Source organism: Schistocerca serialis, chromosome 1 (genome assembly GCF_023864345.2).
Source record: "Schistocerca serialis cubense isolate TAMUIC-IGC-003099 chromosome 1, iqSchSeri2.2, whole genome shotgun sequence".
NCBI lineage: Eukaryota > Metazoa > Arthropoda > Insecta > Orthoptera > Acrididae > Schistocerca > Schistocerca serialis.
In genome coordinates, this window is record NC_064638.1 from 493,454,316 (window position 1) to 494,607,748 (window position 1,153,433).

The 1,153,433-nt window shown below is 42.5% G+C and overlaps 1 protein-coding gene, 1 non-coding gene and 2 pseudogenes across 2 annotated transcripts; 2 read left to right on the forward strand and 2 right to left on the reverse strand.

Annotated features, from left to right (window-relative positions):
• Nucleotides 1-10,875: 10,875 nt before the first annotated feature.
• On the reverse strand, nucleotides 10,876-604,241 carry LOC126473975 (uncharacterized). The gene is made up of 6 exons (XM_050101364.1): nucleotides 603,910-604,241; nucleotides 347,738-347,817; nucleotides 175,685-175,856; nucleotides 128,131-128,304; nucleotides 107,557-107,691; nucleotides 10,876-18,172 (listed from the first exon to the last, which is right to left on the reverse strand). The coding sequence occupies exons 1-6, from the start codon at nucleotides 603,968-603,970 to the stop codon at nucleotides 17,985-17,987; spliced, it is 810 nt and encodes a 269-aa protein (XP_049957321.1). The 5' UTR covers nucleotides 603,971-604,241; the 3' UTR covers nucleotides 10,876-17,984.
• LOC126426582 (5S ribosomal RNA) lies at nucleotides 79,087-79,204 on the forward strand (annotated as a pseudogene).
• LOC126429704 (5S ribosomal RNA) lies at nucleotides 304,076-304,193 on the forward strand (annotated as a pseudogene).
• Nucleotides 431,141-431,215, reverse strand: Trnat-ugu (transfer RNA threonine (anticodon UGU)). Its single transcript has one exon. It is a non-coding gene; the product is annotated as a tRNA-Thr (tRNA).
• Nucleotides 604,242-1,153,433: the final 549,192 nt, after the last annotated feature.

Genomic DNA, 1,153,433 nt, shown 5'->3' on the forward strand with positions numbered 1-1,153,433 from the left:
AGGAAGATTTCCCACGCCCTATTAGAAAGTGAAACGGTAGAGAAATAGTCTTAAGAAGGTTTGAAGAACCTTCTGCCGGCATGTAACTGTAAACTGCAATGCAGTCATGTACATAGATGTTGAAGTACTATCTTCTGTTTCCATGAGGCTTCCTAATGTTTCTCAGAATGAATTTCGAGAATTATTAATAAATGAATGATAAAGCTACGTTTGAATAAAATTACATCAACCGTTGTAAAAAAATTGATCGCCGATCTCAATATGTGCTTCATTCCTTCGCAGTAATAACTGTCTAACTTCTTATACGGATGTGCTATCGAAAGTATTTCCTTTCGCACACAGTAAGTAAAGTTTGCATCATTTGTCAGAGTTCAGTGAAATTCTAGCGCCGTCTCTGGATGTCACCCATTTGGAGGATACTGGAAACATTTATTGTGACTCTTTTTGTGTAAGGGTGCTCATACAGCTTTGTATATGCACGCAGTGCCGGATTCCGCACTGTTCGTACTGCTGGGGAAGCACGTCAGCGTGTCACTTGGAATAGCTAGCTACCAGTGGCAAGTGTAAAGTGGGTGACGCAAGGCACCGGCGGTGTCAACGGAAGGTGACCTGAGAACTGTCCACCTCAATGTTCGCAGCCTCCGACCTGGTAACATGTTTCCTCTCGTCGCTCTTTCACAACCTACGAAGAATGACTCGACCAAGCCACCGGCAGCCCTTCCCTTGGAGGCCCACTCTTAAGTTCTGACTCCTCGACATCTTGGACAATTAATTTCTTGCTGTTTATCAGTGTGTTATTTTTGTGATGGCTTAATTGGTTTGTATTCTGGCGTTGCAATAGTGTACGTTGTCCTCGATGGTGAGTGTTCATCGGAGGTGAGGGTATCATCTGGAATGCCCCAGGGAAGTGTGGTAGGTCCGCCGTTGTTTTCTATCTACGTAAATGATCTTTTGGATAGGGTGGATAGCAATGTGCGGCTGTTTTCTGATGATGCTGTGGTGTACGGGAAGTTGTCGTCGTTTAGTGACTGTAGGAGGATACAAGATGACTTGCACAGGATTTGTGATTGGTGTAAAGAATGACAGCTAACTCTAAATATAGATAAATGTAAACTAATGCAGATGAGTAGGAAAAAGAATCCCGTTTTGTTTGAATACTCCATTAGTAGTGTAGCGCTTGACACAGTCATCTCGATTAAATATTTGGGCGCAACATTGCAGAGCGATATGAAGTGGGACAAGCATGTAATGCAGTTGTGGGGAAGGCGGATAGTCGTCTTCGGTTCATTGGTAGAATTTTGGGAAGATGTGGTTCATCTGTAAAGAAGACCGCTTATAAAACACTAATACGACCTATTCTGGAGTACCGCTCGAGCGTTGGGATCCCTATCAGGTCGGATTGAGGGAGGACATAGAAGCAATTCAGAGGCGGGCTGCTAGATTTGTTACTGGTAGTTTTGAACATCACGCGAGTGTTACGGAAATGCTTCAGGAACTCGGATGGGAGTGTCTGGAGGAAAGGAGGCGTTCTTTTCGTGAATCGCTATTGAGGAAATTTAGAGAACCAGCATTTGAGGCTGAATGGAGTACAATTTTACTGCCGCCAACTTACATTTCGCGGAAAGACCACAAAGATATGATAAGAGAGATCAGGGCTCGTACAGAGGCATATAGGCAGTCATTTTTCCCTCGTTCTGTTTGGGAGTGGAACAGGGAGAGAAGATGCTAGTTGTGGTACGAGGTACCCTCCGCCACGCACCGTATGGTGGATTGCGGAGTACGTATGTAGATGTAGATGTAGGCTGTTAATTGTTAGTTATTCATGCACGTGACTTCATAATGATTTAAGATAGGAAATGTCAATGACATTCATCTGCAAATTCCATGACTTCTGTACCTGTAAGTAAACGCTGCTTCGAGGTTATCTAACTACTGTTATAAAAGAAAGTTTTAATCAGTCAGTCATTTCAGTAGTGAATTATTGAGTAGTGAATTATTACTTTTGATTGCTGTAAACTTATGAGTTAAAATAATTGCTAACATTTTCTTAGTGTTATTCTCTACAGTGTTGTGTTGGTTACGTGCAAGTGAATCTTTTGTTTCCACATGTTTATTTACAAAAAGCACGTAATTATTATTGTTCACGTCGATTGTTTGACGAACAGATCTTGCTCAATTGCACTGGCGGTCATTTACTTATTTACAGTTATTTAATGTGATTTGGCTGTCGGCTATTTGAAACTGTGTGTTAACCCTTTTATTTCGTGTTTTCAGTGTTGGATTGCACTGTTTTACAGCAATTTCTTTTTTCAAAAAATAGTAAGCAAGGAGTATAGGAATCTATTTTTAAGAAGAAATGGGTGTACTCTTCTCCTCACTTATTACTCATCAACTTCGGAAACGATGGCATTAAACTGTTTCTAATAATATTACGCTCATACGACCGCGCTCAACAAATACGTATTAATCGATTTGTAAGAGGGGAGATCACAAACTTTGTCAAGCATAGAAAGACCTTTCTTTTTTTTTGGGAAATTTGTGGTAAGGTCTTATGGAACCAAACTGCTGTTGTCAAAGGTTCCTCAGCTTACACACTACTTGATATAACTTAAACTAACTTACGCTAAGGACAACACACACATCCTTGGCCGAGGGAGGACTCGAACCTCCGATGGGAGAAGCCGCGCGAACCGTGACAGGATGCCTTAGATAACGCGGCTACCCCGTGCGGCTGAAAGACTGTATTTTGTCTCACGAATTGTATAATTTATTCAGATAATCAACTCAGGTCTGCTGGAAATTTGAGAAATTTACCGCGACATCACAGGAGAAAGTAGAGGTATTTAGTTTAGACGAATGCGTTAGCTGTTTTGCTGGGTCAATGTGCTCACGTCACTCTGTAGCTATCCTAATCTGCTTGGTCACTATAAACACGTACTCTTTTATTATTATCGTTTTCTTGAAGAATTTGTTATCTACCGGCTGATGGTACATACACCATAGTTGTACTCTAAATGAAGTAATTTGCTATCAGTTTTCGAACTGCTGAAATATTTTCTGGTTGTATTACTTCTCTTGACACTTGTTTCTGCATAAAAGTTACAATTTTCTTCTGTGATTCTGTTCTCTTTGTACATACGTTCTCTCTACCGAAAAGTCTGCAAATAGATGACAGTGCAATGTGATACATCATTAAATTATCTCTACTGTGACTGGTACGTATTTCGTTCTCCGCAGCATGTCCGACTAGTGTGCAGGAGAGCCTGATTGGATTTCCGTTACTGCCAGGGCGCTTGTCTTATTGAGGGGCGTGGAACGGGTGCAGTCAGCCTCGTGATGCCAATTGAGGAGCCACCAGACCGAACAGTAGCGGCTCCAACGTCTGGGAAGCTTACAAGAGCCAGCAAAGCGATATGCTGCCCCCATGCCAATCCTTAAGGCATCCTAATGACGTCATTGTAAGAGGACGACAGGCTGCCGGACGGAATTTAGTGGCTGCACAGAGTTAGAAGACGGACCCTTAGGTTTTATATGTACGTGTATGTTGTGTCATGCAAGACTTTAGCGGGATTCCTGTGTAACTTTTTCCTTCATACGCTGGTTACTTTCTTTCTAGTGTTTCCTTTTTTTAATTTCTCTGCTTTCTCACTTCCGTGATGCAGTGTACAATAACATCATTATTTCATAATGTGCTGTGCAATTTTAATTTATCTCAGACGCATGTTCCCAATATTCCTTCCAGTGATTTTATTGAGCTGACAGCATTCTTGATCTTATTATCAGCTTTAATTCCTCTCATGTCAGCTTTATGTCTAGACTTGGTTGGACATGTTGTAGTATTTGTTTCGCATTATTTGACTGCGTGTTCATATTCAGTGCAATGTTTACCACTAAGCTGTAATGATGTGTGTGTTTTACGTTATCCTTCTTTTACGAGATTTTTACTTGTTAGATTTGATGGAAAGTGTGAGCTCGGAAGAGGGAAGTTCTGTTCATACAAGATGCATGTGTCCCCGTGCGATTCGTTCCTTTGTTCATTTTTTTCTATTACTTGCTCTGTCTCACACTAGAATTTCTGAATGAACTCAGTAATTTCGTTGAACATGCGTTTCATTCTTTCATGACTGAAGGACTTCTATACATTGCGATGGTTTTTGGTAGAGAGATATCCAGTTTCCTAAGTCAACCATCTTTCTGCTTCGTCTGCTGACCTGCAAAATCATTCATATTATATAAAATTTAGGATGAAGTGAGACGACATTTTTCATGAATTAAAAAAGAAAGATTTTCTCAAGCAGTTCCGAGACGTAGTTCCAATATCTGTCGTACGCCTTTGTTGGAAATACCTGGGAATGTGTTCATAGGATAGGTCCGTGTCGGCTGGGTCGTCTTCAACGTCGCAATGTCACTGCCCCATGCAGTAAATACCTTCACGTTGAAAGAACCTGTTACCTTGTTTTTTATTATGAAAAATTATGGCTTTGTCACAGAAGCAAACTATCCAGCTGATGAAAGTAATAATATTACAGTACACTAGCCATATTCCACTGATCCTACGGAGAGTGATCGCTGGGATGAAGAGAGAAGTAAAAAACGTACATTTAATTACATTTTATTATAATATACCAAATGACGTTGTAGAACTGCATTGCAGTCCAAATTCTACTTATAAATTAAACGTATAGGCTAAATTTAAGAGTTTTTGTGAATTTATTCTTCCATGTATCAGAAAGGGATTCCACAGAAAATGTCTTAAATGTCATTATATTGTCTATGTGCATGTAATGAGCTCTGGTAGATTGTTGAATATATGAGTACCAATACATCTGACTCTTCTCTGTACTAACGTTAATCCCTTGAACCTTTGTAGAGACTGTTTCTGATAATGGTGTTATATTTATTCTTTTCACTATATTTTGTGCATACAGGAGCGTTGCAGTTATGAAGAAGACGAATGAATATACAGCTCAGGACTGCGAGTATGAAAAATAAATGTCATGGATTGTGTTTACAAAATCACTGGATTTATTTAGAATGCTCTTTCCCCTAAATCAATACACAGCCGAAATCGTTGTAAATGTGCTTTTAAACAGTCATAGCAGTCTTTTTCTTGGATGTCTATAATTAGGTTATAATAAGTCTGCTTTCATTGCCATGTGCAGTTTGAGGAACAAACAGGCGTCGGATGGTGGCACGTCCGGCGAATACGGCAGGTGAAGCAGGACTGTGATTCGTTTGCTGACCAAAAACTCGCGCACGATCTTTGCTTTGTGGGCTGGGGCATTGTCGTGGAGGAGCGACTAGGAAACTCTATCTCGCTATTCAGGTCTAATTAGACGATTTATCTCCCAGAAACACAAAATTAACACAAAACTCGATGTCACCTCGCTGCTCCACTGCTGTTTTCTGGAAAGTGTGAGACATTTACTGTTACATTCGCGACTAAAACGCCTACTGCACCTTCTGCACTGTTATTGCTATAACTTAGAGAGTAGTAATGCTGCGGATCACCACTAGAGAGCATTGCAGTTAGGAATTTCACACAAGTAGTTCAGAACCGAACTGGGATACACTGTGTATGATTTGTGAAGTAGTGATCGAAATACCTAGTTACAATCAACTTTATTTACCCTGACGTTACTATCCCCGTAACTGGGATTTCCTCAGAAAACTATTCCCAATTCATTAGTGAACGGCAATATGCAGAATAAATAAGATCCTTTATTTTTAAACTACCTGAAGCAGTTGAAAGGTCTCTCTTGGATTCCTTTCATGTTAATTTCTTAAATCTGTTGTCATTTACGGCATAAATTCCTCTCCTAAATTTACTGTGGTGTTTCTGACTATCTGGGAGGAGACTGAGCAGTGAAACGTGTTACTTTTACACATAAACAAGAACGATCTGTCACACTTTAAAACACAGTTTATATGTAATTTATGTCACACAGTCTCATACGGAACCTACATCCGCTTTCTTTTATATACTGTATATGATAAGATACTGTCATCCCCCTTCCCTTCTGTGTGAGAGGATGAATGAGCAAATGTATTTCTAGTTGCATGCTGGATGGTAGCAGACAAGCCTGTCTGCTAGAGAACAGTAGGGCCAACGTCGGAACAGGTAGCTACGCTTTCTAAAAGCAAAGAGGTTTCTATCGTTAGTATGGTCCTGTCCGTCCCTTGTCATTTTGGTATAGGAAGCTGCCTCTCTGGTCACTTCCGTTTTGTATACGGAAGCACTCTCGGTAGCGGCCCAGGTCAGTCTGTCCGCTGCGAGCGTCTGAAGTGGTAAGATCTCCAGCTAAGCGTGTGTCTGCTAAGTCCGTAGGACAATGGATTTCTTAAGTTCAGCCTAACTGAAAATTTAATCACCTTTATTTCGGGTTTAGCTCTAAAATATCTAATGTTCTCTTAAATTGCAACGCAGTATAATTCGAGTGTGGAGTTCAGAATATATTCCGGTAGTTACTTTGTCACTACTTTGTGAGCAAAGTGGAACCACGTGTTGATCAGTAACTCTAAATAAGGTCATCAATCTTAAATGCGAATGTGCGTGAGATTATAACGTCACGTTTTGACAATATTTTTCAATATAGCAACTTTTCTTTATGTTCAACCCACGTGGGGTGTACTTTGTGAAACCAGTACCACGTGCTTATACAATTGTTTGACCCATAAGGTTAATAGTAAGACGATAGTAACCAGTTCGAGGTTTTTCTTTTGTAAATTGCTTTTCGATCTAATTTATTTTAATTATCAAAATTATTGTGGAGTTACACTCTTTGTGTAAACCAAGTTGACCACGTGAAGCATGTGGTGTAATCATCAAAATAGCCCTCAGCTATTCTTTTCGGGAAGATTTCACAGAGAGTTAGTATGAATTTAGTATACCAGTGTGTGATAATTACATGACGGACAGGATTGTGCTACGAACGTAACTTCTTAGGGTGAAAATTGAATCGGTTGGTTGTGGTTAATTTCCTCTTGCACATGTTTCAACGTTCTTCGTGTGTTATTTTATGAATGCAGTGTTGTATGCAGTCTCCCAATCTTGGCTCCACGTTTGATGTGTTCCGTAAGATTACAATCTCACATTTTCACAATCCTAAATAAGGCACCAGTTTAGTTATGAATCAAGTTTAAGATGCTGAAATTTCAATGATCAATGTTAAAATAAATGTCCAAATATAAACTGATTTATTTCTTTTTATTTAAATTCTCTTTATATATATATATATATATATATATATATATATATCACCGGTTGTAGTATGACTATTAAAAGATTATAATTAATGTTAGTCTGGTTGGGAATTTGGTAAGCTAGACTGGATACCTGGTGAAACAGTTGCGCAGTAATGCAAGGTTAACTTCTCCAGACAGCTCACCGCTTTTAACCCGCTTTTATTGTGTATCAGCACCGCTTACACCACAAATTAAACCAACAACGTTACACAGTAATCATACATACTGCATAGGTGAGCCACGGCCTTCCATTATTTCCAGGCAAAGGGTTTTCCTGATGAGGTTCTGATCTACCTGTAGTCCTAGAAATCCAACACTTTCTGCCTCTTGTTCTTTATTGTTTAAGAAACTTATCTGTTTAGCTTGTGGGGTTCTGTGTGGAGTGCTTAACGGTATGTACTTAGCCTTATCGAAATTCAGTGACAGTCCATTTTCCTTGTTCCATCTGTTGTTGTATTTGAATATTTCGGTAGCTTCCTTCCCAGTAACGGAACTAGTACTAGATTTTTTTTTTAATCTTTAAAAACAGTTGTACCTTTTGAACTTTTGTTCTGTACAAAAGGCATCCCTTTCTTATTACCTGTGCTTCGCTTCACAGCCTGATCCCAAAATGGTTCTCGTGTTTCTCTCTACTCCATAGTCTACGCTGAGCGCTAGAGAGAGAGAGAGAGAGAGAGAGAGAGAGAGAGAGAGAGATCATCACCACAGCAGGAAGCAAACTAGCTGTGACAGAAGGATAGGGCTGTAGGCAACCTGCATGTTAACGTAACACTAACTACAGGGTGTTTTTAAATGAATATACGTGTTTTAAGGCTTTGTGGCACATATTACATTCACCTTACAGTTATAAATAATATACCAAATGAAAGAGAAACACAGTTTTTCTTTCAATTATTCAGTGTGAACACTGATCACACATCTAGTCGATAGGCGAGATGTTCCGAAACCTTGATCAGTTTGTCAGGAGTAACTGTTGCAATAACATTGTTTCTAAAGCCGGATATATCAGCTGGTATCGGAGGAACATTCACATGATCGCGTCAGATCGTTGTGCGAACGTGGAGGTCATGCATAAAATGCTATGTTAACCGGCCCCTTGCACACAATCCACCGGTCGGATACAACGTCGTTTAACCAATCGCGTACTGAGTTATGTCTGTGAGGCGGAGCACCATCTTGCTCGCAAATAATGTGTTGTTGAGCTTCTTCCCATTGAGGCATGGGCGATAGCTGTAGCACATCAAGATAAGAAAGATCAGTTACAGTTGATTCACCGAAAGAGAAAGGCTCATAAACTTTCCGCGGGGATATTTCTTGGGGCTAAAAGTGAAAGAGTCGCACTCGTTCAACAGATTTTTGTCACTCATTGTCATTCCATATTCTTCCCATTGCGCACAGATATACAAACAAAACTGTTTGAGTTGCTCTTTCATTTGGTGTATTATTTACAATTGTAAGTTGAACGTAATAAACGCTACAACGCCTTAAAACCGGTATGATCATTTTAAAACACCCTGTAGTAGATCTGAATGACTGTGCTCTGATCTTAGACAAAGGTTCACTTTCGTAGCAGGTAATTTCAATGGAAACTGCAGGCGATCGCTTTATGACATTTGTGAAACTTATATGCCCATTTGCAAACGTTTCATCCGCGGCAGTCCCACCTTCAGATGGTGGGTTTTTAAAGGCACTTCATATTTTGTTACATATGAAGCTGTCACTGTAGGCTCATAATCAGATAGTAGTTATATAAAGGCACTTTATATTTTGTAACGTGTGGAGCTCGTCTATGGTGAAAATAGTGTAATTTTTATTCGTATAAATGTAAGCACATAATTAAAAGATAGTGATATTACTTACTTACTTACGTGTCCTGCAAGCTTGGAAGAATTGAGTACAATTCATTACGTACCAGCATTGAAAAGACAGCATTTGTAGGTTTCCAAGCAAATCATCCACTGTTTCAACTACAGTCGCAGCATCCAGAATGACTGAAGCAGACTTCGTTTTATTAATTTTTTTCTAAGTTGAAACTGACTATTTATAGTAGTCACCGTGGCAGAGTGTTACAGGATTGTGCGCTATGAAACATTGCATCTTTCGGTATATTTTTATTTACACCTAATTTCTGTACATCGACTGGCTCCTAGAATCGCAAAAATGTGATTATCGTCCAAACTCTCTTGCGAGGGTATAATAAATACTCTCTTTTTATTAATTAGCAGTTGCTGTATATTGTAAGGAATATGCAGTCTGATTCATCTGCTCCTACCGACGGGCGTTATGCAGTCTGCATCGCCTCCAGAAACCACATGCGGAGTGTCCATATTCTCTCGATAGCTATGCACCAACTATTAGTCATACAGAAAAAATTAACAGGGCTTTTGTATAGCAATTTTAGTGTAGTTAAATTGTGTAATAGGATACGTTTCTGCTAGAGGCCTTTTGTTTTCAAATTATTAAAGAAAAACACGTTTGAAATCACTTGAATAATTCAAAAACTACAGCCTCTAGGGAAAATGAAATCCAGTACAAAGTTTAACTACATTATATTTCCCACAAATAAGTCCTGATCATTTTTTTCTTGTTGGACTAATAGTTTCCATATAGCGAGCGAGAGATGATATTATTGTTTGTGGTATTTAAAAGATTTGCAGGCTGCATAAACCGACTGGTATGGCCAGCTGAATCACACTTTATATAAAGCGTGGTCAGCAGCACTTTGTAAAGTTTGTAACGATGTTTCAGGAGTGATTGTGCTGAGAAGTAATTGTTAAAAAAATCGATGCATTGTGCCATTTCCGAGTTATTTAGCCTTGAAGTTAGGCAATAGGATCGTTGGGTGCACAAATTCAAGCAGCCCCCTAGAGAGAGTGTCGTCCAACTTGTCCTGATTGGTTCCTTGAAACACAACAAAAGTAGCTTTTGCTCACGTAGCTTGAATGCATCACTTCCGAAGAAGGCAGATTTTAACTGGTAATGAACATTTCTACAAATGGTAATTCACAGACTGACAGATGCCAGCGCATTACCACATTTTAGCACATGTAAGTGCTTGAATTTGCAGTGCAACGACCAGGTTGGCCAACTTCAATGCCAAATAATTCGGAAATGGTGCAAGGTATCGAAGTTTTTCTTAATGATTATTTCTCAGGCCAACCTTCCTTGCAACACTCTTACAACCTTATCAGACTGTTTTTCATCACCCTATATATACTACTCTCTTTTTCATAATTAAAGAAAAAATGCAGCTAATTATTAAGTTTTTTCATCGATGTAATTCTCAGAATGGCACAGTTTCCTTTGGAAAAAGTTTCATATTTTTTCTTTAACAATTCCTTAGATTCTACACTGGATGAAAATCGGTTAAGCACCTGCATTATATGTTGTTCAGATTACACATCAATCTGAACTTAGTGTTCCTTGCTAGGTGTACTTTAAACAGCTTAACTATTCCCCTTTTTATTTTTATTTTATTTCTTCATAAAGCCTAACATATATAACTGTGCCACACCACAAAACAATGCACAGAGTCAGTTTCGTGCAGCATCACAAATCGAAACCATAATCTGACGTAACTAAAACGTAAGTCATAAGAGCCACACATAGAAGAAAACTAGAATCACACAATGCAGGAAATAAAGTGCTTTACTTTTCAGCTTTGTATTTTTATTTTCAAATAGAATATACGTTTTACATAAAGGATTACTGTTCATACAAATATCATCAATTCTTTCTGCAGTACTGATCAGTCTATCTAAAACTCTGTATTAAACTATAACTATACATTAATTCATACAGGTTATTCTCTTTACATAACAGCCATTTCACATCGTAGATATTGTAGAATTCAGTATGAGACGTGGTTTGCCATATTTAATTTTCACCACTTCACTCATTGGTGTAGCAGTTTTACACAACTGCAGAAATCCATGCGGGAGGTTAAAGAAGTTCTGTTTCTGATAAATACAGTTCGTTTTATACAAATGTCCACTCAGGTGTCATAAGTTTTCGTTTATATACTAAAAGCAGTCAACACATATTCCATAAGCCAGACCAGTTGTCACGTATCCTCTAAACAGAAACGAACATGTTTAACAATATCATAGGAAACCAGTACTGAATCCTGTGTTAAAGGAAACCATTTTCAGTTCATGTTGCACACTGCAAATGAACTGACAGTCGTTCCGATTATGGACAGTCCAGTAACACGCTCACCTACATGTTCAGTTTCGACAGAACCAAGTTCTGTTTACTGTTACACAGTAATTGAAATGACAATTTCAGAGAACTGTCTAAACCATCATTACTATCTTTATTGTGAGCAGTCACTTTATAATGTGCAAATGAGGTTAGTTTAAGTCTGCCAACAGATTTTATTTGTTCGTTGTATTTAGAGTAGCTGTACTGCACACGATGGTCAACATATACTTAACACAACAGAGAAAACTATGTCCATACGTACGTATCGACTCAAGTAATGAACGTGAAATAATACTGTACCACGGAAATCCAACATTACCTACGTAATCTTTTAGCACATTTATTGTTTCGTAACAAAAAATTCCAGAGTGAATTACATTTGCTTGCTGTTGCTGACTTCCTTAATGCTTTTCATATAAATCATGTGTTTGAAGAATACATTATTCCTGAGGATACTTCATTCAACCATAAACGCAGATATTGAAGCGATATTCAGATTGCTCATCCTTTTTCTTTCATTCGTTTTTTTGGTCACCAAACTGTTAGATACCTGTACTTTCAGAAGAAATACAACGGAAAATGGTTTATGACTGATACCATGGAAATGACGGAATTCTTTAGGTATGTGTTAATTAATAAGCATAATAGCGCTAAGAGTGCTTGTCAAGGTTTCAAGAGATGCAGTTCGGATATGTGAGGGATAACTGCTTTTTTTGAAAAAACAGATGCCAAATAACCGATTTTAATTAAGATAATAACGCGAAACTCTTTATTTTTTAAGCATACGGTATTCTGTTTATTAGTCCGGTAGCAAATGGCACATCAAACGTAAGGAAATTGAGATTAACTTCGTTTTGCATTATGAAAAAATAACACGATTAAAAATATTCGTCGCAGTTTTGTGTACACACTTGACGCGAGTCTTTTCCATTGTTTGCTGTTTATACTCTGTCTCTCCGTCGTTATTCCATTTAATTTTTGATTTAATCACCATTTCAAGGTAGGGACAGAGTACAGTACTCAGTTACAAAATAAACTTATTTTTAAATTAAACTGCTTTCGACACTTCCGATTATTAAATTATAGCTTAACAAGGATTTAAAACATGACGTCCCACATTCTTACCTGAGACTGTGCGTCTCTGTAGTAATATTACTTATGGGATAGACTTGGGATTCATAAATTTGAAAATAAAATATCTATTTAATGTACTGCCTGAAAGGTTGTGTTTTTCTATTTATATCTCATTAATGAGATGGGTTTGTCAAAGCACAAGCATTGTATGCCAGTTCATCTTCACTAAACTGGAAACAGAAATATTCATGATCGGTTCATCGTGGACATCACGCGAAATGTTAAGGAGATTGAAATGGTTATGTTTCTTTTCTTATATTCGAACTACCGGAAGTTCAAGAGATTGGCACTCTGCATAAACAACATGTACGAAGAGTTTCAAACATGTCTGTTCAAAGCTTACGCCAATAACTGTACACAGGTTGTCTTATTTTTTCGCAGTGTTATACTACTCATTACACAAGCCCACTGACATTTGCAGTCTGCAGATGAAAAATCCAGCTTGTAATGATAATCAAATGAGAATAAGTTGATTGCTATGAGAAACAATTTTGCGCATTTTGATATCTTGATGAGGTCATATGTCTGGTATGCTGGTTTGTTTTACACAGAATAACGAAGGTAGATGCGGATCCAGTTTGGGAATTTAGGGGGGGGGGGGTTCCATTGCCGTCATAGTCCCTCTCCCGAAACAAATCTCAGCAAAATGTTTATATGTTTGCACATACCTGTTTTCAAATTTCACAGCTTGGAGACTAAATTTCGCATGAAAACTAAGAGTTTCCAAAATGGCAAGGAACTTTATAAATAACAAGCTACGTTAGGACTTCAAAGAATAGTGTACTCGTGTCGTCCCACACAGAGATCACTGCGCAATAAGTGTGGCTCATTGTCAGAAAAAGAGTACACGTACAAGCTTTCCTGCAGACACAATTATGCTATGGTACGGCTAACAGGTGCGTCACAGAGTGGAGGTGAAATGGCACGACAGATTAAAGAACGCGAGACAGGACGAGTCTTGTGGGCAAAACGTTTAATCTACACATAGATTCACCTTGGACTTCTAGTGGTACATGAAGCAAATGCTGTTTCGACGTCAGCCGGAGCAACATACGTGGGTGCTGCTGATCCGACGTACTGTCCACATTTTGCAGCAGGCGATCTCCATCTTATCGGCAATTTGAAACAACATCTAGGAGGAAAGGGATTTTCCAAGGTTTGGGACGTTATCGAATGGCTCCGTGACCAAGGAGTGGGTATCTGTTGTCCAATAACTGGACGTTTGGTAGAACGTTCACTCCTTTGTTTACGGAGACTTGGTGATCCATTCAATAAAAAATACTTGGCCTGCCATAATAGTGTGCAATACTATTTTTATGTCCCTTATTACATATAATGTAGGTATCTTTTCCGTTGTTTATGCGAGGGTCTGCCCACGCGTATTTTCATACGAACTTGCCCGTAAAATTCTAGTTAGGTATGGGCGCTTATACCTAGGGTGACCGTACCTACTAGCACCAAAAAACCGGACATCTTTACACAAGTCCACTAGTAAAAGGTGCAAACGACAGAATGTTGAATGAGGTAAGATAGGAAGGGAAACACTCTCCGCTAAGAAAGAAATATAACTCAAAGACTGACTTTCCAAACCAGGGAAAAAAATTATTGAAATAAACTGAATTCCCTTCATTTATACACTCATATAATCATAGTCCAGCTGTAGTGCTAAGTGAAATACTGAAAACAAATTTTACATTGAGTAAATCATGAGAGTGTCAAAGCGGCGAGAGTTCGTTACTATTACAGTTGTTAAATTGCTTACGTGACACCCGTTCTTCCCAAAATTTCGGAAGAATGCTTTTGAAGTGTTGTGCTGCTCGGAACTTGAATTTTTTTGGATATGACGATAAAGTGATGTACTGGGTACTGATGTTGCTGATGTGAATGTACAGGACGGTCAAAAAAATGCTGAATAGGTTCTCAGGCTGTTGTTAAGAAAAATTTCGGTACGTCGCGCCGTTTCCAAGTTAATTAGCATAGGAGTTAGCCGATCAGGCCGCTGCGCAGTGCAAACCCAAGCGGCCCGCGAGATACAATTAGTGTCAGTCTTCCCCACAGAGCCGGCCGCGGTGGTCGAGCGGTTCTAGGCGCTTCAGTCCGGAACCGCACGACTGCAACGGTCGTAGGTTCGAATCCTCCCTCGGGCATGGATGTGTGTGAGATCCTTAGGTTAGTTAGGTTTAGGTAGTTCTAAGTTCTAGGGGACTGATGACCTCAGATGTTAAGTCCCATAGTCCTCAGAGCCATTTGAACCATTTTTTTTGTTTCCACAGAGTAGGTGATAGCAGACCAGACAGCTCAGCCTTTGTTTCGTGTTCGATCCTTACTACCGTCCCATGTCCAATTTCTGTATCGTTCTCTTTTTCAGTTTTAGGAAATCGAACGAAGAACACTTCTGGCGACATAGTCTCACGCGGTCTGTTGAATTTGCGGGCGCAACGGCCTGATTGGCTAAACTAAATACCAAATAACTCAGAAATGGGGCAGCGTCTCGATTTATTTTTATCAGTTATTCCTCAGACAATCTACACTTCTACACCCTTACAAGCTTTTCAGATTGTTCTGGTCTCCCTGTATACAGGGTGAGGCATTTGAAATTGCTTTTTGGAAATATCTGGAAAACTACGAATCAGATTGAAAAACGGTTGGAATAAAATTTGTTCGTCTCCAAGGGAGACATCCAATGACAAAAAGCTTGTCTCCCTGCCCCACCCATAATTGGCGGGAGGAGTGTCCATTTCGAAATATGAAATGACAGTCGCAGGTTTCTTACTTCGGATTTGGATTTCTCGGGAAAAATTCGTAACTTTTCTGCTTAACATTTTTATCGCTGCAAGATACAGAGCGCTCTAATCTACAAAAATGAAAATATGCTAAGACCGTCAAAAAATGCTATCATCTCAAGAAATACACTTCAGATTAGGATGGTTGGGCTAGTTTGGGGGAGGATACCAAACTGCGAGGTCATCGGTCTCATCGGATTCGGAAAAGATGGGGAAAGAGTTCGAATGTCCCCTTTGAAAGGAACCATTCCGGCATTTGCGATTCAGAAAAATTACGGAAAACCTCACCCAGGATGGCCGGACGCAGGATTGAACCGTCGTCCTCCCGAATTTGAGTCCAGTGTGCTAACCACTCTCTCGGTATCCTGAGATTAGGATCTCATGAGCATAGAAAGGTAGTTATTCTAAAATCTTTAACAAGAATCCAGCTTTACTGCAATAACTACATTAGCTTTTAGCTCTCGGCATATCAGATGAGTTCCAGGAATTTCGCGAACTCAAATTCCATTCAAATCACTTATCGTTACTCCGATAACTGCACATACATGGATATGACTGTAAAAACCATTTGAATTTTTGCAACTGGATGAAACAAATTCTAGCAGCCTCTGATGATTTTATTTCCCAGATACTTTTCTCTGATGAATCGTGGTCAGTTGAATCGGTCTATCAGTGGAGGATTCCTAGCGATTAAGGTAAGTCGAGTATCATCTGTAAAACAAAGTACACCAATAATGCGGAGAAAGTAATGTATTATGATCTGGAGAATCAAGTTATTTGCTACAAAAACAAGTTTCTCATTAAATATTTTAGAAGAACAGTCTCTCTCTAAGTTCCTGCGATCCTAATATGATGTATATTTCTGGAGATATTATCATTCTTCAACAGTTTTCATCCCATTTTAACGCAACGATAAAATGTTAAAGAAGAAGATCAAGTTTCTTTCGCCGGAAAATACGAATCCGCAATAAAATAGTGGGTTCCTGTTTAAGATTTTAAGTTGCTCCCTAGCACCTGCGGGTGGGTCAGAAAGTTCAAGCTTAGTGTCATTGGATGTCCTCCTTCAAAACGAACGGTTTTTATCGCAACCTCTTTTCTAATACGATTTGTTGTTTTCCATATATTTCCAAAAATAATTTTAAATACCTGACCACTTATAAACAGGGTGTTTCCAAAATTCTTTTACAATCTTTGGAGCTGGTTTCTTACACCAAAACCAGAAAAATAGTGTCTAGTAAACATGAGTTCTCAAATGTACAACTTAAGAAATACTGAGCACTTAAATAGATTTTGATGTTGCCACAGCCATACAATAATTTTTAAATTAACACACCGCAGTTTGATTGTCTTGTTGTTTATTTCATTATGACTCAGGTTTCAGCCTTTTATGCCATTTTCAGGTGACTGACTTTATGTCATTAACATACATTGCACGGCATCAATCTCAAAATTGGTCATAATTTATGACGACGGTGTGTTCATTAAAAAAAAATTGTGCGCTTGTTTATCTTCTATGTTGTGAAACACCCTTCCTCTAGTGCAGTTCATTGTTTTGTGAGGAGGTAGCATGTGCTAAATAGAAGAAGATAGTGTCCAGTCAACAAGGGCTCCAAACTGCATACCTCAGGAGCTATGAGTACTTCGGCAGAAGACATGAGTCACACTGTTGCAAAGGTGAACAAGCGCTCATAGCTCTGATATTGTTTTCTTGTCATGATGCAAGGAATGTGCCCAAAAGTTTGTAAAATTATTTTATAAACAACCAGCATATTACAAAATTTTGACTGTTTTATTACTGGCGTTACTAAAATTGTAGGAATTTGTGGCACGATAGGGGAGGGGGGAGGGGGGGAGTTACTGCAAGTAGGAGACATAACAATGTGTGACTCCCCTACAGGCGAGACCGAATCCTGGATCATATTAAACCAATGTAACGAACGAATTAAAGTTGTATAGAAAGTACACTTTTCGTAATCTTTAATACCAGAAAAAGAACGCTGTACTTCAACTGGTGCTACACGAGTAAGTTATAAACCATAAATCCCTAAACAAGATTTATGTGTTTAAAGAAACGGAAAGAGCGAAAATTAAAACTTTCTCTGAACTAGGTCAAAACACACCTTACGTTAACGTATTCACAAGCGAAGAAAAAAGTTGTATCACTTGGAAATGCTATTCATTGTATGGTTTTGCAGATGCAGTTGCTTAGAGGAGTACGTCAAAGCAATCTCCACACTCGCCAGTAAGCGGTGAGTACAACGCAGTAATCGCAGTTTTACGTTCTGCACCTTGTCCAAATGGAGCCGGTTCATCGTTGGATTCTTCCGACATCAAGAGATGAATTTACATCTCTATTGGGTTAATGTCTGTAGTGATAGCTTGTGAAATGTGTTGTGGAGTAATCATTTTGTTGTAGTCTCAGGACTTACCATCAAAATGGCGATGTTAGTAGTTTTTTATAACGTCTGGGTTCTTACTGGTTACCTTCACGTATTAACGTCAGTCCCACAGTACCGCCTTGTTCGCGATGTACTCAGCACGGTGTGTTAACACAGGGATGCACATTTCCACTCTGTCCGTCTTTGGCTCCGCGAGTAAGAGCCGCCCCCGCCTGTCGGCTCAGTCGCGCCAGTGGGCGGCCGGTGGCGCACCGTGGCGCCGGGGTCGCCGCCTCCGTCGGCCCCGGGGGTGGCCACGCCTCCGCCGGGAGCGCGCCCTCAGGGTCGCCCCCGCCCCCGCTCTCTGCCGCAGGTCACTGTCCTCGTAGCTGCCGCCCAGGTACGTCTCGTGCGGGGACAGCGGCTCTCCTGCAACAAGCAAACGGGCAGGCTGGACTCGGTTGTTTGTTTCTCAGTTCATACGCGACGCTAATTCTAGAAATGTTCAAATGTGCGTGAATTCCTGAGGGACCAAACTGCTGAGGCCATCGGTCCGTAGACTTACACACTACTTAAACTAACATGCTAAGAACAACACACACACACACACACCAAAACCCGAGGCAGGACTCGAACTTGTGGCGGGAGGGTCGGCGCAATCCGTGACATGGCGCCTCGAACCAAGCGGACACTCCGCGCGCGCTAACCCTAAACTATTGTAAAGGAATAAGGTGAGTGGTATAGTGCGCGAGGGGCAGACGTGCAGTGGTTATGATATTAGACTGTTGTCTGCAGGGTAGAAGTCAAAACTCAGCTGACCTCTAAAATTTTAATTTCTATATTCGGTTCGAACACATTGTAGAACTTTCCACAAATGTCAAGAATCAATGTACTGGAATGTTCTGTAACTTTATACACGGCGGTGCATTGATCGTGAAAGGGCCAAATATCTCACAAAATAAGCGTCAAAAGAAAAAATTACAAAGAACGAAACTTGTGTACCTTGAAGGTGGAAACCAGATGACGCTATGGTTGGCCCGCTAGATGGCTCTGGCAAAGGTCAAACGGATATCAACTGCGTTTTTTCAAATAGAAACCCCCATTTAATAGTCACAAACACACGGCTCACAATTTTTGAAGAACGGTTGGTAACAGGTAGGTTTTTTAAATGAAAATACAGAACGTAGGTACGTTTGAACACTTTGTTTCGGTTCTTCCAATGTGATACATGTACCTTTGTGCACTTATCATTTCTGCGAACGCATGCTGTTACAGCGTGATTACCTGTAAATAACACATTAATGCAATAAATGCTCAAAATGATGTCCGTCAACCTCAATGCATTTGGCAATACGTGTAATGACTTTCCTCTCAACAGCGAGTAGTTCGCCTTCCGTAATGTTCTCACATGCATTGACAGAGCACGGACGCTTGTTGTTAGGCGTTGTCGGTGGATCACGATAGCAAATATCCTTCAACTTTCCCCACAGAAAGAAATGCGGGGATGTCAGATCCGGTGAACGTGCGGGCCATGGTATGGTGCTTCGACGCCCAATCCACCTGTCGTGAAATATGTTAATCAATACCGCTTCAACCGCACGCGAGCTATGTGCCGCACATCCATCATGTTGAAAGTACATTGCCATTCTGTCATACAGTGAAACATCTTGTAGTAACATCGGTAGAACATTACGTAGGAAATCAGCATACATTGCACCATTTAGATTCCCATGGATAAAATAGGGGCCAATTATCCTTCCTCCCATAATGCCACACCATACATTAACCCGCCAAGGTCGCTGATGTTCCACTTGTCGCAGCCATCGTGGATTTTTCCGTTGCCCAATAGTGCATATTATGCCAGTTTACGTTACCGCTGTTGGTGAATGACGCTTCGTCGCTAAATAGAACGCGTGCAAAAAATCTGTCATCGTCCCGTAATTTCTGTTGTGCCCAGTGGCAGAACTGTACACGACGTTCAAAGTCGTCGCCATGCAATTCCTGGTGCATAGAAATATGGTACGGGTGTAATCGATGTTGCTGCAGCATTCTCAACACCGACGGTTTTGAGATTCCCGGTTCTAACGCAATTTGTCCGTTACTGATGTGCGGATTAGCCACGACAGCAGCTAAAACACCTACTTGGGCATCATCACTTGTTGCAGGTCGTGGTTGACGTTTCACATGTGGCTGAACAGTTCCTGTTTCCTTAAATAACGTAACTATCCAGCGAACGGTCTGGGCACTTGGAATATGTCGTCCAGGATACCGAGCAGCATACATAGCACGCGCCCGCAGGGCATTTTGATCACAATAGCCATACATCAACACGATATCGACCTTTTCCGAAATTGGTAAACGGTCCATTTTAACACGGGTAATGTATCACGAAGCAAATACCGTCCGCACTCGCGGAATGTTACGTGATGCCACGTACTTATACGTTTGTGACTATTACAGCGCCATCTATCACAAAGCGAAAAAAGTGGTCCAACTAAAACATTCATATGTCTTTACGTACTAAAGGAATATGTAATAAAAAATGGGGGTTCCTATTTAAAAAAACGCAGTTGATATCCGTTTGACCTATGGCAGAGCCGTCTAGCGGGCCAACCATAGCGCCATCTGGTTTCCCCCTTCAAGATAGACGAGTTTCGTTTTTTGTAGTTTTTTCGTCTGAGGCTTGTTTCGTTAGATATTTGGCCCGGTCACTATCAATGGACCACCCTGTATATACCGTATGCGTTCTGGCCGGAGGCAACTCGCTCCGCGCTCTTGTATGTGCAAGTGCTGAATAAACCTTCGTTAAGTGAAGTTAGTGTTCGTCATTCATCTAATTACACCTTCTTCTACGTGACATATTATTGTGAGGTACGGCATTCATCTCTAATTTTTGTTTTAAATATTAGTGCGAGGTAACAGTACTTTGTTATCTGAGCTTCCAGTCAAAGTTTCGCTCAGCATTAGAAATACCGACGGACTATTTTTGTCCCATGTAATAATGTAGGAGTTGCCGATTGCTACACATTGGTATCCTTTATTGCGTCTGATGCTGCAGTGAAGATATGGAAGTAAGTGCAGTATAAAACTTTCTACAAATGAACAAACAGGCATTGTGAAGTACAGCAGTCCCACGAATGAGCAGATGTTTGCTTTGAGAAATAACACTGATGAAATTGATCCCGGAGGAGAATATATTGACGGTAACTGGACTGATTTTGATTGTGATACAAACCCAAGCACGCTAGGGAGCACGGACGTGTCAGAGGACAGCGATTAAGATTCTGAGAAGTCCCAATGTGTGCACGGTAATATAAAAGGGAAGAGGTATAAAGTTTCTGAGATCGGATGTTGTTTTATTGATGAACCTGTTCTGAAATAAATTCACAGATGCTCTGAAACAAACTCGCATACGGCCTTGGGAGGTGAAGAATAGTCACATTGCTGTTAGAACAGCTTGATGCACTTCTTGCAATTCTGTGTGGTAGGGATGCCGTTGAATCAGAAGGAATAGAAGAGGAACTTCTTTGGTCATAAAATTGGAGAACACAATTTTTGCAACTCTGTGATGTCACATAATCGGTTCAGGGAAGTCATAATGTATCTCAGGTTTGATTTATGGTTTATACAGTGGAAGTGACTAAAAAGGATAAGCTGTCTCTTGTGTGAGGCATATGCAAAAGGGTCATGGCAAACTGTCAAAACGTCTACATTCCATGTCTATACATTCGTGATGATGAGCAGTCGATCTCGTCGAAATGAAGGTATCAGTTAAGTCATTCGCGACTTAAAAACCTCACAAGTATGAGCAGAATCACTGGATGACTGTACTGAAAGATCCCATGTCTTGGTATGGATGAAACGTGTCCTGATAGTGAACTTCTCAGTGTCTTTGTAGTGGAGAAACTTGTACGCCCGTACCCAAATAAAGGAAGACATTTTACGTATGGCTGTGTCATCAACTCGGTTTCCCTAGCGCGATATCTAAAGACAACTCCGAAAAGCCTGCTTGTTGCAATCAACAAAACTGGAAGGGAAGTGCCTGAGTGTATGAAGAAAGGTCGCCAGAAAGTGCGCAAAAGTGTAGCTTTCAAAAACAACAATATCACTTCAGTTGTATCAAGGAAAACCAGGTTTGATTATAATTATTCTCAGCTCCTTGTATCCAGGTATACAAACTGAAAGTGACACTTATTCAAAACCTGGCAGTGACCTGTTACAATGAAACTACGTACATAGTAAATCGCTTCCCACACCCGGGTTCCCGGGTTCGATTCCCGGCGGGGTCAGGGATTTTCTCTGCCTCGTGATGACTGGGTGTTGTGTGATGTCATTAGGTTAGTTAGGTTTAAGTAGTTCTAAGTTCTAGGGGACTGATGACCACAGATGTTAAGTCCCATAGTGGTCAGAGCCATTTGAACATAGTAAATGATGTTGACCATATGGCTCGCAAGTATTCAGTGAAAGCTGGGGGAAGATGTGATCTGTTCATATTTTTGTAACATTCTAGATTTATTAGGCATCAAATCTTTAATAATCTACAGGAATGCAACAAAGATCATAATAAGTAGGCGAGATTTCTCTTTCAAGCTCACAGTGAAACTTGGCAAAGATTACACAGAAACCAGGCCCACTTTACAAGAAAAATTTTGTTACAGTTTGCTTCGTCTGTGTGGATTGCAAAGCATAGTCTACAAACAACGAAGCTTTACATTTTACTAACGCCGGCTGTGATGTTTTCATTAACACAACGTCAACGTGTGGATCTCTATTAGATAGGGTGCCATATTAATCCTATATTACATGTTCTTGCTTACTTGTTAAATGTATCACTTTCTAATTAAAGCCCACATCTCGTGGTCGTGCGGTAGCGTTCTCGCTTCCCACGCCCGGGTTCCCGGGTTCGATTCCCGGCGGGGTCAGGGATTTTCTCTGCCTCGTGATGGCTGGGTGTTGTCTGCTGTCCTTAGGTTAGTTAGGTTTAAGTAGTTCTAAGTTCTAGGGGACTGATGACCATAGATGTTAAGTCCCATAGGGCTCAGAGCCATTTGAACCATTTTTTTTCTAATTAAATCTTTTTTAATTGGATGCATTGCCCACAAAAGCACAAGATTTCCTTACTAACAGTTTTCAAGCATTTGTATATTTGAGTCGACTTGGACAACAAGTATAACAGTATTCCATGTTTACAATAAAAAGAATAAAAGACCATTAGAGTGATTATTTGTTGCAGAAAGACTCACCCCCTGCAGTAAAAAAGATCAAGAACAAGCTGTAAGCCTATCGACTACGTACGGAACATTTTGTCCCGATAGCGGTTCGGAGATTTGAAAAATTCTGGCTAGTGTAATATTCGGCTACATTGCCTATTACACAACCTAAGTTTAAGAGATCGTTGTGTGCCACGTGCAATAACAGAAACAAACAGTCTCCACGTGTAGGCAGTGAGAATATGACTTACACGATATGTTACCCTAAAGACGTAGCATGAAAACAAATGTATAATCTTGACTCCAGTGGACGAGACTTTCGGAGCCAGCATTATAAATTTGTCTTAATGCTACGTCTTTAGAATAACATAACGTACCAGTCATATTCTCACTATGTACACGTGGAGAATGTTTGCTTTTATTGTTTTCCTTGGCACCCAACGATGTCGTAAACTTGTAGAGTAATCAACGCCGCATAAGCAAGATTACGACGATGTGTCCCGCCAATTGGTGATGTACACTAGGCAAATCAAATTGGTGAGCTAAAGATGGCTAATTAATTTAACCAAAACTAGTTATCAATAAGAAATTATACTTGCCATCTTGACCAGTAAAAGATTTTTCTGAATCCACAACTTTCAATAAACAGAGATCGCATATCCACTATTTGGCTATAACAGGTCCAAAGTTATTTGAAGCTCTTGTGACTTTCATTAGCAAGTTCATATGGACAGATTTGCGAAGATTTCTTTGTAATTTTTGAATAAAATGCCAACAACAATTGCACTTTTAATGTTAAATTGAAATCCGCAGCCGTAAAGACAGTTTTCAGTGGCTTACATACAATAAGGTATATGCTGCTCCTAAGAGCGTTTACGAAATTCGAAAGTGTTTCCTAACCAGAGGTTTGCGATCACCAGTTTCGCTGGACCAAATCTCACGTCTTAATGATCAAGCGCTAGTGAACCGCGATAAGACCAACCAATTTCATCAGGTAAAGTAAGCGTAGCGACTTGGGTTTCGACCAGTGCGACGTTCAGACGTTCAACACAGCTCTTGATGGGCGGTCTAGGAGGCAAAGCACTGCGACCGAGAGGCAGAGGAAAGTACAGGAAAGAGATGCTGTGTCCGCAAATCTCTGGTGTCCGCAATTCATTTTGTTAACGTATCTCCGGACACTCTAGTGGTACTCCATTCTTTGTAGTAAAGTTGGACAGTCCTCTTTGAAACTCCAACAAACCAAGAACCTTCATTCACTGTGCGGTTAGGAGCACGCGCAAACTCGACAGTTCCTCTATGCTATTCTTTCACGTTTCGGTAACCTTTCGTACCGCACTGTTTCAATACAATGGATTGTCACATACATATTACTGTCATAGGTTACGTCACAAGACCGTCTAATACCAGTTATACACCATTCACAGGGCTCGAAAGTGGCTGGCACGTTCCTTTACGGTTGTGAATAGTGTCTTGCCATGCACAAGTGACTAATTGTAAGCAAATGAGATGCCTTGGTGCTAAGCTAGTGGCCTCAAACTTTAGAAGATCGTTCAAATCTCCGTCTACAAATCGAAATACGGCTTGTTCGTGTTTCCTCTCTATTGACTGATGCGAATTTCTAATTGGTTGTCTCGAAAAGGTTTCCGTTAGTTTGCTTCTGCATCTCCAGCTACACCTCAGCTCCGGAATTCAACTTCCGGTGTGTGGTGGAAGGTACTTTGTAAACCAATTTTCCCTTTTACAGCTCCAGTCACGAAAGATTAGTGGAAGAATGTTTGCTGGTAAGCCTCTGTGTGGACTCGAATCTCTATGATTTTAACTTCTTGGTTGTTTCATGAGATATACGTAGATGTAAGCAATGTATTGGCTGAGTCTGAGAGGAACGTACACGGTAATGCAGAGAACTTCTCTTGCAAAATGCGCCTCTGGAGAGCATTTCCGAGACGCTTTCTGGCTTATTAAATGAACCTTTAGCGAGACGTGCTAGTCTTTCTAGGATCTTCTCCGTTTCCTCTATCAACCTTACGTGGTACGGATACCAGACAGACAAGTGATATTCAGCTACTGATCTAACAGATCTTTTGTAAGCTACTTCCTGTGCTGACGGACGAAATTTCCCGAGGATTTTTTTAATTAATCTCAGTCTGGTATCTGTCATATTCGCAGCCGATTTTATGGGGTCATAACCAGTTCAAATCCTTCGTACCCATACTCCTGGATATTTTATGGAAATACGTGCTGCAGTTACTGTTCTGCAATAGTGTACTCATATAATAAATGGTTTTTCTATCTATACATAGGCAATACGTTACACATGTTTATGTTGGGGGTCAATGCACGAAGCATTGATCATCGGCAAGTCTTCCTGAATTTCGATACCATTTCCTAGCTTTGCTGCATCTCTGTATGCGATGGCATCGTCTGCGAAAAACCTCATAGGACTTCGACGTCACCTACTAAGTAATTTATATAGAGTGATCCAGCTACCCATACCGATGTCGTTTCATGCAACAAGCACTATATCTGGCGACAGTCATGTAATCGATATAAGATCCCTTCCAGAGCTTTGGGCGACTGTTAACAAATCATACCGTCAAATATACATGTGAGAACTGGACATTAGTTTCACAGAATTTTTGGACTAAGATGTACCTTACTTCTGCAACTTACTCAAGTGTTCCCAACCTTCCTCTGTGTAATTAGCAGTGTAGTAACACGATTTTGGATGTCTCTGTAAGTCTATTGTATTTATAGTGCTTAACCTTTAGTAAATAGTTGAGAAACGTTACCTTATACATTGTGCTTCACGATCGGAAAATATTAAATTAAGAAGAGGTAACAAAATGAGGAGTGCGGAAGTAGCAAATTTATTATACCGGTATATAACCCGATGAAAGTATTACTGTATGACGCGCTGCATTAATGTACTAAATTAATTTCATAAACAAAATTTGTACAATAGGTTTATGATGTCTTCGTACACTTTACCAGTTATTCTGTGACATTTCTACAATATGCTTTACATCTCCTGAACGAAATAACCAACAAAAATGATCTGTCGCGTGGGGTTGATAAAATGACGTCGGTGGGGGCAGCTGAAACACACTGCCTACATTGTAGTTGTTACGGGCTTCAGTCTGAAGACTGGTTTGAAGCAGCTCTCCATGCTACTCTATCTTGTGCAAGCCTCTTCATCTCCGAGTAACTACTGCAAACTGCATCCTTTTGAATCTGCTTATTCTATTCATCTGTTGGTCTCCCTCTACGACATTTATCCCCACGTTTCCCTCCAATATTACACTGGTGATCCCTTGATGTCTCAGAATGTGTCCTACTACCCGATCCATTCTTCTACTCAGCTTGTGCCACAAATTTCTTTTCTTCACTATTCTATTTAGTATCTCCTAATTAGTTTTGTAATCTACTCATATAATCTTCAGCATTCTTCTGTAGCATCACATTTCAAAAGCTTCTATTCTCTTCTTATTTAGACCGTTTATCGTCCTTGTTTTACTTCCATATATGGCTACAATCCATGCAAATGCGTGTACTTCCGACACTTAAGTCTCTACTCGATGTTACCAAATTTCTCTTATTCCGAAATGCTTTTCTCCCCATTGCCAGTCTGTATTTTATATCCTCTTTACTTCGAGCATCATCACTTATTTTGCGGCCCAGAAAGCAAACCTCATTTACTACTTGAAGTGTCTCATTTCCTAAACTAATTCCATCAGCACCATCCGCTTTAATTCGACTACATTCTACTATCTCCTTAAGCTTTTGTTGATGTTCATCTTAAATCCTCCTTTCAAAACACTGTCCATTCCGTTCAACTGCTCTTCCAGGTCCTTTGCTGTCTCTGACAGAATTACAATGTCATTGGCACACCTCACAATTTTTATTTCTTCACCATGAATTTTAATTCCTACTCCAAATTTTTATTGTGTTTCCTTTACTGGTTGCTCAAATACAGATTGAATAACATCGGGGATAGGCTACAACCCTGTCTTACCCACTTCTCTACCATTGCTTCCCTTTCGTGTCTATCGACTCTTATAACTGTCATTTGGTTTCTGTACAAATTGTAAATCGCCTTCCGCTTCCTGTATTTTACCACTGACACCTGTAGAATTTGAAAGACAGTATTCCACCGAACAATGCCAAAAGCTTTCTTTAAGTTTACAAATGTTTTAAACCTACGTTTGCCTTTCCTTACTATATCTTCTATGAGAAGTCGTAGGGTCAGTACTGCATCAAGATTTCCTACAGTTGTCCAGAAAACAAATTGAACGTCCCCGAGGTCGCTTCTACTAGTTTTTCCACTCTTTTCTTCTATGAAGAATTCGTGTTAGTATTTTGCAACCGTGACTTCGGTAATTTTCACACCTGGCGGCACTTACTTGGAATTGGAATTATTATATTCTGAGGGTATTTCTCCTGTTTATATATCTTGCTCATCAAATGGAAGAGTTGGGTAATGGCTGGCCTTCTCAAGGCTAACAGTAATTGTAACGGGATGTGGTCTATTCTCGGGGCCCTGTTTCGGCTCGGGTCTGTCAGTGCTCTGTCAATTCTTCACGCAGCATCATATCTTCCTTCTCATTTTCATCTTTCACTTCCATAACATTGACCTCATGTACATCTCCCTTGTAACTTATAGACCCTCTGCATACTCCTTCCACCTTTCTGCTCTCCATTCTTTGCTTAGGACTGGTTTTCTATCTGAGCCCTCGATATTCATACAGGTGGTTCTCTTTTCTCCAAAGGCTCTTTAATTTTCCTATAGGCGGGATCTACCTTTCCTAGACATATATGCGTCTAAATCCGCAGATTTGTCCTCTAGCCATTCCTGCTTAACCATTTTGAACTTTTTGTCAATCTCATTTTTGAGGCATTTGTATTCTCTTTCGCCTACTAAACTTACGTCATTTTTACATTTTCTGCTTTTGTTAATTAAATGAAATATCTCTTGTGCTACCCGAGGATTTCTACTAGTCCTCGTCTTTTTACTTATTTCATCCTCTGGTGCCTTCAATATTTCGTCCTTCAAAGCTACACATTGTTCTTATACTGTATTCTTTTCCTCTGTTCTTGTCAATCGTTACCTTATGCTCCGTCTGAAACTCTCTACATCCTATGATTCTTTCAGTTTATCCAGATCCCATCTCCTTAAACTCCCACCGTTTTGCAGTTTCTTCAGTTTTTATATACTATTCATAACCAATAAATTGTGGTAGAGTACGCCTTTGCCGCTGGAAATGTCTTAAAGTTTAAAAACTGGTTCCTAAATCTCCGTCTTAATATTATATAATCAATCTGAAACCTTCCGATGTCACCAGTTCTCTTCCACGTGTATAAACTTCTTTGATGATTCCTAAACCATGTGTTAGCTATCTTTAAATTACGCTGAGTGTGAAATTTTGCTTTGCGGCCTCATCTTTCATTCCCCCTTAGTCAATACTCACCTATTCTTTTTCCTTCTCTTCCTTTTCTTACTATCGAATTTCGGCCCCCCAAGACTATTAAATTTTCGTCTCCCTCAACTATCTCAATAATTTCTTTTATCTCATTGAGCATTTCTTCAATCTCTTCACCGTCTGTGTAGCTAGATGGCATAGAAAATTGTGCTATTGTGGGGGGTGAGAGCTTTGTGTCTATCTTCGCTACAATAATGTGTTCTCTGAGCTGTTCACACTTGATTATCTGAGCTCCTACTTTTTTAAAATCGTAATTGAACCTACTCCTGCACTGCTACTGTTTAATTTTGTTCGTATAACCTGAATTTTCCTGACCGGAAGTCCTGTTCCACCTGGCTCTAAACTTCAGTAATTCCAACTATATCTAACTATAACCTAGTCATTTGCCTTCTTAAATTTTCCAACCTACCTGTCCGATTAAAGAATCTGACATTCTACGCTCCGATCTGTAGACCGCCAATTTTATTTCGCCCGATAACGACATCCTGCTGAGTATTCCCTGCCCGTACAGAGAAATGGGGGCTGTTTTACTCCTAGAATATTTCACTAATGGAGATGCCATCGTCAGTTAACCATACAGCAGAGCTGCATAACCTCGGAAATGCCGGCCGGTGTGGCCGTGCGGTTCTCGGCACTTCAGTCTGGAACCACGTGGCCGCTACGGTCGCAGGTTCGAATCCTGCCTCGGGCATGGTTGTGTGTGATGTTCTTAGGTTAGTTAGGTTTAAGTAGTACTAGGGGACTGATGACCACAGATGTTAAGTCCCATAGTGCTCAGAGCCATTTGAACCATTTGAACCTCGGAAATAGTTATGGCTGAAGTTTCCCCTTGCTTTCAGTCATTTGCAGTAGTGGCACACGAGGCCGTTTTGTTTGATCTCAGAAGGCCCGATCAGTAAATCGTCCTGACTTTGCCCCTGTAACTACTGCAAAAGCTGCTGCCTCCTTTCAGCAAACAAATGTTTGTCTGGTCCCTTAAGAGATACCCTTCCACTGTGGTTGCACCTATGGTACATCAATATCTATCGCTGAGGCACGCAATCCTCTCCACCAACGGTAAGGTCTTGGTTCATGAGGGAGGTTGGCTGTATATATATCATGAAAAGTAATGGTCTTGTAACATACAATATCCTCATTTTTACGCTAACATAGCTTCTGTTCCGTCTTTAGACTTTTATATGGTCTGATGACTGAGACAGAACGTACAAAACTATAAACCAATTCATGATGATTTTAAGGAAACTATCGTTTTCACTGTTATGGAAATAAACTTGGTTAAATGCTATAACTATCAGGTTATCAATACGACGTCGAAACGAAGGACGTCTCGTCGATAACGAAGTTATTAGAGACGGATCATAAGTTCCGATTGTGGAAGAATGGAGAAGGAAATCGCCTGAGCTTTTTCAAAGGAACCATCCGATTATTCACCTTGAGTGATTTTGGAAAATCACAGATAACTTAAATCTGGATGTTCTGGCGGATATTTGAACCACCGTCTACTCAAACACAAATCCAGTGCCTCACCACTCTCTCACGTCCTTCGGTAAGATCGACAACTTACACACCTAGTGCAGTGCAAAATGCAGCAGGTATGCTGAAGATGCACAGGGCGCAGACGGGAAAGTATATGGAAACAGAGGTGTAGCTCTGATCGTATCCTTAATTATACAATGAAAAACTATTTTATACAGAAAGATACGTCTTTCAAGAACGCATCACCCCATTCCGGATTTAGGAGAATAACTCTTTGTCATCAGGATCAGAATATTATCATAAACAGGATGGAGATCAAATATTCTGATAAAAATGAAGTAACAAGCTAAACCAGTTTCATTAATTTTACTTCCCCGACATTTTTGCGACAATATGTAGTAGATCAAGATATTTTTGTAACTCTAAGTAGAGCATTGAAAGACATTGATAATAATGAAAGTCGATATATTAAAAATTGAATGTTTTTATGCTGTTTAACTTGTACATGGGGATGTTGAGGAGAAACAAACGTCATCTTTTGAATCACAACAAAGTAACTTTTGAAAAATACCAAAAATAGAAAGGGCCACTGGAAGTTATCGTGAATTCTAGATGTTGCCCAGCTAATTGCAGCTTTACCAGTGACAGAGACAGTGGACTTCTCATAGCGGCCCTTATCAGTTAGAGGAACCGCACAACAGGCAAGCAAGGTGGGCTGCCGACCTCCCGTCAAGAGCTCATATCAAAACATCGCCAGTGAATGTAAACATCAACAGACCTTCTGCATAAACACTGCACTACATCGTGAAAATCCATGTGGCAGACGTCCACTAATTGGAACTAATGTGACTAAGTGTAGCACTCCGCAGAATCGGTGTTGTAAGCGCGTCAGCACAATCAGACCAGCAGTGTGTACGTACAGCTAGGACAGCTCTGGCCAATACCTACGCTGGCTCTAGCCCAGTTCACGCTCGCCATAGTTTTTCTGTAGAAATTTCTAACTTGTTGGGCGTAACACCACTTTGTAAATACCCAGCGTAGATTCTTTTCATTGTCTTGTAACTTTTATCTGGCTTTAGCCACCACAAGAATTATTGTGTTTCTTGATTTTCTTGAGTTTGGAAATTAGTGCACACCAAGAAGGCGTTTTAGTTACATAAAGTGTGTTCAAACTTGATCGTTAGTTCTTTACTGCGGAGCGCAGGACACTACAGGATGATTTGAGTCACTGGTAGGTCGAGCCGAAGATACATTTTTTTTCTTCTTTTTTGTATAGTTTCTTTTAGATACTGTGCAGCGTGATGGTTGGCAAAACCAGGGACGATATGTTCTACCATACATCAAGCATCCCTTCAATTTCTACATCTGGGATATTTCTGCATGGATATGAGATAAGATCTCATATACATAAGTAGTAATAAATTTACTTCTGATGTAGAATGTGCTGCATGCATCTTATAACTGAATGACTGAAATTTTTTGTTTGCTTAGATGTAACAGTGGTTAAAGAAGAGAAATTCCGATACGGACAGCGGGACCTATCTTTGTAGACATACTGTTTTCAGTCTCCTGAAGATCGGTCCTGTAGCAAGACTGCGGCCGTGTTTCAGATGTTGACTATCCGACCTCACTAATGATTGAGGAATTGGCTTCTCAAACACCTGAAAGTAAGATGCTCCAACGACCTATTTTAAATATGTCAAGCACTTAATAAAAACACAGCAACAGAATTTTGAAACTATGCTATTGTAAATAACGCAGAAAGTCGTATTACACATGCGGGGGAAGCTTTATGCATTATTATTATAGGTAAAACTTATAGGTGGAATGGGAAACAGGTTCTGAAACAAGACATACTACAAATTAGACTTGCGAAACAATCTTTGAGTTCTGCGTCTTAATTTCGCTATCAGATTAAATCCTACATTTCACGTAATGTAGGACGAAACTTCACCTAGTTTGCTCTGATTCTCGCTTCTGCTTTCACGTTGAAAATGGTTCAGCTCGTTTGCACAGGGTTTTTTAATTACATGAAATGTTCTTCTCGAATCTTTATTGACTTAATTAGCTCCGTGGAACGAGTGGCCTGTTCCTGCAGGATTTTTGTTCGCAAGGTTCACCGCGGCGGTGCCAGACTCTACACACTATTTGTTTTTACCTTTACTTTGTAGGTTACGAGCACAAGCTGTTAATCATAACATGCAAACGGGTGCAGCTCCTTTGGCGCACTAATTAACATCTTTTGAAGTTTTGGTAAGCAAAAATTGTGTAAATATTAAAATCGCTCACTCCTGAATACTCCGAAAGCACTCGGAAATTAATTCTGTTATTTACGGGATGCTAGCAGTCGTAACACTTTTATCCTGACGACTCGTAGCGCAGATCCGCGACTCCTTGAGGCTAAATTAATGCCTGCGCAGATCGATGTGGCGCTGAATTTTTGCGGAGACCTCACAGCTCCTTTTACAGGTGGTAGAGTTTGCAACCTGACTAGCTTGGTTCTTAGAGGAATTCAAATTAGTCTGTTTCCTCGCACAACAGTATTTGTATATTGTGATTTGCATTGGTTTAAATACTTGTACGTTCTTTGTCTGTACACGTCGAATGATTCAAACAATTTTCAGCCTTGAGCTGCTGGTAAATTACTTTATTTACACAACCAGTTCGGTCGACTGACTATCGCTAAGGTCATAAGCTGTGGAGTCGGCTCTATGTGATACGAATCTGTTCACAGCGCCAACGCCGATTACAGTTAGAACATGAGCGACTACACTACATTGCACAATATTTTTACACTGACCATGTAATTCCTATTACGAGATGGTAAAAGTGTCTAATCCATGGTTTCATCATACGACGATAGTTATTTTGTACTTCACCTAGTCGATCGAAACTGGTTATGTAAACACAGAATTTTTCCAGCAGCTCAAGACAACAATATTACATTTTTCAGATTGAAATAATATTTTTGTCATAGAGCTTTAGGTTAGATATACTGAGGGAAAGCTAATGAAAATTTCGCAACTCTAACAGTCACACAGGCATATAGGCTTAGGTTGAACTAAATGACAACGTTTTTTATTGTGCCAGAGCATAAATCTTTTTTTAACAAGTAACTATCATCAATGCGTTACACCTACTTAGTATTGATCATAAATTCACCAGACAAAATACTACTTACCTTCTTAAAAAAAGACACCAAGGTCTCTTTGGGGTATAGGAAATGTCGAACTGGCACGAAACGATCTAGTGACCCACAACTGCTGGTGCAAGTCATGGCAATGAAGTGGCGCGCGTGTGTCACTTGATTGTATGGAATCAGAGTAGGAAGACAGGCCGACGGGGAGACGTGTTAACTTGGCAGGAAGGAGCTGCCGATTTTGGCGGCCCCAGTGAATGAAGTTAACCGATTTGTTGGTGTATCAGCGCAGAGTGTCCAACATGTTTACAAGAAATGCTGTACCACTCTCACAGTCTTGTAGCGACGTATGAAAAACGGTTATAAGTAGATCCTAATCGAAGGGTCCCAGGACGATTGTCGCGCTATGTTAATGACAATAGGTTCCAAACCCAACGGTAAGTTGTGCTGTAGGAAAATGCACGTCAACAAGCGCCTCAGCCAACTTCGCTATGAATACTGCAAGTAGTTGATATTTCGTGACTGGTACCTGGAAAAAGGCACGTATTTTAACATATTCAGTAAGTCAAACAACACAGAAACTGGACTTCGTATAGCGTGCTCCGACGTGTTCAGAGTGTGACAGTTTTCAAATGATACAAGGTAGTGAGTGTACCGGTAGTTCATTGAATCGTTTAATTCTCCTTCCAATACGACAATAGTTGTGTTAGCAGGACTGCACGTACTTTGTTCTCAGTTTGAGAAACACTCACGCACCTCGGTTTGCCCTTTACAACATTAGAGCTTCATCCCACAGCAAATGTCTGGGAACGCTCGGAACAGCGTGGGAAATCAGAATTCTTTCAAACTGGTAGCTGCACGCTATCTAATCATTGGTTTCATCTAGGTATGGCACACATGAAGAAATTTGTGCAATTTCCTCCTCGCCATATCATGGCTACAGGGAGTGTTTCACGGTATTAGTTTGATTGCTTGCGGTAATTTTTTATCGATTGTACCAATTACACAACAAAGTCTTCATTAAGTTATAGCCAATCACGCAACGAGCAAAATCTTAGCCATATATATATGTGAAACACTTGTTGAAAGAGCTGATAATTTTTTTATGATTTCATGTCATGATGAAGGAAGACACACTGTTTGATCAAAAGTATCCGGACACCCCGAAAAACGTACGTTTTTCATATTAGGTGCATTGTGCTGCCACTCGCTGCCAGGTACTCCTTATCAGCGACCTCAGGAGGCATTGAGACATCGTGAGAGAGCAGAATGGGGCGCTCCGCGGAATTCACGAACTTGGAACGTGGTCAGGTGATTAGGAGTCACTTGCGTCATACGTCTGTACGCGAGATTTCCACACTCCTAAAACGTCCCTAGTTCCGCTGTTTCCGATATGATAGTGACGTGGAGACGTCAAGGGACACATACAGCACATAAGCATAGAGTCCGACCTCGTCTGTTGATTGATAGAGGCCGGCGACAGTTGAAGAGGGTCGTAATGCGTAGTAGGCAGACGTCTGTCCAGAATATTACACAGGAATTCCAAACTGCATAAGTATCCACTGCAAGTACTATGACAGTTAGGTGGGAGGTCAGAAAACATGGATTTCATGGTCGAACGGCTGCTCATAAGCCACACATCACGCCGGTAAATGACAAACGACGCCTCGCTTGGTGTAAGGAGCGTAAACATTGGACGAAACAGTGGAAGAACGTGTGGAGTGACGAATCGCGGTACGCAATGTAGCGATCCGATGGCAGGGTGCGGGTATGGCGAATTCCCAGTGGACGTTATCTGCCAGCGTGTGTAGTGACAACAGGAAAGTTTGGAAGCGGTGGTGTCATGGTGTGCTCGTGTTTTCAATGTACGGGGCTTGGACCCCTTGTTTTTTGTGGCACTATCACAGCACAGGTCCACATTGACGTTTTAAGCACCTTCTTGCTTCCTGCTGTTGAAGAGCAATTCGTTGATGGTGATTGCATTTTTCATCACGATCGAGCACCTGTTTACAGTGCATGGCCTGTGGCGGAGTGGTTACACGACAATAACATCCCTGTAATTGACTGGCCTGCACAGAGCCCTTAATCTTATGGAACACTTTTGGATGTTTTGGAACGCCACGCCTCACCGACCGACATCGATACATCTCCTCAGCGCAGCACTCCGTGAAGAATGGGCTACCATTCCCCAAGAAACCTTCCAGCACCTGATTGAACGTATGCCTGGGAGAGTGAGAGCTGTCATAAAGGCTAAGGGTGGGCCAACACCATACTGAATTCCAGCATTACGGATGGAGGGCGCCACGAACTTGTAAGTCATTTCAGCTAGATGTCCGGTTACTTTTGATCATATAGTGTATTTCCTCGCTGTTCCAAATAGGCGTAACACGTGCGGAGGTCACAGTATTTGAAGTCGGTTTAGATTCTTCACTTCAATTTGTGTCAGTTCGACGATTTAAGTAATCTGTGATGTTACTGATTTTCACTTTTAATTATAGATTGTACTGGAGTTGCTGTCTGGATGAAAGCCTTGAACGGGTGGTAAAGTTCGTTCGATGTAAACGTTTATCAGAATCTAATCAAAAGTAACACCATAAATTAATCATGTACTAATAGTACTATGTCCGTATGTGTCCACTCTCTCTGTGAAGATCTTAAGGAACCTCATTTCCTACGTAGGTTATTATGAAGTGAACCCTTCATGTAACTATTTAGTGAAATTTGTAATAGGTAATTAGTGAAATATAATGGTTAGTTCAAACTAGTACGGCCTATGCAGGAAAATGATTTAGCTCAGGATAGTCATGTATACTGGCCGTTTTTGAAATTGGAAATATCTCAAAGAAAATAGGCGGCATACGAAAAAAACTCTACTTGAAAAGTTAATATTGTTATGGGGAACATGTGTCCCCCAAGCAACCCACGGCTGGGTCAGCTTTTTGTTTCCTCTCGAACCTCCTTTTTTATTACAGTTTTTAATTCTACGCCAAAAAGTAACTAGGGTTACTGGAAGTATTTTCTCCATGCGTAGTGGATGTTGGTGTAATCGACAAAACTCAGTTTTTACGGTTTCTGCATTGAAGAACCGAACCATTTGATTCTACTTCACATTTTCGACGCAAATGTAAACAGCTTTCTTGTAAACAGTTGATACTATTGCTACAGCTTTAATTTACTTTTGGGAATGTGATTGTATTGCAAAACTTGTACGTTTATGCATTTAAATGCTTGGTAAAGAAGCTACATAAACGTAACGTAGTTTTCTGTTTCCTTCGAAGTTGATTTAGGTGATCACTATTCCATCAGCATACTTGATTTCGGTGTGTCCCCTCCAATCTAACCATCATGGTGACTGGTTTTGATGTGTTCTTCAATCCAACCGCCGAAACACTTGCGTCAATTGCACCTCCGTTTTTGCACCTCCGTTTGCCATGAATGGGAAAAAATATTTCAGGTATACCGTGGGTATTTTTTGGAGTAGAATCCGAATCTGAAATGAAAATGAGGGGTTCCCGTTTTCCTACGGGGGAGGGAGGGTTCGGGGTGGCCAATTTTAGCATAGGCAGATGTCTCACTTGAAAGTATTAATTTTTGTATGGAACTATTTTTTGTACGATGAGTATTTTTCCAAGTATTTAGTTGTTAAAATAACATACCTTATATGACGCTGAACCAACCTTTTGAAGCCAGCTATAGGACTGAATGGAAGGCGTCCGTATGCATGGTGTTACCCCAGGTCCGTTTGTGCCATGGTGTCTTCTCTCTCGCCGATACTACTTGAGGGTTGTGCCGCAAGCACAACAGTAGACGTCTGCCATTCAAGTTTCGTGTTTACGCAGCTGCTTTTACTGTTTCCACCCCTGACGAACCACGTATCTCAATCAAGTATTTTCAGGAGTACCACTCTCAACAAACAAACAAAATGTTATTAACCTCAGTTATTATTGATTTCCTGTCTTCAGCTTATTGCAATTTGATTAACCAAAATTGCACGAGGAACGTTTCGCTTTTATTTACAGGTTGTTACAAAAAGGTACGGCCAAACTTTCGCAGAGAAGTTGCTGCTGTACAAGGTAACGTTGACCACGTCACTGTATGGAGAGTGCTACGGGAGAAACAGTTGTTTCCGTACCATGTACAGCGTGTGCATGCACTATCAGCAGCTGATTGGCCTCCACGGGTACACTTCTGCGAATGGTTCATCCAACAATGTGTCAATCCTCATTTCAGTGTAAATGTTCTCTTTACGGATGAGGCTTCATTTCAACGTGATCAAATTGTAAATTTTCACGATCAACGTGTGTGGGCTGACGAGAATCCGCACCCAATTGCGCAATCACGTCATCAACACAGATTTTCTGTGAACGTTTGGGCAGGCATTGTTGGTGATGTCTTGATTGGGCCCCATGTTCTTCCACCTACTCTCAATGGAGCACGCTATCATGATTTCATACGGGATACTCTACCTGTGCTGCTAGAACATGTGCCTTTACAACTACGACACAACATGTGGTTCATGCACGATGGAGCTCCTGCACATTTCAGTCGAAGTGTTCGTACGCTTCTCAACAACAGATTCGGTGACCGATGGATTGGTAGAGGTGGACCAATGCCATGGCCTCCACGCTCTCATGACCTCAACCCTCTTGACCTTCATTTATGGGGGCATTTGAAAGCTCTTGTCTACGCGACCCCGGTACCAAATGTAGAGACTCTTCGTGCTCGTATTGTGGACGGCTGTGATACAATACGCCATTCTCCAGGGCTGCATCAGCGCATCAGGGATTCCATGCGACGGAGGGTGGATGCATGTATCCTCGCTAACGGAGGACATTTTGAACATTTCCTGTAAAAAAGTGTTTGAAGTCACGCTGGTACGTTCTGTTCCTGTGTGTTTCCATTTCATGATTAATGTGATTTGAAGAGAAGTAATAAAATGAGCTCTAACATGGAAAGTAAGCGTTTCCGGACACATGTCCACATAACATGCTTTCTTTCTTTGTGTGTGAGGAATGTTTCCTGAAAGTTTGTCCGTACCTTTTTGTATCAACCTGTATAAAGCATATTCCCTGTTTATTCTGCAAATTGGATACACACGTTTGTACATTTTTGGTTGTTTTCAGTGAAAAACAGCGTTTCGTTTTTAATGTTGGTGTGCAAGTTACTTACGATAGTTACTTACGATATTTCTTTAAATATTCTCAAACAAACGTATTCTTATTAATCTTTTTTGGAATTCTATTCTCGTTCATGCGTGAGAAACGTACCAGATTCCACCTCTATATCTACATGTACATCAATACTCGGCAAGCCACCTGACGGTGTGTGGCGCAGGGTACTTTGAGTACCTCTATCGGTTCTCCCTCCTATTCCAGTCTCGCATTGTTCGTGGAAAGAAAGATTGTCGGTCTTCATCTGTGTGGGCTCTAATCTCTCTGATTTTATCCTCATAGTCTCTTTGTGAGATATACGTAGGAGGGAGCAATAAACTGTCTGACTCCTCGGTGAAGGTATGTTCTCGAAAGCCGGCCGGTGTGGCCGTGCGGTTCTAAGCGCGTCAGTTTGGAACCGCGTGACCGCTACGGTCGCAGGTTCGAATCCTGCCTCGGGCATGGATGTGTGTGATGTCCTTAGGTTAGTTAGGTTTAAGTAGTTCTAAGTTCAAGGGGACTGATGACCTCAGTAGTTAAGTCCCATAGTGCTCAGAGCCATTTGAAGCCATTTTGTTCTCGAAACTTCAACAAATGCCCGTGTCGAGCTACTGAGCGTCTCTCTTGCAGAGTCTTCCACTGGAGTCTATCATCTCCGTAACGCTTTCGCGATTACTAAATGATCCTGTAACGAAGCGCGCTGCGCTCCGTTGGATCTTCTTTTTTATCAACCCTATCTGGTACGGACCCCACACCCGTGAGCAGTATTCAAGCAGTGGGCGAACAAGTGGACTGTAACCTACTGCTTTTGTTTTCGGATTGCATATCCTTAGGATTCTTCCAATAAATCTCAGTCTGGCATCTACTTTACCGACGATTAATTTTATATGATCATTCCATTTTAAATCACTCCTAATGCCTTCTCCCCGATAATTTATGGAATTAACTGCTTCCAGTTGCTGACCTGCTAAATTGTAGCTAAATGATAAAGGATCTTCCTTTCTATGTATTCGCGGCACACTACACTTGTATACATTGAGATTCAATTGCCATTCCCTGCACCATGCGTCAATTCGTTGCAGATCCTCCTGCATTTCAGTACAATTTTCCATTGTTACAAACTCTCGATATACTACAGCATCATCCGCAAAAAGCCTCTGAGAACTTCCGATGTCACCCACAAGGTCATTTATGTATATTGTGAATAGCAACGGTCCTACGACACTCCCCTGCGGCACACCTGAAATCACTCTTTCTTCGGAAGACTTCTCTCCATTGAGAATGACATGCTGCGTTCTTTTATCTAGGAACTCTTCAATCCAATCACACAATTGGTCTGATAGTCCGTATTTTCTTACTTTTTTCATTAAACGACTGTGGGGAACTGCATCAAACGCCTTGCGGAAGTCAAGAAACACGGCATCTGCCTGGAAACCCGTGTTTATGGCTCTCTGAGTGTCGTGGAGGAATAGCGCGAGCTGGGTTTCACACGATCGCCTTTTTCGAAACCCATGCTGATTCCTACCTCCTGGAAGTTGCCTTGTCGGCTACAGGAACAACAGGCACGCTGCCAGAATACTGTTTTATATTGCAAGCAGCATGTAAAGTTTTGCAGATATGCTACGAGTAGATGGGTTACTCTTGCATCTTTTACAATTAGGAATGCTCTGAGATAATGTATAACAGCAAAGTTATTTGAGAATGTTTCACATGGGACTGAAACAATTAAAAGAAAAATAAATCGGTCTGGACACACAGTAAAAACTAATTTTTGCTCTAGGTAATTGCCGGTGAATAGGTCAGTAAAATTTTTTTGTTTATTTATGGATGCAATCACATGTTTATGACAGTCATAAACATGTGATTGCGTCCATAAATAAACAAAAAAATTTACAAAAGAATCAATGACGCACTCGATAGACAAAATGTCGATTTTTCTAGATACGTCAGTACTAGCAAAATACTGTTACATTTAAAATGCCTCCTTTGCCGTTTGAATTACTATGTCACGAAATTCCGAGAACATTCTTCGGGCTAGCTTGCACGCTGTGGGCCGGCTTTACTGAAGCCTGAAAGTGCAATATCAGGAGCATCGACTGAAGTGCGGAGCGCATGGCATGAGCGTGCACGGCTAGCCGCACGGCAGGGCACACGTCCTCAGCGGAGGGTCGCGTATCGATTGCGGCAGCTGTCAGCCGCGGCTGAGGGTTGAAAGCTCAAGGCTTAGGCTGAGGAGCGGCCGGCAAGTGGTGGTTGGCGAGGACGCTGCCGCTCTGGGGGGACGGGGCGGGCCTATTGACACACACACACACACACACACACACAGCTGCGTCATCGAGCTCGCTGCGCATGCGGGCCGCCTGCCTCAAGGAGCGTCGGGATACAAGAACCAGGCGTGTAGCAAGTACACCCAGAAATGCGCGAGCGTCAGATATTCTCGGTGCAGAGCTTGACCGACGTAGAGATTGGCCTTGCGCCTTTCGTCGCTGGTTGACACCACAGCCACTTTGTTGGCTAGTAGCCATCGCCACTACGTTCGCTTGAGGCTCGACGTGAAGGCTTCAAGATACAGCGTATCCGGTATCACCATATAGTAACACAAAATGTAATAACTTGTGAAGTAAGTTAGTTGTTGACGGAATATTTCGGAAAGTATGGTAACTCAAATTTTTCTTTTACACTCAATATACCTCGATAAGTGCACTGTTAGTGGAGCAACAGACATTTAACCCGCACGAGGTGTGGCTAGAAAAAAACCGGACTAGTACTGGTGAAACAATAAAACGAATGCAATAAGGCTGAAAGTCGCGTGGCCTGTCACGTGACTCTCGCTCCGCCTACTGCTCGAGTTTCATCTGCCTCCTGCACTCAGTCTGCCCGTGGCGTCTGTTTTAAGTAGTTGACGTTTTGTCTGTGCGTCGGAAAATGTTGAGTGTACAGAAAGAACAGCGTGTTAACATCAAATTTTGTTTCAAACTAGGAAAATCTGCAAGTGAAACGTTTGTAATGTTACAACAAGTGTACGGCGATGATTGTTTATCGCGAACACAAGTGTTTGAGTGGTTTAAACGATTTAAAGATGGCCGCGAAGACACCAGTGATGACACTCGCACTGGCAGACCATTGTCAGCAAAAACTGATGCAAACATTGAAAAAATCGGTAAACTTGTTCCACAAGATCGCCGTTTAACAATCAGAGCAGTGTCTGAGTTGACAGGAGTTGACAAGGAAAGTGTTAGGCAGATTCTTCATGAAAGTTTCAACATGAACAAAGTGTGTTCAAAAATGGTTCCGAAGTGCCTCACAATTGAACAGAAGGAACGCCGAAGAATGATTTGTTCTGACATCCTGGAAAACATTGAAAGTGATCCCACCTACTTACAAAATGTTATTAATTGCGATGAATCGTGGTTTTTTACTTACGATCCCGAAACTAAACGCCAATCGATGCATTGGAAAACTCCTGGTTCTTCACGACAAAAAAAAAAAAGCACGTATGTCAAAATCGAAACTCAAGGCAATGATGATTGTTTTTTTTGACATCAAAGGGATTGTGCACATTGATTGGGTACCAGAGGGACAAACAGTGAATCAGCATTACTACATTAGCGTCCTGGCTACCCTATGTGAGCGAGTACGGAGAAAACGGAACGATTTGTGGAGAAAAAAGTCATGAATCCTTCACCAAGACAATGTCCCAGCTCACAGTGCGTTGTCAGTGAAGACGTTTTTGGCAAAACACAACATTCCCATCTTAGATCATCCACCCTACTCACCTGATTTGGCCCCCTGTGACTTTTTTCTTTTCCCTAAAGTCAAGTCAGCTTTGAAAGGAACTAGATTTGAGACTGTTTAAGCAGTAAAAGAAAAAGCGACGGAAGTAATGTATGGACTTACCGAAAATGATCTGCAGCATTGCTATGAACAGTGGAAAATTCGCATGGAGTGGTGTAGAGACCGAGGAGGAGAGTACATTGAAGGAGATAACATGAAATTGCAAATAATTGTAAATAAATGTTTTTTCCAGCATCAGTCCGGTTTTTTTCTAGCCGCACCTCGTATAATCTACTTGTCTCCAACTTTTTTGTGGCATTGCAGGCATAACATTTGCTATAGCTGCATGAATGCGATGGCGCAGATCACGAACTGGTGTCGTACATTTGATTCTTGACGAATGCCCACAGGAAAACAGTCAAGTGGCGTAATGGCTGGACTTCTATGGGAGTAAACAGTCAGTGGACTACCTCTCTCAATTCAGCGATTTGGGAAATCCTGATCCAAGAATTTCCTCACAGTGTTCGTTGAATGGTAGGGTGTGCCGTCTTGTTAAAGATCATGTCACGAGGAAGCTGTGACCAGCATACAGATCCAATGTGTCTTCGTACGTTGTGGCATTATCTCTAGGCATCGCTTAGAAGAATGGGCTCATAATTCTGTCTTCAACATTCCACATCACACACCCACACATTCACTTTCGGAGAGTTCTCCATGTGATGCGATTATGTATGTTTGCATGCTGGAAGTGTAGAATGTGACCTGATCCCAGAAAGAGACGAGATCAAGGAATGCCTCCTTTTCACTCATTTTTGTCAGAACTGTTTCCTAGAACGCCTTCGGTCGCAGACTGTCTTCAGACTCGATTTTGTGACGAATCTGCACTTTGTACGCCTGTAGGCGCAACAATTTGTGGACGACATCGTGTATTGTCGCATGAGCTAACTACTTATATAACTGGCTCTGAGCACTATGGGACTCAACTGCTGAGGTCATCAGTCCCCTAGAACTTAGAACTAGTTAAACCTAACTAACCTAAGGACATCACAAACATCCATGCCCGAGGCAGGATTCGAACCTGCGACCGTAGCGGTCTTGCGGTTCCAGACTGCAGCGCCTTTAACCGCACGGCCACTTCGGCCGGCCTACTTATATAACTGTCTACTTGCTTGTCGGATTGGCTTACTAGGGCTCCACCTATGGAAGCGCGTGGTTGGCGTGGTGGCCCCACATCGAAAGCAAACTCCCAGATTTCCGAAGCCGCGTGTCCCATTCCTTGATTGTTACGTAAGAAGGAACAGCGTCAGCTGATTGCAGACCAAACGCACGTCGAAAACGACGTTGTGCCTGATCCGCGAGAGAAGGCACACAAAACACGTTGTGTTGTGGAGTACACGTGGCTCCTGGCGCACATTTACTTGAACAAACCAGTTAACACGCTTGCGCAGGTGTTACCAACTGTCGCAGGCAAATACAGAGATATTTTAAACAGGGGTGAACAGGGAGACGTTATTAATGTTTTTCGTTCGTAGTCGTCTCATTTTAGTGGTGTTGTTGTCCTGTTGTGGCCAGTGGTGTTTTACTCCAGACAGACGTTAATTAGTTTAATTCCTTTTTAAATCTCTCCTGTTGTTTCTAGTACATGACAGTATCTTCTATCGCTACCTTACTGTAGAAGCTAGTACTCAAACACAGAAATATTTTGAATTACCACATGTGTAGAAGCAAAATGCCAATAAATATCTCAATTACTTCTCAAGTCGTTACATTTTACGTTAGTGTATTTTTAACCTGGACAACCTGCAATTTTGTGAATAATTACTGTTTCATCTTCAGAGAACAGAGCGATCATAGCACTTTAATATACACAATAAACCCATTAGTGACGTATTATTTTATTTGCTTTTACCGATTACGGTAGTTTCAGATGCTCATTTCCATTGAGACAATGAATATCTGACACTTCTCGCGTCTGACTATCGAGGGCGGTGAAACTAAGTAAAATAATACGTGACTAACGGCTGTATTCTGTATGTTAGAAACTCTTTTCTTCCATGTCTCACTAACCACCACATAAATCTAGTAGCCCTAATTCCAATACGAATTCACAATACCGAATGTTGTGAATCCGACAACAATTCGCAGAGAGCTGAGATTATTGTTGAAATATTCGCACAAGAAATGTTCAGATTGCAGTTAAGAATATAATTAGCGTAGGTTTTCTACTGAAATTACGAAGTTGTGAGCAGTCAGACATGAGCATCCATACAGAAGATGTTTAAAAAGTATTAACTCCATGTGCATCTGACCAGTTTTATTCCTGTGCTGAAACATAGCTCATTGTGCAACTTAAGTTGAAAAAACAAAACTATTAGCATGGAAAATGCCCAAGTCCCACATTGTGCATTCTCAGCGCGTATAGCCACGTCACAAGTTGTAGCAACACTTTCGCTCAGTTAATGCCCACGTTGCATTATAGAGGCCATATGTTATCACAGCAGCGAGATATGCTGTACACAACATTGGAAAGTAATACCAATCAAACGTTATACTCGGAGGTATAAGATATCGACAGCGATTGCGAAATCTGTAGTGATTTGAGCAGCAGCGCCAGAAGCGGTCCGAAAGAGGTATTAGTCTCGCCGTGCAAGTACGTCATGGTCAGAGTGCTTGGTCGTTAATCATTGAACCAGACTTCTGTGCCGCCATCTGGCCAATGTTATTTTTGTCCCCGTCGTGTTAAGTGCCAATGGCCTTTCTGTAATAGCTCCTTTAGTCTCGATGAGTATAACACAGGTGGCTGTTTAGATTTTAGAAGACCTGATCAGAAAACTGCCACATTTTAAACCAAATTCATCGAAGTTATTATAATCATCGAAGTTATTATAAAGGTTTTTGTTTTAAAAGAACGAGAGAATATTTTTATGATGAGGAATACATAACTTTAGGTCAGGCTTCTAGCAAAGCTTTATCTTTTGCAAACATCTTGCGGTAGTTAATCGAATGATTATTGAACTCTTCGGCACGAATGACATTGGTAATGATATACTTTTTATCAAAGTGTGTACTGAAATGTAGGGACCATGCTCAACAGGAGTCCATTTGGCCTTTTATTCGGGAACACTAGCATTCACTATCAGTCCTGTTTTCGAAAACAGTCACGACCAAATTAAGTCGCCAAAAAGAAAGTTTCGTCTCTATACATAAAACTATTCCCTGAAGCAGCGGACAGATCAAGAAGACAGACACAGCAGGATATATAATTAAGATGATATTGAGTAAGGGAGATTAAATGTTTAACGACGAGCTCATAAATTTTGGTCTCGAAGCGAAGTAACAAATATGCCGGAAAAATAAGATCAGCTATTCAGTGTATTGGATATGGATAAGAGATTTAAATTATGTCAGAAAATATTTCTTAAAATCCGGTTGGGTGTATATAGTAATCCGAAAAAGAGAAGCAGGTATGAAATTGCGTGACCTTCCAGTTGCCAGGGCAAACGTAGAATATGGTTTTCCAATGTAAAGTACGGTCCGTTTCTGCGTCATTTGCAAGGGAAATTCAACTCACTAAAGTCGCTGGTTTGGGGGTATGAAACTACAGATGTCTGTTGACGGAATGCACTGCTATTTCCCTTACTACAATTACAATTTAATATGGGAAAATAGATATGTTCTTCGTTGACGTAGTTATTAATTTCCCCAAAGGTGTTGTTATTACTGAAAATGGTTTTCAATAGAGAGGGAAGGTGTCTATTTGATATTTTGTTCTTTTTTTAAATTTAAGGCTCACGGTCATCTAAACAGGAGCAGTTCAATACAAATAGTATAACTTTTATACATATTGCCTCTAGCTGAAATAAACTAAATCTGCTTTTACTAGTATTCCAGATAATGTTAATGTAAGGACAGAATAAGTCAACAGTTCATTTGAACTTTTGTTCCTGGTTTTAAATATAAAGTGTATGGTTATACAAACAGATTTAGTTCATTACAGGTACTATAACTTTTATGCATATTACCCTTAGCTAAAATAAACAGAATCTACCGTTACTAATATTCCAGATTATGTTAATGTAAGAACAAAAATAAGTCAGCATTTCGTATGAAGTTTTGTTATTGCTTTAAATATAAATATAAAGTTCATGGTTACACAAACAGCTGCATCTCATTGCAAATACTATAACTGTGTTATTTTTTATGGACATTCATGTTAAGACAGACTTGATTAAAGTATATGCTCATAAACGTACTATATTATGCATTAATGTAGAACAGAAATAAGATGTCATACTGTCACAGTAAGCATAGAATTAAAAATTTTGCATCCATACCGACAGATAAACAATACTCATAGCGATACGTTAAAGTATATTCGATCTTTGCCACAGTTGTTGTTGTTGTGGTCTTCAGTCCTGAGACTGGTTTGATGCAGCTCTCCATGCTACTCTATCCTGTGCAAGCTTTTTCATCTCCCAGTACCTACTGCAACCTACATCCTTCTGAATCTGCTTAGTGTATTCATCTCTTGGTCTCCCTCTACGATTTTTACCCTCCACGCTGCCCTCCAATACTAAATTGGTGATCCCTTGATGCCTCAGAACATGTCCTACCAACCGATCCCTTCTTCTGGTCAGGTTGTGCCACAAACTTCTCTTCTCCCCAATCCTATTCAATACTTCCTCATTAGTTATGTGATCTACCCATCTAATCTTCAGCATTCTTCTGTAGCACCACATTTCGAAAGCTTCTATTCTCTTCTTGTCCACAGTATTATGCTAGAAATAATGACGTAACTTCCCGAAAACCATCTGAAGATGAACCTGGAATGGTTCGAAAATTGGCTCATAAAACAATAAATAACAATTCAGAAAAGCGTTGGTTGCTGTTTTATGTATTTATATTCAAGTAACAGTCACGGCTTCTAAAATATCCGTAATGGATAAACATAATATTTATAAAAAATGGTTCAAATGGCTCTGAGCACTATGGGACTCAACTGCTGAGGTCATTAGTCCCCTAGAACTTAGAACTAGTTAAACCTAACTAACCTGAGGACATCACACACATCCATGCCCGAGGCAGGATTCGAACCTGCGACCGTAGCGGTCTTGCGGTTCCAGACTGCAGCGCCTTTAACCGCACGGCCACTTCGGCCGGCCATAATATTTATATGATCATATTTTTCCACAAAGTACTGTGTCATTCACTATAATGAATTGTCCTTCAAACCAATAATTGTAACTATGAGACAGGTTGCTCAGAGTAGGATGTCTTATTCATAATATTCAGTACTGTGGGTACCCTAACAAGCAGCAGTACAGCGGATTAGTGCACAGTATTTCATATTAGGGTAACTTCATCTTGCCTCCTTAGTAGCTGGATTCAGACTCACACTTTTACTAAGTGGTCTGACAATTTTGTGAACTTTGTGAAGCCATCTGGTGATAACACTTGTGAAAATACGTGGTGGGCATCATATCTCATTTGTGTGATGGATAAAGCACCATTCCTAGCTACAATTACAGCGTCTTGTGTAAAATTCATGGCATGACAACCCCAAGAAATAGGAACTTGGCGGGCAAATAACCCACGTCAAAAAGAAGTGACAAACTCAGTTTTATTACCAGGTTATTTGGAGCTGCCAACATAGTAACACTAACAAGCAGAAAATTTTCTAAACTGCCTCTGGGAAATGGAGCCCTTTCCACGTAACAAGCATACACTTAAGAGTCAGTAAATTCGCAATACACGGGGAATGTGACACACAAGATGCAACCAACGGAGTAAACACAAGTCCAAATGATATCCGGTCAGCTCGCAACATCAGCAAGACACATCAGGAGCCACCTAATCTGGTAACGCCAGCATATTCTAAAGCTGTTAAGTACCTAACTTGGTCTCCAAAAAGCGCACGTTAGAATTAATGGAAAGAGATGAAAGCTGTAGCGGAATCAAAGGAGACAGAAAGTAAACTATTGTTCCTGAAAATTAAAAAGAGAAAAAAAGAAGAAACAACTCCGATACAAGTTTAACTGAGGACAATCTTTCAGTTATGTAACAGAAGAAGGAGACGCTGAATGCATATTCTGTAGAAGTAGTTTCGGTGAAGATTGATGTAGAGAAATGACCTGTGCGTGGAATGTTATCCATGGGCATTCTCGAAGAATGTTAACATGAGACTGCATTTCTTATGAACAACATAGGTTGAAAATGTTGGAGAAGCAGTAACAAAGAGAATATTATAAATTTATCCTTTACCTATTACTATTTTCGGCGATATTAAGTGGTTTTTCTGACTGTCTCATATTAGGAAACCTTTTTATTTCTATTCAGATTGACTCAGTTCAGCTTTTTTCTCCAATTTATGTGTAGTAAGTGTCGAGTTGCACGAATTCAATAAATAAGAAGTAACGTAGAATGATTTCACGTACGCGAGCCCTCCTGCCAGAGGTTCGAGTCCTGTCTCGGGCATGGGCGTGTGTGTTGTTTTTAGCATAAGTTAGTTTAGTAGTGTGTAAGTCTAGGGACCAATGACGTAAGCAGTTTGGTCCCTTAAGAATTTAAACATGATTTCACTTAGATTTCCAATTAAAAAACATGCAATTGCATCAAATGTTGTAATATAAAGTGAAGTAATGTGAGACAATTGAAGTTTCACAAGAATAAATGTAGTATTAGATCCGTGCACCACTGGCATCAACTGCCTGACTCATCCGACGAGGCGTGGACGGGGTCAGACTCTGGAAATACGTCACATCGCCAGCAAGACTCTGCCACGTATCCAACGCTAGGTCTGGCGGCATGTGTCGGCTAGTGTAAGTTCATGTGACGTCGTTTTGGTCTACAAATTATAAATGGGACCCAAGTCTGGCGCTATAAAGGGGCCAGTCGATCAGATAGACGACAGCCTGTAGCGAGAACTTCTGCTGAACGATTCGACTCGTGTGACCTAGTGAACGGTCCTGCGGGAAATGGATCGCTTCATTTGGATAGAACACTGAAACCATCATACTGGACGAGTGCTGCGTATTCTGAAACATAGTGGCAATATCTGAGGTTTGTCAGGTACTCGTCTGTGGCGCAGTGTCTTATCATATTTGGCACACTTCGGTTACATTCAAGACATCAACACACAATAAAATGCAAAAATATTGGTATCTAGGGGACGCGAATCTCCGGTAGAAAATCCAGATCCTCAAACTCTGCCACGTGGCTACCATGTAACTACATAGCTTCGCTCTTGTTTGTGTATTCGAGAAAGTAACATTCCGGGGTTTCATACACGTAAGTGTTATAGTTTGTACATTAAACAATATTGTATGTTGTAATTGTGCAAACAGTAAACAATCAAAAATGTCTGTAAGTATGATGGTTACAGTAAGAAAGGAACAAACACAGTGCTAAATGTGTGTTACATGTGGTGCTGCCGGCGTTGCCAGCTCGATGCGAACTGCACACCACCGAAGATAACCGAACTTATCTGTACTGTACGTGTAGTATAAAGGAGGAGGAGATTAGTGTTTAACGTCCCGTCGACATCGAGGTCATTAGAGACGGAGCGCAAGCTCGGGTGAGGGAAGGATGGGGAAGGAAATCGGCCGTGCCCTTTCAAGGGAACCATCCCGGCATTTGCCTGAAGCGATTTTGGGAAATCACGGAAAACCCAAATCAGGATGGCCGGAGACGGGATTGAACCGTCGTCCTCCCGAATGCGAGTTCAGTGCGCTAACCACTGCGCTTCCTCGCTCGATTGTAATATAAAATACATTTCATGCTTATGAGTTATTAATTTCATAATATTTTACACAAATTAATTGCAGTATAACAGTGTTATTTATCAAAATGTGTTACCTTACTTTAGTAGCGAGGCTCTTCAGGATGGGGTTGTGGCGCCGGACGTAGTTGCAAAGAAGGAAATATAAATAAATAAATCAAGTAATATGAGTAGAGTGTATATGCAGAACTAGCCACGGAGCATGAAATAAGATTCTCATTCGAAAATAACGGAGAATAGCATGATGGATATATTTAGAACAGTTCAATGAGAACTGCCCTCTGTCCAGTCATGGCTGGAACCCTTGAAAAACTGTAAATACTTTTTCAGAGCTTGGAGCACTGCCACACAAACCTACGGTACACTGAAACACGAGCGATCTGGAAACAGTGGCGCACGGAGCGTGGAACAGGGAACAAGGATTTCCAACTCAGACAATTGTAGATTCCCCGTTCCTCCCTTCTCCCCCCCCCCCCCCCCCTCACCATCACCACCCAAGGCTACTTTCTTAACTAACTTGGCAAAGATCCCCTGATCCGGCGTATCTGACAAGTCTGTAATTACCTTGTAGCGAAGCACCGGCATCGACCGAAGAAACACAAAAGATGGCAGGGGGGTGCAGAATGCTTTTGTTTGATGAGTACAGAGGCAGTGAAAGGGCAGACGGAGCGGCTGATGGTAATTCGAAATGTAAGACACAGCATAGATTCACAGTTGAAGAAAATTTGCTGATACTACACTGTTCAAAAAAATTTGGGGAACACGTGTATCACCATCCGTTATGTTACATCTATATTGATAGTGGCGGTACCTGCAGTCTTACTGCATGGCTTGAGATCTTCGTTGTCAGTTTCAGCAACAATTAAAATCATTCGAAAACAGCAGGAAATGACTTCCATGCTACTAGAGGGAGCTGAGAGGGCAAGAACTGTAGAGGAAGTCAGAAATTGGAATAAATCCAGCAAAAACGTTACAGTACGAAGGGAACAAACACAGTGCTAAAACTGTGTTATACGTGGCGCTGACGCCGTTGTCAGTGTTATCGGAACTGTACACAACCGTAGGTAGCGTCTCCTGGAGTCCGAATCTCGGTACTCGAGCGATTTTACCATGGTGGGAGAGATAGTATGGGGTGTCCTCATCCATACGCAGTCAACTCAAAAGCAACTCAACAGTTTAGTAGCGGTTGCGGTTCCCCGAATTTTATAGTATGAAACGGATAGGAAATAGTTATGGTTTGACTCAGCTGCCGCGTATTATTAATCCCGAGAGCAGTATAAACTGGCTGAGAGAATTGGACGTTCTGTGCTACGGACGCATCCCTCTGGAATAAGTAACCTAAGATGTATATTTGAAGACTCTGTGTGAAGCGATTGCAGAGATCGGACGTGTTTTATGTTGGAGAGATTTTTCTATTGTTGTGCGACGCTATTAAGCTCCATTGCGAATGTTTAGTTAGTCGATGGCACAATAAACAAATTCAAGAAAATAATACACATTCAAGGCGCTTATTTATCAATTTAAAAAACATTTGACAAACATTCTTCAGATGTCACGTGACGTAGTTCGATCGGAGGTGCAGTGTGGAATGATAGTGCGAGCCTGCGTCTTTTCACGGTCAATATTCTTCGAGAGAATATCTCAGAAGCAATAAACTTCTCGTTGATAAAACCGTTAGACACATCAATCCATACACATCATACAACATAGCACCTAGTTGTGCCAAACGATCTTCTTAGCGAAATAAACATTATAGAGATATATATCTAGCTCTCCTGTGGTTCTTAAAACCAAATACTCATATTCTTTAGCTTTTAAAAGACTGAAGTTAACACCTAAATAAAACTACAGGAAATCATAACTAAAAATACAAAAAATAAATAAGAAGCAGAGAATTTTCTTAAATAAATAAATTAATTAAATTATAATAAAAGAAGGAAGTGAATACCGGTGTGCCAATTTTTGTAGACAAATACACACACGACAATTGTCATTTGTGGACGTTGTATTCAAATAAGCATATGCAATGCCACATCTTAATGCAGTGCAGTTTCGAAGGACGATCTGATCAAAAAAGGATGGACTTCTCGTCGTGTTGCTGCAGATGCTTATGCCTCTCTATGTATCATCTGTAGCTGTCACTGCCAAATGTAGATGTTGGCGTGCGGTGGAGGAATGTTGGACGTGGATGGAAACTGTCAGGATGCGCCGTATTAAAACTTGGCCGTGATCTTCAAGTATTTTATTATTCCCAGGTACAGTGCCGCGATCTCCTCTGCCTTGTGTCACAGGGTCCTGCAATGCCGAGGACGCCACTTCGCTGTCTGGAAAACAGCTTGGCGCGGAAGGGCTACCTCAGCGACCAGTGCGACGTACTGTGGCATGCCGGCCATGTACAGCAGCAGTGTTTTGACGTCAGGATGCGCCGGCAGCTGACTCAACGGCCTTTGTCCCGTTGCCTCTGCACCACTCGCAGGGTGGCCCGCTGCGTGCTTATTCGCTGTCGTGGTTAAGATTGCAGCGACGACAAGCGCCTGCGATCCGACAGCCAAATCTGTGGCCCTCGCCTCGGATGCCCCCGGCGTGTCATGGTTACCCTGTTCGAACTCTGTGTTTAATAACTTAAGACGACCGATACTGATTCATCGTTACAATGTTCATTAAGACAGAGAATGGTCCAAGCTGGTGTCCAGGGGGATGCATGTAGCGGAAGTACAGGGCGATTATAATTAAAGTTCCACTTTCAAACCGCTGTAGAATTAACACCACTGGTCAGAATGACATCAAGTTGCAACGGTATATTATCGGAGAGCGGCGAAAACGTATGGCAGAAGAAAAATAAATAGTTACAAAATGTAGCAATAGATGGCGCTGTAAGCATCATAGTTTAATAGTGGTCGACTACAAATGACAATTAAATCATACAGCAATGCCTGTGTTGTACATCTGACGTTAAACAAACTACACTACTCAATGTGCATGGGTGTACAGATGTGATACTGTTACATAAGTAAGCCCATTCACCATGGTAAGGTCATATCACATCGGAAGGGAAAAATCAGTTTTTAATTGTCCTGAGGCCAGAAAACCGCATAAAAAGCATCACTTACATAGGTTTTTAATTCTCCTCAGGCCGAAAACAGCAAAATGTATCAATGACATCGGCTTTTCATTGTCCTGAGGCCAAAAGCCGCATAAAAAGCATCAATCAAATTTGTTTTTTATTTTTCCTGAGTCCAAAAACCGCATAAAAAGCGTCAATCCAAATCAAATCGAATTATTAATTTCCGTGACTGGCGCAAAATATGTTCAATATGCTGTCCACCGTTTTCTGTAACAAGTTGAAATCGAGAAACAGCATGTTCTACATCTGATCGAAGTGTTTCCGGCTCACGTTCAGAATGTGTTGCGCAATGCCTGTCTTCAATGTAGCTAAGTTTGAAGTTGGAACACTGAACACAACATCTATAGATAGGCCCACAGCCAGAAGTCACACGTACTAAGGCCAGATGATCGGGACGGCCAGACCGTAGGGAAATGGCGGCCGATAATTCTAGCATTTCCGAAATGGCGCTTCAGCAGCTGCTGAAGCCATCCACACATCCACGCAGCTGGAGAGCTGGAATGCGTGGTGGGGCAAAAGACAGTCACAGCGCTTACCTGTGACGGCACGGGTAACAGGACCAGAAGCACCTGTCTCTTCGAAAATATATGGCCCTATGATAAATGATGCCGTAAACCCGCACCACACAGTGACCTTTTCAGGATGAAGTGGTACTGGTTCATTTGCGTGTGGATTTTCCGTTATCCATATTCGACATTCTGTGTATTGGCCTATCCTGTGAGATGTAAGTGAGCTTCGTCTGTCCATAAAATCTTCCACGGCCAATCATTGTCCACTTCCATGCGAGTAAGAAATTCTAATGCAAAGGTCTGTCTTGATTGCAGGTTAAGAGGAAGCAATTCGATCACATACGAAATTTTGAACAAATAGCAAAGAACGATGTTTCGGGGGTTTTTACGCACCGTGCTCACGGGTATGTCCAATGTTCTGGAAATTCTCCGTGCATTACATGTTTGCACATCACCACTCGTCTCTTGCACTGCTGTGGCCACTGCTTCCACTGACGCCGAAACAGTTCGGTTCCACCTTCAACGAGCTTGCACATCAAAAGAAATCATCTTTTCGAATTTCCGAAATGGTTCAAATGGCTCTAAGCACTATGGGACTTAACATCTGAGAACATCAGTCCCCTAGACTTAGAACTATTTAAACCTAACTAACCTAAGGACATCACACACATCGATGCCGGCGGCAGCATTCGAACCCACGACCGTAGCAGCCGCGTGGTCCCGGATTGAAGTGCCTAGAACCGCTCTGCCAGAGCGGCCGGCTAGAATTTTAGAATCATCTTCTTCAGACCCACGGCAGTCATCGGACCAACGCCTTTTTTCAAATCCTTCAGTGTCCGGAACTTCTGCAGAGAAACGTGTGCAGTTATGGTTTCGGTAATACAGGTTTACAAGCAGAGTGTGATCTTGCATTGAGGCAGTCACGGCGAACATCGTAAACGCGAGAGGAGGAAAAGCGTGTACCAGGTGTGTTTGTACCAACTTCAACGGGTCGTGCGCGTGACTGGTGTTTTCATTTACGTATTGTGATACAGCGCCATCTATTGATCAATTTTCACACTGTTTTTTTTCTTCTCCCATATGTTTTCCCCCTTCTCCGATAATATTCCGTTGCAATTTGACGTCATTCTGACCAGTGGTGTTATTTCTAAAGTGTTCTGAAAGTTTAACTTTAATTATAATTACTCTACACTTCAACTGTAGACAAAATTAACAACAGTAATTGTGTTGCGAATTTTGTTATATCAGACACTGAGACAGTTACAGCAATAAATGCAACTTTTATGTTGGAGAATCGACAATTAAAGGAAAGCTTGAACCAGGCAGTTGCACCCAATGGGGAAGAGAATTTAGAAATCAGTTCCCTTGAAGAAACTGCACTGAAGCACCAAAGAAACAGGTATAGGCATGGGTATTCAAATTCAGAGATTTGTAAACAGTCCGAATACGGCACTGCAGTCAGTAACGCCTATGAAAGCCAAAAATATCTGGCACAGTTGTCTGATCGCATGCTGCTGCTAGAATGGCAGGTTATCAAGATTTAATTGAAATTGGACGTGGTATTATAGTCGGCAGACAAGCGATGGGCCATAGCATCTCTGAGGTAGAGGTGATCTGGGGATTTTCCTGTACGACTACTGCACGAGTATACTACGAATATCAGGAATAAGGTAAAACGTCAACTCTCTGATAGCGCTGCGGAAAAAGATCTTGCAAGAAAGGAACAAACGACGACAGAATAGAATCGTTCAGTGTGACAGAAATGCAACCCTTCCGCAAATTGCTTCAGATTTGTCGTCAACAAATGTCAGCATGCGAACCATTCAACGAAATATTTTCGATATGTGCTTTTGGAGCCGAAGGCCCTTTCGTTTGCCCTTGATGACTGCACGACACAACGCTTCACGCCTCGCCTAGGCTCATCAAGACTGACAATGGACGGTTGATGACTGGAAAGATGGTGCCTGGTCGGACGAGTCTCGTTTGAAATTGTATCGAGCGGATGGACGTAGACAACCTCATGAATCCATGGACGCTGCATGTCAGCAGGAGACTATTCAAGCTGGTGGGAGCTCAGTAATGGTGTGGGGCTTGTGCAGTTTGAGTGATATGGTACCCATGATATGTCTAGATACGACTCTGACAGGTAACACGTACGTAGGCATCTTGTACATCTGCATCCATTCGTGTTCATTGTCCATACAGACGGACTTGAGCAATTCCAGCAGGACAATGCGATACCCCACACGTCCAGAATTGATACACAGTGGCTCCAGAACACTCTCCTGAGTTCAAACACATCCGCTGGCCACCAAACTCCGTAGACGCGCACGTTATCTGGGATGCCTTGCAACGTAATGTTCAGAATAGATCTCCACCCCTCATACACCTGCGGATTTATGTACAGCCCTGCAGGATTCATGGTGTCAGTTCCCTCTAGCACTACTTCAGACATTATTCAAGTCCATGCCACGTCGTGTTGCGGCAATTCTGCGTGGTCGCGTGGTCCTTAGACGATATTAGGTAATGTACCAGTTTCTTTGGCTCTTCAGTGTGTGAGGGCCGGAGTGGCCGTGCGGTTCTAGGCGCTACTGTCTGGAACCGAGCGACCGCTACGGTCGCAGGTTCGAGTCCTGCCTCGGGCATGGACGTATGTGATGTCCTTAGGTTAGTTAGGTTTAATTAGTTCTAAGTTCTAGGCGACTGATGACCTCAGAAGTTAAGTCGCATAGTGCTCAGCGCCATTTTCTTCAGTGTGTGTCGAACCCTCCTGTGGCAATGGCAGTTAAACGGGTAGTTAACGCTGTACAGTGTTTTTCAGGAAAGTCGAATAAAATTGTGAGATGTAAAGTGTGCACATGACTGAGTGAGTTTCAGTTGAATATTACTCGACTTAAATTGTCTGGTGATGACAGGAGCTGAGCCTGTAGATCCACATAGAAAGGGGAGATGAATACATTTTCCTTCATATGTCCCCACAAGAAGAAACTGCACAGCGTAATCTCAGGCGATCTTTGACGCCAAGAACAAGTGCAGTGTCTCGGGTTTTCATGCGCCCTATCCAGCGTTGAGGCGGAGTGTCATTAAAAAACTGATGTATGTTGTTGTGCCAATGTGGTGGCGCTCCATTCTACTGCAAAATGAAGTCATCAGAAACCTCCTGAAGTTGTGGGAAATGCCAGTTCTTCAGCATTTGAAGACAGCTCATTCCAGTCATTGGGTGTTCCTCAAGAAAAAGGAGACAGTACATTTTTTCACAAGAAATAACACAAAAAACCTTCGCTTTAGGTGAATCTCCTCCGTGCTGATGAATTGCATAAGGGTTCTGGAGTTACCCTATTTGTGCACGTTATATCAGCTTACTTTTATCATTAACACAAAACCTTGCTTCATCACCGAGAATTAACCGTAGTTAAAAGGTATTGTCTTCCATGTCGTCTAGCAGAGCGTTTGCGAAGTCAACCCATTTCATTTATCACCAGCCCAAAGAGCTTGCACTAATTGTAGTCTTTATGGTTTGTAAACTAAACGACGCATAACACTCGCCAGACAGTCTATGAGGCATTGCCAGTTCTTTGCTTGCGCTGAGAGCAGACTTTCGTGGACTGCCGCCAAACGTTTGCCGAATTGTTTCCATCATCAGAAGTGCGAAATCGACCTGGACTCTTACCTTCGCATAAGCATTCTGACTCTAGAAACTGGCGGTTGCAAGGACGAATGTTTCTGGGTGCAGGAGGATCAATGCCGAAGCGCCGACGCCAAGCACGCTAGACCGAAATCAGTGACACACTCTTTGAAAACTGCAGCACACAAAACGCTTTTTGATGAGCGGACGCTATCTTACTTCTGACTGACTGCAAACTGAGAAGACGCACTGATCGACATCTAACGGCGATTTTCTGAAACTCTAGCCACGTCCGTTCAAGCAACACACATCTCCTCGCCGGCAGATGCCAAGTTTCGTAATTATTTCTGTCCAAACTAAGGTCATTCTTTTTGACATCCTGTGTTTATTATTGATAATTTTAACTGGGTAGGTGCCATGATACCCAATGGAACAGTTTTAGCAAGTATATAAGAGTTGTGGCAAATAAAATTGTGAAAGGAGTAGGCAAGGGCAAATGGAGGAAAATGGGGGAGTTAAAATGTAGAAGAGTATACGTAAATAATGTAGACGTTACAACCAACTTATAAAATAAGGTACAAGAAAAGTTGATGCATCTGTGAGAGAAATAGAGAAATGAGTTATATTCAGTCTTGAGGAATTGAGTACCATTTTTGAAAAATGTTGGGAATTAACATGCGTGCCTTCAATACAGTAACAATTCCCAGTATGGACGAAAGAAGCACTCCGCCTTCAGGCCACAAGTGGTCCGTCGGGACCATCCGATCGCCGTGTCATACTCAGCTGAGGATGCGGGTAGGAGGGACGTGTGGTCAGCACACCGCTCTCCCGGTCGTTATGATGGTTTTCTACGCCGCTACTATTCGGTCGAGTAGCTCCTTAATTGGCATCACGAGGCTGAGTGCACCCCGAAAAACGGTAACAGCGCATGCGGGCCCGGGTGGTCATCCATCCAAGTGTCGGCCACGCCCGACAGCGCTTAACTTCGGTGATCTGACGGGAACCGGTGTATCCACTGCGGCAAGGACGTTGCCTATAGACGAAACATTTCAGTATTCAAACAATTTCCAATATTTAACAGCGCTAGATATGAATTTTGTCTATTAACAAATGCCTCTCGCACTGGCAGATTATGAGAAAACAGCATTTGTTGTAACATCAGCACGTTATGAGTATCTGAAGATGCCTTTCAGTTTAGGAAACGCACCCGTAACATTGCAGCGGTTTGTAGATTTATTGCTGTGGGGACTGAAACCTTCAACTATTCCAGTGTATCTAGATATCACTACAGTGTTTTACAGTTCCCTAGAAGAACGTGCACAATGATTAAAAGTTATACTTTCATGCAAACAACATGCAGTTCTATGTAAGTCTGCAGGCTTTCGTCGCCGTTGTCACTGAAGTTAAAATCTTCTGGATTACTAGGTCTAATATCCCAGAAAATTTTAGCTTCAGTCAACACGCAGTTCTCACCCCGAAATTGGAGAATGCATTTCTGCAGAACAACGAGTTAAATATTAGGGCCACAAAATTTTAGCCAGTTGGGTTCAACTCGATATATGCTTAACTGAGACAGTAAAAAAAGTTTCCTTCCCTTCGTAAAAGAATCACAGGCCTTTCTCGGTTTATCAAACTATTGCCGGCTTTTTGTGCCAGAAAATGTCACCATTGCTCAACTTCTTACCAAATCACTAATGAAGAGACTAAGTTACGATGACCCCTGAATGTGAAGCAGCGATGCTCAGATGAAAAGAATTTCTAACACTATCTCTGTTTTGTCACACCAAAGGTTTGAGAAACCATTTATACGCTCCTGTGTGATTTTTCAGTCGGCTATGGTCTCAGCGAAGTATCCAGTTACATCATGCCAAGCTCTATGGAGTGAATTATTTTAAATGTCACTTGTATGGAAGAAAGTTTTGTTTAGACAATGACAATGACACCAACGGCACATTAATATGGTTTTTGAGCCTCAAGGGCATTAGTAGCAATACTTGGGCCGTTAAGTAGTGCGATTATTATTACTCATCATATCACAAACCAGGAAAGCTCCATCAAAATGTTGACGCCTAATGTCGAAAAGTTTGGTTTATACAGGCTGACGGGGTTCTGATTGCTGAATCTGGGATAGAGCAGCAAGGAAATGAAGAATGCAAGCAAAGTCCTATTTCCCCACGCTTCATGGTTGCCGATAAAATCCTTTGCCTTAAAGCACCTCAAAACATTCGGTTGGTTATTCCTTAATCCTTTAGAGAAGGAGATTTGGTATAGTCACATGATAATATAAAAGCATGCCCAAGCGGTAAGAAGGAAGCTAATACACGAATAGCTTGCAAGTTCTGGAGGTCTACTTGTAAGAAGGACGTCGAACATAGTGTATGGGCTTGCTTACTATTTGCACGTAGAGCACAATACGTAAAACCAAAAATTCCCCTTCGAACTCCCGCAGAAGCACTAAACCATCTGAATTGGTTAATCTTAAAATAATTAATATGCTTCATCAGTTACTGACTTTTTCAGTATTTTTAATTGTTATGCCTATGGCAGTCATGACTGGAATAACAGTCACAATAATTTCGTTACGTATCATATTTTGCTACATGGAAGCCCTGGAGCTAGCATAACAGATCAAAAGAGTAACTTCTTATCATCTCTTTCCACGCAGATTTACAAATTATTAAATAGAAAGAACTGGCGAACTACCCATTCCATTCGAAAAGTAATGGACACGATTTACAAATTATTAAATAGAAAGAACTGGCGAACTACCCATTCCATTCGAAAAGTAATGGACACGTAGAACATGTGCGTAAGTCTATTCTAAAAATGCTATTATGTTATGTGAATCAAAGCCACACAAATTCGGACTGACTGCTGCAGTTCATCATGTCTTCGTATAAGCGCCAGAACATCAGTCAACTGCCAGCGATCCGTTCGAGGTGGAATATGGTATCAAAATCTGTTCACCATTGGAACCAGATAAGTTGTCCTCAGATGTTGATGCACCGTTTGCAAAACAGTTATTCCAATGCTTGAGAGCTGTCTGGAAACAGACACCGCAAAGCATTGCCACTGTTGCCACTAAGCAAGTTAACGTAGTCCCCAATTTATCAGCCTGGGCAATGGGTATTGCTCAGGAATCCACCTGCAAAATAGGGCCACACTAAAAAGTTCAGACCCTTCTAGGAAGGTCCCTACCAAATATCACGCTTAACCTTGCGAGTAAACGTAGAATTGTAGCTGACAAACTGAGTAGCTGTGTTGCACTTTGACCGACTGCAACTTTACCAAGGGGATATCCGGTAAAGCCGAGTCGCGTTTCCGAAACAGCGCCCTAGTTGACAGGACATAGTTACGCGCCAGTACAATCTGCAATCGACCCCTCTTTACCAGCTTCGTTCTAAGGACTGAACAGATACCAGGTGTGAGAGCAAAACGTTCATGAGAGTTATTGTCAATTGCCACAAGAGTTACTATTTCGCAATGTATTTAATTAATGATTAATATATACACAATTAAAACGATGCGCTGTTAATTTTTTATTTTTATACGTACTCAATAGAAAAGTTGTAAATGTGGTTGACAGCTCTTTCAGTGACACTAAATTAAATATGTAGATGTCTATAATTGATGATATCAATACTGACAGCTCTGGCAGATAATGGTTGATAAAATAAATGCTTTTACCTCAGCAGGTGTAGTAAAGAATTCAAAAGCATATAGTAGAATTTTGTGACAAAACTATACACTTTAGTGGCTATCTTGGCAGAGTGTGTGAAATTATGCAACATTTGCGTAATGGCAATCTAGAGAGATAAGGATAGAGCAGCCTAAACTTTCTCTTTTACTCGTAAAAAGTTGGAAATAATCTATTTTAGGTTAACAGAAATAATATGCCTTGAGGAAGCAGCTTTTTGTGTGCTTGTTTTTTGTTCATACTTCCTGAGATAAAGCAATACAATAGATTCGGTGTAGCAGCTGCTTTCCACTCCCCCTTGGAAGTACATTGATTTCCATGGAAATTCAAGATGATATCAACATTCTGTAGATATAATAAAATAACACTGAATCATATGAACCTTGCGGTCGAATCTTGACTCAAAATTATGCATTAAATACGAGGGCGTGCTGAAAACTAATGCCTCAAAATTTTTATGTGAAAATTCTTACAGTTTTTTAAATAACACAAACATTACCATTCTACATCTATATTCTTCATGTCTAAATACACTACTGGCCATTAAATTTGCTACACCAAAAAGAAATGCAGATGATAAACGGGTATTCATTGGAGAAATGTATTATACTATAACTGAAATGTGATTACATTTTCACGCAGTTTGGGTGCATAGATCCTGAGAAATTAGTACCCAGAACAATCACCTCTGGCCGTAATAACGGCCTTCATACGCCTGGGCATTGAGTCAAACAGAGCTTGGATGGCGTGTACAGGTACAGCTACCCATGCAGCTTCAACACGATACCACACTTCATCAAGAGTAGTGACTGGCGTGTTATGGCGAGCCAGTTGCTCGGCCACCATTGACCAGACGTTTTGAATTGGTGAGAGATCTAGAGGATGTACTGCTCAGGGCAGCAGTCGAACATTTTCTGTATCCAGAAAGGCCCGTACTGGACCTGCAACATGCGGTCGTGAATTATCCTGCTGAAATGTAGGGTTTCGCAGGGATCAAATGAAGGGTAGAGACACGGGTTGTAACACATCTGAAATGTAACGTCCACTATTCAAAGTACCGTCAATGCGAACAAGAGGTGACCGAGACGTGTAACCAATGGCACCCCATACCATCACGCCGGGTGATACGCCAGTATGGCGATGACGAATACACGCTTCCAATGTGCGTTCACTGCGATGTCTCCAAACACGGATGCGACCATCATGATGCTGTAAACAGAACCTGGATTCATCCGAAAAAATGACGTTTTGCCATTCATGCACCCAGGTTCGTCGTTGACTACTCTATCGCAGGCGCTCCTGTCTGTGATGCAGCGTCAAGGGTAACCGCAGCCATGGTCTCCGAGCTGATAGTCCATGCTGCTGCAAACGTCGTCGGACTGTTCGTGCAGATGGTTGTTGTCTTGCAAACGTCCCGATCTGTTGACTCAGGGATCGAGACGTGGCTACACGATCCGTTACAGCCATGCAGATAAGATGCCTGTCATCTCGACTGCTAGTGATACGAGGCCGTTGGGATCCAGCACGGCGTTCCATATTACTCTCCTGATACCACCGATTCAATATTCTGCTAACAGTCATTGGATCTCGACCAACGCGAGCAGCAATCCGACCTTTATCAAAGTCGGAAACGTGATGGTACGCAGTTCTCCTCCTTACACGAGGCATCACAACAACGTCTCAGCAGGCAACGCCGGTCAACTGCTGTTTGTGTTTGAGAAATCGGTTGGAAACTTTCCTCATGTCAGCACGTTGTAGGTGTCGCCACCGGCGCCAACCATCTGTGAATGCTCTGAAAACCTAATCATTTACATATCACAGCATCTTCTTCCTGTCTGTTAAATTTCGCGTCTGTAGCACGTCATGTTCGTGGTAAGGCAATTGTAATGGCCAGTAGTGTATTTGCTGTCATCTGCCGCTACAGGGCTCCGAATACCAGAGTAGAACACGTGTGTAAAGTTACTATGTCGATGAGTGAGAAACAGCGTGCTGTAATCAAGTTTCGAATTCGAGGAGTTCGTCCACACAGGGAGCAACCTCTCATTCAGTATGACAACGCCAGACGACGCACGGGCGGTACGACGTCTTCAACAGTGCAGCGCCTTTGGTTCACTGTCATCCATCATCCTCCCGACTTGGCCTGATCCGATTTTCATCTGTTTCCAAAACGTTAAGAACGTATTCGAGAACTTTCCTTTGCTAGTGATGAAACAGTGGATGCTGAGGTTAGTTGTGACTCCAACAACAGCCATACGTTCTACAGTGACAGTGTGAACAAACTGGTCTCTCATTGAGAGAAATATGTTCGTACTCAGGCAGACTAGGTTGAGAAACAAATATTTAAACATGAAGAATAAAGACGAAGAACGTTAGCAACATTTGTTTTAATTAAGAAAATAATAACAGTCTTCACATAAAAAATTCGGAGGCACTACTTCTCACCGTAATTAATACCGATTAGATAGATACCTTGAGAAAGTAAAGAAAAATTTTCTGTGCATCTGTCTCATATCCAACTGAGTTTTAATTGAGAACGAGAATAATTCCACCACTCCAAAAATTATGCGAAAATTTAAAAACAGCATCTGTATTTAATTTCTGCATATTGTAGTTATATATTCCGCAATTTGAAAAAAAAAAAAAAAGACACAGCAACTATTGCTGCTCCACCCACGTACGTCCCACTGCAGTTCTGATCGGAGTTCTCGTTTCAGAAAAACTGATTATTTAATTTTGCGAAGTAGATAGTAATTTCCATGAATAAGAGAACCGTAACGATTTTCATCTTACAGAGGCTAAGCAACTTTTAACACGAAATTATAAAAAAATTCTCGTATCTCACTTCATTTGAGTGCTAGTATATGAATGGCCATTGGAATGAATTTGCAGTCCTTTGACAGCGTCGGCAAACACAGTATATGTGTGAGTCATTACAAAGTGGCTAATGATATTTCCGTTTTAATTAAATTAAAAATTACACACGAAACGTTTCTCTCTTTGGCATCATTTCCAAATGTTTACCCTGCTCGGATGAGCTGATCGGTGTATTTGTAATGTTCAGACAATCGCTGATTTGTGCTTTTGCGAACACAGTATGAGGCCATATGACAAAAAGTGATCTGATCTCTCCATGTGGAAGAAAACAAGCGTCAGGAGATATTTTGGCAGAGAATGAGTTACATTTTTCTAGTATTAGAGAGTATCAACCAAACAATAACAAATTTTACCAAACGAACCTGTTCGTCTTAATACTCCTGGTTTAGCGTTTTATAAATGGAGGAATGAAGGAAGATTAGAACTCTGAAAAATTCATCATTACAAGACACTGATAGGACCATATTACACATTTATTAACTCCACCATGACTTTTTAGTTCTCTTTTACTGATCCTAAAACTGGCTATTCTGATGCATTATGCAATAGATTAACCAATTTCAGAATAAGTAAAAGAATATGAAGAAATCAGGAAAAGAGAAGGAAAATTGCGTTGGGAACATTAGGGAACATGAGAGTAGAAAGATTTGAATTATGTAACAAAGAAATAAACGCACACATAGAAAAATGTACAGTTAATATTAAGAATAGAAGAGAAACGCTCTGTAGACACGTCCAATGCATTCTGGCATGGCCTACGAGGAAAACTGCGTGCTTTGGAAAAGATTAAACCAGTAGGATTAGAAGAGTTGACAACGGTAGGAACTAGCATAATTGAACAAGAAAGACAAAACAAAACACAAAAATAAGATGAAGGCGTTGGAAGGTTTGCTAGCCGCGTGGAGTGGCCGCGCGGCTTCAGGCGCCATGTCACGCAGCCCAACCCGCCGGAGGTTCGAGTTCTCACTCGGGCATGGGTGTGTGTGTTGTTCTTAGCATCAGTTAGCTTAAGTTACTCTAAGTAGTGTATAAGTCTAGGGTCCGATGACCTCAGCAGTTTGGTCCCTTAGTAATTCACACACATTTAAACAGTTTTGAAGGTTTGCTAGACAAAATATATCGAAGTAGGATAGGGAGAATATAGACAGCAGCGTAGAGGAATGAAAATGTGAGCGGGTGAAAGAATATTGTAGGAAGTGTTAAGCTACCTTACCCTAGCTGGCCCATAACGAATGGAGAAGAAGAAATGTAAAACTGATAACATGTTGGTGTAGAGTTTACGATAAATGATCAGCAGCTATGTATAGCCGATGTCTAGCTTTTCACATTACGTTTGATACGTTGTCCTCTGCGAGCCCACGACAGCTTCAAAACGTCCATCCTTCCGTAACGGTTTTCTACAGTCACATTGTGAACTGTCGACAAACAAAACATTAGACGTGAATATCACGGTACGTTGTCCCGGTACAGATGTTAGTTCTTACCAACTACAATGATTCGAAAATGTTATAGCATGACAAACCAGTCTGAGAAGGAAGAAACTTTCTGGTGATCTTCATCGTCTAACTGGTATTAAATTATTAAACTTGCGGGCAACTTGCAATTGAAAAGTATAATCAGCATCATTATGAGACGTTACCGCCACAGGCAGAAATACACTACTGCAAATACACTACATTTCTTGCCATACCTATGATACATGTGTCTTTCATGAAGATTTATGGTGCCGGCCGCGGTGGACTCGCGGTTCTAGGCGCGAAGTCCGGAACCGTGCGACTGCTACGGTCGCAGGTTCGAATCCTGCCTCGGGCATGGATGTGTGTGATGTCCTTAGGTTAGTTAGGTTTAAGTAGTTCTAAGTTCTAGGGGACTGATAACCACAGCAGTTGAGTCCCATAGTGCTCAGAGCCATTTTTTTGAAGATTTCTGGCGGGAAACTAATTTGACATTGTACTAATGACATCATGTAACGCCTCAGGCAACTTAAAGAATAAATTTTACAGCAGCTCAAGGTGTTACTTGACATATTATTGCTATTTATAAAAGCTGTGGAACACAATTAACGAGAAACAGTTTGCTATTACGGAAGTATAGATCTTCCCATCAAATATGAGGAAAGGTCTATCGATGATAACACAGGAGGACCAGTAGGCAAGGTAATGGTCTATACATCTCTCAAGGTGTTTGTTGTCTGAGCTTTAGATTCCGACATCGCATTCCTTGTTGTAATATTTCACTTGATACCCAAGTCATGAAGAGCATGTCATTCTCGCTACTTGCCGACGAGCATTCAGCCTTCCTTCAGCAGCTGATAAAAGCGGTCACATTGCGTATCCAATAGTTCCCCACACAACACTTCCAGGAACTGGTGAGGTACGGTGTCACGAATTGCCGCTTCATGTGACCTTTCACTTCGTCGTCTGTGGACAAGTTGGCATCGATATGACCATCCGAACAGAATCAACTCACTGCATCGCATCACATTACGCCACTCACTGTCCAGGTTGGCTTCTGCTCTGCACAAAACGAGGCTCTGTTTGTCAGTGACGCGACGTCAGTGATGAACGCTGCCTAGCTGCTCGAGACCTCATTCCAGTTTCCATCAATCTGTTCTGGACGGTTCACGGTGAAACTCTGCGTGTAATCTCTGCCTGCAACAGTCGTAATCGTTCTGAAATAACATTGTCCTCTTTTCGTCATAATGTGGTCATTTAATTAGCACCTGTTCTGCAGTGATTAACTGTATGATGTATCGCTATGGTGCTCGCATGTGCCTCATGCCAATGATTCTTCTTCTCTCAAACTGCGCAAGATGGCTACATGCTGCGCGTTGAAAGATACCCTTGCTGTACCAAAGCCTTACAAAAATTACTCTGTTTGGCCACGAGCCTGCAAAAACTGGTGTAGGTGATGCATAGCATAGTATAATAAGGGAAATTACAGCTCGTACGGAAAGGTACAGGTGTTCATTCTTCCCGCGCGCTATACGAGATTGGAATAATTGAGAATTGTGAAGGTGGTTCGATGAAACTTTTGCCAGGCACTTAAATGTGATTTGCAGAGTATCCATGTAGATGGTCATGTTTACCCAGCAGGGACTCACTAATTAAGCTAACCCCATTCTGTATTATCTTAATGAATCGGTGTGTCTGGAACCAAGCGACCACTACGGTCGCAGGTTCGAATCCTGTCTCGGGCATGGATGTGTGTGATGTCCTTACGTTAGTTAGGTTTAAGTAGGTCAAGTTCTAGGGGACTGTTGATGACCCCAGAAGTTAAGTCCTATAGAGCTCAGAGCCTTTTTTTTTTTTTTTTTTTTTTTTTTTTTAATCGGTGTGTAGGATTTCCTTGTATTTGTTTTCTGTGAATCTCTCTCGTTGATGCCGTCCCTCGAGGCAGTCCCTGTAGCGTAATGCATTCTTTAGAAGATGCCAACAGGTGACCCGTGATTATTCGTGGACATACTAGTAGTTGATTTACTTCAAATTGGCTCCGAGACGTCTTTGAAATGCGTCTGCTACCGAGCATTGTAAAACAGTTACTATTAAATAGTCTGAAACGATGCATTTCGCAAAGTTAAAGAAATTCGGGATCATTGGTAAACCGACTATCACACAAGAACAAGCTCTGAGTACATCGTATTGCCGAGTGGCTAGATTGGCTCTTAGCCGAAATCTCTTGCAAGTTTGTAAAACTCCGTAGCTATTCGTACATTGTCGGTAACTTAACAATATTCATTTGTCTAGTGATTCAAGTGGTTTACTGCATCGATGTATCGTCATATTAAAGCTCTGATAACACATTGGTTGTTTGCAGTGCCGAAAGTGAAATTTGGTTGGATCTGAGCACTATGGGACCTAACATCTGATGTCATCAGTCCCCTACAACTTAGAACTACTTAAACCTAACTGACCTAAGGGCAACACACACATCCATGCCCGAGGCAGGATTCGAACCTGCGACCGTAGCGGTCGCGCGGTTCCGGACTGAAGCGCCTACAACCGCTCGGATACTCCGGTCGGCAAAAGTGAAATTTGATAAGTAATATTCTTAATAAATAAAATTCTGAGTTTCGCGCCGGAACGCCTATGGTTTCCCTAAGTATCGTTTGTCAAACAAGACCTCTTATTGCGGCTCACTTAGCTCTCCCCACTCCAGTGATTGGATACTGCACCGTATCGTCCGTTCGCCATCGGGGCGTGAGAACCAGCTCTTCACTCCGTGCTGTTGAACTCTGCAGCGCTGCTCAAGGCACTGAATGATTTCTGATAGCTGGAGAGTCCCAGTAAAACGTGAAATTTAAAAAATAAAATGCTGCCAAAAACGAGAGTAACCTCACAACGGTTATGTGCACTTGGCATGCTGTGATCTACTGTTGTAGTAACTTTAGAAATGTTCTATAGCCGTCACGTACCTGCACCATTCTTCAGCTGTATGATTGGTTCTATCTGTACTGAAAATAAGATCGCGCATAGACGAAATTTTAGTAGACCGAGCGAGGTGGCGCAGTAGTCAGCACACTGCACTCGCATTCGGATTGACGACGGCTCAAACCCGCATCCGGCCATCCTCATTGGATGGTTCTCCTGAAAGGGCGCGGCGACTTCCTTCCCTATTCTTCCCTAATCGGATGGGGCAGATGACCCCACTGTTTGGTCCCCTCCCCCAAACCAACAACTGGAGTCCACGTGTGCCAACACGTCGACAGTGCGAAATATTACGTAACTTTCTCTAAGAATTGTCTCATGTCTTCCTTTTCGGACGGAAGTCTAAAGTTGTGCGATTTTGTTGCAAAAGTGTGTCTATACAGGGTGTTACAAAAAGGTACGGCCAAACTTTCAGGAAATATTCCTCACACACAAATAAAGAAAAGATGTTATGTTGACATGTGTCCGGAAACGCTTAATTTCCATGTTAAAGCTCATTTTAGTTTCGTCAGTGTGTACTGTACTTCCTCGATTCACCGCCAGTTGGCCCAATTGAAGGAAGGTAATGTTGACTACGGTGCTTGTGTTGACATGCGACTCATTGCTCTACAGCACTAGCTGGCTGGCTGGCTCTGAGCACTATGGGACTCAACTGCTGTGGTCATAAGTCCCCTAGAACTTAGAACTACTTAAACCTAACTAACCTAAGGACATCACACACATCCATGCCCGAGGCAGGATTCGAACCTGCGACCGTAGCGGTCGTGCGGTTCCAGACTGTAGCGCCTTTAACCGCTCGGCCACCTCGGCCGGCTACAGTACTAGCATCAAGCACATCAGTACGTAGCATCAACAGATTAATGTTCATCACAAACGTGGTTTTGCAGTCAGTGCACTGTTTACAAATGCGGAGTTGGCAGATGCTCATTTGATGTATGGATTAGCACGGGGCAATAGCCGTGGCGACGTACGTTTGAAACGAGACAGATTTCCAGAACGAAGGTGTCCCGACAGGAAGACGTTCGAAGCAATTGATCGGCGTCTTAGGGAGCACGGAACATTCCAGCCTATGACTCGCGACTGGGGAAGACCTAGAACGTCGAGGACACCTGCAATGGACGAGGCAATTCTTCGTGCAGTTGACGATAACCCTAATGTCAGCGTCAGAGAAGTTGCTGCTGTACAAGGTAACGTTGACCACGTCACTGTATGGAGAGTGCTACGGGAGAACCAGTTGTTACCGTACCATGTACAGCGTACGCAGGCACTATCAGCAGCTGATTGGCCTCCACGGGTACACTTCTGCGAATGGTTCATCCAACAATGTGTCAATCCTCATTTCAGTGTAAATGTTCTCTTTACGAATGAGGCTTCATTCCAACGTGATCAATTTGTAAATTTTCACAATCAACATGTGTGGGCTGATGAGAATCCGCACGCAATTGTGCAATCACGTCATCAACACAGATTTTCTGTGAACGTTTGGGCAGGCATTGTTGGTGATGTCTCGATTGGGCCCCATGTTCTTCCACCTACGCTCAATGGAGCACGTTATCATGATTGCATTCGGGATACTCTACCTGTGCTGCTAGAACATGTGCCTTTACAAGTACGACACAACATGTGGTTCATGCACGATGGAGCTCCTGTACGTTTCAGTCGAAGTGTTCTTACGCTTCTCAACAACAGATTCGGTTACCAATGGATTGGTAGAGGCGGACCAATTCCATGGCCTCCAAGCTCTCCTGACCTCAACCCTCTTGATTTTCATTTATGGGGGCATTTGAAAGCTCTTGTCTACGCAACCCCGGTACCAAATGTAGAGACTCTTCGTGCTCGTATTGTGGACGGCTGTGATACAATACGCCATTCTCCAGGGCTGCATCAGCGCATCTGGGATTCCATGCGACGGAGGGTGGATGCATGTATCCTCGCTAACGGAGGACATTTTGAACATTTCCTGTAACAAAGTGTTTGAAGTCACGCTGGTATGTTCTGTTGCTGTGTCTTTCGATTCCATGATTAATGTGATTTGAAGAGAAGTAATAAAATGAGCTCTAACATGGAAAGTAAGCGTTTCCGGACACATGTCCACGTAACGTATTTTCTTCGTTTGTGTGTGAGGAATGTTTCCTGAAAGTTTGGCCGTACCTTTTTGTAACGCCCTGTAGATGAGCAACGTCACTCAGTTCACTATATACGAAATTGGTTGGTTGTCTGTAGACACGGGTTGCATAAAAGAATCCCTCAACATTGTATTAAAGCGAAGGCCTATTTATGAGTGGTTGGGGCCCGGAGCTGCGTACGTCGGAACGTTCGTGTTGGCCTCTCGCTCGCGGCTTGCGCTCTAGTGGCACAAAGCAAGTGCCTGCTGCAACGTGCCTTCTCTGCGGCGGAGCTCAGTAAACACTACGCTGATAGCTAGCCAGAGGCGTTAGCGTGTACCGCCTAGCGCCGCGTCGCACCGCGCAGCACGGGATGAAAATAGCTCCATCAACGGTGCGCTCGTCCCAACCCCACCCCCACGTTTTTCCCCTTCCTTTTTTAACCGCGAGTCCGTGTGGCCCACCATCACCACAAACGTGCATTTTCGGTGCTCCGCAGCTATTTGCTTTATTTACTTCGGCACAATACTGTGACAATCGTCTGTGGCGCGCTGGCCGCGCACCGAGCCCAGCCGGTGAGGTTGGTAACACTGCACAAAAAACACACAGCGGCGCCCGCGTCCCGTTTTTTGCTGCTTTTGATATGTCAAGAGAAATTAGGCGGGTCTTCGTTGTTTTACGGTAAAGAGTCCAGCCATATACGGGGAAAAAGAACGTATGTGTAGGGCAAGCACTCGTAGAAAAGGTCGCCCGTTTCTTAGTTCCACTGCAAAAACGCACATCATTCAAACACACCCCTGACGTTGGAAATACGTATGCTGGCGGTGTGCCTGTAAAAATCAGTAGAAATAAAATTAGCCGACAAAAAACGTGAAAACGGCGGTCAGTGTGGCCTAGCGGTTCTAGACGCTTCAGTCTGGCGCCGCACGACCGCTACGGTCGCAGGTTCGAATCCTGCCTCGGGCATGGATGTGTGTCATGTCCTTAGGTTAGTTAGGTTTAAGTAGTTCTAAGTTCTAGGAGATTGATGACCTCAAATGTTAAGTCCCATGGTGCTCAGAGCCCTTTGAACCATTTTTGAACATGAAAACGTTCCAGATGGAAGTATTCATTTGCTATCAAATTCTTTCGACCGACTGCGTTCATTTTTAAGTGGTAAAGACCCACTATGTGCATATACGTCAAAATTAAGCGGGGTGCGCCAGGCGAATAAAAGGAAAATAAACAATTTACAGAGATAATTATGCAGCGTTGAACAATATACATACTAGACGATCACCTTCAGAGAGAATGTCAAGTTCGAAGTACATGCATCATCACATTCAAACCGTAATAAATAAAAAACAGGTTCGTAAGTCCTTTTTGGAAAAGTTGAGCAAGTGTCTTATGGGAGCTCTGTAACACAAACTGGTTGGTTTTCATTTGTGTCTGGTACTCTGTTTTCGACCAGCGTTAGTTTCCTCCTTTTGATAACTGTGTATCATATTTAACACACGACTCCAGCAAGCTTTCGAGTCGCTCTGTTAAGATACGTTGCCGGGAAGATCAGAAAGAATTAACGTAATTAAGGAAAGTTCTGCACGTGTTTTATGCATGCAAAAAGTAAATTTTAAATTTAATATGTTGCATAGTTATTTTGAGTGGCCCAAAAAACACTAGTCCTTAACGTGGGCACCAAATACCAATAGAAACGTCATGAAACGGCTGTTCTTCGTACAAATGAGATTTTATGATACATGAAAGAATATATTGCAAGTAGCATGGCACAACCGTGGAAAGATTTCTTTCACAAAACACCTCTACCTACATCACATATGCTAAAAACTAATGCTTCCCAATTTTTTTATGTGAGAACTCTTGAAGATTTCAAACCAAAACAAGCGTTATTAACATTCTGGATCTTTATTATTCATGTCTACATGTTTTAGGTAAATTGAAGGTAGAGAGGGGGATAAAGAAAACGAACTATTGCTGTCAGCTGCATCGGTACTTTATGCGGAATCAGCGGCGACGAGCAATAATGTGAAACACACCGGGAACCGAACGTGGGATCTCCTGCCTATTACACAATTGCGTTAACAACTGCGCTATACGAACACAGTGTTTACAGTCGACGAACACTAACACCTAGCGCCAAGTAGGCGAACTCCACGTCCATGTTCTTCATGCATACTACTGTGAGATTCCCGCAGGAGGTCAAACGTAATTGTGCGCCCTCACTGAAGGTGATGCATATATTGCCCATTGAGGCGAATCAGTTCTACGAAAGCGTGGCGTCAGTTCTTTCGGACATGTCCGAATGAACAGACACCAGACGTTATGTAAATACACATATTTATTTCTCCACTTACTCGCCCTCTGGCGACAAACGCATTGCTCCCGACGTGAGAACAGTTTGTTGAATGTTTGACTTCATTGACAGAGCCACAACCTCATATCTGCTTGCACCGCTTCATCGTTATGAAAGTCAAGTCCTTGATAGTGTTCCTTACGTTCTGGATGCTGATGAAAATTGGATGCGGCCAAATCGCGACTGTATAGAGTTCAGAACCACCTTTTCCCCATTAAACGTGTGAACACTATGACGTCGCACGTTTCCGATGTTGATAAAATCATAACCGTATACAGCTTTGATACTTATTTGGATTTCTATTGGAGGCACTTTTTCTGCGGTTAGAAACTCGATTATAGCACGCTGTTTCTCACGCACCGACAGAAATACATCTAACGTCGCAGGCCACGGTGGCCGTGCGGTTCTAGGCGCTTTAGTCCGGAACCGTGAGACTGCTACGGTCGCAGGTTAGAATCCTGCCTCGGGCATGGATGTGTGTGATGTCCTTAGGTTAGTAAGGTTTAAGTAGTTGTAAGTTCTAAGGGACTGATGACATCAGATGTTATGTCCCACAGTGCTCAGAGCCATTTGAACCAAGCTATTAAACGTCGCCATGTTCTCGCTACAATTCCAATCCCTCTTGCTGCATAGGGTTGCAACTTACGTCAACGAAGCGGGAAAGTCTGCTGAGTAATGTGCATGATGGGTAATACCTCGGCCTATATTGAGACGTTCCTTTCCAGTACATCCTCATAAACAAGGATTGGACTCGCTCTGTTCCTCAGTCAGATCCAGCGCGCCGTACACAGGAGCGCTCAGTTTGAGGCAGTGTTCCCTGACTTCAGGAAGGCATTCGTCTCAGCCCCGCGGGGTCGTATAGTGAACAAAGTAAAGAGTTTACCGACGGTCGGACCAGACTTGCGATTGGATGCAGGACTCACTCGCAGACTGAACGCAACACTTCGTTCCTAACGGATCAAAATCGACAAATCTAAAAGTAATTTCAGGAGTAACCAATGCAGTGTTATAGGCCCCCTACTAGTTACAGTTCGTATCAGTGATCAGGCTGTTCGCAGACGATGCTGTTGTCTACACGCAGGTTGCTATACCAAAACACTAACGAAATGCAGGGAGACTAGCATAGGATCGACAGTTGGTGTAGATACTGACAGTTGATCCTGAACATAAAATAAATGGTCGACACCGCTCATAAATAGATGAGGAGAACGCTGTTACATTAGACAATTGGTGTGTCACTGGAAACTGTAACTACTTGAAGATAGTTACCGTCCAGAGCAACTAAAGCGAAACGACATCATAAAATAAAAATTTGGCAAAGTGCGACTTGTACTCACGCACTGAGGGTTCCGTGCAAACGTAATTATGCATATATATAAATTGGTGTACCAATGTATGCAAAACTCTAATTAGTCTAATTTGTGCGCTATGACTTGATATTGTGGTGATCGGCATATACCGATTGCGAGAATCGGATGTTGCGTGCCTTGGACACATCTCTGTGTCTTATCGAGCCTCTAAGGCGCTGCAGTCAGAGACCGTGCGGGTGGTCCCGGTGGAGGTTCGAGTTCTCCCTCGGGCATGGGTGTGTGTGTTTGTCCTTAGGATAATTTAGGTTAAGTAGTGTGTAAGCTTAGGGACTGATGACCTTAGCAGTTAAGTCCCATAAGATTTCACAGACATTTGAACATTTTTTTTTCTTACCGAGCCAAAGATCTGTTTTATAGACTTTGAGATCTTACGAGGAGAGAGATTGTATTGTTGTGAGACGCCATTAAGGTACATAGTAAATGATGTTGAAATAGTATTTTTTCAAAAAATAAAACCAAATAACTAACATCAAGTATTCAAGTTGCTTGTATCTCTACACCGAAATTTAGTTAATTATCACGGTACAGATATTATAAGACATAGATAGTTCGAAGGTGACGTTTAGAACGATAGTGCGAACCTGCATTTTCCACGGTCAGAATTCGTCTAGAGATTATCTCCGAAATGATAAACTTAAAGTTGCTAAATTGTTGGACCTATCAAACGACATAGCACACAGCTGGTGCCGAACGATCTGCGTAACGAGTAAAGGTTTTACAGATTTCAGGTGAAGCAGATAATGACGAGGAATATCCGTGAGATTGCCGCTGCTGAATACATCTCTTGCTCTACTGTGGTATTTATAACGAAACGTTTATATTTTACAGGTTTTCAGGAGACTAAAGATAAAAGGAAATAGGGAACTAAGCTAAACCAACTAAAACCAATAACTAGACCAATAATTAAAATAAAATCATACGTAAAGAATACTTATTTATAATAAATTAATAACAAAAGAATATTTTTAATTAACTAACCAATAATAATATATTAAATTGGCGTCCAAGTAGAGGACGTCCTACAATTAGCAACTGCTGTATATATTGTATTTCACTATTATATGCATGTACTAATCGATATATTGTGTGTGTGTTTCATGTACAGTAATTAGTATTGATGGAGTCCGGTCGTGTGAGCTGAGCAGTCCCGATCCCCACCGCAGAACTTCACATCGCTGCAAACTGTATAAGGCAAGCACACCCATCTGTCAACATTCTTGTCTCAATCTGGGTCTATGATCTGAATAGTTTCAACATGTCCATTGTAGAATAGTGCTACATTTTCATTTAATTTCTGTATTATCTTCACAAGCAGTCATAGGTCACTATTCTATGCATTCTTTACACGATTTTTTATGTGAAGCAGCATAATTAGGTGTGCAAAAGCATACAGGTATTTTGTGTACCTAATTGGGCTAAGGTCAAGACTGGATCACAAATTAAAATGGATAAAGAGAAAGTTTCAGGGATTCAGGAAATCTGTGAAATTCCTAGTGTAGAGGAGATTGCAGCTTCGTCTCAACAGGAGACAAATCCTACAATTTCGGAACAGCTGAGACTTTTATCTGTGTCGGTAACGACAATATCACAAAAGCGAAGGGATATCTCAATAGTGGTGTAGGACATGTCACAGAAATAAGCTGCTATGGCAAAGAAACAAGCTTATAAGTCACAGAAACACGCTGGTATGTCATTGGTGGTACAAACAGTATCACAAAAGCAAACAGACATCTCAACTGCAATTCAGGCCATAGTTAGCAAGCAACAACAAATCTCAAATCAAATACCGGAATTGCGAAATACGCAAAATCAGTTTCCTCTGGAAATTCAAAAAAATTACCCAAGAAATGCTAACCATTAGATCGAAGCAGTAGGAAGTAGAAATTTCCATAGGAGAGTTAACAGAAACAGTGACTAGCATAGCTTCTGGGTATTATCAGTTGATACAAGCAAATCTCAATAAGCACTAACAAGATTTCTGAAATAAACTACACGACTGGGCATCCGCTAAAGAACAGCATGTGATGCCATGTGTAGACCAAAGCATAAAAGAAGTGGTAAGCAAATTGCCTGTTGATATCTTACCAATTTCAGAGAATATTAAGGAAGATATTAAGGAGGTAAAAGGATAATTAGAAGCAAATTTGAAACAATGGAAGGACGAAATAGTCCATTCTGTCGAAAATATTTCGAAAGATGTGGAACAGATTCGAGAGGCAGTAAAATATTGTAGAAACGAGCTGCGTCAAGCAAAGCGAGCGCAGGCCTGTAGCCACGAATCATGTTTGGTAACGGACACGCTTCGCCAGTGGGAAATATAAATTACAACGGAATGCTTACAGTGCCACAAGCTAATAATGGTTCAAATGGCTCTGAGCACTATGGGACTCAACTACTGAGGTCATTAGTCCCCTAGAACTTAGAACTAGTTAAACCTAACTAACCTAAGGACATCACAAACATCCATGCCCGAGGCAGGATTCGAACCTGCGACCGTAGCGGTCTTGCGGTTCCAGGCTGCAGCGCCTTTAACCGCGCGGCCACTTCGGCCGGCCAGCTAATAATGTGTACGCTGCAATGCTAATGGAAGAAAATTTGTTGAAGCATTGGCAGTTTCAGCCGTTCTCACCTGACCGAAAATCAATAAACACGGTTGTATTTATACGAGGATTTCGTGGTGTATTACCATGGGGATGGAGTGAAGCGCAAAAGATTAGCTACGTTTCAGGTTATATCCAAGCTGATGGTGCGTTGTGGACCACGGATATGATGGATGCGTACGAAACTTAATAGGAATATGATAAAGCGTTTCTCGCTAAATATTTGTCCCGTGGCGTGCAAGAACGATTAAGGAAAGAAGTTTTTAACTGGGAACCTTCTTGTGCAAAATCTGGACGCCTACGGCGATACTTAGAGAAGTATTCAAACAAATCAAGACACTGGGACGAGCCTATAACGGTTAAGGATATTTTACGCATTTTGAAGGCGAGACTTCCGACTGAGACGCGAGTAAAATTAATACATGCAACAGACGAGAATTCATAAGAATTTATGTCAGTCTTGGACTCCACTGACTTGATCCAAGAAGACGTTAGGGCAAGAGCAGATAGACACAGCTCGTACTCGCAGGTGAATAATGCCTACGACAGCCGTGCGAGCAATCAGCTGTTCAAGAAACAAATGCGAGTCGCGCCCCGCAGAACTTCCATAATAACGGCCAACACGATAACCAGCGTAGAGGCAATGGGAATGGTTTCCGTTATGGCAAAAACAAACAGAATAGATATGGTAGACGATACAATCCAGCATATAATGCAAATCGAAATACTGCGAATTGGCAAAACCGTAACAGGAAGACGCAGTCTTCTGTGCCAATGAATAATGACTGGAGACAACAGACACCAGCTATTACAGAAGTGAGAGAGGGTGCGATTCATGCAAATGAATCGCGCTCGGAAAACTAATTCCGACCGAATCATACCCGGAGGAGTGGTCGAGGAGAGGCATATGGGCTTTGGGCAGAAAGTTCGTATGATGAGATACAACGAAGGAAAGTTAAAAGAGCAGGATCTTTGTGCTGACACAACCAAATGTACAGAAGAATACTTATAAGAACCATATCTGCAATTAAAGTAATAATAGAGGGTATTCCAGATACAGTAGTTTTGGATACGGGCGCATCGGTAAATGCAGTATCTATGAATCTATTTAATAATTTAATGAAGAAGATTCAGTTACCGAATTTTCCTCCACAACATTGCTAGATACTATGGGCGTTTGGCGCACGATCCCAACCTGTGAGAATGCAGACGATGCTAAAATTGAATCTAGGAAATGCAGAGATAACATGCGCATTCCTAGTAGTTGATAAGTTAATAGTCGACTATGTTCTTGGATTAGAGACTACCTGGGAGGAGGACTCAAAATAAGAGTTCTCTATAGCGAAGGTAAATGTTTTCGATCGACAGAGCCCTAGCCCAGGTAGACTTAATAAGGAAGGAGGGAAAACATGGAGGATACTGCCGAGGGGCAAAGTTACGATTGATAACATAGGAGCACTGCCAAATCAAGACAAGTTAGTTTAGACTAGTGCAAGCAGTAGAAGTATCCGAATAGATACAACGAAAGTTCAGTGAGCCAGAGCACTTTGAGGAAGAGCAAAGGACACAACTGTCTGCTCTATTATGCAAGTATATGACAATATTCGAAGAGCAACCAAATGTCATCAAGGGCTATACATGTCAAGTCAAACATAACGTACTGCCATAGTATCTATCCCGTTCGTTGGAAACAACGCAATGTTTTGACCAAGAAATACAGAGGATGTTAGACTGAAATCTGCTTGAATATGACAGTCCCTAATGCAGTCCACTTCTCGTTGTGCCAAAACCGGGTGGAAAAGTACATCTAATACTCAATGCTCGTATAATTAACACAAGTACTGTGCCAATATGTACTCACCCAGAAAATATAGATGAGCTGGATCAAAAGTTCAGTGGAGGTAAGTATTTTACAACAATTGATTTGCGTGATTCATAGTGGCAGGTCAAGTTAGATGCAGATTCAAGAAAGTCTACTGCATTTGTATACACCAGTAGGAATTATCATTTCATTGTTCTTCCATATGGTTTGAACATGAGTGCGAGAGTATTCATATCCGCATTGGATGCAGCATTAGCACCTGAACTAAGGTGTCAGCTAACATTATTTGTCGATGACATCATGATAGCTACTGATACCTGGGAAGAACATGTGAATAAACTAGTTTCCTGTTTGTAGAACGAAAAGGCAATTAAAAGGATTCCTATATCTTGCATCGTTTTTTTTGTCGATTCATTGAGGATTAGTCGATGAATTCTGAGCCATTATAAAATTTGTTAAGGAAGAACGTGCATTGGAAGTGGACTGAGGAATGTCAACAAGCATTCAAAGCAATCAAGCAAGCTTTGTCCAATGCGAAGAGTTCATCCCAACAAGTCCGTTGAATTCGGATTATTGACTGATGCTTCTTCTGTTGGTCTGGGTGTTTGTCTCTTCCAAATCCGAATAATAAACGGCAAGCCCACCTTTTGCCCAACACATTTCGCTAAGAAGACACCGTCAAGTTGTGAGAGGTCTTATACTACAACAGAACAGGAGGCTCTTGCAGTAGCGTGGACGATCAAAAAGTTACATTGTTATTTATATGGAGCAAGAACCACAGTATATTGTAATCATCAAGCTCTTAGCTGTAAGCTGTAAGCTGTAAGCTGTTACATAGCCAACGGACTTGTCGCAGTGGTAACACCGGTCCACGTCAGATCACCGAAGTTAAGCGCTGTCGGGCTGGGCTAGCACTTGGATGGGTGACCATCCGGTCTTCCGAGCGCTGTTGGCAGGCGGGGTGCACTCATCCCTTGTGAGGCAAACTGAGGTGCTACTTGATTGAGAAGCAGCGGCTCTGGTCTCGGAAACTGGCATACGGCCGGAAGAGCAGAGAGCTGAGCACATGCCCCTCCATATCCACATCCAATGACGCCTGTGGGCTGAGGATGACACGGCGGCCGGTCGGTACCGTTGGACCTTCATGGCCTGTTCGTGAGGAGTTTTTTTTTAGCTGTTACATCCGAGATTAGGAAAGTGGACGGTCGCTCTTCAGGAATACCAATTTTGTACTGTATATATCAAAGGAAAGGAGAATATAGCACATGCGTTATCCCGTTTTCCAGAAGGATTAGAAGAAGGCATCATCTCGGATGAAAATGAAGACGAGTTTCCAAATTTATTGATGAGAGATCAGAAAGCGAATGACACCATTCAGATTTATATTGGGATATGACGAGACTCCAACAAAGTGATCCAAGGTGGATAAACATTAGACAGAAATTAGAAGATACACAAGAAGATAAAATAAGCCAGTACTATAAGGCAGTGATGGATGTAGTAATTCATCGTCGGAGCAATATGTATACCCGAAGAATATGAGGAGAGGTTAAAAACGTATACTCGCAACACTTGCGGACATTTTGGTGATGCGAAATGTGCAAACAAACTGAGACTGAACTGTTACTTTCCAGACGCACGTAGGAAAGTATGAAGGGTACCGAGAAAGTGTGTAGTACGTCAGAAAGCAAAACCGAACAACAGAAGTAGTAAAGGCCTGTTACCTTCGATCGTTACTGAAAAACAACTAGCTGTTTTATCAATCGATATCTGTGGACCGTTACCGAGGGCTAAAGGAGGCAGTAAATATGTTGTAGCTTTCTTTGACTTATTTACTGTATATGTAAAATTCTATCCAATGGAAGCTGCTACAGCAGCACCAATTCTGAATTGTCTATTCAGTGACTACATTCCACGTGTTGGGAAGCCGAAAGCTGTTTTATCTGACAATGCTATAAATTTTACTAGATATGAGTGGAGGCATGCATTAACCCGAGCAAATATAACACAAATATGGACGTCCAAATATAATACGGCTGCGAAACCGATTGAGTGGGTATCTCGTGAATTAAACAGATTTATGTGAACCTGTAACCATGCGAAACAAACAAGATGGATAGAATATCTCGATAGCTTTGAGGAAATAATGAACATTTTGCCTCATATGACCACAAACGTTACATCGGTTGAACTAATTTTGGAGAGAACAGGAAGGAATGAATGGGCAGATAAGATCTGAAGATACCACAAGAAGAAACCCAATGGAGAGATAAGATTAGGAAAGCATTAATAAATCTCACCACAGAGGCAAGAAGAGTAAAGATAGAATTTGAGAACAGGATATTATCAAGATAATCCTTTTGCATTGGGGAAAGAGCATTATTACGTACACATCCACGTGCGTCACTACTAAACAAAACAAATAAAAAATGGCAATTAATGTACGATGGACCATTTGACGTAATTTGAATACCAAATTCAGGAGCATATCTATCAGGACATCCTGAAACAAGAATTATAAACGGATTATATCCCCATCCTGATTTTAAAATGTTTCATTCCTGAAGGAACGAAGGAATGGCAGAGAAAGAAAATGATTTTAACTAAGTATATTATAAACAATTTTTTATAGTTTCAGATAAGCGTATGATGATTCAACAGATACGCTTAAGAGATGGTTCACAGTGATTACGTAAATATATATGTTTTGTTTCAGATACATTATTATTAGTTTTAATAAGGAAAAGTTAATTGTGATGTTTCTTAATTTCAGTTAAGACTATAGTTATTATTGGGTTTCTGTTTTAGTTTTTTATGAATATGGTAGTATTAGGTACATGCGAATATTCACGTCAATTGCATATGACTACATATATTCAAGGCAACGACATATGACTACAGATGATTAAATATTTTAAAGAAAAAAGTCATTTCTCTAGGTGGAGTTCTTACGAAATTTGGTTGAGATCGGTTACAAACGAGGATATCAGGAAGGACAATGCTGGAACAGGTTGAGCGAGATATGTGAGATCGTTGTGAGGTGTTTGAAATTAAATTGTCATTATTTAAGTAAGAGTTATGAGAACAAATGAAGAGAACCGACTGGGCTTAATTTGTGTAGATTCTGGGGTAGCAAATAAATTTATAATTGGATACCGTAAAAGTTCGTATCAGTTTTGAAGACAGACAGAAGTGCGGATTAGTGACGTATATTATGAATAACAACGAACTTACAATGAAGTGCTGTGTGTACCAGGTGCGAAATAAGTTATGAACACGTACTGGAGCAGTGTCGTACAATAATTTTACAATTTGTGGTGTTATCTTATGGGACCAAACTGCTTAGGTCATCTATCCCTAAGCTTACGCAATACTTAATGTAATTTAACTAACTTATGCTATTGACAACACACACACACACACACACCCATGCTCGAGGCCCTCAGACCGCGCGGTGGCAGTGTCACAAAAGGGAGCGAAAAGACGCAAGAGTGATTATCTGTGTGCTAAAGAGCAAAAATATACTCAAGTGCGACATATACGATAACGATTATTGTGTTTCATTAAAACAGTATATAAAGACACCAAAGGGAATTTTCACCAGAGTTTACCACGGACAACGTGAGTGTGTTTGTATGGCACTCTCATATTCACAACTGACTATATAAAGACCAAAATGTGTTAATGTGACGAAAGATTACCAGAATTCTGAGTAATACAGTTGCGTACTACTTCTTCCGAACCTTTGAATTCAGACCAGTAGCGTGATAATGAAAAGTATATGTACTACCCATTCTCTCGCAACGCTTTTCCATCAGTAATTATTCACATTGGTTCCTGTTCCGGGGCATATCACATGTTCACACGTCACAGACCTGTGAATGACGATATGAGTGTAAGATCCAGCCTTTCTTCTGCCTGAGGATCAACCCTGTTTCTGACCATCCTTACCATCCCACACACAGCAGCAACAGGGTAATCCTCTGTCTTTCCCCACATCTGTCCTGCACATTCCACAGGACGTAGTGCTGTCGTCGCTACAAAGATATCTTCATATTAGTTCATGGCTGACTCCACCAATGCAAGAACACATTATACGAAGACACTTTCAGAGCTGACAGTTAAAATTTTAAATAACTTTTGTAAAATACTGGGTGGATATTAAGGTTAAATTAGCTTTGTTCCTGGTTTTACATGGGGTGCCTTAGGAAACCTCTCTCTATGGGAAGGCTATTCTGATCGGAAGTCCATGGCCACATAGGCCGTTTACAGAGTTACTTAAACGCTAATGTCAAATTATTTAACTTTACGGTCAGTAGCGAGTGATTATGAAATGTACTCAGATTACATAAACGGCTAAAGGCAAGAGGCCGAAATCCAATCTTACCTCTCTGATCAGAATGTCATTGAAGTCCAGCTGGTGGCGAAAAAGGTACATTCCTCCTTACTGCCCACTCACACACTTTTTTTCACCTTAGATAGAGTGGTGCTTCTGTTCAAGGTCAAAGCAAGCAGTAATATTGTAGTACACCAGTAGAGACACTTTTATCGTACTTTTGGCCCCAAATTGTGAAACGAAACAAAATACGCGCTCAAGAGGGACAAACTCTGATCTGGATGCGACGAATTGATACTGTGATAAACGGCATGTATCGACTGTGAGCATCGGACGTTCTGTGCTAAAAACGAATCTCTTTGTCTTACTGAACGAAAGATTTGTTTTATATACGGCATATATCTTTTAAGTCGTAAGGCGAGACAGCGCAAAGGTGGGCACGCTGGACTCGCATTCGGGAGGACGACTGTTTAAACACGTGTGCGGCCATCCAAGTTTAGTTTTTCTGTGATTTCCCTAAATTGCTTAATCCTAAATTGCTTAATGCAAATAACGGGATGTTTCCTTTGAAAAGGCATGGCCGACTTTCTTCTCCATGCTGTGCTCCACGCTGTGCTCTCTAATGACCTCGTTGTCGATGGGATGTTAGAAATCTCCTCCTCCTCCTCCTCCTCCTCCTCCACCACCTCCTCCTCCTCCTCATCATTTCGTAATTGTGCAGAAAAGCAAAGTGTCGGGGCGACTTTCACTGGATACAGATTTTCTGGTGCTTGCCCTCAGGTATGTTTCTTTATTAATTATAATACTTTGCCATGAAAGTGCGAAAAAACTTTCTGGACGTTTTATTCGCTACTTTATACTCAAGTAGAGCAAATTAATTATTTTCTTTCGCGTAGTAAATCGACAGTTTATGGCGCAAACATACACGCAACTAAAATTTACTTGTCTAACAAAAGACGCTAAAGAAAACTGTTGATGTTCTTTCTAGGTGAAAGTGTGAACATCATATTTTGTACAGTATTAGCTCGCACAAGAAGGAGCGAAAGTAACTGCAGCGTCACATTTCATCCGTAGCAGGTCCAGCAAACATATCTTACAGCAGAGCTGACAATCCTGAAAAGTTTGCGAGTTCCGCACATCTGTTGTCGCGAACTTTTCGACTGCAATGTCGTTTGAACTCTTTGTCTTCGGTCACCGGTATCTGCAAAGTTTGATGCTTCGTTCCAATTTCTGTCGATCCTGAGGCAGCCTCCACGTCTCTTCCCAGCGCCCACTTACACGTTTGTTCTTGTTCTTTTCTTCGTCCAGAGCTACCAGCCAATACTCGGTCGCATAAAGCCGAAGTCCCTGTCATAAGCGTGGCCGTTCTTGGGAGTTACTTTCTTCATAAATCGTTCAACGCTTTCGTCTTCTATTTTACCTCCATATTCAGTGTTCGTTATGAGTACCCCTCTTGATCATTCTTTTTCTTGAATTGGATCGTGGTAAAGCAAGTTATCCATGGTTTCTTTGATGCCTCAACTTGATAAATAATTGGATCAACAAGCTCAGTGGCTAAATCGTCTACTACTGTCCTATTAACTGCAATTTTGCCGCGTGACCAATTGTCTGTGATTGCTTGTATGTAACAGTAAAATAGTACAGCTTACGCAGCGATATATCAAACGTATTAGAGCCGATTCACTTTCCTTGGCTAGAGGACAAAGTTATGTAAATTTATATAAAAGACATCATAGTCAGTACCTCGTCTCCTACCTTCCAAACTTCACAGAAGCTCTCCGGCGAACCGCTTGCAAGGTAGGAGACGAGGTACTGGCAGAATTGAAGCAGTGAGGACGGGTTGTGAGTCGTGCTTGGGTAGCTCACTTGGTAGAGCACTTGCATACTTGTTATCGACCTTCTATGGAAACTTGTATCATACAGGATTTTATCTATTTTGGTTAGTACAGCTCAGTGTCACATAGACCGTCAGAGACAGAGCACCTCGTGATCCTGCTGCTAATAACAAGCTTCCAACAGGAGCGACTTATTTACAGATACCTGTGTAGTTAATAAATTATTTTTGTAATTTCTTGCGTGTTCGAGTATTTTAAGCTTTTTTTAAATAAGAGCATAGTGTACAGTATCGCCATTCTTGTCGACCCTGGTATCTTGTGGTCTTTTGTTTGCTTTTGGGCCGGCCGAAGTGGCCGTGCGGTTAAAGGCGCTGCAGTCTGGAACCGCAAGACCGCTACGGTCGCAGGTTCGAATCCTGCCTCGGGCATGGATGTTTGTGATGTCCTTAGGTTAGTTAGGTTTAACTAGTTCTAAGTTCTAGGGGACTAATGACCTCAGCAGTTGAGTCCCATAGTGCTCAGAGCCATTTGAACCATTTTTTTGCTTTTGTTTGTGTAACTCAGTGTCGGTTAGACCGTCAGTGAGAGTGCACTTCGAATTCCTGCTGCTAATAAGCTGAGTACACCATTAGTTTGTTACATATTTTTATGAGCTTCAAACAGGAGCGTCTGCAGTAATAGATAGGAATTATGTTTAGTGTGAACAGATGTGGGCTGAGTTGGCGACCTTTTGCTTACCACTCCAGGCAGTGTTGGCTTCTGTCACACAGCTTGAGGTTGCTGCCAAGGGGCATCACTATGGGGAGTCAGACGTGGTGATGCAAGGGACGTCGAGCACGTCCCACGTGTCCCCCAATCGGTCCACTGGAGTGGCAGCCCCAGCTACTGCACCAGCTGTGGTTGATCCCTCAACCATGGTCGAGTGGCAGATCATTCCAAAGTCTGGCAGACAATGAAAAACTTTTCAAGGGGCCAATGGTAGGGCCTCCCCGGTTTGTTCGACGAATACAGGTTTTGGGGTGTCATCTGTGGCTGCCGAAGTCTCTGAGCCAGATGCAGTCATCCACCCTGTTCGAGAGGAAGCTTCTCTGCCCACAAGGTCTGGGAATTCACAGAAGTTAAGTTTGCTGATAGTTGAAAGCTCCTAAGTGTGGCGTGTAATGGGCCCCTTAGGAACATGGCTGGCAAGGGGGGGGAAGGAAGGCAGTGTGCATACTGAGGGAGTCATTCCAGATTTGGAAAGAGTGTTTCCGGATGCCATGAATTGTACAGGGTGCAACCAACTGCAGGAGGTGACTCTTGTTGCCACCAATGACGTGGGTCGCCTTGGATCGTAGGAGATTCTCTCTGGTTATGGGTGGGTAGGGGAAATGGTAAAGACTATCAGTCTTGCTTGCAAGATTAAGGTGGAGCTCACAATCTGCAGCATCGTCAATAGAACCAATGTGGTCCTTTGGTGCAGAGCCGAGTGGAGGGTCTGAATGAGAGGCTCAGACGGTTTTCTGACTATGTGCGCTGTAGATTCCTTGACTTGCGCCATCGGGTGGTGGTTTCCGGGTTCCGCTTAATAGGTCACGAGTTCACTCCACACAGGAGGCGGCTACAAGGGTATGGGGGGCTGTGAGGATGGGACTGGGTGGTTTTTTAGATTAGTGGGTCACAGGGAACCACAGAAAGGGCGTTCGTCTGAAATGGGGCAGGTAAAACACAGTAAGGTGGTTGTAGAAACGATCGGTATCGTAGCTGTAAATTATCGGACCCGTGTTGGGAAAGGACCAGAGCTTCAAGCCCTAACACAGAGCATTGAAGCTCAAATAGTTATAGGTACAGAAATCTGGCTAAAGCGGGAAATACGTTCAGCCGAAATTTTTTCAAACGAGTTAACGGTGTTCAGAAAGGATAGATTAAATTACAGTTGGTCATGGAGTAATTATTGCTGTCAGAAGTAGAGTGCCTTGTAGAGAAATTGAAGCAGATAGTTCCTGCGAAATAGTAGGGGTAGAGGTTATACCTGACAAATCGGACTAAACTATTAATTGGATCGTTTTACAGACCGCCCAACTCAGAAGATATAGTTGCTAAACAGTTCAGAGAGAACTTGAGTCTCATATCAAGTAGTTACCCCTTCATACAATTTTAGTCGGTGGTGACTTCAATTTATCCTCGATATGCTGGAAAAATTACATGTTTGAAGCCGGCGGCAGGCATAAAACGTCATCCGAAGTTGTACTGAACGCTTTCTCAGAAAATTATTTTGAACAATTAGTTCATGAGTCCACTCTATGCGTAAATGGTCGCGAAAGCATACTGGACCTCTTAGCAACAAATAATCCTGGACAAATAGTGAGTACCATGACGAATACAAGGATTAGCGACCACAACGCAGTTGCTGCTAGGCTGGGCACCGTAACAATTACAACCATCGAAAAGAATCTCAAAGTACATCTACTTAAAAAAGCTGATAAAAATGCTCTTAACGTCTTCGGATCTGATCATGTAAGCGTAGAAAAGTTGTGGAATGATTTCAAAGAGATAGTATCGACAGCAACTGAGGGATATATACCACATAAATTAATAAGTTATGGTACTGATCCCCCATGGCACAAAAAACGGGTCAGATCGCTGCTGCAGAAGCAGCGAAAAAACCATGCCAAATTTAAGAGATCGCAAAATCCCCAAGACTGGAAAAGCTTAGCAGAAGTTCGAAATATGGCGCATAATACAATGCGAGATGCTTTTAATAATTCCCACAACGACATTCTGTCTCGAAATCTGACAGAAAACCCTAAGAGATTCCGGTCATACATAAAGCACACCAGTAGCAAGACGCAATCAATACCTTCACTGCGCGATAATAACGGCGAAGTCACTGATGACAGTGCCACTAACACGGTTTCCCGAAAATCATTCACCAAAGAAGACGAAGTGAATATTCCTGAATTCCAATCAAGAACAACTGCTAAGATGAGAAACATAGAAACAGATATCCTCGGTGTCGAAAAGCAGCTTAAGTCGCTTAATAAAAGCAAGGCTTCCGGTCCAGATTGTATACCAGTCAGGTTCCCCTCAGAGTATGCTGATACAATAGATCCATATTTAGGAATTATAGACGATCAATCGCTCAGACGAAGATCCGTGCCTAAAGACTGGAAAATTGCTCAAGTCACACAAATACCCAAAAAGGGAAGTAGGAATGATCCGCTGAATTACAGGCCCATATCACTTACGTTGATTGGCAGTGGGGTTTTGGAACACGTACTGTATGGGAACATAATGAAGTTCCTTGAAGAAATCGATTTATTGAGTCATATTCAGCACGAATTCAGAAAATATCGTTCTTGCAAAATACAATTAGCTCCTTACACTCATGAAGAAATGAGTGCTATCGACAGGGGATGTCAAATTGATACCATATTTTTAGATTTCCAGAAGGCTTTCGACACCGTTCCTCAGAAGTGTCTTCTAACCAATTCCGCGACTATGGAATATTGCCTCAGTTGTGCGACTGGATTCGTGATTTCCCGTCAGAAAGGTCACAGTTCGTAGTAATAGACGGAAAGCTATCCAGTAAAACGGAAGTAATATCCGACGTTCCCCAGGGAAGTATTGAGAGGCCCTCTGTTGTTCCTGATCTATATTAACGACGAAGGAGACAATCTGAGTAGCCCTCTTAGATTGTCTGCAGATAATGCTGTCATTTACCGTCTTGTAGTCATCAGATCACCAAAACGAATTTCAAAATGATTCAGGTAAGATACCTGTCTGGTGCGAAATGTGGCAGTTGATCCTGAATAAAGAAAAGTGTGAAGTTATTCACAAGAGTACTAAAAGAAATCAGCTAAATTTCGATTACGCGGTAAGTCACACAAATCTGCAGGCTGTAAATTCAACTAGATACTAAGGAATTACAATTACAAATAACCTAAATTGGAAAGATCGCATAGATAATATTGTGGGTAGAGCAAACCAAATACTACGATTCATTGGCAGGACATTTAAAATCTGCAACTGGTGTACTAAAGAGACTGCTTATTCCACGCTTGTCCTCGCTATTCCGGAGTGTTGCTGTGCGGCGTGGGATCTGTATCAGGTGGGACGGACGTATGAGATCGAAAAAGTACAGAGAAGGGCAGCTCGATTTGTATTACCGCGAAGTAGGAGAGATAGTGCCACAGACATGATACATGAATTGGAGTAGCAATCATTAAAACAAATTCGTTTTTCGTTGCGACGGGATCTTCTCATGAAATTTGAATCACCAGTTTTCTCCTCCGATTGCGAAAACATTCTGTTAGCACCCACCTACAAAGGGAGAAGTGATCATCACGATAAGAGAAATCAGGGCTCGAACAGAAAATTGAAAGTGCTCGTTTTACCCGCACGCCGTTCGAGAGTGGAACGGTAGAGAGACAGTAAGAAGGTGGTTCATTGAACTCTCTACCAGGCACTGTATTGTGAATAGTAAGGAAAACACGTAGATGTAGAAAGGCAAAGGTGCCGAGTTCGAACCTCCGTTCAGTACACAGTTTTAATCTGCCAGGAAGTTTCATATCAGTCTACATTGCACTGCAGAGTGGAAACCTCGTTGTGGAGACATCATAGTCCTCTTCGACTCTATAACTGTTTTTATGGACGTGTGGCCATTAACAAGTGTACTGAAAAAGTCGTTCCACGGAATGCATCAAAAATTAACAGTATACCTGAGATGTGTATGTATTACTAACAAGGGGAGGCCGCCAATTGTGAAATTCAGATTCGATTCATACTGCGCATAATAAAAGCTCATGGCCAGAGTTGTAATGTGGCAACGCACCAAGATGCACTTCTCAGCCGTTGTCGAGAAAATCGACAGTTAAAATAAACCGTTGCGGTGAAATACTCTCTACGATTAATAATTTTCTACAGAGTCGTGGCGCAGCGGTAAGGGCTCAGGTTCGTAATCCGAAGGTCACCGGATCAAATCCCGCGCCATGCAACACTATTTTTAATTATTAGTTTTTTGTATTTCATATATATATATATAAACTATTAATTAATTGCTTATGCATGTTGGTGAAGGCGGATCGCTCTCCAATTGTACCGCCTCCATTTTTTCGTTTGTTTAACAGGGTGTACCAAAGCTCTCACGACCGCATTGATTTTCGACGATGTTATAACTTGCGCTAGGGACCGCATCTACCTTCTTTCGAAGTTAGAAGGCAACTACGCTGTTATGCGGTGGCTCTTTTCGGCCCATTCAACATCTGTCCTTCAACTGTAACGAGCGAGTAACGGAGTTTATATTTCATACCTGCCACAGCAAATTTGTGTTCGTGGGGCTTCTATTCTAATTCGAACGTTTGACTTACGCTATACGTATTCGTTTCGGAATATCGTTTCTACGTCCTCCGTTAACTATACGTGGTTAACATTATGAAGACAATTAATAACATTTGTGAAATACAACTATGTTTGCGGAAAACATAATGATGTTCGAAGTCGCCAGTTTTTCCACGACAAACGACTTTCAACAACTTATTATATGCATAATTGTTGCAACAGATTGCCGAGAATTATATATATATATATATATATATATATATATATATATATATGTGTGTGTGTGTGTGTGTGTGTGTGTATGTATACACACATTTGAATTACAAAAAACAAATACAAAAAAAATACGGTGCATGGCGGGATATTCGATTCGGTGACCTTCGGATTACGAACCCGTGCGCTTACCGCTGCGCCACGACGCTGTAGAGAATTATCAATCGTAGAGAGTATTTCACCGCAACGGTTTATTTTAACTGTCGATTTTCTCGACAACGGCTGAGAAGTGCATCTTGGTGCTTCGCCACATTACACATCTGGCCATGAGCATTTATTATGCGCAGTATGAATCGAATCTGAATTTCACAATTGGCGGCCTCCCCTTGTAAGTTTAGATGGTGGGTATACAATGTTACCTATCTTATCACCCTTTACACAAACTGCAAACCACTACACATGTTCACTGTTTTATCTTTGATACAGAAATCATGTTTAGTGGTTTGATGCGATTTATGTGAAAGATGAAAATTAAGTGCAACATCTCCTGAAGGATGATTTTTCCAGTACGCCAGTTGGTAATGGACACATGGTTGGAGCTGCAATAGTGCTATTTGTCAATAAATAGTTTTACAGAGAAGGCTAGTCATTTAGCTCTGTGCTCAACTACTTTTATGAAAACATTCCAACCTTGTGAAACAAGAGTAACTTCATAACGCACTCTTCTTCGTGCGGTCTCTGATATCGTTGAAAATTACAACCCTCTATTTTATTAGAAATAGTAGTTTGCTGCGTTAGAGTTCTCCGCACTTTGCTTACGAATTATCCCTTGCGTAGATTGTTGCCCGTGCGTAGCCGGTTAGAAAGCTGTCGAATCTCACTAACCGAATATGAGATGATAAAGAGTAAGTTATTTCGTGTACACTACATGATGGATATATTACAAGGGCTATTCGGAAGTAAGGTCCGATAGTGCGCGAAATGGAAATCACTATGAAAATCAAAAATGTTTTATTTGCAACATTTAACTAGACCTTCCGGCTACTTCTTTACATAGCCGCCGCTCCGACTTAGAGATTTGTCGCAGCGTTGTACCAAGCTTCCAATGGATTCGTCATGGAAGGCAGCGGCCCTTACTCTCCGCCAAATCTCTACGCTGGTCTACAGCTCGTTGACTGTGCCAAACTGTTGGATTCATAGCCAGCTGTTCATGTGAGTAGACACGAAACTTAAAGGGAGCCAATTACGGACTGTATTATGGGTAAACAAACACTTCTCATCGAAAGCCGGCCGGGGTGGCCGAGCGGTTCTAGGCGCTACAGTCCGGAACAGCGCGACCGCTACGGTCGCAGGTTCGAATCCTGCCTCGGGCATGGATGTGTGTGATATCCTTAGGTTAGTTAGGTTTAAGTAGTTCTAGGGGACTGATGACCTCAGACGTTAAGTCCCATAGGGCTCAGAGCCATTTGAACCATTTTTCTCATCAAAAACGCTGCAGGAGCATCTTCATTGCCCCTGCAGAATGCGAGCGAGAATAGTCATGAAGGCGGAAACACATGACAGTTGCGTTACGTTGGCTGCATATCAGGCGAAATCTCTCACCAGACGCATTTTGCGGGAGATGCTATTTTCTAGGTGTCTTTACATGCTCACTGTGCGCTCAGAACAGAAAAGAGGATGTGATTCGATCGGCGAGCATACTAGAGACACTGCTCAACACATCTCCGCAAAATTTCATCGGACTTTCACTGTCGTTTCCATTTTGTGACCGATCGGACCTTACTTTCTGAATGGCCCTGCTATAAGAAAAAAAATGTATTGCATGACACTCGATCTATTGTTTTTCTAAGAAATCATCAATTTTTCTTTATTTTCAGAACTCCCTAGTTTATGACTCATCACAAGTCGTTGTACTCATTGCTGAGCGAGTGACCCCATGAACCAAGCGTCTCCATCCCGGATGGTTACCGGCTTCTCTTAGACTCTGCTGAAGAGGTAGACCAGAGATCTTTATTTGTACCGTACACTTGCCTGCTGCTGTTCGCCTCCACCTATTGCCCTGGGTCCTTCTTTCCATGATGATATCCTCTAGACTTTCTCCACTCTTCTCACATAATAGCCAAAACACTTGAGAGTTTTTTGGCTAACACGAGAAGAAAGGCGCCTGGAGATATTGAGTGGGTCAATAATGAATGGACACTTTTGTTTTCTTCGGTCCATTTTATATAAAGTATCCTTCGCCAGCACCAAAGCTCAAATATGTCAGTACGCTGCTTGTCTCTCTACTTTACTTTTGTTAGTAGCTCAACAATTTCATCTTCCATGCTGTCCAAATCCAATGGTGTCATTAGCAAATTTGAGGTTGTTAATAGTTCAGCAGATGCCTTTAGTTCAACCATCAACAGCACTCCTAATCACAATACTGCATAGATGTTGCACAGCTGGGGAGATAGAACACAATTCGGCTGACACCTTTCAACACACTGAATAAATCAAACATCCCAGCATTTATCTTCGTAGCTGCGAGATTATTATCCCACAGACTTCTGATCAGTATTGTGAAGTGTAATGGGACACAAAACTCCGCAAGCACCTGCCATAGCTTTTCCCAGACAACATAGTCAAAGGCGTTCCTACAATGAAGGAAACAGATGAAAACAAGAACAAACGATTCTCACGATTTCTCATTACTTGTTTTATAATATGTTGACCATCGGTTCACTAGTTCCTGTTCCTCCAAGATGTAGAGGAAATTTTGCTTTCTTAGGATTTGAGAGCAAAAGTTTGGCAGTCAGAGCAGTTCCTGATTGTCCCTTTCTTGTGTGAGGATGACGAGAGACTTCGACCAGTTTTTTAGCCACTCATTGGGTTTACCATATTCTTGTATGCAGTGATTACAGCACATTAACACCTTTTTGCTGCATTTCTTTGATCATCTCCCCTGGCGTACTTTTAAGACCATGAGATTTACATTTCTTCAGATATTGAATTCCGTTCTCTCTTTCGATACATAAGATTGTTGGTTTCAATGTAAGTTGCTCAACTACTTGACTGCTCGTACTGTTATTAATTACAGAATATAACTTATTGAGTAGTGGTATTAAATTTTGAAGTCAAATGTCAATTAAATACAAGAAACAGACTTAAAAAGTAAATTTCACTGTCAAGAGTTTCTTAAAGATTGCTGCATTGTTGTGATATTTTTATTTTGTTTTTATGGCAAACATCTACGGTCATTACTGGAAATATTTAAAACGTACTAACGAATTTTCAGTGTAAGAAGAATTTCGGAATCATGGAATATCTCTGTTACATGCAGAGGTCGACACGATTAGTACTGTTTTAGTATAGGTACATGCCACCTCTCTGGGGTACACCATCTTGAAGTAGCACTGTTCCTAGGAGTGAAGAGGCTTGTGGGTTCGCGTGAAGCTGAGGGCTACACTGCCTTTGGGAACCTACAGTCAGCAAGGTGTTGGCTGATGGGCCAGACTAAGTGTTTCCCACAAATACCTGAAATTCCACATCCATTCCTTGTCCTTTCCCAACTCCTCAATACCCAACCCAAGGTGTGATGCAATCCGGGCTGAGGGGTGAGTGGCACACTGGAAAATATGTCGTGAATGGAGACTCAGGGATACTGGGCAACCTCCCTGACTAATTAGCATTGCACTGCATGGGGTTTCCATGGAGTGGATCGAATATAATCCCAACTCTCATGGGACCAAAATGGACAATAAATAAAATAGCAAGACTGAGTGGCAAGTTGAGACCTCAACCACCCAAACACTGGGGCTGGAACCGATGGAAAACATCCCCTCAGCTGAAGGGGGAGAGAGACCTGGGAATGGTTACTAAGAAGTTGGACTAGATTAAGATGAAAGACATGTCTGGGGCTCAGAGGAAGAAACTTCTTAGAGAACAAACGCTGAAAGAAGGAAAAGAGTGGCTTCCTAAAGAAAGGTGAACTAAAAGGGCTTGAGCCCAAGACCTCCAAGAAAAGGCTCTCTCAGAGCGAAGAGGGTTTAAAACTCCTTCTACATCAACGGCAGGCAGTAAGAGAACAAGGGAGGAATCTAAGACTCCCACATCTCAGTATAAGCGTATCCAGAAAAAGCTGAGGCAAGAAATAGAGAAACAGACCTATAGTACTGCAGTCTCTGTTTTTGGGATGGCAGTTATCCAGCAAGGCTATCCACTGGTCAAGATCACCTCGCAGCAGGAGGAGCTCATGCAGATGGCAGGGGACACTGGTCCAGGACCCAAATTCAGGAGAGTCTATCCGGATCAAGGTTCTTTTATCTTTGTCTGTGAGGGCGTGGGTACAGTGGACTGGGTAAAGGAAAAGGTGCCCATAATATCACTGTGGGAGGATGCAAAGCTGCTGGTAAAGACAGTGGCTGAGCTCTTCAAGACACGAAAGATATTAATCTGGGTGCCTTAAGTATACCTGTCCAGAGACTCTGATTGAGAACATAGGGTCTCTAAACTCGAAAGTCACGACAGAGGGTTCGAAGGTAATCAACCGGAAGATTGCACCAAACAGCCAACCCTCATGGTGTAAGTCGGAGAGAAGTCTGTGAAGGCAATGTGGGAACAGGACCTGAGATTATTGTTGGGATTCTCACAGGTTGTCGTCAGGGTAATCAAAGACATCAGAAGCGACAATGGCTGCAAGATGGAGACTGAATGTGCTGCAGATAAATCTCCAACACAGTAAAGGGGCCACTGCTGCTCTAAGTCATCTTCTGGGAAGACAAGAAGTGAAAATGCCCCTGATTCAGGAACTATATATATAATGGGGGTGTATCGGGCCTCGATGGCACTGGAGGTATGCTTCCTTATGCTAGAAATATAAGAAACTCCTGAATGTGCATTGATGTAAAAAATAGAACCCCCTTCATGCTGGTGGCAGACTTTTGTTCTAGGGACTTCAGGGTGAGGCGTGAGGAAGGTAGCACGAGAGAGTCTGTAATGGTCTCGACATACCTTCCTTATGAGGACAGTGCTGCTCCTTCTCAGGAGGTAAAGAGACTGACGGAAGTCTGTGCACAACAGGGCAATCAACTATTCATTGGATGCGATGCTAATGCCCAGAACTTGGTGTATGGGGCAGCACCGACACCAACAGTAAAGGAAATTACCTTCTAGAATTTCTTATAGCTAATAACTTAGAGATCCTCAATTGGAGCAAGGTACAATTAGCAACATAAGAAGGGAAGATGTTCCTCTTTGATGGAAAGTTAAGTCAAACAATGGCATGTGGAAAGCCATCCTCATCAGACCACATGTATATTAAGATTGAGGTTGAAATGGACATTAGACAGACCATGTTCTACAGGAGTCCCAGGAAAACGGACTGGGTGGCATGTAGGAGGAACCTCGACTGAAGCCTATCGGAAGTCAGTGCTTTGATAAGGAATCCAGTAGAGTTTGAGGAGGTAGCAGAGGCAGTGACCCTTGCCATCATGAACTCATACCATGACAACTGCTCAGTCACCAAGAGGTGCACGAATAAGAATGTATCTCGGTGGAATAACAATCTGTAATCACAGAGGAAAAAGGTACGAAGACTGTTTAACCTTGCAACAAGGAAAGGACGATGGGCAGAATATCAGGAAGCCCTTGTCAAATACAACTTTGCGATCAAGCAAGCAAAGCAGGCGTCCTGGAAGGTATTCTGTGAGGCTGTAGAGGGTACAACTGTTCAGGCAACACTTCACAAAATCTTCACTTGGATACCAATTAATCTAGGAGGAACTTTAAGGAAAGAGGGTGGGGAGTATACCAGGACAGCACATGAAACAGTGGAACTACTCTTCAAGACTGATTCTCGTCGATGTGCTCTGACAGACGACATAGACCACAATGAGATCCCTGTGAGATATAAGTTTTCAGGTATTCGAAGGGAGAACTGGGAATCTTCCAGAGAATGTATTTGACCATAGCCATGCAGGATTAGCCGAGCAGTCTAAGGCGCTGCAGTCATGGACTGTGCGGCTGGTCCCGCCAGAGGTTCAAGTCCTCCCTCAGGCATGGGTGTGTGCGTTTGTCCTTAGGATAATTTAGGTTAAGTAGTGTGTAATCTTAGGGACTGATGACCTAGTAGTTAAGTCGCATAAGATTTCACACACACTTGAACATTTTTTGTTGACCATAGTAAAATCCAATGGGTAGGGGGAACATTACAACCATTCAAGTCACCTGGCCCAGATGGAATTTTTCCAGCGGTCCTGAATCAAGCAGGTGTGAACTTAATAAGATTCCCATGCAGGTTATTTAGGGTTAGCCTAGCAGCAGGAATCATTTCTAATGTCAGTGAAGGGCAGTGAAGGTTGTCTTCAGTCCAGAGCCAGGGAGAATTTACTATCCAAGACCAGCGATATGAGACCAATCAATCTGTCCTCCTTTCTTCTTAAAACATTAGAAAAATTAGTCAAAGTGCAGGTTAGGGAGAGGAGGTTAACTAGGGTACCTATACACATAAACCAACAGGCGTACCAACCAGGAAAATCGTGTGAAACTGCACTCCACCAACGTGTTGGGAAGGTGGAGAAAGCACTACACATTCAGGGAATAGCCCTCTGAATCTTCTTGGACATCGAAGCGGTTTTTAGCAACACAACCTTCGAATCCACGGTTAAGGAAGCAAAGGTACATGGCTTGGAGACCACCATTTGCAGGTGGATTAGAGCCATGCTTAGTGTCAGAAAGGTAGAAGTCACCGTAATTCAAGAAAAAATGGTAATCAACACCACCAGAGGCTGTCCACAAGGAGTCGTCCTGTCCCCTATCCCATGGAACCTTGTGGTGAATGAACTCATTGTAGAATTAAACTCTAGACAGTACTTTTGCCAGGGATACTCAGACGATCTTGTCATTGTAATACTTGGCAAATTTTCAGGTACAGTCACAGCTATGGCACAAGGAGCATTGAAAATTGTGGTAGATTGGTGCAGGAAACAGGACCTAAGGGTCAGTCCTAGGAAGACTGTTATAGTACCATTTACAAGGAAGCAGATCCAACACACATATTGGAATCTCAAGCTTCTTGATGAAACTCTACTAGTGAAGGGGATAGTGAAATACCTCGGGGTAACCCTGGATGAGGAACTATTATGGACCCCTTACATAAGGAGCACATGTTCCAAGGAGAGCTTGTGGTAAAATCTGAGACTTAAGCCCCAAGAGTATTTGCTAGATATATACTATGATATTAAGACCTGTAATCACCTATGGGGCTACAGTGTGGTGGAAAAGAGTAGAGCAGCAGGTAGCCGCTAAGGAGCTTGTTACGGTGCTGAGATTGTACAGTCACACCCACTGCTGGGATGAGAAACATGCTATACATGCCCCCATTACACCTGTGGGTAAAGATGGAGGCAGCAGCTGGAGCGCACAGGGTAAAGACTGTCAAAAACTGGGGTATCCTCGATCTCGCATTAAAATACTGAGAGAGGTAGACAAATATCGTTGGAAATGCTGGCCAACTTCCAGCTGCTTCAACAAGCCTTTCAGTATAGTAACTGGAAGTAGAGAGCCCTGGGAGAACAAATTTCGACGTCCTGGGGGCATAGTCTGGTTCACTGACGGTTCGAAAACAGACCGAGGTGTTGGGACAGGGGTATACAGAGAGCAGCCAAGTTTCAAGCAGGAATATCTGTTATCAGCGTGTTCGTGGAGGAGAATTTGCAGAGGTCATACAGAGGTCATAGCATTTTCATTTATTCAGATAGCCAAGCAGTCTTGAAAGTACTGGTAGTTTCTGCGACAAGATCAAAGATCGTGACAGAATGCCACAAAGTCCTTGTGGAGCTAGGGGAAAGCAATAAGGCAAACCTACTTTGGGTCCCTGGTCACTCAGGAATTAGTGGTAATGAGCAAGCCGATAGGTTGGCCAGAATAGGGGCAATGGCACCATTTACTGGACCGGAAACTGTCCTGACAATCACTAAGGCGATGATCAAAATAAAACTACGAGACTGGACAAGGAGACAACATGCAGAATATTGGGCTAACGTCCAAAAGCAAAAACATGATGTCGAAGCCATGTTCTAAGAGAAGTCCCTCAATCCTGACCTTGAACAGGAGAGAAATGAAACTCATGGTTGGATTATTGACAGACCATGGGGATAACAGAAGAGGACCCCAAAATTAGGATATGTGGGGTTGGCGAGGAAACCGCATCACATTTGATCTTCGAATGCGAGGTATTGGAGATTAAAAGACGCAGAATATTCGGTTCAACCAGACCTGAAGGATTGTGTCCAGCAAGGCACTAGTAAAGGACCTCCTTGCATTGTTCAAAGACATTGGTTGACTTTACTAGAGACATAGGGAGCGATACCGTACATTTGTACAATAAACTCTGTTTCTGTGCGGGCAGCAGCGGGCTTGACCAATGTTGTTTTTGCTTCCCTGATGAAATAAAATCAATAGGTACATGCCAAATTTCGAAGCGAGATCGACGGCGACTGTCAATATCATCCACAGGAAAACAGCATCAGATGGGGAGGAAAATCAACGGGAAATATGCGACTGATGTTTTGAAAAGCCGATTACCATAAGAGATGCACAATATCCCTGTTAAGTCGCCAAGAAGAGCGCCATTATTTCTACGAGGATGTTACAGATCTATTCATTAGTGTATTTTAATCGTCTGCTTCTGAAGAAGTGGGGTGCTTTCTGACTAATTCACGGATTCAGTTGCTTTATTTATCTCTCTTGTTTATCTTGGAACTGACGTCACAGTTTGACTATTACTTACCAAAGAGCAACAAAATAAGTTACGAGTAACTGTATGGTACAAAAAAAATCCAGAGGCGCATATTGCTCTGCCAAGGTACGGAAGTTATTTGGGAGCTGCCGTCCACTGGAAATCTTCTGTGGGAGTAATAATCTTATTATCCGCTGCATTATCTTTACATGTCGTAATATTTCAGTTCTGTTACGAATAACGTAATTCAGGTACAGGGTGCTCATAAACAGTCTGAGAAGCTTGTATGGCTGTTGCAGGGTATATTACACTGAGAAATATATGTTAAGACTAAAATTCGATACCTTGTGCCGTTTCCTAGTTGATTAGCATAGAAGTTAGCCGATCAGGCTGTTGCCCTCGCAAATGCAACGTTTTGCTCATTTGGTTTCCTAAAACTGAACAGGAGAGCGATACAAAAATTTGTCTTAAATCAGGAACCACCAACGCATTTCTCCGTAATGATTCAGAGAAAACTCGGAAAATCTTAATCGGAACATCCGGATGGGGATTAGAGGCTCCATTTTTCCCGAACAGAAGACCAGTCAGTAAACAACAGCACAACCTCGTTGTTTTGTTTATTCATGCTTTTCTAACCACAAATCATCGCAAAAACGGCACGCATTGTACACATTATTTCATTATGTGCTGTGCTATTAGTACACTGTTCCTTCATATCTCGATACCAACCACTAAGCAAACTCTGTGCACACACTATTAGCTCACAAGGGGACAGTGATGATGATGTTTACTTTCCATTTTGTGGGCTGCAACTTCTTTGTTTACCAGAAAAATTGAGTCAGAATTCTTCTGATCTCGTATTATACATCGCAGAGTTTTGCTGTAAGTTTTTCCAGAATTAAACAAAACGGTCACGCTATAATGTGAAAGGTTTTTACAGTGGGATATCATACGGTGATAATAATTTTTTGAGTATTTTTCTGGTGTCACCAACAACTGCATGTTATTCCACTGTGGAGTGGGAAGCAAGTGTAACATTGCAGATGGACAATTAGAGATTTACGTACATCATTAGGCACAATAAATGGACTATGGAAATCTGTTAAACAGCATCTGTCCGGAATACAATTACGATAAAATTCCTTCTCGCCAATTTGCTACCCAGTGCTATGTAAATCAAATTTTCAGATTATATAAGCGGCAGTCAAATGAAAACTAGACACACGGAAGAAAAGTACGAAAATGTTTATTATTTCAAAAGTAATGACCACAACTGTTAATGCATCTACCGCATGGTGAAACAGGAAGGTAAATGAGAAAAGACAGTCAGTTCCTTCATGGAAAACAGAGTGCGGATACGTGCAGAACCAAGATTGTACACATGCGTTCCATGAGGGAACTGACTGCATTTCTCAGAGAGGGATAAATGCATTAATAGTGATTACCCTGGAAATAATTTACAGTTTACGTACTTTTTCCATCTGTCTCATTTTCATTTGACTGACCCTCATATAAATAAGCACCCGACCCGCAGCCGAGGTCACTAACACACGCCTGTCCAGTGGCTCTCGACTTGGGGGTAAGCAGATACGAACCTGGTGTTGGATGGAATTTTCCCTGCCGGTTTTTGACCAGCAAGGGGAGGTAAGGTGGTAGCGTAAAATACCTTATCACAAGTATTTGCGCCAATATTATGTGCTAAATTGCAAAAGCCTCCACAGTGTCTTATATGTTGAGGGCATATGACACTGTAAATGGTGGTCCATATGTCAGGTGTGGATGTCAAGCCTCACGGGCCCTTTTGTGGTTTTCGAGAGGAGTAGACTATGTACTGAAGTCCCCGCCATGAACCCGCCCGGCGGATTAGTGTCGACGTCTGGTGTGCCGGCCAGCCTGTGGATGGTTTCTAAAGCGGTTTTCCATTTACCTCGGCGAATGCTGGCTGGTTCCCCTTCTTCCGCCTCAGTTACACTATGTCGGCGATTGCTGCGCAAACACTGTCTATACGTACGCGTACACCATAACTGGTCTACCGCGCAAACATTTGGGGTTACATTCGTCTGGTATGAGACGTTCCTGGGAGAGATCCACCGGGGGACGAAGCGCACAATAACCCTGGTTTCGCTGTGGGGCGGCGGTGGAGTGGGTGACCTGTTGTAGTCTGTTGAGGTGTTGTGAACCACTGAGGGTTTCGGCGGGACGAAGCCTCTCCGGGTTTAACTACAAAAAAATGGTTCAAATGGCTCTGAGCACTATGGGACTCAACTGCTGAGGTCATTAGTCCCCTAGAACTTAGAACTAGTTAAACCTAACTAACCTAAGGACATCACAAACATCCATGCCCGAGGCAGGATTCGAACCTGCGACCGCAGCGGTCTTGCGGTTCCAGACTGCAGCGCCTTTAACCGCACGGCCACTTCAGCCGGCGTTTAACTACACAACACACAATGTGCCGAAACCACAACAACACATCCTTAGCACTACACTATACAAGCACTCATGACAGTCACCTACACAACAAAGATACACTTTGGACACTTCATGACAGGTCAGAGGAATGCAATGGCACAGGACCTACACTAGGACCTTGCCATGAGAGGCGGTGCAGGATTCCCTACACCTTTTCCCTGAGTATGGGACTATGATAGAAGTGGGCATCAGCTGGCACTCAAGACGATGTTGAGAAAACTGTTTGCACGTTAACCTTAGTCAATACTTGCTTAGAAACAGCAAACGAACTTGAGAATATAAATTTTGCACAGTCTTTGGTACATACCAGGTGAAGAGTAATTTGTGCTGTCTGTCTAAAACATTTATTCGGTGAACTGTATCGTTGATGAATGTTAACGAACAGAACAGCTACGATCTTTCTCAGTGGCATCAAGGCCAGTGTCAGTATTGTCCATTTACCTTTCGAACGTAAATAAAGGTTTGTTTAGCAAGACCGATGCCTTTTGTCAAAATTTATGCATGCCTGTTATAATGGCGTGAGACGATGGGACACCGTAGTAAGGATGCAGAAACATCGTGATTCACAGTTTCTAGAATTTCACGCACCGATGTTGTATCGATCTGAAACAGCTGCCTGTTCTACAATGCCGCAAAAAATACATTAGATGTTTTTCGCCACTCTGCATGGCTATGTACCTTTAATACTACAAAACGGATGGTAGAGAAAGGTCAGTCATTTAATTACACACAATGAGGATGAAAACACCAAAACTGTCGTCTGCAGGCACCGTTCACAGTCTCCACAACAAAGGCTTCACTGATTCTCGAAACTCGCATTGTTACCAGGTACTATACTCTCCTTGCTGTCGGATTCAGATATTTACAATGGCGAATCTACTACAGTCCAGAGTCTTTGCTACTGAATTTGCTTAGTCGCTTCCGCCCTGGCGCAGAGGAAGGCGGTACGAGACTTTAAGCCTCACACGTCGCACCTTCAGTATGATTTTTAAAAAAAGTAAATGCACTTTAAGCATATCAGTTCAATTAGACCACTACCGTCGTTGGTAATGTATGTGATACACCGAGACACCATTTAAAAAAGTAAAACTCAATTGAAATTAGACCCACTGAAAGTGATTTCCCAAAAAACGTTATATACAACAACTGACTCAGAGGCAAGAAAGAGCAGTATCACTACAAGTCTTTAAATCTAGAAATCAAATTAACTCTTGACATACCGGAACAAGTATACCAATAATTTATGGCCGTAACAGACGAGATCAAAGTAAAAATCGACGCGGATCGGTAGATCAGATACCTCTGCAAGACGTCGAAACTGATACTACATGTTGTAGACATCATTAAACGAGAAGAAATATGGCTGCGTGCAGCAAATAAATAACGCTTTCTCGCAATGTGAGGCTCCGCCGCAGCCGCTGATTGATAAAAGTCTAAATCGAAATTCCACGCTGTTATTGAGCTACATCAACATACATACACCCCAAGTCACCGTATGGAGCATGGTGGATGGTACCACGTACCGCTACTAGTCATTATCCTTCTTGTTCTGCACGCGAATGGAGCGAGGGAAAAGTCACTGCCCATATGCCTTCGTACGAGCCCTAAATTCGCTTGTCTTATCTTGGAGATACTTAACGCGGAATGTGCGTTGGTGGCAGTAGCATCGTTATGCAGTCCGCTGCAAATACCGGTTCCCCATATTATTTCAATAGTGTTTTGCGAAAATAATTTCATCTTCCTTCGAGCGATTCACATTTTTCACAAATCTTGTCTGTAGCATTCGCATGTTGACCGAATCCACCGGTAACAAATCTAACTGCACGCCTCTGAAGTGATTCGATGTCTTCATTTAAACGTACCTGATGGAGTTCCGAAACAGGAATGGTATTCAAGGATAGGGCGCACTAGCGTCCTATACATGGTATCTTTTGCAAATGAGCTCCTCTTTCTTAAAATGCTCCGAATAAACCGTAGGACTTAAGGATGGTAACAGAATACCAGCCACTGGATTGACCTCGCCCACTATCATACTCAATTGTTCGTTTTATTTCGTATCGCTTTGTAGCGTTACGCCTAGGTATTTAATCGAGCTGACTGTGTCAAGCAGCACGCGACTAATACTGTGTTCGAGAAACGCGGGATTGTTTTTCCTGGTCATCTCCATTAAACTATTCTTCTACATTCAGAGCAAGCTGTCATTCATCAATCCAAGTACAAATTTCGTCTAAGTAATCTTGTATCGTTTTACATTAACTCAAGGATGACACCTTCCGGAAGCCACAGCATCATCAGCGAACTGCAGCAGATTACTGCTCCTCCTGTCCGAAGACCATTTATGTATATAGAGAAAGAGAGCTGTCCTACCACACTTCCCTGGGGCTGACGATACTCCTGTCTCTGATGAACACTCGCCTTCGAGTATTTCTTCGCATGATTATCTGTTTTACGCAAAGAGCTTGTTTCAGAATTTATCAAAGTCACCTTCGGATTATGTGTAGTGTGTGCGTTTGGTTTTTGTGTTCCCAATCCACATCAGACGACTATCAGCCAACGTATTTAATGAAATTTCAAGTCAGATGTACTGTATTTATACATGATTAACGACTAATACATAAACTGTTGCGGTACTGGCAACTGGTGTTACAAATCTCAAGCCGCACAGTTCCTAGAATCAATTCTCTCGCCCGCGTGTAGGAAGAACAGCTGATTTCTTTTGCGGAATTCACCTTCTGTGCCAATATGCCCCGCTCTGATCGGCAAGTAAAATGCGTTCTCGTGGCTTCGGGAAGCGACGTTGTCCCCAGGAGATATGGGCAGCTGCGTGGGGAATGAACGAGATGATACGTAACCGTCATACGCACGCGGGGGCGAACGGCCCACGCACGTCACATCATCAGGGGTCGAATTCATTATCGTGCTGCCATATATATGCAAAGCGAGAGAGCCGAATTATAAATTGAAATTAACAGCAGCTGATGTAGTCGTCAGATCGACTCTGAGAGGCCGCTCCCCTCACTCACATGGAAATGAATTGCTGTGGCTGGGGGAGTGCGTACCGCATCCGTCTGCTGCAAAACTGCACATACAGATAATGCAGAACAAGGGGAACCTTTTTTATTGTATAGTGTTCATCTGAATTACTACACGAGTCAATAACCACAGTGACAAGCTGCTTCAGTGAAGATCTCATAAGCTGAGCTACAGGGAAATTAAACTGCCCTCCACAGCCCTCTATCTCTGCCACACAATGTCGAGATGTTACGACGAAAAAACGAGCCAGAGACAAAACGGAGTAGTACTGAATGCTTGTTTGAGGGCGAGGAGTGAAGCATACACTACCAATGTTAAAAAGTAATAACCGTGAATGAACAGAAAGAGCGCATACAGTTGACATTTGCGGATTCGTATAGATGTTTTCAGTGCAATAGAGTTGTAAATGTAAGCGTGGCCAAGAAATCAAACAAAATGCAATCACTCTACAACGATCCAAGGGAGACATGGGTCCATTATACCAAAATACTCAGAAAATGACACTTAACACTAAAATTTCTTTCTGTGACATTCAGGTCCTCCCTGTCTACAAGGAAACATCTCTAAATGAAAGGGCTGACTGTTCAAAGTTAACATTTGTTTGTTAAAAATGGTTACTCAAACTGCTACATACTTAAGATTACATTGGTAAACAAGAATAGCAATCGAAGAAAGGGATGCGACCACGAGCCAAGAACAACAATTAGTGATGCTTGAGAAATATTTTGACATACTGTCCACATTGTGCATTCAAACTGCTGCTAATCCGAAGAATGGGTTAGAACATGTGACTTGTCTATTAGATTCGTCCTCTATAAATCCACAGACAGCGAACGAGGACATATGTCACACACGATGTGGACTGTGTATCCTGTGGACCGAACAACTAAAGCCGAATAAATACGATTTAAAAATACAGAGGTGTGTCTGTTCTATAGCCTGTAAATATTTCACTGTAGAGCTATGAAGTTATGCTCAATCGACATTTCTACATTGAAGAACCCAAGGACAACAGTAGCATAACCGCAAAGGAAGTGTAATTTGGCAAAACGCTTAATATTCGCTTGAAAGAATTTACCTTATCTGACACAGGTATCCGGACACCTCTACGTGAACTGACCGCGATATGTTGCGGGAGGCGAACCCGCCAATACAAAAGGAGTTGCGGAGTACTGAGCTGTCAGCAGAGAAACAAGGAATGAGGGAACGTGTCGGTTAGGAAAGCTCAGTGACTTCCAACGTGGATTATAGTCATTGGATGTGACCCGAGTAACAAATCCATCAGGGACATTTCAACCCTTATAAACCTTTTCAAATCGACAGTTGATAATTTTATTGTGAAGTGGGAACGCGAAGAAACAAACAGAGCTAAGCCTATACCAAACCGACCGTATGTATTGACGGACGAGGGCCGTCGAAAATTGCGGAAGGAACTTGTAAGAAATCGAATGAAATTAGAGCACGAAATCACTCGTGAAAAGAGTTGCGCTCTGCCAAAACTGCGTTTTGGTACAATACATAAATGACGTATCAAATGTTAGGATTACCAGCAGAGAAGGAGCATAAATGACTGTGTACGAGAGAAGACTTACCTTTGTTTTTCGTTTGTTTTGCACATAATCAGCATCACACTTCGTTTAGTGTCATTCCACTGTGTATTCTGTATACTTAGTGTACAAAATATATATTGCATTTTATAAATGATAAAAAAAACATGCTGTTCTGACCTGCCTCGATACATAGACTGGCATTCTGAGCAGCACTTTCTCCGTGTCTCCCGTCAGCGTAAAGTATCTATTAACAGATTGCCAAGATAATGGGACTCCATCACTCGCCAACCACTACGGTGTATGAATCGCACAACAGAGTATAAGCATCATGGCGAGCTCAGTTCAACTCGATATCCAGCCAAGTTTGAGCTGTCGGTGCTGCAAGATGTGGCAGTGCTATGTACTAAATTTTTCATCCTGTACACCCCTAAATCAGCTACAAATTTAATCACACTCTTCCTACTACATTTCACGCGCACGATCACTTTTCGTTATTTGTTATTTCTCTTTGTGCTGCAAAACGGAAATGTGCGTACGGTGTAATTGGCCGGGAGGCCCCATCCGGGGAAGTTCGGCCGCCAAGGCCAAGTTTTATTTCAGTCGACGCCACACCGGCCGAAATGCGCGCTGGTGATGAGGATGAAATGATGATGACAACACAACACCCAGTCCCCGAGAGGAGAAAATCTCCGACCCTGCCGGGAATCGAACCCGGGTCGGCTTGCATGGGAGGCGAGCACGTTACGATGCAACTAAGCAGGTGGACTTTGTGCTGCAATTTTAATGGGGAGCAGTGTAATAAGCTCTGATTACAATAACTCTGAAGTTGGAATCAGTCAAATCAGAAACACCTGTCTGCAACAATTTGTGTGTATATGCGATGGAATGATGACAGAAGGCTCAGTCGTAGACGAAGCTGCTCATACACTTCGACTCATTGGTAAGATAGGCCTACTGGCAGAATGGAGATAGCATACAAAACAGACTGCTCGTAAAAGTCTAGTTTGTCCCTGTTAAAGTGTGTGACACTCACGTCATATAAGCCCAAAAGAGGATATGGGACATATACGAAGAAGAGCAGCTCTAATGGTCACAGGTTTGAGTCTCGGGAGAGGATCACAGAAATTTAAGTTTGAAGGAGCAGTCAGGATCATATTAACCGATTTCGACTTACCTAAAAGCCATCTACAGAATTTGTTGCCCCCTACGGCTGGTGCCGGCGGCTCCTCGGTTGTCTCGTGATTCCGCGATCGTACACGATCGCTGAGTACGGAGAAGCCGCCAGCAGCAGCTCTAGGGGGCAACAAATTCTGTAGATAGGACGTAGTTTCAGGTCGCTGTCCTCCATTGATCGTGTTGTCTAAATTTATGAGCATCACAGAAATGTTAAAACACGTGACTTGGCAAACTCTTAACTATAGATGAGAACTAGCCTGAAAATTTGTATTTGATAAGTTTCAAGAGCCTGTGTTGAGTGAAATATCTAGGAATGTACAACAGCCCTTAATATATCAGAAAGACAAGATTAGTCAAATTACGGCTTGCACAGAGGCGTTTGTATGGTGCTTTTTACCGCGCAGCGTGCACGAACGGAAAAGGAAGAAAAAACATTAATGCACGTTACGACGGAATTGACCCTCTATGATGTACTACAGAGTAGTTTTTTCTGGATGTAGACGTGAATGCTGGATACGTGTAGATATTTACATGACGACGGAACTACTGCATTCTTCGACGCAAAAAGAAAGCTCCGACTGCAACACAGCAATTAACTTGTCCGTCAGTGCGGGAAACTGAAAGGTGAGTTCGCGACGTGGGAACGTTGGCGGCACTGACCTGTGACGGCGACGGCGACGCTGCTGGTGAGTCCGCGCGGCGTGGAGCAGGTGTAGAGGCCCGTGTCTGAGGGCTCGCTGCGGTGCAGCGCCAGCCGGTACTTCCAGGAGCGCTCCGACGCCGTCACCGCCCAACCTGCAACAGTGGCCAGCTGTCTCGCGTCACTGTAGCACCTGGAACACTGTTGTTTCTGTGGTTTTCAGTCCAAAGACTGGTCTGATGCAGCTCTCAACATTAGTCTGTTCTATGCAAGCCGTAATGGTAACGACCACAGCTGTATTTATGGCTCGTTCATTACGCCAGGAGCGTTATAAATGAGCATCTTCAGCTGACCTGAGCGAAAGTTCACAATCTGTCTTCGTAACTAATTCCCGCAACGTGTCATGGTTCAAAAATGCCTAATGGGATTACATTGGGTTAGAAATGTCCGAATGATGACGATATCACATGTCTGCGTCTTTGTGGGAATGTTACGGAAACTGTTGGTGAACTTTCGGTCTGGTCCACTGAAGGTGTTTATTTAGAACGAAGCCACTTGTGGTGTAATAGACATTGAAGCATTACGTTTTATTTCTTTCTTTTCTCTAATTTATGTTAGGTTAATTAATCAGGCAATAAGATACTATATTTTTATTTCTAATAAAATGAAGATCTTCGATGAAACGTAATACAAACTCATTTAACAGCGATTTTGTTTAAAACGTCGATACTGCCAGAAAATGTACGTGGTGAATGTAAGGCCACTGATAAACATGAAAGTGCATACTTGACTTTTCTTCCGCTTGTATCACTTCTTGTTCTTAGGAGTTCTAGCTGAGCAGACGAATGTTTGGAAGTTGTAATATTTGTGATCGGTGAAGATTGTTTAACTCTATTTACTGTGTCGGCACCATCACTGATTCAAGCGACTAGCTTGTGTCCTAATAATTTATTCCATTTATGTTGTGATTTATGTATGTTTCAAGAAAAACAGACGAGGTTGACGACGGATTGTTCGGACACGAACGATCGGGTACTGCTGCTGTTATTCCGTTACATGCTTTTCTATTAATGGCCAGAACCCCATGAGATATTTGAGCTGATAATTTTGTTCTTCTGTACAAAATGATGTATTGCAAAAATTACGCAAGTGTGACCGGTACTTGTTTTCGAACAATGTCGCCCGTCAACCTACTCACTTTTTATTTATTCCTATGGCTGGGGCCCCCCATCGGGCAGACCGTTCGCCGGGTGCCGGTCTTTCAATTTGACGCCACTTTGGCGACCTGCAGTTGATGAGGATGATAGTATGATGATGAGGGTATCACAACACCCAGTCCCTGGGCGGAGAAAATTCCCCGACCCAGCCGGGAATCGAAGCCGGGCCCAGAGGACTGACAATCCGTCACGCCTGACCATCAAGCTACCGGGGGCAGACAACCTACTCACTGGTCTAATATAAAAGAATGTGAGTGAATAAATACGAGGATGGCCTCCACGAGGTACTCTGAGTAGTAAACATTGTAGAAACTTCAGTATGCTGCACTGCAGCGTACAGTGTTGGTTGCCTCCACGTCACGATTGTTAGACTACATTGAAGTACATCGTTTACAGACCGTAAAATTAAATTCGCTCCTTTGTGAAACGCGTTCTATTAGCATCTCTTTGCTGAGACAAGAAGTAAAGCCACGACTTACCTGAACTACAGATGTCGTGGTTTTTATTAACATTTATATCCCAGTTGTGGAGCACAAAATGACACGATTGTTCTGTGCTAACCTCGTATTACCAAAAGGCTAACCTGGCTCGCGGCACCCGATCTCAGTTGAAAGTTACCTATCTAACGATTTTCAGGGGCAACATTTTTTTCAAGTTTGATACTACTAACTGAATTTTTAAAACAATGAACTGCTGTCGTAAACTACTCATTAAGAAGTGTAATCTCATGTCAAAGGTTTAACATCTTACACCCGGAAACTGTGTACACGTCTTGAGACAGGGTAACACGCCGCGCGCAAAAACCCACAATATATCCATCTAGTAAGATTAAAACCTTGTGCGCGACCGACATTCGAACTCGGGACCTTTGCCTTTCGCGGGCAAGTGCTCTACCATCTGAGCTACCAGCGCACGACTCACACCCGGTCCTCACAGCTTTACTTCTGCCAGTATCTCGTCTCCTACCTTCCAAACTTTACAGAAGCTCTCCTACGGAACTTGCAGAACTAGCGCTCCTGAAAGAAAGGATATTGCGGAGACATGGCTTAGCCACAGCCTGGGGGATGTTTCCAGAATGGGAATTTCCACTCTGCAGCGGAGTGTGCGCTGATATGAAATTTCCTGGCAGATTAAAACTGTGTGCCCGACCGAGACTCGAACTCGGGACCTTTGCCTTTCGCGGGGAAGTGCTCTACCAGCTTCTGTAAAGTTTGGAAGGTAGGAGACGAGATACTGGCAGAAGTAAAGCTGTGAGGAACGGGCGTGACTCGTGCATCGGTAGCTCAGATGGTAGAGCACTTGCCCGCGATAGGCAATGGCCCCGAGTTCGAGTCTCGGTCGGGCACACAGTTTTAATCTGCCAGGAAGTTTCATATCAGCGCACACTCCGCTGCAGAGTGGAAATTCTCATTCTGGAGATATCCATCTAGTATTTGAGAATGAGAGCACTTAGTGACTATTCACAAAGTTTACACATAAGTTCAGACCTTTAAAAAACCTTTTCTCACTGACATCGCCCTACCTTTTTCCCCCACCACCACATAATCATGAAAGGAGAAAAGTGTGTCGCGTACTACGTTTTCTCTGTTCATGCTGCAAAACTGCTACATCAGGCTTTACGTTTCAATTTATTACTTCATTACTACTCACTCTATTCGCAAAAAAACTGCAGTCTCCACATGTACCAATAGGTGTATCTGCAAAAATATATCACTGAACGACGTAGAGTTCACGAGATATGACCTCCTGAACATCGAGACGCATGGAGAACTAGCTTTTGCAAATTTCCCAGAATATACTCCCCTATTGTTTGATAACGAGAGCACTTAGCGGCTTCCAAGAAAACTTAATAATAATTTGAGACTTACTGTATAGACCTAGTTGGTACCAATCTGTCTTTGATATACTTCAGATATGTCAAGAACCGGTTATGATAGCTTTTTGGTTTCACTCTGAAAACCTTGACGGTGTATTAGCTAAAAAGTAAGGTCAGATGTTTCTAACCGATCTGTTTTGTTTTACATCCAGTGATGATTGTCTATAGCCGAAATTGGTAGATGATATGCTGGCCAAATGAAACAGCTGGTGATTCAACTGCATTTTCTAAAGTAGTTTGAAACCTTTCCTGAATTTTTTCTCACTTACTTGCCTAACGTCAAATCATCAGTAACGCACTCAGAGGTTTGAACCTGTTTCATATATGACAGATCGATTGTTTATAGAATACTGGTAGCGGCTAAGTGACCCTGATTGTGTGGAATAAATAAACTGCGACCAGTCACATTTCATATTTATTTTGTGTGTGTCCCAACACAAGATTAAGTGTTCAGGCATGTTCTGCTCGTCTTCATGAGTGTATTTACACAGAAATATATTTTATTTAACGATGGACCTTCATAATTACTGTAAATTAACCCAGAAATACAGCAACTGCAACTTTGTTCGGTGTTCTCCTGATGGAGTGGCTGTAGGGATGAGAGGTGGGATGGGCGTTGTGAGGGGGAAGGGGAGGGGTCAGCAGCCACAAGCCAACGCCCAGTGCTATCTCCTGTTGTTATTATTTTGGTGCAGATATACTTTGGCATCAGCTGGTATTGCAAAACACTAATGTGATTCAGTTTTAACGAGACAGTTGTTCATTCAGAGGAGAAAGTGAAAATTTCACACTTAAGCAATAAGGCGGTCTTACAGCGTGTGGCTGGGTACAGGCTACTGCAGCGCGTGATATTAACGATATTCGTTTGTTTCCTTTTATCGCCTCTTAAATTAACTGGATTAGAAATGTCTTACGGATGTTTAAGAATTTTTTTAAACTATGTGTGAGTAGTTCTATTTCTTCAACTACATATATTATTTTACTTTTTCTGATCTTGTGGGAAAATTTTAGATTGACTTAGATTGTCAAACAGTGGTCTGTTCTTTGATATAAGTTGCTACTGGTGATTTTCTACATTTTCAGAACACAATCTACTATTTGATCACCCGCCCTATAATTACCTCAGTTAAAAATTGATAATTTCTTGGTGCATCACAGTGTCATTATTTCCTATTTCTCAGGGCCTGCCACGAAGTAGATAACTTGTAATGACCTTTTTTATATTATTAAACTGGGATGTTGCTATTGCATGAAGCTTTATTCAAGTGTTGTATAGGTAGGCGATAAGCTTGTGTAGGCAGCATAGTCATTTTTAGGCGACCTGAATTTGCATAGCTGTATTAGTGTATACAATTTTTACGGCATAAATGAGATTGGTTTGTAACAATGTATCGAGTACTTACTTTCATATTCTCATCATTGACCTTTTGCTGCCAAATCATTTTACGGATTGCAATTCAGTAAATGTTGTTGTTGAGTAAATTTTGATGAAATTTTCGTTTCCCATACAGATAACAGCTTTGGTGGTCAGAAATCGGAGAGAGGTATTGTTACACATTCATCTTTTTACCTTCATCTACAGAATTATGTGGTGGTTATAGATTCTTAGTATAGCTGTGGGTGAGTGGTCATTGCTTATCATGACATTGAGAGAAGATGAGGTACTCTAATCACCTATTTTTCGTATACAGAAAATTATTAAAGATTTTATTACAACCTGATGCACCTTGAGTAAGACTCCGGAAAGTTAATGGCCTTAGCAGACATTGATGGAGCCTCACAGGGCGCTATAGGCATGAGGTATTTTTATGGATCTTAGCTCATAGAAATGGCATATTGGGAGTTGGAAGCAATTGGCGGCGAGCCCATCACTCAGTTGGACAGGCCCACAGTTTTACAGGGCAGACAGAGCAGGCCCCCATCGAGACAGGTCTCCAGCAGCACAATGCCGCAATACCTGCATTGGCGCCAGCCGAAGCCTGGTCTGGGGGCGACGGACTGAAAGGATGCATCTACACAGTGGAGTTGTAAACTGGGAATTGTGTGCAGATCCATGAGTAATAAAAATTCACAAGTTTTCATGTTCACTGATACTGCAAATAAGCCTGCGACCCACTTCCAAAGACCACATGGGTTGTATAAGGAACTCCGGCGTCTGAGAAACGTTTGGAGGTGGAATCTTTATTACACCTCCTAGGTAGGACTCACAAGCTTCAAGGCACAAGCTATTTACATAACGATCTTTTAGGTTGTATCTGTTCGCTTGTTGACGTGGGAAGCAACACGACTTAAGAGAAATCGTCTTCCCATTCTGCCAATACTTAAAAAAAGCCAGTAGTTGGCGGTTTCTTTTTTATCCAGAAATGCAGGGTTCTTAACTCTTGTTCGATATGATTTTGTGTTGTTGTGTGGGAGGGAAGATTTACGCCTCTAGAGTGCTGTGATTGGCTCAAGACGGCGTGAAGGCAGTGTCGTTCGTGCACTTTGCGGGAAAACGGACCTTTTTTTTTTCTGAAGAGGTGCGAGACACTTGGATGACCTTGGTCTGGTAGAGGAATTCTGACCGCAGATATAGCATGTGTGGTTGTTGCTCGGGACCTGTCCTGCGACTGACTTCAGTTGCAAGTAGTTAGACTGGAGAGCCTGTGGTATGAAATGAAATGTCGTGTGGCTAGGGCCTCCCGTCGGGTAGACCGTTCGCCTGGTGCAGGTCTTTCGATTTGATGCCACTTCGGCGACCTGCGCGTCGATGGGGATGAAATGATGATGATTAGGACAACACAACACCCAGTCCCTGAGCGGAGAAAATCTCCGACCCAGCGGGGAATCGAACTCGGGCCCTTTGGATTGACAGTCTGTCGCGCTGACCGCTCAGCTACCGGGGCGGACTAGCCTGTGGGGAAGTTCTTACTGTACCAACAGTGTGACTTCAAACGTCTCGGACTACTCGTTTGTCATTTTCATTTTTGGTTTACTAGTCTTGATGCTTCGTATCCTTGTGCGCTCAGTTGTGTAAGTGAGCCAAATTGGTCCGTGGTACGACCAGCGAACGGGTATGTCACACACTGAAATCTACTGTGATTTCAGGGCTCTGGTAGAGAGTAAGTAGCGATCCGTCTGCCTGATCACTAGACCGTGAGATTTTTGCATTTCTTTCGTGGCTGCGATCGCTTCACAGGTGCCGCCTCACGTCTCAACTCCGCCGCACCCATTTCGCCAGCTGCAAGTTACATCGGCGCACGAAGCCAACAGGGTAACGTACTGCCAGTCTGACATTGTCAGGGCGTACAGATATCAATCGCCACTTGCTCTCAGTTGCATCCATGTAGCGATACCACAGTAGATTTAATCAACCAAAGTCTGCTCAATTCAGATTGCGGTATCCTCATTTTTAGGGCCAGAGTACTTGACTCACGTCTGCCACCCAGGATCCTTGCCCATTGTGCTCTTAAACCAACTGTTAGTTGTTTACGGTATTCAATCAATAACTTGTTTAGCATAATTTATGTTTGTCTATGTTTGAGAAAATAAATGTTGTTAGTAAACTAAATTTTCCATTCATTCTCAATCATTATTTACAACAGCCCCACAGGGTAAACTTACATTGTGGCATGAAAAGCGAGCGACAAAAACGAACAGATGAAAGTACAGCCTTTTTTGATTATTTATCGTGTAATAGAAGTTTAACGGATTCTTTTTAACATTCATGTGAATGACATCACACTTTTCGATATTTACGGTCAATTGCCAATTTTCGCACGACACAGATATCTTTTCTAAGTTGTTTTGCAGTTTGTTTTGACCTTCTAACGAATTTACTAGACGATAAACGACAGCATAATCTGCAAACAACGTAAGACGGCTGCTCAGATAGTCTCCTAAATCGTTTATGTAGATAAGGAACAGCAGAGGCCCTATGACGCTACCTTGGGGAACTCTAGAAATCACTTCTGTTTTACTCGATGACTTTCCGTCAATTACTACGAACTGTGATCTCTCTGACAGGAAATGACGAATCCAGTAGTATACCTGAGACGATATTCAGTAAGTACGCAATTTCACAACAAGCCGCATGTGTGGTACAGTGTTCAAATGGTTCAAATGGCTCTGAGCACTATGGGACTTAACGTCTATGGTCATCAGTCCCCGTGGTACAGTGTCAAAAGCATTCGGAAAATCTATAAATGCGGAATAAATTTGAAACCCCTTGTCAATAGGACTCAACACTTCGTGTGAGTAAAGACCTACTTGTGTTTAACGAGAACGATGTTTTCTAAATCCGTGTTCAGTGTATGTCAATACACCGTTCTTTTCTCTTCTCGATACGACAGTCCTGTTTTCATTAACACAATATATTCTCCAAAATGAATAATTCGTCAGGCGAACGGTTGTATGTTATAGTTCCAAGTATGGAGCTATTGCATCAGCATACTCTGAATGAAACCTAATTGGTACAGAGTCTGGACCGGATGACTTCCTCACTTTAAGGGCTTAAGGGAACCCGGAATCCAAAAAAGATGAAATTTTGGGTTTTCAGTTTATTGTGAAATAAAATACTACAGATCTTCCTCTTTAAAATGACATATTAATCTTACCTGTAGCTCAACTCCAAGTAATGAGAATATTATTTTCAATAATGTGCTGTAGAGGGCATGTCGCGACATTGAATTTCCATGGATACATGTTCATTGAAAACATTGTTTTTCAAAACTTCTGGTCTTTTCAAAGACTTTATATTATGTTGGCAACACGATTTGATAGGCAGTTGTTTTGTCTGCGTATTGTAGTCTTTGGATACTGTTGTTTACATTGAGCATTTGGTGGTTATTGCACGATTTGTGTTCTATTTCTGTTGCGTAACTGGAACTTATCAAATATGCCTCGATTTAGTAACAGAGTTTACAAGAGGAAGAAGCCTCCTCCGAGTTACACTAGTGGAACTGAGACAATTTCTCCGACCTTGGGAAATGATTCTGAAAATAGTGAGGTTATTCATGAAGTGAAATCTACTCCTGTCTCTAGCACAAGCAAGAAGTTGCATGGATCAACTGAAAAATACTGCAGTTTATTGGAGAAGTGTAGTGAGGATAATGTGAACGAAATAATTAACATTTCATTGCTCTCAAAATTGATTGAGAGTTCAGTACTGTGTAAGGAATGTTGCAAATTGAGTATGTCAGTAAATATCAAGCGACACATACGACTTGCAGCAGATATCTGTCTCCATTGTACTAGTTGTCATTACAGTGTTTCATTTTGGAACTCAGAATATGTCGAAATAGGCCAAGGTGAAACTGGTTGTGAGAAAAGCAAGTACTGTTGTTGTTGTTGTTGTGGTCCTCAGTCCTGAGACTGGTTTGACGCCGCTCTCCATGCTACTCTATCCTGTGCAAGCTTCTTCGTCTCCCAGTACATACTGCAACCTACATCCTTCTGAATCTGCTGAGTGTATTCATCTCTTGGTCTACCTCTACGATTTTTACCTTCCACGCTCCCCTCAAATGCTAAATTTGTGATCCCTTCATGCCTCAGAACATGTCCTACCAGCCGGTCCCTTCCTCTTGTCAACTTGTGACACGAACTCCTCTTCTCCCCAATTCTGTTCAATACCTCCTCATTAGTTATGTGATCTACCCATCTAATCTTCAGCATTATTCTGTTGCACCACATTTCGAAAGCTTCTATTCTCTTCTTGTCCAAACTATTTATCGTCCATGTTTCACTTCCATACATGGCTACACTCCATACAAATACTTTCAGAAACGACTTCCTGACACTTAAATCTATACTCGATGTTAACAAATTTCTCTTCTTCAGAAACGCTTTTCTTATCATTGCTAGTCTACATTTTATATCCTCTCTACTTCGACCATAATAAGTTATTTTGCTCCCCAAATAGCAAAACCCCTTTACTACTTTAAGTGTCTCATTTCCTAATCTGATTCCCTCAGCATCACCCGACTTAATTGGACTACATTCCATTATCCTCGTTTTGATTTGGTGGTGTTCATCTTACATCCTCCTTTCAAGAACTGTCCATTCCGTTCAACTGCTCTTCCAACTCCTTTGCTGTCTCTGACAGAATTACAATGTCATCGGCGAACCTATAAGTTTTTATTTCTTCTCCATGGACTTTAATACCTACTCCGTAATTTCCTTTTGTTTCCTTTACTGCTTGCTCAATATACAGATTGAATAACATCGGGGAGAGGCTACAACCCTGTCTCACACCCTTCCCAACCACTGCTTCCATTTCATGCCCCTCGACTCTTATAACTGTCATCTGGTTTCTGTACAAATTGTAAATAGCCTTTCGCTCCCTGTATTTAACCCCTGCCAGCTTCAGAATTTGAAAGAGAGTATTCCAGTCAATATTGTCAAAAGCTTTCTTTAAGTCTACAAATGCTAGAAATGTAGGTCTGCCTTTCCTTAATCTTTCTTCTAATATAAGTCGTAGGGTCAGTATTGCCTCACGTGTTCCCACATTTCTACGGAATCCAAACTGATCTTCCCCGAGGTTGGTTTTTACCAGTTTTTCGATTCGTCTGTAAAGAATTCGCGTTATTATTTTGCTTTCTTTGGGATTGGAATTATTATATTCTTCTTGAAATCTGAGGGTATTTCGCCTGTCTCACACATCTTACTCACCAGATGGTAGAGTTTTGTAAGGACTGGCTCTCCCAAGGCCGTCAGTAGCTCTAATGGAATGTTGTCTACTCCCGGGGTCTTGTTTTGACTCAGGTCTTTCAGTGCTCTGTCAAACTCTTCACGCAACTTCGTATCTCCCATTTCATCTTCATCCTCTTCCATTACCATAATATTGTTCTCAAGTACATTGCCCTTGTATAGACCCTCTATACAGGGTGGTCCCGAATTCATGGTACAAACTTTAATGGTAGGTGCAGGACATTGTAACAAGGATATATTGTATAGGAATGTATAGTCCCAGGTGACGCGGTGAGGCGTAAACAGGGGAAATAACGGCCGAAAGGAAAACGAAAGATTTTATTGAAATCGTTGTTGACAAGTGTCATGTTTACAGTAAGTGTTCAAAATTGCGTCCACCATGAGCGATACATGCTTGACAGCGTCGGTGCAGCGATTGGCGTACACGTTCAAAGATGCCTGGTATTTCACGCACACCTGCAGCAGCTACAGATATGCGAGCAACGAGATCCTCATCTGAGTCAACTGGAGTCTCATAAACAAGACTCTTAAGATGTCCCCATAAAAAGTAATCGAGGCAAGAGAAATCAGGAGATCGGGGTGGCCAAGGGACTGGTCCACCACGCCCAATCCATCTAGCACCAAACGTGGCATTCAGGTAATTCCGTACAGCAGTGCTGAAGTGTGCTGGCGCTCCATCGTGCTGAAACCACATGCGGTTACGAATGGCGAGCGGAACATCTTGCAGCAGTTCTGGTAACACTTCTTGCAGAAAAATAAGATAGCTTTCGCCACAGAGTCGCGTGGGTAGTAAGTATGGCCCAATCAAAAAGTCGTTCACAATACCAGCCCACACATTAATACCGAAACGTTGTTGATACGCATGTGGACGCGTTGCATGTGGATTATCTGTTGCCCACACATGGGAATTGTGCGCATTAAAGACACCCTCGCGTGAAAATGTCGCTTCATCTGTAAATAGCACATGACCTACGAAATCCGGCTGCAACGCACATTGCTGCAACAACCACTGGCAGAAGTTCACGCGAAGAGGATAATCTGCCGGATTCAATGCTTGTACTTTTTGAAAATGGAAGGGGTGTAAGCGATTTTCATTTAACACTCTGCATACAGTCTGATGACTCACATGTACGTCACGCGCAACAGTTCTTGTGCTTGACTCGGGTCTATCAGCCACTATGTTCAAGATGCGTTCTTCCAGTGTTGGAGTGCGTACAGCTCTTAATCGACCAGCGTCATGTCTGTTGACGTCGAACGTACCTGTTTCACAAAGTTGACGATGTAACCGTTGAAAAATTCTATGATCCGGCATTCGTCGATTAGGATACTCCGCGCGATACATTCGTAACGCAGCTCTGGCGTTACCATTTGCACGGCCGTACATGTAATGCATGTCTGCTTTTTCTGCATACGTAAAGTCACCCATCGTCTACGGCAGCACAATTGTGAATGGCGCTTGTCCCTACTGCGATACATCATGTTCATCTACTGCCCTCTACCGGCAGTGACACCAACCGATCACTCCATTTCTCTTTCCCCTGTTTACGCCTCACCGCGTCACCTGCGACTATACATTCCTATACAATAAATCCTTGTTACAATGTCCTGTACCTACCATTAAAGTTTGTACCATGAATTCGGGACCACCCTGTATACTCCTTTCATCTTTCCGTTTTCCCTTCTTTGCTTAGAACTGGGTTTCCATCTGAGCTCTTGATATTCATACAAGTGGTTCTCTTTTCTCCAAAGGTCTCTTTAATTTTCCTGTAGGCAGTATATCTTATCCTTAGTGAGATAAGCCTCTACATCCTTACATCTGTACTCTAGCCATCCCTGCTTAGCCTTTTTGCACTTGCTGTCGATCTCATTTTTGAGGTGTTTTTATTCCTTTTTGCCCGCTTCACTTACAGCATTTTTATATTTCCTCCTTTCATCAGTTAAATTCAATATTTCTTCTGTTACCCACGGATTTCTACTAGCCCTCGTCTTTTTACCTACTTGATCCTCTGCTGCCTTCACTACTTCATCCCTCAGAGCTACCCATTCTTCTTCTACTGTAGTTCTTTTCCCCATTCCTGTCAAATGTTCCCTTATGCTCTCCCTGAAACTCTGTACAACCTCTGGTTCAAATGGCTCTGAGCACTATGGGACTTAACATCTGTGATCATCAGTCCCCTAGAACTTAAAACTACTTAAACCTAACGAACCTAAGGACATCACACACATCCATGCCCGAGGCAGGATTCGAACCTGCGACCGTAGCAGTCGCGCGGTTCCGGACTGAGCGCCTAGAACCGCTAGAGCACCGCGTCCGGCTACAACCTCTGGTTTGGTCAGTTTATCCAGGTCCCATCTCCTTAAATTCCCACCTTTTTGCAGTTTCTTCAGTTTTAATCTACAGTTCATAACCAATAGATTGTGGTCAGAGTCCACATCTGCCCCTGGAAACGTCTTTCAATTTAAGGTGTTCCGGAAAGGCTTAAAATCATGAAAAGTTCAATTTATACTTTTTTGCGTTTTCTGAATCTGCAGACTATTACCTTTTAATAGATATATAATTTATTCAATTCCAACGACTACAACTATTTTTAAATTTTTTTTGAAATGTGTTCTACATGGGCGTGACCCGCTGTGGCGCTGTTAAACTGCTGTCAAATGGTGTTATTATTAACGTCCGTGTTCATCAGGTACATTTTAGTGATGTGAGATAAAGTATGTGTTGTGGCTAACCTGTGATGGTTCAATATATATCGCTGGTGTGATTGTCGATTGTTTCATGTTTATTTACTCTGTCGTTATCTCGAAAATATTCCTAATTAATTCTGTTTCTTGAGTCTCTGTTTTGTTGAAGTATAATAATGAGCAAAAGTAAAGTTATTAGAAATCCTCTGAAGGCTTTTAAGAAAAGGGGAAATGTTGGAAAGCCAAAGGTATGCGTTATTACTGTAAACAATAAAGACGATAACCAAGTGAGTGAACCTAACCTCTCAAGTACACCTGCCCATAGCAGTCAAAGTGGGAAAGAAAATACTTCACAGAAGAAGCTTGGTTCAATGAGTGAAAACTATGAATGTTTTATGGGCGAATCGGATGTGAATGAAATATTTGATATGTCGGTTCTCAAAGGAATTTTTTCAAACTGTGTGAGATGTATTCATTGTAGTGAAGTTGGTCTGGAACTCTCCATAATAAAGCACGTAGGACTTGCTGGTGAAATACAACTGAAATGTGATAAGTGTTCATACATGACCACCTTTTGGAACAGTGTTGCAGTAACTGCAACTGAAGAAAATGGTAGCAAAATCTACGGACACAACAACGAGCGATGCTTGCTTTAGACAAGGAACGCCTTCGGGCTGCAGACAGGGCTGTAAAGAGTCTAGAAATACAAGCAAGAGTAAACAGGAGGAGGAACAAGAGGAAGCTGGAGGAAGAGTTTGCAGAGGATGAAGATAATGCATCCTACGGACCTGGAATGCACTAAAAAGTTAATCCAATCTTTGTCGCTCGATTCCCAAAACTTTTATTTTCTCATACTAATTACATGTTTTCTAAGGATCTTCCAAACATATTTGTTTCAAACTTTCAGTAAATGTTACACAGTACCTTCTGCATAATTTAACACAGCCTTTTTCCAAAAAACTGTATATTTTTGAATATATAAATAAAAACTTGCAAAAAAATATTGTGAATTTTCATTACAATTGAAAAAAATCATCTTTAATAACTGAACTAAAATTTTGTAAAATCCCTGTGTTAAGTTGTAGCCCATATTCCAATAAATAATCTGTAAAAAGTTCAACTTCCTACCTCAAATACTTTGTGAGGAAAGATGTAATTTATAAGCGTTATTTTAACATTGCAAGTATAGGGCGTTCCGGAGCCCCTTAAAACCTGGTTCCTAAATCTCGGTCTTACCATTATATAATCTATCTGATATCTTCTAGTATCTCCAGGCTTCTTCCATGTATACAACCTTCTTTCATGATTCTTGAACCAAGTGTTAGGCATGTTTAAGTTGTGCTCTGTGCAAAATTCTACCAGACAGCTTCCTCTTTCATTTATTACCCTCTATCCATATTTACGTACTATGTTTCCTTCTCTCCCTTTTCCTACTCTAGAATTCCAGTCACCCATGACTACTAAATTTTCGTCTCCCTTCACTACATGAATAATTTCTTTTATCTCATCACACATTTCATCATCTGCAGAGGTAGTTGGCATATATACTTGTACTACTGTAGTAGGCGTGGGCTTCGTGTCTATCTTGGCCACAATAATGCGTTCACTATGCTGTTTGTTGTACCTTACCAGCACTCCTATTTTTTTATTCATTATTTAACCTACTCCTGCATTACCCCTATTTGATTTTTTATTTATAACCCTGTATTCACCTGACCAAAAGTCTTGTTCCTCCTGCCACCGATCTTCACTTATTCCCAATATATCTAACTTTAACCTGTCCATTTCCCTTTTTAAATTTTCTGACCTACCTGACCGATTAAGGGATCTGACATTCCCGGCTCCGATCCGTAGAACGCAGTTTTCTTTCTCCTGATAACAACGTCCTCTTGAGTAGTCCCCGCCCGGAATCCGAATGGGGGACTACTTTACCCCCGGAATATTTCACCCAAGAGGACGCCATCATCATTTAACCATACAATAAAGCTGCATGCCCTCGGGAAAAATTACGGCTGTAGTTTCCCCTTGCTTTCAGCCGTTCGCAGCACCAGCGCAGCAAGGCTGTTTGGTTAGTGTTACAAGACCAGATCAGTCAATCATCCAGACTGTTGCTCCTGCAACTACTGAAAAGGCTGCTGCCCCTCTTCAGGAACTACACGTTTGTCTGGCCTCTTAACAGATACCCCTCCGTTGTGGCTGCACCTGTGGTACGGCCATCTGTATAACTGAGGCACGCAAGTCTTCCCAATAACGGCAAGGTCCATGGTTCATGGGTGGGGGGGGGGGGGGGGGAGCAAGTACTATGGTGTAAATATTAGATGTGTTTATGCTCTAAGGCCAATCGGTAAGGGATACTCTGCTGGTCAAATGTTTTGTGGTGTAATGAATCTACCACCACCACCAACGAAATTCTCAAAATATTACTCGGTTGTTGGATCCTGTGTTGGAGATATTGCCCAAGAATCCATAAAAGAAGCAGTGGAGAAAGCTGTGGCGGTGAATGAAGAATTCCGAATGTTCAGAATCCTCGGGACCTGGCTGTCGCACTAGATGGTATGTGGCAGAAGCGCGGGCACACCTCACATAATGGGGTAATAACGGCAACAAGTGCTGATACTACAAAAGTTACAGATATTGTAATTAAATCCAAGCACTGTAGGTGTCCTAAAAGAGTGAAGGATGAGCATGCAGAAAACTGTCGAAGAAATTACAGTGGGTCTAGTGGGGCCATGGAAGTTTCCAGTGTGAAAGACATTTTCAGTCGCTCTCTTCTGTGGTACAAGGTCAGATACCTACAGTTCCTGGGTGATGGTGATTCGAAATCTTTTGCTGCTGTATCTGAGCTGAAACGTTACGGAAATGATGTTACCATTACTAAACAGGAGGCATAGGTCACGTTCAGAAACGTATGGGGACAAGGCTGGGTCGACTGAAGACCGCAATGAAAGGCCAAGTACTCAGTGATGGAAAACCTTTGGGCGGAGCTAAATGATTGACAGACGAGGTAATCAACAGATTGCAGAGAGACTATGGACTAGCAATAAGACAAAATACTCACAGTGTTGATGGAGTGGAAAAGGCTGTAATGGCACTTTACTACCACACCTTATCGACTGACGAGGAACCACTACATGGACTGTGCCCACAGGGACCCAATTCCTGGTGCAAGTACAACAAATATCAGCGATCTTAACGTGTATACAAGCATCATCACAGACTACCAGAAACTGTCATGAAGGCTATAAAACCAATTTTCAGAGATCTTTCTGCAACTGAACTTTTGAAAAAAATGTCTCCATGGACGTACACAAAATCAAAATGAGAGTGTGAATAATGTAATTTTGACCAGAATCCCAAAAAATGTGTTTGTGGAAATCCATACTCTTCATTTTGGAGTACATGATGCGATTGCTACTAACAACAAAGGTAACATTATAAAGTGCAAGGTGCTGCAGAAGTACATAATGAGTGCAATGATGTCGATAGAGAATGAGAGGAAACGGGATGCTGAAAGGAAAGAAAAGTAGTGTGAGGCAAGCCAGACAAAGAATGAAAGGTGTGAAAAGAAGCCTAGATGGGGAGATGTCTAGTGACAGTGAAAACCCTTCTTATGGTGCTGGACTCCACTAAAATGTTAGTGAAACTTTGAAACTTGTTTTCCACAAGTTCACTTTTTTGCCATATAAGGAACATTTTCTGCTAAACTACTAGAGATAAAGACTTAAAGTTTTCAGGGAATGTAAACAGTGCCAGTATACACCCTGTATCATAGCCTTTTTGTGATACATAATTGACAATAGATTTTATTTCAAAGACACTATGCCAAAAAATGTGTCAATTATTTTCAGTAAGAAAATAATTAATATCTTCCCAAAAAACACCAATAAATTAAAATCCATATGGTGCTTGGTATTAAATATATGTAATATTATACTGTAAAGGTTTCATCATTCTGGTGCATAAGAAAATGTTGCTTACATTTAACATTGGAGGTATAGGACGTTCCGGGTCACCTTAAGTTACTTCACCACTCCAAAGAAGGCTGAGTTTAGCAGCCCTGCGTTAGCAAAACTGTCACAGACTGTATTTCCATTGCTATCGCACAGAGAAAGCATTGATTGTGTCTTGCCTCTAGCGTACTTTACGTACGACCTGAATCAATTTGCATTTTCTGCCGGGTTTCGTTACGGAAACTGTATATAAGCATCTCGAATTGAAGTCCGCTCTAAATTCCGAGCTTTTGAAAAAGATCACCAATCTCGCGGTTCTGTTGTCCGATTAAATTTGGCATGGTTTTTTATGCAACAGACTTCTGACCTGTTCTTTACACCAAGTGGCATCAGCTCCGTCGTTTGTTAATTTATTTGGTATAAATTTCTCAGTTGCTGTCGATGCTATTTCTTTGAATTCAAGCCTCATCTGGTCTACATTTTAATTTGGAAGCAATGGTGACTGTCTCTCAGAAAGGTCTCATGCGAATTTTTATCTGCTTCTTTGAATTATATTGTTTAGATTTAGTTTTGATGGATTTGGGAGTTACGGTATTCAGTCTTGCTACGACAGCCCTGTATTCATTAATCCCTCTATCCGTTTAGATGCTCGTCGTTAGCTCAGGATTATTTGTTACTAAGAGGTAAAGGTGTGTTTCCACAACCGTTTAATATTAGAGTGAGTTTATAAACTAAATACCAGAAATAATTTTTAGAGAATGTGTTAAGCAAAATTTCGGATGATCTTTTATGTGTAACTCCTGATTTGAATAAGTATTTTGGCCGACGTATTGAGGGTAAATTGAACTCACCGCCAGTTACAATTGCATGAGTCGAGTACGTGTTTCAAATTAGACTCAAAATTTTTTTGATTCTTTCAGCAGTTTTACCATCTGAGTTGGAATATCAGTAAAACGATCCAGTGATTATGTTATTCCGGTTGCCAAGTATGACCTCTTCCCATATTAACGAACAGGAACCATCTATTTCAGTTTCACTGCAGATAAACTACTTCTAATAGCAAGAAACATGCCACCGCTATTTCTATTTAGCTTACTCTTTATGAACAGTGTTAGGTTCTTCGCAAAAATTTCGGCTGAAATTATCTCCGGCTTTAGTCGGCTTTCTTTGTTCATAACGACATGAGTATCAGTACTTTCTGTTAACGGTTGGAGCTCTGCTACTTTCGGAAAACAACTACGACAACTGAGAATGGTTATATCGATCGTTTATAATCTGCAGTCTTCTTGTGTTCAATTTGCACACTTTCAGACTGAAGACTTTTTGTTTTTTCCCAACACCCTCAAACGTAAATAGCTGCCCAGTCCACGCCACTCAGAACCCGCTACTTGTGTAGCCGCCTCCTGCGCAACACCACCACCCCATCGCGCATGACGAAGATTCTGCGGCCTACACGGTCGCAGAACCGTCTGGGCGTCTAATTGAGACCCTCCACTCGGCTCTGTACCAGAGGTCAGCAATCGGTCCTGTCGGTTACGCTGCAAACAATGAGCTCTGCTTTCATTTCGCAACTAAGATTGGCAGACTTCACCACTTCTGATAGCCGATCGAAACCGGAGACCATCTCTTCCGGTCCTACTCTTCATAGCAATTGCAAGGACCCATTCCACGTCTGGAATGACTCCACCTGGCACGCGCATGGAGTCCATACTGGATTTCTTGCCCTCCTTGGTAGCTATGTCTCTTAGCAACCTCATAATGTGCCTAACATAAGAGCTCCGAACTACCAATAATCCCACCCTCTGTGACTGCCCAGTCCTTGTAGTCTGAGAGATTTTCTCTGAAACATGACAGGCGACTGCAGCTGGCTGAGAGAGAGATTCAGCCATTGACAGCACCTGGAACCTGCTGCACATACTAACCAGGGAGGCCTTATGTTTGCCCCCTTCCCAGGGAAGTCTTTCACAACCTGCCACTCTCCGATGCTACCTCCCACTCGACCATGAGTGTGGGGTCAACCGCAATGAAAGCAGTAACTGGGCTGACTACTGGTGCAGATTGATCGGTAGACTCGTGGGTCCTGCTGGACTTCCGTTGCATCCACATGGCCGGCCCGCAACAGTGATGCCCATCCACTGCAGCTTCAAGCTGTGTAACCGAAGCCAGCACATCCTGGGCACATCGGGGCAAATGCGAGGACTGTTTCTCTGCAAGGGCACTACCGATTTTCTCCCCCTTCCTTGAAACCATCTGAGGTTGTGCTCCGCTTGTAAAGATCACGATATTGACGGGACATTAAACCCTCATCTTCTATCCTTCCTTTTTACAATTTTCTCTACATCCTCTAAACAGTTCTTCCAGGGCAGTCAAAAAATGGTTCAAATGGCTCTGAGCACTATGAGACTTAACTTCTGTGGTCATCAGTCCCCTAGAACTTAGAACTACTTAAACCTAACTAACCTAAGGACATCACACACATCCATGCCCGAGGCAGGATTCGAACCTGCGACCGTAGCAGTCACGCGGTTCCGGACTGAGCGCCTTAACCGCGAGACCACCGCGGCCGGCTCCAGGGCAGTCCCCTTGCTATCTTTCCCAGCACTTTCCCTTCAAGAATGGTCATCAAGAAGGTCTTATGTCTCACGACATGTCAAATAAATTACATTTTTCTCCTGTCCATTTCCTTTAATAACCATCTCTCTTCATTAACATCCATTAAGATTCAACAGGTTCTTTTTCCTTCTGTCCAGCTCGTTCTTGTCGTTTTCCACCATACTGACATTTCAGCAGCTTCAAGTCAATCTGTTTCCAATTTACGCAGCATCCAATATTCACTTTCATAAAGCAGTGGAATTCATACAGTTTACTTTGGAAAGAATTTTCTGACATCTATATTCATATCTTTGGTGGTTAAAACGTTTCTCGTTTGACATAAATGCCTGTATTGCCAATCCAATCCTCTTCTTCACTTCCACTAACCACCTGCTTTCCTCTGATTATGATACCTTGACAACAAATTTTTTTCGTCTCAGCAGTTCTGACGTCATCATTTTATGTATTTGTTTTATTATACATCGAGTCACGGAATACAGAAGTTTATTACTCAGGTTATTAATTGCGGTCAACGACGAACGTCTTCAGACGTAAAAATAAGCATGCTAGGGTAGCTTGACGTTCAGTGTTTCCAAACTATACAAAATACAGAATCAGAAATCACTAAGAGCAAATATGACAGGATTTGCGTGCCTGCTTACAGTGATTTCTGATGCTGTATTTTGTGTAATTTGGAAATATTGTACGCTAAGCTAACTCTGAATGCTTATGTTTATGTTGTAAGATGGTTATCACTGACCGAAATTAATAACATGATCAATAAACATCTGTCGTCCACGACTGGATTTATAACAAAATAAATAATTCGTGAATCTCTTGAGCACCTTACTGAGATTGTCACGCAACTCGTGAATTTTTATACTGGTTTTTATTTCTTCCACAGTTTTTCTTACTGTCATTACAATCGTTTTCCGTTCGATAACTTTTAATTTCCATAGTTTAACATTGTGTGATAGGGTTTGTAGCATTCTATTCATTTCGTGATGGGATGCTGCAACTGTAAGGTTGTCATTACCAGATCTAATACAATGCATGCTTTCGGTAATGGCTTTCGTTCCTTCATTTCACGATTTCAATAGCTTCCTCAATGAAGAAAATGGTTCAAATGTCTCTGAGCACTATGGGTCTTAACTTCTGAGGTCATCAGTCTCCTAGATCTTAGAACTACTTAAACCTAACTAACCTAAGGACATCACACACACCCAACCCCAAGGCAGGATTCTAACCTGCGACCGTAGCGGTCGCGCGGTTCCAGCCTGTAGCACCTAAAACCGCTCGGCCACAACGGCCGGCCCTCAACGAACACATCAGGTAAATAAGGAGACAGGTGACATCCTTGTCCAACTGCTTTTGTAATTATAGTCCCTTCCTCCACTTTACTGATGTTTATTTTTGTGCGGCAATTCTGGTAATGGAGCTTAATTATTCGGGTAATGGGCTTAAGACTGAACGTTATGGAACACAAGTGACGAAGTTACTTCATCACGGGAACACCTTCGTGCCGCGAGCAGAGGAATCGGATGAGACGATTTCCATCGCGCTGTGGCGTGTGTGTAGGGCGGCACGTACCTGTGAGGTACTGCCTCGGGCTGGAAGTCCACGTCCAGCCGGGCCGGCCCCGGTCTCGTGGGAAGACGCAGTCGAGGCGCAGCCCGGCGCCGGGCCGCACGGAGACGCCGCCCCACGGCTGCAGCGACGCCGCCTCTGCCAACGCGCGCACCACTATCGTCGGCGGCGACGCGTCTGCCACACACACAATGAATACAGTCAGTTTTCCGACTTCATCGCCACGTCCTGCACTCAAAACTACACTCATTATGTATGCAAGCTGCTATCATCGCATGAAGCTTTTATTCATTGTTCGAACATTATGGCAGATGGAGCATCATATTTGACCGAGAACGAACTAGACGAGTTACGAGCGACCAGGGAAAGGAGTATGTTATACAGCACCTCAGACTCGTATGTGAGATACATCTGCTCGTGAAGTACAGACTGAAGCCATGCAAAGTAACGGTAGAAAATCGACTGACCAATTCAGTTACTAGTGCTAGATGTCATTGCTACGACTAGCTGTTGCAATTAGTCCATTATAGAGACCTATGTTAAAATTTTCTTGCTTTATGATAAAGGTTGGCTCAACAGATACTACCTATCGTTGAAAGTAACTCACAATCCTGTCACACACCCGTCGCCGGTCTGTAATCTTGCGTTCTCCTGCATGCACTGTGTTGGTCTAAAAGCTGTCAGGAAGGTAAGACATCGATCCTGCAAATCGCACAAGCAGCACTCTCTGACTTCCACATCTACAGAGATCCCCTATATAACTAAACAGAATTTAGGAAACGACTGGTCTGTGAAATCACCTACTCAGATATACGCGGCCATGTCTCTTTAGAAAAAAAAAAGTAGGTTCTGGATCAACATATCTATCGCGCATAGACTGCAATAGCCAGTTGCAATTGTGATGTGCAGCAACAGCACTTCAGTTGATCAGTCATGGAGTAATAGCGTACTTAAAATTATGATTTAATCGGCTTCTAACCGCCGTCACCCTTATTTCTCTGAAAATAACTTTACAATTGTTACGACACGTAATATACAATACCCGAAACGTACGTAACACAACACAGGGTAACGTAACGACACTCAGATAAAAAAAAATGGTTCAAATGGCTCTGAGCACTATGGTATTAATAGCGGAGGTCATCAGTACCCTAGAACTTAGAACTACTTAAACCTAATTAATCTAAGGACATCACACACGTCCATGTCCGAGGAAGGATTCGATCCTGCGACCTTAGCGGTCGCGCGGTTCTAGACTGAAGTGCCTAGAACCGCTCGGCCACTCCAGCAGGCAGACACTCGGATCAAACAGTGCTGTGCGATGTAGCTGCCGTCGGTGCAGGAACGCTTCAGCAAACCTGCGTTGTGTTGCTCTACCATTGCATTCAGTGAAACCACAAACGAGGAGCATACCGACCAATTCTTCATCAGTAGAGCTATCCACACAGAGGTGTATCACTGTCAACGTACAATTAACGCTTTCGGGAAAACGAACCTAAGACAGAATCGAGTAGCACTAAATGCAGGCTTCGAGGTCATGAGTAAAATGCGTTTGTAACAGCACATAGCTTGAGCGAATGAAAACTGGACACAGGACACGAAGCGCTTACCGTCGGCATTTCACTTTTTCTTTCAATTTAATTTTTCCACAATTTTTGGACCTGTCATCTGGAATCTCTATACATGTCGTACATATTCAATAATCTTGGTGACACATAAAATGATATATTTGAATATAGTGACATATAATGTTAACAGTAACCATTTGTAATATTAATATAAAAATAAAATAAAAAATTGAAAAAATATCAATTAAAAATATATATAGCACCAAATAAAAGGAATTAGGTCAAGTTACAAAGTGAATAATTTCAGCTTATATTACCAGATATGTTATTGGTTCCCTCAGAGTAACTCGAGGTCTGGTGACTACCGACGACTAGAGAGACACACACACACGGAGAGAGAGAGAGAGAGAGAGAGAGAGAGAGAGAGAGAGCTGTGCGTGTATTTCAGTATCTGTGTTAGTGTTATCATCAGGAAGGAGGGCGGTTAGCAGATCTTCTGCTAATTTCCTCCATCCAGCCGTCATTGAGCTACAATCTTCACGAATTCTAGATATGACAGTAGATTCCATAATCTTTTCAGTCAGTAACCTATATGGTCTCCTCCACTTCCCCAATATGTCGAACTGCAGTTGCCTTCGTAGAGACTTCTCCCACTGTATTCTTCCAGTTTCCTGTAGCAACGTTTCGTAGCATATCTTCATTTCCCTATATTTATGGAGGCTAGCAGTGCACTCTGATTGCCATGAAGCACGTTGATAAACTTTTCTTCTTCATCTTGATATTCGCCTCAGGTTCTGTACTCAAAACTACAGTCAATATATTTGGGGGCATTCATGTAAGATGCAGAGAGAAATCTCCGGAACTGGGCTCCAAGAGATTGTTGTGTGACTTTCTACGACTTTATCAGGGATATGAATGTTCTGTGGTCCTTGCAAGAGTTCGTTTAGTAGCTGTGTACCTCAGGCTGCACATTCCGGAAGTGATACCGTTGTAAATGCTGCATATAGGCAAGTTTAGCTAGTGTCCCTCTATTATCGCCATGAGCCGTGGCTGGCTCATGTTATGTCTTCGATTAAACCTTGGTTGCTATTCTGTGTTTAGTCTTCTGCACTTATCGCAGTTATGCTGTTATCCTCTCTCTCCACGAGTGGCAGCATCGGTGTGTATCGATATTCGCACCTTCTATCTTTGTCCTGGCGCTTATAGTTTTCGGCTGGGTGGTGTGCGACCAGTTGGTCGGTTGGCGTGGAGCAGCGAGGAAACCTCCACGGCGTGAAGTTTGGCCAGGACCGCTGGCGTTGTCTATGTGCGGTCGGAGTGTGTGGTGCTGTTCCCATTGCTACGAGGTCTGTGGCTCACCGATCCTGGACACAAAAGTTGAGTTTTGACTTAATCTACCACCAAGCCACGACTGTTCACATTGTGTCGTTTGGATTTCGTTGTTGGCTGGTGGGACATTCCCGCGAGCTGCCTTATGGCCGTTAACTTTCTGGTTACCTGTCCTGGACGTTGACATAAATTCAGGCAGCGTATTTTCCTCATCGTGTTGTCACTGTCCAGAACGGTGTGTAGTTTGACAACTCAATGTTTAATGGGTTGTGGGCACCAATACTTTCTGCGTTGTTACATTGAACTCCCTGTTGTGGGCTGGTCAGGTGGAGTGGAAGTTATCTTGTCAGTGGGTCCGTTTACTGTCTGTCGGTTGAGTTGTCGTCGGATCGAAAATGGCTGGGCTGACTGCCTGTCTCACCTAAGCGAGCGTTAGTGTTTTAATTCCAGGAGTACCCTCAGAAACTTCTGAGTGCCGTTGGGTGTACTGCCTTTTCTTATTTGTTGTTCTTGTTTGTATTTGTATGGCTTCTAGCTGCTTCTAATTAAGGTTGTCTTGCTCTTAAGGTGTCAGATTGTTTGGGCCTTCAGCCTAATTAAAGAACTTTTTAAGATGAGGCCTTTTGCCTTTTAAAAATTTAATTTTGGTTTGAATCTTAATTGAAAGAACTGATTTAAAATAAGCCCTTCTGCCTTTTTAGTTCCTGATTTTGATTTGAGTCTCAAGTTATTGGATTTCAGCTGACTTTAAATTAAAGTGGTCTTGCCCTTAAGGCATGAGGTTGTATGGTGTATTCAGACCGTTATTAAGTTCCAAAAATTAATTTCGAGTTTCTTTTTTTAAAAAAATTCTTGGCTTTTATAGTGTTAGGTCAAATAAATAAAGTTGTATGTTCGAGTGTAACTGTCAGCCGCTTATGTTGGCCCCTTTCCACAACTTAAACTACCTGTCCTGTCCTGCAGGTTTAAAAGGGCGTCTCACGCCCCTTTCTCCTTCGATGACAATTACACTGTGTTCGCTGGATGTCAGATATGGAGCACCTGCAAAATATTAATCTTAGCTGCTGCCATGGGGTTTGATAAAGTGACATCTGTGTTAGTCGCTGCACCTGGTTGAATTATAAACACCTGCGCCATTGGCAGATGCGGCAGCCCAACGTCATTGTTCTCACGTTCAATGAAAACATATAGACTATCTGATCGAAAGTATCCGGGCACCTGGTTGAAAATGCTTACAAGTCCGTGGTGCCCTCCATCAGCAATGATGGAATTCAGTATGGTGTTGGCCCATCCTCAGCCTTGATGACAGCATCCACTCTCGCAGACATACGTTCAGTCAGGTGCTGGAAGGTTTCTAGGGGAATGTAAGCCCATTCTTCATGGAGTGCTACACTAAGGAGAGGTATCGATGTCGGTCGGTGAGGCCTGGCACGAAGTCGGCGTTCCAAAACATCCCAAAGCTGTTCTGTAGGCTTCACGTCAGGACTCTGTGCAGGCCAGTTCATTATAGGAATGTTATTGTCGTCTAACCACTCCGCCAGTGGCCATGCGTTATGAACAGGTGCTCGATCGTGTTGACAGAATTGCTCTTAAACAGTGGGAAGCATGAAGTGCTATAAACATCAAAGTAGGCCCGTGCTCTGATAATGCCACCCAAACAAAAAAAATCCAGTGGTGCAAGTCCCCTTCATGAAAAACACGACCACACCATAAAACCACCGCCTCCGAATCTTACTGGTGGCGCTACACACGCTGGCAGATGACGTTCACCGGGCTTTCGCCATACTTACACCCTACCATAGGATCGCCAGATTATGTAATGTGATTCGTGACTCCACACAACGTTTTCCCACCGTTCAGTCGTCCAATGTTTACGCTCCTTACACCAAGCGAGGCGTCGTTTGGCATATGCCGGGGTGATGTGTGGCTTATAAGCAGCCGCTCGACCGTGAAATCCAAGTTTTCTCAATTCCTGCCTGTCATAGTACTTGCAGCGTATCCTGATGCAGTTTGGAATTCCTGTGTGATGGTCTGGATTGATGTCTGCCTATTAAACATCTGTCGGCGGTTTCTGTCAGACAACAGAGGAGATCGGCCTGTACGCTTTTGTGCTGTACGTTTCCCTTCACGTTTGCACTTCACTATCACGTTGGAAACAGAGTACCTATGGATTATTAGGAGTGTGGAAATCTCGCGTACAGACGTATGACACAAGTGACACTCAATCACCTGACCACGTTCGAAGTCCGCGAGTTCCGCGGAGAGCCCCATTCTGGTCTCTGAGGATGTCTAAGGAATACTGAGGTCGCTGACGTGTAGTACCTGGCAGTAGGTGGCAGCACAAGGCACCTAATATGAAATCGTATGGTTTCGGGGGTGTCCGGATACTTTTGATCACATAGTGTAAATGCCAAAGAGTTTATAGGAAGTCTACCACTACAAACAGGTATTTAGACACCGTTCGGTGAAACCGTCCAACGAAAATCAAACCGCTTTGAACTCTCCACATCAGTGTAAGGTGTCAGGCAAATTCAACACCTTCCATGAAGACCCTGACATGATGAGCAAATCCAGTAGTATGTCACATAGCTCCGAATAAATCGTGACATTAAATTAACCAAAGTAATACGAGTAACGAGTGAGCAAATGGAATACCACAGACTTAACGCAAGAATGCCTAAATGCATGTCATACCTTCCTACCGTGAGACAGACGCAGTTCCGAGGGGAGAAACGAGAACAGAAGCCGAGAGCAGAACCGTGTTAAGTTAGAAGGCCCTACGATAAGGGACGGACACCCACGTCGCCAGCTAGCCGCTAGGACCGCCCCCAAGCCCATGTTAAAAGCTAGAGCCCTTCAGAAGAACAGTATAGATCTTACAATATCACTAAAAGGGCCACCCCAGCCGCAAGTTTTAGTGTGAGACTTTTTCGCGTCTCTGTTACGTTGCAAACTTTAAAAACATTGCCTCACCACGAAAAGTATAATGTTTCTCATTGGATAGACAGAATTTTTGTAGGTGGAGGTTAAGGTTAACATTGAGACCCTGATTAATGAGATGAAAACACAGCCAGATAGTTTTTTTAACCAACTTCGGTAAATTGTAGTAAGGAGAAGTTGAGAGAGTTGCTTCCGAGACGGCGAGGTGAGCGGAACTGTGCTGCCTGCCGCCCCCTGACGAACACCGACAAGGTAATGAACGCACGCGATGCCGCATAACAGCGCATTAAGCTTCACTCAGAACTGCAGAAGTCTCATCTGTTACACCCCCTTTTTGCGTAATGCTGGTGTCGATCGTCAATTAAAGCTCATGGTGTTCACATTTGCCACTTGAAGTAAAAATCTGAAACGCGATGATTTTTCTGTTATATAGTTATTGAGAAGCCACATCAGCCACTGTAATTTACGACAAGTTAGATAAGTAATTAAAGATAACTGAGGGTCACTGTACACCATTTGGATAGATTTCTCCTTTGTGAAACTTAATTTAAACCTAGATTATAGATGTAATATGGCATAGGTCATGCTTCGATCCATTGTAGAACTTGGAAACCCATTCAGAGAATATTCGTTCACATTTTTGTTGAACGCAGTTGCTTTTTACCATCCTGTATTAAAACATTTCCATTTATCAATAGTACAATTTATAAACAATGTTTTGTGAGTAGAATAAAATTTCCAATGGTAAACTTAACTGCTTTTTCGACGTTATTTTACCAGCTAACTAATAATAGGAAAGCCTTCAACCCTTGCCACTAAATTTAGTTAGTATTAAGATTCTTTTACAGGGAGTGCAGTGGAGCTGACGCTGAACTCATTAAGTATTTGGTTATATCATCTCTAGTCTCACTGAACTCTTCTGAACTCTACATGTCATGTGTGGTCTGGCGTCTCCTTACCAGCAGCAGGTCCCAGGTTCAAACTAGCCAATTCCCTAAAAAATATGCTCAGAGCGTCATTGTGCGGAAGTGGTAGGGAGACACGATATAGAACAAACAGACACCACGCAGATTGTTAGAGAATGGCGACCCTGCCAGGTTGGTAAAATACCATGATTGAAGGTCGACCACATGGTTAATTAGGTCAGAAAAAAATCCTGTTAAAATTTTCGTAATAAAAATTTTTTGTTTTGAAAGGCATAAATAGTTGAAAACAGTAGCTGCAGCGATAGATAGTAATAAAGTATTCAATAAAAAGTGCGACATTCTAGCAGAGACAATAGCATAATTAAGTTATGAATTTTAAAAATTGTTAGAATGAAGTTTTCTCTGCAATGCAAGCGCACAGGTGGCGGATACATCGTTGACAAATTGGTTCTGACCAAACAAGTAAGTGAATGGATTGTCAGTCTTGGGTATAATAAGTGTCAAGTCGTGTGTGCAAAAAGTTTATGAAACGCGTGAGATCGTATGAGCGCATGTTGACTCGAAGTAGGGCGCGTGAATTGCTTTTAAAACAGAAAATAAGGGATTCGGAAAGATTAGCAATGGCAAATCGAGACCTTGACCGAATTGAGGTAGAGACCCAGCATGAAAATGGACAGAGAGTAGAGGACAGTACAACAGACGATGCAGTATCTCGAGAAATAGGACAAATAACGCACCATAACGAGGATAATGTACGTCAAGGCATAGAAAACGTAAGTCAGCATACGACAAAGGAACAGGAAAGTAGAGAGACAGTCGATGAGGATTCTGACTTGCGTCTTGAATACGTAGAACCCATAGTACAAGTAATCAGAGCTCCCTCACCACAGAGTACAAGGAATACGAGCAGAAACGTGTCACAGCACAGTTCAATGCAATCGGTTGCGAACCAACACTTGGGCGAAAACACAGAGCGTTGGACGTCGGAAGAAAACGCAATAGGACCCACCAATCTGGCATAATTATTACAACAAATTACGGAAACCATGACAAGGTAAAATAAAGACATGGCAAACCAAATTCAGAATGCAGGAACCACGAGGCAAATGCGAGCGATTAAAGAACAAAACAAATAAATTCAGTTACAGCTAAGTCATGTTGAAGACGAGGCAAAAGAATCTCGAGAAGTGATAGGAAAATTAGTAACAGGTCATAATCAATTGGGAACAGACATTGACAAGGTACAAGCGGACGTACAAACATTGCTTAATGACATTCAGGACGAGATCAAAACGTTACGTAACAATACCCAGGGAGAAGTCAAGAAACTAGAGAAATAGATAAACGAAATTACTAGACAAGCAGCAGGTGCAGCGCGTGAGAAATGGTTCAAATGGCTCTGAACACTATGGGACTTAACTACTGTGGTCATCAGTCCCCTAGAACTTAGAACTACTTAAACCTAACTAATGTAAGGACATCACACACATCCATGCCCGAGGCAGGATTCGAACCTGCGACCGTAGCGGTCACGTGGTTCCAGACTGTAGCGCCTATAACCGCAAGGCCACTCCGGCCAGCACAGTGCGTGAAGTCGATGAAAACAGTTTGTTACACAAACGTATCACAAAAGCAGCGTTGTAAAGATATGATAACCGCATAGTCAAAATAGAAGCACAAACGAAGCGACAATTTCAGAAATTGCGAACAGAGTTGTTGCAAACCATTGAAGAGCGTAGTGAACAAGATCGAACAAGCACAGAGTCTGCAACCACATCCGTATCTGTAACAGCACCGGAAAAACAAGCAATTAACGAAGATATTACGCATTTGCGATTCCAATCACAGGCGGAAAGTAACATACGTGAAATCAGGCAGCCTGCACTGCAACAAACACGTTTCGAAATTCTTGATGAACAAACGTCATCACAGACACATGCGGAACCACAAATGTATGTTTCAAGACACTTTGGATCGTGCAATGAAGCAGCAAGGTTAGCCAGACAAGATACCGAACCAATACCTGACAATAGAAAGCCCGGTCGCGAAGAGTACAGTGCAATGCATTCAGCTACACGTTGACAACTGATGGAAGAAAATTATTGCGTACCACTCCAACGATACTACGCAAGGGTAGGCGAAAGTTATAGTGGACAGCCGGCCGGTGTGGCCGTGCGGTTAAAGGCGCTTCAGTCTGGAACCGCGTGACCGCTACGGTCGCAGGTTCGAATTCTGCCTCGGGCATGGATGTGTGTGATGTCCTTAGGTTAGTTAGGTTTAATTAGTTCTAAGTTCTAGGCGACTGATGACCTCAGCAGTTGAGTCGCATAGTGCTCAGAGCCATTTGAACCATTTTTTTTATAGTGGACAATATTCAATGGATCTGCCACAACCGGAAAGAACGACGGCAGAAATGATCAGAAACAACAGTGGTGAAGAATCGCGAATTTCATATGGAACTATGACGAAGTACGACAACGATCATTTCCTCACAGTCAGAAAATTTCAACACTTTCGAGAAGGAAACTCATTACATCTACGAACTTTTATTGATCAATTCTGTGGTGTCACCGCCAGACACCACACTTGCTAGGTGGTAGCCTTTAAATCGGCCGCGGTCCATTAGTATACGCCGGACCCGCGTGTCGCCACTGTCAGTGATAGCAGACCGAGCGCCACCACACGGCAGGTCTAGAGAGACGTACTGGCACTCGCCCCAGTTGTACAGCCGACGTTCATAGCAATGATTCACTGACAAATACGCTCTCATTTGCCGAGACGATAGTTAGCATAGCCTTCAGCTACATTTGCTACGACCTAGCAAGGCGCCGTATTCAATTGATAATTAATATTATGAAGCATGTACCGTAACGAGAGATGTTCTACAATTGTGGATTAAAGTTAAGTATTCTACCAGTTACCTCCTGTTTTGCTAGTCTTATTTCTCTGACCTGTTCCAGATCTCACGCCAGTCAGCGTGTAATTAAACGCGTGCATTTCGGCCTCGTCTAGCAACACAGTGTTGGCGCTTCTGCCAACACTACAAATTCCGAGTAGGATTACCAGAACACTGGACGCTAGCACACAAATTAGACTTTATATGTGCACACATGTCAGGAACAGTCGCAGAAACCATGCAGAATGTTGCAGCGACATGCCGATCGTACGAAGATTTCAGAGAGAAGTTTCTCTCACGATATTGGTCCAGCGAAGCACAGAACAGAGTGAAGTACCAATTATAACAGAACCCGTATTTTGAAAATTCAGGAGAGAAGAGTCCCGTGAAATTTTTCGAATTAATGGCAAAGAAAAATCAATGCTTAGATGTACCATACAGTGACGGACAGTTAATTAAATTATGCGCGATGAAGCCACCATTGAAATACCAGCAATCATTAGTAGGTCGCGGAGGCAATGACGTCGAAGCATTTAAAGGTATTCTAAGGGAACTAGAGTTCATATTTTCGGAAGATGACACAAGAAAAAGACGAAGCACACGTGATAACGAGAGCAAAAAGCAGTGGAATCCACAAGACACAGTACGATGAAACAATAATTACGAACCATGTGATAACTTCGCACCAAGGAACGACAATAGATTTCAACAATGAACCGGTCATGGATTTAGAAGAGAATATGGCAATAACTATAATTCACCCAGGAACGGCAAAACTATTACAGAGGGAATAACGACAACCGGAACGGGTACTGGAGAACCAATAGACCGACAAATTATCAACAAAGAAACCACTATCAACAAGCTGAACAAGAAAAGGGAATACAGATAGAAGAGGTGGAGGTAAGACCACCAATCCCCGATAAACGTTCGAATTGACAGCTAAGCGCCCATGCCAAAGAGAATGACGCACCGACCCAGGACAATTGCAGCACCTTGAACAGAGAAGTAAAAATCTTATCACGAGAAGAGAAGAAGGAAGAAACAAATCCGCAGGGACCAGATGAAAACGAAGACAAGAAAATAAGAATATCGTGTTGGGACGAAATTAATTGGGAGATTACTGACGAGGAAGATGAATTACCAGAGGCATGCACAACGAATGTAGGAGGAAAGGACGAAGTAATGAGTATTGCAGAGCTATTTGAGATGGAAACCAGGGAAAGCGAATTCAATGAGGATAATGCGCAGTCAACAGAAGTTGAAAATAAGTTACGAGTGGGCACACAACCCAACGTATATAATGAAGGACGTTATGAAGCGATAATTAGAGCATTTAGATGCGATTATGTGGAAGTAGTGACGAAGAAGGAGAAGATAGACGAGGATGAGGAAAAAGTAGAGGATGTTGAAGAAAGCGTAAATGAAGGAAGAAATAGAGAAGAGGAAATAAAAGAGAGAGAAGTAGCAGTCGAAGCTTATCCTACAGAAAGTTCGAATTCACGAGGGAAATTCCTAAAAAGACTCATGTATGATTAAGTGGAGGATTCGTTGATGCAAGAAGAAGAAGAACAGAACCAACTCTTTCAAATTCAACCAATTGTGAAAGCCATGGTAAAGCATATCCCTGTCAATATTGTAATTGATAGCGGAAGTGAACTGACTGCGATCTCAGAAAATATATTCATGCAGTGGAATGCCAATGAGGAATTGCCAGTTCTGAAAACACGTAAGATTAAAGTAAGAGGTCCTATTAGAAACAATGCTGCGGAAGTTACGAGACAAACAAGGTTAACTCTTTCGTGTCAAGGTTAAAAGATCGAAGCCAACTTCGTGATTATACCTAAATTAACTGTAATTTTATTATAGGTGCAGATTTTTTAAATGAGAGACGAGCGATAAGAGATATGGGAAAAGTTAGCGTAACATTCGGGAATGTCACACTCTCTTTGAGCAAAAGCTAAAATTAGAAGAAATAACAGTTATAAACAAACAATTAAGAATGACGCGAGATAAAGAGGATGAAGAATTAGAATGGTATGCACAAAAGGGGGAATCGCCTCAACTTATGTTAGAAGTCCATAAAGAATTCGACGAAAAATTGCAAGAAGTTCAGGGTACTTCAGAACACAGTAAAAGAGAATTATAGGGTATTTTACGAGATAAAGCAGAGGTATTTTTACCTAAGACGCAGTATTAAACACTTTCAGTACAAGTTTGAAGTAAAACAGCACAAACCATTTAGAGTGCCACCCTATACAATCCCATTAATCTACAGCAATAAAGTATTCCAGGAGATATCTAAAATGTTATATGACGATATTATTGCACCAGCTACCTCCACATATAACAGCCCGCTCCATATTGTACAAAAACGAGATGGGAGCATCAGGTTAGTGCTTGATTCCAGACAGCTCAACACTATCATAATCACTAAGACAGATCGCCTGGAAAAATTAGAGGAATTGATACAAAACTTCCACGGTGCTAAGATATTTTCGTCAATTGCTTTACGGAGTAGTTTCTGGCAAATTTAAATGGCCCCAGAATGTAGAACATTTACAGCATTTATCGTATTCGGTAGATTTTACCAGTTTAAACGATTGCCATTTGTTTTAAACGTATCATCAGCAGCGTTTATTAGGGGATTTAATACTATACTCAGTCCTGAAATTTTGCAAAAAATTACTTGTTATGTTGATGATGTGATTATAGCAGAACCCTCTTGGGAACATCACAACGACACATTAAATCAGTTTTTACAGATCATGAAAGAGCGTAGGGTCACAGTAAATATAACAAAATCCAAATTTGGAAGGCAAGAGGTCAAATTTCTAGGACACATAATTTCCGAGAAAGGGGTAATGCCCGACCCAGAGAAACTAACGGCAATCAAAGAATTTTGTACTCCATATAATAAGAAAACTCTCAGAGGATTTCTAGATCTCGCCGGATTCAATAAAAATTTTATTAGGATCGACTCTCTCGCAACACCACGCCTATGTGCATTGACTGGAAGAAAACACGCCATGGGTATGGGATCAACAAGGCAATGAAGAATTTTTAAAAGTGAGAACCGCACTAACAACAGCACCAATTTTAGCACATCCTGATCTAACACAAAATTTTTGTATGGCCACTGATAGCGCGAAAACAGGTTTAGGAGTTGTTTTATTCCAAGAATACGAACAGGCAGGGCTAAGATCATACAGAACAACTGCATTTGCCAGTCGGGTACTCACAAAAAGCGAGAAAAACTAATCAGTCACGGAGCTGGAAGCATTGGCCATCGTATGGGGCTACCAACGTTTTCGATACTTCCTATTCAGAAGAAAAACAAAAGTATACACTGACCACAAAGCATTAGAATTTCTGTTATCCGCCAAACTAACTCATGGGAGGTTAGCCAGAACCATGTTAATGCTACAAGAATTTGACTTCACTATTACACGCATACCAGGATCAGCGAATGTATTTGCAGATGCTTTATCACGATGTCCACAGGGTGCATCCAATAACATAGGTTTGGAAGCAGCAGAAGACCAGTTTACAATGTACTATATGAAACCAGTACCTTTCGAAAACTACATTACGGCAGCATTGAAAAACATAAGCAAAGAACAGGACAAGGATCCCGAAATACTAGGAATCAAACACAAGTGGAGAAGTGAGGATTTTCCAGACATTCGACAGCACTATCTCGTAAAAAACAATGTTTTATTTTTTAGACGAAATGTTGCAACGAATGAATGGTTAATTTATATCCCAGATGAAGTAATTAATAAGTACATATGGTATACACATTTAAGTAATGGCCACTTTGGACCAAAGAAATGCTTTTTAAAAATAAAACAAACAAGCCATTTTCCTAATATGGAAAGATGAATTAGAACAGTATTAGCCAAATGCAAAAAATGTATGAGGGCTAAACCCGTCACTTTCCAAACCAAACCACCTGTTTCCAATAATCCCGAAAAGATTAAAACAAATAGCTGCAACAGATTTGATGGCGCCCCTCCAACGCACAAAAAATGGATATATTTTGATATTTGTCGTTTTGAAACCTACTTCTAAATATGTTACCTTGACACCATTAAAATGGGCAACAGGTCTTACTATAAGTAAAGCATTTAGACAAGATTTTCTCAGACAAGTAGGTCGAGTGGAACGAATAATTTCGGATAATGACCCACAATACAACTCAGTGCAATGGCAGAACACATTAAAACAACACAAAATAAAACCCATCTACATATCTAAGTACAAACCTAACGTAAATCCAGCAGAACGATCTATGAAGGACATAGGCACTTTATGCCAATTATGTGCAGGCAAAAGACACAACACTTGGGATATATACCTTAAAGATTTTCAAGAAGTAATAAATGAAGTGCTGCGTAGCACTACACTACTACCTCCAGATACTGTACTTAAAAATATTGAACCCCCAAACATAACCAGATAAAATATTAGATTTTCTATTGTACCATATAGACAGCACAAACAAATCATAGCAACAGCACTCTCCAACATCAGAAAGGCAGCCATTAAAAGAAAAGAAAGAGGAGATAGAATAGCAATTAAAAGAACATTCTCAGCAGGCCAGAAAGTATTTCTAAAAACACACCATCCCTCCAGCAAACAGAAACACAAAATACATAAGTTTTACGCTGCATACAAAGGACCTTTCATAATTAGCCGACTTGCTCATGATAATGCTGTGGAACTAATGAACCCAAAAACAGGCAAAACCTTAGGACTTCACCATGTGAGCCATATCAAAAAGTTTGAGGATTAATTTTATTACTGGTAAATAATCAGCACAATATTTCAAGATTATGTTGCAGATAAGATCGTCAGGAAAAGGAAGAATGAAGAGAGAGGAAGATGGGAAAAAGAAAATAATTTCAATAAAAACAAAAACAAAGATTACACCAATAGTACCATAGATTAAGGTGAAGGGATAAAGCGTAGATAGTCTAACAGCATGAAATACTAAAATGCTATACGCCATGACACTACACAAAAATAAAAAACGAATTTGAGGTTTCTTGTAGACGTTAAGACTCAAAATATCTTAGAATTGTAACATGGAAAAGGCGCCGAAATTTGGAAAGCTTTTAAGAAGGCGTAAAACAATGTAGATACTAGACATATGTTAGACGACTATAAGTGAAACTTTTTGTAAGAACCATTGTAAAAACTCCAGCAAGGACGAGATGAAACGACCCACAAGTTGCAACGTGAGAAGTATCAAGAAAGGAAAGGACGTAATTAGCAAGTCACGATTCCTACAAGGCAGAAGCATTGAGAGAAGGTTAAGGACAGCAAGACCAACAGAAGGCCCTTGTAGCTGAAGTGGGCAGTAAATAAATCTGCTGCCAAGCTGAACCACAGGGTGGTCAAGCCCTGCTGGGACAGAACACGGAACCACACAGTGGCAGAACCCTGCAGAGACACCACAGGACACCGAAAGCCAGTAGGGTCTCCGAACGCCCCGACTCAGTGGAGCGAGCAAAAAACGGCCCTATGAGAAGACCTCTTGGGCAAGCCACCACTGACAAAAAAAAAAACAATGTGTAAAAGTCACACTACTGCTATTAAACAGCACGCTGATGCATGGAACTGAAGAAAACTTCCACAAACTAGAAAAGACATGCCCAAACAATTTATCAAACTGTCATTAAGAGGAGAACTTCAAAGTGACTAGTTATCATAAATATTTCCATATCCTGTCCAGAGAAGAACCAAGAAGCAAGTAAAAAGCAGAGAAAAAGCAGGAAGAACAGAAGCTGAAGAATCGGGAGATGGAGACCAAGAAAGAAGATGGGTGAAGAATAGACGACATACCTTCCCAAATCCCTATCCTATTGTAAACTAGTCGTCTGCGAAGTATTACAACGAATAACGCCGCTTTCAGCGACACATAACGATGACTTTCACGCACACAAAGCCAGTGAACCACAAGATTCTGCACTCAAAGCTCCATTCCGTTATGGGACCTCCACAACAGCAACACACACTTGCAAACCCAACAAGGAACGTCGAACAAAGCTGTACATCAAATACTTACCCACATCCATGTCACTCAAGTCCATCACCTTCATGCAAAAATCATTCGCCAACCTCATGTTCATAGGATTAGGTGAATGTGTGAAATCAAATTATGTAATGTAGGAATTGTGCAAAAGAAACGTGAAAAAGTAAATAAGTTAAGCACACCAGACAGCTAATAAACTACTAAATAACAGTCATTTACTATGGACTTAAGTAAAAATTAGACTATCGATAAAAATAAGTAATTAGTTCTGAAATGGACAGTATATAAAGAACAAAAGTAAGGCATAATAAACACTAAAACTATATGCCACTTATTTTCTCCTCATAAAAATAAAAGAATAGCTATATTTTACATATTTTCTCCTTATAAAAACAAAGAATAAAAAATTATCTTGTTGAATGTTTTCCCTTTTTTTTAAACATTTGTACCGTTTATTAGGATAATATCTCAATACTTGTGTATGTATATTTCTCTGTCAAAGCAATTCTTGGAAATAATTCTTATTTGTTAGTGTAACAATGTTGAAATGAGTGTCTAGATACAAAAACATTTTACTTCTACATGATATTTAGAAAATGTGTTAGGAAAAGATTTTACTAAATTACTACATTTATAAAAACAATATTTCTAAGAAAATCGATGTGAAAGACTCCTCACTTTCGATAACAAACTTCACAATTAAATAAAGAAACAAAATAATTAAAGAATAATTATTATAATAGAATAAAAATATTCTTCCCTTGTCAATATAAACATATTTTTGATAATAATGTGGAAGAATATAAAAATATAAATTAGAAATACAAACTAGCATAAAACAGAATAATGTGGCAGAACAGTAGGCAACAATATTTAGATAACAAAATAATTTTCGACTGACTTAGACAACGATTCACTCACTGTCTAACTTCAGTGCAAAAATCAAGTTCAAAGGGTGGTGATACGTAAGGTGTCACGCAAATCCAACACCTACCACGAAAACCCTGACATGATAAGCAAATCCAGTAGTATGTCACATAGCTCCGAATAAATCGTGACATTAAATTAACCAGAGTAATACGAGTAACGAGTGAGCAAATGGAATACCACAGACTAACACAAGAATGCCTAAATGCATGTCATACCTCCCCACTGTGAGACAGATGCAGTTCCGAGGGGAGAAACGAGAACAGAAGCCGAGAGCAGAACCGTGTTAAGCTAGAAGGCCCTATGATAAGGGACGGACACCCACGTAGCCAGCTAACCGCTAGGACCAACCCCCCCCCCCACCCATGTTAAAAGCTAGAGCCCTCCAGAAGAACAGTATAGATCTTACAATATCACTAAAAGGGCCACCCCAGCCGCAAGTTTTAGTGTGAGACTTTTTCGCGTCTCTGTTACGTTGCAAACTTTAAAAACATTGCCCCACCACGAAAAGTATAACGTTTCTCATTGGATAGACAGAATTTTTGTAGGCGGAGCTTAAGGTTAACATTGGACCATGATTGGTGAGATGAAAACACAGCCAGATAGTTTTTTTAAACCAACTTTGGTAAATTGTAGTAAGGAGAAGTTAGGAGATAGTTGCTTCCGAGACAGCGAGGTGAGTGGAACTGTGCTGCCTGCCGCCCCATGACGAACACCGACAAGGTAATGAACGCACGCGATGCCGCATAACAGCGCATTAAGCTTCACTCAGAACTGCAGAAGTCTCATCTGTTACACCCCCTTTTTGCGTAATGCTGGTGTCGATCGTCAATTAAAGCTCATGGTGTTCACATTTGCCACTTGAAGTAAAAATCTGAAACGCGATGATTTTTCTGTTATATAGTTATTGAGAATCCACATCAGCCACGGTAATTTACGACAAGTTAGATAAGTAATTAAAGATAATTGAGGGTCACTGTAGACCATTTTGATAGTTTTCTCTTTTGTGAAACTTAATTTAAACCTAGATTATAGATGTAATATGGCATAGGTCATGCTTCGATCCATTGTAGAACTTGGAAACCCATTCAGAGAATATTCGTTCACATTTTTGTTGAACGCAGTTGCTTTTTACCATCCTGTATTAAAACATTTCCTTTTATCAATAGTGCAATTTTTAATCAATGTTTTGTGAGTAGAATAAAATTTCCAATGGTAAACTTCACTGCTTTTTCGACGTTAATTTAGCAGCTAACTAAAAATAGGAAAGCCTTGAACCCCTGCCACTAAATTTAGTTAGTATTAAGATTCTTTTACAGGGAGTGCAGTGGAGCTGACGCTGAACTCATTAAGTATTTGGTTATATGATCGCTAGTCTTACTGAACTCTTCTGAACTCTACATGACATGTGTGGTCTGGCGTCTCCTTACCAGCAGCAGGTCCCAGGTTCAAACTAGCCAAGTCCCTAAAAAACATGCTCAGAGCTCGTTGCGCAAAAGTGGTAGGGAGACACGATATACAACAGACAGACACCATGCAGAATGTTAGAGAATGGCAACCCTGCCAGGATGGTAAAATACCATGATTGAAGGTCGACCACAAGGGTAACTAGATCAGAAAAATATCCTGTTAAAAATTTTCATAATAAAAAAAAAATTTTTTTTGAAAGGCATAAATAGTTGAAAACAGTAGCTGCAGCGATAGATAATAATAAACTATTCAATGAAAAGTGCGACATTCTAGCAGAGACAGTAGCATAATTAAGTTATGAATTTTAAAAATTGTTAGAATGAAGTTTTCTCTGCAATGCAAGCGCACAGGTGGCGGATACATCGTTGACAAGTTGGTTCTGACCCAACAAGTAAGTGAATGGATTGTCAGTCTTGGGTATAATAAGTGTCAAGTCGTGTGTGCAAATAGTTTATGAAACGCGTGAGATCGTATGAGCGCATGTTGACTCGAAGTAGGGCGCGTGAATTGCTTTTAAAACAGAAAATAAGGGATTCGGAAAGATTAGCAATGGCAAATCGAGACCTTGACCGAATTGAGGTAGAGACCCAGCATGAAAATGGACAGAGAATAGAGGACAGTACAACAGACGATGCAGTATCGCGAGAAATAGGACATATGACGCACCATAACGAGGATAATGTACGTCAAGGCATAGAAAACGTAAGTCAGCATACGACAGAGGAGCAGGAAAGTAGAGAGACAGTCGATGAGGATTCTGACTTGCGTCTTGAATACGTAGAACCCATAGTACAAGTAATCAGAGCTCCCTCACCACAGAGTACAAGGAATGCGAGCAGAAACGTGTCACAGCACAGTTCAATGCAATCGGTTGCGAACCAACACTTGGGCGAAAACACAGAGCGTAGGACGTCGGAAGAAAACGCAATAGGACCCACCAATCCGGCAGAGTTATTACAACAAATTACGGAAACCATGACAAGGCAAAATAAAGACTGACGCTGAAATCATTAAGTATTTGGTTATACCATCGCTAGTCTCACTGAACTCTACATGTCATGTGTGGTCTGGCGTCTCCTTACCAGCAACAGGTCCCAGGTTCAGACTAGTCAATTCCCTAAAAAACACGCTCAGAGCGTCGTTGCGCGAAAGTGGTAGGGAGACACGATATAGAACAAACAGACACCACGCAGATTGTTAGATCAGTGACAGTAAGAGCTTGCAATCCAAGCTAGATATCCATAGCTACACATTTAGAGACTACGGCTATGACTACGTTGCCGTAAAAAACGTTTCGAATGAAGCGGTAATAAAAAGCCATCAAGAAGAACAAGGTTGTTTTCACACGTTCTATTTGTTCCTACAGTGATAGAGCACATAGCCTGAATCTTCCGAGAGAATAGTATAAGGGGTGCTTTTTTCAGACAGTTCAAGAAGACCTACAACGAACGTGAGTGACCGACTCCACACCGTGGGAGTACGTGAAGTGATATACAGCTGTGGCAAAACACTTAAAAGCGAGAAGATCTTCTTTCCTGAAATCGGTGGGAAAGAGGAGCTGCCGTCCACTATTTGAAAAGTTATAGTTTAAATAATAAATTTAATCGACCAAATTAAATCTATTAACTTTAAATTGCCAGTGCAGGTAGTCGTGTCACAAAATTGTATCGCTCTTCTACCTTCGTTGCATGAAGCGTGACACTGACAGTAATTGAACAAACAGTAGTACTGCAGGTACTGGCGAGAGAGCTGCCTCCGAAGCTAAGGCTGATAAAATTGCGCCAATTTTTGCCATTAGATGAAGCATCGAGCCTGGTGGCGAGAGCCACGCCAACAGCAATAGTCCTCCATTTTACCAACAGTAGGGCACCCTCACCATTGCCTTAGGCAAAATGTTCGAAAGGCTAGTCTATAAAAGCGCCAGTATTTCGCTGTTCGTTTTCCGTAGTACGTGACTGTCCACAGGCTCACTCTCCAGCCGCCGGCGGGTCGGTATGTGAGTGGCTTCCACGAGATGAGCCGTGCCGTTATTACTCTCCCTTGTTGCACACTACATTTCCACCCGCGTTAGGCTGCAGCAGAGCAATGACCTGTAAGCAGCTTTCTTCTTCTGTGTGTGTGTGTGTGTGTGTGTGTGTGTGTGTGTGTGTGCTCCTTTGCTGTACCGCTTTATTTAATTTAAGTGGACGCATTGCCCACATCTAGGTGCAAACGTGGTTCTGGCAGCCCAACGGTGTACTGTTTTCTGAACTCCGTAATAAAATTCTGGTACCCTTTATCCAATGAAAAATACAAGGGATGGATAAAAATGTGGAGACACCAAAAATATTATTCGTCACAATCCTCGTCAAGGACCATCGCTTACAGTCACTCGACTCACACTTCCGTTTGCATTGTGATTTAGTGGATGAAGTTTTTCCGATTTCACTATGTTGTTTGTTGTGGTCTTCAGTCCTGAGACTGGTTTGATGCTGCTCTCCATGTTACTCAATCCTCTGCAAGCTTCTTCATCTCGCCGTACCTACTGCAACCTACATTCTGAATCTGATTAGTGTATTCATTTCTTTGTCTCCCTCTACGATTTTTACCCTCCACGCTGCCCTCCAGTACTAAATTGGTGATCCCTGGATGCCTCAGAACATGTCCTACCAATCGATCCCTTCTTCTTGTCAAGTTGTGCCACAAACTCCACTTCTCCCCAATCCTATTCAATACCTCCTCATTAGTTATGTGATCAACCCATCTAATCTTGAGCATTCTTCTGTAGCACCACATTTCAAAAGTTTCTATCTCTTCTTGTCCAAACTATTTATCGTCCATAATTCACTTTCATACATGGCTACACTCCATACAAATACTTTCAGAAACGACTTCCTGACACTTAAATCTATAGTCGATGTTAACAAATTTCTCTTCTTCAGAAACGCTTTCCTTGCCATTGCCAGTCTACATTTTATATCTACTTCGACCAACATCAGTATTTTTCTCCCCAAATAGCAAAACTCCTTTACTAGTTTGTTTCTCGTTTGCTAATCTGATTCCCTCAGCATCACCCGACTTAATTCGACTACATTCCATTATCCTCGTTTTGATTTGGTGGTGTTCATCTTATATCCTCCTTTCAAGACATTGTCCATTCCGTTCAACTGCTCTTCCAAGTCCTTTGCTGTCTCTAACAGAATTATAATGTCATCGGCGAACCTCGAAGTTTTAATTACTTCTCCATGGATTTTAATACCTACGCCGAATTTTTCTTTTGTTTCCTTTACTGCTTGCTCAATATACAGATTGAATAACATTGGGGAGAGGCTACAGCACTGTCTCAATCCCTTCCCAACCGCTGCTTCTCTTTCATGCCCCCCGACTCTTCTAACTGCCATCTGGTATCTGTACAAATTGTAAATAGCCTTTCACTCCCTGTATTTTACGCTTGCCATCTTTAGAATTTGAAAGAGAGTATTCCAGTGAACACTATGAAAAGCTTTCTCTAAGTCTACAAATGCTAGAAACGTAGGTTTGCCTTTCCATAATCTAGCTTCTAAGACAATTCGCAGAGTCAATATTGCCTCATGTGTTCCAATATTTCTACGGAATCCAAACTGATCTTCCCCGAGATCGGCTTCTACCAGTTTTTTCCATTCGTCTGTAAAGAATTCGCGTTAATGTTTTGCAGCTGTGACTTGTTAAACTGATAGTTCTGTAATTTTCACATCTCTCAACACCTGCTTCCTTTGGGATTGGAATTATTATATTCTTCCTTAAATCTGAGGGTATTTCGCCTGTCTCATATATCTTGCTCACCAGATTGTAGAGTTTTGTCAGGCCTGGCTCTCCCAAGGCTGTCAGTAGTTCTAATGGAATGTTGTCTACTCCCGGGGCCTTATTTCGACTCAGGTCTTTCAGTGCTCTGTCAAACTCGTCACGCAGTATCGTATCTCCGATTTCATCTTCATCTACATTCTCTTCCATTTCCATAGTATTGTCCTCAAGTACATCGCTCTTGTATAGACCCCCTATATACTCCTTCCACCTTACTGCTTTCCCTTCTTTGCTTAGAACTGGGTATCCATCTGAGCTCTTGATACTCATACAAGTGGTTCTCTTTTCTCCAAAAGTCTTTTTAGTTGTCTTGTAGGCAGTATCTATCTTACCCCTAGTGAGATACGCCTCTGCATCCTTGCATTTGTCCTCTAGCCGTCCCTGCTTAGCCATTTTGCACTTCCTGTCTATCTCATTTTTGAGACGTTTGTATTCCTTTTTGCCTGTTTCATTTACTGCATTTTTTTGTATTCTCTCCTTTCATCAATTATATTCAATATTTTTTCTGATACCTAAGGATTTCTACTAGTCCTCGTCTTTTTACATACTTGATCCTCTGCTGCCTTCACTACTTCATCCCTCAAAGCTACCCATTCTACTTCTAGTGTATTTCTTTCCCCCATTCCTGTCAATTGTTCCCTTATGCTCTCCTTGAAAGTCTGTACAACCTCTGGTTTAGTCAGTTTATCCAGATCCCATCTCCTTAAATTCCCACCTTTTTACAGTTTCTTCAGTTTTAATCTCTAGTTCATAACTAATAGATTGTGGTCAGAGTCCACATCTGCACCTGGGAAAGGTCTTACAATTTAAAACCTGATTCCTAAATCTCTGTCTTACCATTATATAATCCATCTTATACCATCTAGTATCTGCAGGCTTCTTCCATGTATACAACCATTTTTCATGATCCTTGAACCAAGTGTTAGCTATGATTAAGTTATGCTCTGTGCGAAATTCTACCAGGCGGCTTCCTCTTTCATTAATAAGCCCCAATCCATATTCACCCACTATGTTTCCTTCTCTGCCTTTTCCTACTATCGGATTCCAGTCACCCATGACTATAAAATTTTCGTCTCCCTTCACTATCTGCTTTCGCTATATGAGGTTTATATTCTATTCGGTACCCCTTGAAACACCAAACACTTCATCCAGCCCCATGGCCGAGTGGTTCTAGGCACTTCAGTCCGGAACCGCGCTGCTGCTACGGTCACAGGTTCGAATCCTGCCTCGAGCATGGATGTGTGTGATATCCCTAGGTTAGTTAGGTTTAAGTGGTGCTAAGTCTCGGGGACTGATGACCTCAGATGTCAAGTCCCAAAGTGCTCAGAGCCATTTTTGAACCAAGCACCTCAGCTACGTTGCTTGCGGAAGCACCCACCATACGAGCACCGACAGGTCACTAAAGTTCAGATTCACTTGGCTCCGACAAAATGACCCACAGCTACACAGAACAATGTTCCGACCACGACCGACACTTGCACTGTGTTGAGGACATTCCAGACGTGCCGTTCGTCGTCAAATACAACAGCGCAGCCTTCAGGGTTGGCCAGCACCTGGAGTCATATGCAAGCATGAATTTCTCGCGATGTTACGTTATTTTGGCTCAACTTACGTAAATCTTGTCATTGTGACCAGTAATGGCGGCAAAGTGGATATACCTTATTCATTGCAAGATACCGTCAGTATCAGTGTAATTACAGAACGTGAACGTCCCTTCCGAGCAGGCTGACCAATCCTCATTGCGTTTGTAAGGGTAAATTATTTAATCATATTATTATACTTGGGTGGTGTCTGTACTTTTGGACATACATGTCCGAAAGGGCAGACACCATCTGTATGTAATATATGTAGGGGACGACGTTACTATATTTTATTGCTGATGCACAACATTATCCGAAACCTTGCGGGAATACAAGCTGCAATCAGTGGATAGTGGGCCCTAACCTGTAGCATCCGGCATACCCAGGTTTCGGTAGCACGAGGTACGTGCTCGGACAGGCAAGGCGGTCACGACGGCCTCTGTCGTAAAGCGGGGGATTTTCTATGCCCGGGGACTGGGTGTTTATGTTGTCCTCATCCGTCATCTCGTAAAGTGGGAATCAATTTTCGACTCCCGGTCCAGCACAGATTTTCACTTGTCGCCGTTGGGTTCGCTCAGTGTTGCACTGCAGCTAAAAGTCGAATACTTATTTCGTCATGTGTTAGTCATATTAGCTGCGTCTCATTTGATTACACTTGCACGACAACACCTTAACCACTTGTCAGCCACATAATCAATTCTTCCTCCATCCTGCCACACTGGAGTCGAAACTGGGAGGACATTAAAAGAGTGAGTTAAAGAGCACGAATACGATGCAAGTTTCAGATAAAAAGCAAACTGGGCGGTAGTGAATCACCAAGGAGAATGTGACCTTGTTATTGAATTTAAGAATTTACAAGTGCTTGCTTGATAAAAGGATACCTATAGAAGGGCAGCCAGTGAAGCAGTTTCAATATCGGAGAATGAGTACAATTTCGATAGATGATGAGGATGATTTCTGGGTTGTGGAGCGCTCAACTGCGCGGTCATCAGTGCCCACACACGTTACCAATCTGTACACAGTCCAACCTCGCCACGTTTATGAATGATGATGGAATGATGAGAACAACACAGATACCCAGTCTCCGGGCAGAGAAAATTCCCAACCTGGCCGGAAATCGAATCCGGGACCACGTGATCCAGAGATAGCAACGCTAGCCACTAGACCACGAGCTGCTGACAGTTTCAATAGAGATAGTGGCTACAGGCTTCCGTATCTGTGGGTACCCGTTATCAAAGCGTAAACTCGCAGACAGGGCGGGTAAGGAATATAAGCAACTGCCAGTAGACAACCGAGGTGGCAAGACAAGACTAATATTATTGAAATACCTTTTCTGTCAGTATCTGCTTTCAGTAACTAAACTATGGCGACGGCCCACGAAATAGCAGGCTGAAGAACTTTTCCCAATAACTCCACTCCACAGAAAAAGCCCGAAAAGTAGCCATTTAGAAAAGGACGCTATAGTGTCGATAGTGTTCAGCTATTCAGAGACATTAGAACAATCCAGAAGAAGATCAGTGCACAAGGTCTGAGAAGTCGAGCATTGAAGATGTTTGAAAATGATTATGATGCGACCTAACGACTGAGAAAATTGTACCATCAATGACAAGGGCTACGGTAGCATGCAGACTTGGGCAGGCCACGACGTTTGGAACTGGGATTTACTGCAAACTTCGTACACTCGTAGTACTCCATGAGGACAACAAAATGCGTAAGCAGCAGCGCGTACTTCTCAAGCGTTATTGAGAAAATCGCAAGATAATTTCGGTTGTCAAATATATATACCTCTGCGTGGTCATTTTAACCATGAAGCGGCTGCAGCAGAGTGGTGCCGGCACTGTAGCTCAGCGTGTTTGGTCAGAGCGTTAGCTTCCCTTTCTAATAAAAAAACTGAGCGGGTATCATCGGACGTCCGTCCTGAACATATTCAACGAACAATATACAACAAACTTTTTTTTTTTTTTTTTTTAAGTGTTTGGCGTTCAAGCCGCTGGATCGAGTTCCGTTCGTCAGTTCATTTTATTTTCAACACAGTCATTTTCTCTACTGTTTATATTACAACTGATATAATGGGGAAAATACGTGTAATCGGATGAAATTTTATTAAATTTACTATGTTATTTGGCGGTCTACTAATTTTTATTATCACGAATAATGTAATGTTCATAACTATCGACTAGTAACCGACCAAATGCATAAAGTCATACTGCACATGTCTGCTTGTCCGTGATTTGAGAAATCCCTTATACCTGGAAGGAGCCCCAAACGACTTGTTACCTCCAAGTTTTGACCGGCACAGACGGCTTTCGAAAGATGTATAATTAATCGTCGCTTTAGACATTACAAGTTGCAGGATGGTATTTTTCGCAAAAACATGGAAAACATAAAGTTAAACGGCAAAAGCTGCATTGAATAAATGCTATGTTTCCGCATACGCAAGGACTTTTGACGTTTTCAGTGGAAAAACAAACTTTGTTAACATTTTCAATAACCTCTCTTTCAGACGATAGTTTGGAAGCAAACCATGCATAACGCAGAATTTCCTTAAGAATCGGCGCTGATAATTGGTTATGCAGTATCGAGTGTATTTTAATAGCGTCTTCCGAGAAGCAATTTCTCGTTCTCTTTCGATTAAATACGAACAGTTTTGAAGACAAAGACAAGCATACATTTTCAGTATCACTTTATGCGTTTGGCCGTTTACTAGTCGATAGTTATGAATATTATATTATTTGTGATAATAAAAATTAGTAGATTGCCAAATAACATTGTAAATTTTATAAAAGTTCATCCGATTACACGTATTTTTCCCATTATATCAATTGTAATATAAACAGTAAAGAAAATGACTGTGTTGAAAATAAAATTAAAAAAAGCTGACGAACGGAATTCGATCCAGCGGCTTTTATATGGTTTTTATTGGTTTTATATTGTTCGCTGAACTTGCTCAGGGCGGACGTACGATGACACCAGTTCATTTTGTTCGTTCATCCGTTCGCTCAGTTTTTTTTAGTAGACAGGGAAGCTATCACTCTTTTTTTTCATTTCATTTTGTTCGTTGTAGATCGTTGAGTTTTGGTCGTTGCGGACGTCACAATGACATGCATTAAAGTTCGTTTGTTGATCGTTCCACTCAGTTTTTTTATTACAAAGGCCAACCGGCGCTCTGACCGAGCTCGCTGAGCTACCGTCCCGTCACCACCCTGCTGCTGCCGCGTCATGGTTAAAATGGCCACGCACAAATATATATTCGACGACCGAAATTATCTTGCGATTTTCTCAGTAACGCTTGAGAAGTACGCGCTACTGCTTAAACATTTTGTTGTTCTCATGGAGTACTACGAGAGTATGAAGTTTACAGTAAATCCGCGTTCCAAACGTCGTGGCCTCCTCTTGTAAGTATAAATCTGTTACTGTTGTAAGGTGGTCACGTAACTTTGATTTTCGTAATTATCGATGCGCACGTGAAGAGAGAGTGCAACTTAGGTTACTATTAATCTTAGGTCTTCATGCGGCATAGTCTTTGCCTGTGCGCAGTCTGATATTCTGTAAGTTGAAGTGTGGTAGGTAATGGACGTATTCAGTAGTGCCGGCCGCGGTGGTCTCGCGGTTATGGCGCTCAGTCCGGAACCGCGCGACCGCTACGGTCGCAGGTTCGAATCCTGCCTCGGGCATGGATGTGTGTGATGTCCTTAGGTTAGTTAGGTTTAAGTAGTTCTAAGTTCTAGGGGACTGATGACCACAGATGATAAGTCCCATAGTGCTCAGAGCCATTTCAACCATTTTTATTCAGTAGTTCTGTATTGACTTGTATCAGTTAAATGAATAAAGATTTATTAAAAAGGACCGCAAGGATGAATTGCTGTATATATTGAAAGGCGGACTGTGCAGCTAGTTTGTCGAAATGATTACTGTCAGCTAGTTAACTTGGTTCACTTGCTCAGATCTGAGCGGAGGACCACACCCAATTCCCTAAATCATGCAATAACATATAAACTGATTAAGCTGTTTCGTTTTCATAGAAATTCTCTTTTAATTGTACCCTTTTTAAATCATTGTTCAGACCAATGTTATGTGTGAAGATCACGAGAAATTTTACTCTGTCTCTTTGAACACATTCTTCATTGTAAAATCGTTGACTTGGATTATCATTTCACAGCAATAGTTACCCTACCCGTCTCACTGTTTAAAGAAGTTTTACCATTAAGCATTACACATTCCACCGTGTGGTATGCAACAATTTGAATAATGTCTGGAAATTTTATTTAAAAATTGAAATGTAGCATAGCCGCTGCCAGCTTGCTGTTTGCTGTTCTGCTTTGGAGAAATCTGCAACAATGTTGTCAAGACTCGAGGTAAGTGTAAATTTTAATTAGTATCAGATAATTATTTTTCTTTTGTTCCGCAATGAATATAAAGACAAGTTGCATTTAGACCAGTTACAGTTCAATTCAGCTTAGGTTCTGTTTAGTCAAAAGTCAGCATACGAGTTGGTTAACTGTTTGTGGGTACATAGTTTTGGTAATACGTACCCCTTTTTTTGTTTTAGAGTAGGAGAGAAATTTGGGCTGAATTTCATACAGAAACACATAGTGGGCAACTTACACTATTAATGGGGACGAGTACTATGATTGTTACCGTGGTCGGGAACTACAACCTGCATGAGTCAGGAGTAATTTAGCGTAACTATCAAAATTCACACTTTCTGAGTCGCACCTATTAAGTAAATAACACGTTTCAAGGTGGACCGTATTAAATTTTTGATAACGTAAGACCCACCAACAGAAAAAGGAGTTTTCAAAATTCACATAATTTCAAACAACGCAGCACCGTTTGTGTATCGTGACTGTAATAGGCTGCCTTTGAGTTCCGTCCCGCAAGCCATTTCGCTCATATAGCTTCATGCGTTTTGGGCTTTTTCGCGCTCTTGCCACGTATTCGTCTATCCGGAACGATCTATCACAGGCTTTTTTCTCTGCATCAGTGAATCATTAACGGGTCCGCTCGTACTCACTTCATTCTTTCGGAATATACCATCGCGGCCACTGCGTGCGGCAGCCGCGACTTAATAACACAGCTCAAAAATTCATACTTTGAGAATTTAATTATTTATGGTGATCCTAATGCTTTCAGTATGCTCAGTTCACAAATTCCACGATTCTTCCTCTACCCTATAAGGGTTTTTCACAAAGTAGATGGCGATTCAGAAAATTAAAACTAAATACAGGGTGAGTCACCTAACGTTACCGCTGGATATATTTCGTAAACCACATCAAATACTGACGAACCTATTCCAGAGACCGAACGTGAGGAGAGGGGCTAGTGTAATTGTTTAATACAAATCATACAAAAATGCACGGAAGTATGTTTTTTAACACAAACCTACGTTATTTTAAATGGAACCACGTTAGTTTTGTTAGCACATCTGAACATATAAACAAATACGAAATCAGTGCCGTTTGTTGCATTGGAAAATGTTAATTACATCCGGAGATATTGTAACCTAAAGTTGACGCTTGAAACCTCCGACGTTCGTTGCGTGTTGTAACAAACACGGGCCACGGTCGGCGAGCAGCATCTGCAGGGACGTGTTTACGATGACGACCGTGTTTACGAGTGTGGCTGTAGTGCACTGTTGTGGTTTGGTCTAGCTGTCGCAGTGTCCGCATGTAGCGCTTGCTGCCATTGTTATTATGCATTCGTCTCCGTACGCAGACGAACTGTAGTACACCGTGTTACCAGACGTCTGTGATGGTGTAGTGTTGTAGGAACTGTGACCATGGTGTATTCGAACTCTGAGAAGGCGGAGATGATACTCATCTATGGTGAGTGTCGACGAAATGCAGCTGAAGCCTGCAGGGTGTATGCAGAACGGTACCCGGACAGAGAGCATCCAACGTGCCGCACATTGCAAAACATCTACCGCCAACTGTGTGCAACAGGTATGGTCGTAGCACGCAGACGGGTTCGTAACAGGCCCGTCACAGGAGAAGCGGGTGCAGTTGGTGTGTTAGCTGCTGTTGCCATGAACCCACACATGAGTACACGGGACATTGCGAGAGCCGGTGGACTGAGTCAAAGTAGTGTCATGCGCATACTGCATCGTCACCGCCTTCACCCTTTTCACGTGTCGCTACATCAGCAATTACATGGTATTGACTTTAATCATCGAGTGCAATTCTGTCAATGGGCATTAACAGAGAATGCGTTGCAGTTCTACCTGTTTACCGATGAAGCGGGTTTCACAAACCACGGGGCAGTGAATCTACGGAACATGCATTACTGGTCCGTGGACAATCCTCGCTGGCTCAGACAGGTAGAGCGACAGCGACCGTGGACTGTAAATGTATGGTGCGGAATCATTGGCGACCACTTCATTGGTCCTCACTTCATTGCAGGGGCCCAAACAGCTGCAACATACATCGCGTTTCTACAGAATGATCTGCCAACGTTGCTCGAAAATGTCCCACTGGAAACGCATCGATGTGTGTGGTATCAGCATGATGGTGCACCTGCAAATTCCACAATTAACACTAGGCTGACCCTTGACAGGATGTTCGACGGGCGTTTCATAGGACGTGGAGGACGCATAAATTGGCCAGCCCGTTCTCCTGATCTTACACCTCTGGACGTCTTTCTGTGGGGTACGTTAAAGGAGAATGTGTACCGTGATGTGCCTATAACCCCAGAGGATATGAAACAACGTATTGTGGCAGCATTACACCAGATGTACTGCGGCGTGTACGACATTCATTACGCCAGAGATTGCAATTGTGTGCAGCAAATGATGGCCACCACATTGAACATCTATTGGCCTGACATGTCAGGACACACTCTATTCCACTCCGTAATTGAAAACGGAAACCACGTGTGTACGTGTACCTCACCTCTCATGGTAATGTACATGTGCGTCAGTGAAAAGACCAATAAAAAGTGTTAGCATGTGGACGTAATGTGCTGTTCCAGTCTCTTCTGTACCTAAGGTCCATCACCGTTCCTTTTCGATCCCTACGTAATTCGGTGCTCTCCGATACACACGATCGAACAGCGGAGGAGTGGTACTCAAGCGTCAACTTTAGGTTACAATGTCTCCGGATGTAATTAACATTTTACAATGCAACAAACGGCACTGATTACGTATTTGTTTATATGTTCAGATGTGCTAACAAAACTAACGGGGTTCCATTTAAAAAAACGTAGGTTTGTGTTAAAAAACATACTTCCGTGCATTTTTTTATGGTTTGTATTAACCAATTACACTAGCCCCTCTCCTCACGTTCGGTGTGTGGAATCGATTCGTCAGTATTTGATGTAGTTTGCGAAATATATCTAGCGGTTATGTTAGGTGACTCACCCTGTATATATATTCCAAAAACCTTTGCTAAAATACATATTGAAATAATGCACAGCTAATCAGGTATTTTGTTCTTCAGTACCCAATAACAGTAATAAATGTTACTGTCTCTTCTTTTTCCCCTGAATGCTCCGTTTCGAACTTTTTCTTTTATATCCTCCGTGAGGACATTTCCTTTGTAGCAGCTATAGCATTGACGTCCAATTGGCTGTGACACCTCCGCTTTATTTCGATAATCTCACTGTTCCTCGCTCATACTAAGTAGCCTTTCTAGAAAAAAGCCGAATTTGGTGCAAGAAGTGCAGCTCCAAGGTCACTCAGGCACGCTACACTTTGTCGGTATGCAACATCTTTGTTACTATATTCTCGCAATCAGGAACTTTGTAGTTGCCAAACAACTTACTGACAACGTCTTTAAAACATATCCAAGCTGGTCCACCGATGTCTTTCATTTTGTCCTCAAATGCTTCGTCGTTAGTTTCCGAATGTCTGGGCTCCTTTCAGCTTGGGTTATGACAGCTCGGAAACACATTTGCCACAGACTTGAAGGTGCCACCATATTCTGGTAAGAGGTTTAATAACTTTTTTTTTGAGTTCAGCTTTGATCTGAAGCGGGGGCAGGGTGGCTCCAACTTTAGCCGCTCTATTTGCCCAGAGTTACTGGATCAGTGCTCGTGTTTTGAAGAACTGTCCCATAGATTGTTAGCTGTATACTGAGGTGACAAAAGTCACGGGATAGTGATACACATATACACAGATGGCGGCAGTATCGCATACACAAGGTATAAAAGGACATTGCAGCGGTGAAGCTGTCATTTGTACTCAGTTGATTTATGTGGAAAGTTTTCCAACATAATTATAGTCGCAGGACGGGAATTAACAGACTTTGAACGCGGACTGGTAGTTGGGGCAGTGCATTCCGGAAACCGTAATGGAATAGAATATTCCGAGATTTACAGCGTCGAGAGTGTGTCGAAACTACCAAATTTCAGGCATTACGTCCTACCACGAATAACATAGCGGTCGACGGCTTTCACTTAATGACCGAGGACAATGGCGTTTCCTTGGAGTTGTCAGTGCTAACAGACAACCAACACTGCGTGAAATAACCGCAGGAAACAATGTGGGACGTACAAAGAACGTATCCGTTAGGTCAGTGTGGTGAAATCTGGCTTCATGGATTAAGGCAGCTGAAGACCGAAGCGAGTGCATTTGCTAACAACATGACATCGCCTGCAGCATGTCCTGGGCTCCTGACCGTATCGGTTGGCCTTACGACCGAAAAACCGTCGCTTCGCCAGATGAGTACAGATTTCAGTTGGTATGAGCTGGTGGTAGGATTCGAGAGTGGCGCAGAGTCCACGTGGCCATCGACCCAAGTTGTTAATAAGGCACTCTGCAAGCTCGTGGTGGCTCCATAACGCTGTGGACAGTGTTTATATCGAAATGACTGAATATTCTGATCCAACAGAACCGATCATTGATTGTAAATTGCTATGCTCGCCTAGATGGAGATCATTTGCAGCCATTCACGGACTTCATGTTATGAATCACATTGCGACATCTCACTGGGCCACAATTGTTCACGATTTCTTTGAACATCATTCTGCAGGATTCGAGCGAATAATTTGGCCATCCAGATCGCCCATCATGAATCATATTAAACTTTAAAAGTGCGTAAACAAAAGGTCGTTCTTACAGAAAATCCTGCATCGGCGACACTTTCGCAGTTAAGGACCGCTATAGAGGCTGCAAGGCTCGATATTCCTGCAGGTGACTTCCAACGACATGTTGAGTCCATTCCAGGACGAGCTGCTTCACTACGACGGACAAAAAGAGAATGAATTGTGTCATCTCAGTGTATGACAGACTATAAAATAAAACTTTTAGTAGTAAGTTACGTTGCAAACCGTCACAAAACGTTAATGTCGCTAATACAGAAAAAAATTATATTCTGCATACCGCACATAAATTCGTAAATTGTATCAAGTACCCAAAAATACACCAGAAAAATCTTTTCGCTTTAAGAAATAGTCGCATAAGTCCCTTATCAGCGCGCTTACGTAACAAAGGTCGTTCGCTCGCTATATAAACGGGCAGTGCACGCCAGCGGAATCATTCCGCTGTGAGCTCTATCTGCAACAGTATTGAAGCACTATGCCTTGTCGACGTGTGTATCGTCAGTATACAGGGTATTTCAAAAAAGACTTTACATCTTTGAAATTTCATATAATTTAATTCATAGTATTTACAGAGGTGAATGTAGTGTCAATTTGTAGGAAAATACATCACGTTTTGTCTCGAATAGTTCGCTAGTGCCGAACCACACCGTAAGGAGCGCTAGCGGCAGATGCGTTAAAGATGGCTACCTTCATTGGACCCGAGCGTGCTAGCTGTGTGTTTTTTGTTTGAATAATCGAAGTCGGCGACAATAGTTCAGCGTAATTTCCGTACCAAGTGCACTGAAGATCCCCCTAGTTGGCCTACAATCTATGAGTGGCACATATGTTTTGTAGAAACAAGGTGCTTGGCATGACATGGGAAATCATCAGGTCGCCCAAGCACATCTGACGACGTCACTGAGCGAGTTTGAAAACGTTTTATCAACTGCCCTACGAAATCCACCCGGGGTGCGTCTAGCAAACTGCAAATCCCACGTACGACTGTTTGGTGTGTGTTGAGAAACCGTTTGCATTTGAAACAGCACAGAATGACGACCGAACAAGCAATAAAAGACACAGATAAAATTGCTCGCAAGAACTTCTGTGCGGATACTTTAAATGGATTACATGAGAATGAACATTTCTTGGACAGAATCATATGTTCTGACGAGTTGACTTTTCACTTAAGTGGCAACAGTAAGACACAAAACTGTAGGATTTAGGGCAGTGAAAATCGGCATCAAACATTGCAACATGTTCGTGATAGCCCTAAACTGAACGGTTTTTATGTCCTCCAAGGATAAGGAGTTCCTTCACTTCGTCTGCCCAAATATGGCTCCTAAGTTTAACGCTCACCTCAGTTTTTCCACTCCTTATTACCTTTAAATTTTTCTGATTTACTGCCGATGACCTCAGCAATTTGGTCCTATAGGAACATACCACAACTTCTGATTTACTCTTAAATCATACTCTTTACTCATTAGACTGTCTATTCCATTGAACAGTTTCTGCAATTCCCCTTGACTTTCACTGAGTATAGTTACACCATCAGCGGCTCTTACCATTGCTATCCTTTCGCCCTAAGTTTTAATCCCATTCCTGAACCTTTCTTTCATTTGCGTCATTGCTTCTTTGGCCTACAGACATCGATACGGACGAAAGATTACACTCCTTCTAGCCCGAGTATTTCGGTTTTGGTCTTCCATGTGTACTGTTCCGTCTTGGTTTTTGTAGATTACCCACCTTTCTCTATACCATATAACTAATTATGTGTAAATTTCCAACATCTTACACCATTTTACAGCGTGTTTTTTTTTTTTTTTTTTTTTTTTTTTTTGCTTCAGTTGTCATGTGCGATGTCCAAATTGTCCCTCTGGGCCCTTTACCTTTTTCACAGCCAAACTGATGATCAAACCGATCCTAATTCTTCTGTTTCGTTATTCTATACATTATTTTTGTCAGCAACTTTATAGTTTTCGCAATTGTCTGTCCTTAGTTTCTGCGACATTGTGTGCATGTTGCATCTCCAGCCTCACAAATTTTACACACAATCTTCAAGAGTCGTTTCTTGCCACTTCCAAATTAATGTTATTCGTGGATTATGCCTTACTTTATTGTATGATATTCCGAAATCCTGTCAGTTCTGGATTTTCTATGTCTTCGATGTTTCACGATTTCTTCTTCTAGCAAGTAATCAATTTCTCTCCCTCGCAGCAGACTTCGTTGTTAACGGAACAATTACTGTTGTACTTTTAACATTGATGTCTTTGCTCTCAAATTTTTATAATGACTCTTTTGTGGACGAGAAAAACCAGAGAAAATCTGGATGACTTGAAACTGTGTCTTTCGCCCTGTTGCATGTTTCATTATCGACTGCCTCGTTACAAGAACGGCTGTCGTTAAAACTCCGTAACAAACCAATTTTTTTAAATTTTCTCGTCGTGATAATTTTGTGAGAAGCATGTGGGAGGAAGCAAAATATTGTAAGGCTCCTTTTGAATCGCACACACTCGAAATTCAAACAGTAAAATTCTCCTTAGATACGTCTCTTGTAGCGTCTCCCAGCGGAGTTCATTTTAGCATCTCCGTAACGCTTTCGCGTGGAAAAATGATCCTGTGATAAAACATACCGCTCTTCGTTGGATTATTTCGCCTCTTTATACACAGTACGTTACATTTACATATATTAAAAATCAATTGGCAGTTTCTGCACCAGTCGCCACCGACTGCAGTCGTTTCTGCATGTTGCCACATACTTCTAGCGTTGCAACTGTTCCGTAGAAAGAGCATCGTCCGCAAATAGCCTCAGGGATTCCCCATCATTATCCACTAGCTTATTTATAAATTATTAATATCAGCGGCACTAAAAGGTTACCAAACAATCTTTGCGTTTTCCCATTTTGTTCTATTAACTCTTGCAGTTAACCACGAATTTAGTGCCACACTAGGAAAGCTCGTAATTTTTCACTAAACGACAAATCGAATGTGTACCAAATGCCTTCCTGAGATCAAAAAGCTGATGTCTGACGCTCGCATCTCGAGGACTCGCATTCGGGAGGACGACGGTTCAATCCCGCGTCCGGCCATCCTGATTTAGGTTCTCAGTGATTTCCCTAAATCACTCCAGGCAAATGCCGGGATGGTTCCTCTGAAAGGGCACGGCCGACTTCCTTCCCTGATCCGATGAGACCGATGACTTTGCTGTCTGGTCTCCTTCCCCAAACAACCCAACCCAATCTCGAGGACGAAGAGAGGCTCAAAATGGTTCAAATGGCTCTGAGCACTATGGGACTTAACATCTATGGTCATCAGTCCCCTAGAACTTAGAACTACTTAAACCAAACGAACCTAAGGACATCACACACATCCATGCCCGAGGCAGGATTCGAACTTGCGACCGTAGCGGTCACTCGGTTCCAGACTGAAGCGCCTAGAACCGCACGGCCACACCGGCCGGCCGGACGAAGAGAGAGATCTGAGTTTTGCATCTCTGTTTGGAAAAACAACTTTGTTCCTTATATAAAGGAGATTTTAGGTCTCCAAAAACATCACCGTGGGCGAACAAAGACTATGTGATCAAAAGTATCCGGACACCCACAAAAATATACGTTTTTCATGTTAGGTGCACTGTGCTGCCACCTACTGCCAGGTACTCCATATCAGCGACCTCAGTAGTCATTAGACATCGTGAGAGAGCAGAATGGGGCGCTCCCCGGCACTCACGGACATCGAACGTAGTCAAGTGGTAGGGTGTCACTTGTTTCAATCGTCTGCACGCGAGACTTCCACACTCCTAAACATTCCTAAGTCCACTGTTTCCGATGTGATAGTGAAGTGGAAACATGAAGGTACACGTACAACACAAAAGTGTGCAGGCCGATCTCGTCTGTTAACTGCAGAAGAGGGGCGTAATGTGTAATAGGCAGATATCTATCCAGACCATCACACAGGAATTGCAAACTGCATCAGGATCCACTGCAAGTACTATGACAGTTAGGCTGGAGGTGAGAAACGCTGCTGCTCATAAGCCGCACATCACGCCGGTAGAAGCTAAAGAACGCCTCGTTTGGTGTAAGCAGCATAAATATTGGACGATCGAACAGTGGAAAAATGTTGTGCGGAGTGACGAATCACAGTAATCAATATGTTGATCCGATGGCAGGGTCTGGGTGTGGGGAATGCCCGGCGAACGTCATCTGCCAGCGCGTGTACTGCCAAAAGTAAAATTCGGAGGCGGTGTAGTTATGGTGTGGTCTTGTTTTTCAACAAGGGGGCTTGCATCCCATATTTTGGGTGGCACTATCACAGCACAGGCCAACATTGATATTTTGAGCACCTTCTGGTTTCCCACTGTTGAAGAGCAATTCAGGGATGGCGATTGCATCTTTCAACGCGATCGATCACCTGTTCATAATGAACGGGCTGTGGCGGTGTGGTTACACGACAATAACATCCCTGTAAGGGACTACCGAGCGAGGTGGCGCAGTGGCTAGCACACTGGACTCGCATTCGGGAGGACGACGGTTCAATCCCGTCTCCAGCCATCCTGTTTAGGTTTTCCGTGATTTCCCTAAATCGTTTCAGGCAAATGCCGGAATGGTTCCTTTGAAAGGGCACGGCCGATTTCCTTCCCCATCCTTCCCTAACCCGAGCTTGCGCTCCGTCTCTAATGACCTCGTTGTCGACGGGACGTTAAACAACACTAACCTAACCTAACCTGTAAGGGACTGGCCTGCACACAGTCCTGACCTGAATCCTATAGGACACCTTTGTGATGTTTTGGAACTTCGACTTCGTACCCGGTCTCCCCGACCGACATTGATACCTCTCTTCAGTGCAGCACTCCGCGAAGAATGGGCTGCCATTCCCCAAAAAACCTTCCAGCACCTAAATGAACATGTGCCTGCGAGAGTGGAACCTGTCATCAAGGCTAAGGTGAGCCATCGTCATATTGAATTCCAGCATTACCGATGGAGGGCGCCACGAGCTTACAAGTCATTTTCAGCGACGTGTCCGGATACTTTTGATCACATAGTGTAGAACACGTTCCTCAATTCTGCAAGAGATTTTTGTCGGCGATATATGCCTATTATGCTAGCCTGTCTGACGACATACGTTTTTGCCGGTGGCTAGGTAAATTTAGGTACTACATTGGCGTACGATAAATTACTACAAGGCGGAGAGAGGTGGAAAGGGACGATGGAAGGGGGGTGGGGGAGGAAACTTTTGCGAATAGTCTAGAAGCTCACACGCATCTCATCCGAAACAGATGTCTTTCAACTGCTGGGCAATTTTTTATTTTTTTTTTTTTATTTTAGAATGGTTTTGAACTCTACCCATTTATGCTCCATATCTTTGTCCTCAGAGCTGAATATTTAATGTTGATTATTTGATTGTTGATTGTTACGCTGCATGTGACCTTTTAACATCAACGAACAAGGCATTATAATTAAATTTTACTTGAGGCATTTGGGTCTCATGTTCATCTACAATAACGATAGAAGCTTAAGAAATGAATAGATATTAGTGGCTGTCTGGGACTTAGACCAACATTTCCTTGTTTACAAAGCACATATGTTAGCCCTTTCACCACCGCAGCGATATAGTTAACACCTCTGAATGGGCTTCACTAGTCGAACGCCCTCCATAACACAAACTTCAGTTCACGTGTTGTTAGGGCGGGGCGTTCGACTAGGATACTCCACGCAGCTGTGTTAACTATACTGCTGCAGTGGTGTAATGGCTAACACACCTGCCTACTAAAGGAGGCTCGGGTTCACCACCTCACTCCTAACAATAAAAGTTTATTTGACTTAAGGGAAATTTGCATTTACTGTAGTGATAAATATGTAAACTCCTGCTCATCAAGCGTCCAATGTCTTAGGTTTCATAGCCCTTTTAATAATGGTATGTATATTTTACTCTTTACATCGTTAGTCAAATTAATTACGCATGTAAAACTGATTCGTCTACCAAAGTATAGGATCTTCATATTGTTATTCACATTTATGTTTTCTCTTTTGCCACATATAGTGAACATGCCTCTATATGTGCAGGTCTGTGACCCTGCAACATACATATGAAACCTAAAAGCACTATATTCACACTACAACAAATCAAAGCAATGAAACTATTTAACTAAATGCATGAACATATTATTCAAAAACCAGCCACAGGAAAATTGACGAATAATAGTCTACGATTTATAAAAAAGACAATAGAAGAAAACAAAGGAACAGCATGTTAATGTCTGTCTCCCTGTGGATACCTGCATTTGTTAGGACTGTAAATTAAAGTTTATATATATTACAAAAAGTTCCAGCTGTGCCACAAATTTTAATTTATTTCTTAAGCTTCTATCATTATCATAGATAAAGGTGAGACCCAAATATCTCAAGCAAAATCTAATTATATGATATCTATAGATAAGTTACACTTCTGAGGTACAGGCAGGATTTTCCCATTGCCCCCAATGTTCGGTGCTATTCCAATACTAGAGAGCAATGGGAACAGCGAAGATCTAAGGAGGGGAAAATGGCTCAAGACCTGAATTGAGGTTTGTCTTAGGGGGTGAGTTGGACTAGGGTAGTCCATGCAGCCCTGTTAGCTGTATCTCTGCGGTGTTGTAATGGCTAGCATATCTGCCTAGTAAGCAAGGAGACGTAGTATCAAGTCCTACCACGGCACGAATTTTAATTCATTTCTTAAGCTTCTCTCATTATCAACATGGCATTGCTGTGCTGCTGCTGTGGACGGTTGAAATAAAGGAAAAACTGCAGCCGTTATTAGTTCCGAGGGTATACAGCTTTGTAGTATAGTTAAATGATGATGGCATCCTCTCGGGTGAAGCGCTTAGGAGGTAAAATAATCTCCCTCTCCGACCTCGATGTGGAGACTACACACTATGTCATAAGGAAGAACAAAACTGACTGAGCAAGCAGGTTTAGATTCCTTAAATAGGCAGGTAAGTTAGAATACTGAAAAATGGTAATTAATTTGTTGAGGTCAGATATAACGGGGATTACTGAAATTCGGTGGCAGAACGAACAGGTCTTCTGGTCAGGTGAGTACAGGATTGTAAACACGAAATGAAATATGAGTGGTGCAGGAGTAGGTCTAAAAATGAATAAGGAAATTGGTATGCAGTAACCTATCACGCGTAGCATTGGATTGTATTGTATGGAACTGGGAACCTACAAATGACGGAGAGGCTACTTCCCCACCGTAGCCTCAGTGGTACACAACCTCACAACAGGATACAGCAGTCCACTCACCTCACCGCCACCCCACACCGATTCCAGGGTTATTGTGCGGTTCGGCCCCTGGGGAACGTCTTACACCACCAGACGAGTGTAACCCCCAATGTTTGCGTGGTCGAGTAATTATGGTGTACACGTACTTGGAGAAAGTGTTCGCGCAGGAATCGCCGACATAGTGTAACTGAGGCGGAATAAGGGGAACCAGCCCGCATATGGAAAACCGCCTTAAAAACCATCCACAGACTGGCCGGCACACCGGACTTCGACAATAATCCGCCTTCCCGCCCGGAAAGCAGACCGCACGGCTAACCGGGAAGGCATGAGTAGCATAGTGAGCACATTGTCACAGCCAAGACAGAGCCGAAGTCAACACCCACCACAATAGTAAAAGTAGAGGATGAAGAGAGTGAAAAAATATATTACTAGAAAAAAGAAATTATTTAGACAGCTAAGAGAGAGGAAAATTTCATTGTGATGGGCGACTGCAGTTCGCTGGTTGGTAAAGGAAGAGATGGACAAATCAAAAGTGAATACGGCCTGGGAGAAAGGAATGAAATCGGAAGCCACGTGGTAGAACTTTTCTTACTTTGCTTTACTTCAGCAGGCGCTTCCACTATCAGCAGTTGCCTGTTCTTAGATGCCACAAATTTCTATCCGATGGATCTTTCTTTCCCATCGCTCTAGGTATAGTTCCTCTTCCCGCTGCCATTGGTCTCCCTCGACTTCTACTCCCTGATGGAGACCAGCTGAGCAAAGACTGCAGCCGTCGTTGTTCTTCCATCCGTCGGACGTGTCCATACCATCTCACTGCTCGACCATCAGTCCAATCTGTAACTGGTTCCACAGCACCCATCTGTAATCTTACATATTAATTACTCAGTCAATGCTAGCGGATCGCTCTCATACTCTACCATGACCGTCCATTTCTACAGCTTTAATTTTCCCCCTTTGTCTCTCGTTTACTGTCCAATACTCTGAACCGTACCTTAGAATGCTCTCAACCAAAGCACATAGCAAAACGTTCTTTGTTCGTCTGGACATGTGCCGACCACCAAAGAGACTATGTAACGATCTAACAGCCACCCTCGCTTAACGTCTCCTGTGTTATAGTGAACTCTACCTTCCTGTCTTCTATAGCTTAACCTTTTCTAGTAAGCAGTCTTCTTTTGTTCAGTCCTTTCACTTAAGGCCTGAGTCATCCTGTCAGCACCTGTACCTCTTCCTCGAAGAGCCTCCTCACCATTTCCCAGTAAACAGGGTTTTCAATACTCAGTGTTGTTTCAGATCCGTCCTTATACTATGTGAGTTTCTGCTCAACTCATCTGTTATAGGTCTCGTATACTCCTGTCCTGCGGAAGCCCTATCTTTAGCCACGGCGTTTCTCTACTGCGCCCTTCTTCCTGTTCCTTCAGTACATTTTTGCATTAGGGGGATGATGACTCTTCCCAGTACTATATGGAGAACTATTCCACATTCCGGCCTTCAAAACTCTCTCACATCCTGGACTACCGAACTTCTGTCCTGCTTGGCAATTGCTAAGTCAATAATTGACCTTCAGTTCCTAGTTGATTGAATCCGTGAGTACTTATGGATGTCCTTATGTTGGAAAATTAATTTGACATTGCGTCTGATCACTTACTTCAGTTTACCTACTTCCATTGTTATTCAGCGTTTCTTCACGAGATTTTCTAACCACATTATTATTTAATCTAAACCCAACTCAGCTGTTTAAGTCCTTCGTACAAACAGTTGCCACTGTGCATAAGTTGATTCAGTGATATCTCTAAGACAATCAAAATATTCAAAAATGTTCAAATGTGTGTGAATTCCTAAGGGACCAGACTGCCAAGGTCATCGGTTCCTAGACTTACACACTACTTAAACCAACTTATGCCAAGAAGAACACACACACCCATAGCCGAGGGAGGACTCGAACCGTCGGCGGGAGAGGCCGCGCAGTAAGTGACAAGGCGCCTCAAACCGCACCGCTACTACGCGCGGCCTCAAAATATTCCTCTGGGTCAGTGATGGTAGCGCCGTCACAGGGAGCATATGCTGTTATTATAAGCACTTCACTACTAAACATTTCAATCGTCAACTTGAAGAACCTCTCATTTACCTCCTCCCAGTTCTTTATTCTTTATTTCCATCTGTTCGTTATCAAAATAGACACAGCAGCTTTAGCCACTGCGAATTTATTATTACCACACCGTATATGCTGGTATTTCTTAATATTTGCACTGCCTCTGTCTTTCTTCTTTGTCTCTGCTAAAACTAAAAAAATCTACTTGTTTCTCAACCTTTGGAATATCCACACACCAAAAAAGTTTTGCATCACCCCTGTTCCCAGAACTCCTGGAGATAGATGCTGACTGTGGATATCGTATCAAAGACACAGTCCCTTTGACTGTTCAGAGATGTCATTAAACCCGCCATAAGATGTAAACAACGATGAATGAGCAACACCTATTTCACGGAGGGGGTCCGACAGCCGATCACTTCCAGTCATTCCACCAGGAATGGAGTACACGGCTCGTGTTGTCTGTAGTTCAACTACGCCTAAACGATCAATACCGCGGTTCGATCGTGTCCGCATAGTTACTTTGTGCCGCGAAGGGCTCTCAACAAAGGAAGTGTCCAGGCGTATCAGAGTGAACCAAAGCGGTGTTATTCGGACATGGAGGAGATACAGAGGGACAGGAACTGTCAATGACACGCCTTGCTCAGGTCCCCCCCCCCCCCCCCCCCCCCCCCCCCCCCCGCAGAGCTACTACTGAAGTGGATGACCGCTACCTACGGATTATGGCTCGGAGGAACCCTGACAGCAGACTGTTGAATGATGCTTATCGTGCAGCCGCACGACGTCGTGTTACGCCTCAAACTGTGCACAGTAGGGTGCATGATGCACAACTTCACTCCCGACGTCCATGGCGAGATATATCCTTGCAACCAGGACACCATGCAGCGCGGTACAGATGGGCCCAGCAACATGTCGAATAGATCGCTCAGGATAGGCATGACGTTCTCTTCACCGATGAGTGCTGCATATGCCTTCAACCGTGTTTGGAGGCAACCCGATCAGACAGAACGCCTTAGACACACTGTTCAGCGAGTGCAACAAGGTGGAGGTTCCCTGCTGTTTTGGGGTGGCATTATGCAGAGCCGATATACGCCGCTTGTGGTCACGGCTGTACGACACGTGAGTGCCATCCTCCGACCGATAGAGCAACCAAATCGACAGTATACTGGGGAGGCATTCGTCTCCATGGACGACAATTCGTGCCCCCCATCGTGCACATCTTCTGAATGACATTTCTCGACTAGAGTGGCCAGCATGTTCTTAAGACTTCAACCCTATCTAACATGCCTGGGATAGATTGAAAAGGTCTGTTTATGGACGACGTGACCCACCAACCCCTCTGAGGGATCCACGGCGAACCGCTGTTGTGGAGTGGGACAATCTGGAGCAACAGTGCCTTGATGAACTTGTGGATGGTAAGCCACCGCGTATATAGACATGCATCAGTGCAAGAGGACATGCTGCTGGGTATTAGAGGCACCGGTGTGTACAGCAATCTGGACCACCACCTTTGAAGGTCGCGCTGTATGGTGGTACAACATGCAATGTGTGGTTTTCATGAGGAATAAAAAGGGCGGAAATAATGTTTATGTTGATCTCTATTCCAAGTTTCTGTACAGGTTCCGGAACTCTCGGAACCGAGGAGATGCAAAACCTTTTTGATGTGTGTATTACTTAAGCCCTAAATGTTCCACGTTCCAGCTTTTTCAGAGCGTTATTGAATCATCGCTAAACCTTTGTTTAAGAATCATGAAAGAAGGTTGTAACGTGGAAATTGATTATACACTCCTGGAAATGGAAGAAAGAACACATTGACACCGGTGTGTCAGACCCACCATACTTGCTCCGGACACTGCGGGAGGGCTGTACAAGCAATGATCACACGCACGGCACAGCGGACACACCAGGAACCGCGGTGTTGGCCGTCGAATGGCGCTAGCTGCGCAGCATTTGTGCACCGCCGCCGTCAGTGTCAGCCAGTTTGCCGTGGCATACGGAGCTCCATCGCAGTCTTTAACACTGGTAGCATGCCGCGACAGCGTGGACGTGAACCGTATGTGCAGTTGACGGACTTTGAGCGAGGGCGTATAGTGGGCATGCGGGAGGCCGGGTGGACGTACCGCCGAATTGCTCAACACGTGGGGCGTGAGGTCTCCACAGTACATCGATGTTGTCGCCAGTGGTCGGCGGAAGGTGCACGTGCCCGTCGACCTGGGACCGGACCGCAGCGACGCACGGATGCACGCCAAGACCGTAGGATCCTACGCAGTGCCGTAGGGGACCGCACCGCCATTTCCCAGCAAATTAGGGACACTGTTGCTCCTGGGGTATCGGCGAGGACCATTCGCAACCGTCTCCATGAAGCTGGGCTACGGTCCCGCACACCGTTGGGCCGTCATCCGCTCACGCCCCAACATCGTGCAGCCCGCCTCCAGTGGTGTCGCGACAGGCGTGAATGGAGGGACGAATGGAGGCGTGTCGTCTTCAGCGATGAGAGTCGCTTCTGCCTTGGTGCCAATGATGGTCGTATGCGTGTTTGGCGCCGTGCAGGTGAGCGCCACAATCAGGACTGCATACGACCGAGGCACACAGGGCCAACACCCGGCATCATGGTGTGGGGAGCGATCTCCTACACTGGCCGTACACCACTGGTGATCGTCGAGGGGACACTGAATAGTGCACGGTACATCAGAACCGTCATCGAACCCATCGTTCTACCATTCCTAGACCGGCAAGGGAACTTGCTGTTCCAACCGGACAAGCACGTCCGCATGTATCCTGTGCCACCCAACGTGCTCTAGAAGGTGTAAGTCAACTACCCTGGCCAGCAAGATCTCCGGATATGTCCCCCATTGAGCATGTTTGGGACTGGATGAAGCGTCGTCTCACGCCGTCTGCACGTCCAGCACGAACGCTGGTCCAACTGAGGCGCCAGGTGGAAATGGCATGGCAAGCCGTTCCACAGGACTACATCCAGCATCTCTACGATCGTCTCCATGGGAGAATAGCAGCCTGCATTGCTGCGAAAGGTGGATATACACTGTACTAGTGCCGACATTGTGCATGCTCTGTTGCCCGTGTCTATGTGCCTGTGGTTCTGTCAGTGTGATCATGTGATGTATCTGACCCCAGGAATGTGTCAATAAAGTTTCCCCTTCCTGGGACAATGAATTCACGGTGTTCTTATTTCAATTTCCAGGAGTGTATAATGGTAAAGCATATTTCGGAATGAGATTTTAAGCTGTAAGACGTTTCGAGGAGAACATGTGCTCTGATAGCAATTTATTAGTTACGATCTGTAAATTAAATCTTAAGAAGTTGTAGAAAGCGTAGAAAATGAGGAGAGGGATCCTGGGTAGGCTGAAATAACCAGAGGTTGTTTAGAATTTCAGGCGGAACATTGGGCGACGACTGATTACAGCAGGACAACAGGAAAAAGGAGTGGAAGACCAATGTGTTGCACTGAGAGACGAAAAATAGTAAAGGCAGCAGTGAGTCACACAATTAGAAAGACAAGGCCTTGTATAAATCCTTAGAAGTCATAATTCAGTTTATCTGATGAAAGGGGAAAATATAACAATGCGGCAAATGAAGCGAGCGAAAACGAATACGAACGGCAAAATATATGGGATTGACAGAAGTGCAAAATGGCTAAGAAGAAATAGCTGGTGGACAAATGTCACAACACAGAAGCATATAGAACGAGAGTTTTTTCTGAAGGTATTTTTCTGGAGTGTTGCCCTGTACAGAAGTGAAAGATGGACGAAAGAGGTTCAGACAAGAAGAGAATCGTTAGCTGTTGAAATGAGGTGCTGCAGAAGAATGCCGATGATTAGATGGGTAAATGATGGAACTAATGAGACGGTACTGGATCGTAATGATTAGAATAGAAATTCGTGATAGAACTTGGCTAAACGAAAATTTCCGTTGATATGACACATTCGAGACATCAAGGGCTCACCAGTTTAGTACTGGAGCTAAATGTGGACGACAAAAATTGTAGACAGATATGAATAAAGTGAGCAGGTTCAAATATACGTAGGATGCACTAGTCATTAGGAAATGAAGAGGCTTGCACAGGACTGAGTAACATGGAGAGCTGCATCAAACCTATGTTCGGACTGAAGATGACAACAACAACTGAGATACTCTACAACTTGTATCCTGTCACCCTTGTTAACTGAAAACATTGTCCTACTGTTTTTAATATTCCTTGCAATACTCGCGCCTTTGACAGCCTTCCCTCCTTCGGGTGCGTTAGTAGATCTAAGTTACTGCGCTTACATGTCAGTACTTCACTTATTTGCACGAAGTTATTTGTCAGTCACAATATTATGAAAATTCTCACAATAATCTCTTACTCTGCCTAATTTTTGATTCCACGACTTTCCAATTTTACAGCTGGGAAGCTCAAGTCTCCCAGTATTACAGTAGCATGGTCTGGAAACTTACTCTTGATAATGACCGTCTGAATCGCTCTACTACTATAACTCTTGACGGAGGTGATTTACAAATGCTCCTGTTTACCATGTTTGACCAAGCTTTGATATTCACCACTACGCAAACTTTTTAGCAATAGGGATCTATAATAACCTCACTACACAATACCTAGTTGTTTACGGCAAAAGATACATCGGTTGCACTGATGAATAGCATATCCTTGCGAAATATGTTCTAATCTGGATTATGTATTCCGCTTATGTTCACATCAGTCAGCTTTCTGTTCCTAATACTATGTGAGTGTTAGAACCTTAAGTAATAGGCTGGAGTAATTCTAGGACCTCATTAAGGATGCCCCATCTGCTTACAAATAACCCATCAGCATTTTATTTTTCCGATCTGGGTGGTCTCTTCTGAGAGTAATGTAGCTAATCTATCTTTGATTCTTCTAACTTAAAAAAGAAAAGAAAAAGAAAGACCTCTATGTACGCCACACATAGCCCGCTACCTGAGTAACCTTTTTCTGGGTGTTATGCATTCCTGAGGTATTATAAGTGACTCTACAGTTAGTCTATCCAATGGCGAACGTCGAAAAATTCGCACCCGAGATAGTCACAGAACCGTCTGATCCTTAGTTTACTCCTTCCACGATAATACGGAGGACCGCGATCGACTGTGGGTACCGTGCTGCTCAAAGTGAGCCGTGCATGTACTCCATGTTCGCCACTGACTGCCTTCGCTAATGTAGCAAGAGTCTAAAGATACCGACAGTCTCAGAACCAAGGCGGCAAAAATCATTCCTGCCGTCACGAGCTACCATCTCCGGCCAGTTTGCTCTTAATTTCAGTGTTCACTCACTTGATGCAGTCGTTTCAGGTAGTTACTTTTTGAAGCTAGTAAAATTTCTCACGGACTGGGCTTGAAATGAATAGCCTCCCTTTTATTTGAGATAATGATTCGCTGAGACACGAAAGTAGATGTCTGCAAGATGGAAGACTGTAAGATCAGAAGTGGATCAAAAGGTGACACACATCGTTGTAGGATTTCCATTTAGATGATGCAAGCAGATGCTACGTAATGAATGGGCTTCTTTAAACGATATGCGTCGGAAGTTATTTCGCTTCTATTTCAAGTCGAGTCGTGGCTGAAAAGCCAGCCATAACGGCCAAGAAAGTAGACTCTGGAACGACGCGCCTCTGGAAGCCGGCGCTCTGTAAGAAGATCCTGCAGATACGGTTGACGGCGCGGCGCGCACATTATTTATTCACCTGTGAGGTTGGCGGGCCTGCGCGGGTCGCAATGCCTCCACACGGCGGCGGCGGCGGTTGAGACGGAGAGCTCGGCGCCGCCCAGCGTCGCACCCTGCTGGTGGCGGATGGTGGGGGGTGCGAGCCGACAGCAGCGCACCACCGCGGCCAGGCGTGACAACTCCCCGCTCTCCTGTGGCAACACAAAGCAGCTTACTTGCACAGTCCGTCTGGTGTCGTGGAAGCTTAGACGGCAGTAACCGGTACTGTGAAACAGAACTGCCTATAACAGTGACTATTTGAACAGCATTTTTTGTAATTTTACAGATGAAAACATAGCCCGTTAAGGGTTGTATAATTTGTAAATTTATTTTCTGTTGGAGGATTTTGACTTTCAATTCAACGTTAATCAATATGTAGATAATCTCTGTGCATCATGTCGTAACGTATGAAGTATGCCAGCCCCTATGTCGAGCAACGAGTTTGTAACATAGTACCTTCAAGCGCAATTTTTAAGAGTTCGAAGGGTGTGGGCACTGATGTATGGATGCGACTGGTCATGACAGAAAAGCAACCAAATGCAATTTTTCCTTCACCTTCCTTCATCTGTGGCCAAACGACGACCAGTTAAACCATCTTAAGGTGGATGAAACAAATACGAAATATATTGGGACAAGACAAAGACCATACGAGGTGCGACAGTAAAATAATGAGACTGATTTTCTTCGCAAGATGGGGCAACGCTGCAGGCTTGCGTAGGCACAATATCTTTGACCTTGGTCTATAAGCTGCTTCTAGTCCAAGCAGCATATCGATGCAACTGCTCAGTCGTGAGTTGTGGTGTAATAAGTTAACACATGTTTGTGTCTCTCGTCACGGAAATGGAACAGCATAATATTGCGCAACGCTAAGTCATTTCTTTTTGCGTTAAATTGGGTGAAAACGCGACGAAAACTTACGGTAAGTTTCAGTAGGCTTTTGGAGAGGAGGTTATGTCAAGAGCTCAAGTTATTCATTGGCATAAAATGTTTAGTGAGGGCAGAGCGAATGTTGAAGATCACGACCGCAGTGGACGCCCATCAACCTCTTCGATTCCAAGGGAATTGTTCATAAGGAGTGGGTGCCTCCTGGGCAAACAGTTAACCAATATTACTAAAAAGAAATTTGAGAAAGACTTCGTAAAAGAGTTCTTCGTGTCCGTGCCAACACTGCTGATAATTGGATTCTGCATCACGATAATACACATCCCATACTGCTCTGTCAGTACAGCAATTTTTACCTCAAAACGGATTTCATTACTACCACAGCCACCTTATTCACCAGATATCGCTCAGTGCGACTTTTTTTCTATTTCCAAGAGTTAAAACGGCGATCAAGGGACACCATTTTCACACAACACAAGATGTCCAAAAAGCTCTGACGAGGTTCTTGGAGGATATTACAGAAGATGAGTTCCAGAAACGTTACCATCAATGGCAGAAGCGCTGAAACAAGTGTGTGCAATCAGAATGGAACTACTTTGAAGGAGACAACACTAAACGTGACTAAAACGGTAAGCAACATTTTTTTTCACGTCATTCTCATTACTTCATTGTCGCGCCTGGTATGTTTGATGCTTCAATACACCCAAAGGGATATTCTCAAGGCTCTGAACGGTTTGGCCAGTAATATGTGGACGCTTGCTACCACCGACTGATAATACCCCTCGGCGTCTGTTTCAAATTGTAATTTTCAACTCGTAGAAAAGCATACCATTGTAATGTTGAATGTTTACAGTTGACCAGTTTCCTGAGGTAATGATCGAAAATTTACCACTGTGCAATCCAAAAAACTGTGTTACTTTCACAGCAAGTGGCTTCCCATTAAATTCCTTTTTGGTTGAAGATATGTGGTATTTCCATTCCATGCTCCTGCGTTTGCTCTCATCTTATAAGTGAAGAGGCACGTCTCATTTCCAGTGATTATTCGTTTGAAATTCGTTCCAATTTCATTGGTACGATAGTTCAGTAACCACTAACAGATTCTCGCAGGATTGCGCTTGTAGTCGTCAATGAGTTGTTTGCTGAGACTTTACGAAAGTTGAATTTGATGACGTCACATGCACGACGACGACTAATGATCATCTGCCTTCCCGTGGCTCGTGGATTATTCTAAATCAGGTGAAAGGCTTGCTCAGCGCTGACATCAGTAGTGGATGTGGCAGGACAGCATGCTCTTATACGGCCTTCGCACTTATTCGGCCGGTTTGGAAATGATCAGTACAATGGTAACCATTTACAAAAAATGGTTCAAATGGCTCTGAGCATTATTGGACTTAACATCTGAAATCATCAGTCCCCTATAACTTAGATTTACTTAAACCTAACTAACCCAAGGACATCACACACATCCATGCCCGAGGCAGGATTCGAACCTGCGACCGTAGCGGTCGCGCAGTTCCAGACTGCAGCGCCTAGAACCGCTCGCCCACACCGGCCGGTGGTAACCATTTACCCACGGTAAACGTTATCTCCGTATTTCACCGGATTTACACTCCTGGGGCACACCTCCGAACCACAACAGACTCTTATTCTTCCTTGGTGCAAACGGAAAATGGCCAACTGAGGGATGAGAGAGCACAGAAACTTACCACAAGCAAAGCGAACTGTGCCAGCTAGTGGCCGGGGAGCGCGCTGAGTCCTGATATCAAAAGGCCATTAGAGTGGAAATGCAGGTGCTTATTCGCTTACCCTCGTCAACATGTAATCTGTCCGGGTTTGCAAACACTCTTGACTCACACACTTAGAACCAGCTGCTAACACAATAAATACCTATCACACTCTCGACCCACACGATTACCACCAGCCGTTATATTAAGTACCTATGAAATGCTAACATGTCCAGAATCAAACGTGCAAGATGTAACTCAACGATACCAACAAAAATAGAAACGCCATAAAGATTGTCCTGGGAACAGATAGAGAACAAAATCCCACGTCCGGAAACGTCATTCAGCAACGCTATAGAATGACGAAGTCACTGGGGCCAACGCCTGGCGCTAGGTCATCCCTTCGGCAACAGACGTAAATTGATGTGCTGACAGGCCACAGGGGGGGCTTGATAGCATGGAGGACGTTAGCTGGCGTTGAAGCACCTCTATCCCTCTTACAGTTCACGTTCGCTGGGGATGGGGTAACCTCGCGGCAGGTGTCCACCATCAACCTCTAACTTCGTCAGTATCGTTTTGTTGCACCCTGCATATCGTACGCAACGCATTAGAAGTAGGAAGCTCGAAGTGTGGCAAAGTCACTGTTTTACTTATTGGGAATCATTATTAACCTTGTGGCGACCGGAATACTCGTGAGCATGTAACCAATGACCTTTAGTCGGGTACTGGATGCGTATCAATATGCCTCTGTGGAGATAACAAAAGTAAGCTGAATGACCGCAAAAATATTAAATTTTATTGCTGTAATACTGCTTCATTAAATGACGAACCAAGACTACGAACTACTCAGTTGGAAGCAATGATCTACACCAACAATTTCAACGCAACTTTGGAGCCTAATGAGTCTGCATCAAGCGAGACCGCAGTACCTGCTACATATATCACAAAATGTGCTAGACACATAGCAGAGAACACTAGCAATAATTGCCGAGGACATTTAAGAAATGTGAGCCTTACGCAAATATTTTGGTAGTCTTGTATACATCGTAACGTTAGTCATTCTTTCGAGCACGAATCGTGCCTTGAATTAGTCTGTCAGTATCAACAAAAGTTTTTGAACTCGACCTACTTACGTTCAGTCAACATGCAAAATAAACTATGCTTGTAGAGTACTGTTCCCTATGCGTGAAATGGACACGATCGGTCTTACAAAACGTCAAAACATAATGCTTTAACTGGCGGTTTGAAAGTTTTTCATTTTGTATCAGACCATCCCCAAACACCTGTGATTACGATTCTATAGACGGTTTGAAGAGCATTACTTTTGTGATGGAACTTTTCACCTTCGTGTCCCGGACCATAATATAGAAGATTCGCGATAGTCCAACATTTGACAGTCCGACGCGTTCGGTAGTCCGGCAACTTGTCGGATGTGGGCACTGCGCTTTTTCCAGACACATATAGGTTCACACTTGTCGCAACAGGAGCGTCCCATCTGTCCCGTGCCTCACGTCAGTGTAAAACTGTATTATTGAGAGTTCTGGTTACATGGATTAAATATTCTGTTTTAATTTTTGTTTTTAAAGGTGTTGTGTGATGGCGAAAACAAATGGAAACGCGAAACATAAGCTTAAAACTTTACTTCGTACTGATAAACGGGAAACTGTTAAAAGGTTTTACCATGGTGAATCTCTTAGGTCTATTCCTAAAGCTTTTGATACCGGGTGACCTACCGTTTACAACATAATAAAAAATAGGTGGTAAAAGAGAACAATTTATAAACTCTGTAGAAGATGACACTAAGAGGAAAAACCCTAGCAAGAGTGAATACCCTCAAGTAGAGGAAATTCTCTATGTTTGGTTTAACCAACAAACAGAGATGTCCCAGTTTCGGGAGATATTTTAAAACAGAAATCCGAGCTTTTTTATCGTGAAATGACCGACAAAAATGGTTTTTCGAGCCAGCGATGGCTACTTTCAAACCTTTAATAGTGGCATGCAATTCGTTTCTTGTAGATGGGCTGCAAAAAAACGGTCAGCTGACGACACTGAAGTTTCTCATTTCATCCAAGGTTTAAACGCCAAAATCGACGAAATAGACCTTAGTTACGCCTGAACAACTGTATAATGTTAATGAAACAGGCTTAAACTGGCGGCAACTCTCAAGAAAATCTTTTGTAATGGAGGAAGAAAAAAAAGTTTCAGGAAGGGTACCACAGACAGAGAGTATCACGTTACTGGTGCGTGATGGCTCTGGAAGCCATATGTTAGAACTCTTAGCTGTGGGCAAATCCATGTCTCCACAGGCACTTGAAAAGATAAAAGTCGGATCTTTTCGAGTGATGCACAAAAGCCAAAGCGCAGCATGAGCTACTAAATTCAACTAAATACGCAGGAATTACAGTTACGAACAACTTAAATTGGAGGGAACAACAGAAAATGTTATGGGGTAGGCTAACCGAAAACTGCATTTTATTGGTAAGACACTTAGAAAATGTAACAGATCTAATAAAGATACTGCCTACACTACGCTTGTCCGTCCTCTTTCAGAATATGTACCAGATAGGACTGACGGGGTACATCGAGAGAGTTCAAAAAATAGCAGCATGTTTTCTATTACCTTGAAATAGGGGACGTACTCTCACTGAAATGATGCAGGATTTGAGTGTACATCAATAAAACAACGACGTTTTTCGTTGCAGCACAATCTTCTCATGAAATTTCAATCAGCAATTTTCTCCTCCGAACGCGAAAATATTTTGTCGACGCCGACCCACATAGGGAGAAACGATCATCATACTAAAATAAGGGAAATCAGAGCTCGCACGAAAAGATATAGGTGTTCGTTCTTTCCACCCACTATACGAGACTGGAATAACAGAGAATTGTGAAGATGGTTCGATGAACGCTCTCCCAGGCACTAAAATGTGATTTTCAGAGTATCCATGTAGATGTAGATGCAGAAATAAACACCGATATACGAATTGTCATCTTTGGGCAATTCCCAGTTACCAAATGAAAATACTGTTGTGAATACAGAAGAATCGCGATAATCGGACATTGGAAGGCAGACTTTTTAAGATTGAATTTTTGCTTCTAAGGAAAGGAAATTTAAGTTGTTTTGTATAAACACTATGTACTGGATGTTCTACAGTACACCTATTGTCACAATACAATTTCAGTACATATGTACGTATTTTACGGCCGTTGAGGTTATAAAAATACGGATTTTTCGTCAAGCGAACGGTTGTGTATGATTGTTAAGTATGAAACTATTGCATCAGCATACTCTGAACGGAAGATAATTGGTACACAGTCTGGACCAGAAGACTTACTTTTATTAAGTGATTTAAATTGCTTCACTAGTCTGAGGTTATCTGCTTCTATGTTACTCATGTTGGCAGCTGTTCGTGATTCGAATTTTGGAATACTTTCTTTGTCTTCGTTGGTGAAGGAATTTCGGAAGGCTATGTTAAGTAATCCTGCTTTGGCAGCACTGTCTTCGACGGAATCTCCATTGGTATGGCGCAGAGAAGGCATTGATTGCGTCTTTCCCCTACTTCACATACGACCAGAATCTCTTTGGATTTTGTGCCAGGTTTGGAGACAAAGTCTCGTTCTGGAGACTACTATAAGCATCTCGCATTGAAGTCCGAGCTAAATTTCCAACTTCTGTAAAAGATCGTCAATTTTGGAGATTTTGTGTCGCTGTGTTCTGGCCCGTTTTGTGTACCAATAAGGATCAGCTACGTCGTTTGTTAATTTATTTGGTATACATCTCTCAATTGCTGTCGTTACTATTTCTTTGAATTCAAACCACATCTGGTATATACTTACACTGATAATTTGGAAGGATTGGAGATTGTCTCTCAGGAAGACATCAAGTGAATTTTTATCTGCTTTTTTGAATATGTATACTTTTCGTTTATTGTTGGAGGATTTCAGAGTTATGATATTCAGTCTCGCTACGACAACCCTGTGTTCACTAATCCCGTTATCCGTTTTGATACTTGTTATTAGCTCAGAATTATTCGTTGCTAAAAGGTCAAGTTCGTTTTCACAACCGTCTACGATTCTCGTGCGCTTATGAACTAACTGCTCGAAATAATTTTCAGAGAATGCATTTAGCACAATGTCGGATGACTTTTATACGTAGCTCCAGACTTAAACATGTATATTCGTCAAATGTAATTTTATAAGTCGGGTACGCGTTTGTAATTAAACTCAAGTTTCCTTTGAACCTTTCAGCAATTGTATCATCTAAATTTGCTAGTCGGTAAAAGGACCCAATTATTATTTTATTGCCAAGAATGAGCTCTGCCCATAGTAACTCACAGGAACTGTCTACTTCAGTTTCGCGACAAGATAAATTACTTTTAACAGCAACTAACACGCCACCGCCAACTGTGTTTAGCCTATCCTTTCGGAACACTATTAGATTTTCGCAAATTTTCGGCTGAACTCATCTCCAGCTGTAGGCAAGTTTCAGTGCCTATGGCGCTTTCAAACGGTTTCTTCAGTTAGCAGTTAAAATTTGAACGATTTAGCTATTCAGTCGTGAGGTATCATTATGTTTTTAGGTAGAAGCGTATCAGTTAAAACAAAACACACAAATGTGGTTCGAAATTTAGAACACAGTACATTTAATAAACTAACTTTTTCGGAACTGAAATGTAGAGATACCCTTTAGTCAAGCTACAAAGTCGTAATATGTACTGACTTCACGAGTGCATTACAGTCTCTTATGACAGAAGCTGAAGAAATGACTGTAAATCGGTTGGCACACATTATACTGAGGATTCTCATTACATCGAAGAAGAGACGTCAAGTAATTCGTCTTGAATGGGATACCGTGACGTACTGGGAGCAATGGAAATGCAGACCAAGTGATCTCTTTTGTATCCAGATACCCCTACTATACAGTGACTTTCATAGTACACTCACCAACCAAGCAAAATCGGAATGAGCCCTGTTAGTGGACATGAACTATTGCATCAAAGGCACACGGTATTTGGCGATTCAGCAACAAATTCCACGTTACACGTGGTTTCTAAAGTAGGAATGTTGTATGGAGGTGGTGTTGTACAGTACTTCGAGGTTAAATGCACGTAATGTTACGTATTTACAGCTGATTATTAATGATAGAACAATGCACAGTTGATGACTGTTATTCCATTTGCACAAATGAATAGATGAGGTGGTTATTGGATCCGATGATGATCCGTCCCTAGATCAAAATCGATCGTCTCTAATAAAACATACCGTTACAGCTTTGTACTGCATAACGTGGTTATTAATATGGAGACATTATTAGGAATAAGAGAATATGAGTAGGTCACAAGTGTACTAATAACGTTAGGTTGTGATTCCTACCTTATAGAAGATTTTACACGTACTTATTAAAGGAATTATGTACAATCATCCAGGAACAATTATACCCCGTAAAACATTAAAAGTTAGACATAGCCACCGCTCACTAGTCATTGTAATTGATGAATAACTGGCGAAGGGTTGAATTAGCATGGAATGTCCTGTTCGTATCTGTCGTCGAGCTCAGCTGCTCTTGATACCCTAGACGAAGTCTTCTTCGAAAACAAAGAACACCTGGAACCTCTAGAGATAGGATGTCCCTAGTCATAGGACAAGTACATCGATCTATTCTACAGAAATAATTAGCATTTCAGTCACGCTGGTTGATCATGTGTCCTGTTGCCTAGTATGCACAGGGTCCGCCATGGGCCCTATTAACTTGTTGCATGCGTGATGCCATCGACACGTATACGGTGAGAATGGCGTCCTGTGATAGCGATCCATGCTGCATTCACCATGTTCCAAAGTTCGTTTGTCGTAGTTGACATTGGGTCACAATGCTGCCCACGTTGTTTCAGCACATCCCATACATTTTCGATTAGCGACCAGCCTGGTGATCCGGTGGGCCAGGGCAAAATACTAACAACCTGTGATACCAAGAAGGCACGTATTCCTGCAACAACTTGTGGTTATGCATTATCCTGCTTAAAAATGGCGTCTTGGGTGTTGTGCAGAAAGGGTATGACTATGGGTCGCAGGGTGTCATTCGCGTAGGTCACACTGGTCACAGTATCCCGAGCGCGCACCAGTTGTAATTTTTGGTTGTACCCAATGGCACCTGACACCATAAGGTGTTCAACTGGCTGCATTTCTTGTGTGAATGCAGTCACTGTGATGCCACTCCTCCTACGTGCGGCCAACCAAATGCGGCCATCATTTTCAAACAAGAAGAACCCAAATTCGTTCGAAAACACTATTTTCCATCATTCCTGTCCTCATTGACGTCATTCCATACAGCACAGGCATCTACGATGTTTCTTCATATTTGTCAAAGATAGGCAGAAAACCGGACGGCACGCAAGTAACTTACGCCACAATAAACTGTGACGGAATGTCTCCGCCATTAGTGTATGATGTGTTACACTGTTGCACTAGAGAGAGAAGAAGGCAAGGGTGTAAGGTACTATCTTCACTCATTATGGTGCGAAATACATTCATCTGACGAGATACTGCTGTTCTACAGAGAGGAGTTTAAAAAGTGTATTACGTGTAAGCAAACAGTATCTATTGCTGTTTGACGTCAGAGTCAGATACAGACGCCTGCTGAAAAACCATCCTACAGCCCAGGTGATCGAAGCCAGTACACGATACCACAACTGATGGCAAGAAACGTGCCACAGTTTTAATTGCGCTTCGAAGTTGTAATGAAAAGACAAGCACCTGTAATGAACAGGGCGTATTGCAGCACATGTAATGGGGAAAATCGTCGTCCAAAAAAGACCCAGAGTTGTCAGTAGTGGAATGTGCGTTCTCCTTGGCATGCTTCCACAAACTGCCGAAAATCGACGCCCTCTTCCTCCCTCACTCCACCCTCTCCCTCCATTCACCTATGGGGGGTGGGGGGGGGGGGTGGACAGGCTTCTTGAAACAGCCAACTGCTCCCCCAGGGTATCGCAGTTTTTCTGCACGCTTGCTCCCCACCCTCCGCTGCCGATCCCTCTATGGCCGAAAACCTCACCAGGCCCTCCGCGGTCGCTCACGATACACAGTATGCCTTGAGGTGACAGTCCTACACAACACTAAAGGCAAATTTAGTACTATAGCCCCTCCCATCCACAGAACACTCAAGATGGTCCACAGCACCCGACTTTCCACCATCTGGCCGCCACCTTAGGGCAACGCTCCTATCCTGACACAGTAACGTGTATAGTTAACTAAAGAATGGGAGATAAAAGGACAACCACCTCAAGGGCGACTTCTTCGTCTAAAGTATAGTGACACAGCCGCCCCTAATGGTTAGGGAGCGCACCTGCGACAGCGACCTGACACACACTAGGGAGTCCCCAAAAACCTCCAACAGGCCACTTGTTCTGCGATGGAAAACACTATTATTTGGTGTCAACACATCTATAATCAAGCAGGTTTAAAAAAGGAAAACTCATTTGCAATGATAATGAGTGTCTTCTCTCAACTAAATGAGGCAAAGTCCATTTTATTTCACTTTTATGAGCAAAATTGGTATAGTTTTTCTGTTCGACTGCAGGATACAATTTGCATATCATTTTTTGTGATGTCCAATGAAATGCACTGCCACCGACCACAAATGATCAGCAGAGACATTTCCACCATGTGTAAAATCAGGAAAATAGCCTCGAATATTTTGCTGCAAAAATTACCAATCACCACAGAATGTTTCCGTTGTCTCGAATCCGTCATCGGAGTAAAGAAAAAGCGAGAATATAAACTCCAAAGAAAAAAATCTACATTAAGCGGTTTCTTTCAGCTTGTTGAACAAATTACACTACCTGAGAGCGTATCTCGAATTCAGCCTCTGTAAATAAACAGCCAAGCGCGTGTGTATTACAAACATTTCAGACAGTCTTTCAAGTCATGGCTCACATGTTGCAAAAATAAACATTCATTTTAGGTTTGACTACAACAAGCTATAATTCAAGAGAACAAAGCTGTTTGGTACACTATGACAGGTGCAATTGTACCAATGTGAAGCTGTATCATGCTAGCGTTTACGAAACAAATCACGAGAACCTGTCTCGCCCTGTATAAGTAGGAGATCAAAATTTCGTTAAAAGATATCTACGCAACGAAAAAAAAGGAAACTCCTGTCAATAATCACCGTGCGACGCCCTAGCCATCTCCTCCACACATCAGGTGGCACATCATTGATATCAATTTGATAGGCTAAGTAATTAAATTGATCATGAGAATCTGTTTGCAAGGCGAGTAATTTTTTTTCAGTTGTCGGATTACACTCACTAGGAAGGTCTAATGGGAATCTATGGAGGGAGGACGACGTTCCTTTCGAGGAACACTATTGAGAACCGACATTTCAAGCTGACCGCAGATGGATTCTGCAGCCCACACCATACATTTCACGTAAGAACTATGCTATTAATAACACGATTGTTGCAACTATGTTACCGTCACTCTGCATAAAAAGAGGTCTTGAGTCTATAGACACACACACGAGTCACGGATAGTGTGACGCTTTTGGGTAGAAATGCTAACTGTGATTTGGAATCAAGTCTATCCATTCTATCACATACTTGCGTTGTATCTTGTAGAGACGTCTTTTAATGATTACAGCAACTGGTGAATCATATTCATGCCACTCTAGTATCTCGAAACGAGTCAGCTTTTTCGAACCTGTCTGCTAAGGATGCCATACAGCAAAACACAGTCCCTCTGCATCTTGTTCGTGACTGAAGTCGCTTCCACAGACCGGTGTATGGTTACATCTCGTGTTCCATAGCATGAAAATATCCAACAGACTATCAATCACACGAGAGGGTTCCTGTATCGTTACTTCATAAGCAGTTTAATAGATCGTTTCTTCGGTTGTAACACACCAAATCAGTGTACACCGCCATACACTAGGCTTTTTCTATCATGACTTAGCGATTCGTGTCAGCTGCTGCTAAACCGAAATTAACACGTTTCGATCGTCAGGCTCTCACAGAAAGCTGGCATGGCATAAGCTGTACAGCTACCACAACACAGGCTGGTAGAAATAGAACAAAAAGGCGATGTTTCTCATTGACAAAAATGTGGAAGACATCGCAACATATGGAAACTGGAAGAGTTGCGGTATTGTAGAGCCCTTCCTATAGCTGTATCTTCCCCATCGACAGGGTTGTGGATGTCTTGGTATTACATTTCGAAAAGCATGTTCCTTCATTTTTCAGTCATGTACATCATTGCTGTTCCACTGTTGACCATCGCCCGAAGGTCAACACGCCTGGGGTAGTACAAGTAAAAAGAAGTACTGTCATCTTACTGATGAAAAAAAATTAAAACACGTGGAGGGAATCGCAGCATATGGAAATAGGACCAGTCTGTAACATTGAGGAGCGCCACCAAACAGTTGTATGAAGGTAATGACTTCTATATTTAATCCCATGCTCCACAGCGACAAGTAGCAGATATCCAGTGTTCCACCAAGGCTTCCTCCATCTCACTCGACTGGTGTCAGTCAATCATTATGCGGTAATCATCAGAATACCCACTGGATGATGTACTGTAATACATACCACAGTTGATAGCGAGATCACTTTTACCCAAAAGTCAGAGAGAGCTGTATCTCGCAATCTGCAACCCATGTAGAAAGTGAATGAGCTGAGTTAATGCTGTAGGAGTGTCTTTTGACCACTGGGTGGAAATGGGGACATGTTGTTGTAGCTCTGACACCCATGTACAATGTATAAGGTCAGCTCCAAACGAAGCATGCTACTGCAAGACGATATATTGTAAAAGACAGTACGAACAGTTATAGTGGTGTTTCTTACCGGAAGGTTAGGAAGACTCACCATCATACAGCTACTGCAATCCGAGGCAATTCCTTATCCCTCAGGGTCCATTCACGTCTGTCACCCAAACAATCTATCATCATTATAATGTACCATTCAACAGAGAAAAATTACGAACTATAAAAGCCCCACTAACTTCATCTGATAGATTTTACAGCATCTTTCTCTTCCGATATATCGAAAACGAATACCGTCTACGTGCCGGCATCGAGCATATGCAGAGGGACTGTTTAAAAAATGGCGCTGGAGAAAATAGCGTGCTTTATATACGGAAGAGCTGAAGAAACTTGTACACCTGCGTAATATCATGTAGATGATGTTCAGATGTGTTTGAATTCTTAAGGGACCAAACTGCTGAGGTCATCGGTCACTAGACTTACACACTACTTAAAGTAAACTAAGAACAACACACACACGCATGCCTGAGGGAGGACTCGAACCTCGGGCGGAGAGCCGCGCAGTCTGTGACGTGGCGCCACAAACCGCACGGCCACTTCGCGCGGATAATATCATGTAGGACTCCCATGAGCAGACAGAAGTGCCGCAACACGACGTGGCGTGGACTCGACTAATGCTTGAATTAGTGCTGGAGGGAATTGACCCCATGAGTCCTGCAGGGCTGTCCATAAATAAGTAAGGGTACGAGAGGTGGACATCTCTCATGAACAGCACATAGCGAGGCATCTCAGATATGATCATTTCTGTTGAGTTTGGTGGCCAGCGGAAGTGTTTAAACTCGTAAAAGTGTTCCTGGAGTCACTCTGTTGCAGTTCTGGACTTGTGGGGTGTGGCATCGTCCTGGTGGAATTTCCCAAGTCCGTCGGAAAGCACAATGGACTTTGAATTGATGCAAGTCATCAGACAGGATGGTCACGTACGTATCTAGACGTATCAGGGGTCCCATGTCACTCCAACTGTACACACGCCACACCATTACAGAGCTTGAATCAGGTTAAACAGTCCCTTGCTGATATGCGGGGTCCTTGGATTCATGAGGTTGTCTCCATAACCGTACATATCCATCCGCTCGATACACTTTGAAACGAGACTCTTCCAACCAGGCAACATGTTGCTAGACATCAACACTCCAATGTTGATGTTGACGGGCCCGAGGCGTAAAGATCTGTGTCATGCAGTCATCCAGGGCATACCGGTGGGCTTCGGCTTCAAAAGCCAATATCGATGATGTTTCCTTGAAATGAGCAACAATTTGCGGAAGGGTTACACATCTGTCATATTGAACGATTCTTTTGAGTCGTCATTGGTCCCGTTCTTACAGGATCTTTTTCCGGCTGCAGCGATGTCGGAGATTTGATGTGTTACCCGATTCCTGATATTCACAGTACACGTACGGGAATATCCCCTCTTTACCAATGTTCATCGCTACCTCGGAGATGTTGTGTCCCATCGCTGGTGCCCGACTACAACACCACGTTCAAACTCACTTAAATCTTGATAACCTGCCACTGTAGCAGCAGTAACCGATCTAAAAACTGCGCCAGACGCTTGTTGTTTTATACAGCCTTTGCCGAACGCAGCGCCGTATTCTACCTGTTTGTATATCTCTGTTTTGAATACGCATGCCTATAACAGTTTCTTTTGCTCTCAAAATGGTTCAAATGGCTCTGAGCACTATGGACTTAACATCTATGGTCATCAGTCCCCTAGAACTTAGAACTACTTAAACCTAACTAACCTAAGGACATCACACAACACCCAGTCATCACGAGGCAGAGAAAATCCCTGACCCCGCCGGGAATCGAACCCGGGAAGTTTCTTTTGCGCTTCAGTGTATAATGACAAAATTTTAGAAATAATTTGGATTATCACAGGAAATCTATGTAACTACTAACTTTTATCAGTCTGATAATGAAAAATCCAACTGCTATTTTGTGTAACTCCAACGTTACTCAAATGTATATAGAGAACTTGACTACCTAACAAATTAGAAATCTGACAAGGACAAAATTGTCTCCAAAGTATTCTCTCTTGGCGTAATTACAATGAATCGACTCACTGCAGATCAAGTTAGCTTGGTCCGTCGAGGTAACTGTGCTAAAATTTCTTTCGCTATTCGAATTTGAGGATGGAACACAAAACATTTTTCTCGCTAAATTTGATAGTTTGGAAAAGAGCCTACAGTTACGCTTTCAGTTCTCGTCACGATTATCGATTCGAGCTAAATACAAGGCAACTTTGTCGGCATTGTAAGTGTGCCATGGTGCATTCACTCCAAAAAATAAGACGAATTTTTTGCTTTTGTTTTTTTATCATTTTTTGTTTTTCCGCTGAGCGCAGCTGAAATTTCTTCAACAGTCATAAATAAATAAAATATTTATAGATACAACAAAACCAGAGTAAGATATTGCTGCCACGTTATAATTTTGTTCTAGCTTATCAGAAACGTTTCAGCACACATGTAACACACAGTATTGTAGCGCCACTACCGTTTGGGATAGGAAAAGTCAGTTTTGGTGCAAATTTCGAAGCGCAGAAGTTACAGCCAGCTGCAGGCCTGTCGACAGTAAGTTACGCTACTAGCAGTTGCGAACTAGAATGGACGCCACAGGGCCATAGATCCACTGAAAAGAGTGAAGACAGCAGTTTGCAAGGCGCAAGTTAGAGGCAAAAAGGGCTCACTGGCCTAACTCGGTGTTATGAGTACGTGACTCGGAGAGGCGCATTAGCAAAACAGAGGCACACAGTCGCGTATAAATAGGTGCCGGTTTTTAACAAGGCATTAAAGTGTGGCAGCTCTCCTGGACGGCGGGGAGTGTCACACCACCGGCTACACGCAGCAGCAGATGGGGTGCCAGCGTTCCAGTCCCCGGCGGGTCGCTAGTTCGACCCTCTGAGGCCGATGCGGTGTCCGTAGCCAGCCAGCGACGGGCCACGCCATGGCTCGCTACTCCAGGCAGTCGTCTTGGCTCACAACACGCACCCGAGACATCCAGGGCGAGGGCTGCAGATTCAGCTGCCGGATCGCGGGTGCTCGTTGTCACCGCATTCTTAGCCACACTGGCGAGGGAGCGCCCCGTGGGTCGCCTTGCAGCAGGCGGCGCATCCTGACGTCGTGGCCGTGCAAGGCCGACGCACAGCAGTGCGAGCACGGGTCACTGGGGCAGCCATTCCGCACCAAGCTGTTTCGCAGCAAAGTGGTCTCCTCAGCACTGCGGGACCCAGTGATGCAGACCGAGGGGAATGCAGCACTGTAGTTGGAAACAATAAATCAATTGGAAAGCTTGGACAAGTCTTAATATGGTGCCTTCTACCTCTTCCCGCTACATTTGGTGTTGCTGTTACATTCGGTGTCAGAAGGTGCCACCACAGTATTTAATGGCTCATCTCTATCGGAAACAGACATCGTTTCTAATAATCGGAAGGACGACAACAGAATTGTTATTATTCTGTGCAACGACGGAATTTCAACTTTCTCATCTTTGAGCCAAATACAGCGATGTATCAGTACTCATGGCATACACAGTTAATAGAGGATAATTCGACCGTTGTACTGTACTGCCTAAATACTGGTGACACTAAAAACCGGAGTTTTGCGAGTAAGCACAGTTCTGATCTGCTGGACGCGCAGCATGTCTTCAGTAATTTAAACGTATGTACCTCTAAACCTTCGAGCCCAGTATTAAAACGAGTTCTGAGTCTGTGCATCCATAACAAAACAAACAGAACTGTTGCAAATTTCTTGCCTTCCAGCATTCCTGCTGCATCTTTGAGTACTCTAAAAATGTCACGATTTCTTCTGCTACGTTGTTGTAACCAGCATATTTTTCAGAGACGGCTCTCTGGAAACGGTTCCATGATTTTGTCGTAATGCCAAACTACATACTGTAGCAGTCTATAAAAAATCTATTCCACTTACTGTCCATTTCTAGCTTCAAGCTTCTTTGCATCGAATTCACGCCTCCAGTTTTCTTCATGAAACGGACTCTAGCAACACAATTCATGGAATAAACCACTCCAAGCGCATTTATCAAATAATCGTCATCCAGTATATGAAATTCATGTATAATGCCGAAAGGATTGCAGTACCTTGCTTTATTACCGCATTAATAAATCCCATATGTGCTTTTATTCTTCTCAGAAAAGTGAGTTGTCACCAGTACCACATTTCGCAGAATCTTGATAAAAAAAATGCACAGTAATAGACAGGTAACACGTTTTCCAATATTTATAGGTTCATACATCCGCTGTACACCCGCATACATTCACGCCTGTGGCCTAGATAATGCTGGGCACCATACTCGCTCACACTCCATCGGCTTATCTTTCAGTGTTTCGTGCTTAGACCATAGGATGGAGCTAAATATTGGAAACTTGTACATGTCCCAGTTCTGAACCGACATTTAGAAGCTCCTGACGCAAAGCGCGAAAGCTCGTAGCCAATGTTAACATAAATGAACGAAGGTCTCCAGCACACATTTTTACGCACTGTCACATTTTTACGCACTGTCACAGAGTGATGTACTTCTCGCAAGTGAGAGACTGTTTGTTTACTCTTAGGACAATGTATCTTTGACTTGTTATATTGTATGTTCCGTGACTATGCAATAAAGTGTTGTTAGACTGCAAATCGCGGCTCTACTGTGATTCACGACATAAGAATTTGGTGCCGAAACCCGGGATAGACTTTGCCCGAGACGATTCCACGATTGTCGTAGTGAACCGAATTCTGGACGCACGTCACGCGGCAATACTACGACGGGGTTTACTGCAGCGATTTGTTACACCACGCAACAAGCTCTTCGACGGCAACCGCCATCATACACAGCTAAGTTCAATTGAATGATCACGCAACATGTTTGGTGGTGCCATTTGTAAAGGCAACTGATTACATTATTGCCGCTGTGTACTGCTATTGTAGCCTTTCGATTAGCGCTTTAACGAATTATCAGATCCTACGCTACGCCTGTAGATTGTTTATGACTAGTGCTGCCATCTAGCGACCATCAATTGAACTACTTCGACTAGCGATCCAAAGATAACGCCTTACTAGGACCAGCTGATCGCTAGCCGACACTGCTTTAAACTTTCGAGTAATCGGACGGAATGGACGTGCCAGACCACAAACCAGAAGCGCAATTACACTCTCTAAAGAGAAAACGTATGAGAGAAAGAGCAAACATTACACGACTCGTGGCGGAAGTTGCAAGGTTGCCCGACACATCGGAAATCGCGGATTATAAATATTACAATGACAGATTGGGAAGCGTTCTGGACCGCCTCGTTAAATTAGACGAGGATATTCACGAGTTGTTAGACGATGGCGAATACGAAGAAGATGTTCCTAAATGCGAAGATTATATAGACACCGCGAAACTCACAATTTCCCGATTGTCTCACGAAATAGAGAAACAGCTTGCGAAATCGGTAGCAGACATAAAGATTCCCGACAATCCACCGGCACAATCTGTAACAATGAGTGTTCCCACAGCTTCAGTAAAACTTCCGCCGATCAAACTTGAGCCTTTTTCAGGCGATATTGAGACATGGGCGCGATTCTGGGAGCAGTTTGAGCAGTCGGTTGACAAAGATCCGACGGTAACTACAATCAATAAACACATTTTTCTTCGCGGCTATCTCTCGGGAGAACCAAAGCATTTAGTGAACGGTATGCGGTGAAGGCCGAGACGTACGCAGAAACGAAGAGGATTCTCCGAGCGCGTTATGGCAACAAAGATCGAATAATTCAAGCCCACTTAGATTATCTCGAAGCCATAAAACCAATTAAGCTGTCCACCCCAGAGGAACTTAATTCAACATTCATTGAATGCCAGCGACGTATTCAAGCTCTCCGGGCACTTGGGGAAGACGTGAACGGATACGGTCGAGTCCTCGCACCGAAAATCTTACGCGCTTTTCCGGATGATATATGCCGCCGCTGGATAATTCACGCCAAGCGTACAGGAATATCAGAAGGGGACATTTTGCAACTGATGGAGTTTCTGAACGAGCAAGTCGACGGGGCTCTTACCACGCAGAAGATACGCGGTGAATTTTCCAGCACTTCTAGTAACCTTCCCACAGCGTCCACACTTCACGTACACGCGAAATCTAAAAGATCGACTCCAAAGGATACCAGCGTAAAGGAACCATTCTGCGTCTTTTGTGAATCTGACGGTCATTGGGCGCAAGACTGTAAGAAGATCGTACGCGTTAATGATCGAATAGATAAATTGAAACTAGCAAACAGATGCTTTCTTTGTCTTCAACGTGGCCACAAAGTGTCAAATTGCAAAAAGAAAGAAAAGGCTCGGTGTGTTAACTGTAAAAGACTGCATCATAAGTCCATTTGTGAGGAACGAAAGGATATTAGGGGTCCTGCGGGTCAGACAAACGTTACTTCCGTTGGAAAGGTATCTGTCGCTCCCCACGGTTACACGTACCTTCAGACAGCCCAAGTATGCGTCTCAGGACCTACAGGATTGAGCAGGACAACGCGATGTCTACTGGACGCAGGTAGTCAGTCCAGCTTCATAGCAAAATCGCTGATTGATGATCTGAAACTGCAAACGGTAGACCGACAAGAACTAACCGTTTGTTCCTTTGAATCAAACCCTACAGCCCACGCCACCGCAGGCTTGTTCAGTTTAGTATGAAGGGGCTTTGGCAGAATTCTTCAGTGCCACTTACTGCCTTCGAAAGTACTCACGTTATGTCTCACCAGCCTTCGGTTCCACAACATATAAAGAGTTTACCACATGCCCGTAAGATTACGCTAGCAGATCCGAAAACCGATTCAACAGAAGATCTTCCCGTGGAGATTCTTGTAGCAGGCGATTTTTATTGGAAGATAGTGAAGCACAATTCGCCCATACGCATCTCTGAAACCTTAGTGTTAGTTCCTTCTCTGTTTGGCTGGATACTTAGTGGTAACAAGTCACAAGCCTGTGTGCATGCAACCGTGGTAAATTTTGCTCAGACTGACCGATCTTCTCTGCACTCTGACAATGATTTCAGACGCTTTTGGGACTTGGAAACTATAGGGATTACTGCCGATCAGGATCTACCTGTGAACAACAAGGATACGAGACTTCTTGAAGAGTTTAGAGCATCTTTCTCTATAAAGGATCATCGAGCAGTCGTTACACTTCCCAAAATGCAACATAAAGTGCTTTCGAGTGACAGACCTATCGCGGAAAAACGATTCAAGCACCTCAGGGAAAGATTTCAACGTCAAGAGACATTTAAGCAAATGTATTTCGATCTTATGCTAGACTACATTACGAAGGGGCAAGTAGAGGTCGCTCCCACCCCACTGTCAGGAAAGGAGCTATTTTATCTCCCTCATCATGCAGTGAGGAAGGAGAAATACGGAACCACTAAGTGGAGAATAGTCGTTGACGTCTCATCTCACGAAAACAATGCACCTTCTCTGAATGAGGTATTAGAAGTAGGACCGAACCTATTACCAGAGATTCTGGAAATTTTACTGCGTTTCAGATTATATTCTACGGCTATCGTCGCGGACATCACACAAGCTTTCCTTCAATTAACCTTGAACGAAAAGGACAAAGACTTGACCAGATTTTTCTGGTTCAAGATTAGCCAGGATCAAACAGGAAATCTTCAAACGACGGACGAACTAACAGAATACCGTTTTAACAGACTCCCATTCGGCCTGACCTGCAGCCCATTTTTACTTTCTGCCAAACTAAGAGAACTTGCCGACAAGTGTATGACAGCATTTCCCACCGTAGCGCCACTTATAAACAAGAGTGCATACATGGACGATTTTGTGATCTCAGTAGAAGGTGATAATTTGGTGATAACTATATACTATGAACTTGTAACCCTAATGAAATTGATCAGTCTCCCCTTATCAAAAAGGACTACCAACTGTGAACAACTCCACACTATCTGGAGGGCAGAAGGGCGAGAACTCCACACCCAGACTCAAGTTTTAGGTGTAGACTGGAACACCGCAGGTGACTACTTCTGTATCGATCCTAGCGAAATCATCAGAAGGTCGTCAGAAGAGCCAGCCACCAAACGACTCCTTTTAGAATGTACGGCTAAATTCTATGACCCACTCGGACTGTTTTCCCCAGTTTCTCTTGTTGGGAAATTGCTATTCCAGGACACATGGTGCCGAGGAATTGGCTCGGATGAACTTATGCCCTGGGACTTAGGGGCACGATGGCGCACTTGGATATCTAGCTTACCTTCATTGTCACATATACGTGTCCCTAGATGGATAGCTACAGCTCATGGAAGATACTCTCAGCTGCACGTATTCTGTGACGCCTCGGAAAAGGCATATGGAGCAGCTTTGTACATTCGTACTGTCTTAGATGATGACGTCGTAACCCATTTAGTCTGTAGCAAGAACAGACTTGCTCCTATTAAGAAGGTGACATTGCCGCGACTCGAACTTTTAGCAGCAGTAGTTGGGACCAGACTATTGTGTTACTTTTGCCGCGCAACAGACTTTAAAATTGCCCGTGCCATACTGTGGACGGATTCTACAATAACGCTAAGTTGGATTCGCTGTGATCCTAACAGATGGAAGACCTTCGTTTGTAATCGTGTAACTGAGGTACAAACACACACGACTCCCACGCAATGGAAACACTGCCCAGGACCAGACAATCCTGCTGACCACCTCTCACGTGGACTCCTCGGCTACCAAATGAATTCTTTGGACATGTGGTGGCATGGGCCGCCTTGGCTTACACGCCCCCCTGAATGCTGGCCAAACAACGATACTCCAACGATGGTACGACTTCCTCCCGAAGAAACGAGGAAGAAAACGCAGAGCCAAGTTTTGTCGATATCTACGCCAACCAGCCTTTTGAACTTACTTAAATTCAGCTCATACTGGAAGCTCATTCGTATCACAGCATGGACTCTCCGTTTCCTACACAACATTCGTCAGAAGAATAAATCTTCAAGAGAACTTACAGCCACCGAATTATCAGCTGCCAAAATGTATTGGATTCGAGTGGGCCAGAGAGATTCCTTCCCCAACGAATTACATGCACTTCAGAATAACTTACCACTGCTAAGAGAGTCAAAAATCGCACGATACAATCCTTTCCTAGAAGATGGACTGATACGTCTAGGAGGTCGACTGCAGTGCACTAGCCTAAATAGGGAACAAAAACATCTTCTACTCCTTGACGGTTCCCACCACTTCAGACAATTGGTTAGTGGAGAGACACACATCTGCCTTCATCACTTTGGTGTTCGTTCTGTACTATCCGAACTGCGAACCGAATTTTGGATCCTTAGAGCTCGTCAGGCCATCAAAAGAATCCTATACTCATGCCTCGCATGCAAGATATTGAAGAATCCCCGAGGGCAACAGATCGAAGCACCGCTGCCACCAGAACGAGTTTCACCTGCCAAACCATTTGCTGTAACCGGAATAGACTTTGTTGGCCCACTATTCATCAAAGTGGGGAAGGAAACGCACAAGTCGTATATCACTCTTTTCACATGTGCTACTACACGAGCTGTACACCTCGAACTCTGTACAGACTTGTCAACGGACAAGTTTCTTATGGCACTTCAGCGATTCGCTGGAAGACGCGGACTACCCCACACGATATATAGAGATAACGCGAAAACATTCCACGCCACGAATATGGAACTAGCCCAACTTTGAAAAGCATTAACCACCACAAAATCTTATCAGTTCCTCGCCCACCACGGTATTACTTGGAAATTCATTGTCTCCCGTGCGCCTTGGTGGGGAGGATGGTGGGAAAGAATGTTGGGCACCATAAAGCGTTGCCTACGGAAGGTACTGGGACTCGCAAAGCTCACTGAGGAACAACTGAACACCACCTTGATCAGTATTGAAGCCGCGGTGAACTCCAGGCCCATCACACCAGGAGATGATTGTGATGCACCCACACCATCCCATTTTCTGGCGGGAGAAAAACTTACGACTATTCCGACGGGACCAGAGCCTTCAGCGAGCACGAATTTAACAAAGGAATTCCGACTGAGACAGCAACTCTGTGACAGTTTTTGGAACCGTTGGGTTAAAGAATACCTATTGGAGCTCCGGAACTACCATGAAGTTAAACGCCCATCGGGACGAGTCATCCCCTTACGCCCTGGCGACATCGTGCTGATCCAAGAGGACCTTCGTCCGCGACATATGTGGAAGAAGGCCAGGATAGAAAAGGTACTACCAGGAAGAGACGGCAGGGTAAGGACGATAATACTCCGGACACCAGAAGGTCACATCATTAGTCGTCCTGTGCAGCTGGCCGTACCTTTGGAGGTCGACCAGGGTGGGGAGGATGTCACAGAGTGATGTTCTTCTCGCAAGTGAGAGACTGTTTGTTTACTCTTAGGACAATGTATCTTTGACTTGTTATATTGTATGTTCTGTGACTATGTAATAAAGTGTTGTTAGACTGCTAATCGCGGCTCTACTGTGATTCACGACACGCACCTTTATTAATTACTGTACCTTTCAGTGAAATTGCTAATGCATCAGAACATACACTTTGTCGTGTTCTGCAGACATGTGCCTTCAGATATGTGATCCGCCAGGATCTGCAAGACAGGAGAGAAGAGCACTTGCGACAGTACACGTAGCCGACATTCTTGTCAGCGACTAATGAAAATCTCTCCAAAACATTGTAGGAACCACCGTCTTTCACACTCACGATATATTATTTAGAATCAAGTAGTACTCTCCATCTTGCCATGACCCTACAGCGGGCGGCTGAGCGGCGTTCGGGTAACTGTAGTAGACGACCGGGTAATTCGAGCGTGCGACGATCGAACGACCATCATGGAAGTCGAATAGCGTTACCCCCTCAGTGCAAAGCGGCTGTATTAACATCTGATCGACACGCGGAACTACATACACCTACGGTTCTAGGCGCTCAGCCAGGAACCGCGCGACTGCTACGGTCGCAGGTTCAAATCCTGCCTCGGGCATGGATGTGTGTGATGTCCTTAGGTTAGTTAGGTTTAAGTGGTTCTAAGTTCTAGGGGACTGATGACCACAGATGTTAAGTCCCATAGTGCTCAGAGCCATTTCAACCTACATACACCTAGCACTTCGAGCAAGCATAAACGCCACATGCAGACATCTACAGTGTAACACAATAATTTAATTCTTTTGCCAGGCTTACACGTGTCAGACATATGTGATCTGCGGAATACTTGGATGCATGCTTGGATAAGTGTAAGAGCTTTACGTTCCTTGTTTTACAAGTAGATTACAGAGATATTACTTTGTTCTGGAAGCAAATCAAAAAGACAAGCATGTGTGGTGTCACAAGGCTTAGGCCTGTCCCACCCCTCATTAAATCGACCAAGACTTATACGAATAATTGTAAGAACAGTTATTATTATTATGTTCTTTAAGTTTTTTTTTTTTGGGTTTTCAGAAATACTGTGGGAAGAAAGTTTATTTATGTTGCAGATAACGTGGAAGACGTTGCCCAACGATCACCACGAAAGTTCGACGTAGCGGCAAGTGGGCAAGGAATGAAACGAATGCTGCAAACTACCGCGAGTCATGGAAGAGCCTGGGCCGCGAGGGCGTGGAGCTTCCTAGGTCGTTGTTTGACAACGTCAAAGGAAGAGATATTCTGTTTTCTCTTTGTAGACAGATCGATCGTGTCTTGAAAGGTTCATGTAATACGTATAGGCGGGTGACACAGGTGCGACCCGATGCCTGTAATACTTCCACAGTTATTAATATGTTGTTAAACGGCAAAACCAATAGTTCATCATTTATATAGATAAAAAAGTAGTAAAGATATAGGAAAGGAAGAGTTGCGGCGTCAGAACGAAAAGTGATACATCGCTCAGCAACGAAGGAGGACGTAAACAGCGGGCGTTACGTGGTGAAAACAAATCAACTGATAAAATAGTAAGTCTGTAATTAAGAATAAAGCCACGTAACACTGCACATGTGACACACGTAGAAATTTGCTGTGCGTGAAGGTAATCAGTAAGTGTCCATCAGCTTAATGTACTGTGTATGCTGTATTTTCTATATTTGCATCTATGACAATGACTGTGTTACTCAATGTCATTAGCAAGTATTCACGCAATGTTGGAACACCGCTAGCAGTTGCTGGCTTCACGGACAACACGTTCCCGAGAGCGAACCTGCAGAGAATGATGCAGTTTCTGATGTCTCCCACCTGCAGAAACTCTGTCCAGTCTCGCTTCACAATCGGGGAATTGGCAATCGCCACGTTGATTGTGACAGCTTGTTACACGCCCCGCGTTTCACAGTCCGTGAACTTGCAATTGGTGCGTCCATTGTCACAGCCCGGTACATTCGCCACGGGGTTGAGTCCACCGCACGGCCTGCACTGAGCAAGCAGATGAACGTTGCAAAACACAGAGATCGAAAGTTCGGCTGCTTGAGTATTTCTTGTATATGTGTACAACGAGAGGATATTTTCTATACTGTATAGGCTGTTATCACGGGAGTGACAGGTAAACCGAGGGTGCATGTACTGAAAGCAATCGAAGAATTCTATCACTTCCAGGACACAATAATGTAAGATGTGGTCGAGATTGTTGGAGAAAAAGTAAAGGATAGTAATATACTGTTGTTGTCGCACATATTCTGCACGCTGGTAAATGCGGCTTATATATACGCCGACGATAATCAAGGTTACTACACAGGCACAAATATTAGTAAAAATTTGTACAGTTTTAATTGTATGGCTTAATTACGTTATCTAAACTCGCAGCTAGCTGAAAGTAACATGAAACTATTACTGTTAGGGCCTGTTAAATTAATTGTTGTGAAGAGAGAGACGATATAACACGTAGCGCTAAGGTTTTTACTGACGATAAATAATTTTCATTGTGACCGAATTGGCTTAATGTTAGGTTAAGCATTTCAAGTACAGAAATAAATTTAATTGCAAACTCAAAGATATCGGAAAGCAAACCTAAGCATTGTTGGCTACTACAGTTAAATATATCTATGCAATTGCGTGAAAATACTTGCAAATATTAATACTTGAAAATTACTTTCAACATTCAAAGCATTTATAGCTTTATGGTGAAGGCCAATATTTAATATTTAATTAAATATTACGTAATGGCCGCCTGTGTGCCATTACGTAACGGCCAAAAGAAAGCCAGATGGTCACAACACAACTCACTTTAAGTACTCAGTTTACACTTAAATATTTCCACAGGGAGGGAGAGGTTTTAAATAATAACACGAGACATTCACTTTTTGCCGTTTAGTACAAAATGCAATACATACATCAAATATTTAAAGCGTTAGAGCAGATAAGCGACTTAATTCTTCAACAGCGGAGACAAAATTGGTAGTCGATCTTTGACCAAGTCTTTTTTAATCTTAATCAGATAATATGTCCACGGTTACAAAAAAATGTCTTTACATTGTAGAGTTACTCTTTGACACTAAAATATATATTTTATTTACATATTTAACACAAAAAATATCATATTGACGAGTTGTACGTATTGTAGCTATTTGTCGTATTAGCTACAGCTTTTATCGACAGAAATATAGTTAGTTTTGTGCCTTATTTAGACTTAACATTTACGCGTCTGGTATAGGTGAAGTTTAATTTTTATTGGGCTTTCCAGGATAGTACTTTGCTAATAAATTCCTCCATCTCTTCGTATGTTGTTTAAACTCATTAAAACTGTGTAGCTAGAACACATATGAACATGCAGTACTTGTTTTATATATTCTAATTAATGTTGACGTTCACAAATTTTTATTTTGACCATGCACTGTTTCTTGATGTGCCATGTTAACTGTTCCAGGATGGAAATGGAAATGAGCGTTTGGCGTCATTGGCCGGGAGGCCCTTCGCGGGGCAGGTCCGGCCGCCATAGCGCAGGTCTTATTACAGTCGGCGCCACATTGGGCGACCTGCACGCCGGATGGGGATGAAATGATGATGAACACAACACAACACAACACCCAGTCCCTGAGCGGAGAAAATCTCCGACCCAGCCGGGAATCGAACCCGGGCCCAGAGGACGGCAATCCGTCACGCTGACCACTCAGCTACTGGGGCGGACTGTTCCAGGATACCTGACCTAAACGTCCTCCTGTATGTCGAATATGCGAGCCAGGAAACGTACCAGACTTACAAGTACTTACATTATTGTTCTTTTTTAAAGCTGTTGGTTTATTACATCATAACACACTGTTTTCTGTTTTCTCATTTTCCATGAAATAGGTCGAGGATTGAAAATTCATCTACTAATATTTGCGGTTCATAGGTGTTATCCGTTTCTTCTTCTTGTTTTTGAAATAAACACTTCACAGACACGTAAGATACTGAGATATGATTGGGAATCAAGACTTTACAACGTGCAAAAAAGAAATTAAATAATTGCATGAGAAATCGATACTGAGATATCTAATAGATTAAAGATTCAATTTACAGTAAACTGTTGGAGTGTAGGCCTACACTGTCGTGTCTCCTATCATCATTTAATGAGTTTTTTGGTGCATGTCAAGTTGCCATTTTATTTCTTTGTTGGTTGCATATGATTCGTTTTGTAGTACAGCAGACACGTTAACTACTTTGAAGTTGTAAGACTAGTGGCTAGTAGCCTGAGGTGAAGACCCTATACAATAAGAGTATGTAATATGCAGTCTGTGAAAAAAGTTAATTACTTGTGTAACAACTAGATTTCATCAAAAAAATTACCGTTAGGTAGTTAAAATGTTCATTTAGTTTTTATTGAATCTACACACATATTAACGTTTTTAATTTTGTACTGAATGCCTTGTAAATTTCGTCTGTGTAATTTGCGAGAAATGTGCGACTCACAGCGTACTGTGTGAAATCATTCGTTACTTATACACTTTGCCTCCTGAACTCTGGGGATACGCCACTGAACAGTGTCTGCGCGACATCAGACAATCCATCTGTTGATGCATAACCAAGGGCTCTCGGTTGTGGAACGTTCTGTTTCACAAAGAATCAAGGAAATGGAGTTATTTGAACGCAGCATCTTTCTACATGACTACAAAATCTCCCTTTTCTGTCGCAGAGATTAAATGGAATCTGTACATCTTCTGCTTCGCTTTTAGGGATTTTATTGCCGAGTGAATCCATTATGGGGATGAATTCTGCGCCTGTGTCTGGTAGACGTAAGAAACTATGTGGCTGAGATGACCGTGATGTGTATACCAAACCCAAAATGCCACTACAAAACACTTCGATTGGAGCTCTGCTTTGGACGCACAGAGGCAAGCAGGAGACGTGTAAATCACCTAAAGATTACACCGCAAAATGATGTGACACTGAGATTGATCAGTTTGGTACTGATAACCCAAAGCATAGCTGACTGTATCCTCGCTGGTTTGTTGTGATGGCAATAAAATTCAGCGAAGTCTTTCTGGTGGTTTAAGATGTTGGTACACTTTTACTTTCAGATCAGCAGCTCTTGCCGAGAGCAAACTAGTAGACAGTTCTTACGTGAAAATCTTAGGCAGCTATAATAATGGGAACTGTGTTCGCGACATAGAACGTAATAGTTAAGCGGACCATGGGTCTTGAATGTATAGCACATGAACATGTAGTATCACGTCGAGAGAATTTTATATTTCTTTGCAGTCTCTATCTAAAGACGCGTATGCGAAAGTGGTGAAGGTGTCAACGCGATGGATATGTTTTTTTATTATGTTTGTTAAAAGCTGTTAATGGCCAAATGCTTACTTCGCATATGTTTTGAAATGTAATGCACAACTGATCTTTATGCGTCCGATCTGCGCAGACTAAACAAGCTATACATTGTTTTACTTGTTTTTTTCTTTTTTTGTGGGAGGTTGAGTTACAGCTTCACCGGTGGCTTACGGTCTTACTGTCTTGGCGGATAGTAAAACTGTTCCATTCGACAATGATGTCATTCCAGAGATATCACTGAAGTGTACGTTGAAGGCGTGGCGGTGGGACTTGAAGTAGCTTAGGTAGCAACATTGGTGGTTTACGATGGTCGACACCCATCGACTGTCGCTACATGAGTGGCCGTAAGAAGGCTTTCGTTAACCGTGGTCGGACTCTGAGTCCACAAGGAGGTGAGGAGAACAGCGGGTCGGTGCCAGTGCCGGGGAGGTCTTGTACCAATGTTTTGTAAGCCAGCGTAGGGTTTCTACTTTGGCATAGAAACGCCTCGTCTTCTCTCGCATGGTCGTCTTGAGAGTTGCCATGTCCGTTTCCTCGTGGAGGGTAACTACCCTCGTTAGGGGAGGGGCATGCAGGATCCACCGAAGCACCCTATTCTGCAGGCGCTGGAGGGTCTGCATCCGGGAGGCAATAATCGTAGCCCACGCAGTGGAGCTATAGGTGAGGGAAGGGTGGACAACTATCCGGTACAACCGCAGCTTGGTGTCGAGGTTAAATTCCCTGCTGGTGAACATTCGGTATAATGCCTTTGCCGCTTGGAAGACAACACTAAACAGAAAAATTTACCGAGCGAGGTGGCGCAGTGGTTAGACACTGGACTCGCATCCGGGAGGACGACGGTTCAATCCCGCATCCGGCCATCCTGATTTAGGTTTTCCGTGATTTCCCTAAATCGCTCCAGGCAAATGCCGGGATGGTTCCTCTGTAAGGGCACGGCCGACTTCCTTCCCCATCCTTCCCTAATCCGATGAGACCGATGACCACGCTGTCTGGTCTCCTTCCCCAACCAACCAACCAACCAACCAGAAAAATTTGGAATTACGTCCGAGTCGGCTCTTTTTGGCATCGCTGCTGCCACTCGCAGCCTCTATATCTCTGAGTGTCATTATTACTGTCGTAGTTTTAAACAGGTGATTAGTGTCAGCGTCGATGATCATATGAATGTGTTGTACAGGGGATCTCGGAAATTTTTAGTCGACTTGTATGTAATTCCGAACATTTTGCTTTGCGTTATCTACCCAGAGGCAGGTATATATATTGTTGTCTTGCTTTGCGTTATCTACCCAGAGGCAGGTATATATATTGTTGTATGAATGAGATAGTCCACCATTGCAATTAGAATTGTGACTTTAATATTTGGTGTCTATATACAAAAGGTGGAAGAATTAAAAACCATTGTAAATCCAAAGAGCTCATCTTGATGAAAAAAATGGCGAATACAATCGTCGTCAAAGACACAAAAAATAAAAGGTTAAATCATTCTTTTATAAATCCGATACTTCACATTGGATATTATGTATGTTTAATTAAGTTTTTCCAGCAAGCTTTACATCCTGGGCCGAAAATAATTTCAAGATGCTGCATCGAATTTATAATAACACGCATCGAAACCAGCGACAAGCGACAGTCCCGTCTTTTCTCAAAAGTAACATTCAATAGCCCGGATGTGGATTTATTCTCACTACAACGAGTTAGGATCTGCTGCCATTTTCATACCCCTCACGTTTTTCTTTGAGATTGTGCACTACCATCAACATTAAATCATCGATCGCCGCAGATGTGGAGTTCCGGGATCGACATCACCGTGATTCAGAAGAAGAATTCTTCCTACAGCGAATCTATATTGCTGGAGATACAAAAATAATAACAATTATTATAATTATTTTGAGAGAATCTGCAAGATATTTGTTAGGAAATGTGCTGCAACTAAGTTCACAAACATTCATAATATTCCTGTTTTTTTTTTAAAAAAATTATTTGCACAGTTGCCCAGTACAGTAGGCCTACACATTGATTCAAGAGGGAGTTGGGACATTAACAGGACGAGGAATTCCGCCTTATGCAAGACATCTATGTTTCACAAAACGATGAAACACAACAGAGAAAAGGTGTCTTGCATAAGCCGGAATTTTTTCTGTTGTGTTTCACTGTTTTGTGAAACATAGGTGTCTTGCATAAGGCGGAATTCCCCGTTCTATTTTCGTAGGCAGCACGGACATAAGATAAACTGTAACGTCACAAGATAACTGGGACATTATTTGAATTAACTTGGGGAAAGGGTATTACAACCTATACGCCATTTTTATTTCGGATCACAGTCGCTATAATAACTACTATGCTGGTCATTAAATTTGCAACACCATGTAGCCAGAATGTCACAAACGTCAAACTGGCATGACGCATGCTAAGTGATTGGATATGAAAGAAGAACAGCATTAAGTAGGTAAACCGCCACAGTCTCACTACACACTCGCGACACTCACTGCTGTGAAAATTGTTGCCGTCTGACACCTGGAACGATATTAGCACCCTTAGTGGCGAGAAAATCCGCCGTTACATTAATGTTTTTTAATTATTTTCTGTATAATTAATCAACGATATAGTTGTCATATTCATGCCCTCCAAGTATTAGTAAATGATCAAGAGACATAAATGATCATGAACTAATATAAAAACAGCGGAATCTCACTGTTGCAATGATATAGTATAAACAAATATTTCGTTCACGAGTAGCATATATTTCTGTTGTGGACTGTTCTTATTATGATAGGCACTTCAATCGACATGTAACAATCTTGCCTGGAGCCTGAATCTAATGATTCGGACATTTCTTACACTTCATTCGACTTTCTTAGACGCAAGTGTTTTTGTATTTGTATTTACTTATTTACCTTTGCTTCAAGGCCAATGTACTGTAGAATCTTACCGTTTCGGGCTCAGATGTTGCGACAATTGTGGAAGTGGTTTTTATGTGTTGGGAAAGTTATGTGGCTTCTGACGTTTTATTAGCACGTTGTTGTGGCTTTGCCTTCAGCCAAAGTTTAGGTTTCTTATTTGCTACGTTAAATAATACAGGTATTGCATTTCATACAAGTTTACTGCGTTCAACAATAAAGCAACGCATAATCAGCTACCTTGATGACATTATGAGTTTACCTTCTTTAGCCGCGACACAGCTGGGTAAAGTGGCTGCCTTTTTAGTTTTAGTTTAGTTTAATTACTTACTCTTGCTTAGAGGAATGCTGGCACCCGGGATTTCCTTTAAAGTGCATCTTTTTGATTTTCTTATTCAGGAAGAGAAGGAAAAGTGAGCCATTCTGCTCATCACACTCCATAACTCAACCGAAACACGGCGGTGCAGCAGCAGCGGCAGATCAAAGCGACGACAAAGGCGTCGTGTGAAGGCTCAGGCGCTGCAGAGAAGCGGTGCTTGGCTGCCTCGTGGGAAGCGGCCCTTACTGATAGCGTTCGACTGTTGTTCTGGCGAAACATTCGCATTTGGCCTTGGTTGGACCGAGACACTGGCACGCCACTAGTCACCAATCACAACGACCAAAGAAATCTGACATACAGCTCAAGCAGCATGGAATGACCAGGTTTGGTTAGAGCTCTTGGTGCCTCTGGAAGTGGCAACCCTGTGTCCTAAATTTCGGGTCGTATATACCGCCAGACTAGCTATAAATTTAATCTGGTACTCTTCCAAGGATACTGTACACGCTCAGTAATTAAACTTCCGTGATTTGCTACCCATCCTGGTGGTGGAAATTTCACCCTCCAATCACATCGATGTGACAACCTGTCAGAAGCCTGAATGATCACTTTTTACTGTGGGAGGTGAGCAGGAAAAGAGTCATCGCCATTCTACAAGGAACCGATAGGGATGTGGATGGAGCCTTGCCGACTCCAGTGTCGTGGCCAGCAGCCCACGGCACCATGGCACTAACAGCCCGATCGAGAATGCCCCACAGATGCTAGATTGTGTTTCAATCCGGGTAGTTTGGGGGCAAGGGCAGGACTGTAAACTCATCCTGCTTTTCTTCGAGCCATGCTGGTACACTGCAAGCAGTATTACACATTGCATTATCCCGATTTTATTTTTAAGGATAGCTTCTATAATGTTTGGAAGGTAGGAAACGAGGTACTGGCAGAAGTAAAGCTGTGAGGACGGGGCGTGAGTCGTGCTTGGGTAGCTCAGCTAAGTGGAAGGATCAACAAACGAACTTGAACGGATGGCATGTGGCGTCCGCAACGACCAAACACAACAACAACAACAACAAATGTAGGTATAGCAGTTGCACGCGAAAGGTAAAGGCCCCGAGTTCGAGTCTCGGTTCGGCACACAGTTTTAATCTGCCAGGAAGTTTCATATCAGTGCACACTCCGCTGCAGAGTAACAATCTCATCCTGCTTTTAGTTTTAGTTTAGTTTTAGTTATGTCATGTTCCGTAGATAATTTTTCCGATTATTGTATCGATATGATGTGGAACAAGTCAGATTAGAAGATATATATACACACATGAAGAGTGCTAATATTAATATTATTGAAATTTTGAGTTTTACACATGCAACTACATTTTGAGGTACAATTTTTTTTTACCATTTCTGAAACAGAAACTCGTCCACAAAGTAGAAGGAGTAGTCCAAAAGAAATGATTTTAAGCTAGTTTTAAAACTTGATCTGCTACCTGCCAGACACTTTATGTTGTTGGGCAAATGATCAAAAAATTTTTTTGCTGAATAATGTACCAATTTTTTAAGCAACTGACAGCTTCAATAACGGATAGGAAAGGCCATTTTTCCCTCTAGTGGTATACGTATGAACATCACTGTTCTTCGCGAATTGAGATGGATTATTTGTAATGAATTTCACTAGCGAATATATGTACGCTAATGGTGCAGTTAAAATACCTAACTCCTTGAAAAGGTGCCTACATGACGTCCTTGGGTAACCACCACTAATTATTCTCACTACTCTCTTTTGTGCAATCAATACTTTATGTCTAAGTGGTGAGTTACTGCAGAAAACTATTCCATAAGACATTATTGAATGGAAATATGCAAAATTCGTTAGGAGGCTGATCTGTTTATTACCAAGACTAGCGATAATACGAAGAGCTAAAGAAGCTGAACTCAGTTGTCTGAGAAGCTCAGTAATATGCTTCTTCCAGTTCAAGCTGTCATCAATGTGAACACACAAAAATTTGGAGACATCTACCCTGTTAACTCAGCCCTGTTCATATGCCACATCAATTGTCGGTATGACTCTATCCGGTGTACAGAAGTGGATATAGTGAGTTTTTTCAAATGATGTGATCGTGTCAAGGAAAAACAAACTGCGTGGTCCCGAAGGATAGATCCATACTTGTGTTGACTCATTATGCCTTACAGAAAGACGAGATCACGTACGAGACGTCACCCAAAAATTTCTCAGATCATAAAAATCCTTCGTTGGGGCAGGGTGTGTGCTTTCAGACGTTTCGCGTCGAAGACATGCATAGTTCGAGGAGCAGCTGGGTGAGTTTACCACACTCCCATTTCACCAAACTCTGCCCAGATTTAAAGCCAGGCGCCTGCTGTCGAGGCCAGAACACAGCACCGTTCGCTTAGCAGTCTTTGAAAAGACAGTGTTGGTAGGCTGATTATGGTGGTCAGTTGCTGAAAAGTTTCATATGTTTTCGCTCTTACACATCTCGGCAGCCATTTTTCACCCACGTCATCTACACTACTGGCGATTAAAATTGCTACACCACGAAGATGACGTGCTACAGACGCGAAATTTAACCGACAGAAGAAGGTGCTGTGATATACAAATGATTAGCTTTTCAGAGCATTCACACAAGGTTGGTGCCGGTGACGACACCTACAACGTGCTGACATGAGGAAAGTTTCCAACAGATTTCTCATACGCAAACAGCTGTTGACCGGCGTTGCTTGGTGAACCATTGTTTTGATGCCTCGTGTAAGGAGGAGAAATGCGTACCATCACGTTTCCGACTTTGATAAAGGTCGGATTGTAGCCTATCGTGATTGTGGTTTATCGTATCGCGACATTGCTGCTCGCGTTGGTCGAGATCCAAGGACTTTAGCAGAATATGAAACCTGTGGGTTCACGAGGGTAATACGGAACGCCGTGCTGGATCGCAACAGCCTCGTATCACTAGCAGTCGAGATGACAGGCATCATATCCGCATTGCTGTAACGGATCCTGCAGCCACGTCTCGATTACTGAGTCAACAGGTGGGGACGTTTGCAAGACAACAACCATCCGCACGAACAGTTCGACGACGTTTGCAGCAGCATGGACTATCAGCTCGGAGACCATGGCTGCGGTTACCCTTGACGCTGCATCTCAGACAGTAGCGCCTGCGATGGTGTATTCAACGACGAATCTGGGTATGCAAATGGCAAAACGTCATGTTTCCAAATGAATCCAGGTTCTGTTTTCAGCGTCATGATGGTCGCATCCGTGTTTGGCGACATCGCGGTGAACGCACATCGGAAGCGTGTATTCGTCATCGCCATACTGGCGTATCACCCGGCGTGGTGATATGGGGTGCCACTGGTTACACGTCTCGGTCACCCGTTGTTCTCATTAACGTCACTTTGAACAGTGGACGTTACATTTCAGATGTGTTACGACCCGTGGCTCTACCCTTCATTCGATCCCTGCGAAACCCTACATTTCAGCAGGATAATGCACGACCGCATATTTCAGGTCCTGAACGAGCCTTTCTGGATACAGAAAATGTTCGACTGCTGCCCCGGCCAGCACATTCTCCAGGTCTCTCACCAAATGAAAACGTCTGGTTAATGGTGGCCGAACAACTGGCTCGTCACAATACGCCAGTCACTACTCTTGATAAACTGTGGTATCGTGTTGAAGCTGCATGGCCAGCTGTACCTGTACACGCCATCCAAGCTCTGTTTGACTCAATGTCCAGGCGCATCAAGGCCGTTATTACGGCCAGAGGTGGTTGTTCTGGGTACTGATTTCTCAGGATCTGTGCACCCAAATTGCGTGAAAATCGCCGGCCGGGGTGGCCGAACGGTTCTACATCTACATCTACATCTACATCTACATCCATACCCCGCAAGCCACCTGACGGTGTGTGGCGGAGGGTACCTTGAGTACCTCTATCGGTTCTCCATTCTATTCCAGTCTCGTATTGTTCGTGGAAAGAAGGATTGTCGGTATGCCTCTGTGTGGGCTCTAATCTCTCTGATTTTATCCTCATGGTCTCTTCTCGAGATATTCGTAGGAGGGACCAATATACTGCTTGACTCTTCGGTGAAGGTATGTTCTCGAAACTTTGACAAAAGCCCGTACCGAGCTACTGAGCGTCTCTCCTGCAGAGTCTTCCATTGGAGTTTATCTATCATCTCCGTAACGCTTTCGCGATTACTAAATGATCCTGTAACGAAGCGCGCTGCTCTCCGTTGGATCTTCTCTATATCTTCCATCAACCCTATCTGGTACGGATCCCACACTGCTGAGCAGTATTCAAGCAGTGGGCGAACAAGCGTACTGTAACCTACTTCCTTTGTTTTCGGATTGCATTTCCTTAGGATTCTTCCAATGAATCTCAGTCTGGCATCTGCTTTACCGACGATCAACATTATATGATCATTCCATTTTAAATCACTCCTAATGCGTACTCCCAGATAATTTATGGTATTAACTGCTTCCAGTTGCTGACCTGCTATTTTGTACCTAAATGATAAAGGATCTATCTTTCTGTGTATTCGCAGCACATTACACTTGTCTACATTGAGATTCAATTGCCATTCCCTGCACCATGCGTCAATTCGCTGCAGATCCTCCTGCATTTCAGTACAATTTTCCATTGTTACAACCTCTCGATACACCACAGCATCATCTGCAAAAAGCCTCAGTGAACTTCCGATGTCATCCACAAGGTCATTTATGTATATTGTGAATAGCAACGGTCCTACGACACTCCCCTGCGGCACACCTGAAATCATTCTTACTTCGGAAGACTTCTCTCCATTGAGAAAGACATGCTGCATTCTGTTATCTAGGAACTCTTCAATCCAATCACACTATTGGTCTGATAATCCATATGCTCTTACTTTGTTCATTAAACGACTGTGGGGAACTGTATCGAACGCCTTGCGGAAGTCAAGAAACACGGCATCTACCTGTGAACCCGTGTCTATGGCCCTCTGAGTCTCGTGAACGGATAGCGCGAGCTGGGTTTCACATGACCGTCTTTTTCGAAACCCATGCTGATTCCTACAGAGTAGATTTCTAGTCTCCAGAAAAGTCATTATACTCGAACACAATACGTGTTCCAAAATTCTACAACTGATCGACGTTAGAGATATAGGTCTATAGTTCTGCACATCTGCTCGACGTCCCTTCTTGAAAACGGGGATGACCTGTGCCCTTTTCCAATCCTTTGGAACGCTACGCTCTTCTAGAGACCTGCGGTACACCGCTGCAAGAAGGGGGGCAAGTTCCCTCGCGTACTCTGTGTAAAATTGAACTGGTATCCCATCAGGTCCAGAGGCCTTTCCTCTTTTGAGCGATTTTAATTGTTTCTCTATCCCTCTGTCGTCTATTTCGATATCTACCATTTTGTCATCTGTGCGACAATCTAGAGAAGGAACTACAGTGCAATCATCCTCTGTGAAACAACTTTGGAAAAAGACATTTAGTATTTCGGCCTTTAGTCTGTCATACTCTGTTTCAGTACCATTTTGGTCACAGAGTGTCTGGACATTTTGTTTTGATTCACCTACCGCTTTGACATAAGACCAAAATTTCTTAGGATTTTCTGCAAAGTCAGTACATAGAACTTTACTTTCGAATTCATTGAACGCCTCTCGCATAGCCCTCCTAACACTACATTTCGCTTCGCGTAATTTTTGTTTGTCTGCAAGGCTTTGGCTATGTTTATGTTTGCTGTGAAGTTCCCTTTGCTTCCGCAGCAGTTTTCTAACTCGGTTGTTGTACCACGGTGGCTCTTTTCCATCTCTTACGATCTTGCTTGGCACATACTCATCTAACGCATTATGTACGACGGTTTGGAACTTTGTCCACTGATCCTCAACACTATCTGTACTTGAGACAAAACTTTTGTGTTGAGCCAACAGGTACTCTGAAATCTGCTTTTTGTCACTTTTTCTAAACAGAAAAATCTTCCTACCCTTTTTAATATTCCTATTTACGGCTGAAATTATCGAAGCCGTAACCGCTTTATGATCGCTGATTCCCTGTTCTGCGTTAACTTTTTCAAATAGTTCGGGTCTGTTTGACACCAGAAGGTCTAATATGTTATCGCCACGAGTCGGTTCTCTGTTTAACTGGTCAAGGTAGTTTTCAGGCAAAGCACTTAAAAAAATTTCACTGCCACCCGTTATGAACGTCTGAGTCTCCCAGTCTATATCCGGCAAATTAAAATCTCCACCCAGAACTAGAACATGGTGGGGAAATCTACTCGAAATATTTTCCAAATTATCCTTCAGGTGCTCAGCCACAACAGCTGCTGAGCCAGGAAGCCTATAGAGACATCCAATTACCATGTCTGAGCCTGCTTTAACCGTGACCTTCATCCAAATCATTTCACATTTCGGATCTCCATCAATTTCCTTCGATACTATTGCACTTCTTATCGCTATAAACACGCCTCCCCCTTCACTGTCCAGCCTGTCTCTGCGGTATACATTCCAATCTGAGTTTAGGATTTCATTACTATTTACGTCTGGTTTCAGCCAACTTTCTGTCCCTAGTACTATATGAGCGTTGTGACCGTTTATTAATGAGAGCAGTTCTGGGACCTTTCTGTAGACGCTCCTGCAGTTTACTATTAGCACATTAATATTGTTATTCCCTGTTGCATTTTGCCTACTCGTACCTTGCTGCGTCTCAGGAGGCGTCTTGTCGGGCCTAGGGAGGGGATTCTCTAACCTAGGCGCTTCAGTCTGGAAGCGCGCGACCGCTACGGTCGCAGGTTCAAATCCTGCCTCGGGCATGGGTGTTTGTGATGTCCTTAGGTTAGGTAGGTTTAAGTAGTTTTAAGTTCTACGGGCGCTGATAACCTCGTTGTTGTGCGCCCTAAAACACTAATAATCATCATCATCTAAGTTCTAGGGGACTGATGACCTCAGCTGTTAAGACCCGTAGTGCTCAGAGACATTTGAACCATTTTGCATGAAAATGTAATCACATGTCAGTTCTAGTATAATATATTTGTCCAAAGAATACCCGTTTATCATCTGCATTTCTTCTTGGTGTAGCAATTTTAATGGCCAGTAACGTATAACCGTGGTGCCAGTTGAAGCATGGCGGCACGACAACGTTTACAGACTTTGCTGTTCCGGAAATGTTTCCACTCTTGGCCTGGAAGCCAATGATCATGCCCTTTTGGATGTCAGATAAATCGATCCGTTTCCACATTACGGCAACGATCGCACCGTTTTTCCCCGTCGCCCCCCCCCCCCCCCCGCCCCCCAACCCTCCCGACATGCTATATGCAATCTCTACAGCCAGTGATGCCACCTGCCATCTTGAATAGTTACTGCACTCTGACGTCGAATATAAAGGGTGGTCAAATATAGACTGGACCGTGTGTATTACCAGTTTTATGCTATCTTCAGACAGGCGTCATTAGTAACATGCCACGTTTAAATACGCGGCCTCTGGTCAGCTGCTCGTGCGCTGGATGTAGGTGAGAGAGTATAGCGTAAGATGAACAAGACTCACGATATCTGCGCATCCGATGGCGGTCACGATATGAGTCGTTACTTTCCACATGGAGCATGATACCGTCTCAAGAGTCTAACTAGATACAGAGAAAACCGAATGATCGAAGTGTTGGGGGCAACACTGTATTAACCACCGTGATCGTCATCTGTTATCGTGGATTGTAACAGCAAATGGATAGGAAGCACTGCAGAAAGGCACACAGTAGCCATCTGCTGAACATAAAAAGCGATACACAAATAATTAAGAACGATCTTTCCGTAAGCTACACAAACAAGAGAGCATACGAAAAACAGAGGGGCCACAAAGCAGCACTCGGCCAAGAATACCTGGGAATAAGGACAATGGAACTCTTCGATGGACTTGGAACAGGGAAGCTGAAAAACACACTAGGCAACATATCTCGCTTCTCAACATGACACCCTCCAAGGTGAGCTTATTCTCGAGTGGAGAGACGTAGTTGAGATGACATTTGGAAATTTGCGGGACCAAACTGCTGAGGTCATCGGTCCTTAACCTTACGCACTACTCACTCTAACTGAAAGTAGCTTACACTAAGGACAACACACACACCAATGCCAGAGGGAGGACTCGAACCTCCGACAGGGGCAGCCGCGCGGACCGGGCAAGGCGCCCTAGACCGCGCAGCTACCCCACGCGGCTAGTTGAGAGGAAATGGTATACCCTGATCCATCTGACACTATCTCTCACATGCTAACGACACAATAAATAACTTCTCTATCGTTTTTATCCGTTTGCGTTCTTACAATAGTTCATAGGTGACCTGAATCTCCTGCAAGATAATTTATTACCCCATCGCCGTCCGGTGGTTTGTGCCAAAATCTACGGACCTGAAGGCGGTTATGTAGAACCCCTCCCACCCCACCCCCACCCCCCGGTTCCACATTTTTGGCTTTTTGAGTGCAACTGGAAATTGTGAGCGTACTGTCATCACATCTTATTCAATATATGAACATTTAAGCAGCTCATTGGCACTCGTAATTTGATTTTAAGTACAGGGTGTTTACAGATTAGTTACACAAAAGTAACATTTGATTCTGAAAAAGGTAAATAACTTACAGAGATGCTTGTTGGAGCACTGGATACAGTATATCTTCAGGTCTGATTTACAAAAGTTCAATGTGGCTACATTCTGTAAAACGACAAGTGTCCCATCTGGAATCAGTTTCCTGCCAAATTGTATGAAGTAAATTTTGATGCCGGCCCGGGTGGCCGAGCGGTTCTAGGCGCTACAGTCTGGAACCGCTAGACCGCTACGGTCAGAGGTTCGAATACTGCCTCGGGAATGGATGTGTGTGATGTCCTTAAGTTAGTTAGGTTGAAGTAGTTCTACGTTCTAGGGGATTGATGACCTCAGAAGTTAAGTCCTATAGTGCTCAGAGCCATTTGAACAAAGTTTTGATGTAGGGTGGTAACTTCTTCTGTTATCTGTTGTCGCAGTTTGTCGACGTTTTCCGTTGCCTTTGATGTGGCGGCTTCTGATACACAGGGTGAGTCGCTAACTGTTGCCACCTAGATTAATTCCGAAAGTACGACAGTAGCTGGAAAGTTAGTGGGACAAAAGTTGCATGGGACAACGGGGGCCATAATATGAGGTTGGTTTTTTTGTTGCTAGGTGGGGTCGCGTCAGATAGATGAAGGTCAACTTTGTTTTTCTTAAATGGATGCTGTAGTTCGGTAATTATTTCGTGATAGCGGCTATCGAGATCAATCCAGTGATGTGTAACAGTGGAGGTCAACGAAGGTCAAAAAGGTGGCATGAACGTCTGTTTACAGAAGATGTTCGAAGTGACGACCATTGGTGTCAATGCGATGCTGCAATCTTCTTATTAAGGATTGAGTGGTATTCCCTATCACTTCCACCGAGCGAGGTGGCGCAGTGGTTAGCACACTGGACTCGCATTCGGAAGGACGACGGTTCAATCCCGCGTCCGGCCATCGTGATTTAGGTTTTCCGTGATTTCCCTAAATCGCCCCAGGCAAATGCCGGGATAGTTCCTTTGAAAGGGCACGGCCGCCTTCCTTCCTCGTCATTCCCTAATCCGCTGAGACCGATGACCTCACTGTCTGGTCTCCTTCTCCAAAACAACCCAACCAACCTTATCACTTCGGCACTTGTCGAGGCACATGTTCTGACATATGGCGTATCCATCTAACGTGCCTTTGATATGTAAACACCATTCGGCGGTTTCGCAACACAACACTAATGGCAACGGTAAGACTAGTATCGCCGAATCAAGCAAATGTGAATGACGTATTCCTTCGAAGAACAAGTCGATATGCTTCTCATTTACGGAGAATGCCAGCGAAATTCTGTGAGAGCTAGAGACTTATATGCTGAAAGATCTCCTCAAGGTACTCACCCTACACGTCGTACATTTAAATGTGTGTATGATAAATTGAGAACAAATGGATCTTCAACGCAACCGAAACATATTCGGCAACCGAAAGTTATTAACGAGGAAACGGAAATTGGTACTCTTGACACTGTGGTTCGAGATCCTTATGTTAGTTCGCGTCAGATCACAAGGGAATCTGGCATGAGATACAGTAGTGTTAAACATGTCCTGCGATGCCGTAAATATCATCCTTAAAATATCACCACCAAGAATTAACTGATACGGATTGTATGCATCGCGCTGAACTCTGCAGATGGGCTCATTTTCAGATTCAGAGGGATGACACATATATTAATTTGATTTTATTTACTGACGAGGCTACATTCACGTACCAAGAAAATGTTGATTTGGATAACATGCATTATTGGGCAACTGAACATCAATGTTCGCTGCGACAAGTTGCACACCAAAAGCCGTGGTCGGTGAGGGTATGGTGTGGGATTCTGGAGGACATAAATATAGGCCCCTATATCACTGAAAGAAATCTGAATGGTAGGAAGTACACCACACTGGTACAAAATATTAGGTCCGTTACTGGAAGAAATACCTTTAGGAATAGAATGTGGTATCAACACGAAGGGTGTCCGACACATTTTTCACTTATGGCTAGAAGTGAGTTGCAGAGACAATTCCCAAATCGTTGGATTGGACTTGGAGGAGATGTGTCGTGGCCGGCTCGTTCGCCAAACTTGTCGCCTCTGGATTTTTTCTTGTGGGGATTCGTAAAAGACATTGTTTATAAAGACATTCCAACTACACCTGAAGATATGCGAGAGGGAATTGTCAAAGCATGTGATTCGATAAGTGCCTATGTGATAAGGAATATCACTCAGTCCATGCTAAGAAGATTGCAGCACTTCATTGATACCAGTGGTCGTCACTTCGAACACCTTCTGTAAACGGACGTTCATGCCACTTTTTTGACCTCCCTTGAACTTCAAAGGCCTTACTGTTACACATCATTGGTTTCGTCTCGATATCCGCTATCAGAAAAGAATTAGTAAACGATAGCATCCCATTTAAACAAAGTTTACCTTCATATCTCTGACGCGACCCCACCTAGCAACAAAAAACCAACGTCATATTATGGCCCCCGTTGTCCCATGCAACTTTTGTCCCACAAACTTTTCAGCTCCTATCATATTTTCGGAGTTATTCTTGATGACAATAGTTAGTAACTCACCCTGTATAGATGTAAACAGTGTCTGAAATATAATGGCGGAATTGGAACTATGAAACCATAAACAACATCGCACACACTCTGCACCACTATACGAGTCCATAATGACTCTTGGAATACCTCATTCGTGTTCACCACCAAGCGGGAACGTCAGGAACTAACAGTGTTAGATGGAAATTAAACTTGACGATGATAACTTGTTGGGGCACTCAACATCGTGGTCATCAGCGCCCGTACAACTTCCCAATCTTTCCATTTTCAATCTAGCCACTTCCCGAAATGATGATAAGATGATGAGGACAACACAAACATCCACTCCCCCAACGGAGAAAATCCTCATCCCGGCCGGCAATCGAACCCGGGACCCCGTGATCCAGAGGCAGCAACGCTAGCCACTGCACCACGAGTTGCTGACAAAACTTGAAGATGTACTCCAGTCAATGCTGAATCAAACATAACTATATGTTATTTATGCTTCTCACAATTAAGGGTTACTTTTGCGTCACTAATTTGTAAACAAACTGTAATGTCGCACGGGGTGATCGTTGTCGGACGCAGTCAGTCTCTGTCGGGAAAAGCGGTAGCTATTATAAAGTGTCTAATGTAATGTAAATTGCGGTATAAGGAATTAGGTAATGTTTCTATTAATGCTTTGTTGCAATGCCGTTAGAATATTGCGTAGAATAGCACGGCAGCGTATCTTCGGACTTGTGGTGCAGTGTTTGGAACTAGATACAGTCTGATGCAGTGTGGACAGTGAATGGTTATACGTACGTTTTATTTCGTAACATGCCTTGTGAAGGCAGAGGAAACGCGATCAAAGAATAGATAAAAGCAGTACCAATACACCGAAAAAGCACGCGAGGTGCTTACACCTTCGAATCTTATCCGTTCAGTCTCCGCGAGTTGTCGTTTGACCAGTCGTTAATCACAATAACCATTACATTTTAGAACATGATTTGTCATCATTATTGTAGAGGCGGGGTCAGTGTGCTGCTTGGTAGGTTTATCCAATTCGAACCAACAAAAGAAAATTTCACATTATAATTGTCATTGCTTATCAGTGTTCATAATTTCCGCGTTATGGTAATATAATGGAATTGGTATTGTCTGTAGTGCTCCTGTCTATGAGGAAACGACAATTAAGCTCAGGTTCAAAGAAAACCAGACTAGCTGCTGAAATGGTGTTAAAGCCATAAGCGTACTCAGGGGGTTGGGAAATGGGATAGCTGCCCCCCCCCCCCTCCCCCTCTTTCCGGATTTTTTGTGCCTACGAACCCACAGTTGTTGATAATAGTTACGTTAGAGCAACGTTACGGCTTACTTTACTATATATTATAATTATGTTAAGTTCTGAAAAAACTGCAATGTACTCCCGGTCAACTTGCATTTATGCAATACACTAGCACAACAAACAAGCACCACGCTCGCCGCCGCGCAAACGACGGACTGTAGACAGCTCAAATGGACTCCGTATGGTCGTTGTACATAAGAAAATTGCAAACGGTATTTGCAGTTCTTTCACAGAAGGCGTCATAAACCGTTTTGCTGAACAACCCCGAAAATTAATTTTAAAATTGATGTCTAGTTAAACAATTTAAATGAAATAAATGCATATTTATATTTATGTGTATTTATGTGATTACTATAAACCAGGTTCTCTTGCGGGTGTTTCCTCTACACACTACATACTCCCAATATTCCATGTAGGTGTCTTCCTGTCGTGTGTAGGGGAAAACAAGCGTGAGCGACACTGCCTAAGCAATTTACTGCCAATAGCTTTGTAAACGTCAATAATAACGTCTCTTGTAACGACGACGAGGCATGAGGAACACAGCAACACTGCTCGACAACGCTTAGTCAAATGGTTAACTCAGTCAGTTGCAGTGCGGCGCTGATAATGGACGTAGAAAATTTTAGCGCATTAAGCAATTTTTGACTGCCCCCCTCCCCTCCTTGTGACCAAAGCTGGATTCGCCCATGATTAAAGCGCCGATATAAACCTGACTTTGGAATGAACTTGTGGATGAAACAGAGAAAGACTAAATATTACCTTCTGCCCTTTTTGCACTCACGCATTTTTTTTTTTATATTTCGCAATTATTTAAGCACATTCGGTATGAGAAGGACCTAAGGACATCACACACATCCATGCCCGAGGCTGGATTCGAACCTGCGACCGTAGCGGTCAGACTGAAGCGCCTGGAATTGCTCGGCCACACCGGTCGGCTGCGTACGGCCATTTACCAAAACTTTACCCTACTATGTTTGATAGTAATCTGTTATTCCTAAGACATATTGTGATCCACTTATTGCAATAATATTGTCGCAGATGAAGCTGAGTAGCACAGTCAGATTCCTGAAGCGATGCAGTCCTTCAACAAAGGAAATTTCTTACAATACGTTAGTTCGTCCAGTCTTGGTGTACTGTTCTTCTGTATGGTACGCTTTCCAGTTGGGTCTGATTCAAGACATTGAGAAGGTCCAAAGAAGAGCGGCAAGATTCGTGACTGGTACATTTAGCCATCGCGACAGCGTTACAAATCTCATAAAAAGTTTGAAGTGGGACACACTTGCGGATAGACGACGTGCTAACCGGAAGGGGCTGCTCACTAAATTCCGAAATCCAATCTTCCCCGAGGATGTAAAGCATATATTATTACCACCAACTTTCAAATCGCGCAATGATCACCACTCAAAGATAAGGGAAATTAGAGCTCGTACTGAGGCGTTCAGGACTGATGACCATAGATGTTAAGTCCCATAGCGCTCAGAGCCATTTGAGGCGTTCAGACAGTCGTTTTTCCCTCCCGTGGTCCGAAAGTGGGTAATACGACTTCGGTTCGAATTGTGACCTCCGCCACTCACCGCGTGCTGGCTAGTGGAGTAGATATGTAGATGTAGACGCACATGTCAACGTGGTGTAGTGGTTATGATATTAGACTGTTGCATGGCGGGTCGTGAGTTCAAAATTCACCTGAAATGTAAAATCTTCATTTCTATATTCGGTTCGAGTACATTCTAGAAGTATCCACAAATGTCAAGAACCGTTGTACGGACATTCTGTAACTGTATATATACCGTATGTGTTCTGGCCGGAGGCAGTTCGCTCTGCGCTCTTGTACGTGCAATAATAATACCACGTAGAAGAAGGTGTAATTAGACGAATTACGAACACTAACTTCACTTAACGAAGGTATATTCAGCAGTTGCACATACAAGAGCGCGGAGCGAACTGCCTCCGGCCAGCACACAACGGTATATATGCAGTTACAGAACAATCCAGTACAATGATTCTTGACATTTATGGATACTTCTAGAATGTACTCGAACCGAATATAGAAATTAAAATTTTACAGTGCAGGTGAGTTTTGAATTCACGAGCATCCACGCAACAGTCAAGTATCATAACCACTACACCACGCTGACTGTGCAGTTTCTTCTGCGACAACATATTTAGTTTTCTTGGAATCTTTACTAATTAAAAGTAACTGGTGATTGAACTTAACATAATAACGCGCAGGGAAAGATTTTCATTGATATAATCAATCACACTGAACATACTAACATCTACTAGTAGGAAGATAGGCACCCAAAAAATGGTTCAAATGGCTCTGAGCACTATGGGACTAAACTTCTACGGTCATCAGTCCCCTAGAACTTAGAACTACTTAAACCTAACTAACCTAAGGACATCACACACATCCATGCCCGAGGCAGGATTCGAACCTGCGACCGTAGCGGTCGCGCGGTTCCAAACCGTAGCTCCTAGAAACGCTCGGCCACCACGGCCGGCGATAGGCATCCAGACTTTATAATAATGTATTTTGATATCCCTGAAATCAATTGACTTATCAGATAATTTACACTAAATTCGGAAGTAACTACAGTTTTCTTTCAAAATTGAGCCATTGTATTTGCTAGATACTAGCTTTTACCACAGTGCTTTTGTTCACCTGATTTTCATCAACTGAATGAGATTCTCAACTAAATAATGAAGCCAATAATGAAACTTAGAATAAATTGTCGTAAATGATTCTAAGACTAGGAATGGCACCTGCGCTAGTAAACGGGTTATTCTGAAAGCATGCATACAAAACTGAATTTTACATTTTATCAACCCATATCATGTTTTGTAAAAAATAAATTGCTGTCTCAGCATATAACTCATATAAAGCAGCAAAATCCGACCGAGCGATTTCGAAATATTAAACATTCATACGCCACCCCAAGATCTTCAGTTCGTGCCTGGAAATCTTAGGGACAAAAAAAATCTTAGGGACAATAGCTATCCTCAAGCCTGCGAATTCGCAACTAGTCAGGATTAAGGAGAGTTCTGCTCCAGTTTATTACACGAGCAACATCTCGGTCGGTGTCTGCAATAATACACTGAATTAACATATCCCTGGAGGTCTGTCGCCAGTATTCAGACATTCAGTATACCCGTGGAGTTACATTAATGTGCTAACTTGAAAGAGTGAACAGTACTAAATGTTACGATTTTTATCTTGAGACGATGTGTGAATAAATTGGGACATGATTATGTCTTGTGTTGTGGTGGACTATTTTTTTGTGTTACCTGTCAAGGGACGTGGTGTACCGATAGATAATATAAACTGAAGTCACTGCTGTGATGTGCATGTTGTGTTTGAGTTCGACTTTGACTGTGTGATGCGAATATGCTATGACAGACACGCTGATAATTACTACAGTGAAGGTTCCTACTTATAATATTTGTATTTTGCGAGTAGTGCAGCTGGTCATCAGTACTCTATACTCTGATGATAAACCTGGGAAAATCAAACTAATTGAAAGTTGTGTGATGTACATTTCTTGAATACTTTTAGTAACACCACTTAGCAGCAGTGAGACACCGCAAATAAGATGAACGTTCGCAGTCATGTCGCATTTCACTTTGTTTCAAGGCAGATTGACTTATTTAATTTTCCACAAGAACCATCCATCACGCTTCTGAAAGTGCGAGAAGGAATACGTGCTCCACCGTGTCGGTAATTAGTGTAAAGCCTTTCACGAAGACTAAACACTGAAACGGAACAGGAAGATGTACATGCTATTAATTCATATCCGGCGTCTGTGGAACGAACAGTGGTAGCTAAATGGGAACTTCCAATCACATAGCATGACAGTGATATCTGCTAGTATCTTCGTATGCTCCCAGGATACAGTTTGATTTTCATCAACAAATGTTTCGATGACGCAGTTGCAGGGAGAGGATGAAGGAGAAATGGTACGTTTCACGATTAAACGCCTGCGTGTGATTCATGTTGGGGATGGTCTGGTAGATCGTGGCATCAGGAATGCACTATCGCTTTTATGTGCCCGTTTACGGCCCTGCAGTAAAATTTTATTTCCGGCCTGTAGCGGCTCCATGGCGCCAGAACTGCCGCACTCTGCGTCCCGGGGCTACTCTCGCACTGTGCCATTTTACCTCCCAAGGACACAATCTTGTCAAAGTTATTGGAATTGGTCGCTGGAGAGTTTTCCACCCTTATTAATACTAACATACGGGAACAGCTAGTAGAAAGTGTGAGAGTATATCTGTGAATTTGAAAGCTGTTGTACATTTAGGTCAAAGAAACACTTTTAACGCACTAACAAGTACTAGAGGCGTCAACAAATGGGTCTATCGGTGATAGCACGTCTCCACATTAGGAGATACAGTTCATCGTTTAATCTGAAGCACTGCGGACCTTGGAATTGTTCACGAACGCTAAGGTTTTACGACTACGAAAGTCTACATACGCCTCACAAAACACAGTAAAGTAAAAGGAGACGCCAAGGATTTTAACCCATTGCTGATCGTTGCTAACTCGTTGCTATTATGTAGGTATTTTTCGGCTGAATTACACAGTTTATTAACGCATTCACATTTAAAGCGTCGGACTACTGGTAAAGCTTTTTTTTCCATTTATCTTCTGACTGTTGTGAGTACCTCCCCACGTCAGAGTTGCACTGGCACCTAAAGCCCGTAGATATTTGTTGGATATATTCTAGTCTGTGCCTACCCCACTGTTATCACCTTCTGATGTTCCTAGAGGTACCGTTGACGTATTCCTTAACACATGCCCTGTCACCCTTTCCCTTTTCTTGTCAATGTCTGCAAAGTCACTCCCCGTTTTCTATCTCATCGGTCCACCTAATTCTGACCATTATTCTGTAGCACAACACGTCAAACCCATCGATTTTCTTCTTTTCCAGTTTTCTTATAGCCTATGGTTCACCCTCCTTTGCCCCAAACTTTCTTCCTCAAATTAAGGTTGACGTTCGATGCTAATATCCTTCTTTTAGCCATGAATTCCGTCTTTGCGTGCGATGATCTGCTTTTTATGTCCTTCATGCTCCATATGACATGCATTATTTTGATTACGAGGTAGAAGTATTCGTTCAATTTGTTTTGTAGTGTCATCCGAAGGACGAGGTACTGTGGCAAGTTTGGTACCTCGTTGCGCAACCGTAGGGAAGCGCAATCGCTGGAAGATACAACGATGAATGAGAGATGTTGATGTACACATGTCCTCAAGACATCCATAGGCTATCACAGCGGCATGCTTACTTACGTCATCGTGGAGCCACAGCCCTGTATGCAATTATCACCGAAGACGACATCATCGTCTCTCTACAGTCAGCTGTGTGAGTTGTATTATTCAGAACTACGCAGTTAAACTTGTAGACAGTTGCACTTCGAAGAAACGATTATCTTGTACTGTATCAAGTGACACGTTAGTGTTCAGTGGAAACAACTAGTATATGTATGACACTCCTCTGGCAATGGATTGTTTCATAGTTATGTGTTTCATGTTATTAAGCTCAGAATAAAGTTATGAAGTATATTGTTGTTTTTTGAGGGAGGGAGACCAGACAGCGTGGTCATCGGTCTCATCGGATTAGGAAAGGATGGGGAAGGAAGTCGGCCGTGCCCTTTGAAAGAACCATCCCGGCATTTGCCTGGAGCGATTTAGGGAAATCACGGAAAACCTAAATCAAGATGGCCAGTCGCGGGATTGAACCGTCGTCCTCCCGAATGCGAGTCCAGTGTCTATATAAAGTATATTCTATGTACTGCAGTATGAACTGGCCCTCCTTAAGAAGTAAACCTAAGAACCCATCACTACGCTGGTGAGTGTTATTTCATCGGCACAACATGGTTACTTCGTGTCCTTAGTTATAATGTTAAGTTTATCGATAACACAGCTTCTCCCACTATGGATTGCTTTCGTCCTCCCTCGGTTTTTGTTCAAACCATAGCGTCTGCTCAATAGAGAATTCCCTTTAAATCAGTCCTTCAATTCTCCCTCACCTTCGTAGACATCAGAAATGTTACCAGTGAATCTCATCATTAATATATTTTCAGGCTGATTTTGAGTTTCACTCTTAAATCATTATTTTATTTCCTGATGGTGAATTGTAGTTTAACGCTAATAACCATCAGCTTATCTGATATGTTTCGCATGTTTTCTCAGCTATTCTCATTTCAACTTGTTATTTTTTTCCCTTTTAACACATATCCTTTTGATAATAGGAACACACTATTATCCAGCACGATCTAGGTGGTGGTGGTGGTTAGTGTTTAACGTCCCGTCGACATCGAGGTCATTAGAGACGGAGCGCAAGCTCGGGTTAGGGAAGGATTGGGAAGGAAATCGGCCGTGCCCTTTCAAAGGAACCATCCCGGCATTTGCCTGAAACGATTTAGGGAAATCACGGAAAACCTAAATCAGGATGGCCGGAGACGGGATTGAATCATCGTCCTCGCGAATGCGAGTCCAGTGTGCTAACCACTGCGCCACCTCGCTCGGTAGCACGATCTAGCTCAAGAGTAAAAACATTAATGAACTACTTTGATGTATCTGAAGGTGGGTCTTAAACTCATGTTGTAGTGTCATAAAACATAAATAGGAGACGTATGGTGCTGTTGTATACACTTTTAGTGTTCATAGGACATTTCTAGTTCCAGCGCTTGCCTTACAACAAAGGAAAATCTTCCGAAAGCCCTTTGTCCGAACCAGTCATTGGAAACTATTTTTAACTATGGGAAAACTTATTCCAGATAAAAACATGTAAACCTGGTATATATATATATATATATATATATATATATATATATATATATATATAAGAGTATTTTTCGATTATGATTTTTTTAGTTAAACGTACTGTTGATTGTTCCATCAGACGTGTTTCGCTTTGACTGGAAGACTCTAGCATTGGTTCCATAAATGTTTTTTATATGATACATGAAAACGAAGTCCTTCGCGACGGCACTGCTGTAGGAACCATTATGGAGTTCTTACCGCGTCAGTTCTGGATAAAACCTCGAGCTTTCGACAATTACCTACACCGTTTTCTTCGGGGACAACAGACTGACCAAACTGCAGCTGTGGCGTCTATTGACAGGTAACTACGTAATGCCGTAGCAGAGGGCGGCAACGTCGGCGCTGGCGGCAGCACCGCTCCTGTGCAGCGTCAACATTGTGACGAGTATCTCTACCTATTCTCTGCATCGACAGCTCGCATCCGTGCACCGCCAAGACTGTATCCGCTGCCACGGCTGCAGTTTTTGTTGTACATTCTCATTTCTACAGCCTCTTTCATTACAGAGTCCTAGAATATAGAAAGTTGGGACAGAACTTTCGTTTCGCCAAAGAATCTTTTTATTTGCTTGTGAGGCTGTGTTTAGCAATTGCAGAGCTCTCCAGTTCTCGATGTTTAATACGCCGTTGGTGTTCTACTCAGAGATCAGAACCAGAGCAGAAGAAACTGACCAATGCAACTGTTTCCGCACTCACAAGGATGCCACAAATCCCGTGGATCCTATGGCCGAGAGTCTCTTTAACGGGGCGTAGCTTTTGATTTTCTTCTTAGGAGGTCAGAAAATAGGTCGTACACATTTTCTTCCCAATACTAGGTCTATTTTACTGGATTTAGCACTGCAGAAAGGAAGAAATGCAGCCAGTGGCTCATGACGTGAATGTTCATGTTCACCTTTCCTTTACTTGGAGGCGGCTGACTTTACATCACGAGAATGGTAGCTGTTATTTCGGAACACATACTTTCAATGATTTATTTCGGAATTCAAGTGATTTATTTTGGAATTCGAGTGATCCTCGTCAAAAACAGATTTTGCTCTGTGTACCAATGTATTTGCAACTGCTCTCTTGTGAAGTGGATGATGAAAACTCTCGGAGCTAAAGTATAAATCAGTATGTGTCAGCTTGCGGTGCACTGAGTGTCCAAGACGTCCATTCGACTTTAATTGTACCAACATATCTAAAAATTGCAGCCTTCCTTCTTTCTCTATCTCGAAATTCAACTCGACGTTTGGGTGCATATTGTTCACGACCGAGGAACTGCTCAAGAGCTTCTACGCCTTTGCCCAGACCATAAACGTGTCTTCAGCATAACGATAAAATGAAGCTGGACGAAGGGGACGCATATTCAATGCACGTTCCTCAAAAAGTTCCATAAAAAGTAGGCCAGTGCTGGAGACGACGGAGAATCAATAGTCATTCCTACTGTCATTTTATAAAATTAACCGCTGTACAAGAAATAAGTCGTCGTCATAACATGTCGGAAAAACTTTATCGGTTCTGGAGGAAATAGCTCTGCCAATTGTATGGATTACCTTAAATCCACAAGAAAATTGTTCCATTAAGACCAGTTGTAAGTGCTATTGGCTCTCCTGCCTACGGTCTGGCCAAATACTTAACTAAGTTAATGACTCTGATAACTGGCTGCTGTGAACATTACATCAAAAACACTCAAATTTTCATTGAGAAAATTAAACAGACAATAGTTGGCCCAAACGAGATTTAAGACAGCCTAGATGTGATCTCAGTATTTATAAACGTTTTTGTGGTTGACACATTGCTGTTCATTCAGTAGTGTAAGAATACACACTCAGTTCACCACAGATAAAAAAGATGAAGACTTGTGTGAAATTTCTAATTCGGAGAAACTAAGAGCATGAAGTTCGAGAATGTCCAATATATGTAGATGTAGATGTAGAAGTAGATGAGGAAATGCTTGTTCATAATAGAGACTCTGATTCCAAAATGAAACTACTAGTCTGGTCCGTAGCAGAAATTGCAACTAGAATTTGGTGACATTACACTATCTGAAAAAAAGTATCCGTTCATCTATCACTGGAGATAACTAGACCATATCTAGAACCCTGTTGGGGACACTTTCAGTGATGTATCTCAGTGTCTCTGGAGGATTCGCAGCCTATGGCTTCGTCAAGAGCCGAAAGCATCTTCTCTGTAGTGAAGCTGGACGTTGAGATCTGCAGCCAAGTCTTAGTTCTGACTCATCCCAAATGTGTTGCACTATGTTAATGTAGGGATACTGTGCAAGCGAATACATTTCAGGAACGTTATTGTTTACTAGCCACTGCAACACTGAGGCTACTACATGATAGGGTGCACTGTCATGTTTCTGCACACAGGCATCTACTCAAAACTGTTTCCCTAGTGTACAAAGTACAGAACACTACACAGTGTTTTCATATCCGACCGTATTGAGCGTTTTCTTCAGCCCCATAAGGCGACCGCTTCAAAACAACGAGAAAACATCTCACGCCGTGACACCACCTCCTCTGTACTTCAACGTTGGTAACACTCGTCAAGGCAGGCAACGTTCACCAGCCATTCGCCAAACTCAAACCACCCCATATGATGCCACAGGGTGTAGCGTGGTTCATCACAGAAAGTAACTCGGAACCAGTCATCCACTACCTCGAGGGATCGCACTTTACACCATCCCAAGCGTCGTTTACCACTAAACACAGAAATTTGTGGCTTAAGAGGAGATAATATTGAACTCGCAAACTGCGAAATGGTTCCGCATCAGCTGTAGAATATTTTAGAACAAATGGAAATGTGTGCCAGACCAGAACTCGAATCTGGATTCCCTTCTTGTCGCGAGAGGTCGCCTGAACCACTTCGGCTGTCCGAGCACACCTCCATGAGCCTGCCGAATTCTCATTTGTCTCGATGTCTTCACTCCAACGTGCTTGCATTAAATTACCGTGATTCCTGCACATGGTCGGACACTGTTTCCTCTCACCATTGCTTTGTCACAGCACGAAACACTACAGTTTTGTGTGAAGTGCTGCGTTGACGGTCAACAGGCGTATTCGTTTAAGAATAAAATCGCAAATTTCGATTATCGTTCCACATCATCTGACGGAGGATGACGAGAGGAAACAGTGTCTCATCCTGTGCGGGAATCAGGTAATATATTGCGAGACCAAGGGAGTGAAGACACCAGTACAAATGGAGATTTGGGCCGTTACTGGACGTGTGCTGGGATGGCCGTAGTGGCTAATTCGACCCCTCGCGACAAGCAGGAAATCCAGATTCCAGTTCTAGGGTGGGAAAGATTTTCATTTGTTCTCAAATAATCTGCAGCTGATGCAGAACCGTAATAGTAATGTGCGATTTCATTCTAAAATGAATGCCACTGTTAATCTTCAACGCAGTCTCTGACACTGGACTTAGGTATTTTATGATATGGTGCTCAACATTGCACCTCATTCTTTCTAACTCCCTACGAAAAGTCATTGCGCTAACTTGACTGCTGGCAGCTTGACAAGGACTAAAGTCTCCCTAATGGACCTGTTTCTCAGATGACATCCAATGTCTGGGTCACGTTCGAAGACAATAAGGTCTCCTGACCAAACTATTCTGCCGTTACTGATTTCCTACTGACAACACAATATTCCCCACTTCCTTTTGAGCTGGCCGTACCGCCTCTCAGGACATCTAGAGGTTAATTCTGCATTACATGGCATTGTCCGGATACTTTTGATCAGATACTGCACATTTTTTCTATTAGACATTTGCTGATAGTGATCGTAGTTGGAACAGAATGAGTATGTGTAACAGTAACTTCCAACACTTCCCCTTTTTTTTTGTTTGCTCAGGCTTAAGTATTCTCAATAATATTTGGCAACTCATTTACATTAGTTCAGATGAATTGCAAGGGTGAGCAACATTAGTCACATGCGACGAACCTTCATTTGTGGAGTAATTTCTTTTCACAGAGTTACTCGAATTAGTGGATGTAATTGTTAAGCACTATTTTCTTTGTAGTCAGCTAACATTGTCATTAAAGAGAGTGCAAATGTTACTTCAATATGTACTGATTTTTTGTAAGATTTTGTTAGTCATGATCATATATAGGAGAACCATAAATAGTTTTGAACGTTTCCGGTCATCTTCAGAATATAAAACGCAGTTTCTAATATAAGACGACGATTTGTTCGTTGGCTGTTAGGAACTTACAGGAATATCAAGTTCGAATTTGTGCTTGTAACACGAGTATATAGGAAGCATAAACAAGCACAATATCAGTGCTTTTTATGAAATTTGAGTATTTTCTTTGTTGTACGAGACATGGAGGAATACTACGTTTTTCTCCTTAATGTTAGCAGTGATGCTTGAGGGGCCAGTTGTATGAAAAAAGTGTAGAACGATGACATTGCTCGGGCATGGATGTGTGTGGTGTCCTTAGTTTAGTTAGGTTTAAGTAGTTCTAAGTTCTAGGGGACTGATGACCTCAGAAGTTAAGTCCCATAGTGCTCAGAGCCATTTGAACCATTTTTTTGATGACATTGCCAAGCAGGAGGTTTTATTAATTACTTCTCTGACCTGCGCTTTATTCCTTCCCCCAGTTACTAAGTATTGTTATAAAGGAAACTATATAACACCTCTTAGCTCCTTCGAAGTCGAAATTTTATGTATGGAAGTTAGTTAGCGTTGCACCTTCACAGCAGTTTTATCAGTGACAAGAAAACGCTTGAGGGCAGTGATACTACCTTACCCTAATGAGCGCGTGTCGTGTCACAATGACAGAATATTATCTTGTTTAGATACCCCTCGCATAACTAAAGGAGTCGGCGGAGGAAAGTCAAACATCCTAGAGCCGGTTGTGAGAGGCTGCGTGTATTATGTTTGCTTAAGTTCAAACACAAGAACGAAAGTACCATACGACAAAACTAGTTGTCTAGCAGATCTTTTTCTAGCGGTTGATATGGAAAATATTGTTAGCTGCATTTGATTCATTCTAAAACGCAGCGGACAGTGTGATCCTTAGTAAATTGGCACTTTTTCCGACGACCTCTTCGGTTAAAATGCGCGAAAAAAAATCATGTAGAGAAGAAAGATGATCTGCGATTTATATAGCTGAACGTCTTTTAAGTACTTAAGCAAATGTCAATCTACAATGAAGACTTGTAACGCCGGAAATGCATATACTCCTATTTCCATCTATTGTACTATTATTTTTTTCCTTGTTTTGTTACCTCAAGATATGACATTTCTGTCTCTTTATATATTGTAATTGTTTTACTGTTTGTATATATATATTTATGCACTCATGTCGATGTATAATTGGTTTGTTTCGTAAATATTATTTGTATTTTTACGCTGGGTCTTGCCTAGGGAAAACTGCTATCGAACGATTACGTCGATAGGTCGTGTGAAGAATCAAAGTGTGTAGGATCTTTGGTAGTGTTAACTCTGCCGCGTGGAGCGCGGGCAGTGAGGGTCTGGCGGGAGTAGCGAGTGGAGCAGGTGTTGTGTGACGCTCCCGCGAGTTGCCGCGCTTTCGGGGTTTGGCAGCATGTAATTGCGCTCGACTCGCGATGATAGTTTCTGACATGGTGTCGCGGACGGGAAGCATTAGCTGGCGCACATCAAGAGCCCGTTTCGCCTGGTGACCGTGTCGAGAAGAAGGCGCGCCAACATCCAGCTTCTGCAACAGCGACGGCCGACAATGAGTGACTGTCGCCACCTCCTCGATCGACGGCTTCGAACCTTCAATCAACCAACAAGGAAGACTGGACGCACGTAAAGTTTTAGAGCTGTATGGCAGACCTCAGCTTTTAATCTTGTTCCATTTTCGTAACTATAATTACAGCAACTTAGCATGAACGTTTGTTGCTCATTGTCCCAATTGCATTACCAAGCAGAGTCCCTTCCTTTTCCGAAATGAACCCGAGTGTCATTGAAATTCAAACGCCAGCATTAAAGTAATATTCTATTTCGCTGCTTTAATTTCAAAGTTCAGTCAAAGTCTCAGAGCTGGCTACAATATTCATATTACACAAGCACGAATTAAGAGTGCGAGCTTTGTTACCGTATTTTAGCTTACCTGTGACTGCAGCTCAGCTTGGTACGTACTAAATTTCACTATTGTTAATTGTTCAGAATCATTTAATTCAAGATCAAAGTTAAATCTCTTATTTCTAAATTGCGTAGATTCAAGTAGCTTTTGAAATGATTGTTGAGGTAGTCCAAGACTAACTGTATCTTACTGAATTTCGATGTGCTTCAGAAAGAAAGCTCACTATTAACTTCAGTCACTAAATTAACTTTCGATTTTCCGGTTTTATTTAATTCTTTTGCTAAATTAAGTCAGGGTGTAGCGAAATTTATTGCTTCTGACAAACTTTCAGTTTTCACACTACACGTGTCAACCTTCAGTTGCCACGCTTCTAGTGCTAATTATATGTGTAATAACCTTTCTTTTTCAGTTACTATAGTAATTGTCCTTAGGACTGGCGACCGTGATTTCCCCAAATCTCAAATACCTAATTACCGCTACTTAATTGTTAACGTAACGACTGCACATTTACCTTCTTTATTAACTTTACCCCTTTCAAAATCAATTTCCACCAGTTTCATTTGCATTTTTCCTTTCATTTAGATGTAACCCTTTCCTCCCTCTTTACCGATAGATTAACTTCGGTGACGATTGCTTTTCCAAAACTCCCATTAGGTACACGCGGTTTCATTTTTCACTGTCATTAAGGTCGGTAAGTGAGGGGGGAGGTTACACGTGGCGACCGTGACAGGACAATCTTCAAATTTGAGGTTGTTCTGGACACGAATTTTGCATTGTGCAAATCTCGTAACAAAGTACTGGTTACGAAATGGTCGATACGTCAGCGAGAATATTCGTGTGAGGAATCCTAATTAGAGTTGAGATTTGGCAGTTATATTGAAAATTATTAAAATGAGTGAAGGCAACAATTGCCAAAATTTGGTAGACTTGGATACGGAACAATCGGTCGAACAGTGGGAAACGCGCACCGCGGTACCCATTGTTCAGGGGCAGGCGGCTAGCATGAAAGACGCGACCGGCGAAACGCAACAAAGAGCAGAAATGGAATTCCAAACTTTAGAAAATGTTTCGGAATCAGAAGTGAAAATCAAATCTGAATCCCTTGATGACGAATACGGGGGGACAATTAAAGAGGAAGCCGCTACGGAAGTAAAACCGGTAGTTTCCGGGAATTTAACTGATTTATTGAACGTTTTGATTAACGAAATCAAGAGTCAATCGGTCAAGCAAGAAGCTCAGTCTGAAAAATTTGAACGGATGCTAGACAATCAGAACAAAGCTATTAACGTTGTTAACAACAATGTTCGAGTTGTTAACACAAAAGTTGATAAAATCAAAGAAGATATTGTTGTAATTAATACCGAAATCGGTAATCTTAAACAGGAAATGATAGGCGTTCAGGCGGAAATTGCGAGCATAAATACTCGTTTTAATTCTGAAATTAGCAGAATCGAGAAAAGTGTAGGAGAATCAGTTGCTCCGATCATCGAGAATAAGGTGACGGAACAAATTCAATTAGTGAAAAAAGAGGATCAACAGAAGGTGGAAACTTTAAAGGCTTTAGTATCCGAAGTAGATACCAAAGTGAGGAAGCAGGCTAATACCTGCGAAGAGAAAAAGAGGGAAGTGGAAACGCTTGCGACAACCACTTGCCAAGTGATTACGAGGGTGTCGGAATTAGAAAGGAAACTTGAAGAAAAACAGAGCTATGTGCCAATCTATGCACATAGTTCGGAGTTGTTGACGAATGAGGAGCGGTTCGACCCCTTGAAAAAAGGCGGTATACACCCGACGGATTTCATTAAAAATTGTGAAAGAGTTTTACCCAGATCATGGACTGATGAGAGAAAAATTAATGCGATTATTGATGTGTTGGCTGGTGATGCCAAGCGTTGGGGCTTAAACCTCAACATTACGAACCTGACTTTTGACGAATTTAAAAATTTGTTTCTGGCTGAATACTGGTCAGAGCAAAAACAGCAAAGTGTCTGGCGCGAATTTGTCGTATCGAGGCCTTTTGATGCGAATTCGCGCGGTTCGATGAAGGAGTTTTGTGAGGGCTGGATCCGCAAGTTGGAATATTTGCGTGACCGCCGCTCGGAATCCGAAATAGTCTGGGAACTCTACAAGAAGCTTCCAGATGATACAAAACGATACGTAGGAAGCAATTACAGGACAATCAATGATTTCCTGGAAAGAGTAGAGGACGAGGACAATTGGCGCAATAATCGCGACAGTGGCAGAGGCCGTGGTAACAACAACGGGTACCACAGCAACCACAACAACGATAACCATGGGAATAATGCATACCGCAACCATGGCAGCAATAACAATAATGGTTCGGACCGTAATAACAATCGGTACAATGCAAATAATAACAGGAATAACGGAAACCAGTATCATACTAACGTGATACGGGCTTCACAGAATAGTAATAACGCCAGAGGGTGTGATCAGCCGCCCCAGCAGCATCCGAGGAGCGTATCTGCTGGGACGAGACAGGGAAACCATTAGCCGCGCCGGTGAGGGGCCGACCGGGCGTGGAGAAATTTTGGCGGCCCAATAACAGTAGAAAACTCAGGTGTCGTCGTTATGAAAATTCCGTATGGAATAATCAACGGCGGGAGAGTGTGCCAGTGTTAAGAGAAAGGAGTGCGCCCACAAGTAGTAGATCAGCTGTATACACGGCAGTAGAAGGTACATTCACTGTCTGTGAGAACAATTTAAGTAGTGTTCCGGAAATCGATTATAAGGTGCCAGCTGTAATACCCACAGCGGAACTGGAGATTGAGTTTAAGAATGATTCGCAAGTGTTGAAAGAAGATCAGATGTCGGATAAAACGTCCGTCATCGAGCGAGGGGATGCAGAGAGGGATGAGGTCTGGTTAAGGCAGTTCGGTCGCTTATACGACGAACTAAGAGATTATAGGGGCCTGTACGGGAGAAGTATTTATGGAGAGCGCGGGCAGAATTTGCCGCGTCTCGTCCCACAGGAAGATAGTATTTGTAAAGTGTTGGAAAGTTCTGGCCCTAACCGGCAGACTTTACCAGAAATAGTTGATGTTAATGGGGAGCACGAGCAAGATTCGTCGTGTTTCGTCCCGCAGGAGTTGAATGTTGAAGTAGTAACGGAAAGTTCTGGCCCTAACCGGCAGACTTTACCGAAAGTTGTAATGGTAGAAGTAGCCGACCCATCCGACGCGAACATCCAGTTTAAACATTGCGAGAGTATTAAGGAGAAAGATTACGAAAATTTTAGTGATAGCCGGACACGATTGGTACAAAAGCACGCAGATTACAGAGTGTATGAGGTTAGAGTTGACGTTATACGGTCAGACGATAACAGTGTGGGTTGCGCAGATCTAGAGGAAGTAATTGCAGATACTACTGGGCACATTCCTCCAGGTAGATTGGCAGATGAGATCAATCTGACTAAAGAGGAATCAACGAAGGTGACAATTAGTGAATTGATAGCAAAGCAACACTCACTAGTTGACGAGTTACAGGAAAAGGTTTCGGTATTGGAGGCGACGCTACAGACTAAGCCTCAGGACAAACGTGTTGAAATTAAAACTGTATGTGAAAAGAGGCTGAAAAAGCCGCCAGATAAACCGGATTTAGGATCTAAGCCGGATGGTTTTTTGTGGAATGACCTGGATATAGACGAGGATTTACTGTGGGAAAATAAAGAAACAGTCGAGGGCAAGTGTAGACAGGTAGTAGTGTCTGTTAATATGCACGACCTACAACTAAACGTGTTGATTGACACCGGTGCAGAATTGAGTGCTGTATCTGGGAAAATATTTGAGTTACTGAAAGACAGACCTGGCATCGTTGTTATGCCAGTAACAGGAGTGAAAATTATCGGTGCTACTGGGAAGGCCAGTAAACCGGTCACAAAACAGATTTTTGTCAACTTCGAGATATGTGGGGCACGATTTGAACAAGAGTTTGTCGTCGTGCCAGACTTAACTACGGAAGTAATTATCGGGTTAGATTGGCTGTTAAAGTACCGTGCAGTGATTAACTGCGAAAGCAAAACGTTGACATGTACGTCCCAAGATAAAACAATAGTAGTTAGTTTTGACGAGGCAGGAGACGGTGTGCATAGGCAATACCAGCCTATACACATTGTTAACTGGCCGGATGGTATTGACGTAGGTATGAATCTGAACTACTGTAATGTGAAGAATCTCGGCATTGACAATAATGTAGAAAGTGAATTGGAAAGTATTGTAGACGGTGTGTCAAACGTAACACACGAACAAAGACGAGGCCGACTTTCCCGTACCTATTGCCATCACAACCATAGGGCATGGGGCAAATATGTAGCAGTATTTGAGAGAATTATGAACACCTTGAGACATGAATCTACGGGATTTTCTCCAGAGGAAATCCTGTTGGGTGACAGAAGTACAAGTTTAGTGGAAGAGATAATCAAATTCCCTCCACGGATTGACATTAGTATTGGTGTGAAAAAGGATCGTTTGCGAGAAGTAATGAAGCTAAAAGCCGATGCTCGCATACGTCGTCATGACACTAAAGCGCGTTTTGATTAATCAATTTAATTTTAATCAATTTAATCATGATCTAATCAACTGAAAAATCCAAGCTGATAGTTTAAGTTTTCAGCTGAGTCACAGTAGATTAAGGAATGTAAATATGATTTTGTAAATAGCTGTAAGATTTCATAAATATGTGATTTACTAGTCATTGCCGATGTACTTAGACGCTGTTTTAAGTTTCAGGCTAGTACATGCGTGTGATGATGGACAGTGTTGAGTTATCCACTGTGATAGCATTAAGGGACTCCTTGAGATTACTCGGGAGTGAGTTTTTCCTAAAGAATTCAGTGAAACGGACGTTCTGGAAACGCCGTCACAAGGGCGAGTGAGATCAAGCGTGCGGCACACGCGGGCGCAACAATACTGGCGAGGCGAGCCGCTGTCGGCTCTTGTGCCGCTGTTGGCTCTTGGGCCGCTGTCGGCATTCTTTGTACTCGCGAGTACGAAAGGCGGAATAGTTTTTCTTCCCGGACAGCTGATGTGAAAGAATTCTGCTGTCAATATTTATGTTTTTTTCGGTCTACTGAATATTATTTTTTTGTTTAGCGTTAAGTGGAATCTCATGACGAGATATTAATTATGTAAAGGTTATGTAAAAATGTGTATTCTATGTAATTAATTATTAATTTGCGTATTTTGATCTACCTGTTTTTATGACCATGTACTCTGATTAATTTTGCAAATAGTATTCCATTTCTCATAGTGTTACGAATTTTAATGATTTTGGAATAGCTAAACCATTTTCTATATCTTCTATGAATTTTAATATGTTGTCAACCTGTTTTATTTTGTGCAAGATGACAGAGTGGAATAAGATTAGGAGTGTCCCCACTCAATTATTATGGTCTAAAAATTGATTTATGATTAATTAGACGAATGCTGAATTTTGTTGATGTTTTGAGCATATGCATTTCCGCTGTTTCTTTTTTTGGGACATTTTCTGAGTCTGTTTACGTTACACGAACATCCTCAGACAATGTGGGGCACGTGTAACGCCGGAAATGCATATACTCCTATTTCCATCTATTGTACTATTATTTTTTTCCTTGTTTTGTTACCTCAAGATATGACATTTCTGTCTCTTTATATATTGTAATTGTTTTACTGTTTGTATATATATATTTATGCACTCATGTCGATGTATAATTGGTTTGTTTCGTAAATATTATTTGTATTTTTACGCTGGGTCTTGCCTAGGGAAAACTGCTATCGAACGATTACGTCGATAGGTCGTGTGAAGAATCAAAGTGTGTAGGATCTTTGGTAGTGTTAACTCTGCCGCGTGGAGCGCGGGCAGTGAGGGTCTGGCGGGAGTAGCGAGTGGAGCAGGTGTTGTGTGACGCTCCCGCGAGTTGCCGCGCTTTCGGGGTTTGGCAGCATGTAATTGCGCTCGACTCGCGATGATAGTTTCTGACATGGTGTCGCGGACGGGAAGCATTAGCTGGCGCACATCAAGAGCCCGTTTCGCCTGGTGACCGTGTCGAGAAGAAGGCGCGCCAACATCCAGCTTCTGCAACAGCGACGGCCGACAATGAGTGACTGTCGCCACCTCCTCGATCGACGGCTTCGAACCTTCAATCAACCAACAAGGAAGACTGGACGCACGTAAAGTTTTAGAGCTGTATGGCAGACCTCAGCTTTTAATCTTGTTCCATTTTCGTAACTATAATTACAGCAACTTAGCATGAACGTTTGTTGCTCATTGTCCCAATTGCATTACCAAGCAGAGTCCCTTCCTTTTCCGAAATGAACCCGAGTGTCATTGAAATTCAAACGCCAGCATTAAAGTAATATTCTATTTCGCTGCTTTAATTTCAAAGTTCAGTCAAAGTCTCAGAGCTGGCTACAATATTCATATTACACAAGCACGAATTAAGAGTGCGAGCTTTGTTACCGTATTTTAGCTTACCTGTGACTGCAGCTCAGCTTGGTACGTACTAAATTTCACTATTGTTAATTGTTCAGAATCATTTAATTCAAGATCAAAGTTAAATCTCTTATTTCTAAATTGCGTAGATTCAAGTAGCTTTTGAAATGATTGTTGAGGTAGTCCAAGACTAACTGTATGTTACTGAATTTCGATGTGCTTCAGAAAGAAAGCTCACTATTAACTTCAGTCACTAAATTAACTTTCGATTTTCCGGTTTTATTTAATTCTTTTGCTAAATTAAGTCAGGGTGTAGCGAAATTTATTGCTTCTGACAAACTTTCAGTTTTCACACTACACGTGTCAACCTTCAGTTGCCACGCTTCTAGTGCTAATTATATGTGTAATAACCTTTCTTTTTCAGTTACTATAGTAATTGTCCTTAGGACTGGCGACCGTGATTTCCCCAAATCTCAAATACCTAATTACCGCTACTTAATTGTTAACGTAACGACTGCACATTTACCTTCTTTATTAACTTTACCCCTTTCAAAATCAATTTCCACCAGTTTCATTTGCATTTTTCCTTTCATTTAGATGTAACCCTTTCCTCCCTCTTTACCGATAGATTAACTTCGGTGACGATTGCTTTTCCAAAACTCCCATTAGGTACACGCGGTTTCATTTTTCACTGTCATTAAGGTCGGTAAGTGAGGGGGGAGGTTACAGACTATAACAATAAGCAGTAGAATCCTTCCCTGATAATCACCTGTAAGCTCAACGAGATTGTCAGTTACGTATACAAAACGTCATATTCGAATCCCAATGAAAATTATGTTGGATTTTGAATGTGAGATCTGATACAAAGTGAACCAGCGTTTGGTGTAACTGACCATGTAAATATTAGGTTCTTAGTAGTTGACACTCGTAATGCAAGCAGATAAAGAAAATAAATGGTAAATAAAGCTTTTGAAAGAGCACAGTGAAAGTGAATGTTCAGAGGTGCTGAAATATTTTCTCGCTTGTTGCGGTTTCTCTCCAGTCCAGATTCTCAGTTATAGGGTATCCAAAGTCGCCTGTCTCTTGTATGAGTGTCCCGTAATTTGGGTCCAACACCTAAGTCCTTTGGAGAAGTTATAAGAAAAGAAATAAAACGCGATGAGAATGTGTAGAAATAATAACTCATAACTTAATTATCTAAGAAATAATACTGTATTATGTAAAATGATACACACACGTAAAGAAATCTCAGCTTCATTTGCGTTGAAATTTTAGTACATCAAACATTTTCTCAAGCTCATATATTTTATCAAAAATTTGCAGATGAGTATCCACCGAAAACTGAATAGAAACTGTGAATTGTCTAAGCCATTTATACTTCCAGCTAATAGGTCTGTGTTACATAAAGTACTGATGCCCTGCAATAAATACGAAAGTGTTTTTCTGAAATACCAATACTCACTAATTGTACTGAAATTACTGACGTATATTCGAATAACGAAACACTCGACTTATTTAAAGCCGGACGTGTTAACAGACGAATATCAACATTTATTTGAAATTCCATTCAGGAAGAAACATTCGACTTATTCAAAATCGGACGTGATAACTGACGTTTATCATCATATATTTCAAATTCCATTCAGAAAGACTGTATTGGTTAATCCTGAAGATAATTGTCACCTATACAGAGGCAATGTCGGGTGTTCTCACTCATAGAGGTTGGTAGTCTACATGAACGACTCTCATTTACAGATGTTTTAACGGGAGAAACTTACAAGTTTTTCCATATGCAGAAAGTTTTAATATTACTGTATATATATATATAGAAAGAAGGATCCTTTATTGTATGATTATATGATAGCGGAACAAACACTGGTAGCAGTTACTTCTGTAAAATATCTGGGAGTATGCGTACGGAACGATTTGAAGTGGAATGATCATATAAAACTAATTGTTGGTAAGGCGGGTACCAGGTTGAGATTCATTGGGAGAGTGCTTAGAAAATGTAGTCCATCAACAAAGGAGGTGGCTTACAAAACACTCGTTCGACCTATACTTGAGTATTGCTCATCAGTGTGGGATCCGTACCAGGTCGGGTTGACGGAGGAGATAGAGAAGATCCAAAGAAGAGCGGCGCGTTTCGTCACTGGGTTATTTGGTAACCGTGATAGCGTTACGGAGATGTTTAATAAACTCAAGTGGCAGACTCTGCAAGAGAGGCGCTCTGCATCGCGGTGTAGCTTGCTCGCCAGGTTTCGAGAGGGTGCGTTTCTGGATGAGGTATCGAATATATTGCTTCCCCCTACTTATACTTCCCGAGGAGATCACGAATGTAAAATTAGAGAGATTAGAGCGCGCACGGAGGCTTTCAGACAGTCGTTCTTCCCGCGAACCATACGCGACTGGAACAGGAAAGGGAGGTAATGACAGTGGCACGTAAAGTGCCCTCCGCCACACACCGTTGGGTGGCTTGCGGAGTATCAATGTAAATGTAGATGTAGATGTACTTATCCAGGTTTGACTGTATTTATTGATTTTCTACATACATGGCTGTATGTGCCAAAGATTAGTACACCAATGACAAATTTACTGCAAGAATTTTTATTTTCCTTCAATCGAATTTATTGGCATTGTCAAATAGCTATTTCAGGCGATTGGTTCGGTCGCCTTAGAGACAGACTTTTTCAATTGACTGTAATTATTTTTGTCAAACATCCACGTATATATATATATATATATATATATATATATATATATATATATATATATATGTGTGTGTGTGTGTGTTTGTGTGTACGCGCGAGCGTCTTTGTTTGCTAATGGTTTATAGATGAGTCCTATAAATTAAACCATGCAGAATTTTTCCTTTTTTTGTACTTATAATCACGATCATCTCATAAAAGATCTTGGAACGGTTGCTAAATACACCGTTTTCGTACACCCAAACCAACATATCACTGCATCACCAAAGGAATAATGTTTGCTAGGTAAGAATAAACAGAAATAACTTTCTATGCCCATGTACTCCCGTGATGTAAATAATGCTTACGTGTTTAGTTGTTTTAACCACTGCAATACATTACAAAAACTATCACCTATCTTTTATTATAAACAATTCACTACAGCTGAGAGATAATTAATGGTGCAATATTATAAGAAAAAAGTGTCTTTGCTACTCTTTGTAAAATTGTCTTCAGCTAAGAATGAGTTTTTTAATGTTACCATCAGCAGCTTTCATCGTTTACGTAAAAGCATAGAACGTCTCATCCAATACGAAGACAAAATGGAATTAAACTGTTCACGTTTCTTTTGGGTAAAGTATTATGTAAATTATGATGATGTCACTGTATTTAAATATGAATTATGCTCATGTGCCCCTTAAGTACCTGCTTTTCCATCTTTAGGTTATATCGTACAAAGTGGCTTTGGAACGTATGATTACACCAACTAATAAACTGAGTACGAGAAAGTGACTAGAAAGGCTGTCTAGTGCTAGTCCATGTACGATTGCTTATCTGTAGCTTCTGGTGTGGAATAATATGATTTACGTATATGCTACCAATAGTTCTGCAGACCTGTGCACGACTATACAAAAGACTTTCCTATACTAATAAAACGCATTGGGTACACACTTCGACTGATAAAAATGTACGATATTCTACATAAGCTACAAATGGGAGCGTTTCATCGGCCACATTGCCGTTTCTCTTTCTGCCGTGATTTTAGTGATTAATCATCCGTTGTAAGAAGTTCTTTCTTTGTATGTTGGCCTCTCAAACATTAAACTTCAACAGAACCCGAGCCTGGGCAGTTGTATTTCGCAGTCTACGTGTCATCTGCCCCTACGGAAACAGGCAGTATTGAAGTACCACTCACAATAACATGTCATTGAGGTACACTAATTGTTGGATGATTTCAAAACATATGTTATAGCTACCTGAAAGCAGAGGCGAGGTAGAATGCATTTTGTGCAGGGTTAGTTCGTTACTGTTCTAGGGGCTGGTGAGAACGACGTGCCGCTTCTGTACGCACTTGGAAACTGATTATGGACGGCAGTTAGTTCATATTATTGTGTTAGCTTTTTAAAGGCAGTTGTCAGTAGCATTGCGGGGTTCACTGGAGTGATAACTTCGATATTATTTAGCTAGTGTCAAATGGAGCATTTGTGATCTACCCGACGCACCGTCAACCCCGGTTAAGTTACGAGGTTCTTTTCGCTGTGAGTCACAAGCCAGTTTTCACGACTCAACCTTTAGTAGAAGATGGTGAGTTTTGCCCTCGGTTGTTCTTTGGATGTTTGAATCTTGGTTTGTGATCACACGACTGTCAATGTTGTGTTCCTTAGTTAACGTAATTCTCGCTGAAAAATGATGATTAATGCAATGAAAAGAGTCTCCCCTTCCGGTAGCATAGTCTTAGGATTAAAAAGGCCGTAATTACGGTCTATTTTGTGAATAAACGATCCTTTGGAATCCAGTTAGTTTGTTAAACTTTTCCGTCATGTCTGTACCAGCAATGAACCCTCCTGTGTTAACTTCATTTACCGTGTAATTAAAAGGTACTAGGAAGCATTTGGTAAAGTTCATTCGCTGATTAGCCGATCTGATGACCAGCAGTTTAAATTTAATTGCGTGGTTTCCTTTGTGTAAGAGCTTAGGGCCAAATTCAATTAAGAATTATGTGACTTCAGACGACCGGGCATTCACTGCAAGTCAGAGAATGGTAAGAACCATTTCATTCAGTAGGGAACTAGCGGATACAAAAAACTCTATGTTATAAGGCGAAATCTGATCCCACCGAAGATCCAGCTACCAATATTTAGACATTTTGTGAATAGTGGGTGGCTTTTAATAGAACAAGGTGAAAGAGGGAAAGTGGGTAGTACTAGTTATGTGCTGGATTCGACATAAAATGGAGGAGTGTGACATATTTCCTCGTGGCCCCCTTGCACTCATCCTGCTTACTGTTGTCGTCGACTCCAGAGCTAGTTTACTGTATTTAGGGATGGGATTTTTTCAGCAATCTGGGCATGTCAGGCCGATCTTTACCTAACCATACTAAATGGTTTTAGGTTGGAATATATTTGGCAGGCTGAAAAGGCTTGTGACTTCTCATTACGACAGTTGTTTTCCAGGGCAACTTGGAGAGAGATTTTCGAAGTCCTGTCAGTCAGCAGCACTTTCCAGAGAAGTGCTGTTAGTGAGAGCAGGTAATGTCCAACTGAAGAAGCTGTATTTAGCTACTGAAGCTGATAGGTAAAAAGACCTGGATGCAATATAACTTGTGGAGCCCATGAAATGGCAAGTCGGCTCAGAGTCCTCGTGGGCTGCAGGAGTCGCTTGTCCTCTGGGGAGGTTTTTGTAGTGTATTTCTGAAGTCGAGCCGAAGTCGATGAACCACGTCATTTCTTGTATTATGGAAAACTGAATCAGGAAATGCGTTCGCGTGCGCCGGTGTGGCTGTCTGGTTTTCTAGGCGAGTGCTGACGTCCAACATGTGTGAGCATGCTCAGTAGGTGGAGAGCACAAACTACCTTATGGAGTTGAACAGGGAGGTGTACAATGGTGTTTAATGAACAAGACAGCATTGGCACTGTTGAATTGAAACTATATTGTGCAACATAATTAAAGGGCCACTACTTCAAAACGCCGTAGTTGTATCCCATTACAATGTGGAAGTTTGCAATTTGGCTCAAAGGTGTCTACATCCTTTTTCTGCAATACATTAAATGTATTCGCAGTTGCGATTATGGACAATCATCAGCTGTATAATGGAATGGGGACAATGAAAAGTTCTGCCGAGACGGGATTCGAACACCTGTTTCCCGCATATCGCGAGCGCTCACGTTAGCATTGGTCTATCTGAGTCACGGCCACTCCCAAACTTCCAAATATCGTCAACTATATTATTCCAACAACCTGTACTCGTACATCCATTACGTAGATATCCGTATAGAGGAGAAGGCTTACCTGAAAGTCGCTTGTCCAGCGTCGGCTGATAAATACGATATTGCAGTGCCTGTGTTATTCCGAATTACGATGCAAAGTTACTTCGGATATGGGTAAATACGGTATTGGTGTCTGTATTATTCCATCATACAGTTGATGGTTGTCCATATTCGTAACTACATTTAATGTCTTTCACAACTGTTGTAGTCGTCGCAGTGCCTTTTCCTTCGGACACAGATGCATCTACAAAGGGACTTTGCACCGTAATTCGTAATAACATAGCCACTGCAATGTCGTACTGAGGAGGTAGGCTGTAGACACCTTTTAGCCAAATTGCAAACCTCTACATCCTAAGGGGGGACAATTACGGCGTTTCGAAAAAGCGTTTCTTTAAAAGTGTCGCACAGTGTAGTAAATTTGTTTGCGATGAATTCTGATTGGAGTGTTTTTAGTCACTTATCCCTTACGGACTTTTTTGTTGTGTAAAGTTCTCGGCAGAAGGTGCTAGGAGCCAGTCGGAGACAGTCGATAAGCTGCGAGAAGTGTACATATTCCAGAACCGTGGTAGTGTCTCAGAATCGGCGTGAAAGTAGTTATGTAGCCGCAAAGCTTTTAAGTCATTCACTATGGATTAGAGAGAAGTTTAACCCTGACTCGTGGGTCTAAGCAACGCTTGCGGCAGTTACTTAGAGGGCTTTGCAAGCGTAACAACGTAAGGAATTAATCCGTGTTCATCAGTAGAAGTTCTCGAGGATATTTGCGGAAGAATTAGTTGTATAATTTGTTACGTGCATCGCACATCGTTAAGATCATGAATTTTATTCGCGCTACAATTAGACTTCACTTGATGTCCCGGTAGCTCAGTTCGCTCCAAAGCAACTTCCCACATCTTTTTATAACATCTTGGGTATTAATAACCGCTTCAGCTCTATTTAGTTTTTTGTTACTGGATCACTACCGGTTTCGTGACACTAAAAGCCACCTCTCTAGGTGGCTTTTCATAACGAGTATGTCGTAATGAACACAACGTAAATATACAGAATATAAATAAGTGAATAAAAGCAATGCATTTAACATTAGGTCTATCTGTGTACCAGTGAATGAAACCAGTATCATTTTGACATATGCGTTTTCCCTTTACCTATTGCAAGGCGTCATCAGTGGCACGTTTTGCAGATGTTGCTCTCCATGCGTGATCACTCGTTTTCTTCATGACTGCAAGTAGAAGAACAGCTTTAAAACCAGAAACGCAAGCACACATATAGAGCAGCAGCGACAGACCTACCCACCGATGATACGTTTCAGTAAAATAGCGAGACGTGTATGGAACGATAAAACTAGTTTTATTCAATTTAACGTACAAGAACCTAACCTGAAGAATCTCAAAATAATATCGTATGCCACTGAGGATACGGACAACAAAAGTTAAAGATAAATAAATAGACTAATAGGGCAATCAACACATATACGTCATTGGACAGGCGTGAGAGTACCGAAGCGTTCTAAAACTAATTTGACAATCAAATCATGTTTGCTAGGTGAGCGTCTTCTCACACTAGCAGCATTTTTCATATTTTTTTGATGTTATATTTTCAATGTTAGTTGACGTTGTCTTTGAAATATAGAAGACGTTTAATTCATTGTAGATCTTTATCTCTCACGAGACCTCTCTAACAGTTTTAATTTAATCAGGAATTGTATATTTGAGAATCTTTGTTCCAAGGCGACTTCGTTATGGTAAACGAATTTATTTAGACAAAATTTGTGAGATGAAATCATTTCAAGTCACCAATTTGTGGCTACGTAGAAAAAGATGGGTTGTGATCCGAGCGTTAGAGCGAGGATTAAGGCCCTATAAGGAGATATAAATGTAGTTCAGCCGTTAACATAACTGCCCGCGAACAACACAAGGTCCCAGGTTCAAGTCCCGGTCAGGCACAAAGCTGTAAACATCAAAGTAGCTCCAAATCGGGCCAGAACCCTCTGAAAAATGACAGATTATTTCCGTCGTCTCCCAGAGAAGTTAGCTTTGTACTCACCTGATTGCACCGAGGGTTTTACCTGCTCTGCTTCTTCGTCTACTGGATGTACGTTGATGCACCATGTTAACAACATGGACTTGGAACGGAGGGTGTTCGTACTCCGGTGTCGAGTTCCAGGCGAAGGTGAGAGGGAGTTAGTCTTCCTAATTATGACAACGGTTTTAGTAGGAAGTCTTAAAGGAGAAGGAAGAGTACTTACAGTTAGTTGTGGGAACAGTTTAGTGGATATTAATCCAGCATGTACGTAGCACACACAGTATTTAGTGAACTGAAAATCCCACAAAGCTTTTGAGACGTCCAACTTGTTCTATTCTTGCTAATCATAAGACGAGCCCTGAAAGACATCCCGTCAGCTCTGATCTTCATACCGGCACGAACCGTGTTCTTTTATTTCCCCTTAAATTATTCCTCACCTGTGGCAACAATATTATTTTCAATGCCACGATTTTACCATTCCTACATTCTTACATAATTCTATCAAATTACTGGCGGACATCACTAACTTCAGAGGGACTGTCTCTTGATCGAAGGACTGAAGTTCTTTCTGTTTAGTCCTTTTACCGTCAACCACCTAATGACCTAATCACTGGAGACAACTGCGTAGAGTTGCAGTTTTGTTCAATCTCTTACATGAAATAATACAGGACTTACTATTTGCAAGATAAATCCATACATCACATGGAATAGAAACCTAGTCAGTACCTAGTTACCATATCTCAACGTCCATCCGCTTCTGCTGATGCCCATTGGTAGACGAAAGTTTGTCGCAACTGTCGTGGCTTTATACAGGGTGGTCCATTGATCGTGACCGGACCATATATCTCACGAAATAAGCGTCAAACGAAAAAGCTACAAAGAACGAAACTTGTCTAGCTTGAAGGGGGAAGCCAGATGGCGCTATGCTTTGCCCGCTAGATGGCGCTGCCATTGGTCAAACAGATATCAAATGTCTTTTTTTAAAAATAGGAACTCCCATTTTTTGTTACACATTCGTTTAGTACGTAAAGAAATATGATTGTTTTAGTTGGACCACATTTTTCGCTTTGTGATAGATGGCGCTGTAATAGTCACAAACATATGGCTCACAATTTTAGTCGAACAGTTGGTAACAGATAGGTTTTTTAAATTAAAATACAGAACGTAGGTACGTTTGAGTACTTTATTTCGTTTGTTCCTATGTGATACATGTATCTTTGTGAACTTATCATTTCTGTGAACGCATGCTGTCACAGCCTGATCACCTGTAAATACTACATTAATGCAATATATGCTCAAAATGATGTCCGTCAACCTCAAGATTCCCAATTATCGCGCAATTTGTGCGCTACTGATGTGCGGATTAACCGCGACAGCAGCTAAAACACCTACTTGGGCATCATCATTTGTTGCAGGTAATGGTTGACGTTTCACAGGTGGCTGAACACTTCCTGTTTCCTTAAATAACGTAACTATCCGACGAACGGTCCGGACACTCTCATGTCGTCGTCCAGGATACCGAGCAGTATACATAGCACACGCCAGTTGAGCATTTTGATCACAATAGCCATACACAAACACGATATCGACCTTTTCCGCAATTGGTAAACGGGCCATTTTAATACGGGCAATGAATCACGCACCAAACACCGTCCGCACTGGCGGAATGTTACATGATACCACGTACTTATATGTTTGTGACTATTAGAGCGCCATCTATCACAAATCGAAAAAAGTGGTTCAACTAAAACATTCATATCTCTTTACGCACTACACGAATATGTAATAAAAATGGAGGTTCCTATTTTAAAAAACACAGTTGATACCCGTTTGAAAGTTTCGTACTTTGTAGTTTTATCGTTTGATGCTTATTTCGTGAGATATATTGCCCAGTCACTATCAATGAACCACTCTGTACACAATAGACTGATGCCCGCATATTTTCCGTAATTTTCTGAAGTTCATAGGCTACAATCTTCTCCCAGCTTTAACTCAGCTCAAACGTCCTACATATTACCAACCACTAATAATCCCATTGAACACATTCAGTACTTAGCCGATTTTCTATCTTTCAAATGGGTTTAAGTTGTTTTCCACTCCTCAGATGCTGTAGGATCGTCTCACATTCAGCGTGATACGTATGGTTTTAGCGTAAAATTTACAAAAGTGTTTTCTTTTTGTTCACTGCCCTTAGGCGCACGTTTAAATTAATGATGATAACGAAATAGCCGACTATGCTCGTGGTTTAGTAGCCCAGTCAATAGGCATAAAGAAAAGTAGAATACCGAGAAAATTTCGTGTCGTCAGAAATTTTTGTACCGCGGCAGGAGGGAGTGCCATGAACAATGTACTAGAAATCTTGACCGGTGAGGGATTAGTGTGTGATGGGGGTGTATTTGAAGGACTCTTTTGTACGTTTTTGTTGAATAACTTGGAAGCCGCGTCCTCCAGCGAAAACGAAATCCAGAATAAAATTTAACAACATAAACCCTCGAAATGTTGATAACATTCGAACCCTCGAAATGCCTCCCCCTATGAACCATGGACCTTGCCGTTGGTGGGGATGCTTGCGTGCCTCAGCGATACAGATAGCCGTACCGTAGGTGCAACCACAACGGAGGGGTATCTGTTGAGAGGCCAGACAAAGGTGTGGTTCCTGAAGACGGGCAGCAGCCTTTTCACTAGTTGCAGGGGGAACAGAATGGATGATTGACTGATCTGGCCTTGTAACACTAACCAAAACGACCTTGCTGTGCTGGTACTGCGAACGGCTGAAAGCAAGGGGAAACTACGGCCGTAATTTTTCCCGAGGGCATGCAGCTTTATTGTATGGTTAAATGATGATGGCGTCCTCTTGGGTAAAATATTCCGGAGGTAAAATAGTCCCCCATTCGGATCTCCGGGCGGGGACTACTCAGGAGGACGTCGTTATCAGGAGAAAGAAAACTAGCGTTCTACGGATCGGAGCGTGGAATGTCAGATCCCTTAATCGGGCAGGTAGGTTAGAAAATTTAAAAAGGGAAATGAATAGGTTAAAGTTAGATGTAGTGGGAATTATTGAAGTTCGCTGGCAGGAGGAACAAGTCTTTTGGTCAGGCGAATACAGGGTTATAAATACAAAATCATACAGGGGTAATGCAGGAGTAGGTGTGAGAATGAATAAATAGATGGGTGTGCTGGTAAGCTACTACGAACAGCATACTGAACGCATTACTGTAGCAAAGATAGACACAAAGCCCACGCCTACCACAGTAGTACAAGTTTATATGCCAACTAGCTCCGCAGATGACGAAGAAATTGAAGAAAAGTATGATGAAATAAAAGAAATTATTCAGAGAGTGAAGAGAGACGAAAATTTAATAGTGATGGGTGACTGGAATTCGGTAATAGGAAAAGGGAGAGAAGGAAACATAGTAGGTGAATATGGCTTGGGGGGAAGAAATGAAAGAGGAAGCCGCCTGGTAGAATTTTGCTCATAGCACAACTTAATCATAGCTAACACTTGGTTCAAGAATCATAAAAGAAGGTTGTATACATGGAAGAAGCCTGGAGATACTGACAGGTTTCAGATAGATTATATAATGGTAAGACAGAGATTTAGGAACCAGGTTTTAAATTGTAAGACATTTCCAGGGGCAGATGTGGACTCTGACCACAATGTATTGGTTATGAACTGTAGATTAAAACTGAATAAACTGCAAAAAGGTGGGAATTTAAGGAGATGGGACCTGGATAAACTGAAAGAACCAGAGGTTGTACAGGGTTGCAGGTTCGAATCCTGCCTCGGGAATGGATGTGTGTGATGTCCTTAGGTTAGTTAGGTTTAAGTAGTTCTAAGTTCTAGGGCACTGATGACCTCGGAAGTTAGGTCCCATAGCGCTCAGAACCATTTTTGAACCAGAGGTTGTACAGAGTTTCAAGAGAGCATAAGGGAACAATTGACAGGAATAGGGGAAAGAAGTACAGTAGAAGAAGAATGGGTAGCTTTGAGGGATGAAGTAGTGAAGGCAGCAGACGATAAAGTAGGTAAAAAGACGAGGGCTGCTAGAAATCCTTGGGTAACAGAAGAAATATTGAACTTAATTGATGAAAGGAGAAAATATAAAAATTCAGTAAATGAAGCAGGCAAAAAGGAATACAAACGTCTCAAAAATGAGATCGACAGGAAGTGCAAAATGGCTAAGCAGGGATGGCTAGAGGACAAATGTAAGGATATAGAGGCTTCTCTCACCAGGGGTAGGATAGATACTGCCTACAGGAAATAGACGTTTAGTTAGTCTGTTTCCAGGTAATCTGTCTAGATGTCTGTAGAACTTCATTCGTCTCAGTCTGATGTAAATTTCTAAGCCTGATACTTTTTCTGTTGTCTCGATGGTTTGCAGTCTGTCTCCATCTTGTATATATCGTGGTCCCAGAATTTTTCTAATAATCTTTATATATACTTTCTTTGAGTGAATATGAATTGACCGCCTTCGTTTATAGTATACGTTATTGGCAGTACATTGATGATACGTAGAGTGAGTTTAAAGATAGTTCCAGGTTCAGGAAACAACTAACACATCTATACACCTTTATGCTGTTAGTACAAGTCAACAGTGTTTTTTAAAATTTTTCTTGGATGAACATGAAGCACCCTCGCCCTCTTGGTAATGAACGTTATGGATAATACATTGGTATTGGTGGGGTCAAATTTCCTACAAAAATATCTTGCTCACTTTTTCTATAGGCTTAATAGTTCGCGCGTAGCGTGCGACCGGATACGAAAATCTCGTGTGCGGTTTCTGAAGACCAGATATAGATTTGCGGGTTGCATAAAATCACAAAGGCAGGGGCAGCTGAATCACCCTGTATACAGTATCCTTCTACGTATACGTGACAGTTGTAACAACAAGATGTACTGTCTTTTTTATACTACAAGGGTGTGCCCTCAAAATACAACTGCTGTCGTCCAGCCGGAAGTGCCACTTCTGCTGGCCTAACAGAGCATCTTCTGCGTCGCAGCGATCCCTCGGGGGAAAGTGGGGCAATTGGCGCGGCCGCCTGCAGTGAGAGGGTCGCGCTCGTAATATCCCGCGACCTTGCCATCCCACTTCGCCCCATACCACCTCGCCACCCTACCCGCCCCTCCCCCAGGCAATTCGCCAGCGAGGCTGCGAGCCCAGACCCTTCGCCTCGTCCCGTGGATGCTGGATGCACGGTTCGGCGCCCCTTCGCACGCTCCCCTGCAGCCGGGAGTGTCCGATGCGGCGGTCATCTCGTCAGTCCCCCAGTAATTACGGCGCTGCAGTTCGGGTAGCTCGCAGTCGTTAGCAGGCCGGCTTTTTATCTGCTCCTCCTTCAGACAAAGCAGCGGCGACCATCTCCGGCAGCGGGGAACGGGGACGGGACCAGCCCATCGCAGCTGAGCCGTGCTCCCCGACGGTACTCGACGCTGCAGCGGGGATTCATTTTCATTTCCGCTCTGAAGCGGCACTTCTCTTATTCGCCCGAATGCCATTTACGCTACTCATGCTACGACTTCCTTCCGGTGTATCGCACTGCTGGTGACCCCGTCTGCAATGGTCGTACAGAGCGCTGTTGACCATAAAGGTCTGTTCAAAATTGCTTTAGTGTTGACAGTTCGGAGGGAGCATTTGCAGGGGCAGAGTAGAGCTACCACGTCCCGCACGGAGCACTCGCGTAATATTACATTTCATTTAACCTGCTTAAACTCGCCAACTGCTGACATTACGAGTATAGAGCTTGGATCAACATGTTCTGTAAGAGCTACGCTATTGTTAAATTTACTTCTATTTGTGGCAACAAATTATTAAGACGATGTACGGACGGTTAACGAAAATGCATTTTCTCACGAAGTTATTGAATTTCCGACCTGCGGGAAATTGTTTGCTATCGAAGCTAGGTGAACATATTGAGAGAATGAAGTCTTAACACTGTATCAGATTTTCATATACTCCAAACCGCAACACTGTCAGAGTTTTCTAACACGGACAATGGTCCTCTCGGACGGCAAGTACTAAGTTGTCACCCGTATGTTTCCGGTGTGAGAAACGGATGGCTAGGCTCATAATTAAACTGTAATTAAGTTTTCTGGTCTATCTACTTGCTTGCAATGCAACAAAGTATAAAAATTAAGAGTGTTTATCGCGGTGAGAGAACGTACCTTAAATATTCCAAACGGCATTTGGAGAAAGGACTAAAGCGATACTTCTTCAGTACTGCAGCAGTTATATTGTAAACAGTACAGTAATATATATTTTGTGTGACATAAACTGAATTCTTCAGACGAGTTTCATTTGAAGTAGGATGGTCATAAGGCCTTTGTACTAAAATGACAGAAGTTACGAAAATATAATTATGTTGTGTAGCTGTTTACCACTGCAGAATGTGCACTTCAAACATGCGTATCCTCTGCTTATACATCAGTGGTGGCAAAAACTCCACTGCCATAACTCTCATCTCTATCACAGATGGGTTAAGTGTCACTGTAACTGTCACTGTTCTTATTTAATGAAATGCAAAAAAAGTGTGTGCGACTAACCTGAAAGAGGTACCAGCTAAGACTGGGACTTTCTTTTCTGCCATAATAGTCCTAAGTATATTCGTAGGAAATCAATCTGCAGTACTAATCCGCTTACCCATATACACTATGTGATCATTGACTGGAATTTCACCACGCCATCACAACACTTCCCTCCGCACAGTGTTTAAGTTTCAGGCAGTTTGCTGTCCTATGTGATCGATGCACCCTGTGTTTATGTTTCTTGTCGTCGTTACTGCTGTAGGAGCTATATTATTTGTCGTTTCAGTTATTTGTTGTGTGATACTGACAACTTTCAGATAGATTATATAATTGTAAGACAGAGTTTTAGGAACCAGGTTTTAATTTGTAAGACATTTCCAGGGGCAGATGTGGACTATGACCACAATCTATTGGTTATGACCTGTAGGTTAAAACTGAAGAAACAGCAAAAAGGTGGGAATTTAAGGAGATGGGACCTGGATTAACTAAATCAGAAGTTGTTCAGAGTTTCGGGGAGAGCATAAGGGAAAAATTGACAGAAATGGGGGAGAGAAATACAGCAGAAGAAGAATGAGTAGCCTTGAGGGATGAAGTAGTGAAGGCAGCAGAGGATCAAGTAGGTAAAAAGACGAGTGCTAGTAGAAATCCTTGGGTAACCGAAGGTATACTGAATTTAACTGATGAAAGGAGAAAATATAAAAATGCAGTAAGTGAAGCAGGCAAAAACGAATACAAACGTCTCAAAAACGAGATCGACAGGCAGTGCAAAATGGCTAAGCATGGATGGCTAGACGATAAATGTAAGGATGTAGAGGCTTATCTCACTAGGGGTAAGATAGATAATGCCTACAGGAAAATTCAAGAGATGGAAACCCAGTTCCAACCGAAGAAGGGAAAGCAGAAAGGTGCAAGCAGTATATAGAGGGTCTATACAACGGCGATGTACTTGAGGACAAATATTAAGGAAGTGGAAGAGGATGTAGACGAAGATGAAACGGGAGATATGATACTGCGTGAAGAGTTTGACAGAGCACTGAAAGACCTGAATCGAAACAAGGCCCCGGGAGTACACAGCATTTTATTAGAACTACTGACAGCCTTGGGAGAGCCACTGCTGACTAGACTCTACCATCTGGTGAGCAAGATGTGTGAGACAGGCGATATACCCTCAGACTTCAAGAAGAATATAATAATTCCAATCCCAAAGAAAGCAGGTGTTGACAGATGTGAAAATTACCGAACTATCAGTTTAATAAGTCACGGCTGCAAACTACTAACGGGAATTCTTTACAGACAAATGGAAAAACTAGTAGCAGCCGACCTCAGGGAAGATCAGTTTGGATTCCGTAGAAATGTTGGAACACGTGACGCAATACTGACCCTACGACTTATCTTAGAAGCTAGATTAAGGAAAGGCAAACCTACATTTCTAGCATTTGTAGACTTAAAGAAAGGACAGTGTTGGCTGGAATATTCTCTTTCAAATTCTGAAGGTGACAGAGGTAAAATACAGGGAGCGTAAGGCTATTTATAATTTGTACAGAAACCAGATGGCAGTTATAAGAGTCGAGGGACATGAAAGGGAAGCAGTGGTTGGGAAAGGAGTGAGACAGGGTTGTAGTCTCTCCCCGATGTTATTCAATCTGTATGTTGAGCAAGCAGTGAAGGAAACAAAAGAAAAATTCGGTGTATGTATTAAAATCCATGGAGAAGAAATAAAAACTTTGAGGTTCCCCGATGACATTGTAATTCTGTCAGAGGCAGCAAAGGACATGGAAGAACAGTTGAACGGAATGGATAGTGTCTTGAAAGGAGGATATAAGATGAACATCAACAAAAGCAAAACGAGGATATTGGAATGTAGTCGAGTTAAGTCGGGTGATGCTCAGCGAATTAGATTAGGAAATGAGACTCTTTGGGGAGCAAAATAAATGATGATGGTCGAAGTAGGGAAGATATAAAATGTAGATTGGCAATGGCAAGGAAAGCGTTTCTGAAGAAGAGAAATTTGTTAACATCGAGTATAGATTTGTCAGGCAGTCATTTCTGAAAGTATTTGTATGAGGTGTAGCCACGTATGGAAGTGAAACATGGACGATAAATAGTTTGGACAAGAAGAGAATAGAAGCTTTCGAAATGTGGTACTACAGAAGAATGCTTAAGATTAGATGGGTAGATCACATAACTAATGAAGTATTGAATAGGATTGGGGTGAAGAGAAGTTTGTGGCACAACTTGACTAGAAGAAGGGATCGGTTGGTAGGACATGTGTTGAGGCATCAAGGGATTACCAATTTAGTATTGGAGGGCAGCGTGGAGGGTAACAATCGTAGAGGGAGACCAAGAGATGAATACGTTAAGCAGGTTCAGCAGGATGTAGGTTGCGGTAGGTACTGGGAGATGAAGAAGCTTGCACAGGATAGAGTAGTATGGAGAGCTTCACCAAACCAGTCTCAGGACTGAAGACGACAACAACAACACGGGACAGTGGCAATTGTTCGTCGAAAGTTGTTAGTGTAAATGTTCCGTGTCATCCTCTTGGCCAATGGATTTCCGTACAGGATTAGTCGAGGTAAATAATTTGCGCTTTACTTGCCTACTGTGAGACTAAAAGCTTAATGGCGGCCCGCTGCTCCCCGTTCGGAATGTAATCTACAGAACTGCTTTAGCTCTCCACATGAACAAAAACACATTTGTAAAGGCTGCAAGAAAATGTTCGAGAAATCAGCAGAAGTTAAGATGACATTGAAGCTTGAAACCATTGGTGATCCAATGTATCCGGACGCCACAGAAACATACGTTTTTCATACTAGGTGCATTGTGCTGCCAGCTACTAAAAAATGGTTCAAATGTCTCTGAGCACTATGGGATTTAACAGCTGTGGTCATCAGTCCCCTAGAACTTAGAACTACTTAAACCTAACTAACCTAAGGACATCACACACATCCATGCCCGAGGCAGGATTCGAACCTGCGTCCGTAGCAGTCGCGCGGTTCCGGACAGCGCGCCTAGTACCGCGAGACCACCGCGGCCGGCCTGCCAGCTACTGCCAGGTGCTCCTTATCGGCGACCTCAGTAGTCATTAGACATCGTGAGAGAGCAGAATGGGGCCTCCGGACTTCGAACGTGGTCAGGTTGTAGGGTGTCACTTCTGTCATACATCTGTACGCGAGATTTCCACACCCCTAAACCTCCCTAAGTCCACTGTTTCCGATGTGATAATGATGTAGGAACGTGAAGGGACACGTACAGCACAAAAGCGTACAGGCCGACCACGTCTGTTGACTGACAAAGACCGCCGACAGTTAAGGGGGTGGTAATGTGTAATCGGCAGATATGTATCCAGACCGTCACACAGGATTTCCAGCCTGCATCAGATCCACTGCAAGTACTATGACAGTTAGGCGGGAGGTGAGACAACTTGGATTTCACTGTCGAGCGGCTGCTCATAAGCCACACATCACGCCGGTAAGGCCGGCTGGTGTGGCCGAGCGGTTCTAGACGCTTCAGTCTGGAACCGCGTGATCGCTACGGTCGCAGGTTCGAATCCTTCCTCGGGCATGGATGTGTGTGATGTCCTTAGGTTAATTAGGTTTAAGTAGTTCTAAGTTCTAGGGGACTGATGACCTCAGATGTTAAGTCCCATAGTGCTCAGAGCCATTTGAACCATTGAACGCCGGTAAGTCCCAAACGACACCACGCTTTGTGTAAGGAGCGTTAACATTGGACGACTGAACAGTGGAAAAACGTTGTGTGGTGTGACGAATGACAGTACACAATGTGGCGATCCGATGGCAGGGTGAGGGTATGGCGAAAGCCCGGTGAACCTCATCTGCCACCGTGGGTGGTGCCAACAGTAAAATTCGGAGGAGGTGGTGTTACTGTGGAGACTTGCACCCCTTGTTTTGCGTGGCACTATCACACCACAGGCCTACATTGATGTTTTAAGCACCTTCTTGCTTCCCACTGTTGAAGAACAGTTCGGGGGTGACGCTTGCATCTTTCAACACGATCGAGCACACCTGTGGTGGAGTGGCTACACGGCAATAACATCCCTGTAACGGACTGGGCCGTACAGTACGGACCTGAATCCTCTCGAACGCCGACTTCGTGCCAGGCCCCAGCGACCGATATCGATACCTCTCCTCAGTGCAGTACTCCGTGCGGAATGGGCTGCTATCCCCCAGGAAATCTTCCAGCACCTGACTCAACGTATGCCAGCGAGAGTGTAAGCACGCGCCAAGGCTAAAGATGGGCCACCACCATACTGAATTCCAACTAAATGGCAATCTTGGTGTAAGTTTCACCTGCCCGCAGTTACTAACGCGGGTGCCTCAGTCTGATGCTACCGTAGCTCGACGCATGTGAGCAGTCCATAGCGGCTTGCCTTTTATGTATTCTGTTCTACGAATTTTGTGACTAAAACTTTATCGCTTGATTTTTTTATTTTAATACATGAAGTGTTTGTACCGTTTCTTTTTTTGTACTACTAGCTAGTACTTACACCTACAAAAAATTTCTTTCGTAATTTTGTAGCTCTGTTACAGGCCAATTTGAGAGTTTTATTTCTGATGAAGACACCCATAGCAGTGGCGAAACCTGGGTAAAAGGACTCGTTTTTTGGGACCGAGGGCTGCTATCTCTGTTAACTTTAAATCACAATCAAATATTAAAAATTAAATATTGCAAACTCATCCACAACTTTAACTTTAAAACAAAAATGGCACTCGATGAATAAAGGTATAATAATTGGAGTACCAACATGTGGAATGAAAACTGATCTTTGTTACGAGCTGGACCCCTATAATGAACAAAAATTGGATACTTGTTATGTGGAATGTCTTATTCGAATTAGTCTGTGCTACAAAATCCGAGAGTATTTCGTATTGCTTCTGAAGCATGCTGTATACAAATGAAAATGTCGATGACGTCATAAGGTCCAAGAGGTTGTTGACGGATGATGCTGTGTAGAGTAGTTGCAAGAGCAGAAAACTGTAGTGAAATACGTGAAGACATTGAGACGATCGACATTTGGTGTAAGATTTCGCAATTGATCATCCTTTTTAAATAAATTTAAAGTTTTGCGCGTAAATAACCGGAAGAACCTACTATTGCATGATTAGTGTTTGCGACATTGGAAACAGTCGCGTCTGTTAAATTTTTGCCAGCCTGCGCACGAGGCAGTTTCAAATGGAAAGACCATATGAAACTAATAGGAAAAAAGACAGATGCCTGATTTTCATCAGATGAATCTTAATGAATTGTAGTCTATCCATGACGGAAGTAGAAAATTGGTGGACTGTTTGGAGCCTGTAGCAAATACAATTGACAGGAGATGTGAATTAAGTTTACATGCGGCACGTCTTGTGAAGGACGTAATCTGAATTCCAGAAACCGTTTGTCGCTGCTGTCTTTACATATTAAGGTCTGAAGCGGATTTGCTAGCACAGTTAAATATGGCACCTGGAAAACAGCTGTTGCAGTTTATGATTTAGTCAGCACAATTGCAATTTCTTCTCAATTAGATGAGATGTAAACAGCTTCAGTCTAATATTTCTACTTATCCTTCACTGTAAAAAAAGCCATCCCGTCCATATTAGCTGAAAATTTTTAAAAGCAAGACTAAACCTAACAGCCAAAACACGTTTCAAAAGCGAAAATCGACTACGACGTTGGAAAACCGGCAACCAGAAGCGAATTTTCAGAATTGATTTTGACGTGTTTACATGACGCCCCAGAATTGGTATTGGGAAATCGGTTTACAAAATCCGGTTTTGGGAGCCCCATGCAAACGGAGTGAAAGAGATGATGTGAAGAGGAGCAGTGCGTTTCGTCGCAGGTTTAGTTACTAAGCGTGGAAGCAATCAGGGAGACACTCGTGAAACACCACTGTAAAACAATAGAAGCAAAGAATTGTTAGAAAAGGCTGTGTATGTATTGTAGCTCGTGAAAAGATTACTAAGGTAAAATTAGGAAGAGTAATGACCCCATGGAGACTTACCAGCATCCGTTGCTTCTGTGCACCATTCGCGGCTGGAACAGGAAAACGGGGACGGGGGAGGAGGGAAGGCCGGGAGTAACAGTGGTGCACATAGTACACACCGCCACACACTGTCAGGTGGGCGATAGACGGTCGGGGAAGCCCCCTGGCGGCGGCCGCAGTTGCCACTGCGTGGGGCGACAGGTGCCCGCCTGCCGGCTTTATTCAGCGGCCAGCGGCCTGACAGTGGTCCAGCGACCGGCGGGGCGGTTGTGGCTGCGGCGCACCGCGATCCACAGCGTGTGGCCTACCGCGGCAGCAGAGCCGGCCCATTCTGGGCATTCCTGCGGCAGCGCCGGGAATAACTGCGAACCCAGACCCGCCGCACCACGACCGCTCGATCCGCCGCTTCCACGGCCTCGGTCCTCGCTTCTTGTTAATGCGTTGCACCTGTTTACTACGTGATATGAACCGAAAACGATTCACTCACACGACTGCATAATTGTCATAGTTGACATAAAAGAATCCTCGGTGTGGTACCTCGTCGTATTGCAAAAGAACTGCCATATCCTGTGGGTATACTAGCGTGCCGTTTTTTTTTTTCCTTTGCGGTTACTACAACTCCTCACAAGCGGAGTGGATAAAAGCTCTGTCCAGCCAAAAATTGTACTTTAGCAAAAAAGATTTATTACGCATACAACATATGAAAACAAATCCTAATAATAGGTTACATGTTCTGACGAGAGATACCGCCATTATACATTTGGTGTCACTGCCAGACACCACACTTGCTAGGTGGTAGCCTTTAAATCGGGCGCGGTCCGTTAGTATACGTCGGACCCGCGTGTCGCCACTATCAGTGATTGCAGACCGAGCGCCGCCACACGGCAGGTCTAGTCTAGAAAGACTCCCGAGCTCTCGCCCCAGTTGTACAGCCGACTTTGCTAGCGATGGTTTACTGTCTACACACGCTCTCATTTGCAGAGACGACAGTTTAGCATAGCCTTCAGCTAGCAAGGCACCATATTCAGTTACTATACGTACTATCTTCAAGAATGTATTCTGAACAGATAATATTGTGACTCATGTACCGTCAACAGCGACCTTCATCATTAATGGAATAAAGTTAAGTATCAAACCAATTACGTCCGCTTTGTGAATTCTCATTCCTTGTCATGTTCCAGACCTCACGTCAGTATAGTTCTTCCCTCCTCACGCCAGCCTGCGTGAGCTAAAACGCGTTTATTTCGGCCTCCACTCGTATCACGGTGTTGGCTCTTCTGCTAACACAAAAATACACGCTGAAGCGCCAAAGAAACTGGTATAGGCACGCGTATTCAAATACAGAGATTTGTAAACAGGCAGAATACGGCGTTGCGGCCGGGAACGCCTAAATAAGACAACAAGTGTCTGGCGCAGCTGTTCGATCAGTTATTGGTGCTACAATGGCAGGCTATCAAGATTTAAATGAGTTTGAACGTTGTATTATAGTCGACGCATGAGCGATCGGACACAGCTTCTCCGAGCTAGCGTTGAAGTGCGGATTATTCCGTATGGCCATTTCACGAGTGTACCGTGAATATCATGAATCCTGTAAAACATCAAATCTCCGACATCGCTGCGGCTGGGAAAAGGTCCTGCAAGAACCGGAACAACGATGACTGAGGAGAATCGTTCAACGTGACGAAAGGGCAATCCTTCCGCAAATTGTTGCAAATTTCAGTGCTGGGCCATCCGCAAGCGTCAGCATGCGAACCATTCAACGAGACGCCATCGATATGGGCTTCCGGAGCCGAAGGCCCACTCGTGTACCCATTGTGTCTGCACGACACAAAGCTTTGCGCTTCGCCTGGGCCCGTCAGCACCGACACTGAACTGTTTATGAATGGAAACATGTTGCCTGGTCGTTTGAAATTGTATATTTTCCCTGATCTTCAAATTTCTACTCTTACACCATTTTCATACGACAAGCTTTTCATTGCATTTCGTTTTGTACATGATGACGCGATGTTCGAGATGCACCAAACATCTTCCAATAGCCTCCTTACCGACTTGCCGTCCCTTCTCGTAATGTCCACGTGAATTCTGTCTATGGTTTCACGGGTCGTAACTGTCGGTCACCTATTCTCTGCTGATTCTGAAAGGATCCTACAGCGCTCCACTTCTTGACAGATCTTGAACTGCGCTGGTCGTGTTGAGTTTCCTACCACGATACTTCCCTGAAACATTTCTTTACCTTGATGGAACCTATCTATATATACTCTATGTGATAAAAAGCATCGGGACACCCCCAAATGCAAACGTTTTTCATATTAGGTGCTGCCACCTACTGCCAGGTACTCCATATCAGCGACATCAGTTGTCATTAGGCATTGTGAGAGAGGGGAATGGGGCTCTCCGTGGAACTCACGGACTTCGAACGTGGTCAGGTGATAGGGTGCCACTTGTGTCATACGTCTGTACGAGAGATTTTCACCCTCCTAAACCTCCCTAGGTCCACTGTTTCCGATGTGATACTGAAGTGGAAACGTGAAAGAACACGTACAGCCCAAAAGCGTACAGGCCGACCCCGTCTGTTGACTGACAGAGACCGCCGACAGTTAAGGGGGTCGTAATGTGTAATAGGCCGACATCTATCCACACTGTAACACAGGAATTCCAGACTGCTTCCGATCCACTGCAAGTACTATGACAGTTAGGCGAGAGGTGAGAAAACTTGGATTAATGCCAAACGACTCCTCACTTCGTGTAAGAAGCGTAAACATTGGACCATTGAGCACTGGACAAAAGTTTTGTGGAGTGACGAATCACGGTACACAATGTGGCGATCCGATGACAGGGTGTGGGTATGGCGAATTAAAGCTCTGTATAAAGGAAAGAATGGCCATCTTTTTCCCCTGCGTTTGCCTCCGTCCGCAGTTCAGAATTGGCTGAAACCGTGTCACATGTCGTTAGTGGCTATTGTGGGTCCAAGCGTTACTTGTGAAGCATAGGAAGTTTTGTGTATCTTCGAAGTTTAAGTAGAATAGTGCCTCAGTGCCGTTGGTTTCGAGGAAATCTGTACATAATTCCTTCCGAATGGAGAGATGCAACAAGATGGAGAATATTGGTCGCAATGGAAAATGATGCTAGGCCGCACATACAGAATGACAAAAGAAAATGCTTCCCACAAATAACCACTCACAACCAGCAAAACGTCAGAAGAAAATCGTCTTAGAGATTATTTACTTCAGCATTCAAATATGTCTAGATCTTCTCAACCATTACTCACGAAAGCATTGTTTCTATCAACTCTCTACAATACCAACTACAGAAATTTCAGAATTACTGTTTTTTTGTACAATGGCACATAAAAATCAATAATAACAATATAATTTTCTGTACAGTGGCGCATAGGCAAACGAGTTCACAGCATAACAATAACAGAATAACAGTCGTCCAGTAGAATCGGGTGTTCATCAGGTATATCCTGAGACTGGTCGCTTTTCTGACTTGGTTGGCGGTGCCTGGTGTTCACTATGCCGCCCGACTTAACAATGTAGTTCATTTTATTCATTTCAGGCCTTTTGTCTTTGTGTCATTTTTATGTTTCTGTTGCTTAGTTTCCAACCCATTCGAAGACCAAAAAAGTCAGAAGAGCTAATGGGATGGTTTAATGGTAATTTAATTACAGAACATAAATCTTAGAGGTAAAACTGACACTGTTAGCACATAAAACGAAAACTAGTGAATGGTAATAAATTTGATATGACTGACTGTAAAGTAGGGTTTAAACTTATTGTTGTGTACATAGTTCCGCCTAGTCAGCGCGTACACAACTTTCCCACTAGAGCGCGCCCCGCTAAGCACAACAGCGCAGGGGCAGCGCTCGTCCGTCTCCGCTCTACGAGATGGCGCTCCCATAAAGACGGACCAAATTCTGCTTCCGCCGATCCGCGTATTAATATGTAATGCAGCCAATGAGATTGCTGCTAACGTAGAACCTTTTCTCCTCGCGGATCACACTAGCGCAGTGACACCTGAACGCGCGAGGTATTATAACGAGTGTACAGACCTCCGATTAGTCAGTCTGCATCAGTCTGCATTAGTCTGTAGTCAACTTTCAGTCTGCGCCTGATAAGATTATCATATTCCTGTACATAGCCATGAAGATAAATGACTAGACACGTTGTCAAGTATCAGAGATATGTGAAAATAAGATTAACGTACCAAGACCAAAGGAATTTCAGATTTTCCATTGTAAACAGCATCCAGAATCAAGTTACGTAATGTCTATGATTTTTATTATTTTAATAAATGTGTGTGAAAATTAACCAAGTTCTATTTAAAGTTGGTCACCGTCAATCTGCTACTCTAAGCGTGTAAGTGGCATTTCTATCGTCTGACCTAACGGCAGAAGATAAACACACCACGATAAGACCACGAGACATATTGCTGACACTCGCCTATTTCGTTAGAGCGACAAGTCAAATAATCTGATGGTGTGTGTACCAAAGGTCTTACAGTACGCACACCACACTTATATTTACGATGCTCACAATAATAAAGTGCACTATGTTCTACACAATATAATGTACAAAAAAAAAAAAAAAAAAAAATATATCGCTGGTTAAGTAGCGAACCTACGACCTTTCATTCAGTAACCATTAACGTTACCGGGAAACATTATTACTGTTGTAACCTGGTCGTTAATCTACATTGTATAAATACAAATACAGTTGTTACAGTTTCCTACAGCCTACTTTTGATCGTAGCCCTACTTTTATTCGAATACATTTTAATAATGTGGTATTCTCTTGTACTTTCATAAACGTTCTCGTAATGTCATAGAACAATTTGCAGACAAAATTTTGTGGGATATATCTGACAAAAAAAAAGAAAAAAAACACGCGTAATGATATACGCACGATTATCGATTCTATTTACTAAGGTCCCGGGCATATATGAATCCAATGCTTTATTTCGTATAACAAAAGAGACAGTGGACGAATTTTCGTAGTACTGAGTAGCAGGAACAAGAAGTAAGTCAATACAGAGCTTTAAATTAGCAATGGATTTTTCCTTGCCACTTGCGAACTAGTATAGGTTCATTTAGTCCTGCTGACTAAAGGATAGGACAAATTTAACGCTAATTACGAAAACAGGTGTTCGAACTCGATACCGCTATAAGAACTGCGATATCTGCTTTCCCTATTAATAAAGGATAGAAGGGAAAAAACTGTGTTTCATGCTCGCTCTTATTATTCCCTCTTCACCCTTGTAAATTCTGTATATTACCCGTCTCTGCCTATAGCTTACTCCTATTTTCCTCAGAATTTCAAATATTTTGCACCATTTTACTTTGTCGAACATTCATTCTCATTCGAGAGATCTTGTGAAAGTATCTTGATTTTTCTTTTGTCTTCCTTCCATCATCAACTGAATGCCAGAACTGCTTCTCCGGTGTCTTTACCTTTCCTAAAGTCAAACTGATCCTCATCTTAAAGATCCTTAATTTCCTTTCCTATTGTTCTGTGCATTATCTCTGCCAGCAACTCCGGTGCATGAGCTGTTAAGCTGATTGTGCGATAATTCTCGTAGTTGTCGGATGGTGCAATCTTCGGAATTGTGTTAGTTTTCCGAAAGTCAGATAGTATATCACCAGACTCATTCACTCTATACACCAACGTGAGCAGTCGTTCTGTTGACACTTCCCCAATGAATTAAGAAATTCTGATGGAATGTTGCTTATCCTTTCTGCCTCATTTTATCTTAAGCCTTCCAAAACTCTTTTTATTTCTGATTCTAATGCTGGATCCCCTGTCTCTTGTAAATCCACTACTGTTTATTCTTCTATCATATTAGACAAATCTTCCCCATCACGCAACCCGCAAATGTACTTCATCCACCTACCCGCTCTCTCCTCTGCGTTTAACGGTGGAAATACATTGCTTTTAATTTCCTAGATGCTGAGTCAGTCCTTCCGACAATCATTTCGATTTCTTCTGATTTTTCATTCAACTCTTTTGTCTTAGCTTCTCTGCACTTTGCATTTATTTCATTGCTTAGCGACTCTTTCATTAAACATTTTTGTACTTCCTATTTTCGTCGATCAACTGAAGTATTTCTTCTGCTATCCATGGTTTCTTCCCAGACACCTTGTTTCAACCTATGTTTTTCTTCCCAACTCCCGTGACTGCCCTTTTTAGAGATGCGTAATCCTCTTCAACTGATATGTCTTACTGAGCTATTCCGTAATGCGGTATCTATAGTATTAGAGAACCTCAAGCGTATCTCTTCATTGCTCAGTATTTCTTAGCGTATTGAAGCTTCCTGACTGATCTCTTCAACTTCTCCTCAATATTACATTCTGATCTGAATCTATATCTACTCGTGAGTACGCCTTACAATCCAGTGTCTGATTTCGGAATCTCTGTCTGACAATGACATAATCTAACTGAAATCCTGGCCTTTTTCAAGCATACGTCTTTCCTTTGTCATTGTTGAACACAGTATTTGCTATTATTAGATGAAATTTATTGCAGAACTCAAGTAATTATTCTTATCTCTCATTTCTGTATCTCGATCAATATTCTCACATACTTCCTATATGTTTTCATTTTTAGCTTGCGACTTCGATATATATATGTGAACTGTCGTTGTCAGTTTTGGTTTGCTGTCGATTCTGAGGAGAATTCCCTTCACCGATAATGAACGACCAGGCGTGTATTTAACAGGAACAGATCTCGTACGGAGCACCAGACGGAAACTACTTTCTTGGGAGACATCTACAGCGGTCTCTGACGAGACGGGGACAACACCAACCGCCTGAAACCTCAGGAATCGCACAACCTGGGAGCAGACACACTAAGGAACACCAGACGGTAGCTACCGGCACAAGAAAGTGCTGCTGCATGCCTGGACATAATATGTAGCTTGGTGCCGCAGGAAGCACACTTCGCAGGCGCGTGCCCAATTCAGGGCGCCAAGACGACGGACGACATGGCCACGACTGAAAGCCAGAGCGGTCGCGAACAGCATGAGGAACGACTACAGCGCCACGATAGTGATACGAACGCGCTTGGAGGGTGCGGTCCTAATACGGAACGCCATGGGACGGCCGCTACCGCTGAAGACAGCCGCAAAAGGCTCGGACGGAAGACGGAACGCCTGAGACAGATACCACCGCAAGAAACAAACACAGCCGACGCGGACGGCATAGTGAACACCAGGCACCGCCCACCAAGTCAGAAAAGCGACCAGTCTCAGGCAACACCTGATGAACAGCCGATTCTACTGGACGCTGTTATTCTGTTATTGTAACGTTGTGAGCTCGATTGCGTATGTGCCATTGTACAGAAAATTATATTATTATTACTACACTCTGAGCGTGAGTGATATTTATGTGCCAATGTACAAAAAACAGTAATCCTGAAATTTCTGTAATTGGTATTGTAGTGAGTTGATAGAAACAATGCTTTTGTGAGTAATGGTTGACAAGAGCGCTATTAGATGAGTGGTTATTTGTGGGAGTTATTTCCTTTTGTCATTTTGTATGTGCGGCCTAGCACCACATACATTTAACTGTGGTTGTTGTTGCCTTAATTTTCTTTACTGTTGTGACGTCTAATTTAAGATTTGTTACACTGTGCTCAAAGATTATTATGTTCTTATCCTCTTATTTCAAGCTCGGCCTTCAAGAACTTTAAATTGGACTTCAGATTAACTTCAATGGTATTAGTTACTGTAATGCATAAAGAAGAATATTTGACGTTTAATTAACTGTTTGTAAAACTGGGCCCATCTGCACAATCCCCAGCGCGAACCCCACCCCACCCAAATTTCACTCAACAAGCTGATAGTTTCAATCACACGATCAAGGGTATACACCAGGAGGCTGTTGAATTATTTGAATATTTAGGATCAATAGTAAGAAGCGGCATGAAATGTAACTAAAACGTAAGAATCGTAGATATGTTGCAAAAACACTTGGAAAGTGTAAGAACATAGACGAAGCTAGTTCAACCACTCGCAGAATACTGCTCAAGCATTTGGTACCTTGTCCAGTGCGAATCTCAGCAGAGAGCGAAAACAATAGCAAGTCGCTGCGGGAAACGGAAGCAACGTTGTACACCCAGAAAACTGACATTCAGTGAAGATCCCATTACATTTCTACTACGTTCACCCCATATTTTGCCTAGGGCCATAAAAAGCGAATACTCAATACGATAACGGAGTAGAATAGAAAATGGCCGCAGGTTTTTGGGAGGAGGCTCGCGGGGTTCATGAAACCGTGCCCCAAAAATATATTGGTGTAAACTTTTACATTATTACATAAAAACATTTCCGGTTTTCTCAGCTTCCGGAGAATAAAGTGGTGTGAGAGCTAAAAGCATCAAAACTGGCAAGGAATGCCATGAAAATACAAGCAGTGTTTATCACAGGATCGTTTTAGTTGCTTATATTGGAACTCTGTTAGTGCACTCATTCTGAAATACTAATGAGTATAGTCCAAGTATCTTCCGGCCATCAGTTACGCTATCTCAAGGAAAACACACAGTTTCTAACTGTAATACTCTTCCTATTGTGTTAAACTTTTAGGATTATATCTTTTAATCAGTAAATTATGACAGCATTTTAATTTCTTAAATTCGGCAAATAACTACACGAGGTACTGAAAATCATATTTTTGTTGCCCCTGAACACGTTACGTAGGCAAACTGAATTAGATTCGGGACAGGGGTTCAGGAATAAAGATACCACGTGTAACCTTTCTGAAGTTGTCTTGGCATTCCTTTTGAGGACAGTACTATTCATATCCTAGGCGACCTATTCATCTCTCGGCCATTTCTATGTGGACTTTGTCTTTAAAACACCCGCCGTGTCATAATAAAAGGAGGCATATGGTTAAGAGCCCTTGGTGGTAAAATATGTACACTTTTATTAATTCCTCATCTTCCAGGGACTGTTATGATCAGATGTGTGACAACAGGACTAGAATGTGCAGGGACGTCATACTGGAAGAACATGCCCAATCCTTGTGGCTAAACTGGAACCTTCTCCCATAATGCTGGAAGCTCGCTTCGAAGGCAGCCTATAAAACGGGACCCTGTAGTACGATATGAATCAACTAATTCTCTGTCACACTATACCACAAATTTTCAAAGAATCCCTCTTGAAAATGTCTCTTCGCAAAAGCACGTGAGTATTCGTCGAAGCACTGATGTGAGTTAAGAGTATGGTACCGTTCAAAGATCGTGGCGCCACACCAAAGTTAGCGATGTCTCAACGACGACTGGGAGAGCCTGAAGAAGATATGCCTTTTCTCTTAGGCCAGCAGCACCCTCGCATGGACGTCAATGTGGGGGATATCTTCTCAGTTCGTGATCTCAGCTGAAGAAGTCAACATCATGGAGTAGCACTAAAGAGTCTAACGCACTGCTTCCCGAGCGGGACGGCATGCCAATCCCCGGCACGAATCCGCGCGGCTGATTAGTGTCGAAGTCCGGTGTGGCGGTCAGCCTGTGGATGGTTTTTAAGGCGGTTTTCCATCTGCCTCGGCGAATGCGGGATGGTTCCCTTTACTCCGCCTCAGCTACACTATGTCGACGATTGCTGCTCAAATGCTGTCTCTACGTACTCGTACACCATAATTACTCTACCACGCAAAAATTGGGGTTACACTCGTCTGGAATGAGATATTCCTGGGGTAGGGCGGGTGGGAGGGAGGGGGTGATCAGTGGGGGCCAAACCGCACAATAACCCTGGGTTCGGTGTGGGACGGCGGTGGGGTGAGTGGACTACTGTAACCTGTTGTGGGGTTGTGTACCGCAGAGGGTTACGGCAGTTCGAAGCCTCTCCGTCGTTTCTAGGTCCCGAGTTCAATAAATACATACATACATATATGGTAAACGTTGAACATTATATTTCAAGAGTTGGTTAATTGGTTTATCAAGTGATGTTTTAATAGTCAATGATAGCTGTAAATTACAAAGCACTCAGGAGGCCAAGGAGTGTACCAAACTAAGGAAATGTTTTCATCATTTATGTAATGAAGTGAACTATCATTTCATACGATGTTGCAGTGTCTGTGTTATTCCGAATTACGATGGAATGTTCCTTCGGAAATGCCTGCCTATCGTAGTTATCCGCCGACACTGGGCAAGCACTTTCAAGTGGGTACGGGAATATACATAATGGATGTACGAGCAGGGCTGTGAGCCGTGGTCGGATAGTCAAATGTACTCATTGTGAGACGGCTGCTCGTGATAAGCGGGAAATCCGGGTTCGAGTACCTGTCCGGCACAAATTTTCATTTTCGTCATTCCATTATACAGCTGATGGCGGCCCATATACGCCACTGCGCACACATTTCATGTATATTATTTCATATGTCGTAGTTCCAATGAAGCATCTCCCCGAGCAATCAAAAGAGCCCAAACTTACGGACAGATGACTGTAGTAGCGTCTGGTTACGACACTACATGTTACTGATAACATTACGAATGAAAGTGATTTTATCAGAATGGAATATTAATAGAAGTACTCAGGATTCGCAATTGGCTAGGCGCAAAAATTCCACTCGTGTAAATTCATTTCCGTCTAAAAATTATTGAATCCGCTCTAAATGAAACATGCATAAATCCTACATGTGCTTATTGAAACTCTAAGTTTTACCAGCTGAATAATGTCCTTCACAACATATACGGTCAGATGGGATATGACTGCTGGACGCTGCATCAGTCTCAACCAGTTTAGCGAAAAAGGAATAAATAGTCAGGAATCTGGTACCCTGGGGTCAGTAAAACGTCTACGGTGTGTTCTACACGCAGCATTTTCTTCGAAATGCCTTAAGCAAATACCGTACCGACATGCTCATCAGCAGTACGTATGGCATGTCTAAATGACACAGTTTATTTGGCCAGAAACTCACTGTCAAGATCGTAATTGAAAATTTCAAGGATGTGAACTCGAGCAGGTCTTCAGAAATTGAACTTCAAAACAAAAATGACAGTCGATTGATAAACTTTAGCCACTGGTGTATGAACACGCAAAATAAAGTCAGGCAGTAGCAGCCTACCGAAACAGACGCAGCAACAGAGAAGTAACCACATTTGTGACATTTACAAGTTCCTAACGAGGAGCGAATTTTATTATATCATCCGTGTGCTTTAATAGTTTAGTTTCGTGAATTTCTGCGTGTAAATTTAATATGTAATAGCCACTGTTCTCTCGTTTTCGTTTGCGTCGGAAAGTAAACCGATTTTATGACATATTACAAGTTCCTAATCAGGGGCGAATTCTTTAGTTCCACCTGAGTGCTTCGGTAGTTAGTTTTCTGAATATCTGCGTAATATTAGACATAGTTCCTGCGTTTTCGTCAGGGTCTACAGTAGAATTGCGCAGCCCGAGCCAATAGTCCGTTTATATACATAGTTTACTTTTCCACGGTCTTTAGTATGGACTGGGACTGCGATTGTTGTGTGCGGATGCGAGCCGAGTTGGTGACACTTCGCTCTCAGCTTCAGGCTGTGTTGGCTTTGGTTACACATCTTGAGGCTGCAGAGGATAGGCACCACTGTTGTGGGCCAGCCGTGGGGATCCAATGGACGTCCACCACGTCACAGTTCTCCGCTCGGTCCTCACCTGTGGCCAACCCAGTTACTGCTCGCCCTGAGGCTGACCCCTCACCCGTGGTCGCGTGGGAGGTCGCCCCGAGGTGAAGCAGGCGGCGAAAGACTTCCCAGGCGGGCGCACGTAAGGCCTCCCCGGCTTGTCTGACGAACAGGTTCCAGGTGCTGTCTGTGGCTGACACTGTCGCTGAGCCAGATGCTGTCGCCTGTCCTGTTTCAGAGGAAACCTCTCAGCCTGCAAGATCCCGGCAATCGCAGAGGGTGGGATTCTTGGTAGTTGGGAGCTCCAACTTTAGGCGCCTTATGGGGCCCCTTAGGGATTTGGCTGACAAGAAGAGTAAGAAAACCAATGTGCACTCCATGTGCATACTGGGTGGAGTCATTCCATATGTGGAAAGGGTCCTCCCGGATGCCATGAAGAGCACAGGGTGAAGCCAACTGCGGGTTGTTGCTCACGTTGGTATAAATGATAAGTGTCACTGTGGATCAGAAGAGATTCTCTCTGTTTTCGAGCGGATAAGAGAAGTGGTAAAGGCTGCCAGTCTTGCTTGCAAGATGAAAGCAGAGCTGACCATTTGCAGCATAGTCAACCGGACCGATTACGGAGCTCTGGTACAGAACTGAGTGGAGGGTCTGAATCAGAGGCTCAGACGGTTCTGCGACCATGTACGCTGCAGATTCCTCAACTTGCGCCAATGGTGGTTGGGTTTCGGATTCCGCTGAATAGGTCAGGTGTCCACCATACGGAGGAGGAGGCTACACGGGTAGCAGAAGCTATGTAGTGTGAACTGGGCGGTTTTTTAGGTTAGAGGGTCTCGGGAAAACACAAGAAGGCTTAGTCACAAAGAGTGCAGGCTGAGCTAGGGAAGAACGCAGATACAGGAACCATTGGTATAACAGTTGTAAATTGTCGTAGCTGTGTTGGGAAAGTACAAGAGCTCCAAGCGCTAATAGAAAGCTCATATGCTCAAATCGTTATAGGCACTGAAAGCTGGCTAAAGCCGGATATAAGCTCAGTCGAAAGTTTTGCCAAGAACCTAACGGTGTTCCGGAAGGATAGGCTAAACACGGTTGATGGAGGCGTGTTTGTTGCCGTCAGAAGTAGTTTGACTTGTCGCGAAATTGAAGTAGATACTTCCTGTGAGTTAGTATGGGCAGAGGTTCAAATGGCTCTGAGCACTATGGGATTTTACTTCTGAGGTCATCAGTCCCCTAGAACTTAGAACTACTTAAACCTAACTAACCTAAGGACATCACACAAATCCATGCCAGAGGCAGGATTCGAACCTGCGACCGTAACGGTCGCGCGGTTCCAGACTGTAGCGCCTAGAACCGCTCAGCCACCCGGCTGGTTATGGGCAGAGATCATTGTTGGCAACAGGAAAAAATAATAATTGGATCCTACTACCCATCTCCCAATTCAGATGATACGGTTGCTGCAAGGTTGAAAGAAACTTGAGTTTGATTTAAAAGACGTACCCGGCTCATACGATAACAGTTGGTGGTGGCTTTAATTTACCCTCAATATGTTGGCAAAAATACATGTTCAGTTACCGAGGTACGCATAAAATATCATCCGAAAATGTGCTAAACGCATTCTCTGAAAATTATTTCGAGCAGTTAGTTCATGAGCCCACTCGAATAGTAAACGGTTATGAAAACACACTTGGTCTCTGAACAACAAATAATCTTGAGTTAATAACGAGCATAAAAACCGATTCAGGAATTAGTAAACATAGGATTTTCGTAGCGAGACTGAATATTGTAATCCCAAATCCTCGAAAAATAAGCGAAAAATATATCTATTCAAAAAAGCAGATAAAAATTCACTTGACCCCTTCCTGAGAGACGATCTCCACTCATTCCAAATAAATAATATAAGTGTAGACCAGATGTGGCTTAAATTCAAAGAAATAGAATCGACAGCAATTGAGAGATTTCTACCAAATAAATTAACAAACGGCGGAGCTGATCCTGCTTGATACACAAAACGGGTTAGAACACTGTTCCAGAAACAACGAAAAAAACATGCCAAATTTAAACAGACGAAAAATCCCAAAGATTTGCCATCTTTTAGAGATGATCGAAATTTAGCGTGGACTTAAATGCGAGATGCTTATAACTGTTTCCACAACGAAACTTCGGCTCGAAACCTGGCAGTAAATCCAAAAGATTCTGGTCGTATGTGAAGTATGTTAGCGGCAAGAAACAATGCCTTCTCTGAGTGATAGCAATGGAGATACTGTCGAAGACAGTGCTGCCAAAGCAGAGTTACTAAACACAGGCTTCCGAAGTGCCTTCACAAACGAAGACGACGTAATTTTTCCAGAATTCGAATCTAGAATAGCTGCCAACATGAGTAACGTAGAAGTAAATATCCTTGGAGTAGTGAAGCAAGTTAAATCACCTAATAGAAGCAAGTCTTCTGGTCCAGACTGTATAGCAATTAGCTTCCTTCCGGAGTATGCTGATGCATTAGCTCCATACTTAACATGCCGGCTGAGGTGGCCGAGCGGCTCTAGGCCCTACAGTCTGGAACCGCGCAACCGCTACGGTCGCAGGTTCGAATCCTGCCTCGGGCACGGATGTGTGTGATGTCCTTCGGTTTATGTAGTTCTAAGTTCTAGGGGACTGATGACCTCAGAAGTTAAATCCCTTAGTGCTCAGACCCATTTCAACCCTACTTAACAATCATATACAACCGTTCGCTCGACGAAAGCTCCTTACCCAAAGACTGGAAAGTTGCAAACGTGACACCTATATTCAAGAAAGGTAGTACGAGTAACCCACTAAATTACAGGCCCATATCGTTAACGTCGATATGCAGCAGAATTTTTGAACATATATTATGTTCGAACAATATGAATTACCTCGAAGGAAACGGTCTATTGACACACAGCCAACAAAGGTTTAGAAAACCTCGTTTCTGTGAAACACAACTAGCTCTTTATTCAAACGAAGTGTTGAGTGCTATTGACAAGGGATTTCAGATCGATTCCGTATTTCTGTATTTACGGAACGCTTTTGACACGGTACCCCACAAGCGGCTCGTAGTGAAATTGCGTGTTTATGGAATATCGTCTCAGTTATGAGACTGGATTTGTGATTACCTGTCAGAGAGGTCACAGTTCGTAGTAACTGACGGAAAGTCATCGAGTAAAACGGATGTGACTTCTGGCGTTCCACAAGATAGTGTTATAGGCTCTTTGCTGTTCCTTATCCATATAAACGATTTGGTAGACAATCTGAACAGCCGTCTTCGGTTGTTTGCAGATGACGCTGTCGTTTATCGGCTAATAAAGTCATAAGAAGATCAAAACAAACTACAAAACAATTCAGAAAATATATCCGAATGGTGCGAAAAGTGGCAGTTGACCCTAAATGACGAAAAGGATCTGGTTAAACTTCGGTTACACGATATATCAGTCTCATCTAAAAACCGTAAAATCAACTAAATACCTAGGTATTACAATTACGAACAACTTAAATTGGAAAGAACACATAGATAATATTGTGGGAAGGCTAACCAAAGACTGGGTTTTACTGGCAGGACACTCTGAAAATGTAACAGACCTACTAAGGAGACTGCCAACACTACGATTGTCCGTCCTCTTTTAGAATACTGCTGCGCGGTGTCGGATCCGTACCAGATAGGACTGACGGAGTACATCGGAATAGTTGAAAGAAAGGGAGCACGTTTTGCTTTATCGCGAAATATGGGGGAGAGTGTCACAGAAATGATACAGGATTTGGGCGGTTTTCGTTGCGACAGAATCTTCTCACGAAATTCCAGTCACCAACTTTCTCCTCCGAAAGCGAAAATGTTTTGTTGACACCGACCAACATAGAGAGGAACGATACCGCGATAAAATAAGGGAAATCAGAGCTCGTACGGAAAGATATAGGTATTCATTCTTTCCGCGTGCTATACGAGATTGGACTAATAGAGAATTGTGAAGGTGGTTCGCTGAACCCTCTGCCAGTCAGAGTATCCATGTAGATGTAGAAAGAGTTCCCCTAACATGATATATCAGTGCCTGTGTTTTTCAGAAGTACGATGCTGTGATTCAGGGAGAGACTGGGAGGGGAGAACCTGTAATTCAAAGTTGTTTGTCCGATGTTGGCGGTTAAATACGATATTGCAGAACCTATGTTGTTCAGAAGTAAACCTAAATATTCCTTCGGATATGAATTCACGTCTTATCAACAAACACTGTCCGTCAAATCTCTTGTCAACCTTAACGATCTTGTCTGAACGACATTGCAGAAACGCCCGTTCCCATGAGAGCAATCCTCTCTCCTACTCAGTTGTTCATCCACATTCTCAAAGTCGTTCTCAGTGTTGGACTCCGACCCTGAAGTAGCCTCTCACATTATATTAGATAAACATTTGTACTAAAGCAGCATGAATATTACCATTGATCGTGTATGTACTCGTTACTCTTGACGCAAAAAAAAGTAACTGTATGTATGAAATTCTACTCCAGTGTAACAGAAGACGCTTGACCCTAATCAGATCAGGCTAAATAAATCAATAAGAAAATAAATAAAAACAAAATATTTTACCAGGTTATACACGACTGGCCATCAAAATTGCTACACCAAGAAGAAATGCAGATGACAAACGGCTATTCATTGGACAAATATATTATACTAGAACTGACATGTGATTACATTTTCACGCAATTTGGTTGCATAGATCCTGAGAAATCAGTACCCAGAACAACCACCTCTGGCCGTAATAACGGCCATCATACGTCTGGGCATTGAGTCAAACAGAGCTTGGATGCCGTGTACAGGTACAGCTGCCCATGCAGCTCCAACACGATACCACAGGTCATCAAGAGTAGTGACTGGCGTATTGTGACGAGCCAGCTGCTCGGCCACCATTGACCAGACGTTTTCAGTTGGTGAGAGACCTGGAGAACGTGCTCGCCAGGGCAGTAGTCGAACATTTCCTGTCTCCAGAAAGGCCCGTACAGGACCTGCAACATGCAGTCGTGCATTATCCTGCTGAAATGTAAGGTTTCGCAGTGATCGAATGAAGGGTAGAGCCACGGGTTGTAACACATCTGTAATGTAATGTCCACTGTTTAAAGTGCCGTCAATGCGAACAAGACGTGACCGAGACGTGTAACTAATGACACCCCATACCATCACACTGGGTGATACGCCAGTATGGCGATGACGAATATACGCTTCCAATGTGCGTTCACCGCGATGTCGCCAAACACGGATGCGACCATCATGATGCTGTAAACAAAACCTGGATTCATCCGGAAATAATGACGTTTTGTCATTCATGCACCCATGTTCGTCGTTGAGTACACCATCGAAGGCGCTCCTGTCTGTGGTGCAGCGTCAAGGGTAAACGCAGCCATGGTCTCCGAGCTGATAGTCCATGCTGCTGCAAACGTCGTCGAACTGTTCGTGCAGATGGTTGTTGTCTTGCAAAGGTCCCCATCTGTTGACTCAGGAATCGAGACGTGGCTGCACGATCCATGCGGGTAAGATGCCTGTCATCTCGACTGCTAGAGATACGAGGCCGTTGGGATTCAGCACGGCGTTCCGTATTACCCTCCTGAACCCACCGATTCCATATTCTGCCAATAGTTATTGGTTCTCGACCAACGCGAGCAGCGATGTCGCGATGCAGTAAACCGCAATCGCGATAGGCTACAATCCGACCTTTGTCAAAGTCGGAAACGTGATGGTACACATTTCTCCTTGAATAGTAATGTCGTTTATTAAAACTGAGCTACACTTCTCGAACAATCACTACATACACACAAAGAAAACAATTAACTTGCAGACTACTATTTATCGAGAACGTTGTTGAGGTCCGTCGGAGCTCGCCGAGGAACTGGATCTACTGCTGCTGCGCTGGCCTTATAAAGCCGGCGGAGGTCGGCGGAGTACTCCAACTTTCCCTGTGTCTGTGAGGCGACCTCTGCAAAAAAAGGTTCGTATTAGTCTCTAGCAAGTTCTGTTTATTTTGAAGAATTGTTTTCCACTTGGTTGCGGCTGCATGTGCTTGTGTATGTTATACGGTACACAGGGGTGTCTTGAGTGTAGTCTACCTGGCAGGGGCCGTCTGTGACAAAAATAACACTCCTCCTTACACGAGGCATCACAACAACGTTTCACCAGGCAACGACAGTCAACTGCTGTTTGTGTATGAGAAATCGGTTGGAAACTTTCCTCAAGTTAGCACGTTGTAGGTGTCGTCATCGGCGCCAACCTTGTATGAATGCTCTGAACAGCTAATCAATTGCACATCACAGCGTCTTCTTCCTGTCGGTTAAATTTCGCGTCTGTAGCACGTAATCTTCGTGGTGTAGCAATTTTAATGGCCAGTAGTGTATTTTGTTCCACATAGGTAAAAAAAGTTCTTGAGGAAAGAGGCCTGTGGCATCAAGAGATTCTAGCAGATAGTGATCATTCTTATGAAATTCCGCTGCATTGTTCGTGAAATATTTGTTTTCAGGAAGACCGTGACCAGTTTTGGTGCTGAGGTCCAAACAAAGACCGAGGCGTGGCTGAAATATGCAGTGGGCTTTATGAAGGTTTGCAACGGCGCCGCTATGGACGGATAACTGGGCTGACAGCTGCGCCGTAAACCGCCCCTCCACGGCCGCCGCCACCACCCCCACTGCTGCCGCCGCCGCCACCGCCCACGCAGCCGGCTGAGCGTGTGTTTGACCTCCAGGCGCGCCGCCAGCTCAGCAGTGGGCGACGTCCGGCTCTGGACCAGTTACAGGACTCACCAGTGGAGGATAGAAAGGTAGTCTACCACGCCCTACAGATTATCGGACCTTCCTTTCTCGGTTGAAGGGGTTTTTACGGGCAAAGACGCGCTGTTTTCAGGGAAACTGACACACACATAGAGTTATCAGCAGACAAATCTTATCTGTCGTGTATGAAGCCGAACACCACCGGGTTCCGGTATATTTTCTGAGTATTTTAGTACGAGGGAGCCGTCAGAGCGTTATATAATAATCACATTAGTTACCCTCATTTATCTCTGTAGCTGTATTGTACTGAAACCGTCAGCACAGCAACGAAAATGTCGACGGTTCGCACTGTGTGTCGTGTTTCGAGGAAGGTTTGTTCCATTTAGTCACTGTACATAAAGTTAACAACACCAATAACAACTTCAATCTTCACCGTCAAACACATATTTCGTAGAGCTCGCTTCTGCCACGAGCATTTTTTGGCAGTGTTACTTGTACTTTAAGAGTGATGCACGTCAGGATGGAAAGGTTTACTGTTAAAGTGTTGGCTGGCATTCACCTCGTATTTGTGTTCACTAATGCAATGCACAGACTTCACAAAGTCGCTTTTTAGGACTGGACCCGCAGAGACAGTGACATCACAGTACTTTCTTGTCTGTTGGTTGTTGTACTATTCTGTTTTTCCTGTTTCATGTTTCCGTTATTGCATACTACAGGCTTTTTAATTGTTCCAAAGGTATTTTTACAGTTTAAAATTAATTACGATAACCAACCAAAGACATAGTAAGTGCGTCATTACTGTGCAATGAGACCATGAGTCCCTTATAACAAAAGACCTAGAAAATGAAGAGCCTCCGAAATCATGTCGGTAGAGTCCAAGATTTCCCTCTGTATCTTTGTTCAAAAAATGGTTCAAATGTCTCGAAGCACTATGAAACTTAACATCTGAGGTCATCTGTCCCCTAGTCTTAGAACTACTTAAACCTAACTAAGCTAAAGACATCACATACATCCATGTCCGAGGCAGGATTCGAACCTGCGACCGCAGCAGCAGCGCGGTTCCAGACTGAAGCGTCTAGAACCGCTCGACCACAGCGGCCGGCTGTATCTTTGTACAAGAACTGAGAGAGAACTATAAGATTGGAAGACGAAAAAGCAGTGAATAAGGAGTAAGGCCGTATTTGAAGTCGTTCTTCTCTGCTGTTCTACTTGTATATCGAAGGGACAATGAAGTAGATAAGATGCATAATTCGAGGCAAATTTATGACCCGATAAGAAATATTTATAATTTTTGATTTTATATCTGACTTTGTTTCATCACTATTTGTGTTAATTTCTTAAGTGTACTTGTGCATTCTATCTGATGTAACGTATCTAGACACGAATGGAGATGGGATTAATACGGCGTGTAACAACATTTCCCCACTGTGATAGCTTGAACTCTGCTAGATGCACTTTCAGCGTGATATTTGAATGTTTCTGAGGGACCTACAGCCCATTCATCCTCAAGAGCCAAAACCGAAAAAACGTAGTGATCGTGAATGCTGGGATCTGGGGGAAAGCCTGTAACTCATCCGAAAGGTGTCCCACTCAGTTAATCCCGGGGCTCTAGGCAGGCCAGTCCAGTTGAGGAATTTTGTAGTCCACAGATCACTGTCTCGCAGACGCTAATTTACAGGACCGTACATTGTCATACTGACAGAATCATCGTCTCAGAAGTTTCCTCTACTTCTCTCAGTACTCAATGCTGTAAATCCTTACTCATTTTCATAGTATGAAGGCTTTCACGACCGGATGACATATCTTCTGGTAAACCTTTCGGGATGTAAGGTCGTGGTCCATGAAACTCTTCAGCTCCTAACGTTTCGTCCAGAGCTGCTCTGGACATCTTCAGAGGGGTGTTTCTCCTCCGGTGAGTCTTGCCGGCAAGACTCACCGGAGGAGAAACACCCCTCTGAAGATGTCCAGCGCAGCTCTGGACGAAACGTTAGGAGCTGAAGAGTTTCATGGACCACGACCTTACATCCCGAAAGACTTACTCATTTTGCAATTTCTTAAGTGCAAAAACGAGACCGCATCCTTACCACGAAAAATATCCCCGTAAGATATCACCATCTCCTCCGTACTTCATTGTTGCCACTACACCCGATGGCAGGTGACGTTCTCGAGGCGTTTATGATACTCAAATACATCCATCGGATTGTAGCAGGGTATTGCGTGACTCGTCACTCCAAATCCCTCGTTTCCGATGGTCCACTTTCCAGTGTCATCGCTCTTGGTCCTCTGAATTCATGCGATTTTTCGGAACCTTCGTCATCCAGTGTATGTGGTATGCCTGGTCTTGGTTGTAGGTATGGTTGATCCTTCGCGTTATCAAAACCGCATCACCGACAGTCGACTTTTGTAACTTTAGGAGGGTTGAAATGCTCGTGATGGATTTGTCACACCGATGACATCCAGTGACTAGTAAACGTTCAAAAAGTCACCGAGCTCGCCTGACCGACCCTTTCAGCTGTTACTGATGCTCCACTGACAGTACTCTCCACCTCTTTTTATACTGGTGGACCGACACTCGTACGGCTAGTGGCCTATTCCGCATAGAAAAGGGATATCCCGATGTTTTTCATCTGATTCTCAGAAAATTATTTTGAACAGTTAGTTCGTGAGCCCACTCGTTGAGTTGAGAAAGCATACTTGACCTCTTAGCAACAAACAATCCCGGAGAAATAGGGAGTATCATAACGGATACAAGGATTAGCGACGACAAGGTAGTTGCTACTACGCTGAGTACCGTAACACTCACAACCATCAAAAATAAACGGAAGTACATCTATTTAAAAAAGCTGACAAAAATGCTCTTAACGGCTTCTGAAGAGACAGTCACCGCTCCTTCCGTTTTGATCATGTAAGCGTAGAAAAGATGTGGAACGATTTCAACGAGGTAGTATCGCGGGCAATTGAGAGATATATACCACATAAATTAATACGTGTTGGTACTGATGCCCCATGGCACACAGTACGGGTCAGATCGCTGTTGTAGAAGAAACGAAAAAAGCATGCCAAATTTAAAAGATCGCAAAATCGTCAAAATTGGCTAAGTTTTGCACAAGTTCGAAAGACAGAGCGTACTTCAATGCGAGATGCTTATAATAATTTCCATAACGAAACTCGGAATCTGGTAGAAACCCAAGGAGATTCTGGTCATACATAAGGCACACCAGTCGCAAGACGCAATCAATACCTTCATTGCGCGATTACAACGGTGAAGTCACTGATGACAGTGCCTCTAAAGCAGAGTTAATAAATACGGTTATACGAAACTCCTTCACCAAAGAAGGCGAAGTAAATATTCCTGAATTCCAATCAAGAACAACTGCTAAGATGACAAACACAGAGGTAGATATCCTCGGTGTAGCAAAGCAGCTTAAATCCCTTAATAAAGGCAAGGCCTCCGGTCCAGATTTTATTCCAGTCAGGTTCCTTTCAGAGTACGCTGATAAAATAGCTCCATATTTAGCAATTATACACAACCGCTCGCTCACAGAAAGATCCGCACCTAAAGACTGGAAAGTCGCTCAAGTCACACCAATACCCAAAAAGGGAAATAGGAGTAATCCGCTGAATTAGAGGCCCATATCACTAACGTCGATTTGCAGTAGGGTTTTGGAAAATGTACTGAGTTCTATGAATTACCTCCGAAGAAAACTATTTATTGACATATTGTTCTTATGAAACACAACTAGCTCTTTATACTCTTGAAGTAATAAGTGCTGTCGACAGGGGATATAAAATTGATTCTATATTTTTGGATTTCCAGAAGAGTCGACACCGTTCCTCACAAACGTCTTCTAACCAAACTGCGTGCCTATGGAATATCGCCTCTGTTGCGCGACTGAATTCGTGTTTCCGTTGGAAAGGTCACAGTTCATAGTAATAGACGAAAAGACATCGAGTAAATCACTTATAAAGTCGTTAGATGACCAAAACGAATTCCAAAATGACTCAGATAACATACCTGTCTGATGCGAAAAGTGGCAGTTGAGCCAGGTTAAAGAAAAGTGTGAAGTTATTCGCATGAATACCCAAAGAAATCTAAGTTGAGCCTGGTTAATGAAAAGTGTGTAGTTATTCACATGAATACCCAAAGAAATCTAATAAATTTCGATTATGCCGTAAGTCACACAAACCTGAAGGCTGTAAATTCAACTAAATACTTCGGGATTACAATTACAAATAAACTAAATTGAAACGACCACACGGATAATGCTGTGGGTAGACCAAACCAAAGACTGCGATTCATTGGCACAACACTTAAAAGGAGCAAAAGTCTACTAAAGAGACTGCTTACACCACGCTTGCCCGCTATATTCTGGAGTATTGCTGTGCAGTGTAGGACCCGCATCAAGTGGGATTGACGGATGTCATCGAAAATGTTCAAAGAAGGGTATCGCGTTTTGTATTATCGCGAAATAGAGGAGATAGTGCCACAAATACGATACGTGAATTGGAGTGCCAATCATTAAAACAAAGTCGTTTTTCGTTGCGACGGAATCTTCTCATGAAATTTCAATCACCAGTTTTCTATTCCGATTGCGAAAATATTCTGTTGGCACCCACATACAGAGGGAGAAATGATCATCACGATAAAATAAGAGAGATCAGGGGCTCGCACAGAAAAATTTAAGAATTCGTTTTTCCCGCCCGCCGTTCGGGAGTGGAACGGTAGAGAGACAGCTTGAAGGAGTTTGAGCCCTCTGCCGTGCATTTTATTGTGAACAGCAGAGTGATCATGTAGACGTAGAAGTACATTAGGTACACGGAGAAGTAGGATTTAAGTGATAAAAGACGCACACTTGTTGTTTCGCGATTATGATGTTTTTTTTCAGAATGTCTGTATTCCAATAATAGCAACGTTATTGCATGTTTTTTGAAATATTAATATTGCTATGCTCTTTTGTTATAAGCGTGTACTACACCAGACCGAATAAATTACCTGTTTCCTGTCGCTAAGCTGGCGCTCGTATACGAACAGTTACCTTCGTTATCTTTGTCTTCCATTCTTACTCGAGTAACAGTCCCTCTGCAGCCCTAGCCTGCAATGCTATTTCCTGTTTGAATGTCTTCCTCACTTTGGTTAGTTGACTTAAGGAAATGTATCTGCAGATTTTTGCATGATGTGTTTGACATGCACCGAGAGATGGTTCTGCCTCAATTGTTTGTACATCTGATCACGTTGTACCACACATTTTATGATTGAGGCATTTTTTTGTTTTCCAGGTGTCCAGAAATTCGCATCCAGTGAAATTCGTACCCAGTGAAATTCGCACCCAGAAAAGGTAGAGGAAAGGTCCTCTAATCTCTTCGCCCGATCGCCTCCCGGCAGATACAGTCGTCGCTCGGCACGTAGGAGAGCCGAAGGCCTTATTTTACGGCAATGTGTGGCCGCAATGGTGTAGCCAACAACACTACTGCAACGCTTCAACACCCAGGCCATATCTGTCTCACTTCCTGTCTGTATGTGTTTGCCTTTCACTCTCAGCATCGATTCTTCTTCCTCAGCCGACAGTGCTGCTGTGTCAGGTCCCGTGAAACAGCATTATTTCGTTCTTGAAGATTAGGTTCGTCTAATGAATTACGCGAATCACTGCTCCAAGAATACAGAAGCAGCTACAGGTATGTAAATTTGGGCAAACGAGACAACCAAAGAGAAATCCATGAACGTGATAAATGCATGCACAACTAGAGCGATAGAAACAGAAAGTACGTAATTTATACAAAGAGCGAAATCTGAAAAAGGACTTTCTCATTGCTGTTGTTTTAGGAGATCTGCAGTACTGAACAGAAATTTTATTCTACATCGATTATTAAGACGCCTGAACGTTTTTGATGATGCGTTTCAAATAGGCATCAGTTTGCCAACTGTCATTATTTTATTTCGATGGTTGTATATATTACTTTGCACGCGCTATAACTCTGGTCAGCTCTGGTCTACAACCTTAACAAATTCTTTGAGTCCTTCCACCAAAGGAGTGGCCGTGGGGTTCTAGGCGCTACAGTCTGGAGCCGAGCGACCGCTCCGGTCACAGGTTCGAATCCTGGCTCGGGCATGCATGTGTGTGATGTCCTTAGGTTAGTTCGGTTTAATCAGTTCTAAGTTCTAGGCGACTGATGACCTCAGAAGTTGAGTCGCATAGTGCTCTGAGCCATTTTGAGCCTTCCACCAAAGAATTGCAAATGCCTTGTACAAGGAAGTATATGGATGAGAAATGAACTTTAAAGATATAAAATTTTTTTAGTGCGTCGCGTCCAGCAGCTCAAAGATGTAGAGGGAAACACATTTTTAAAGATTTAGAACAAAGTGGCTAATTAATTACTTAGTGTAGGTAGACTAGTTTCGGATTTCACTTATTTTCACAAGCCACTTCCTACACAGAACAAAATCTGTTACAAGTGGATGCGTTGTTTGCAGGTAATAAGGGTATTATAAATAATATGGCTCATATGGTAACTATTTACGTATTTTGTATTTAGGATGTGTTTGGTGTGAACAGTTCTATTTACGTCGCCACACTTGAATGCACCTCAGATATGCGTTCGACGATGTCACAATTGTATTTGCACATGACTATATATATGTAAAATCATTGGAATACACTGGCTTATTTATTGCAGGCATTATAGCAATTTTGAGAGAAACACACTCGACGCCAACATCAATTATAAAGTAGCGAAAACACGACGATATAACTATTCTGGCAGTTCAAAAAAGGAATGCAACGAATTTAATAAAGCCAGACGAACGTTAAGGTGCCCTGGACGTGAAAAGACTGAAATTTTCGAAAATACATTTTTGTCACTATCTGAAAGACAAATTTCTCCCGTTTCAAAAAAAAAGTAATTTTTATCTTATTTTCAATCGTTGATTTGGTCTTAAACGCTCTTTATACAAATGTCTGCAATCAGCCACGGTCATGCGACATTCAAAGAATATCACCATAAGCATTTCTTGCTTGCCACAGTCATGTAAACAATGAAGCCAATATACAGAGACCTTGCAGATACAAAATTACTTAGCAGATGTCTACGTAGCCACACACCAAACCCTAATGACAGTTTCAACAGCTGCTAGTGGCAAAGAGTACGAAAACCAGTGTTTGTCGATCGACAGTACTCAGGTGGAATCGATGTTATCTGTTTCAGTGATGATGTAATTAGGAAGACAAATCTAATGGACAAATTAGGCATCCAACCATGAAATAATATGATAGCTGTGTTGAATGCCGAAGATTGTCAGCAAGTAGTAGAAGCTGAAAGAGTTGCGAGGGTTGCGAAAGTCAGCATTAACGGTCCAGAGTAAGGAAAATATTCCTGAAAAAGCCCACAGAGAATAAAGAAGCAGCTGGCCAGCAAGAACAATGCTGCTGGAATGTTCTGAATGAGGCATACGATGAGTCAAAAACACTGAGAACAATTTCTCATTTTCTCGAAACTAAATTTCCAGGAAATTAAGAACATACATCTTCACAATGATTTGAGCTATGTTCACGGAATTCCTGCATAGTCATCCGTCTATTATACAAAATGTCGTATTTATTAAAGTATAACAGATAACTAATTGAATAGCTTTCCTTGTACAGCTTTAGTTAATGTCATTCAGTGTTGGTACAAAACCGCAACTTCCTTCGCATAGTAGTTCAAGAGTAACACGCGATGAAAGTGAGGCGTAGATACCCAGCCCGTTGAACTCCGGGTCCCCTTAAAACGAGATATACAGGATACATAAACAGAAGCGAAAATAACCTTCCAATTTCCAGCACGCACCTCAGAGAATAATACACACTAAACTGAAAACGTCGAGAGAAATTTAACTACTTTGCAGATGTTTTCAAAGGCCAATTGATGGACATACTGGAAGAAATACCTGTACAAATCTACATTCACGCGACTAAGATCCCAGAACAAATGTTAAATCAATAAACAGAATCGCGCAGCAGAAAAACCATAGAAAATTTCCATAGCACCTTAATCAGCACATGAAATGCACTCCACAGCGCATTAATCATCCAATACGCGACTATAAACGATTCATAGAAATCTTCAAGAGTACCTTAGTCAGCATATGAATCGCAATTTATACAGTCAGAATTATAGCAGCACAATAGTATTGTATGCAGATTTCATTGAAATAAAAATTGAACAATACCTTTACTTTCAAATAGTACTGAAAGGAAATTAAATATTTATTGTACAACTGTGATGTAACGGAACACTGTCTTACACTGTATGTACTCATTGATCTTAATACAATCGCGAAGTAAACTGATTGCATTGATGGTTATATAAGACATCACAAAATTCATTGCATCTACATCTGTCAAAATTGTGATAATATTTACGATAAATAAGGCAGCGTGACGCACAGTGAAGTTCATTGAGGAACTTCTCCAGTGTATATAAAATATCTATGTCACGTGAATCACCTCATGCTGGGTAATGAAGGCACAACAATTAACGAAATATATATTAAGCAGATATGTTAACATAATGCAGTAAAGTGTAACTGCAATTGTGACATATTTTAACGCAGATCTGAGATCTATGTAAGTGTTATGACATAAATAGAACTGTCTACACCAGACAACATAAATACAAAATACGTAACTAGTTACCATATGAACCATACTATTACTGATCCACATTCGACGCGTCGACTCGATACGAATTTTAATCTCTGTAACGGGTGGCATCTGAAAATAGGAAAAGCACGAAACTTTTCAGCCTAAATAACTAGCAGCTCTGATGTAAACTTATAAAAATGTCTTTTTTTCAGCTTTTGAGAGAGAAGTATCAGACCTCTGTACCAACCGCCACTAGCCGAAAACTGAACGGTTGCGCTTCGTATATAGCAGATAATAGTGGTATTCCTTTTACCAGTTCTCTGACGAATTACTTTTAAACGATATATTCGAAATCGGATTTCAGCAATCTGGAAAAGCTATGTTCCCAGTATCTGGTAACAAGCTAAAATTTCGGATACAGTTCGCCTGCTTTGAAAAATAACGCATCCATGATGCACTATTTCTTTCGTTCTCACTAATTTTTTTTTCCTTGTTGAATGCAAGTGTACGAGAGCTCCACTCACATCGACTATCTTGTTTTGTACATTACGCGGCCATAGCGTGCTTCATGTAAACATATTTAGCCCGGAAATGTTTTGCCGATAACGTTGCTAGGCAACAGTGGCCGGCTATGTTGCCGTACATTTGGGTGTAATTCGTGTGGCTGTGATATTGACAGACAACAACGCCGGCCTATATTGTCAGCAATAGCCAATTTTTACAATCCATGTAAAAGTACTTTTACGTCGTTTACAGGTGAAAGGGATTAGTGATGATCGAGTAAGATTCGTAATGCCACATTGCACTTAATACGAGAAGTGATCATTTTTCCTGTTGGATGATTTTTGCCTCAGAGACTACAATCTAATACAGAAATACCAGTTTAAAAACACAGAATTTAAATATGTACCACTTTTACTTCACAAAGAATGATTTAATGTAAGCATAAAGTAAAATAGGGGGCCGGCCGCAGTGGCCGTGCGGTTAAAGGCGCTGCAGTCTGGAACCGCAAGACCGCTACGGTCGCAGGTTCGAATCCTGCCTCGGGCATGGATGTTTGTGATGTCCTTAGGTTAGTTAGGTTTAACTAGTTCTAAGTTCTAGGGGACTAATGACCTCAGCAGTTGAGTCCCATAGTGCTCAGAGCCATTTGAACCATTTAAAATAGGGTCCATAGCCATGGATCAGCATCTGGTACATGTAATGTATCTAAGACGCGTTGTCATACTAAGTGGAAGTCCACCTTTAGGCACGAATATACGTGAAATTAGCTGTACACTGCTTTTCACGTCACACCTAGCGCTACATACGTGCAGTCCTTGTACAGGAGTCCTTCATCTTCGCACATTATGATACAACGCATATTATGTACTTTACATTACATGTACATGATATACCATCCATAGTTATGAGCCATAGTTTATTTTATGATAATTTGAAAGTGTGCTTTTGGCAAGTAGAAGATATACGATTTTTAAATTATATGTTTGTAATTTTATATATATGTTTTACAATGTTTCTGGAGATATACGACGTTGGCCGATACAGGCCATATGTGAAAATTTTATGATTGCGTCAGAGAGCAAATAAAAAAAATCAGAGTCATGGTACTTCATGCATGAAACGTCCTTTCTTCTAGGAAATGATTTTTCGTAATAAACAGACTTCCATCACACTTTATCCAGGCTTTCGACTGGCTAAATGGCAAGCGCAAACTGTCATTTAGGCATATTTAAAATCAGTTTTTTAATTTTTTATTTTTTGTATTTAATTTTTTAAATTTTATATTTAATTTTTAAATTTTTGAGTCACTATGAGTATTTACATTTTGTACATTCTTTTCATATATAACGTCTAACGTTAACATACGACTTCATTCATATTTTTGGACATAAGAGATTGCTTTCAAACAAGCTGTGATGTCACCATCCTCTTCATACTTTTCTACTGTTTTTTCGAGCCTTTCACTAAGTTTCGTATAAGTTGATTTCTTTCGTTAGCCTTCCACACTTAATTCTGACCTCTTTAATGTATGCGCCCAGTTCTATGCTTCTGTCTTCATACGCTCGATCACATTTCAATTTTAGGATTCGGTTTTCCGAGAATTTTTTAAATTTTATTTTGCCAACCTTCTGCAGCTTTGGTGGTACGATGGCGCCGTCTATAGCAGTTCCAAAGACTTTTGAAGCTTTCGTCATTTTCCAGCCATCAATCTACAAAACTGCCAAGAAACTGAGAAAGTTTGGCGATATCCGGTGCTTGTGAATGTATCACGAGCAAACCAACACAGACATCTTCAGGTCGAAGGAACGCCAGAGCAGCGCACGTGCGAATTCGCATCCTTATTTCTTCGTTGTCTCTGTATTCGCAAGTAAGTCCCAAATCTTGCACTTTCCTCGAGAGAGATTTCTTCATATGAAAATGGCAGCCATGCACTTGAACCGACGGGAACGCAACTCTGAGCGCAGAAATCGCAGCTGATTCTAATTCAACGGTGACATTTTAGGTTTCTGGTGCATTGTCCACAACATTGCGGTAAAGACGATATATGTTCCTTTTCTTTTGTTTCGCGAGAAGGCAGAAGCCACCGGATAGATGTTTTTTCGTGCTTTGAAGTTCGGAAGTCTGCATGAATAGTACACTACTGGCCATTAAAAATGCTACACCACGAAGTTGACGTGCTACAGACGCGAAATTTAGCCAACAGGAAGAAGACGCTATGATACGCAAATGATTAGCTTTTCAGAGAATTCACACAAGGTTGGCGCCGGTGGCGACACCTACAACGTGCTAACATGAGGAAAGTTTCCAACCGATTTCTCATACACAAACAGCAGTTGACCGGCGTTGCCTGGTGAAACGTTGTTGTGATGCGTCGTGTAAGGAGGAGAAATGCGTACCATAACGTTTCCGACTTTGATAAAGGCGAGATTGTAGCCTATCGCGATTGCGGTTTATCGTATCGCGACATTGCTACTCGCATTGGTCGAGATCCAATGAGTGTTAGCAGATTATGGAATCGCTGGGTTCAGGAGGGTAATATGGAACGCCGTGCTGGATCCCAACCGCCTCGTATCACTAGCAGTCGAGATGACAAGCATCTTATCCGCTAGGCTGCAACGGATCGTGCGGCCACGTCTCGCTCCCTGAGTCAACAGATGGGGACGTTTGCAAGACAACAACCATCTGCACGAACAATTCGACGACGTTTGCAGCAGCATGGACTATCAGCTCGGAGACCATGGCTGCGGTTACCCTTGACGCTGCATCACAGACAGGAGCGCCTGCGATGGTGTACTCAACGACGAAGCTGGGTGCACGAATGGCAAAACGTCATTATTTCGGATGAATCCAGGCTCTGTTTACATCATCATGGTGGTCGCATCCGTGTTTGGCGACATCGCGCGAACGCACATTGGAAGCGTGTATTCGTCATCGCCATACTGGCGTATCACCCGGCGTGATGCTACGGGGTGCCATTGGTTACACGTCTCGGTCACCTCTTGTTCGCATTGACGGCACTTTAAACAGTGGACGTTACGTTTCAGATGTGTTACGACCCGTGGTTCTACCCTTCATTCGATGCCTGCGAAACCTTACATTTCAGCAGGATAATGCACGACCGCATGTTGCAGGTCCTGTACGGTCCTTTCTGGATACAGAAAATGTTCAACTGCTGCCCTGGCGAGCACATTCTGCTGATCTCTCACCAACTGAAAATGTCTGGTCAATGGTGGCCGAGCAACTGGCTCGTCACAATACGCCAGTCACTACTCTTGATGAACTGTGGTATCGTGTTGGAGCTGCATGGCCAGCTGTACCTGTACACGCCATCCAAGCTCTGTTTGACTCAATGCCCAGGCGCATCAATGCCGTTATTACGGCCAGAGGTGGTTGTTCTGGGTCCTGATTTCTCAGGATCTATGCACCCAAATTGCGTGAAAATGTAATCACATGTCAGTTCTAGTATAATATATTAGTCCAATGAATACCCGTTTATCATCTACATTTCTTCTTGGTGTAGCAATTTTAATGGTCAGTAGTGTATATATTTGTGAAAGTTGCTTGTTACAGCCTTGGAAGTTCCCACCCACAATAAAGTCTTGTTTTGTCTTTAGAGCCTCTCTTCCTGCTTTTCCGCTAAAAACTATGATCCTATCTCCAAAGCTGTCATCAGTTAAAACTGCTGCCGTCACTCATGGTTAGTAGCTCTGCCTGAAGATCAATCTCTTGTCGTATTTCTGGCTCTTTCTGATTTCCGTGTGATTTGGTACTTGTATAATATCCTCTTCATCGCTTGTTATTCTGGCATTTCGGTAACAAAATCATACCCTCGATTGTGAAAGTCGCCTAATTTTTCGGTCTATATTTTTGAAATCGAATTCTTTTCCTCTCGTGATTCAACGTCTTTTTTACATCCAAGCGAGCGTCATCCGGTGCCCCGCAATGATGCTCATTTCACGGTTCAACTAATCACGATTCGGTCTTTGGGCTTAAGATTCCTCGGCAATATGTTGTTCTATGTTTCGAACAGCGCCATACCACTGTCTCATCTGCTTTGGTGCTCTTTACGATGTACAAGTAACCATCATAGTGGTTTCATGGCTTACCGTGGTTGGTTGTTGACAGTTCCATATGGAACGCCTAAGCACACAGAGACACAAGGCGAACGAACTGAACACCCGAAAGTTAGACTCGCACTGACAGTGACTAGCCAAGCGGTCAGTCTCTTGAGTGGACGAGGACTTTTCGAGTGCAGGAAGGCCGTGCAGCACAGGGATCGTTTCCGGTGGATGACAACTTACGGGGGCGCAGGTAGGCTCTGCCCTTGAGCAGGCAGCTTCCTGCAAAATTCCGAGCGAATTTCACAGATTTATGGTTGAGTGCGGTTTTCACTGGGTGAGATTTTCTCGTAACCATTTTCCGGTTGCACTTGACAGTGACTGAAAATCAGAAAATACAGTGGTGGACATTACATCATTACAGTGAAATGGCGCAAATGTCAATTAGAACCTTTGTATGACTATGGTTCCCAATAAAAGAATATCGGTATTCACAAGGTGTTTTGGAATGTTGGATGATTTGCCTACGATCATGTAGAATCAGGTTCTTCAGTTTGTGAACGTTATCTGGCGTAATGTCAGGTGAAGTGTGACCGGAACGGTCGTCATCGCTAGTTACTCTTCGCCCATTTTTAAACGCTAGCGCCAGTCGAAAGTCTGCTTCCGCATTTAGTGCGTTTCCGTAGCATTTTCTCAAGTTTAAAAATTGCATGCTGCTCTTTCAGGTAGGCTATCGCAAACTCACAATCTCAAGGGTCGCAGCCATTTGCCACTATGTTTCAGGAAGGAGATAATGAAGATACCTAGTGGTGCTTCAGTGTACTAGTAATCATTGGCGCAAAATTCAAATTGCGTGTATTTTTGCATACCACGTCGATGTCGTCGCTGAGGGGCTCTTTCTGCTCTTTCTGATGTCATTATTCTCCTGATGTGCTATTTTCATCTGTATGAAGTGACAGCCCCGGGGTGATTTTCTCTCTCACAAACTGACCCTATCGGCGAGTTCTGTCTATTCATGAATCGGTGCTAGATTTCTTGTATTTCTATTCCTTTAGCCAATTACATAAATATCAGAATGTTCAGTATGCTTTTTGTACGAAGATAAGCGGATTCTTGGAAAGTAATCACAGAGGTATTTTTAATCTCAAATTAAAACGAAACCAGATTAAAACGAAACCTGAATAGTTTCAGCATTGCAGTTCGACACCACACGACTGCTACGGTCGCAGGCTCGAATCCTGCCGCGGGCATGGATTTGTGTCATATCCTTAGGTTGGTTAGGTTTAAGTAGTTCTAAGTTCTAGGGGACTGATGACCTCCGATTTTCAGTCCCATAGTGCTCAAAACCATTTGAACTATTTTTTTGCAGTTCGACCCGCTCGATCATGTTAAACTATGCTTCTGTATTATGTATATGACAGATTACATGTGTCGCCCTTCGTGAATTGCTGCTACGCAAAAATATTATTTTTAATAATGATTTAGTGACGGTTTTCATAACTAATTTTTCTTTTTATGTGTAAATGAAACCTGAAGAGACATTATATAATCACGTGTAAGGTTTCGGTAATTAAGTTAATCTTCTGTGAGCCGCATGCTTGAAAAAAGACTTGGCGAGTGGAAAAGTAATAGAAATTTCCTATTTAGCGGGAGAGAAAAATGACATTGAACTGACCGACCATAGTTAACGAGCTATGGAGCTAAAATAGACTTTCGAAACCGAAACCTGGTAGTTGCTGTGAGAAACAAATCTGAAACAGAACTTACTTTTAATACGGACGTATTGTTTATCATGACAGTCAGTTATAGCAGCACTTAAACTATTTATTCAGAGGAAAGTAATCGAGGAGGGGAAATGTCAAACGTTCTAAACGTCAAATTGTTAGGAGCATCAAAAAATACCAAACTATTAGGAGAGTCAAGAAACAATGTCTCTCCTTTTGTACATAACCGATTTGTATTCAGAAACTGAGAAGGTCTACTAATATCACAGACTTAGGCTACTTACCTCATCAGTGCCGAAGATAACGAGAAAAACTGTGAAATAAATAATTTATGAAGCAGATTGTAAGTGAGATACTAGGGAATTGTCTGATCCTAGGTGCCAATAAGAAAGTCTTTTTTTCAAGTTTCATTAATGCTAAGGTATTACGTTTCATTTGTGTTAATACATCTGCTCACCACACTAACTGTGCGTTAATTAAATGGGAAAGACCTTGGCCCATGTCACTTCTAACTCTAGAGAGAAGCCTTGCTTGGCACAGAGACAATATGGCATTTATTAATGAACGTTCTAAACATTTTCTCTACGATTTGACGTTTACAGCAAGTCAAGGGATATGAAACGGAGCACCGAAGACACAACAGCACAGAAAACGAGTTTTCCGAAAACATGACTCTTAGCGGATTTGACATTTCCAGTTTCGATTTTCATTCAAACTATAACATATTGCCTTATTGGTCGATAAAGGGAAGTATATGGGACAGCATTTCCGGCAGGTGGAGCTGAAATATCAATAGGATCAGAAAATTTAGGAAACAAGACATACGAAATTCCTTGGAATTCAGATGGGCCCCCAGCTAAAAAGGAAAGAGAAAATTCGTTAGCTGGTCAAGAAACTTAGCGCGCTTTGCACTAATAGCCATTCTTACTTTGATGTCGGAGAAGTAATGGTTGAGCCGTGGCACCGTTAAGTTAGTAGCATGGAGGTAAGAATAAGGGGAGGTGGCGCTACGTATCCCAGCCGTACTACGTTTTGAAGCCATGGGGGCGTGGCTTGCTGCCATGACACTCTGACCAAAACATTGCCAGTGTGCTATAGCGCTGCGAGTATTACAGTCGCTAATTGCACCATATACGCATGTAACGTCATCAGATTGGTTGTTTCAAAGTTTTTGTTTAAAATAAAATCTCGTAAAGGCGAAATTCCGCGTCTCTTCTGATTAAAAATAGTTTTTAATGTAATATTACGAATAGCTAGTCTTCAATGTAAACGATACAATTTTGTGAATTCAGTAATAAACGTGTATCACAAACTAAATAATAGAAACTAAGTTAGCTATACCCTCCCTCCAAAGCCCCATAAATACATCTTGTTTGTAATACGTACTGGGACATTTCAGTTACGTTACACTAATGGGAAACACTGTTCATTACCACCAATATTTACTGAAATACGGTACATAGAATGGCAAATCTACACAGTGTCCTGTTTAGGCCTGTACTTTACGCCAGTTAATGTAGTGTTAGCTTTTAATTTGGTACATGATGAAGACAAAGTGAGTTACTCAACACTTCGATTATCGACGATACGTACGTATTATACTGAAACGTGAACTTGAAAACTAAGAATTTAATTCTTTGAATTAACATACCTTTTGCAAATGTTTTGGGTGTGTAGGGAAAACTGATGGTACAGCATTTTCTCGGAGCCTTACTGTTGAAAGGGAAGTTCGGTCTATGTCCTCTTCTCGGAAATGCTGAGAACATGTAGTGCTCCATTTAGACGCACGCCAATTCTTCCTCCTCACGGCATTCTCCCACAGAGCTTTCCGACTTTCATTTTTAGGAAATTAAAATCATACAAGAGAAAAACACGCTATAGTACAAGTACCGATGTAGCACACGTTCATTCACAATGAAGTTGTAAAATCACACTTAACGAGACGACTTACACATGAAATGTTATTCCCTTCGATTTCGCATCACAATCAGAACGATTCGTACATCCGAACACCACACAAGTCACCATAATAGCGCAAAATCCTTCCAAAAGCGAGCGACAAGCTTATGCACACAAGCTTACAGCAGCAATGTTTTGGTCTGACTGAGATGGCTACCCTCGGCTTCACATAGCTTCACAGCTGTGACGTCACGGCGTCTCCCTCTATTCTTACCTCCATGGTTAGTAGACTATTCTGCCTGGCGCCACTAGCTCAAGGGTAGTATCGACTATCCCTCTTGCCAATATCTATGAGGAAGAGTTGGTATCTGTGGGTTGTGTCAGTAGGTCTTTGCTTGCCGATATGTGGTTCGCTGGCCCCAGAGCGAGGCACCAAGTGTGGGGATTGCCGGTAGCGTCGCGACAAGAGGCGGTCACGAGGTCCGAGCGGCCGAAGCCACGAGCTACGCATGGAGGGCCTGCGCAGAGGAAGGATACCAGAGTACTTCACCGGGGTCAGCGTCGACTACAAGCAGCAGGCCGACATCCCGTCGGTTGGTTGGCAACATTCTGTGTCGGACGTCCGCTCTTGTCCTGACTACCCCTTCTACCCGGCTGTCATTGACACCACTCGGTAACCGCCGCGACGCAACGTGGGTCCATGGAGCTGCTTTCTGATAAATGGGAGTAACGTTCTGTAATCCTCGTGGTGATTGGTGTCATTGTCTACCCGACCTCCTAATTATTTTCTGGTTTGTACCCGATCCTCAGTTTTACTCGATGGGGTATTTGGTTGTAAATATAGACAGTAGTATTGTACTAGACACTAGTTGTTGTTTGAAAATTTCTGATTTTATATTGCCCTTCCTTTCTAGTTTATACCTGGTCATTAATGTTTTAATGAATTAGCTCCTGGTGGGAAATACAGTCGGAACAATTGTACCAAGGCACATGTTGCTGTTAAACAAACAGGGGTCTGGAGGTTAAATTTAGATTTTTTATTTTTTTTTGTCATCCGTCTACTGACTGGTTTGATGCGGCCCCCCACAAATTCCTTACCTGTGCTAACCTCTTCATCTCAGAGTAGCACTTGCAATCTACGTCCTCAGTTATTTGCTTGACGTATTCCGGTCTCTGTCTTCCTCTACAGTTTTTGTCCTCTACAGCTCCCTCTAGTACCATGGAAGTCATTCCCTCAGGTCTTAGCAGATGTCCTATCATCCTGTCCCTTCTCCTTATCAGTGTTTTCCACATATTCCTTTCCTCTCCGATTCTGCGTAGAACCTCCCTATTCCTTACCTTATCAGTCCACCTAATTTTCAACATTCGTCTATAGCACCACATCTCAAATGCTTCGATTCTCTTCTGTTCCGGTTTTCCCGTAGTCCATGTTTCACTACCATACAATGCTGTACTCCACACGTACATCCTCAGAAATTTCTTCCTCAAATTAAGGCCGGTATTTGATATTAGTAGACTTGTCTTGGCCAGAAATGCCTTTTTCGCCATAGCGAGTCTGCTCTTGACGTCCTCCTTGCTCCGTCCGTCATTGGTTATTTTACTCCCTAGGTAGCAGAATTCCTTAACTTCATTGACTTCGTGACCATCAATCCTGATGTTAAGTTTCTCGCTGTTCTCATTTCTACTACTTCTCATTACCTTCGTCTTTCTCCGATGTACTCTCAAACCATACTGTGTACTCATTAGACTGTTCATTCCGTTCAGCAGATCATTTGATTATTCTTCACTTTCACTCAGGATAGCAATGTCATCAGCGAATCGTATCATTGATATCTTTTCACCTTGTATTTTAATTCCACTCCTGAACCTTTCTTTTATTTCCATCATTGCTTCCTCGATGTACAGATTGAAGAGTAGGGGCGATAGGCTACAGCCTTGTCTTACACCCTTCTTAATACGAGCACTTCGTTCTTGATCGTCCACTCTTATTATTCCCTCTTGGTTGTTGTACATATTGTATATGACCCGTCTCTCCCTATAGCTTACCCCTACTTTTTTCAGAGTCTGAACAGCTTGCACCATTTTATATTGTCGAACGCTTTTTCCAGGTCGACCAATCCTTTGAAAGTGTCTTGATTTTTCTTTAGCCTTGCTTCCATTATTAGCCGTAACGTCAGAATTGCCTCTCTCGTCCCTTTACTTTTCCTAAAGCCAAACTGATCGTCACCTAGCGCATTCTCAATTTTCTTTTCCATTCTTCTGTATATTATTCTTGTAAGCAGCTTCGATGCATGAGCTGTTAAGCTGATTGTGCGATAATTCTCGCACTTGTCAGCTCTTTCCGTCTTCGGAATTGTGTGGATGATGCTTTTCCGAAAGTCAGATGGTATATCGCCAGACTCATATATTCTACACACCAACGTGAATAGTCGTTTTGTTGCCACTTCCCCCAACGATTTTAGAAATTCTGGTGGAATGTTATCTATCCCTTCTGCCTTATTTGACCGTAAGTCCTCCAAAGCTCTTTTAAATTCCGATTCTAATACTGGATCCCCTATCTCTTCTAAATCGACTCCTGTCTCTTCTTCTATCACATCAGACAAATCTTCACCCTCATAGAGGCTTTCAATGTATTCTTTCCACCTATCTGCTCTCTCCCCTGCATTTAACAGTGGAATTCCCGTTGCACTCTTAATGTTACCACCGTTGCTTTTAATGTCACCAAAGGTTGTTTTGACTTTCCTGTATGCTGAGTCTGTCCTTCCGACAATCATATCTTTTTCGATGTCTTCACATTTTTCCTGCAGCCATTTCGTCTTAGCTTCCCTGCACTTCCTATTTATGTCATTCCTCAGCGACTTGTATTTCTGTATTCCTGATTTTCCCGGAACATGCTTGTACTTCCTCCTTTCATCAATCAACTGAAGTATTTCTTCTGTTACCCATAGTTTCTTCGCAGCTACCTTCTTTGTACCTATGTTTTCCTTCCCAACTTCTGTGATGGCCCTTTTTAGAGATGTCCATTCCTCTTCAACTGTACTGCCTACTGCGCTATTCCTTATTGCTGTATCTATAGCGTTAGAGAACTTCAAACGTATCTCGTCATTGCTTAGTACTTCCGTATCCCACTTCTTTGCGTATTGATTCTTCCTGACTAATGTCTTGAACTTCAGCCTACTCTTCATCACTACTATATTGTGATCTGAGTCTATATCTGCTCCTGGGTACGCCTTAAAATCCAGTATCTGATTTCGGAATCTCTGTCTGACCATGATGTAATCTAATTGAAATCTTCCCGTATCTCCCGGCCTTTTCCAAGTATACCTCCTCCTCTTGTGATTTTTGAACAGGGTATTCGCTATTACTAGCTGAAACTTGTTACAGAACTCAATTAGTCTTTCTCCTCTTTCATTCCTTGTCCCAAGCCCATATGCTCCTGTAACCTTTTCTTCTACTCCTCCTCCTACAACTGCATTCCAGTCGCCCATGACTATTAGATTTTCGTCCCCCTTTACAAACTACATTACCCTTTCAATATCCTCATACACTTTCTCTATCTGTTCATCTTCAGCTTGCGACGTCGGCATGTATACCTGAACTATCGTTGTCGGTGTTGGTCTGCTGTCGATTCTGATTAGAGCAACCCGGTCACTGAACTGTTCACAGTAACACACCCTCTGCCCTACCTTCCTATTCATAACGAATCCTACACCTGTTATACCACTTTCTGCTGCTGTTGATATTACCCGATATTCATCTGACCAGAAATCCCTGTCTTCCTTCCACTTCACTTCACTGACCCCTACTATATCTAGATTGAGCCTTTGCATTTCCCTTTTCAGGTTTTCTAGTTTCCCTACCACGTTCAAGCTTCTGACATTCCACGCCCCGACTCGTAGAACGTTATCCTTTCGTCGATTATTCAATCTTTTTCTCATGGTAACCTCCCCCTTGGCAGTCCCCTCGCGGAGATCCGAATGGGGGACTATTCCGGAATCTTTTGCCAATAGAGAGATCATCATGACACTTCTTCAATTACAGGCTACATGTCCTGTGGATACACGTTACGTGTCTTTAATGCAGTGGTTCCCATTGCCTTCTGCATCCTCATGTCGTTGATCATTGCTGATTCTTCCGCCTTTAGGGGCAATTTCCCACCCCTAGAACAAAAGAGTGCCCTGAACCTCTATCCGCCCCTCCGCCCTCTTTGACAAGGCCGTTGGCAGAATGAGGCTGACTTCTTATGCCGGAAGTTTTCGGCCGCCAATGCTGATTATTTATCAAAATTTAGGCAGTGACGGGGATTGAACCCGGGACCGAAGACGTTTTGATTATGAATCAAAGACGCTACCCCTAGACCACGGGTACATAATTTAGATGTTAACCGGTTCAATTCCTCGATTGTAATTGTATTTGAGATAATCTGAACTACCTTTTGTACTACGCTGTGCGTTCCTGTCTTTGAAAGACCTGGTTCTTATGGGTATATTTTTAACTGGATCTTGTGATTCCGCCGAGTGAGTTCTCTTGTAATAAGTTCTCATACGTAATGTTTTAAAACGGCCCTGCAGAGCACTCTTCATAACTGAGAAGCAACTTAACTTTTGACATATTAACAGCCAACTGTCGACAGGGGTTTAGTTAGAATAAGATTGTCAAAAGCGACGGGTAGGGATCTAGTCGCACCTTGTTGCTGATAGAAATAAAAAGGTTGCTCGCCTTGAAGCGAGACTTATCGTTGTCATAATTGTTTCCTGATTTGTTTAACCTTTAAGCACAGGTGCACATCATAACCCCGAACTTTTCGACATACAGTTTGCAAATAAAAAAAATTACGTCATTTGTTTGAGTAATTGAAACACTCTTGTCATCAGTATTACTTATATGTTTTCATGTGTTGCAGAAGGGCATTCAATAAGAGGAACTATCCAGCGCGGCAGTAAACATCGCTGTTTCGCCCGATAACGGGCGGGCTGCTGGTCCGGGTCATTGTAACTATTACCATGTGGTTCTTGTTCTGTTTTCTCTTGCAAAAGCTTATTCATTTCACAAATTTGTTAATTTGTAAAGAAAACAAATTTATGATTATATATTGTTAGGTAAACAGGTTGTGTGAAAATAAAGTTACGTTGGTGGGTCCTCCGTTCCACGTTTTCCTTAATATCAGTAAGTACCACGTCTCAATGGTGTCGTCATATTTTGCAATTTCCGCTCTGTACTCTCCTACGGTATAATCTTCTGGGAGGATGTTGCAGGAATTGAAAACGTCTTCGGTCTTCAGAAACGAGCAGTGAGATTAATAAAAGGGGCGTTTAACGGGACATCCTGCTGGAATCTCTTCAAGTCTCTCGGGATATTTACGGTTACAGCTCAGAAGACATACACTCAGTAGTGATGTTTATCGCCAACAGGGGGAAATTATTACTGTGACGTTCACAACCACAGCTCAAGACAAAGCTCTGCGACTCACACGAAAGTACACAGGGATATTACTGTGTCAGTTACAAAAGTATACAATAAGCTTCCCATCAATATGAAACAAATTAATATTGTTCAAAAAAATGGCTCTGAGCACTATGGGATTAAACTTCTGAGGCCATCAGTCCCCTAGAACTTGGAACTACTTAAACCTAATTAACCTAAGGACATCACACACGTCCATGACCGAGGCAGGATTCGAACCTGCGACCGTAGTGGTGGCGCGGATCCAGACTGTAGCACCTAGAACGGCTCGGCCACCCCGGCCGGCAAATTAAAATTATTCAGAAATTCAAACGGAAATAAAAAGCATTCCTCGTAGAACCAATTTCTTTTTATAAACTGAACGAATTCATAGATTATAAGGCATCCTTCAATGTAACAGTAAGGTAAACAACTTAGCCAAAACCAGAGTCGTAACAGTACAAAAAAATGGTTCAAATTGCTCTGAGCACTATGGGACTCAACTGCTGAGGTCATTAGTCCCATAGAACTTAGAACTAGCTAAACCTAACTAACCTAAGGACATCACAAACATCCATGCCCGAGGCAGGATTCGAACCTGCGACCGTAGCGGTCTTGCGGTTCCAGACTGCAGCGCCTTTAACCGCGCGGCCACTTCGGCCGGCAATAGAACAATTGAGACACTTTTGTCATGAAGACTAAATTTTGTGTTTTAACTCAAATTATGATGATAAATATTAATTTATATTTCTCGCTAAGATAAAAATATGTAGTCTTAAGAGAAAATTTATATTTTAATCCTAAAAAGGTAAATTTATTTATTTATCGTGTCGTTAGTATAAGAATGTGTGCTTTCATTTACTTTACTACTTTACCAATTTACGAAAACGTATGCCAATAAGCTGTTGCTCGAATGAAATAAACAACCAATTGTCCTTAGAAAATAAGTGAAATAGTACTGGTATATATCTGTTTGTGTAATACTGTATTATTTCACTTGACTTATTCTATATTACTAGTACACTATTTGTAAAATATGTAATCAGTAAGACCAAATAAAAAAAAATCTAATCAAATCAGAACATATCTGTTTAAGCTATCTTAAAGTCGTTGTCGTGGGGGTGGAAGTAAGAACTGATTAGTGGTAAACAGTTGAGTTAGCACCACAAAAAGGACGGACGTTACTCTCCACCGTTTCCGTCCGCTAATTGCTACCGCTGTTCCATACTGTCAACGTGGATCAAACTGTGTGTACCTTAGATTTTTTTTTGCAGATATGTGTAATATAAACAACGAGAAATATCTTTACGAAAGGCTACTCCGATAACAAAAGAGCCGAAATATTACTTCGTTACCATTAACTCAGTCCCATAATACGATTTAGTTCCACAGAAACATTGTTCCCAGACATATTCGTAGCATTCCGTTTCTGCGCCTTTGTTTCCTTTTTAATCAGCTTTTACTGGCTTTCGCGGCACTGCAGCGGAGAGTAATCTGATGGCTATGGAGCGTCGTTTCCTAGATCGCCACGGGGATTACGTTTGTTTCCGTCCCCGCAATCTGCGCCGTTACGCGGTGTCTGCATTATTCAGGTCTCGCCGGTTGCGGATTAGGGCTGCGCTCTCGCGAGCGGCTAGAAAGTAAGGGGGCGGGAGGAAAGGAATGGAAAGGAAAGGAAAGCGGCAGAGGGGAGTAGGAATAAAGAGCTACGCACGCACGTACATGCATACATATACATAAATACATCTCTCGCCGCCGCGCAGGGGCCCTCCCGGTTGACTTAAACTAATTTCGTAGCCTTCTTTTCCTCGCGAAGCGTGTAATGATGCAGAAGATAAGATTAGTAGAATTAGAGGAGGGGTGAATGCATACAAACGCTCAATTAGTCGGGCCCGTGAGTAGGTCGCCATGGGTGGTGTGGCGTCTACCTCGGTTTCTTCAGCGTTCTGGTCGTCTTCGTTGGACTCCAGACAACAGGACAGTTCTTGGTGGCCGCCTCGAAGGACTGTCGTCTCCAAAATCAGTAACATTACAAAGCAGATGTACATTTCACTTGTGGCGTCTTCTCTCGCTATGCGACGTCTACGCTTATCCGTGTAGAGCGGATCACCAACAACTTGCACTCAATCTATTTAGTGAAGGTTAAATACATCGAAATTAGGTCTTTTGGGAAAGAAGTATATGTTCAGAAGTATCCCAACACCTCTATGCAATGAGCTCAGTGACTTCGGAAGTTGACTAGCCAAGTGTTACCCGCCGTGTCAGGTGCGTCGCGAGATTTCTAATGTCTTCTAATCCTCTGTAGATAAAATAGCGAGGACAAAAAAAAACTAATAATAAATTTGTAATTTTTGTATCTCACAGTCGTTTCATAGTACATGCATTGCATGTACATTATGTACCTGCTTTTTTGAATCCCCCAAAGGAAGGAAGGTTAAAAACGCTGGACTACTGACTAGTTGCCACCCGAGTAACAAATTCATCAATAACACTAGAACCCTTCTAAAGCTTTTGGTGAAAATTTCGGTTCCAGTGCACTTTTCTTTCTATTTTAAAGAACGACCTATTTCGGCCCTCAAGGCCATTGTCTTGTGATATCTACGTAATATTGAAACTTCCTCTTTGTATGTAAAGAATTACAGTGCTGGAGAAACTCTTACGTCAAACAGCTGAGGAAAGCTCAAAGTAATCAGACAGTTTTCTCTTTACTTATTCTGATCATCACAAAACTGACGCACAATACCTTAGCGCAACGCAATCTGACTTTCATCCCTACAAAAGAATAGCCCCGACTAACAATAACTTACACCTTTCATGAATCACTTACCTCACAGAAATCTTCGTTACTCGAACTACTGCAATACAGCGAGTGCCTATACTGCCAGCTAAATAAAAGATTCTAACTACTGAAGGCATTAACTACTGATAGGCAAAGTTAGCAAATGAAAGATTTTGATAGAGAGCAAACATTTTATTTACCTTAATAGTGTTCAAAAGTCATAATGTATATATATTTGACATCAAATTAAACAAATTTCCTTCTTCTGACTGACACACGTCCAGATCGTCCGCTCATAGTAACCTCTCAAAACTCTGGCATCTCTCTCTTCATATCCACCACTGCTGGCGGCTCCCCTCCAACTGGCCAACGCTACGTGCTGTTCACTTCCAACTGCCCAATACTCCACTAGCGAATATTCCAACAAAGAGTCCAACCAGCCACAAACTGCACACAGCGCAGTCAGCGATTTTCATACAGACCGCCACGTGGCGTCACCAGCACAAAAACCTAAACAGCCTACTTACGGTATCAAACGCCAAAGTACAACAGAATTAGACAAATGGCGAAAAATGTAGTAACATGCGTCATAAAGAACAAATCAAATACTTAAGTCTTGAAAATAACTCGTCCGTTTACTTCATAAAAACAAGAAATGAAAAAAATAATGAATTGTAAGCTGGTTTACCATTAAAATGGATAAATAATGGTGAAAAACAATTTGTCAATAAACATCTTAAAAGACTATAATAACAAAGATATTGGATGAAGTTACTTCTAAATCAACATATGTGACCTCAACTTACATGTCAGGCGTTCTGAGAGGACACACATCAACTGCTGAGACATGCGAGGATGTGGCACTAAAATAGGGGAGAGGTAACTTGAAAGTAGGGCCTATAGGAGGCAGATGGTAAGCTGGCAGAGACAAATGATGAGATAAATGCTGACGAAATGCTTTAAAAGTTAAGCAAAAAACAACTTGGATTTTTAAAGGCTTCAATGGATGTATAATAAAAGGATATATAGCAAGTATTATTACGAAACGAGACAGCACAACAGACTTTGTAGGTTTCAAGATCAACGATGGTTACAAACGGAAGCCGCAGAGCGTATCTCTGCATGCAAAAGCGGTGTTAAAACGACCTGTGGCCATGAGCATGCTCTGGTATTTACGGTAAATGGGCCAGATGTACAATATAACGAGACGAAATAGCGTTAAATTTAATTACATTTTATTACACCAGACGCTTTCTGAAAGACATTCAAGGAAAGAATGTTCATCAGACTTTTTGGATTGTCAAGAATATCGCTCTTATTGTGGTGCACATTTACAGTATAACACATCAGAACCGTTGCGAAAGCCGTACAGGAAAACGACGAATTTTGGACTTTTTGGTTTGTCAAGAATATCACTCCTAATGTAGTGCACTTGTTTATAGAATACAATCTCCTCTAAAAAGCGATGTGGTACCAGTCTCCATTTTATGCAAAACTTTTAGCTGTTAGCAATGTTAGTGACGGCAACGGCGTTGCCGCAGTGAACACACTGGTTCCCGTTAAATCACCGAAGTTAAGCGCTGTCGGGCGAGGCCGGCACTTGGATGGGTGACCATCCGGGCCGCCATGTGCTGTTGCCGTTTCTCGGGGTGCACTCTGCCTCGTGATGCCAATTGAGGAGCTACTCAATCTATTAGTAACGGCTCCGGTCAAAGAAAACCATCATAACGACCGGGAGAGCAGTGTGCTGACCACACGCCCCTCCTATCCGCATCCTCATGTGAGGATGATACGGCGGTCGGATGGTCCCGATGGGCCACTTGTGGCATGATGACGGAGTGCTAGTGCTAATGTTAGTGACACTACATCGTTTAGAAATTAAATGAGAAGCAAATGCAGATTTTTCTCCTGCATTATTCCTCCCTACATATGTGAGATTTTTAGATCTACTTTTTAAGTTTCTGCCTGTGTGACTAATATAAAAGGCGTTGCACTAGTGCAGCCGATTTCATAAGAGCCCGCAGTTTCAAATTTGTCCTCTTAAGTTTTAATATTGTAATCAATTAGCTGACCTAATTTTTATTGGTTTTGAACTCGATTCTAAAATTAAATCTGCAAAACAATGCACTGATTTTGTAAGAAAAGTTCCCAAGACAGGGAAAAGTCACGAATTTTATCTTTTCTGCAACATAATCTCTATGTTGTGTCTGGTTTGAAGATCGTCTAGTTTAGAATTATATAGCTTATCAAGTATGAAAAAATGATTTGGAGGAACTCTGACACAATATATTCAGTTATTTGTTATTTTCTGTGTTGTTGGGGTGTAACTTGAGTAATAGATTTAGTATATGTATGCAAAAAAGCTTTCTTTTGCTGCTCTTGGTGGCAAGCTTTCTAATATATTTAAATTGTTGTTGTAGGCTTGCGATAAATGCCAAACAAATGACTCTGATTGAGTGAATATAGTGAAGAACTAACTTAACTATAAATCATTTGGTGTTGCCGTTTGCTTAGGTCCGTTTCCAAATAGACTTCTCTCTTCTTATAGGACCCCTCACAATCATATGCTGTGCGTTTTCGTTCGGTAATAGTACTATTTATACGTCATTTTATTATGCATTTATGTCTTTCTTTTAAATTCCAACATGTTTTGCATTTTATTTGACTTTCAACCATTATTCAACTTTTGCCTTTGCCTACTTACCTCTTTTCCCCCCGACAGGCCCTACTTCTAAGCAGACTTTCCCCTATTTAAGTGCCACTCCTGGCATTCCCCTGCGGTCGTCCTGTGTCCTGCCAGAACGTCTGACAAGTAAGTCCAGGTATCATATGTCGACTTCCTAGATTGTAATCGACTTCATCCAATATCTGTGTTATTCCAGGCACCAGAGTCCAACATCACTACCTTCTCTCGTTTCGGCTCTCGAGGGAAGTCACCGGCATTATTGTGCATACAACGTGTTTCACAATTCATGTTACACACTTCTAGAGGTTGCAGAGGGGACATAGTAGGCCAAGTTTTACATAGGGTCCCGTTTCCGGAAGCGATTCGTTTCCATGTTGAAAGAAAAACAAGATGTACAGATTTAACGCCTAGTTACTGTGATATTACAACAGCTGTTCGATACCACAACCACCAAGTTCAGTGCACACAATGCATCTGCGCAGGAATCTCGCATAAACTCTGTCCAACAAGTGAGATATGTGATTAATCACTTCTGCCGCATCCTTATCAGATCTTCCTCCGACAGGACAGGGGTTGCGTAAACAAGACGTACAAGACTTTATGTGGCCACAAAAGAAAAAGTCCACAAGGGTTGAATCTGGGGATGTTGGTGGCCAAGTATGTGGCTCACCTTGACCGATGCACCTGTCCCCGCAGTCTACGTTTAGATGAATCGGACGGGAATTGCAAATTGTGCTTCTGCGCTGTCATGCTGGAATAACAATTCATGCCGAATGTCCAACGACACGTCTTCCAAACACTCCGCTAGCACTCTTTGCATGAATATCAAGTACCTTCCGCCCGTTAAATGGGGAGGAGGGCTGTACGACCCATCACATGACCATCGCAGATACAATGATGCCAAACACATGACTCTTGGTTTTCTTTATTCCAATTATGGCTCCTCTGAACGTTTAGACCATCTTCCCTGTTGAAATGTGCTTCGTCGGTGAACAAAATTTGCCTTGGAACCTGAGGAAAATCCATACAACAGAATAAGAACCGAGTTCAGGAATTGACACGGGGCACAAAATCCGCCGGAAGCATGGCCCGTACCTTCTGAGGGTGATATGGATGGAGTTGCTGTACATGCATAACACGACAGACAGATGAGTGAAACACGTACAAGTCAAGTGCAGTGGCTCGAGTAGTCGCCGATGGGTTCCCTTCAACTTGATGCAGCACATCCTCTTCGAATACGACATTACGCCGCGTCCTTGGAGCACCACAGCTTGCCCTATCGCTTGTGAATTTCCCAATTTCCCGCAGACGTCGTTCTACTCTGGCAAACATGAGATTAGATGGAGTCACGCGATTTGGAATGCATTCTTAGCACAGACACTGAACTTCTCTTCCACTATGGCAAGCAACATCGCAAATTAATAACGTATCAGAGTACTTTGCGAACGTGTACTGCAGAAGTAGTCACCGCTAAGTCAGCTGAAGCATCACCATGAAAACAAGGCAGATGGAAACAGAGGACATCACGTGACATCACGTCATCGTACCATTCATGACTGTGGGTAGCCTATGGTAAGAGGCGAACTGCGTAAGAAACATCTAGCGCGTGACTGAGTAGCTCATGTTGTCCTTGTAACATGGAAACGAACGTTTCCGGGGATAGATTCCTACGTAAAACACGATCTAGTAAGTTCCCTCTATAACCTCGAGAAGTTTTTAACATGAATTGTGAAAGACCAAGTGGGAGAGTCGACATATTAAAATATGGGCATTTCACCTTCCTTTGTTTATTCCCCTTTACATAGTAAAGATGTTATTTTTAAATGTCTTCCCACTTAACACCAGGTCCAGGGTTTACCGTCTTTTGATAGTCATTTTTTTTACAACGATTAACGCATACTTGCCCTTCAACTGTTGCGCGGTTTATTACAGTTTATATGTACACTAGCGCTCCCACTTTGTGTATAAGCGTGTTCACTGGCCTTCATGTCATCAGGATGTTGGTTGACATTTTTCGCACGTCCAATGTATGACGTGAAATTTTACTGTTAAGAGTGGATTGATCGAAAATTAAACATTTTACGTAAACAATCGTTAAAGCCTTAGTTATTAATGTACAGATCTGAAATTTAGCACTTGTAAAGAAAAGGAGCTCCACTTGAACGGGAAGAATATAACAAAAGACGTAGGGTTAACATTTTACCACAAATTTGAATATTTTTTTTATTGCCATACGTCAGATTCTAATCATGTAATGAATTTGAAAATATTTTTGTAGAGTCCTTAGAAGCTTATAAGACCACTGAACTATAGTTATTCGTTTACAGTACAAATTGTATTGTTAACAGAGTTCTGAATTTGGCATATCCAGAATTAAGTTTTTTTCCCTTGAACTCCCAGAAAAGTCAAAATGTAATCGCAGGATCTCGTATTTTTAGGTCCAATGAGACAGCAACATGTTCTGAACAGCTTCTGAAAATTTCATAATATTAGCGCATATACGTTAGTAAAGAGACTTGTAGTAGTGCAAAAAAACTTAAAACCGATAAAATGGGGTTCAGATAATTTCTTCTCACACTTCTACATGTAATAAGCTTACCTCAATTTTAAAATCCTCAATGCTGATACTCTTAATCCTGGAGGTTTCACTTATCTCCCGTCGAATCTGGCTGGTCTACATTTATAGGTAAGACAGTTATCTATCAGTTTTCTTGACCTTGCTCTCATCAGTGGTGTAATACGGTTGTGTTGTAAACACACCTGGACTTGTACCAGCTCTCTCCATCACTTCCATTTTGTCATTGCTGTCTATAATGCAGTTTTATGTTTTAATGACGGAAGTAATTTTGAGTGTTTTAAGTCAACAGAATTTCCTCTTTGAGCATCTAATCCAAATTAAATTATTTAGGTTTTCATTTGCATTCTGTCTCTTCCCATGAAGGGACTTCTCCAGTAATTCAGGGTTTGCAAGAAACCCGAATGTGGGTTTAATTACATTCATAACAGGTTCTGGTAACGGGTGTTTTTGCGAATACGTCTCTTTTCCTATGTTGAGCCTACCACCAAGCTTCATTTGGATGTGGCCAACACATTTCCACGTTTCTTTTGTAGCTTTGTACGGTTTTTTTACCTGTTAAAACTTCGAATGAAGAGTAGTCACCATCACCAAGCTATTTTGTATATCTAACACCATACTGATCCTCAGATCTGGAGAAAATCCCAACAGCTGCAGAGGCCTCCATGCCCCCACTTGAACCATTATAGTTTTTAGACTATGGTACTGTGTTCTTTTTTTTCCACAGTTTTTTCATTATCTTCATTGTTGACCTTTTCTGTCGCACATTGTTGGCAGTATTTAGACACGAATTCTATGTCTAAAACTTCGAGTCAATGACAATTACAGACACAACACGATATGGAGGTAAGTGACCCTTTTTCATCCAGCTCCCATCTACAGAAACACACAGGGCAGTAACGTTTGTAGGAGCATCTATTTCTATTTGGGTGAATTCCATAATTTCTTCCACTGCTTTCTTCATTGAAACTTTAGCAGCATCATGTACACCATGAGAAATTTCTATATTATTTTTTTTCAAACCTTGCATAAGTTGGAGAGATGTTCAGGATACCACACAGCATATTACCTCTTTCTCTAACCTGTCCAAGGCATCACACAGCATGTGTAAACCTAAAATTGCTTTCATAAGTGCCAGCGGCAGTATGCTTGGAGAAGGGAAATGAAAATTCACAGCCACATGAATTAGAAATTAATTGAAAATCGCTAGCTATCCCCACTCTTCTTTCTTTGACAACAGTCATGCATTTTGTACTTTTACAGCTAACGTGTGAACGTGAAAGCCTTATAGCCTGGCAGAGAAGCTGTAAATCAATAACCTGAATCCAGTGACATCCATATCATCATCACTCACGCATCTGTGCAACATTTCTGTCCCACTTTTCGACACTGAAGCCGAGAGGTTATGTTCTTAAATTGAAGCTGCTTCCTCTTTTCTCTTGGTAAACCAATTGTCATGAAAGTTTCGTTTCCTAAACTCAGTTTTTCCACCACCCATTACACATAAATTTTGACTTCCACGTAGAGATATGCCAGTTTAATTTTCCGCGTACTAATGTGTTAGTCGTCGCCAGAACGTAAACATATCAGTCAAAGATGTAGATGTTAGCCAGAGACACAGATATCGGCGAGAGATATCGATGGAAAAATGCCTTTACACTTACAGAAATTCCGAAGAAGCAAGCAGTTTCCCTGAAGTCGGAAAAGGTTGGAGTGGCTTCCAGTGCAGAGTTAAAGTGTTTAATATTTTAAAAGCATTTCTCATTCTGCTAACACGATAAAATTCACACACAACATAGATTAAGAAAATACTATTTTTGAAAAAATCGATCTTTTGTACCCAAGTCCATTACATTCGCCTTTAATTGTTTGGTACTCGTCGCATGTATTTTTAACGATGTCACTCAGTTTTATTGATTCTGTAGCAAAGATATGTGGTGGGTCTTAAGCTTATTTTACAATTGTTTTAACAAACCTGTTTTACTTCTGTTGCTTTTAGCATACTTGCTTTACACATGTATTTTTAGTCTGCTGTTTGTTGGACACTGCCGTCCGTTTCTTATTTTGATGTTGGCTTTCCAAACATTTGAGCCCACTTCACTTTTTAAGGAGACGGTTCAAACTGTCGAAGCCGATAGAGTGGATCAAATAAAGGTTTTCCTGGTGCAGCTGACGACTGACTTTTCATCTTTGTTGGGATAATGTATTCATTTTTGTATAGAACTACAAAATCACTTGCTAATAGTCCAGAAGTCTGATAAAATAAAATTAATACGCCAAAAGTGGACAATTTCACCTTATTTTGTTAAGAATTAGTTCAGTGACGCTTCGAAGTTATCATACGACATGTAAATCTTACTTCCGAGCTCTTTTGCATTTTACCCGGAAGGGTATCATAAACTCTTTCGAAATTTATCTTAAAGCCGCTTTCAAAAAACACGAAGTTTAATCTTGTTGTGAAACAACCTGTCTCAAAGTTCTTTGAAGGCAAAGTCAGAATAACGGATATTCAGATAACAGAGTTTGGGCGCCAAGTTTTATCAAGGTCTTCAGCGTGAAACGTGAAACAACCTCATTGTCTTTTAAGGCGGCAGCCTTCTCAGGCAGGTAACTAGACCTGCATTCAAGTTCCCGTAAAGAGATCCCTTGCGTAGCTTGGTGTGCCAGGCGGGAGGGAAAGTTAGCGCACAATTTGGAAAGAAAAATGCGCGTTTATAAAGCAGATAAGTTGGAGGTTTTAGGAACCGGGGACGCAAATGAAGTTAGTGAAAAACAAACCTGTGATTAATTCGTATAACTGGGTGTACATAGGACAGCGAAAATTGATATTATTAGTGCAAAATGCTTTACTTGAAATGTGTGGTTATAGAGTATAGCTGTTCACTTACTAGTTTTAGTGGCAAGTTAATCTCAGACACTTAAGTGCCAACTGACTCTGCGATTACATACATGAAAACAGAGGTAACTTACCTATCTTGAGGTTGAATAACGGATAATCCTCGAAATTATACTGACCAGTGAAGTATAAGCCGACGTACAACATCCCCAGTTGCAAGTGAAAGCTCTATTGTGAATGGGTTACTGGAGTTCTGATGTTCTGTTGATGGCTTCCCAGGACAAATCACTTACTTTCTCGCCCATGGATTGAAGATCTTGTCGTTAGGTTCGCGAAGGAATACATACAGCTCCATTATTATTTATTATTGTTATTGTTACTATTACTATTGTTGAACGTGGAATTTGGCGAAGTGTGGTGACTTGCGCGTCTCAGCGACACAGATAGTCGTACCATAGGTGGAACCACAACGGAAACTTATTTTGAAGAGGCCAGACTAAGTCCTGCACGGTCCTTCAGATTATGGGCTAATAGCCTACAAGTATTTACAGCATTATGGCTGGTAATTTCGTAAGAGTATTGTTTCGCAGACAGCTGTCTCACAGATACGAAGTCACTCTGTTGAACTTCAGACGCACGGTGTACTTGTTCATAACGCATGTAAGGCACCAGAGAAGAGGGAAGAGCATTGACGCAAGTCGAGGAATACATGCCACTGACAAAGTAAAGAGCAAAATGGGAAAGAATGGCGACAGCCGAAATTCAAAGATTTGGTAGCAAGCACGACTATGGAAAACTTAGATGCCACTAATAGGAGGATTAAACGAACGTTTGGAGCAATGGGAAGTAGCTGTATTAACAATTAGAGCTAAGAGAATGAGACACTACTATGCAAAGATGGCAATGCTGAAAGGTGGAAAGAGCATATAAAAGGGCTTCACAAGGGAAACAATCTTTATGAAAATGTTATGAAAAGAAAACAGGATGTGGATGCAGGTAAGAATGTTGGTCATATGCTACGAGAAGAATTTGACAAAGTACTCAACGAACGAATTCGGATCAAGACACATGAGATACATGACTTTCCATCAGTATTACTTTAGTCCTTCGGAGGTCCAAGAATGACCAAGTTCCCACGTGGTACTCGGGATAGATGAGTAAGACAAAGAATGCGGGGATAGCCCTACAGAATACTTCCTCAGCTGTATTAATCTAAAAATCTCAGACAGCAAGCCACTAATAAGTAAAGGAACAATATTTAACCTGGTAACTACATATGTTGTGGGTTAAAAGCTACGCTATTGGCCACTAAAATTACTGCACCACGAAGATAACGTGCTACAGACGCGAAATTTAACCGGCAGGAAGAAGATGCTGTGATATGCAAATGATAAGTTTTTCAAAGCATTCACACAAGGCTGGCGCCGGTGGCGACACCTAGAACGTGCTCACATGACGAAAGTTTCCAACCGTTTTCTCATACACAAACAGCAGTTGACCGGCGTTGCCTGGTGAAACGTTGTTGTGATGCCTCGTGTAAGGAGGAGAAATGTGTACCATCACGTTTCCGACTTTGATAAAGGCCAGATTGTTGCCTATCGCGATTGCGGTTTATCGTATCGTGACAGTGCTGCTCGCGTTGGTCGAGATCCAATGACTGTTAGCAGAATATGGAATCGGTGGGTTCAGGAGGGTAATACGGAACGCCGTGCTGGTTCCCAACGGCCTCGTATCACTAGCAGTCGAGATGACAGGCATCTTATCCGCATGGCTGTAACGGATCGTGCAGCCACGTCTCGATCCCTGAGTCAACAGATGAGGACGTTTGCAAGACAACAACCATCTGGACGAACAGTTCGACGATGTTTGCAGTAGCATGGACCATCAGCTCGGAGACCATGGCTGCGGTTACCCTTGACGCTGCATCACAGACAGGAGCGCCTGCGATGATGTAGTCAACGTCGAACCTGGGTGCATGAATGGCAAAACGCTATTTTTTCGGATGAATCCAGGTTCTGTTTACAGCATCATGAAGGTCGTATCCGTGTTTGGAGACATCGCGGTGAACGCACATTGGCAGCGCGTATTCGTCATCGCCATACTGGCGTATCACCCAATGGGGTGCTATTGGTTGCACGTCTCGGTCACCTCTTGTTCGCATTGACGGCACTTTTAACAGTGGACGTTGCATTTCAAATGTTGTACGACCCATGGCTCTACCCTAAAACCCTACATTTCAGCAGGATAATGCACGACTGCGTATTGCATGTCCTGTACGGGCCTTTCTGGATACAGAAAATGTTCGACTGCTGTCCTGGCCAGCACATTCTCCGGATCTCTCACCAATTGAAAACGTCTGGTCAATGGTGGCCGAGCAACTGGCTCGTCACAATACGCCAGTCACTACTCTTGATGAACTGTGGTATCGCGTTGAAGCTGCATGGGCAACTGTACCTCCACACGCCATTCAAGCTCTGTTTGACTCAATGCCCAGGCGTATCAAGGCCGTTATTACGGCCAGAGGTGGTTATTCTGGGTACTGATTTCGCAGGATCTATGCACCATAATTGCGTGAAACTGTAATCACATGGCAGTTCTAGTATAATATATTTGTCCGATGAATACCCGTTTATCACCTGCATTTCTTCTTGGTGTATTAATTTTAATGGCCAATAGTGTATATAATTTCACGTGCAGCTCGTGGTTGGACTGATACATAGTAAAGCCAAATAGAAATTAAACACTACTGTCGTATGGGTAAAAAGATTAAAAGTGCAGTAGTTCAGAACGTCATGTAATAAAATGGTTTACCAAACTACTGCTGTAGTATTCCTGATATTTGTTTCAGTATGAACAGTAGCATACTGTCATGCCATTTGCTATTGTGAGGGAGCCATGAACAATGTACAGCAACACGTCATTTGCAGTTTTTATTTCTGAACCTGTTTACGACCTTTATTCGATTGGATAACCTGATTCTTCCGCAAGCATTTTCATCGGGATAGAAGGTTGCACTTCCAAAACGCTAGAGTTTTAATGTGATTAGTCTGTAAGGTAGAAATTTTTTTATGGCGGTCAAATTATATACTATGTATCTAGATTACAAGCAGCTACTTACTGTAAAGAAAAACTAAGATGCATTCACTTTACAAAGGCACACGCTCTACGATGAAATTCTAACCTGTTGCTGGTAGTAGTGATTCGTATCGTAGCCCGCATCTCGTGATCGTGCGGTAGCGTTCTCGCTTCCCACGCCCGGGTTCCCGGCTTCGAATCCCGGCGGGGTCAGGGATTTTCTCTGGCTCGTGATGGGTGGGTGTTGTGTGGTGTCCTTAGGTTAGTTAGGTTTAAGTAGTTCTAAGTTCTACGGGACTGATGACCATAGATGTTAAGTCCCATAGTGCTCAGAGCCATTCGTATCGTAGAACCATTCCGAGAAATTTTTTTTCGTGTAACATCACTTTGATACCCTGTTCCAAACAATATCTTTAAGGGATATAATGAATGGAAATTTAGATGATAGAAGACGAACTTGTGGAGAGATAGCGGAGGGCAACTACCACCGCATTAACCTCTTCCCTAAAAACGTTACCAGTTTCGCAAACCGAATTCGCCTTCACAGAGATATACTTGTAAATTCACTATCAGTATACTATATCGCATCTATATTGGTCACATTTACCTCAAACATGCATGTATACCCCTTCACCTCCCCCCCCCCCTCTCTCTCTCTCTCTCTCTCTCTCTCTCTCTCTCTCTCTCTCTCTCTCTCTCACACACACACACACACACACACACACACACACACACACACACTACATTCTACGGCAAGAGAACCTCCTCAGTGCATCTGGGAAGCAACAGCGACAGTCCGCCACATCCCCAGCCAGTAGCCCAGAGTACTTTAATGAGTCTGAAGCCAAACGTACTCACCTCGACATCGGGAGTGGATCTGTCTAGCGCAGCAGCTATCGGTAATTGATGATGCGTATCAACCAGTTTCAATCCATTTCCTCATTATTTTGTGACGCATGTACACAGACCGAACGATACCCAACCAACACTCTAGTATATCCGTGCTTGCAGGTTATATTGACCGAAATGTAGTATTTATGCTAGCTTATTTTCAGTACCGGTGGAGAGTAGTATGAGTACGTAACGGTTATTTGGCTGGTCAACGCTACTCAATCTTCTCAGGAGGAGACTGCAACGTAGCACGCCCCCAGAACATGAATGTGCACTAACCGCCAACTTCCGGATTTTGAGAAGGGTCAAATCATTTGCAATAGTTACCTGGGTAGAGACATACACACAGATCGTCCGGGCAGTTGTCCGTAGTGCAGTGATCGCAGAAAGAATGGTGACTGATGGACTCAGCACAAAAGCACAGTAAGAATTACTGGCATGGTTCCTCCCAGAAGGAATACACCAAGAGAACATGAAACTCCCAGCTGAGATTCCACACAGAGTGTAACCACGAATAGTTATTGGAAACTGAATTCAGACCTGAAGCGCCGCCTACGTCTGACGGTATAGCACAGACAACGGAAACTTATTTGGCGTAGACCAAGGGCGTTCTGTGGGGTTCAGTGATGCGACTATCTTTTGTTTGTGGCGCCCAGACAGACGTCAACGTGTTCCTAGACGATCTACCGAAAGATCGAAGGAAGTCGCATTTACGATACCCGTAGCTCTCCAACTCCTAGAATCAAGGAGCTACTGAATAAGACAACAGAAAATTTCCACGTTCTGGCTGTAGACAAACCGTTCGGGTTCGACAGATTGCCGTGTCATCCTGTGACAGAGGCGTCATCGGATGCGATACGGAGGGCCTTGCGGTCAGCACACCGCTGTCCCGATCGCTGCGATGTTCTTTCCTTTGGAGCCGCTACTAATCGGTATGGTAACCCCTCAATCGTCCTCAAAGGACTGAGTGCACTCCGTAACAATCCTCCCACCAAGGAAAATTCCCTGCCAGTACTCGTAATCGAACTCAGGTCCCCCGCCCGGTAGTCAGCCGCGCTGACTTCTCAGCTACGGAGGCGGACAGTGTGGTAGCAGGGCTAATGTTTTGTTTATTGAATGCAGTTTGTGGTAAGAACAGTAAACCGTCTTGTCATTTTCATCAGAGTAGGGTATGAAATGATATTTCCAAATGGATGATGCAAGACCCAAGAACACAGTTCTCACTACGAACTTTCGAAGCGATGTACGGATATTTGACTTGCTTGTCCGGTTCACTGATTAATCAGCTGTAATGCAATGAAAAACGAGTATTTTCATTCCAGCAATTTCAATGGCTTCTCACAGCCTGTGTTTCAAGCGTGACAAGAAATTCCTCAAGGTAATATTCGAAGTCTGTTTGGTTCCCTTACACAGCGAATACGGGTGTGTATTATTAACCGTGGAGGGGATGTGACACTATAAGACAGATTATGTTTATTGTAAATAGGACGTACATATTTTATTTTGTAAATCTTTAAGTACTATGTTTTATTTAGAAATGTGAATTCTGCTGTAGCCTGCAAAAATTATTTCTAATTATGGTTCTGGGCTAATGACGTTATCGAAAGTTTGGAAAAGCAGTGTCATTGACAGACGGTAAAGACTTGTGTAGGAGTGCTGCCTTTGGGCGTGATTGTGACGCCAGAGCAGAGGACGCAGGAGACGGACTTAGATGTAAAACATGTGAGCGAACACTCGTCAGTAGCGTGCACTGCCTGGTCTATGTGAGGCTCAGTTGTTACTAGCGAGAGACCAGCGACAGGACGAGTATGTGCAGATGTAAGAGACTCCAATAGCATCAACATCCTGCCACAAAATTAATCACTGTGAATCAAGGTGTGCCCTCAGTATCAACTGAAGCAACTGGAGCACTGTAGACGACAACAAAGAAAACGGCCAAGACCTGCAAGGAACTGTAAAGTTCGCTTTATAAATTTTGTGAGGCACTACCCATTGTCATTCTCAATGAATTTTATTTCACTACTGTTGGACGAATAAACGGTAGGTACTTGATCCTGCTACTATCCTTAGTCGTTGTCGCCTATTTATGATCCCATTCCTTCCCAATTACTGAATAACCGAATGTCTTAGTTTAAATACCTAAAAGAAAACTAATAAAAGACTATCACTGCCATTTTTATTTGTTTGGTGAAAAGATGACTGAAAGTAATTAATAATGAGGCCTCAGTAAGTTTGTGCTCAATAACACACATGAACATTTTAATCGACAAGGTAGAAGACGATTACTGACTGAAAATGGAGGAAAAAAGGACCTATGAACATGCGTCCGGAAATGCATCGTTGCCTTGGTAGATCGCGCTGTCGAATGACAGGTGCTCTGACCACGTGCCGTGTGTCCCTTATGTGTTGCAGGCTGTGTGATTGATGCAGTCTACTGTAAGAAACAGAATGATCTGGTATTCATGTCGAGTACAGACGGAGATGGTGTTCGTCTGCGACCAAACAGATGGAAACGGTCGACAGGGAGCACAGATATACCAAAATAAGTATCTTCACAGACAACGACATCACACAACATATCAAGCCCTTCTGGGTGTTTGTATGATCTTAGGTCCTTTCAGGCCGACTGACGTGTAGGGAGTTGACGGATTGTGCGTACACCAGATTTGGTTGGTTGGTTGATTTGATGGAGGAGACCAAAGACTGAGGTCATCGGTCCCATAGTAATAAAGAAGGGTGGCGGAGGAAGTCGGCTACGGCCTTTCGAAGGAACCATCAAGGTATTTGCCCGAAGCGATTTAGGAAAATCACGGAAAACCAAAATCAGAATGGCCGGGCACGGGTTTGAACAGTCCTCCTCCCAAATGCGAGTCCAGAGCGCCACCTCGCTCGGCCAAACCAGATTTGGAGGACCAGGTTTTATAGGACATTGAGACGACCTCCAGGCAACTGGACTGGTGTAAGTCAAAGTACGATTACGTATAACCCGCATGACAATCGCTGCTGTCCCTACCACCTGCATTCCAATGGACGAACGTTGAACATATGGTCTGACGTGGATGCAATACAACTCTGTACAGTGTTCTGGGACATTTTCTTTTCATTGTACGCACACCGTCCATTTCTGCACACATGCTCATAGGACATTTTTTCCTCCAATTCCAGTCAAGAATCCGTTCATACTGTTTTATTAATATCCACCCGGTATGTAAAGCCAAAATAATTATTGATCATTTGAATGCAGGCAAAGTACAGTAACTTAAAATTAAAATAATTCTGGCAAGTTAAATTCAAAGAAAACAAATTAATTTCACGTACTTCGTATCTGTATCCAATGTAATACTGCTGTTGTGTGCTAACTTGGATCATATGTCGGCGTCGACAGTCTTTTAAAAGTCAGTAGTTGCTGATTTAATCCAATAGAACGTTCATAGTAATAACAATTTGTTCAAAGCGCGCAGCTTGCCGTATCCAAGAAACTAGTGCACGTACGTAAACGTTAATCTGAGGTTACGTAAATTATTGTCGTAAGAAATGAGTTACCTCTAGTAAATCATTTACTTTTCGAGACGAGTTGAAATATCTTTTCCAAATTAACATAGTTGACTGTTGACTCTATAAGACAACTGCTTTCTTTATTCAAGAGTACTTCGTATCCGGCCAGTGTGGCCGAGCGGTTCTAGGTGCTTCAGTCTCGAACCACGCGACCGCTACGTTAGCAGTTTCGAATCCTGCCTCGGGCATGGATGTTTGTGATGTCCTTAGGTTGGTTAGGTTTAAGTAGTTCTAAGTTCTAGGGGACTGATGACCTCAGATGTTAAGTCCCATAGTGCTCAGAGCCATTTGAACCATTTGAGTACTTCGTAACATTTTGTGTTGTCAAAACCGCGTGTCAATCTTCAGTTACTATATGTACAGCCAAACGGTTACGTATTCGTTGCTGTGCACATTATTGATCAGTTAGTGGACAGGCAGTGCCCAGTTGTGCTGGCGATGTTATTTATTAATTTTTAGTGTTTCAGTTAGATATGTTGTGAATTCTTTGAGCCATGCGGTATCCCATCTGGTTTCGCATTTTATATGAGTGATGGCACTGTTTAAGTGTTAAACCTAATCCAAATAAGTAGAAATATCAGGAGTCGAATAGGTTGCTCATTAGAATAACCTACTGTGTATTTCTCTCCACTAATCGGTCAAATTTTCTTCGGACGCGATAACCTCGTCCAAAATCAAAGCCATCCGGCATACGCGATCGCGGTGGTTTTAACCGATTAGTAAGTGAGGAAGTTACTGGGTCACACATGCTGAAGATTATCAGTACCGAGTAGAATGAAAGTTTAATAATTTAGTACCCATTATTTGATGAATATCAACAGTAGTTACCAATAAACAGTAGAAAGATTTCCTTTTGAAATGGTTCAAATGGCTCTCAGCACTATGAGACGTAACATCTGAGGTCATCACTCCCCTAGAAATTAGAACTACTTAAACCTAACTAACCTAAGGACTTCACACACATCCATGCCCGAGGCAGGATTCGAACCTGCGACCGTAGCGGTCACGCGGTTCCAAATTGCAGCGCCTAGAACCGCCCGGCCACACCGGCTGGCATTTCTGTCTCAACTCAAACATCTTTACACAAAATGTATAAGAGCACAATAGATTTCAGCTACGTATTTACGCTGTTGGAGGATGTGGGATGGCCATTTCCTGTGATGTTTCAGAATGACGCATTATCTGCCGTACAGAACGTGACGTCCCTTTTTTACGCTCATATTGAAGTGTGAAGTATTTTGTGCACGTTGTTCCTGATAAAATGTTTCTGAAAAGAAGTAGAATGTCATAAAAGAAGGAATTGACAGAGCCTCGCATGGCAAAATACTGGCAAGTTCATAAGTTATTAGTGACAAAAAAATTGTACATATCGAAACAGTGCTATAATGCAGGAGAGCGGGCGCAATATTTCGGTGCTTCGTTTGTTTTCCACTTCTAAGCTTTCAGCTTCCACAACGAAACGCGCCTTCATAGTTTCTGTTGTGTTATTACGGCGTTACTGTGTCTTCACAATTTATTCCATTTCGTAAACACGTGAAGCGAGAAATGCAAGGGCCTCAGTGATTTCGACTCAAACGTCTGGGGGTAGACGGCCTTAAGGCTCGCTTTCATGACGAGCACATTAAAGAGCGTCACAAGGGCCTATGCTGTCTCGAAGCGAGTTTCATTACGGACGTTACCTTCCGGCGAGCTTGCTTGAAGAGGCCGCTGTCGGCCATTGTGCGTCTTCAAAGAGAGTAACTTCACTTCCGCCCGGCAGTCCCATTCTCACGGCCCCGATGTTCAGTTTTGCGTCTCTCAGAAGCTACGCGCCGATGGATGATGCACATAAAGGGGTTGCTACGGCAAACTAAATATCGACTTCAATAGGATATTAAGCATGACGCTTGAGTGGGATAAACACAATACAGCCATGCTCGACAGCTTTCCATTTCCGATCCTAAATTGGTCTGTCCATGAGAAAGTGCTGAATAGTCGAAAGAAATTCATAACGTTATCCTATTGAGACTTCAGCGCGTGTAAGTATAAACAGAAGCACCGTTAATAAGAGACGACATGATGAATAATATTTCATAGAAAATCACCAACCAGTTTTTAGCGAAGAATCTCTATCGGTTATTTATTACTCACATAAACCAAATAAAGATTAGTTTAAATTAACTATGGAATATGCCAGCACACCGTTCATTTTTTTCACTGTGGTACGTAGTCTTTGGAAACTAGTCGGTAAAATAGGTTACTACGAAAAACGTTGATAAATATCTGTATCTGATTTCTGCCATAACAGAAATGCGTGAAGATAAGTTTACTAAAAACAACTTAGAAATGCGAGAAGATGAGTCTACTAAAATAACTTCTCTCAAACACCTGAGCGTCGACGTCAACAGGAAATGGACATCACATAAAGCTAGCAAACCGAAAAAAAAATTACAGACTTTCTTCTTACACATAGGAGCAGATTTTGGACGTCACGTTCTCAAAACGTAAACCCAGCTTTTGTAGTTTCATTTATTAGTGAATTTGTGCACGGCGGTTCATTAGCAGCTAGTTTTAAATGAACCGAATGCGTAAAACTGTGAATGCAGCGTTCTCTTCTATTCCGAAATAACAACAAATCGGGAATCACTGAGTCACAGCAAAGATGGACGGACTACAAAGATTAGACAGTTTCTAATAAACAGCCTTAAATAACAGCCAAACAGAAAAGTGATCCGCTGAAAATATGGGATCACACATTAATAGTGTCAAAGATATCTGAATCTTATCCCGAATTGTGGAAATTGCTGGAAAGAAACTTACTGTTGAAAACAATCTAACATTAATTAGGGTAAATTAATTTTGAACCAACGAAAAAAAAGTGAAATTTTGAAAACAAACAAATGCAGCCAACAAATCGTAACAGCAAAATCAAACTCCGATTAAGGTGGCGAAATTAACATAACAAAAGAGAAATTTTTCTACAACATTAAATTAATGAAAGATACGTAATACTTTAGGCGGTGTACTATCTAGGAACCACAACCCTGTCTTTTCAAAATACGCTAGTTAACGGAATTCGATCTGACTTTCGCAATATCGTTAACTGTCAGACAAACAGAAAGAAACGTATGAAGATTGTGGGAATTTTTGTGCACATCTGCTCTTCGCTGACATTGCTTCGATGACATTGCTTAGAGACGTCCTTAAACTACATGTGCAACACTTGTGTGACACATTCCAAAATATAAAAGAGTGTACGGCAGGAAATGAAGCCCAAGTATGGGTCACTCAGTCAATAACAATGGAGCAATTTTAAATCAAAAATTTGAAGGTTTCCTGGTAATAAATATGACGTACAACAAAAATGACATTTAAAGAGAGAAGCATTAAAGTCATTCAGATTCAAAACCCCACGATTCACAGGTAGCACAATATAACAGGTTATTTTTTTCTTTTTTCGTGCAAGGTCGCGAAATTAAAACCAGAACGAAAACGTGATTAAGCTCTGCGCAGATGTCTTGCACAGTTTCTCTAGTACACCTGTCGATCGCATCACTTTTCAGTTCTGAGCGCACAGTGAGCACGTAACAATGCCTAGGGCAGTGGAGTCTCCCGCTAAGAGTGCAGTGCGTGCTTTCATTCGATCTCTTTGTGTTGAGGGGCCCTGCCTGATTTTTTAATTTTCACTGTGGTTTCTGTTTCGCGATCGTCCCTTGTGACGTGACTCTGGTGCTAAGATAGTCGTTTTCTTTGATATCTAACGCACCCATTCAAGCAAGTTATATATTTAAATTAATGGTTATTTCAAAGAAATATGTAATTAGAAAAATCTTCCGTAAGTTTTCACTGGTCCCAGCAACTACTTTGCTAGTCTTTCTACTTCGTGCTTATCTAAAGTTTTTAAGAAGTCAGCCTTCAGAAATGTTGCTACAGAACACTGAGGTATTGCAGCACACTTAGTAAACTGTCTGTACATTAACTTCGTAATAAAATTTCTGAACGACAAAATACGTCTAATTGGGCCTTCAACTACTTTTGTCCGAAGAGTTTGTTCGTTTTAGTCCTCAGATCCTATTATATTGAGTTGATGGCCGAGCATTTACTGTTTTCATCTCCTTACTTAAACCATCATATAGTATGTTACGCTGTTGGGAGGAAGACTACGTCACGTATATTGAGAGAAAGTACCAAGTATTTTGTTCGACTTCATCATGATAATTTTATGAATGCAAGCGATTCGTTTTGGATGAATGAAAATGATTTAATCGTTGAAAAGATACATATCACAAAGGTTTTGTATTATAGAAACATTTCGTCATAACTAAAATTGCATTAAAACGGTACTCCATTTTTTTCATGACATTCAGAAAATAGTTAAACCTTTGACCATCATGAAGTGGATCTACTAAAGTGTTTTTGTTCAATCAGTTTTCCCGTGAAAGGAATTCGGTAGAAATCGGCAAATTAACGTCATACACTCCTTTCTCTTCAAACGTCTATTATGACAAACTAACCTGATTTCACTCTTCTTTTAAGCGTAGAATACTAATTTTAATGTTTGTGTTTACGTGTAGATATTGCCCGGACACAGAGCACGTTTTATTTGACTTATTACCAGTTTCGCTCATCAGATCTTCAGATATTCATTGCCTTGAATTTGTGATGAGGATGGTACCTAGAGGAGCTTTAAACACTTCACGTGCGGCCATCACGCCAATGAATATATAAAGATGCCAGCGTCTGATGAGAGGAACTAGTAATGCATCAAACAATAGGCGACCTTTAGCGGTTTGTCTGCACAGCAATTCTTAACGGTCGATTTGTGCTCTGAAGGCGATGCCTACGTTTATAAGTTTATAAGTGTAGATAATAATATAAGCATCAGTGACACTTTCAACAGGTTTACAGCACATCTGTTCGGTGATGAACCTTATACCCGCAAACCATTCAAGATTAAACATAATAATTCTGCTCACAAGCTGAAATGTGCCGTCAAGTTACTGCAAATTACATCAACTAGAAAGTTTTCCAGTTACGTGACAATTAAAGATATGAGTAATTCGAAAGTCTCGCATACGTATTTTGCCACGCCAGGAAAGCCCTTTTGAACAGCGCTGGGATTGTTTCTCATTATAATTATTATTATCTTAAATAACTGTATTCTCCCTCTCCCACCGCTGGATGTTCAGGCCAGTCTGTTGTGGATGGCTTCCGTCACTGTTCGTTGACTCTCTTGTGAAATTTCGATACAGTTCACATCCCGCGAAAGTGCAGTAAACGAAATAAAATTAAGTTATTGGATGTCGTCTCTAGTAAGACAGGTTCCTTCGTCGATGGAAAATTTCAACGAAAGAGCCAACATGAAAATCAAATAGTTTCCTCGTTGAACAATAACGATCGCAGTCGACCTCCTATGAAATAGTAACGTACAGTTTTGATTTAAAAAAATGCCTCTGAGCACTATGGGACTTAATTGCTGAGGTCATCAGTCCCCTAGAAATTAGAACTACTTAAACCTAACTAACTTAAGGACATCACACACACCCATGCCCGAGGCAGGATTTGAACCTGCGACATTAGCGGTCGCGCGGATCCAGACTGTAGCGCCTAGAACCGCTCGGCCACCCCGGCCGGCACAGTTTTGATCACTTGAGGATATATAGAAAATATGTGCTTCAAATACGCCTACATTTAAAACGCTTCTACGCACTTAATTAAGTAATTACTCAAAAATATTTTTCCATGAACGATAGTTACAATAGACGAATATGGACACACAGAATCAAGTGATACTAATCTTGTCGTGACAGAAGACTTAAAGAGCCTTTTTTCGTTTTTTAAAAGACAAAATGCAAGTAAATGCAAGCAGCATCTTATAACACGGAAAGTTCTCTGTATTACAGTTTCTCTACGTATTTTATTGAGACTATAAATATAAAAACGTTTGTGCTATAAAGTATAAAAATTATCTATTACTTCTTGAGCTGAGTCTAAATTGTTCACAGCAGTAAATGCCTGATAATTTACAAAAGTGACAAAGGTCTTATGTAGGCCATACGTGTTTCCCTTTATTTTAAAGCATATTCATTTATCGCTGTAATAATGTGGTGTTTATTGCGAATCTGTTTGTTTGCCAAGTCAGCATCGGGTCTCATGTTTTAAATTACTTCTATAAGCAGCGTGAACATACTGCTATTCCTTAGATTTTTTTCTTTCCTACATCATTCCCAGCATTCTTATACACACAGGTGTTCGGCTGTAGTATGTTGTTCTTACTTTTTACAGAATATATTTCCCTGTTCACGTTGTAAGATACACCTCTTGTTTTGAGGTGGCGGAATGCGATCTTTTTTTTTTGTTTTCTTTTTACCACTGTGGTAGCTTCTGGCATAGATATGTGTGTGTTTGTGAGAGCGCGCGCGCGGCTTTCTGTGTGTGTGTGTGTGTGTGTGTGTGTGTGTGTGTGTGTGTATGTGTGTTTTTGGTGTAAATGAATTATCACAGTTGCGATAGACGGTAAATATTTATATATTTCCCCCTTACGGGACGGCATTATGAGGGCTGCGACTGTTGATAAATACAAATAAAACAGTTTCTGCGTCGATATGAAACTTTCTGGCAGATTAAAATTGTGTGCCGGACCGAGACTCGAACTCGGGACCCTTGCATTTCGCGGGAAAGTGCTCTACGACTTGCCCGCGAAAGGCAAGGGTCCCGAGTTCGAGTCTCGGTCCTGCACACAGTTTTAATCTGTCAGGAAGTTTCATATCAGCGTACACTCTGCTGCAGAGTGAAAATCTCATTCTAGTTTCTGCGTCAGTTACTTGTTTATTTTACCACTATTCGTTTCAATGTTTCACACCATCATTTTCAGGTGGAGAATTGTTTATTTACGTGGCTGGTGTTGGTGAAGAGTACAGATATCTTTGCACAGTCGAAGACCAAGGACAGTGTGAGTAATTTTGCGTCTTTTGCTGATGACAAAAATTTGTTTCTTTAGAAAAGAACTTTAGAGGTTAAAAAACATGAATATCAAACAGAAAAGACTACAGAAATTCTGTGTTTCTTGGATTGGACAAATATTCTATAAAGAAGATTAAGGTAACCGCTTGAGTTCATAAGAGTATAATAAATACGCTATGTATATGGAGTTGGAAAGTAAAAATTTCTTTATTCGTATGTCTATTTGATTCCAAATACGAACACGGTATTCTATGATTGACGTAGAGTGAGTGTTCTTCTACATCTGCATCTACATACTGTAAAGATCCCGCTGTAATCTGATATAATATTGTTTTGTTTCTCGTTCCTTTTCCTTCAAATCAAGTTTAGAATAGCAATAGACCAGGTTTTGCATTTCTTTCTGTGTTCTGTACGTTCTGTAACTGAAATCAGAGAATTTATTATTTTTAATTTTCTCATGTTGTATGCTTATACATTTATTGACTGGTTAACATATTCCTACGTACATAAAATAGTGTATTAATGTAATGTGTTACGAGAGAGACGAGCTTTGATATGTAATCGATACTATGCTATGTAGACCAGTATCGAAGGAGTTTGGAGAGAAGTGGAGAGACATAACTGTCGCGCTTAAGCGAGAGAATGTCGTGTTAATAGCAGTAGCTTGAGACTGTGTTTTCCATTGATAAAGCTGTCTGTCTTCGACATGTATCACGGAATGTAAAATAGAGGGTAAGCCAGGAGGAAAGATACATGTTGTGCGGGATGATAGTATAGATGACTCAGAACAAAAAACTACAAATGAATATATGTAATTTTTTTGACCGTAACCGGCATACAGATGTTTGAAAATCGCTAGCGTTAGTCTTACTGAAAATACATAAGACTTTGTGTTGCCACAGGAACACCCTCTAAATATTTTGTTATCACATTTTTAAGCAAATCAAGAAACCGTACTCCATTAAGACGGTTATCTAAAACAACTGCACCTATGAGTTTGTCATACAAAATATCGCACCACAAGTTCACAGAGATACGTCCTTCAGATTTCACAGTATAGTGCAGTATAGTGCAGATTTTCATCAGCCAACACGTTGCTATTGATGCCGTTGCGGCTAACTAATGTTGACTCATCGGTGAACAGAATACCTGGCGCACAGCATTCGTACGAGTGAGCTCGCATACGCATCACAGCAGCTGCATACAAGAGTTGCAAAATGCAGTTGAGTCTTTAATCATCAATTGTGAGCGGATAACTAAACGAAACATTAGATGACAATATTTGTCCTCTTCTCCATTGTTTTCATTAGTTTTCTCGGAAACTATTACAATCAGGGCTTATGTTCATATGATGTCTTTCTGTTGAGAATCACCAACACTGCCACACCTCAATGCATGTACCTTTCCTCCTGTTTCACCCTTTATAAATGCACTGAAGTACTTCTCGCCATAGACTAATATCTAAGAAAGTAAAATAAAAACTACGACTTTAGTCTACACGGCCAACTACGGATGATTCAGCTAACGAAGAGACAGTAAACAGTAAAGTAAGGACTTACTACTGTCTTGCTGCAAGAGAGGTGTTTTTAAGAGAGCAATTAATGTGTAAATTCGTAACAAGATCTACCCTCCTGGTTCTATGAGTCGCCAACGCGGCATGACGACACATCATTTGCCACAGCTTGATGATTCTTCATAGGGCATTATGACTGTCAGGAGACTTTCCTCTGATAGATTTGTTTCAACAGGCACTTTAAATCATGCCTTCAGTCATTTATAAAGCGTAAATTGAATTTAATTTGTTTTATTAACTGCTTCTTCATAGTAAAATAAGTTTTTGCGGATACTTTTGTTATTTGAAATGCTACGAAAAGCTTACATTTAATATTTTATTTTTAACTATAGATAGATTTGCATTTGCAGTGTTTTTGACTATTATTATCTCGTTCTACGTGTTTAGACCCCACTAAAAGTTGTACCCGACAGGTACATACTGACAGGAATTAGTTTACATCTCAGAACAGTCATACTGTAGTACTGTGTGGCAGTGATTACTTGTTTAGATGAATGTCAGTACTTGTTCCAGTCATAGAGCGATTAACGTAAATTCTGCGAACAACAAAATTTTTTTATTTCTACTTTATTCGAAGACTGTGAATAAATACTATACCTTTTATGTCAATTTCATTACTCTCAATACTTTTAGTCAACTTTTCATTCGATTTTAAAGATCAATTGTTTCTATTATTAGATTTTTTTTACGAAATCGGCCATCTCTGGTAGATGTGATACCAGTGAGGCTCCTGTTTCGTTACAATACGTACCCCATAAGCCACCATACACTGCATATTCCCTTGTGTCACTGCTGGTCATTCGCTTAGCTGTTCCACCCACAAACGGTGCGAGGATAACACGACTTCAGTATGGTCGCCCACGAGCAGTGGTTTCTCTTGTCTTCGCAGTCCTTACGTGAGTTGAATGTTGGTGGCAGTAGGTGCATTCTTCTGTGTGACGCAAATGTCTGTTCTCTAAACTCACTCCATAGCGAATCGCCGAGAGAACGTCTTTGTCCCTCCAAGGAGGTCACGGAACATTTCCGTAACACTCTACATCTACATCTACATCCATAATCGGCAAGCCACCTGTCCGTGTGTGGCAGAGGGTACCTTGAGTACCTCTATCGGTTCTCTCTTCTATTCCAGTCTCGTATTGTTGATGAGAAGAAAGATTGTCGGTATGCCTCTGTGTGGGCTCTAATCTCTCTGATTTTATCCTCATGGTCTCTTCGCGAGATATACGTAGGAGGGAGCAATATACTGCTTGATGATTCGAAACTTCAACAAAAGCCCGTACCGAGCTACTGAGCGTCACCCTTGCAGAGTCTTCCACTGGAGTTTATCAGTCATCTCAGTAACGCTTTCGCGATTACTAAATGATAGTGTAACGAAGCGTGCTGCTCTCCCTTGGATCTTCTGTACCTCTTCTATCAATTCTATCTGGTACGGATCCCACAGCGGCGAGCATTATTCAAGCAGTGGGCGAACAAGCGTACTGTAACCTACTTCCTTTGTTTTCGGACTGCATTTCCTTAGGATTCTTCCAATGAATCTCAGTCTGGCATCTGCTTTACCTACTCCCACATAATTAATGAATTAACTGCTTCCAGTGGCTGACCTGCTATATTGTAGCTAAATGGTAAAGGGTCTTTCTTTCCATGTATTCGCAGCACATTACACTTGTCTACATTGAGATTCAATTGCCATTCCCTGCACCGTGCGTCAATTCGATGCAGATCCTCCTGCATTTCAGCACAATTTTCCATTGGTACAACCTCTCGATATACTACAGCATCATCCGCAAAAAGTGTCAGTGAACTTCCGATGTTATCCACAACGTCATTTAAATATATATTGTGAATAGCAACGGTCATACGACACTCCACTGCGGCCAACCTGAAATCACTCTTACGTCGGAAGACTTCTCTCCATTCTCCATTGAGAATGACATGCTGCATTCTGTCATCTAGGAAATCTTCAATCCTATCACAGATTTTGTCTGATAGTCCATATGCTCTTACTTTGTTCATTAAACCACTGTGGGGAACTGTGTCAAACGCCTTGAGGAAGTCAACAAACACGGCATCTACCTGGGAACCCGTGTCTATGGTCCTCTGAGTCTCGCGGAGAGACACTCGCTTTTATTTGGAACTTAACAGTAACAAAACTAGCAGGACGCCGCTGAACTGTTTTGATATCTACTTTTGACATGAGCTGATGAGGATCCTAGACGTTCGAGCACTGCACAGTGGGCCCTACAACTGTTCCGCAAGCTGTCGCCCTTGTAGGTGAATTACAGTTTCCTGGAATTTTCCGATTTACTACACCATAACTTACGTGCACATTCCATTTCATGTCGCCTTGCAACGTTGCCGCTTGGTATTTAGTTGGCGTGCCTACGTCCAGCAGCAGACTATTAACACCATATTAGAATATTGCATCATTTTATTTCCTACTCATCTTCACTAACTTTATTTTTCCACATTTAAAGCAAGCCGCCATTCACCACACAAGTGGAAATTCTATCCTTCGTGTACGCTACTGAAGCCGGTCAAGGATGGCACTTTCCCGTACACTACAGCGTTATCAGCAGACAGTCGCAAATTCTAGCTCACTTTAGCCATCGGATCGTTCATGTATGTGGAGAACAAGAGCGGTGCTGTCACACTTTCCTGGAACTATCCTGGCGATATATTTGCGTTAAATACTTGCCGTCCAGGACAAGGTACTACGTAATAGTGTATCAGAACTCTCCAAAACACAGTATATGTTTGATAGAACTGCGTATCAAGATGAAGAACTTGGAAGATCTATTTTTGGAAGAATAATGGAATCCACTATCTCCGCTGCTAACTTACTAGTTATTATAACTATACATTCTGTTCACAATTGTTACCACCGATTACGAAGCCCTTTGCGACGGTGTCCAGAAACGTGTGAGATACGGAAACTTGCGGACACCGTAGATTTGAGGACATGTTACGTAAGAATATGCAGCGTGGTGGTGGCTGCAAAAAATGTTGTTTAAGTAACACGGAGCTACTTCCAATGAGAGGTCGCTCTCGATCATGTGCTCGCTGGGCAAATACTGCACGGTTATCCAAGGCATACATGGATGGAATGGGGACTCTTCATAATAAAGGTGACGATTTTGTTACGGTAATGCCTCTCTCGGAAAATATGAAGAGCCCTTGTGTTTATCAGCGGAATCAGGGGCGGCTGAATGCGTGAAGAAGGAAGTGGAGCACACAAATTGCATCCCTGCGCAGTTGGAAATGAATCCTCAAGGAAAAAAGATGGACGACAGGATAGAGAGAACTCTAAAAAATTATGAAGAGACTGAGGACATTAGCTCGCACTCAAAATCCATTGCACAAGTTCAGAAACCGAACTAATATCTATTCACAAGTAATGTATTCAAAAGCAAGGTACGCTACTGAGTCCTCGCATATTGTTTGGTTCAAACCATTATACTGAAGAAACACTATCAGTAATAATTTTAAGTTATATTAATAAATAAAACGTAATTCAGTTGTAGCAAAAAAAAAAAAAAAAAAAAAAAAAAGAATGATGCCTATGTAAAAAAAAAGTGAATTACTCGTCGCCTCTACGAGTAATTTCCCAGAGTAACTGAAATGTTTTAAAAATAGATGTAATGCAATATTTACAAAAAAGTATTTGTTTCCTGTTTACCTTAAATATAGTCTATCCTTGAAAAGGTCAGTCCTTAACAGTTTTGTAGAGTTTACTTTCGCAGTTTGCCTCTGTGTGATTTCCACTATTTACATTTGTTCCTTTTGGGCAATTTTTATAGATTGTACTCTTATCTAATATTGTAGGAAGGTCGAGAGAATCATTACCACCTCGAAATTTCTACCAAAAAAGGATATGGTGTATTAAACACGAGAAAGGCAAAGTGTTCAAATAACAGTATTTGTCTCTTAGTACATAAACAAACAGAAGGCATTATTTGGCGTGAGAATATGTCTGAAATAACCGTACGTGCTTCTACATCTACATCTACCTGACTACTCTGCAATTCACATTTAAGTGCTTAGCAGAGGGTTCATTGAACCACAATCATACTATTTCTCTACCATTCCACTCCCAAACACCGCGCGGGAAAAACGAACACCTAAACCTTCCTGTTCGAGCTCTGATTTCTCTTATTTTATTTTGATGATTATTCCTACCTATGTGGGTTGGGCTCAACAAAATATTTTCGCATTCGGAAGAGAAAGTTGGTGAGTGGTGGAAGACAGAATGTTTTCGGAGATGCAGAATTGGAGACATTGCTGAGTGAAGACTCTCGTCAAACTCAAGAAGAATTGGTACGATTAGTGGGAGCCATTTCAAAACGCGTCAAGGCCATGGGTATAACTCAGAAAGAAGGAACTTGGGTCAGTGTGAGCTGAAACCAAGAGACGTTGAACGGCGTTTGTGTGTTTGTGAACAATTGCTTCAGAAGCAAAAACGGAAGGGACTTCTGCATCGCATTGTGACCGGGAACGGAAAACGGGTTCATTATGTTATCTTTAAAAGCACAACATCATGGGAATATACGGACCATGCTTCCACATCGACGGCCAAACCGAATATTCAAGGCTCTAAGAATATGCTTTGCATTTCGTGGGACCAGCTCGGCGTCATATACTATGAGGTGTTAAAACCAAGTGAAACAATCACAGGTGCTTGTTATCAAACTCAGTTGACGCGTTTCAGCAGAGCATTTAAAGACAAACGGCCGCAATACAGCGAGAGGCACGGTGAAGTGATTTTGCAGCACGACAAAGCTCGACCCCACATTGCAAAAAGGTCAAAACATACTAGGACACGTTAAAATGGGAAATCCTACCCCACCCGCCGTATTCTCCAGACATTGCTCCCTTTATCACCTGTTTAGATCATTGGCGCATGGCCTGGCTGACCAACACTTCCGATCTCACGAAGAAGTCACAAATTGGATCGATTAGTGGATTGATTCAAAAAATGAGCACTTTTTTCGACGCGGGATTCGTACACTGCCCGAAAGATCAAAGGTAGTAGTGGCCAACGATGGGAAATACTTTGGATGATACGTGTGTAACCAATTTGTTTCATTAAAGCCTCAGATGTTGGGGAAAAACTGCGGTCCCAAAGTTGTACACCTTGTACATTTTACACACTACCACATAATTCATAAATACGATGTGATGTTGGAAGTGGCAGGAGTTTTCTTCAGTTGCAATGTGGAACACTGCTGTGAGGGAATTCTACAAACTGAAGCTGTGTTTTAATACACTCATCAAAAAAGTATTACATCGCCCCAGTTCCCAGAACTCCTGAAGATAGACGTTGACTGTGGATGTTGTATCACCCGCTCAGAGATCTAAACAACAATGCTTGTGCAGAGCCTATTAGACGGAGGGGATCCGACAGCCGATCAGTTCCAGTCATTCCACCAGGAAGGAGGTACACGTCTCGTGTTGTCTTTAGTTCAACCATGCCTAGACGGTCAATACCGCCGTTCGATCGCGTCAGTTTGTTACTTTGTGCCAGGAAGGGCTCTCAACAAGGGAAGTGTCCAGGCATCTCGGAATGAACCAAAGAGATGTTTTTCGAACTTGGAGGAGATACAGACAGACAGGAACTGTCGATGACATGCCTCGCTCAGGCTGCCCAAGGACTACTACTGCAGTGGATGACCGCTACCTACGGATTATAGCTCGGAAGAATCCTGACAGCAACGGCACCATGTTGAATAATGCTTTTCGTGCAGCCACAGGACGTCGTGTTAAGACTCAAACTGTGTGCAGTAGGCTGCATGATGCGCAACTTCACTCACGATGTCCAAGGCGACGTCCATCTTTGCAACCACGAAACGTTACAGCGCGGTACAGATGGGCCCAACAACGTGCCGAATGGACCGATCAGGACTGACATCGCGTTCTGTTCACCAATGATTGTCGCAATTGCCTTCAACCAGACAATCGTCGGAGACGTGTTTGGAGGCAACCGAGTCAGGCTCAACGCCATGAACACACCGTCCACTGAGTGCAGCAAGGTGGAGATTCCCTGCTGTTTTGGGGTGGCATTATGTGGGGCCGACGTATTTCGCTGGTGGTCATGGGAGGTACCGTAACGGCTTTACGATGCGTGAATGCCATCCTCCTCCCTATAGTGCAACCATATCAGCAGCATATTGCCGAGGCACTCGGCTTCATGGACGACAATTCGCATCCCCATCATGCACATATTGTGAATGACCTCCTTCAGGATAACGACATCGCTCGACTACAGTGGTCAGCATGTTCTCCAGACAAGAACCCTGTCTAACATGCCTCGAAGAGATTGAAAAGCGCTGTTTACGGACGACGTGACCCACCAGTTACTCTGAGGGACCTACATCAAACCGCCGTTGAGGTGTGGGACAATCGGGACCCCCAGTGCCTTGATGAGTTTGTGGATATTATACCACGGCGAATACAGGCATGCATCATTGCAAGAGGAGGTGCTACTGGGTATTAGAGGTACCGGTGTGTACAGCAATCTGGTTTTTATGAGGAATGAAAAGAGCGGAAATGATGTTTATGTTGATCTCTATTCCAATTTTCTGTACAGGTTCCCTCTCAAGACCGAGGTGATACAAAACTTTTTTTGTTGTGTCTATTTAAAATTAAAGCAATGTTCCTGAGAATCGTTTATTAACAACTTTCCGAAGTGGTAATTAAAATTATTATGGCATAGACTTTCGCTTCCTAGGAATGTTGTATAAATTATTGTTCAAAATATTATAAGAAAGGAGCACATTGTTTTGTTTCCAGTTTGTTGTAAGAAAACTAGGTGGTCCTCCTGTCAGGAAGGTCGCAGTTCGTAGTAACAGACGGCAAATCATCGAGTAAAACTGAAGTGATATCAGGTGTTCCCCAAGGAAGCGTCCTGGGACCTCTGCTGTTCCTGATCTATACAAATGACCTGGGTGACAATTTCAGCAGTTCTCTTAGGTTGTTCGCTGATGATGCTGTAATTTACCGTCTAGTAAGGTCATCCGAAGACCAGTATCAGTTGCAAAGCAATTTTGGAAAAGATTGCTGTATTGTGTGGCAGGTGGCAGTTGGCGCTAAATAACGAAAAGTGTGAGGTGATCCACATGAGTTCCAAAATAAATCCGTTGTTACGTGCTGAAGAAACATTGAAATCAGTATATAAATTTCTAAAAGAGGAAACAAGCTATGTTTACCATTCACTCAAGAGTTATTGTTGTAACGGTGCTTCTGGAGTACATGAGTTGACTACATTTAAAGATCAACAACAGAGACCGTTCTAAGGTACCAGGCGTCGACTCATGCCGAACCACCCATATTAGTACATGGTGTAGCCTGGACAGACGGCAATGCAGGCAGCCAGTCGATCGTACAGATGGCGAATACTGTCGTGGAATATGTTATGCCACGCGTTCTTGAAGAGTTACTGGTTGACGAATCGTAAGAGTCACTTTTTGCCCCAGCATGTCCCACGTGTGATCGATAGCGACAAATCCGGAGATCGTACTGGCCAATGAAGTTGCCGCACGTCTCGCTGAGCACGTTGAGTACCACGGGCAGTGTTAAGGCGAGGAATAAATTTTTTGAACAACACATCGTCTTCCTATTTCAAGAACGGCAAAAAAGCGAATTAAAAAAAAATGGTTCTGAGCACTATGGGACTTAACTTCTGAGGTCATCAGTCCCCTAGAACTTAGAACTACTTAAACTTAACTAACCTAAGGACATCGCACACATCCAAGCCCGAGGCCGAATTCGAACCTGCGACCGTAGCGGTCGGGCGGTTCCAGAATGTAGCGTCTAGAACAAAAAAGCGAGTCTAACAAAATTCTGCACATATCGAGAACTAGGTAGCGTGCTCTCCAGAAACACCAAAGGTGAACGAGAGTTGCAGCTTATCGCTCCCCAGACCATAAAGCCTGGGGTAGGGCCAGTTTGTCGTGGACGTACGCACTCTACAAGACAACGATCATCTGGTCTACGTCGTAGGCGCAAAAGGACATCACTTGTCGTGCAGGCAAAACCTGCTTTCGTCGTAGTTGTGGTGTGATTGGGAGACGAGCTAGAACAGTGCATGCCCGTAACCGGTTCTCAACAATTCTTGTTGACACGTCTGGGTTCGCAAGCCCTGTTATCCGCGCTATGGTATCTCTATCATTAGCCAATGCTGCCCTTACAGTGTGACGGTCCTGGTGGGGGTCTGTGCTGAGTGGACGTCCAGAACCTCGTCTACTGGTGTGATAACGTTTATGTGACCACAGTTGCCAGTATCGTTGCTCCGAAAGGACCATCCCGCCACTTAATAGGCCACAATTTTACCACTTTCAAACGAGCTCAGTTGCTTGTAGGAAGCACGAGTGCGTCTCTGTGACATGGTTGCCTGCTTACTTCAAACGTTTGCACCACAACGAGACTTCTGGCTGTAAGCTCCCCTATTAAAGATAGACACAGATGGCGCTCTGGTAGCTATTCCATTACGCTATCTGTTGGCGTATCAACATCTACTATCCCCCAGGTGGTATTGTCATGGTTGTATCAAAATCGACTTCGTCTTTCCAGTGGTAAAATTTTTTTCTGGCAGTGTATTGCATGTTTTTTGTAGAGGGTGCGGCAGAAACAATGAGCTGTTTTAAGTTGCTTGCCATTGAGCACCACTATTGGCTGATGCCAATGGTGTTCGCAAATCTGGCTAAACCCTGCTGCGCTCATATTTCTTCGTTGCCCAAATGGTCTAATTCCAGATTGGTCGAAACAGTGCCCGAATACTACAACAAATATTAGCAAACGAGGTAGCACAATGGCTAGCACACTGGTTTAAAATTCTGTAGCACGACTGTTCAAAGCAGCGTTCAGCCATCCTGATTTAGATTTTCCGTGATTTCCCTAAACCAATTAAGGTAAAAGCCGAGATGGTTCCCTTGAAAACGGCAGAGCCGATTTCCCTCTCCACCCTTCCCTAATCGGAGCTTACGCTCCGTCTGTAATGACCTCGGTGTCGGTGGGATGTGACACACAAATCCCCTCCTCCTCCTAAAAAAAAACAAACATTGCTCTCGCCGAAAAATCCGTTATACTTTGCGCTCGGAACGTCTCTGTGCACTGGACTACGGACTATGAACGTAGATCATGTTGAAAGTTCGGAACAAAGTTGCCAGGACACAAAGTGGTAAGAACTCATTTCTCATAATTGTGCGATTTTATTTGGATTCATTCTGCTGTTAATAACTTTCAACTGTTTGGTTCAATTGATGATAGCTATCTAATGTGATGTGCAGTAATTATATGATTAATTTGTTTTTAAAGTGTGATGCTTTCATGTGAGGAAAGTATCTTTTTTGTTGAACATCTTGTTGAAACCGCGACCGGAACGTCCGCGGGGTTGCCTTGAAGGAAAGATCTGCGGGATCCACGAAGCGGCCCGTGAACAACAACATAAACGGGAGGGGACGGACACAAAGAACGAAGGAGAACCGAATGAGATCTTACGAGTCACAACAAGCAAGAAACAACGGGGTCATTAGAAGACCTCACGAATCAACCACATCCACTCCTATATGGAGCAAAGTAACGTAAATACACTGTCTGAGGCGAGATTTCGACAGACGAACGCAAAGATTAGACTGACCGGCTGAGCTTTTTTTTTTCCTTTATTGATTTTCAATTCCCCCCCGAAGGAGGCGGGCTGGCACCAGCTTAGTACGCTGCTCTACAGCCTACAGACTTTTATTTTAAAAACAAAAGAAGAAAAGAAACAAGAAAAACAGGCGATGAAACGGTGACGTAAAGTGTAAAATGACGGAAAAATGCGGAAAGTTAAAAAAGAAAGCAAAAGGGGGTTGGCAATGTTAATAAAAGACACAGGAATCAGACAAGTAACATAGTACACACACAATTAAAAAACACGGCGACAGTCTGGTTTCTGTTCCCAAGAGATAAAAGGCACACCCAGCAACAGTATGATGGCCGTTCGCAACACTTCCCAAAAGAACACAACACGGAACACTCACTGTAGAACACTGCACGGAAGTGGCGGCACAAAGATGACACTCCCGAACCAAAGGCAGATGGGGGGAAGGGGACCTGGAGGAGGGGGAAGAACAAGAAGGAAAAAAACGAAAAAGGGGGAGGGGAACTAAGGAGGGAGAGGACTAATAAAGGGGGAGAAGGGCAGACGTGAGAGGGAATGAGAGGAGGCAGAGGAGGGAAATGTAAAAGGACTCGGGGGCAAAGAGAGGGGAGGTGGGGAAGAAAGAGGATGGAAGGGGGGGAGAGGGAGCCCGGGAAAAGGACAGAGGTTGGAGGGGGAGTGAGGATCAGAGTTGATAGGGGGGATAAATGGAGAGATGGCATCTTCCGGGAGGGGGGTTGATGGAAGCCACCTTGGGAAAGGAGATGTAGGGTGTAGAGATGGAGGGTAGGGGGGACACAACAGTGAAGACGTGGCAGGGGGCGGGTAAGGGGGCGGGCCGGCTGATCGCATCGCATGGATCTGCACGGAGATAACTTTTCCTCCGATGTGTGATGGAGTTTGCAGCAGTTATTGCTTTGCCTCCCATGCATGCTGATGTTGCGTCTTCATATGTGGATTGTCTTCTTGGGTATCTCCTCAGCACAGTTCTGCAGAGCTAGCTATGCAGCGAGGAGGTGTGGCCAGCGGGTGGTGACGCTGCGCGGCAATTTGCGGCCCAGCGTCCGGATTTGGGTGTTGTGCGACCGGCCAGCACTTTCGTAAAAGGTGCGGGCGGTCGTCTGGAAGAGGCCACGGAGCAAAGGTACTTCCGCGACGTCGTGAAGATGAGCGGTGGGAAAATCGTAAGGCAGGTGTAAGGCCAGCCGACGGATGCGATTCTGCAGTGTCTCCAGCTTCTTCAGGTTCGTGTCGGCGGCGTTCCCCCAGACGACGGCGGCGTATTGGAGTACAGGACGGAGCAGCGCCTTGTACAGGGTGATGCGCAGCCGCGGTTGTAGTTGGGAGCCGGGGTTCAGCACCGGGTACAGGGTGCGGAGCCTTTTCCGCACTTTGGCCTTCACTTCGCGGATGTGCGGAACCCACGTGAGTCGGCGGTCGATGGTGACACCGAGGTAATGCGCCGTTGGGCGCCACGGGACAGGGCTTCCACCGACGGTGAGCGGCTGCAGACCTGCAGGAACGAGTCGCCTGGTGACGATCAGGAACTGGGTCTTGGCACCATTGAATTGGAGACGCCACTTGACTGCCCAGGCTGCCAGGGTGTCAACGGCGAGCTGCAGACGGCGGCGCATGACGGCGGCATTGAGGCTCCTGGTATAGAGAGCCGTGTCATCCGCGTACAGGGTTAGCCGCACACGGTCGATCTTCGGCGCATCAGACGTGTACAGCGAGTACAGGAGTGGCCCCAAGACCGAGCCCTGTGGCACACCGGCGTTGATGCGGCGGACGGAGGACAAGCCCTGCGCGGCCCGCACACGGAAGGTCCTATCAGCAAGATAGGAAGCGATGAGACATACGTGCGACGTCGGGACCCCAAGTTCAAAAAGTTTGAACGAGAGGCCGCGGTGCCACACGCTGTCGAAAGCACGCGACATGTCCAGGAACACCGCGCCGAAGAACTCGCGCTGCTCGAGGGCGACGAACGCATCTTCCACTAGCCGAAGGAGTTGATGAACGGCCGAGTGGCCCCTGCGAAATCCGAACTGCTCTTCGGGCAGGAGGCCTTCCTCGTCGACGTAGCGCTGCAGCCGCTTGATGTACACCCTTTCAAAGACCTTGGAGACGGCCGGCAGTAGACTAATAGGTTTATAGTTCATGGGCTGCCGCAGATCCTTCCCCATCTTCGGAATCGCCACGATTTCTGCATGCTTCCAGGACTGAGGAAAACTGCAGGACCGGAGGATGACATCAAAGACGTCGGCAAGATGAGTGACAGCCACGGGCGGCAACTTCTGGAGCAGGGCGTTGGAAACTTCGTCTGGGCCCGCAGCTTTCCTGGGGTTCAGGGCACGCAGGATGGACGACACCTCCTCCGCCGTTGTCTCTTTAATGACGTCATCGTCGTCGCGTGCCTCCAAGTAGCGTGGGAGCCGGCCAGCAACCAGGTCGTCGTGGACAGCGTCAGTCGGGTCTTCGTTAGGCGTAAATGCAGCCTCGAAGACGTCGGCGAGGGCATCAGCCTTCGCAGCTGGTTCGCAGACAGCCTGACCATGGAGCAGCAGCGGAGGGATACGTTGCGTACGGCGTAGGAAACGCTTCGTCATCTGCCAGGCTGTGCCGTCTTCAAGACAAAGGGTGGCGACCTTGTTATTCCAGTCGCGATTGCGATGGTTGTCAATGGCGGCCCGGATGTCCCGACGCATCCTGTTGAGAAGGCGCTTGGTGTAGGCATTTCTCGTCCTCTGCCACTCCCGGTAGAGCCGGTTCTTCTCAGTGATGACCGCAAGGATGTCCGGCGGCAGCTGTCGGGAGTAGTCAGGTGGAGGGCGAGATCGGGGCGGCGTCGCTATAGTGGCAGCGTCGATCGTGGTTGCCGCGAAGTGCAAAAGTGCTTCGTCCGCTCCAGCTTCCGCAGGGGGCGGCGCGGCGGCGAGTGAGTGAATCACGGCTTCTTGAACCCTGTCCCAGTCGATGCCAGCAAGTGAGATACCTCGCCTGGGCTGCTGGAGGGCGTCTAGGTCGATATCAAAAACCACAGGGACATGATCCGAAGACAGTGCCGTCCTCGTCGTAGCGGTGATCTGATGACGGATGCCCTTGACGACTGCGATGTAAATTATATCTGGGAGGCCACGGGCAGGGAAGATTGTCGGGTCGTACGGCCCCACCACAAGCGCATGGTGACGTTCCACTACCCAGAGCAGGTAGCGGCCAGCGGCATTGGTGATCCTGGAGTTCCAGGCGACGAACACCTGCCCCCTCAAGGAGAGCAGAACATCGATCTCAGCAGGGTCCAGGGGACGAGACGGCGGCCGATAGGCCGCGACGAACGTGATGGCGCCCGCCGAGGTGTGAACGACGACACCAGTGGCCTCCAGCGTTGCCAGTGGTGGAAGTTGTATCACATGGTGGCGAATGCCATTGCGGACGTAAACGGCTGTCCCACCAACCGCCGTCAATCGATCGGCGCGATAGCTGGAGTAGTTTGCCGCCCTGACGTCGACCCCAGGCTTCAGGTGTGTTTCATTGATAAGGCAGACGTCGACGGCTTCATCTCGGAGAAATTGGCGAAGTTCGCCAGCTTGAGTGCGGACGCCGTTGGCATTCCACGCGACGACCGTGAGCCCTCTAACGCTGCCCATGGTGCAACTGGTGAGTGTTGACAGCGGTCGGGGCCGGAGAGGCCATCGGCACTGCAGCGGTGAGTTGCTGCGACAGGACTTCAATCAACTTCGTAGCACTGGTCACCAGGGCTGTGAGTGCGCGACGAGGTTGGCAAGGTCAGCGGTGGAGGCAGCCGGCGCGGCCCCGGCGCTGGAAGGGGGAGGCGTGGCTGCTTCGCTGTGAGAGTCCACCTGGGGCTGCTCGACTGACGGTGCCAAGCGCTTGGTACCCACAGGGCGGTGACCCCCGCGCCGGCGGTTGGCGGGGCTCGGTCCGGCCGACGTCCCGGGAGAGGCAGCACCCGGTTCCGCCACTACCAGCTGTGGTGGAGGCGCAGGAGCCTCAGGTGTCGGCAAGGCCTCGGATGCGGGAGGAGCAGGAGCAGCCGGGGCGGCGGAGGGCGTCCCTGACGTTGCCGCCGCGAAAGAGACGCCTGGCCGTCTCGTTGCTGGCTTCTTCTGGCGTGGCGCTGGTGTTTGGCCACGTTGGCGAGCGATGGCACGCTTCCACACCTCACATCCACGATAACTGGCCACGTGAGCACCGCCACAGAGTGCACATGTAGGCTTCTCGGTGGCGGACGGGGGCACGCACTTCCTGCGTGGGCGCCGGCGCATTTAACACATCTGTCCGGCATAGAGCAGTGGCGCGCGACGTGGTTGATCCCCTGGCAGCGAAAGCACTGCACAGGGCCTCTCCGGGAGCGAAGATCTTCGGTCTGGACCGGAACGTCGGCGACCCGCGTCAATTGGTATAGTTTGCGGTTCTCCACGGTGTCGGAGCAGACGACCAGGAAGAGCGGCATATCATCGCGTGATTTTGGCGACTTCATCTTCACGACTGCCCGGATGTAGAAGCCCAGGTCAGCGAGTTCACGATGCAGGTGATCGGCTTCCATGCTAAACGGGAGGTCGCGGAATACAATCTTCAAGACCTTGTCAGGTGCGGAAGCGTGGATATAGAATGGGATACCACGCTCAGACGCCTCCTGAGTGACCCGGCGATAATCGTCGGCAGTGCGGTGTGTGACCCTGTACAGGTCACGCCCTGCAGGCTTCACGGTGTACACGGCCGTTGTCCAGCTGCGCAACAACTTCTGCAGTTCCCCATAGGGCGGCCGAAACTGGAGGACCACCGGTGGAAGATCGGAGTCTTTCTTCGGCGCGGGATCGCGAGGCGGCGGGTCCGGCACGTCATCGAGCGCGTCGAATGAGTTGGCGACGGCAGTTGGAGGCGTCGTCGATGACAGCATGCGTCTTGCAGTTCGCCGGGCCGGGACAAAACCGTCGGCATCAGGGGCGAAATCTTGCTTGGCTCTCTTCTCAATCGGCGACCTGCGAACAGCGGCCGTCGCAGCTGTTGCCCTCCTCTTCTGTTTCCCGCTGCGTCCGCGTGGCTGAGGGGCGGTAGAGCTCTCATCTTCAGAATCGGGCAGCGGAGAAGACAGCGCAGTCTTCAACGTTTCCGGAGCTGTGTCCGTCAAATCCATAGCCATAGCAGTGGTCGTCATAAGTGGGGGGCCAGATGGGGCCGCCGACGGCGCAAGCGCGGCCGGACGGCGATCTGCCACACCCTTCGCGTCGCTAGCAGGCGCTGGTACGTCCTTCTCGCGGTTGCACATCTCAGCGACTGGATGGTGCCCGTCCTGCGTGTCGGGCCGGCTGAGCGAGAGGCAGGCGCTTAAATACTTGATCAGGGACGCCGCTATTAGCCGCTGGGACCACGTGTTCTACCGCTGGGACCACGTGTTCCACCGTGGCGCCCTCACACTAAACGTGCGCCAGGAGGCGCGCGCCGCCACGGCTTACGGCGCGATGGTGCAGAGACTTCTAGGGATCTTCTACGTCCAAGCCGTCTGTCACGAATTCAAAATCTGTGGCGCAAGGTACCAGACATGTGTTACGGGAAGGTGATAAACACACGAATTTATTGCAGGAGGGATTAGTTAGAATATTCCCCTCACCGTAATGCAGTTCGTCGACTTGTTGAGAGATTTTGAGAGACTTGCTCAATGTTAGATGCCGAACGAACTAGAATACCACATAAATTGAAAAAAAAGAATTTGTTGGTTATTCCTGACTTTGCACCAGAGCACAGCAAAATCAGTGCACAAACTGGCACAAGGAAAATCTGTTGAACTTGCAACCACCCATGAAGTGGTTAGGCAAACGCTGAAAGTATACCGAGTAAAATGACAGCAGTGACATATTGTATTGAGAGGAATTCCACTGTATTCTTGATGTCACCTTCTCCACTGACCGAAAGATATTGCAGCACCAAGAAAAAGTTGTGTGACATTAACGAAAGTTGGTAGGCGAGAAGAATGACGTCCCATTTAAATTTCGTGCCAGTCGCATAAGGGTGCCACTAGCAGTGCCACTCGGAGGATGCAAATTAGATTTGCCTTAAATACACACTGTAGCGGCCGTGAGCGTTAGTCAACTTTGAGACTAGTTGTGATGAGTTGATGTTAATAAAAAATGCCTTTAAGGTGATAAAGACGTCATTATCGACACATCACTGAGTTTGGAAGGGGATGACAGAACTACGAAAAGCCTGGTGCTACTTGTGCCGTATAGCAGGAAGACTTACAGGAATGTAGGCAATGTCCGTATCAACGGAGGTTACGAGAGTGCACGGTCGCAAGTGGCAGGCACTACACTACCGAGAGGGAACACCGTGTTCGGCGTATGGCTCTGACTCATCTTACCGCATCTGTAGCTGTAATATGAGCAGCAGCTGCAACTCAGTAACACAACTAACAAAAATCATTTACTTCAACGAGAGCTCCGAACCAGACGCCCTGTAACGTGCATACCACTGACCCCCAGCCACCGCCATATCTGACTTCAATGGTGTCAAGCTAGAGATCTTCGGACGGCAGGGTAGTGGTCTATTGTGCATTTTTAATGAAATACAGTTGTGTCACTGTGCCAGTACGCTGATGTGTTCGTTAGAAGGAGGCCAACAGAAGCACCCTCGTGGTTATCCTACGCACTTTGATTCCAAATTTGAACGTCAATTTCATGATTCAACCTATCGTGCTTATATTCAAGCACGGCATTCCAGGGAGTGTTTTCCACCAGGATAACGCCCTGCCGCAAACAGCTGTTGCTTTGATGAATTCTTCTCGGGTTATCAGCCGACTGGTAGCGTCGTCTTGTCGCGACGTTTCAATGTATTTCGTACCCATTATCTTCTGGCCAGAAGATGATGGGTACGAAACTCATTGAAACGTTGCGACAAGACGACGCTACCACTCGGCTGATAACCCGAGAAGAATTCATCAGTGGAATACGCTGAGAACGACTACAATCGCAGTTGTGGCTTTGGCCTGCTAGAAGGCAAGCCCTGTGAATCAAGCGCATGTAGACATCATCGGATGACAACTCCAGCGTCATCCACAAACACCAATAACCGCCCCTATATTGACCGACCAAGAGCTGTAAACTTAGAACTCCACCGCACAAACTGATATCTGACATCTATACAGCACTATGCATGCACATATACATATTTGCGTTCAACGTATTTGCATTTCACATTTGCAATTGTTTATCTCGCTCGTACATTAAACTGTGATCTAGCAATTTTAATCACTAAAATACGTTATCTAGACAACTGTATTCCCAAAACTGCCTTACTCTAAATTACTTTTTTATTGTTGTAATGTCATTTCCGTCAGCGTATAAAGTCGAGGCCTGGTTCCACTTACCTGGTCGTATTACACCCCAACCACACGATTATCAAAAACGAAGGACCTTAATGCTGGATATTCAAAGCCATTTCATGGTCTGTAAAATGGAGAGTGGTTAGCGATATCCCAATGGTGTATTATTGTACCATTGCATTTTGTAGAAACCATTAACAGTGAAAGTAATTTTTTAATGGTACACCATTTCTTTGTCCATCAGAAGATGAACTCAGTTGCTCATGGTGTAGGCAACATAATGCTACTGCGCACACAGCTGACAACATGATGCGTCTTCTGGCAGTGTTTGGGGGGGAACGTATCATCTCAAAACATGTGGTGCCCTCGCTCACCGGACCGTACTCCGCACACTCGAGAACAACAAACCTGCAGTGTCTCGGAGTCGCCCTATCTCGATTTGTAACTCACATGTAAAAATTGAAATAAGTGGGTACGTGAGAGTCATTTCACAATCACAGCTGCAGAAAGTTTCTTCCAATAAAATTAAGCGTGTGCAAACTTGAACGAAGCCGTCTGTGGACGTCATTTCCAAAATATCCTGAAAGCGCACTGCAACTTTCCAATAACTCTGTAGTTACGGCATAAAGATTGACAAAGCCATTTCAGAGCAAGAGTCACTGTACACTGCACGTTGAGTAAGGCAGGATTCTGCAAGCAGTGTGCCGCCACAAAGTGAAGGCTATGACGCCAGCATTATATATTACCATAAGAAATTAAAGGATTTTTATTTTATACTGAAGCGCCACAGAAACTAATGTAGACTTCCGTATTCAAATATGGAGAAATGTAAACAAGCGACAAGATGAAGTGGGGATTTTCCAGTACGACTATTTCACGAGTGTACCGTGAATATCAGGAATCCGGCAAAACAACAAATCTGCGACATCGTTGCGGCCGGAAAAAGATCCTGCAAGAACAGGACCAACAACGACTGAAGAGAATCGTTCAACGTAACAGAAGTGCCATCCTTACGCAAATTGCTGCAGATCCCAATATCTGGCCATAAACAAGTGTCAGCGTGCGAGCCATTCAACTCAAACATCATCGATATGGGCTTTCGGAGCTGAAGGCCCACTCGTGTACCCTTGATGGCTAAACGACACAAAGCTTTAAGTCTCGCCTGGGCCCGTAAACACTGACATTGGACTGGAAACATGTTGCCTGGTCGGACGAGTTTCAAGTTGTATCGAGCGGATGGACTTGCACTGGTATGGAGGCAACCTCATGAATCCATGGACCCTGCATGTGAGCAGGGGACTGTTTAAACTGGTGGAGGCTCTGTAATGGTGTGGAGCGTGTACAGTAAGGGTGATTTTGGGCCCCCAATACGTCTAGATACGACTCTGAGAGGTGATATGTACGTAAGAATTCTATCTAATGACCTGCATCCATTTATGTCCATTGTGCTTTCAGACGGACTTCGGCTATTCCAGCAGGATAATTGCTGTAGAGTGCACCCAGGAATACTCTTCTGAGTTTAAAAACTTCCGCTGGCCACCAAACTCCCCAGACATGAACACTATTGAGTATATTTGGGATGCCTTGCAGCGTGCTGTTCAGAAGAGGTATCCACCCCGTAGTGCTCTTACGGATTTATGGAGAGGCCTGCAGAGTTCATGGTGCCAATTCCCTCCAGCACTACTTGAGATATCAGTCGTGTCCATGCCACGTCGTGTTGCGGCAGTTCTGCGTGCTCGAGGGGGTGCTACACGACATCAGGCAGACGTATCAGTGGAACGGGAGAGGTTCATCCTAAACCAAGAAAATAAAAGAAGCCACTTCGGAGCTTATCAAAATGATGGAAACATTTATTCTTGGAGAATATGTTTGACAGCAAGGCAGCAGCCAAAGAAGTGATAATGATTGCGTCTAGCGTTTGATATTTTCTGCAGCAAGCAAGTTCCATGGAGGCTCAGTTTATGAATCATGTATACTGTCTCACACTGCCTCGTAATGCTTTTTCTGTTATGCAAATCTTGATGTAACTATCCATATTCGCCAATGTAATTATCGTTTCAAACTATCATCTCATTTCTTGTCTAGTAGTTACTGAATACTTTTTGTATGACAACTCAAGAACAATACAGCACCAAATAGACCACACTATATGTTAAGTAAATAAATATTTATATTCAGCGAAACAGTGTCCAAGATGACATTTCAAAATCTATGTTCCCGTCGCCACTGTCACTCAAATTGAAATAACTTAAGCACAAGAATAGGCCATTTGTATCGAAATATGTTTATAACAATATGTAATGAGAGCTGTGCCATGAAATGACTATGCATGGTTCTGGATACTTAGAAGAATTTTATCCAACTATGTTGAGTAGAAGAACACATACTTCTGCGAAAATTATGTATAAGAGCTTTTTCCATCTGGCGGTCCAGATTTAGTTGTTTCGTAATTTCCCTACCCCGCTTACGGCGAATAGTGGAATGGTTCCATTGAAGGGGCATAATCGACTTCTTTACCAACTCTTCACGAAAACGAACTTTATGTCAGTCTGCAGTGAGCTCAACGTCTCTGGGGTGTTAAACTACAATCTCCCTTTCTCCTTAGGGAATAATAAGTGCAATATCACATGTAATTAATTTTCATCGTCTCGTCACTGAAGCGTGTCTTGAGTCAGTTATTCGTGGTTATATGCAGGGAGCGTGTTGAGCCACAGTGGTAACATTTATTAGTGACTACGTCATATTAGTATATATTAAAGAATGACATCCTAGTATCCTAGAGAGTAATGTAATATACACTCAAGCGGCAAAGAATCTGGTATAGGCATGCGCATTCAAATACAGAGATATGTCAACAGGCAGAATACGGTGCTGGGGTCGTCTACACCTATATAAGACAAGAAGTATCTGGCGCAGTTGTTAGATCGGTTACTGCTGCTACAATGATATGTTATCAAAATTTAATTGAGTTTGAACGTGGTGCTATAGTCGGCCCACGACCGGTGGGACACAGTATCTCCGAGGTAACAATGAAGTGGGGATTTTCCCGTACGACTATTTCACGAGTGTACCGCGAAAATCAGGAATCCGGTAAAACATCAAATCTCGGACGTCGCTGCGACTGGAAAAAGATCCTGCAAGAAAGGAACCAACAACAACTGAAGAGAATCGTTCAGCGTGACAGAAATGCAATCCTACCGCAAATTGCTGCAGATATCAATGCTGGGCCACAACAAGTGTGAGCATCCAAACCATTCACGAAACACCGTCGTCTTTGGCTTTCAGAGCCAAAGTCCCACTCGTGTACCCTTGATGACTGCACAACACAAAGCTTTATGTCTCACCTGGGCCCGTCAACACCGACATTGGACTGTTCATGACTGGAAACATGTTGCCTGAACGGACGAGTCTCGTTTCAAGTTGTATCGAGCTGATGGACTTGCACTGGAATGGAGGGAACCTGACGAATCCATGAACCCTGAATGTGAGTAGGGGACCCTTTAAACTGGTGGAGGCTGTGTAACGTTGTATGGGCGTGTGCAGTAAGAGTGATGTGTAGCCCCCAGTACGTCTAGATACAACTCTGATAGTTGATGCGTACGTAAGTATTATATCTAATCACCTGCATCCATTTATGTCACTGTGCTTTCAGACGGACTTGGGCAATTCCAGCAGGACAATGCCACACCCGACACGTCCAGAGTGCCCCAGGAATACTCTTCTGAGTTTAGACACTTCCGCTGGCCACCACGTTCCCCAGAAATGTACATTATTGAGCATATCAGGAATGCCTTGCAACATGCTGTTCAGAAGGCCTCTCCATCCCCTCGTACTCTTACGGATTTATGGACATCCCGGCAGGACTGAAGGTGTCAGTTCCCTCCACCTCTACTTCAGACATTAGTCGAGCCAATGCCACGTGGTGTTGCGGCACTTGTGCGAGCTCGTGGGGTTCTACACGATACTGGACAGCTGTACTAGTTTCTTTGGCTTTTCAGTGTAGAACACCAATAACGGATAGTGATATAGAATTGTGCGTGGTAATAGCGATGTTTTTATTAATGAAGTGATGGTTACGTACCAGGTGGGAGGTGTCATTGACGAAAGCAGCGACGAGAAGTGGGGCACCACACCTCTCCTGGTGCCTGGGCCACCGACCACCTGTAACATGAAGAGACCGTGTCACGTTATTACATTCTGGTGTGTAACAACACTAATGAACTGTATGTTGCGTTACATTTGCCAACGCATATCTCGAACTTTAATTCGTCCTTCTACACTGCGTTACCAAACAGTTCTTTGTTTCTCAACGTAGCTCGGCTATTTGAGGTACAAGCCCATCGCAAATTATCCTGTACGCCCCTGCATTTTATAATCTCATTTGCCTTTGTGACGTATAAAACTAAGGTTACATACGTTCTTATACCTGTACTGTAGTATCACTGGTTCCCATCAGCAGTGGGAGTTTTTTTCCCCTACGAAGAACTAATATACCTATGTTTCAGCATGTCCACTTAATTATTATTGCACTTATAGCGAGTGATGGTTCAAATGGCTCTGAGCACTATGTGACATAACTTCTGAGGTCTTCAGTCACCTAGAACTTAGAACTACTTAAACCTAACTAACCTAAGGACATCACACACATCCATGCCCGAGGCAGGATTCGAACCTGCGACCGTAACTGTCGCGCGGTTCCAGACTGTAGCGCCTAGAACCGTTCGGCCACAACGGTCGGCATAGCGAGTGATACGGCATGGTAATTGCTTACGCTGACACGTCTCCTTTGTCATATATATCGTTGAAAAAAAGCGAAAAAACAAAATAAAAACAAATGTAGAATAAAATACTGGAAATTATCTTGGAGAACAGACATACTTTTCTTGGATGTCCGATTATACATGTAATATTGCTGTATGATCAAAACCGCGTCATTAAAACAAAAAAGACAACGATGAGATTCATTTTTACGTGTCGACTACACGATTTATTTTCGTCCGAGGTCAAGACTGGTGTTCTAGACAAGTGGTAGTTAATCTGATCCCAACAGATCCTGATCGCTGGTAATGATGTACGTACGCGCGCAATCGTTGTTGTGTGGCAGTAAATTGTTTTCTGTCATCGGCTTAGGACTCTTTGAGTACCATTGTAAGTAAAGGGCATACAGGCATATTGCGTTAATGTTGTTACTTTGTTTCTTCTCTCTTTTATCTGTTTACTAATTTATGTTTGGAAGAATCAGATTTGACGAATTTGGTCATCACGGAACAATTCGCCGCTTTACTGGCTCGATTCCAGGTCATAAGTGAAAAAGTTGTTTTCCAAAGGAGCTGGCGCGGAAAGGTGCTGTAGTCGAGGGGAATAAAAAAACATGCAGCCGTAGGTGTGGTGGTGGTGGTTTTAGTGTTTAACGTCCCGTCGACAACGAGGTCATTAGAGACGGAGCGCAAGCTCGTGTTAGGGAAGGATTGGGAAGGAAATCGGCCGTGCCCTTTCAAAGGAACCATCCCGGCATTTGCCTGAAACGATTTAGGGAAATCACGGAAAACCTAAATCAGGATGGCCGGAGACGGGATTGAACCGTCGTCCTCCCGAATGCGAGTCCAGTGTGAGCCGTAGGTGTGACAGCAGCCGCACATGTGTAATGAGGGCAATTACTAGACGCCCTGTCAACTTACCATGCTGAGCAGAAGAACGAACGCAGCTGTTAGGGAAGGAGCTTGTCAAATGCAACCAGTAACAAGACATCAGGGTGGGTTGGATTTTATAAATAAAATGCAACTAATAGGGAAAACAACAAATAAAAAAATTGGCGGTTGGTGTGTAAATCTAAATGAAGAATAATGAAAGAGCCTTGCTGATGTGTACGGAGAAGTAGAAAATTTTATCCAAGAGAAGTTGACAACCAAATTGAAAAATGTCCAACTGCTGAAAGTTGACGAGATAAAACTCTTTGCTGAAATTTCAGATACACAGGTAAAAGTACAAGAAATGTTTAAGCCGTGTAGACTGAAGTTAATTCCACTACATTTCATTATCCTTGTTGAGCTTTTGTCGGGGCCCATCATATAATCTCTTCTCAAGTCACTACACATTTCATTCAACTGATCTTTAAGCGGAACTAACAGCGCACTTTCCGCATTTCTTCATGTATCCGTAGATAACACGAGTACTCATTTTCACACAAATTTATGCTTGTATTTCTATGGATAGCACTACGACACAGACACCACTCGTAGTGTTTTGGAATCCACAGTATCGCGGAGAGCATTAAACTCCACAGATTCTAGCATCCTTGGAATACGTTTTCAGATTCTTCACCAGATAGGAGTCGATGATCCAGGACAGCAGTTTTGACGATCACTTTTGCTAATCTTTTCGTGGTCCCAAGTCCTTAGAAGTATCGCCATTTCCATCTTCTTTTGCACCTCAAGAAATATCTGTCCTCCGAACGACTTTTTTACAATGACGAAAACCTGAGGACAACTCCTAAGTGCAGAGTGTATTTATTTCTTGTAGTTTGACGAATGTGAGAATGTCGGAGCTGTGGTTCCTTTTTGCTCGTCTAATCGTTTCTTTTGCTGATTCGTGCATGAGTATGAAGCTACTCGTGACCTAGTGTCATCGATTGGCGGGATCAGATGGCCTCTAACGGTGCTGTATTGTGTGAAACTATGGAAGGTGTGGGACGAAAAATTAAATCTTACCTGAGTTCTACTCCCACTCATTGTGAAGGGTTGTTCAGTTTATAACTTATAATTAACCTGTATGAATCAAATAACATATAGCTTGATACAACAGCATGATCACTTAATAACTAACCAGCCTCTAACAGCTGCCCATATACTAGCAAAGCAAAGTTCTGTTTACTGTAGAACATAGATTTAGTTGTGATTTTCATTTCTGCTCTCAAATATTCCGATAAACTACAGGATTAACTAATGAGGTAACTGTCAGACACAGTGGTGCGCAGAGCCTCACTGCTTTGTTGTTTAATTCCTTTTCACATATATCACGGCTGAATATAATTATGTTCACTCGTGACTGCAACTGTAACTTAAAATCAAGACGAATGTGTGTTCCTGATTGTGCAAAATTGTCGAACGAAACTGATAACATGTAGAATGACCTAAACGTTCTTAGAAAGGGAAAAATGTACGGTACATGACATGGAGTGTAAAGGATTGACCCTGAGCTCAACTCTCAACTTTCATGATTAAAAGCCTTATTTCTGTAATTTCATTCTTAATACCGTACATTATCGTAGTGAAATGACGAGGAAGATCTTAGGGAGTTTTTTTCTACTACGCAGTCAGTCTGTGTAAACAGTGAATTGTTTGTCACTCTGACTTGGTCATTTAATGGTATTTCTTTTCTGCTTTTGTTTTGATATGACACAGCAGGCGTCTGTCGTCATCAATTTTTATTTTCATTTGTTTCTCTTTTTTTACTTGGCTTGTGGTTTATTTCTATTAAATGTTCTGCAAATACTGAAGGGCTTGACCGATACTTTCAGGTTGTGATACGTTCTTTGTACCGGGTGTCGAATGTTCTGCCAGTTAGTCCTTCATACCTTATCTTGCATCGAATAGCAGTTAGTATACTCCTGCCCTCTGGTAGATATCTACATATTTTGTTATTTCTGTGATATACTTTTGGACTGCCTTCTGTCTTTGAAAGCTATCTCTCGCCTTGTACTCAAAAAAAAAAAAAGTATTATTTTATGTGTGAGTTTGCGCTTGTATGTCACTGTGTACCATGTTCAGGTTTCTTTGTTGTCATCGTCGTGTACTCTGTATAATTGTTATTTTGCAACTGTGTATGTTTATTGGTGTGAAGTTTTATTTTGTTGTTGTTTCTCTATTGTCTTTACTGACTGTATCATTTTTTTATATTTTTGTTCAATTTTGTGAATGTATTTCTATGGCCGACATTGTTTTTTGCTATTTGTATGATGGTGTCTGGTTCTTTCTGCTAGTTTTCGGTGATGAGTGGTATTGTGCTGAATCTACGTGGGATGTACCTGAGTGCTGCTTGTGCTGTGAGTGTAGGTGATTTGAGGTCTGGCGTATGATTGTGTCAGTTATGGTTGAAATGGCTCTGAGCACTATGGGACTTAACATCTGAGGTCATCAGTCCCCTAGAACTTAGAACTACTTAAACCTAACTGATCTAAGGGTGACACACATGTCCATGCCCGAGGGAGGATTCGATTCTGCGGCCGTAGCGGTCGCGCGGTGTCAGACTGAAGCGCCTAGAACCGCTCGGCCACTCCGGCCGGCTGTCAGTTATGGCTCCATTCATGGAAAGAGTGGAACGTGATACACTCCTTTTCTTAAGCACAACTGTGTGCGTACATAAAAAAAGAATTATTTTTGAAAAATCCTTGATGGCTGCGAAAGATGCGTGCTAAACACAAACCACCATTTAATGAAGGACAGTAACTCGTAAGTGGCCGGCCGTTGGGGCCGTGCGGTTCTAGGCGCGTCAGTCTGGAACCGTGTGACCACTACGGTCGCAGGTTCGAATCCTGCTTCGGGCATGGATGTGTGTGATGTCCTTAGGTTAGTTAGGTTTAAGTAGTTCTAAGTTCTAGGGGACTGATGACCTCCGATGTTAAGTCTCATAGTGCTCAGAGCCATTTGAACCAAGTGTGGAAAATAATACATCGTGTGGTCAGCATCACGTATACCACATAGGCCCCGTAGCGGAGTTTAGTTCATATTACACGGAATACCCTATAAATCTGCAGTTCCCTCATAGCAGTCAGGAAACATAAAGCTGATCGCTCATACTTGCTGCAAGACCGGAGAAAACGGCACATGAATGTAGACGCAGGTCCCGTGGCGAGCATCCGTTCGGCTATAATGCCCTGGGCTGCGTGATTCGCACTTGCAAGCAGTACGGGTGCGCCATCGCAAACACATTCCGCCGGCGGCGGAGAAAATGAGATTGCAGTTTAATGGAGAATAACGGGAGAGGTAACCGTTACGAAAAAGGTCGGCGCTCTCTTTTTTTTCCGCGAGCGAAAATACGGCGCGGAGAGTGCGGGGCGGAGCAGCAGCGGCATCAAACAGCGGCCCGGGCGCGAGTCCGCGGTCCCGCTGGGCGCTTGCGCTGCGCCTCACGTCGCGGCAGCCGCGCCGCCGGAAACAATTACACAGCAAGTGCTCGGCGAGTTTGCTCGCAGCAGCCGGGGCGTGCGGCCGCCACCTCGCCGCCGGCAGCCGCCTTTGCCATCTCCAGCAGCTGCAGCTGCGGACCGCGCTGCATACGTAACACGGCGCGCCGCACGCGTCCCGCATACGGCGGAAAGCCAATTATGTTTCTGACGTTTCATTATCAGCGGGCGTGCTGCGGAGCCAATGTTTCCGAGTGTCGTGCACTCTTCAGGGCGGAAACGTGTTTACCTTATGCCAAACCTCGACTCTTTTGAGGTATATTTAAGCAGAACGATTCGATTAAAACCAGCAATCGAGATCGCAACAGCATTTGTTTATTTACTGATTTCAGCTTATATTAAAGCCATCTTCAGTATATTTGGTCCCCTAAGGCTGTGCCGGCCTCGGTGGCCGAGCGGTTCTACGGGTTTCAGCCCGGAACCGCCCTGCTGCTACGGTTGCAGCTTCGAATCCTGCCTCGGACATGGATGAGTATGATGCCCTTATGGTTAGTTAGGTTTAAGTAATTCTAAGTCTAGGGGACTGGTGTTAAGTCCCACAGTGCTCAGAGCCTAAAGCCGTCGGCACACGGACCGTGCATCCGAACGTTGAGCGTTGAACGTCCCGAGTTTCTGACGTCATAGCGCGGAAATGCACGTTCGGGGTCTTTCCGAACGTGCAGAGCAATATCTGGCATGTGAGATACTCTGAGCGTGCGTCTAAGCGTTGACCAATGAGATGGCACAACGCCACCTACGTCACACGCACGCCGTCTCCCTTTAGTACAGAGTTGTGACGCGCCATATTGGCATTCATTTCAAGCTTGTATGTATATATGCCGTTTCCGAACACCAGCAAATTGCGAATAACTGGAAAACCCGTTGTTCACTGTGTGATTCGTTCCAATAAAATAATGAGAAACATCCTATTCGTGGCAAAAGAATTATTGTAACTTGCCTATTATGAGAGTAGGCTATTTGAAGGCAGCGACACACTGAAGATCCACCGAAAACGCATTCTTCTTGGTACAATTTGTTATAACGAAATTTCAATTACTAACGTATCTACGAAAAGGTTTTCTGCATGGGGTAACATAGTATGATTATTTACAAAGGGTGTGTTGTTGGTTTAGCGTAATGAGTAGGAAAAAAAAATAGTTACGTCACTGTCTTGTATTGAGTTGTTAGTTGGGGCGGTGGTTCTCCTCTTGACACTTCTAAATTTTATTTCCTAACATTCACGTTTTTATTAGGTTCCGATACTTTATTATTAGTTTAATATAAGTATATACTATAATATTTGATGTTATGTAAATATAAGTTCACCTTTTCTTAGGGGTGACTTTGTTCGATTGGCTTAATCTACAGGATAGCTTGCGCTACTTGTATAAAGAAATTTTGCTCCTTTTTCTTTTACGCTTCGTAATTCACATGTTGCAAAGATTCTGCTACTGGGTAGGAACAGTGATTAAGTAAGACTGACCTTGAGGTTTTACTAAAATGTGGGAATGATGAAATAATGTTTATCTTATGCGGAGAAGTATTCCAAATCTGTACCGCACTATTCGTAATGGAACTTTTACAAGCCTGTGTCCTTATTGATTTGACATGGTACTTTACTTTTCGTGGACGATGGAGGAATTGTGCGTTTTAATAGAGCTAACGTGGGAATTTTACGCGCGCCCGTTGAATAAACAGCGTGATTTACAAACTAGAAACTTCCCTCAACAGCCGCTGGAGTGCGTTGCGATCGCGTATACCACGTTGGGGCCCACGTACCATATGCACAAGTCGCATCGTTCCTGAGCGTTCAGCAGCACGCTGAACTTGGCACGCTTAACGTTAGGGTTAGACAGCACGGTCCGTGTGCCGACGGCTTTAGGCTGTTGATGGCGGCTCCTCTGATTCCTCGTGATACCACGATCGTACATTGTCCCATCCAACACCGTAACTAAGCTGCATCGCATTAATAACGGCTGCAATTCGTCGACGGAGAGAGTCCACAAGTTTCACCAGCTACGCCATGTAGTGGGAGTCATTGGTTTGTATTTTCTGAACTCCTTGGGGGAAATGGCAACCAAACGAGTGTTAAGCCATGACCTATGTCATGGGGTATTTACGTATCCCAAATTCTTACGGCAGTATCCAGACAGGCATTTGTACAGCAATGTAAAGTAATGAATACAGCCTATTCACATTGTTATTTTGTATTTATGAAGATCAAGACAGGTCTCCAAATCAAAACATAACAATGCCCTGCTTAAAAACTGATTTCTCGTTAGTGCACCAGCCTCAAATTCTAGTCTATCTGTTAAATGCTGAACAAGACTTCAAATAATATCTTCAGTGATTCAGAGCAGTACAGTTAAGTGCATTAGAGGTCAAAACATAATAAGAAACAATGATTAAACATTTAAGTTTCAATTTGAGGTACTTTCAAAAACACTGCACTTGAGCAAATTTTCATTCATCCACACATTCGAAACAGACAGAGCGCCTGCAGGATGTACAAGTATGTCCTTTGAAGTTTATACATACAACTTCAATCTTCTTATCCGACAATCGAGGACGTAGGAAACGCCTCTTCCGTTTCACTGGAGCAACATCCTGCATTGGAGAAGGCAATGGCTTATTGATAATGTGTCCAATTAAAACTGTTCTTTCACTAACCCGTTCACACTCATCCCTATCTGATTTATCCAGCTTATATTCAGTATTGTGTTCACTGTTGTGTTCAGTATCAATTTTGTTGGCAGTTTCAGTATCACGGTCTTCAATATCTTCCACCTCACGCAACCGCTGAGTGACAATAGCCTAAAACTCTGGATGCCTGATAGTTTCTCTCGGTCTGGAATGTCCCCTTTGCCTGTGTTCCTCTAATTTTTATGTCCTCCTTCCTTCGTCGTTTATTTGACTTCCAAGATAACAGAATTGTTTTGAATTTTCTATATGCCGAGTAACTTCTTCCAATGATAATTTCTTTTTCGATTTCTTCACATTTTTGTACCAGCCATTTCACCTTAGCTGCGGTGCTCTTTCTATTTATTTCATTCCTAAGTGATTTAGATTGCTGTATTCCTGTCTCTCCCTGAACAGTTTTGTACTTTCTCCTGTCGTAGATCAAATGAAGTATTTCTTCTGTTACCTAAGATTTCTTCGCAGGTACTTCCTTGTACTTTTCTGAATGTCCAGCATCTGTTATTTTCAGCTGAATTGTGTATTGTGATCTATATTCCTTATCGAAGTACCCACATCCTTAACGCATTTCAAACGCGTCTCATCATTTCACAGTACTTCAGTATCCTGCTGCCTTCCAAACTCACTCTTCCGTGCTATTAAACTTCGGTATTTTCTTCACCATTACTAAATTATGATATTCTATACCAGCTACTAGGTATGCCTTAGAATCCAATGTCTGATTTTGGAATCTCTGTTTGACCATGACACAATCCAGCTGGAATCTTCACACGTGTCCCTTACTTTTCCAAGTAAACCTGTTCTTGGGATTCCTGAACGAAATATTTGCTGCAACCATCTGACATTTTTTCTTCGTTTCCCTTCCCTACAATCACGTTCCAATCCCCCATCATCATCAGCTTTTCAACTCCTTTTACATACTGAATTACCCACTCATCCTCATACGCTTTCTCTATTTCTTCATCGTCTGCTTGCTACGTCGGCAAGTCTGCCTCGACTATCATTATGAGTTATAAAATGAACACGTTTTTGGACATGCATTGAGGAACCCTGTTCAGTTCACTGAAAAACATCTTACACCACACTATTCTCTGTTCAATTGTATTCATGCGATAAACATTTACAGAGCGCAGCCGAGCTTCACATGAGCATTTTAAAAGATGTTAGAATCAGAGACATGTTAGGTTACCGATGCTGTGGGAGTGAATGGGCGTAGTAAAATATGTCTCTGTTAGTGTAAGGGAATTAGTGTAAAAAAGGAAATAGAAAAAGAATTTTTTTGCTATAATTTGTGATATGATAAATGGTGGATCACCCATGCAAGTTTTACATACAAACAAAATCCAAGACCGTGTATAGTACTTAATCACAATAAGGTTAAGTTTTCTCTTATAGGGATAAAGTTAAGTTGGAAGATTGAATCAGCAGTTGCGTTTGACATTATAAATATTAATGTTTTAATATATGAGAACATGAATGCCATTTGAATTTGAATTTTACATTAAAGGCAGAAGTAGTTTACACAAGGAGGGTAAAGATATTTTCATGAAACAACTTCTGAAATTTACGTCTGTCTTGTACTATGGAAATAATGCATTGATTTTAGCGACGAGAAGACCTCTCGGAAATTATGTAGAAAGGTGGTGTTGCATGCCTGTGTTTGTTCATTCAGAAGTTGGGAAAAGTGTTCTTATGTATATGAATCAGTCTCCTCTAGAAGGCTCACCGTTCCACCATTATCTGTAAGGCGTAAAATTTGGAGATTGAGCCGCGCTCGATAACCGAGCGGTCCCAGGCGCCTTATCACGGTTCGCGCGGCTCTCGATATCAAAACAGGACTTAAAAGTCCTCCCTCGGGAATGGATGTGTGTGTTGTCCTTAGCGTAAGTTAGTTTTAAGTTAGATTAAGTAGTGTGTAAGCTTAGGGACCGATGACCTCAGCAATTTGGTCCTTTAAGATCTTACCACAAAGTCTGGAGGTTGTTTTCTCTATTGTCTACTGTGAGATAAAGAAGCCAGGGGAGAGATTGGTTAGATTGTAAACAGGCAGTCAACTAATCTGATAAAAGCACCCTACATTTTAATAGATTATGAATTAATAAACGCAAGTTTTACATCACAATCTATGTGGTGCTGTATACCAGAATCTCAGGAATATTCGTAAGTTGGAAGCACAGAGTATTATTCACTATCGTTAACAGCACAGCTCACGCTGTATACTCGCATCCAAAGGCTCAATCTTCTCAAAGTTCCGGAAAAGGCTATAGCAATTAAAGACTGCAAGTTGAACACAATTTTGCGTGGAATTTTACGAACATGATTAGTTTCATTCGACATGGCCAAAATCGTATTTATCGGGAGAGTAATAGGTTTCTGCTAATTAGATTCACTAATCATCCTATTAAACGACGACAAACATTAATTAAATCTGATGTGTTACCAGACTGTGAAACGTAGCTGTACATATGAAAAGCATAGTCCGTGAACAATTGAAGGGTGGTCACGCGTAAATGCACTGTGGAATTTCTCTGTCTAGCGCTTGAAATGAAACTCGTCGACCTAGTTTTTAAAATATTAACTGTCGAAATAAAAACGCAGAAAAAGTAACACCTCTTTCGGATTGCCATTTCCACATCGAACGTGGACTTTGACGGCATAATCTCCCTTTTGACAGGGGATGTGTATACTTTCCAAAGATAACCCACGCCGAACACATTTGGGAGCGTTTTGGAGCTAGAATTGTGTATGATTATTCCACTTAGTTTGGTTCTCTCTTCTCATTACAGTCAACTTATAGTTTACTTTACTTCGACTGTAGGTAATCTCCTTGAAATACAACTTCACGTGTTTACGTAAACTACAAGTAGGAAATCAAATGGAAACACTAGTAGGAGAATTTGACATTGCTCAGGACGAGGAATGGAAATTACAGTTACAAGGAACGTGGCATGGTATTAAAGATTCAAAAATTATTTCATTAATGATCGTGGAATCATCTGTCGTCATTTTCTTCACACAGTCTTATTTTAGTGAAGGTACACGTTCACTGAATACGTTCACTGAATAAAGCAGACAATTCCATAAATAAGAAATGTTACAAAAACGTTTATCGCAATCAGAATAAAAGTAGCGACTTGCCCTAGAACAGCATTTCGAGTCTTATCCACTTCCAGAACCTCGAAAATAAACAATAGTGAGTTAGCAAATATTTAAGATATCCTTCTCCTTCTGTTCTCATAATGTACGGAAATAGACACATCAACATTTACTCTTTATACGGGGGTGCACAAATATTTAGAAACACCAAAAGCAGAACACCTTAGCACCCCTAATATTCGAAGCAACTCACATTCGTCACGGAATGGATAAATACCGATTCTGTATGGTTTTCAAGGGAATCTTGAACCATTCATGGTGCATAATAATGATAAGTTAAGGTAAAGATGATGGAGGTGAATATCAATCAAGCACGCTTCTCTCCAAAGTCGACTAGAAAGATTTGATAATACTGATATCTGCTGGGTGTGGTGGATAGGGTAGGTGAAACATTTCATCCTCATGCTCATAGAATCAGTCCTGAACGAAGCGAATTGTGTGATTATGAGCCCTGTTCTCGTATTATCACCACTGGGTAAAATTTTTTTTACCATGGGAGGGTACTAAACAGCCAAAGTGGCCAGACAGCCTTTGGGAATAAGGCAATCTTTCATGGCTAGAAGCACACCACTATATGGTTCCCTACATCGTGAGCCAACCCACGCCATGTTTCACTCTTGCCAGAAAGATGTCAGCTTCGTAGTCTTTAGACGGCGTACACAAGACGTAAACACGGACATTCGTTGGGAACAGTGTGAACAAACACTTTCTTCCGTTGCTCCACAGTCCAAAATTTATGTCTTCGGCACCTCGTTTTCCTGTTAAGGGCATTTGTATAGCTGATGACTGATTTTGGAATTCCACTCGCCATGAAATCTCCATCTTATGGAGCTCCCTTCGTGTTGTTTTGATACTGACAAGATTCGTGAGTGCGACATTCAATTCGTCCTCATTATTTTTCGTCACAGTCTTCTTAACGACTTTCTGTCCAGGTCACAGAAAGCACGCTTTCATTCGCGTTGTGGCTTAGCGCATGATGTTTTTCTGCTTGACCTGTATGCAGTGTAAATCTTCGATAAGGTGACCCGTGAAACATCAAACAATTCGGCTGCCTTGGTAGTGAAAGCGCCCCAATACACGAGCATCAAAGTTTTGCACACCTTTGAATTCTCTGTTAGCACCGATGTAATCCGCTCAGATCTACGTGTATGCAGCACTGTCGTTACCATGACTGATACCTGTAATGTATTGATGATCCGGCACAGGTGCCGTTCGTGGTCAAATACACACCGCCACCTGCAGGCTTAGCTAGCATCGGCTTTTACGTTCAAGCTTAGATATCTCGCGGCGCTTCCATATGTCTGTCCAGTCCCTGAGCATACTCCACGGTTTATGGTGGAAGATACCTCGTACCGCTGCCAGTCACTCCATTTTCTGTTCCACTCCGAAACAGAGCGAGGTAAAAACGACCTCTACGTTGAATCGCACGATCAGGTTGAGGAACGTCTCAAACATTTGGCTGTAGAAAAGACTGCTGGAGTCTCCGAGATGGAAACGCACCTGTATCCTTGACGTTACATATCGCCCATTGCATGTCTAATCCATGAACCCCCCATATTCTGGAGGGTGAGTGGTTGCTTTCGCGTATGTTCTCGTGTTCGTTGAAATCGCGGATAAATAACTGTCCTCTGTGCGTTGTGCCTTTTCGAGGAACTCTGTGTGAGGTCTTCGAATGACACAGACAAAGTTTAGAGAAAGTACGGATCCCTGCAGGTAAACCATTAGTTCTGCATTAAATGAACGTTGTTGACCCTACATAATGGAGGGACGTTGACAGCAGATTATACGCTTAACGACTCAAATAAGACCAACATTCGTTTAGTATGTACTTCTTGGCTAGCTGAAGAACTTGCTGGATGAACGCCAGAGGGTCTGCGGTAAACAGTGACATGTTTTGGTGGAAAGAGTCTGATCCTGTTTCTTGGAAATCAGGACATAAGGCGCTACGCACATATTATGGACCCGTTATTTTCTCTTGGTGAGTGAATAAATTTTATCGGATCTGGCCACTGCATTAGCGCGCATGTTCAATGTGTTTTTAATGTTTGATGCTTCATTCTTGTGGAGCAGGTAGGTATTGCACGAACTCATTAGACAAATAAAAGGAATTTCGGAATGTCGGTTTGGTGAAATGTATACAGCAGAGAAGCGTTCAAGGACAACTTCATTGAGAGGGATTTTTTCTGACAGGATCTGTATCTGTATTATTGTTACTTTATTTTCGTTCCTTAATAGTACTGTACTTTCACAACAAAGCTGCATTGAAAATACAAATATAAATATCGACACCAGTTGAATTTTCGTAATTTTGAAAAACTCTGCTAATACCATTAATTTACTTCATGCCATCAATGAATTTGTAGCTGGTTGCAAGTTATTTTACCTGTTTGCTAACTACCAGCTACGAGGTATTGTGCTATTAGTGATTTATCTTGCCGTTAATGTATATCAATTGTCCAGTTAATTTTATCTACGAGTTTGGGTCTAGTCAAATGATTTTGCTTTTGTTTCGTAGGAAAAGGAAATTTTCTATTGTTTATTGGTAACTACTGTGCACACGCGACATATTTTCGTTCTCTTATTCCGTCAATGTTTTTCAATGTCTTACAATATACACAAAGAAACCTATCCTACCTCGTGAAGTATGAAAAGAGCGAATGGTACTAAAATCCCTGTCAAGCTAATTTAGCTAACACTACGTGGCACCTTTCCCGACGTTACACCAATATGCGCTGAAGTAATTAGTGACGCTCTTGGGCGATAAACGGCCTTGAATCAAACGGATGAAATGAAAAGTAAAAGTAAGCGTGGCTCAATACATGAAGAAATATTCAGGTAGGACGAATATTTTCAGTTTACTCAGTCACAGATCAATACCATTGTTGCCGGCCGGAGTGGCCAAGCGGTTCTACGCGCTACAGTCTGGAACCGCGCGACCGCTACGGTCGCAGGTACGAATCCTGCCTCGGGCATGAATGCGTGTGATGTCCTTAGGTTAGTTAGGTTCAAGTAGTTCTAAGTTCTAGGGGACTGATGACCTCAGAAGTTAAGTCCCATACCGCTCAGAGCCATTTGAACCATTTTTGAACCAACACCATTGTTCCCAAGACTCAATGAATAGCTGTAGGTGCGCGAACCTTTATTAAACAGAAAAGATACATAAAGCAAACAAGTGATATCTTCACAAAAATACACTTGTGTCCAACATTACAGCAACAAATGGAAATTTGGCAAGCTTGCGTACATTTTGTCACAAAACAGCAAAACAGATGATAGTAAAGTGTAAACAACGTAAAAAACACAGAACGTAAATAATTGCAACATGCATGACGGAAGACAAAAATGTTCTTCATTTATTCCAACTTAACGAATTTGCACACGCGTTCTGACGACTAGTTAATGCGTTGAGTATGGGGTGTGACCACCTTTGGCAGCAATACAGCCATGCTGTGAATGATGTCATCAATCTGAAGAGGCAATAACGCCCATTCTTCCAGCGAGCAGGTCGTGCCATGTGTGGAATATCTCCCAAGAAAACATCAATCACCTGTGGTCTACGAGATTGAGCATTATCGTCCATCAATACGAAGCCTGGGCCCACAGCAACTCGCAACAGCCGAACGTGAGGATCCAAGATCTGACCACGATACCTGACAGCAGTTAAAATTGCCGGTTCACCCGTACAATTTAGTGAAGAGATATTAGCGTGATTAACATAATTCCCGCCTACGCCGTTAGGAATCCTCCTCGATATCGGTGTATTTCCTCAATGTTTGAGTCCCGAAATCTAATTCCACGTTCCCTCCAGATGCGAATCCGTCGAGGATCAGAGACTAAATTGGGATTCATCTGTGAAAAGATCATTGGTCCGCTGTTCGACCGTCCGAGTGGCATGTCGACGACTCCAGTCTAGTCGGTCCCCTCTATGAAGACGCGGCAGAAGTACACATACAACAGGTCTCCATCAATAAAGGCCACTCCGCAAATACTTTATATACACCGTTTGTCTCGATACAACGCGTCCAATTGATCAAATGGTTGAAATGGCTCTGAGCACTATAACTTAGGACTACTTAAACCTAACTAACCTAAGGACATCACACGCATCCATGACCGAGGCAGGATTCGAACCTGCGACCGTGGCGGTCGCGCGGTTCCAGACTGTAGTGCCTAGAACCGCACGGCCCCACCGGACGGCCTCCAATTGATCCTGCGGAGTAAGCTGCCAGTTGCCTCGCACTACTAAGGTGGACCTCCGTGCCCTTAACACATAATAACGGTCCTCTCTTTCCGATACCACAACTGGTCGGCCCTGCCCTGGTCTTCAGGATATAGTTTCGGTCTCTACCAACTGTCCCCACATCCGAGAAACAACAGAAGGACTCACATTAAGCCACTGAGTCACATCAGTTTGCGACTGTCCTGTTTCCATTCTTCCTATAGACCTCCAAAGTCTGCGGCTGTGTACACAGCAGTTGTGGATGAGGGCAACTACCCCGTTTGATAGGTGCCCTGACGTCATCGTTTTAGTGGTTGTCCGTTGACCGAAATGCCACTTTCCGTGCAGAATCTCCTACATAATCTCATTAACTTTAATCACTTGTTCAAAAAATGGTTCAAATGGCTCTGAGCACTATGGGACCTAACATCTGAGGTCATCAGTCCCCTCGAAGTTAGAACTACTTAAACCTAACTAACTTAAGGACATCACACACATCCATGCCCGAGGCAGGATTCGAACCTGCAACCGTAGCAGTCACGCGGTTCTGGACTGAAGCGCCTAGAACCGCTCGGCCACCGTGGCCGGCTTAATCACTTGTAATCTTATTTTTGTTGTTCTATATTTATTATCTTTTACACCAGATGTTACTCGGTGAATCTTTCAGATCCTCATTCTCATACTTTCGATGTACAGAGTCAGTCTCTTACCTAACCTTTGGCAGTTAAATGCATACAAATTTAAATATTTAATGTTACATTGATTATATTAATTAAAGAAATAGGAAGAAAAGGAATACACTCCAGTCTCCTGGATGTAAAACGCATGTAGGTACAAAGCTTTCTTCTCTGACATTCGCCGCAAGTTACCCCTAAAGTAGTCAAATGCTGTCTTGAATTCTATATAAATACCTTACGAAAAACGTAATATCGTGTGTGTGTGTGTGTGTGTGTGTGTGTGTGTGTGTGTGTGCATGCATGAGAAGCAGATGTAACGAAGTTGATTTGCACATGTCGCATTTCATCGGGAGTAAATCGTACTGAAGAACCGAGAGGGGGACGGCGGTGTAGTGGCGGCAGCAGCAGTATTGTCATCCACAGACGGTCGTCCATTGAGAAAGAGTCATAAGGCTGAACACTTAATATTCAGTCCGCGCCCCCTCTCCGAAATGCGCTTCTCCAAAAGAGTGAGTGAGTGAGTGAGTGAGTGAGAGGGTGAGAGAGAGACCATTCGAGTCTGCGACGCCTAATGGACTGCTGAATAGGCTTTGCAGCATGGCAAAGCACCCGTCCGTCAGCGGCTTAAAACTTCTCGCCGCCAACACTCCGTCTCCGTTAAGAACTCGCCGTGCTCATTTCAGAAATTATGCAGACGCAGATCCAGGTTAAAAAGAAATACGTGTGTTCTTAAAATATTTACTAATGTTTAAAGTAATGTAACTCTTCGTCTTCCCTAGCATTAGTCCTACTAGGGTTCAGGAATTTTTTAATTTTAATTGGATATAGCATTTATCTCATTTCTCTTTCCGGATGCTGTTCTTGTCTCCACACCATCGTACTAACCTAATCTCGGAGGGAAAATAGTGTATTCTATCTACCTGCTTGTAGTTGGGTTTTCTTCTGTCTCTTTTAGTGTTTTAACATGAAATGAAAAGCTGGTCTTCCATTAGCTAGGCAGATGTGGGAAAACGCTGTAGTAAAGTAATGAAGTTGCTCGCTGTGGCAAACCAACCATGCGAGGTAGCGCGCGGGTTTCATGTGAGTCTAGCTCACTTTAACTACCTCAAAAGCTGTGCGGTACGGTTTACGCTAGACTGACACGTACTAAAAATGTGCTCTAAGAAATTAAATTTCTGAATCTGTAACGTTATGAAGAAGTAACGTTCCATTATTTTAATTGAATTCCGGTAGAACATTTCGGTTACTACGTTTGTAGCCCTGTATTTGGACCATTTCCACCACCCTTAAACATTGTATCACTACAGAAATGTTTGACTAACGAAATTGCTAATAGTTGATCCTATGAAATTTCTTAAAATACACTCAAACTATCTAAATGTAAGTCATTGCCAAACAGAGCTGTATATGTTTATAACACATCCATTAAACATCATGTGTTTTCGCATCCATCAGAAACTACTATTATAACAAAGATTACATAGCGCCTTCTCCAGTTAACAATATTTACAAGTGAATCATGGACTGTGGGAAAATGGGAAACGTTTGAGATTTGGTGCGGACTAAATCAGAAGGTTCTCCGCTGAATCGGCGAGGAAAGGAACATATGGAGAACACCGACAAGAAGAAGGAACATCAGGAAATAACATCAGAGGTACTAGAGAGAGCTGTAGAGGGTAAAAGATGTAGGGGAAGACAGACACTGGAGCAGCGCGGAGGGGCCGCGCGGTCTTGGGCGCCCTGTCACGGATTGCGCGGCCCCTTCCGGCGGTGGTTCGAGTCCTCCCTCGGGTCTGGATGTGTGTGTTGCCCTTAGCGTAAGTCAGTTTAAGTAGTGTGTAAGTCTATAGACTGACGACTTCTGCAGTTTGGTCCCTTAGGAATTCACACACATTTGAACATTTTTGAGCAGAGGTTGGAATATATTCAACAAATAATTGAGGACGTAGGGTGGAGGTACTACTCTGAGATGAAAGGCTGGCACGAGTGAGGACTGGTGATGCGTAGCCTTAACGCCGCCAGTTTACAGATAAAATATTAACCAGTTTTTGTATGCTGTCACACCACGAGACACAGAAAACTGTTTGGGATCGAAGTAATATAGTTTGTATATCGTTTACAAGTTTGTAAATTTGTTAACATCGAGTATAGATTTAAGTGTCAGGAAGTCGTGTCTGAAAGTATTTGTATGGAGTGTAGCCATGTATGGAAGTGAAACATGGACAGGATGAGAATAGAAGCTTTCGAAATGTGGTGCTACGGAAGAATGCAGAAGATTAGATGGGTAGATCACATAACTAATGAGGAGGTATTGAGTAGAATTGGGGAGAAGAGGAGTTTGTGGTACAACTTGACAAGAAGAAGGGATCGGTTGGTAGGACATGTTCGGAGGCATCAAGGGATCACAAATTTAGCATTGGAGGGCAGCGTGGAGGGTAAAAGTCGTAGAGGGAGACCAAGAGATGAATACACTAAGCAGATTCAGAAGGATGTAGGCTGCAGTAAGTACTGGGAGATGAAGGAGCTTGTACAGGATAGAGTAGCATGGAGAGCTGCATCAAACCAGTCTCAGGACTGAAGACCACAACAACAACAACAACATGGTTTGGTTAGCAGAAACGGCAGACTGTTACACCTTCTACATTTTGTGGCCAAATTATGATAAACAACTTTTATACTATCAGCGCTGGTATAGCTGAATTCAGATGAAGCGGTACCTGGCAAGGGTAAATAACAGGGTAATGTCAGTGACCTCTCGGTACCCCAGAGCCATAATGCGGTCCCGAAAGTGCTCCTCCGTGACATCACACACTCTACTGGGGTCGATCTCCGTCTTGCTTGAACCACGTCTTGTGGAAAAGATGCCGTATGTGTTCGGATTCGGAGAATATTGGCCAATCGTGGGTAATGTCAGTGACCTCTCGGTACAACTGCAGTATAAAAACCGTGTAGAAATTTCTGGTGCGTTCCTTCAGATATGTGCCACTGAACCCTGATCGTAAACATTAGTGTGTAAGCAATGTGCCCGTCAGGGGCTATGACTGTCAGGGTAGCTTTCCGCTTCGGTACAGCGTTGACTATGAGTTCGTAGTCCATTACAACCAATCAATGGGAGGATGCCACAGTCCGTAGCCGAAGTTGCCAGAGCAATTTTGTGCGAAGATGCTCGACTCGAACTTAGCCCATACGAATCCTGTTTGCGAAATATATTTCCATCGGCATACGTACAGCCCATAATCAACATAATTTGAGAGCCGTCCTAGGTAAATTTCCAGACATGTTCGTGGATCCTCATGGGCTGAAAGCGTACGACAACGCTACGATGATTTAACCATCTAGTGGGTGGGTAACGTTAGGAGTTTCCCTTTGGTGCTGTTGGAGAATAGTAGGCAGTATGACAGCCCTTTTTTTCCATGCACCATCAGGGAATAACGTGATAAAAAACTATATGTAATTGAACTATATGAAAAAACGTAAATTACTTACAAACTGCGGTGTACACACACTTTATTCAACGTCACTGCAGATATTCGGATTTAGGTAATGACATGTTCGATATGTCTATGGCTGCCGTCATTGGCGATGACGTGGCGCAGACGAATGGAGAAATTTTGCATGACCCGACTAAGTGTGGGAACATCAAAGCTGTCGGTGACCTCCTGAGTGGCTGTTTTCAGCTCAGTAATGGTTTTGGTGTTATTGCTGTACACCTGGTGTTTAATAGAGTCCCGCACAAAGGTGCTGTATGTGTTCGGATTCGGAGAATATTGGCCAATCGAGGGTAATGTCAGTGACCTCTCGGTACAACTGCAGTATAAAAACCGTGTAGAAATTTCTGGTGCGTTCCTTCAGATATGTGCCACTGAACCCTGATCGTAAACATTAGTGTGTAAGCAATGTGCCCGTCAGGGGCTATGACTGTCAGGGTAGCTTTCCGCTTCGGTACAGCGTTGACTATGAGTTCGTAGTCCATTACAACCAATCAATGGGAGGATGCCACAGTCCGTAGCCGAAGTTGCCAGAGCAATTTTGTGCGAAGATGCTCGACTCGAACTTAGCCCATACGAATCCTGTTTGCGAAATATATTTCCATCGGCATACGTACAGCCCACAATCAACATAATTTGAGAGCCGTCCTAGGTAAATTTCCAGACATGTTCGTGGATCCTCATGGGCTGAAAGCGTACGACAACGCTACGATGATTTAACCATCTAGTGGGTGGGTAACGTTAGGAGTTTCCCTTTGGTGCTGTTGGAGAATAGTAGGCAGTATGACAGCCCTTTTTTTCCATGCACCATCAGGGAATAACGTGATAAAAAACTATATGTAATTGAACTATATGAAAAAACGTAAATTACTTACAAACTGCGGTGTACACACACTTTATTCAACGTCACTGCAGATATTCGGATTTAGGTAATGACATGTTCGATATGTCTATGGCTGCCGTCATTGGCGATGACGTGGCGCAGACGAATGGAGAAATTTTGCATGACGCGACTAAGTGTGGGAACATCAAAGCTGTCGGTGACCTCCTGAGTGGCTGTTTTCAGCTCAGTAATGGTTTTGGTGTTATTGCTGTACACGTGGTGTTTAATAGAGTCCCGCACAAAGGTGCTGTATGTGTTCGGATTCGGAGAATATTGGCCAATCGAGGGTAATGTCAGTGACCTCTCGGTACCCCAGAGTCATAATGCGGTCCCGAAAGTGCTCCTTCGTGACATCATACACTCTACTGGGGTCGATCTCCGTCTTGCTTGAACCACGTCTTGTTGAAATCGGGTTCGCTTTGGATGATGGGGATGAAACCATTTTCCAAAATCTTCACGTATCGCTCGGTAGTCACCGTGCCATCAAGGTATTCCGTGACTGAACACTGCACACCACACAGTCACCTGTTGAGGGTGAAGAGACTTCTCGCTCGCGAAATGCGTATTATCAGTCCGCCAAACGGGCCAATTTTGGTTATTTATGAACCCATCGAAATAAAAGTGGGCTTCGTCTGTAAACCAAATACGCATGCCCATACTAATTCCCATCACAGCGCGCGACCAACGCTGCAGTTTGAACGTCCTAACGCAAACCGTTCAGAAGTTATGACGACTTTACTTCATGTAGTTCAATAATTGTCACCCTGTACATTCATCAGTGTCCCGTACCTTCATCAGATATGGTTACAACACTCACACTTCGTGAACGACAGAGGTCACTCGGCAGGAAGAAAGAAAATCCTTTGGAATTAGGCGGCTGACAACACTCAGGTGCGGTGCACCTCGGCCCATAGATGAGAGGCTGATCGGCGGCTGAGGAGATGTGTACAGGCGAATAGTCGTGCAGCTGTTGAGCAGCTGAGCCAAGGGGCTGCCAGGAATGTCCACTCAACGACCGTTCAGCGGACGTCCCAGTGTGTGGGGCTCCGCACTAATCACCTGGTTCATCCACTCATGCTGACTGCTGTTCATCGGCGACCAAGACTGGAATAGATTGGAATTGGGACGACAGTACCAAAACTGGACGTCCACTGGTTGGCCACAGATAGCTTCTTCAGGTGGATCACGCTTTATGATCCATCCGGCAGATGCCATTGGCGTCACGTCATAAATGTCTGAAATCATATGTCCTGCAGCAATTACCGGATGGTTTCACGCCTCAGGGCATTCCCTGGGTGATCTCGTCATTTTGGAGGACACAATCGATCAACACACGTATGCATTTCTCTGTATGGAGCATGTCCAAATTTACATGCAGTTTGTTTGTCCTCTGCACGGTTTCATCTACCAACAGGACGATGCAACGTGTCACGCTGCTCGCATTATACGTGAGTGGTTCGAACAGCACCAGTATAAATTTATGTTACACCCCTGGATTGAAACGCAGTCGAGAACCTGCGGGACCACCTCGATCATTTTGTACTCGCCGTGGCTCTTCAACAGAAACCTAGCACAACTGCCACAGCACTGAGTCACCATGGCTCGCAGCATTCCACGCTGCAAAAATTGGTTATTCGGGCTTCTGATAAGTTACCTCACTAATGTGACTTGACAGCATACATCGAGAGAGAGGAAGAGGACGTGTCACAGACTAACATCACACTTCCTCGTCGATTAAAACGGCGATCCCTACAGGAGCTCGAAACCTTGACCGTGCTTTCCCGGGAGAAAGTTCTTTCTGACTGAGCTATTCACGTACAAGTGACCCATCCTCACAGCTTCATTTGTACCTTTGCCACTACCCAAAATCGAACCTTACTAAAATCACATGAAAGTGCGCCGTAATCGTCTTTCTTGTTTGCGTTGATGGCCTGTGTTGCTTGCCTGCTTGGTTGTTTGGAGCACATACTCTAGTATGACACAGTATTCTGATCTCCCCTACTGGATGCTGTGGTTGAATGTGCGTCATAACATTTTGTGTGAGTACGACAGTGATTTTTAATTGTTGATAAAACACTAGTGCACATAATGGATAACAAGACACACACACGGAAATAACGCACTCGGTAAGGGGGCGGTAACCGTTAGCTTTTTTCAGGTCTACGCCCACATTCGTACTGGGTTATCAGACTGGGAGAACGCCAGTTAATTTGGCATTATTTACTATAAGGGGGTTCTTACATTTACAATTGTGGATATGAGCTTTGGGAGACGAGAGGTAATTGACCGAAAATGCCCACTCTGTTTTTTTCTTTTCTTTAAGATAATTTTATTACAAATTTAGACGTTGTAATTGAACATAATCTGGTCCGTAATATTACCGGTGCTGTCAAGTATTAAAATAGCTAATTGGTGTCGCATTATAAGCCGATCAGTGGTCACACCATAGGAAGACAGAAGGGAGTTCATTATCACACACCAGGGCACAACCCTTCCAAGCGTCGCCAAGCTGAAGCACAGCACGAAACAGTACGTGAAATGCCGCTACTACATTAATTAATGTAGAAGCGGGACCGCACAGAGCTGGGAAGCTACGCACAGAGATGTTTCAGCATGTAATTTTCAAGTACGCTCGTGAGACGAGCCAAAGAGGGGACGTTGGTTCTCGAACGGTATCTACTACGATATACTGCATTTCACGTATTACCTACCACTTTCCAGACTGAGCGTCTCCACCCGGCGTCCTCTCCACGGCACATTCCGGCTGCCAGACCACGCTACCGACCGGCCACCTTGGCCTGCCACGTCCCTATTGGCTGAAGGCCAGTCTCCGCCCTCTACACCCCTCAGAACTGATCTTTCCGAAGTGTCTCAAGCAATTCCTGTCTTTAGCTTCGTTAGTTTCCCTTTTGAGAAACCTACCTCACCTACTGATAATCTTTTAAACAGCCGTTCACCTTCATAAACCCAACACAATGACACAACATGCCCTCAAACATACTACACTACTGGCCATTAAAATTGCTACACCAAGAAGAAATGCAGATGATAAATGGGTATTCATTGGACATATACATTATACTAGAACTGACATGTGATTACACTTCCACGCAATTTGGGTGCATAGGTCCTGAGAAATCAATACCCAGTACAACCACCTCTGGCCGTAATAACAGCCTCGATACGTCAGGGCATTGAGTGAAACAGAGCGTGGATGACATGTAAAGGTACGGCTACCCGTGCAGCTTCAACACGATATCACTGTTCATCAAGAGTAGTAACTGGCGTATTGTGACGAGCCAGTTGCTCGGCCACCATTGACCAGACGTTTTTAATTGGTGAGAGATCTGGAGAATGTGCTGGCCAGGGCAGCAGTCGAACACTTTCTGCATCCAGAAAGGCCCGTACAGGACCGGCAACGTGGGGTCGTGGATTGTCCTGCTGAAATGTAGCGTTTCGCAGGGATCGAATAAAGGGTAGAGCCATGGGTCATAACACATCTGAAATGTAACGTCCACTGTTCACAGTGCCGTCAATGCGAACAAGAGGTGACCGAGTCGTGTAACCAATGGCACCCGACACCATCACGCCAGGTAATACGCTTCTAATGTGCGTTCACCACGATGTCGCCAAACACGGATGCGACCATGATGATGCTGTAAACAGAAACTGGATTCATCCAAAAAATGTTTTGCCATTCGTGCACCCGGGTTCGTCGTTGAGTACACTATCGCAGGCGCTCCTGTCTGTGATGCAGCGTCAAGGGTAACCGCAGCTATGGTCTCCGGGCTGATAGTTCATGCTGCTGCAAATGTGATCGAACTCTACGTGCAGATGATTGTTGTCTTGCAAACATCCCCATCTGTTGACTCAAGGATCGAGACGTTGCTGCACGATCCGTTACAGCCATGCGGATAAGATGCCTGTCATGTCGACTGATAGTGATACGAGGCCGTTGGGATCCAGCACGGCGTTCAGTATTACCCTCCTGAACCCACCGATTCCATATTCTACTAACAGTCATTGGATCTCGACAACGCAAGCAGCAATGTCGCGATACGATAAACCGCAACCGGGATAGGGTACAATCCGACCTTTATCGAAGTCGAAAAAGTGATGGTACTCATTTCTCCTCCTTTCACGAGGCATCACAACAACGTTTCACCAGGCGACGCCGGTCAACTGCTATTTGTGTATGAGAAATCGATTGGAAACTTTCCCCATGTCTGCACGTTGCATGTGTCGCCACGGGCGCCACCCTTGTGTGAATGCTCTGAAAAACTTATCATTTGCATATCACAGCATCTTCTTCCCGTCGGTTAAATTTCGCGTCTTTAGCACGTAATCTTTGAGGTGTAGCAATTTTATTGGCCAGTAGTGTAGATAAATAGAGAGAGGTCGAGGCAGTGTGACACATTGAAAAAGTAACAGAAATAAAAAAAAACTTAGTTGCCGTTTAGATGTCCATTAGCTGGGTTTATTTTGAAGCGTACTCGCAGTACCGCTTCAAAAGTAGTCGCAAAAGGCGAGGTTCCGTGTTCGAATCGTAGTAAAGCGAATATGGCAGGTTCCGCATTCTAATCCTAGAGAAGCAAATCTAGCGGAGAGTTCCGAAACAGCAGAAGTTGATTACATTGTCTCCTCACTCAGTATTATTATTTCGAAAAATATGATTAATTTGTTAAGGATAGATGACAGAGATTCGTACTTCTCGTGGCGGCAGTGAGAGCACTTTGCTCGGTAGAACCCCCACCCCCCGGTGGCGGAGACGCGCGCGGCCCACGTTGGCCCGGCGCCAGACGTGTTTTACCGCAGTGCTGTGGTGGGCGCGGCACGGGGCAGGTCCCCAGCGACGTGCGGGGGTGGATCGGGCGCCGCGCCGCGCCGCGAAGCTGTCAGGTGGGAAGGCAGCACCACGCCGCGTCCCGCCCACCTAACCAGTTAACGCTCGCACGCTTCACATTTCTTTGTACTACTTCTGGAAAACTGCTTGTAACACAACAACAACAACACAGCGTCCAACACAGAAATTTTCGCAGTATGACGTAATTTAGAGTAATAGTCTGATTTTTTTTTTGGTATAATATACACTACTAGATATCAAAATTGCTACAGACGCGAAATTTAACCAACTGGAAGAAGACGCTGTGATATGCAAATGATTATCTTTTCAGTGCATTGACACAAGGTAGGCTCCGGCGGCGACACCTACAACGTGCTGACATGAGGAAAGTTTCCAACCGATTTGTCATACACAAACAGCAGTAGACCGCCGTTGCCTGGTGAAACGTTGTTGTGATGCCTCGTGTAAGGAGGAGAAATCCGTACCATCACGTTTCCGACTTTGATAAGGGTCGGATTGTAGCCTTTCGCGATTGCGGTTTACTGTATCGTGACATTGCTGCTCGCGTTGGTCGAGATCCAATGACTGTTAGCAGAATATGGATTCGGTGGGTTCAGGAGGATAATACGGAACGCCGTGCCGAACCCCAACGGCCTCGTATCTCTACCAGTCGAGATGACAGGTATCTTATCCGCATGGCTGTACCGGATCGTGCAGCCGCGTCTCGATCCCTGAGTCAACAGATGGGGACGTTTGCAAGGCAACAACCATCTGCACGAACAATTCGACGACGTTTGCAGCAGCATGGACTATTTGCTCGGAGACTACGGCTGCGGTTACCCTTGACGCTGCATCACAGACAGCAGCGCCTGTGATGGTGTACTCAACGACGAACCTGGGTGCACGAACGGCAAAACGTCATTTTTCGGATGAATCCAGGTTCTGTTTACAGCATCATGATGGTCGCATCCGTGTTTGCTTACATCGCGGTGAACGCACACTATAAGCGTGTATTCGTCATCGCCATACTGGTGTAGCCGGCCGGAGTGGCCGAGCGGTTAAAGGCGCTACAGTCTGGAACCGCACGACCGCTACGGTCGCAGGTTCGAATCCTGCCTCGGGAATGGATGTGAGTGATGTCCTTAGGTTAGTTAGGTTTAAGTAGTTCGAAGTTCTAGGGGACTTATGACCACAGCAGTTGAGACCCATAGTGCTCAGAGCCATTTGAACCATTTGAACCATACTGGTGTATCACCCGGCGTGATGGTATGGGGTGCCATTGGTTACACGTCTCGGTCACCCCCTGTTCGCAATGACGGCACTTTATACAGTGGACGTTACATTTCAGATGCGTTACGACCCGTGGCTCTACCCTTCATTTGATCCCTGCGAAACCCTACATTACAGCAGGATAATGCACGAGCTCATGTTGCAGGTCCTGTACGGGCATTTCTGGACACAGAAAACGTTCGACTCCTGCCCTGGCCAGCACATCCTCCAAATCTCTTACCAATTGAAAACGTCTGGTCAATGGTGGCCTAGCAACTGGCTCGTCACAATACACCAGTCACTACTCTTGATGAATTGTGGTATCGTGTTGTAGCTGCATGGGCACCTGTACACGCCATCCAAGCTTTGTTTGACTCAATGCACAGGCGTATCAAGGCCGTTATTACCGTCAGAGGTGGTTGTTCTGGGTACTGGTTTCTCAGGATCTATGTACCCAAATTACTTGAAAATTTAATCACATGTTAGTTCTAGTATAATATATTTGTCCAATGAATACCCGTTTAGCATCTGCATTTCTTCTTCATGTACCAATTTTAATGGCCAGTAGTGTACTTAAACCTAACTAACCTACGGACATCACACACATCCATGTCCGAGGCAGGATTAGAAACTGCGACCGCAGCAGCGCGGTTCCGGAATGAAGCGCCTAGAAACGCTCGGCCACAGCGGCCGGCTCAAGAGGAATTAATATGAACGAAGAGCACTGTCGGCCCAAAATCGTTTATTGCAAAACGACGAGTAGAAGAGCCTCTTGGCATGCATTGTTGGCGATTATTTCTCTACGCAGCATTAACTGCTTCTCATTGAAGTAAGACCAGACCAACATTAATTTTTAGAAGTGTGTCAACGCTAGCCAGCGTAGTGGTTTCTTTTCGTTAATAATTACCAGTTTAACGTTAACGCTATGTGTCAAGGGCTTGAACCTGCACAGTTGACATACAGGATCGTATCATGTCATTATGAATTAAAACTGTGTGTCCCTGTTGGTGATAAAAATTTTCACTCAAAAACTACTATTAATATTCAGAGGTTATTGTATGTCAGAATATTGAATTCCTTTGCGTCGCCATTAATTTCTCTTCTCATTTCCAAAATACGTAATAATTTTATGCAAAAATTAATCGGGAGCTGTTTAATGAAAGTTACCTATTGATAGGACATATTTCTCTTAATGGGAAACATTTATTGAAGAACAATTACAGTAGTATAAATAATAACAATAAGAATTATGGTAGCCTGCTTGAAGCTATTTATTATGCAAACTGAATTTCAAGAAGTTAGGAGTCAAGTGCATATGCTTAGCGCAATTGGCTTTACTGGTGTCGTTACTGCATATATTTCATGTTGCTTACTGTGATTTTCAATCCGAGCTCCAGTCGGTGTTATTGCTAATGTTCTCGCCTGATTGTCTTGAAACAATTATTACGTAAATACTTTTCCAATTTGCTTAACAACTATACACTATTGTTCACTCACAGTGTGACCCAGCGACCGTTTTCTGTAACCGTTGAAATCAAAACTAAAAAAAAAAAAAATTTTAATCCATTACCTGAAATTTCACTGATTATTCTGCAGTTTCCATCATTTCTCAGAACCCTTTCTATCTTTATTGTGTATAAGTAGTCACGCAATAATGTTTCGATTATAGCTGATTTTCGATTTTTTGATTTAGTTTGTTCTTCGGAACGGATGCTTTTTCCCAGACAACATGGACATTAGGAACTCGAGTCATCAATAATTCCCATTATCTGAAAGTGTAGGTCCGATATACGGGGCGACCTAATGACAGGACATTTCTTAATGTCGGGATTGTCCAGCGATCGTAGTTCTGAAATTAGCATTATTAGTTAGTGGAGTTTTCGATCAAAGAATTGGAAATGAATTTTAATTTTCAAATGGTTCAAATGGATCTGAGCACTATGGGACTTAACATCTGAGGTCGTCAGTCCCCTAGAACTTAGAACTACTTAAACCTAAGTAACCTAAGGACATGACAAACATCCATGCCCGAGGCAGGATTCGAACCTGCGATCGTAGCGGAATTTTAATTTTGACGATGGTAATGAGGTGGTCGAAAATGACGATACAGGACTGAGTTCAATTACGTTACCTATGAGTGTACGGTTGAGTGATAGGTCTGAGGCTTATAGGTCTCCATCCGACGAAGAATTTAATATCATAGTGGAGAGTGTTTGGAGTATACCTCCCGAACAGAAGGACGAGTTTTATAACATTTTGATCATTGATAGAGAGGTATTTTCAGAGAAATCCGAACGGGTATGTGACTTTTTGAGTACAAAATTGAAATGATAATCCACTAGCCATTTTTGTACCAGTTTATCAGGTACCATTAGTTAGGAAAGAAGCAATACAAAAAGAGATAAGCCATATGGAGGAATAGGGTATGATGGAACGATCCAAGGGCCACTATAGTAACCTGCTCGTTTTTGTGAATAAGAAAGATAATACCGGTAGAATCGTGACAGATGCACGAGACCAAAAAAGGTTGTAAAGCCTGAGACAGATCGTTCTGAATGTTTAAACGAGGTGCGGTACATGACAAGCCTCGAGATGACGGCCAGCTGTTGGCAGATAGCTCTTGAATAAGAATCCCGAAAACGGACAGCATTCTTGTTTGTAGGAAAATGTTACCAGCGTAAAGTTATTCCATGCAGATTGAACACGTTCGAGTCAGTGTTTATCCGAGAGCTGGATACTGTACAAGGAAAGAAATTGGTGCCAGAATTACTCTTTGCGTTGACGATTTATTAATAGCTATCTCTTCATGGGAGCAGCATCGTGAACTGTTGAATGAGGTTTTCCAAGCATTAAGACACGGAGGAATAACATTGAAAATGAAAAATTGTGAATTTTTGAAGGAAAAGTAGAATTTTTAAGCCACATTATTACAACTTCTGAAATAACAAAAGACCCGTGGAAATTAGATACGATAAGAGATTGCCCGCCACGGGGCATAAGGAAACAATTCCAGGCGTTTCTTAGCCTTTGTAATTTCTATAGCAAATATGTGAAGGGGCAAGTTCGTAATGACCAAATCGTTAGTAATTTACTGAAGAAGAATAGTGAGATTGTTAGGACAGAGGATTCTCAACTAGCATTCGAAATGCTAAAAGAAGAATTTATGAGAGACGTAGTTTTACATCATCAAGATATACTACCTTGAGTCTGGCTCTGAGATGTCACTGAAGTAACCGATTTGTAACAATTCTTTGTGTCGCTGTGGTGACAGCTGCTGCTCAGAATGCTGTTGCGGATCAGTACGATGCGCCAGAGGCATTCGTCGAACACGATGGACTTCCCTCTCAGCAGTGGCATGTGGCCGTCCGGAGCCCGGACTTCTTCCGACAGTGAGCTGTCGTTACCACCACTACCAGCAATCACGTACCTAATGCTACATTCCCGCCACGTGTTCCTGCAGCATCGCAGAAGGAACATGCAGCTTCTCGTAGTACTCGATCTCGTTCAGAGACTCTGGGGTGTTGATAATGGCGTGCTTGTTGCAGTAAAGGCATTCAATCTCGAAGATAATTAACGCAACTTTACGGTGTGTATTTGAACAAACCTTATGCGACTGGCGGAAATCTGAATAGAGATCATCTTTCAGGTGTAGAAATACACCTACCAACTTTCGTTCGAGTCACAATTCGTTTTGGTGCTGAGATCTTTATCCGTCTGCGTATCAATGTCATAGAGGTTTATAACTCAAAAGTCAATCCTTCAAAGCATTTCATTGCCACCTGGAGTGGCCGTCTGGTTCTAGGCGCTACAGTCCGGAATCGCACGACCGCTACGGTCGCAGGTTCGAATCCTGCCTCGGGCGTGGATGTGTGTGATGTCCTTAGGTTGGTTAGGTTTAAGTAGTTCTAAGTTCTAGGGGACTGATGACCTCAGAAGTTAAGTCCCATAGTGCTCAGAGCCATTTCATTGCATCTCTCAAAAATTCTCGAGGAAATCGACTTTGTAGTTTTCCGAGCATCTTTAATAGCCTGAAGTAAGGTCGACTGCTCCATAGGCAGTGTGTGTCTGTGGTAAAATGCTCATCTGCCACTTCGGTGGCCTGGGTTCGAGTCCTGGACGACGCAAATTTTAAGTGAAGGTGCATGTTCTACAAATGTTTCCATGAAGCTTAAAATATATAAAGATGGAAAAAAATCGATAACGCTAGGTATTGATAATCGCTGGATTGGCTGGTTCGACTCTCGTTCTGGTCGTTATTATTCTCGTTTGTTTTTTCCGTTCAGTTCGAATACCTACGTCAATTCTGTGTGAAACTCATCAGATGTATGCTAATTAACACACATCTAATTGTGATTTTCATGATGAATATACGTATTCTTACTTCTAACTCCATACCACACACGAAAATCCATTTTTCGTTGCAAATATAAATTCTTAATTATCGAACTTTACAAAACTTTATAAAACGTTGTAAAAGAATGTTCATGAAGGTTGTTTAAATTAAAGAATTACAAAATATATATTTTTCTCACTTTTATGTAATTTACGTTTAATGGAAATGCTAGTAGAACATGTGACTTCGTTGAAAAATCTGCCTTAACCAAGTATCGGTTCTGTATTTGATGTCTATAGGCCTATTTCCGCGCCATGGAAACGGATAATGGCATTGGATGGCACTTTGAAATCGTATTTGTGTTGCATTTTAGGTCTGTTTGTGCCGTCATTCGACAACGTCATCGGATGGTATCGAAGGCTTTGGTTTATCTGGAGAATCTACTTCCCTGGCTCACTACGTTAAACTATCGATCTTGCCCCCATTTTTCATGTTTTTAAATTTTTTTGTAGAGTAACAATTTGTTACTGAAGAAAATGTGTAGCTCTGTTAACATGCAATTCACGGCGGCCAGTTCGCGTCGCGTGTGATGGATAAGGTCTTGGAACAGCGTTGCTTCTGTGCAATCGTTGGTCTTATGAGCAGTTTACGTAATGAAGTTTCTTTTCACCTTCAGAAAATTCGGTGTTGTCGAGGTGGCTTTGCATTACTGCTAAAATATTGAGGAAACCAAGTATATTTCATCTCTTCCTCCGCTTCTTTCCACGTCTTTAACATTCCACGATACGTCCTCCACAGTGACCGGGTCTGACTACGCAATGCAGCATTTACCAGCAGAAATTAACGTCCTTATCTTTGTTTAATGCTGGAGACATCATCAGAAGGTACAAGACGCTTAGACAAAAATTTCAAATTTTAACACGTTTAGCAACCTCAACATTTTCTACATAGCCATGCCATGGTCTGCCTTCATAAGATCAGGAGGTCCCGGTAACGTTTGTTACAGAACTTGAAAGAGGGGAAGAGATGGCGCTGTTTGTTTTATTTAGCACTAGGGCCCACAACTGGTCTAATTTCAATCCTTCTTCCTTTCTGTTTAAACCAACCAGAGAGATTGAAATCACGTCAGACAAACGAATCCGTGGAGTTGCCACCCTGGACGAAGCGAATAAACCAGAGCGCATGATGGAAATAGAAATGAAGTCCCATGGTTCTTGACAGAGTGTAGGGGAACGAAGCGGGAAACCCGCACCGCCGTACTAAGCATGATCCTAATGGAGGTGGTTTGCCGTTGCCTTCCAGCAACCGTAAGGGGGATGAATCATGATGATGATGATGATGATGATACAACAACACCCAGTCATCTCGGGGCAGGTGAACATCCCTGACCCCGCTGGGAAGCGAAGCCGGGACCCCGTGCTCGGGAAGCGAGAATGCTACCGCAAGACCACGAGCGGCGGACAAGAGCGTACGATACCGAAAGTCAATTGTCACAAATATAACCTGCAACACACACAAGACATAAAGCTGGCGATCAGTGCTAGTAACTGTTTCCAGTGTAATCACAGATTATAATAACGCGAAAATTGTTATATGTAATTACAGAAATTAAAGAGATAGGGGGAATGTAAGGATTCCCAGTGTGAAGGCAATAATAAATACTCGTATAGAAACCAACGGGCCAACTGCGAGAAAATAGGTTTCGGGTGGGGATAACGTAATATCAAGCATAACAAATGGCTCTGAGCACTATGGGACTCAACTGCTGAGGTCATTAGTCCCCTAGAACTTAGAACTAGTTAAACTTAACTAACCTAAGGACATCACACACATCCATGCCCGAGGCAGGATTCGAACCTGCGACCGTAGCAGTCTCGCGGTTCCAGACTGCAGCGCCAGGACCGCGCGGTCACTTCGGCCGGCCAAGCATAACAACAGCAAAATACTATTAACAGAAAGATTTACAAAACGCAAAAACGATAGAAACGGAATACAGCGAAAAACCACGAAAACTATTAACACATGGTAGCGGCAAGCTAAATTGACCCATGTAGCCCAGCTGGATGAATCGATACCAACATATCAACCACAAAAGAAGTATCACTATGAATTACACAAATTTACGAAAACTATTTAACCACAATATGGACAACCTGAGTTGACCTATATAGCTGAACTCGAAACACCGATATCAGAACATAACTTCTCAAATAATCGTATTATACACTTAAAGCAAGTTCACGAAAACTACAAAGCGAGGCATCAACATCCTTAGTTCAGAGCTGACATAAGTAGCTCATCTTACCAGACCATACCAAAAGGTAACTTCTAAAGGAAATCGGAAATCTCACTTATGCCGAACGAAATCCACGAAAACTATCAAAATGCAGTAGCAACAAAATGAGTCCAGCTGTATAATATGACAAACTGTCAACAACTTACACACAAAAATTTTGTTCATTATAAAGTGAAATTTGCCGGACACGAAAATCACACTCAGTAACAGTCATATACAAACTGAATATCTGTATCTCAAACCACGATCCACGCCTGATCAAACGCCACTAATTATCCTTTCTGCACCAACAAATAGAGCCGCCAGACGATTGGGAAAAGGGTACCTTGGTCAATTTCACATTATGTGGCATTTACAGTATTCCGCAATAGCAGCTAAACTTAAGTTTTACTTCACAGTCGTTCCAGAACATACAACTGTTGGAAACAACTGCCGGTTCCATTATGAACACAGACAAAAAGCTCAATTTAAATCACAACTAGTGAAAGACGCCTTATACCGTAAACAATATCTATATCAATAAAAATTACACGCTATTCGTTGGCAAGCGCATCAGTTGAAAACTGCCGGAAAAATCTGTCTAATAAAAAAAAATGTTCGTAATAGTCCGAATGAGGTTGTTTGGGGAGGAAAAATTGAAAAAGTTTCGTGAAAAATTGCAGAATTCAGGAAAACCTAAATCTGAATGATTTTTGCATGAACTCAAGACCATAACTCACGATTCGAATGTTTTTTTCTTTTTGCTCATAATGGTTCTGGAAAAATTATCAGGGAATTACCATTTTTGTATGCACGCTCGATCGTAATGGACGATAGGAGGGCATATTTGGTTGATTCTTTCTTTGCTTTGTTCATTATGCTCCCGGTATGGAAAAAAGTCTACTGAATGTTTTCAATCGAATAAAAATCTGGAAGATTTGTAGAAAAATATGGGGACACGCACTCCACACTAAATTAAAATAAAATTACTTTTTCTTTTTACTTTTGTATTGTTTCGCGATCTGTTCAACGTTGTAGATATTTTATTTCTTTTCCAGTTGCCATTTATTTCGCTACTATGTGCGCAAAAATCGTTTGACATTTGATTTTCAAACTGTGAATGAAGACATTGATTCACTTGTTTCACTTGAATCATAACCGTGTTTTAAGGTCATCATACTCGTTTCATCAAATAAATTTTCGGTTTCATCATACTTCCTCAAAGTTACACATTTACCTGTGAGTTTTGAAGTAAAAAACGGCTATACAATAATAATAAGGTCAATAGATTGTCTATTTTAAATTGAAATGTGATTATTCCATCGCAAACAGAACTGAATTGAATTGACACGGTTTAATCACAGCACAATGTTGACAATGAGATGGAACAATTTAGGTCACAGAACGCGTAATGGTACAGATGGAAACAAATTTTTGATGTTATCATACTGCAGAGCAACGCGAAGTACGAAATGGAATTGAGCGGAGTATATTATCATAAACACGTCTAGCACATACATAAGCAGAAAGTGAAAATGCAGACGAAGACGATGTGCATCTAATGAGACGTCATCGGTAAGTAGAAACGAATCGCACGACAAAGTGAATAACCGTGCAAGGAGACATACAAACACTGATTTGATTGCTAATCGAGCTGCATTCCGTTACAATACGGCACTTGGTTACAGAATTACAGTGCGGACGAATCTGCTGCTATGGGATCAATGATTGTTGTGTGCTCACACTAAAATGGATCGAAATATGTAAATGAAACCACTGGATTGTGTTGCGCAAGTGACAGAGTCAAAATGGCCCCAATGCTTCCTCCACTAGAGCCATTGAGCCCATTGGTTTGTGGACTGAAACAGATACAACACATTTCCTATCACAAATCCAATTGTTACTTGCAGATTACTTCCTCTGGTACAGCAATTGTGAGACAATTTATCTCACTTGTAAAATTGTCTATTTGCGTACTTAAGAATGAAGTCCTCAAATTTAATATCCGTAGTTACTGTCATTAACAGATACAATGGTCACTCAAAAATACGTTTTCTTCCATTTTTACCTTGGTTACACATTTCCAATAGTTTTTCATAAATTCAGAAAACGATCACAAACAAATTTATTGAAGTTTGGACCAGACGACTTATGTCGGGTCCCTTAGAACAACATAAAAACAAAAGTACACACACGTTTCATTCAATAAATAACCGGAAATGTTGTATAAAAAATACAAAACTGCGACAAAGTTTGTGCTTCTTTGTTATATTTTGATGGTATCCTAGAACTATAATCATATGAGCCTGGCATGCCTGCCTCGTGCACGGGATGCTGGGAATCAGAGAAACAAGGTGGTGTGGCCTCGTTGTAGGTTTCCACCAACGTGGAGCAACGAATTGTGATTAGGTTTCTGTAAACTGAAGGGATGGAAGCAATTCAAATTCACCGTCTGATGGTAGTGCAATTTGACGAAAGTTGTTTGAATGGAACGCAAGTGTACGACTGGGTAACTTCAAACTGGCGTGTGATCAAGGTGCTAGGCTAAGGAAGATTCGCCAAGCTCAAGAGGCTTTGTATGTGCACTCACAGAGAACATAGTTGCGGGAGTTGATGACAGGGAAAAACAGGCATATTACGTTGAGTGATACTGCAGCAACGATGAACGTTAGTGTCAGATCGGTGCACCATATTGTTTATGGGGTAATGATATTCAAGAAAGTGCATGCGAGATAGGTTCCAGAACATTTGTCATCAGAAATGAAAGAAAGACGAACTGGAGTGTTCTGGGATTTTTTGCGACAGTACGAGGCTGAAGCATTCTTCACCGTATTGTAACGAGAGGTGAATGTTGGGTGCATTTGCAAACCTTTGAAAGAAGCTCTTAGTGGCTGAGGTTCGCTGATTATGAGGAAGTCCAGGCAACAGTGCATAACTCATTCCGCACAAGCCCCCAAGAATTCATTGCACGTGGAATTGAGAAAGTTGTTAGCTCTCGCATTACAGAACTTGAGGAGTGTGGGGGAGGGGGGGGGGGACTTATATTGAAAAAAAACGAAGTGTTCAAATCCATTCTCGTTACACGAACTTTGTTCAATAAGTAATGCAACACTTCTTTCCTGAAAACAGGTTCGTTTCATGGAGGAGACCAGCCCACCATTTTATTCTACACTCTTTTCGCTACAAAACCCTATTTTTCATAATAATCTGCGTTCAATGCGACGGCCGTAAGCCACTTTACTGTGAGGGCCTATTTGCAGGCACGGTAGTACTCTACCAGTCGACGTCGGAGCCAACGTCCTGCTGCATCAGAAACCTCCGCGTCATCCATGTAGTGTTTCCAGCGAAACACATGCAAGTCGGAAGGTGCGAGACCTGCGCTTCAGGGTGTGTGAGCAAAAAACTTGCAATGGAGTTTTGTGAACTCCTCGCAGGTGCGCGTTCTTGCGTGAGGAATTGCGTTGCCATGGAAAAGGAGAAGTTCATTTGCATTTTTCTGCCGACGAACACGCTTATGTTGTTTCTTCAGGTTACAGAGGGCAGCGCAATACACATCAGAGTCGTTTGCTGCTCTGTTTGATACTCAGTTAAGCGGTGTGGAAACCGGAGGGACACACATCTGGCTACATGAACTGGTAGACGGTTGTGTCGGCACTGCCAACCACCTCGAATGAGAGTGCCCGCACGGCTCAGCATGGCAGGAGTCAGAGCTGTGTGTGGCCGACCGGTACGCGGGACATACGATAGGTTTGCCTGACCTTGCTGCGATGATGACAGACGCCTCGCCCAACAGCTAACCGTGTTTTAGTTCAGTGATACACTACTGGCCATTAAAATTGCTACACCAAGAATAAATGCAGATGACAAAAGCGTATTCATTGGACAAATATATTATACTAAAACTGACATGTGATTACATTTTCACGCAATTTGGGTGCATAGATCCTGAGAAATCAGTACCCAGAACAATCACCTCGGGCCGTAATAACGGCCTTGATACGCCTGGGCATTGAGTCAAACAGAGCTTGCATGGCCTGTATGGGTACAACTGCCCAAGCAGCTTCAAACACGATACCATAATTCATCAAGAGTAGTGACTGGCGTATTGTGATGAGCCAGTCGCTCGATCACCATTGACCAGGGTTTTCAATTGGTGAGAGATATAGAGAATGAGCTGGCCAGGGCAGCAGTCGAATATTTTCTGTATCCAGAAGTGCCCGTACAGGACCTGCAACATGCGGTCGGGCATTGTCCTGCTGAAATGTAGGGTTTCGCAGGGATCGTACAAAGGGTAGAGCCACGGGTCGTATCACATCTGAAATGTAACGTCCACTGTTCAAAGTGCCGCCAATAAGAACAACAGGTGACCGAGACGTGTAACCAATGGCACCCCATACCATCACACCGGGTGATACGCCAGTATGACGATGACGAATACACGATTCCAATGTGCGTTCACCGCGATGTCGCCAAACACGGACGCGACCATCATGATGCTGTAAACAGAACCTGGATTCACCCGAAAAAATGACGTTTTGCCATTCGTGCACCCAGGTTCGTCGTTGAGTACACCATCACAGGCGCTGCTGTCTGTGATGCAACGTCAAGGGTAATCGCAGCCTTGGTCTCCCAGCTGATAGTCCATGCTGCTGCAAACGTCGTCGAACTGTTTGTGCAGATGGTTGTTGTCTTGCATACGTCCCCATCTGTTGACTCAGGGATCGAGACGTGGCCGCACGATCCGTTTCAGCCATGCGAATAAGATGCTTGTCATCTCGACTGCTAGAGACACGAGGCCGTTGGGATCCACCACGGCGTTCCATATTACCGTCCTGAACCCACCAATTCCGTATTCTGTCAACAGTCATTCGATCTCGACGAACGCGAGCAGAAATGTCGCGATACGATAAACCGCAATGGCGATAGGGTACTATCCGACTTTTATCAAACGTGATGGTACGCATTTCTCCTCCTTACACGAGGCATCACAACAACGTTTCACCAGGCAACGCCGGTCAACTGCCGTTTGTGTAGAATCGGTTAGAAACTTTCGTCATACGAGCCCGTTGTAGGTGACGCCACCGGCGCCAACCTTGTGTGAATGCTCTGAAAAGCTAATCATTTGCGTATCACAGCATCTACTTCCAGTCGGTTAAATTTCGCGTCTGTAGCACGTCATCTTCGTGGTGTAGTAATTTTAATGGTCAGTAGTGTATTTCTCCGTAGACATTATACAAGCGTTTATGGACACCTGTGATGCTCTGATTTTGAGCCAAAAGAAAGCCAATGACAACACACCTGCGTTACAGATGCCATTATGAAGGCTATCGTATTGCGCCACCGCCTATAGGAACTTCATGAAACTATACGGGCTATCCCACTAAAAGTTCCGTATTTTTCTCAAATAATAGTAGCCGAGTTTCTCATAGATTCTTTAAGAGAAATATCCGGCCTTTTACTGAATGATGCTTGCACCACAGATTAAATGGAAGTACACAAACGTGATGTAAATTACGAGGCGTGTTTTTTAAGTAAGTACCGTTTTTAAATTAAAAAAATACGTGCTAAGATATCTCAACAATTTTATTTTTACTTGAAATCCTGCACCTTAATTTACTTTTCTACATAATTTCTGTTAATATTGAGGCACTTGCCCTAACGTTGTACCAGCTATTGAATACCCTCCTCATAGAAGTCTGTCGCCTGAATTGTTAACCACTGCATCAGCTCGATTTTGACTTTGTCATCGTCTTGAAGACGCTGACCGCCCAGGTGTTTCTTCAATTGCAGGAACAGATGGTAGTCACTGGGCGCAAGATCGGGGCTGTACGGAGGATGATCTACAGTTTCCCAACGAGAAGATGTGATGAGATGTTTGGTCTGATTCGCTACACCGCTGGCGGGCATTGTCCTGCAGAAAACGATGCCCTTGCTCAACTTCCATTGATTGTTGCTTTGATTCCGCTGTGACGTAGGCCACCCATGTTTAATCGCCCGTAACAATTTGGCTTAAGAAATCATCGCCGTCGTTGTCGTACCGCTCAAGGAAAGTCAATGCACTGTCTAAACGTTTGGTTTTGTGCACATCCATCAACATTTTCGGTACCCAACGTGGGCACAATTTTTGGTCATTCAAGTGGTCGGTCACAATGCCATACAAAACACTACGAGAAACGTTAGGAAAGTCATCCCGCAAGGACGACATCGTAAAGCGTCCGTTTTCTCTCACCTTATTGTCCACTTCCTGCAACAAACTTTCATTAACGACCAAAGGACGCCCACTCCGATGTTTATCATGCACATTTGTAGGGCCATCTTTAAATACTCTCACCCACTTTCTTACCATTCCATCACTCATAATGTTCTCTCCGTAAACTGCACAGATCTCAAAATGAATATCGATCTCTTTTGGGCCTTTGGCTCTAAGAAATCTTATAACAGCCAGTTATTCACAGTCGGCGGGACTCACGATTATCGGAGACCTCTTAAACACTCAGAACACCATGTAAACAAGGAATAATCAGACTGTAATGGCGTCAGTGCGTAGATTAAGGTACAGGCTTTCATGTAAAAATAAAATTATTGAGATATCTTAGCACATCGTTTTTTAATTTCAAAACGGTACTTACTTGAAAAACTCGCCTCGTATAATCATAGTTTATGCCAGTTGTTAAGACAGCCGGCCGCTTACCTGCTTCAAATCGTAAACTCGTGTCGTCACTCACGACGGCGTGACCACAAGTTGAGATGTCGAACGGCACTCTAGAGTTGAACCGACAAATATATTAGAAAAAGATAATTGTTTCCATAGATTTTGATCTGAGAGACTACTGAATAGAGCATCGACTTTATGCTAAACAACGGAGTCTAGTGTGAAATTGTTTGTTTGTGTGTGTGTGTGTGTGTGTGTGTGTGTGTGTGTGTGTGTGAGCGGGAGAGGAATGGAGAGGGGACCTGCACTGTGTTATCTGCTGTCCGATAACACGTTTTATTTGTATAGAAAACAAAAAAGTCGCTCGCAGGTGATAATGCATATACCTGAAAGGGTGTTTATCTGTATATTGCACGTGATATTCGCTGCACACCCCACTCGTCGAGTTTTTGGGAGCGTCGCGCGCAGGCGTACCCCTGCGTAGCGATCGGATGGCTATCGGCGGTCGCGCTGGCTCTGAGCCAGCTACGCCTCCCTGTCCGCTGGCCGTACCGTTATCACCTATTGCTTCTGCATGCAGCTCTCTACACATCTTTGGCAGTGAACCCTCACATTGTTCTTAGAGCACTACGTGTAGATGAAAGGACACCGTGCTGGTGATGAAATTCTATACCACATGTCAAATGGACCGACAAGTCGTTCAGAAAGTATTTTCCTAGAATTGGATTGTCACGACTTTTAAATTTTACCTTTTGTGTTGATTGTCACGACTTTTAAATTCTACCTTTTGTGTTCACTATGCCATGCAGGTACGGGAGAGTTAAAAAATGATTGGCAACTGCTCGAGCGCTTACATCTAGAACAAGACTTGTGTCCTTGTATACAAGGTCATTCAGTTGCCCCAACCACTGTCGTTTTATGCAACCTGCGGCGTTATTGCTGACCTTCATGAGCCACGCGCGAGATTTTCATTTTCTCTCGCCCTACTCGCGCTAACAGTCATCGAGAAAAAATGTACTGGACCTTTCTGTAGGAAATTAAATGTACTTACATTTTAAACTGGGAGACGTTTTGCCAGCCGGAGTGGCCGAGCGGTTCTAGACGCTACAATCTGGAACCGCACGTCTGCTACGGTCGCAGGTTCGAATCCTGCCTCGGGCATGGATGTGTGTTATGTCCTTAGGTTAGTTAGGTTTAAGTAGTTCTAAGTTCTAGGGGACTGATGACCTCAGAAGTAAATCCCATACTGCTCAGAGCCATTTGAATCATTTGGTAGACGTTTCCCTAGAGGAGAAAAAGAAAAACGAACAAAGTGACCGTGAGAAGCACCACTGTCCCACACTCAGTTCCCAACGGTCAGAATTTCTAGTATGGTATTCATGGCACTACCTATAACCACTGTGAAAAAATTTGTGACTGCACTAGGTATTTCCCATATTCGACCTTTCCGGCCAGTGTCGACTAGCACGCCAGCCCTATAGTCGAGCACTTAGAAATCGTAAAACTGACATTTGTGTACATCTCATCCAACAATTATGTGGATCTTAAGAGCATAAAATAATCAATTACATCGTTATGTTGGTCAGTATTTTTGACTACGTAGTTACTGTGCTGTAAGAGTTAAAGTTGGATAGAATTGTAAACGTAATTAGTTTTCAGGTAATGTTGACAAAAGTCTTTTCCCATACGTTAGCCTCACGGGCACGTTAACGAAGTGGTGGCATGATAGCCTAATCAGTAGAGAGCAAAAAAAGGTGGAATAGATCGTGAGCCGTGGTGGGTTGCCTTCGTCACCTTTCGAATTCCTTGCGCCGCTAACTCGATTTGTCGTGTGATGTCCCATATTCCCATATTCGACCTTTCCGGCCAGTGTCGACTAGCACGCCAGCCCTATAGTCGAGCACTTAGAAATCGTAAAACTGACATTTGTGTACATCTCATCCAACAATTATGTGGATCTTAAGAGCATAAAATAATCAATTACATCGTTATGTTGGTCAGTATTTTTGACTACGTAGTTACTGTGCTGTAAGAGTTAAAGTTGGATAGAATTGTAAACGTAATTAGTTTTCATGTAATGTTGACAAAAGTCTTTTCCCATACGTTAGCCTCACGGGCACGTTAACGAAGTGGTGGCATGATAGCCTAATCAGTAGAGAGCAAGAAAAGGTGGAATAGATCGTGAGCCGTGGTGGGTTGCCTTCGTCACCTTTCGAATTCCTTGCGCCGCTAACTCGATTTGTCGTGTGATGTCCCATATTCCCATATTCGACCTTTCCGGCCAGTGTCGACTAGCACGCCAGCCCTATAGTCGAGCACTTAGAAATCGTAAAACTGACATTTGTGTACATCTCATCCAACAATTATGTGGATCTTAAGAGCATAAAATAATCAATTACATCGTTATGTTGGTCAGTATTTTTGACTACGTAGTTACTGTGCTGTAAGAGTTAAAGTTGGATAGATTTGTAAACGTAATTAGTTTTCATGTAATGTTGACAAAAGTCTTTTCCCGTACGTTAGCCTCACGGGCACGTTAACGAAGTGGTGGCATGATAGCCTAATCAGTAGAGAGCAAAAAAAGGTGGAATAGATCGTGAGCCGTGGTGGGTTGCCTTCGTCACCTTTCGAATTCCTTGTGCCGCTAACTCGATTTGTCGTGTGATGTCCCTATGGTTTGAGGCCACTAAGCTCTTTGCTCGAGGTTTTGATGGGGGACAGGGCATGCTGTGGCGTGGGGCAAGCTGGGGACCTGAAATGGAGCGAGGAGGAAGCTGTGAGAGGTCCGCCCGGCAACTAAGGCGAACACTTTCGCTAGCATCTTCGCCACCGATTCCGCCGGAATCCATGGGCATATTTGTGGGTGGATTTGACTTCGAGTGTCATCTTAGTGCGTAGCGTGGCCAGCCAGCTCTGGGACGTGGCACATTGATCGGAGAGTTGGTGCCTGTTTCGCGGGGCTAAATTCTGGGCCGCGTTTGGAACTGGCCAGCTTTAGCTTCGATTGGTAAACTTCAGTTATGTTCTGGATTTTGAGTTCTTGACTGTTATTTTATTATTGATACCTATAGGTCTTTTGCGAACATTGCGATTTCTTAGATGACCCATTTCACCACCAGTTGGTTTCTAGAATTGTAGCTGTTGTTTGCTTTTCCTGAATCGATACTGCTTGAGCCGATGGTGTTTCCGGAGCCGAAGCGACAACGTGTTTCTTCTCACCACTCTGTTAATCATATTGGCTTAGGAAGTGCCTGTGTCTCAAAATTTGCAACTGGTGATACTATATAATTGAGTTTAGCAGCCAAGTTTTCTTTCGAGTATTTCACTGTCGTGGAGGCGATATCTTTCAGTGAAGCGGTTATACTGTTTGGCTTTTTATTGATGCTTTCATGTAATTAACCTTGCTGTGTTAATATTTCCTTTGCCGGTCATTACCCAACGAGAAGGGCCTTAAAAGGCCGGTCCTCTTGTTGTAACCTTTCTTGCAATTCCTATTTGGTGTTTTACTCTTCTGCTCCTGCGTATAAGCCTTCTGATGCTCTTTTGTGAGGAGGTAATTCGAACTCTTGGTTACTTAACTGAAACAAGCCTGCCTGTTGGTATTTAATAATTTTACTTAACTGAAACTGTTATAATTGAAGTTTTGACTGTTGGTATTTGGTAATTTTACTTAACGGAAGCTGTTATTAAAGAAGGCCTGGCTGCTTTCTTTTTGTTAATTTTACTTAACTGAAGCTGTTGTTATTGAGGGCTGACCTGTTTCGATTTTTGTAATTTTGCTTAAATCAAGCTGTTATTGAAGCCCTGCCTGTTTTCTTTTTGGTAATTTTACTTACCTCAAGCCGTAATTAAAGAAGGACAGCCCATTTTCTATTTGGCAAGTCATAACTGAAGCTGTTATTAAAGAAGGCCTGGCTGTTTTCTATTTGGTGATTTCATTTAACTGAAGCTGTGTAGTGGTTCTTTATGTATTGGTATTTATATGTTATGAAAAGTTGGTGGTATTCTGCCTGCGTCACAAATGGAAAATTATTTACGTCAGTGACTCAGCTATGGCACTTCTCGCAGTTAGTTTGGTTCACTGGATGTTTTTATATTAAAATATGCATCTGCACTGCCTTGTGGAAATTTACTGCCTCACCGACACAGTTAGACCGCAATAGACCGGTGATGCTGTATTGTAACTTATCACCCCGGACTACAAGTCCATTAAAAAAAAAAAAAAAAAAAAAAAAAAAAAAAAAAAAAAAAAAAAAAAAAAAAAAAAAAATGCATATCGGTGGATGGATATATATCTTAACGAAGAGGTTTCTCGCAATTTCGTTAAGTGGGGATCGAAGTTAATCATTGAATTCTCGTTGCTCATACGTGATTCATTATCTGGTACAAGGTAAGAACCACCAATCAAGAGAATTCTCCTACATTTACATTATTGCCAAAATTAGCGAGTTCTTAAGTATTTACTACGACTGTGGACCGTTACCGTTTAGAACAATGGCGCTGACCTCTGCACCAATGTTCCTCTATAAAATATTCATAAAGTATTGAAATCTATCACTTCATGACTACAAGAGCTGTTACAGAAAAACATTAGCGACACTTTTAAGTAATATTTGATTATATTCAGGCTAAATGTTACATGAAACTTACACGTTTTCGTGCCTCATCACAAAATGGCATCTTACACGACGCAGAAACAAAAGGGAATTACATTTTCAGATCATATTAATTGATTAAAGAGTCTTTGTTATTTTTCTGCGATAATATTTATGTTTCGTTACGACGTCACTTCTGGTATATTTGCGAATTATTCAGCATGATCTTTATCACGTTATGTAGCGTACCGCCACGGCTCTTATCATTGAATACATGCCTGTTTTCCATTTGGTAATTTAACTGAAATGAACCTGTTATCATTGAATCCCTGCCTATTTTCTGTTTGGTAATTTTACTTAACTGAAGCTGTTATCATTGAAGGCCTGTCTATTCCTGTTAAATTAAGTGCTATTTCATGATTTGTGTTAGATGAAACTCTTATTAATCAAGGCCTATCTGTATTTTTTTGCCCTAGTGTTGAATTCTGATATCTTACGCAATCTGTGTTGCAATTAACTTAAATTGTGATTGCCAGAGGCCTGCCTGGTAGAGAGATATTTACATCAATAAGGTAGTAACAGGAAATGACACATGATGGTACATGGGCCCTAGTCTTTCGCCTTACATCCCCTTATCCATAATTGTAGGTTTCAACTGGGATCACAGAGCGTAATATCGATCTGTTGGCAGGGGGGGGGGGGGGGCTGAATTGCCTACCCTCTCTCTGCTCATTGATCATTTCCTTAGTGCGTAAGGATCCCTTACAGTCTGTCGAGCATTGTGTTAACTTATTCCGTTGTTTGCACGGAGCTAGTTTGCTATGGATCCAAGGGGCTGCCCTGGAGTCGGGCATCTAAAGAAGGAGCACTTGCAGTATGAACTTATAATTCAGGAGGATAGTGTCCTAGAGTTGGGGGCCAGGTTGCGCACGGCTTTGGACATCCCGCTTTGCGTTTCAACGAGCACCACTGGGGCGGTAAGTGTTTCTCTAGATAATATTTCCGCGACGTTGGATGAGGTGCAGCGGAACCTGTCCTTTCTGCGGGACAGTCAACCTACTTTTAGGCAGATTTATAGAGTTCTGGCCCACCTAGCACACTTGGAGAATCGTTTGAGGGACATTAACTTCTTGCAACTTAGCCAGCCTGAAGATACCAGGGTGGGGCAGTTGAGTGATCGAGCGAGGGATTTGGAGGTCCAAGCAGCGTCCTTAAGCTTGGAAACTAAGGAAGTCCAACAGCTACCCCCGCGAATTAGTTGTGTTATCAGGCGTCCGGGGCACAAGGCGTAGGTAGCCCTCCGGCTAGTCATTTGGCTAGACTATAAAAAATTGTGTGTCTACTAACGGTATTTCAGAGCTTTCACTCGATACCTTGGGCCGTATCCAGCAGTTTTTGTGGCGTTGGTGCGATTTGAGTTTCATGCGGATGCCCTTAGGGACTCATCAGGTGACATTATCATTATTTTACTCCTTGGTGAAACGAACTCTGTGTGATTTCGCATCTGAAATCCTGAAGGGGGAGGGCTCAATAGGACAACTAAGGGGACTGATTGTCGATAGGAAGCTCTCACCGCGGATACGGAACAAGCTTCAACGCAAACATTACTGGCGGATGCAGGCATGTATGCACCCAGCCACCTTGTCTCTTGGTATGTCGGCTTCGGAACTCAGTACTGTATCAAACATTTGTAGGGCATGCGCCCCATGCATAGGTCGCGCTTTGCCTTTTTCCCCGCCACGCTAGCTTTCGGGAATTGCAAACGTTGGTTGATTCCTTTGAACACTTGTCATTTGCTATGAGCAGCGGAGGCGTGAGGAGCACTTGAAAACTCCTCGACCCCTCTCGAGAATTACTAGGGCTCCTCAAGCATCCAACACATTCTCTGGTAGAGGTTGTTTCCTGTGCGGCGCCCGTGATCACTTGGTGCGCGAATGTCCACTAGCACGACCTCCTATACCCGGCAAATGACGCTAGGTGAAGAAGCCGGGGTCTGCCCTCCCTTTTATCTGTGCCTATCAAGGACCAGAGCTCTTGTGGATTCTGGTAGCTCTGTGTCCTTGTTTGATTATAATTGGTATTTGGAGTTTGGGTATTTGTGGAAATTATCTTCCATTCGCTCGTCCCCGCCGAGACCTCGAGTGGCCAATGGGCAAGAGTTGCCTCGAGTCGGCGAGATGCGCGGTACTTTGTCCATTTGTACTTTCTCATGGTCTGTTAGGCTCTTGCTCATTAAAAATCCAGCGCTCAGAGTGTTGCTTGGGTGTGACTTTATTCAGAAATCTGGATTAGTTCTCGAATTTGCTACTGCACCATCCTTTTTAGGTTTTCGCCTAGTGATAGGATAGCCTTCCCCTCTTATCCGTTGAGCAAGTGTGGGGGATTCGGCAAATTGTAAGTCTGCTGAATCTGATGTGGCCCATCTTGAGCCGAGTCAGGCAGGGCAGCTGTTGAATTTATTACGGCAGCTTCCCGAGACTGGGGATTACTAACGTCTTACAGTACCACATACGGTGAAGATACTCCAGTGCGACAGCCTCCTTATCGCCTTTCGCCACCCAAAATAAAAATCTTGAGAGAGATACTAGCGAGTATATTGAAGGAGGAAGGTCATTAGGCCACCTATATCTCCCTATGCGTCATCGATTTTTCTCGTTCCTGAAGCTCAGAGCCAGGACGACAGGCCGGTGGTTGATTACAGGCTCCATTGTAAAAAAGGTTATCTTAGAATCTCTCCCCTTGCCGCATCTTCAAAACTGCTTTGCTGATTCTCGGGGGCTAAGTGGTTCACGGTGCTTGAACTCAACCTAGCTTATTTTGAGGTTCCTCTCACCGAAGAGTGTAAACACGTCACCGCGTTCTGGCACCTTTATAAGTTCAACCGGATGACGTTCGGTTTTGTCCCGTTTATTAGATCGTATCCTGGGTGACGGAGTATTATTACTACCTTCAATATGTTGGCATTTATAGCCAGTCGTTTGAGGATCATATTTCTCATCTTCGGGAGGTCTTCCCCAAGTTTCGGAATAAAGTCGCCCAAGACTATACCTGATAGGTGTCCCTTCTGGGCCATTTAATTTCCGGGGACGGCATTATGGCTGGCCAGAGACGAATTAAGTTGTTGAGTAGGAAGGAGACAACCCGATTTATGGGGATGATGAATTATTTTTGGAATTTTATCCCTGATTTTGTCCTGATAGTCGCTCCCCTGAATTTGTCTGGTGTGAGAGCCAACAGGTGGCTTTTGAATCTATGAAGATTGCTTCACCAACCCGCCGGTCTTAGCCCTCCCGTATTTCGGCAAAAGATTTATCGTTCAAACAGATGCCTCCAATGCCGGTATTACTACAGTGTTGTGGCAGGAGGATCAAGGTGTAAGACGCTTTCTCGTCTGCAAGATTGTCTGGTTCCGAGATGAATTTATCCGTTTACGAGTGCGAGCCGCTAGCTGTGCTTTTCGCCTTAGAGAAGTTCCATTTACTTTTTTACCTTTTCTCTGGGGCGGGGGGGGGGGGGGGGGGGCTTCTGCTTTTGACTGGCTTGTTTCGGACCGCCAAGAATTCCTCCCCGGTACCATGGATGTCATAACCTGATGACGTGACAGATGTCCTATCATCCTTTCCCCCCTCCTTGTCAGTTTTTTCCTCAGATTACTTTCCTTTCACATTCTGCATAATTCTTTGACTTCACCTGCTTCTTGACCTTCATTTCTGACGATAAGTTTCTCGCTTTTCTCATTCCTACTACTTATCATTATATTCGTCTTTCTTCGACTGACTCTCAATCCATAATCCGCACTGGTTAGACTATTCACTTCATTAGAAGAAAATGTAATTCCTCTACGCTTTCATTCAGGATAGCAGTGCCATCAGCGAATAGTGTCATTGATATCCTTTCAACCTGAATTTTAATTCCACTCCTGAACCTTACATTTATTTTCATCGTTACTTCTTCGATGAGCAGTTTGAACAGCAGGGCCGAAAGACTATATCCCTGTCTTACACCCTTTTAAACCCCAGCGTTTGGTTGTTCGTCGTCCACTGTTATTATTTACTCTTGGTTGTTGTAATAATGTGTATTACCCGTCTCTGACTGCAGCTTGGCCCTGATTTTTTTTGGAATTTCGAACATCTTGCACGCTTTGCATTGTCGAGAGTAGTTTCCGGGCCGAAAGATCCTTTGGACGTGTCTTGATTTTTTTGGTCTTGTTTTCATTATCAAGCGCATTGCCCCTCTCGTGCCTTTACTTTTTCTAAAGCCAAACTGTTATAATTCCTCAATTTTAATTTCTACTCTCCCATGTATTATTCTTGGAACTAAGATGCATGAGCTGTTAAGCTGATTGTGCGATAATTTTCGCACTTGGAATTCTTGAAGTCTTCGGAATTGTGTGAACAATATTTTTCCGAGAATCTGATGGCATATCGACAGACTCATACATTCTACACAACAACGAGAATAGTTGCCTTTTCCGCCTATGATTTTAGAGATTCTGATGGAATGTTATTTATCCCTTCCACCGTATTTGATCTCAATTCCTCCAAAACTCGTTTCTGATTCTAATATTGGATCTCCTATCTCTTCTAAATCGACTCGTATTTCTTCTTCTGTCACATCATACGAATCTTCCCCCACATTGAGGCCTTCAATGTAATATTTCCACTTACCAACTCTCTCCTCTGCATTGAACACTGGAATTCCCGTTGCACTCTTCTTGTTGGCATTCTTGTTTTTAATGCAAACGAAGATTATTTGGATTTTCCTGTATGACGAGTTAGTCCTTCCGACAATCATTTCTTTTAAGATGTCGGCACATTTTTCATACACCCATTCCGTCTTGGCTTCCCTGCACTTCCTATTTATTTCATTTCTCAGCAACTTGTATTTCTATATTTGTGAATATCCCGGAATCATTTTTGTACTTCCTTCTTTCATTGATCAACTAAAGTATTTCTTGGGTTACCCATGGTTTCTTCGCAGTTACCTGCCTTGTGCCTACGTTTTCTTTCTAATTTCTGTGATTGCCCTTTTTAGAGATGTCCATTCCTCTGCAACTGTACTGCCTACTGAGCTACTCCGTATTGCTGTATCTGTTGCCTTAGTGAACTTCAAGTGTAGCTCTTCATCCCTTAGTACTTCCGTATACCACTTCTCTGCGTATTGATTCTTCCTGACCAATCTCTTGAACTTCAGTTTACTATTCATCACTACTACGATGTGGTCTGCGTCTACATATGGTCCTGGATATACCTTACAATCCAGTATCTGATTTTGGAATCTCTGCCTCTCCGTGATGTAATCTAACTGAAATCTTCCCGTATTACTTGGTCTTTTCCAAATATTCCTCCTCCTCTTGTGATTCTTGAACAGAGTATTCGGTATTACTAGCTGAAACTTATCGCAGAACTCAATTAGATTTTCTTCTCTCTCATTCCTTGTGCCAAGCACATGGTCTCCTCTAACATTTTTTTCCATCCTTTTCCTGCAACTGTACACCAGTCTCGTATGCCTATTAGATTTTCATCTCTCTTTATGTACTGTATCACCCTTTTGTCTATCTCTTCATCTTCAGCTTGCGAGGTCTACATGTATGCCTGCACTATCGTTGTCGGTGTTGGCTTGCTGTAGATTCTTATAAGAACAATCCTATCAGTGAACTGTTCACAGTAACACGTTCTCTGCCCTGCTTTCCTGCTCATAAGGAATCCTACTCCCGTTATATCATTTTCTGCTGCTGTTAATATTTCCCTATACTCATCTGACCAGAAATCCTTTGTCTTCTGTCCATTTTACTTTACTGACCCCTACTATACCAAGACTGAGCATCTGCGTTCCTCTATTTAAGATTTCCTAGCTTCACTACCTCATTCGAGCTTCTGATATGCTACCCCTCGTCTCGTAGAACTTTCGCTGATTATTCATTCTTTTTCTCATGGTGTCCTTCCCCTTGGCAGTCCACTACTGGAGATCCGAAAGGGGGATGTTTCCAGAATCTTTTGCAAATGGATAGATATTCATGGTGCTTTTGCAATTACAGGCTACATGTCCTATGGATAAACGTTATGTGTCTTTAATGCAGTGGTTTCCATTGCCTTCTGCATCCTCATGCTCTTGATCATTGCCGACTTTCCGCCTTTATGGGCATTTTCCCATCGCAAGGATAAGAGAGTGCCATGAATCTCTTTCCGCTCCTCCGCCCTCTTTGACAAGGCCGTTGGTAGAATGAGGTGCTTTCTTCCAAGATGAAGAGCAAAGTGGTAAGTTCTGAGCCGATGGAGCCAGGGTGCGTAGAGGCTCAAACCCGAGGCGTGGCTCCCCTCTAATATTTTTTGTTGTTGCGGGAAATGGATTAAGTAAACAAAAATCCTTATTTCTCAGAACATAAATACAACAGAAAGGCCATCCTTCCGGCGGAATCAACATGAGACATTGCACTCGAACAAATCGAGCGAAAGTCCTTATTAACAAGCTTTGGTAAAATATAATAACAATGATACTGAAGCAAGGTAAGAAGTGTCAGGCCGTAGACAAAGAGGGAAGAAGTGGCAGGGTATGATAAAACTTGCAGGCATCCCCCTGCTCGGCAAATGGGGCGTGGAGGCAGAGTGGGCTGGGGTCAACATGCGAGGCCTTGCCACAGTGTCCCCGACACTAGTACCGGGAAGAAGCTCCCGAAAAGAGGTCAGAAGTCAAAGAGGAGGGTAGAGTAGAATTGATGGAATGACCAGTCCTATACCACCTGTGTTATATGTGCCTGTTAGTACTTCCGCACGTGTGTTTCGTTATCCTACTATTCCGACAGTTTACGTTTATTCGGCGAAACAACACATGCACAACTGCTTCATCGCGAGTGGTCTCTGTTCTGTCGCACATGTCCGACCGAACACAACACCGATCTATACAAATTTACTCTCTAGGTTTGTTACTTTCAGCTAACGAACTTTTAGCTAACGAAGCGAAAGCAGATTGCCAAGAAAACGTTCTACAAACTCCGGAAAGTCCTCTTACATGTCAGGAAAATGTTCTCCCATACAACATTTTCATGCGTAAACAGTTGAAACAAATTGCCCTAAGTGTGGTTTGAATGCTACACTTTTGCTCGACGACCTCAAGGTCTACCAACTCACCCACACGAGACCCACAGAACTATCACACATACACTCCTGGAAATTGAAATAAGAACACCGTGAATTCATTGTCCCAGGAAGGGGAAACTTTATTGACACATTCCTGGGTTCAGATACATCACATGATCACACTGACAGAACCACAGGCACATAGACACAGGCAACAGAGCATGCACAATGTCGGCACTAGTACAGTGTATATCCACCTTTCGCAGCAATGCAGGCTGCTACTCTCCCATGGAGACGATCGTAGAGATGCTGGATGTAGTCCTGTGGAACGGCTTGCCATGCCATTTCCACCTGGCGCCTCAGTTGGACCAGCGTTCGTGCTGGACGTGCAGACCGCGTGAGACGACGCTTCATCCAGTCCCAAACATGCTCAATGGGGGACAGATCCGGAGATCTTGCTGGCCAGGGTAGTTGACTTACACCTTCTAGAGCACGTTGGGTGGCACGGGATACATGCGGACGTGCATTGTCCTTTTGGAACAGCAAGTTCCCTTGGCGGTCTAGGAATGGTAGAACGATGGGTTCGATGACGGTTTGGATGTACCGTGCACTATTCAGTGTCCCCTCGACGATCACCAGTGGTGTACGGCCAGTGTAGGAGATCGCTCCCCACACCATGATGCCGGGTGTTGGCCCTGTGTGCCTCGGTCGTATGCAGTCCTGATTGTGGCGCTCACCTGCACGGCGCCAAACACGCATACGACCATCATTGGCACCAAGGCAGAAGCGACTCTCATCGCTGAAGACGACACGTCTCCATTCGTCCCTCCATTCACGCCTGTCGCGACACCACTGGAGGCGAGCTGCACGATGTTGGGGCGTGAGTGGAAGAAGGCCTAACGGTGTGCGGGACCGTAGCCCAGCTTCATGGAGACTGTTGCGAATGGTCCTCGCCGATACCCCAGGAGCAACAGCGTCCTTAATTTGCTGGGAAGTGGCGGTGCGGTCCCCTACGGCACTGCGTAGGAGCCTACGGTCTTGGCGTGCATCCGTGCGTCGCTGCGGTCCGGTCCCAGGTCGACGGGCACGTGCACCTTCCGCCGACCACTGGCGACAACATCGATGTACTGTGGAGACCTCACGCCCCACATGTTGAGCAATTCGGCGGTACGTCCACCCGGCCTCCCGCATGCCCACTATACGCCATCGCTCAAAGTCCGTCAACTGCACATACGGTTCACGTCCACGATGTCGCGATGTGCTATCAGTGTTAAAGACTGCGATGGAGCTCCGTATGCCAGGGCAAACTGGCTGACACTGACGGCGGCGGTGCACAAATGCTGCGCAGCTAGCGCCATTCGACGGCCAACACCGCGGTTCCTGGTGTGTCCGCTGTGCCGTGCGTGTGATCATTGCTTGTACAGCCCTCTCGCAGTGTCCGGAGCAAGTATGGTGGGTCTGACACACCGGTGTCAATGTGTTCTTTTTTCCATTTCCAGGAGTGTAGAAACGCCTTTCCTCTGCTCTGTAGTTCTGGTGTTATTTTTAATTACCGTTTATGCATGTTCTACTGGAAGGCAGAAGACAACACGGTTTAAATTGGTGTTTCGGCCGATACTCGGTCTACATACAACGTTTGGTGCCGAAATGAGTGCCTGACATCAGGAGGTTTTGATGTAGGCCGCGTCATTGTGAATGATGAGACATTTAGGCCACCATTTCGCACGTGCAACGAAGGTAACGTCTACAGAATGGAGACGTACATCCTCGCCTCTGCGGAAGAAATATATAAAGCTGCACAATGAAAGTAAAGGTCGTGGCCACTGTTTCATTCGACTGTAAAGTTTCAGGCAAAGGGGTCAGCATTCATAACAGTATCTACTCTGTACCACTGACATCGCTGCGTAACTTCAAATAGTTCAAATGACTCTAAGCACTATGGGACTTAACATCTGAGGTCATCAGTCCCCTAGACTTAGAACTACATAAACCTAACTAACATAAGGACATCACACACGTCCATGCGACCGTAGCCGCAGCGCGGTTCCGGACTGAAGCACCTAGAACCGCTCGGCCACAACTGCCGGCTGCTGCGTAAGTCCAAAAGGTACAAAGGTAATGGAAAAATAAGACGGGTCATTGTTTTCCGGCACGACAACACGACAAACCCACAGTATCCACATACAAGGTTTACTTCGAAGTTTTCGACGGGAAGTTTGGAAGCTTCCGCCATGCAGTGCACATCTAGCACCACGTGATTTCCCGTTTGTAGGCAAGCTGAAACAACATTTGGGCTGGAGAAAGGGGTGAGGAAGAGATTTTGCAACAATAAGAACGTTCACACATCTCTGTGACCGAGACATGGCTTTTTATCGTCGAGGAACTTAATGATTATTAGAACGTACCGACCGTTGTTTACTGTATATGTGTCGCTTTGAAGTGTAGTGCAGCATTTCGGTGTAAGTTACGTGGCCTGCCATGATAATGTATAACTTCTCTAAGTCCACTTGTATGAGGGACACCTATTAGTATCACACTTTTTATCAAATAAATGTTCAAGAACCCTAAACATTTAATATTGTCCTTCGAATAACTTCTCCCTGCTTGTATGGTCAAGTAGTCAGCTAGTCACTCACGAGTAAGCGTATTATAATCTTCTTAATATAAAGACTGGTAGATTTATGAGGGTGTTGGAAAACTGCTTCAACGGTATCCCTTTCGAAGGCGCCTTCTTTCTATTCCCCCACGAATGCGTACCATGCTTCCAAATGGAACAGTCAAACTAAAACGCCTGGTCAAAATTTCCGGTAATATGAATATAGCGTAATATCAAGAGCAGCCCAAAATTTTATAACGGGAGTAGAATTATTTATGAATATGAAGTTACTGTGGTACTGTGAACAGTTCAGTAATAGGGTTATTCTTATCAACAGCGATATCGATAGTTCACTTATACACGCCGATGTCGTAAGCTGAAGATGAAGGGACAGAGAAAGTATATGAGGACATTGAATGTAAACGGAGATGAAAATCTAATAGTCATGGAGGACTGGAATTCAGTCGTAGTGGAACGAGTAGAAGAAAATGTTACACGGGAATATGGGCTTGGGAGAAAGAATGGGCCGGCCGCGGTGGCCGAGCGGTTCTAGGCGCTTCAGTCCGGAACCGCGCGACTGCTACGGTCGCAGGTTCCAATCCTGCCTCGGGCATGGAGGTGTGTGATGTCCTTAGGTTAGTTAGGTTTAAGTAGTTCTAAGTTCTAGGGGACTGATGACCTCAGATGTTAAGTCCCATAGTGCTCAGAGCCATTTGAACAATTTTGAGAAGGAATGAGAGAGGAGAAAATTAATTCAGTTTTGTAATAAATTTCAACTAGTAATAGCGAATATGCTGTCAAAGAATCACAAGAGGACTTATATTTGGAAAAGACCAGGTGATAGGGAAAGATTTTAGTTACATTAGATCATTGTCAGAGCTATATTCCGAAATCAGATATTGGATTGTAAGGCGATACAGCAATAAGGAGAAGCTCAGTAGGCAGTACAGTTTAAGAGAATTGGACATCTCTAAAAAGAGCGATGACGGAAGTTGGAGAGAAAACATGGGTACAAAGGAGGTAACTGCGAAGAAACCATAGGTAACAGAATATACGCTTAAGTTGATCGATGGAAAGAAGAAGTGCAAAATTTTTCTGGGAAACTCAGGAAAACAGTAATGAAGTCGCTGAGCAATGAAATAAATAGGAAGTGCGGGGAAGCTAAGACGAAATAGCTGCATGAAAATTTTTGAGAAATCGAGAAAGAAATGACTGTCGGAAGGACAGTCTCAGCATACAGGAAAGTCAAAATAACCTTCGGTGACATTAAAATCAAGGGTGATAATATGAATAGTGCAACGGAAATTCCATAGTTAAATGCAGAGGAGAGAGGGGTTAGGTGGAAAGAATACTTTGAAAGCCTCTATGAGGGTGAAGATTTGCCTAATGTGATAGAAGATGAATCAGGAATCGATTTAGAAGAGATGGGGGAGCCAGTATTAAAATGAGAATTTGAAAGAGCTTTGGAGGACTTAAGATCAAATGAGGCAGAACGGGTAAATAACATTCCATCAGAATTTCTAAAATCATTGGGGGTAGTGGCAACATAACGACTATCACTTTTGTGTGTAGAATGTATGAGTGAGCGCACTACATAGGATCCAGTTTCTCGAGATCGGAGGCAGATGGTGACTTCCTCCCAAGCCTAAAGAAAAATTCAACTTGTCAGCTACATTTTATACGCAGCATCATATGGTGTAATACGCACCAAACACAAAATCATAGGGACCCCTAGTTTTTCATTGCAAACTTTTCGAATTTTATCTATCGTCTTACTAAAATTGTATACCACAATAAGTATAACCATTAGCGAGGTGATGGGGACTGCGACGCGAAGCTTGCACATAACGCTACAAGCAAGGTAAAAATGGAATATTTTTACTGAATAGTTCCTGTATAATCGTTTGAAAAAGATTACAGTGTGCGCGCGCTTCGTTTCTGTCAACGCAGAGAGTCGCCATCCGGCGCGTGCAAAGTATATGTACGCTTCTCGAATATGCGTTGGATCCCCGCGACAAGTGCTGAACGGGCGTGTCGCGCTGTAGTGTCGTGTAACGTCCCACGTGCTATACGCGTCTCAATTTGCGCTTAGCCTTGCATACGGCTGCAGCGACGCAACGTACTGTTCGTGGTGTACAAAAACCACCCTGGCCAGCAAGATCACTATCTGACACCCACTGAACATGTATGGAGCACGGTGGAGCAGGGAATTACTCGTTCTATAGGTCCTGCAAGAACCATTGGCGAATTCGAACAAAAGGTCCAAGATGCTTGAGACAGTCTATCGCAGGATGACATTTGGCACGTTTAAGATCGTTTGCATGTGGGAATACACGCTAGCGTTTCAGTCAGGGGGCAGTGGGTACGCTGTGGTTCGACTCGACTGTCTCGGTGCCTTCTGCCGTGATATTATGTTTAATCATGCTCTGAATTTGTCATCGTACTAGCATACTCCCGCAACGAAGGACTACCCGTCACCTCACTTATCAGTTTGAGGATGTTGTCCTTGAAGGAGTTGCATGTTTTCCTTCAGCAGTGTATATGCATAAATATTATTTGAAATTTAACACTGTCGAGAGTGGCTCATGTTTGGGCCTTTGGGGAAACTGGAATAGAGCAATTTTGAAATGAACTATTTTCATTTATAGTAGCTGTTTGCATTCAAGGTGAAGCAGCCTATGTACAAGACGTTTTAATTTAAATCTGCTGACAAAGTTAATAGCTTATAAAAAACATAGCATACGAGTTTTTTACAGGCACTAATAAGCACATGCCAAAGGCATTTTGCTGCATGCACGTTTATGAGACTGTTTTCTGATTATTTCGTTTTATACACCTGCAGTTGCTGAGGATGGATAAATTACAAAATCATGTTAAAGTCCGACAAACATTCGCGCAGTTTCGAAGCAATCAACACAGTTAATTTGCACTTTCAAAAAGATAGGCAAATCTGCTCTCGTGGCCAACGGCTTTTCATTTTCTGTTAATGATGAAAGTAAACGAACAGCTGTAACGGTAACACCCGACTAGCGTTATTGCAACAATTGCCTCTGACAGTCGAAAATAGAAAACGTCACCTTGTCTCCATTTCCCTGCAGCATGAAATCGTGCCGACACACTCTGTGAAGGCCTCTCTTTCTGTCAAGTACTTCTGGAGATGTCTCGTGGCAGATCATGTTATTAATCTTATTACTATTACTTAATTCTCTCACAAAACTTTGGTAATGGAAGAAAGTCTTCAATTCAAAATGGTTCAAATGGCACTGAGCTCTATGGGACTTAACTTCTGAGGTCATCAGTCCCCTAGAACTTAGAACTACTTAAACCTAATTAACCTAACACACATCCATGCAAGAGGCAGGATTCGAACCTGCGACCGTAGCGGTCGCGCAGTTCCAGGCTGAAGCGTCTAGAACCGCTCGGTCACTGCGGCCGGCCGTCAAATCAGTCTTTGGTTTGAAGACCCAGAGCTCTTTTTGCGATTTCGATCACATGTCTACGCAGTGTGAACCCTATAAATAAAAATACACTAAACAGTGATTTACTGAGTAACTGGTTTTGCCAAAGTCACTGCTTCCGATCACAGGTAGTTGCTATAGTGAGAACAGAAAATAGCATCTAGTGGCCTAGCAGTAGTTCGCTAACCACCAACGCACCGCGCCCACTCCTCTGTGATGCATCACAGCGATTGTCCGGCCGTGGAATGTGGGGCATCCGCCGGTGGTATTTATCCCGCATTCCACGCAGCTAATCAATCAAAGGACAGAGCTGGGGCACGATGTGCTGCACGTGAACGATTCTACGTCAGGAATGCATGATAATTTATTTATCATAGCTTTCATACCATGTCTTCAAACGGACATAATATGTTTATAATGGAATTTCAGTTACGCGTGTAGTTGTGGAATAGTGTTATTGACGCATTCAGTGTAGATTGTGTTGACGGACGTGAAAAGTGGACATATCTGGACCTCACGTTACCTATGAATGCCACTGAAATATTTGATCGAGCCGAATACACTGATTTTTCATGTTCGACAGTGAAGCTGATTACTTAACCTTTTTCGTTAAAATTAACTGCAGTTTGTTCTACACGATATTTTTTCTCTTCCGTAGCATCATTCAATCATTAATACGTCTTCTACGGCATATCCTCTCCAGTGTCCGTAAGTAATCAGTGAAAACTTATTTCGAGCTTCCTGTTGAAATGTTTAGCCGACCCACCTGACAGACCAGTTTATTTTAGCTGGATCACCGTTTCGTTTAGAAAATCACTTAATGAACATAATAAAATTCAGCTCAAAGCTGATTCAGACTTCTAATATTTCTTTTACATTTTCAGGACAGATTATGGGAGTAATGATATTCGACGTGAAATTAAATCTTTCTCTGCTCATAGACAGTCCCATGACAGTCCTAGCAAACTGCTGGTTGCTTCCATGATATTTTGGTGCGAATCCTTCTGACCATACTCATTTCCGTAATGGCGAAAGTACACCGTGCACTTTTGCGATCGAACTCTTTATTTACTGGCTGAACAAGAAGGCTGATCTGTTTATGAATAGTCTCGTTAATGTAAAATACATATCTGGAAGAAATTAAAGCTACTCTTGCCTAATATTTATGCCGAGGTGGAGAAGGACTCTTTCGTTGTTTCGATTCCTAGTTCGTTTCACGGTCAAAGCTATAAGCTCAACATTCATCAGTAGTGTCAAATACTGAGATAAAATTTGGGTTACCTTGCATGAGGACTTGCACGTGATATTGCTTCTGGTCGTCTGTAAGTGGTCGCGGCACGAATTCTGAAGCATTTCTTCTAGTCTTCAGCTCTGTAGCATAACTTATACTCATGGTACTGCTGACATTCTGGGCAACACTGGAGAACTATTTGGCGATCTTGGATTTGTGACTTGTTTCTGACTGTCTTTTGAGTCTTAATCCAAAAATAACCGCAGATCAACTTTTCAAGCTACAAGACACCTTCGCTCAAAATAAAGTGAAAACATTGAAAGGTGGCTACACTGAGCCACAGCGCCAGAGATTGCGCCAAAGAGTATTATTCAGCCGCCTCCACTGGCAGTGCTTGGGGAGAACTCGTAGTAGTCAGTGCTGGTCGAGAACTCGTAGTAGCAGTGCTTGCTGTGATGTGGTAGTGAAGAGTGCTTGTCGAGATGTGGCAGTAGTCAGTTCTTGTTGAGATGTGGTAGTAGCGACTTGGTATGGTGATATATTGTAATGATTAGAGTGCTTTTCGTCAATATATGAAGGTAAAAAAAAAAAAAAATTCCTTTTCTTTTTATTATCTCAATGTCTTAAATAATGCGTCATTACAGGCTCAGTCAACAAAGCATCTGGCTTGTGTTCTTGTATTAGAGTGTAATTCTGCTTTCCTTACGCAATTGTAGTATTTCTATTTTTTAATTACTTCAGTATAAATGATATTTAAAATTTCTTGTCTTATTGAAGAAGAACCGTGCCAGATGTATACGTTGAATCACACTTCCACACACAGAACAGCTACACTTGTGCTTTGTTGGATTCGTAGGTTTTATAGTTGCTGGGGACTTAATTAATTAATTGTGTTAACGGAAATTTTCTTTCATTCTTTGTTGTTGTTCTATGCAGTCAGATTGCGTACTAAAACTAGTCAGGGCCAACCGTTTACGAAACAGCGTAATCGGACTTACAGCTACCAAAATTAAAAATTATTTTCAAACTTAATAATTAAGCCCCCATGCACGTGGCGACCGCTGCTTCGGATCGTCCCTTGGAATTCTTCTGATTGTAAAAATAGTAGATAGTGGTATTGTTGTAGTAATTTGTAGTTTAGTAATTGTAGTCTATATTGCATGTGTAGATTTGGTAATTGTCATTCTTCTAATGGTATTTTTTTTTTCTCAGAATTTAATTTTATTGTCTTGTATACGCGTTTGACAATTTAGTGCAATTATTACAATTGTTCGTTAATCGTGTTTGAGGGAAATATTTAGTGTGAATGGTATTGTTGAAGATAAAGAGTCGTGTGTAATTTTCGTACAGTGACGAGTTTTGTATGTTTTGTAAATGATTACGCTATCAATGAAAAAAGGCAAAAATGATGGATAGTCAGAATGACGAAATTGTTGACATGGCGAGCTTGCCAACACAGGAGAACAGATGTTGAATAATGAAGTGGAAAACAATGTAATAAGTCGGGAAAATAGTCCGGAACCATTTCAAAATTTTTCACAATCAAAAACTTTTCAGAATCCGAGATTAACGACAGAAGATTCTGGAATAGTATCGAACTCAGATAGCTTAACAGCTATGACGAAGGAAACTGGTTTCGCGGGAAATGTTAGGGGTGAAAAGAATTTTGAAACAGTTAATATGGAGCAGTTGATGGGTGTAATATTAAATTTTGGATCTGAATTAAAAACAGTGACAACACGGTTAGACTCACTGGGATCACAAATAGGAACAATTAAAACCGAGATGGGAACTTTGGGATCTGAATTAAAAACTGATATGGGAACAATCGAAACACGGTTGGACTCACGAATAGGGACATGTTTCAAAAATATGAAAGATGAGTTAAAGAAAGAAATCAGAGAAGAAGTACAACCGATTTTGAATTCTCACAATAATAGATTAACTGCAGTAGAGATTAGACAAAGGGAACAGGATAGAGAACAGGAAGAAAGAGTTCGCGTGATAGTACAAAAATTTTCAGAATTAAATTTACAACGTGCACACGATAAGGAAGAAATATTTGAGAGAATCGAGGAATCCGTACCAAATGACAGAATAAATAATCTAACACAACAATATGAACAGTTAACTACGAAATGTGTCAATACTGAAACCCGAACCGCGACACTTACGGAAGACGTAAATAAACAGAAAGAAAAAATAGGTGACTTATCGGAAAGAGTTGAGGAGATTTCAGATAAATCGACAAATCTTAGTTTACATGGGGACAGAGATTCGGATGATACAGCTCCATTACCATTTGCAGAAACCGAAGAGTACCAGAACATAAATAAGCATGTTGAAATTCAGGGAAAATTTAATGAACGCGTTAAAAAGGAGGTTGAGGCATTACGAAAGCAAGTCAAACAAATCGAAGGAGAAATTGTAGGGAAAGACAGTAGAAGAAATTTGGAATCACAGATAGCAGAGGGGTTTGAAGAAAGTAATTTGTTTCATTAACGGGATGCAATAAGAGAGCGCCAGGCGCGCGAACTTTACAATAATCAACATTGGGACTGGGACAGGGGCGGTAGGTCTTTGTCGCCACGAGGCGAAAACTTTGACTATAAACACTTTTTGACTGTTCGGAAATTTAAGATCTTCCGCAATTCTAAGAATGTCATACATCCATGTGCATGGTTAGATCAATTTACCTACGCACTTCCGCCAAATTTGCCACTAAGTCACAAACTAGAAATTATGTGCGGCTATTAATGTCCTCAGGGGATTCACTACTCTAAGTGAATATGTGCCGTAGCGTGCATAGGGCCCCGAGCTGTAGTGGTGCTATTTCCCTTTCAGTTTTCTGTACCGCTGCCTACTCTTTTACTATTCTTTGCATCTGTCAAAACAACTCTTCGACTATCAATCTATCTAGAGAATCGGTAAAGAATAACCGGATATGACTATTTTACCTAAAAGTGATTTCGGAAATTATCGTTTGGACTTACTGTATCTTCAGCAGCATTCATTCGTAGCTTAAATGAAATTTTACCTGTTTATCTTCGTGACAATATTACTTCATATGTTGACGATATTCTTATTGCTAAACATTCTTGGAGTGAGCACAACAAAATTTTGGATTCATTATTACGTATTTTTGCACTAGTTGGCATTACAGTGAACTTGGAAAAATCTGAATTTGGTCTTTCTCAGGTGAAATTTCTTGGTCACATTATTTCTACAGAAGGTATTCTTCCTGATCCAGAGAAATTAGACGCTATTCGTAATTATGCTGTTCCTACCACAAAACGTGATGTTCGTAGTTTCCTTGGTGTCTGTAATTTTCTTAGACGCTTTGTTAGTTTGGACGATTTGGCCACACCTCGTTTTTGCGATCTATCTGGAAACTTCTTTTTAAACGAAAATCGGTCGACAACTCTGTTTGGTTAGTTTGTATCCCTGATGAGTGGGTTAATAAGCTGATTTGGTATACGCATTTCAGTTATGCACACTTTGGTCCCAGAAAGTGCTTTCATAAATTACGGGAAAATTGTTACTTCAGTAATATGGAAAAACGTATTCGATCTGTTCTTGCCAAATGCAAATTATGTCAAAAGGCTAAGCCGCCAACAATTTCTCACAGAGCACCGTTGTTTCCTATCATTCCAGCGAAATTAAAGGAGATGGCTGCAGTCGATTTGTTCGGTCCAGTGGTTCGTTCTACTAATGGTTTTGCGTACATTTTCGTAGCAGTGGAGTTGACATCAAAATATGTGTGTTTTACACCGTTACGCAAAGCAACAGCTCGTTCAGTATCTAATGCTTTCATCAAACATTTTCTTAAAGAAGTTGGTCATGTTGATAAGGTTATATCAGATAATGGATCACAGTTTCGTTCTAAAATTCGGCTTCGTACTCTACGGCGTCGTAAAATTAAACCAATCTTCATTTCACTTTTTCACCCTCAATCTAACGCTTCAGAGAGATGGATGAAGGAAATCAATAAATTGTGTCGACTTTATTGTCATCAGAATCACAGAACTTGGGATCAGTATCTTCATATTTTTCAAAACATTCTGAATGAACTTCCTAATGACTCAACTTCTTTACCACCATTACTGATATTAAAGAGCAAAGCACCGACAAATCGCATTTCTGAAATCATTCCTTTTCCGCCTTCACGGAAACTGCGGCATTCTGAAGTTGTGAACATGGCTCTACAAAATACTGCATCTGCGGCTGCTAGAAGAGAGAAATCAGCTAAGCGTCCTGGTCGTTTAAAAATTTTGTCAGTTGGTCAGAAGGTATTAATTAAGTCTCATCGTTTGTCTCACAAAGGAAAAGGCTTGTGTCGCAAATTTTTTCTGCTTTATAACGGTCCATATAGAGTTCGCAAAATTATTCATGATAACACTGTTGAAGTAGAAACTCTTAAATCACGGCGCTCTAAGGGAATACATCATATATCTAACGTTAAAATTTTTGTGGAATGATATACTTTTGAAAAATTTTTGTGGAATGACATACTTTAGAGAAACTAACAGCTACGTAAACATGCAGAGAATACAAGGATACCGCGCTGTGTTTTGGCGGCGGCACATATTCAAAGCAACAGTCAAGTCTGCGCGCCGCACAAGGCAGTCGTTGACCGCAAACAATTGCTTCCTACGTCACGCGCCTACAGCTCATCGAGCGCTCAGTGCAAATGCACTGACAGCCGTAAACAAATACACAGTCTAATTTCTCCGATTAAATTCAGTATAAAGCTATAGTGACTTGATGAATTATGTTATTAACATTCAGTATTTTTCAGGATACGGTTCTATAAAATATTTAAGAACTTCAGGTAAATTCTGTGCGTGTCCGACGTTAAGACGACTTGCTATCGAGAAATTTTCAGGAAGAATGTAATTTCGAAGAAAAAAGTAATAAACTAAAAAGGTAACTATTAATTGAGTTCAATTTTCAGGTAACAAATTTCCACTTAGGTACGTACTTTAGAGGTAATTTGCTGCTCGCGATTACGTGATTCATACTTTGTGCTAAATTTCATGTTCTATGAATTTACTTGTGAAGCGACGTGCTTGCGTACATTTGCTGATTTTTGTCAATGTTTTATTAATGAACAGGGTTGTTATTTGTATATATTATGCATCGCTTGGCTGCACTGCTTTTTCACTGACGTCATATTTTTTTTATAATGTGCGTGCTATGCTTATTTATTTAAATTATAATTGTCACCTGATTCGTTCTGCTGTTATCTATGTAAGTTATACTTTGTGATTTATCTGCTTGCGCCTTCATGTTTACTTATTAAGATTACGTATGAACATTTATTTGCTTATGGTGATATGATGCTAATGACCTGTTCATTATGTTAGATAACACATTTGCTGTCTTGCTTATGGATTGCATATTTACACATTTCTGTTTTGTTGTCATAACTACTTTTTAATTTGGTATATAGAAATGCTGATATACTGTGAATGAACATAGAGTTTAGGTCACACTATTGTATTAATTATAGATCGTTCGCTTGGCAGAGCCTCGTTGTAAGAATTGTGCTGCATCCACTTGTTGACATTCTGTTCTCTACTGGTATATTTACTCGCTATTGCATGTTTTGCTTACGCTCAGTGCCTTATATTTTTAAGATAAGAAAATGAACTGCTATAATCCGACGAACGACATTAGTACAAGAAACTTCATAGAAGTCACATGAGCTGAGGTTTTATGGAAGCTGTATAAATTTATGCTAATAGGAAGGAAGCTAACGACATGACATACCAAAACTAGGTTTAGACCATTGACAGTTATTACACTGCATTTTTCGTGAGCAATTGAAATAGTAAGTGACACTTGACACAAAAAATACTCTACATGTGTGCTTCTGTTTGCCATAATTCTTGAAGTGGTGTACACACTGTGAAATATTATAATCATTCACACTCCGTAATCGTACTTAATTACTGAGAGTTATTCGAACTAAGTCTGTTAGAGGTCACGTATGCATTTCTTTTGTTTATAATTCATAATGAGTAGAAGATTTGGGTCAGATGGATTACACAGAGGTTGTGTGTTGACAGTGTGTCTTCGGATGGTATAGGATGATGAGGTTTACATTAGGATTTTATCTGTACTTGTTCGAGGAGACTGACTAGAGGAAAGAGTTGTTATGGAAGTGAAATGATATTGGCGATAAGGTTTATATGTGTCGACGTATTGAAGAGATATTATTGAGGTATTGAGATTATATGAAGTTGATGATTATTGGAGTTTTGGTGTATAAGAGGTAAAGTAAGTGAGGAGCATATTTTTTTTGTTGGACTATATGGAACAAGGAGGATGAAGATAGCAGACTAGAACACTCAAGTAGAAGGAAGATTGTCTACACACACACACACACACACTTTGTTAAATCACTAAGCAGTACATACTTTTTTTTGAAGAGAGGAAGTATTTGCATATCTTGGCACACTGACAGTTGTTCAGCAACAGTACATTTGATTTGGCTTGGCAAACATTGGTCTTGACATGATGACTATGACGTTGACTTAACTATTATTGACTGTTATACATTGCTGCCACTACTACTTGATACACAAGATGAACATCAAATTTTGACAGAATTGCATTTACACAGTTAACACTATTCAATTACACAGTAGTACCTAATGTGGATGAAAGATGAGTGAGTGTGTTTTGTGTGTTTTCCTTTCCTAATCCTACCCACCTATCTCCTAAATATTATTTTATTTGTTTGTAGTGGCTTGCACTGACACCCATAAATATTATAGGTTTACTGATATTTGAGTATTTGTAATAGTTAATATGACAATTATCTGATATCATTTGTGTGTTTATTAGCATTTGTATGTGGATTCAAACTATTGTTCATGCCTGAACTGTCTGATTAGTGATGGTGAATATTATGAACTGTTACCTGCACTTTTTCAACATAATGGGTGCCACTTAGAAATGATTAATTTCTGCTGATGAACTGTGTGATTAGGATAGTGAATATTATGGACTGTTACTTGTACTTTTTCTACATGATTGGTGCCACTAGGACATGTTTAATTTCTGCTTATAAACTCTGGTGAACAGTGTGATCAGTGATAGTGAATATTATGGACTGCTATCTGGACCTGCTCATCATTGCTAGGTGCAACTGATGGACTGCTTCTACTGAAATGAAGTCACTTGTTGGTGTCTGCACCTGTTCAACAATGCTGGGTGTCACTAATGGAACTGCTTCTGCTGAGAAATGTGACTTGTTGCTGTGTGTACCTCTTCAACATTGCTGGGTGCCACAGATGGAACAGCCTCTACTGAAATAATGTCACTTGTTGGTGTCTGCACCTGTTCAACATTGCTGGGTGCCACTGATGGACTGCTTCTACTGAGATAATGTCACTTGTTGGTGTCTGCACCTGTTCAACATTGCTGGGTGCAACTGATGGAACTGCTTCTACTGAAATGAAGTCACTTGTTGGTGTCTGCACCTGTCAACATTGCTGGGTGCTAAAGGTGGAACTGCCTCTACTGAATTAATGTCACTTGTTGGTGTCTGCACCTACTCAACATTGCTGGGTGCCACTGATGGACTGCTTCTACTGAAATAATGACTTGTTGGTGTCTGCACCTGCCCAACATTACTGGGTGTCACTAATGGAACTGCTTCTACTGAAATGAAGTCACTTGTTGGTGTCTGCACTTGTTCAACATTGCTAGGTGCCACTAATGGACTGATTCTACTAAAATGATGTCACTTGTTGGTATTTGCACCTGTTGACCATTGCTGGGTGCTACTGCTGGAACTAATCATTGAAAGCATTTTATGTGAACATTTGTATAAACTGATTTTTTGTGTATTGTGTGAACTATTATGTAAAGTCACATGTATGAAAGAATTTGTATTGCCTACTGTATTTTATATATTAGGTTATTGAAAGGTCAGTGCAAAGCCAAAATTTTATCTAATTATGTGATATTTACGTATTAATATTACCTTTTATTTTTGTCTGTATTTTTGTGGACGAATTTGGTGGTATTTTCACCACCAATGCTGGCAAAAATACCATCAAATTCTGGCCCGTGGAGTAGGGGCATATGAAAGGTGGCTACACTGAGCCACAGCGCCAGAGATTGCGCCAAAGAGTATTATTCAGCCGCCTCCACTGGCAGTGCTTGGGGAGAACTCGTAGTAGTCAGTGCTGGTCGAGAACTCGTAGTAGCAGTGCTTGCTGTGATGTGGTAGTGAAGAGTGCTTATCGAGATGTGGCAGTAGTCAGTTCTTGTTGAGATGTGGTACTAGCGACTCGGTATGGTGATATATTGTAATGATTAGAGTGCTTTTCGTCAATACATGAAGGTAAAAAAAAATTTTTCCTTTTCTTTTTATTATCTCAATGTCTTAAATAATGCGTCATTACAGGTTCAGTCAACAAAGCATCTGGCTTGTGTTCTTGTATTAGAGTGTAATTCTGCTTTCCTTACGCAATTATAGTATTTCTATTTTTTAATTACTTCAGTATAAATGATATTTAAAATTTCTTGTCTTATTGAAGAAGAACCGTGCCAGATGTATACGTTGAATCACACTTCCACACACAGAACAGCTACACTTGGGCTTTGTTGGCTTCGTAGGTTTTATAGTTGCTGGGGACTTAATTAATTAATTGTGTTAACGGGAATATTCTTTCATTCTTTGTTGTTGTTCTATGCAGTCAGATTGCGTACTAAAACTAGTCAGGGCCAACCGTTTACGAAACAGCGTAATCGGACTTACAGCTACCAAAATTAAAAATTATTTTCAAACTTAATAATTAAGCCGCCATGCAACATACCAAACATTTTGCTCACAAATTTCAGTTTTATTCATACAAACACTGTGTATTTACTGCAAGTTAAATTGCGTTCATGCTAATAGTAAAGCTTCTTTCCCAAACGGTCAACTTACTTATTAAAGTAAGAGTCATCTCTTATAGCTTATATGGTGGTTAATCTGTGGACATTCTCACTTTAAGCTCCAACAGCACTTAGCCGTCATGTGTACGTCCTATCTAGCTTTATATCCTTTATATCGTGACTCAATAAGTTTCAAATGTTGGTGGGATCGCCCACCCTGCTAGTCACTGCTTGCACCATGATTTTCCTTAAATTCAGCAAAATGACTACGCAGAAGATACAATTTGATGCTCATTTTGCATCCAAGCTCAAAAATGGCTCCAAGCACAATGGGACTTAACAGCTGAGGTCATCAGTCCCCTGGACTTAGAACTATTTAAACCTAACTAACCTAAGGACATCATACACATCCATGCCCGAGGCAGGATTCTAACCTGCGACTGTAGCAGCAACGCGGTTCCGGACTGAAGCGCATAGAACCGCTCGGTCACAGCGGCCGGCTTGCAACCAACCATTTTAAAGATCTGCAAGAGTTGTTGGACAGCTTAGGTGCAATTCTATGTTCGTTTATATCAAAGAAAGTCTTTCACAATATTTTTGAATGTCAACCAAGTGTTCAAGTTCTGTAACTGTTGCAATAAAATCTTCATCCTTAACGGACTGCTGAATCTGTGTACCAGCAAACACGTTCGTTTTTTGGTTTCTTATGACAGGATAGGAAATGATGAAGTGAGATACTCGAGACCGTCTCCTTCAATAGAGAAAGCTTCAACAAATTGCGCCTTGAGAACCAATGTGCTGGGGTGGAAATATAATGTCCTTTCTGTCGGATAGTGGCTGATGTAGAATTGTTTGGATGACCAGATTTCAGGTCAGATCTTAGTGGCCAATTCTATTACACCAAATGCCTCTCACGAACTTTACTGTCCCTCATCTATAAATAACAGGGATACCTAGTATTTCCGTGTTGCTGACCAAGGAGGAAACCGACCACTTCAAGGTCAACACAGGTGATCCATTGTTAGATGCGGTATTGCAGTATATCAGTGACACTCTTAACGTCTTTATATTCTTCAAGCAAACAAACTGAATGGCCTATAGGTACTGCACTAAATAAATTTCCATTGTGGGGAGGGGTAGGGGCCATAGCATACTTCACTCTCCGTTTTGAGCTTTGATGAACAATTGCCATGCAATTTATAGCCTGAAATTCCCAAGTATCCCGTTAAACCAAATACGTATTGGCAATATACAAATCCGTCATCTCTTGTAAAGTATTGCAAAAAAGTAGTTTCTCTTAGTCGAAACTAGCTTACCTCAGCTCCTCTTTCAAAGAAGTTTTTCTTGTCCAGTCTTGATGCTAACAATTCAGACTTTTTCAGATAGTCCCAAATCTCGTGCAAAGTCGCTCAACTCGTACTCCACAAATCCTTTCACTGGTAACATCTTCGTCGTTGGGGTCACTTCGATATCCACCAGATCCGCACTGCTGTGTTTCCAAGGAGGCTAATTATTTCACAACTGGCAATGGAATTTCAGCTGAACAAGACACAGGGCGCATACAGGGGATAGGCAAAATAATGTGAAAATCTGTAATTACTTGGGAGTGGTATATTAATAAGGCGTTAGACGCCATGTGCCCGTAATACAGCTGCGGTTCTTCTTGGAATACTGGCGTATAATGACTGTTTATTCTCCAGTAGAATGTTATGCCATTCTGCGGTGAGAACCTTTTCTAACTCCACTAGTGACGAGGGAGGTGGAAACCTGATCCGGAAACTACGCTCCAATACCACCCACAAGCGTTCGATAATGTTCAAGTCCGTGGACTGTGTTGGCCAGGGTAGACGCTGCAGTTCAGTTGCATGCTCCTCATACCACGATTGTAGTGTCCTGCCTGTGGGAATGGGTGCACTGTTGTCCCGAAGTGTGGCACCATTGTTGGGAATGTTACGGCGTAAAATCAAGCTCCAGAACGCCAGTCGGAAGCGAGAGCGCAGAGAGGGCTGCGGAGAAGACGTCAGCCAATTGCAAACTGACCGATCCCTCTCTAGGGTGACAACGCGACAGCAGCGGCATCTATGTGAAAAGAACGCAAGCGCCGCTACCGACTGGCCGCGGTCCACACCTACAGCAGCATCAATATTACGCACTTCAGGACCAGCGACACAGGAATTGTATATACTGATGGGATTTCTTATTTGCATGTCGCCCTTTCCTGGCGAGACTTTTGAGTTATTATAAAAGTTATGCACTGTCGTCGCTCATTCCGAAATAAAACTCGTGACTGCGGTTTGTTTGAATTGTTGTGTAGCGATTCGAGAAAGCAGGTTTCTATTCAACGAGTAGGCAGGATTCAACACTGGCGACGAGTATTGAGAAGAAATTAGAGCCTAGCTGCCAGATGTTTCTTTCACGTTTTGTTGGCGCCTTAGTTTGTCTTTTCTTTGCAGGGTGTGTATACTTCCCGTAACAGTGTCTCTCATCGTGTTTTTTCTAATCAGTGTTTCCACACGAGCGTTGCAGAAATTTGCTTCTGTACTTCTTTTTCTTGCTTGCCTTGTCTGTTCATTGCTTTTGCCTCTCCCACTACGAGCAACCCACCTCATCCATCTCCTGCTAGGGCGCCTCAGCTGCAAGCGATAGATGCAGCGCAGCTAACACAAATGTCAGACGCAACAGATTGCATCGTTGCTCTACACAGCACAGCAGCTATTGGCGAATAAAACTACAAATATAGCGTAAAATACACCTACTGTAGCTCCGAGTGCCATACCACCATGAACAAGACGAGTAATGGTTCAAGTGGTTGCAGTAGTTTGAAGCCCACGTAAATTGCTCACAACGCACCACGAACCGTGAAAATTCATTACTTTTTCTCAACAGTAGGAACTGTAGTGTTTCACCTCGTTCGGAAATTATTCTTTAACTCAACTCTGAGTGAACTTTCGTATGAGCAGGTTGTAGATTCGCTAGCTAACTATTACCATCAAATAAAACTTATCGTGAGTGGGTAATAGATTTTCAGAGTATTACGAGTAAATGCAAATTCAAATGTGCTTTTGCTGCTTTATATTCAGATGCTATCTTACGTGTTGCGATTGTGTACAATATAACTGATGTCAGACTTTGAGAACAGATTTTGAAACAGATTCATCATTTCAGCACGGTTTGCATACATCAGTACGACTGGGGTGCCATGTCGACCGATAATTCTGAGTAGCCACCAATTTTTCAGGTTGAGTTGCCTCTTGCAAGCGGCTAGCCCATTAGGCAGCAACAGCCTGTACGTGGCACGTACATGCAAATAGTTCTCTTAACAGGCGAACCGAATTAAGTCATGCCACTGGTACTGTTCATGGCACAAACCCCAAGACTGCCCGTCCAGACAAGCACAGTGCAACGCTTGTGGCAAGAAACTACACATACAACTCGTACGTTTGCAATGGAACAAACATAAGAATTCTGCCCACTCACATAAATTTAGTCTCAAGGCCTATGTGATTCATGCAGTGTAAGCAAAGCCTGCTGCAAGCGTTAGCAACACTAACAAGCAAACAGTTTCTTCAGTGCTACGCCAGTCCAACAAGCTTCTTGTTCATTTGCATATGTGTGGAAAACGCATGAAATTTTAGTTGGAAAACATGCCTCTGTCACATTGCTGAACTGTAACACATGTGAATTGTTAGGCTGCTCACTGCTGTCTAAAAACAGTACACACCTGACGGCTTATAATGGACAAGACATTCCCATTCTCAGAAAATGTACTTTGCCTGCCATGTATCGCTCGCATAAGCGAACTGTGACTTTTACTCTACTACAATCACCCAATTGTGAGAACACATTTGGCCTTGTTTCATTTTATTTGTTTGGCTTTACAATTCAGGACAATGTGTTGTCAGTGACTGCATTCAATGCTAAAGACAGTGTAGCTAGCTTGCTAAAAGAATACCCTGAACTCTTTTCTGGAGGTTTAGAGAAGGCTAACGATTTTGTTGCATATATTACTATGGAAGACAAAGTTCAGGCGAGAATTTTCCGGGCCAGTACTGTTCCTATTGCATTACGAGACAAAGTTGCTGCTGAATTTCAAGAAGGGCGGGACAGCGGAGTTATTGCGCTCATATCAGCTAGTCAGTGTGCAAGTCCACTGGTTTTACTCCCCAAACCTTCCGGTCCTATTGGCATAAGTGTTGTCTTTAAGTTTACAGTCAACCCACAAACTGTGATTAATACTTATCCATTGCCACACCCAGAGGATCTCATCGAGAGATTAGCTGCTGGTCGCTACTTTTCCAAAATTGATTTGCGCGATGCTTATCTTCAAATACCGCTAGATGAAGAATCTCAAAAAGTGTATGTTGTGAACACTCATTTGAGCTTGTTTAAATACCTGCATTTGCCTTTTAGTAGTGCTTCTGCACCCACCATTTTCCAATGGCATTTGAGACAGGTGTCTGTTCAAGTACTAAACTGTTCAAACTACACTACTGGCCATTAAAATTGCTATACCAAGAAGAAATGCAGATGATAAACGGGTATTCATTGGACAGATATATTACACTAGAGCTGACATGTGATTACATTTTCACGCAATTTGGGTGCATAGACCCCGAGAAATCAGTACCCAGAACAACCACCTCTGGCCGTAATAACGACCTTGATACGCCTGGGCATTGAGTCAGACAGAGCTTGGATGGCGGTTACAGGTACAGCTGCCCATGCAACTTCAACACGATATCACAGTTCATCAAGAGTAGGGACTGGCGTATTGTGACGAGTCAGTTGGTCGGCCACCATTGACAAGCCGTTTTCAGTTGGTGAGAGATCTGGAAAATGTGCTGGCCAGGGCAGCAGTCGAACATTTTCCGTATCCAGAAAGGCCCGCACATGACCTGCAACATGCAGTCGTGCATTATCCTGCTAAAATGTAGGGTTTCGCAGGGATCGAATGAAGGGTAGAGCCATGGGTCGTAACACATCTGAAATATAACGTCCACTGTACAAAGTGCCGTCAATGCGAACAAGAGGTGACCGAGACGTGTAACCAATGGCACCCCATACCATCATGCCTGGTGATACGCCAGTATGGCGATGACGAATACACGCTTCCAATGTGCGTTCACCGCGATGTCGCCAAGCACGGATGCGACCTTCATGATGCTGTAAACAGAACCTGGATTGATCCGAAGAATGACGTTTTGCCATTCGTGCACCCAGGATCGTCGTTAAGTACACCATCACAGGCGCTCCTGTCTATGACGCAGCGTCAAGAGTAACCACAGCCATGGTCTCCGAGCTGATAGTCCATGCTGCTGCAAACGTCGTCGAACTGTTCGTGCAGATGGTAGTTGTCTTACAAGCGTCCCCATCTGTTGACTCAGGGATGGAGACGTGGCTGCACGATCCGTTACCGCCACGCGGATAAAATGCCTGTTATCCCGACTGTTAGTGATACGAGGCAGTTGGGATCCAGCAAGGCGTTCCATATTACCCTCCTGAACCCACCGATTCCATATTCTGCTAACAGTCATTAGATCTCGACCAACGCGAGCAGAAATGTCGCGATACGATAAACCGCAATCGCGATAGGCTACAATTTGACCTTTATCAAAGTCGGAAACGTGATGGTACGCATTTTTCCTCCTTACACGAGGCATCGCAACAACGTTTCACCAGGGAACGCCGGTCAACTGCTGTTAGTGTATGAGAAATCGATTGGAAACTTCCTCATGTCAGCACGTTGTAGGTGTCGCCACCGTTGCCAACCTTGTGTGAATGCTCTGAAACGCTAATCATTTGCATATCACAGCATCTTCATCCTGTCGGTTAAATTTCTAGTATATTATATTTGTCCAACGTATACACGTTTATCATCTGCATTTCTTCTTGGTGTAGCAATTTTAATGGCCAGTAGTGTAACATGGGGCACCATGTCAAATGGGTTTTGGAAATCCAAAAATGTGGGATCTACCTGTCTCGCTTCATGTATAGTTTTCCCGTCCTGATTCTGGAACGGCTATTACTCTTGATTTCCTAAAGATTACGCCTATTTTACTCCGGATACCATTTACCTTGTATAATTTTGCATTATCGGACGTTTGTTGAATGTAATGTCATGTAAAATGGTGCACATATGTCTTTCACACGACTTAACACAGCACCAGTATTCGAGTGAGTAATGCGGAGAAGTCTGTGACCCATCGGGAAATGTTAAGTAAGATGGATTACAGCGAACACCAGCTCCTCAGCTCGCTGTGTCCGTCGTCGATGCCGGATGCAGGAGAGAGAGTGAAGGCAGTGGCGGCGTGGCGGACCAGAATGCATGGCGCGCGCCGTAATGGACGCCAGCCCAACTCGAGCGCTCTCCGAGCCCGTATTTCACGGCAGCCAGGGTGCCGTGGCGAGGTCGCACGTCCTTCACGGGACCACTGCGCGTCTCTAGCCACTCCACACGTTCTCCTCAGAGGCAATATCTTTTCCTGTCTTAGTACAAAGCACGAATGTTGTAACAATTCATCAGCCTTTTGAGAGTTTAATACTGTCTTTCACCCAATTCCGGTCTATTGTCCACATTTTCTGCCCGATATATCCGATGTACAGAGGTGGCTATAAAAACTGCAACACCAGGTGGGATAGAAAGTAATTATACTCCATCTATTGGCCTTGTACAGTACAGTAGCTAGAATACATTATTACATTACAATACGTTGTGGTGTTAGCACACAGAACTGCCACCTTTGGCATTCATTGTGAACTTAATTCTACTGCGGCGTGGACTTAAATTCTGTAATAATTTATTTAACTTTCTGAAGGTATCTGTCCATAAACATTTACGTCATCCACATACCTGGTGTACCATGGAGTTGAGAATAGACTGAATCAACCTTTTAGACATTACCATTGGTATCAGCGAGCGAAAGCCTTCATTTAAGATGTATCGGAAAGTAGGTTCTACAGACACACAATGCCTGACATTACCAAGCATCCCGTGTAACAGACAAACATGAATCCTTCTATTCTATGGTGCACCACCTACTATCAATACCACAAAGCCAATGAGATTTTGAAAATGAATAAAACAGCTAAAGAAATAGCATACAACAATGTATATATTTCTATCCTAATTGATGACGAAGGAAGACGTGTAAAAAAGAGTAAGATGACAGCACTTCTGTATCATCCCCAGAAAGTACGAACTACACTGATAAGGAATGAGACCTGTGCTACATCTAGATAGGACCTGACAAGTATTTGCGAACAAACTAATATCCAGGTATTATACTTCAGTCTTTTGAACTAGGGATATTGTTCTCCAGATTGCGTTCAACATTAAAGAAAACTTTCCGTCTTTAGAACAGGGTGATATTTATGGGATCCCCTGCAATTTGTGTGGAAAATTACATGTACATCGATTGGCACGGTTATAATTACCAGACTGATTATTAAAGGATCTGAAGACTGGAAAAGAGAGATTCAACCTTTGCTGAACATGCTTTGAATGATTGTCATCCTTGTGATATTAAATGTGACGTTCTCGAAAGAAAACTAACATTGCTCGAAATTCTATCCAGAATAATCACCACTCGAAGAAACCTACCTTATCCTTAATGACCAAAGCAGTTTCATTATTCGTCTTAATAAAGTAATAGCAACATGTTATTTTTTTCTCACCATTAGATACGATACATTTTATTACTGTTCGACACCCACTTCTCACAGACTCCTTTTTCCCCTCTGACCCCTCCCATCTTTTTCGACCTGTTCATTACATTGCAAGCTATTTTGTCCATATAACACAGCTATCAATGGCAATACTCAGATATACAGCATTCCTCGCTTCACGTTCTTATACTCTCAATCGTCGAGTATAAAGCACTATAAGACATATTTGTTTATAGATTCTTAGTGAATTTCATTATGTTTGTGTATTTATATAGTAATGTAGTTGTAAAAGGTCACGTGCATTTCGAAAAACGATCTTTGTAGTGTTACAAACTCTGGTTAATGATGTGTTACTTTAAGCTCTCTGAGAATGACCTAGGAAAACGAAACCCGGTCAAACGAACTACGTAATACATATTATTGTTGAATATCAATAATATGTATGTAATATTTTTAAAAGTCTTTGTTCCTAACATGTACCGACCGAATACTCTGTAAATATTAATCAATAATTTACTTTTATTGAGGAAAGAAGGTAATTCTCAGAGAAGCTCAGTGAAGGGATAAATTTTTGGCTCCTGCTTAGTAAACATGTACACAGCACGAAATGTTATTTGCTACATTTCTAATACGAAAACGAGGGTACTGCCAAAGACATCTCATGAAATTCTTGGGACGCTTCTCTACGTGATCCATCACTGTCATAATCGTCTGCGAGTCGCTGCAGTGTTGATCTACTGCGATCTCCATTTCCTAGCAAATGGCAAAAGTTCTTGTGAAAGGCCCACTTCCTGAGAAAAGCATCTCCATACCGTTTTCTTTACTGACTTAAATGTCAGTTTCGACAGTATACATAAGGAACAAGCGGATACTAGTGTCCTAGTGTCTGCCTTAAATGGAAATATCACGTTCCTAACTGATTAACTGTTGGACCTTTCACGGCTGTATATTTTTCTCGAGGAAATTTCAACTACCGCAAACGGTGCTTTCAGATGCCAAGGAAATGTTAGAAAATTTCCTGACTCTATAGTGGAACAGGCCCGCTCTACTTTGTGAAGGAACAGAATATAAAAATGTAGGTACAAGTCACAGACGTAAACAGATATTAAGAAACAAGCGCACACACAAAATTGTTTTACAATTAATGACAACAATTTCACTTCGTTTACCTTTGCTAGAAGGAACAATAGGAAAACAGCTGATTAGCCACAAATAAACCTACACCTGTATTTTCATCTCTGATTTACTCCAGAGGCAACCGGTTTAGGGATTCCATTATGTCTCCATCAGGTACTATGAACAAAATACTAACAGCAATACAACAACTGAGGTCGCATAAAATTGCAGGTAGCAAACTTCATATTAATTGTACATTATAATTATATAGACATACATTAAGGAACCTATAGCTAAATGTAACAACCCTGAATAATAAAATTTAAAAGTAGTATCACGCAGTGTAAAGCAGACTGTTCGATTTCAATGAATAAGCAAACACGATGGAATTGAGAATCCGCTTTATTAATTTTGTTTTTATGTCTTTGATTTTCTCGATCGAACATTAAAACACCAGTATGTGCATTTGCTCGTATAGAGTTTGAATTCGATCAAGATTACCTTTGCTCTGACGCCACACGCTGCATATGACGTGCTTTATCTACTACATATTTGATGTTTCTGTCTATTTTCACTAAGACACTACTTAAATAAAACTATGTAACGATGGCCTCCTACTGGCTCTTCATGGAGGCTTACTTTCTGTGGTTTACTGCTTTTATTGGTCCAGTTTTTTGGGTGGCAATTTTATGTAATCTTATCTTATTTTATTCCTTAATCCCTTTTAGTAAGTAATATAACTGTAACCTACACGTATTGCTATCGTGGTGTAAATTAAAATTTACTATGCTCGACTGATACATTTACCTATAGGTTTGTTATCGTAGTTTTATATAATGATTACGTATAATTCGCATGAAATTTGTTGTCCACAATTTTGTGTCACAAAGTTTCTTTACTACATTGTTCATAGGACCAGATTATGTCCATGGGGCCTGATGATGGCATAATGGACTCCCAAAATCAGTTGCCTCTGGAGTAAAACAGATGAAAACAAAGCTGTTGGTTTATTTATTATCGGTTATAGTAATAATAAAGATATTTTCAGTTCTTCGACTCCAAACAAGTTTTCGATTTGTTACTTTTGATTTTAAGGTAAATACCTGAACTGGAACCTTATTTTTATTTGTAGTTGGTAGTATCTTGCGTCCTGTTGCCTGATCGTCTGGTTTTGACTGAAAGGAACCGCGGCTCTTAATGTGCCGGATCTCAAACAGACCGTTCTACGCATTGGAGTAGGAAAATGAAGATGAATAAATAAATAAATAAATAAATAATGCGGCCAGGAAGCTGATGAGTTCACTATGTATCTGGTGAATGCAGATTGTGTTATATTATATCGGTTTGTATAATGGTTATCACAAAAACGAGCTTCTGTGGCACAATACACTGATTTGACAAGCCAACGGGTAGCGACATGAACAAAAGAGAGTATCGCTTACACATGGTATGTAAGGGCGCTGCATTGGTAAAACTGTCACTTATTCTCAGGTGATTCATGCGAGAGGGTTTCCACATGATTATGGCCCTAGGACGGGATTTAACAGAATTTGAACGAGGAATGATGCAGTATGGGGCATTCCATTTCGGAAATGGTTAAGGAATTCAGTATTCCAAGATCCATACTGTCAAGAGTGTGCCGAGAATACCACATTTCAGGCAACACCTATCACCATGAACAACACAGTGGCCGGCGGCCTTCACTTAACGACCAAAGACGAGCGTCTGCGTAGAGCTGGCAATGTTAACAGACGAGCAACTCTGCAAGAATTAACCACAGAATTCAGTGTGGGACCTGCGATGATCGTATCCATTAGAGCAGTGATGCGAAATATGTTGACAATGGGCTACTGCAGCAGACGACCGACGCGAGTGCCTTTGCTAACAGCACGACATCGTCTGCAGAGCCTTTTCTGGACTCGGTTGAACTCTAGACGAGTGAAAAACTGTAGTCTAGTAATATGAATCCCGATTTTAGTTGGCAAGAACTGATGGTAGATTTCGAGTGTGGCGCAGCCCCTACGAAGCCATGGACCCAAGACACTGTGGAAGCTGTTGGTGCCTCCATAACGGTGTGGGCTTAGTTTACACGGAGTGGACTGACTCCTGTGTTCCAGCAGAACCAAGTGAGGCCATCTGCACACATCAAAAAAGTTTTGTACCGCCTCGGTTCCGAGAGTTCCGGAACTCGTACAGAAAATAGGGATAGAGATCAAAATAAACATCATTTCCGCCATTTTTATTGCTCACGAAAACCACACATTGCACGTTGTTCCACTATAAAGCAAGACCTTCAGAGGTGGTGGTCCAGATTTCTGTACACACCGGTACCTCTAACACCCAGTGGCACGTCCTCTTGCATTGATGCATGCCTGTATTCGTCGTGGCATACTATCCAGAAGTTCATGAAGGCACTGTTGGTCCAGATTGTCCCACTTCTCAACGGCGATTCGGCGTAGATCCCTTACAGTGTTTGGTGGGTCACATTGTTCATAAACAGCCCTTTTCAATTTATCCCAGGCATGTTCGATAGGGTTCATGTCTGGAGAACATGCTGGCCTCGCTAGTCGAGCGATGTCGTTATCCATAGAAAGTCATGCACAAGATGCGCACGATGGCGCGAATTGTCGTCCATGAAGGCGAATGTCTCGCCAATATGCGGCCGATATGGTTACACTATCGGTCGGAGGATGGAATTCACATATCGTACAGCCGTTACGGAACCTTCCGTGACCACCAGCAGCGTTCGTCAGCTCCACAGCTCCACATAACGCCACCCCCAAACAGCAGGGAGCCTCCACCTTGCTGCACTCGCTGGGCAGTGTGTCTAAGGGGTCCAGCATGACCGGGTTGCCTCCAAACACGTCTCCGACGATTGTCTGGTTGAAGGCATATGCAATACTCATCTGAAGAGAACTTGAGGCCAATCCTGAGCGGTCTATTCGGCATGTTGTTGGGGCTACCTGTACCGCGCTGCATAGTATCGTGGTTGCAAACGTGGACCTCGCCATGGACGTCGAGAGTGAAGTTGCGCATCATGCAGCCTATTGCGCACAGTTTGAGTCGTAACACGACGTCCTGTGGCAGCATGAAAAGCATTATTCAATATGGTGGCGTCGCTGTCAGGGTTCCTCCGAACCATCATCTATAGGTAGCGGTCATCCACTCCAGTAGTAGCCCTTGGGCGGCCTGAGCGATGCATACCATCGCCAGTTCTGTCCCTCTGTATCTCCTCCATGTCCGAACAACATCGCTTTGGTTCACTCCGAGATGCCTGGACACTTGTCTTGTTGAGAGCCCTACCTGGCACAAAGTAACAATGCGGACGCGATCGAACAGCGGTATCGACCGTCTAGGTATGGTTGAACTATTGTTTTTTGTTTTACGCAACTATTGTTTTTTGTTTTAGACACCCTCCTTCGCAGTGGAATGACTGGAAGTGATCGGCTGTCGGAAACCCTCCGGCTAATATGTCCTGCTCATGCATCGTTGTTTACATCTTTTGGCTGGTTTAGTGACATTTCTGAACAGCCAAAAGGACTGTCTCTGTGGTACAATATCCACAGTCAACGTCTATCTTCAGCAGATCAGGAAACCGGGATGGTGACAAACTTTTTTTGACGTATGGAATTTGAATGGATGACAATACACCATGTCACTGGGCCGATTAGATTGAAGAACATTCTGGACACTGGGGCAGTAAATCCTCTACCGGCAACACCAATTATGGATGGCTACAGAGGCATCTGGGCTCAACATTTTTGAATTGGACTTCCAGCGGCCTTTTGGGTCCATGCCACACCGAGTTGCAGCACATCGCCGGGCTAAAGTATGTCCGACACCATATTAGGAGTTATCCCTTGACTTTTGTCAGTTCAATGTATTTTCTAAAAACAATAAGACCAAGAAATTGTATTGGCCATTTTTAGGTTTACTGTGAACTCTGGAATCATTGTTTTTGATGAGTCTAATACGAAATGCAAAACAAAAATTATAGGCAGAATATCAATAGCACACAAACAAAAACCGAAGTCGATTAGCTAAGCAACCAAACTTTCTGTGTAAACATTGCTTTAAAAATATGATTATGTGGTAATTTTCTCTCCATTTAATTTACATTTAGTGACGCCTCATAATTAAGACAACAGCGAAGTGAACGTCGAATATAATAGTAGTTTTCTCTATGGGAATAATTTCGAACATTTTTGCTGTATTAAATTTCCCATAAAATTGAATATTTTTCTGTTAATGTGTGTTAATGACTATCGTTTTGATCTCGTTATGACATTGCGACCTTCCACTCACAGTCACCACTGACTTAAATGAGTTATCCCCTGTATTTTTCTTTTTGAATTCATTTCGATCCTTACCGTGATTTTGTCACGAACAGCGAAGAGAGAGGTGCTCATGTGTTCATAGATCTTGAAGTACTCACTTTAGGGCCCTTGTCTGCTGCACATTTTTTCTTGTTTTTGCCCATATTACCAACTCTCAAAACACACAAAACAAGTAGCTTGCTGTAGAAGAGGTTTATTTCTTAGTGCTGATAAGAATAAAGGTACGCGTTTTTAAGCTAGACTTCTTCCTTTCAGTTGGTCGTTCCTGTTATATCACTGAATACTGATCATTCCTCTTGGGACAGCTTGCATATTCATGCTTCTTTCAGTTGAGATACTGTGTTTATGCCCACTTTGGTTCATTGGGGTAAGCTGCATCTATTTTCAGTATTTCTTCAAGAAAACCTTGAATGTTACGTAATTTGATTTGAGTTCTGTTTACGATTATCGTTGTCTCTCAACACTGTGCTAACTCTATGGACTCAAACATAAATGTATTGTAAATTAAGTATAAAATTATGAAGCACAAACTTTTCTTTATGGCGTGTATGCCGTTAGGAGGCTGCCCACTTTGTTACCAGTTAGAGCTTCCGTGTCGCTCGAACCAGTAGAAACGGAATCAACTTCCACACCGGTGAATATCGCCACTGCATATATTAGACTGTGCAACAGGGATACATATTTTGTGGGGAATGTAACTTGTGAGAAACAAATTAATGCTTCCCCAGTCTCCCTGTTCCCGCCAAGATGTTCTGGATATATTTACTGTTCAAATGTGTGAATTTCAAAGGCACCAAACTGCTGAGGTCTTTGGCCTATAGTCTTACGCACTACTTAAACTAACTTATGCGAAGAACAACACACACACCCATGACCGAGGGAGGACTCGAACCTCCGTTGTGAGGAGCCACGCAGTCCGTGACGTGGCGCCTCAAACCTCGCGGCCACTAATGTGAAGGCATGTACTGGAATTGGTAATCCCCTTGCGGCTCGCTGGGATTTGCCTGGACAGGTCGTCACACACAGTGGGTTGGATCTGAAACAGCTCATAAATGGCTGTCCACTTTCACTAATTATCCCGTAAAGGCAAAATATCATAAGATTAAAGGTAGAGACACACAAAAGTCGTCTTACGAATGTAATTCATAGTGTTTTCATTTGTAGCTCGAAAAAATAAAGTTATGTGTGTCTACCTTGACTGCAGCCATGTCTCTACTACGAAAAAAAAGTTACTGACGTAATGTAACTTTTTCGAGTTGATAAAGACAACTTTGACTACCCCTTCTGTGATGAAATAAAACAAAGATTATATCAAGAGAGTATTTCAGTGCTCACCTAAGGTTTTTACCCATTTGCTTTCGTGAACGGTTCAAGATAACGAAACAAGGATGTTGGCAAACGGTAGTGGGCACGGGGACGCGTAATTTTGATTCATGGGTAATAATCTCTCCTCAGGTCACGAGCGAGATAGTGAAGCAAGTACGATTTTGCTTAAGTGAACGAAATACTGTTTTGAAAGGCATGCGAAACCCTCTAAAAGTCGATTACAGTGATATATCAACATGTATATGTGGGCGTTTACGCGCCGCTTCCATATTCAGGAAGGCACAACTGGCCCCGGCTGGAATCCGCTCGCCGGATTAACGAGGAGGGTGGGTGTGGCGTCCGGCCTAAATGTGGGCTTTAGGCAGTTCGCTGCATCCAGCTGAGTAAATACCGGGTTGGTTCGTACATCCTGCCTCTGTTGCCCGATACGCAAACATTTCGAAAACTATCTCACACTTGAACATGTGCTTACTCTAGAAACTGTTGGATGAGGTACACGAATTCCGCCCCGCCCCAGAGAGGGGAGTGGGAGATAAGGGGTGGCGACTGGCAGGGCATGCAGCCACCCGGTAAAATTGCTTTAGCCCATATAGCAATAATGACCCCGCAGGATAACGGGACAAGTTAAGGATGCAAAAGAGGAAGAATACTGACGATAAAGCTCTTCACCAAGGCTATCCGAGAAAAGTCTTAAAATTGAAAGTAGGGAGGCCCCTCTCTGTAGCCTCCCTCAGGCCTTCAATCAAGTCGTTTGACGGTTTACGCGTTTCCATTCATACACTGCCGGAAAAGTAATTGCAACCCTAAAAAGAAGTTGTGCGAAGTAGAGGAAAATTGGTAGTCATGTTTCTACATCTAAAAGACGACGTGTATTCCAGTTTCAAGGCAGTCGTATAGTATGGCGCTAGCAGCCCTATTCTGGGGCTGGAAAACAGGCTTGCCTTAAATACACGCTGTAACGGTCGTTTGTGCGGTTACCTGTGAGATTGGACGTGTTGAGTTGATGCCAGTAAATAATGCCTTTAAGGCAACAAAGAAGCCATTATCAGCTCCTCATTGTGTTTGAACAAGGTCATGTAATAGGGCTACGAGAAGCTGCGCTATTGCAGAAAAACTTGGCAGGAATATAACCGCTGTACATGATTGCTGGCAGCGGTGGTCACGAGAATGCACGGTGGCAAGGAGATCGGGCTCCGGGCGGCCAGCAGAGGAAGGGCCATCGTGTTCGGTGCATGGCTCCGGTGCATTGTACCGCATCTGCAGCAGCAATTTGGGCAGCAGTTGCCCCACAGTGATACAACGAACCATTACAAATTGGTTGTTCAAGGACGAGCCAGGCGCCCAGCAGTGTGCACTCCACTGACACCAACCAACCACCATTTGCGACTTTAGCGATGTCGAGCGAGAGCTCATAGGCGGGCACGATGAGGGTTCCCTGTGATTTTTGACAAAAGGTGCTTCTAAAATTACGATGAAATGAACACCCTCAGCTGCTTACAGGCGTTGATATACGTCAACGGGGACAGATGAAAACGTGTGTCCCGACCGGGACTCGAACCCGGGATCTCCTGCTTACATGGCAGACGCTCTATCCATGTGAGCCACCGAGGACACAGAGGATAGGGCGACTGCAGGGATTTATCTCTGGTACGCCTCCCGCGAAACCCACATTCTCAACGTATTGTCCCGCACTACATTCGTAGTGCCCCTGCCCATTATACTCATTACTCACGGCGCCTTGCCGATTCCCGTAAGAGTTCAGGCACTGTTTGTGCAATGGCACAGAAGAAGAAGATGGACAAGTGGCCGATGAGCCTTAACTATATATACGTATGGCAACGCCTGTAAGCAGCTGAAGGTGTTCACTTCATTGTAATTTCATTCTAACGAGCTGCATGGTCACCGATGGTATCTGTTCTTTCGGACATGTCCGAAAGAACAGATACCATCTTAGTATATAAAAGGTGCTTCTGCTTCGGTGCCAGTGACGACCGTACGTTGGTTAGCAGGAAACCAACTCTGGACCTATACATGGAGTTATGGCCTGGGGTGCGATTTCGAGGTCATTCAAAGCACCCTGACTGCAGAATTGCACGTCAGTCTGGTGATTCGACCGGTTGTGCTGCCGTTCATGAAAAGCATTCCTAGGGGCGTTTACGAACAGGATAAGGCTCGCCCACTGCCGCTGTTGTAATCTAACATGCTGTACATAGTGTCGACGTATTACCTTTGCCCGCTCGATCACTAGATCTGTCTCCAGTAGAGCACGTATAATACATCATTGGAAAATTCCAGCGTCATCTGTAAATAGCTTGAACCATTCATTTACTGACCGACCAAGTGCGTTAGGCACGGAACTCCGTTCCACAACTTGACATCCGGCACTTATTCAACACAAGGCAACATTTGCATGCTTTCATTCAATATTCTGGCGGTTACACCAGTTATTAATGTACCAGCATTTCAAATTTGCTATGGCTTCTCTCGCGTTTACATTAGTTTATGATCTTGCAATATTAATAACTTAACTGTGTTACCTAAATAAATGTATTTGCGAAATCTCGTTAACGTACATCAGTTATGTTTTGGTTTCGTGATGTTTTATCCGTCGATGTGTATGAGTATGTACACTCCATCCAGCTTTTTATTGTGGCTACTATTGTAGGGGGTGGATACGAAGTAGAGAGTTTGTACTACAAACACAAATACCTAGCTGCAAAGGTACAATTTACACAGTTTTACTTACGCTATTACGCAGAGCCAACCTCGCAAGAGCAACGACAGAAAATGCTTATCTTTCTCCGTTGAATCGATAACTGTTCAGGTAAGTGAATGTCATTTGAAAAAAATGGTTGAAATGGCTCTGAGCACTATGGGACTTCACTTCTGAGGTCATCAGTCCCCTAGAACTTAGAACTACTTAAACCTAACTAACCTAAGGACATCACACACATCCATGCCCGAGGCAGGATTTGATCCTGTGACTGTAGCGGTCGCGCGGCTCCAGACTGTAGCCCCTAGAACCGCTCGGTCACTCCAGCCGGAAATAATGTAATTTGTCCAATCGTTTGTAGCGTCTCGTACACTGACGCCTGTGCCTTTGGTATGGACTCGCTAGCTCGATGAGGCTTCGGTGCCAATCTTCCACAGTTCGTAATGTCTACTCTCCTGGTCTCTGCGTGTTCCAGCTCATAAGGCGGAGATGAAGAATAAATTTAGCTAGGTCGGGGGCGTGGCCATTAATGGGGACCTCTGTCTGAGTACGTAGCGTCGCCTGTCGGCGTGTGAAGTAGACTTCGGGGGGAGTGAAGCGCCCACCGGCGACCAGCATGTAATTTCTACAGCTGGCTGATTAGGGGACACCGGCTGCTCGTCATCACTGGTTTCGTCTAGACCAGAAACGAAAAAATTAGAGCATAAGAAGTGGGAGCTCCAGATGGGTAAACCTTTAAGAGAAATGTTTGGCGCGTGTGCAAAAAAGTATATTTTGCATGTGTTGTGCCAACTGCTGCCCTGAGACTACACTAACATGAAGACCTCACGTATCGTCCGGCCTGCGCCAATAAATGCTCTTTTTTCTTTTTGTAACGCTTGGCCATCTGAAGCTCCCACTACCGTCACCTTCATATCTGGCCGAGCTCTGTGTGTACGAAATCGCTTATGACAAATCGGCGCTGTCTCCTCCCCCACCCCCCTCTCCCCCTCCTTGTAAGTTCCGAGGGGAACGACAACAGCTTAATTTGCGGAGGATCTCACAGTTTTCCTGAACACTTTCTGACATAGGAATGTAGTTCGATATACTAAATTTATAGCTTACCCTGTACCTGTGTCGTATAACAGAGGATCAAGATTGAATACGTTTACGTTGGTAGCACAGAACTATCTTCTTGCAGCATATACCGACGGAGTCTGCTACTGTAGCCTCACTTGCCTCGCGGGGTGTAGCCAATTCCGGACGCCTTTTATATCAACTTAAGCACTTTTTACGGATTCTTTTGCAAACAATTTCAGCGCAGATATTAATGGGTGTTCATCACGGCAGGTGTCTTTTCAAAAGTTTTCTATTGTCGTTAAAAAGAACATGGTTACTTCAATGTATTGGTTGATAGAGTTAAGATTACTACCGGTGCAACTAAATTACGTGTCACTCTGCGCACTATCACTTACCGCAAAGTTCATTTTGATACATTGAACCGTTCACGAAATAAAGCGGGTGCTTAGTTTTAGGTGATTCATCCTGCATATTAGAAGTCAAAGCAGATCGGAACACTGTTACTTCTCAGCAAAGACAAAAGCGCCATTCTATAAAGGCAATGAAAACTATTGAACATACTCTCGTTATTTTTGCGTAGAAATCCTCAATTATTTTCTTTAAAACATACAATTTCAGTATTTTTTGCTAAAGATTGTATGTAGCCCAAGGTGACTGAATACATCGCTTCACGATCCTGTATCATTTCATCTACGAGGGGACAGTGAACTGTTGGATGCTGGCTGAAGGTTTCTCACGTAAGGAAGCACATTCCGGTACAACATGTGTTGGTTATCGAGGCTTCATTCCCATGAAGCGTGGGAAATTTCGTATCATCTCAACATTAAATCCTGTGTACTACCTCCGCTATTAGACACAGCACATTCTACGTCAGGCAGTAGTACAACATCCTTTCATACTCACTAGCAACCCTGTACACTGTTTCTGATATTTGTACGCCACGTAGGGGAAACTTTTGCTGTGTCCCCTTCCGTTTTCATGCTTAGAGGCAGTTTCACGTCACATGGACTACAATAATGCTGTCACTCGTCCAATAGAGTTGAGATGAAGAGCGGAGACCTTTGAATTCTAATAATGAGCTTCCTGGACGCTGCCCTGTCCTGACTGTGCAGTTTGTAGATGTAAGTGTAGCTTTTTGCTATAGTCTTCCCAATGATGTCAGTAAAAATCCAGCATAATTAAATTCAGTATTTCATGTTAGTTTTCTGTCTGTTTTTGTTTTTCAAGAATTACCTTGCAATAAGATTCTATGCTGGTTTTGAGTTTGAATATATAGTTAGTATTGTGATATCGAGTTCCATTTATGAATCCAAGAAGAAGGGTTGATAGGACATGTTCTGAGGCATCAAGGGATCACAAATTTAGCATTGGGGAGCAGCGTGGAGGGTAAAAATGTGGAGGGAGACCAAGAGATGAATACACTAAGCAGATTCAGAAGGATGTAGGTTACAGTAGGTACTGGGAGATGAAGAAGCTTGCACAGGATAGAGTAGCATGGAGAGCTGCATCAAACCAGTCTCAGGACTGAAGACCACAACAAACAACAACTTCTTACATGATAAGACGACCATTATCTAACAAAAATATGATCAGGAATGCACTAAGCTGTGGTTTCATTTTTATGTTGTTGCCGTTGTGGGCAGTGGCCAAATGATAAGTTGAATGTTGTGTAATATGCAAAGCCGTTTATTGTGGCCACGAGTGTATAGCGCTCAGACGTTTCATGTCAAAGCATAATCTAGATTAATTTCGACACCTTGAAGATCTTCTGTGCCATCAATTCTGGGTCTTCCGTCACTTACAACTTGCTACTGAATGTACAACACCTTTCGATGTTGCTGGTTAGTCTGTGATTGTTATAGCCAACATTGTTGTTGGCATGAAAAAACTCTCCTGGTCGGTAAAGCTCCGAGTGCTGTTCAGTGAAGAATGATGATATTTGTATTTGACAACATATCTTCGTTCACTCTCATAATTTTGATGGTACTTCTCAAAGTAGTCTCTTTTGAATGAACGTATGCCAGCGTACTTGTCAGTTTACAATGATATATTAGTGACATTTTTTTTATATGTTCATAATCACCTCTGCAGCATTCACTAGTACTTCTGGTGATAGAAATTGCTTCCCTCGAAGGAGTTTCTTCAGGTTAGGGAGTACGGAAAAATTATGCGGGACTAAATCCAGACTACAGGGAGACTGAGATATGTACTTCACGTTAATTTTTGCAAGATATTCAGACACAACATTTGAAACATGCGTTCGGACATTATCGCGGTGCAGCATCCAGTCTGTTTCACTTATATGTGGCATTTTGAGATTGATATGGCCTTGCAAAGTTTTCAGCACATCCCTGTAGTATTGTGCAGTTACTGACGTTGCGAAGTGCCAGGGTGGAGAAGAGTTTGTACCTCTGTAATTCTGACGAATTTTGCATGAGAACTACACTTGCACTCGATCCCCTCCTTATCTACCACCTTATTAATTATGTGCACGACGGTAACGAAAGTAATTGATAGTGGACCCTGCTAGTTGGTAAAATAAGGAGTGCACACTCACAATACTTTAATAAAAATCGTAATCTACTTAGTAAAAAAAGAGAACAGGAAATGTGATTCTGCTTCTATCTACGGAATGATATGTTGATTAAATATTACAATGAGATTTATTGTACATCAGAATATAAAGGCACTTGATTATCGACAAAAGGTTAAAGGATAGGTTATACAGAACTACTATGAGAATGAGAGTTGGCTCAAGAACAAGGGGCTCCTACTCTCTGTGTTGCAATAGATTGACGATAGTGACTGGAGGTCCTAATCATGCTGCTGAGGACTTCAGTATAAAAATGATAGGTCCTACAGTGCCAGAGCCGCAAAATATTTTACCAGTTCTGAAACCTGCAGCACGCCATCGGTAGGCAGCGTTCTGATGACGTAGGCGCCAATTTCTGCTGTGCAGGAACTCTGTTTCAACCCGTGGCCTCGAGGGCTGCCAGAGAATTCTAAGTTCTGCTCGTGTGCCGAAGCAGGGAAGCTCCTGGTTGCACGAGATGTATCTCTAGGAAGAGACACCGCAAAAACTCGCCATGTCGGTACATGTGCGAAAACGCAGAGTAACAATGTGGGTCTTAGGTTTCACAATGAAACTGGTGTGTGACCAGAGTCATTCTCCTCAACGATTCCGAAAAAGGGCGACTAAGTAGCAAGACCGTCCTATTCTGACGAAGATCAGATCCCGAATGCCCTGCACCCGTGTAACACAAAAGCGAAGCCAACGTTACTCAACTCCCCACTACCTTCGAAAAACCGTGGATCAGCATTCAGTGCTGATTCCAAAATTCCCCCACACTGTCTCAGATCATCATTCGCGCCAACACCGACCGCTCCCTCCAATGAGCAGGGCTCTATGACGTCAACTGGCCTCAGTTAAAGTTGACCAGTCAAGCCTCAGCTATTAGCGGGGGGCACTGAACTTGCCATTTGACCAGCTACGAAAACAACTGACCATCGCACCCAGCACGGCGTGGTCCACAATCTCAGAATCATGAAGACAATACAGTCAGTGGGCCCCAGCAGTGTTCGTTCCAGACGCGTCGGAGCGTTAAAATTATGAACTTCGGCGACACTCAGACTGCTCGCAGATCGTTTTGCCCTGCATACAAGAGGTGAAACTCGACCTACCGAGGTCAGTCGTCCCGCCAGGCGCTCAAGCCTACGACCCTCTCAGTATTCGCAGAAGGGCAGCCTCCCCCCCTCCTCCTCCCCCCCTCCCCCCCCCCCCCGAAAAAGCAGTGTGCCCTGGTGCTCGCCTCGCAACACGCCACCCAGGGAAGTAACAGAAGAAACTAAAAGCAAGATCACATATAGTTACCAACATGCACGGCAATCAAGTGTAAAGTACTTTGAGCTCTCAGTACTAATACACTCATTAGAATAACCTTATTCGGCCCGTTCCCACCGTGAAATGGTATGAAACATTACAAAAAATGATGAAAACGGGAGTTGACATGTAAAAGAAGGCATGGAACCACTCAAGGTGTGTGCTGGTAGAACGCGCTCAAAATATCGGGTGACCATAACTTTCTCAGCAGAAGCAATTGCTGTTGGGTCTCAGGATTAAAACGATGTAGCGAAATTGACAGCAGACCAACATACGAATGTCATTTCATATCTTTTTCATATTGTGGGGCCACAGTCATAATATATTTCTTTAATGTCAGTATCGCCATTAGACTTGTTTAGTTACAGTGTTACATATACACTTACACGATCATGATTTCGGCTTCAAAGTGCCATTATCAAGTGTTTTAAGTGTTATGAATTGCCTAAAATGACATACTATCGTATTAAAATACATTGCCATCTTAGGCAATTTATAACACTTAAAACACTTCACAATGGCACTTGAAACCTAAATCATGATTGGCATACTATCGTATTAAAATACCGGGTGATCAAATAGTCAGTATAAATTTGAAAACTGAATAAATCACGGAATAATGTAGATAGAGAGGTACAAATTGACACACATGCTTGGAATGACATGGGGTTTTATTAGAACCAGAAAAATACAAAAGTTCAAAAAATGTCCGACAGATGGCGCTTCATTCGATCAGAATAGCAATAATTAGCATAAAAAAGTAAGACAAAGCAAAGATGATGTTCTTTACAGGAAATGCTCAATATGTCCACCATCATTCCTCAACAATAGCTGTAGTCGAGGAATAATGTTGTGAACAGCACGGTAAAGCATGTCCAGAGTGATGGTGAGGCATTGGCGTCGGATGTTGTGTTTCAGCATCCCTAGAGATGTCGGTCGATCACGATACACTTGCGACTTCAGGTAACCCCAAAGCCAATAATCGCACGGACTGAGGTCTGGGGACCTGGGAGGCCAAGCATGGCGAAAGTGGCGGCTGAGCACACGATCATCACCAAACGACGCGCGCAAGAGATCTTTGACGCGTCTAGCAATACTTTTCTTTTTCTAATAAAACCCCACGTCATTCCCAGCATGTGTGTAAATGTTTACCTCTCTATCTACATTATTCAGTGGTTTATTAAGTTTTCAAATTTATACTGACTTTCTGATCACCCGGTACATTGCCATCTTAGGCAATTTATAGCACTTAAAACACTTGATAATGGCACTTTGAAGCCGAAATCATGATTGTGTAAGTGTAAATGTAACACTGTAAATAAACAACAGGCTAATGGCGGTACTGACATTTAAAGAAATGTCATTTTATTCAGGTATCAGCTGTTTTAAGATCCACAGTACATCCACACGTGTCATGCGTAAATTTTCTGTCATCAACTGGTAGTTGGCGTGGAATGAAATTTTCAGAAAATTTTCGTACGGTTATTTGTTAAGCCCCATCTCACAATGCACTGGGTGCACTTTCATTTGAAACAGATTGTCTCCCCTCTTTAAACTATGTAACCTATCTTCGAGTTGTGCTATAAGAAAGATTAGACTCACCATGGGCCTCCTGTAACATTGTATAGGCCACAGTGAAGATTTGTTGAGACGAAAGCAGAGTTACAGAACCGCGTATTGTTCATTATGTGACACCTCAATTACCGGTAAGCGTTCTGAAAATATCCCAGTTTGCCAGTCGCACACAGGTGTAGGGTTGCCATCTGCCCCTGATGTTTTGGAACCGTCACCGTTATGCATTTACTTGTCCCAACATCCTGACAAGGCCCAGTTTTGTCCACATTTTGCAAAATATTATAGCGAGCTAGGCTCAAGTAGTGAAGTAACGCCATCTGTTCGCACAACATGTAAATTCAGGCTCAGTTAGACTTATTTATATCAACAAGTTCATGTTGACAAGATGGTCTCACAGATGGCGTTGCATGTTGCGTATCTTGTATCGATGATGGAAGTATCTTCTATATCTATCACCAACATTCGAGTAAATACCAAATTTCACAAGCAGTACGGGGCTTCAACTATTTAAGCAATACCACAGGGAAGAATCGAGCAGTTCTCATTTAAAAAGCGATCAGATAAGATGGTTCTTTCTAAACATAACACAAACAACAAGTGCGGGTTAGTAACGTGTGAAGTGTTTTGTGCCGTTTTATATGGCGTGAAGTGTATAGTGACGTATACTTCGATGACTAAAGTGTTATTGTCGACTGCTTACTTATCATAGCTCACGAAAATGCTTAAGGATGGAAAGAGAAAGTGTCACTTTTCGTATGATTACACAAATAATGTGATCTTTTGTCAAGAAAGGACATACTGATCAGGGAGCGCTGTGTGAGATTTGTAGCTGTTTCATCGCAGTAGAACTGTGGATTCAATGTTCCAGTTCCAGTTTAACTACAAGCTGGAGAATCAATCTTACAATACCAATTTACCTACAAGCTGGCTTGTACAGTGTTGAAGAAGGTGAAATCTTCCGAATAATATGGTGTACGAACCACTTCTGCTGCAATAAGTTCCATATAATTGTGTTCTAAATTAAAAGTGATTAAACAAATTTTTTACTTCATTTCTACGCCCCCATCTCAGAGTGCCCTGAAGACGTCTCAGTAATGTGTGGCAACCTACACAGCTTGGAACTAGGAGTGCCAACAATGAAACTACTACAGCGTGTTTGTCACACATTAAGTTAACAGAACGTCTTAACATTAACTCTGGCGCGAACAGAGTACAATCGGTAAAATGTTGTTCTTCCTACATTTGCTTGAAGATAACAATATGAACAAAAGTCACAAGCAATACTAATTGTAAAAAAAATAAACAGATAGCAGTTGTGGTGCGAGACGAAGTTCAATCCCACTCTTGGAGGCGAAGAACTCTTAAGCTACAGCAGATTGTTGTAGAAACAGGTGGAACAATTTCCTATAATTATTTCCGTGAAATGGAATTATAAGGGAGGACTGCCATCTAGAGTACTAACGTAGGTTCCTTAATCTGTCACAAGACCTAGAAATCCCCTTTATTCTCTGCAATTGCTACGCTTTTCCCCCCACAGCTTATCTTCTGAGGTACACGTGTTGCGAAAGCAAAATCAGAAGTAAAGTACAATGCGTTTCAGAGCTCTCACTCTGTTCCTATACGACGGAGGAATATTTATCTCAGAATAAATGCCTCAATCAAAAGTACGGCATTGCACTGATATATTTCAATTCAAATATCTTTTTGTTACTTGTTAAGACGGTTTCGTGTCGAATATTATTTCTTTCTTTCTGCTTTTGTGTGTGCGTGTGTGTGTGTGTGTGTGTGTGTGTGTGTGTGTGTGTGTGCGTGTGTGTGCGTGTGTGTGCGTGCGCGCGCGCCCGCGCTTGCACGTCAGTATAACTATGCGCTGTTCGGACTAATTATCCTTCCTCGCTGTATTTTAGCTTGTGGCTGCCGGTAAAGAAGAATTACACTGACGTCTCTTTTGTTATCCGGTGACATGTTAACATCATTATGGTAGCAACACACGGTATCTGTCGGACGTGTAGAGGACTTCAGACTACAGTGAAGATTAATTCCTCACTGCAGATAATGATACCACCAATGGTACACAGAAAAGTATCTGACGGCCGTCCAAAACTACAATTTACATGTATATTCTAAAATATACGAAGAAGTGACTCAGTCTGATGAGTATTAATTGTGGAAAAAACGTAAAAACTGCGAAATGGACACACGTTAGGTACGCTATATGATTACAAAAAATGAATACCTCGCTAATCTTGTGATAAATAAATTATGTGGCAGAGCTGAGAGACATGAATAACGCAAATATGCATTCTCTTAAATGAAAAAATAGAACGCACAAACGTCGTCCTGATACGGTAATTACACTATTTTATAACTAAGTAACATCCGACGACTGCACTGAAACAATATACAACAAGAAATTGCTAGTTACAAATAAAGTGATACTAAACTATGTGATCATGGGTATCCGTATACCCCCAAGAACATACGTTTTTCATATTAGGTGCACTGTGCTGCCACCAGCTGCCAGGTACTCCATATCACCGACCTCATTAGTCATTAAACAGCGTGACAGAGCAGAATGGGGCGCTCTGCGGAACTCATGGACTTCGAACAGGGTCAGGTGATAGGTTGTCACTTGTGTCATACGTCTGTACGCGAGATTTCCACACTCCTGAACATCCCTAGGTCCACTGTTTCCGACGTGATAGTGAAGTCGAAACGTGAGGGTACACGTACAGCACAAAAGCGTACAGGACGACCTCGTCTGTTGACTCACAGAGACCTACGACAGTTGAAGAGGGTCGTAATGTGTAATAGGAAGACATCGATCCATGGAATTCCAAACCGCATCAGGATTACTGCTATGACAGTTACTCGGTAGGTAAGAGAACTTGGATTTCATTGTCGAGCGGCTGCTCGTAAGCCACACATCACGCCGGTAAATGCCAAACGACGCTTCACTTGGTGTAAGGAGCGTAAAATGGTTCAAATGGCTCTGAGCACAATGGGACTTAAATGCTGAGGTCATCAGTCACCTAGAACTTAGAACTACTTAAACCTAACTAACCTAAGGACATCACACACATCCATGCCCGTGACAGGATTCAAACCTGCGACCGTAGCGATCGCGCGGTTCTAGACTGTAGTGCCTAGAACCGCTCGGCCACTCAAGCCGGCGTTAACGACTTTGGGGTCAGATATTACTTAAGATTCGTCCATGGCTTCTGTGCCCCCCCTACTACAACTTGTACGTGCAGCCTATCCAGTTAGACTATGACCGTTCCATCTCGCACTTCGTGCTGACTTACTCTGTTACGCGGGACTAGTAACGACAGCGTATTAGGCAGCCGTGATAACCGCTACATCACGGAAACTGCTACGCTATGCGCTGCACCTCTGATAGAACTTGTAGGACGATCGCCATTTTGGCTTAGAAATCACTTTACGGAAACGCACAGTGCAGGTTTTTCGCATTCGTCTGCAACAATCGACAGCACGTTTGACTGTCTCCATGTCATCACGAATAAGAGCTCAAGAAGTCGTCCGAAATGCTCGCGGGGGAGTCCTCAGTAGCATCAGATGCTCTTTCTTTCTGTACGAGGTACCTTCGATTCGCGCAGTCGTTATTGCAAAAAGATGTCAGCAAAACCAATCGCTTCGTTCACGGCACGGAGCCTGGGCCCAGCGGTTGGCAGCACTGTAGGTGGCGCTCCTACCCCAGCTCTCATGACGAGAGAAGCAGCAACATTCGGCGTACTGACAGTTCACCCAGCTCCGATTGTCACACTGCCGTGTGGACACTTGTCGTATTGCGAACAACATATTTCCTGCCTCAAGGAAGTGGCATGACTTGCAACGCTATTTTCTGTTTTCTTAAGTCACATTTAAAATCTACCTTGTGGGTGAAGAAAAGGGCAACGGATTAAAAATGTATCCTGTAATGAATTTCCATTAACGACCCATTGGTAGAAACCTTATTTTCTTGTCACCACAGAAAGCATTTTACTAACGAGAAAGGTTCTGGACTTATGTTAACGCCTATTTTATATCGCTGGTAACAAATGAAGAGATTGCTCTTCAGTTATCATACAGTTCCATTGTACCTTTCGTCTCTGTGAGCTCTTATAGATCCGACGTAAATTTGTTTGTTTGCTAATGATCCCATCAGTTATTTCAGATAGTAGTGTTAGGTAAATATTTATCTTCTTTATCTCCTTGTCCTCATAGTAATTTTTATTTTATTCTAGTAATTTTCAGAGATCAAATGGAAGGAGTTGGAGGCGGACTGTTCTATGATGACGCGACTGAACACTGTTAGTGTTCTCTCGGTAAGAACCTGCAAACCGAAGAGACAACACCCCCCCCCCCTTCCCTCCCTTGCCGCCCACCGTCGTGAGATTAAAGATTAATTTGCAGTTGACTTCCATTACGTTACATAATTTTTAAAATAATTGAAAAGCCACGATCATTTCAACCGTTTATTAGATGACGGTTTCAGCACTCTGGAGGTGACATCATCAGATCTGAAACGTGGATTAACATTTATAAAACCATATGGACATCATGGCATATGAGGCAGACCATCTGATAAAATCAATGTCACAACCAATAAAAAATAAAAAAACTGCTCTCATGGTCGTTCTTTCCATAAAATATAAAACTGAAGTCACCAGATGAAACTACCACTGCTCGCCTAACACCGTTCGGCATCATTATAAATGTTAATCCACGTTTCAGGTATGTGGTTCTGTAATAAGTGTAATGCACATAGTTAACTCATGTAAGCCCTCCCTCAAACCTGTTATGTTATACCTTCACAGGTCTGATGATGGCACCTTCAGAGTGCTGAAACCGGTCATCTAATAAACGATGGAAGCGATCGTGGCTTTTCAATTACTTTAAAAACAGAGTGATCGCCCCACGACACACCATGTGTTCACTGCCTCACATAATTCCCAACTTAAGAAATGTGTCGATGATCGGTCACGCATCATCGAACAGTGACGTCGGCCAACACATTCCCTGGCTTGATATGGCCTCCATTAAATCACATTGATTGTAGACGATCAAAGGTAATATGAATACTCCATATTTATCAACTAGTTTGCAACTCTCGTTACCTCCAAAAAGATAAATTTACGCCATCGTCATTGAGTGCTGCATTGTAGTCGCGATTATCGAATCACGCGAAGTTATATATTCTTCTCAATGTTTTTAATTTCTTTTGTTGAGAAACGTTTCTAAAATTCTCTCAGGACAGGAGAAAGGCCCGTTTCAGATTGTACAGTCTCAAAGAATCAAGCAAACAATACGTTTCATCCCCGGCGCTACTGGTACTGGGACGCTGAGGTCCTGCATCGCGTTGAGTGTGGCCGCGCTGAGCCCGTCGATTCATTTTTTCTGCTCAGGTCATCGGTCCCTAGGGCTTACACACTACTTAATCTAACGTACGCTATGAACAACACACATACCCATATTGAGGGAGGATTCGAACCTCCGACGGGGGTGATCCACGCGAACCGTGGCACTGCGCCTAGACCAAGCGGCTACCCGCGTGGCGTCGCTTCATTTTGTCGCGACATCTCGACCAGCAGGAGAAGGAATATCGAGGAACGATAAACCACGGTAGATTACGATCCAGCCGCTTCGAATTCCGTCATGTGTTTATAGACGTATCTTCTTACAAGAGACATAACACGGCGTTCTCGCAGTTATCCAGCATTCCAGCAATTCTTCGTTGCATACAGAGAGTAGTTGGTGTTAACCCTACCTTGCGTAAATGCGCTGATATGCTAGCCATTTGCTAAGCCAAGTGTGTACTACAGGGGTGGCCAAGAATTCTGCTCGCGAGCCGAGCCCTGGCCCGAGTGCCATGGCGCTGAGCCCGGCTGGCATATTTACCTCCCCCTCCTCCCCTCTCACCCCGCTCACAAAACAACGCGACTCTGACCGCGAGGAGAGGGAAGAGGGGGAAACTGTGAACGAGCCACATTTAAACGGCAGTGCAATTACATTGAATACGACTTGGCTTTGTAATTCACAATTCTCTACAACTTAGACCATAAACGAAACAAGTTATCAGTAGTGTTTGGTTATATTTGATGTGCCTAAGATATAATTTTTACCTGGTCGATGTAGAGGCGCTGACAATTTCACAGAGCCGCGCAGGGTAGCCGCTCGGTCTGGGCGTCTTGTCACGGTTCACGCACCCCCCCCCTCCCCCCCCCCACCTCCCAAGTAGCGTGTAAGCCTAGGGACCGATGACCTCAGCATTTTGGTCACAAAATTTCAGAAAAATTACAATTTCACAGAGTATCGCCTCAGGTTGCCACATAATAATGATTTATTTAGTTTCACACACGTATTTTGGTTGAAATATTGAAGGACAAAATGGTTCAAATGGCTCTGAGCACTATGGGACTTGACTTCTCAGGTCATCAGTCCCCTAGAACTTAAAACTACTTAAACCTAACTAACCTAAGGACATCATACACATCCATGACCGACGCAGGATTCGAACCTGCAACCGTAGCGGTCGCGCGGTACCAGACTGTGGCGACTAGAACCGCTCGGCCACTCCGGCCGGTATTGAAAGATATTTCCAGCCTCTGTATGGAAGCGAGGAAACTCTACCTGAGAAAAGCTATGTAGATGTCCTGAACTGTTTTAACGCAAAAGAATTTGTCATTAATGGAAATTACCTTGCAGTCAACAGTTACATCTGCATATGGGCAGGGGTGCCTTCAACTGAAATGGCATACGGTTTTGAAACAGCTCGAGAACAGTAACCAGATTGGCAGTGTCCTCAAAATATTTAGGATACTGTCCTTACAGTGCTTTCAAGGCCACAATGAATTCTTCAGATTTCATGATTTGTTTAACTCCAGTTAGCGTAGTGAACTGGACTGTGTTTGTCAAAATCTCTCTCTTCTACAATCAAAAAGAAGTTTTTTCTCACGTTGCAGTGTGTTACTGTGGACAGTGCGCACTGAAGTCAACTTAAATGCGATATCTGCAATCAATACTGGAAGTGCTAATTTTCGTTCGTGCAGTCCTTTTTCCGTCATAAAATCAAAAGCAGCGAGTTTCAAACGAAGAAAACGTTCCAGACAATGAGATTTCGCGCTCTAACGGGTACTTCGTCCGCAGCTCGTGGTCGTGCGGTAGCGTTCTCGCTTCCCACGCCCGGGTTCCCGGGTTCGATTCCCGGCGGGGTCAGGGATTTTCTCTGCCTCGTGATGACTGGGTGTTGTGTGATGTCCTTAGGTTAGTTATGTTTAAGTTGTTCTAAGTTCAAGGGGACTGATGACCATAGTGCTCAGAGCCATTTGAACCGGGTACTTCCGAGAAAGACAACATCCCGAGAAAGACCCAGCGTTAGCACGCATGTGGGCCTCAAGTCCTTCACATGAGAAATTCGGTATGTCTTGGACGGCCGTGATGTAATAGATGTCTTGTCATTTTGACATTTGTGGCTTGCGAGGTATGTATGTGAGTACTACCGGGGACTGGCACGTATTACTGCACATTTAATACCACCACTATACCATAGGTAAGGCACGAAGATGTGAATATATACCGCATAAACTTGTAGGCTACCCCTGATGTTGTTAACTCAGTACTTTGTGCAAACTGTAAATGAAACCTAAGGAAAAAATTGGAAAGGAAGTTAAGGTTCATGGAGAAGGAATGTAAGTGATAAGATTTGCCGATGAAATGAACAAGAAGTGGTTTGGGAGAGCAGTTTAAGAGTATAAACAGTGTCTCGAAAATAATTTATGAAATGAAAATAAAAGGAAAACAAGGCTAATTCAGTGTAGTGGAGTGAAATCAAGCGATGCTGAAGAAACCGGATTAGAAAGGAAAACAGTAATAGTAGCAGCTGAGTTTGCGATTCTGGAAGCTACTTGGACCTAGCAATGGCCTACGCCGATAGAATATAAAATACAAACTGGCAATGCTAAGTAAAACGTTTACGAAAACGAAAAATTTTTTAACTCTGTGTAAGGAGTGTGTCAGAACCCTCCGTTACATATAACAATACATCCAATTTAACGCTATCCTTCGCATTGTGTAAGCACTCAGATATCGATGGTAACAATCTGAGGGCGAAACATGGGGGCGCGATTCTTAGCATTGTTGTGAGAAGAAGTCTATCAGCGAGAGTTGAAGTAGTAGTGTCGTTTGAGAGCTCGGAGATTGATGACGTACCATGCTGCCGTCACGTCGGTGATGGTAGATCTTTCCACACCCAAGGCCTGATATCTTTAATATAGCCAGGAGGGATTTAGATGGCTTAACTACACTTGAAGATGGAACTGAAGGTAAAATTCGCAAACATAGCGCAAAAACAATTGCTGGGTTAGGCTTGTGATTGTTAGTCCGAGTTTGTAGTGATCCCACGTTTTGCGTGTCAGTTAAAGAAGCACCCGTATCCTCCAAACAATAATTATTATTCTCCACATCTAAATATTATGCTGTGGTTATTAAATGTTAATGTGACTTTGCAATTGAAATAATTTGTTCATCTGGCACTCAGCCAATATTGATAATTATGACATAGTAATTGTCATTGTCTATTATTGGTCGTAATGATACTGAAGTTTTAAACAGACTTAGTTTGTGAAATACCCTCTCACGAGTTGTTTAATAGTTAACAGGACCTAGGCGAACTCCTTCTTGAATTCATTATTACTAAAAATAAGCTTTAGCCACTGCTGCTGCATGCTGCTGCGAATTGCTGTCAACCACATCGAAAAGCCAGTCATCTAAAGACGTCAGTACAAAACTTAGGGCCAAAACAGAGGCACTGACACACCACAACATGTCATGTACTCTTATCCAGTAAATTCCGTTGCACAAGTCAGATTCTGTATCACTAGTAAATTCTTGTTCAAATACGCAGTCAGACAGCTTATCCAAACGTTAGTTTTGAGTTTTTCGTGTAACGATCTCTTGAGGGCTTAACTGACAGTGAATCTGACATTCATACAACTCGCACACGGTGTTATGCAGGTTGGATTCCGTTTACTGATAGCTCAGGTTGCTTATAGAGTCTATTTTCACAGACAAACACACGCATCATTGGCTGTAGCTACATTACATCAGCTGCCGCTGCAGCGAATTTGTCGCATATACGTTCCGCCTGTTGAAATAGAATAAATGGATCGAGTAAGTAGGTGAAATGTACTGAATCGAAGTGTGGATAAAAGATATTTGTGGCTTATCTTGATGAAGAGAAGAGATCGGTTGATATGACATGCACTGAAACATCAAGAAATGGTCACTTTGTTAACTGAGGGAAGAGTGCGGGAATCGATGTAAAAGTTGTTTAGGAGGTGAAAGCTTGAATATAGCGAATAGATTAAAATCGATGCAGGTTGCAGTAGCTACGCAGAGATGAAGAGGGTTGCAAAGAATAGAGCTGTATCAAACCACTTCTCGCACTGATGACAGTAACACACCACAGATACAATAACAAAAGCGCAAGAAGCCTCTGCCAGCCAGCAGGCGAAAAGCGTGCTCCCGCAGTCCGTATGCCGACAAAGGCACGGCCCACGCGTGATGAAACAATACTCCGACGGCCGCCCCGGTATGACTTGCCAGCCGTGAGCTTGTGTGTTGACAGCGGGAACGGCACGCCACCCATTCCGGACACGTCGCCTGATTATGTAAATTTGCGTGCGATTCTAATTACGATCCTAATTGAAACACAGAGGGGCCGCCCCGAGCCGGCATGCGGCCGCCTCTACCGCGGGCCTCTCTGCACGCACCCGCCCCTCACCCCCGCCTCTCCCACCCCTTCCCACCGCACCCTCTCGTTCCCCCCGTGTGAACCCCTCGTCTAACTAAACCTATACCCCTCATCGCAAACACTGGCGAACTTGCCAGCAGAGCCCTTGACACGGTCCGGCGCAGCGCTACTGCTTTATTTATTCCGCCGTGACCGATTCGATGGACAACAGCATCTGCGTCACAGCTAGTCAACAATTCCATTTCATAAATTTGACGAACTGTCATTGTATCCATGACTGATAGTGTGTATCATCGTGAAAAGCTATCACAGATCGAGAAGAGTTGTTTGCTGAGAGTTTTGCTACAATATAAGAAACATTATTTCACCATGTAAGAGATCAATGACTAAGGAATTTATTGCTAGCGCACTCGAGCAGATGTAATTTCGATGCATTGCTCACGCGCTGCCTGCGATATGTAAGCTATAAGAGAATTTCAGACCAGAGAGCAGTGTTGGCTGCAGTAGGAACTGTGTGGCAGTAGGAGTAAGTAGTAGCTGGCAGTCGTGTGTATGGAGTTGGCTGGGCTGGTCGTGGGGAGCAATGGCGGTGCCTGAGCGATGTAGTGTAAGGTAAAAGCAGCCTCGCGCATATGTACAATTGTTATATCAAGTCCCATGTAAATGTTTTTAAAAATCTCTTAATAATAATCTTCCCTATAAAAAAATTAACTTTTGATAATCATTCATCTCAATTTAAAGAATTTAGTAATTTCTCCACTCCATGGTCATACCGATTATTGTAAAGAAAAATCAGTTGTTTCTTTTTATACATGACAAATCTATCAGCCAGCATTGCACTGGGTTGCGCAAGAAAAATTTCTTATAGGAGCAGATATATACGCGTTATCCGGCGACCTTACTGAGGTAAGAATTTTCAATTTATTCAGAATCATCATTCAGGGCCATGACACAGCACTGCTGACGTCAAAATTTACCAGTTTAAATTCACAGTCAATTATTGAAAGGTTATAAGTGAGCCACAATTTTAGTGAGAGATTATTCACTTTATTGTTGGTAGGTTACGGAATAATAAACTGTTGGGTAGTTACTCTAAATGTGAATTCTATACTTATATATTTTTTTGTGGCGAAATTACAACCAGTACTTCGTTGCATAGTAATTTGTTCGGTTTGCTGTTGCACTCAGAGTACTTTTACACTGGAGGAAATGCGTGCAATACAGAATCTGTATGTCGCGTTAGTAATGAAAATATGTCGATTCACAAATGAAGATGTTACTTTTAAGGGCATCATGGCCTCAGGTTAAATAATCGAGATAGCACAACATCGTCTGTGTCGTTTATTATATTTCGCAAAATTCCCGCTTTCGATCTTCGTTACTACTCACTATTAGATTTAATATCCAACAAGAGACAGGGGTACAATGTTGTAAATGTGGCACAAAAAACACGTATATCGGCACTATACAAATAAAAAAAATAGAACATTAAGCTATTCCTTCCTAGTACAGCTAATTTCAAAACTATGGCAGCTGCAACTAAGGCAATTATACACAATTAATAATTGAAAAACACTGAAAAATCTGCCTACTGTTACCATATGGCGTTCCGTAATAGCTCCCTACACCGTACGTCGTAGCATTAGATACACCAGAAAATACAACTTAAAACTGAGCCACTCATGGGATAGCAGTTACTGAAAAAGGTGTCTAAATGTGAAGAAAATAACGCCTCTATCCAGTGATTGAAGTAGTTGAGATTGTCCAAAATATCAATGGAGAATTTATGAGCTGCTGTATGTTGTAATGGAAGAATGCCCGTCCGCCCCCCCCCCCCCCCCTTCCTCTGAATCACGGCGAGTAAAAATTGATTTTTATGCAACATTTTTTTGAAGGCATAGCTGAGGTACTGGCAGAAGTAAAGCTGTGAGTACCGGGCGTGAGTCGTGCTTCGGTAGCTCAGTTGGTAGAGCACTTGCCCGCGAAAGGCAAAGGTCCCGAGTTCGAGTCTCGGTCGGGCACACAATTTTAATCTGCCAGGAAGTTTAATAGTTGTTCTTGTTGCGTTATGTGTATTTCCTTTCTAATAAAGGATCGCACACGAAATTTTATGTATCGGGCGTTGCCATCACATATGAGTAAAAATTAGATATTGTGATTAAATCGAAAATGTTAATTTCACTTGGACATTGTTTCATTTACTGCTCCGGATTTATTCGTATTTTCAGTAAAGGCTATTTGATTTAAGCCAGTTTTTTGGACAAAAGCTTCGATAGGAATTTTAGTGCGTATTTGAAGAAACTCAAGAAAGGTGCCACGCCATCTTAGTAAAATGAATGAAGGCACAGACAGCAGAATCACTTGCCGTCTTCATAAGTCAGGAGGTGGCATCGAAAAGCATAGACGGCGAAAGTGAACAAAATAAAAGGATTCATGTATACATAACAAAAGAAACATACAGTTTAAAGAGTTTCTTCCGTTATGTACCAAAAAAAATCGAGTTTACGTGTTTAGAAGCAAACTTACAAGCGAAGCAGACTGATCGGCTTAAATATTTATTGCGTTCTGATTAAGCACATGATTTTAAAATTATCTATTATAATTCGTAACATGTGCTACATGACACAGCTGGTGGTACGTAAGACGATAAAATGTTTTATAAACAACGTGAAACTATTTAACGGCATATAATATCATTTTAGTTACGACAGATTATCATACTTTCTACAGTATTTGATTTTGAGGTATGGATACTATATGTGCGTTATGAATGCTATTTTTAACCTCGAAGTACTGTTGGGGAGAACGTTAATAAGTAAATAGAATAAAGTAAAAGAAACCGGATCAATTATGAAGTTACGTGACTACCATACGCTATATCCGCTTCATTGGCTGCTCAGCCCCGATGTATCCCAGTACCTCAAATTAGAAGTCAAGTAACTGTCATCTCCTGATGATCTCAACAGAATGTCTCATTTAGCTGTGTCCACAAAACAAAATTCTTCACAAATTCCTTCTCTGTTGTCTGTCCCTGGAAGAACTTACTCCTTGCACAGAATTGAATGCCCCAGCGCATTTAAGGAAAAGTTGAATAGCTTCTGGATATTCTGGAGTGTCTAATTCAAGTCCCAGTGAACACTTTATATCAGTTCACGCCCATTCTTATCAGCTACGAGGCCTAAAGCTTGAACTGCACCTGAAATGAAGCCGGCCGGAGTAGCCGAGCGGTTCTAGCCGCTTCAGTCTGGAACTGCGCGACTGCAACGGTCGCAGGTCGAATCCTGCCTCGGGCATGGATGTGTGTGATGTCCTTAGGTTAGTTAGGTTTAAGTAGTTCTAAGTTCTAGGGGACTAATGACCTTAGATGTTAAGCCCCATTTGAACCATTTTTTGAACCTGAAATGACCTACATTAATAGCTATGAACAGTCGACACCATTTGAACGATTCACTTTCCAATTCACTTTCTTACAGATTTTGCGACGTATTCGGCCAAAATCAAGTGTTACCGTATCGGGTTCTTCAAAAACAGTACTGTCATGTTATTAACTGAGACAATAAATCACTGTGGCGTTCTGTGTTTAAGATTTATCATTATTTAAGGTATATTATTTCATCAGTGGTGTATGCAGATCAAAAAGAAAAAACTAAAAGATATGTTTAAAGAAAGGAGAAACTTAAGTATTACACTGATTAATCACAAATTACTACTGCATGCTTAATAACCTCACACAGATGTCTCAAATTCCAAAATTTCGGTAAAAAGGTGTTGTATATGAAATTCATTGCACAGATGGTAGATTTCCGTTAGTGTGGTTTTATTTTGAACAGGAAACAAATTAGTAAATAATAAAAAGGAAAAAATATAGTGATAACAGACATGTCTTGACCAGAAATCTCGATTATAAAATCGATATTTTTTGTCGTGAAACAGTTTTTTTAATGTTAAAACTTACTATTGTGAAAGTGTAATTTTCTTTCATTGATGTTTGCTAAGTAGAACCAAAAGATTCAGTCTACACATTATACTGTTCTCGAAAATTCTAGCATTTTTAGCATGAGCTATAAAATAGCAGCTTGTGTGACAATGACTCCTCCATTATTTAGTCAACTGAGCCTAATGGAACGAACGTCATTTGTCATTTTTGGACAAAGGTTTACGAATGTGTAATGAGAAATGAAAGTGCTTTTAAGTCTGATTATAGAACGAATCTGAGATTAACACGGCTGTTCCTTAAATAAGAGTTCATCTCCTATACAACTGACGCCGAAGAGATATAGGTTTTGTGTTAATAACATATGATGCATTTACTCCTGAACATTATTTACATCTACATCTACACTTACTTGATAACTCAGAAATTCACAACAAAATGCCTTGCAGAGGGTTCGCTGAACCACCTTTACTTCTCTACCGTTCCTCTCTTGAGCAGTGCGTGGGAAACAACCTTTCTCTGTGAGCTCTGATTTCCCTTATTTTATTATGATGAATTTTTCTCCCTATTTAGTTGGGTACTAACAAAATATTTTCACTGTAGAATATGTAACTTTGTGACAGTCTCTAAGATTGCATAGAGAAATACTATGTTTAACTAAGCGAAATCTCACAGCTGCGTTGTAAGCTGTAACAAAATAATGTGCCCGTGCGGTAGCAGCCATGGATTCTGGATCAGCAGCTAGTGGGTTGGGTACCTGTTCCCTTGTCTTCGGTGGGCGTTACTAATGAAAGGGACGTCCACTCAGAGCGTGGATTCGCCTGTCAGCGAACTGGCGGTCCGTCGTCTGCCGAACGCGGCCGTAAATAATGTCCTAGCCTACGGGGGCAGAGACTTGCTATTTATTAGCAGCGGCCCTCGCGGTGACGGACGGCCGCCATGGCGATTCCGTCACAGTAGCGCGGCGACGCTGTGTTCTGCTAAGCAGCACGCCTCCCAGCAGGTGTAAATCAGGGACCAGGGGACAGGCTTTCTCATGAAAATGTGATGCCCCATATCCGTCTGCGCGGCTTACGGTGCTCGGAATCGCATAAAGTGAGCGAGTTACCGTGTCCGTTGTCTCTCCCTACTAAATCCTATCGTTCTTGTTGATGTTAGGCGTACGCAAAATCGTCTGGTGCTCTTATCCAGAAATTGCTTTCGACCATCATCTGAGTTCTTCCTTTTATGGTCCAGTATAGCCAATCAGACCACCAGTAGTAAAATGTGTTATATCACAGCGACCTTCCGACGATACACTGACTTCCTGGCAGATTAAAACTGAGCCGGACCGAAACTCGAACTCGGGGCTTTTGCCTCTCGCCGCCAAGTGCTTTGCGATCTGAGCTACCCAAGCAAGACTGACGACCTATCCTCACAGCTTCAATTCCGCCAGTACTTCGTCCCCAACCTTCCAAACTTCACAGAAGCTCTCCTGCATAGCTGAATTGGTAGAGCACTTGTCTGCGAAAGACGAAGATTCTGAGTTCGAGTCTCGGTCCGGCACACAGTTTTAATCTGCCAAGAAGTTTCGTATCAGCGCACACTCCGCTGCAGACCGAAAATTTCATTCTGGATACAGTAACACGCACGACTAGAACGAATACTGAGGAGTTTATCAACGGTAAAGGCAACGACGGGACCGCATACATAGAGATTAATCAATCCTAACGGAATGTGATGCTTCCTTGGAAACACACCGTGATGCAGAGTTAGCGAGGTAGTGCGTGGTAAGACAGTGGACTCGGGTCCAGTAAGTAGTTCCACCGTTCAGATCAAGGTTTCGCGTGATTTCCACAAACCTGCTATGGCGAATGCAGAGATTCATACTCTGAAAGGAAACTATCTTTGCTGATCCTTCCCCTGTCCGGCCGTGTGTCGCGTCTCTGATGACTTCCTCGGAGTGTTGATGTCCTTACATCCTTACGTGAGGATGTGCTTAGCAAAACTGTGAGAAATGACATGTGTTACAGTAATTCTTTTCAGGCATGAAATACTACGGTACATAAACGAGTCACAGAGAATTCTAGCAAAGGTGTGGTGCTTTTTAAAGCAGTATAGGAGGCAACCTGTGGCAGATCTGACGGCAGAGTAAAACGTTGAATGATGCAGGCACTAGTTTTTCGAAACACACCGTTCAGTGCACATTACTGAGATGGGGCTCCGCAGCAGACAATACTTAAGTGATTGAATTTTGACCCAACGACGTCATCAATTACGCTTGTACCAGTGGAACCAGGTGAGTTCCAAGTGATGCTTGCCACATTCTTGACGCACCACGATGCCGAAAAGACTTGCTGTTCTTCCTAATGGACGTCTAGGTATCAAACTGATCATAGGAAAACCCCTTCTACCTGAGTTTATACATCTCTCTTATTCACCTCCAAAAAACCGCACAAATATGTTGCAACCCTCTCGGAGGATACCTGCGAACACTAGTTTACATTCAGCATACTTCTGTAGACGTTGTTTACCGCAAGCTGTCAGTAAAAGTATCTATTCACTGTTTAGTGTCTCACAATAACAGTTGAATTATCATTTCGATAGGCTAGTTCCTATTCTGGCAGTCTTTTTAGCTGTAAGGAGATAATGCGCATGCTTCAAGATCTGAATCGCATATGCAAGTTGCATTGCCCGTTCATGATGGTAGACACGGTACAATGTCCTTCTTATGTGTGGCATTGTAGCGAGAAGGAAGCGACTCTGCCTTCCTTATCTGATTTCTTTATCACTAACCTGGTGTCTTGCTTCTTCGATTGTCCCTCGTCGCAGTAGTAGCGCTCAGGAGCCAGGTTCAATGTCGGTTTGTGCTCCTGCTGAAATGGGGTGTGTCAGGATGCCAGTTGTTAAAGGTTAACAACGTTTTGTAATATAATCGTTTTAATGAAGAAGACTTTAAAACACGCGTCACAGACTTTCCAAAATGGCAGCTCTTGGTTGCGCCATTACACTCAGCACTTTGCAACACCGTTATCACTTTCAATACTCGTTATAGATACTGCCCACGACACATGGCGTTCATTGATAATTGATACCACTCACATTAACTTTATATCTTGTTTATTACTTCTATATTTGTGATCAGTGATGCATTCTGCTACTGCCACTGCCCACTCGCGACTGTCCATTTGGAGTCGCCTCCGGTTACTCGACCGTGCATATTGAGTGGCGTCTTGCGTTTTCCCGACGCATAAGACAGATCCCACGTTTCTCCCTCAGCCAAAAGGGATACTCCAGTCGTCTCCTACGCATATAGATATCAAATCTCTCAGCCAATGGGCGTTCAGATCGCTGTTGCCAGGAGGATCTAACTGCAGACCTATATCATTGACGTCGGTTTGCAGCAGGGTTTTGGAGCATATACTGTATTCAAACATTATGAATCACCTCGAAGGGAACGATCTATTGATACGTAATCAGCATGGTTTCAGAAAACATCGTTCTTGTGGAACGCAGCTACCTCTTTATTCGCACGAAGTAATGGCCGCTATCGACAGGGGATCTAAGGTTGATTCCGTATTTCTAGATTTCCGGAAAGCTTTTGACACCGTTCCTCATAAGCGACTTCTAATCAAGCTGCGGGCCTATTGGGTATCGTCTCAGTTGTGCGACTGGATTCGTGATTTCCTGTCAGGAAGGTCGCAGTTCGTAGTAATAGACGGCAAATCATAGAGTAAAACTGAAGTGATATCAGGTGTTCCCCAGGGAAGCGTCCTGGCACCTCTGCTGTTCCTGATCTATGTAAATGACCTGGGTGACAATCTGAGCAGTTCTCTTAGGTTGTTCGCAGTTGATACTGTAATTTACCGTCTAGTAAGGTCATCCGAAGACCAGTATCAGTTGCAAAGCGATTTAGAAAAGATTGCTGTATGGTGTGGCTGGTGGCAGTTGACGCTAAATAATGAAAAGTGTGAGGTGATCCACATGAGTTCCAAACGAAATCCGTTGGAATTCGATTACTCGATAAATAGTACAATTCTCAAGGCTGTCAATTCAACTAAGTACCTGGGTGTTAAAATTACGAACAACTTCAGTTGGAAAGACCACATAGATAATATTGTGGGGAAGGCGAGCCAAAGGTTGCGTTTCATTGGCAGGACACTTAGAAGATGCAACAAGTCCACTAAAGAGACAGGTTACACTACACTCGTTCGTCCTCTGTTAGAATATTGCTGCGCGGTGTGGGATCCTTACCAGGTGGGATTGACAGAGGACATCGAAAGGGTGCAAAAAAGGGCAGCTCGTTTTGTATTATCACGTAGTAGGGGAGAGAGTGTGGGAGATATGATACGCGAATTGGGATGGAAGTCATTACAGCAAAGACGTTTTTCGTCGCGGCGAGATCTATTTACAAAATTTCAGTCACCATCTTTCTCTTCCGAATGCGAAAATATTTTGTTGAGCCCAACCAACATAGGTAGGAATGATCATCAAAATAAAATAAGAGAAATCAGAGCTCGAACAGAAAGGTTTAGGTATTCGTTTTTCCCGCGCGCTGTTCGGGAGTGGAATGGTAGAGAGATAGTATGATTGTGGTTCGACGAACCCTCTGCCAAGCACTTAAATGTGAATTGGAGAGTAGTCATGTAGATGTAGATGTAGGATCTGACGTCACGTTTAGGGACAGTGTGGCAAGCCTGTCTCGGAACACTTTCTCAGATTGTAAGATCCTACTCTCGAATAGTCGGATCTCGTCTCTACTAAGGTTGCACAACATTGCCTCTTATGATGTTAATCGTTAATGGTCCTTGCTGACGCATAATTGTCAGATGGACACATATCCTGGCTGCTACAGAGCATTCCCGAGCGTTTCGATCTCGCAAAGGTTCGCGCAACAATTAGCACACACACGTGAAGCGAATGCACGTATGCATTACAACAGCTTGTTCTACTGAACTGCAACGAACATCTCTAATGACTTCTTTATAAATGGGATGTTTAACTCTAGTCTTATTTCCTTCATTGCACTGAGAATGCTGGTTTAATTTTACATCCGTTACACAAATAGCAACTCCTGTGGTCGAAAGTACACTGCTGGCCACCGTAAATGCAACACCCTGAAAGAAGCATCCGAATCAACTGAAATTTACACCATGGGTTTGTAGCGATGAGATATGCAACTGATTAGAATTTCAGCGCAGACGCACATCACGCGCGCCTGTGGCGCCACCTCATAGCGCCATATAAAGCTTGGCGATTTCGACGAGTGTACGTTCGGCACGTGTGTTTACCTTGTGGTTGTTTCACAAGACGATCAGTTATGCCTCGTAGACAACAGCGAACATCGTTTGATCAAGTATCCGAGTTCGACAGAGGAAGGATAGTGGCTTACCGAGATTGTGGATTATCATACAGAGAAATCGCTAGTCGTGTTGGACGAAGCCAAACAACTGTAATGCGGATATGTGACCGTTGGATGCAGGAGGGTACGATGGACCGACGTGGTCGATCGCATTCAGCTCGGTGCACCACTGCACGTGCTGATAGGCAAATTGTGCGCATGGCAGTGACGGATCGCTCAGTGACATCCCGAACCATAGCACAGCACATTGCGTCTGTAACGCATCATCCAGTGTCTGCGCGTACCATTCGACGGCGTTTACAGCAGAGTGGTCTGTCCGCAAGACGTCCATTGCTTCGTCTACCATTGATGCAGAACCACAGACGTCTCCGTCGCCAATGGTGTGATGACAGACGGATGTGGACAGCAGAATGGAATGACGTTGTCTTTACTGACGAGGCACACATCTGTCTGCAGCACCACGATGGTCGGATTCGAGTGTGGAGACACCGCGGAGAGAGGATGCTGGACAGCTGCATTATGCACCGCCACACTGGTCTTGCACCGGGTATTATGGTATGGGGCACGTCTCTAGTACGCGTTGCCGGTACCTTAAATAGCCGGCGCTACATATCCGAGGTGCTGGAGCCAGTTGTCCTTCCTTACCTTCAGGGCTCGGCCACAGCCCTATTTCAACAGGATAATGCGCGATCACACGTGGCACGCATTGTCCAAAGGTTCTTCGTCAATAACCAAATTGAAGTGCTTCCCTGGCCGGCTCGCTCTCCGGATCTTTCGCCGATAGAAAACATGTGGTCCATGGTTGCTCAACGAGTGACCCAGATTTCATCCCCAGCTGCCACACCAGATGATCTTTGGCAACGTGTGGAAGCTGCTTGGGCTGCTGTACCCCAGGAACACATCCAACGTCTCTTTGACTCAATGCCGAGACGTGTGGCAGCGGTGATCTCCAACAATGGCGGCTACTCTGGCTACTGATTCTGGCAGGAACCACATGTCACAGACGTCTGTAAACGTAATCATTTGATACTTGGTCAACATGTTATCTACAAAATAAATTTTGTTGTGCTACCTCTTGTCTTTCTTGGTGTTGCATTTACGGTGGCCAGCAGTGTATATTGAGAAAAGTTCATTGACGCAAATGAAAATAGCAGAACTACGTGCCAGCGGTAAGGGCGGTAAAAACGTTGTACAGTGGTTTATACACTGCCTGAGAAAAAAGTGAAGTAACCAGAAGGGTACGGCCGGCCGCTGCGGCCGAGCAGTTCTAGGCGTTTCAGTCTGGAACCGTGCTGCTGCTACAGTCTCACGTTCGAATCCTGCCTCGTGCATGGATGTGTGTGATGTCCTTAGGTCAGTTTGGTTTAAGTAGTTCTAAGTCTAGGGGACTGAAGAGCTCAGATGTTAAGTCCCATAGTGCTTAGAGCCATTTGAACCAGAAGTATAGGCAGAAACAAGATGTAACTTCAAGTTTTTAGATTTACGTAATGTTAGTATAGTGTAGTTCGACCCAAATTTCCAAAAAAATTAGCAGTATGTTGCCACTTTTCAATATGACATTTCCATCTCCTCTGACCTGGATTCATGCACTGATTCACTTGGGAAGGAAGTCATACAGCCGTTCTATCCTCTCCTGAGGCCAGCTTACCTACAACTGTTATTAACTCGCGCAACATCGTCGATTCTGGGACTGGGGTGAAATTTATGGTCGAGCTGCACCCACAAATGTCCTCTCTGGTACAGATCTGGGGATCAGTGTATTTGGGATAAATGGCAACATTTGTCGTAAAGACTGAAATTCTTTATTTTACAGATCGATTTCGGTCACCATGTGACCATCTTCAGCGCAAACACAGTGACCGATATCGATCTGTAATATAAAGGATTTCAATCTTTATAACCCACACTGCCATTTATCCTAAATATGTTGACAATGATATGGTCGTGGTGCACACGGTTCGCAATGGAACTAGGCATCAAGATCAGGGGATCTTGTGGGCTACAGGAGTACGTCAACATCAAGCAGGCACTTATTACAGAATCGTGCCATTTCCGGACGACATTTTCCTATCGAAGAGTGGCACCTCAGTACTAGCAAATGAGAGGTAAAGTGTGGGAGGCAGGTTTTTCGTGATGTTTCCTGTTGCCGTCTTAGTTTCTTCAGTCACTGTTGTTGTACTGTTCGAAAGTCAACGATGTATCCCATTGTACATGAAGACTGTGATCCAAAATGGAGTAGGGACCCTCAGCACAATGTGTGTATTAGAGTCATGTAGATAAGCATAATGTGTTCTTGTACCTTATAACGAAAGTCCAGGAAATACTGTGGAAAGCCTTAGCGCAGAGTCAGGTGATCAACAGCCGTATCTTGTTTTCCAGCCGTCCGTCGTGGTCGAGCGGTTCTAGGCGCTTAAGTCCGGTACCACTCGACCGCTACGGTCGCAGGTTCGAATCCTGCCTCGGGCATGGATGTGTGTGATGTCCTTAGGTTAGCTAGGTTTAAGCAGTTCTAGGGGACTGATGACCTCAAATATTAAGTCCCATAGTTCTCAGAGCCATTTGAACCATCTTTTTTGCTGTCTTCCAAAACATATAGTGCTAGGCACGGGCCTCTCTTGTCGCTTGCACGCTACGCCCCTAAACTTTCAGAATGTAGACTTCACGCTGCACAGGTACAAACTATACTTGTTCGGACGTATGCAACTGTGGTGTTCCTTAGATTGTGAGATACGAGGTCAACTTAAATTTACTTTCCAAGCACTTCTTGAGTTTCTTCCAGAGAAAATTATTAAATAACAGCGGTTTTGCTCACCGTGCTGCGATTTGTAGTGACGCCTCATATTTAAGAAAAATCTTTTCAAAAGTTCGGAAATGCGTCTTATAAAAGCTTTTGTGTGTTAGGAACAGATCAGAGCGGAAGTGCGACATCGTGTCTGGGCTTGATGAAGAAATTTAAATCTTGGCGGAATAGAAATACTGTTAGCCGTTTTCGATAAGTTAAAACACACTTTTGAGTCACAGTGAGCATAAGTTTACGAATATGACTATTTCCCCTCGAATATGTGGATCCAATTTACGCATTCGAGAACGAAAAAAACACTTGCAAATGTATACAGTACCTGAAATAGTATCAAAGTATGTGGGACTTCAACCCCAGAAGCAGCGTCCTAAGACAACTCGTGACGCGTTCCGCAAGCAGTTTCTGCACTGCAGCCTGTACTGTATTTGGAAAACAGCATAGACTGTAACCTGGATCTTAGTGTCGTCGGGTTCTTACGACTGACGACTTACGAAGTTAATAACCTCCTATTGCTCTTTGGCATTGCTTGAAGCGACACCAGCATTTTCTCTGTCGTCCCTGACTACATGCACCAAGGGTTCGTACTATGATCTTCAGTACTCATTCTGTGAGTGAGATTACACCATTTCCTTCCATTTCCTAAACTATGCATGATATTTCGGTACATAGTTTAGTAATTTCTATATTTGATAACTTAATATTTAACATTTAATTTAGATTCAGAACCTAATCAGTCAAAGAGTTTCGTTGATGTACCTAAGCGAATTTCGCGACGAAGAGTGGTTCATCGCTAGAACACAGGACATGTGGGACACGTGGAACAAAAAACTCCTCTACCCACCCTGATTTCTGTTTTCCGTATTTCTTCAAACCAGAATAGATGAATGCACTAATGGTTCACTGAAATGGCCCCTTTTGTCTCTTATGACATTCATTTGTAAATGAACTGATACTACATTTACTTGAGTGTGCGGGAGGCAACTTATGAAGGTGTTTTTATATCATTATTCGAAAGTGTAGTATGCTGCGAATAATCCGTTGACAGAACAGAGTCAAGAAGCCAAATTCGCATTGCCTTTCCAGATGACAGCTGGTGCCTGCTTTAATACCATTTCTGAGACTCGGGGATCAGCTGTGTATACTGCTTCATGCACTCGCCCGCTTACCTTTGTTATTGTTGTTGTTGTTGTTGTCTTCAGTCTGGGGATTGACATGAGGCAGCTATCCACGCTACTCTATCCTGTGGAAGCATCCTCAGCTCTACATTACTGATACTGCCTGCATCCATCTCAGCGTGCTTCCTTTAGGCAAAATTCCGTGTCCATGTATAACATTTACTCCTCACACTTCCCTCCACAGCCAAACTGACGAGTCCTTGGTGCCTCTGTATGAGTCGTCAACTGATCACTTCTTTTGACGTTATGCCACTAACTTTTTCCTCAGTTCGAATCGATACCGCCTCATCAGTTATTCGACCTACCCACATGATCTTCTGCATCCTTCTGTAGCATCACATTTCGAAAGGTTCTCTCTCCTTGTATGATTTCGTTATTGTTTACGTTTTACCTATATATAAGACTACACTCCAGACAAACTCCTTCAGAAAAGACTTCCAAACACCTAAATTCGCTGTAAAAGAAATTCCTCCTTTTCACAAACGTCTTTCTTGCAATATCTAGTCTACGTTTTATACCGTCTTTATATCTTCCATCATCAGCAGTTTTGCTGGCCAAATCACAAAAATCATCTAGTAACTTCGATGTCTCATGTCCGAACCTAACTCCTTTAGTACGACCCGATTTAATAAGACAATATTGCATTACTTTCTTTTGCTTTTGGTGAAGTACATCTTATAAATTTTCTTCAAGGCACTATCAGTTCCGCTGAACTGATCTAAGTCCTTTGTCGCCTCTGACAGAATTACAATGTCATCAGCAATCGCCGATTTTTTATTCTTTCTCCCTGAAGTGGATTCCTCGCTACTAATTTCTCATTGCTTTTCTCTGTTGCCTGCTGAACGCACAGGCTGGATAATATCGTTGACAGGCTATAAGTCTGACACTCTTCTCAATGACTGCTTCTCTTTCAGATTCTGTGAATCTTAAAATTGCGGTCATGTAACTCTAAAAATTTTAGACAACGTTTCGCTTCCTGTATTTCATCTCCGCTACCTTCAGAATTTCCAGCAGTATATTCCAGTCATTTTCGGAGGCTTTTTCTAAATTTGCGTTTTGTGTTGCTACATATGTCCCGAACCCAAAGGAATCTCCTCCAATGTTGGCTTCTACCAGTATTTCCATTCTTATCAAAGCAATTACTACCAGTATTCTGCTACCACTGTTAATTCAAAGTGTAATAACGTTATACTTGTGTTATTTACAAGTTGTTGTGATGCTGATTGCGTGTGTTGATCCGGTATGAAATTCAGCTGTCTTCATTTTACAAAATGTGACCGCTGTAAGCATACTGCTCACCTTTGACAGTTTCGTTCACCGTTTATCCGACATTTTTGAACTGCAGCACGGTTAGTGAGCGCGGTAGACATTGCCTGAAATATTAGTGAGTGGAACGTGTAAAGACTGGATTATGGTGGTGAGGCACGTAATCACGATAAAGATATGACAGTGGCTGTAAAATGGTTCAAAAGAAACATTAATAGCAAGTGGGCATTTTTGTATATCAATAAGGCAAGTTGAAAATTTGTAGTGGGCCGGGATTGGAATCCAGGTCTCCTGTTTGCTAGGCACATGCGCTGATCACCACGCCATCCGGACAAAGTTGTGATCACAGCCGCAAAGACTTCTGTAACACGTCTCCTGTCAAACCTCAATTCGCAACTTATACCACACATTATTGATGTGTCCCTGATGTAATTGTGGTGACCACTGATTTCAGATGCCATAGTGACCAGCGTATCTGCCTAGTAAGCAGGAGACAGCTTGAAATACATCTACATCTACATCTACATCTACATACATACTCCGCAATCCACCATACGGTGCTAGGCGGAGGGTACCTCGTACCACAACTAGCATCTTCTCTCCCTGTTCCACTCCCAAACAGAACGAGGGAAAAATGACTGCCCATATGCCTCTGTACGAGCCCTAATCTCTCTTATCTTTGTGGTCTTTCCGCAAAATATAAGTTGGTGGCAGTAAAATTGTACTGCAGTCAGCCTCAAATGCCGGTTCTCTAAATTTCCTCAGTAGCGATTCACGAAAAGAATGCCTCCTTTCCTCTAGAGACTCCCACCCGAGTTCCTGAAGCATTTCCGTAACACTCGCGTGATGATCAAACCTACCAGTAACAAATCTAGCAGCCCTCCCCTTGAATTGCTACTAGTCCGGCACACGTTTTCAACTAGGCCCAGTGATATAAATCAATGTGAACTGGTAGCTAATGAATATAATTCATATGTCTTGATTCATAGTGGCCCCAGGACTAAAATGGTACCCGTTCTTTCGGACACATCTGGAAGAACGGACGCCACATAAATCAAATTTTTGTAGCAAAAAAGGAAAAGAAAAAGAAAAAAGAAAACCATAAACCTATTGCCAACTGTGTAGCGTGTAAAGAAACAACGTAATCACTGAAGGTGGAGTGCGCCAAGGCTGCACTAGGTTTAAAAGTTGTCAGATTGATGTTCACGGTGAAGAATCAAGTGGAGACCAAGCGTTCTCACTGACGAACTGGCCGCGTAGGTCGATAAGAAGATTAAAAAAAAACCACTAGTTCACAATGACGGAGCTGTCGTTTAGTTTTCCACAAATGTTGCGAAGTTTTTTGTATCAATCGTTGCACACAACCTACGCTATCACAAATTTTGTGTTACATTTGTAGACTCTCATGTAAATGCAAATTCAAAGCTTTCTCGGCGTTATTTGCCTCTATTTTAGTGATGACCATCTTGAAAAGTAGTATTTAGGTGCCGCTTTCAAATCAGTAAAACATAATTTTATCCTTTTTTTGTAATATCAAAACTACATCTATTTTCTTAATAGGCTTCGTAATATGAAATTTGTAAGCAGTAATATTGCACGGTAATGAAGTATGATAATGTGAGTTGTGTCATTGTTAACCATGTATGGAGATGTACGCAAGAAATGTGATGCTCTCCCATGATGGGTTTTCATGTACTTGAAAATGGCTTATGGTCGAAATTAGCTAATCGCAACATTTTCAATAAACAAATTTACGTTACAGCCTTTTACGTAGCATGTTTTCTTTTATAAAGGGAAAGAAAAGTTTGTCTAACCACATCAAAAAGTCAAACTGTTGTTTCTACTACTGTGAATCACATTCGAATAAGGAAATATATCTACATGGCATATTTCATGCAAGTTTATTAGTTACTTTGCCGAATACAACATTCTGAAACGCAAGTGCGTGTGTTGATATGCGTATCCAGCAGTATATTAATTTAATAGCCCACAGGTGTTTAATGAGACCGCAGAACCCAAATGAACAACATTAGCACTAAACACGTCCAGCGTTTGGTACGACCGTAGCTAATGCCAGCAGATTCAAATTTACCACACACTGCGGGGCAACGTGTAATATACAGAGAAAGCCGACTAACAACGTGTCGTATTTCTAGCCAAGTGACGCATTCTTACAGGACCAATGAAAATGTGAGGTATCGCGTGGCAGTTGTTTACACTGAATACAGTATAGAAAAGCTTCTCTGATATTTTAGTCATTCATGAATTTACATATTAAAATAAGCGGAAGAAAAATTGATTATACAGGGAGAAAATCAATTTTGTATTTTTTCATCAATATTTTCATTATTTTACTGCCATCCTCCATTTACGCCTATTCCTGGCAGTCTCATTATCTGAAACCTTTCCATTAGTAATATTATTCGACAACACCATATTTTTGTATCCATCCCGTATTTTCTTCTATGTATATCACGTGGCCTACATTTCACTTTAATACAAGCTATGGTTCAGACGTGTACTCTTTGGACATATCTCAATATCTTCGTATCTCTACTAGACAAACGTAAGAGTGTTTTATTTACAAAGCTTTATTCGTCTGCGTCAATCTACTTCTCACTATGCCCGCATTATGTAATTACACTTACTTCATAAAGGAACTGTTACTGTTTATCTCGTCTCCGCAAAGATTAGGGCTCCCTCGTTGTGGATGGAGATTGGAAAATGTATGCAGATTCTGAAAGCTCATTTATTTGTTAACAAATTTAGTTGAGAACTGAAGGCCCCTACTACGCATGTTAGAAGATAGGTCAAATAAAGTCAAACCAATGTTCATAGCATTTGAAGATTTAGAGAAAGTTTTTTACAATTCTGAGTGGACTACTGTGTGAAATTTTGAAAGTAGAATGTATAAAATACTGGGGTTGAAAGGTTATATACAGTTAGTACAGAAACCAGAAGCATTTATAAGAGTCGACAGACGTGAGAAGGGAGCGCTAAGCGGTTGTGGTCTTCCCCCGATATGAATAAAGTGTTTCTTATCTGTAATGTTAATATGGTATATACCACATGCGATTTTATTTACGATTAATCGTCATGACTCGAATATAGGTACACAGTAGCTGAAATCGAACTGCAGTAACTTCGTCCGAAGACTCCTCGTAGGGCGTAACGGTACCGATCGTCCGTAGTGTTATCCTCTGCCTTAGGCGTCGCTGGATGTGGATATCGAGGAGCATACGATCAGCACATCGCTCTCACCGCCGTTGTCAGTTTTCGTGACCAGAGCCGCTGCCTCTCAATCAAGTAGCTCCTTAACTGACCTCACAAGAGCTGAATGTACCCCACTTGCCAACAGCGCTCTACAGATACGTACAGTGACCCATACAAGTGATAGCCAAGCTCAACAGCGCTTAACTTCAGCGATCTGACGGGAACAAATATTACTACTGCGGAAAGGCTGTTGGTGGCCTACAATAAACAGATTAAATATTTAAACCGATGCTGTCCTTCCTCCTACCTTGGGATCTCATTAATACAGTCGTGGAGCACACTGCTCCTGATGGAAAAAAACTTGGAAGTATTTATGTATATAGCCTTGGATCAAAACTCAGAAGATTCTGTCTCTGACAGTTTCTTATCACCGGAAGTGATTTCCCACAAGTTTCCTGCCCAGTATGAAACTTCTACACACTTCACACTCAGGCAGAATAGTGTGCCAAAGCTCACCTTTTCAATCCAGCCCTCCTGGTCGCTCGAGACTACGATAGTCGGAGTCCACACACAGAAGTAGCGATTCCCATTGTTGTCGTCATAACCTCCGTGCTCGCTCCGTGAACGTATCAAAAAATGGTTCAAATGGCTCTGAGCACTATGGGACTTAACATCTATGGTCATCAGTCCCCTAGAACTTAGAACTACTTAAACCTAACTAACCTAAGGACGTCACACAACACCCAGTCATCACGAGGCAGAGAAAATCCCTGACCCCGCCGAGAATCGAACCCGGGAACTCAGGCGAGGGAAGCGAGAATGCTACCGCACGACCACGAGCTGCGGACGTGAACGTATCAATATAGGACAAAATGCATACGAAAATGTCTCCAGTTCGTGACATCGCCCGACGTACTAACTTCTTCGGCATAATTTTCGCCTTGTGCCAACCTCCGTGCTTGTTTCTACCTGTTTTTATGATCTGAGACAAAACTCCCACTGCTGACAACGCGCTCGTTCTCCATAACCAAGCTGCTTGTGCCAGCGTCCCTTAAATCGCTGGCCTCTGGTAAGTGCTGGGATACAATATCCATGCAGTTAGTACTGAATGAATTGCAGTTGAAGAAGCAAAGTGTTTGACAAATACGAGCTCAAAGCCACGAGTAGTTATTACAAGGCGTGGCGCAGCGTCGCTCTCGCTATGAGTTACATTACGGCTGGAAACTTACTGTGAAGAAGATCAGAGGCAAGTGCCAGTTGTCCGGTAACTCCAACGGGTTCCTAGAACGTTTAAAGTGTGGTTACATACAGTACGGATGGACAGATAGGTTGGTGGCCTTATGCACTCATAAATGTTATCTGTGTGAGCACTTCCCTTTAAATAATAGCGAAGTAATTCCGCTGTGTTTAAATATTTATTTTGGTCAGATATATATTTGTTCCGGTCAGATATTTACACATTATCAGTTCGTCGCGCATGTTTATTTACTATAAATTGATTGAGTGTGTATTCAACATTAGTCACATGTGTGCACATAATCAATCTTAGCCATGAGATTTTGCATTCAATATCAGAGGTGCTTCAGTATTCGTGTTTATTCAGACATGCATTTATTAGTCTTAACCAGTTACAACTTCAATCGGAATACTACTCAGGTACTTAAACTCTTTAGGCACTTTAATAAGATGTCCACCAATGCCTATGTTACTTCCATCATCTCCGCAACGTACATATTCCGTCGTCTCAAAATTAATTTTCAAACCCCACTTTTCATTTTCCATTAACTTCCTGAGCATGTAAGATATATGCTCTACATCGTTTGCTGCAACGATCTGACCATTAACATAGAAAAGTGTGTACTTAACGCTGGGCCCTACCTCAGTCTTCTTGCCTATGTACTTCCTACATCATGGGGTTCATTATACTTTTTATATAAATTTTTGGTAGGTCCCCCGACCACAGCAGTTCGAACAATAGCTTTAGTAGCACAGTGTCATATGCTTTCTCAACTTGTGTGAAGGGCAAATTACTGCTTAGATTTCTTTCCAATTCCTACTCCATGATCTGTCTTAGAGTAAAGATGCTGTCTACATATAACCTGCTTCTTCTAAAGCCTCTTTGTTCTTCCATTTTATTTACAAAATCTTCATTCTTGATCTTAAAATCCTCCTATATAGCGTGCTAAATGAACTTATGACACTAACGCGACGATAATTGCTACACATTTTCTCGCTCATTTTTTAAAGTATTGGGCTAGAATTTCCTATGCATACCGCATAAATTCATTAAATAACTTGTTAACATATCCATACAAAATGCTTGGGCCGTACCTTGCTACTCCTTTTGGACCAATTTCATGCACTGGTTATTTCCCAATTTTCATTTTTGTAATTTAATTTATTATTTAGTATTTAATAACTCATAGGCCGCTCTAGCGAGACATTACAACTGGGGCTAAGTAATTACTTCCAGCTTCGATTCACTACCTGTACGGTTTTATTTAGTGCATCCTATATTCACTATACTAATTGGAAGTCGACACGTCATATATTATTAGCGATCTCGACTGCAATATCAGTTCGTCATTTTCAGATTGTCGGGGTGGACAATTGTATCAGGAATGTGAACATGATGTCCAAACTTCAACTGCATCTGCATACAAGTTTATAAATTTTACACAGACATTCTGAGCTTAATTTAGCCTCAAACTCCCGTAGCAAACAGCTTTATACGAATTCACATATAGGTGACGTATACGTGACATTCGCGCAACAGCATTGCCAAATGATCTAGACACAGCAGTTGTTATTAATTAATTCACAGTCAGTATGCGTAAGACGTAATTAATATCCTCTGTATTGCATTCACTTTATTTTTTATTTACTTATTTAATTTTTCTTTTTTGAGAAACAGACGACGTATTAGGAAGCTGATACTTTCCCACTTTTGTTCTGTTCAAATGGTTCAAATGGCTCTGAGCACTATGGGACTCAACTTCTGAGGTCATTAGTCCCCTAGAACTTAGAACTAGTTAAAACTAACTAACCTAAGGACATCACAAACATCCATGCCCGAGGCAGGATTCGAACCTGCGACCGTAGCGGTCTTGCGGTTCCAGACTGCAGCGCCTTTAACCGCACGGCCACTGCGGCCGGCTTTGTTCTGTCACCTGTCAGTTTAGGAGGCATGTGTTGTTAGCTCTGTCGCATCTGAGATATCGAATAATAACCACATTATTCATAATCTGTGGTGTCTGCAGCTATTTTAGAAACCTTCGTCATTACCATACTAATATTATGATCTCATGTGTTTCAGGTAGACGTATCGGGGATGGTTTGGTGGCAGAACGGCTGACTCCACAAGCTGAATCTGCAGATTATTTATAGGGTACCCAAATTAATATTTCCTACTTTTTACGTAGAAGTCAGTATAGCGTTCTTACAGCCAAAGAGCGTTCAAAAAATGGTGATACTCCATAGCCACCAAGGCTTGACACAGCAAAGGATTGCTTTGTGCGATGGTGTAGGAATTTGAATGACTGTGTTCCAGCACAATAGAAAATTTGATTGTATCCCGATGCGTGTCATATTATTAACCACATCATACCATCGCATTGATGGCGTGCCTTTTCCGAGGCTAACCTTTATTCATTTATTGCAATATTTTTATCGAAATTTAAGCATTTCTCTCACTTTCATCCACCAGAAAGGAGAGATAGGTTACAGCAGTGTACGTTAACGTAACGAAAGTCGTTCTGAAAGGATGTCGCAGTAAACGGGAGTACGTTTTACGGTGAGTAAAAGCGTTGTTAAATCACGTACTATACGTATGACTCGGAGTAACAGTGGAAAAGTAAGAGCACAGGAAGGAGGAATAGAAAACAGTTGCTTATCGAATAATTGCTTTGTACCTTAATAGGTTCAGAGAGGTGTCCGCTTTCTGTGAGGACTTCGTTCAGTATACAAACGTAACAGTGTAAAGTATCTCTTTGGGATTCTGACCAATGACATGTTTCATTCGTGTTATATATAAGATAATAAGAGTAACATACGAAGGATAGACACCTGAGGACAAGTCTGAAATCTTATTTTTTAGTTTTATACTTTCCAGAATGACGTGTTTGAAAAGAATGTAAAGAATATTTACGTTGATGGATACAGTGAAACGTTTCACGACCGCTTGTCTTAGCTGGTGGTGAATTTTCTGTGTTCTGACAAACATCTTACAACCACGAGCAATGCTCTTCCACGCTCTCTTTCCGCCTATGACGTCCTACCAGACACTCGACAAGATTCTTAGTAACCTGGAACACCTCTGACAGTGTCCAAAGCAATTCAGGTCAAAACGTCAGAAAAAAGTTCCGTAGAGCACTACCATTAAACCTGCAAGATTCAATCGGTAAATACACGTTTTTTGAGGGATACGTCTTGCTATTCTGCCTTTCTTTCCTCTAATACAAGTATTATGGCTTTAAGTTGGTGGTTTGCAGTGAAGCCCATGCCAGGATTCAGTGCCTGGTCTCTTTCCCCGACGAGTATGGTGTTGTTGTGGATAGACATAGGATTCATAGTTTGGCAACTTGGCTGCTGAAATCTCCGTTTGGCCATCACTAGTTAGATATTCTATGGTTACATGAAGTCGCCCGAGATGATTCCTTCGAAAGGGCAGCGACGATTTCCTTGCAGACCCTCCAAGAGCCCTTCCTTATTCTGCAGCGACCTCTTCGTCGACGGGACGTTAGACTTTAATGTTCCTTCTTTACAGAAAATGTCATAGCCCAACTCCACATTGTCAGTGGGCTGGACCATCTCTCCTCTAGCGGCCCGTCGGTCCAAGGCTTTCGATGTGTACAAGGACCACAAGCCTGTTCCTGGAAACAAACTAAAAATTATTCGCGGCAGATTTCGAAAAACTAAAAGCTCTGGAACATGCGACACTGAATTCCACACGCTTCCTCAAATGTGTTGATGACATATTTGTGGTGTGGCCTCAGAGAATTGAAAGACTTTAGGAGTTCCACTCAAGCCTGAACTCTGCACCACACTACCAGATTCACCATGAAGATGGAAGAGAATGGCGTACTTCTCTTTTGGGAGTTCTAGTAGAGTGCTAAGCGGGCGACGCTATGGGGCCCACTGTGTGGAGGAAAGCCAACTATAATGATCTGTAGTTACATGCCTCCAGCAGCTCTAATGATCCCCAGTTGGAAGTGTGCTACGTACACTGGTCCACAGGGCACTTGCAGTGTTGAACAAAGGAAGCGTATCATGACGCTTAACAACGTATGCAAGAAGAATGAATGGATGTGGCGAGAGACGATTGATTTTCTGTTCTACTCTTTGCACTGATGATAATGTAGAGACCGACGGGAAGGAACAGACAGTTCTGGAGATAAATGTCAACAGACATCTCAATGTGAACTAATAACCAACACAAGTCGAGTGCGTAGACAAGTCGTTTAAAGCATATACAACCATCCAATGAGAAAAACCCAATCACAAACGTAAATTAGATACAGTCGAAACACTATTACTCAGTGACACCTAACCAAGGCTTTAGTGACTAGTGAGAGACAGTCACGAGAGGGCGAAGTCACCTCATGTGCTAGCCGCAGCAGCTTGACGTCACAAGCAGAACACGACAGAGGTGGAAAAGACAATGGCGTGTCTGCCATAAGCCGGCAAAGGGTCAAAGAAAATTGGCAGAACACTGGGTCGGCGTAACATCGGATGCATTTTCCGTCCAGCTCCAAAAAAGCGTACGTCATTACGTATGGTGAGATAAGACTTGGGGCTCTGTAAACCGGGTGTCTACAATATTCCGCTCAAATGCAGTAAGGTATGAACCGAGCAGACTGTGCGGCCAGTCGAAGATAGGTACTGGAAGCATAGGAGACGCACCAAACTCAGCCAAACCACAAGCTTTGTTGTTCCTGCACGCTGCGTAGAAACAGGGCCCCTCAATGAAATTTGAACATACGGAAGTGCTGAGACAAACCTCATCGTTTTGTGATGGTGTTTTAAAAGAGACTGTTGTGATGCGTGTAATCGACGGCTTCTTCGATAGAGACATTGGCTCTACTCGCAGTACACCGGTAGGGATTTAGTAATTAGTGCATTGAAGTCACATCGTCGGTCGAGAACTACCTCCGTGCCGATGGGCCCAGCATTCGGCGACTGTATCCACTGACCTCCACAACCAACGCGACGTGCGCCTGGGGATGGAGGAATGGTGGGCGTGGTACCGAGTACAAAGAAGCAGTGGTGCAGCATGTACGCTCATTCTAAATCTATCACCCGAAGGTGACAGCAAAGTACACTGTCGAAACATCGTGTTTTGTAAACGAGTTGTAACGCAGTGAATTCTGTAAGCAAAGACAGCACGAGTGGCGAACACTGCGGCTGTCCGGTCCAGTCCACATGCCAAAGAAGGAGCAAAATAAAATTCGCTTGATAATTCCAAACATACATTAGAGCTTATTGATGATAATCAACGGGAGGATCACTAACTGAAACGTCAGAAAACTTAAAAGCCACCAGCCAACGAATACCACCGATGGATTGCCTATATCGACAACATCGAATGGAAGGGGCGGAGATTTGCACATTCTCCATTTATTTAACATAGAAAATGCTCAAAATGGGGAATATTCTTTAGAAGTTGCTGGGCGTTGTAGGTAAATGTAAGGTGAAGTCATGCGGTGACGGAGAAATACAGTCGCATCCGGCGTTCTGAGAATTCGCGCACAAACAGGTGCCACAACTTGAGCCTGAAGGAAAGGTGCCGCCCCGCCAGGTCCAGTTTGCAGAAATGGTTTCTCTTCCAACACCTAATAACGCTGGCTACGGAGAACCATTTATTAACCGCGGACGCACACAACGATACGGTGTGGCATCCGAGGTTACAAATAGGACAGAGAGACTCTATCCACCACCATTTCCGTTAATGATCTTATGCATCGCCAATTGTGCGAGTGCGGACCTATCCGTTAGTTTGGGTTCGCAAGCATTGCCTCCTATCACCCAGCGAGTAGCCGTATGTTAAGACCCTCCGGTTTGGCCAGCATATTTCTCGTTAGGAAACGCACAGCTATTTAGGCGCCGTGCTTAGTGAATTGATTCGCTTTAATCAAACATCCCTGTCCCTCTATAGGAAGTAGAACTATTTAGATTTCCGTTGTGGTTGATGTGTACTTCTTTTCCTAGAGCACGGCTGCGTTTCGTCAATCCATCCATAATTGTGGATGCTTTCTATAAAAGACTGTGATAGGCTACCTCTCATTTGCGTGCCTTCCTGCAGTACACACTGACAGTAAAAAAATTGAAACACCAAATAATTAGAGTCTTGAAATATCGGGAGTACGTCAAGATCACGTATTTAAGTGATTTACTCTGCAAGATCACAGGTTATAAAAAAAAGGTCTCCGTCATCAGGCGACGAGTGGCCTACCGGGACCATCCGCCCGCCGGGTCATCCTCAGTGGAGGATGCGGATAGGAGGGGCGTGGGGTCAGCACACCGCTCTCCCGGTCGTTATGATGGTTTTCTTGACCGGAGCCGCTACTATTCGGTCTAGTAGCTCCTCAATTGGCATCACGAGGCTGAATGCACCCAGAAAAATGGCAACAGCGCATGGCGGCCTAGATGGTCACATATCCAAGTGCCGACCACGCCAGACAGCGCTTAACGGTGTATCCACTGCGGCAAGGCCGTTGCCTAGATCGCAGGTTATAAGCCAGTGTTAATGTGAAATGCATGTACACTAATAATCGGTGTAAGCGGCATAATATTGAAAGCAAGATGCAAACGTGCATGCATTGTGTTATATAGTTGCTGGATGTCAGTTTGTGGAGAGGAGTTCCTTTCCTGTTGCACATGGACGGTCAGTAAAGGGACGGCTAATGCTGATTCTGGATGACGCTGGAGTTGTTGTCCATGATGTCCCGTATATGATGGATTGGAGAGAGATTTGATAATCGAGTAGATGACGGCAACATATCGACAATCTTTTGAGTATTCTGGGTTACAGCAGCGGTATGTGTGCGAGCTTTATCAGTCTGTCAGTCAGTCTGTCAGTCTGTATATTAAAATTTAATCACTTTGTTGGCTATCATTTTTCTTGCAGTTTTCCCTTTGACCATTTTATCTGTACCCGATGAAACACCAGCCTAGTGAAGAAGTGTTGCATGTCCAGGGAAAACCGTTTTGCGCCTGAGTGTTACGACTTCTCTGGTAGGGAAAAGGTGACGGTGATTCCTCCAGTATTATTCGCATCACTCATCTTCTACAGATCAGCAGTTACGGGCTGAACTCGTTTAGACAGACGAGAGAAATAAAACAAATACAGGACTGAAAACTCTACTGCTGTTCCGAGATGAAAATCAATACTTTATCATTACTCCTCGTAATAGAGCCGGGCTGCACAGTGGTCTGTGATATGGAGCCATGTGAGCCAGTTACAGGTATGCCGAGGTTGAGCTCTGAAAATACCGCTGTCAGACCGCCAGAGGTGGGAGAGATGCAGTATCAGGATGTAGTGGTGAGTACCTTGCGGAATGAGAACGCTCTGCCTCTCTATGGCGGTAGTTTGCCGAGTGGCTCCCTGCTGAGCGACCGCGGCCCGCTGGGGAGAGTGCAGCACTTTGCGGTGGCCGGGCCATCTGGCGCGCCGTAACGACAACGGCTGCGCCTGCGGCTGCACGCTAGCCACCTCCCTTGATGGCTCTGGCATCCTCTCACAGAATGCTCTCTTCCTTTTCCTCTTTTGGAACACAGGGCAGATGCTGCTGCATCTTCATCGCTGGACAGGAAGTCTCCTTTCAACTGATTGTAGCAGAGATTGTCAAACAACCAACGACCAAGGGCCAATAATGATATTATGGGACAGTACCTCGGAAACCCAGTTCTACGCAAAGAAGGGAAAGCAGAAATGTGGAAGCAGTATATAGAGGGTCTATACAAGGGCGATGTACTTGTGGACAATATTATGGAAATGGAAGAGGATGTAGATGAAGATGAAATGGGAGATACGATACAGCGTGAAGAGTTTGACAGAGCACTGACAGACCTAAGTCGAAACAAGGCCCTGGGAGTAGACAACATTCCATTACAGCTACTGACGGCCTTGGGAGAGCCAGTCATGACAAAACTCTACCATCTGGTGAGCAAGATGTACGAGACAGGCGAAATACCCTCAGACTTCAAGACGAATATAATCATTCCAATCCCAAAGAAAGCAGGTGTTGACAGATGTGAAAATTACAGAACTATCAGTTTAATAAATCACGGCTGCAAAATACTAACATGAATTCTTCACAGACAAATGGAAAAGCTGGTAAAAGCTGACCTCGGGGAAGATCAGTTTGGATTCCGTAGAAATGCTGTAACACGTGAGGCAATACTGACCCTACGACTTATCTTAAAAGATAGATTAAGGAAAGGCAAACCTACGTTTCTAGCATTTGTAAACTTAGAGAAACTTTTTGACAATGTTGACTGGAACACTCTCTTTAGAATTCATAAGGTGGCAAGAGTCAAATACAGGGAGCGTAAGGCTATTTACAATTTGCACAGAAAATAGGTAGCAGTTATAACAGTCGAGGGGCATGAAAGAGAAGCAGTGGTTGGGAAGGGAGTGAGACATGGTTGTAGCCTGTCCCCGACGTTTTTCGTTTTGTATATTCAGCAAGCAGTAAAGGAAACAAAAGAAAAATTCGTAGTAGGAATTAAAATCTGTAGAGGAGAAATTAAAATTTTGAGGGTTGCCGATGACATTGTAATTCTGTCACAGACAGCAAAGGACCTGGAAGAGCAGTTGAACGGAATGGACTGTGTCTTTAAAGGAAGATGTAAGATGAACATCAACAAAAGCAAAAAGAGGATAATGGAATGTAGTCGTTTTAAATTGGGTGATGCTGAGGGAATTAGATTAGGAAATGAGACACTTAAAGTTGTGGATGAGTTTTGGTATTTGGGGATCAAAATAACTGATGATGATCGAAGCACAGAGGATATAAAATGTAGATTGGCAATAGCAAGGGAAGCGTTTCTGAAGAAGAGAAATTTGTTAACATCGAGTATAGATTTAAGTGTCGGTAAGTCCTATCTGAAGGTATTTGTATGAAGTGTAGTCATGAATGGAAGTGAAATGTGGACGAGAAAGAGTTTAGACAAAAAGAGAATTGAAGCTTCCGAAATGTGGTGCTACAGAAGAATGCTGAAGATTAGATGGGTAGATCACATAACTAATGAGGAGATACTGAACAGAATTGGCGATAAGAGAAATTTGTGGCACAACTCGACTAGAAGAAGTGATCGGTTGGTAGGACTTCTGAGGCATGAAGGGATCACCAATTCAGTACTGGTGGGCAGCGTGGAGGGTAAAAATCGTAGAGGGAGACCAAGAGAAAAAAAAAACACTAAGCAGATTCAGAAGGATGTAGATTGCAGTAGGTACTGAGAGATGAAGCAGCTTGCATAGGATAGAGTAGCATGGAGAACTGCATCAAACCAGTCTCTGGACTGAAGACCACAACAACAATTATGTTGTATGGGGCTCTGTGTTAACAATTTCTATACAGGTTAATAGAACTGCAGCCTCACAATCTTTTCTCGGTCTTGTTAGTTTTGTAGGATTACTTGTGGACCAGTCAATTATTTGTCCACTAGATGAACTGTAAAGCACTCTCTCTCAAACACATGTGTCAAGAAACTTCATAGAATAGACATAATGATTACGGATATCTGTATTCATTCCAGAGCTTGAATATAAATTGTTTATATATCTTTATTCTACAACTGTATCTCATCCATCCACCTGTCTAATCATTGTCCACGAACATATTTCTTTCTTTGGGAGTCCTCTTTCACGGAGAAGCCTTATGTTGGAAACAGGTAGTGAAACCTCCATTTTGATACAAATCGCATCAAAATCTTGCATTATATCCGTGTGGATAAGATAACGGTCATCCACACAAAATTGCTGCAATATCCCAGGCAGCTGATTCACAACTACATCCACTTTAAGGACAACAAATTCCAATTTTTATGTTATAGCACAGGATTTTTATCTTTCTTTGAGATGGTTTCCAGTTTTCAGTGTGTCCTTGTTGCCTTCATCCAACATCATGCTTCGTCTCGAGAAGGGACAGGATGATAGAACATCTGTTATGACCTCATGGAATGAGTTCCATCTTACTCGGAGGCGACGTAGAGGGCAAAAGCTGTAGAGGAAGACAGATTGTAATACATCCAGCAAATAATTGAGGACGTAGATTGAATGTGCCACTATGAGATGAAGAGATTGGCACGAAAAAGAAATTCGTGGCGGACCGCGTCAAGCCAGTCAGGAAACCGACGCATGAAAAAAGAAAAAAGAAAAACCTGTAGTAAAATCAGACTGTATGATTGAAAATGCCACCATTTGAACTGGTAGTTTCGCTTTGATGCTGTCTCTCACTGTGATGAACTTGGAGACTGTATCAGAGACATAATTATAAAAAGCACAGCAATTATCCATCTGTAACTTTATAGATTGACCCTTATGTAATCGTTTTTTGCAGTCCGCTTGATGACAGATTTTCACCACCTTAATATTGTCACGAAACAGCTTAGTAATTAGTGAAGGCACATTTAATTTTCTCTTACTAAGTTACGTACCGTTTGCTGCGAAATTTATGATGCCAGTGTCAGTAACAGAACTATCCAGATTTTCCAGTGACAAACCAAATCAAAGCGTTCCTCCGGTGGTAGCATACTTTTCCCTGATAGTCTAGCGATGTTAAGCTCTTGAAGTAAATTATATCGACAGTTTAAACTACTGTACCTCGAATTACAGAATAACTTCAAGTAACGAACTTTCTTGAATGCTCAAAAGATCCAAGTAGAGACACTTTCAGTCACACAATCTGATGTTACTATGGTATCTTTTTCATTCATCGATCTTCTGATTAGTTTAATGCGGCCTGCCACGAATTCCTCTCCGGTGCCAACCTCTTCATCACAGAGTAGCACTTGCAACTTACGTTTTCAACTATTTGCTGCATGTATTCCGATCTCTGTCTTCTTTTTTAGCTTTTGTCTCAACAGCTCCCGCTAGTACCATTGAAGTCATTCCTTATGTCTTTACGTATGTCCTCTCATACTGTCCCTTCTTCCTGTTAGTGTTTCCCACATGTACGTTTCTCCTCCGATTTTGCACAGGGCCTCCTCATTCCTTACCTTATCAGTCCACCTAAATCTGAAGCACCACATCTCAAATGCTTAGATTTCCTTCTGTTTGGGTTTTTACCACAGTCCACGTTTCACTCTACCATACAATGCTTTGCTCGAAACGTACATTCTCAGAAATATCTTCCACATATTAAGGGTAATATTAGATACTAGCAGGCTTCTCTCGGCCGAGAATACCCCTGTGGCCAGTGCTAGTCTGCTTTTCATGTCATCCTTGCTCCATGCGTCATTGGTTATCGTACTGTCGAGGTAATATAATTCCTCACCTTTATCTACTTTACGATCGTCAACCCTGATTTTAAGTTTCTCGTTGTTCTCATATCTGGTACTTCTCATTACTTTCTTCTTTCCTCGATTTACCCTCAGGGGACCGATGACAATAGCAGTCTGGTCCCTTTAATCCCACAAACCAACCATCAACCATTTACCCTGAGTGCAAGTTCCGCACTCATTGGTCTATTCATTCCGTTCAGCAGATCATGTCATTCTGCTTCACTTTTACTCAGGATAATGATATGCAGATTGAAGAATATGGGCGAAAGACTACATCCGTGTCTTACACTCTTTTTAATCCGAGCATTTCGTTCTTGTTCGTCCTTTACTCTTATGCTCTCTTGTCTCTTGTTGCTACTGCATAATCCCGTCTCTCCCTATAGCTTATCCCTCCTATTCTCAGAATTTCGATCAACTTTCACAACATTATATTGTCAAACGCTTTTTCCAGGTCAACAAATCCCATTACCAACCTCAGTGTCAGTAATGTCACTCTGGTGCCATTATCTTTCCTAAAGTCAAACTGATCGTCATATAACACCACCTCAATTCTCATCTCCATTCTTCAGTATATTATTCTTGTCAGCAACTTTGATGCATGAGCTCTTAAGCTGATTGTGCGGTAATTCACGCACTTGTCAGTGCTTGCAATCTTCGAAATTGTGTAATATTTTTCCGAAATTCAGACAGAAGCCACGCGGGGTAGACGCGCGGTCTTCGTCGCCTTATCACGGTCCGCATGGCTTCTCCCGTCGGAGGTTCGAGTCCTCCCTCGGGAACGAGTGTGGGTGTAGTCCATAGCGTAAGCTACACTACTGGCCATTAAAAATGCTATACCAAGAAGAAATGCAGATGATTATCGGCTATTCATTGGATAAATATATTATACTAGAACTCACATGTGGTTACATTTTCACGCAATTTCGGTGCATAGATCCTGAGAAATCAGTACCCAGAACATCCACCTCTGGCCGTAATGACGGCCTTGATACACCTGGGCATTGAGTCAAACAGAGCTTGGATGGTGTGTACAGGTACAGCTGCCCATGCAGCTTCAACACGATACCACAGTTCATCAAGAGTATTGACTGGCGTATTGCGACGAGCCAGTTGCTCGACCACCATTGACCAGGCGTTTTCAATTGGTGAGAGATCTGGAGAATGTGCTGGCCAGGGCAGCAGTCAAACATTTTCTGTATCCAAAAAGGCCCATACAGGACCCGCAACATGCGGTCGTGAATTATCCTGCTGAAATGTAGGGTTTCGCAGTGATCGCATGAAGGGTAGAGCCACGGGTCGTAAAACATCTGAAATGTAACGTCCACTGTTCAATGTGACGTCAATGCGAACAAGAGGTGACCGAGACGTGTAACCAATGGCACCTCATACCATCACGCCGCGTGATACGCCAGTATGGCGATGACGAATACACGCTTCCAATGTGCGTTCGCCGCGATGTCGCCAAACACGGTTGCGACCATCATGATGCTGTAAACAGAATCTGGATTCATCCGAAAAATTACGTTTTGCCATTCGTGCACCCAGATTCGTCGTTGAGTACACCATCGCAGGCGCTCCTGTCTGTGGTGCAGTGTCAAGGGTAATCGCAGCCATGGTCTCCGAGCTGATAGTCCATGCTGCTGGAAACGTCGTCGAAATGTTCGTGCAGATGATTGTTGTCTTGCAAACGTCCCCGTTTGTTGACTCAGGGATCGAGACGTGACTGCACGATCCGTTACAGCCATGCGGATAAGATGCCTGTCATCTCGACTGCTAGTGATACGAGGCCGTTGGGGTCCAGCACGGCGTTCCGTATTACCATCCTGAACCCACCGATTCCGTACGCTGCTAACAGTCATTTGATATCGACCAACTCGAGCAGTAATGTCACGATACGATAAACCGCAATTGTGATAGGCTACAATCCGACCTTTATCAAAGTCGTAAACGTGATGGTACGCATTTCTCCTCCTTACACGAGACATCACAACAACGTTTCACCAGGCAACGCCGGTCAACTGCTGTTTGTGTATGGGAAATCGGTTGAAAACTTTCCTCATTTCGGCACGTTGTAGGTGTCGCCACCGGCCCCAAAATTTTGTGAATGCTCTCAAAAGATAATCATTTGCATATCGCAGCCTCTTCTTCCTGTCGGTTAAATTTTTAGTATATAATATTTGTCGGCTAAATTTCGTGTCTTTAGCACGTCATCTTCGTGGCGTAGCAATTTTTTTGGGCCAATAGTATAGTTTTAGATTAAGTAGTGTGTAAACTTAGGCACCCGTGATCTAAGCAGTTTGGTCCCATAAGATCTTACCACAAATTTAAAAAAGAAATTTCATATAGTATGTCGCCAGAATTTTGTGTCTTATCTAATCTGATGTCCAGCAAAGCACTTTTAAGTTCTGAGTCTAATACTGTTTCCCATATTTCTTCTAAATCGACTGCTGTTTCTTCTACTATGACATCGGACAAATCTTCCCCCTCATAGAGGCCTTCTGTGTACTCATTACACCTATCCACTCTCTCCTCTGAATTTAACAGTAGAATTCCCAATGTAATCTTAATATTACCAACCTCGTTTTTAATATCACCGAAGGTTGTTTTGACGTCACTACATGCTGAGTCATTCCTCCATCCGACAACTATATCGTTTTCAATTTGACATTTTTCATGTAGCCATTTCGTTTTAGGCTCCCTGCATATTTCATTCCTCAGCGAGTTGTATTTCCGTAATCCTGAAATTCCCGGAATATTTTTGTACTGCCATCTTTCATCGATCAGATGAAGTATTTCTTCTTTTACCCAGTTACCTTCGCAGTTTTCTTCTTTGTACCTATGTTTCTCTTTCCAACTTTTGTGATTGTCCTTTTCAGCTTTTCGGAAACGTCCATTCGTCTTCAGGCGTGCTGCCTAGTGAGCTATTCCTTATTGCCGTGTCTACAGCCCTAGAGAACTACTAGCGTGTCTCGTTATTCCATCCGTATCCCACATCTTTGCGTATTGATTCTTCCCGACTAATCTCTTAAATTTCTCTCTACTCTTCATCACGACTACATTGTAGTGAGTCTATATCTGCTCCTGGGTACGCCTTGCAATCCAATATCTGGTTTTGGAATCTGTGTCTGACCACAATGTAATTTAACGGAAATCTTTCCGTATCACCCGGCCTTTTGTAAGTATACCCCTCCTCTTGTGATTCTTGGATGGAGTAATTGTTATTACTAGCTGAAATTTATTACAGAACTCAGTTGGTCTTTCTCCTCTGATTCCTTGTCGCATACCTGTATACTCTTGTAACTTTTTCATCTACCTTTTTATATTTTCATCTCCCTTTACGTACTGTATCACCCTTTAAATAAACTCATACATTTTCTCTGTCTCTTTATCTTCAGCTTCCGACGACGGTATGTATATCTGAAGTATCGTTGTCATTGTTGGTTTTCTGTCGATTCTGACAAAAACAACTCTATCCCGGAACTGTTTACTACAAGACACACTGAGGCCTACCTTCATATTCGTAACCCATCCTACACCCGCTATACCAATTTCTGCTGCATCTTATATTACTCTATACGCATCTGAAGAGAAACCCTAGTCCACATTCCATTCCACTTCACTGGCCACTGTTATATCTACCTTGAGACATTTCATTTTTCTTTTCAGATTTTCTAGTTTTACTTCCACATTCAAGCTTCTGACATTCCAAGCCCCGATGTTGTACGTTATTCTTAAGTTGATTATTCAATCTCTTTCTCACGGTCACCCCTCCCTTGGGAGTCACCTGCTGGGGATAGTAATGGGGGACTATTCCGGATTATTTTGCCAATGGTGAGATAATCATGACGCTTATTCAGTTACAGACTATACGTCCTGTGGATACACGTTAAATGTCGTTAATGCAGTGGTTTCCACTGCCTTCTCTATCCTCATGCCGTTGATTATAGGAGATTCTTCGGCCTTTAGGGCAGTTTCCTACTCCAAGGGCCAGAGAGTGTCCTGAATATCTGTTCGCTGCACCCCCCTCTTCGACAATGCCGTTGGTAGAATAAGGGTGATTTCTTACGCCTGATGCCTTCAATCACCAGCGCTGATTCTTAATCAAAATTTGAGCCGTGGCGGGTTTCGAACCCGTATTGATTACTAATGAAAGTCGCCTTGATCACGGATGCATCAATGGGCTACGTCGTGTAAATTTAGAAGGCTTGTGGGCTTAACCGGTAGCGTTGCATGGAAGCCTAGGTGTGGGTACGGTATACTACACTACTGGCTATTAAAATTGCTACACCACGAAGATGACGTGCTACAGACGCAAAATTTAACCGACGGGTAAGAAAATGCTGTGAGATTCAAATGATTAGCTTTTCACAGCATTCACACAAGGTTGGCGCCGATGGTGACACCTACAACGTGCTGACATGAGGAAAGCTTCCAACAGATTTCTCATACACAAACAGCAGTTGACCGGCGTTGCCTGGTGAAACGTTGTTGTAATGCCTCGTGTAAGGAGGGGAAATGCGTACCATCACGTTTCCTACTTTGATAAAGGTCGCATTGTAGCCTATCGCGATTGCGGTTTATCGTATCGCGACATTGCTGCTCGCGTTGGTCGAGATCCAATGACTGTTAGCAGCATACGGAATCGGTGGGTTCAGGATGGTAATACGGAACGTCGTGGTGGATCCCAACAGCCTCGTATCACTAGCAGTCGAGATGACAGGCATCTTATCCCCATGGCTGTCACGGATCGTGGAGCCACGTCTCGATTCCTGAGTCAACAGATGGGGACGTTTGCAAGACAACAACCATCTGCACGAACAGTTCGACGACGTTTGCAGCAGCATGGACTATCAGCTCGGAGACCATGGCTGCGGTCACCCTTGACGCTGCATCACAGACAGCAGCGCCTGTGATGGTGTACTCAATGACGAACCTGGGTGCACGAATGGCAAAACGTCATTTTTTCGAATGAGCTCTGGTTCTGTTTACAGCAGCATGATGGTCGCATCCGTGTTTGGTGACATCGCAGTGAACGCACATTGGAAGCGTGTATTCGTCATCGCCATACTGGCGTATCACCCGGTTGATGGTATGAGGTGCCATTGGTTACACGACTCGGTCACCTCTTGTTCGCATTGACGGCACTTTGATCAGTAGACGTTACATTTCATATGTGTTATGACCCGTGGCTCTACCTTTCATTCGATCCCTGCGAATCCCTACATTTCAGCAGGATAATGCAGGTCCTGTACGGGCCTTTCTGGATAGAGAAAATGTTCGACTGCTGCCCTGGCCAGCTTATTCTCCAGATCTCTCACCAACTGAAACTGCTGGTCAGTGGTGGCCGAGCAACTGGCTCGTCACAATACGCCAGTCACTACTCTTGATGAACTGTGGTATGGTGTTGAAGCTGCATGGGCAGCTGTACCTGTACACGCCATCCAAGCGCTGACTTAATGCCCAGGTGTATCAAGGCCGTTATTACGGCCAGAGGTGGTTGTTCTGGCTACTGATTTCTCAGGATCTATGCACCTAAATTGAGTCAAAATGTAATCACACATCAGTTCTAGTATAAGATATTTGTCCAATGAATGCCCGTTTATCATCTGCATTTATTCTTGGTGTAGCAGTTTTAATGTCCAGTAGTGTAAATTGCGGTATCCGGATTATAAGATGCCGTGCCTGGATTATGCGATGCGGTGCTAGGGGAGACTCAATGCGCTGTGTGAAGTCATGTTTGGTTATCTTGTAGGATGTACCCCTACACTGCTGTAAACAAGACAAATTTGAATGCACAAATGGGTTTCAGGGTGCCGCTGTTACTGAACTGAGATAAAGATGGCATACTGATTTAACAAGTACTTTTACGTTTTGTTGATGCTCGTTGAATGTTGATGCAGTGGTGTAAAAGCAGTCGTATCCTATGTCGCCATATGTCACATTCTGTAGATCGTGTAGTTAGTGCATTGAGTTACTTGTTAGGAAAAATGGGCACTAGTTTGAACACCTGAATAATATTAACGTTTCACCATCATAATATCCAGCTGAATACAGAAAACTGTCTATTTTATGATGTATCCGCGTCTATAACTTTGAATGTCTACGGTATTGATCAACAGTATCCAGGCACCTCCTTGTCATGCGAACTAGGTGCGATGAGAGACGAAGTTGCCAACAGTGATGGAGTGACAGCAGAATGGGTCGTTCAGGGTAGCTCAGAGGTTTGGATCGTGTGCTAGTCATTGGACGTCACCATTCTAAAGCCACCCCAGTCGAGTATTGGTAACGTGATAGTAAAGTGGTCGCGTGAGGGAATAACCACAGCTAAAACAAGACAAGGCAGAACCATCTATTGACGGACTGGGACTGTCGGGGTATTGTCGAGCGTGCTTGTAAGAAATCGCATGAAATCATCGGAAGGACCAACTCTTGCGTTCCAGAGTGCTGCCAACAGTCCAGTTAGAACTATGACTGAGCGTAAGGACTTAAAATGAATGGGGTACTACGGCCGAGCAGCTGCTCATAAAGCCACACATACGTGTAGTCAATGCTAAGTGACGTTTCAGGTGATGTAGAGAGAGGTCCCACTGCACAATGGATAATTAGAAACGAGTGACTGAGTAATGGACAACGTTAGAGCCTGTGGCAATCCGATACAAGGATTTGACGAATCTCTGAAGTACGTTACCTGCCATCATGCACAATGACGTACGGAGGAGGTGGTGTTGGTGGTCGAAATGAGGGTGCTATTTGTGGTTAGCTTATGGTCCTCTTTTTGCGCTAAATGTGGAGGGAAGTGAATAAATATTACAGCCTAGTGTACTGCGTACAGCAGAGGAACAGTTCGGCGTCGATGATTGCACCTATCAGCAAGAAGGTGCACCTGTCATAAAGCAGCATCTGTGAGGCTGTCATTTGTGGGCAGTAACAGTACGGACTGCTCTGCCCAGAATTCAGACTGGGATCCAATGCAGCACCGTTGAGATGAGTTAGAGTGCTTCAGACCGCAGCGTCTGACATCATTATCTTTCCCACTTTAGGCTCCTGAGAAAGAGAGAGCTACCATCATTTTCTTTGCGCCTTTGTCCCACTTCAATTCGGCATCGGCCTAGTTACTATGGATTTGGCGATGTTAGTTTCAGAGAGTGGCTGGATGCCCTTCCTGTCGCCACCCCATACCCCTGGGACGGAATTAGTTCCCAGCTGTCTGTCTAGGGTAAGCCATGAAATAGTGCGATCGTGTTGCAAATGTCTGAGAGTCCTGTAACTGACGCGGAACGTGGAGACCAGCACAGTATTCACCTAGTGATATGTGAAAAACCGCCTAAAAACCACATCCGGGCTGGCCAGCACACCGGCCCTCGTCGTTAATTCGCCTGGCGGATTCGACCCGGGGCCGGCGCGTATACCCGAGTCAAGAAGCAACGCAATAGCTCTCTGGGCTAACCTGGCGGGTAGGAAAAGTAGGCCACCATTCCTTTGCAAATAATCAGAGATTTCAGTGAAAGTGTTACCAGCACAGTTGAAACCGTTGTGAATGCAAAGGATACACGCCGTCCTTAATATTACGTCAGGATCCAGTTTCACCACGGAGCACAGCACACGGAAACAGGAACGAGTAGCAGGTTTCCTATCTAACGACGCCATGCGGCTACAGAAGTTTAACTTTGAATATTTAGCGTGACTATTGACCGGAGTTAAACATTTAAACTGCTGTCATAATCCACTCATTCAGAGGTATAATGCTATATTGAAAGTTCAACGCTATAAGGCAAGTATTATAGCTATGAACTGGATGTCCTCGGAGTGTGTTCGTCGTGTGGCATCGTAACGGACAGCGCCCGTATACCAGGACTTTATTATTAATTGCACTATGATTTCATCCAGTGTTAACTGATCTTAGTATAGAAGATTTTGTGGTTTCTTATTTTTATATTTTTTATTTTATATTTTTTATACTGGCATTCATAAAAGGTTGTATGTTACCGAACCACGCTAAAGGGTGTATTGTATATTATTTGTACTTTTTATGAATTTCAAGTATGAGCCTAATTACATATATAGTATATCAGTATATGTTTTTAATGACAGACGCTCGTTTAGCGAAGGGGGAAAATTTTTAACTAAAGGCAATGCATACCGCATTTTAATCTTTATATTGTCGACACTGGTTTACTATGTACGTTGGCATTAGGTATAAATACTGAAGCAATCTGAGTATTATAACGCACATGTTTAACTTGATGATTTATATCAGAATATTTTAAGGATATGTATGGCCGGCATACATGGCTATAAATATTTTATATTTCATATTTCATGCATCACTAAGACTTGTATAGATTTAATCTTAACTAATTGAACCTGATCGTTTACACAGTATTTATATTTACAACAGATCTGATGATGGCGATAAGCCGAAACCTGCCATAAAGCGTAAAGAAACCTATGTGATCAAGACGGATTTGTGAAAATAAAAGTGCTAAAAATAAAATGATCACGGACTCATATACACACTTCATGTCTTCAGTTGATGAGTTTGTGCCAAGTCAGGCCAAAAATTAGGTAAAACTGTTTCTTAAGATAAAAATACGCATTACGAACGATGTAATGAAAATAAGATTTAACGAATCTGGTTTGGAATCGGAGATTGTTGCTAAATACGTTAATGTGATGATTAATTAATAATTATGCAGCCGCGGTACGTGTGAAACTCAAAAGTGAGATTCTATGGATAAGGCCTGACATTAGGGGAGCGTTCAAGAGTAAAGAAAATTGTAATTTAGAAGGTTTCAGAATTCAGTTACTTCTAGGCACGGTACTCTCGCCGTTACAATTTTCATGTGTTTTTAAAGGTGTTAATAATGTAGTGGACAATGAGCAGAAAAAGACTGCAATGAGACATAGGAAGAAACACACAAATTTACAGGCGATAAATAATGTAAGAATAGACAAAAAAAAGGGAAGGCAAGCATTAACTTGCAGACAGAGTGGTTAATCTCGCGAACATAAAAATGACGAATAATGAAATGGATTTTTGAATAAGGATTTGCATTTTTGCATTACTCCGGAATCGAGCCCAGGCATAATTAAAAATACTATTGCGGAGGTATAAGTTGCGTGTAACGTGGCTAAACTCAATTTGTTTGAACAAATGGACATAGCAGTAAAAATTAATAAATGTCTATCTGCAGTAGGTCCTCGCGAACGAAAAAAATGCAAAACATGTAGAAGCACTTAAAAGCCTAATCAAAAATTGGAAACGCATAAAGCTGTAGTTACGAGAACAGACAAAGGTAATTCCGTTGTCGTAATTTATGATTGCGATTACAGTCAAAAACCGAGAAATTTCTTGCAGATAATAACATAGTTGAAGTTAAGAGAAATCCTGTGAACAAATTCCAGTCAGATATAAGGAAAGTAATTGACAGCAGTATATTTTTGTTTCCGGATGTAAAAGAGAAACGTAGATTAAAAAATGATGAACCCGTCCATCCTGTGCTTCGTTCACAAATTAAGTTGCACAAGAAAAGGGAACCGATTCGACCGATTATTGATATGTCGTGTCCCAATTACAAATTGAGCCGTGAATGCAACAAGAGACTAGGGCAGCATATACTTACAAAAAGTCATTCAATGTCAGGAATAGTTATGAATTTGCGAATTGGATTAAAGATGTACCAATCCCGGGTGGAGCCTCATTGGCTACTTTTGACATCATTAACCTATATACTAACGTCCCAATAAACGATACGCCGGAAATTATAAGGAGGAACTTGCTAACACATAGGAAGATTATCCAGGGTGAAATAACAGAACTGTTGGAAAGTTTTGAACTTGTGCTGTCATTCAATTATTTTAATTTTAACAACAAGATTTTTTATCACAAAGACGGGCTGCCAATGAGCAACAGTTTGTCTGGTACTTTAGCTGAGATATTTATAAATGAGCCGCAGAATAAGCTTTTTGAACCAAATCCTGACCTCTGCGAGAAAATTATGTATTGCAGACGACATGTAGATGATATTACACTACTATACAAAGGAGATGAAAGTGAAATACGCAGATAAAAAAAGTATGGGTGAGATGCTCGAAAACACTAAATACATAGTGGAATTGGAAGAAGAAGGAAGTATAAGTTTTTTGGAACTTAGCTTAACTAAAGGGGATGGAAGACATAAAATTAACATATTCAGGAAGACAACGGCCACTGACACTATTATAAATACAAGGTCCTGTTACCCCAGTAAGCATAAATGGACATACTTCAGTTATGTTTAACAGGCTAAAACTGCCGCATACCCCTTATAACGAGATATAGGAATTAAGTCTGAGTAAACAAGTGGCCAGGGCAAATGGATATAAAGATCGTGACGTAATGAAGCTTTATTACAAACTAAAATCAAAAATATGTGACAGGAAGAAGCCACTACAACCAGAAGGCAAGAAGTTTGTGGTTATGTCATACAATGGTTCGTTTTCAGGCAGAACTGCGATGGACTTCGGAAAAACGAAAATAAAAATTGGGTTTCGAACGAAAGGTACAGTTGTTTGTAAGCTACGGCACAAAGTTGGCAACGACAGCAATAAATATATGGCATCTGGTGTATAAACGATTAGCTGCCAGGAATGTGGATTTTACATCGGTCAGAAAGGAAGAAATTTCCAAACTCGTTTTAGATAACATACATATAATCAAAATAAGAGTGCTATCGCTACACATTTGGACAAAGAAAGACATTCGGTAGGACGTATAGATAGTAATATGAAAATGTTGCACAGAGCGCCAAAGGGACAGTTAATGAACCTGCTCGAGGAAATGGGGATTTATATGCACAGGAAACAACAAACGGAATTACGGCTAAATGAACAGAACGAGTTTAATGTGAATGCTTACTTTGATATGTTCAGAGACCTACTAGTTCGAGTAGAGCGGAACACCCCAGCGGATTGGCGTGGGCCGTCCTCCGTGAGCTCAACCACAGGAAAACAAGGAAGTCATGCAGAGACGCCACGACATATTCGCCATCGATACTGCTCTCTCATATATAATATCGATTATCAATTTTCTATTTTTAATCAAGTGTCACTAATTAATTAATTGTATTACGATTTCGTCCACTGTTAACTGATCTTAGAATAGAAGATTTTGTGATTTTTTATTTATACTTTTTATACTGGCATTCATAAAAGGTTCTATGTTAGACAACATTCCATTGGAACTACTGACGGCCTTGGGAGAGCCAGTCCTGACAAAACTCTACCATCTGGTGAGCAAGATGTATGAAACAGGCGAAATACCCTCAGACTTCAAGAAGAATATAATAATTCCAATCCCAAAGAAAGCAGGTGTTGACAGATGTGAAAATTACCGGATTATCAGTTATATAGTCACAGCTGCAAAATACTAACACGAATTCTTTACAGACGGATGTAAAAATTAGTAGAAGCCAATCTCGGGGAAGATGAGTTTGGATTCCGTAGAAACACTGGAACACGTGAGGCAATACTGACCTTACGACGTATCTTAGAAGAAAGATTAAGGAAAGGCAAACCTACGTTTCTAGCATTTGTAGACTTAGAGAACGCTTTTGACAATGTTGACTGGAATACTCTCTTTCAAATTCTAAAGGTGGCAGGGCTAAAATACAGGGAGCGAAAGGCTATTTACAATTTGTACAGAAACCAGATGGCAGTTATGAGTCGAGGGACATGAAAGGGAAGCAGTGGTTGGGAAGGGAGTAAGCCAGGGTTGTAGCCTCTCCCCGATGTTGTTCAATCTGTATATTGAGCAAGCAGTAAAGGAAACAAAAGAAAAATTCGGAGTAGGTATTAAAATTCATGGAGAAGAAGTAAAAACTTTGAGGTTCGCCGATGATATTGTAATTCTGTCAGAGACAGCAAAGGACTTGGAAGAGCAGTTGAATGGAATGGACAGTGTCTTGAAAGGAGGATATAAGATGAACATCAACAAAAGCAAAACAAGGATAATGGAATGTAGTCTAATTAAGTCGGGTGATGCTGAGGGAATTAGATTAGGAAATGAGGCACTTAAAGTAGTAAAGGAGTTTTGCTATTTGGGGAGCAAAATAACTGATGATGGTCGAAGTAGAGAGGATATAAAATGAAGGCTGGCAATGGCAAGGAAAGCGTTTCTGAAGAAGAGAAATTTGTTAACATCCAGTATTGATTTAAGTGTCAGGAAGTCATTTCTGAAAGTATTCGTATGGAGTGTAGCCATGTATGGAAGTGACACATGGACGATAGACAGTTTGGACAAGAAGAGAATAGAAGCTTTCGAAATGTGGTGCTACAGAACAGTGCTCAAGATTAGATGGGTAGATCACATAACTAATGAGGAAGTATTGAATAGGATTGGGGAGAAGAGAAGTTTGTGGCACAACTTGACCAGAAGAAGGGATCTGTTGGTAGGACATGTTCTGAGGCATCAAGGGATCACCAATTTAGTATTGGAGGGCAGCGTGGAGGGAAAAATCGTAAAGGGAGACCAAGAGATGAATACACTAAGCAGATTCAGAAGGATGTAGGTTGCAGTAGGTACTGGGAGATGAAAAAGCTTGCACAGGATAGAGTAGCATGGAGAGCTGCATCAAACCAGTCTCAGGACTGAAGACCACAACAACAACACATGTTACCTAACCAGGCTAAGGGGTGTATTGTATATTATTTGTACTTTTTATGAACTTCAAGTATGAGTCTAACTTCACATATAGTATATCAGTATGTGTTTTTAATAACAGCCGATCGTTTAGCCAAGGGGGGATATTTTTTAACTTAAGACAATGCTTACCGCATTTTAATCTTTGTACTGGCGACACTGGTTTACTATGTATTCGGGCTAAAGTTCCCTCTGCTGGCATTAGGTATAAATACTGACGCATGCTGAGCATTAGCAGATCTCAGGCGGTACTTCGAAAGGATACCGCCCTTCGATTGTGCCATTCCAGCACTAATCGAAGCTTTAGGTTTTCAGGTGCCAGTCAGCCGAGCAGCAGCGGTCCCGGCCAGCAGCAGCGGTCCAGCCGGCAGCAGCCAGCCAGCCCTCCAGCAGCAGCAGCAGCAGGAGCAGTGGCCCCGGCTCCGTCCGCGGCAGCTGCGGCATTCCTTCCAGCCGCCGTCAGCGTCAGCTCCAGCGCCAGCAGCGTGGGACTCTGGTCTTCGTCCGTCTTCGTCTTCATCTGTCTTCGTCTTCGTATGTCCCCAGTTTTCTTCCTTTCCTTTTCGTCCTGTGCAATTTTGTTTATCCCTGTCGTCATGTCAGCCCCCACCAACCCTGCCACCACAGCCACAGTTTATACATCCCCCTCCGCCGCCGCCGCCGCCACCACCACCACCACCACCACCATTACATGGTGTGCCGAGTCACAACCCCCCTTTCAATCCCTCCTCTTCTCACTCTCCCTTCGCCCTCACTCTTTGTCACCCCCTCTCCAGCTTCTTCCTCCCGCTGTTCTCCCTCTGATCCTTTCCCCCCACTCCCCCAGCCTGTCACTGCAGCTCCAGCTAGGGTGGTGGCCCGTCGGGCCACTGCCCATGCCCAACTCTCCCCATCGCCTTCGCCATCACCGCCGTCGCCGTCGCCGTCGCCATCTCCTTCACCGTCACCATCTCCGGCGCCGACTGCTGTGTCCACGCTGGGACCTGCCCCTTCCCGCCACCTCCCTATAGCTCCTGTCCCTCATATCACCACCCACCCTTCTGCCGCCTTTAAATGCCCTAGTGGCACCTCCACCTCCTCCCAAAAAAGCCCCACCCCATCCTCCTTCCCCCCCACTCCTCAGGATGCCATGGATTTCTCCCCGCCGAACCCTGCTCCCTCCGCCACCTCCTCCTCCTCCTCCTCCCCCCTTTATACAAATATCTCCTCTCCCATCCCGATCCTTCCCTTCTTGAGGCCCGGAATCTCTCCCTCCTCCTTCGCCAACACTTCCCTGGTGTCCCCATCTCTCTCCTCACTCCCAGATAGAATTCTATTATCTCCTCCCCCAGCCCCACCCTCCATACTGACATCCTCTCCCGCCTCCCCATCGCCCATTTTGGCCCCAACGCCTCCCTCACCCCTGCTCCTTCTCCATCTCCTACCCACCAACCCCAACCCCCGTGTCGCCCGCCAACCCTCACTGCCGTGATCACTCGACTCAGTCCATCGATCACGGAGGAGGTGTTGGCAGAGCTCAAGGCGCATCCCACACTGGAGGTGCAGGCGGTCCACCGCATTTTCAACTCGGCTGGCCCCACCCGCCTTATGCGGGTTTTCTCCAAGGAAGCCCCCTCCATTGACCGTCTTCTGAAGGAGGGTGCCCTCCTCTTCAACCAGGGCTATAAGGTCGACCCCTCCCGTTCCCCTCCTCAATTCCTGCACTGCCAGAGGTGTCTGCACTATAATGCACACCCAACAGCCGAGTGCCGCGAGGCCCCCACCTGCCCGCATTGTAGGCAAGCGCACTTCTTCCAGCAGTGCCCTAACCTTCAATCCCCTCGCTCCTGCAATACCTGCAATCTCCCCCATCCCACCCATTCCCAAAAGTGTAAAGCCCGACCCCATTCGACCACTCCTGAACTCACTGTCCCTGTCCGTCCTCTGGACGCCCCCACCCCTCCTGGAAATTCCCTTCGTCCCCCCCCCCCCCATCGCTGAGGACATAATCAGGTTCCTCACTATTGTCCTACAAAACGTCCACCCTTTCCAGCGCCCTCACACCCTCCTACAGGTCTCCCTCGCCACCCATTCCATTTTCCACTTAAAAATGCATGCCACCTACTCCAACAACCAGGCCCATTTCACCTTCTCTCATCTTCACACCCTTGTCTAAATCCCTGTCATGACGCGACAGCACCGTATCCTTTTCAACAACATCCGCTCCCTTCCTGCCAACAAGAACCTCTTCCTGCACTCCCTTGCCACCCACTGCGTGGATGCCTTCCTGCCTTCCACCTCAATGAAACTTTCCTCCAACCCCACCATACCGTCCACACGTCGCCCTACCTCCTTCACAGCTCCAATAATCCCCTCCAGATTGCGTGTGGTTGAGTTGCCATTGGTCACCACCGCCAGATCCCAGTTCGGCTTCAACCTCTCCTTCCCTTCCCCACCGAACACCTGATCCTTAGCCCCTTCTTCCCCGGCCTTACCGTTACCTGCGCCACCATCTATGTCCGCCCTAACTTCCCTATTCCCTTTGACATCCTCTCCCACATTGTCCGTACCTTCTCCTCCTACGTGATCGCCGCTGACCTCAACATCCATAGTCGTTCCGCCGCCCAGTTATGGCGGTGGCATCAGTTCCTCTCCTCCCTTCATGGCGACCTCATCCCCATCCCCCAGCACACCTGTCCCGAATCCAACTCCACTCCCGATGTTATCCTTTCCTCCCCTAATGCCCTTGGCTGCACAATGGTGGATGTCCTGGAGCCTATTGGTAGCGACCATCTCCCTATCCTCCTCACCATTTTAGATGGTCGTCGCCCCCGCCCCGACCCTCATAATGACCCTCCCCCAAAGTATGTCCATGACTATTCCCGTGCCAACTGGAATGCCTCCTGGGATACCCTCTCCACCCAGGCCGATAGCCACCCCTTCACCTACCACCACCCTGATGATGTAACCCATGCTGCCTCCTTTCTCCAGCAGACCTTATCTGAGGCTGTGGAGGCCCACGTCCCTACTGTCGCCATCCACCCCCACCATCCTACCTTACCCCCACAGGCTGTCTTCCTCCTCCATGAATCCCGCCATCTCTACCGTGCCTTCCTCCACCCGCGTGACCCCGACACACTACGACGCCACCGGCAACTCCAGCGACACATTCGAAATTTGCTCGCAGCTAAGAAACGCCGGGACTGGCGACAGACATACACCCATTTAAATGCTACCCTATCTATAAACTCGTCCAAGTTCTGGTCAGCCCTCCGTCACCTTACCGGAACTAAACCCTCCCCCTACTATCCTCTTCTCCATGATGATCACCCCTTCCCTGACACCCTTAGTAAGGCCAATCACTTTGCCTCTTACCTCTCCGATGTCTTTTCCATCCCTGATGATCCCCAGTTCGATTACTCCCTCTTCCCGGTTATCCGGGATCGAACTGACACCTCTGTCCCTCCCCTCGCTCCTGGTTTCCAGTATTTGGATAACATTGCACACACAGAATTCAATGCCCCTATCACTACATAGGATCTCATTGCTACACTCCGCACGAAACGCAACACTGCTCCTGGTCACGATCGTGTCACCTACCGTCACCTTTGTGAAGCTCCTGTCTCTTTCCTCTCCACGCTGGCCAGGCTCTACAATGTAGTCCTGTCCACTGGTTACTACCCCGACCTGTGGAGAACCTCCCATATCCTGATGTTCCTTAAACCTGATAAACCGCCGTCTGCCGTCTCCTCCTACCTTCCCATCAGCCTTACCTCGGTCTTCAGTAAGGTCCTGGAATCTATCCTCACCCGCCGCATTCACCAGCACCTCCGCCTCCTTCCCGTTACCCAGTGTGGCTTTCAGCCATCCTTCTCTTCCGACGACCTTCTCCTCCACCTCATGCACCTCCTTTCCGAACAGCTTAATTCCCGTCGCTCCGCAATCTTCCTCTCCCTGGACCTCGAACGTGCTTATAACCATGTATGGCATTCTGGTCTCCTCATCAAGCTCCAAACCTTCGCCCTTCCCATTAATTACGTCCGTCTGATCGGCTCCTTTCTCTCCCACCATCCTTCCTACGTCACCATCCACAACACGGATTCCTACACCTTTTTCCTTCCGCTGGTGTGCCCCAAGGCTCCATCCTCTGTCCACTTCTGTACCTTTTACATATGGCGGACATGCCGCCACCGTCACCCCCCGTCACCCTTCTCCAGTTTGCCGATGACACCGCCTTCCTTGCCCTTGCCCCCACCCTGCAGCGCTCCCAACACCTTCTCCAATCCCATCTTGACCAGTTCACTGCTTGGTGCAACCAGTGGTTGCTCAAGGTCAGTCCCTCCAAAACCCAGGCGATCATTGTAGGCAAAACCACCCCTTCCTTCCGCCTCCATGATTTCTATCTCACCATCTATGGCCATCCTATCGCCCTCACCCTCACCCTTAAGTACCTAGGCGTCAACCTCGACCGTCAACTCTCCTGGACCCCCCATCTCTGGACAATCCAAGCCAAGGCATGCTCCCGACTGCGTCTCCTCAAGCTCCCTTCCGGCCGTACATGGGGTCTGGACCCCTTCACCATACTCCACGCCTGTAAATCCCTCATCCGCCCTATTCTTTGTTACGCCCATCTGGCCTGGATCTCCGCCCCCCAACCCGTACCTTTTGTAAATCCTTTCAAATCCTTGAACACCACGCTCTCCGCCTCACCTATCGCATCCATCTCCCCTCCCCCACGCTGATCCTGTATCATCTCATTCCATTCCCCCACCTCCTCCTTTTCTTCGAAAGGATATGGATCCTGTACACCTCCCGCAAACTCGATCCTCCTCACCCGCTTGTCTCGCCCATCCTCTCCTGGCCCCGCCCGCTGCTGCGACTGTATTCCCATGTCCCATCCGGTCTCCATTTCTCCACCCTCCTTACCCTCTCCCAAGGTGGCTTCCGCCAGCTCCCCCTCCCTGATGATGTCCTCCCCTCCATATATCCCTCCTATGAACTTTGATCCTCCCTCCCTCTTCCTGTGTCTGTTCTTTTGGGCACCCTCCCTCCCTCCTCCCTAAATCCCCACTCCTCCCCCGGGCCTCCCCTCCCCTGTCCCTCTACTCCTCCTCCCATCTCCTCAGCCATTGGCATCTTTGTTCTCCCCTCTCCACCCTCTCCAACACCCCCTCACCCTTCTTCCCCTCTCGGCAGGTCCCCGCACTCGCACACGCTACATTGACATTTGCGTGCCGGAGATCATCGTCATCAGTGTCTCGTGTGTGTGACGTCGTTTTGTGTTTTTAGTGTCTGCGTCACGCTTCTACGTTCACTTGTGCCATCGGATTCCTCAGTGTTAATGTGCGCCGTGTCAACGTGTTTTCAGTGTCGTTGTCATCGAGTGTGAACGGCTCCGTGTTTGTTGTGTATCTGTGACCACTATTTTTTTGCCCCTCACTATGTTCACTCTCATTCTCCATTCAGTATTCTGTTATTGTCAACACTATGGCTGAAGAGCGGCGTAGCATGCCGTTGACAGCCTACCTGATTGTTCAGGTATTAAAAGAACAATAAAGGAAAACAAAAAAAAAGAGTATTAGCACGCACATGTTTAACTTGACGATGGTTTATATCAGAATATTTTAAGGGCATGTATGGCTGGCATACATGGCTATAAATATTTTATATTTCATACATCACTAAGACTTATATACACTCCTGGAAATTGAAATAAGAACACCGTGAATTCATTGTCCCAGGAAGGGGAAACCTTATTGACACATTCCTGGGGTCAGATACATCACATGATCACACTGACAGAACCACAGGCACATAGACACAGGCAACAGAGCATGCACAATGTCGGCACTAGTACAGTGTATATCCACCTTTCGCAGCAATGCAGGCTGCTATTCTCCCATGGAGACGATCGTAGAGATGCTGGATGTAGTCCTGTGGAACGGCTTGCCATGCCATTTCCACCTGGCGCCTCAGTTGGACCAGCGTTCGTGCTGGACGTGCAGACCGCGTGAGACGACGCTTCATCCAGTCCCAAACAAGCTCAATGGGGGACAGATCCGGAGATCTTGCTGGCCAGGGTAGTTGACTTATACCTTCTAGAGCACGTTGGGTGGCACGGGATACATGCGGATGTGCATTGTCCTGTAGGAACAGCAAGTTCCCTTGCCGGTCTAGGAATGGTAGAACGATGGGTTCGATGACGGTTTGTATGTACCGTGCACTATTCAGTGTCCCCTCGACGATCACCAGTGGTGTACGGCCAGTGTAGGAGATCGCTCCCCACACCATGATGCCGGGTGTTGGCCCTGTGTGCCTCGGTCGTATGCAGTCCTGATTGTGGCGCTCACCTGCAGGGCGCCAAAAACGCATACGACCATCATTGGCACCAAGGCAGAAGCGACTCTCATCGCTGAAGACGACTCGTCTCCATTCGTCCCTCCATTCACGCCTGTCGCGACACCACTGGAGGCGGGCTGCACGATGTTGGGGCGTGAGCGGAAGACGGCCTAACGGTGTGCGGGACCGTAGCCCAGCTTCATGGAGACGGTTGCGAATGGTCCTCGCCGATACCCCAGGAGCAACAGTGTCCCTAAATTGCTGGGAAGTGGCGGTGCGGCGCCTACGGCACTGCGTAGGATCCTACGGTCTTGGCGTGCATCCGTGCGTCGCTGCGGTCCGGTCCCAGGTCGACGGGCACGTGCACCTTCCGCCGACCACTGGCGACAACATCGATGTACTGTGGAGACCTCACGCCCCACGTGTTGAACAATTCGGCGGTACGTCCACCCGGCCTCCCGCATGCCCACTATACGCCCTCGCTCAAAGTCCGACAACTGCACATACGGTTCACGTACACGCTGTCGCGGCATGCTACCAGTGTTAGATTTAATTGTAACTAATTGAACCTGATCGCTTACACAATATTTATATTTACAACAGATGTGAAGATGGCGATAAGCGGAAACCGGTCATAATGTGTAAAGAAATCTATGGGATCAAGACGGACTTGCGAAAATAAAAGACGTATTAAGTTATTACTTCTTTTTTGCGGACTCTATTCGCATCACAGTTAGCAGTCACTATCCACATATACCACCGGCCGTACCGGCAAAATTATTTCGTTGTAAAACACGTAATTCGTTAGATATGGCGTCATAAACATTTAGATGAGTGGAAAACTACCTTCTGCTTCAACTAGCACTCAGCAGAAGTTCTGCATCGGGAATTAAGGTGCAATTTATTACTTCTTTACTACTAACTCTTCTTTGCAGCATTCTGCAGACAGTATCTACATGTATCACTGAACGTACCTGGAAAATTTAATTATTTTATGACACATAGTTCGGGACGTATGACATAAGCCTTGAGATGCGCGAAAAACTAGTTATCGCTTTAAATGGAGTGCAAATTACACTATATTCGACTAGTGTTCCGTAATGAGAGCAAGTAGTCAGTTCCAACATTCTTCAAACACACTTTCAGGCTTTTCATAAACTTTTTCTCACTTGCATGCTTAACGACAAATACTTAACACATTGACTTATTTGTAAAATAATAAAATGTGTGACTGTTTTTTGTGTGTATGAGAACTGATTTCTTTTTCCTAACTTTCAGTTGAGTCCAAGTTGAATGTGAACTCGCACAATGCAACTAGTGTGGTAATGTGAACGCTGTTCGATAAAAAATGTCGCCAAATGCGTCTGGCACTATGGAAGTGTATTGCATTAACTTTTACCAAATATAATTAAAAATCTTAAAACTAAATACAGATAATATGAAGCTTAGCAGCAAACTAGGTAAAGGAAGGAAACTTTGCCCGAGTTCAATACGAGGAAAAGAAACTGTGCTGGCCACATCATTCAATAAACCTAAGAAATTGTGTTCCGCTAATCGCAATGCTGCAAAACATAAAAAATAAACCTTTCGTGAGGAGATGGTGGTGGATACTAATTTTGAAGAATGGCATAGAAGAGATTAGCAGTCAAAAACTGTATTGGAATTATAAAACATTCCTTAACAATTAGAACTATCTTCCAAACTCATGCCAATTTACGGGCGAGCAAGCTATGCAGCGACAATGTAACCGATATATCCTGACACTTCTTAAATCAGTGCTTACAAAATTACACCTCCAAAATGAAAAATTCTCTGCTTTTGCATTTCTGTATTCTGCTAGTTACTTTCAGAAATCCAAGCAGCGTGATTAACACCCGACTCTCTACTTACTTCTCACTGAATGCTACACTGGTAACGACAATGCTATTGACAAACAAAAATGACACTGCTTGTACAGAGAACCTCTGAGGCGTAACATACCCACTATTGAAGGTTCTCTTTCAAAAAATCCAGTGTTCTGTACGAACTATGGCACATCGAATAAAGAGAGAGGTTACGTCACTTTCGACGAATACGGAAAATAAGCTAGAAACCCTATCTGAATTTGAATCTGTGATATAAATGAGAGTTCGATCTTGAAGGAATCAGGGTTACTCGTTACTTTCTAAGTTGCAGAGAAAAATATGTTATCTGAAACAGAAGTATCCTCCTTATCAAAAGAACGTGGCAAGTCAACCGTAAAGTTTTGCACTGAAGTTCTGTAACACTCTATAACATTTGCACCGCAGATATGACATTTAAGGCACTATCGATTTGTGGTTTTCACTAACTGAAATGTAGGCAAGCCAAAACATGATTTTAAGACGTTGAAGGATGTGTAGTTTTTTACAATTGTTTTTAAGTGAGACAGTTCCTGTTGACAGTAAAATCCTACAAGTAGCCTAAATAAGAATGTCAATGCTGTCTGTTGCAGGACGCTAGGGCAAGTAGCTTACGAGTTATCGTATTGTGAACATTGTAAACACCGACAGTTGTTTGTTCCACCTTATTGTTTAGACGCTGGACGCGAACGTTATATTTGTTTACTCTGCGATGTGTGCGATTGCACTGCGACGATCCTGTCTTATTGCGTGATAGTGCAAGTAGTAGAACGCTGAAAGGTATCCAATAGACGTCAACCTCCTCAACCTCTACACACAGTTACGGATGAAATGAAACCGTGTATTACTGCTGCCTGTGCTTCTGTTTTCGTTGAATTCCTTGAACGTTGGTAGCAATTGTTGCATGGTGGACTGCAAGCTTGTATTGACGCTGATGGCAGTAATTTTCAGCACAGGATTCGTGTACACAATCTGTCTTTACGTGTCAGAAATCACGGAGATATTATATTCACATTCTTTTGTCTTTTGTTTTTCCTATACAGGGTGGTCCATTGATAGCGACCGGGTCAAATATCTCACGAAATAAGCGTCAAACGAAAAAACTACAAAGAACGAAATTTGTCTAGCTTGAAGGGGGAAACCAGATGGCGCTATGGTTGGCCCGCTAGATGGCGCTGCATAGGTCAAACGGATATCAAATGCGTTTTTTTTTAAATAGAAATCTCCATTTTTTATTACATATTTGTGTTGTACATAAAATATATAAATGTTTTAGTTGGACCACATTTTTCGCTTTGTGATAGATGGCGCTGTAATAGTCACAAACGTATAAGAACGTGGTAGCACGTAACATTCCTCCAGTGCGGACGGTATGTGTTCGTGATCCATTACCCGTGTTAAAATGGACTGTTTACCAATTGCGGAAAAGGTCGATATCATGTTGATGTATGGCTATTGTGATCAAAATGCCCAACGGGCGTGTGCTATGTATGCTGGTCGGTATCCTGGTCGACATCATCCAAGTGTCCGGACCGTTCCCCGGATAGTTTCGTTTTTTAAGGAAACAGGAAGTGTTCAGCCACATGTGAAACGTCAACCACGACCTGCAACAAATGATGATGCCCAAGTAGGTGTTTTAGCTGCTGTCGCGGCTAATCCGCACATCAGTAACAGACAAATTTTGCGAGAATCGGTAATCTCAAAAATGTCAGTGTTGAGAATGCTACATCAACATCGATTGCACCCGTACCATATTTCAATGCACCAGGAATCGCATGGCGACGACTCTGAACGTCGTGTACAGTTCTGCCACTGGGCACAAGAGAAATTACGGGACGATGATAGATTTTTTGCGCGCGTTCTATTTAGCGACGAAGCGTCATTCACCAACAGCGGCAACGTAAACCGGCATAATATGCACTATTGGGCAACGGAAAATCTACGATGGCGGCTACAAGTGGAACATCAGCGACCTTGGCGGGGAGGGGGGGGGGGGGGTAATGTATGGTGCGTTTTTATGGGAGGCAGGATAATTGGCTCCCATTTCATCGATGGCACTCTAAATGGTGCAATGTATGCTGATTTCCTACGTAATGTTCTACCGATGTTACTACAAGATGTTTCACTGCTTGACAGAACGGCAATGTACTGCCAACATGATGGATGTCGGGCACATAGCTCGCGTGCAGTTGAAGCGGTATTGAATAGCATATTTCATGACAGATGGATTGGCCGTCGAAGAACCATACCATGGCCCACACGTTCACCGGATCTGACGTCCCCGGGTTTCATTCTGTGGGGAAAGTTGAAGGATATTTGCTATCGTGATCCACCGTCAACGCCTGACGACATGCGTCAGCACATTGTCAATGCATGTGCAAACATTACGGAAGGCCAACTACTCGCTGTTGAGAGGAATGTCGTTACACGTACTGCCAAATACATTGAGGTTGACGGACATCATGTTGAGCATTTATTGCATTAATGTGGTATTTATAGGTAATCACGCTGTAACAGCATGCGTTCTCAGAAATTATAAGTTCACTAAGGTACATGTATCACATTGGAACAACCGAAATAAAATGTTCAAACGTAACTAATTTCTGTATTTTAATTTAATAAACCTACCTGTTACCAACTGTTCATATAAAATTGTGAGCCATGTGTTTATGACTATTACAGCGCCATCTATCACAAAGCGAAAAAAGTGGTGCAACTAAAACATTCACATTTCTTTACGTACTACACGAATATGTAATAAATGGGGGGTCCTATTCAAGTTAGACAAGTTTCGTTCTTTGTAGTTTTTCCTTTTGACTCTTATTTCGTGAGATATTTGACCCGGTCACGATCAATGGACCACCCTGTATAATGTACGATTTAACAACAGGACAACTACGGAGATGCGTTAAGATCTCAGTAGGGCTGGATGTACGCACTCATGTGAAACTCACATTCCTTTTTGCAAAAATACGGTACAAGCAACTGTCGGTGTTCACATCTCGCAAACTTGATCTCCCTCACCCGCTTGTCTCTCCCATCCTCTCCCAGCCCCGTCCGCTGCTGCGCCTGCATTCCCACATCCCACCTGCTCTCCATCTCTCCACTGTCCACTCTCCATACACTCGCCCAAGGTGGCTTCCACCAACTGCCCCTCCCTGATTATGCCCTCATCCCCTCCATCTACCCCTCCTACCAACTTTGTTCCTCCTCTTCCACCCCTTGTGTTTTTTCCCAAGGGGTCCCTCTCTCCCTTCTCTCCCTCCTCCCTTCCTCCCTCCCTCCTCTTCCCTGGGCCTCCGCTTAGTCCCTCATCTTCTTTCCTCCCCCTCCCATCTCCCCTGCCACTGGCATCTACTCCCACCCCTCTCCCTCCTCTCCCACCTTTTCCCCTTTTTGGCAGGTCCCAGGACTCGTACACATATAGTGAAATTTCGCGCGCCGGAGATCATCGCCCTGTGTGTGTGTGTGTGTGTGTGTGTGTGTGTGGGCCGTCGTGTTCGTGTTCTAGTGTTCCAATGTTTCATCGTTTGTGCTCCAACGTTCGCGTGTGTCATCTCAGTGCGTGTTTACGTTTATGACCGTTTTTATTTTGAACACTGCGCCCATGAACGGCTCTGTGTGTTTTAATTTTGTTTGTCTATGTTTGTATATCTACCACGTCTGTTCTGCGATTGTCTATTTTTTTTTCATTAGTCTTATCTGTGGCCGCTGCTGGCCTACCTGTATCAGGTGTGAAAATAACAATAAAGAAAAAGAAACTGTAGGTGTTTACAATTTTCAGTTTGCGATATCTCGTAAACTACTTGCATTAGACTCCCGCTACAAAGACAATTGATGTTCTAATTTAACCAATTATGTTTGTGGTACTGTCAATACGCATTGTTGCCTTGAAATTTTTGTTCCTTTTGTAATTAAATACACATTTAAAACTCATAACATTCTGTGTAAAGGCTGCAAAAGCGAGCCCCTGTCTACGACTATAATCTGTGTAACCCGCATATCAGTGGCTCCTTCCATTGCTCAAAAGTTTTGGTGCAACTTTTAGATTATCCAGGCTGTATATCGAAGTGTGACATGATGGGTGTTGTGTGTGTGTGTGTGTGTGTGTGTGTGTGTGTGTGTGTATTTGACAAAGAGCGAGAGATACGGTAGAGATGGGTGAGACGGGGTGTGGAGCTAGTTGGTGGTCAACGTACGGAGGAAAGTCACTGTACTGCTCGGATGTGCTTTCGGCTACATGAGAACCCGTGATGCATTGTGGAAAGTTTCTCGGAAAACGGCGGAGGCGGCAGAAGCACCGCAGCTCAGCGGCGAGCTCGGAGGAAACGAGCCGTGAACCTAACAGCGCTTCGCCGCCACCAGCGTTCTCGCGTTTCGCCGATACTCTCCTCTCTTCGCGTCCAAGTGCTTCGTCCGCCGTTTCAGCTCACAGAGCCGCTACGAGTTGTGTGGGGGAAATAGCGCGTCTCCTGCGCGACGAGGCGCTAGGCTGCGCCTGCATTACGTTCCTATACGCGGTGTGTGTGTATGAGAGAGAGAGAGAGAGAGAGAGAGAGAGGGGGCGGGGGAGGGTCGCCTAGTAGTTTTACTAGTCGTATCACCAGGCTCTAGGTCGAACTCTGATATTACATACCACTCTCATATCGCCAGCAAAGTCACATTGCCTGCTGGACTTGGTCCTGTTTATCGAATGGGGAAAAATGAAATTACCGGAAGGATGAAAAAATAAACGGCCGATTAAATTTCGCGTATGGAACAAAATATTTTTAAAATCTGTTGTTAAGTATTTGATTTGCACACCGTTGGTTGTAACAAAGGTGTACTATAAATGATTCATACGTAATCAAAGATTTCATAGTGTCACGTCGTTCTTGTCAGTTTTGAGTGCACAGTGAGTGCGTGACCATGCCTATAAAATAGCGTCTCCAACCATGTATGGGTGAATGCTAAGAATTTCGCCTGATTTCATGCAACCCCACCTGTCATGCAGTTCCTTCTTCATTACAGTTTTCGGCCGACACTGCACGTTCAATGAGGACCGACCTGCAACGTTTTCGATGGGAAGTTCTTGATCACCCACCATACAGCCCGGACTCGGCTCCTTGTTTTCGTCTCTGCTCAAATGAATAGCTGCCTTTGATGACAACATTTTGGCGCAGACAACGAGGTTCAAAATGGCTCTGAGCACTATGGGACTTAAGTTCTAAGGTCATCAGTCCCCTAGAACTTAGAACTACTCTAAAGCTAACTAACCTAAACACCAGGCACATTCATGCCCGAGGCAGGATTCGAACCTGCGACCGTAGCGGTCGCGCGGATCCAAACTGTAGCGCCTAGAACCGCTCGGCTACTCCGGCCGGCGACACCGAGGTGCAGCTTGTAAAATTGTCAGAATGTACAAGAGGCTGCCTTCTATAACGAAGGTATTAGAAAGTTTGTACAACGCTACGGCAGATGTGTAAGTCGGTGCGGCGAGGCGACTATGTAAGCAAGTAGCTGGTAAGTGTAGCTGATTTTTGTAAATAAAACAGTTTTGAGTTTCATTGTGGTTTTCATTTTACTATGCGAAGAGACCTCGTACGATTTATAAATAAACAGAACGGTAAATTTAATAAGTTTACATTTTGCACTCTACAAAGTTTCTGTGCGAGTTCCCGTATGGTCTTACAGCATCCGTCCAAGTAGTAAAGTTCGTTTCACACGTCGTGCAGCGATGTACTGTCCACGCAAAATGCCGGCCGCTGCTGCTACGGTCGTAGGTTAGAATCCTGCCTCGGGTATGGATGTGTGTGATGTCCTTAGGTTAGTTAGGTTTAAGTAGTTCTTAGTCTATGGGACCGATGACCTCAGATGTTAAGGCACATAGTGCTTAGAGCTATTTGAACCATTTCCACGCAAAAGTAGCGCAATAGCTAAAGTTCTCAGCTATCACGCACGCGCCACAGGTTCATCTCCAGACACCGTACTTCTTTGTCGTTGTTGAATTTTATCGTACAGAATATGATTAAATAGTACAAGCTATGCAAAATTATTCAGACGTAGTCATTTTCGACGTAGTTCTATCAGTAATAAATCAATCATTAGAGCAAACTCCCATGAAATATGTATTCCGTTTGGTACAGAACAGATTATAGAATCGTCTTAGTCACTATCACTAACATCGATTGCTGCGCTACAACAAAAATTACGGATGGTATTTGTCGCAGAAGCAAGCGAAACACAGATTCGTAGAGCAGCATACACATTTAATGAAACCTACAGAGATACTGATTACTCGAAGCGATTTCTCTATTAGTCTTTAGCAAGTTGTGTGCGCCTTCAATTTTTTCCTTAAATATTTTAACCTGGTTGCAAAAACAAGCATCACAGAGTTGGCACAGTGGAATAAGTTTCCGCTAGAATTTTTACGTTGCGGGTGCTTGTTTTTCTTTCTTCTACGAGTACAAAGGTGTGATCGTAAAGTACCTAATCAGTCTACCGTACCTACAGATCAACCGAACGTTATACGAATATTTGACATTCTAGTTACAAAAAACGAACGGAATACACATTTATTGTAATAATAGATATATTAATGAAATTACTAGAACAAAAGCGACTACTTTTCAATAAAATTAAAAGTGATGTGATTTGCACGACATTTACTTTTTAACTATTTTCTGTATAATGGAACTGAAGGAAAGTATACGATAGGTTTTGAAACTCGTGAACTTTAACTTTTAGGCTACTTTCACGTAGGCAACATGTGAGTAATGTTATATTTACACAGTGATGAGCCAAAACATGAGGACCACCTACTTGATAGTTCGTTAGTCCGTCTTTGGAACGAAACGCTTTGCTGATTCTACTTATCAATGATTCCACAGTTTGTTGGTAGATTTGTGGAGGTATGTGGAATTAGATACCTGGGCACAGGTCATCTAATTCGGGTAAATAATGGGCCGCTGATCTGCATACAAGGTGATTCCGCCCGATAGCAACCTTCATGGGATCCACAAGATTTCTTACATAGGGCGAATTTGGTCACTGAGACATCAACGTGAGTTCACGTCGTACTTCTGAAAGATTACATCGCTATTGGGAAAGATACGAAGCATAAACGGATGGAGGTGGTTCGCAGCTGCCAGTGTGTCTTCAGTTACTGCCACAGGTCCCATGCAGGCACAGGAGAACGCCTCCCACAGTACAATACTGCTCCCACTAGCCTGCGTCCGTCTCGCGCTGCAAATTTCGAGCCGCTGTCCAGCTCGACGATGGCGTTTGTGAAGATGTCCAGCGACCTAGTGAAGCAAACATGTGATTGACTCATAGAGCCGACATGTTTCTTTTGATTGATGATCGAAACTCGATGCTCCCGTGCCAACATATGAACACACAGGGGTAGTCGCTTCAACAATGTACTATAAATGGTGTACTCCGAAATACTTATGTGCGGACCAGCACTGTGCTCTCTAGGCAAATATGCCCCTCTTTACCTACTTTACAGAGCAGACAAGCCTTCGGACCCAACGTTCTGTGAAGAGTTGTGGATGTCCAACCATTTAGCATCTAGTGGTAGTTTCACCGTCCTCCTACCCCTTCCCGTAGGTGCTTGCGACAGTACCAAGTGAACATTCGAGCAGCTTCACCGTTTTTGAGATACTTGTTCACAGGCTGTCGAAGTCGCTGATGTCAATGGATTTCTCCATCTGCAGCCCATATCTTCGGTAGGGCGATCCCCTGTCCATATCCCCTAGGCTTACATACTTTGTTGACACTCCACGTACCCACAGCACCACCGGGCGGCAACCAACGTCAAGGTGGGCGTTGGTCGTAAAGTTTTCGTTTATCAGTGTACAAAGTGTGCATAAAACTTCGACATCGATTTTTTCGGAGACTAGGAGACGTCGCGTGGAAAGCTGCTTACCAGATATCAGATCCGGTCCCTCTACAACGTATCCAAGATCAGTCAGAAACATTCATTCTGATAGTCCCCTTGTGAGCTGGTTCAGTGTTCTTGACAGTGAGGTAACGTAAACGTAGTCCTTATTGTATCTCCAAAGGAAAAAGTGGCAGAGCGTTAGCTCATGTGACCTGTGGGGCCTAAGAAACAGGGTCACATCATCTTCATCCCTAGACCCAATGCAGCGATGGGAAGTTCGTCGTTTAGGTAGCGACCAACATCGATGCTGCAGTGAGGGGGGTGCCTCGTCTTACTGCAAGATAAAATTCTCAGAATTAGCCGTCAGTTGTGGAAACTGCGACATATCGTGTTACGAGGTACCCGTCACAGTCTTCTCACAGAAGAAAAATGGCCCATACAGTTCCATATGTGGTACTGCACAAAAAAAAATCTTCAGCAAATCTTGGTTTTGCGCCGAAATTTCGTGAGGATTTTTATTGCTTCACACTCTCATAATGAATCGATTAACTTTTCCAGGTAACTGGAAGGTTGCTTATTAGCTGAATATCAACCTGGAGGCAATATGCTCATCTTCATGTGCTTCTTGCGTTATAGGACGGAACTGAAGGCGCTGGCCATAATCTCTTAGGTTTTAATTGTTGCACAGGCTGTAGACGATGCGGTTTGAAATGTAATTGTTGTCGCGGAAACGTCCACACAATCTGCTGCCCAAGATTCATGACTTGGGTGGAGCAGATTGCGTACAATTCTTTCTCTAATTCTCTCCACGGATCCGGCACACATCGTCGACCGGTCCGTTTCTGCTTACAGACGCGACCAGAGTTTCTAAACTGTCGATATCAACGCACAAGGCGCCGCTTACATGGCGGTTCTTTCCCATGATTTGTTCAGAATACTCGGTGCAAAATAATGGCCCTGAGCACTATGGGACTTAACACCTGAGGTCATCAGTCCCCTAGAACTTAGAACTGTTTAAACCCAACTAACCTAAGGAAATCACACACATCCATGCCCGAGGCAGGATTCGAACCTGCGACCGTAGCGATCTCGCGGTTCCCGACTGCAGCGCCTAGAACCGCACGGCCACTCCGGCCGGCTACTCGGTGCACTATTGTAACAAATGAACATGTCATATGTTCCAATACACAAAAATTGTATTACTGCTTTCTCTCTATGTTGTCAAGGCTTTACATTCGAAACAGAAAGTGAAGGACAGGATGCAAATCTAGTGAGTTTGTGGATCTATTCACGCATCAATTTGTACAGCTAATATTTTGGAAAATGTACAACTCTGAAAAGGAATGCGCCATTTGTAGTAGCCCTGTACATAATTGTTATCACGCGAATTACAAGTCATTCACTTGAAAATTTATAGTTTGCTGTTGTAGTTCTCCGGAAAGTATATAAATAAACTAAGTTCATAAATCTATTGACAAAATAAGGTTTCTTACCTTTACGTATCTAAATAAATATTCTTCTCATTTATTGTCCTATAAGGTAAAGATAAAAACGTCTTATATGAAACAAGGGGTACAAATTGTGACCTGTCTTCCCAATTCAGCATCGGGCGAATCTTTACGAAGTGCTTGGTAGACGATATTCCCTATTGTACCACGGAGTAGGATTTTTTTCTCTTTCCCTTAAGGTATAGATCGCAGGAAGAATGTGTGCATCCATCCAGGAGCTCTGCGATCTTGTGTGGTGGTACTTATGTAAGCCGTGTGTGAGGATCTGTAGAAGATACCTAGAGTCCCCAGTACTGGTTCTTGGAACAATTAGTGTGTATCTGCAGTCCACTTGCCGTTAACGTCCTTCGGTGTTTCCTTGACGGTCACCGGGGGGTCTAACAGAATTCTGACCATTAGTGTAGCCGCTTATTATATACCTTCAGTACACCCTATAAACGTTATTTGGTATGGTTCTACAAGTTGAGCCATTTCCTTGGATGGGCCGCACGAGTAGTTTGCAAACAATCTCGTTTGGCAGTTTTTTCGGTTATGAGTGAACTGAAGCCTGACAAATAGAGTACCTATAATTGAGCTGATGCGTTCATTCTCCAATACTTCGTTTCGAAAATATGTGCGGAAGAACAGCTGCCGTCCTCTCCGGAAAGGTTATTGCTTAAATATCTAAATTAATAAGCCAATTAAAGGTATTAATTTTTAAAATGTCAGAGAAGTTACTCACCGCACTAAACTCTCCCCCACTTCTACCATCGCTGCATGGATAGTAACATTTAGGGTTTATATTTCTAGTGAACAGCGGGTGGGCCGCTAGACAGAGGGGTACGTTACGGTCCCGACGGTCTGACGCCAGAGGCCTGAAACATTATTCCCCTCCGCCGCCTGGTGGCCACATTTTGCCGACTGTAGGGGATCTTCGCCGTTGGAAAAGTCGGGGGGCTTTCTTTCAGCTGATCCCCGCTGCTGTTGACATTGTATCCAGATGGTGGAGGCATAGCTCAACGAAAAATTCGAAAGGTTGGTCCATAAAACCGTCAACATCTCGTTGTTGTCTCTCATTTTGCCTCAGTTTTTCGCAAATTCCACTTGCTTTGTGACAATCCACTGTCTGTCTCCGCCGACAGTGCGCCGAGACGTGAGCAGCTTGCATGTGATAGCCGTCGCGTCATTGCTCTCCTTGGCGGCATACGTCAATTCCTCCGCGTGTTAGGTCCTTCTTAAGATGGGTGCCTAAGAGCAGTAAAGAATGCTGTAGCTAGATTCCCTTACAACGTGTGTGTGTTTGTGTGTGTGTGTGTGTGTGTGTGTGTGTGTGTGTGTGTGTGTGTGTGTGTTCACGCGCGCACGCTTCTTATAATGCTTTGATCAAGTTCAGAGCACACCTACGCACCTAGCCCACAGCTAGGTGCGTAAAAATACTAAACGCTGTTGGGGTAGTCGAAAGATGTGCTCTTGGCTGACCTTCATTAACTTCTGGTCTGGTTTTTCGGTATCGAATGTATCTTATTACTTGTTCATATCTTGTTACTGTGTTTGTTCATGTCATGTTACTGTGTTCAGTAACGACAGTAGGAAACGCTTGCTTTATTCCTATCAGAAAATTACAGGACAGGGCCCTGTAAGCAGACTTACAAGACCACATTGCCTGTGCAAGGATATAAATTATTTATTCATATTACGTACATGCTAATTAATTCCCGTTCCACAACATCCTCACTTGCACCATCTACGTAACGGATTCTCCCCTCCTCCTCACATCTGCTGCAATACGATTGCGCATCTTCATAAATTGTACGAGCTAATTCATTGTAACTGTGACTCTTTGTTATTGCAGTCAAAGAATGCTACGTTTCTTCATTATGAGATATGTACTATTTTACATTTCTGAACATCAAAGCACTTGTCCCTCTTTGTACAACTTTGGAACCTTTTCAGGGTCCAGAGGCCACGTAGCTTCTATTGGCTACTGCACTATACTGCACTACACTTTCAAAATGGTCACCAGATTTATAAACAGCAGTCGGACGTTCTACCAGTCGTTCAATTCCCCGCGATAGAAATCCGCTGCTTGGTCGCAGGAGCCACTCGACCACCGCTGCGCGAACGTTCTCATCCTGGAACATTTCTTTCCCCCCAGACGTTCTTTCAGCTTGCCGAAGAAGTCGAAACCGCATGGTGCAAAATCTGCACTTGCCTATCAGTATCAAAGACGCGTGTGTGACAGTGGTCATATTGTTGGTACCTACGGCTAGGTCCGACGTTGCATTTGCTCCATATACCATCAGAATTTCGCGGTGAATCTGTGCGCAATTTAGACGTTTTGCCCAAAAGAATCGTACTTTTTCGTGTGCTTTACTCTCATTTCCATATTGTGACGCAACTGTTAGCCTACCACAGCAGAACCATGTCTGCAACAAACCTGGAAAATGTACTCTCTTCCTACAATGCACCATTCTTGTTGCGCAGCGACATGTTTGACATAAATTATGAAGTCTATAAGTAATACTCTTTGACATTTCAACATTGTAGCTCCATTCCGGAGAGATGATGCGGTATTGGGTAAAGTGCTTCACGCCACCATAGCGTTAGTCTGTTTATTATTGTTATCGCTAATAAATTCTCGAATCCTTTGGCGTGATAATGTACCTCAAGTTTCTATATTAATTCGTGTAGAAAATGTGATCCATGGAGATCAGAGGAATCTTTCTAAAATAAATGGTATATTTGCAACAGGTTCGTTTTCATCCATAAAAAAGAACTTGAGTCACGACTTTTTTTTTACCTCCTTCTGCGCAGTAGGCTATAACCAGTGAATATTTTCGTGATACGAGCTCGCCGGCCGAAGTGGCCGAGCGGTTCTAGGCGCTTCAGTCCGGAACCGCGCTGCTGCTACGGTTGCAGGTTCGAATCTTGCCTCGGGCATGGATGTTGGTGATGTTCTTAGGTTAGTTAGTTTTAAGTAGTTCTAAGTATAGGGGACTGATGACCTCAGATGTTAAGTCCTATAGTGCTTAGAGCCATTACAACCATTTGTATAATAAAATAACACTTTCTAATTTGGTCAGTAGAAAGTACTTAAAACTTGAAGCCAGTCTTTAAGCTACTGCACAACGGCCACAACTGAATGAGCCACCAACTTTAATGTACCTTGCTTAAATAATTTTCCGACGGCTCACGATATTTACAGGACAAAAACAAAGCAGTAACTGTTACTTTAATTTATTGGCAACAGTATTCGGCCATCACTCGGGTCAGATTTACACAGCAACTTTTGATAAATGAAAAATGTTTCTTACGTATAAGGCAGCGGAAAACATATTTGACATCACACTTTAAATACAGCTTATATTGTGCTGGACTTTCAGGAAGCTCTTAATAAACCACAGCATACTGGAAACCAAGATGATATAGATTGGTAGGCTCGAAGAACAAACCAGGTAACTTACTGAAAGAACACAGAAAAAAGATGCTCACTATTATACCACCGACGCAATCCTGTCCAAGTGAGCTGGTCAAATATCGTAGAAGCTACCACAGGGAGACGGAGTGCAACTCTGAATACACGGCCCAGCAGCTGTGCTATACTGGCAAGGGCTATTGCCAAGAAGTATCACTCTATACATAAATTCGTCCAATTTGCCCCTGGCCAGCGAACCCTCTAGAAGAGTGAAGCGTCTTCACGGGAGAGTGAGACATGTCGCTTATATCTGGCTAACGACTGCACTCCACTTTGCACAAGGCCAAACCTGGATACACAGGCGAGTGTTCTTGCCAAGAGAGCGACGCTCTCTCTGCTCGCAGACGAAAGCACTACTGCTTATTGCTGCTCCAAGAATACTGTAGCCAGAGAGCTCTAACGGCGCATGCGCACTTCTATTTCCCCCATCTTTCGCCTGCGCTCTGATGATCATCACCGAAGATCTACCTATCGGTGAAGAGCAAATGTATTTTACCCTCGTGACGGATCTGTCTGATATCTACTTATCCTACATTGCACTTTAGGTCGCTCCAGGTATTTACGCCTACGTTTTTTGTAGTAGTTACTGTGTCCTGAGGTTTTTTTCCAGTGTTATAACCGAGCAGTAATGGAGCTCTTCGGCTATTTACGAGCAATGAGTTGCATCTGTCTACGTTAAGGGCTAACTTCCAGTCCACGTACCAATCGTCGATCCTATGCAGGTCTTGCTACATTCCGCCGCAGTCTTCAGGCGTAACAACATTCCTTCAGACAGCAGCACCATCCACAGATAACCTCACGTAGCCTGCTCCATTATCCACAATACTGTGTCATTAGTACAAGTTGTAAATAGCAGCGGGAGCTTAGGAAGTTAGTTCGCGAAGCGCTAGACGAATCTAGATGAGAAAGAAGGAAGGTCAAGGTCGTTGTCGCAGGAGTTGAAGTTCGTGCAAAATGAAGAAACCGTCATCCCAATATTTACTTTGAACGGTTTAGGGGGGACAAAGAAAATCTGTGAGGGCTGGACGTGGAATTGCACCGCAGCTATCTTACCCAAGTCCACGAAGCTAGTCTACGCGACATAGTTCGGTGCAGTTCTAGATGAAGAAAGTGGGAAAGCTTATGAAGCTTGACCAGAAGCTCTAGTAGCAAGAAGTGCGTAATGCGGTTGTAATAATGTATAACATTAAAACACTTTGTCAGAAGGGAGATATGTGTATATACTCTGCATGTATAAACCAGAACGACGTTGTGGGACCAAAACAATACGCAGGGTGTGCATACAACAGTTCTGAGATCAGATTACTGTTTCGATTCAATAACGACCTCGTGTGTAAATAACCACAATTTACTGCGTTTTTAATGTTAACAGTAAGCTCATCGACGTTAACAGCATAGGGTTACTAGCAAAGGGTAGACTTCTACAAGCACACATTTATGTTGACGATTTGGTCAGGATACTTCTCCCGGATATCGTATCAAATCCTATATAATAATCTTATATATATATAGTGTCGGAAGTTCCATGCGGCTTTTCGCGGATGATGCTGTAGTATACAGAGAAGTTGCAGCATTAGAAAATTGCAGCGAAATGCGGGAAGATCTACAGCGGATAGGCACTTGGTGCAGAGAGTGGCTACTGACCCTTAATAGACAAATATAATGTATTGCGAATACATAGAAAGAAGGATACTTTATTGTATGATTATATGATAGCGGAACAAACACTGGTAGCAGTTACTTCTGCAAAATATCTGGGAGTATGCGTACGGAACGATTTGAAGTGGAATAATCATATAAAATTAATTGTTGGTAAGTCGGGTGCCAGGTTGAAATTCATTGGGAGAGTCCTTAAAAAATGTAGTCCATCAATAAAGGAAGTGGGTTACAAAACACTCTTTCGCCCTATACTTGAGTATTGCTCATCAGTGTGGCATCCGTACCAGGTAGGGTTGACAGAGGAGATAGAGAAGATCCAAAGAAGAGTGGCGCGTTTCGTCACAGGGTTGTTTGGTAAGCGTGATAGCGTTACGGAGATGTTTAATAAACTCAAGTGGAAGTCTCTGCAAGAGAGGCGCTCTGCATCGCGGTGTAGCTTGCTGTCCAGGTTTCGAGAGGGTGCGTTTCTGGATGAGGTATCGAATACATTGCTTCCTCCTACTTATACCTCCCTAGGAGATCACAAATGTGAAATTAGAGAGATTCGAGCGCGCACGGAGGCTTTCCGGCAGTCGTTCTTCCCGCGAACCATACGCGAATGGAACAGGAAAGGGAGGTAATGACAGTGGCACGTAAAGTGCCCTCCGCCACACACCGTTGGGTGGCTTGCGGAGTACAAATGTAGATGTAGAAGTGTCCCACGGAACCTAAGGTAACAGCCTTCCACACTGTTATTGAAACCTGGTAGTCAAGGGAATGCGGGATTCGGTTACGATAATGGACGGGGCTGTAATCAGTTACTATTGGTTGCCATTTACAGTTACACACAATTTATCTTAAACCAGGAATCACAGACTCAACAATAAATTTAAAAAAATACCACACGTTATTAATGAAGGAATAAACAACTGTGTAAATTATAGTGTTTTCTGTGAGTTACAATTTAGCAAATCATCATTAAATACAGATACAGCAGATACTGTTTTAAAAGAAAGCCACTGCGATCTGGGCAGAAGACCTTACACGCCAGAAATTGCAATAAATTAAGAACTGTTGAAGAACTCGCTGCTATTTACAACTTACAGGTATTGAAATGTTGAAGGTAAGTCGCCACAAACACAGCAGAAGGCGTGGACTGAAGGAGCGGTACACAGAAACACAGAACTACTGGACATCATACCTCCTTTTAGAACACACATGTCTTACAAGAACCAAGGGGCCACAGACGGTGCTCCAGGAATCGACCTCCGAGAAGGTCAGGCAACAAACACTTTCATGAGCGAAGAGATAGGCAGCCAAGAGTTGCATTCACTTCACAAGTTGGTAACTCAGACTAGTGGCAGTCTAATGAATGACTAATGGTAATCTTGCTGAAGCTACCTGACATCCGATAAATCAAATGTAACGATGGAATAAAACGCCAAAGCCGGAACCGGCGATCTGCTCTACTTTCCCTGAATACTGTGCTTAGAGCGCCCGGAACGAGAAAGGAATCACTACCACCAGAATAGAAGAATCCCCAACCGGCCTACAATCAAGAAAGCTGTCCAAACTACACGCCTTACCAGACAGCAGCGGCAAGACGAGGAAACGTACACTGTCGTTACGTACAATAACTCCCAGGGCAGGTAACTGGGGCATTAGGACCACCAGGCAAGAAAAATTACCGCTGGCTGAACGTAGCAAATTGTAACAAGTTGAACGCAGTAAATAGTAATAAGAAGTCGAGTAAAGCTAATCAGATCCGCCTTCCCCAAGCACTCCATTCGCTGCTCTTCTCCTCGGCGACACTACGAGCAGCAACACGAAACCAAGTCACAGGAGAATCGCGAGATATCACAATGGTGGAGGTTTCTCTACTTGGATTGAAACGCACTCATCTTAAAGCTTGCTGGATCCGGTTTACGACGAGGTCGTGCACCCTCGTGACCACAGCCCTTCCATCCGGCAGTCCGTGCGCGCCGGCGTGTTCTGGCACTGCGTGGAGCAGATATTCTACATATTCCGTTCAAAAATGGTTCAAATGGCTCTGAGCACTATGGGACTCAACTGCTGAGGTCATTAGTCCCCCAGAACTTAGAACTAGTTAAACCTAACTAACCTAAGGACAACACAAACATCCATGCCCGAGGCAGGATTCGAACCTGCGACCGTAGCGGTCTTGCGGTTCCAGACTGCAGCGCCTTTAACCGCACGGCCACTTCGGCCGGCCTACATATTCCGTCCCCCATTTCAATACAATGTACAGTGCTTCAGGTGTCCTACGTAATCGTTTCCCACATCAATACAATCTACAATGCGTTCATAAAACCATGCAAAACTGTCAGAAAAGCTCTTTTTGATGTTGTTCAACTCGTAAGTCATTCTGGCTTCAACGTCGGTTGTGTCGTAGAAGCGTTGACCTTTCATAAGAATTACCTCACTCTGTCGTTTTGTGGTAGACTCGTACTGATAAAACCAAGTCTCATCACCACCGAAGATCTTTTCCAGAAAAAAATTTATGCGTTTTGCATTTCAAACAAATTGCTGCAGGCGTCCACGCGTCGTTGTTTTCTCTAAACAATCAGCGTGTGCGAGACGAACTTTGTGTTGGGAATTCAGGAGGCCGGCGTAGGTTATCTTCAGTCAGAAGGATTCCCAGCAATCAGTATTGAAATATTTATTACATGTGAAGAAGTACTAAATTGACGACTCTCCTTCTGAAATGTCCAACCCAATCCGACGACTAAAATTATTGCAAGTCGTCTAAAATACACTATTGGCGACACCACGAAGATGACTTGCTACAGACGCGAAATTTAACCAAAAGGAAGAATATGCTGTGATATGCAAATGATTACCTTTTCAGAGCATTCACACAAGGTTGGCGCCGGTGGCGACATCTACAACCTACTGACATGAGGAATGTTTCCAACCGATTTTTCATACACAAACAGCAGTTGACCGGCGTTGCCTGGTGAAACGTTGTTGTGATGCCTCGTGTAAGGAGGAGAAATGCGTACCATCATGTTTCCGACTTAGATAAAGGTCGGATTGTAGGCTATTGCGATTGCGGTTTATCGTATCGGGACATTGCTGCTGGTGTTGGTCGAGATCCAATGACTGTTAGCAAAATATGGAGTCGGTGGGTTCAGGAGGGAAATATGGAACGCCGTGCTGGATCCCAACGGCCTCGTATGACTAGCAGTCGAGATAACAGCATCTTATCCGCATGACTGTATCTCATCGTGTAGCCACGTGTCGATCCATGAGTCAACAGATGGGGACGTTTGCAAGACAACAACCATCTGCACATACAGTTCGACGACGTTTGCAGCAGCATGGACTATCAGCTCGGAGACCATGGCTGCGGATACCTTTGACACTGCATCACAGTCAGGAGCGCCTGCGATGGCGTACTCAACGACGAACCTGGGTGCACGGATGGCAAAACGTCATTTTTTTTCGGATCATTTCAGGTTATGTTTACAGCATCATGATGGTCGCATCCATGTTCGGCGACATCGCGGTGAACGCACATTGGAAGCGTGTATTCGTCTTCGCCATACTGGCGTATCACCCGGCGAGATGGTATGGGGTGCCATTGGTTACACGTCTCGGTCACCTCTTGTTCGCATTGACGGCACTTTGAACATTGGACGTTACATTTCAAATGTGTTACGACTCGTGGCTCTACCCTTCATTCGATCCCTGCGAACCCCTACATTTCAGCAGGATAATGCACGTCCGCATGTTGCAGGTCCTGTACGGACCTTTCTGCATACAGAAAATGTTTGACCGCTGCCCTGGCCAGCACATTCTCCAGATCTCTCACCAATTGAAAACGTCTGGTCAATGGTGGCAGAGCAACTGGCTCGTCACAATACGCCAGTCCCTACTCTTGATGAACGGTGGTATCATGTTGAAGCTGCATGGGCAGCCGTACGTGCACACGCCATCCTAGCTCTGTTTGACTCAATGCCCAGGCGTTCAAGGGCGTTATTACGGCCAGAGGTAGGTGTTCTGTGTACTGATTTCTCAGGATCTATGCACCAAAATTGCGTAAAAATGTAATCACATGTCAGTTCTAGTATAATATATTTGTCCAATATATTTGTCCAATATGCATTTCTTCTTGGTGTAGCAATTTTAACGGCCAGTAGTGTATCTCTGTAGTGGCAGCATCAGTTGCTAACAGTAGATCTGAATGTTGGGATATATGCAATTGCAAAGGTTTCTAAGTCAGTCAGTCTTCAATACTATGACTGTTCTGTAGCTGACGACCCGTGACCAGTATGAAAGTCTGTGCAATGTAATTCAACTAGAAAACACACAAAGGACCCTATACCTCGATGTCTGAACTTAAGTGAACCCGCCACTGCAGCTCTGCTTGCATATCTTTGACAGCGGTGTAAGCGTTCGTGGCTGCGTCCTAACGCTGTACAAAACGCGGCGCCGTGACGGGCGGCGTTCGTGTTTTGAAGTGCGGCCAACCGCAGCAGATAGCACTACATTAGGTATCACAATGGTTGATACCTGACCGCAATAACACGTCATCGTAGCAGGCAACAAATACAATTCTGTAATAGTACTGAGGCGGAAAAGTGAAGAATGGTAAGGTGAAGAGTATAGTTACACTAACTGTTACAGAATATTCTGGTTGTATGATACCTTTCAAAAATTAAACAATATGTATCTCTGACACTGTCCCCAGAGAGTCATTCTGTGGGATAGTGTGAAAATTCTCCGTCGGAATAGATTTTCAGCTACATGAGCAGGCCGTAATTCCTTAAAAATTTCTTATGATTATGTGAGTGATATTTTCTCATGCGTGGAGAGTGTTAATACTAGTGGAAAATTAACCCTTAGAAGGGTGTAACAGGAAGAACGCAATGGCTTGTTTGTTGTACTTCGAACCTCACGACGATTCCGTTTGTTGTTGTGGTGGTAAACACGTTTCAGATCAGAAAGTGATTTTCTTAGGGCCTTCCATTAACCAAACCTGGTCGATGAAGGCAACCCAGCCTCCTTTTGTCTCTTAAGCGAATGGACCTATGTCCCAGCCAAGAGTAAGGGTTTGGGGTTGTGGGGGGGGGGGGGGGAGAGGGGATGGGTTACTGCAGGAAGCCACCCTTGATCCGACCTTAGCCGATCAGATCCGAGTCAAGCCCAGCAGAGCCGTGCAGTGTTTATTCAGTTTGTGAGAAGACAATAGCAATTCGCCCCAGAGAGGGAATAGCTTCCGCGCTGTAGCTATCGGCGATTGAGCCTGAGAGTCTATTTCCGAGGAATATTTCCAACGCAACGAAGAAGACGTCCTTCCAAAGTCGAACACTGACACAGTGAACACGACACAGCAGTGGTACAGTATTAAAAATGTGGGCACACACTACTTTCTGATGTTGTCTTCACGTATTTGACTTGGTGTGCAGTAGTGATTCAAAGCTGTAAAGAAAGATCGAGCTTACTAGCAAGCAATATGGAAGAATTCCTTCTGAACGTGCTGACTGAAACTGTTGGCTGTAAATATTAAAACGTTTTAAAGATGGAGCAGCCGTACTCAGCGACGAGGCTGGTGTTTTAGACTGTAAAGTATCTGAAAATATCTGCAGATTACTCGTAACAGCTGAAACCAGAAATCGCTTATATTCAATCGCTGCTCTGCGTCAAATAATGTGTTATAGCTTTCCTACATTTTCTGTACCTCTACACAGTCGTTAAATGTACCTTAATGAGAAGTAATCAATATTAAAGAGGTTTAAAAACATAAACTGCAGTCGTATCCAACTATCCGATACCACAGCGATCAGTCGCATTGCATTATTGTATGTTTGCAGTCAATTTGTAGTCGATGACATGGTTATCAACGACTGAGAATTTTTTTCTATTCCGGAGCTATAGGTAAAGGAAAAAGGAAATGTTATGTTATTTTTACACATGTATGTACGTCATATGTTGTGTACATTCTGTCCACTGAGATTTGTAGCTTTTCGTTTCTACATTTCTCCATACTTATGAAGTGTGGCAGGATAGTACTATAAATGTGTAGTTATAAGTATTGTTTAGTTTTCGTTGTTGTTTGATTCTATGGACGTAATCCGGAACGTCGTAGTCTAAAATTAACTTAACTGTGACTGTCTAAGTTTTTTTTTTATTTAATGATCAAACATGATCCTCTTCATCATAGCAAATGTGCTTGGATAAAAAAAAAAGGAACTTCGATCACTGAAAGAAGGTTAGGATCGCATCCCTTTAATTTCAGCACCATACGTCCCTTAGAAGATACCTGCGCAAAAAATTCTTACGCGTTCTTTATACCCACTTCTGAAGGGAAAGCAGATGCGAAGAGCCTCAAATTTAAGTAATATTTCCATGTGTTCTTCAAACCAGCTTACTACTTCTTTCTGAATAGCATTGTTTCAAAATCGCAAAACTTAGAGACAATAGGTTTATTCGGAAGAATTCAGTATATGTTAACAGAACGCCTACAGTGAAATCTCTAAAAATAGTCCTTTTATATTACGTAAAATGGTCATCCGACACTAATAATATTTGAAGGCGTAATTATGGAACTTAGTTTTAAATAATGTCACATCTTTCTTAAAGAAGAAGGTATGAATTTTTCTCTACAGAAGGATTGCCATATTACTTGTAACATACTGAACATTAAAATTAATAGTGCAGTATAAGCCCTTATTGCCGAATATGACACAATTCTTTAAGAAAAGGTACAGTTGCTATCGGCATTGGAGAGCATTCTAGTCCTTCTAGATTATTTCCTCGTTACTGACAACTACGGTAGAAGATTTTCTCTAGTGTGTCACTTGGTGATAGTGCAGTCCTTTCTTCAGTGACTCGAGTAAACTGCTGATACGGGAGTAAGGGATACATTCTGTCGCCTGATCTGTAATGTACACGCGAGGTACTTGTGTTTCAAATATATCATATTTCAACGCATATATTGTCCTGCTGGTTAAATCGAAACTCTAAATCGACTGGAATACAGTGGTAGCCTCTATACAATCTCTGAAAATGAGGGATAAATTTCTCACCAACACATTGCCTCCTTCTGATAACAGGATAACAGCAAAGTACACAGCAGTTTCACTATTCAAGCTACTTTATTTTAGGATAGTATGACTTCTACGCTCCTTCAGTTACAATGTTACGTTAAATGATATGAAAGCTTTCCTTCAGTCAATGTACGGAAGCAGCACTATGCAATCGATTCACGAAAAAGGTTTTGGTAACTTTATGTACCTACATGGAAAGGAGGTATCAATCGCCTGATACTAACTGTTTACACAACGTATAAATTTCAAATTGTCTGTTTAGAGCTTTCAAACGATTTAACAAATTCTGCTATGCAATGTAAATACCACACGAAAACTATTACAAGAGCTCAGAGAGATTACATGAAAAGAACAACTACAAATAAATTTTAAAAATGCTTCTCACTGACTATAAATCTCTGTCATGTAACCGAAACAAAAATAAGGAATAATATCATTGACGAAGTGTGAGTAAGATCAAATTCAGAAGAAGTAGTACAAACAGATAATCGACCGCTTTTATATTTCGAGATTCTGCTGTTGTGAGCTGCTCTTATTTTCCCAGGGCTGATTAATCTCACATTTCACCTAAATGTTGAAGACACGGTACTTTGATTACAGCTCTTAGAATACCACATTCTTCAATACGACGCGCCTCTAGTTCGAGGAGACTTATTTTCTCACGGGTGATCCAACTTTCAGTAATTGCAACTACAAACTTTTAGGGATGACGCTAACGGGTAAAAGTACCAATTTGGGGTAAGGAAACCTCGCCTAGGCAACGACCGGGTGGAAAGTTAAAAGCGAAAATCGTAATATATCTGAGTGTGGACCACCTCTATCTCAAGCATTATGTTTTCCATATTTTGGACCAAAATGAAGAAAAGATGCACAGTACACATGGGCTCTAAAGTACATATCTTGAAGAGACACGAGCACTTGTTCATTTTGCACCAGTGAAACACATCTACTTAACAAGTGCTCACAGTTATTAAGATACTCATTTTAGAGCCCGTGTGCTCCAAACAACTTTTTCTTGTTTTGGTCCGTACTACCTCATCCCAAAATGCGGAAAGCAAAGACCTTGCAGTTGAAGAGGTCCACCGTCAGAGATATCAGAATGACTTTCCGTTATAACTTTTGATTCACTCGTTTCCGGACCAAGGACCACCCTTTTCCATCATCCATGAAAGTTTGTCACATCTTCACGAAATCGCCCTTCAGTCTCTGTTCACAGGATCGATCCTTCTGTCTAGAGGGTCTTCAGTCCAGTCGCCTTTCCACATTGCTTCAGCTCATAATGATTTATTGATTTGATAGGGGGTAGAAGGACGCCACTTGTAGATTGTACTACCTGGTCTATGAAAAAAAGTTCAAATGCGTTGCCTTACAATCATCTGACGATTTTAACATATTTCATAACTATGTTAGTCGTCAGTCACCATTCTGTAGGCCATACTACAGCTAAAAAAATTTTGGCTACTGAAACCTGGAAATTTGAGCTAAGTTTCTATGGGACCCAACTGCTGAGGTCATCGGTCCCTTGCGTTATACAATACTTAATATAACTCAGACTAACTTACGGTAAGGAAAACACACACACATACCCATGCCCGAGGGAGGACCCGAACCACCGGCAGGGGGGAGCCGCGCGAACCGTGGCAAGGCGCCAAAAACAGTGCTGCTACACCGCGCGGCTTTGACTACTGAAATAAAGTTTCAGGCCCATATGCTTTACGCATCGATACTTTCATTCGGATGGGTGAAAACAGAAAACAATAAAAAATTCTGTGAATAAATTTGATTATGAATCACAGTTATTATTATACATTTTAATGGTAACGAAAAGTCTCGCGCAATGTCGCGGAAAAAATATACTGTGTATGTGGGTCACAGCGCCAGCTTTTGTAATTTCGGCTGCCTTTCACAGTTACAATAACACAGAAACCGCAAGAGTATGAGGTATTGTAGAGTACTGTGTCAGTAAAAAGGACCAGTGAAATTCAACGATTACTTTTTTAACGTTGTTCCACGCGATTAGCAGAGCAATATCTTATTTCCACATCAATGTGAGGAAACGAGGAATAATAACATGCTCTTTATCGTAAACGGACATAAACCTTCCGATATGAGATTTCTGGTGGCCGACTGTTTTAAGTTGTTAAAAAAAGAATGTGTGGTAGACTGAGATTTTCGATGCATCGAATAAATGCTAACTGATTGTCCCACTACGTCATCCATCGATTTGGTTCGATGTTAATCCATCATCTCAAGGAAAAGACCAAATTAACATTTCCAGAACTTCTGCAGTTCATCGTAAGGTACCCTGTCGTAAAATATCGGCGAAAATGTATAACAGTGCTGATCACCTAGGTTTATTTTTTAGTAACCACGAAAAGTGTGTCTGGGCACTTGAGTAGTGCGTGTTACACTCAAAAGAAGTTTGTTTTGTTGATAAAAGCAGTTTTCACCACATAATTTGGTACCTCCATTTACCTCAAGTCTCTTTCCAATAATTGTCAAAAGCGTGGTAAGCAGCGTTCGACATGGGATTCTTGATATTTAGAAACAAAAAGCGAAACTACAAGTGCTGTAGTGTTACCAGAGATTATTTGAGAGCGGTTTTGGAATCCTACAGTAATTATAATGCTGTAGGATTGTGATGTAGAAAAAACCGTTTAGGTCATCAGTCCCTAAGCGTACACACTACTTAACCTAAATTTTCCTAAGGACAAACACACACACCCATGCCCGAGGGAGGACTCGAACCTCCGCCGGGACCAGCCGCACAGTCCATGATTGCAGCGCCTTAGACCGCTCGGTGTGATGTAGAGAAAATCATTAATTTGTAACGGAATCTCCATGTCTTTTCTGTGTGACAAAACAGCTTCCATTATAAACGTTAAAATTCTGAAACCTTTAGAAATAATCATACGTCGGGAAAGCATAAACTCGCACACCCAGGAATACACTGATGGAAAAAAAAAAAAAATTTGTACACCTGGAAAGACTACGTCCATTTTGACCCGCTGACGACATGTGCTACCTGAGTGATAGTGGCTATACCGATAACTGTTTCGAAGTCGTCCGCCAACAGATAACGTAGTGGCACAGATACCTTTCAATAATTCTCACAGCCGGAAGGCTCAGTGTTGTACAAACGTCTGCAACCAGCAGGCAACCATGTCACGAAGACGCACTGGTGTTTTGTATAGCCAACCGAACGAGTCTGAACGGCGTCAACCTGTTGTCTTCCAAGCGAAGGAATGGTCCTTTCGGAGAACAGCCGCCCGAGCTGTAGGTTGTGCGTCAGTTGTGCAACGCTGCTTCGTATCAGTGGTCAAGTGAATATTCTCCCACGGGTAGACGAGGTTCTGGAAGTCCATACAGCACTGACGCCCACTGGCATCTTCGTACTGTAAAGGCAGCAGTGGCAGATCGTACAGTTACCACAGCACACACAAGATGGCTTGTGAGCCGAAACGTGTCAATATGAATTGTTGTGAACCGGCTATCAGCATTGCAACTACAGACACGCAGATCTCTTGTCCATCTTCCCCTCAAGCCACAGCATGGATGTGCACCGACTCGACAGGTGCCGTGAATGACTTGGAACACGGAATGGCGCACTGTGGTCTTCAGCGATGAAAACCAGTTCTGCCTGCAAGCAGGTGATGGTCATTTTCGCGTACGACGTAGGCCTGACGAATACTGCCTCCTAGAATGTATTCGTCCAAGACACACTGGCCACAATTCAGGTGTTACGCCCTGGTGTGCAGGAAGCTACAACTCTCGTTCACTTTTGGTATTTTTGGAGAGGACGCAAACAAGCGGTTAGTACATGCCCAATGTTTTAGAGATCGGTTCTTATACCGTTCTTGCAACAAGAAAGTGATATGTGTTCCAACAGGATAATACTCCCCCACATACTACTGGTGAAATTCAACGCGCTCTGCAAGACATGCAGCAACTTCCCTGGCCAGCACGATCTCTGGATTTGTTTCCAATCGAGCACGCTGTGTTGAGATATGATGGGGCGAGAAGTGACTCATGCGACTCGCCAGCCAATAACTCCAGCAGAATTGCGTGAACAGGTCGAGCAAGTGCGGAATAACGTACCTCAGAATTCTATGCACCATCTGTACGATCGACAGAGCACTATAGTCAGCCATATGTGGAGGCTACATCACCTACTAATATAGGCGTATCAGCGTGGGTTGATACTTGGTACTGCAGAACCACTTGTGCCACTGATCTGTAAATGTAATGATTTACTGTTGCAACTGTTGCAACAATAAATTTTGACTCAATTGGAAACGTCTGATTTGGTGTACCAAGTTTTCTTTTCCTGGATGTGTATTCTACGTTTGTTGGAATTCCAGGACTTTCGTTTGTGTTCCGTAGCTCACACTTGACTCGTGTTGATTGTGACAAAGGCTTCTAAATTATTACAGTCATTTTTCTCCATGCATGGCACTAAGGAGAGGGTAATGTTTTCTCAGTTTTGAGTGGTCAGTCTTCTGAACGCGGCTGGCTCGCCGCGGCTGGCTCGCCTTCATACCGTTCGTTCTTTGGCATTTTGTCACAATCGAGTGGCGTCTTATTTCTCCCTGAGTTACTACCATAACGAGTTGCTGACTTGCCTCCATCAGTGGCAGCAGCAGTGCTTATCGATACTAGGGCTATTGTACCATCTTTGGCGCGACCGCTATATTTCCGTGTGGTGGTGTGTGTGAGGCAGTCGGTCAGTTGGGACAGAGCAGTGAAGAAGTCTCCACGGCGCGTTGTCAGGTCGGGGCCACTGGCGGCGTGCACGCCCGGTCGGATTTATGAGGCGCTAGCTGCAAGAGCTACAAAGTTCGTCGCCCACTGAACCGGGACACTGAAGTTGAGTGATCAATTCGCTTGATACGAAACCTGAACTGCTGTGATATCTCTTCGTTCATTGCCGGTTGTTGCTTCCTGGGCCCTTCCCGCAAGCAGCAATGCATGGTGTGTTGGAGTTTGTGAAATTTTGCAGCCATCTTCCTGTATGGTTTTTTAATATTGAATTGGCTGTTACTTATTAGTGAAGTGCACCAGCGGTATTTTCCGCCTTGTGGCCGTTTACGTTCCAGTTGCCTGCCCTGGTCGTTAGCGTAGTTTTCCAGCAGTGTGTTTTTCCTCGCCGTGTTCATGCTGTCTGGCACTGCATGTACCTCGACAGCCTCGGTGTTGTTCATATTTTTGAGTGGCTATTGCCTCTTGACTGTATTTTCAAGACATAGTGCTGCTGGTATCTTCGTCCTGACCGATTTTCTATTGTCGTGCCGTTGGTCGGGTGGAAGGGAAATGATTAGCTTGTTGGTCGGTTCTTCAGCTGTCCCTGGGTCAGGTTGCCATATGATTATTTAGTCTTCCTGTTGGCTGCCTGTCTTACATAAACTTATGTTAGAGTTACCTCCTCAGGCCGACCCTTAGATGGCTTCTGAGCATTTGTTCTGCTGTTTTTAGATTGTGATTTTCTTTTAATCTTAAGTATTGTGCAAGGCCTTCAGCTGTAGTTTGTTTCAGTTTTAAAATAAGGCCTTCAGCCGACATAAATTAAGGTTTGAACATTGATTTGTTTAAAAAAGGAGATTTTGCTCTATTGGAAATCTTTGTTATTTAGGCCTTAAGCCTCCAGTTCTTGAATGTTCAGTATGTAGCCTTCAGCCGAGCTTTTACCTGAGATATTATTACATAAGGCCTTCAGTTGTGTTAAATTAAAACTTTGAAGATTCTTGCTTCAATTAATTTTTTTAAAAAAAGGGGGATTTTGCTGTTTGGAAATCCTTATTATACAGGCCATAAGCCTTGAGTTGTTCTATGTTCAGTATGTGGCCTTCAGCTAAGCTTTTACGTGAAATATTTTGAGATAAGACCTTCAGCCGTCACAAACTAAAATTTGAAAATTCACATGTTTCAAATCTTTTAAAATTTTCTTCTCTATCTGAAATTATTATTATACAGACCTTAAGTCTTGAGTTGTTCTATGTTAAGTTTGTGGCCTTTATGCAAGTATTTACATAATTTTTTTTTTAAAGTAAGGCCTTCAGACATGTGTATTCCTTAAAGTAATTGTAATAACTTCTGTTCTGGCTTTCATGGCATATGTGATTGAGTGTTTTTAGGATAATAAAGTTTGGTATTTTGTCCAGCTGACAGTAACTCATTTTGGCCCCTTTCCACAACCATAACCTGATCCGCCTTGTCCTGCAAAACTAGATTCCATACGGCCCACCACGAATTCGTCTCCTGCGCCAAATTTTCTGCTCTGAACAGCACTTGCAATCTAAATCAATTATTTGCTGAATGTATTTCAATCTCTGTCTTCCTCTACAGCTTCTACACGCTACAGCTCCCTGTAGCGTCATGGAAGTTATTCCCTGGTGTCTTAACCGATGTCCTATCATCCTGTCCCTTCTTCTTGTCATTGTTCTCCATACATCCCTATCCTCGCCGATTCAGTGGAGAATCTCTTCATTCCTTTCCTTACCAGCTCACCTAACTCTCAACAGCCGACCATAGCTCCACTACTCAAATGATTAGATTCTCTTTTTTTTCGGTTTTCCCATAGCCGAAGTTTCAAATTATCTACCCTTTATGTTGGTGTGCGCCGGCCGCGGTGGCCGTGCGGTTCTAGGCGCTTCAGTGCGGAACCGAGGGACTGCTACGGCCGCAGGTTCGAATCCTGCCTCGGGCATGGATGTGTGTGATATCCTTAGGTTAGTTAGGTTTAAGTAGTTCTAAGTTCTAGGGGACTGATGACCTAAGATGTTAAGTCCCATAGTGCTCAGTGCCATTTGAACCATTTTTGTTGGTGTGCCATGAATCTGAAACTGGCGACACGTCGTTCGTCCATTCTCATTCAGCGGATAACATCGGTGTTGCTGCTGCACATGTCTATGTGCTGCCGATAGCGTCACACATCGGCAGGCTGAACTGAGGCGGCGAGACTCCCACAAAGCTACTCAGCTATTCCGCTCACAGCGAGAAATCCCTCCTGGAGCCCAGCACCTGCGGTTTTCGGGAAGCTTTCAGAGTGTCACCAACGGTCAATGAGGGGCATTGACGAGCGGGAACGGCGGTTTTTTTCTTTTTTTTGGGGGGGGGGGGGGGGCATCTCGTTTGAGCGGCATTGTAGGGCTGAGACATCGCTGTGGGCTGTAGTTGATGCTGCAAGGACAGTGCGTGATGGGGGTCTCTTCTCAGAGGGTGAATTAGAAAGAAGTCAGGTACGAGTTGACTGGCCATCGTGCTGTGACATTTGGAATCAATGCAGGGCGCGACCAGCGGTTGTGTGCGACAAGCCAGGAGGGAGGTTTGTGTCTTTCCCGTCGGCGTGAAGAGCACAGCTCGAGGAGATACACAGACAGAGGCTTTGGTTATCGCTAGGGAATAGGAGCGCTACGTGTCTGCTTCAGTAACTGCTTGACTTTGGTCATCTGGTCGAATTCTTCCTTGCGTGGTCAGAGAACAGTATATGGCGACTGGAGCTATCATGAAACTTTGAGTGTAACGGCTGTTGGTAGTAGTATTTCGCCTTTAGTATTGTGCATTTAGTTCACTGTGGCGTCAGAAGGATGATAATGATGAATCGGGGGCTATGAGGGCCTCTCTAGCGATTGCTCGGTACTCTCGTTCTGTTCCCTTTCTTGGTTGACTACTTCATTCTTGACGATGCGTTCGGCTGAGATTCACCCGTTCCTGCCAATATCGTCGAATAGTGGCATCAAATAAAGTGTGAAATCCTATGGGACTTAACTGCTAAGGTTATCAGTGCCTAATCTTACACACTACTTAACCTAAATTATCCTAAGGACAAACACAAACACCCATGCCCGAGGGAGGACTCAAACTTCCGCCGGGACCAGCCGCACAGTCCGTGACTGCAGCGCCCAAGAGCGCTGGGCTAATCCCGCACCGCGAATAGTAGCATCGCTCCTATTCAAATGTCGAGATGATTCGCCGATTACACCAACTGCTTCTTTGAGATCTACTACATATTCTCTGTCAAATGATGAGATATGTGTGTATTGTTCAAACGTCTCTGTGTGAGTTATAGTTACTGTCCAACTGAATACACGGAATGAAATTCACAAAGAATGTGTTGAAATGTGTGTAAATTCCTATGGGACCAAACTGCTGAGGTCATCGGTCCCTAGACTTACACACTACTTAAATTATGTGAAGAACAACACACACACACACACACACACACACACACACACACACACACCTATGCCCGAGGGGGAAGGGGCCACGCAATCCATGCATGGCGCCTTAAACCCCGCGGCCACTCCGCGCGGCAAGTCCGCAAAGCCTTGCGCCATGCTAACGGCATGTCCCCTGTTCACTATCCTTGCCAGCTGAGTGGAGAAACTGGTAACAGCAGTTCTCGTCAGATCACCGAAGTAGGGCTCGGCTAGCTCTTGGATGTGTGACCGTCTGGGTCTGCCGACTGCTGCTGTCAAGTGGGGTGCACTCAGCCCTTATGAGGCCAATTGAGCAGCAACTTGATTAAGAAGTAACGGCTCCAGTCATGACAATTACAGCTGCCGGGAGAGTGGTGTGCTGAGCACGACCCGTTACAAATCCAATTCCAAAGACGCCTGTTGGCTGAGGATCACACGATGGCCTGTCGATCCCTTTCGGCCGTCAGAAGCCTGTTTGCATGAAGTTAAATTTTTGTTGAGAATAGCTTTTCCTTGGTCAATTTTGGGGATGTTCTCCTGTGGAAGAGCCCTTGGACGTTGGCGCGTCAGGTACACTACTGGCCATTAAAATTGCTACACCACGAAGAAATGCATATGATAAACGCGTATTCATTGGACAAATATATTATACTAGAACTGACATGTGATTACATTTTCATGCAATTTGGGTGCATAGATCCCGAGAAATCAGTACCCAGGACTACCACCTCAAGTCCGTAATAAGGGCCTTGATATACCTGGGCATTGAGTCAAACAGAGCTTGGATAGCGTGCACAGGTACAGCTGCCCATGCAACTTCAACACGATACCACAGTTCATCAAGAGTAGTGACTGGCGTATTGTGACGAGCCAGTTGCTCTGCCACTAATGACCAAACGTTTTCAATTGGTGAGAGATCTGGAGAATGTGCTGTTCAGGGCAGCAGTCGAACATTTTCTGTATCCAGAGAGGCCCTACCAGGACCTGCAACATGCGGTCATGCATTATCCTGCTGAAATGCAGGGTTTCGTAGGTATCGAATGAAGGGTAGAGTCACTTGTCGTAACACATCTGAAATGTAGCGTCCACTGATCAAAGTGCCGTCAATGCGAACAAGAGGTGACCGAGACGTGTAACCAATGGCACCCCATACCATCACGCCGGGTGATACGCCTGTATGGCGATGACGAATACACGCTTCCAATGTGCGTTCACCGCAATGTCACCAAACACGGATGCGACCATCGTAATGCTGTAAAGAGAACCTGGATTCATCCGAAAAAATGACATTTTGCCATTCATGCACCCAGGTTCGTCGTTGACTACTCTATCGCAGGCGCTCCTGTCTGTGATGCAGCGTCAAGGGTAACCGCAGCCATGGTCTCCGACCGATAGTCCATGCTGCTGCAAACGTCGTCGAACTGTTCGTGCAGATGTTTGTTGTCTTGAAAACGTCCCCATCTGTTGACTCAGGGGTCGAGACGTGGCTGCACGATCCGTTACAGCCATGCGGATAACATGCCTGTCATCTCGACTGCTAGTGATACGAGGCCATTGGGATCCAGCACGGCGTTCTGTATTACCCTCCTCAACCCACCGATTCCATATTCTGCTAACTGTCATTGGATCTCGAGGAACGCGAGCAGCAGTGTCACGATACGATAAACCGTAATCGCGATAGGCTCCAATCCGACCTAGTCGGAAACGTGATGGTACGCATTTCTCCTCCTTACACGAGGCATTATAACAACGTTTCATCAGGCAACGCTGGTCAACTGGTGTTTGTGTATGAGAAATCGGTTGGAAACTTTCGTCATGTCAGTACGTTGTAGGTGTCGCCACCGGCGCCAACCTTGTGTGAATGCTCTGAAAAGCTAATCATTTGCATATCACAGCTTCTTCTTCGTGTCGGTTAAATTTGGCGTCTGTAGCACCTCACCGTCGTGGTGTAGCAATTTTAATGGCCAATAGTGTACAAATACTATGAGGCATTGAGCTCGATTATGATCCGCCACGATCAGTGGAAGGCGAAACTTTGACCATGTCAGTCACACGTGCAGTCGAAATGTCAGAAAAATCATCAAAGAAACGCCACTGAAGAAAGCGAGACGGAAGCCAACAGGCAATTTGTCAACAAGTGGCCACGAGAGCCTTAACAATTTTGGACTTTATAAACACACTTTTGTAAGCACTACTGTGGAGCATTAGTGTAATGTTGTAATGCACTGGAACAGAAACACCATTACAATGGCCACATGTCACGGTAGAGGAATCCGATCGTTGGAGACACTAGGAGTCCGAATTCTTGCAGTGTAGTCGTAAAAATGCGAATACAGTAATATACAGGACCCATAGATAATATATGAACTTAAAGCGTACGCATCCATAAATAGATTCTCATCTAGATCAACAGATAAATATCCGATTGATAAGCTCATTCCAGCAAGGGAGTGGATTCCTCCAACCAATTTGAATAGCATATGAGTGATGTAATGGAGTCTGTGGCTCATCTCCACCAGCTGCACGTAGACAACACAACACTTTGCTCCGGAGAATATCTAGGACTTTCCAAACACACAGTGGGCGTACAACGTGTTAGCCATAAAATCTTTGTATAATTTGAAGTCCTTTAACAATTGTTTCAAGGGTGGCAACCACTACAGAGATGATAACATGGGACACTGTACCAGAGAAGGGATATAATAGGAAATAGAGCTTATTTTGCGAGTTAAGAGATGTTTAGGGACCCTATTGAATTATCTTGTACTATTCTACATATATGATACACGTTAAATGAGTGGAGAGGCTATGTCGAGATGGATATGATACATTTGTTTCAAATTGCATTTCATCAAAAGCGCATTCCTAACTCAGTTTTATTGTAGAGGAAGACTCGCACAAGAAACGCAGCAATATTCAAAAAACATAAGACGCTTGTCTAATGATATTACAACGTAGAGGCAAATACAATTTTAAACAATATTTTAGATAAACTATTACAATTTCTCTCGGCAGATGCAAGAACGCAAGCTGAAATTATTTTAAGAAAAGCACCATAACATCAACCATAACGTCTAAAACCGATCCTATCAAACTCGTATAACCTAGAATTCCCTAGTATCTACGCATGGAAAATACTTTCGAGTAAAATCTCTACACAATTTATGCGCACACAAAAAATCATCACCACTTATCTACACAGTTATCGCTTATCGAAAGCTCAAGGCAAATAAAAGTTATACAATACGTTCAAGGCCTGCCGTAAAACTGAGTACCGAATACATACAGAAAACCAGCAACATTTTTTCTGCTATTCAAGCACAATATTGCCTGCTAAAGGCGACAATGTGCGGGACTGGAGGTATCCAGTGGAGAGCACAGTATGAAGCTACAAAGTGTAGTTAAACTGCTTGGCCCACGAGTAACTCACGACAGCGCCACAGTGCTAGTGGTGTTGATACAAAGCAGAGCAATGGCAACGATAAACAAAGCAAACACAGAATAATACACTGAAGCGCCAAAGAAACTGGTATAGGGATGCGTATTCAAATACAGAGACTGTAAACAGATAGAATACGGCGCTGCGGTCGGCAACGCCTATATACGAGTAAGACGACAAGTGCCTGGCACAGTTGTTAGGTCTGTTACTGCTGCTACAAAGGCGATTTATAATGATTTAAGCGAATTCTAACGTGGTGTTATAACCGGCGTAAGAGCAGTGGGACACAGCATCTCCGAGATAGGGATGAAGTGGGGATTTTGCCGTGCGATCATGTCACGAGTATACCGCGAATATCTTGAGTCCGGTAACACATCAAATCTTCGACATCGCTGCGGCCGGAAAAAGATCGTGTGAGAACGCGACCAACGACGACTGAAGAGAATCGTTCAACATGACAGAAGTGTATATTGCTGCAGATCTCAATGCTGAGCCATCAACAAGTGTAAGCAAGCGAAGCATTCAACGTAACATCATCGATATGGGCTTTCGAGCGCACTGTAGTACCAGTAATGACTGCACGACACAAAGTTTAACGTCTCGCCTGGGCCCATAAACACCGACATTAGACTGTTGATGATTGGAGACGCGTTGCCTGATCGGACGAGTCTGGTTTCCAATTCTGTCGAGCGTGTACGGATATGGAGAAAACCTCATGAATCTATGGATCCCGAATGTCAACAAGGACCTGTTCGAGTTGGTGGAGGCTCTGTAATGGTGTGGGGCGTGCACAGTTAGAGTGATACGGAACCCGTGATTCGCCTACATACGACTCAGACAGGTGACACGTACGTAAGCACTCTGTCTAATCAACTGCATCCATTCACGTCCATTGTACATTCCGACGATCTTGGGCAATTTCAGCAGGACAATGCGACATCCCACACTTCCGGGGACACTCTTCTGAGCTTGAACACTTCCATTGGCCACCAGACTGCCCAGACATGGGTATTATTGAGCATATCAGATATGCCTTGCTATGTGCTATCCAGGAGAGATCTCCATCCCCTCGTACTCTTACAGATTAATGGACAGCCCTGCCGGATTCCAGGTGTCAACTCCCTCCAGCAGTATATCGGAAATTAGTCGAGTCCATGCCACGTCGTGTTGCGGCACTTCTGCTCGCTCGCTGGGGCTGCACGATATTAGGCAGATGTCCTAATTTCTTTAGCTCTTCAGTGTATTTCCAACAACAGTTTCCGAAGTTGACATTTCGTCGGAAAGAAACCCAACGAATTTCGCAAAGTGCAGATGAAATACTAGCGTTTCCTCAAGATGAGTTAGAGACAAGTGTGGTGTCGTATACGCTCGAGTGTGCGGGCAATGTGCATGAGTAGTACAATGATGACTATATGTGCATAATATGTGAAAGAGATACTGAAGTAGGCGTAGAGCCATGTAGCTCATCATCGTTGTCTGATAGGGAGCCACAAACAAAGCGAAACGTAGTAACGGACATCTCGTTCAAGGTGCGTGCACTTAACATTATTACCTACATGGAAGATCATCCACAATATAGTAAAAAAATTATGAACTGATTCTGAATAATTTTGCGTTAATATGACCCTGTCGGTCATAAGAAAAACTACGGATGTTGAAGGTAGGACATGGCGCACATACTACATAAACTACTCCAAAGGCATCGCTACTCAAGGATCTTCATAATGTGGATGGTAGTGATCTACTATGTTATCCGCATCAAACTGCGTACGGCGTAGATTACACTGATTTAAAGTGAAGCGGTGGACGGTTGCATAACTTCAAAAAGTGCTACAGAATTTTATGACGCAAGGTAACGAAATTTCAAACATAGAATCAACTTGACGATGCACAACACAATGTGGAATCGGCCCGAAAATTTGGCCTTGCTATGTGCTAATGGCTCAGAGCCATTTGAACCATTTTGAATAAATCAAATGCTTATTGAATTTGTCTACACAAACATATACATCTATGACTTACGTTCCAGTTGTGACAGAATTCTTGCATTGGTTGAATACATGCCAGTTATACCATAATGTGTTCAACTGCATATATATATATATATATATATATATATATATATATATATATATATATATATATATACACTGTTCAAATGTGTGTGAATTCCTATGGGACCAAACTGCTGAAGTCATCGGTCCATAGACTTACGCACTGCTTAAACTAATTTATGCTAAGAACAACAAAAACACCTATGTCCGACGGAGGACAGGAACCTCCGGAGGGAGGGGCCGCGCAATCCATGACATGGCGCCTTCAACCAAGCGACCAACTTGCGCAGCTATTCGAACGCACGCCAACTCATCAACAATTATTCTTTCCGTGGGTTATTCTCTGCAGGAACGGAAAAGGATCAAGAGGTAGTGGTACAGAAAATAACCTGCACAACAAACCGTCAGACTGCCTTCGGAGTACATATTTGGACGTATGAGAATCTATAAGGGGCGATCAAAGTTTCTCCACAAAGGCCATACAGTGCAGACTCGGTATGCCAATGAGACAAGATATCCTTGATCATTGAGGCAACCGTACCACCGTCGCAACAGGATGAAGACATTCTTTCGGTAAAATACCTTGTCCTGCTACGTGAAGACTTCTGTAACGCGTTGCTACACGTCCCTGTCAGACAGGAGTCGTCGATCCTTCAAGACCTTTACTAAGGGATCGAAGGCGTGATAATCGCATGGGGAGAGATCAGAACTATAGGGCGGGTGCACGCCTGTTTCCCACTTGAGTGGGCGTAACTTCTGACGACGTTTTGTAATATGGAGATATGTGTTTTCATGAAGCAGCAGCACCGCTTGTTGCACGGAACTTCACGCACCATTCCACAATGGTGGTTTCCGAGAGACATGCTGTCTCAAACACATTCTTCATTCTCAGAGGGTAAGTACTAGTGTGTGTCTTCGGCAACCAAGAAAGGAATAGCAACACTTCGATCCAGTTTGGACACATTTGGTAATAACATAGCCATAGTTAACGTTTCCACATTTACGGAACACACCTTCGAAATACTTGAATGCCACACTAATCCCTGGATCGCCCCTTGTGCATCTACATCTACATTAACATACGTACTCCGAAAGCCTCCGTAGTGTAAGGTGCATCATGAAACGAGAGATAAATTGCAGTTGTAGCTGCACCAAGACTGTTCTTCTAAAACGCCCTCGCAGATTGTCTTTAAGCGACTTTTAATAATTTCAGCAACATCTTTATATGGCGCTATTAGTAGACTTATGACCCTGCAGGTTCCCACATTCTTTCCTATTGCCTACTTTGGAGAGGAAGGTGTAGCAAATCATTTTATTTCGCACACACTGCGATTTCTATATTTTTGATTACCGATAAAGTTAGATTCCAAAGACGTTTTCGCATGTTCAAACTTTGCTATAGTTATTTTCGTCCTACTTACTGAATATTACAAATTATAAAAGACACAATAGCCATTTTATGTTCCTTGCATTTTCAACAGATCTTACTTAGGCTTCACGTCAGTGGTAGCACTTATTAAGTCGATTGATTATAATAAATATTTAGATTCTTTTGTGGTAAAGGTCACCTTTTAATTTTCAACATAGTTATGCGGAATGCATGTTAAGGTAATGTAACTGGGAAATGAATAAAGGAATTGATAGTGTAAACGTATTTAGAACTGTGAATTATTTACGAATTCTTAGCACTGAATTACATAGGAAATACTAACAGTAATCGCACCATAATTAAATCAATATATATGAACATATCTTGTGATGTAACCTGGATGACTAGAATTTCATTCGCTGTTCGGACTAGGACTGCTGATATTTTTAAAAATATCAGGAATCCGATACATCGTTACCTAAAAAAATATCATTATCGGCTCTCTTTATATCGAAAATGTATCGACATATCGGTACATCAAAGTAAAACATATCTCCTGAATTCCTGTAAAAATATCGGCTGCACATTGTAAATGTACCGCCGGATTTAGAGCTGTATATTTAAGTACTGATTCACAATTGGATATTCTCTACATCAACAAGCTAGCAGCCTGATCGTCCTCTTTAGAGCGAGAACTGAAAGGAAAAAGATACACGTTCGCACTTGGCGATAACCACTTTACCAACAATCGTAAGCGGATTTAAGTGGCAGAATAAAATGAGTCCGATGGGTCCGTCGTTCGGCTTTGTCACATATCGGATTTGTCCGGAACACATCACGTCGACTTCCCTGCGGTTATTTGTCAAATTGCATTGCGAAGACAAACGCTGCAGTTTTGTGTATGTAGCGCGAAGCGCCGGTTACGTCAGCATTTCCACTCACACGTCTCCGCGAAACCCAAAGATTTTTGTTCCTCGGTTTAAGCCACTGTTTTTGAAGAATGGAGCTATGAAGAAACAGCACATTAGCTGCACTAAAAACTCCTTTTCAACGCAATCAGTGTGCCATTGGTTGACTTCGGAAATGCTGTTATTCCATTCAAATCCCCCCCCCCCCCCCCAATGCAATCGTATCTCTTCTCCGTGGCATCTTTACTTGGTTCACGCAGTCAGAGACAAAGAATCGACATGATGAAAGCTAAAAAACTAGTAGGTCGCCTTCACACAGTGACAGTAAAATTATGTTCTCTTATAATCTCAGCTGGTCGTGTTGGCCGTGCGGTTCTAGGCGCTTCAGTTCGGAACCGCGCAACTACTACGGTCTCAGGTTCCAATCCTGCCTCGGGCATGGATGTGTGTGATGTCCTTAGGTTAGTTAGGTTTAAGTAGTTCTAAGTTCTAGGGGACTGATGACCTCAGATGTTACGTCCCGTAGTGCTCAGAGCCATTTGAACCATTTATAATCTCAAAAGAACAACTTCAAATATTTACCGAGAATTGGGAAAATAATGTAATATAAATTAAAAATATCAGTACTCGTTACTGGCATTCCTATATCGATCCAAAGAGGACAAAAAATCGCACGTTTGTGTCGATACTGGAAATGGTGTCGATATATCGATATTGTGTCAACCGACGAAGTTCGGACGAGTTCTTATTTTGTTAATCAGTGAACCAATTGCACATGTCAAATTTGAACTATCTCATTATTCAGTAATTAGAAAGTTTATCCAATGCCAGTTGCCCTCAGGTACGACCAGTGTTGCTGTCATACTGAATAATAGCACTCGGAAACAAATCACAATTACCGCTACTTATAAGTAGTCGCAATTTTTTGATAGTGCCCAGCAAGTGCTATTACAATGTGGCGACCTTGACTGGACAGAAACGTAGGTGGTTGTCTGATGTCTAATCATGTACAAGGTATCTCTCCAAAGAGTCGTCAGGCGCATTTTCTCTTGTTTTCAGCAGGTATTTGCAGTTAATTTCTTTGCGTTGTGTAGCTGGAGTCATCCCAGATAAATAGCGGTGATAACGTCTTTCATTCGAGCCCAGTGTCGACGGAACGCGTCGGTTTGATTTCCGCTGAAAACAAAATGATTTTTAAGTTGGAATTTTAATTTACCATTCGACAGAGCGGTACCAGATTGGTCTAGTTCAATATCCTTTTCACTGATACGTATTAACGGACACTATAAAACAAGAAGAATGATCAGTCAACATAAAATATTTGTGAGAAAATCTGAGGAGACCATGTAGATTGCTTGCTGATGATGATGTCATTAACTGTGTTGTAAAGTCACTAGATGATAAAAAGAAATAGCAAAACGATTTCAACATCTGTATGTTGCGGTACGTGGTAACTGTAAATAATAAAAATTAGAAGTCTTCCACACGACGACTAAACGAAATCCGCTAAATTTCGATTACAAGTTGAAACACACAAATGTAAAGGCTGTAAATTCTACTAAATACTTAGAGATGCCACTCACGACTTACTTATGGAGTGATCAAACAGATAATGTTGAGGGAAACGCAAATCAAAGAGTCCGATATGTTGACAGAACACATAGAAAATGCATCAGGTCTACTAAAGAGACTGCTTACACTACGCTAGTCCGCCATCTTCTGATGTATTGTTGTGCTGTGTGGGATACGCATCAGATAGGACTAATGGAGGCGATCGAAACAGTTCAAAGAAGAGCAGCTGGTTTTTACTATCGCGAAGCAGGTGGGAGACTGCCACGGGTATGGTACGGGAATTGGGTTGGCGGTCATTAAAGCGAAGACGGTTTCTGTTGCGGCAGGATCTTACCGTGAATCTGCATCATCAACTTTCTTCTCAGAGTGTGAAAATATTTGTTGGTGTCCACCTAAATAGGGAGGGACGATGATCATAATAAAATAAGAGAAATCAAAGCTCCCACGAATAAATATAAGTATTCGTTTTTCCCGCTCGTTGCTTGAGAGCTCTGGTGGAGAAAAAGCATGAAGGTGGTTCGACGAACTCTCTGCCAAGACCTTAATTGTGAACTGCAGAGTAAGGATGTGGATGTGCATGTAGACGTACTCCAGCAAGCTACAGCACTGCCCTGGCCCACGATGACTGCCACCGGCAAGAACGCAGCACTACGGAGTCCTTGTTAATACATATCAGTAAAAATAAAATCGGACTAGACTAACTTGGGAGCACTCAATCATTTGGTTACGTAAAATTACGATTTAAAAATAGTTTTATCTGCAAGGAGAAGCAGACGACGCTTCCTGTTGTCACTTGGCGTCGCATCAAACATGTGACGACTTGTAATTGTCTGCGTTGCCTCCAGCAGCGTAATGCAACAAAGAAATTGCAGCAATAGAGAGAGACATCCTGGATGTGTGAATTTCCTGTCTTATGTACCACTAAACCAATAAACGTACGAGCGGGACCATACAGGCTACAAATGGCTCTGAGCACTATGGGACTTAACATCTGAGGTCATCAGTCCCCTAGAACTTAGAACTACTTAAACCTAACTAACCCAAGGACATCACACACATCCATGCCCGAGGCAGGATTCGATCCTGCGACCGTAGAGACAGGGTACAAAGCAACAGCATCCAACTGCTATGGCCAAGCAGCCCCGTACTATTCATAACATTGTGGTCCACCACCGAGTTTCATTTCAGTGACGTCTACGTGTGTTACAGACGTTCATTTCATATCCACTACTACTATACCACAGAAAAGGCCAAAGTGGAAGTAGTGTGCTGTTACTGTACAATGCAGCGAATTAACGCTCATATCCAGGAGCCCGCGTGCAAAGTAGAGTTGAAGCGGAACGGCGTCAGTGTGGCGAGTCGGCCGGACGGCGGAGTGGGAGTTGAGATCGCTGGGCCCATGCTGCGCCGAGTCTCTCGCAGCAACGCACGCAGGCCGTGGAATTGGCTCGCCTCGCCTGTCCTCGCCTTTAAAGCAGACGGCTTCTCTCAGCTCCGCGCCTTTACCTTTACCAGCCCAGCCGCTGCCTTCTGCGGGCATCGGCGCGAGTTCCTTCCCGTCTTTCTTCGCGTCGACATAACGGCACTCTCTACCACACCTTAAATTTGCGGATACACATGATAAGTCCAAACATTACGACCACTGCCCACCGCAGCGTTGGATAAAGCTTGTTCACGCGGTAACAAAAGTATGTAAGCGGAACAGACACACATTGGGGGAGCACTCTAGCTAAGATGTGGGCTGGAAATGGGGAAATGCATTGAGATAAGCGACATTGAGAAAGAACAGATTATTAACACACAGAGCCTGTGAACGAGTATGTCGAACACGGTGAAGCTGGTCGAATGTTCACGTACTGCAGTCGTGAGATCTACAGAAAGAGAAGTACAGGAACTAGCAGTAGGCTGTAAATGGTTGTACGAGCACGACTTTCACAAAACGTGCAGTTCGGAGCCTTCGCTGCTTCGTGAAGTAGGATAGATGGTGATCCGTGGCATCTCTGCCGAAAGAGCACTGTGCAGGTGCACACACAAGTGTTTCGGGGCACGCGTTCACGTACATTATTGACTATAGAGCTCCACAGCGAACCACCCCTACGTGTTCACATGGTGCCCCAACGACATCGTCAATTACGATTGCAGTGGCACGGAACCATCGGGACCATCGGTCAATGCAAATGTATCTCCTCCTTGGTTGAATCACATTTTTGCAAACATTAGGTGGCTTGTCGTCTCCACAAATGCCAACACCGAGGTGAACAGCGGCTCGAAACGTGCAGCGCGCCGCTGACGCAGGCTGGTCTGAGCAGTTTTATGCTATGAGAGACATTTTACTGTGCTTGACTGGTACCTGTGTTACTAATGTAACCTTCTGTAGCCCATAATGCTTGATGTCCTTCCTGACTGCTATGTCATATTTCAGCATTATAATCAGGGGCGATTCTAGAAGTCGGTAACGGTGGGGGGGGGGGGGGGGGGGGGGGGGGGGGGGGGGGGGGTGGGGGGGGGCTAATGGGTGGGGGGTGACAAGGGCTGGAGGGAATTGAATATCGCTTATAAAAGGAAAGTTGGGGTCTACCACAAATTGATAAAATTTGGTGTTGCTTGGTAACTGTTTCAGAGTTCAGGGTAAAAAATGTATATTAATAAATAATAAGACGATTATAAGACGCCGATTTTAAGTTAATGATATTTATTGGTTTAGATAGTAAGCTACTTTGCACTCTTATTATCTTTGCTAAAATATGTTTGAAGTACATTGTAAACTATATTGCTACATAATATAAAAAAGATTGACTCTGTTGCAGTAATATATTCGCTGATTTCTGAAGTCATTTTATCCAGTGTAATATGATATTCCTTTTGGGGGGGGGGGGGGGTGGCTCCCTTGCCACCGCCCCTGATTATAATTGTTCATGTCTTAGAGCCAGATCCGTGCTGCAGTGGTCTGAGATGACCTCACGTTGATGTCTCGGCGGCCAAATTTACCTGTTGTAAACCCGATGGATCCCATCTAGATCGCTATCGGTTGCCATCACAGCGAATGCAAATTATCAGTCCGTTATTTTCGCGATTTAAATGACCTGCACGTAGACTTCTAATGCCACATAGCTCCACAAAACTACTAACAAACTGTCGGATCCCTGATACGCAGAATCAGTGACGTATTTCGTTCCAAAAATGGACACATAAGCTATTAAGCAGGTGGTCATAACGTTTTGGCTCATCAGTGTATTGGTCGGGCAGTCAGAAACAGTGAAGCGCAACACTGCCCTTTCTTGAAGAATTGTTTACGAACCAATTACAAGGTGTAAAAGTTTGTTGAGTGGACACTGCGGTACTATACCTGTAGTTTGCTCGGTTACGTAACGAATAAGGCGCCTATACAGCACATTACGAAACTGGCAAGGAAACTCCAACGCCACACTTCTGGCCAAAATTTGAACGAAATAGTCCTCATGACGGGAACGGTCTACATCGGAAAAGTACACTAATTACAATTACGGAGTTTCAGTCACTGAATAATAAAACGAAAAATGTATCAGAAAGGGAATGTCGCAAACAAAATCTTTTACAGGTAGTGTCCAGGACTCTGACAGAGAGTACGAAATTTAAAAAGCAAATTGGCCGAGAGCTAGTAGCACTCGCGCACAGAGGGTCGCATGCAAACATCAATAAGTGTACATATTGGAACTTCCTGGCGGATTAAAACTGTGTGCCAGACCGAGACTCGAACTCGGGACCTTGTCTTTCGCAGGCAAGTGCTCTACCATCTTTTTTTTCTTTTAAAGGAACAGGGATGCTTTTTTTATTTTTTATTTATTTTCAATAAAGATCACTCTGTTAAAAGGAACATGTAGATCATTTCATGGTAGAGTATGTGCATTACATAGTGAGTGGTCAGAGAAGCATGAGGTTCATTATGAGCTGTCATATGTGCACACCAACTGCACCCGGCACATCCCAACTGCGTGGTGGGTCGAGGAAGACTGCCTGAAGATAACTGGCAAACGTTTTACGATAGTGTGACCATCTATGAACCTCATTGTGGGCTTGCTGCAAGAAATACCAAAAGTTGCGACTTGGCAGCATCCCCATAGAGGTACGCGATCGTGCAGCCTTTGACCCAGATGATGGACTGTGATTTAGTCGCCGGAAAGTAGTCACTCTCCGGATGTAAGAAGGAAGCAGGTGTAATATGTTGCGGGGTCACACGGAGATAGCAAGCTACCATCGGTCTTCCTAGGAGCCAAACGTGCTCCACCGCAACACAAGTTAAGCGGTGATAGTCGTAATCCACTTGGCGACATTTCGGGCATAGTGGAGTGTCCACTAGTCCAATTGCATGGAGCCGTTGGTTGGTGTTGAACTTGCCACAAGCGACAGAGAACCACAGTGCCCGAACGAAGGTAGGAGGGAATTTTTGGTGCACATGTCTCCAAATCTCCGGCCAGTGCAACCTGGGGTGTTTGAGTTCAATGACATTACGACTTACCCGTCGTAGCAGCCAAACATAAAAATTCTTGGCGCATGGCGCTCTCGTGCGCGGAAGCTCGTCTCTGATATAACTAAGTTTCACGATAAATGTTGATATATGCGCAAAATGTGGAGTAATGTTGCCCACCGCCACCGTAGGTGTGAGGGACGCTGGAACCAGGAGATCCAGTAGGCGGGATGTAAGGGAATCACCCCCGCTACGCCATTGCACCATCTGAGCTACCCAAGGACGACTAACGCCCCCTCCTCACAGCTTTACTTCCGCCGGTACCTCGTCTTCTACCTTCCAAACTTCACAGATGCTCTCCTGTGAGCTGCTGAAGTTTGGAAGGTAGGAGGCGAGGTACTGGCGGAACTAAAGTTGTGAGGAGGGGGCGTGAGTCGTCCCTGGGTAGCTCACATGGTAGAGCACTTGCCCGCGAAAGGCAAAGGTCCGGAGTAGGAGTCTTAGTCCGGCACACAGTTTCAATCTGCCAGGAAGTTTCATATCAGCGTACACTCTGCTGCAGAGTGAAAATTTCATTATGTATATAGATTGCTTATACAATCTTGGAAAGATGGCCGGAGTGGTCGAGCGGTTCTAGGGACTTCAGTCTGGAACTGCGCGACCGCTACGGTCGCAGGTTCGCATCCTGCCTCGGGGATGGATATGTGTGATGTCCTTAGGTTAGGTTAGGTTTAAGTAGTTTTAAGTTCTAGGGGACTGATGACCACAGAATTTAAGTCCCATAGTGCTCAGAGCCATTTGAACCATTTTAAACCATTCTAGGAACCGACAATCTCTACCATTTTCGCCTGGTATGGAACTGATACTGGTAAGATATCGGTTCTATCCGTTCCAAGATTTTCAATACTGTTTTATTTTCAATACTATGAATATGTTACACAACCATGAAGGAGGCTGGCGACCATTAATATAAAATTCAGCAGTTCTGTATTCAGGCTAGCTGGGTCGCAAAAGAGTCAAACATCAGGCGACGAATGACTTAATTGTTCATATGACGTCTTCCGGAATTTATCCATCATCCGACAAGTGTGCAAATGTTTGTTTCGCATACTTCTTGAAACGATGTATGTACTTGCAGTAATCAATCCTGGAAACATGATGGAGAATAAATTCCGAGACTCACCGTGTCATAAAGTCATCCCTTGCCTGATGTTTGACTTTTACCTTTGCGATCCAGTCAGCCTGAATGCAGAATTATTGATTACTTTAATTTCAAGTCTGACGTCAGATAACAAACAAATTATCAGTTTTCAGATTTATTCCGTCACTTATAGAGTGAAACTTTGCCTCTGGCCAACTTTCATGACTCTCGCCCAACGGGAAGTATCCTAGAGGTTTTGGTGTGTGAGTTTACCAGAATAAAAAAATGTTACCTAAATGGCCGTAGCTTTTTGTTACATTGACTTAAAAGCTTGCAGTTATTACACGGTGAGAGACCTAAAGACGTCAGTATGTGACACAAATTACAATTTGTTACGTCTACCCGTTCCTAAGAAAATGGATTTTTAGCAGTAGGTCAGGCAGACGAACAACAAACGAACCTTTAACAGTGGGGCAAGGATTGATGCACAGAAACCTAAACAGGATTCACTTGTAAAATAGTTGATGGTAGTGTCGTTAAAATGAACTTCAGATGTACACGTCAAGCTGACAGTAAGATACATATCCATGGTAAGGTTTATGATAAAGTTTCAAATGTACTCTCGGAAAAATCAAGCTGTGCCTATGGAAGTGGCGTCAATTTCAGTTTTATAGCACAAGGCTACATTTCAAAATCTTTTAAAATACACATGGAACGATTAAGGAATAACGGGGATACAAGTTATACTGACATAATTCAATGAACGCAGAATTTTACCTTTGCATCAGGAGCTCAGAGATGGATACATTATCAGAAGTTCAAATAGCGAGTGGTACTATACCATGTGAAAAACGATGTCTGAAAGGACACTATACATGACATGATTTACATTCCCTGGATCTAACATTTGTTGGATTAAGCTCATCGAACGAAATACACTACCGGCCATTAAGATTGCTACACCACGAAAACGACGTGCTACAGAAGCGAAATTTAACCGACAGGAAGATCATGCTGTGATATGCAAATTATTAGCTTTTCAAAGCATTCGCACAAGGTTGACGCCGGTGGCGACACCTACAACGTGCTGACATGAGGAAAGTTTCCAACCGATTTCTCATACACAAACAGCAGTTGACCGGCGTTGCCTGCTGAGGCGTTGTTGTGACGCCTCGTGTAAGGAGGAGAAATGCGTACCATCACGTTTCCGACTTTGATAAAGGTCGGATTATAGCGTATCGCGATTGCGGTTTATCGTATCGCGACATTGCTGCTCGCGTTGGTCGAGGTACAATGACTGTTAGCAGAATTTGGAATCAGTGGATTCAGGAGGGTAATACGGAATGCTCTGCTGGATCCCAACGGCCTCGTATCACTAGCACTCGAGATGACAGTTATCTTATCCGCATGGCTGTAACGGATCGTGCAGCCACGTGTCGATCCCTGAGTCAGCAGATGAGGACGTCTGCAAGACAACAACCATCCGCACGAACAGTTCGACGACGTTTGCAACAGCATGGACTATCAGCTCGGAGACCATAGCTGCGGTTACCCTTGACGCTGAATCACAGACAGGAGAGCCTGCGACGGTGTACTCAACGAAAAACCTGGGTGCACGAATGGCAAAACGTAATATTTTCGGATGAATCCAGGTTCTGTTTACAGCATCATGATAGTCGAATCCGTGTTTGGCGACATCGCGGTGTACGCACATGCCCAACGCTGTGGACGTAACTGTGATGTCGTTTTCTATTCATACAAGACATCAACCGAAGATTTGGTACATTAAACGCTTGTTACGGCGTACAGAAGTGTTCTATGAAATGGTTCCAGAATTAAATTACTGTCATAACAGCATTCCAGCATGAGACGAAATGTCATGTGCCCCAGTATTTGCATCTATTTTCCTGGAAACACATCATCATTTGACAGATCTTCAGTAACTGTCACAGAATGGGTTTTACTTTAGCGCTATACCACTGGACGGAGAGCCGGCCAATGTGGCCGAGCGGTTCTAGGCGCTTCAGTTTGGAACCGCGTGACCGCTACGGTCGCGGTTTCGAATCCCGCCTCGGACATGGATGTGTGTGATGTCCTTAGGTTAGTTAGGTTTAACTAGTTCTAAGTTCTAGGGGACTGATGACCTGATGTTTTTAGTGCTCAGAGCCATTTGAATTTGGACGAAGTTTCCTGTAATTTGAACACTATGTTCCTCACATCTTCCCAGTTTCGCTTCGTTCATCCCATGCTTACTTGCTATTGTAATTTTAAGAAAACTCCATGACACTAAGGCACTCGAGAAGCGGTAGACAGCGCAACGAAGGCAGGAGAAGCAACGTATAACGTGGGTTATATTCTGCGACGCAACATCGAGTCAGGCAGAGAAAGTCTTAAACAAGTAAGGGACCAGACCTGTCCAGAAAAATTGAAGGAACGTTGCGATCTGTGTAACACAATCATGAGTTGAGAGTCTCGGGGATTCATGAGACCTCATGCTGGCATGCCAGCGTTAATGTGGGACATCTATAGGGAACACTTGCCGATGAGTGGGATAATGATAGTCACTGAAAGTAAAGACATTTAGAGAAAACAGTGATCACCGAGCACCAGCTAATAAATACACGTAAGGTAAAATGTGAACAGACAAGGATTCTAGCTTATCCCTGAAGCTAATGGAACTCTGAGCTTAATAAAGCCATTGAAATGAAACGAAATGATCGTAAGGCATTACTGGCCACAGACCCTGCCTGGGGTAGTTAAGCTAACTAATGCAAGTCTTCCTACACTGCTTAGGAAAATCAAAGAATCGCTTTATCGAAAGCACGTAATGGTTTTCGATCGCTACGGGTAAGTTTAAAATTTTGCACAATGCTGCCTGCAACCTCTCTCCCAATGGCGCAAGAGCGCAGCTTCTGCGACATCACTCTCGGTCTCAGCGGCGCTTCAAAAAGCAGAATGTCGACACATGCGGAGAACAGGCCGTAGCACAGAAGTCCGTGTGAGCTCTAAGGTGTGCTATAGATGTCACACTGGCACCAAATTTCAGCAAAATTCTACTCAGCACCACCGTGGGCCTCTCAGACGACGAGAACATCGTCTTACTTCCTCTTAATGATTTTTCACTGTGTCTTTAGCCGCCTCTGTGATGGATGCCACGACAGCGACACCCAGCGTTGAAATCACAATGGTTTCCCAAAGATGACAGTTTGCAATGCGGTGGGCAACAGGAAGATGTTCTTGTCAACCTGTGACACCGTTGAGACCCTCTCGGGCTTCAATCGTTCTGTCAGGACAACGTGCGGTTGCATCCACACTGTACGTGATCACATTCGTTTGGAGTGCAGCACGACCGCGATCTTTGCTTTCGTGCACAGGTAGCAAACATTAGGGATCGTTCAAAACCATTCAGCGTAATCTGAAGGTGATCTGGAGCAGCAAAGGGCACTCATGGTTGTTCAGCCCCTTTTTTTATGTCCCTTTTGTGGCGTGATGACGCCAGAGTGCAACATTACCAAGTGTGTGAATAAAACGGCCAAAGAACACTCTAAGACTCCTCAGTTTGGCCACACATTCGGCGTCACCCGCGCACTCTTCTTGAGAAAGTTAGAAGTGTACCTTCAGAAATTTCGACACAAAATCATCCTGGCGGCTGCTCTGGCGCCTGAGGGTTAGGTAATCAGTTCGACACCCGATGAGAGTGGTTTGCCTATCTTTAGATGCCAGAGTAGCTGCCAGGACGAATTGGTGTAGAGGTTTTTGACAGGTATGTTTGTGACGTGCTGAACGAAGTTTCGTGGGTGGCCAACATGGTGTTGGCGATTTGGAGGCTGTTACAGGGACCCTTTGCCGTTTTATTCACGCACATGTTAATTTTACTGGGATTTACAATCCTTGCGTGCCAGCACTCTTCTCCTGTCTCACTCACTATAGCCTTTCTGTCCCGCCTTCCCGCTTATAGTTTCTCTCTCTCTCTCTCTCTCTCTCTCTCTCTATCCCTCTCTCTCTCACACACACACAAGAGCACGCGTGGGCGAGCTCGCTCGTGCACATGCACACACACACCATGCGAGAGGTAAGCGAACAAAGGTGGGTGGATCGCTAGGAGCTGAACTATGGCTGCACATTTGTTCGCGAGACAGTTACAGACCTGAAGCCATGTTCTGGGTAACAGAAGCACCGCAACCACCTCTCAGAGCAGCCCCTCAATTCATCTCCAGTACACTGCATCGCACACGGTAATTCAGTTACCTTTGAGGTCTGTAATGAGTGCTACAGAAATTAAAAGTGTTTTTTGCTGGCGTCCGCCTTTAGCAAAACAATTTAATTTTTTGTTAACTTCTTACAACGTGGTGTGTTTTTCCTGCTATATTACTTTTTTACAGTGTCTGTTTTTCTTTACAGTTTGTCATCTGCAACTATATACAACTTAATGTAGCCAATATATTTACGCAAAAATTATGAATTCTAAACTGTTATGGCAATGCCTGAAATTAATAATTTATGTGAAAGGCTGTATGTATGTATGAATGTGTGTGTGTGTGCGTGTGTGAGTGTGTGCGTGTGTGCATGTATCTGTTTACATTACGTTTCCATTAAGGTTTCTTTTTCGTCATCTTCTTCAGTGTCAAGTTTCGTGTATTGAGTTGTCACCATCACTGTCACTGTTTACCAGCTGTAAAAACAAGATGGCGGACAGTGCAACAAATTATCTAGTGAAAACACGATGATGGACAGTGGAACAGTTGAAGATGTCATTGGCAGTTGTTTTGAATCTATCAGAGGTGTCTGTGTGTGTGTGTGTGTGTGTGTGTGTGTGTGTGTGAAAAGAGAGAGAGAGAGAGAGAGAGAGAGAGAGAGAGTAGGTTTGAGGATTTGTCATTATTATCATAATGATATCTATTTATTTACTTTTAGTTTTACATGTGTCTGTGTGTATGTGTCTTTGTGTGTATGTGTCTTGGTGTGTGTGGGGGGGGGATGGGGAGTTATATAGGTTGGTATTATGTAATAATTCTTTGAGGGCAGCGAAAAGAGTTCCATAGCAGAGAGCTGTGTTTTCATATATTACTTGCTTTCCTTGAACTATGTCTGTGTGTATGTGTCTTTGTGTGTATGTGTCTTGGTGTGTGTGGGGGGGGGGGGATGGGGAGTTATATAGGTTGGTATTATGTAATAATTCTTTGAGGGCAGCGAAAAGAGTTCCATAGCAGAGAGCTGTGTTTTCATGTATTACTTGCTTTCCTTGAACTATGGCATTTTGTATTTGACAATTTTCTTCAGTTATTAGTTATTGTGAGGGGCTGTTGATTCATTTGAGAATTTTCAAATCAGTGTTGATGTCTGTTGTGCTATGTTTATTGTCCATGAGGTGTTTGACAAATCTGGAACGCCAACTGTTACTTTTTAACGCTCTTCTGTGTTCTCTGCATCTGGTATTAAAGTTTCTGCTTGTCTGTCCTATATAAACTGATTTGCGGTCCCGACACTTTAGTTGATAAATACCAAACGTGTTGTGTTTGTCTGTGCTTGTGTTGGTTGTCCTTAGTTTCTCTGTGTTGAGTTGTCTGTCGTGTAGGCTATTTTTAGCCCTTGGTTTTTGAGTATGTTGCCTATTGTGTGGACTGCTTTGTTGTTGTAGGTGAGAGTGAACCACTTGTTTGTTGTTGTGGGCGTTTCTTGTTCATATGTGTTCGTTTGCGTGTTCTGTGTGTTTGTAAGTTTCTTTTCACACACACACACACACACGCACACACACACACACACACACACACACACACACACACACACACACGCGCATACACACACGCACACACACACACACACACACACACACACACACACACACACACACACACCTCTGAGAAATTCAAAACAACCGCCAATGACATCTTCAACTGTTCCACTGTCTGCCATCTTGTTATTGCAGCTGGTAAACTGTGACGGTGACAGTGACAACTCAGTGCATAGAACTTGACAATGAAGAAGATGACGAAAAAAGAAACCGCAAGTGAAACATAATGTAAATAGATACACACACACAAACTTTCACATAAATTATTAATTTCAGGCATAGCCACAACAGTTTAGAAATAGTACTTTTTGCGTAAGTACTTTAGCTACATTAAGTTGTATATAGTTGCGATTGACAAACTGTAAAGAAAAATATACACTGTAAGAAGGTAATATAGCAGAAAACCACACAAGGTGGTAAGAAGTTATGAATACATAATTTTATGTGCTCTTCAAAAATCAGTACTTACGATTTAGAAACGAATATTTACATGTATTTAAACAGTAATGAACATTCCTTATGTTTAACAGCTGTAATAATAAAAAACCACTGATGATGCTGCAACTGCAGTGAAACATGCCTGCCGGCCGCGGTGGTCTAGCGGTTCTAGGCGTGCAGTCCGGAACCGCGCGACTGCTACGGTCGCAGGTTCGAATCCTGCCTCGGGCATGGATGTGTGTGATGTCCTTAGGTTAGTTAGGTTTAAGTAGTTCTAAGTTCTAGGGGACTGATGACCACAGATGTTAAGTCCCATAGTGCTCAGAGCCATTTGAACCATTTTTTGAAACATGCCTGGGACAACAAACAAAATTTTGTTTTTACTAGAGGCTGACCCCACCCAAAAATATATGTTATTGTAAAAGCAAACACAGACATAGGAGCTTCAACCTCAAGATGAAATTAAAAATTTTCACCGCCCCTGTTCCTGTCAGTCGAATAATCTCCAGAAAGTTTCTTTTGCTGATTATTGCTGCAATATTCCCTAGTTCATATTCAACCGAAATAAAACTATTGAATGGAAATACTCTCGGCTGTAATGCTGCGCAGCGTTGGCATGAATAAATTGTAATACGTCAGTGTTACATAAGTATTACATAAGTATAAGTAAAATGTGGCCCTCTCTGAATGATGGGCTAATTCTATGTGGACACAAAAACTGTTCGGGGAAGTTACCATATTCATAGCAGGTACGGTTACCAGAATGTTATACTTTCCAGTCGTGATTACAGCTTTTCTACGAAACTGCGCTCAGTTGACGTATCTTGACAAGTCTAACTATCACGATGCATCGTAGTATTAGCAACTTTAATAAAACCATCTAAAGATGTACATTATGGAGCCACTCTGCAATGTACACGGCCTGATGGAAATCATCCGAACAGACCTATGTAATGCGAAATTGACTGTTGGATCCCAGGAGATTGTATTGTATGTAGAGAACCAGTGACACGGGAAGACAGAAGAGCTCAATAATTTAAAATTTTGGGTTGTAATTGTATATGACCTGAGCAACAAAAGCATCAGCGACATTTCAAATCTTTGTAAACTGCCCTACTCGACTGTTGGTGATGGGACGGAAATTCGAAGGAAGGACCAATGCTCAACTAAAGCCAGGCAGACCTCATACACGGACAGAAAACGTCGAGCTGTAAACAATTGTATGAAAGCGTGAGTTCCAAAGAGCTACCAGCAGCCTAGGTATTAGGGGGTGGTTAAAAAGAATGGAGACCAGGGGTCGAACAGGTCGGCGTTAACAGCACATTTCTCCAGTCGGTGCTATCCGACGCCTCAGGTAGTGAAAAGAGCGAAGCCACTGGACAGCGGAAAACTGTAAGTGAGTGATTAGCAGCGATAAATTTCGCTATAACCCGTGGCAATCCGATGGAAATATTGGAGTTGGATATTGGTGAATGCCGTCATGTCTGTTGCAAACAGTGAAGTGAAGGCGAGGTGGTGTTACGGTAACTAACTCTGGCCATTAAAATTGCTACTCCAAGAAGAAATGTAGCTGATAAACGGGTATCCATTGGACAAATATATTATACTAGAACGGACATGTGATTACATTTTCACGCAATTTCGGTGCATAGATCCTGAGAAATCAGTACCCAGAACAACCACCTCTGGCCGTCATAACGGCCTTGATACGTCTGGGCATTGAGTCAAACAGAGCTTGGATGGCGTGTACAGGTACAGCTGCCCATGCAGCTTCAACACGATACCACAGTTCATCAAGAGTAGTGACTGGCGTATTGTGACGAGCCAGTTGCTCGGCCACCACTGACCAGACGTTTTCAATTTGTGAGAGAACTCGAGAATGTGCTGGCCAGGCCAGCAGTCTAACATTTCCTGTATCCAGAAAGGCCCGTACAGGACCTTCAACATGCGGACGTGCATTATCCTGCTGAAATGTAGGGTTTCGCAGAGATCGAATGAAGGGTAGAGTCACGGGTCGTAACACATCTGAACTATAACGTCCACTCTTCAAAGTGCCGTCAATGCCAACAAGAGGTGACCGAGACGTGTAACCAATGGCACGCCATACCATCACGCCGGGTGATACGCCAGTATGGCGATGACACGCTTCCAATGTGCGTTCACCGCGATGTCGCCACACACGGATGCGATCATCATGATGCTGCAAACAGAACCTGGATTCACCAGCAAAAATGACGGTTTGCCATTCGTGCACCCAGGTTCGTCGTTGAGTACACTATCGCAGGCGCTCCTGTCTGTGATGCAGCTTCAAGGGTAACCGCAGCCATGGTCTCCGACCGATAGTCCATGCTGCTGCAAACGTCGTCGAACTCTTCGTGCAGATGGTTGTTGTCTTGCAAACGTCCCCATCTGTTAACTCAGGGATCGAGACGTGGCTACACGATCCGTTACAGCCATGCGGGTAAGATGCCTGTCATCTCCTGAACCCACTGATTCCATTTTCTGCTAACAGTCATTGGATCTTGACCAACGAGAGCAGCAATGTTGCGATACGATAAACCGCAATCGCGATAGGCTAAAATCCGACCTTTATCAAAGTCGGAAACGTGATGGTGCGCATTTCTCCTCGTGACAAGAGGAATCACAACAACGTTTCACCAGGCAACGCCGGTCAACCGCTGTTTGTGTATGGGAAATCGTTTGGAAACTTTCCTCATGTCAGCATGTTGTAGGTGCCGCCACCGGCACCAGCCTTGCGTGAATGCTCTGAAAAGCTAATCATTTGCATATCACAGGATCTTCTTCCTGTCGGTTAAATTTCGCGTCTTTAGCACGTTATCTTCGTGATGTAGCAATTTTAATGGCCATAGTGTATGTACGCAGGCCCTGGCAGCTCGATTGGTACAGACTGACTGCAGTGTCGTCCTCTGTCCACGAAGTCAAGGAAAAATGCCTGACAGTACCTGGAATCGAACCCCGGCCCTCCGAATGGTAGCCAGCAGTGACGAAAACCCAGCTACGGAGATGGACAGTGGTGTTACGATAGAGAGAGTTTTTCGTAGCTAGCGTATGGTCCCCTTTTTGTGCTTATGTAAACGCTAAATGCGGGGGAATGTGAAAATATTTTGCAGCACTGTGTGTTGCTTACAACAGAGGAGCATTTTGGAGATGATGATGCACACTGTCATAAAGCAGGATCTGTGAGGCATTGATTTGTAGAAAATAACCTTCCTGAAATGGGCTGCCCTTCCCAGACTCGGAACCTGAAACTGATGGAACACCTAGGCCATAAATTACAACGTTAACCGCACGGCTCTTGAGGAAGAACGGGATGTCAGTCGTCCAGACATTCAGACACGTCATAGGAAGTGTCCTCTACAGGGTCCAAGCCGGCATAAAGGAGGAGGGTGGGTAAACCCCAAAATTATATTGACTTATAAGTGACCAGATAATTTGACGAGATAGTGTGAATGGAGTAAATACTGCAAAATAAATGTCCTTCACTCACAATGACAGCCGCATATTACACAAGTCACCAAATCATGTTGGCCGCTCGTGCTTGACAGCACTAGAAGCATGGTAGAGTGTCGTCTAAGAGACTTTTGACGTGCTACAGACATTCGTTTTAGACAGTCCCATGCTCGAATGGTGTCCTGGTTGCACTGTCTCTTTTTTTCTTTTGTTTACCATCACCGAGACGTGCATTTTAATTTATCTTGTGCAGGTGGAAACTTAAAGCTCTTAAATATTTAAATAAAATTATTTTCATGGAAAACTGAACAAAAGTTATATCTGTTACGCATTTATGTAGCACTGGTCATCATGACGCTACACGACATTGTTCCAAAACTACCACACAACCTTGAAATTATTGTCTCCACCTACCCACTCTAAGCCTCAGTACGATCAGGCTCCACCACTTAAAAAATACATATTTTTTTTAAATTAAGTGTTCTTCAAAACTTCGACCTCTACGAGCGCCTCCACGTTCATCAACAGGTCACACTGGCTGCCTGTTACGTATTTCACGTGAATGTCATCACAGCATATTCTAGGAACAACTTATATTTCATTTCCTCTTGACCTAGCACTCTTGTTTAACTTCACTCCGACCTCTCCACAAGCATCATCTCCTGTTCCACTGCAGTCAGATCCTACACAAACACGATAATCTCAAAATCTTCTCAATGCTTTCCTGAAGAACTGTGAGAGTGAACAGTCATACCCTGCTGCCCTCACCCCCTCAGCCCTCGTCTCTCTCTCTCTCTCTCTCTCTCTCTCTCTCTCACACACACACACACACACATACCCTTTGTATTCAGTGGAATAAACTGACAGTCAAGAAAGCGTAGATTTCCGTCTTGAGGGAAACTTGGGTAACGGTGCGTGGCGGAGGGTACCTCGTACCACAACTAGCATGTTCTCTCCCTGTTCCACTCCCAAACAGAGCGAGGGAAAAATGACTGCCTATATGCCTCTGTACGAGCCCTAATATCTTATCTTTGTGGTCGTTCCGCGAAATATAAGTTGGCGGCAGTAGAATTGTACTGCAGCCAGCCTCAAATGCTGGTTCTCTCAATTTCCTCAGTGGCGATTCACGAGAAGAACGCCTCCTTTTCTCCAGGGACTCCCACCCGAGTTCCTGAAGCATTTCCGTAACACTCGCGTGATGATCAAACCTACCAGAAACAAATCTAGCAGCCCGCCTCTGAATTGCTTCTATGTCCTCCCTCAATCCGACCTGATAGGGATCCCAAACGTTCGAGCAGTACTCAAGAATAGATCGTATTATTTATAAGCGGTCTCCTTTACCGATGAACCACATCTTCACAAAATTCTACCAATGAACCGTAGACGACTATCCGCCTTCCCCACAACTGCCATTACATGCTTGTCCCACTTCATATCGCTCTGCAATGTTACGCCCAAATATTTAATCAACGTGACAGTGTCAAGCGCTACACTACTAATGGAGTATTCAAACAATACGGGATTCATTTTCCTATTCATCTGCATTAATGTACATTTATCTAAGAGTTAGCTGCCATTCTTTCCACCAATCACAAATCCTGTCCAAGTTCAAATGATTCAAATGGCTCTGAGCACTATGCGACTTAACTTCTGAGGTCATCAGCCGCCTAGAACTTAGAACTAATTAAACCTAACTAACCTAAGGACATCACAGACATCCATGCCCGAGGCGGTATTCGAACCTGCGACTGTAGGGGTCGCTCGGTTCCGTACTGTAGCGCCTAGAACCGCACGGCCACTCCGGCCGGCCCTGTCCAAGTCATCTTGTATCCTCCTAGTCACTCAACGACGTCACCTTCCCGTACACCACAGCATCATCAGCTAACAGCCGCACATTGCTATGCACCCCATCCAAAAGATCATTTATGTAGATAGAAAACAACAGTGGACCTACCACACTTCCCCGGGGCACTCCAGATGATACCCTCACCTCCGATGAACAGTCACCATCGAGGACAACGTACTGGGTTCTATTACTTAAGAAGTCTTCGAGCCAGTCACATATTTGGGAACCAATCCCATATGCTCGTACCTTAGTTAGGAGTCTGCAGTGGGGCACCGAGTCAAACGCTTTCCGGAAATCAAGGAATATGGCATCCGTCTGATACCTTTCATCCATGGTTAGCAAGATATCGTGTGAAAAAAGGGCGAGTTTCGTTTTGCAGGAGCGATGCTTTCTAAAGCCGTGCTGATGCATGGACAGCAACTTCTCTGTCTCAAGGAAATTCATTATATTCGAACTGAGAATATGTTCGAGAACCCTGCAACAAACCGATGTTAAGGATATTGGTCTGTAATTTTGAGGCTCCGTCCTTCTACCCTTTTTATATACAGGCGTCACCTGCGCTTTTTTCCAGTCGCTCGGGACTTTACGTTGGGCAAGAGATGCAAGCTAAGTAAGGAGCCAATGCAGTAGAATACTCTCTGTAAAACCGAATTCGAATCCCATCAGGATCTGGCGATGTTAATGAGTTTTCGGTTTAGTCTCTTCAGGTACGAAATTAATTCTCTACTCAGGCAGCGAACATCGGCAATAATGGTGAAACCATTGCTTTCATACACAACGTCTTGTCTGGACGTGTCTTGTTGGTAGCTTCTTCAGACTTAATGTAGAATGTTAACTGAGCGTAAGTACAACGTCGAGCATTATAATCAGTGTTTCTACAGTATAATGTTAAATTTACGCTGTCGTAGACGAGCACTTAATGAAAGGGAGAACGTGTATCCCGTATCGAGACACAACATATCACTCTAGAATAAAGCTTAATTGCGCATTGAGCTTAATTTTCCACTGTGACAGACTGTTCGGTGTGAGAAGTTTCATAGTTCTTTAATATCCTAGATACTGCGGAGAGGTTTGAAATCGAGTACGGTATTTTGGCGCATGGGCTTGTAACCAGCGACTCTGTGCCACTGTCCTCTTTCGCCTACTGGCCAAATACGTTGACATAAATTCCTTCCACTGACACTATTGGAGCAGAATATCTCCAGAACGACCGCCTTGGCACAGGAACACATTAGAGGTGTAAGCAACGGAGCAACTTTCTTGAGGAGTCATTGAGGACCATACTTCGCTTTCCGATTTCGTAAGAACTGAGTGAATATCATTGTCACACTGACTAGAATCTAAGTGTGTATTACCTGTGTTTTTTTGGTAGTACAGTACGCGCACTGCATTTAGAGTACTTTCATGTGTTGTTATGGTGCCGGAATCTGCGCACTGCGTTTACAGTAGTGCCATTGTTTTTAACACATCGCACTACATACGACCCACGGAATACTAATCTCAAAAGTCACTACCTTTGGCAGCTGTTATTAAAAGAATTGGAAGGAAGATGATGATTAACCCACCTTCTGCGATGAAGCCATTATATATGGGGCACATGATCGGATTAAGGAAGGATGATGAAAGAATTTGTCAGTGTTGTTTACAGAGGAACCATCCCAGCATTCGGGAAACTATGTGAAACTTGCCACCTTGGGTTTGAAACCCACTTTTCTGAGATAAAAATCTAGTGCGCTGAGCATTGCGTAATCTCACCGTTCAAAGTCCGCGGCTCGTGATCTTGAGGTAGCGTTCTCGTTTCTCGCGCACAGAGTCCCGGGTTCGATTCCCGGCGGATCACGGATTTTCTCTGCCTCAAGATGACTGGGTGTTATGTGTCTTTCATCATCATTTCATCCTCATTCACTCGCAAGTCGCCGTAGTGGTGTTAAAGAACTTGTGGAGCGGCGGCCGAACCGCCCCGCGAGGGGTCTCCCACCCACCAATGCCATACGCTCATTATTATTTCCATATAAAACAGATTTTGTGACCGAGCGAGGTGGCGCAGTGGTTAGCACACTGGACTCGCATTCGGAAGGACGACGGTTCAATCCCGTCTCCGGCCATCCTGATTTAGGTTTTCCGTGATTTCCCTAAATCGTTTCAGGCAAATGCCAGGATGGTTCCTTTGAAAGGGCACGGCCGATTTCCTTCCCAATCCTTCCCTAACCCGAGCTTGCGCTCCGTCTCTAATGACCTCGTTGTCGACGGGACGTTAAACACTAACCACCACCACCACCACAGATTTTGTGACGCATTATGATGATGAGTGACGTAAAGTTCAATCTCCATATCTGCTTCTGTTAAGAAAGTGTTGGCCTAAAGTTTATGTCTGTTTCTTTTCCTTAATATCACATTACTCTTACGATTTGGATGTCGTAATGGCGCAGGTGATATTTGTGTGGCACACAGTTGCGTTTTCGGCTCTCTCGACACAAGAGGTCGTGGAGGAGGAGTATTTAACGTCCCGTCGACAAAGAGGTCATTACAGACGGAACACAAGCTCGGATTAGGGAAGGATCGAGAAGGAAAGCGGCCGTGCTCTTTCAAAGCAACCGTTTCGGCCTTTACCTGAAGCGATTTAGAGTAATCACGGAAAATCTAAATCAAAATGGCCGGAGATGGGTTTGAACCGTCGTCATTCCGAATCCTATATACTTATATGGATATGGTGTCTATTCTTTTGGATATGTCCGAAAGAACAGACACTACTGATAACCTGCAGCGTTCTAGAACGAAATTTTATGCTAATACCTTGAGCTGCTAACGGGCGTTAATATATATAAACGGGGACAGGTGAAAATGTGTGTCCCGACCTCGTTACCCTCTGTGTCCTCGGTGGCTCAGACGGATATAGCGTCAGCCATCCAAGCAGGAGATAACGGGTTCGAGTCCCAGTCGGGGCACTCTTTTTCACCTGTCCCCGTTAATATATATCAACGCCCGTTAGCAGCTGTAGGTATTAATATAATTCTAAACAATGGACTCTACTGCGATTTGGACCATCGAAGTAACATTGAGCTAGATCTCACGCCGTGGTTCGCCACAGTAGCTTCCTAGTCCGCACCAGGCAACGAAACACAGTGACTATTATCAGCGCTTTTAAGTTTTCTTAAAAGCCCGTTTTATTTACTGTTTTGTTGCTGCTTTAGCCTGGCCCGGTTAGGACTTTAGGACGCTCTCTTGCCTCTGACCAGGAACAACATACACAAAAAAATATTACGTAACAATCATAGTAATATCAACTAGCTTTATTAATAAAACTAATAATTGACAACAATAATAGTAACGCGAGTAACACTAACAATAACAGTAATATAATGTGGCATTCAGGATGATATTTATTAGTTTAATAGTTTTGAGACCTTGTCAGGTACCAGAAGAACCAGAAGGAATAATTGAAGAAGTGAAGATTGAAATGAAAGCGACAGGTTCTACAAGGAAAGAGAGCTCTGCAGACCAGAGGAGATAAAATTTGCCTTTACTCCCTCCTCCAAAAATATGGTAAGCAGAGAGCTTGCAGTAGAAGCGTTGTACAGTGGCGGAGCACATGCTTTCAAGGTATGTATTTTAGACCACACGTTTGCGAGACATTTTCTTCTTCTTTTGGTCTGTAGTACCATCTCTGAAAGTTGCCTACCCAACATTCATCGCGGCAACGGTACCGCTACGTGTATTCCACTGTTACAGGCACCAGAACGATTTTTGCTTATAACTTTCTACCCGGTCATTTGCAGTCCAAAGTCCCTTTTCCTGAAGTTGATAATTTGCCATTCGTCGTTGTTCAAAAACGGTTCAAATGGCTCTGAGCACTATGCGACTTATCTTCTGAGGTCATCAGTCGCCTAGAACTTAGAACTAATTAAACCAAACTAACCTAAGGACATCACACACATCCATTCCCGAGGCTGGATACGAATCTGCGACCGTAGCGGTCGCTCGGATCCAGACTGTAGCACCTAGAACCGCACGGCCACTGCGGCCGGCCGTCGTTGTTCATGAAGTTTTGTAATATCATCAAGGAATCATCTTGAATTATACAGCACTTAAAACTGTAGAACTCACTATATTTACAATAGCTGTACGAAACACAAAGTCTTATCTCACAACAAGAAAATCACGAGAAAATGACGGAAACTGGTTACGGAGGTTTCTAGTGCGCATTCCTCCTTAAATCAGTCGCTAGACTGAAGCACCGAGAAGTTACAAGACTCTTCCCTACTTCTTCGTCTCTCAGTTCTACTAGAAATACATTCGTTTTATAAAACATTCCGAGTTAAAAGGTGTCCCACCTCACCCTGCTACTGATATACTCCTTACTAAATGCTGTTTGCGAAGTGAGATAAACGACTCGTGTAATGTGTGTGTTCTCTTGCAACCCTTGCACCACACAGTGGAATAATGAATAACGAAGTCCAATTTCTTCCTGAGACATCTGCTAAGAGCCTCACTACCGGCAGGCGGAGTTCAGCGTTCGAAGTAGTACTATCCTGCCAGAATGTGTTTTTTTCTGTTAGCATTGTCTCCTTTCAAGATGATGAAACACCGGTAGCAAATGTAAATTACAGTGCTGTACTACTTTCGTGAACAGGAATGTATGGCGCATGTTGCGGTTCTTTCACAGATTCGGTGTTCTCTACTGTCTGTACATTCTCCACTCATCTGGAGGTTTTCTTTTTAGAAGCTGCTGCTATCGACCCATCACGCAGCAGCAACTATCTACACATTACGATAAGATGTGAAGTAAGCACTCCTTATTAAGAAGGTTGATGCCGTTGTAGGAGTCTCGACCAAAGAGATATTACTTTATAGTTGTTCCATGCAGCCGTAAATTGGTGTTCCACAGGAACAAGGTCGTCATGCTACAGCACAACACAGAGCAGTCGAATCCAATATCGTGGGCTGCAGAGCTATTGCTATTTTATAGCCCATAGAGCTATGTTGGATAATGTGTTTGCCTCCAGGACTGGGGGTGCTGCTGTGCTATTGCGGGGCGTTGTTAAGGACGACGTGGCAACACTCCATCAGACTCGGTAGTGAGGTGGTAAAACGTCGAACTCGTATTTTGAAGAGTGATGGCTGCGATCCAGTAAGGGCTACCCTGTTTTTCTTCCTAACAGTTTCCTCGTGCCATTGCATACCAGTATCAGAATTTTGCCTCAAGTGGAGCCACGATTCATCAAACGGCCCGCTATGGAGAATGTGAGATACTATCGCTCTTGTGAAGTGTTAACAAATGTAACTACATAAATATATTACGGTGAATTAATGGTCCCAGAGAAAGATGGGTTTACACTGCCCTTAAGATTAGAAGCAAACACTACACTTCCATATAAATTGTCATTTGTGTTAAGCAAAGTAAGGAGTACAATATATATGAAATCCTCTGATAAGTAGCTCTAAATCATACAGAAAAACTGATGATGTACAGTATCTGAACAGCTACAAGCGTATAAGAAGAACCAAAGACGGAGAGAGAAGAACTCGGAATGAAAATGATGTAAGCCTCTCCTTCAAAATGGATTAAGAGAAAACAGTTGGAAGATGAAAATCTTAATTAACAACATAAATCACATTGGCCTGAATATAGGTTATGCCGTCAGAGTATTGACCCATCACGTGAATTTATGCACTTTGTCGTCCTGTGGTGGGTTCGTACAGATAACATAAAGTGTAATCATCCGTGATGTTCTTTTCCAGACAGAATGGTCCGTATTTTGCATTTCAATTAGGTCACGCCATGCGTCGATGCATCGTTGTCTTGGTTCAGAAGGGAAGGTGCCCGGTTAAAACATTGCACTTCCAGAGAATGACTTGAACACTTGATTTAGAAATTGTTCTCCATTGCGTTTTTTGACAACAACGTTGACTCACTACGACCACACGTGCACTATGTAACACTATATACTTGCAACTGACTGGCTGGATGCAGAACTGTTGTTTAGAGTTGTGAGACCAATCTGCCACTGCAGTTACAGCGGTGACGTCGCTTGTACGCTAAGAACAAGATCAGTCTCGGAGCATTTAGCACGGACGATGTCACTGAGGAGGTAAAAGTCGTGGGAGAGCGTTATGCACATATACAGAGAGCAGTAGCAACGCGTACACAAAATATAAAAGAGCATTGCATTGGTGGAGCTGTCATTTGTACTCCGGTGATTCACGTGAAAAGGTTTCCGATGCGATTGTGGCGCATGGCGGAAATTAAGACTCTGAACCCAAAATGATCTAGACAAGCAGTAGCCAACGGCCTCCACTTACCGATTGAGAGCAACGTCATTTATGCAGAGATGTCAGACAAGCAACATTGCGAGAAATAACCGCGGAAATCAATGTGTGACGCACAACGAACGCATCCGTTGGGATAGTGAGGCGAGATGTGGCGTTAAAGCGCTATGGCAGCAGACGACAGGCGCCAGTAACAGCACGACATCACCTGTAAGGGCAACTGCTGAGCTCGTCAACATATCGGTTGGACACAATAACTTTTTTTTCTGTGTCATCAATCTTCTGACTAGTTTGATGCGGCCCCCCACGAATTCCTCTCCGCTGCTTCCTTTCTCAGTTATTTGCTGAATGTCTCCCAGCCTCAGTCTTCCTCTACAGTTTTAGCCCTCTACACCTTGTAATATAATTGGGATTTCCGTCGTATGAAAGCTGTGAGTACCCTTGGAAAGGCATTCACCTATCTATCTGTGTATTAAATGATCAACTTACGAGATGAGACCTATTTTTTGAAAGACATTTGTTTTATATAATTTATCCAACCGTAAAGATGCGCATCTAGCGCGGACGCTAATACATCGATTGCGCAGTCAAAGAAACATTTTAACAGAGGCTGATCTGAACGTTCCGCTTCGATCTAAATAAAAGATGACAGTAAAAACTTTTGTAGATCTTCAGATTTTATCGTACTTCTGCTTGTAATGTGAAAGCGTAAAGAAGGTCGTCTTTAAGCCATACAAGTGAGCGGTCTTGGCAGCGTGCAGACAACATTAATAATTAATAAAATTCGAGTAATTTATGTTCGATACTGTAAACCGGCAAGTTATTGTTATGAAGGTGTTGAACGTTGCAAGAATTGTCTTGAAGGAAGGAGAAAAGTAATGACTGCAATTTGTGACAAAAACGTGAACCAAGGAGCTAGCACAGGACAGGCTGAAATCTGATCTCACCATACAGTTAGAAAAGTACTTATGTAAGTTATACTGTTTATAAATAAGCTCTAATTGCTTGTGAGAACTGTTTGAATATATTTAGTGTTTACCAGATTTCTTATTCTATTCTTTTCTTTGTATTCTTTTTACCTCCATGTCCTATTATTTTTGTAAATATCAAACAGCCTTCACTACAGCAGAGAATACTGCGGCATCCTGGTCGTAAACAGAAGGCCGCTCCTTGTCTTGTATACAACTCATAGCTGCCGCATTTATTAATGAATTCATTTGCAAATGCAATTTTTTTATTGTCCATTTTTAAAATTCCCTTAGGTGATTATAAATGTCATACTGATTACGTAAAGAAATCCGGGTTGTTCTTTTCCAAATAATAGAAGCCTTTGCGTAATCAAAAACTAGCCTCCTTCTGACGACGATCAGGAGCCGACCAGAAGACGGACGTCTTCGACCGCTTTCGTGTTTCCTGTGGCAAAGCTGTGCCAAACTGGGAACACGACATTCTACTATGAAACACAATAGTTATTAGATTAAAACTGAAAGAATTGAAATATATTTAACCTATCTGCTTTTTCTTTTATCATACTAGAACCTTCCTCCAGTACCATGGAAGTCATTCCCTGATGTCTTAACAGATGTCCTATCATCCTACCCCTTCTTCCTCTCCGATTCTGCGCAACCTCCTCATTCCTTACCTTATTAGTCCACCTAATTTTCAACACCCGTCTGTAGCATCACTTCTGTTCCGGTTTTCCCACAGTCCATGTTTCACTACTATACAGTGCTTTACTCCAGAGGTACATTCTCAAGAAATTTCTTCCTCAAATTAGGGCCTATGTTTGATACTAGTAGACTTCCCTTGTCCAAAATGCCCTTTTTGCCGTTAATGCACTACTTTTGATGTCCTTCTTGCTCCGTCCGTCATTGGTTATTTTACTGCCTAGTTAACAGAATTCCTTAACTTCATCTACTTTATGACCACCAGTCGTGATGGCGAGTTGACTGTTCATTCCATTCAGCAATCGTGTAACTCTTCTTCATTTTCACTCAGGATATCAATGTCATCAGCAAATCGTACCATTAATATTGTTTCATCTTGAAATTTAATTATACTCCTGAACCTTTCTTTTATTTCGATCATTGATTCTTCGATGTACAGATTGAACAGTAGGAGCGGAAGACTACATCGCTATCTTACGCCATTTTTAATGCGTGCACTTCTTCCTTGGTCGTCCGTTCGTATTATTTCCTCTTGGCTCCTGTACACAGTCCGCAGCTCGCGGTCTCGTGGTAGCGTTCTCGCTTCCCGAGCATGGGGGCCTGGGTTCGATTCCCGGCGGAGTCAGGGATTTTTTCCTGCCTCGAGATGACTGGGTGTTGTTGTGTCATCATCATCATCATCATTTATCCCCATTACGGTCGGAGGAAGGCAATGGCAAACCACCTCCACTAGGACCTTGCCTAGTAAGGCGGCCCGGTTCTCCCGCGTCGCTCCCCTACGCTCTGTAAAGAAGTATGGGACTCATGATCATCATCTTGAACACAGTCTTGTACAAAGTCAGATGGTATAGCGCCAAACTCTTACATTCTACACACCAACGTGAATAGTCGTTTTATTGCCATTTCCCGCAATGATTTTAGAAATTCAGATGGAATGTTATCTATCCCTTCTGCCTCATTTGATCTTAAGTCTTTCAAAGCTCTTTTAAATACTCATTCTAATACTGGATCCCATACCTCTTCTAAATCGACTCCTATTTCTTCTTCTATCACATTAGACAAATTTTTCCCCTCATAGAGGCTTTCAGTGTATTCTCTCCAACTTTATACTCTCTCCTCTGCATTTAGCAATGAAATTCCCGTTTCTCTCTTACTTTTACCACTCTTAAGGGGCTCCGGAAAGGCTCAAAAATCACGAAAAGTTCAATTTTTACTTTTTTGCGTTTTCTGAATCTGCAGACTATTACCTTTTAAGAGATATATAATTTATTCAATTCCGAAGACTACAACTATTTTTAAATTTTTTTTAAAATGTGTTTTACATGGGCCTGACCCACTGTGGCGCTGTTAAACTGCTGTCAAATGGTGTTATTATTAACGTCCGTGTTCATCAGGTACATTTTAGTGATGTGAGATAAAGTATGTGTTGTGGCTAACCTGTGATGGTTCAATATATATCGCTGGTGTGATTGTCGATTGTTTCATGTTTATTTACTCTGTCGTTATCTCGAAAATATTTGTAATTAATTCTGTTTCTTGAGTATAATAATGAGTAAAAGTAAAGTTATTAGAAATCCTCTGAAGGCTTTTAAGGAAAGGAGAAATGTTGGAAAACCAAAGGTATGTGTTATTACTGTAAACAATAAAGACGATAACCAAGTAAGTGAACCTAACCTCTCAAGTACACCTGCCCATAGCAGTCAAAGTGGGAAAGATAATACTTCACAGAAGAAGCTTGGTTCAATGAGTGAAAACTATGAATGTTTTATGGGCGAATCGGATGTGAATGAAATATTTGATATGTTGGTTCTCAAAGGAATTTTTTCAAACTGTGTAAGATGTATTCATTGTAGTGAAGTTGGTCTGGAACTCTCCATAATAAAGCACGTAGGACTTGCTAGTGAAATACAACTGAAATGTGATAAGTGTTCATACATGACCACCTTTTGGAACAGTGTTGCAGTAACTGCAACTGAAGAAAATGGTAGCAAAATCTACGAACACAACAACGAGCGATGCTTGCTTTAGACAAGGAACGCCTTCGGGCTGCAGACAGGGCTGTAAAGAGTCTAGAAATACAAGCAAGAGTAAACAGGAGGAGGAACAAGAGGAGGCTGGAGGAGGAGTTTGCAGAGGATGAAGATAATCCATCCTATGGACCTGGAATGCACTAAAAAGTTAATCCAATCTTTGTCGCTCGATTCCCAAAACTTTTATTTTCTCATACCAATTACATGTTTTCTAAGAATCTTCCAAACATATTTGTTTCAAACTTTCAGTAAATGTTACACAGTACCTTCTGCATAATTTAACACAGCCTTTTTCAAAAAAAACTGTGTATTTTTGAATATATAAATAAAAAATTGCAAAATAATGTTGTGAATTTTCATTACAGTTGAAAAAAAATCATCTTTAATAACTGAACTAAAATTTTGTAAAATCCCTGTGTTAAGTTGTAGCCCATATTCCAATAAATAATCTGTAAAAAGTTCAACTTCCTACCTCAAATACTTTGTGAGGAAAGATGTAATTTATAAGCGTTATTTTAACATTGCAAGTATAGGGCGTTCCGGAGCCCCTTAATTTAACTGACAGTTGTTTTGACTTTCCTATATGCTGAGTCTGTCCTTCCGGAAATCATTTCTTTTACATTTTTTCTCGTTTCTCATGCGCTCATTTCGTTTAGCTTCATTCCACTTCCTATTTATTTCATTTCTCAGAAACTTGGATTGTTGTATTCCTGAGTTTCCCGGAAGATTTTATTTCTTCCTTCTTTCATCGATCAACTAAAGCATTTCTACTGTTGTCCATGGTTTCTTTGCGGTTACCTTCTTTGTACCTATGTTTTCCCTCCCAACTTCCTTGATGGCCCATTTTAGAGACGTTTATTCCTCTTCAACTATACTGCCTACTGAGCTATTTCTTATTACTGTCTGAGCTATTTCTTATTACTGTATACATAGCCTTAGAAAATTTCAACCGTATCTCGTCATTCCTTAGTACTTCCGTATCCCACTTCTTTGCGTACTGATTCCTCCTGACCAATATCTTAAACTTCAACCTGCTCTTCATCACTACTGCATTGTGATATGAGTCTATATCTGCTACAGGGTACACCTTACAATCCAGTATCTGATTTCGAAATCTCTGTCTGACCATGATGTAATGTAACTGAAATCTTCCCGTATCACACGTCCTTTCCCAAGTATACCTCCTCTTTTTGTGATTCTTGAACAGAGCATTAGCTATTACTAGCTGAAACTTGTTACAGAACTCCAATAGTCTTTCTCCTCTCTCATTCATTGTCCCAAGCCTACATTAACCTTTACCTTTTCTGCTACTCGTTCCCCTACAACTGCATTCCAGTCTCCCATGAGTACTAGTTTTTCATCCTCCTTTACATACTGTATTACCCTTTCATTATCCTCATGCACTTTCTCTATCTCTTCATCTTCAGATTGCGACGTCGCATGTACACCTGAAATATCGTTGTCGGTGTTGGTTTGCTTTCGATTCTGATAAGAACAACCCTATCACTGACCTGCTCACTGTAACGCACTCTTATCCCTACCTTCCTATTCATAACGAATCCTACTCCCGTTATATCATTTTCTGCTGCTGTTGATATTACTCGATAGTATCTGATCAGAAGTTCTTGTCTTCTTTCCATTTCACTTTACTGACCCGCACTATATCTAGATTGAACCTTTGCATTTCGCTTCTCTAGTTTCCCCACCACGACCAAGCTTCTGACATTCCACGTCCCGACTTGTACAACGTTATCCTCTCGTTGATTATTCAGTGTTTTCGCATGGTCGCCTCCCCCTTGGCAGTACCTTCCCGAAGATCCGAATGGGGGACTAGTCCGGAATCTTTTACCACTGGAGGAATCATCATGACATTTTTTTCAATTTCAGGCCACATTTCCCGTGGATACACATTATGTATCTTTCATGCTGAGGTTTCCATTGCCTTCTGCATCCCTGTGCCGTTGATCGTTGTTGATTCATCCACCGTTAGGTGCAGTTTCGCAGCGCTTGGACAAGAGAATGCCCTGAATCTCTTTCCGCTCCTCCGCACTCTTCAGCTAGACCGTTGGCAGAATGAGAGGGACTTCTTATGCTAGAAATCTTTGGCCGCCAATGCTGATTATTGATCAAAATTTATGCAAAACCACCGACGCTTTTATTAATAAGACGCTCCCACTAGACCACGGGTGCACATCCTACTGGAAAACCGTGGTCCGGTCAGATGAGGTCAGATTTCGGTTGGTACGAGCTACTGGTAGGACTCGAGTATGGCGTGGTCCCACGATGTCATATACCAGGTTCACAACAAGGCACTGTGCAAGTTGTTGGCGGCTCCATAATGGCGAGGACTGGGTTTACGTGGAGTGGGATGGGCCCTCTGTATCTCCGGTGAATTGGAGACCTTTTCAGCCGTTCATTGACATAATCTTCCCAAACAACGACGGAGTTTCCATGGATGAAAATGCGCCACGTCACCGGTCCACAATTGTTCCCGATCGATATGCCAGTTCGTGCACAAAATCCTGCTCCGGCAACATTTTCGCCATTATGGACGGCTTTCACGGGAGCTCAGTATTTCTGCAGGAGACTTCTTGCGACTTGTTGAGTCCAAGCCACGTCGAGTAGCTACACCACGCAGGACAAATATAGATCCGACACAATATTAGGAGGTATCTCATGACTTTTATCGCCTCAGTCTATTTGCAGCTGGCGTAACATCCACTGCACCCATAGGTATGCAACGTGGCTCTGCAGCCACACTTAATGCTGAACTAGTACAGAACGTTTCCGTATGTCCATCCTTGTGACTGGAGGTCTGGGGGACTACGGCTGTTCACTATTATAATAAAATGAAACACATACAACCGTCCTTATTATGCCATTTATTGTGTACCTACCAGCTTCGGTGCTTCATTTGCACCATCTTCAGGCCTTGGGTTGAATTTGTTATCACCATCTGTATAAGCGATGAATCAGTTGATTATACAACTAGCTTACGCAGACTACCTTGGAAGTTCTATTTTGGATGTTTCCCCAGTCAGTTGACAGTTGATGGTTGGAGAGACGACATCATCGTTACAGCCAGCCTGTATGAACCAGTTTGTTTGCCACTGATGCATCGTGTATACAGATGGCAGTAACCCCTTCAGCATTAACTAAGACCTGAAAGTGCTGCACTGAAGCTCAGAAACTGGTAGCTACACAATAAATGACATCATAACGACGGCTGTAGGTGTATCATTTTCTTTCAAAAGTACAGAAAAGCCTACCCATAAAAAATATTACTCAGTTAATGTTCTGATGTGCTTTCAAACATAAATATCCTGAGAAAACTTTTCTCGTCGTGCCAGGTGACATTATCTGCCGTGCTGTGGCTAAATCTGCGGTAAACCCTAGACGATAAGAGTTTGGCTGCTGGCTGGAAAATGCAGAGAAATTTATTGATTCGCTCTAAGCATCAAGAGAAAACATCCTACAGAAAGATATTTCTTCGTTACCAGTTCTTACAGGTTTGTACGTGAGCGTTGCCCTTCACACTGCAATTCTTTTTTCTCAAAATTACCACGCTGGTCAGGTGCTTGACACTGTCTTAACATAAAACATAACAGGCGTAAATGTCTGAACTGTCAGTCTTGTTGAATTACCTCCTTATCGTGTATTTTAAAGTGGCAACATAAAACCCCGCTGCTACATTTAAATCTGAATGCAAGACTAAGTGATTAAATGTATTGTCTCTGACAACATGTTTAGCACATCCCTCTGTCACGAGAATTCCGTACACCATGCCCCATGCCTTTCACGCAAAAACGCTAGTCGAGGTGTTTAATGCAGAAGAGCTTTCCTCCTTCGCGCTACCGTCTTACAGCTGTGTTCAGTTCCTTCGTCTGCGGCGTCGGGTATCATTGGAGGACCAAGTTTCGTGCTCAGACGTTAACTTGGACTAAGATATCTCATGTTGCTACAACATCAAGCGTCGTTAGGTGGCTAACTGGATTTAGTTCCAGTCCTCGTACTGAGAACAATTTCTTAGCCATAATAAGCAATCAAACTCAGATGAGGTACTTTATCACGAGTGTCCATCTTACTGAAAAAAACTTCTGATATGATTCGAAGGGTACAAACCAGATTTGCGTCTGAGATATTTCACGAAATTCTGCTTCCCCAACATTAATACGGCTGACACGTGCTATTTGATCCCCATTTTGAGTCTCTCCTTCCAGATTCTGCCTCAGAAAATATTACCCAGCTCCCTTAATCGTAAATTAGCCACCATTTGTGTGGAATGTGAGGACGGTGTCACCGTGTTTCACCTCGGTGTATACAGCCTCTATACAATTTGCGCCTGAATTCCAAGGGTGGCCCGGATCGGAATGAGAAATGGCTGTGCCTTTGTCTAACAAATCGATTCAGGATTTACTTGATGCAACGACAAAACCTGCTTTGAAACGTTATCTGCGTGGGCATATCTGAATGAGAAGTCTAATGTTTTACCAAGACGACGTCTGTTGCAATTTCACAAAAGAAAAAGTTGAGTTTTACCCAAGGACAAATCACTTGTTTTTGAATATATTCATTATCCGCACAGATCTAATAAATACAACCGTTAATGACCAACTTGGCTCCATGATGTTCCGGAAGCATTTCGAATGTTTATTTACATTAACATATCTGAAGATCGGTTTCCCAAAACAAAATAAGTCAAGATCAGTAATAGATGTGAACTCTAGAAAGACAACAATTATAATAAACCTTTCTTAGGCATGGAACAAATGTACTAGTTCACTATACAACCGTCCAGGAAAGTTACTATCAATAAATACAAGCAGAATGAATGATAATAGAGGATAAAAAATCAATAAACTAGAACTCTCCTCTGTGTTTGTACACTTTACGGCGCAATGGCTTCCTTAACATATTTCCTCGCTCGCAATAAGTGTTGTAATGTTGATTATATTAACATCTGGAAAAATTTTGCTTGACTTACACATTCATCTCTTCTTAAATGATACTATGAGCGTAATATATTTCTAAGATCCGTAAACTGACACCGTATCTTCATGAACCCATATGTGTAGTTTCAGATGGCGTAGCTTCTAATTAAATTCTTTTTGTGTACCGGGCATCTGACTGGACTGATGCGGCACGTCACGACTTCTTTTCTGGCGCCGAATTCTCCATCTCAGATCAGCAATTACACCCAGCGAACTCAATTATTTGTTGAACATATTCTGGTGTATATAGAGATTTTACCCTCTACAGTTCTCTCTGCCCCAATAGAAACTAATCCCTGATCTCTTAGCACGTGTCCTCTCATCCTGTCCCTTCTTCTTGTAAGTGTTTATCATACGTGTCTTTCTCCGATGGTTCTGCCGTGAACCTCCTAATTTATTACTAGCAATCGACCTAATTTTCAACATACTTCTATAGCATGACATCTGCAAAGTTGCCCTTATCTTTTTTTCCAGGTGTCCCCAAAGTTCGCGAATCATCTACGCACAACGTTGTATTCCAAATTTACATCCTCATAAATTTCTTCCTGAGACTAAGGCCAGAGTTCGATACTTGTAGAATTATTTTGGCAAGGAGCTCCCTCTTAGCCTGTGCTAGTCTACTTTTTATGTGCTCAATGTTTCGACGTCTTGCGCTATTTTGCTTCCTCGATAAAAGATTTCTTTTTCTTCTTTTACTTCTTGGTCACGAAACTTTGATGTTAAGTTCCTCTCTCATCTCATTTCTCCTACTCTTCATTACTTTCGTCTTTCTTCGGTTTACTATCAATTCATAATATCTGATCAGCTGACGGTTCATTGCATTCAATGCATTCTTTAATTAGTCCTCGCCTTCAATGAGGATCGCAATCTCATTAACGATTCTTGTCATTCATATCCTTTCACCCCGAATTTTAATCATACTCCTGAACATACGTCTTATATCTGTCATTGCTTGTTCGATTTACTGTGAGCCGTAGCGCAATCGACCTTCCTCCAGCTTAGATCGGGGTTCGATATCTGTGGTTAAATTGCATCTCGGGTATTAGAGAAACTCTGACGCGGACAGTCTTAAAAGGGACGCGCACGGTGGCACTGGATCCAAGACAGACAGACAGTGCGTGTGTATGTGTGTGTGTTTGTGTGTGTGTGTGTGTGTGTGACAGAAAGAGAGAGAGAGAGACCGACCACAGAATGCTTCCTCGGGGTTGATAAGATGTGGACCCATACTGCAGCTAGCGATCCCGAGGGCCTCTGTGTGTGGTGTCATGTGTGGGTGGGCTGTTTATGTACCGTGAGTTAAGTACGCAGCAGCGCAGGGTCTGGAAGCGGGGTGTGCTGGATTGGTTCAGTTCTACAAGTGGATCGCACTCTCAGCAAAGCAGCTGCCGTTTCCTTCCCATTGAAGGCACCGTTCCGAATATAGATTGTGAAATAGGTCATTCGTCCTAGTGTGTGCAACGTGTTCAGCCCTATACAAGCCTCGTATAATGGCTAATGTGTGAGAAAATACTATTCCAGCACTATCGACGAAGAACGCAGTGGATGTTTTACCTCTGGTAAGAACTTATCCTGCTCTAGAAATTCTTAAAAAGCAAACCTGCGTGAGGTTCAGCATGAAGGTTACCTGACACATTTAATTCCAGTGCCCGCGTAGCAACGCGACGGACAGACCTCCCTAAATTAAAGAGCATTTGAGCTGCTGTCTGTTCGTATGTAAATCTGTCTGTTGAGCTGGCCGAGCTTCATTTCTTGTTAAGTAATTGTTTTGGTGATTTAAATTCGCTGCTTTAAATCGCACCAGGTAACTGAGACGCTGCTTTTGTTTTAATATTCATATTTCTCGGTTTGATGGCAGTTAACTTGTCTAACTCTGTCTCCAGTTTAGTAACATTTTTCGCTAAGTGAAAGTCACTGACACTATAGCAGCTAATTGTGCCAAGAGATTTTGTTGACGTTGCTTGGCTACTATAAACTTTTAACAATGTTATGTTGCAGAAGTTATTATTACTGTGTGCAGAAATTGTATTGATGTAAGGTCAAACTAATAGCCATAGAGGTGTCATGTACCAGTCGTACCAACCGACCGTCTAGTCTAAAGTTAATCAGCAATGTAAACGGAGTTCTTTTGAAATCGAGACGCTTGATGTTCACTTGCTGTAAATGAGATTGGTCGACTTGCCATTGCTTTGCTTACGTGTCGTGTGATTTAATTTGTAGATAATTGGGAACATTTGTTTCCTTAAAGTTTACTGAAAAGTTTACATAAAGAAAATTAAAAACTGATGAAAACTTTGAAAGTCTTGCAGTTGATATTTCAAACTATAATAAATATATTTCAATTTTTTCGAGATGTGGTTTTATTGCAAGATTTTCTGTAAATGTTAACTGCCATGCTTTGGCATGTGAAAGAAAGCCTTTCCTAGAGTCCAACAGATGTCAGTAACTGTGTTTTGAAATTAACGGCCTTTAGATATTCAATAAAATATTATTTTTTTTCAAAAAGTGCTTAACATTTCTCGTCCCAACATCGCTCCTGCTCCAAAAGTTTGGACCTACCCGTTTAGTCCAAAATTAATTGGTATTTACGTGGAGTAATTTAAATTATAATAATTTTCTAGAGTACGGGGTCATATTTATTGAACAGTAAGGGAGAAAGGCAGCATCCCTATCTTACACCTTTATTAACCCGAGCATTTTGTTCTTGGTGTGTTATTCTTACTGTCCCTTCCTAGTTCTACTAGACATTGTACATTAGCTGCCTTACATCTGTTTCGAACATACTGCGTTACTTTACATTGTCGATCGGTTTTTATATGTTGATAAATCCTATGAATGTGTCCAGATTTTTCTTAAGTCTTGTTTCCAGCGTGAAGTCGGAATCGCCTCTCTGGTGTTTTTACCTTTCCAGAACCCAAACTGATCGTCAACTATTAGACCTTCAATTTGCTTTTCCATTTTTCGTTTTTTTTTCTATTCTGTTTATTAACTTTCATGCACGAGTTGCTAAAGGAAAGTTTGCAACTTACTCTTCTTGCGATCTTCGAGACACTGTAGATGTTACTTTTCCGAAAGGCTAATGGTATGTCTCCAGTCACAAAGATTCTACGCACTAACCTGATTATTAATTTGGATGCCACTTAAACGAACGATTGATTTTACAAATTTCGAAGGAATCTTTTATACGCCTTTTCTTTACTTGATCATAAGTGTAGTGTCGGCAGACTTGCCAACACTATGCGCACTAATTGAAAGAGGCGGCCAAGATGCACGCGCTAACTCACGCAGGCGGGCGTTAGGTCTGAAACAGGATACGTAATGAATGCTATAAAGAAAAGTACGTAGCTGCTGTAATACTTAACTTTAATCCATCATTTGTATACAGCGTTCTTGATGATAAAAGTGATACTCTCTCTAGATAAATGCAATATAATGCTAATGGCGCCTTGCTAGGTCGTAGCCATTGACTTAGCTGAAGGCTATTCTAACTATCTGCTCTGCAAATGAGCGAGGCTTCTTCAGTGTGCATCGCTAGCTAAGTCGTCCGTACAACTGGGGCGAGTGCTAGTCCGACTCTCGAGACCTGCCGTGTGGTGGCGCTCGGTCTGCGATCACTGACAGTGGCGACATGTACTAATGGACCGCGGCCGATTTAAAGCTACCACCTAGCAAGTGTGGTGTCTGGCGGTGACACCACAATAAGTCTTCGAAAGTTGTGTCAAACTCTGCAATACTGGATCCCCATTCTTCCAAATCGTCTTCCATTTCTTCTCCTAGCACGTCAGCAAAGTTAGTCCACTCGTTGAGATTTTCTATGTCTTCTTTCCACTTATCTCTTTCTCGTCTACATTTAACAACGGAATTCATAGTGCCCCTTTCCTTTTGACACCTTGGCTGCTAATCTCACCAAGAGCTACGGCTTCTGATTATCGGTCTAAGTAAACTAAACCTAAGGTCACCGGTCGGAGAGAATCAGCGCGCTCCATCTGCTTGTGTCTAGAACAAATTCCCTGAGCAAGTGTGAAAATGTTTTGTAAATGTGTGTTTGACATGTATCTGATGAAAGTCGTCAGTACCAGCGCAGTATTCACCTTCTGGGATGTGGAAAACAGCTCAAAAATCACATCATGGTAGACATCACATCATTCTGCTGAGGTGGTTCGAACCGCGACAAGCAGGCCTCACCGTCTCAAAAACTCTGGCTCTAACACGCTCTACTGTCGTTGCACGTTTCCAGCTAACGTTGTTTTGACTTTTCTCTTTACTGAATTAGTCATTCCGACGATAATTTCTTTTTCGTTTTCTTGGTACACTTCCTACAGTCGTTTTGCCTTCACGTAAGAAATTAAAGCAGTCAGGAATATGAAGATTCACATGAAGATCCCAGAGTGAAATATTCACTTTGCAGTGGAGTATGTGTTAATATGAAACTGCCTGTCAAATTAAAACTTTGTTCCGGACCGATACTCGAGCTTGGGACAACTGCCTTAAACGGGCAAGTGATGCACCGACTAAGTTACCCGAGCGCGGCTGAAGAGGCGTAGCCAAGCTTCACTTTCACCGGTACCCCACCTTCCAAATTTCAAACTTCACTGAAGCTCTCGTAAGAAACTTGAAAGATAAGCACTCATGTAAGAAAGTATATTGAGGGGACGTGGCTTAGCTACAGCCTGGAGGATGTTCCAGAATGGACTTCCAATCCGCAGCGAACTGAGCGCTGACAGAATACTTTCCCACGAAAGTCAAAGATCTTCAGTTCGAGTCTCGGTCCACCAAACAATTTTACTATGCCAGAAAGTTTCATATGAGCACACACTCCACCGCAGAATGAAAATTCATTATGGAAACATTCTCCAGGCTGTGGTTAAGCCATGCCTCCGGAAGTTAGAAGACGACGCATTGGCGAAAGTAAATCTGGGATGAAGGTTCGTGAGTTGTGCTTGGGTAGTTTAGCTGCTAGATCACTTTCCTGAAAAAGGAAAAGGTCCCAATCTAAAGTTTTAATCTGCCAGGAAGTTTCAATACGAAGGCAGTTCCGAACACCACAGTTTTCTGCTAGATATGGTCATGTTAGAGGTGATACTCCCTAACCTTCCTTCGACCTTTGAGCTGACTTATCAGGCTGTAATAGGGAGAGCTACATTTTCAAATAAATCCTGAACCACGCTGCAAATAGGCTTTCTTCACATAATATAGACTACGAGAAATGAAAAAAGTGGTAAATTAGAAACATAAATCGTAGGATTGCCCTGGGATCGAATTCGAGACATATGGATTTGTAGTCTGGTGCTTTAACACTGTCGAGGAGAACACCCGACAATCGAAGTTTTGTATTTTTTTAAATATTTATGGTACGTGAGGTTCAAAGCTCAAACAATAATCCACCAAGGTTGTTCCGCGTCACTCCCAAATATTCTGGAGAATAGCCTCTTCGAAGTTCAAGACCTTTCATAAGATACTTAAGCAAGATGGATTTTTCTCGACAGTCTGTGTAGGAGTGTGGGAGGATGTTCGCCCGCCACCTAGCGCACGGATTCGATTTCCGACAGACGCCAATTTTCAAACAGAGGTGAATTTCATACTAGCAATTCCGTGAAGTTTAAAATAAAGAAAAACGAAAAAAAACAGTAGTACTCGAGACTGGTCATCGCTGATTAAAATCTCGTCGCTTCTTCTTTCAGTACTAATACCTACGTTATTTAAAAATACAATTTATGAAATGTATTTTAATTAACAGATTCATAATTCCTCTTTTTGTGAAGAATGAACATCTTCTTATTTATAATTAGATAACGCACACAAAATTCCAGTTTCCATTACAAATTAAAATCTTAACTCCTGATCTTTTACAACACATTGTTTAAGTTAAAAAATACTCTACAAATTAAATTCTTTTTTATACTTATGTGTTTTACAGTTCATGGAAATGTTCATGAACATACAACTTTAATAAAAATTTTTTGTGGGCTCAACATGTGGTAAGAGAATATTTAACCACACAGCCGCACGAACTCGATAGGAAAATTGACCCTGATTCAGCATATTAAAGACAGCTGGAAAACTTCAACGTCGATTCTCTCGAGAATTTTTGAGAGTTACCGATTCATATTTTGAGTTGTGAACATCAGGTACCACTAATATTAAGAAATACAAAAATTCCATACCCATTTAAATCCATTGTGAGTCCCATAGCTTCGCACACATTTTCTCTTCATTTATATTTCAGTTGATTTGTACTGCTGTATTCCTGACTTTAACTAATACGTTGTTATTACTTTCTTCTTCCGTCCTTACACTAAATTATTTCTTTTGTTAGCCAAGATTTCGTCTCAGTTACCTACTTTGTAACTACATTTTTGCTCGTCCAACTCTGTGATCGCTAGTTTATATTGATTTTCATTCTTCTTCAACTGCACTACATACTGTGCTGTTCATTATCGCAGTACATACAATCTCAGAGACCTTAAAACACACTTCATCATCCCTCAATACTTCTGTAACTAACTACTTTCCACTGTGATTCTTCCTAGTGACTCTCTTAGACTTTGGCCTACTTTTCGTCATCACTTAAGTATACTAGCGTTCGTGGAAATTGCAACACCAAGAGGGAAACGCATGAATTCAATTAATTTAATACCACAGGTTAGGTACATGACAAGTAACAAATGATTAACTTTCCGAGTCTGTACATGTCCTTTGAGTCCTACTATTTACTATGTCGTGTGGCCACCATGCGCCTCATTTAGAGCTGCTAAATGCTGTGCCACTGAATCAATAAGGTTCTGAATACGTTCCTGAGGGATTTCCCTCCACGCAGTTTGTATCCGAGCCCACAAATCCGTGACACCAGTTTCTGGAGGAACGTTACTCACCGGGTGCCGACCAACGATATCCCAGACATGTTCGATAGGCGACATGTTTGTCGAACGTGCAGGCCAGGGAAGCAATGCTACCCGTCACTCTCTGAAGAAGGCCTGTTCATCCCTCGCAATGTGTAGCCGGGCATTGTCCTGTTGAAATGTGGTCTGTGGAGATGCCTGAAGCAGGGGGAGTACCTCCGGCTCCACAACCTCCGTTAGGTACCAGTTGCTGTTCAAAGCGCCCGCAATATGTACGAGGCGAGATTAGTTGTTGTAACCAAAGGCGCCCCCAATCACCACCACCACCACCACCACCACTATCACACCTGGTGTCTGTCCGCTGCGCCGCTCCACAGTGCAGCCCTGCAGGTTGCTCTCACCACGGTAGCGCCGGACACGTATGCGGCCATCACTGTAGGACACGTTGAAGCGGGACTCATCCGAAAACTTTACAAGTTGCCACACAGCACCCCAGTGACGGTGTTCACGTGCTCATTGCTGTCGGTAGAGCTTGTGGTTTCTGGACAGTGGAAGCCGACGTAATGATATGTGTGCAACCAGTCCAACCTGCAGCAGATGGAGACGAACCGTCGATGAAGACAAGTTCACACCTGTTGCAGTGCTCCAGCGACGAGCTGACACTGTCGATGACGCTGTAAGGTCCGTAATGGCCATGTGGACAAGATGACGATAATTCTGTGCTGTGGTCATGTTCCGTGGTCCAGTTCCCGCTCGTTGCTGCGTACGATCTTCCTCTATCCACTGCTTCCACACATGCATCACTGTCGTAGCAGCAGGCCCTGTGGGAGCCGAAATATCACGGTCCCGTTCCCCGGAGACCGATCATTCTGCCCCTCGAACTCGCTCACACGCCGATATGGCTCCCTTTGACGTCGACGAGGCATACTGGCACTCACTGTGTTGTTTCACCTTATGTGTGAGCTTTGCACCGACTACACTAGGCGCAACACCGACCCTGTCGGACCGACACGAGAGGGCTCTGCTCGGCCTACGTGTTCCCCATCTCGCTGCAAAACGTATCACGTATTGCTTGAGCACCCTTCGCCACTTCCACCAAGTGCGGCTCTATTGGGATAATTCCTTCTCGTTGTTGTACTTTTCACAAACAGCAGTGTATGTTCTGCAGCTATATAGGCTCCTGTGTGCATCTTAGGTGGTACCGATAGCTACGATGCCACAATGTAGTTCCGCTCTGCTAGTTTGGCACTACGCGAGACACTGACGACAGCGCCATCTAGCCGGTGCTGTTGAGGTCTACGAGCTCCGCGACTGCTTCAGCCCATTTCATCAGGTGCAGCCAGCCAGGACACTTCGCTTCAACTTCGCACCACCTTGCAAGTTATGTAATATGTTTGCATATGTTTAGTCACTAGTAAAGGAGCTTAAACAGCATTTTCAGTACCGAGAGGTTTGTAGCTTTTCCTGTTCCCGTTCCTTACCCACGCGCCGCCTCCCAGGCGAGATACAAAACCTTGCAGTCCATTATCTGATTTTCGAATGTCTGACCATCATGTAACCCACCTGTAGTTGTCTTACCTGAGTCAAGGTAAGTACATCTTCTTCTCTTGTGAGTTCTGAACAATGTAATCACTATTAACAGCTGACTTTTATTTCAGCAGTAAATTAGTCTTTCTCCTCTCTCATATCTACTACGGAAATCATACACATTCAGTTCCTTGCCCCAGAACAACTCTCTAATAACCATTGATTTTTAGGGTATCCTCTCATATACCTTATACACTGAGTTGTCTGTTGAGTGCCCTCTTACTCTGCCTGTAATGTCGGCATGTATACCTCAGCTATTCTTGTCGGCGTTGGTTTCCTTTCGATTCTGCGAAAGAAACGCACTGTCTGTCCTACCTTCATATTCATAACGAATCCTAGTCGCGTTAGACCATTTTCTGCATCTGTATCACCGTATATTCTCTTGACCATAATTTCTTATATTTCCATTTCACTTCACTGATTCCGATTGTCTGTAGTTGCACCTTTTCTTTTCTCTATTCAGGTTTCATCATTTCCATAGCTAATTAAAATTAGCACAGTTCACGAGATATAAATAGTAACTGCTTATTGCTAATCGTGATGTGTTCTTTAAGAAATGAAGATTTTGATTGTAATTGTAACAGGGATGAAATTGTACGGGAACAGCAGCTAAATTTATTTGATCGTGTAGTATAAAAATACCAGGAGAATTTTTTTGGAATTGCCCTTGAATAATCAGATATGTGATTACGGAGAAGATCTTACAGAGTAATAAATTCTGGGTAATTAGTAATGTGTAATGTCTTCATCTAACTCATCCAAATAACTGGCCGACCGGTGTGGCCAAGCGGTTCTAGGCGCTACAGTCTGGAACCGCGCGACCGCTACGGTCGCAGGTTCGAATCCTGCCTCGGGCATGGATGTGTGTGATGTCCTTAGGTTAGTTATGTTTAACTAGTTCTAAGTTCTAGGGGACTGATGACCTCAGATGTTAAGTCCCATAGTCCTCAGAGCCATTTGAACCATTTGAAGCCGGCCGAAGTGGCCGTGCGATTAAAGGCGCTGCAGTCTGGAACCGCAAGACCGCTACGGTCGCAGGTTCGAATCCTGCCTCGGGCATGGATGTTTGTGATGTCCTTAGGTTCGTTAGGTTTAATGAGTTCTAAGTTCTAGGGGACTAATGACCTCGGCAGTTGAGTCCCATAGTGCTCAGAGCCATTTTTTTGAACCATTTGAACCAAATAACTAAGCCCATCTGATTCGCACATTTCTTCTCTCTTCTGTTTATTTCTAAGTCTGCAGTCTGTTGTGCGGTTAGTTGTCATTTTACCTATGTACTTTAACATGTTCATTCTTACCTCACAAATATTTTGTTGGTGTGCATATTTTTCATTTTTGTATAGAAAGTGAAGCGAATCATGCACGACAAAGCAAAACTTTAAAATAATACGACTTCACAACTTCTCATTTTTCTTTTTCATCTTTCAAAGGCATTGTGTTACGTCACGTCCGTTAAGGCTTCTTCGCTGCTGGAATGAATAGTCTCCGTAGTATTCAGTCTTTGAACGCCCAGTCAATCACTCCATGTCACACTATTCAAAGTTCCGAACACTGTTTACGGCTACCTGTACGTCAGATAGTACCATTACGGAGAAGAATGATTTCTGAGAGCACGGGGAAATCTTTAGATGGCCACAGTCTCATTCTTATAGTAATTAGAGAGACAATTCGGTCCAACAAATAAGACTGGCGATGCACCACCACCTGCCGTCTCAAGACGAGCTATCAAACTGTTAACCCTTCCGGTATCCGGAATTGCGGCTTAATTTAACTTGACATGATAATGTCTCCCTTGGTGCTACTCAAGAGGTTTATCACATAACATAAACAAAACATTACCCTCTACAAGCACTAATCAGACCATCCACACAATACGGACGCTCACGTCACGTATTACGGAGAAGACAGAAGAAGAGGGTACCCACATCAGTATTTCAGTTCGCCAGATAAAAAGTCATATGAGTAAGTAAAAACGTGCGATTCAAACAGCTGACTTGGCAGAATTTGTATTTATAGTCACAGCGTTTCGTAAGTTATTCTCAATGCAACTGAACTGCGTGCTACATTCTCGAAAATCATCTAACGAAATTGTTAGTAGTTTTAAACGTAATGAATGTGTGGTGACTGTAATAGAAAACTTAATATTTTGAGCGCTGTTCTTTTGTGTACGTCATCCTTATGCAACCTTACACAGATCTCGATCTTTTACGAAAATATGAGGCTAACGTCCGTGAGGACAATCATGCATTCCTTTTCCAAGTACCTCACAGGGTTGATTTTTAAAAATCTTGAGGATATAATCTGACTCTTTGTCTGATAATTACATTAAGCTGAATTTCGCTGCCGAGAGAAACAACTCTGTGGCCCATGAATTAGGATGAAAGCTTGACTCTCAAGACTTGCAGCTACAAAGAGACAGACACTGAAGTGCGTGCTTGTAATTTTCCGCGCTTATTCCGTAAAAGGGAAGACGTCTAAGCCACTTAGTTTTTCAGGAATTTCCACACAGAGGCTAGTGCCACTTGTATCAGAGTGCTCAACGTGCAACATGGCGTACAGCTGTGTTCCAGTGAGCGCTAAAGTTTCGCTTCGTTCGTTCAGAGTCGAGCAAATAACGAGGATGCTACAGTGCAATAAGACGTCGGTTTAGCAAATAGATGCAAATTTAACTTACATATCGCACGAAAGGAAATTTTCATTTAGTTACTGTAGACCTGAAGGTACTTTACAAGAAAGTGTGAAGCTTTAAAACTGGGGTATTGTGCTGGATTAAAATCTTTTTACAGTGGGATGGGAGAGTGTTGTATCTCGGAACAATTACCAGACTTTCGCCAATAGCCAGCCAGGTAACAGAAGTTTAACACATGGGGTGATTCAAAAGCCATCTCCCATAGGATAAATTCAGTATTAGTGGAGACAGCAAAAACTACAACCACCACACCGCCAGAAGAATTAGGTAGAACGTAATGTGTGGCCAATATAATGAATTTCGCCTCCTCAGAACATTCGTACTTCCGTTGTAATGTTAGATTCCGTATAAATTTCGGCCTACCTTAATTTTTATGCTTAAATTGTATATTCCCCTTCTAAAGACAATTTTGAATATATTTGATCATTAAAACACGGTTTACCTGCTAATACAATTCTATTTCTCATACTTATCCATTTATCAGCATCGATCTTGTACCACGAAAATGAGTCAAAAACCACTTTACAGTGAAACTGATATTATTACGCTTTAGTTTTCATGGAAACAAAATTTGTTTTAATTACTAATTTTTATAATTTTATAATCGATAATTCAATCGACAGTTACACAAGGGCTGGAAGCTGATAGTTCTATATTGTCAAAATTTTTCAACGTTCATTATTAATTGCTGAGGTTGCGGTCGTCAAACATCGGCCGGCGGGACGCTTGCGGCTCGAATCAGGCATATGCGAGGCACGCGATTCTCATCCGTACTCCATCGTAACATTCATTTAGCAGCAGCCGAATCTAGTAACGTCAGGTAACAGTAAGAGTTTCGTAAGAGTCTCATAAATCTTTATGCAAACAATTATTTCCCGAAAATGTTTATAAATTATATCTGGAAAGTAATTTCTATTAAAATGGCCATGACAAAATTCATGTGAACTACTTCCTGTTGTAGAAGTATCTGGAAGCTACGTACGTAATACTTACAGAAATTTTAGAAGCCAAGCGCACTGCAATAGTTTCAGTTATTGTCGACATTGGTGAAAGTCACTATCAAGTTCTTTGGGTTGTGTTGAAATGTTACACAATGCATCTGCTCAACAAGTTGTCAAGAATTTATGAATAAATACTGATGATGTCAAAAACGAACGACATTCCTGTGACTTTTACTGAAACAAAAAAGAAACCTTGGACTTATTAATTTTAAATTATAAACAGGAACCGACACCCTAGGCAACGAGATACTCACAGCAACATTTATCTGCCAGTATAACATTCCTGGCCTTATGAAATTAAACAAACGTTCACAATAGTTAATTCAATGTAGGATATTTATTTTCCGTACTATACGAACATTTTGATAGTAAGAAATATCCAACATTATACCACACATGAAGATTTCCTCATCGATCCCATGTACACTGGTGTCCAAAATTAAAGTAATAAACGGTACTTTCGGCAAGGTTGAGTTTATTTTGCCACAAAACAGTATAAACAGTTGATAGCAAGGTACAAACCACATAAATAATAAAGAACGTAAACAACCGTAACATCATGAAGATAATTGGTTTAGAGGACGCTCAACTGCACGGTCATCAGCGCCCGTACAAAGTCCCAATTTTTACACAGTCAGTACTAGCCACGGTCGAAAATGACGATGATGAAATGATGAGAACAACACAAACACCCAGTCCCAGGACAGAGAAAATCCCCAACCCGGCCGGCCGCTGTGGCCGAGCGGTTCTAGGCGCTTCAGTAAGGAACAGCGCTGCTACTACGGTTGCAGGTTCGAATCATGCGTCGGGTATGGATGTGTGTGATATGCTTAGGTTAGTTAGGTTTATGTAGTTCTAAGTCTAGGCGACTGATGACAGATGTTAAGTCCCATAGTACTTAGAGCCATTTGAACCATATTTTCCCCAACCCGGCCGGGAATCGAACTCGGGATCCGGTGAGCCTGAGGGAGCAACACTTGCCACTAGACCACGAGCTAACTGCAACATACATAACAGTAAACAAAATTGTTCTTCGTTTTTTCCATCTTAACGGGTTTACACACACACTTCGACAACTTGTTAACGTGCTCAGTAAGGGATATCACAATCTCTGACAGCAAGACAGGCCTGAAAACGATGGGACATGCTGTGAATGATATCGTCAATCTCATATTGAGGCAATAACGAGAGTGGTTGGTGGATGCTGACGTGATGCAACCAGGTGCGTCGCAGACAAATTCTGTGGGATTCAAACCGGGAGAGCGAGCACGCCACGACGTATGTGCAATATTTTCAACTCTCAAGAAAACATCAACTACTCACACTCAACGAGGTTGAGCACTATCGTTCATGAGCACAGCAGTTAAACCTTGCCGATTCACCCGTACAATTTCATGAAGAAGTGCTCGAGTGGTCAACATAATCCCATTAGGGATCGTCCTCGATACCGGTCTTTTTCCACAATGTTTGGTTCCTGCAATCGTGTTCCACGTTCCCTCCACATACTAACTCGTCCAGACCAAATCGGGCTCATCCGTGGGAGGAACATTGGTCCACTGTACGACCGTCCAGGCAACACGTTGACGACTCGAATCTAGCCATTCCCTTCTGTGAAGACGCGTCAGAGGTACACGGACAGAAGGTTCAAAAAATGGCTCTGAGCACTATGGGACTCAACTGCTGAGGTCATTAGTCCCCTAGAACTTAGAACTAGTTAAACCTAACTAACCTAAGGACATCACACACATCCATGCCCGAGGCAGGATTCGAACCTGCGACCGTAGCGGTCTCGCGGTTCCAGACTGCAGCGCCTAGAACCGCACGGCCACTTCGGCCGGCCGTACAGAAGGTATCCGACAGAAAAAAGCCGCCTATACTGTCGCAGTAAGTAAAAACTAAATTTACATCCATATCGACAGATAAGCTATAGTCATGGCGATACACTAAAGTGTGACCCATCTTTCTGCCATAGAACCAGCTCCCAGCATTATGCTACTACCAGTAATGATGTAACTTCCCGGATCCTCCAGAAACCATCTCAAGATGAACCAGAAAAGTTTCGAAAACCGGTTCATGTAATAAAGCATTATAATTGAAAAAAGTGACTGGTTGCAGTTGTGTATAAAGTATTTACATGAGAAAAAAATGTTCCAAGGTATAACATGGGTATGAACTCAGGACCATACATTCTGCTTTAGAAGTGTCACAATCGAGAAGATCATCTAAATACCTTTTTAATAGTCTGTTTATTACATTATTACTCTTCTAGGCACCAGTAATCAGTAAATGAAATCAAATTAAGTAAGTTCCAAAAGCAATAACAAGTTCAATACATTTTGAAATTGGAGGTATTGGAAACTAACAAAACTCTCCGCTTTCAAGACACGTGAATTATTATCATATTAAAAGTACTCAGTTCAGGTGCAAACGTCAAATTTCCATTACAGAAGAGCTACTTCCTATTCAAGGGGTACGATCGACGAAGTATGGCCTAAACGTCCATGGATTGTACAATTATTTTGAAAAATATATAGAACTTTAATCACCATAAAGTTCTGTAGCTGAAGAATTTACATTTTTTCCAAATAGCTTTAATTTATTATACGGCACTTAAATGTGTTGAACTAAAAAAAAATTACTAGCGTTGCGCAATAGACAGCCACATCTCTTACAGTAAAAACTAATTAAGGCGGCCACTGGTGCGTATTTCTTAGTGTGATTGTAAACTTGATCACTAAATTGAAGTACCTGACGGGAAACATGAAGTGTACCTAGGTACACTGTCCTCAACGTACAGCACTTCCCATCTCTCCTGACTGGTTTCATACGACCCGCCACTGATTCCTCTCCTGTACCATCATTTTCTTCTCAGACTAGTACTTACAGCCTACATCCTCAGTTATTTGTTGAATTTATTCAAATCTTTGTATTCCTCTACAGTCTTTACCCTTTAGAGCACCAACTAGTTCCATGAAAATTATTCCTGACGTATTAACAAATGTGCTATCATTCAGACCCCTTTCGTTACCACTGTTTTCCATATATTCGTTTCCTCACCGATTCTGCGGAGAACCTGCTCATTCCTCATCTAATCGCTCCATCTAACTTTCAACATTCTTCTGTAGCATCACATCTCAAATGCTTCGATTCTCTCCTCTTCCGGTTTTCCCAAAGTCCATGTTTCACGATTTTGCAATGCTGTGCTCCAAAAGTAGATTCTAAAAAATTTATTCCTCAAATTAAGGCTTGTGTTTAATATTAGTTTTCTCTTGGCTAGGAATTCCCCTTTTGCCAAGGCTAGTCTGTTTTTATGTCTTCCTTGCTCCGTCCATCATGGGTAATTTTGGTTCGAATAAGCATAATTCATCTACTTCATGATCCCCAGTTCTGATGTTTAGTCTCTCGCTGTTATAATTCCTGTTAATTCTCATTAGTATTGTCTTTATTCCATTTACTCTGTTCCACATTCTGTATTAGACTGTTCATTTCATTCAACAGGTCCTGTAATTCTTCTTCACTTTCATTGAGGATGCAATGTCATTAGCGAATCGTAACATTGATATCCTTTCACCCTGAATTTTAATCTCGTCTTTGAACCTTTCTTTTATCTCCATAATTGTTTCCTCGGAGTATAGACTGAACAATAAGGGCGGTGGACGACAACACCGTATTACATCCTTTATCAGAGCACTTCGCTCTTGATCTTGCTTAACCACCTATTCATACATGGCATCGTCAGTGGCTTTTAGTTTTTTTTCCTTTTTTTCCCTTGTTATCTTGTCCGTCGTTGCCTTCGTTGAAGCCGGCAGGTGTGGCCGAGCGGTTCTAGGCGCTTAAGTCCGGAACCGCGCTGCTGCTGCTACAGTCGCAGATGTGTGTGATGTACTTAGGTTAGTTAGGTTTAAGTGGTTCTAGGAGACTGTTGACCTCAGATGTTAGGTCCCATAGTGCTCAGAGCCAATTGAACCATTTGAAAATTCGTTGAATGTTTCATTTCTTCACATATTAAAATTGATAACAGGAGACATTGTGATCTTGTCTTATACTTTACACTAGTCGCGTGACGGTTACATATGAAAATATTAGCACTTCTTTGTAAATCATCACAATATAAAAGCTGTATAAGAAAAGCTGATAGTTCAGGGTATCTCATGTATAACGCGACTGAATTTATACCATACTTGAAGCTTTTCCCTTGGTTTGAGAATAAGAAATAACAAGTAAGTCATGCATCAATTAGCAGTATCGGGGTAAGGATTCGAGCACTCAGTTACAGCAATGAAAGATTAACCACACCATGCCATATCGTTCTCAAACGCCGCCACATGGAGTTACTGAGGTACTGCCCATTCACGTGGAGCGGTAATCGGATATGAACACAAACATTAGAGGCAGAAGTCTCGGAAATATCGAGGCCATAATACACTGAAGCGAGAAAACATTGGTATAGGAGTGCGTATGCAAATACAGAGATATGTAAACAGGCAGAATACGGCGCTGAGGTCGGAAACGCCTCTAAAAGACTACAAGTGCCTGGCGCAGTTGTGAGGTTGGTTACTGCTGCTACAATGGCAGGTTATCAAGATATGAGTCTGAACGTGGTGTTATAGTCGGAGCACGAACGATTGGTCACAGCGTTTCATAGGTAGCGATGAAGTGGGGGTTTTCCAGTACGATCATTTCACGAGTGTACCGTGAATATCAGGAATCCACGTCGTGTTGCGGCACTTCTGCCTCTAGCGGGGGCCGTACACGATATCATTCAGGTGTACCAGTTCCTTTGGCTCTTCAGTTTAGCTGTAGCGATAATCCAGGCGAGATCGCAAGGTTTATATAAAGATCGAAGAGCAGCAATATTTCACACACTATTCAAGGAAAAGCTGTGAACTGCAATATTTTTCTTCATCCTAAGGACGCCATCTATTTAAAGAAACGAAAGAAAGTTAGAGTTCAGTGTGCCATCGATTACGTTATCATTACAGCAGTAGCTCTGAGGCGTGAGCTGAAGGAAATTGGTCACTCCTTTTCAAAGTCGCCATCCCATATTTTGCCTTTATCAGTTTATGGAAACTAAGTAAAACATAGATCTAGGTGTGCACAAGCGACTAATTCCAATCCATCCTTAATTCGAGTCTAGTGTCTTAGCTAGTCGCGCCGCCTCATTTGGTGGAACTGAGAACGAACGTTTGAACAGGCCAGCTCAACAAGCCCTTTATTGTTGTCGAACCAAGGGAAAATTTCCTGTGAATCTGGTCAGTAGCATTACCATACCGTTGTAGTAAAATGTCCAATTATAAACTGTTGTCCCAGTGTGACTTGCGTGGTTGAGTATAAAGTGCCTTCATAAACTGTGAGTTTATTGTTCTATTAATCAAAACTAATGTTTTACAGCACATTGCGATCAGTAATTACTGCCTCTGAACAGAAAAATTTTTCCTCACATTACAATCAGTAAATTTCACATTCTCTACAACAAACCCGGTAACTATCGTTGGTATGGAATTCGTTAGATCCATAAACGCCCATTACAGTGCCAAAATACGTACCGCGTTACCCACTACTCATGCAACCTGTTGATCCAGAGACAAAAGACGATTTTGTAGCCTTCTGCCAGATTAAAGCAAAGTGCCTCGAATCTGCGCTATTGAATTTTACAGACAATTTTCTTACCAACTGTCATCAGGGCACGACTCGCAATCCACCCTAATAGTGAGTAAATTCATTGTCTGCAGAAGATGCAGTTCCACACGGTCACCTAGTGAACAACATACGAGCGTATGGGATACCACAACAACTGCGTGCCTGTACATGTTTCTGGCAAACGGAACACGGCATGTAATTCTGAGCGGAGACGAGTCTTCGGACTTCAAAATAACTTCGAGCGTCCCCCAGGGGAGTGTTACAGGACCATTACTTTTCACAATATATACAAATGTAGAATTGACCTAGTACACTGGGTCGGACATCCTGTTAGGCTATTCACGATTATGCCGTTGTATACAGAGAAGACACGACACTAGAAAATTGTAGTGTAAAGCAGGAAGACCTGCAGAGGATTAACGATTGGTGCAGGGGGTGGCAGCTGACCATCAGCATAAACAATTGTAACGTACTGCCAATACATAGGCAGACTGGATCAGAAAAAGGAGCAAGAGACAGTGTTGCAGAAAATACCCTCTGCGACACACCGTAAGGTGCCTTGCTGAGATTAGATGTACATACAGAAGTAGAATGATGTGTAAGATGTGTGTGAAATCTTATGGGACTTAACTGCTAAGGTCACCAGTCCTTAAGCTTACACACTACTTAACCTAAATTATCCTAAGGACAAACACACACACCCATGCCCGAGGGAGGACTCGAACCTCCGCCGGGACCAGCCGCACAGTCCATGACTGCAGCGCCTTAAACCGCTCGGCTAATCCCGCGCGGCAGTAGAATGTAATATTCCACATTTGACTATCGTACCTGTTTCATTCTGTCTGAAAGATGGAAAATAGCACACACTACCCTTAAGTATAGGTCACACATTCTACAAGGTATGCAATTTTTATGTCATTCCAAGTGACATCGTGTGCTAATGTTTGTGCCCAACAACACCCTCTCCCATCACATCTCTGTGGGTCGTTCCGTATTTACTTTCAGTACCTGAACATCAACTGAGGTTCACAGAAATATCTGTCAAAGATATCTGCTTACACGCTCATACAGTGAGCTGCGGAGTTTAATGATGTACCACTATACTGGCAAGCGTCGAGGCAAAAAAAAAAAAAAAAAAAAAAAAACATGTCGATGAATGTCACTGGAGATTCCTAAGACATCTATACTGAGGTGGAAAAAGTCATGGGATACTTAATATCATGTACCACCTCATTTTGTCCGGGGTAGCGCAGCAACTCAACGTAGCATGGACTCCACAGTTCGTTGGAAGTCTCATGAAGAAATATTGAGCCATGCTGCCTCTACAGCCGTACAGAATTGGGAAAGTGTTCCCTGTGCTTGTGCACGAACTGACCTCTCGATTACGTCGCGCAAATGTTCGATGGGATTCATGTAGGGTGATCTGTGTGGGCAAATAACTCTCTCCAGTTGTCCGAAATATTCTTCAAACGAATGGGAAACAGTTGTGGCCCTGTGACATGACACCTTATCATCCGTACAAATTACATCTTTGTTTGGGAACATGAAGCTGCAAATGGTCCCCAAGTAGCCAAACATATCCATTTCCAATCAATGATGGGCTCAGTTGGTCCAAAGGACCCATGTCATTTAATGTAAACGCAGCTCACACCACTGTGAAGCCGCTGCTAGCTTCCACAGTGCCTTGTTGGCAGTTTGGGGCCATGGTTTTGTGGGGTATTCTCCACTCTCAAACCATTCCATCAGCCCTTACCAACTTAAATCCGGACTCATCTGACAAGGCCATGGTTTTCCAATTGCCTAGGGTTCAAACGATATGGTCACGGGTCCAGGAGAGGCGCTGAAGGGGTGTCTTATCGTTAGCAAGACTCCCGCGTCGGTCGTGTGTTGCATACTCTATTAACGCTAAATTCCGCCTCACCGTCCTAGCTTACATTTTCTTCGTACGTGCCACAATGATTTCTGCTTTATTTCACGCAGTGTTGCTTGGCTGTTATTGCTAAAAACTCTACACAAATGCCGTTACTCTCGGTCGTTAAGTGAAGGCCACTGCGCTGTCGGCAAGTTCTTGACTCTATGGATTACGGAATATTGAATATCCTAAGGATTTTCAAAATGGAATGTTCCATCCATCTATACAATGTGATCAGAAGTATCCAGACACTTGGCTGAAAATAACTTACAAGTTCGTGGCATCCTCCATCAGTAATGCTGGAATTCTGTAAGGTGTTGGCCCGCCCTTAGCCTTGATGACAGCTTCCACTCTAGCATGCACACGTTCAATCAGGTGCTGGAAGGTTTCTTGGGGAACGGAAGCCCATTCTTCACGGAGTGTTGCACTGAGGAGAGGTATCGACGTCGGTCGGTGAGGCCTGGCACGAAATCGACGTTACTAAACTTTCCAAAGGTGTTCTACAGGATTCAGGTGAGGAGTCTGTGCAGGCCAGTCAATTAAAGGGATGATATTGTCGTGTAACCTCTCCGCCTCAGGCCGTGGATTATGAACAGGTGCTCGATCGTGCTGAAAGATGCAATTGCCACTCCTGAATTGCTCTTCAACAGTGAGAAGGAAGAAGGTGCTTAAAACGTCAATGCAAACCTTTGTCGTGATAGCGCCACAGGAAACAAGGGGTGGAAACATCCTCCATGAAAAACACGACCACATCATAACACCACCGCCTCTCAAATTTACTGTCCACTACATACGCTGGCAGTTGACGTTCGACGGGCATTCGGCATACCCACACCCTGCCATCGGATCGCCACATTCGCTGATATCGAGTACCTGCAGTAGGTGGCAGCACAATGCAGCTAATATGAAAAACATGACGCCACCGGATACTTTTGATCACTTAGTGTATCTCTACCTACCAATCCGTGTTCAAAGTCTGTTAATTCCGGTCATGCAGTCATAATCAAGTCGGAAACTTTTTCAAATGAATCACCTGGGTACAAATGACGGCTCCGTCAATGCTCTGCCCTTTTGTGCCTCGCGTACGAGGTGCTATCGCCATATTAATATGTGTACATCGCTCTCCCGTAACTATTGCTACCTCACTTTATTACCTGTTTGATTTGGAGGTAGTAACGACAACAAACAACAAATGAGTAGTACCTCAGATTGAAGGAGCATATTTATTATATGCTAACAGGTCCGATAGTACATTCTGGAATCGATACTGACAGTCTAGGTGTTACTTTAAAATGCTTTTGGCTGTTGGCCACTAAAACAGATAAACCAGATATCATAGAAAATAACGAAATTATATACATTTCACTTGTACAGATTAATAGGAGGAATAAACTTTTAATTTTAAGTGATCTGGAAGCTATGAAATGCGAAATTTAGAGCACGTTGCTAACAGCGCTGGAAGCAACAACGCCTCAAATCAAGCGGGGCTTCGAGTCGAACTGAACTTTGATGCCTCATACGGGTATGTCACTCTATGTTTCTTCAACTCCGGGCCACAGGTAAGCAGTCGCAGTGACTTGCGAATGGTGGCGAGAAAACATCATAGCGACACAGAACCAAATGTTTTAATGGATGAGAGGTCCAAACAACCCGATGACCAGAGGTTTAGACGAATTACACCCTCTATATGAGGCATCTCGGGATATCATGGGCATCGGACGGCCGTGTATCTAGCTAATAGAGACGAGACCTATTCGGAAAGTAAGGTCCAATCGGTCGCAGACTGGAAACCACCGTGAAAATCAAAAATATTTTATTTCCAACAGTTGCCTACACCTTCCAGCTGCTTCTTTACCTAGTCGCCGCTCCGATTATGACATTTTTCACAGCGTTTTACCAACTTTCCTATCATCATACAGTACGGGCCATTAAAATTGCTACACCAAGAAGAAATGCAAATGGTAAACGGGTATTCAATGGACAAATATATTATACTAGAACTAACATGTGATTACATTTGGGTGCATAGATCCTGAGAAATCGGTACCCAGAACAACCACCTCTGGCCGTAATAACGGCCTTTATACGCCTGGACATTGAGTCAAACAGAGCTTGGATGGCGTGTGCAGGTACAGCTGCCCATGCAGCTTCAACACGATTCCACAGTTCATCGAGAGTAGTGACTGGCGTATTGTGACGAGACAGTTGCTCAGCCACCATTGATCAGACGTTTTCAATTGGTGAGAGATCTGGAGAATATGCTGGCCGAGGCAGTAGTCGAACATTTTCTGTATCCAGAAAGGCCCGTTCAGGACCTGCAACATGCGGTCGTGCATTATCCCGCTGAAATGTAGGGTTTCGCAGGGATCGATTGAAAGGCAGAGCCACGGGCCGTAACACATCTGAAATGTAACGTCCACTGTTCAAAGTGCTGTCAATGCGAACAAGAGGTGATCGAGACGGCACCAGTGGCACCCCATACCATCACGCGGGGTGATACGCCAGTATGGCGATGACGAATACACGCTTCCAATGTGCGTTCACCGCAATGTCGGTAAACACGGATGCGACCATCATGATGCTGTAAACAGAACCTGGATTCATCCGAAAAAATGACGTTTTGCCATTCGTGCACCCAGGTTCTTCGTTCGTACACCATCGTAGGCGCTCCTGTCTCTGATGCAGCGTCAAGGTTAACCGCAGCCACAGTCTCCGGCTGATAGTCCATGCTGCTGCAAACGTCGTCGAACTGTTCGTGCAGATGGTTGTTGTCTTGCAAACGTCCCCATCTGCTGAATCAGGGATCGAGTCGTGGCTGCATAATCCGTTACAGCCATGCGGATATGATGCCTGTCACCTCGACTGCTAGACATACGAGGCCGTTGGGATCCAGCACGGCGTTCCGTATTACCGTCCTGAACCCACCGATTCCATATTCTGCTAACTGTCATTGGATCTCGACCAACGCGAGCAGGAATGTCGCGATACGATAAACCGCAATCGCGATAAGCTACAATCCGACCTATATCAGAGCCGTAAACGTGATGGTACGCATTTCACCTTCTTACACGAGGCACCACAACAACGTTTCACCAGGCAACGCCGGTGAACTGCTGTTTGTGTATGAGAAATCGGTTGGAAACTTTCCTTACGTCAGCACGTTGTAGGTGTCGCCACCGGCGCCAACCTTGTGTGAATGCTCAGAAAAGCTAGTCATTTGCACATCACAGCATGTTATTCCTGTTGGTTAAATTTCGCGTCTGTAGCACGTCACCTTCGTGGTGTAGCAATTTTAATGGCCTGTAGTGTAGGAGCAAGCCGTCTGTGCTTCCTCACAATTCTTTAAGCTTGTCTACAGCTCGTTGTCTGTGCCTGAACGTTGTTTTCGTAGCTAGTGGTTCATGTAAGTAGAGATGAAGCTCAGGAAGAGTCAATTAAGGGCGCTATTGTGGGTGATCAAACATTTCCCATCGAAAACGCTGCAGGAGACTCTTCATTACGCCCTTCAGAGTGCGGCTGAGAATTTTCATGCGAAAGGAAATGTGTGACAGTCGTGCTATGTGGGCTGAATGCCATCAGGCGAAATGTCACACCAGGACTTCGTACCTGGTGGGAGACATTATATTTCTAAGCATCTTAACGTGCTCACTGTGCACTCAGAACTGAAAAAAAGTGAGGTGACGCGATCGGCGGGCATACTAGAGACACTGCAGAAGCAATTGTGAAAAGCTTCACCGGATTTTCACTGTGTGGTTTCCATTTCGCACCCTGTTGGACCTTACTCTCTGAATAGCCCTCGCAGCATCACGGAGAACTCGAAAATAGGGGACTGCTGACGACTTACAGGCTACGTGAAAAAGAGGTGATCGTATAGTGTACCCAAAGGGGCCGTATACAATCGCCCCGGCTGCTGGACACGTATGAAAATGGCGAACGCAATTTTACAACTTTCATTATCCTCGGAGCCTCCACTCAAGGTACCCTCATCTTGATGCACGCAGAAACGTGACTAGTCTGAAAAAGACGACGTGACGCCACTCCTGTGTATAGTTTCGACATTGTGCGCACCGCAATTGATGCAGTTCTTTGCGCTGTTAAGAGAAGCTGAACGAAGGCTGCTGTGCTGTCCTTGGTGCTCCAAATGTCAGTGCGATGTCTTTTTGCAGAGAATCCCAGTTCCTGACTAGATACGTGCCGTTGCATCACCAACCGAGTAATATGTATGTCCCCTCGGGCTTCTTTCACTGAGGGCGCTGTGATCCTCCTTGGGTTTGAGTAAGGCCCTCCTGAACCCATCGACTCCATATTTGCGCGGTAGTCGTAGGATGGCGGCCACCAAGAGCAGCATTTTCACTGAAACGACAAACATAGGCCAATATCCCGCTGCTTTCGAATTTTAACGTTCCACCTGGTTTCTTTACCGGCTCGCGGCATCCAACATACCTCAACGATTAGTGAACGAGAAATTTTGCTGCGTGACCTTTCCTTACAAGCAAAATATAGATAACATTAATTGTTTCTACTGTGAGCGGATACGTTGAAATGCTGTTACAGCGCCTGAAGAAAAATGTGAAGCAGTCAGAAGACACTGCCGGGTGTCAATGTATCATCGCTCATGTACAATCCACTGGCAGAGAAGGAAACGCATTTCTTTATGATTGGTGCAACGGGTACTAGGGTATGGTTGTCTTGTTCCTGTTTAATATTGTTACGAGGACTGTTAGGATATAGGAGTGTGAACAGCGTCAGATATTGAGTAATCACTATAAAGGACAGAGATATGCCACGAATTCGTCTGAGAGAGACTTACTAAGATCTTACAGACACGGAAAGGAGCCTCACTGTGTGTACCCGTTTGTCCGGCTAGTCGAATCGTGCAGTGTTCAGATCCAGATGCGACGGTCGCCCAGTGTTGGAGTGCACAGGGACTAGACGGCAGGCACACTCGTCGTCAGGTTTCCGATCGACAACGTCTGACCACAACAAGGAAGGATTCCCGTGTTGTGTAACCCAGGACAACGTCACCATTTACATCTCCGCCTGCCATCTGAGGACGTATCGTTCCTGACGAATCGCCACCTCTCTAAGTGGTGAAGGCTAAATTAAAAGCAGACTGAATTACGTATTCCGTTGTCTGACCTTTCGGTTTCCAGTTACGAGCAGAACCACTGGTCCACGAAGATTAACTTTTCTCATCAATGGACTGCCTACAATATTCCCTGTCATCCCGCAAAGATTCGCAGAAAATTACCATTCCATGTGCCTCAAACAAACGAGTGCGTTTGGAGCGGCGCAGTGACCGGGAGGTATGGGCTGTTGATGAGTGGTGACGCACTGTGGTCAGTGTTACATAGCGTCGCGGTTCTGCACAACCTCGACAAACCCAACACCAACCTGGCGAGGTAGCACTATTATAGTGGTTTGGAATGGCACAGCCGTGTTGCTTTTGGTTCAAATGGCTCTGAGCACTATGGTTCAAATGGTTCAAATGGCTCTGAGCACTATGGGACTCAACTGCTGGGGTCATTAGTCCCCTAGAACTTAGAACGAGTTAAACCTAACTAACCTAAGGACATCACAAACATCCATGCCCGAGGCAGGATTCGAACCTGCGACCGTAGCGGTCTTGCGGTTCCAGACTGCAGCGCCTTTAACCGCAGGGCCACTTCGGCCGGCTGAGCACTATGGGACTTAACTTCTAAGGTCATCAGTATCTTAGTCCGCAGCTCGTGGTCTTGCGCTAGCGTTCCCGCTTTTCGTCCACGAGGTCACGGGTTCGATTCCCGGTCGGTTCAGGGATTTTCTCTGCCTCGTGATGACTGGGTGTTGTGTGATGTCCTTACGTTAGTTGGGTTTAAGTAGTTCTAAGTTCTAGGGGACTGAAGACCATAGATGTTAAGTCCCATAGTGCTCAGAACCATTTGAACCACCCCCAAAAACATACGTTTTTCATATTACATACATTGAGCTGATGCCCACCGCCAGGTACTCTATACCAGCGACCTCAATAGTCATTAGACATCGTGAGAGAGCAGAATGGGGCCCTCCGCGGAACTCACGGACTTCGAACGTGGTCAGGTGATTGGGTGTCAGTTGTGTCATATGTCTGTACGCGAGACTTCCATACTTCTAGGCCTCCCTAGGTCCACTGTTTCCGATGTCATAGTGAAGTCGAAACGTGAAGAGAAACGTACTCAAGAAATCGTACAGGCCGACCTCGTTTGTTGACTGACAGAGACCACCGACAGCTGAAGACGGTCTTAATGAGTAGTAGGCAGACATCTACCCAGACCATCACACATGAATACCAAACTGCTTCAGGATCAACAGTTAGGCGGGAGGTGCTGAAACTTAGATTTCATGGTCGAGCGGCTGCTCATAAACCACACATCACGCCTGTAAATGCCAAACGACGCCTCGCTTGGTGTAAGGAGCGTAAACGTTGGACGACTAAACAGTGCCAAAACGTCGTATGGAGTGACGAAACGCGGTACACAATGTGGCTATACGATGGCAGCGTGCGGGAAAAGCGAATGTCCGGTGAATGTCATCTGCCAGCGTGTGTAGTGCCAACAGTAAATTTCCGAGGTGCTGCTGTTATTGTGTGGGCATGTTTTTCATCATGGAAGCGACTTGCATCCCTTGCTGCTTGGCGTGACACTATCACAGCACAGGCCTACATTATGATTTAAGCACCTTCTTGCTTCCCACTGTTGAAGAGCGATTCGGGGATGGCGACTGGATCTTTCAGCACGATCGAGCACTTCATAATGCACGGCCTGTGGCGGAGCGGTTACCCGTCAATAACATCCCTGTAATGGACTGGCTGATCTGAATCCTCTAGCACGCCTTTGGGATGTTTTTGAACGCCGACTTATCACTTCGTGAAGAATAGGCTGCCATTCCCCGAGACATCTTCCAGCAACTGACTGAAGCCCCGCGGGGTAGCCGCGTGGTCTCAGGCGTCTTGTCACGGTCCGCGTGGCTCTCCCCGTCGGAGGTTCGAGTCCTCCACCGGACATGGTTGTGTGCGTTGTTCTTAGTGTAAGTTAATTTAAGTTAGATTAAGTAGCGCGTAAGCTTAGGGACCGACGATATTAGCATTTTGGTCCCATAAGATCTTACCAGAAATTTAAAAAATAAATAAATATCTGATTGAACGTATGCCTGCGAGCGTGGAAGCTCTCATCGAGGTTAAGGATGGGCCAACCCCATACTGAATTTCAGCATTACAGTTGGAGTGTGCCACGAACTTGTAAGTCATTTTCAGCCAGGAATCCGGATACTTTCGATCACATAGCGTATAATAAACTCTAAATGATTTCGAATGGTATCATGGTCATAGTTAAAAACGACCACCTACAGTCATCTTCCTGAGACAGAACCCACATTTCAAGTGATCTACTAACAGCTGCGCTGGGCTAAGGATGATGAGCAATGTGATGAGCAACTGGTTGCTGTCACAACCGTAGAGAGCGTTTATCTGTACGAAACAAGTATGGCTGCCGGCATCTTCAGTCGACTGTCCTCTGCAGCGTTTTCGTTACTTTCTTAAGAAATGTCGAACACAGGTGCTGACGTACAGCGGCATAATGGATTATTTAGCGTAGAATAGTGTCGTGGACGAGAGTTCCACCTAGTTTGTTCTTCGCACACTGCCTGTGAGCTCGTAGTTGCACACAGGCAGTCGACTAACAGTCCAAAAGCTGGAAGATTTCCTAACAGACGTGAGAACGAAGAGTATAGGCTGTAGCCACAGACATGCACGGTGCCAGACAACGTCGATAATCGAATAGGAGAAACGGCCATATATGCTGTACTGTTAACGTCCTCTTCGTATTCGTGATCTCAGCCGTAGTATGATGGGCTCTTTCCTTTTCTTACCCCACAGAAGCAGCTTATAAGGACAACAGACTAACAAGTCCTACTGCTGTGCGCTATTGTTACAAACATCGCACGCTGACCAAGGATTCACACATAACCACCAATACTAACGTCGTCATCACCATTATTATGTAAACTTATGTATACGTTATGTCCTTCAGCTATAAGCATAAATGTAACTCCTGCGTATGTTATGTCATTCCATAAGAACGTCCAATTCGTATTTATTTCTTGGAATCCACCCAAGAACATTCTCAGCCCATCGCCCATTTACTGTAGAGGCTATATGTCTCAACCACCTGCATTTCAATTTCATGGCGGTCGTAATTACTTCTTCGACTCCAGTCTAATACATACACCGTACTTTAAGTAACAAACATTCACCTCTAATCTTCAAGACTGAAGGTACTTCTACGCTCCAAGTATCCACCGACTACACCCTAGGAAAGAAACGTAAGAAATAAATCCTCCAGAAATAGTGGCTTTCAGTGGGACAGGATATTTTTGGGTTATTCGGTAATAATTATTTTGCAAAGTACTCAACTTTTTAGTTTTGAGCTCTTTCTCTGTCATTCTGCCTTGTCGTAACGGTAGAGACGTTCCTCCGCCATGATACAGAAATTCTCTTGTTAGCAAGAATGTAAAATATTCCGTTACGTATGTGCGGCAAACTTTATTACGAAAATCGCAGTTACGCAGCTACGTTATTGGCTGAATACGTGGAGACCTGTGTGCTATTCATTAAACAAGAGAAATAAAATATTTCAACTAAAGTCCGCTTGAAGTCACGTAATTTAGTCTGCAAACACGGCTACTGCTAGAGCTACGAAATAAGACGATAGTTAAGAGAAACAAACTTACGTCTGTGGACAGTAAGTGAGGTCCACGACACGTCAGCAGAGTACACTCGTCAGGCAGATAGCTGCCGACGGGAGCAGGTGACGACCTGAAGTGGTATCTACCTTGGCGTTCAGGGCTCCAGATGCATTTTCTCAATGGCAGACGTCTGAGAGGTAGAAACTGGTTATGGAAGAAAATTTCTTCAGTAGTATGTCATGGAAAATGAGTAGCTATCCTAGTGTAAACCCAAATTCTCAACCGAATTTATTGCTGCGTAAGATCTTGCCATATTCTTCATATTCATCCACCATCCCTGCAATTCTTTTAGTCATCGTCGTCATCATCACCATCATCACATGTACGGCAGAACAAATAAGCTTGCTCAGAAAAATTACTTAAGCTAAAAAGTTACACATGCCGAGCTCGCAAATGTAGTTACCAGGAAATATTAAGTTATAAACTACACGAAGCGTAATCATGTTAATGTTCGCAAGTATTTAATGAACAGAGGACGAAAAAAAAGTAACAGGCTGGCAAGAGTCTTAACCAACAATATATTTTTTTATTAAGTTATGGATTTAGTAACTTGCTTTGGCTGATTCCCTAAAGCATCGAGACAATGAATTATGAAGGGCATTGGCGAAAATACTCTGAACGATGAGACAAAACTATTTCCGCATGTGTGGCATTGCTCCCAATATTTCATAAATCTGAACCACTCGTAAGACCTTGTACTGTGACTATATTTCTGTTAGGAAGCATATTGAAAAGATGACATTGCTGTGACTGAAATTTACTCTTAAGTTGCGATCGTAAGTCTGTCTCAGTGAAAGGGTGTATCAAATGGTTCAAATGGCTCTGAGCACTATGGGACTTCACTTCTCAGGTTCATCAGTCCCCTAGAACTTAGAACTACTCAAACCTAACCAACCTAAGGACATCCATGCCCGAGGCAGGATTCGAACCAGCGACCGTAGCGGTCGCGCGGTTCCAGACTGTAGCGCCTAGAACACCTCGGCCACTCCGGCCGGCAATGGTGTACCATCTGCAATGGTTTGCAAGAGGAGTCGTAAAAGGATGTGTAGTAGCAATTTACGGCATGGACACTTTATAAGCCGGCCACGGTGGCCGTGCGGTTCTGGCGCTGCAGTCCGGAACCGCGGGGCTGCTACGGTCGCAGGTTCGAATCCTTCATCGGGCATGGGTGTGTGTGATGTCTTTAGGTAGTTAGGTTTACGTAGTTCTAAGTTATAGGGGACTTATGACCTAAGATGTTGAGTCCCATAGTGCTCAGAGCCATTTGAACCATTTTTGACACTTTATACGTTGGCAAGAAAGATGACCCAACAGCGACAGTGCTTTACTCGCAAAGTCGCTTAAAATAGTCACTAGAAAGACGACATAAGGGATAGCTCACCTTAAATGAACTCGATACCAATGAAGTCATAGAAGTTCTCAAAGAGCCAAAAATTGAAGTGGAAGAATGACTTAAACGTAACGAGCGTAAAATACTCCTTTATGGCTTATTCGGTTTGCTTTGGTGTGTACAATTAACTAGTTGGCCCTGACTTCAGTATTAAAGTCTGAAGAGTCTTGCAAGATTTCAATATTGCGTGATAACCACTAAAGGAAAAAAATTCGTGTTGATAAATTATCCATTTAAAAAAAAAATAACTGATGAGTTCTTGACAGACAGAGGGCAAAAAGTTATTCTGTTCGATCTGTGTCTCTTCCACCTCCCTTCGTCCGTCCACTACTCTCTCTCCTTCTTCCCCTCTCTCTCTGTGTCGCTCACACATTCTCACAAGAACTCACAGAGGCAATTTTCTTCTAACTGAAAGTGAGGTGGACAAACACTGTACAGCATTACTTGTTTACAAACCTAGTTGCGAAATAAAAGTAAGAGAAACACAATTCAGAGTAAATTGCTTGACCTACGACTAATGCTGAAATTGTACGGAGAAACGAGTATTGTCCCGTAGTGTCAAGTGTGTTAACACTGTTTTCCTACCCCTTATATTGAAGCAACAATGAATGCTTCTGTTACGCGGAAGTACTTTACGTAGAGAGTTCAAGAAATTAGGTATGTCGGAGTGTATTGACACTTTGTCAATATCTGCAGTGAAACGTTTCCCAACAAAGATGAAAATTTTGTGGCTTCTGGTACAGCGTAAATTTCGCATCGTTACTCGTAGTACGCGACAGAACGACAGAAAGTGTGCTTTCACAGCTATTTTATCTTTTCTAGCAATTTTGATCTCCTCAAAAGTTATAGCCTTTGTATTTGAAACATTTGTTTTATTCTGAAAAATAGTATTTGTGAAATTAGCCATATCGACAGTATCAGTCACACAAACGCATGCGCGCGCGCGCGCGCTCGTGCGCGCTAACTCGCAACACACACACACACACACACACACACACACACACACACAGAGAGAGAAAACAGAAATGGATCAATGTTGTTACCATTATGCTTCATATGAAAGTAGTTGAGGAAGTTACAGAGTCTAGCAACTGTTTTGAATTATTACTTTGTCTGGAATTAATCGATTAAGTTTTTGATCTCTTTCACCTTCAGTCTGTACTATCACCTATGCAAATCAACACATTATTCAATGATAGTGTCCGCAAGAACAAAGTAGGTGATGCCACGGCTCCTATTAGGCTTCGTCAGATAGTGACACATCTGGGGTGAATGGGGCATCACGCACCGCGAGAGCTACTCCCGGCAACCTCAGAAAAAGTGTTCAGATTTTCAAACTGGTGAAACGAAGGAGAAATACTTGTCCATGGATCATATATGAACTGCCTTTTCTTTCTGCTGACGCTATATGGTGTGAATCTAGTGCAGGCAAAGGCGAAGGTACTTACCAGTCAAGTTTGAATATACGCTTGAAGATCAGTGCCGAAGAAAATGTAAAAGAAACACTTTAGAGTGAAAGTAGGAAAATTTCAGCAAGAGCTGGCAACACCAGTTGAAAGACGTTTGTACTTCGAGGACGACAGGTAAAATAAATTAAGATAACGGTATCAACGACCTGAACAGATTTCGTAAACCACACACGGGATTTTGAAACTCAAGGTTCGAATTATGGCAGTGAAAGCTAGCTAATTCATATGAAAATGATGTAAAATTAGAGGATTTTTACAATGATCAAAGATGAATAATAGGATTTAATAGAACAGGCTGGAAAAAAATTAATTAAGCAACAGGGTGAATAAGAAGATACAATTATGAAGATGACGTACGGGCGACTGTAACATTTAGTACTAGCTCTTTGCTGAGTTCCAAGAGATCTGAAACGACCGGACCGACGCCTAGACTGAAGGTACGTCAGAAAGAATACAGTAATAACATGCATATTTCAGCCGTAAGCAATGATGCACGGGAAGGTCTACGCTAGACATTTATCCAGTGGCATATGTCAAATTTTTCATCATGATGATAGAATCGTTTAAAAATAGCATTTGGCAAAGTAGCCCTACAATCATCTTTGTGTATAGCTGAGACCTCGGAACCACATGACTAAGTCTGAATCCGTTGAACTCAACTGAAACCCGCTGTGTAATCTTTTCTTCTATACAGAGTGGAGATGGCATACTCGTACCTACCTCGTGTGGCCGTGATGAAATGCTGATCATTTGCATATCCAAGCCTGTAGTCCACATTATGTCAGTTAGGCGTTTTTTGCATGCCGTCTTCTTGCTATTGCAGTTTTAATGCCAACCAGTGTAATTGCTGCACATGGTTTTAGCGGGCGGAAGACCCGTGGTCTGGCACAAGACACGTGGTCTACCGGATAATGTCTTCGAGGCCACAACTGATCTACTTCGCTATTACTCTCACGAGTGGAGGGCTATGCTCTGATATAGTTACTTCGCTCTAAAGGTCGTGTATCAATCGTTGCGGTTTCAGCAGCAATGTACGTTAAAGGATCTCACGTGACGATTGGCAACGAGGGCGTTTATTACATGTGCAACTTTTTATTCACACTCACCATATAAATCTCGATGCAGCTCCCAAATCCATACACGTACAGTCTAACCAAAACAAGTAGTTAGGCTCACTTTTTTCAGTACACTTAAAGCAATGAGACGTCTATCTAGGTATTATCACAGAGAATTTAGAAACCTGAGTTTAAATTTATACTTTGAAATTACTGTTATGTGGATACATGCATGTGTGTGTTGAGTACGTACACAGCGTCGGCGTATTCACATCACATGCCGTCGATACGGGACTCAAGTTAACAACGCCACTTTTATGGGGTGCATCCATGAGGAAGGGGCTGACAAACGGGTCTCACATTTCGCAGTTTTTATTGGAAGATATTTCACTATTAAACTGAGACAGTCACGTGTACGAGTAACTATATTCTTATTTTGCCATACTCTCTAACCACATTATAAAACGTATAATTATTACATCAGTTGTTAGGTATGTGGTAGTTTCAGTACCTCGGTGGAAAAGTATATTATTCACTGTAATGCTAGATAGTTGATGTTATGCAATTAGTCGGTAACATTACACGATTTCCGATTTATTTCAGGTATGATCTACGTATTGTTGCCTTATTAAGATATGGGTGCGAGTTTTTAAAACACGTCGTGGACGATAGAGAAATGACGTGCTTTTGCATGTTTTCATGCGGCGTGCGCAACTTACCTGGAGCAGGTGTGACGCTCCCGAGCAGCCCAACCACCAGAAGGGCGTCACGAGGCCACATGTCAGAAGCAGACCAAGCGGAGGAGTGACTCGATCTCTATCAGTCAGAACTCGTCAGAAAACCGCCCTGTCCGGTCGACAGCGTCATTTCGGTGTTCTACCGCCTGCCTGCATCCGCTCGCCACACGTCAGGCGTAAAGCAACACAGTTAGTGACGTGACGTCGGTGGAAAACACCTGCTGTGACGTCAGCTACGAAAGCTGCGCGCGTCCTCGCAGAGACGACCACGTGCCGACGGCCTCACCAGCGGTCGGCGCCGCAGTGACCGCTCCGCTGCGATCGCAGGCGGCGCTGTGTCGCCGGCCGCCGCGGCGCTCGCACCAAGTGCCGGCTGCGTGCGCAGTGCGCATGCGCGCAGGTACGACGCTGGACGGCGTCACTCTCCTCCTCTCGCCGTTTCTGTCTCTCTCCCTCGCTCCCTCTCTTTCCGCTCTCTCTCTCTTTCTCTCTCTCTCTCTCTCTCGACATTTTTTCTACCACTGGTCTGCCCGTTTCGGAGAGCCCCTGTCCTGTCAGCAGAGGAAGTTAATGGTCTATTGTTCAGAATCAAATGCCTTTACCACATCGGGGCGAACAAAGATCGAGCACCCATTTATTTCCATTTGATTCGCCCGTAATACGGTAACATTCCGACGCGCATATTGTTCTGTCCGTAGACGGCCTGACAAAAGAATCTATCAAAAATCGGCACTCACAGCCATCTCTTCGACCCGATTATACGATTCTGGGACGCTGTAAATTTACTTTTTGCAAATGAGAAAAACGACGTCGGAGTAGTGGCAGCCGCATGATACCGAGGTGTACTCGCTTATGACTTGGGTGATTATCGGTGGAAAATTTCTGGACGTTTTCTGTATCACGCAGCAGAGGGATAGAACAGTCATATGGTGGCAGTAGACCACGTTTTCTATTGAGCCCACAAACCACAGCAATCAAAGACGAAGTTTGTGTTCTGGTACGTTTTAAAACTAAGAACCTGCTTGTGGGTTTCTCATGTGTCTTTTACTAGCAAAGTAGTACATCACAAACCACGCGTGCGTCATATTTTATATCTAAGTATTACGAGTAACACAAGTTATTTTCGGTAGTCTAAATTAAACTTTAATTTAGTGGGTGATCAAAAAGTCAGTATAAATTTGAAAACTGAATAAATCACGGAATAATGTAGATAGAGAGGTACAAATTGACACACATGCTTGGAATGACGTGGGGTGTTATTAGAACCAAAAAAATACAAAGTTCAAAATAATGTCCGACAGATGGCGCTTCATCTGATCAGAATAGCAATAATTAGCATAACAAAGCAAGACAAAGCAAAGATGATGTTCTTTACAGTAAATGATCAATATTTCCACCATCGTTCCTCAACAATAGCTGTAGTCGAGGACTAATGTTGTGAACAGCAGTGTAAAGCATGCCCGGAGTTTGGTGAGGCATTGGCGTCGGATGTTGTCTTTCAGCATCCTTAGAGATGTCGGTGGATCACGATATACTTGCGCACGGACTGAAGCATGACGAAAGTGGCGGCTGAGCACACGATCATCACCAAACGACGCCCGCAAGAAATCTTTCACGCGTCTAGCAATACTTTGTTTTTTTTCTTTTCGGTTCTAATAAAACCCCATGTCATTCCAAGCATGTGTGTCAATTTTTACCTCACTGTCTACATTATTCCGTGATTTATTAAGTTTTCAAATTTTTACTGCCTTTTTGAACACCCGGTAAATCAGAAATGCGTAAACAATAGTGGTACAGAAATAATTGATCGGTTTTTTGATGATGCAAGATGGCTCATAGAACCTATCATGCTCTGTTCACATGTTTGTGGGTTATACTACTTACAGGACGCGGTGTCTTTCCAAAGAGTCGCCTGAAAACTTTCTCTGATGTGTCAGCAGATCATCTGCAGTTTCGTTTTTTTAATGTGTAGCTGGAGTTAACCGGACAAACATTGCCTGCTGTATTTCACACGGTGCCCAGTGTCAACGTAAGCCGTATATTTGTGTCCCTTTGCAAATATAATGATTTGTAGAGAGGAAAATTATATGTCCATTCGACAGACCCGCTAAAAATCAGTTTAGTGCGATAACCGTTTTATCCAATAAAATAAGGAGTTTAGCCAGTACTCTAATAGTGACAGCACCGCCACGACCCTCCCAAACTGCTGTCGCCATGCCGGAATTTACATGTGCTGTTAGTGGTGATCCATACTTGGTATGGGGATGTGGTAACCCAGCTGCTGTTCAAGTGTAGTGAGATATATGTCGGCACTTGTTTCACCCTCATCCTTATCTCATCACCGTACAACACAAACGTGACACTTAACTGGGTATGCACTCTTTACAGTAGGCTACACTCAACTCATACGCTAACGCTGCACATCATCAAGAGGGGGTGCGGTGTGCGGAGAAAGTAAAGCCTTTCCAGTTACGCAGCTGAACGGCTCAGCAGGACCTCTCTACCAAAAAAATTATACAAACTTTCTTCTCCTCATTCCTCAATGTGACAGAGGCGGTCCCGCCGACCTGTAACTTCCTCCACTTGCGGTACCGCTTACACTGCGTGATACACATAACGTTTCTGCCAGTCTTACATCGTCACGTCATTTGTAGTCCTCTACTGCAGCACCTCATGAGGTATTATCGATGCCCACACCGCGGCGCCTGCCGCGCCGTGGCAGGCCATTCCAGGCTTACGCGCAGTGCTGCCCAGCTGTATTTGTGTATCCCTGTAGTAAATTGTATGCGAACGCCAAGCTGACGGACGCTATTGTTCAAAACCTTACTGTTTCCCGACTTCGGTTGGAAGTCCTCATTCTATCGGACTCCTCGTCTGAGGATATAATTTGCATAATCGAGGCACAGAATTGTTTCAACCAGCAAAGCTGTAAATGTCGCAACCCTGTGGTCGCAGCTCTTGGTACCCTTCGGTCTCCACACGGGGCCTCTGTTTCTGCTGGGAACCATCGACAACCTAGGGCAAGTCGGTGCAGCTGCGTAAAGGAGGAAAATTGAAATTCCGCGTTCAGTGCTACATATCTCACGACAGGGACGATTGTCTGATTTGAGAAAAGACTAGGCATATCGAATACATTTGCTCAAATAATCTAAGAGGTTTGCCTGTTGAAACGCCCACACGTTCTTTTGAAGCAATGGTTGTCCTTCAGGTAGATGTCAACGATGCCGCGCACCTGAACCACTCGGTTTCTGATGATACATTACCGGTTCCAATCTGCTACAGCGTTTTCACTACGCATGGTCACCCTCAACGTCCGTCAGTACTTCTGCGTGAGCCAAAGAGATCTTCATGCAGCTGCGTATTGAGAACCAAGATGTCCAATTCCAGATGGATACTGGGGCTTTCGTCAAGTCTGTCGATAGGTGGACGTTCAAAAAGTTCAGCTCCTCATGACTTGAAGCCCCAACACAGGCCCTCAACATGTACGATGGGGACTGTATCGCTCTCTTTGGCAGATGTCTTCTACAGATGTGGTACAGATCTAAAATTAAAGGCGGTTCATTAACGATACTGCATTAACATATTTGGCCCGATGCCTTTATCTTCGGCCTTCAGACCTCGGATAATATGACAACAATGAACTCCACATCCTCCACAACAGAATCACGAAGCTCAGTGACATATACTATCAGCTCTTTGAGGATAATTTTGGGTTAACCCCACATTACCTTGAAAGATACTGCCCATTACGATTCATCAAAGCACGTCACGTACCCTGGGCCATTTGAGAGGAAGTCACAACAGAGTTTAGAATTATGCAGGACCTGGAACTTATCACGACCATCTGTGTCAGTCAGTGGGCGTCACCCTTCCACTGTGACAGAGAACTCAACGAACCACTCCACCTACATGCAGATTTTGAGTCCACTGTCAATGTAGTGTCTGTCGTGGATTCATATCCTATTCCTCATCCTAAACAGTTAATGGACAAATTACAAGAGAGCGTGTTCTACTCAAAGACAGATCTCAATAACGCCTATCTACTACTTCTGCTGGACGACGCGACAAAATCTTCCCCCGTCATCAACATTCATATTGGGATGTTTCTATATCAGCGTCTACATTTTAGCAATGCTTCTGCTCCAGTCATCTTCCAGCAGTTTTCAGAGCAACTGACGTCGAAGGTTCCTTCTGGCTCCAGTTATCTGGACGACACCGTCATCTCTGGCAGGAGCACCTCTGGAACCTGGAATGCCTCCTCCAAACCCTCACCAAAACATTGTGAGTGCTAGTATTTTATGCCTTGTTTTCGCTCACATTACTAAATGCCATCCGCTTGCACGGGTTTTGGTTGTTTCTTTACTTGACACTGTTGATTCTGGCCTATCTGACACTGCTTTGCAGGTATATGCATTTCTTGATGTCAAGCACACCACTACATAGCGTAAGTAGTATTTGTTTCCTGACTATATAGCAGACACTGGAGACATATGTAGCCTTTAAGATACAAATAAACAGTAGTGAAGGTGTACAGTGGTGTGTTTCGCATCGAAGAACGCATACTCTGATGAGGCAAATCATTTTGATTACTATCCAGCACGACGTTGGCGCCCCCTGCTGGCATTGTGCGTACGTGGCTCTTTGACAAAAGTATGTAAGTGGGGCAGAGACTGACGGGGGATCGCACTAGCCAATGTATGAGCTGCAAAGGGAGAAATCCATTGAGATAATCTACTTTGACGAAGGATAGATTATTATTACGTAGAGCTTGCGAACGAGTATCTCAAAACGGCGAAACTGGTCCAATGTTCCCTGCTGCTGTCGTGAGCGTCTACGGAAAGAGGTAAAAGGACAGTGCAGCTATCACTAGGCACTAAATGGTTGGACGTCTATGACTCTTTACAGAACTTGGGGTTCAGAGGCTCGTCTGCTCTGTAAAGTTGGATAGATGGTGATTTGCTGCATCGCTGCCGAAAGAGCACAATGCTGGTGCACACACAAGTGCTTCGGAGCACACCGTCGTTGAACATGTAACTCCGCATCAGACCACCCCTAAGTGTTTACATCATGACCCAAAGACGTCGCCAGTTACGACTGCAGTGGTACTGGACATTAGAATTCGACCATCGATCAATGGAAACGTATAGCCTCTTCGGGTGAATAACATTTCTGCTACACTCGATGACTGGTGGTCTCCATAAATGCCGTCATCGAGGTGAACAGCGGGTCAAAACGCACAGCGCGCCATGGACGCAGGCTGGTGGGATCGGTATTATGCTACGCGAGACATTCTCCTATGCTTGCGTGGGTCCCTAGGGTACTTATCGAATACATGCTAACAGCTGCGAACGGCCTGTATTCCTTCATGTTTGAATTCCTTCCTGAAGGCGATGTCATATTTCAATAGTATAATTGTCCGTATCTCGGAGCCAAAACCGTTCTAGAGTGGTTTGAGCAGCATTGTAGTGAACTCACATCGATATCTTGGTGACCAAATCTGCCCTACGTAAACTGTACGGAACCCAGCTTGAATGCAATCGGGGGTCATCACTACGCGCGCAAATCAGCGGCCCGTTATTTACGCGAATTACATGACCTGCACGTAGATATCTAATGCCACATACCTCCAGTAACCTACCAACGAACTGTCGGATCCCTGATACGCAGAATCAGTGATGTATTTAGTTCCAAAGACCGAAAAAACAAGCTATCAAGCAGGTGGTCATAATGTTTAGGCACATGAATGTTGTGCTGTAAAGCAATGTGGGACTAGAACGGAATAATGGTAAACGAGGGAGTAACTAAAAGATGCACAAGCAGACGGCATTTTCTGGTGTGAGCGAAAACCAGGCACAATTCTTTATCACTGATGATGCTCTGCCTGTTAACAGAAACACGCATTTTCTTGTAATTGCAAATACGGTATTAAAATATCATACAGTGAAGGCTTTCACGACCGGATGCTTCAGCTGCTGAGAATTCTTCCGGGTTGTATGGCCATGGTCCATGGAACTCTTCTATCCCTGACGATTCGTCCACGGCTGCGTTGGACATCTTCAGAGGTACTCACGGTTGTGCTGAGTCTTGCCGACTGACGAGTCTGACGTCGAAGAGCGGCCTAAATACCGTGGATAGTGGTCGTGGTGTGGATTTCACGTAATAACAGAGAAAAACCTTGTCAAAGATAATATATAGCTATCGATGTTACTATATCGAAGATAATAACTTCTCATCGATGCAGTAGCGCCACTGTCCATATATCGATGAGTTTCACGGCTTCTTCTTTCCTGTTAAAATTATCCCCATGTTTATATATATTTCGATGGCTTCTCTATATAGCCGTGTATAATAGTTCGTCATGGTACATAAGACTTTATTTTCCGAAAATTTCACTACGTGATCACCTGACTGAAGAGCATGTTTCGCCACGGCTAATTTGCCTGTTTTCCCTAGTCGGCAAAGACTTTCATGTTCCTTCAACCAAGTAATAACACTTACCTTTGTAGTTCCAAGGTAGACCATACCACTACACCACTTGCAGAGAGAGGGGGACGTTTATTATTAACGGAACGAAGTGCTTGGCCTATTTTCTTAGTTGATCTGAAAATTGGCCGAACGTCATGTTTCCTTAAAATCTTGCCGATTTGTTCCGAAACTATTATCCATGGCTATACAGAGAAGCCATCGAAATATATAAAGAAGGGGATAATTTTAACAGAATAGATGAAGCCATGAAACTCATCGATATATGGACAGTGGCGCTACTGAATCGATGAGAAGATTTTATCTTTGACGTACACTGATCGATAGCTATATTCTATCTTTGACAGGGTTTATCTCTGCTATGACGTGGAATCCAGACCACTCTCACTTTCCACGGTATTTAGACCGCTCTTCGACCTCCGACTCGTCAGTCGGAAAGACTAATCACAACCAGGAGTACCTCCGAAGATGTCCAACGCAGCCGTGGACGAAACGTCAATGATAGAAGAGTTCCATGGACCACGGCCATACAACCTGGAAGAATTCTCAGAAGCTGGAATTAAAATACTTTCAATGGTTTAATTTTGCTATCTTTAGCCATTCTCATGCAGCGGGATACAAAACATATGACGAGATTGTGGCTTGCATTATGTGACTTGGCGTAATGTTAGTCTGCAGTATTTTTAGATGTTTGCTTTGCCTTTACTTGCATTCAGACTTAGCGTTCGTTGATCAATGAGGTACTTAGCTTTAAGTAAATGTTGTAGAGTAGCTAGTTCTCATTAATTCACCTGCATAGGAGGTGTGTTGACTACATCAGATTCTCGATTATATAAATGTCTTCAGGATTTCCTAATGTTTAAAGAAATTTCATGGCTGAATTGTTTCTGTTGTCGTGGTCCAGTATACCATCTGGTCCACGTACGGGCAATTGTTCTGTTTCTTGAATCAGCAACTATGGCTTGCTCATAATGCGTAATAAAATATTTCTTGGGGGAAAAACCTTATGTTAAATATTCAGTACGTTTTTCTGAAGGCATATATTCTTGCACCAGAACATATCTCAGAGAGTGGCTTACAACTCTTAACGTACTTCTGCCATATACCCTACATGTCCTTTCTTGCCCCTGTGTTGGACCTTTCTCTTGTTTATTTCTTTATTTCCTTTATTAACATCTTCAGTTTACTTCTCTGAAACTGCTCGGTGATTGATTTCCCTGCGCTAATCTCACTCTTTAGTTCTGTAGCTACCTCTCTCCTCTACTCTCATTTTGCTTCTATTCATTTTGCAAGAATTTCATTTGTATGCTGTTTATATCTCAGGAGCTCCCATCTCATACCTCGAATTTTAACATATCCTTCCTTCTATGAAAATAACAAGTCCCAAAACAAAACACTGTTGCCACCTGTTCGTCCGGCAATGTAAACCGGCAGCGGCGCTCCATGTTGTGACGTAGCTTCACGGCCCACGCTCTATAGCACCCATTTTACGGCAGCCATGAATCGTCTCAGCTCCCTGCAACGCTGCCTCTGGTAGTGATGCTGAAACAACGCAGTAACTGGCGTCGGGTTCCCATGGAACAGGCAGCGTTCGCACGTCCCGAGGCGCGAGAAAACATGCCTTTTTTACTGCTCGCAGCGTACGGGCCGCTCACCCTGTGTGTGTGTTTGCGTGGGCGTGTGTGTGCATGCTTGTGGGCGCGCACGCCCGCGTGCGCGTGTGAGTGCGTGTGTGTGTGTGTGGGGGGGGGGGGGCGGGGGTCCATCAAGGGAGAAGAAGTACACATGTGGCATCAAATGGTTCAAATGGCTCTGAGCACTATGGGACTTAACATCTTAGGTCATCAGTCCCCTAGAACTTAGAACTACTTAAACCTAACTAACCTAAGGACATCACACACATCCATGCCCGAGGCAGGATTCGAACCTGCGACCGTAGCAGTCCCACGTTTCCGGACTGCAGCGCCTAGAACCGCACGGCCACCGCGGCCGGCCATGTGGCATCGGCAGGGAAAGAAGCGTATACTAGTGACTTGCATGTATGAGTGCAACTGCAACCTCTGACGGTGAATGAAAAGTAAGAGGAACGTTTTCATAGTTTCCAGTGTCTTGCGCCTATGCTGAAAGGAACCAGGGAATAGGGACACTTGCACGTCACTCTGAGGCAGAGCGCACCGTTGCTGTATACCGTCCGTAACTGTCACGAACGAACGTTGCACACACACTTCCCAACGCGTCTGCAAGACCCACCTGTCTTTGTAACAGAACGTTTCTGTTAAAACTTCACATTCGAAATGTAACAAAGTCCATATTAACTACATTTCGTACTGTACTTGCACTGGATATGTTCTGACTAGGAAATGTTTGAGATTAAATGTATATTTAACAGGAGGACAAGTTCAAAACAACAGCAACTGCACTATTAATGAAAGTGATAATACAAGTGCATAGCTATCTAGAGTGCGATGCAGATTATGTTGTTTGCAGATAATTCACGCTCAGTTCAGCGATTTTTGAGATACATTCTTGCCTGAAGTAGTCTGTTATGCTAAGGACGATCATTTTCGTTTATAATACACTCTGATGCATCTATATATGAGACACATGCTTTATCCATGGAGAGCGATGCAGGCTCCACTCCGCAACGTGATGTTCACACAGGAGTGAAGTACTGTATTCCTCGGTAAAGAAAGAGAGCAAAGGCGAGCTGGTCGAAAAAACTATTATTACCAACACTAAAACTCAAGGGCATTATTATGTAATTAGAATATGTAAGAAAAAATCATTTGACCATACCGATGTTGGATTTTGTAGACAGCGTTTTGTGAGCAGCGTTGTCAGTAAAATGTGAATGTAAAAGAGAAACACAGATATAATTAACTATTATTATACTAAAGTGAATTGAATGCACATTACACTAAATGCAATGCGTGTTAAGTATAATTTTCTAAATAACCTGTTAGTTTATGGCGAGTAGATCATAAGTAATGCAGTGGGCGTTCAAATGTGACGTATAGCATGGATTTAAATGTAGTAAATAGGTGCTTCCAGTAAAAACACTTGAATTTTGAATTAGCCATTCGTATGTTTTAGTGCAGTTTCGGGTCGCATTATTGAGGACAATAGTAAGTTTTCCACACTGTGATCGACACATAATTCATGTATGCTTAAATGAACTCTTTCGGTAATCTAAACTTTTTAACAGTTTTCTGCACTGCATCTCCAAATTGTGCAAACACCATGCTATGTATCTGCCCCGTTTTAAACTGTCATGAGTGTTTTTCTGTGGCCTGACAGGAAGCACCTTAATATTTTGGTAAAAGGTTGTGGGAGAAAACGCTAATTCGTTTTGCACTGTGTGAGGAATTTTGAAAATTCTTTCAAGGGTTAGTGACTGAAGTCAGACAAACAACCACAAACCCAAAGTATTTTGTATAATGTTGTGTCGGTAATAACACCTGTACAGATAGAACATTAATCCACATAAGGCTGGGAGGGTGTGGCCACATAAGAGTTGTAAGAAGATTAACAAAGCTATAGATAAAGTTCGTAGCTACTATGAAATTATATATGGGCTCAACAAGCGCTTAGTGCAGAGTGCAGTAAGTCTGTTTGGTGGATGTGCGCAACGCCGATATCTCTCAGTTTTTAGGTAAAATTTTTGCGGAACAAGGTAAATGGTCACCTTAAACATGAAATAGTCAGTGACTGAACGTACCCTAAGCTCAATATGGCACACTGATTTCCGTCATGCGACCTGAATACTAAACTACAAATGAACAAGTTGTCAATGTTAAGGTGAATATCAAAACCATAAATAAACTAGAAGGGGATATATTATGGAAAAATACAGCCATACGTATCCCCAAAGCCCCGGTTTTGTAAAATCAGGGCGAATAAAAGTTTCATGTTCCATAATTAGCGTGAGATGTAATCATGAATCATCCCCAGCTCTCATGAAAGTGAATGTATGAGAAAACGCATTCACCTTAAAATAATGTCACACAAGCAACATATTATAAATGATATTATTATATTTTAAACTAAAATGGTGTAGTGATATCAGGAGCCAGTACATGGGGGTTACACTTACACCATTCGTTCCTGTCACCAACTATCAACAAGGTAGCAAAGGTTGCACATTGTAAAGGGGAAGCTCCAGATGGCATTCTCCATGTTTTTCCGCAGTAAAAGCGATTTCAATTCATAACTAGTGTGTGTATAAACTACAAATATCATATCGTTTGTGCAAACATAAAAAAGAATGACTTAAAACCTTATGAACACATTCATAACGTTTAAAAATCTGGAGGAATGTCTACGTTATAGATTGCTTTGGCTAATCATTAAGTGATTTTTGTCACCGATTGTTTGTTCATAAGTGTATAGTGTCCCTAATGTATTATTTAATTTTTTTATTTAGTTTAGGAGATGCAACACTGATATTTTGTACCATAGAACTAATACGAATACGTTGAATATGCAATTTTGTTTGAGGTTGCAATGTACGCAAATGTGAGCTGATCAGTTTTAAATATTCTTTCTCTTTTGGCATAAACAAAACGCTTTCCTCGTTTATTAGCTCTCCAACTTTTGTTAGGAACATTATAGTGCAATCACTTGCTATTTCAAAAATCCGGTTTTCAATATAAAAGTCTACAGTATGATTAATATAATTATTCTTTATGATAATGACAAGTATATTACCTTTGTGTACTTCAGTGATAATTCTAAATAATAGAGGTGGACGTCAGTCTGACACATTTGGAAAGCCTATAAGAACAGACAGCGTTATTTAGGCAAAATCGTCTAATCTCTAAAAATCCCAAAGCCACCTTTACCACTGTGCTTCACAGTAAATTTAAGTTACCTTTTTACTCTATTTAAACTAAAAAAGAAATCTTAATTTTAAAACAGACTGCAAAAACAAATAGGTTCATTACAGGCTGAATGTGATCTAAATAATATAAAGCGGTGAACAGTAAATCTGTCAACTACAGAAACACCCGTCTTTCCTCAGCCTCACTTTTAAAGAGAATATTACTGACAACTTTGTTCGATTACTTAGAAACAACAATAATATGAGATATGTCACTTGATTTAAGTGTCAGGAAGCCGTTTCTGAAAGTATTTGTATGGGGTGTAGCCATGTATGGAAGTGAAACATGGACGATAACCATTTTGGAGAAGAAGAGAATAGAAGCTTTCGAAATGTGGTGCTACAGAAGAATGCTGAAGATAAGGTGGGTATATCACGTAACTAATGTGGAGGTATTGAATAGGATTGGGGAGAAGAGAAGTTTGTGGCACAATTTGACTAGAAGAAGGGATCGGTTGGTAGGACATGTTTTGAGGCATCAAGGGATCACAAATTTAGCATTGTAGGGCAGCGTGGAGGGTAAAAATCGTAGAGGGAGATCAAGAGATCAATACACTAAGCTGATTCAGAAGGATGTAGGTTGCAGTAGGTACTGGGAGATGAAGAAGCTTGCACAGGATAGAGTAGTATGGAGAGCTGCATCAAACCAGTCTCAGGACTGAAGACCACAACAACAACAACAACATGTCCCTTGGGAGTCTTTACAGGTGAAAGTGAAACACAATGTAGGTAACAAACAGAATAAATTTTCTTATGTGGTGTTTACAATATTAAATGTAACGACCGTGAGAGACAACATGTAGGACAGACATTTGTAATTTTCTAAACCAATTCATGGAGCATGCCTCAAGAACGTCGAATATATTTGGCCTCTATTTAATCAGAAGCACTTAAATAGTGAACACTCTTTAGGCGCCATAAATGGCAGAAAAGAATATTGCATAATGTTCTGAAAATTTATCATTACAGGCTTTAGTAGGAATAGAAATTTATAGCCATCAAAACAGCTGACCTGGAAATGTGCAGACTGGTTTCAAGGAAAGGTATTTCTATGACTTATTCGGTGAACTGTTGTAGTTTTGGTGTACTACCTTCAATTTTTACATTTTATACATTTTTAATATAAATATTATGGCATTCTTACAGCAAAGTTGTTTTAAATAAATTCTTAATGTCAGTTGTGCACCTATTATAGCATGGTTTTATAATGTAAATACTGTTTTACTGAATGTATAAGGAATAGTTAAAGGCTAATAGTGTAACACCTGGAATTGTTATCAAACCACTATATCTGTATGGTATGATCCATCGTAGCCATTTTTATTCTATCATGGTATATTTTTAAGGATTTTAGGCACTTCTAATACCACGTGGAGAGGCTGTGTTCAGACACAGCAGCGACACTAAATTGCCCAAGGCCAAGTACTAGGCGCTGCGCATCGCTACACTGGCACCTGCTACTCCGACGATCAGACGAACTTATTTGCGTCCCAAAAAGCAGCTGTTTTGGTCCTCTATAACATATTCTTTGCTCAGCAGAATGCGGCCTTTCATGCCGGTTACAATGACAGTCTAAACACAACCTATTCACTGGTTTAACTGGATGACAGACGGCCATATTTCGTTACAGCCGTTATTATGTTTTAATTTTGGAAATTTGTGGTAAGTTCCTATGGGACTAAGCTGCCGAGGTCGTCGGCCTCCTGGCTTAAACACAACTTAATCTAACTTAGACTAACTTATGCTAAGGACAACACATACACCCATGTCCGAGGACTCGAACCTCAGACGGGGGCGAGCCGCGTGAACCGTGGCAAAGCGCCCTAGACCGAGCGGCTACCACGCTAGTCAATATGTTTTATCGTAAAAAGGTTTGGGTTGTTCATGATGATTTTAATAAGCAGATTGCCAATGCGTGCAAGTATGCGGTTGTGACTGAACACTGCACATGTCCTTGTATGAGGAGAGACACAGTACTACAAAGGCACAGCAGGAGCAGAAGTAATGACTGGGGTGGCAGTACAAGAGGATTTGTGTATCCATGGCGACTGTTCCATCTGACGCAGGGTCACCAGGATTGACCGTATGTGCTAGACCTTTGACAACGTGCACAAAACGAAATAGTTCGGTCAAGTGCATTACAGAAAGGACTTTGTTTGTTACTGTGGCTGAATGTACTGACATAAATATGTTACTGTTTAGTAGGTATGATGTTCTAAACATAGAGATGCGTGAAAAATTGCAGCATAATACATGACGATCTAATTTATTACTTCGTTACTACAAACTCTGTTCATAACACATTATCTTGCAATATCCACACATATCATTGGAAATACCTGAAAAATCCTCTCATTGTACGACAAGCAGTTCAGGAGACATGACGTCACAAACATTGAGCTACGTGAAGATGAAACTGTTGGGCGAATTTCACTAGCGACACGTGAAATATGTATACAGATACTTGCGAAATAGGTTAAATATATGTGAAATGGATTTAACATGTGCATACTAGGGCAAAGCCGCAATGAAAAGTTCATCCTAAATCCGTGGAACGATTTCAACAAAATTTGGTAGACAAATTAGATGGACAAAAATGGGGGGGAGGAGGAGTAGATAGAGGGGAACAGGACATGGAAAGAGAGAGGGTAACAGAAGGTGATGGACAGGGAGAGGGGAGAGGAGGAAACGCATAGAGAAAGAAGAGAGACACAGGTGGACAGCTAAAGGGGGGGTGGTGATGGTAGAGACGGACAGCGACGGGGGGAGGAGGAAATGACACAGAGATGGGGGAGGAGGAGATGGACGGAAAAGGGTTTGAGGAAGCTGCGCAGAGAGAAAGGAGAGGAAAAGTCGGACAGAAAGCTGAGAAACGAGGAGATGGATATATAGAGTATCGGTAGGAAATCGAGTGGAGGGCAAAGGATGTGGGAAGGGAGAAAGTTTGACGATGTGAACAGAGAAGAGGGAAGTCGATGATGGATGGAGAGAGCGAGAGGGCGGAGACTAAATTAAATACATTCCAACATTCTGCATGGCGTCTGTTTGTTCTAAGTCGTGTCTCCCTACCACTTTTGCGCAACGACGCTCTGAGCGTGTTTTTTAGGGAATTGACTAGTTTGAACCTGGGACCTGTTGCTGGTAAGGAGACGCCAGACCACACATGACATGTAGAGTTCAGAAGAGTTCAGTGAGACTAGCGATGATATAATTAAATACTTAATGATTTCAGTGTCAGCTCCACTGCACTCCCTGTAAAAGAATCTTAATACTAACTAAATTTAGTGGAAGGGGTTCAAGGCTGTCCTATTTTTAGTTAGCTGGTAAAATAACGTCGTAAAAGCAGTTAAGTTTACCACTGGAAATTTTATTCTACTCACAAAACATTGTTTATAAATTGCACTATTGATAAGAGGAAATGTTTTTATACAAAATGATAAAAACCAACTGCGTTCAACAAAAATGTGAAGGAATATTCCCTGAATGGGTTTCCAAGTTCTACATTGGATCGAAGGATGACCTATGCCATATCACATCTATAATCTAGATTTAAGTTAAGTTTCATAAAAGAGAAAACTATCAAAATTGTCTACAGTGACCCTCAATTATCTTTAATTACTCATCTAACTTGTCGTAAATTACAGTGGCTGATGTGGCTTCTCAATAATTATACAACAGAAAAATCATCGCGTTTCAGATTTTGACTTCACGTAGCAAATGTGAATACCGTGAGCATTAATTGACGATCGACACTAGTATTACGCAAAACGGGGATGTAACAGATGAGACTACTGCAGTTCTGGGTGAAGCCTTATGCGCTCAAAAACGCCTCATCACGTGCGTTCATTACCCTGTCGGTGTTTAGGCAGCGTCAGGGGGCAGCGGGCGACACAGCTCCATGCACCTCACTGTCTCGGAAGCAACTCTCTCCTAGCTTCTCCTTACTAGAATTTACCGAAGTTGGTTTAAAAAAAGCTATCTGGCTGTGTTTTCAACTGACCAATCAGGGTCTCAGTGTTAACCTTCAGATCCACCTACAAAAATTCTGTCTATCCAATGAGAAACGTTATACTTTTCGTGGTGGGGCAATGTTTTTAACGTTTGCAACGTAACAGAGACGCGAAAAAGTCTCACGCTAAAACTTGCAGCTGGTGTGGCCCTTTTAGTGTTATCGTAAGATCTATACTATTCTTCTGGAGGGCTCTATCTTTTAACATGGGCTGGGGGGTGGTTTTAGCGGTTGGCTGGCGACGTGGGTGTCCGTCCCTTATCGTAGGGCCTCCTAGCCTACGCGATTCTGCTCTCGGCTTCTCGTTTCTCCCCTCAGAACTGCGTCTGTTTCACGGTGGGAAGGTATGACATGCATTTAGGCGTTCTTGTGTTAGTCTGTGGTATTCCATTTGCCCACTCGTTGATCGTATTACTTTGGTTAATTTAAGGTCAGGATTTATTCGGAACTATGTGACATACTGTCTGATTTGCTTATCATGCCAGGGTTTTCATGGAAGGTGTTGGATTTGCATGGCACCTTACAACATACCACGGAAACGTCGGGTACTCAGCTATCTCTACAAGTATTACAGACAACAACAAGTCTCAGAACACCGTGACATTTATGATCTTTCCCGTGATAAATATTTCACAAAAAATCGTGGAATTATTTACTAACTTTCCTGACACTTTTCACTGTTCGCTATCGGTCGCGCAGAAATGTTTTCCTTGAAGTAAACGAGTGAATGGTGTGTGATTTCAGCTCTGTCAGGTTATTCCAACGTCTCCAAATTTGGTGCCTTCTTCCCTTCTTTTGTGATGGAGCATAGGCGCGGATAGTGAGTTTCAGCATTAATATCTTTTTTTTTTATATAAATTACTGTTTCATCGCAGTTAACGCCGTGGGGTCCAGATTGTAAATTATAGCACAGGTAATAACGAGTATACAAATTTTGATATTACACCACGATACACTGCGATGTACTTTTAATCCTACAACATATTACCTTCTTGACCCTCCTACAAGCCCTTTCCCTGTGTAGATAAAAGTTGCAGTCTCGTACAACAGGACGAATTCATGTGTTGCACGTGAAATAAGGCTGCACAGTGCATTATAATTATTACGTGTTCCGTTGACATGGAGCTATGAATGAATGTCTTTGCACGTAAGAATTTTATATACCGATCGGAGACATCGACGAGACAGTTTTTGCCGGCCGAAGTGGCCGTGCGGTTAAAGGCGCTGAAGTCTGGAACCGCAAGACCGCTACGGTCGCAGGTTCGAATCCTGCATCGGGCATGGATGTTTGTGATGTCCTTAGGTTAGTTAGGTTTAACTAGTTCTAAGTTCTGGGGGACTAATGACCTCAGCAGATGAGTCCCATAGTGCTCAGAGCCATTTGAACCATTTTTTGAGACAGTTTTTGCTGCTTTGCGACCACTAAAGGAAAACTGAACGGAAGGCAGTTACTCTAGATACACTGGCGGTAGCAAAATAGATCCTGCCTAAATGACTAGAAATGAATAAGCTTCTAATAACTGAAGGAGCCCTCAATGATTGCCTTAAAGATGTGCCAGGCTTTATCAAGGCTAATATCATCTACATATTTCTCATCTTAATGACTTGCCCATATAAAAATAAGGTTTCGGAGTTCACTAAATGATAATGGAAGCAGAGATAAATACAAAAGAGATTTGCTGCATTGTTTGAAACTGCTCACAGAAGTACGCCCACAGTTACGAAGGTAACAAAGGTGTTGAAGGTATATTGCATTGTGTTGTATTGTGTTGTATGGAATCGGAAACCTAGAAACGACGGAGAGGCTTCGTCCTCTCCGTAGCCCTGAGTGGTACACAAACCCACGCCAGCCGTAGTGGCCGTGCGGTTCTAGGCGCTACAGTCTGGAACCGCGTGACAGCTACGATCGCAGGTTCGAATCGTGCCTCGGGCATGGATGTGTGTGATGTCCTTAGGTTAGTTAGGTTTAAGTAGTTCTAAGTTCTAGGTGACTGATGACCACGGCAGTTAAGTCCCATAGTGCTCAGAGCCACAAACCCACAACAGGCTGCAGCAGTCCACACATCCCACCGCCGCCCCAGACCGAACCCAGGCTTATTGTGCGGTGCGGCCCCCAGTGCCCCGTCCCCAGCGGCAACGTCTCAACCCGGCGAGTGCAACCCCAATGTTTGCTCGGTAGAGTGAGTATGGTGTACGCGCACGTGGAGAAAGGGCTCGTGAAACAATCGCCGACATAGTGTAACTGAGGCGGAATAAGGAGAGCCAGCCCGCATTCGCCGAGGCAGATCCAAAACCGCCTTAAAAACCATCCGCAGACTGGCCGGCACACCGGAACTCGACACTAATCCGCGGGGCGGTTTCGTGCCGGGACCGGCACGCCTTCCCGCCCAGAAAGCAGTGCGTTATATCGCACGGCTAGCCGGGCGGGTATATGCTGCATACACAACAAGAAATGTTTCCTCCCACTTTTAATAGTAAATCCGCAGCTGAAGCTAGATAGCTCCAGAGCCGAAGTTCACAGGAACCTGAAAATAAAACATGACGTGCACCATGTATATTCCCTTCCACGAAGTCATACGCTCCTTTCCCTAGAAGAAAAGGCAGAATTAAAGAAAAAAATGAAATAATATCTCAGAGCCCATTAAGAAACAACTGACATCACAATTAAGAGGGGATGAAAGAGGCCAAAGTAGAATTGCTTACTTCCAGGTTAACAGAAAGGAAGCTTGACTCAAATACGTCGACAGAAAACTGTAAGCTATTCACTATGAAGTTTGAAATGAAAGTACAATTATCAAACAGTGGAAAACTGGAGCCAAAGAATGGTGACAGGAATTCTTCTTATGAAGGCTCTCGACACTTTATATCTGATTTCTGTTAAACAGCATTTCCTCTGATTTAATCTTTTTAACGGTGTTGGTGTTTTTTATTCTGTTTTTCTTTTTTCAGTCATAAAAAATTTCTTCACTGAACATGATTTTATGTTAACAGTCACTATTAACTGTTGAAAAGAAAGGCAAAACATACAAATGTGATATTAAATAAAAGAGGAGAAATGAAGGACTTGCACGGTTCTGTGATTTTATTAAAAAGTCAAAAGTTTATTGCAATAGAAATTAATCTTACCTAACGGTCTCATAAGACTACTGTATAAGTTCAGATTTTACATGTCCCTTTCGGACTGTGTTCCTTAATAGGAATACCAGTAACATCATTTCAATTCGTAATGTTTCTTTCAGTATATCGCTGCCTAAGGCTTCGAAATATACTGTGCCATTTTCACTATATGAAATTTATAGATAACGTTAAGCCACTTAGCTGAGAACATAAAGCAAATTTTCTAGTTCTGTAAAGGAAATGATATCTATCAATCTTAATAAAAGTGAGTATCTTCTATTATGTCCTCCTAAAATCAACAACTGGTACTACACGCAATTAAAACGAAACCATTGTGGGCTTAGGAAGGACAGACAGTGTCATAGAGACTGAATGCAAGTGGAATTTGTGGAAGAATTGGGAAGAAAATAGATGGCCATGCTTACGTTCTAAGGAACAACCCCTGCATATAAGGCAATCACTTGAAACCTAAATCTAGATGGCAAGTCAGGGCTGCCGTAAGCTCGTGACCATGTGCCTTGTACGCTAAACGACAGTTATGTATATTTTGTTTTATGAATATTAACTTAATGTGAACAGTAAGTGGTTCACTGACACTAGTCGTCCTTCATTACAATCCGAATGTATCCAAAAAATTACACAGCCCTTCTAAATTCATGGTCCTCCGGTGACGTTTACAGTTTACATATTTGTCTACAGATTAAAGCACTTTGGCCCTTCGGGGCGGGATTGTGATGGATTCGACGAACTAAAAGCAGCGGCAGCCATGAAGCGGCGGAACAGCAGCGATGAGTCCCAGCGAAGCAGCACGAAGACGCAGCCAGCAGAATTAATACAATGCATCCGAAAGGTAAATCCCTGGTTTGACCATCCTCCTTCGGGTAACTCCCTGGCATTGCATTTGCTGCTCCTGCTGTTGTCTGCCACCGCTAGCATTCCATGGTCGACGAAGTCTTAAAATGAATCTTGTTTTCACACGGTGGCGAAAGCAAGCCTCACGTGGTTGTTAAAGTTTGCAAACGAATTCGACATATTAGGCAATCGGACACTCTGGGGATTATTGTCAGGTTAGGACAGTTGTTAAAGGTCGCTGAGAAGCATGAGGACGAGCAGTCGCAGCTCGAATAGTTTGAAGATGTAGAAGTGCATGCTGAGAACAGAGAAACCGAAAATATGGTCTTCTAGGTTTCGAAAAAAGATTAGAGAACTGCACACCAATCACGCTAACGCATCTGACAACGTTTCTTCAGATGCTCGACATGCCTTGAGTGCATTAAAACGTAGCATGAAGGTGCCCACCATAATATCGCCATCATTTAACGGTGATCTAACGCGATTCAGGCGTTTTACGATACTGTTGTCTCATCATAAATAATGAGGAATTAGAGAAAACTTCTGATCATTATCATGCGCTTATGTGAGACTTCACTTGAGCATTTAGCATACCCCTTCCATGCTAACAAGATCTGGTGACATATACAGTGAACATACTGTTCCCCTATGGGATGATGTGAAATATCACGAAGGAAAAGTCGCCCAACGGAAGCAAATGAACTTCTGAATTTAAACGGCGGTGGCCGACTCAGAAATGTAGTATGGGCATTATAGCTGACTTACATTTAGTGAGGAAGGAGTTTCATGAACTGCGAAATGAAATCAAAGATCGCAATAAAATCTTGTTTATTACTAAGGTGTATTAACTTGAATAAAGCGCGCATAGGTTTAAATGAATTATGGCACGAACACGATCAGACCTTGGCACAAGGTGGGTGGAACTGGAAATGAAATGATACAATCACCTACGTCCACGTACACCCCAAGAGATTGTTGGATTACTCAACAGACTTTTTCCTTAAAGAACTGTTTCTATTTTTTTTTTAAATCGTTCTTTTCGCTTCGGCTCACAATGCAATTTTATAACTTACCCAGAAAAGTACATACAAGCACCAGTTTTCTAGCCTAAGCGCACGTTGAGTTTCACTAGATGGCTTCGTGCGTCAATTTAGAAAAGCAAGACTAACTCTAAATAGACGACTTCACGGTCCTCTCGTCACGAGGCAGGCAAATGTGGTTCACGCTTCCCATCGTTCTATAACGAAGCAGCGGAGGATGGCCATAGCGAAAGCTGTGAATTATAAGTTCATTCCGGCATCTAGTATCAGCTGTAGGATGAATTCCATCCTCCCAGCAGCTCTAAACTGAAGGAAACTCTCTCCTTCCCTCCTGGAGTTCGACGCGAAGTGTTCTCCCACAGGATATCGAAGGTTAATTCTCCCTCTCGAGACCAAAGGCGAAGTGTGTATCTGCTCTTCATCTCAAAATCTTGCTGATTCTGAACCCTCGTTAGCCAGTCAATATAGACCTTGTGTGTTCTGACCAATGAAAAATTTATCACAATATTAAAAGTCTCATTCTCTTAATGAATCTGCTGTGATTAACCAGTAACACAATTTTCTCTCTCAAACTGGAGCAGAAAGCAGAAACTCTCTCCCAACTTGTGAGTGGTTTAACGTTTCGGCGATGATAGTGGCTGCACTTACGCACTTGTGAGTCTTCACCCCCACCACGAAAATAATTATGATCAACCTATCTGGGACCCACTTACAAAATTTAAACATCTCCTGTTGCTGCACTCCTTTGAGTCCAACAGATTCTTCTTGCTCTGAGTATGTTGTGTTTTTTCGTCCCCTTGCAGAATTGTATCTATTGTTGAAATCGTTCTTACCCCTCCAGCTCAAAATGCAAGCCTACAATTTACCCAGTTTGGCCTAGTCCCTCCCGCCATGGCCACCTCCGGGGCGCCATAGCCTCTCATAGAATGCCCATCATACAGTATATACCTGACAGCGATTGTGCGTTTTAGCGAAAGTACCGTTTTACGTCACGCTTACTGTTGTTCGCCTGTGGTCCTCACTTCCTAACAGCCTGCGAGCCAATCCATCTTAGAGAAAAGCATAACACATCTCCATCACTGAAGAAATGAAATTGAGAAGCAGTTATTAGATTCTCAATCATGTTGTAAGGCATCCGGATCTTATGTACCTTACATGAGCTTCATCCATAATGACAGTACAATACGGTATTAGATCGTTAGAAAAATAATTATATCAACAAAAGGCAACTGCAGTAATCTCATGTACCGAAAACTAACAAAACAATATCTACCAATATATGGACAGGGGCATGTATAAGCAAGTTAAACTGAAACGCATTTTGGAGACTAACCTGGCAGGTGGTTAATCGCATCAGAAAGCCCCACTTAACAAGAGAACGGCAAGCTTCAACACAGAAAGCGATGAGACCAGAGCAATAAATTATTCCTTTTAACGTAAACATGGCCAGGACTGAGGGTAAGTGCCTGCACAGCATTAACAGGGCTAGGCTGCGAGCCAGCAAGAAAAATAAAATTCACTTCTAGCGAGATGGCGATTGGTTGAAGTCATACTTGGCGACACAGTCGCAACACAGTGCGGAGACCCCTATTATATAAAAGCATTTTGAGAATTAAAATGGTTAGATATCTCTCTCGTCTCGCAGCAGACCACACAAGTGTGGAAAATAGCAAGGGCGTTGAGAGCTTTGCTTCCTGCAAAGTGTGGACGATACGCTTCACATATTGTGGCGACAGATAACAAAGAGGTAGTTAATTATTCCTGCGGGAATTTATGCTGGCAAAGAAATTGTGCAAGTCGCTCCAACCCATTGCGAGTGTGCAATAGCCATTATTTCGACTAGGGAATGATTAACGGTCTACAGAATGCATGAAAGTTCAGACTGAGTGAATTCAGTCAAGGCCCGAAAAGGGAATTAGTTTTCCATATCCAGCAGGAAGACAACGCCGTTGCAGATGTCGATTGGTAAAGTACCATCGTGCATTAGGCCACAGTAAATGTTAAGTCGAGATTTTGCTCACTCCAACGTGCGTACACTTTGACCATTGAATATTAAAAGCTAGGATACAAACCTACCCTCACCTTGCATACATGAGTTTTTTTCATTGGTTCAAAAAGCAAACTTATTCTCCACCAGCTCAGTCCATTGACCACCTATGATAACGTAGAGGTAAATGAGCTGATCAAGATTTTTAATCATTTTTTCCTGTGATAAATTTTTTTCATATGTAGAGATAAAGATTTTAAGAATCGTCAGTTCAATATGTCCAAGAGTTAAATATTTTGTTATTGAGCGTCGAAAGTAATTGAACATTATTGTTGTGTATCACTTGACCCGTGAAAGCGCAGTTGATGAATTATATGTAGAATAAAAAATGGAATAGCTGTTTTGTCTTTCTAGAATAGATACCAAACTTTTACTTTTATTAATTCATGCATTCTAGTTAAGTGACAGCAGCATTTCTAATGAGTTTTTTTACAATCTGCACTTAATATTAGCTCTCTTACAGGGGCAGGTTCATATTTATGTAGGATGTCTGTTTAACACCTAGGGCTTGAGAAGACAGTTTAGGTGTTTTGTCCATTTGCGAGCTAGGTGGTAAGCTAAGTTTCCACACATGTGTACAGTCACTGTGCAGACAAAAAAGTGCGGACGCTAACAATCTGTACTTCCATGTATCACTTACTCTGAATTGGTTTCGTAGTCTGGTTTGGAGCCGTGTGTTATTAATTAGGTTATGGTGAAGCACACAATGTAACTGCTCATCTTGCACTGACTAACATTAAGTTGAAGGTAGCTTTGGATCTTGTCTGTAACGGACACTACAGTCCTCAGCTGATTGTATCATTAAATTTAAAGAAACTGTTAACGTTATTGTCAAAGACAAAGGCATGTGTCAGTGAACTTCGTGCACTATAGAATGAGGCTTCGAACAATGTGCATGTGCTGATGGAATTATAGCTACATGTTCCTTTGCGACACATAATTACATCGCTGCTCCTAACAGAATAGGTTGAACAGTCTATAAGAGAAGAGTTTGAAGTCAGTTTGAGTTTAAACAGCTTACTAACACTCAAAGGAACGAATGCGCCTCTCGAAACAAATCTTCGAAGCTAGAGTACCAGCAGGTTACGGGGGTGGTAAAAAAGTCAGAAATCGTCCAACACCAAGAGGTTCGAACATTCAAAGCAGACTTACGTCGCTGCAGTCGCTGCAGTTTCACGGAATTCACCTGTAGCGAACGCGAAGCAGTTGTGATACGCAACTACTTATGCTACAGTTCTCTGTAAGTCCATCTTTATACAGACATCTGCAGGACCTCGGCTGTTCACTATAAACTGTCAGATCAAAACACGTTCAGTCTTCTAAATTTCCAGATGCTATTTAATGGTTTGACTGCTAAATTATACCATCTTCAAACCTCTGGCCGACGTGTAGGAAGAATGTCATCTCTGGTTCAGTCAAAATAGGGGCCAGCATCCAGAGACTAGAATCCACAGATTTTTGACACAGCGACCAAACTCATTCTATTTTGAGTGGACTACCAGTGAGATCCTTGGATATTTAGAAGGCTGAAGGTGTTTTGAGTTGACATTTTATTTTTGCTACAATTGTCTGAAATGTGATCACTGGGCCTCTTACTGCAACTCCATTAGATGTCAAATGTGTGGAAAACAACACAACAACACCACATGTTCCTACAAGGACATTCACAATTAACAGAAGCTGGAACAAGGAAGTATTCTCCAACGTACCTTCAACAGACCACAATGGCAAACGAGTGCTTCGAGCGACAGCGAGAATAAAATTGCGAGATAGCAGTGGAAAATAGCAGACAAAATGGTTCAAATGGGTCGGAGCACTATGTGACTTAATATCTGAGGTCATCAGTCGCCTAGAACTTAGAACTAATTAAACCTAACTAACCTAAGGACATCACACACATCCATGCCCGAGGCAGGATTCAAACCTGCGACCGTAGCGATCGCTCGGCTCCAGACTGTAGCGCCTAGAACCGCACGGCCACTCCGGCCGGCAATAGCAGACATGTCCTGCTGTATTACTTTCTGTGATGCACTTATGATTCATATCGGAAGCATGGGGACAAAGTCTGCGATTTTGAAGGTGGCACAACAGAGTACCGCTTCAAGAAGTAAGTGCAAACCTCTCAGAAACAAAACACTGCGTCTATGTACAAGAGGGCTCCTGTATGAGCAATTTTATTTTGTCCCTCGAGTTTTTAGTTTCGACGGAGATAAGTGACACCTTGCCGAAACAAATAATAGGTCCCAGTAGTTGGAACTTGCCAAATATACAACTCGCTTACCAAGAGTTTTCGTCAGCTGGAGAGATCAACGTATTGACAGGAGCAGAAGTTTCTCCGTACATCAAAAATCAAGGACTGCCTTCGTAGGAGCTCATCATCCTGTTCTTCAGGAAATAGAAGTAGATTGGGTCGTATCAGGCAAGTACCACAGCAAATGACAGCAGTCCGTCGGGGTAGCCAGTTGTGTGCTTTCTGACGTTCATAAATGTTCGATTCTGGGATCTTAGAAGAATTTCATCAATTTGAACTGACGAAAGGAGAGAAACAGTACGAAGCACACTTTGTAGAACACACGACGAAGGATTGTACAGGCATGTTAGTTGTCCACCTTACATGTCGCGAATAGCAAAGTAAGTAAGGCAGTTCTTTCCACAATGGAGCTAACACTTCTCTCAGGTTGAACGAAGAGGACCGAGACAACTGAAACATACGGTATGTGAGCCCTGGCGCCTTTGAGTTCATACACTGTTCTGTCTGGCGCCACTGGCTCTGGTCTAGTATCGACTATCCCTCTTGCGGCCCCGTCGCCAATATCTATGAGGAAGAGATGGTGACTGTGGGTTGTGTCCTTAGAAGGTCTTTGCTTGCCGATATATATGCTGGTTTCGCTGGCCCGAGAGAGAGGCAGAAAGTTTGGGGACTGGCGGTAGCGTCGCGACAAGAGGTGGTCACGACGTCCGAGCGGCCGAAGCCGCGAGCTCCGCAAGGAGGGCCTGCGCAGAGCGAAGATACCGGAGTACTTCACCGGGTCAGCGTCGACTACAAGCAGCAGGCCACCATCCCGTCGGTTGGTTGGCGACAATCGTGTCGGACGACCAATCGTGTCCTGGCTGCCCTCTTTTACCTGGCTGTCATCGGCTCCACTCAGTAGCCGCTGCGACGCACCGTGGATACATGGAACTACTAGCTATAAAGGGGAGTAACATCCTGTAATCATCGTGGTGATCTGTGTCATTGTCTACCTGCCCTCCTTATTATTTTCTGGTTTGTACCCGACCCTCAGAGTTTTACTAGGTCGGCTCTTTGGTCGTAGATATAGGCAGTAGTATTGTTCTAAGACGCTAGTTGTCGTTTGAAAATTTGTCCCACTATTTTATTACCTTTCCTTTCTGGTTTGTACCCGATCATTAATGTTCCAATGAATCGGCTCCTGGTCGTAAACACAGCCGAAACGATTGTACTAAGGCACAGGTTGCCGTTAAACAAGAGGGACCTAATGGTTAGGCCGACCTAATGGCCGAGAGGTTCTAGGCGCCACAGTCGAACCGCGCGACCGCTACGGTCGTAGGTTCGAATCGTGCCTCGGGCATGGATGTGTGTGATGTCCTTAGGTTAGTTAGGTTTACGTAGTTCTAAGTTCTAGGGGACCGATGACCTCAGAGGTTAAGTCTCACAGTGCTCAGAACCATTTTGAACCTCACTGTTAGATTTAGATGTTAACCGATTCAATTCGTTGATTGTAATTACATTTCGCTGTCAGTCATAATAATCAGAATAACCTGTTGTACTAAGCTGTTTGTTGCTGTGCTTGAAAGACCGGATCATTTTTGGTGTATTTTGTGGTCCGCCGAGTGAGTTCTCTTGTAGTAAGTGTTCAGAAGTAATGTTTTAAGACCTTTCTTCAGAGCGGTGTTAATAACAGTTTAACTTTGGAAACATTAACAGCCAACTGTCACCAGGGCTTTGGAGAAAATAAAACTGTCACAAGGGACGGGTTGGAATCAAGTCGCACCTTAGTTGCTGATTGAATTTAAGAGGTTTGTTGCTTTGAAATATGCCTTATCATTGTCATATTGGTTTCTAATCTGTTCATCCTTTAAGCACAGGTGCGCATCTGAATCCTGAACCTCTCGACATACGGCTTTCCAGTTAAAAGTTACGTCATATCTTCTGAGTAACTGACCGAGCGAGGTGGCGCAGTGGTTAGACACTGGACTCGCATTCTGGAGGACGACGGTTCAATCCCGCGTCCGGCCATCCTGATTTAGGTTTTCTGTGATTTCCCTAAATCACTCCAGGCAAATGCCGGGATGGTTCCTCTGAAAGGGCACGGCCGACTTCCTTCCCCATCCTTCCCTAATCCGATGAGACCGATGACCACGATGTCTGGTCTCCTTCCCCAAACAACCAACCAACCAACCTTCTGAGTAACTGAATCACTCCTGTCATCAATGGTGCTTATATAGGTTTCATGTGTCGCAGATGGGCATTTAATAAGACAGACTGTGTCCAGCGCGGTAGAAAACACCGCTGCTTCACCCGATAACGGGCGGGCAGCAGGTCCGGCTGTCTTGTAAATGTTGTCGTATTGTATGCTATTTTGTTTCGTTTTCAAAAGCTTATTCAGCTTAAGGTTTAAGGTCAAAAGAATTTTGAAAATTTGTTTATTTTGATAAAGAAACTTATGTGGTTATATATTTTTAAAACAACAGTTTGTGTGAAAAGAAAGTTATATTGGCGGGCCCTCCCTTCCACGTTTTCCTTAATTCCAGTAAGTACCACGTCTCAGTAAGATACACTGAATCCAAGATGGAGTGTGAAGACATTTGTAGGGAGAACGGTGTGCCACAGATACAGGGAATCACAGCAGCCGCGTTACGAAACAGGGTACCTACAATGGAAAACGCAGCTCATCTCACATCGCGAAGCGTATCTCCTGCAGACAGGCAAGAATACAACCTGTGATAGGAGGGAGCTGCCTGGCCTGATGATGACATCACTACATGGCCTGTAGTATACACCTCTAACGTTTCTGCATTTCGAATGGAGCTACAAGAAAGACCTGAAGTCCTCTGTCACACTAGCAGAACAATTCAAGAGGACCAATGCACAGATTGGCACTTGGTTTTTTCAGCATCACCGTCCTCAGGATCAAATCGAGCCTTGCTTTTTATCTCTCGTCCTCTCTCACAACAATTTTGCACCACTACATTGCGACTATACTGATCCTCATGTGTTCAGTACAAATCATTTCCTGTTTGGAATCTTAACCACAAGTATTACTCGGCCAAACCTAGGAACAGCAAACCTGAACTTACTCACAAGGTGAGAACTTCTGCTGCAATGGAACTTGAACTTTATGGAGCGCTGGTCATCTTTCTCTCACCATCTGCACCAGTGGGCTACGTGGACGACCCCGGTCAAAATGTTTTGCCTGGCGCATTCCTGGTAGTCAGGCCCGGATCTAGGGAGTGTAGTCTCTTGTCTTTACTGGTTTCACGTTTCCTGTGTTTAATTTCATCTCACACAAAAGAGAATGTTACTAGCTAATAGGCAATAAAGAGCGCAGATTTTCTAAAGAGTTCTTATTCCCCCGGTCACAAATAATCCCACCCAATATTCACTGAGAGTCTTTTTTCAGTGAGGTTGGGCGTCAAACCGGACATTTTAATCTCCACTGTCCTCAACAGAGGCTTGATTGATTCCATTAGAAAATAAACACGTTTGAATACCACAGACCAAAATACAGCGACATACGATAGAATAATGTTGTGAGAAGAGGCGTGGCACTGCACTTTGGCACAAAATAACATGTCTTACATTCCTCGAACATATATGTTTTATATATCAAACTCTTTACAAAGACGTACGCTACAAAATGAACACGATTTTAAAAAATTGACATCTTAAAAATTTTTTGCGTCCTATCTGAAACGCTTTGGAGGGAGGGTGTGAGGACACCAATATCAAGTTTTTGCTCCGGGGCTGGTCGTAATAAGGGAAGCCAACCTGCCATCCATATACTGGAAGGTGGCCATTCTTGAAGGAGTCTACATTGTGCGCGACGGTATTATGCGAGTGGCCACTATTCACATATCATAAGGGGTTTTGAGGAGACCCGTCTGCAAGCTACCTTGTATGTTGCTTTTTTTTCCGTCATTTCGCTCTGAGTGTACCTTGCAGCAGACTTAATGTATTTCGTAATTTTGTACTTTTCAGTGTATTTTTGTTTATATGACTGTAATTTTCAGGAGGCAGTTACAAATACTATCGACAGAAGAGCTGGTTAGAGACATAGCGACATAATCAAGCAGGACATTGCTTTACTTGCATTGTTTTTTAAATAAATTAATGTTTACAGTACGGCACTGTGTGTAGTTTACAGTGTCCGTATAGTTCGAGCGTAGTGGTGACTAGGCTATTGGTCGGTCGGCTGCCTGTAGCTCGTGGCACCGCGCTATGTGAGCTACATGACAAATATGTATATTCTAATTTGTGAATATTAATTTAATGTGAAAAAAGTGACCCTGGAACAGCTTTCGTCTATAATGACAATCAGAATAAATCCGAAAGATAATACAAACGTTCTAAATTCGTTGTCCTCCGGTAACATTTACTGTGTGGAAGCTCATCTGCGGATGCCAACAACATGATTATGAAAACTGACGTATCACATTAAAATTACATAAAATAACACTGTTGTCATATTGATCACCACATCACTAACAACAAACGTGATTCGATTTTCTTTCTTACCGTTTCAGTCCGTAAAGTGGTGAGGCGATTATTCTCGCGACGCCATTGATTTAATTTTGCGTGCCACAGATTGTACATCATGGAGTGGTTAACTGCTAAAACATTGAGTCAAGCATCTTATCATTTCCCTCCACATACATCGTGTGTAGTAACCAGTGCGAGAAGAATCAAATACATTAAACTTTATATGGGGGCTAACGGGTAGTCGACGTTCTCGTGAATAATTTACGAACGTGGCACGAAACTGGGAAATTATAATGTCACCCCAATGTCCCTCCGTCGTTCACTCTAAGGTACACAAGTGAATGTAAGAATCAAAGAGAAAATCTCGCAGCAGCAGCAGTAGTAGTAGTAGTGGTGTTCCGTGGCAAGCTGTGGCGCTTACGGCATGCGTGCCATTGTTTTCGACGTTGGTGGTCTCTGCGTGTCCTACGTCTGCCCTCGCTCGTTTCTCTGCCTGCCTATATGCAGCCTCCTCCCTTCCCCCCCCCCCCCCCCCCTCTCTCTCTCTCTCTCTCTCTCTCTCTCTCTCTCACACACACACACACACACACACACACACACACACACTCCGCTCTGTCTTCAGCCTCGCCCACAAAGTCATGTTGCAGAAAAATGGGAAATCAAACACAACCACTTTTTCAGCAGATCCGAAGACGGTCATCATAAACAGAAATCGACAGTCAAGAGGACAAAACTTTCTGATTGCAGTTTAGAATAAAAAGAAACCAATTCTACACTTTCTGTTTCACTGCTCTCATTCGTGACTGTGTCACCGCTGCTTGCGAGATCCTTTAGCCTTCATCTCGCTTGTCTCTAGCAGTTTTTCCTTTTAGTGTCACTTTAGATCAAACCTGTACACTCTTCTTTTATTTTGTTTCACTAGTAACATCTCTTTCTACATTGAGTCCAACATTATGGTATTTAATTAATACCATTCTATGGCAGCCCATCTCCATATTGAATTAAGAGAGATTTATAGTTATAACTGTGGCATCTATGTTGATTGCTGGTTTTGTACTCACCTTGCGTGGATATGAATAATTTTCACCATGACCTACTCTAAAGTCTATTATCTTTCGACAGCTACTGTTAGCCGGTACCCGCTACATCCGCAGAGTTTGCGCTCTGCTCTAGCATTTAACAGTTTCTGTAAATCAGAGTCATTCTGCAACGGAGTGTGTGGTAATTCGAAACTTTGTGGAAGATTACAACTATGTGCAGAGCCACGCACAGTATACTCCAGTGTAGATTAAAAATTCATCTCCCAGGCTATGGCTAAGCCATTTCTCCCGTATATCGTTTGTTCCATGAGCGCCAGTCCCACTGTGGTCTCTTCCACTCACAACGTCACCACAGAGCGAAGTAGTCTTCTGGTCCCGCTATCGACTTTCTCACTTCCATATACTTTGTAAGGTGAGTGTGTACTCTATTAAGAAAATGATCTACGGTAATGAGTAGCTAGACCAACCCTGACATACAGCACTGTGCTCTGTTATATAAATGTTCATGACCCACTGTTCAATTTTCAAACGCTATCTGTGAAAAAGGAATTTACCAAAGTGACACAAAATTATAAAAATCTTCAGAACGCAGGATGGATAACTCACGTAAATGAACAACCAACAATGGGTAATCAATTATAAAATCCTACCAAAACTGAAAGTTTGGCTACGCTCAGCTTATAGGTAAAGGCTCCTCTTGACGGTAATTATAAGCCTTGATTCGAAATGACCTATGACTACGACTCAAGCAATTGAATACCCCTTTGTTCAAAGACAAAATCTGCCTGTATTATCCGGCCTGAGTGGCCGAGCGGTTCTAGGCACCTCAGTCAGGAACCGTGCGACCACTACGGTCGCAGGTTCAAATCCTGCCTCGGGCATGGATGTGTGTGATGTCCTTAGGTTAGTTAGGTTTAAGTAGTTCTAAGTCTATGGGACTGATTACCTCGTATGTTAAGTCACATAGTGCTCAGAGCCATCTGAACCATTTTTGCGTGTATTACAGAAGACGGGGAAAGACATCACTGCAATATACCACACAAAATATCTCATTGTTATATGTGGAATCACTGCGAAATAACTTTACAAATGCACTCCTGGAAAAAATTTGGTACACCTTGAAGATCGAAAACGATTTTGATTCGATGACAGCATATCCTACCTGGTAATAGTAGATGTACTGATAATGGTTTCAGCGTCGTTCGGATAGCACAGTGACATAGCTTCCAGAGCGCCATCTGTCTCTAACATATAGTAGGGAATGCTCGCAGCCAGAAGGCACGGTGTAATGTTGTCTTCTATTCTTCATTTTAATTGAAGTAAATGAAGACAGTTTTCGCAATTAAAGAGCAGAAAACAACTACTTCTATCAAAGCATTCTCGTCAAAGATGTACTGAAATGAGCAGAACGGAGAAAACAACCAAAATCACCATCGTCTTCTACCATTGGCAAATCGTTATCTGCCAAATGTTGGTTAAAGGTGCACGTTATGAAACGCGGCAAAGATAGCGACATTAAAATAGGACAGCAGTAGTCTGAGAATATTACAAGTTTTGTTGACAGGAAAGAGGCTCCACTCTTCGTCACTGGATTCGAAAGTGGGTTCTCTGCTGGGCGTGTGGTAGAGAATGGTGAGACTGTGTCCACGCATGGCTTCTGATGACCGAAAAACAACAATTATTGATCAACTGCCATAAATTGGGTGTTGACACTCTGGGCAAGGACTGCTTAGGCTCGTAATATTCACAGCGGCGACGAAGGTGGCCGGCAGATGCTCACATACACCCGTGCTGCTCGGATGTAGCTGCGCTGTCGTAACTGGAACTGTCTGCCTTAGCAGCGCCACTACGGCATTCAGCGGTTGTCGGAACCACGCGCCGCGGACCTCCGTTGTTTTCGAGGCTGGGAGGCGTGGCGGCGGCGGCAGTGGGACAGGTCAGTGCCCTGTCTCAGTGACCATCCCCAGAGCAGCTGTCTGGAGACTGCAGGCCAGGGCCCTCGGCTCCAGCTCTGGTCACGACGTTTGTGGAGACAGCGCCGCAGGACGACGACGGCAGTGCGTCGCCACAGCGCACTCCAGACGATGACTCACATCACAGCCTGCTGCCTGCTAACGGCGTCCGACTATAGTGACAGTGACGGCTAGAGATGCGGCAACTCCAACTGTTTTACGACAGTGACTATTATGATGATGGTGATGCCAGAGACGACTCTTAACTGATGACGGCGCGGAGTGACACTCGCTGTGCATCACCGCAACGCCTCACGACAGTGGACGATGAGCTGGTTGTCAGTCCCTAAATGCAACCTTCTGCCTCTGATGTTGGCTGTTATTTCTTCCCAGCAGATCAATCGAATACTCCGGTGTTGCTCGTCTGGTGTAACTGACCCGGTTACCGCTCCCACTATTGACACCCTGTAATGCGGTGAACTACTTCTTGTCAGGTCCCCCGCTTCTTCGTGATAGTTAACTAGGTGCTCAGCCGACCCACTTGCGTTACGGTACCTTACCACTGAGATAGAATGTTACACACAGACGACTTCTGCCTCCAATATTCCTTCATATTTTGACTAACTTCATTACTGCAAAACGCCTAACTTTAACTAACTTAATCAGTCCAACCATTAAACGCTCTGCAGTTTGACATGAGGTGTGAATAATCCTCAGATTATTCGGAAGGTAAGATACACCACTACGAAGTGCAAAGTTGTCTCAGTCGACTACCGCACCTTATTTTAACGCATCAATAAACTGGGAAAATCGTCAACACCACATCCGTATGGAAAGATCGATATTCAGTTCGTACTGTATACATCTACATCTACATTTATACTCCGCAAGCCACCCAACGGTGTGTGGCGGAGGGCACTTTACGTGCCACTGCATTACCTCCCTTTCCTGTTCCAGTCGCGTATGGTTCGCGGGAAGAACGACTGCCGGAAAGCCTCCGTGCGCGCTCTAATCTCTCTAATTTTACATTCTTGATCTCCTCGGGTGGTATAAGTAGGGGGAAGCAATATATTCAATACTTCATCCAGAAACGCACCCTCTTGAAACCTGGACAGCAAGCTACACCGCGATGCAGAGCGCCTCTCTTGCAGAGTCTGTCACTTGAGTTTGCTAAACATCTCCGTAACGCTATCACGCTTACCAAATAGCCCTGTGGCGAAACGCGCCGCTCTTCTTTTCATCTCCTCTATCTCCTCTGTCAACCCGACCTGGTACGGATCCCACACTGATCAGAAATACTCAAGAATGGGTCGAACGAGTGTTTTGTAAGCTGCCTCCTTTGTTGATGGACTACATTTTCTAAGGTCTCTCCCAATGAATCTCAACCTGGCACCGACCTTACCAAGAACTAATTTATGTAATGGCTGACATAATTCTTCTGAAAGTATTTTATTTTCGGGACAATTACAACGATTTATGAAATGACTGGTTTCGGCCATCACCGACCATCTTGAGTCCTGCAATTTTAAAAGTTGAAAGATAAGTTCTATAGATTACGCCAAAGTTAAAATACAGTAAAATGAAGTGATACGTCAGGTGCCGTGTTTCATTCCAAGACGTGACACAGCCACATCGTTTATGAATAATTGTGAAGAGGGTCCATACTAGGGAGATCGGAAATTACTGTTACAAACTTGTATGACTTGTACAGAGGAGTGTGTACGTAATACTTTGAAAGGGACCCCATGTCCAGAAACATACTGTCTCGGTTCTACGATGGTATCAGTTGAGATATGTAACGCTTCCACGTCTGCTGGGGCAAAGTAAACAGTCTCAGAATTGCTTGTTCTGATATGTGGTAGGGTAGACAGGATAACGTGTACTACGTCACATGGTCAATGGTACACTTGACGTACGTAAAGTTTAATTTACGTGACTCTTGCAGAGGTAGACGAACATCTGCTGGCAGTAGATCTGGCCGCTTCACAAGATATTGAAGAGACTACAGGTGGGGTGCAGAGTGTTTACCAGAACGTGCTTCGTAGCTACAATGTCTACTACAACGCTGGTGGTTGCTGCGTCGAGTCGCTGTTCTGATACACCAGTACTGTTTTGTACGAACAGTATGCTGGATTCCTTTTCGTTTTCGAATAATGTAAACACGTAATGTTTAAGTGGTAGCACAAACAAATGTACTTAAGTGATAAATGCATATTTATTTATGTTTCCTTTCAAATTGTTCCATAATTATTGTAGTGCGTCACATTGTAATTCATTTCCTCAATCTGAAATGGACTACTTAAACTTCTGAACTGAAACCATCTTAGAACGGAAATGGTAAGTTTCTGAAGATGAGTATCTATTCAATACATTAAGTACTCACTCTTCTTCCTAGAAGTTTGTAACAGGAATTTCCGTAAACCCTGTAAAAATTCCAATCCCTTTGCGGACCGATATCTACATTTTCTTGTGCTAGTGACATTCTTCACCAGAAGTGAATCGAGTATGCACAAAGTACTTTAGTCAGTAAAGCATGTCTGTTTCATTTTTTCGCTCGGCTTCGTATATGTTCTCTTATTTTCTTTCCATCGCGCTTTCTTTTTTCGACTATATCAATGAGATGTATTAGCTCAGCTGAAATTTCCTCCAGCTGTTGCAAGACTAAATTCGTTTGCATCTTGTTGGACAAGGCAGACAAAGAAGACTTTTTAAGGACTGCTTACGTTCATATCTGTATCAGATTGTTATCCTGAAAACAATGCACCGCAGGCTACTCGTTAGTTACTTGGTGTGTCAAAAGCAGCATGAACCAGAGCGTAAAATTCTTTTCTTCAAGTTTCTCCTTACATGTGTGCCATCTGGTGCTGGTTAAACGAGCCGTTACATCTCATTATTTTGAGACTACATCTTTCTGTTGTCGTAGCTTTGCTTGTTATCTGCTCCGCTGAGATGGAACCACATCGCCGTTGCTGCCACTCGATTTGTCTGTATTTCGTGTCTTGTTTCCTACCTTCTCAGGCCACACGTATTTTTGTGCTAGGTTTGAGCGAAGGAGTTACGGGCACAGTACATCACTCGCTTTCACACCGACGACCTAAAGCAAAGTGAGTAGAGGTGGGAAACGCTACACTAAAATCTTGCAAAGCTAGGTTGTTACACATTTCACTTGTACGATTTGACAGTTGGACCGTGTCTTTCTTTTAAGAACTAGAGGAATGGGTTAACACTACCGACGTGGCCAGTTTGTACAGATATCTGCTATGACTGACTCCCCACAAAATGGGAGCAAATTTATAAATTTAATCGGCTGTGCAACTTGTTATATAGCTAGGGAAGGCCGAAATGCACGCTATAAGCTCACTTAGGATGGCGTGAGGTCTGAAACAGGATACGTAATGAATGCTATAAAGAAAAGTACGTAGCTGCTGGAATACTTAACTTTAATCCATCATTTGTATACATCGTTCTTGATGAGACATGCTTCATACGATAACTATCAATTGCTATGGCTCGTTGCTAGGTCGTAGCCATTGACTTACCTGAAGGCTATTCTAACTATCTTCTCTGCAAATAAACGAGGCTTCGTCAGTGTTGCATCGCTAGCTAAGTCGTCCGTACAACTGGGGCGAGTGCTAGTAAGTCTCTCGAGACCTGCCGTGTGGTGGCGCTCGGTCTGCGATCACTGACAGTGGCGACACGCGGGTCCGACATGTACTAATGGACCGCGGCCGATTTAAAGCTATCACCTAGCAAGTGTGGTGTCTGGCGGTGACACCACACAACTAACGACGTGTCAGGTGATCAAATGATGTACATCAAAATTTTATTCAATTCAAAAGTAAACTTTTTGTGGATTGTGCTGCCGGATGCAGAAACAAAGGGGATTCGGTCTGCAACGATACTGACGGAGAATAAAGGTTTTTCCCACACTATACTAGTACGGTGACACGTTGCCGGTGCTTGGCGAATGGCGAGACGATGCTAATGAAGCAACCATGACTTATGGTAGTGACTTACCCCTGTCGAAGAGCTTCAGGGGCCATTACGTTGTTACCTGGTCAGTAAACAAACAGGGCGAGAAGGTGTGGTGGTATTAGAAAAAGACAAGCAAGACCTAGGTATATAGAAGTGTTTCCTCGGGATTTCAAATATCTGTGCAATACATGAAAAAAAAAATGTGAAGTGCAAGGATATATCGTCAGCGCCAGTGTCCAACTGAGGCAAATTAGGCTGCTCTGGTGGCTGTGGTCGCCCTTACTCGCACTAGCGACTGCCTTATCCCATCTTAAATTAACCGATTCTCTACGATGACTACTATACGTGATTATATGTAGGCGATTACGCACACTTACATCGCAATCAGCTACAGAATACAGTCACAAACGAGAAACATGCGCGAATGTACAGGGTTATTCATGAATGAGGTTACAAACTTTCAAGGATGATGGAGAAGGTTAAATGAATTATTTGTTGTAAGAGGCCTTAGTTCAAAAAGGATCGACTCGAAAGGTAGACACGAGGATCTACTCAAGTTCCTCCACAGCGCTAAATACTCCGTAATACCCTAGGATAATTTCCCGTTATTGGAATAGTAATGGCACACGTAACTTTATGTCAAATAGACTAAAAATCCTACGTTTACGATATTGTAATAATGAATACTTACCACCTGTGCATCACACAAAGCTCTTTCGTTAGCATCCCATTGTCTTCTGAACAGTGTCGCAGGCTACTAGGCGTCTCGTACAGAAGTCTTTTCACGTGGTCCTACACTTCAGTGAGCTGAGATCAGGCGAACGGGCTGGAAACGAAATGGGATCTTTTCAGTCTATCCAGTATCAGGAGATGTCTATTTCAGCGGTTCGTGTATCAGTGTAAGATAAGGGACCCTAGTCGTCGCAGTGGTACCGCTTGTCCAGTTTCATCAACCCTCAGTCCAAAGTGGGATGGGGCTCTGTTGTGTTGGCAGAAGGAGTGAACCATTGCCAGCAAAGTCGGCTGTACAACTGGGGCGAGTACTAGGGAGTCTCTCTACACCTGCCGTGTGGCGGCGCTCGGTCTGCAATCACTGATAGTGGCGACACGCGGGTCCGACGTATACTAACGGACCTCGGCCGATTTAAAGGCTACCACCTAGCAAGTGTGGTGTCTGGCGGTGACACCACAAGCTCCATTATGTTGGAAGCACGTTCATTGACGGATAACAAGTGTGATGTGTTCCAGGAAACCGGGTTGAATGTCTCTGAAAAATACATTGTACTCTTGTGCTTTTAAGCACAGAGGAAGAAGAAACAGGACTAGTACGTAAAAATTGCCTATAGCTGCCCACACACAGACTGAATACCTGTGTTGATGTCTCTTCACAGATCCATCGTGGGGATTCTCATCGGCTCAGACGTGTCTATTGCGACTATTTAGTATTCAGTCTCTTGCGCAACACGCGTCATCCGTGAAAAGTGCATAGGTAGGAACGTGACTGTAAGGTGTTGCATGAACCATTGTCTGAAACCGACGTGTGGTCAGAAGGCAGCAGGAGTCAGACATTGCATGCTCTGTGGATAGTATGGGTATAACTACGGTTCCAGGGATAAGGGTCATACAGTACTCCGCGAAACATTCAGTCTATGTGCTGATTGCAAGCGCCTCATCCAATTGAGCAATATCTTCTAAGTCTGGAGTCCTTGTAGTTCGTCATCCTCCTCTGTCGTTGCTCCGTGGCGCAAGATGAAGAGTTTCACTTAATCGTTGGAAATATGATGTGAGTTGGGCGTTTTCTATTCATATATTTGGTCCTGCACAGCCTGTCCGTTTCTCTGGTGATTCAGTTCGCTTCCCCATACACGAAAATCAGGTACGCAAGCTCCATCAGCTCTTCGGTATTGTCAACCCCTCAATCTTAGTAACAACTCTACCGACAGATTTATACCATTGTCAGAGGTATCCAAACGATTTTCGCTCATAACTTTCGAAACGATCGTTTCAAGGGACCAAAGTCCCTTATCTCAGATTGATGCATTTACCCTTCTGCATCACCGCTTAAAGTTTGTAACATCATCACGGAATCACCTTGTGTATGTCAGAACAGCGTAACCCTACAACTCTGTTCTCAATTCCTAGACAGTGTTTACTCTGATGAGAAACAATTACTGAAAAATTCATGAATGTAGATAACTTTCGGAGGAAGAAATAGTTATATATGATAATTTTGCATTGTATGACAGTCAACTGGGACGTAATGTGCAGACTGGGAAGTTAAGTCTCACATATGTACGCGGTGTTACAAGCACGATACAAGCGAAAGCATTCAGGTCATACGGGATGTGCACCATCCAGTTTGTTCGACACTTAACGTCTGATGGCTTATAGTATTTTGCCTTAGATGAGCGTAAACCCGCTGTAAAACTCCTCCTGTGCATGCTGATCGTTTACGTCCACTTCATCTTTTACAATCCGGCAAAGATAAAAATTACCTGATTTCGATCTGTGCAATGTGACGTGGGAATGCGGCAGCTAAAACAAGAGAACAACGCCAAAATCACTGCCCCACCGTCAAGAGAAAAGGTACAACAACCGTCTGCCCTACTGTACTAAAGCCGGCCGTGGTGGTCTAGCGGTTCTAGGCGCTCAGTCCGGAACCGCACGACTGCTACGGTCGCAGGTTCGAATCCTGCCTCGGGCATGGATGTGTGTGATGTCCTTAGGTTAGTTAGGTTTAAGTAGTTCTAAGTTCTAGGGGACTGATGACCACAGATGTTAAGTCCCATAGTGCTCAGAGCCATTTTACTGTACTAAAATTTTAGCGAACACAAAACTCTCGTCATTCAACTGCTCTAAACGTTGCCGTTTAGCAGTGATACATGCCGTGATGCGATTTTGGATAGACTATACCGCACATTTGATTTCATTTCCACTTTCCAACTCTCACCTCTTCACGGACGAGGGCGTGCCGACTGAAGACTGAGTTAGAGTGTCTTTCGCAGCCATGGGGCTTCCTCCTAGACCATAGCAAATACATCGAGATGTACTAATCAGGTTAAGTTATAAGTTACATACGTAACTAACAGAGGCAGACTGGCAATTCCACAGTAATAACAGCCCCAAGAAACTTACACCGGTAGACGGCGATACTATACCATCATTGGCGCTACATGGCGTCAGGTGATAAACGAATACATATGCGCGACAATTTTTTGAAATACATAATTTCATATAACCAGAAAGTTCCAGAAAGACACAATATAAAATACATACGTAATTCATTGCTGGCTTATAAGCGCAAATATAGCATACGTGAAGATCTGGAGACAATTTTACACGCGTAATAAAAGAAAAATGTTAAAAACTGCAAAGGCGTTTAGAGTGTCCTCGTTCCACAATGAATGATCGCGATAACAACATAAGAAAATAAATACGGAATTACTAATTAGTATTGTCCTACGAGCACGAAAATAGCAGATATAAAACCAGGAGACCATTTTACGTTACATAAAACGAATAATATATGTATATAGATGGATAGAGGCTGAGGAATACTAAATATTACTTTGGAAACATATATATATATATATATATATATATATATATATATATATATATATATATATATATATATATATATATATATATATATATATAAAGCAGTTGTCGACTGGACTGAAATTGTTCATTCAGCATTGTAAACAGGTTATAAGATTGAAGAGCATATATCTTTGCTTCTTCCAGAATATCCAGTTCATGCCATTTAGGTTAAACATGAATGATATATATACACTGAAGAGCAAAGAAACTGGTACACCTGCCTGATAACACGTAGGCCCCCCGCGAGCACGCAGAACTGCCGCAAAAAGACGTAACATGGACTCGACTAACGTCTGAAGTAGTGCTGGACGAAAATGACACCATGAATCCTGCAGGGCTGCCCATAAATCCGTAAGAGGGGGGTAGAGAGCTCTTCTGAACACAATTTTGCAAGGCTTCCCAGTTATGCTCAGTAATGTTTATGTATGGGGAATTTGTTGACCAGCAGAAGTGTTTAAACAAAGAAGAGTGTTCCTGGAGCCACTCTGTAGCAATTCTGCACATGTGAGGTGTCGCATTGTCCTGCTGGAATTGTCCAAGTCCATCGGAATGTACAATGGACATAAATGGATGCAGGTGATCAGACAGGATGCTTACGTATGTGTCACCTGTCAGGTTCGTATGTAGACGTATAAGGGTCCCATATGACTCCAACGGCACACGCCCCACACCATTACAGAGCCTCCACCTTCTTCAGCAGTCCCTTGTTGACATGCAGGCTGCGCGTATTCATGAGGTTGTCCTCACCCGTATACGTCCATCCGCCCGATACAATTTGGAACGAGACTCGTCCTACCACGCAACATGTTTCGTCATCAACAGTCCAATTGTCGGTGTTGAGGGGTCCAGGTGAGGCGTAAAGCTTTGTGTCGTGCAGTCATCAAAGGTACACGAGTCGGCCTTCAGCTCCGAAAGCCCATATCGAGTACATTTCGTTGAATGGTTCGCACGCTGTCACTTGTTGATGACCGAGCACTGCCACAATTTGCAGAAGGGATGCACTTCTTTCGCGTTGAACGATTCTGTTTAGTCGTCGTTGGTCCCGTTCTTGCAGGGTCTTTTTTCGGCCGTACGATGTCGGAGGTACGATGTTTTACCCGATTCCTGGTATTCACGATACACTTGCGAAATATGGGAAAATCAACACTTCATGGTTACCTAAGACATGTTTTGTCCCATCGCTCGTACGCCGACTATAACACCACGTTCAAACTCACTTAAATATTGATAACCTACCATTGTAGCAGCAGTAGGCGATCTAACGGCTGCGTCAGCCACTTGTCTTAAATACGCATTACCGACCGCAGAGCCGTATTCTGGCTGTTTACGTATCTCTGTATTTGAATACGCATGCCTATGTCAGTGTGGTGTGCGTACTGTAAGACCTTCGGTACACACACCATCAGATTATTTGACTTGTCGCTCTAACGAAGTAGGCATGTGTCAGCAATATGTCTCGTGGTCTTATCGTGGCGTGTTTTACTTCTGCCGTTAGGTCAGACGATAGAAATGCCACTTGCACGCTTAGAGTAGCGGATTGACGGTGACCAACTTTAAATAGAACTTGATTAATTTTCACACACATTTATTAAAATAATAACAAGCATAAAAATTACTTAACTTGCTTCTGGATGCTATTTACAATTGACAATCTGAAGTTCTTTTGGTATTGGTACGTTAATCTTATTCTCACATATATCTCTGATACTTGACAAAAGTGTCTATACATTTATCTTCATGGCTCTGTACAGGAATATGGTAATCTTATTAGGCGCAGACTGAAACTTGACTGTAGACTGGTACAGACAAATGTAGAACTCGTACAGACTGGTACAGACTAATGCAGACTGGTACAGACTGGTGCAGACTGGTGGAGATAAATGCAGACTGACTAATTGGAGGTCTGTACACTCGTTATAATACCTCGCGCGTTGATGTATCACTGCGCGAGTGTGATCCGCGAGGAGAAAAGGTTCTACGTTAGCAGCAATCTCATTGGCTGCGTTACATATTAATACGGGGATCGGCGGAAGCAGAATTTGGTCCGTCTCTACGGCAGCGCCATCTCATAGTGCGGAGACGGACGAGCGCTGCGCCTGCGCTGTTGTGCTTAGCTGGGCGTGCTCTAGTGGGGAAGTTGTGTACGCGCTGACTACGTGGAACTATGTACACAACAGTCAGTTTCTTTGGCGCTTCAGTGTATATTCCTCTATCAGTTGGAAGCATGGAACATCCTTCTAGCAGACAGAGGCCAAGGGCCATACTATTTTTTTATGTATGTTCCATGAATCTGGTAGCAAAAGCCACAGTAGTCTGTACCACATTACTGCAACAATATGATGTTACAATCCCAGTTTTATTCCGAATTACGATGTAAATTTCCTTTGCACATGCATGTATGTCTGAGGGAACAGGCTATACGCCGACTACATCCGTTACGAAATACAGTAAAGGTATTCGTAACTGTGAATATGTTCAAAGGTCGGCTTTAGAATGGAATGACGCGAAGGAAACTTCGTGCCAGGCCGGGACTTGTACCTGGATTTTACCCTCGACACGAGCGGTCGCTATCGGTGCGGTCGCTATCGGTGTACGAGTCACGGTCTCTCCAAACCTTCCATATCTTGTTCTCGTTGTGCTCCTTTGAACATGAATGTAAGGGAAAAGGAACTTTGCATCGTAATTCAGGATAACACAGGCACTGCATTGTCGTATTTATCCACCGACACCAGCCCAGCGATTTCCAAGTGAAATGTCTTGCCTGAAAGGGAATAAATGTAATGGATTTATTAGTACAGGCACGTAGTTGACGACACATGGAGGTTTGGGTCTGGCCATGAGTTATGCACTGATAGCCAATGGTTTAAGAAGACCGCTCGTGCTAAGGAGAAAATTCAGGTTAAAAGACAAGGTCCAACACGAGTTTTCCTTCTCGTCATTCCATTCTACAGACGGTTGTACATGTTCGCAATTGTGAATACATTTAATGTAAATGCAATAAAGCCTGTATATTACCCTATACATCCCAGACTTGGCTACTTGCCTACCTTCCCATCCACGGAATCGCCAAAAACCAACCTTAATTTTATACGGCTGCGGAAGCGAGTTTGCAACATTGTCATTTGCTCATGCAGTTTTTTCTTTATGCCGGCCCGAAAGGAAATGGAGATATTTTCAGCCATTTCGTTTGCTACACATTTTCTTCTTCTCAGTATCACGTATAAATTTTCAGCGTAACTGTTAGTCAATCGAACTCGCTCGATTCTATCTATTGGTCTTTTCGTATTCTCAGATCTAACCCAGCCAGTCTGTTGAACACTGAAAAGAAACAGGCACGTTTATGTGTAAGCCAGTGGCACGAATAATCACTAATTACAAAATCAGAAGTTCTACGTTTGCAAAAAAGTTTCTGAAATAAGCCTTATCTTTTTTAATTTGTAAATCAAGAACATTAAGGCAACTCTCCTTCCGAAACTCTATCGTGAACTGAATTTTGCTGTCTACTTGGTACAAAGCACGCTGAAGTTTTTTTATATTCCGATCACTTCCACGAGATACAACGAAAATGTCATTTACATATACAGGGTGTTTCAAAAATGACCGGTATATTTGAAACGGCAATAAAAACTAAACGAGCAGCGATAGAAATACACCGTTTGTTGCAAGACAACAGTAAATTTTCAGGCAGACAAACTTTCGAAATTACAGTAGTTACAATTTTCAACAACAGATGGCGCTGCGGTCTGGGAAACTATAGTACGATATTTTCCACATATCCACCATGTGTAGCAATAATATGGCGTAGTCTCTGAATGAAATTACCCGAAACCTTTGACAACGTGTCTGGCGGAATGGCTTCACATGCAGATGAGATGTACTGCTTCAGCTGTTCAATTGTTTCTGGATTCTGGCGGTACACCTGGTCTTTCAAGTGTCCCCACAGAAAGAAGTCACAGGGGTTCATGTCTGGCGAATAGGGAGGCAAATCCACGCCGCCTCCTGTATGTTTCGGATAGCCCAAAGCAATCACACGATCATCGAAATATTCATTCAGGAAATTAAAGACGTCGGCCGTGCGATGTGGCCGGACACCATCTTGCATAAACCACGAGGTGTTCGCAGTGTCGTCTAAGGCAGTTTGTGCCGCCACAAATTCACGAAGAAGGTCCAGATAGCGTGATGCAGTAATCGTTTCGGATCTGAAAAATGGGCCAATGATTCCTTTGGAAGAAATGGCGGCCCAGACCAGTACTTTTTGAGGATGCAGGGACGATGGGACTGCAACATGGGGTTTTTCGGTTCCCCATATGCGCCAGTTCTGTTTATTGACGAAGCCGTCCAGGTAAAAATAAGCTTCGCCAGTAAACCAAATGCTGCCCACATGCATATCGCCGTCATCAATCCTGTGCACTATATCGTTAGCGAATGTGTCTCGTGCAGCAATGGTAGCGGCGCTGAGGGGTTGCCGCGTTTGAATTTTGTATGGATAGAGGTGTAAACTCTGGCGCATGAGACGATACGTGGATGTTGGCGTCATTTGGACCGCAGCTGCAACACGGCGAACAGAAACCCGAGGCCGCTGTTGGATCACCTGCTGCACTAGCTGCGCGTTGCCCTCTGTGGTTGCCGTACGCGGTCGCCCTACCTTTCCAGCACGTTCATCCGTCACGTTCCCAGTCCGTTGAAATTTTTCAAACAGATCCTTTATTGTATCGCTTTTCGGTCCTTTGGTTACATTAAACCTCCGTTGAAATCTTCGTCTTGTTGCAACAACACTGTGTTCTAGGCGGTGGAATTCCAACACCAGAAAAATCCTCTGTTCTAAGGAATAAACCATGTTGTCTACAGCACACGTGCACGTTGTGAACAGCACACGCTTACAGCAGAAAAACGACGTACAGAATGGTGCACCCACAGACTGCGTTGTCTTCTATATCTTTCACATCACTTGCAGCGCCATCTGTTGTTGAAAATTGTAACAACTGTAATTTCGAAAGTTTGTCCGCATGAAAATGTACTGTTGTCCCAAGCATATTGCAACAAACGGTGTATTTCTATCGCTGCTCGTTTAGTTTTTATTGCCGTTTCAAATATACCGGTCATTTTTGAAACACCCTGTATAAGGTAGACCAAGCTGTTGTTAATTGATTCAGTATTGGTGAAAATTTTGATCGTTTTTCCAGCCGTTAAGAATGGCTTTCACAACGAATAAAATATTACCAATCGTTAAGAAATCCTCAGGAAAAGTGTTATGCAATTCTTGTTTAGTATTAAACATATACATTTGAGGTATTTTTTTCTGCCGATGCATTTATGGTCGATAGGGAAAGGAGTACAGAATCGGAATAAAGAAAAATAAGCTGTAATTCACCTGTAATGCATATTTTATATACAGCAGGCAATTCCCGTGCCCGTTTATAGATAAGTTATGGTTTCAGGAAGTTACTGAGATGTCAGTGATTTTCACTAAATATTGTAAAAACCTTTTTAGATTCAATTTAAGTACTTAGTACATATCATTGAATATGTTGTACAGTATGAAAATTCGGAGGGATTTTTGGTTTTGAAGTGGTGCAGAGTTAATATTGCAGATGAAATTTCTATCACTTCCCCCAGAGCCCACAGCTGAACATGCCGCATCTTTAAAGATCTCAAGTATCTCTGTTTTTCAGAGAGAAGATCCCAGAATGGTAAGGAATTATCATGAGATAGCACACACTCAAATGAGAATGCTATGACTGATTTGGTGGTCCGATGGAATACATTTTATTGGGGTAAAAGTAGCCACTATGGAGTTGGATGCTGATGCTCCGTCTGACATCCGAACCGCCACGTGAAAGCTGCAACCCTAGTCGGCTGGCAGTACGCCAACGCTGCGTTACTCTGCGTTATGCAAGGCAAACCAAATGTTGGGTGTGTACTTAGAAAATTATTCATCCTTCAGTTGAGGGTGCAGTGGGACACCCTCTTCTGGCATTGCCTTTTTTTATAGAAATACGCGATACTGAAAGATATTTTAAATCTTGCATAGGTAAACATTCTCGACTGTTTCTCTGGAAGAATTTTATTTGATTTTGTATACGACGTATTATATTTCCGGGTGAAATACATTAAAAGAAATTAATCTGTTACAATTGATATCTACTAACGGTTAAAATTACCCTTCTGCTAGAAATATTAGAAATTATGAAATTTCTGGCCTACTTAAAACGCATAGTATTAACTGCACGATCTAACGCTAGTTATTAAATTTATTTCTAGATTCGTTTAAAAAGTAATGTTACATCTTGAAGATGATTCTTCTTTTGACAAGAAAGTTTGTAAACTCTTTTGCTTTGTAAACTTTATGGAATATTGTGAGTTTCCAGAATGTAAGTAGTAGTGGGCATGCCTGTGATGGAAACAGAGGTATTTATAATTTTAACAATGAGCATTTGTGTTCTGAAGTGGAGATTGTAAAGTCGGTGTGATATTGAAAACGTGAAAAAAAAATTTAAGAGTAAAACATGCAAATCTTCAAACATTATTCGGATCAAAAGGAACCTACAAAATCAAAATTTCAGCTCCAAGGAAGAGCCCCTATACGCGAGAACTGCAGCCAACAACAAGAGAAAATGAAGATATATAAAAAAGTTTTTTTTATCTTACGCCTGTAGAAGCTTTCGAAACTTTCAGAGACAGAGAAGTATAATGGTGATTTGTGGTAGGGTTAGATTACAACGAACTGTGGAAGAATCTACTCGACTCACAAGCTGCTACATTGTCGCGAATAAAACAGTGACCCGTATATACAGTAAGATTCCTTTAATTTACGTCCTTGGTCACAAACTGTTTGTTAACAGATTACCGGTAATCTGTAGGGTAAGATCTGGAGAATGTGCTGGCCACCGCAGCAGTCGAACATTTTCTGTATCCAGAAAGGCCCGTACGGGACCTGCAACATGCGGTCGCGCAGTATCCTGCTGTAATGTAGGGTTTTACAGGGATCGAATGAAGGGTAGAGCCACGGGCCTTTACACTTCTGTAACGACCACTGTTCAAAGTGCCATCAATGCGAACAAGAGGTGACCGAGACGTGTAACCAATGGTACCCCATACCATCACGCCGGGTGATACGCCAGTATGGCGATGACGAATACACGCTTCCAATGTGCGTTCACCGCGATGTCGCCAAACACGGATGCGACCATCATGATGCTGTAAACAGAACCTGGATTCATCCGAAAAAATGACGTTTTACCATTCGTGCACCAAGGTTCGTCGTTGACTACACCATCACAGGCGCTCCCGTCTGTGATGCAGAGCCTAGGTTAACCGCAGGCATGGTCTCCGAGCTGATAGTTCATGTTGCTGCAAACGTCGTCGAGCAGTTCGTGCAGATGGTTGTTGTCTTGCAAACGTCCCCATCTGTTGATTCAGGGATCGAGACGTGGATGCACGATCCGTTACAGCCATGCGGATATGATGCCTGTCATCTCGACTGCTAGTGATACGAGGCCGTTGGGATCCAGCACGGCGTTCCGAACTACCCTCCTGAACCCACCGATTCCATATTCTGCTAACAGTCATTGGATCTCGACCAACGCGAGCAGCAATGTCGTGATACGATAACTGCAATCGCGATAGACTACAATCCGAGCTATATCAAAGTCGGAAACTTGATGGTACGCATTTCTCCTCCTTACACGAGGCATTACAACAACGTTTCACCAGGCAACGCCGGTCAACTGCTGTTTGTGTATGAGAAATCGGTTGGAACGTTGTAGGTGTCACCACCGACGCCAACCTTGTGTGAATGCTCTGAAAAACTAATAATTGGCACATCACAGCACCTGCTTCCTGTAGGGTAAATTTCTCGTCTCTAGCACGTCATCTTCGTGTTGTAGCAATTTTAATGGTCAGTAGTGTAGAATGTGTCCGCCTGCTTAGCTGAGTGGTAACGTGCTTGCCTCCCATGCAGCGGGCCTGTGTTGGATACCCGACCGGATTGGAGATTTTCTCCGTTCGTGCACTGGGTGTTGTGTTGTCCTCGTCATCATTTCATCCTCATCCCCGGCACGCAAGTCGCCCATGTGGCGTAGACTGAAATAGGACTTGCACTCTGCGTCCGAACTTCTCCTGATGGGGCCTCCCCGCCGGCAATGCCACAAGCTTATTTCATTTCATAGATAAATGTAACTATACGCAGACGAACAGCAAAAATAATCCTTTAATGTTCGATTAAATTTCTACATGCCATGAAACCGATCGAGCAAGTAAGGACTGTTGTAGGTAACACGAATGTTCGAATTAGGTTTACTGGTAGAATTTTATGGAAGTGTGGTTCATCTGTAAACGAGGCTGCGTACAGGATCCCAGTGCAATGCATCTTTGAGAACTGGTCTAGGGTCTGGGATCCCCACCATACCGGGTTGAAAGAAGACACCGAGTTAATTCTGAGGCGCTCTATTATGTCTATTATTATTAGGGTCAATCAACACACGAGTATTACTGAGATGCTTCATGAACTCGTCCTGGTGGGCAGATTATTTTCATTTATTAGAACAACATAGAGAAAACTGAGAGATCCGGCTTTTGAACCTGAATGGAGAACAATTTTGCTGCCGCCAATAAACACTTAGTGATAGAACCGTGAAGACAAGAAAAGTTACCTATGAATGCAGAGTCTCGCGGTGATAACATTGAATAAAATATTCTCTGGTTTCCAACCGCATCAACTGCTTAAAACTACACGAGCTTTCGGCCAAGTATTCCTTGGCCATTGTCAAGTGTTATGACTGCCAGTGGGCTGTTGATGCGCCCTTATATACACTAGCTGCCGGCTGTGACGTCACTGGTGCCCGTGACACTGCCATATATGGGCATGTTTTGAGTCGGCGTTCGATGTGCCCTCTTCAACCGCGCGATCGCTGCATCCCACGCAACGCTGCGCTGCAAGCCACCGTCTCTATTCAGGGTGTTTGCGGTAATTCTTATTTCAGTAGCTTCCTTTATTAAACTGTCCCAGAAGCCATTAGTGCGAGCCACGACAGAGGTATCGGCAAATTTTATGTGGTGACCGTTTTCTAACGCATGCTCAGCTAACGCAGATTTCTCTGGATAGCGTAGGCGATAATACATCTCATGTTCTTTCCTGCGTTGTTCCACAGTGTGCACTGTTTGTCCGATGTACTTCTGTCCACACTCACAAGGTAATTCGTAGACGCCAGGTGTTCTGAGACCTACTGCGCCTTTCACTGGTCTCAGTAATTGACGGATTTTCGTTGGTGGCCTGAAGATTGATTTGATCTTGTGTCTTTTCAACAGGCGGCTTATCTTGCCCGACACAGAGACACAGAATGGCAGCAAAGCAAATTTATTTTCCTGCTCTTCGTCGGTGGTCTTATTCTGATACTTCCCAGAAATCACTTCTTTCACTTGATGGGTGCTGTAGCCGCTATTCCTGGAAACCTTGCGTAGGTGACTCAGTTCATGGGGCGAGATACGGTCGTCTGATATTACTCTTGCACGACGCGCCAATGTTTGTATTACTGTGCGCTTTTGTGCTGGATGATGATGGCCGGTGGCGTGCAGGTACAGGTCTGTGTGGGTGGGTTATCGGTAGACGCTGTGTCCTAGGCACCCATTTCGTTTACGGTGGACAAGGACGTCGAGGAAGTGCAATGCGTTATCTTTTTCCGCCTCCATAGTGAACTGGACACTACTGTTGATGCCACTGAGGTGTTCCAAAAACTCGTCTAGTTTCTCGCGTCCGTGTGGCCAAAGTGACGAACGAGTAGTCAAGGTATCGAAAGAAACACTTCGGCTTCAATGGCGCAGTATCTACGACAATATCCTCAAAATTCTCCATGAAGAGGTTCGCAACAGCTGCAGCCAACTGGTTACCCATAGCTACGCCGTCTGTCTGATCGTAATGCTGGCCGTTGTACACGAAATAGGACATTAGAGAGTGTCTAAATAGCTCGACCAGGTCACTTACAAGGTACTGGGAGATTAGGTCCAAAACGTCTTTGATAGGCACATTCGTAAAAAAGCGCCACCACATCAAAACTGACCATAATATCATCCTCACTAAAGCGTAGACGGTTGATTCTGCTGAGTTTTTTATATGATGTTCGCAGTGTCCCACATGTGGGACACTATTGAAATAAAAATTACCGCAAAAACCCTGAATAGAGACGGTGGCTTGCAGCGCAGCGTTGCGTGGGATGCAGCGATCGCATGAAGAGGGCACATCGAACGCCGACTCAAAACATGCCCATATATGGCATGTCACGGGTACCAGTGACGTCACAGCCGGCAGCTAGCGTATATAAGAGCGCACCAACAGCCCACTGGCAGTCATACCACTAGACAATAGCCAAGGAGTGCTTGGCCGAAAGCTCGTGAAGTTTTAAGCAATTGACGCTGTTGGAAACCCGAGAACATTTTATTGAAGAAGAGTTACGGTCGTACGAAGGGGGAGCACACCGTCGTTTTGCCCTAGCTCTATTGAAACGAGAAAGGAGATGACTAGTAGTGATATTAGTAGTGCACCATTTGGTGGAGTGCAGAACGCGTATGCAGATATTTTCTTCAGTGTAGACAGTAGCTGCCTCAGTAAAACTATTTGAGAGCTCTGTCGAAGGAGCAGTTTTTCAGTGGAAATACTGGAGATTCCTACGGGTAGAGACGCTCAGACTCACTGCTTCTTCGAGACATTGTGCAGTCATGATAACATCCATTTGAGCTCCTGTTATGTGGGACTGAGATTTCTCATGGTTTTAACTACGATCCTCGGCAATACAACTGTAGCCCTGGTATACGGCATCTTATGTCTACAGAAATCGTTTGTTTCTCTATTTAGATCTGTTGTTTTATTGTTCTCCATGCTTGAAAGTCCAGAGGTGTTAACCTCAAATGGTTCAAATGGCTCTGAGCACTAGAATTTAGAACTACTTAAACCTAACTAACCTAAGGACATCACAAACATCCATGCCCGAGGCAGGATTCGAACCTGCGACCGTAGCGGTCGCACGGTTCCAGACTGTAGCGCCTAGAACCGCTCGGCCACCCGGCCGGCGGTGTTAAGCCAGATGAAGTTGTAAACCATTTTGTATCTGCTGCAATACCGATCCAACGATCTAACGGTCTCCGTTTGTCTTGTCAACAAGGTCTTTAATTATTTAAGTGGAATGGGCGGGACATCCGTCAATTAGTGCCACACAGATTGCCTTATGTCCAATGGGATGACTCCCTATAACTGATACAGCTGAAATATATTCTTATTTGTTTAAAGAATCAGTATTTAAAGAAATTTTGTTATGTTTGAAGTTTATATTTAGAATTGGATGTTACTTAGATCTCTCGTTACATAATACGAGTAGTTAAACAGCATTCATTGAAGTCATGAACGAAAATGTTATTAGGTACTTCACTAATAGTTCAAAGTGCCATAAGCTGTCTAACTGCTTTCAGTCGAGTCGAGTCGAGTCGAGTCTCGTGGTTCCCCCGAGATGAGACTAGAAAAACTTAGTGCACCTGTAATCCAAAACGTCAGCCTTATATGTCCTATTTTTATGATCGGAATCTGTGTAAGTACAGCTGTTCGATGAGATTTGGATGATAAATCAGGCAGGCAATTTCATATAACAGGAATCGCTATAATAATGATTCCCAATAATTAACGGCTGTGTGTGCAGGTTCGACCCACCCATGCATCCAGTAATCATCGATCCGAACAGTGTATGGGCGTAGTCAATATTCACAATAATGCAACTGTGTTTGGTTGGAAAATAATATCACAACTTTTCAAATTCACTAATACATACTGCGACTCCTTTTACACTGGGTCGTACACGGAAAATGAATATTCTACGCCAACCGATTCGATGAGACTTATCTAACTTTCAAGAGCTCAAGAAACAGGTAACTGCTGCTGCGAACAATGCTTTTCTAACACAAAGCGAGACTAATCGTGATACGTGTACTTTTTGCTCCGTGCTCAAGACAAAAGCGTGTCTTTTCATTGCTTTAAAGTGATGAATAACGATAATCTCCACAAAATAGTCCTACGGTCCTAAGATCGCCTACATCTGTTTCAGTCAAGTTAATAAAATTTCGTTACAATAGATCAAAACTTTATCATATTATTAAATGGTCATTGCGCTCCAGACACATTGCAGGAAGCGTGCCTTACATTTAGCAATAAGTAAAACACAAACACATGATATACGACTGTTATACATTATATCTTGCAGGAATTGTAGATACTTGGTGATAATTGGAACCCCATCCATAAAACGTCACAATGGGATTCCTGAAAAGCATTGACAAACCTACGTCTCTGTTTGTCCTCTTCCCTCCGCCATCAGGGATTTCTAGTTGATCAATGATGTACATTTTGCACATTATAGTGGGCATGGTTTGTCGATGATATTTCATCAGAAATTAATATCTTGCACAGAAATGTCAAATCACTTCCCAGTTTTCATAGACACCGTTCAGAAAATTAGGCAATATTGAAATTACTGCCACGAAACAGCTAAAGAAGCCAAATGTGGAAAGAATATAATTAGTTGGAACAAATTTAATTTAATTTATTTATTTATCCAACTTGATCTCACTGAGGCCTTGAGGTCCTCCCTTACATTGCATCACAGTTACCTAAGAAATAACAATTTTAATCGGACAAATAGTATGAAAATTATTTTGGGTGTCTATAATGACAATGGTAGTAAGTGAAAGTGACTGTCAAATTATTTTTATTCCAGTCTTTGATCACAATATCAATTCTTTTGACGATGACCGGTTTCAGTCAGTAGTGACCATCCTCAGATCTTTTCTACGCCATGTCCTGAGGTGATAATGTCGGGTGGCTTCGTCAAAACATATAAATATACTCCGCACAGAACAGCAAAGCGCATTTATATGTTTTGACGATGCCATTACGGCCTTATCACTTTAGGACATGGTGTAGAAAAGATCTGAGGATGTCAATTACTGACTGAAACTGGTCATCGTCAAAAGAATTGATATTGTGATCAAAGACTGGAAGAAGAAACATTTGACAATATTGGATCACTGTTCATATTCTTGACTATGTAGCAGCTGGTGAAAAAAGTGACTATGAACTAATAAAGTTAATACTCGAAGTACTTGTTCTACAGCCACTGCTGGCACTAATAATAATAATAATAATAATAATAATAATAATAATAATAATAATAATAATAATGACAATAATAATAAGGGTAATAATAATGACAGTGGCAGATGAAAGATGTTCCAATGGTTCAAATGGCTCTGAGCACTATGGGACTTAACTGCTGTGGTCATCAGTCCCCTAGAACTTTAAACTACTTAAACGTAACTAACCTATGGACATCACACACATCCATGCCCGAGGCAGGATTCGAACCTGCGACCGTAGCGGTCGCGCGGCTCCAGACTGTTGCGCCTAGAACCGCTCGGCCACATCGGCCGGCGATGAAAGAGGAATTTGTAGGTGTACAAAATATATGCCTTCAGATATAGCGAGTTCAGAGGAATGTAAATTTAAGGAGACTGCACTAGCTAAGGATACAGGGAAATTAGGAAGATCCAATTGTAAAAAAAGGTGTACTAGGATAACGAGTGCGTACAGGGACATTAGTGATAACTATTGTTACTTTAGTCGATATTTCAATAAATGTCTTCTGCAGCTGGAGATGTTATTCCGTTCCTTAGTATTATGTGCGAGGTTATTCCAAGACTGACGGAGCTGAACTATGGAGTTAGCTCAGACGGGATCAGGTGTTTCTGCCACCTTGTTCAGACAAGAGCGTTAAGAAAATGTCCAAATGTGTGTGAAATCTTATGAGACTTAACTGCTAAGGTCATCAATCCCTAAGCTTACACACTACATAACCTAAATTATCCTAAGGACAAACACACACACCCATGCCCGAGGGAGGACTCGAACCTCCGCCGGGACCAGCCGAGAGCGTTAAGGTCGGGCAGAGATATGGGGAACAGTGTACGTTGATAAGACAGCAGCAAAGACAGAGGTTAAGAAAATTTACCGTCTCGTCTGCACACAGCGAGGATATTTGTGCATATGATGAAATATGTTCAAAGAGCTGAACATCGAAGATTTGTCGAACACGGGGATTCATAGCCAGTTCCAGGCGGCACGAGATTTCCTGAGAAGCTCCTTGTGGAGTAACATCGCTTTAATCAATAATTGCAAGTGTAAGAGTTCGTACAATTTTCTCTTTCTGGTCAAGAGGGAAGAGCGTCTTAATTTTTTATAGGGCATGGAGACATGCTGATGCCTTGTTGCACATTATAGTTACCTGGTCAGCCTAGTTTAGATTTTCATGTATTCTTAGTCGTAAATTCTTTACTGAGTAACAAATGTTGTCATTTGTCCCACATAGGATTAACTATAGTAGAGGTTCCCGATATTTCTGACTAATGAACTCGTACTGACTAACCACTTCCGATTGGGTTTTGGATGGATTGAGCTTTAACCCGTTATTATCTGCCCATTTTGATAGTGCACATGGGTCGCTAGGATATTCCTCATAGCTGCCTTCAGGTTCATTGGCCTTGCGCTTAGATACAACTGGATGTCATCCGCTTACATGTGGTATTTGTAGTAGGACAAAACTGTTGGCACGTCACTGCCATACACACAAGTTCGCTAAATCTAGACGACTACATCCTTCTAAGGCACGACAGGTGTAACCGACGATGGGGTGGAGTACATATGCACTGATTTATCACCTACTGCACTAAACACACGCAACAAGAATGAAAATAAACAAGTGGAATATACGTTCATACAGGTCAATTCCCTTAATAGAAAATGTCTAATACGTGTCCTCTACAAACCTCCTAAAGTATCGAGTTTACCTTCTTCGAATCAGCTCTTTCAAGTCTCAGATCGATGCACCAACCTATAATGACAGCTGGTGGTCGTAACATAAATTTCATATACAGTAGTCCTTCCAGTGTGAAATTGAAGCGGATGCATTCTTCTTAGCCGGCCTTGGTGACCGAGCGGTTCTAGGCGCTTCCTCCCGCAACCGCGCTGCTGCTCCGGTCGCAGGTTCGAATGCTGCCTCGGGCATTGATGTGTTTGATGTCCTTAGGTTCGTTAGTTTTAAGTAGGTCTAAGTCTAGGGGACTGATGACCTCAGATGGCTTAGAGCCATCCGATTCTGCATTCTTCTTCGAACGTGTCTCCACTTCAGCTTGTTCCTATCCATCGCACGAGCAGAAGTCACATTTTCATAGATATATTAGCAAGGTAATCACCAAAAAGAGTAATTTAAACGTCTCAAATATCTGTACATAGCATGTCAGTCCATGACATAGTTTTTTATGACGTACTCACTAGAATGTCCCAGGAAGAAAGAACAACTGACCACATACGATGACTTCAAAGGCATCAATTTGTCTGAACGTACAACTGAGGCGCAAGCAATAATTCGGGGGATGTCTTCTACTCTCATTTCGGACATAAACGATAATCTTCATGGATTTACTAAAAAACTTATTCACCTGTATCATAAATACATTCCCCTAAAGATAGGAAAAGCAAAAAGGAAACCTGCACCTAGGCTAACAGCAGAATCAAGCACCCCATAACTATCAGAGACGCTGCACTTGTGGCGTACATGATGCTGTAGAGTACGGGGAGGTGTCGGGGTTCAGTAACTGTAAGAAGACATAAGAAGAGTTACATAAAATTTTAAATTGGTGTGAAAAATGGCAGCTAGCTCCAAACGTAGAAAAATGTAAGTAATTGTGGATGAGTAGGGAATACAAACCCGTAATGTTGAGATACAGCATTAGAAGCGTCCTGGTCGACATCTGGGCGTAACGTTTCGGAGCGATATGAAATGGACGAGCGTCTGAGAGCTGCGATAGGAAAGGCGAATGGTCAACTTCTGTTTATTGAGAAAATTTTAAGAGAGTGTTCCAGGGATGCCTCAGCGATTCAAAAGGGATTCCCTGGAGAGAGGGGACCTCCTCTTCGAGGAAGGCTATTGAGAAAATTTAGAGTACTGACTTTTGAAGCTGTCTGCAGAAAGTCCGTATCGGCGCCAACACAAATTTGGCGTAGGACCGCAAAGGTAAGGTACGACAAATTAGGGTTTGAACGGAGGCATACACACAGTCGTTTTTCCTTAGCGCGATATGAGCGGTTCTAGGCGCTACAGTTTGGAACCGCGCGACCGCTACGGTCGCAGGTTCGAATCCTGCCTCGGGCATCGATATGTGTGATGTCCTTAGGTTAGTTAGGTTTAACTAGTTCTAAGTTGTAGAGGACTGATGACCACAGCAGTTAAGTCCGATAATGCTCAGAGCCATTTGAACCATTTTTTCCTGCGCACTTCTTGCGAATAGAGCAGGGAACTGGAGATATAGACGTAAACTTCAGTTAAATGTTTCATTCATTTCTTTGAAAATACCACGGCCGAACTCTCATCGAAATCTTCTACTATAGGAGCTTGTATTCCAAATCTACTGTCTTAGTTCTTCGTTCTTATTTACTTTTTTAATTTATTTATTCGTTCGGCATATACAAGGCAAATATTACAGTGTCATTACATTACATTGGGGAGCGACGTGTAGACAACCTCCAAGATGGTGCTCCCCGGGCAACGCTGCAGTAAAATGCAACGGCAAAAAGTCTAGACAATTCCGGCGACCGGACGCTCAAATGCCTTCCGGTCCACAAGAAGGCAAACGACTTTTCTAATAAGAGAATAAGATGACGCTTGCATCAAGTCTCATCGGTCATCTGTTCTTACTTTCCCTTTTCGACCTTATATTGCGGGAATCATCGTAAGCACTCTGTGACAGTAGAGCACCTTTTACAATATTCTTCAACGTCGTCCTTACACGACGTTTCGCCAGATCAAAGGACGTCATCGCTATAGTTTTTCGTATTTCAAAAATCGTTAGTAATGGCTTTCTTTGAAACATCTCCAAGGTAAGTTCTGCTTTAATTGCGTATAAATACTGTTATGTGAGAAGGGATTTTTTTCAGCCTATTGGGTTGAGAGATTGTTAGGAAGATTACATAAGATTATCTATGGAGATGCACATAGCGGAGAAATTGACAATACACAGCCTCAAGGATGTTTTATAAGAACGTGTTGCAAATAGAAGCTGTCACTCAGATAGCGGAAAAATTGACAATACACATCCTCAAGAATGTTTTATGAGAACGTTTTGCAAGTAGAAGCTGTCACTTAGTGCGTTATTCAAACGGTGGTATTCATGGCTCGTTTCGCGCAAAAGGCACAAAAGTTAAATTTACCTTAGTACTGAAAGTTGCAACTGCATTGCTGGTTTTCACATGAATATGCAGAGTCCAAGTTGAAGCCGGGAATGTTCTATTCTAGCGTGGTCACAGGTCACCCACAATTTATTTCGTTGTCTACACAAGGTACTTCTCAGTTCCAATGTGCCCACAACGAAGTCATTAGAGACAAAGCACAATCTCGAATTAGGTAAGGACGGGCCAGCGAAATGGCTTTGTACGTTCAGAAGGACAATTCTGGTATTCGTCGAATTGAAAACTGGAAATTTGTCTTATTGGACCGAACTACTGAGGTCATCGGTCCCTAAGCTTACACACTACTTAATCCAACTTAAACTAACTTACGCTGAGGACAACACACACACCCATGCCCGAGGGAGGACTCGAACCTCCGACGGGGGAGGGCGCGCGAACCGTGACGGCTACCCCGCGCTGCTATTCGTCGACGGACGCGAATTACGGAGAACCGAAATCTGGAAGGTAGGACGGGCAATTGAAACGCTGTTTTCCCACAAACGAATCCAGTTTCTTACCACTGCGCCATCTCAGTCGATCATATTCTGACGGCTTTCTCTACAACCACATCTACTTCATACTGTGCAAGCCATCTCACGGTGTCTGGCAAGGGGGTTCACCCTGGACCAAGTGCCCTCTCCCCCTCCTCCCTCTTTCACTGCCCCTTTCTCGAATGGCGCGTGGGAAGAACGATTATCGGTAACTATCCGTATTGCCTCCAGCTAATTTCTAGAATTTTCTCGTTGTAATCATTATACGAGTTGTACACTGAGGAGACAAAAGTCATGGGATATCTTCAAATATCGTGTTGGACCTCATTTTGCCCGGCGTACTGCAGCAACTCGACGTGGCATGGACTCAACAAGTCGGTTGAAGTCCACTGCACAAATGTTGAGCCATTCTACTGCTATAGCCATCCATAATAGCGAAAGTGTTGCCGCTGTCGGATTTTGTGGACGAACTGACCTCTCGATTACAAATGTTCGGTGGGATCCATCTGGGTGGCCAATCATTGGCTTGAATTGTCGAGAATATACGTAAGACTAATGCGAAAAATTATGGCCCGATGATAATGGCGCACTGTCATGCTTAAAAATTATTTCGTTCTTTGGGGACATAAAAACCATGTACAGCTGCGAATTATCTCCAAGCAGCGGAGCATCCAGTGGATCCAGTCGATTCGATGCGGACACAGCCCACAACATTATGGGGTTACCACCACCTTGTATAGTGCCTTGTTGACAAATTGAGTCCATGGCTTCTTGGGGTCTGCGCCTCACTCGAACCCTACCACAAGTTCTCAACAAATAAAATCGGGACTCATTTAACCACGCCACGGTTTTCAAGTCATCTGGGATCCAACCTACATGACCACGAGCCCAGGAAAGGCGCTGCAGGCAATGTCGTGCTGTTAGCAAAGACTCTCACGTCGGTCGTCTGCTACCGTAGCCCACTAACCCCAAATTTCGCAGCACTGTCCAAACGGCTACGGTCGTCGTACGTCTCATATTCATTCATTGACTGTTGCTTGTTTTTTACCACTGATCTACGTAAAAGCTGCTACTAGCGGTCGTTAAGTGAAGGCCATCGGCCACTGCGTTGTCCATGAAGGCCTTCGACCGCTGCATTGTCCGTCGTGAGAGGTAATGCCTGAAATTTGGTATTCTCGGCACACTCTTCAAATGGTAGACGGAGGAATACTGAATTTCCTGCCCACCTGCTTAGCTGGGTGGTAACGTGCTCGCGTCCCATGCAAACGGGCCTGGATTCGATTCCCGGCTGTGTTGGAGATTTTCTCCGCTCGGGTGATGGGTGTCGTGTTGTCGTCATCACCATTAAATCATCATCATCGGCGCGCAAGTCGCCCAATGTGGTGTCGACTTAAAGAAGGCTTGCACTTGGCGGCCGTACTTCCCCGGTTGGAGCCTTCCGGTCAACGATGCGATACGCTCATTTCCATTTTACTGAATTTCCGAAATACAGTGTCCCAAGCGTCTACCTCCAACTGCCGTTCCGCGTTCAGAGTCTGTTAATTCTCGTCGTGCGCCATAAGCACATCAGAACCTTTTTCACTTCCAACCACGTGAGCACAAATGACAGCTCCGCTACTGCGCTGTCTTTTTAAACATTGTGCAAGCGACACTACCGTCATCTGTATGTGTGAATATTGCTATCCCATGACTTTTGTAACCTTAGTGTATGTGGATGGAAGTAATATGTTGTCAGACTCTTCCCGGAAATTTCAATAAAAAACTTCTACGTGATGCACAACGTCTCTCTTTTTATCTCCTAATGGAGCTTTTTGTATACCTCGGAAACGTCCTCGGCCAACTACACGATTAAGTGACGAAACGCTCCGCTCTTCTTTGGATCTTCTGTATCACTTTTATCTGTCCTACCTGTTGAGGACGCTACATTGATAAACAGTACACAATAACCGCTCGAACAGGCGGGTTCTAAGGTACTTCGTTTGTGGAATAGTTTTACTTCCTTAAGGTTTTTCCTATGAAACTCAGCCTAGCAACTGTTTTTACTATTATTTGTTGTATGTGGTCATTCCATTTAAGATCGCTCTGAATAGTTACTCCTAGATATTTGATGGTAGGCATTGTTCAGTAGTTTCTCATCAACAGTGTAGCTGTACAGTAGTGGCTTTCTTTTCCTATCTATGCACAAAACCTTAGTTACATGTTCCCTGTATTATTTTGCACGATAGATCGTAACGATGTGGAACGAGTCGTCTTACGTTCTGAACATTTGCACATTTTTTTCGTCTACACAGGGTGAGTCACTAACTATTGCCACTAAGAAAAACTCCGAAAGTATGATAGCAACTGTAAACTTGGTGGGACAAAAGCTGCATTGGACAACGTGGGCCCTAATATGACGCTGGTTTTTTGTTGCTAGTTGGGATCGCTTCAGAGACATGAAGGTCAACCTTTTTTTTAAAAAAAATTGGGTGCTATAGTTTGGTACTTATTTTCTGAAAGCGGATATCGAAACGAATCTAATGATATGTAACAGTAAGGTCTTTGAAGGTCAACGAATGTCACAAAGGTGGCATGAACGTCTATTTACCGGTGCTCGAAGTGATGACCAATGCAGTGCTACAATCTACTTATCATGGATTGAGTGGTATTCCTTATCACATTGGCACTTACCGAAGTACATGCTCTAACAATTCTCTCTGCATATCTTCATGTGTAGTTGGAACGTCTTTATGAACAATGTCTTCAACGAACCCCCACAAGAAAAAATCTAGAGGCGTCAAGTCTGGCGAACAAGCCGGCCAAGACACTTCTTCGCGTCCAATCCAACGATTTGGTAATTGTCTCTGCAACTCATTTCTAGTTATTAGCGAAAAATCTGCCGGACACCCATCGCATTGATACCACTTTCTGTTACATGTTCCTGAAGATGTTTCTTCCAATAACAGATGTAATGTTTCTTCCAGGAATATGGTGTACTTCCTACAATTAAGATTTCCTTCCATGAAATAGGGGCCTCTAATTCTGTCCACCAGATTCCCACACCATTCATTCACCGACCACGGTTTTTGGTGTGCAACTTGCCGCAGCCAACATGGATTTTTAGTTGCCTAGTAATGCATGTTATGCAAATTAACATTTCCATGGTTCTTGAATGTAGCCTCGTCTGTATATAAAATCAAATTAATAAATGTGTCATCCCTCTGAATCCGAAGTTGAACCAATCGGCAGAATTCAGTGCGACGCATACAATACGTACCAGTTAATTCTTGGTGGAGATTGATATGGTAAGGATGGTATTTATGGCGATGCAGAAGACGAAGAACACTACTCTGGCTCATGCCAGATTCCCTTGCGATTTGACGTGGATTAGCACAAGGATCTCGAACCACAGTGACAAGAGTACCAATTTTCGTCTCCTCGTTAGTAACTTTCCTTTGCCGGATATGTTTCCGGCGCGTTAAAGGTCCAGTTGTTCTCAATTTATCATACACATATTTAAATGTACGAAGTGGTGGTGGTGGTGGTTAGTGTTTAACGTCCCGTCGACAACTGTACGAAGTGTATGGTGAGTAAGTTGACGACATCTTTCAGCGTTTAAGTCTCTAGCTCTCACTGAATTTCGTTGGCTTTCTCCGTAAATGAGAAGCATATCAACTTGTTCTTCGAAGGAATACATCATTCCCATTGGTTTGATTCCTATTAGTGTTGTATTGAGAAACCGTCGAATGGTGTTTACATGTCAATGGCACATTATATGGATACACTGTATTAGGCGAAAATTTACTATTTGGACGTTATACAAGAGGAGATTGTCAGAGCACGTCCTTCGATAAGTGCCGGAGTTATAGGGAATATCACTCAATCCATGTTAAGAAGATTGCAGCACTGCATTGATACCAATTGTCATCAGTTCGAACACCTTCGGTGAATGGACGTTCATGCCTCCTTCTTGACCTTCACTGATCTTCAAAGACCTTACTGTTACATATCATTGGATTCGTCTCGATAGCCGCTATCAGAAATAAGTACCAAACTATAGCATCCTATTTTTAAAAAAGAAAAAAACCCAAAGTTGACCTTCATATCTCTGACCGACCCACCTAGCAACTAAAGATCAATGTCATATTATGGCCCCTGTAGCCCCATGCAACATTTGTCCACAAACAAAAACGGTTGAAATGGCTCTGAGCACTACGGGACTTAACTTCTAAGGTCAGCAGTCCCTTAGAACTTAGAACTACTTAAACCTAACTAACCTAAGGACATCACACACATCCATGCCCGAAGCATGACTCGAACCTGCGACCGTAGCGGTCGCGCGGTTCCAGACTGTAGCGCCTAGAACCGCTCGGCCACCCCGGCCGGCTGTCCACAAACGTTTCAGCTACTATCATACTTTCTGAGTTCTTCTAGGTGGCAATAGTTAGTGACTCATCCTGTATATACGCAGGGTGTATCAGCTACCAATTACACCGCAGGTATTGCAGAAATGACAAGCGCTGTCGATGCACCGGTTTCACATGATGTATTGGTAGTCAAGGGCTTGTATTGTTAGCGAATCAACATATTTTAATAAAACTGAGAAAGCGTATTTCTTGTGCAAACATATAACTTTTTAAATAGAACAAGTCCTGTTGACAATTAACAAACTAAAAGAAGGGTAAATTAGAATGTTAGTGATGTTTGTCGCAGGACTGTAGTGGGAGTGGTTCGTGAGGCATATTTGAAAAGTTTCCACACTGACACTTGTTAGCGCCGTTCCATCTACGTATTTGCAAAGTACGGTGTTGCTATGATTGCTTACAGTATACTTATGTTGTCCTTGGGTGCACTGCGAGTTGGTAGTCAGTTAGTGTTTGACAGTCCAAGCAGTGGGTCGTGAGTGGACGATGGGACTTACCAGTGCAGAAAATGCCGACCTGCTCATGGTGTATGGAAAGTGTAGGAAGAAAGCAGTTTTTTCTTGTACGGTGTATGCGGCAAGAAATACCGATAGATGTCAACCATCTAGGCAGTTATTTATCAACCTCTTCAACCAGTTACGTGAAAGTGATAGTGTAACAGAATAAAACAAGAAGGGACAACAGAAGAGGAGAAATTAAAAGTTTTTCCTGCTGTTGCAAGTGATTCGCACGCTAGTTCCTGCGCTATCGCCCGATGAAGTGACATGAGTCAGGCACATCTCCTGCGCATTCTCCATCGGCAAACACTATGTGATCAAAAGTATCCAGTCACCAGGCTGAAAATGACTTAGAAGTTCGTGGCACCCTCCATCGGTAATGCTAGATCTGAATAAGGTATTGCCCTACCCTTAGCCTTGATGACAGCTTCCACTCTCGCAGGCATACGTCCATACGTTCAATCAGGTGCTGGAAGGTCTCTCGGGGAATGGCAGCCCATTATTTACGGAGTGCTGCTCTGAGGAGAGGTATCTATGTCAGTCGGTGAGGCCTGGCACGAAGTCGGCGTTCCAAAACATCCTAAAGGTGTTCTATAGAATTCAGGGCAGGACTTTGTGTAAGCCAGTCCAACACAGGGATGTTATTGTCGGGTAACGTACGTTTTGGGGGTGTTCGGATACTTTGATGACATGGTGTAGGTTCCACCCCTATCACGGCCACATGGAAACGATTGTGAGAAGCGTGTTTAGTGATGAAGCAATATTTACCAATATAGGCCAGATAAACCGGCAAAACGCGCACTATTGGTCTGCTGAAAATCCCCGTTAGCTTCGTCAGATGGAGCGCTAGTGTCCATGGAGCGTAAACGTGTGGCATGGGATACATGTACGATTGATCTGTTGAATATACCCTTCAGCTTCGTCGGGTGGAACAGCGCTGTCTATGAAGTGTAAACGTGTGTTGTGGAATAGTGAACCATCATCTCATAACCACGTGTTTCTTAGACGGACCATTGAACTCGCACAAGTATCGCTGCCTCCTAACAAACCATCTTCCACAGATGCTAAAAGACGTCTGTCCTCCTGTGGACGCTAGGAGGTAACTGTGGTACCAACATTATGTCTGTCCCGCTCAAAGCGCACGTAGCACTACACCATGTCTTCGCGGATTGTTTTCAAATCGTTGTAATGGATGCGTAGGACCTGTACCTTGGCCGGCCAGTTCCCAGAATTTGACACCTGTAGACTTTTTTTCTGTGGGGAAAGCTGAAAGACACTGTCTACAAGGACATACCAACAACACCCTATGATATGCAACGACGTATTACTGCAGCCTGCTCGGAGGTCTCCGCTGAAATGCTACCACGTGTGTCGTAGTCGTTCCACTGGAAGTGTGGAACCAATCTGTGATTGTCAATTTACTCGTTACTTGTCAGGGTCCACATAACTAGCATATGCACTTGTATTGCTCCTTAGTGTGTAATACAACAGGTATTGTACAACTGTCGGTGGGAGAACTTTTCAAAATACGATATCTTGCGGGCGACTCGCACTAGAATCATGCAGCAAACATCACGGACGTTCTAATTTATCCTTTCCTCTTTGGGTCGTCCGTCTTCTGACTGGTTTGATGCAGCCCACCACGAATTCCTCTCCTGTGCTAACCTCGTCATTTCAGAGTAGCAATTGTAATCTACGTTCGCAAATTCCAATCTCCGTCTTCCCCTACAGTTTATCCGCTGTATAGGTCCGTCTAGTATCATGCAGGTCATTCCCTGATGTCTTAACAGATGTCCTATCAACCTGTCCCTTCTCCTTGTCAGTGTTTCCCACATATTCGTATCCTCTCCGATTATACGCAGAAACTCCTCATTCCTCACCATGTGAGTCCGTCTAGTTTTCAGCGTTCATCTGTAGCACCACATCGCAGGTGCTTCGATTCTCATCTGTTCCGGTTTTCCCACAGTCAATGTTTCACTAACGTACAATGCTGTACTCCAGACGTACACTCTCAGAAATTTCTTCCTCAAATTAAGGCCGATATTTGGTATGAGCAGACTTCTCTTGGCCAGGAATGCACTTTATGTCATTGCTAGTCTGCTTTTTGATGTCCTCCTTGGTGCGTCCGTCATTGGTTATTTTGATGCCGAGTTAGTAGAATTCCTTAACTTCATCTACTTCGTGTTCTTCAATCCTGGTGTTAAGTTTCTCGCTGTTCTCATTTCTGCTACTTCTCATTAGTTTCGTCTTTCTTCGATTTACTCTCAGTCCATGTTTCTGCACCCATTACACGGTTCATTCCATTCAGCAGATCATGTAATTCTTCTTCACTTTCACTCAGGATAGCAAAATCATCAGTGAATCGTATCATTTATATCTTTCACCCTGAATTTTAATTATGCTCCTGAACCTTTCTTTTATTTCCATCACTGCTTCTTCCATGTACAGATTGAACAGTATGGACGGAGGACTACGTCCCTATCTTACACTATTTTTAATGCGAACACTTGATTCTTAGTCGTCTACTTTTATTATTCCCTCTTGGCTCTTGTACATGTTGTATATTACCCGTCTCTCCCTGTAGCTTGGCCTAATTTTCTCAAAATTTCGAACATTTTCCACCATTTTTGACTGTCAAACGCTTTTTCAAGCTCGACAAATCCTATCAACGTGTCTTGATTTTCCCTTAATCTTGCTTTCATTAGTAACCGCAAAATCAGAGTTGCCTCTCTGGCGTCTTTACCTTTCCTAAAGACAGCTGGTCGTCATCCAACACATTCTCAATTCCCTTTTCTGGTGTTCTGTGCATTATTGTTGTCAGCAACTTGGATCCATGAGCATTTAAACTGATTGTGCGATAAGTATCGCACTTTTCGGCCCTTGCAGTCTTCGGAACTGTGTGGATGATATTTTTCGAAAGCCAGATGGTATGTCACCAGACTCATACATTCTACACACTAACGTGAATAGTCTTTTTTTTTTGGAACTTCCTCTTGTGATTTTAGAAATTCTAGTGGAATGTTATCAATCCCTTCTCTCTTATTTGATCTTAAATCCTCCAAAGCTCTCTTAAATTCTGATTGTAATACCGGATCCCCTATCTCTTCAAAATCGACTCCTGTTTCTTGTTCTATCACATCAGACAAATCTTCCCCCTCACAGAGGCCTTCAACGTATTCTTTCCACCTATCCGCTCTCTCCTCTGTATTTAACAGTGGAATGCCCGTTGCACTCTTAATGTCATCACCCCTGCTTTTAATGTCGCCAAAGATTGTTTTGACTTTCCTGTACGCTGAGGCAGTCCTCGACAATCATATCATTTCCGATATCTTCACATTTTCATGCAGCCATTTCTCCTTAGCTTCCCCGAATTTCCTATTTGTTTCATATCTCAGCGACTTGTATTTCTGTATTCCTGAATCTCGCTGAACATTTTTGTACTTCCTGCTTTCATCGATCAACTGAAGTATTTCTTCTGTTACCCATGGTTTCTTCGAAGCTACTTTCTTTGTACCTATCTTTCTTTTTCCAAATTCTGTGGTTGCCCTTTTTAGAGTTGTCCGTTCCTCTTTAACTGTACTGCCTTCTTAGCCATTCCTTATTGCTTTATCTATATCCTCAAAGAACTTCAAGCACATCTCGTATTTCACTAGTATTTCCGTTTCACACTTCTTTGTGTACTGATTCTTCCTGACTAGTCTTTTAAACTTCAGCCTACTCTTCAATATTACTATATTGTGATCTGACTCTATATCTGCTCCTTGGTTCACCTTGTAATCTAATATCTGACTTCGAAGTCTCTGTCTGTCCATCTAATCTAATTGAACTCGTCCCCTATAACCCGGCCTTTTTCAAGTATACCTACTCCTCTTATGATTCTCGAGCAAGTATTCGCTATTACGAGCTATAATTAATTACAGAACTCAGTTAGTCATTCTCCTCTCCAGTTCCTTGTACCAAATGCATGTTCTTCAACAACCTTTTCTTCTACTCTTTCCCATGGAATCGCATCCCCCATGACTATTAGATTTTCATCTCCATTTACAACTGTATCACCCTTTCAGTTTTCAATATCCCCGCATACTCTCTCTATTTCATCTTCAGACTGTGGCGTCAGCATGTATATCTGAACTGTCGTGGTTTGCTGTCGACTCTGTTAAAAACAACCCTGTCACTGAACTGCTCTCGTTATACCCTTGTCGGCTGCTGTTGAGATTACCGTACACTCATTTCATATATTTTATTTTACATGTCTAGTTCCGTAGGACCAGATTGAGGAGGTTATAATGCACAGTATAGGGAACAGGAAGATGGTTGAAACTAGGCGCCAGTGCAAACGAAATCCTGAGTTCATATTGGAATGTTTATCGTAAGAATAGGTTAGTTGCCAGTGGTGGCGGCGTCTTAACTGCATTAAAAAATTTGATAAAATCTAGCGATGTTATCACGGATTCCAAATGTGAATTAATGTGGATCAAACTGAGTATCAAATATGGTGATCAGATGCTTTTATATACCACCTGGGACAGGATATGCAGTTGTAGAGCGCTTCAGACAGAATTTGCAATGGGAGTGTTATGCTATAAAAACTGGTGCCAATACAGGAATTCGTGTGGCATTGTTCTGGATGTCTTTTCCGGAATTACCTTGAGCAGATAGAAAGCCAACTCGTGAGGGTAACGACGTAGACCTCCTGGCAACAAACACACCTGAACTTATAGAATCCGTTAACGCGGAGGAAGGTATCTGTTGTGGACTGGCAAGACAGCCAATCCACAGTGACGGGTAACCGAAAGGCACGCTCTTAAACTCACGCAGGCTGGCGTGAGGTCTGAAACAGGATACGTAATGAATACTATAAAGAATAGTACGTAGCTTCTGGAATACTTAACTTTAATCCACAATTGGTGAACATTGGTCTTGTTACTGTACATGCTTCATTAGATACATAGCAAAGGATAAATGGCGCCTTGCTAGGTCGTAGCAACTGACTTAGCTGAAGGCTATGCTAACTATCGTCTCGGCAAATGAGAGCGTAATTCTCAGTGAACCTTTCCTAGCAAAGTCGGCTGTACAACTGGGGCGAGTGCCAGTACGTCTCTCTTGACCTGCCGTGTGGTGGCGCTCGGTCTGCTATCACTGACAGTGGCGACATACTAATGGACCGCGGCCGATTTAAAGGCTACCACCTAGCAAGTGTGGTGTCTGGCTGTGACACCACAGTATCAGTGATCATAAAGCTGTGATAGCATCTATGACGACGGGTCCTACAAGGAATTGTTAAGACAACTAGGAAGATATATTAGCTCAGCAAGGGTGACATGATACAAACTTCAGAATGTCTCAGCAATCAGCATCAAATATTCGGTAATGAGGACGAAAATGTAGAGAAAAAATGGAAAAAATTCAAAGGCTTCGTTCAATATGCCTGAGACAAGTATGTTCCGAGTAAGGTTTTAAGGAATGGAAAAGATCCAGCATGGTTTAATAGCCATGTTAGAAAAGCACTGCATCAGATTCAAGAGAAGTAAGAACATAGCTGACAAACAAAAGATGAACGAAGTGAAAGAGGGCGTAAGTAGAGCAGTGAGAAACATTCATTGAAGTTTGAAGTTGAAAGTAAGACGTTGTCAGCCGACCTGAGTAAAAACCCTAGGAGATTTTGTTTATATTTAAAATCAGTAAGTGGGTCAAAGTCATCTATTCATTCTCTCAGCGATCACACTGCCACCGAAACGGAATATAACTGAGAGAATGCTGAAATACTGAATTCGGTCTTCCAAAGTTGTTTCACCGCGAAAGATCGTAACACTGTCCCTCCTTGCACTTGTCGTAAGAACGTCGAAACGGCCGATATTGAGATAACCGACCGCGGAATTGAAAAGCAGCTAAAACTGCTTTGTAGTGGAAAGGCGCCAGAACCAAATGAGATACGCATAAGATTCTATATAGATAATGCGAAAGAATTTGCTCCCATTCTAGCAGTAGTTTATCGTAGATCGCTTGAGCAACTAAAGGTACCCAACGACTGGAAATAAGCGCAGATCATTCCCGTTTTTTAAGAAATGCCGTAACACAGATTTACGCAGTTATAGACCTATATTGTGAGGTCTCGTCTATAAAAATCAACATGGGTTCCGCAAACAGAGATCCTTCGAAACTCAGCTCGCTCTGTTCCTCCATGAGATCCACAAAACAGTGGACAACGGTGCTCAGGTTGATGCCGTGTTCCTTGATTTCAGAAGGGCATTTGACACAGTCCCGCACAACCGTTTAATGAAAAAAAAAATACGAGCTAACGGAGTATCGGAGCAGATTTGTCACTGGATTCAAGACTTTCTTGCAGACAGAACTCAACACGTCGCTCTTAACGGAGCTAAATCGGCAGATGTAAAGGTAATATTCGAAGTATCACAGGGAAGTGTGATAGGACCTTTAAAGGCACATTTGCATGCCGAGCGTGAGTTTCCTCGGAAACGCGAAATATTAATTAAATAAATAATTAGTGACAAATAAATAAAGCCTATGGCACACAACTGCAGCGCTGTGTCGCTGATAAAACAAAAGCACAATTACGTTACTCTTATGTTTGATTAAAAAAGGAGAGCTCTGGTAGAAGTGGTGCGAGAAGCACGTATTTTTTATTTTATTGTCTGGCACACCGCCATATTTCATGTTATAGAAGAATACTGCGAGTTGCAACCACACTAGGCACTCGATTCTGTAAAGAATTTATATTTATAAAAGTAAGTAGGATTATGAACTGTAGGCTTATTCATTGAATATATCTGATTTAACTAACTGTGAAACTTTTTTATGTTTAGTAGACAATCACCTCTGTACGACGTATTGGCATGGCTGGCAAATTATTGTAATATTGAGATTTAGATTATGAGTCCGCACCTACCGCAGCAGTCTTTGGAAACGATTTAATTACGAAGTCCGATTATTTCAGTTTTATTTCACGGTCAACTACGAGTAACATTGCCTTTACGAAAAAGCCATTGTCAAGCGTCTGATAACGAATAATTAAACGTCCACGTTCCAGATAAGAAAAATATTAATTACAATTGCAAACACAATCACCATCATACAGATAGAATAATTAAAATATTTAAAATAACATTTATTTATTTATTTTATTTATTTTATATTGGCGACTGCGTGTTGGACTTGTTATTTTGTCATTTGTTACATTGTTCTCTTTGTTTCATGTAAAAAATCAACTTTCTGGACCTGGACGTCAATGTATGAGAGATAACAAAATCTGAAGATATTTTCCAATTCTGAAATTTTGCGGGAAGACGCAATGAAACTTCCAGCAAAATAAGGTAAGACGCAGCATCTTTGCATTGGTAGGCTTGACCAGACGTATAATTCAGTGTATTAGCTTTTCAGTAAATTCTGTAGTGTTTCTTTTCTGCATAACAGTTTCAGTGATAAATTTCATTCTCAGTACTTTTCCCTAAACAATAACGTATGCAACAATACCAATACACGAGTGTACAATATGGCCGACTTCTGTACGATATCATGTAACATGGCTAGCAGCCATTACCAATAATCTCAAATTCAGTTTATATTTTTAAATTAACAGACAGCCATTGTTGCTACGAGCGATTCATGCTCAACTACATTTTATTTTAAAATCAGTGTCAAAAATTTTCTTGAAACATATATCACGTGTGGCATGGTAATAAATAGAAAACAATACGCAAAAATGGAACAGCAAAGACGTACTATTCAGACGCAATCCGACTCGGACGTGAGACAAGTGTTAGAAAATGACTTTACGACAGCAACCGGTAGTGACGATTCATCAAACATTGACGCAAGTGTTGACGAAAATTTTGACGATAGGCCGTCCACTACAAAAATTTCAAAATCTCAATCAGAGCCCATGTTAATGCATGACGTCACGTCTAATGACGCGGCGGGGACAGAGACCTTGCAAACGGTAAACATTGCCGACATGTTACAGATGCTAATGAAACAAAACGCAGAAAATATGGCAACCATAAGGAAACAGAACGCCGAAAACATGGCAACCTTAAAGGCACAATTAGAGACACAAAATGAACAGTTAAAAACACAAAATGACGAAATCAAATCTGATCTCATAGCAATCAAGATAGGTAATGACACTTTATATAAGCGTGTGGAACTTATAGACGCCACACTGACCAAACAGATGACTGAACTCAGTACTAAATTTTCCCAGCTTAATACGAGACAAGAAAAGACTACAACTGACGTAGCACTTTTACAGACACAAGTAAAAAACCTTAATGTCACGTGTGAAGTTCTTACTGAACAAATTCAAACATATCCTTCAGTACATGACAGCCTTGAAAAACGAATTACTGACGTACAGAATAAATTTGACAATGTTGAACAACACCTGACTGACGTCTTACAATCAGATGCCACAGCTCATTTTCAAAATATTAATAAAGAATTTCATGATTGGGTTGAGAACAAAGACAAACATTTTGATAGATGCTTACGTGAAAATTTACCAACAATTGTGCACAACTCCGTAGCGCAATACATTACTAATAACAAACAGCTGATCAGTGATGCAGTACAATCCGTCACTACACCCATGAGACAATTCACCGATCAACTACAGTCTGAATGTAACGAAAATATCAGTCAAAATGTACAGTTCAGAAACCAATATACATTCGAGTATGATACACACATTCCGCACACGACAAATACACAAGAACAAAACACACCACGACTACAACACATACCACGATGTGGAAACACAAACACAAGCTATTATCATGGTAAACCACAGCAACATTATCGTAATTACTCGCCAGCTGAACATACCAGTAATTACAGTGGAATAAATCCATATCACAATGCGAAGGAAGATGAAAGCTTAATGAAACACAGGCAATTTCAGATTTTTATCCCAGAAAAACGAACCATTCATCCGGTGATTTTTCTTAAATCTTTTAGTAACGCATTTCCGCGCACTTGGAGTGACCGGAAAAAGATTTCATATATTGTCGGTTACATCCAAGGCGATGCAGCTGTCTGGGCATACAGTCAAGCTGACGTATGTACCACGTACAGTGAGTTTGAGCGTGCTTTTCTGAACAAATTCTGGTCGCAATCCGTCCAGGAGCGACTCAGAAGACAAATTTTAGAACCTGAAACTTTTAACAGTAAAAATGGTAACTTACGCAGATATTTTGAAAAATACTTGAACATGGGACATTTTTTAGACGAACCAGTCGCAACGCGTGATATACTCCGAGCGTTGAAGGCCAAATTGCCTTTCAACATTAAGGAAAAACTTCTACATATCCCGGATGACGATTCAGATTATTTTTTAACAGCTTTAGATTCGGTTGACATGTTACTTGAAGATCAGCGCTTCGCGCGGCAAAACAGCAGCCACAATGTTTACACTAGTGGTATGCAAAACATGCAGGCTTGCCAACACAATTCTGGCGCGCCCACAGTTGGATACGCGGTACAACAAAAACAGCAAACTCACATGCCGTCTCAGTACGGAAATCAAAATCAACACGCGTATTCCAATACAAACAATAGTTACAACAGTAATAACATTTCATGCGGCAATCCATACAAAAGGCACCGCGGTAATAACTACAACGGTAACAACGGATACAAAGGTAATAACAAAAACACAAACAGAAATAGAAATAATAATAACTACGAGCCAAGACAGCATCAAGGTTGGACTCGTAACGATCAGTACTTTCATTCAAACTCTGCTTTACCACAGCAGCCACCAGGTCAAAATTGGAGCATACCTTACGACCGACAGGTAAGTTATAATGCGCAACAGCAACAACAACCGCAAAAGTTTGGAGATCATAATAGGCAATATCCGAATGTGAATATAATAGAAATGACACATGATGCACAACCTCAATCTGTGTCAGTACCTAGTACAAATGCTAATCCAACAAACTAGAAACAGTCACTACTTTGCCACAGGTCGTGGCTGAAGAATTCTTGGGGGGCGACTTCAATGTTAATCAGTTATTGGACACCACACTTGAACAACAGAATAATGATATGCCGAGTAATTCTAAACAAAAACTACCTGTTTTATTTATAAGATACAACCACAATAACAATATATCAGATGAACTTTTACAAGACAGTACACAATGTCGTTTAAACACAAATGAAATTGTTTTAGCATCTACTACTGGTGTAGTAGGTGGGATTCCAACTACTATTATCTACATCTACATCTACATTGATACTCCGCAAGCCACCCAACGGTGTGTGGCGGAGGGCACTTTACGTGCCACTGTCATTACCTCCCTTTCCTGTTCCAGTCGCGTATGGTTCGCGGGAAGAACGACTGTCTGAAAGCCTCCGTGCGCGCTCTAATCTCTCTAATTTTACATTCGTGATCTCCTCGGGAAGTATAAGTAGGGGGAAGCAATATATTCGATACCTCATCCAGAAACGCACCCTCTCGAAACCTGGCGAGCAAGCTACACCGCGATGCAGAGCGCCTCTCTTGCAGAGTCTGCCACTTGAGTTTATTAAACATCTCCGTAACGCTATCACGGTTACCAAATAACCCAGTGACGAAACGCGCCGCTCTTCTTTGGATCTTCTCTATCTCCTCCGTCAACCCGACCTGGTACGGATCCCACACTGATGAGCAATACTCAAGTATAGGTCGAACGAGTGTTTTGTAAGCCACCTCCTTTGTTGATGGACTACATTTTCTAAGCACTCTCCCAATGAATCTTAACCTGGTACCCGCCTTACCAACAATTAGTTTTATATGATCATTCCACTTCCTAGATACAGGTGCAGCTGTGAGCGTTTTGTCTTTTAATTTCTATAAAAAGATGTGTGAATTGGAACCTGTGCCTGAGTTTCATGTCCAAAACTGTAAAATAACTACTGCACTAGGTAATAAGTCATGTAGGGTTACGAAGCAAGTTTTTGCAAACGTTAAAATAGGTAATGGAACCGTACAATGGCCATTCCTGGTTGTACAAAACCTTGTGACAAATTGCATATTAGGAATAGATATTATGAGCGAGAAGGACTGCATTATAGACTTCTCCAAAGGTAAATGTATTTTAAATGATAAAGGCAGTGTAATTATTATTGATTTGGACAGGAGAACTCTAAAGCATGACAAACACTGTACAGGGTACAAGGTTCAGTTAGTACTTGACAATGACATTCAAGACATGCAAACACACTCATCTGACACAGAGATAATGGACTTGAAAACATTGCTTGATCATAAGATAAGTGAAGCTACAGCTCTCAGTGTACATGAACGTATAAAACTACAGGAAGTGTTATCCAAATATTTACAAGTTTTTACCAAACGATTAGGTGTTATCAACATGTATGTGTACAAGATTGAAGTTAAGCCTCACAAGATCTTCTACCATAAGACATATAACGTACCGTTATCTCAACGACCTGCTGTGTGGCAAGAATTAAAACAAATGTTAGACTGGAAGGTCATTGAACCATCCACCTAACCTTATTGTAGTCCTCTACTTGTTGTCAAAAAATCAAATGGAAGCATTAGGTTAGTGTTAGACGCACGAGCTATTAATGAAATAATTTTACCGGTTCACACAAAACCTGAAAATTTAGAAGAGCAATTACAGAAATTTCTAGATGCAAAATATTTTTCCACAATAGATCTCGCTAATTCGTTTTGGCAGGTGGGTATCACTCCTGATTCTCGGAAATATACTGCATTTATGTTCGGGGGGCGAACCTATCACTTTTGTGTTCTACCTTTCGGACTGAATGTCAGCTCTGGGGTATTCATTACAGCCCTGGATACCGTGCTTGGCGACGATTTAGTTGAGACAGTCACACACTATGTAGATGATATACTGATAGCTACACAATCTTGGAATGAACACGTTGACACTCTTCAAAGAATTTTAGAAAAATTTGCACAAGCTGGAGTCACAGCCAACCTAAGAAAATCAAAATTTGGTTGCAGTGAGATAAAGTATTTAGGACATATCATTAATTCACAGGGCATACGTCCGGATCCCAGTAAATTAGATGCCATCAGAAACTTTCCTAGCCCTCGAACTAAAAAGCAGTTAAAATCATTCCTTGGGCTATGTTCATTTTTCAGACGTTTTTTGCCACAACCACTTTTGAACAGTAAACATCTGCTAAATCTACTCAGAAAGAATCAAGTTTGGATCTGGTCGGAACAGTGCCAGAATGACTTTAATACAATTAAACATGCTTGAGTGAATGCTAACATATTGAGCCATCCAGATTTCAATTTAGATTTTTGTATGACTTGTGACGCTTCACGTACTGGCTTGGGCTGTTGCTTATTTCAAGTTGTAAAGAATAAAGAGGAGGAACAGATAAGAATTATTGGGTTTGCGAGTCGCACTCTAACTGAATGTGAGCGTACATACTCCACTACTGAGTTAGAAACACTTTCCATAGTATGGGCATTCAAGAAATTCAATTATTATTTATTTGAAAAACATACGGTAATTTACACCGATCACCAGGCCCTGACATTTTTGTTAACTTGTAAACTTGTACATCCTAGACTATCACGATGGGCAGTTACACTTCAGAACTACTCTTCTGAAATTAAGTACATAAGAGGTAAGGACAACACCATTGCAGACACTTTATCTAGACTTCCACAAGGTATGAATGATACCAACAGTGACTTAGAAAATATAAATGACTACAGGATTCTCTTAATGCAAGACAAGCAGTATCACCAATATTATATTGATATGTGCAGAAACATGGCTAAATTACAAAAATCTGATCCTCACTGGTATAAGATAATAACATTACTGGTAGAAAAACACAATCATCCTTTGACTAAGTATTACAAGTTACACAATGATGTGTTATTTTACCGCCGACATCCAAATGCTACTAACTGGTGTGTATGCATTCCCAAAGAGTCTGAACGTGATCTAATTTGGCACACACACTTAGTTTGGGGTCATTATGGGACGAAAAAGTGTTTGGCAAGGCTCAGCACATACTATTATTTTAGCAATATGAGAAGAAAAATTTACAGGGAACTAAAAACATGTGTCATATGTCAAAAATCAAAACCTCAGAATTTATCCACAAAAACAGATTTACATTCTATTTTACCCAGTAAACCCCTGGAAATTCTGTGTACTGACATCAGTGGACCGCATCCAGCAAGCTCTGGAGGCGTCACATATATCTTAGCTTTTTACGATATATTTTCTAAACATGTAAAACTTTATGCTTTAAAATCCGCCACTGCAAATGCTATAATACGAAGATTCTCAAGTGATTACCTGACGCACGTGGGAAAACCTAAAGCAATTCTATCAGATAATGCAGCATACTACTCTGGGTACAAATGGAGAAATTTCTTGAAGGACAATAACATCAAAAGTATATTTATTTCGAGGTTTAGTCCACAATGTAACGCGACTGAGAGACTTTTCCGAGAATTAAACCGTTTCATGAGGACCTATATTTCATCAAAACATACTAATTGGGTGTCCTACCTAAGTCTTTTCGAAGACGTACACAATATCTTAAATATTTACGATACGAATTACACACCTAACGAGATCATGTTCAATTGCAAACAGAACGATCAGTGGATAGAACCATTACCTAAGTTGTCGGACAAGGAAATCACACCTGAACAGAAAATAAAAGAAGTATTGACTACATTGACACATCACGCACAAATACGAAACAAACATCACAGAAACATAATAAAAAGAAAACAAAAATTCGAGGTAGGAATGCTTGTACTACTTCGTACTCATCATAAATCTGTAGCACTCAAACGACGCAACGCTAAGTGGCGTCTGCTATATGAAGGACCTTATATAATTGTTAACATACCGCATCCTGGTGCGTATCTGTTACAACATCCTAGAACTAACAAAATTATTGGGCTATATGCACACCGAGATCTTAGAGCATTTCATGCTGAATAATGTCGAGGTCATACCCATCAAAATATTGCTAAGCAACTCGAAAAACTCTGTTGTTACAACACAGATAATAAGTAGTATAGAAATTTTCATTTCAGCGGTTCCAGTGACGCAGTTGAAGACAGAAGAACTCTTCTTTCAGCGCGCGCCTCCACCTGAAAGACGGAATATTAAAGTAAAATTTATGATTACGTAGCAGTGGATGACATATTAATTTTTCACGGAACATTTGTTACTGAAGGTACCACTGACTTGGTGTGACACCTGACGAACTGACAGACGTCATCTGTGAAGCGATCTTTTACTTTGAGAAATAGATTAGACGCACATCTCTCAACACGAAAAGCATCTATCAGTAGTCAAGGCCACACAGACACTCTATACACACGCACAAAACGCGAGGAATCGAACATTTTCTCTCTCTTACTATTTTGAATATTTATTGAGTAGTGAAAACGCCTGGTCTTGCCTACTGATGTAATGAATGTTGTGTCTAACCTATCTTAATTTCAGATGACATCACAAAAAACATCGATAATATCCCAGCAAAACCGCTAAAGAGGATGTAAATATCTGCAATTCATGAAATCAAATGTGACACAATGTAATAACCTATAGCGATGTAATGATGATGTAAACATGTTTATGTGCAACTATATTATGTTTATGCTAAGAAAATATGTGACGTGTGTATGTATAATTACTTATTTTTTTAACTGATGTATAGTGTAACTGTTACTATGTAAAAATTTGAACAAAACGAGTGCCAAAAAGACATTGCATAGTGAACCACTGTTCACAGACATTAACGAACATTACTAACTCTGCAACTACGCGGAAACCTATGTGAAAGAAACTGTTAATGCCATTCATTATGCAGCGTATCAATGTAAACGCGATGAACGATTTCCTTGATTAATAACTACGAACATTTAGGTGAGCTATATTCAGCAAAAAACTGAAAATGTGAAGTACATAATTCGTGCATCGTCTAGTGACATTACTACAGTACCCAACTTCAAGATGTGCCTGTCCAGAAAACAACACGATGGGTGGAAGAATTTTGGTTGGAACTTCAGGGAATGAAATGTTCTCGAAATGTGACGGACACTCTTACCTGGACTGTCCAAGGATCGACGCCAGCTATGTGCCGTCCGAGGTTCTGCAACCAAGCTTCCACGGAATGTAAAAAACGAACTGCACGTGGAACAATTACTCGACGGGTCACGTCTGATCTGTAATAAGCAATGCTTTTAGTCACAACGAACTGCATCACTACGACTATAATGGAAATGAGAAATGGACACGCTTATGTATTAATCACGTTGTTATACAACGATGTTACGGTGATCAAAAAACTTTACCACGACGATACTAACCTGTAAAAAATTATTGTGCAGCGGATGAATATGAACTGTAATAACGACACGATGTGTATAGGTCAACGCACCTGAAAAATACGGACATTTTTCTTTGAAGTATTTCAAAACAATACTATGTAACTAAGAACATTCAACAATCTAAGTTGTATTGTGTTATAACAAATATTGTAAATTTAAAACTAAGTTACCTGTCATAGAATGTAGTCTTCATACGTAATCTTGGTTGAATATTTTCTTTGTGCAACGACTGAAAAACGCGCGCACACGAACAATATGATCTGCAATACTGTGCCGCGTGATCTAACTGTACGATATAACGGCAGTGCCACAGTTACACAGACGCTTCTGCGCATGCGCGCACTCTATCTGCCAACATTAGAACTTTTACGGCGCACCCGCGTCAATCAAGTTTTGTATATAATGTGTATAATGTGTAATGTAAGTCATGTAAATAGTTGTAGATAACTTAGATTTTCTTGTGCCTTTAGTTGAATTGCTCGCCTGCAGGTGTGTCCTTTCGCCTCGCAATTCAGGGGGCAATATAAAGGCACATTTGCATGCCGAGCGTGAGTTTCCTCGGAAACGCGAAATATTAATTAAATAAATAATCAGTAACAAATAAATAAAGCCTATGGCACACAACTGCAGCGCTGTGTCGCTGATAAAACAAAAGCACAATTACGTTACTCTTATGTTTGATTAAAAAAGGAGAGCTCTGGTAGAAGTGGTGCGAGAAGCACGTATTTTTTATTTTATTGTCTGGCACACCGCCATATTTCATGTTATAGAAGAATACTGCGAGTTGCAACCACACTAGGCACTCGATTCTGTAAAGAATTTATATTTATAAAAGTAAGTAGGATTATGAACTGTAGGCTTATTCATTGAATATATCTGATTTAACTAACTGTGTAACTTTTTTATGTTTAGTAGACAATCACCTTTGTACGACGTATTGGCATGGCTGGCAAATTATTGTAATATTGAGATTTAGATTATGAGTCCGCACCTACCGCAGCAGTCTTTGGAAACGATTTAATTATGAAGTCCGATTATTTCAGTTTTATTTCACGGTCAACTACGAGTAACATTGCCTTTACGAAAAAGCCATTGTCAAGCGTCTGATAACGAATAATTAAACGTCCACGTTCCAGATAAGAAAAATATTAATTACAATTGCAAACACAATCACCATCATACAGATAGAATAATTAACATATTTAAAATAACATTTTTTATTTATTTTATTTATTTTATAGACCGTTGCTGTTTACAATATATATAGATGATCTAGTAGAAGGTATCGGTTGCTCTTTAAGGCTATTCGCAGATGATGCAGTTGTCTATACCAAAGTAGCAACGCCAGAACACAGTAAGAATTTTCAGAACGACCTGCAGAGAATTGATAAATGGTGCAGACTCTGGCAGTTGACCATGAACGTAAATAAATGTACCATGTTGCACGTACACAGGAAACGAATTCCACTTCTGTAAAGCTACACTATTTGTGATAAACTCTTGGAGATAGCGTCTGCCTTAAAATATCTAGGCTTAACTATCCGGAGTGACCGTAAGTGATACGATCATATAAAAAAGATAGCGGGAAAAGCAGACACCAGACTCAGGATCATGGGAAGAATCATAAGGAAATGCAACTCATCCACGAAAGGAGTGGCTCACAAGGCGCTCGATTTCCCGATTCTTAAGTATTGTTTATCTCGGATCCGTTTCAGGAAGGACTGATACAGGACATAGAGAAGATCCAACGAAGAGAGGTGCGTTTCGTCAAAGGATCGTTTAGCTGGTGAGAAAGCGTTACGGAGATGCTAAACAAGCTCCACTGGCAGATGTTACAAGAGAGGCGTTGTGCATCACGGATTTACTATTGAAATTTCGGGACAGCACTTTTCAGGGGGAGACAGACAACATATTACTTTCAGCCCCCGCCCCCCCCCCCCTTCTCCCTCCATATACAACTCGCGTATTGACCACAAGGAGAAAATAAGAGAAATTAGAGCCAATACAGAGGCTTACCGACAACCATTATTCCCACGCACTATTCGCTAGTGGAACAGGTTGGAGAGATCAGATAGTGGTCCCGAAAGTACCCTCCACCACACACCATTAGCTGACTTACGGAGTATGATGTAGATGTATGAGCAAATCTCTAAGGTCATGGAATGTGTTAATTATAAAATGAAAGTAATAATAGACAAAATTAAATCCTTATGAACTCAAAAAAGACAAGTCATAAGTTTACTTAAACGCAGTCAGCAATTTAATAGAGGAATCAGCTTAATTTTTCAAGGAACTCCTCGACAGAATAGGAGTGACCCATGAGGAATTGACCAGAAGTCCATGTCTTCTTTCCACTTCACTTCAATGATCCCTACTATATCAAAACTGAGCCTTCGCATTTCCATTTTCAGATTTCTGGCTTTCCTACCTCCTTCAAGCTTCTGACATTTCACACTCTTACTGGCAGAACGTTATCCTTTCGTTGGTTATCCCGTCTTTTTTCATGGTCCCCTGCCCCTTGGCAATCCGGCGATCCGAAAGATGGACTTTTCCGGAATTTTTTGCTAGTGGAGAGATCATCATGACACTTTTATGATTACAGGCCACTTGTCCTGTGGATAGAGGTATTGTCTCTTTGATGCAGTGGATTCCATTATCCTCCTCGTCCCCGTCGCGTTGATCATTGTTGGTTCTTCCGCCTTGAGGGGCAGTTTCCCATCCCAAGGACAAGAGATTGCCCTGAATCTCTGTCCGCTCGTCCGCCATCTTTGACAAAGCTGTTGGCAGAATGAGGGTGAATTCTTATGCCGTAAGTCTTTGGCCACCAATGCTGATTGTTAATCTAAATTTAAACGGTGGCGAGTTTCGACCCTAGGACCGCTGACGTTTTGATTACTGATCAAAGACGCTATCGTTAAACTGCGGATAGTGTCCACTTTGTAGTTTGATGTCAATAGACATTGGTCCATCTAAAAAGTGTACGTTCGCACAAAAAATTCACTTTCTGTTATTACACTCTGATGATTGGTTACCAATACGAGCCCCTGACTACCAATCCCTTGTGTGAAAACCGCACATTAATAGTGCTTCTCATTTTCGCAATATTGGAGGTATAAGTTTTAGGAGATTTGCCCTGTATAGTACAAAAGATAAGAAATACACACATTTGAACTAGCAGTTCTTACTCACTGTATTTTACACATTGCAGTAATAGAAATGTTTCTATGGAACAGAAGGAGTTGTCAAGGAGAAACTTCCTCAGTTTCTTTTCAAATTTTACTTTCCTGCCCGTCAAATATTTTATACCACTGGGTATTTTTCCCTCTGGTATTGCAGTTATGTACAACATTGTTTCTTTTGAACTGTAGCGGATTATCTACAAAAAACTTCAGGAGGAAATAAATATAGTGTGAAGCAATAGTCAGAATTCCCAGTTCTTTAAACAGATATCTACAAGATGATCGTGGCTAAGCACCACTTATTTTTCTTACAGTATGTTTTTGTGCAATGAATACTATCGTGGTTAAAGTTGAGGTTACCAAGAAAATTATTCTGTACAACATTCTTGAATGAAAATATACAAAATACGTCAATTTAGCTGATTTGCCTCTCCCCAAGATTTTCAATGATTCTTACGGCAAATATGGCTGAACTAAGTCGTTTTAGGAGTTCCGAAATGCGCTTTTTCCACTTTAAATTCTCATCAGTGTGTCTCCTAAGAATTTTGAACTCTCCACCATATTCATTAATTCCTAACCATGTTTTACACTTGTCATTGACGTAGTAGCCATAGATGTGCAGAACTGAATATATTGCGTCTTTTAAAAACTGAGGGTCAAACCTTTCGCAGGAAACCAATCAATGTCACTTTAAAGACCTCTGTTTACCTTTTCTTTTGTTTCTGTATGTGTGCTTGGATTGATTGCAACACTAGTGTCATCTGCAAAAAGAAATAATTTTACTTGTTGTGTATTAGATGGGAGATGTTTTACATATAGTCGCCGGCCGCGGTGGTCTCGCGGTTCTAGGTGCGCAGTCCGGAACCGCGCGACTACTACGGTCGCAGGTTCGAATCCTGCCTCGGGCATGGATGTGTGTGATGTCCTTAGGTTAGTTAGGTTTAAGTAGTTCTAAGTTCTAGGGGACTGATGACCACAGCTGTTAAGTCCCATAGTGCTCAGAGCCATTTGAACCTTCCCAGTCATAATCATGTCCCCAGACTATATTGGTTCAATTGCTAAGTACAACTTTCTGCATTCTTTCAGTTACATATGACTTTACCCATCGATCCCATAAAACTGCAATTTATCCAGGAGAATACAGAGATTCACACAGCCAATTGCCTTTGATGTGCTGCAGAAAATATCAACAGGTGGTATTTTATTATTTGATGCTTATAAAATCTGATGGCTGAACGTGTAATTGGCATTTGCCGTAGAGCACCTCTTATGAACAGGACTCCATAAAATAGCATTTCTGAGTAGCTGCCACTCCCACTTCATCCAGGTCACCCCTACTTCTGTAATTATTGTTCTTAGCCGGGTTGTTCCCTACTTCACCTATTATAATAACCTGATCCTCTTTGCCAAAACATTTGCACGTGCCTGAGGCTAGCACTTGGCTTCACAATATTTGTTTGACTTGGTACCCTGTTCTTAATTTGTCCTGTACCATCTGGTCCAAACCCCTCCCATGGCTATTACCCAGAAGCAAGCTGTATTTTTCCTGTTCTCTTTTGGAACCGGTCTACACTGGGTTTCTTTACTAGAAGTCTCCCTGACCCTAATATGACTTAGAGCTAGAAGAGACTCTTTCCGTCCTGCTTCAGGCAACAAGTCAAATTTATTCAATACTGTCAGCTCAGTTGTAGATATGTTGAAGGGCTGTTCCCCTTTCGCCCATTATTTGTTGCCTTTACACAGTTCCCAAAACTCTCCCGCCCCCTCCACCCTTCCGCAACCTATCTAGTACAAACTCCGCATGTACTAGTTCTGCCCGAAGGGCTTACGTCGTTGCCTGTTGCTGAGCAATTCTCTCGTCTTTTTGCAAAGCCTACAGTTCTTTGGAGAGCGATGTGTTGACTTCTATCTCCAAGGAAGTCTTGAGTCCAGTCTCAAATGTGATCAGATACTCGATAAGCTCGTATTTTTCTCTCTAAACGGCTGTGTGGGGCGGTGTGAAATGTTTTCCTGAAATCAAGAAGCACGGCATCAACCTGAGCGCCCCTGTCTATAGCGCTATGGATCTCAGGGACGGAGCGAGTTGAGTTTCATAAGATCTCTGTTTGTGAAATCAATGTTTATTTTGGCAGGCGACACTTTCGTTCTCCAAAGAAGTCACAATACTTCAGTGTAATACATGTTCCAACAGATTGACGTCAGCGATTATAGGTCTATAATCGTGTGCATCAATCCTACGGTCCTTCTTTAAAACGTGAATGACCTGCACTATCTTCAAGTCGCTAGGTACCCTTCGATGGCCCAACGATCATAGTAAGATGTCGCTAGAAGGGGTGCAAGTACTTTCTCAAAATCTTTGTAAAATCTTGTAGGTATATAATATGGTTCTGATGTCTTTGCATTATTAAGCGATTATAGTTGATTTTCGATTCCGCGATCGTTTATCTCAATATCTGCCATTTTGACGATCACATGATGACTTAAAGGAGGGGCTGTGTTACGATCAACCGCGTGAGACAATTTCGAAAGACCGCATTCAATATTTCGGCCTTCTCCCTGTTATCTTCCTTTTCGGTGCCTGTGTGTACTTTGAGTGAGTGAATAGGTCATTGTAAACGCCTATTGATTTTACGTAAGAGTAAGTACTTCAAAATATTCAAAAAATCTCTCATTGTTCTATTTATGCTCATTTTCACTTCCTTCGGGTTTTTGTTTGTCTCTCTGGAATTTGGGACGAAGCTCTCTTTGATACGGAACAGTTTATAATACGGCTACTAACCCACTATGCATCTTTCCCATCCCTGAATACCTTCGCTCGGAACATACGTGTCTAAGGCAAATTGTACAACGTTTTTGAATTTTTTCATTTGTACACCACATCTTCGTCCTTATCATTGAATATCTGCTGCTGAGTCTCAGATACTACTGAATTAGTATCCTCTCACTCTTGCGAAACAAAAATATCTTCTTACCTTTCTCAAAATTCCTTGTGAAACGTGTAGTCATGGTGCTATCATAGCCTTATGATTATTGCTACCTTCTTCTACGTTAACTGGTTAGAGAAGCACAGGTCTATCGTAGCTACGAGGTTTAAGACGTTACCTTAACGAGATGGTTCTCTATCTGCTCAAAGTAATTTTCGGGCGAGACATTCTGAACAATGTCGCACGAATCTCTGTATCTGTCACCAGGTTTGATAGCATGACTGTCCAAATCTATATCGGGCAATTTTAAGTCTGCTCCTATTACAACAGTATGATCAGGAAAATTAGAAACGATGTTCCGTAAGTCCTCTCTGGATTACTCTACCACTACAGCTCCTGACTCAGGCGGTCTATGAAAGCACCCGGTTACTACTCTTGGCCGACCTGTATTGTATTCGGGATCTGTAATAACCTCGCTAGATATTATCGAGTTTTTTATTGCAATAAGTACGTCGTCACCACAGGCGACTAAGCCATCCTTCCGATAAATATTCCAATCTGAACTACGTATTTAATTGCTAATCAATTCCTGTTTCAACATACTTTCTGTCCCTGTTACTACCTGGGCATTGTAAACTTGAACAGGCGTGGATACACCTGCAGTTTACTGATATCCTATTAATCTTTTTCTGTATCCGACTTGCGAGGGCGATCGTTGTCTTAGAACATTGTGGTTGACGTAACTTCGATTTTGACAGGCAGTTCGTCTCTTATCCCAAAGGTTGGCCGTTCTGTAACCTAAAAGTCCCGCATGTGCAAGCCACTGGTACTCTGCTACCATAGTAGTCGCTTCCAGTGTTTAGTGCTAACCTGACCTATAAAGCAAAACAGTAGGCTTCGCCGCCATATAGTGGAGGTTGAGAATTTCGCATCTGAAATGAACGTTCATCATGATTGAATTAGCGTTGGAACTAAAAGACTAGAAGGGTTCAGTGGTGCGATTGAAATTGATCCAGGATATCAATTTCAAGACCCGCCGATGACTCCTATCCTAACAGTATGAAAGAATTACTGGACCTGCTGACGAAGCGAAGAAATTCTGCTAACTTGGAAGTAAAATAACGCTGAAAGGACGAAGGAAAGAACTTACAAGTAGCAGCATACCATAGAAAAGAATTTATTCTTCTTTAAAATAAGTCTGTTGGTAGCAAATGTAGGCTTTAACCGCAGGTAGAAATCTGTGAGAACATTCGTCTGGAACGCAGAATTGTGTGGAAGTGAATGATAGAATCTAGAAAAATCGAATAGAAGAACAAGAAGCGTTTGAGATATGGTGTTATAGAAGAAAACTGTAAATTATAAGGACAGATCGAGTAAGGAACGAGGTTATCAAAGGAATCGGCGCGGAATGGGTTATGTGATGAACAATGACTAAAAAAAGGGACACGGTGTTAGGTATGCATTAAGATATAAGGGAATAATTTCCACAGTACTGCCGGTGAATTCAGAGAGCAAAAACTGTTGGGGAAGACAGTCTTGCGAATATATCCAGCTTATCACTGAGTCTGTCGGGCGCAGATGTTACTCTGAGTTGAAGGGGTTGGCACAGCAAATGATGTAGTGATGAAACACATGAAACATGTCAGAAGACTGATGAAAGTTCATGGCAGTTTAAAACAGTGTGCCGGACCAAGACTCGAAAGGTGGACCTTTGTCTTTGGCAGGCAAGTGTTCTATCAACTGAGCTACCCGAGCATGACTCCCGACCCGTCTCCATAGCCTCAATTCTGCCAGTACCTCGTCTCCCACCTTCACAGAAGCTCATATGTGAACGGCTGTGGGGACGGGTAGTGAGTCGTGCTCGGGTAGCTCAGCTGGTAGAGCACTTGCCCGCGAAAGGCAAAGGTCTGAGTTCGAGTCTCTGTCCGGTACACAGTTTTAATCTGCCAGGAAGTTTCATATCAACGCACACTCCGCTGCAGAGTGAAGATCTAATTATGTGAGAAGGCTGATATTTACCCACTCTCAAGCCCCTTCCTCCAAAAAAATGGCTCAACTTAGGTATTACGTAACCTGCGACATACCGTTGGTATTAGCGGACGCAGAAGCAATGAAACAGCAAACGCATCATCTTTCCGTTTATCCTTCTTCTGACGGATAACGTTTCATCGACGTCTAGCAACAATGACACTGACAACCGTGTGTATTAATTTTATTTAAATGGAGTCGGTTTGGTGAAACTATTCACCATCTGCAGGCTCCTCTGTAACATACGGAGATCACCCTATGAACGAGCATCATCAACATATCTCTGATAAAATAAGCAGAAACCAGCGAAAACCGCGAAATTTGGCGTTTATGTTGCAACTGATTGTAGCACACCAACTCAACTGAGTGGCTAAATGTTAATGTGTTTATGTTTGTGCAAATGGCTATCTGTAAATATGCAATTCCTGTGAACATAATACAAGACAGCATTATTTTCATGTCAGATAACTTACTTTTTGTAGATTGGTATTTGAAAAATAAAAAGAAGTGGTTATGTCTTACAGAATGCATATCAGTATTACGTTGTGAGCACGATGATCGAAAGAAGTAGAATATTCGAAGAACGTCTGTCTCAACGCCAAACCATCTGACTTAGTTTCGCAAGACTGTATGAAGCTGTGATTGGAAATGTGTTACATTTATGTGATAGAGGTGTTTCACTACAAGGGATTTGTATCCTGCTCCTGAATGGCAGCATTAAAGAAATGATATCAGCAAAATTTGTTGGCAATGAACTGTAATTTTCACAGTCGTAGAAAACCGACGAGAGGCTATATTTTATGTCTGTATTTTGTTTCCTCCCTTGTCGCTGAGCCTGAAAGCCTTTAAGAGCCTTATACCTACCACAATAAAGCAAAATGTACAAAGTGATTTACTAGGAACGAGGAAGTCAATTTCTTTCAGAAACAATAAATGGAGCAGACTGTAAGAGGATTATTGACGTAGGGTATTAGAGCCCGTTTGGCATGGGATGAGACGGGTGGACAAGGTCGGTTTTTCGTCGATTTTTTAAGAATTCTTCAATTTTTCCTTGAAAGTAGCACCGTTTGAACATGCACATAGCCGATTGCCGCTATGGAGGGAGTACTGATACCTTTTCGTCAGTGGTTCTGCTTAACATCTCAGCTAATCCAGAAGCTACTAATTTAATTAATGGTTCATTGGAAAGCAACAACGGAAACTTTGGAATTGTTTTAAGGGAGATGGAGGGGGGTGGCTACTATTTTTTGCTATCGTCTTGTTAGTGTTTGTATGTGTGTAGCTACGTAGATAATCGAACATGTATAAAGGTCATACACTAAAGATTATTTCATTTGATATTCGTATAATAATGTCGCAGCTGAGTCGATTTCTACTCACCATACTTTATCAAGATCTTATCTGATGATCTTGATCAGTAACTGCCTCAAGTATCGTCAAGTAATGGTGTCCTACCAGCAGACTAACGTACTGTCTCAACTATACTAATGTGGCAAATATAAAGATAGTAAGATGATCAAAACTTAATTAGAAAAGACATCTACTTTATTGATACAAACAATGCGTCATCGAAAAAAGCGAACAGTTAAAATTGGATTAAGTTGCAGTCAGAAGATTTAATAATTGGCGTGAGAGGTGAGGTGTAAAAATAAGAAGAGAAAGAAAGGAAAGCAGTATGTACCGCTCCCAGAAACGGGCATTGTGTATCTTACATGTGACGAAACTTCCTAAAAACAACAATATTCTAGCGTGTCAGCGAAGGCGCGTAGGAATGTTTGAAATGATGCCACAGGCAGTAAGAAGGAACATATGTGTAACACGAACAATGGGATGTTTAAAACATTGGGTATTAGGATTTAAGATATGAGAATGTTAAGACATTGGATAATAGCATCGACTACATTAAAAGAATTATGCCTGGAAAACAGATGCGAAGTACGTCATTTCATTCTTCTGGAACTCTCAACAGGATCTTGTTCATTCAGTGTACCCGGGTATTAGCTCCCAGCGTTCCCCTATTGCTTCAGTTTTAATTTGCAGTTCATAACCAGTAAATTATAGCCAGAATCTGCATCCATTTTGTCGTTTGGAATCTCTATCCGAAATCGTTGTGTTACTGTTACATATAAAAATCTGAAATCTTAGGTACGTCCACGTCTCTTGTGCGTGTACAGCGTACTTTCTTGTTTCTTGCAACGATTAAACAGTTCTCTGCGAAAAATTCGACATGTGAATGTTTTGTATAGTTTTTTTCAATATTTCGAGATTCAGAAATGAAAGTGCTGTATATTATATTAAAGCGGCAACGGCCTTGCCGCAGTGGCTACACCGGTTCCCGTGAGATCACCGAAGCAAAGCGCTGTCTGGCGTGGTCAGCACTTGGATGGGTGACCATCCAGGCCGCCATGCGTTGATGCCATTTTTCAGGGTGCACTCCGCCTCGTGATGCCAATTGAGGAGCTACTCGACCGAATAGTAGGGGCTTCGGTCAAGAATACCATCAGAACGACCGGGAGAGCGGTGTGCTGACCCCACGCCCCTCCTATCCGCCTCCTCCATTGAGGATGACACGGTGGTCGGATGATCCCGGTAGGCCACTCGTGGCCTGAAGACGGAGGGCGTTATTATATTAATGCTATCAGAAATGTAATGTTAATTCCGCAGTAACAGAATTTTATATAACTAAAACGCTGTATATTGTCAGAATTATTTACATAATTTATAGACAGTTCAGCCATACTTCGTCGGTAGTGCGCTATCTCGTACCTTGAATCAGAACAAGGTCTTTTACAATCGAACATGCGATATTTGCAAATTAAGTGAGTTTGTTTAATGTATTACAACTTTACCTCTGTTGAAAATGGTAATTTATGCTAGTTTACAATACCTTCGGTTTCAGAATGCATTTAACCTGAAACTTGTTTTTGGGAATACTCTCTACGAAATAAAAAAATTACCGACACACCACGAAGTAATGGGTCGGAAATCAGCAGATGTGATGTAGATGTGCAAACAAATGATTACAGTTTTAGAAAAAGTGAAAAATTTATTCCAGAGGAAGTGTTTCAGAAACGGAGAAAGTTAATAACGCGTTGGTCCACCTCTGGTACGGAGTTATTCGGTTTGGCATTGATTGATTGAGTTGTTGGATGTTCTTCTGTGAGATATCGTGCCGAATGCTGACCACTTCGTTCCTTAGATCGTCAAAATCCCGAGCTGGCTGAGGGTCTGTCTGTAATGTTCCAAACGTTCTTAGTTGGGGAGAGCCATCAAGCAGCAGAAACTACCTTGCTGAAATGTAGGCCCAGGATTGGATTACCTTGAGAAGCAACAGAACGGGGTGCAGAATATCGTCACCGTACCACTGTGCTCTAAGAGTACCGCTGATGATAACCAAAGCTATCTTGCTATGAAAATAAATGGCACCTAAAACCATCACTTTTTTTTTCTTCGGGCAGTACTGCAGGCGACGGTTAGGCTGGTCATCGCGCCTCATCACTGAAGGCGGTCCTAATTCCAGTGAATGAGCTTCCACGGCGAATACGCCAGACACCACTGCAGATGGACTTGTTGGGGAACAGAGGTCATTAGCAGTCGGCGTAAGGTCCCCTGTGAGCTCAGTCCCTTTTAGCCGCCTATTATTTATTTATTTATGCATTTATTTTACCTAGCCAGATTAGGGCCTTCAGGCCCTCTCTTACACCTAACCAGGCATACACAGATTGAACGAATTTCAGTTTGTACATAACATTATGGACATACCACGTGTTATACACTATTAATGTTAAGGAAAAAAATAGAGATTATAACAGTAGTACAAGGATAATTATAACATTAAAAATTAGTTATAACAATCAAGAATAATAATAATAATAATAATAATAATAGTAATGACTATGTATATGTATATGTATATTAAACCATTTCAAGAATTATATCATTTGAATACAAACCGGCCAAAAAAGGTATACCACCAGTTGCACGTAGGATCGACGATAATGATGTATTCAGGACTCTGAGTGCCTCTCTGACTGTTACTCGCTTCTCACCTTGTGTCGTCTGTCTAGGTCGATCGTTACTTTTTTTACACTGTTTTCGGCCATGGCTCACCCATTCCTGCCAACAAAGCCGAATAGTGGTATCACTCGTATTCACATGTGCGAGCGATTCATCGATTAATCTGACCAGCTTCTTTACGACCACTTACACATCCTCTAGCAATTCCTGATCTGCGTATAGTGTTCACCCGCCTGTCTGCGAGACATAGTTACACAGAATGAAATTCATAAAGACTTTAAAGACTTTATGCCCTGGTACCGACATGTCCACTGTTTACTACCCTTGCCAGGTGCGCGGTGGAAGTAAGCTGCAGCGTCACACATTCATCCATCGGCATCTAAAGTTTACAATTTCACATTTTCCGTCGATACCTGTACATTAATCAATTTGTGACCAGTTTGCGTACCTCCTTCGTAGTGTGTTGTTTTCTGTTTGTCGTAGAGTGTACTTGTGCCTAATTTTATATTGCTTTCTGGTTATTGGTGTACGGTGGTGTAATAATGTACCGGCGGACGATTAAATGCAGTGTTGAAAATATTTTATCGATTGCTACACTTTTTAATGTCAAAGAATATTTGTTCCCAGGTACTCGGCCATAATGTTTCTTTGAATACGTTTTCACATCTGGGAGAAATCCATAAGTTCTGGGGCATTTTTGTAATCCCAGAAAAAGGCTATAGCACATAAAAAGTGATCGAAATTATTTAGAAACGAAATGGTTCAAATGGCTCTGAGCACTATGGAACTTAACTGCTAAGGTCATCAGTCCCCTAGAACATAGAACTACTTAAACCTAACTAACCTAAGGACAGCACACACATCCATTCCCGAGGCAGGATTCGAACCTGCGACCGTAGCGGTCCCGCGGTTCCAGACTGTAGCGCCTAGAACCGCTTGGCCACCCCGGCCGGCTGGAAACGAAATAACGAAATATATATAACCTATATTACATGGCTGGCTAGAGAAGGATATTTGAAACGTGTACAATGACAAATCACTCCCTGCACTACGCTAGCATCAATGCTTCATAGGATATCGTCTGCAGCCCTAGAGGATATCGGCCCCATGAAACAACACCAAAACGGCAGAGCACGTGTCGAGTAGAGTTTGGGTTATGACGTGTTCCGCAAGTTTGGATCTGTAAGCCGCCCCCTTCCCTACGTTTCCACAGGCGCAGCTGGTGCATCCGCTGATATAATTAGCTGGTGGCCTGTAATTGGAATCTGCTATCGGGCTGAGGGGTGGTGTACAGTCCCACCCACAGCCAGTGAAACCGCAGGGCGGATCGTGTTATCGCATGACTCGTCGCCCGGAGATTAATTGGATGGTACTGGGCGCCCCGCGTCGGTATTTACGCTCCGCAAAAATGAAAATATTTACGTCTCACAGATAATGATCTCGGTGAACGGATCCCCCACTCGTAACGCAGCTGTGTGTGTGTGTGTGTATGTATGTGTTTGCAGAATGGCCTGACGCAACGGTAGTTATTGACGAGCGCATCACCCCGTCTTAATAGCAGACAGCGCCGCAGCGGACGAGCGGTACAAATGGAGCAATCAGTTAAATAAGCTACGGATCTCCAAACTTCAAGCAACTTCTACTGAATTAAACGAAAAAAAAATTACAAAGAGAAATGCTTCTAAATATAAGTAACATGAGTTTCGTTCTACGCGTTCTACGTATAGTCTGAAAATCGAATGGCTCTTGATAGCTGACACGGCTAAGCGACAGCGTTGCTGGTGTCAGTAAACAGCACCTCAGTTACGATGGCTTGGTTGCAAAAACCGCGACAAAATACAGCTCGTACCTGCGGAGGTTTCTGATATATAGCCGGCCGCGGTGACCGAGTGGTTCGAAACGCTTCAGTCCGGAACCGCGCGGCTGCTACGGACGCAGGTTGGAATCATGCTTCGGGCATGGTTGTGTGTGACGTCCTTAGGTTAGTTAGGTTTAAGTAGTTCTAAGTTCTAGGGGACTGATGACCTCAGATGTTGTCCCATAGTGCTCAGACCCATTTGAACCATTTTGTTTCTGATATATGAACTTGTGAAACTGCAACGAATTGCTTAATATCTAATAGTCTGAAATATCAACAGTTTCTTGTTATTTGTAACAACGGAAATGCGAACTGCTTTCAGAATTTGTAGTCTATTCATAGTTTTTGTACCCATTAGTTATCCACCAGTACTACCAACGAGTGACAATAATCCCTCCCTCTTCCTACACCCGCACATCGAAAATCCAAGGAAGTCTTTGGCACTCTGTGCGGCAAATTCACCTGTTTGTGTAACCATTGCTACCTTTCCATCAACCGAAAAAACCCAGGCAATAATAATAGGAAAATCCACTTGAGAATTCCGAGCCAGAGATATATACCTAACAGTGCACAACCATGCAAACCACATAACTGAGTTACTATAATCTCTTACACTAACACTAACATTATCCCGAAGAAAGTACACCGTGGATTAAACTTACTACTACTTCTGTCTGGGCATCATGCACACACGTAGAATCCTCGTCCGCCCCAGTCATAGCTACACAAATATAGCTTAGACACTCCACGTCCTCGAACGACATCGATCCTGCCTCGCTTTTCGTCTCCAACGACGTTCTCCCACACATATCCCGTACCACCGTACAAAGTTCCCCCTAACCTTCCTGTACGTAGAACAATTTCGCCTCTAGAAAATTTGGAAATGTGTGGAAAGGTCTTGTAGGAACAAACTGTTGAGGTCATAGGTCCCTAAGCTTACACACAACTTAATCTAACTTAAACTAACTTACGCTAAGGACAACACATACACCCATCCCCAAGGGAGGACTCGAAATTCCGACAGAGTTGGGGGAAAGCCACGTGAACCGTGCTAGGTGCAACAGACCGTGCGGTTACCCCGTGCGGCAATTTCGCCTGTCTGTTACCTGCTGTAACGTTGAGAACCGACACCATCAACCTCTCTGTGTCCTATCCCCCACGTAATTTCAACCGCTTTGCCGCCCTACAGCATAAACACATACCTAAAATCAACCCTTTCAACGATGACATACTCTTTCCGTACCAAATACCCCAAAGGAAGATTATACTTTTCTTGCTACTTCATAACACAATTCACTAGTGAGTTCCTTCCTATATGAACGCCCTACCTCTATTTCCATTCAACATCTTCCTCAATACTTCCCATATCCCTATAACAACCCAACATTGCCTTGAGTGCACATTTTAACACCTCATAATAAAGTGAATGTACAGTAAATCTCTATCTTCTCATAAATATCCTCACCTACTTTACCTCCCAAAGTTGATACTGGAAAAAATTTATCATGTTATGACTGAAGACGGGCTATTTAGCCGCTGCCCAGTCCGCTCCCAGCAGAGTGAACGTGTACTATAAGTGAATTAAATAAATGAAAGTTTATTCTATCAGTATGTTAAGGAATATAGTTTTACTAATACAGAAGTATGATCCTCCGATGACATCTTCATGGCTGCGGGGCATTTAACATAATAGATATCAGCATATTATTACGAAGTGCTTTGTACTGCGCTGTTCAAAGTTCCGCAGCTCCCTTCCTGATGTGTAATTAACATTTCCGCACGGTCTTCCACAGCATTTTGGTTCTCGGCCTCCCCTTTGGTGACACTTGCAGTGATCTTCATGGTTTTCCTCCACATCTTACAAGTGACTTGATGCACAGCTCCCACAAGTAGTTTCTCAACTTCGCAGATCACAAGCTTTTCCATATTAACGTATGATTGTATTTGTCCCTTACATCTTCAATGACATTCATTGTGCTCTCTCTCCGAACGTACGAGTTCACAATCCCAGCCGTGTGGCAAACTTTTTCTTCCTAAATGTCACGTCACATGGCGGACTTTTAACAGACGTTGCTCTGAACGTGTATTGAAATGAAATAATAGTGAACAAACAATAAAAAGTCAACTAGGAACTACATATGTAATTAAAGTGGAACAACAACAGCCTTTGTATGCAAGATACTCATTCTTAGGTTTCACACACGTGCGACTTTTTCTTGCAGGCCGGGCAACGTAGCTACTGCTACATGTTAGAGCCCTGGCCGCCTTTAGCTGGTATCTCGCGGTCACTAAGCAACGAATCGCCGTAGCAGAGAACCGTTTCCCAGACTACATTGTTGTTGTATTCAGTGAAAAGACTGGTTTGAGTCACCTCTCCGTGGTGGTCTGCCCTGTGCAAACCTCTTCTGCCCCAAAAAAGTACGGCAGTCTACATCCACATGAACCTGCTTGCTGTATTCACGCCTTGGTCTCTCTCTACAGTTCTTAGTCACCAAACATTTCCCTCCGTAGCCACATTGACGATTCTTTTATGTCGCAGGATGCGTCCTAGCACTCGGTCTCTTATTTTACCAGGCGGTGGAATAAATTTTGTTTTTTCCTCAGTTCGATTCAGTACCTTGTCATCAGTTACTGAATCCACAGAGCTGATCTTCAACATTATTCTGTAACAATATATTTCAAAACCTTCTTATATCTTACTGTCTGAACTGTTGATATTCCACGTTTCACTTCCGTACTAGGATGCACTCCAGACACATACTTTCAGAAATAGCTATTTCACACATAAATTTGTATTAGATGCCAAGTTCCTTTTTACAAGATATGCTTCTCTTGCTGTAGCCGATCTACGGTTTATATCCTCTCTACTTCAGCTGTCCTTACTCATACTACTGCCCAAATAGTAACCCTCACGTACTACTTTTAGTGTCTCATTTCCTAAAGTAATTCCCTCTGCACTACCTGAGTTGAATCGGCCACATTCAATCACTTTAGTTTCGCTTTTGTTGATATTTACCATAACAGTTCTTTTGGAATTACTATCAATTCCGTTCAGCCCCTCTTCTGTGTTCTTTGATGTCTCTGACTGAAGTGCAGTATGTCCGGAAAACCTCAGTGTTTTTTCTTCTACCTGTGTTCTGTTACCATCTCCTAATTTCTCCTTGATTTACTTAACAGCTTACTCAGTGCAGAGATTGAGTAATATCAGCAATGGATTACAAATCTGGTTCATTCTTATCTCAAACACAGGTTCCCTCTCATGTCCTTCGATTTCCATAAGTTCAGACTTGTTTCTGTATAAGTTGCAATTAACCACTCAGGACTGTTACAGCTTCTTCTAAATCTACATAAGCTATAAACATAGGTTTCCTTTTCTTTATCTTCCAAGAAGTGTCATAAGGTCAGTATTGCCTCGTGTGTTCGCACGTTTCTTCTGAACCTAACTTGGAACACTCCGATGTCAGCTTTTACCAGTCTTTCCATTTTATTACTAATTCGTGACGATATTTTACAAATATAACATATTAAATTGATACTTCCGTAGTACTCACATCTACGAGAATCTGCCTTCTTTGGAATCGGAGTTAATACCTTCTTCTTAAAGTCTGTGGTGTTGCGCCTGTTTCGTATGTCACCAGATGGAATGGTTTCATCGTGGCTATCTCTCCCACACATCCCAATTAGTCTGTGAGAATTTCGTGTACGTCAGGGAGATTGTTTCGCTTTGGTCCTACACTGCTGTGTCAGATTCTTCTAGCGGTATCATACCTCCGGCCTCAGCTAAACCTACTTCCTCATCTTCTTGTCTTGACGTTGAGTTTCCTTATTAAAAAGTTATTATTCAACTTCCACAAAGAATATATTGATGTTTTATAGATTTACTCTGTTTAAATGTCCACAGGTGTGTTAGTGTGTTGAAGTCTGTGGATCGTGATATAACAATCGGGGATAAGATAAACGTGGCTATGGCGGCACCAGCGACTAAAACTGGAACAATACTACCTGTTGCTGAGCCCGAAGTTGCTTAACTCTCTCTCGAGATGCGAAGTGCTTTCATTTGATGAATGAGGGAATGGTTAAATCTATTTTCAAATGAGCACAGTATACTCATTTACATCCGCGTCCGCATGATCATGAAAATTCAAGTTACTTTGTACCTGTTAGAAGCGAGTGTATTGTTTTCATAAGCGAATGTGAGCAGTGACAATTAGATTGAACTATTTGAAATTCTGAAAATATCAGGGATTAAAAATAACGAGTGAAGGTACATCTTCAAATTTTACAGAAACTAAGATGCTGTCATTAAGAGTCGAAGATAAAGAAAGAAGGTATTGCTCTCCTGTAGTCTATCCTCCGTGCTATTCAGTATGTACGAGGCCTGTTCAGAAAGTAAGCTCCGATTGATTGCCAAATTGAAACCACAGTGAACATCAGAAATGTTTTACTTGTAACAATTAGCTACACCTTTCAGCTACTTCTCTACGCAGTCGCCGTTCTGACTTAGACTTTTGTCATAGCGTTGTACCAACTTTTCAATAGCCTCATCATAGAAGGCAGCCGCCAGTGCTTTCCGCCAATTCTCCACGCTGGCCTACACCTCGTTGTCTGTGTCAAAATGTTGTCTTCAAAGACAGCGGTTCATGTGACCAGAGATGAAACTCAGGGGTAGACAATTGCGGACTGTATTGTGGGTAATCTCACATTTCCATTTGAAAACGATGCAGGAGCATCTTCATTGCCCCTGCAGAATGCGGCTGAGAATTGTCTTGAAGAAGAAACAGCACGACAGCTATGTAATGTTAGCTGCATAGCTTCAGGCGAAATTTCTCACCAGGCCCTCGTACTTGGCGGCAGACACTATTTTCTAGACATCTTTACGCACTCACTGCGAGCTCAGAAATGAGAAGAGCGACGTGATGCTAACTGGGGTTATACTAGAGACACTACCCAACACATCTGTGCAAAGCTTTATCGGATTTTCATAGTCATTTCCATTTCGCGACCGATCGGATCTTACTTTCTGAACGCCCCTCGTACATTCACAAAGAAACTGGTATTGGCATGGGTATTCAAATACAGAGATATGTAGACGGGTAGAATACCGTCCTGCGGTCGGCAACACCTACATAAGACAATAAGTGTCTCATGCTCTTGTTAGATTGGTTACCGCTGCTACAATGGCAGCTTATCAAGGTCTAAGTGAGTTTGGACGTGGTGTTATAGTCGGCGCACGAGTGACGGGGCACAGCATCTCCCAGGTAGCGACGAAGTGAGGATTTTCCCGTACGACCACTTCACGAGTGTACCGTGAATATCAGGAATCCGGTAAAACATCAAATCTCCGACAACGCTGGGGCCGGGAAAAGACCCTGCAAGAACGGGATCAACCACGATTGAAGAGAGTCGTTCAACGTGACAGAAGTGAACATTGCTGCAGATGTCAGTGCTGGGCCATCAACAACTGTCAGCGTGCGAACCATTCAACGAAACATCATCAATATGGGCTTTCGGAGCCGAAGGCCCACTCCTGTACCCCTGATGTCTGCACGACATCAAGATTTACGCCTCGCCTGGACTCGTCATCACCGACATTGGACTGTTGATGACTGGAAACATATTGCCTTTTGGGACGAGTCTCACTTCAAATTTTATCAAACTGATGGACGCGCACAGCAATGGAGACAACCTTATGAATCCATCGACCTGTATGTCAGCAGGAGACTTTTGAAGCTGGTGGAGGGTCTTTAAGCGTTTGATATAGGACCCCTAATACGTCTAGATACGACTCTGACGAGCGTGATATGGGACCCCTAATACTCCAGATACAAGTCTGACAGTGGAGATGTACGTAAGCATCCTGTCTGGTCACCTGCATCCATTCGTGTCCATTGTGCCTTCTGACGGCCTTGGGAAATTCCAGCAGAATAATGTTACACTACACACGTCCAGAATTGGTACAGAGTGGCTTCAGGAACACTCTTCTGTGTTTAAACACTTCCGCTGGCCACCAGTTTCCCAGACATGAACATTATTGAGCACATCTGGGATACGTTGCAACGTGCTGTTCAGAAGAGATCTCCACCCCCTCGTACTCATACGGATATATGGACAGCCGTGCAGGATTCATGGTGTCAGTTCCCTCCAGCACTGCTTCTGACATTAGTCGAGTCCATGCCACTTCGTGTTGACGCACATATGCCTATTCGCGGGGGCCCTACACGATATTAGGGTGGTGCACCAATTTCTTTGGCTCTTCAGTGTAGAACAGGTAGTAAAGGACTCAAGAAATATTTTGGAAAAGGACTTAAAATGAGAGGAGGAGATATAAAATTTTTACGTTTTTGCGACAATAAGATAATTCTGAAATACTATTTGCAGTGTCTGTATTATACGGTAAAATATGTAACGTTCTTCAAACATGGGGGCATACAGAGAAAGAAAATCTATTCACATCTTGCCTTAGACTCGCGCACCGCTTAAACTAATGGCCCCATCCCCGGAATCCTCATTCTGTCTTACAGAATTCCCGCTGAATACTCACCAATACCCTCAGGTAACTTCTCGTGTTGATGGACTAGTAACGGCGCACGTAACTTGATGTCAGAGAGACCGAATATCATAAGTCTATTGTACGGTAATATTGCATCCTATTTACCTGCTCCAGTTTCTCAAGCTGCTACACGTACAACAGTTGTTCAAAAGGGGGTCCACCAACGTCAATACAGGCATGTCATCGTCTCACGGAGTTCTGTCGCACTAATTCTAATGTACCCGGTTGTGTTCAAGCAGTGTTGCAAGCAATGAGAATTCTTGCCAGAAAATCCTGTTTAGTCTCGACAGGCGTTTCCTACAAAAGGCTTTTCATATGGCCCTACAATAAGAAATGAAGTGGTGTGAGAACAAATGATCGTGCTGGCCTCGGCCTATCCACTTTTCAGGGAAAGACATCAAATTATGTGTGTGGTTACTAGTCCATCAACACGGGAATTTATCTGGTGGTGTTGGTGAATATTCAGCGGGAACAAAAAAAAAAAAATGAATGCTCGTCATGATTGCTTACTCCACAATCTTAGCAATAACAGTACCGATACACGTAGCTGTCAGAGGTATCGGAACCATTTCCATTTATAACTTTCGACTCGGTCGAAACCGCGTAAATTCATACAATTTATCTTTCTCCATCATCCATAAATAATTGTAACATCACGGAATGACCCTGTAAATTGCAGTAGCTATGTATAATTGAAGAGAGTGCGTCACAGCGGTATTGTTAATGGCAGAGATTTTGGTAACTGTTCCATTTGATTGAAAATGTCAGTGCAGTAGTTTCTGCTGCCAGTACTATTGGTCTGACAGAGGCACATCTATTGGCATTTCACTTTGAAACTCCGATTACCAAAGTTGGAGAAGTATCAGTATTTAGAAAAAACGATTTCTTGTTTTTTAAATACGAAATCTATTAATACTTTATGCAGAAAATGTGTGACAACATACGAAAATGTCACACTCCAGCCATATGTATATTGTGTTTGAGTACACTATGTAATCAAAAGTACCCGATCACCTGGCTGAAAATGACTTACCAGGTCGTGGCGCCCTCGATCGTTAATGCTGGAATTTAGTACGGTGTTGGCCCACCCCTTAGCCTTGATAATAGCTTCCACTCCCGCAGACATACGTTAAATCAGGTGCTGGAAGGTTTCTTGGGGAATGGCAGCCCATTCTTCACGGAGTTCTCTGAGGAGAGGTATCTATGTCGGTCGGTGAGTCCTGGCATGAAGTCGGCGTTCCAAGACATCCCATAGATGTTCTGTAGCATTCAGGTCAGAGCTCTGTGCAAGCCAGTCCACTGCAGGTATGTTATTGTCGTGTAACTACTCAACCACAGGCCGTGTTGAAAGATGCAGTCGCAATCCCCGAACTGCTCTTCAAGAATGGGAAGCAAGAAGGTACTTAAAACATTAATGTAGGCCTGTGCTATAATAGTGCCAAGCAAAACAGTAAGTAATGCAAGACCCCTCCATGAAAAACACGACCGCACCGTAACTCGCCGCCTCCGAATTTTACTGTTGGCACTTTACACCCTGACAGATGACTTTCAACGGTCATTCGCCATACCCACACCCTGCCATTGGATCGCCACATTGTGGACTGTGATTCGTCACTCCACATAACGTTTTTCCACTGTTCAATCGTCCAATGTTTACGCTCCTTACACCAAGCGAGGCGTGGTTTGGCATTTACCGGCGTGATGTGTCGCTTATGAGCAGCCGCTCGACCATGAAATCCAAGTTTTCTCATCACCCGCCCAATTTTCATAGTACTTGCAGTGGATCTGATGCAGTTTAGAGTCATGTGTGATGGTCTGGATAGATGGCTCCCTATTACACATTACGACACTCTTCAACTGTCGGCGGTCACTGCCAGTCAAGAGACGAGATCGGCCTGTAAGCTTTTGTGCTGTACGTGTCCCTTCTTGTTCCCACAGCACTGTCACATCGGAAACCGTGGACCTAGGCATGTGTAGGAGTGTGGAAGTCTCGCGTAAAGACGTATGACACAAATGACACCCAATCACAAGACCACGTTCGGAGTCCGTGCATTCCACGGAGCGCCCCATTTTGCTCTCTCACGATGTCAAATGATTACTGAGGTCTTGTATGGAGTACCTGGCAGTAGGTAGTAGCACAATGCACCTAATATGAAAATCGTACGTGTTTTGGGTGTCCGGATAATTTTGAACGCATAGTGTATCCGCGCATATGAGAGAAAGCATACACGGTATTGGACAGATTAATCTCAAAGTGTTTGTGTTTGTACTGAAATTTGGGGCAAGTATTGTTCTGGCTGTCCTGCAGATGCGACACATTCGATTATCTCCGCAGGTGTGCCGTTGAATATTCACGTGCCGCGCTTTTTTCAGCGCCCTGGCAAATAACAGCGCGTGTCTCTGTCGCAGGTGCTAGTAGGACGACCTGCCAACCAGCGTATTTCAGTCGATGCCGGCGAGCGGTTGATTCCACCGGTCATCACCTCTCACGCACACGCTGGGCATGAAGTAAGGTCTCGCTGTAGCCGGTACATTGTCGATGTCACACTTAGCGATTGGTGTCGTAATCTTCGTCTCGCATTACGTTAATTAATTCAGCTGTGATAAGGCTGTCTACCGTTCTATATTTAAGAGTTAAGTCCCCATCACCTCTTCTACACTCACAAGAAAAGTTAATCAGAGCTAAAATATCGGTACTCGTTAACCAAGTGAGCCTCCAAACGTATAATGCTTGTCAAAGGAAGCTCCAGATAACATGGTGGGATTTGAGTGGAGTTTCGTACACGTTCATATCATCGGCGGGAATATAAATGATTTAGAGTTGCAAGTCTGTGTGCGATGTAGAACGGCAATCAAAGCACATCAGAGTTGTTCATGCTTACTGATGTTATCAGGCCTGGTAAGGTATATAAGGTTAGTGGACAGAATCAGATATTGATAAATCACTGTCAAAGAGACATAGATGCCGCGTACTCTTAAGAGAAAGGATTATCACCACCTGACCGAATTTAAAACGGCGCTCGTGTGGGGTCTCCATGATGCCAGCTGCTCGAATCGTGCAGTATCCAGATTTGAGGGACATTCGGGGGTGTTGCTGGCCAGACATTGAAGTGATTTGGAACGTGAGGCCACGCCTTCTCATCGTCAAGTTTCCGGTCGATCAAGTCCAACCAGCACACGGGAGGACGGCTGTGACGTGCCCCAAGCGCTTTGTGGTCCCTTCACATCTGCGCATGTCATCTGAGGCAGGTAATGCACTCTGTAAAACAATGTTTGTCATCCAGCATTATTGACCGGGGACCAGGTGCAACCGGACTAGCGAATTATCGTCCGCTTCGTAGGCTGCTGTTGACTTCACAACGCAAACGGCTGCATTTGGAATGCTGCCGCCACCGGTGTCCACGGACTGATGATGATTGGCGTCGCGTTGTGTTCATCAATTAATTGTTATTGTTTACTGTCCGCGTGATTTTCGGCTGGGCGTGGCGGCGATATGGGGACAGGCCCGTCGTTTAGGACTGGGACAATGGTATTGTTGCCGTGGTATGAGGAACGTCGGGTATGACTTCAGATAACGTCTGGTGGCGTTTGAATAGTTTCTGCCGGCACAACGGTAAGTTGCGCACACCCTACCTCCTCATGTTCTGACTCTCAATTTACAGTACGTGGTGCCATTTTTCAATAGGAAAATGTTCATCCGCACATGGCACGTCTCTCTATGAACTTCCTGCGTGATGTTGAGGTACTCCTGCGGTCTGCAAAATCCCCAGATGTGTCCGCAGTACAACATGTGCGGGACCAGCTCATAGGACAACTTCGTCCCAGTTTATACTGCCAAGTTCTTCGTAAATTTGATTCAGTATTTTAATCACTCAAGTAACGCCACGTACCGTCTCAAGCCACATAACATGCCGTCTGAACCCCTGAAAATTCATTATGTTCGCTTTTACCATTCTAGGTCAAGCAGTGTACGAGTAACACGTACTGCACAAGTGCTGCACTCCGCATTACCAGCCTCTGAATTATGCGCGGAATTCAGTAACCAGTTGTAGTCTTGACATCAGGAAAAATGAATCTAAAAAATGGTTCAAATGGCTCTGAGCACTATGGGACTCAACATCTTAGGTCATAAGTCCCCTAGAACTTAGAACTACTTAAACCTAACTAACCTAAGGACATCACACACACCCATGCCAAAAAATGAATCTGAATTAATCATCGATTGTAAGTTTTCAGTAGAGGTCTGCATACAGTACAGTGAGCAGACTTGGTGTGTCAGCATCAGTTTGAAGAGCTAAACGGTGCAAGGATTTTCTGGGACTTCTTTCCAATACCGCTTCCCGCTCGTCTATCTCACTGAAACCAATATTCTTCTTCCCACCCTGTCGGAGCCGAGCAAAGAGCCACAGCATCATGAATTGATCGCAGCCTGCAATTGCTGAGGTGAGGGGCGGTAAGGGGGGTTGAGGGAGAGGTATTGGTTCCTTTGTTCTGCAAGGGCGAGCGCTCGCAGCGTACCTGAAACGGTATGCTTTATGTGTGTTGGAAAGCGAAGGAGATCAGGTCCGTCTACCACCCAGTTCTCTGGCTAGATCCCTACTTACTTCCATTTCAATTTTATTAGTTATAATTACGCGGTCTGCTCATGTTTGTGCACTGATTCTTTTATTCGTTGTCTTTTATATCATTGTAATATTCAATAGCATTTTAGCCGTTGTTCACTGAGTAATCCACAGTTTTTGACCTCATATCCCTGTCTGAACTGCAGCGCGTCTCACCTGGCAATACACGCAATTTATCATGAAAATCAGATTCAGGTTACAAAAAGTACTACAAACTGTTTTCCTTTTCCTCTTCGACTGATCTTGACGTCAAGAAAATTATCAATTCTTTCAGTTAATTGATTGTAAATTTCTGAAACTTTTGTGTCAATATCCTGCTTATGAATTATTTTGTTGTACGTTGTTCTCCAGAAGTACTGCATTTCTGGGCGACTTTTTAATTTACGACTGGGAAGGTACTCCAGATCTATCGCCGTTATATTGATAGCCAAGAATGCAATAGGGTCAAATAAAAATTTTGTACTTGGATTGGATTGTCTGGGGAAAGAGACCAAACAGTGATGTCATCGGTCTCATCAGATTATGGAAGGACGGGGAAGGAAGTCGGCCGTGCCCTTTCAAAGGAATCATCCCAGCATTTGCCTGGAGCGATTTAGGGAAATCACGGAAAACCTAAATCTGGATGGCCGGACGTGGGATTGAAATTTTGTAACCTTTTACCTGTTACATACTATGTGATACACGAATTACTAGTACCTTTCTTTTAAGGTGTATTTCAGAGTTGGTTGTAATCTGTATGTGTCTGTTAGCCATATAGCCTTTCTGCAATGATAATAGTGTTAATATAATAGAAATGACGCAGTTATTTCAATAAATATAAATACACCATTATTGGTATCACGTTGATTAATGTAACCGAATTAAATATGATTGTCGTCCTTCTGCTTGCCATATTTACGTCAAGGTCAGATGTTTCTTTAAGCAAGCGGGACTCAAGCTTGGAACTGAGATGGTGGATTTAAGGCAGCAGCTTGACATACTGCGATATAGATTGACAGTACTTCAGAAGATAAAACTTGTGTGCAAACCTTGTTCTACATCTGAAGCTCGGTTGTACATTTCCCTCGAAACACGTACAACTCCTCGTAGGAAACGACCAATTCGCCCATGATGAGCGGACGTTTTATCATAAATGTTTACCATTTAGTTAACATTACAGCCATGATGCTCCTTAAAATGTAAGCGAATAAATGGCAGCGTATGGATGGGAAGCACCGACGTTATCCACAGAAAGGACCGTTAAGTGATTCTTTGTTTCCTGTGGAAATCCCTCCTCGAAATGTGAGCGACGCAAATACAGGCGAGCCCAGGAGAGTTCTGTTTGTGACCGGTGAAACCGTATCGTGAAACTCTCATGACTGGGAAAGGGAACTCGCCACCAGCAGGCCTTACGTGCTAGGAAAACACATTCTGTCGCTAAGCTTGCGCCCCACTGAGAAACATAAAACGGGAGTGAACATTCCTGCAAGCGCGCCACCACCCTTGTGCCACATGGTGACTTGTCAAGCGGGCTAACCTCTGTTTGCAACGTGCTGCGAGCCATCATGCTGCAGTGCAGATTATGAGAATGCTTTCTCAATGCGTGTCCGTGAAACTGTATCACTGATCAGTTGGTACCTTTGAGAGGGAGTGCCAACGAGGAATCGTGTTTCGATTGATACTGATATATAGTCAGCCAGTGATGAGATACGCTGATAAAATTTTAGTGCTCTGGAAGAGCAAGGGTGACGAGACCAGCATAAAAACAGGAGAGAAGCAGAGGGAGAGAACTTTCGTTTACGGTAGAGTGAAGAAATTTGTTGTGCATTCAGTACAAATTTTGTAGGAGACTCTCGATGATGAGCGATTCCTCCTGATTCCTTCGAGAGTGTTTGTGTTGGGATTTCATCTGAATTCTTGGTAGTCCGAAATTAGTCTACGCTTCCCCTAGATATTGATCCAGTCCCATAATAGTTTCATCCTACTCCATGTTGTTCTAGTTTCCTTTCCAGTATTTCCTGAATTTCATTCCAGCTCGACGCTTCTCACGAGCATTCAACTTCGCTTCTTTTCTTGAAGGCACTCTCTCTCTCTCTCGCCTCATGCTGCATTTGTTCGATTGTCATACGAGTTTTGGCTCTGCTACCAACGAGTCGCGCGACTGCTACGGTCGCAGGTTCGAATCCTGCCTCGGGCATGGATGTGTGTGATGTCCTTAGGTAAGTTAGTTAGGTTAGTTAGGTTTAAGTAGTTCTAAGTTCTAGGGGACTGATGACCACAGATGTTAAGTCCCATACTGCTCAGAGCCATTTGAACCATTTTGAACCAATGAGTCATTTTCATGACTACCGTCATATGGTTAAAATTCGATTCCCTGGGTGCAGCCTAGTAGCCCGAGCACATGCAAAATTTCATAACTGCCGCTGAGCCGACTCCTCTTTAAGCTACTAACTGAATGGTGAAGGCGTCGGCCTTGCCTGTGGCCCGCAGCACTTACCTTTTCGCCCTGCACAAAGCGAAGAGGGTATTCAACCGTCGATAACTGTCAGTTACGCAGCTTACACTATACTCTCGCAGAAATGAAGGACAAGGTAACAGCCGTAGACACACGCCGCCAGAGACCGAGGTCTGCCAAAGGTCAACTCTGCCCTGAAAATGGGGTAACGTTGGCGAGATCTAACTGGCAAGCTAGCTCTACAGAGAGTGCATTAGTGCCGTGTTTGCATAGTCCAAATACCCTGGAAAATTGTACTTACTGATTCTTGCCTTTTATTTGAAATTTGGAAATTTGTGGTAAGTTCCTATCGGACCAAACTGCTGATGTCATTGGTCCCTGGGAGAGGGGGGGGGGGGGGGGGAGGGGAACCGAGTGAACCATGGCAAGGCGCCTCAAACCGCACAGTTACCCCGCGCCCAAGCGCTTTTTATTGCTGTAATAAGTTGTTTGTATACACCATCTGCTTTCACAGCTGTCTTTCCGATATTTCAAATGGCTCTGAGCACTATGGGACTTAACATCTATGGTCATCAGTCCCCTAGAACTTAGAACTACTTAAACCTAACTAACCTAAGGACATCACACAACACCCAGTCATCACGAGGCTGAGAAAATCCCTGACCCCGCCGGGAATCGAACCCGGGAACCCGGGCGCGGGAAGCGAGAACGCTACCGCACGACCACGAGCTGCGGACCCCGATATTTCACATCCGGTCAAGACGTAACTTTTTGTTTGATTAATTATGTCCAGCGTGGCACCCAACAAATAAAAACTTAACTATCCATCTCAGTTTCCCATATCCCCACCAATATTTAGCATCCACTACATTTCAGACCAAAAGTGGGCGCGGTATCACCCTACTTGTACCACGAGTTTTGGCATGCAGGGATTTGCCTCCTGTGCGTTCGTTGAATAATATTAGCCGCTCCTGTTAGCAGTGAACAACGGAACAAAAGCAAAGCTATGGAATTCGATAATACAATGATCGGTTGATCCAGATGTTAGTTAACATATTGAAGGCCACGTAGGACAGTTGTTGCCCTTTTCTTAGTAGAAACCCGGGTGAAGAACATATTTCAATTTGTTTTTGTCACAGCAATCGCGTAAATAACCACCACCCCTCTCTCTACTGTGCACGACAATTCTTTAGCGCTGAACACGATCAAAATTATCTCGTTTTCTGACGTTCATTACTACTGAGGACGCTGTGTGAGACGACATCTGTAATTAATGCTAGTCTGAAGGCACTCATGGATAACGTTTTGAATATACTGTATATGCACGATAATGATCGAAGCAGAAGAAATGAATCAAAGTTTTTGCTGCGCCAGGACTCGAACCCTGGTCTTCTTGCTCGCCGGGCAGAAATGCTAACCATGACACCACCAAAACACAGTGGTCAACATTGCTGCATGAACTACCGAAGTTGAATGCCCTCCTCTACACAAACTTCAAATCGTATCTTCAGCTTATTGACTCTTACATTGTCACTACTGCTAGGGCTCTCCGGCATTGGAATAGCACCCAAGCATTGGACGTAATAGGAATGTCCTGTATCATAGGTGATCTTATAGATCTTATAATTATATGTTTCCCTGAGACACTTAAGTCTCTTCCTCATCTACGATAATGATCGAAGCAAAAGAAAGAAATTGAAAGGGAAAATTAGCTGAAGATATTAACTGAAGTTTGGTGTGGGCAGGGCATTCATGTTGGGTAGTTTGTGCAGCACTGTTGACCGTAGTGTTATGGTGGTGTAATTGTTAGCAGTTATGCCGAGTAAGCGCGAAAACCCAAATTCGAGTCCCAGCTGCAGCAAAAATTTTAATTCATTTCTTCTGCTTCTAGCATTATTGTAGATAAGGAAGAGACTTAAACTTCTCAGGAAAACATTTGATACTGCGTATGGTTTCGTCGTAGCAGACCTTCGCTGCAACGGAGCTGCCTCCAACGATAACTAAAAGCTGCCTGATTGTAACACAGCCTCACAGTCAGTGTATCGACATCAGTCGATCAGAAACAGGCTAAACACAGTTTCAAGATACACAATCCAATCACATTAATGTGGCCATCTGTCAGACGCTTGAAAAGCCACTTTTGCAGTGCGGGCGTGCAGGAAGAGAGTATATGAGGTTCTAGAAGATATCGATAGAGATGTCGAGGTATGCTATATCCAGTACCATGGCCAGCCGTGCTAGCTTTCCTGGTTCAGGATCCATGCAACGCACAGCCCGATCGACGTGGTTCCGTAGATTATCGATTGTGTTTAAATCTGGGGAGTTTGTTGTGGAGGTAAGTATGGGAAACGCATCCTGATGCTCTTAGAACCACGCGCGCACAGTCTGAGCTGTGTGACACGTTGCATTGTCCTGCTGCCATATGCTATCCTGCTGAGGAAAAGACAAACTGCATGTAGAGGCGATCGCAGTCCGCAAGGATACAAGCATACTTATGTTGATCTGTTGTGACTCTCAGATTGGCGAAATCAACCAGGGAATGCCACCAAAACATTCCACAGACCATGGCACTCCCTCACAGTGCACGCACCCTTGTAAGGTCTGTTGCGAAGCTATGCCGCAGCCCCCCCCCCTCCTCCCGCCCCCCAACGGCCATTTTTCCGATGGAGCATAAAACGTGATTTATCTGAGAAAGCCACCTGTCGCTACTCAGCTGACGTCCAATGATGTCGGTACTGGTATGCAAATCCCGTACTTCATCACCGATGAACAACACTCAGCATGGGTGACATGCACTAGGAGCCTACAGCGGAACGGTCGTTGACAAGAAACAGATGGTAGCCCTTGGTCATCTGGGGTGGTCAATTGCTCAACAGTCGCAAATCTATTAACTCGCACTTACTATCGATCACCCCTGTCATGTATGGCCCATGGTGGTGTCACAGTTGCCTAGGCGCCAGTTATCAATACCGCCATTTTGTCATTCACGGGAGACTTTGACCACATCGGAAAGTGAACAGTTCACAAACTTAGCCATTTCGGAAATACTTCCACCCTCCATCAGAAAGTTAATTGTCGTGCTCTATGGACGTCAGCCTAAATCGGTCCGTTTCCGCATTATGACAATGACTGTGCTGATTCCACATCCAGGGACACGCTCCATATACCCTTCACTGTTAGTGCTAGCACCTGCCCTCTATAAGTGATTATTACACGTTGATGTCGAAAGCAGGCGGTTGTCATATTAATGTGGCTGGACTTTGTGCATGTGTCTCATACAAATGAGGTCATGAAATTCGTGAAGCTTTCTGCACTGCTTGGCAGTACGAAAGACAGCAGAAGGGATAAGAAAATATCTGGAAGAAAACATCATGATACCCAACACCGATGGAGGAGGTCAGGCACCATGTCCCCGAAATATACACATCACCAAGCAAATCAGATAGTAATTTTTATCCAACAGCTACAATTTGTGTGTCATTATCCTTGTGCTGTGAGGCTTTAACAAAAATCTTGTATTGCGGTTTTCTTGTGCTTAACTGAACGCTTCGTGGCATCTTCTAGGCTAGAAGGTCAGTTACAGTACCCAACAATTTATTGATAAGTGACATTTGTGGTAATTTAATGACTGGAATGATACACTCTTTTCGGTTCAATTCTTAGAACTTGAGGAGCTGATTTAGAAAATTATATGATCTCTCTTTCGACGATTGGAAACCCTGATTCACTCTTGGACTGACTAACCTGGGCTGCTGCAAGGATCATATCCATGTCTGAATAACACTTCGTCAACTTTGCAAAAGTGTAATTCACCGCCATCACCATATCGTATATCATTTTTTGTGCTCTTACAGTCAACTCAGTGTCCATTGCGTATATATCGTTTGTCGCTATCTTTGCCAGCTTCACTAAGTATGGCTTGTACTTACTATTCACTACCTCTAAATCATCAACAGCAATAATTCTTCCAACTAGTACAACGTCATTTCTGTCAACAATCGCCTCTACTCCAGCCCTACTAAAAGATGTATTTTTGTCACATATTCATTATCGGTTGCTGTACTTCCGATCTATCCGAGTCATCACACTATCAGAGCAATCCCTACAGTATTTCTCCTCACATCTTCACGTTCACCTGCTGTTCTGTAGCAGCATGTGACATTTCTGGATAAGCAATAGTTACCCTGTCAGTATCACCATTACGTATAGGACAGACTGCCACCGACTGCATACCTGATTTCAGCGTCCGCAACACCACAACAGACCCACTCTGACTCGATGAATACTGACGAACAAAAGTTTTTAGACGCAACTTGTAGATAGTAAGCTATTACAGGCGTAGTTTTCCATATAGTTTTCTTGTGTGAATCAGGAATTTAGTACTCCTCCAAGGATCTGTATTAGTACGTATGTGGTTTGACGTGCACGGAGTGTGCTGAGCTCGTTCTGTTGGCTTGATAGGTAATTGTGGCACAGCACTGACAAAGTAAATCATAGATTTGTCACAACAGTGTCTTATGGTTTGAATTTCTTTCTCTCTACACCACACAATTGTGGCTCAAGTCAGCGTAGCAAAGCGCCGATATCTTCTGAATGCGAGATGATTTATTGGCCATTATGACGTTCCAGGCCCATGGAATTTAGTGGGCTTTGTGGCAGGAAATCTCCCTACGATAACTGTCCGAACTAATGTATACCATAATGGAAGGCCATATATAAGAGGATTATGACGAAGAAAACAACATGGAATATTGCAGCGTTGCAGTGAGGACATGGTTATAGCTGGTATAGCGCCTGTGGCTATGTAGACACTTGGGGGTGAACTTCAAGGTTAAAAGATCACTTATGGTCATAACTGTAAACGTAGGGTCTTTATCGCAGATTTCCTTTGGTAAATAATTCAAGTTGTGCTCTTCTCCCGGACTTGTGTGCTTCTTACGCGACGCAGGGATCAGGCAAAACACGCTACTAGGACAATGTTGTGTGGAAGGTAGGGCGGCTTGAGCGAAGAAGATGAGTGGCACGCTGTTAAGACTAAGTATAGAGACAAGAAAGAGGATACGTAGAAAAAGCTGTGTTAAGTTTCGTAATGGTCTCAGGAGTAATGCTGAAGGATGCCTCAGATTCCAAAACACCTACGCCCATAAGATGGGTTGACACAACTCCCGGTGTAGACTGCATAAGAGTCATTGACTCCAGCCGGCCGTTGTGGCCGATCGGTTATAGGTGCTTCAGTCTGGAACCGCGAGACTGATACGGTCGCAGGTTCGAATCCTGCCGTGGGCATGGATGTATGTGATGTCCTTAGGTTAGTTGGGTTTAAGTAGTTGTAAGTTCTAGGGGACTGATGACCTCAGATGCTACGGCCCATCCTGCTCAGAGCCATTTGAATCATTTGAACCATTGACTCCGCAGTTAGGCAGCTTGGAGAGCACTGCAGGAAGCAGCGAATGAACCACTCATGAGAATTGAAGCGCGTGTAGTGTAAGTGTGATAACGTATCTCTGGTATTTGTTCTAATCTAGAACTAATTTGAGACAGCCACTAACTGCTACCTGTAAACTGTAGAGAGATTTTATATTTTTCTGCGTATCTGTCTTAGCTGTTGAACTGTCACAGGCAGACTTAAAGAAGCTATCAAAAGACTAACCAGATCTTTTGCAAAGAACTGCACATTACTAATTAGATCGCGGTGCAGCACAAGCAAAAACTTGGTGGGCGTATGACATATGTCACTTGGGAAGTCGCAGTGCTGTAAAATACGCTCTGTGGTGTGAAGAAGTACCTGGCGGCTGGCCAGGAAGATAATCGGAGCGTCGTCACATCAAAACAGTGTGTCATCGAAAGGTCAAAGCCTGCTGTCATCACTACTCTGTCGCCATTCTGCCTGGACAGTCTGCCGAGTGGGGCCATCCCAGCCACCTATACGATGGGTGTCTGCCAGGGCTAGACAGCCACCAGGCTAAGCTCCAAGGCCTCATAGTCTATGATCCTGTCGCGTGCCACAGCTGGAGCAAGCGACCAGTACGGCATTTATTGGCCACATCGCTAGCAGCGTAACCACACCGGTGTGCCTCTTCAGCCACTGACGCAGCCCAGCGCCGCCGTCAATGTCTTACTACGCGAGTTCGCTCTTCTAGGGCATGACGAGCGTAACAGCTACTGACAACACTCGCCGCAGTGCGCCGCCTGATTGACGTCTGGCCACACCGTAGGACATGGACGACGTGGATCAACGCCAGGTGGCGCCACCAGACGAGAGTGCGCACCCACATCTGCTTTAAGCTTTTGGGAGAAATAAAGAGTTTACGTGCAGCTCTTCCGCCTATCCTCATTCCCCCAGTAGTCTATGCCAACCCATTTAAAACTATGGAACGAACATGTAGGAGAACGGATCTCCACTGTGATATCTAGAAATGAAGCTCCTCCACTCTTCCTTGGTGGTAATTGTATCCTATTCCGCTCATGATCATCATATATAGCGTCAAAGCTGCTACACCATTGCATGCATCTTGCATATCCGCTCCTGCGTCACAAAACAGCCATCACAGGTTCATCACCTTCATCCACACCAACCTATCAGGTCCAGCGTCGTGAACATCATCACATTATGTGACTGAATATGCTCTGGATATGGCGTCATGCCACATAAGACCCAAACCAACAGACCAACCAAAGACCGTACAAACCACAAGAAAAATTAGTTTCCGTGAAATATTGATCAATGACACACTGCACTTTTCCAAAAACCAAAAACCTAACACATGGTCTCTGAACCCTGAAACATCTGCTGCAGCTGACTCTTTTGTCTGAACCTGATGTGATTAAAAATTCTCCAACACAAAAGGTCTGCCCTTTGTAGCAAAGCAACAATATCCCCTGACATACACATCCCTCCTGTAAAGTAACCCGTTGGTATACCCTCTGATCTGAAGGCATCATTCTAGTCTCCCATTCTCCAGACTATCGCAGCCTCCCCAGTGCTCCCATCACTTCACTCAACTGAGTTGATCCCCAGTGCACAACTCATGAGATTGAGTGGCGACTAAAAACTAATACTTACTTCTAGAACTAGCAAGCCTTCTGCATCTGTATCACATCGTTTCTACATTGTTATTCCGCATATTGCCCGTCCAACTGCTCACCACCTCATTACAAGAGGTGTCCTCATCTACTACCGAAGACACTGTTGAACCCTCCACATATCAAGAGCAGACGTAATGTAATGCTGATGGCTACTGCTTTATGCTCTTATTGGACATAGTCTGATATTTCCAGCGTGATTACCCATAACATGTCAACTCTGTGATGTACCATAATGTTAACACTACCATATATGCCGACGAACTTAACGACTTATACTGCACCAAACCTGATAAGTTCTGTAGGTGGCCCATAAGTGCCGAAACTGGTAATTTTTAGTATTATATCGCAACTGTGATTAGAAATTTATAGCTTTTCTGCCTACAGAAATTACGTTTGCCCATACAATGAACGATTTTATTTTCAGAGCCCGATTACGAGGCTTGACGTCTCCTTGAGTTTCCCTCCTGTACTTTCCGTTCAACAAGGGCGTTTCTAACACGAACTGTTTATATTAATACATTGTACTTCGCGTAAGTAGGACGCAGTGTTAAGTCACGAACAGACTGTGTGCAAGGACACAAATAGTTACGGTACAGTTGATCTCAAAACTGCTCCACAACCTGATTAATAACTCTCTATCCAAATTAGAAATTTTTGGAAAATTGTGGTAAGTTACTATGGGACCAAACTGCTGAGGTCATCGGTCTTTAGGCTTATACACTACTTAATGTAACTTAAACTAACTTATGCTAAGGACAACACACACATCCATTCCCGATGGAGGACTTGAACCTCCGACGGGGGAAGCCGCACGAAGTGCGGGAAGACGCTTCAGTCCGCGCGGCTACCCTGCGCGGCTCTAAATTAGACTACACAAACTAATTCAAGTTCCTAGTGATCCATGAAAGTGTGGATATAACTGAATCAAACCACACCAATGATTGAAAATGAACAGATACTTCTCAATTTCATTTCTACCCTGATGAAGATCGTTATGCTTTTCTATTAAGCTGTATCTGTCACCTGACTGTGGGTATACCTGTAAACAAGTCACAAAACTGTTCTCAGATGAAAGGCTCACGCTCAATTCAACTAAAATGGATTGATATGCGCCGTCACAGATAGCGTCCCTCGTTCCGATAAGTGCCTCGCAGAGCGGCGTAAACAGTGCCTTCAAAATACGTACAGATCTACGAGGGGATGAGAGAAAGGACACACTCAGTGCAAGAAGAATCTCTGAACTCGAAGGATGTCAGCAGTAGTAGATATCTAAATTTAGTAAGAGGGTTTCAGGTTGGTTCGCCAGAACTATTTTCGTAGTATGGCAGACGACTCACGAGTGCATATGCGCAGTGGCCATAATGTTAAACCACTCTCATAGTGCGAGAGAAGTTTTCCTATGCGCATTACTCAAAGAGAGTTTGTTTAATACCGACTAATTACAGCAGATTCTCTAAATGAAGGAAGAGTATTGCTAATGTTGTAAGTTTCATATTGGTCAGAACTTGAAAGGCCTACCGTGACTGGCTGCTGACAGAACTTGCAAGATTTTAAGAAAGAGAGGAAATACATACTTTATCTCAGGTCTTCATAGGGAGAACACATCTGTGTTGGACTATGGTAAGCATGATTTACATTTACGAGCGTCATGAAGAGGGCTTTGATTTTCTAAATTAATTGATGCGGTAATTTAGTTGGACTCAACATTCGATTTGGAAAGAAAACTGGTTCTTAAACATACTTCTGTGGGTCTGCTCTTTAATTCGTTGAGTGACTGAGCAATAATTGGCAGTTAGCGTGAACATAGCTAATTGTATCATTTCCTTTCCGATTTCACTCACCTGAGCCAAGGGATTATCACGTATCCTTGAAATTCATCTGAGACTTGTGCCTTTTATAATTATTTGTTTTTTCTACCCAGAGATCGGAATTAAATTAAAACTTCTTAGTAATAAACAATTGTATATTATGACCTTTGGTTTTATTTCGTAGCTCGATGAAAGCCCTTTCTCACTATATCTATGTGAGCTATGATACCTATATTTCATGTTTAATTGAACCACCACTGTTTAAATTAAAAGATTTATTAGATTTTCATCGATCGATTTTGTCACGATAGTCCACATCTTCCTTTGGGATGCGATCTGTTCACTGATATGTTACCGGATTCAGATCTTGTTAGAATCTCAGGGGTATGCGAAATGGTCTACAGCGGCCTGGCAAAAGTATTACAGGCATTACTAACGGTATGGAGCAAGTTAGTCTTTCTTTGTGTCTTAATGTTACATCATTTACAGATATCTCACCCGACACATATTTAACGATGTATGAGAACGCAGATACTGTGCTGGAAGGCGAGTTCCTTTCATTAAGTGTATTTTTATGAGGAAGAGTAGGTTGGTGGATGTAACATGGGTGACTAGTGGGTTGCCTGTGTGTGTGTGCGTGTGCGTGTGCGTGTGAGTGCGTGTGCGTGTGCGTGTGCGTGTGTGTGTGTGTGTGTGTGTGTGTGTGCGTGTGCGTGTGCGTGTCTGTAAGTATATCAGTGTATCTTATATTTTAAATTATAGGCAACATTTTAACTCTTTTGTGGAATCACGTTAAAGAAAATGCTGACACTGGCAAGCACGAAGTTCAGTACCATAAAAGACCAGTATTACCTGTTCTGCAAGAGGCAATAAGAAGAACTTTTAAATAAGTTCCGTAAGTTATTACACTCAAGTCGTTAATACCCTTACTTCTGCCACAGCAGTGCCAGTTTTATCTCAACTGTCGTTAAAAATGAAGGAGATACTTGCGCCCCTTGCTTAAGTGTCCGAAACGTTGTGATCTGCTGCCACTCTCCTTTCCTACGGAGCGTTTAGCCCGATGGCAGGCCCTCCGCCCGTCTGGTCAGAATGGTAATGCGACGCACGCCCGCTGCCTCCAGACCAAATTTAAAAGCGAGCCAACGACTGCCGAGATAGTGCGTAGTCCGCGTCCCCTGGGAGGGTAGGCAGCCCCGCGGCACTCTCGGCGACGTGACACTACAGCCGCGTCCCTATCTCGGGCCCGTCCAGATTACGCCCGCCCTGCCGCCTCGCTGCTCCTTACGGTATCTCCTGCAAGAGCTGCCTTAAAAGACTCGAGAGGGGAAACTGTGCAGTGGCAGCTCCACAGTGCGCTCCTTTCTGGTTCCGGGTGAGGCCGCACACTGACAGTCTGGCAGAGGCATCGAGCTCAGTAAGCTAATCACACTTGAACAGTAGAAAATGCAAATGGAACTGAGGGTCTGTTACGTGATACGGCTGGACTTACGAAACACAGAGGTTCCAGAGTTGCAGCTCAAAGGTTGTTTGATACGGAACATTGAGTACAGAAAAATCATCATGTCGACCCAGAAGAAGTGTCACCAACTTAATGCGGTGCAAGATGCTTCGAAGTTATAAAAAAAAGATATAACATGTAGGGAAAAATATGTAGAGCAGAATTGGGCATTTGGGACAACTTTCATAATTTCACGTTTTGCCAGTTCTATAACAGAATTTCAATATACTTTCTAATTCCGTTCTTATATGATGGAATTCACTTTTTATGAGCTGCAGTCTTTTTCTGTAATTACAAAAATTACCACGGAAAATTAAGGTTTCCCCAATTGTAAAAACGTGATTCAAGGTATAACATTGTAATGTAACTAGAACAAATATTCTATTGAATACTGAAAGCACTTTAGTCGAGAAAATCTTTTCAGTATCTTATTTATTGTCCTACATCAGTACTGCAATAGTAAGTAGAACCAAAATAAACAGACGTACGAGTATTATCAAAAACTATTTACAAGTCAGGTACGATTTATGTATATTGTAGGAATTCGGTAATAACACGTATATCCACTAAACTCAGTAAAAATACAAATATTCCATATTCTATGGTAAAAGGATTCTCCTTTTAATATAATCCATTATGGAGTCGAGGTAGCAGTTGTCGTTATACTGGTTATCACTGTTAGCATTCAACCGCGATTCTTATACACATATCTTAACAACGCGTTTCAAGAGACAACCTGATGATGAGAGCATTGTCTCTTGAAACGCGTTGTTAAAATACACTCCTGGAAATTGAAATAAGAACGCCGTGAATTCATTGTCCCAGGAAGGGGAAACTTTATTGACACATTCCTGGGGTCAGATACATCACATGATCACACTGACAGAACCACAGGCACATAGACACAGGCAACAGAGCATGCACAATGTCGGCACTAGTACAGTGTATATCCACCTTTCGCAGCAATGCAGGCTGCTATTCTCCCATGGAGACGATCGTAGAGATGCTGGATGTAGTCCTGTGGAACGGCTTGCCATGCCATTTCCACCTGGCGCCTCAGTTGGACCAGCGTTCGTGCTGGACGTGCAGACCGCGTGGGACGACGCTTCATCCAGTCCCAAACATGCTCAATGGGGGACAGATCCGGAGATCTTGCTGGCCAGGGTAGTTGACTTACACCTTCTAGAGCACGTTGGGTGGCACGGGATACATGCGGACGTGCATTGTCCTGTTGGAACAGCAAGTTCCCTTGCCGGTCTAGGAATGGTAGAACGATGGGTTCGATGACGGTTTGGATGTACCGTGCACTATTCAGTGTCCTCTCGACGATCACCAGTGGTGTACGGTCAGTGTAGGAGATCGCTCCCGACACCATGATGCCGGGTGTTGGCCCTGTGTGCCTCGGTCGTATGCAGTCCTGATTGTGGCGCTCACCTGCACGGCGCCAAACACGCATACGACCATCATTGGCACCAAGGCAGAAGCGACTCTCATCGCTGAAGACGACACGTCTCCATTCGTCCCTCCATTCACGCCTGTCGCGACACCACTGGAGGCGGGCTGCACGATGTTGGGGCGTGAGCGGAAGACGGCCTAACGGTGTGCGGGACCGTAGCCCAGCTTCATGGAGACGGTTGCGAATGGTCGTCGCCGATACCCCAGGAGCAACAGTGTCCCTAATTTGCTGGGAAGTGGCGGTGCGGTCCCCTACGGCACTGCGTAGGATCCTACGGTTTTGGCGTGCATCCGTGCGTCGCTGCGGTCCGGTCCCAGGTCGACGGGCACGTACACCTTCCGCCGACCACTGGCGACAACATCGATGTACTGTGGAGACCTCACGCCCCACGTGTTGAGCAATTCGGCGGTACGTCCACCCGGCCTCCCGCATGCCCACTATACGCCCTCGCTCAAAGTCCGTCAACTGCACATACGGTTCACGTCCACGCTGTCGCGGCATGCTACCAGTGTTAAAGACTGCGATGGAGCTCCGTATGCCACGGCAAACTGGCTGACACTGACGGCGGCGGTGCAAAAATGCTGCGCAGCTAGCGCCATTCGACGGCCAACACCGCGGTTCCTGGTGTGTCCGCTGTGCCGTGCGTGTGATCATTGCTTGTACAGCCCTCTCGCAGTGTCCGGAGCAAGTATGGTGGGTCTGACACACCGGTGTCAATGTGTTGTTTTTTCCATTTCCAGGAGTGTATGTGTATAAGAATCGCGGTTGAATGCTAACAGTGATAACCAGTAACCAAGGATTCTCCTGTTTCAAGGTACAAGATGGCGACGACCAACGATGTATGGTTTTGCCGCACACATAGAATTGTACTCGCCATAAAAATGGGTACCTGAAGAATTAACAATGTGTTCCAAATATCTTTACTGTACAATACAGCACTTCAAATTGTGGAAATCTAAATATTTACAAATGCTGCACAAATTATAAACACAAGTACAGCAATAAAAAGCTGTAGAAAATGGCGGAAACTGCTAAATGTAGTGTCTGGTGCACGTACATTAATGTGATTGGAAAATTAGTTAAAGACTGAAGAGCCGACCAAACAACAACTTGTGTTCCTCAATTTACTGTCCTCTAGGTAGAACACTCTTCCCTACATACAGAATGAAAGAGCGGATAGTGAAAAATGGAAAACGAACGCAGAAGAGCTTAGATTGAAAAGTTAGCTATTAAACATGTACGTCGAAGCAGCATTGACGAAAATTAGCGCCGGCCGGAGTGGCCGTGCGGTTCTAGGCGCTACAGTCTGGAGCCGAGCGACCGCTACGGTCACAGGTTCGAATCCTGCCTCGGGCGTGGATGTGTGTGATGTCCTTAGGTTAGTTAGGTTTAATTAGTTCTAAGTTCTAGGCGACTGATGACCTCAGAAGTTAAGTCGCATAGTGCTCAGAGCCATTTGAACCATTTTTGAAAATTAGCGAACAGTGCAGAGTGAGACTGAAATTCAGGATGATGACATCGATATACTTGGTTTTGGTGAAGAACAATAATATGGCTTACTGAATCGAAAGAACAGAATATGGATTGAGAGTAACCCAAAGAACGACGAAATAGTGAGGAGTAGCCTAAATTATGAAACAGGTCACTTGAATTCATTTCATGAATGTTAACAGCGTGTCACATCTTAATATGGTCGCAGAGTTTAGTCTGTTTAACAATTCATTCAGCTGCAAGTACACTTAGCCTCAGAAAAAGGGGGGGGGGGGAGGTAGTTTATTTGATTTACTCACCAGTGAACAGACTAGCTTGCTCCCATTTTTCCCTGTAGATGTGCGTGCGTGTGAGAGAGGGAACATATTCGTGACAGTATTTTGAAGGATTTTCCTGTACGGCCATAGTTCCCAAAGAAGAGGATTTACACTGCCAAACTAACTTGTTAGGAGGTAAATATAAAATCTAGTTTTTCGATCAATGACAGGGCGACAGCTAAGTCAGAACACATCTGGAAGGTATCTGGTATACTACCCCATTCCACATGGTGGAATGTACAAACTAATACTCATTATGACAGCACTCTATCACTGGCGCTGGGTTTGGAAGTATGGGATGCACGTATCAACATTGGTGTTACTTACGTTGATTACAGTGGATGGTTAATTTATTTCGTGATGTTTAGGTAGATGTACCGTGATCCCATTTCATCTCTTTTTAATTTTACGTGCTTTTGCTTAGCATCGCGTCGTTGTATGAACTGGCAATAGTACCCACTGTACTGATAACAGCTCTACTGGATGTGTTCAGTTTGCGTGGAACGTTGACATATGGATAATGCATTAGTTGATCATGTCATCCCACCTTCTAATAATCTGCGTATTGACTTGCGAACCGTAATTTTAGGATATCTTGACGCACCTGTGTTTGTGTTCACTAGGTTAAAACTTGACCCTTAAAGGACCATTGTCCAAGGGGCGACAGACTGCCCCTTCCCCCTCCCCATCGCGGTGAAATGGGCTGCCTGCTCGCTCAAGTATACGGAGACGCGACAGAATTTCGTCCGCAGTCGCCACTCTTTCCCAAAATGCGGCCCAGGCGCAGCTGTGTCACCATCGGCAACGGGATGGAGAGAGGCGCGGTCAAATTGAATCCGACTTTTAACTACTTAGATGTACTACTACAAGATGATTATGGCATGGTGATATTATTGTGGCTCCTCAACTTGAAGAAGAAGATTAGTGGTATTTTTGCGGAACATTACAGTGAAGGTTGTTTCAGCATTTTGACTAACACGCACCTTGTAAAGGACGACATGAAATTCAGACTTTATTTTAGGTTAGTTTGCGCGTACTTTTGACCATGCAGGAAAAAAGCGAAAGCTTTTCAAGAAACTAATCTATACAGCTGAAAAACTTGCAGTGATGCTCCTTTTTCTTCTGTAACACACAAAAGTTTGGCTAAAATAGTAAAATAGTTATTCTCTTTGTCACAGCTCTCATACTTTGAAAGCTCATATCTTTTAAGACATCATGGAACGCTGAGTAATTCCTCATTTATTATTAAGAACGGATGTTTTCAGATAGTAACTTAACTCCTTCTAGCTACATGCTGTCACATTTCTCCTTTAAAGTGAAAACAGTGAAACGTTTGGAGAATAGCTATTTATTAACGCTCTTGCACGTCCTTTAGGTAATAACTTCTGCATTGTACTAAATAACTGTGATAAAAGCCCTTATTTACTCTCCCGCCGTCGACAGGTTTACAGCAACGAAGAGAGAGAGAACTTAGTATAAACTGTATTCGGCAAAATTGCAGACTGCCTTAAAGAACTTACGAAATATAATAAAAAATTAAACAACACTTTACTTCTGTTTTAAAAGGAGATACATCATACCCCTGAGATCGATTAATATCAGTACGCCCTAACACATTAAAACTCCCATTTTTGAGTTTTATATCCATGACTTAATTCCTAAATTCCATATGCTTTTTTGACTCGACTGAAGTAGTGGGGTTGGGTGTTCTCATAGCTATATCTACGCTCAATAGAAGTAAATTTATATATTCCTTCGTAGGCGCTTCAAGATATTTTATTGTCAATCCTGCGGACGCTCTCTCACTATCAGTCTGTACCTTTTTTTTTTTTTTTTTTTCGAGAAGGAGATACACTTTATCCTCAACACTCATTTTCTTCCTCTTACGCAAACCAAGACTTTTGTTTATCTGTACGTAAGTTGTATGTCCTTCTGAAACAGTTAACAGCTTGTATCTCTCTCCCATTTAAGTCTCAACCAAGGTAAGTGATATGGAAACAATTTTTGCACTGTCTCTGGAATCAGTCGCAAGTTTGAGATAATATTTTCGGCCTATTCTTACGATTAAAAGACTTAAATATTTTCTGTTTTAGTTCGTCAAGTGTATCAAAATAGTGCATGCAGAATGTTTAAGGACACATCTAAAGCCGGCCGCGGTGGTCTCGCGGTTCTAGGCGCGCAGTCCGGAACCGCGCGACTGCTACGGTTGCAGGTTCGAATCCTGCCTCGGGCATGGATGTGTGTGATGTCCTTAGGTTAGTTAGGTTTAAGTAGTTCTAAGTTCTATGGGACTGATGACCACAGCTGTTAAGTCCCATAGCGCTCAGAGCCATTTGAACCATTTGAGCCATCTAAATTTCTTTTAATTCACATGTGTCATCTGAGTAAAAATATTTCATGCAGTCTCTTACACGATGTTGAAAGGTGGCTACACTGAGCCACAGCGCCAGAGATTGCGCCAAAGAGTTTTATTCCGCCGCCTCCACTGGCAGTGCTTGTCGAGATGTGGCAGTAGTCAGTGCTTGTTGAGATGTGGTAGGAGTCAGTCGATGTTGAGATGTTGTAGTAGGGACTGCTTGTTCCATGTTTTATGCAGTTGTTTGATGGCCTAGACAGCAGATGTTGTTCTAATGGAGATATTGTAATGATCAGAGTGCTTTTCGTCAATATATATGAAGGTAAAAGAATTCCCTTTTTTTCAATATTTTAAAATGTCTTATATAATGCGTCATTACAGGTTCAGTCAACAAAGCATCTGGCTTGTGTGCTTGTATTAGAGTGTAATTCTGGTTTCCTTACGCAATATAGTATTTCTATTTTTTTTAATTACTTCAGTATAAATGGTGTTTAAAATTTCTTCTCTTATTGAAGAAGAACCGTGCCAGATGTGTACGTTGAATCAAACTTCCACACACAGAACAGTTACTCTTGTGCTTTGGTTTCGTGCGTTTTATAGTTGCTGGGGACTTAATTAATTAATTGTGTTAGCGGAAATTTTCATTTCATTCTTTGTTGTTGTTCTATGCAGTCAGATTGCGTACAAATACTAGTCAGGGCCAACCGTTTACGAGACTTCGTAATCGGACTTACAGCTACGAAAAATAAAAATTATTTGCATTAAATATAATTAAGCCCCCATGCACGTGGCGACCCTGCCAGGATCGTCCCTTGGAATTCTTCTGATTGTATAAATAGCAGATAGTAGTATTGTTGTAGTAATTTGTAGTTAGTAATTGTAGTCTATATTGCATGTGTAGATTTGGTAATTGTCACTCTTCTAATGGTATTTTTTGCAGAATTTAATTTTTGTTGTCTTGTAAATGGGTTTGACAATTTTGTGCAATTATTAAGATTTCAATTGTTCGTTATCATGTTTGAGGGAAGCATTTCGTGTGAATGATATTGTTGGTGATAAAGTGTCATTGTGTGTAATTTTCATATAGTGACGAGTTTTGTATGTTTTGTAAATGATTACGCGATCGGTGAAAAAGGCAAAAATGGTGGATAGTGAGAATGACGAAGTTGTTAACATGGCGAACTCGCCAACACAGGAGAACAGTATGATGAATAATGGAGTTGAAAACAATTTAATAAGTCAGGAAAATAGTCCGGAACCAATTCAAATTTTTTCACAATCAAAAAATTTTCAGAATACGAGATTAACGACAGAAGATTCTGCGATAGTATCGAACACAGATAGCTTTACTGCTATGACGAAGGAAGTTAGTTTTACGGGAAATGTTAGGGGCGAAAATAATTTCGAACAAGTTAATATGGAGCAGCTGATGAGTGCAATATTAAATTTTCGATCTGAATTTAAAACAGAGATGGGAACTTTGGCAACACGGTTAGACTCACAAATAGGAACAATTAAAACTGATATGGGAACAATGGAAACACAGTTAGGGTCTGAATTAAAAACAGTGGCAACACGTTTAGAAACAGAGATGGAAACAATGGAAACACAGTTAGATTCACGAATAGTGACATGTTTCAAAAACATGAAAGATGAATTAAAGAACGAAATTAGAGAAGAAGTACAACCGAATTTGAATGCTCACAATAATAGATTAATTTCAATAGAAATCGGACAAAAGGAACAGGATAGAGAACAGAAAGAAAGAGATCGCGTGATAGTACAAAAATTTACAGAGTTAAATTTACAACGTGCACACGATAAGGAAGAAATAATTGAGAGAATCGAGGAATCCATACCAAATGACAGAATAAATAACATAAGAGTATGAGCAATTAACTACTAAATGTGTCAATACTGAAACCCGAGTCACGACACTTACGGAAGACGTAAATAAACAGAAAGAACAAATAGGTGACTTATCGGAAAGAGTTGAGGAGATTGCAAATAAATTGACAAGTCTTATTTTAAATGGGGACAGAGATTCAGATGATACAGCTCCATTGCCATTTGCAGAAACAGAAGAGTACCAGAACATAAATAAACATGTTGAAAATCACAGAAAATTTAATGAACGCATTAAAAGGGAATTTGAGGCATTAGGAAAGCAAGTCAAACAAATTGAAGGCGAAATCGTAAGAAAAGACAGCAGAAAAAGTTTAGAATCACAGATAGCAGAGGGGTTTGAAGAAAATAATTTGTTTCATTTACGAGATGCAACAAGAGAGCGCCAGGCACGCGAACTTGACAATAATCGACATTGGGACTGGGACAGACGTGGTAGGTCTTTGTCGCCACGAGGAGAAAACTTTGACTATAAACACTTCTTAACTGTTCGGAAATTTAATATCTTCCGAAATTCTAAGAACGACATACATCCATGTTCATGGTTAGATCAATTTATGTACGCACTACCACCAAATTGGCCACTAAGTCACAAACTGGAAATTATGTGTGGCTATTAATGTCCTCAGGGGATTCACTACACTAAGTGAATATGTGCCGTAGCGTGCACAGGGCCCCGAGCTGTAGTGGTGGTATTTCCCTTTTAGTTTTCTGCACCGCTGCCTACTCTTTTACTATTCTTTGTATCCATCAAAACAACTCTTCAACTATCAATCTACCTAGAGAGTCAGTAAACAATAACTGGATATGACTATTTTACCCAAAAGTGATTTCGGAAATTACCATTTGGACTTACTGTATCTTCAGCAGCATTCATTCGTAGTTTAAACGAAATTTTACCTGTTTATCTTCGTGACAATATTACTTCATATGTTGACGATATTCTTACTGCTAAACGTTCTTGGAGTGAGCATAACAAAATTTTGGATTCATTATTACGTATTTTTGCAAGAGTTGGTATTACAGTGACCTTGGAAAAATCTGAATTTGGTCGTTCTCAGGTGAAATTTCTTGGTCATATTATTTCTACAGAAGGCATTCTTCCTGTTCCAGAGAAACTAGATGCTATTCGTAATTATGCTGTTCCTACTACAAAACGTGATGTTCGTAGTTTCCTTGGTGTCTGTAATTTTCTTAGATGCTTTGTGAGATTGGACAATTTGGCCACACCTCGTTTTTGCGAACTATCTGGAAAGTTCTTTTTAAACGAAAATCGGTTGACAACTCTTTTTGGTTAGTTTGCATTCCTGATAAGTGGGTTAATAAATTGCTTTGGTATACACATTTCAGTTATGCACACTTTGGGCCCAGAAAATGCTTTCATAAAATACGAGAAAATTGCTACTTCAGTAATATGGGAAAACGTATTTGATCTGTTCTTGCCAAATGCAAAATATGTCAAAAGGCTAAGCCGCCAACTATTTCTCACAGAGCACTGTTGTTTCCTATCATTCCAGCGAAATTAAAGGACATGGCTGCAGTCGATTTGTTCGGTCCAGTGGTTCGTTCTACTAATGGTTTTGCGTACATTTTGGTAGCAGTGGAATTGACATCAAAATATGTGTGTTTTACGCCTTTACGCAAAGCAACAGCTCGTTCAGTATCTAATGCTTTCATAAAACATTTTCTTAAAGAAGTGGGTCATGTTGATAAGGTTATATCAGATAATGGATCACAGTTTCGCTCTGCCGGCCGAAGTGGCCGTGCGGTTAAAGGCGCTGCAGTCTGGAACCGCAAGACCGCTACGGTCGCAGGTTCGAATCCTGCCTCGGGCATGGATGTTTGTGATGTCCTTAGGTTAGTTAGGTTTAACTAGTTCTAAGTTCTAGGGGACTAATGACCTCAGCAGTTGAGTCCCATAGTGCTCAGAGCCATTTGAACAGTTTCGCTCTAAAATTTGGCTTCGTACTCTACGGGGTCGTAAGATTAAACCAATATTCATTTCACTTTTTCACCCTCAATCTAACGCTTCAGAGAGATGGATGCAGGAAATCAATAAATTGTGTCGACTATATTGTCATCAGAATCATACAACGTGGGATCAGTATCTTCATATTTTTCAAAACATTCTGAATGAACTCCCTAATGATTCAACTTCTTTACCGCCTATATTGATATTAAAAAATAAAGCACCGAGGAACCGCATTTCTGAAATCGTTCCTTTTCCGCCTTCACGAAAACTGCGGTGTTCTGAAGTTGTGAACCTGGCTCTACGAAACATTGCATCTGCGGCTGCTAGAAGAGAGAAATCAGCTAAACGTCCTGGTCGTTTAAAAACCTTGTCAGTTGGTCAAAAGGTGTTAATTTAGTCTCATCGTTTGTCTCATAAAGGAAAAGGCTTGTGTCGCAAATTTTTTCTGCTTTATAACGGTCCATATAGAGTTCGCAAAATCATTCATGATAACACTGTCGAAGTAGAAACTCTCAAATCTCGACGTTCTAAGGGAATACATCATATATCGAACGTTAAAATTTTTGTGGAATGACATACTTTTGAGACATCAACAGTTATACGTAAACATGCAGAGAATACAAGGATACCGCGCCGTGTTCCGGCGGCGGCACATACTCAAAGCAACAGTCAAGTCTGCGCGCCGCACAAGGCAGTCGTTGCCCTCAAACAATTACTTCCTACGTCACGCGTACCTACAGCTGATCGAGCGCTCAGTGCGAATGCACTGACAGCGGTAAACAAATACACAGTCTAATTTCTCCGAATAAATTCAGTATAACGCTACAGTGACTTGATAGATTATGTTATTAACGTTCAGTATTTTTCTGGATACGGTTGTATAAAATATTGAACAACTTCAGGTAAATTCTGTGTGGGTCCGACGTTAAGAGGACTTGCAATCGAGAAAATTTCAGGAAGAATGTACTTTCGAAGAAGAAACTAATAAACTAAAAAGGTAACTATTAATTGAGTTTATTTTTCAGGTAACATATTTCCACTTAGGTACGTACTTTAGACGTAATTTGCTGCTCGCGATTACGTGATTTATACTTTGTGCTAAATTTTATGTACTATGAATTTACTTGTGAAGCGACGTGCTTGCGTACATTAACTGAGTTTGACAATGATTGATTAATGAACAGGGTTGTTACTTGTGTATATTATGCATCGCTTGGCTGCACTGCTTTTTCACTGATGTCATATTTTTCTATTATGTGCCTGCTGTGCTTATTTATTTAAATTATAATTGTCACCTGATTAATCGTGCTGATGTGGTTATGTATGTAGGTTACACTTTGTGATTTATCTGCTTGCGCCTTCGTGTTTACTTATTAAGATTACATATGAACATTTATTTGCTTATGCTGATATGATGCTGATGACCTGTTTATTATATAAGATACATAACTGCTGCTTGCGTATGGATTGCATATTTACACATTTCTGTTTGTTGTCATAACTACTCTTTAATGTGGTATATAGAAATGCTGATATACGGTGTACATACATGGAGCTTAGGTCACACTATGGTATTAATTATAGATTGTTTGGTTGGCAGAGCTTCGTTGTAGGAATTGTGCTGCATCCACTTGTTGACATTCTGTTCTCTACTGGTACATTTACTCGCTGTTGCATGTTTTGCTTATGCTCAGTGCTTTATATTTTTAAGATAAGAAAATGAACTGCTATAATTCGACGAACGACATTAGTACAAGAAACTTCATAGAAGTCACATGAGCTGGAGGTTTTATGGAAGCTGCATAAATTTATGCTAATGCGAAGGAAGCTAACGACATGAAATACCAACACTAGGGTTAGACCATTGACAGTTATTACACTGCATTGTTCGTGAGCAATTGAAATAGGAAGTGACACTTGACACAAGAAATACTCCACGTTTGCTTCTGTTTGCCATAATTCTTGAAGTGGTGTACACACTGAAATATCACGATTATTCACACTGCGTAATCGTACTTACTTACTGAAAGTTCTTCGAACTAAAGGCTGTTAGAGGTCATGTATGGATTTTTTTTATTTTATGATGGACAAGGTAACCAAAATGTATTTATAATTCATAATGAGTAGAAGATATGGGTCAGATGGATTACACAGAGGTTGTGTGTGGACATTGTGTCTACGGATTGTATGGGATGATAAAGTTTGCACTAGGATTTTATCTGTACTTGTTCGAGGAGACTGACTAGAAGAAAGAGTTGTTATGGAAGGGAAATGATATTGGCGATAAGGTTTATATGTGTCGACGTATTGAAGAGATATTATTGAGGTATTGAGATTGTGTGAAGTTGATGATTATTGGAGTTTTGGTGGACAAGAGGTAAGGTAAATGCTATTGATGATAAGGTTTATATGTATCGACGTAAGAGGTATTATTGAAGTATTAAGATTATGTGATGCTGATGATTATTGGAGTTTTGGTGGATAAGAGGTAAAGTAAGTGAGGAGCATTTTTTTTTTTTTGTTGGTCAATATGGAACAAGGAGGATGAAGATGGCAGACTAGAACACTCAAGTAGAAGGAAGATTGTCTACACACACACTTCGTTAAATCACTAAGCAGTATATACTTTTTTTTGAGAGAGGAAGCATTAGCATATCTTGGCTCACTGACAGTTGTTCAGCAACTGTACATTTGACTTGGTTTGGCAAACATTGGTCTTGACATGATGACTATGACGTTGACTAACTATTATTGACTGTTATACACTGTGCCACTACTACTTGATACACAAGTTGAACATCAAATTTTGACAGAATTGCATTTACACAGTTAACACTATTCAACTACACAGTAGCACTTAATGTGGATGAAAGATGAGTGAGTATGTTTTGTGTGTTTTCCCTTCCTAATCCCAAATAATTGGTACCGACCTATCTCCTAAATATTATTTTACTTGTTTGTTGTGGCTTGCACTGACACACATAAATATTATAGGTTTACTGATATTTGTGGATTTGTAATTGTTAATATGACAATCATCTGATATCATTTGTGTGTTTATTATAATTTGTATGTTTAGTGTAAGAGCATTGATAATAATTTTGTAAAAGCAATTGTGTGCGCATTCAAATTGTTGTTCACACCCGCACCTGTTCAACATTGATGTGTGACTCATAGAAATGTTTCATTTCTGGTGATGAACTGTGTGATTAGTGATAGTGAATATTATGGACTGTTACTTGCACTTTTTCTACATGATTGGTGCCACTAGGACATGGCTGCTGATAAACTCTGATGAACAGTGTGATTAGTGATAGTGAATATTATGGACTGCTGTCTGCACCTGTTCAACATTACTGGGTGTCACTAGTGGAACTGCTTATACTGAAATGATGTCACTTGTTGCTGTCTGCACCTGCTCAATATTGCTGGGTGCCACTGATGGACTGCTTCTACTGAGATAATGTCACTTGTTGGTGTTTGCACCTGTTCAACAATGCTGGGTGCCACTGATGGACTGCTTCTACTGAGATAATGTCACTTGTTGGTATCTGCACCTGTTCAACAAAGCTGGGTGCCACTGATGGGCTGCTTCTACTGAAAAGATGTCACCTGTTGGTGTCTGCACTTGCTCAACATTGCTGGGTGCCACTGATGGACTGATTCTACTGAGATAATGTCACTTGTTGGTGTCTGCACCTGTTCAACATTGCTGGGTGCAACTGATGGAACTGCTTCTATTGAAATGATGTCACTTGTTGGTGTCTGCACCTGTTCAACATTACTAGGTGCCACTGATGGACTGCATCTATTGAAATGATGTCACTTGCTGGTGTGTGCACCTGCTCAACATTGCTGGGTGCCACTGATGGACTGCTTCTACTGAAATGATGTCACTTGTTGGTGTCTGCACCTGCTCAACATTACTGGGTGCCACTTTTGGAACTGCTCAACCAGTGATGAGATGTCACTTGTTGCTGTCTGCATCTGTCAACATTACTGGGTGTCACTAATGGAACTGCTTCTACTGAAATGATGTCACTTGTTGGTGTCTGCACCTGTTCAACATTGCTGGGTGCCAGTAATGGAACTGCTTCTGCTGAAAGATGTCACTTGTTGCTGTCTGCACCTGTTCAACATTGCTGGGTGCCACTGATGGAACTGCTTCTACTAAAATGATGTCACTTGTTGGTATTTGCACCTGTTGACCATTGCTGGGTGCTACTGCTGGAACTATCAACTACTTGTTTTTTTGAATCATTGAAAGCATTTTATGTAAACATTTTTATAAACTGATTTTTTGTGTATTGTGTAAACTATTATGTAAAGTCACATGTATGAAAGAACTTGTATTGCTTACTGTATTTTATATATCAGGTTATTGAAAGGTCAGTGCAAAGCCAAAATTTTATCTAATTATGTGATATTTATGTATTAATATTATCTTTTATTTTTGTGGACGAATTTGGGGGTATTTTCACCACCAATGCTGGCAAAAATACCATCAAATTCTGGCCCGTGGAGGAAGGGCATATGAAAGGTGGCTACACTGAGCCACAGCGCCAGAGATTGCGCCAAAGAGTTTTATTCCGCCGCCTCCACTGGCAGTGCTTGTCGAGATGTGGCAGTAGTCAGTGATTGTTGAGATGCGGTAGGAGTCAGTCGGTGTTGAGATGTTGTAGTAGGGAGTGCTTGTTCCATGTTTTATGCAGTTGTTTGATGGGCTAGACAGCAGATGTTGTTCTAATGGAGATATTGTAATGATCAGAGTGCTTTTCGTCAATATATATGAAGGTAAAAGAATTCCCTTTTTTTCAATATTTTAAAATGTCTTAAATAATGCGTCATTACAGGTTCAGTCAACAAAGCATCTGGCTTGTGTGCTTGTATTAGAGTGTAATTCTGGTTTCCTTACGCAATATAGTATTTCTATTTTTTTTAATTACTTCAGTATAAATGGTATTTAAAATTTCTTCTCTTATTGAAGAAGAACCGTGCCAGATGTGCACGTTGAATCAAACTTCCACACACAGAACAGTTACACTTGTGCTTTGGTTTCGTACGTTTTATAGTTGCTGGGGACTTAATTAATTAATTATGTTAGCGGAAATTTTCATTTCATTCTTTGTTGTTGTTCTATGCAGTCAGATTGCGTACAAATACTAGTCAGGGCCAACCGTTTACGAGACTTCGTAATCGGACTTACAGCTACGAAAAATAAAAATTATTTGCATTAAATATAATTAAGCCCCCATGCAATATCATTGGAGACCTGAATTACGAGTTTATCGTTTAAATCTTAGTGATCTAGTTCAAATACTTTTGGAGATTTAACATTTTCAGTCTTATAAACACGGCCAAAAGATCCTGTTTTTTCCGACTAAGATGTTTTCTTTCTATAAAAGTGCAAGTTCTACTGTTATTGCCGGCCGGTGTGGCCGTGCCGTTCTAGGCGCTTCAGTCTGGAACCGCGTGACCACTACGGTCGCAGGTTCGAATCCTGCCTCGAGCATGGATGTGTGTGATGTCCTTAGGTTAGTTAGGTTTAAGTAGTTCTAAGATCTAGGGGACTAATGACCTCAGATGTTAAGTCCCATAGTGCTCAGAGCCAATTGAACCATCTACTGTTATTGAATTTTAAATGCTGCCTCATCACAGCATATAAATCACAACAATAATAATACAACATGAGAAAAAAATAATACTGATTTGCTTACCTCTCAAACAAGATTATCTTTAAATTAGACCGTAGGAAGTACTGCAGCCAGCCACAAGTATTTTTCAAATGATCTTAGTATACAATTACTAGTTTCGGGATTGAGCCCATAGTCAGCTAAAGGATGTCTTTCCAGACTGACACAAATGTAAAAGAAGCCCACGCCACCATGAGACGAAGCGATCAGGACCGAAACTGGTAATGGTGTAATAAAATCATTTCAAGAAAACTTGTGGCTGGTTGCAGTATTTGCTAGACTGTAATTCACAAAAACAGCAGCGGTGTTCTCCAACCAAAATGGTTAAAATAATAAGACTATTATACCCCGGTGAATTCGGTGGGCCGGCCGTAGTGGCCGAGCGGTTCTAGGCGCTACATTCTGGAACCGCGCGACCACTACGGGCGCAGGTTTGAATCCTGCCTCGGGCATGGATGTGAGTGATGTCCTTAGGTTTGTTAGGTTTAAGTAGTTCTAAGTTCTAGGGGACTGATGACCTCAACAGTTGAGTCCCATAGTGCTCAGAGCCATTTGATTTTGAATTCGGTGGTAAAATTGGTCAGATTCGCAAGATTTAAACGAATACTCACCACGCATTTATATTCTCTGTGTCTTGTTTGTAATTGATCAGCAGTCCAAATGGGTCTAACTGTTGCCAGTTGGGAGTTACCTCGGAACGAAAGAGACAAATTTTGCCACGGAATTAAATGGGAAACGTTTTCTTAACGCGACTACTAAATGAGTACATAGTACTTGTATGATTTCTATGCAGCGACAAAACAACAGGAAAAATTTAATACGTGTAGGAGTAGCGATTTTCGAGAAAGGTAACATTTTAGTTACAAAAACAGGACTTTTTAGTGTTAGTGTTTGTATGATTTCTATGCTGTCATAAAACAGCAGGTAAAAATGTCATAACTGTAGGAGTAGCAGTTTGCGAGAAAGAAAACACTTCAGTTAGAAAAACAGGATATTTTAGCTCTGTTTGCAAAACGGTAAAACATTCCATTATTAGAGCTACATCATGTAGTATGTAAAACACTGACTGACTGACGTGTCCCTAAAGTAATTTAGGGACACGTACGGATTCAACGAAATTTAGGCCTGTTCTAAAATTTCCTGAAGCTCTTTAACAGACCAGATTTATTTTTCCTGAAGGCAAAGAAGCGGAAACCACTGGCAGAATGAAGCAGTCTTTGAAAATCTAGAAAATTACTTATTGTCTTCCGTGTTGAACTGTACCCGGGAAACCTAGTGCTCATCAGAACTCATTTCTTTGGTTTCACTAACACATTTGATTCTGTTCCAAGTATTCTTTTTCTTCTGTTTCTATGACGTGAATCCATAATGTTTGTTCTATGTTCTTGAAAATATCACTTAAGTGCCATGAAGTTTTGAGTTATTAACAATAAAAATGTAATAGCTTGATTATCTTTCTTTGGGTTTTTAACAACGGGAGAATCTTTCGCATCTCTGTTACTTTCCTTCCGAATCTCTACAGAATACACCGGCAGAATTGTGGAGGAAGTACTGTGCGCATTTATCTACAAACTTTCTCCTATTAATTTCCAGTTCCTTGAACAGAAAAACTTTTGGAACAACAAAGGAATTGTAAACCAAATGGCAGTTTTCCAATTGCGATGGTGCTGGAAAAAAGCGCCCTTGCACTTATGATGGGTTAAATCTAAAGACACTGATAGTGAGAGACTAGCTAGCTTCCTATGAGTGTCTCATTGCAGTTCTTTGGGTAGACATCATGTGACAACACCCGTTCGAAAACCTCAGTCGCGCGTCTTTCATTGTACCACTTGTCACTGGTGCAGTGCTGCGACGACATAAGCACCAGCCCCGCGTCGCAGCCCAAACTTAAACTGCGCATACGCATACAGGCAGCCCCTTTCAAATGGTTCAAATGGCTCTGAGCACTATGGGACTTAACATCTATGGTCATCAGTCCCTTAGAACTTAGAACTACTTAAACCTAACTAACCTAAGGACATCACACAACACCCAGTCATCATGAGGCAGAGAAAATCCCTGACCCCGCCGGGAATCGAATCCGGGAACCCGGTCGCGGGAAGCGAGAACGCTACCGCACGACCACGAGCTGCGGACGCAGCCCCTTTCGTTGCGGTAATTCCTGTCACTGCCGCAGGTCTGTTTCACCTTGGACAACGCATCTTAACTTGTCAAGTGTTCGTATCTTTATCACTAGGGCACTAGCTACACTTAATTGGAATTCCTAATTCAGTTCCATTACTGAATTTTCTTAGAGGAAAATAGGAACTCCTACTAACTTTCCATTTCTGAATTTTCGTGCCCCTTGTAAGACTATTAAAGAAAAACGGTATTGCTCAAACTGCTGATCACGAAGTGCTGAATTGACTGAGTGCCTACATGTGCGTTGGATTTTTCCTAGTTTCCGTTTTCCGATTTAATTTGAGATAGTGTGATTTTTCGCCCACGATCCCATCATGTTCCCAATTTCTGCCATTTCCGATCTGTACATACGATTATTTTAACAGTCAAATAACACCGAGCATACTCATTACCAACGCACATGAGAAATTTCTTACAGTCACTGATGTAAGGGTTTTTATCCCTATGTGGGTACTGTTTATGGGAGTATCTCTTCAGGCGCGACGCAGGGCATTAACACAGTTGTTCTCTGCCCACGGGAATTAGAACAGATTTCAGGGTAACTGTTCATGGTTTCAGCATGTGGATATAAGCAACTGAATTGAGTGCATCTTGCTTTTTCTCTAATATTTCTCCCCATTTACGAAAGCCAGGCTAATACCTTCTCAATGTTTTGCAACGTACATAATTCAATGCAATCACTTATGACAAGGTTAGCTGTAGAGTCCAGGTGTTTGTCGAATGATATTACCTTTTACACGCATGATTGTATGATGAGGTGGCTCGTAGTTGCTAAATCAATAAATTCATACTGTGACACGTGAATCTCAATCTATTCAAAAGTATCCCCAAACTGTACATCTTCAAACGGTAATTCATTTCGTAAGATGCTCAGAAGTACTGATGAGCACAGTGCCTGATATTGGGACAGAACAATTTAGTATGCTCACAAACCACACGCCGTCTGTATGTCAGCCTCCATTTTCCTCAGAGACATGTCGCGAAAAAAAATTTTTTATCCAAGTTTCCATTGCGCGCAACAAAATTAAAAGAACTTTGATAATTCGGCAGGTTAAATTGCTCCAACACATATCAACTGTCATGGGCATGATTGACTGTGTATGTGACGGTCACGATTGCCCAAGACGTCCGGATATTATCCCCAGAGTAGTACGACTCAATAGTGGATTCAAATCGAAGAAATACACACACCAGAAAAAGTTTTGCATCACCCCGGATCCCAGAACTCCTGAAGATAGACGTTGAATGTGGATGTTGTATCACAGACACAGTCCCTTTGACTGTTCAGAGACGTCACTAAACCCGCCCAGAGATGCATGAGCAGCATCTATTACACGGAGGGTATCCGACAGCCGATCAGTTCCGGTCATTCCACCAGCAAGGAGGTACACGGCTCGTGTTGTCTGTAGTTCAGCCATGCATAGACGGTCAATAACGTGGTTCGAATGCGTCCGCATTGTTACTTTGTGCCAGGAAGGGCTCTCAACAAGGGAAGTGTCCAGGCGTCTCTGGGAGAACCAAAGCGATGTTGTTTGTACATGGAGGAGATACAGAGAGACAGCAACTGTCGATGACATGCCTCGTTCAGGCCACCCAAGGGCTATAACTGCAGTGGATGACCGCTACCTACGGATTATGGCTCGGAGAAACCCTGACAGCAACACCACCATGTTGAATAATGCTTTTCGTGCAGCCACAGGACGTCGTGTTACGACTCTGTGCGTAATAGGCTATATGATGCGCAACTTCACTCCCGACTTCCATGGCGAGGTCCATCTTTGCAACCACGACACCCATTGTGGTAATGATGGCCCCAACAATCGATGAGTATCGCTTATGCCTTCAACCAGACAATCGTCGGAGACGTGTTTGGAGGCAACCCGGTCAGGTTGAACGCCTTAGACACACTGTCGAGCGAGTGCAACAAGGTTTAGGTTCCCTGCCGATTTGAGGTGGCATTATGTGGGGCCGACGAACGTCGCTGATGGTCATGGAAGGCGCCGTAACAGCTGCACGATACATGAATGCCATCCTCCGATCGATAGTGCAACCAAATCGGCAGCATATTGGCGAGGAATTCGTCTTCGCGGACGGATATTCGCGCCCATATGGTGCACATCTTGTGAATGACTTCCTTCAGGATAACGACATCGCTCAACTAGAGCGCCCCAGCCAAGCCTGGGATGGACTGACATGGGCTGTTTATGGACGACGTGACTCACCAACGACTCTGGGGTATCTTCGCCGAATCGCCGTTGAGGGGTGGGACAATCTGGACCAATAGCGCCTCGATGAACTTGTGAATAGTATGCCACGACGAATACAGGAATGCATCAATGCAAGAGGACGTGCTACTTACAGGGTATCAGAGGTACCAGTGTGTACAGTAAACTGGATCACCACCTCTGAAGGTCTCGCTGTGTGATGGTACAACATGCAATGTGTGGTTTTCATGAGCAATAAAAAGAGCGGAAATGATGTTTGTGTTGATCTCTCTTCCAATTTTCTGTACAGGTACAGGAACTCTCGGAACCTAAGTGATGCAAAACTTTTTTTGATGTGAGTATAAGACGTAGCAAAATTTTTTGTATACTTCCCCCTTTCAGTGAGGTTAGCAATAAGTTAATCAAAGAGGGCTGTAAATGTGACGCAGGCGGTTACGAATAATATCCTAGGTTATCCAGGACGTCAGGACATCATCCCCAGAGAAGTGCTATTAAACAATGGGTTCCAACAAGATATATAAAAAAAGACGCAAAACATTTTTTAATTTCTCCCTTTCCGTAAGGTTAGCAATAAGTTTAAATTAAAATGCAGTACTGTGTAGTAGATGAAGTGTTGGAAATCACTTATCTTGGAACCAAATTAACGTTTTGAAGAAATGAAGATACAGAAAGGTGACTAGAACAAGTAAAGAGGGAATTCGTCGCGATAAGTCCTCTTGTATATAACGTAGTCTTATATTTGATAATTAATTTTCTGGAAATGTAGTTATGGAGAACTTCTGAACGATGGATTGTGGAAATACCGGAGAAGAACAGACTCTATGAGTTTGAGATGTGATTTTACAGGAGGTTCTGAAAATTATAAAAACTGATACGAAAAGAAATGAGAAAATTCAAGAATCGTCAGGAAACTGAATGTTTGGGAAACAATAACTAGAAGCGCAGGATGGTCGGACATGTGTCAAGACACGTGTCAAAACATCAAGGAATGGTTTCCATGCTACTAGAGGGAGTCGTATTGAGGAAACCCTGTAGAAGAAGACGGAGACTGAAATAAGCCTAACAAATAGTTGAGAGTGTTGGATGTAAGTGCTACTATGGGATGAACAGATTGGCTGGTGGCAAATAACAATTTCATATAATAATGACAATAACCTCCGCCCCCTCACCCCCTCCTCATACGCATGGAACTGCTGAAATCAACTATGGCCCTGCTCCTAGTAGCTGTGTCGTTATACCGAAGACGTAGAAAATATGAATTAAGCCTCCTAGGCATTACGAAACGGGGAAATCTTCCAGTCTAGTGAGACATAACATTTAAACCGAATTTTGGCACTAATAATATCGTACATATGTCATACGCTAGTCCTGTGTAAAACAATCCAGCTCCAAAAAAAGACATGGATGAATCTATTTGTGGGACATGTATTTTAGTAATATATAGCAAAAAATATTATAATACTAGTACACAGGTGAACTCATTCAGCATAACGATGATCCTCTCTTCCTAGTTTAGGTGTGATTATGTCACTACTCTGCAGTGTACAGTCAAGTCTACTCTCGAATTGGGTGCTGGAAAAACTAACGCCCAAATTTTAAGTGCAAGTTATTATACCTCTTATTTTGTCAATGATCATCACTCTGTCTGTAGATGGACCCCAAAATATATTTTCGCGTTTGGGGGAAGCGATGTTGGAATGTCGGTAAAAATATCCTGCCGAAATCAAAAACGCCTTTGTTTTGATGATTGGCATCCCCTCTCGTGTGTCATACCTGTGACTCTTTCATCCATGTTTGGCGATAATACAAAAAGAACTGCAGTTGTTCTAACTTTTCCGATGTCCTCCATCAATCCTGTCTGATGATCCTATCTGATGCGCAGCACTACGCCAGAACAACATGGACACGTGCAGTGTAGGCAGTCTCTTTAGTAGACCTGTTGCATCTTCTAACTATTCTGTCAACGAAACGTAGTCTTTGGTTAGCTTTTACCACAACGTCATCTATGTGAACATCTCAGTTTAAGTTGTTCGTACTGTAATTGACAGACTTTAGATTCGTGTGATGTGTCGTGTAACCGAAATATAGCGCATTCCTTTTAAGACTCACGTGAGTCACTTCCCATATTTCATTACCTGAAGCCACTTTCCACATTTCCCACCATACGGATATCTTTGCCTAAATAATTTTACATGTGGTTTGGATCCTCTGGTGACTTTCAGGGGAGGTAAATGCAACCATCATTTGCAAACAATCTTATAGGGATGCACAGATTGCCTCCGGAATCGTTTACATAGATTAGGAACAGCGGTGGCCTATACCACTTCCCTGGGGAACGATCACATCTGTTTGACTCGTCATTTACGACGAACATAAAAACTATTTCTGTTGTTGTCGAAAGCTTTTATAAGACAGATCGCTGATAAAATTTTTAGTGTTCCGCAAATAGTTACTACATGTCATCGCCAGGAAGATGAGGTCATACTGTCCAAACTTTACGCAGAATACTAAAACTTTTGCAGCGTTGTCGTGGTTACACATCAAAACGTCATAACTACATTGCGAAGCCAAGTTAGAATATTTTCTGAATCTCATGGAGTTTCTTCATGGAAAAGAAAATGAAATTAATGCTCCAGGACATTCTGAAACCAGATGACTGCGAAACTGAATAAATTCGAATAATTCTTAGAAAGATTAAACTGCAGTTTAATAACGGGCTACCAGTAGATACACGTTTTTATGTGGCTCCGAGGGAGATACAACAGCGTGGAATTTCAGTCACTCTTACTTGATGCACAGCAGACCGGCTCTATTCTGCTACCGGAATTGTAGACGCAGCGTGACTCTTAAATGTTTGTAATAATTTATGTGTTCGACCACAGCGTGAAACAGCGAATGCAAGTGTTGTCTAGTGGATGTGTGACCAGTAGGTTGCTCCTGTGCATTACTGTGGTTGCGAGTGTTTACTGTCATTGACCACAGCAGGAAACTTCTCGAATTTGTTTCTAGCTATTGCTTGGATTTTAGGGCAAAAAGCACTGGTGACTCTAGAATTGTAAATAGAGGCACATTTTGGCAGGAAACTCAGCCAGGTGTGGTTTGGTGATGTGAAATGAAACTGAAAAAATATCATCAGATTTACAATGTGTTTATGTGTAAGAAATGCATTCCTTAAAATGAATATACATTCGTATGGTGACATGTTTGTCCGCAAGGCACCTCCATAGAAGTCAAAAGTAAAAATGTTAACCCATATGATATAAACAGTGAACATATGTTAAGAATAGAAGAGTGCAGATAGATGGCAGGAGTTCGTCGAGGACTTGCACAGTGAAAAAAATTAGTCTTATTGTGCGGTGGAAGTAAAAAGGAGGATGATTAGGTTATCACGTCCCATCAGAGACGATGTCATTAGTGATCGAATACAAATGGAATCAGGTACTGCAGTAACGAGGTCACAGTTTGACGTAGATCAGGTATAAATGACATCAGATTTCCAGAAAAAGAATTATCACCAAATACTCGAAGAAGATACGAAGAAATAAACTGTCTGACGAGCAATCTGAAATATCCCGCGTTTAAACTCTTAACTTGAACAATGGACATATGATTAGAAAGAAAAATCTGACAGTAACTACATGAGATTAGGAGAAGGAAAGTGTGCCAGAGAAGCAATTCATAAATATTGCTTCATAATGGAAGTAAAAATAAACAAATTTCTAGCATTTGTGGGCCTAGTGGTTACTTTCGGTTACGTGAGATGAAATAATATGTTTATATATGAGAGATGAAAGAGCTAAGCTTCAGAGAGGTGCAAGTAATCTATAGCATTTACAAAGCCTACTATCGTAGGGTAATGGGAGAACAAGAAAGATCGCATTAAGAATGGTGCGCTTCGGGTGCGAGGTTTATTATCACTATTTAATGAACAGTAAGATAAAGACGCAGGAAACAAAGCACTAGGAAGTTAGAAATAGGAATGCAAGTAAACTGGAGACATGTATTGTTGTAATAATAACCGAATACAGATGAGTGTATAACACAAAGCTGTGCCTGTTCTACCTCCAATCAGGGTTATTTATCTGCAAAACTCCTCAATTGTGTGCAGTCCATGTTTGAAGGATAACGAATCTAAATATCTGAGAAGCAAAAGTCACTGATAAAATAATATCCCGTACCAGATCCATAAAAGACGTAAATGATACACTATATGGATAAAAACTACACTAAATCTGCTGTAAGCAATATTATATATTAACAGATGCAGTACGTAATATTAACAGATGCTGTACATACCTCTCCATATTTTCAAAACTAGTAGATGGTGTCTTGTGGAACGTTTTTCCCATATTCGTCATAAAAAGTTCAAATGTGGAGTTTCAATGAAGTGACTAAGGCTCAACGGAATGGACCATCATAGTCACCACACTCTCAAATGATGCGAAAGGAACATCAACATCGTATGTGGACCTTTACCACGCATGTGTTGACATAGATCTATACCTATGTTCAAAAACTTGGCTGTAGATAAAAGATTGATGGCGGATGATGAAATATCGAAAATGTAATGTGACCTGTGGTTTGTCAGTTTGCGTACAAAATGAACAAGATGTCTGTAGCAGAGTTTATACAGTCTAAAGAAGTATATATCGCAGTATGTGACTCTCTTTGGGGACATATCCGTAAACATAATACTCGGTTTGGGAAAACATTCTTCTGTCAGACTGTAGTCTTGGTTCCCTGATCAAGACTCACAAAATCATAGACCGTTCTCACCAACATATTCATAAAGGACCGAACTGAAAAACGTTTTCAGGTACTAATTTGCCATTTTTTTTCAGTTTTGCTCTCTTCAATATGGATGTTCCGTAGCCACATTGGTGATACTTGCATGCAACCTTTGGACCTATGTTGCCTACTTGTTCAAAAATGTATCATCCATCTACACAGATACATCCATTGCGTAACCGTGTGCCCCTGTGAACAGACTGTGCTACACCATGTGTTGAGTTTTCACCTCTGTGTGATATTAGAATACATTAGAACTTAAAAAATTCCCTCTTGACAGTAATCCACACAGGTGCTTTAACAATGTTTCTGTCTTTAACGAACAAGTTTACATCTGCCACAAATGTTTCTGCAGTTTTCTCATAATATGATCTTCCTCAATCTCTTTGCGAGCTATGGCCGCTGTGATAAGTCTGGTAGAAATGATATATTACTCTTTGGAGCCATTAAAGAAATGCCAAGATGCTTTAAATTTTCGTAGAGCAACTGCTCTAACAGCTTCCAGAGCCTACGCTTGAATGTGCCAGTAGTGGACTACTGATGTATATAGTCTCTGGATTTGTCAAACTGTGCTCTGATACTTTCTTTTACAGCCGTCAGTTATGATATTTTTTGAGTCGCCTTGGATAGATTTCGAATGGCTGCAGTTACAATTCTTCATAAGTTTCCTGTTCAGAAATAAATACTTATTATTAATACTGTCCAATGTTCAGTCATCAATACATTGTAGCACATGGGGTCTTGATAGTTTTTGGGGTGCAGGTACGTATTTACTATGACCTACAGGTCCATCATTAGCGGGCGACGACGTTCCCGAACTGTTTGAACTCCCATACCCATGTGCAGTTCTTCTCCACCGTCGGACTCAAAATCATTAACACCATTCATTGTGCCAGTATATATTCCTGTTAAATCTCCATAGAATTTTTGCATTATGATATCTCGTAACATGCATGCAACTTGCTCATCCTCCATTCCAATTACATCCTCATTATCTGGTCTATAAGTTCGTTCGACGTCTTTCCGCTCAGCATGTTCACAACGTTCAGGAGATCAATTGACTCCAGCTATGTTTGACGTCAGTACCTGCAGTTCAATGCCGCACGCTATAACGGTCACGCTCGTACTGCCTAAAGAACTACGGCACACAGGGGCTAGTGAGCTGAACGTCAGATAGTGCTAAACGACGCACGCGTAGATTTAGCGATGAATGACGATTACAGTTATTCTGAAACTACAATATTATGTTTGAAACGTGTTTCCAGTCGGTTTTGGCCGTTCGAACAGAGGTAAACGTCTTGTAACAATAATATAAGGAATAGTTAGACATGTTGAATGGTATAAACGATATGCTCAGCGCAGCATATGGTTTAACCGCAATCACTGCTAGGTGATGTGAAAGTAAGACTAGAGTAAATAGCAGAAGCAGGGGAGATGTAGGTAGTATATGTGCGCATTTGGTAACAGCATTCATCAGTAAAAGAGCTCTATTGGTGACAAATATTGATAAGGAACCGAGGGGAAATTATCTCGAAATGTTTGTGTTGAAGTGAATCGAGATATGAGGGAGCAATTGGAAACTGCCACAATTTTAAATACAGTGCTGTCGAAGGGTGTTAAAAGTTAAGGGACATCATAAGCGTGAAGTAAAGAAATACTAAAAGGGAAGGTAAAGAAATAATTTCACTAATGAGACATGGCGTATGCTATTAACGTTTTATGCAGTCCGTGATGTTATAGTGGGCCTTCGTAAACCATGAGCGAGATTTCTATTTTTTTCTCGTTACGCTCAAACTATTTGTCTTAGAGAAAAGTTAACAGGACCTTTTTGTAGGAAATTTGATGTAGTTGAATATTGTATTGGGATAAGTTTTCCGTGTAATTATTACAAAAATGCAGAAGTGACCTTCAAACGAGCCTTCCCCCCTGCCCCCATCTCTCGCCAGTCACGAATACTAGTTTGTTGTTAGTGGCACTCCATCCTACCACTGTACAAATATTTCCGACTACACGAACTATTCCCGATATCCGACATTTTTTGGTCGGTATTGATTGGGCTGTTACGCCACAAGCACATTCGGCTGTTTCGTTAGCAATATTAATTCAACGAGTCCACGAGAGTAATTAGAGAAAACTTATTTTTTTAAACATTACGTTAAAACTAATTACAATGTCGGTAGTTGTAAACGTAATACTTTAAAGTACAGTAGTTTTGAAGTCAGAGTGCCAGGCGAATAAAACGATGTAATTATTTTACGCTGTTAAAATTCACCAAATTGTTAGGTAAAATTTACAGAAATGCCAATTTTACAAATTGTACGAGCTCGATTAAGCCGGTGGCGTAAGAAGATCAATCATGAACATGAAAATAGGGAGAAAACGGGATATAATGCATGCAGTCTCAAATTTTTTTACAGTGTGCACAGTGATTGGGAGGAGTGCCGTGAACAACATACTAGAATTCCCTAACGATGGGGGAATGAGCGTGGGACAGCGGATGGATGTTTCTCTTGAGTAACTCTAAAACTACGGCCTCTAGCAAAACCATCCCACTACAAAATTTAATTTCACTACACTTCCTGCAAAATCTTGCTGTGGATCTTTTTGTGTAGGACTAATAGTTTAATGGTAGCAACAGAGAGCACATGAATATCTCCTGTATGGTTCATGAAGGCCAGGGATAACATGGCGGGTTGCAAAAAAACAACATAGATAGGGGCAAGTGAATCACCCTTCGTGTATGTGTAAGGCTATTTTAAAATAGGAAGGCATGGGACACAACCTCACACTGATTGAGTAATGAGTGCTTCTGCAGTGTAGTTTGACTTCGCGTTCTTACACTTCTTTTGGAAATGAACATGATAAATGTTGGTGCTATTTTATAGCCTGCACTTCTGGAATCGCATCGAGGGATTAGTCAGGCAGAATGTCCCCGCATGACCGATGGCTCATCACCGAAGGGTAATGCATTCATTCCACAGTATTTAATCCTGATAACAGGCGTGGATTCTATTGAAAGGGACACGAATGTTACCTTTCCTTTTTCTTGTCAGCCAAGTTATGGTGAAAATCCATTCCAACGATTTGATTTGAATGGTACCGCTACCGCACTAGCATTGGCCGGCAGGGTAGGTTACTAAGGTTTCGAAATAAATCATAGCAGCCATTTATTAATACATTTTTATTAGGTCGCTTTCTTGTCTGTTTAACTGTTCGGTACCAATTTTGCAGTTTATTTAAACTAACTCTCCCATGAGACAAGAACCTGAAACTTTCAGCATATTTCAGAACCTGTTGACAAATATTAACTCGCTCTTTTGCCTGGTGGGTGGTGGAGGCTACTTTGTATTTCGGTCTCTCTGTTTAGTACAAATTGGGCAATTGATTTTAAACCAACTTCTTGACGAGCTACAGACTTTGAAGTTTCAACGTACCTTAGAACTGGAAAACGATGTAATATCAAATCACTTTCATGTCTGTTGTTTGGCGAAGGCCCTTCGATTTCCTGTCTGTTCGCGTCCTTGGTACACGTTTTGCAATTACTTTCAAATTAATTTCTCGATGAGCTAGAGACTTGAAACATTAAATATAACTCATAAGTATCCAGCAGTGAGATCCTGAGTAAACTTTTTGTCTGGAGTGTGGTGGAGGGTGTTTTGTGCACCACAACTACTTTTACTTTTCGTGTTCCAGTAACCAACGTTTCACGTTATGGACGATTGCTGGGAAGCCTCCTTGTGAGTTCAGGTCTCTAATTTTTACTGTCATGGTCTTTCCTTAGGATATACGCTGGATTAAGCAATACATTGTTTGATCGAGGTGAAAAACTGCCGGCCGCAGTGTCCGAGCGGTTTTAGGCGGTTGAGTCTGGAACCGTGCGACCGCTATGGTCGCAGGTTCGAATCCTGCCTCGGGCATGGATGTGTGTGATGTCCTTAGGTTACTTAGATTTAAGTAGTTCTAAGTTCTATGGGACTGATGACCTCAGATGTAAAGTCCCATAGTGCTCAGAGCCATTTGAACCATTTGAAGATAAAGTGAAATAAAGCAGAATTTTATCACGAGTCTTTGCATCTCAGCAAAATGTTTGAAATTGAGTGGAAAGATTCACACATACAAGACCAAAAAATGAGAAAATACTTAATAAAATAAAACTTTGTCATAAAATACGTCGTCAAAATGGATTAAAAGTACTGAATACTTTTTACTAGTCCCATGGAGAGGTCGTGAAATTTTGTTTTTGCAAATTCTTAATAGCTATGACAGTACATGTAAAATTTGGAAGGAAAAGTGGAGGCCGCATGGAGTAGATAAATGATGTATGAATGGTTCACCCTATTCATTGAGACATTTATTGTATGTTTGAAAATGTGTGATTTTTCTCAACAAAAGCATGTGCCCCATGTTTTACGTTTTAAGTTTTTCGAGTACTGTCCTCCCTATTAACAATTCGCAAGCACATATTTTCAGGACTACTTGTATAGGTTAGGAATCTGTGTAGGGCAGGAGAAAGTATTTTATACTTTTTAATAATTTTCCAAAACGTCTTATATTAAAAAAAGTTTTAATTTATATAAATATTTAATATAATGATTATTTTCATGTGTTTTGGGGATGTATAACCGAAATTGGTACTAAGCGCATCCTTAGTTTCAATGGAGTAAGAAGTAATTTAGGACAGGTCTTTGCTGTATAATCTAATCATCCACGTTTGTTGTGATCCTGAAAATTGAATCGTAGACGATAAATGTTCTGAAATTTGGTGATCTCGCACCAGCAAGGTCCACTGTAAACATATGCTCTATGACGTTCGACAACTCATTCAAATCATAGGAAACGAGACTGTAGAAACTCTATAAACTTAAACGTAGCAGGTCAAATTACTTATCGTAAAATATTTCATTTCCTTATAAAGTTCTGTTCAAAGCTCACCTTAACCAAACAATATTACAATAACTATATCCTAAACCAGGCTCAGATTGGTTCAGGAAAGAGAAATCGTGTCTAGTAGAAATTGTTAATCTGAAAATTTCAATGAAACAGTTTTGCAAAGCTGCTAATAATAGTTACGTGATTACGTTTGTGGACTTCAAGAAGTATGAGAATTTTACGAACACTAGCAGAATTCTGATTAAACCAAAGGCAAGAAATATTGTCAAGTAAACACGACAGGGGAACAGTGTATCCCATGTCCTCTTCAACTGTACCCTTCAAAAATTTTTTAAAGAATCTGTAAGAGCAGGTTTTCCAAAATGTAGACTAGGAATTGAATACAAAGGTGCACAACTAGACTGTACAGTCTTAGCAGATGATATAGTTCTAACTATATCTAATGCACAGCAACAACATTCCACGTGTAAGGAAGGCCAGCTGGGCTATTGATTTCATCTAGCAAAAATCACTGGGTGCGCTCAAATTAGTAATGACAAAGTATGCCGCGTAAAATAACTTCAATACGTAAGTCACTGTATCACTGAAGACTGTAACAAAATGAAGGCAATAGAATCCCAAAATTTAAACTTTTATCGTCTCTTCTGTTGCTAGACTAAATTTATTATTATTTTTCTTGTTGATTTAAAAGATCCGTTTCCAGTACGAAGTTTTTAAACGATGAATGACCTCGACTTGTAAATAGGCCAACGTTTGTATTCTGTTTGCAAACTGTAAACAGACATTTGGCATTTAGATTCAGAACAATATTCTACAAGCTGCGCATAAAAAAAATGAAGTAAAGGTGCACATTAGAAAGAAAGAAATATCTCTTCATGACGTAATGCCAAACGAGATTTACAAGCCTTCGCTCGAAAATAGCACGGGATTAAACCATTCACTGACGTCTATAGCAAAACTTAATATTGAACGATATTTGTGATGGATTTGAAGCAACTATGTACAAAGAGGAACCACGTACGGAATTATGTGAATTTCCATTGAGAAAATGGTTGCTAAATATCTGTCGTTAAAATTTTACAGACATGTAACATGACGAAATTTCTCCAGAGCGTCGTCTATTTAATTTCACATGGCGCTACGGACTTCTGCAATTAAGAAATCTCTTGTGCGCGAAAGAACTTTGACGAAAGTGAACTTACACTTCACAACTTTTTATTAGCTCTCCTTTCCTCAGATAAATCCTCTTTTGACCCCGTTATTGACGAACTTCGTCTCCGAGTCTGTGACTGTATTTTAATGGTCGATGGCGAGAGACCCTTGGGCACAGATGCCGCGTTTGTGAAGAAATGTTAGTCGGTGCTTGCTAGTGGAGTTTGTTCATAGATGTCTTCATGAGAAATATTACTTTTTATTACGTTACACCTGTTTACTGCTAGAATGCTAAGAAATAAGAATACCAATAACTGCAGTACGAGTAAGAGCCATAGTTGTTACTAATATTAGCCGAAATGGCTAGAAATCGTTTGGCCTGTATCTTTTCGCCTGGATGTAAGGACTTACAGCTGTCATCATCTATGAAAGACACACTATAGACTATCCCTCTTCTATTTTATCCATGCGAGATTCGAAGCCAAATGCTGGGACAATCAGTAATTGAAACAGTACGATGTACTTGTCAAAAACACTCGAAAGATTTGTGAGAATATTAAGTATAAAAGCTTTGGAGTTATATAGTATAACCATGTGCAGATATATGAGTATCGTTGTGGTCTTGCGGGTTAGATTCTCGCTAGATGCAACATTTTTATTGCTTCTCAATGTCAAACTTCACCAACAACCGTATACTGTAAGATATTTTGTTTTATTCTGAAAGAAACCAGTTTCGGCAATTTAATTTGCCACCTTCAAATGAATTGCCGAAACTGGTTGCTTTCAGAATAAAATAAAACATCTTAAAGTATACGGCTGTTGGTGAAGTTTGACACTGAAAAGTACTTACCGATGTCCACTGACCATGTTGGACCAACAGAGATTTTTATTACTTTTCTTTGAATTCCATATATAATATCTTATTCATATTTTAATTAACACATATTGAATCATAAATTCCAATAAACGTAACACTTTTAGTTACTATCTGTGTGACAGTGTCACTGATAAATTAAATATCTGTTAATCGATTGCAGTTACTGGCTGAATTACTGAACAATATTAAGTAATTAAAATGTAGATCATCAAAGGCAAAATTAAGCACAGGGCTACTATAAATGATTTAGTCGTTCTCATGGCTCAACATTACAGGTGCAAATATATTTTATGCATGAAGAGAATCGTAAGATCACCTTGTTTGTATTTTACACTCTACAAATTTTCTATGAATGCCCCTTTGGCCACACCGCACACGTCCAGGTAGTCAAATTTATCTGTACCTAATAACCGACATCCAGAAAATGGTCATCACAGCATCGTTGATAAGTTCTCTGAGCCTTTCCGCTGTTCTTTGTAGTGAGGGTACATAAACACGGTCCTTAATACATCCTTAAAGAAGAGATGTTACACCAAGCGACCTGGGTGGCCAAGGGAAGAAAACCGTATTATCCTCACCAGCCCAGAAACCGATAGTGGTTTTTATGGACCAGACTTCGGGGTGTCACAGGGCCACAATTGTTGGCGATTGGGTTCAAAAACACTGTACAATTCGAACGACTGATTTTGCCACCCAGATCTCTCGACGTGAAGCCCAACGACATTGATGGGAAATAATGGAGAGGTCCGTTCGTGACAAGACTCTGCGCTGGCAACACTTTCATAATTATTGACGGCTCTGGAGGCAGCGTGGCTCAATATTTCTGCAGGGGACTTCCAACGACTTTTTGAGTCTACAAAATGGTTCAAAGGGCTCTGAGCACTATGGGACTCAACTTCTGAGGTCATCAATCCCCTAGAACTTAGAACTACTTAAACCTAAGTAACCTAAGGACATCACGCACATCCATGCCCGAGGAAGGATTCGAACCTGCGACCGTAGCGGTCGCGCGGTTCCAGACTGTAGCGCCTAGAACCACTCGACCACACCGGCCGGCTTTTGAGTCTACGTCAAGCCGACGTGCTGGCCTGCACTGGTCATGTTGCAATTTATCCCAAGACTTTTGTCATCTCAGTGTATATAATTGAGGCAAATGTAAATCGTAGTTGCTTCTGGATGGATTAACTAGCAATTTCATGATTACAAGACTTTTGATACACAAAAAGCTACAAATATTAGCACATGCATTCCGCACGGTTGTTTCGGCAGTGGTCTTCAAATGCAATAAGTACAAAGGAAATTAAAGGCAGCCAATCTATACAGTTCTCTACTAAGTTACAGTAATATACTGTAACAGCATTCAGTCATAAAATTTATAACAAACTGATTATTCAAAATGTTAAGAGCATATTGGTTACCATATAACTCAAAATGTGAAGAGCAGCGTCGGAACAAAATATGGTATCAACGGAAACACAACAAGTTACCATGCCTAATATGGTATAGAAGACCCGTAGGCATTAAGAACAGCTTCCATTTATCTCGGAATGGATCAAAACAAGTCCTTTCCTCCTTTTAAAGACATCTTAAAGCATACTTCCTGCAAAATAGTGGCCAGTTCAGGTAAGGATTGTGAAGCTGTAATGCAATCTCACATCCTTCTCACCGAATTAGACCTCAGAGTCTCAGTAATATTGAGATCTGATAACGGGGGTGGCACAATTCATTCTTATGATCATAAAATCTAATCTGGATGATGCGAGCAGTGTGAACGCAGGCCCCGCCATCTTGGAACGTAGCATCACAACTGGGTAACAAATATTGTACCATGGAAAAGATCTAATCAGCCAAAATGTTCCACAATCCTTAGCAGTAATAGAGGCTTGCAGGCTGACCATGGGGAACATTCAGTACCACGATATGGCTGTCCTATTCATCCCAAACTCCCGCCATGTCTCACTCACGGGATGTAAACTGTGACGGAAGTTGGAAACAGCGTGAAACAGGACTCATTGGACCAAATGACCTTGTTTCACTGCTGTAAGAAGTAATACATTTAATATGTGATATAGCAGTTAAGAAATAATTATAAGAAACTTAATAGAAACAATAGCAGGAAAAAAGCACAGTTTACATTGTTTTGTGAAAGAACAGCAAAAAAAGTATAGAAAATAAGATTTAAACTCTGAGCAAAAGTGGCAGTGGACATGAGTGTGAAGGTGGTGGAGGAAGAGAAAAATGGAAAGCGATGGAATGCTAGTGAAGATAACAAGGGAAAATAAAGCAGCATGACCGCCTGGCAAATGAGTAGAGAAAGATGTGGAATAGAAGAAGATGGGAACATTGGCTTTATTATTTAACGGAGGGCAACTGGTGATATACGTTAATATAAGAGAAAAATTTTTAATGGCTTCAAGATGAGTGGTTAAGCATTTTAAAATACGAAAGAGCTCTCTATTGTGCGCAGAGTGCAGGATACTTTGCTTCAGAGGCGGACAGCAGCAACAAAAATGATTGAATCTATGCTTCTATGGATGGGAACCGCTAGGATGTATGTAAGTGCTAACTTGCGTTGCGATTTTGACTACGAGATCACTGATATTAGGTGTTTAGGTACCCGTGCAGTGAAGACCTGACGAAGACGGAACTGCATATATGGTAGTCATGTAACTTGTCCGGCCGAAATTGTCCCACCTCGGTGTCTGAAGCAATAACGTGGTATGACAAACTGACGTTGCAGGTAGCGCAGGCACACTACTTCGTGTTAGGCTTGTGGGCATCGAGGTTGGACTGGTGAAGCAGTGACATTGCAAGTGTCGGAGGCCGTGCTCCGAAGGTGATGCATGCTTCATCCTGAAGCCCGATGGAACCCGGGAAACATATGTATTTATGATAACATTTTATTAGACTGACTTCTACAAATGACTATGGTCTTCTCTGGCGTGCAGATAATAGCCTGTGCTGCAGGCTCAGGCGTCATTAAGGAGTGGAAGACATAGCACTCAGGTAGCTCACATAGCTTGCGGCAGGTCAGGTACACCGCCCGACAGCGAGGCGTCACACGGACACGCCTCTGTGGATACGATGAGCCTCAGCACTCTCGAATGCGGACGTGTAATTAAACCTGTACCCAAAACATCTTTTGGTTATCAGTTATGAAGGCAGAACCCAGAACTCCCTCAGCACACACGCCATACAGCCAGGGAGGCAGTACACATACAGTCTGGGGGCAGCCTCCAGATGCCCACCTGGCAAGCAGAAGATTGCAGTTTAATGTAAGTCGGTTTGACCCAGTGGGTCTGCATCTTCTGTCAGTCAGGCTGCGACGCGTCGGTAGAGGCGGCATGGACCAGTGAAGTCCAGCTACATGCGCCAGGCTGCAGTCTCGCAGTTGCAAACAGGCAGCTAGCAGCACATGTTTTTGCCAGTAAAGTTAACCTGTAAGTAGCGAGACTCCAATTTTGTTTAGATCGTTGATGAAGATGAGATGACTAGAACCTTAGGACGATATGTCTGGAACTGTGGTTATTAAAGCCTTGTGTCACGTCACTGCAGCAGCTTTGGCGGCACTTGTCCTCATTTAACCGGAGGTGTAAGCAGTCCTGTCCGCCGCGGGGTATTTCAAGTAGCAATGATTTTTCCTGCCTCTGCATTTGTCATCGGTACTAAGGTAACATTTTATGTGTATAATAAGCTGAAGTCAGTAATTTGAAACCTACTTTCTTCTTATTATATGAAAAATAAAAAAGATTACTTTTTCTTCTTGTACTTCAGTGATCTACATTACTGTTCCTTCGAAACGGTATTGAATTTTGTGCAGCATATTACACGATGAAATTAATATACTATGGTAACGTAGTCAGCATGTTTAACACTTTAAACCGTGTCTAAGTGATGGTAGAGATTAAGCACTGAATGCTTTTATTAATTTTGTCCAGCTAAATTCCAGTCGTGGAACGGGTCCTTCCGGATGCCATGAAAGGCACAGGGTGCAGGCAACTGCAAATGGTGGCTCCTGTCGGTACCAACGATGTATCTCACATTGGATCGAAAGAGATTCTCTCTGGTTTCGAGGGGCTAACGTAAGTGGTAAAAGTGGCCCGTCTTGCTTGCGAGACGAAAGCAGAGCACACCATTTGCAGTGTAGTCGAGGGGACCATTTGTGGACCTCTGGTACAGAGCTGAGTGGAGGGTCTAAATCAGAAGCTCAGACGGTTTTGCGACCGTGTAGGCTGCGCATTCCTCAACTTAAGAGCCATAGGTTGGTTCGGTTTCGGGTTCCAATGAATAGGTCAGGAGTCCGCTACACGTAGGAGGCGGCTACACAAGTAGCACGTGCTGCGTGGCGTGGACTGCGCGGTTTTTTAGGTTAGAGGTTCGGGAAAACAAAAAACGGGCTTAAGTCTCAAAGGGCGCAGGCCGAACACAGTAAGAACGTAGATACAGTAATCATCGGTATAACAGGTGTAAATTGTAGCTGTGTTTGTATAGTGCCAGAGCATCTGCGCTAATAGAAACCACTGATGTTCAAATTATTAAAGGCACCGAAAGGTGGCTAAAGCCGGAGATAAGTTCAGCCGAAATTTTTGCGGAGAACCTAACGGTGTTCCGAAAGGGTAGGTTAAACATAGTTGGCGGAGGCGTGTTTGTTGCTGTTAGAAGTAGTTTATCCTGTCGCGAAATTGAAGTAGATAGTTCCTGTGAAGTAGTATGGGCAGACATCATTCTTGGCAACCAGAATCAAATAATAATTCGATCCTTTGATAGACCTCTCAAATTGCTAAAAGGTTCCTAAAAACTTTAGTTTGATTTCAGACACGTGCACGTTTCAACAATTATAGTTAGTGGTAAGTTTAATTTATCCTCTACACGTTGACGAAAATAGATGTTTAAATCCGGAGATACATATAAAACAACATACGAAATTGTGCTAAATGCATTATCTGAAAATTATTTTGAGGACCTAGTTCATGAGCTCAAGCTAACAGTAAACGGTTGAGAAAAAACACTTGACCTCTTAGCAACAAAGAATCCACAACTAATAAGCATCGAAACGGATGCAGGGATTAGAGAACACAGGTTTGTCCAAGCGAGACTGAATATTGTAACCCCAAATCCTACAATAGTAAACGGAAAATATACCTATTCAAGAAGCCAGATAAAAATTCACTTGACGCCTTCCTGAGAGACAATCTCCACTCCTTCCAAATTAATAATGTAAATGTTGACCAGATGTGACTTGAATTCAACAATTGAGAGATTTATTCTAATTAAATTAATAAACAACGGAGCTCATCCTCCTTCACTCACAAAACGGGTCAGAACACTGTTGCAGAAGCAACGAAAAAAATATGCCATATTTAAACGGACGCAAGATCTCCAAGGTTGGCAATCTTTTACAGAAGTTCGGAATTTAGCCCGGCCTTCAATGGGATTTGCTTATAATATTTTCCATATCGAAACCGGGCAGAAAATCCAAAGAGTGTTTGGTCGTATGGGAAGTATGCTATCGGCAAGACGCAGTCAATGCCTTTTCTGCGCGATAGCAACGGAAGTAATATTGACGACAGTGCTGCCAAAGCAGAGTTACCAAACACAGCCTTCCGAAAGTCGTTATCCAAAGAAGGCGATGTAAATATTGAAATCGAATCAAGAACAGCTGCCAACATGAGTAACGTACAAATAGATATCCTCGGAGCAGTGAAGCTTCTTAAATCACTCAACAGAAGCAAGTCTTCTGATCAAGACTCCATACCAGTTAGGTTGCTTTCAGAGTATGCTGAAACAATAACTCCATATTTAACAATCATGTACAACCATTCGCTCGACGAAAGGTCCGTATCGAAAGTCTGGAAACTTACACAGGTCACAAAATATTCAAGAGAGGTAGTAGGAGTAATCCACTACATCACAGGCCCGTATGATTAACGTCGATATGTAGCAGGATTTAGGAACATATATTGTGTTCGAAAATTATGAGTTACCTCGAAGAGAACGGTCTATTGACACACAGTCAACACGAATTTAGAAAACACCGTTCTTGTGAAACACAACAAGTCTTTACTCACGCAAAGTGTTGAGCGCTATTGACATGGGATTTCACACTGATTCTGAATTTCTAGTTTGTAGCAATTGAGGGAAAGTCAAGGAGCAAAACAGAAGTGATTTGTGGCTTTCTCCAAGGTAGTGTTATAGCTAGTGTTATGGGCCTTATCTATATAAACGATTTAAGAGACAATCTGAGCAGCCGCCTTAGGTTGTTTGCAGAGGATGCTATTGTCCATGGACTAGTAAATTCATCAGAACATCAAAACAAACTGCACAGCGATAAAAAAGATATCTGTATGGCGTAAAATTTGGCAACTGACCCTAAACAACGAAAAGCGTGACGTCATCTACATTAGTGCAAAAAGGAATCCGTTAAACTTCGGTTACACGATAAATCAAGTAAATCTAAAGGCCGTAAAATCAACTAAATACTCAGGAATTACAATTACGGGCAACTTAAATTGGAAGGAACACATAGAAAGGGTTGTGGGGAAGGCTAACCAAAGACTGTGTTTTGTTGGCAGGACACTTAGAAAATGTAACACAGCCACTAAAGATATTGCCCACACTACTCTTGTCCGCCCTCTTTTGGAATACTATTGCGTGGTGTGTGATCCTTATCAGATAGTACTGATGGATTGCATGTAGAGAGTCCAGAGTAGGGCAGAACGTTTTGAATTATCGCGAAATAGGAGAGAGAGTATCACTGAAAAGATACAGGATTTGGGGTGGACATCTTTTTTTTTTTTTTAAAAAAAAAAAGGCGTTTTCCGTTGCGGCCGAGTCTTCTCATGAAATTTCAATCACCTACTTTCTCCTCCAAATGCGAAAATATTTTGTTGATGCCACATGGAGAAACGATCATCAAAATAAAATAAGGGAAATCACAGGTCGCACGGGAAGATATAGGTGTTCCGTCTTTCCGCCGCTGTTCGAGAGGAAAGATAGGGAATTATTGCGAAGGTGGTTCGATGAAATCTCTGCCAGGTGTACTTACATGTGATTTGCAGAATATCCATGTAAATGTAGATGAAAATGAATCACTCCAAAATACGAGTACATCTCCAATGGGTATTCTTTAATGAAACATTCTACTCTTCGTTGAGATGATACAGCCTCTATAGTACTCCACGTGAGTCCCGTTAGATCTCCCACATTTTGTATTTGCGAACCTACCCCGAGGTACCCCGTCCATTCCTAAATACCAGTCAATAAATTATTCCCATTCGCCTAGTTTGGCGGTTCGTGCGGATAGTGTATCACATTTTTTCCTTACCGAAACTGGAATAATTTCTTTTTGTATATTGTAACACTCCGGTTTATTTTACTGACTTATCCCGCTCGATCGGGATCTGATAGCAGCCCAAATAGATAATAATTAATGTGACCGTGTACCTAATGGGGCTGGCAATCGGATTGGACTGCTACGGAGTTGTTACATTCCACTTTGTCCTCCTCGAATGCTGTAATAATGAAATGTCTGGTCCCAAGAAGAACGACAACACAGCTTCATTAATCAACAACCTATACTCATCACAAAAACACAGGTCAAAGGAGACAGCCACTGCCTTCGTCGTACAGAATTAATAACGGCTAATATCAGCACAGGCCCTTTCATTATTCATTATCGTCACACGCAATTTCAATCACTGTATCCAACACTTCAATCCGACACTGCAATCCAACACTGCAATCCAAATAATGCCGGCGCGGTAGACGCGTAATTACAAATATCGGCACAAAAAATCACTGAATCACACTAGTAACTATACTTGTTCACTTTCTCGTATATTTCTAACACAAAAGGGGTTAAACCGCGGCGATGGCCACCCCCCTTGTCGGTACGGTCTTGCATTCCAGCAACAGACCTGGGTCCCTCTCTACTACTATCTCAACACTCGCTCTCGCTCTCGCCACCCGACGCACACTATCGATTGTTTGTCCTGTCGACCTGTGCTGTCGCAAAACTTATAGTAAGGGCCTACGGACCCCTTACAATATCCTTTACATTTAGTTTATTGGAAGCCTGCCGTTTTTAATATTTGTTGTAATGATAATAATTGGCAACCGTTTAGCAGTGACCTTGGGAGAAGACGTTTCGGCACCTCGGAGTTATATGTCTGCATTCACAAGAAAACTTAATCTTGTGAAAACAGTCAGGAACAAGTGCAATAAACTAAGGAAAGTGGCTCATCCACCAGATAGTATTCAAAGTGTGGAAACATGGTTAGGTACCAGTATCACTATTGCTAAAATCCATACCAATTCAGCGTCACTATATTCCACATCTGGAACTCTGACATTGAATCTGAAAATAGTAAAATATAGACTTTCTTAAGTAATATATGCTGAAACATTTACTTTTGAAATATGACTGAGATCACATAACTGACAGAGGTCTGAAACACAACCGTTAGAATGGCAATGACATGTGAACGTGTATTTTATCTAGAATGTTAATTAAATTTAGCTCCGAGAATATAAACTGTCAATAACTTAAAAGCAAACCACAACTGCATGAATTTTCGTAACAATAAAACTGAATCTGATGCAACATTGTTGATTTGAAATTGGCTCGGGTAATAAAACAAAACTTTATCAATTCGAAATTAATGCGCCCTGTGTCTAATGAATGCTATCCCTGAAGCAATAAATCAGAGCGATGGTAACGCTCTTCACACTGTCCTCTGTTAGTATTTTGAATTCTATAATTAACAAACACCTACTGTCCGCGGCTGTTGCTTAGCATATATTTTAATTAACTCGGATATTAGTGAGACAATAACTTCTCGAGAAAAATAGTTAATCAAAACCGACATTGATCTGAGAACTGGTGTCGACTTGGGGCAAGAAACAGTATGACACTAACTTTAAAACTTGTATTTAGTAGTAAAGGAGTTTTGCTATTTGGGGAGCAAAATAACTGATGATGGTCGAAGTAGAGAGGATATAAAATGTAGACTGGCAATGGCAAGGAAAGCGTTTCTGAAGAAGAGAAATTTGTTAACATCCAGTATAGATTTAAGTGTCAGGAAGTCATTTCTGAAAGTATTCGTATGGAGTGTAGCCATGTATGGAAGTGAAACATGGACGATAAATAGTTTGGACAAGAAGAGAATAGAAGCTTTCGAAATGTGGTGCTACAGAAGAATGCTGAAGATTAGATGGGTAGATCACATAACTAATGAGGAAGTGTTGAATAGGATTGGGGAGAAGAGAAGTTTGTGGCACAACTTGACCAGAAGAAGGGATCGGTTGGTAGGACATGTTCTGAGGCATCAAGGGATCACCAATTTAGTATTGGAGGGCAGCGTGGAGGGTAAAAATCGTAGAGGGAGACCAAGAGATCAATACACTAAGCAGATTCAGAAGGATGTAGGTTGCAGTAGGTACTGGGAGATGAAGAAGCTTGCACAGGATAGAGTAGCATGGAGAGCTGCATCAAACCAGTCTCAGGACTGAAGACCACAACAACAACAACAACATTTAGACTCTTTGAAAATTAATAATGCTCATCCAACATATTCAATATACTGATTATACATTGACAATTAGCTTTACAAAATAACTGGATGTGATTGCTATACATCCACTCAATCATCACTTATGAATACGCGTATTGAATCAGTAACAAAACAGATTTCCTTACCTTAATTATTTCGAACTTCTGTTGAGATTCCTTTTACAGTTAGCAAACATCACAGTATCTTGCAAATAAAAATAATTGTTACTCCCCGCAGCGAGTAAGTATATATCCAGCACTCAACAGATACAACACATTTTTACACTTGAGAGTCCTCCATACATCACCCTTTATAAAGTCACTGTAATCTATTACCCATAACACCTTGAATCAGCGATCTCTGTGGAGAAGCGACGCCACTACACAATAGATACTGCATTTGACCATCTCTCGTTGAGTATAATATTTTCTTACAGAGCTTGAATTAATTTACCTGGATATATGCCTTTCACTACCACTAAAGTAGAAATACGGATAGCAGTTTTTTTGGGTTTCTTCCCACCAGCGCTGCATTTGCACCAAAGGTCTTAATTACTTACGGAATAAAATCTAATCTATTTCCTTCTATAGTTTTTGCTTTTTACTACTCCTTCTAATACCATGGAAGTTATTACATGGTATCAGTACAGGTGTGCCATCGACTCGTCCTTTCTTCTACTGTATTTTTATCAGTTCCCATCATTTAAAGCATCATTACGTAACACTACATCACAGGCGCTGCCACTCTTGTTGTCAAATTTTCTCAGGAACTTTGTTTCAGTTCTGTACAGTGCGGTGTAGAAGACGAATATTCTCAGAAATTTGCTCCTCAGACAAAGACTTATGCATAATAATAGTACTCTTCATTTTTGTGAAGGATGTCTCGCTTCCATACATGGCTACACTCCATACAAATACTTTCAGAAACGACTTCCTGACACTTAAATCTATACTCGATGTTAACAAATCCCTCTTCTTCAGAAACGCTTTCCTTGCCGTTGCCAGTCTACATTTTATATCGTCTCTACTTCGACCATCATCAGTTATTTTGCTCCACAAACAGCAAAACTCGTCCACTACTTTAAGTGTGTCATTCCCTTATGTAATTCCTTCAGCATCGCCTGATTTAATTCGACTACATTCCATTATTCTAGTTTTGCTTTTGTTGATGTTCATCTTATATCCTCCTTTCAAGACACTGTCCATTCCGTTCAACTGCTCTTACAAGTCCTTTGCTGTCTCCTATAGAATTACAATGTCATCGGCGAACCTCAAAGTTTTTATTTCTTCTTCCTGGATTTTAATACCCACTCCGAATTTTTCTTTTGTTTCCTTTACTGCTTGCTCAATATACAGATTGAATAACATCGGGGAGAGGCTACAACCTTGTCTCACTCCCTTCCCAACCACTGCTTCCCTTTCACGCCCCTCGACTCTTATGACTGCCATCTTGTTTCTGTACAAATTGTTAACAGCCTTTCGTCCTCTGTATTTGACTCCTGCCATCTTCAGAATTTGAAACAGAAATTGTCAAAAGCTTTCTCTATTTCTGCAAATGCTAGAAACGTAGGTTTGCCTTTTCTTAATCTAATTTCTAAGATGTTTTTAGGGTCAGTATTGCCTCACATGTTCCACCATTTCTACGGAATCCAAACTGTTGTTCCCGAAGGTCGGCTTCTACCAGTTTTTCCCTTCATCTGTAAAGAATTCGTGTTAGTGTTTTGCAGTAGTGACTTATTATGCTGATAGTCCGGTAAGATTCACAGCTGGTAACATCTGCATTCTTTGGCACTGGAATTATTATGTTCTTCTTGAAGTCTGAATGTATTCCGCCTGTCTCATACATCTTGCTCACCAGATGGTAGAGTTTTGTCATGACTGGCTCTCCCAAGGCCGTCAGTAGCTCTAATGGAATGTTGTCTACTCCCAGGGCCTTGTTTCGACTCTGAGTTTCAGTGCTTTCTGAAATTATTCACGTGGTATCCTATCTCTCTTCTTATCTCTATCTATGTTCTCTTCCATTTCCATAATATTACCCTTTTATGCGCCCTCTATAAAAAATTTCCGTCTCTTTTTTCCAAAAGTCTCTTTAATTTTCCTGTAGGTAGCATCTATCTCACATTTAGTGATATATGCTTCTACACCCTTAAACTTCTAGCCAGCCCTGCTTCCTGTCGATCACATTTTTGAGACGTTTGTATTCCTTTTTGCCTGCTTCATTTACTTGGCGGGGAGGCTTTCGTGCCTCAGCAATAAGCATAGCCGCACCATAGGTGCAACCACAACGGAGGCAAGACAAACATGTGATTCCTGAAGAGGGGCAGCAGCCTCTTCAATAGTTGCAGGGGCAACAGTCTGATCTGCAACAGTAAGATCCGTGGTTCATGGGGGAGGTCCATTTGATATCTAATAAAAGAATTAACGCCTGTAATTAATAACATCAATAATAATAGGATTTAGTCCTCTATATATTTATTAATTCCTTCTATATCGTGGTGGTTGTTTTTCATGTAATTATCCTTAGTTTGATACACGTTGAGATAGGCTGTGTCAGTGTGCCTCGAGCCAGTGACTTGTGCGGAACAAGCCCCCTGAAAGTTGATGCCCACCTTTCAGAGATAAGTGCGAGGGGATGAGAAGTGTTGACCGCTCAGAGAAGGTAGCGGCCAGCGAGACAGTTACTGTCAGTGCTGGCGTCCAGGAGTCGCGTTCCTGCAATTTTTCGCATTATTAGCTCTCCGTGACATGGGGTTCAGGGCTGCATTCACAGAACCCGTACAGCATGTTGTGACACACACCTGCACTCATGGAAAGTTTCAGTTTTTCCTAGCAGGTTCGTTCATTCAAATCAAACCTCAAACGAACCTTGTTTTGCAGCGAAGAGTTACCTTTCCAGAACGCTTGGCAGGGGTAGTCAGTGACAGATTGATATCGGCGTTCCATGAGAAGCGCCAGACTTGCATTGTGGATGAGGATTCTTTCCTCTATGTAATGCAGTGAGTTGACATCCATAGGGTGAATTACCTCCGGTCGAAAAAGTTACAAGTGTGGTCCTTATTGGCTACTCCAGAAAAAAGGAAAGAAAAAATGGCAGAGCAGGAAAAGTCAGATCGCCAATTGCCGAGGAATAAGTACGTGGATTCAAATGGCTCTGAGCACTATGGGACTTAACATCTGAGGTCATCAGTTCCCTAGAACTTAGAACTACTTAAACCAAACTGAAATAAGGACATCACACTCATCCATGCCCGAGGCAGGATTCGAACCTGCGACCGTAGACGTATGTGGAGTTCAACATACAGGCTGAAGTAACAAACTTAGATGAGGAGTCGGAGAACAGCTCAGAAATGCGTGCTATGGTGTGTAGCTATCGGTTAACGTTGTATGGCATTTTCTAGCAGGGGATGTAAATATTATTGGCCTAATATTTCAGAGCTTCGTTCATCGGCGCAAGGAAATTCTACAGCATTGTAGAGAGGAGAAGTAACTCTGCAACGGCGGCGGGTACTTTAGCTTTAATCACGATATAGAAATTTTCTTCTAGGGTTCACGAAGGGAACAATTGGCCTAGAGACTTCGCCTGGAGATCCGACAGGGAGCCGATGTGTCACAGTTTGCGGCAGAGAACTGCTTTCGCTAGGTCCTCTCAACTGAGTGCTGAATTATCTGAGAAAGTGCCCATGAACCATGGACCTTGCCGTTGGTGGGGAGGCTTGCGGGTCTCAGCGATACAGATGGCCGTCCCCTAGGTGCAACCACAACGGAGGGGTATCTGTTGAGAGGCCAGACAAACGTGTGGTTCCTGAAGAGGGGCAGCAGCCTTTTCAGTAGTTGCAGGGGCAACAGTATGGGTGATTGACTGATCTGGCCTTGTAACACTAATCAAAACGGCCTTGCTGTGCTGGTACTGCGAACGGCTGAAAGCAAGGGGAAACTACAGCCGTAATTTTTCCCGAGGGCATGCAGATTTACTATACGGTTAAGTGACGTAGGCGTCCTCTTGGGTAAAATATTCCGAAGGTAAAATAGTCCCCCATTGGGATCTCCGGGCTCGAAATACTCAACGGGATGTAGTTATCAGGAGAAAGAAAACTGGCGTTCTACGGATCGGAGCGTGGAGTGTCAGAGAACCCTTAATCGGGCAGGTAGGTTAGAAAATTTAAAAAGGGAAATGGATAGGTTAAAGTTAGATATAGTGGGAATTAGTGAAGATCGGTGGCAGGAGGAACAAGACTTTTGGTCAGGCGAATACAGAGTTATGAACACAAAATCAAATAGGGGTAATGTAGGAGTAGGTTTAATAACGAATAAAAAATAGGAGTACGGGTAAGCTACTACAAACAGCATAGTGAACGCATTATTGTGGCCAGGATAGACACGAAGCCCACGCCTACTACAGTAGTACAAGTTTATATGCCAACTAGCTCTGCAGATGACGAAGAAATTGAAGAAATGTATGATGAGATAAAAGAAGTTATTCAGATAGTGAAGGGAGACGAAAATTTAATAGTCATGGGTGACTGGAATTCGGCAGTAGGAAAAGGGAGAAGGAAACGTAGTAGGCGAATATGGATTGGGCGTAAGAAATGAAAGACGAAGCCGCCTGGTAGAATTCTGCACAACTTAATCATAGCTAACACTTGGTTCAAGAGTCATAAAAGAAGATTATATACATGGAAGAAGCCTGGAGATACTGACAGGTTTCAAATAGATTATATAATGGTAAGACAGAGATTTAGGAACCAGGTTTTCAATTGTAAGACATTTCCAGGGGCAGATGTGGACCCTGACCACAATCTATTGGTTATGAACTGTTGATTAAAACTGAAGAAACTGCTAAAAGGTGTTCATTTAAGGAGATGGGACTCGGATAAAGTGACTAAACCAGAGGTTGTACAGAGTTTGAGGGTGAGCATTAGGGAACAATTGACAGGAATGGGGGAAAGAAATAAAGTAGAAGAAGAATGGGTAGCTTTGAGGGATGAAGTAGTGATGGCAGCAGAGGATCAAGTACTTAAAAAGACGATGGCTAGTAGAAATCTTTGGGTAACAGAAGAAATATTGAATTTAACTGACGAAAGGAGAAAATGTAAAAATGCAGTAAATGAAGCAGGCAAAAAGGATTACAAACGTCTCAAAAAAGAGATCGACAGGAAGTGCAAAATGGCTAAGCAGGGATGGCTAGAGGACAAACTTAAGGATGTGGAGGCTTATCTGACTAGGGGTAAGATAGATACCGCCAACAGGTAAATTAAAGAGACCTTTGGAGAAAAGAGAACCACTTGTATGAATATCAAGAGCTCAGATGGAAGCATAGTTCTAAGCAAAGAAGGCAAAGCAGACAGGTGGGAGGAGTATATAGAGGGCCTATACAAGGGCGATGTACTTGAGGACAATATTATGGAAATGGAAGAGGATGTAGATGAAGATGAAATGGGAGATATTATAACTACTGACAGCCTTGGGAGAGCCAGCCCTGACAAAACTCTACCATCAGGTGAGCAAGATGTATGAGACAGGCGAAATACCCTCAGACTTCAAGAAGAATATAATAATTCCAATCCCAAAGAAAGCAGGTGTTGTCAGATGTGAAAATTACCGAACTATCAGTTTAAGAAGTCAAGGCTACAAAATACTAACGCGACTTCTTTCCAGACGAATGGAAAAACTAGTAGAAGCCGACCTCGGGGAAGATGAGTTTGGATTTCGTAGAAATATTGGAACACGTGAGGCAATACTGACCCTACAACTTATCTTAGAAGCTAGATTAAGGAGAGGTAAACCTACGTTTCTAGCATTTGAAGACTTAGAAAAAACTTTTGACAATGTTGACTGGAAAACTCTCTTTCAAATTCTGGAGGTGGCAGGGGTAAAATACAGAGAGCGAAAGGCTATTTACAATTTGTACAGAAACCAGATGGCAGTTATAAGAGTCGAGGGACATGAAAGGGAAGCAGTGGTTGGGAAGGGAGTGAGACAGGGTTGTAGTCTCTCCCTACTGTTATTCAATTTGTATATTGAGCAAGAAGTGAAGGAAACAAAAGAAAACATCGGAGTAGGTATTAAAATCCATGGAAAAGAAATAAAAACTTTGAGGTTCGCCGATGACATTGTAATTCTCTCAGAGACAGCAAAGGAGTTGGAAGAGCAGTTGAACGGCATGGATAGTGTCTTAAAAGGAGGATATAAGATGAACATCAGCGAAAGCAAAACGAGGATAATGGAATGTAGTCGAATTAAGTCGGGTGATGCTGAGGGAATTCGAGTACAATTTTTAGAGTAGGAAATGAGACACTTAAAGTAGTAAAGGAGTTTTGGTATTTGGCGAGAAAAATAACTGATGATGTTCGAGGTAGAGAGGATATAAAATACAGACTGGCAATGGCAAGGAAAGCGTTTCTGAAGAAGAGAAATTTGTTAACATCGAGTATAGCTTTAAGTGGGAGGATGTCGTTTCTGAAAGTAGTTGTGTGGCGTGTAGCCATGTATGGAAGTGAAACATGGATGATAAATAGACAAGAAGAGAATAGAAGCTTTCGAAATGTGGTGCTACAGAAGAATGCTTAAGGTTAGATGGGTATATCACATAACTAACGAGGAGGTATTGGAGAGGATTGGGGAGAGGAGAAGTTTGTGGCACAACTTGACTAGAAGAAGGACTATTTTGGTAGGACGTGTTCTGAGACATCAAGGGATCACCAATTTAGTATCGGAGGGCAGCGTGGAGGGTAAAAATTGTAGAGGTAGACGAAGAGATGAATACACTGTGCAGGTTAAGAGGGATGCAGGTTTCAGTAGATACTTGGAGATGAAGCAGCTTGCACAGGATAGAGTAGCATGGAGAGCTGCATCAAACTAGTCTCAGAACTGAAGACCACAACAACAACAACTGCTTTTGCTACGGTCCTCTCAACTGAGTGCTGAATATTCTGAGAAACCGGAGCCTGGCCAGCAGGGTGTGAGAATTACGTGCATTATTACGTGGATTGTTAGCATTTCCTACATATCGCGATTCTAGCACTTTTCTGTAGTGAGTGAAGGCTCATTCATGACTCGGTGGCGATGTTGTTTGCATGTATTGTGATTTATTCCTCTGGTGAATTACCACAATCACTTATTGACCACGATTTAAGTCCATGTAATTCTTGTACTGTTTACCACTTCTTCCTTTCATCTAAACCATCCAATTGTTGCTGGGGCAGTCAAGTGTTGGGTTAGTACTACCCTATGTCAAAAAGAGTTATTCTGTTCTCTGCACTTTTCGTAGGTGAACAGTTCCTGTAATTATATGTTATTCATATACGACAGCAGAGAACTTTCTGATAAACAGAGATTAATGTTGACCACTGACGAAATAAATCTCGGGTGAACAGCCTGATATGAGTGTGCATAGGACACAGCGTACCTGACGATGGAAACGTGGTCGATTGCCGAAATACTGTGTCCTATGCACACTCATACCAGGCTGTTCACCCGAGATTTATTTCGTCATAAAATACGGCTGGAGAAATTGAAGAATCACAATGTGGACCACTGTTGCGTTTTATAATTAGGATATCATCGTGGTAGTTATCTTTTGTGAGTGAATACACTCATGTCTCATGTTTACTGGGGGCCACCTCTGTCCTATCACTTACCCCGGCGCGGCACTCCTTTTGATAAATTCGTAAGATCCCACGGCTCGCCATCTGACTAACAGTTACTGCAAGTGTTGCGGGTCTTTCTGACATCCACAGGGGTATGTCGAAAGTACAGCTGAATCCTGACAGTACCAGCTATTGGACTGACTGAACATTTCTGTGACATTTTCACGCTTACTAAATAAACCTGTGATGTAACTCGTTGCTTTTCTTAGAATATCGTTTCCTCCATCAGTCCTGTCTGCTATGGATCCAATACTAAGGAAGAATGTTCAAGTACTGATCGGACGAGATTTCTGTAAGCTATCTCCTTTGCGGATCCACTACACTTGCTGAGGATTGGCATCTGTCTCTTTGGTTCCACTTTAAATCGCACCGTACACGTATTTCCAGGTATGTGATAGATGTAGCTGTTTCCTCTGACTGTTCTTAAATCGCCAAAGCGTGTGTGCCATTCTGTCCATTAATGAGAAACACATTCAGTTTCTTTATGCTGAGGGCCTACTGCCAATTTTAGCACTAAATACCAATTCTCTTCAGATCTTCCAACAGGTCATTTCAGTTTTCAAATGTTGCGAATTCTGTGTATAAGTGATGTTTGAAATCCTATTCAACGACCGTTCTTGAACAATGGAATTTGCCTGTGCTTTTTTCCGGTCATCATGAACACTTAGCTCTCCAAAGACTTGCAGTACACCGCTGCTAGAGGAGGGGCAAGTCCTTTTCCGTACTCTAATGAATCGTAATCGCGTTCCGGTTGGCTGAGTGCCCTACCCTCTGTTGAGCGATTTCAGTTGCTTTTCCATCCCATGGTCACTCACGTTGATACCAGCCATTATGTAATTCGTGCGTTGATTTGGGAGACGCTTCAGTCCCATCTCCCTCTTTGAAACAGTTTTGGAAGAAGACGTTTAGTACTTCGACCTGTTCTATGTTGTCCTCCGTTTCAGTGCCATTATGATCACAGAACACACCATCTGATCAAAAGTATCCGGAGAGACCCCAAAACATACGTTTTTCATATTAGGTGAGTTGTGCTACCACCTACTGACAGGTACTCAACATCAGCGACCTCAGTAGTCATTAGACATCGTGAGACAGCAGAATAGTGTGCTCCGTGTAACTCACGGACTTCGAACGTGCTCAGGTGATTGGGTGTCACTTGTGTCATATGTCTGTACATGAGATTTCCAAACTCCTAAACATCGCCAGGTCCACTGTTCCCGATGTGATAGTGAAGTGTGAAGGGGCACGTACAGCGCTAAACCGTACACCCCGACCTCGTCTGTTGACTGACAGTGACCGCTGACAGTTGAAGAGCGTCCTTATGTGTAATAGGGAGACATCTATCCAGACCATCACACAGCACCTCCTTGCTTCCCACTGTTGAAGAGCATTTCGGGGATGGCGATTGAATCTTTCAACACCATCGAGCACCTGTTCATAATACACGGCCTGTGCGGGAATGCTTACACAACAACAACATCCCTGTAATGGACTGGTCTGCACAGAGTCTTAACCTGAATCCTATAGAACACCTTTGGGATGTTTTGGAACGCCTTCACCGTCTGACATCGATACCTCTCCTCACTTCAGCACTCCGTGAAGAACGGGCTGCCATTCCACAAGAAACCTTCCAGAACCTGATTGAACGTGCGCCTGCGATAGTGGAAGCTGTCATCAAGGTTAAGGATGGGCCAACACCATATTGGATTCCAGTATTACCCATGGAGGGCCCCACGAACTTGGAAGTCAGTTTCAGCCAGGTGTCCGGATACTTTTGATCACATAGTGTATGTGGACAGGTAACTTGGATCCGTTTACTGAATTAACATCGGACCAAAACTGCTTAAGATTTTCTCTCAAGTCGATAGACAGAATTTGGCTTTCGAATTCGTTCAACATTTTAGCCAGGGCTCTTACGATACTTTTGGCTTCGTTTGATTTGTGCTTCTCTGTGAGATTTTAATTACATTTGTAAAAAGAAAACTATTTAAAAAACAAGAATTTTATCGCTGCTGCTATGGGAAATTTATTGACTGTTATTCTCATCCCGGATATTAGAAATAGATGCGAAAATCTTTTATAACCGAGAAGAAACAAACACTGATTATTCAGAACTAAAATACCGGTATCGGTTTTAAGCAATCTGTTTCTCCAATCCCTATCTCCAATGGAGTTATTTGCATTTCGCGGTCTTTGTTTTGTAGATTCTCTTGTATCCTTTAGAGGAGATTATTGCTCTCCAGCAATGCGGTAAAACGCGATCATAATACGTGTCCCAAAATTCGACCACACTCTCAGCGATAAGGGCCTATGTTTTTGTATGTCTCTTCCATAACCCTTCTTAGAAACCGAAACGACCTCTGCTTTTTGCAGTCACTAGGAATACTCCGCTCTGGCAGAGATCTACGGTACACACAAGAGGAGCAAGCTCTTTCACATACTCTGTGTGATTAGTATTGGTAACTATCAGATCCAGTACCCATTCATATGTATAGCGAATGGATCTACTTTTTACTCAGTGCTCACTTATCTCGAAATAGGTTATTTTGATGTTCGTGTGGTGAATTAAAGGAGGAACAGCAGTATTATTGTACTTAGTGTAAGAGTTTTTGGAAGATAAGGTTGACGTTTCGGCTTCCTGTCTTTCATCTTGCGCTTCGAAGCCTTTGAAGTCAAATGGTGCAAATGGCTCTGAGCACTATGGGACTTAACATCTGAGGTCATCAGCCCCCTAGACTTAGAACTACTTAAACCTAACTAAGGACATCGCACACATCCACACCCGAGGCAGGATTCGAACCTGCGACCGTAGCAGTCACGCTGTTTCGGCCATTGTAGTCACAGAGTTTTTGAACAGATGGCTTCAATCCGTTTGCTGATTTACCGTGAGAATAAACCTTCTTAGAAAGTTCTAGCAGGTCATTAGACACAATTTTGCCTTCGGATTCGCTGGGCGCTCAGCGCACGACGTTCCTACTCTAAGTTTCGCTTAGTTCTGTTTATGTTGGTGTACGAAATTTCGTGCATTTTTAAATCACCACTGAACCTATTGATTTCGGAGCAGCTTTCTAACATGGCTCTCGATCCACGACGAGTCTTTGGCGTGTCACATCTTTTCTCGGTATCCAACTGCATCAGGTTTACTCTTAAATCATGTCTATTTACACTCGACCTTTTCAGTGCTAGGAATGAATGTTTCGCCTTCAGCGTCTTGCTCACCAGAAATATGTACCTACCTCTTTTATTGCACTATTTATAGCCAAATACAGAGATGCTGTAACGACCTTATGATCACCGATCGCTGTTTTACTTAGGTGAAAAGTTCTGGCCTGTTGGTAACCTTAACTCATAGATGTTATCTTCACTGATTGACTGCTCAAGATAATTTTTTGAATAAGACAATTTGAACAACATCACACTATTCCCTGTCCCTCCCACCCTCCCTAATCACTTGAGCCTCCCGGCCTAGGTTGAAATCTCTCCTTAATACTACAAAATGAGTAGGAAATTTACGCTTTACGTTTTCCAGTTTTCCCTAAAATGGTCTGTACTATTGCTCCTAATGCCGGAGGGTGTGTAGTAAAGCGTCCGGTTATCACAGTGTGAATGAATCTGGTCAGTACCGCCAACTTGTGGGCGTTCCAGCTTTCATGACGGTTGGCAGGCAATATTGATTTTAAAAATAGTTTCTTCGGCTGTGCTGCGACCATCCTGTTGCGTGGAATGGTGCATGTTGTTATGCGCTCCTGTACTTGATGAATTTCTTGGAGTGCTATGATGTCGATTTTATGATCGTTAACCAGCTTGCGTATGTAGTCACATTTATCCCTTATCAGGCCTTCTCCATTAATTTGCAGAACATGGACGATGGGTCCAATATATTTAGTCTATTGGCTCTCAGAAGAGCCTTTCTCGATGATAGCATTCTTCTTTTTCTTGTTTTGTCGCTGTGTGTGGCCGTGAGAGATCAATGATCTAGTTCGGCCGCCATTTGTGTAGACTTTCTGCCGTCCTGCTATCGCAGTCCGTTGCCCGGGGTGCACCACCTTGGAGGTTGTCTACACGTCGCACTAAACACACACAGAAAACACAAGTGGCAGGAACTCACGTCCCAGCTGAATTTTACACATTCCAGCAGAAAAGCCTGGTCATTATTGGGGAAACATGGTAACTCCTCTTCAGCACGCCACCAGGAACCTAAAATAAAACTGTTGGATTTGGCACTGTACATAAAGGCGCGTGCTGAGAAAACCCCTCTTCATCCAACAACTGAAGCAGAAACTAAAGAAGAACTACAAAAACTTGATAAAACTCTGAACATCGCTTTCGTCACCATTCAGCGAAGAGGAAATCAAGGGTGCGATAAAGTCCTTAAAAATACGCAGAGCGGCGGGATTGGACGGTATATTCCCAGAATTGATAAAGCACCTCGAACCAAATGGGAAAGCGTGGCTAAGAAACTTTTACACCAACATTTTAAACACTGGAATAGTTCCACCACAATTTAAAATAGCCCACACGGTAGGAGTCCTTAAACCTGGAAAGCTACCAGAAGATCCAACTAGCTACCGCACCATCGCCCTCTTGACTGTTTGCTTTAAGTTGTTAGAACGCCTAACACTTAATAGAATTCAGGACATCGTGGATGGAATAACCCCTCCATATCAGGCAGGTTTCAGAAACAAGCGCAGCTGTTGCGAAAACGTTTTAGCCCTAACATCATATGTACAAAGCGGATTCCAGAACAGGATGACGTCAAGTGTAGCTTTTGTTGATCTGTCGTCGGCATACGACACTGTGTGGCTCCAGGGTCTTATGCTTAAGTTCAAGAGACACATACCTAGTTTAAAACCGGCAACCTTAATGAACAACATGCTGACGAACAGGTCTTTCGCCGGTCGCGGTGGCCGAGCGGTTCTAGGCGTGGAGTCCGGAACCACGCGACTGCTACGGTCGCAGGTTCGAATCCTGCCTCGGACATGGATGTGTGTGCTGTCCTTAGGTTAGTAGGTTTAAGTAGTTCTAAGTTCTAGGGGACTGATGACCTCAGCTGTTAAGTCCCATAGCGCTCAGAGCCATTTGAACCATTTGAACAGGTCTTTCAAAGTGAGCATCGGCTATAACACCAGCACATCGTATAAAATAAAAAATGGCCTTCCTCAAGGATCTGTGTTGGCTCCAACTCTTTTTAATTTGTATATTAGCGACTTGCCACATACAGTCAGCAGGAAATTTTGCTGAGCCGATATTTGGCACTAGTTGTACAAACTAAAACACGTGGGGAAGGAGCGAATGTACTCACAGAAGATCTGGAGTCCTTGAATTCCTATTATAAAAAATGGCGACTCTGCCCTAATCCAGCCAAGACTGAGGTGTGTGCTTTCCACTTGAACAATAAAATGGCCCACCAGAAACTGAATGTGAACTTCTGTGGGCCGGCCGGTGTGGCCAAGCGGTTAAAGGCGCTACAGTCTGGAACCGCGCGACTGCTACGGTCGCAGGTTCGAATCCTGCCTCGGGCATGGATGTGTGTGATGTCCTTAGGTTAGTTAGGTTTAAGTAGTTCTAGGTTCTAGGGGACTGATGACCTTAGAAGTTAAGTCCCATTGTGCTCAGAGCCATTTGATTTTTGAACTTCTGTGGACAAAGAGTCAAACACAACTTCAACCCCAAATACCTTGGCATAACACTAGACCGCTCCCTGACTTACAAAAAACATCTAGAAAACGTAAGCCAAAAGCTAAAGAGTCGCAACAACATCCTGAGAAAATTGGCTGGCTCGACTTGGGGAGCTCAAGCATCCACCTTACGTACTGCCGCAATAGCGCTGGTACATCCTGTTGCCGAATATTGCTCTGCTGTCTGGCATTTGAGCACTCATACAAAGAAAATCGACGGCCAGTTGAACGAGTGTATGAGGATAATAACGGTACTATTAAATCCACCCCAGTCCCTTGGCTGCATACTCTAAGCAATATCCCACCTCCACAATTGAGAAGGCAAGAAGCAGCAGCAAGAGAGTGGTCAAAAATTCATGACTCAGATTACCCACAGAATCTACCAATCCATGACGTTTTGAACGAAATACCATCGACCCGCTTGAAGTCACGGAAGCCAATACGGGTTAATACACAAGAACATAAACCTGATATCAAGGAGCAATGGCGGCACTTTTGGGAATGATTCTGGAATTAATGAACAAGGTATCCAAGATCCTACTCTGGAATGACCGGGCTTTGGCCTGAAGAGATGTACATGGACTAAATTAAACCGTATCAGAACGGGCCATGCAAGATGCAATGCATATAAGTACAAGTGGGGTCTATGCGACTCACCAGGCTGTGACTGTGGAGCACCAGAACAGAACGTCCGCCATATTATTGACGAATGCCCCTTAAGAAGATACGCCGGACCTGTCTCTGAGATTATATATGTGAAACCCTCTGCTTTGGATTGGCTGTGCAATCTAGATATTGAGCTCTAAATATATGAATGAGTTTCTAGTCAGGCTTGCCAAGCTTTTAACGTGTAGTTATTTGGTCTTGTGTGTTTGTACTTTATCCTTTTGTGCTATTGCTTGTTTTGTACACATGTACTATTTACACATTGTTTTGTTTTATACATTTCGTTTACATGTTGTTGTACTTATATAAAATATTGTCGCTGTATTGCCGTACGCAAAATAAATAAATAATAAAATCTCGTTATGTACGTACGTAATAACGCTCCACTACCGGCTTGCAAAATACATTTAGCAAATACAATCACAGAAAAAAAAACTGCATCACTAGAATGATTAATACGGCATAAACGAAATTTTGTAGGCGTGTTTCTACATCCGAAAGATCATGTCTATTTAAATTTCACGCCATTCATATTACGAGTGACGATAGTGGCGCTACTATGAGGATGCAAATCAGTCAAAGTTTGAACGAGGTCGTGCACTAGAGCTATGAGAAGCTGGATGTTTCTTTTGCGATACTGCAGAAATACTTGGTAGCAATATAACCGCTACACATGACTGCTGCCAGTGGTGGTCCCGAGAATATACGGTCGCAAGAAGACCAGGCTCCGGACAGCCACATGGCACTACCAAATGGAAATACAATCGTGAGCAGCGTATGGCTTTGTTGCATCGCACTACAACTGCATCAGTAATTCGAGCATCAGGTGGCATCACAGTGCGGCAAAGGACTGTTACAAATCGGTTACCTCAAGTACAGCTCCGAGCCAAAAATCCTGTAGCGTGCATTCTACTGACCCAAAAGCATCGCCTTTTGGTATTTCAGTGGTTTTAAGCGAGAAATCATTGGAAGACAGAATGAAGCCCTCTTGTTTTTTCTGATGAAAACTGGTTATGCTTCGGCTCCAGTGTTGGTCAGGAGACCAACTGAGAGCCTGCTACCAATCTGCCTGCATGGTAGACACATTGGACCTACAACCACAGTTGTGATCTGGATTGCGATTTCGTATGACAGCAGGAGCACTCTCTTAATGATCGCTCTCATACTGACTGCAAATTTGTACGCCAGTCTGGTGATTCCGCCTGTTGTGCTGCCATTCATGAACAGCATTCCAAGGGGTGTTTCCCAGCAGGGTAATGCGTGCCCACATACCGCTGTTCTAACACAAAGCCATGGATCTGGCCGTTGGTTGGGAGGTTTGCGTGCCTCAGCGATACAGATGGCTGTACTGTAGATGCAACCACAACGGAGGGGTATCCGTTGAGAGGCCAAACAAACGTGTGGTTCCTGAAGAGGGGCAGCAGCCTTTTCAGTAGTTGCAGGGACAATAGTCTGGATGATTAACTGATCTGGCCTTGTACCACTAACCAAAACGGCGTTGCTGTGTTGGTACTGCGAACGGCTGAAAGCAAGGGGAAACTACAGCCGTAATTTTTCCCGAGGGCATGCAGCTTCACTGTATGGTTGAATGATGATGGCGTTCTCTTGGGTAAAATATTCCGGAGGTAAAATAGTTCCCCATTCGGATCTCCAGGTGGGGACTACTCAAGAGGACGTCGTTATCAGCAGAAAGAAAACTGGCGCTCTACGGATCGGAGCGTGGAATGTCAGATCCCCTATCCGGCAGGTAGGTTAGAAATTTTAAAAATGGATAGGTTAAAGTTAGATATAGTGGGAATTAGTGAAGTTCGGTGGCAGGAGGGACAAGGCATTTGGTCAGGTGAATGCAGGGTTACAAATACAAAATCTAATAGGGGTAATGCAGGAGTAGTTTTAATATGAATAAAAAAACAGGAGTAAGGGAAAGCAACTACAAACAGCATAGTGAACGCATTATTGTGGTCAAGATAGACACGAAGCCCACGCCAACTACAGTAGTACAAGTTTATATGCCAACTAGCTGTGCAGATGACGAAGAAATTGAAGAAATGTATGATGAGATAAAAGAAATTATTCAGATAGTGAAGGGAGACGAAAATTTAATAGTCATGGGTGACTGGAATTCGGCAGTAGGAAAAGGGAGAGAAGGAAACGTAGTAGGTGAATATGGATTGGGGGTAAGAAATGAAAGAGGAAGCCGCCTGGTAGAATTCTGCACAGAGCACAACTTAATCACAGCTAACACTTGGTTCAAGATTCATAAAAGAAGATTATATACATGGATGAAGCCTTGAGATACTGACAGGTTTCAGATAGATTATATAATGGTAATACAGAGATTTAGGAACTAGGTTTTAAATTGTAAGACATTTCCAGGGGCAGATGTGGACCCTGACCACACTCTATTGGTTATGAACTGTAGATTAAAACTGAAGAAACTGCAAAAAGGTGTGCATTTAAGGAGATGGGACTTGGATAAAGTGATTAAACCAGAGGTTGTACAGAGTTTGAGGGTGAGCATAAGGGAACAATTGACAGGAATGGGGGAAAGAAATAAAGTAGAAGAAGAATTGGTAGCTTTGAGGGATGAAGTAGTGATGGCAGCAGGGGATCAAGTAGGTAAAAAGACGATGGCTAGTAGAAATCCTTGGGTAACAGAAGAAATATTGAATTTAACTGATGAAAGGAGAAAATGTAAAAATGTAGTAAATGAAGCAAGCAAAAAGGAATACAAACGTCTCAAAAATGAGATCGACAGGAAGTGCAAAATGTCTAAGCAGGGATGGCTACAGAACAAACTTAAGGATGTAGAGGCTTATCTGACTAGGGGTAAGATAGATACCGCCTACAGGAAAATTAAAGAGACCTTTAGAGAAAAGAGAACCACCTGTATGAATATCAAGAGCTCAGATGGAAACATAGTTTGAAACGCGTACGTATTCATTACCAGCGATGGCGAGGCATGACAGAATCTCTGACCAGAGAGTTATTTATCGTTGCTACTCTGCGCTTGACCGCGCGAGAGTTCAGTAGTGTGTGTGGAGTCGGCAGAGGGAATAGTTCAGTTGCGAGTGGCACTCTGTCGGCAGTAGCACTCAGTCGGCAGTAGTTGTAGCGAGTGGACGGTTGTACTGAGCGGGCGTCGGCATGCGTCGGCGGCGTGCTCTCCTTCCATCTCTGGTCACGATTCAGGACGAGGTATATTGTTTTAGAAGGTAATGAAGCAGCATTGCGCTCAGCTAATAACATATGTTAATTGTAATTAATTTGTTCAAGAATTGCCCCAATAATAATTTTCTTATAAAGTAACTGTTTTAAACAAATAGACTCATTTCAAGTCAGGTAATACTTCCTATGCATTCCCTCCAATAATTAAAATTTAACATGGGCCAGCATTACACGGAGTTGTGCCGAAAAATAAGAGCAGATATTATGCAGTTTACTGATGTAAGAATTTTGGTTTTTGTGTTCAGGTTTAATTATTGCACAGCGCCGAAGGTCAGCGCCGATGCCCTTATAAAATTTGTCAGCTTTAATTATTTGTGTTCAGATGTTACACATAGTTTATGCTTCATTATTTAATTAATTTTTTTGTGGGTTTAATGAGCAACCTTCATTAGTTAATGTTTGTGGGGAGTTTACATTTGGGCCATTATTATTCTTAATTTTGCAAGCAGGTTACGCTTGGCTCGTTTTTAATTATTCACTTTTGTGGGAAGACAACATTTCACTTAACATTGACTTTCATATTCTTGCTGGGAGGTTACAATTTCACTATTATTACACTTTTAAAATTTAGCAGGGAGGTTACAAGCTCTAAGCAAAGAAGGAAAAGCAGAAAGGTGGGAGGAGTATATAGAGGGCCTATAAAAGGGCGATGTACTTGAGGACAGTATTATGGAAATGGAAGAGGATGTAGATGAAGATGAAATGGGAGATATTGTAACTACTGACAGTTTTGGGAGAGCTAGCACTGACAAAACTCTACCATCTGGTGAGCAAGATGTATGAGACAGGCGAAATACCCTCAGACTTCAAGAAGAATATAATAATTCCAATCTCAAAGAAAGCAGGTGTTGTCAGATGTGAAAATTACCGAACTATCAGTTTAATAAGTCAAGGCTACAAAATACTAACGCAAATTCTTTCCAGACGAATGGAAAAACTAGTAAAAGCCGACCTCGGGGAAGATGAGTTTGGATTTCGTAGAAATATTGGAACACGTGAGGCAATACTGACCCTACGACTTATCTTAGAAGCTAGATTAAGGAAAGGTAAACCTACGTTTCTAGCATTTGAAGACTTAGAGAAAGCTTTTGGCAATGTTGACTGGAAAACTCTCTTTCAAATTCCGGAGGTGGCAGGGGTAAAATACAGGGAGCGAAAGGCTATTTACAATTTGTACAGAAACCAGATGGCAGTTATATGAGTCGAGGGACATGAATGGGAAGCAGTGGTTGGGAAGGGAGTGAGACAGGGTTGTAGTCTCTCCCTACTGTTATTCAATCTGTATATTGAGGAAGAAATGAAGGAAACCAAAGAAAAATTCGGAGTAGGTATAAAAATCCATGGAGAAGAAATAAAAACTTTGAGGTTCGCCGATGACATTGTAATTCTCTCAGAGACAGCAAAGGACCTGGAAGAGCAGTTGAACGGCATTGACACTGTCTTGAAAGGAGGATATAAGATGAACATCAACAAAAGCAAAACGAGGATAAAGAAATGTTGTCGAATTAAGTCAGGTGATGCTGAGGGAATTAGATTAGGAAATGAAGACACTTAAAGTAGTAAAGGAGTTTTGGTGGTTGGGGAGAAAAGTAACTGATGATGGTCGAAGTAGAGAGGATATAAAACGTAGACTGGCAATGGCAAGGAAAGCGTATCTGAAGAAGAGAAATTTGTTTACATCGAGTATAGATTTAAGTGTGAGGAAGTCGTTTCTGAAAGTAGTTGTATGGAGTGTAGCCATGTATGGAAGTGAAACATGGCCGACAAATAGTTTGGACAAGAAAATAATAGAAGCTTTCGAAATTTGGTGCTACAGAAGAATGCTGAAGATTAGATGGGTAGATCACAAAACTAATGAGGAGGTATTGAATAGGATTGGGGAGCAGAGGAGTTTGTGGGACAACTTGAGAAGAAGAAGGGACCGGTTGGTAGGACATGTTCTTAGGCATCAGGTGATCACAAATTTAGAATTGGGGGGGCAGCGTGGAGGGTAAAAATCGTTGAGGGAGACCTAGAGATGAATACACTAAGCAGTTTCAGAAGGATTTAGCTTGCAGTAAGTACTGGGAAATGAAGAAGCTTTCACAGGATAGAGCAGCATGTAGAGCTGCATCAAACCAGTGTCTTGACTGAAGACCACAACCAACCAACACAAAGTGCTCTACAGAATGTCGACATGCTGCCTTTCGCTCTTCGATCACAAGATGTGTCTCTAACAGAGCACATGAAGGGCATCATTAGATAACAACTCCAGCGTCATTCGCAAAGAGCATTAATTTTCCCATACATGACAAGTACAATAGGCATGGAACTCCATCCCACAAACTGATATCCGGGCCTTTACAAAATAATGCATGCACGTTTGCGTGCTTGCATTCAATATTCTTGCGGTTACACCGGTTTTTAAAGTACTGGCATTTCGCTTCTCCAATGGTTTAGCTTGTCCTTACGTTAAACTGTGATCTTGCACTATCAATCACTTCAATATGTTACCTAGAAAACTATTCCAGAAATTTGATTTCTCTACATTATTTAGTTTTTGATGTTGAGATTTTTTTCTGTCAACCTACATTCTACAGGATTTAGATCTTCATTGCTGTTGTACACATGGGTTCAGCCTCGTACGATGTAGGCGTTCATACAGTTTTTATGAGAGACTGATTTTGGAACTTTCCACAGAAGCCCCTCCAGTTAACGTTAATGTTTTCTTCCCCAGATCTGCCATTATGAACGTTACTTCCTGTAATGAATGATGATGATAGTCTTCCCTGTCTGAAATCAATACGAATCTTATCGGGCCTGTGGAAGAAATTCTGTTTCCTAAAATTCCCACGTATCTACGCCACACATACTCCGATACAATTGTAAGTGCCTCATGTATGTAAAGCGGGAAGGAGGGGGCGAGGCATTGTTACCATAATCCTTCACTCGCTATCGGAGATGGAGAAATCCTTATCCAAGATCGTCAAGGAATCATCTGAGCATAAGGTTTAAATGTTCGGCTCTTTTGTAAACCAGAGTACCATGCTTGGTTCTGGGAGCGCAATGGTTTGTTGCAGTCTTACTGATTCCACTTCCTCATTTGATTTTAAAAATTTCAATGGAATGTTGCAAATTTCTTTTGCTTTGTTTCAGTGAAAAACTTCCAAAGATCTGTGAAATTCTCACTCTAATGATGAATCCTGAAGCATCCCCAAGTCGCTTGTGGTTCTCTTTTAAGGTAGTCCACGTCGACGTCTTCTCGGAGATACGTATCGTCGGTAGATTTTCTGCGTTACTTCCCGACGTGACAGCGACGACTCTCCGATTAGGTGATGGCCTTGTGTTTTGCTATTACTGCGAGTCTGGTAAATATCGCTTTTATTTAGTAATTTGCCCGGCTAAAACTCTCCCCTTTTATGATTAAGACAGCCTGCGCCACCTTTCGGAGAGAGTGGGGACGTCAAAGAGTCACAAAAGTTCATATTAAGCAGTCCGTAATACACGTAAACGTTCACTTCAGTCAGCGTGTTACTTAATGCCTACGCTTTCCGATAGATGGTGCTGACTTACTGCTGAATAGCTTTGGTTCCGTAAAACCTTCACTGATTAGTACTAGGTAAATGAAATAAGTACGACACTGTTGTATTTCACTTTCACTCTATATTCAAGGATTAAAATGGTGATGAATGATGGTCTATTTAAAAGGTTCCTAGCCTGGAGGAATCTAAATAGTCCGCAAATGCCGATATGCATGCGCCCTACGTCCAGATTCGCAACTAACGGCACACGACACTTTCAAAAGTCCACACGTTAATATCTGAATACCGGGACCTCTCAATTCACTCGTATCAGCAGATAATTTGATTTTCTGTCTTCTATATGCCCGTGAAGTTCCAATCTAGCACTTAAGTCCTAAAATCCCCTTAATACTCCGTTGCTACCAGCAGTCAGAGATCGTACAGTACATCACTTTTAATCTCAGTAATATTCTAACAGTTTATCGTGAATCTTAACACGATAAAGTCTTATCTAATTATAGTCTCGCTGACTGACACAGGTTCCCCGCCCCTTAACGAAACAATCAAGGAAAAAAGGCCGCAATAATGACGATCATGCCTTTTTATAGGTTTTTCATCACAAGAGTAACGTCACTGCCTTCTGCATGACGGAGCTTCCGTGTCTTTGCAGTACTTAGACGTTAAACTACTTGCTGATATACTATAATTTTGATCTGCAATTACCGAACTCTGATTCTACACTATTTTCCCCTCTAAAAATTCTATTCTTAATTTTAAATTATTCTTTCTATAGCTTTTATCACTGTAAACTGAACCGAGGTGTTACAATCCCCATCATTTTGCAAACCGGCATTCAGTTCTTGTACCACGGTGGTAGACAGTTCTGGCCATTCGTAGAGGTCCGCATAACTCTTTGCCCGTAGTATACAAACGAACATGTCCAAAAAAGCGTTGAACGCCCAACGGGACCGACCAGTCGCAGTATCATCCTCACTGCGAAGGTATCACCGGACGTGGATACGGAGGTGTATGTTATCAGTACACCGCTCTTCCAGCCATTGTCTGTTTTCCTGACCGGTGCCTCTATTTCTCTATTTCTCAGTCAAATAGCTCCTCAACAGTCGTCACAGGGGCTGAGTGCACCCCGCTTGCCAACAACTTTTGGCACACCTGTATAATATAAAAATCTGTGAAAAACTTTGCCTACAGATGAATATGTTTTCTTCTTGGCTGCTCAAAGAAGAGAACGGCTTAGGTACAGGATGAGTTGGGGGTCGGAAGTTTCTGTTTCTCCGGTTCTCAGAGAACGCAAGGAACAGTCGGAGAGAACTGCTACAACTCGCGATGAAAACTGCTTCTCTCGTGGCAGCTAAAGTACGGACGGTCGCCGTAAGATTTTCTGGAAACACTTTCACAATGACAAGGTTGAACAACAGTGGCAGTATGATATCTTTTTACTAACAAACTGATCGCTGAGGGAACGTCTTAACACACAAACTGACGGCGAAATATTTCGCGTCGTTCGGACAGTGATAGTAGGAAATTCGCCCAGTACTGTTAATTTGCGAAGCAGCCACTATGAACTGCATTGCAAAACACACATAGTTTTTAAGGTCCGGGACGCAACATGGAATAAAAAAGTAAACTATATTTACCTCTTTTTCACAAAATTTTTTATTCTTGATAATTGCGATTACTAGTTGTCTCTTCTCTGCATTTCACATTACGTGTATATGCAAACGACGTACCTGACCCCAAAAGAACAATGTTCAATGGAGGCATAGATGCTCTTTTTCTCAGCAAAGAGCGTTGTTGCCCCAGTTACGGTAGCACATCCTCGCTGATACTCGCAGCCGCAATATTACAATGATATTAGTTAAACGCACCGCTGCATAATTCATAGATTTACGAAACTCTGTTTCGGAACAGTTGGAGTTTCATAATAGTATAGGCCTTCACACTGTATCATCCTGAATGTCTGCTGTTTAAATATTGTCACAAAAACACAAATGACGTGACGTGTGGGGGCGCCAATCAAACCGCAGAAAGTATGAAACTTTTACTTAGGCGTCTTGGCAATTTCGTATTTCCTGCAGCAAATGCGCTGCCTTCGTGTCTGGCTAAAGACAAACTTTGTATGTTTGGCGTAACACATTTTGCCAAACTCGTTCCCCCGTATTGTACTGCTAATTTTGACAAGTTTCAAGAGTGATAATCTGTACGTGCGCTTGGAAAGGCATATCATGAGGTATCATTTATGGAGATAGCATACTGGGGAGCGAGGTACTGAATTAACATTTATGAGTGTGTGACTCACACTTTCTTTACTCACAGTTAAATTTCTATTTTTTGTCACACAGAGCAGGATGCAAAGTGACTGATGCACACAAGTCAAAAAATTACCATAGCAGACTGGAGCATACAGCACATGGTCAGATATGGCAGTTAACATCAAACATTCACAAGTTAGTTGGATACAGCTCATAATATGTGCACTTGATAGAACTGGAAAACATGATAAAAGAAAGAAATTTGTTTGAGGCACAGGTATATGGAGCTCACTCTAGTACTCGCAGCAAGCAGATATATTATCATTTTATTATAAACTTCCCCAGGAAATCAGATATGAAGTCGCTGTTGAAATGTAATTTTTATCACAGTATCTGAACGCCATAAACAACAGTATCCAAGTACCGCTGTTGATCTGCCTGAGAATTATTTACGATACACAAGTATTACGATACCTATAGCGTAGTACCAAACATAATCCATTTACAAATACATAATCCGATAATTATTCTCATACACATAAATAAATAACAAAATTTAAAAAAAAATAAACTCACTCTATGGTGACCAAAAACGTGTCTTCTGCGTACAACAAATTTGAGAAAAATGTTCTTGTAAGGTAGCTACATGTAAGATGTAGTGGTCTAAACAAAATTCAGTCAAATACAAATTAAGTGCACATTGTCCAGAGAAGAACAAAATCAACTGAAATTTTACTGTTTCATTTTTGATACGTTTTCGCTCAAAAGACCGGATCGTCTGTCTCTTATTGTCTGCCCCTGCTTTGAAAATATGCCCTCGCATGGAACAGAGGTGGACGTAATACAAAGAAGTCGATTCATTATTTCAAATAGAGTAGGTAACAGCACATGATTTTCGTTCTATCACAGCAATGAATTTTCTGATATGTGTATCAGAGGCGTCTTCATATATTTATCAAACTCGACTATACTTGGAGCAAGTGGATTGTCTACACTTTGGATCAACCCTCCTACAGCTTGGTTAAAATCTTGCCAAATGTTGCCACTGCTAGAGTTGAATGTGCTCATCACAACTGTTTTGATTGGTCGTGGATTGTCAGTAGAACACTGAGTGGGGTTCTGTCATATTGCACAATACTTGTTAATTATGGCATCTTTTGTTTCTTTTAATCGATGCCCAGTTTTTGGAAATCCATGCTCCCTGAAGCGAGGATCTAATAATGTTGTTTCACAAGCAATTGCTTTATCTGCAAACTTTTGAACGAGCTGGGTACAGATTCCATTCTTAAGTTTAGCAGTTACAGTATTAATGGCTTCAACTGCTGTAATCTAAGTTTTTCAGACTCAGGCAATGACTTTGTAAACCTTTGCTTGTTTCGATGTTAAAATAGGGAAGCCCATTTGCTTCTGAATATTGTGCCATTTCACAAGAGCTTGAGGGGTTCCTTTGAAAAATATCACTATTGACTTTACTTTTGTTCTTGTGTCTGTAACTGGTTCAAGGCTTTCTTGCACAACTAAATTCTGTTTATGTGAAAATAAAATACATGCACATCATCACTGCCTTCACCGTATTAGGTGCATTACTTGTAGAGCAAGCTACAGTTTTATTGGTAATGCCCCCAGTTGAGATCACATTTTGTAATTCACTGAAAATGGTTTCAGCTGTATGTAAATCACGGAATTTAAAATGAGATAACAAATATGACTTCAGATTGCAGTTTTCATCAATGAAGTGAGCAGTCACTGCAAAGTAATTTTCGTGTTTCACAGATGTCCATCCATCAGTCGTAATACAGATGTAGGATGCAGCTTTCACTGCAGTTCTTACTCGCACTATTGTGTTATCGAACACTTGAGAGATTAAACTGTTGGAGAGTGTTTTTCTACTGGGAGGTGCATAGTTTTCATTTAATAAATTAGTCATTTTTCTAAACTCTACACTCTCAACTACATTAAATGGAAGATATTCTATAACAACAACTCTTAAAATCTGTTCGTCTATTTTCGCTCGTTTGGATGGTCTTGATGCAAATCCAGTAATCTTTGTTTGTGTACCACACCTACCCAGAACTGAATCGATGGAAGTGCTGGGTATTTCCTGCACAGATTGTTCATCTTGACGCACAGGCACTGAAATGGCGGATTCCTGAACAGTTGCTGTGGAAACTGAACTGGCTTCGTCACTGCCCACATTCGTAATAAGTGATTTCGAACGAGTTTCACTTAAATTAACTGTTTCAAATGTGTCTCTAAGCAAGAAGTTGAACTACGTTTAAACGACAACACTGCCGAGCGCATGTCAAATTTAATTTCTTCAGGATTCATCTTCATAAAATAATCCCACACCAGGCTTTGTAACGCCATAGCTGAAGACAGTAGAAACAACACGAACGGAAATGGAGGCGAGAGTAAACCGCAGAAACAACGTACACGGTACTGGTGTTCCCACATTCCGTTAGTGTGGATAATATACCAGTCCCGCTAATTTCCATGCACCCAAAAGGAACCACGGTGGAGAATAGGCACATTAACTATAGACTCACAAATAACGTCACGTAATTCGAATAAACGACAAAATATAAGAGGAAACGTTTTGTTCCCCAAGGTGTTTCGACCCACTACTATGACTCCACCATACTTCCTTCCAGTTCACCACCACACCATCAATGATCCGTCAATCATATTGCTTGCAAGTATAGGTACATCATGTTTAAGTATATGTCTAACAACTGCCACTCTATGCCTTTTTTTATTCAAAATGTTGTAGGTTTACCTGAGTTTTTTAATATGATTACTGTACATGAATAAGGAAGCGTATGTTATAAGAGGTGTAATTTAACTGAATGTTTTTCACACTTTTATGATTTTAAATGCGAACAGTGTGCGTTATTTTATTGTTTCTTAGTGCTTATAAAGCAGTTATTACGCCATTTCGGAACAGCGAAGTCAACTGGAGCCGAAACTTTATTTTCGGAAATCTTAAGTTTCATACTGTTTGTGTGTCAAAAAGATTTATACACTCTTGCAAGTGTTTTATGAAGTAGAAAGTTAAACATGTTTCAGTTTCTGTGCCGTGCCCGAATCTCGTCCGAGACAGAGAGGAATGAAACATCCCTGTCTCGATACAATTAGCACAAGTCGACTGAAACAGCGTTATTTTGAAACATCGATACAGTTTCTTTGTCTGGCTTGAGATCGAATCGAACATAGCTGCTTCGAAACACTGAAACAGTTCCACGCATCGGCACACTGTATCGAAACATAGAAACAGTGCTTACAGTAAGCTGAATAAAGGATTATAAATACAAAATTAAATAGGGGTATTGCAGGAGTAGGTTTAATAATGGTAAAAAAAGTAGGAGCGCGGGTCAGATGCCATAAACAACAAAGTGAACGGATTATTGTAGCCAAGATATACACGAAGCCCACATCCACCACAGTAGTACAAATTTATGTAGTTACTAACTCCGCACATGAGTAGGAGATTGAGGAAATGTATGATGAGATAAAAGAAATTATTTAGATAGTTAAAGGAACCGAAACTTTAGTAGTCCTGTGGACTGGAATTTGATAGTAGAAAAAGGAAGAGAAAGAAAAGTAGGAGGTGAATAGGAACTAGGGGAAAGGAATGACGGAGGAAGCCGCCTGGTAGAATTTTGCAAAGAGTGTAATTTAATCGTAGCTAACACTTGGTTTAAGAATCATGAAAGAAGGTTGTACACGTTGCATACACACGGAGACACCAGAGGGTTTCAGACTGATTAAATAATCGTTAGACAGAGATTTCGGAACCAGGTTTTAAATTTTAAGACCCTTCCAGTGGCAGACGTGGACTCTGATCACAATTCATTAGTTATGAACTCCAGATTAAAAACTGCAAAAAAGCAGGAGTTTAAGAAGATGGGACCCGGAAAAAACTAAAAAATCGGGGGAGGCTGTAAAAAGTTTTATTCACAAGAATATAGGAAAGGGATACAGTAAAAGAAGAATGGGTAGCATTGAAAAATGAAATAATGAATGCAGCAGAAGAAGGAATAGGTAAAAAAGACGAGGGATATTAGAAATCCCTCAGTAGCACAAGAGATACTGAATGTAATCGATGAAAGGAAACAATACGAAGACGCAATAAATGAAGCAGACGAAAGGGAATACAAACGTCTAAAATATGAGCGACAGGAAGTGAAAAATAGCTAAGGAGGAATAGCTAGAGGGCAAGTTTAAAGGTGTAGAAGCATATACCACTAAATATACAGGGTGTTACAAAAAGGTACGGCCAAACTATCAGGAAGCATTCCTCACACAAATAAAGAAAAGATGTTATGTGGACATGTGTCCGGAAACGCTTAATTTCCATGTTAGAGCTCATTTTAGTTTCGTTCCACCTACGCTCAATGGAGCACGTTATAATTATTTCATACGGGATACTCTACCTGTGCTGCTAGAGCATGTGCCTTTACAAGCACGACATAACATGTGGTTCATGCACGATGGAGCTCCTGCACGTTTCAGTCAAAGAGTTCGTACGCTTCTCAACAACAGATTCGGTGACCGATGGATTAGTAGAGGCGGACCAATTCCATGGCCTCCACGCTCTCCTTGCCTCAACCCTCTTGACTTTCATTTATGGGGCATTTGAAAGCTCTTGTCTACGCAACCCCGGTACCAAATGTGGAGACTCGTCATGCTTGTATTGTGGACGGCTGTGATACAATACGCCATTCTCCAGGGCTGTTTCAGCGCATCAGGGATTCCATGCGACGGAGGGTGGATGCATGTATCCTCGCTAACGGAGGACATTTTGAACATTTCCTGTAACAAAGTCTTTGAAGTCACGCTGGTACGTTTTGTTGCTGTGTGTTTCCATTCCATGATTAATGTAATTTGAAGAGAGGTAATAAAATGAGCTCTAACATAGAAAGTAAGCGTTTCCGGACACATGTCCACATAACATATTTTATTTCTTTGTGTATGAGGAATGTTTCCTGAAAGTTTGGCCATACCTTTTTGTAACACCCTGTATATCACTAAATATATCATTAAATGCTGCCTATAGGAAAAATAAGAGACCTTTGGAGAAAAGCGAACCACCAGCACGAATATTAAGACCTGAGATGGCAAACCAGTCCGAAGAAAAATAAGGAAAAGCAGAAAGGTGGAAAAAGTATATAGGGGGTGTATACAAGGGAGAGGTACTTGAGGGCAATATTACGAAAATGGAAGAGGACATAGATTAAGATCAGAAGAGAGATATGAAACCACGTGAAGAATTTGAGAAAACACTGAAAGGTTTAAGTCGAAACAAGGCTTTGGGAGTAGACAACGTCCGTTAGACCTACCGATAACCTTGGAAGAGCAACCCTCGGCAGATCTCTTCCATCTGGTGAGCAAGATGTATGAGACAGACCAAATCCCCCCACCCCCCTCCTCTACTTCAAGAAGAATATAATCTAATTTCGAAGAAAGCAGGTGCTAGCAGATGGGAAAATTACCGGACTATCAGTGTAATAAGTCTCGACTGCAATATAATGACACGAATCCTTTACAGAAGAATGGACCTCATGGAAGATCAATTTGGATTTCGGAGAAATGTAGGAATACGCGAGGCAATAGTGACCCTACGACTTCTCATAGACGATAGGTTAAGGAAAGGGAAACTACTGCTATTGCATTTGTAGACTTAGAGAAAGCTTTTGACAATGCTGACTGGAATATTCTCTTTCAAATTCTAATGGGGATAGGAGTAAAATACAAGGAGCGAAAGGCTATTTGCTATTCTACTGAAGCCAGATGTAAAAGTCGAGGGGAACGAAAGGGAAGCAGTGGTTGAGAAGGGAGTGTGACAGGATTGTAGCCTATCCCCGATGGTACTGAATCTGTATTTTGAGCAAGTTGGAAAGGAAACAAAAGAAAAATTTGAAGTAGGAATTAAAGTCCAGGGAGAAGAACTAAAAGCTTTGAAGTTTGTCGTTGACATTGTAATTCTGTCAGAGACAGCAAAGGACTTGGAAGAGCGGCTGAACGGAATGGACAGCGTCTTGAAAGAAGCATATAAGATGAACACCAACAAAAGAAAATCGAGGATAATGGAATGTAGTAGAATTAAATCAGATGATGTTGAGGGAATTAGATTAGGAAATTGAACACTTAAAGTACTAGATCAGTTTTGCTGTTTGGGAAGCAAAATTACTGGTGGTGATCGAAGTAAGGAGGACATAAAATGTAGACTCGCAATAGCAAGAAAAGTGTTCCTGAAGAAGAGAAATTTGTTAACATCGAGTATAGATTTCAATGTCAGGAAATCCTTTCTGAAAGTATTAGTATGGAGTGCAGCCGTGTATGGAAGTGAAACATGGACGATAAACAGTTTAGACATGGAGAGAACAGAACCTTTTGAAATGTGGTGCTACAGAAGAATGCTGAAGATTAGATAGGTAGATTACGTAACTAATGAGGAGGTGCTGAATAGAAATGGTAAGAAGAGGAATTTGTGATGCAATCTGACTAGAGGAATGGATCGGTTGGTGGGACACATTCTGAGGCATCGAAGTATCACCAATTTAATACTGGAGAGAAGCTTGGGTGTGGGGTGGAGGTTAAAAAGCTTAGCGTCAGACCAAGAGGTGAGTATATTAAGAAGATTCAGAAGGATGTAGGTTGCAGTAGTTACTCGGAGATGAAGAGGTTTGCATAGTAGAGTAGCATGGAGAGCTGTATGGATCCAGTCTTTGGACGGAACATCACAGAACAACAGGCTGCCGATTATTCTTTCATTTCTTTCAATACTGCAACACCCGTTGTCTTTGGAGTTATGGAGAACTTTACAGCTAGCGCGGAGCATTCTCTACAAAATCCCACGAGGGGCAGACGCAGAGAGCCGCCTGTTGAGACATTTCCCCGACCTGATGACATATCAAATATTAAAACGTGAATCAGCGCCACAGCAGCAGCGCACACTAAAATTCCGCAGCTCTAGTAGATTATGGTAGTTTTACGACTGTGAGTCGGCATCTCTAATTTAGTAAGGTTCGTAACATTCGTAGTGGGATATCTTGCAGTGGCAGCACAGTGTAACACCCCTAGAATAAACGTCTGTTAATAGTTAATCCTCTTCCTTGAAAAGAATACCCGTGTTTTTCCTTTGCCAAAAGGTGAAATTTATGGTTTTTTATTTGCACATTAGATCATTCTCTGTGAAATTAACTTCTGTACCTCGCCAATTAGTTCGGTAGTTTTTACTGACCATAACACAGAAGGCATAAACAAACGTATGGAAGTTCATATCTTTCCTACGATTGCTAGTCTGTCACTGTGGAGTACACTATATTTTAGATCTTTTCTTCCCACCTTTCTATAATGAAATTCTAAAATTTCTAAACATTCTGAATGGTGGCAATTCCCAGCAGATAAAAAACTGTGTGCCGGACTGAGACACGAAACTGGGATCTTTTCTTTTCGTGGACAAGTGTTCTCTCGCTTGCCCGCATCTCGTGGTCGTGCGGTAGCGTTCTCGCTTCCCACGCCCGGGTTCCCGGGTTCGATTCCCGGCGGGGTCAGGGATTTTCTCTACCTCGTGATGGCTGGGTGTTGTGTGCTGTCCTTAGGTTAGTTAGGTTTAAGTAGTTCTAAGTTCTAGGGGACTTATGCCCACAGCAGTTGAGTCCCATAGTGCTCAGAGCCATTTGAACCATTTTTTGTTCTCTCGCTTGAGCTATCCAAGGAAGACTCACGAGCTGTCCTCACATCTTTAATTACGCTTGTACCTCAAATGAGGGAGAAAATTCTGATAGTGTATGTTTCTAGCACACTTTCGTATGCTGGTGAGTCATGGACGGTGGGGAAACCAGAACACAAGAGTATCTAAGCATTAAAGAAGTGGTGCTACAGAAGAATATTGAAAATTGGGTGGACTAATAAAGTAAAATGTGAGGAGGTTCTCTGGAGAATCGGCGAGGAAAGAAAAATATTGAAAACACTTACAAGAAGAATGGTCAGGATGATAGATCATCTGTTAAGGAATCCGGAAGTAACCTGCATGATACGAGAGAGAGCCGCAGAGGGTGAAAACTGCAGGGGAAGACAAGAATACATCCAGCAAAGGAGGAAGGGCGCAAGTTCTAGTCTGAGATGAAAAGGCTGACGGAGGAGAGTTGTTAATGGCGGGCAGCGTCAAAACAGTCAGAAGACTGACTAAAAAGAAGCAAAAGCAAAGAAAATGAAAAAGCTCGGTGCTGAAAAAATTTCTTCGAATACTATTAACTGTCTCTGTAAGCCTAATTTATAGGAAACTCAGACATTCAGTATACTCAAAACATTTACAGTCTTTTAAAAGTGGTTTGTTATTTGGGAAACCCAGTTTGATATTCTATAACGTACTTTAGCGTTTCTTCTGTAAGTTTTTCTAACGAAGATTTTCTGGTGCTGACTGAACATAGCTGACAAAAACCTTCACAAAATACCATCTCATACAGTTTCACTGCAAGTTTAAAAGAGCCGTTAACCTTCCAGTAACATCGACATTGCCCAAGCACTTCTAGGCAGAATGATATAAAACAAAACATACTTCAGTTTTTCAGAGAAACAAATTGGATAAAAAAGTTTCCCATTTGACAATTCTAGCAGCAAGCCTTAAAAATACCCAAGATTTCTGGAGTTGTTGAATGGACCAACAGTTAAAACGTACGGATTATGTATTGAGAGTAAGCCGAAGAATGCCGAAAGTGATGAGGAGCTACAGAAACGAGGTTAACGACGAACTTAACAGCAGGATTGGTGACCACGATGTACACGAAGTAAAGAAATTCTGTTATCTAGGAAAATAACTAACACTTGACGAGCGGAGCAAGAAGATCATAAGAAGCTGACGAGCTCTGGAGAAGATGGATTTTCCGGCCAGAAGTAGTGTGTCAGTATCAGACACCAGCCTCAGTTAGAGGAAAAAAATAATGACAATATGCGTTTGGAGTACAGAATTGTGTAGCAGTGAATCATGGACGGTAGAATAGAAGAGAAGGGAAGCGTTTCAGATGCGTAGTTACCGAAGGATATAGAAAACTAGGCTGTCTGACATGATAAGGAAATGAGAGGTTCTCTGTAGAATCAGTGAAGCAGGCAACCAGTGACAGGAAGAAGCGTCAGGATCGTGCGAAATTTATCAAAACGTCTGGGAAGGACTTCCATGGTACTAGACAAGGCTGTGGAAGGTAAATGCTAGGCCAGAGACTGTGGAACTTCCAACAAACACTAAGGACGCTGGGTGCGTGTGCTACTTTGACAGAGGAATTCGTCGCGGGCCGAATTAATCCATTCAGAAGACTGATGAAATAAAAAGAAAAAAAAGTAATAAAAGACTTACACCTTTGTTCGGCTGTGTGCATTATCAACGCAGAAAGGCCACCTTGCTTAATGGTATGAGTCATCCAGACTGTTGCCGATGCCACTACGGAAAAGGCTGTTGCTCCTCTTCATGAATTATATGTTTGTCTGGAGTCTTCACAAGCATGCATCCATACCTCTGCATCGTAGAGGTACGCAAGTCACCCCAACTGGGTCGGATCCAAGGTCCTACTATGAAACATGTTCAAATTTTAGAGAAGAGTTCACATGGAGTGGAAATGTTTATTTTTACTTATTACATTCGATTAAGAATGTTTTAAAGAAGGCTTCAGTAATACTTATCTTCATACTTAAATTTCGCTTACCGTCTACTGACCATTCATAGTTCTTGGAGTTTGCAAGACTTGAGGTTTTATTTGAAATACTATGGCCGACTGCAGGTTTACTCCCTGACAGCAGCCGCTTTAACTTGTAAGCTCTCCACTTGTCTACCTGATCATGCATTTGCTAGATTAAATCTGTCCTCTGACAGAGATCGCTACTGTTAGCCTGTACCGGAGGTCATCACTTTTAACAGAGTATGAAATAAAAATTGAATTCTAAGAAAAAATTATAAAATGGTGGCCCTGTCGTTATTGTACTCAACTGTTGATGGGTAATAAATATACCAACATGGGCTTAATCTCTTATAGAAATGGCGAGAGCTTATTAACAACAAAATAGGAAACAACATATGTCAAACATGATGAAAAATAAATCATGAGCTGTTGGCAACATAAATAGAAGCAACACGTAATTAGCACTCCACTAGATGCTGTTTGGTTTGCAAAGACTGAAGTTTATGTGTGTAATGTATTTACAATGACTCAAAACATCGATAACGCAATCTGAAATTAGCTACCACTGAATAGCCTTTGATGGATTTATTCTACACAGAAGTTGCACTACGTTGGTGCAGCTGAGAACAAGTGACGACAGCTTTGTTGATGAGTAGTTCTGTCTCAAGTGACGGCCTTGCACAAGCATGGGCAGAGCAGCGATGAGAGGCACCTGTAATTCGTTATCGCGAACACGAAGTATGCGAAGTCCTGGAAAGACACACTGTCAGATGGAACGCAATTATTCTCTAACCGCGCCCTGAAATTTCCACAGATTTCAGCATGTGGCAATCCCATTCGGCAATCATATTATGGACAAATCTGACTCACATCTACAGCACTATGAACGTTGAGGCGGTAGACGTGAAAAGAATAAGATTATCCTCGGCACAGCCAGTTGTCCGAGATGCTTGAGGTCAGAACTGTCGGTACAGCCAAGAGTTCGCCGAAGGCTCTCCAGCCAAGACCAGTGCCAGTGTGAAGTGACACTAAGGACGAGTGTCCCATGTGGAACCCATTCCTAACAAGAACCAAGACCAGAAATTTCTCTCAGGACTGGAGTCTATCCTTGCTACCTTTCCATCAAAACTCGGATAAGTCGAATAGTGCACCAACGCAAGCACCTCCACATGGGTTTCACGCCAATCACAAGGCTCAACGGGCGCCATATCTCTCCTCTAGCTCGTCTGTTCTCGTTCCTGACCCATCCTAACCAAAGTTAAAGATATCCTTTTCCCTGCTGGAGAAGCAGTCAATATCTGAGTCACAAATTTCAATGCAGGGAGGAAATGACATTACATTCCAGAAGTGTGTTTCCCACAGCTACTTTACGCAGTGTGTTTTGAGAGTTTTCGTTTAGGCCTAAGGTGTACAACACATTTATCACAGAGATCATGACATGCCGAACGATACGACATGTTCGACCAGGGGCCTCGGGTAGACAAGTTTTTTGTGTCCCAACATAGACCACTTCAGAGCTGCCATAAATGTTACGTTCTAAAATTCTTCCGAAATCCCTAGGATTCGGCAGACAGATGGAAGATATAACCTCATGGCTTTGTCTGTAGTGTCTGGTCCAATGCAAAACATGGAAACTCGTGAATTTTTGTCGATGTCAGTTCCATACACATTGGACGTGTACAACACTATCGAAACACTTGGACTGGGTGACTTACTTTCTCCTCTGCGCCCCTATCACTGACGTGGCCAGAAACACCTAACAGGTACAGCCAGGTAGACTGTTCTTAGACTCTTCTGCGGGTATAATTGTCTGCATATCAGTCGAGAGATTCTTGGGACCAGCATTCTTTCCCCAGTTAGTGCTTTGAGATGTTCTTCTCTCTAGTAGCTGCGCGTTGCTACCAAAGCCGAATGTTCACCGCAAGATTTACTGTTATATAACCAAACCACCAGCTCGTTCTCAACTCCGGAAAATGCTGTTCGAAGGAGACCTGCCGTAAAGATCCCGCATGAGTTAATGTACATGTTCTCATCAATGCCAACTCATGTTGATAACTTCCTATCGTCTCACAGTGTATGATGTCTGCGGAGTAATAATAGCATTGAAGAATAGCCATGAATATGAAAATAAGTGCGAGTGTGACTTGTTCTCTCGCAGGTTTGACATGCTGATAGCTGCAAGTGCTGTCGAAGAGTTTATGGTCACTATCACTGAAATTGATTGTTCTGCAGTTACGATAAAGCTGAACATATCCCGTACCGAAGATTCATTCAGTTTACAACCTTTTTACTCGTAAGTTCGTGAAAAAGGAGGGTTCTATTTTGTTGACATCACTAATCTGGTGTAAAACATTGAAGCAAGAAAAAGCTACTTCTCCGTACTCCTAATCGTTGATGCATTCCCACAAAATATCAACAGATGTCCGAACGATCGTGTTCTGCACGGAAGTTGGCATTCCCGTCAACGGGCAAACACGCCAAAGAAGACGTCATGCCACCCGTCAAACGGGTTAGTGTTTGCCGGGTAGTCCCACATCCACAATCGCTGTGTACACAGTCACAGACTGTGGAGTATGGCACAGAGATGACACCTACCAGACTATCTGTGGTGGAGAGCCATAGGAAGAATGGAAGCAGGACAGTCGCAAACTGACGTGGCTTGATGGCTTCTGTGAATGGCTCTGTTGTTTCTCGGATGTGGAGACAGTTTTCAGAGACTGGAACTATATCCCCAAGACCGGGGCAGTGGCGACCACATGTGACATAAGAGAGACGTTGTTTGGCTGTAAGGGCACGACAGCACTGACTTAGTTCTGGGTGGCAACTGGCATCTGACCACTCAGCATGCACTGGAAGTGTTATAACGAGGCAAACGGGGTACAGAAGGTTTCGGTAGAACGTCCTTTATTTTCAGAGACCTGCTGTATGTGTATCTCTGACACATCTTCATAAAAGGGAGCGTCTGGAGTCGACAACGTGCCACCAGGATAGTCGATCAGTAGGCCAATGTTCTTTCCGCAGATGAGTCCCGATTTGGTCTGGAGAGTGATATTTTGGATTGGAGAGTGATTCTCGACGAATTCATATCTGGAGGAAACTATTTGGGAACCCAAACATTGCGGAAAGAGGTTGACACCAAGAACCCTAATAAAGTAAGCAGTGACTATGTTGAGCACTCGAAAACCTCGTCATGAAATTGTACAGTTAAGTTGGCAAGGATTAACAGCTGTCACATATCACGACGAGGACTTTGGACCTCATTTGCAGTTGTTACGAGGTGCTGTGTGCACAGACTTTATAATAATGAACGATAATGCATGACCTCATAGAGCACAGGTCGTTGATTCTTTTCTTGGAAACGGATGTTATTGCATGCATGGCATGGCCTGCTCGCTCTCCCGATTAGAATCCCATAGAGCAGATGTAGGATGCACTGGTGAGACTGCTTGCAACATGTCAGCATCTATCAATCACTCTCAAGAACTGCTAGCAGTTCTGCAGGAATAATGGGCGTTATTGCCTCGATATGGGATACATGGCATCATTCACAGCATCCCCGTCGTTGTCAGCCCAGTATTGCTGCCAGAGGTGGTCACGCCCTTTAGCTTTTGAACACATCAGCCAACTGTCGGAATGTGTGTGCAAATCTGTTAACTTGGAACAAAACGAAGAACATCGCTGAACATTATTTCAACCGTAATGCGTGTTGTAGTTGTATCCGTTCTGTATTCTTTACATTGTTTTTACTTCACTATCACCTTTTTTTACTATTTTGTGGCAAAATAAACGCAACCTTGCAAAATTTTCGTTTGTTGCTTTAATTTTGGATACCAGTGTAAGTCATATCTACTTATTTGGATCTAATGACACACGTGCACACGGCAAAAAAGTTTTGCATCCCGTCGGTTCCGGAACCTGTACAGAAAATTGGAATAGAGATCAACATAAATGACATTTCCGCCATTTTTATCGCTCATGAAAACCACACATTGCATGTTGTACCACCATACAGCCAGACCTTCAGAGGTGGTGGTCCAGATTGCTGTATAAAGCGGTATCTCTAATACCCAGTTTCACGTCATCTTACATTGATGCATCCCTGTATTCGTCGTTGCAAACTATCCACAAGTTCATCAAGGCACGTTTGGTGCAGATTGTCCCAACGGCAATTCGGCGTAGATCTCTCAGAGTGGTTGTAGGTCACGTCGTCCAAAAACAGCCCTCTTCAATCTATCCCAGTCATGTTCGATAGCGTTCATGTCTGGAGAACATGCTGGCTACTCTAGTCGAGTGATGTCGTTATCCTGAAGGAAGTCGTTCACAAGATGTGCACGGTGGGGGCGCGAATTGTCCTTGAAGACGAGTGCCTCGGAAATATGCTGCCGATATGGTTGTACCATCGGTCGGAGGATGGCATTCATGCATCGTACAGCCGTTATGGCGCCTTCCATGACCAGCGGCGTACGTCGACCCCACACAATACCACCTCAAAACAGCAGGGAACCTCCACCTTACTGCACTCGCTGGACAGTGTGTCTAAGGCCTGTCCGGGTTGCCTCCAATCACGTCTCAGACAATTGTCTGATTGAAGGCATATGCGACATTCATCGGTGAAGAGAAGGTGATGCCAATCCTTATCGGTACATTCGGAATGTAGTTGGGCTCATCTGTACCGCGCTGCATGCTGTCGTAGTTGCAAAGATGGACCTCGCTATAGACGTCGGGAATGAAGTTGCGCATCATGCAGCCGACAGCGCACGGCTTTAGTCGCAACACGATGTCCTGTGGCTGCACGAAAGGCATTATTCAATATGGCGGCGTTGCTGTCAGTGTTCCTCCGAGCCATAATCCGTAGGTATCGGTCATCCAATGCAGTAATAGCCTGAGTGAGGCATGTCATCGACAGTTCTTGTCTCTCTGTATCTCGTCCATGTTCGAACAACATCGCTTTTGTTCACTCCGAGACGCCTGGACACTTCCCTTGTTGAGAGCCATTCCTGCACAAAGTAAGAATACGGACGCGATCGAACCGCGGTATTGACCGTCTAGGCATGGTTGAACTACACACAACACGAGCCGTGTATTTCCTTCCTGGTGGAATGACTGGAACTGATGGGCTGTGGGACCCCTCCGTCTAATACGCGATGCTCATGCATGGTTGTTTGCATCTTTGGGCGGATTTAGTGATATCTCTGAACAGTCAAAGGGACTGTGTCTGTTATACAATATCCACAGTCAACGTCTATCTTCAGGAGCCAGGGAAACGGGATGATGCAAAACTTTTTTGATGTGTGTTTTATATCGGATTCGAGATGCTCATATCAGAGAAATTGGCTACACTTGCTGAATGCTTGTAGAGCAATGAACTTTTTAAACACGCTTGCAGGTGTACAAGAACTATACCTACTAGATAAACCAGTTACAGGTACCTAGATGGCTTGTGAAATTCCTCTTATTGTGTCTTGTCGTGCATTCATATCACGCAGTATTTCATCATCACTTTCATTCAAGGCGTCAGGCCATACTTACAGGTATCGGCCAATGGCTTCTTTATACAATATGTATGTCTCTACATACTATACACTTTAAAAATGTTACCTATGTCTGTACGAACGTTTATTAGAGAATTTTTTTGAAATTTGAAGTAAACTGCCCAAGAACTTCTCCAGATTAGATATTTATGAACCATATACATAAAAAATTATGTACCGTATATCTGTTGGAGCGTTTACTAGAGTATCATATCTGTTTTAAGTAAACTGATAAAGAACATATCGAGACTTTTGGTAACAATATTAAACAACGTCTTTTTATTGTAGTGTAGTTTTTATATACATATTTATGTACAATATATATTTTTTAAAATGTACCCTACGTCCGTTCGTAGGTTTATTAGAATTACGTGTAAAATCTGAAGCAAATCGACTTCATATATTATTACAGACTTAACAGTGAATCGAAACTGGTAACGAGGAAGGAAACAGCCAAAATCTTGTGCTCTGAGATAATACAAAGCTAAGAGGAACGAGTTTGTAGAGTTTTCATTAGGAGGACGTGAGAAGTTTCGTCTACTGTACAGACTGCGAAGGAGGATAAAGAAAGAAAACATGAAAAGCAATTTGAGAACATTACGACAAAAGAGTCCTCCTTATAGAAAGCAATAAACGAGGTGCTTTCATTGCATGTCGGCATTTGCATATTTAAAAGGGCACTCAATCCTTTTTTCAAGTATCTGTTTTACAGTAAGCCTTAAAACCTTTGTAAAATCGAGCACAAATCACGCTGTTAGGAGGAAGATGTTCGTCTTCGAAGAAAATGGAATCCATGTGAAAAAATGTGGTTTTTAGAATAAAAAATAGATAAGAATAATGACAGATTCCGTACATCTATCGCTTGGAAAGAAAACGCAGAGAAAACATTACACCACGTCTTAAGAAACCTTTGAGAGCAGCCTGCTTTCCATTATATTTCCAACAGAAAAATGTATCCAAAGACGTTACAAAATTCAGTGAGTTAGCAAGATTTGTTGTAATTGTTGATATCCAGCTCCCCATGACACCTGCCGCCTCATTTCTTCTCACAATCGACTCTCAGAACTAATCGATACGTACTCGCTATCGATTAGCAGTCGCACTAACCGATACACTTTCTATAAAAATAATTATGTGTATTTGCACGGATGTCAGTGATAATACTTAAAAAATGAAACATGTTACGTAGAAAACACTCGTTCCCATGAGTTCTGGAAGATAGAATTCTGACTCAACAAAAGCTCTCACTCATGATGTGATTTGTGTAAAAGTGTTCTTGTATCTTGCATATATATCCACGGATATTTTTGGCTGAGATGCACTTAGTGAAGTCATAAAGGACTATCGTTATATTGACCGGCAACCAGCATCCTCAACTTTAGGAGCCTGGCCGTAGATAATTCCAGTGGGTCCATTTATAGCTCCATGGTGTCTCTGATGAGATTAAAAGTCCTAGGGTCATTGAACGTGGAAGAGAGGAGCACACAAGCATCGTCATAGCAACTAAATTATACTCAAACAGTCCCGATCCAACTGATGGCTTGGTGCATTCTTTTGTTGAAGATACAACTCTCCATCAGATTGCTGTGGACATAATTGGATGATGTGCTCCTGCATGGTTGGACCATGAGAAGTGATGGGACATGTGTCGGTGGTCATTTCCATGCCATATAGACTTCGCCCTGAATTATGCTCCGTTGTCAAGTGAGACACACTTCACTATGTGGTTTGCGACAAGTGACAGCGTGTATAGTGACTCATCAATCCAGGAGCCATAATGTCAATGACGGTATTCTTTTTTCCACACTAATGTTGTGTTCTTTATTCTACAGGGCGTCCTATTTACCTTGACCACCCAAAATACGTTATTGTCTCTAAGCAAAATACAAAATGTATCAAACAAATGTTGTTTAGCTACCGTGATAATATTATCCAGCATGATTGCATTGGTTTGCAACTTTGTTCGTTTCGAAGGTATGACCTGCAATATGATTTTTACTTTCTGCAAAGCACCGTGTTTCTTTTAATCGGTAATACACGTTTTCTCTTCAAGAAATGTTAGAAGAGTATCACTGAGCTCCATACTCGTGTCCAGTCATCGCATTCAGTTGAGGGTTTGAGTGAGTACATGTACAGCAGCGAAGAGAAAGTACAATATTGCTACTCACACATGGAGAACTTATGTTATTTAACATAAATTTTCTAATTTTCAATGCATGTACATGTATTACAGCATTGTGGTGGTTCTAAACGATAAGTTTTGTATAATGATGTACAGACAATTTACGTTCTCCGTATAAGTACCTTCTCTTCGTTAGTGCACACCGTATGTACACATGCCTCCAAACGACGACGCTTGACCGACCAGTGTCTATTTTCCTTGTCTTTCCTTTTGTTTGCTATCACCTCCAGCAAGTGGACACGCTTTGTTAATCAGGGTATGTGCTCTGTACTTCTACAGCAGGGACAAATTTGTGTTACTTTTTTATATGAATAGTGCAACAGGTCTTGAGAAGATTAAGTGCATTATCGAATAAAAAAGTAGGGTGCAGTGTACGAGAAAGTACTGCTGCTTCTCGTTACGAACACAGTTACAAGGAAGGTAATCATCCTGGTTAAGGTCTTACTGGTAGCTGAACATCGTCTGCTGTATATATATTTACCGAGCGAGGTGGCGCAGTGATATGAACACTGGACTCGCATTCGGGAGGACGACGGATCAAACCTGCCTCCGGCCATCCTGATTTAGGTTTTCCGTGATGTCCCTAAACTGCTTCAGGCAAATGCCGTGCTGGTTCCTTTGAAAGGTCACTGCCGACTTCCGTCCCCGTCCCTCCCTAACCCCATGTGACCAATGACCTCGCTGTTTGATCCCCTCCTCCAATTCAATCAACCAACCAACCAACCAACCAACTGGATATGTATTTCATTTTACGTCTGAGGAACCAGTTATTTGCTGTGGACAAGAGAACTGGACACCATGCAGAACACATCCGACGTTAATATGTGGGATTAATAACTACTACATCCCATAGTGAGGTGACGGGTCCGTACGGTATGCCTCATCATCAGATTCTGATATTCAACACTCTCTTGATGTTTCAGAATAACAACAGTCTCGGATGCGAAATTCTTTAATGTCAGTGACGCGTTTAACCCTTTTGGGGCATCAGTAGATTGGGTAAAAGTAGCTGGATCTGTGGCCCACCAGCCATAAACCACATATAATGTAAATTAATGAGAGTAATACTATTTTACATGATATGTGGTTTCATGACTGATGGGTAACATGTCCAGATACTTCTGCGCAATCTGCCAATTCTAGAAATGAGTGATACGCACCATTGACATTGAACAATTTCGCAACCGAAACTGTTTTTGTTCTGAAACACTTTTAAACCAGTTGCTGAAACAGCCTGCCTCTAGGGAACAGGAAAATTTTTACTCCGTTCATGAGTGATTTGTTGTAATGCGTCTGATCTATCACCGAAGTTGACACTTTGCTAGCCACGAATGTGTCTGGTAGCCAGGTTCCCAAGGAGCAAATGCCCACAATTCGTACAACAGTAACATGTGTCCCGTTCCTAGCTTACATGTAATAGACATACATGATTAAAGGCGCCAGAATCTTGTACACTGCACACCCTATCATTCATTGACATGCTACAGCTAGTATATGGTGGTAACTCTCCGATCATGTGACACACAGAACTGTCCATTCACTATGTTGATGAGAGCGCTCTGTCTCCAACATATTAGATGTCTAGAATTCTTCATTACTGAGATAAGCCAAGTCACATGGACACAGAAGAAAGCCGCCCTCCAGACAGATCCGAGGCAAGTAGGAGTGGGGCTCCAGGTTCCTTTCCAACAATGTGGGCACCCAGCGTACTGACCTGCAGAATCAGGGTGAGTAGTACACCGGAGACGGTACTCTACGGTACCTGGAAAGATTTACAAGACAATAATGGACGACATTATGCAGTTAATCGTGAACTGGAGGTAAGGAGTCACTTAAGACTAGTTGTAATGATCGCTGTGTGGTTGTTTAAGAAAATGGTGGTCATGCATAGGGACTGAAAGTTGTCAATAAATAAATTCAATGCCGAGATGAAAAATCTGAGACGCCACTAGGAGAAGAGTAAATATTGCCGAATGCTGAGAGGAAATTATTGTCGTACTGGAACAGCAGGCCTCATGGAAGGTACTTTAGTACAGGGGACTACATGGCACCTCTAGAACAGACGGGAAAGGCCAACTGTTCCCGAATTATATATACGTTAAAAATCCTAAACATTACCAAAAGCTGGACCCACATATTCTGCATTCATCTGCTCCATGAGACCTATTGCTAAAGTTCCTATCTTTTCGTCAATTTTTCCACCTTTCTGTAGAGAAACATTGAAAATAAACTGAAACACGTATGTAACATAGCAGCGATGGCGAGGCATTGTAGCATCTGTGACCAGAGAGTATGCGCTTGACCACGCGAGTGTTGCGAGCGGTTCTCAGTCTGTCAGTCAGTCGTTGCGAGTCTGTCGTTCAGTCGTTGCGAGTCTGTAGCTCTGTCTAGTTGAGTGCAGTACTCTGTCAGTAGTATTCGCGTGCAGTACGCTAGTAGTCGTCATGCAGAGCGGTCGGTCAGTGGTAGCAGTCCAGTGGGATTGCGTGATGTGGTCTGGCGACAACACTGGTCAAGATGCTGAATGAGGTATACTGTTAATTAAGATAATCATCGGATAATGTAAAGTTTAATTATTGTAACTAATTTTCAACAAGTGCCCCCAATAATAACTTTGATTTCACAAGCAATTTTACATAAAATTTTCATTTAATTGAAGTAACTATTTCGTTCCACTTCCCCTAAACAAAAGTTTCAGTTTTCAATTAGATTACAAAAAAAAAAGGAATATTATTATTTGCAATGCAGTTCCTCCAAGCGGTGCGCAACAACAAGAGCAGAAATTTGATTAGGTGTTGTAATGAGGTAAGAATTTTAATTTTGATTTTTTGCACAGGGCCAAAGACCGATATTTCGGTTTAATTGGATCATTATTATCACTCAGATTTTCTTATCACTGAATGGACTTTAATTTTTTATGAAGAACTTATACTTGAGTCAGATTGCGATTCTCACTTTTATTGTCATTAAATTTAATTGCTGGGAGGTTACGTTTGGCTCCCATTTCTATTAAGTATTGTCATTACATTCTTATAAATTTTTGTGGGGAGGTTACACTTGGCGACACCCAGTCCAGGATCGTATTTCGTTGAGAGTCTTTTGAGCAACAGTCAGATATCTGCTCTTATTTGCTTAGATATAATTAGGATTTGGCGCTACGCTTTTATTAACTTGTGACTTTCTTTCTACAGGTCAACGGCAATTCGTTGCTCTGTTGTATTTGTGTGTTCCTTTTGCATTGTGCTTATTTATTTTCTGAAAAATTGTGACTATTGTAAAAATGCCGCGAAAGACTGTGAATAGTGTATCGCGAGGTATTATGAATGAAATTACCGACTCAAACAACTTTGCCGATAGGACATATGATACGCAGTGTAATGATGACAATCCTGCGTTCACTAACAATCAGTGCATTCCAACCAGTAGTGATGACTTTTACCCTCATAATGAACAAACGAACTCAATTGTCTCGTCTGTTAATTTGACGACAATTGATGACGCAGAACGCTCTATTGTAATGAGCGCTGCCCAACTTAACACACCCGATTTGGGAAACTCAAGTAACGAACAGACAAATTTGTCTAATGAAAATGAACAGGATACACAAAGTACGACGGATTCATTTAATTCCGAAATAGTGAGTGACAGTGTACGTCCGACTGATAATCCTTTTTGTAAATTGCAGAATGACCAAATGGTCACACAAAGCGCGACAATTCCAGGTACACAATCAAACAGCACAGATAATGGAGTAGGTAATGTTACTTTGGAACAATTTATGGCAATAATGCTACAGTTTAGGAACGAACAGAATGAAAAACTTGACAATAATGACGAAAATCTTAAACAACTTAGTGAACAGGTCAGACAACAGAGTGAAGATTTTAAACAACTTAGGGAACAGAACAAACAAGATAATGAAAATCTCAAACAACACTTAAATGAAAAATTAGACGACAATTCCAGACAGCTTAGTGAACAAATTAGAGCCGTTGCCGCGCAATGTCATGACACTAAGGAACAGTTGCGCTTGGAAATTGAGGCTTGTTCTCAAAAAAATAGCGAAGAAATTAAGTCTGTTGCGCAAGAATTAAGGGAAATGCAGACAGCCGCAACAGAAACACTCAGAGACGAAATTAGCGGAGTCGCTAAACAATGCTCTGAAAAAGCTACACAATTACGGGACGAGTTTAAAGCAATGACGGTAGAACTTTCGCGCACAATGGACGCAAAGATAGACGCGAAATTCGAACAACAGAATACTCAGATAAACGAGCGCTTTAATCAGCACATACAAAACAGTGATACGCGTTTCCGCAGATTTATTCAAGATCAGAACAAAGTAAAACGACAAGTCATGGAAACAATCACTGGACAAAGACAAGAGGACAAACGTAAAATGTTCGCGAAAGCGAAGACGTATGTAGACAATAATATTACTACAGTGTCCGACAAAATTAATACCATAGAACAGTTGAACGTGGAATTAAGGGATGAAATTTCTGATCTTAAATCAAAAACAGATACACACACGGTAAATATTCAAGCAGTGACCGACAGATTCGAACAATCAGAACTAACACAGGATTGTGATGTCATCAAAGCTGATGTTAAAAAACTGAGCGAAACTACGCGTAAGTTGCAAAAACAGATTAATGCGTCTGATTCTAAAACCGACGATCAGGTTAAAATACTGACTGAAAAATGTGATGAATTGGCCAGTCGTATTGAAGTTATCGAAAATACTAATGACAATAAATCAGACGATACTGCACCGGTTTCATTTAACCAAACACCTGAATTTCAAAATTTACAGCAGGCAATTAATGAGATCGATTCGTCTAACAACACGTTACGTAGGAAGTTGTCAAATTTACAACAAGAAGTAACAGAGATGAAAAACATTTCAGTTAATAACATGCCACAACAGACGCCACTTTATGAACATGTGTCAGACTCACGCAGCGCGTATAATTTGGGTAATCTACAGAGAGTACGGGACTTAGATTCCGATCAACCACAGCTCAATAGATTCTCTTACGATCCTGAACCTGTTCCATCACACAGAGATGATAATTTCGACTACAAACATTTTCTGTCAGTGAGAAAGTTTAAGGTTTTCAAAAACGATAGAACGCAGATTCACCCACTGGATTGGATTCAACAATTTAGCTTTGCTCTTCCACCGACTTGGCCTGTAACACATAAACTTGAATTTATTTGCAGTTTTTTGGAAGGCGAACCGGCAACTCGTATGAGACCGATCGCGAGGCAATGCTATTCATTAGAAGAGTTTCAGAATGCTTTTCTGTCAGCGTATTGGTCGAAGACGACACAGCGCGGAATTAAAGATCAGTTAATTAGTTTGCCGAATTACGAGAACTCAAAATTTCCCAGTGTGACGCAATTTTTTGAGCACATGGTACAACAAAACCAATACCTGAGTGAGCCGTACAGTGAATCCGCACTTATACAATTATGCATTTCCAAATTACCACGGTCATTACGAGTGTCACTTCTAACGGGCCAGCAAAAAGAAAATATTTCAGCGTTCAGATATCTTTTACAGCTCTTGGAAGTACAGCAATCTGATTATTCTTTTGTAAACAAAAACTTTTCTTATAATAACCAAGGTCAACAAAAGTACAGCAATTATGATAAAGGACGTAATTTCAATAGGAAAAGTAACAGACGCTTTAGGAAAGACAACTACCAGAACTTAAATCACAGACAAAATTCAGATTATCAATATCGTCAAAATTTTCAGCAACAGGAAACACATTTTGGTAACAATGGAGGTTTTTCACAACAACAACATCAAAACCAGCCGGTTAGCATACATAACCAAAAATGTAATGCACAAGGTCAACCAGGCTTTAATGTTCCGCCGCGTGCGCGTATAGTCCAAGATCCAACAAATAGTAACGTACGGCAGCAAGGAAACAACTACGTACAAAGAAGACAGTATTTCAATTCCTATCGTAATGCACCGTATAGGAATGACTATTACGACAGACGTAAAAATAATGAGGACAATTTTCAGCGTACATCTAACAACAGTCGGACATACCAACAGCAAAATTTTACACAAGAACCTATTCTCATGAATGAACCCGACAGTAGGTATCATCCAGAGCGTAATACGTCTGGAAGAAGTAATAGAACTGTTCAAATAGTAGAAATGCCACAGCATCCTGCTAATAATAATAACACGTCAGATAGAATCTGACTAGATACTGCACAGGACGCATCTTCCAATAACACAAGCACTACCTTTGACACGCAAAATGTTGTTCACGAAAACGTAATTACTTTTGACGATATCAGAGACACTCTCTTGCAGGAAAGACCATTTGTTCAGAAATCTATTTCACATCCTGTTATCGAAATTAAAATTGGTTCATCGAAATTCTCAGCAGTAATTGATTCCGGCTCACCTATATCTATAATAAATGAGGAGACTTTCAACGAGTGCAACAAAGAGAATACGTATCCGACATTACCTTTAGGCAAGACGAAAGTAAAAGGAGCAGTATCGAGTAAAGGTGTAGACGTTAAATTACAGACGCATTTATCATTTTGTATTGGAGGTCATACTTTCCACTCTAATTTTTGGATTGTTCCTTTATTAACAACAGACGTAATTTTAGGTACGAATTTTCTGGTACAACACGACGCAGTTATCGATTTTCAAAATTCTTATTTAATGTTAAAGGATGAAAATGTACAATTGGCTTTAGAATTTCAGCACTCATTATCTGCGGAAGAACAAACAATTAACCGCACAGAGGTCATTTCCGCAACACGTAACATAGACTATAATCCCACATTGTTCACGGATACGTACGTACACAACTATAATACTCCAGACGAAGCTGACTACGACGTAATGCAATTGATTTCTGATAAGGTTAAAGAGGCAAGTGCAACTACAGACGACGAACGAACGCACTTACACTAAATTCTTTTACAGCAAGCTCCAGTTTTTGACAATGTTCCTGGTACTATGTCCGGATTTATGCATGAATTTCAAGTCAAACAGCACGATACATTTAAAGCTAAGCATTATCCCATTCCATATATTCACAGAGAACAAGTTAAAAAAGAATTGCAGGATATGCTTGATCAAGGAATTATTGAACCGGCAGTTAGTCCGTACATAAACCCGCTACATATTGTTAAGAAAAAAGATGGGTCACTTCGCCTTGTACTTGATTCACGTCACATTAATGACATTATTATTAATGAAACAGATCGACCACAGACACTAGAGGAACTTTTACAGAAATTTCATGGTACAGCTATTTATTCTACACTAGATTTGAAATCGGGATTTTGGCAAATTCAACTTCATCCGAATTGTAGAAAATACACAGCATTTCTTTGTTTTGGCGACTGTTATCAATTTCGCAAATTACCGTTCGGCTTAACTATTTCTTCTGCAGCTTTTATTCGCGGTTTGAACACTATACTTCCGACAGAGCTTAAAGACAGAATCACGACGTATGTAGACGATATTCTTATCGCAGAAGCTAACTGGTCTGAACACAATCTGATTCTTGAACAACTGTTACAAACTTTCCATGCACAAGGACTTACAGTTAACCTCAGTAAATCGCACTTTGGTAAAACTTCCATAAAATTTCTTGGACACGTGATTTCAGCACAAGGCATTGCACCTGATCCGGAAAAACTTCAAGCTCTACGTGACATTACTGTTCCTACGACGAAGAAGCAATTACGCAGTTTTTTGGGCTTAATTAACTTTTTCGTAAATTTATTCATCACTCTGCTTTAGACACACCCAGATTATGCCAATTAACAGGTAAAAACACTATTTGGTCTTGGGATAAGCAAGCACATTCTGAATTCATGAACCTGAAACATGCTCTGTTGAATGCACCACTGTTATCGCACCCCGATCTTATTAGAAATTTTTCCATTGCCACCGACAGTTCTAACACCGCTTTAGGCGTACATATTTTCCAGGAAATTGAAGAAGATGGTTCTACAGTAATTAAAAACATCGCATTTGCAAGCCGCATTCTGTCACCTGCTGAGCGAAATTATTCCGTTACAGAACTTGAAACATTATGTGTTGTATGGGCTTTTACGAGATTTCGGCACTTTCTTTATGGCAGACATACCACCGTCTACACAGACCACAGAGCAATACAATTTTTGCTTTCAGCTAAATTTACTCACGACAGATTAAGTAGATGGAAACTTCATTTACAGGAATTTAATTTTACAATAGTTCACATTCCCGGCACACAAAATGTTATAGCAGACGCACTATCGCGTTCTCTGAGCAACAATCAGCAAGACGTAGCAACCAACTTCTGCAAAATAAATTTCAGTGTCATGTACATTCAGCAAGTCGCATTTGAAAACTTTATTTCATCGTCACTACAGGACATAGCGCAAGAGCAAAATAAGGACAATGTGTGGAAAGAAATTAAACACCTTTGGCAAGATAGGAAAAATGTTACGATTAGGAACCACTACACTGTACGCAATGACATTCTGTTTCGCCGCTCTCATCCTGACAGCAACAATTGGTTATTATGCATTCCTGGCGAACTGGTTAACAAATTAATTTGGTACACTCATTTAAGTTACGCACATTACGGAGCACGAAAATGTTTTCTTATACTGAGACAGAACTCTTATTTTACTAACATGGAGAAACGTATACGACGAGTTTTAGCGTCTTGTAAAATTTGCCAGAAAGCTAAATCAGACACCACTTCACATATTCCTCCATTATATCCCATTATACCTGTTAAATTAAGACACATGGCCGCAGTAGATATTTTTGGTCCGATTCCGAGAACTAACAGAGGTTTTTGCTACATCTTGTCGCTGTTGAGCTCACTTCAAAATTTGTTACTTTCACTCCATTACGCAAAGCTACTGCTAAAACTGTTTCGAAAGCATTTGTAAAACATTTTCTATTTCATGTAGGGCATGTGATGAAAGTAATTTCCGACAATGGATCACAATTTCGTAGTAGTGTATGGACACGCATGTTACGAGCCAGAAACATTTCTCCGATCTATATATCCAACTACCACGCTTCTTCGAACCCTTGTGAACGGTTAATGAAAGAAATTGGTAAACTGTGTAGAATATACTGCCACAAAAGACATATTGATTGGGATACACACATACTCTCATTCCAAGACGTAATTAATTCCATTCCAAATGAATCCACTATGCTATCTCCGTCTGTTATATTGAAAAACGTTGAACCACCAAACAAAATTAAAGAATTAGTAAACTTCCCTAAATGTCGTCGGCTAAGACACCACGAAATAATTGACATTGCGCTGAACAACATCAAACGTGCCGCAGAGCGCCGGAGAAGACAGCAAAAACAGGTTTGTAGACGCCGAGACTTTCACGTTGGACAGAAAATATTAGTACGTACACATTATTTATCCAGTAAATTAAAAGGTAAGTGCAGTAAATTTGAACTTCTATACGCAGGTCCATATCGGATTCGCAGCATCCCTCACCCCAATGTTGTACACGTCGAAACTTTGAGAACTAGAAAATCGAAAGGCAACCACCATATCTCAAACATTAAACCGTTTATTGAATAAAGACACTGTATGATTCAACACACTATGATGACGTTTACTTATGCAATTATATTCACATGACTAATTACTGATGATTATCGTATTTTTTCTTGGCAAGTGCCCGGCAAGGTAAGGTTAGCAGGTCGCTTTTCTTGTCGTTACACATCAGACCGTGCACATTTTCCACCTTTTTTTTGTGTATATGATTGTACTCCAGTTTTGTTTGTATGTATTGTGAAATAGTTAAGATATAACACACACCAGTCGACTTTGACATTTTTTGCCTTATGACATCTCAACATCGTGACTGTTTTACATTTTTGCTGCTGCATTGTGATATTATCTGTACATTTTGCCTCTGAACACTGTCAATGCCTTTGACATATTACGTTTTCTGTCATGTTATGCTGTATGGTTAATGATGTTACCATAAACCAGTCATTATTTAGTGGGTATATGATTTAAATGCAGGACATTAATCTTTGTTCATCAATTTCAGAAAGAAATGATGCGTGTAAGAAACAAATTCAACAGAAATGGGAGTTTCACCTACGGAATAAACGAAAGAAGATGCAATAACTTTATGAGGAAGAGTAAATGGATCAGGATTAACAAGCATTAACAAGAATATACTATACTCATCGTAGAATAGCAGTCTTAACTAATTTTTTCTTTCAGAATACAAGGTGATTGATGCAGGCTGTCAGACTGAACTACACATCTTAGTTTTAGTGATGAAATATGCTAGAGATAAGGAATAGTTGTGTAATGAGCAATGAAGTGATTTTTTGCAGATGATAATGAATGCTGATGAATAATGATGAAGAATATGCTGATATGAATAATGAAGTTTTTATTTACAGGTGATGATAATAGTGAAGTTATGATAATATGGATAATGAAGTGATTGATAATGAAGTTTTTTTCTTTACAGATGAGGATAATGTTGGAGTTTTATATTTATGCTATGTAGTTATTTAAGTATTTGTTGCAGTTTGTTTTGACAGCAGGTGTTATATTGCATAGTAGGATGACGGAAAGTTTTGGAAAGGACAGCTATGGAACACATTTTATACACATTTCACTACTTGTTAATTCGAAGTTCACTACTTTTCAGCATAGTGTGCGTTTCTTCTTTCAGGTCAATAATCCATTTTGTATTTTTTCCAGGAGAAGCTTTTCATGATACTTACTAAACCTGTTACTTATTATACCTGTTCTAGTACTTGCATTTTTATTTTTTTTACCCATTTGTGTTTACCATTTATAAATGTGATCACATATACTGCCTTGTTACATAACCTTGCTACAGCTGACTCATGACGCATGACATTACCTATCCTCATTGGCAGCAATACGTCAAAAGCAAAAAGTGTTATGCCTCAGCAATTAATTATCGATCCCAACGCAATGCATTGCTAACAAAAAAAAATGTATTAACAGTCCCAAATAGTGATACCAGTTTGAGAAAATTCTGAATAATACTGATTAGCTCTGAATAGTATGTCACTTGAGTAATGACTTCTTAATGAGACAACAAAAATACACATATATATAAAATAATGCTTAGTAACTGGCTAGTAATTTCCACTGTTATTGTAATGAGACTACTTATAATCCCCATGATTATTAATGCTATGACTATAATTAACTGATTTTTAATAATGACTTAGTAATGATCTGAATAATACTGAATGAGGGACAATGCTTTATACTATTCGATACCTGATGGCCACTGAGTGCCAATAATTAGTGTCACTTAATGAATTGTTATTAATTATGCCATTAATTAGCTCTTGTTTTCAATGTTCATACTTTGTAATTGGAAATGAATGTGACTGTTTAATAATGCTTTGTAATTAGAAGAAGGCTAATGATTCTTACTAGATTGGAATGACACATAATTAATTAACTATGCTATTGTTTCATAATGCTTTGTGATTAGGAAAAAGCTAATGATTAATATTATATTGAAATGACAAATGATTAATTAACTATGCCATACTTTGTAACTGGAAAAGAATGCGATTGTTTCATGATGCTTTGTAATTAGGAAAAAGTTAATGATTAATACTATATTGAAATGACAAATGATTAATTAACTATGCTATACTTTGTAACTGGAAAAGAATGCGATTATTTAATAATGCTTTGTAACTAGGAAAAGAAGATTACTGATTCTATGTAAAACAATTAATGAACATTTTTCTGTAATACTACATACATGGTACAGAAATGTTCAATACTGGGCTATGAATGCCGCAAACTACTACTGTAATTGACAATATTATGTGACTTAATGTCCTTCACCTCATGAGCCAACTACCCTGAATTACTGCGATGTCCATTTGTCCTGTTTATCCTAGTGATCATGGAGCACTATATTTGGTTTTGCACTAATTCTACGTTGATGTGCCGTGTAAGAGCGTGGTGTTGACACGACATGCTGTCCACCACCGTGAGCGATGAAGACGTTATTATGGTCCCACTGTTTGGTGTACCTAATGTACTGCCAAAATGAAAACATGAAACATTAATACGACAGTTCAGTGTCTTGGCTACACTGATAAATTCTGAGGGGAAAAGAACTTCAAGTTGTGTCACTTGGTGTTGTACTTCTGTGGAAAGATATGGACTTTCAAAACAGCTGTGTGCAATCTAAAGTGCTACAACCATGATGCAATCCTTCCCTTTCCTATCCTAATTCTTGTCACATAGTGAAAATCATTTTTTGCTAACATTATTTATGTTCATGGCTATTCATTTTTTCAATTCGCTAAACTCCAGTGCGAGTACACTTATGTCACTGGTCGACATGATTTTTTTTTTTGCTATTATGTTTATTTATTGCCAAAATGCTAAAGACATTTTTTTGATTTGTTCTGAAGTACAGTATATGTGCACTTTTGTCTTTTATATTGTATATACATTTTTTATTTTCTGAACTACAGTGCATGAGCACTTCTGTTAGGTGTTAATATGTTTTCTACTGAACTTCAGTGCCTGTACACTTTTCTCATTTTTCAATATGATTTCTACTATTCTGTATATTCAATACTTTAATGCGAATGCACTTATGTCATTTGTTACTAATTGTACATACATTTCATCAATTACTGATATGTTCTCAACTGCAGTGCATGTGCACTCATGTCACTTGTCAACATAATATTTTTTGCCAGTCTGGTTATTTGTTCTGAATATGCTAAAGAATTTTTTTTTCAGTGCCTGTGCACTTTGTTATCTGTCAAATAATTTGTATATACATTTTTCTGATTTGCTACTATGTTTTGTACTCACATTTTGTCTTTGTCTGATATATTTTGTACTTAGTGCGTGTGCACAACATTTAAATATTCTGTAAGTTGTAGAATTTTGTTAATTAAAGAAAAATTTTGCCGCGCTTGGCAAGTCCAAATGACTCACCATCGCTGCCAAATTTTTGCCCCCCCAGTGGAGGGTTATGAAACACGTATGTAACATAGCAGCGATGGCGAGGCATTGTAGCATCTGTGACCAGAGAGTATGCGCTTGACCGCGCGAGTGTTGCGAGCGGTTCTCAGTCTGTCAGTCAGTCGTTGCGAGTCTGTCGTTCAGTCGTTGCGAGTCTGTAGCTCTGTCTAGTTGAGTGCAGTACTCTGTCAGTAGTCGTCGCGTGCAGTACGCTAGTAGTCGTCATGCAGAGCGGTCGGTCAGTGGTAGCAGTCCAGTGGGATTGCGTGATGTGGTCTGGCGACAACACTGGTCAAGATGCTGAATGAGGTACACTGTTAATTAAGATAATCATCGGATAATGTAAAGTTTAATTATTGTAACTAATTTTCAACAAGTGCCCCCAATAATAACTTTGATTTCACAAGCAATTTTACATAAAATTTTCATTTAATTGAAGTAACTATTTCGTTCCACTTCCCCTAAACAAAAGTTTCAGTTTTCAATTAGATTACAAAAAAAAAGGAATATTATTATTTGCAATGCAGTTCCTCCAAGCGGTGCGCAACAACAAGAGCAGAAATTTGATTAGGTGTTGTAATGAGGTAAGAATTTTAATTTTGATTTTTTGCACAGGGCCTAAGACCGATATTTCGGTTTAATTGGATCATTATTATCACTCAGATTTTCTTATCACTGAATGGACTTTAATTTTTTATGAAGAACTTATACTTGAGTCAGATTGCGATTCTCACTTTTATTGTCATTAAATTTAATTGCTGGGAGGTTACGTTTGGCTCCCATTTCTATTAAGTATTGTCATTACATTCTTATAAATTTTTGTGGGGAGGTTACAAAACTTTGAGCTTCCATACTTCTCACACTAGTTTTCTGCAGACAGATTTTTTGCATTTTTCTCAGATGTCGTTGGAGTTCTTTCCATTGCACATACAGTTTGACACTTCTTTCGCTTTTTTTTATTTGTTCGGTCCTGCATCAGCTTTTTCGCTCGATAGCAGTTTTCTTCATCCTGTCTTGCTCTTTGCTGTTTCCCGTTTATGAAATCATTTGGCATGTGACGTGTAAACTCCTTCCTCTTCAGCTGCCTTTCCATTAATTTATCATAAATAATGCAAGCACGGCCACACTATTCTTTGTAGCAGTTTGGAATTTACTCTTTCCTTCTTCGCTCATTGCCACTTCAAGACTTAGGATGCTTTGCATAACGATATTCTTAATCCTCTTTCATTCGTGTATAGCCAAGATGCACTCTGCCGTAACAGTCCTCTTCAAGATGATAGTGCAGTGTAAGTCAGAATTGTTCTTCAGGCACTTAGCGGGATTTCATTGAATCTAGTTCAGTGTTTCCACTAACGAAACTTTCTTCTACTTGAGTTTCTTGACAAGCTGAAGCGAAATGAAACAGAAGTGTGTAGTAATCTTCCCTCCTTCCTTAGTCTACAATTGCTCCGTCAGGCCAAGAACGACACACTCTCTGAATGGCTGGTTGTCCGGTTAGACTTTTCCCTCCCAAAGCTGAGCCCGTATCTGGCATGTTTTTTTATATAAACTGGGTAGACGTGCAGCTTGCTTTGTTTAGTAGTAATTGCTCATCAACCGTAATATTTTCATCAGACCGATAACAGGGGAGTCATTTTTGAACGAAGTTGTTCCATATTGCAGTAATAAGAGCGAAATTGTTAGCTATAATGCTTTGAGTACGGAAGACATTTCATCAAAGCAGAAGAATCTCGTAAGCTCACGAAATATTTTTGTTTTCATTTTATCCGTGATAAAATTACGCTAAGAAGCACCTCCGCAGTGGATGATATAAAAATCATCTTCTGCAAGTCTTCCACAGATATAGTCAAAAAGCTGCTTTTGGTTTCATTTCAAGAATTTGCTTCTTCGTGTTTTATGTGACACGCTGCATCGGTTAATCAAAAAGACGTCGTAACGCAGTAATACCGGTGTAAAAGGGAGGAAAATTACAGTTTAACGTCCAGTCGACAGCGGAATCATTAGAAACGGATCAGAAGCTTGGATTACGAATAAGGCGGGGTGGGGGTGGGGAAAGAAGAAGACATTTCCTGATGCGATTTAGAGAAATCACAGAAAATCGAATTCTGGATGGCAGGACGGGAATTTGAACCGTCCTCCTCCCGTAAATTGTCTGTGACAGAAGATCATCGTCTGATTCGGACAAGGCACTTTCTGATACTGTATCTGAATTCTCCAGATTACGCAGTACTTTTTCTGTAATAAGAGCACGATGACGCGAAATAATAGAAAGCACCTGTTAGAGGGGAAACGAAGAAAGAAAAACTCTCTCTGACGAGGTGAGTAACCAGATGTATACACAAAATACGACTGATAACTTACGTTAAACGTTTACAAAGTGTAAATCCTTAGGCAATGCGTACTTCATCAATCGAGGCAACAATTTTTGACCAGAACAAGAGCTACGAAATGTAGTTTTGTAATTGTGAGAAAATCAGATTCTAAAATGGAGTCACATTATTTGTAAATTAATCCTTCCCTCTCTCCTAGGTGTACTGCATGAAATATTCATGAAATCGGAAAAATTCAGCAAACTGCGCTTCACTATTGACAAAAGTAGAGAAAAATGAGGAAAAGTCAAGAAGTTTAGGGGGAAAAATGTTAAAAACTGCCGGCCGGGGTGGCCGAGTGGTTCTAGGCGCTACAGTCTAGGTTCGAATGCTGTCATGAGCATGGATGTGTGTGATGTCCTTAGCTTAGTTAGGTTTAAGTAGTTCTAATTCTAGGGGACTGATGACCTCAAAAGTTAAGTCCTATAGTGCTCAGAGCCATTTGAACCATTTGTTGAAAACTGTCTTAGGGAAATAAAAATTAAAAGATGTCTTCTGTTGACCAGATTTATTATGTAAAACGTTTTCCATGTGAGATGAGGACTCTGGACAAAACTTATTTAATTGTAGGTTAAACCTGAAGAAACTGCAAAAATGTACCATAATAAGGAGATAGGCCCTGGATAACTTGAAAGAACCAAAGGTTGTTCAGTGGTCCAAAGGGAGCAATACGCAAAGACCGAAACAGGAGGGGAAGAATACAGTAAAAGACAAGTAGGCAGCTTTCCAAACTGAAGTAATGAAAGTAGCAGAGGATCACTGAGTAAAAAGACAAGAGCTACTAGAAATTCTTTGATATCACGCAAGACATTTAATTTAATTAATGAAGGTAGGAAATTTAAAGATATAGCAAATAAAGCTGACGATAACGGAATATAGAAGCCTCAAAGTGTGGTTGTCTGGACGACTAAACAGGAATAGATGCCGCCTCTGGGTAAATTGGCGTGGTCTTTAGAGAAAAAGGAAGCAACTGCATTAATACCAACTCAGATAGGAAACCAATACCAAACAAACAAGAACAGCCGAGAGGTGGGAGGAACCCACAGAGGAGCTGCGCAAGGGAAATGAAATTGACGGAAATGTTACACAAAGGGAAGAAGAAGTACATGAAGATGAGATAGGATGTATGACGTAAATCAAAACAAGGGATCTGGAGCAGACGATATGCCCCCATAACTACTTATACATTCTGGTGAGCCACCCAACACAAAACTGCCCAAATTGGTGTGCAAGATATCGGAGACAAGGGAAATGTAGGTGGAATGCAATAATTCCATTTCCAAAAGGAAGCAGGTGCTAACAGCCGTGAATATTACTGTACCATTGGTAGATAGTTTTAGAGCAGTGACACGAACTACACAAGAATGGGAAAAAACTAGAAGAAGCAACCGTTAAGGAAGAACGGTTTGGGCTCCAGAGGAAAGCAGGAACACGAGAGGCAACACTGAAATTACAAATTATAAGTTAAAGAAAGGGAAACCTACGCTTATGGAAATTGTAGTTAAATAAAGTATTGATATTGTTGACTGGAATACATTACTTGAATTTTTGAAGGTGCAGGTATAAAATACAGGGAGCGAAATGCCACTGTAACTTGCTTAGAAAACAGAGGGTAGTTATAAGAGCATGAAATGTAAGCTGTGGTTGAGAAGGGAATGTGTCTGGTTGTTAGTCTATCTACTTGGCTTACTGAAGAAGGCATAAAGAAAACCAACGAATTTGGGGAGAGATGAGAGAGTGCATTCGCCACGACTGGCAGGTCCCATCCCAGCCTTCATAATGTCAGGGCGGTGGGGAGACGTCAGTTGCAACTCACGATCACATTCTGAGTTTCTGCAAGGAAAAGTGCAAAGAGCTTGGTAGCAAGCAAAGAGCTTGGTAGAGCAGCTGAGTCGAATGGAAGTTGTCTTGAAAGGTAGATACAAGATGAACATCTACAAAATGAAAAGAAGGGTAATGAAACATAGTAGAATTAAGTCTCTCTATGCTGAGTTAGGTAGGGAGGAGATGCATTGAGGGGTTTTAATATTAGTGATTTACTTGTCACGGTCATCGGCGATCAGACCTGTCTGCGAACCATCTGCTTTCAAGCTGCAGATAGTAAGTGTACTGCGTTTAGAAATGAATAAAATATGCAGTTTGAGTTCGACGATACAACCACGCCCCATCGAAGAGAACATACGCCTGCTGAACAGTTTCCGCCATTTTAACGGGGTGACATTGTGGGCCTGCAGGAAGCTGGATGGACGTATCGACAGATTGCTGAACATGTTGGGCAGAATGTGTATGTGGTGAGTCGCTGCTGTCATAATGTTTTGTGGAATACTGTTACTCAATAGACCAAGTTCTGGATATCCGCGTAGTACAGGTGCATGTCAAGATCGACGCACTATGCGAGCCAACCGAACTCCGTCCAGGGACTAAATCTGGACACATCTTCTACCTACTGTGTCGTCAGGGGCCACTGCGAAGTGTCTGTTTGCAGCGGGACTAACGTAGGACCACTTGTGTCTCTAGCCTGGTCACCACTGACACTATGACACCATCAAGCAAGATCACTGGAGATTGGAATGGTGCATCAGTGATGAGAATGAATGAGAGTGATGGACTTTCGCGTGTATGGCATAGATCTAGTGAGCAGCGTAGTCCCGAGTGCATTCGCCACGACTGGCAGGTCCCATCCCAGCCTTCATAATGTCAGGGCGGCGGGGAGACATCATCTACATCTACATCTATACTCCGCGAGCCACCTTACGGTGTGTGGCGGAGGGTACTTATTGTACCACTATCTGATCCCCCCTTCCCTGTTCCATTCACGAATTGTGCGTGGAAAGAACGACTGCTTGTAAGTCTCCGTATTTGCTCTAATTTCTCGGATCTTTTCGTTGTGATCATTACGCGAGATATATGTGGGCGGTAGTAATATGTTGCCCATCTCTTCCCGGAATGTGCTCTCTCGTAATTTCGATAATAAACCTCTCCGTATTGCGTAACGCCTTTCTTGAAGTGTCCGCCACTGGAGCTTGTTCAGCATCTCCGTAACGCTCTCGCGCTGACTAAATGTCCCCATGACGAATCGCGCTGCTTTTCGCTGGATCATGTCTATCTCTTCTATTAATCCAACCTGGTAAGGGTCCCATACTGATGAGCAATACTCAAGAATCGGAGGAACAAGCGTTTTGTAAGCTACTTCTTTCGTCGATGAGTCACATTTTCTTAGAATTCTTCCTATGAATCTCAACCTGGCGCCTGCTTTTCCCACTATTTGTTTTATGTGATCATTCCACTTCAGATCGCTCCGGATAGTAACTCCTAAGTATTTTACGGTCGTTACCGCTTCCAATGATTTACCACCTATGGCATAATCGTACTGGAATGGATTTCTGCCCCTATGTATGCGCATTATATTACATTTATCTACGTTTAGGGAAAGCTGCCAGCTGTCGCACCATGCATTAATCCTCTGCAGGTCCTCCTGGAGTACGTACGAGTCTTCTGATGTTGCTACTTTCTTGTAGACAACCGTGTCATCTGCAAATAGCCTCACGGAGCTACCGATGTTGTCAACTAAGTCATTTATGTATATTGTAAACAATAAAGGTCCTATCACGCTTCCCTGCGGTACTCCCGAAATTACCTCTACATCTGCAGATTTTGAACCGTTAAGAATGACATGTTGTGTTCTTTCTTCTAGGAAATCCTGAATCCAATCACAAACCTGGTCCGATATTCCGTAAGCTCGTATTTTTTTCACTAAACGTAAATGCGGAACCGTATCAAATGCCTTCCTGAAGTCCAGGAATACGGCATCAATCTGCTCGCCAGTGTCTACGGCACTGTGAATTTCTTGGGCAAATAGGGCGAGCTGAGTTTCACATGATCTCTGTTTGCGGAATCCATGTTGGTTATGATGAAGGAGATTTGTATTATCTAAGAACGTCATAATACGAGAACACAAAACATGTTCCATTATTCTACAACAGATTGACGTAAGCGAAATAGGCCTATAATTATTCGCATCTGATTTATGACCCTTCTTGAAAATGGGAACGACCTGCGCTTTCTTCCAGTCGCTAGGTACTTTACGTTCTTCCAGCGATCTACGATAAATTGCTGATAGAAAGGGGGCAAGTTCTTTTGCATAATCACTGTAGAATCTTAAGGGTATCTCGTCTGGTCCGGATGCTTTTCCGCTACTAAGTGATAGCAGTTGTTTTTCAATTCCGATATCGTTTATTTCAATATTTTCCATTTTGGCGTCCGTGCGATGGCTGAAGTCAGGGACCGTGTTACGATTTTCCGCAGTGAAACAGTTTCGGAACACTGAATTCAGTATTTCTGCCTTTCTTCGGTCGTCCTCTGTTTCGGTTCCCCTCGTGGTCAACGAGTGACTGAATAGGGGATTTAGATCCGCTTACCGATTTTACATATGACCAAAACTTTTTAGGGTTCTTGTTTAGATTGTTTGCCAATGTTTTATGTTCGAATTCGTTGAATGCTTCTCTCATTGCTCTCTTTACGCTCTTTTTCGCTTCGTTCAGCTTTTCCTTATCAGCTATGATTCAACTACTCTTAAACCTATGATGAAGCTTTCTTTGTTTCCGTAGTACCTTTCGTACATGATTGTTATACCACGGTGGATCTTTCCCCTCGCTTTGGACCTTAGTCGGTACGAACTTATCTAAGGCGTACTGGACGATGTTTCTGAATTTTTTCCATTTTTGTTCCACATCCTCTTCCTCAGAAATGAACGTTTGATGGTGGTCACTCAGATATTCTGCGATTTGTGCCCTATCACTCTTGTTAAGCAAATATATTTTCCTTCCTTTCTTGGCATTTCTTATTACACTTGTAGTCATTGATGCAACCACTGACTTATGATCACTGATACCCTCTTCTACATTCACGGAGTCGAAAAGTTCCGGTCTATTTGTTGCTATGAGGTCTAAAACGTTAGCTTCACGAGTTGGTTCTCTAACTATCTGCTCGAAGTAATTCTCGGACAAGGCAGTCAGGATAATGTCACAAGAGTCTCTGTCCCTGGCTCCAGTTCTGATTGTGTGACTATCCCATTCTATACCTGGTAGATTGAAGTCTCCCCCTATTACAATAGTATGATCACGAAACTTCTTCACGACGTTCTGCAGGTTCTCTCTGAGGCGCTCAACTACTACGGTTGCTGATGCAGGTGGTCTATAGAAGCATCCGACTATCATATCTGACCCACCTTTGATACTTAACTTAACCCAGATTATTTCACATTCGCATTCGCTAATAACTTCACTGGATATTATTGAATTCTTTACTGCTATAAATACTCCTCCACCATTGGCGTTTATCCTATCCTTGCGGTATATATTCCATTCTGTGTCTAGGATTTCGTTACTGTTCACTTCCGGTTTTAACCAACTTTCCGTTCCTAATACTATATGCGCACTATTTCCTTCAATAAGAGATACTAATTCAGGAACCTTGCCCTGGATACTCCTGCAGTTTACCAATATTACGTTAACTTTTCCTGTTTTTGGTCTCTGAGGACGGACATTCTTTATCAACGATGATAATGTCCTCTCTGGTAAGCCGTCAGGTATTTTATCGTTTCGCCCAAGGGGGGGTCCCTCTAACCTAAAAAACCCCCGTGTGCACGCCACACGTACTCTGCTACCCTAGTAGCTGCTTCCGGTGTGTAGTGCACGCCTGACCTGTCTAGGGGGGCCCTACAGTTCTCCACCCAATAACGGAGGTCGATGAATTTGCAACCATTATAGTCGCAGAGTCGTCTGAGCCTCTGGTTTAGACCCTCCACACGGCTCCAAACCAGAGGACCGCGATCGACTCTGGGCACTATGCTGCAGATATTAAGCTCAGCTTGCACTCCGCGTGCGATGCTGGTTGTCTTCACCAAATCAGCCAGCCGCCGGAAGGAACCAAGGATGGCCTCAGAACCCAAGCGGCAGGCGTCATTCGTTCCGACATGTGCTACTATCTGCAGCCGGTCACACCCAGTGCGTTCAATAGCTGCCGGAAGGGCCTCCTCCACATTACGGACGAGACCCCCCGGCAAGCACACCGAGTGCACACTGGCATTCTTCCCCGACCTACCCGCTATTTTCCTGAGGGGCTCCATAACCCGCCTAACGTTGGAGCTCCCTATAACTAATAGACCCGCCCTCTGTGACTGTCGGGACCTTGCCGGAGAATCGGCCACTGGCCCAACAGGCGAGGCACCCTGTGGTGGCTCGGAAACGATGTCATCACCACTAGGAAGCACCCCGCACCTGTTGGAAAGGGGTAAGGCAGCTGCCACGCAGCCAGATCCCACCTTCGCCTTTCGGCCAGGCACGCGCGAGCCCACCACTGTCCGCCATTCACTCTGGAGTGATGGCTGACCGGTAAGATGCTCACTGCCGGAAGACGCAGTGACATCAGGGGTTCCATGTGATTCCAAGGCCACCGAAGTAGGCATAGGTCTCACCACAGTTGCCCCAACGCCACTACGAGCCGACGCCTGCGCCTCGAGCTCGATGAGCCTAACAGACAAAGCCTCCACCTGCCCCCGAAGAGTGGCCAATTCTCCTTGCGTCCGCTCACAACAACCACAGCCCCTACACATGACTATGTTTACCCTACTCTATACGGTGACAAATTCCCAAGATAATCTTCCGATGAGCTACTCTGATAATCAAGAAACACTCACTGAAATACGAGACGCGAAAACTACGCTAGGTTTTTCCAGAAAAACTATTTAAAAGCTAAGCGCAGCAAATAAGTACAAAAACGCTTTATACAAACAGTACTCGCTGCTGCTGGTGCTGTCGCTCTGGCTGTCACAAGACAACTGCTGATTCAAGTGACTAGTGGCTAACGGCCGCGAAACAAACAAAAGACGGTTTTAGGGCGCTTTCTGTTCTAAACGATCAAGAAAACACTAAGAAATCTAACACGAAAACTACGTAAAGTTTTATCAAGAACTGTTAGTTACTATGCAGAGCAGATAAACACAAATAGAACCCCTTCCTTAGTGGAAGGTCGTAAACAAAATGCAAAATAAACGCTTTATACAAACAGTACTCGCTGCTGCTGTCGCTCTGGCTGTCACAAGACAACTCACGATCACATTTTGAGTTTCTGCAAGGAAAAGTGCCTGCTACACTGCACAGGCTCTCATCCCGGAATTACTGTGGTTTTTTTCTGCACGAAGGTGAAATGCCTTTTCATCAGGACAATGCAGGTCCAGCTAAGGCTGCTGCATCGCAACATACTCTTCACGGTGCAAATCAACTGTTCTGCCACCAACGTCACCGGATCTCTAGCCAATTGAAGACGTCTGGGACATGGTGAAGCGTGAACTTAATCTACAGAGCCTGCAATAGGCAATACGGAATTGCAACAAAAGGAGCAACATGCTTAGAGTAATCGATCATAGGATTATACTTAACACTTTTATGATCATTTGCATGTGAGAATACACGCCTGCATTGCCGCCAGAGACTGGAATATTGTGTCCTGATGTGAAAGACTTCACACTCTGTACAACCGTGCGATCTGGTTCAGTAGTTAGCACAATGGATTCACATTCGGGAGAACGACAGTTCAAACCCGCGTCCGGGGGTCCCTGATTTAGGCTTTCCGAATTTCCCTAAAACGCTTCAGGCAAATGCCAGGATGGTTTCTTTGAAAGGGCTTGGCCGATTTCCTTCTCCGTCCTTTCCTCCTCCCATGCGAGCCATGACCTCGCTGTTTCGTCCCCAAGCGTGTTTGATAGCCACATTCGTAAACAGCGCCACTACATCAAAACTGACCATAATATCATCCTCACTAAGTCGTAGACGGTTGATTCTGCTGAGTTTTTTATATGACCTTCGCAGTGTCCCACATGTGGAGCGAAGAGCTTGGTCAAGTACTTCGCCAGCTTATATGTTGGAAAACCTATTGTAGACACAATAAGGCGAAATGGCGTCCCGTCCTTGTATATCTTCGGTAAATCATAAGCAGTAGGTGGTCTGGGCGCCTGTGGGAGAAGATTCTTAACCACACTGTGTTCCACTGAAGATGGCTTAAGAAGTTCTGACGTTTCTTACTATTCTTGATGTCGAGTCACGTGGGAGTATCTTCGTTCAGTAGCGCACAGATCTTTGTATCGTAGTCCTCGAACTCCATAATTAGGGGGGCATTGCCCTTGTCAGCAGGAAGTGCCACAACGCTTTCATCGTTACGTAGTGCTCGAAGGCCATTGCGCTCAGCCCTGGTCATATTGGATGCTGGTAACTTCGCCTTTGTCAGTATACGGCTGGTTTCTCGCCGTGTTTCATGTGGGAGCTTGTGGACTCCCTGTTCAACACCGCTTGTTATTTCACAGACAGGTATGCCCCGCGGTGAAGGTACGAAATTACATCCTTTCCTAACAGACGTCAGCACAGAAACGAACTACAGAGAAGCAGAAAGGAAAGTTCGGCCGCCTTTCGCAACAAGAACATTGTGCGGACCACAGATCTTCAGAACGCACCGTCATCAACATGACTGCGAGAGATATAGACGCGGGTGCAATGTCGGCACATCAAACTCAATGCAGTACAAGTTCGGATTAAGGAAATGTAGGGGAGGAAATCGGCAGTGCCATTTTAAAGAAACGGTCCGACTATTACCTTAAGCGATTTTGGGAAACCATGGAAAACCTAAATCAGAATGGCAGTAAGCCGATGCAAATGGTCATCCTCGGGAATGCGAGTCCAGTGTGCTGACCACTGCGCTGCTTCGCTCGGTCAGCAAGCTAGGAGCCAAATGGCAGGACCGTAACTAGCCGCTCTCTGGCGCTTGCTTGCTACACTGCAGACGGTGCAGCACACTCTGACATCTGCTGACAGGGCACAGCCGGCTAGGAGGCAGTCAGACCGTCTAGCTACGCCGCATTAAGCATTGATGAGCTGCGACGTGGAACATGTTGGCGTTTCGCTCGTACGTACTAGCCGAGGGACTCCGTGTTATAAAAACTATTCAAAAGCCTGCATTTAACGATGCGGAAACTTTGCCCTAGGAAATGAGATGATACGATCTGACAAACGGCCGACGTCACAGTTTGTGGTGACTTACTAGACTCTGGCTAGCCTTAAACAGCGTAGAATTGTAAGAGCAGAAGATGAAGCTAATGAACCACTAAAGCCACGGTGACCACGCTCCATGCTTATTTTCACAACGTAATTTGGTTCCAATTGATCTGTTCTCCATTGAACACGAATGGCTCTGTGTAGCAGTTGAAGGAAGAGAATGCGAGATACATCCACGAAACTCAAGCTTTCGTTGGGTAATTTCTTTATTATTAAATCATGTGAAAATCCTTTCCATCGATTTATCAACACATTGCTAGCCATTAAAATGGCAAATCCGTGGCCACCGAATCCCTCAACATGAAAACGGCGTGAAATACACTATACAAAATAGATTTGCAAGTGATCAGCATTACAGCACAACCGCTCGAAGTATTCTGTGTATGATGAGAGATTAAGCAGTGGGATTCTCTTACAGAGTTTGTGCTGATACTGAAAGGATCATGTTGCTCTTAGGGTGAAAAGGACAAACGTATACTAGCCCCCGGCGAGAAATTTAGTAGATGTGCCTTCTTCCAGTGATTGTTCTGTTATTTAATCATGCAATAATAGGTTTTTCTGTCTATTTATGCGGAATACGTCACATTTATTTACGTTGACGTTGAGGGTCAACTGCCATTGCTGCACGAAATGTCGGTCCTCTGCAGGAGGATACAGTTACTAATAAAGAAGTAATAAATTATAACGTAATTACTCACGCGGTACTTTTACTCCATTGAACAGCGGGAAAGTAATAACCGATAAACATTTATCCTTTAATTATTTTGTAGTGGTAGTCAGCGAGAAAAAAATTCTTAAAAGTTTGAAATTACTTGCAAATTGCTAACAGCTCCCATTCACTAACACTGGCGAGATAAAATCTGGGAAGTCACACGCCACGGGCTGCGCTTGTTTTTCACCTGCACCCTTTTGATTGGTTGATGGTACACTATAGAGAGGCCAGATAAATGTGTCAACCAAAATGGCTGAAAGAAAGGGGAAAATACAGCTGTAATTTTTCCCGACGGCATGCAGCTGTACTGTATGGTTAAATGATGATGGCGTCCTCTTGGGTAAAATATCCCGGAGATAAAATAGTCCCCATTCGGATCTCGGGGCGGAGAGTACTCAGGACGACGTCGGTACCAGGAGAAATAAAATTGGTGTTCTACGGATCGGAGCGTGGAATGTCAGATTCCTTTAAAAATTTAAAAAGGGTTATGGATAGATTAAAGTCAGATACAGTGGGAATTAGTGAAGTTCGGTAGCAGGAGAAACATGACTTCTGGTAAGGAGAATACAGTGTTATAAATACAGAGTCAAATAACGGTAATGCAGGCGTAGGTTTAATAATGAATAAAAACAGGAACGCCGATAAGCTACTACAAACAATACAGCGATGCATTATTGTGTCCAAGACACGAAACCCACGCCTACCATGTCAGCACAAGTTTATATGCCATCTAGCTCATCAGATGATGAAGAAATTGAAGAAATGTGTAACGTGATAAAAGAAATTATGCAGATGGTTAAGGGAGACGTAACTTTAATAGTCATGAGGGACTAGAATTCGACTGTAGGAAAAGCAAGAGAAGGAAAAGTAGTAGGTGAATATGGACGGAGGGGTAACGAATGAAAGAGGAAACCCCATGGTAGAATTTTGCACAGAGCATAGCTTAATCATAGCCAACACTGGGTTATATATACGCGGAAGAGGTCTGGAGACTCTTAAAGGTTGCAGATGGATTATATAATGGTATGACAGAGATTTCGGAATCAGATTCTAAATTGTAAGACATTGCCAGGGGCAGATGTGGATTCTGACCGCAGTTTATTGGTTATGAACTGCAGATTAAAACTGTAGAAAATGAAAAAAAAAAAAAAATTCAGGAGATGAGACCTGGACAAACTGAAAGAGCCAGAGACTGTAGAGAGTTCTAGAGCGAGCGTTAGGGAACGGTTGACAAGAACAGGGGAAAGAAATACACTAGAAGAAGAATGGCTAACTTTGAGAGATGAAATAGTGAAGTTCAAAAATGGTTCAAATGGCTCTGAGCACTATGGGACTTAACATCTATGGTCATCAGTCCCCTAGAACTTAGAACTACTTAAACCTAACTAACCTAAGGACATCACACAACACCCAGCCATCACGAGGCAGAGAAAATCCCTGACCCCGCCGGGAATCGAACCCGGGAACCCGGGCGTGGGAAGCGAGAACGCTACCGCACGACCACGAGCTGCGGGCAAAATAGTGAAGTCAGCAGAGTATCAGGTAGGTAATAAGACAAGTTGAAAGGTGGCTACACTGAGCCACAGCGCCAGAGATTGCGCCAAAGAGTATTATTCAGCCGCCTCCACTGGTAGTTCTTGTCGAGAAGTCGTGGTGGAGAGTGCTTGTCGAGATGTGGCAGTAGTCAGTGCTTGTCGAGATGTGGCAGTAGTGAGTCGGTGTTGAGATGTTGTAGTAGGGAGTGCTTGTTCCATGTTTCATGCAGTTGTTTGATGGGCTAGACAGCAGATGTTGTTCGAATGGAGATATTATAATGATCAGAGTGTTTTCGTCAATATATATGAAGGTAAAAAAATTCCCTTTTCTTTTTATTAATTCATTGTCTTAAATAATGCGTCATTAGAGGTTCAGTCAACAAAGCATCTGGCTTGTGTTCTTGTATTAGGGTGTAATTCTGGTTTCCTTACGCAATTATAGTATTTATATTTTTTTAATTACTTCAGTATAAATGGTATTTAAAATTTCTTGTCTTATTGAAGAAGAACCGTGCCAGATGTATACGTTGAATTACACTTCCATACACAGAACAGTTACACTTGTGCTTTGGTTCCGTACGTTTTATAGCTGCTGGGGACTTAATTAATTAATTGTATTAACGGAAATTTTCTTTCATTCTTTGTTGTTATTCTATGCAGTCAGATTGCGTACTAAAACTAGTCAGGGCCAACCGGATACGAGACTTCGTAATCGGACTTACAGCTACGAAAATTAAAAATTATTTGTATTCATTATATAATTAAGCCCCCACGCACGTGGCGACCGCTGCTTCGGATCGTCCCTTGGAATTCTTCTGATTGTAAAAATAGTTGACAGTAGTATTGTTGTAGTAATTTGTAGTTTAGTAATTGTAGTCTATATTGCATGTGTAGATTTGGTAATTGTCATTCTTCTAATGGTATTTTTTTTCGCAGAATTTAATTTTTGTTGGCTTGTCTACAGGTTTGACAATTTAGTGCAATTATTTCAATTGTTCGTTAATCGTGTTTGAGGGAAACATTTCGTGTGAATGGTATTGTTGGAGATAAAGAGTCATTGTGTGTAATTTTCGTACAGTGACGAGTTTTGTATGTTTTGTAAATGATTAGGCGATCGATGAAAAAGGCGAAAATGATGGATAGTGAGAATGACGAAATTGTTAACATGGCGAACTCGCCAACACAGGAGAACAGTATGATGAATAATGAAGTTGAAAACAATTTAATAAGTCGGGAAAATAGTCCGGAACCATTTCAAAATTTTCCACAATCAAAAAATTTTCAGAATACGATATTAATGACAGAAGATTCTGGAATAGTATCCAACACAGATAGCTTTACAGCTATGACGAAGGAAACTAGTTTTGCGGGAAATGTTAGGGGCGAAAAGAATTTTGAACCAGTTAATATGGAGCGGTTGATGGGTGTAATATTAAATTTGGGATCTGAATTAAAAACACAGTTAGACTCACAGGGATCACAAATAGGAACAATTAAAACAGAGATGGGAACTTTGGCAACACGTTTAGAAACTGATATGGGAACAATGGAAACACGGTTAGACTCACTGGGATCACAGTTGGGATCACAAATAGGAACAATTAAAACAGAGATGGAAACAATGGAAACACGGTTAGATTCACGAATAGGAGAAAACTTTGACTATAAACCATTTTTAACTGTTCGGAAATTTAAGATCTTTCGCAATTCTAAGAATGACATACATCCATGTTCATGGTTAGATCAATTTACGTACGCACTTCCACCAAATTTGCCACTAAGTCACAAACTGGAAATTATGTGCGGCTATTAAAGTCCTCAGGAGATTCACTACACTAAGTGAATATGTGCCGTAGCATGCATAGGGCCCCGAGTTGTAGTGGTGCTATTTCCCTTTTAGTTTTCTGCACCGCTGCCTACTCTTTTACTATTCTTTGCATCTGTCAAAACAACTCTTCGACTATCAATCTATCTAGAGAGTAAGTAAACAATAACCGGATATGACTATTTTACCCAAAAGTGATTTCGGAAATTACCATTTGGACTTTATCTTCAGCAGCATTCATTCGTAGTTTAAATGAAATTTTACCTGTTTATCTTCGTGACAATATTACTTCATATGTTGCCGATATTCTTATTGCTAAACATTCTTGGAGTGAGTTCAACGAAGTTTTGGATTCATTATTACGTATTTTCGCAAGAGTTGACATTACAGTGAACTTAGAAAAGTCTGAATTTGGTCGTTCTCATGTGAAATTTCTTGGTCATATTATTTCTACAGAAGGTATTCTCCCTGATCCAGAGAAGCTAGACGCTATTCGTAATTATGCCGTTCCTACCACAAAACGTGATGTTCGTAGTTTCCTTGGTGCCTGTAATTTTCTTAGACGCTTTGTTAGACTGGACAATTTGGCCACACCTCGTTTTTGCGAACTATCTGGAAAGTTCTTTTGAAACGAAAATCGGTCGACAACTCTGTTTGGTTAGTTTGTATTCCTGATGAGTGGGTTAATAAACTGATTTGGTATACGCATTTCAGTTATGCACACTTTGGTCCCAGAAAATGCTTTCATAAATTCGAGAAAATCGCTACTTCAGTAATATGGAAAAACGTATTCGATCTATTCTTGCCAAATGCAAATTATGTCAAAAGGCTAAGCCGCCAACTATTTCTCACAGAGCACCATTGTTTCCTATCATTCCAGCGAAATTAAAGGACATGGCTGCAGTCGATTTGTTCAGTCCAGTGGTTCGTTCTACTAATGTTTTTGCGTATATTTTGGTAGCAGTGGAACTGACATCAAAATATGTATGTTTTACACCTTTACGCAAAGCAACAGCTCGTTCAGTATCTAATGCTTTCATCAAACATTTTCTTAAAGAAGTGGGTCATGTTGATAAGGTTATATCAGATAATGGATCACAGTTTCGTTCTAAAATTTGGCTTCGTACTCTACGGCGTCGTAAGGTTAAACCAATTTTCATTTCACTTTTTCACCCTCAATCTAACGCTGCAGAGAGATGGATGAAGGAAATCAATAAATTGTGTCGACTTTATTGTCATCAGAATCACTGAACGTAGGATCCGTATCTTCATATTTTTCAAAACATTCTGAATGAACTTCCTAATGACTCAACTTCTTTACCGCCTATACTGATATTAAATACAAAGCACCGACAAATCGCATTTCTGAAATCGTTCCTTTTCCGCCTTCACGGAAACTGCGGCATTCTGAAGTTGTCAACCTGGCTCTACAAAATATTGCGTCTGCGGCTGCTAGAAGAGAGAAATCACCTAAGCGGCCTGGTCGTTTAAAAACTTTTTCAGTTGGTCAAAAGGTATTAATTAAGTCTCATCGTTTGTCTCACAAAGGAAAGGGCTTGTGTCGCAAATTTTTTCTGCTTTATAACGGTCCATATAGAGTTCGCAAAAATATTCATGATAACCCTGTCGAAGTAGAAACTCTTAAATCTCGGCGCTCTAAGGGAGTACATCATATATCGAACGTTAAAATTTTTGTGGAATGACATACTTTAGAGAAACTAACAGCTACATGTAAACATGCAGAGAATACAAGGATACCGCGCTGTGTTTTGGCGGCGGCACATACTCAAAGCAACAGTCAAGTCTGCGCGCCGCACAAGGCAGTCGTTGACCGCAAACAATCACTTCCCACGTCACGCGCCTACAGCTGATCGAGAGCTCAGTGCGAATGCACTGACAGCCGTAAACAAATACACAGCCTAATTTCTCTGATTAAATTCAGTATAAAGCTATAGTGACTTGATGAATTATGTTATTAACGTTCAGTATTTTTCAGGATACGGTTCTATAAAATATTTAAGAACTTCAGGTAAATTCTGTGCCTGTCCGACGTTAAGACGACTTGCTATCGAGAAAATTTCAGGAAGAATGTAATTTCGAAGAAGAAACTAATATACTAAAAAGGTAACTATTAATTGAGTTTATTTTTCAGGTAACAGATTTCCACTTACGTACGTACTTTCGACGTAATTTGCTGCTCGCGATTACGTGATTCATACTTTGTGCTAAATTTCATGTTCTATGAATTTACTTGTGAAGCGACGTGCTTGCGTTCATTAACTGATTTTGACAATGATTGATTAATGAACAGGGTTGTTACTTGTGTATATTATGCATCGCTTGGCTGTACTGCTTTTTCACTGATGTCATATTTTTCTATTATGTGCCTGTTGTGCTTATTTATTTAAATTATAATTGTCACCTGATTAATTGTGCTGACTGTAGTTATGTATGTAAGTTATACTTTGTGATTTATCTGCCTGCGCCTTCATGTTTACTTATTAAGATTACGTATGAACATTTATTTGCTTATGCTGATATGATGCTAATGACCTGTTTATTATGTAAGATATGTATTTGCTGCTTAGCGTATGGATAGCATATTTATACATTTCTGTTTGTTGTCATAACTACTCTTTAATTTGGTATATATAATTGCTGACATGCAGTGTACGAACATAGAGTTTAGGTTACACTATGGTATTAATTATTGTTCGCTTGGCAGAGCCTCGTTGTAGGGATTGGGCTGCATCCACTTGTTGACATTCTGTTCTCTACTGGTGTATTTACTCACTGTTGCATGTTTTGCTTACGTTCAGTGCCTTATATTTTTAAGATAAGAAAATGAACTGCTATAATTCGACGAACGACATTAGTACAAGAAACTTCATAGAAGTCACATGAGGTGGAGGTTTTATGGATGCTGTATAAATTTATGCTAATAGGAAGGAAGCTAACGACATGACATACCAACACTAGGGTTAGACCATTGACAGTTATTACACTGCATTCTTCGTGTGCAATTGAAATAGGAAGTGACACTTGACACAAGAAATACTCCACAAGTATGTTTCGGATTTGCCATGATTCTTGAAGTGGTGTACACACTGTGAAATATTACGATTTATTCACTCAAAGTCTTATGTGATCTTTCATACTACGTACTCGTACTCACTTACTGAGAGTTACTCGAACGATAGGCGGTTAGAGGTCATGTATGCATTTCTTTTGTTTAATGATGGACAAGGTAACCAAAATGTATTTTATAATTCATAATGAGTAGAAGATTCGGGTCAGATGGATTACACAGAGGTTGTGTGTGGACACTGTGTCTTTGGATTGCATGGGATGATGAACTGAAGTTTGCACAAGGATTTTATCTGTACATGTTTGAGGAGACTGACTAGAGGAAAGAGTTGTTATGGAAGTAAAATGATATTGGTGCTAAGGTTTATATGTATCGACATATTGCAGAGGTATTATTGAGGTATTGAGATTGTGTGAAGTTGATGATTATTGGAGTTTTGGTGGACAAGAGGTAAGGTAAATGATATTGATGGTAAGGTTTATAGGTGTCGACGTATTGAAGAGGTATTATTGAGGTATTGAGATTGTGTGAAGTTGATGATTATTGGAGTTTTGGTGGACACGAGGTAAGGTAAATGATATTGATGATCAGGTTTATATGTATCGACGTAAGAGGTATTATTGAAGTGTTAAGATTATGTGAAGCTGATGATTATTGGAGTTTTGGTGGACAAGAGGTAGGGTAAATGATATTGATGATAAGGTTTATATGTATCGACGTAAGAGGTATTATTGAAGTATTAAGATTATGTGATGCTGGTGATTATTGGAGTTTTGGTGGATAAAAGGTAAAGTAAGTGAGGAGCATTTTTTTTTTGTTGGTTTATATGGAACAAGGAGGATGAAGATGGCAGACTATAACACTCAAGTAGAAGGAAGATTGTCTACACACACACTTTGTTAAATCAATAAGCAGTATATACTTTTTTTTTTTTTTTTTTTGGAGAGAGGAAGTATTTGCATATCTTGGCACACTGACAGTTGTTCAGGAACCATACATTTGATTTGGCTTGGCAAACATTGGTCTTGACATGATGACTATGACGCTGACTAACTATTATTGACTGTTATACACTGTGCCACTACTACTTGATACACAAGTTGAACATCAAATTTTGACAGAATTACATTTACACAGTTAACACTATTCAACTACACAGTATCACAAATGTGGATGAAAGATGAGTGAGTGTGTTTCGTGTGTTTTCCCTTCCTAATACCAGATAATTGGTACCGACCTATCTCCTAAATATTATTTTACCTGTTTGTTGTGGCTTGCACTGACACCCATAAATATTATAGGTTTACTGATATTTGTGCATTTGTAATAGTTAATATGACAATTATCTGATATCATTTGTGTGTATATTATAATTTGTATGTTAAGTGTAAGAGCATTGAGAGTAATTTTGTAAAAGCAATTGTGTGTGCATTCAAACTGTTGTTCACACCTGCACCTGTTCAACATTGATGTGTGACACTTAGAAATGTTTAATTTCTGCTGATGAACTGTGTGATTAGTGATAGAGAATGTTATGGACTGTTACTTGCACCTTTTCTACATGATTAGTGCCACTAGGACATCTTTAATTTCTGCTGATAAACTCTTATGAACAGTGTGATTAGTGATAGTGAATATTATGGACTGCTGTCTGCACCTGTTCAACATTACTGGGTGTCACTAGTGGAACTGCTTATACTGAAATGATGTCACTTGTTGCTGTCTGCACCTGTTCAACATTGCTGGGTGCCACTGATGGAACTGATTCTACTGAAATAATGTCACTTGTTTCTGTCTGCACCTGTCAACACTGCTGGGTGCCACAGATGGAATTGCTTCTACTGAAATGTCACTTGTTGGTCTCTGCACTTGTTCAACATTGCTGGGTGCCACTGATGGAACTGTTTCTACTGGAATGTCACTTGTTGGTGTCTGCACCTGTTCAACATTGCAGGGTGCAACTGATGGAACTGCTTCTATTGAAATGATGTCACTTGTCGGTGTCTGCACCTACTCAACATTGCTGGGTGCCACTGTTGGAACTGTTTCTACTGAAATGATGTTACTTCTTGTTGTCTGCACCAGCTCAACATAACTGGGTGCCACTAATGGACTGCTTCTACTGACATAATGTCACTTGTTGGTGTCTCCACCTGCTCAACATTCCTGGGTGCCACAGATGAAACTGTTTCTACTGACATAATGTCACTTGTTGCTGTCTGCACCTGCTCAACATTGCTGGGTGCCACTATTGGAATTGCTTCTACTGAAATGATGTTACTTCTTGCTGTCTGCACCTGCTCAACATTACTGGGTGCCACTAATGGACTGCTTCTACTGAGATAATGTCACTTGTTGGTGTCTGCACCTGTTCAACATTACTGGATGCCACTGATGGACTGCATCTATTGAAATAATGTCACTTGTTGGTGTCTGCACCTGTTCAACATTGCTGGGTGCAACTGATGGAACTGCTTCTATTGAAATGATGTCACTTGTCGGTGTCTGCACCCACTCAACATTGCTGGGTCCCACTGTTGGAACTGTTTCTACTGAAATGATGTTACTTCTTGCTGTTTGCACCTGTTGACCATTGCTGGGTGCTACTGCTGGAACTATCAACTACTTATTTTTTGAATCATTGAAAGCATTTTATGTGAACATTTTTATAAACTGATTTTTTGTGTATTGTGTAAACTATTATGTAAAGTCAGATGTATGAAAAAATTTGTATTGCTTACTGTATTTTATATGTTAGGTTATTGAAAGGTCAGCGCAAAGCCAAAATTTTATCTAATTATGTGATATTTACGTATTAATATTATCTTTTATTTTTGTCTGTATTTTTGTGGACGAATTTGGTGGTATTTTCACCACCAATGCTGGCAAAAATACCATCAAATTCTGGCCCGTGGAGGAAGGGCATATGAAAGGTGGCTACACTGAGCCACAGCGCCAGAGATTGCGCCAAAGAGTATTATTCAGCCGCCTCCACTGGCAGTTCTTGTCGAGAAGTCGTGGTGGAGAGTGCTTGTCGAGATGTGGCAGTAATCAGTGCTTGTCGAGATGTGGCAGTAGTGAGTCGGTGTTGAGATGTTGTAGTAGGGAGTGCTTGTTCCATGTTTTATGCAGTTGTTTGATGGGCTAGACAGCAGATGTTGTTCGAATGGAGATATTGTAATGATCACAGTGCTTTTCGTCAATATATATGAAGGTAAAAAAATTCCCTTTTCTTTTTATTATTTCATTGTCTTAAATAATGCGTCATTACAGGTTCAGTCAACAAAGCATCTGGCTTGTGTTCTCGTATTAGAGTGTAATTCTGGTTTCCTTACGCAATTATAGTATTTATATTTTTTTTAATTACTTCAGTATAAATGGTATTTAAAATTTCTTGTCTTATTGAAGAAGAACCGTGCCAGATGTGTACGTTGAATTACACTTCCACACACAGAACAGTTACACTTGTGCTTTGGTTTCGTACGTTTTATAGTTGCAGGGGACTTAATTAATTAATTGTATTAACGGAAATTTTCTTTCATTCTTTGTTGTTATTCTATGCAGTCAGATTGCGTACTAAAACTAGTCAGGGCCAACCGGATACGAGACTGCGTAGCCGGACAGACAGCTACTAAAAAAAATTAAAAACTGTTTGCATTGCATTTCATATTTATATAATTAAGCCCCCATGCAAAGTGCCAGTAAAAGTCTTCGGATAACAGAAGATATATTGGACTCAATTGATGAAAGGAGAAAATATAAAAATGCATTACATAAAGGAGGCGAAAAGGAATACAAACGTCTCAAAAATGATAACGACAGGAAGTGCAAAATGGCTAAGCAAGGCTGGCTAGAAGACAAATGTAAGGATGTAGAAGCACATATAATTGGCGGTAAGAGAGATATTGTCTATAGGAAAATTAAAGACACGTTTGGAGAAAAGAGAACCACATGTATTAAGATCAAGAGGGGAAACCAGTCCTAATCAAAGAAGGGAAAGCAGAAAGTAGGAAGGAAGGAGTATATAGAGGGTCTGTACAAGAGAAATTTTAAGGAAATGGAAGAGGACGCAGATAAAGATGAAAAGGGAGATAGGATAATGCGTGAAGAATTTGACAGAGCACTGATAGACCTAAGTCAAAACAAGGCCTCAGGAGTCGACATCATTTCATTAGAACTACTGATAGCCTTGGGAGACCTAACAATGACAAAGATGTATGAGACAGGTGAAATACCTTCAGACTTCAAGAAGACTATAATAATGCCGATCTGAAAGAAAAGGTGTGAACATTACCGAATTAAAGTTTAATGAGACACGGTTCCAAAATACAAACACGAATTGTTTACAAACGAGTGGAAAAACTCATAGAAGCCGATCTCTGGGAAGATCAGTTTGGATTCTCTGGAAATATAGGAACACGTGAGGCAATACTAGCCCTAAAACTTATCTTAGAAGATAAGTTAAGGAAAGGAAACCTAGGTTTCTCGAATTTGTAGAGTTAGAGAAAGCTTTTGACAATGCTGACTGGAATAGTCTTTCTCAAAGTACGAAGGTGGCATGTGTAAAGTACAGGGAGCGAAATGCTATTTACAATTCGTACAGAAACCAGATGACAGTTATAAGAGTCAAGGGCATGAGAAGGAAGCAGTAGTTGACAAGGGAGTGAGACAGGTCTGTAGCCTATCCCCAATATCACTCAATCTGTATACTGAGCAAGCAGTATAGGAAACAAACGAAAAATTCGGAGTAGGAACTAAAATCCATGGAGAAGAAATAAAAACTTTGAGGTTTGCCGACGACAATTATAATTCTGCCAGAGACAGCAAAGGACCTAGAAGAGCAGCTGAACAGAAGGGACAGTGTCTTGAAAGGAGGATATAAAATGAACATCGACAAAAGCACAACGAAGATAATGGAATTTTGTCACATTAAATCTGGTGATGCTACTGGAATTAGATTAGGAAATGAGATGCTGACAGTAGTAAATGAGTTTAGCTATTTGGGGAGCAAAGTAACTGATAATGCTCGAAGTAGAGAGGATAAAAAACGTAGACTGGCTATGGCAAGGAAAGCATTTCCGAAGAAGAGAAATTTCTTAACATGGAGCATAGATTTAACTGTCAGGAGGTCTTTAATGAACGTATTTATATGGGGTGTAGTCATGCAAAGAAGTGAAACGTGGGCTATAAACAGTGTAGACAAGAAGAGAATAGAAGCTTTCGAAATGTTGTGCTACAGAAGAATGCTCGAGATTAGATGGGTAGATCACATAACCAATGAATACAATTGAGGAGAAGAGAAGTTTGTGGCACAACTTGAGGAGGAGGAGCGTTCGGCTGGTATGACATGTTCTGAGGCATCAGAGGATCACCAATTTAGTATTGGAGCGCGGCGTGGAGAGTAAAAATCGTAGAGGGACACCAAGAGAAGAATACTGAACATTGAATTTACTTTCAAAACCTTTTCTTAAGAATTTCATATATTTACCAGCGATTCATCAAGAACATTAACACATATAATCACACTATGTGAGCGCGGATGTAGTTGCCAGGGAGTAACTGATGAAATCAAAATGTAATTGCTTTTAACAAATTGGAATTTTTATTCCTATAAGCCTTTTCTTTTTTTAAGAAACAGATTTAAAATTATAAGCAGAAGGCACCCTCAAAATATCAAGTTACAATTTATTCAGAGGCAGAAAGAAACAAACTTTTGAGTGTATGAGCTTTAGGGCTGAGAACCTTGCCGCTCCCTTTTGACTCAGCCGTAGTCACGACCGCTCACAACAACCTGTGAAAGACAACACAGGTGCAAATCTGCAACACACCAGATTACCTTAAAGTAAAAGTTTTAACAATTCACACAAGCACATAAACTATGCACTCTGTAGGAGGGGTGGAAATGGCACAAACACTAAAATTAAAAGAGTAACTTGCCACCGAAGGTGCAACTTGATTTTAACTTCTAAGAAAAGTCTTACGGTGGAGGGGTGGTAACTTTATATACTAAAATGACCATTTAAATAAAGCTCATGAAATGCAATCTTACATAAAATTATACAAGGTTGGCCAAACATGCTCTACAGTACACATATACAGCCTCTGAAGATGATAGGCAAGATAAAAACATATTTCAGGAATTAGGCCGTTACGCTTCAAACAATGAATTCGTAAACACACCGAATCCGACAAACATGACAGAGGCAGCTACTAACGTGCGGCATATTGATAGGGAGATTACCGAACAACCCGAACCGCAGGTTGCTCTAACCCGCCCCTACTCCACAAGTGAAAAACGGAACACCCAATTCATAAATAACCACCTTCCTGCAGGTGGGCAAACGGAGAAGAATGGTGGGACGACGCCAAAACAAAGCGGCTGGTGACCTCACCAAGAAAACAAGTAGAATTTAACAAGTAAATGAAGCTACATATCACCAATCAGTTAACTTCTAATAAACCGCGATTTCTGGCGAAGACCCGGCGCAGCACCCCCAAAACGCTCTGCCGATCCGTCCGCTGCTAGCCTCTTCAACGGACGCAGGAAGTCGCTCCGATCTCCAGTCTCACGGCGTCGCAGCTCGCACCGGCCAGACCGATGTCGTGGGTTGACTCCTGTTGCTCTCGTGTCGGCTGCGAAGCCACTACCCCTCGCTATACGGCGCGGCCCACTGGACTCACGTGGCGACATCACATGCGCCGACGCTCAAGGCGGACAAGTCATCCTGTGTGTCAGTGAGCGACCGAGCAACCGATCGATCCAACCACCAATGACCGTTGCCTCATCAACTTGAGCCGATTGGCGGCCTAACATGCAGACTCAGATGCAGGAACTAAGCCCCCGACCGGGCGACCACTCGTTGAGTTCTCTCACTGCGCCACTAATTCGGACGAGGGACAGACTAGCAAGCTTGGGACGAGAAACTGACTCCAGACTGACTCAGACTGATTCAGACTGACTCCAACTGACCGACTGTCGAGCTCATAGCGCCCCTTAAATGCACGTGAGTAGCCAACCTTTCCCCTTTCTACCAGAGGGAGACACCAAAGCTGCGATCGCCACAGCGGCGTCACCTCCAGAAACGGAGGGCGACCGCTTCACACAACGCGCTGCGGCGCGCTCTTCAAAACAGCAATTTTTTACCACGGCTCAAATACACGAAGCAGAATCAGAAAGATGTAGGTTGCAGTAATTATTCTGAGATGAAGAGGCTTGCACAGGATAGAGTAGCATGGATAGCAGCATCAAGGCAGTCTCTCGACTGAAGACTGCAAGAACAACATGGTTTTTATATGACCAAAAATATCTGGACGCCTATTAGTTGAAATTAATATAGACTGAGTCCACCGTTTTATGAAGGGCAACAAGTGGACCAAACACTAACGCCCCCATACCGTAAGTCTACATTCTCCGTACTTCCTTGTCGGCACTATACTCGATGGCCGGTTACATTGTTTAGGCATTCAACAACTTCAAACCCTTCCAGCAGATTGGTGTAGGGTATAGTGCGATTCATCACTCCATATCATTTGCCACCAGCCATCCACCGTCCAGTAGCGTCGCTTTTTTTGTCACCCCAAGGTTCGCGTAGCATAGGCTGCAGATATGTGTGGCTTACCTGGAACTGCTTGACCTTTGTACCCTGTTCTTTCAACTCCTTACGCACAGTCAGCGTACAGCTGAACTGCTGGTACCACTCTGGGACTCTGGACCCATTCCTTCTGCTGATGTTATGAGATTCTAACAACAACCCTCCGCATTGCTCGACTTCCTCCAGTACATGAAGTCTGTGTGGTCTTAGTTTAGTAGTGGTTGCTGCTCCGCGAGTGTACTTCACTATGGCGTCACCAACAGCCGCCTTGAGCAAATTATAAAAGTTGAAATGTTTCTGATGGATTTGTTACTTAGGTGACATCCAATGATCAGCTCACATTCGGAATCACTGAGCTCTCCTGAGGAACCCATTCTGCTGTTACTGCTTCTGAATTGACAACGTAGTACTTCCCGCCTTCTTTCATACTAGCATGTTTGCCTCTCGTGATACATAGCGGTCTTTTCCGTATTAGATATGGGTGGTTCGATGAACCCTCTGCCAGGCACTTAAATGTGGTTTGCAGAGTATCCATGTAGATGTAGATCCCGATACTTTTGATCAGATAGTGGATTGTGATGTGATCAAAGATTCTTTTAGTATTACATTGGGGTGCGAGCGAAGTTACTTTTACTTGTGAATACACTGGAGTGCGCCCGAAGTTACTTTTACTTGTGAGGATATCTATCGGTTAAGAATGACGTTGCTCACTGTCTTGTTGAAGGGCGGCTATGGATTTGGTGAAAGGGGGGCAGTATCTTACATGTCTTCAACCTACTCATCGCGACCCCCACCCCCACGTGCTAGGTGTCATTAAACTGAACATTATACCACATTTATTCATTTATTTGCCTGCAAGTTCAAAATGGTTCAAATGGCTCTGAGCACTATAGGACTTAACTTCTAAGGTCATCAATCCCCTACAACTTAGAACTACTTAAACCTAACTAACCGAAGGACATCACACACATTCATGCCCGAGGCAGGATTCGAACCTGCGACCGTAGTGGTCGCGAGGTTTCAGACTGTAGCGCCTAGAACGGCCACCCCGGTCGGCTACCTGCAAGTCTGATACTGGAGTAAAACAATACCTTTCACTTGCCCTTTTTTTTATTCTCTAGCAAATTTGTTGTAATTTCGTTTACAATGTGTGAAGCACACTTCTCCCAAAGTTCCACATCATGGTTTCTAAACAAAAATTAACTGTCTCTGCATAGCATCTCGGTTACTTTGACAAAATAATTAATAGTTTTTCGAGACTAAATTTAATCAGTGCCTCGTATTGAAAGTTATATTTTAGTCGAAATGAAATGATCATTATATGCAGTACATGAATTTTTAAACTAGATTTTCGCCATAAATTTGCAGAAAACAACGTCATTTCGGTTACTTTCATGTCCATTTGTAATAACAAAGTCCGTGAATTTCATAAAACATGAAATTAACAATATTCAATTACTTTTTATTAGTTTACTCCGGAATAAATTGCCACTGGTGTCGCTCGAATTAGAACTGTAACTCATAAAACTCTTATTAATTATAGTAAAATTAAAATTAAAATTTCACTGAAAGAGATAAATCATGCAGAGATAAAGAGTAATAACATTATTATTACAATTATTATTATGTTTTCGTGTGCTCAACGACTAAGTTGAGCTCTGGCTGCGTGAAGCGTTTTGGCGGCACCTCTTCCTGAATTACGAGCACACGCCTGAGATCTCTTCGAAAGCACAAATATTAAGAACTATAAAAGATTGAAATACATTTAAAGTGTGAACCTTATAAACCCCTCGTAGCAAGGTATCATCAATTAAACAACCGTTTCGCCTAAAACTATAGTTTCAGATGGAAAGATAAGAAATTCAAAAAAGTAGGAACCTGGTCAATTATCTCCTTCAAGAGGAAAATACTTTTTTCCCCACACCGACTCAGCAAATATGTTTAACAATTGTAGACCTTATCGTAAGGAGAATCAACGAAGTTTAAGAGCTTGGGTGAGATGTACTGGTGGTTATAATGGATTATACTGTAAATGATGAAAGTATGTGAATGCAGCTTGCCGCTAACTTGGTGTAATGTCTCTCACACATAAACCTGTACAGTAAAGTATGGAAGAATCTCCGTAGCTTGGGGGTCGGAAAGGCAAAATCGGAAACTACTTTTCATGTGTCTGCTAACGAATTAAATGAATTCTTCTCTGCACCTCTGAATACCAGCACAGCTGATAATTACCGTCCACAAGAATCCCCAAACAGGATAACTAACAACGATACCTTCCATCTAAAACATGTAACAACAAATACGGCAAGAAAAGCAATAATGAGAATCTCTTCTGATGCAATAGGCAACGACAGTATCGGTATAACCATGATTAAGAATGTTGCCGATATCTTAGTACCTGTCTTAACTGACATATTTAATTTTTCCCTCGTGAACGGAATATATCCTACTGCATGGAAAAGAAGCCTAATTCGACCCATCTCTAAGATCGAAAACCCGCAACTGCCTAGTGATTACCGACCAATTAGCATACTGCCTGCTGTTTCCAAAGCACTAGAATATATTGTTCATGACCAAATCACTGAACACTTGCATGAATTCAGCCTATATGACAAATTTCAATCTGGTTTCCGTAAACATCACAGCACAAACACTGCTCTAATTAAAGTAACTGATGACCTGAAATATGCCATCGACAATCGAAAGGCAACAATATTGACGCTACTGGACTTCAGCAAAGCTTTTGACACTGTTAACTTTGACATATTGCTCAGAAAAATGCAACAGCTTAATTTCTCTGATAGTGCAATGAGATGGTTTGAAAGCTACTTAAAAGACAGACAGCAATGTGTTGTCTGCGTAAATGAAAAATCTTCCTGGAAACATGTTTCCTCGGGAGTGCCACAAGGATCAGTCTTAGGACCACTTTTGTTTTCTTTATATGTCAACGATATTTCGTCGGTTCTGTCCTCCTGTAAATATCATTTCTATGCCGACGACCTCCAGCTCTACCTAAGCGTCAGACCTGAAGATGTAAACACTGCAATCGCTCAGATGAATGATGATCTGTCTTCAGTAGTGAGATGGGCGAAAAACCTGGGGCTTAAACTAAATGCAAAAAAGACGCAAGTAATCTTAATAGCCCATCAGAAATTAATAAGTTCAGATTTCCGCGAATGGCTACCTCCTATTCTGCTCGACGGTACTCCAATACCATATCAGAAAACAGTGAAGAACTTGGGTGTAACTTTGGATGAGCATCTCAACTGGGCGGAGAATACAGTCGCAGTGTGCCGAAAGACGTCTGCTTGTCTCTATGCTCTCAAAAAGTTTCGGAACATATTTCCACAGGACTTGAAACGCCAGCTCGTGCAAGCACTCGTTCTACCGAACCTCCACTAGTGTGATGTGATTCAACAAGGCATGAGTAGTGAAAACAAAAGACGGCTAGAGCTAACCATGAATGCCTGTGTGCGTTACACCTGCAACATTCGCCGATATGATCATGTTAGTGCTTCATACTCCGAGCTAGGGTGGCTGCGGCCGGACAAATTGCGTGACTACCACACTCTATGTCTACTCCACCGACTCCTCATCGCGCAAGCACCCCAGTACCTTGCTTCAGAGATTAAAAACCTGTCATGTCATCATAATCGAAACACGAGGTCACTCTTATTTGGTATCCTAACTGTGCCCACTCACAAAACAAAAACTTTTGCAAACTCCTTCTCAGTTGCCGCTGTCCGCCTATGGAACAAACTGCCCCTTACCTTGCGCAAAATTCGATCTCCTGCTGCTTTTAAGAAGAAGTTGAAGCATCTCCTACTATCATCCTCACAAAGTTCTCCACAAAATTAATGTACAAGGACAATCCCCTCATCTGTCAAATAGCAAAGCTAGCGTCTCCTATCTTGCTCCTGAGATGCCTTCCTCTTCATCTTTCTCTATTAGCCACGCAATCTTCTTTTCCTTTATATTTCCTTAATTATGTTTCATCATGTCTCTATTCTTCTCCTCCCTTCACCATGAGTCTCCCTCATACTCCGTGCTGCCGGCACTCCTATCTAAAATCTGTCTCTTCAATAATGTCTAATTATAACAGTACTTGTGACCTAAGAATATAAACTCTATATGTATGTATTTTTCCAGGTGTACCTTTCAAATTGTTTATTTCACTTTTTGTACTAGATGTAGTTTAACATGCCTACTAAAACATATGAATGTAAAATAAGTAGAATGCCTGGTTAGATGTAAGAGAGGGCCTGATGGCCCTAATCTTGCCAGGTTAAACAAATCAATAAATAAATAAATAAATAAAGTAAGGGCCTCCTGTTTTATCTTTAGGCTGATCCGTGATAAGACAGGCAAACAATTATACTAATGGAGGATTCTGCGTATTTTCTCTAATTTCAATCGCTCTCTCTCTCTCTCTCTCTCTCTCTCTCTCTCTCTCTCTCTCTCTGTTCTTTATCTATATACAGTTTTAAATATAATATTTCATTACGTGAACTCGGCCCAATAGAATCTCTGGTGGAGCCCTTCGTCTTAATATTCAGCGGCTGGCTTGCTGTAAAAGATCTTTATATCTATTATTATTGTTAAGCGCTGCATTCAGTTGGGAAAATCGATCGTTTGAACAATTCGTTCATTTTACGACAGATTTTGAATTTCAGATGTGTCCGAAGCCTTTTTGGACGATTTTATAAAATCTCGGTGATTGCAGGCTCTCTTCGTCACAACTGAAACTTCCCCACTAATTACAGGGCCAAGACAATCATCAATGATTCAGACAGAGAACTCATTCGTCATTAACTCTAGAATAAAAGGGTCACAAACCTTATTTCTGAGGAAAATTGTATATTCAATCCATCTCCATTACATGTTCCGTTTTCTGTTGATTCCAAGTCTTACTTAATTGGCGTTTACAGTTTTTCTCTCTCTTCAAATAACCCGCTAGTGGCACAAACGTTAATAGCTCGCTTTAGCGAGAAGAAGAGCAAATATGTCTCTTTTAGCAACCCGACAATCTTCCAACAGATACTTCCGAAGCTATCCTAGTTATCCGTCTATAATAACCATGGGGAATACATATATGTATCTCTGTTATTCCAAAGAATAAACGTACTAGAAAAATACCTTGGCGTCGACGAGCTGTCGGCGCATATATTACTAGAAAATCCGATCAGATACTTTTCAAAAGTGAATAAATGTGGATGATTTGATTGACCATTATTAATTATTGCGTGGTAGATGGTAATTTTCCGTGGGGAGATTACAATGCCCCTCGCAGCGAGCGAAGTTTGTGAGCTCAATTTCGATTTACCGAACACACTTCGCGAGCTATCTATTAGTGTGGATAACCTGGAAGTGATGATTGTCAGTCCTCCGACTGAAAAAGAATATTATGTTTAAGACAGACGAAGAAAAGAAATGTTGAAAACAGAAGAAATGAAGAGACAGTTACCGCGGCTGTATTGCTTTTACGTGCATCTAGGTGTTATGTTTGCTGTGCACAACCAAGAAGATGATCTTTCATGAAATTGTTATCAGGGTCTACCCATTCGGGAACTTTCTTAAGTAGGGAAACCTTGGAAAACCTCTTAAGCCTAGACTCCCAGCCTACGGTACATAGAAGACAGGAAAGCCTATAGAAGAAAAGTAATTTTGAAATAGATCTCTAAAGGAAAGACAGGGATCAATTGATATCACGATTTGGAGAAGAGTGATTTGTGCCTCTAGCAAAAAAAAAAAAAAACATTTTACAATAAATAACGTGAATTTTCGTTTTACAATCTTGTTCCTAGGACAATATCTTGCGGCGCTAAAACTCCCCCGGGTCTTGCATGTCCCCGACGTCCACATTTGTAGTCGGTCTTCTACGCGGCCCACTTTGTTGTCGGTCTTCTACGCGGCCCACAATGGGAAGAGTAGAAGGGACAGGGATACTCGAATTCACATGCAACATTCATTCCAAAAGAATTAGCAATGACCAAAAGGGAAACTCTTCCTGTAAGAGAACTGGTTAGGTTGCACCGTCCAAGGTTCTCCTTTTTGAAAGCAAAATCCTTATGGCTTTATAGATCCTTTTTGTTACGACGTACTTCAAGGAATTTAGCCATTAACTAATGTTGTTGCCAAAAGCATCATCATATTTACTCTCGTTTGAATACTCTTTTTGACTTTGCATCCCTACTTGTGCTTATAAGTCCAAAAGTTCTGACACATTTTCTATCACTGATTTGTTCTTCGTAATTTAAAGGATTCATGCAATTTACAATAGATTTTGGATTCAAATCATCGAATAATGGAAAGTGTAGTTCATTTTATACAAAGACATAATCCATCATTTCCTTGAAAGTCATATAATTTATCTATACTCAAAAACTTTTTATCCTAAATACACATATTTCTCCAATTGATTGTTGTAATGTAAAAGTTATTAGCATTGAGGAATGCGGATTCACTTCTTTCATTTATTCTCTGATTCATACGGCGTTCACACATGCACATATATGGAAATGGATTTTTTTTTTTTCAAACAAAAATTCCAAACGAACACGACCCATTAAATAACTATTAATTCTATGAATATTACTTTCTTTAAATATTCAATAATAAATTAAAAACTCTTAACTTCCAATTATAACTCCTTTTCTTTTTAATGTTCAACATGAATCAGTTTACCCTCGCGTTTGGTGCGAGTCTCTTACAAAGCATATCTGTGTCGTCTATATCGATTCTACCTCTCGCGCCGACGTTAACTGTTTTGCGCGGGAAATTATCTTTGCGGCGTTAACCGTCACTAATGATTCACTGCCTCAACACATCCCTTCACACGTTTACACACCTAAGCGTGCACTTGAAATTATATATGAACCTTCACTCGGAACCTCTTTTGATTATTCAGCGTCATTTACGGGAAACATTTCATTGTTCTTGAAGGTCAGTTAGATCCTTTATAAATCTTGATGACATTAGCAATGCGAAAGTTCCATGTTCACCCAAACACAGGTGAAGCCTATCTCCACTATCTTCTTTGCAACACTCGATAGTAATAGTTAGTCACTATTTCTATAGTCTATGTCACTGATTAATTATTTCAATTTAAAGTTTTCTAACACTACACACACAGTTTATTGTTATGTTTTTTACGAGCGTTCATCTCTGTCACTCGCAACACCATTCCTTCCTATCTTCTAATCTTCATTAAATTTTTTCAAGTCGTTATGGGAAAATAACCCTTTTATTTTGTTCGATCCCGGGTATGCTAATAGATAAGCCCCAGGATTCGGAATTTGTAGTATAATGTAGGGGCCAGTATATAGTAACTCCCATTTCTTTATACTTTTCTTTATTAAGGATGATTTGATATGTCTTTTGACTAGTACCTTTTCTCCGACATGGTATGTCTGTGCCCTCTTGATTAATTTGTCATATTGTTGTTTTCTCTGATCAGCCTTTTTCGTCATATTTATGATGGCTTGTCTTATTTTTTCTTCCCAAGGCATCTCAGTTTCCTGAGTTCTGGGCATATGTTCAGTCCAGAAGTTTTCCTCTTTTGCTTCGAACTTCAATTCATGAGGTGTATATCCAATTGAGGAGTGGGGCATGTTATTGTATATCTGCTCAAACTCTTCCACATAATTTGCCCACGCAGTCTGCTTATTATGGCAATACGTCCTCATAAATCGATTGAATTCTCTAAAAATTCTCTCAACCAAATTGCCTTGTGGGTGGTAAAATGATGTTCGTATGTGTTTCACACCGACTTGAGACAAAGTCTGTTTCCATCGGAGTCCCGTGAATATTTTAGCATTGTCTGTTATGATCGCCTTAGGTGTACCAACATGTGGAAGATAATCCATTATCAATCTTAATACAATTACTTTGGCTGTAGCCGCCTTTATCGGGTATAGCTTTACGTATTTCGTACACACATCGAGAAATGCCAACACATATTTAACACCACCTCTTGAAGTAGGTAACGGTCCACACAGATCGCACGAAATTAATTCTTTTGGTTCTTGGACTAATATAGAGCATAATGGGTGCTTAGTCCCTTATGAATCCGGCTTTGTTTTTTGACAGATTATGCATCTCTTTAAGACCTCATGCACTCTGCGCTTTATGTTGGGAAAATAACAGTACCCACTTATCTTGTTTGCACATTTTGTCGCACCGAAATGTCCCCAGGTTAAATGAATGAACCATACAAGTTTCTCTATTTGCGCCTCAGGTATACAAACACACCAACGGACTTTGTTTTGCCTTCCACAGCGGAAAAATAATAAGCCATTTACCAGTTTGTAATAATTTGCTATCTGATCCGAAGGTTGGTGTTGTAACCTTTGAATGACACTTCCCCATTAAGCATCTCTTTTCTGTAACTGTGCCATATTCGCACACAAATTGACGTAGTACGTCGTAAATGGATTTTCCTGCAGCAGCAATACAGGGAATTCAGAGTTATTATTTACTTCAATCTCTTTAGTCAAACCCTGCGGTGACCTTGATAGAGCGTCAGCAATAATGTTTTGCTGTCCTGACACATGCACGATCTTAAATTGGTATTGTTGCAGAGCGAGAGTCCATCTAGCCAGTCTGGGGTGTAACAGTTTACACGTTTGTAAAAACGTTAATGATTGATGATCGTAATATACGATAGTCTTTGACCCATATAAATAATAATGAAATTTTTTAAATCCCCAGACGACTGCAAGAGCCTCTAATTCTGTCGTCGTGTAAGTTCGTTCACAGTTGGACGAAACACGACTGGCAAACGCAATAGGACAGAAGGTGAGTTGTCCATTTATCTTGCGTACTTGGAAAAGGCACGCTCCAAGACCCACATTCGACGAATCTGTTGACAAGTAAAATTCTTCTTGCATGTCCGGATGGTACAAAAGCGGTGCATTTACTAATTGCTTCTTTATCTCCTCGAATTCTTCTTGACACTCTAATGTCCAGAGCCAGGGCACATCCTTCTTCAGCACACTATTTAGAGCTGCTGCATTCATGGCCTGATTTGTTATAAATCTTCTAAAAAATGAGGCAAGACCCATAAACCCTTTTAATTGCCTCCTATTTCTGGGTGTTGGAAACTTACTAATCGCAATTAGCTTCTCGTTGGTTGGTAAAATTCCCTTTGCGTCAATTATATGCCCCAGGAACTTGATTCTGTTTACTGCAAAATGGGATTTCTGTAGGTTAGCAGTTATTCCCATAGTTTTGAACACGTCCAACACCCGTCTCAGTAAGGTAAAATGCTCCTCCCAAGTCATCGATGCAATAAGCAAATCATCAACAAACACTGTTATCCTGGTTCTTAGTTCTGGGCCTAGTGCATAATCTAGAGCTGCTATAAAGATTCCAACACTAATGTTGAGTCCGAAAGGAACTACAGTAAATTGATAACTTCTTCCGGAATAAATGAAAGCCGTATATTTCCTTGATGACTCATCCAGCTTGACTTGCCAACAAGAACTCCGCAAATCAATGCTTGTCAAATATTGGACATCCTGGAACCGTTGTATAAGTTCGTCTATGTTTTCCGGATGTGTTCTCACTGGAATTATGATTTTATTTATTTCTCTGGCGTCGAGTACCAGTCTCACAGTCCCATTTGCTTTTGTCACGACCAACAATGGGGAGCAGTATGGGCTTGTAGAGGGTTCGATCAAACCCCATTTCAACATGCGATCTATTTCTTTCTGAACTTGAGCCTTTAACCTCCAGGGAACAGGATAGAAAGTTCTACAATACGTTTCGTGCGGCTTAACGTAGAGATGGCATATGTATCCCTTAATAACTCCTGGCCTTTCATCAAACACGTTTTTATACGCTAATAATAATTCTTTTAGCTGCTTCTTCTGATCTTCAGTAATGCAGTCGGATTCATTTAACTTTTCGTACACTAATTGACCGAAATCTCCTTTGACTTGGAACTCATTAATTACATGCTGTTTAGAATTTTGTGCCGTCCTGATTACTTGCACACTGATCCCACTATTATATTTTCTGGTAAGGCTTTCTTTTTTCAACAAGTCCAACTAAATTTCTTGTTTATTTACATTTAACCAAATTTTTCCTGTTTTAAAATCTATTCTGCATCCGTATTGACGTAGGCTGTCGACTCCGATAATGCAGTCTATCACCAAATTTTTCACAACAAGGAATGTGCTTAATATTGCTACATTTCCGACTTCTACACTAAGTAGTGACTGCACTTTTACATTAGCCGATCGAGCCCCAACGGCGCCTATTATTCTGCAATTTTGAACTGGAAAAATTGGTACTCGTCTTATATTTCTGATCATGTTGAATTGTGCCTCCGAAATAACATTTGTGGTTGCAGCTGTGTCTAAAACCGCCACTATAGGTACAGTCTCCAAAATGACTTGCACTTCGGCTACTGCCACCTGTTCCTTATCCTCATCCTGTGGCTCTAAGTCCTCGGTCAGTTCATCTGCCAGTAATCGCCCATCATTATACGTTAGCATGGGTACACATATCCTGTTGCCCCTCAACCAATTGTTGACCGCTCCTCCGGGGCACGAGTGGGTCCTTACAAGTTTGTTGGATTTTGATTTGCCTGCTGGTTGACATCATCCGTCACTTCGGTAATTACCGGTTGATTCGTAGATGTCCGTCCCCACTGATGTTGATTATTTGAATTCATTCCCCCCGGTTGATTCCACTTTCTATTACTGTTATTATTCCAAGCTTGGGGTCTGAAATTCCTTTCGTTCCCCCACACGGGATTGTATCTTTTCCCATTCCTGTTGTTCCTTGGATAGCCCCTCGCAAGACTATTGCCGGTATTACTATTGAGATTTTGAGGGGTTTCTCCGCTATTTAACGATCTCTGTCCATTCCCTTGCCTACCGTTGGGCGGAGGTTCTATCTCCCTATATTGGAATCTGTTATTACGGGCTTTCTGGTTGTTCTCTTCAATAATATCTATATGGTCTAACGTCGTGAGGAACGACTCCAAGTCTTTATCATTGCCGTAAATCAATTGATTCCGGATGCTAATTGGTAGTCTTGCCTTAAGTATGTTTATTATGTCTGGCAAGGGCATAGGTCTGTCCCAGTATCTAGTTTTATTTATATATTTTTCAAAATACTTCCTAAGGCTTCCTTTTGAAAAGGAGAAAGGCTCTGGGTAGAGCACCTCCTGCCTTAGGCGTTCCTGTACCCCTTCTGACCAGAACTTTGCTAAAAACGCCTTCTCAAAATCGTCATATGTCGAGCAAACAGAAGTCATGTCCGAGGCCCAAATCGCCCCCGAACCTTGTATATATCCTGTTACGAAACTGATCTTCTGCCACTCCGACCAATTTCTGGGTAGCACTCCTCTGAAACTTCGAATAAAAACAATTGGGTGGACCCCCCTTTTGGAAGTGTTAAAAATCTGGAATTGCCGATGCTTTATCATTTTTTCTTCGGCATGGCAAAGGCTTTCGTAATCTCCGTTAGATAAAAATTCACGCGAACAACTAGCTCGTGGCAATTTAATGTTTGAGTTACTTACACCAGTCGGTATCGTGTGCGAATGTGCAGTAACTGGCTCTATAGTCGCTGCCAACTTCTGCTGCTGGCCTGTATTCATTTGTTCTGAGCCTTGTTGTGAAACGTGTATCGACTCTTCTATCGTTTGTTTCCAATGCTCGAAATCAGCACCTAACTGCTGTCGCACTTCCTCAAGTCCTTTCGCAAACAAATTCTCTTCCTGTTTGCCAGATAGACTCTGGAATGCTGCCTTAACATTTTGCTCAACGTTTTCACACATTAGCCTTTTGTTTTCTAATGTGATTTCGGATAATTTACCCGTTAATACATTAATTTGGTGGTCTATAACATCTTGACGCTCTGTCAGATGTTCAACACTTTCCTTTAGGTTAGTCTGCGTACGTGCCAATTCAGGAAGTTGCGCAATTGCACATGACATGGCATCTTGCTTTTGTACTAATTGCGGAACCATTTCCACCTGTTCCCGTACGGTATCTATCTTAATAGCCACATACTCCTTCATTTCTACACGTACGCGGTGAGTAGATTCCTCACATTGAGCTTTCACCAATTCTATTTGTGCAGTTAATTTTCGTTCCGTCTCTTCGGCCTGATCTTTGAGTTCCATTGTCTTCGCCTCTATCCGCTGCTCTAATTCGGAAAAACTGTCTTGTAACTGCTGCTTAATCTCAGTTTTCAAATTTTCCTGCCCTTCCGTAACTGAGGCTAATTTCGCGTTCAAATCATTTTGCCCTTCAGTGACTGAGGCTAATTTTGTATTCATATTATTCATGCTCTCGGTTATCATCTGCATCTGTCTCATGATAATGACCAATGGATCTAACCCATGTTGCGTACTTGCCGTTTCATCTCCATCCGTGTCTACAAGGCGTTCTCTTGCGCTATCTGTAGCGATCGGTTCTACAACACTTCTTACTACATCATTATTATCAGTGCTAACAGCTGAAGGCTGTTGCGTGCTGCTCTGCTCTGCTTGACTCATCTTAAACATTGCCCTAGTTAAAACCATATAAGTGTTCTACCGTCAATATATATATATCTCTCCCTTCTACTGTCACTATATGTAGCTCCGTTCACACAAGAGCACTTCTGTGGCTAGTTTCTTACTGTACTTATACAGATAAATGCAACTGGGGCAAGTCAATATGTAACTCCGTTCACACAAGAGTACTTCTGTGGCTAGTTTCTTACTGTACTTATACAGATAAACGCTACTGGGGCAAGTCAATCAAACTACATCTAGCATGAACACAATTAATCATTGCTCAAATATCCAATAATACTAAATAGAAAAGCGTATACCCCATCTATAATAGCAAGCTTTAATAATGATATTATAGATCTGGCCTTTTCTCTGCGCCCAGCGGTTGTTTTATGTTCTTATTTGTAGATCCACTTAATGTGACTGCGAGTATTTCTTCTCTTTTCCAAGCGTCAGTTAAGTTGGCTTGTCATAGTTCTAATGAAACAGAGAACAAAATTATTTTAACAACGTCCAAAAACGTGTCCTGTCACGGATTGGCCATTATAATGGATTATACTGTAAATGATGAAAGTATGTGAATGCAGCTTGCCGCTAACTTGGTGTAATGTCTCTCACACATAAACCTGTACAGTAAAGTAAGGGCCTCCTGTTTTATCTTTAGGCTGATCCGTGATAAGACAGGCAAACAATTATACTAATGGAGGATTCTGCGTATTTTCTCTAATTTCATTCGCTCTCTCTCTCTCTCTGTCCTTTATCTATATACAGTTTTAAATATAATATTTCATTGCGTGAACTCAGCACAATAGAATCTCTGGTGGAGCCCTTCGTCTTAATATTCAGCGGCTGGCTTGCTGTAAAAGATCTTTATATCTATTATTATTGTTAAGCGCTGCATTCAGTTGGGAAAATCGATCGTTTGAACAATTCGTTCATTTTACGACAGATTTTGAATTTCAGATGTGTCCGAAGCCTTTTTGGACGATTTTATAAAATCTCGGTGATTGCAGGCTCTCTTCGTCACAACTGAAACTTCCCCACTAATTACAGGGCCAAGACAATCATCAATGATTCAGACAGAGAACTCATTCGTCATTCACTCTAGAATAAAAGGGTCACAAACCTTATTTCTGAGGAAAATTGTATATTCAATCCATCTCCATTACATGTTCCGTTTTCTGTTGATTCCAAGTCTTACTTAATTGGCGTTTACAGTTTTTCTCTCTCTTCAAATAACCCGCTAGTGGCACAAACGTTAATAGCTCGCTTTAGCGAGAAGAAGAGCAACCCGACAATCTTCCAACAGATACTTCCGAAGCTGTCCTAGTTATCCGTCTATAATAACCATGGAGAATACATATATGTATCTCTGTTATTCCAAAGAATAAACGTACTAGAAAAATACCTTGGCGTCGACGAGCTGTCGGCGCATATATTACTAGAAAATCCGATCAGATACTTTTCAAAAGTGAATAAATGTGGATGATTTGATTGACCATTATTAATTATTGCGTGGTAGAGGGTAATTTTCCGCGGGGAGATTACATGGTGTACAGGCAATGGCGTCGGAGAGCTGTGTGCATTCCTATTTATCGTGAAATCACACTCGGGTAGCGTCTCGGTGTTAGCTGCTGTGTCTTAAATGGCGTGTGTGAGATGAGATGAAAGCAGGCTTAAGTCTGTCGATGGATATCGTGAAGGAAGAACCAGTGACACTGAATGGTCGCTCTTGGCGTACTAGTACTATGTAAAAGCCATCGGACAGTGGCTGTAGAAGTTTTCGAATGACACTCTACATAATGAAAAACTCTTTGCAGGACCGCAAGTCACAGAAAACGAATGGCCGCTGAATATTATACAATTTTTGAAACAACTGGGCGATATCAGATGTTCTGCGAGTGTTGATTGTGTGCAAATAATACTGTCAGTGAAGAATTCTGGAGGTGTTTGTCAACACACTAATTCACTATCTGTTGGTCCATTACGATCAGAGCATATCGGGTGGTACGTACTTTTCAATTCAATAATCTTTACCAACAGCCGTACACTCTAAGTTACTTTATTTTATTTGGAACGCAACCAGTTTCGGCAGTTCATTTTGCCATCTTCAGGCCCCTGCATAATAAAGGAGTATACATGTAGTAATTTAAGGGTGTACAAATCAAGTTTATAAGTGACAGGTAATCATTATACTGCTTAAACTTAAAAATGATGGAAGCATTAGCGTTAAATCAAATCTATGTGTACATCCAGCACAATAGACTAAAACATGTGTATATATTTGTTAGTACCATTAAACCAAACTTATCTGTATATCCAGCACAATAGACTAAAACCTGTACACACATCTGTTAGTCATATAACTATTTTAAATCACACATTTACTAGGGAACTAGTAAATTCATTAAAAAGATCAGCACTAGACAGCGTATAGTGAATAGCTCCATAGAAACAACGCTCGTGATTTTTTAAATAACAAAATCGTATAAAATTCTTTTAGATGAGGAACTTCGTAGTGTATATTAGTACCAATCTTAATTTAAAGTAAAATGTCGGACAGTAAGGTATGAATTACAATAGTATGCATATTTACAGCCTAGGCATTATCACTGATGGTAAGACAAGTAGTCGTTACAGCATTAAAAACAGCTTAACGCAAAACCCAATGGCAGTCGACATATTAAGAGAAAATAGCATGCATAGCGAACACTAAGAATATTCACATTTTGTGGCCTAGTTTGTACAGTAAATCGGAGATAAAAGATATGACTGTTTTCCTTTGCATCACTTAACAGGTCGGTCTTACCACAGTGAAACAAACAAGAAAGTCAAATCCTACTTAAGCAAGGTGAGTCCTCTAAGTTCACAGACGACCGCTTCACACAATGAATTGCCGAAACAGGTTGTGTTCGAAATGAAATAAAATAATCTAAAGTGTACGGCTGTCGGTAAGGTTTATTGAGTTGAAAAGCACTTGTCGCGTTCGGATCCTCTTTAAAAAAGGATTTCGAAGGGATAGTAGGTCAATAGAGAGGCGATCCAATGCTCGGTGGCATGGCAGCTGCAACTGTAGCATGAGATCATGGTAGTCACTGGTTCGGATGCGGTTCGTGTTAAGTATTACTGAGAGTGCCTTAAAGAGGCACGACAAGTGTTTGCCTTGAGTGGTACTGATACGCAGTGGTACTCCGAAGTAGGCAATCCACTCACAGAAGGAGCCCTGGCTACAGTCGATGCTGTTGCATCATTCATAGGAAGGTCTCCGAGACAATGAAAGAAGCTGTCGATCACTGCCAGCCAGTATTGACATCCTTGTGATGGTGGTAGAGGTCAAGTGATATATTTACACATTCGAATAGATAAGGTGGAGTGAAAATATACAGCTGAGCTGTAGCCTGCTGCGTTACTTTGTTATGCTGACAACGATTACCTTGGTGGAAAAACGAGTTAAAAATATTCTACTTACTTGGCTTAATACTTTTTATTAATCTTCTATGGATGTCACTCCTGGATGAGAGAGGTTGTGGAGAGACGAAACTGTCTGCAGCCGGAAATCTGCTGCAATAAATGGATGCGCTCGCTACGTTCATGCGTCGCAATATAGCGCTACGTTCTAGCGCAATATTTGAATACGACGTAGCCGTAAGCCTGAGGACGTTATGAGGAATGCCTTCAGTTCGTTGCGTCCTCTCGGAGCTTCAGCAGCCTCAATTAAGCCAAGCTCTTTCGGAACGGATTCGATGCTCCACAGTACATCCGTCGCTACATTCTTCTGTCTGAACATCCTTAGAATATCTGCAGCAAATTGTGCAATGCAATGCAAAAGCGGCAACTGCCATGGTGAGGTCTTATTTGGCTTCTGACGGGAGACAAATGCGATTGCCTACTATACTATGATAAGGGTTAAATTCCTTCCTTCAGGGTTGTTCCTGTGACTTTTGACTGATGCGAGGACCGCAAAGAGCTCGCGCATATTGATTTATCACTTTGTGCGGAAAGGCTAGCTATAGTGTTGCCTTCGATTGTCTCGGATTGTGTCAGATTGTATAACCTGAACTGAAAACAATGACATCCATCAAATATTCAAGAGTGTGCATACGCATAGGTTTAAAGTAGAAAGACCGTGTGAAAGATGTCACAGGAAAGACAGATGAGACACTGAGATTTATTGGAAGTATCCTCAGGAAATGTTGTTTACCCTCAAAGGAGGTAGCTTACGAAAGTATTGTTCGGCAGATACCGAATATTGCTCTAAGATCCGAACATGAAAGAAGTCATAAACGGAATGTAGAAATAGGGAGCAGCGCATTTCGATTCAAATACGGTCTAGTTATTGTGAAAGCCTCACGTAGTGGTCGTCCAGCTGTAGTGCAGGAGAGGCATTTCGCATCACAGAGTGGTTTACTGTTAAAATTCTGTGTGTTCTTTGAACCTATAACTTACTTCCTTCCGCGTATGCTTGTATCTCACGAAAAGACCATGAAGGTTACATTAGTGGTGTTCGAGGTCACATAGCTTCTTCTGGTGTCCATTTCGTTATTAGAATGGGAAAGGGGAGAAGAGACAGTGTGACACAAGCTCTTTGCCAGACACCATAAGAAAAGCTTGCGGAGTAAAGGTCTCGATATAGACGTAGAAGTAAGGGTCCATATGCTACAGACGTAGAGGTAAGAGCCATATGCCTTATCGACTTTCAAAGATTAGATTTCAGCTTGTGGGAGAGTTATAATTGGGCAAACTTATCTGTCTTTGGGCTGCAGAAACAGTGGATTAGATGTAGTCTTTCACACCAATGGGCAGTAATTTTATAATCACAGTACAGATGACCGTTCTTACAGCATGCTGAACCGAGTATGATGATTTGGTGTGTCCTTGGGTATAGTATGTCATCATCACGCTACATACTGTGGTTAACATTTCCACACAACATTTGGTCCCCACGAGTTTCTCAGTCAGCCACCAGAATGGTCCTGACTCACTCTGGAAACAAACTGAATGCAGCACCTGATAGATAAAAAAACTCTTATACACGTTTTCGTATCTGCTGTGCTTCGTAAAACTGCCGGTGTCAACTGTGACGAGTAATACACGCGTCATGGTTGACGAACTGTCAAACCGGTGACCGAATAGTCTAATAGTCCATGGAAGTAACAACTATTTCTCACAAGTCCCATAATATTCTGAAGAGACTGTAGCTGGATGTTGGCTCTTCGAATATGGAGATCCATCCACCACGAGATTTATGAGACTGCTTTAAAGACATTCTACATACATAGCAGTGGCTGTAACAGCGATGAAGTATGTGTGCAAAGTTGTTAAAAGCTATTCTTCATACTTTGCTATGAGAATTGGTACAGGCGTTGATGCAGGCAGAGTCGGAGTTCCACTTGCCACTTCTATTATGTTTATATTATGGCAGTGTGTATTCCATTCTCCAATCTGTTGTGGCACTGTGTTGAGCACTTTAACTTATGTGCTGATTGGTGGGGAATTTCCATGTTGATTTTGTACAGGCTGTCGGGGTATTTGCCGCGGACCTGTGTTAATGTTGTACTGAGGTGGTAGACGTGTATTTTGGTAAGCATTACCGTAGTTATCCTTCCAGGTGTGCAGCTGATTTTGTACTGGCTAATAATTGTTTTTGTTTTTGAATTATTGTTGTTTTCGTTTCTGATACTTCCATTATTGTTGTTGCTGCGCCTCTTGTGTGGTTTGCCGCCTGTTGTGTATAATATGTTATGGTTATTGTTCACAATGGGGTGTGTCTGCTGATTTTGCAACGTGTATAGGTTTGGGGAAGGAAGCCGCTAAGTTGGCTAGCCTGTGCGTTTTGAATAGCACTGACGTAACCATTGTGGCAGCTTATTGCCGTGCGGAGCGTTGATCTTCATATAACGTATCAAGAGAATCAAGCACAGTCAGAAAATATTATGCATCAAGGTCTGGAATCTGCAGTAACTTTTCTTTAAAGTTAAAATGCAATCTGGCTCTCAGTGCGCGGATTATATCGCGCTTAGCTACAGGTTGATTAAGAAAGTGTCCCATATTCAAATATTTCTCAAAATACCGTTGCAAACTGCCGTGTTTAGCACTGAAAGTCTCTGATTCCATAATTTGTTTCCCAAGACGTACTTGTCACGACTGCGACCAAAATGTGGCCAAGAAGGTTCCTTCAAATTGTTCATATGTCACACATCCGTCGGCTTCAGCTGCGTCACCTTGGATATAAGCTACAAAGTAAGAAATTCTCTTTCGGTCTCTCCGTACGGTTGGGAACTCATTTTCGAACGCTTTCAGAAAAATTTCAGGATGAGCGTTACGTTTTTCTGGGACGAAAGGTTGAAATTGCCGGTTTTTAATCAGACTTCCTTCTTCTTTTGCACTGTAATATCGATTGCCTTAACTGTAATTAATGCAGTAATCGGCTGCTGAATGGAAAGTAATGTACTGCCCATAAATGTCATGGTTGTAATTAGGAGCCGGCCGGAGTGGCCGAGCGGTTAAAGGCGCTACAGTCTGGAACCGCGCGGCCGCTACGGTCGCAGGTTCGAATCCTGCCTCGGGCATGGACGTGTGTGATGTCCTTAGGTTAGTTAGGTTTAGGTAGTTCTAAGTTCTAGGGGACTGATGACCACAGCTGTTAAGTCCCATAGTGCTCAGAGCCATTTGAACCAAAAATTATATAATCATCAATAATTCCGTTTCCGAAATATTAGCAAATACGTTCATCATCATTTTAAAATCCGTGTCCAACCAATACTAAATCTCCATGAATGACACACGTCCAAAACGTCCGCTCGCGCTAACGCAGCCAACCTCCGATACTGTTAACAATTAATTACCAACATCGAGCCCTTCCAGCCACAGAGTCTCTGAGCAAGGGCGCAAAGCGCTGTCAGTAATATTAATGCCGTCTATAGCACTGCCAACATACAAACATATAAACAGGCTACTTACATTTTTACATTAGGGTATTGTGTATTCCACTCTCCAATCTGTTGTGGCATTTGTGATTGAGCACCTTGACTTATGTGCTGATTGGTGGTTAAAGTCCAGTTTTGATTTTGTAGAGGCTGTGGTGCCATTTGCCACGGACCTGTGTTGATGTTGCACTGAGAAGGTGGACCAGTATAGTGGTAAGCACTACCGTAGTTATTGTTCCAGTTTTTCTGTTAATTTTGTATAGGCTGATAATTGTTTCTGTTTTTGTTCCAGTTCTTGTTGTTTCGATTTCTGTTATTTCCGTTATTGTTGCTGTGGCGCCTCTTGTGTGGGTTGCCGCTTGTTGTGTATATTATGTTGTGGATATTGTTCATATTGGGGCGTTTCTGATGATTTTGGTACGTGTATTGATTTGCGGAAGGAAGCTGTTGATTCTGCTGCGCTACGTAACCGACAGCGGCCGGCGCGAAGGCATGAACGTTTTGCATACCACTGGCGCAAACATTGTGGCATCAGCTTTGCCGTGCGGAACATTGATCTTCATATAACGTATGAAGAGAATCAAGAACAGTCAGAAAATATTCTGCATCTTGGTCTGGAATGTGCAGTAACTTTTCTTTAAAGTTAAAGGGCAATCTGGCTTTCAGTGCGCTGATTATATCGCGCTCAGCTACAGGTTCATTAAGAACGTGTCCCATATTCAAATATATCTCAAAGTATCAGCGCAAATTGACATGTTTGGCATTGAAAGGCTCTGGTTCCACAATATGTTTCCTAAAATGTTCTTGTACCGATTGCGACCAAAATTTTGCCAAGAAAGCTTTTTCTAACTGTTCGTATGTCACTCAACTGTGGGCTTCATTATGTGCCCACAGAGCTGCGTCAGCCTGGATGTAACCTATAACAAAAGAAATTCTCTTTTGGTCTCTCCGTGCTCTTGGGAACGCACTTCTAAACGCTTTCAGAAAAATTATGGGATGTACAGTACGTTCTCCTGGAATGATGTTTAATCAGACTTTCTTCTTCTTTGGCAAAGTAATATCGATTGCTTTGACAGCAGTTATTGTAGTGATCGGCTGGTGAATGGAAAGGAATGTACTGTCCATAATGTTACGATTGTAATTAAGTGTCCTGTGTACGGGTGTGACCTGTAATTGTTGTGAGGTGTGTGTTGTGACGGAGGATACATGACATAATTGTATCTGTTTTCATTACCAAAATGAGCATTTGATTATTAGCATTGTATTGTATGGAACCGGGAACCTAGAAACGAGGGAGAGGCTTCGTCCTCCCCGCCGCAGCTCGCAGTGGTACAAAACCCCACAACAGGCTACAGCAGTCCACTCACCTCACCGCCGCCCCACACTGAACCCAGGGTTATTGTGTCGCTGACACAGTTTAACTGAGGCGGTATAAGAAGAACCAAGCCGCCTTCACCGAGGCAGGTGGAAAATCGCCTTAAAAACCATCCACAGCCTGACCGGCGCACCAGACCTGGACACTAATCCTCTGGGCGGATTCGTGCCGGGGAACCGGCACGCCCTCACGCCGGCAAAGCGATTATTAGTAATATATTATTGTTTAGTGTTTCTGTTGTGCTGCGTTGGACTGAGCTGCCTCAGATACGACATATTTATTATTTATCACGTATTCGGCTACGGTGTCGTGCACAAATCTCAGTAATTTTTCCTCTATACATTGGTCAAACTATTTATTTGTCTGATCAAAACAGTCACGAAATCCTTTATTTATGTTGACTAAATGGTTGTCAGTGTGTAATTGCAGTTTGTAAGTAAGTTGCTTATCCATAGTGTTAAGAGACGCTCGGGGTAACCGCGCGGTCAAAGGCGTTTTGTCACGGTCCGCGAAGCAGGTTCGAGTCCTGCCTCGGGCATGCGTTTGTGTCTTGCTCTTATCGTAAGAGTAAGTTATATTAAGGAGCGTATAAGCTTAGGGGCCGATGACCTAAGCAGTTTGGTCCCATAATATCTTACCACAAATTTCCAGTTTCCATAGCGTTAACTTTAATTACAATAACGCATGTTTCTACTGAGTCAAGAGCTGATGGATAAGATTAGACTTGAGTGGCAACAGCTTCACATTTAGCGTTTAAATGTCTGACTTCAGTTTAAATACCTTTTACTTCTTTTGTGGTTATTTCCTACTGTAAGTTTCATTCGAAAAATTTTGAGCCAAGTTTGGACACTAGGTCCCAGTCTCGTGTTATTCTCGTCCACTCTTTCACACAAAGTGTCAACACAAGTTTTTAGTGCTATTGATTCTGCCTTAATATCGTCATGTCTCGTTTTTAAAACTGCCATCTGTTCGTCACTGTCTTTATTGTTTTCGGTCATCAGTTGTTTTTTTTTACATTCATTTGTTTGATAATAACATCAAACATAATGGAAATATTTGTGAACTAAAACTTCTCTTCCTCCGCCACGTCGTTTGACATGACGTCACGAACAAGAATCGGCTCTGAGCTCGATTTAGCTATTTCACTTGTGGTCGGCATATTTACGAAATTCCGTCACTAGGCATGTTAACTGCTGATTGATCGTCACTATTGGAGCCAACTTTAGAGTGATTGTCAGTGTTTCGTTCAATGTTGAAGTTGGATTCGGTTTGCATCTGTTGTCTGTAGTGTTCTAGTTTTGCTAAATGTTTACGTCTTACCAACATGCTACACGTAATGTAGATTGCAAGAAAAACCTTTAAACTCATTTGAGAAGGAATTCATGAAATTAATTTCCTATGGCAACAATGTTGACTTAATTGACCAACAATTGCTATTAATAGTGAAATACTTAACATTAATGGCTGCTTGCTTCTTACGTCGCACGTGACACAATTCGGTCATTTTGTGGAATGGTATGAGTGTATTGTTGCAATAAACTGTGTGATAAAAATAATTTGGAATAAAATTGACTGCTACAGTTATGGAAAATTTTGACAAAGCTGGGAAGCATGCTATAATTACTGGAAGCGCTTGGACTAGTGTCCTAGTGTAAAAATTCGATGTCTTACCTTGGCCTCAGTTGTGCGACTGGATTCGTGATTTCACGTCAGAACGGTCACAGTTCGTTGTAACAGATGGAAAGTCATCGAGTAAAACAGAAGTAATATCCGGCGTCCCCCAAGGACGTGTTATGGGCCTTGTACTGTTCTTGATCTATATTAGCAACACAGGAGAAAATCTCAGTAGCCATCTTAAACTGTTTGCAGATGATGCTGTCATTTACCGTCTTGTAAAGTCATCAGATGACCAAAACGAATTTCAAAATGATTCAGATAAGATATCTCTACAGTGCTAAAAGTGGCAATTGTCCCTGAATAAAGAAAGGTGTGAAGTTATTCACATGAGTACTAAAAGAATTCCACTAAACTTCGACTATGCGATAAGTCATACAAATCTGAAGGCTGTAAATTCAACTAAGTACTTAAGGATTACAATTACAAATACCCTAAATTGGAACGATCACATAGATAATGTTGTGGGTAGAGCAAACTAAAGACTGTGATTCATTGGCAAAACACTTAGAAGGTGCAACAGGTCTACTAAAGAGACTGCTTACACCATGCTTGTCCGCCTATTCTAGAATATTAATGTGCGGTGTCGGATTCGCATCAGATGGGGCTGACGGATGACGTCGAAAAACTACAAAGAATGGCAGCTCGTTTTGTATTATCCCGAAGTAGGGGAGTTAGTGACACCGACATGAAAAGTGAATTGGAGTAGCAGTCATTAAAACAAATACGTTTTTCGTTGCGACGAGATCTTCTTACGAAATTTCAATCACCATTTTTCCCCTCCGATTGCGAAAACATTCTGTTGGCACATAGGGAGAGATGATCATCATGATAAAAGAAGATAAATCAAGGCTCGCATGGATAAATTTAAGGGCTCGTTTTTCTGACACGTAATTCAAGAGTGGAACAATAGAGAGACAGCTTGAAGGTGTTTCACTGAACCATCTGCCAGGCACTTTGTTGTGAATAGCCGAGTAATCACATAGACGATGCAGATGTAGATGGACCCAAGTGTGTGGTGTTGCTTCCAGATTTCATCCAACAGTTCGAATGGTTAGTCTTTTTGTTCATCTTTGCAAATATTTCATTGCAATGGCAAGTTAGATGTGATCCTATTATCCATGCAACAAAACAATGTAGCAAATACAATAAAAGGTCTTGTCACGGTCACCGGTTTAATTTATCGGTTTTTCCGTTCAGGTTTGAGTATATCAGACAACAGACAAATAATAATAGATAATGATAATAATATGTGATCAGATTACAAATTTCTAATGGTCCTTAATTCATACTTCGGGTGCTTGACAAGGCTTTTTGCGTAAGGTCTGTTCATGGTAAGTTTGACAGTGAGTGACTCGCCTGAAAATGTTTCTTTATCAGACTTCGTAGATTCAACAATTTCAAAGCATTGGCTAGTGCTGGATCATTCATAAGATTTGTAACCCGCAACCTTTAGCCATAGCTTGCAACATAAATAAAACACAAGATTAAATAATATCACTGTATTCACAAAATATTACAGTAAATTATATACACACTTGTATTCATTCTGTTGCTGCCTGAAACTACGAGTATATTTAGTGAGATTGCAACGCAATAAATTAGCAATAATGGCGGCGTGCCAACTAATTATCTGCAGCGATGGCAGTTATGCGTCCAATCTGGACCACTACAAGAACAAAAAAGATGCCGTCTTCTCGGCAAGACAACTGAACTGCGTAATCATTCTAAGGCTTCCACGTTTTCACGCTGCAGTCGACACAGCTGCTTATACTAATTAGTATCTTAGATAATTCTTTATTTATGTTCTCAACTTACATCTACGTTTCTGCAATATATCAACGCCCATCCTACAAATGTGTCTTTAAAGGATCCATATGCTATAGACGTAGAAGGAAGAGCCCAATGCCGTACTGACTTTTAATGATTAGATTTCAACTTGTGGATGAGCTCGAACTGAGCAAACGTATCTGTCTCTGGGATGCAGAATCAGTGGGTAGTATGTAGTGTTTCATTTCATAATCACAGCACAGATGACCATTCTTTGAGCATGCTGAACCGAGTGTGATGATTTGGTGTGTCTTTGGGTATAATATGTCATAATCACGCTACATAATCTGGTTAACCTAAATAAGAAATGTTTTCACACAACAACTAGTTCCCACGAGTTTCTGAGTCAGGTGCCAGAATGCTCCTGTCGCACTCTAGAAAACAGCTGAATGCAGCACCAGATAAATAAAAGACGTTTTCGCATCTGCTGTGCTTCGTAAAACTATACGAGTGTCAGCCGTGACGCGTAATATACACCTCTCTGTAGACAAATGGTGAAACAGATAACCGAATAGTCGAATAGTCCGTGGATGTAACAACCACTCGTGACAAGTCACATAATCCTCTGAAAACGCTGCAGCTGGAAACATCCAAGCAAATGTTGGCTCTTCGAACATGGCACTTCATCCATGCGTCGCAACGGCGACTCAGTGCTGGCACAAATAAGAATTAGCCCAACCGGGGGATAATCTGCTCGTATCACAGGAAATTTGGGGTTGTCGCCATCAGAGTCGTTAGCCCTGTAACGAGGAAAGCACCTCAGAAATCAGTAGCGACATGAGGTTGTTTTCAAAACCGGACAACTGTCTACTGCTGATAACAAAACAATCTCTTAACTAAGGTTCCTCACTGGTACAGATACTGGTGTCTCAATTTATCCTTCCTCACGTCCTTCACGCCAAAACATCGGTAACAGTTATATGTGATTGGAGTTCCCACAACATCTATGGCCATGTCACCTTGCATCACACACCTTCATCGTGAATCCTATGGTGATGCATTATCACCGACATGTTACATCTGATTTTTGAGTACATTTCTTATCGTTCATCACCGATGAATGCTTTAAAAAACAACTGTCTACTTATGGACATAGATGCCATGCCAATATTGCTGGCCAGGATCACCACACGATGATCTGTTTCACCAGTTCCCTGAAGTCACTACATCTCTATCTGGAAAAATTCTGTTAAAAATGTGTCTCACGAACAAAGTATAAGAACGAAAGAAAAAGATAAAAAGTGTATAAATCCAACCCCCCCCATGAACCATTGACCTTGCCGTTGGTGGGGAGATTTTCGAGCCTCAGCGATACAGATAGCCGTACCGTACGTTCAACCATAATGGAGAGTATGTGTTGAGAGGCCAGACAAACGTGTGGTTCCTGAAGAGGGGCAGCAGCCTTTTCAGTGGTTGCAGGGACAACATTCTGGATGATTGACTGATCTGGACTTTTAACATTAACCAAAACGGCCATGCTGTGATGGTACTGCGAACGGCTGAAAGCAAGGGGAAACTATAGCCTAATTTTACCCGAGGGCATGCAGCTTTACTGTATGGTTAAATGATGAGTCCTCTTGGGTAATATATTCCGGAGGTAAAATAGTTCCCCATTCGGATCTCAGGGCGGGGACTACTCTGTAGGACGTTGTTATCAGGAGAAAGAAAACTGGAGTTCTACGGATCGGTGGTTGGAATGTCAGATCCCTTAATCGGGCAGGTAGGTTAGAAAATTTAAAGAGGGAAACGGATAGGTTAAAGTTAGATATAGTGGGAATTAATGACGTTCGGTGGCAGGAGGAACAAGGCTTTTGGTCAAGTGAATACAGGGTTATAAATACAAAATCAAATAGGGGTAATGCAGGAGTAGGTTTAGTAATGTGACTATGAAGTCTTTCGCAACGGAGTCCTTGATAAAAAGTTCTGGGTTTAATTGCTGCGTCAAATTTGAAGAATATATTTTCACGCTTCAAACTATTGGGACTCTGTCATCAGGGAAGCAGTTGAAATTAGACTATGTGAAAATAATTTCAACAGAGACTCTGGATATGCAATCTGCAACGCATGGAAGCACGCAGTTGATAAAGAAAGAACGCAGAGGGAGACATCTTACATTCCTGGAAGTTCTCCGCCTTTTGCCAAGAATGGCGCTGCAAGCAACGCTGGATAAAGCGCGCAAACAAAATCTATGGACATAGCGGCCGCCACCTCCGTACGGGCCGTTTTCACCGTGACGTCATCCAGCCAATGAGAAGCCGTCCACTGCTTATACAAGCAGAAGCCTCACCGGTCCACGACAGACAGTTTTACCCCTGACGAAGATGACGGAGGTAGTCATCGAAAGCTTCGGATCTTATCCAAATTTGACGCGGCAAGTAAACCCAGAACTTTTTAGGCAAGGTTTAATAATGAATAGGAAAATAGGAATGCGGTTAAGCTAGTATTAACAGCATAGTGAACGCATTATCGTGGTCAAGATAGATACGAAGCCCACGCCAACCGCAATAGTACAAGTTTATACGCCAACGAGCTCTGCTGATGACGAAGAGATTGATGAAATGTATGATGAGATAAAAGAATTTATTCAGATAGTGCAAGGAGACGAAAATGTAATAGTCATGGGTCACTGGAACTCGATAGCAGGAAAACGAAGAGAAGGAAACGTAGTAGTTGAATATGGAATGGGACTAAGGAATGAAAGAGGAAGCCGCCTGGTAGAATTTTGCACAGGGCATAACTTAATTATAGCAACACTTGGTTCAAGAATCATGGAAGAAGGTTGTATACATGGAAGAAGCCTGGAGATACTAGAAGATCTCAGATAGTTTAAATAATAGTAAGACAGAGATTCAGGAAGCAGGTTTTAAATTGAAAGATGTTTCCAGGAGCAGATGTGGACTCTGACCACAATCTATTGGTTATGAACTGTAGATTAAAATTGAAGAAACTGCAAAAAGTTAGGAATTTGAGGAGTTGGGACCTGAATAAACTGAAAGAACCAGAGGTTGTACAGAGTTTCAGGGAGAGCATTAGGGAACAATCGACAAGAATGTGGGAAAGAAATACAGTAGAAGAATCATGGGTAGCTTTGAGAGATGAAATAGTGAAGGCAGCAGAGGATCAAGTACTTAAAAAGACGAGGGGTAGTAGAAATCCTTAGGTAACAGAAGAGATATTGAATTTAACTGATGAAAGGAGAAAATACAAAAAGGCAGTAAATGAAGCAGGCAAATGGGATACAACGTCTCAAAAATGCGTCTCAAAAATGAGATCGACAGCAAGGGCAAACTGGCTAAACAGGGATGGCTAGAGGACAAATGTAAGGATGTAGAGGCGCATATCACTGGGGGTAAGATAGATACTGCCTACAGGAAAATTAAAGAGACGTTTGGAAAAACGAGAACCACTTGCCTGAATATCAAGAGCTCAGATGGAAACCCAGTTCTTAGCAAAGAAGGGAAAGCAGAAAGGTGGAAGGAGTAAATAGAGGGCCTATATAAGGGCAATGATTTTGAGGACAATATCATGGAAATGGAAGAGAATGTAGATGAAGATGAAATAGGAGATATGATACTGCGTGATGTGTTTGACAGAACACTGAAAGGCCTAAGTCGAAACAAGAACCCGGGAGTAGACAACATCCCATTAGAACTACTGACAGCCTTGGGACAGCCAGGCCTAACAAAACTCTACCTTCTAGTGAGCAAGATGTATGAGACAGGGGAAATACCCTCAGACTTCAAGAAGAATATAATAATTGCAATTCCAAAGTAAGCAGGTGCTGACATATGTGAAAAATACCGAACTATCAGTTTAATAAGGCACGGGTGCTAAATACTAACAAGAATACTTTACAGACGAATGAAAAACTTCTAGAAGCCGACCTCGGGGAAGGTCAGTTTGAATTCCGTGAGGCAATACTGACCCTACGAGTTATCTTAGAAAATAGATTAAGGAAAGGCAAACTTAGGTTTCTAGCATTTGTAGACTTAGAAAAAGTTTTTGACAATGTTGACTAGAATACTCTCCTTCAAATTCTGAAAGTGGCAGGGGTAAAATACAGGGAGCGAAAGGCTATTTACAATATGTACAGAAACCAGACGGTAGTTACAAGAGTCGAGGGGCATGAAAGGGAAGCAGTGGTTGGGAAGGGAGTGAGAGAGGGTTGTAGCCAATCCTCGATATTATTGAACCTGTATGTTAGCAAGTAATATAGGAAACAAAAGAAAAATTGGGAGTAGGATTTAAAATCCGTGGAGAAGAAATAAAAACTTTGAGGTTCACCGATGACACCGTAATTCTGTCAGAGACAGCAAAGGACCTGGAAGAGCAGCTGAACGGAATGGACAGTGTCTTTAAAGGAGGAGGATATAAGATGAACATCAACAAAAGCAAAACGAGGATAATGGAATGTAGTTGAATGAAATCTGGTAATGCTGCGGGAATTAGATTATAAAATGAGACGCTTAAAGTAGTAAATGAGTTTTGCTATTTTGGGGCGCAAAATAATTGACGACGGTTGAAGTAGAGAGGATATAAAATGTAGACTGTCAATGACAAGGTAAGCGTTTCTGAAGAAGAGAAATTTGTTAACATCGAGTATAGCTTTAAGTGTGAGGAAGTCGTTTCTGAAAGTAGTTGTGTGGCGTGTAGCCGTGTGTGTAAGTGAAACATGGATGATAAATAGACAAGAAGAGAATAGAAGCTTTCGAAATGTGGTGCTACAGAAGAATGCTTAAGGTTAGATTGGTATATCTCATAACTAACGAGGAGGTATTGGAGAGGATTGGGGAGAGGAGAAGGTTGTGGCACGACTAGAAGAAGGACTCGGTTGGTAGGACGTGTTCTGAGGCATCAAGGGATCACCAATTTAGTTTGGAGGGCAGCGTGGAGGGTAAAAATTGTAGAGGGAGACCAAGAGATGAATACACTGTGCAAATTAAGTGGGATGCAGGTTTCAGTAGATACTTGGAGATGAAGCAGCTTGCACAGGCTAGAGTAGCATTGAGAGCTGCATCAAACCAGTCTCAGAACTGAAGACCACAACAACAACAACTGCTTTCGCTACGGTCCTCTCAACTGAGTGCCGAATATTCTGAGAAACTGGAGCCTGGTTGAGCAGGGTGTGAGAATTACGTGCATTATTATGTGGATTGTTAGCATTTCCTACATATCACGATTCTAGCACTTTTCTGTAGTGAGTGAAGGCTCATTCATGACTCGGTAGCGATGTTGTTTGCATGTATTGTGTTTTATTCCTCTGGTGAATTACCACAATCACTTATTGACCACGATTTAAGTCCCTGTAATTCTTGTACCGTTTACCGCTTCTTCCTTTCATCTAAACCATCCAATTGTTGCTGGGGCCGACAAGTGTTGGGTTAGTACTACCCTATGTCAAAAAGTGTTACTTTGTTCTCTGCACTTTTCGTAGGTGAACAGTTCCCGTAATTATATGTTACTCATATACGACAGCAGAGAACTTTCTGATAAACAGAGATTAATGTTGACCACTGACGAAATAAATCTCGGGTGAACAGCCTGGTATGAGTGAGTATAGGACACAGCGTACCTGATGATGGAAACGGGGTCGATTGCCGAAATACTGTGTCCTATGCACACTCATACCAGGCTGTTCACCCGAGATTTATTTCGTCATAAAATACGCCTGGAGAAATTGAAGAATCACAATGTGGACCACTGTTGCGTTTTATAATTAGGATATCATCGTGGTAGTTATCTTTTGTGAGTGAATACACTCCTGTCTCATGTTTACTGGGACCACCTCTGTCCTATCACTTACCCCGGCGCGGCACTCCTTTTGATAAATTCGTAAGATCCCACGGCTCGCAATCTTACTAGCAGTTACTGCGGGTCTTTCTGACATCCACAGAGGTATGTCGAAAGTACAGCTGAATCCTGACAGTACCTGCTATAGGACTGACTGAACATTTCTGTGACATTTTCACGCTTACTAAATAAACCTGTGATGTAACTCGTTGTTTTTCTTAGGATATCGTTTCCTCCATCAGTCCTGTCTACTATGGATCCAAAACTAAGGAGGAATGTTCAAGTACTGATCGGACGAGATTTCTGTAAGCTATCTCCTTTGCGGATCCGCTACACTTGCTGAGGATTGGCATCCGTCTCTTTGGTTCCAGTTTAAATCGCACCGTACACGTATTTCCAGGTATGTGATAGATGAAGCTGTTTCCTCTGACTGTTCTTAAATCGCCAAAGCGTATGTGCCGTTCTGTCCATTAATGAGCAACACATTCAGTTTCTTTATGCTGAGGGCCTACTGCCAATTTTAGCACTAAATACCAATTCTCTTCAGATCTTCCAACAGGTCATTTCGGTTTTCAAGTGTTGCGAATTCTGTGTATAAGTGATGTTTGAAATCCTATTCAACGACCGTTCTTGAACAATGGAGTATAGATCGAGTATAGATTTAAGTGTCAGGATGTTGTTTCTAGTATTTGTATGGAGTGTAGCCATGTATGGAAGGGAAACGTGGACGATAAATAGTTTAGGCAAGAAAAGAATAGCAGGTTTCGAAATGTGGTGCTACAGAAGAATGCTGAAGCTTAGATGGGTGGGTCACATAACTAATGAGGAGGTATTAAATAGAATTGAAGAGAAGAGAAATTTGTGGCACAACTTGAGTAGAAGAAGGGATCGGTTGGTAGGGCATATTCTGAGGCATCAAGGGATGATCACCGGTTTAGTATTGGAGGGGAGCGTGGAGGGTAGAAATCGTAGAGGGAGACCAAGAGATGAATACACTGAACAGGTTCAGAAGGACGTAGGTTGCAGTAGGTACCGGTAGATGAAGAAGCTTGCACAGGATAGAGTAGCATGGAGAGCTGCATCAAACCAATCTCTGGAGTGAAGACCACAACAACAACAACAATCCAAAAACGTTGATTATGCATAGTTGTAAGTAAATCTAAAACTGCAGAAAGTGAAAGAACGCTAATATTTAGTCAGAATTGTGTATCGAAAAATTAACGTTATTATGTGTTACTTATGTACTGTAATATCCCAGAGGCCATATTCTATAAATTTTGTGACAGTCAGCTATGTCTCTGACGCTACAGAAAAATGCGCTTAATTCTTTTCCCTTTTGTTGTGGAAACGAAAAGCTACGGACGTATTTTCTTGTAGCGGTCGATTTATGAATGTGTTCTTTCGCAGTATATGTATTAAACATTATCTTGTCTCCCTTTATCTTCCTACACGTGAGATGATTGATAAAATAATATAAGAAACCTGATATGGAAATTCTTTTGGCCATCACCTTTAGTTTCTCGTAATGGCGCAAAGGCAGCTATTACGTTAAAATGGGAAATATTGGTAATGTAATGGCTTCAGTCGACAATATAAGTAGAGGAAATAACGTTCAGCTATTTTTCTTAACGTTTGAAAGTCATTACATTTAAGCCAGCCTGATAACAATTTGAATTTAAGTGAGAAACATTCCAAAGCTCTAGGCTGTATCAGAATTAACATCGTTGTTCAACAGTATTGAGATAACAGCTTTAATTTAAAAAGTGAAATTGTTTTTGATTAAGTTGCTGACAAGCATTTCACCATTACAAACAGGTTATAAAATGATGTTACTATAATTATTGCCCCCCCCCCCCCATGAACTATGGACCTTACCGTTGGTGGGGAGGCTTGCGTGCCTCAGCGATACAGATAGCCGCACCTGCAACCACAACGGAGGGGTATCTGTTGAGAGGCCAGACAAACGAGTGGTTCCTGAAGAGGGGCAGCAGCCTTTTCAGTAGTTGCAGGGGAAACAGTCTGGATGATTGACTGATCTGGCCTTGTAACAATAACCAAAACGGCCTTGCTGTGCTGGTACTGCGAACGGCTGAAAGCAAGGGGAAACTACAGCCGTAATTTTTCCCGAGGGCATGCAGCTTTACTGTATGATTACACGATGATGGCATCCTCTTGGGTAAAATATTCCGGAGGTAAAATAGTCCCCCATTCGGATCTCCGGGCGGGGACTACTAAGAGGATATCGTTATCAAGAGAAAGAAAACTGGCGTCCTACGGATCGGAGCGTGGAATGTCAGATCCCTTAATCGGGCAGTTAGATTAGAAAATATAAAAAGGGAAATGGATAGGTTAAAGTTAGATATAGTAGGAATAAGTGAAGTTCGGTGGCAGCAGGAACAAGACTTCTGGTCAGGTGACTACAGGGTTATAAACACAAAATCAAATAGGGGTAATGCAGGAGTAGGTTTAATAAAGAATAGGAAAATAGGAATGCGGGTAAGTTACTACAAACAGCATAGTGAACGCATTATTGTGGCCAAGATAGATACGAAGCCCACACCTACTACAGCAGTACAAGTTTATATGCCAACTAGCTCTGCAGATGACGAAGAAATTGAAGAAATGTATGATGAAATAAAAGAAATTATTCAGATTGTGAAGGGAGACGAAAATTTAATAGTCATGGGTGACTGGAATTCGAGTTTAGGAAAAGGGAGAGAAGGAAACATAGTAGGTGAATATGGATTGGGGCTAAGAAATGAAAGAGGAAGCCGCCTGGTAGAATTTTGCACAGAGCACAACATAATCATAACTAACACTTGGTTTAAGAATCATGAAAGAAGGTTGTATACATAGAAGAACCCTGGAGATACTAAATGGTATCAGATAGATTATATAATGGTAAGACAGAGATTTAGGAACCAGGTTTTAAATTGTGAGACAATTCCAGGGGAAGATGTGGACTCTGACCACAATCTATTGGTTATGACCTGTAGATTAAAACTGAAGAAACTGCAAAAAGGTGGGAATTTAAGGAGATGGGACCTGGATAAACTAAAAGAACCAGAGGTTGTACAGAGATTCAGGGAGAGCATAAGGGAGCAATTGACAGGAATGGGGGAAATAAATACAGTAGAAGAAGAATGGGTAGCTTTGGGGGATGAAGTAGTGAAGGCAGCAGAGGATCAAGTAGGTAAAAAGACGAGGGCTAGTAGAAATCCTTGGGTAACAGAAGAAATATTGAGTTAAATTGATGAAAGGAGAAAATATAAAAATGCAGTAAGTGAAACAGGCAAAAAGGAATACAAACGTCTCAAAAATGAGATCGACAGGAAGTGCAAAATGGCTAAGCAGGGATGGCTAGAGGACAAATGTAAGGATGTAGAGGCCTATCTCACTAGGGGTAAGATAGATACCGCCTACAGGAAAATTAAAGAGACCTTTGGAGATAAGAGAACGACTTGTATGAATATCAAGAGCTCAGATGGAAACCCAGTTCTAAGCAATGAAGGGAAAGCAGAAAGGTGGAAGGAGTATATAGAGGGTCTATACAAGGGCGATGTACTTGAGGACAATATTATGGAAATGGAAGAGGATGTAGATGAAGATGAAATGGGAGATATGATACTGCGTGAAGAGTTTGACAGAGCACTGCAAGACCTGAGTCGAAACAAGGACCCCGGAGTAGACAATATTCCATTGGAACTACTGACGGCCGTGGGAGAGCCAGTCCTGACAAAACTCTACCATCTGGTGAGCAAGATGTATGAAACAGGCGAAATAGCCTCAGACTTCAAGAAGAGTATAATAATTCCAATCCCAAAGAAAGCAGGTGTTGACAGATGTGAAAATTACCGAACTATCAGTTTAATAAGTCACAGCTGCAAAATACTAACACGAATTCTTTACAGACGAATGGAAAAAGTAGTAGAAGCCAACCTCGGGGAAGATCAGTTTGGATTCCGTAGAAACACTGGAACACGTGAGGCAATACTGACCTTACGACTTATCTTAGAAGAAAGATTAAGGAAAGGCAAACCTACTTTTCTAGCATTTGTAGACTTAGAGAAAGCTTTTGACAATGTTGACTGGAATACTCTCTTTCAAATTCTAAAGGTGGGAGGGGTAAAATACAGGGAGCGAAAGGCTATTTACAATTTGTACAGAAACCAGATGGCAGTTATAAGAGTCGAGGGACATGAAAGGGAAGTAGTGGTTGGGAAGGGAGTAAGACAGGGTTGTAGCCTCTCCCCGATGTTGTTCAATCTGTATATTGAGCAAGCAGTAAAGGAAACAAAAGAAAAATTCGGAGTAGGTATTAAAATTCATGGAGAAGAAATAAATACTTCGAGGTTCGCCGATGACATTGTAATTCTGTCAGAGTCAGCAAAGGACTTGGAAGAGCAATTGAATGGAATGGACAGTGTCTTGAAAGGAGGACATAAGATGAACATCAACAAAAGCAAAACAAGGAATATGGAATGTAGTCTAATTAAGTCGGGTGATGCAGAGGGAATTAGATTAGGAAATGAGGCAGAAAGATTAAGGAAAGTAGTAAAGGAGTTTTGCTATTTGGGGAGCAAAATAACTGATGGTGGTCGAAGTAGAGAGGATATAAAATGTAGGCTGGCAATGGCAAGAAAAGCGTTTATGAAGAAGAGAAATTTGTTAACATCCAGTATTGATTTAAGTGTGTGGAAGTCATTTCTGAAAGTATTCGTATGGAGTGTAGCCATGTATGGAAGTGAAACATGGATGATAAATAGTTTGGACAAGAAGAGAATAGAAGCTTTCGAAATGTGGTGCTACAGAAGAAAGCTGAAGATTAGATGGGTAGATCACATAACTAATGAGGAAGTATTGAATAGGATTGGGGAGAAGAGAAGTTTGTGGCACAACTTGACCAGAAGAAGGGATCGGTTGGTAGGACATGTTCTGAGGCATCAAGGGATCACCAGTTTAGTATTGGAGGGCAGCGTGGAGGGTAAAAATCGTAGAGGGAGACCAAGAGATGAATACAATAAGCAGATTCAGAAGGATGTATGTTGCAGTAGGTTCTGGGAGATGAAAAAGCTTGCAGAGGATAGAGTAGCATGGAGAGGTGCATCAAACCAGTCTCAGGACTGAAGACCACAACAACAACAACATAATTATTGCAACAGTACAGGTAATAGCTGGTTGTTTCATCTCTTTCCGTAGTACTTTTTTATACTATGCAATATTTATAAATTTTTTTCGACAAACTATATGCATGGTATACGCTGGGAGGGCATTTGCATTAAGAAGTGAAATTTCTCAGAGCATTAATTCAACCTGTTTTTGATTGCCTAGCGCATTTCTTTTCTGCCAGCATATAAACTAGCCGTTCATATGGATCTGAGAAAAATCGTACAGGAGTGGTGGTTCTGCAAGGTTCGCAGGAGAGCTTCTGTAAAGTTTGGAAGGTAGGAGACGAGGTACTGGCAGAAGTAAAGGTTTGAGGACTGGGCGTCGGTCGTGCTTGGGTAGCTCAGTTGGTAGAGCACTTGCCCGCGAAAGGCAAAGGTCCCGAGTTCGAGTCTAGGTCCGGCACACAATTTTATCTGCGAGGAAGTTTCATATCAGCGTACACTCCGCTGTAGAGTGAAAATTTCATTCTAAAAATTAACTAACCAATTTAAATAAAGGAGAGAGTGACAATATAGCATCCACTTGTCGCCAACTTAAGCACCAGTCCGTCACTCAATGGTCAACTTCGTCGACTGCCTCTAAGCAAACTCCGGATGGCAAGGTTACCAAGTTACCACAAGGGATCTACCACACTGCAGAAGGTATTTTGGCCTCGTCACTCCATATTGTCCCTGAGTAGATCAAAGGATGGCGAACTTGTGGTGCTTATCGTCAGCGTAACGCGAGAATGGTATCCGGTCACTGCCCTGAATCTTGGATCGAAGACAGCATGCTTCCATAGAAAGACGGCTATCTCTACTCTCCTCATTTACACATTGCACCAGATAGTATACCAGAAACAACTGTTAACTTTCGCGGGCAAGTGCTCTTCCAACTGAGCTACCCAAGCATGACCTACGTCCCATCCTCACAGCTTTACTTATGCCAGTATCTCGAATGCTACCTTCCAAACTTTATAGAAGCTCTCCTGCGAACCTTGCAGAACTCTCATTCCTCAAAGAAAGGAGGACATGCAACAACTGTCACTCAGTGCGAGGCTCTCACTGACTTGTACCAATGTGCACACCTCCCCAGCCTAGCTCGAGTCCAAGGGGTTGATACTAGCTCAGAGGCAAACTTCCGTTGGGTGGCCACACTCCACCCACACTCCCCCGAAATCCAATCGGAAGTATCACCCCTTCTCACATGTGACCTAAGCACTGTTGCAATCCATATGAAGGGCAACCGTTTAACAATTGAGACAAACCAATATTTACTACGAGTATACACTGAGTGAGAGCTGACTCAGCCACTCTTGGCATTAAGTTCACTTCTCTGCCTCTTCGTGTGTCCTGTGTCGGGATGCAGCAGAATCCGGCACACCAGCAACTTATTGATAACAGCCCGTACACAGATCAAAAGTCTGAATTAATTTTTGTTTATTTTTGGTGACAATATTTTTCTAACTATAGTAGATCATTGTGACCCAGTTAACTAGCAGTTAATTCGTGAGACACAATTTCTAGTCAAACATGATGGCCACGAGGGGTAGCCGCGCGGTCTAGGGAACCTTGTCACGATCCGTGCGGCTCGCGCCGTCGGAGGTTCGAGTGCTCCTTCCGGCATGGGTGTGTGTGTTGTCCATAGTTTAAGCTAGGTCAAGTAGTGTGTAGGCTTAGGGACCGACGACCTCAGTGCTTTGGTCCCATAAGATCATACCACAAATTTTGAAACATGATGGGTTTCCAAGGACCTAAACAACACATTTTCTAAAATCAGAAGCAACTGGGCAAATGATGCAACATTTGTCACACTAAAAAAGTATTTGACTTTTTAAAATGTGCTTTAGCATTCAAAGCTTGTAAAATTCTTGCAAGTCATTAACATGGACAAAAACATAAAACGGTATATATATATATATATATATATATATATATATATATATATATATATATATGTACTTTAACACTACCTTTTTCATTTCATTTATTTGCCATCAGTAGTATATCAATAGGACCTTTTGCTCACCATTCAAGTTTAAGCCGCAAGTCCTCACTGCAGCCGCAAAGAATTCCAAAATCAAGGGACAGGAAGATTAAAAAATGACAGGAAACGTAAGAAGTGCAGTACGGCAGTGACAGGAAATTTAGAAAACTGTTGGAAGATGGTGGTGCGACATTTTAAAAAATGTGAGATGCCAGTCGTGGCAAATTTAAAAATTCAACTTGAATGTGACAAAAATTTATAAATCTAGTACCTGTGCAGAGTCATGGATTCTGACAATCTGGATTGTGACATCATTCAGTCAAGATTAGCTACCTGCTTGTAACAGCATAATGGCGTCATAGTACAGAGGGCAACGCTTTTGACATCATGAGCGGAGTACTGACTTTCAAACGTGACGTCTTGAATCCAAGTGTGTACCATTTTGGAAGAAGTATTGGTTTGCTGGCGTCGGTAAAACATATCCTGCCGACTAACAGCAGTATTCGAAGAACCATATCTACAGAAAGTAAATATGCAGTGATAAACGTTTAGAGGATAATACATGCTATGTATTCGCAGCCTGGAATACGAGCAACCGCCAGCTATAGAAGAAAATGACAACAGTGAAAATTTGTTCCTGACGGATGCTGCAACCAGATTTCCCGTAATGCGGGAGCGGTTGCATTAACCGCATTGGCCACCCCTGCACCACGTAAGGCCAGACCCAGACTTCCATGCCTCACAACCAGTACCCACAAACACATTATGTAATTGTCACACACGGGAGGACATGTTAACTGAAAGTTGCTGCCTGATACCGGCGGATAAATACGATATTGCATCGTTTTTCTTAACAAAAGAGGTATTTTAGTATCGTATTTAAACGGTAAAGCCCATTTCGTTTTGGATACTCCGATATAATCTGCCAGAATTGACCACTTAAACAGGCAGTATCCTTTGTCTGAATATTTATAACTATATTTTTATTAACTATCACTTCCAGCAGTTTTGCATGTAGTCGTGCACAAAACGGTTTCTTTTCATTAACATTAACAATCAGTTGAACAATTTGTTTTCGGTGCAGCAAGGAGAAACTGGAAGGATTGAGAGGGTCTTATATGCGTGTCACATCAGGTGTTGGGTGACGCTGAAAAGTGGCTGAAACAATATAGCTGACTGTACAGTTAGTAACCTCAATTTGGTACCTATACGAAACTGTTTGGACTTCACCTACTCTCAGCCCCTGAGTTTGATCCAGGTCACCACGATTTCTCTTCCATTTGTTTTTCGTAATACATTTACTGCATACAACACCACCCGTCCTCTGGCAGCCCGTTCGGGAGGACGCAGCGGTGGACGACGAGCGATGGTCTGACGAACAGTTGTATACGAAAAGTTGTTATCTGAACTTACAAGGCTCAGTCGCATGTCTGGGAGAGTCAGACAGTGGTGAAGTTAATCTCACTGCGAAATTATAACTGTCGTTGAAAAAAATCCATTGTTACCATGCAGTTCAGAGGTGAGGAGGTGAACCTACATTTGAATATTTTAGCTCCCTTGAATTTGCGTATCCGTTCCCTGTTGCTCAGTTATGTGTATATTGAAGGCGAGATAACTTCGAGATCATTTTCGCTGAAATGTGGAAAATGAGATGTAAATATAATGCTTATGTTAATAAGACTGGATTTACTGCCTGTTTTCCCTTTTGGAATAAGTTGGAACACGTCTAGAGCTGGAGCTGGTGGGAACTTGTTGACTAGATGTTTAACAAGGGATAAGTCGACTCTTTGAATGTACGTGTACACGCTCTTTCCCCACAACACTTGCTGATTCTACAGTAAGGGTCGGAACTATTCAGAATCAGAAGCGCGGGACATGAAAGTTAGGCTCCAGTTCGAGTAAGGTATTGATGTCGTGCCATCGTAACCATAATTGTCATTAAACATTTTTGTGTCAAGAACACATGTGCAACAAAAACTCTGTGCCTGACCTGTGTATCACTATTAACAAATTCACGTCGTTTCTCTAGTGACTACTGCTCATGCATGTTTGTTCTTATTCACTGGTGATATTTTAGCAAGCATCTAGAGAGAGCAGAGACTGTTGTCTCCCAGAATATTGAAGCCAATTGTGACGAAATTCTACTCATGCAGCAATTTTATGTAAATCTTAGTATTTTCTTCCACTGATTCTTTGTCTTTCCGATACGCTTCTGTTTATACTAAACGTTCAAACTTTATCGTACTGGCACTTGTTATAAATGTTTATGAGTTGCATAAATTTTGAAATTTTCCATTCCTTGCAGTATCTTTTTCGAATCTGCAAGCTTGAGGGTTGTGTAGCACTCATTTAGAGCAAAAGGAGAAGGTCTGCAGCAGCGGTCGCCTTGTTACACCTGAGGATAGTATTCCCGGCAGACATTAAAATTTCGTCCAAATTCTACCTTGGCAGTTCCCGGAAGCCAAACCGCTTGCGTCAAGGACCAGTAGACTGCCAGCCAGGGCGAAGCGGCAAACACGGAAGCGATCGTAATACCGGTGGACGTACATAGAAGCAGAGAGACATAGTCATATTTGGAAGAAAACAGTGTCGTGAGAGGACTATGTACAACGCAACAATAAGTTTTCAGCTTCTGAACCAGTAGAAATGAGCCTCTAAAAGGTGTAGTTGAGAAAATCTGAAGGCACTGGCAGACCTGAGAACGACGGAAACCAGAACACCTGATTTCATAGACATCCCCAAACACAGCAATATTCAAGAAAGGTAGTAGGAGTATGGCTTCGCTCTGAGAACTACGGGACTCAACTTCTGAGGCCATCAGTCCCCTAGAACTTAGAACTACTTAAACCTAACTAACTTAAGGACATCACACACATCCATGCCCGAGGCAGGATTCGAACCTGCGACCGTAGCGGTCACGCTGTTCCAGACTGAAGCGCCTAGAACCGCTCGGCCACAACAGCCGGCCGGTAGTAGGAGTAATCCACTAAATTACAGGCCCATATCGTTAACGCCGACATGCAGCAGGATTTTGGAACATATATGGTGTTCGAACGTTGTGAATTTCCTCGAAGAATACTGTCTATTGACACACAGTCAACATGGGTTTAGAAAACATCGTTCCTGTGAAGCACAACTAGCTCTTTATTCACATGAAGTGTTGAGTGCTATTGACAAGGGATATCTGATCGGTTCCGTATTTCTGGATTTCCTGAAGTCTTTTGACACGATACCACATAAGCGGCTCGTACTGCAATTGCGTCGTTATGCAATATCGTCTCAGTTATATGACTCGATTTGTGATCTCCAGTCAGAGAGTTCGTAGTAACTGACGGAAAGTCATCGAGTAAAACAGACGTGATTTCTGGAGTTCCCCAAGGTAGTTTTATAAACCCTTTGCTGTTCCTTATCTATATATACGATATGGGAGACAATCTGAGCAGCCATCTTCGGTTGTTTGCAGATGACGCTGTCGTTTATCGACAAATAAAGTCATCAGAAGTTAAAAAAACTGCAAAACGATTTAGAAAAAATATCTGAATGCTGCTAAAAGGGGCAGTTGATCGTAAATAACGAAGAGTGTGAGGTCATCCACATGAGTGCTAAAAGGAACTCGTTAAATTTCGGTTACACGATAAATCAGTCTAATCTTAAGGCCGTAAATTCAACTAAATACTTAGGTATTACAATTACGAACAACTTAAATTGGAAGGAACACCTAGAAAATGTTGTGGGGAAGGCTGACCAAAGACAACGTTTTATTGGCAGGACACTTAGAAAATGTAACAGACCTACTAAGGAGACTACCTAGACTACGTTTATCTGACCTATTTTAGAATAGTGCTCCGCGGTGTGGGATCCTTACCAGATAGGACTGACGGAGTACATCGAAAAAGTTCAAAGAAAGGCAGCAAGTTTTTTATTATCGCGAAATATGGGAGAGAGTGTCACACAAATGATACAGGATTTTGGGTGGATATCATGAAAAGAAAGGCATTTTTCGTTGCGACGGAATTTTCTCATGAAATTCCAGTCACCAACTTTCTCCTCCGAATGCGAAAATATTTTGTTGACACCGACCTACATAGGAAGGAACGATCACCAAGATAAAATAAGGGAAATCAGAGCTCGTACGGAAACATATAGTTGTTCATTCTTTCCGCGCTCTATGAGATTGGAATAATAGAGAATTGTGAAGGTGGTCCGATGAACCCTCTGCCAGGCACTTAAATCTTAAATAGAGAATTGTGAAGGTGGTTCGATGAGCCCTCTGCTAGGCACTTAATGTGATTTTCAGAGTGTCCATGTAGATGTAGAACCGACACATAATGCATTGGATGTGCCAACATAAATATCCCGTCCTCCTTAATTAATGGGTGATTGTTGAGTGCTGAGTGCCAACTGCCCAGCGCATAGTCTCAACCATCGGGTCAGTTGCAGCTAGCCTATGAAAGGGGAGGATATGGAGGTCGACCTTCAGCACGCCTAGCTATCTTCGATCGTTTATGGAAGCAAGAATCTGGCTGGAAGGAGGCTGCTGCTGCCGGCTGCGCCTCCAACTTCCAAGGCAACACTGATGGTGCGTGGAGGCCACCATCACCAAGCAGGTACGCTGGCAGCTTGACCTGCGTTATCTGTACCCCGTCTGTCATCCGCAGAGTGTGGGCCACTGCTGCCGATCATCGCCTTCCTGTGGCAGACCTGAGTGGTTCCAACTCCTGTCTCCTAAATGGAAGCTGGGAGCTGACCTCTGAGACCCAGAGAGTACTTCAGGCAGGCATGGGGCCGTGAGTCCTGAGAATTAAACTTCGGGGTCAACCCGAGCATTTTGGAGTTTGCTCGGTAGAGCGGTGTCCTTGGGACGACGGCCGTCCAGTGACGCAACAGCGGCCATCTAATGGTTTGCTGCACTGGTGGAACTGCAGGTCTAGCAGCTGCCAGCCTTCTTTAGTTGATGATGGGGTTGCTCTACCGGCCAGGCTGTGCCATGACGCTTTGGAAGACAATGCTGTGTTACTGAATAATAAATATACTAATGTAAGTGATGTTTTCTTGACACCCTTGAGCGTAACTGTGTCCTCACCGCCACATCCCGCCCAGCTCTCTCCTGATCACTAGGAACATGGGACCGGACTCCTGTTTTCTACCACCTGATCAAAGAAGAAAGCTGATGATAGCCCTAGACGAACTCTCTCAGCAGAGTGAACTTTGTGGACATCATCACTGTTGGATTTAAGACTAATTTGGCAATATTTTCCGCCACAATTGGTGAATGACCATCAAAGCGCTTTAAGTTAGATGCAGCCGATTGTTCTGATTGGTTTGTCGCTGAGATTGCATTCAGAGATGGATATGTACAGGTATTATAGTTAATAGGATTGGGTTTAAAGAGCCTAGACCTTTCATGGCTACCTATTTTTAAGTTTCTCAGAAGAGTGTTCATCTCTTCAAATAAATTTTTTGCAAGTGTCCAAATTTGTGTTGTCCTCGTCATATGAAGGAAACAAATGTAAAGTTGTACAAAGAATATTGATTTAGTGTCATCCGAAATTAGTGATGATTGGTACTCGACAAATGTTCATGACCAGCTATTAAGGAATTATATCTCCGCTTAATGCGTGAATGGCCACCAAAACTATTTAAATTAGGTGCAGATGATTAATCTGAATGGTTCGCTGCTGACACTGCATTCAGAAGTGGAATATGTACAGGTATTAAATCCAACAGAATTCGGTCTAAAGAGCCTAGACATTTCTTGGAGGCCTGTTTCTTTATATATATATATATATATGGAGGCCTGTTTCTTTATATATATGTATATATATGGAGGCCTGTTTCTTTATATATATATATATATATGCAGCAGCAGCAGCGCCTGGCCTATTCTAAGTCCGAATCAAGGTCACGCACTATCACGCTTCTATAAAAGCGAGCGAGCACCGCGCAGCGGATCACTCGCGCTGCTGCTGCTGCACAGGCAACTGCATTGAACCCCGCCAAGATGCCATACAGAAGATATCGTCGTCGTTCCAGACAAACAGTTTATAAAACAACTGAGAACATCGAATTCACAAAATCTGTTGCAGACAAGAAGAAGAATTCTGTCAAGAACACCGCTGCTACTGCACTTGTCGATGGACCATGTGTTTTCTGTGGATGCAGACTTAATTTTAGCATTGACATTAATGATTCCTTTACCCATGGTAATGGTTGGCTTACTGTAGCTGTTGTACGAGGTGGTACAGGAGTTCCTAATCTTCCTGGCCTTGAAAGTTTTGTAGACAGAGCCATTATTGCCTACCGTACCTATCATATTGGAGAACTTGCAAATAAAGACTTTGGTAAATCTGTCTATATGTCCCCTTCCCCATTGTCATTGTTTACACGTAATAGGCAACTGCATTGAACGCTGCCAAGATGCCATACAGAAGATATCGTCGTCGTTCCAGACAAACAGTTTATAAAACAATTGAGAACATCGAATTCACAACATCTGTTGCAGACAAGAAGAAGAATACTGTCAAGAACACTGCTGCTACTGCACTTGTCGATGGACCATGTGTTTTCTGTGGATGCAGACTTAATTTTAGCATTGACATTAATGATTCCTTTACACATGGTAATGGTTGGCTTACTGTAGCCGTAGCCGTATGGTAGGTACGGTAGGCAATTACATCTCTGTCTACAAAACTTTCAAGGCCAGGTACGTTAGGAACTCCAGTACCACCTCGTACAATAGCTACTGTAAGGCAACCATTACCATGAGTAAAAGTATCATTAATATCTATGCTGAAATTAACTCTACATCCAACGGCTACAGAAGAAGAATACTGTCAAGAACACTGCTGCTACTGCACTTGTCGATGGACCATGTGTTTTCTGTGGATGCAGACTTAATTTTAACATTGACATTAATGATTCCTTTACACATGGTAATGGTTGGCTTACTGTAGCCGTAGCCGTATGGTAGGTACGGTAGGCAATTACATCTCTGTCTACAAAACTTTCAAGGCCAGGTACGTTAGGAACTCCAGTACCACCTCGTACAATAGCTACTGTAAGCCAACCATTACCATGAGTAAAAGTATCATTAATATCTATGCTGAAATTAACTCTACATCCAACGGCTACAGAAGAAGAATACTGTCAAGAACACTGCTGCTACTGCACTTGTCGATGGACCATGTGTTTTCTGTGGATGCAGACTTAATTTTAGCATTGACATTAATGATTCCTTTACACATGGTAATGGTTGGCTTACTGTAGCCGTAGCCGTATGGTAGGTACGGTAGGCAATTACATCTCTGTCTACAAAACTTTCAAGGCCAGGTACGTTAGGAACTCCAGTACCACCTCGTACAATAGCTACTGTAAGCCAACCATTACCATGAGTAAAAGTATCATTAATATCTATGCTGAAATTAACTCTACATCCAACGGCTACAGAAGAAGAATACTGTCAAGAACACTGCTGCTACTGCACTTGTCGATGGACCATGTGTTTTCTGTGGATGCAGACTTAATTTTAGCATTGACATTAATGATTCCTTTACACATGGTAATGGTTGGCTTACTGTAGCCGTAGCCGTATGGTAGGTACGGTAGGCAATTACATCTCTGTCTACAAAACTTTCAAGGCCAGGTACGTTAGGAACTCCAGTACCACCTCGTACAATAGCTACTGTAAGCCAACCATTACCATGAGTAAAAGTATCATTAATATCTATGCTGAAATTAACTCTACATCCAACGGCTACAGATGAAGAATACTGTCAAGAACACTGCTGCTACTGCACTTGTCGATGGACCATGTGTTTTCTGTGGATGCAGACTTAATTTTAGCATTGACATTAATGATTCCTTTACACATGGTAATGGTTGGCTTACTGTAGCCGTAGCCGTATGGTAGGTACGGTAGGCAATTACATCTCTGTCTACAAAACTTTCAAGGCCAGGTACGTTAGGAACTCCAGTACCACCTCGTACAATAGCTACTGTAAGCCAACCATTACCATGAGTAAAAGTATCATTAATATCTATGCTGAAATTAACTCTACATCCAACGGCTACAGAAGAAGAATACTGTCAAGAACACTGCTGCTACTGCACTTGTCGATGGACCATGTGTTTTCTGTGGATGCAGACTTAATTTTAGCATTGACATTAATGATTCCTTTACACATGGTAATGGTTGGCTTACTGTAGCCGTAGCCGTATGGTAGGTACGGTAGGCAATTACATCTCTGTCTACAAAACTTTCAAGGCCAGGTACGTTAGGAACTCCAGTACCACCTCGTACAATAGCTACTGTAAGCCAACCATTACCATGAGTAAAAGTATCATTAATATCTATGCTGAAATTAACTCTACATCCAACGGCTACAGAAGAAGAATACTGTCAAGAACACTGCTGCTACTGCACTTGTCGATGGACCATGTGTTTTCTGTGGATGCAGACTTAATTTTAACATTGACATTAATGATTCCTTTACCCATGGTAATGGTTGGCTTACTGTAGCCGTTGTACGAGGTGGTACAGGCGTTCCTAATGTTCCTGGCCTTGAAAATTTTGTAGACAGAGACATTATTGCCTACCGTACCTATCATATTGGAGAACTTGCAAATAAAGACTTTGGTAAATCTGTCTACATGTCCCCTTCCCCATTGTCATTGTTTACACGTAATAGGCAACTGCATTGAACGCTGCCAAGATGCCATACAGAAGATATCGTCGTCGTTCCAGACAAATAGTTTATAAAACAATTGAGAACATCGAATTCACAACATCTGTTGCAGACAAGAAGAAGAATTCTGTCAAGAACACTGCTGCTACTGCACTTGTCGATGGACCATGTGTTTTCTGTGGATGCAGACTTAATTTTAACATTGACATTAATGATTCCTTTACCCATGGTAATGGTTGGCTTACTGTAGCCGTTGTACGAGGTGGTACAGGCGTTCCTAATGTTCCTGGCCTTGAAAATTTTGTAGACAGAGACATTATTGCCTACCGTACCTATCATATTGGAGAACTTGCAAATAAAGACTTTGGTAAATCTGTCTATATGTCCCCTTCCCCATTGTCATTGTTTACACGTAATAGGCAACTGCATTGAACGCTGCCAAGATGCCATACAGAAGATATCGTCGTCGTTCCAGACAAATAGTTTATAAAACAATTGAGAACATCGAATTCACAACATCTGTTGCAGACAAGAAGAAGAATTCTGTCAAGAACACTGCTGCTACTGCACTTGTCGATGGACCATGTGTTTTCTGTGGATGCAGACTTAATTTTAACATTGACATTAATGATTCCTTTACCCATGGTAATGGTTGGCTTACTGTAGCCGTTGTACGAGGTGGTACAGGCGTTCCTAATGTTCCTGGCCTTGAAAATTTTGTAGACAGAGACATTATTGCCTACCGTACCTATCATATTGGAGAACTTGCAAATAAAGACTTTGGTAAATCTGTCTATATGTCCCCTTCCCCATTGTCATTGTTTACACGTAATAGGCAACTGCATTGAACGCTGCCAAGATGCCATACAGAAGATATCGTCGTCGTTCCAGACAAATAGTTTATAAAACAATTGAGAACATCGAATTCACAACATCTGTTGCAGACAAGAAGAAGAATTCTGTCAAGAACACTGCTGCTACTGCACTTGTCGATGGACCATGTGTTTTCTGTGGATGCAGACTTAATTTTAACATTGACATTAATGATTCCTTTACCCATGGTAATGGTTGGCTTACTGTAGCCGTTGTACGAGGTGGTACAGGCGTTCCTAATGTTCCTGGCCTTGAAAATTTTGTAGACAGAGACATTATTGCCTACCGTACCTATCATATTGGAGAACTTGCAAATAAAGACTTTGGTAAATCTGTCTATATGTCCCCTTCCCCATTGTCATTGTTTACACGTAATAGGCAACTGCATTGAACGCTGCCAAGATGCCATACAGAAGATATCGTCGTCGTTCCAGACAAATAGTTTATAAAACAATTGAGAACATCGAATTCACAACATCTGTTGCAGACAAGAAGAAGAATTCTGTCGAGAACATTGCTGCTACTGCACTTGTCGATGGACCATGTGTTTTCTGTGGATGCAGACTTAATTTTAACATTGACATTAATGATTCCTTTACCCATGGTAATGGTTGGCTTACTGTAGCCGTTGTACGAGGTGGTACAGGCGTTCCTAATGTTCCTGGCCTTGAAAATTTTGTAGACAGAGACATTATTGCCTACCGTACCTATCATATTGGAGAACTTGCAAATAAAGACTATGGTAAATCTGTCTATATGTCCCCTTCCCCATTGTCATTGTTTACACGTAATAGGCAACTGCATTGAACGCTGCCAAGATGCCATACAGAAGATATCGTCGTCGTTCCAGACAAACAGTTTATAAAACAATTGAGAACATCGAATTCACAACATCTGTTGCAGACAAGAAGAAGAATACTGTCAAGAACACTGCTGCTACTGCACTTGTCGATGGACCATGTGTTTTCTGTGGATGCAGACTTAATTTTAACATTGACATTAATGATTCCTTTACACATGGTAATGGTTGGCTTACTGTAGCCGTTGTACGAGGTGGTACAGGCGTTCCTAATGTTCCTGGCCTTGAAAATTTTGTAGACAGAGCCATTATTGCCTACCGTACCTATCATATTGGAGAACTTGCAAATAAAGACTATGGTAAATCTGTCTATATGTCCCCTTCCCCATTGTCATTGTTTACACGTAATAGGCAACTGCATTGAACGCTGCCAAGATGCCATACAGAAGATATCGTCGTCGTTCCAGACAAACAGTTTATAAAACAATTGAGAACATCGAATTCACAACATCTGTTGCAGACAAGAAGAAGAATACTGTCAAGAACACTGCTGCTACTGCACTTGTCGATGGACCATGTGTTTTCTGTGGATGCAGACTTAATTTTAGCATTGACATTAATGATTCCTTTACACATGGTAATGGTTGGCTTACTGTAGCCGTTGTACGAGGTGGTACAGGCGTTCCTAATGTTCCTGGCCTTGAAAATTTTGTAGACAGAGACATTATTGCCTACCGTACCTATCATATTGGAGAACTTGCAAATAAAGACTTTGGTAAATCTGTCTATATGTCCCCTTCCCCATTGTCATTGTTTACACGTAATAGGCAACTGCATTGAACGCTGCCAAGATGCCATACAGAAGATATCGTCGTCGTTCCAGACAAATAGTTTATAAAACAATTGAGAACATCGAATTCACAACATCTGTTGCAGACAAGAAGAAGAATTCTGTCGAGAACATTGCTGCTACTGCACTTGTCGATGGACCATGTGTTTTCTGTGGATGCAGACTTAATTTTAACATTGACATTAATGATTCCTTTACCCATGGTAATGGTTGGCTTACTGTAGCCGTTGTACGAGGTGGTACAGGCGTTCCTAATGTTCCTGGCCTTGAAAATTTTGTAGACAGAGACATTATTGCCTACCGTACCTATCATATTGGAGAACTTGCAAATAAAGACTATGGTAAATCTGTCTATATGTCCCCTTCCCCATTGTCATTGTTTACACGTAATAGGCAACTGCATTGAACGCTGCCAAGATGCCATACAGAAGATATCGTCGTCGTTCCAGACAAACAGTTTATAAAACAATTGAGAACATCGAATTCACAACATCTGTTGCAGACAAGAAGAAGAATACTGTCAAGAACACTGCTGCTACTGCACTTGTCGATGGACCATGTGTTTTCTGTGGATGCAGACTTAATTTTAACATTGACATTAATGATTCCTTTACACATGGTAATGGTTGGCTTACTGTAGCCGTTGTACGAGGTGGTACAGGCGTTCCTAATGTTCCTGGCCTTGAAAATTTTGTAGACAGAGCCATTATTGCCTACCGTACCTATCATATTGGAGAACTTGCAAATAAAGACTATGGTAAATCTGTCTATATGTCCCCTTCCCCATTGTCATTGTTTACACGTAATAGGCAACTGCATTGAACGCTGCCAAGATGCCATACAGAAGATATCGTCGTCGTTCCAGACAAACAGTTTATAAAACAATTGAGAACATCGAATTCACAACATCTGTTGCAGACAAGAAGAAGAATACTGTCAAGAACACTGCTGCTACTGCACTTGTCGATGGACCATGTGTTTTCTGTGGATGCAGACTTAATTTTAACATTGACATTAATGATTCCTTTACACATGGTAATGGTTGGCTTACTGTAGCCGTTGTACGAGGTGGTACAGGCGTTCCTAATGTTCCTGGCCTTGAAAATTTTGTAGACAGAGACATTATTGCCTACCGTACCTATCATATTGGAGAACTTGCAAATAAAGACTTTGGTAAATCTGTCTATATGTCCCCTTCCCCATTGTCATTGTTTACACGTAATAGGCAACTGCATTGAACGCTGCCAAGATGCCATACAGAAGATATCGTCGTCGTTCCAGACAAATAGTTTATAAAACAATTGAGAACATCGAATTCACAACATCTGTTGCAGACAAGAAGAAGAATTCTGTCGAGAACATTGCTGCTACTGCACTTGTCGATGGACCATGTGTTTTCTGTGGATGCAGACTTAATTTTAACATTGACATTAATGATTCCTTTACCCATGGTAATGGTTGGCTTACTGTAGCCGTTGTACGAGGTGGTACAGGCGTTCCTAATGTTCCTGGCCTTGAAAATTTTGTAGACAGAGACATTATTGCCTACCGTACCTATCATATTGGAGAACTTGCAAATAAAGACTTTGGTAAATCTGTCTATATGTCCCCTTCCCCATTGTCATTGTTTACACGTAATAGGCAACTGCATTGAACGCTGCCAAGATGCCATACAGAAGATATCGTCGTCGTTCCAGACAAACAGTTTATAAAACAATTGAGAACATCGAATTCACAACATCTGTTGCAGACAAGAAGAAGAATACTGTCAAGAACACTGCTGCTACTGCACTTGTCGATGGACCATGTGTTTTCTGTGGATGCAGACTTAATTTTAGCATTGACATTAATGATTCCTTTACACATGGTAATGGTTGGCTTACTGTAGCCGTAGCCGTATGGTAGGTACGGTAGGCAATTACATCTCTGTCTACAAAACTTTCAAGGCCAGGTACGTTAGGAACTCCAGTACCACCTCGTACAATAGCTACTGTAAGCCAACCATTACCATGAGTAAAAGTATCATTAATATCTATGCTGAAATTAACTCTACATCCAACGGCTACAGAAGAAGAATACTGTCAAGAACACTGCTGCTACTGCACTTGTCGATGGACCATGTGTTTTCTGTGGATGCAGACTTAATTTTAACATTGACATTAATGATTCCTTTACCCATGGTAATGGTTGGCTTACTGTAGCCGTTGTACGAGGTGGTACAGGCGTTCCTAATGTTCCTGGCCTTGAAAATTTTGTAGACAGAGACATTATTGCCTACCGTACCTATCATATTGGAGAACTTGCAAATAAAGACTTTGGTAAGTCTGTCTATATGTCCCCTTCCCCATTGTCATTGTTTACACGTAATAGGCAACTGCATTGAACGCTGCCAAGATGCCATACAGAAGATATCGTCGTCGTTCCAGACAAACAGTTTATAAAACAATTGAGAACATCGAATTCACAACATCTGTTGCAGACAAGAAGAAGAATACTGTCAAGAACACTGCTGCTACTGCACTTGTCGATGGACCATGTGTTTTCTGTGGATGCAGACTTAATTTTAGCATTGACATTAATGATTCCTTTACACATGGTAATGGTTGGCTTACTGTAGCCGTAGCCGTATGGTAGGTACGGTAGGCAATTACATCTCTGTCTACAAAACTTTCAAGGCCAGGTACGTTAGGAACTCCAGTACCACCTCGTACAATAGCTACTGTAAGCCAACCATTACCATGAGTAAAAGTATCATTAATATCTATGCTGAAATTAACTCTACATCCAACGGCTACAGAAGAAGAATACTGTCAAGAACACTGCTGCTACTGCACTTGTCGATGGACCATGTGTTTTCTGTGGATGCAGACTTAATTTTAACATTGACATTAATGATTCCTTTACCCATGGTAATGGTTGGCTTACTGTAGCCGTTGTACGAGGTGGTACAGGCGTTCCTAATGTTCCTGGCCTTGAAAATTTTGTAGACAGAGACATTATTGCCTACCGTACCTATCATATTGGAGAACTTGCAAATAAAGACTTTGGTAAGTCTGTCTATATGTCCCCTTCCCCATTGTCATTGTTTACACGTAATAGGCAACTGCATTGAACGCTGCCAAGATGCCATACAGAAGATATCGTCGTCGTTCCAGACAAACAGTTTATAAAACAATTGAGAACATCGAATTCACAACATCTGTTGCAGACAAGAAGAAGAATACTGTCAAGAACACTGCTGCTACTGCACTTGTCGATGGACCATGTGTTTTCTGTGGATGCAGACTTAATTTTAGCATTGACATTAATGATTCCTTTACACATGGTAATGGTTGGCTTACTGTAGCCGTAGCCGTATGGTAGGTACGGTAGGCAATTACATCTCTGTCTACAAAACTTTCAAGGCCAGGTACGTTAGGAACTCCAGTACCACCTCGTACAATAGCTACTGTAAGCCAACCATTACCATGAGTAAAAGTATCATTAATATCTATGCTGAAATTAACTCTACATCCAACGGCTACAGAAGAAGAATACTGTCAAGAACACTGCTGCTACTGCACTTGTCGATGGACCATGTGTTTTCTGTGGATGCAGACTTAATTTTAACATTGACATTAATGATTCCTTTACCCATGGTAATGGTTGGCTTACTGTAGCCGTTGTACGAGGTGGTACAGGCGTTCCTAATGTTCCTGGCCTTGAAAATTTTGTAGACAGAGACATTATTGCCTACCGTACCTATCATATTGGAGAACTTGCAAATAAAGACTTTGGTAAGTCTGTCTATATGTCCCCTTCCCCATTGTCATTGTTTACACGTAATAGGCAACTGCATTGAACGCTGCCAAGATGCCATACAGAAGATATCGTCGTCGTTCCAGACAAACAGTTTATAAAACAATTGAGAACATCGAATTCACAACATCTGTTGCAGACAAGAAGAAGAATACTGTCAAGAACACTGCTGCTACTGCACTTGTCGATGGACCATGTGTTTTCTGTGGATGCAGACTTAATTTTAGCATTGACATTAATGATTCCTTTACACATGGTAATGGTTGGCTTACTGTAGCCGTAGCCGTATGGTAGGTACGGTAGGCAATTACATCTCTGTCTACAAAACTTTCAAGGCCAGGTACGTTAGGAACTCCAGTACCACCTCGTACAATAGCTACTGTAAGCCAACCATTACCATGAGTAAAAGTATCATTAATATCTATGCTGAAATTAACTCTACATCCAACGGCTACAGAAGAAGAATACTGTCAAGAACACTGCTGCTACTGCACTTGTCGATGGACCATGTGTTTTCTGTGGATGCAGACTTAATTTTAACATTGACATTAATGATTCCTTTACCCATGGTAATGGTTGGCTTACTGTAGCCGTTGTACGAGGTGGTACAGGCGTTCCTAATGTTCCTGGCCTTGAAAATTTTGTAGACAGAGACATTATTGCCTACCGTACCTATCATATTGGAGAACTTGCAAATAAAGACTTTGGTAAGTCTGTCTATATGTCCCCTTCCCCATTGTCATTGTTTACACGTAATAGGCAACTGCATTGAACGCTGCCAAGATGCCATACAGAAGATATCGTCGTCGTTCCAGACAAACAGTTTATAAAACAACTGAGAACATCGAATTCACAACATCTGTTGCAGACAAGAAGAAGAATTCTGTCAAGAACACCGCTGCTACAGCACTTGTCGATGGACCATGTGTTTTCTGTGGATGCAGACTTAATTTTAGCATTGACATTAATGATTCCTTTACACATGGTAATGGTTGGCTTACTGTAGCTGTTGTACGAGGTGGTACAGGCGTTCCTAATGTTCCTGGCCTTGAAAATTTTGTAGACAGAGCCATTATTGCCTACCGTACCTATCATATTGGAGAACTTGCAAATAAAGACTTTGGTAAATCTGTCTATATGTCCCCTTCCCCATTGTCATTGTTTACACGTAATAGGCAACTGCATTGAACGCTGCCAAGATGCCATACAGAAGATATCGTCGTCGTTCCAGACAAACAGTTTATAAAACAATTGAGAACATCGAATTCACAACATCTGTTGCAGACAAGAAGAAGAATACTGTCAAGAACACTGCTGCTACTGCACTTGTCGATGGACCATGTGTTTTCTGTGGATGCAGACTTAATTTTAACATTGACATTAATGATTCCTTTACCCATGGTAATGGTTGGCTTACTGTAGCCGTTGTACGAGGTGGTACAGGCGTTCCTAATGTTCCTGGCCTTGAAAATTTTGTAGACAGAGACATTATTGCCTACCGTACTTATCATATTGGAGAACTTGCAAATAAAGACTTTGGTAAATCTGTCTATATGTCCCCTTCCCCATTGTCATTGTAATAGGAGAAAAATATCTGTAAGTGAGTCTGTATTTATTTGGATTAAAGGTAAAGGAGTATGTGAATATGTAAAGTTTGTTGGAGATTGTACTCTGTATTTTCATTTTTCATAAATAAAATGATCTGTAGCGTAGCTGAGAACCGGACAAGGGTACATCTAGAATCTGTCGGCATATATATATATATATATATATATATATATATATATATATATATATATATATATATATATATATATATATATACTCCTGGAAATGGAAAAAAGAACACATTGACACCGGTGTGTCAGACCCACCATACTTGCTCCGGACACTGCGAGAGGGCTGTACAAGCAATGATCACACGCACGGCACAGCGGACACACCAGGAACCGCGGTGTTGGCCGTCGAATGGCGCTAGCTGCGCAGCATTTGTGCACCGCCGCCGTCAGTGTCAGCCAGTTTGCCGTGGCATACGGAGCTCCATCGCAGTCTTTAACACTGGTAGCATGCCGCGACAGCGTGGACGTGAACTGTATGTGCAGTTGACGGACTTTGAGCGAGGGCGTATAGTGGGCATGCGGGAGGCCGGGTGGACGTACCGCCGAATTGCTGAACACGTGGGGCGTGAGGTCTCCACAGTACATCGATGTTGTCGCCAGTGGTCGGCGGAAGGTGCACGTGCCCGTCGACCTGGGACCGGACCGCAGCGACGCACGGATGCACGCCAAGACCGTAGGATCCTACGCAGTGCCGTAGGGGACCGCACCGCCACTTCCCAGCAAATTAGGGACACTGTTGCTCCTGGGGTATCGGCGAGGACCATTCGCAACCGTCTCCATGAAGCTGGGCTACGGTCCCGCACACCGTTAGGCCGTCTTCCGCTCACGCCCCAACATCGTGCAGACCGCCTCCAGTGGTGTCGCGACAGGCGTGAATGGAGGGACGAATGGAGACGTGTCGTCTTCAGCGATGAGAGTCGCTTCTGCCTTGGTGCCAATGATGGTCGTATGCGTGTTTGGCGCCGTGCAGGTGAGCGCCACAATCAGGACTGCATACGACCGAGGCACACAGGGCCAACACCCAGCATCATGGTGTGGGGAGCGATCTCCTACACTGGCCGTACACCACTGGTGATCGTCGAGGGGACACTGAATAGTGCACGGTACATCCAAACCGTCATCGAACCCATCGTTCTACCATTCCTAGACCGGCAAGGGAACTTGCTGTTCCAACAGGACAATGCACGTCCGCATGTATCCCGTGCCACCCAACGTGCTCTAGAAGGTGTAAGTCAACTACCCTGGCCAGCAAGATCTCCGGATCTGTCCCCCATTGAGCATGTTTGGGACTGGATGAAGCGTCGTCTCACGCGGTCTGCACGTCCAGCACGAACGCTGGTCCAACTGAGGCGCCAGGTGGAAATGGCATGGCAAGCCGTTCCACAGGACTACATTCAGCATCTCTACGATCGTTTCCATGGGAGAATAGCAGCCTGCATTGCTGCGAAAGGTGGATATACACTGTACTAGTGCCAACATTGTGCATGCTCTGTTGCCTGTGTCTATGTGCCTGTGGTTCTGTCAGTGTGATCATGTGATGTATCTGACCTCAGGAATGTGTCAATAAAGTTTCCCCTTCCTGGGACAATGAATTCACGGTGTTCTTATTTCAATTTCCAGGAGTGTATATAAAGAAAGAGGCCTCCAAGAAATGTCTAGGCTCTTTAGACCGAATTCTGTTAGATATAATACCTGTACATATTCCACTTCTGAATGCAGTGTCAGCAGCGAACCATTCGGATTAATCATCTATATATATATATATATATATATATATATATATATAAATTTTTCACTAGTGTCCAAATTTCTGTTGTCTTCGTCGTATGAAGAAAACAAATGTAAAGTAGTGTAAGGTATGTTGATTTAATGTCATCTGAAATTAGTGATGATTCGTACTCGACTAATGTTCATGACTAGCTATTAAGGAAATCTGAAAATTTTCAATTGAGACATTCCAGTTAGGTATTCACAGAACTGGTTGAACTGCGCCATCGAACCACTTCCTGTCAATTTTCATGATTGTAGCGCAAGAGCAGACGACCAGGTCCGCCATTTTTCAAAAGCTCTTCCCCAGCTACTGCGCCTAACAATCTACCCTTTGTCAAAGCTGCTTATGTCTGTGAATCTCCCAAGCTGTGGCTAGTATCGCTTCTAAAATTATTTCCCATTCGTCTCAGGCTCTTGTCCGATTATACAACTTTTTCATAGTGTAATCAGTCTGCAGTGGAATCAGGTGGCATTCATTCACGCTGTGAGCAGTAGTCCTAATGTTTCACTCATCAGCGTGCATTTACTTGTAAGTGAATTATAACTAAACTTGAAAAAGAATAAAAACTAAACTTATCTCAATAGAATTAAAATATTTATGTTCACTTATGTACTTTTGACATAAGAAAAACGGGATATCTTTTACACTATTGGCCATTAAAAATGCTACACCACGACTATGACGTGCTACACACGTGAAATTTAACCGACAGGAAGAAGATGCTATGATATACAAATGATTAGCTTTTCAGAGCATTCACACAAGGTTGGCGCCGGTGGCGACACCTACAACGTGCTGACATGAGGAAAGTTTCCAACCGATTTCTCATACATAAACAGCAGTTGACCGGCGTTGCCTGGTGATACGTTGTTGTAATGCCTCGTGTAAGGAGGAGAAATGCGTACCATCATGTTTTCGACTTCGATAAAGGTCGGATTGTAGCCTATCGCGATTACAGTTTATTGTATCGCGACATTGCTACTCGTGTACGTCGAGAGCCAATGACTATTAGCACAATATGGAATCGGTGGGTTCAGGAGGGTAATACGGAACGCCGTGCTGGATCCCAACGGCCTCGTATCATTAGCAGTCGAGATGACAGGCATCTTATCCGCATGGCTGCAACGGATCGTGCAGCCACGTCTCGATCCCTGAGTTAACAGATGGGGACGTTTGAAAGACAACTACCATCTGCACGAACAGTTGGACGACGTTTGCAGCAGGATGGACTATCAGCTCGGAGACCAGGGCTGCGGTTACCCTTGACGCTACATCACAGACAGGAGAGCCTGCCAGGGTTTACTCAACGACGAACCTGTGTGCACGAATGGCAAAACGTCATTTTTTCGGATGACTCCAGGTTCTGTTTACAGCATCATGATGGTCGCATCCGTGTTTGGCGACATCGCGGTGGACGCACATTGGAAGCGTGTATTCGTCATCGCCATACTGGCGTATAACCCGGCGTGATGTTATGGGCTGTCGTTGGTTACACGTCTCGGTCACCTCTTGTTCACATTGACGGCACTTTGAACAGTGAACGTTACATTTCAGATGTGTTACGACCCGTGGCTCTATCCTTCATTCGATCCCTGGGAAACCCTACATTACAGCAGGATAATGCACGACAGCATGTTGCAGGTCCTCGACGGGCCATTCTGGAAATAGGAAATATTCGACTTCTGCCCAGGCCAGCACATTCTCCAGATCTCTCACCAATTGAAAACGTCTGGTCAATTGTGGCCGAGCAACTGGCTCGTCACAATACGCCAGTCACTACTCTTGATGAACTGTGGAATCGTGTTGAAGTTGCATTGGCAGCTGTACCTGTTCACGCCATCCAAGCTCTGTTTGACTCAATGCCCAGGTGTATCAAGGCCTTTATTACGACCAGAGGTGGTTGTTGTGGGTACTGATTTCTCAGGATCTATGCACCCAAATTGCGTGAAAATGTAGTCACATGTCATTTCTAGTATAATATATTTGTCCAATGAATACCCGTTTATCATCTGCATTTCCTCTTGGTGTATCAATTGTAATGGCCAGTATTGTATTTTTTAGTATGCCACATTTCCGTATTCTTTCGGCTAAGCCTCAGAGGGCAAGGGCGTGGAGAGAAATACAGATGTTACTAGACACTCGTTAAGCTTCAACTCCTTCCTACATGGCATGGACTTTTTCTGCCCACTGGAGCCAGTGCGTGTCCCACTGCCGCTCGGGAGTGTGGGACGATCACGTACTAAAAAATATAGCAGGCACAGAGCCAGCAATGTATTGTGCATCCATAATTTTTCTCCTCAGAATGCTCCACTCCACTGGCAGTTCACCCGCAACTACCTCAGCATATGAACATGGTGTCCCACTCCTTTTGATTCAAGGATAGAATATCCTGAATAATTTATTAGCAGTTGTCCACAATCACAACCAGTCGTAGTCTGAGATGGCGCAGAGATAGGATATTTAACTTTACGTTTTATAATTCTACTCCTACTAGGCCTGCATAGGTACTGTCACTGCTGGTGTGTCTCATCTTCGTAGTGATAAACACTCGAACTTCCTAGCACAGTTGCGCGTCGTTCCTCGGAGTAGCACGTTTTCCACCTTGTTACACTTTCTTTAGCAAGTGAATATTTAAATCAAAGAAGATTTATACGCCTCTCTTTAGTGCAACATTTCATATGTCGACGTTGCTCGGACAATTGTAGAACACAGTATCAAGATTTCACTGAAGAATGACGTGGTCTGGTGATTCAGTGTCATCATACGCACAGCTGTCACCTGCTTTACCCTTTAACCTCCGTACCGAATCTCTGCAGTTGATACAGTTGTCCCAGTAAAGGAACTGAACTGGTATTTTTGGACAATCGAAACTGAATTGCAAACAAAACCGAGATTTGTTGGTTATTTCACTAGCATACGTGAAAGTGTCTACAATGATTTCTGTCTTAACCGTATTATTGACATTGCCACCAAAAATCTGTCATTTGTGTCATAGTGACATCTACTGGGCAACATGACACAACAGTCCACATGATCATCTTAATGTTGAACTGACATTGCCACACAATTACATATCTTCTCCATTATTTGACCTCAACCGATATGTCTGTAGTTTGGTATTGTACACTATGACTGGGGGAAACCGTCCAGTTAAAAGCAATACTGACAGTTTAGTGCTGAATAACCGGTTTCTTTGGGTATATGTTTGATCTCAGTTATAATAGGTGATTTTAATTTTTTATTAATAACCGAGTAAAAAGCCCGAATTATCAGTTAGCCATAGCAGCAATGACAAAATTTTCCGTTTGTAAATAAAACTTTTCTTAAAAAGGAGTTATTTTTATTCGTAAAATCTGCATGGTTATGAAACATGACATTCTTGTATAAAATGAGAAAAGCGATCAGTGCTGTTTTAATATCACTGCAAACTAGCAACAAACAAATGGTGTAAAAATTCGTACGAAATTCATGAGACAATGTTCCTGTTGCCTTGTGTTGTGGTTTCAGGTGTGCATGTCGTGCAGTGTGCAAGACTTGCCCCTCGCTGCTCTGTACGGTAGTTTCCCGCTATTGCCACTGTTGGACATCCATTGGATAGCAGAATGGCACCAATCCTTGTCTGGAAATATTTTGCCGAAGTGACTTAGCAATGGAGCACAGTGCCTCATTAGCTTTAAAACATTTATGATTTGTCTGCCATTTGCCATATGCAATAATGAAAGAGAAAGGCAACAGTGGTATCACTAACAAATTACAAACTTAGCAACAATTTATTAATGGTATACAATAAAAATAGAATTTAGTTCCTTAAAAATAGACACATCCACATGAGGAAAACAGATAGTGAACGTCGTTTTTCACCCTTCAGCATTGACTGTTTGGAATGCCCAAATAGTGGTATAACCCCTGTTTAAACATGCTTTTTGAGCTAAATTTAAAAGAAATTAGAATCACTAGGAGGATATTGGTGATTTTATGTAGTATTCAACCACATTACGATAAAAGCAGTGAATAGTGGTCAGACTAAGTTTTCTTTTAGTTATCTATTTAATTTAACATTTTAATTCGTTGTATCTTGGAATTGAGATAGGCAAAATTTATCAGTCTTTGTTCAGTTTCTACGTTTATTAAATAATAGTTATAAAAAAAACAGAAAATACATTATTTCAGAAACCTGTTACTTTGCATGTGGAAAAAACAATGTAACTGGAAACTAGTCGTTTCAGCGTTAACCGCCGTCCTTATTGTGTACCCAGGCTGCCACCTGACGCGCCAGCAATCATGCATTGTTGCCGCAGTTCAGGTGTGCTAGCTAACCTGCCCTCAGGAGATTGGCAGAAGAGTTCGACATCCACACAAATACCCCAGGATTTTTGCAACGGAACCTGCAGCAGGTGCCATAGTACTGTACACTGATTGGTAAATAAACTATGTCCACCGGCCTACTCCCCCCCCCCTCCTACCCCCGCCCCTCCCCGCACCCGGGGCGTTATCAGCGTCACTTAGTGAAGAATGACTGCTATTGAGACACGCGCACCGTGCATGCAGTGAGCGTGCTGTCCGTGGATAGAATGGAGAAGATGCGCGATCTGTCTGAGTTTGACCGAGGGCAGATAGTGATGGCCCAGACGCACGGCACGAGCAATTAGGAAACTGCAGGACTTGACAGGGGTTCGTGGAGTGTTGTAATGACAGTTTTCAACACGTGGTGAAGCTAATGAGAAACCACGTCCAGACGTCGTGGGGTTTGGCAGCCACCCCTCATTACACATGTCGGACGTTGTAGGATGGGCAGACTGGTAAAACAGGACAGGCAGCAAACTGTGCTGAACTAACATCAGAGTTTAATGCTGGGCAGAGTACATGTGTGACTGAACACTCATATAGCTGAACGTTCAATATGGCGGATCTCCTCGTTGGCATGTGCCAGTATTAACGCCACGACATTGTCAACTATGACTGAAATGGTTAGATGACCATCAGCACTGGACGTTGGCTCAGTGGCAGAGAGTTACATCGTCTGATGAATCCCGATCTTCATCATGCCAATGAGAAGTTGCGAATCCGTCGCTTTTCAGGGCAGCAGATCCTCGACACCTCTATTACAGGACGGGGAAAAGCTGTTGGAGGTTCCATTATGTTTTGGGGAACATTCACAGGGCCATCCATCGATCCAGTGGAGCTCATGCCAAGGAGAATCATACACTGGTTGCAGACCACGTAAACGCCTTCATGACCACCATGTTTCCCGATGGCAGTGGCATTTTTCAACAAGATAATGAGCCATGTCACAAGGCCAGGAGTATATCGAGTTGCTCGAGGAGCGCAGTGACTAGATCCAGTTGATGTGCTGGCGTCCCAACTCACTAGATCTGAACCCAATCGAAACCAACTTGGATGTGATTGAACGGGGCGTCAGAGGTCATCAACTTGCTCGCCGGAATTTCCGAGAATTAGGTGACTTGTGTTTGCTGATGTGGTGCCGACTCACTCCACAGACTTACCAAGCCCTTATTACTTTCATGCCACCACGGGTCAACGCTGTTATCCGTACCAAAGGTGGACATACCGGCTGATATGTACACTAAGTGATGAAAAGTATCCGGGCACCCCCAAAAATATACGTTTTTCATATCAGGAGCATTGTGTTGTCACCTACAGCCCGGTACTCCATTTCAGCGACCCCAGCATTCATTAGCCATCGTGAGAGATCAGAATGGGACGCTCCGCGGAACTCATGGACTACTAACGTGGTCAGGTGATTGGGTGTCACTTGTGTCATACGTTTGTACGCGAGATTTCCACACTCCTAAACATCCGTAGGTCCAAAGTTTCCGATGTTAAGTGAAATCGTCAAGAGACACGTACAGCACAAAAGCGTACAGGCAACTTCATCTGTTGACAGACAGAGACCGTCGACATTTGAACAATTTCGTAATGTGTAATAGGCAGACATCTACCCAGACCATCACACAAGAATTCCAAACTGCATCATGATCCACTGCAGGTACTATGACAGTAGGGCGGGAGGTAACAAAACTTGGAGTTCATGGTCTATTGACTGCTCATAAGCCACACATCACGCCGGTAAATGCCAAACGACGCCTTACTTGGTGTAAGGACGTAAACATTGGACGATTTAACAGTGGAAAAACGTTGTGTGGAGTGACGAATCACGATACACAATGTGGCGATCCGATGTCAGGGTGTGGGTATGGCGAATGTCCGGTGAACGTCATCTGCCAGCGTGTGTAGTGCCAACAGTAAAATTCAGAGGTAGTGGTGTTATGGTGCGGCCGTGTTTTTCAAAATGTTCAAATGTCTGTGAAATCTTATGGGACTTAACTGCTAAGGTCATCAGTCCCTAAGCTTACACACTACTTAAGCTAAATTATCCTAAGGACAAACATACACACCCGTGCCCGAGGGAGGACTCGAACCTCCATCAGGACCAGCCACATAGTCCATGACTGCAGCTCCCCCGACCGCTCGGCTAATCCCGCGCGGTCGTGTTTTTCCTGGAGTCGGCTTGCACCCCTTGTTGTTTTGCGTGGCACTATCACAGTACAGGCCTACATTGATGTTTTAAACACCTTCTTGCCTCCCATCGTTGAAGAGCAATTCGGGGAAGGCTATTGCATCTTTCAATACGTCCTGTGGATCAGTGGTTACACGACAGTAACATACCTGTAATGTACTGGCTTGCACAGAGTCCTGACCTGAATCCTATAGGACACCTTTGGGATGTTTTGGAACACCGACTTCGTGCCAGACCTCAGCGACCGACATCGATACCTCTCGTCAGTGCACTCCTTGAAGCATTGACTGTCATTCCCCAAGAAACTTTCCTGGACGTGATTGAACGTATGCCTGCGAGAGTGGAAGCTGTCATCAAGGCTAAGGGTGGGCCAACACCATATTGAATTCCAATATTACCCATGGAGGGCGCCACGAACTTGTACTTTTCAGCCACATGTCCGGATACTTCTGGTCGCATGGTGTGGGTGGGCATAAAGGTCTGACTGATCATTGTATAGCACGTTTCGATGCTTGCGCCGTGTGTATCGCAGTACACAGTGCTGTAGTCGCTGCCACGACTTCCCTTCTAAAGAATCACGTGTCTGCTGGATGCGGAACTGGTATCCCGGCGCCGGACGGGCGTTTAGGGCACCGCGTGGCTGCTCCATAATCAATTAACACTCCAGGCGTACTTCGAGTGCACCTAGCAGCCCATCCGTTGGGTTATTAAAAAAGTCAAACTTGAGTATTAATTCAAAATCCGATTATTTTTCACAAAATACCTTCACTTGTATAAAAGTTTTAACTACTTTTTCGGTCATTCGTAAACAAGTGTGTCATAAACAAATAATGACCTTGTGGCTAAAAGCTAATTTTCATCCAGTCATGTAAAGTCTTATACTATGGTTTCACTTTAAGTAAAAACATTCAGCTTGTATGGTAGACATGATGCCTCTGCTAAGAGTCGTGAAGTCCTGTAATTTCGTTTTCTTTTCTCTTTTTCTTTTTCAAAATACAGCTGGAGCTAGCACAAACAAATGTTGCTCATTACGCGAAGGATCAACAGAAAGCATCGGTTTGTCTCCTGTCTCAAACAAGATGATTTTTAAACCAAAATTTTATGAGCCCAATCGATAAAGCGACGGACGTTATGTGGGTACGATATTCGCTTAATCGATTCGCCTTATCATGGACAATAAAACACGAAGAATAACGAGTACTCTAGCAGCGGCAGCAGTGCTTTGGTCTGCTCTGACTGCTACCGCCATGCAGTAGCCCTGCTCAGTCGCTGCTGGGATACTGATTATTCTTTGCATTTTAATATCCATGTTAATACATATCGATAAAAAGGATATCGCACTATGATTGAATTTTCTCATTTTGAGAGTACTGAAGGGCGATCTCTTTTAATTGTAAAAAACCATTCCACATCCAAGATAGCATAAAGCATTTCTCGGTTTTGACGGACTTTGCTGTCATCTTAACGTCTTAAAATCTCTTTTACGCGGAACCACACGCACAAGATGTCAAGAGGATAAAAATCAGCGCACTGAAAGGGTTGGTCACTGCTAAAATGTTTTTAAATATTTTAGCGATGACAAACCCTTTGTAATAGGGTTAGTCGTCGTTAAAATGATTTTAAATATACTGATAATAGACTAAAATGTGACCTCTATAACCAATGCTCACGAGAAATTCCTCCTTAAAAATACTTTCCGTCAAAGCTAGGCGTCTCATGAAACACGTGATGAGCAGTATTTGTTTGGACTGACTCCAGCTACATACTGCAAAAGAGAAACTGCAAATATCTGCCGAAATGCCAGAGAAACTACAACAACTCTCTCTAAGTACCATTTTATACGAAAGAAGCCATTTCACCATGGACAGACAAGCAGACAAGAGGCAACCATCAGGTACCTTTTACATTTTGTAAAAATTACGACGGTTTACTTTTCCTCTTGGAGGCTGAGTGTCACTCCAAGTAAAGTGTGTTGCACCAGCACCCTTCTTAGCAGGCTTAAAAACCTGAGGTGAGGCAGGGCAGCCGATAAAATTTCCCCGTCAGTGCCAGAATAATGCTGAGGTGGCGTGGTGTCCCATTGAAAAGCAGTGTTATCTCATGAAATGATCTGCGTCATCCCCCACTCTCCCCCTCCCTCCTCCATGTGACCAGACATTTCGCCAGATAACACAACAGAGGTGGGTAAATCTGTGATAAACATTCCATGCGCGGATAAAACGGTATCAGTCTTTGAATGCTAGCTACGGCGAGAACTAGTCCACTCCAGCTGTCGTCCCGATATGGGTCACTTAGCCACAACTAGCCTCAGCCTCCGCTATATACTGATCTATGTGTCGCCTCCAAACATGATGGCATCGGAGTGGGGTCTGGAACCATCCGGCTGGGGTGTCCTCCAGTCTTTCGCCATCCGGCTACAGGGCATCTTCAACGGCTCCTGAGTTCTCAGACTCTCGCACCTGACTCGTTCAGCGTTCCCCGCCGCCTGCCGCCCAATATTCCGCCTTGTGTTTTACTGAGGCAGACTCTGCGAGTCGTCGCCCGCCACAGTGACGCCGCAAGTGGAGAAACTATAAGTTGTTGTTAATATGAATGCATTTCTCATTCCACAACCGCGTATTAAATGATTCGTCGCACCCAGCGCCCTGTTCACGGTACTGATTTGGCATCCTGGCTTTTCAGAGTGAGAATGGCCATATTGGCTGGCATTGTAGCAAGTGATACGATTTTTCACTTACCTGATAGCTCGCCAACACAAAGTCAAATCCGGGAACACGTAGTTACAGTAGATATAAGCAGTACAAGTATCCCCCAGGGTTCGATTTCTTCTTGCCATCTGTATTGTGGCCAGTTTTATGTTGCCCACCATGAATTCCTCTTCTGTGCGCACCTCTTCATCTCGCAGTAGCACTTGTACCCAGCATCCCCAATTGTGTTTGGGATGGGCTGAGCAATGTTTCGCCAAAACGTCTGCTGGTGGAGTAATTATTGCTGGCGAGACGCTATGGCGGCTACCTTATGAAGTCGCCAAGCAGAGAGACCGACGTCACAGTAATATTGACACAGCAGAATGCTAGAACTGCACCAAGTGGATTGTTCACATACTTCTCATCCTAACTGTGAACTTCTTGTAGTTTGCATGTTCAAAACCGAAGCAACTACAAAGCAGTCCATATTAGTCGACGTCAAAGTTTTCTGGGTATGGTACCCGTCATAATGTCTAAAAATATTGCTGCTGAAGAAAAACCAACGTTTCGGCCACGCTTGCAGCGGCCTTCTTCTGGGTCTATCAGCAGTGGCCAAAACATAAGTTTTTCTCCAGCAGCAGTAGCTTTATACATTACGATGCGGAACCATACCCAGAAAACTTTTATGACGACTGACTCTGGCTGCGAAAGTCTATGCAATTATATCAGTCCATATTAATACGCATAATTTTTTGTCAAGAGTATCAGAGTGTGCGACAACCATCTTTGTGGAGTTACCTACCTTTCTCTAGGTGTCCGTGAGTCCACAAGCACATGAGTCCTCAAGCCCATGAGCCCACAGGCCTGTGAGTCCACAAACCCATGAGTCATCAAACCTGTGAATCCATAAACCTGTGAGTCCATAAACCTGTGAGTTCACAAACCTATGAGTTCACAAACCTGTGAGCAAAGATGCCTGTGAGTTGACAATCCAGTGAGCCTGCAAGCCTGTGAGTCCCCAAGCCCATGAGTGCACAATCCCATGAGTCCACAATGCCATGAGTCCACAAACCCATGAGTCCATGAGCCCATGATTACACGAGCCCATGGTCCACGAGCCCATGAGTCCACAAGCCCATGAGTCCACAAGCCCATGAGTCCACAAGCCCATGAGTCAACAAGCCTTTGAGTCCACAGGGCTGTGAATCCACAAGCCTTTGAGTCCACAAGCCCTTGAGTCCACAAGCCTGTGAGTCCACAAGCCTGTGAGTCCACAAGCCTGTGAGTCCACAAATATGTGAGTCAACAAACATGTGAGTCCACAAACATGTGAGCCCACAAACCTGTGAGTCCACAAACCTGTGAGTCTGTAAGTTTATAAGACTACAAGCCTGTGAGTCTACAAATAAAGGAGTCTACGAGCCTATGAGTCTAAAAGCTTATGAGTCTACAATTTTATGAGTACATCAATCTAAAAGTCTATGAGTCTACAAGTCTATGAGTACAAGCCTGCAACTATACGTATCATTGGTCTATTAGTCTATGATTCTCATACAGTGGGTGCACATCTGACTCTGACACTCGTAATTAATTTGTTGCTGCTGGTGCCAAGTACGACACAGTGGACTTTCTCCATTCAGCAGGCCACTTGGGGGGGGGGGGGGGGGCACATTTCATCAGCTGCTGGCTTTCCACTCTGGAGGTTATTGGCTGCTGCCTGGGGTAGTGCAACTGCTCGTTCTGCACCATCTGTAGAGGAAAACTTAGTGCTGCCCGCCAGTGCCGTTTTCCGGCAGACAGAGCTGTTATAAACTGCCTCTCCTTCCTTAGGACCGTGGCATGACTTGACCCGGCTCCTTGCGCCTCATCCAGAGATGTCTGTCTGCCGCTAGACAGCGTAGCGTACACGAGGTGCTCGTCTCGCCGGTTCAGCGGCCTTGAGCTCACTCCATCACTTGCTCGCCCGCCACTACTGTGGCCATACGCCACATGCTGACTGCAGTGACTTCTTCGACTAGATGTGTGCTGTTTATGTGCGGTGTGTGATGGCTTCCCAGGTGACGACAAACGTTTCTCTTTCTCTGACAGTTAATTGGCCATCTAAAAGGACCATTCACCATTCGCCTTGGTGGTGGTATTCCAGTATCCTGACATCGATATACCCAGTTCCAGTATCGACACCCATTGAGCGGTCAATTAACACAGTTATTATATATTTTTGATTGTCTAGGTCAACAAAACCTATGAAAGTGTGTTATTTTGCCTTAAGTCATGCATCCATTTTCAGGTAGGTGCCTCCGGTTTCCTAAAGCGAAACTGGTTATCGCCCAATGGATTCTCAACTTTCATTTCAATATTTTTGTAGATTATTCTCGTCAGCAATCTGTTTGCATGAGCTGCAAATGTGATGGTGAAACAGCTCTACACTAGGTCTTATACTCTCTTCAATGTACATCAGTTTCATGTAATCAGTTTTGTCCTAAAGTAAATACCACTTATCCGCTCATAACTCCCAGTTATATTTAAGTGAACACTATTGGCATTATAAAAAGATAACAGATTACATAGACCCCCACAAAGCAAGCAACAACTTCAAGAAACTTGCCATTTTACTGCAAGTGCGGTGATAGGTAATTCTTCATTGTAGGAGTATATAACAAATTCAGATAATTTGAAGCACATGTGTCACAGTCAAGGATACCCAAACAGTCGCACCAATACCCTGCGTATCAATCACTTTTGATAACTCAGGCGTGTATTCCCGCATACAAACAATCACAAAGGTGGCGGATGGCATTATCGATAGATTGTCCTAATATCCTTGCACTTTTTTTTTTTAGTTAGGCACTGGTTCCTGTAAGCCCTGGAGACCCAGTAGATTCCCGTTTCATCACGTAATACACGTGTTCAATTGGAGAAACATCGGATGATCTTCGTGCACAGGGCAATTGTTGTACAGGAGGAAGAGCATATTCCGTCGTAGCAGTTATATGAGGACATGCACTGTCCTGCTAAAAAGCACATCAACTTCCCCGAGAACAAATGACAGTAGCACGGGAGTAACAGCCTGTGAAATGTAGCGGGCTATTTTACCCTGCAGATACACAATACTGGCCCGCGACTTGCAACTGATAGGCCGCCACACCATGAAGCCTAGAATGGGACCTGCGTGACATGCTTGAATGCAGTACGGAATAGATTAAAAACACGTACGGCCATAACTTACATACATTCAATACCTACTCTCATCACTGAAGATGGCATCTTAATCCTTCTGCAAGCAGATAGTTTCCAATGATCTCTGATGACACAGCAGGTGGAACATGTGCTCGGATCTCGTCCCTGGATGATGTTCGCTCGGCCACTGCTGCCCTGCACAATGAGTCGACCTCGAAGTGCGTCTGTACAACGCGGATATCTAGAACTTGGTCTACAAGAGTGGGAATGCTCTGGGGAGTACTGTTGAAAATAGCAACACACCAACCGTACACTGTGCCCAACATGATCAGCAATCCTTCGGTAAGTCTGTCCAGCTTCCCACAGGCCAAAACGCGTTCGCATTCAAAGGGCGGAAACTGTTCAGCAGGAGTACATATAACTGGCGGTGGGACATGGGTGTATCTACAATGAATGCTGCGGACGCTGTTCACCTGTAAACTAAGCGCAGCTGCTGTCTACAGAGGTAAAACAGACCTTGTACAGACAAGCCTCCTGAGCGCCAACTGTTCGCCAATGTGCGTGACAAATAAATGATTAACGCTACGAGCCCTCAGTGTTAAGATTTTCTAACTGGTACCACTGAACACAATCCTTGATGATGCTGCATTTTTTCTCTGGCAATTTAGTTAAAGTTAAGTCCTTCCTGAACCCAAGCCGTCAACGTTGGTCACTCTAGACCCATTATCCCGATGTATCAGGAATTCCTACCATATTTAATCCAAAATGTCAAGAATATAGTTTTTTCCTCATACGAGGGTGTAGGTGTGCTAATGGATGGAAGCCCCATCTATACTGAGAACGTAGCTATACAGCGGAAGATGCCATCGTCATCTTCGTATATCCTACAAATACAGAAAATTCTCTTTACTTTTGAATAGAAAATGTGTTTTGTTTAAACGCTTGGATTATGTTGCAAAAGAAAACTTTGTCCGTCGCTGCCTGTAACTTAAACGTTCTTCATTTCAATAATGCGGTTAGCTAATTTTGACCATAATTCATTTTCAAGCGCATGCCTAATGTCACGAATTACATGGCGTTTTTCCACATCGTGTACTTGTCAGAAAATGATTTACGGCCGACGTTAGGTAATCGCTCGATTGAAATGAAGAATCTTTACATTAGAATCTACAGTGGAGCATGCTTTCTTTTATAAAGTGTTTAGAGGCTGTGAGATCTGAATTTTTCCCGGCATATACAATGTTCAAAGAATTTACGGGAATGCAGCAGGGTAACATCGACCTCAGCGTCCTCACCTCACTGCATTCCTGTAAGTCATTTGAGTATTTAGAGCCTATGGGTTGTTACATAATAACAAAGCTGCTACTACAGACTCTTGAGCATTGTGACGTTACTCACAAGGTCTTTCTCAGAGAAGTGTAAGCCACTCGGAACTACTGATGGACGCCTCGGTACATTACGTCCTTGGTGTTGGACTTCTTGATCATATTTTACCATCCTATTACAGCTACCCTGGCTACAAGCGGACAGGTTAAGAGATTTCCATACAGTCTGTCTCTTCTACTGTCTTATCAGCATACATATTCCCACATATCTCGGTTCGAAAACATTGCTCTTCTGTGAACAATACAGCAGAAAGTCTCCTTCTTTTAAGAGCAAAATCGCTTGTCTTGCACTATATCATAGCCGCTTTCTCTGAAGCATTTTCTGTAACAAGAACTTGTCTCTGTAGTGATCTTCCTCCCTGTATCACAGGATTCTTTAATATCTCTAGTTTGAAAAGGTAGTTAATGACGTATCAACGAAAACAAGAGTTATGATCTGCTTTAATCATGTACGCGTGCCTTATGCCCTCACAATTAAGTACCCTTCTTTTCAACAATTTGTTCAGTTTCCCAAAGCCCTTACCTTCAGCAGTCTACTTAACTTTTTTGTGACAGAAATCACTATGTCAACAAATATCACTTGCTTACATCCATAAACAAAATATTGTAGTTTTACTATCGCTACCATTATTTATCATTATTAGCAAAAGCAGTCGTAGTAGTCGTCCCACTATGATTAATGCAATTAGTTATTAGTCCATTTAGTTAGTCATCTTGTCATAAGACACATTCAAAAAAAAAAAAAAAAAAATGTTCAAATGGCTCTGATCACTATGGGACTTAACATCGGAGGTCATCAGTCCTTTAGAACTTAGAAGTACTTAAACATAACTAACCTAAGGACATCACAAACATCCATGTCCGAGGCAGGATTCGAACCTGCGAACGTAGCGGTCACGCGGTTCCAGACTGCAGCGCCTAGAACCGCTCGGCCACACCGGCCGGCTAAGATACGTTCAGATCTTGTGTCATGTATTCGTAATCGAAAACTACCTTCTGAAACAGCGTCTGAGCTTTGACATTTTTGTGCCCCTCTATACCTCATTCAGAGGCAGAACCGGTTGCGACTGGCGATCAGTGCGCAATTTCTACTGAAATGTTTTTGCTCCAGTTTCTCTTTTTCCCCTGTGTCTGTACGTGAGTTCGTGTGTATTTATCTTCTTCTAGTGTTTACTCGTTTAATTGCTATTAGCACAATTTATTCGACGTGAATTTATAAAATGTTTGTTGGTCTCTCTCTGGTGAGGATTGCCTGTAACGTCAGTATCACAGAAGTGTGGCATCAGCGATTTGTGTTTGTATAAATTTATGGCGAGAAATAGCAAATATTTTATCAAAATGTTATTATGTACTATTAAATTCAAATACATAGAAATACGAGAAATATTATTTTGTGAAATGGGAACACCGACCACACTCCATCACGGACCCGATGCCGCATTTGCGATGTATTTTATAACATACCTTAGTAACACATCTAGCTGTCCCAATATAACATCTATTACGTATAATAATTATGAAATACTTCTTTTGTGGAATGTTTCTGTCCTACGAAAGTAACATGCAGCAAAAATTTCACCGAACTTCTGGAACTAACAGCTCTACAATGAAACAACAGACGTATCGTAGTTTCAACGTGAAACTCCTACAAGCTCTATAGGTGCTACCTCAATAGACTTTTTCTGACGTACGATGATGCGAGATCACCTACACGATTTATTGCAAAAGATCTTCCTACTGAATAATGCGGCTGAATACTTCGTTCAATTTCAAGTAGCCCATTGCATAATACGCAGCGGTTCCAGACCACATGCTGAGGTTGGGTGTGATGAGAGGGTGCAGAAGGGAGATATGGTGCAATTGTAAGAAGGACTGTTTCAAATCTAGTGAAGTACACCTGTTTCTTGTCTACGTCCCCCAAACATGGTCGACGTGAAAGAAGGTTGGAACTATTTATGACTCTATACAAGCATGTCCGAAGGAACTTTCCAGCGTAACTCGGAATAATACAGGCACTGCAGTATCGTGTTTATCCGCCTACTCCGGGTAAGCGACTTTCAAGTAAAATGTCTCCCCTGTACGGAAATATACATAATGGATGTACGAGTACAGGTTGTCGACATATTGAAGTTTGTGTCTGGTCGCCTGTCGTGCTCGGACAGCCTAATTGTACCAGTCTGCTTTCCGCAGCGCTGCGGCGAGGACGTCTTGTTTACGTCCCGTCCGCGCGGTCGCGAGTGCTCGTAGTTGTTTACTACTGCTTTGTTGCTAGTTTGGAGTCCATCACTACCGACGCAACATGACACATTCATACAGACAAACCACCATCAAGATCAGTTTTCAACCCGATCATGCACGACAGCGAGCTTTTGAGGTGGAACGTTTTCTACGTGACGACGTTAAAATTGAACCGCGAGACATAATTGGTATCCATCTCTCCATCACGAGCAGTGCTGTCTACGTAAAGTTAGTAAGTGACGAGGTGTGCAAAAGAATCGTGCGCGCACATGCGAACGATCTTAAATTCATACATTGTGATGGCCATTTGGGGCAGTCTCTATCGATCACGCGGGGCTTGGCCTCCGTACGATACGCGTCTTCGAACTCCCTTTCGAAGTACCACCGGACGTAGTCACCGCGGCTTTCCAGCCCTACGGCAGAGTGATCAGCCACATGGCCGAAAAATGGACCACCTTTACAACGTACCCCGTTCTTAACGGGGTACAACAGATCAAAATTGAATTGACCAAACATGTTCCGTCATATCTTGTCATCGGCGGATGTAGGGCGATCATTATGTATGACGGTCAGCCACGCACTTGCTCTGGCTGTGGCCAAGAAGGGCACGTCCGGTCGGATTGTCTCCGACGACGGCTTACTCAAATCCCGACAGGTGAATCTATGACTCCTTCTACGGTGACGACCCTTCCTCTCAATTACGCCGAAGTTGCACGAGCAGCAACCCTTTCCGATGCTAACCACACTAGTGCTATAGCCGCGCCCGATAGTGAGACCATGATGGATTCTGCAGTACAGGATCCGACCTCTACAACGGCGCCGCCACCTGAAGATAATCACCGACGACCTTGCAAGAAGACGTGGATGCCAGGATGGACATTGACCCACGGGTTGTGTCCACAGCGGCTTTTCTTCCAGACACCGGAACAGCTGAAGAAATCCATCCACATTCAGATACTGAAACGCACGTCCGTAAACAGCGTTCCCCGCGGATACACAAGAGACGGCGGCGTGCTCCATAGGACGAGTGTTTGCAGCGATCGTCTGATATGGACTGTGGACACTCCGACAACGGTACCGGCGGTACAGAGGCACTGTAATATCAAACTCCACAGTTCGCCGTGGTGACGGCGTCAGCCCCTCCGACCCCACAGAACAGCAGGATCACATGCAGACAGCCGCTGCCGATTCCCAGCCAGTAGAGCAGATGGAGTCAGCGCCGAGTGCCGCAGCAGCCACTAACAGCCACCAACAGCCGATGGTATTTCATGGTGACTGGGCGGACGACTGTAAGGAAAACTCCTTGCCCATCGTGTCGGACGACACGTGGGGAAATTTACCCCACCAGTGTTGATCCTTTCCCGCCATCAGATACAGTGACGAGACAGCCTTACAAGGGTATTGATGGCCAACACAGGTGCTATGGATAGACCTCAAATTTATCGCGTTGCAACCATCAACATCAACAATATACGGACGTTCGCTAAGTTGTCATTGCTTCAGGATTGTTGACCTCTGCTTCCATCGATATAGCCAGTCTCCAGGAAGTGTACGTCGACGACTTCCCAGGCATGTACGGTTACGATGCTTGCGTCCCTTTCAGCTTCCCCTACAGGCAGCGGTGTCGCTGTACTTCTTCGGGAAGGGATAGAGGCGGCCGATATCCTGTTTCTGCCTGGGGCAAGAGGAATGGCACTCACAGTACTGGGTGTCCGCCTTATCAATATCTACGCACCTTCCGGGACGGACAAACGTCGCGAACGTTCACGATTCATTGCGGAAGACGTCGCCCCGCTCTTCTAAGGCCGCCACGACCATCTGGTGTTTGGAGGTGACTACAATTGCGTACTGGCGCCCAGAGACCAACTCCCACGACATAATCCGTGCCCGGAACTCGAGACGCTAATTCGGGACCGGCAGATGGTGGACACTTGGGAACATCTTCAAGGCCACCGACCGAGATTCGCACACTTCACGAGTCATTCTTCCAGTCATATCGATCGGATTTATGTCTCGGGCTCTCTCGCCGCTGGAACACAGGATGCGGAATTGTGGCCTGCAGCCTTCTCGGACCACTCAGCTTGCATTTGTGCCATCGCCCTGCGGCGGCAACAAGTGTGGAGAAGCCGCAGCCCGTGGAAATTAAACATCGCTCATCTGTCGTACCCGGATTGCCGCCAAGCTGTTGAGGATACGTGGCATTCGTGTGAAAATCGCCTCCGTGCATATCCCACAACGATCCGCTGGTGGTTGGACTGTGCCAAACCGGCACTGAGGCGAACGTTGATAACTTACGATCGCAACCACGCTGTTTGGCGTAGACATACACTCGACTTTTACTTCAGGGTACTGTGCGACTGCGATGCTATGGCGCCGTCTCCGGAACGACAAACGGCGGTCCGCCGTTCTAAGGCTCAGATCATCGCTCATATGCGACGCCACCTGGAGGGGGTAGTCATCCGCTCGAGGACGCAGGATCGGATACCGAGCGAACGCCCGTCAATGTTCCACGTTCTTCGTGAACGTAAACGACACCAACGAGCGCTGATACGCTTCATCGACACGGAGGACGGTCGTAGCCTCACCACGCAACAAGACATAAACACAGCGTTCTACAATCATTATTCCCAACTCTGTTCCGCTCAGACCCCTGATCCGACAGCACTGGAGGACGTCTCTCAGACGATTTACGGCACCGTCACCCCGGCAATGGAAGTGGCCTTAATGGAAGAAATTACAGAAGAAGGAGTGATCGACGCCTTTAGTAAAGGAGCTGTCAACAAGTCTCCGGGTCCATATGGCCTCCCATTGGAATTTTACCGGACTTTTCAATATTTATTAGCCTCGCGATGGACGGACATATGTCGCGAACTACTATCCCCGGAAGTGCCGCTCCCTGCGGCCCTTGTGGAAGGGATGATTATTCCTATTCACAAACCGTCCGGTGGATCACGACTGCAGGACTACCGCCTGTTGACGCTATTGAACTGCGACTTTAAGATCTTTTCTCGACTGTTGGCGGCGCGGATACGCCAGACCTTACGAAATGTTATCTCACCCGATCAAACGTCATTAGGAGGCGACAATAATATTCAAACAGCACTCAGTGAATATCGTGACTTGATGTCACTGGCGAGGGCATGTCGTCTGAAGGGCGCACTGGCGGCAATAGATTTTAGTCATGCTTTCGACCGAGTGGACCACGACTATTTGGAAGCGGTCCTCCAACATATGCGGTACCCACAGCCATTCGTCACTGTCGTCATGCGACTACTCCGTGGCGCAACGTCCAAGGTGATCGTCAACGGCCGACGTACACAGCTCCTCACCATTTCTCGATCGATACGCCAAGGCTGCCCTCTATCCACTTTACTTTACGCTGTGGCCATGGAACCACCCCTCTGCGGCCTGCGCCAACGACTAACAGGTATGACGTTACGAGGCCACACTTTCCGATGTAAAGCATACGCTGACGAACTGGTGATTGTCTTCCGCAGCGGTGACGACACCGCTAGCGCACTGAATTGGATAGCGAAATATAGCATGGCCACTGGTAGTCGTATCAACGTCGCAAAATCGGTGGCGATGAACATCGGGGTCGGATTGTCTGAGAACAGTGTCACCCAATTACAGCTCAGATATAGTTTGAAATGTCTCGGCATTGATTTCACAGACGATATGCGCCGGACCGCTGCTCACAACTTTCGACGGCTTTTATGAAATGTTCGGACTGGAATTGCCAACAACCGCCTACGAGCCCTGGACATAGTCCAAAGGACCCAGTATGTCAACACACATTTAGCGTCACGCATTCCGCATATCGCCCAGATATTCCCTATACCGGTGATGTTAGCTCGCCGTATACTTGCCGCTTTTGGGTCCTTCGTGAGTTCAGGAATGCTTTTCAAGATCAAATATGAGACTTTCATCCTTCCCTCGGATCGAGGAGGGCTTGGCCTTTATCACGTTCATGACAGAGCGGTCTCCCTATTTGTGAGCACATTAGTCAAACTATGGCACCGCCGTCCGGACAGTCTGACGAGTTTGTTAATAGAAGAATTAGCACCGCCCTCCCTGTTGCCACCTGTGCCGATACGCCACGTCCCCTCCTCGCTCTTCTACATCGGTGTCTAACTCAGTTACGTTCGACTTGCCTTACCCGCGACTCAACTGGCGACGGCAAAGACGGTTTATCGGGTCCTGCAACGTGGACGACCCGATAACGTCGTGGAGAGGAAGCACCCGAACGTCAACTGGCGAGTAGTGTGGAGGACAATTCACCACGTAACACTGGACACTGACGTCACGGCGATGTGGTATATAACTGACAACGGTAAGCAGGTGACCAAATCAAGGCTACATGCGATCCACATGGTAGACTCACCCACGTGTACTAGCTGTGGCGTTCAAGACAACGATGTACACCGTCTTTGCTGTGGCGAGTCTGCGGCAGTGTGGCACATAACGAGGCAAATCTCATCATACTTCCTTCGAGTAACGCCGAATCATATCGACCCCAAGACTATCTTATTCCCGGATGAGACTATTACCCACGCACTAAAACTAACGCAATGACGTGGCTTCGTGGACATGCAGTGCATTATTTGTTTCAAGACGGCACTAAGGACACTTTAGAGTTTTGGAAATATTTGCAGGAACGGCATTGCAAGATCCTCCGTAACCCAAAATATCGACAATATTTTTCCAATTATTTGTGGAGTGCGTTCCATGACCCTCCACGTAGCTGTAACATCACGGGTAAGAGAAGCTAAAATTACAAGACGATGATAGAACACAACACGGTACAACGTGGGATCTACCATGGTCATTGCGAGAAGTCATACCTGGATGATACAGCACATGGAGAGTTTCGTCGTGAACCCTCACACTCTGTAGCAGTATTTGCCCCATTTCGTCTTTTTGTCCCCAGTGCGAAAAGGTCTTCGCAGTTTATGTTTCCCATCCGGCGCAAGATGTAGCACTGATTAATGCTGGTATGGATTTCACCCTTCAGTTTTGTTTCATGGTTTCCTTAGCCCCGCACTTTTCTCTCTTTCTTTATGCCTTTTTCCACAACTATTAGCATGTTTTTAGTTATGTGCGTCCCCAACTCGACGCAACGAGTGCTCTTACTACTTTTCAGTTCCTCACCCTAAAAAGAAATACAAAAATTAAAATTAAATAAATGAATAAATAAAAAAATTCGCAATAATACACCAACTGCATCCTCTGTACCACGTCCCCAGGATGGGAGGCAGGAGACATCGTGGCCAGGCCTCGGGTTGCGACCCCTGCCCAGCTTGCCTCCGCCATCCCACTACCTGATCCATCTCCCACAAAAATAAATAAATAAATAAATAAAATAAATAAATAAACAAATAAATAAATTGTTAAGCGACTGCTTGATATAAACAGGAAATTCTGATTGCGGTCCCAGTCCGGCAAAAATTTTCACTGTCGTCATTTCATTATATAGTTGGCGGTAGTCCATACTCGCAACTGCGAATACATTTCATGTATTTCATAACGGCTGTAGTCGCCGCAGTACCTTTTCCTCCGCGTATGCACTTACCCATTTGGGTGTGAGCTATGTAAAGGCCAAAAAGGTTGTTGTCTTGATCCCACCCAAATTTAACTTATAAATTCTGAGCTTTCACCAGTGGAAATTTCCAGATCCTCCGGCGTTAATTTTTACTTGACCACTTGTAAGCCGAACTTAAAAAATATGCGGGACGCCCATTGTTCCTGGCTACCTCGGGCCACAAGCAGTGTTTGAAAACGAAATCCAAGTGAATGCCATCCAACTTCCTCAAAGAAAGAATAAGACAAAGCTATCCTATTCTCTAGTTACACGTGCATATCCAATTAGTCACTCATCCACACAATACAGAGTTTATCCAGGATGAGGATTGTGGACAGAGTATAGTAGAGGCTACTGATGTGAAGTACGGCAAAACAGAATCAATAAACCATGATTCCCTTTGCAGCCTTGCACTCAGCTATAATTTACATGAAGCGAAAAGCAGAAATCTGCTGGACTAACTGAAGGTGAACAAAGATTTCCAGATTACAATTACATGAAAGGGGCTGATACAGAACCTGTTGACAATGCATATATTACACTAAGTTACAGCATTAATGGGTCCTTTAATCAGGTTTCTCTTGCAGAGCCGCGCGGATTTAGCCGAGCGGTCTAGGGGCGCACGGTGGCTCCTCTGTCAAATCGGAGCTTGACGTGCCCCCAGCCCCTCCACATCAAGAGTGTATGTTTTCACGGAGTGGTGTGAAACAGCGTTTTCAAACTGCCCGTGCCGCGGCGCGTCGTAAAAAGAAAAGCGAGGATTCCTCGGCGTCAGGTGGGGAGGACTAGCATTGTACCTTCTTTTTCCCGCCTCCGGAGGTTGGGGAGAGACGGAAGTGATAGTGCTTTTTCCTTAATGTTGTTTTATTGACCTTACATGTGTTAACGGATGCAGGCGTATACATTTCTAACCCTCAATGTTCATAGGATACGTTACCAATTACGGCTTGCTGCGTTACGCCAGTTTATTTACGATTCCCAAGCTGATATCGTGTGTTTACAAGAGGTATTATTTGATGTTCAAAAAAATGGCTCTGAGCACTATGGGACTCAACTGCTGTGGTCATAAGTCCCCTAGAACTTAGAACTACTTAAACCTAACTAACCTAAAGACATCACACACATCCAAGCCAGAGGCAGGATTCGAACCTGCGACCGTAGTGGTCGTGCGGTTCCAGACTGTAGCGCCTTTAACCGCTCGGCCACTCCGGCCGGCTTATTTGATGTGTATTGTCTTCCTGGATATTCTATGTTTTTCGATGTCGTGCCTGAAAATTCTACTACCGGTATGGCTTTGCTTTATCGAGATGGAATCCCGCTGTCGGACTTCGAAACGCTACATGATGGTCGCGGTATAGGCTGTAGTTTTTATGACCTCACCTTAATTTTTCTTTACGCTCCGTCTGGATCCGGTCGTTCATCCGATCGCGCGCGGTTTTATTAGGAAGAAGTTGTTTATTTACTCCGACGGAACCATTTTTTTTATCTATCATTTTTTTTTAAATGGTTCAAATGGCTCTGAGCACTATGGGTCTTAACATCTGTGGTCATCAGTCCCCTAGAACTTATAACTATTTAAACCTAACTAACCTAAGGACATCACACACATCCATGCCCCAGACAGGATTCGAACCTGCGACCGTAGCGGTCACGCGGTTCCAGACTGAAGCGCCTAGAACCGCACGGCCACCGACAGAACCCGCGCAAAGTTTTGTTAGGGGGTGATTTTAACTGCGGTTTACGCCGTGTTGATCAGACCCCCAATTATACATTTTGTCGTGAACTTAATGATATGGTGACGTCCTTGCATCTCCAGGATGCTTGGGTTTACAGATATCCTACATTGGTGCGGTTTACGTTTTTTACAGCTACTTCAAGTAGCCGACTGGACCGCTTTTATTTATCTGCCCCCATATGTAGTCAGCTTCTGTCGATTGATATAATTTCTGCCAGTTTCATTGATCACTGTGCTGTTTCAATGGGTGTTGACCACGTCCGGCAGGGGGTCCGTCTTTCGGCCCTTTATGGAAGCTAAGCACTCTACATCTCACGGACTCCACTCTGGAAGGCATCATCGCAGACGTATGGCGGCGGACAACCCAGTCCCAGATGCGTTATTCCTCACTTCTTGAACGGTGGGTTTGCTTTGCTAAATCCCGGATTAGAAATACACTCAAGCATTTTAGCGCTGAAAAAGCGGCTGAAATAAGGCACACTAGGGAATTTTATTATGCAGTCCTTCGCGATCTTTACGATAATTCTCGTGATGCCTCTTGAGGGTCGTCGACGTCCACCGTGTCAAGACAAAACGTCTCCAACACAAACGTAGGTAAATGGATGGGGTCCCAGCCTCGTTCAATCGTACAGGATGAGTTGACCTCTCTCTGTCATCAACTCCGGCTTCACAAGCGACCTCAAAGAACGTGTCTTTCTACCATTCGTTCTCTAGATGGGCGTGAGTGGTCCTCCCAATCTGATATCATGCGTGAACTTTACCAGTACTATTCCGAGTTTTATACTGAAGTGGATTCAGACGGTCCACTGCCTGTTGATTTCACCTCCCTCCTTGATAGTGTTGTTACACCAGCTCTCCAGGAAGAGTTTTTCTCTGTATTCCATCGCGATGATATACTTGATATTGTGGCTCGTTCTCCATCCCATAAATCACCTATCTCCGATGGCCTTCCCAACGAATTTTGTATTCGATTTTGGCCCCTAATAGGAGATACGATAACTTCCATGGTGAATGAAGTGTTCCACGGCTTTCTCCCGCCCAGCTTTAAGGCTGCTAAAATAGTCCTGATCCGCAAAAAGGCGGGACCTTTGCGTGTGGATCAGGTCTGACCGATAACCCTCTTCAACTATGATTATAAAATCATAGCAGATTATCGGTATTGTTGACTACCGTCATCGCGAGTCACCAAAGTTGTCTTCCGGGTCGTACTCTCCTGACTCCCGTTGCTGAATGTCGAGATTTAATTTCGATTGCTTCCACCATTCCCGTGCCAAGCGCTTTGCTTTTCATTGATTTTCACCAAGCGTTAGACCGTGTCAATCATGGATTCCTTATGCGGGTATTGACGACTGTTGGTTTAAACAATGCTGCACGACAGCTGTTTAGCTCTCTAATCACTGGTATTCGGGCGTCCATTGACGTAAATGGCCGTCTTACTTCCCCCATCGCGGTGTGTCTGGGCGTCCTTCGAGGGAGTCCATTATCAATGTCGCTCTACATGCTGTTATTGCGAACTATAGGTGCTCGTTTTAGTGGCTGGTCGCTTTTGGAGAAAGGTTTACTGTTCGTGCATATGCTGATGTCATGGTTCTTCTCCGTATCCATTATGATATACCACTGCTGAAGGAAGTTTTGGATGCCTTTAGTCGTCTTACGGGAGCGCGGGTTAATAATCAGAAATGTCGTTTACTCAGTTTGCGAGTATTTGACGCTGTTGAAATTACATGGGCTTCGAAGCTCACCCGATATCGATCGTTGGGTGTTATAAGTGACAGCTGCCCGCTAAAGATGGCTACGATAAATTGGAAGTCTGTGACGGATAAGATTCAGGATCCAATCACTGAACACGAGCGTCGCTGCCTCTCACTTCTTCATAAGGTTCGGGCCATGGAAACGTATGTGTTAAGTAAGGCTTATTTTATTTTACAAATCTTTCCAATTCCTGCGATGATGTGCCGTAAGTTTAACTGGCAGGTTTATCTGGCGCCACTCTGTATTTCGCGTGCGTTATGGGGTCATGGCGCGGCCCCGTTTGCAGGGAGGTTTGGGCCTCCCTGAAATTTGGGTTAAGGCTTCAGCCTTATTCATCCGTCGCACCGTGTTAACGTGTCAATGCGACCCCCCCACCCCCCCTCCCCCCCAGTCACTTACAGCTCGCCTTTAGGACTGTATCCGACAGGCGAGCTTAACACCTCCAGTAGATATTGGTAGGATTAGTTATAAATTACGGCACGTCAAGGAATTTTTCTTGAGGTCAGTTATTTGGGAATAAATATCCTTTCCCAAGCGAATCTCTCCCTAAAAATGCTGCTAAGCTGCTGGCCAGTTCCTTATAGTATTCCTTCTGAGGAAGCCCTGTCGCCAGAAGCGAAATGGAAGATTGTTTGGTCTAACATCAGCCTCCTGATTTTCCCGATGGAAGTGGCGTCCTCGTGGTACCAAGTTGTTAATGATATTGTACCTACCAACGTGCGACTTTTTCGTATTGGCCTCAGTGTATCGGATCACTGCAATCGTTGCCATGAAACTGATACATTATCTCATCGGTTGAATTCCTGTTTTTCATCGGCAAGGCGTTGGAAGAGTTACCATGCCCCCTTTTTAATTTGTTTATTTTTTTTTTAATTCTTGTGGACACTTCTATGGATTTAGATGTTCCACGATGTAGAAGTGACGGAAGAAAGAATGTGTGGGAACGTTAAAATTGACGCCCCATTCCTTCCTATAGGTTTTTCTGATTGCATTCTTTTGATTTTGTCGAAATGACTTCTTTTGTTTTATTTTAATTGATTGCCTCCAATAAGTGTTTTGGAAAAAACGAGAATATTTTCGTTTTTTGAAGGAATACACTGCTGTTTGAGTGTATATTTCGGTGTGTTTCCTGTGTCGAAAATAAAAAAGGCGGAATCGGCAGCGTGATAGATTGATAAATTATTGCATTTAATGATTTACTGATTCATAAAAAACCCTCCCTGGTGCCAATATTATTTCTCTTTTTCCACTTTATTAAATTTTTTGTCTTCGTAAGGCGAACCTGTATGAGGCGTCGGTTCAAAAAAAAAAAAAAAAAGTAAGCAAGAAGGCCCGTGTTCGAGTCCCGGCAGCAAGACAAATTTTAGTTCATTTCTTCGGATTCGAACGTTATCGTAGATAAATTAGCGACTTAAATGTGTCAGGCAAAATTTAATTTAAGAATTTATAACTCTGTTTACAGTTTGACAACTTTATGAAACAGAAAAAAAGGAAAAAAAAACTAAGAGGGCGAGCCGTGTTCGATGCTCCTTTATGCCATTTATTTTTTTGTTCCACATCATTATGAACTGTTAAAAAATACAAAAATAACTAGGTTTAAGAAAACTGGTAATCGTCAAAAAAAAAAGGTGCTGCAGTCATGGACTGTGCGGCTGGTCCTGGCGGAAGTTCGAGTCCTCCCACGGGCATGGGTGTGTGTGTTTGTCCTTAGGATAATTTAGGTTAAGTAGTGTGTAAGCTTAGGGACTCATGACCTTAGCAGTTAAGTCCCATAAGATTTCACACACATTTGAACACTTTTTTCTATTGCAGAGGCTCTTCCACTCTGCTATCAAAGTTAACGCGAATCTTTCTATTAGTTATCACAATAAGTCAATCGATCAATACTTTCTGTAGTATAAAAACACATAAAAATTTACAAAAGAAATTTTAAAGTCATTATGAATTTTGTTAAATATCTATTTAAGCAATTAATCGAATGAATCGAAAATATTCTATCCTCAAGTATTCTTAGTCTTTTGTGACCGCTTGTTGAAATATTGCCTGGTACCGTTGTCTTGGGATCTTTGACGCATGTCTGAAACACCGTCGCATACGTGAAAGCTCGGGAATTTCATTAAAATGGTTCAAATGGCTCTAAGCACTATGAAACTTAACATCTGAGGTCATCAGTCCCCTAGACTTAGAACTACTAAAACCTAACTAACCTAAGGACTTCCCTCACATCCATGCCCGAGGCAGGATTCGAACCTGCGACCGTAGCAGCAGTGTGGTTCCGGACTGAAGCGCCTGGAACCACTCGGCCAGAGAATTTCATAATGAAGTTGAAGAAACTAAAGCTAGAACCAAACAGCAACGTGAGAGCTTTCATGTTTCTTTGTTTAATCAATCACTCTCTGACGTATTTAGATTCCATTTTCCTGCAGGACGTCACTAAACTGTTTCATACCGGATTTCCCATGAGCTACATAATGTGAAAAGGCAATTTCTGGGAACAACTATACGGCGTCGCCCTCTCGTCTTTACCGATTCCGTTCATACTTGTGGTATACGATGGTTTTAACCAGAAATGAAAGTGAGTTAAATAGTAGATCAAGCGGCCAAGCGTTCGGAAAAAATAGCATTTTTGTCGCCGTTCGAACGAGGCAGGAATCGTTTGCGTTAGCAAGCTTTGGAGGCAGCGGAATGATGTTGCCGGCCGCGGTGGCCGAGCGGTTCTAGGTTCTTCAGTCCGGAACCGCGCGTGTGATGTCCTTAGGTTAGTTAGGTTTAAGTAGTTCTAATTTCTAGGGGACTGATGACCTCAGATGTAAAGTCCCGTAGTGCTCAGAGCCATTAGGAATGATGTTTCTTTTTCTTTCTTTTCCCGAGTCATCAGTCTTCTGACTGGTTTGATGCGGCCTACCAAGGAGTCCACTCGTGTACCATTCTCTTAATCTCAGAGTAGCACTTGGAACCTAGGTCATCAATTATTTGTTGGATGTAAGTCATCAATTATTTGTTGGATGTACTCTAGCCTTTGTCTTCCTCTACACTTTTTATCCTCTACAGCTCCCTCTAGTACCACGACAGTTACTTAGTGATGTTTAACAGATGTCTTACCATCCTGTAGCTTCTTCTAGTCAGGAAAGTCATGGAGATTCACAAACCTCACAACAGTTTTAACAAGAAAGAAGCTTCATGTTACCAGATCCTGGATTACCATGCTCCAGGAAACAACCGCTATAGGTAAGAAAGGGAGAACCACAGATGCAATGATAGGAAAAAGGCCCTCATACGCTGGCACGACGGCTCTATGTGGTCTCTGGCCGCGAACGATTCCAGTCCGCCACCTGAAACGATGAATGAGGCTTGGACGATGCCAGTCACTCGTGACAGCGAAATATCAGAAGAATTGTTAAACTAGCGTTAGCCGAGGATGCAGTACCAGAATGCAGTACGTCACACTATCCTACACTTTTAGTGTCAATGTTACACAGAGTTGTACTGTACGAGTTCCTCGAAACTGTATGGTTGTCATCAGTGCAAAATGAGCGGCTGGCCTTCCACTTTTGTACGAGGCAATTTCAGAGATTTGCAGATTCGTTTGCTGGGTTTACGGAGAAAGCTTCTGTGCGCCGCATCAGGTAAGGGAGTCTTCGTGTCTGTGATATTACCAGGGGGTGGCTGGAGATGGTGGGGATGGAGTCCGGAGGGGAAGGAGGGGGGAGGCAGCATGCCAGTGGCTGCAGTCGGCATACCGCCTTCTGGTGGCTGCGACCGCAGGCACGCCGTGTCCTCGGGCTCCTCCGGAATCCGCTAAGGGTCACTGATTCACGGCGCAGACGCCGTGCCAGCAGCTTCAAAGGAGACTCGAGTCACTACGTGACGTGGCGACCCAAGCGCCACTGGTACTCGTCCCAGGGAACGTTTACGACAGTGAGCACGTAATAGACGTGGAAGCGTACTGAAGATCCGTCCAGGGTGACGGCACTCTCATGGTTAAGACCCAGAAACTGGAAGGGGAGATATTAACGGCGTACACTGCACTGTTCTTACAGCCGGAGAGCTGTACCACGCACACTTCCATAGGTGAGTGACCAGCACAATTCCACAGTTTAATACTGACAGGCAATTTCGTTTCAGAAGACTCCTGGTACACATGGACGACAGCTTTTTAACCGAGTAATGAGTACGAATCTGCGTTTCGTCTGAGTAAAAGTGGATTCGCAGGCTATGGAAAGGAAGGGGACAAAACGGAATGTCACAAATTGGCTAAATACGTTTGAAATGGTTGCATTCATTCAGGGCCTCAACAGAACGAAAGGAGACGTCTGGGTCGTGGCTACCCGGGAAGAAATTTTGACGTTAAGATTGATACACGGAGCAAAATCGTCATCAGCAAACATTTGAAGTTATCTACTTTACACGTGCTCACACACCGTTTAGTTAGTGCTTCGCGTCTTCTTCGTCTTTGTTCTATTATTTTGGTCGTTTTTGCGTGGCACACTGCAAACATTGTATGAGGCCTTCGATATTTTAGCCAGTATGTTCTGTTACAAAAGATATATGTTACACCAGAAAGCGAAAAAGTGGCTGTAGGTTAGCAAGAACTGGAAAGAGTAGAAGTCTTTACTGTTTATACACTACTGGCCATTAAAATTGCTACACCACGAAGATGAGGTGCTACAGACGCGAAATTTTACCGACAGGAAGAAGATCCTGTGATATACAAATGAATAGCTTTTCAGAGCATTCACACAAGGTTGGTGCCGGTAGTGACACCTACAACGTGCTTACATAAGGAAAGTTTCCAACCGATTTCTCATACATAAACAGCAGTTACCCGGCGTTGCCTGGTGAAACGTTGTTGTGATGCCTCGTGTAACGAGGAGAAATGCGTACCTTCACGTTTCCGACTTTGATAAAGGTCGGATTGTACCCTATCGCGATTGCGATTTATCGTATCGCGACATTGCTGCTCGCGTTGGTCGAGATCCAATGACTGTAAGCAGAATATGGAATCGGTGGGTTTGGATCCCAACGGCCTCGTATCACTAGCAGTCGAGACGACAGGCATCTTATCCGCATGGCTGTACCGGATCGTGCAGCCACGTCTCGATCCCTGAGTCAACAGATGGGGTCGTTTGCAAGACTACTACCATCTGCACGAACAGTTCGCCGACGTTTGCAGCAGCATGGACTATCAGGTCGGAGACCATGGCTGCGGTTACCCTTGACGCTGCATCACAGACAGGAGCTCCTGTGATGGTGTACTCAACGACGAACCTGGGTGCACGAATGGCAAAACGTCATTTTTTCGGATGAATCCAGGTTCCGGTTACAGCATCAAGAAGGTCGCATCTCTGTTTGGCGACATCCCGGTGAACGCACATTGGAAGCGTGTATTCGTCATCGCCATACTGGCGTATCACCCGGAGTGATGGTATGGGATGCCGTTGGTTACACGTCTCGGTCACCTCTTGTTCGCATTGACATCACATTTCTGATGTGTTACACACCCGTGGCTCAACCCTTTATTCGACCCCTGCGAAACCCTTCGTTTTAGCAGGATAATGCACAATCGCAAGTTGCAGGTCCTGTAAGGGCCTTTCTGGATAGAGAAAATGTTCAACTGCTGCCTTGGCCAGCACGTTCTCCATATCTCTCACCAATTGAAAACGTCTTGTCAAAGGTGGCCTAGCAACTGGCTCGTCACAATACGCCAGTCACTACTCTTGATGAAGTGTGGTATTGTGTTCAAGCTGCATAGGCAGTTGTACCTGTACACGCCATCCGAGCTCTGTTTGACTCAATGTCCAGGCGTATCATGGCCGTTATTACGGCCAGAGGTAGTTGTTCTGGGTACTGATTTCTCAGGACCTATGCACCCAAATTGCGTGAAAATGTAATCACATGTCATTTCTAGTAGAATATATTTGTCCAATAAATACCCGTTTACCATCTGCATTTCTTCTTGGTGTAGCAATTTTAATGGTCAATAGTGTAAATAAGAATGTAAAATGGTGCAATAATTTTCATATCATGTGAATGTTACTTTCGTCCTTAAGTTTTCTGCACCAGTGTAACTGACAAACTCAGTTCTTTTACGTTTCCCTCCGTAAGTGATATTTTTTAGTGACGAGATATTCCAGTGAATTCCATATTAACGTGGCTTAAGCTGTAACACTCTTCTTTTCAATTCCATGATTTTTCACAACCTCTGAAGTGGGCCACTCGCAATTTAGATACCACTGTGACTAGACTAACTCTTTTCCCTTGTTGAGAACCATCCAATAATTGTATTGTGCAAGTAGTTTACCTTTTAATCAGTAGTAACTGTGTAGATACTTCAACTATACTATAGTGGAAAAGACCGCAGTAATGGATTTAGTGAGGTAACACGCTGGTTGCTATCTATGTACTTTATGGATTATTTTGTAAGCCTCACCGTGGACGCCAATTATACAGTCAGGTGCAATGTTGGACGCGAAGTATTTAGTCACTCTGAATTGAGGGAATATAGTCAAAAACCACAAATCGAAGCTAATTAGGCAATGAAGTAATTAGTTACTTCCTAATTTCGGTTGCTAAAGGTCTATTGAGGAGTACTTAGGTCATAAGTTAGGGAGTTTAATTCACATTAAAAGAACTAATCCCTGCCCAATGCCCAGATAACCCACTAGCCACCGTGTCGTCCTCTACCACCAATCATCATTCAGATTATACAGGGTGTTACAAAAAGGTACGGCCAAACTTTCAAGAAACATTCCTCACACACAAATTAAGAAAAGATGTTATGTGGACATGTGTCCGGAAACGCTTAATTTCCATGTTAGAGCTCATTTTAGTTTCGTCAGTATGTACTGCACTTCCCCGATTCACCGCCATGATTTCATACGGGATACTCTACCTGTGCTGCTAGAACATGTGCCTTTACAAGTTCCTCACAACATGTGGTTCATGCACGATGGAGCTCCTGTACATTTCAGTCGAAGTGTTCGTACGTTTCTCAACAACAGATTCGGTGACCGATGGATTGGTAGAGGCGGACCAATTCCATGGCCTCCACGTTCTCCTGACCTCAACCCTCTTGTCTTTTATTTATGGGGGCATTTGAAAGCTCTTGTCTACGCAACCCCGGTACCAAATGTAGAGACTCTACGTGCTCGTATTGTGGATGGCTGTGATACAATACGCCATTCTCCAGGGCTGCATCAGCGCATCAGGGATTCCATGCGACGGAGGGTGGATGCATGTATCCTCGCTAACGGAGGACGTTTTGAACATTTCCTGTAACAAAGTGTTTGAAGTCACGCTGGTACGTTCTTTTGCTGTGTGTTTCCATTCCATGATTAATGTGATTTGAAGAGAAGTAATAAAATGAGCTCTAACATGGAAAGTAAGCATTTCCGGACACATGTCCACATAACATATTTTCTTTCTTTGTGTGTGAGGAATGTTTCCTGAAAGTTTGGCCGTACCTTTTTGTAACACCCTGTATATGGAGACAATTGAGGTAAGCACACGTCTTTTCCGTATGTTCTCGTTTTTGAACCTTCGAACAGCTACTTATCATTCAAGCAGCGTCTTAGTTGGCATCACAAGGTTGAGTGATCCCCTTTTCAGTCGTGCCACCAATGAAAAGTACCTGGCACTATCAGAAATTGAGCCCAGTCATACCCTCCCCTCCTCCCCCCACCCCACTGCCGATAGATGCAATGATCCCTCAGCTATGGAATTAGACAGTGAATGTATATTACATTTACTAATTTTCGGGTAATCGCACTTGGGCATCGGGATAGTGTCTTTGATTACTAATCAAAAGGTTGCAGCTTCCAGGTTCAAAACCTGACAGAACTTACATTTTGATTAATAAGCACCATTGTCGACCGTAGACTTCCGTTATAAGAAGTCCCGTCATTCCGCCAATGACTTTTTCAAAGAGGGCGAAGAAGCGGACAGTGGTTCGGAGCACTGTCTTGTCGATGGGATGGGAAACTGCCCCTAAGGTGGAAGAATCAGCAGTGATCAACGGCATGAGGATGTAGAAGGCAATGGAAACCACTGCAATACACACATAACGTGTATCCGCACCACATGTGGCCTGTAATTGAAAAAGTCTCATGATGGTCTCTTCATTGGCAAAAGATTCCGGAATAGTCCCCCATTCGGATCTCCGGGAGGGGACTGCGAAGGGAGAGGTTACCATGAGAAAAAGATTGAATTATCAACGAAAGCATAACGTTCTACGAGTCGGGGCATGGAATGTCAGAAGCTTGAATGTGGTAGGGAAGCTACAAAATCTGAAAAGGGAAATGCAAAGGCTGAATCTAGATATGGTAGGGGTCAGTGTAGTGAGATGGAAAGGTCAGGTGAGTATAGGATGATATCAGCAGCAGCAGAAATATGTATAACGGGAGTAAGATTCGTTATGAATAAAAGGTAGGGCGGAGAATGTGTAACGGTCAACAGTTCAGTGATAGAGTTGCTCTTATCAGCATCGACAGCTAACCAATACCGACAACGAGAGTTCAGGTATACATGTCGACGACGGAAACTGAAGATGAAGAGATAGAGAAAGTATACGAGGATAAAAAAAAGGATAATACAATACTTAAAGGAAGACGAAAATCTTATAGTCATGGGCACCTGGATTGCAGTTGTAACGGAAGGAGCAGGGGCAAAGGTCACAGGTGAACATGGGCTTGGGACAAGGAATGAGAGAGGAGAAAGACTAATTGAGTTCCGCAATAAATTTGAGCTAGTAATAACAATACTCCGTTCAGGAACCTCAAGAGGAGGAAGTAAACTTGGAAAACGGCGGGTCATACGGGAACATTTCAGTTAGATTACATCAAAGGCAGAGAGAGATTCCAAAATCAGTTACTGGAAGGCGCACCTAGGTGCAGATATCGACTCAGGTCACAATGTAGCAGTGATGAAGAGTGGCCTGAAGTTTTAAGAGAATAGTCAGGAAGAATCAATTCGCAAGGAAGTGGGATACGGAAATACTAAGCAGTTACGATATACGCTTGATGTTCTCGAAAGCAGCCTTTTCCGAAAGTCGGACGGTATTTCACCACATTCATACATTCTACACATCAACGTGAATAGTCATTTTGTTGCCACTTCCGCCAATGATTTTAAAAATTCTGATGGAATGATATCCATCCTGTCTGCGTTATTTTATCCTAGGTCCTCCAAAGCTCTCTGAAGTTACGATCCTAATACTAGATTCCATATCTCTTCTAAAATGATTCCTGTTTCTTCTTCTGTCACATCAGACAAATATTTCCACATCGTAGAAGCCCTCCGGGTTCCCGGGTTCCATTCCCGGCGGGGTCAGGGATTTTCTCTGCCTCGTGATGACTGGGTGTTGTGTGCTGTCCTTAGGTTAGTTAGGTTTAAGTAGTTCTAAGTTCTAGGGGACTGATGACCATAGATGTTAAGTCCCATAGTGCTCAGAGCCATTTGAACCATAGAAGCCCTCCGTAAACGATTTTCACTATTCCGATCTCTTCTCTGCATTAAATAGTGGAATTACAGTTGCACTCTTAATGTTACCACCCTTCCTTTTAATGTCACCGAAGGCTGTTTTGACTTTCGTATATGTTGCGTCAGTCCTTCCGGCAATCATTTCTTTTCTGATTTCTTCACATTTTTCATGTAGCCATTTCGTCTTAGCTCCCTGTACTTCCTACTTATTTTATTCTTCAGCAACTTGTATTTCTGTATTTCTGAATTTCCCTGAACATTTTTGTATTTCCTTTCTTCATCGAGCAGCCGAGTTATTTCTTATGTTATTCACGATTTCCTCGCAGTTACCTCCTTTGTACCTACGTTTTCCTTTCCAGCTTCTGTGATTGCCCTTTTTAGAGATGTCTATTCCTCTTCAACTGTTCTGCCTACTGAGCAACGTTTGGAGTACAACATTGTACGGAAGTGAATCATGTACTATGGGAAAACTGGAACGGATAAGAATCAAAGCATTTGAGATGTGATGCTGCAGACGAATGTTGAAAATTAGGAGGACTGATAAGGTAAGGAATGAGGAGGTTTAGTGCAGAATCAGAGAGGAAAGAAATATGTGGAACACGCTGACAAGAAGAAGGGACAGGATTATAGGACATCTGTTAAGACATCAGGGAATGATTTCCATGGTACTACAGGGAGCTGGGAGCTGTAGAGGGCAAAAACTGTAGAGGAAAAAAGAGATGTGAATATGTCTAGCAAATAATTGAGAACGTAGGTTGCAAAAGGTACTATGAGATGAAAAAAAAACTTGGCTTTGGCATTTCTTTTTATTTTAATAAACAGAAAATTAAGTACATGTGCTGGAGGAATGAGCGTAGAACGAATTAGTATTGCATTACTATGCATTAAATTTTCAGCTTCAATCACAAATAGGTAATTTCAGTTGCAAATCATAACGAAAAGAAAATGTATTTCACTCACTTTGTGTGAAACGATTAAAAATATACTCTTCGTACTGAAAGTTGTCCGTTAAACAACACCCTAATTTCACAGCAGTTTTCGTTTATTTATATCTCGAAATAATCTTTGCAGAGATTACGAAAAGATAATTTATATTTGGTATCGATTTGCCGTGTAATCTCTTTGAGCTGCTTCATTGTGTGTCACTGCTATCGCCGAGTGGTCCGTCTTAGGAGAGGTCCACTAGGTTTCAGCCAATCAGGCGCTAGAGATGCTGTGATGGCATGCGGCGCACGCATTTTAAACTGACAGTCGTGTGCCGAATGTAGCGGCAATGAGTTGTGAGTTGTTTCGGGTTTGTGACTGCCGTTGTAGATTTAGCAAGACCGTTACACCGATTTCCAGTACTTACTAATAAACTATACGTAAGACATTTCAACTCTTATCATTTCGTGTGTTAAATTGGCGATGAATTACGAAAGCCGTTTTGTATTTATTCGCGTGGTATTACAGAGACACAATGACTGATTACTTTCAGATGTTAGAAGTTGATGGCGGAACCATGCCGTAGTTACTAAATCTGATGACTGAAGCACTCAATTTCGTCATTCTAGCCTCCATTTCCGGTTATTTAATGAACTACTGGATGACGTGTGTAGAAATTTGTATTTCTTACATTGCTAGAAACTCGATTCATGTACACGCGTGTTGCTAAACCTACGTAGTGCATATCTACTGTTTGGTTATTTTGAGCTCTATACAGAGTATCATTCCAGTTTTGTGGTTACTCATTTATCCTCTTCTCACTCATTACTTTATGCTGCCGAACAAAAAGGTACACCACTTTTAGAGGTTTCCAGTTCACTCACGGTTTGAAGCTGCAACAGTGCATATGGAGTACAGTAATGTTAACATTTACAGTCCAGTAGTGCAAGCGGTTCTGAGGTACTATGCTGACCCACATTAGTAAGTGGTGTAGCCTAAACGGGCGGCAATGCAGGCGCTCACTCCGGCTTCCAGTCGTACATACATATGGCGAATACTGTCCTGGGATACGTTATGTCATGCTTACTCGACTCTTCATGTAGCTCTGTAAGTGTTGTTGGTTTACGAGTCACACCAACCACATCTCGTTCCATCACATTTCACACGTGCTCGATTGGAGACAAGTCCGGAGGTAGTGCAGGACAGGAAAGTTGCTGCACGTCTTGCAGAGAACGTTCAGCTGCACGGGCATTATCCTGCTGGAATAATACTTCACCTTCCTGCTGCAAGAATGACAAGAGAAAGTGTCTAACAGTAACTGCCTGTACTGAGTGCTGATTAGCATTCCCTCCAGAGACACCGAAGATGAACGAGACCATAACGTCTGGGATGGGGCCAGTGTGTCTCGGACGAACACACTCTTATTAGACAGCGCTCACCAGGTCTTCGTCGTATGCGCAAACGACCGTCACCTGCGTGCAAGCACAATCTGCTTCCATTGCTGACGACAACGGAGTTCTATTCTAACTTCAACACGAGCCTCTGAAGGGACCATTCGACCGTGCACGTTGCTGCCGTGGCGTGGCTGGAAGACAGGCTAGAGATGCGCGTGCCCGTAGCACCACTGTAATAAACGACTCACAACAGTTCGTATTAAGACGTCTGGGCTCACAAGTCCTCTTATCTGTGCTGTGGTAGCTGTACGATCTTCCACTGCTGCTCTCACGATGCGACGATTATGGCAGATGTGCGTGCTGCGCGGACACCCGAAACCTCGTCTATGGTTATGAGATTGTTCACATGGCCACTAAATGATTCAAATGGCTCTGAGCACTATGGGACTTAACATCTTAGGTCATCAGTCCCCTAAAACTTACAACTACTTAAACCTAACTAACCTAAGGACATCACCCACATCCATGCCCGAGGCAGGATTCGAACCTACGACCGTAGCAGTCCTGCGGTTCCGGACTGTAGGGCCTAGAACCGCACGGCCACCACGGCCGGCCATGACCACTAATTCTAGCATCGTTGCTCTACTGTGCGGCAGTTCTCAAGAATGACTGTCATGCCACTCGGAGGGCCGGGATTTGATCCCTATCAAACTCGCTCAGTTGGTAGTGGGAAGCAGGAGTGCGTCTCTTTGGCATGGCTGCCTGCTTGCTTCAAATGTTTGCACCAATCTGAGCCATTCGGTTCTGAGCATTCCCTATGAAAGGGTAGACACAGATGACACTCTGGTAGCTGTCCCACTACGCTATCTTTTGACGGACGATGCTGAAGCCATTATCAGTAGGTCTACTATCCCCAATTTGGCATATGCCGTCATCGGATAGTAACCGACCTCGACTTTCCAGGTGTCCTAATTTTTTTCCGGCAGTGTACTTATCTTTTCTGTGTAACCTAGAAGTACAATATGTGATGCCACCTTCGGCACACCTATTGTCATCCCTTTTTGTATGCAAGGCATCCTCAGCTGCTGATTGTCATGATGAGGGAAACACCGCTGACAGCTGGTAAAACTTGCTTGTAAGCGAGCACTCTACCAGTTTAACGGTGCAACTTACGCATGGAATGTAAAAATAAATTTTTCTAAAGATTTGTACCACCATACAAAGATTATCTGAAGACTTATACCTCAACTCCACCCGAAAAGACCTCGGAGGGCCCAACGATACCGATAGACTGCCGAATCATCCTGAGATTTGAAGACTTATACTTACAAAAATTATTGCATTAAAAATTATTAAGTGAACCCAGCACTCTTATTTAAGGTATGCCAATCACAGAATACAAAAGAAAGAGAGAAACTAGACGAATGAAGACTGCTTGAGGAAGTGGTTGACGTAATATCCTCTATGAATGTTACAGGGTCAATTCACTAATTATCTACAAACCTATAATGAAATAATTCAGTCATATATAGCTTACACCACGACTTATCAATAAATATCTTGTTCTCTGGACGTATACATTTTCAATTCACGAATGGTAGGTTTCGTTGATCATTCTTGGACGGAGATTGTTGTGGCACACTTTTATAGTTTGTATACTGATGTTTTCAAGGTATAGCTCGAGCAGAACAAGGTAATGAGGCCTTCAGTTTGAGCAATATTAGATGAAAATATTGTCCTTGGTCTACTTAATAACTTTGCTGAAGTGTTGTCCATTTTCGGATTAAAGTGATGAGATTACATTCGATAAAAATCACCCTGTGGCGCTACGATTAGCTACAAGCTAACCTCAATTTAGACTATGTAATTTTGAGAGACTCTTAAGAGTATTACACATTGTTTGTGTCTAATATGCATATCTACGTATTTCACATTGCGCAGATCGTCTGTAAGTGAGCGCTAAACTGGCTTCTTCTTGGCTTACCGCATGGTGAGGTGGCCTTAGAGAATTGATTATTGAGTCAGAATCATTCTTTTACAAGAGCATACCTTCAATACATCGGCACTTAGACTATCTACTCATGACAGCAGATCAGCGTAAATTTGGCTGACCCTAACTTGATACAGAACAACGCCCCTTTTGATTGTTCTGCTGCAGAGGTGTGGAAAGTATTAGCCTCGAAGTTCAATTTTGCTAGAATGAACACTGTTTATGGTCTAATAACATCTTTTAATCAACTGAACATTGCATTAGTATTTTATGTAAATGCCTTTCCTCTTTATCAGAAATTCAATACGCTTTGGCGTGTTTTCTATAATTCGTGAGTATGAGGTTTTGATATCTTCACTATGATGACGTATTTGGATCAGTTTCCCGGTGAGCTGCCTCTTCAGTGTAATGTTACCCTTCCTCAGTCTCCGCCTAACGACTGACCATAGATTCTCTATAGTGTTCATGTCCGGGATTCTCCTAGTCCATGCCAATATTTTCACAATGCTTTCTGCTGCTAAGAACTGGATAACTGACTTACCTTTTTGGTAGGATGCTCAATCGTGACGAATACGAAATTACCATCAAGAAACCAGTTCATCATTTGAGTTAAAAGCCTCTTTTCCTGGACTTTCCTATTCTCAGTTTGATTTGCACCATACAAATAATCTCTGTAACTTTCAATAACCTGACACTCCACACCCTAACAGATGTAGGAATTTTAACGCTTTGTTCTGTTCAGAGCTCAGAAAGTTCTTTTTCAGCCGTTCTTCGTATTTACTGGCTACTCTCTTCACACAACGAGGATACAGACTCATGAGAAAATGAGACCTATGTCGTTGTGTAGTTGTATGATTTTGTTTTTGATGAACGTTGGGGAATAAGAAGAGATATAATCTGCGCTAGAGACACATCCAACAATGTTTCAATTTGGGTGTGGAACTTATCAAAATCACTTACAGCATTTTCTTCAAGCAGTATATTTGGCTGAAGGAGTACATTGACAAAAGGACGTCCCTTGCGATTTCTGCTTTTGAAAAGGACTTTTATACATTAGTGAATAGATCAAAGAGTTCTTGGTCCGTATACGAAACACCTACATCGAGTGGGATACAGTAACCTACCAATCTGTTTATGTGGAGAATAAGGTTCCGCTAATCATGTTGTTTTCTACCGCCATGATTCAGGATAGAGAGGAAATGCAGATAAAAGGATGGTCATTGGCAAACAGTTGTAGAAGATCGATATAGTTTGACTACCATTATTGCATATCATGTATCAGAAATGTAAGTACTCAACTTTCAGTGCTGAACATTAAGTGAACAAAGAAACTGGTATAGGTATGCGTACTCAAAATACAGAGATATGTAAATAGGCAGAATACGGCGCTGTGGTCGGCAACGCCTATATAAGATAACAAGCGTCTAGCGCAGTTGTTAGATCGGTTACTGCTGCTACAATGGCAGGTTAGCAAGATTTAAGTGAGTTTGAACATGTTGTTACAGTCGGCGCTTGAGCGATGGGTCACAGAATCTCCGAGGTGGCGATGAAGTGGGGATTTTCCCGTACAATCATTTCACGACTGTTCCGTGAATATCAGAAATTGTCCGACATCGCTAAGGCCGGAAAAATATCCTGCACGAACGGGACCAACTACGACTGAAGAGAATGGTTTAACGTGACAGAAATGCAACCCTTCCACAAATTGCTGCAGGTCTCAAAGCTGAACTATCAACAACTGTCAGCGTGCGAACCATTCAACTAAATATTATCGATATTTGCTTTCGGAGGCGAGTGCCCACTCACGTACCCTTGATGACCACATGACACAAATCTTTACGCCTCGTCTGGGCCCGTCAACATCGACATTGGATTGTTGATAAATGGAAATATGTTTCCTGGTCGGACGAGTCTTGTATCGAATTGCATCCAGCGGATGCTCGGGTATGGAGACAACCTTATGAATCCATGGACCCTGCATGTCAGCAGGGGACTGTTCAAGCTAGTGGAGACTCTGTAATGGCCTGAGGCACGTGCAGTTGGAGTGATATAAGACCCCCGATACGTCTAGACATGACTCTGACAGATGACATGTACGTAAGCATCCTGCCCGATCACATGCATCCGTTCGTGTCCATTAGGCATTCCGACGGGCGTGAGCAATTCCAGCAGGACAATGCGACACCCCACACGTCCAGAATTGCTACAGAGTGATCCAGAAACACTCTGTTTTTAACGCTGAGAGAAAGAACGTTTCTCTTTCCGCACTCGAGCAAATTCGTGAGAGTGTTGGAAGCGGCCCGCAACGAGCCTCCCAGGAATGCGCCACACAAGAGGATATTGCCACCTTCTGTGTCTTATTGCTTCTCGTACTGCTCCGATGTGAATACGTGTGTAGCACGGGAAAAGAGTCGTTTAGTGTGATCTTTATTGCAAAATGTCGTAATACATATCGTATTGCCTCAGTGAGAACCGCGCGTAACTCATCCTCAATATGCAGAAAACTGTCCTGTGATTGTAATATGAATTCGGTGTGTCAGTGATGTACGGCGTGTTGTGGACGTTGCTTGCATTTCCGCCTGCTAATCGTGTGCTGTTTCTCAGTGGGTGTGGAACGAAGAATCAGACTCAGTTTAACAATTATAACTTACGCAGTAACTCCTTCATTACATTTCTGTGATTTCCTGGAATTGCTTAAGGGGACTGCTTTGACGGCTCCTTCAAAGAACACACGGCCGCTTTCTCTCTCCATTCATCCCCAGTCCTAGCAAGTGCTCCGTGACGCTGGTGGGTTGTTAAACTCTAATCTTTATTCTGTCCCTGCTTTTATTATTTAAAAATGACCCTTCCGATTCGCTACCTCTTGCCGCTGCATCCAGATACGTTTCGATTCACTATATTAACAAAATTTTAGGACCTGCTATCCGGACCTCCTGACATAGGACGGATATGTTGAATAATCATGATAACATGTAATACATATACATAGTGATACGGTATGTAAATTACTGTTATTATTAATATATAATGAAGAAACCATACGGATTGTTGAATATATTTAAATAAAATACCATAAGGCGAATTTAATTTAACTCCTAAGTAAGTGAAGTTACTAATTAAGAATAAAGTGATTTTTACTGGCTACGTGGACGATTTTTCCTTTACATATTTCTATAGCTATTCTATTGTACCCACGGGTACGTGTGTGCGTTGGGAATCCTCGAGTGTACGTATGCCCATGTCACGGTTTTATATACGTAAACGACCAACGACTATATTTTATACTCCAATCTTCTCAATTTATTCACTGTGTTTTACCTAATTTCGAAGAACCACAGTAATTATAGGTAAAACAAAAAGAAAACCAGTTAATTATCAGGCATTTTATGAGACTAAATATTCAGAATCTTTTTTCTTTTTACAAAATAGTTTCTCAAAATCGAATGAGAAATACTGCATTGCGGAGAACCACGCGAATTGCAAAACAGTGATTTTCAATTGTTTCCGAGGAGTATAAAGCATTGCCTCATCAACATAAACCAATTTCTTTTTAGCCACATCAGGTGCCGTAAAATTTCCCTTACCGCTTAGCGTACGATACAGTAGCTTCGAGCATCTAGCACTTCGTGTTGTACCAGATAACATGTCACAAACTCATATTAGTACGATATTGTTGCTGCCGTAGTGTGAACCAGTTAAATTGATTCAACTACGTTTCTATGCACTCCATTAATTTGGGGTGCTTCTGCATCGCATTGCAACTCGCGTCACGTATTTTACTACATCGCCTGTAACGAGGAACATTCAGTAAGCAACGCAACACACTTTTTTTCTGAAAGCAGGTTGGCTTTGCTCAGGTTTGTGGTACTACATATTATTCCTAACTCGTTTGGCTAGAAAACCCTGTTTCTCAACATAATCTCCGTTCAATGCGACGGCCTTACACCAACTTACTGTGAGGGCTGTATGCCTGCGTGATGCTTCATCAATAATTGCCCCGCCATCCACGTGCATCCTTCTTTGGGCCAAACAGGTAGAAAAAGGGTTCAAATGGCTCTGAGCACTATGGGACTTAACATCTGAGGTCATCAATCTCCTAGACGTCGAACTACTTAAACCGAACTAACCTATGGACATCACACATATACATGCCCGATGCAGGATTCGAACCTGCGACCGTAGCAGCAGCGCAGTTCCGGACTGAAGCGCCTAGAACCGCTCGGCCACAGCGGCAGGCTTAAACAGGTAGAAGCCGGATGATGCAAGGTCCAGGCCGTAGGGTTGATGATGAAGAACAGTCCTGTGAAGTTTTGTGAGTTCCTCCCGGGTGCGCAGCCTTGTACGAGGTATTACGTTGTCATCGATAAGGAGAAGTTCGTTCGAATTTTTGGGATGGCGCATACGCTGAAATAGTTTTTCCGATTGCCTGTGGGTAGCACAGTACACCTCAGAGTTAATTGTTGCGCCGTGAGGCAGTACATCAAATAGACTGACCCTTTCAGAGTCTCTGATGGCCCTTGCTATGACTTTATCGGCTGAGGGTGGGGCTTTGAACTTTTTCTTCGGACGAGAGATGGTGTGGCGACACTCCGTGGATAGCCGTTTTGATCCCTGTTCAATGTAATGAACCCATGTTTTATTGCCTGCGACGCCAGTCGACATAAAATGGTCGTGATCTACTTCGTGAGGCGCAAGCAATTCTGCACGGACTGTCCTTTGTTACTCTTTATGATGTTCCTTTAGGCGACGAGGAACACGGCAGGCACACGACTTTGGGTAACTCAACTGGTGGACAATTATGTCAGCACTACGAACGGAGAGGTCCTTCTGTGCTGTGAGGTGTTTGATTAAGATCTGTCGATCACCTAAACTGAGTGTGTCCTCACATTCCAACATTGCAGCCATTAAAGTTGCGTACGGCCGGTCGGCACGCGACAGGTCGGACAGTTTCGTGCGACCTTGTGTCGGTGATAACAGACGCCCCATCCAACGCTTCACCGTGCTTCAGTTCACTGCCAGGTCTCCGTAGGTATTCTACAAGCGCCTAAGAAAAATGTTCAGATGTGTGTGAAATCTTACGAGACTTAACTGCTAAGGTCATCAGTCCCTAAGCTTACACACTTCTTAACCTAAATTATCCTAAGGACAAACACACACACCCATGCCCGAGGGAGGACTCGAACCTCCCCCGGGACCAGCCACACAGGCCAGCGATTCTTCGGATTTCCGCCAATACAAACTCTATGACAGTTCTCTGCTCGGAATGCATCTCCATTGCAGACGCAATTTTGAAGGCTACGTATGGCACCGTCACCTACTGCATCTTCATTAAACTATAGGGCCCATGGGGGAAATATTCCAAAATGTCTCCCAAGGAATTCCGCACTTTTTAACCGAAACTGGCTGCGAAAAATATTTTTTGCCTTACTTGTTCAACGCCTATCGTCTATCGGATAACTTATCGCCTCAATGAGAACCATACGTATAGGGTACAACTTAAGTACAGCGATAAAATACACGTACCTAACATCATAATATTTACACAAGTTTAATGATTGGTTAGACTGTTAAGGAACCTAATGTGAACAGTACTTGGCCTGAGCTCTACAACTTATCGCTCTTCATTGGTTAATTTGGACAGTATTTGTCCTGAACTCTACAATTCATCTTACATGTTAGCTTGTGTATGTCGTCGCGCGCTGAAGATCCAATTGTGATGTTACTGCTGCGGGTAGCAGCACCGACTTCTACACGAAACGATGCACTAGGTTCCTCGTCGCCTGAGATTCATTGCACTCGATCATCGCGGTAGCAAGTAATCTTGTCCCGACAACAGATTTAACTGCAGACAGGAACGTGTTCCGCGAACAGGCGTGGGGTGGGGGATTTATTGTTGAGAGCACGGTAGATAAAAAGCGGCTGCTAGGAGACAGAGCAGCGTATCTCACGGTAACAAAAGGGGGAGGAGAGGAGACGGCCACGGACAGACTAATGACTGCGGCGGCCGCTGCGCCATCAGCGCCGCCAGTGGTCGTTATGGTTACTGCCTGCCCGCCTCAGCTCTGCTCTGCTGCGGTCCGGCCCGCAGCGAGTAGCTGCAGGCGCGAGGACCTCGTAGACTGAAGGCACGAGGCAGGAAGAACAACATGTGGTGTTCACCCGCGTTCATCTTGTGGGTATTTCTAAAAGGAATAACACATTTTAACTGCATCATCACAACAAGTGTAAAACGTCTACTGTCAGAACTGACCTAGTCACAAACTTCACGAAAATTAGTTAAAGTTATAACTATAAAGTAGAAGTAATCACTGTTAGGTGAAACAAGAATGTACTTCAAAATGAGCCATGTTACAAAGCAATGAATTCTTGGTGATATGAAAAATGGGTGAAGTCTTGCAGGTAGTGACTATCACAATCAACTGTGTCAATGTACGAACAACAATCTTCATGTTTTTTGTTTGGAATCTTGTGTTGCTACAATATGACCATATCTGTAGGCAATATAATTCCTCACACTGAGGTGACAAAAGTCAAAAGATAGCGATATGCACGTATACACATGGCGGTAGTATTGCGTACACAAGGTATAAAAGGGCAGTGGATTTGTAGAGATGTCATTTATACACAGGTGATTCATGCGAAAAGGTGTTGAAACGTGATTATGGCCGCACGGCGGCAATTAGCAGACAATGAGAAAGGCATTGTAATTGGAGCTAGACACATGGTACATTCCACTTTCGAAATCGTTTGGAAACTGGCTTTTCGAGATCGGTAGTGTCAAGAGTGTGCTGAGAGTTCGAAATTGTAGGCCTTACACCTCAGAGCGGGCAACGCAGTGGCCGACAGCCATCACTTAACGACCGAGTGCAGCGGCGTTTTCTTAGAGTTGGCAATGCTAACAGACAAGCAACACTGCGAGAAATAATCGCAGAAATCAAAGTGGATGGTACATAACGTATCGGTTAAGACAGTGCTGCGAAATTTGTCGTTAATGGACTATGGCAGCAGACCATTGACGCTGGGCCGCCCGGAGTGGCTAATCGGTTCTAGGCGCTACAGTATGGAACCGCGCGACCGTTACGGTCGCAGGTTCGAATCCTGCCTCGGGCATGGATGTGTGATGTCCTTACGTTAGTAAGGTTTAAGTAGTTCTAAGTTCTAGGGGACTGATGACCTCAGAAGTTAAGTCACGTAGTGCTCAGAGTCATTTGAACCATTTTGAACCACTGATGCGAGTGGCTTTCCTATAACAGCACGACATCGCCTTCAGCTTGTGACCGTGTCGGCTGGACCCTAGACGACCGGAAAACCGTTGCCTGCTCAGATGAGTTCCGATTTCAGTTGGTGAGGGCTAATTGTATGGTTCGAGTGTGGTGCACAACCCACGAAGCAATGGACCAAGTCGTCCACAAGGCACTGTGCAAACTAGTGGTGACTCCAAGACGGCGTGGGTGGTGTTTGGGTGGAATTGTTATGAATGACAATGCGCTATATCACCACGTCACAGTTGCTCGGGATTGGTTTGAAGAACATTCTGGACAATTCGAGTGAACGTTTTGGCCTCCTACACCGCCTGAATTGAATCACATGAATCACTTATGGGACATAATCGGGAGGTCAGTTCGTACACATAATCCTGCATCGGCAACATTTTAGCTATTAAGGATGGCTATAGGAGCAGCATGGGTCAGTGATTCTGCCTGGGACTTCCAATGACTTGTTGAGTCCATGTCACGTTTACTTGCTGAAATGCGTCGGGCCAAAGCAGGTCCGATACGATATTAGATGAAATCCCATGACTTTTGTCACCTCATTCTACACTGCATTTTTGAAGGCATAATATTTCCTTGTGACTTTGGCAATACCAATCCCTCGCATGAATATTGACAGATTTATCTAATCATGCAAATGTTTTTCATATGGATGTGGCTTGTGAGATGAATGATTGGAAATAACAAGCTACTGATATGCTGTAGCCTTCTTCTCATTGTCATTTTCCATTAGCTAGGAGTAAAATAACTATTACTAAAAAAATGGAGAAGATCAAAATGCTGTCCGCGTACATGATGAGGTATGTTGCGAAATGATATTTGGAAATGCCAATGTCTGAGTAAAAGACGAAATTCGCTGGTTCGGATGACGCCTCACACTGTCATCAAAGGCATTACTCTTTCTGTCTTTAAAAGAAAATACATAAAATGTCTCCTGTAGAAAAACTGTGGCCCAACATGGGATGATCTTCGGTCACTGCAGTTTTATAAAATAATAATATCACCTAGAGAAAGAGCTTTCGCTGGTAATGAGAGTCGTAACACAGTCCCCGAAGTCTGCGTCGGTGGTTCAAGTGAAATTCCTGATATTGTAATCTAAATTAAAGGAAACTGAAGGCTTAAAACAAAAATATTACTCAGCAGATGTGAATAATATCCATCCTAGTGGTGATTCTGTTAATGCACTGGGTTATTGGCAGATCATTTTCTTTTTATTGTGTTGTCGATTTCAGTGAACTACAAATTATTGGTGAAAGAAATCATATTTTGCATTCTTCTCAGTCTTTTGATATTTTTCTTGATATACTATTATCCCATTCACGTCAAAGTGATTTTTATTGTTATAACGAAAAATGATTACAATGTCACATTATATTCATTTAATTGCTTTTTTTACAAGATTTCGGAATTTATGAAGGGTACACTTTCATATACAAAAAAGAGAAAAATTATACAAAATTGCAACAAAAATGGCGAAGTCAAAACTTAACAAAAAAGGAGTGTGTTCATTGTGAATCACATTTCACAAAAAGATAGGACTTAAATATTTAACCGTTGAGGATGTAACTATACAAGAGAAATATTTATAGCGATCACTATTTTTCCTCCGAGGCTTTTCATCAGTATTGAAAAACATGCCTTCAGTACCCTGGCCGTTTTTGATATTAAGCGTCTAGTATATTCGCTCATGAAATTCCTCATAAACAATGAATAACAATTTGAGAAGAGTACTACTGGCCAAATCTAAAACACTAGAGCAAAAGAATTTACTTTATTTGCCACTATTAAAGCTCTCAGTGACACAGAATGGAGTGCAATATGTAGCAACAAAAATTTCTTATAATTTGTCGCCGGCCGTTGTGGCCGAGTGGTTCTAGGCGCTTCAGTCTGGAATCGCGCGACCGCTACAGTCACAGGTTCGAATCCTGCCTTGGGCTTGGATGTGTGTGATGTCCTTAAGTTAGGTTTAAGTAGTTCTAAGTTCTAAGGGACTGATGACCTCAGCTGTTAAGTCCCATAGTGCTCAGAGCCATTTGAACCATATAATTAGTCCGGTAAGATAAAATGTGTGACAGGTAGCAAAACAAGTTCACAATCTAACCTGAAATCCTTTCTCCTGGACAACTCCCATTCCGTAGACGATTTTTATCTTCACCCCGACTCTATCACATGGATGGAGCCTGGTAAATAGGGGCTGTGTCGCAAAGTTTTTTTCTTGTTCTGGCGAGCTACAACTTGCTGTACGTACAAAGGTCTCCTTTGATGAGTACTGTGAGAAATTAAATTAATAATCTAGCCAAATCAATGACACAGTTTCTGTGGTTGGATACCAAGCAAGTTCCATGCACCTGCAATGAAATTCAAAATGGTTCAGATGGCTCTGAGCACTATGGGACTTAACATCTGAGGTCATCGACCCCTAGACTTAGAACTACTTAAACTTAACTAACCTAAGGACATCACACACATCCATGCCCGAGGGAGGATTCGAACCTGTGACCGTAGCAGCAACGCGGTTCCGGACTGAAGCGTCTAGAACTGCTCGGCCACAAGGGCCGACACAAAAATTTAACAAGAGCTTGTTACATACTAGTCAAAGCTATAATTGTCAGTGTTATTTTTACGTAATTGCGTCCTACATTAAGGTATTTGCCACATCCAGGGATGAGTTTTTCAGTTGTCTCGCTGTAGAATGACAAGCCATTGCTGCATGGAGGACGATCATACAATTTCGTTGAATCTGTTAAGCAACGTCTGTGTGCGTGCAGCATTGTGGTACCTAAAGCTATCGCGCGTGAAAACGATACCAGAAGTCAGTTGGTAGAGGGACTTTTTAGTGGAGGCAGAAGCTGATTTTATTGTATATGAATGAAGGACTAATGGTAAAATGTGACTGAGATGCGTTCTTATTCTGTGCTTCGGTTTGTGGGCTAAGAGGCCGAGTATTGTGGTTTATAAATAGTTGTTGCTCTTACCTCCTTTTGGTGCCACTTGGTGCGGTTGTTTTACGACTGTACTGGAAGGAGTCTTGATTTATTGTGTTTCCTCGGTTTCCTGTTTGGTAGGACCTATTGCTTCTTCAGTTAATTTTCTGTTCTTTAATTTCTGCAAATTATCATGACATAGTTTTTATAAATGTTTTGAGTCGTCAGTCTCCTGACTGGTGTGATGTGGCCCACCAAGAATTACTCTACTATACCCATATCTTCAGCTCAGAGAAACAGTGTCATCCTACGTCCGCAGTTATTTAGCTGGATATATTCCAGTCTCTGTCTTGCTCTACAGTTTTTACCGTCCACAGCTCCCTTTAGTACCGTTGAAGTTAATGTCTGACATATTAACACATGTCTTATCATAATGTCCCTTCTTAATTTCAGCGTCTTACTTATATACCTTTCCTCGTCGATTCTGTGTAGAATCTCCTCATTCATTAACTGATCACATAACTGTCATCATTTTTCTGCAGCACCCCTTCTCAAATGCTTCTATTCACTTCTGTTTCGGTTTTCAGAAAGTTCATGATAGACAACCATGCAATGCTCTGATACATACGTACATTCCCAGAAATCCCTTCCTCAAATGAAGGCCTATGTTTCATCCAAGTAAACTTCCACTGGCCAGCAATGTGCTTTTAGCCAGTGGTAGTCTGCTTTATGTCCTCCTTGCTTCATCCGTCATGGTTTATTTTGCAGCGCAGGTAGCAAAAGTCTTTAACTTCAGTCTTCTCATTACTTTCGTCTTTCTTCGATTTACTTTCATCCACATTCTGTACTCATAACACTGTGCATTCCATTCAGCAAATCCTGTAATTGTTCTTCAATTTCACTGAGGATAGCAGTGTCATCAGCGAATCTTATCATTGATATCCTTTCACCTTGAATTATAATTTCGATCGTCAACCACTCTTTGAGTTCCATCATTGTTTCTGAGAACTTCGCTCTTGACCTTCCACTCCTATTGTTCCTTGTTGGATCTTGTACATATTGTATATTACCGGTATTTCCCTATAGTTTACCCATATAATTCTCATAATTTCGAACATATTGCACTATATGGCACTGTCGATCACTTTTACGAAGTCGATAAATGCTAAGAACGTGGCTTGATCTTTCTTTAGTCTCGCTTCCATTATCAACTTGCAACGTCAGAACTGTTCCGGTGCCTTTATCTTTTCTAAAGCCAAGCTGATCATCATCTAACACATCTTCAGTTTTCTTTTCCCTTCTACTGTATATTATTCTCGTCGGATGCGCGAGAAATCTCGAACTTATCGCCTCTTTCAATCTTCAGAATTGTGTGTATAATGTTTTTCCGTAAGTCTGATGGGGCATCGACAGACTTATACATTCTACACAGCGACATGGATACTCGTATTATTGCCAATTCCCCCAACACTTTTAGAAATTATGATCGGATGTTATCTACCCCTTCTGCCTAATACGATCCAAAGCCTTCTAAAGCTCTTTCAAATTTTAGTTTTATTAGTGTATACCCTATCTGTTCTATTGCGACTCGTGTTTTATCGTCTACAACATTGTCAGACAAGTGTTCTCAGTGAAAGATGCCTTCAATGTGCTCTTTCCACCCAGCTCTTCTTTGCATTTAACAGTGGAATTCCCACCGCACTCTTGATGTTACCACCCTCGCTTTTCATTTCAGTAAAGGTTGTTTTGACTTTTCTGTATGCTGAGTCACCCCTTCGGACAGTGATTTCTTTTTCGATATTTTCACTTTCTTCACGCAACCATTTTGCTTTAGCTCCCCTGCACTTCCCATTTATTTCATTCCTAAGTGACTTGGTTTTCTGTGCTTCTGACTTTGCGGGAACATTTCTGTATTTTCTTCTGTCGTCGATCAACTTAAGCATTTCTTCTGTTACCCATGGTTTCTTTACTGTTACCTAGGTTGTACCTATGTTTTTGTTTCCAACTTCTGTGATTGCTGTATTCAGAGATGCCCAATCCTCTTCAACTGAACTATTCCTTATTGCAATACCTGTAGCTTCAGAGAACTTCAAACGTGTCTCTTGATTCCTTAGCACTTCCCTATCCCACTTCATTGAGCACCGATTCTTCCTAACTAATCTCTTAAACTTTAGCCTACTCTTCGTCATTATCAAAGTATGATCTGAGTCTATAGTACAGCAGGTATTATGTGCTCCTGTGTACGCCTTACAATGCAGTATCTGATTAAGGAACTTCTACCTGACCTTGATGTAATAGAACTGGAATGTTTTATTTTCAGTCTTTTCCAAATATATCGCCTCCTCACGTGATTCTTCAACAGAGTTTAAGTTGAAATGAAGAGTCAATAGTATTTGCTTATTAACAGGTTTCGCCCTATGTAAAAGCCATCTTCAGAATTTTTGGCCTCCTATGGCTGGTGCTGGCGGCTTCTCGGTTTTCTTGTGACCCCACGATTGTACACTGCCAGTGTACGATCGTGGTATGTAATCGCTGCTATATAATTGCTTTGCTACACCGAGGATATCGACTTCTACGTTTCTCATCTTGGCACTTGTTCTTGACTGGAATTTAGGGATATTTATTTCGTCTTCTTTGGTGAAGGAGCTTCGGAAAACCGGGTTTAATAACTCTGCTTTAGTAGCACTGTCATCAGTGACTTTACCGTTGTCATCGCGCAGTGAAGATATGGGCTACGTCTTGCCACTGGTGTGCTCTATGTATGACCAGAATCTCTTGAGGCTTTCAGTCAGATTCCGAGACAGATTTTCGTTGTGAAAATTATTAAAAGCATCTCACATTAAAGTATGCGCTATATTTTGAACTTCTGCAAAACGTTGCCAGTCTTCGGGATTTTGCGTCCTTTTAAATTTGGCATGGCTTTTTTGTTGCTTCTGCAACAGCGATCTGAACCGTTTTATGTACCATGGGAGATCAGTACCATCACTTACTAAGTTATCTCACAGCTGATGTCGCTTCTATCTCTTCGAACTCATTCCACATCTTTTCTATGCTTACATGATCAGATCGGAACGAGTGAAGACTATTAAAAAGGCGTTAAGAGCTCTACTCAGATCCTGTGAGTTTTGACAATAAATGATTTCCATACTTCCGTTTCCATTTTTATTTATGTAAATTTGATTCACTTTAGAATACTTTTTGTGTACAAATACGATGGCCTAAGACTACACGGTCCACACAGTATGTTGTGAATGTGTGGCGACAAAGATATCTCTCTAACTACATGTGATCTGCTCAATGCCAGAAGCAGCGAATATCGACTCAACTTCGATAGTCCTGGGTCACTTCTCACTGCCAATTCCAACTCTGCATAATATTGATGGCAGTATTAAATCATTTGCTTCACTTCAAGCTACCTTCGAAACCCATTCGGTAACACGTCACGATGTGTCCTCCTCCATCATTCATTAGTGTCACAGTAGTTGTACCTATCACAGTAGGTTGTTCCACAAGGTTCTACATGCGTTCAAACAAAAGTGTATCCTCCTAACATCAGAGTGATCCAGCACTCACAGTTAATAAATTCAGTTGCAATCAAACATAGTTTTACATTATTCATAATCTTTCTAGATTTACCTACAAACTTTATGTAATATCTAATATTTAAAATGATACAAACAGGTTAAAATGTGGGATTCCACAACGGTCTGATAAAAAAGCAGGTGGTTGGACTGGTCCTACTAACGAAACATCGAAGTTAATTATTGTTCATGTATTTACGCCCCCAGCGTCCACGCCGTAGTCACGTTCCTTGAGTGACGGACGGAAGCACTCCGGGAATTATTACTTTAGACATTACGCAGACACGACTCTGGAGCATTGCCCAATTTCCATGATAACAGCGGGCATAAACTCGCTCAGGTTCCGACGGAATCCGCCGTTCTCTCGACCCCTTAATTACCATGTTGCCCAGGTAGGCTACTACCCCCACAGTAGTTCGCTTCTGCTCTGTACCGTGGTGTAAGATATACATTACAAAGCAAATGTACGAAAATAAACTGACAGAATTGCTGGTGAGCTCTTGGGCATGTAATAAGCAAAAGGTGATTAACGTATTAAGTAATGTACTTAAAATGACTGTGTGTGTGTGTGTGTGTGTGTGTGTGTGTGTGTGTGTGTGTGTGTAGCTCAGTATGCGCTTTGGACGCGTACAATGTAAGTGTGTGGTCTCAATTTGAACTCAAAACTGTGGAATGTCCATGTGCATGGTCAGTTACAAAACTTGATACTACAAGAATAAGTATTGTAGCGTAAGATTTGGGTGCAGTGAGGTTAGGGTTTGAGGTTGTGCAAGAATGGCCTATTTTGCAGGAAATAACATTTAATAATAGGCAGTAGAAAATGATATAACACTAGTAGGATTCGTTATGAACAGGAAGCTAGAGCAGAGAGCGGGTCACTGTGGACGTCTCAGTAATAGAGTTGTTTTCATCAGAATCGACAGAAAACCAGCACCGATAACGATTGTTCAGGTATACTTGCCGACGTCGCTAACCGAAGATGAAGAGCTAGATAAATTATACGAGGGTAACGAACGAGTGCTTCAGTACATAAAGGAAGATAAAGAGATAAGTAAAGGGAGGTAAGAAATAGTCTTGGGGGATTAGGACGTAGTTGTTGGGAAAGATGCAGGAGAAAATTATTTAGCAGTTACGCAATGTGATCTAATTATTCAAACACCCCCAAAAGCATACATTTTTCATATTACGTACATTGTGCTGCCACCTACTGCCTGGTACTCCATATCAGCAACCTCGGTAGTCATAAGACATAGTGAGAGAGCAGGATGGGACCGTCCACGGAACTCATGGACTTTGCGAATGTAGTCAGGTGCCTCGGTGTTACTTGTGTCATACGTCTGTACGCGAGATTTCCACACTCCTAAAAATCCCTAGGTACACGGTTTCCGATGTGATAGTGAAGTGGCAACGTGAAGGGACACGGACAGCACAAAATCTTACAGGCCGACCTCGTCTGTTGACTGACAGAGACCGCCGACATTTGAAAAGGGTCATAATGTGTAATAGGCAGACATCTATCCAGACCATCACACAGGAATTCCAAACCGCATCAGGATCCTCAGCAGGTACTGTGACAGTTACCCGGGATGTGAGAAAACTTGGATTTCATGGTCGAGCGGCTGCTCGTAAGCCACACATCACGCCGGTAAATACAAAACGACGCCTCGTTTGGCGTAGGTAGCGTAAACATTGGACGACTGAACAGTGGAAAAACGTTGTGTGGAGTGACGAATCACGGTGCACAATGTGGTGTTCAGACGGAAGGGTGTACGTGCGGCAAATGCGCGGTGAACGTCATCTGCCAGAATGTCTGGTGCCAGAAGTAAAATTCGGAGGCGGTGGTAATACGGTGTGGTTGTGTTATTCATGGAGAGGGCTTGCACGCTTTGTTTTGCGTGCAGCACAGGTTTTCATTGATGTTTTAAGCACCTTTTTGCTTCCCACTGTCGAAGAGCAATTCGGGGATGGCGATTACATCTTTCAACACGATCGAGCACCTGTTCATAACGCACTGCCTGTGACGGAGTGTTTACACGACAATAACATCCCTGTAATGGTTCGGTCTGCACGGAGTCCTGACCTGATTCGTATACAACACCTTTGGGATGTTTTGGAACTCCGAATTCTTGCCAGGCCTAACCGACCAACATCGATACCTCTCCACAGTGCAGCACTCCGTGCAGAATGGGCTGCCATTCCCCAATAAACCTTGCAGCACCTGATCGAACGTATGCCTGCGAGAGTGAAAGCTGTCATCAGAGTTAAGGGTGGACCAACACCATACTGAAATCCAACCTTACCGATGGAGGGCGCCAATGATCGGATACTTTTGATCACATAGTGAATATACAACCGCTCGTTCACAGGAAGATCCGTACCTAAAGACTGGAAAATTGCTCAAGTCACACCAATACCCATAAATGGAAGTAGGATAATCCACTGAATTACTGGATCATATCACTAACGTCGATTTGCAGTAGGGTTTTGGAACATGTACTGTGTTCGAACATTATGAAGTACACCGAAGAAAGCGATATATTGACACATAGTCAAAACGGATTCAGAAAATATCATTCTTGTGAAACACAACTAGCTCTTTATACTCTTGAAGTACTGAGTGCTATTGACTGGGAATATCGAATTGATTCCATATTTTTAGATTTCCAGAAGGATGCCAAAGCCATTCCTCACAAGCGTCTTGTAAGGTGGCAGCTTGAATGAAAGTCAATTTCGCACCTTACATGAGATTTTATACATTATAACTGTTCTAACTATGACCGTTCCGGTCACAGGGTTGCCGATAACGAAAGCAAGGCGGGACCAAACAGTAGCGGCCCGCGAACAAACAAAACGAACGGGGATGGACGGACACGAACAACGACGGACGACCGAGTAAGACCTAGTGAACGACAACACACAAATAGCAACGGGATCACAATCAAAACCTCACGAATCCCCAACATCCACTCGCACACAGAAACAAAGTAATGTAAACACGCTGTTTGTAGGCGCGATGTCGATAGACTGCCTGCTGAGCCAGAGGCACGCTGGGGTCACGTGGTCCACCATGGCACCCCCACATCATACGTGGGACAGGAGAGCACGCGCAGCCCCGGCTTATTCTTATTGCGTGATGGCTGGAGATACCTCAAGTGGTAATCAAGGTCCATGCTGTCTGGCGCAGATTCTAAACCCACGGCACACAGTACCAGATCCGTCCCCCTGAAACTTGCGTGTAGGGGCGGAAACTCCGCAGACAGTGCCGAAGTGGTCAGTAGATGGGAGAAGACCCAGGCTCGTCAAGCGTCAGTGGCAGGGAGGAAGGGACGTCCAAGGTGCCCATGATCGCCAACCCAGAAGCCAGGTTGGTGGAGGGAGCCGCCGATCCTCCTGGGGGCGGGGGGGAGGGCGGTGGCAGGCGTGTGGGGAGGCAGCAACTGAGGGCAGTGGCGGCGACTCGAGGACCACGTCTGTACCCGAAGGAGGTAGCAGAGAAGGAGGCGGTGGTGGGAGCCCCGAGTGGGAACGTGGGCGGAGCTGGTTATGAGGGCGATGCTCCAACCTTTCCGACGTCTGCACCGACGTCACACGCCGACCATGGGCCGCGTCAACCGTGTTGGGGGTCCAACCCGCCTTATTCCCATACACGTGGGCCCACTCGACCGCGCTGGGGGTTTAATGCCGAGAGGGCCAAGAGTTGGGGCGGGAGGGGGACGGCATCTGCAAATGGAGCAGGGTCCGTGGCTGTCGCCGATGGAGGAGCTCTGCTGGACTGCGGCCGTCAATTGGGGTGGTGCGATAGGTGCTCAAAAATTGGTTGAGGGCCAACGTGTTTGGAGATGTGTCGATCGCCTTCGTCAGCTGTTGTTTAAATGTGCGGACAAGCCTCTCAGCCACGGGGAGGGTGGAAAGGTAGGCAACGGATATGTTTGATACCATTGGCATGACAGAAGTCGTGGAAGGAGGATGGTGAGAATTGGGGGGTCGTTTTCAGAGACCAATGTGTGGGGCAGGCCCTCTATGTTGAGAACCTGGATCAGGGCCATGAGTGTGGCCTCAGTGGTGGTGGACACCTTGTGGACGACTTATGAGTATTTGGTGTAAGCATCAACGATAAATAACCAAATGGCCCCCAAAAACGAGCCAGCAAAATCTAGATGGGTGCGATCCGAGGGCCGGCGATGCACGGGCTAGGGTGTGAACGACTGAGGGGACTTGCCTTGTGATGCACACACACAGTGCACCCGCAAAACAGGCAGTCAATATTGCCATTGATGCCAGGCCAATACACATACCAGCGAGACAAGACTTTCATGTGGGACATGCCACAGTGTCCGCGGTGTAACAAAACTGAGCCCTTGATGCCATAAATCTGGAGGGATGACCACCAGATAGGCATTTGACTTTGTGGCCAACATAAGGACATCATCGACCACGGAGACCCTGTGGGACAGGTGGCGCCAGGGGCTGAAAGGGTTCACATCCGCTGAGAAATATAGGAGGGCCACCCACGGACCATGTAACAGAGAACCTGCCTCAATATAGGGTAGCGCCAGGTAGCCGCAGCAATTTGAGCAGCCATAAGAGGCAGACCGTCCAACGCATCCCAGCTGGTGGAATCAACGTGAAAGCAGAGGACCTCCTGTGGGTCAAATGCAAGATCAGTGTCTGCTGGGAGACGTGGCAAAAGTGTTTGTGTTAGTATGGTGGGCGTTGGGCTTATACCAGATGATGTAAGCGTAATTTCATAAAATTAACTCCCAGCACCGGAGACGTTGAGCCACCTGCTCTGGCAGTCGAGAGTGGGGTCCAAAAAGTGTAACTAAAGATTCATGGTCCATCAGGAGGGGGATCTTTGCCCCAAAGAGATAGGTGAGAAATTTTTGGACGGCAAACATGATCTCCATGCCCTCCTTTTCAATCTGAGAGTAGTTCCATTGTGCTGGAGTCAAGGTCTTAGATGCGTAAGCGATGGTCTGTTCAGAGCCATTGGCATTCCGATGTGCAAGGTCAGCCACAATAGTGTATGCTGACGCATCAGCTGCCACAACCGAAGGGCGGTCTGGAGATAAGGGAGTAAGGCAAGGGCCAGACTTCAGCATCGCCTTTGAATGTGGAAAAACCTGGTCATAGGCAGGAGTCCAATCAAAAGGCAGACCTTTGTGACCGGAGTGATTGAGGGGTTGAGCAATGGAGGCAGCCTGGGGTAAGATCCTTAAGTAATATGTAACCTTGCCCAAAAAGACCTAGATTTCAGATAACTCCTTGGGACGAGGAAGGGCCTCCATGGCTGCGTCATTACAAGCTGAAGGGCGAATGTCATCTTTGCTAAGCCTATGGCCTACGTATTCTACTTCCTGCAGAAAAAAAACACTTGTCCAGCTGACAGTGTAAACCTCGAGATTGCAGAGCGTGAAATAAGTTGCTGGGGTTTTGCTAATGTTCCTGACAGGAACACCCGGTGACCAAGATGTCATCCAGGTAATTCATGCAGGCTGGGATAGGCTGCTTAAGCTGCTCCAGGAACCACTGGTAAATAGTCGGCGCTGAAGGGACACCAAATGGAAAGTGCATATACTTGTACAATCCAAAAGGCGTATTGATAACCAAGATGTTCTAGAAATCGACATCAGAGGTTAACTGGTGGTATGCCTCAGACATGTCGATCTTGGGAAAGTACTCTACCTCGCAAGCTTGGCGAGAGGGTCTTCCTGTTGGGGAATGGGGTAAGCGTCTACAAGGGACAGAGCAGTGACAGTAGTGCCAAAGTCCCCATACAGGTGAAGTGACCCATTTGGGTTTTCATATGACCACCAATGGTGTCGCCCAGGCACTGTATGTCACAGGCTACAGATCGCCAGCGGCCTGGGGCTGACCAAGTTCCTGCTAGACTGCCAGCCGTAAGGCCACTGGAAGGGGTCGGGCCCAGAAAAAGTGAGCCTGTGCATCTGGTTGAAGTGTGATGTGCCCCTGAAAATCGGAAACACAGCCGAGATCCATTGCAAACAGCGACGCAAAAGTGGATCACAGATCGACCAACTCTTGAAAAAGAACAACTGTGGAAACGACCTTAACTTCATCAGAAACTGAAAAGCCAAACAGCTGAAACACGACCAGGCCAAAAAGACTCGAAGCCGACAGATGGTTGATGACAAATAGGCTAAGGTGCCAGGAACATATTTGTACATCACCTGGACAACGAACTGACCATGAAGGGGAATGGAACCATCTCCGTAGGCGACCAAACACCGAGAGGGAGGTCACAACTCAGGAGAAACCAGGCAGGTATACGTCGCCATATTAATCAGGGAGACGGTGGTCCCAGTGTCGACCTGAAAACTGACATCCTCAGTGAAAAGGTGGAACGTGAGGAAAAGCTTCCACGGTGGGTCATTCTGTGGGACTACCGACTGCAGACCATGGACGGTATCTTGAGGCCCAGGAGGGGCAGGACAGGAGTGAGTCGAGCGATTATGACAAACCGATTGGATGTGGCCCTCCTTGTTACACAGCATGCAGGTTTTCCAGCGGTGGGGACAATCAGCTCAAGAATGTGCGGTAAATCACTGTGGGCAAGATGAAAGTTGGCCATATGCCTGGCGACAAGGCTCGACCGGAGGCACGAGTGCCATTGAGACTTCAGACATAGAGGAGTGCCAACGGTGCTGGCCTCTGTCGGTAGGGTCACGTCGATGTTACGAGGGTGGAACCTGCCGAGACGCATCGATCACCGCCTCTAGTGGCCGCGCCATAAGATGCTCATTAGACCCCAAAGCAATTTCAAAGGAGTTTGCAATGCCGAGAATCTCTTCCAAGGAGAGGTTATCGAGTTTCAACGCCAGAGTGTGGACCTCAGGATTGAGAGCCAGCTGAACTACCACATCCCAGATCAGGGAGCCCACATACGAAGCTTTACACTGCTGATTGGTGCACGTAAAATCGCATCGACAGCTGAGACCCCGCAAATCCGTGACCCAGGAACAATATGATTGGCCAGTCTGCTTATGGTACTGGTGGAATTCCAGCCAAGAGGTGACCACATGGTAGCGTGGGAATAATAGTTCGCCAGCAAAAGGCAAATCTCCTGGAAAGAGAGAGCCACAGGATCAGACAACGGTGACAACTTGCAGAGAAGAAAGAAAATGTCTGGAGAGGTCAAGACAAAAAGAACGACTAAGGCAAGGAGTCATCTGTGACTTAAAAGTCCGTGAAATGTTGTTTCAGCCGATGTAAATATGTTTCCCAGTCTTGTTTAGCGTCATTAAATGGTGGGAACAACGGCGGATGTGGGATAGAATCAGACACCCGAGGACTCAGAAACTGTTGTGGTAGTGCGTCCCAGGCATCGACTTTGTCTGTTAGCAACCGCAGTGACTGTTGTCAGATGTCTAACTGGAGCTGCTGCTGATGCATGAGCTGCTGGTGATGCATGAGCTGCTGCTGTTGCTAAATAAGACAGACCAACTTCGCCTCCATGCTAACAACTACCACTGCGTACCTCATCGTCAAAAATGTTGTAACCGTGACCGAACAGTCGTGGGGTTGCCGGGAAAGAAAGCGCAGTGGGACCGATTGGTGGCGGCCCATGAACAAACAAAACGAATGGGGAAGGATTGACATGAACAACGACGCACGAACGAGCAAAAGTTAATGAACAACAACACGCAAATAGCAACGGGGTCACAAGCGAAACCTCACGAATCCACAACGTCCACTCGTGCACGGAAACAAAGTAATGTAAACACGCTGTCTGTGGGCAAAATGTCGATAGACTAACGTGAATATCAGACTGCCTGCTGAGCGAGAGGCAGGCGCTTAGATACATGATAGAGTACATCGCTATTGGCTGCTGGGCTATGTGGTCCACCATGGCGAACTCACATTATACGCGCATCAGGAGTGCATGCGTAGCCCCAGCTTACAGCGCGATGGCTGGAGAGACCTATAATGGTAATCGAGGTCGATGCCATCTGGCATGGATTCGAAACCCGTGGCAGATGGTACCAGAGAAGAAGTATATAGATATGCCTCCTGACACACGTCGGTGATAGTGAGCAAATTAGCCCATCAAAATGTGCAGTACGTAATGCAAAGGGATGACACTCGATTCGACAGTATTAACACACTAAACCCAAATCCTGTATGTCAATGAGCAAAGGGTGAAGAAAGGTGTCGGAACAAACGTTTTAATTTGGGGGCAGACATGAGTTGAGTCGTCACAGCCTGCATCCAACAAAAGGCTTCTAACTGGGGTTTTTGACCCTTGGCAGGAGGGACAATGAATGCACCGGGCGATACATTGAGGGGAGCAGGTAGCAGCGCCGCATTGCTTGCGACGGAGTAATTCTTTAGAAAATTGCATCGGGGAATTTCCAGATGGATAGAAACAGACCAGAGATGCAGTTGATCACATGAAATGCCCGTGGTACGCTCGTGATGTACACGTGTATCTTTTAGACGTCAGGAGTGGGTACAAAATATCCAATTGGCTAAAATAAATTTGGAAGGAGATAAAGGGGTGATATTTAGACGCTGTTTAAAGGTAGGCTCTTTGTGATTGGTAGGGAATTTTCTACAAGATTAAAGGAACGCTTCCATTGGTCTGAAAAATCCGTGACGTGTAGCTCAAAATGACGCAGTTCGCGACAGTTTGCTACGAAAGGGACAATACCGAAAACTTCGTGGACTCTCCTCTGAACCAGCGTAAAGCGTAGAACAGGGTGCATTACGCTCTGTACGACGCCAAAAGAAGAATTTTTGTGTGAACACTGCGTTCACTTTGACCGACATTCTGCTAGAAATTAGCTTAAGAGTCGTTGAGCTCCGATAGCGGGGAAACGAAACAGCCACGTAGTTAATTGTTCTTGCAAGAACTGAGAGGGCATTGAAGCATACACGCAGCTCCATCTATGCACGCTTATGTCTCCATATTTTCCTGACTATGAATGAGTGCATCATTTCTCGCCTAATGAGAAACGTAGAACACTTTCAGTTGATAAAATCAGTAAACATTTTGATTAGCTTTTTATAGAATTTTCAGAAGGCGAGAGCAGCTATGCAGCCGACAGAACGTCACAGCTAAAGGTAAATGCCGCTGGCACAAGCGTAAACTTGTTGGTTCACCAGCTTGCATCCACTGTGAACTCGAGCAATCTTGAGTAATCTTATTTTCATCTTGGCAGAAAAAACAAACCATCCTCCGTAGACTTGATTTTCATCCTAAATAGCACTGAACTTAGAAATGGAATCGGATGATTTTTCGTAATACTGGCTAACTTCACTGTCTAGAAGTAAGAAAAATCTTGTAGAGAACCTTCTATTGAAATTTGATATTGTTGTGTTCAGTGTTATTTCCGCTTATCAAGATGTAATGCGTGATCTTGACAACTGACTTAAAGTGTCATGCCAGAATCTATGTAATCCCATGTGCTTATTTGACAACCATCCAGAAATTAAATAAATTGCGTTCAGCTAAACAACAATGTGCTCTGTCATAGAATAAGGGTCCACTCCCAACCCCAAAATTTTATTCTAGTGACGTTGACGCACTCACAGGGTGTTTTTGCTGATGTCTGACGAACGTGAAAAGGAAGTGGTCTCAGAGTCTTCTAACCAAGCTGCATACCTATAGAATATAGCCTCAGTTTTCGGCATGGCGGGGTTAGTGGTCTGCATTCTCTCTTTCACTTATCGAAAGTCTACCTACCTCGATATGCTTCTCTCCAACGTCCCTTCACTCTGTAGTGGCAGATACGTACTAGGCAGTGTAAAGCAGCGTTGATGAAACCACTATCTAATACCTACCACAAAGAGGCCGCGTAACTCGAGTTGAAAGTCAGTCCCTGAAAGTTCATTTTAAAAAATCTGGCGTTCGGAGGATGCAGTCTACTTGCAGAGATAATTTAAAATTAGATAAATCTGCTTTTTATTCATATGGAAACACATGAAATGGCTACCAAGTCTGTATTTAATATGCTAATGCTCTATCATTCAAAGTTCACTGTCTGTACAATATTGTTTCACTCGAAAAGCAGCCAGAATTTTGGCAAGTCCGACCCGACTAATTTTCACGTTCTACCAGGTACCGACCAACAACATTTCTCGAGTTAAACATTCGGTCGTTTCAGTGGTCTTCTTCGAAAGAAATGCTCAACAAAGTATTTCGTATGGAGCACGAAACATGATACATGGGGTTGTTACTATGACCAGAAAGTTAACACGCTCATAACTCCCAAACTATTCAATTTAGAAACACCAAACTTCTATTAAAATGTGCATCTTCATATTTTCGCGGTGCAGATACTGGTCCATAACATTTCGGGCGTGCAGCCGCATATATTTGACTTCTTCAACTAATATTTCGGCTGAATACCGTCCAGCCATCTTCAGAGTGAGCCGAGGTGACTGTCGCTCCAGCAATTACTCCGTTCTTTTAAAGCCGTGAACCGCACCACTGCGCATGCGGTCACAGATACACAAGGCGCCAGAGACTTTAATCGACGGCAGAACTGGAACCACCGATATAAGTTGTAAATAGTCGTAACTGTGTTGGGAAAGTACCACAGCTGCAAGAACAAATACACTCCTGGAAATTGAAATAAGAACACCGTGAATTCATTGTCCCAGGAAGGGGAAACTTTATTGACACATTCCTGGGGTCAGATACATCACATGATCACACTGACAGAACCACAGGCACATAGACACAGGCAACAGAGCATGCACAATGTCGGCACTAGTACAGTGTATATCCACCTTTCGCAGCAATGCAGGCTGCTATTCTCCCATGGAGACGATCGTAGAGATGCTGGATGTAGTCCTGTGGAACGGCTTGCCATGCCATTTCCACCTGGTGCCTCAGCTGGACCAGCGTTCGTGCTGGTCGTGCAGACCGCGTGAGACGACGCTTCATCCAGTCCCAAACATGCTCAATGGGGGACAGATCCGGAGATCTTGCTGGCCAGGGTAGTTGACTTACACATTCTAGAGCACGTTGGGTGGCACGGGATACATGCGGACGTGCATTGTCCTGTTGGAACAGCAAGTTCCCTTGCCGGTCTAGGAATGGTAGAACGATGGGTTCGATGACGGTTTGGATGTACCATGCACTATTCAGTGTCCCCTCGACGATCACCAGTGGTGTACGGCCAGTGTAGGAGATCGCTCCCCACACCATGATGCCGGGTGTTGGCCCTGTGTGCCTCGGTCGTATGCAGTCCTGTTTGTGGCGCTCACCTGCACGGCGCCAAACACGCATACGACCAACATTGGCACCAAGGCAGAAGCGACTCTCATCGCTGAAGACGACACGTCTCCATTCGTCCCTCCATTCACGCCTGTCGCGACACCACTGGAGGCGGGCTGCACGATGTTGGGGCGTGAGCGGAAGACGGCCTAACGGTGTGCGGGACCGTAGCCCAGCTTCATGGTGACGGTTGCGAATGGTCCTCGCCGATACCCCACGAGCAACAGTGTCCCTAATTTGCTGGGAAGTGGCGGTGCGGTCCCCTACGGCACTGCGTAGCATCCTACGGTCTTGGCGTGCATCCGTGCGTCGCTGCGGTCCGGTCCCAGGTCGACGGGCACGTGCACCTTCCGCCGACCACTGGCGACAACATCGATGTACTGTGGAGACCTCACGCCCCACGTGTTGAGCAATTCGGCGGTACGTCCACCCAGCCTCCCGCATGCCCACTATACGCCCTCGCTCAAAGTCCGTCAACTGCACATACGGTTCACCTCCACACTGTCGCGGCATGCTACCAGTGTTAAAGACTGCGATGGAGCTCCGTATGCCACGGCAAACTGGCTGACACTGACGGCGGCGGTGCACAAATGCTGCGCAGCTAGCGCCATTCGACGGCCAACACCGCGGTTCCTGGTGTGTCCGCTGTGCCGTGCGTGTGATCATTGCTTGTACAGCCCTCTCGCAGTGTCCGGAGCAAGTATGGTGGGTCTGACACACCGGTGTCAATGTGTTCTTTTTTCCATTTCCAGGAGTGTAGAAAGCACTGAAAGCTCACTAAAGCGAGAGGAATGTTCAGTTTAAATTTTTGCTAACGTCCTAACTGTGCTAACTGTGTTCCGAAAGGGTAGGCTAAACACAGTTGGCGATGGCGTGTTTCTTGCCGTTAGAATTAGTTTATCCTGTATCAAAATTGAAGTAGATGGTTCCTGCGAGTTAGTATAGGTAGAGGACATTCTTAGCATCCGGGATAAAATAATAATTGTATCCTTTTACTGACCTCTCAACTGAGATTATGCAGTTGGTGAAAGTTTCAAAGAAAATTTGAGTCTAATCTCAAACACGTAAACGGTTCATACAAATATAGTTGTAGTGACTTCAATTTATCCTCGATATTTTTGCCCAAATGTATGTTTAAATCCGAAGGAAAGCATAAAGTACCATCAAAAACTGTGATAAACACATTCTCTGAAAATTATTTCTACCAACTGATAAAACGATTGTTAAAATACACTTGATCTCTTAGCAATAAATAATACTGGACCAATAAAGAGGATCAAAACGGATACAGGGATTAGTGAAGACAGGGCTGTCTTAGCGAGACTGAATACCGTAAATTACAAATCCACCCTAAATAAAGGAAAATATATCTGTTCCAAAAATCATATAAAAATTCTCTTGGCTCTCTCATGAGAGACGACCTCCACTCCGAAATTAACGATTTAAGTGTAGACCAAGTATGCTTGAGTACAAAGAAATAATATCGACAGCAATTGGGAGATTTATACAAAATAAATTAGCAAACTATGGAGCTGATCCCTCATGGTACACAGAACAGGACAGAATACTATTGCAGAAACAACGAAAGAAACATGCCGAATTTAAAGTAACGCCAAACCAACAAGCTTGGCTGTCTTTCACAGAGGCTCGAAATTTAGCGCGGACCTAAATGCCTTATGGTTTTAATAGTTTACACAACGAAACTGTCTCGAAACCTGGCAAAAAATGCAAAGTGATTCTGGTAGTATATGTAAAGACATGGTCAGGGACAATCAATGCCTTCTCTTCGCGATACCAGTGGAAATGCTATCAATGAGAGTGCTGCTAAAGCAGAATTACTAAAAACAACCTTCCGAAATTCCTTCGCTAAAGAAGACGTAAATAGTGCAGAATTCGAATCAAGAACACCTGTCAACAGGAGTTATCAAGAAGTAGATATCCCTAGAGAACCGAAGCAACGTAAATCCTTAGTAAAAGGAAGTCTTCCGGTTCAGACTGTGTACATAACCGCTCGCTCGACAAAGGATCCGTAATCAAAGCCTGAAAAGTTGCGCAGGTGACACCAATATTGAAGAAAGACAATAGGAGCTATCCACTAAATTACAGGCACATATCATGTACGTCGATATGAAGCATGATTTTGGAGCATTTATGGTGGGACATGGCTCATCGTATTGACACACGGGCAACACGGATTTAGAAAACATCGTCCTTCTGAAAGAAAACTAGATCTTAACTCACACGAAGTGTTGAGCGCTACCGACAAAGGATTCAAAATGATTCCGTATTACTATATTTCCAGAATGCGTTTGACACCGGCCCTCACAAGTGCCTTGCAATCAAATTACATGCTTATGAACTATCGTCTTAGTTATGCCACTAGATTAGTGATTTCCTGTCAGAGTTATCACAGTTCGTAGTAACAGACGAGTAAAATAGAACTGATCACTGGCTTTCTCCAAGGTAATGTTCCTTATCTATGTAAACGTTTTGGGAGAGAACATGAACAGCAACTTCGGTTGTCTGCAGATGATGCTGCCGTTTATCGTCTAGTATTGTCATCAGAAGAACAAAACCAAATGCAAATCCATATAGGTAAGACATCTGTACGTTCCAGAAATTGGCCAATTAACGCTCAATAACGAAAAATTTGAGTTCATCCACATGAGTGCTGAAAATAATTCCTTAAGCTTCGGTTACACGATAAATCAGTCGTATCTAAAGGCCGTAAATTCAACTAAATACCTAGGAATTACTGCTACGAACAACTTAAATTGGACAGAACAAGTAGAAAATGTCGTGGGGAAGATTAACGGAGTACATCGAGATAGTTCAAATAAGGGCAGCATGTTACGTATTACCGAGAAATAGGGGAGAGAGTGTCACAGACATGACACTGGATTCGGAACGGACATCATTAAAACTAAGGCGTTTCTCGATGCGGCGGGATCCTCTCACAAAATGTCAGTCAACAACTTTCTCCTCCGCATGTAAAATATTTTTTTGTCGCCGACCTATTTAGGATGAAAGGGTCATCATAAGAAAATAACAGAAATCAGAGCTCGCACGGAGAGGTATAGGTGTTCGTTCTTCCTGCGCGTTGTTCAAAAGTGGAATAACAGAGAATTTTTGTGAAGGTGGTTCGATAAACGCTTTGCCAAGCACTTAAGTGTCATTTGCAGAGCAGCCATTAGTTGTAGACGTAAATGTACCTTCGTTCAACTGAAACAACAAACACTTGCGGTGATTGTAAGAACTAGAACTGTACATTCTAACAAAAATAACCAATACAGCATTTTGAACACCTCATGTGAGAAAATCTTTCATGTAATGCAGGTACGTTCTGTTTCTGTGTGTTTCGCGGGATTGACGTTATGATGAGGAGTAGTATCAAATGAGAACTTACATGGAGACACAGATCAACCCATGTCCATATAGCACATTTCATTCCACTATGCGTGAGGAATTCTTTCTCAAAGTCTGGCCATATATTTTTCTTACATCCTATATATTGGTTCGGTCTTCTATTAACCCACGTCTTCAGAATTTTGTCAGTATATCTACATCTACATCCACACTCTGAAAACGACTATGAAGAGTATGAGAGAGGGCACTTCCTATTCTGCCAGTTATTAGGGCTTCTTCACTTCAAGGGTGGAACACAGGAACAACGACCGTTTAAATGTCTCTGTGAGCGCGGTAGTAAATCTAATGCAGTCTTCACGTTCTTACGGGAGCGATATGTAGGAAACTATTTTATATTCCTGGATTTATCATTTCAAGATGGCACTTGCAATCTAGTAAGTAGGCGTTCTCAGGATAGATCGTGTTTGTATTCAACAGCGTGCTAATACAGTCCCTTCAGCATCTCTGTGACACTCTTACGGATTAGACAAGCCTGTGATCATTCGCACTGCCTGTCTCTATACACCTCCATTATCCCCTGTTAGTTATGTTTGGTACGGATCCCACACATTTGAGCAATAATCTAACATGAATTACACCAGTGATTTGTGAATAATCTCCTATGTAGAGTGATTTCAGTTCCGAAATATTCTATCACTGAACCTGCTTCACCTACGACACCGTCTGTGTTGCTGTTTCATTACATACGCCTACAAACTGTTACACCCAGGCATTATCATAAGCTGATTGACTCCAGGTGATACTGCAGTCATGGGATGTTACGTATTTTAGTTTTGCGAAGTGCCCACAAAATGCACACGAATATTTGTGCAGCTTTTTCATGCGTTTCTTCATTATAGATACTGCAGTATCTGAGAAAATTGTGAGCTTATTATTAATGTTGTTTGACTAGTCATTAATTCACAATACGAACACACTTCCCTCAGGGCATATTTTCATTACTTCCGCATCTGTCAATGACACTGTATCCAAAATAACGTACTGCGTTGTCCTTAACAAGAAAGGCTCATCCCAGTCACACATTTCGCTTCATAAGCCATACGATCGTATTCATAGTAATAAGCGAAGGCGTGCTGCACGGAAGCCGAAAAATACTGCATCTACTAGTGTAGACAAAATGAAACGTAAATGCGTATAATGTAACGCTTGTTATTTGCTAATTTTGTAAAATCTCTGAGAGAACTGATTGATTGAGTTTAACAGGGAAGCTAAATACACTCCTGGAAATGGAAAAAAGAACACATTGACACCGGTGTGTCAGACCCACCATACTTGCTCCGGACACTGCGAGAGGGCTGTACAAGCAATGATCACACGTACGGCACAGCGGACACACCAGAAACCGCGGTGTTGGCCGTCGAATGGTGCTAGCTGCGCAGCATTTGTGCACCGCCTCCGTCAGTGTCAGCCAGTTTGCCGTGGCATACGGAGCTCCATCGCAGTCTTTAACACTGGTAGCATGCCGCGACAGCGTGGACGTGAACCGTATGTGCAGTTGACGGACTTTGAGCGAGGGCGTATAGTGGGCATGCGGGAGGCCGGGTGGACGTACCGCCGAATTGCTCAACACGTGGGGCGTGAGGTCTCCACAGTACATCGATGTTGTCGCCAGTGGTCGGCGGAAGGTGCACGTGCCCGTCGACCTGGGACCGGACCGCAGCGATGCACGGATGCACGCCAAGACCGTAGGATGCTACGCAGTGCCGTAGGGGACCGCACCGCCACTTCCCAGCAAATTAGGGACACTGTTGCTCCTGGGGTATCGGCGAGGACCATTCGCAACCGTCTCCATGAAGCTGGGCTACGGTCCCGCACACCGTTAGGCCGTCTTCCGCTCACGCCCCAACATCGTGCAGCCCGCCTCCAGTGGTGTCGCGACAGGCGTGAATGGAGGGACGAATGGAGACGTGTCGTCTTCAGCGATGAGAGTCGCTTCTGCCTTGGTGCCAATGATGGTCGTATGCGTGTTTGGCGCCGTGCAGGTGAGCGCCACAATCAGGACTGCATACGACCGAGGCACACAGGGCCAACACCCAGCATCATGGTGTGGGGAGCGATCTCCTACACTGGCCGTACACCACTGGTGATCGTCGAGGGGACACTGAATAGTGCACGGTACATCCAAACCGTCATCGAACCCATCGTTCTACCATTCCTAGACCGGCAAGGGAACTTGCTGTTCCAACAGGACAATGCACGTCTGCATGTATCCCGTGCCACCCAACGTGCTCTAGAAGGTGTAAGTCAACTACCCTGGCCAGCAAGATCTCCGGATCTGTCCCCCATTGAGCATGTTTGAGACTGGATGAAGCGTCGTCTCACGCGGTCTGCACGTCCAGCACGAACGCTGGTCCAACTGATGCGCCAGGTGGAAATGGCATGGCAAGCCGTTCCACAGGACTACATCCAGCATCTCTACGATCGTCTCCATGGGAGAATAGCAGCCTGCATTGCTGCGAAAGGTGGATATACACTGTACTAGTGCCGACATTGTGCATGCTCTGTTGCCTGTGTCTATGTGCCTGTGGTTCTGTCAGTGTGATCATGTGATGTATCTGACCCCAGGAATGTGTCAATAAAGTTTCCCCTTCCTGGGACAATGAATTCACGGTGTTCTTATTTCAATTTCCAGGAGTGTAGCTTAGGTCTGACTCGCCACTGCCCGCACCTAAACTATGTTTACTGTGAGGTATCGTTCCCTGTATATCTAGTAAAGCCAACCAGTGCCCTTAAATAGTGCAAGGAGTCCCTCTACCAGTTTTTTGTTAGACACAATTTCTTCAGGTCTATTTGTCCCGAAGATTCTGTATCTTTTACTCTCCAATGTCATGCATTCGAAGATTAGGTGCGATGCAGTTTCTTCACCCTCATCACAGATCCTGCATTTACGGTCCTCTTCCGATATACCCATTGTGTGGGTGTTTTTTGAAATTGCCATGGCCTGTCGTCAGTCCAGTCATGAGTTTGATCTCTTTCCTGTTCAATCCCAGGATTACACAGCTTCTTTTAAAACATGGTTTGGATATCATTACCTTACCATGATTTTGTTTATGGACCTAGGTCCAATATCCTACGTGCTGTTTCCTAAGCCAGTTTCGTATTTCTAATTTGATCATAGCCTTGGTGATTCTCAGGACTGGTTCTGGTCCACTAAATGGAGTTGTTGCCCACATCCTAGCCAATCGATCGGGTTGTTCGTTGCCATAGATCCCTGAGAGGCCAGGTTTACCATATTGCTTCCCTGTAGCTCCACCACAGCCCTGTGGCAATCTGCAACTATCTTAAATCTTGTTGCAGGAGCTGCCAATGATTCCAGGACTACCTGGATGTCTGATTAGATGTTGATGCTATGGTCGTTGTAGCACCTACGCATTTTTTCCCCCACACACGCCCTGATTGCGGTACTTTCAGCTTGGAATACAGAGGCAAGTTTCCCTAAAGAGATGATGCTCTCCAGTCTTGGCTGAACCCCGTACAACCCTGCCCCAACGCCTTGGTCTGTTTTCGACCCATCGGTGAACCAAACGATGTCCCCCATACGGTGTCGAATTGTTTTTTTCCACTGCTCTCTACTTCCAATTATTATGTTGTAAGGCTTGTCGAAGCAGTTATGAGTTATTATGTAGTCAGCAGGCATTTCCCCAGCCATTCCTACATTTACGTCACTCACTATGTTAGTGTGTGATTCTGGAATATCCGAATCAGATCCAGTTTTTGGCAGTTTTAAGTCTGTGTGTCCCAGCTTTTGCCTCCATCTTGACCCAAAGGTGAAGTGAAGGCACATCCAACATGGCTTCCATCCAGCGGTTGGTACCCTGCTACTTCCGCCCGTTATGGCTAAGCGGACCAATCTGTGCACCTTAGCAAGCTCCTTAGCAGCAACCCGCTGTTATACGTTCTTCCACCATACTACGAACCCATAGGAAATCCTAGGTCTAACCACTGTGGCGTATATCCAGTGCATACCCCTGGGGCTTAGCCCCCAGTTTTTGCCACAAGCCCTCCTAGTACTCACTGTTAATGTGAGGGGTCCAAGTTAGCTTCTCATCCAAGGTTACCCCTAGATATTTCACTATCCCCTTCACAGGTAGAGTTTAATGGAAGAGTTTTAGATTCCAACTTGCGTGCTGAATATGTCTCTTCGTAAATGGCACCACAGCAGTCTTCTTAGGAATAACACTCAGATACTGTCTAATGCACCATTTTTGCACAATGTCCAATCCTCCTTGTGCCATATTCCTGACTGTGTCAGTGAATTAGCCAAGTATTACTATGACAAGGTCATCTGCGTATCCTTGGCAGAAGCATTGTCTAGAACTTAGTTCCTCCATGAGTTCGTTCACCACTAGATTCCACAATAGAGGAGACAAAACTCCTCCCAACGGGCAGCCTCTAATGGTCTTAATTACTATCTTTTCATTCATCATGGTAGCCTTTACCTTTCTTCCTCTAAAAATGGTCCTGGTCCACCTACATATAGTGGTCTGCAGGTCATGCACTTTTGCTGCCCTTACCATGGAATCTAAGATCGTGTTACTGAAGGACCCCTCGATATCCAGGATGATGCAGGGGACTGTTCCTTGGAAGTGAAGTGCTTTTTCTACCTTCCCAACGAGTTGGTGGAGAGCTGTCTCACATGATTTACCTAGTAGGTATGCGTGTTGGTTCAGATGTAGAGGGACCCTACTTAGCCTCCTCTCCCCATCGTATACATTAACCAGTTTTTTCAATGTTTTGAGAATGAAGGAGGACAGACTGATTGGTCTCATGTCCTTGGTATTGGTATGATCAGATCCCCCTGGCTTTGGAATAAAGACAACCTTCACTGCCCTCCAAGCATTGGGAATGATTCCTTCTGTTAGGCTAACCCTGAATAGCCTGCATAGGACTCTTTTGAGCTTTCCTCCTGCCTGTTGAAGGAGAGCTGGAAAAATTCCATTTGGGTCAGGTGACTTGAACGGTTGGAATGTTCCCACTGCCCACTGGATTTTGTTAAAGTTCACACACTCCTTGGCCGATTCCCAGTCCTCTCTTCGAGTGCCTGAGAACCGTTGTTCTGGGGTCACATACTGGTCTGTGTTGGCCGGCAGAGTATATTGAGGAAAGTGAGTTTCGAGGAGCAATTCCAGCGTCCCATGTGCTGTCTTCGTATATTCCCCATCCTCCTTCCTCAACGTACCTCCTGGATTGGTTGGTACTTTAGTGAGAAACTTGTGAAGTATGGCTTGTGCAGCTGTGCCCTCCACTTCCTCACAGAATGCCTTCCAGGATGCCTCCTTTGCTTGTCTTATTGCAAGATTGTAATTGACAAGGGCCTCACGATATTTAGCCTATTGTTCTTTATGTCTTGCAGTATTAAAGAGTCTCCAGACCTGTTTTCTTTGCGTTTACAGTTTGTTATTGCACCAAGGAACACTCCTATTTGTGCACTTCCTGGTGATTGTGCAGTTGTCCTGATATGAGGTCACTATGGCAGAGGTAACAGCATCTGCTATTTCCTCAAATTCTGCTGGATTCCTTATCAAGGTTTTAATTTCCGATAATCCTAAGTCAAGGTCACTCCTATGTGTCTCCCAGTCAGTTTTCCTGGGATTCGTATTGGTCATGGTCTGTTTGATTCCCATTTCAACCTTAAATCTGATGTACATGTGGTCTGAAGAGGATGGCGTCAACACCACATGCCATTGTTTGACATAGCTACCCATCGTCATGGAACCAAAGGTTATGTCATTTACTTCTTCCCTTCTGCTATTCCTGAATGTAGGTTCCTTCCCCTATTGAAGACCTCTAAGTTGTTAGCAAAAAGAAATTCAAGAAGGTACTCACTCCTACTGTTGGTGTCTTTCCTGCCCCACACTAGGTAGTAGGCACTGGCGTCACATCTCACCAGCAGTTAATCACCTTGCCGATGGCAAGTATCCACCAGTCTCCTCACCTCCAAGGGAGGTGGAGAGCTGTCTTCGTAAGGGAGGTATGATGAGGCCAAAATAATTTCCCTCATGATACCTTCCTCATATATCTGCATATTAATGGTCACGAAGTCCCTAGAGCAGAAATCCATCATTGGCAAGGATAAATTGCCGTTTCTTACGTAGATACATGTTCTGGAGTTTCTTAGATTCCTAGCATAAGTCAGCTTACCTCCATTGCCACCAAGGTCCGATACACCCCCTTTGCATAAATAGGGTTCTTGTATCAGGGCCACATCCACTTCCTGTCTCCCCAGGCAGCAGCTCAGGACAGCAGAGGCCCCTTTGCTGCAGATTAATCTGCAGCACATCCAGGCTCCGTTTTGCTGCCATCTTTGAGGTCTTTGAAGACCCTGACGGTGACCTGCGAGAACCCTAGAAACATTTTCAGGTCCTGCTCCCGCATCGCCTTCAGAGACTTCTCACCGACCCCCACCACCAGGGTTCGTCCTTCTGGAGCAACCTTCTGGTTAATCACTGTGCAGTCTTCTGTCGAGACTTTTGGGTTCTGGGCTCCTATTTTCCCGAACAGGGTCTTGTGAGAGACTTCCTTCAGGATCTTAGGTACCCATAATATCTTTGAGGTCTTAAGAAGCTCCGCTGCTGTCTTAACCAGCAGCTTCGCATCTTCCCACGGGGATATCTTGGGTACCTTGTTCTAGAGCCATTCTACCGTGGTCACCCCCTGATAGACAAAAATGAGTGCACCACGATCTAGATAGATCTTCTTGAAGTTGGTACCTGGGTCAGCGTCTCCCCCAATCTTTTGAAAGAGGGCCGTCTGTACCAGTTCCTCCCGCTGCAAGTGGATGGCCACCAGTGGATAACCTTCCTGGATAACTGCCATCCTAAAAACCGAGACTGCAGTGCCATAGGTCTGTTTCCCTATTTCTTGCCTCGTTTTCTTCTCGACTCGCTTATCTAGGGAGGAAGGAGCCTTCGATTCCTCCCTTATCCGCTTACTACCTGTCTTTGACGTTGTGGGGGTTTATGTGTCCCCTTCAGACTGAGACAGTTCCTTCCTGGGAGTTGTAGGATCAAGTCCCTTTAATTCCCTCCAATTCTCTTTAGGAAGCCGTTCTTTCCCTTCCTTCTTCCTCTGTTCCCTGAGTAGCTTCCTCCTCTGTGCCCCAGACAAGCCTTGGATCTTAATCTGGTCTAGCTTCTCGGTTACAGTTCCATCTTCTAGCTCGGGTCTAGACCCTGATTCTGTAGTGGGAATGCCTTCCATCGATTCTGTGCCAAATGTTTGGGTATCTGAGGTCTCAATATGCCCCCCACTTTGTTTATTTTTATTTTCTATAATCGTGCCCATATTGGTCCCATGAGATTTGGGGATCTAGAAGGTCCACACCACGAATAACCCTCGTGGTGTAAGGCTAATTTCTCAGGGAGGTCGATCAGTATCCCTGAGGCTCCATTTCCGACACATCTTCCCATGTTCCACGCACCCCTTGGCATGGATCGCATCACACCTTGGGTGGGGTCAGGGAACAGGGTAGGACTAGGAGTGGATAGAAAAGATGGGACGTTGTGGGACACTCTTAGTCTGATCCAATGGCTGAGGCCTTTCCGGTAGTAGGTCGTCTGCCTTCGGCATAGCCTTCAGCTTCCTGCGGATACGCAAGCCTCTCCAACTGCACGGACAGTGCTTCGTCAAGGTGGTGTCCCACAGAGAGGTTGAGAGAATTGGCACTGTGGTTTTTGTGATATCATCATCTTTGAGCACATTTTCCATGTAGACAAAAAGTTTTGCTGCGTTTGTCTGCATATATATATATATATATATTAATATATATATGTGTGTGTGTGTGTGTGTGTGTGTGTGTATGTGTGGTGCTCCATGCAGTGTGATTATATATAAATCATATCAGTGCTGCATACACTCTACAGTATTTAGTGATACAAGCCAAAAGCATTCTAACAAAATTAAGCAGGATTTTCGACGTAAGTAAAATATAATTATAACTTTAAAGCCTTAAATTTTTTTTTACATGGTGTTTGATCATTATGAAGGATGGTTACGTTTCAGAAGGGTGTTTCTTGCGGCTATCGAGTGTGTAGGGTTCAGTCGTCGACAAGTTGTAGCTCACTTTGGCAACAACGACGCCTGTCGCTTGAGTTCTGAGGCCAGCCTCAGCTCACACAGGCATCTGTCGGAGATGGTAAATGCTCCTAGCCTCAAGCCATGGCATACAAGCCGAGATCTAATTTTTCAGTATTGTTCCCAGAATTGTTCGGGTCCTTTGGTTTGGAGCCGAGTTGAGGGTCTCAACCAAAGGCTTCGCGACTCTTTGACAGTCTTGGCTGCAGTTTTCTAGTCCTGTGTTATCGGATCATGCTTTGTAGGACTCCCGCTGGGAGGTCAGGGGTGCACTACAAAAAGGAAGCAGCTACTCGGATAGTAGAGTAGTTGTGACGTGTTCGTGTGGGTTTCTTAGGCTAGAAGGTAGTTTGAGGAACTCTGATGAACAGTTGCCAGCCGATACTCAGCAAGGGAAGTCAGACCTCGTTCAGGGTAAAGACTCTTCGACTTTCAAACTTTTATCTGTGTACTGTCGAAGCGTTCATAATAAAGTTCCCGAATTTACTGACATCCAGGAAACTTTTTTCGCTCAAATTATTCATGGGACTGAGAGCTGTCTGAAACCCAAAGTGGGTTCTGAGGAATTTATCGAGTCAAGGAGTGTATATCGGAAAGACAAATTAGAGCCATATGAGAGGGAGTGTTTACTGCAGCGGACAAAAATATTGTCTCTCTTGAGGTTGCAAGTTGATTGTGAGCAAAGTTATCTGGTCCTGTATAACAGGTCTAATAGTGAAACGAAGTCAACTACTGAATGTTCTTCATGACCACCCGATTCCGCTGTGGAAGTTCTAGAGCCACTCTACTGTCATTAGCTTTTAAATACCTAGATCATGCAATACTGGTTGGAAGCGGCTTTAGCCTACCGATTATAGATTGGGATGTCTACGGATGCATTGCGGGGGTGGAAAAGGGGGGAATAGACACAGCCAGTCTTGTGAAGTACTCTTTACTCGTTTTCTGCAAACTGTCTTGAGCAGCTAGTTTGGCAGCCCGCATGCAATGCATGTATCTTAGACATTTTAGGTATAAACAGGGTGTACCTTATCGACTCAATATCGGTATAGAAACAGGGATTATCCGTAATTATGTCATTATAGCCACTTAATAAATCAGTCAAGTCGGATAGATGAGTGTTGCTGCTAGAAATAGCACGTAAACAGTTGTTAGTATCTTACTTACACAGTGAACTGACATCACTTACTTTCAGTGAGATGGACGCACAGAAGTTTTGGGCAAAGTTTAAGCAGACTTTAAATAGTGATCTGGCGAACGATGTGCGTACTGATTAAGAGCCGAAAAGACACGCCATGGTTTACAAACAAAATTAGGAAAATGCTGAGGAAGCAGAGGCTGCTGCACTCTCGGTTCAAAAGAAACGCGGAAATGACGACAGACAAAGGTTAATATGAGTATGTAGAGAGAACTGTACGTAAAACATACAACTGTCACCACGCTATTCGAGTCTAAGGCTTCGCTGACAAGTCTGCTATGGTTGTTGAAGACAGCAAAACGAAAGCCGAAATTCTTAATTCTGGGATTAAGAAATCGTTCACGCAGAAGAATCCGTACGGACTCCCATATGCACGAAATAGTAATAACGATCCCTGCGTAGGGAAACAACTGAAAGAGTTGAAAACAAAGAGGTTGGCAGATCCGTATGCCACCCCATTTCGGTTTTACACAGTGTACTCTACTGAACAGGCCCCTTATATAGCTGGCATTCATCGCGAGTCTCTCGTCCAGCTGAAAGTCCCGAGAGACCGGAAAAAAACGCAGGTGGCTGTTGTATTAGAGAAGGACCAGTGGGTGAACCAACAAAATAGCACACCTATATCCCTAGGATTGGTTTGCTGCAGAATCCTTGAACATATTCTCAGTTCGAATACAATAAATGTACTTTACGCCGAGAAGTTTATGTTCACGAATCAGCATTACTTTAAGAAGCATCGCTCGTACAAAAGTCAGCGTGCTTTCTCCTCACACGATATAATGCGAACTATGGATGAACGGCAACATATAAATTTCATATTTCTATACGTCGGGAAAACATTTGACACAGTGCCCCTTGCAGCCTGTTAACGAAGGTAGGAGTATGTGAGATAGGTTCCTAGATACGTGATTGGCTGGAAGACTTCTTAAGTAATAGAACCCAGTATATTGTTCCCGGCGGCGAGTGTTCGTCAGAGACAAGGGTAAAGTTAGGAGTGCCCCAGGAGAGTCTCACAGTACCGTTGTTGTTTTCTACATACGCAAATGATCTGCCGATTAAGGTGATGATGCTGTGGTTTGTAGTGCAGTACCGAATCTGAGTGACTGTGGGACGATAAAAGATGACTCAGGCAAAAGTCTAGTTGGTGTGATGAATGCCAGCTAGCTCCAAATATGGCAGAATGTGAGTTAATGCGGATGAGTCGGAATAACAAACCCGTATTGCTCGGATGAAGCATTAGTAGGCCCTCCTTGATGTAACGTAACCGGGTCTAATTAAAGGAAGCCATCAACGCAGTTCAATGGCGGTCTGTTAGATTTGTTACCGGTAGTGTGGCGTTCGCTGTGTTATTCAGTGCTTAAGTATTTTACTAATTTGTAAATGGAAATGATAATGTTATTACATTACAGTGAGTTATTACAAAATAATTTTTCTCTCGCTAAAGATTTGGTCAAGTTGCTACAGAAATCCAAGTTAACGTTGTGTTAAAGCGTTGTCTGTGAGTTGTGTGTCACTAAATCACAGTTCATACAACAGATTCTATACAACTATTGATTATGATGGAAACAGTTATCTTCAGCAAAATGATCATTAAAACCATCGAGTATCAGCCGCGCACCACACTGATAATATTCTTCGCAACTCGTGCGTAATTAATACATCAGCAAGAAAAAGTTTATTTTGTGAATCGTGCTATGAGCACTGTTTTTAAAGAACCAATCAGATTCGAATTATTTTCATTAAAATGAATTCTTCACCGCCGGTGCACATTTATTTTTACACATTTTTATTATCTTCGGCATTTGTGTCTGCAGAGTTGCGTATTTTGACAGAGACTTTCTATTGTTAGAGCAAATTTCCTGTTAACTGAATAAGTATTTGAATTAATGCTTATTAAACTTTACTTCTATATTGTGCACTATTTAGACAAATTTTCATCAAGAAAACCCTTGATACTTTCGTAAGAAACACAGACAAAAATGTGATATAAATCGCTATCATCAATGGCTGCTCTCCTTGCAGCGGAAAGAAATAATTAACACAGATAATGCTTATTGGGAGAGATATTAAAGTTACAAATAATTATTCACACATATGTGTAATAATAAAGAACTCTATTCTCAAGTAATAATTAACAAATAATTACAATTTCTTAACAGACCTCAGTTTGGTATGCGACTTGCGTGCGCAACCTACAAAAGCCAACCAAAAAAAGGTAAAACAAAGTAAGACGAACGTAGATCATAAAAGGAATTTACAATTGTCATTGTATTTGTATGATACACATCGATATGTCCTATTACATCATAAAATATTACATAAATAACAGTACTTTAAACATAGCTGCGCTACAGCAACGGTTCCACGTAAATCAGACTAAGAGCAGCCGACCAGTTGCAACTTTATCCTTTGCAACTGGTCGGCTGCTCTTAGTCTGATTTACATAAATAACAAATATTTATCATCGTTTTGTTTCATTTCACTGTTTTTCAAAAATGTTCAAATGTGTGTGAAATCTTAAGGGACTTAGCTGCTAAGGTCATCAGTCCCTAAGCTTACACACTACTTAACCTAAATTATCCTAAGGACAAACACACACACCCATGCCCAAGGGAGGACTCGAACCTCTGCCGGGACCAGACACGCATTCTATGATTGCAGCGGGCTAGACCGCTCGGCCAATCCCGCGCGGCTCAATGTTTTTCTATGTGTCGGATAGACAATGTTTATAATTGTTAGAGGTATAATTTCCTCTCGTCGCAGTGTAGCTAAAATTTATCTCGTGGATGTTACAGTAGGGTCGAACAACACGCAATCGTGGCGGAGGAGTTTCGTCAACTGAAATGGAAATCCCTGGATGAAAGGCAAAGATCCTTTCGAGGAAAACTATTGAGAAAATTTATAGAACCGGCGTTTGAAACTGACTACAGAACGATCCTACTGATACCAACATACATTACGCGTAAGAGCTTGGAAGATAGGTACAATAAATTAGTGCTCATACGGAGGCATATAGACAATCCTTTTTTCCCTCCTTCTTTCACAGTGTACCGTCAGCCACGCACCGAATGGTGGCTCGCAGAGTACTCGTATGTATGCAGATGTTATTTGTGACATCGTTTTTTACCGTAGGGCACCACTGTACCAAAAATCTTTCACCACAAGGTGGACTAAACGGCCAAAACCTTATCTGAACTTCAACAAATGTGCATCATGATGTGTTAATATCCGCCTAAAGATAAACCTTTCCGTTCGAAACCGGTTACGGCACTGCTTATGTAATTAAACAGAATTATCAATAGTGGTTGGTTGCTGTTTCTTCTGTGAAAGAATCACCATACTACGCTACATCTACCTAAGTGACTTGACCCACGGATTCGAGCATGCCACCTGAGAAAAGCTAGAGTTGGATTTCACATGGTCGATATCTTCGGAATCTATGTTGGCTGGTATCTAGAAAGTTATCGTGTACAAGATACCTCATTGCTTTTGAGCTCAGAGTGTGTTGTAAGATTATGCAAGAAAATAATGTCAAGGATATTGGGCGTTGGTTTTGAGAATCAGTTCTGTAGACGGGTGTGACCTGTGATTTCTTTAACCTAATGGGAGCAGTTTTCTGTTGGAGAGATATTCGGTAGATTAAAGTTGAGAAAGGGGAAAAAACTCAGCCAGAAATCCGACGTATAATGTGGGATGGGGTTCCATTGGGCCCTGCCGCTCTGTTAAATTTTGGTGATTTCACCTGTTTCTTAAAACCACTGATACTAATATCTTTAGCATTCATGTTAACAGTGGCGCCAGAATTAATCTGAGACCATTTTCATTTGGAAACGGAGTTCAGCTTTTCTTCTTTGGATTCGCTTCCCTCAGATTCAGCCGTTGCCTTTGCAGTGAGTGGACACGAAATTTAGTAGTACAAAGAGCCTTCTCATATCGCTAGAATTTCTTTGAGTTTTTTGCGAGAGATCCTTCGATAACAGTGCGCTATGGTAGTCGTTGAAGGCTTCACACATAGCCCTCTTGACAGCGAAACTTGTTTGTCATCGTCTTTCTACCTATAGCCATATGTTTTGTTTTACACCTATTTGGCAGTAGTCCCCGTTTCTTTAGATGTTTATTCACAGTGAATATACCAGGATAACGAACAACTCTCATTAAGAATCTGTAGTTTGAAGAGCGTTCCGAAGCATCTACACGATTAATAAACAAAATCATGACGAAACTCGCCATTTTTCTTTGCATCTTCTCTGATTCATGTATCTGTCTTCTTTATTAAGGGTTCCAGACATGGGAGTAACACACAAGAATCGGTCGAATGAGTGTCTTGCAAACTGGAATTTCTTGGGAAGCTACGGTTTCTGAGTATCTAACAAAGAATCCCGTACTGTCATCTGCCTCCCTTACTATTTGTTTTTGTGATCACTCCACTTTCAAATCGCTCCAATGGTTGTTTAGCAATCGTTTGATCAATAACGGACCTTATAGCTTATTTAGGTGCAATGTACTACATTCGTTTGCATTGAATTACAACTGTCAATATTTTCACAAAGCGCTGATGGTTTTTAGGTTTTTTTACATTTCGGTGCAATTTTTTGGCCGTGTTACTTGTGTTTTTAGCACGGCATCATCCGCGAAGAATCTCCTGGAACTTCTGGCGTTATCCACTGGCAATTATATATATTTTTTAATATTTACATTTTCTCCCTATTGTTACGATCACGTTAGTTTCTTAAATTAGTGACAAAAGACACCGTTAATTCCTATTTGAAAAATTTTCAGTGTACGGTGTTTCTAACAATGATTCATTATACTCATACTATGACTTCACTTATCAGTTAGCGCGGGTTGACATAGTTACAGAAACCATTAGTAAACGATACTATGATCTTCTGAAGAAGGACGTATATCTGCTCTTCATCTAAAATGACTGTCACTTACCCAAGATTATTACTTTTATTTGGAGACGAAAAGAGTGAGACTTCATTTATATTAAATTTATATTTACTGCACGGAACGTGCTAGCTCTACGGATCATCGGCATGCAGTTAGCGTTTTGGCGCTGCTGGTAAGCAATTTACGCCGGAATTATCTCCATTGAACGCTTGAATTACCCATTTTAACTATTCAAGCGCTGTGATTCAATACTTTAATGCTCGAGTGGCTGTTGATACAGATGAACTACCATTTATGTTATTTTTTAAAAAGTTTACGCACCTCGCAAAATATTGCAATTTCATAAATCGAAAGAGAAACATTTAGTGTGTTTTCAGTGTGATTACTTTTTTATAGGAACATTTTAATACATGTACGCTCAGTACTTGCTATGCCTAAAGTAATAATAAAAACGCATTCAGACCTTGCACCTCCATATTTTTGAAACTGCGTCAGACATTTAATGACTCAATGAAAATATAAACTTGTATGTTATTAGTTTCCTTGACACCACAGTCCGATATAAATAATAGCAAATGACATGGTAATCTCTTTGCGATTGATGCGAGTTGCTAACAATTAGAACATTTATTAGTTTCTCCATGTTCGAAGAGTGCTGTTTCCACGCAACTGCATTTTCATTTACTGGAAGGTCACTCCACTGCTGATATGAACCTTAATTAAGCCCATGAACTGTTTCAGCCTTCACATCCAAGACATTTAAGAACACTTTGTTCTCCTTTGGAACACCTAAAATCATATAAAGCAAAAAAAAAAAAAAAAAGTTGTTGCTTCACCATAGGGTAATGTACACTTGAAAATAATCTGAATGTGAAGGACGAAGCTAGTCGTGGGCTTTAGTAACAAACAAATTACCAACTGAGAGTCCTTTCATTAATTAAGCTTTGTATGTCATTCTTAACTGGGAGAAATCTTCAGACGCCAAGGTAACTTCCGGAGTACCCAGTGAGGGTGTAGCAAATGTTCACAATTTTTATAAGTGATGCAGCTGACGTTGGAGGTAGTTCCACGAGGCAGTCCGTTGACGATACTTTTCTATACAGGGCGGGGTCAGGGATTTTCCCTGCCTCGTGATGACTGGGTGTTGTGTGATGTCCTTAGGTTAGTTAGGTTTAAGTAGTTCTAAGTTCTAGGGGACTGATGACCATAGATGTTAAGTCCCATAGTGCTCAGAGCCATTTGAACCATTTTTTTCTATACAGGGAAACAGCAATGCTAGAAAACTGTAGCGAGATGCAAGAAGACCGGCAGGAGCTCGGCATGTTGTCAAGCGACTGGCACTTGGCCCTCAACAAAACAAAGGCAGCGTATCGCTTATATCTGCGTCTGAAGATCTGATATCGTATAATTACTTGATTGCCTGAATATCACAGAGAACAGTGACTCCGGTTAAATATCTTGAAGTCTGCATGCAGAGCGATTTAAAGTGGAACGACTACGTAAAGCTAATCCTAGCATCCGAAGATGCCGGAGTGAGATTCATTGGAAGAATCCTCGGGAAGTGTTGGCCACGCACGAATGACATGCCTTGGGAAGCCGTTGTCAGACGCACGGACGAGTTGGACTTTAGAGACTAGGACACTAACCAGATACGATTGATAGAGTAAGTAAAAGAGAAGAGTGTTTCGTCACAGGTTTGTTTAGTAAACGCGAAATCATTACGGAGGTGCTCGTTCAGCTGCAGTGGCAGACAATCCTAGAGTGGAGTACCGTCGAAGTCTCCTTACCGAGCACAATTCACGACAACAGTAGGACTGGATGGGCGTGACAACTGTACACAAAGAACCCTCTGCCAGATACCTTAAGTTTGCTTAGAGAGCATAAGTTAGTTGTAGATGCAGGATACGGAAATGAGTTTTATTGTTGGTTAGAGGAATTATGAATTTCATTTTATTCACATTTCGCAGCTTCAAACTGTGAAGTGTTTACAAAGGTGTGCATCTTGACTGAAGTGACATGTACGAGAAAGATGGAGAAAAGAATTTTTGTTGGTGCTAAAACGTTAAAAACGTTTTTGTTGGATCATGTGGAATATGCGTTTCATCTCATTCAAAAAAAAAAAAAATGAAGCATGTATTAAGAAAAACTACACCTGATGATTGGCATACAGGGTCCGAAATGTTTCGTGTGCTTAATCAAACACAAGAATTTGTGACTGAAGGCGTTTTTTTCGTTTTTTTTGTTTCTTTTTTTTTTAATCCTACCTCCAGTGTGTGGAATGATAAATTTTTATTGGGCCATTATAGGGACCTACCATTGCACACAAGAGTTCGATGACTGAGCAGAGATATGGTTCTAAACAGATTTAAGGACCTTCTGCCAGCGATAAAACCTTTTTTGTCTGAAAGAGAGGAATATTATTCACAACTGGATGATGTGAGCAGGTTCTTGGATGTGACATTTGCAAATGATTTGATAACGTATATAACGTTTCATTCCAAAATTTGACTTTTAGAAAGCACATTACAGAAATTAAATGTGAAGCACTTACCTCATATATACTCAGAAATATCAGATCAACAATCATCATTGGATCAAGAAGCTGCAAAGAAATGTATCGCCAACCTGACAGCACTTATGACAGAGAAACTGATTTTCACTTTTGAAAGTAATGCAGCCTGTTCTAACGTTCATAGCTCATCCTTTAAAAAAATTGGATGTGCCAAATATTCCAAATAAAATGAGTAGTGATACTGAACTTGAAGATTTTGATTAACGTCGAAGATAAATTTCGAAACCATTAGGTGTTATAACCTATCCAAACACGGCAAAAGTGGCAACGTAATTTTCATTGATTTTTTGATCGACTTATCTATGTGAGGGATGGTTTCCAACAATTAATGAGGTGGAAGCCGTGTGTAGAAATAAACTGTCTCTTCCTCACCTTTTAAAAGTGTAATGTTGACTCTGACGCATTATTTAGTTAACTTTGCTGTTGATAAGCAAAGCCAAGAATTTCATTGATTTTTTATATTGGTCTATATTTTAATTATTTTCGCATGCGGAATAACTTGAATATTGAGTCATAGGACTATGACTTTTCGTGGACAGAAATTTACCTCTTATGCATTTTGTGTAATTACAACCGTTAATTTCTGCTCTAATGATGTTTTGTGCTCAAAGCTTCATGAATTTCTACTTCAGTAGATCTCTAGTCGGACTAAACTATATGTAGTAGTTCTCACGTCAACAAATGTTGAGCATCCCTGCTCTAGACGAATCGAGGATGGTACTCAGTTTCGAAAAAATATATATGGTTGCCAGCGATAATCGTAATCATTACAAAAGCACAAGTAGAGATTTAGGTTACTAATTACTATGAACAGATACACCATGTGCTGGAGGTTTTGCGCACATGTACAGCAAAACCAGTACACAGAGGCAAGGTTAGTAACATCAACGGAAAATAATGTTACGCTACCTTCACACATTGCCGACTAGAGGACTGTACCGTCCATACGCCAGTAGGTTCTACTTCGACCGAGAAACATGTTGTGGGCACTCAGTGTCGATTTTCAGACACGTTCAAGTCTATAGGACATTCCATGTGTGGAATCCTATATTTATTGTGTTTATTTTTCTTTGAGACAACTAAACATTTCGAAAAACACGCACCGTACGAAAAAAAATGTTCTAGGTGAAAAGTCAATATTAGTAAATGGGATGTCTTTGGCTACCTCTTTACAACCCCTATTTCCTATTTCGTGGGCGGTGTCAACACCTCCCCCCCCCCCCCCCTGCACCATCATAATTTTTTATAGAATATTTTGATTCTACACCAAAACATTCGTAAGGTTTACACATATCTTTGTTTTCCATTCGCGGTGGATGGTGCGGTCATCGACAAATATCAAATTCACCTTTTTTTTGAAAATTAAGAACCGACGCATTTAGCTCTACACATTATTTACGATTTAAAAGTAAACTTTTGTGATCCAACACTTGATATTCTGGTTCGTAATTTACTGTAGTGTTGCATATTCGATTCCATAATACAATATACGAGTAGATAGTGGTTACAGAGTCTGTTTCAAACTTACGTTTAGTGTGATCCAGGAACGACGTTAATGTAATACATGTCTGTTCCCATCGCCTTGGTATCGTTGAGACCCATTGCCTCTCACTTTTGGGGTTCTTCATTTGGGCGAATCCTCTTGCCTCTTAACATAACTGAGATTTATGACAAATACTCAAACAGACAACCTTCCATTTCGGTACATTTGTTAACTCGTGCGTGAAATGCATATCTACAACATAAAAGTGTGCTTGCTGGAATGCTGTAAGCGTTTCAGAAACGTTCTATAATGTTCCGTCAAGTAATTGGAACTTCTGGACAAACTGCATCAGATGACCTGGCCTGTGACGTAAGTTCGGATGACCTGGCAGGCTACGTTATCGGACCACCTCTACCAATCCAGTGACCCTTGAAAACGTGATTCATGCTTCTTTGGCTTTTGTGGAGTAATGTGCCGGACAACTGTCATATCGTAACTACATGATCTGTTTCAATCATTCAACAGCATGGGTAGTTCTTTTTGTGAAAACTTACGGCACGTTTCTTTGTTCAATGAGCCTTTCACGACAAGGAATCCGATTAGTTAGTCGACTATGATACCTCACCAAACATTAACAGACCAACGAAGCTGAAGTGCAATCTCACGTAACCATGATACTCCAGTAATGCATGTTATTCCGATTAACTTAGTCGTGGATCATAAATATTGAATATGCGGATCTCTTTATATTTATGCAAGTACCCAACTGAGAAATCGCATCCGATTCTGGAAACTATTCCCATGAAGTTCTTGGTGGTTGGAGATGTGGTAGGTATACTACACTGCTGGCCATTAAAACTGCCACACCACGAAGATGACGTGCTACAGACGCGAAACTTAAACGACAGGAAGAAGATGCTATGATATGCAAATGATTAGCTTTTCAGAGCATTCAAACGAGGTTGGCGGCGGTGGCGACACGTACAACGTACTAACATGAAGAAAGTTTCCAACGAATTTCTCATACACAAACAGCAGTTGACCGGCGTTGCCTGGTGAAACGTTGTTGTGATACCTCGGGTAAGGGGGAGAAATGCGTACCATCACGTTTCCGACTTTGATAGAGGTCGGATTGTAGCCTAACGCGATTGCGGTTTATCGTATCGCGACATTGCTGCTCGCTTTGGTCGAGATCCAATGACTGTTAGCAAAATATGGAATCGGTGGGTTCAGGAGGGTAATTCGAAACGCTGTGCTGGATCCCAACGGCCTCGTATCACTAGCAGTCGAGATGACAGGCATCTTATCCGCATGGCTGTAACGGATCGTGCAGCTACGTCTCGATCCCTGAGTCAACAGATGGGGACATTTGCAAGACAGCAACCATCTGCACGAACAGTTCGATGACGTTTCCAGCAGCTTGGACTATCAGCTCGGAGACCATAGCTGCGGTTACCCTTGACGCTGCATCACAGACAGGAGCTCCTGCGATGGTGTACTCAACGACGAACCTGGGTGCTCGAATGGCAAAATGTCACTTTTTCGGATGAATCCAGGTTCTGTTTACAGCAACATGATGGTCGCATCAGTGTTTGGCGACATCGTGATGAACTCACATTGGAAGCGTGTGTTAGTCATTGCCATACTAACGTATCACCCAGCCTGATGGTATGGGTGCCATTGGTAACACGTCTCGGTCACCTCTTGTTCGCGTTGACGGCGCTTTGAACAGTGGACGTTACATTTCAGATGTGTTACGACCCGTGGCTCTAGCCTTAATTCTATCCCTGCGAAACCCTACTTTTCAGCAGGATAATGCACGACCGCATGTTTCAGGTCCTGCACGGATCTTTCTGAATACAGAAAATGTTCGACTGCTGCCCTGGCCAGCACATTCTCCACATATCTCGCCAACTGAAAACGCCTTGTCAATGGTGGCCGAGCTACTGGCTCGTCGCAATACGCCAGTCACTACTCTTGATGAACTGTGCTATCGCGTTGAAGCTGCATGGGCAGCTGTACCTGTAAACGCCATCCAAGCTCTGTTTGACTCAATGCCGAGGCGTATGAAGGCCGTTATTACGGCCAGAGGTGGTTGTTCTGGGAACTGATTTCTCAGGATCTATTCACCCAAACTGCGCGAAAATGTAATCACATGTCGGTTCTAGTATAATACACTCCTGGAAATTGAATTAAGAACACCGTGAATTCATTGTCCCAGGAAGAGGAAACTTTATTGACGTATTCATGGGGTCAGATACATCACATGATCACACTGACAGAACCACAGGCACATAGACACAGGCAACAGAGCATGCACAATGTCGGCACTAGTACAGTGTATATCATCCTTTCGCAGCAATGAAGGCTGCTATTCTCCCATGGAGACGATCGTAGAGATGCTGGATGTAGTCCTGTGGAACGGCTTGCCATGCCATTTCCACCTGGCGCCTCAGTTGGACCAGCGTTCGTGCTGGACGTGCAGACCGCGTGAGACGACGCTTCATCCAGTCCCAAACATGCTCAATCGGGGACAGATCCGGAGATCTTGCTGGCCAGGGTAGTTGACTTACACCTTCTAGAGCACGTTGGGTGGCACGGGATACATGCGGACGTGCATTGTCCTGTTGGAACAGCAAGTTCCCTTGCCGGTCTAGGAATGGTAGAACGATGGGTTCGATGACGGTTTGGATGTACCGTGCACTATTCAGTGTCCCCTCGACGATCACCAGTGGTGTACGGCCAGTGTAGGAGATCGCTCCCCACACCATGATGCCGGGTGTTGGCCCTGTGTGCCTCGGTCGTATGCAGTCCTGATTGTGGCGCTCACCTGCACGGTGCCAAACACGCATACGACCATCATTGGCACCAAGGCAGAAGCGACTCTCATCGCTGAAGACGACACGTCTCCATTCGTCCCTCCATTCACGCCTGTCGCGACACCACTGGAGGCGGGCTGCACGATGTTGGGGCGTGAGCGGAAGACGGTCTAACGGTGTGCAGGACCGTAGCCCAGCTTCATGGAGACGGTTGCGAATGGTCCTCGCCGATACCCCAGGAGCAACAGTGTCCCTAATTTGCTGGGAAGTGGCGGTGCGGTCCCCTACGGCACTGCGTAGGATGCTACGGTCTTGGCGTGCATCCGTGCGTCGCGGCGGTCCGGTCCCAGGTCGACGGGCACGTGCACCTTCCGCCGACCACTGGCGACAACATCGATGTACTGTGGAGACCTCACGCCCCACGTGTTGAGCAATTCGGCGGTACGTCCACCCGGTCTCCCGCCCACTATACGCCATCGCTCAAAGTCCGTCAACTGCACATACGGTTCACGTCCACGCTGTCGCGTCATGCTACCAGTGTTAAAGACTGCGATGGAGCTCCGTATGCGACGGCAAACTGGCTGACACTGACGGCGGCGGTGCACAAATGCTGCGCAGCTAGCGCCATTCGACGGCCAACGCCGCGGTTCCTGGTGTGTCCGCTGTGCCGTGCGTGTGATCATTGCTTGTACAGCCCTCTCGCAGTGTCCGGAGCAAGTATGGTGGGTCTGACACACCGGTGTCAATGTGTTCTTTTTTCCATTTCCAGGAGTGTATATTTGTCCAATGAATACCCGTTTATCATCTGCATTTCTTCTTGGTGCAGCAATTTTAATGGGGAATAGTGTATTTGTGATGGTTTACGATCGCCCAAACACATGTGTGAGCAATTCCAGACTGCTGCGATATGTATCGGATTCTTATTTGTAAATGGGTTATGAGTCACTGCAGCTAGTACTGCGATCTCATTACTGACGTTCCACATTACTACAGTTACTCTACGAATTCGTTTTTCAGGTGTCACATTTCCTTCGGTTGTATATTGTTGTACAACACAATGAATAGTTGCACATATTCCTGACCTATCAACAAAACGTTCAGCATAAAGAGCAACAGCAGCATAAAACTTTCTTGCATCCTCGCGGTACATTAAAATAACTTTGATCTTCCCTGTAAAAGACACATTACGCAAGATTTGCTAGAATTGGATCGTGGCCTATCAGCAAAACGGTAAGGCATAAACAGCAAAAGCAGCGACCAACTTTCCCATAGTCACATCATTATTTGAAATTGTTTCGATCTTCTCTGGAACAGGAACACTGTCTGCTACACAAGCTGTTCCAGAGAGGAGTGGTGCTGAGATGTTCTGTGTTCGTGCCTGTGAAGGCCGGATGCTGCAGTGGGGCGTGCCGCGAGACGGGGAGATGGGCGATGCAGCAGCTTAGTGTTTAACGTCCCATCGACGACGAGGTCATTACAGACGGAGCAAAATGCTTGCATTAGGGAAGGACGGGGAAGGACGCCGGCCGTGATCTTTCAAAGGAATCATCCTGGCATTTGCCTGAAGCGATTTAGGGAAATCGCGGAAAACCAACATCACGATGCCTGAAAGCGGGTTTGAACCGTTATCCTCCCGAATGAGGCTGGACGATAAGGTGAGCGTGTGAGTGTTTACATGAAATGTATGTGTCCATGGCATGTGCGACTCTCACTCTCACTTCAAGGACATTTCACCGTGTTACAATGGCTGTGGGCCGCGCGGGATTAGCCGAGCGGTCTCAGGCGCTGCAGTCATGGACTGTGCGGCTGGTCCCGGCGGAGGTTCGAGTCCTCCCTCGGGCATGGGTGTGTGTGTTTGTCCTTAGGATAATTTAGGTTAAGTAGTGTGTAAGCTTAGGGACTGATGACCTTAGCAGTTAAGTTCCATAAGATTTCACACACATTTGAAGATTTTTGAATGGCTGTGGGTTATATTAGGCTGGGGAGTCACGGTGGTTGGATAGAAACAGACACCGAAATTAGTCATCCTTATGGCGGGGTTCGAGGGCTGTAATCAAGCATTTCAGCACCGTAATCAACCCCTTAGGAAACAGGAGACAACGTTACCGTGCAGTTCCCATATTTGCCAGATAGTTCAAATGGCCCTGAGCACTATGGGACTTAACATCTGAGGTCATCAGTCCCCTAGAACTTAGAACTATTGAAACCTAACGAACGTAAGGACATCACACACATCCATGCCCAAGTCAGGATTCGAACCTGAAACCGTAGCAGTCGCGCGGTTCCGGACTGAAGCGCCTGTAACCGCTCGGCCACAACGGCCGGCTATTTGACAGATACGTCAGTGTCTAGTCATATTATTTGTATATACAATCACATTTGCAACACTCTACTAGCGTTAGAAAATCATTATCAATCGTGAAAATACAGAGGTTTACAGTTACATCGTAAACGAAATGTACAATCAGGTGCGACTGTCCTTAATTTCAGAAACAGATGCACTTACATTTGTCAATTACGGAGACATCTACCATGAATAGGAAAGAATGGTGTGAATAAACCGCACCTATGTTTTGGCCTAGAATCCGAATATGCAGCAAAAGTAGATGTTCTCATTTGAAAATACAAAATTGATCACACCTAAGCAGCAGAGATGGTTAGGAGGCGGGGAATTGTAGCACGGACAGATGTCCACTAATACCAATTTTTCGTGCACAACATTTTTTTCGTACGATGCATCGTTTGCGAGATACTTCGTTGTCTCAACTTAAAGCAAACGACCTACATACGTGGATATCCACCCACAAGTTGTGAAGATTAGTTCGAATAGGCTGCAGACATTCCACTGGGAAGCCCTTACACACCCTGCATACAGTCCCGATCTCCTACATGCGACTTCCTCATTTTTGTAGCCCTGAAGGAAGACATCCGTGGCCGTTGATTTGCAGCTGACGAAGAGGTTCGCGCCAGAGTGCAGTCATGGTTCCGTAGGCAACCACAAATATTTTCCATGGAGGCAGTGACCGTATTGTCTCACAGTGGGATAAATGTGTTAACAGTCACGGCAATTAGTCATGGACTGTGCGGCTGGTCCCAGCGGAGGTTCGAGTCCTCCCTCGGGCATGGGTGTGTGTGTTTGTCCTCTGGATAATTTAGGACAAGTAGTGGGTAAGTTTAGGGACTGATGACCTTTGCATTTAAGTCCCATACGATTTCACCCACATTAGTTACGGCAATTACTTTTGAAACAATAAACAATTTACTTACTTTTTCCATCTGTCTCCCTTTCATTTCATTGCCTCTTATATATTTCCACATTGCTATTAGTTAAATTGAGACTGAAGCGAGGGTCATTAAATAAAATTTTTGTACATATTATCGTAGGTTGAGGGTAGCCCATTCAATCATTATGTTTCATTGGGTGTCTACTTAATCGAAGGCCATCTCTAGATCTACAAAGGTTGAAGCTTCTGCATCTCACGGTCCCGGGTTAGATTCCCACACGGATTGGGGATTTTCTGTGTCCGAGGACACGTGGTCCTCATCATTTCATCATCATTCGTGGAAGTGGCTAGATTGATCTGGATAAAGATTGAGACTTTTTATGGGCGCTGATGACCGCGCAGTTGAGCGCCCCACATACCAAACATCAACCCCCGGTAGCTTCGCAGTCAACTTGACAGAAAGTCAATCCTGAGGGCCCGGGTTCGATTCCCGGCTGGGTCGGAGATTTTCTCCGCTCAGGGACTGGGTGTTGTGTTGTCCTAATAATCATCATTTCATCTCTATCGACGCGCAAGTCGCCGAAGTGGCGTCAAATCGAAAAACTTGCACCCAGCGAACGGTCTCCCCGTCGGGAGGCCCTAGTCACAACACGATTACATTTTTATCAGATCTACAAAAGCCATATAGGTGGGAAAATTTAGCATTTTATCCATCTTCTTATTTCCCCTGTTAGCTGTTTTATAAAAAAATACATTATCAATACAAGCTCTCCTTTTTGGAGTCCATTCTGTATTTCTTCTTACACTACTCTGCTCTTGGATGGCGCCAACCACGTATCGACACTGTAAGACAGTGGTCGTCGAACTTTTTTGTTCAAGATCTGGTACTAACTTTTCGTGTGTGCATGTGTGTGTGTGCATGTGTGTGTGTATGTGTGTGAGTGTGTGTGTGTGTGTGTGTGTGTGTGTCAGTGTGCGTATATCTGTGAGTGTGTTTTGGAGTTTACGGGCGCTCAACGCAAAGATTATCAACGCAGGGAGGCACTTGAAATGGTTCAAATGGCTCTGAGCACTATTGGACTTAACATCTGAGATCATCAGTCCCCTAGAACTTAGAACTACTTAAACCTAACTAACCTAAGGACTTCACACACATCCATGCACGGGGCAGGATTCGAACCTGCGACCGTAACAGCTACGCGGTTCCGGACTGAAGCGGCTAGAACCACTCGGGCACAGCGGCCGGCTGGCACTTGAGGCCTCATATTTATTAATATTATTATCTGATGGTAACCCACGTAATATAGTGTGTTATGAGACCCCAGTAAACTAAGGGTTTTGGTTTTTTTTTTTGTCATCAGTCTGCTGACTGGTTTCATGCGGCCCGCCACAATTTCCTTTCCTGTGCTAACCTCTTCATCTCAGAGTAGCACTTGCAACCTACGTCCTCAATTATTTGCTTGACGTATTCCAATCTCTGTCTTCCTCTACAGTTTTTGCTCTCTACAGCTCCCTCTAGTACCATGGAAGTCATTCCCCCATGTCTTAGCAGATGTCCTATCATCCTGTCCCTTCTCCTTATCATTGTTTTCCACATATTCCTTTCCTCTCCGATTCTGCGTAGAACCTCCTCATTCCTTTCCGTATCAGTCCACCTAATTTTCAACATTCGTCTGTAGCACCACATCTCAAATGCTTCGATTCTCTTCTGTTCCGGTTTTCCCACAGTCCATGTTTCACTACCATACAATGCTGTACTCCAGACGAACATCCTCAGAAATTTCTTCCTCAAATTAAGGCTGGTATTTGTTATTAGTAGACTTCTCTTGGCCAGAAATGCCTTTTTTGCCATAGCGAGTCTGCTTTTGATGTCCTCCTTGCTCCATCCGTCATTGGTTATTTTACTGCCTAGGTAGCAGAATTCCTTAACTTCATTGACTTCGTGACCATCAATCCTGATGTTAAGTTTCTCGCTGTTCTCATTTCTACTACTTCTCATTACCTTCGTCTTTCTCCGATTTACTCTCAAACCATACTGTGTACTCATTAGACTGTTCATTCCGTTCAGCAGATCGTTTAATTTTTCTTCACTTTCACTCAGGATAGCAATGTCATCAGCGAATCGTATCATTGATATCCTTTCACCTTGTATTTTAATTCCACTCCTGAACCTTTCTTTTATTTCCATCATTGCTTCCTCGATGTACAGATTGAAGAGTAGGGGCGAAAGGCTACAGCCTTGTCTTACACCCTTCTTAATACGAGCACTTCGTTCTTGATCGTCCACTCTTATTATTCCCTCTTGGTTGTTGTACATATTGTATATGACCCGTCTCTCCCTATAGCTTACCCCTACTTTTTTCAGAATCTCGAACAGCTTGCACCATTTTATATTGTCGAACGCTTTTTCCAGGTCGACTAATCCTATGAAAGTGTCTTGATTTTTCTTTAGCCTTGCTTCCATTATTAGTCGTAACGTCAGAATTGCCTCTCTCGTCCCTTTACTTTTCCTAAAGCCAAACTGATCGTCACCTAGCGCATTCCCAATTTTCTTTTCCATTCTTCTGTATATTATTCTTGTAAGCAGCTTCGATTCATTAGCTGTGAAGCTGATTGTGCGATAATTCTCGCACTTGTCAGCTCTTGCCGTCTTCGGAATTGTGTGGATGATGCTTTTCCGGAAGTCAGATGGTATACCGCCAGACTCATATATTCTACACACCAACGTGAATTGTCGTTTTGTTGCCACTTCCCCCAATGATTTTAGAAATTCTGATGGAATGTTATCTATCCCTTCTCCCTTACATGACCGTAAGTCCTCCAAAGCTCTTTTAAATTCCGATTCTAAAACTGGATCCCCTATCTCTTCTAAATCGACTCCTCTTTCTTCTTCTATCACATCAGACAAATCTTCACCCTCATAGAGGCTTTCAATGTATTCTTTCCACCTATCTTCTCTCTCCTCTGCATTAAACAGTGGAATTCCCGTTGCACTCTTAATGTTACCACCGTTGCTTTTAATGTCACCAAAGGTTATTTTGACTTTCCTGTATGCTGAGTCTGTCCTTCCAACAATCATATCTTTTTCGATGTCTTCACATTTTTCCTGCAGCCATTTCGTCTTAGCTGCACTTCCTATTTATGTCATTCCTCAGCGACTTGTATTTCTGTATTCCTGATTTTCCCGGAACATGTTTGTACTTCCTCCTTTCATCAATCAACTGAAGTATTTCTTCTGTTACCCATGGTTTCTTCGCAGCTACCTTCTTTGTACCTATGTTTGTCTTCCCAACAGACTAAGGGTAAGGCTGCTATAAGTTAGTCGTCGAGTCCCTAACAAGTCGGCATCATCCGGGACACTAGGTGTCGATTGTTGTCTGTTAAAGACTGCTGCCACCCACAGCGTCCACGACATTGTGACACCGTAATTACCTAACGAAGTGCTTTTGAGTTATATGTTTGAGCGTTTGGTTAATTCATTGACAACAATAACTGTACTTTTATTTGAATCCAATCAGAGACACGATCGCAGATGTATGGTAAATATTTTGAATGTCATTTTACTTTTACTCATAGTGTTGTATTAAAATCATCACTTCAGTTTTTTGCTACAAATGTATATCGCATTTGAAGATGACCGACTTCCTAATACCCCAACCAAGAACTTTGTTACGTCCTTGTCAAATAGTACACTACGCATACTAGCTGTAGCAAGGGCACGATCGATAGACCTTGTGCACACCGCTGAGTGGTCAGAATTGGAAGTCCAGGCTGTTATCATTTTCCCTCTCACATCCCCTAAACCACAGCGACAGTGGTGCTTAATCCTCCTTCCTTGAAGTAATTATCCAACTTTATTTATCTCACGGCCGAATTAGCCAACTATAATTAAAATTATGCATACCTTAATATACCGCTGACTCTGTAACAATTTTTGTTTATACACTAGTGGCCATTAAAATTGCTACACCACGAAGATGTGTGCTACAGACGCGAAATTTAACCGACAGGATGAACATGCTGTGATATGCAAATGATTAGCTTTTCAGAGCATTCACAAAAGGATCGCGCCGGTGGCGCCACTTACAACGTGCTGACACGAGGAAAGTTTCCAGCCGATTTCTCATACACAAACAGCAATTGACCGGCGTTGCCTGGTGAAACGTTGTTGTGATGCCTCCTGTAAGGAGGAGAAATGCGTACCATCACGTATCCGACTTTGATAAAGATCGGATTGTAGTCCATCGCGATTGCGGTTTATCGTATCGCAAAATTACTGCTTGTGCAGGTTGAGTTCCAGTGACTGTTAACAGAATATGGAATCGGTGTGTTCAGCAGGGTAATACGGAACGCCGTGCTGGATCCCAACGGCCTCGTATCACTAGCAGTCGAGATGACAGGCATCTTATCCGCATGGTGATAACGGGTCGTGCAGCCACGTCTCGATCCCTGAGTCAACAGATGGGGATGTTTGCAAGGAAACAACCGACTACACGAACAGTTCGGCGACGTTTGCAGCAGCGTGGACTATCAGCTCGGAGACCATGGCTGCGGTTACCCTTGACGCTGCATCACAGACAGGAGCTCCTGCGATGGTGTACTCAACGACCTGGGTACCCGAGTGCCAATACGTCATTTTTTCGGATGAATCCAGGTTATTTTTACTGCATCGGATCCGTGTTTGGCGACATCGCGGTGAACGCACACTGGAAATGTGTATTCGTCATCGCCATACTGGGATATCACCAGGCGTGATGGTATGGGGTGCCACTAATTACATGTTTCGGTCACCTCTTGTTCGCATTTGCGGTACTTTAAACAGTGGACATTACATTTCAGATGTGTTACGACCCGTGGCTCTACTCTTCTTAAGATCGCTACGAAACCCTAAATTTCAGAAGGATAGTGCACCACCGCATATGGCAGGTCATGTACGGGCCTTTCAGGATACAGAAAATGTTCGACTGCTGCCCCGGCCAGCACATTCTCCAGATCGATCACGAAATGAAAACGTCTGGTCAATGGTGGCCGAGCAACTGGCTCGTCAGAGTACGCCAGTCACTACTCTTGATGAACTGTGGTATCGTGTTGAAGCTGCATGGGCAGCTGTACCTGTACACGCCTTCTAAACTCTGTTTGTCTCTTTGCTTTGTCTCATTGCCCAGGCGTGTCAAGGTCGTTATTACAGCCAGAGTTGGTTGTTCTGGGGACTGATTTCTTAGGATCTAGGCACCCAAATTGAGTGAAAATGTAATTACATGTCATTTCTAGTATAATATATTTGTCCAATGAATACCCGTTAATCATCTGCATTTCTTCTTGGTGTAGCAATTTTAATGGCCAGTAGTGTAAATGAGCAACAAAATTTATTCCATAAGGGGCTCCCAACATCAGCTGACGATTTCGGGTTCAGTTGTTATTTGTTAGATCCGTATTATTATAAGACAAGGCTGAGGACGTGGGCCGTTCGAGTCCTTGCTGTAGGTAAAAGATGGGTACCAAATGAATTAGACGGCGTTTGAGTAAAAGTCTTCCATTTTTCTTGAATTCGATATCTATGTCCTCTGGTTCGAGTGATTTTGTATTCCTTTCTTCTCACATTACTGCCTCTAATTTTACTATAGAAAGTCGATGAATAATTTTCACAAATTCTCCGGTGCTACCTTTAGCATTAGTAGAAAAGTCTGCCTCAGTGTTAAACCAAATGCTTTTGCGATGTTTAATCCATTCTTCATATGCTTTGACACCTATCAGCGCGTTATCTCTTTCTGTTTATTTAAAATTAATTAATAATTAACAGCCAACGTGTTGTCTCCTGCACGCTACGTGTTCGTCATCATTCACGAATTTTACCCTAATTTTTTCATGTACTCTTCTTGCTAGAGATTTTGCAATACTTCTAGCGGCTATTTAATCTTTCCTAGTGTTCTCTGTTTTTAGCTGTAGGTACAGTTCATACGGTATTTTTTTATCCCTCAGGGGCTTTGGGCTTTTCTTCTTCGTCACTCCATATTCTAAAACCTCTCTTTCGTTTCCAAGTGATTTGTCTGTCAAGTACTTCTTCCGCTGCTCTTTACATACAGTTCCGCGTCTCCTCTTTATTAATATCTTTCTTTGTACCGTTTTATAACAAATATTCGTTTGGAGGTAGAGTTCTGCTATTGATTTTTCTTTCAGCAGCGTAATTCGACAATACCCTTTATTTTATGTTTTAGTGCCAACTCTTTTTCACTTTATACTTCTTACAAGTATTTAAGCTATCAGGAGGTAATGGTTGTTGTATATCACATCTTATTTATGCATTCACTAGTGTTGTTCATTTTCTATTATCAGCACATAGTCTATGCTTGATCTACAATTTCTATCGCTCCACGTGTCCTTATGAATATCTTATTTCCTACAAAAATGTATTAGATGTCTTCAAGGAATTATACGTGAAAAATTCTATCATTCTCTCGTCATTAGTGTTAATGCTGACTTCTTTGAACTTTCCTATAACGTCGTCGATAGTAATGTTTGCTACTCGGGCGCTCCAGTCTCCACAGTGGTATAGCATATCTGTATTATTAAAGTCTTTGATAGCAGATTATAATTTCTCGTAGAATTTCTCTATCTCTTCTTTTCCGCCTTTTTCTGGACTACAAACGCCTCATATGTCCTCCTCATCCTTTCTTTTTCTGTTGTGTCTCTACATCTTATTGCGAACGTTGGGTTCCAACAATTTTTCACCATTTGTCTCGGATCGTTGCTAAAGCTCTCCAGTTTCTGTAACTCATTTTGCGGAGATCCTCCATGACTACAACCGCCCATCAGATTTTCACCTCCTGGATTTCCCTGTAAGAACTTTTTCCATACTTCCGCATCACTCATTCGTGCCGTATGCCCAGATCACCTCAGTCTGCATGATTTCACTACTTTTCTGATATGTGAGTTTTTATAAATGTTGCAAAACTCGTGATTACATCTTTTCCTACATATTCCATTTTCACGAAGTTGGCCGATTATTCTTCAAAGAATCTTCTTTCTTTCAAATGCTTCCAGAACATCGATGTCTTTTGCTTTTAAGGTCCAATTTTCGCAGACGTAAGTCAGCGTACTTGTTGTAAACCTTTTTTTAAAAAAATGCTGTGTAACTTCATGATGCGGCTTAAGTATTTTAATCATAAGAGTTTTTAGAACAAATTACGCCCTATTGGCCACCATTTGTCTCTGTTTGATTTCATGTTAATGATCATTTCAGTAGGTGATTGTCGAACACTGATACTGTCCCTCTGTTGCTGAGGCTGGAATGTTCTCCTTGTGTGCCTTTCCGGTAGCCATGTTTTATGTTCCCCGCTGGATGAAGTTTAATCCCGTGTTCCTGCCAGCCTGTTCAGTTGCGGTGAACGTCTCTTCCATCCCCTATCGCATTCATACCGTTACATCTGTGTCATCCGCACAAGCAAGCACCTGCACTGATTTATGGAAAATCATCCCCCTAGTCAAAATATCAGCATACTTCCCCTATCCCATTTTGAAGTTCAAAGTATCAGACGTGATTCTTCCTTTTCTTACACTACTGCGAGTCTGACTCGTTCCTATTCTTACTAGCCGTACCAATTTTCTAGACATTCCCAATTCAACCTGGGCGTGATATAATTGTCCTGTGTATATACTATCATATGCAGATTTAAAAGTCTATAAACAGGTGATGTGTGCCAATCCCGAATTCGACCTACATCTAGGATTTGCCTTAGAGTGTAGAGTTGATCTAAAAGTGAATTTCCTGGTAAAAATCCACATCCGTATGACCCGGTCTCTCTCTCTCAGTATGTGGGAGGAGAAGGTTGAATAGTATGTTGGAAAATACGTTATAACCAGGTTAAATAAAGTGATTGCCATATAGATATCACATTCTAACTGAAATCCCTTCCTAGATGTTGCGTATACTATCCCTCCTTTTTATCCCGGTGGAGCATTTTCTGCTCTTCGTGTACTGGAGCAGATATCTCTAGGATGATCTGTTCCAACTCACTGGTTCCTTGCTTAAGCAACCCCGCCGGGATACGGTCTGTTCCTGCTGACTTGTTGTTTTCCACGACAGCTCTTTCTGTTTCCTCTATGTTTGGTGGATCTACGCTATGTGAGTTATTTTCTCCCATACCTCTGTTGGATATCTCGATGTTACTATCTGGGGCTGAGGAGTTTGTCAAAGTGTCGACGACATCTTTCACATGGTATCTCTTTCCCCTCACGTAAATTTTTTCCTGCTTCAACTTTTATCAGGATTGTTTTACCAAGGAGGGTCTCTGCGCTGCATCCACTTTTCCGTGGGTTTCCTCCAGTTATTTTAAAACGAAGAGGAAAATGTCTCTCTTTATAAAAGGGGTTCGCTGTTAATTTTTTCCATTTTGGACTTACCGTTATGGCAATGGTAGTAACACTAAACACGAATAATATTAATGCATTCGGGTGGCCAATGTACCTGTCAAAGAAAATCGCAGCCCTAATGGTTTACATACCTGGCGATGATATATACGTGTATGAAGTTGTACTAATCTCCAACTATGTGTTCCAGGTGCTCCACTCTTTTGTCAGGCAGTGTATACCGACACTCATAATCAATAAGCAACCTACCTCAGCTGCACATGGGTCGCACTAAGTATCTACAGCTCAACGACTTCTTTATGATACGTAATTCCTCAAGAAACTTTCTTCATGAATAAGTCTGTATATTGGTTAAAAACGTATCAATATCTCCACAGTAGTTTCTGAAGTTAGCCTTCCAACACTGGCAGAGAAACTAGGCAGGGAACCTTAATTTAGAATATGTGTAAAATCTGACCGAGATTCACTGCTCCCTGGATTTGTGGTGGCTGTTAGTTTACTGTTTTCCCGAAGATAACACCTCTTCTCCACCTGACATGTTCCCATTATTTACCAAGAGATATAAATCCAAACACCAATTAAGTACAGAATGCATGAAGATACGTATATTTCATACCAATCATTACCTAGCGGTAAAAAAATAATTAACATAAATCGTCCACCTGAATCGGTCATTCGGTTAGTGAGAACTCTAGCAGAATCCTTACCGTATTTCCTGAGATTAGATTGAACATACAGACAGAAACCACGGCGGTGGACCTTAATCTATACTAATAGCAAATCTGTAAGACTGTTGTGTCTGTCTGTTTGTCTTTGAACACGCTAATCTCCAAAACTAGTAGACTCATTTTCATGGGGTTTTCGCAGGTAAGGTGAGAACAGATTTCGACACCGCACGGGCTTTATTTCATCAAAATTGAGTCACGGATCAAAAGTATATCATTACATACTACAAAAATGTATGCATGTACGTACGTATAAATTTATGTTCCAGATCTCCTTCTAAAAGATCAGATCGATTTCAGCTAAACTTAGTGCATATATCACTGGATGAATCGCTGTGAGGGCAACAGGTGCCTACCTTTTAAAGGGCTGTAAGTGAAAAAATGTGTAGGCCTTGAATCCCCAAATTTTATTCATCCATTATTTCAGAACTAGAGCTCTTTGTGACTTGCAACAAATTTTATACTCAATGTAAAACCTTTAAGGACAAGGTTTTCGCTTACAGCCCTCGCAAAATGGCGAAAGGAAACATGTTTATCACTTACTACACTTTCGCTGTTCATGCAATAAAACTGCCTGTTATTTTAATTTATTTCTTCTTTACTACTAACTGAGTTCCCGACACACACTTACCCGAAAGGCAGATACGGGGGACAGCTGATGTCATTGCAGGTACAGTGGCTTACTTCCTCAATAGCCCTCATTATATCTAAACTACTTACATGCGAGCACACCCACAGTTAATAGCTAGTTTACAATATTTGTATATGTTACAAATCTGGATCGAAATTTACTGAATAACCGTATGCAATTTACACGCATTGTCTTACTGTCTTCGTTAGAATCTGAACAAAAACACATACGATATAGCGCATCATGCCAGGATTACTAATTCAACATACAATCAAGAACTAGTTTTCACTAACCTTGACGCCATACTTTGTATCAGACCTAATGTTTAATTCTCGTTCTAATGGTGGCACATATATTTCATACAGTTATTCAGTAAACTTGGATACAGACTGGAATATAGCTTTGTCTGCTTTATCGCTCACGTTACGCTGCTATGCCATATAAAATTTGTACTATCGATATGAAAACTATTTAGAGCCAGTAATAAAGGAACCTCGGGTGAGCGTTCCTTATTCTCTGATATAACTACCTGGTAGACACTACAGGAGGTGATTTCTTGAAGAGCAGTTTTCCCGGTGATGAGTGATGCGTACACTACATTCATGCAGAGACAAAATGAAAAATCAATAATAATTATAACCAAAATTTCATACGACCGCTTCAGCGGGAACAGTAATAACGCACATTTGAACTTAGGAGAATGTAGTAATGGACTATTATATCTTTATAATACTCCCAGTGCACAACTAATCGCACTGGTGTTTACTTGAATACTATTTTAAACTTGAAGTGTGATTAAACGCTTCAGTTCGCTATATACTAACTTCAACTGCAGCGCAATACTGTGCATCTCTCAGTATCCTATTAACGGTGTAAAGTAGTACTAAATTTGCCATTGAATCCCGTTTTTCACCTTCCACAAAAACAAGCGATCAGTGTACGTTACATCCAATTTGGTTGAGAAAACAAAATTCAACAAAAAAAAAAAAAATGCTGCACAGGTATTATAGTGCAGATAAAATTGCTGCTACACCCTCATACGAAATGAAAACACAATGAAGAACACTGAAAGTATTAATACTGGCTGGGATTGGTAGTACTGCCAGAAAACTCAGAAAAAGTTTTGCCCAAGAATACGTAATGTTCTTAGTTGTGTACTTGTTGAGAGCCGGCCGCTGTGGCCGAGCGGTTCTAGGCGCTACAGTCCGGAACCGCGCTGCTGCTACGGTCGCCGGTTCCAGTCCTGCCTCGGTTGTGGATGTGTGTGATGTCCTTAGGTTAGTTAGGTTTAAGTAGTTCAAAGTCTAGGGGACTGATGACCAGATGTTAAGTCTCATAGTGCTCAGAGCCATTTGAACCATTTGTACCTGTTGTGAGCTAACGATGTGTTACAGAAGTGACCAAGAACAGTACGTATAATTAGATAAAACTTCTACAACGTTTCGGTAGCAGTGTCATCAATCCCATCCAGTACCATTGCCTTTAATGTTCTTGATTGTTTTACGATTGCAAATCAAATGGCAACAAGCACTATGGGATTTAACATCTGAGGTCATCAGTCCCCTAGACGTAGAGCTACTTAAATCTAACTAACCTAAGGACATCACACACATCCATGCCCGAGGCAGGATTCGAACCTGCGACCGTTGCAGCAGCGCGGTTCCAGACTGAAGCGCCTAGAACCGCTCGGCCACAAAGGCCGACTGTTTTATCATTTTGCATGAGGGTTTGAGAGAAGTTTTAATTGCACCACAATATCTCTGCATCAGGTTTTTGGTGTTCAATTTTCCTACTTCAACCAAATTGTGTGTAAGTGTGGTGATAGCTTGGTGTTGTGCGAGGCGAAAATCAGGATTCAGAATTAAATTTAATACTGCTTTACACAGTTAACTGGATAGTGAAAGGTACACAGTGTTGTGCAGCATTTGAAGTTATTACATAGCGAACGTTTAATTAAACTTCACGTTTAAAATAGATTTCAAATACATCCAAGGGCGATGCTATTTCCAAGACAAATTAGAACATCCACTGTGAAGACTTTCTAGAGGTAGAGTGATTCTGCTTCATACTGGCTTATCCCTTATATCCCTTAACATAATTTTACAAACCGTGACGTGACAATTTACTAACTGGCTGTGTGTGGCTGTGCAGTATTTCAGTACACATAGCTCCGCCTGTACCTGAAACGGACTATTGTCACCTAATACGCATTCAGTGAGTGTTGGTATATTACGAAATAACCTGTACCAATTGCACCAAAATCGCCATTAGATTTCATCTATGATGAAGGGATAATCACAATCGCGAAAATCTTCAATTACATACTTAAAGCATTTACATCTGTCAATAATAACGTAAAATTTAAGACACTGCGATTGCTGAATATCTGGTTCAGCGTAAGCCTAGTTTATCACCTATTTACAGAACAGTTTTCAGAAGGTTACGCAACGATGAACACTTATAGTTTGACAAGAGCATAAAATAATCAGCCCCGTGGCAAATTTTTGTGGAACTCCTTACGTAGGCAAAAATAATGATTGTGCAAAAGGGTGTTGTTGTTTTGATCTCCAGTATAGTCGCTGGTTTCATGCAGCTCTCCGTGCTAACACAGTGCCAACCTTTTCGTCTCTGCATAACAATAGCACCTTACACACATCTGAAGCTACTTACGGCAGTGATCCTTTAGGTTTACTCTTTAACTTTTAGCACACATACCTCCCTCCATTACCAAACTAACGATTACTTCATGCCCAGGGTGCTTTCCTTGTTATAGAAAGTCTGTATTGACTAACATGATCGAGTCTGCTGCCCCAACAGCAAAATGCATCTACTAGAGGTGCTGAAGTACAAAAGCACTCCGTCTTCAGGCCACGAGTGGCCTACCGGGACCATCCGACCGCCGTGTCATCCTCGGTAGAGGATGCGGATAGGAAGAGTGTGGGGTCAGCACACCGCTCTCCCGGTCGTAAGATGGTATTCTTGACCGAAGCCGCTACTATTCGGTCGAGTAGCTCCTCAATTGGCATCACGAGGTTGGGTGCACCCCGAAAAATGGCAACAGTGCATGGCGGCCTGGATGGTCACCCATCCAAGTGCCGACCAAGCTCGACGGCGCTTAACTTCGGTGATCTCACTGGAACCGATGTATCCACTGCGGAAAGACCGTTGCCAGAGATGGTTAAGTACGCAACACATTTTGTTTTCTCGGCTGATTAAGGTTGCAAAAATACGGAAGTCGTCGTGGGACATCTTGGAATATTCCCTCCGAAGCCCCTAAAGTTTTATGAAGTCCGACAGGTGACGGCGCTAAACGTTGTTTCCAAAATGGCTTCTATAACGAAGGTGAGTTCCGAGCAGAGGGATGTCGTTGAGTTTCCTGTTGCAGAGAACCAGAGCATCACCGGTATTTATAGGCGTTTTCAGTATGTCTTCGGAGACCTGGTAGTGAACAAAACATTGTGGGTCGTTGGGCGAAGCGTCTGTCACCATCGGATGTTCGCATATGTCTTTTCATAAAAAAGCATTTTGTCGTACGTGAGCGTTCCTACCACTGTCTTTCTTGTACCTCCCTTCTTCAACTATTCTGTTTCCAAGATAGCAAAATTGTTCTACGAGAGTAATGCCAAAAGTACAGAACTCTGTTTGAGTGACAGTTGGTCACACTGTTATGAATAGTGCTTCACGCGCTGTGTGTAAACATGCGCACGCTGCACTGAGGCGCTCAGTCTTGGCTTGGCAACCGTTGAGAATGGAACTCCCGTTGGATGTTACCGCCAAGTGCGAATTGCACGCAGTTATTCGGTTTTTGAACGCAAAGGGTACTGCACCGATTGAAATCCATCGCCAATTGACGGTAGTGTATGGTGAGTCGTGCATGGATGTAAAAAATGTTCGTAAGTGGTGTAGAGAGTTTGCAGGTGGCTGGACCGAAATTCACGACGACCAAAGGAGCGAGAGACCGTCAGTTTCTGAGGAGACATTGTTGACGGTTGAGCAAAGCATGCATGAAGATCAGTGGATCACACTGGATGATCTCTGCGCGTTGGTTCCTGAAGTTTCCCGAAGCACCGCTCACATAGTTTTAACGGAAACATTGAACTATCGGAAGGTGTGGTCAAGATGACTACCACGCATGCCAACTGAGGACCACATGCGATAACGAGTTGATGCTTCCCGCGCATTTCTTCACCGGCTTGCAGCCGAACAGGCTTTCTGGACTCAATTGTCATGGGAGACGAAACCTGGGCATACCACTTTACACCTGAGACCAATCAACAATCACGTCAGTGGCGGCATCCTTCTTCGCCAAAGCCACGGAAATTCAAACAAACACAGTCTGTCAGTAAAGTCACGACAACCGTTTTTGCGATCGGAAAGGGGTATTCTTGGCCGACTTTATGCCCTCTGGGACGACAATTAACGCTGACAGGTACTGTGAGAGTCTGAAAAAACTCAAACGGGCAATTCAGAACCGGAGCAGAGGAATGTTGAGCAAGGGCGTACACATTCTCCATGACAACGATCGCCCACACATCGCTCGGCAAACCGTTGCTCTCCTACAACACTTTCATTGGAACATAATCACCCACCCATCCTATAGTCCTGATTTGGCACCCTGTGACTATCACCTGTTACCTAGGTTAAAAGAACATTTGGCCGGAGAGCGATTCAGCTCCGACGACGGGCTGAAAGAAGAGGTTCATAACTTTCTGAACAGCATGGCGGCGAGCTGGTATGACATGGGCATAAAAAACTGCCACAGTGTCTACAAAAACGCATTGACAGAAGTGGTGATTATGTCGAAAAATAGCTGAATGTTCAAGCTGTAAACTGATGTAAACCCTTGCAGAAATAAACGGGTCTATGTACTTATAAAAAATAGGAGACCTTACTTTTGGGATTACCCTCGTACTTCGTCAAGAGTCTGTTCTCCAAGATTAGCAGTTAGGTTGAAAGTTATCTGAATAAATAAAAATATGTCTAAAGTTCTTTGTTTCTGATTGAAAGCCAGTGCTATGATAATATGTAAACTGTCTTAATGAAAAATGGAAGTATTTCATATTGTAGAAGTTAGTAATTGTAATATTACTGGGCTTGCCGTCGTATGAAAGCTATAAATACCCTTGGAAAGGCATTCACCAAGCTGCGTATTAAATGATCAACTTATAAGATGAGACCTATTCTTTGAAAGACATTTGCTTTATATAATTTACGTAACTGTAAAGATGCGCATCTAGTGCAAACGCTAATACATCGAATGCGCAGTCAGAGAAACATTTTAACAGAAGCTGAACTGAACGTTCCGCTTCGATCTAAATAAAAAATATGACGGTAAAAACTTTTGTAGATTTTCAAACTTTATCGCACTTCTTCTTCTAATGTGAAAGGGTAAAAAAAGGTCGATTGTGAGCTATAAATATATGAGCGGTCTTGCCAGAGTGCAGACAACAATTATTAATTGGTAAAAATCAAGTAATTTTTGTTCGATATTGTAAATCCGCAAGTTATTGTAATAAAAGCGTTAAATAGTCAAAGAATTGCATCGAAAGAAAGAGAAAGATAATGAGTGTAATTTGCGATATAGACGTGAACCAAGAAGCGATCACAGGATGGGCTGAAATCTTATCGCACCAACATAGTCAGAAAATTACTTATGTAAGTTACACTGTTTATAAATAAGCCCTAATTGCTTGTGAGAATTATTTGAATATATTTAGTGTTTACCAGAATTCTTATTCTATTCTTTTCCTTTTTTTTTACCGGCATGTCATATTATTTTTATAAATGTCAATCAACCTTTACTACAGCAGAGAATACTGTGGCATCCTGGTCGTAGACAAAAGGCTATTCCTTGTTTTCTATACAACTCACAGCCACCCCATTTATGTTTGTTTCTGACTGTAAGCCAGTCCTATGATAATAAGTGAACTGTCGTAATGGAAAAGGGACGTATTTCATATTGCAGAGGTTAGTAATCTGACTGCAAGAATTTTGAACAGTATAAACTGCCTGAATAACTCGGACATGAAACCTAGAGTAAGTGGCTCTGAATAACATAAGTTAGCTGTGACTGAATAGATAAAAAAATTTAAATATTTCTCCTTACCTCTAATCTGCGCAAATCTGGATAACGCGTTGCAGTACTGCTCTGTCTTACGTGCCGCTATGCTAAAGCTGCAAATATCTGTACCTACAGACTTGCTAGGTTATGCATTAAAACAATTGTAAGAGAAAAGTTGGTAAGAAAATGAAATATGCTAAAAAATTACGACACAACTTTTTTTTTTGTATGATGAGAAAAAGTGCTCAAAGCAGATTTTAAATTTAATGAACTTCTCAACATCCAAACAATACACTTTCTTATCTCTTAAATCTAACAAATTTCTGTACAATAAGCAAGTTAGTTCGATGGCGAAGCAATACCGAAAAAAATAACATCATTATTGTATTTATCTGACATTCCACTACATTTCTTCCTTCACAAATCAGTTTCGTAATCATGTTGATTGAACAAAAAGACAAACTGAGACTTTAAATTTGAATCTTAATATTGCCATAGAACACTGCTTAACTCTAACACAGTTGAACTTCGACTCTCTCTCTCAACCAAAACTATACATTGTCACCTTCCACGGCGCCCTCGAGCAGCTCAGACAATAACTTAACTTCTGCAACACAGCTTACAACATCACTGCTCGCTCACAATCGAACAATGCAAACTAGCCACAGACTGCACACAGCACAGCCAGTGATTTTCATACAGAGCGCTACAAGGCGTTACCAATATAAAAACCTAAACAGCGTACTTACATAGCCCCCATGCTCCCCAAAAAAAAATTTACAAATTGTTTTGGGCAGTGGACAATAATGATTTGATAAAATTTTCCATAATTACAATAACAAAGTTATCAAATGCACACACTTATTGATACAATGTTGGTCAAAAGCTAAAATTTTCTCACAGTCCATAAAGACAGTCCTGATCATTCATCACAGTAAAATTGCAGTGTTTTTATCAAAGTCTGAGCAGTAAAAGAAAATGCACACGGAAGTAGTGGATTTCCATGCAGTCTTGAAGAAGTAGTGTTGTCCTTCCAACGGAAAGACAGTGCTGACTCTCGACATGCAGACAGGTAATGGGCCACAACAGAGCAAACCCACAGCAGAGTCATTCGACGTTTTAAAGAATATTGGTAGGTAGGTCATCACACAGTAGACCCACTGTAGTCCTGGTAGAGATTACGGTATTGGTGGGCCACCAGAGGTGCAGACCCACTGCAGTCCTTGTAGAAGTAATGGTATTGGTGGGTCATCAAAGATGCAGACCCACTGTAGTTCTTGTAGAGATGGCCAGCAGCCATCTGTTGTGACTGTGCAGGTGCACAATCAGCATTGAAGAGTCTTGCGGATAATATAGCAAGTCCATAGGCACCACTTGTGCACTCACAAAGTTTTTGAAATTGTCCTCAGAACCAGCAATGCTGTTATCCAGTCCCTTGCTAAATTATTAACATACGTGCAAACACTAACAGTCCCTACTTGTCACATATTGTCCATATACTATGACCAACAGAAACGTGTGCAGTGAAATGTAACTTACAAGTTACTTAATTTGATGAACTGGTGTCAATTACAATTTTATAACATAGGAATACAATTACAAAGGTACAAAATACATCATTAAAGAACATAACAGTACAGATAACATTTGTAGTAACACAGACTTTACAAAAGAATAGAAATAAACATATACATCAGTGTAACAGGAATTATGAAATAAGTAAATATATAAAATAGTGAGAATAGTTTTCGAAACATTAATTTCACACTTGAGCATTGAAATAAACAGAATAAATAATGTCTAAACATCTTTACAAAGTGAATAAGATATTATTTGAAAATTCTACAACATAAATCTTATTAGCTAAACACTTAAAGACAGGTAAAAGACAAATACACAAGAGTACATAAACACATAGCAGAATAATACAAAAGGAAAGACAGGGTTTGTTTTCAGTGTGACATTTGGTACTGCAGTCCAACCCAAAACTTCGTTCTATAGATCTTTCCTCTTATTTCAACATTTGCTCCAGCCAAAAAAATCCTATCCAAGCATGCTTTCTGTATTCTGTTCACATCCTTTTTCAAAAATAGTTTTTCTCCACTTTACACTACTTTTTTGGCCAAACCATTTTATTATAGCTTGTCAATGCATTTCTTCCAGTCCATCATAGTTAGTTTCTTATATAGTCTACCCCCTCTTAAGCTAACTTAAATCTACTGAACTCAGATGCTAAACTAAGGGACGAGGCAATGCAGCATCACAAAACAATTAACACAAGCAGCAATGACAAAAAATACGAATTGCGAAGCAAGCAGCATTATAGAAATTAGCAAAGCAATTGCAATATTACAACTAATATAAGCCAATGTGCAGCAAACAAGAAAAATAAATCTGTAGTAAACTGGCTTAGCAGAGTAATGTAACGTGAAATTTGGTAGCACTATGCCTGGCAAACAGCAGAGCAAATGCAATAACTTATATCTAAACATGACAAAGCTCAAGCAGAAAAGTAGTACAGTAAAGACAACAACGCAAATAAGGGAAATGTCTATTCACATCTTAATGTCTATGTCATTAAAGTGGTGCACCACAAAAACTTATTCTATGAAATAAATTACCAAATACTTGAAAAGAAAATTATGTATGCAGTTCCTGTGAAGGGAAATGTCTTTTTGTGCTCCCTCATTTTTTTTTTGGAAGTATCACAAAATTATTATTTACTGGATCTGTAGACAGAAAATATCTATATTAGTACATCTATAAAATTTTATTTTAACCAATGCTGCAGTGTAGCTAGAAACTAGATATTAAACAAAATAGGCAAAGCAAGGTGTGAAACGTCATTCACTAGCCATATGGCATTTCATAATGCAGTAAACAATCTTTCAACTAGCAAGACAATAGACATGAAATGTTTCTCATCAGTAAATATCATAAATTAAGAACTCTACAGTGTAATCATGTTTTCAAGTTTGAGGGTGTCGTATTTACGGTGCTTTCTACAAAGGAATGTCAATAGCAAGGATAGTGGTCTCTTTTTTTTTCTTCTCCACCTGTGCCTCTGAAAGGCACACACTAATGGCTTTTTTCCAGGCGTCTGTTGCACAGCTGGGTGCCCATCACGCATTACGTGAAGGTGGTCACTTAACTTTCCTACCGAAATATTTACGACAGCAGTTTCCGCTACAGTGACAGTCTCATATAAAAGTATTTCACAGTCAAGAATTTGCGTTACAAATCTGTAGAAACAAAATCCTATTGATATAACAGTGTCAAAAAAATTTTCATCGGCATTGTAATACATTCACGCATTTACATACATTTCATAACTCTTAAAGTACGATTCTTGGTTTCCAACAACCTTTTTCACAAACCAGAGTCCCTAACCACTACTCATTATTCCTTACCTTATTCATCGACACTTCTTCAATATTTCATCATAACAGATACGTAGCATAATCAGATAACTCATATAGCATCAGCTTATTGATCATAAACATACCGCAACAGCATAATACACATAGTCATCGTAATAATAACATCATAACACATCAGTCAAATCTCAAAAACGTCTAGCTTTCTGCAGTAATGTCAAAACCTAAATAAAAAACCTCTGCTCATTTCAACAGTGTCATCTACCTCCAACATAATTTAAAAATCATGATCCCATACCAAATACATTATTCAGAGCTCTCATAGTATCACAATGGTTCCAAAAAAATTCGAACAGTTCACAAAGTACAGACAAAATACAGTTTCGTAAGTGTGAAGTTATTCAACTGTGTAATTACATAAACATCTGTCACTGATGTACTAAAAAAATGTTTTTTTCTCTGTTAAATAATCAGATAGCTGTGTAATTTATGTGTTATAGAAATATGGTACCGATGTGTAAAGTTGTATAAGCAAATACCATATTAGCTAGTGCTCCTTGTGCTTACCAAACACATGGTACACAAAGTAAGCATGTACCCCCCTGAGGATTAATGTAATTATACCCTCAGGTGTTACAGATGACAGCAATGGAATGAAATGTATCATGGAAAACTTTCTTTGTAATTCAAAAATCCTTAAAAATAAATGTTTTAAGTACAAAATTAATCACTGAAATGCGTGTCCTGTAGCGCTAAATGTGCGTCTGGCTGTAAGATAATTCTGTTGAAGTGTCGTAGTTATCGTCCTCTGTAAGCAAAGTTCTGCTGAAGTCAATGTACTCACCTCATCATAAACAAAAGTGAGATGCTTTGCGTATAGATATCGTAGTTATTATGCTTATTGCCGTGATGAAGAAAGTACTATAATGTAACATATTGTTGTGCTACGAAAAAGGCTGTCTCATTGTAGCTATACCACGAAAGTTACTACTAAAACATGTTTTACTTTCCAGAAGAATTCAGAAAACCTGTGCAGATATGAAAAAGGAATCATCAAAGAAGGAGCCATATGATTTGTGGCCACATATAGCAGATAAATGGCATGCATACCCGCTGAGGAGTAAGTCATGGCAGTAGGACAGGGGTCGTTCAGCAGCCTCAGCATAAAGACTCTCAACAGGGCTGGTGTAAAAAGCACCTGAGGCCAAATGGATGCCATAGTGTTGGATAGTGTTGAGATGGTGTAAGAGTGATAGGCATGCAGACAAAGCGGCCATAGTCAAGGTTTGTACAGACAAGGTATCAGTACAAACTGAGGAGGGTGGTTCGATCGGCACCCCAGGAAGTACGATTGAGGACATGTAGGACATTGAGGAATCATGTACACTGGGGTGTCAGGTAAGATACATGGGAGGACCAAGACGGTTCCCTATCATGAGCCCCAGTAATTTCGTAATTCCATCGAATGGAAGGCCAATAGGCTGAAGATGTGAAGATGGCGTGAGAAACCACATACAGACGGTTTTGTCAGTGGAAAAGCGAAAGCCATTGTCAATGCTCCAGGAGTAAAGACGATCAACACACCGCTGAAGACGCCTCTCACGCCAATAGATGACAAAATCGTCAACTAAATGGGCGCCAGAGATTCCCGGTGGGAGACAGGCCATGATACAGTTAATGACAATAGCAAAGAGAACGACACTCAGGAAGGAACCCTGAAGCACAGCGTTTTCCTGGATAAAGGTGTCTGACAAGGAAAAACCCATACGCACCTTGAAAACTCGATCTTGTAAAAATACCTGACGGCAATAGGGCAGACATCCACGAAAGCCCCATCTGTAAAGAGTTAGGAGGATACCAGTTCTCCAGCAGGTGTCGTAGGCCTTCTCCAAATCGAATAACACGGCCACAGTCTGGGTTAAGCAGAAAGTGCTTGCCTGCAAGAAAAAAGTGGTGCAACATCTGAATGTGGATAGCATCCGTCTCTGAGGTGGAGGATCGGGATGAAGTGACAGCATGATCAAGCTCCCCTGTAGTAAAGGCGGCATTGTGGGACGCACGATCCGGAGAAGAGCCTGAGCCTGAGCCTCCTCCACTCGTTTCCAATGGAGGAAGGCCGGGTGATAGTGGGAAGAGCTCGAAACTTTCGGAACATGGTGGCCAAAGGTGCTGGAGATAGCAATAGCGTCCACAATAATATAGTCTGCTACTGTCAGGCCGTAAATAGGGCAATGGATCTTGGTCCCAGAGAGCCATCGGAGGTTGACCCACATGACAGAGGAACGAGTGGAACTGTTAAAAAAACTAATTAATGAAATCTAGCTAGCTCATTTGCTATCCTGAAGAATGTGACGACACTTTGAACGCATCTGCTCATAATGAATGGAGTTTGCCATCATATGATGACGGTTAAAACGTGGAGAGCACGTCTCTGCGCACAAATTACATTGCAGCATGCCTCAGTCCACCAAGGGACTGGGACATGAAGTGGTAAAGAGGAAGTGTGAGGAATGGAACATTCTGCAGCTGTAAGGATAATGGTGGTGAGATAGTCCACCTGCTCAACATAACTGGGGAAAGGTGTCAGAAAGAATGGACCACTAAAGATGATGGACAAGCTAGGCAGTGCAAAAGGATAGGTCCAAATGGGAATAGGTGTGTGAGGAGTTGGAAAGGGATGTTGGTACTCCAGTGTTAAGGCAGAAGAGGTTAAGTTGGTAAAGAAGTCGGCCAAGAGGGCACCTCTCTGACAGATTCTTAGAGAACCCCAAATGGGATGATGCACATTAAAGTGACCAAGTAGTAAAAAGAGGGGGGGGGTGAAGTTGCGCTTCCCAATAACCTCAGGGAAGTCTCCCCTGATGAAATGGAATGACTGTGGTACATAAACGGTACACAGGGAAAAAGTAAGGCAGGGAAGGAAAAGGTAAACTCCAACTGCTTGACTGTGGGTAGTCAGGGTGATGGGTTGACTATAAAGATCATCCCATTTGCACAGCGTGAGTCCTTCATGAGATGGAATGCCGACCTCAGGGGGAAGGTCAAAACAAACTGGTAAGTAATGTGGAAGCTCAAAGCGGTCGTGAGGGCGCAATTTCGTTTCCTGAAGGCTGAGTATAAGGGGATGTTGTCATGCTAGAAGCAGCTGTAAATCCTCTGTGCAACTGAAGTTTTCTTTTTTTAGTTTGTGGTGAGGTCTTATGGGACCAAACTGCTGAGGTCATTGGTCCGTAAGCTTACAAACTACTTAATCTAACTTAAACTAAATTACGCTAAGGACGACACACACACACCCATGCCTGAGGAAGGACTCAAACCTATGACGCGGACCATGAGAAGACGCCTTCGACTGTGCAGCTACCCCGCTTGGCGGAACCGAATTATGTGAACATTCCATTGGAGGACAGTTATGAGGAGGAAGAGATGCAGGGGCATCAACCCATCGGACACTGAGTGACAGACGGTGTAGTGTCGCCACTACAGGGCACTGAAGTAGGAGTGTCCTGCTCCATGGGGTTCACAGAAGCATTGGCTTGCTTGTGTGGTAGGTCTATGGAGTCCAACGCTGAAACACGGTTTGTGGTGCGCACAGGCGAGACAGAGGCCAGCTGGGCTAAGGTACCACATGGCAACACTGTCGAACAGGATCTTCGAGTAGGCAAAGGAGAAGACCGTTTGCCTTTACTAGACTTCTTTGAGCCCTTCTGGTGAGAGGAAGACTTGGGTGTTATTTTGCTGGAGGGAAGGAGGAAGTCTTCATGGGAGTATTCTTTGTGTCCTTTCCAGCCTACTGGTTGTGTAGCTGGTGGCTTTGCCCCTTGAGTAGAGAGTTTGATGGTTTGTTGCACTGCAGGATGGGGAGATCGCGATGCTACCTACACACTGGCCAATTTCACAACCTCATAGCTGAATTTGAGGTCGCTTGTCTGCGTGGTTATTTCCTTCATGGAACGAGGGGTAACAAGAGTAGAACTAAAGGTGCCAGACAGGAGAACACAGACTTTGTGATTAGCAAGTAACTTCCGAGCTACTGGGTTTCCTTTACCCAAATCTCTTCGACAGCCTGCTCATCAAGATACACAGGACAATCCCGGGAGTTAGCGCCAAGGCCACCATTGCAATTGATACAGGAGCAAAAACGAGGCAGGCAATCGAACTTGTATGCATCCCTACCGCAGGTTATACATTTGGCCGGGTGTCGACAAGGCGCTGTAATTTGGCTGAAACGATGACACTAGTGGCAGTGCATCGGGTTCCGAATGTATGGCGGGACTGTGATGATCTTATAGCCTGCTTTTAACTTGGACAGAAGCACCAACCTACCAAAAGTAAGAAACAGAGCGTGGGTGTGCACTAAGGAGGAATCTACTTTTTCATTACACAATGGATGGCAATGACACCCTGATTGGAGAGGTACTATTTGATTTCGCTTCGTTTAGACCGTTGAGCAGCTATGTGTAAATTACACCAGGGGAAGAATTCGAAGTTCTACAGGTCTCGACACAAACTGTAGATAAGCGAGGCAGCAAGCAGTAGTTGTGCTTGAGAATCAGAAGTCGCCTCCAAAAGCAAAGTGCCATCGTGTAAACGACAGCAGGATTTCACAGGGTTTGCAATTACAACGCCTTTCTGAATAATGACCATCTTCAGTATGTGGGACCACGAGGAACAGTGGTTCAGTGGGAAGGGTCTTTGAATCATTTGCCTCATTACGTTTTTGTTTTGTAGACACTGATTGGGAAGATGATTGACTCATCACGAGGGAAATCCCCCATGATTTCCAGCATCTCCAATGGCACGCTTCTTCCAACTGGGGGCGCCTTATACAAGGGGTGCACCTGCCTTAGGTGATTGTTCAGACCTCAGGTCACACCTATCAAACAACTGACAGATGGTCTAACCTGCAATTCGGGAAGGTTACAGCTAAGGCAGTCACCCCTCCCTGGGCGTGGCCTGTACGAACCCTACCTGTCGACACAGGACTGGGAATTACGCATTACCCAATCACCTGTTAGATGTCAGACGCATGAGCTGGCCTTCAGTAGTGCACAGGGAGGAAGAAGAAAAAGAGGAATCTCAGACGCCAAAGCGGAGGAACCAGAGGAGAAGGGGAACAAAGAAAGGAGAAGGGAGCGAAAAACAAAGGTAAGACTGTTCTGACAGCAGCTACAGAATGCAGAACATTCCCAATAGTACCCCAGACATATTTCCCAAGGGAGGGGTAGAATAGCAAGAGGACAGCCATGCAGCACAGAAGGGAAAGGGAGCTACAAAGGCTATGGCCCTGTGGTTGCCCAGCACGAACCCACCAAAGAGTGGCAAGCCCCCTGGGGGTAATATGGTTATACGTTGTATGCAATACTAGACTGATAGGTCGGTGACTTCCGCACCTGTCTTCAATTACTTTGTCTGAAACTGCAATAATTATACTTTTTCCAAAATTTTGTGGAATTTCTGTGAAGTAGATACACTTCAATCTTGAGCTGGTGTACTTTATGTTCCACCCTCTGACTTGAGACCTGAAACACTACCGGATCAAAATAAACAAACAGACTGAAGCAGTCACTTGTTGGCAATAAGCATTGGAGCGATGATGTAAGTGAAAGAGGGGGTTGTACATTTACTCTGGAGAATGAATTGGATGATGCAGCTCCTCAACTTTCTTCACGAGTGCTGAGTGCACTCCGCTGGCCTACAGCACTCAGCAGACTGAGACAGTCATCCATCCAAGTGTTAGCGAACACCGACAGTGCTTCACTTTGGTGACCTCACAGTAACAGTTATCAGTACTGTGGCAAAGCTGTTGGCAGATGCTGTGAACATTTTACTAAAAGCTGATAACTGGCTGTACAGCGTATCCTACAAAAACAGTAAAAAGTGTTGAGGTTATTGTTGACTGTCTTCACCTTATATGCAGGTGCCCTGCCGTAAAAAAAAATAACTACATAAATAAAAAATGAAAAATAAATATATAAAAATGAATAAAAAGAAACTGACAAAAACTGAGTGGAATCCAACTGCATCAGCAAGCCGTAGGCTGCGAAACACGGCCTTTTATTGCCTCTTGCGGAATTTACAGCCATGTCGTAAATGACTTTTACAACCCGCCACTCAGGACTGTCGCCTCAGCTCTCGCGAAAATAAAGCCGGGATGGAGTTGAGGGAGTGTTAAGCGGCGGAAGGACACAGATGTCTCGTTCCTATATTGGCACTGTCCAATAAGAGTAACACGGTGGGCTGCGTGTGGGCCCAGAGATGGCTTATTGGATGGCGGGGAGAGACTCGCACAGATGGGAATTTTAGCACCTCCCTCCAGCCACCGCTACCGGGAACGCAGGTCGTTCACACGCCGAATTGGCGACCCCGTCAGCAAACTCCCAAGTGTCGACAGATTCCACTGTGGTTCTTCGCTGGTGTCTTGTGTTATTTTGTCTTTCACTGGAAAGCTGCACCTTTACCTTTCATAACGGGTCAAAATAATAATATTTATTATTATTGTTGTTATTATTATTCACGTTCGGGTTCTACTGGACAAAGCGAGATGCAAAAAAGGACTATTCCAGATATTTGCTTTAGCTCTTTTCTGTGCCTATATTAAGTCTTCTGCTCCCATATATTTTCTTCTTAAATTAGTGGTCTCATTTCCATCCCACTAACAATGGAAAGCCATGACGTCCACATAATGGATTTATGTGCAAGTAATAAGGAATACTACATATTCGAGAAAATCACAAGACACATTTTACGACTCCGAGCGCGAGCTTGTGGCAGTCATCAGGTAGGCGTTAAGTCTCCTCAAATGATGGATCGCTATATCGAGTCCCGCTCATGTTTCTGTTTCGTTAATTCATATTTTTTTAACAGTAGTCATTTTGTTGGTATATAATACATTTGAAAGGCTATACGACGAAAATTTCGCAAGTATTTGTATGAACGTTTATCGAATTTCCAATTTTAGTTCGCTGTTTACTAATTTTTTTATTACAAAAAATATTATGCGAATTTTATTTCTATATGCAACCCAAAACTTAATCTAGCGCCTTCAAATTTCTTCGTATTTGTCGACAAGCAGCGAGAAGCTGCTTCTCTTGAAGGTATTATTAAAATACGTTCAATTTTCTGCACTGTTGGTTAGGAAAATGTTACATTACACGTGGTTTTCGTGCAAAAAGATATGATAAATTTTTCAAAACGTCAAGTACCTTTGATTTTTCTTTAGAAAGAAGATGACGTTCTAATTTTATATTTATCGATTATATTCAACCGCTCGCTCACAGAATGATCCATACCTAGAGACTGGAAAATTGCTCAAGTCACACCAATACCCAAAAAGGGAAGTGCGAGTAACATGCTGAATTACAGGCCCATCTCACTAACGTCGATTTGCAGTAGAGGTCTTAAAATATATACTGTGTTCGAAAATTATGAAGTACCTCGAAGAAAACGATTTATTGACACATAGTCAGCAAGGATTAAGAAAATATCGTTCTTGTGAAACACAACTAGATATTTATCCACATGAAGGCTTTCGACACCGTTCCTCACAAGCGTCTTCCAACGAAACTACATGCCTGTGGAATATCGCCTCAGTTGTGCGACTGGATTCGTGATTTCCTCTCAGAAAGGTCACACTTCTTAGTAATAGATGGAAAGTCATCGAGTAAAACAGAAGTAATATCCGGCGTTCCCCAAGGCAGTATTATAGGCCCTCTATTGCTCCTGATCTATTTTGACGACGTAGGAGACAATCTGAGTAGCCATCTTAGATTGTTTGCGGATGATTCCGTCATTTACCGTCTTGTAAAGTCATCAGATGACCAAAACGAATCGAAAAACGATTTAGATAAGTTATCTGTATGGTGCGAAAAGTGGCAATTGACCCCGAATAAAGAAGGGTGTGAAGTTATTTACATGAGTACTAACAGAAATCCTCTAAATTTCGACTGCGCGATAAGTCTAACAAATCTGAGGTCTGTAAAGTCAAGTAGATGCTTAGGGATTACAATTAGAAATAACCTAAATTGGACCGATCATATAGATAATCTTATGAATAGAGCAAAACAAAGACTGCGATTCATTGACAGAACACTTAGAAGGTGCAACAAGTCTATCAAAGAGACTGCTTAAACAACGCTTGTCCGCCATATCCTGGAGTATTGCTCTGAGGTGTGAGATCCGCATCAGGTGGGACTGACGGATGACATCGAATAAGTTCAAAGAAGGTCAGCTCCTTTTATATTATCGCGAAACAGGGGAGATAGTACCACCGACGTGATCGTGCGGTAGCGTTCTCGCTTCCCACGCCCGGATTCCCGGGTTCGAATCCCGGCGGGGTCAGGGATTTTCTCTGCCTCGTGATGGCTGGGTGTTGTGTGATGTCCTTAGGTTAGTTAAGTTTAAGTAGTTCTAAGTTCTACGGGACTGATGCCCATAGATGTTAAGTCCCATAGTGCTCAGAGCCATTTGAACCATTTTTTTTAGTACCACCGACATGGTACGTGATCTGGAGTGGCAATCATTAAAACAAAGGCGTTTTTCGTTGCGACGGGATCTCCTCATGAAATTTCTATCACCACTTTTCTCCTCCGATTGCGAAAACATTCTGTCGGCATCCACCTACACAGGGAGAAATGATCATCACGGTAAAATAAGAGAAGTCGGGGCTCGCACAGAAAAGTGTACGTCCTCGTTATTGCCGTGCGTCGTTCGAGGGTGGAACAGTAGAGAGACAGATTGAAGGTGGTTCAAGAAACCCTCAACCGGGCACTTTATTGTGAATAGCCGAGTAATCACGTAGATATAGACTTAGATGTAGATGTATGAAAAATATCGTCCTGCAGCTTGTAATGTCGAAAGCACTTTTGATGATTAATCTCTTATATTCTGTCGATGTTCCACTTGAACCTTCCAACCCTGTCCCCCGTCCGTGAAACTAGTGTCTACATGGAAACGTCAAGGTGCAAAGCAGTTCTCGGTACATTACCCCATAGCTGGTGCAGTTCATTTCTAAAATTAGGATAGGCATACGTTTTCGGGATAACTATCTGTGTTTGGTTGTTTACTTGTTGGTACTTATAATTTAATATTTGTTGTGATACTAAAAATTAGCAAATAACGAAATAAAGTAGGAAATTCAATAACGTTCATACAAATACATGTATCCTTTCATCATATTACCTTTCAGATGGAATGTGTGTGATGTAACACTACTTGTTCTGGAGAAAATTAAATAAAAGAAAAGGTGAGTGGGCTTCATTCAGCGATCCACCCATTATGGAGCTTGACCGCTAACCATTTGACCTCCGCCATATCGTGCTCAGTGTCACAACGAACCGATACATCAACGACGCGTAAAATTTCTGTAGCGATTTTCTCGAAATCGCTCAAGTATTGCGCCTCAATACTTGCGACTTATGTTGTTTTAGTGGACTACTAAGAGTGTGAAGGGTTTGAAGTAGATCTGTCATCCGAACGTCGTGGCCACTCCTTGTAAGTATAAACAGAAACTTCCTCCGATTCCGGGGACGTATGAGATGTACACTGGCGGAAAAAATGCAACATCCTCAGGGGGAAGGTCATTTTACTGACAGGTGATATGACAGGCAGTTCATCATTGTAGAAGTGTTTGGCAACAAATTCGTGCCAAGTGAAACCTACTAAATAGTGCCCAAACTGTCACATCCACACTCTACCCTTACTGGCAACAACTCAGACGTATATTCTGGCACGCAATCATAAATATGCCGAAATAACATACTGCGTTAGATTGTCACATGCATCTAGCTCATGTAGTTGCAAATTGACAATCGTTCTTACAGCGAGAACCAGTAAGTTTTAACTTTCTTATATTTCATATGTGTTCGGTTGGCTATAAATCTTGTGTTATACCTCGCCAGGGCACTTCATTGTACACCACGAGCAAAATGTTCTGTCGTCGTAGCTGTATAAGTCTTGTCGAAATTTTGGATCTACTTTCTATCGAAGAAACGGCAATAGGATTGTGGCGGGGACTAGTTACTTTTTTTAAAAAAAATTATTATAAATATATTATAAATAGGTACCCCACCACCTTACATGATTAGTGGGTCCTCAAATGTTACATATCATTGAAATTGCAGCTAATTTACATTTTTTACAAGAGAACTACAGCCAGTACAGAATTACAATGGGCAACTTTTTTACTACTAATACTCTACTTTTATGTCTAATTCCTACTGCCTGCATCGTCACAGGTGTGTCAGCAATCATATAAACCTACTATGCAGCCTTGCTCACCGAGCTAACCCCGATGAGCGTGCCCATGATACTAGGCAGTCCAAGGATGTCTATCGCTGCAGGTCCCTATTTTAATTTCCTAATTCTAATTCCTACTAATTAAAGTTCTGTTCTATGTCATGTTCGGTGCATGTCCTGATTTGGTGCTATAGCACCCCAATCTCCCTAGTCCTGCACGTGGCGGATTCCAACTATAATGTAAGTCGGTCTCTCCACGCACAGGCGGTATACGATTAGGGTAGCGGACGCATTTGGTGTTTGTTATTAATCACGAATTAATAGTTAATTAATGTCCCTCAGATATTCTGTCAACACTTTCCGTGATACCTCGTTTGCCAAACTGTTCAGAGTTGGAAATGTATCTTCATGTCCCAGTAAGTGGTAAGTTGTAACGGTCCTGAGCATTACCTAACTTTGAAATTGGACGTGTTGGGTTGATGTGAGTCAAGAATGACTTTAAGATGACAAAGATGTTATCAACACCTCACTCAGTTTGGTCGTGTAATGGGGCTACGAAAGTGTAGATGTCTGCGATATTGCAGGACGACTTGGCGGGAATATAGCCACTACATAAGACTGCTTGCATCGGTGGTCATGAGAATGCACGGTCGCAGGAAGGCCAGGCTCCGGGCCGGCAGGTGTAGGCGAGTGTTTCTAGGCGCTTCAGTCTGGAGCTGCACGATCGCTACGGTCGTAGGTTCGAATCCTGCCTCAGGCATGGGTGTGTGTGATGTCCTTAGGTTAGTTAGGTTTAAGTAGTTCTAAGTTCTAGGGGACTGATGACTTCAGATGTTAAGTCCCAAAGTGCTCAGAGCCATTTGAACCAGGCTCCGGACGGTCACGTGGCACTGCCGAGAGGGAAGACCATTGTGTTCGTCGTATGGCTCTGGCGCATCACACTGCATCTGCAGCAGCAATTTGAGCAGCAGTTGGCACCACAGTGACACAACAAACTGTTACAAATCGGTTACTTCAACGACAGCTCTGAGCCAGACGCACTATATCGTGTATTCCACTGACGCCAAACCACCGCCATTTGCAGAGTCAGTGGTGCCGAACGAGATCTCATTGGAGGCAGGGTGGAGGTCTGTGTTTTCTGTTGAAAGCTGGTTCTGCTACTGTGCCAGTGATTGCCATGTGCTGGTTACAAGAAGGCAAGATGAGGACCTGCAACTAACCTATCTGCGTCCTAGACACACTGGACCTACAGCTAGAGCTATGACCTGATCTCGTATGATAGCAGGAATACTCTCGTGATTGTCCCACTCACCCTGACTGCAAATTTGTACGTCAGTCTGATAATTTGACCTGCTGTGCTGCCATTCATTAATAGCAATCCACGGGCTGTTTCCCAATAGGATAACGTTCGCACAAGCACCACTGTTGTAACCATATATTCTCTACGGAATGTCGACATATTGCCTTGACCCGCTCGGTCACCGGATCTAACTCCAGTCGGGCACTTACGGGACATCATCCACAAACGGGATTAACCGTTCCTGTATTGACCGACCAAGGGCAAGGAGCTCCATTCAACAAACTGACATTTGGCACCTCTCACACATGTTTGCATTCAACATTTATTAACGTACCAGAATTTCACATGTGGAATGGTTTACCTCTAGCTTACATTAGCCTGTAGTCTGATAATTTTTTTTATTTTATATGTGTGCGTGGTGTGTGTTCTTTCGACATGTCCAGAAGAACAGACACGACGCTTTCAAATAATTGATATGCCTCCCTGGGCAATGGATCCACCTTCTTCAGTGCGGATGCACATATGCGTCCGACCTCCTGTGGGAATCTCAGAGTAGTGAACGGGTGTAAAACGGGCAGGGACTAGTGACAGGTAGCGTTCGATGGGAATGTGGATCGGATGTAAAGCGCGCCGAGGTATTCCGCGCAGTTGCGATCGTGCTGTGTCCTGGATAGCACAGCAGTTAAAGTACCTGCACAGTACGCAGGCGATCCTGGGATCGAGTTCCGTCCCAGTTCACATTTTCGATTGTCGCTGCTGATTCCGCATAACGTCCCGCCGCAGCTGACAGCAGTGATCCCCTTCAATTTACTTATAATTTTTATCAATTAAAGATGTTATCCAGACAAATCTAATCCAGAAATATCATTTCTGTGCAGCTTTTGGTGTTGCGATTTTTTTACGTCAGTGTATTTAAAACGAACAAAGGAATGACGGCGTAATGTATTTAGCCTACTCCTAACTGGCTGTCCACTGGGATTGCTTGTCTGATTGCGTGTTTTGTTTTTATATACTTTCTAGTGTTAGCTTCAGTAAATGCTTCTTCTCCGCTGCCGACGAATTAGAACGCAGCGTCTGTTGAAACTGAAGCTAATTTATAATGAATTTGCGGCAGCTAGTGGCTTTTATTTTTCTATGATGACGTTTCGAGATACTTGGCATCCAGTCTTCAGATTTTTACATTTATTTGCGTATAGCGAACGTTGTTTCTTTACTAAAATCGTTGCATAATTTTGTAGCGAAAGTTTTTAAGACAGCTTTTGTAAAACATCGTAAGGTAGAAAGCGTTCACCACGTGTAACTAACTGTAAACATCGGGAGATGGGGAGTACATCAAATGAATGTATTCTCAAGAGGCCCTGTTTGTTGGGGTAGCGTGCCGGTAAATGGGTGGTGCTTTTCTTGTCGGTGCGTTACCACATAAACATCAGTGTCACGTGCGCTGTAATTTTGACCTTACTAGCGCTGCTGTCACGTCACTTGATGAGCCGTCGCACGAGTTTGAGTAAATACCACTACGTGTATCAGGCCCGCGCGTCACCAAAGGTTGCTCATGCCTGAGCTACTGTAAAATGTAAACAAAATCCCTTTCTCACTCAATAATTCTTGCAATTACTAGTGGTGGAAAATATATGTGATCTTCATCGTGAGAAAGTCTCGTATAGGAAAATGTTTCTTTTCGCGAAGGAGTGTCCTTATGATTATTACAACAGCTCAATTCAAACTGTTGCTGGACTAGAGCATAAATGGGCGATTCCACAAGATATGTTCTGTCCCCTATTCCGAAAGGGGTTCCTTCTTCCGCACAAAATGACTCTTTTTCTTCCGGTGTACAAGAGTGATACATTAAGCGAATTCTTTGAGTGTACGTGAATGCAATGAATGTGCCTATAGTGATGTGTCATGTGTGATGATGAGAGAACCAAATGCAATGAGGTCAGTTGTGATTACGTTGACAAGCTCACCTAGTTCACTACGTTATAAGAGTAATTAGACCATTTACCTCCGTCGGTAACTTTTGTATTAAGTCTTCAGTTTTCTACCTTGCGTTTCATTTCTTCGACTTAGAATCCCATTTCTGTGTGTCACTATAGAGTCTTTGGACAATTTCGGCTTTTTAACGCTGTCATGATATAATCTGTTAAGAATAATAATAATAATTGTTATTATTATTATTATCATTATAAACCGCAGAATGCAGAATCAGCTTGTGCTGTGATGCTGATATTGTTAGTTCTATATGATTTAATGCAACATTCGGTAAAAAATGATACTCTAAACAGATGAATGGCTGCAGTAAGTAAAAGTACGCATGTAAATATCTGTATTCACCTGAGGATAGAAGTAAGAAACCTGGAAACGCGTCTTGGAGGGTTAATAAGTAAAACTTACTAACGACGAAAAGTAGTTTGTGTAACGTGAGAAACAATCACAAATTTCCACCAATCAATCCTACACTGAGGAAATAAACTTGTGCTATGTTCTTTTCATGAAGCACTCAACCCACACCCTTATATTAACTCAATCACTACCACCTCTCATCCCACGACCCTTCAGCAGCTACAAAACTCTCTGTTCGAGATCCGGAGACTGTATGCTCTCCGTAAATCAGGATGGTATCAACTGTTCAAGAAAGAAATCAAGAGGTTTACCTTTTACGGTATTTTGTTGCTGTTAACACGTGTTGCATCCATTACAATTTGGTGCACCAATAAAACTTGGACAGGTCATAAAGTTCCCTATAAACGAATCATGAAATAAATGGAATGGGATGGGCTATGAAGTGATTGATTAATGTGAGCTGTAAGTAAGTAAAATAACATATGAAATAGCCGGAAAGTGAAGCAATACATCTAGTATCTCACGAGAACCTACGTTAATTTTGAGGATCTATTACCTGGATGACGCCTTCGAATATTTTTCAGTCCCTAAAACAGTGCCAGAGGCATGCTAGAAAAATAATACTACGGTAACAGCAGCTAGGTTACAAGCAGGCTTAAAAGAAAGCGAAATGTATTCATTTTGTGCAGCTAATAAATGGAGGCTGGCTCCTCTCTGAGTCATTTAGATAAGAAATTTTGATGGTATGATTCAGATGCTTGGGAAGGTTACAGCTACCGCAAATAACAATATGAATTAAGAAGTTAAATTACCCGTAGGAAAGAAAACCTTTTTAGAACCAATTCACAAATGGCGATCTTGAATTTTAGATACTGTGCTTTTTGTAGAAACTATGTAACAGGTAAGCGACACATAAATATTTATGTGTTTCGACCCTCTTCAGAAGAAAGCTATCAGTGATATAAGTTAGAGCTATATCTCCCAAGTATGAGGGACGCAGCGGTGTTCTTGAATTCCCATATCTTAGTTTTAAGTACGTATCGTGAGAGAAACTACGTTATTTGCGTGTATTTCAAATGACATTACGACCGTTAATCGGACATTGCCGCTATGCATGTACATAGTATGGAGTACACGTTTTCTGTATGCAAAGCAGAGTAAATTCTTTCATTTAACTACAGGAATTTACCACGTTTCCAAATATAGGTAGAAACTTTTTCTTTCGTGTTTCAATGCATCACGTGCAAAGTAAGGTACTGTAATGTGGAATACTTGCTTAATACGAAATACTGATGTCTTCACTCTGTATGAAAGTGATATCTGTGGGAAAACATTGCAGCGACAGTAGCGGAAAGTGGAATACCATTAGTTTCTTGCTTAAGTTCTTTTGCCTTTCTGCGCTCCAATAAACGTTTTAAGAAGTAATGATTGGATACAAAAGCTATATTACGTAGGTAAAATTAATATACAGTTGTTACGCTTTGATAGAGAAATCATTGTGCAGTTGTCCTCCACAGTTTCTAAAACACTGCTAAAATCGGTTTGCGTGTAGCATTGTTAAAACAAAACGGCGGGAGTGTTCCTAAATTGTAATTCCACGACGATCTCAGTGACGAATATTCCGTATTAGGAATACCATTACGTGGTAGTGATAGCCTTTCTATTTTTGCATATTGAAACTAGAGCAATTTAAACACACCAAGTTCATCACCAGCATGTTTACCATATCATGATGCATAAACGGCTAGTAAAGGGCTACTGGTTGGAAACCCGATCAGAATAATCCCACTCAGAATATGTTTCTAGTTCTTTTCTTATTATTTTTTCTCCTTTAAAGTAAAAATATTAAACCCTTAGTTATTATAGTGTAGACATACTTACTGACAAATCATTTTGCTCGCGTTTTTGTTTTACATTCTCGAAAAATAATGAAACACACATGGGATACTGCAAACATGAACGCAATAGACGCCGTGTGGTCCTAACAGATGGGTTTTCTTAAACTCTAAAATACGTACAATGTACCAGTAGGGATTCCTTTCCGCTTTATTAAAACGTCGGAAAGTGACGAAAATTTAAATATGGGTGACACTGTTAACGTACGATTGGGAAGAAAGCCTACTTAATCACTCAAAATGGAAAAGGACTCTGCGGATCATTGTATGCAGACAGAGAATTTTTTGGCCTGTCCAGTAAGGTATACGCAGATTTGCTTTTGAGCTTGCTCGGGACATCAATATGCCTAACCCCTCCAACAGAGAAAATGAATCTGTCAGAAGGAAGTGGTTCAAAAGATTTCTAAAGCGGCAATGCCTGTTTGTCTTTAAGAACGCCTGGCTCAATATCTTTGTCCAGACTGGACCCAATCAACAAAGAAAGTGTGTAACAATTCTTTAATATGTTAGGAGAGTTTAAACGATATTCCTGCAAACCGGACAGAATTGACAATTGTGATGAGGCAAGACTAACTGTTCTACGCTCAAAACTGGTCAAGGTCACAGCAAAGTGAGGAAAGAACCAAGTAGTTTCTCTTTATTCGGCTGAACGGAAGCAGCTTAGCCGGCGGCGTTGTTCACACGAGTGCAGCTGGAAATTATGTGCCACCGTTCCTGATATTTCCAAGACAGATTATCAAGACCGAGGCTATGGACGGAGCATCCCCTGGGTCCATATTTGACTGCCATAAATGTGAGTGGATCCCAATAGACATATTCACGAAATAGTTTAAACATTTTGTAGCAACCACTAAACCTTCTCATCAGACCCAGTCCCCTTTATACTTGATGGACATTATTTACATTCTAAAAATTTATATGTTTTTATTTATGCAAAGGAGCATGACGATCCAGTAATGTGCCTCTCTCCACACCGTTCTCATCTACTGCAACCATTACATCTTTTATTTGTGCATCCACTGAAAACTTTCTACAATGCCGAAATTAGGTCATGTATGGAGAACCATAGAGGCGTTTTCTATCCGGTTACACACTACCAGATTACCGAGATTTTGCCCGCCCGGTTGGCCATGCGGTCTAACGCACGGCTTTCCGGGCGGGAAGGAGCGCCTGGTTCCCGGCACGAATCCGCCCGGCGGATTTGTGTCGAGGTCCGGTGAACCGGCCACTCTGTGGATGGTTTTTAGGCGGTTTTCCATTTGCCTCGGCGAATGCGGCCTGGTTTCCCCTGTTCCGCCTCAGTTACAATATGTCGGCGATTGCTGCGCAAACAAGTACTCCACGTACGCGTACACAACACAACCATCACTCTACCACGCGAACATAGGGGTTACACTCGTCTGGTGTGAGACGTTCCCTGGGGGGTCAACTGGGGGGCCGAACCGCACAATAACCCTGGGTTCAGTGTGGGGCGGCGGAGGGGTGAAATGGACTGCAGTAGTCGTCGTGAGGTTGTGGACCACTGCATTTGCGGCATGGACGGAGCCTCTCCGTCGTTCCTAGGTCCCCAGTTAACATACAATACAATACAATACCGAGATTATAGGAAAAGCTTATATTAAACCGGAAACAACGGAAACAGCAATAAATAGATTTAGGAAAGTTGGTATCTACCCTCTTCAGCAGGAACATACGGGATCAGTACATCTTCCTGGAGGAGCCGATCGACAAGGAAACAACCAACAACAAAGAAAGTCCGATAACCGTGAACAGTCAATCAGTAGCATTTCTGAACAAAGTCCACTTACCAGTCAATGTCCCACTATTACAAACAAGAGAGGCACAAGAGCTGCGCCATCAAAATTACTTATATCCACTCCAAACACGAATAACAGTCTAATTTCCACATTTCAAATAAACTCGCTTCCAGTAGACGCAGACTTTTCCAGTCAAAAAGAGACTGTAAGACACTGAAGAAACACTGCAGTGAAACATTCGCCAGTACTGAAGATGACATAAACAGAAAGGACGTTTGGTGAAAGTTAATCTGACGGGGGTGCTGCATGCTTGTATTGTGGGCAGTTTTGGTAATAAAGTGTAAATGCTGTCTGCGTCCATTATCCATGTATGTGTGTGAGTATTATGTTGACGAGTTGCGCAACGGACTGATCTGACAAGTACCCCTTGGCTCCTACAAGAAGCAATTTCCACCTCACACTTTGAAGTCAAACAGACGCTCCTAATGTACCAAAAAGAAATGCCTGAAAAACTTTCAGCAATGAATATCTTCTGGATTTGTCCGCTGTAGGGAAAAGACACAAAAATATTATATTTTCTTGTGTAACTAGCGGGATACTTAAGTACTGGAGTATTTCTAGTTACTATAAGAAAAACATTAAACGAACGGAAATATTATTTATTGCAAAATCTGAGAAAATGCAGTGAAACTTTTGTTTTTAAACTGATACACAAATTTCCGGCTTCTTTTCGGAATAGGAGGTTACCTCTTATGGATAGGAAACCTGTTAATGAAATTTATGTACAAAGTGTGGGAAAGCTCTTTCACCCCTTTTCTTTAAGAATGTTATTTACTCAGCAGAATGGCTGAGAGCCACGCCTACACAACTTGAATAATTATATGACTGAATTTTTCTAAGTACGGTCGAGGCTGTCGTATCAGGAATGTAATGGAGTGACGTGAATGAAGTATGTTATTTCTAATGGAGAAAAGATGGGGCTCGCCTACACTGTAGAGCACAATACCATGAGCTGTGACGACTGCTGCCTGCATCGTTCGCCACTGAAAATTAACAAAACTCTCTCTTTCTATCTGGATTGACCTTCGCCAATCGGACTCCCACTACACCTTGATGAAGTCAAGAACTCCTATCTGCCCATAGTCTTAACTATTGGCGTGGTACACGGGTCAGATAACCAGTCCACAGTGATGCCACTCGGTGTTCGCTCACAGGCACTAACTAATACTCTGTGTTACTCTGTGTTCACACCGCAAATGAAGTGTCGCGGCCAACACAGTGAACAAATGCTTAATTGCGAGCGACTCAATATGGAGTATCACTCCAATTCGCTAGCGACGGAGCTGCTCTCTCAGCGCAGTACTGAGTAGAGACATTGTTCCTCACTCTCTGCGTACATGCATGAGTGCACTCGCTCCTGCTACATGTTCCCACTTCAAGAGTGTCATGGGAACGACCTATCTCCACGTAAAAAGCGAAAGGATATATCATCCACTGTCTTTCCCTCACTCTTCCGGCTCATTGCGTCAGAAATAGTCCACCAGTCAGCTTTACGCTTACGAACGGGAGAATGGTGTTCTGTTTAAGCCGACCAGTCCGGAAATATATAGCATCTGCATTAGGCATTTAACTGTCCACCTGTGAGAACTCTGAAACTGCTCACTAGGTCCGTCAAAAAAGCATATGCTGCAGCTCTCCCAAACAATACAACGGGTTTCGCATTTAAGGTGAACATGCAGGCCATTATCCCTTTTCTCTGGCAAAAAAACTGTTTTGGTCCCTGCACAGTCAGCCAGCCGGCGCAGCTGCATGCTAACTCACCCTCCTACGGACTTTCCAGAGGGCTAGTGGCCTCTGCCAAACAAAAACTCCTGTGGCCATCGTGTCTTGAATGTCTGTGTATGCCAGCCTCGACTTTTTAAACTCGGTGCGCACTTGCGATTTATTTATTAGACTTGCGTATTGATTAAATGGGAATATGTAAAATTGACTGTACCCTATCGGGTTAGGGCTCGAATCAAACGTCTTGATACGCAGAATACGGTGGTGAGGTCGGAATATGTAAGAAATGAAGGTCACGAGACTACACCACCTTACAACAAACATGAAAGTTACAGGCCCATAAACAGTGTGCTGGGAAAACGATAAAAGCAGTTCACTGGTAGGAATTGTGAAAACAAAATGTTCTATTCAATGCAAAAAAGTAACTGAAACACCTCAAATGTGAGATTTTTTAAAAATAATGTGACAATTGACGATAAAATTCAAACAGAACACTGGTCTAAATTGTTTACATGTTGTAATGTTCATTACTTCTAACACCTAGTAACGTAAATTGATTGATATTAAATATCTTCATGTATGGAGCACTTCATATCATGGTCAGTAGATGCTAAATGTTGTGCACATAATATAAAATATGGTTTACCACAATTAACACTACAGTTAATTTCTTTGTTTTGTATTTTCAATATGATATTTTCAGGTAACTCAGGAATTGTATTATCACCACTATGTCCGATGTTGACAAATATCTCTCAGTCAATAAGGCTTTTCATGCTATTGCCTGTATGGATTTTGTGCTCTCTTTCCTCTGCTATCGGCATTTATTTGCTATCAAAATAACAAATCTTATACTGATTTTAGTGTCTGAGATCTTAGTTTCATTCTCTCAACATCACCTCATTAAACGGAGTACGCTCAGTTTCCATTATTTCACTTTCGTTGATGTTCACCCTATAACTTTTTTTCAAGCCATTTCCTTCCATACAACAGATGTTACCGGTTTCTGACATAAGAACAATGTCATCAGCAAATTTTATGGTTTTTGTTAAGACTCATCCAGTTCAATTCTTTTTATAAATTTATCGTTGGTTGCTCATTGTACATGGTAAATAATGTGGAGGATGCAATCCTACCTTGCTCCTTTCCCAATTAATAGTTTGACGCTTATATCTGTTTGGGTATTTATAAAATCAGTAATTAGCCTTCTGCTCCTCCTATTGTATCCATGATGACTTCCCAAATTGAAGCAGTCTATTCCACTCAATAGTGTCATAAGTGTTATCTATGTCTACAAATGCTATAAATGTACGTTTGCTTTTTCCTAACATGTTTTCTAAGATAAATCCTAAGATAACTTGCCGAGTCAGTATTGCTTCACGTCTTCCAAAACTTCTCCATAATCGAAACTAATCCTTTCCTCGGCTAGCTTCTACCAGTCATTCCATCTCCCTGTAGGAAAGTCGTTTTAGTATGGGCATCTGAAGAAAATTAGCCGCCCTCATGAGGCATCGCGATAATTTCGCGCAAGATCGTTTGCATCCTTGATAACGGCGTCAGTTCGGTGAGGCACAGAGTTCGTTGGTTTCTCCAGGTATGTCCTGTCAACCTGGACCCGCTAACCGACAATCGGTATGTCTGTGACTGTAATCCTTTCGCCGTGTCACGTGCCTGAGAGTGGCACACCATTCATTGTAGACACTTAGCACACTCCTCTCTGACATACCAACGTGCAACTGATACACCATCAATCTGGGCAGCTTCATTCACATTGTGGTTGTGAGCACGTCCGAACATGATACAAGCTTTCTACAGAAGTGTCGCGTCTCCACGTTGACCGACATTCTTGTGCTGATTCTATACAATCGATAAATACCCATTACGTCAATGTCAAGGAGGTGTAGGGTCATACGACCCCTTCAAGAATGGAGTGCCGCAAGGTTTGGTATTGCGTCCTCTGCTGTTCTTAATATATATTAATGACTTGCCATTCTATGTTCACGAAGATGGAAAGCTGGTACTTCTTGCCGATGATACAAGTTTAGCTATCACACCTGACAGACAAGAATTAACTGGTGAAATTGTAAATGATGTTTTTCAGAAAATCATTAAGTGGTTATCTGCAAATGACCTCTCATTAAATTTTGACGAAACACATTATATACAGTTCCACACACTAAATGGAATGACCCCATTAATAAATATAGACTTCGATCAGAAATTGGTAGCTAAAGTAGAATATTCAAAATTTCTAGGTGTATGCATTGATGAGGGGTTGAACTGGAAAAAACACACTGAGGATCTGCTGAAACGTTTGAGTTCACCTACTTATTCTATTAGGTTCATTGCAAATTTTGGCGATATGTATCTGAGTAAATTAGCTTACCACGCCTATTTTCATTCTCTGCTTTCGTATGGCATAATATTCTGGTGCAACTCATAATTGAGTAAAGGAGTGTTCATTGCACAAAAGCGTGTAATCAGAATAATTGCTGGAGCTCATCCAAGATCATCCTGCAGACACTTATTTAAAGAGCTAGAAATCTTCACTGTAGCCTCACAATATATATATATTCACTTATGAAATTTGTTATTAACAATCCGAACGAATTCAAAAGTAATAGCAGTGTACATGGCTACAACACTAGGGGAAAGGATGATCTTCACTACTCAAGGTTAAATCTAACTTTGGCTCAGAAGGAGGTAAATTATGCTGCCACAAAAGTCTTTGGTCACGTACCTAATAGCATCAAAAGTCTGACTGATAACCATATTGCATTTCAAAGGAGATTAAAAGAATTTCGTAATGGCAACTCCTTCTACTCATTAGATGAATTTTTGGATATAGTAAGTGGGTAATTTCCCAATCCCACAAAAAAAATATTACAAATATTGAGTGTCATGTAATATTTTGTCTAATGTAATGTCTTGTATAGACACCTTTTATTAACCTGACACCTTCCACATCATAACGAAGTGTCGTATTCATGATCTATGGGACAAGTACTAATCTAATCAAATCTAATCCTACCCATTCTACAGCACCAAAAGCGTTCCAAAGCTTTCAGACTGATTTATATTCCATCTGGTGAGCTTTATTGGTATTTATGATTTCTGGAACTAATGGTTCGATAGTAGTCACAGCTGTTACCATCTTCCTCGTTCGGTGATGTAATTTAATTCTGTTTTACTCGTTTATTCTATCAATAATACTTTCATTATTTACCTTATTCAGCTAGAGTTAATTGCAGCTTACACCCACTCAATATCGGCCCAAAATTTAGTAAATGTTCACAAGCATATACGCTACGATTTTGTGCAACGTTTCTCTTCTTATTACTCTTTATTAAATGTCCATTTGCACTGAATCAAAAGTGTGACCCAAAAAGCACTTTTCGAAACATCAATAGTACAAATAACACACAGTTTTTCTGACAGTCACATATTTCTTGACACATATATGTGCGCCATAAAGGTTCACACCATTTTACTCGGGTTTCACAGAGACTGGAAATCATTTGCTCAAGTTCCTTTCTCTAGTAGCCAGTCACTGCAGGAGGGTATCTGAATAAGAGAAGATGCTTTCAGCTCGCCGACAGACCCTGTCAGTGCTCTGAAACCGCAGATCTGGAGCCTGCGACAGGCGCCACGCCGTCACATCGCTTGTTATATTGAAGCCGTGTCTGGAGCACCAACACTGCTGTTGAGACTGGCAAAAATATCCATCGTATGTGCCGCAGTCGCTGGAAGGATTTTTTCGTTTCTTCGTTCAGGAACCAGGGCTCTCAGGTTAGTTGCAATGAGAGTTCCAGGAAGAAGTATACCAGTGAATAACACATATGGTTTACGAGTAGAATGTTTAACTTGAAACATAAAAAAGTGCAGTATGACCATTACAATAATATAACTGATCACATTCGTACCAACGCTTAAGGTCGTCTATAGCAAGAGTCCACTTTTAGTTACAACTTTTTGGTTAAAGCTTTTTGGGAATGGATCCTTATCAGTACATAAGAGAAAAACTTTCTATAATATATCGTGTAAAATGGTGTGAGACATAACAGTTCTGCATAAATGCTACGACAGATACTATTTAACACGATACACCGCACTAAGTTCTTCTCTGATATTCCGTTACTGAGCCATTCCCGAAACGCGGTAGTAAATAAAAGTTGTAACTACGAGTGCACCGTTCTAAAGCGACGGTAACGACGTGCTCAGGTATTGTGTAAGCTGTACAAACTCCACTACAGCCATGGACAAACCGAATCATCCAGCCGACATATCACTTTGGTACTTTCAGTGTTCCGTGCCTCAACCTATAGAAACGGAACGCTTACGTGATCGCTTTGTTGTCAGTCGTTGTGTCTGTCTGTCTGCCGTGCTGTCAATAACCCGTTACATGAATACGACATTTCGTAATGATGCGGAACGTGTCACTTCAACGTAGTTTTCTTTACAGAAAATAATAAATTTCTGTTATTGTTTTATTTTTTATTTTTTTCTATATTATTTTGCAGTTACTACTTCGTATCTAAAAATTCATTTATTGAGTAGAAGGAGCTGGTATTCAGAAATTATTTTAATTTGTTTTTAATTGTTGGTTGGCCATCTGTCAGACTTTTAATGCTATTTGGCAAATGACCAAAGATTTTCGTGGCAGCATAATTCACCCCTTTCTGTGACAAAGTCAGAGTTAACCCGGGACAGTGAAGGTCATCCTTTCTTCTAGTGTTGTACCTATGCATTTTGCTGTTATTTTTGAATTGGGATGGATTATGAATAACGAATTTCATAAGTGAATATATGTATTCCGACGGTACTGTGAATATCCCGAGTACCTTAAACCTTTGCAAGGTGATCTTGGTTCGGCTCCAGGTACTATTCTAATTACACGCTTTTGTGCAACGAGTAGTTTTTCTGTTAATGATGAATTACCGCTAAATATGAAAGCAGTGAACGAAAATAGACATAGTGGTTAATTTACTGATATGTTTGCTACCAAAATTTGCAATAACCCTAATAGCATAAGTAGCCGATCATAACCGTTGCAGCACATCATCGTTGTGTTTCTTCCAGTTCTCACAAACACACAAACGCAGAAATTTTGAATATTCTGCCTTAGCAACAGATTTCTGTTCATAGTCTATATTTATTAATGGTGTTATGCCATTTACTATACAGAATTGGATATTCTGTGTTTTCTCAAAATTTATGAGAATACATTTGCAGAGAACCACTTAATAATTTTCTGAAAGACGTTATTTCCAATTTCCTCAGATGATTCTTCTTTGCTGGGTGCGATTGCTATACTTGCAGCTATGGTTCTTCATGCTATAGAGCGGCAAGTCATTAATATATATTAAGAACAACGTATCAATTTACGTCTGTGGTGTAAATCCCTTAAACTTCTAAGTCATTTCGATCAAATGATAAGGTCATTTTTGTCACATATTTGTCACTCGAAAACTCACTCATCATAAACTATAGGGTACTTCCTGTTGATCTAGAATAATGAAGCTGGGCAAAAAGCAATGTTTCACACTGCGAATAAAGGAAAACATTAGGAAACTGTTAATATGAAATTATATAATACGAAAAAATATTTCTTTTGTTGTTTGTTATTCTCTGTCTGTCTCTTTTTATGTTCGTCTGTTAAGGCTGTTGCTCTCTGAAACAGCTAGACATATGAAGTTCAAATTTAAGTCGCATGGTCTTTTAACGGTGCAAAACTTTAGGCTTTTAAGCCAGTGTAGTCTAAAGAGACAGTCACTCGGGTTACATATTTCGATACTCGAAAACTCAGGCATAAAAATCTATACGGTATTTCTCGTTGAATTAGAATCATGCAGCCGGCCGTAGTGGCCGAGCGGTTCTGGGCGCTACAGTCCGGAACCGCGTGACCGTTACGGTCGCAGGTTTGAATCCTGCCTCGGGAATGGATGTGTGTGATGTCCTTAGGTTAGTTAGGTTTAAGTAATTCTAAGTTCTAGGGGACTGATGAACTCAGCAGTTAAGTCCCATAGTGCTCAGAGCCTTTGAACCATTTTTGGAATCATGAAATTCGGCAAGAAGTAGTGTTTTCCAGTACAAGTAAAGTAAAAACTCTGAAACTTGTTAAATTGTAATTATACCATGTAAAATATTTTGCCATTTGAAGAGACATTTCATTCGTCTTATGTGAGAAATATGACAGACAGATATTACTGTGTGAAAATATAAAATGTAAGTTGTAGTCACGTTTTAGTAAGTAAAAAAATTTTTTTAAATCTTCTGTATATATATATATATATATATATATATATATATATATATATATATATATATATATACTGAAGACCACTGATTGCTTTTTGTGTTTGTGTATGTCCGGGCTAGTCCGAGGAACTACTGAAGATCTTTTGATACGGTCTTGGAATTCAAGGGATCAGTTGTTCGCGAGTATTGATATCAAATGGTTCAAATGGCTCTGAGGACTATGGGACTTAACCTTTGGGGTCACCACATCCTCGAACTTAGAACTACTTAAACCTAATTAACCTAAGGACATCACACACATCCATGCCCGAGGCAGGATTCGAACCTGCGACCGTAGCGGTCGCGCGACTCCAGACTGCAGCGCCTAGAACCGCTTGGCCACCCCGGCCGGCAGTATTGATATCGATAGCAGGCAAAAAACCTTGAGAGTCTCCATTCTCAGGATGAGCTACATGCAGAAACAGATTGACTGAAACGCTCGTAGGGCAGGGCGTGTTACAAGGCAGGTTGTACTGAGAGATAAATATTAAGAAAAATAATAGATATGTTCTGCCGTTTCCAAGATATTTAGCACTGAAGGTATCCAATCAATTCGTCTCTCGCGCAAATTCAAGGTTCTGCTAGCCAAAGCACGCTTTGGGCAACACCGCCCCTGACAGAAGTCTTGAATGTGAGTGCGCGGCGCCCTGATAGTATAATTTCTATACTAAATGACTCGGAGACGGCAGAGAGCAAAGAATTTTTTCTTAACACTTATGTCTCAGTACAACCTGCCCTGCAACATCCCTACAAGCGTTTCAGACATTTCTGACTACTCTATATAATTTGTACGACACCCTCACCGCGCGAGACCTACCCGCACTTGACCAGTTCTATTAGTTCCTCCTGACATGCTGATTTGTTTTAACACATATCGCTTTTGTGCTCCGGAATCTGCAGAAATGTGCTAAATTATTGAAAGAAGTGCTTTAAATGGAAGTTTGTCTCCCGTACACTGGACGCCTGGAAAAGTATGTAAGCAAAACAAAAAAGCAAAGCTCACTCTGTGTCATCCTCCGCCTACAGCATCACTGGACGTGATATGGAAGGGTGTGGTGTCAGTGCACGCTCTACCAGGCGTTGTCGGCCTTCTTGACCTCGTAGCCGCTACTTCTTAATCCAGTAGCCCCTCAGGCGATATCACGACGCTGAATGTCACCGATTTCCAGTCCTCTTAACAAGGGAAATATCACTGGCTTTATCGGGAACCGAATCCGGGTCCTCTGCATAGTGGGCAGCTACGGATGTGGATACAAAAAATGTACCCTTTTTCTTAGTAGAAAAGAGTGAAGGAAAAATGAAAAATATCTGCCCCATTGTGTTATATGCCAAAATTAATGTAATGGGTAAATCAAAGCATTTTAGAATTCATAACGTCATACATATACTCGATAATCCATATCCTCCAATAGTCGAATCAAGGTGTCTCTTTTAATGGGAAAAAATGTTTCTGTTAATTGCTCTCACAACCCTATCAGACCTAGAGGTAATGGTGGGACATATACGAGGTCTTTGGAAAAACTCCCTGAGAAGGATTCGCATGCCAAGATTAAGGTAATAGGCAAATCAGAGATTATTACCCTTCATAACGTCATATATATACTCAATAATCCATATTCTCCCATAATCGAATCAAGGTGTCTCTTTTAATAAGACAAAAGGTTTCTGTTAATTGCTCTCACAACCCTTTCAGACCGAGAGGTAATGGTGGGACAAATATGCGGTCTTTGGCAAAACTCCCTAAGTAGAAGTCGCATGGAATCGTTTTGGAGACCGCAGGGGCCACATCAACAACGCTCCCTCATCGGGTCGGTTGCGGTGACCGAGCGGTTCTGGGCGCTTCAGTCCGGAACAGTGCGACTCCTACGGTCGCAGGTTCGAATCCTGCCTCGGGCATGTATGTGTGTGATGTCTTTAGGTTAGTTAGGTTTAAGTAGTTCTAAGTTCTAGGGGACTGATGACCTCCATGTTAAGTCCCATAGTGCTCAGAGCCATTTGCACCATTTTTTTTTTCCATCATCGGTATCAGTATGACATATCCAACGCTGTGGGACACGTTCATTCAGATACTGACTCACGTCATTACGAGAATGTAGTTGATCTCTCTTCTGTTGGCAAATTAAATTTCCATATCCACATTCTGGAAAACGAGGCTTTGGCAGAGGCCATATGATCCCGATAATTCGTTATTTTCTCCCTGTCAGTGCTATTCTACAAACCGAGAAATGTGCAGTCAGTTACCACACTAAATCACCGCTAACTGCACAGTCAAACACCCTTCATTAGCAGAGAACGAGTCGACCCATAGGAAGCAACCGCAGTGCCACCGTTCTCTGACACATCATATTCGCGGAACTTTAACGGCAAGGGGAGGAAGCCACTATAGCACTGACGTAAAAGCGGCGCCTTGATTTAGAAATCAAGACGCAAGCCTCAACGAACACGTACTAGCTCCATTTCTCATATGTATCTAATATGTACATACAGAAGAAAATATGAAGATTTTTGGCGTCTTGACTGAGTGCCTGCAGAAGTTACAGCTTACAGGCCTAGAACTTCAGACACTTACGTAGACCATCTTACACTGTTTATAAGTAGTCTGACTCACGGCTCGATTTCCTAACCAACTTCGTGAGGCTCGTTGAAAAGACTGCCGAACTCTATCCAATGTCTCTTCTGAAAGCGAAGGACGTCCAATGTTTGCCTTTGCTTAGGTAACTTGTCTCCACGAGTTGTCTGTGGTTATGCTTAATGGAGTTCTCGTCAGGTTGATCGATAGCAAGGAGTCTCTGAAAGTCGCGCTGAAATTTCGTTACAGACTTTGTCTTTACGAATTCCACAGCACAAACTGTCTTCTGTTACTGTGAAGGAGCCATCTCGAAAAACTTGTGCTGTTGGAAATGGTGGGTAATTTAATCAAAACTTGTAGTGTCTTACAGAAATCTTTGTCTGTGACAACTCCCTCATCAAACTGTGACTTAAAAAAGAAAGAAAAGGAAGTAATAAGTAAAAGTAAAACATACAACATTTTTGGGATATTTTCAGTTGTTTTTATTCCTTTATCTTATTAAAATAATAAGAGAATAGATCAATTAAAATCGCCAGAAGCAGTGAAGTTTTATCAGTTTTCCAATTTCTTTCTTTCTTCATTCTCACTAACTCGGTGGTCTATATCTTTGTACTTGTCTCTTGCTTTCCTCCAGCGTTGGACTCTCAATTTATTTCTTCTTAAGAATCTTGACAGTTCGAATTAACTTTCGGTGCGATATTGTATTACATCCTATTCCGTCATGACTTACTGCATTGTTTTTTTTCTGTTATCTGCCTATCTTTCTCCTCTATAAATATATACGGATTCTTCTGTTCCGTAACTCTACTACTTATTCAAAGAACTTATCTCGACTATACTCACAGTATCTTATATTTCACTGCTATCTAGAATCATATGAAAACTTCATTTCTTTCTACTTTAAACGTGTCTTTTTTAAATTCAGGAGTCCAAATATTTTTAGAATCTTTTAGTTTTTCCTGTCCTTAACTTCAATTCACGGCTATATCTTTACAAAGTATATTTCACAGAATAAAATCCTAATGCGTTGATAACGCATGAGGATTACAGTTATAAGTTATTGAATTCTTTTTATTATTTATCGCTAGTCAGTTGGTATAGCCAATACCAGTTTCCTCACATTTGGTTTATTGGCTTCTTTGTCAGATCGGTTTATTTCTATAAATTCGGCTAGGTTTTTAAATCAGCAATATATACCAATAAAAAATATAACGTGCCTTCTACTAATTGTCGGCCTGGTGTCTTGGTTTTGAAGTTTAAAGTCACTTCCACTCGCATTTTCCTTGCATGGTCCCTCATGCAGAAACTGTTAATTAGTCTCTGTTGTTCTGAAAACGCTTGTACGAAATCTTAACAAAACAATCACTAATAAAATTAGAGTAGAAAAGCAACTCACAAGAGGTTTTCTCGGCTGCAGCGGGAACATAATTATTTCTCACCAGCTCAGATTGGTGTCTTCTATTCCTTCAGACGTCAAAAATACGTAAATGATGCATTACCACTGTGAATTATAAGGGGCATGCGCATATGGGGCGTATTTGGCACAGCAGCCCAATGATGCGCATAAACGTTATGTGGCTTAACAAGATGATGAATGATAGATGAAATTGCGCTAGCGCCTAGTGCAAACAAGAACAGAGCTGTCCCGCAGAAGCAGTGAAACCACAATGATTATGAGTCAGACGCGTTGTCGTTAAAACTGTCGGTAGGTGTCATAAAATCTTCTCAGTAAACACTCAGATTGCAAATGCCTTTGATAAACGAACATAGTTAGGGACGGACTGAGTAAAGTGTCTAGAAGCAATCAATAGGAAGCATGAAGAAGGTTATGGTGAACTTACGAGAGGTAGTCACAGACTTTTAACTATCAGTTCGAAACATCGAGCTCCAATAATGTAACGGTGTCATGGATTTGGTGTGACTTTACGTAAACCTCTTTCAATGCCGTGCATTTTTCCATAAGATGAATTACTTGGCGGTGACCTCTGTTATAAAAGTCTGCATTTTGACTACCTAAGAAATATTCCACATCGCGAATTACCTGGAAATGTCTCCCACTCATTGTTTTCTACATCTAATAAAAGAAGGAAAGTTCGCTGTGTGCCGCGTAAGAAGATTGCAAGCATGAGGCAAAATGTGACAGACTGAAGAAGCACCATGCTTGACTGTCTCCTGAGCTGAATGAGCAGGAGCGTTGTCGTTGTCTAAAATTATATCTTAGCGTCTTAAAAATCTCCCGTGACGTTATCTGAATCTTTCAGTTTAACCCTCCAATGACTATCTGCACCTTACGAGCAACATCTATTAGTACCAGGCCATGGCAGTACCGCAAAACACTCAACATCACCTTGTTCAATTGTGGCTGCGTCTTCGCCTTTTTATAAAGAGGTGACTACAGATGTTTCCACTGTTTTCTTCTTCCTTATAGAAGGTGATAGTGGTACATGCAGCACCGATCCATTGTGTTTACGCAGCTAAAGAAGCCATGTAATTACCCTGACTACTACAGCGTTCTCGATGCCGCAACAGTTGTGTGGGGGTTGGGGGTGAATTGGTGCAATCAGTTGCAAAATAATGTTGGTGGTGAACTTTTCCACGTTAAAAACGTCGTACAAGATGTTGGAAAATGATCCATGACGGATTCGCAAATTCTCCTATCGCCTCAGTTGTGATGCCCCGTTCTCCTAACACCGAGGTGCGACTTAACGTGAGTAAATGTTTCTCTCTGGCTGTTGCAAAGATTGGCGCGACCCCAACACTGTATGGCTCTTGGTTGTCTCGGAGAGCGACCAAACATGGTCGCATTCTGATCCGTTCAAGTTCAAAGTATTCACTTCTAACACCAGTGAGTGTTACAGTGTAGAAAGTGAGCGGTTTATAACTTCAGGTGATGCACAAAAATTTGTTGAATGATCAATTTAATCAACATAATTCCAGAATAAAGTATCCGTTGTGTATTGCGGAGAATGGACACATGGATATCTAGTGCAGCATAAGACTACTCGAGAATGAGGCTACCTTCCATATTTAACGTGCATTCCTTTCCCAAATAACTTCTGAAGCTCAACAGCAAAGTTCATAATTCCGACTGTTCACTCTAAGTCACTAAGTTTGATTCCCACTTCAATTCAGAAGGGATTCTTACTATGCTGTTTTCCTTAAAATGCAAAAATCGATTCACCGCACGATGCTTCACCTCATCAGTGGGCTGTGCCATTTCGTTTTGGCTGCTCTAGTGGCATTTTGCAGTACTGTGGTGCGGGAACTTCAACGCGTAACGGGACTCCAAACGTGTACATGCAAACGAACGAGATTCAGTAATGTGAGCTAATAACCCAGACCTAGCGGGAACTAACAGAACAGTCACGTTCAAATAGAAGGTAGTGCGTGACTTTATCTCGTAGTGATAACTGATCTCTGAAAATATCTCCGCAATAAACAGTCACAACTTGCCGTTTACGTCATTAATTTTATTGACGATGAGAACGAGAAGCGTGTGATAGAGGGTACAGAGAAGGCGACGGGGTGTGCTAGATAAAGTTGTCATGCAAAAGTGATGTCAACGAATGGTGGGCAAATTACTGCAGGATGGATACGATGTTGAGTGAAACAGAATCCAATAACCTTCCCCAAAGCAGAATTAGTAAAATGCACATGGTAAATATTTCGTTGATGATGTAGATAACTGTGTTCAAATGGTTCAAATGGCTCTGAGCACTATGGGACTTAAAAGCTGTGGTCATCAGTCCCCTAGAACTTAGAACTACTTAAACCTAACTAACCTAAGGACATCACACACATCCATGCCCGAGGCAGGATACGAACCTGCGACCGTAGCAGTCGCACTGTTCCGGACTGCGCGCCTAGAACCGCGGGACCACCGTGGTCGGCTATAACTGTGTTATTAGGCAGAAACAATTCATGGAAATATACTGTCTCTACAAAAACTTCACAGCTTTTTCGGCTTTGTCTTCTAGAGGTTAACAAAGACAGTCTGAAAAAAACTATTCCACCTATGGGATTTGACTACAAAATGTGCCAGACGGAACAAGTCATTATGTGCGTGCGAGTAAACGTACTTGCAAAAGAGTATACTACAATATATTTTCAACGAGAAACTGAAGCCACAACATAAAACAGTCCAGCGGTTTTGAACCATGCAGTGCTTCTTTAAGAAATCAAACGTGTCTTTTAACTTCTTTGCCTGTGTTGCTAAGGAACCACCTCCTTCGCGACCTGCCGTGGGACGTGCATGCTCTCTGCCGCGCATGAGTTTGTTCTCAGTTGTTATCCGCCAGTAACTGCAGGATAGCCATCCAAGGACAAGTTCTGCGAATCGTGTGGGACATGGACGCTATGACCATTTTCCAAAGCTGAATATAGCTTTTGTGCGGTTGTGTGATTCTCTGTTCTACCTGCTCACATGCCTGAGAATCTTTCACTTGGTGGAAGACGGCACTGAACCTTTTCTGCTGACTGTGTCTACAGAAATCACAGAAAAAGTGGAATTACTGAGCGATGATGATCAGTACTTTTTTCAGTTACTTGCAGAGCTACGTAGTGTGTAAACTGTACCTGTTGTTATTCGGAGCCGTCTGTTGTGTCATAGTGTTCTTAAAACGATGTGTGATACATTGTTCTGGGTTTGAGTTAACACAGGTTTTATGTAAAGTGTGTACCGGGTCAAGCCTAACTAATTTACATTGCTAAAATTGTTTATGCTGATTTTGTGTATTTTAATTGGTACTCACTATTCATTTAAATTCAATCAGTGTAAAAGTCAGGATGGAATGTAACAATATTATGGGAAGGAAAGTTGCTACTCGCCATATAGCGGAGATTCTGAGTCGTAAATGGGCACAACAAAAAGACTTTCACAATTATAGCTTTCAGCCACTGGCCTTCGTCAACAATAGCCCACATACGTAAACACACACACTCACGCAAATGCAATATATTGTCCCTTTCCATATATTTGACATGAACAATATAAATAACGACAAAAGAACTATACATGAGTAATGTTGTGTGAACATTAATGCCTAATTGTGATACGGACAAAGTGACGAAATAACTTTAAAGACCATTTATCGATTCTGATGATAGAAAAAAAGACATTTCTGTGATATAAGATCATATGTGTAAACTAAAGAACTGAACACTATAATCTTTGTTATACACTCCTGGAAATGGAAAAAAGAACACATTGACACCGGTGTGTCAGACCCACCATACTTGCTCCGGACACTGCGAGAGGGCTGTACAAGCAATGATCACACGCACGGCACAGCGGACACACCAGGAACCGCGGTGTTGGCCGTCGAATGGCGCTAGCTGCGCAGCATTTGTGCACCGCCGCCGTCAGTGTCAGACAGTTTGCCGTGGCATACGGAGCTCCATCGCAGTCTTTAACACTGGTAGCATGCCGCGACAGCGTGGACGTGAACCGTATGTGCAGTTGACGGCACATAGGCGAGGGCGTATAGTGGGCATGCGGGAGGCCGGGTGGACGTACCGCCGAATTGCTCAACACGTGGGGCGTGAGGTCTCCACAGTACATCGATGTTGTCCCCAGTGGTCGGCGGAAGGTGCACGTGCCCGTCGACCAGGGACCGGACCGCAGCGACGCACGGATGCACGCCAAGACCGTAGGATCCTACGCAGTGCCGTAGGGGACCGCACCGCCACTTCCCAGCAAATTAGGGACACTGTTGCTCCTGGGGTATCGGCGAGGACCATTCGCAACCGTCTCCATGAAGCTGGGCTACGGTCCCGCACACCGTTAGGCCGTCTTCCGCTCACGCCCCAACATCGTGCAGCCCGCCTCCAGTGGTGTCGCGACAGGCGTGAATGGAGGGACGAATGGAGACGTGTCGTCTTCAGCGATGAGAGTCGCTTTTTCCTTGGTGCCAATGATGGTCGTATGCGTGTTTGGCGCCGTGCAGGTGAGCGCCACAATCAGGACTGCATACGACCGAGGCACACAGGGCCAACACCCGGCATCATGGTGTGGGGAGCGATCTCCTACACTGGCCGTACACCACTGGTGATCGTCGAGGGGACACTGAATAGTGCACGGTACATCCAAACCGTCATCGAACCCATCGTTCTACCATTCCTAGACCGGCAAGGGAACTTGCTGTTCCAACAGGACAATCCACGTCCGCATGTATCCCGTGCCACCCAACGTGCTCTAGAAGGTGTAAGTCAACTACCCTGGCCAGCAAGATCTCCGGATCTGTCCCCCATTGAGCATGTTTGGGACTGGATGAAGCGTCGTCTCACGCGGTCTGCTCGTCCAGCACGAACGCTGGTCCAACTGAGGCGCCAGGTGGAAATGGCATGGCAAGCCGTTCCACAGGACTACATCCAGCATCTCTACGATCGTCTCCATGGGAGAATAGCAGCCTGCATTGCTGCGAAAGGTGGATATACGCTGTACTAGTGCCGACATTGTGCATGCTCTGTTGCCTGTGTCTATGTGCCTGTGGTTCTGTCAGTGTGATCATGTGATGTATCTGACCCCAGGAATGTGTCAATAAAGTTTCCCCTTCCTGGGACAATGAATTCACGGTGTTCTTATTTCAATTTCCAGGAGTGTATTATAAAAGGACTGGAAGACAATGAACTTAGTCGTCTTCTGATGTTTTCTTTTGTCTTAGCAAATGTTTGAGTGCAGTTAGGTACGATTGTATTGCGATGGCTTTTGTCTTGCTCTCGTTTAATTACTAGAACATAACTGATGTTTAAAAGAGTTATGAAAATATAATAAGCTAATCTGGAGTGCAGAGTAATCATTTAAGGAACCCACGCCACATTTGTTATAACGCAAGAGTTTGTGTAGCATTTTTTGCAGCCGCTGCGGAGATAGCTGCCATCATCTTTGACTGAGAAAGTTCGTCGCCATTAAGCGGCGCATTTAAACTTTTTATTTCCACAGGAAATGCGACGAAGCCGCAGCAGAAGAACTTATTTAAAAATACTATCAAAATTAATTAGCATCAACTCAAAAGATTTATTTTATCGTAAAATGACTATTTTCAGAGATACAATTTATTATTGGTCAGGTGCCTCTTTGAATAAATTGTGTTACGCTAACGCATCTGATATTATTTTTAGGGAGCCTGGCGCTCGTTTTCAATCGGAAGTTAAAGTTTAATTTAGCAACCTGCAATTATAATATTGATTATTTGTAATTGTTTCTTGCGAGGTTTTATGAAAGACAGCTTTACGAAATTTAACTTCACGAACTTAATAGAATCCTCATACACCTTATAGCAGAAAGAGACATCACAGCAACTCGCACACACGACTGTAGTTTCAGGCAACTGAAACAGTGGTTTAAATTGCCTGAGATTGCAGCGTGAGAGTTCCACATGAATGAGAGAGAGAGAGATTTCGCGTCACTGGGTGCGTTACTCGCGCGGATTCAGCGTCCCGCATTTCCATTCGATGCAAGAAACTTATTGTATCCTTCAGCAATTATCTCGGATAATGATCACGAATATGAACTTAGAGGAATTGAGACGTACCCAGAGCGACAATCTTCTGGTAACTTTTATATTGTCCATGAAACATCATAATGTGGATCTACAGCGCAGATTTGAATTAAGGAAATCTATTCAGTTATCAATGAATACCTAAAAGTAGCCACGACCCAAGGAACTTGATTATATTAGTAGCAGCCGGTACGGCTCCTGGTTTAATCGTGTCACATACACTACTGGCCATTAAAATTGCTACACCACGAAGATGACCTGCTAAAAACGCGAAATTTAAGCGAGAGGAAGATGATGCTGTAATATGCATAGTGATTTGCTTTTCAGAGCATTCACACAAGGTTGGCGCCGGTGGCCAGACGTACAACGTGCTGACATGAGCAAAGTTTTCAACCGATTTTTCATACACAAACAGCAGTTGACCGGCGTTGCCTGGTGAAATGTTGTTGTGATGCCTCGTGTAAGGAGGAGAAATACGTACCATCACGTTTCCGACTTTGATAAAGGTCGGATTGCAGCCTATCGCGATTGCGGTTTATCGTATCGCGACATTGCTGCTCGCGTTGGTCGACATCCAATGACTGTTAACAGAATATGAAATCGGTGGATTCAGGAGGGTAATACGGAACGCCGTGCTGGATCCCAACGGCCTCGTATCACTAGCAGTCGATATGACACGCATCTTATCCGTATGGCTGTAACGGATCGTGCTGCCACGTCTCGATCCCTGAGTCAACAGATGGGGGCGTTTGCAAGACAACAGCCACCTGGACGAACAGTTCGACGACGTTTACAGCAGCATGGACTATCAGCTCGGAGACCATGACTGCGGTTACCCTTGACGCTGCATCACACACAGGAGCGCCTGCGGTGGTGTACTCAACGACGACCCTTGGTGCACGAATGGCAAAACGTCATTTTTTTCGGATGATTCCAGGTTCTGTTTACAGCATTATGCTGGTCGCATCCGTGTTTGGCGACATCGCGGTGAACGCACATTGGAAGCGTGTATTCGTTATCGCCATACTGGCGTATTACCCATCGTGATGGTATGGGGTGCCATTGGTTACGCGTCTCGGTCACCTCTTGTTCGCATTGACGGCACTTTGAACAGTGGACGTTACATTTCAGATGTGTTACGATCCGTGGCTCTAGCCTTCATTCTATCACTGCGAAACCGTACATTTCAGCAGGATAATGCACGACAGCATGTTGCAGTTTCTGTACGGGCCTTTATGGATACAGAAAATGTTCGACTGCTGCCGTGGCCAGCACATTCTCCAGATCTCCCACCAACTGAAAACGTCTGGTCAATGGTGGCCGAGCAACTGGCTCGTCAAAATACGCCAGTCACTACTCTTGATGAACTGTGGTATCGTGTTGAAGCTGCATGGGCAGCTGTACCTGTACATGGCATCCAAGCTCTATTTTACTCAATGCCCAGGCGTATCAAGGCCGTTATTGCGGCCAGAGGTGGTTGTTCTGGCTACTGTTTTCTCAGGATCTATGGACCCAAATTGCGTGAAAATGTAATCACATGACAGTTCTAGTATAATATGTTTGTCCAATGAATATCCGTTTATCATCTGTATTTCTTATTGGTGTAGCATTTGGCCAGTAGTGTAAGTGCGCTACTCGAGCTAAGCTTTCCAGTCTTACGCAAGTTGCAGTCGAAGTGCACGAGCGAGGAACGAAATTTCATATGCAAACGCCCCTGACGCTTATGCACCCACGCACCACGCCAGTCGTGGCTGTCAAGCCTGCCACGTGAATAGCTACAGCCATAAACGAAAATGTTCCGTGACAGCTGCAATGTATGCGTAAAGTGGCGCCGGCTCTGTATTTGGACGACAGGAAATATGCAAACAGCAATCTAGGCGCCGCGTTGAACAGTGTGGACAGGCAAGTCGTTCCACGGCGGAGATTACATTTGCACTGGCAAAACGCCGCCTCGCGCCGCGCCGCCGGCAGACAATCTTGTTTTAGAGGCGGAGCAGTCTGCGCGCCGGCTTTGACGCGCTTGCGGATCACGTTTCCGTCCCCACATTACCCGCACCACGGCGGAGCGCATTATGATCGTTCTGGGTAAACGAAAAAGTGACGAAAGGAAACAGGGAGAACATTCAGGCTTCTCCCTAGAAATTAAACCTGTTTTCAGTTTCCTTTCCCTTCCGCGGCGAAAAAGAATCGAATTGTCCTGCATGCTGCATTTACCCACGCCCAATACGCTTTCTGAAGATACGCTTACAGAATACGTGTACGTGACAGATTTTATTCAACGAATCTTTATTTTCGTGTAATTTTATATTGAGGAATTCGTTTTCAACTTCAATAAGACATTTTCTGTTAAACCTGTTGCCTTTTTTGTACGTTTCTTAAACATTACGCTTAATTTTGTCGTTTTTATTCAAAAAATTACCTACACATCAGCTTAATGCGCCAACAAAAAACTTTAAATTGAAGCTTCCTTGTGAAACACGCCTCAGTCGATGAATTATTTCAAAACACCACGTTCAACAGGACATCCATTACAAAAGAGCACTATAAAGTAACCACAATTACGTAAATCTGTCAGGACATACGCTATGTGATCAAAACTATCCGGACACCCCGCATAAACATACACTTTTCATATCAGGTGCATTATGCTGCCCTCTACTCGAAGGTACTCTACATCAGCGACCTGATACATCGGGAGAGAGCAGACTGGGGCGCTCCGCGGAACTCACGGAATTCGAACTGGTCAGATGATTGGGTGTCACTTGTGCCATACGTCTGTACGCGAGATTTCCACACTTCTCCTCCAAATGCGAAAATATTTTGTTGACACCGACCTACATAGGGAGGAACGATCACCACGATAAAATAAAGGAAATCAGTACTCCTATGGTAAGATATAGGTGTTCATTCTTTCCGCGCGCTATACGAGATTGGAATAATAGAGAGTTCTGAAGGTGGTTCGATGAACCCTCTCCCAGGCACTTGAATGTGATTTGCAGAGTATCCATTTAGATGTAGATGTAGAAATACGATTTTCTTCAACTGTTGTCTAGCGATCCGAGAGAGCACCTTTCCTAGGCACCCTACATTAGCCGAGTAGTTAGAACACAACTAGTTTATTTCTTATCTTAGCGGAAACACGACGAGGTTGTAGGAATACACATATCTTCAAGCACTTCTGCGGGAATAACGAAACAAGTAGGTGTATTCCGCGGAACTCACGGAATTCGAACGTGGTCAGGTGATTGGGTGTTACTTGTGTCATACGTCTGCACGCGAAATTTCCACACTTCTAAACATTCCTAGGTCCACTGTTTCAGATGTGATAGTTAAGTGGAAAAGTGAAGGGACATGTACAGCACAAAAGCGGACATGCGTGCCTCGTCTGTTGTCTGACAAGAGACCGCCAACAGTAGAAGAGGGTCGTAATGTGTAATAGGCAGACATCTATTCACTCCATCACAGAGGAGTTCCAAACTGTATCACGATACAACTGAAAGTACTATGACAGTTAGGCGGAAATTGAGAAAACTTGGATTTTATGGTCTAGCTGGTGCTCATAAGCCACAGATCGCGCCGGTAAATGCTAAACGACGTCTCGCTTGGTGTAAGGGGCGTAAACGTTGGACGATTGAACACTGGAAAAACGTTGTGTGGAGGAAGAATCACGGTACACAATGTGGCGATCCGATGGTAGGGTGTGGGTATGGCGAACGCACGGTGATCGTCATCTGCCAGCGTCACACGCTGTAGGTCATTTTCAGCGACGTGTCCGGATACTTTTGATCACATAATGTATTGTATGTAGAATCGCATTTATATTGCATGGTTAATAGCAGAAGACGATGAAACCATCAGGAAAATCGTTCCTCCCAGTAAATAGTCACTAAAACATAATGAAAACTAAAGGAACAAGATCTGTTTTCTGCCCCTGAAGTAAAGATGAACTCTTGCTGATAAACAAAAATTGAATTAAGTAATAAAATTGCATGACAGTTACACAGGAGGCCCTTGATGAATTCTAAGACAAAAAGGGAGATCCTAGGTGAAATAAATCGATGGAAGAATGTGGACTGTACTCATCGGAACGGAAGACTATAGCAATGAAGGTCGAAATACTAAATTATGACTTCCACAGTTATTTAACTGCAAAAGATCTCAACGTATTCCTAATTACGTCTGCAGCACATCTGCGAAACATACAAGATACACAGTATGAACCCCTAAGCGCACGAAGAAAATTTCGAGGATTTTCGGGTATATTTTCTGAGTACTTTCGTATAAGGAACGCTTGGTCTCCGGTTTATCGTCGCAGAGTACTTTAACTTCGTTTGATATTTTACGACTAAATATTTACTTATCGGTAATGCACCGAAAATATCCGCACAGCAATGAAAATATGCCGGTATTCCCTTTTTGTCTTATTTGAAAACAAACTTGTCTGATTCACTCACGGAACAGCCTACTGACAACAGTACTACCGGCTTTGTTTATTCGGCAGTGTCAGAGCCGTAACATCGTGGCTCATCCCACCTCCACTTTACCAATGGGCTGCGACATTTTCCTTTGGTTCTGTAGCGGCGTGCTACGGTACTGAGACGTGGGAATTTAAGTTTGTGCTACGACTGGAGAGATATACTGAAATAAAGACAAGTCGGAACTTAATTTTGTTTCGAGGTGATCATTAAATCAGAACAGATATTCCTTGCAAAGTTGTGTATCTTCACCACCTGATAAAAGAAAGGGAGGAGGAAACGGAATGGACACTGGTTGAGAGGCCATGTGACGTGATTTCTCTGTTTTCAAAATTGAGTGCCATTCACAAAGAATTTAACCGTATGAACTTGCTTGTGGTTATAAAGTTTCGTCTCCCTTAGCATGGAAGCATGCCCTGATGCGACTGAGAGGCGCGCCATAGAGCCGTTCTAAACCCTCCTGGGGCGAGGTGGTCCACAACTGTTGTAGTTGGTCCTCGAAGCTGTGAATGCTAGCAGTGGAATGGGGTTGTTGTAGCTGTTTCTACGAGTATTTCATCACGGACAGATCAGAGAATCTTACAGGCTACAACATCATGCAGACAGTTCATAGAGACACGTGTCATGGGTGGATGTGCATTGTAGTGCCGAAAAATGGCACCACTATACTGTCGCATGAGAGGTAGCACAATCATTACTAACTGTGCCGTGAAGTATTATCCGATGGATTCTCACACGACGATATAGAGGGTAACACCGCTGTGCCTCTCCAGAACACGGGAAAAAAGGGATACTTCCTGATGATGGTAATCCAGGACAGTGGAGAATCGTCATTTGTCGCTGAACATAATACGAAGTCATTAATCTACAGTCCACAATTCACGGTTATGACACCACGCAGCCGTTTGTTGTGAAGTTAACGAATGTTAACGACACCTATGCGTGGGATGGTAATTCCCTGTTCCGGTTCCTGCTAGTCTTCAACCAATGCTGTTGGATCACACAGTATGTCGCAGAGAGTCCATTAGTTGTTCCCGGAGGCCAGATGCACATGTAAATGGGTACGATGTGTTTGTTGTACAATATAGCGAACTTCCATTGTGGTGGGTGCATGTGGTCGACACGGACCTTGATGGCGAGTATCCACATTCACATCCACATTCTTATTCTGCAAGCAACCATGCCGTGCGTGGCAAAGAGTACCTTGTGCTACTTAGCCATTTGCTTTCCCGTTCCACTAGCAAATGGTACGCAGCAAAAACTATTGATACGCTTCCATACGAATCCTAAATTTTCTTTTCTCGATATCCTTAAGTGAACTTCGTGTTGGTGGCACTACAGTCGTTTTGCTGTCAGCCGAAAATGCCGGTTCTCTAATTACAGGCTGTTACAAAAAAGTACGGCCAAACTTTCAGGAAACATTCCTGAAAGATGTTATGTGGACATGTATCCGAAAACGCTTAATTTCCATGTTAGAGCTCATTTTAGTTTCGTCAGTATGTACTGTACTTCCTCGATTCACCGCCAGTTGGCCCAATTGAAGGAAGGTAATGTTGACTTCGGTGCTTGTGTTGACATGCGACTCATTGCTCTAGAGTACTAGCATCAAGCACATCAGTACGTAGCATCAACAGGTTAGTATTAATCACGAACGTGGTTTTGCAGTCTGTGCAATGTTGACAAATGCGGAGTTGGCAGATGCCCATTTGATGTATGGATTAGCACGGGGCAATAGCCGTGGCGCGGTACGTTTCTATCGAGACAGATTTCCAGAACGAAGGTGTCCCGACAGGACGACGTTCTAAGCAATTGATCGGCGTCTTAGGGAGCATGGAACATTACAGCTTACTACTCGCGACTGGGGAAGACCTAGAACGACGAGGACACCTTCAATGGACGAGGCAATTCTTCGTGCAGTTGACGATAACCCTGATGTCAGCGTCAGAGAAGTTTCTGCTGTACATGGTAACGTTGGCCACGTCACTGTATGGAGAGTGCTACGGGAGAACCAGTTGTTTCCGTACCATGTACAGCGTGTGCAGGCACTATCAGCAGCTGATTGGCCTCCACGGGTACACTTCTGCGAATGGTTCATCCAACAATGTGTCAATCCTCATTTCAGTGCAAAAGTTCTCTTTACGGATGAGGCTTCATTCCAACGTGATCAAATTGTAAATTTTCACTATCAACATGTGTGGGCTGACGAGAATCCGCACGCAATTGTGAAATCACTTCTTCAACACAGATTTTCTGTGAACGTTTGGGCAGGCATTGTTGGTGATGTCTTGATTGGGCCCCATGTTCTTCCACCTACGCTCAATGGAGCACGCTATCATGATTTCATACGGGATACTCTATCTGTGCTGCTAGAACATGTGCCTTTACAAGTACGACACAACATGTGGTTCATGCACGATGGAGCTCCTGCACATTTCAGTCGAAGTGTTCGTACGCTTCTCAACAACAGATTTGGTGACCGATGGATTGGTAGAGGCGGACCAATTCCATGGCCTCCACGCTCTCATGACCTCAACCCTCTTGATTTTCATTTATGGGGGCATTTGAAAGCTCTTGTCTACGCAACCCCGGTAGCAGATACAGAGCCGGCCGAAGTGGCCGTGCGGTTAAAGGGGCTGCAGTCTGGAACCGCAAGACCGCTACGGTCGCAGGTTCGAATCCTGCCTCGGGCATGGATGTTTGTGATGTCCTTAGGTTAGTTAGGTTTAACTAGTTCTAAGTTCTAGGGGACTAATGACCTCAGAAGTTGAGTCCCATAGTGCTCAGAGCCAGCCAGCCAGCAAATATAGAGACTCTTTGTGCTCGTATTGTTGGTTCAAATGGCTCTGAGCACTATGGGACTTAACAGCTATGGTTATCAGTCCCCTAGAACTTAGAAATACTTAAACCTAGCCTAATTGGCATCACACAACACCCAGTCATCACGAGGCAGAGAAAATCTCTTACCCCACCGGGAATCGAACCCGGGAACCCGGGCGTGGGAAGCGAGAACGCTACCGCACGACCACGATCTGCGGACTGCTCGTATTGTGGACGGCTGTGATACAATACGCCATTCTCCAGGGCTGCATCAGCGCATCAGGGATTCCATGCGACGAAGGGTGGATGCATGTATCCTCGCTAACGGAGGACATTTTGAACATTTCCTGTAACAAAGTGTTTCAAGTCACGCCGGTACGTTCTGTTGCTGAGTGTTTCCATTCCATGATTAATGTGATTTGAAGAGAAGTAAGCGTTTCCGGACACATATTCACTTAACATATTGTCTTTCTTTGTGTTTCCTGAAAGTTTGGCCGTACCTTTTTGTAACACCCTGTATAACGCAGTCCGGAAACACGTCTCTGAACTGCTTCGACGTTTTCCTTTCATCCAAGCTGGTAGAGTTCTCAAATACTTGAGCAGTACTAAAGAATCGAACGCACTAGTGTTTTATACGCCTTCTCCATTATAGGTAAGCTACATTTCCCGAAAATTCTCCCAGTATACCGAAGACCATTCGCCTTTTCTACTGTTGTCGTTAGGTGCTCGCTTCATTTCGTATTGCTTTTCATCAGTACATTTAGGTATTTAATCCAGGTGACTGTGTGAAGCAGCACACAACCACCGCTACCATGGGATTGTTTTTTCTTCTCATCTGCATTAACTTCTTTTTTTGTACATTTAGAGCAAGCAGCTACTCATAACACCTGTATCACTCAACGATGACACCTTCCAGTACTCCACAGAGTTGTCAGCAAACGCAAAGTGCTAAAATGCTGGCCTCTCCATCTGTCAAACAATTTACATATACAGAGAATAAGAACAGTTCTATTACACACCCCTGGAGCACTCTCAACGAGTGTTGGGTGAGTGAGACTTCTTTTAGTGGCCTCTTACGACAGGCAAGATAATCTCAGGCCTATTCTAAGCCCCGGACCTGCAGGGGACTTCGTGCGGGACAAGGGCAAGCTGAGTTTGACACAGGCGGTGTTTTCCAAATCCGCGCAGATATGTGGATATAAGGTTTTCATTCTCAAGGAAATTTATTGTATTCGAATATAGAATACCGTCATAAATTCTGCAGTAGATCATATATTAAGGATATTGGCCAGCAATTTAGAGGTTTCTGCTCTTTTACCCACCTTATATATGGCAGTCACATTCGCTTTTTATGGCCCCTTGGAACTTTGAGCTGGGTAAGAGTTTCGCAATAAATTCCCAGTACGGTAGAGTCCTCTCTGTAGACCAAATAGGGACTCCATCCGGAGCTGGAGACCCATCTGTTCTCAACTACTTCAATTGCTTCTCAGCGGCAATGATGACTAATTCCATGTTTTCCACACGGGAATCTGTGGACGGTGAGACGATGGCATGTCTGAATGATTATCTTGTTTTAACGAGTTTTTGAAACAGAAGTTTGAAAATAAATATTCCCTTTTGCCGTCTTCTATTGCTACACCAGAATGGTCGACGAGATACCAGATAAAAGCCGTCGGCACGACTAGTGATTCTACGAGGGACCAGAATTTTTTCGGGTCTTCAGCGATATCTTTCGCTAATGTATGATGGTGGAAACTGTTGTAGAGTCTACACATCAGCTTTTTATAGAAGCACGAATTTCTACTTACTTCGGAGTAACTATTCATTAGTTAACACGAATATCCTAATACTAGTACACCTGTCTAATAACGTGTAGGGCACCCGCGAGCGCGCAGAAGTGCCACAACACGACGTGGGTAGAAATCTCTTCCGAACAGCACGTTACGACGAATCTCAGATACGTTCAATAATGTGCGCGTCTGGGGAGTTTAGAGGCCAATGGAAGTGTTTGAACTCAGAAGAGTGTTCCTGGAGCCACTCTGCAGTACTCCTGAACGTGTGGGGTGTTGCATTGTTCTGTTGGAATTGACCAAGTACGTCGGAATACACAATGGACACGAATGGATGCAGGTGATCAGATAGGATGTTTACGTATATGTCACATGCCAGAGTCGTATCTCGACGTATCAGAGGTCCCATATCACTCCAACTGGAAACGCCTCACACCATCATGAACAGTTCCCTGCTGACATGTAGGGTCCATAGATACATAAGGTTGTCTCCATGCCTGTACACGTCCATCCATTCCATACAATTTGACATGATACTCATCCGACCAGGCAATGCGTTTCCAGTCATCAACAGTCCAATGTCGGTGTTGGCGGGCCCAGGCGAAGCGTCAAGCTTTGTGTCGTGCAGTCATCAAGGGTACGCGAGTGCGCCTTCGACTCCGAAAGCCCATATCGATGATGTTTCGTTGAATCGTTCGCACGCAGACACTTGTTGATGACCCATCATTGAGGTGTGCACAAATTGGCGGATGGCTTGCACTTCTGTGACGTTGAGCGATTGTCTTCAGTGTCGTTGGTCCCGGCAGCAGCGATGTCGGAGATTTGATGTTTTACCGGATTCCTGATATTCGCGGTACGCTAGTCAAATGATCGAACTGGAAAATCGCCACTTCATCGCTACCTCAGAGATGCTGCGTCCCATCTCTCGTGCGCCGACAATAACGCCACGTTCAAATTCACTTATATCTTGAAAACCTGCCATTGTAGCAGCAGTAACCGATCTAACAACTGCGTCAGACATTTGTTGTCATACAGGTGTTGCCAACCGCAGCGCCGTTTCTATGTATTCACAAATCTCTGTATTTGAATACGCATGGCTATACCATTTCCTTTGGCGCTTCAGTGTATAAAATGGTAGCTTTAGATTTTTGCAGAATTCTCCTACCCTCACTTTTCCTTGCAGTTCAACAACGGGCCGATGTTACATCTGATGCCCCACAAATCCGTGTCATGCACGATTTGACCAGCCGCCCAACACTTCCAGTACGCTGCATTTACGTGTCCTTCACTGTCATCAATTAACATCTGATGCTGTTCACGACGCTTCTGCACCCTACCAGGCCTAATGTGAGTAAATTACTGTGGTGGTAGTTTCACCTGTCACAGAGGATCGTAGCTCTAATCATTTTCTTGCCGGCCGATGGCGTGTAATTGCATGACTTTACTTTGACTACCAACAGTCTCCTCTGGGGGCTTTGCATTCTTCTCAGATAATTAAAAAGGACTGTGTTCAGCGAAAACTGGCAAAGGTATGAATTTAAAAAAATTCATTTTCGATGTTTTCAGGTCTGACTTTGAACGAGCTTGGCCTGGCTGCCGGCAGAGCTGACGGATCGCGCTAGAGTTTTAACTTAGCGCGCTGGAAAAGTCTACTTCCGGTGCCGCCATTGCGCTACTTCCTGCCACGCCCAGATAAACTTATCAGTATGACGTCACGGGACTGTTTATCTGTCTCGTGAGGCAACAGCACTACAGACTGTTCACGAAGCAACAGTATTGTACAGGCAGCCATGCCTTATGCAAATTGAAGATAGAGATGCACGTTTTTACTGTAGTAGATATATTTGTTTGTTAATTTAGCTTAGGGTGCGTGAGTTCCGACTCCCGCGGAGGTGGGTGGGTTTTTTTTTTAATAATAGTTGATTTTTGATTTAGATTATGGTTTCTATTGTTAAACCAGAACTACACATTGATCTTGTCAAAAGCCGAGTCGTTGCGAAAATAAACTGACGGAAAAAAGATCCCAAAATCAAGAAGGAGTTGTGTGAAATAAACTAAAGTTGATAGGCATGTTTCTACATCAGGAAGAAGATGTCCATTCAGATTCACCTAAGAATCGAGCTAGCAGCGTCACTATAATTATGCAGTCAGGTCTGTTTTAAATGCGCTCTGTAACGGCCGTGAGTGTTTCTTATCTTCGAGATTGGACGTAATTATTTGGCGCTAGTCATAAATGCCTTAAAATGACAAAGACGCCTTTATCAACAGGTCACACATATTGAAAGTGTTCGTGTAATAAGGCTACAAGAAGCTCAATGTTCCTTCCGGAATACTGCAGAAAGATTTAACAGGAATGTAGCCACTGCACGTGACTGCTGGCAGCGATAGTCATGGAAAAGCACGGTCGCAAGTAGACCTGGCTCCAGGCTGCTACGTGGCATTACCGAGAGGCAAGACCGTCGTGTACGGCATGTGGATGTGGCTTATCTACCGCGTCTGCAGTGGCAATATGAGCAGCAGTTCCCAGTGTGACGCAGCGATCTGTTAAAAATCGATTACTTCAAGGAGAACTCCGAGCCAGACGCCCTGTAGTGTGCATTCCACTGACCCCAAACGACCGTCGGTTGCGACTTCAGGCCGGCCGCGGTGGTCTAGCGGTTCAGGCGCTCAGTCCCGAACCGCGCGACTGCTACGGTCGCAGGATCGAATCCTGCCTCGGGCATGGATGTGTGTGATGTCCTTAGGTTAGTTAGGTTTAAGTAGTTCTAAGTTCTAGGGGACTGATGACCAGAGATGTTAAGTCCCATAGTGCTCAGAGCCATTTGAACCATTTTTTTGCGACTTCAGTGGTGTAAAGCGAGAGCTAAGTGCAGGGCGGAGTGGAGGTTTGTTATGTTTGCTGATGAGATCTACTTCTGCCTCGGTGCCAATGATGTCGGTTAGAAGACGGTCGGTTAAGGGCATGCAACTAAACTCTATGCGCACTAGACAAGAAATGGTTCAAATGGCTCTGAGCACTATGGGACTTAACATCTGAGGTCATCAGCCCCTAGAACTTCACTGCTTAAACCTAGCTAACCTAAGGACATCACACACATCTATGCCCGAGGCAGGATTCGAACTTGCGACCCTAGCTGTAGCGCGGCTCCAGACTGAAGCGCCTAAAACCGCTTGGCCACTGCGGCCGGAGCGCTAGACATAATGAATCTACACCTAAAGTTATGGACTGTGGTGTGATTTCGCCTTACACCACCAGGAGCACTCTCGTGGTTACCCCGCTCACCCTAATGCTAATTTGTACGTTCAACTATGGATTCGACCTGTTGAACTGCCATTCATTGGAGGTATTGTGTGGGGTGCTGCCAACAGGATAACACTCGTCCAGGGATCGCTGTGGTAACCGAAATTGCTTTACAGGGTGTCTACTTGTTACCCTGGCCTGCACGATGACCATATCTGTCTCGAATCCAGTACATTTGGACGTCATCAGACGACAACTCTGGCGTCTCCGACAACCAGAACTAACCGCCCCTTTATTGACCGACCAAGTGCAAAGGGCATGGCACTCCATCCCACAAATCATACATTCCACCTCTACCACACAATGCATGTAGGTTTGCATGCTTGTATTCAGAACTCTGACGATTACACATTTCGAATTGCTTTTTCTCTCGCGCTTCCATTAACCTGTGATATTGCAATGTTGGAAGACGAAAATTTAATAGTCATGGGTGACTGGAATTCGTCAGTAGGAAAAGGGAGAGAGGGAAACGTAGTAGGTGAATATGGATTGGGGGTAAGAAACGAAAGAGAAAGCCGCCTGGTAGAATTTCGCACAGAGCACAACTTAATCATCGCTAACACTTGGTTCATGAATCATAAAAGAAGATTGTATACATGGAAGATGCCTGGAGATACTAAAAGGTATCTGATAGACTATATAATGGTAAGACAGAGATTTAGGAACCAGGTTTTAAATTGTAAGACATTTCCAGGGGCAGATGTGGACTCTGACCACAATCGATTGGTTATGAACTGTGGATTAAAACTGAAGAAACTGCAAAAAGGTGTGCATTTAAGGAGATGGGACCTGGATAAACTGACTAAACCAGAGATTGTACAGAGTTTCAGGGAGAGCATAAAGGAACAATTGACAAGAATGGGGGAAAGATATACAGTAGAAGAAGAATGGGTAGCTTTGGGAGATGAAGTAGTGAAGGCAGCAGAGGATCAAGTAGGTAAAAAGACGAGGACTAGTAGAAATCCGTGGGTAACAGAAGAAATATTGAATTTAATTGATGAAAGGAGAAAATATAAAAATGCAGTAAATGAAGTGGGCAAAAAGGAATACAAACGTCTCAAAAATGAGATCGACAGGAAGTGCCCAATGGCTAAGCAGGGATGGCTAGAGGAAAAATGTAAGAATGTAGAGGCTTGTATCACTAGGGGTAAGATAGATACTGCCTACAGGAAAATTAAAGAGACCTTTGGAGAAAAGACAACCACTTGTATGAATATCGAGAGCTCAGATGGAAACCCAGTTCTAAGCAAAGAAGGGAAAGCAGAAAGGTGGAAGGAGTATGTAGAGGGTCTATACAAGGACGATGTACTTGAGGACAATATTATGGAAATGGAAGAGGATGTAGATGAAGATGAAATGGGAGATACGATACTGCGTGAAGAGTTTGACAGAGCACTGAAAGACCTGAGTCGAAAAAAGGCCCCGGGAGTAGACAACTTTCCATTAGAACTACTGACAGCCTTGGGAGAGCCAGTCCTGACAAATCTCTACCATCTGGTGAGCAAGATGTATGAGACAGGCGAAATACCCTCAGACTTGAAGAAGAATATAATAATTTCAATCCCAAAGAAAGCAGGTGTTGACAGATGTGAAAATTACGAACTATCAGTTTAATAAGTCACGGCTGCAAAATACTAACGCGAATTCTGTAGAGACGAATGGAAAAACTAGTAGAATCCGACCTCGGGGAAGATCAGTTTGGATTCCGTAGAAATATCGGAACACGTGAGGCAATACTGACCCTACGACTTATCTTAGAAGCTAGATTAAGAAAAGCAAACCTACTTTTCTAGCATTTGTAGACTTAGAGAAAGCTCTTGACAATGTTGACTGGAATACTCTCTTTCAAATTCTGAAGGTGGCAGGGGTTAAATACAGGGAGCGCAAAGCTATTTACAGTTTGTACAGAAACCAGATGGCAGTTATAAGAGTCGAGGGACATGAAAGGGAAGCAGTGGTTGGGAAGGGAGTGAGACAGGGTTGTAGCCTCTCCCCGATGTTATTCAATCTCTATATTGAGCAAGTAGTGAAGGAAACAAAAGAAAAATTTGGAGTAGGTATTACAATCCATGGAGAAGAAATAAAAACTTTGAGGTTCGCTGATGACATTGTAATTCTGTCAGAGACAGCAAAGGACTTGGAAGAGCAGTTGAACGGAATGGATAGTGTCTTCAAAGGAGGATATATGATGAACATCAACAAAAGCAAAACGAGGTTAATGGAATGTAGTCGAATTAAGTCAGGTGATGCTGAGGGAATTAGATTAGGAAATGAGACACTTAAAGTAGCGAAGGAGTTTTGCTATTTGGGGAGCAAAATAACTGATGATGGTCGAGGTAGAGAGGATATAAAATGTAGACTGGCAATGGCAAGGAAAGCACTTCTGAAGAAGAGAAATTTGTTAACATCGAGTATAGGTTTAAGTGTCAGGAAGTCGTTTCTGAAAGTATTTGTATGGAGTGTAGCCATGTATGGAAGTGAAACGTGGACGATAAATAGTTTGGACAACAAGAGAATAGAAGCTTTCGAAATGTGGTGCTACAGAAGAGTGCTGAAGATTAGATGGGTAGATCACATAACTAATGAGAAAGTATTGAATAGGATTGGGGAGAAGAGAAGTTTGTGGCACAACTTGACTAGAAGAAGGGATCGGTTGGTAGGACATGTTCTGAGGCATATAGGGATCACCAGTTTAGTATTTGAGGGCAGCGTGGAGGGTAAAAATCGTAGAGGGAGACCAAGAGATGAATACACTAAGCAGATTCAGAAGGATGTAGGTTGCAGTAGGTACTGGGAGATGAAGAAGCTTGCACAGGATAGAGTAGCATGGAGAGCTGCATCAAACCAGTCTCAGGACTGATGACCACAACAACAACAACATTGCAACGTTAATCTCTTATATATTTTTACTTAAACAAATGTGATGATGAAAACCCACGCTTCTTGACAGAGCACAGGGGAACGATGCAGGAGACCCGCACCACCGTAATAGGCAAGATCCCAATGGAGGTGGTTTGCCATTGCCTTCCTCCGACCGTATTGGGGATGAATGATTATGAAGACGACACAACAACACTCAGTCAACTTGGGGCAGGTCAAAATCCCTGAACCCCGCCGGTAATCGAACCCGGGACCCGTGCTCGGGAAGTGATAACGCTACCGCGTGACTACGGACGGTGGACAAAACAAATGTATTACCCAAATTTCATTAGTGTACATAATTTCTTCCTATGGTTTCTTTTTCCGTCAGCGTAAAAAATAATACGATTCGGAATGTACAGACTGGAATCCTTGCTAACGTCGTTCCCTTTACAATTTTACAAAATCGAATGGAGTAAATTTGAATTTTGCAACAAATTGTTGTGTTACAGACTGAAGTGTTACTTCCTAATAGACTGTGGTTTGCTATCAAGACGAATCGGAGCCAACAGTATTCATAAGAAAAGGAAACTATTGACTTCCAGACGTAAAGAGAGAGGGAAAAAAAGGGACAGTGAAAAGCAAGAGAAGAACGGGTGCCGGCGCTGGCCTGCGTTATAAGCGGTCGGCATATTTCAACGTCCGTGGCCTATCGGCAAATCTTAAGCGAGACGGATTACGGCCCCGCTGCGCCTGCGCCTGTGCGTTGAATAGAGCACCGTCGCCGGCGCTGAAAAATGGACGCCCGCGCCGGAACACATCGGCCGCCAAATCTGCGCCGACTGCCGCCATATTTCACAGAGGCCGCTGCACCGCTTTACTCTGGCGACGTCACCCGTAGTATCTTAGCCGTCCCTAGGTGGCGGCCGCTGTTGAAAGCAACAGTTCCGTTGCGGTATTAAATGCGTGTAGCAAACTTCTCATCCGTTCATACATCTCACAAATCTGTTTCTTCCATCAGTCGTCTGCTGCGGAAGTGTCTACTCGTCCAGTGCAGTTAACTTTCAAGTGAATCTGACTGGGGAGAAGTCAGGGAGGAAGTCTCACGCTTCAGTTTTAGTCCACTCCTATACTTTCTGTATGTGGATGATTTTATATTTAACTTTCATCAAGCAAATTTGATAATTTTTGCTGACAATACTAGTGTTAAAATACAATAAGGTGACAAAGTCATGGGTAGCTATAAGCGCGTATACAGATGGCGGTAATGTCGCGAACACAAGGTATAAAAGGGCAGTGCATTGGTGGAGCTGCCATTTATATTCAGATCATTCATGTGAAAAGGTTTCCCACGTGATTATAGCCGTACGACTGGAATTAACAGAATATGAGCGAAGAATAGTAGTTTGAGCTAGACGTTTGGAACATTTAGTTTCAGAAATCATTAGGGAATTCAATATTTCGAGATCCACAGTGTCAAGAGCGTGCAGAGAATGCTACACTGGTGTCCAAAATTAAAGCAACAAACGGAAATTTTGCAAAATTGCACTTATTTTGCTACAAAGTAGTATAAAAGTGTGATACGAAAGAAACAATGTAAAGAATAGAGTACGTAGTCAGCTACAAGGTGCTTAACCATAGACAAAAATTTTCTCCGTTTTTTTCCAACTTAACAGATTTACACACACATTCTGACAACTGGTTAATGTGCTCAGCATGGGGTGTGACTACCTCTGGCACCAGTACAGGCCTGACGACAACGAGCGTGCTGTGAATGACGTCATCAGTGTCATGCAGAGGCAATAAAGCCCATTCTTCATGCAGAACTGCTCAGAATCTTAGAGAGTTGTTGATGGATGGTCACGTGATGCAAACCATCTCCCTAGTGCATCCCAGACATGTTCTATGGGATTCAAATCGGGAGAACGAGGAGGCCACGGCATGGGTGCAATTTATTCCGTTTCCGAAAAAAAAAGATATCAGCTACCTGTGCTCTGTAAAGTAGAGCATTATCGTCCATCAAAACGAAGTCTGGGCCCACAGCACTTCGCTACAAAGGCACATGAGATACCAATGTCTCCTCACGGTACATGACAGCTGTTAAATCTTGTTGATACACCCGTACAGTTTCATGAAGAGGTGTTCGAGCGGTCAACATAATCTCTGCCCACAACATTGGGGATCCACCTCTAAATCTCTTTCCACAATGTCTGGGTCCCAAAATCGTGTTCCACCTGTCCTCCTGATGCGAATCCACCTGGAATCGTTCTCTAGGCCAAATTGGGACTCATCTGCGACAAGAACATTGGTCCACCGTTCGATCTTCCATTTGGCATGTTGAGAGCTCCACACTAGACGTTCTCTTCTGTGGAGACACGCCAGAGGTAGACATACAGCAACTCTCTAACAATAAAGGCCATTCTGCTGAAGACTTCTCTACACGTTTTGCCTCGCTACAGCCCTTCCTTGAGATGCTGTGAGGTCAGATGCCAGTTGCAATGTAATACGAAGGCGGTATTGTCGTGCCCTTACAGCCACATAATGGCCCACTCTTTCTAATGTCACACGTTGTCAGCCCTATCCTGGTCTCCGGGATACAGTTTCGGTCTCTATAAACTGTCGCCTCAGCCGAGAAACAAAAGAATGATACACGTTAAGCCATTGGGTGACACCAGTTTGCGTTTTCCTGCTTCCATTCTTCCCAAGGCCCTCCAGAGCAAGGAATCTGCTGGCTTCTTGCCTGTGCCATACTGCACGGTCTGTGACTGTTTTCATAGCAATTGCGGATATGAATTACCCTGAAAACACTATCCCGCTTTATAGATGCCCTGAATTGATTGCTGGATTGGTTGTCCGTTGATCGAAATACCATCATCCGTGCAGAACACGATCGTAACGACATCAGTTGACAGCTTGTATGATTATATCGTGAATTAGACGCAGAATGGGGAAATATCAGTTCGTTGCTTTGATTTTGGATACCAGTGTACATTTCAGGCACCACTTCTCATCACATACAATACAGTGGCCGACGGCCTTCACTTAATGTCCAAGATCAACAGCGTTTGCGTAAAGTAGTCAGTGCAAACAGACATGCAACACTGCAGTCAATGTGGTACGTACGACGAACGCATACTTTAGGACACTGCGGCGAAATGTGGCGTTAATAGGCTACGGCAGCAGACGACCAACCCGAGTGCCTTTGCTAAAAGCATGATATCGCCTGCAGCGCCTCTCCTGGGGTCATGATCATATCGTTTGGACCCTAGACTACTGGAAATGCGTGGCCTTGTCAGATGAGGCACTCCATGATCAGTCTGGTTTGACACAAGAAGACAAGGAAAAGAAGGCCAAAGTTTTAAACTTCACGTTTAAGAAATGGTTCGCTCAGGAAAATCGTAAAAACGTACCGTCATTTGACCCACCCACAAAGTCCCGTATGGATGAGGTAGTAATAAGCACCTCTGGTATAGTGAAACAACTGAAAGAATTGAAAACAAATAAGTCACCAGGTGAGGATGGATTTCGAGTTCGGTTTTACAAAGAGCACTCTACATCATTGGCCCCTAACATAGTTTGCATTAATCGCGAATCCCTCGACTAGCTCAAAGTGCCGAACGACTGGAAAAGGCGAAGGTGACCCCTGTAAATAAAACGGGTAAAGGAACGGACCCGTAAAATTAAAAATCAATATCCTTTATATCGGTTTTTTGCCAAATTCTAGAGCATATTCTGTGTTCGAATACACTTAATTTCGTAGAGACCGAAAAGCTCACGTCGACGAATCAGCACTGCTTTAGAAAGCTTCGCTCCTTCGAAACTCTGCTTGCTCCTTTCTCACACGATATACTGGGAACTATGAATGAAACACAACAGGCAGATCCCATATTCCTAAATTGCCGGAAAGCATTCGACATTGTACCACACTGCAGACTGCTAATGAAGGTAAGAGCGTGCGAAATAGCCTCCCATGTAATTTTAATAGTCATGGAATACTGGAATGTAGCTGTAGAGGAAGTATTGGAAGAAAAGGTTAGAGGAGAATATGGTCTTGGGACAAGGAAAGAGAGAGGAAAAAGAGTGACTGAGTTCTGTAATAAATTTCAGCTAGTAATAGCGAATACTCAGTTCAAGAATCACAAAAGGAGCAGGTATATATAGAAAAGGCCGGGTAATACGGGAAGATTTTAGTTAGATTACGTAATGGGTGGACAGAGATTCCGAAATCATATAGTGGATTGTGAGCCGTAACCAGGAGCATATATAGTCTCTGATCACAATGTAGTAGTGATGAAGAGTAGGCTGAAGTTTACGAGATTAGGATCAATACGCAAAGACGTGGGATACGGAAGTACCAAGGAATGACCATATATGCTTGAATTTATCTAAGGATATATATACAGCAACAAGGAATAGCTATGTAGGCAGTATAGTTGTAGATGAATGGACATCTCTAAAAAAGGCCCGCAAAGAAGTTGGAAAGAAAGTGATAGGTACAAATAAGGTAACTGCGAAGAAGCCATGGGTAACAGAACAAATACTTCAGTTGATCGATGAAAGAAGATAGTACAAAAATGTTCTAGGAAACTGAGGAATACAGAAAGAAATACAAGGCGCTGAGGAAGTGCAGGGAATCTAAGACAAAATGGCTGCTTGAAATGTGTGAAGTAATTGTAAATAAATTTATTGCCAGAAGGACTCACTAAGCATATAGAAAAGTCGAAACAACTTTTGGAGAAACTAAAAGCAAGGGTGGTAACGTTAAGACACCGACGGGAACTCTACTGTTAAGTGCAGAGGAGAGAGCGGATAAGTGGAAAGAGTACATTGAAGACCTCTATGACGATAAGATTTGTCTAATGTGATAGAAGAGGAAACAGGAGTCAATTTTGATGAGATAGAGGATCCAGTATTAGAATCAGAATTTAAGAAAGCTTTGGAGGAGTTAATATCAAATAAGACAGAAGGGATAGATTTCTAATATCATTTCGGGAAGTGGCAATAAAACCACTATTAACGTTGTTGTGTCGAATGTATGAGTTTGGTGGTATAACATCTGACTTTCGGAAAAATGACATCCACACATTCCGAAGACTGCAGGTGCCGACAAGGGTGAGTACCGTCACACAATCAGATTAACAGCTCATGGACTAAGTTACTGACAGCTGTAATATGTAGAAGAATGGAAAATAAAAATGAGAATGTGTTAGATGACGAACATTTTGGCTTTAGGAAAGGTAAAGGCACTAGAAGGCAATAGGAAAGGTAAAGGCACTAGAAGGCAATTCTGACGTTGCGGTTGATTACAAAGGCCAACGAAATAATTTCTTTTTTCATTTTTTTTACTTTGATAGCCGATCTATATAGATTTTTATGTGCTGAATCCAAATCTAGCCTTAGTGGTTTTGTATTACGCATAGTGTTCGAGAAATATACTTTTATTATATAGTATAAAAATCCTATGCTATACAGTAAATGGGGAACTTAGTGAAACGCTTTGTTACAACATAAGCATGGTTTGTATTTACAGTAAGCTATTTAAAACAATGATATGTGTTAATAGAGGTTTCACTTGTCAGCTGGAATTGGTTTGTATTTTCTTTCTCTTTTTTCTTTGAAGCTTCTTGTGCAGCTTTTTCTACGATAAGTCGCTTGCTGGACTTCTCTGTGAAGTGACCAACAGTAGTCCCCCAAAATGTTGGTGTTCCAGCGGCCTTGGTAGCGTTTTTCCATCATTACTTTTGGATGAATCAATACACAGCCTCCAGTCTTCCTTTTTGTACTCAATACCAAACTCATTCATCAGACCGGGAATTCTTAGCAGTACACTAAATCACCTTCTTGTTGAAAAAACTTGGAGAATTGCTGCTCTCTCTTTCTAAACATGTACATGATGGTTCCAACTGCCAATAAGTTCATTTCTTTTAATCTATAGCCAAGCAATTCAGCTTTTCCTTTCATTTAGCCCAGATCCCTAACCAAGTCGTTAAGCTCGGTCTGAGTAAACAATTTGGGCTCTAGACCTTCTGTATTACAATTGAATTAATCATCATCTGGTTCATCTAAAACACGTTGTACATCAGAAAATTCTTCTGTTGGAATAGAATTTAAGTCATCTGGTGCTTCAGGAACCGGCAACTCTACAACATGCCCTACCGGTCGGACGGAAGGTTAGGGTAGCTTATTACCTTCTTGTTGTTCGAATTATGGACAGTACTATCAACATTGCAATAGTAGCAATCATCGGAACGATTTCTTGGCACCCTCCATATCTTTGGAACAGCAAATCTAAAGGCTTTTTCTCCTTTTTGGACCATTTTCTCAAATCTTCAACACACATACATAACATACCTTATGTGGTGCGTAAGATTTATCTTGATCACCAAGTTTAGATCCAAAGTATGATAGATAAACATTTTTCACAAAGTTTCTAATATTTCTTTGGTGTTTTTCAATCACAAATTCACCACAAATATAACAAAAACTGTCGGCAGAGTTTTTACAACCACGATTAGACATTGTACTGAGAATATGTACAGGAAACAGGAAAGTAAGTTAGGCTGACAGTAAACAAAACACCATAAGTTAATACAAAAACAGAATCCACCTTTCTTTGCCAGTAAATGTTTTTCAGGAATGCTACCAAGATTATCTACATTCATTACACCTCCTTTTTGCATTGTTTTAACTGTATAAAAATTGTTAAATTCTTTCAAAAATCACTTAATTTAATAAATTTAACTGTAAAATGTGAAGATATTTAAGTATCATATTTGGATTTCAGACCCCAAAAAAACATAAGAATAAGGTATTTTCAGCAAAAAAGTTTTTTCCGTCGTTGGCCCGTCTAATGGGAGCAAGACTAAAGGAAAATCAAGACACGTTCATAGGATCCGATGTCCTGGAAAAAGGTTTGCACAATGTAAAATAGTGCAAGATGTTCGAAATTCTGAGAATTGGAGAACGAGTAATACACAATATGTTGAAGAGCCTAGAGCGAATAATGAAAGTGGGCGACGGAGAAGGAAGTACTCGGATTAAAACCGGTGTAAGACAGGGATGTAGTCTTTCGCCCCTACTGTTCAACATGTACATCGAAGAAGCAATGATGGAATTAAAAGAAAGATTCAGGAGTGGAAATAAAATTCCACGTGAAAGGCTATCAATGACTCGTTTCGCTGATGTCATTGCTATCCTGAGTGAAAGTGAGGATGAATTACATGATCTGATGATCTGCTGAATGGAATGAACAGTGTAGTAAGTACAGAATAAGGAGGGTAAACCGAAGACAGTCGAAAGAATTGAGAAGAAGCAGAAATGAGAATGGCAAGAAAGTTATCGTCATGATTGATGGTCACGAAGTAGATGAAGTTATGGAATTCTGCTATGTAAGCAGCAAAATAACAAGTGAAGGACGGAGGAAGAAGGACATCAAAAGCAAATTGGGATTGGCAAAAAGGGCATTCCTAGCCAAGGGAAAATTACTATTATCAAACATAGACCTTAATTTGAAGAACAAATTCCTGAGAATAGCATGCATTATTATTGTTCTACTATTTTTTATTTCTATTATTGTTAGTATTATTATTTCTACTATTCGCACTAGAAGCGGAAATTATTAAAACTTCTGTTCACATGTATCAAAAAATGAACCAAGGCGAATGGCAAGTAACCACAATTTGTTGATTTTTGTCCATATTAGACAGAAGGTAAGAGCTAAGTATTATGTTTTATTTATTTCAAAATATTGAGAAAACTCACAATTTAACATAACGTCAAGAAAACATATTATGATTGCCTACAGAGCATTGGCATTCGACCCTCTACATTCTTCTTAACGGTAAATGAGAAGAGAAGCGGAATTTCGTCGTAATTTTAAGACCGTGAGCTTTTTCTGGTCTCCCGAAAATTTTAATTTCTTGGACAAGTAGGGTTTCTCAATGTTCCTATTCATTTACCCACTAGAAAGTAACCATCGCCGTCGGGAAGTTACTGTGCTCGAAGCGATGCAGATGGTCTGCAGTAGTGATACAGCCAAAATCTGTCATTTTACATTCGATTAGTACCGCAAGTCCCTTTTAAGCATAGGAATACGTCCCATATGGAATAATACTGTTCCTACTGCACTTAATACATGGCGCGATGCATGACAGCAGATACTGACTCAACCATCGACCTGGTATAACAAGAAATTTGATTAATCTAACCAGATGGTGGTTTTCGTTGATCCACGCTTCCATCTAGACGATCCCATGTCCATTACAATTTTACTTGCCAGTGCCGTTGATTCACCATGGGATCACATAAGAGTCGTTGCTCCGGAGCCTCATCCTCGCTTTGAATAGCATGCTTCGAAACGCTAGCATTTATATCAACATTCTACTCCATCGTCAAGTCTGCTACAGAATGGTCTGCAAAACAGGCAAGCCTGTGACCTCTACCTTCCGTGAAGTGGTTTAGATCATCAACACGACGTTGCCCACTCGTGGTTTCACCATCATTCAACTGTTACCATGTGTAACATCAGCTCCTGCAGATCACTGCCTGACGACCGGACAACCGCTGCAAATTGTTCCAAGCAACTAATTCTGCATTACCCCACCCGTCACGCCTTTTACAACCACTATTCTACAGGTGACTTGGAAAAGATAAGCACTCAAACTGGCGTCACGAATGTGCAGCTCGTGCAGCTGTTTCAGCGCCATTATCGACCCTACATTAACATAGCTGTTAATAGTATTAACATGAGGCTTCACAAATACACAGAGGACGGAAGGCAGGACTCACACTGCAGTAGTGAGAGTTCATGATTTGCACCTCAATAGGTCAGAGGACAGCAGGGAGGGGGGGTGGGGGCGGGTGCCTGGGGAGAGGGTTGACTCATCACACATGAGAAAATTCCTAAAGCACGTGGTGTTAAAGCTGCGACAAATTTTATCTGGTGATTTAATTTCAAATTTTGTGTGTCTGTGCGAGATAAAGAAAGTTGGAATGTTATATCACCTGATGTAGACAGTTATTTCCAACCGCAGACTGGGAGAACCGTAGTAGAAATATAGACAAAATTTTCGTTCGTTCTTCAGTATTAGAGGGGAACTCTGTTAGTAAAACGGCAAATAATGTTTCAGACCATGTGACACAAATTTAGACATTGAAAAATGGTGTGCACACACTTATGTTCAATATAATTACAAACTATTTAGAAATAGTAATTTAGTGGCCACAAAGCCTTTTCTGAACCTCATTAAGAAACAGAAATGGAAACGCTCATAGTGCTGGTAACGCAGACTGTAAATATAATCCTTTTCTCAACTCGCTCGTCATGCTCTTTGAATACTTCTTACCATTAGAAACTTCAAAACAGAGTACTGGCACTAACAGGCAACTTGGGTAGCTAACTGATGAGGTAAGATATCATGCAAACCAAACTGGGAATTACGAGTATATCAAAACATTAGAAACTGTCAAGCTCGAGCTGCAATAGCCCATTACGAACAGTACTGTAAGGTTCTTAGAACGTCATTAGGAACTAGAAAAGCACGTGGTACGCAAATGTGATAGCTAATTCTCAGAATAAAATTAAAATCACCAAAAACGTTTTTGTTAGTGGTAAGTCGGATCACGTACAGTATTTAACTTTCACTTTCTGAATATAACGGGCAACATAAATAAAAAATTTGTTATTGAACAGAAGCATATAACTCTCTTTGATGGTGGTTGTTCAAGACCGCTATCTGAAATACACCTGAGTGATAATTATGAGGTGGAGACCGAGTGAATTATTAAATCGCTGAAGACTAAGGACACTCATGGCTGTGATGGAATAATTAGCAGGATACTCAAGCACTGAGCTGCATATTTTATCTAAGGACATAGCCACATGTGTCAGTTTTCTTGCTGAAACAAAGAGTTTTCTGAACAATTCAAGCACGCAGTAATGAAGCACATTTATGAAAAAGGATAAAGGGATGATGTGGCCGTTCTCTACGCCACTGGTGTTTGCAGAAGTTATTTATAAGTCTGTATATACTCGCGAAAGGATAACTGCTCACGTAAGTTCGCATGATTTGCTGCCCAGCGTACAGTCTGGTTTTAGAGGTGATTTAACAACAGAAAATGCTATATTCACTTTTTACGTGAAGCACTGGACGGATTAAACAAGGTTTAGCGAACCCTAGGTGTCTTTTTTGTTTTAAGTAAGGCGTTCGTGTTGATCACAAAATATTATTGTAGGAGTTGGATGATTATGCAGTAACTAACAATTGGTTCCTCTCATACGTTAAGAACATAAAGCAAAATGTCGATCTCTACAATAATGAAAAGGGCTATAAAGTAGCGTCTGACTAGCGTTGAGTAAAGAGAGGGGAGGTGAGGGGGGACTCAGGGCTCAGTTCAGGGACTATTACTGTTTCATACAAATATAAATGATATGCCTTCTAATCTAACAGATGACGCAAAAATATTTCTTTTTCTTTTGTTGAGTGCGATATAGGCAACATGTCAGATCGTGCAGATGTAGCTTACAGAAAATATATATTGATTATAAATCAGATTAAAAACCCAGTTTTTATATTTGCTAACACACTATTTAATTAAAACTGACATTTTGATTATACAGGGCGGTCATGTGATTAGTGAGTCTGGACAGTCAGATTCGTAGGTGTTATTTAGTGAGCTGTCAGGATCTTGTTCAAAAACTAAAATGTTCTAGGTTTACCATTATAGCCTTATGTGCAATAGGCGGTAGTAAAGCATGAAAATTAGTTTACTCTGCTTCATTTCATTCACTTACGACTTATGGAATTATATTATGAGGTAACTCTTCCTATAAAAAAAGTGCTTTTGGCTCACAAACTGGCATCAGTTTGTGGTGTATATTCGCTACCCTCTTCTCCAGTGCTATTTAGATGTCTGGGACGTCTGACATTGGCCTTCCAATACATATTTTCTTTGATACTAGACAGATATGCTCTTCATATTTAGATCACACCTACTTGATTCCTGTCCAGAGAGGAGTGCACTGTTCAGCTGGTTTGTTTTACAATAAGCTATTACAGACTGAAAAAAGCTTGGCAGTAATCTTCACATTTTCGAGTCGAAACTGAAGTATTTTCTGCTGGCTCACTCTTTCTATTCTACAGGGTACTTCCTGGAAAATAATTAAGCATATTCCTGCATTACGTCGTAGGTCCTATTAATATATGCATAATCAATGGCTTGTCGACTGTATTGTCTGAGGGTCACCACTTGGCCAGCAGGTCTACATACTCAGTCCCGCGACTGGGCAGAAAGGACTGCTGGCGAATGGAGTCGCACTCTGTTAGAGACGAAACACATTTATACGTTACGCCGTATGACAATCGCCGCGAGTATGGCGGCGACGTTGGAAAAATTCCCTTTCTACCAGTTGTAGAGAGGCACAACTGTTTGCTCCCAGGAGCTACTGAGTGTGACTTCAGGTCACAGCTAGCAGTAATTGAATGCACTCTGGATAAACAACTGTATGTCACGGACATTCTACGCCTGCATCTGTTACCTCTAATGCGACAGTATCGTGGTGCAATCTTTCAGCAGAACAATGTTCCTCGTTCTATGAACGTTATGCGAAATGATGAGATAGACTATGGCCATCAAGATTCCAAGATCTTTTCCCGATAGAACTTGTGGGGTACGAGCTCAGACGTCAGTTCTGTTCCAGTGCATCTGCTTATCAAGGACCAGTTACAAGACGTGTGGACCATTTTGAGTCAGGAGAGGATTCAACGGCCTTATGACAAACTTTCCACCCGAATAAGTTCCTGCATCCAAGGCAGATTTGGTGTAACGTGAAGTAATAAGTGGTTTCATACGTAAAATATCGTGGTGAATTGAACCTATATTTTAATCACTGGAAAAAAATCATGTACCCTCTCAACTCGTGAAGTTTCATTTCGTTTCCTCTTCCCTTTCTGAATGCTTTACTTTTTTTTACTAGTTAGTGTGCGTGGAAAACAAGTAGCTAATAATCTTGAGATTAGCTTTTAGTTGCAAAGAAGGTGAAATACAAATTAGCATAACAAATTACATTGAAAATTGGTCTCTTTTGGACTTACTGCATACGAGAAAAAATTGCGGAAGGTGAGAAGTGGACAGAATGGTGGATGTCTTTACAATACATTTAATACAGCCAACATACAGTTTATTTTCGATCTGGTGAAACAAATAACAGTAACATTTATAATATATCTTGGTGATGACAACGAACCTGCACTAATTTTTTGAAACATACCGAAATAACCCTAAAACAAGTAGAAACGAAACTGTTGTTTTCGGCGACTAATGTCGAACATTATACAGCATATGTACGTAAGTACTTCAACAAGTACGTTACACATACCGTTCCATACCACGAGCATTGTGTAATTGCAATGGCGCAATTTCAGAATGGAGTAAATGTTACCGGTTTCCTGCAAACGAAGTTCTGCTGCGGTACGGACCACAGGTGCATCAGCAGTGCGACTGAAATGGCACTGATCAGAAGTCCAGAAGCTGAAGGAGGAGTTGGGGACGTTGCGGGGTGGGGAGAGGGGGGGGGGGCAAACTATGAGGGGTTCACACAGGGAGTATGAAATGGCTTCGTGACCGAGCAGCGGATTTCTATAGTCGAGGAATTGAACGATTGCTAGAACATTCAACCGTTGTTTAAACGGACTTAAGTTGTGTAAACGTAGGTTTCCACGGCCACTGTCACCATCAACAAAGATTTTCGGGGTTTGTGACCGCAATGTCGATATGTAAAACTACCAAAGTTTCGGTCACTGTTGCAAGTGACCTTCTTCAGGGTGATTTAGTTTGCTGCTGAACGAGAAAACTTTCTTTCTTACACAGCTGTGGACTTGGATGTTATCTAATTCTGATAGCCTGTTGATATTGAAGAGGAGGGATGTTAGAAGTTCTTTATTGGATTTTTTATTATCTTTTCATTGTTGGACTCTGACAATGTTCGCGGAAGCCAACGTTTACATTTAACCAATCTGTATGGACAGCAGAAAGTTTACGGAAACATCAGGCAGTTGCAAACGCTGCGGCTAAGAAGAGGTAAGCCGCTGGATGATCTAGCCCTTTTGAAGAGATGAAAGGACAATGGTGTAGCGCCAACATTCTTACAGCTTCGAACAAGGCGAAGAATAAATTTGTACAAGCCAGCAAAGATTTGTTACGAGAAAAAATTCGCCACATTCGAGTAAGTCTCGACACAAACAGCAGGAGACTGTCAGTTGTCCCTCTTCCTTGCTGGAAAGCTGGACGACTGCGAGAAGGTCGACATATTAACCTTTCAAGAGGCCACAAGGTCGATTAATTGTACCGCCATCCATCAGCTGAGGAAGTTCGATAAACTCCAGCAGAAAACCACTTATGCTGGACACTCAAGACACATCTTAAGCAAAACCTCTCAAGACACATCTTAAGCAATGCAGCCACACAAAGTCTGACTAAGGGAATGAATTTCACTGTCGCTCCAAAAGACATTATCGAATCTGTTGATTCGATTCGTCACCTACCACAAGCTGAGGTGGAGAAGATTAGAAAAGAAACGGTACGGGTCCTGAGTCACGTAAAGCTTCCGAAACAAAATATCAGCAAGGAATAAGGTCATGCTATCGCGAAACTGAAGACTGCTCTCATTTAGTAATAACACGAGCAGACAAGGGAAGTGTGACTGTAGTGCTGGACGCGGAAGATTATAAGAATAGAATAGAGGATCTTCTGAGTGAATCCATTTATAAGAAGCTTAAGGGAGATCCGTCAGCCAAGATAGTCAAATCAGCGCAAGCGGCGCTAAAGAAAACTAGAATAAATAATGGCACGGCCAGAAGACTCGTTCCACAGCTCGCACTCGTTTGATGTACCAAAGGTCCATAAAGATGGCTTACCTTTACGACCGATTGTGAGTACTATTAATTCAGCCACGTACAGTCTGGCAAAGGAACTGGTTCCGAAGCTCCGTTATTTGGTGAGCCACACAAATTCGTACGTTGACTCCACCCATTTTGTAGAACTTTTAAAAGAAAAGTGTATCTCTGCCACAGACCTGATGTTTAGCTTCGACATGAAGTCTTTATTCACGAATTTACCATTACAATACACCATGGACGTCTTAGAGGAACGCATGGCACCCGATGTCTGCGAGCCAGTGCGCCACTCTTTAACGACCACCTACTTCGGGTGGGAAGGGTAATTCTGTGAACAGACAGATAGGCACCCCTCTCTCACCTATTGCAGCAGACATTCATGGAAGGATTTGAAGGAATAGCGCTCCAGTCCGCACCATTACGTCCAGAAAATTGACTCGGATATGTTGAAGATACCTTCGATATCTAGCCATATGGAGTGGATGAGCTGCGAAATTTCCACCAAAACCTCAACCAGCAGCACAGCAGAATCCAATTCACTATGGAGATAGACCAGAAGGGGGTGCTGCCTTTCCTCGACATGAACGTTTGAAGAAAGCCATAGCGTATATAGGAAGCCAACCAGTACTGACGGATACCTATATGCCTCCTCTCATCATCACCGTATGCAGAAGAAATCCATGTGTGAATGTGTGCATGTGTGAATTCTGAATGCTGACGTCATCGGTCCCTAGGCTTACACACTATATAAATTAACTTAAACTAACTTACACTAAGAACAATACACGCACCCATGCCCGAGGGAGGACTCGAACCTCCGGCGGGAGCGGACGCGTAATCCGTGACATAGTTCCTCAAACCGTGCGGCCACTCCGCGCGGCTAGAAATCCGTTATGCATCAAGAGGGCTCACAGGATCAGGGATAAGGAACATCAAAACCTTTAATCCATTTTTGGTCCCAATGGTTATCGGATGAAACCTACAGTTAAAACTATGGCGACAAAGAATGAAGGCAATAGAGGAGAGCTAAAGGAAGCACAAAACATCGCTCTATTACCAGATATTCAAGGTGTCACCAAACGGGAGGGAAAAATTCTCAGCCAAGCAGGCATAAAGCCGATTTACCGAAGCAACAACAGAATAACAAAGATGCAGTTGACAAACTACAAGCTGTTGGATTTCACAAAATCAGGTGAAAAAAGGATTAGTGTATGTAGCTGAGGCGGAGCGACCCTACCTGCCTATTACTTTCAGGAGAGACAATAGAGAGGCAATAGAAATAGCCAAGCGACACGTCAAAATGAACAAATGAGACTGGTAATGATTTCCAACGTCTTGGCTGCCAGCAACAACAGCGTTATGGGGCGACAACTCACGTGAAGCAATGTACACAGGCGCGCGGGAGACCGCGGCGGCTGCACATGCACAGGGTATTAGCGCGCTTCAGCCGGCCCAAGAAAGGAGGAAAGCAACGCCACTTTATAACTGCCGCCTGGTTTTCCATTCGCCGATTTCCACCGACCACAAGTAGTAATGCAAACACCAATCAAATCGTTGGGCTTGCACCAATGAAAAGAAATATTAAGAACACCAATAAAGAACTTTTAACATCCCTCCCCTTCATCCTTAACAGCCTGTCAGGATTAGATAACAGACACGTCTGCAGGTATGTAAGACATAAAGTTTTCTCATTCAGCAATAAATAATTACACCCTGAAGAAGGGCACGTACAACAGTGACCGAAACGTAGTTTTGCATAACGACAATGCGGTCACAAACTCAAAAAACATTTATTGACCATGATAAGTTGTGTTACGAAACTGTGTCACTTTGACATTTGCTGCAACATTATCACGGGGAACCAAATCAAATGAGAACTGAAACAGTAGAATTAACGTCACCAGATGTGAGTGTATCAGGTTGGACAATAGCGTGAAGGGACGCTGACAGATAGGTAAGGTATTTTGAGGGAACGGCAAATGATGTGGAAGAAACGAAATAACCATCGTAATATCCATTGACTCATTGTATTCGAGCAACAAAGCAGAACGTTATCTGATAGCTTTCCGGTACATTTGATCTTAGGCACTCAGACACCATGAGTGGGACTGGAATTCTCCCGGCTATCATTGCTTTTTATTACGAAGAGCGGATCACATTTTTTCCGCAAGACGATATCGACGAAACGGGTGTACGTGCGCTCGTGTGTGTGTGTGTGTGTGTGTGTGTGTGTGTGTGTGTGTGTGTGTGTGTGTGTGTGTGTGTCCAGATATTGTGATGGAGTATTAGATTTTATCTAATTGTAAAAAGCATTTCTATCCGCCAGTGCGTCTTTCGGCACTTTTTTTTCTCTTAGACAACAGGATATTTTCCAGTCGACTGATACCTATTTGATAAACAGCGGACCTCTCCTTTAACCAAGTCGATTATTTTGGTTTTAATCAATTAATTTTATTTAGCAAACCCAACATGAACAATCTGTGTTCAACCGATAGTTATGAGGTCAAATTCATTACATCTACCACAACGTGATGTATACAGAATATGATTAGAACCACTTCAAAACTCATTTATAACACTAAATTGGTTTCTTCCCACCTAAAATGATTCCAAAGTCACTTCTTTAAAAAAAAAAAAAGATACGTAGACACAACATTAACATAGCAGTTCATTTACTGTACGCACTATATTTCTACTTTGAAAATGTTTCAATAATTAGTAATAATAACAACGCTTAAAATAATTCAAAAATTTCATAATAAATTATTTGCTTAAATTAAAAATATTACAATTTTCGATATATTTCCGAACTATCGTCATTCAAATTCACATGCAACATTTATACGTAATTTGCACATACATAAATTGTTTGCACGTCATTCATCCTACAAATTATAGTTGTAAAAATGAAGCACAATGTACCATTTAACATATCGCTTTGTCAATTAAAAGACTGACCCCGCGCGGAGTGGCCGCGCGGTTTGAGGCGCCGTGTCACGGACTGCGTGGCCCCTCCCGCCGGAGGTTCGAGTCCCCCCTCTGGCATGGGTGGGTGTGTTGTTCTCAGCATAAGTTAGTTTAAGTAGTGTGTAAGTGTATGGATCGATGACTTCAGCAGTTTGGTCCCTTAGGAATTCAAAAGTTCAAATGGCACTGAGCACTATGGGACTTAACATCTGAGGTCATGAGTCCCCTAGAACTTAGAACTATTTGAAACTAACTAACTTACGGACATCACACACATCCATGCCCGAGGCAGTATTCGAACCTGCGACCGTAGCGGTCGCGCGGTTCCAGACTGAAGTGCCTAGAACCGCTCGGCCACCATGGCCGGCTTAGGAATTCACACACATTTGAACACACACACACAATTAAGAGATTGTATCGTGCTATTTACTAAAGAGTGGGCAAATACCATGCACCAGTTTCGTTACAGCTAAGGCATCTTCGTATAGCTCACCGACGTAACTTTCTGCTGATCGTTTAACTGGTCAGACAAATTTTTGTGGATGGAAGTTTTCTACTGTTCCGGAAAAGTACACCGTATTTACGATATACAAGTTAGTCTGGCGCCAGGCGTTGTACTGAGTAATGTCCTTCCAAATGTACCAATGCAACACAGCTTATTAAACATATCAAGGAGTTTTCCAGTCTCTGGCCTATATCATGTAGCTTTTCACTGCGCCAGCTTACATATATAGAGTCATACATGTTGCAATCCCACTCATTCGTATTCCGGTGCAGTATGCTTCTAGTGACACTGAAGGCTTTTATATCTCGTAATTTGTGCTTGGATATCAAAGCACTTATCGCTCTGTCGATTAACATAGAGCAAAATTTATTAATTCATCTTAAAGTTGAAGGTTTTCTATCGTTTCGCACCAAAATGGAAATTGTCAAGAGCTAACCAACTGATGTGTATTGACACGCAGAATGTGCTATTCTACAGAAGTGTACTTGAAGCGCTAAGGTACTGCTTGGGGAGTGGAAAGGTACTGGGAGCACAAAAAAATGAAAAGCAGTGTATTACCAGAAAAAAAATTAAAATCTTTGCAATGAGAAGGTACAGAATAAAGTATAATTCTAGAAATACATGGTAGTAAGACGATAATTTACACAAATAAAAATAAAAAAAACATTGTTCACGCAACATTGGCAACCGAGAATGTAATTATCAAAACAATTCAAATATTTAGCAGTTGCAACCAAATTATTAATTGCGTTACCAGATAACACAAGGACATTAGTTGATCAAGGGTACATTCAGCAAGTGCACAAACGACTTAAAGTCCAATGACAAATATCTTCGATGGTGAAGGCAAAATAGTTTAAAGTATTTAGCAGTTGCAGTAAAACTTGTTAATAGAGTATTACAGGTCAAGAATATCAGTTCATGAAGCACATAATTATAGCTGGAAATTGCACAAACGGCATCAGTCCCAATGATGAATATCAACCACGGCGAATCCATTTCAAGTAATACAATTTTACATACAATTTTGTTACGGAACGCGATACGTCGGTCATAAAGACCAGTTTGCGACAAACATGACCAGTTTTAAATGAACAGAATTTCATCACAAGGACTGATATAGCGTAACGGAATTAACTGCCACCGGCTATGGGAAAAACTTTACTAGGTGAAAGTGCTTCAGGATTTACTCGAAATTAGTAACTCTTTTCAAGGATCTTATGCTTACATCTGAACTAACCCCAAAGAGCATGCATGTAAGCAAGCTTGTAGACACTGAGAAAATCACGACGCGATGGACGACCAATACAGGAAGTTAAACTTACACTAAATCACGCAGCTAGAAGGTGTTACCTAGACTTACCAGAAATCAGTTGCAGTGAATCATATACAACTGAAATATAAAACAGCAAAGCAGGAGAAAAGGTTTCTCTTCATATGTTACAGGAAGGAAAAGAACGGTAATAACCTGCCAAATATACACATGGTATTAATAAGGCCCGGTGAGAAGAAACGCAAATACACAAGTCTCAAGATAATAATTACATTACCGAAAAAGATTAGTACACTTGGAAACATTACATCGATTATGAGCCGATGACACCATATGCCTCAAGGGAGATAGTTGATACTCTGATAATGCTGTCAAAATCGGCTGCTGACAAACACCGTTGTGGCATAGGTACCAAGGTGCCATTGTGACTATCCTTAAGTAGAAAATGCTACCAGACAGAAGGCTCAGTGCATTACCATGCCACTTATGACACGGTGCTTTCTACAGCCAACTGAGCGAGTTTGAAGGCGGTCAAGTTGAAGGGGATGGTCCTTTCGAGGAATTACCACACAGGTAGGACATTATGATTCAGTTGTGAAATGATGCTGGTATCAGTGATTACGCGAATATTCTTACACCCGTAGACGAAGTTCTGGGCAGTCACGCAGCACAGACACCCGACAGGGTCGATGTATCGCAAGGGCAGCAGTGGCAGATCGTACAGCTACCACGGCACACATAGGAGCGTCTCTGGGCGCAGACGTGTCAACACGAACTGTTGCATACCAGTTATTAGCAGTGGGACTACGGGGGCCCGTCTTCCATTGACGGCACAGCATGACGTCTGCGACTCGACTGGTGCTGTCAGACGATCACTTAAAATTGATATTCAGAGATGAAAACATGCAAGCGAGTAATGGTTTTTCGAGCGTGCGACATAAATCAAGTGCGCGCTGTCTCCTAGATAACATTTAGTACAAGACACTCTTGGCCCGCTCCTGCGGCAAGCTGCAACTTCCGTTCACCTTTGATGTTTCTGGATCGGGAGGGGGGGGGGGGGGGGGGGATGGGAGGGGGTCGACGGGAGTAGTCACTAATTAGCACTATGTACGTGCAGAATGTTGTTAGAATCATTCTTTTGCTGTTCCTGCAACACGAAGGTGATGTGTTGTTCGAAGCCGGCCGGGGTGGCCGAGCGGTTCTAGGCGCTACAGTCTGGAACCGCGCACCCGCTACGGTCTCAGGTTCGAATCCGGCCTCGGACATGAGTGTGTGTGATGTCCTTAGGTTAGTTAGGTTCACGTAGTTCTAAGTTCTAGGGGACTGATGACCTCAGAAGCTAAGTCCCATAGTGCTCAGAGCCATTTGAATCATTTTGTTGTTCCAACAAGCTAATGCTCGTCTGAGCACTGCGCTTGAAACTCAGCGTGCTCTGCAAGACGTGCGGCTACTTCCCCACCCAGCACGACCTCCATATCTTGTCTCCAATGGAGTGTTGCGGGCGAAAATTGAGTCTTGTGATTCGTTATCCGCCAACTCTAACAGAAAAACGTGAACAGGTCGAAGTGGTTTGGTATAACATATCCCAGAACTTGCGGTATTCGCTATTTGTACGATCGACTGGATGCCCGAATCAGCGCCTGCACTGCCGCTCCTGGAGGTTACACCACGTACTAAAATGGGTGTTTCAGCTTGGGTCAATATCTGGTACCTCAGAACTGCTTGTTTTATTGATCTGTAAATGAAATCATTTGATGCACTCCATACGCATAGTTGCAGTAATAAATGTTGAGTGAATTGGAAACCTCTAACAGGGTGTACTAATTTTTTTCTGGCATTGCGTTACGCGGGCTGTTAGTTCCGAAAACTGCTAATAACTAATAACGTGGACTTACTAGATTCAGCTGGCCAACTACTTCAGCAAAATATACAGATACTTTTTCTACAGATATATGAGAAATTTAAAAATGACTGAGCAATGACCTCATACCAAGGCAGAAAAGCTACAAAGAGGCAAACTTTGAAAGCAACGGATCATATTCGTAAACAAGCGAATGTAGCATACGATAAAATTGCAAACACATTTCACGTGATTACTTACTTAGCCACAAATTGTATCGACAAGAATTAAAGGTAACGAAAAGCACAGAGAAACCTTAAATCCAGTACAGTATAGCACATGGTGAAGTCATAATACTATAAATCAGCGTTAACTTTTAATACTAATTGTTAAACCTAACGGGACGAGTGCGCAAGTAACGAAAATTGACCAAAGGTATGATGAAACAAATACTGGAATCGGTAACTGAAACTGACATAAATAGGTTTATTTTAGTTACCGATTCCAACCCCCCCCCCCCCCCCCCCCCGGGTTCGTTATTTCGATCGTTCTAACAACAAGTTCGTGCACAAAACATTTACAAGATCTCTGAAAATAGTATGACTATCTTCATTACAATGAAACAGAGAGAAATTTGGAAGCTATACCAACAATATTTATTAGTTTTTCGTAGTAGTTCTGAGATGAAAAAGAAATCTAGAAATCCTACAAAAATATAGTCCACAGATTTATTGCAACAATGTCCTGAGTTATGAACCGTCGAAAAGTTGGAATCGGTAACCTCCTATTAAGGTCAATTTTACTTATCGATTCCAGCTATTAGATAATTTATTAATTAGACCATTTTTTCGGTACGTATGGGCGCTAAACTATAAGCTAATATGGTATCTGCATTATAATTGCTCTCTGAGCTATTGCAAAAATGTTAGTAATACTAGAATCGGTAACTAGAACTGACCTTCTATATAGGTCAATAATAGTTAGCGTTTCCAGTTTTTGTTATACACCACCGCACTTTTCGAGAGCAACTACAAATGTAGAAATGATTTACGTTTCAAAGCATACAACTGCAAAAATAATTTACACATCAATCATGGAGCGGTTGGAACCTGTAACTGGAATTGACCTACATAGTTCTGTATTTTTTTGTACATATTCGTTCGGCATGTAGTGCCTTTTCTTTAGAATTTAGTGAGTCGGTTTTTCCACATTTTAGGTTATTGTCTCGTATTTATTGTGATTCATTTAATTTTTCCATTTTTGTGATACATTTTAGTGTCTCCCGCCCAAAACTCCCACTTCCCTGCGCTTATTCCGTTTGACTCAATAATTAATACAAAATTAACGGTATTTTATAATAGTATGCCTTCAGCATGTGCTTTACTGTAATGCAGTTTAAAGGTTATCCGTGCTTTTCTAATCGCATAAATTACGAGAATACTTCTAACAAGACATGAAAATTTGTTTTTAATTCTTGTTCTTTATTATTTTCGTTATTATCAGTTCGCTTCGATATGATTCATGACGAAACTAACAACTGAATGAATGTGATTGTAATTTCATCGTATGCTACATTCGTTTTTTTACGAGTATATCCGTTGTATTCATAGATTGCCTATATATAGCGTGTCTGCCTTAGGTATGACGTCATTGCTCAAAGAGCTGACGAGTGGAATCGGACATTACAATTTATCCGGTGTTTTAGCATGGGTCCATATCTGGTACCTCAGAACGGCTTATGTTACTGAACTGTAAATGAAATCATTTCATGTACTCCATATGCATCGTTGCAACAATAAATCCCACTGGGTTTGGAACGAACATGGGGAAACAAGAATGTTGGAAGATAAAAAAAAAACTTTATGTGAAATTATTGTTAGCTCACCATGACTCAAGTAAGGAAATACGTATTTCCACAGAGAGTTCAGACTGCAGGATTGTGGGAACTAGAAGCAGTTTGTCATTTGAACATTAAATAAATAGGAGCGGCAATACTTAGTGATGCAAAGCGAGGCGTTGAAAACCTTAGAAACTATTTGATTAGCAGAACAGTTGTAATAGAGATGGGACACAAAGCCTTGTCGTTTGTCTGTGACTGTAGGTTTACTCAGGCCTACAAGCTGGGCATTGTCATCACATGAATATGATTCTGAAGTGAGATACCAGTCTGGATAAGAAACCACACACATAGAAGTATTATCTCGACTACTAATTCGTATGGATGGTGTTGATTTCACTAATAACACTGTAAAGATGTCAAAGTATAAGCAATAGAAAACATCGAATTTGGAAGTTATGTGAAATGAACTCAAAAGGATATGAGGAGACACAAGAATGACTGTGTTATTTTAAACATTATTAAAGCTAGCTGGATAAATAAAAATGAAGTTAACAAGGGAATGGTCCAATCCAATGTCGAAACACGCCCTGAAATTATTGTACAAGAAGAATGCACCGAAAGGAGGATCCTGTCCACATTTTAGCGGTTGAGTTTCACCGCAAATATTTCTTTCACTAAATGCTGAAAGTTGACAAATTCGTCACCATTAATGGAGGTGTGTATGAAAGATGATTATAAGACTGTTAACATAATTTAGATTCCTCCCAGAACAAACCACATGACTCTTGATAAAGAATTCTTTCTACTGTGAAAAGAACGTTCCAGAAAACTATCAGACAATGTAATTTTCGATAGCTCCATGTCATTTGAGATTTATCAGGAGAACATTATTTTTAAATTTCAGTCAGTTGTGCATTAGCAGATTGCATTGACACATTTTACGAATTGGTTTAAATTTGCCTGGTATGCAACACAATAAGCAAAGCAACGGCCATGACCATTTCTTACTGTACTGCAATTTTGATTAAATAGAACTAGTAATTACTGTGAAATACGCGAAAACATTATTCTTTCCATCAGATGCACATTATTAAAAAATTATCATAAGAACTGAGCTATGGGATTGGTTACAACATGAAGTATCTTTAAGAAATACTTATTTTCGTTAAATTTAAGTCACGATTGATGGAGGTCGTCTTTAATGGTATATCAAACACTGTCTCGACTCGTTTTCCGGTGATAGTTATCTTTAAGAGAGTTACATATGCAACAGTTTAGCTGTTGATATGAACTGCCTCTTACCCAAAACGTGACAAGTGACATTTATTGTATGCTTTATGTTTCTGAAATTCACATGTGTTACTCCGTATTTTTAGACTATGCGCACTATGTCCTCTTGTCACTGCCGATTGCATGTTAGGCAAGCCGGACTGTAGAAACCGGCGTCATAAGCAGTTCTTCGTGGGACCAGAACAAGTAACTTGCAGTACGTTTTGGAAGCTAAAATTTTAACAGGGCAATTCCCTGACTGTATTATTCCTGTACAAAAGATTAAGGGGTGTGTTTCTAGGTGTCGGACTCCAACGTTCCCTCGTAAGTTCGCTGAGTAAATCTAGAAGCGTCGACTGGAAGACAGTTGCAGAACAAATGATTAATAATTTGACACAAGATGTCCGCCTCGGATGTGACCACTATGCTCAAAAGAAGAGTGCAGGTAAACCCAAAAGGACTTTTATCTTTAATAACATGCAAGAGAGGGCGAGAAGAGTGCTAGTAAAATGTGAATTATGCCAGAAGACTAAAGCATCGACTCAGTAGATGAAAGGAATTATGCACAGTATTATCCCGAACTCATTCCTAGAAAAGGTCACTGTCAACTTGTACGGATGCCTTCCGACAACATGGTAGTGGCATTAGGTATAATGTAAAACTACCATGTAAGAGAAAGTGCGGAAAACGCCACATCATATGTTACGAAGAAGGATTAAAAGACTAGCATTACTTTTTCTTTTCTTGTATTGCCTGCCACCGTTACTGAGTGGTCAGCGTAGCGGAATGCCATTCCAGGGGCTCAGGTTAGATTTCCGGCCGTGTTGGATATTTTCTCCGCTCAAATGCTTCAAATGGCTCTAAGTACTATGGGACTTAACTGCTGTGGTCATCAGTCCCATAGAACTTCGAACTACTTAAACCTAACTAACGTAAGGACATCACACACATCCATGCCCGAGGCAGGATTCGAACCTACGACTGTAGCGGTCGCGCGGTTCTAGAATGTAGCGCCTAGAACCGCTCGTCCACTCAGGCCGGCGTCTCCGCTCAGGAACTGGGTTTTGTGTTGTCTTCATCATAATTTCATCATCATCGACACCCAAGTCACCTAAGTGACGTCAGTTAAAGAAACTTGCATCAGGTGGAGGTCCCAGCCTACCCATATGCATTCATTCATCCTTGTTATATTTGCTTTACATATTGATACCAGCTATTGTTTCATATTGACAAATTGCGGATTAAATTTTTTTTGAAATTACGGGTCCACCTTTTGGCCATATCCCAAGGACTCGATGAAGCCGCTGTGATTCTTACGGAGAAAGGCAGAACGCATGTTGGTGGAAAGATTAGCGAAATACTCTATTTGAAGAAGGACATTCACTTAAACCGAAAGAACTTTCCTCTAATTTTGGCACTCACTTAACAACTCAAAACTGTTTGTACATACAGTTTGTTACAAGACATGATTTCTTAACAATCTCTCTAAACATTATTCACAGCAAAAGGATGTGTAACTGGGAAACTTGAACATGGTTGTTCCACTAAACATCGATACAGCTCAAACACTGGCTACTGTTGGGGAAAAAAATCTCACTAGAATTTCCCGTCAAATGAGAACTTAATAATTCCTACGAATTATGAGTGATTGTCATCAAACCTGGCTTATAGCCGTTGATTTTGCTAAAGAAAACGCGTAGAACGCAAAGAAGTGATCCTAACATGGGTTGATAATAGAAACCAAATTGCTCTTTCAAAAACTAAGTTTAGGAACTGGAACATTTACACAGGCAAAATTTAGTCACCTTGATAATTAACTTAAATTACAACATGAATTGCTACTTTGTCAAACACGAAACGTCTAACTGGAATCAAAACCAGAAGTTTAACCTAGATCTACTAGAAAACAGATGTTACTCACCAGAACGTCAGTTCATGGCTAATCCACTCTGCAGTTTTCAGACACTTACGGATTTTGTGACATGGCGCCTCAGGCATGAAAGGGATAGGGTGAAGGCCCTGCCAACAGGAAAGTAATGAAATCCTGGGGACAGATACACCATCGAGTTGCGAATATTTTAAAACGGTCGCAAGTTGAACTTTCTAAAATGAGTGGGACAACTGTTGTCTCCAGTCCATTCTACGAAAACTTAATAGCTACACTGATCCTGCAATCGCACATTAACTTGTAGTCAACCACACACTCATACATGACAGAGACAACCCTGATTATTGGTAATACAGGATGCTGATGGGCAGTATAAGGAAATAAAAACCAGCAATGGTATTCCCCCTTCTCCCTGGTGCGACTATATGATACACAAAAGGCAGAAAGCTAATCTGCCGAATATGGTGGAGTCGTGTTAATCATAACAAATAACAAACTCATAAAATATGGCTGAGACGAATACCTTTCAGGATTACTTTGTAAACACTGAAAAGCCACAAAAGATCGTTACTGATAAAGGTCCACAGTTTATGTCAAAATTGTGGCAAAGAATTTTAAGGGAATAACAAGTACTAGCAGTACATATTTCTCAGTACTATCTGTTACCATATTAAGCAGGAAGGTTAATGAGGGAGGTAGGCCAGTTATTTAGAGGTTATTGTGCTAAAAAGCATTCAACCTGATGGAATTAAGGAACAGATGAAGTGCTGATAATGAAAGAATTATCACATTCAGTAACTGCATTCTTGCCTCAGGAATTAGTGCTTGGTGAAAAGGCATCAAACGATATTGAGGAAAATTTCCCCTTTGCACCTAAGATGCAAATGTCAGTAGAAGACATCAGTAAATCGGCTTGGAAGAGTTAAAGGATAAAGCTGAGAGAAGAAAAGAAATACGTAATCCTCGGGATAAGCTGAGAATATTTTACTTAGGAGATCCTTTCCTGGTGAAATGAGGGGCTAAATCATCAAAGACGTACAATCAAATAAAAAAGTTTTATGAAATATATGAAAATTTATACAAAATTATATGCATCGATCACGATATTGCGGTGGAAGTGGCAACACCTGCCGCAAACATGTCAATGAGTTCTTCAGTTTCACAGGTATCAAACATGGTTGTGTAGGAAGAAACATCAGTTTTGTAGTTCTTCTGATACTGGACTCGATCCGCCCGAGGACCATTCTCGGGTAACACCTGAAGAAGACAGCGTGTTACGCCGTCGAAACATCGTGCGACAACGACGCGAAAATCTGGCAAAAGTACCTTTTTTTTCAAAATGTCATCAGTTTCGTAATTAGAGTCATAAATTAGACACTTTCATTAATAAGAATTGATAGATCATTTAAGGCTTAAATATTTATAGTGATGCAAATTGAGTTAATTATTTAGCTACTGTATGGCACTAGCTACAAATATCGCCTGTATTTATATGTACAGATTAAGAAAAAGGGGAGACGGGAACGCCTTTACTGTGAAACGACTGTCAGATTAGCTGAGAATTTAATGGCATTTTCTGGGGGTGTGACGCAGTATAATGCCTTATCTCACGTGTGGCGATGAACTGACAACGGCCAGCTGTGCGATCAAGGTCGCAACAGCGGCCGGCAAAAGCAAGTGACACATTGACTCCTGAGATATATCGTCGTATAAAAGCTTATGTTTTATTTGAATATTCGCTAAATAGATCATAAATTGAATAAATATAGGGATTGTGTCATGACTAGTAGGTTTATGTTAAGGTGGTTAAGATTATTGTGATTTTGTTTTCAGAAAATTATGATACTGTGTATACTAATATGTCTGCAGTGTAACGTATGTTAAACGCAATATGGTGTTGGAGAGTAATGGAGAAACGATGCTAAAGACAATTGAATGGCATGACTGGCCTGTGGATTGAAGGGTGATCGTTCAGCCGAAATGACAGATGTAAGAAAATGGACAAATGAAGTGACTGTGTAATGAGTGCAACACATTAAATCTGTTATGTTCTGAATTAGAAAGTAGACAATTATTAACAATTAACTATATTGTTATAGTTGTAAAATGAAGTAGAAGACCCAGATCAGTTATATGTTTGCCACATACAGTATACAGGGTGGTTCACTGATAGTGTCCGGGCCAAATATCTCACCAAATAAGCGTCAACCGATAGATGGCGCTGCCATAGGTCAAATTGATATCAACTGCGTTTTTTAAAATAGGAAGCACCATTTTTTATTACATATTCGTGTAGTACGTATAAAAATATGAATGTTTCAGTTGGACCTCTTTTTTCGTTTTTGACAGATGGTGCTGTAATAGTCACAAACATATGGTTCACAATTTTAGACGAACAGTTGGTAACAGGTAGGTTTTTAAATTAAAATACAGAACGTAGGTACGTTTGAACATTTTATTTCGGATGTTACAATGTGACACCGTGCCTTTGTGAACTTATCATTTCTGAGAACGCATGCTGTTACAGCGTGATTACCTGTAAATACCACATTAATGCAATAAATTCTCAAAATGATGTCCGTCAACCTCAATATATTTGGCAATACGTGTAACGACGTTCCTCTCAACAGCGAATAGTTCGCCTTCCGTAATGTTCGCACATGCATTGACAATGCGCTGTTTCATGTTGTCAGGCGTTGTCGGTGGACCACGATAGCAAATATCCTTCAATTTTGCCCACAGAAAGAAATCCGGGGACGTCATATCCGGTGAACGTGCCGGCCATGTCACACAGTGAAACATCTTGTAGTAACATCGGTAGAACATAAGGTACGAAATCAGCATACATTGCTTCATTTAGATTGCCGTCGATAAAATGGGGGCCAATTATCCTTCCTCCCATAATTCCGCACCATACATTAACCCGCCAAGGTAGCTGATATTCCACTTGTCGCAGCCATCGTGGATTTTCCGTTGCCCAAAAGTGCATATTATGCCGGTTTACGTTACCGCTGTTGGTGAATGATGCTTCGTCGCTAAATAGAACGCGTGCAAAAAAATCTGTCATCGTCCCGTAATTTCTCTTGTTCCCAGTGGTAGAACTGTAGACGACGTTCAAAGTCGTCGCCATGCAATTCCTGCTGCACAGAATTATGGTACCTGTGCAGTCGATGTTGATGGAGCATTGTCAACACCGACGTCTTTTAGATTACCGATTCTCGCCCAAATTGTCTGCTACTGATGTGCGGATTAGCTGCGACAGCAGCTAAAACACCTACTTGGGCATCATCATTTGTTGCAGGTCGTGGTTGACGTTTCACATGTGGCTGAACACTTCCTGTTTCCTTAAATAACGTAACTATCCGGCGAACGGTCCGGACACTTGGATGATGTCGTCCAGGATACCGAGCAGCATACACAGCACACGCCCGATGGGCATTTTGATCACAATAGCCATACATCAACACGATATCGACCTTTTCCGCAATTGGTAAACGGTCCATTTTAACACGGGTAATGTATCACGAAGCAAATACCGTCCGCACTGGCGGAATGTTACGTGATACCACGTACTTATATGTTTGTGACTATTACAGCGCCATCTATCACAAAGCGAAAAAAGTGGTCCAACTAAAACATTCATATTTCTTTACGTGTTACACGAATGTGGGCTCCTATTTAAAAAAACCAGTTGATAATCGTTTGACCTATGGCAACGCCATCTAGCGGGAGAACCATATCGCCATCTGGTCTCCCCTTTCAAGGTAGACGAGTTTCGTTCTTCGTGAGATATTTGGCCTGGTCAATGTCAATGGACCACCCTGTATATGATAATACAAAGAACTGAACATCAAGACCATCCAGTGGATTGGCAGCTGATTCTGGGACAGCGATGACAAACAAAGGGAAATTAACAAATGTAGTGTTTGTGTAGTGAGTATAATGTATGAAATTTGTTGTGTACTGTATGTACTGAATATAGAAATTATACTGTTGTTACCAATTATTACATTATTATAACCGTAAAGTGAAGTAGAAGAACCAGATAATTAGTAATGTTTATCATATGTAATATATATGATGGTTATTTGACAGAAGAAAATAACTTCTTAGGGATTAAAAAAATGCAATTTTGAAAAAATTATGAAGCAATATATTTGGCAAACAGTATTGTGAACGTGTGGATAAAACTCCAGTACAGATGGAGGTTCCAGTAGGTTAAAAAGTTTTAATTTTTTGACATAAAAACAGATTAGCGATATAAAATTAATTGGGAGGCACATGACGTTTACCCCATAACTCTGTCCATATTTCATAATGAAGTTCATGAATGCTCAAGTTACAGTTAAGTCAGAGAAAAGTTTAGGTCGGTGGACCTACACACCACACATAGTGGCAGGTGCGTCATGAAGCATAGGATAGGTTGTGTAACTAGAAGTGGTATCATGCTGAAAAGTGTGGAGAGCGTTTTTATTCATCTACTCGGTACCAAGAGACTTAATTATAGTTATTTAAATTACTGTACATTAGTAACATCATAGTTAATATAATTATTTAATTTACTGTTTAGATGTTTATGCAGATTCCAATTACACTGATCACATTATCCACACTGTTTTCTGATTATAACTATAGCTTTAAATTCGTCCTAAACGTTGTGGCACATCATTTGAGTCGTCGATTAGTATTGAAACAGGCAGTATATTGTTCCATGTATGTTTCTTAAGTCCGCGTAAAAACGTTATTAAATCTGGAATAGTATCGGAAGACATATGTGTATGACGCTGTATGGTCATCAAAAGATGGCTGTGATATTTTTGTGAAATATCACGTTGCTCGATAAGCTATAATTTGAGCCTATGAAACTTATATTTCCTTTAGAGTAGCTCCCAAGTAATATGCCTTTATAACTATTTATTTTCCTTAGTCTGAAATTTAGAGTAACTGAATACCTTTATTTTGAGACTTCTATTTTAGTGGTGTTATGTTATTCTCAATTGCTTAGCAGTTAAAGAAACAAACGGAGAGAGAAACTCCGTATGAGCTAGGGAAGAGACTGGAACAAATTCTGGCTTACTCCTTCGCTAATTGGTGGACGTAGCTCCCCATACGCAATAATTCGTAAAGATCAAATTGCTCTGTTGGCTCGTGTGACACAGTAATGTCCACAGCAGAAACATTCGATATCTCATCCTAATTAATCAGCTACTTAGATAGGAAAGGATTAAAGGAATACTCCAACAAATTGCTACTATTCTGGTAATGTTTATTCTGTGTACGTTTCTCCACCATATTCAGGACATCTTCATTGGTGCACAGTCAAATCAATTTGTGCCATCACCATACGTATTTAACCTTTCTAACTATGACTGTATAGAACTTATCAACAAGATTCGCGTAGTAGTTATATTATCTTTATCTTTACCAAGACAAGTTTCACTACAATTGTGGCACTCTCTGTGGATATTTATTTGTTCTTTAGGTGTTTACTGTTTATCATTACAACAAGACTTTCGGGCGTCACTGTATTTTGTGCACAAGTAAACAACAAACGAACAAATTAGTATTTCAGCATTTTTGAAGTGTAATAATTCTAGACATTGGTCTCCTTTATGAAATATACTTTAGTTCGTCTTCAGTTGATAGAAACGACACTTTTTATTAGGGTGAATGGAAATCTTTAGTGCCAATAATTAATCATTGGATGTCTAGTGAAATTACACCTTTTGAACTGTATTTGTTACATAATGTATATAAATTCATATTAGAGCACTAGTCTTGTTGTTACGCAAACTTTCTCTCTATTTGACCTTCTGGGTCTCTCAACCAAAAAGAAGATTCTAACTAGTTATCTCCAGTGAACTTAAAAGTACGCATCGGACTGCAACCCAAACCATTCCTTCTGTGTGCATTGCTGGCCGAGGTAAGGTATCCTGTCTGACACCCACTCCTTCCAGTGCATTTAATCTGTCAAAAAGTTTATAGTGTCACATATTTCGCTGCAAAGTGAAAGTTTGATTCGATGTTCCAGTTTAATCTAGATTTTGTATTTGACTGGTTTAATATGGCTCACCGTAACTTCCTTTCTTGTGCCAACCTCGTCATGTCAAAGTGGCACTTACATCCAACTACCTAAATTATTTTGTGGATAAATTCCAATCTCAGCCTTCCGATACAGTTTCCACATGCGCAACTTCCTCTATTATAAAGAAAGTTATTACCTGATGTCTTAACACATATTCAATCACCCTGTCCTTGAATCATTGCAGCTAAAAAGTATTAGGTAATACACTTTCTTATGTAACAGCTCAGTCGAATAACCCAGTCCATTAAAACTTCTTCTCTCATGGCAGCAACCCTGCTGTTTGCTAATAGAGAGAATGTAGTGAGTGATTTCAAGTTCCCGATTAATTTTCACACGGTACAGTATCATAGTACCCAGATATTCAGCTAAAAGTAGAACAACATTCCTCTGAACGAATACAATAGTGCGAGTTAAAGCTTGCAGTAGTGGTAGCAATAATTTAGTGTATCACAAACAAGAAATACGCATCTCCAGTTCAGGATTGTGACCTATATGGAGGCATACTAAAGGGTTTTACACTGTGTTTTCGGCTGGGCGTGTTAGTACCAGGAGCGACTCATACCTAAGGCAAATTTCCGCGTAGATTTCCTGACACAAACTTCAGTGTATGAAGTGTGATATCGTACATAGCTACTTTTTAAGTAGGAAATTGCGCTGTAAGTCACTTTCATACTAAGCGCGAAATTAAGTAATTAATTTACTGCAGTCGACACCGTGCATGAAGTGAGTAGTGCGTTGCATTTCTCATTACATTATCATCTTAGTTGCTGTTGGGGTCTCGTTAAAACTTTAGAACACACTTACGAAATATTAGTAAAAACCTATGATTCTTACCAGTGTATAGATTCTCGATATAGTAGAATATGAGAATAAAGGAGCTGTACTAGTGAGAGAATTACCTTGTTCCCTTTGCTCAATAATGGACTAGATATTGTCATAGGTAGCAATAATATGGGACAGAGTTGTTAAAAAATTTATCGAAATACTTGCAACACGAAGAGTCAGATTTAATTAGCTTTTCGTTTTCACATTTACTGATTAGCACACTGACTAACTAAAGGAAAACTGCCAGTCAAGGAATACAAGGGCCATACTAAATGCTAAGGAGTCTAAAATGATATCTCGATGTTCTAATTTCTGGACATTTTACCAGAGAGATACGAAAACATTTTCTAAGGGAAAACGTACGCAGTGTTACTGAATGTATTTCAAGTACGTAGACTACTATCAGGTAAATACTTTCACCGCTTCCGAGCAACATAGTCACTGTTGACTGAAATATTTTACATTTGGGTTGATTTGCTTGTAGAGAAATTGAGTTTTTCAAAATAACCCGACTGGTCCTCGAAAACTATGGAAACACAGAAAATGCTAATTCGTTAAATTAATTACATTCAGTACTAATGGTTTAGTTGTAAAGACCATGAAAGACAGTAAAGCTCTTTAGGATAATTAGGTTAATGTGCTTCAGATCTTTTCTGTAATTAAATTATTCTTTTCATGACGTAATCCACTGGCATTAAAAAGCTACATCACGTCAGTAAAATTTTATTTTATGTAATGGAATTTCCTGACAGCTTTAATTTATTGCTGCACTGCAGTGTGGAGCGGCTACAAAAGAAATAGCAAATGGCTTGGACGCTGTAGGTTTTCTGAGCACTTTGAGCTCAACTGACTATAAAGCTACACATAGTGCAGATGTTATTACATTGACCAATATTTAACGAGTAGTCTCAGAGCAGATGCTTGTGTTATAGTAATGGTAGTCTTTTGAATGAAAGATGCATTTAAAATAATTATTTTACACAACAGGTGCATCGAAGAAACGAATTTACTTACAGTTTAATTGTTACCAGTATAGTGAGTCGATAAATAATAGAATCAATGGAGAATGGAAGAATATTAATCAGTGAGAAAGGAGTCCATGAAGCCAATACTTAATTGGGTTCCATACAATGAATTTGTTTTTTGGTTGGATATGCCTTGACCAAACACAAATTTTCCCTCCTTTTTGCCTAGAAGCATTTCACTGAAGTTTAATTGTTGTTTTCATTTTTAAAAAAGGCTCATAAGACGCAAAAGAAAACTGAACATACCAACTTACAAAACGCAGGCACACAGAAAATCAACTTACACAACATACACACAAACACACACGATCAAAAGCGCCCGCAGTATCATGTTAATGCTACACTCTCATCTACAGCAAGAAAACAGCCAACAGGATAGGCCACATACTTAAAAAAATTACGATAAAAATAGCCTACAGAACAAGTAGCTCTATGTGAGGAGAATTAAAGACGACCTGTACCAATACGGACGAATACTAAACAACTGGTATTTACTAATATGCGAGAACTGTAATTAAAGTTATATTGGACAGACAAGCAGAAATTTCATTATTAGTTACACAAAACCCAGAACAGCACTGAAATATGAGCTGTCATTCCCCATTCGCAGAATAATTTATGAGTTCAGACTACGGCAGATATCAGCAATGACCTGAAAATTCTCAGATGCGGTAGCAGTCTCCCAGAAAAGTTAATAATTGAGAAAAGTTAGCTAATTCAGAAAGCCACAATTGAAGGCAAAGTAATTATAATCGAATACACAGCTCTCTGAAACGGATGCCCTCAAACAAATGTCATACGACTCAAACCCATAAACACTTAAATAAACACGTACGCGCGCACACACAGACACACACACACACACACACACACACACACACATGCACACACACACACAGACACACACACTACAGAATATTTACGACCACAACTTTCCCGCTCTTTAATTTTTGGTATAAATAGGTTTTCTACATCATGTTCTTTACGCTTGCTGTTAAACGATGAAAGACAAACAACTGTAAAATCAACTACAGAGAACCACAGAACCACTTCGTGGGTAATAAGTTATACAGAAAGAATCGTCTCCTTTTTGCAAAATTTGTGAAAACTATGTTAAGAAATCAATAATACGCGTGCACTAATAGTAAACCGAGATTTCCCTGTTATTAAATAAAAAGAAAATGAGTAAGCCCACTGACGATGCCGTAACTTCTGTGATTCATGTGACGGCTAGAAGAAGAAAAAAAATTATGTTTATTTACTTGTTTGCTTACTTGTAGCCTTTAGGAGACCCATTGCACGATCAACCCCTCCGTTTAATTTCAAACCACTTGACTTTGGTCTTTGGATCCAATCGAAAAACAAATTTATTTCGAAGCAGTACAGTTTAGGCACCCAATTTCCGGAGGGAGTATCTCATAAAGACCCGAGATTTCAATACAACTTAGTGAATGTTACTGGATTTGCTTCAGTTCATTCGGAAAACACTGTTACCAAGAAATTCTGTTCGTTCATATACTTTTCTGTCAGTATATTTCAAGAGATAGTGGTTAAGTAAAACTAAACTCACTAACTACAAAATGTAGGAATAACTACATTACGAACTTATTGAGCTATCGATTCTACACTCTCCATATATCTTTCTAAAAGAACTTTGAAACTATAGGCTTCGAGATTTCATTTGCTTAAAAAACAATTTATGCGATGAGTGTTTGTCATTAACCCAAATATTCATTTTCACTCTGTTTCCCTGCTCACTAACGTTGATTGCATGTTTGAACATCTGTTCACAGGACTACCTAATGTACGTGCGAATGGTCAGGTGTTTAACATGACTCTTTCTTTAGGAAAATCTGATTATCTACGTAGAATTTGAAACTTTGAAAATTTGGCATTTGATGTATTGTACGTTCGCTTTCTCATCTTTCCCCGTAATTCATCAAATGGTTCAAATGGCTCTGAGCACTATGGGACTTAACATCTATGGTCATCAGTCCCCTAGAACTTAGAACTACTTAAACCTAACTAACCTAAGGACATCACACAACAGCCAGTCATCACGAGGCAGAGAAAATCCCTGACCCCGCCGGGAATCGAACCCGGGAACCCGTAATTCATCAGAACTACTTTTCACCATAACGTTTCGTTTTAATGACTGTAGGTACATTAAGTATATTTTTGTCATCTGAACCTGTGGTATACGCTGTGGCATCACTCCGTTTTTTGCCGCTTTGGTTGGGTTTCTACACACTAGTATCCTTCCATGACTTATTTAAACGCACTGCTATAATGCAAAATTCGTCTGCGATCTGTGCTGTGATTCTCACACTTAACGTTAATTTTACGGATCTGAATGGTATGTAATCTGACTTTTTTCATAGAAAACCATTTACAGATTCGCGACCCCAGGAATTCGTAATGCGATCGTTCTGTGTTCGATTTGTAATCCGGCCCACAGTTATACTCTGTCAAAAAATTTCATACTACACACAGTCCCCTGCCGATTGAAAGATATGTTTTTTCTTGGATGTATGTCTTACAGCGTCTATAACCATTTCTTCACGCCACACTCGCGGAATTTCTTGACAGTTATATAGTAACCTCTGGGAATACAGCGCATTTCATCTTGGCACACGAATAGAGCACATTGTAGACTTTAGGAGTCCCTTTGCATGGTCAACACCTCCGTTTTATTTCAGACCACGTCACTTTGGTCTTTGGGAACATTTCAAGGGTGTGGTGTAGTTTACTGCTGTTGCTAAAGGAGGGGGCTGATTTTACACGTATGTGCCTCTTGGAAAAAGAAGTACAGTTATTCTCAGCACTTCTGTACGATCATTTTTGCTAAGATACCAAGCGTCTAATGAGTCACAGTGCAAACTATTCGAATGCATTTTCCAAAATTATTAGAATCTGCAGTCGATAAAGTATGATAAATGTAAATCTATTGTCATTCATTCTCAGAAATTTACGAATTTATGGATATCTTATACTGATGGGTAGAGGAGAGTACACTTGCTTTGTTAGGGGTAAGTTATTTGGCGGCGACAGTGTATAGAATAGTTCAGCGTATCACATGGCTTATTTTGAGTTTTGTCAGCAGGATGTGTAATGTTGTATCTTCATTGCCACTGTAATGTCCTTGTACCATAGGAATCAATGGAGATGACGTTGTTCGGTGGTTGATATCCTCTTTCTACAACACAACTGCACACATATATTAACAGGGTTTTTTATTTACGTAAACAGGAAGCTGCTTACCTTTAAGGGTCCAGGTGTTGTGGTACAAGCTCTTCACCAATAGTTCACATTGGCCTCACTGCTGGTGAAGTACAAGTCCCGCTGTGCGATGAATGACAGATTCCAAACTAGAGTGCAAGTTAGTGCGCCAGTGAGTGAGCTAGTGGCTGGGCGACTGTGACTGCGCTAGTGACCGACACTGAACTTACGACTGAGACTGGCTGACTCAGACTGAGGCTCTCCGGTCAGTGGCAGCGATCTAAATACTTGCAGACGAGAGGGCGTTGGCGGCGTGTTGTTCGCTAGTCTGACTCTGGTCTCTCTCCGAATAGGCGCGCTTCTTCCAGCGCCCATTATGGACCTTGTTGCTACATCTTTTCCGACACCAGGTTGAAGATACACACCAGGCAGAAAATACCTGTTTGGTAAAACACCATTTCCAGCTGCGTGAACAAGCACATGTGACAATCACATGTTGGACATCAGGATTACAGGGCGTCGCCTCTAGTGTTTCCCACTCTAGTTGTTGTCCATAATTTATAATACCGGATTCCTAGAATGGCTGGAATCTTGTATCGAATCGTAACCATCACAGAATTATGCGCACCATTCCACAGCGGTGGTTTCCGATAGACATACTGCACCATACACATTCTTCATTTTCCATGGGATGTCAATCGGCTTTTGTCCTTCGAAAGCCCAGGCGATAATAATAATAGCACGTCAGTCGTATATGGATTTATTTCGTAATAACGTCGCCATATTTCACGTTTCTGGATCCACACATGCATTTCCAAAGGACTCTAGTGTCACGATAACCCCGTGTGTACATTTCGATGCTTGTGCATGTGTATTGAGGTCGCGCTGCTTTCAATATATGCTACAGCAACACCCTCAGACCGAAACTTTTTGACCGCCCCCTGTAGAACATGTCTCAGGAAGCATGGTATGCGCGGGATTAGCCGAGTGGTCTTAGAAGCTGCAGTCGTGGACTGTGCGGCTGAGCCTGATGTACTACCAGAGACGGGGATGTGTCAGTGTAGGAGCCAGTGGTAATCGCGGTCAGGGGTCGTTGTGGAGAACCTCGATAAACGTCACTGGGAGCGGTCGTGGTCTGCTGGTCTCCAGGCAGTAACTGAACGATTCTGCGTTGCGTACAGCTGGAACGGAGGTGTCCTTCTCGGCACTACACGCAGGAATCGGCTACGAGGGTAGCGGAGTACGTGTGGAGTACACATGTGGGTTTTTTAGGTTAGAGAATTCCCTCCCTAGGCCCGACAAGACGCCTCCTGAGACGCGGCAAGGTAGGAGTAGGCCAAATGCAACGGGAAATAACAATATTAATCTGCTAATAGTAAATTGCAGGAGCGTCTATAGAAAGGTCCCAGACCTGCTCTCATTAATAAACGGTCACCATGCCCACGTAGTACTAGGGACAGAAAGTTGGCTGAAACCAGATGTAAACAGTAATGAAATTCTGAACTCAGATTGGAATGTATACCGCAGAGACAGGCTGGACGGTAAAGGGGGAGGCGTGTTTATAGTGATAAGAAGTGCAATAGTATCGAACGAAATTGACGGAGATCCGAAATGTGAAATGATTTGGGTGAAGGAAACGGTTAAAGCAGGCTCAGACATGGTAATTGAATGTCTCTATAGGCCCCCTGGCTCTTCAGCTGTTGTCGCTGAGCACCTGAAGGATAATTTGGAAAATATTTCGAGTAGATTTCCCCACCATGTTATAGTTCTGGGTGGAGATATTAATTTGCCGGATACAGACGGGGGGACTCAAACGTTCATAACGGGTGGCAGGGACAAAGAATCCAGTGAAATTTTTTTATGTGCTTTATCTGAAAACTACCTTGAGCAGTTAAACAGAGAACCGACCCGTGGCGATAACATATTAGACCTTCTGGTGACAAACAGACCCGAACTATTTGAAACAGTTAACGCAGAACAGGGAATCAGCGATCATAAAGCGGTTAGGGCATCGATGATTTCAGCCGTAAATAGAAATATTAAAAAGAGTAGGAAGATTTTTCTGTTTAGAAAAAGTGACAAAAAGCAGATTTCAGAGTACCTGTTGGCTCAACACAAAATTTTTGTCTCAAGCACAGATAGTGTTGAGGATCAGTGGAAAAAGTTCAAAACCATCGTCCAATATGTGTTAGATGAGTATGTGCTAAGCAAGATCGTAAGAGATGGCAAAGAGCCACCGTGGTACAACAACCGAGTTAGAAAACTGCTGCGGAAGCAAAGGGAAATTCACAGCAAACATAAACATAGCCAAAGCCTTGCAGACGAACAAAAACTACGCGAAGCGAAATGTAGTGTGAGGAGGGCTATGTGAGAGGCGTTCAATGAATTCGAAAGTAAAGTTCTATGTACTGACTTGGCAGAAAATCCTAAGAAATTTTGCGTCCTATGTCAAAGCGGTAGGTGGGTCAAAACAAAATGTCCAAACACTCTGTGACCAAAATGGTACTGAAACAGAGGATGACAGACTAAAGGACTAAATACTAAATATCTTTTTCCAAAGCTGTTTCACACAGGAAGACTGCACTGTAGTTCCTTCTCTAGATTGTCGCACAGATGACAAAATGGTAGATATCGAAATTGATGACAGAGGGATAGAAAAACAATTAAAATCGCTCAAAAGAGGAAAGGCCGCTGGACCTGATGGGATACCAGTTCGATTTTACACAGAGTACGCGACGGAACTTGCCCCCCTTCTTGCAGCGGTGTACTGTAGGTTTCTAGAAGAGCATGAGTTTCCAAAGGATTGGAAAAGATCACAGGTCATCCCCGTTTTCAAGAAGGGACGTCGAACAGATGTGCAGAACTATAGACCTATATCTCTAACTTCTATCTGTTGTAGAATTTTGGAACACGTGTTACGTTCAAGTATAACGACTATTCTGGAGACTAGAACTCTACTGTGTACGAATCAGCATGGGTTTCGAAAAAGACGATCTTGTGAAACCCAGCTCGCGCTATTGGTCCACAAGACTCAGAGAAACGGGTTCGCCGTGTGTCTTGACTTCCGCAAGGCGTTCGATACAGTTCCCCACAGTCGTTTAATGAATAAAGTAAGAGCATATGGACTATGAGACCAATTGTGTCATTGGATTTATGAGTTCCTAGATAACAGAACGAAGCATGTCATTCTCAATGGAGAGAAGTGAGAGTAATATCAGGTGTGCCGCAGGGGAGTGAAGTAGGACCGTTGCTATTCACAATATACATAAATGACCTTGTGGATGACATCGCAAGTTCACTGAGGCTTTTTGCGGATGATGCTGTGGTATATCGAGAGGTTGTAACAATGGAAAATTGAGGATCTGCAGCGAATTGACGCATGGTGCTGGGAATGACAATTGAATCTCAATGTAGACAAGTGTAATGTGCTGCGAATACATAGAAAGATAGATCCCTTATCATTTAGCTACAATATAGCAGGTCAGCAACTGGAAGCAGTTAACTCCATAAATTATCTGGGAATACGCATTGGGAGTGATTTAAAATGGAATGATCATATAAGGTTGATCGTCGGTAAAGCAGATGCCAGACTGAGATTCATTGGAAGAATTCTAAGTAAATGCAATCCGAAAACAAAGGAAGTAGTTTACAGTACGCTTGTTCGCCCAGTGCTTGAATTCTGTTCAGCGGTGTGGGATCCGTACCAGATAGGATTGATAGAAGAGATAGAGAAGATCCAACGGACAGCAGCGCGCTTCGTTACAGGATCATTTAGTAATCGCGAAAGCGTTACAGAGATGACAGATAAACTCCAGTGGAAGACTCTGCAGGAGAGACGCTCAGTAGGTCGGTACGGGCTTTTGTTGAAGTTTCGAGAACATACCTTCACGGAAGAGTCAAGCAGTATATTTCTCCCTTCTACGTATATCTCGCGAAGAGACCAAGAGGATAAAATCAGAGAGATTAGAGCCCACACAGAAGCATACCGACAATTCTTCTTTCCACGAACAATACGAGACTGGAATAGAAGGGAGAACCGATAGAGGTACTCAAGGTACCCTGCGCCACACACCGTCAGGTGGCTTGCGGAGTATGGATGTAGATTTAGATCTAGATATAACCCGAGCATGTCTTCGACTGGCCATCATAAATTATAATTGCCTGCCATCCGCCAATATATGAGGACAGCACATGTTCAGTTAGCTCTATGCGGATCTGTCATACTCCTTTGAGAACCGGGTATATGAACTGAACCCCCTTTACCGCTATATGGCTAAACATCTTTCCATATGGGCGGATTGCAGAGACAACTGCGTCTGAAGGCACCTCGAAAGGGAGCTAAAAAACATGGATCGTCCGCCGTCCAAGTCTCGCATGTGTCCATCAGGAGGACGGAACTTAATGCTTCTTCGAGTTCCAAATAGAATTCTGTCACAGACCTCTTCATTAATTAATTTCACGTACACAACTCTGCTTACTATAGATGGGTGTATGTCACCGAGATCGTAGCAATCTTCTCTTCTTCTCTGATAAACTCATGGATTTCAAGTGCTTTTGGTGGAACATATTAAGGTGAAAAGTTGATCATCAGTGTCGATTTTCTGTGTTCATAAGCCATTCTCTTTCGAAGGAAATATAGTGCGCTAAGGACAGAATCAAGTAAACAGCTCGGCGAGCAAGCTGCGCGGCGATGACGTAAACATGACGACCGCGCCGGCAGCTTGCCTAAGTGCGACTACGGACTCGAACCCAAATTTTCCGCTTATCTCGAGCGGTCGCCTTACCATTTCGCTAGCCGTAGATGACTCAGGGCTAGACCCAAACTTCCATACGTCGCCAACCATTTGTCTACAGCTGCACTCGTACATTTATTGTGTATATTTTCGTACAGAGGAAACATTTTACTTGAAGGTCGCTTGCCCAGTGTCGGCGGATAAATACGCTATTGAGGTTCCTGTTAGAGTCTGAATTACATTGCACCGTAATTCGGATTAACCAAGGCACAGCAATATAGTACTGTGTAGTAGGTATAAAACAAAGCGTGGGGCTATAGATAGAGAGTTGCTGAATGCATTGCTTACGGCGGAAGACGTAGATGTAAAGCCGGCCGTTGTGGCCGACGGGTCTAGCCGCTTCAGTCTGGAACCACGCGACCGCTACGGTCGCAGGTTCGAATCCTACCTCGGGCATGGATATGTGTGATGTCCTTAGGTTAGTTATATCTAAGCAGTTCTAAGTTCTAGGGGACTGGTGACCTCCGATGTTAAGTCCCATAGTGCTCAGAACCATTTGTTTGTAGATGTAAATATCATGGTGGGTTCAGTGTTTGAGTCAGGCCCTACACACACGTTTCTCACAATCTGCTGTTTTGCCTTGCTACACAGTAAATTTGCTTTTCTTTCCATGGCACTTACGTCATACGTAATTCGAACTTTTCGCTAAATCAAGTATCGGGCTGTGTAGGTCGTGAAGGAAACCTTATCAGCCTTATTGTGTCAAAGTGAAAAACGCCGAGTTCATTCAATATTCAGTACCTCTAGGTGACAAAGAAATCTTAAATCATATGGTTTCATCCCTCTTTGGTTTCTAGAACTTACAGAAATCCACAAATTCTGAGGAGTACACTCTACTATAATCTTGCGATTTGAAATCTGAACGCAATTTGAAAGCAACTACAAATGAGACATTGACATGGGGTAGGTAGTTAATAAAAACAATTAGTTTAGCAGATTTTTATCGAAAAGGTAGTAAGAGATGTCGCCAGTGGCACAGAAGTGTCCAAGTGATGAGCGAATGCGTTCTTTACTAACGAAGCAAGATGGTATTTGTAGTATCATCAAGCGTTCTGGCAAGGATATGGAAATAAATTAATAAGCCACCGAATTACGTTTTTATTGTGTGATCAGTCTTTCCTTACTGTGTTGTTGACTGGGTAGTAACGTTACTAGCTGTTGTTAGTGCGACAAAATGTTTCCGTAACCTGTTCCATACAAACCGGTAAGTCGTATATTCCGTCTGCAATGAAATTTACTTAGTTACATTATGGTAAGGCCTAGTTTAGTGTTTTATTACGAAACAGTCGATTTGTATACTTCCTTTTTGCATCCTACTTGTAAAGGCAAATATTACCACCGTAGTTTTGAAGACAGTGACGTGCGGAAGCTGCACTCAGAATTTTGGAAACGAAATTGGATAATTAGAGGTAAATTTTGTTTTGATTTAAGCAACATACTTCAGATAAAACAAATAAGACTGCGTAATATCGACGAACTTGCTTTGCACATAAGCAAATATCTGTCATGTACTGTTTGCCTAAAACAAAATTGTTGAAATGGCTCTGAGCACTACGGAACTTAACATCTGAGGTCATCAGTCCCCTAGCCCTTAGAACTACTTCAACCTAACTAACCTAAGGACATCACACACATCCATGCCCGAGGCAGGATTCGAACCTGCGACCGTAGCGGTCGCGCGGTTCCAGACTGAAGCGCCACAACGGCCGGCTTGCCTTCAAAAGCTGGGCACGTTCGAATGTGCGCGAGGACATTCAAAGATATTTTTGGGTTATCAGAAAACTGTGTTTACACCGTCTGAGAAAGTGACTGAGAAAAAAAGGAAGGAGAGCGCTGTTTTTCAGGTCAGAAAGGTAGGATGCCACGATACCACGCCCGTAGGTTGAAATACACTGGACATGACATACAGCTCGTAAAGACCCACATTTTCTACAGAGGATAGTCAAACTCCGAAACAAATTTTGAGTCATGATCTTAATATCCAGAGAATGCATCGCCCCTCTCTGAAAGCATACCCCTAATCATACATCAATCAGCAATTTTAAGGAAGGGTTTTTAGGACATCGTTTCCCATTATCTTTTTCCATCGCTCTCGGACTGACACTTGTTCTACATGTGACCTCCTGAAAATGAAAACAAAATGTGAAGTGGGACCAGAAAAATTGCTTCTGATTTATAAAAAAAGACCTACAGCTCAGGAAAGATGTGAAATTTTTGAAACTTTTTAGCAACGGTAATGTTGCTTCACGGATACCCTCAAGTACGGTATGCACCATAAGCATGGGCATGCAAAAAGTGTTATTCTCACCCACGCTAACAACATTCAAAAGTGATTTACAGGGCCTTTGCAGTCACACTGGAGATAATAGCAAGAGTTTCATGTGTCTGTGGCATGAGGTCACTGTTGGTTGTGGAGGAAATGAGCCGTCTTGCTGTAATGTATACGGGCTCATTGATGATATATCGCAAAAGAGAACTGACTTTGTGTTGTGACAACTGCGTCGGCCAAAATAAAAGTCGGACAGATTTAATGATTTTCTTTTTTAGTCATCCGTATTATAATTGGTTTGATGCGGCCAGCGACGAATTTCTCTCCTGTGTCAATCTCTTCATGTCAGAATAGCACTTGCAACCTACGTCCTGAATCGTTTTCTGGATGAGGAAAGAATGAAGATTTTTCAACCAAACTTCCGAAGTAATAGATGATTCAATTAGAGAAGCCAATAATGTACAACTACTCAATGTTGTTAGGATGATGCAGGAAGATTTCTAAGATTTCGCATCGGTACGCGATACATTATTGCAAACAGCACCTGTGAAGGTCAGTTCTGATTCTTGGATTAGAATTGCGAGGGATTACCTGCCCATAATGGAAATAAAAGATTCGGTCAGTGTAACGGAACCGTAGAGGGAGCACAACATTTTGAAAAACGGTAAATCTGTCATTCTCTACCATTACTGGGACAAGGGTCTATCGTTAGTGATACTAGAAAAGGAAAATAACCTAGTGGTGATGTTGGATTACACGTGTGGTATCGATAGCCACGGCGTAGGTACAAGTTCTTAGGTTGGCACTACGAGAGCGGACGATGCACACCGACGACAGCGCCGTCTAGCCGGCGCTGTGCAGCTCTACGAGCGCCGCTCCAGATTCAGCCCATTTGATCACGAGCAGACGACCTAGCAAGATTGTTTCTATTGCATAGTGGGCGAGCCGCTACAGATTTTACCTGTGTTAGCTTTGATACATCCAGCTTCGCACCTACGTGCTCCTCAGTACCAAGTTGGGTATTCACGTTTAATATTGTGTTGTGATATAGTAAAACCACTTTTACTTTAATTGCAGTACCGAGAGATTTACCTTACCTGCTCCTCCCAGTTTCCTACTTTCGGCCTACCCTTCAGTATACATGAGTAGACCCACGCGCCGCCTTCCAGGCAGGATACAGAAACAGGGACATCAAATACATATCATGCATTTTATCGCAATTTTTGTACACCATAATCATTTTTATTCTATACATGTGTGAGATTGCTGTAAACATATTTGTAAAGTCAGTTTAAAGTGTCTGAAGTGCCTGTGACCATTTTCCAAAAACAACCTCATATTTCGTAGTGTCAAAAACTTTTTTGCTTCTCCTGTGAAATCCGCTTTTCAAATCTCACGCACTTCCCCATGCCAATACCTCAAACATTTCCGCTGTGAGAAGCTAAAAAGGACGATTCTTGAAATTCACGTACTCAGAAACAAGAGGACGAATGAAAAGCAACATTGTTGAAAGATATCTCACGTTTAAGAAAATTATTAGCAGGAACAGTGCTAAAGGTAAATAGCTGATATGAAAAGAGAAACAGAATAGACTAAATATTAGCAGTTAGAGAGCGACTAATGACGTCTCGTAGCTGCCTGAATAGATCAGATTAACGAACCCAGCTGCACAGATTCTATACTGAATGCTTTCAGAAGCGAGTTCCTATTGAAAAAGAAATTGTCTAGATCATTTGAAATGATAGGTTACGCAGTTTAGTAAACGTGAACTGTATCGAGAGGATCTTCACTGTCACGTACAGGGCAGAATATAAAAAGAAAAGAATTACTGGAAACACCAATGAAAGAATGTCTGTGAAAACCCGCAATACCACGAACCACACTAAAATTTGGAAGACATTGGTTAACAGATAGGATTACAAAAGGAGACTTCTTCTGAGAAGCACGTTTCAAAAAGAGCGCTTTCTTGGCAGCAAGGAAGTTACTCGCTAAGTGACAGATTTCGTCCATATTTTTCTGTGAGATGAAACCGTAGAACATCTGAAACAGATTTCTCTAAGGAGATATTAGAAATATAATAATGTGTGTTCGGCTGTTCTTCTGCGAAAGAAGACAATGACGTGTTTCTCAAACTTTACGTTTATAATAAGGAAATTTAACAGAAAGTATTAGAGAAAAAAGTGGAATTTATACACAGTTACTGAAGTCAGTGCTTCTCAGAATGGCGGGGCTAGACATCTCTCGCTGATAATTGTCTCCCATTGTCATTGTGTTAGTTGACATACGATTGACACCACAATAAATGGAACCGGAACATGACACATCACACTTTGTGACTAGTGTTGGAAGAGTTATCTCTTTTGTGTATCACTTACATATATATTACAATTACAGCAATTAAGTTTTTCAATAGACTTTTCGTCCATCAGAACCGGTGCACTAATCAGTTTCAGTGCCTTATAAAGATGATTTCCATAAGCAAACCATTTTTAACATATTAAAGGCCCTCAAAGTAGCGACTGTGACAAGTTAAATTGCTATGTAAGATAATAGCAGTTCTCTGTTTTTCCAGTGGCACAACTGTTTGTAATACCATATTGCGTCATTCGTTCCAACAAAATTAATGTTATCTTCACATTTCTTATAAATTATTTGTTCTTCGTTTTACCACCAAGATGACTAATCGTTTATATTTTGCTCGAAGTTAATCTAACGATGTTGCTCACTTCTCACATAAGTTGGGTTGTGTTGTTTCGGGGGAGGAGACAAAACTGCGATGTCATCGGTCTCATCGGATAATGGAAGGATGAGTAAGGAAGTCGGCCGTGCCCCTTTCAAAGGAACCATCCCGGCATTTGCCTGAAGAGGTTTAGGGAAATCGCGTAAAACCTAAATCAGGATGGCCGGACGCGAGATTGAACCGTCGTCCTCCCGAATGCGAGTCCATCTCACATAAGTTCCAGTGTCTTAATTGCGACATCTTCTGGAAGATGTTTCATTTAACTTTAGTAATACTCTTTGACTATCCATGTAAGAGGAAATGTTTAAGGTCAACATCTAGTATTCCCATATTAAAACTTTGCATTTCGTTATTCTGCATCCTGTCACGTCTGACATAATGTATAAAAACACTTTATTTTTAGACACTCAGTGTTCAGAAACATCCTCTTATGTAAATAATTTGATCGCTATATTAACACAGTTGCGTCCACACTACTGTCAAGCCACCTTGATAACACTTATTGAGCCCATGTCATCTCCACTTGTTTCTCAAGGTACAGCTTTCGTACACTCGGCCCTAACGTGATCTAGGGCATACAGAATTCTTTGCGGCATTTTTCAAATTTGTCAGTTGAAGGACGCCGTTGCATCAAAAATAACACAATGGAGATTCTCACATTGGGTACGTATCTCACAGAACACATAAACATAATATTTACTCATGTAAGCAGAGAAAGTAGGAGGAAAAGATATGTGTGTTTGTATTATAGTGCACACGGTACTGTAGTGACTAATGTACTATAAATCTGGTGACTTCATGAAGAATTAGGCAGTTCACCTTCATTAAATAAAAACTAAACGCTTTTCTTCATGTTTTTTTTAGGTAATCTTATGTATATAAATGTAGGATATTTCTTTAAAGTATTGCAAAAATTACAATTTTCCGAAAACTGCGAATAATTGTGTCGACTGCATAGTTTGTAGAGTCAGTATTCAGATAAGTAATTTCGATGACAATTTGCTGCTGTTAATGATGTGTGGCGGTGTAGGAGTGACAGGAGACTGCAGAGGGCTTTAAACTAAATTTAATCAAGTACAGCCGTTTGTAACGACGAATATATAGTTCTCTGGACACTGGCTTTTAATATTCAGTTTTGTAGAATAGCCATCAATAAATCTTACTAGTAATTTATATTAATTTGAGAAATCGTCCACCTCCCTCTATTTATACATATACACGCAGTGACATAAATTATTTGGGGGCACCAGGAGAAATTAGGTGTTATAATTATGTGGTGTGGTTAGATGTCTACGAGTTGTAGTGATTTACAGAACATTCTTTTCCACCCAGCAATGTATTTATTCTCGACCCTACACTGGAAATTGAAAAGATTTTTTGTAGTTTTGTATTAAATAACACGAAAATTAAAACAGATTTGATACTATAAGTACAATTCTTTCCTCTTCCTATGTAACAAACGTTTTGCATTATCTATGAACGACATGTACAGTTACATATAATACTGTATTTTCTTTTCAGCAGTGTTAAATCTGGATATCATTTATCTTTTGCCGAAAATCATGATCTGCAACAAATAAGGGACAGTCAGTCTCATCATTACATTACGTGGGCACGCCTCCAGGAACAACTTAAATTCTGATTGTCTCTAATGGCTCACCTCATTACCTCTGATCTCCAAAACCTGTTCTTGTGGTATTTTGCAATTTCTCCGCTAGGAAGACAGAGACACAAACCAACTGATCTTAATTCATTTAAATGAATGAAACCGATGGAGTCGAAGTGCATAGAGACGAAAAGATATCGGGGAACGTCGTTCGGAGACGGCAAAACTGCATTTTTACTAATAAGTCTTATAAAATGTGAAATTTCCGGCTCAACATTTATAGATGGATTTGACTGGTATCATGGTATGTCGCTGATTTCATCAGCATAGTCTCAGTTGATTTTATTTTATTTATATTTACTTCAAGTGATGTATCTCCTTGTGGCAGAGTATGCTAATTCCTTCTTGAGATCCACTCCCTGCGATGGTGCTATTCGTGCATACTTCTTGTAAAGCGTTTGGAAACAGCAGTGGAAAGAAAGTGATAGTAAAATTGAAATCACGCTAAAGCATTTTTATAGATATTTCGTTTGGTCATGCGATTTAGTTATATTTCTGTTATGTTCGTTATACTCCAAGTGAAACATTTTTGAATTCATTTCGTTGTTGTCATTGCTTTTCACTGACTTCATCTTCATTAAGTTCATTTCAGAGAACTTATTCAGTTCGAAAAACCTAGATTTCAGTTTACTTATCACAGCCATACTACGAGTGAAGCTAAGACAACAATAAGTCTGAGTAGCAAAAAAAGTACTTTAAAGGTGTTTAACATGATGACGAAGTTAAGTGAAAAATTCATGACGCCTACAGTATGTGGAGGGAAGAATCAGTAAAATGTTGCAGAAAGTGCATCTGGGAGCTCAGTATTTTGTGACTGTCTTAAGAAATGTAATATTAAATGTAATAAGCATTTCCAGTCAGCGGAAGCTGATAAGTAACTAGAGATATGACGGTAGTTACCATGCTTCATCCAACAATGAGCAATTATAAATCAATTTTTCAACTGTGATGAGTAGTAGCTAAACGGACTACACATTTTTGTATATCTCAAGTATTTAAACATACATCTGTCATATCAAATATCAATTACTTTTCAGGTAGAATAAAGTTACACAATTATGCAACAGTCCATTTTACATTTTTATGAAATTTAATCATTCCTCATATATTATAACTAATCACTGGCACTGCCAGCATTAACGGGAATACTAAAATGTTTTGCAACAGAGTAATAATGATGGTACTTAAAATGTTTGAGATTGCACTACCCCATTCAACCAAGAAAATTAGTGAACTACACAAATATTTGGTTCATGACAACTAAAATTACTATGTCTTAAATGTAGCTACCATTCATAACGATATTAAAGACTTCTAAAAATTTGAATTTTGTAGTTCATTTGTAAACGTGTCATATTTTAAGCGGAATACATGCAGACGAAGACTGTCGTCCATCGTAAATTTTGGAGTAAGTTTATATGCATCGAGGTATAGCAAATAGCGGACTATTTGATCTTGTGCGATTGGAATAAAAGTGATAGGATGCTTAACAACGTATTAAGTTCGATATTACAACATAAAATTTGTAATGTTGATAATCAGGCTGGTTAATTTCGGATATTAGCTGCCCCACGATTGTTCGAGCCTTACTTAACCTAGCGGCAAGGGTCTTGCATCAGATCTAAAAATACAACGTCTACATGCAAGGTACGTATCTAGTAACAGTCTGGAAAAGGTATGTTACTTCAGATCTGTTTCTACAACAAGTTGTTGATATCCTCTATTAAGATAAACGATGTTCTCTGCTATATTACGTATTTACGATATAATTTATGTTGAATATATGAATAATAATGAAAGAACTACCAAAAAACAAGAAATTGAAATGTTAAGTTTAAGTTATTTTTTAATGACATGTTCAGTGAGAATAAAAGAGGTAACGTTAGTACATCTACGCGACGACGAGTTTTAGTGAAACGAAATGAGATTTTTTTTTAATTGTCTCAGTTTGTAATCTCCGTCATTCGCAGATCGATTTTGGACTGGAAACAAAGACGGGAACTGTGTATGGATTGCGTACCATAAGTTCCATGTTCTGTTCCACTTAACAAGTATTTTCTAGTTTAAATCGCTGACACTTCTTATCATTCCGCCAACTTGCAGTTTCCGAGAACGCTAGTAAATATTCCTCAAAGCACTAAACAAAATGTCCTCTCAGCACAAGCTCTTGAAAAGCAAGGTAAGGACGTAGGACGAAGTAAAGAGAAGGCAGAGTAAGAGAGGGAAGACGTGGTTGAAAGCCAGGCTGCAGACGTAGCAGCAGACGTACTCACCCGTTACTGCCGTTGAGGTTACGGGTCTCGCCTGAACAGCGGAAATAAAGTTTTATTACCCCTGTGGAGAGCAGTTCATAAAAATTAAAGACAGCACGGAGACCACGATCCTCTCAGTTTACCGACATTTACCCGAAAGTATGTCTTGAAACAGCAACAGGCTCAGACGGAACCTTCTATTTTTATCTCTGTTTTGTTAGTCTAAGCTCCTTTTACCTTCATTTTCATTTTACAGATTCACTCCGTTAGCATCTAAGAGCGCACCGTTGCCGCAGACACCTCAAAGATTCAGGCTTCTAGCAAGGAACAGACCTAAGAGGATTGATCTCTTCCTTTCTTCGAGTCATTCACAAATCTACTATCTCGATGCTATCCTACATACCTTTCAAAACGTTCCTTATTCGTACATAGTTATTATGTATAACATCCTCTACACTTCTTCGGTATTCGGTATTGTCTTACGTTACATTTTTTTCCCCAGTACACCTCCATTCAGTGTCAAATTATTATTCTTGGATGGCTCAGCAGATGTCATGTTGACTTGTTATTCTAACACGTCTGTTATTCCGTGTAGGCGAATCATTCAGCACCTCCTTCTAACATGTTCTTTATTTGTAGCTTACCCTTGCTACTTCACTTTTTGTGTTTTAAGTTTATCCTGATGCCTCTATCCAGTATTCTGCCACTGTCCTCGTTTCCATAGAACGCCATGATCTGTAAGCACTATGTCATGTACTAGTAATTCTTTGCCAATGTTTGATACTACTGTTATTAAAGAAAGCTTAATTCCTTCCACGTGCGTCCTTACTTTTATTAATACAACATCTGTGGCAGCAAGGCTTGCATTACATTCAACGCTTCTTCCACCATTTTTTTCATCTATAAGGACAATCCCATCAACGAATGACGGCACTATAGATCTATGTGAAAAAAATACTTCACAAGTACTGAGTGTATATTTGTATTAATGGGCATTACATTCTTCTTAGAAGTAACCTAAAGTGGAAGAAAGGCACAAGTGCGTTAAGTCAAGACCAGTTCAGCATAACTTAAGTATAAAGAATTAATTTTAGTTTCGTTACATCTCGATGAGTGTGAAGAATTTAGAGAAGAAGATTTAGCTTAAACACGTAACAACAGCTGTTCTGATATCATCGTGGAAGACAGAAACTGAGGAAAACATAAGAGACACAATCTGGTCACTATCGGTTCCTCACATGGCTTTAGCAGAATTAGGAAACTTAATTTTAAACGCTAAATTCCCTTGATCGGTCCGGCTTGTCCTTATTGAAATATGCAGTTGAGCTTTTGGAATGCCTCAGTCCGTTTACACTTCGGTACATTTGTTGGAGATAACTTTCGGCGATCGTGAGTGCTCCATGGCATACGATGAAGATGCTGTGACAAACCTAGCCATCCGCTACTGAATTCAGGTGACTGGTTCATATCTTCGAGCAAATGTATCTTAGAGCTGTGCGTAGTATGACAGTAAATATGTAACATGAACGAAACATCTGTAAGGATGTACAGTATTCGTTAGTTGATTGTGAGACGCTAAATTGCAGGACGACATTCAGGAGCAAGGTCTACCTTCCAATGCCACTGTAGTCGTCTGTGCATGTTAAGTGAACGTGAGCATATACGGATAACGTCAGTAATTTGTCGCGCCTAGAACGTGACACATACACGGGCCGGAGCATTCTCAAGTGTGAGCAGTAGTAATAAGCAAGACATATAGTCTGAACGCTCTGTACAAAGAGGATCAATGTTGTACAAGATCATTTTGTACTACGCCCACCAGATTACACGGTTCTGAAGCTGAAAATCGACATTTTATAATTATTTTATTTGCGTGCTATGAAAATTTGCTGTTTCAAAATACAAGCGCATTAAAGATCTATCATAACCTCGAAATAACATATAAATCGTCAATCGCGCCAGCGGGGAAAATAACGGATACAGATCTACTCTTCCGCAGGGTGGCACACTACGCAAGGGTGCAGTTACACAGGTTATGTGAAGATAGAAATTCTCTTGGTCACGATTATACTCCATAATTTTTTTCATGAAAATGCACGAATATTTTTCTAAATATCGTTACAGCAAACTGATCGTAATGGAATCAGTTCATTCCTTCACACACTGTTTCGGAATTTCCTCTGCAAATCTTTGAGAATCGTCAGTAATGTTGTTGTGCCATTACTGTACGGGCACATTTTCGGAAACATAACCCTATATCTCAGCATTCGACGTGAAGCACTGATATACTGGTGGAGAGCACCGCCGCTGTGTGGTCTGACAGAACTGATCGCTCATCATCGTTCACAAATCACGTTGGTGCGTTACATTTAAATAATGGGCAGTGTTCTCTGCTTAACTCACACTTGTCCAATGGCAGGCAACTGGAATACTGCTGGAAATAAGCTTTCGTTGCCAGCGTTTGCCGGCGAGTGCAAGGGATGTGATGACCTAAACTTTCTTGATTAGGAAGTGGAGCCAAGTGGCTCTGTTCATAAGCTGAAGACCACTGTCTGACCAAAAGTATCCAGACACCTAACAGAGGGCATGGCCTTTATAACGGCTTGAGCCCTTCTGGGCTACTTTCAATGAGGTGTCTGAATGTCTGCGGAGAAATAGCCCTTTCTTCTTAAGAGCTGAAACCAGGGTAGGTCTGTAGATAAGTCAACATTCCAAATCTTTAAGGGGTCTCGTTGGGTTCAAGTTGACACTCTGGACAGACCGGCCTATTGCAGGAATGTTGCTCTCCTCAGACTATGGCCTCACAGATGCTGCTCTGACAGGATGCACTATCGTGCTGATAGTATCATCGTCTCCGAAGAAAGTACTCCTCAGTACTCAGAATACAGTGCTGCAAACTGTCTTCACATTCGATCTCATTTAGCGTTTCCGTGTGCACAATGAACTGACCGCATCATAGCCATGAGAAATACTCCCATGCCTTAACACTATATGATCCGCGCTTCACTGTCGATATTACACACAATGGCAGGTTAAGCTCTCCAGGCATTTACCAAACCAAGATTCTTACATCTAACTCCCGCAAGGTATTCCAGTCGTCCACTGTCCAATGGCGTAACGGCGTCGCTCATTACACCATCTCAAGGGTGGTTTAATATTTCCTGCAAAATTAGGAGGAAAGGTTCGTCCGTTACACCCCATTGTTTTTGACTTTCGACGCACGATAATCATGCTAGCTGAATCGCTGGTAACACTTTTGGAAATGATTGAATGCTTCGGCTGATTCCACCCAGTTTCTTACAACCACTTTCCGCATTCTCAGTGGCCCCTGTCGGACAAACAAGAGATCTCCCTGGTCTTGGCTTACCGAGTAGCTGATCATTCGCGTTTTCATTTCACAATAAGATCACCAATATTCATACACCTTCAGAAGGTCTTAAATGTCCTTAGCGCATTGGTCACGTGATAGCCAATTACTAGTCCATGTTCGAAGTCCCTGGCGCAATCATTCTACAGTTTATGCTTCTATGCTGGCAACATAACACGCCCTTCTTTTTTAACTGTAGAGTCTAGCTCTCGTGACATCTACTGGTCAGTTTCCCATGACATAAATCTGTCCAGATGCTTTCGATCAGATAGTATAGATACAGCGTCTCTTTTGATTTCATGCTCATTCGTAAGGCAGACATAACGCTGCACTACAGAATCACTCATCAGATAAGTCTTCAAGATACACATATGTCGCATCTCTTAAGAGTCCAATATGTGGGTTAGTTAAATACACACATAATTTAATAAAACAAGTGCCAGAAAGATAACGCGTTGTGAACTATACAACGTTTTTCTTGTTCTGTGCTATTATGTAAAGCAACATGTTCCTGTCTATTTTCATTTACAGTTCAGTGGATGGAATAGGGGGTACAAAAAAGAAAAAGGCGAAGCATCACGATGATATTATCTCGAAGGAACGGATATCAGTTGTTGGGCTACACATTAATTGAAAAAGTTGTTTGGTGCCTCCTGAGTGATATAGTGGTAAATTCCTTCCACTTAGTGCGTTAGATCTTGAAAATCCCAAGCTGGTCGGAAGGCTCTGCCCGCAATACGCCGGACGTTGTCAGTTGGGGAGAGTGTTTGGCAAGCACGCATACAGGTAGCAGGGTCTCTCACCTTGCGGGTGGATATTATTTTTTCGAAATGCAAGCCCAGGGCCGGCAGGAGTGGCCGAGCGGTTCTAGGCGCTACGGTCTGGAACCGCGCTACCACTACGGTAGCAGGTTCGATTTCGGACTCGGGCATGGATGTGTGTGATGTCCTTAGGTTAGTTAGGCTTAAGTAGTTCTAAGTTCTAGGGGTCTGATGACCTCAGAAGTTAAGTCCCATAGTGCTCAGAGCCATCTTGCAAGCCCAGTGTGGCTTGCCACGTAGTCCAACAAAACGGGCGTAGAATGTCGTCGACGTACCACTGCGCTATCATGGTACCACGGATGACTGCAAAAGCATCCTGCTATGAAAAGAATCGTCACCCCAGAATATCACTCCTGGCTGTCGGGCCATAGGGTGGGATACAGTCGAGGAATCTCCGGTCACGTCGTCAGCCCGAATTTCGTTAGCTGGAAGAGAATTGTCTTGAGTGAGGAGACCTGATATGAATTGAGCCTAAAAGACCAGCGTAGACGATTTAGGTTTCGCCCTGGACAGAGGTGGGGTGCCACCCTGACTGTCGGCCGCCATACGAACCGACAACAGGGAGTGATGGTCTGGGGTGACATTTCATTTCATAGCAGCACCCTTCAGGTCGTCATGCTTGGCACCCTTGCAACACAACGTTACGTCGACGATATTCTATGCGCCGTTTTGTTGGCGTTAGTGGCAAGCTATCCATGGCTCATATTTCATAAAGGCGAGAGTTTTCACTGATTGTCTTCGTGTTCGCCAAAATCTCTCTTGACCAGCAAGGTCGATGGATCTTTCCCCAGTGGAGAAAGTTTTTAGCATTGTGGGCAGTGCCTTTCAATGAGGTCTGGATCTTGGCGATCTAAAGCGTCAGTTGTACAGATTTTGGAACTACATCTCTAAGGAGAACATCCAACAACTCCGTCAGTCGATACCAAGCCGAATAACTACGTACGTAAGGGTCAGAGGTGAACCGACGTCTTGTTGACTTGCTCAATTTGTGAAGCCTTTTCTTGAATAAATCATCCAGTCCCTATGAAATTATAGTAATTTGTTTGTCTATAAATGTACATTACTTCTACCGATTTCCGTCCCGTTTTAAGTTCTTCCTGGTGAGTTATTTTTCTCTTAGAGTGTAGGCCGGCCAATGTGGCTGAGCGGTTCTAGGCGCTTCGGTCTGGAACCGTGTGACCGCTACGGTCGCAGGTTCGAATCCTGCCTCGGGCGTGGATGTGTGTGATGTCCCTTGGTTAGTTAGGTTTAAGTAGTTCTATGGTCTAGGGGACTGATGACTTCCGATGTTAAATCCCATAGTGCTCAGAGCCTTTTGAACCATTTTTTCTTAGAGTGTAATATTCACGACAAACGGGTTCGAAGACGTTCTTTGCGGATGAAAGTATTTTTTGCGTGTTTTTTAAGCATGTCGATGTTAACTTCTCACAACTTATAACTTCATAAATACTGACTTGTTAAGATGTAAACACACAAGACTGACATAACAAAGAAAAAGTGACCGACTCGTTTTACTGAGGAATGGTTGTTGTTTATTATAGCTTTCCATCACGACTTTATTATCTGAGTAGGCATGTGTCAGAGAAACACGTGTAGAGAAAAAATCGTGGCATTCATCTGAACTGATGCAGCGAAAGCACTAAGGTCTTAGGTAAGAATCAGCGGAAGAAGATCTGGAAAAAAAGATATTAGAAAGAAAATGTCAAACTAAATTTAAACGTACGATGCAAGGTTGTCAGAATTTATATTCTGATAACAAATCACAATTGGGAAGTGTTCTAGAAATCCCCCTCAAATGTTTAAGAGCTTGTGCAGGGGGCGGAACAGACATGTTACAACAGAAAATACTGTGCGGATGCTTGCTTAAACTTAACATGCAATCATCTGTAATAGATTTACACTTCTTTGCAAGTTTCAAATTGTTTATCATGGATAAATTATTAGTGATGATGGTTATTAATCGCACTTTCAAATACAGGACTTATAGTTGATATATTAAAAGTGTAAACAACCTTACCACTACATACATCGCTAGAATGTGCTTTAAAATAGGTACCCTTATTTTTGTACAAAGCTGATCACGGACACTGCATAAAGAACGAATGATTAGGCATTTTACATTTAAAATAGAACTCAGTAACACGTGACTAGGATCCGGTAGTTGACTTTGTAAGACCTGCACCGTAAAAAGTGATCGACAGAATACACTATACTTTCAAAGAATCACTTTTTTCTCTCGCAATCGTGTTGGTCGCGGATAATCTGCCGTCAAGGTATGAGGGCGTGCTGGGATGTAGTGCCTCCGAATGTTTGACGTGAAAACTCATAAAGATTTTTAAATAAAACAAACTTCACTTTCCTTCGACATCTTTCATCTTCAGGTCTACATATTTATTTCTCAACATAGTCACTTTGGAGACTAACACATTTCTGCCAGTGAAAGGCAAACTTGTTGATACCATCTCTGTAGAATGTTGGACTTCAGCCTAACTTCTGCTTGTAGCCCTACATCACTATGAAAGTGGAGTCCTCAAATGTATTCTTTAAGTTGTGGAAACAAATAAGAATTGGATGGGACCAAGTAGGAACTGTATGGAGATTGATCGATGGTAGCGGACTCAAGTTGTCGGATTGTTGTTAATGTCGCAGCGCACGTGTGTGGTCTCACATTGTCATACCGAACGAGAAGGTGCTCCATACATGGACGAATTCTTCGAATTCGTGCTTTCAGTTCTATGAGGGTCTCGCAGTACACCGACGTAGTTAAAGTTACGCACTTCCACATTACACGCTACAATTCAGAGGGATGCAACTTGTATTAGCGAATCGAGGAATTTTACCGAGTAATATACTGATATATATAATACCGCAAACGATACAGAGAACGGAATTATAATCTCGGAGGCACTACTTTTCCTCTCGCCCTCCTACAATGTACATGTACGCTCTGGCTAACCACCATCTAATGACGAATTTCTTCCCTGCCTCAGTGACAGCAAAGGGAAAGGCAGTTAGAGACCGATATGAAAAGAAATTACAATATTTTGGCTTTGTCAATGATATATTGGCTTTGTCAATGTCTAATTTATTTTAAAAATTCGAATGATTACAGAAATAATGCTAAGAACCATATGTAACATGTGTCGGCAAAGATCAGATTAATTTTTTTTAAATTTCCTTTTCATATTATTTATTTAAATGTTGCTATTTCATTTCAAAGCCACGAACTACAACCTTGTGAAATGTTTGGGAATTATATTTGCGCAAAGTGATGTCTTTGCAGATGTATGTGACGGAGTTTTCCTTGAGATTTTCCTCCCGTTAACTAATTGGAAGATGATAAACAAGCGTGATGATGTTGTAAACAAGATTATTGATTCGTTTTTTTCTTTCAGATAGGCAGCAGAATAAGGTTTAACGTCCCATCAACGCAGTGGTCATTGGAGATGGAACACAAGCTCGAAATGTTTCAAGGATAAGGAAAGGAATTGATAGTGCAATTGACTGGAATTTGCCTGGAGCTATGACGAGGTATTTCTCTTGAATAAATTATCCAGCTTTTGTGAAACTGTAATCATTTGTTTGTTCGTACATGCAAATCACATCTACCGATTTACGTACTATTCTGATGATTCCTTCGTGGTGCTTTGCTAATTTAATTTCTTTTTCTTTCCCTTGAAGTGTATGTACATTGTAGAAGAGCTCATGGTGTGAGGAACCTTCCATGGCATAAAGTCAATGCACAGAAGCTTCTAAAGAGAGAGACTGATGCCTAATAAATGCACAACATAGAGTATGGTTACACGTAGAGAGATGCTGCATGGAACGTCGAGATAGCAATGCCAGAAGCCTTCATCGGTTACCGTTAAAGAATATTATCAAAAGATCTCTCACGAAACCAAAAGTAATTCTGGTCAAATGTAAGGATTGTAGTGATACCGGAGATAGTTTCCAGACTGTTATGGACGAGTCTAGAACTGAGATAATGGATAGCGAAGTAGAAGCAGAAACGCTAAACCCATTTTGGTAATGTTCTTTTACCAATCAAAACCTACGGGTATCGCCCCAATTGAATTCCAGCACCACTGGAAAGAAAAATATTTTCTCACACCTATGACTACTGCCAAAAGTGCGATCGTGCTGCATTTCACTCGAAATCTATGATTAGCTTGAGGATTTCTTGGGAAGGAGGAGGTAGCATGCTATCTTAGATCGAGAGAACATTCGTGTGCACCCTAGGCAACTGTGTTGGGACGCACCCTTCTTCTTCTTGTTGTATAGTGATGATCTCGTAGAGAGTATTAATAATAACCTCAGACTTTTCAAGATGAGGTTGTTATCCATAACGAATAACTGTTTGAAAAAGCTGCACAAATGTTCAGTCGAATTGTGCCAAAATTTCAAAGTGTTACAAGAATTGGCAATTTGATTTAACTGTTCAGAACTGCGATATTGTGCACATCACAAAACTAACAACCGTAGTATCGTTGAATACAATACCAGTCAGTCACAAGTAGAATCAGATCATGCAATATCCTGGGTGTAACACTTTGTAGGGATATTAAATGGAATGATCACGTACCCTCAGTTATGTGTAAACCAGGTGACAGACTGCGGTACATTGGTACAGTACACGGGAAATGCAGTCAGTTTAGAAAGGAGGTGGGATCCATCGCGGAATATTTCTCATTGTTGTGGGTCTCGTATAACTTTCACTCAGGATAGTACTATCATTATCGAGTCGTATCACTGATATCCTTTCATCTTACTTTTAATTCCACTCCTGAACCTTTCTTTTATTTTCATCATTGCGTCTTCAATGAACAGATTGAACAATAGGGCCAAAGACTACATGCTTGTCTTACAACCTTCTTAATCCGAGCACTTCGAACTTGTACGTCCACTCTTATTATTCCCTCTTGGTTGTTGTACATATTCTATATGACCCGTCTCTCCCTATAGCTTTCCCCTACATTTACATTTCCAGACTTTTGGATAAATCTTATGTAGGTGTCTTGACTTTTCATTAGTCTGGCTTCCATTATCAACCGCAACGTCATAATTGCGTCTCCTGTGCCTTTACCTTTTCTAAAGTCAAACTCATCGTCATCTAACACATCATCCATATTCCTTTCTATTCTCAGCAAGTTGGATGCATGAGCTGTGAAGCTGAGCGGGCGATAATTCTCGCACTTCTAAGCTCTTGCAGTCCTCGGAATTGTGTGAATGACATTTTTCCGAAAGTCACGTGCTATGTCATCAGACTTATTCTATCTACACACCAACGTGAATAGTCGTTTTGTTGCCATTTCCTGCAATAATTTTAGAAATTCTGATGGGATGTTATCTATCCCTTCTGCCTTATTTGATCTTAAGTCCTCAAAACCTCTTTTAAATTATGATTCTAGCACCCTATCCCCTATCTCGCCTGAGTGGAATCCTGTTTCTTCTTCTATTTCATCAGACAAATCTTCCGCCTCTTAGAGGCTTTCAATGTATTATTTCTACTTATCGGCTCTCTCCTCTGCGTTTAACAATGGAATTCCCGTTGCACTCTTAATGTTACCGCCCTCGCTTTTAATGTCAGCGAAGGCTGTTTTGACTTTCCTGTATGCTAAGTCTGTCCTTCCGACAATCATTTCTTTTTCCATTTCTTCACATTTTTCTTGCAACCATTTCGTCTTAGCTTCCCTGCACTTCCTGTTTATTTCTTCCTCAGCAACTTGTATTTCTGTATTCCTGAGTTCCCTGGAACATTTTTGTAGTTCCTCCTTTCATCGATCGACTGAGGTATATCTTGTGTTACCCATGGTTTCTACGCAGTTACCTTCCTTGTATCTACGTTTCTCTTTCCAATTTCTGTGATGGTCCTTTTTAGAGATGTTCATTCGTCTTTAACTGTACTGACCACTGAGGTATTCCTTATTGCTTTATCTATAGCCTTAGAGAACTTCTAGTGCATCTCGTCATTCCTTAGTACTTCCGTATCCCACCTCTCTGCATATTGATTCTTTCTGACTAATGTCTTGAAGTTAAGCCTACTCTTTATCACTACTACATTGTGATCTGAATCTATATCTGCCCCTGGGTACGCCTGATAATCCAGTATTTTATTTCTGAATTTCTGTCTGAACATGATGTAATGTAACTGAAATGTACCCGTATAACCCGGCCTTTTCCAAGTGTATCTTCTCCTCTTGTGATTCTTGAATAGAGTATGAAATTTGTCATCGAACTCAAATAATCTTTCTCCTCTCCCGTTTCTTGCCCCAAACGCATATTCTACTGTAACCTTTCCTTCTCCTCCTTCCCCTACAACTGAATTCCAGTCCCCCACGACTATTAGATTCGCATCTCCCTTAGATTCTCATCTCCCGTTACGTACTGTGTTAGCCTTACAATATCCTCATATACCTTTCTGTCTCTTCAGATTGCGACGTCAGCATGTACACCTGAACTATCGTGCACTAACAGGAGATATTCAACGTGTACAGAGATTGGCTATGTGGGTTTGAACCATGAGAGAGTGTCACGGAAATGCTGAACGAACTGAAGTGGCTCTTGCAGATAGTCAAAACTCTTTATAAAAAGCTTGTTTGGAAAATTTAAAGAATCATCTTGAAATGATGTAGGAATTTCAAGGAGTGCAAAGACGACATACGAAATATTGAAGGTCATATAGTTTTTCCCTCACTCCATTAGCTAGTGGAACGGGAATGACTAACAGTGTTACTAGGTAATCACTGCCACGCACCGTATGGTAGCTTTCTGAGTGTGTATCTAGATGTAGATGTAGATAAATATACTACAACTCCTACGGAACGATCTAGTAGGGATCTCGAGGAAAATGGTAGACTAAACAGCACGCACGGAGGTGTTTAAACAGTAATTCTTCCCGCGCCGTACGTGAATGGAACCGTAAAAAGGCATAATAACTGTTACATACGGTAATATCCTACAACACGTGCTTTATAGTGGTTTGTGTTGTGTGGATATAAAGGTATATTATTAACAGTTAGTAAAGGGCAAATCTTCCTCAGCAAACTGAATAAATACCTTTTCAGCCATCATCTTGGTTTACAAAGAATGACGAATTTATACAGTCAACATAATTCAGCCACTGCAAAATGCAAGTCGTATAGTGGAAAATGGGTCATCATAGCTACTTGCTATACTTTAGACTACTGAACGTAACAACTGAGAGGCGAAAATCCCATTTCGCTCTCTTGTCAGCTATAATCGGTGACAGTAGGCGTTGACGGAAGTGGTTGCAACTAGTGCAGTCCGAAAGTCAGGGTTTCTTTTCCAGGTGGAGTGGAAAGAGTTTCTCTGCGGAAATGACCTTTATTTCCCAGGAGGCGAGTGAAATCCAATTTTGTGTTGTTTACTTAGAGACGAAGCGGAGTCAACGCAGTGTTTACAAGACAAACTGAAAAAATTGCGATGTTCCTCCCATCGAATACACAGACAGCGTAATGGTATTAATTTTCTGTTCTCGTAGCAGGGAGCTAATATCATCTACTATTTGGTTTATTTTGGCGTAGCTTTGGAAGCTGGGGCATATTGTGGTCAGTAACCGGACTCTGCTTTGCAGTGTAGAAGATGGGGATTGTTTTACGACAAAATAGTAACTTGCAAGGAGCGTATAGTCGTATAAAAGATGTATTGTAATAATAATAATACAGGAATTGTTACTGCATTGACAGTTACTTTATTTATTTAACTAACCCACTCGTAAACAATTTATCTCTATACTCCATGTATGCAAAAGACACAAGAAATCTCGAATTACTGAGGAAGCAATCATTAGCATGGCTGATTGTGCGAATTTTTCAACCTAACAACTCATAACGAAACGTAAGACGGAGAAGTTTTCTACAGACGTATTTTGGGTGCCATGGACAAATGCGTACGAGACAGACGCAAATGAAACGAACCTAATGTTGCTAATTTGTATATTTTCCCAATATGTTCAGTTAGTAGCGGTTAGCTTCAGAGTAGTACACAGTGTTGTGTGTGGTCTTGTTAGGCCATTCTGGTTGTTTTTGCGTTATTTCAGATTGCGGTCTTTTCGCTTTCAGGTCTTTGTTCAGGGCCCTCACCCATATATTTTCTGAGCTTCCGGGATCTCATTTCATTTCTTGTACACTATCTGATGATTTATATCTGGAAGCCTATTAGTGTATATTAAAGTGGGATGTATTCGCCCATCGCTTTTATATCTTCATTTTTGCTGAGAACACATTCACTGAAAGTTCTGAATGGCTGTGGAGGAATACCACCTCAACATTCTAACTCATCCTAAGGCTTTCCATTTAGCTCATCTCGGAACTCTGGGCAGACCACTCCATTCTAAGAGTAACATGGTCCAGAAACAATTACCTCATATGACAAGGTGCATTGTCACGCCGACACAAACAGCCGTCGTCTCAGAGTTGTTATCTGCTGTAAGCAGTACACAATGCTATAAAATGTGTTGATAGTCTTCCGCATTCCGTGTTTCCTTAAGCGCAATAAAGGCACCACACCTTAACCACGAAAGACGCCCCTATACCGTAACAACGCCTCCCACTTACTTCAATGTTGGCACTACACATCATGGCAGCTAGTGTTCTGCAGACACTCGTCAGACTCCAAACTCGTCCACCGGGTTGCTACAGGATGCAGCACGATTAATCGTTTCAAACATCGCGTTTCCTGTCACCTACTGTCCACTGCCGTCGCTTTTCAGAGAATTTAAAGTGTCACTTTGCTTTGACTACAGAAATTTTTTGTTTATGACGAGCTGATCGTCTATTGAACCCCATTTTTTTAGCTCCACAAGCACATTATGCTGGATGGACAGCTAATAGCACTTTTAAACTCGCGAGTGATTGCTATCGACGATTTCATACAGATTTTTACAACCGTCCTCCGCAATGCTCGGTGCTCTCTCTGCCCGTCAGTACATGAGATCTGCCTGGTCTTGGTTTACCTAGAGTTGTTTCTTCGCGTTTCCGCTTCACAGTCACATCATAAGTGTTAACATATCGTTGATGGATGTTGCTCTTGTGATATCTAGTGACTAGTCCTCCTCTGATGTTAGCGAGCCCTCTTCACCGAACCATTTTGCTGTTACTGCATGTCTGCTAGCGCCAAAATAGGATGGGCGTTTAAAAAGTCCGTGCAGAGTCCGAGAGATGCAACACCAGCGTGTATCGAGGTCATGTTTAGTCAGTAGTATCTTTGGAAAGACAGCACACAAAGTTTCAGCCATATCGGTCTATTTCTTTGTGTTTGGCATTCGTGTGAATCAAGGAAGTCGAGTAACTGTAAAAAACAGACGAAGAAGAATTTCGTGTGGTGGTTAAACATTACTTTATGAAAGGCAATACGCCTCAGAAAACTAAATAGAAGGTTGATAAACAATAGGGGAGAGAGGGGCACTCTGAAGCAAGCACAATGAATCAGGTAGCGTAATTTCAGTATAAGGTGGTAAATATTTTTTCCTCTGTGCATATGTTGTGAGTACAGCTCTACCGAGTGCCACTTGTTTTCAGCAGGATCTACTTGCTACCATTAGTGTTGTACTGGTGCTGAGTTAGTTTCGCGACAGTGAAGTAATTTTTGGAGATGTGGATAAATTGAATTTTCTTCAATCCTTTGTCACCAAATTTTAAACAAAGTAAATCATTGTGACAATATCAATACTGTATTTTAATGATATAGATCTTCAAATATTAACAACGTTCATACATAACCTCACATGAGCTCTGTTTGAAATATGTACTGTTGGTGCACATTGAACCAAGCTCTCTTGGGGCGCAATGAGCCAAGGAATCTTTCAATTGTCCAATACAAGCACTATGTTTCCTTAGCATGGGTAATAACATATGTGTAGATATTTAAGGCTTCTAAATTCCAGATATTCAGCATTCCTGTTTTATACTGTCAGGTCTGAAGGTGGTTCGTTCACACCGCAGGAAGACAGACAGAGATACAACTGACCATGATGTTATGCAAGAAGCTGTACAGGATGTTCTTAATACGGCCATGGCAGTTCGCCAAGCACCTAAATCTCATTCAATATCTTACCCTACTCTTCGACGATGTGTTCAAAACATTAAATGTGGTTCCAGTGAAAGACTGACAACAAACTATGACAATCGTACGGTATTTTCTGTGGAGCAGGCGAAAGAATTAGTGGAGTATTTGTTCTATTCTTCTAAGATACGATTTGGTGTAGACACTAAAACATGCAGGCGTTTAGCAAGTGAGCTGGCTTTCAAAAATGGTCTGAAATATCCTGAGAACTGGACGGTGAAACGAAATCCCGGTTTCAGTATCTGAACCCTAGAGGGCAGCAGCTTATCCAGAGCAACGTCCTTTAATCAGTAAACAAAACACCGGTTTACTATGTGGGGAAATTTTGAAACTGAAAAATGACGCACGAGACTATCAGGTACCATTTTTGAGAAAAAGTGAAAAAATGGGAGGTAAAGGATGAAGCTTTTGTTCCAGCTAGCAACATATTTTACATGCTCCCATGACCTGCTACTGATGGGTTGACATCATGATCATCATCATCATCATTTAAGACTGATTATGCCTTTCAGCGTCCAGTCTGGAGCATAGTCCCCCTTATAAAATTCCTCCGTGATCCCCTATTCAGTGCCAACATTGGTGCCTCTTCTGATGTTAAGCCTATTACTTCAAAATCATTCTTAACCGAATCCAGGTACCTTCTGCTTGGTCTAACCCGACTCCTCCTACCCTCTACTGCTGAACCCATGAGTCTCTTGGGTAACCTTGCTTCTCCCATGCGTGTAACATGACCCCACCATCTAAGCCTGCTCGCCCTGACTGCTACATCTATAGAGTTCATTCCCAGTTTTTCTTTGATTTCCTCATTGTGCACACCCTCCTGCCATTGTTCCCATCTACTAGTACCTGCAATCATCCCAACTACTTTCATATCCGTAACCTCAACCTTATTGATAAGGTAACCCGAATCCACCCAGCTTTCGCTCCCATACAACAAAGTTGGTCGAAAGATTGAACGGTGCACAGGTAACTTAGTCTTGGTACTGACTTCCTTCTTACAGAAGAGAGTAGATCGTAGCTGAGCGCTCACTACATTAGCTTTGTTACACCTCACTTCCAGTTCTTTCACTATGTTGCCAAGCTGTGAGAATATGTATCCTAAGTACTTGAAACCGTCCACCTGCTCTAACTTTGTTCCTCCTATTTGGCACTCAGTCCGTTTACATCTCTTTCGCACTGACATTACTTTTGTTTTGTTGTTTTGGAGATGCTAATCGTCATACCATAGTCAATACATTTCTGATCTAGCTCTGAAATATTACTTTGCAAACTTTCAACAGAATCTGCCATCACAACTAAGTCATCCGCATATGCGAGACTGCTTATTTCGTGTTCACCTATTTCAAACTCACCCAGCCAGTCTATTTTTTTCAACATATGATCTATAAATAATATGAACAACAGTGGAGACAGGTTGCAACCTTGTCTTGCCCCTGAAACTACTCTGAACCCTGGACTCAATTTACCGTCAACTCTAACTGCTGCCTGACTATCTATGTAAAGACCTTTAATTGCTTGCAAAAGTTTGCCTCCTATTCCATAATCACGTAGAACAGACAATAACTTCCTCCTAGAAACTCGGCCATATGCCTTTTCTAGATCTATAAAACATAGATACAATTTCCTATTCCACTCGTAACACTTCTCCATTACTTGCCGTAAGCTAAAGATCTGGTCCTGACAACTTCTAAGAGGCCTAAACCCACACTGATTTTCATCCAATTCGTCCTCAACTAATACTCGCACTTTCCTTTCAACAATACCTGAGAAGATTTTACCCGCAACGCTGATCAAAGAGATACCTCTGTAGTTGTTACAATCTTTTCTGTTTCCATGTTTAAAGATTGGTGTGATTACTGCTTTCGTCCAGTCTGATGGAACCTGTCCGACTCCCACGCCATTTCAATTATCCTGTGTAGCCATTTAAGACCTGACATTCCACTTTATTTGATGAATTCCGACTTAAGTTCATCCACCCCAGCCGCTTTATTGCACTGCAATCTACTGACCTTTTCTCCACTTCCTCAAATGTGATCCTATTTCCATCATGATTCCTGTCCCATTGTACATCGAAATCTGAAACATTACTGATCGTATTTTCACCTACATTCAGCAACTCTTCAAAATATTCCCTCCATCTGCCCAAGGCATCAACAGGATTCATCAGCAGTTTTCCTGACCTGTCCAAAATACTTGTCATTTCCTTCTTACTTCCCTTTCGAAGACTGCTAATTACACTCCAGAATGGTTTTCCAGCAGCTTGACCCAAGGTCTCCAACCTGTTTCCAAAGTCTTCCCAAGATTTCTTCTTGGATGCTGTAATTATCTGTTTGGCTTTGTTTCTTTCTTCAACATAACTTTCTCTGTCTACCTGAGTTCTAGTATGTAGCCATTTTTTATATGCCTTCTTTTTCCTTTTACAGGCTGCCTTGACTGTGTCATTCCACCAAGCTGTTTGCTTCATCCTACCTTTACACACTACTGTTCCAAGACATTATTTGGCCACTTCTAGTATTGTGTCCCTGTACCTTGTCCATTCCTTTTCCAGTGACTGCAATTGACTACATTCAACTAACTGGTACCTTTCTGAGATCACTTTTATGTAATTTGATTTCCTTATCCTGAAGTTTTTCCACTCTTATCCTCCTACACATGGACCTGACCTCCTGCACTTTCGGCCTCACTATACCAATTTCACTGCAGATTAAATAGTTATCAGTGTCATCAAAGAATCCCATGAATACACGTGTGTCCCTCACAGCCTTCCTGAATTCCTGGTCTGTTATTATATAGTCAATGACAGATCTGTTCCCCTGCCTTCCCAAGTATACCGGTGAATTTTGTTATGTTTAAAAAAGGGGTTTGTTATTACTAAGCCCGTACTGGCACAGAAATCCAAGAGTTGTTTCCCGTTCCAGTTGGCCTCGATATCCTCTCCAAATTTACCCATAACCTCTTCATACCCTTCTCAAAATGTTCAAATGTGTGTGAAATCTTATGGGACTGAACTGCTAAGGTCATCAGTCCCTAAGCTTACACACTACTTAACCTAAATTATCCTAAGGACAAACACATACACTCGAACCTCCGCCGGGACCATCCGCACAGTCCATGACTGCAACGCCTCAGACCGCTCGGCTAATCCCGCGCGGCTCATACCCTTCTGTTTGATTTCCAATCCTGGCATTAAAATCACCCATGAACAGAACACTGTCCTTGTCTTTTACTCTAACAACTACATCACTGAGTGCGTCATAAAAACTATCCATATTATCTTGATCTGTCCCTTCACAATGCGAATACCCTGACACAATCCTAATTTTCTTGCAAGACACTGTAAAATCTATCCACATGTCGTTCGTTTACATACCTTATTGCAACTACGCTGGGTTCCATTTCTTTCCTGATGAAAAGCCCTACACCCCATTGTGTTAATTTTGCTTTGACTCCGGACAAGTAGACCTTGTATTCTCCCACTTCCTCTTCTTTCTCACCCCTTACCCGAATGTCACTAACAGCTAAAATGCCCAGCTCCATCTTGCAGCCTCTGCCAGCTCTACCTTCTTCCCAGAGTAGCCCCCATTGATATTAATAGCTCCTCATCTCGTTACCATTCGTTTGCCGAGTCGTATCTTACGAGTCCCTGGTTTGTCAATTGGAGATGAGACTCCGTCACCTCCAAAGGTCCGAGGCATTTTGCTCTGATTGTTGCCAGCATCATATTTATTGTACCAGGGAAGCAGGTTGCTAGCCTTACTTGCCCCGGGTCCCATTGAGTTTTACCCCGAACGGTGGAGGAACTAACCGGTGGATTTGGTAGTCTTTGCCGTCTGAGCACAAAGGTGACCACGACTCGGAATATGTACGAGATGCCCAGCCTTATTCAAAAGTAACTGGTATCCCGACTGTCAGGACCACTTACTTGGCCACTCATACGTTGCCCGTGGTCCATGAACTAGGACATGATATCAGAAACCGACACCATGAACCACGATGGATTGACAAAGAGACAAAAATCATATTTCAAATTTGGAATCAGCTTCGAGTCCATTGATGTTCGGTAATTCCAAAATAAGTAACATGATTGTGTGGCTAAGATTTTAATTATATGATTCACACGTGGAATATATGTAAACATTATGTTTAATGTACATTTACGCTTCCTTTGTATGCTAAATAGGTTCTTTCAATGAACCTGTTTAATGTGGTCCAATGTACCCCACATGTGGGGCGCAATAAACCATTTACCAAATTTTCTTCAAGGGCGTGCAACCAAAAAACAATTAATGACAATGCAATCATATAAGGCCATTTGATACTTGAATTATTAAACTGTAACATCTGTAAATCACAACTCTGTGGTAAAATTATTGGATGAGTAACATGGAGAAATATTTTTTATGGTTCAATGTGCCCCACTCTCCCCTACAGTGACTATGCACCTTCAATTAAAAAACTTTATAAATGATTTCAAAATTTTCGGAGTCGCTATATGTCCACAAGTGTTTCTAAACGTTCTGGACTCCCTGTGGAGGTTACGACTCCTGAAATCATTGGTAAAATCCATGATATCGTGATGGATGACTGAAGAGTTAAGGAGCGTGATATGGCTAGTGCTGTGGGCATCTCGAATGAACGGGTATATAATATTTTGCATAAACATATGGACACAAGAAAGCTATCCGCAAGATGGGTTCCTCGATTGCTCAAGCTTGACCAAAACCGGAATCGTGAGAAGTGTTGCAAGGATGGTTTGCAGCTGTTCAGGAAGAATCTGCAGGACTTTAAGCGTCGTTTCGTCATTGTGGATGAAACATGGATACATTACTATAGTCCTGAAACCAAACAACAACCTAAACAATGGGTTACAAAGGCAGAATCTGCACCAAAAAAGGTGAAGACCAGTCCTTCGGCCGGGAAAAAAAATGTTCAAATGTGTGTGAAATATTATGGGACTTAACTGCTAAGGTCATCAGTCTCTAAGCTTTCACACTACTTAACCCAAATTATCCTAAGGACAAACACACACACCCATGTCCGAGGGAGGACTCGAACCTCCGCCGGTACCAGCCGCACAGTCCATGACTGCAGCGGTGGTGGTGGTGGTTAGTGTTTAACGTCCCGTCGACAACGAGGTCATTAGAGACGGAGCGCAAGCTCGGGTTATGGAAGGATTGGGAAGGAAATCGGCCGTGCCCTTTTAAAGGAACCATCCCGGCATTTGCCTGAAACGATTGAGGGAAATCACGGAAAACCTAAATCAGGATAGCCGGAGACGGGATTGAACCGTCGTCCTCCCGAATGCGAGTCCAGTGTGCTAACGACTGCGCCACCTCGCTCGGTGACTGCAGCGGCGTAGACCGCTCGGCTAATCCGCGCCCCATCTGTCTGGAAGGTTATAGCGACTGTCTTTTGGGATTCGCAAGGAATAATCCTCATAAACTATCTGGAAAAGGATAAAACTATTACAGGTACATATTGTTCATCGTTTTCGGACCATTTGAAAACCGAGCTGCAAGAAAACCGCCTGCGATTGGACCGCAAAAAGGCCTTTTCCATCACGACAATGCACCATTACATACCTCAGCAGTTGTGGTTGCAAAATTAATGGAAATTGGATTCCAACACGTTTCACATCAGCCCTATTCTCCAGACTTGGTTTCCTCGGAGTACTAGTTGTTTCCTAATTTGACGAAATGGCTGGCGGGACAAATATTTTATTCAAATGAGTTGGTGACTGCAGCAACTAATGGCTATTTTGCAGGCTTGGACAATTCCTCTTATTCATAAGGGATCAACTAATTAGAACAGCGTTGGACGAAATGTATAAGTCTAAAAGGAGACTATGTCGAAAAATAAAAAAGGTTTACCCAAAACACGTGAGTAGTTTTTATTTTTGCACGGACTTTTCAAACGCCCCTCGTACTCCTCAATTTCTTTTGTAGCCGCGCGGTCTAAGGCGTCTTCCGACGGTCCGCACGGCTGCCCCCCGTCGGGGGTTCGAGTCCTCCCTCGGGCATGGGTGTGCGTGTTGTCCATAGCGTAAGTTAGTTCAAGTTAGATTAAGTAGTGTGTAGGCTCAGGGACCGATGACTACAGCAGTTTGGTCCCATAAGACCTTACCAAAAGTTTCTAGACTTTTCCTTTACACTGGCGAGTCCGCCTCTCGTGCCATCCAGTGCCAAAATTCTGAAAAAAAATATCGGTGTCCGGATAGTCTTGATCCAATGGCATGCGTCAACTACTGCTTTTGTCATATGTGTAGTTTCACGGCTCAGTGTACGGCCGTATCAGTGTAGGTGAAGAATTTCTGACGTGTTTGCGTGCTTAAGCGAGCCTTGGATGCGTTAGTTTCTTATTCCGATTAGCTGCAATTGCTGTGATACGCCGCAGCCATTTGAACGCAATTTTGATAACGTTTCGTACGTCTTTACCACACTTTCATCTCTCCAACGGACAATGTAACATGCTTTCAACGTTTACTGATGAAACTATTTTATTCGATGTAAGAATGAAAATTGTGGTTGTCAATAGAAACAAACAGGTCAGAGGCAGAGTATTCATAAGCAGTGGCTCATTGTTTCACGCCGCAGATAGGAAACTGTTGACAACAGGGCTACTATAGTGGTTTCACAACACTTTCGCGTTATTTTACTTAAAGTTGTCATTTTATAAATATTTGTAGTAACAGTATTACAAACACTTTTACAGGATTTTTAATATGTCAAGATTAATACTGTGTGCCACTCGACCCGCTTCCTCCCTTCTTTGGTTTGCGTCGTAGCGTTCTACAGTGTTTATTACTCGCAGAAAAACACTTTTATGGTCATACAATCATAGATGACCTATCTTAAGCATGCCGATAGCGCATCATGCTGCACGACACAAGTAGAAAACTGCTGACAATAGCGCTATTATAGCAGGTTCGCAAAGCTCTCGCGTTATTTTATTTAAGTTCTAATTTTACAAACATTCATAGTCACAGTATTACAAACAGTTTTACAGAATTCTTAATATATATTAATATTGTACACCCCTTTACCACCTCCCCTCTACTTTAACTGCGTCTTGGCCACTCTACAATGTTTATTATTCGCAGAAAACAGTTTTATGATCATGCAAGCACAGAAGGTCTTATGTAAGTTATTTTAAGTGTTCCAACTTTAACCAGTTCGTTTACAACGCTCTAGTAATCCCTATAATTTTAACTTTGTTAGATATTTATGAACTTTTACTGATGATACTGATTTATGAGCTAGAAAAATAAACATTTGTTAGTTAACAAGCAGTTGACACCAGCAACAGTCAGCATGTACTTCCAGCGTATTAATTAAAAGAGAAAAAACCTGTTACACTATGAAACTTCCTGGCAGATTAAAATTGTGTGCGGACCGAGACTTGATCTCGGGACCTTTGTCTTTCGCGGGAAAGTGCTCTACCAACTGAGCTACCCAAGCACGACTCACGCCCCGTCTTCACAGCTTCAACTCCGCCAGCACCAGTTTTAATCTGCCAGGAAGTTTCATATCAGTGCACACTTCGCTGTAGAGTTAAAAGTTCATTCCTGTTACATATTGTTTTGTAGAGTAATAACTTTCTGTAAGGCATTGTGAAATGGTTTCCATGTTTACTGTTGAAACATTTTTTACGACGTAACAACGAAAATTGTGGTTGTAAACAGAAACAAATTACAGCGTCTACCACGTACCCAGCGTAGCCTGGCACTTTAGTCCATTTGGTTTCCAAAACTTTCCCTTGGCAGCAGTTTACACTTTTCTCATGATCGAGAATGTTGACGTAATAGAATGTACCTACGAACAGTTTTACATAACTGACATAACACTGGCTAGCGAGGAAATCATATTCATGTGGTTGTAACGTGTATTTTATCAATAGTGAAATGTGTCATATTTTCATATCTTCATGATGTATTTCGTAGCCTTTGATAATGAGGTGAAGTCGAGACGCCTAAGATTATTGGAAAAATAAAAGTGTGGTCATGACATAAGAAACGTTTCTCCGATTACTAAAGTCACTGTACCAGACCACCGCAGCATCTTCGTCTCCGTAACCTGAAGCTTCCGTTCGTTTGGCTTGTAAACAACTCACCCCTATTTAATAACGTTACAGTGTCACTGTTTACATCCATAGAAGCTGTACATGTTATTACGAAGTATTAGAACTGATCTGTTGGTGTTATGAAGGCAAAGTCTAGATTTTGTTGTGGGTTCAGACTGGCTGCTGTCCTTGAGAAATTAGAACGTATACACTCATTCTTAGTTGAAGTCCACTACTTCGTAGCACATTGCACCAATCAAAACAAAAACCCCAGATAGAGATTATGCTTTTAGAACTAGGTCATTAGCGAATAAATTGACCCAGGAAGTTTGTTCCTGTAGATGTTCTGCGACGTGATTTATCACCGACATGTATAGTGGTGGATTCAAAGGAGATCCTTCGCAGACCTCAACTCTTACAACGAATTCTTCTCTGACACACGCAGGGCTTACACCTTTTGTGTTGACATTGTTGTATATATTCTTGATAAGGTAGATTCGGACACACTCCGTGCTAGCAGCCTGTCACATAAGCTGTCTAGACACTCGGTCGAACGATTTACCCAGGTCAGCTAATGCATGGTGTTTCCTGAGATATTTGTATTTTCCCATTAGGATTAAACTGTATGAAACGACATTGGTCGGATGTAGTTTTTGTTGCCGTAATTACTCAAGCACTCTTCCCCACAACTTCACTGTTTCTAACGTTACCTTCAGCCAACGATAGTTTCCACAATCAGTTCCGTTTTGTTAGAATACGGTGATGTTGCATCGTCTGGAATCATCTGCCATTCTCTCATGCATCTAATGAAAAACATAAATGATCCTACGTGATACCGTTGTAATATTTCTAAACACTACTGGTAGTACTTCTACGGAAGTTAGTATCCAATGTTCGCTCATCAGCTAGCTCTAATTTTGCACAACGTTAACGACTCTCTACGAACAATTGCGTCCCAACGAATATGGATGAGTCTGGCTATGAAGCCAGGCTAAGGTATTCCTCTTTTTTAAGGTGCGGCTTTATGGGACGAATGATAATTGACCCCCATTTTATCGATGGCAATCTAAATGGTGCAATGTATGCTGATTTCCTACGTAACGTTCTACCGATGTTACTACAAGACGTTTCACTGCATGAGAGAATGGCGATGTACTTCCAACATGATGAATGTCCGGCACATAGCTCACGTGCGGTTGAAGCGGTATTGAGTAGCATATTTCATGACAGGTGGATTGGTCGCCGAAGCACCATACCGTGGCCCGCACGTTCACCGGTTCTGACGTCCCAGGATTTCTTTCTGTGGGGAAAGTTGAAGGATATTTGCTATCGTGATCCACCGTCAACGCATGACAACATGCGTCAGGGCATTGCTAATGCAAACATTACGTAAGGCGAACTACTCGCTGTTGAGAGGAATGTCGTTACACGTATTGCCTAATGCATTGAGGTTGACGGACATTATTTTAAGCATTTATTGCATTAATGTGGTATTTACAGGTAATCACGCTGTAACAGCACGCTTTCTCAGACATGATAAGTTGACAGAGGTATATGTGTCACATTGGAACAACTGAAATAAAATATTCAAATCTACCTACGTTCTGTATTTTAATTTAAAAAACCTACCTGTTACCACCTGTTCGTCTAAAACTGTGAGCCATATGTTTGTGACTATAACAGAGCCATCTATCACAAAGCGAAAAAAGTGGTCCAACTAAAACTTTCATATTTCTTTACGTACTACATGAATATGTAATTAAAAATGGGGGTTCCTGTTTAAAAAAACGCTGTTGATATCCGTTTGACCTACGGCAGCGCCATCTAACGGGCCAACTATAGCGCCATCTAGTTTCCCCCTTCAAGCTAGACAAGTTTCGTTCTTTGTAGTGTTTTCGTTTGACGCTTATTTCGTAAGATATTTGGTCCGGTCGCGATCAATGGACCACCCTGTATAATAGTATAATAATATGGTCGAGACATACACTCTCTAAAATGTCTTCCTCAAATTAAGGCCAATGTTTGAGAGTAGTAAGATTCTTTCGGCCAGTAGTGCCCTCTTTGCCCCTGCTAGCCTGATTTTTATGTCCTATTCGCTGGTTTGCTTCCTAGGTAAAAGAATTCCATATCTTTGCCGTCATCGTGGTGTCACGTTTTGATAACTTCATCATTAATCTCCTTTATGTTATTCGTAATTGCTGTCGTCTTTATTCGATTTATTCTTAGTAAGTATTCTGTTGTCTGAAAACCGCGCCTTTCAGTATGTCCTGTAATTCGTTTTGGCTGTCTCTGGGGATAGCAATGTCATCAGTAAATATCCTTTCACCCTTATTTTTTATCCTAGTCGTAAAACTTTTTCATTTCCATCACTGACTGTTCGATGTGCTGCTTGACTAGTAGAAGGGCAAGACTACATCCAAGTCTTACATCATTTTCAATCCCAGCTGTCTTTCTCGATCTTCCATTCCAACTGTTCCTCCTTGGTGTTTATGCATATTAATGTCAAATGTCCTTCCTTGTAGGTTACATCGATTTTTCTGAGACGTTCAATAATTTTGTACCGTTTTACATTGTTTTGATTCAGTTGTTATTCCACTCTTAGATTCGTAAGACATTTGTAAATTCGTAATTCTAAATATTTTCCACGGATTTGTTATAAAGAAGAAACGAACTATTACGAATGGAAATTAAGTGAGTGACCAACGTCTTACTGCTGAGAATAATGTGAGAAGAAGCACTTCGAATTCAGTTACTGTGTTCTGAACTACTTTCCTTACTACTGTCGCAAGGACGTAAAAGAAAATAATAGGGTCGAAAAAAGCTACACACTGGTCAGAAAAAGCTTTCATAGATGTTCATGAAATGCCCTCAATCACCCTGTGTAAAATTCTGAAACAGATGTTATCATGCTATTAGTCGACAAATTATAGGTATTGGGGAAATGAAATTTGTGTCAGAAGTTCCAGATAATGCAAATAGTTCATATAGTTTGAATTTGTTACCAGATTTTATTTATCATATTCTCAGCAGGAGTCTCCAGTAACAAATTTTTAAAATATGTTCATTGCGACCAGTACAGGAAGCATTTATGGAGAAGTTACACTAACTCCTAAAATAGTAAGGGTAGTATGAGGTTGCATTTATTGTGTCTATTTGTCGCTGTTTCTAATGTAACAGTGATCCAGTAAGTAGAAGAAGCACAGTAGAAGAAGCACACATTTGATGTGACAGAGAAGTATTCAGACACGTCTAATGGATTTGATCTTCCATTCTGCACGCTGTCCATTATTTCAATGGACGTTTGCTGGCACTAGTTAAAGCTAATTCGAAATGTTTAGTTTCCGGTAAAGAACCAGATACGGGTAAGGAAGGTAATATTAAGAACCGTGACCTTACGCCCAGTAACAATGACACATTCCTGTTCCAATTTAAATACAGTTTCATTATTTGTTCACTGGAGTTTAGTAGATGATAGTGTGCACGTAGTATATATTCAGTAACTGAGAATGATATAGTACATAAACATAGTCTTCTTCCGAGAGTTATTCGGACCTTGACAGTTCCAGTTAACAGTTGTAGCTACTTTTACAATATTATTTTCATTCTGGATAATGCGTTGCTGGAAACGTCCCCATGAAAATTACGAAAGTTTAGATAGAAGTTCGGACAGGATAATTACAGTGTAGCTTTCTTTACACACGGATGGCTACATATTCTATATTCACTAATATTTCTCGTAACTCTGTTCGACAAAATTTTGGATGCCTCCACTATACACCCCGACCCACTGACACTATGTGAATGGACGCGTGCTTAATTAAAAAATTCCCACTGTCAGTACCACCAGGTTCAACAAGTATTTATGCTCCAAAGAACTTGGCTCCTGGTAGATGTGGTGCAATTACGTGGATATAGAAACTGGTGAATGCATGCAAGACATTGTGTTTTCTTTCCTTTTTTTCGAAAAGCTAAGAATTTGCCCACGCTGGAACAGCGAATCTGCGCGACCCAGTGCGATTACATGGTCACCGGGTGCGTGGGCGCTCGGCGACTGAGTTGAGCTGGGTCCGACGCCCCGTGGGTGGCAAAGTGCAGCGCGGTGTTAGTTATCTGCCGCTGCCTAGGTGCGGCGCCACCAGCGGCACTCGCGGTGTGACAGCGCCGCCCTTGTCTCGGCATCCAGATAAGGCCCACGCTCTGCCTAAGCGCACATCCTGGGCGCAGCCCCTGAAATGTTAATTTCCCGAGCTGGCCGACAGCCACCATTTATCCCCGTCACGTGCGTTATCTTCCCTACGTGGACACCCAGCGAGGAACTGCCTTAGAATAGCCAACAGGAAATGAAGCTCCTCGAATGAAGCGAAGAACAGCTGAGGAGTGTATGGTGCGACATCGAGGACCCAGGGGTAAAAAAAGAAGAAATGAACGTCTACTGGAGGCAAGGAAGTTTCGGCGAAGATGAAATTGTGAAAATGCTGGAGACTTAAGACAGACTTTCAGGTCAAGGATACAGCATAGAAGAAATTGCTTCGCCTCTATTGATGTTAGCACAGACATCGATAAATGCTTAAATCGAAATATTCCTTTCATTGGTACACTGTGAAACGCTCTTCTGTTATGAATTTCATCGAAGTTTCTCGCTTCCCTCAGGTAGACAGACGTTGCTGCATGACTCAGTCGGTCAGAGCTTTCTCTGCGTAATATTCGAGTTCGAGTCCTGATCAGGGTTAAAAAATAACACACTGCCCGCATCTCGTGGTCATGCGGTAGCGTTCTCGCTTCCCACGCCCGGGTTCCCGGGTTCGATTCCCGGCGGGGTCAGGGATTTTCTCTGCCTCGTGATGGCTGGGTGTTGTGTGCTGTCCTTAGGTTAGTTAGGTTTAAGTAGTTCTAAGTTCTAGGGGACTGATGACCAGAGATGTTAAGTCCCATAGTGCTCAGAGCCATTTGAACCATTTGAATAACACACTGGCTTAATTTTTTAACGGGTGTCGCCAAGCCATACATGAACACGTCGGAAGATAAGCTACACTTTGGTTAAGATGTAAACTGATCAACTGATTCTCTACAACAGCCTCTAGTATCGAGGATATTATTCCCCATTGTTTAAGTGCATGCCCTATCGTTCCCACCCTTCTTATTGTCTGTGATTTCCGTATGTTTCTTTTTTCGCCGAATCGGTGCACTTAACTTTCACCATTCTTCTGAAGTACCATATTTCAAACGCTTCGACTCTCTTCTGATTCGGTTTTCCCACAGTCCATGATGCACCATCTTACAATGCTCTGAATGTAGGCTACATTCTCAGAAAATTTTTTCTCAACGCTAATGTTTGTTACAAGTAGAATTATTTTGGCCGGGAATCCGTCTTTACCGATGATGGACTCATTTTTATATCCTCCTTGCTTCTTCCGTCGTGGGCTGTTGCTCTTCTGAGAAGCAGAATTCCTTATCTTCATCTATTTCGGGATCACAAATTTTGATGTTAGTTATCTCGCTATTGTCCTTTCTGCTACCTCTTACTGCTTTCGTCTTTCTTTGGTTTACTCTCAATTCATATTCTTTATTCATTTCTTTTGGTATTGCTATAAATGCCATATGTTTAGATTTTTCCTTGTTATAAAATTTTAATATACTAATTTTATTATTTTTATTAATATAAGATTAAGGGGCTCCGGAAAGGCTCAAAATCATGAAAAGTTCAATTTTTACTTTTTTGCGTGTTCTGAATCTGCAGATTATTACCTTTTAATAGATATATAATTTATTCAATTCCGAAGACTACAACTATTTTTAATTTTTTTTTGAAATGTGTTCTACATGGGCGTGACCCACTGTGGCGCTGTTAAACTGCTGTCAAATGGTGTTATTATTAACGTCCGTGTTCATCAGGTACATTTTAGTGATGTGAGATAAAGTATGTGTTGTGGCTAACCTGTGATGGTTCAATATATATCGCTGGTGTGATTGTCGATTGTTTCATGTTTATTTACTCTGTCGTTATCTCGAAAATATTCGTAATTAATTCTGTTTCTTGAGTCTCTGTTTTGTTGAAGTATAATAAGGAGTAAAAGTAAAGTTATTAGAAATCCTCTGAAGGCTTTTAAGAAAAGAACAAATGTTGGAAAGCCAAAGGTATGTGTTATTACTGTAAACAATAAAGACGATAACCAAGTGAGTGAACCTAACCTCTCAAGTACACCTGCCCATAGCAGTCAAAGTGGGAAAAAAAATACTTCACAGAAGAAGCTTGGTTCAATGAGTGAAAACTATGAATGTTTTATGGGCGAATCGGATGTGAATGAAATATTTGTTATGTAGGTTCTCAAAGGAATTATTTCAAACTGTGTAAGATGTATTCATTGTAGTGAAGTTGGTCTAGAACTCTCCATAATAAAGCACGTAGGACTTGCTAGTGAAATACAACTGAAATGTGATAAGTGTTCATACATGACCACCTTTTGGAACAGTGTTGCAGTAACTGCAACTGAAGAAAATGGTAGCAAAATCTACGAACACAACAACGAGCAATGCTTGCTTTAGACAAGGAACGCCTTCGGGCTGCAGACATGGCTGTAAAGAGTCTAGAAATACAAGCAAGAGTAAACAGGAGGAGGAACAAGAGGAAGCTGGAGGAGGAGTTTGCAGAGGATGAAGATAATCCATCCTATGGACCTGGAATGCACTAAAAAGTTAATCCAATCTTTGTCGCTCGATTCCCAAAACTTTTATTTTCTCATACTAATTACATGTTTTCTAAGGATCTTCCAAACATATTTGTTTCAAACTTTCAGTAAATGTTGCACAGTACCTTCTGCATAATTTAACACAGCCTTTTTCCTAAAAACTGTATATTTTTGAATATATAAATAAAAAATTGCAAAAAAATGTTGTAAATTTTCATTACAATTGAAAAAAATCATCTTTAATAACTGAACTAAAATTTTGTAAAATCCCTGTGTTAAGTTGTAGCCCATATTCCAATAAATAATCTGTAAAAAGTTCAACTTCCTACCTCAAATACTTTGTGAGGAAAGATGTAATTTATAAGCGTTATTTTACCATTGCAAGTATAGGGCGTTCCGGAGCCCCTTAACATACTGCATCACTCACTGATACCTGCAGCACTCTGACAAAAGAATACGTTAACATTCTTCCAGCAGAACTAGAAGTATTCAGACCAAAAGTACCATGTGCAAGTGTGTTGGATGTTATCCTTGTTTTCTAAACACTAAATTTACTTGTGATTCTTCAGTTTCTTCCGCCGTATTTCTTGATCTAACAGTCCACGGGTGTACTGCCGGTCCATAGTGTCCAACGGTCACAATATTTCGGCGATCAGACGTGTCGCCATCGTCAGGTGCGCTGACGAACTCAGCTCCTGAGGGCGGTCGGCCGTCTTAAATCCCCTCCCCTCGCGAGACGTTCTCGCCGCGGTCTGCCACCGCGCGTCAGCGGTCGGTGAGAAGCTGGCGTCGGCGTCTGTGGTGGCGTCGGTGTAATTGCCTCGTCCGCCCTAGTCGCCCGTTCGCTTCCTTTACCGAGTGCCGTTTTAATTAGACTCAATGCTGGTTCCCATGCCCTGCTGAAGCTGTAGCCGCAATCTCGGTTGATGAGTCCATCCCTGGTACGAGTTTCGATAGCCTCTCTAACGGCGCTGTCCCAATATTTAGAAGTCTGTGCCAAGACCCCGGTATGGCTACGAAGTCTTTCGCGACGTATTTCTTGAATAAAAATCTTATTCAAGACCCTGGTATGTTGGTAGTCCATTTCGTGATTTTCGGACAAACAGTGCTCTGCGACAGCCGACTTGTTGGGAAACCCAAGTGGAGGGTGCCTCTGATGTTGTCGGCAACGATCTTCGATGGTGCGCACTGAGAGAAACAATAAGTGACAGAAAACTATCATATGTGGACCGGAGACAAAAGGCCAGGCTTTCACACTGTCCAGTCACATTAAAGTGACTACCTGACGAAAGCCTTTTGGAAGCGCAGGGCGCTGCGAGACATGAAAGGTGTAAGTCAGTGAGGTTCTGGAAGGTACTGGCAAGGACGTGAAGCAAGGCCGACTTTAGTGCCGTGGTCAGCTGCGCAAGGTTTCTCCGTTGAGGGTCCATGATGCGAACAGCCTGATAGACGTACTCCCACAGATTCTCGCTAGTATTTAAATCCCAGGGGGTTCAGCTGCGACGGGAGTGCATTAAGCGCGTCCTGGTACACTTCCAACCCCACACACATATATTGCTAACAGTGTGATACTTTGCATTGTCCTGGTGGTAGATTCCAACGTGCCCATGAAAGCAAACTTCGTGTAGGAGCGGACATGATCCGAAAGGATAGATGCATACTTTTGTGATTCATTTTGCCATCCAGAATGATATCACCCAGATAATGCCATGAAAACATTTCCAAGACCGCAACGCCTTCCAGCTATCTCTCCGATGGACCATAAAACGACATTCACCTGAAAAAGCCACTTGTCGCCTTTCAGTGGACGTCCAGTTAAGCAGTTGATGTGCAAATTCCAGCCTTCGTAAGCGATGAACAGCAATCAGAGTGAGTGCACGAACCAGGCACCTGTTGCGGAGGCCGATACAAGGCGACGATCGCTGAACAGTCGTTGAGGAGACACTGTTGGCAGCCGTTTGATTCACCTGGGCGGTCAGGCTCGTTACGTCTACCACTATTCGATGGTACACATCTCCACAGCCGTCGTTCAACCCTGACGTCTATGGCCTCTGGTACACCACGGTTGCCTCGGCAGCTGTTTTGGATAGCGCCATTTTGCTATGCACGGCATGCTTTATCAACTGTGGCGCATTGTTTACCAACTTAGCTGTTTCAGAAATGCTTCGACCGTTGGTCCGAAGGTAATGATTCTCCCCTTTTGTACACCAAATATATCGCACCCTTCCTGCATTACAAGGACTACACTGTTTTCTGCGTCTCCTGACTGGCTTTATATATGACCTCCCTCCTGGCGGGTCTTTCTGCCGTCTTTGAATAGCTTTTGCAAGTTGGACATTAATATGAATGAAACGTTTATTATAACGTTGAATGAGGATGACTATGGTATAGGGAGTAGACAGTGTGACATACGAAAGGCTGGGTCATCCGGTGGGTGGGCACAGACAGCCCAACTTGTTGGAGATCCGGGTTCGAGACTGGCACGAATTTTCGTATTCCGAATTCTATTACGTGGTCTAGCACTCATTCTAGAAATTCATAACGTCCACTTCAAATATATATACAGTGTGAGTCTACATGCTTTGAGGGGTGATAGTATTTGGGATTCTGAACAAAAAACTTCATATGGACGTATGGACAACTCCTAGATCGAACACGTTTGTATGCCCAACTCCGAGATCGAACACGTTTAATATCACTTTTGTACGTTTTTCTTGAATAACTTGAAAACCGCACCCTGTACCGAAAACGTGTCGCAATACAACATTAAACTATATTAAATTTCGTACAAGAAACGTCCTATACATTTTTTCCTCTCGAACTAATGGTTTGTGCGAAGAGAGCACGAGAATGTTGAAAAACTCGATCTACGCGCATGCGCTGTAACTTACGTAGTTTTTGTAGACCAATTTGAGGTAGTTTCCCGACTTGATAGACCACAAGTGTCCCGTATCAAATAGTTCGTTTCAACTTGCTCTGCAGTGCCGTGGTACACAGTAAACAGTGACAATGTTTGATAGTACAGAAAATAGATAACAATGAATACTAAATGCGTGATATCTCGGAAATCATTCAGAGTAGGGAATAAGCCCATACGAAGCTTTTTATTCAGTTGCACTAATACTGTCGCCCCTCAAAGCTTGTACCTTTCCTCCTGACTCACCCTGTATAAGTCAATGCCCTGACTGACTCTCATAATTGGCTCTGAGCACTATGAGACTTAACTTCTGAGGTCATCAGTCGCCTAGAACTTAGAATTAATTAAACCTAACTAACCTAAGGACATCACACACATCCATGCCCGAGGCAGGATTCGAACCTGCGACCGTTGCGGTTGCTCGGTTCCAAACTGTAGCGCCCAGAACCGCACGGCCACTCCGGCCGGCCGACTCTCATAATTGTCCAGCTCTAAACGCTGGGGATAGAAACTTGAAATGTGGAGAGTGTGTTTATCTTATATTGTAGGCGTTGCTTACAAAGGGAGTTTTCCCAAATCCACCTCTAAGGGGGTTAAATAGGGTATGAAAGCTTTTTTCAAAGTATGTCACCATTTTGGGCTACGAAGATTAATATTTCTCTGTCAGAAATAGAAAAATACGTGTTTCAGCAGTTTTTGATAATTTAACTCCTGTGGGGTTAAATAATGAGTGAAAACTATTTCAGGAAATAAATCTTTATTAAAAAAAACTCTGAAGTATTTTTAAAACTACAGCTATGTAAATGGGTATTCCACTTCTCGGGTAATAATAAAACAGTAGGTGTTACAGTGTCAGCCGTGGTAAAAATTGCTGTTTTGGAGAGCGCGCCGCAGCGCGTAGTGTGAAGCAGTCGCCCTCCGTTTCTGGCGGTGGCGCCGCTGGGGCAATCGCAGCTTTGGTGTCTCCCTCTGGTGGGAAAAGGGAAAGATTGCCTGTTTACGCGCATTTAAGGGGCGCTATGAGCTCGCCAGTGGGTCAGTCTGGGTCAGTCTCTCGTCCCCAGCTTGCTAGTCTGTCTCTCGTCCGCATTTGTTAGGCAGTTAGTGCCTGTCTGTCGTTCGGAGTGCTAGTATGCCTGTAGTTCGGATCAACCATTAAAGCCGGCAAAATGAGAGTTTTTCCACTCCGCCAGTAAGAGAGCTCAGCGAGTGGTCGCCCGGTAGTGGCTTAGTTCCTGCATCTGAGTCTGCGCGTTAGGCCGCCAGTCTTCCCGAGTTTGCTCAAGCAGTGGCCATTGGCGGTTGGATCGATCGGTTGGTCCGTCGCGCTCTGAGACGCAATATGACGTGTCCGTCTTGAGCGTCGGCGCATGTGAGGTCGCCACGTTAGTCCAGTGGGCCGTGGCGTATAGTGAGGGGTAGTGACTTCGTAGTCGACACGAGACCAACAGGAGTCAACCCACGATATCAGTCTGGCCGGTGTGAGCTGCGACGCCGTGAGACGGGAGATCGGTGCGCCTTCCTGCGTCCGTTGAAGTGGCTGGCAGCGGACGGTTCGGGAGAGCGATTTCGGGGTACTGTGCCAGGTCTTCTCGATAAATCACAGTTGTTTTTTTTTAATGGCGTGTGACTAGGGCCTCCTGTCGGCTAGACCGTCCGCCGGATGCAAGTCTTTCGATTTGCCGCCACTTCGGCGACTTACTAGTCGATGGGGATGAAATGGTTATGATTAGGACAACACAACACCCAGTCCTCGAGAGGAGAAAATCCCCTACCCAGCCGGGAATCGAACCCGGGCCCTTAAGATTGACAGTCTATCGCGCTGACCACGCAGCTACCGGGGGCGGACAATCACAGTTTATTAGAAGTTAAGTGATTGGTGATATGTTATTTGATTTAATCTTGTTAAATTCTACTTGCTTTCTTGGTGAGGTCTCCAGCCGTTTTGCTTTGGAGTCGTCCCACCATTCTTCTCCGTTTGCCTACCCGCGGGAAGGTGGGTGTTTATAAATTGGGTGGTCCGTTTTTCCCTTGTGGAGTAGGGGCGGGTTAGAGCTACCTGCGGTTCGGGTTGTTCGGTAATCTCCCTATCAATCTATCGCACGTTAGCGGCAGCCTCTATCATGTTTGTCGGATTTGGTGTGTTAACTAATTTATTGCTTGGAGTGTAATGGCCTAGTAACTGAAATATGTTTTGATCTTTGGAAACTTTGATATGATTTCCTATGATTTTGAGAGACGGTAACTACGATCTTGAGAGACGGTAACTATTGTTTGGCCAACCTAGTAGACTTTTATATAAGATTGCATTTCATGGGCTTTTATTTAAATGATCATTTTAGTATATAAAGTTGCCACCCTTTCACCTTAACACTTTTCTTAGAAGTTAAAATCAAGTTGCACCTTCGGTGGCAAGGTTAATATTTTAATTGTTAGTGTTCTGCACCATTTCCATCCAAACCAGCATGGTTTTTGTGCTTGTATAAATTGTTAAAACTCCTAGTTTAAAGTAATCTGGTGTGTTGCAGATTTGCACCAGTGTAGTCTTTCAGAGTCTCTTGTGAGCAGTCGTAACTACTGCCGTGTCAAAAGGGAGCGGCAAGGTTCTCTGCTCGAAAGCTCATACAGTCAAAACTTGTTTCTTTCTGCCTCTGAATATATCGCAACTTTGATATTTAGAGGGTGTTTTCTGATTATAATTTTAAATCTGTTTCTTTTAATTAAATGATTTTAGGCACTATTAAAGTGTATATAATTCCCATTTGTTGAAAAGGCATTTGGTTATGATTTCATCAGTTACTACCTGGCGACTACTTCCATGCTTACATAGTGTGATTAAATGTGTTAATGTTCACGATGAATCACTAGTAAATAAAATAAATTCTTAAGAATATTATTTGAAAATAAATCACAATTCACAGTGTTTATGGAAATTTGGGAATTCATCCTCTAAGTGGTTGAAACAGGGACTGAAATGTTTTACGAAACATTTAACTAGGAATGCATTTTTAACGCAATATCTAATTAGCCCTCCCTGATAGAAATAAAAAATACATTTGTTTCAATGTTTTTGAATTTCAGACACTATGTATGTGAAATGGGAGAGGAAAATTTTTATGGAAATATTCCAGTATGCAAGAATTTTGAAGGCAAACATATGAAAATTTGTATCTGGCTACTTAGCATTTTGGAAATCCGATCGCTTAGGAGTCAAAGAGTGGGTGAAATATTCCTTTTTCTAATAGTTCACTATTAAAGAACCACTAAACCATTTTAAAGTTGCACCTACAAAAACTGCTGTTTGACGTATTCTTTAGAAATAAAACAAATGTGTTTCAGTATTTGTGGAAATTCAGCGCTCTAAGGGAGTGAAATGGTGGATGCAAAGTTTTGTGAAAGCATTTCATTATGAAAGTATTTTCCATGTTAGAACGATGAAGATTTGTATTTGCTTCTCCGTTAGAAATAAAAAAAAAATATTTGTTTCACTGTTTCTGGAAATTCAACAACTGAGGTGGTGAAATGGGCGATGAAATTTTTTTTGTTAATATTTATTTGTATGTAAATGTTTTTAAAGCTCAATATATGGGAACTGGTATTTCACTTCTAAGGAAAAACTTGTTACTGGACGAAAGCTTCTACGGAAATATGACTACAAGAACTCAAATGGCACGATAAACAAATTTCTCCGACTTCAGCTACAACAAATTTCCCCGACTTCAGCCACCAAAGTCGCATTGTGATCAGAATTTCATTTTAAAATACCATGCTTCTACGGAATTAATTGGCGTGAAAATTTTGTAGAAGATGTTGCAACTTGTGAAAACATAAAAATTCATTTAAAAAAAAGCAACAAAATAAATCTGTGTAGACCATACAGTGTAGGTAAGTGAAGCAGCGGACAGTCAACCAATAGTATTTTGAAGGAGAATATACTTCTGTGAATAGCAGATATGCTTTATTTCTGGAGACAAATAAAATAAATAAATATGTTAGTTACAAAACTTTATGAGTAACATCTGATATCTCAGACAAGTAACAAGAAACACAATATATCGCTCTTCAGTAATGCTGTGCGTGTGATCCACGAGTTACTGAATTATTCCTAACAGCCGAGCACTGTCATACAAATGCCCTGTGGGTGAATGGCGTAATATAATTCAGTGTTCTTGATAATGCATAGCTTCTTGTGTTTTGTGTAAGACAGAACTTGTGCCAGTGAGAGTTAACTGTAATGAACCTTGATGGCCTGAGCAGATTGCAAGAGAACGTGGCGAAACACGTTGGTATCCACTTGGGTGCAATGCGCTGTTTCTCCGTTCCATGTTGTGGTCGGCGTGATCACGGTGCGCCTGATTGTCGGCAACACGCGCCACAGCGCAGCAGCGGCGAACACGACGCAGGCTACAATACAACGCACTGATGAAGAGCAGTTTGCAGATGTTACGTAGGGCTTTCCACAACATCTTCCTGTAATTTGTAATTGAAATGCAGGAAGTTAACATTCTGTGTCTATTAGAGATATGCTGCAGTACCCACATTTTGTCTAAAACTGATAGCTCAGTCTATAAAATAAAATCTGATGAAGTATTTTAATAATAGAGGCAGGAAATAACGCCAGATGACAACATTAAAAACAAGAGCAGTGTATAAAACACAGTTCGTATGCAGTTGGCGGTATTTATAAAAGTGGCAGAGTAATTGGTTCAGAAGAGTAGGACAAAACTGTGAACAGAATGATTACTGTACAGAACAGTTTGTGAAACTAATATTTATCTCACACACCTAAGACGGAAGGAGGAAAATCGTGAAGGTTCTCAAGATTAACAGAGCATATGGGTCTCATAATACTCCTAGTAAGGCACTGTAATATGTAGCTCTTTACCTAGTAACTTTCTTACGTTAGTAACACGTCTTTTACGCAGGTACCTTTGCGCATAAATGAAAATGAACCAGATGGTTATAATTAAAAGTGCAGATTCTCGCTGAGGTCCAATGTCAGCTGTAGTCACTGAATGGTATCGAAATATGGTGCACATGTTAATGCGTTCATGCGGAGACGCTAACGTTGGAAACATAATTCCAGTTTTAGTGATAAGGAGCAAATTTCGAGATGAATAACGTTTTTCGACGTCTCCGGTGCTCATATTGAATAAATTGTGTATGCGGCGATTGGTGATAAAATCAACATTGTGCCTTGATTACTTGTTTAAACTTTTATGCCCATGCCCTTTTCCAAATCTATTACATATGGAAACATTTCTATATGTCAATCTTGTACTCACAGCACCAGATCTGTCCCTGGTGGCCAAACTTTCATCTAATTTATTTCCAACAGAAACTGGTTCCACATTAACGCACTAGCATGTCTACCAAGTTTTGCAGCCATACGATAATCGTAGCCCACACTGAATCTCTGTGAGTAGCTACATTTTATTAATAACCATCCGATCCGGTAACGTTGGCACTCCTCTCTATAAGTAGAGCGACTCCGCAGCTCGTATTTATTTACTTACTTTAAAGAGGTCATAAATTAATTTGTTATCACCTACTTATGCAGTGATGGAGACTTAACTATTTAGGAATTCAAAATGGGCACGGTACTTACATTGGTTCTTACATACTTCGCCACAGAGTCTTAAACTTTGTTTCGGCGTTAGGCTTCTGTCCAAGTTACGAGTCTGACCGATTATGTAATTCGTCAAATTGCATATTTAGTACATTAGAGTAAGTCTGACTTCAGCAGCATATATCCATTGAGCAAACGGGGATGGTCTACAAGACAGACAGGTGCTGTAGAAACTTCTGGTGCTGTTTTATAATATGGTGTTTCTTCTCTCGGACATGTCCGAAAGAACAGAACCTGTTTTCATTCACCAGCCACTATGTATTAAGACACAAAGGAATTACAGACATTAGCAGAGAGCGGGCATTGATTTAAATTAGTGGGGAAAGTTTAAAATTTACGCCCGACTGGAATTCGAACCAAGGTCTCCTGGTTACTAGGCAGAAGCTCTATGACACTATGCCTTCCAGACACAGTGGTCTGCGTAACTACTCGGGATACGCTCGCACGCCACCCGTCAGACCAAAATTCTCAACGTACGCTACTAACGTAATGCCCCTTGCCCGCTGTGGTACAATCCCAGACCACCACAAATTTTCCGCTTTCTCCATTGACTTAATCAATGCCCGCTCGCAGCGAATGTCTGTAAGTCTTTTATGTTTTAATTCTGGTAATATTAATTATAGTTCGAGTTGTATTTATTCACTGATGAAACTAGCTGGCATTGATTGAAGTGAAAAATAAATGAATCAAGGAAATCAGATTTGTCTTCCATTAAGTGATTTATGATGGACAACTCCTTCCGTTTGAACACTTTATATTTCCTTTAGAACACCTATTGAAAATGTTTCACACTGTCAACCGATATCAGGCGACTTTAGCCAAAGTTATAAAATTGCCAAGAATGTCATATAATCACCAAATTGTGCTTAGTCAAAGCTCAAAGCATTACTTGGTGATCATCCTATGTTGCTTTCAATCGTTCAGGCGTTGGCTAAAGGTGACCGATATCGGTTGATGATGTAATGCATTTTCTGTGACTGGACACAAGATTTGGGCAAAATCTGCGATGGTCGAGTGACATGGGCATACTTCATAGCGAAACGCGAAATTATATTGAAATGAGCATCATGTCGTCACCACGACGAGTGCGTTTCAGTTTGTAGATGGAATGGATGGAGGATGTTAACAAAATACTAGATGTCGAGGGAAAGAGGCTTCTTTGTTAATGTTGAAAAATTTATGTGAAAAACCATTCCGCTAAACATTAGAGGAGAATTTACGCTGACTGGTGCTTTGTGCTGTGTTTTAAGTGTGAGCTGCGAGCCGGCTGCTGCAGTGAATGAAGATGCCCGCCGCCGGGCTTTCGCCATTAATTACATTTTGCGGGCCCATTCCCGGCAGCGCGCGGTGGCGCCGCCGACCGTGACGTGTGCTGCACTGACGAAACAAACGACGGCGCGGAATACCTCCTCAGCGGGCTTTCTTCCTCCGCAAAAGAATGATCGCTCGCTTTTAGCGACTGTCTACGATCTAGGTCACCGTGCCGGCAAACTGAGCTCTGAATCTCTACAGCCAAGGATTAATATCGTTGACACACAATTTGAGTTGGCCGAAATAAACTGATTGCCCTCCTATAAACATGCTATATACGGAACTTGAGTCCTACATCTTCTATCATGTACTGATATCGTCTTTTCTTAACTTTTTACATTACACTTATTGTGATAGTTTACTCAGCTCCCATTATAACACAATTTCTTCATCATTCATTTCTTGTACTGGTCCTGTAGGTTACAATGCTACTCCTATTTTGTTGTAATCAGTAGAGACCTTCATTACGAATACTGGTTTGACTCCGTCCCCTACCCTGTTCTTTATCTCTGAGTAACTGCAGTAACGTCACATACGCTGGAATCTGCTTGTTATGGACATGTCCTGATACATTACTACTATTTAATTCGTCCTCTTCCCCTCTTCCCCTCTTCCCCCATTTCACACACACAGCATGTCTCTTATCGGACCTATCGAGGTTGCGCATTGGTTAGCACACTGATCTCGTATTCGGGAGGACGATGGTTAAACCCGCGTCCGACTCCTGACTTAGGTCTGCTGTGATTTCTCTAAATTGCATTAGAAAAATGTAGGGATGGTTTGTCTGAAAGGCACGGCCGATTTCCCTTCCCATCCTTTCCTAATCCTACACGACCTATGACCTCGCTGTTTGGTTCCCTCCCCCAAATCAACCATCCAGCCACCCACCTACTCCTATCGATTATCCCTCCTTTTAGTTAACTTGTATCACACGTTTCTTTTGTCACCCATTTAATCGAAGTAGTTGTATGGATTACCCGCCGCATAGCATCAGTCTGTATCATCGTATTTGAAGAGCTATTCTCTTCTTGCCCGTTTCATTTCTTTTTAAGGCTACACTCAGGATAAATGCTTGCGTTTTCTTGTATTTAAGTCCTCTCAAGTAAACGTCACCCTTTGAGGCGTATGGCGGGCTATTTTACCCCTGGAATATTTTACGCAATAAGATGCCGTCATTATTAAACCATGCGGCACAGACACATGTCCAAGAGAGCTTTCAGGTGTTTGACTGTACCAACGTAGCATGACCACGTTCGGAAATTTTTATACTACTGAAATGCAGTTGTCCCGCTTCAGAAACCATATGTTATATCGCATCGGGAGGATGTCCACTGAAGAGATACATTTTCTTAGCCTTTTAACTTTGTACGTCGATTCAGAAACCTACAACTCAAAGCATAAACACTGCCCCTGAAACGAATTGTACGAGCCGTAAGGATTGGGTGAGGGGAAAATCACGTCATGTGGAAGATAGATATACGGTTTATAAAGTGTCCACCAGAATGGTCCACGATAAGAAGCGCAAACCTACTAGCGACTACTAGGGCTACTAAACACACTATGATTAAATGTATCGGTCACCTATAGGTGACGCGGAACTACCACTGTATGCTACGGGAGGCGGAACCGTCAGCATAAAAGGGGGCGGGAAGTAATGTGGTGTTAGCAGAAGGCGGTAACCGTAGAATGGCTCGGTAAGGACAGCTCAATGACTTCGAACCTCGACTACACGTTTGACGTCACGTGAGTAATAAATCCACCATGGACATTTCACCCCTTCCCAAGGTATTATCCCCATGGACTACTGGTTGTAACCTCCCTCTTACTAATCGGCCTATCCTGCTTGCGATATAAAGTATGACCGTGGATCGCGTGTATACCTAATGGAATTTTTCTAATTGGATAAGGCTACCTTTCCCGAAGAAGTGATACCGATAAGTAGGAGGAAAGTGTACAACCGACCCTTCTGATGGAAAGTCTACTAAAAATAATTTGTAATTAAACCGAACAGGGCTATAATTGGGAAAATGAAAGTTATTTTGTGCATTCACTCACGAACAACACTGGACAGAAAAGTGGTACCACTGATCCTGAATCCAAAAGTTACACTGATAACGAAAAGGAAATAATTAACGGTTGCCAGCCCACTAGGGCAATTTACATCCAAGAACCTGTACAACATGATGGGAAAGAAAAATACGTATTATTAAACACTGACGTGGTCTCGTTTTTCGAGACTAATTTTAAGTGAATATGTAATGATAAAAAAACTGAGAAGTTACTCGTACATTATGTTTGGCATTAAATTTTGAAAAAGGCAGTCGAATAATGGTTTGAAAATGTGTCATTAACCTGCATGTTAGTATAGAACATCGTTACGTGAACAATGGCTTTCAGTGACCTCAACATAACGTCATCGAAGAAATTTAGGAAAAAAGCAAGCACTTTTTACTTTGCCGTTTCTTATTTTGCAAATGGGATTTCATATTATTGTCTGAACAACTGAGCCTATTTCACTGACTTGTACAGAATTAAACACTAGAATACGTACCAAACAAAACAGCCATGTGCTCCAAGCTGTATGTAAAATATACACTCCTGGAAATTGAAATAAGAACACCGTGAATTCATTGTCCCAGGAAGGGGAAACTTTATTGACACATTCCTGGGGTCAGATACATCACATGATCACACTGACAGAACCACAGGCACATAGACACAGGCAACAGAGCATGCACAATGTCGGCACTAGTACAGTGTATATCCACCTTTCGCAGCAATGCAGGCTGCTATTCTCCCATGGAGACGATCGTAGAGATGCTGGATGTAGTCCTGTGGAACGGCTTGCCATGCCATTTCCACCTGGCGCTTCAGTTGGACCAGCGTTCGTGCTGGACGTGCAGACCGCGTGAGACGACGCTTCATCCAGTCCCAAACATGCTCAATGGGGGACAAATCCGGAGATCTTGCTGGCCAGGGTAGTTGACTTACACCTTCTAGAGCACGTTGGGTGGCACGGGATACATGCGGACGTGCATTGTCCTGTTGGAACAGCAAGTTCCCTTGCCGGTCTAGGAATGGTAGAACGATGGGTTCGATGACGGTTTAGATGTACCGTGCACTATTCAGTGTCCCCTCGACGATCACCAGTGGTGTACGGCCTGTGTAGGAGATCGCTCCCCACACCATGATGCCGGGTGTTGGCCCTGTGTGCCTCGGTCGTATGCAGTCCTGATTGTGGCGCTCACCTGCACGGCGCCAAACACGCATACGACCATCATTGGCACCAAGGCAGAAGCGACTCTCATCGCTGAAGACGACACGTCTCCATTCGTCCCTCCATTCACGCCTGTCGCGACACCACTGGAGGCGGGCTGCACGATGTTGGGGCGTGAGCGGAAGACGTCCTAACGGTGTGCGGGACCGTAGCCCAGCTTCATGGAGACGGTTGCGAATGGTCCTCGCCGATACCCCAGGAGAAACAGTGTCCCTAATTTGCTGGGAAGTGGCGGTGCGGTCCCCTACGGCACTGCGTAGGATCCTACGGTCTTGGCGTGCATCCGTGCGTCGCTGCGGTCCGGTCCCAGGTCGACGGGCACGTGCACCTTCCGCCGACCACTGGCGACAACATCGATGTACTGTGGAGACCTCACGCCCCACGTGTTGAGCAATTCGGCGGTACGTCCACCCGGCCTCCCGCATGCCCACTATACGCCCTCGCTCAAAGTCCGTCAACTGCACATACGGTTCACGTCCACGCTGTCGCGGCATGCTACCAGTGTTAAAGACTGCGATGGAGCTCCGTATGCCACGGCAAACTGGCTGACACTGACGGCGGCGGTGCACAAATGCTGCGCAGCTAGCGCCATTCGACGGCCAACACCGCGGTTCCTGGTGTGTCCGCTGTGCCGTGCGTGTGATCATTGCTTGTACAGCCCTCTCGCAGTGTCTGGAGCAAGTATGGTGGGTCTGACACACCGGTGTCAATGTGTTCTTTTTTCCATTTCCAGGAGTGTATAAAACTTCATCAGTCTTAATTTGCGCATTTCTTTAGATTTGGATTTTTTCCAGTGATTGATTCTCAAACTTGAAAAATGAAATTGCTTTTCTTTAGTCATATACTAAAGCCTCTGCTGTACAACAGTTAATTGAAAGTAGACTGAGGCTATAATTCTTAAAAGTAGAATTATTCGTTAATAAACTGGCTGTAACTATTCAGTTAGTTTCTTATGACACTCAGTTAGCAAATAAGGACAGAAATGAACAAGGATCCTGCTTGGTAACAATATCTGGGGACAATGAGGACAGAACCGCACTGAGTTTAACTGATCATTATTTAAATAAATTTTATCAATCAAATCACATTCAGTTGTGCTGCTGGGTTAGCCTTTAATACTTTCTACCAATGAACAGTCCTACTTCAGTGCTGTGCATACGATGGAAATCGGATCCGAAGGTTTCTTTCGTTGCGATGGAATCCTCTCACGAAATTACGATCACCAACTTTCTCCTCCGAATGCGAAAACATTTTGTTGACGCCAATCTACGCAGTGACTACCGATCATCATAAAAAACAGGGGAAACCAGAGCTCGCACTGAAAGATATAGGTGTTCGTTTTTTCCACTCGCTGTACGAGATTGGAATAATAGAGAATTACTGTGAAGGTGGTTCGGTGAACTCTCTGCCTGTCACTTAAGTGTGAAATTATTCATTAATGAACTGGCTGTAACTATTCAATTAATTTCTTATGACACTCAGTTAGCAAGTAAGGACAGAAAGGAACAAGGATCCTGCTTGGTAACAATATCTGGGGACAATGAGGACAGAATCGCACTGAGTTTAACTGATCATTATTTAAATAAATCCGACGACGCAACTGTGTTGCTGGAACTGCTGCTATTGTTGAAGGCGATAGCATCTTGTGGAGCACAGCTAATTACAGGAACGGCAATCACAATTAATACAGCCTTTTTCACCCGTCCACTGTCCGTACTCCTGCTACTAGACATGTGGCCGGCACGTGTACATGATGCTGCGAAAAATGGTACTCTCTACTGCATTAACACCACACTTCCGCACACTACAAGCGCTAGAACCCGTCTCCTTTCTCTCCGCGCGCTCCGCGCACCAAATCTCTACCCAAAGATTTTACAGTGCACAAGCACTGCTATTATCGTTGCTAGTCGATGCAAATAACAATTCCTTCGGCTTTTTCACAGAGCTTATAAGTTTCAGACTATGACACAGATAAATAAATGAAACGTCAACGGACTTATACCTAAATTTACACATACAGTAAAGTAATGTCCTTACTTATTAAAAGAGAAAGGAGACGGATTCTAGCGCTTGTAGTGTGCGGAAGTGTGGTGTTAATGCAGTAGAGAGTACCATTTTTCGCAGCATCATGTACGCGTGCCGGCCACATGTCTAGTAGCAGGAGTACGGACAGTGGACGGGTGGAAAAGGCTGTATTAATTGTGATTGCCGTTCCTGTAATTAGCTGTGCTCCACAAGATGCTACCGCCTTCAACAATAGCAGCAGTTCCAGCAACACAGTTGCGTCGTCGGATTTATTTAAATAATGATCAGTTAAACTCAGTGCGATTCTGTCCTCATTGTCCCCAGATATTGTTACCAAGCAGGATCCTTGTTCCTTTTTGTCCTTATTTTCTAACTGAGTGTCATAAGAAATTAATTGAATAGTTACAGCCAGTTCATTAATGAATAATTTCACACTTAAGTGACAGGCAGAGAGTTCACCGAACCACCTTCACAGTAATTCTCTATTATTCCAATCTCGTACAGCGAGTGGAAGAAACGAACACCTATATCTTTCGGTGCGAGCTCTGTTTTCCCCTGTTTTTTATGATGATCGGTAGTCACTGCGTAGATTGGCGTCTACAAAATGTTTTCGCATTCGGAGGAGAAAGTTGGTGATCGTAATTTCGTGAGAGGATTCCATCGCAACGAAAGAAACCTTCGTTGTAATGACATCTACCCCAAATACTGTATCACGTTAGTGACACTCTGTCCCGTAAAATAAAACGTGCTCCTCTTACTTGGAGTTTGTCGGTGTACTCCATTCAACCTATCTGGTAAGGATTCCAGACATAGCAGCAATACTTCAAAAGGGGCCGGATGCTACCCCGCGAGGCTGTGTAACATGTATAAGGGTAGATATTTTTGTATATGTTACCTTAATATTTACACGCATCAGCGTGTTGGTAGTTTTTTCTGTGTCGAACAGCGTTCTCACAAACACGTTACAAACTTGACTACCTGAATTTTTCTTCGCCGCCGTAACAGCACCACTATATGCAAGTGTTCCAATCTGACACGTAAAAACCCACTTTAAATTTCTTTATGCAGGAACAATACATCCAAAGAAATGCATTGTTAATGATTTAGTTGCTTGTGACTGCCGTGCGTGTAGACTTCCGTGCCTGGTGTACCATGTGTACTATAGGCAATGACACGAGAGCATAGCGCCGCCAATATGCGGAGTCACCCACGAGAATCTGAAGCACCTAAACATGAACAACACAAAAAAAAAATCACTTATCACTAACGTTTTGGGTAAAAGGTAGTTCACGTTGGTAGCTGAACTACTGAATATGTAATTCTTACAGAAATATCTGGCGGAGGAAAATAAATCAAGGTAATGTTCGTTATTGCATTGCAGGTGACTTCCAT

Bases quoted from the DNA above. Each gene is read 5' to 3' on its own strand.
- LOC126473975 (XM_050101364.1), bottom strand. From the start codon at position 603,970: ATGTGGCCTCGTGACGCCCTTCTGGTGGTTGGGCTGCTCGGGAGCGTC. The intron at 347,818-603,909 runs GTAAGTTGCGCA...TTCATGTTACAG, and splicing joins GAGCGTCACACCTGCTCCAG to GTGGTCGGTGGCCCAGGCAC. The intron at 175,857-347,737 runs GTACGTAACCAT...GTGTTGCCACAG, and splicing joins TCAATGACACCTCCCACCTG to GAGAGCGGGGAGTTGTCACG.